Source organism: Lissotriton vulgaris, chromosome 5 (assembly GCF_964263255.1).
Source record: "Lissotriton vulgaris chromosome 5, aLisVul1.2, whole genome shotgun sequence".
Lineage (NCBI taxonomy): Eukaryota > Metazoa > Chordata > Amphibia > Caudata > Salamandridae > Lissotriton > Lissotriton vulgaris.
In genome coordinates, this window is record NC_141693.1 from 1,892,225,865 (window position 1) to 1,893,278,925 (window position 1,053,061).

Here is a 1,053,061-nt window from a genome sequence, read left to right on the forward strand (position 1 = left end):
GTAATTTTGAGCAGTCTCCTGAGAACATACATGCTGTTGTACTTCTAGGATACCTGTTACTGGCTGCAGCCAATAAATACGATCTTTGACTTCACCAATAAGACTCTGTGTTTCTGTAGTCTGAAACAGGAACGACTCGAAGTCTTTGGGTGTTCTCCCTGGCACCGCTGGGTTCTTAAAAACCCGGTACTTCAGGAAAAGGAGGAACAAAGAGGCAGGGCTGACCACTAGCAAGCAAACAAGCAAATCAAAAGCAGGGAATGGCTTTAAGCCAACATGAGAAATTACAACAGGTCTCGAATGCTCGACCTAAAAATGGATAGAGGGTATCAAGAGTTGGTCCAATCTATTAAGTATAGGTAGAGTATTCCATGAACGTTTTGAGCAAAAGAGAGGTCTAGTAGGTGCAAGTACCTGTGCCTTTCAGCTACTGAGGGCCATAACTACCCTCGAGCAGCACCTAACCGTTTTTTTTAATCATGACAGAGGGATCTCGCCTATTAAAATTGACTCACTCTTGATACCCTATAGCCATTTTTTAACTCACCTTTCACTACTCATTGAGCATTGACCCGCAGACTTCATACGGATTGATCAACAAAAGATCTCCGATAAAGTTACCCTTCGAGGGACCCACAGGGCATCGCAGCGCCGGCCCGATGAGAAGTACCGCCCCATGATGAAGCATGACATCCTTCAGGGTGTGTGAGGGCATCAAGCAAAAGTCTGTAGGTCTTTTTCACGCCTTTCTCTTAAACGACTTCCCTCACTCCCACTTTCATAGGAACAGTTACTCTCCGTAGTAAACTATAAACCGTTTTTAATTTTGTGGAATTATGTGTTGTGGATTGGATATATGTGGTGTGTAGTGGAATTGTGTTGTGGTGTGGAATTATTTGGTGTGAACTGGCATTGTGTAAATGAAGAGGCATGACGCATGCATGTCATGGACAAATGGAGAGAAAGAATACGAGAGTGGCGATGGAGCTCGCAAATGGGAAGCCTATGGGCGGGCTGAATCCCACATATCAAATACAACTTATCTCTTTGAGACTGCACGTGCGCTGTCTAGCCGAGTCATAAAAATGGCAATAGCCAATGGCTGAAGGAGGTTGATTAAAAGCCCACACTCCATACAGAGTTTATGCATATGTATGTTGTACTCTGAAAGAAACACAAGGTCTCCAACAGTTACAGTTGTTTGTAGGCTAGCCCTAAAAAAATCTGGTGTTTATCCATTGTTATTGCTGAGCAGATGTGTATTGCTGCCTGTCCCAGTCAGTCACTTGCAAGGGGCAGTTTCCCATGTTCGCCATGCCTTAAAACAGATCTGAGGAGGTGTCATCCTAGCTGTCTCATGGCAACAGAGGCTGCCAGGGCAGTGAGGCCCCAAGGAAGAGATGCTTTAAACGGAAGTGTAAGTAATCTCTTCCTACAGGTAGTTTGGATTAACACCCCAGCATTTTGGGGGCGTGACTTGGCGAGCCAAGATGGCGGTCGCACTCTAAGAGGGCTCTGGACCCCTCTAAGATCCGTCTTCATCCTGACACTCCTCCAGTGGCATCCCTTCAACTGGGGCACCTCTAGGCTTGAGGCACCCTCCCCTGCAACAGTCTGGAGGCAAATAACCGCCTGAGGAAGCTGGCGGCGATGACTCGATGTGCAGCCCGGGCCAATAGGGAGGCGGCCAAGCCTATCCCCCCAGAGGCCAGCTCTGTGAATCCAGTGAAGACCGTCGCAGCAGCACAGACTATGTTGCATACCCTGCTGACTTACCGTTGGAGACGCGAGATTCCCCCCACACCACATGCAGGCTTAGACGTGCTGCCCGCCTGAACCTCAAGTGAGGGGACGCCTAGAGCAGCTGGAGACCCACACCGGGCCTTGGGGCACCAGGCCCTGACTCCATGGGGGTCGGGATGAGAGCACAGATGTAACTCGACGCGCATGAACTCTTGTTGGCCCGCAGGAGGGTCCCCCCACCTCCAACGCACAGTCCTGCATGACATCATGAAATGACACCAAACCCACTGGTACCCGCACTGATGGGTGGATGACATCAGAGTGGCACTGCACCCAAGCAGTGGCCACCCCTGAGGGTGCGATATTGTGGGATGGACGGAGGCCTCATCAGCCCTCCAGTGACAGCAGATGAGTGTGACTCCTGGCACTGCCCAACTTGTAGGCAGCTGCTCAGAACTAAAGGCCCAAAATTAATGAGGGCATCATTACCAGTGCACCGGCGGACACCGACAACAGAAGCAACAACTGGAGGGCATCAAGGCCCGAGTCATATTGTGGAGCCCTCCCGGGACCCTGGTTTACACCCCAATGCTATTGAGAACTCACACGGGTCAGCTTACCACCGAGGGAGAACTGCCAGACTTACCCATACCTTGTATTTCAAGCCTAGCAGGAGGCCAGGCGGGTAGACACAATGACCCGGGAGCCCCTGCCTCAATAGCCCGCTGAGTGCCCACTGAGTCCGCCAGATCCCCCTGCGTAGCTAAACTGACCAATGTCTTTGAAGCCCAAACGCTGAAGGAGTGACAGGATCGGGTCACCCTCTTGGTGAGACCAACCAACCATGGGAAGGACAGGGGAGCTAAACCTTTGTAGACTCGGACCCGAATGGAGCAATATGCAATCAATGGTCCTGGACATGGAGAGTCAGCACCTCCTGCATCGGCCCACTCGGATGGGGATCTGGCCACCATCCTGCAGGCCATCAAGACCTTTCAAGTGTCAATGGAGACAAAGATCGGGGAGATGTATGGAGACATGGCCCTCATTCGGCAGGACCTCTGTGATGCTACTGCTCGCATCACTAAAACTGAATCCCGCGTCTCTGAAGTCGAGGATGATGTCTCCACCCTTAGACGCTAGTAAAGCAGCTCCTATCCCACATGGCTGATCTTCACAGGCGGGCAGAGAATGCTGAAAACAGAATGTGTCAAAATAATCTGCACCTGGTGGGTCTTCACAAGGATACAGAACCCCTACAGATGAACACCTTCATCGAAAACTGGATTAAATCCTGGATTCTCCTGAACGCCCTGTCAACACGGTTTGTGGTCGAGAGGGCCCACAAGGCGCTTGTGTCCAAACCGCCACCAGGAGCCCCACACCGGCCAATAATAGCAAACATCCTGAATTTTAGGGATCGCAGCGTCATTTTGCAGGAAGCCCGCTCCTGAACAGAGTTGTTCCACAACGGTGCCAAGATTATGATCTTCCCCGATTACACAAAGGAAGTGCAAGCCCAGAGAAGATCATACATCCAGGTGAAGCAGGAACTGCGGGCCCTCAACCTGAAGTACAGACTCCTCTTCCCAGCCTACCTCAAGGTCATTTTCCAGAACAGGACATACTTCTGTGATACACCGGAGGCAGCATGGACCTGGGTGGTGGAGGAACGCCCAGTCCGCCCACTGACGGGAAACCCTCAATCCGAGCCCCATAATGGACTGCAGGCAGGCACCAGAGCGAGGCGCCCTGGGTCCTGTGGAAGGCGCAAGGCCCTTGGCACGACTTCTGCCTCACCTGCAGGATTCCCTCGAGAGAGGAGCAGATCATAGAGATCTCAAGAACTGTTGAAAATCCAGGGGAACGCTAAGGGACCTGACCCGACATCCGATGTGCGCTCCATGGACTCTCCAGGGCCAAGCTCTGAGGACACCGACCTTTCACACAGCCCTCATATTTGATTAGTACTAATGACTGAACTTGGAGGAACGTGAATCTTTAATTATAGAGGGGCCCAGCGCATCGACCTACACCATGCTACCTTAGTTAATTTCCTTACAGTTTTAGTCTCAGTTTACTAGGCAACAGATGCTTACATTGGGGAAGTATGGGGGGTTGGTAGGGAATGTTCTTCCTGCTTTTGCTTTGGTTTGTGTTAATCCGTTTCTCTGCAACACTGTGTACAATACCTACGATGTTTCCCCGTACAGCCCAAAGGATAGAGTTGAGTGCCTTTGGCTGCCTGTAGGTCCTAACCCTTGGGAACAGCTGGGAGCCTCAGACCTCTGGCCACACACTTCACAACCCAACTGTAATGTTACTACCCTATAGCGAGGGTGAATCCCTTAGAGTCCTCTCATGGAACGTTAACGGACTCTTAGATAGATTTTAAAATATGCACGGAGGCTTCACCCAGATGTCCTTTTATTGCATGAGAAGCACCTGATGGTGAATTGGTGCCCCTTTTTGGCGCGTTAAGGGATTCGACAGGGTGTGGCAATCAGGGTTCACTAGAGGGGCTCAGGGTACAGCGATCCTGCTGAGAAGCTCCCTCCCCTTCACACTGGCACACACGGTAAGCGTCCCTCAGGGCCGTTTTGTCACCCTCGCAGGAACCCTTGGGGATGCACCCATCAACTAGATGTCAATTTATGCTCCACTGACACATTCAACCTTCACGCAGCTGTGGAGACAATATCCTCCCTCGCCCAATGCCTGAGGGTGAGTGGAGGAGACTTCGATGCTGTCCCCAAACCAGCCAAAGACGCCACAGGCCCACCATCCTCCCATAGAAAAGTAAGGGCTAAACATCTCGGAGATTGGTCCTCCAAACTGGGCCTCTGCAACGTCTGTTGAACCTGGCACCCCAGAACACTACAGTATACACACACTTCGGCAGCACACCATACCCACTCCCACATTGACCTCATCGTCATGCCCGCCTCAGACTGCAGGTCAGTTACAGAGGTCCCGATCCTGGCACGAGGTGTATCAGACCATTCCCCGCTCCTCCCGCAGATAGGGGGTCCCACGGGCACTCTACGTCCAATATGGAGCATGGTTTCTTCAGGGTCAAGAGTATAAGCGAGAGATTGTGGGAGAAATGAAACACTACTTTTACACTAATGGGGGCACGGTCCAACTCCAGGGTACACTATGGGAGGCGGGGAAGGCCACAATCCACACGTACGCTCAGCTGTTCCCAAGGGTTTCTCATACACATATTACAGGTGCAGGTCCGTCATCTCTCCCAGCTTGAAGCCAGGGCCCTCCGCCTGGAAAGGGCGACTATCACGGCGAACGTAGAGGCAGATCGCCGGCAACTTCACTTAGTGCAAGAAGAGATCAGGACTTTCTGTCTTGAATCTGCCAAGATGATCTGGCGATCATTGGTGACCCGGGTTTATGGTTGAGACAAAAACAGCAAATTACTCCATTGGCTTGCTACTCATACCCTTGCCAACCCAAGATTTAAAACCCTCGAGGGCAGGTCCTCCGCACCCCTGCTGACATTGCACAGACCTTCGCAAACTACTATGCAGGCTTTACACAGCAGACCGTCCATGTACGTCAACCACCGGCGCACTCTTCCTGCAAAATGACCCCCTTCCGCAACTCCCAGAGAAGGATGCAAAGGCCCAGGATGAGCCCATTACTTCTGAGGAAATCAGAGAAGCGATCTCGACACTGGCTTACCCGCAAGACCCCTGGGCTGGACGGGGTCCCGGCAGAATACTATGCGGCGTTCCTGGAAATTTTGATCCCACAGATCCTCACCCTATTTGATGAAGTGTGGGAGAGAGGCACCTTTTCCCCTGACGCAGACACAGCCACCAGCGTAGTCATACCCAAAATGGACCCCGTCCCAGCCTCATGCTCTAACTACTGCCCAATATTGCTAATTAACACTGAGTTTAAAATTTACATTATGATCTTGGCCGCCTGGCTGAAATGGGTGATACACACTCTCATACACCCTGATCAATGTGGCTTCATTCCGGGTCGTAGCACCCGGCACTGCTTGAGACGCCTCCATGTGGCCCTCGCTCACCGCCATCTTCTCACTCCATACTTAGTCTTAGTGCTACTTGACTTTGAAAAGGCCTTTGACACAGTTGACTACAGCTACTTGGGGAGTGTGCTGGAGAAGGCGGGCTTCGTTCCTCATTATCGTAAACAAGTGGGGGTCCTGTACCCTAACTCGGCAGCCAGGGTTCTCGTAAACGGGGCGTTATCAAACACCTTTACTTACCATCAGGAGGGGTACTCTCTCCATGGTGATCCATGACTGTTCAATGGCAGATGGTCTGATCCGGCCTATCGGTTAGAATTAGAAAGCCTCGGATTCTCAATCAATATATTTGTAAAGCGTGCTACTCACCCGTGAGGATCTCAAGGCACTGGGGGGGGTGCTGCTACTGCTTGAACAGCCAGGTCTTGAGTAGTCTTCTGAAGGTTAGAAGGTCCTGGGTCTGCCGTAGGAGGATGGGAGGGTTTTCCAGGTCTTGGCGGCGAGGTGGGAGAACGATCTGCCGCCGGAGGTGGCTCTTTGGATACGGGGGACGGTGGCGAGGGTGAGGTCAACGTAGCGGAGCTGGCGGTTGGGGGTGTAGAAGGTGAGTCGTCTGTTGAGGTATGCTGGTCCGGTGTTGTTGAGTGCCTTGTGTGCGTGGGTGAGGAGCTTGAAGTTGATTCTTTTGTTGACGGGAAGCCAGTGCAGGTCTCAGGTGGGGTGTGATGTGGCTGTGGCAAGGGATGTCGAGGATCAACCATGCGGAGGCGTTCTTTATACGTTGTAGTCATTTCAGGAGTTCGGCCGAGCCTCCTGCGTGGAGGGCATTTCCGTAGTCAACCTGCTGCTGACGATGACTTGGGTGACCGTTCTTCTTGTTTCGGTGGGGATCCACCTGTAGATATTGCGGAGCATGCAGAGGGTGTGGAAGCAGGAGGACGAGACGGCATTGACCTGCTTTGTCATGGAGAGAGTAGAGTCGAGGATGAACCCCAGGTTGCGTGCATGGTCGGTAGGTGTTGTGAAGATGGGGTGCAATGGTGGCACTGGCTTTGTTGAAGATGTGGTGTGGGCATGTGTCTGACGGGGATGCGGAGTGGTTGGTGTTCATGACTTTGATGGTGTCCTTGTCGTTTGTGTTGGTCCAGGAGAGTAGGGGATCGTTGCGGATGGTGGCCGTGGGGTCGGAGGTCTCAGTGGCTGTCGGGCGGTCATGATGTTGAAGCTGTCGTGGATGTCTGCGATCTTGCGATGAAAGAAGGTGGCAAGGGAGTCGCACAGGTCTTGCGATTGTGGGATGTCGTTGGTGTTGGAGTGATGTTGAAGAGCTCTTTGCTGTTGTGTGCGTTGTTGTCTAGGCAGTCTTGGAAGGAGGCCCTTTTGGCGGATCTGATGAGGTGATGGGGTCTGCGGGTGGTGTTCTTGTGGGCTGCGTAGCTGTTCCGGTGTCTGTTCACGGTGCCATTTCTTCTCTAGTTTTTGGCAGGTTTGATTGGAGGCCTGGAGGTCCTCAGTGAACCAGCTGGCCTTCTTGTTGTAGTGTGTCTGTTTGAGGGTTTCTTGATCAGGGCGAGAGTATTGGCGCATTTGTCGATCCGCTGTCTGAGGTTGCGGGCGGCAGTGTCGGGGTCGGTGGGGTCGGCGGGTGCGCTTCGGGTGAGTGTGGTGGTTAGCTGGTCTTCAGTGACTTTGCTCCAGCTGCCCCAAGGGATCTGTTGGGTGCAGTGGTGCGTGGTGGGTTTCTGGAAGGTGAAGTGGATGCAGCGATGGTCGGTCCAATGGAGTTCAGAGGTGTTCCTGAAGGAGACGTGGGAGCTTGCGGAGAAGATGGGGTCAAGTGTGTGGCTGGCAGAGTGGGTGGGGGTTGTGACGAGCTGTCTGAGTCCGAAGTTGGCAATCAAGGTGGCGGAGTTGGTGTCGTTGTTGTTCTCGAGGTGGAAGTTCAGGTCTCCGAGGAGGATGTAGTCTGTGGAGGCGAGGGCGTGTGTGCTGACGAAGTCGGAGATGGAGTTGCTGAACTGTGGCCGGGGTCCAGGGGGTCTGAAGCCGAGGGTTTCTCTGAGTGTGGTGTTGGGATCGACGTGGATCTGGAAGTGCTGGTGTTCGGCGGTGCTGAGGGTGTCATCGGTGCTGGTCGAGATTCTGAGAGTGTTCCTGTGGGCGATGGCGATTCCTCCTCCTGTTCCGTTGGTGCGGTCCCTGCTGGTGATCTTGTAGCCGTCAGGGATGGCTATGGCAATGTTGGGTGCAGAGGAGGGTTAACCAGGTCTCCGTCAGGAAGGCGACATCTGGGGTGGTTGAGTCGAGTAGGTCCCAGAGTTTGACGGCGTGTTTGCGGGCGTAGTGGGTGTTGAGCAGAATGCATCTGAGGTGGTTGCGTTCTTTCACTGTGGGTGGATTGGCAGATCGGATACTGGCGAAGCTGCAGTTCCGGCAGGAGAAGAGTCCTTATGTGCGCTTCGGAGCGGCCAGGAAGCATGTGTGAGATCGTCCGGTGTTGAGTGCGTGGAGGGTACTGGCGTTGTAGCGGAGAGGGGCGCTGGGCCGTTTGTGGGGGCAGGTGTTCTGGCGCTGGACGCGGTCCAGGTGCGGACGGGCGCAGACGGGCTTGCCTTAGGCACGGCAGCGGCGCACCCGCTGCGCGCGGCTGTGCTTCAGCCACCATATAAGGGGAGGTGGGAGGGAGGTTTACGGGACTGGGTATGTTGCCAGATTCCACAGGAGCGAAGATGAGAGCACCCCGAACTTCCAGAAAAGAGCACTAAGGAGGCACCTGAAAAGCACTCACAGGGGGCTGTTCCCTAAAAGTATGGGGGAATATTCCAAGGAGTGTCCACCATTCTCCCCGTACGTAGGTGGTTGTGCTGTTGGTAATGGTCTGGCAGTATAGCCAGACCATTACCAGCAGCAAACAAGAATGTCTTCCAAGTGATTCCTAACAAACCTTGAAGTATACTCATCTTCTGCGCTCCACTTACCCCATGGTAGAGTTCACAGGTCCTTGAAACAGGAAACCCAGACGAGAATTCACCATTGGTCGAATTCCTTGAATGAGTATTATTCCACAAGGAGGGCACGGGCCGTGAAGGGTACACTCATACTGCAATCATACCAGAGAAACACAGGAAAGGGAGCAAGTGTAGAAAGAGGGCAGAAGGAGAGGAAGTGCAACAAAAAGCTGCCCTACGACAAAAAATAAAGGACTCAGAGGAGCTCTAGCCAGCTCCTGAGTAAGTAACTACAGAAGCGGAGCAGAAACTAACCCTGGAGGTGTGCCGTCTGGCCTCACAGGCAAAAATGAAGCGGAACAACAACACACTCTAACATATAAAGGAAATACAGGGAAAAAGTTTCAGGAGGTAAAAAGCTATAACAGGAAGGGAGAAGTGCTGTCCGGCTCTGGGGAAGGCAAGAAGCGGAACAACAACTTCCTCAAGGAAAAGAGAGAGAAAAGTGCAGTTCGACCCTGGGGGAAAACAGGGAGCGGAACAGCCGCTGACTCTAAGGACAAGGAGAGAACAGTGCCGTCCGGCTCCGGAGGGGAGCGAGTAGCAGGACAGCCACTGACTCGAAGGTCAGAAAGAAATCAGTGCCGTCCGGCTCTGAGGGGAAGCGAGGAGCGGGACAGCCACTTACTCGTGAGTAGGTGAGAAAAGTACCGTCCAGCTCCGGAGGGAGGCAAGGAGCAGTGACAGAATCGCGGGCAGGAACAACCAACTTGTCCTAGCAGAAAGACGACAGAAGCGCCTGGAAAAAAGATGGGGGCGTGGTCACAACATGAACAGTAAGCCAAGCAATGGCTTACGTTGAGGAAGTCCCTTTAAGCTCGTAGGGACCGTCTCTAAAGTTCTCACTTCAAGGGAGGCACTCAAAGCTTAGGGACTGTTTCTAAAGTATTCACTACAATGGAGGGACACAGAGCTGAGTACACAACAAGGTTCCCTTTGCTCTTTGCCTTTGCCTATCCCTAACAGGAGGAGCAGCTGAGAGGCGGGAGCGGGCAGCGAATGGGCGATTAGGGGGGCAGGGCCGCAGGGGACACAGCGGCAGGAAGAGCGAGCGTGTGGGGGTACAGAAGGCAAAGGGGGAAGCAGTAAGCGGAACGAATAAGGCAAAACAGGGCAATTAGGGAAATAAGGCAATTAAAACAGAATTAAGAGAAAGCAGCTAACAATGCAATGCGGGGGGACAGTAAACGGAACGAAATAAGGCAAAGACATGGCAATTAGGGAAATAAGGCAATTAAAACAGAGTAAGGAAAAACAGATAAGCACAATACAAACAGGAGCAGAGACACAATAAACTGAGCGGCAGCCAGGGGCGGTGAACTTACAGCAGCGGGATGGGAGGCACGGACACACAGGTGGTGCTGGGCGGCTTGGGGAGCGGCCTACCTGAAAACAGGGTCAAGGGTCGCTCTCCTTACCGCGCAGCGGGTGCCATATTAGGGGAGGTGGGAGTGAGGAGCAGCTGGTGGCGAATGGACGATCAGGGAGGCGGGACCACAGGGGACGCAGCGGCGGGAAGAGCGAGCGGGAGGGGGGTACAGAAGGCAAAGGAGGAAGCAGTAAGTGGAACGAATAAGGCAAAACAGGCGAATAAAGAGGGAAACAACCTTTACAACGCAACTTTTACAACGCACTACCATTACAACGAAACTTTTACAACGCAACATCCATTACAACACATGCATTTAAAACGCAACCATTACAACGCATGACACTACAATGCACACCACTACAACGCATGTCATTACAACGCATACCATTACAACGCATAACATTACGATTCAACACTTACCCTACTGTTGCACCCCCTGGAGTTAGAATACGAATTTTTACCCCTACACTATCCAACACTTATCCTACTGATGCACCCCCTGGAGTTAGAATAGTAATTTTTACCCCTACACTATCCAACACTTACCCTACTGTTGCACCCCCTGGAGTTAGAATAGTAAATGTTACCCCTACACTATCCAATACTTACCAAACATGCAATGTAATGTAATGCGTTGTAATGGTATGCGTTGTAAAGGTTGTATGCGTTGTAATGGAATGCGTTGTAAATGTAGTTTTTAAAATTTTGTTGTAATGGCATGCGTTGTAATGGAATGCGTTGTAATGGATGTTGCGTTGTAAAAAATGCGTTGTAAAGGTATGCGTTGGAAAAGTGTGCGTTGTAACATCATACATCCGAATAAGGAATAAGGCAAAAACAGAATTTGGGGAAAACAGCTAACACAATGCAATGCTGGGGGACAGTAAACGGAATGAAATAAGGCAAAGACAGGGCAATTAAAGAAATAAGGCAATTAAAGAGTAAGGAAAAACAGCTAAGCACAATGCAAACAGGAGCAGAGACACAAAAAACAGAGCAGCAGCCACGGGCGGTGAACTTACAGCAGCGGGCTGGGAGGCACGGAAACACAGGTGGTGCTGTGCGGCGTGGGGAGCGGCCTACCTGAAAACAGGGTCAACAGGGTCTCCTCAACGCGCAGCCTTATAAGGGGAGGTGGGAGGAAGAGCAGCCGGGAGGCGGGAACAGGCGGCGAATGGGTAATCAGGGGGGCGGGCCGAAGGGGACGCAGCGGCGGGAAGAGCGAGTGGGTGTGGGTACAGAAGGCAAAGGGGGAAGCAGTAAGCGGAACGAAATAAGGCAAAGACAGGGCAATTAAGGAAATAAGGCTTTTAAAACAGAGTGAGGAAAAACAGCTAAGCACAATGCAAACAGGAGCAAAGACACAATAAACAGAGCGGCAGCCAGGGCCAGCGAACTTACAGCGGCGGGCTGGGAGGCACGGACACACAGGTGGTGCTGTGCGGCCAGAGGAGCGGCCTACCTGAAAACAGCGTCAAGGGTTCTCACCGGTCCAAGACATGTTATATGGGTCACCAATCCTACACACTTTACCAGCAGTCACCCGGACGAACCTCCTAGCATGGCGATCCGCGTTGCAACACACTCAATAGGACTGCAAACTTACAGTACAGATGCCCCTTTGGCACGGCACCTGGCTGCGGGAGGTTGGGATACTAGCGAATTTCAGAAATGGGATCTAATCGGGGTCACTTGCTTGGGAGAAGTGTGGAGGGGTGAGCACTTGTCCTCCTTCCAAGAGCTGCAGCAAAAATATTCACTGCAACCCACCCAGTTTTACAAGTACCTCCAATTACAACACGCACTTGCCCTCCACATTTCCATCCACACGGCAATCCCAGAGTTTAGTCCTGTGGAAGCTAAACTCCTCATGAGAAACCTACGGAAGGGAGGAATATCCCAAATCTACCGCTCACTGATAAACAACACTCCATCTACACTAGATTCCCTTAGGGCCCGATAGGAACAACGGGTTGGCCCCTAAGAGGAGGAAGACTGGAGAAACTCTTTGATGGCCCCCAGGATACTAACCATATCAGCCAGACTCATTCAAATTTACTATCTCCACTGTGCATATCTTACCCCTGTGAGGCTTCATACAGCGGGCTTCATCCCATCCCCTAGAACCAGCTGATTTTTACCATATGGTCTTGTTCTACGTCATCCTCTCCAAATATTGGAAGTCGATCGTAGAAGAATTGAGTGATATATTATTGGGTTGGGAGGTCCCCCTTAGTCCTCTTGCCCTTCTCCTGGGGGTGATGGATGCATTGGACGGTTTTCATAGCAACAAATTACTCATGGGGACAGCTGCATTAGTGGCCAAAAGAGACATTGCAGCGGTGGGGAAAGACTAAGCAGCTCGCTCTTTCACAAAATGGTGCAAGGGAGTAGACTGGTGTGCCATCCAATAAAAAGCTGTTTATGAGGCACGAGGTTGTACGGCCAAACACGGGCGAATAAGGGGCAAATGGTTAGGCGGGTCAGGCTGATCATGGACGGCGGTGGTAGGGCTGGGGAAAACTTATAATAAAAAAGGCAGTTCATTGACTCATAATGTGCCAAATTTGGCCATTTATAATGTATCAGATGACTTCAAAGAATCTAGCGAGGGTGTTTTCTACAATTTATTACTTTCCTCCCAATCCATATCACTTTACATAAAGACGCAATAGGGTAAAACAAGCAAACATTCTTAAGATAGCATGTGGTAAAACTGGGAAAAACATGTCCCTATTTGACATATTAGTGGCATGTTTCAATGTATATCTCATACTAGTGGTAAAAATCTACATGCAATTAAAATACAATTATGTGTACTTTTTACATGGGGATAACAGTATATAGTTTGCAAGTGAGATTATTTTACCAGTCCTAGGATGCTTGATTCCGGTCCAGGAAAGACATGGCTTGGCAGTTCGAGCTGGACCGGGTGTTATCGTCATCGGAGCACTGTGGCGGGCTCTTTAGAACGGCTGGAGGTGAAGATAAATTGCGATATTGCGGTTATGTGTTGGCGAGCCCCGAGCTCTGTCCCGCTGAAAATATTGCGCTGAGACTCGCGGAGTCCATCGCGTTTGAGTCTGCAGCGCCATCCAGGACTTGCTGTTTCCGTTTCGGCAGGGATGCAGGGTTGAGGCATTGTCGTACACTGCTGCGACCTGTAACAAAGGCCCCTGGTTCTCGGAACGCAATCGCTGGGACAGAGCTGCGCTGGGACGGAGACAGCATTTCAACGGAGAGCAGAGGGACTCGCTATGATCACTGGTCATTTGCCTGCTGGGCCACGAAGTAAGCGCTTGATGCCGGGCAGCGCTGCAAACATACCGGGAGACCCGGGTCCATCCAGGCGGGTCCTACTACTTAACACACTAAAGCATGAGAGCGGGGTCCTGAGCCGGGCTCCCTGCTCACGGAAAGCAGTTATTCTGGGTCACATTGGAATGCCTTCTCAGAATGGCATTAGCGTCTTACCAGCACAGACTTGTGGGCCATTGCCCTCTCCGATGTCCATTGGCAAAGACGCATTCAACGATTCAGTTTACGTTCTCAGCGGTCATTCCACCCCCACCACAGCCAGGCGGGGCTTTGCTTTCTTCTCAATACAGCAGCAGCGTGAACATGACTCGGTCGCGCGATAGAGAGAGAGAACCAGCTTCAGACGGAAGCGCAGAGACCGCGGCGGCGGCTGGGCCCTTCGGAGCTCTGCCCTGCGTGACGAGGTGCTCACGTGACCGAGTAGCCGCCACCCCCGGAAACCTGGAGGCAGTCAGAACAGACCTCGATTTTTCGTATTGGTAAGCATGAGCGTGCTGAATACGGCAGAAGGTTTTACGGCGGCCATCTTTGAATGGGAGTAGTCTCCTCTTTAGCAGCGCCGCGTGCTGGTATGCAGACTTCCCCTGCATTCCAGCAGGCGCGCGTCGCGATCCGGGCTGCATTAGCACTGTGGAGACAAGACCTGGCCGCGCGCACAACGTTATCCTATGGGGAAGCGCTGCGCGCGGCCAGGTCTTGTCTCACTTCGGTGTTCTAAGAGTGCTGAGACGCCGACAATAGTTCTCTGGCGAGAATACGCTTTGAGCACGTTATAGCCGAGACCTAAAAAGGGGAACAGAAATTAACCTAGTTGTTACCGCCCAATTTCTTTATAGGATGCTTTTATGAAAATAGCAGGAAGGATCATTTTAAATAAGCGTCAGACATGGGCTGAAGAGAGGGGAGTCCTATCAATTCTCCAATATGGCTTCTGCCCAGGCTTAGGCACCATTGAACAGGGACTTAACTTGTCACTGATTATTGATAAATACACAAAAGCAAAGAAGGGCAAACTTTTCCTCACGTTTGTGGACTTAAGCTCCACCTTCGATTGTGTTAAACATGACAAACTGGAACACTCTTCAAGATCTAAAGGTTGATCCATCACTGTTAATGTTCATAAAGGAACTATAGAGGGGGGCGGGTGCGAGGGAACGATATGGGAAACGGGGGAATGCTCAGCCAAGTTCCCCATAAAAAGAGGGGTGAGACAAGGGTGCATCCTTGCCCCCCTGCTTTTCTCGCTTTACATAAATAGCCTAGGGCAGCACTTGAGCGAGTATCAAAACGAATATCCAACCATTATACGCGGATGTCGCTGTTATAATGTCACGGACACAGCTGGGATTACAGAGGTCTGCCTCTAACTTTGTTGCCTATATGACAGACAGGGGCTTAAAGGTAAACATTGCTAAGACATTTACAATGAGCTGCGGGACTAAAACAAGAAAGACATGACATTTTTATTGATAATAAAAAAGTTGAAAGCACAGATAGATTTGCTTACCTAGGAATAGCTTTTGACAGAAAGGGATCCTGAAAAGTGGCCATGAATGCTAGGAAGCTGATCCTCTCAAGAGCCATAGGAGCAGTCACTAACTTTTCAAAGAAACTAGGTGGAAGACCCGTCCCAGAGTTGCTGGCCATTTATAAATTCAAATGTATTTCAACAGGGACATATGGGGCTGGTATTTGAGGTATTGAATGTACAGACCAAATTCACTGTTGCAAAAATATCTTTACGCGCTATTTGTTGGCGGTACCCAGTTCTACCGCCACTGTTAGCTGCCACAGGTAACTTGGTCTCTCATATATTTCTGATATTATAAAGATCAATCCCCTTCTTCTATGGCAAAAGGTATGGGCACCTACAGAGATGGGTTTCAATAGAGATGTAATCATGGATTGCCTCACGCAGGATAGGGTGGTGAATATGGATTAGCTATATAAAAAGTGTGGCACACAACATAGGCCACCCGAAATACTTTGATAAACCGAGTAGTTTGGAAACTGTATCCAGAAAATCTCTAAAGGCAGTATGCCTTTAGAGATTTTCTGGATACAGTTTCCAAACCATCTAGAGAGTAAACACTGGCTAATCGAGAGAGAGAAGAAATCAGTCATGGAAAATCATTTGATGACCACATGAATAGTTCTACAACCCTACCTGGCATTAGTGCAGAGCAGCTTTTCTCGTATGCTTCTGGCCCGATTCCGTTGTGGGTCTTTTTTTTAGATTAGTCACATTTCCTGAAATAAATGGTTGGACAAAACCTTCTACTATATATCCATGTGACGATATTTCTACACAATCAACCATGCACTGCACTTTATTTTGTAAATATTATATAGTACAGAAAAAAAAGTTTTGAATGCCTATTCTCAGAAGATGGGACCTAAGACAATGTAAAACTGCCTTTTTAAGATTACAAATGTTGGAAAATGATTATACCATTATGGCCATCTCTACTTTCTTAAAGGCCTTTATTAGGTTCCGGAACACTATGTGAAGCTATCGTGTAAATCAGTGACCCTGCATTTCTGTGTGTATATATATGGATTTTATTATGTTTTTTTCTTATATATTATGCATCTCAATCATGAATATATGGATTGCATTGCTTATTTCCCTGTATTTTGTAATATAATCTTGAAAATAATATTTCCTTCCTTTTTAACTGTTTTTTAACATTGTGCTTTTATGATTTTAATGAATCAAAATCGAATAAAGCTCATTTGAATTTGAATTTGAATTTTACTCAAATGTGCTGAATGTGTTCACTGTGGGATATGCACCTTTTAGACAGTAGGCTTCATGATCACTATGTTGTGACAATGCATGTGCTCATGGTATGCAGACTCAATACATGCTTTTTCATTTTGTGGACACAGGGCAGCATCTCATGAACAAGCAAAAGGGCACATTGCCTGGAGATGCTGCAGGGTGTCAAAATGCCCCCCTTGCCTCAACACCACGCACATACAAATTGTTTGCACAGGGCTGCATCTCTGTGACAACAATATGATGATGCACCATGTACGAGACTGATCATGGGCAGAAGGGAGCATTCCACCACCAAGAGCAGCACACATGCACCATTGTGCAAGGGAGTCTAAGTAGGTTGCAAGAATGTGTATGTGCAGCAAGGTCCTCCTTAGTGCACATGTACAACTTTCAAATAAACTCAGGGAGAGTTATCCTGTAGTGGTCCAGAAATTGTATGTTTGCAAGAAAGTAGTGAAGTGAAGGAAATCTGGGTTCACATGTTCACGATTATGAAACCATTTGAGCTACCAGGTTAGAATATCCCAATTGGGGTGTTGGTTGTGGAATGAAAGACTCTCTGTGGTTGTCTTAGAGGCAAAAAGTTGACGCTAATGGTTAGTGGCTTGTCTTCAGGTTGTGCAAGGGCTCCTTTGAAGTCACCATTTGTAATCTTTATGCTTCCAGTGTAGATGTCCTAAGTGTGTATAAAGAGCTCCTAAGGGAACTTCCTACTTGGCAGCGGGCCTTGATCATCTGCAGTGACATCAACCTTCCTCTAGAAACTTTGAAAAATTCAACTAGTCCAGCGGCAGTGTCACATTTGCAGAAATCTGTAGCCACTGTGTGACAGATGGATGGAACCGGGATATACCTATTATTCTGCTTGTCACACAGCGTGCTCCGGGCTGAATGTGTTTTTGGTGTATGAAAGTTTATTACATATCTAAAATCTGGTTAACTTCTCAGGTTACATCAGAGCACAACCCTTCAGTGATAATAATGGCAGCTTGATTATTCAACTACTCCTAAGGTCGGCGGCTATGAACTTTTGACTGAAGTCTTTTAGCAAATGGTTATCAGAAGTATATGATTGAAATCATTATTGAGTACATTAAGAATAACTTGTACTACGTATCTGTTGAGATGGTTTGGGATTGTTTGAAAATAGTCAATGGGGGTCCACTATCTTATACAATTAGGCACAATAAGGAAGGTAGAAGACAACAGGTTATGTCTAGGTGTAAGAAAGTCATCCTTTTTGCTCTGATCAGCCATTGGTTTGACTGATACTAGTGGGTACTGATGCTGATTGTACCCTGGGCTCTGCTAACCAGACCCAGTGCTCTGTTTAAAAGGTCTATGGTAATTAGGTGTAATTATAATTGGTACTGACAGTAAGTCCCTAGTATATGGTGGGACACGTAGGTTTAGAGGCCCAGCAGATTTAATGCACTTAAGTGTGCACTGCTTTGTTGCCTGCTGTCATTTTAAAGGCAGATCTGCTTTGCAAGATGCTTTTAAAATTTAACTATATGCAAATTTGACTATGGAGTTAATAGTACTTCCGAATTCTTAAACAACCTTAATTTTTACATATAAGTCCCTATGGTGGAGCGTCGCTGCACTGCTGTCAGATCAGAGAAGCAAAAATAAAACGATAATAACGTTGTTATTATAATTTTATTTATTTTTTAGCTGCGGGTTGGAATAGGGAGGGGCGGGCTGATGGAACAGGGGGAGGAGTGGTTTGCACACTCTATAAGTGAGCATGAACTGTTTGGCTGGCCCTCTTGGACTGACCAAACAGTTTGTGTGCATTTTGCATATTCCTGACCAGGCTGCATTACGCAGCTTGGTCAGGAACACGCACAGGCTCCCTGTTCCCGTCTGAGCGCGGAACCATGGCGCTCAGACCAATCACAGCACGGCATTGCAGCGTTGTGATTGGCTATAGGGAGCCAGGGATCTGTGTGCTTCCTGCTGCCAGGACATCAGGAAGACGGAATGAAATGGAAGAGAGGCGGCAGGTGGCAAAAAGGTAAGTGGTATTTTTTCAAACATTTTTTATTTATTTTCACCCGCCCCGCCACCACTGTTTCTTGCCAGCTGCTACTGGTGCCTTGTAACTGTAAGCAGGGGCATGATAAAATATGTTTTATATGCCCTAGTGGGGTGTAAAACTGCCATTTTTGTTTTTCCGTAGGCTATCGTGGGAATTCTTTAATAACGTATAATTATTGACAGAAGCGAGCTAAAAATATACCTCAAAGTGTTAAAATGATAGTTAGAGGAAAGTTATAGAGCTTGTTTTTCTGATAAGCCTCAATCCAGCTTTCCAGTATCCTCTCCTGATTGGCAAACCTCTGCCAGGCTAAACCAAGCTGTCTTAATGAGGTGTGAAGTTGCCTGGGCTGAGACAAAGGAAGGATCTGGTGGAAGGAGAACTGCAGCTGCAGAGTAAATGGTAGGAAGGGGGTGGAATAGGCAAACTGCTTTTCAAAGAGGAAATGACACATAGGATGGGACACAGGTTCATACCCACATCCTGCAACCCCACCCAGAGTGGAGCCCCAGTAATTGAATTAGCAGAAGGCCTGGAAGCGGAGTTTTAGGGCAACGTAATCCACACCAGTGGGAACACTTAGCCAGATCTTAACCTCCACAAGAGAGTTTGTCCATTTTAGATTTTAAAAGAATACTGCTTTCTGGGACAATAATATGCCATACTTCAGAAGAAGTTGCCATACCTGAGGGTGGTACCCTGCACAGTATTGGTCAGGGGTGCCCCCCTGCATGTTACCCAACAACACTGGATGAATATGGGAGAGCTCCCCAGCAACTCAACTATCCCTGCCTGAAACTACAAGTAGAAGAAAGACTGCCTTCCTGGAACACTGCCCTGCACCAAAAAGATAGCACTCTTAATGGCTGTACCTGCTATACCCTCTGAAACTACAACCATAAGGACTTTGCCTTGTTTCAAGAAGTGAAGCAGAGGATCCCCTGAAAGCAACAGGTTAAAATAGCTCCACCTGCTCCACCTGCATCATCCCCACCAAGAACCCAGATGGACAGCGTCCAGTGGACTTTTAAGGATTTAACCAGGTGTATTCTGGGAGACTTAGTCCCAACATTCCAAGGAATCTCAGAGCTTCTAAATCCCTGGAATTGTATTGTGGAGACTTTGAAACCCAAAATGAAAGTTCTGGAAGAAGATCCAAAAGTTTGGAGATGACTGGAGACATTTTGACAAAATGCTCCATAAGTTGACCGACCCATCGGTGAGAGACAGCTGACGATATTGGCCTGGATTTCAGGTTTGTCCCGCTAAATGCTCCAGGCCTCCTGTCCTCAATGAGACTTCCAATATTTCACTAAAGCCTTGCACAGAACCAAGCCACCATCGTCAACTCAAAACCTGGTCTGAAGAGCTGTCTTGCTCGACGAGAGAAAAAGCTCAATAAAAATGACTACGTCCGAAGGTAAAAACTTGACCGTGTAACTTTGACTTCTTCCCGGTTAAGGGGGATCCGATGACCCAAGTTGGTGGTATCGTTTCTTTGCCACTAGAAAACATTTCATCTTTAAAAACCTCTGGTTCCCTACATTAGATTTTTGACATTTTAGTTTAATTTTAATCATAAAATGTGTTCCTAAGTTTATAAATTGGTGTTGGTTTTTTATTGAGTGTTGTCACTTACCTATTTAATGTATTGGTATTTTTAAATGCTTACATACCTGTCTCCGAAGGTGAGCCTGCCTGTTCACAGCCAGCTACCAAGGGTTGAACAATGGAATAATGTATTAACACCTTGAATGGACCATATAATGTGATTGTGGCCTTATTACTAGTGGTAGGTACCTACCTACACCTGCTAATAAACCACCTTCCAACAATAAGAACATTGATGAAGATGTAAATTGATCTGGCTGAGGTTTTAAAGAGTAATTTTGATATGGTTCTTCTAGAGCACCTTAAGAGTCAGTTGACTCTTATTAAAATACAAATTAAAAATGCACTAATGGAAAAGTACCTTTGCAGAGTTTAATACAGCAGGAGGAAAAATTTTGAAAATAACGAAAGCATGGTAATGATTTTAGCTTTGAAACTCAAGGAATCTAAAATAGTGTGTGCTGATAGAAGATTAAAATTGAGCTGGAGCTCGTGACAAGAAGCAACTCGTGTCTACTTTTCAAGACTAATACTCACAATTATGCACACAAGACATTCAACCATCAATTTCTGCAATAAATATTAGTTTTATTGAGGCCGCTAAGTTACCCACAATTTCCTAGATAGGGGCCCTGTTCCAACCTAACTTATACCAAGCCCAAATACCACTTCATAGACTGCGGAGTTTTCACCATGGTTCTTGGTGTCCCCATCTACCACCCCTTTTATGGCACTGAACACTGCCCTCTTTAACAGGAAGCAAAATATCACTTTAAGACAGTTGAGCACGCATCGACAAAGCAAGGTTATTACCATAGGTATCCCCGTTTGGTCTGGAGTGGTTTGTATGAAGGTGATCAGCTGGCTTCTATTCTCCTCATTGTTGGTTCTTTTATAAGAATGTTTGCACAGTTATAGATTTTGCATCTAGAAAAGCCATAAATTGATGGCCTGAAGGCTGGACCGGATTATAATTTTTCAGTGCAGGATGGGAGAGGTGGGGGCTGGACCAGTTTCCAAGATTCAGTAAGAATATTTTAATATACCTCTGAGCACTCAACTATATACTTAATCTAGTGTACCGAAAAGCTGTTCATGTGCTCCAAATTACTCAGCAGTCCACAAAATTCAATGCTTGCAAATCAAATTTGACAAAGTGAATGTCTCTTGGTCGTCTTCAAAGGTGTATTCAAAGTTCCATGTAAATTCCAAAATTCCAGTTATAAATCTTCAATACATCAATTCCAGTGAGGATAATACTGTTGCCAACACGTGTTTCGTCGTGTTGCAGCATGGGTCCCACGCTGCAACTCTGGGCAATAGCTTGCTTAGTCCCCACAAAGGCCCCCTGATACACAAGGGATGCCTGGTTTCACCATGGGATGCCCAGGAATGGACACCCCACAAGGAAAAGCCAGGAGGGGTTCCCTTGTGGTAGGAGTACAAGCGCCGGGATGCCTCCGGGTCACTGTTCGCGCTATACAAATACGCCACATTTACATGTTCCATTTAGTTGAGTGAGACCTTTATATATAAGTCTGGGTAATGAACCAGCATGCGTACTCTATTGGTTTAACCTTAGTTTGATATACAGTTTTTGGTGAACACTATGGACAATGGCTGAAGTAATGTATACATGTATAACTAGAAAAGAAGAATTTTTATTTTTATGTTTATTTTTTGACTTCTGATGCGATCTTAGAGAGTTGTTGACAACATGACTGTCGGTACACTAGATTAAGTATATAGTTGAGTGCTCAGAGGTATATTAAACTGTTCATTTCTGTGTGTAACGGAAAATTTGGGGTGTTGGGTACACGCCCCTCCTCTAGATGCACCACATTTAGATACAGTATAGAATACATATTATCCCAGATATATAGAGGAGCGCCCTGAGATTGTTAGTATCCCACTTTTTAAGTCCAGTAAGAATATTTGTCTGTTGAGAGGCCACCGCAGGCTACCTCTGCGAGTAGCTTAATGGGTTTGCCAAATCAAGGAAAACATCAAGTTAATGGCTGTGGCAGTTTGGTTGATGATCAAAGATGCTCAATCCCTAGTTCCTCATTGGATTATTTTCCTCTAGATGAAGATCGTTTCAAGTTATCAAATGTGACTATGATACAGAGCTTATGCTGCCGGATCAACACAGTTTGAATACAGCAACAGAAAAATATCAGTGTTCGTTTCTCCTCATAAAAATAGTATTTTCAAAAAAGAGCTTGCTAGAGAATTAGAGATACCGTCTGCCCAGCCAATTCTAGGTCTAATGAATGTTATGTGCATACCGTTAGATAGTATAGCTAGTGTCCTACAGCACAGTCATCTAAAATCGAGGAGCAAATGCAAGTCCTGAGTAATTGACCAATTTCAATTACGCAGATAGATCACAGAATGACCACAGAAGTAGAAGCTGTAAAGCATACATTTAGTCAAGTAACTTCTGAAAATGAATCATGTTCTCCAATTTTGAATAAATTCCTCGAGGTGCCACATATTATCAGCTCCATATTGGAGGATTGCAAACAGAAATTACCCACGGCAATTATGGTGGACTCTAAGACAACATTAATAGGGCTGACTTCACCCAAACAGTTAGAAAGCGACCCATATTTTCTAGATATTGCTGAGACTAACCAACTGGGAAGTAGTCTTACAAATATCCTAAAGGCAAGTAAGGCAAAAGTAAGGTAGAGTAACAAGAAGAATTTAATATTGAGATCTAAATTTTCCAAACGTAAAATGTAATGGAAGAAAGTTGCTATAGAAGTGACTAAAGAGGCTGTTGTGGGTGTTGACGGAATGGGTTCCTCAGAGCTGGCTGCTAGCGGATCCCAACCCAATCTAGAATCACCACAGGCAAACGGCAGGGCAAAGAACTAGCTGACAGTTTGAATGTTGAAATAGCAGGTCCAATCCCTTTCCTTCTTCATTCTCTAATTCTACCAATGCAGGCTGATTGTGTGATAAACGTTGCAAAATTCTGGTACATATCAATCAATTCCCTACTGGCCAGAGACGGACAACATTAAATAGATAAGAGGCAAATAAAAGTGAATCAGATATAGCCCCCAGTGGTTAAGTATCAGTTACTGTGCCCAATAGTAGTGAAGGTCTCTTGATCTCCGAAGGCACAGGAGGAAAATTAGCATCACAGGCAAGACACCTGGGAGAGGCCTTTTTAATATGGTCCCATGGGACGATTTAAAAAAAATGCAGATACATCACCCCGAGTGCAGGCAAGCCAGTTGTTGAAAGCAATAAATATTTCAGGAGCTAGAGTCTAGGGGTGCATTTCTTTGTGGGGAATCCCAAATAAGCGTATTAACCTAAGATTTTAGATAGTAATGGTGCCCCATCTCTTCACAATTTAGGTGTGTACATAATGTAGTTTCAAATAATAGCGTTAATTGTACATAGGCTCATGGTTTTTACAATAGTACATAGTTTCCACTACGTCTGCCGCAGCGAGATTTGCCTTGCCCATAGTGCCACTCTCTTCCTATATGTCCTTTCCCTACAAATTGAGAAGAATTTTGTCCGAAACAATGAATAAAAAAAGTGGGGGTGGTATACTTTAACTAACAAGTTAGATCAACTTTCTCTGAGCTGCCTATCAAAGCTTACATTTCAGTCGAATGTATCACTGCTACTCCAGAACCAATCTTAACATTTACAGCCTGATTCATGAAAGACCCGTTTTGCGAGTCTTTAATAGCGATTCATAAGGAATCGCTATTACAGGCTCGCAAAACGGGATTCATGTAGGAATCGCAAAAAAAAATGCGATTCCTACATATTCCTTATTTGCGATTAGCAAATTGCTAATCGCAAATAAGGAATAACTCCCCATTCATTCCTATGGGCCAAAAGGCCCATAGGAATGAATGGGGAGTATTCCTTATTTGCAACAAAAAAAATGCGATTCCTACATATTCCTTATTTGCGATTAGCAAATTGCTAATCGCAAATAAGGAATAACTCCCCATTCATTCCTATGGGCCAAAAGGCCCATAGGAATGAATGGGGAGTATTCCTTATTTGCAACAAAAAAAAAGCGATTCCTACATATTCCTTATTTGCGATTAGCAAATTGCTAATCGCAAATAAGGAATAACTCCCCATTCATTCCTATGGGCCAAAAGGCCCATAGGAATGAATGGGGAGTATTCCTTATTGGTGCCAGGGGTGTCCAAAGGACACCCTGTAGCACCCCTTAAATGCAAATTTAAACAGGTGTTGCGTTCACACATGTCCAAAGGACATGTGTGTGTGCAACATGCAACTTAGAAAAATGCTTTTAAAAGCATTTTTCTAAGTTTTCGCTATTTACCACGAGGTTTCACCTCGTGGTAAATAGAGGGCCAAAATTGCGATTTCGCTATTTTAAAATGGATGATGAATTGCATTTAAGGAATCTCAAATAGAGATTCCTTAAATGTCATTCTTTGCAAAATAGCGAAATCGCTATTACCGATTTTTGCATTGGGGATGATGAATCCCAAACGCAAAAATCGCACTCGTAAAGGGCCAGATTCTCAGAATCTGGCCCTTTGCGAGCGCAATTCAGCTTGATGAATCAGGCTGCAAATTCATTAGTGGAGTATTCCACTAAAATCACACTTACAATCCTACATTCCTGAATAAACTCCTCAAATCATCTTTCTATCTGCAAACCTTAGTAAACAAGCATTTCCAATGCAACAGGTCTTGCATTTGCGAGTTTAAGCTATTAGCATTGTAAATGATAACACCTTTTATTTATGTTTTAAAAACCAAAACATAAATAAAAGGCATTGTCATTTACAATGCCAATATATCAAATTTGCGTATATGCGAGACCTATTGCATTGCAAATGCTTGTTTTTTAAGGCAGCATATTAGTCTTATCAAGTGCATAATTTGAATTGAGCCACATCTCTGTGTAGTGTGTGTGATCTAAAGTGCTCTGACACCATACATTGGTATGAGTGGCACTGTAAATCAAATTAAATGCATCTGAGAAAGAGTGTGGTTATGGAGACTTGAGGGGGACTGTTAAGGGGGGGTAGTGAGGGAGTCTGAGGCATAGGTGATTATTGGCGGCACCAACAAACATTGTCGCACAAGGTGCCACCAGCACTAAAGCCGGCCCTGCCATGGAGGCCAGTCCACCTCACCCATTGGTACCTACATTGGCCTGGTTTCAGCAGTAGTAGCTGCAACTCACCAAGGATCCGTAATGCAGGATTTGCACGCACACCAAACTAAGTTTGCAAACTTCACAGTCTCTCTGCTTCATGCACAAACACTTTTAACATGTGCTACCTGCTCTGGAGCTACTGGAATTATGCAGCAATGTGGGACGAAATGATTCCGCAGTGTTGACTAAATTATGCAACAAAAAAAAGGCTGCAGCATAGTGCAATATATTTTCTTATACTTTATTATTTAGACATTTTTACACATGTTAAGTCTGCAAAGATTCTGCCTCATTAGTATCAGTATAACATACAGATGCAGCAGTGAGAAAGGTGATCAGTCAACCTTTTTAAAGGGCCATCCGCTTAGCAGCAACTCAAGTCACATTTTTTAGTAACTTTTTATCAGTTAGAGCTACAAAAATGATTAGTTAAAACTGTAAGATTATGCAGTGGATCATGTATTATGTGGCAAATACAGCAGAGCCATAATTATATAGAAAACATTTGCAAACTAGGATATTTTGCCCTTCATGTTTGAACTGCTCTTGTGGAAGAAGGGAGGAGAAGTGCTAATGAGAGAAACTTCATGGCTTGGAGACAAATGGCTTGTGATTCCATTTTTAAGCTTATTTGGGACATTGTGTGATTGGAAATATATCCCTCTTTGTAAATGCCAATAACTCCTGTTAAACCTTAAATAATCAAGTGTATCCATTGGTTGAATTAAATAACACAATAAACTGTAAGTGGTCGATGAAATGCCAAAAAAATACAAAAAATTGGGATGTTTGGCACATTCAGGCCACACCTCTGACTCCGCCCACTGATCCAATCCTTGGGTTATCCCCACCTTTGGAGTCTCCGCCCACAGTCAAGGATGAGACTGATTATTGGGGCTTGGCACCGTGGGCTTGCTGAAGTGGGATTTGCTACCATTGTGTTTACGGGAGGTCGGTGGTGTTTACTGTTTACCCTGTTTCGTTTTATATCGCTTCTTAATAGAGTTGTGAGTTTTATCCTGGGGGATTCTTGGTTCTGGCGAGGGGGAGGGGGGGACCGGGGGCCCGTACTGAGGTGTCGTCCTCCACTTTTTCTACTTTTAGTACCTAGTTAGATGGGGCGACAGGCACACTGCTAGTTGGGGGCAGGCACAAGCCATATGCTGGGGTGCAGGGTGGGGGAGGGGTGTTCGTCTTGTTAGTGTTTGTAGTTTTTAGGTTTGAAATCTTTTAGTATCCTGATATAGGTGGTCTTATTGAGGCGCAAATTTGTGTTTTGGGTGGATGGGTTCTGGTGGGGGTATTATTAGCATAAATTAGCCAACTGTAGCGTCATCTGTTATTGTATTCGGGATGCGGCTGTAGTCTCGAACCTTCTTACTGCTGCGCCCCCCCCTCCCTTCTACTCTGGACTGCTGTTCAATGTTTATACTGTTTCCTGGGGAGGTGGGGTTGGTGGTTGGCATTTGTTTGATTATCCTGAGTGTCATACGCCGCATACCTGATGTAACTTGTGAGTAGGCTTTATTGATAGTCCTCCATCCATTACGCCTTGTATGTATATTTCTTATCTTTTCATTCCGCGATGTAAGATACCTGTTATTGGTTTTTCTATGTTTTTCTCAATAAAAAGATGTTTAAAAAAAAATTACATATCTTCTCACTCCCTCGTTCTCCAATTTCTCTCTCTACTGCTCTTTTCTCCACCTTTCACTGTCATTTGCTTTTAAAAGATTGTTATTTTTAAGGTTTATTCACGTCACTGCACATTGTCTTTTTGTACAGCGTACTGCTTGCTCCCATGAACCGCACCCTCGGACCTGAGTGCATCACCAAACCAAGGGATCTCACGTGGTCCCACTGAGGGGTGCCGATTACAGAGGCTATGGCGAGGTTTGTTTACAGTAGGCTTTTAAGCCGATGGTTCCATAGCCACCCAAGGAAACATCTATCTAGTGAAAAATTAATCAACACTGTTCTGCATTTCCCTGAAGCAGTGTGTAGTAAGGACAATTCACACGTGGTTGGATTCAAGAACGTTTATTCAGTTCAATATTTCACAGGTGCTCCCAGCTTGACAGGACGGAAACTCCGAACATTCTACTGCTGCCTTCAAGTGACAGCTCGGGCCATACCAAGTGGGAAGGAAGCGGGAGGGGGAACAAATGGGAGAGGGAGAAACCAAGTGCAAAGCTACAACACATCATCCTCCCTAGAGAGACATGAGGGGGGACGGGCAAAGGACAGCTGAGAGAGGAGGCAGAGAGAGAGAGAGAGAGAGAGAGAGAGAGAGAGAGAGCGAGAGAGAGAGAGAGAGAGAATGCGAGAGAAAATGAGGGAGAGAGAAATACAGTAGAGCATGGGGAGAAGAGATAACTGCTGAGGTGCTAACAGGAAACGCAGAGGGTCCTACACAGAAGACCTGAGCCCCGGTGAGAACCTGGGGACTACAAGAAGGATGAACCCAAGGCCTCTGCCAACACTGGCATGGGACCACTACAAACGAGATCAACAGTCTTTGTAAGGGCGGGGTGGAGGAATACAGTAACGGGAGGGTGGTAGCCTGTAACACTATCTACTCTCCAGCCCCTTCCCCCATTCCTACCAACCGTAAGGTGACTAAAATTCCCCATAGTGTCCCGGTTACATCTGAAAGGGAAAGGTAGAACAAGGGCCGGGGACCCCAACATCCTGTCCACCCTGGGCCTCTAACTACTTAACCAGGGACTGTGGAACATAAAGCTCCTAATAATACAGGTGTCTGTGCTTAAGTAAATAATGTAGACACTGGTGGGGAATCACTACCCCGTAGTCATACCCAAAAAAGGGGCCAACACTTCAGACTTCTAGTTATACTCAGTAAAATGTCTCATGTGATATAACTGTAAGCAAAGGCTATAAGTTCTGTGGTGGCCACCCCAAAGTCAATCTTCTAGTAATCCTCTGTTCCCAATTACACAGGGGTATTCTTGCTAACGAGAGTTATACGTTCTGTGATGGCCAACCAATAGTCCTGGCCTTAATCCAAGGTGGAAACACGGACTTCCCAGGCGGACGCTGCTGGGTAAATGATTCCTAGACCTCCTGTTTTTTTGCTATGTCAGACATCCACCAGTCAGTACCTCAGATTGGTTCTATTGTGCACCGGACTTCTCTCCATCGTGTCATCACCTCCTTCCCCGAGAGTGATAATAACTTTATGATCTTTTCCTTGGGTAGTTTTCTGGACCAGACCGCACTGCGTCTGCCCCTTGTCACCCCACAGACCTCATACTCCTTTTCAACCTCGTTGTCTGGTCTAGACCATCCTCCCACTACGAATTTCTTTCCCTACTCGGCACCTGAACCTCGGGACACGGGATCATTGCATGTAACTTCATGCCTCTCTCTCCAAAAATGTAGTCGAACAGGATTACACTTTTCCTCCTTTACACCTTTGGTGGGAGTTACCCTACATTTTCCTTTACTAACAGATCCATTTTCTTTTTTCCTGACTTCTTCACCATTTCCCTTCACTGGTTCCTTGCTTATATTCTTTCTCCTCTCAAGTCCTTTATGTGTACCCTGTTTTGCTTTGAGTTTGTCCAAGACCACATTTTTTCTCCATTGCACTCTCCAAGCAGTGCTTTTCCATGCCCCCTGACTCTTATATGGTGGTTTCCTTTCTTTTGACCGCTCAAACCAGACCATTGGTGTACTGTTGGTTCTCACTCGATCACCCCTGAGTTCATTGCTTCCTAGGTATATCATTAATCTTAATATCTTTTGTTCATCCTTTCTCAGACCGGAGGGTTCCTTTACCGTGATGTAAGTCGACTTCCTTGTACTACTTTTCTCGTTTCTCACTTCCAACTCTTTGCCCCCTGTTATGTTATTGTCATCACCTATGTACGTTTTAAGGGATATGTTGGTCTCTTGAGTTCAAATTCAAAAGCTTCCGCTAGCTTACTTTCCCACAAACTCGTGCTCACCGTAGAATAATGTGACACAGAACCAGCTCCATTATAAATTTCACTTCCTCCAAAGTTGATAGGACACCCAGGGATAACTTTACTCATGTACATTTCCGCTTTGTCATCCTTGTCCTCTCTGACATTTTCGTACCCTTGTACATCACGAGACCTCACTTGCATATAATGGTCCCCGGTATCTTCCATAACATCTTCACCGACATTCTTTCCAGCTCCCCTTTGGTCCTTCTTTTCAGTGTTAATGTAGACTTCTTTCCCTCTTGCACTTAAACTTTTCAACAATATCTCCACCTTGTCATTGGGAAGTAATGTTTGTTCCTCATTTCCTATTGTCTTTTCAATGTTAATATACACTTCTTTCCCTCCTGCATTTACACTATTCCGCAATATTTCCACCTTGTCATTTGGAAGTACTGGTTGTTTCTTGTTTCCTTTCATTGCTAAAAAATTGCGAAAATATTCCTTCCTCACTTCCCATGTAGCTGTTGTAGTACCATCCTTTCCACCAAATGGCCCCAGTGGTGGTAAATTGTACACTCTGTTTTTTCCCATGTTTATTGCAATCATTCCCGATTTGTTGTACCCCTCCAGTAAGTTTCGCTATGCGCGATATCATTTGAGTTGCTTTTGTTTACTTCGTTTTAAGTTCCTGTATTATTCACTTTTAATTTTGAAGTATGACAGTTGTGTACTAGTTTCCAGAAATTCCTACTCTTTATTCACCTTGAGGCTCCAGTTCACTTTTACTCAATTATTTATCTCCTTTTAATCTTTATACACTAGACTGGTGCATTTTGGAAGGGGTTTCCCTTCAAGACTGACACACACGTTATATTTGCTACCCTACGCGGCGTCTTCCTCACTCAAAATGGCCGTCAAACGCAAACGCGGTATGACGTTTGCTAATGACTGAATGCTGGGGAAACTTAATTCCGGATCTAAAGAGTCACCTTCCCCCTTTCCTTCCTTTTGTTAAGAATATGGCACTATAATGTCTCCTTATGGTGCTTCCTCTCGCCGTGCTATTTGTTCGAAGGCTTAATTATCCTTTTCCAAAATGTGCCCCGTCGCACTCTTGTTAAGTCTACATCTCAGAGAAAAACAGCTGTTTTATGACAGATATTCACCTATTTTAATTTAAATACTCCTTGCGCATTGACCTCGCGCTGCGCGTTTTAAATGTGACTGCTCAAAGTCTCTTTACCACCCTGCGCAGTCCCACGCACCTGGCAGCTTCTGCTCTTGTTTATTTTCTGCACCCCTCAGTCCACGCACCTGGCAGCTTCTACTCTTGTTTATTTTCTGCACACTTCAGTCTACGTGGTTTTTACTTCTCAATAGAGCTGCTCCCCCTCGCACTCTGCCTTGCTTCATGCAAACTCAAAAATGCCGTTTCAGAGATACATCGCTCCCTGCCTCTCACACTTCTCCTCCTCCCGGCCACCAAGACTCACCAGATAAGCCTTGCTCAGTACAGTGTGCATACACTCCGGGTTGTTCCTAATGCTGTTAGTCGACACCTCCTCCGCTAAGCGCCGAGGTGAGTCTCACCTCTTTCCTTCCGGCCGTTTTCCCCTGCGAGGGAATCCGCCCCTCAAGTGTGCCTCAGCTTTCCTTAACCCCGTTGAATTGTCATGCGCCGTCCTATTCTTCCTGGAGATTTACATACTGCTTTATGTTCACAATGGACACCAGGTGGCAGTGCAATATCCCGTAAGCTATTGGGTATGCGCTGTAAAAATGACAAAAATATCACCTCACACGCTCCTGAATGACGACGTTTATTTTGGCTGCACTTTGTTGATGTGTGGAGAATTTCACTTAGAATGCTGTTTGCGCTGAATCACCTCAAATTCACTTGCGGTACCAGAGAACACTTCGTACCACTGTCTTGCTAATTTCACAACTCAGAGACCAATGCTCTTCACCTTTGTTTTGCGCAAATTCCTTCCTTTATGAACTAGGTTTCCACATCATCACTGAAGCTTTTCTCACGATAAACCCCAGTCCAATTTTTTTTTTTTTCTCTTCTTTGACTGTTACGCTTCTTATGCAACACATTCAAGGCTCATTTTATCAACTTTATAACCCAGTGTCCGAGATTTTAAATTCATTCCTTTCTCCGCTCAGCTCCTCTCACTAAGCTCAATCTGGTCACTTCATTAACTTTCGCCTTCTCTTGTGTTCAACTACCTGGGTCTTACTTCTCTTTAATATTTCTTTCCACACGAAGGCCCAAGGTAAATCATCAATTTGTTATATCATATTTTCTTGTTCCTCGCCCCAGCTCATATCATTTCAGGGGAGAACACCACACTGGCTCTGGCTCTCCAGTTTTCAACAACTCGGGTCTTACCTCTCTTCAATTTCTCATATTCCATTAGAGCGCCCCAGTCACTTCATCAAATGATTTCCTCATGTTTTCCTTGTCCAAGCTCATTTCACTCCAGGGGAGAGACACCACACTGACCCTGGCTCAGCTCCGTTTCCTCCGTCGCCAAAATTGTAGTAAGGACAATCCACACGTGGTTGGATTCAAGAACGTTTATTCAGTTCAATATTTCACAGGTGCTCCCAGCTTGACAGGACGGAAACTCCGAACATTCTACTGCTGCCTTCAAGTGACAGCTCGGGCCATACCAAGTGGGAAGGAAGCGGGAGGGGGAACAAATGGGAGAGGGAGTGCAAAGCTACAACACAGTGTCAATGTGATGTGCTTCTCCTAGACACCAAAGTCCTTGAAGGGGTACATCTGTAATAGGAAGAATATAAAGAGAAGTATGGGTGGGGGCTGTCAGCGCACATGAAGCGACAACCTGTTCTGCTTTTTCATCCAAGAATGTTGGCACTGAAATCCAGGCTGAGGTTAATCCAAGCCCATGCCCCCTTCCTGAGCTGAAGCAGACTCGTGCAGCCTACCAGTAAAGGTAAGTAAACATTTTTGTGAATGCTGCGTGTGTTTGCTTGAGAGCCTGTGTGTGTTGGGGTGAGGGGGGGGCGTGTGTGTGTGCCTAAGTACGTAACTACGTATGAAAGTGTACCTGAATATTGTGGCAATATCCCAGGCATATCTGGCACCTTTTAGAACATAGGGGCATCCTTCGATTCTGGTGCCCACCCCTTAGTAAATTTCTGGGCCCTATGTATAGCCAGTAAAAAAAAAAAAAGCCAGTCCTTCTTTAAACTCTGTCACCTTTGGCATTTTGGTGCTACACCCTAGGCAATATGCTGGATGTAAGATCCTGTAAAGCTGGAAGGATCACGCAGGACACCAGGATGTAGAAAAGAGGTTCTGGTTTAATCCTAGAAAAGGGAAAACCCAACCAGCCACAAGTCAAAGTAACAGCTTACAGTAAGTTTAAGTAACAGCACATTTCAAATAATACATTCTATTCCTCAAACTTAGAACCTAGGTAACCATAGTACCATGACATCATAGATATGCAAGCCTCAGATGCAACACACCTTACCCCGACAGAGAAAAGATGAGAAAATATAAACCAAAAAGATACAATAATTATGAAACAGTCATTCAAGTAACGAGGCGTCAAAACAACCCTTGATGACATGCCTCGATTAGCAGAAGAATTGGAAGTAGACAGACTCTCAGAGGAAGAATTTACATTTGAAATTGGACTAGAACACACAGAAATTCTATTTAAATCCAAATCCTGTGGTCCTGAGTCCTAACTGCATTTTTAAAAACTTTAATAACAGGAATAGGCTTTGAAAACGTAACTTTATGACCTGGAAGTTTACCAACAAGGAAGTCACCAACTTCAACTTAAGTGTTTTTAGCAGATTTTCTGATATCAAAATTCACTTTCCTAGCTAAATACTTATCCTCCTCCTTCTTACACCAGTTCAAGGAAGACTCCTGAGGAGAGGAACATGAGACAGATTCTTTAAGGTGTCTTACCCAGGAAGGCTCAATAAAGTACATGGAGCCCTACCTTTGAAGAGAATAAATGGATTAAGGATAACCTTCCCTGGCTATGAGACCTTCGAAAAACTTCATCACATGACAGGTCTCTACACTGGATGTAAACTGGACTTCAGGCCACCTAGAAAATAAGTCCAGGAGAACGCTTTGCCCTGGCCTCGAGACCCCTACCTGCTACCTGGGACCAACGAGCCTGAACTTCTGCCGGACCCGCTCTCTTTGCTGGTGCCTCCGCTCACCCCCTGCCGCCGCACGCTTCCATCCATATGTGCGCCCGCCGAGTTGGGGAAAGCTTCTGAGCACGCGACAAACTTAAAGCCCCACAAGCCCTTGCGCCCGGAAGACGCAGACCGGAAGAACGCGTCAGCAGGCGCATAAACAGCCGCGTCTTTTTTGGTGGAGCGAGATGTTTTGCCCTGGCCTCGAGACCCCTACCTGCTGCCTGGGACCAACGAGCCTGAACTTCTGCCGAACCCGCTCTCTTTCCTGGTGCCCCCGCTCACCCCCCGCTGCCGCACGCTTCCATCCATATGTGCGGCCGCCGAGTGGGGGAGAACTTCTGAACACGCGACAAACTTCAAGCCCCACAAGCCCTTGCGCCCGGAAGACGCAGACCGGAAGAACGCGCCAGGAGGCGCATAAACACCCGCGTCACTTTCCGCATCGCGGGAGCGCCCGGGCTAAGCCCGGGCAAAGGACGGGCCCTCTGTGGCCCTCAGAGGCCAGAGGAGGCTGGGCTGGGCCATATCATTTACATCTTGCTCCAGCCTTCTAATGACATTCTTGGATAACGGTATTTGGCCTTTTGCCTCTTGACTCTACGTTTACATCTGCTTCCTATATTGTGATCTATTGGTGGGGTGTGTCCTTACGTATTAATTATTCATTATTAAGAAACTTACGTATTATCAGAGCATATATTCCTGATCATGTCTCCAAGGGCCTCAGGGGGAAGGAAATCACTAATGGGTGGGTCCGTGAGGGGGACGCTCAATCAATTTATCACCAGAGCGGCTTCCCTGCTCGGGCATGAGATAATTATCCCGAGCGCCGTATCTCAACCGAGCTCCAAAATAAACGCTCATCCTTAGGACCCCTTAAGCTAGCTACTACCCCGATACATAATACAGACAATGAGAGCTCCTGGTATAGTAACATTAGCATTCCCCCCCAGCTTAAAGATTTCACAAGTGCATCTGAGCCCAATAGATCAAATAGTAGTAAAGATACAATTATAGAGTATCCCCTAGTTATAATATCTGATGAACCCCCCCACACAGAAACCTGGGAACTCAACAGTAACTAAGAAACCTTGTGCCCAAATACCAACAAAAGGACACACACTAAAGAGGAAAAGAGGTGATAAAAAACATGGGGGTAGACAGGCGAAAATTACCAAGTCCGATCTACATCCTCCTCAACAGCAGGTCGCAGGAATTGAGATCACTACAACAGAGTCAAATTCAGGTCAGATCACAATGCCCTCTTTCTCAACACACAAACTCATAGGAATCATCGAAGTCCTGGTAAAATCTCTAATTCTCCTAATTGTTGAAAGAATTAAAAGGATAGCTGAGCAACTTGATACTATTGAGGCAGCTGTTAAATCAAATATAGGCTTATTAAGGGATCTACCAAATAATGTAGCTACTAAACCTATGATTATTGATACTGGGAGAACTAACATTAATACCAGTAAGAGGATTAACAACCCAGAACACACACACACACTGGTAGAGAAAACTCAGATTCCAATTCCTATTAAAACAACGACAAGAGTAGAGGGTGGTGAGGGAAAGGAAATCAGGCCTGCGTCAACAAAGGGAGATACAAGCAGAAATAATCCACTAAGGACAGAGGGATCACTGGGTCACGAAACTGGGTTAGTTACAACACGAGAAAAAAATCCAAGACCTCACTCTGAGAGTAGTAAAAATACCCGTCCAATTGTTTAAATTGACCTTCCTCCAGAGTCAGCCCCCTACGTTGCTGTATTAACTAGTGTCCCAGAACTACCAATAGGAAAAACTGAAGGGTACAGGGAACTTAAAAATAAGGTCATTTATTGGCTGAAAACTTACAGACCGCTACCCCCCTAATATAAATGGGGAAATCCTCTTTGCGAGAAGGCTGGATTGGGTGGGACAGAGGCCCAAAGATATAAAAGGTGATGTGGTAATAATCAATTTTAGAGACCGTAGGGTCATCCCGCATTTAAATGACTGGTATCATGAGAGCGGAGGGGCTGGGATACAGATTCGAAACTTAAGCTACTTCTACCATAGGTCCCTACTACTCCATCAACCTATATCGAATTATGCTTACCAGAGAACTCAAGGGTCCACCATTTATCAAATCCCGGTTGCTAATAGATTTGATGATTTTACAGGACTAGATGGAGTAGATTGACTTAACCAAGACAAATCTCTGGATCCATGCTCACAAGACCATAGGGACTGGTCGCCTGTTCAACCACAGACTAATGAGGAATTAAATAAAAGTACTTATGTTAATGCAAAAACACATTTTAGCAAAGCTATTAGCACTTTAGATTATGCTATTCAAACTCAGGAATTAACCCCTACAAATACGCTACCTCCTTTAACAAACCCGGTTAATTTTCCCCAAGCACCGGGAGAGATTTAAGTGGCATGTATCCCACCCAACTGTAAGCGACTCCATAGAAACTCCATCAGGCCGCAGACAGTCTGTCTGCCCTGTGCCATCAGCAGGTAGCGATAAATTTACTCCCTTGCCACCAACTGAAACTAACACTTCTCTGGAATCTGTATTCCCTAGAAGTGTTGTAACCTGGAATGTGGCAGGCCTGTCCTCTAAAATCAATGATCCGCTCGGTGTCTAAGATGGCGGCGTGATCGGACGCAGGTCTCCGGAGCTCCCTGCCCGATCCCGCCGTTTCGCCGTATATTACTACAGTCTCCCCCCTATCTACACCTGGGGGCAAGGAGATATTGCCTGCTGTTGTGCCCCCGCCATTATTTTGCGATCCCCGGCGGCGGCTGTGGCGGAATTACAGAGAAATCAATTTGGCGCCTTGCGGCAGCGGCCGCACCAACAAGTGAGGGTCCCTTTGGCGCTTTCCGGCAGCCTGCGGCTCACCCCCGGAGGTGAGTGATTCCGCGCACCAACAAGCGCCCTGCTGCCTCCCACCGTTGCCGGTACACCCACAGAGATCCCGGACACTGCCAGCCTCACCGGCGCTCCGCCCAGATCGGGGACCGCTCCGGCAGCACTGCCACGCAGGGCCCCGGCTTCGGGCCTGGGCGCGGACCATCGGCGCCTTCTCCAACGGCCAACCGGTGCAACCAGCAGCTGGTCGGACTATCTCCCGTACCGAGGAGTGCGCTGCGCGCCCCCCCCTACCGCCACAGCCTTTGGGGGGAGCGGCGGTCGCCACTCAAACGACTCGGTGGTTGCCGGGAGGACCGGGCCGGCGGTGGTGAAATCGAGGCCCCGGCTTGGGCCTGTCTCTCGCCCGGCTCGGGCCCACTGCTGAGAGGCCAGCCTGACCGCCAGAAAAGACCTGCATACTGCGTGCTCCAGCACCGCTCCCTCACACCTCCTGGTTGCCACCATCAGTCCGGACCCGACCCCGTGGTCCTCCATCACCGATAAGCCACTCTCCTGACGCCGGACCAGCTTGGTAAACGGTGACTCCCAGACACGCCAGGCTTCACAGGTGAGGAGAGTGAGAAGGGGAGCGGGGAGAACTCGGGGGGCACGATCGAGCCCCCGGTGAAGGGATAACTGTGTGAGCTCATACTGCCTGTTCTGGTGATAGCTCTGGGAGAGCCTCCCTCGCATCGTGGTGCAGCAGAACTCCTTACGCTTGGGTTTCTCGGTGAACCGGGTGCCTGCAGTCCCAGGCGGGCGCCATCTCTTTGCCCCCTAGTCGACGAGGGACTGAGTCCCAACGCCAGACCTTGCCCACACGTCAACCAGGTGACCGCAGAGGCACTTTCATACCATCTGCCTCCCCATCCATCACTGCACTGTCCCCACCTACACGTTTGCCAATCGGGCCCTCACGCCCTCCCTCGCCATGGCAGCGCAACGAAGTAGGAAGGGATCGCAAACTCTTCCCGAACTGTTAGCTAAATCACAGCCCAGATCTAACAAGGACCCTCCGTCCCCCGGGACGGGGAAGGCACCGCCAGCGGCCGTGGATGACCAAGTGCCCATCACCAAATCCTTTCTGGAGACATTATTGAACTCCCTCCGCGAAGACTTCAAATCTCTGAAACAGGAGATTGCAGGAGAAGTTAAGGAACTTCAACGCGACGAGAGGACCTAGGTGAATGGGTGGTCGCAGTCGAAGAGGCTGACCAAGCTAGGAGTGCCGAAATTGAACAACTCCAACAAGAAGTCTTGCGGCTCACTGACCAGCAACTGGACCTCCAGGCCCACGCCGAGGACCTGGAAAACCGCTCCCTTCGAAACAACATACGGGTCCGGGGGGTCCCTCAGAAAGACGAGGGGGCGGATGTACCATGTTACTCCGCATACTTTTACTCCGCATACCGTTACAACGCGACTTTTACAACGCATACCATTACAACGCATAGCGCTTTGGGGTGCTGGATAGTGGTAAGTATAATTTACTATTAAGTATAAGTATAAAGTATAAACCGTTTTGTAACGCGCTCTGTTACTGGTGAGTATCCTGGCGCGAGGAAAAAGACAGAGGGCAGAGAACAAGACATCGGGGGATCCTCCTAGACTGCACTCTTGAATAGGTGAGTTTTCAGGTGTTTTTTGAAAGCAGCCACTGTCGGCGTGGAGCGTAGATGGAGAGGGAGGGCATTCCAGGCCCGAGCCACCACAACAGACAGCGACTGGCCGCCCATTCTGGCACGTTTAAAACGGGGAAGGGACAGTTTAAACAGAGAGGCGGATCTCAGGGTGCGTGCCGGGATGTACCTTGTGAATCTCTTTCTCAAGTACGAGGGGCCCTGGTCATGAGTTGCACGAAACGCCAACACCAAAGATTTGAACAGAATGCGTTGCGCTACGGGAAGCCAGTAAAGCGAGCGCAGCTCAGTGCGAACGCTCTTCCACCTGGGGATGTTAAATAGCAGGCGTACAGCCGCATTCTGAATAATTTGGAGGCGTTTGACCAGGTATGCCGGAATGCCACTGAACAGTGCATTCGCGTAATCGAGGCGAGCCAGTATGAGTGCTCTGGCAACCGACTCTCTGGCCTCCCTAGGGAGCAAGGGGAAAAACTTGCGGAGCATTTTCAGAGTAGCAAAACAGGTGCCTGTAAGTTTTTTAATGTGATGCTCAAATCTGAGATCCTCCGTAAACCAAATGCCCAGATTTTTCGCTGGTCTCCCCATCTCTTTTGGGCAAGGAATGTTAGAAGGCCAAAGTGTGCTCTTAAATGAGGGGGGGGGAGGAGCCATAAAAGAGCACTTCGGACTTGTCCTCATTGCACTTCAGCTGGGCCTGTGTTAGCCAGCGAAATACCGAGGACAGACACAGATGGACTGTAGACGTGTCCAGATTGTCATCTGGCCAGGTAAACAACAATTGGGTGTCATCAGCATACCCTAGGATTTTAGCCCCAAACTGTTCAGCTAGGTATACCAAAGGTGTAATGTACACATTGAACAGTAAGGGGCTAAGTGTGGACCCCTGCGGGACCCCTGTGAGCAAAGGCTTTTGCTCGGAGGCATGCGGGGGCATCCAGACCTGCTGGGTCCTATCAGATAAAAAAGAGGACAGCCATTCCAGCACCACTCCCCCAATACCTATGGCAGACAGCCGACCGAGAAGGAGGTCATAGGGGACAGTATCGAAAGCGGCAGAGAGGTCCAATAAAATTAGGACCGCTCTGCCACCTCCGTCTAGACACTCCCGAATTGCCTCGGTCATCTCCACCAGGGCCGTCTCGGTGCTATAAGCAGCCCTAAAGCCCGATTGGGCAGGGTGGAGGGCATTAGATGTTTCGACAAAACTCTCCACTTGTTGAAGAACTACCTTCTCACAGATTTTCGTGAGAGCAGGTAGAAGGGATATGGGTCGGTAGTTGCCCGGAACCGACACGTCCAGTCCTGGTTTCTTCAAGAGTGGAAGGAGTTTGGCGTGTTTCCAAACCTGGGGAACCGCGCCTGCGGCCAGAGAGAGGTTCACCATCTGCGTGATCTCACTACAGACTGTAACCGCCACCTCCGAGAGCACTCGGGCAGGGCACGGGTCGGCAGGAGAGCCCGATTTTAGGGACTGGAGAAGATGGAGAACATCATCCTCCGCAACTTGTGCGAAGGTGGTAAGTTGGTGCCCAGAGGATGGGGGAGAGGGTGAACAGGGGCCAGCTACAGAGCAGTCGGCAGGAAGTGCCTCTAAAAGGCCCTGCTGAATCTTCGCTATTTTAGTTATAAAAAAAGTGGACAGCTCCTCGCACCATTGCGCAGAGGACGGGAGGGGCATAGCTTCCGCAACAGGGGACACAAAGCTTTTAACAATCGCAAAGATCTCTCTGCTGTTGTTGTCGGCCTTGTTAATGCGCCCAGCATAATAATTACCTTTTGCATCCCTAATGGCTGCATAGTAGTCTTTTTGAGCGAGCCGTAGGGCGGACTTAGCCTCGGGGCTGTACTCTCTCCTCCATAAACGTTCTAATTTCTTGCAGCCCTGTTTCATCTCTCTTAGTTCAGGGGAAAACCAGGGTTGGGAGGGTGAGCGTCTGGCTCTGGTCAGCATAGTTTGCTTAGTAGAGGCAGTCGCCGCCTGCCGTATCCATTCATTAAACTCCCCAACTGCTTCGTCCAAACATCCCTTAGGTTGTGGACGAGTGTTAGACAAGGCAAGTCTAAACGCGGGTAGGTTAATTTTTTGAAGATGGCATGTAGGGGGCGGGGGGCTGGGCTCTGCCATCTCCCAGCTGAACCCGACCAAGTCATGGTCAGACCAGGTTGTTTTTTCCACAAACACTGACTGGATGGGGAAATTCGCGCACACCAAATCAAGTAGATGGCCACCCACGTGCGTGGGACCAGAAACCCATTGTTCTAACTGGGCAAGCTCAAGAATTTCCCCAAGCCTGCGGGCTTCGGAGGAATCAGGGGCATCCATGTGAATATTTAGGTCACCGACCAAAAGAAACTTAGGAAAACCTAAGGCCCGCGGCACTAAATATTCCTCTAAGGAATTCAGGAATTGGGTAGCCAGGCCCGGGGGCCTGTAAATCAAAGATCCACCTAAGGTAAAGTGGGGAGAGGTTTTAATGGAGAAGTGAAGAGCCTCACCCCCTAGACTCTCAGTCAGAGGCTCGGATTCAAAGCTCCATCCCTCCTTGAAAACCACTGCTAGTCCGCCCCCTCTACCCAGGGGGCGATCCACTCTAGCTATCTTGAACCCCCTGGGAACCGCAAGTTCCATTCTAACTAGTACTATTCTAACTCCAGTCCCCGTGGACCCTAGGGAAGGTGTTGGATAGTAAATTATACTTATTCCCTATCCTAGAGCGCCCCCCAGCGCAATGCGTTGTAATGGTATGCGGAGTAAAAGTCGCGTTGTAATGGTAGTGCGGAGTAAAAGATGCGTTGTAACGGGTGTATACCGAGGGGGCTGATGTCGCCGCATACTTGCAAACCCTCTTCAGGCACATTCTGGGTGAGGCGGAAGACTTCCCCATTCGCATCGACAGGGCACATCGGGTGGGGCTGCCCCGTAGAGCACCGGCCCCGCCACCAGACATCCTGGCCTTCCTTCCGGACTTCCCGTTGAAGGAACGGATCCTTCGGGAGGCCCGGCGAGCCCAGCCCATTCAGTTTCAGGGTCGCCCGATCGCCCTTTACCAGGACCTTTCTTCCATCACTCTCCAGAAAAGGAAAGAATTCAAGCCGGTCACTGACTTTTTGCGGCAGAAAGAGGTTCCGTACTCCTGGGGACATCCCTTCCGGATAATCTTTAAATGGAACGGCCGACTGCAACAGCTGCGATCTCTCAAGGACACATGTGACCTCCTGGGCTTGGACCAAGTTGACACCGAACCGGTATTCAGAAGTTCACAGCGCTCTTCCGGGGGGGCTGGCAAACTGTGCACCACAAACGCTCCCCATACCAGCGCCTCAGACCAGACACCTCTATCATTTCCCGGGAGCGTGAAACGGTGGTGGCGGAGGTGATCAAAGAGACCTCCTCCCCAGAGTGACATCTGCTGCTACCTGGGAGACTGCACATCGCACATGCTTTGCTCTAACGGCGGGTGGGTCGGGTGGGGGCCCGGAGAAGCCGCCATCGGAAATGACCCCTTCAATGTTCTTTACCACGATCCTGTGCGCATTGACGGGATTGGGACTACAAGTTTCAGGGATGTTGGGATCGGGTGTGGGAGGTGGGGGGATGGGCCCTTGTTACAGAGCCACCGCCTATTGCCATTCTTCTCTGTGTGTACTGCCTTGCGTACTGTGGTGGCTCTGGGTTCGTTTGGGGGGGATGTTGGGTTAGGGTGGGATCCAGGGGGGGGACCAGTGTGCCAAGCTAATCCTGCTCATACGCCAAGAGATGTTTCGCGGAGGTGCGGGGACCGAGATAGGTCGCACATCCGCGCGCATTATTTGCGTTCAGCTGCACCGAGACACCGAGTCATACATAACCTGCCACTCACCACCACATGCTCCCATAGCACGACGATAGCTCACTCTGTGCTGTATCACTTGTTCCCTGCGCGATGACAAATACCACTCTTAAGGTCATTACACTCAATGTAAAAGGGCTAAACAACCCGATCAAGAGGAGAGCTGTTCTCTCCTACTTGGAAAACTCTGAAGCTGATATTTGCCTGCTACAGGAGACACATCTCCTGCAGAGGGACTGGCACAGGATGCGCTCGCGAGCCTTCCCACAGCAACTCTTTTCCTCCCTTCCAACAAAGAATGCCGGGGTTGCGATCCTGATCTCTAGTTCTTTCAGGGGGAGGGTGGGTAATAAGGTGGGGGAAATCAAAGACCGTCTCCTGGCACACACTTTTACTTTAGGTGACACAACACTTACAATTGGCTCCCTTTATGCCCCAAACGCAGGTCAAGAGGCTTTCTTAAAAGGCGCCATTTCCGAAGCTCTTCAAACCCCACATACACCCCTATTCCTGGGTGGGGACATCAATGTCGTTATGGACACACACGCCAATCGATCTGGACACCGCTACGGGAATACTGGGGCCTTGTCATCCGCCTGTCGTGAATGGCTGTCGGATAGGGACCTGGTAGACCTCTGGAGAGTCCGACATCCGACTGCCTCACAATTCACATTCTACTCCCATGTACACCGCACCTACGCCAGGCTTGACCACTTCCTGGGTTCCTCGGACCTCCTTAAAATCCTTGAGGAAATTGCCATAATACCTGCAGCCCTCTCTGACCACGACGCAGTGGAACTCTCCCTCACTTTCCGCACACTCCACAGCCCCCGAGGCCCATGGCGCCTCCGTGAAACCTTGCTACAGCGACCTGCTGTCACTAAACGTATTGGTGACTGCATTGATGCTTACCTCTCCACCAACGACACACCTGGCATCTCGGTGACGGCTCTCTGGGGGGCTCTGAAGTCGGTCGTGCGGGGCAAACTCATAGCTATTGCTGCAGCGGAAGCTAAAGATCACAAGAGCAAAAGAGAGGACCTTACAGCGCGAGTAGCGGAGTTGGAACGAGTACACAGCCGCACCTGCGCCCCTCGCGTGTGGAAACAGATGAAAGCGGCCAGGGCCCAACTCGCCAGTCTGGATCTAGACCGGGCGGAATTCGCAGCTCTCCGCCTACGACATACTTATTATGTCGGAGGGAACAAAACAGGTCGTCTACTGGCTAGCGCTCTCAAAGCTAAGACCCAACGGGCCAAAATCAATACCTTGGTCGGTGACAATGGTGAGGTACTCGCGGACGACGCACAGGTAGCCGAGGCATTTCGTTCCTACTACGCCTCCCTGTACGGGGAGGAGGAGGCCTCATCCAGGGATATTGAGGCATACCTAGCCACTGCGGCCATCACCGCAATCCCCGAGTCTACTGTGGAGGCTCTCGACGCCCCCATAAGCCAAGAAGAAGTCCTAGCTGCCATATCTCGATTGCGCCAACTCAAATCCCCGGGACCGGACGGCTTCTCGGCTGGCTTCTATAAGCTTTTCAACCGGCGCTTGGCCCCGGTGCTTGCCCGCCTCTTCAATTCCTTTGAGGGGGCGGGAGCCATACCTCCGGACATGTTGGCCGCTGAAGTGGTGGTGCTTCCTAAACCGGGGAAAAAGCCCACACACTGCTCCGCGTTCCGCCCCATCTCATTGTTAAACCTAGACCTAAAACTTTTTACAGGTATCCTTGCAGCACGCCTTGGCCCGTGCCTGCCTGGTCTTTTGGAACCTGATCAATCTGGCTTCGTTCCTGGCCGCCAATGTAGTGACAACACTAAACGGGTGCTCCACCTTATTGATAAGACACATTTTCAGGCTTCGGACTCTGCGCTTCTCGCCATCGACGCAGAAAAAGCGTTCGATCGCGTAAACTGGAATTTCTTACAGCATGTACTCCGCCGGTTTGGCCTCAGTGACCATTTTTGCTCACGCATAGCGGGCTGTTACCATCGCCCGCAGGCCACGGTTCGACTAGGGAGCCTGCACTCGCTCCCGTTCGAGATCCAGCGAGGCACCAGGCAGGGGTGCCCCCTTTCCCCCCTCCTATTCGCAATGTATATTGAGCCGCTTGCACAGAGAGTCCGGGACAACCCAAGAATAGAGGGCATCGACTTCGGACACGAACCCCATCCTATCAGTCTTTATGCGGATGACGTCATAGCCACCCTGAACAATCCTGATTCTTCTATACCTGCCTTCATGGAGGAACTTGATTCGTTTGGGGCGGTCTCAGGCTTCCGCATTAATATCACAAAATCCCTAATCTTACCTCTAGGCAAACACGCGCGCCCGCAGGCCCCGGCAATAGGTCACGATAGCGGCCTTCAATTAGCCGCCCAAATACCGTACCTAGGAATAACCTTGACTCCCTCAACAGATCTCACGGTTTCCACCAATTACGCCCTTCTCACCACCCAGATCCGATCGGACCTGACGAGATGGTCCAAACAACCTCTTTCTCTGCTGGGGAGGGTGGCAGCTGTAAAAATGCCAATCCTGCTGCGGATCTTATATTTGTTTCAAACGATCCCAATTATGCTCCCAAAAGGCACATTGAAAGTCCTGCAAGACTTGCTGTCTTATTTTATCTGGGAAGGGAAGAGAGCACGACTTCACAAATTGCTCACGCATAGGAGCATGGATGAGGGCGGTCTTGGAGTCCCGGACCTTGTGCGATATTTCCAGGCATCCCAACTCCAATACCTGGTGGAGTGGTACAGATCCGAATCAGAGAAGAGGTGGCTCTTCCAGGATAGGGCCATGGCGCGAATGCCGCTGTGGAGAATTCCATTCCTGGCTAATCACCATAGGCCGAGATACATGTCACGGTCCCCCATCACCCGCACAACTCTACAGGTGTGGGACCGGGTAGCACTTAAACACGGGTTGACCACTTTCCCTTCCCCTTTCACTCCCATACTAGACAACCCTGACTTCCCCCAGGTGAGGGCACAGGCGCATTCTCTCAGTGGCGGGGCTCGGCGTGCCGGGCTGCGGGCGACCTTTTTGACTTGAACGGATTTCTTCCCTTCGAGGACATTAAACAAGGATATGAGATAGAACGTCCCCATCTCTTCCAATACCTTCAACTCCGACACTGGCTCATTGACCCTAAAATTATCACCCTAGTGAGCCGCCCCATGACGGACTTTGAGAAATGGCTGCTTACTAAAACTACAGACAAGCACCTCATCTCCGAACTCTATAAAATGCTTGCGCCTTTGCCCGCCCTGGCCAAATCATCTAGCCAAAGACGTTGGGAGGCTGAACTGGGGAGGGCCGTGTCACCCAAAGAATGGGGTTACATTTACTATAGAGCCTCACACACCACACGCAACACCAAGGCAAGGGAGACAGCAGTAAAACTCGCCATATACTGGCACCTTACTCCAGTCCGACTACACCAAGGGAACCCGAAGCGCAGCGACCTATGCTGGAGAGGGTGCGGGGTACACTGTACCCTAACTCACATCCTCTGGGACTGTCCGGAGCTGGGAGACTTTTGGAAACAAGTCCTGGATGAGATCGACTCCGCCTTCGAGACTGAAGTCCAGAGATTCCCTGCATACACTGTGTTAGGCCTACCCAATGCATTAATGTTCCCCCTGAAATCATTGCGTGTGTGACAGATGGGCATTGCTATGCAGGCAGCCACGCAACACATATTGTCGCTCTGGGGCTCCACGGCTAAACCTACACATACGGGATGGCTCCACAAACTGTGGTTCACCCTTGGGATGGAGCGCATACACGCCACTCTCACTAACTCCACGGACGCCTTCCGTAAAACGTGGCTTCCTTTGCTGACCCTCCTGTCCAAGGAATTCAATGAAATTACCTGCCCCAGATACCTTAGGGTTCTGCGTCTCACTAGCACCACCGATGACTCTCGGTGACTTTACTTTTAGTCCCGTCGCACTTCTGTGACATAATGCTGGTGACACTGACTTTCATGGGCACACTGGTCGGGGTGGGGGGCTGGGGATCTCGTGGGGAGGGGGTGGGGGTTTTTAGTTCTTGTTGTTTTTCTCATGTCACTCTTTTGCCCTTCCACGCACGATGTCAAACCACCTATTGGGCATATTCTCATTGCTTGTTTTAGCGCCCTAGGGAAGACATGCTTGTCTGTCCCGCCCGCTATGTATGCTCTAAGCTTATTTTTCTTGCAGAGATGTCTCACTATGTGCCTTTTGAAATTTTCAATAAAAGCACTTTTGAAACTAAAATCAATGATCCAACTTGGCAATTACTGATCTTGACCCACGGCATAATATGCCTGCAAGAAACATGGGCTAATAAAGAACTACACTTGGTGGGTTATAAAACCTTTTTCACCCCGGCCACACCTAGTCAAAGTGGAAGACACAAGGGCGGACTATGTACGTATATGTCAATTACCAATGGACCCTCCAAAGTTAAATTTTCCACTGATAATAATTACTATCAAATTTTAATTATATCTTGGGGTCATTTGCAAAATCTGGTGTTAGTAAATTTTTATAATAATATCCCTCCCGTACAAAGAGAGCATGTCATTAATAATCTCTTAAAGGACCTGATCAAAATTGAAGAACGTATGTCAGGAGACATGGCCCTGTTGTGGGTTGGGGACTTTAACTGTTCACTGTGCCCCCGAGGTACACTGGATGTTTGTGGTATGGATGACGATAATGTGGGGGCCATGAGTCACTTTACCCACACCAAGCTAGGGGATATGTTTAACAACATATCAGCCCAATTTTCTCTTGCCTTTATAAATGAACTTTGTAGCCCTCCTAAAGTATTTAGACCAACTTTCAATGGAAGGGTGGCAAATTCAATCATTGATTTTATTCTTTTTCCGACGCGCTGTGCTGGCATGGTGACTAACTGGGAGACTATTGTTACTGGATTTAGTGACCATTATCCTATTTCTGTAACACTTAACCTTAAGGATTGTGACTATAGCTGCAAAGAAAATGTCAAATATGACTTAAATCCAATTCTTCCTGCAAAAAATGGATTTTGCATCAAATGGGAAAAGGTGACACCCACGAATTTCCTAGATAAACTTGTTAAAAATGGGAAACACCAATGACATCGATGTAAATACATCGCAGTGCTATTGCACCGCAATGTTTACATCGCATTGTCGTCGGCATCGCAGCTTTTTTGTGCAAATGCTACAACGGCGCGATGGCATTAACATCGCATGCAATTACAACGCATGTGATGTTAAAATGCCATTAGAACGCAAGCATACGGGCTGGACTGACATAAATTGAATAAAAAAGGAAAATACGGGCTAACAATAATTGTACAAAACATAAATTGACGAAAAACGGGAAATTGAAAAACACGGAGTAACATAAATTGACGAAAAACCGGAAAATTGGAACTCAAGAAAGGAAAAGGGGCGAAAACACATAAAACCACGGACAAAAAAGAAACTAACGAAGAAAGGAAAAGGGGACGAAAACACATAAAACCACGGAAACAGGGATTAAAAAAACGTAAAAAAGCTAACATAGCATGTACATAAACGGAAACTGTTACAAACTAACATATAGCCTGACGGATAGCTCTGCCGACCTTGGTGTTTGTCAACCACAGTTCGAGCCTCCTATCAACTCACAAAACATCGCTACATTAGTTTCAAACTACTGGATTAGGGCTGGATCCCAAACTTAAAAAGTGCAGCAGTACATTACATTTTTATTAATGGATTATGGCTGGAGGATGGATCAATGGATTATGGATGAATGGATGGTCACATGAAGGATGGGTGAATGGATGGGCGATACAGTCAAATGCCTTATGGTGGATGGTTGAATGGATGGGTGATGGTGGTAGGGGATGGTTGGATGGGTTATGGATGGAGGATGGATCAAAGGATTATGGACGGATTATGGATGAAGGGATGGTCACATGAAGGATGGGTGAATGGATGGGCGATACAGTCAAATGCCTTATGGTGGATGGTTGAATGGATGGGTGATGGTGGGTGATGGTGGTAGGGGATTGATGGATGGGTTTATGGGTGGATGGATGCATGAATGAAGGATGGGTGATGGTGGTAGGGGATGGATGGATGGGTTTATGGGTAGATGGCTGCATGAATGACAGCTGGATGGCAAACTTAAAAGTGCAGCGCTACATTACATTTTTATTAATGGATTATGGATGGAGGATGGATCAAAGGATTATGGACGGATTATGGATGAAGGGATAGTCACATGAAGGATGGGTGAATGGATGGGCGATACAGTCAAATGCCTTATGGTGGATGGTTGAATGGATGGGTGATGGTGGGTGAATGGATGGGTTTATGGGAGGATGGATGCATGAATGAAGGATGGGTGGATGGATGAGTGATGGTGGGTGAATGGATGGATGGATGGATGGGTGTATGGGTGGATGGATGCATGGATGAGTGTTGGGTGGGGGGTGGATGGATGAACATGCATTTTGAAAAGTACCCTTGACCCATACCAAAATTATACCACATACAAAAGAACACGTTGAAACCTTTTTATTTTATTAACATTGCATTAATACCAAACACTTACAAAAGAACACGTTTAAACCTTTTTATTTTATTAACATTGCATTAATACCAAAAACTCAAACAAGTTAGCAGCTTTTAATTTTCGTATAATACCAAATACTTATGATTTTCTTAACATTGCATTAATACCAAATACTTGAAAAATGAATATGTCTTTAATAGCAAACTAAAAAAAGAAACCCAAACAATGACACAATCCTTTAAGGATGGTACATATCACCCCAAAAATTTAAACAAGATAGGGTGTCCAATTTACAGATAGGATTACGGTACACAACATCAAGTGCCACATTTTGTACCCAAACTAATTAAGTACCTGTGCGATGGAAGATAGGTAGTCAGGCGGCACAGACAAGGTGAAAAGTTGTAATACTGCCAAAAGCCGGGTAGACATATCCTTAGAACGCTGAGAAAAACGTGGATGGAGATTACCTGCTAAACACTGTGATATGCGCATTTCCTGGTATCTTTGCTCCTTTTGCAAAATCTCCAGAAAACAGTAGAAATTAGGGTGCGCTTTCCCAATACTTTTGTTTAAAGAGTTGTGCCAACCCTCTATGGCATTGTTTGTTTTTGCTCCTCCCTCTAAGCAGGTGGAGTAGCAGTTCCACCAGTCCACAAGAAAACGTGGTTTCCTCCGGCAACCCGACCTGCTTAGATGCCCAATCCATGTGTCTTCAAAATAATTTAATATTGGTGCCAATTTTTCGTCGTTTACCATCAAATATTTAGACTGTGTAATCGATGTGTAGTATTCGTCTACACTATTAGGAGGAACAAAGCAAAGTCCAGATAGTTTTTTAAGCTCAAACTGCAGTTTACTATCAGACACATAATCCTCAATAAGGGATGTTTTTTGAATTGTACGCCAAATAGCCTGAGAAAAGTGGAAAAAACATCCTTGTATTTGGGTATCCATGTACAATTTCTTTATAGAATTTATCATGGGTAATTCGAAGTCCATGATTACTTTTCTCGGACTTTTGTTTGGGATTTTGGATTTGAGGACTTGCAAAAACTCAGTATACGTTGAAGATTGTTTGTCTGGTAGTAAACTGTATACTAAAGGGACTACAATGTCGTTCACGTACCCGTGAATGGTGTAGATTTGGGTGAAAGGGGTGGGCGTACTTTTAGAGGTCCCATCCATCATCTACACATCACTGTTCTCCAAGCGGTTGAGATTACGGGGGGTGCTAAATATTAGAATGCGCTTTTGACAATACATAAGAAACGGTTCTGGGTCCTTTGCGTGTTTCTGGCGTTGGATCATTCTACGTAAGTTGGGGATGACAGGCATACTACTAGCCACATGTTCCGTCATGTGCTGGCATACCTCCCTTAAAATTGCACCACAAGGGTCATTGGAGTTGCCTGCAATCAATTTAATTTCATTTATAGAATCTCGGACTTCAATAGCAGTTGCAAAGGCCGCGTGGTTATGGTCTGTGCTTCTTAAAACAGACTCACCCAGAGTAACCGCTCGTCCTCTGCAATGCCTTGAGTAGTATTGCACACACTTCCAATGACCCCATGGCTCAGAATTTCTCTATATAGCCGCTGTGTTTGAGTAGACGGTTTCCTCTGCTTGATGTGATATATTTCGCCATCTTTGTATCAGACATTTGCTGTAGAAAAAAAGAAACCAGCATTACCAAAATGATAAGAAAGACATTGGAAAAATGATAAGAAAGACGTTTGCTCTAGTAACAAATAAAAAAAAAAGCATTTTATAAACACTAACAAAGAAATTCTAGTAGGAACCCCAAAAAACGTGCGTTTTAGAAATAATAAGAAAGACATTTGATGTAGGAACAAAACAAACAAAATGCATTGTAAAGACCATAGGAAAGAATTTTTCTGTAGGAAACCCAAAAAACATGCATTTTAAAAATAATAAGAAAGACATTTGATGTAGGAACAAGACATAAACATGCATTTTCAACATTATAAAAATACACACATTTTTGATAATGTCGGTCACGAAATGCATACACTACTGCTAATACAATATAAATAAATGCCTTTTATTTCATCAATAACCAAACACATTATTGGGTGGGATCAGAAGTGGACAAGTATTAATTCTAGCACAACATATCGAATTTGGCAACAAATCACATTGCTTCACTCTTAAAGTAACAACAGTCATTTTTTACCTTTTCTGCTACTCTGCTGCACTTAGCGGAGAAACTCAAAATCTTTGCTTGCCTTGCACCTCCGGTAAGTTTCCAACTCTGTAACAGAAAGTAAAAAAATTAGGTTTGCGGTGGGATTAATACTTAGGTCTATCCAATAACAAAATGCATTGTAAAGACCATAAGAACAAATTTTTCTGTACGAACCCCAAAAAACATGCATTTTAGAGATAATAAGAAAGACATTTGATGTAGGAACAAGACATAAACATGCATTTTCAACATTATAAAAATACACACATTTTTGATAATGCCGGTCACGAAATGCATACACTACTGCTAATACAATATAAATAAATGCCTTTTATTTCATCAATAACCAAACACATTATTGGGTGGGATCAGAAATGGACAAATATTAATTCTAGCACAACATATCGAATTTGGCAACAAATTACATTGCTTCACTCTTAAAGTAACAACAGTCATTTTTTACCTTTTCTGCTACTCTGCAGCACTTAGCGGAGAAACTCAAAATCTTTGCTTGCTTTGCACCTCCGGTAAGTTTCCAACTCTGTAACAGAAAGTCAAAAAATTTGGTTTGCGGTGGGATTAATACTTAGGTGTATCAAATACACATTTGCCAGTCGCTTCGCAAAACAATTTAGTGTCGTCATACTTAGGCCGAAATACCATTAGTGTACCTGTATCGTTGTTTTACACTGGGAATGACTTGGTAGTTAGTGTTTGGAAATCCACACAAAGGTTCGCGGTGGTGATGGCTTATTTTAAGAGACAAAGTAGAGATTAGTCACACGTAGGGTATATTCTGCCAATGCGTCAACAATTTAGGCAATCCACCAACCCATCCACCCACCAACCCATCCACCCACCAACCCATCCATCCATCAACCCACCCACCAACCCATTCATCCACCAACCCATCCATCATGCATCCATCCACCCACTGGATCTCCCTCCGACCCCTCAAAATATAACTCTGCTTTTCTGTAGATAGAGATAACTGGAATCACTAGAATATGCAGTAGACCTGTGTACTCTACCATTCCCAGTCATATCCCTTCCCTATGTATATAGAGATAACTATAAGCAACAGCCTCTTCTTTGTGTGACTACATCTGTACATTTGCATATTTTTGCGATTTGTATCTTCTATGTAACGCATGTAATCCAAAGTCATTATGTTTTGCAACTGGTTCCTATGTAAAGCGCTCTGAGACCTTCGGGTAAAGTTCACGCTATATAAATTCGCCAAATGCACATAGCTCTGTCCCCCCCCCACTCCCCCCCTCCATTTGTAAGTATCACAATGAACAAGAAAGGGTGTGCAATTCATGTCACGATGGTGGGTGGCATTTCGTACAATCAAATAATTGAAATATGTGTAATTATGTCCTAAAATACAAAGCTTTTATTTGCAGTACGAACACAGGCTTCAAAATGCACGAAAACCTTTGCAGCTGAGGCATAATCGGATGTACAATAACCTATACATCCATTGCTTAGGCAAACCTCAAGGTTTATTTTGATTCCAGTCCTGCACTGAGGACCAGCAGGAAGTCAAGGAAGTAGTGGAGGGCAGAAGGACACGAAATATGAGGGCAACACAAGCACAAGAGCACGGAAAACGAGGGAAACTGAGGGCAGAAGGCCACGGAAAACGAGAGACTCAGAGGGCAGAAGGGTACGAAATACGGGGGCCACAGAGGGCACAAGAACAAGGAAAATGAGGGAAACAGAGCGCAGAAGGGCAAAAAAAAACCGAGTACAACAGAGCGCAGAAGGCCACGAACAAGGAGTAAAACAGAACGCAGAAGAGCACGAAAACGAGAGACTCAGAGGGCGCAACTATGTGCGATAAGAAAAGGGCCGGCGCGGCTGCCTTTACTGTATAAATTCTGCTTCTGTGTTTACGAGTACAATTTTATCTGCTATGTCTGTTACAACCTTCACTAAAAAGTCAGTGCCACTTAACTTGTCTTTCTGCTAACCGGTGCGGTAGGGGGTTTGGGTACATGTGTAGGGCCTGTGCTCGGCATGCCATATCTCCGCTGCAATCGCCTAGGGTCTGATATTTAAACTAATCAAAGACCGAAAGGCAACATCGAAAAGTTCTAATAATTTCCGAGCCTTTGCAAAATCTTAAAACTTGAACCAGACACTGCCCTCTAAATATGTCGGGCTGGTAAGGACCGCCCCCTCCCCCAAGGCTGAATAAGGCCCCAACTACGGCTCCACATATGGAAACATGCAGATGCAATGGTCTCAGTGGTCGTGTTCTGATGTCCCTCTCAATATGTCTTAGCAAGCAGCAAGGTGCTCGTCTATGAAGGCATTAACCTCAGGAACCGACAAAGACCGTGGCAAAATCTACGAAAACACGCATTAACAGTGCAAACTCAAGCAACCATACATTCACTGTTTCCCAGCGTTTCTAGTACATTCTAGCACCAGGCTACAATGGTTGCTACCTCGTTCTTCAACCTCTAACTATGGTGCTTTGTACGTATTAATCTTTTTAAGGTATCACAACACATGACAAATACTGCCTTTGATGAAATTCTCATGAATCTCTATTCTGCAGATTTAATCTACTATGATGTATCTAGACCTATCAGAGTAACCCTTAAAGTGTTTACTCTCCCTCAAAAGCCCTCCAGAGATTATACATTTCATAAATATGTGGAGTGAGTTTTGGGTAGGTGAATGGCTTTTGTACATTTATTTCCAAGACCTAAACTAATGCCTGAGGCGAATTCACGAGGAGCATACTGTACTCGTCAACACTGTTTATTTTGCATTAGAACTGATCGAGGATGAACATTTTGCATGTGGTTCATAAAGTGAATGCTTGAGGAAACCTGCTCAGTAACTTGAGGCCCAGTTTTTTTCCTGTTACAAGGAAACAACGTTCTAAAAAATGCAAACTACCCATTTCCCGCAGAAGGGCACGAAAAACGAGAGAATCTGAGGGCAGAAGGGCACGAAATACAAGGGCAATAGACGGCACTTACCAATTTAAAGGTATGTCCACAGGGTCACGTCAGAGGCACAAATGGCTGAAGACACGGCGGCCAATACCATATATATCCCCCACACCCCACCAACCCATTGGCTGAATAGATTACTCAAGTGTGCCCTCAAACATCGCGTTGTCGTGTTGCGCGATGTAAAATCGCCGATGTGACACGCGATCCAATTAAATGCCCGCTTTTGCGGCGCAACTACGTGCGATAAGAAAACAGACGATGCGGAAGACTTTGCGAAGTGATGGCCGCGATGCAAACAGCCGCGATTGGATTGTTACCGGCGGATCATCATACAACCGTTAAAAATGGGTATGAGGATATTAAAATCTGCCTTTCACCCGAACAGGACTCCTATGCCATTGTTGGATCATTTACAAAAATTTGCTCAACTATAAAACAACTGCTGACCAGAACACCACTTAATCCTCTTAAGGGGTCTCAGGGATGGTTTAATGGCAACTGCACCAAGGCACTTGCTGCCCTGAAAAAAGTTCTTCATTCTTCCCCGCAATCCAGAAAAAACATCTAGTTAGCAAGGCGAACATACCGTATCGCTTTAACAAATAGAAAGAAAGAGCTCAAATCGCAGGCATGGTCAGCCCTGCATGTAGCTTCTGAGTTAAACGACAATACCGCCTTTTGGAAGGCTGTTAATGCCCCATTTCTTCAAGCACATGAGGGCCCCCAGATAGACGATGCCATTTCCTCACAGGACTGGGTTAACCACTTCCAGGGTCTGTATAATGAAATAGCCCTTCCAGGTAGATCTCTAATTGAGCCTGTGGCACTGATGGTTGGGGAAACATTAATTTCTTTTCCACTGGGTATCCAGTTTCACTTGGAAGAAGTGACTAAGGCTTTATCAGAAAGTCCTGCGGGTAAGGCTCCAGGGCCGGACTGCGTCCCAATTGACATCTTTAAAAGTGTACCTGACCTTTAGACACCCTTACTGACCAGAGTACTGAACTCCTCTAATAAAATTGGCTTTATTCCCACTTGGTCTGAGGCAGTAGTTGTCCCGATTTGCAAAAAGGGGGACAGGAATGATCCTGCCTGCTACCGGCCAATTTCTTTACTTGATGGCCTTATGAAGGTCACAGGCAGGATTATTCTAGCCCGAATTTAGGACTGGTTAGAAGAACAAGAGATACTTTCCAACCTTCAATATGGGTTCAGGACAGGAAGAGGGACAGTCGAGCAAGGACTTAACTTGGCATTATTAACATCCAAATATATTCATGCTAAAAAAAGAAATCTCTTCATAACATTTGTAGACCTCAGCTCTGCATTTGATTGTGTTGACCATGGTATGCTCTGGCAAACTCTAAAGGACATAGGCCTGGACAATCAAATCCTCACTTTTATTAAAGAGCTGTATAATGGGGCTGGTGCACGCGTTAGATACGGTAGGATGGGGGAGTGCTCCGACTTGTTTCGTATCCACAGAGGAGTAAGACAGGGGTGAATACTTTCTCCCCTGCTCTTTACTTTATATATAAACAATGTCAGATCCATCCTTACTGAAGACTATCACGATTACCCCACTGTAAAAGGGACGCCCATTCCCATACTTCTCTACGCCGAATACGCAGCAATTCTCTCCCAGACTAAGGTTGGCCTACACAAAGCGGTGCAGAAATTCTCTGAATTTATGAAAAATAGGGGTCTCCACGTAAAAGTATCAAAGACGTATACTATGTCTTGCGGACCCAAGAATCGCAGAACACCCTGTTTGATCTCTTTGAATGGTAGGCGGGTAGAGCTAGCGGATAGATTCTGTTATCTGGGTGTACACTTTGAGAGAAAGGGCTCATGGAAACCTGCGGTAAATGCCAGGGCTCTTGCGTTTACCAGAGCCTCTGGTGCCCTGGTAAATTTTGCCAAAAAACTAGGTGACAGACCAGTAAGGGAGTTGTTGCAGATTTTTAAGGCCAAATGTGTCTCTACCGGGACATATGGGGCGGGTCTCTGGGGGATTGAGCCAGTGGATGTTATAAAACGTATTGAGATTCGATTCTTACGGTACCTACTGGCCGCCCCAAAGAGCATCGCAACCTATGTGATACACACGGAAGTGGCCCTCCGGTATGTTACCGACATCATTAAATCTGCCCCGGTCTTATTATGGCACAATGTGTGGGTTAATCCATGTACCAGTCTGAACAGAGAGATTATAAAAGACTGTTTGGCTTGTGATGGAGCTATTAACATCAAATGGTTCACTTATGTTAAAAATGTGTTGCATGAAATTGGACATCCTGAATATTTCTCCAACCCAGACAGTATGGAGAGGGTGTCCAAAACTGCCTTAAAAAAGTCCCTTCTACAACATCTTGAGAGTAAAAGATGGCGGGAAGTAAGATCTAAGAAGACGGTCATGGAGCATGACTTGATAACAGTTCATGAGGGCATTCAATTGTACCTTTTGGTTGAACAACCCCCTTACCATCGTATACTCCTGACCTATTTGCGTTTGGGTATTTTTTACAGACTTGTTACCTTCCCACAGTGCAATGACTGGTCAAGGGAAAAAAGAACTTGTCCTTGCGATGATGTTTCATTTCAGTCAAATATACATTGTATTCTTTTTTGCACTTTTTATAGCCATCCAAGGAGGACATTGCTGAAACCTCTGCTTGTTTCATGGGGCTTGAGGTCATATAGAGCGGCATATGACAAATTGAGAATTTTAGATAATGAGTTCACTATTAGTACTGTATCCTCCTTCCTGAGAGCAGTCGGGAGGTATAGAAATACGATGTAAATTGAATTCTGTTCTTTTATGCCCCCAGTAGTTGGAATGTTTGCAACTCAACATGAATTTCTATAATAGCTATGCATATTCTATTATCCTTTTATCTTTTTAAAGTTCTTAACAGATTTTTTACTTCTTTTTAAATGTGTATGTCATATGAAGTTATATAAGCTTTATTAGACTTGCTGTTTATTAAATGTGATTTTTATCTGTATGCTTTTATGAATTTGTCTGTGCAATTCGAATAAAGCTTTTTTTGAAAAAAGTCCAGGAGAACAAAAATGAAAATGTGCTGTCCATTGGAATGAACAGGCCCCACTATGTCTAAAGCTACCTCTTTCCAAGGACTGCAAGGTAGTTCCCTACTAACCATGGGTTTGACCCTCAAAAGCTTTGACTTTTCACTCGTAGCACACACCATGCAATCTCTTACAACTCTTTCCACACTTAGGTCCATCCCCGGCCACCAGTAAGAAGATCTGAGCCTCTCTTTGATCTAAAACATTCCAGAATGGGATTCATGAGACAACTCCACCAATTCTTTACGAAGCTCAAGAGGAGGTATTAAGCGTGTCCCAGACACAAGCAACTCATTACACACAGTCAATTCATTTTTTACGCATCAAAATTTTAAAGCTGCTTCAGAACCTTGTTTTTTTGCGTGCCAGCCATTGCAGATAAGGGTCATTACCTCAGATAAAAGAGGATCCAAAGACAACTTGACTCGCCACTGACTCTCATCAATACCATCACCAACCACACACACATGAACATCACCCCCACTCATCATCAGGGGTATCATCAAGGGTTCCGTCAATTTATATAGATTGGGTGTATCAGCAATGCAGGTATCTACCCCAGGAATGTACCTGGCACAAAAATATACTGTTAAAGAGCTATAACCCATTTAGAAATCCTACCAGAGACCAAAACAATCCCTTTCTTCAAGAAGATTTCACATAGTGGCTTGTGGTCAGTTTTGACTAAGAATTTTGTCCCCCAAAGAAACTTCTTACGTTTCCGTATGGCCCAAAACACAGCAAGAGCTTTGCGCTCTATCACAGAATAACGTGTCTCAGGATCTTTGAGACCGCGTGATATAAATGTGATGGTTTCAAATCCACTTTCACCTTCTTGCTGAAGAACAGCTCCTAACCCCTTAAAACTAGCATCAGTTGTAATAATAGAGGTCTTGGTGGTATCAAAACTCTTAAGGTTGGTAGCATCAACTAGTCTTTTCTTAATGGAAACAAATTCACAATCACATTCTTTGCTCCACTTGAACTCTGTGCCTTTTTTCAAAAGACTTCTCATGCTGGTGCAATGTTCAGCAAAACCTTGAACAATCTTATTATAATATTCGATCATCCCGAAAAATGTCATAATTTCCTCTCTACAAGAGGGAGTAGGCATGCGAGAGATGGTGTATACCAAATCCGACTTAGGAGCAATACCATCCCCTAAAATTGTGTCTTAAATACTAAATCGAAGGGGGTGCAAATTGACACTTCTCCGATTTTATAGTGAGATTAGCTTCTTCAAGCCTACTCAAAACAGCATCAATGCGATTACAATGTTCCTCATGATCTTTACCAAAGACAAGGATATAGTCTTGATAGACACAGACACCATCACAACCTTTTAGAACAGTCTCCATTGCACGTTGTAAAAAGGACGCCGCCAATACTAGGCCAAAAGGCATCGGAATGAATCTAAAAGCCCCGAAAGGAGTAATAAAAGAGGTGAAATCTCATGAACATTCTGCTAGCTCAATCTGGTGATAGGCAGACGCTAAGTCAATTGAGCTGAAGACTTTAGCGCCATCCAACAACACTAGTAATTCAGCAATATTGGGCAACGGGTAGCGATCAACCACCACACACTTGTTAAGTTGACTCAAGTCCACACACAAGCGGAGGGGCTCATTGGCCTTGCGTGCTTCCACAACCGGGGCAAGCCAAAAATGAGCACTAAACTTCTCAATTATTCCACCTGCCTTGAGCTTCTCTAACTCTCTCTTCATATCTTCTCTGACAGCTAATGGAACCCTTCTTACTTTACATCTAGAGGGTTTTGAGTTTGAACGTAAACTCCAATAAAAATTTTTTGAGACAACCAAGATCCTCTCTGAAAACATTAGGAAATTTGCGTCTAATGTGAGTTTAAACAGTGGCATCAGAATTAACACAGCTGGTTTGAAGTTTATGCTTGAGGGTGAAGGGAAAAAAACTATTAGGATCTAGCATGACCCCTAAGTCCCTCTGGTGAAACCAGCTGATGATGCCATCACCTTTCTGGGAGACGTAAACATTACCTGAAACATAACGCCAACAACACACTATGAGACCCAAAAAATAGCCACCTAAAGTTATTGGCTCAACTCCATAAGCTAAGGGACGTATCTCGGGTTTTAGAAGGGAAATTTTGCTAGCAAGTTTTGTTTGATCAAAAGTCTTCGAAATTATCGTAATCTTTGCTCCTGAGTCAAAAAGAACTTTAGTGGATTCTCCTTTAACTTGGATGGTGTCAACAGGACAGGTTTTTCGTTCTATTGTAGAATCAATTTGGACAACTATATGTCCACAGATAAAGTCTTTCTCAAGAATACTAATTTCAATGCTCTTAACTTTCGAATCAGGAATCTTGCTCTTACAAACCACAGAAAGATGACCTTTTTTCTTACACTTAGAACACACAACATTCAAGGCAGGACACTTTTTGTCATTGGCAAAATGCTCTACTTTGTTACACCTAAAACATTTAGGAACAAAGGTATTTTTCTTTGACTTTACAACATTATCAGTTTTACACACCAGCTTGGCTTCATCCTTGACAACATGATTAGAAGCGTGCTTGTCCTTCTTCAAAGTATCAACACATTTTAGGGAATGTTCAACCCTTTATGCCACCTGTAAAACTTCATCCAGCGTAGGTTCATCTCTGAGCCACAGTTCTTCATGAACCTTTTCAATACTGCATTTAAGCATGAATTCAAAATTTGCAAACATTCGTGACAAGAATTTTCAATTCTATTAAGGACTAGGAGGCGAGGATTATGCTTAGACGCAATTTATTTACTGAAACACAGCAGCCAATCACAGAACAGTAAAGAAACAAAAAACTACATTACCCATAACCCTGGGTAACCATAGAGTACACCAATGGTATATAAACAGCCATAGAGGTAACCACTTCCTCTTTCTTTGTCCAAAATCCATTTGGAAGAACAACTTGAACATCAGAAATCCAGTAAGGACATCATCCAGAAGAGCCAACATCCGGACGAGAGGGCGAAGGAACCTCCCAAAGCCACAGGAACAAAAGCAGGCCAACGAGATGAAGAAATTCGCCGTACATCTCACACAAGGACGGAGCCGGAGGAACGTCACTTGGGATCAGAGCCTGAAAAGAGACACAAAGCCGTAATACACATTCCGTGTAATCATGAGCAAATAAAGGGTGGGTAGAGAAAAACAAAGCAATCACCACAGTACAGTAGGAATAAGATCCATGAATCATTGCACAGTAACAAAATATGATATAGCAAATGCATATACAATGGGTGGGATAATCCTCGCCTCCTAGTCCTAATAGAATTGAAAATTCTTGTCACGAATGTTTGCAAATTTTGAATTCTATTTCAGGACAGGAGGCTCCGATTATGCTTGTTTAAAGCTCCTCCACCACAACAGAAGCAACAGTAGCAACAGGCTTAAAGTAAAAGGTCTTAAATACAGAATCCGATGACCAGTCAGCCGCTTTCATAATGTCGCATAAAGTGACACCCAAAGAAAAAGCCTTAGAGGCCATGGCCCCCCGAGCCGAATGAGCACCAAACACAGAAACATCAATGCCCGCTTCCCCCATGAGCCACCGTACCCAACGAGCCAACGTGGCCGGAGTAACGGGGCGAAAGGGCTTCTGCAATGCAATCAACAATTGACCTTGCATATCAGAGCGATGAAGAGAAGTACTTACCTCATAATCTTTAAGGCATTGGACAACACTACGGTTAGGCCGAGCGGGAAAAGAAGGGTAAGAAATGACCTCAGTGTTAGTTTTAGTGCGCCTGGAGAGGTGAAAGGAAACTCCTTCAGGCGTGAAGCTACGTCCCGCAAGATCCAAAGCGCGGACATCCGATATCCGTTTGCAGGAAAGCAAACACAACAACATAGTAAGCTTGGCCGAAAGTTGTTTACGATTCAATAAAGAATTAACCGGCCAAGCTTCTAGAAAACGTAAGACAACCGAAACGTCCCATAAAGAAACATATTTAGGACGAGGAGGAGTAGCCATACGAATACCTTTTAGAATCTTAGCCACAAGTGGATGATCACCAACAGGTTTCCCATCCACAGGAAGATGGCCCGCCGAAATGGCGGAACGGAAATTGTTGACTGTGCAGTAGGCCAAACCAGAAGAAGAAGATAGAGAAGCCAAAAAATTAACTATCAAAGAGACATCAGCCGATGTGGGATCAACTTGCCGTTGAGTACACCAATCACTCCAACGCTTCCAGGAGCTTCTGTAACGTTTGTGAGTGTTTGGGGCCCAGGCGTTGCTGAGAAATCTGGTAGCGTCTGCAGAAAGGCCTGGCACCGCCCAACGTTCTCCGAAATCCGCCACGCCAGGAGAAGAAGTGAGCCGGACTGAACCAGGAGATGCGGATTCTGCAGTGGATCTAGAAGGAGATTCTCCTTCCGAGGAAGAAGAAATGGCAAGTCGCATGCCATCTCCAGGAGAACAGGGAACCACGGCTGAGCCCTCCAGAGAGGGGCAATCAGAATTAATTCCGCCCGAAAGCGTGTCACATAAGCCAGAACCCTGGGGAGCATCATGAATGGGGGAAACGCATAACAGAGGGACGACGGCCACGGCTGGAGGAAAGCATCGGTGGCCAGAGCTTCCGGATCCGGTCTCCAACTGAAAAACCGAGGAAGTTGGGTGTTGAGACGGGACGCAAAGAGGTCGATCAGACACGGGCCCCAACTGCGAAGAAGTTGGCGAAACACACGAGGATGGAGCCTCCAGTCGCTGAAGTCCTTCAGGTACCTGGAGTTCCAGTCCGCCACAAGATTGCGAGAACTGGGAAGATACTCCGCAATAGTGCCAAAACTCCTTGGCAATCTCTGCCAACAACCTCGATCGAGTCCCTCCCAGCTTGTTGATGTAACGTACTGCTGAGACATTGTCCATCCGGAGAAGGATGCAGCAGTGGGACCGAAGAGGCGACAGGCATTTGATCGCAAACGACCCCGCCAGCAACTCCAAACAATTTATGTGGAGTGAAAGTTCCTGCGGAGACCACCGTCCCCCCGTCGAGATTGGACCGCAACGAGCTCCCCAGCCCCGACTGGCATTCGATTCGATCACAATCTCCGGAGAGGAGCTGAAAAGAGCCCTGCCATTCCAGGCCTCCATATGGTCCAACCACCATTGCATTTCCGATTTGGCTTCCTCCGAGAGAGGAATCAGATCGGAATAACGAAGGCCCCGTTGAAGATGTTGAATCTTCAAACGCTGTAGGGCACGATAATGTAGCGGAGCTGGAAATATCGCTTGTAGGGAAGACGCTAAGAGACCGACAACTTGTGCTAACAACCTCAATGATACAGTCGGACTCGAGATAACGGAAGTCAATTCCCGTTTGATGTACCGAATCTTCTGTTGGGGAAGCAGAAGCTGACAAGTGAGGGAGTTGACCCTGAACCCCAAGAAATCGATCACTTGAGTAGGTCGAAGCACGGACTTGGGAACATTCACCAGAAAACCGAGGGACTGAAGAAGGTCTATGGTCCAGTCCAGATGAGTCATCAGTTTGATAGGACAATCCGCCAGTAGGAGGATGTCGTCCAAATAGATGATCAAGCGAATTCCGCGGCTGCGGAGAGATTCCACCACAGGACGTAACAGTTTCGTGAAGCACCACGGTGCTGACGAAAGGCCGAAGGGTAGAACCTGATACTGATACCAAGTCCCCAGCCACTGAAACTGCAGAAAGCGGCGATGGGGACGGAAGATCGGAACAGAGAGATAAGCATCTTTGAGGTACAGACGAACCATCCAATCCCGTTCCCGCAGGAGATCCCGCAACAGATGGATGCCCTCCATCTTGAAGTGCCGATAAACTACTCCCGCATTGAAATCCTTCAGATTGAGGACCAACCTCGATCCCCCTCCCTTCTTCTCCACCAGGAAGACCGAACTGGCAAACCCCTGAGGATGGCGTACTGTCGGCACAATGGCCCCTTTCAATACCAGAGACTTGAGTTCCTCTGTGATGAACTCTTGACTTTGCCTTGAGAAGTGAAGGGGAAAAGGAGGACGAGACTGGTGTAAGGGATGATAGAATTCTATTTTGAATCCCTGAACCGTTTCCAGCACCCAAGCATCGCCGGAGATTGCGCGCCAATTGGCTAGAAAATGGCGAATCCTGCCCCCCAGAACAACACTGCATGCAGGAAGAATGCTCACCTGAAGTGGCGGAATCCTGATATCCACCGGAGTTGCCGCTTGATCGTCCTTTTTTGTACTGACCACGTCCTTTCCTGGAAGGGTAGAAGTTAGAACGCTGGGCATAGCCGGAATCCTGCTGGGCTCCCCTATGGGACCGATACCCACGTTGACTGGGTTGGTATTGACCACGGCCGGACGAGCGTCCCCTGTTTCGTCCGGCCCTGTTGAAAACCGGACGCATGGCCCGTTTCAAGGATGCCTGTGCCTTGTCAATACTGCTGAAAGTACTGACAAAATGCGTGAGTTCCTTTAAGAAAGGCTGGCCGAAAAGAAGATCCTGAGCCGCAGCCCCTGCCTCAGAAGAAGAAAGTTCAGATAATTTCGGGTCCAACTTAAGCAGAATAGAACGCCGACGTTCACTTGAGAGGGCACAGTTGGCGTTTCCCAACAGGCAGATGGCACGCTGCGCCCATTCAATGAGCTCATCAGGATCAACCGTGGAGGAAGCCTCCTTGGCTCGGAAACCCAGATCCAACATTTTAGTAAAAGGTCCTAGGAGGTCCAAGACCTTGTCCTGGCAAGCCCGCCAGGAACGGTCCAGACCCTTCTTGGGGTCCTTAGAAATTTTTTTCATATATGTCAACATGGTAGGGTCGACCTCAGGCGTGTCCGCCAGGTTATCCGCCAAATCGGGCCGCGGACACTCTGAGCGAAGACGCGCACGCACGTCCTTATCAAATGGCTGGCGGATATATTGTTGAACATACTCCGCCACAGCTGGGGAGGGGAGCCAGGCAGATGAATGAGGGTGTACAATATCTTCAGGTTCGAAGGTCAAGACAGGAGGTTGAGAAGGTGCGTCAACAAAATGTTCTTTACATTTACGCTTTTTAGGCGGAGGAGGCAGAACCTCCGAGGAGGAGGAGGAAGCATCGTGGTCGTCACTCTCAACAGTTACGGGAACAGACTTCAACTTGGAGGAGGACAATGACCGTGCCAGTTTACGAAAGTCAGAAGAATGGGGATTACCAGGGGAAGCGGACTTCTTGGAAGGCACCCAACCTTGCTTTTGCGCATACTGCGTCAAATGGCGCTTCAGGGGCGTAATGGCGCGAACCATCGCCTTGTTCATGAAATGCTGAACCCCTTTGTCCAGCGCCTCAACAAGGTCCTGCTCAAAAAATTCGGATCCCTCCTCCTCATAGTCACCCTCCTCCTCATAGTAATAGGAATCACTCATGGTACACAGGGAACGTGTAAATACAGCCCACTAGGTGACTAGAAATCCGGTATGTCAGTGACACAGTCAGAGGGAGTGAAAAAACCTCACAGCCAGCAAGTACAAGCAGAAAAAACTGTGTGGAAACAACAATTAGAGCGTGGAGGGAGGCTTGCTGACAAAAAATATAGTCACTCTTGGCAAAGCCTATGCAATTATTCAACCGGGACTCTTTTCCCAAGCTCCGGTGTCAACAGGGGCCAGCTGAAAGGCAGTGGGCGTATTCGTCGTTCCGACGAGTCCAGGAGCCGGCGCTGCAATGTAAATAAACGCAGCGTGAGGAGGAAACACAGCGTGACAACAGTTGCGCATGCGCAGAGAAACCGGCTGGCCAGACAGCACCGGAACCGCTCGCGCTAGACGCGCGCGAGGCGGCACCACCCCAAAAAACTCCCTCCACAAAGAGAACGGGACACAGGCACCAAGCGTCCGACCCAGGGAGGTGTCACACGCTCCCCTACCGCGAGCGCCGAACGAGGAAACACACGCAACGAAACGGCAGCAAGAGCGCGAGAGAAGCGCTTATCAAAGCGGTACACAAAGTAAGCAAAGCGATAACAATAGCATGAAAAATGCACAATGTAAGCAATGCTAGCAATATAAGAATATCAAGAATGCACTTAACTGGCTGCGGAGCAGCAAAGAAAGAGGAAGTGTTTACCTCTATGACTGTTTATATACCATTGGTGTACTCTATGGTTACCCAGGGTTATGGGTAATGTAGTTTTTTGTTTCTTTACTGTTCTGTGATTGGCTGCTGTGTTTCAGTAAAGAAATTGAGTCTAAGCATAATCGGAGCCTCCTGTCCTGAAATAGAATTGATCCCTTATTCTCTCATCTAGCAACTCACAAAACTTGCAAGAAGAAGCAAGTTTTCTTAAGTGAGTAACATACACTTCAACAGATTCTCCCTCATTTTGATGTCTTTTAACAAACTGGTACCTTTCAAGTATGGAGCTTACCTTTAGAATGTAATGTTTATCAAGTTTAGTGATGCAGATTTCATACTCATTAATATCTTTGCTCTCTACATCACTAAGCTCGGGAAGGTGATCAAAACATCTTGCCCTTCTGAGCCTAGGCAATGCAAAAGGGAAGTTCTGAGTTCAGCATTTAGACTTACACAGCAAACCCTGGAATAGCGCTCAAAAACTTTTCTCCACTTCTGCCATTTAATAGCAGGTTCTCCAGGTGACACGAAGAAGAAGGGAGAAGCTGTTACGTTCTGCATGCTTACCAGATTTTAGGCTAAATATGAGCACAATAAAATGAGTAACTCTCAACTATAACATTGCAAAAGGTAAAGCAGTATCACAAAAACTAACATGAAGGTAGAAAGAAATTACTTTGTTATAAAACAAATAATGCAAGCAAATGTATGAAACAAAGCAGTGGCAATAAAGATAGAAGAGTGTATGTGTGTTAAAATGTATACACAACAAAAATACAGCATGTGTGTGTGTTAAACATGCCACACATCATAATTTTAAAATATTCAATTCAAATGAATTCACTATTAAGGTGTGAACATCACCGTGTGCACAAATTGCGAAAATATAATTAAAGTAGAAAATACCGTCTTCAGGATTCCACGATGTTCAGATGAATAATTGTTTTCCAATGCTAAGTTGTGCACATCACTGTGTGCATAAATCGTGAAAAAGAATTCTATGTCAGGACAGGAGGCTCCGATTATGCTTTCTCATTTCTTTAATGAAATGCTCAGCAGCCAATCAAAAAACAAAACTACAAATCCCATGAACACTTGGGAATGACCCTAGAGGAAACACTATATAAGGTCCAAACACTAGTCCTTCTTCCTCTTTCTTTGCTGCTCCGCAGCCAGTTAAGTCTCTTTACCTTTCTTGCATTGCTTTAATTGTTATTGCTCTGCTTTGGTTGTGTACACTTGCCTTATATTCTGCTGCTTGTAATTTTGTGCGCGGCGCTTGTGTACTCTTGCTCGGCTTCGGTGCCGGTATTTGTGCGTCCTTTAGCGGCGTGTCTTCCTGGGAGCGTGTGTTCACCTCCCTGCGCCTGGCCGCTTTTGTGCCCGGTTGCTTTGGTGGAGTGGGAGCAGGTGTCGTCGGCTTCTTGGGAGAGCGCGAACGCTCTCGAGCCGGTGTTTCAGCGGCAGCAACGTCGCGCATGCGTGTTGCTTTGTTTCCGGTTTCTGGCTGTTCGCCTCACGCCGGTCGAGTGAAAGAACGCTTCTCACCAGCGCTCACGCCCACAGCCCTGAACTTTCGACCCCGTCTACGCCGGAGCACAGGAAAGTGTTTTGGTTGACTATTATTGTGCATAGGCTCTGCCTAGAGTGGTTTTTTGTTGGCAGGCTTATCTCCCTCCACGTTTTAATTTTTGCCTTGAGTTTGGTATCTCCAACCTCTATTTAGCCTGCTTTGGGGTTATCACTCCCCCTTATTTGTATCGCTGATACTCAATGTTTGGTCAGTCATCTAGTGGGCATTGAATTTTGTACCTTGGTGCAATGGCTGATTATTACGACGCAGATGATGACTGCTATTACGACGAAGAGGAGGATGACTCTCTAGAGTACAACCTGGTTGAAGAACTGGACAAAGGTGTACAACTCTCAGTGAACAAGGCACTGGTTAGGGCTATTAACCCTCTCAAACGTCATTTGAATGAGTATGCTGTTCAGCAGGGCTGGTTACCACCTTCCCAAAAGGCCGCTAAATCACCTCATAACCCTCACAAATCAGACTTTCAAAGACTGGCGAAGGTTTTGTCTTCAGAAAAGCCCAAAACTTCTGCATCACATTCCATGGAGGAGTCGGACCTTGCTCAGGCCTCTTCAGGTCACGACTCTTCTCCTCCTAAGAAGCGTCTCCGCAAGGAGCGTTTTGTTGACGCTCTTGAGCGTCCCCCACTTTTGAATTTCGAACCGGAGGATATTATTCATCCGAATTCCACGTCATGGTTGCCCGCTCCGGCAGTGGCCGCTTATCTTGAGGCGCATGTTCGCCAACCCTTTGAGGCGCCGGTCCGAGCTCGACTGCGCTCCGAGTGCCCGAGACCGGACCTTGCGGACCACATTGCAGAAACTCCGGAGGTGGACCCTTTGATGGTTACCTACCTTAAAAAGTACTCTAAGGATCCTAAAAAAGGCCTCGACCGTTCCTGGCGGTCTTGCCAGGATAAATTGATGGACATGTTGGGCCCCCTCTCTAAAATCCTAGATCTGGGCTTCAAGGCGAAGGAGGCTTCAGCGACTGTCAATCCGGATGAACTCATCGAATGGGCTCAGAGGGCTGTGTGCATGTTTGGAAATGTTAACTGCGCCATTTCTGCTGAAAGGCGAAGGTCCATTCTCCTTAAATTGGATCCGAAATTGGCCGAATTGGCAACTTCTGAGGCCGGCCCGGAGGCGCAGGGCCTTCTTTTCGGACAACCCTTCCTCAAGGAATTGACTAAATTTGTGTCCGCCTTCAGCGGAATTGACAAAGCGCAGGCGTCCTTGCGCCGGGCCATGCGTCCGGTTTTTACCAAGGCCGGACGACAACGGGAACGGTCGTTCGGCCGTGGGTCGCAGCAACAGTCCCAGAGGGGTTCTTCGCAGCAGCGCGGTGGTCAGTACGACTCTGGTTACTCCACCCGCGCCAATTTCTATCCTTCCCGTAAAGGAAAAGGTCAATACGGCAAGGGAAGATCTGGTGGCCACCAAGGCCAATATCAAGATTCTGGAGCTACAGGTGAGCCTAATTCAAGCATGCGATGTGATGTTGGGGGGCAGAGTGCAATATTTTCTGAACAATTGGCGCATGATCTCCAACGATGCTTGGGTGCTAGAAACCGTTCAAGGGTTCAAGATAGAGTTGTATCACCCAATACATCAAACCCGTCTGCCGACCCCTATGCTTTTTTCCAGTCACTCTCAGGCTTGTCTGTCGGAGGAAATAAAGGTGCTCCTCAGCAAGGGGGAGATTGTTCCAACCGAACGCCATCCACAGGGCTTTGTCAGCTCGGTCTTTCTGGTCGAGAAAAAAGGAGGCGGGTCTCGCCTGGTTCTCAACCTGAAAGACTTCAACAGCGGGGTGGTCTACAGGCACTTCAAGATGGAGGGCATCCATCTTCTGCGGGATCTCCTTCGGGAAGGGGATTGGATGGTCCGTCTGGACCTGAAAGATGCATATTTGTCTATCCCGATTTACAGACCCCATCGCAGATTCCTCCAGTTTCAATGGCTGGATCAATGGTACGAGTATCAGGTTCTCCCGTTCGGCCTTTCGTCAGCACCATGGTGCTTCACAAAATTGCTGAGGCCAGTTGTAGAACATCTTCGTTCCAGGGGGGTCAGGCTGATTATATACCTGGACGACATTCTTTTTATGGCGGATTGCCCTCTCAAGCTTCTGCAACATCTGGAGTGGTCCATCACTCTCTTGCAGTCTCTGGGTTTTCTAGTCAATGTTCCCAAATCGGTTTTGGTTCCCACTCAGTCTATCGATTTTCTGGGATTTCAGATAGATTTGTTGACTTGCCAGCTTCTCTTACCCAACCAGAAACTCCGTTACATCAGGAGAGAATTGACGTCTGTTATTTCCAAACAGACTGTGTCGTTGAGGTCGTTGGCACGTGTGGTAGGTCTTCTAGCGTCCTCCATTCAGGCAATCTTTCCGGGTCCTCTACATTACCGGGCGATGCAACGCCTAAAGATTCAGCATCTCCGGAAAGGCCTCCGCTACTCGGATCAAATTCCTCTTTCAGAGGAGGTGCGGATGGAGATGCAATGGTGGCTGGACCACATGGAGGCCTGGAACGGTCGAGCCCTGTTCGGTTCGTCTCCAGAACTGGTGATCGAATCGGATGCCAGTCGATGGGGTTGGGGAGCCCGTTGCGGGTCAGTTTCGACAGGGGGTCGTTGGTCACCCCAGGAGTTGTCTCTCCATATCAATTGTCTGGAACTCCTGGCGGGTTCCTTTGCGATACGGTGTTTTTCACCCCTACAGGCGAATTGTTGCATTCTTCTCCGGATGGACAACGTGTCGGCAGTCCGCTATGTCAACAAACTGGGCGGGACACGGTCCAAGATTTTAGCGGAGATTGCCAAGGATTTTTGGCATTTTTGCCTCCACCGGAAGATCACGGTTATTGCAGAGTATCTCCCGGGCCGCAACAATCAGGTTGCAGATTGGCACTCCCGACATCTTCGGGATTTCAGCGACTGGAGACTTCACCCTCGAGTCTTCCGCGCCATTCTTCGACATTGGGGCCAGTGTCACCTGGACCTTTTTGCCTCTCGCCTCAATGCGCAGCTTCCCCAGTTTTACAGCTGGAGACCGGACCCCTTAGCTCTGGCCACGGATGCTTTTCTCCAACAGTGAGGGGAAACTAGGAAAGGCTTGGGTCCTGTCACTGGCCGGCCTGGACCACTATTACGTAGAAAAACAAAGCAAGGGCCGGGCAGTTTCGAATTTGTATCAGAGTACACAATCCTAGTGTAATAAATCACTGGGTTGGACAACCGTTTGTATTGATTGACTTTTTGTTTTTTTAAAATATTTTGAACAAAATTTTTGGCATCAAAAGATACAACACAACATTCATCACAAAATACAAATACAAATTCAGTGAACTGAGAGGAAATTATCAAAACACAATGTGTAAACAAAGAAATTGTCATACATAAATAACATGGACAACTGTATAAAGGCCTCAAGTTAATCAGTCACAGAGGCTCCAATCCTGAATATGAAATCGACAAGGGGACTATTACGTTTGGGAAAAACCTCCTTGTTAAAACCATCACAAGATACACAATAGATTAAACATCAGGTGCTTAGGCTAGGAATAACATAGGAACAGATCGACAATTCCGGAATGTGTTAAGTTGATTCCTAGCTTGCCCTAGCAATTTGGTATCTTGGAGGTGAGAACGTCGACGCGTTTCGAACCCAATACCATTAGACGGGTTCTCCTCAGGACATGGACTGGGGGGTCGTTGTCACTGTGAAATAATTAAGACACGGTGTAAGTGAGGGGGCTCATTTCAATCAACTCATCGCATGGACTCAACTCTTAGAGATTAAAAGTACCTTAGTCGTGGGATGGTAGAATCACTCCCTGCGGGAAAAATGGAGTAGGAGATCTGCATTAGAAACAATCTACCTATGTCTCAAGTGTGCTGCACAAAATTCGTTTAATGAACCCAAGGCATACCTTGACAGTAGGCGCGGTTGCCGCTGAACAAGGGGATCGTGCCGGCCGTGATCAGTTGTTCAGTGTGTAGATCTAAAATCTGGAGAGAGGGTTGGGACTGCTTAGTATCACTCCTGTTGCCATAAAGGTGCACGGGTGTTACACAGAATAGGGGAAGATAGTCCTACCTTTTTAGACGAGGCAGATTTGTCCAAACTGCGCACTTGAGACATAGGTAGATTGTTTCTAATGCAGATCTCCTACTCCATTTTTCCCGCAGGGAGTGATTCTACCATCCCACGACTAAGGTACTTTTAATCTCTAAGAGTTGAGTCCATGCGATGAGTTGATTGAAATGAGCCCCCTCACTTACACCGTGTCTTAATTATTTCACAGTGACAACGACCCCCCAGTCCATGTCCTGAGGAGAACCCGTCTAATGGTATTGGGTTCAAAACGCGTCAACGTTCTCACCTCCAAGATACCAAATTGCTAGGGCAAGCTAGGAATCAACTTAACACATTCCGGAATTGTCGATCTGTTCCTATGTTATTCCTAGCCTAAGCACCTGATGTTTAATCTATTGTGTATCTTGTGATGGTTTTAACAAGGAGGTTTTTCCCAAACGTAATAGTCCCCTTGTCGATTTCATATTCAGGATTGGAGCCTCTGTGACTGACTAACTTGAGGCCTTTCTACAGTTGTCCATGTTATTTATGTATGACAATTTCTTTGTTTACACATTGTGTTTTGATAATTTCCTCTCAGTTCACTGAATTTGTATTTGTATTTTGTGATGAATGTTGTGTTGTATCTTTTGATGCCAAAAATTTTGTTCAAAATATTTTATAAAAACAAAAAGTCAATCAATACAAACGGTTGTCCAACCCAGTGATTTATTACACTAGGATTGTGTACTCTGATACAAATTCGAAACTGCCCGGCCCTTGCTTTGTTTTTCTCCAACAGTGGCCATCGACTCTTTGCTATGCATTTCCCCCGTTTATGATGCTTCCCAGAGTCCTTGCTTACACCAAACGATTTCGAGCGGAGCTGATTCTGATTGCTCCCTTGTGGAAGGCTCAAGCGTGGTTCCCGGTTCTCTTGGAAATGTGCTGCGCACCTCCCCTCCTTCTTCCCCTGAAGCGGAATCTGTTGCAGGATCCTCTCGGAGATCCGCATCCCCTCATTCTCGCCGGCACTCTCCAGTTTCTAGCTTGGCGAATCTCGGGGATCGTTGGTCGGTCCCAGGCATTTCTAGCGAAGCTGCCAACTTCATTAGTAACGCCTGGTCTCCCAATACCCACAAGCGGTATCGAGGAGCCTGGAAACGCTGGAGTGATTGGTGTGTTCAACGGGAGGTTGATCCCGTTTCGGCGGATATCAGTCTAGTCATTAATTTTTTGACTTCCTTGGCCACTTCCGGTCTGGCATATCGGACCGTTAATAGTTTTCGTTCTGCCATTTCTGCGGGCCATGTCCACATTGATGGTAAGCCTGTTGGTGAACATCATTTGCTTTCCAAACTGCTGAAAGGAATTCGCCTTGCGAAACCTCCCACACCGAAGTATGTGTCTTTGTGGGATGTTTCGGTTGTCCTGAAATTCTTGGAAGCCTGGCCTTCTAATCTTTTATTATCCCGTAAACAGTTGTCTGCAAAACTGACCATGTTACTGTGTCTAGTTTCTTGCAAACGTGTTTCGGATATTCGTGCTTTAGATCTTGCGGGTCGCTGCTTCACCCCCGAGGGTGTTACTTTCACTCTCTCTAGGAGGACTAAAACCAACACTTCCTCCATAACGTATCCTTCTTTTCCGGATCATCCCAATCTTTGTGTTGTCCAGTGTTTGAAGGATTACGAGGTGAGTACCGCTTCTTTACGCGCAGACATGCAAGGTCAGTTGTTGATCGCCTTACAGAAGCCTTTCCGTCCTGTTGCACCGGCTACTTTAGCTCGCTGGGTGCGCTGGCTCATGTCCGAGGCGGGCATTGATGTTTCTGTGTTTGGGGCACATTCTGCTAGAGGGGCAATGGCCTCAAAAGCTTACTCCATGGGTGTTACTTTGTTTGACATCATGAAAGCTGCAGACTAGTCTTCAGACTCTGTTTTCAAACAATTTTATTATAAACCAATTGTTAGTGTTGCCTCTGTTGTGGTGGATGAGCTTTAAACAAGCATAATCGGAGCCTCCTGTCCTGACATAGAATTCAAAATTTGCAAACATTCGTGACAAGAATTTTCAATTCTATTAAGGACTAGGAGGCGAGGATTATCCCACCCTGATTGTAACTATGTTGCATTTTCATGTACTGTATAACATTTGCATACTGTTGCAGTTATAATTTTCCTTGTTTTTTCCCCCCCTGTCTTGCTTTACTTTTCTCCATTATTGGGATATTACGGCTCTGTATCTTTTACAGGTTCAGACCAGAAATGATGTGGTTGCTCTGCCTCGAGAGTCTCCTCTGTCTCCTTGTGCCCGGATCCCGGATACCTCCATCTTCTGTTACAAGATCCTGTGGATTTCGGCGGCTTGCTTGGAATTTTTGCTGTTACTCTACCTGGGATTGTTTTTTGATGTGGAACTGCTTACCCAAAGAAAGAGGAAGAAGGACTAGTGTTTGGACCTTATATAGTGTTTCCTCTAGGGTCATTCCCAAGTGTTCATGGGATTTGTAGTTTTGTTTTTTGATTGGCTGCTGAGCATTTCATTAAAGAAATGAGAAAGCATAATCCTCGCCTCCTAGTCCTTAATAGAATTGAAAATTCTTGTCACGAATGTTTGCAAATTTTGAAATATTCTGAAAGATGCCACGACGTCCACGAAATCACTCGTCTTGTTCCGTGTGAAAAGCTTGTTGCTTAGAGACCACCAACACCAAGATGGTCGCCACTCAGGGTCACACAATGACCCTACGCAGGGAAGCACGCACTGAAAGCTGAAGAAGGCATTCCATTCCAATGAAGACGTAGAGCAAACAAGAACACTGCAAGGCTCGAGAAAAAGCACAAGTGGAATTCTTTGGCAACAAGGATTTTTTTTAAAAGGCGCATGGGAATCTGGAACCTTTCAACAGCTCAATCTCGAGGTAAACTTTAAATTAAATGTGTTACAAGTTCAATTTATACCTCGTAACACGGGTGAACAGACACACGGAAGATACCACAGAAGTAGCAATTTAGTAAGGATATTGCAAAGTTACCATGTGTTAAAAGTACAGACATAGGAAAAATGCCGCCAATCCAATGTCATCAGAATTAGAAAAATTTGTACTGTAAAGGTTTGAGTAAAGCAGAAGAGGCACAAAGGTAGGGACGAGCCTGCGTCGAAACACACACACCAAGGAAAAAGGTGCAAGCGCGGCGAACGCTCCCAGTCACCTACTCACGACCAAGTAAAAGTAAAATTCACATAGATAGGGAGGAGCCCGCATCTAATTACACACACAAGGAGAGTGGTGTACAAACACGGCGAACGCTCCCAGCCACCTACACAAAGTGAAATAAAATACAGTACCTTAAGGATGACGTTCCAGAAATTAAATCGTTTCCATCAAGGATTTGACCCAGAATTTCAGCAAGGGAAGTGACCTCTAACCTGCCTTTGGTCAGGAGCTCTCTCCCCCACGCGCGCAGCACCACCTAGCTGTGTCCCTGACCCCTACCCACGCTGCTGTTCGCGTGTTCGAGGCTCTCCTCCACCCGCAGGCACCCACCTAGTGTCTAGTGGGCTGCTGGTAAGCGTTCCTAGACTTGTGTATTTGTGCCTTGTTTTGATTGTGCCTTGTTTTATTGTGCCTTCTTTTTACTGTGCTGCTATTGCAATCGTTTTTCATTTTGTGCCTTTTTTTTGCCATTTTCGCCCCTTGTGCGCCCCCCTTGCCGTCGCTCCCTGAGCCGCTCTCAGCCTTCCCGCCACTGCGTCCCTGCGGGCCCGTCCCCCTAGTGCCCCCATTCACTTTCCCCTCCCGCCTCCCAGCTGCTCCTCCCTCCCTTCTTAATGGCGGTCGCTGCGCGACCGCACAGCGGACGCGAGCAGCAGGCGCGCCGCTGGCGCACCGGAGGCGTGCCAGAGGCAAGCCCGTCTGCGCCCATCCGTGCCTGGACTGCGCCCAGCGCCAGTCCCCCTGGCCTCTGGCCCCCCCACACACGCCGATGCCATTACACCACCAGCGACCTCCACGCCCTCAACCCAGGACGCTCTACCACCTGTTTCCAGGCCTCCCCCAGGACCACCAAAGTACCCTTCGCCTGCCAAGCCTGCCTCTTCACCTGCACCTTAAAGCACCACGACAGACCTGCCAACAACCACCTGAGCTGCATCCTACTCAACACCCGCTCCATCCACAAACACGCCATCAAACGTTGGGACCTGCTGACCGCACACGTCACCGGACATCACCTTCCTCACCGAAACCTGGACAAGCTCGGCCTCTGAACCCGACATTGCCATTGCCATCCCTGAAGGCTACAAGATCACCAGGAAAGGCCACACCAATAAATCAGGAGGAGGAATCGCCATAGTTCACAAAAGCACCATCAAAGTCTCGACCAGCACCCTCGACACCCTCAACTCGCCGAACACCTCCACTTCAACATCTACGTCAACACCACCCTCAAAGAAACACTGATCTACAGACCCCCAGGCCCCCGAGCACAATTCTGCGACACCATCGCCGACATCGTCAGCGCCCAGGCCCTCGCCTCAGCGGATTACATCCGCCTTGGCGATCTGACTTCCACCTAGAAAACAACAAAGATGTCAACACCAACCACCTGCTGGACAACCTCACTAACCTCTACTTCAAACAACTCGTCACTTCGCCCACTCACACCCCAGGCCACACACTCGACCCCATGTTCGCTGCCAACAAGCCACGTCTCCTTCAGCCACACCACCAAACTCAACTGGACAGGCCATCACTGCATCCACTTCTCCTACCAGAAACCACCTACTCACCACCACCGCACACAACCCCCCCCGACGCAACTGGAGCAAAGTCTCAACAGAACACCTGATCTCCACCCTCGCCTAGACCCCACCGTCAGGAACCTCGGACCCTGACACAGCCACCACCGACCTGCATCGGTGGTTAGCAGACTGCGCCAACACCCTCACGCCGCTCAAAAAGTCCTCAAACACCCTGCACAGCTCCAAGGCCAGCTGGTTCACCCCTGATCTACAGAACTCCAAACGAGAACACCGCAAAAGAGAGAAGGCCTGGCGCATGGATCCTACCGAACCCAACCACATCGCACTCAAAGAATCCATCCGCAAGCAACACCAACTGATCCGCACCGCCAAAAGAACCCACTTCAAAAAACGCATAGACAACAACGCCCACAACAGTAAAGAACTCTTCGGCATTGTCAAAGAACTCTCAAACCCCAGGACCTGCTCCAACGAACCCCTTGGTCACAAGAGCTCTGCAACTCCCTCGCCACCCACTTATGCCGCAAGATAGAAGAAATTCACAACAGCTGCAGCCCCAAACAGATCCCAGACACCCACGAACACGGTGCCCCGAGCAACACCAACCTCCTCCACACCTGGACCCTCGTCAAAGAAGATGTCACCCACACCATGGCCTCCATCCACTCCGGATCCCCATCGGGCCCCTGCCCTCACCACATTTTCAATAAAGATAGCAACATCATCGCTCCCCACCTCTGCAACACCATCAACAGCTCCTTCGAGTCAGCCACCTTCCCGGAAATCTGGAAACACGCAGAAGTCAGCACACTACTGAAGAAGCCCAAGGCAGACCCAGATGACCCGAAGGACTACCGGCCGATCTCCCTCCTCCCCTTCCCGGCCAAGGTCATCAACACCCAGCTCTCCCTCTTCCTAGAAGATAGCAAGGCGCTCGACACCTCCCAATCCGGATTCCGGAAAAAACACAGCACCGAGACCGCACTCATCGCTGCCACAGACGACATAAGGATCATGCTCGACAAAGAAGAAACCGCAGTACTCATCCTGCTGGACCTCTCTGCCGCATTCGACATGGTATGCCATCACACCCTCTTCACAACTCCGGAATCCGCGACAAGGCTCTCAACTGGATCTCATCATTTCTCACCGGCAGAACCCAGAGAGTCCACCTTCTGCCATTCCTGTCTGAGGCCTCCCAGATCATCTGTGGCATCCCTCAGGGATCCTCCCTCAGCCCAACGCTCTTCAATTTCTACATAGCTCTCTCTCGCCAACATCGCTCGGACACACCACATCAACATAGTATCATACGCAGACGACACCCAGCTGATCCTCTCCCTCACGAAAGACCCCACTACTGCGAAAAACAACCTACACAACGGACTACACGCCATCTCCAACTGGATGGAATCAAGCCGCCTCAAGCTAAACACCGATAAAACAGAGATCTTCATTTTTGGCTCCAACCCATCAGCATGTAACGACTCCTGGTGGCCCAACTCGCTAGGCACCGCACCCTCACCCACCACCCACGCTCGCAACCTGGGCTTCATCTTTGACTCCACTCTCAGCATGACTCAGCAGGTCAACGCAATCTCCTCCTCCTGCTGCAACATTGTCTGCATGCTCCGCAAGATCTTCAAGTGGATCCCCGTCGAGACCAGGAAAACCGTCACCCACGCCCTGGTCAGCAGCAGATTGGATTACGGCAACGCCCTATATGCAGGAGCAACGGCCAGGCTACAAACCAAGCTACAACGTATCCAGAACGCATCCGCCCGCCTCATCCTTGACGTCCCACGCCGCAACTACATCTCCCCCCACCTCAGAGACCTACACTGGCTACCCATATCGAAAAGGATCACCTTGAAGCTCCTGACCCACGCACACAAGGTACTCTACAACACTGGTCCAGCCTACCTCAACGACAGACTTTCCTTCCACGCTCCCACACGCCATCTCCACTCCACCAACCATGCTCTCGCCACCATCCCCTGCATCTGCCGCACCACCGCCGGAAGATCCTTCTCACACCTCGCTGCCAAAACCTGGAACTCTTTACCACTCCAGCTACGCCAGACCCAGCGCCTCCTAACTTTCAGGGAACGCCTCAAAACATGGCTTTTCGACCAGTAGCATCCCCTCTCCCCAGCACCTTGAGACCCTAACGGGTGAGTAGTGCGCTTTATAAGTATATTGATTAATTGATTGATTGAAATATAGACGGACTCATCCCTTTGTCCTTACTTTTGCGACAGAGGGGAAGCAGTTCCATGTGATGAACAAGTTAGAAGCTGCTCGATTCCTAAAACTCCCTCTTTCTGCAGGCACTGCACGAAGGGTTGACCCGGGCCTGGAAGATGGTCTTGAACAAGTGGCACCAATTAAGGGCGGCATAATTTCCAAGTGTAGCTCAAGAGGTCAAGGACACCACTGAAGTCTTAGGGGAGACACATTAAAGCAGACAGGCATATGTTCTGGGAATGCCCCAAGCTAAAAGAATTCTGGACACATGTGGTACAGACAGTGAGTGAGGTTGTAGCCAAAGAACTAACATGCACTCCAGCACGCTGCCTACTGGGTTGGTTTCCACATTTGTCTAAAGTAAAGGTTACTAGCAGATTCCAAGACCTGGCATACACTTTAGCTAAGCAGGAGATGACCAAGAATTGGAAGGCAAGAGGGGGTCCTAGGATAGCGACCTGGCATAGGGAGTTCTTGAAGTCGATGGGATGCGAGAGTCGAGTGATGATGCGAGAGGCTAAAAGGGGGTACGAAACATAGAGATAGCGAGGGCCTGGGAGGCCTTAGTGCATGACTTAAAATATCCAGAACCCTCAGACAATGAGGCAGAGACCACATAAGGTTGAAACCCCTGACATACTTAGCACGCATAGAAATACCGGCTATCATGTATAAACTGAAAAGCATACTACGCTGGAATCACTCCACCCTGCATGCACACGAACAGAGAGCTGCTAACACCTTTCATCCATCCTGACACAAGGAGAGCCAATAACAGGTGACTCAGCGGGAGGGGTGTGTGGGGGACTAGGGGTAGGGGGTTTGCGTTTTCTTTTGTTACCATTGTACTGTCAGTGAGAACACAAATTACTTGTTTGCATAGCAGAGGACCAAACAAAATATGAGAAAGCCAATGTTAAATCTAACAATGTGCCTTATAACTATGTAATAGGATGACGTGAAGAGCAAAAAAACAATAAACCTGTTTACAAAAAAAATATTACAAATTAAGGCCGACAGAGGGGGAATCGTTTTTCTTTTCCCCTGCTTTCCTGGTTTCTGATTTTCTTTTTGGAAGGGGGATAGTGTTGCTTTGGTAAGACAAACTGGAAAATGGCAGCAAGATATATGGGGGTGCCAGGGCAGGGAGGTCCAGCTGTACTCTCTTTGACCTACGCAGCAGGTCCTATGCTGAGGTGATCTTTCAATTAATCAGGGGGTTTATATAGCAAACTTCTCACCTGTGAGGGTCTCAGGGCGCTGGGGGGCGCGTTGGTTTGTGGTGGTGCTTGTTGGAGGGGTGTGGTTTCTTACCCAATTCCATGGTGGCTGTGGGTCACAACCTAGACTCTCGGTCACTCTGAGGGAATGTAATTATTCTTGTTTTGTTCTGCCTGCTTAGTTATATAAGTTCTTTAGTGGAACTGTAAAGAGGGGAAAACCACAGAGCCTTCAGGGGCCACATGAGCACTCCTTGCAAACATATCTACCCTTAAGAGAGGCTCAATCATCTCCTTCACAACAGAGGAGCATTTGGAAAAGCCTTAAAACAGGCAGCCCAACATCCTGTACTTGCAGGAGACTAATTCATTGTAGTAGGACTATTGCTAAATGAGACACTTATTATCCCACTACGTTTCACTCCTTAGCCACTCTTACCCTAAAAAGGGGGTAAGGGTTGTGGCCGGCATCCAAAGAAGAGGGCCCTCTGCTAAAGTGGCTCCAGCGCCTGCAACCCTAAATCCCCCAAATATCCTGTAATAAATCTGTCCCAGGGACACGCGCATTTGTGTACCGACTACCGGAGTGAGCCATGAGCCCTTAACTACTGGTCCAGTCTGTGAACAAAGGAATCGGCGTGGCCGCGGCCCTGATGGCCAGAAAGACCGCGGGCTGACGATGGTTGACCGGCCGGAGGAGAGACGATGTACTCTGGTGCGGGGCCAGCGCTGAATGCGGATCGCCCGCCCCGCCCCGTGACTAAAGACGACCTTGAGCAGTGAGCTCGGCACTGTGGGTCCGGTCCAGGGACGCCGCCAGGCATGGGCAGTGTGCGCAGCTGCCCAGGGCCTCGCGCTCAGCCTAAACGCTTCCGTGTGAAAGGCCACACTTTCACAGGTAGCCCACCTGCTTCTCTGATGCCCCCTGCCCCACACGATCACAATACACATGGGAGATGTCTCGAATCGAACTTGCTGGTCAGGGCGTCGTTGTGGCATTCCTGGGGGTGCAGGGGTGGGGGGAAGGTACAAACAGAGCGGGGAAGGCACAGCAGCCAGGCCAGCAATTATGGCTCAGAGTGTCAGGGGCGGGCAGCACCTCTCTTAAGTACCGGCTATTCCCTTTCTGCATTTTGTTGCTAGGTGAGAGAAGGCCCCTTTGTTTCCAGGACCAGCCAGACACAGGTATGGCGAGGTGGGTAAGGGGGGGAGGGAGTAGCTAGATCAACTAGCTTTTGTTAACTTTTGCATCAATGCTGGGGCAGTGTTTTACGAAATGCCTTGTTACTGCTTCGAAGGACCAGGGGAGGAGACCCCTTTCCCTGGGTCTCTAAGCACTAGAGCAAGCTGCAAGGTCCAGGTGTGGGGCCCCCTTCAAGGTCTTATAGCCAGTACTCCATCTTTCCTTTATTTGTTCCTCTGTGAAATTAATCCAAAATATAAAAACGCTTTTGCTGGAAATGTCGTCTTTTTTCTGACATTTTTCACTTCCAAAGTGCAGCCTTGGGTTAGAGAGACAAAAAGTTTTCAAAATGTAAAAAATAACTAAAGCAAGACAGAGTGGGTCGGAAAGGGGCCAGATTGATTTTATTCACACCCAAAACACATTAGTGCCACTTTACAGAGTTTGCCAGTGAAGCGCTACTTTTGTTTTCTTGTCTTTCTCTGAACAGCATTGTTTTCACAGGGTGTGGAAGTGCACCATTCCTGGATGTACTGCAATACCTGCTTGATGGGCTGATTCAAAAACAAAATGCATACTGCAGCTCTGTATTCATGAACGTAGTCTTGTTAAACCATATTGCCTACGTCTTGTAAGGATATAAGCGATTGACATTGAAACTGGTCCCTTTCAGCCCTGTAGTCATGGCCTTAACTTTTCATGCAAAGGCACTCATTGATTTCTGAATAATAAGTGCAAAAGCATTAAGGTAACCATGTTGTTCCTGCTTACATTTCACATGTTTTTACTCAATCTTACATTCTGTATGAGTGTTTGCTTTTTCCAGGATGTTGTCACTTTTTTTTTTAGGCAGCATATTGCTCTTGTCTTGTGCCTAATTTGAATTGAGTCCCGTCCAGGTGTTTAGCGGGGCACAATTGGGTTGTAGTTGAAGGCATTGCCAGTTTCTCTCAGTGGGGCAGTATGGTGTTCCGTGGGGGAGAGGATGTGGCACAATGGTCAGACCTGCCAAATTTGGAACTGGGGAACCAGGTTCAGCCTTTATGACCAGTCCACCAGACCACTCTCCTGAGGGAGCACATTTTCATGCTAGACCTTGGAAGGCCCGAAAGACCTTAGAAGAATGGTGTCTGAGCACCAGCCGGTGGACCATAGCGGTGGCAAGTATGGGTGAACCTTGAAGGCCTGTCCACTACAACCCCTATTGTAGTTCACCTCGAGCCTTCTGGGCAGACCTACAAAGCAGCACACCTTAGAGCAACAGTGTCTCTGTCACTGAGGTCACAGGACGATTGAGCAGCAAGGCTCTAGGGCGGTGTGACCGATGAGAATGCCCTGAGCGCTGACTTTGGGTGGGGGCGTCATGTTTGTGAGTATATTATGTTTCTAAAAGAACTTGCTGCCTCCTTTCTGGCCTCTAGCAATTTTCAGCAACAGTAAAAATGTCATGATAACTCCGGTGATTAATGTTCCTCTTAGAGAGAGATGGAGTTTTGTCAAATAGAAGTTTTGACTTGTGGAAAGGTAGCGCAGAGGGTTAATGTGCCTGCTGCAAAGAACATGTACCGTGCAGATTACTAAGTCCACCCACATAATGTAAATAGGCCAGTGGGTTACTGCTTTTGTCAGAGAGATCCTTTTGTTACTTGCAGTTTATAAGTAAAAATCCTAACATAGAACAATGAGCTATTAACTGTCATCTAAGAGCTGCATGCAAACTGCAAGGTATAAATGTTATGTTTTTTTCCCCAGCCTTTGATTATCCTAATGTTGCAAAAAGGGTTCATTTGGACAGAAAACAGTTCTGGTTATTAAAGAGAACCCCCAACCATAGTATTGCGATCTAAATTCAGAGGTTGTGTTTCACCAGACCAATCAATAATAAACTATACTGCCTACAAGTATGATTGTCATGTGACTCCTAGTCTTTTGTCTTACGTAATATTACCTATTGTGATTTACACACATATGATTGATTGTCTCTGTGTAATGTGTGATATAAAGTTCCCTGACACCCTACACTGGTATCAGTGGCGCTGTAAATCAAATTAAATGCATCTGAGCGAGAATGTGGTTATAGAGACTTGAGGGGCACTGTTAAAGGGTGGTAGTGAGGGGATCCGTGGAAGAGCAAGTCATTGGGGGCACCAACATTGTCGCACAGGGCTCCACCAGCGCTAAAGGCGGCCACTTCTACTTCCTACAGTTCTAACACCAAATCAAAAAAAGTTGATTTGAAAACCCCTTGAATCTGAAGTTTACCTTCAAGTCAATGTAGGATTTAGCAACTGTCTTGGTTGTTCTAAGTCTTTTTTTTTATTTATGTACAATCGTTATTTGTTTGCAATGGTGTCTTGTAATTTTGTACTATATGTGTTGTGTTTTTGCACTTAACATAATTCTGGCAAGTAAAGAGCCTACACACAAAAAAGATTGTCCTACGTCTCTTAGCATGTGCGTGTGGGATACTGGTGAGCGGATTTACGTTAAAACAAATGACAAAGTATTAATGTCATCCTAAGGTAGCACAATAATGGCACAGAAAGATAAGGGAGCCTTTTGAAATGTGCAATTATATCCATGGTGGGAGAGGTTTTCTCTTCTGTCATTTTATATTTTGAATGGTGCCTCCCCTCATTACCTCAACAGGATCTCCCCCCTTTATGAGGCAGAACTGGAAATTGTATCATGCACTCATCTGGAAACAATCAGTTAACTAGAAGTAAATAATATACATCTTTGTCAGACCTGCTCCTAACTTTTCCATCCAATGTGACAAATGTAATCCATTTAATACAGTTTTAAAATATTTATTTATTTTTTACATTTGTATGGCGCTCAGCTACCCAACAAGCGTTTCCCGGCGCCTTTGACATTAAGCTGGACAAAGGAAAAGTTGGATTTTTAGCACAGTTGTTTTTGGAACAGCCAGGTTTTTACGTATTTCCGGAAACTAGCGGAGCTTTCCTCTTTCCGAATATGTGGAGGGAGTGAGTTCCATAGAATTGGTCCTCTGACAGAGAAAGATCTCCCGCCAGTTCTTTGTAATTTAAATCTGGGGACGGCGAAGTTTGATGCCGTTTGGGAGCGAAGGTTTCTTGTTGGCAGGTAGGGGAAGGCTAAAGCTTGCAGATAGGTGGGAGCCGTTTTGATTTTGAACATGTAGCTCAGGGTTTTGAAGCTGATCCAATGTTCAATCCTGAGCCAATGTAAGTTGTTCAGGTGTTTTGAAACACTTTCAGACTTTGGAATCCTACACAAGAGTCTTGCGGCAGAGTTTTGGTTCATTTGGAGTCGCTTGATTACTGCTAAGTTCGAGGTAAGGTAGAGGATGTTTCCGTAATCAATACGCAATGTTACTAGTGCGTTGACTACGGTTTTTTGCGTGACAGGGGGCAGCATCCAAATGATTTTCTTTAGCCATTATATTATGGTGAAACAGAGTCCTGCGACTTTGTTTGCCTGCTGTTTCATAGACAGAGTATTGTCTATGATGCCCCCTAGATTTCTTACCTGTGTAGCTGGAGAGGGAAAATTACCCAGCTCAGGCGGCCAGTGGGAGGGATTCCAGAGTTCCTTGTTCCTTCCCAGTAAGAGGACCTCAGTTTTATCCCCATTTAGTTTCAACTGGTTGGTAGTCATCCAGTTGAAAATTTTCTGGAGTCCAGTTTTGAGTAGAGAGGGGGCTAAAGGTTTTGCCTCTGAAAGGGAAAAAATGATTTGAGAGTCGTCCACGTAGGTCATTAAAGTCAGGCCTGCGCAGTCCGCCAGGTCGGCCAGTGGTCTAAGGTACAAGTTAAAAAACAGCGGGCTCAGGATGGAACCTTGTGGGACTCCATGTGGAGCGGGGAAAGTGTCTGAACATGCGATACTGGATTTAATCTGGAAGGTTCTCTCGGAAAGAAAGGATATATGGACTTATTTCATTTGTATATTTATCTTTGTGTCCATGTTACTGATAGCCATGTTAGGTCTCTTCTGTCATGCCAAATAAGATCAATAGTCCTGTGGTGTCACTTTCTGTGATGTCACTTCTTGTGATGTTACCAAGGGCAGCTCCTCCACTAGCGTGGAGGAGGCCCCACTGCTTTCTCGCAATGCGAGAAGCAGAGACACAAAATACTAAAACTACCAATTGTATGTTTCTGCTTCTCGCACTGCGAGAAAGCAGTAGTGTTTGGTTGGGGGCAAGTGGGTCTGCTTTAGGGCAGGGGAGGATGCCTTGCCCACCGACTTTTTGGTCGGCCCTCCGGGGAGTGGTGGGCCAGCTGGAGGGGAGAGGGCGCACTCTGGAGCGTGGCCAGTGCTAAAGGTGGAGTGTGTGACCCCCCCAGCGACAAAAAGACAACCTTGAGCTTGCGGCTTATAACTGCTTGCGTTGTGCAGCAAGGGGAATGACAATCTGCCTCAACAGAAGCAAGCTTTAAGAAGCTCCTAAAGACCTGGCTTTTTGTGCAATAAACTTATACCATCTCACCTAGCTTCCTCCCAGATGAAAGAACCCTCTTAGCGCCGGGACACCTCCTTGAGAGGTAGCTGTTCGCGCTCTACAAGCATCTGTATTATTATTATTATTATTATGCGGCCCTGAGAGCAGAGAAGACTGCAGGCTGGCGTGATTGGCCGGCCGGAGGTGAGAGGGTGAATCTGTGTGGGGGGCCGGAGCTGAAGGTGGAGTGCACGACCCCCCCACCCGCAACAAAAGATGACCTTGTAGCACGAGTGATGGTGCTGAGCAGTGGACCCCTAACGAGCTGCCCCCGGAGCTGAGGCTAATTATTAACTGATCTTTGCAAAGAGCAGCATGGGCACTGTGAGGCATTGGCCTGGCCCCCGTTCAAGCACCGGAGTTCCACTACCCTGCCGCACTTGGAGAGGCCGCCGTAACCCGGGGTGCCAGAGCCACCAAGAGGTAAAGAGGAGGTCCTCTCAATATTCATACGGGACGCCGTGCCCGGTCCCTTAACCGCTTTGACTGGGAGCCCATGCAGCAGGGTCCCGGTAACGGATAGTTTGCGGCGAAGGGGAGACGGTGCAATTCAGTGGATCCAGAGCGACCGGAGCCCCACCTGACACTGGCCCATTCCTCCCGTGCCTGCCTGTGCCGGGATGATCGGCGCACTGGCTTACTTTTAAGCTATGACCTCCCACAGTTCGACGGTAGACCCACACTGAAGCAGAAATCCCACGAGGCCACGCAGTGTATGCTGCAGTAGGCGGTGGTGAATACCGATAAGCTGTGGCCCGGTGAAGTTACGACCACAAAGGCGTCATGTAAGGGCAATAGAACGATGCACCCACAGAAGATTGACAAATTTGCCTCCCTTAAGGCATCAGAAGGGGGACAACTACCGTTGGAATCACATGGAGACGAGCAGGTTTCACCCATGCTCCAAGACGTATTGCCAGTAATTAATGGAGTCCGAACATCACTCGAGGGCCGCATCGACTCCGTGGCCACAGACATCTCTCTACTTGAAGCGGATCTCCGAAACATGGACTCTCGAATGAAGGAGGTTAAGAGCACCACCCAAGAACTGGTCACAGACATATCCGGCATGGGCACAAAATTCAGGAATTGCAACAAAAAAATAAACTCCTGGTGTCCCAGCAAGATTTGCATTCTGGGGTTCCTGAATGAGCAGAGGGGCTGGCCACAGACCTCTTTGTCGAAGAACTGGTGACCAAACATCTACAGGCCTGAAACCTATCCATCAATTTTTCAATTTAGAGAGCTCATCTGGTTCCGGAGCCAGACCCAAACCTGAGGCACCCCCGGACCCATCATTGTGAGAGTGTTCAACTTCCGGGATAGGGACCACATCCTCCAAACGGCCCACAGTGCACCCAGTCATAAATTTGAGAACAGCATAACCACTTTCTTTCCCGATTTTACCACCAAGGTCCAAAAACAGAGACTGTTAGACCTGTCTGGCTTTTTGCGTAGTCCCTCCAATTTATTATTTATTTTGTCCCATTTTTGCCCCTCATACCCTTAATAATTTTTGTGTCCACTAACTTTTTCTAGGTGTTGGTCAAGGGGATAGGTGTTCTTTTTCCCCTCATAGTTTTTCACCTCAGGCCCAGAGGCATGTTCTGACAGGAATAGTTGGAACCACAAAATGGTGGCTACCAACTGCCCTAACTGCCAAACCCAGAACTTGCCCATAGACTAGTATAGGGCGTTCCAGAACCTTCTGGTCCCTTCTGGACCACTGAGGGTCAGCCTATATAAGGCGGAATGCTGGGCAGCCATTTTGTCTTCCTGAGAGAGTCAGCTGGAGGACAGGCTGTAGCTTAAGGTGGGGGTAGGCTAGTCAGAGGTTTGGGCTATTGATTCACCACCCTTCCTCCCTTGGGTTATTTGTCCTATCCCTGCTGCTTTGAATGGCTGGAGACCCTGGGCGCCTGACTAACCCCTAGCTTAAAAATAGTGGGGTGTAAACAGGAGAAGGAGACTGTGGCGCTGTGGAGCGCAGTCCTCTGCCCAGTGGAAGGAACTCTGAAAGAATAACCCTCATCCCTTGACACCAGCCTCCATCCAGTGTTGAGTGGTAAAAGGACTTTATAGGGCTAGGAAGTGGGAGCTGATGTGAGAAGAGATCCAGCGCTGTTCCTACCTTCCTGGGTGTGGGGGAAGGCTTGTGCCCCTGTGTCCCAGAAGATCCTGGCCGGACGTGCAGTCAGCAGATCCCCTGATTTCCTTGGGAACTGACGAGGGGTGAGGGGTGCCGGTTTCCCTGATGATTTACAAAAAGGGGGTGGTGATGAACAGAGTGTCTGAGTTAAACAGACCACTCTTACCCAGTCCAAAGATCAGGGCTTGATCCATCACCGTTATTTATCTCACTGCCCCATCCCAGCTCAGAACCTGGCTATATGCAAATCAGTCTGTCCCTGGCCCAGTGCATCATGGGAACAGGGCAGACTAAACTACCAAGCCAATTCTTCACCAGAAAGGAGACAAGCTACCGGGGACCGGTTTCTGGCATTTCAGCCTTCTTCGGCCCGGCTTGCTTGAATCCTGATGGAGCAGTGAGAAAGGGACTCATGTCTGAGTATACCCTGCCACACCTATAGTGGCCAAAAACGATTTACAAAAAGGGGGTGGTGATGAACAGAGTGTCTGAGTTAAACAGACCACTCTTACCCAGTCCAAAGATCAGGGCTTGATCCATCACCGTTATTTATCTCACTGCCCCATCCCAGCTCAGAACCTGGCTATATGCAAATCAGTCTGTCCCTGGCCCAGTGCATCATGGGAACAGGGCAGACTAAACTACCAAGCCAATTCTTCACCAGAAAGGAGACAAGCTACCGGGGACCGGTTTCTGGCATTTCAGCCTTCTTCGGCCCGGCTTGCTTGAATCCTGATGGAGCAGTGAGAAAGGGACTCATGTCTGAGTATACCCTGCCACACCTATAGTGGCCAAAAACGATTTACAAAAAGGGGGTGGTGATGAACAGAGTGTCTGAGTTAAACAGACCACTCTTACCCAGTCCAAAGATCAGGGCTTGATCCATCACCGTTATTTATCTCACTGCCCCATCCCAGCTCAGAACCTGGCTATATGCAAATCAGTCTGTCCCTGGCCCAGTGCATCATGGGAACAGGGCAGACTAAACTACCAAGCCAATTCTTCACCAGAAAGGAGACAAGCTACCGGGGACCGGTTTCTGGCATTTCAGCCTTCTTCGGCCCGGCTTGCTTGAATCCTGATGGAGCAGTGAGAAAGGGACTCATGTCTGAGTATACCCTGCCACACCTATAGTGGCCAAAAACGATTTACAAAAAGGGGGTGGTGATGAACAGAGTGTCTGAGTTAAACAGACCACTCTTACCCAGTCCAAAGATCAGGGCTTGATCCATCACCGTTATTTATCTCACTGCCCCATCCCAGCTCAGAACCTGGCTATATGCAAATCAGTCTGTCCCTGGCCCAGTGCATCATGGGAACAGGGCAGACTAAACTACCAAGCCAATTCTTCACCAGAAAGGAGACAAGCTACCGGGGACCGGTTTCTGGCATTTCAGCCTTCTTCGGCCCGGCTTGCTTGAATCCTGATGGAGCAGTGAGAAAGGGACTCATGTCTGAGTATACCCTGCCACACCTATAGTGGCCAAAAACGATTTACAAAAAGGGGGTGGTGATGAACAGAGTGTCTGAGTTAAACAGACCACTCTTACCCAGTCCAAAGATCAGGGCTTGATCCATCACCGTTATTTATCTCACTGCCCCATCCCAGCTCAGAACCTGGCTATATGCAAATCAGTCTGTCCCTGGCCCAGTGCATCATGGGAACAGGGCAGACTAAACTACCAAGCCAATTCTTCACCAGAAAGGAGACAAGCTACCGGGGACCGGTTTCTGGCATTTCAGCCTTCTTCGGCCCGGCTTGCTTGAATCCTGATGGAGCAGTGAGAAAGGGACTCATGTCTGAGTATACCCTGCCACACCTATAGTGGCCAAAAACGATTTACAAAAAGGGGGTGGTGATGAACAGAGTGTCTGAGTTAAACAGACCACTCTTACCCAGTCCAAAGATCAGGGCTTGATCCATCACCGTTATTTATCTCACTGCCCCATCCCAGCTCAGAACCTGGCTATATGCAAATCAGTCTGTCCCTGGCCCAGTGCATCATGGGAACAGGGCAGACTAAACTACCAAGCCAATTCTTCACCAGAAAGGAGACAAGCTACCGGGGACCGGTTTCTGGCATTTCAGCCTTCTTCGGCCCGGCTTGCTTGAATCCTGATGGAGCAGTGAGAAAGGGACTCATGTCTGAGTATACCCTGCCTTTCCCTGAGGCAGCGCCGCCTCGGCTGTGAGCGGGACCCCTGGGGCACTGATCGCGCTCCGTGTCAGCGCCTCCCCGGGATCCACTGAGCCTTAGAAGCCTTGCGAGGCTTCCCTTCGTGAGCGGGACCCCGGGGGCGCCTAATGCGCTCAGACGCGTTGCCTGCAGCGCCCCGGTTGTCAGGGGAAAGTGAAGGCGCCTTCGCGCATGCCCAATACGTTGCAGCCATCCCTTCAGGAGGGGCCTAGGACCGAGCAGGCCCGTGTGGAAAGCGTCCTTCCTGGGAGCGGGCGCAGTGTGAGGCAGCACCAACGCGAGCGCTACCGCGCATGTCAGCGAGAGTAGTGGCCCCGCCGATCAACACGGAGGAGCGCCGGCTGCCTCAGCAGCCAGAGTGAGTGTCCCGCCTTCTCCCTCTGCTCGCGCGCCACACGGAGGAGCTGGCCGAGCAAGGAGGTGGAAGCTGAGGGGCCCGGTAGCGGCCTGGGGGTATTGAGAAATCGGCCTACCTTCCGCTCGAGCGCCAAGCAGAGGAGCTGGCCCGAGTGGGGAGGGAGAGCAGGGGAGCTTTGAAAGGCGAGAGAGCCCTTGCCACACTCGATTCCTTGGCCATATTGGCTGTTTTCCCCCCTTACTTCTGGCGCAGGACGATTCCAGCATCGACAATTACAAGTAAGGAGGTAAACACGTGGGGGAGTGACTTCCACAAGATTAACTGGTGTCATAGATTGAGACTCTGTCCCCGGGAGAAGAGCGTCCATGAGGAATCCCTGACAGGGCTTTATTGAAAGCTGATTTAAGTGGTTATAACCAATTCCTCTTTAACAAGCTAAGAAGGGGAATTGTAGAGTTATCCATGTAAAGGAAATTGCTTACCTGATCTAATATAAGTGCTGATCTTGCCTCTTTTAAAGTATGCTGTAATGAGAGATGCTGTAGAGTAAAGCAGAGTACAGTAAATGCATAACTGAGCTATTGAAGTATAAGAGTTACCTGCCAGTTTTGGTTAAGAGGTCTGACTAAATGTAATGAACTGTAAATGCTGGTTGTTAATATGTTTTAGAACTTAAAAGTGTAGTTAATGCTTCCATGACAAACTGAAGTGCCTAAATTGTAAATTTTGAAACCAAAGAGTAGAGTATATTATTTTTATAAACCAGTACATATTTTTCTAACAATTTGGTGTAGTGTCCTTTTTAAGTGTTACTGCTGGGTGGTCTGCAACCTTCACACTTGTGCCTCTAGAATTGCATGTCTTACCCTAGGCCAGGCTACCCTAGGTGACCTGACATCCCAGGTTCCAACAGAGACGATCTGTTGTGGAGACAAAAAAGGCACTCAGAGAATGGGAGTTCAAATATGCAATGTTATTTCCTGTGAAAGTGCGGGTCGAGTCAGATTGCAGGACTTGGGTCTTCACAGATCCCACCGAGGTGATGGACTGGCTCGCTGGACGCCGGAATACGGGGGACGTTCAAAGCAAAAACAGCATTGAAGGCCTCTGCCAATAGTATCTGAAGTGACCCCTTGTGCACAGGACTGAGGAATAACCTCAGGGAGTATACGCAACGGACTGGGTACCCTGTTCCAAATCTGCTGTAGGAACACCCGACTTCACGATGTCAGACAGCCACAGACTAAAGAAGTGGACTGACAGCAACTGCGTAATTGGCCGTTCCGCCATGGGGCCTCACCCCTGAATGACTTTGACTACACTCATTCTGTGGGCAGCAACATACACGCTCGGGGAATGTGATGAGTATACTTTTTAAAAATGTGTTTGAGTTTTCATAAGCAAGCAGAGTAAACACAATCATAATCAAAGAGAATGCATATACCAGCATGACAACGATATTACAGAGGCACCTATAAGCACAACAGTAACCATGGAGTCTTCTAATGGCCTTGAACAATTTCTGATACACAATGCAGGCATTTCAATTATACTTTTCAGACGTACCTCATATTTAAAAGCAGTGTAGAGTGATTCAAAGTGGTGGGGCGACAAGCCAGATATTCAGTGCGAGAGATACCAATCATCAACTATTCATATACAGGGGGTATAGTGTCTGGTGGGAAAGGGCAGTTAGGACTCGTTACCAATCTGAACAGAAGGTTCAAGGACATACACTTTGAGTCGGTCCCAGATATCTCTGGGTAGGGACGAGAGCGGGAGCAGTTCAGCATAGGTCAGAGGTTTCCAACCAAAGAGTACGCCGCGGCACCCCGGTGCGCCATCAGAACTTGCCAGGGGCGCCACAAACAAATGGGCAAAAATGATATAATTGCATTACATTTAGAATTAGATCATGTTTTTTACCATAGCAGCACACTCTCCCAACAACACTGGGGTGCTGGTGACCGCACTATCCTCTTCTGACGTCCACATCCTCTCGGATTCCTACTGCCTTGTTTTATCGAGTTTTCTTTTAAGTTCACCGCTGCAACTAACCCTGCAGGTATGGACCACCCTCCCAGCCTGCTGTATGACATTTCTCACACTAATCCAACCGGCCCCGGCTTTCTGACAGTCTTTGAAGTGAAAAGACCGAACAGTGAATTTGTCCCTAGCCCTCTAGCCAAACATACTTTAAATGATCTGCACGGATAGCTTTGTGAAAAAGACTTGGGAAAAGTGGGGCCAACACTGTGACAATTAATATAGTCTGACATTCCCTGTGCCCATAAACGTTTCAAATAACAGAAAGACTGCAATTATCGATATTCTCTGTGAGTTTGCTCTTTATTCAAATAAAGAAATTTCCCAGAGTGGTGATCTCAAATCTCCTCGCAGTGGTGATCTCCTAGAAACACCAACATCTGTGAATGCCCACACTGCTGGCACTGTAGGGCCTGCAGGTAAGAGGAAAGCTGTATGATTATATTACCTTCATTGGCTTCATCCCAGTCATTTTCAGGGAGAAAAATGTAAGTACTCTATAGGCAGGGCTTATGTCCCCCACGAGCTGAAAAAAAGTAACATAATGGGGAGCCACGGCCAATGGCCAATAGGTCAAGGGAGCCGTGGGTTAAAAAAGTTTGGGAACCACTGGCATAGGTTCACGTTTGGTCCTGCCAAAGTATCATATCACCAATCCAATCTTTGAACTTGGGTGCACGTCTGCGGACCCACATACAGGTCACTGGCTAGTAGGAGAGTGAATGAGACAAACTTCCGATATGTTGCAGGTATCTCTTCGGTATACCCAAGTAGAGCAGTGAGCGGGGATAAGGGGATTTGTTGGGAGCTCATCGATTCCAGCGTGGCAAATACCTGCTGCAAGTAAGTAAAAATGGAGGTACAGCCCCATGAAAGATGAAGGCAGTCGCCAGCTTCTTCCCTACATCTGTCACAGTGGTTTGTTTCGCGCAGTTTGTATTTATGTAGTTTAACAGGAGTATAGTTCAGTCGATGTAGGAACTTGTAGTGAGTAATGCACAATCGACTGCTGGAAGAAACTTATTCAGTCTACCTGTGCAGTACAGCCATTTCTGGTCCGTGATCTCATGTCCGAAGTCTGTCACTCATTTCTCTCGGGTAGTACCATCTCTGTGTATACATTATGATAGAGTGTAGATACCAGGTGAGAATTGTTGGTGATGCATAGCACATGATGCAATGGAGCAACAGTCGGGGGCTCTTGAGGGTATGAGGGAATGCATTCTTTAAGACCCTGCCACAGACGGACGTAAAGTAAGATGTCTATGGAGGAGGGTTGTGTATCCTTAAATAGTTTCTGCATGGTGCGGAGCATGCCATTGAGAAAGCGGTCACCCCATTAATGAATGTTATGTTTAGTTTTGGGAAAAACTACTTCCTGTAGGACTGGCATCTTTTGGTGATATGCAAGCGGGAGCAGCGGGGTATATAAGATGGAGGCTTGAAGGCCGCGAGCGATACGGTGCCAAGCTTCAACCGCACAATCTACAGAAGTCCGGCAGGGCGCGCAAGGTGTGGGTGTAGTCAATATAACCCAGACCAGCTGGATGGGGTCAGACAGTCAATGTTCAGTTGCAACCTGAGGGGTATATTGAGGAGGATGGGACCAATAGTGAGCATAATATGCCTGGGCACATATGTAGTATAGCTCTAAATCAGGGATGTTGAATCCCCCCTGGGAGTATAGACGCGTAAGCGTATCCCACTGCAAGCGTGGTTGTTTACCTCCCCAAACTAATCGGATTAGTTCCGAGCGAAGCAGAGAGATATAAGTTTGGCCCGGATCATAAGGGATTTAAAAAAATAGATAAAGGAGCTTGGGGAGGATGACCATTTTAATGAGCGAGACATGACCCGCCATGGTGAGGGGGGGGGGTTGTTCCAGCAAGTGATGTTGCTAGTGATATGTGCCAATGTACATTCATAATTCAGCCTCATTAATTCCTCGCGATCAATGGTGCCGTGTATCCCCAAGTACTTCACCTCGGTATCACATCACTCCATGGGATAGCCTATGGGAAACAGCAACACAGATGCTGTGAGTGGGAAAAGTTGAGATGTTGCTAGTGATATGTGCCAATGTACATTCATAGTTCAGCCTCATTAATTCCTCGCGATCAATGGTGCCGTGTATCCCCAAGTACTTCACCTCGGTATCACATCACTCCATGGGATAGTCTATGGGAAACAGCAACACAGATGCTCTGAGTGGAAAAAGTTGAGATTTGGCCCAATTAATATGAACACCGGAGAGACCCCAGAATCTAACGATTTCACAGAGGAGAGGGTTGAGGTTCTGGTGAGGGTCATTGACATATAAGGTAACTTCATCAGCATACAAGGATATGAGGATCGGGTGATGGAAGCATCAAAGGGCCTTTTCTTGATGATGCTGCCTGATTTTGACATCTAGTGCTTCTATGGTAAGGGCAAATAGAAGGGGGGAGAAAAGGGGGCAGCATTGCCGAGGGCCTCGAGAGAGGAGGAATGAAGGGGAGGTCTGGCCATTAATCAGAACTCGTGCTGTGGAAGAGGCATAAATTAGACAAATCCATGCTCGAAAGCCTACATGCACCTAAGGTTAGTAAAAAGATAGTCGCATTCCACAGAGTCAAAGGCCTTCGTGGAGTCTAAAAAACCTGCCACTAGGGCCAGTTGGGGCTCAACCGTTTGCAGAATGGAGAATGAAGTACGAAGGTTGTGAAACGTCGCTCTCCCGGGGATAAAACCTGCCTGATCGGGTAGTACAAGTTTCTCCATCAATAAGCTGAGGCGGTTAGCTAAAAGTTTTGTAAGAATTTTAGCTTCTGTGTCAATGAGGGAAAGGGGCCGGTAAGAATCGCAGTGGTCCGCAGGCTTCAGAAGGGAGGTAATTAATGCCTTGCGCATTGTATCAGGAAGGATCTGTGCCTCTAGAGCTTCAAGATATACCTCTTTCAACACCGGAAGTAGTTAATCTGGGTACGTCTTATAAAAGTTTGTGGGAAGGCTCTCACAACAAGGGGCTTTGCCCAATTTCGTCTGCATAATGGCCGCTCGAATGTCATCATCCTCAAAGGGGGCTGCCAGAAATTCCCATTGACTATCATCCAACCACCCCAACGTGATATCTTGAAGGAATGGAGCGACTCTGGGGGTGTGGACCTGCGAGAATGAAAGAGATTTTTGTAAAATTCTGTGAAAGTTTGTAAGATTTCTATGCTATACTGGTGTTGTGACCCCAAACTCTCTGTTATCCACAATGTAATTGGAGAAGCGAAGCAAGTGAATTTCTGATGCTAGCGCCCTGTCAGGTCTCTCCCCCTCCCCAAACCTGCATGCGGTAAAGTATTTGCCGCGAAAGCTAACTTCCGGGTCAGCTGCGTTGGTATATTCTAAAAGTTTGTCTCTAATGGTAGCCTTCTGAGCCCGGTTGCATCCTGCCACGTCTTTTTTTATTTGTTTTTGTTCCCCTTCAAGGCCATGCAGGCTTCGCAAACGGCTCTTAGGAATCCAAAGCTTTGGAATATGCAGATACCGCACACAGTAACTTAAAAAACCTCCCAGAGTGGGCTTATATGGGTTACCGTGCCCTTATTTTTCTCAAAGAAATCGGAAATCTCGTCCCCAAGTTCCACCTTGAAGACCGTATCTAATAGCGCATCCAGCATTAACTGCCAAGTGCGTGGAGAAGCAATGGAGTTGGGGGCGCGATTGTCATGAACACTGGAGCATGATCAGATAGGGTCCTGGTCATGTGCTCCACCAAGAGAATCCACGGAGCGACCCCTCGGGAGACAATCCAATAGTCAAGCAGTGACCCGGATGCATGTGCCGTAGTGTATTAGGTACCTTCCTTGCCAGTGGGGTGAACGCGGCGCCAAGCGTCAATAAGCCCATGATCCGGGAGCAGACACGTCAGTGTGTCATACGTTTTCGTGTAATGATGAGGAAGAGGATTGGACCTGTCCATTGAAGGGCATAGAGAGAGGTTAATATCCCCCCCTAAAGGACAGCAGTGGATCCCACCTTAAGGATGTGTCCCCATAATGTAGTAAAGTAATCTGGATCGTCGATGTTACGCTCATAGCAACAAATGAGTGCAACTGACTGTGTACCCAGTGTGCCCCAGAGCATACAGCTTCTACCAGAAGGGTAAATGAAGGTGCCGCCTAGGATGAAGAGCGTGTTCTTTTTAACTGAAATCAAGGTAACACTGGAGTACATAGAATAAGAGGAGAACACACGCTCCGCGGCCCATTTATTCCCAAAACGGGGGGGCGTCATGGGTCAATGTGTGTCTCCTGCAGCATGACAATGTGTACCTGATGTCTATCGAGATAAGCAAGGATTTGCCGACATTTATGAGGGTCGCAGAGGCCTCTGACATTCCATAAACGCAATTTTATTTGGAGTGTGTCAGGTGATGGATGCATTACTCGGAGGGGAGTAAGCAGCAAATGGAAGTATTGTGATGGTATGTGCTATACGTAGCTAATACACTGTGTACTGGTATGAATATATGCGGAGGCATTACCCAATGAACAATAAAAAACAACAACAATTCCCATCCCACCCCCACCCTCAGCGGCAGCCCAAACGTGCCAGAATGACAAGGCCCACCCATCACCCAAGAAGAACATGACATTGGCGTCTAGTTCTAGAGAGTCCATCAAATGGAAACGCAAGTAACCAGGGGGATCGCCCATGAGGGAGGGATTGCTGGTGGGTCATGATTCACTCCCTACCCACTCGTACTGCAAGCAGTCACCCAAAGGAGTGGGGATATAAAGGGAGAGGGAGGGTGGGATGCTTGGCTTAGTTCAGTTCTACTTATCAAAACCATGTAATGAATCTGCTGTCCCAACTTGCAAAGGTCATGTGCTGAGCACATCACTTATCTGTCCACCATGCGTCGAGAGCCATCAGGAGCCCTCGACACCGGGAATGTTCGTCACTTCAGACCCAGACATCAGGAGTCCGCCTGTGGTTGATTACCCAGTCTTCGCCAATGAAAGAGTGTACAAGAGGTGCTACAGAAGCGCCAAGTCGCAGTCTGCAGCAGGCGATGGAGACCTGGATTAACAGAGGTTGGAAGTTCCTCTCTGGGATTGTCGGAAAATAGATTAGAGGAAATCTTCCACTTGCTGCGGGTTGGTAAAAAAAAGATTGATTGTTTCCCTCAATAGGCGATTCACAGACTTGTTGGATAAAGGAGAGCATATTCGATCTCCGCCTTCCGAAACCAGGGCCGTTTCTACCATTAGGCAAGACTAGGTGGCCACCTAGGGTTGCAAAAGGGGGAGGTCGCTGTAGAGAGCCATCCGGGCTCTCCCAGACAATGTAACACACCACGCATCCATACACCCCTCGGGGCGGGCTCGCTCCGAGGGCATAAATAAACCCACGGGAGACCGCTCGTGGTTCTTCCCGCCTATCCCATAACTCCTGTGTCCAGAGTCTTTGTCTGTCAGCCTTTGTCCTGAGGCCTAGTCGGGCGCAGACCCGATCACCACATTGGCGACGAGGCCGGTACTGACCTGCGTGTGCCTGCCCGCAGTTTCCACGTCCGCAGTGCCCACCCGCGGCTGCCCGGTTCCAGTGTGACTGCCTGCGGGGGACAGACGAGCTGCGGTGCCCATCCGCCTCACTCCACACACGGCCTGACGGGGTTCCTGGTCGCCGCTGACGGCGCGAGCCCGCCCACGCGTCTCCCTCACGGGTGCGCCTTCAGCTGGCGGAGCTCGCCGATAGCGGCCTGTTGCCTGGGTGAGTGCGATGCGCCCCTCCCCTTCGCTGCCGGGCTGAAGGAAGATCGCGCAGGGCCTACCTCCAGGCCGGGTGTCTCCTGCTACGTCCATCGTCCTGTGGCAGCCCGGCTCATGCTGGGAGACCCAGGGGGCCTTGAAACTGCCGATCAACCCTGCACTAGGGGCACCCCTCACAACGCCCCTCGCGTGCTGAGGGACTACACACGTGCTCCCTGTCAGTGAGACGTGGAGGGAAGAGCGATGGAGAATCCACCTCTGTGGCCAGGAAAAGGGCACTGCCTCAGTCAGTTGAAGCTAAGAAGGACAACAAACAAGCCTTGCCAAACACAAGGGGTTTTGCACAAGTATGCAAGCAAACATTGGCAAAACCAAGGGCCACCGAGTCTGGGCAGTGTTACCAGGACACATTTGGAAAATACAAGGGATTCTGCAGCAGCCCATAAGCAAGCATTGGAAAATCCAAGGGCTACCAGACCTAGACAGTATTGCCAGGACACTCTCCCTGGGACAGTTCAAGGGTGGACTCAGAGGGACAAACGTGCCCACGCACCACCGCGTCTCCGTCTAGGCACATCTAAGCATGGCGGCACACCACAATGATCGACGACGTGCCAGGAGCAGCGGCGGTTGCCCAGCAGGGGGCAGTAGACAACCGTGGGCCCGCGCTGATCCCTCAACCTCCAGTACACACGCACACCGCGGTCGCACCCCACCACCATTCAGCGAGTCCACCGATCCGGCAAACGCAGCGCCCCGATGGAAAGCGTGGGTCGGGCGGCTCAACCGTTACTTCAAGGGGACCAGAGAAACAGACGGAACGGTTAAGAGATCCCTCCTCATCTACTATGGGGGTGCGGAAATCTACGATCTGTTTGAGACGCTCCCAGGAGAGGAGGATGACAATGATGCCGCGGTCGCTGCGCTCAACGCACACTTCGACCCACGGCTCAACAATGACTTCGAAAAATTCAAATTCAAAAGGGCGTGGCAAACAGAATCGGAGTCTGTTGACATGTTCTATGCACAGCTGCGCCGGCTGGCTAGCACGTGCCCCTTCACTGAGCCAAGGGAAGAGATCAGAGATCAGATCATCGTGGGATGTCGTTCAAAGCTGTTGAGGAAACTAATCCTACGACAACCCGGAATCTTCTTAGACAAAATCTTAATCCTGGCCCGGTCCCACGAGCTATCAGACGCTAGAGCAGAAGAGATGGAGGCGGTCCTACATACCCCAGTAGCCACTCCGTCGTCAGCGAGGCTCCTGCCGATCAAGGAAGAAAAGGTGGAAGCCATCCAGAGAAGACCCCCACCGACACGCCAAGCACCAAAGAACACGCCGAAGAACCAGTGTGGATACTGCGGGGAAGATCCCCCAGCGGAGGCCCCGTGCGGGGCGAAAGGAAAGACATGCTCCCACTGCGGAAGGCTGAACCCCTACACGAGGGTGTGCCAGAGAGGACGGTTTCGAACCACGGCGCCCAAATCCAGAGGCCTACCACAGCGCATCCGTCAGATCTCACTAGACGGACAGGTGCCACCCCCGACAGTCAGGCGCAGGAGAGGCGTCCAATGTACAAGGACGACGATGATGAAGAGGTGTTCGTCATCTCGTACGTCAGCCAGTCAGGCACGAAACGACGGCCACCCCCTATGTGCTCAGTAACCATTGAAGGCACCAATGTTCTGGCTCTCATCGACACTGGAGCTTCAGTGAATGTAATGGACTCTGAACAATATGAGAAGCTGTCACCAAAACCACGCCTCGCACCCTCAAGTGCGAGAATCTACACATATGGAGGCACTGACCCCCTGCCGCTGCGGGGCGTGATTCAGACTACCATCGTGAGCGGAAACCACTCCACGGAGGCGAGCTTCCACGTGACCGAAGGAAAGAAAGGAACACTGCTCAGTTGCCACATGACAGAGGGCCTAGAACTTGTTTTTTTCGCTAACCAGGTGTATGATTCACATGCCGAAGCTTTGCTGGGAGATTTTCCCGAGCTGTTCAAGGGACTAGGCAAACTCAGAGGGAAGAAATTCCGACTTCATATCGACACCTCTGTACGACCCATTGCTCTCCGGCACCGGCACGTGCCCTTTAACCTCAGACCGCAGGTGGAGGAAGAGCTCCGGAAAGTGGAGGAACTTGGTGTAATAGAGAAAGTATCCGGGCCCACACCGTGGGTGTCTCCATTGGTCGTGGCCCCCAATCCCAAGCAACCGGGAGCGATTCGACTCTGTGCCGACATGAGGTTACCCAACATGGCCGTGAAGCGGGAACGGCACATCACCCCCACTATGGACGACACCGTAGCCGACCTGAACGGTGCAAATTGGTTTTCAAAATTAGATCTTATGCAGGTTACCATCAGCTAGAGTTGGATCCGGAAAGTCGATACATCACCACTTTCTCGTCGCACGTGGGGCTACGCCGCTACCGGTGACTCAGTTTTTGAGTGTCGTCCGCGGCCGAGGTTTTCCAGAACGCAATCCGTGAGGTGTTGTCGGGGCCGAGAGGAGTCATAAACTCTAGCGACGACATACTGGTCTATTCGGAGGAGCTGTGGGTTAACGCTACACAAGTCAAAATGCTCTTTCTACCAGGAAAGCATTGATTTCTTCGGATATACCTTCACGCGTGAAGGTCTCAAGGTGGACCCAAAGAAGGCGGAGGCCCTCAGAGCAGCAAGCACCCCACGGAACCCCACAGAGGTGAGGAGTTGTCTGGGCATGGCCACCTACTGCGGCTGGTTCATCCCTAACCTGGCGGCGATGTCGGAACCCCTGCGGGCACTCACGCGCCAGGACCAGAAATGGGAATGGTCCGTAGCTGCCAACAAGGCCTTCCTGGATATCAAGGCGAGTCTACTCGACAAGACTGTGATGGCGTACTTCCAGCCACAGCGCCAGACGGAGCTCGTCGTCGACGCTAGTCCAGTGGGACTAGGGGCAGTGCTCCTGCAGGACCATGGATCTGAGGTATGGAGACCAGTTGCCTACGTCAGCAAGGCGCTGACCGACACTGAAACGCGCTACACCCAGATCAAACGGGAAGCGTTGGCCATCAAGTGGGCGTGCCAACATTTTCATCTCTACTTGTGTGGCGAGGAATTCACTGTAGTGACTGACCACAATCCCCTGCTGCCCCTTTTTGCAGACTTGACACTTCTGGCTCCCCCACGAATCGAACGATGGGCTGTGCAACTGCAAGGGTACACCTTCAAGGTTGTCTTCCGCCCAGGGGCGCACAATCCTGCGGACAATCTGTCCAGACATCCGGAAGCGAACGTGTCTGCCCAACCCCCGGAAGAGCTCTGCTACGTGGAAGCCTTTGTCAACATGATTTCGCAGTCGGCCTGCCCCAAAGCAATGAGGCTGGCGGAGATAGGCCAACCTACCCGGGAAGACGTCACCCTGTCCCGAGTCCATGAAGCGTTGGAGAGCAATAGCTGAGCTCATTACATGGACGGGGCCCGACCCCTCCGGCTGGAGGTCGGCCACGCTCGGCAACAAATATGGCAGGTACGGCACGAGTTGAGCGTGGGGGAAGGAGTCCTCCTGAGAGGTCATCTAATAGTGGTACCTGAAAGCCTACAGAAGAGGATCCTTGCTTTAGCCCACGTGGGACACCAGGGGATGGCGAAGACCAAAGCAAGATTAAGAAACAAAGTTTGGTTCCCAGCTATGGATGCAATGGTGGATGAAATGGTGACGTCATGCCATGCGTGCACAATCACTGGAGGGGACCCTGCGCCGGCACCCGTAATTACTGAGGAGCCCTGCAGCACTCCGTGTACACACCTGAATATGGACTTCGGAAGTTTTCCCGACGGCCGTCACATGTTGGTTATCGTAGATTCATTCTCAAAGTTTCCAGTCGTGGAGGTCGTCACTTCAACAGCGTTCCCACAAGTAAAGGCAGTAATGGACCGAGTCTTTGCACTCATGGGTTTGCCAGCAGAGATCAAATCTGACAATGGACCACCCTTCCAAGGGCGTGAATTTTCAAGACTTCCTGACTGATCTCGCCATACGACACAGAAAGATCACCCCATGTATCCCCAAGCTAACGGGGAGGTACAAAGGCTGATGAGAACTCTCAATAGGGCACTGCGCATAGCCATTGACAATGGGGAAAACCCAGAAGCAGCCCTAAACCAGTTTCTAGGGGCATATTGCCAAACGCCTCATAGCACCACGAAATGTGCCCCGCGCACTTGCTATTCAAAAGAGCCCCCAGAGACAGCATTCCCGCGGATCCAGCGTGGATGCCTGAGCAGAGGGACGAAGAGGCGGTCCAGGCAAGGAGAGAAATCAAAAACCGGAAAGCAAGCGAGGCTCGTCATGCGAAGGAGCCAACAATTGCAATAGGGGACTCGGTGGTAGTTAAGGACCGGTACCCCTGGTGGGAGTTCCGAACACCATATGAACCCAAAGTCTGGACGGTGGAAAAGGTCAAAGGGACAATGGTGACAGCCCTGAGAGGAAATCAATTAGTTACCCGCAATGTCTCCAGTTTCAAGAGAGCCCAGGAAACGGAAGCAGACCCGGGAGCTGATGCGACTCAGGACGCGACACCAGGAACAAACCCCTCGGGGTCATCACCGGCGTGGAGTCCGACGATGGAAGAGCATCAACCGTTGGATCAAGGAGCCTGGGCCAGTCCAAGTTCAACCTATCCAGCCAGGGACAGTGAGGAGGCACAGGAAAACACAACAGAATGTGTGTCATCTCCCAATGGCCGAAGCCTGCGCTACAGCCTCCGACCCAACCCTGGTCCCAGCCAAAGACTCCGAGATTTTGTCTGTGCATCTCCATGAGAAGCAGTTAAGGTGTTCTGATGTCGGACTAAAATGAAGGAGGGATGTAGAGAGCCATCCGGGCTCTCCCCGACAATGTAACGCACAACGCATCCATACACCCCTTGGGGCGGGCTCGCTCCGAGGGCATAAATAAACCCCCGGGAGACCGCTCGTGGTTCTTCCCGCCTTAACCCTCGCATGTGCCTACTCAGTGGGTCACCAATACATACTTACTTGCCGGTCTGCATTCTGCATACATTCTCCGTCACTACTAGGAAATAATGTCAGCCAACAATCGCAGCTCTTAGTGGTGGTCATTGTTGGCCGCAGATTTATTAATATCAATAATGATTATTAATAACAATATTGATAACATACTGGTTGTACAATCTTCATTTGCGAACTCTAGTCATCAATCATGCACATCACATTACAGATTATGACACCTTCCTCTGGTACAGGTGTCTGTCTTTAGTGCACCCATCAGTTCGTAAATGGCACTTGTGTACAACCAGTTCTTAGTCAGTTTATTGGTGTCCCAGTGGTTGGTTGGCCACACCCCTTTTGGGTGTCATGGAGGGGAGCTTCTCTGCCTGGAGTTAGGTCCCCAGCTCGCTACCATTTGCGCCCTGCCGTCCGGCCGGGTCTGGGCCGCGAGTGCCGTCTCCATCTGTTCCTCCCCTCCTTTGTGCGGCCACATCACCCTGCCGTGCGGCATTGAAAAGTGAGTGGCCCTCCTCCTACACACCGCCCACCGGTGTGTTTGGTTAGCCAACGATTGTAGGATTTCCGCCGAACGCCTTCCCCACTGTCCAGCACTGCGACTCTGCTGTTCCTCAGGTGTGGGTGGGTGGGCTTCAAACGATGTCGTTGTCGCGCCGCTCCCCCAGCTCCTTCGAAGACGTTGTGCTTCTGCTGGGGAGCGGCGGTGCTTAAATCCCCCTGAGCCCCCTAGAGGGTCTCAGGTGAAACCCCCTTTGATTGGGGGGTTCAAAGGTAGCAAGGTTGACCATTGGTCGCCCCCCGTGGGCGCCCGGGTCACGAGGTCACTTCCTGTCGGGGCGGCTGGTGCGCACCCCATTTCCGCTGGTTCTGGCCGCTTCGAGGCGCCCAGAACCAGTCCCCCTCCCCCTGTTGGCACCGCGTGGGTTATGGCGCCGGCCCTCGAGCCTCTCCCACCCTACGGGCGGGTGCGGCGGCCTCTGCAATAACCCTCGCATGTGCCTACTCAGTGGGTCACCAATACATACTTACTTGCCGGTCTGCATTCTGCATACATTCTCCGTCACTACTAGGAAATAATGTCAGCCAACAATCGCAGCTCTTAGTGGTGGTCATTGTTGGCCGCAGATTTATTAATATCAATAATGATTATTAATAACAATATTGATAACATACTGGTTGTACAATCTTCATTTGCGAACTCTAGTCATCAATCATGCACATCACATTACAGATTATGACACCTTCCTCTGGTACAGGTGTCTGTCTTTAGTGCACCCATCAGTTCGTAAATGGCACTTGTGTACAACCAGTTCTTAGTCAGTTTATTGGTGTCCCAGTGGTTGGTTGGCCACACCCCTTTTGGGTGTCATGGAGGGGAGCTTCTCTGCCTGGAGTTAGGTCCCCAGCTCGCTACCATTTGCGCCCTGCCGTCCGGCCGGGTCTGGGCCGCGAGTGCCGTCTCCATCTGTTCCTCCCCTCCTTTGTGCGGCCACGTCACCCTGCCGTGCGGCATTGAAAAGTGAGTGGCCCTCCTCCTACACACCGCCCACCGGTGTGTTTGGTTAGCCAACGATTGTAGGATTTCCGCCACGCCGCAGGGAGGCTCACGTCTTTCTGCGGCTCCCCCCTTGCCCCTTGGTTCGTGGCTACCTACATCCCCCCTTTTTTTTTTTTAAAGGCAACCAGCGAGCGCCATTGTGCCCCACAAGTTGCTCCAGAACACCTCCATTCCTTTGTCGGACAGATGCACCCCATCTTGTCCGTAGAGCTCTGGGCGGCCTGGGTGGATGAGGCCGTGCCGGATCGATTCCAGGCCATTGGTCGAGCAAAACTTGTGCATGGCGATATTTAACTTGCGCCTTGCGTTATCCACCGCTTTGTTGGAGTCAGCACCCCTCCAGTGCCTCCTGCTGATCATCTCTGACCAGACCACGGTCGTGGTCCCCAGCCATGCCGCCGCTTTGGTGAGGTCCTTCTGGATGGCTTGGCCCACCGCTTTGCGGCCCAACCGTGTTAGGTCATTCCCCCCGAGATGTATGATCAGCACATCTGGCAGCCACGCTGAGTCCGCCATAAGGCCGTCCAGGGTCGGTAGTAACTGCTCCCATCTCATGCCGGGCCGTCCTATCCAGCGGATGTATGTCGCCTTGGGTCTGCTTTCTTTGTGCCCCACTCGCCGCCACCAGGACTCCATTCTGGATACGAATGAATGTCCCACCACCCAGACAAGCTGCGGGCGTCCCCCTGTTGAGAGAAAATGCTCCATTAAGGTGGCTTTCTGCGCACCGGGTGTGGTCGAGGGAGGGCAAGAACCTTGCCGTGCGGCATCCCAAGGCGGCTGCTCCCCCCCCCCCCCACTACCCTCCCGTTCTTGTTCCTCGCCCTTCTCTTATTACCAGTTTTCCCTTTTTTTTTTTTATATGAGATGTGGGCGTATGTATGACTTGTAGGCCCTGGAACGCCATCTGCCCACGGCCTGGATCCTGTCCTCTGGCATGCCATGCTGCGATGCCGAGGTCGCCGCACCGATCCTGACGGAGTGCGGAGCAAATGATGTTGCCTGAAAACCGGCCTTACTGAGGCCCCGGCGCATTACAGCCGTGAACTGGAACCTGCTCAAGTTCCTTCCATCATGATGTATGAAGAGGGGACCCTCGCCCGCCGGGCGGGCCGCCATGTATTTAAACAGCCAGCACACTGCGCAGAGCCCCGCCTCTGGGATACAATGTAGGCGTATCGTCGTCCCCTTTCGTGCCCTATCCGTTTTGGATTGCCTAAGCGTGAGCTCCACAGCCCTTACCATCGGCTTGATGTCCTTTGCTTGCAGGCAACGCTGTGCCGGGCCTGATTTGTTGGGAGCCACTATCTCACTTACCCGAAATGCTCCAAAGAATGCCGTGATGAAGGCAGCCCCGAAGAGTAGCCGCTCATATTTGTCTGCAATGATGCTGGTTAGGACACTCAGTAGCTGCCCCAGCTTGTCAAAGTCAATGGGGCGCCTGCCGTCTTTCTTGGTCCCCTCAACCCTTCGCCAGCCTTTCAAGGCTGCTTTTAGATAGACAGATGCCGTGGGGTCCTCGCCTGTGTAGAGCCTGGCAAAGTGAGCAATGGCGGCCAGGTGCGCCTGGGCCCAAGACCTTGTTTTCTTGGCATCGAATGCCCATTGCACGAATTTCTCCACTGCTGTGCGCGCCTTTGCTTTGTCCTCCAGTGACTCTATGCCCCCAATTCTCATTACTGTGGCCGCGTATTTCCTGTATCTCCTGTGCGCCTCAGAGGTGAGCGAGTGCCCTAATAATCTGGACAGGTCAACCCCCCCAGGTCCCACAGGTATGTTGGAAAGGGGGTCATCTCCTTGTCCGCCCCGGGTACAAGTTGTCTGAAACGCTTCATCTGGGACCGGGATAGCGCGTCTGCAACTGTGTTCTCTGTCCCTGGCACGTGTCGAGCCTTCAGCTCCAGGTTCCCCTCGAGCTGCAATTTAACCAACTCTCGCATTAGCCTCAACATGTCCGGGCATCTTGCTGCGCCTCTGTTAATGGCCTGCACTACCCCCTTGTTATCCGACCATAATGTGAGTTTCAGGTTCCTTATCTCCTCTTTCCAGACGGTTAGAGCCACTATTATTGGGAACAGCTCGAGGAAAGTGATGTTTTTTGTGAGCCCCTGCGCATGCCACCTGTCTGGCCACTGGCTGGCACACCATCTGTTCCCCAGGACCGCCCCAAAACCCAGGCTCCCAGCTGCGTCCGTGTAGAGGGATAGCTGCTCAGCGGTCACCCAACCTCTTCTCCAGATCAGAACCCCATTGAAATCCCGCAGGAAGTCGTCCCATACCTGCAGATCCTGCCTCACACCCGTGCTCAGCCGGATGTGATGGTGTTTGTGGGCAACGCCAGCCGTTAGCGCGGTCAGGCGCCTGGAAAAGACCCTCGCGGGCGGGATAACCCTAGCCACAAAATTCAGTCTACCTATCACCCCCTGGATATCCCTGAGGGTGGCCTTGCTCCGGCCCCGTAGTTTGGCAATTTCTTCCCTGAATTCCTGCACTTTATCTGGGGGGAGCCTGGCGGTCCCTGCCATGGAGTCCAGTTCAATGCCCAGGAATGTTAGTCTTGTTGTTGGGCCTGTCGTCTTCTCTTTCGCTAGGGGGACCCCAAGTGTTTCAGTCAGGGCTTCGAATGCTGCCAGTGTACTAGCACACATCGTGGATCCTGCCGGGCCTGTGAACAGGAAATCATCCAGGTAGTGCAGCTTCCCGCCTCCTTGGTGCATGTCATGGAGGGCCCATTCCAAGAAGGTAGCGAATTGCTCAAAATAGGCGCAAGATATGGCGCAGCCCATGGGCATGGCCTTGTCGACATACCTGGCCCCTTCCCATTGGAAACCCAGGAGTTGGAAGCTGGTCGGATGAACCGGCAGTAAGCGAAAAGCAGATTCAATGTCCGCCTTGGCCATGAGGGCTCCCTTTCCTGATGCTTTGACTAGTGCGATCGCGTCATCTACTGACGCGTAACCAACCGAGCATGCTTCCGGGTCAATGCCATCGTTCACGGATGCCCCTTCGGGGTATGACAAGTGGTGTATCAGCCTAAATTGACCCTTCTCCTTCTTGGGAACCACTCCCAGTGGAGAGACGACTATACCTGCATGTAGTTCCTTAGGAAGGGGGCCCTCGACTCTACCCAATCTCTTCTCCTTTTCTATCTTTGCGCTTACAACCCGGGGATGTTGCCTCGCTGACTGCAAGTTATTCGCTCCTGCCAATGGTAGCGGGCCTTGAAATGGGATAGTGAAGCCTTCCTCAAAACCCTCCACCAGTGCCCTGGCGTCCGCTTTGTTTGGGTACCTGTTCGCTAATCTGCGCAGCTGTTGCGTATTAATGGGGGACCTAGCCAGCTGGCAATGTTGAATGTCCACTAGAGCCCCGCCCCCACTGGCCTTTGGGCTAGTGCTTCTTGTGTTTCTCTTTCTTTTCACTTTTTGATTCGCGCTTGGAGCCTTTGCACACCACCGCGGCGTGCTCCCCCCCGCAGCTTGAGCATGCGTTCTGGAATTTGCACGAGGAGCCCCATGAACAGTCCCCCGCATCGTATCTCCAGCATATTGCCTTGGTTGCGGGGGGGGAGTTGGATCTCCCCGAGGAATGCTTTTGGTGATTTTTGTTCTTCCCCTTATAGGAAGAAGTCCGAAAGGACTGATCGTATTTGCCCGTCCAGGCTCTCACTTCTTTGGCCGCGAGCATCTTATGAATGAAACCTGACACGTCTTCCTCGTTCCACTCCATCTCTGGGTGCCTCTGCATCTTTAATCTGAACCCTTTATCATATTCCAACCAGGCGTCCCCAGGGAATTGCCTCTGCGCTAAGTGTATGTTGGCCTCGTATAACCATAGGTCAGCTGCGCAATGGGGGAACCTCTCCACTATGATACACGCCATGATTCTGAAAGCGTCTAGCCAATTCTCGAAATTCCGCTCCTTTCTGGCCCCGCGCCTTTCCCTTTTGTCGTCCTCTTTCCTGTCACATGTGGTCAGGTCGAGGCCCTCCAGTTGTATTTCTAGGAGCGAGAATATATCTATGAACTCCTTGCGCCATATCCTCTCCTTCACTGCGAGAGGAATAAGGCACGCGAGCCCCGTGGCTTTCGTCGTCAAGGAGGCAGGCCCGGGAGATGGCCTGGCGTACAGGTCAGTGCCTAGTCCACCCGACCCTGGGCTCCCGGACCCGGTATTGTACCCCCACCCAGGTAGCGGGGAAACCTGCTCACCTTGTGCGGACAGGCTCACCTGCTCCTGTACCCTTGTCTGCCGGGCCCACCCTGGATCAATCATATGCCATGTTAAACACCCTGTGTCCTCCGCGCGCTGTTCCCTAGGCCCCACAGCCCCTTGCCCTGAGCCGTTCAGTAATGCCGGCGCCAGCAATTTCAAGCATTCTTTTACAATGGTACTAATATGCTCACCATTAACTGCTCTGCTGGTCGTCTCGCCCTGCTTGGCGTCGTCTAACCTCGGCGGCGGGAGCTTCTGGCGCACCTTTTTCGGGGGTTTTTCTTGGAAGTCTTCTTCCTTGGCGTGGTCTTGGGCTTCTTGGGTGCTGACGGGCCCGCTTCCTCCTCCGCCTGGCCGTCCGGCCTATTCTCCTTCCCTTTGGCCAAGTGGGGTTGGAGCCAGTCATCGCCGTGTACTGCCGATATCTCGCGGATTCTCTTCAGCACTTCCGCCATTTCTTCTGGCTGCTCTTCGGTCATGTTGCCCTCCACCCCCTGCTTCTGCGTCAGGCCGTATGTAATGGCACCGCGTGATGCGTGTGCCGTCAGCGGGCTCTGAGCACGCTGTGCCCTTTTTCCGGGTTAGCTCCGCCTGATGCGTGAGGTTTCGAGGGGAGGGGAGGCCGAGCAGGCGCTTCCGCGCTGTGCGGCGTGCTCGCCCACGTGATCGGCGGGAAGGTGTGGCTCGCTCCGGCTGCGAGGTGTTTTCTTTAGCGGGCTGCCCTCTGCGCCGCTGGGTTGTGTCGCTAGGCCCCTGGCCTGATTTCTGCGGGCTGATATCTGCGCCGCTGGGTCGGAAAGGAATCCCGGTCCCACCTTCGAACTTCCTTGCCCGTGGATGTCGTTCGTGCGGCGTCGGGTTCTCAGGGAGCTGGGCCGGTAACCTGGAGGGCGCGCTGCTCTGCGGAATCGTCCTTCTGCTTTGGCAGTCCTCCGTCGTCCCTTGCCACAGTCGGTCCTCTTCAAACGATGTCGTTGTCGCGCCGCTCCCCCAGCTCCTTCGAAGACGTTGTGCTTCTGCTGGGGAGCGGCGGTGCTTAAATCCCCCTGAGCCCCCTAGAGGGTCTCAGGTGAAACCCCCTTTGATTGGGGGGTTCAAAGGTAGCAAGGTTGACCATTGGTCGCCCCCCGTGGGCGCCCGGGTCACGAGGTCACTTCCTGTCGGGGTGGCTGGTGCGCACCCCGTTTCCGCTGGTTCTGGCCGCTTCGGGGCGCCCAGAACCAGTCCCCCTCCCCCTGTTGGCACCGCGTGGGTTATGGCGCCGGCCCTCGAGCCTCCCCCACCCTACGGGCGGGTGCGGCGGCCTCTGCAAATCCCGTAATTCCTGTGTCCAGTGTCCCTGTCTGTCAGCCTTTGTCCTGAGGCCTAGCCGGGCGCAGACCCGATTACCACAGTCGCCAAACAGTCCTCACAAGTACCACGCATCAGGGCCCCAGGGCGTTAGTCTAGCGCATTTCAGTGTGGGGATCCGCATCACCGCACTGAATGCATTTGTCTAGTATTATAGCGCTTCTCAGCTGTCAATGCAGAGTCCTGCTATAATGTATCATATCACGACTAGCCTGAGAAGCAGTAGCGCGATGCGCGCTGCTCCGGGCAGGCTAAAAGGCTGGCAGCTCGGAGCTCTCGAGCACTGCTCTCTTCGCTACAACAATGTACCCAAGTTGGACACACCCACTCCCCGGCCGATACACAAGAGTAGCTGAAGTCAGTCTTTGCCCAGCCAATCATTGGGGGGTGAGAGTCAAATGCGGCGGTAGGAGGCAATCAGGCTGAAAGCCAGCTTCTCATCGCCCCCGCAGCCGTCAGTTAGAATGATCATGTGGATGGGATCCTGTCCTGGCTGCATGACTTGACTGCAGCTAACAGGGCCGCCGAGCCTGCATGATCATCAGTAAGAGCCAGAGTGAGCAGCCCGCAGATTGTATTTATCCAAAAGTAATTGCAGTAGTAGTTTTTGGCAAGTTTGCCTTGCAATTTGGCGGTGGCAAATAGTAAGCAGGAGGAGCAGCTGGGGTGCTTGTGCCCGGCTCCTCCCTCCCGCTCTGCTGCTGTCCCCTGGCCCTCTCCTTTCCTCGCGGTTTTGCCTAGCTCATCTAATGGAGTCGCTGGAAATGAAAGTTGCCAGTGAGTTCTCGGCAGGACCTGATTTTTGACAGCTCAGCAGCTTTGGGTGTGTAGAGACCCGTGCAAGCCATTAATAATAGCAGGCGGCAGCACACTTGACCCCGGGGTTCCCTAGCTTGAGGCGTGCATTTTGAAAACCTTTGTATTTCAAAGTCAATTAGAGTGATGCTTATCACTCTGCAGCAAAATAGAAATAAATGTGTGCTTAGTGCTTCTTTTGTCCAAAAACTCAAGGTTCTCGTTCCTGGCTTGTAAATTATGGCAGCTGAATTGGTGAAGTGGAGCCGTATGTGCAGAGGTCGGTGTTAATTGTGAAGCGCTTTTAAGCTATTGTGAAGCAGCCTTTCGCTTCCCAGCTTAATTCCTTTTGCTTTCGCTTCGTTGCATACAATGTTGCTGTTTTTTGCGAGCATGTGCTTAAAAAATAAAGCTTCATGTTTTTAAGCCATTCTGATGATTGAGCCAAACACATTGTTGTGCAAATTACAATGAAATAACTGGTAACTTTAAACTATGCATGTTTGAATTAATATGTTGCAAACTTTGGCTGTACACTCAGTTCTCCTAGATACACAGGCATAATACCGTGCTGTTGAACTTGAAAGGCCCAGTGACCCTTCATGAAAGTGCATTATAGCTTATGTATAGCACAGGATATCCGCCACCCTCAACCTGTGCCCCAGCCCGGCCCCCAGTAATTGTTGACAACAATAAAACTCCTCATGAACACCTGCACTGAGTCCGGGACTAGAGGCTGACAGGTGGTGTTTAGCGCACGCACACCTCTCGTACACCACCGTGACCAGTTCTGCACTGAGAACTGTACATCAGCTGAAAGTGGGGGAGGCATTTTTCAATTCTCGCCTAGGGCAGCAAAACACCTAGAAACGGCCCTGTTGACCACTAGGAACTTACGTTGTGCCTCCTGCACTGCAGCAGTGAAGTCGGGGAAGATGGTGAATTCCAAGCCCTTGTAAGGCAGTGGTTTATTCTCACGGGCTGATTTGAGCGCCGCGTCTCAATCTCTGTAAATGAAGAGGAGGGTGTTATTGATGGAGCAAGGATTCGCACGTAAAGCGACTTGCTCTCATTCATGAACCTCGCCTAACTCGTAATAATATTAATTCAACCTGTCTGTCATTTATCTCGCCTTTTTCCCCAACACGCGGGTGTCCCTAGGAGGCTTGCCTATGTGTCTTTTTCATCCTAACCATGCTTGCATATTACAGAATGGCCGCTTCGCAGAAATCCAGTCTGCGCATGCGTCGGTCATACCAACGTGATGTGACGCACTCGCAATTTGGAGGGATGTTTTCGCTCATGCGCATTACTGTTAAATATGGCCACTTGTCTTTAACCATGCTCTCTGCTAGCTCACGCTGCTTCTGCATATCTGTCTTTCCCGCATTAACCCCCAATGCTATAGATATTATAAAGTAAGGGGGTGCAGTGAAGCTTTCATGTTAGAGAGTGTATTTTTTTTTCTGTGTCTCTAATTTGTTTTCGCTTACTTTTCATGTAAACGCATCCATGGGCCTGGGACGGGGAACTGACTCCATATTTGAAGCTCGTAACTCCCCACTCACGTGATAAGGGAAACTCCCAACTGCGCAGAAGCAGAGACAAGCCAGCTGGCCTTCGAAGCGAGATGCTCCTGGGAACCTGCTCCATGGCCTAGGAGAGGACCCGAATTGTGTATAAAATGTATCAACGTGTGTGATTATGACTGTATGCTCTATTGTTTTCCCTTCACGTATACCCTGGGAACCGGAATGTAAGGGGTGGGTACTGTCATTTGAATATTAAACATGGGAACGCAGAATTTAGGAGGTGACAATGACCTAACCACCTCTCCTGACCAATCATAAGTTGGGACCTTGTCACTTGCAACATTTGTGGGTGGTCTGGGGGTCCCAGAAAAGTATTACTAGTCTAGTTTAGTTTAGGGAAATTGTCCGACTTGTCCGAGTAGCAGACCTGTCACTGACCCTACAAACTCTATAGGTGATTGATACAGAGCGCTGCGGAGCACTCTGTCCGTACTTTCCACAAACTCCAAGGGGTGGAAATTAGTCCTAAGTGCTGGCGGAGCACTTTACTGGGAGATTCGAAAACTCAATCGGGGTTACTGGCGGATTCCGTGCAGAGAGGGGGTAACGCAGGCGTTGCATCCGAAGCTGCAGGTGTTGGTCGTGCCCTTTGGTGAGCCCAGTCCTGACCCAAATCCTGAGGGGTATCCTGTCCTGACTGTCCATGAGCTGTACCTGCTCACCTACTGGCATTCTGAATCCTTGAGGGTCCTTGTCCTCGCCTTTACCCAAGCTGACCCTTGGCCAGGGTTGGTCCTCATTCCCGTCCTAGGTAAATATTCAGTGTGGGTGTCTGTCTAAACTTTACTCCTACCTTTCCTCTTCTTAATAAAGCACTCTTGCCTGTGGTATTTCCCTATCACCTTTTGAAAGTGACTTTTATGCAATTGTTCATTAGTAATGTTCCACTTCTTTCCCTACCTTTAGGATATTATTAAACTGACTGCTTATTTTAGCTTGTTCCATTATCCCTTCCCTTTAGTATGATTGATGTGAACTTAGTAAGAATAGCATAAAGTTTAGGAATTGTTTAAGAAAATTAGTGCACATAGTAGGTCCTTCTCACGTCCCCTGCCTTAGTTTAAATTCGTACTAAATAGCAAGTTCCCTAAATGCTCAAACCCCGTAGTGTTCCTTAGTACTCTATGGTGCTTGCCTTAATCCATAGTTACAATTGTGTTTTGATCCTGATTTTTGATGTTCTGATTTGTATTTGCCTTATACTCATGGCATATTCATTCTAAATTTCTCTATATAAAACTTTGAAAACCCATCAGGTGTCTGTGGTCATTATACATCACAAAGTGTTATTAAATGTACTGAACGTGTAAGGTATTCTACTCCTTTTTAGGAATCTAGTTACCTGTCCACTGCTAGCTCCTGATCCATCAGGAGAAATGTGCCTGTGGTAAGTCAGGTACATGTATAGTAAGTGGTGAGAGAGTCACCCCCTGAATTAATCATAGTAGCGTGGAAAGATTCACCCGGTTCATGCAAACACAGTTGTCATATGCATGCCAGGGCCCAGTGCGTGGAAATTGGTAATCTAGTGACCCGGGTGACCTGCGCTCTCTATCAGTAATTTTCTGGTAGCAGTAGTATGGTTAGGACTAGTTAAGATAGGTAGATAAGATAGTTAATAAATAAACCGTGAAAATAAAAATGTGCTGCTAAAATTTCAATGCTGCTATATTGACTACATTGCTTCAAATATTGCTCAAAGGGTGTTGAAAAGGTTATAAAACGCTTTAAATGATTTCTTTGCATTGCTGCTATAAATATTATATGTAATATTAACAGAATTGTCCGTAAGTGTTTTATGTTGTCCGAATCCCCGGGGAAGTCTATAGCTAACGGTGAGCAGAATCCGGTTAGCTGAGGAGGTCGCTTGTTGTGAGTTATTAGTATGTATGTATGTATGTATGTATAGGCATTTATATAGCGCACTACTTACCCGGAGGGTCCCAAGGCGCTTCGACCGCTGCGAAACCCTTCCTGGCTTGCCTGAGAGATGATCCCTTAATGGGTATCTCCAGGGTGAGACCAGGCATCCCCGGCGGTCTGGTGGGGCCGTTAGTGAAGATGAGGCAAGCTAATGCCCAGAGTTGCCGAGTGTGATGCATGGTTAGGAAGGACCGGAAGCGCTAATTAGGATCTTTTTACTTGTATAAATGATAGCTACGAGTCCTGTTGTATAAAACTTCCATTGTGATATCATCTAGTAAGGGTCACATGCGGAAGGAGTAGTAGGGTCTCCGAAGCTTGAATGGTAAGCAAGGTAGTCCGCTGGTGAAAGCCTGACTTAGTATATATCTCGGAAAGAAGTGGATAAGTCAGAGGAGTAGCAGGTTCTATATTGCTCGTGTGAGAGGTTAGGCAGAGAAGTCTATCCAAAGTGAATGAAAAGTAGACAGAAGTGGTTTACTTGTAGTGAGAGGAAAAACTTCTTTCTTTTTAGAACACACAGACATAGCGGCGAACGTTATATATTGTTAACTAAAATAAGCACTTGCACTTTAAGAAAAATTCAAAGTTTCCGTTACCTTGTAAAGGAGGGAGTCAGTCGGAAGGCTGCCCTGACGTCACTCCGTGCCGCGCTGGTATTGGTCAAAACAGCGGGTGTGTAGTGAAGCTGAAACTGTAAGGGAGGGGTGAGTGCCGGAGCGTGAGACTTCGTCTCGCGAAAGGCCTCGCACCCATTGGACAGGAATTTTTTGTAATCACAGTGTTGATTGGTTGTTGCGAAATAGAAGTCGCGTTAGCATTGGAAGCACAAAAGTAAACAAAATTAATCAACAGTAGCTTGAGAAGAGTTTGGAAAGGTGTATGTGGTATCCTGAGTTTATACCTAATCCACAGCACTTAGGCTTCTATAAGGAACAGATTCTACGAGGTAGACCGCGCATAATGTATGGAGTTAAGAGAATATTGTCCCTTGCCGACAAGATTAAAAACTATTTCAAGAAAGACAAGCCCATACGAACCAGGGAGGGTGTGATCATTCCCCCGCCAAATACTCCTGCCTCCTTCATGATGTTTGATAAAGGGTATCATACCTGCGTATGGTTGGAGAATTGGGTAAAGTATACGGAAGATGATGGGATCTTAGCATTCCCCCTTGATGGTACCTTTAATGGCAGAATCTTGTTTAATTTAAGAACCCGAATGAATGAATTGCATCCCCGACCCAGATTAACTCAATACGAAGCATTAGAGGAATGGGAAATTGAAGCCCTAGAACGAGACAGACCCAGAATGGATAAGGGATTGAGTAGATGGTATCCAAAGGTCCAAAAAGAAACTAAAGAGAAAAAGATGAAGCAATGGAGACAGAACATGATGGTTGAGGGATTGTTTCCAATGTTTGGGGTACTCGATCAAGGGAAAGGGAAATGTACGGAGAAAACCCGCCACTTAATGGCTATGGGGGACTCAGAAGATGAACACCTAGAAGATTTATTGATGAAAAATCCACCTCCCTATGTTGCAGAGTCAGACTCTTTGAGTTCCCAAAACCCATTTTCTAAATATCCTAGATGTCGGAGGGCCAGTGAGACAGATGTAACTGGTACGGAAAGTAAAGCCAGTGATAGTGATGGGTTTTGCAGACCTAGTTCCGCGGTCCCAAATTACCGACCTTTTGGGGAAGGCCGACCAAGTTTGGTCATTCCGACTGCCCCAAGTATTTACCCTACATTGGTACCCCAAGTGATGCATGACAATTCCTCAGAAAGGGTTTTGCATGAGCGAGAAAGGGAAGCCCTGATTAAACAGCAAAAGGATTTAGTTCAGACCATAGTCCAGATAAATCCCAGTCCGGATTCACTGACTATCCCAGTAACTATTGGTCCCGCTATACCTCTTTACGGGGATAGACTGGCTAGTCCAAGAACTCCTATTATTACTCCAATTGTACCACCCCCAAGAAAAGAGCCGCTCATAGTCGATGATCAAGAAAGTGAATGTGAGTCTGTGATCTCTTTAATGGATCTGCCCATAAGGGAACCGGGAACAAGTGTGCCAAGGGCGATTGAAACCACTTCAGGGGTCAGGAGTGCCACTGTAGTAACTCCAGAAGAATTGGATAGATGGACCAAAGAGTTAGAAAAGGATACCCCAAAGGACACGCCTCAACCCAAACCTTTAGAGATCTATAGACTAAGGATAGAAATAGAGGAACTTATGACCGGTAATGTGGGATTGGACAGATTGAACACCCTCAGTGAGGAAGAATTGCTGTTTATCAGCAAAAGCCTTACACGGAACACCAGAGTGCTCCATGAGAGATTGATGGACACGGCTGCTGACATGGGAATTGATGTTAGTCGTTCCAAAGTCCTTCAGAAACCTTACAGAGCAGATTTTTCCGATAAAGACTTAGAGAACATGAATGTGTCAGGGAAACAAACCCAAATAAAGGAATTACTGAAAATCCTACAGAAATGGGGAGATGTAGAAAAATGGAAAACCAGGTGGGCAAAGAAAAAGGAAGATAGTAGGGCTAAACCCACGGCTTCAGAATACGTACTGAAAGAAGTAGGGCCAGCAGAAAAATTATGTCCCATGAGAGAAGTACCTGGAGGAAAATATGTCCATGTCCCTTGGTCCCGACAAGATATTGTGTCATTTACTAATGACTTCCCAAAGTTATGGGAGAAACCAGTCGACTGGTATAGACAGGTCGAACGTTTCATAAAGGTTCAGAAATGTCTTCTGAAAGACCTGGATGGGTTTTTCGACATCGTGGTGCCTGTAGATTTATGGACCGAATGCAAGATTGAAATTGATTGGCCCAGTGATGAATATGAGAGAGACTCCAAAACCGGAGCTCCCTCACCTGAGGTAATGAGGAAATATGATCAAGTCATACAAAACCTGAAGAAAAAGGTGCCCGCAAAGGAAACTGATTGGACCCGGATAGATAGAACTACCCAAGAGCGCGATGAAACCGTCCACTCCTTTTATGAAAGGTTACTGCAGGTGTTCAAAACTTACAGTGGAATTGATAATGTGGACATGAAGGACATGACCTATTTCAGTTATCGATTCGTGTTAGGATTAAGACCTGAAATATCCCAGTGGATTCGAGATAATAAAATCAGTTGGCAAGGTAAGCCCATAGATGATGTCCTCAAGTATGCCAAATACTGCGAGGATGAGATAGAGAATAATAAGAAAGCCCTAAAGGAAAAAGTCATGTGGGCACAAGTGAAATTGGCTGAACAGCAAGAAAAACAGTTAAGTAAATTGAATAATAATAATAATGCACAAAATCCCACTACTGGGGGAGGAGGGAAGCCCCGGGTGAAAATGAGTCGAGAGGAGGCTATGAAGAAGTTCCCCTGTCACGGGTGCGGTCAGATAGGGCATTGGAGAGACGAGTGTCCACATTTGCTGGCTGGTAATGCCCCCGTAAATGGTTTAAATCCACAGGTGCAGAAAGAGGGGACCCGAAAGAACCAACAACAGGTAAAGCAGCCTCCGTTGCCTCGCGCTCCTAGACAAAGTTATAAGAATCAGGCTCAGCAGAATGAGAGGGTCAAAGTATGGGAAGGAGAGAATGAGAGAAGTGCAGCAGCTTCGCAGTTCATGTGGTTTTACTTCTTTGGGGAGGGAGGGGCGGGATGGTGGTTGCCATGCTGTCTCTAATTGGTTGGACGGAGTGGGTGCGCTTGTGAGGGGCTCAAGGTGCGATTCAGCCAAGAAGTCTCTGGGGAAATGATCTAGACTACTGAGGCAGAACAAGTGTTGACGACTTTGGTGAATGTTGTGTTTAAGCTCAGTGGTTGATTAGGGTGTAAGCTATTGTCCCATTAGTTAAGGTGAATAATGTGTCTGACCTCAGTGGGGGTGGTGGTAGTGTTGGCTATTAGCCTGTGTGTAGGCGAGATCGGCGTGGTGAGTAGACCAGGGGCTTTTTTAGGAGCAGTAGCCAAAGCGTCGCCAGGAATGGAAGACATGTGGGGTGACCCTGTTCAAGGAGCAGTCCTTAGTAGCCCTAGATCGATTGATCAGGCGATTATGGAGGGGGGCACAACTTCTCCTACAGAGCCCTGTTGGAAATAGTTACCCGTAAAAATTAAAGGAAATAGTTACCCTGCACTAGCTGACATCAACTCTTTTCCAGGTTGGTTAAGGAGGAATAACCTCTTCTACACTTTTAGTGCAGGCAGAGAAATAGTAAATGGTGGCTAGTCCTACTCCTCTGTTCACAGTCCACAATCCACCCTTAAATGGATCAATGTTTCACAATAGAAAATAGTGGTTAGTCAACAAGTTAGCACATGACATTCATGAAAATAAATAGTGGCTAGTCCTACTCCTCTGTTTACAGTGAGTGAGTGATGGGCGGACTCGGGCGTTCCTGAAGAGTTGGGGATGAATGGCCGCCATCTTGGGGAGAGGCCTGTTGTTTTTGTGAGGCTGTGTATTCTATGCCTTCAGAGCTTAATATGTGTGGCACTGGTCTGTTGATTCGTAGACCGGGACAGCGATCCCGAAATATTCGTCTGGAGAGGCAGGTTGGGGAAGCTAAGGGGACTTGCACCTCAGCGGGCGTCTGTTTTGCATTTACAATGATGCCATCTTCTGGTCAGGCACAAGGAATCGAGGCCAGAGACTCCCATTGTAGTAGCCAGATGGGGTTCTTTTTTTTGCGCCTTACCGGTCCCGACCAGCGCACCCTTGTGATCTTGATACTTTATTTACACGCTGCTGTCCTGTTACTCAGGGCTTTTCTCCATCCGTCTCGAGGGTGTCAGGAAGCATCCGATTCGTCCATTGTCAGCTGTAGGCATTTGACCGTCCAGGGTCTTGCTAGATTGCCGTCCCGAATTTCTTTGCAAAAGCAGTTACGACTTCCTTTAGGTTCAAGCTGTATGGGATCATCTTCTGAGGAGTCCGCAGTGGCTGCCTGATCTTCTTCGATGCAGGGGCAGCATGCTTTCGCTTCTTGATGGAGTCTCCACAGTGCGATCCCGGGTCGCCTTCTTGGGGGTATTCGACCGGTGAGTCACCCTTGCATTTTATCGATGTAGAGGAGGTCGTAGGTGGGGGGCAGCTGGGATTTTCATGTTTTAGTGATCCCTGAGTGCCAGAGCTCTTTCTCTGACCCCTGCCCCTGCGTGCATCATGTAGGCCTTACCGCAATGAATGGCGTGCAGCCCGCCAAGGATATAACTGGTTGGAGAGCGGTGCGGTAACCAAGGGGCCGACCCCCAGACAGCGGCCAACAAGATCCTGCGGCAGGAGCCGAGAGAGGAATCCGGGTGGCAGGAGCCGAGAGAGGAATCCGGGTGGCAGGGCTCATGGCCACTAGCGCATGTCCCAGCAGATTATTTTTTTTTGTATTGATTTATTAAGAACATACAACTACAGGAGACAGCATTACAGTATTATGTACACTTAATACACTTTGTGATCAGACGGTTAATGATTCCAGTTTCCAACAGATCACAGAGCCAATGCAGACCCCCGTACATTCAACTCTACAACAGAACAAACTCAATATTTATATGATCCATTGGCAGGCATACTCTGTCTTTACTACTAACTGATTGAAATTTACATATTCAAAGTGTAAGAGCTGTGGACTTCAACTAGAATTCTCGTTCTGCTTGATGTCAACTGGTGAGACATCACAGTTGTCTGAGGTAGTATGTCGGTAATTATTATGCAGTCCCCAAAAGTTTTTAGACCTGTTGCGTGGGGGAGGAGATGGCTGAAGAGTTCTGTCTGCGTGCTACAGTATGTCATGTCTATTTTCTACTGCTGGGTTGTGGGCAGTGGGCCACGAGACCAATTGATCACCACCCTGCGTTTGCAGCCGTAGTCCCAGATCAATCAAACGCCTAACCCCCTTTGGTATTGATTTAGAATAGACCAATAATGCCAGGGTTGGGTCAGGATCCAGCAGTATCTTAGAAATGTGGCTTAATTCTTTAAAAACATATACCCAGTAAGCTGCGATGCCAGGACGTGCCCAGGAGAGGTGAAGAAAGTCGGCCAATTGTCCATGACAGCGGTCGCATGCGCCATTATCCCGTAACCCATATCTATGCAGCCTCTCTGGGGTGTAATATATCGGATTCAAATATTTAAAGTGAATCAGACGATGTCTACCATTAAGAGAGACTCTTTTGGTGCTAGTACAGCAATATGTCCACATCTATTTCCATGTCCAAATCGTGCTGCCACGCCAAGCGGGCCTTTGTATAATGATTCGCCCTGTAGGACATTGATATGTTATGAAGTTGAGATATTATAATCTTTGGGGAGGCTGCACCTATAATGTATGTCAACGCCAGTAGTTCCAGAGGCTCACAATAATCACCCCCTAGTAAGTCTCTCAATGCAGCGTGTGTTCTATAAAATTGGAATTGCGTCAATGTGGAAGATGCCGGTTCAACATCACGAAAATCGTCTCATTTTTTGGAAACCCCTTCTACAAACAGGTCCCCGACTGTATGTACGCCTATAGTGTTGAGTGCGCCCATGTCTCCATTATCTTTGCAAGGTGCAAGCCACGTGCACCATTCTAGTCGGGCTTTTAGAGAGTAAAGAATCACTCCAGCCTGCTGTTGCAATAGATAGTGCCAGGCGTGTGTTGTAGAATTGATAGAATCTAAAATACTTGTGCTCCGGTCAGCTGGCTGAAACATCCTAGCTGGCAGTGGGAGAAGTGTTGCTACCTCCGTTTCAGTTCTAACCAATAATGAGCGTGCACGCATTGTGCCTTTCTGTAATATAAATCAAAATCTGGAGCCCCCAGACTACCCATGGAATATGGCAAAACCAGTATCTTCCACATTACATGCGGTTATTTACCTGTCCATGCCATTCTCACCATCAGCGATGTAAGTCGGTCAAAGAAACCATGGAATATTGGCAAATAAAAACAATAGTGGTAAAACCACCATTTTCATAATGGATATTCTACCCAGCCGGGACAATGGGAGTTTAATCCATCTTTTAACATTGTCCTCAAGTTTACTAAAGGTCACCCCATCATTTTCACTAAACAGAGTCTGTGTGTATTTTAACGCCCAAATAACGTACTTCTTCCGTGGTCCATACTAGAGGGTAATCCAGGTCAAATTGAGAAGTGCATGGTGTAAGTGGGCAGACAATTGATTTCGGCCGCTTAACTTGTAGGCCAGATAATGCTCTGAAGCGCACCACCTCTCGAAGTACTGCTGAAAGATTGGATTCAGGGTGTCTAATGTAAAGGAGTGTATCATCCTGTATGTTGAAACTATAATTTTGTAGCGTGGAAAGCTTATACCCCGGTTTTGATGGTATTCCTGCAGTGCACTTGCCAATGATTCTGCCCCTAAGGCATAAAGCAATGGTGACAACGGGCAGCCTTGCCGCGTGCCCCTGGAGATATGTATTGCGTCTGTGACTATATTGCCTATTTTGATCATGCCCGTGGGTTTACTATAAAGAATGTCTAGCAGCTGTAGGAAAACAAGCCCCACTCAAATCCTAGTCAGCACCTGTGACATGAATGACCATTCAACTGAGTCGAATGCCTTCTCTATGTCCAAGAAGACTGCAGCGGCTGGTGTATCAGGTCTAGTGTGCTGCAGGACTCCAAAGACAGTGCGGATGTTTTAAGTTAAATTCCTCCCAGGGACAAACCCCGCCTGCTCCAGCACTACCAAGACTGGCACAAGTGGAACTAGTCTATTGGCGAGGATCTTAGCAAACAGCTTAGTGTCCACATTAAGTAGGAACGGGACAGTACGAGGCACATTCCTCCTGGGACTTACCGGGTTTAAGAAGAGCTACAATCACTGCTTCGGACATAGAAGGTGGCATGGTGCCCGAAAAGCAAATTTCATCACAGAGCGTAGTTAGTTGTGGGAGCAATAAATCAATAAATGTCTGATAGAACATGACAGTAAGGCCATCAGAGCCTGGAGCACCCCCTGCCCGCATGCTGTCTAAGGCTAACGTTATTTCATCTCTCTCTATGGGCCTCATAAGGAATTCCCTGTGCGTATTAGTCAGCCACGGTAGCTTAATATGTGCCAGATAGTCAATAATGTCTTCTACTGAGGCTGCGTTCCTAGGGGCATATAGCTTAGAATAATATTGCCGGAATTTGCCCGCTATCTCTTTTTTATCCAATAAGCATGTACCCTCTTTCGACCTAATGCACACAATTTTTGTGGCCTCCCTACTTTTTTTTAGCAACTGTGCTAATGTTGCTCTCACTTTAATCACCATATGATCTAGCTGTGGCATATTTGCCCAGATGTTTCATTTCTTCATCCGCCTCAGTATTGTATTCTCCCAACAATACAGCCAGCTCCCTATCTGCCATATCGTCCTTGCCTATCAAGAGACGCTGCTCAGTAATCTTAATCTTCCCCTTGGAATCAGTTAGATATTTGCGTATGGATCTGAGGACCCCCGAATGCTTCGATATCGTGATCCCCCTGATGTAAACATTGAAGGATTCCCAAACAATCTGAAAGTCTTCGACTGAGCCCGCATTCTTGTCAAAAAATAGCTCTATTGCTTCGGCCAGTTCTTCTTTAACCCCTTCCATGCTCATGACGGAACAGTTCCGTCATGAGGATAAGGTGGCATGTGCTTATGACGGAACCGTTCTGTCATGGTTCCATAGCCCCAATGGAACGTTCAGCACCGGGGGAAAATCCGCATAGCACAGAAGGGGTTAAAAACTGCGTCCGGTAGAGAGTAGGGGGGAATCTCCAGGTGAATGGGGGAATGCGCCTACAGGGCGTGTCCAACACCAGTAGAATCGGGGCGTGAGCGGAGAGTGTACGAGGCAACACTTGGCAAGTACGGACCCTGTCGCAAAGTGCACTAGCCGTAAGGAAATAATCTATGCGAGTGTGAATATTATGATATGCAGAATAGTGTTTGTAGCCCCCATGCTGTGGATGCGACTATCGCCATATATCATGCAAATCAAACCTGACTAACAGACTGTCAATCTCCCTGGCAGCTGCAGAGGAACGTCTTATGGGCCCACCTAATCTATCTAATCCGGGGTACTGAATCAATTATAAGTCTCCCCCCATAGTTGTATATCACCACAATGACAGCTCACTCTTTGTGCTAAATCAATGAAAAATTCTGGGTTATCAAAATTCGGGCCATATATATTGTCCAGAAGTAGATTCATGCCCTTTCCGCTACATCGAGTGAGCACGTACCTGCCATCAGCGTCAGTCGTCAGTGGAGTGATATTTAGGGTCGACTTGGGAGTACCCCATGTAAGAACCCCACGCACATGCATGGTGAAGCCTGCAGCATGGACATTACCAAGTAAGCCTCTATTACTTAGCATAGGGGAATTGAGTGGTAGATGAATTTCCTGCAACAACGCCACATCTATGGAATGCCTCTTCAAATGTGACAGTACTTTGCGAGTTTTCCTATGATTATTCAGGCCTCTAACATTCCACATAAGTATTCTAAGAGTATCTACATCGGAGTCTTGCACGTTCTCTGTCAGTCATGGCCTAGTGTCATTCAGTGTGAACATTGCTCAGTGTTGCACAGTGCATTAGATTTATACAGTAGACAGCAAAACTTAGCGTTTGCTTATAACATTGGCTGTGTCCCAACTCCCTTCCCCCCCCCCTCCACCCACATCGAGGCCCCCCCAACCAGGACCTGATAAAAAAAGACCCAACATATCCCACAAAAACAAACTGTCATATTAGTGTTCCAAAGCGATTGGAAGGCACCCAGGGCACACCAAGAAAAAGTGCATCAGTAGTCTGGCAAAAAGTGGGGGGGGGAGGGGGTTACTGCAACAGAAACCCACACTCCTTCACATGGTTCCGGAATGAGATCTGCTGTTGGTGTTAAACGTTTACTGAATACATAATTTGGAAGCACTTCATATTATGAGTGACCAACTTGTAGAGCACACTCAACAACCTGGATTGTCTCGCCACATTATTTAATACATGTCCTTGTTATTGAAACCAAGGTTGTGATTTTTGTCTGAAGTGGATGAAAGAATCAGTCACCATGCAGAAATTCAAACAAGCGGCTTGCAATACCCTACAACAAGCATTTGGCTGACTGAGCTGACTTAGAACAGGGACTATTGCACGCAGGTCAGGTGCTCACCAAAAGCCTGCTATTTCCCTCTAAATAATGGAATACTGTCTTCGATAAGTTACAGCAAAGCAAAGTCCAGGGCACACATGGAGAGTATCAAAATGGTTCTGTGCGATTTAGTGTTCAAAACAGTATATTTGATCCACACCAGGGATGCACTTTGTATCCATCCCTCTATGTGATGAAAATAGAGGCAGGTGAATATACACCCTTCACCCACAAAGTATGGAAACTTCACCATCTATGAAGATGCTGACGCTTCCCAGGATCACCAAGGCAAAGTATTAGCCCCTTACCGTGAAATTTGTACATCAGACTTTTTTCCAGCCTCAGGGTGTTCCAGCCTTTGGTTTTCCAAGGTACAACAGTTGACATAAAAAGGTGGAGACTGGGGTGACGCTCCAGCTCTGGAAGCAATGTCTATAAGGGTGTAGGACCAAGTGACTTAGCTCGGTAGCAGGAGATGGTGTATAATGTTAGACCCAGAATCTGATTAGCAAACATGTTTAAGGAAGGGTCTCTGGGGGAGACCACAGCCACCAACCGAAAGTCGCCACAGTAGGTTTGTCACTGCTGCAAAATTCTGCTGAAGCTGCTATTTTGTTTAATTACTTTGCAATATCACACTATGCACAATTAAAACATGATGTAAAGTTCCATGTTGCTCGAGCCTGTAACCCCTTTAAAAAAAATGTAAAGTAGCTAAATGTAGCAATTTCACAGAACGTGCTGTATAATTTGCATTCTTTGAATTTATACTTTGTTTTACCCAGCTGCATGGTTTAAACAATACTGCCCAATAATTTCGTACTCCATTGCTGCTTGATTCCATTGACTCTACCTACAAGTGGAATCAACATTTTTAACATTTGTTAATAAGGATTATTATAAATAAAAAGGATGTAAAAAATAAAATCAACATATTTACCTGTGACTTTTATTTCATTGTCTTGTGAAGCACTCTGTATGCTAATTTGCATTTAAGGAACACTGATTTAATACCTAAATAGTGTTCACGAAGTAGTAATTAGGAGATAATTCTAAAATCACTCAGCATGTTGGACCTTTCTGACAAAAAAATTAAAGCAGAAATAGTGTGTATATTCTTGAGGTACTTGGCAATCATTCTTAAAACACCAGGAGCAATTTCATCATGTTAAAAAGAAACTGTGCTTGTGGAGTTTTGGTTGTTTAGTTTCAAATTATCCTCACATCATCAAATACAACGGGACTATATGAAGTCATCAGATACTCATTCTTAAATCCTCCTGAAGTCATCAGGAAAAGTCACACCTTGTGTAGTAATCGGATACCCATTTTGAAATCCTCCTGAAGTCATTAGGAATAGTCACACCTTGTGAAGTCATCAGATACTAATTTTCAAGTAATTTGCGAATCATCAGGCTCAAGTTTCTAAGCTCTGCTGATGACGTCAAGAGCTTGATGATGTCTGAGGATGTGAAAATGACTTCTACAGTAGTTTGATGATCAACCAATGACTCTGGGATGGCTTCTAAAGTAATCCTGTTTGAACTGAGCCCTCACACGGCCATTTTCGGTGCCGGCAAGCTCCGCCCCCTCCCTATGTCCCAGAAGATCATGGCAGTGAGCAGTAGGCAGCCGGTGTTCTATAGACGAGTGGACCCCATCGAGCTGTGTACCCCTTTCACTCTGCGCATGCATATTAATGGTGCACATGCTTGTGAGAAGTTGGCCTGGTATATGATCACTATTCTAGTGAGCACCTTGTACCAGTCCAAACAACCCTTATGGTGATGGTTGTAAAGTCAACCTTATAGACCAGCTATCCTAGTGGTAGCATGGACAAAGCAGTCTTAGGCTAAAACTTCAGAGAGCATATGGAGCAAGCTGTTTTACCATATGTAACCCCTTGAATACCAAATGAAAGGACACCACACAGGTTATATATAAAATATATATGTATCTATTATAAACATAACCCCTCTGAACTCTTTATGAGGTCAGAGGCTAAAGCACATAACAAGTTACTCAATTATCATACATTAAATTGCACAAAATACAGTCGTGCCTTAGGGGCTTTGAAGACCATATACTAAAATGGTGGTATAAGAACCATGTCACGAACACAGGATAGGCCTAGGGCCTAGGAAATCGCTGGGGCTACACTGAGCTAACAAGAGTTAGGAAGCAGGAGGCCCACGGGCTGCGTGTGCAGTGTCTATTCACACAAATGAGTTACCATGGGGAAACAATGGGAACGTAAGAGTTAGAAACTAGTTCTTTTAGGACACTTCCGGATGTACTAGGAGAAAGCCACTGAAAACTAGGACACTAGGATAGTTAATACCCACAGTAGCACCGGAGGGGAAACACCCGTTACAACAAATGTATTGCTTTGCAGTACTATCGCAACATGGCTTTTACCTCGCGGCCTGCTTCAAAACGCATGCTATCGGGACGCATGCTACAACGTCGCATTGACAAATACATCGCTAGCGATGACTACAAAGGCGAGAGGATGTGATCTGGTGGCTAACGCTGCCGACTTCGGTGCTGAGAACCAAGGTTCGAGCCTCGGTTCACGTCTCCCCGTGTCAGGCAAAAAAAATTAAGTATTTCGAATAAAAGCAGAGATTACACTATTTGACCCTCTGACACCACTGGGAGAAGCATGGGGCGTGAAGTTCTGTAATTTTTCCAGTAATGTACTTTGTATACAAATATACTTTATGGCCTATATGGTGCATCCAGGATGGACACATAACTTCTTCCTGCCTGGGGTCATCACTGTTAGCCAGTTTTAAACTTCGGTTTGAATGCACAAATTATTAGCAATTTATCAAAGAGGAAACAGACACTTGTAACACTAGGCCATTGGTCATATAAATTTAGAGTAACCTCAAAAACCCTATGCAAATGTGGTTAGTGCGGTATATATGGTTCGTCCGCCCCGCATATGGGTTGTTGGCCGTTATCATTGGTTACTCCAAGTTAGTGATGTTGCCAGCCTCAACCGGAGGCACCTCTGGCCTGTAGTGCAGTGTCCAGAGAAAGAGAAAAAAGGGTGTGTCAAAATAGAATTTCAAAAAAAGGAAAAAAGGTTTAAAAACTGAAAAATCACCCTGAATAGTTTTATTTAATGGTGTGATTTCCAGGTTGTTAAAAAGATCTGTTACTACTAGATTGATCGAGTTACTAGATCATAGTAGTTGAAAAACACTCATTACACAAACGTCGACCTGTTTCTGCTCTGTCGGCCCACAGGGGTCTATAGAGCATTCGTCAGGACTCACAATTAAACAGACAATGTACGTATTACTCACACCTTTTGTGTTGTATTTCGTTAATAACCTGTATGCTTTGCAGGGTATTGACTCCTCCGGTTTCTTGTAAACGGAGAGTACTCGCTTGCGTCGGGGGGCCCTCAGGACACAGAGCCGCGTGTGCTTGCAATCACGTCTAGTGCTGACTCTGCCTTCCGGGGGCAGAGTCAGCACTAGACGTGATTGCAAGCACACGCGGCTCTGTGTCCTGAGGGCCCCCCGACGCAAGCGAGTACTCTCCGTTTACAAGAAACCGGAGGAGTCAATACCCTGCAAAGCATACAGGTTATTAACGAAATACAACACAAAAGGTGTGAGTAATACGTACATTGTCTGTTTAATTGTGAGTCCTGACGAATGCTCTATAGACCCCTGTGGGCCGACAGAGCAGAAACATGTCGACGTTTGTGTAATGAGTGTTTTTCAACTACTATGATCTAGTAACTCGATCAATCTAGTAGTAACAGATCTTTTTAACAACCTGGAAATCACACCATTAAATAAAACTATTCAGGGTGATTTTTCAGTTTTTAAACCTTTTTTCCTTTTTTTGAAATTCTATTTTGACACACCCTTTTTTCTCTTTCTCTGGACACTGCACTACAGGCCAGAGGTGCCTCCGGTTGAGGCTGGCAACATCACTAACTTGGAGTAACCAATGATAACGGCCAACAACCCATATGCGGGGCGGACGAACCATATATACCGCACTAACCACATTTGCATAGGGTTTTTGAGGTTACTCTAAATTTATATGACCAATGGCCTAGTGTTACAAGTGTCTGTTTCCTCTTTGATAAATTGCTTACTTACCCTGGGGAATGAAACAGACCTTTAAATCCCTAGTCCCTCCCTATTGATTGATTTGCACAAATTATTAGACACGTAAAATATTGTAAAGTTTGGCGGGCCTAGGGGGTTACCAATGTAATAGCTGGACGAACTTGTGGTAAAACAATGAACAAATACGAAGAACACATCAAAGGACAGCCTAATTTTACATTTCGAATTTGAATTTGCTTCGTCGGCACAGAGGTTGGGGAAACACCCATTTCAACGGCAGTGTTTTCACGCACTGCATATTACAAACTAAACATTAAAGGATTAGATTACAAATTGCCCCAGATACTATGATGAACACTTTCTGAAAAACGATTTTATAGCATGCGATGTGAAGAACTGCGATGTATTTGCCTAAAGCGGCAGAGACACTACAATAGCGTGGGGACAGCATGCGCACTGAAGTCGTGCGATGTGATGCCGTTTGCGATGTAAAAAACGGCGTGGTCTTTGCTGGCGATGTGGCGGTTAGCGATGTATCATCATACATCCGCACCGGAGTGCCCGCGTTACCTCACCCACAGGAGCCGGGTGCATAGGTGTCAAGATGTGTCGGGTTTCGTCGCTGAATCCTATGGAGACCTGTAAAAAGGTGCTGCAGGCGACCAAGAGAAGTGTCCGGTTGGATCCAAGGGTGGATCGAGGATGAAGAGTACCAGAAAGCAGATGGGACAGAGTCTGGGTCACTAGCCAGTGACCGGGAAGGAACCAGGCGATGTTGGGTGCAGTCAGGTAAAGATGCAAAGCTTGTCTCTGCAGCCACTTGGACCAGGAGGCGTCGACGACGACCAGGAACTGGAGGTGGATTGTCCCATGAAGTCTCTCGCGGTCGGCGGTGTCGGCTTCCAGGTTGGAGTCAACAGGCCTTGGGAAACAGGCAAGTGACTGGACAGACGCGTCGAGCACAAAAACACTAGCAGGCCCCACGCGGCACTCGTGGAGTGTGGAGGGCTGTGCGTCGGTGCAGAAGGTGCTCGGGGCTGGAGCTTCTCAATCCACAACTTCGAGGGTGCTTCAGAAGCTGCACAAGTAGCAAAGAGCAGGTTATTCAAGATGGCCGGTCCCACGTCTCTAGTCGCCTCCACGGGTCTCAGTTTGCTGTGGCTGTGGATCGGGGTCAAAGAAGTCTGGAAGTCTGGCTCTTGTCGGACTCAGTGCTCGGGCTGCGGCGGGAGCATCAACAAAGTAAACCGCAGATCGCTGGATGGTGCCTGTTTGCACAGGGTGGTCACTCCTTGACGACAAGGGAGATTCTTCAGTCTTCTAGTTGCAGTAGAATGTCGAAGGTCCAGAGTTTCGTTTCAAGTTTCAGTTCAGGATAAATCTAAGGAATACTATACCTAAGCAAGGGGTGATTACACAACCTTGCCCCAGCTGAGTGATCAGCCAGTTGTGTCAGTTTGGATGGCCAGCCAGGGGTGGCATAAGATATCCTGCAGCCCCTGGTAGGCCTTGGATGCACCTATGCCCTGGGCACCTATGGTACACTGTACAGGGGCTCACAAAGGTGACCCAATTTGCAATTGGTGATGTACCTAAAGTACATGGTATGAATTTAGAGAGAGAACAGATGGGCTGTGGGTCTGGTTAGCAGGCCCACAGCCACATTAATGTCGAAAGCCAGTAAAGCAAAAAGTGGGGTGACCATATGAAAGCAGACCCTACTCTCCTACAATGCGCACAATACGTCCCTCCACTCCCACCATCAGCCCGTGTATCCCTAACGTTTTTCATTGCATTTGCGCATGCTCTATTCGAACATGGGAGTGAGGGAGTTTCAGGGGGCAGTGTGAAGGAGGAGACGGCGGCTGTGTGGAGAGGTTTACGCGGGACGTGTGCCAGGGACCCGGGGATGGTGTGGTCAGGGGCTTGTCGCTGCAAGGACTGCAAAAACCGGTGATCCCTCCCCGTGTCCCGCTGAAGACGGAGATCCAGCCGGAGACTCTCCCCGGGAGGAAGCCGCAGACGCAGCCCTGGAGGCCGCCAGGATGGAGAGGAAGAGGTGGGAGTGCTCTGCTCTCCCACAGGGAGGGAAAAGGGAAGAAGTGACCAGAAATACAGGTCTGTCCACAGGCAAGAGCTATGTCTAATACTATAGGTGAATGCGCGGGCCGCCACCCACCCACTCTCTCCACAGGCTAATGCCATCCCACCCGGACAGCAGGACAACCAGACACCGCTCTGAGGATGGGGGGCTGCAGATCTGTCTGGCCTCACATGGGTTATGCAGAATGCATTACTGGTCTGGTCTTTTAGAGGTGGCTAAACCGGGTGGGGCGAAGTGATTTGGTTCTACACAAGCGTGCAGGGATTTATTTACCTGACTATACTTGTGTAAAAAAAATATTGTATTACGGTGTATGTAGGGGTTGAGAAAGCTGGTACATGCTGATCTGATGTCCCATAGGAGAGAGGAGGAGGTGTGATTGATTTCACCAAGGCAGAAAGCTTGATCTTCTCTTACCCCTGAAGGCCTGATCCCCGGGGCAAATAAATGCTTTTGACTTCATCCTGCGTAGAACAAATATGCGGGATGAACCTGCTTGCATGGCATTCATTGCTCGAGGGAACGAAGATGTGATGTAATGTAGCCCGGGCTGGTCTGATGTCCTTAGAGGGAACATAGCTCATAGTATTTGTTGAGGGTGTTTTCATGTCACCCCAGACAAATAAGAGCTAATGAGATCCTGTCCGGCTAAAGAGGACTGGTTTTATCCTACCTGGTGTAAACTCGAACTGTTGAAAACACCTTGTCCTTACACTGCCAACTTTAGTTGAGCAAGGATTAATCTAACCAGGGTTGAGTTGGGAGGATAGTAGTGAGGTTGAGTAGTGAGGCTTCAGAATATGTTTTTGTGTTAGTGGCACTATAGACATTTTGCATTCCATGAGGAATCCAAAATAAATCATATTTTTTCTGTCTTCCTTCAAAATGATCACCTAAGCTTTTAAAAATGGTTAGGATTTCATACAATCTTTGAGGCCATTCCTGGACAATCCATGGTTATTTAACAGAATCCTTTGTGAGTTAATGTTGCCACAATACACGTTCTCTCCAGTTGGATAGCCAATGTATTACCTTTAGGCTTTTGACTTTGTGTAGTGAGGATGAGCAGTTAAAACGTATTCCAGTGGTTGAGAGGTTAGAAAATGCGATTTGGCCCTTCCTGATCGATGCAATAGCACAGGGGCCCCCTAAGTGTCAGATAGAATTAAGAGCATGGAATAAAATTAAGGGCACAGAGTTAGAAGACTTTCTTGTCGCAACTTCCCGTCCATTGCCCACCGAGGTTGAGGAGGCTACCATCTGCTATACAAAATGGAGCTTTTAAATAATTAGCCCTGGTGAAAATGCAGTTTCCTAAACGTTCACAACCAACAGCTCCCTGGTACTCTAATGAACAAAGAAAAGAAAAACCTGCTTGTAAGCGTCTAGAACGCAACTGGAGTAGAGAATACAATGAAGCAAAGAAAGAACTTTACAAAGTCTTACGCTCTATGAAAGGCTCTTATTTAATACTAAAAGAGATTTTTTTGCAAAACAAATTAAACTGGCTAAATCTTCAACCAAAGATCTCTTTAGGACCGTAGCCAGATTGGACGCCCCATGTCCACCTACATTTCAGAGCAGCCAAGAGCTATGTGAGGAAATCACCTCCTTAATAAAACGTTTTACTCCTGCCCTTGTCTGGAGTACATGTTCAACAGTTTTCAATGTTGTAAGAGATTGAATAGGAGTTGGCGTACATCTAAGCATGTAAGTTTGTGGGTGGAGAGACTTGCCGAGCATTCCAAGCCTGAAACTGCCACTTCCTGCCAACTGCTAGTTTTATGTTGTTTTGTGGGAAAGCAGTAAAATAAGAGCCTCACTAAAACCCAAACCATGATATAATATTTGCCCTGGCACAATTGGAGATGCCATTTTCAGAGATTTGATATTTTAAGAATACTGCTATAATGTGTCGCCTCACTACATGGAACCAAAAGGGACAAGTGATTTTTTTTTTACAGGACAAGTAGATCCTGGAAGCATCCTACCCATTGGACAAGTGTATATTACATAAAATGCCCACCATTACTTGTTCTAGTCCCAGACTATGCTCTTTTCAAGGCTGTGGGTTAGCAATTTTCCAAAGTTATTGGTTAGCAATTTTGAGACCAGCTAGACCAAGTTTGTGTTTTCCTAGCATCATTTTTGGACGTCTGTTAACAATAGTGTGCTGTTTGTCCGACTCTAGGGGTGGGACCAGGTTACAAAGACGAAACTCTTCTGTCTGCAATTACAAGTGCCCTTCCCACCAGCTCAATGCCGATCACAGGGCAGCTATCTGCAGCAGTGAAGAAGAATCCTTGTGTCTGGCTCAACACTTCACAGCCCCTTTGCAAAGCTTTCATGGTGACAATGTTCTTTAAAATAAAATATATCCAAATAATTACTTTCTCATTGCACAAAACAAGAATACATGATAGAAAGTGCTTCTGTATGTCGCAATTGTAAAATAAAGTGACCAGATACCCGGACAAGAATGACTTGGTTATAGATATGAAACACTACTAGATACTCTGTATTGAAGCATATGTATGTGATTTTTAATTACAAAAGTGTATGTATCAGCATGTGTGTGGCATAGCAAGACCCACTGCTGCATACAGTTTCTCTGGCTATGGTGTATTTATGTGGTTACAGAGTAGAAGAGTTGTTCTTCAGAATGCTAAAACTGATGCACAAGCAGTACCATAGTGGCCTTGGTGAGTACCATGAACTTAATGCAACCAGTCTTTTCTGTCAAACCTTTGGTGTCAAACCTTTGGTGATGTCCAGAAGCAACACCTATAACAGGGAGAAGGATGGTCAATGAAGGTGCCTCGACTGGGATCATTTATCAGCGTTGGTTACACTGAAATGTGTTTTACCCCATACCTTGAAAATATATCCACAATAGACATATGCATGTGTTTTACATATGTATTTTTTTATAAAGGACAATGATGATGATCGCAAGACAGATGGCTCATCAAAACTGAGAGGGTTCTATAATACAAGGCCTGGCAGGGTCACCTCAGCAATGCAACAACATCTCCAAAATTGATGTCTACATTGGAAGAGTCTTCGACCTAGGCTGTATTCCTTTGGCTGTGGAGACAAGGAGGAGTGAATACCCGTATTTTGGTTAACAGAAAAGCTTGTGGTTCAAACTCGTTTCTGCACAAGCAAATTAAAAAATATATATGTTATTATTGCTATGTTTTTATGATGAGCGATTAGACTGCTCTTGGTATGTCCCTTTATTTGTTTCCACTAAAATTAAAAATGAGCAAAAGATGGTTTCCTCTGTTGCCTTGGTCCCCCCAGAACTGTCACATGAAGACTTCTTTCTAGCTTTTATTTTCTTCCTCTGAAGTATTTCAGCATCCATTTCAGTACTATCTATACTTTTATGTCACTGGTGCTTCCTCTTCATCTCTCCCTGAAACAGTAAGTTGACACAAGGACTTGTTTGGAAAAAGTCTGTAGTAACTTTGCCATTGCTATGAGAGCAGTAAGCACCCCGACATATCAAAGGATATGACAGATCACTTAGGTGATCTTTACAAGCGGGGGGTCAGAACAAAAAGTGAGACATTATGGAGATTTTAATTGAAGGCTTTCTGGTATCAGTTCATGTAATCAGCACAAAAGTAAAAGTGGCTCACATCTCAAGGCATGGATACACTTTTAGTATCTTTGTGTGTCCCTCGTCCAAACTTTGTCTGAAATTTGAGTGCACAGCAGAAGTTTCCGCCCTGTTCCCAATCAAACTTCCAAATGACAGGTATAGGCACACCAAGCAAAATCTATAAACGGATGTGACAAACCCAAGTAACAGGACATCTCTTTTCGAGCTGAATATTATCTGTGCGTTTCACTTGGCTGTCCGTTGCGGTGTTCTATTAATTTCCTAACAATAAAAAACGTACATTTTTCTACTTTAAAACTTCTTTGAATTGGGCATTAATTTCTCCTTCGTACAGTGGATTTGCTTGCATACATGCAGTTTGCCTTTTCCTGGGTAGAGTTGTGTGCAGCTCTTAGAGGTACACTGGTTTTGGACGTGTTGAGAATACACACAAAAAAATCTACTTTTGAATGCTTTTAAAGGAAGCAAGAGGAACTTGTGCAGCAGGTTCGCAAGAGACTAGAAGAGGCACTTATGGCAGACATGCTTGCACAAGTGGAAGATGTGAGACGTTAGCCTGGCATATGATGTCCACTATTCTAGTGGGCACCTTGCACCAGTCTAAACGCCCCTTATTGATGGTGGTTGTAAAGTCCACCTTATAAACAAGCTATCCTAGTGATCACATGGACCAGCAGTCTTAGGCTAAGTCTTCAGAGAGCATGTGAAGCAAGCTGTTTTACCAATTATAATCCCTTGAATACCAGATGAAAGGACACCACACAAGGTATATATCAAATATATATGTAATTATTTCTAACACAACCCCTCTGCACTCTTTATGAGGTCTGAGATTGAAGTACATCACAAGTTACTCAATTAGCATACGATAAGTTGCACAAATAGTTTTGCACTAGGGGCCACACAAACCATATACTAAGTAAGTGGTATAAGAACCACTTCAGAAATAGTGAATAGGCCTATGGCCTAAGGAATCCCTGGGGCTACACTACACAACCAAAGGTTAGGAAGGAGGAGACCCACGAGAGACGCCTGAAGTGTCTAAACACAGGCGCAAGTTCCCATTGACTTATAATGGGGAACAAAGAAGTTACAAAGTTACTGTTTTAGGGTATTTCCAGATGGACTACGACAAAACCCCTTTAGACTAGGACATTTCAAGAGTCAAGACCCACAGGAGCACCGGAGTACTCATGTTACCTCACCCAGGGAAGCTGGGTGCATTGGTGCCTTTTGGTGTCAGGTTTCATTGATGCTTTCAATGGAGATCTGCAAAGAAGTGCTGCAGGCAGCCAGAGGAAGAGGGTCCGGGTGGATCCAAGGGTGGATCTAAGAACTGAAGAACCTGAAAGCAGAGGGAACAGAGTCTGGGTCACTAGCCAGTGACCAGGAAGGAACCAGGCGATGTCGCGATGATCTCAGGTGAAGAGGTGAAGCTTGTCTTTGCAGCCACAAGGACCAAGAGGCGTCGACGCCGCCCAGGTGCTGGATTCGAGCTGTCCCACGAAGGATCTAGTTGACTGCGGTGTCGGTATCCGGACTGGACCCAACAAACCTCTGCAAACGCAATCCACGCAGAAAGTGAAGATGGGCTTCAGGTTAGACCAGCAAGGTCTGGGGAGCTTCTCCTTTGCAGGGAAGCTGGAGCAACCATGAAAGCAAGTTGGTTTCAAAGGTTCGCTTTCAGGGGGCTCACTAGCCAACGGGCTAGCAACCCGGAAGACGCGTCGAGCTGAAATGAAAGAGCGGGCCCCACGGGGCACTCGTGGAGTGAGGGAGGCTGAGCTTCGGTGCAAATGGTGCACAGGTCTGGGGCTTCTCGTACCCTAATGCACAACTGTGAGGGTACCTCGGTGGTCGAGCTGTTAGCAAAATGCAGGATGTCCAGGGAGTCCGGTCCCACATCTCTTGTGACAGCCACGGGTCTCAGCTTTGCTGTAGATGTGGGTCGGAGTCAGAAAATTCTGGAAGTCCAGGTCCTGCGTCGCTCAGTCTTCGGGATCCATCAGGAGCGTCGACAAAGCAGACCAGCAAGTTACTGGTGGTGCCCGTTTGCACAGGGTGGTCACTCCTTGACCACAAGGGAGATGTCTTCAGTCTTCTAGTCGATATAGAACGTTGAAGGTCCAAGAGTTTGTATCAAAGTTTCTTTCCAGGATAATCTAAAATCCCAGGGACACAGCTCCTATCTTTATACTAATCTAAGGGGCTGGATTACCTGCTAGGTCCCTCCTTCGGGTGGACCTGGAAGGGTGGTTACACCCACTTTCCCTTTGTCCAGTTACGCACCAGAGCAGGGCTGGAGTGCCCCAGCAACTGGTTTGAACCGGGCTTTGCATGGAGCACCTTGTGTGCCCCAGGCAGTGTCTCGTTTTGCAACCCTCCCTGCCCCAATACACTAAAAGCCTGACTGGGGAGGTGCTAGCACCTCCCAAGGCAGGAAACCTATTGTCCAGGCCTCCCCTGACGGAGTTTCGGCCAGCGGCAGGAGGTCAGACTCGTGTCTGTGGCAGCAGCCTCCATTTTGTGATGCTGAGGCTGTTTAACTTTAACCGGGTAAAGCAGTAACCATCATGTCTTCTCCCTCTAGAAGGGTGGAATGCTACCCCCGCCGCCAGAACTGGCGAGGGGATAGTATTCCAAAGTGTTTGACACCTTACACGACATGTTTTGATAAAGCCAAACCAAAGTTAACATTAACTGCGAGGATTATAATGCACTTAAGAGTATATGGTATGGTTAGATCATAGAACAGCTATAAGGAGATGGTTACGAAAGCTGCAGAGGGGCTCAGATCATGCTAGAGCACCCTCTCACATAAAACCAAGCACTCTACCTCCAGGATTGTCGAGGCCTACCATAGGAGTGACTTATAGGTGCCTATGTGTCTATATATAAGGTAGATATAGGTATACTATATCTAAGTAAGGGGTGAATACACCACCTTACCCAAGCTGAGTGATCAGCCTGTCGTGTCAGTTTGGATGGCCAGCCAGGGGTGGCATAATACATGCTGCAGCCCCTTGGATGCACCTATGCTCTGGGTACCTATGGTACACTTTACAGGGGCTCACAGAGGTGACCCAATTCCCAATCAGGTACATACCAAAAGTACATGGTATCAATTTAGAGAGAGAACAACTGGGTTGTGGGTCTGATTTGCAGGCCCACAGCCACATTAAAGTCGAAAAACCAGAAAAACACAGCAAAAAGTGGGGGTGACCATAGGAAGCAGACCCTACTCTCCTACAGAAGAAATGTCCAAAGACGGGACTCGGTTGGCAGAAAAGGATAGGGATGATGACGACGAGGATGAGGACGATGAAGAACGTGAACAGGAGATGGAAGAAGCATAATCCAGGTACAAATCCAAGTTTTGGAATGTGCTTCACTTTTATTGTCTACCTACTAATGTTGGCTGTTAGTCACTTAACTTCTCAGTATGTGAATTACGAGTGTAATGTACAGATAACCTCCTGTTGTACCTGGCCCTTTTTGCAGTGTTCTCCCCAAACATTTTGCCTTCCTCCTCCTGTTTTTCTGACCTTTTTGTTGACGTTAGGACTCTTGGAACTTTACCACTGTTAACCAGTGTTAAAGTGCATATCCTCTCTTCCCTACAACATTGTATAATTGTTTTCTCCATAATTGGCCTATTTGATTTACTACTAAGTCCTTAGCACAGTGCACCATGTGTGCCCACGGCCTGTAAATCCAATGCTCTTAGCAGTAGCAGCTGGTGAACTTTGAAAGTGGTGAGGCGCAAGGACAAACCATGAGTTTGTTTGCCTGCACAGTTCAAGGGAAATGTGGTTTGAAGGGGAAGTGGAAAAGGGTGCATTTTCAAGTACAATTTATTTTAAAAATTGACCAAAAGTCAATAGCTTTTACATGTATTTATAAAGGAACCCTCATAAGAGATTTTGAGAATTCTGGGTTTACCAATCAAATTGGACCGCTCCTTGCTCCTTTCTGCAAAATAATCCATTGTCTGGTCATGTTTTACTTTGTTGTCCCCTTATTTTTCTAAATCTTTCACGTTCACTGGGTCTCTTTTCTGTTTCACCACCCTCTTGCCTTTTTTTATCATTACTGCCTTACTTCCCTCTTCTCCTTTTCCCTCTCACCTTGTTATTTACATAAATATCCCATGTGGTGTAAAAAGTTGTTGTTAACTCCAATTGGTGTTGACAATATTTAAGACACTATATTTATGTTCTAACGCTACACTGCTGAGGTGATAACATTGAATTGCACATTCTTCCTTTCCTGCTTCAAGGTTGAGTAGAGGCCTTCATTAATTTTAAACTTTTTACATTTGCAGTTCAGATGCGCTAATGTTCATCTAGGTTACATTTAGATTCTGTTGAAGAGTTCTGCGGAGTCTGCAACAAACAAAATTCAGACCTTTGTCCGGAAAACTTAAAGGCACTATGTCAAGAATGCTGCAGATGGATCCACCTTGAATATATTAAAACCAATGCAACATCCTGGTTACCTAACGAAGGGTTCAAATGTACCAAATGTATTTAAAAAGTAAGTTACTTTTATTGGTAAAGATGTTTCCGCATGTCAGCTGTAGATTTACATGCTCTGGATACTCCTGCCATCTAGTGTTGTGTCAGGATTATTATAAGTTGTATGTCTTTGAAGAAGTCTTTCAAGTCCCGAGTAAGGTGACTCCTTTTGTAGTTAGTCTGCTTGGCCATCGACTATTGTTATATTGTATTCCCATTAGAGGAGAATGGAGTAAGTAATTGTAATATAGAGTTGTCAATGCGTATGTACAATAACTAATAACATGACACAGCCACAGGTGTTGGCGGGGTAGGCAGGAGGGCACATGTGAATCATTCCAAGCTCAACATTCCAAGACTAGATGCTGACCCTGATAATGCCCATGACATTGACCCTGTTTGCAGATTTTGTCACCAGCCAGAACCAGACATTTTAACAAGTTGCACATTTTGGTAGGTGTTAGAAGGTGGTTCTGACATTATGGGCCACTCGGATGTTTCGCTTTTTGAGCACCTAATTGTAGAGCTTTTACTGAGGGGGAGCCTCATAATCTGGGACTCACCCACAGTGAACTCATAATGAAGCAGACTGCATGGAGATTTTACTGGTGTCTCCCTGGCTTGACTAGGCCGCTGCGCAGCAGCTGGAGTATGGGGCACCGTGCTGGTTACATGAAGACACAGGTGTACATGCATGTACACACATGTAGGGGCTGCGCTGGGGAGATTGCTAGCGTGCGCAGTCCAGGAGCAGCTACAGAGTGAATGGTGTGGCAGGACTTATGCAGGATTGGGTGGTGACATGCAATAGGCTTTATACACTGGAAAGGAACATGCCAGGGAAAGTCAGTGTGTTTTACTGTGTTTTTACTTCATTATTTATCTATGGGGATGTGGGGCCCATGGCTAAAATGACTTCCACAAAGCCTACAGATTCCAGACACGCACTAATGTCCAGTGTAGCAGATGTGAAAATGAGTATTCTGCTAAGTCCAAAGTCATATTTGTACTGCTTTTGGGTCGTCCATAAACGTCATATTTCTCCGAGACCCTGGCTGGGGTCTGGCTAAGGAAGGTTAGACTAATGACCTCTCTTCCCAGAACGAAGATCTTCCCTCCAAGGAGAAAAGATAGGTGGAGCTCCAAGCCAATCCATCAACTTCTGTTTCTGGGTGCCAGGTACCAGGTTGCCTCATGTGAAGGCAGTGAGGGAGGAAGGAGTTGGGTTTTAGAGGCCATATGGCCAGAGACACTGGACGACGCCATGTTTGATCAACCCAGAGGTTGGACAAGGAGGAGGGAGCAGGGGCAGGGAAGTGATGTGTCGCTGTTTGATAGGACACAGAGACTTCCTGCCAGCCCCCTACTCAACTTTTAAAAAGTACTTGCACAGGAAGAGAAGCTCTCTCTGGGGTGTGGTCTGCTGAGGCGAAAGGTGCGATGGGCAGTTGGAAGAAGGACACCCCTGACTGCCACCTAGACCCCTAACAGTGAAGACGGCTCCCTGCAGAATGCACCCTCTTGGAGACCCGGAGGACGAAGGAGAGTGCTGTCAGTGGCTTGGGGACGCCACCAGGAGCAAGAAGACGCGACAATGGGGCAAATCCGACTCCAGGGGGCCGAGATATACCCCCGAGAAGGTAGGCGACCGTTGACCCCGCCTGGGACCGACGACGAAGCACATGGGGCTCTGCCGCCGGTCGCAATCATGCCCCCGGGGTGGGTCAGGTCATGGGGTCTGCCCCCCAAAGAAGTAAAGCCGGGTTGCGCCGTCGCACACCCCGTGAAGATGCCCCCACGGGGTGCCAGGAGCCCACCCTGGCGCCCCGCCTAAACCTACACTGGGGAGTGTCCAACTCTGGGTCCCGTGTGTGGAGGCAGGGGCGGGAGGCGCCGTCGCGCCCCCCACCAAGAAGAGGGGCCCGGAACCCCATCCCCGGGCCCCAAGGTGCCTGGGAGAGAGGGAGCGCCGTCGCACCCCCCGAACGCCCATCCCCGGGCCCCGAAATTATGAGGCAGGAGGTGGGAGTGCTGCTGCACTCCCCAGAGGCCAGCGGGAGACGTGTTGGTCTCTGTGTCAGCCCGCCGGAGCGGGCAGACGAGAACTGAAGGGCCGGCTCCCACGGTCACACACAAGGGTGTGGGCCGAGCGGGGAGCCGGCGGGGGTGGGCTCTCCGGACTGCCCTCCAACGTGGAGAGCCTGCGGGCCCCAGACCAAAGCACGAAGCGGCTGGGGGTGGGTCCCCGCGCTGCATCCCCTTACCTGGGGAACCGGGTCCCCCACCGAGGCCCTAGAAGCAGCCGGAGGCCCACATGGCAGCTCTCCCCACGCAGCAGGAGAGCCGCTCATCAAGTATGCGATTAGGCCCACAATGCCTTGCAAGCCAGGACCGGCCTGCAAGGGTTCACATCGTGTTCTTTGCTTGTGGTGGCCCCAGGAGGACGGGGTCATGACCACCTGAGTAAAACGGTGCCGGGGGAGCTGCAGGAGCAACGCAGTCTCCCCCAGCGCAAAGATGACAAGTCACCCTAGGTGTCCTGGGGATTTGAAAAGAGTAACCCCTCCAGGGTTCAACCTGCAATTAACACCTTCTGGGCTGGAACTTTTGTTCTTCAGCTGAGGGTGTTTTGATAATTGAATCAAGGAGGAAAGGACTGAGTGGGGGATGTCTGGAAAAGGGCATCCCCTGCAGGTGAAATGCGTTTATTAACGGTTATTTCTTTTCAAGAGACTGATGTTCCATCTGAAGTACTGGTTTAAGGTGATGTCATAAGCAAAGTGGATTTAAGTGGCTAGCCACTCCTGCTAGGGTGTCTGACTGTATTTACTTAAACGTGTGATCATCTGTGATGCCTTTAGGGGCTGTAATTGCAATGCATTTTTAATGATTTCCAAATGTGCAAGTGCGCGTAAACATGTTTCTTGCTGCTGCGCTTAGGTGAAGACCCCAGACTGTTAGCCCTTAAGATGAAACGGTGCATACTGTATGATCAGTAGGAGATGCTCAGTCAGGGTCATGTGTCACCCAGGCAGGTGTAGCCGGTTTAATGCTTGTAGAGGTTATGGGGGCGGGTCGCCATTGGGATGGTGCCAGTGCCCTCGCTCCAGGTTAAGACCAATTCACTGCACTGGGGGCAAGATGATGTGCATACATGGCAGTGGTGGTACTGGACCCCCCCCACCCACCTCTGCAGGAGGGGTGGAGATGTTATGCAATATCACTAAGTAATTCCATAAGCTTATGTATATTTGTAAATTGGTATGCAGTATTGAGTGGTGTGTGTGTGTTTAATAAATGTACTCTTACTTTTATAAAGCAAAGTACAGACTGGACAATCCATTGACTATTATTTTTGCGCACCTGCAAATGGCGATTACTAGCCCACACCACCTCCATTGAGTAAGCCTCAGACTGCTCTGCAACGCTACCCTCTGAGAGTCAGGCGCTGCCCTAGGGTGTTTGGTTCCCAGTGAAGTGTTATTTGTGAAGGCCTCACAGATGCTGCCTCGTTTTCCAACAGTAGGATATTATATCCCTTTATTCACTCCGTTCTACTAACACTGCTACTGAAAGAATGTTGGGACACACTCCCTTCAGCTGTCAGGCCTTGCAGAAGCCATTTAGAGGTGGGCCATACTTCGTTTCACCTTACTTTCAAACACACACACACATATATATATATATTCAAGCCCCGTTGAACTCATACAGTCTTCAGAGTTCTGGCTATCAGTTTTGCGCCTGTAATTAGCCTCAGATGGAGTCAGCCGTAACCGATCCCTGGATGTAAGCCGGCTCTTTAGAGGAGTGCTTGTATTTTTTCTCTGCCCTAGGTGTGACAGACCTTCAGCATGCTCGTTCTTTGAATGCCGCTCTCCCCTGGTCCAGGACAATTGGAAGCATGGTGAGGTTGTCTATCCTCTGTCTCTCTCTCTGATCCTGAAAGTGTTTGGGGTGAAGACTGAGCAGGCGTTGCAGTCCTTGCTTTCCTAGTCTACCGGTAGGCAGAGGTTGCAAACCGGGTGCTGGTCCTTCTGCCCGTATTTGTGATGGCAATTGCGGCAGAATTGGAACGGGGTCACTTACCCAGGCCCTCGTCTGCTGCAGACTGGACTACGGCAACGCACTCTACGCAGGAGCCCCGGACAAATTCCTGAAACAACTTCAACGCATCCAGAAGGCCTCTGCTCGCCTGATCCTGGACATCACCCGCCGCAGCCACATTACACCCAACCTGAAAGACATGCACTGGCTCCCCATCAACAAGAGGATAACCTTCAAGCTCCTCACCTACACACACAAGGCACTCTACGACACCGGACCACTGTATCTCAACAGACGACTCAGCCTCTAGACCCCTGCCCGCCAGCTCCGCTCCACAGAGCATGCCCTCGCCACCGTCCCACGCATCCGGCGAGTGACCTCCGGCCGCAGATCATTCTCCCACCTCGCCGCCAAAACGTGGAACATCCTCCCCATCTGCCTACGGCACACCGAAGACCATCTAACCTTCTAGAGCCACCACAAGACCTGGCTCTTCGAACAGTAAACCTTCCCCCCCAACCTCCGCTAGCGCACTTTACAAATGCTATGATTAATTCATTTGGTCTCAACATACATATTTTCCAAAGGTACGCATCAATTACCTATAACATATCAAAATACAGTATAGTATGTCTAATGGCGTCAGATGTACATGTTGGTTCAGCTAGTAAAGCTCATGAGTTTACATGTTATAGAAACCAACCTGATCAACTATCCATCGGTGAATTTCGAGTGAACATAAAAAAGGGGAAAAGCTTTGTTGTGGTATGTGGCTTGGATCGTAGCAAACAATGCATGGATAATAATATTGGAACATTATTCCAATGCACTGTCTATTTTGTCCCATTACTTTAAAAAAAAATGTACCCTTCAATAGATTACCTTTGACACTCCACTTATAAGGCCTCAACATGTCGAACACTAACTCTCCTCTCATTCTTTCTTTTTTTAAGGGTAACTCTAATTTTGTAAAAAGTCTTGGTAGTTCCGAAGATTGCTAATCAGTGAATCATAAACTATTATTGTCGGACAGAGAACAGTTTCCTTTTTCTCATGAGGTACCTATCGAGTATAAAATGTGATCATGACAAGAAGAGTTGTTTGTTGTCTGCAACCAAAGAATTAAGACTTCAACATTCAAATGGTGCGTTTTGAGTGAAAACAAGAATTATACATTTTTATGCTCGACACTATTGCGTCCAAGCATCCTCCTTTTGTAGTGAGTCCTCTTGGACGACGACTCCATTGTTATATTGTCAAAAAAGTTAAGAATGGAAAGGGGCGACCACTCGGTCTCCCCGAACATATGGTTGGGTGCCCCGATCCCCCCGGGAAACCATTTTGGGGGGGAGGCGTGGCTCGGCTGGTATGCCCGAAGTGGCATAGCCGGGGCGCGCCTTTTCCCGCCCAGGAGGGGTTGTCCTAGACACCCGCACGGAAGACCACGCCCAGTAGGCGTACCGGAGGAGGGTCCCCGCCCTCCCGCAGATGGATAAATAGAGCGGGAATCCGAAGAAGCGTCCTCTTGTTCCTGTGCTCTGAAGGCTGCACCCACTCGTTGCTCGTGAGCCCTCGACGGAACAAGCGGCAATTTTGAGAACTTGTAATCTTGTTATTTCTCTTTCAGTTATTTGGAGTACGAAGGATTCAGGACCTCGTTGATCAACTAGAGCTGAGTACTCGAAGCCATGGCCGGCAAGAAAGCGGGAAAGGGCTCCGAGATGGAGAAGGTATTGCGCCATTTTTCGAACCGAATGGCGAGCATGGACCGAAAGCTCGGAAAAGTTGACTCAATCGGCCGGGGTTTGGCCGAAGTTAAGAAACAGTTAGCGGCCCAGAACAGCTCAGGCCGCCCTAAAAAGGTAATAGGCCCGGCCTTGCCGGGAGTAGTCCCTGAAGGTAGGGGGACGCGTGTTAAGAGGAGGGCGGTTTCTGGGGAAGATCCGGTTCCCGAGGTACCCTAGTCGCCCCCATTACACCGGCGGTCAGCCCGGTACCAAACCCAGATATAGGTTTACCGATCCCGGTTGTAATTACCCCTGTTAATGACGAGGAGATGCCCCCGGAACTGGCCATCCAGTTAGCGGCAGTGCTGCCCTGGCTCAAGAAGAAAGCGGGGGGGGCAGTGGCCGCGGGAGACCCGGCCGAGGAAGCTAGGCTAATATTCGAGCAGTTACGGCAGTCGAGAGAGGCCGCAATGGCGAATGTTCCTCCACAGGTGGCACCGGGAGGACCTGCAATTAGCCGGGAAAAGGCGGCAGACACGACGGTCGAACCTGGTAAGCACACATTGCCAATGGCAGGGGAGGGTTCATTACCTTCAAGGCGTGAAAGGGTGGCCCAGCACATCCCTGCAGCCACGAAGGAACTGATATGGGGGGAGAAATATGTGAATATGTTTTCCTTGTTGACTGACCATCGCGAGATGGAATATGCAAAATCCCAGAAGGATTTGTGGCACCCCAGTGTATGGCGGGCCAAGATGGCGGAATTTAGGGTCGATGACACTGTAGCAAATTGGGTCAAGGCCTTTTCGATATTTACGGCAGTCATGGGGGAACGCAAACCAGAAGTTATGACCGAGTTGACTTGTTATCAGAATAGGATTATGGATTTTTATACCATGTATGAGGGGGATGAGTGGAAAGGATATGATATGAAATTCCGTAAAGCGAAAGAGTTTGATGCGACTTTGACCTGGGATTGCCTCGACTCGGTGTCATGGCACAAGTAGCTCTTGCCTGGGGCAGCAGGTACGTCCTCGCCGGGCGGGAGCGGGTCTGGGTCAGTCCGCCAAAAACCCGCGGTGCCCTTTCGAGCGGGCGCCGGTGGGGAATATCAGCCCAAGACCAGCGGGAATGGCGGCAAGCGGGGGGTTTGTTGGGGCTTCAATAGAGGCAACTGTAACAGGCCCCAGGGAACATGTAGGTTCCGGCATGCGTGTGCGGGCTGTGGGAACTCCTCACACCCGGAGAGTAGCTGTAGATCAAAAAACAGCGGAACGGGCGGAAAAGGGGGGTCTAAGCAGGAGTGAGGTGGTACTTTGTACCCAGTTGCCTACACCTGTCGATATCATGGCACTGACTCCTTGGTTGAACAGATACCCTGATCATGTGTCCGCCGGGGTGTTGAGGAATGGATTCCTATATGGCTTCAACATCCCGGCGGGAGATTTTCGGGGGGACTCCTTTTGTAAAAATCAGTTATCTGTCCAACATAACCCAAGTGTAGCTGCAAGAAAAATTTCCAAAGAAGTCAGCTTGGGGCAGGGCCTTTTCATCGCCCGCCGGTGGCAGATTTCGTGTGTTCTCCGCTAGGGGTGGTCCCAAAGAAAGACCCGGGGGAGTTTAGACTCATTCATAACTTGTCTGCCCCAAAAGGTTCTTCGGTGAACGAAGCCATTGACCCGGATATTTGTTCAGTGCGGTACGCATCGTTCGACGATGCCGTGGCCATTTTAAATCACCTGGGCCCCGGAGCGCTGATGGCGAAATCAGACATCGAATCGGCGTTCCGGCTGCTCCCGGTACACCCGCGAGATCAGCGATTGCTAGGTTTTGCTTTTCAGGGGAGTTATTACATGGATAAATGCATGCTTATGGGTTGCTCTATTTCTTGTGCCTATTTTGAAATGTTCAGCTGTTTTTTAGAGTGGGCATTCACCGAGGCCACAGGGCATAGGCATGTTATGCACTATCTGGATGACTTCCTGTTCCTTGGAGCAGCCGGCGATACGAGATGTGCGCAGGCGTTGCAGGACTTCTGCATCCTCATGCGGGAGTTTGGAGTCCCATTGGCACCAGGTAAGACGGTCGGACCATCTACTTCACTGGAGTTTCTGGGAATTGAGCTCGATTCTGTGGAGGGATGTTTCCGTTTACCAATCGAGAAGGTGGCCAAATTTAGGGCTTCCTTGACACAATGCCTGGGCAAGGAGAAGGTGACCCTGCACCAGTTACAGCAAACAGTGGGTCAGCTTAACTTTGCCTTGAGGGTGATACCAATGGCCCGCCCCTTCTCACGCTCTATTGCACAAGCTATGGTTGGTCTCAGGGAGGGACACCACTGTACGAGACTGTCGGCAGAGGTTCGCCAGGATATGCGCATTTGGTTGGCATTTCTGGCGGACTTCAACGGTCGAGTCGTGTGGAACAAGCCACCAGCGTCTTCAGATGAACTAGGTCTGTGGACTGACTCAGGTGGGATTTGGCGCCATCTTCGGTAACCAATGGTCGGCGCAAGTATGGCCGACGTTTTGGCACTCCAGCGGTGTGACAGGTAACATTGGGTTCTTGGAACTGTTCCCCATTTGGGTTGCTCTGATGGCATGGCCAGACCATTTCAGGGACCGCTCAGTGGTGTTTTGGTCGGATCATATGACTGTGGTTGAGTGCATTAACCAGCAGGCAGCCCGCTGCAAGTGGATCTTGAGATTATTGAAAGAAATTGTACTACTTTGCATGAGATTGAATTTACAGTTCAGGGCAAAACATGTGCCAGGCGTACTGAACCATGCAGCTGATGCACTCTCTCGTTCACATATGCAGGCGTTCAGGGGCTATCTACCCACAGCGGACCGAGTGGCGGCACCGTTCCCCGAAGCACTATGGCTAATCGGTGCCCCGGATTACAAGACCTTGTGGCAGCCAGTTTAGCCTCAGGACAAGGAAGGCATATGAAGGAGTGTTTCGTTCCTACTGCACATTTTTGGGTCCAACAGGGAGACAGAGCTGGGGTCAGGAGGAATCCTTCCTGGGGTTCCTGGTAGCGCTGCACAGAGAAAGCCGATCAGCGGCGAAGGCCAATAGGCATAGGGCGGCCATTTCATTCATGGCGCAGGTGCATGGCATAAGAGACCCGACGGGTTCATTTTTGGTTAAGAAGGCGCTCCGCGGCTGGCAATGCCTCGAGGGCCGCAAGCAGGATGCGAGGCGCCCGATTGTTTTAGACAGGTTGTCTCTACTTGTAGCAAAGCTGGATGAGACGTGCTCCTCCCCTTTCGTAGCAGTTCTGTTCCAGGCAGCTTTCGCCTTGGCATTCCATGGGGCTATGCGGGTGAGCGAACTCGTCGCAAGGAACAAGAAAGATATGGAGGGAGGCTTGTGCAGGGATCACGTCCAAATAAGGGGTGATTCGATGGTGATCTCGAGAGCCAGGTCCAAGACTGACCAGGGAGCTATGGGGAATAGTGTTATCGTGCAGCGCGCGCGAGGGTCCCCCACGTGTCCGATAAAGTGTTTAGAGGAATATTTGGCACTAAGGACGGCTACATGGGGGGGGAGTTTGCTTAGGCACAAGGATGGCACCCCACTGACGAGATTTCAGTTTCAGAGGGTGCTGGCACTGTCAATCGCTGCCGCGGGCATGGACCCTTGCGATTTTGGGACCCACTCCTTTAGGATAGGGGCTGCTACTGAGGCTACAGCCAGGGGTCAGAGTGCGGAGGAAGTAAAACAGCTGGGCCGTTGGTCCTCGAATTGCTTCAAAAGGTATGTGCGATTGCACATGTTGTAAAGATCAATTGACATGCACTCACGCTTCTTGTCTTTTGTTTGAATTACAGTTTTGCGAGCCTGTCACGCGGGGCGGAATTTGCAGTCGACCCAACGTCAGGAGACCAGCGGTCAAGGATCACCGACTGGAGAGAGAGTGGTATGGGTCGTGGGCCACTCATATGTGAGGCGCGCCGGGGACGTATTCAAGGCAGGTGACGAGACTCACGCATCTGGGGAATACGGGTACAGAGTGGCCTTCCATGGGAAGGGCGGGCTCTGTTTTGACTAATTCCAATCGTTTTTTGAGGGTCTTTTAGGGCGGCAAAGGTCACCGCCATCTGTAGTCATAGTACACCTTGGGGGCAATGACTTGGTGACACTGGGTAGACGAGTGTTATTAGAACACATCCTGTCGGCTGTTAGCTGGTTGGCTAAAAAAGTCCCGGGGTGCACGATTGCCTGGTCCCACATAATCCCCAGGAAGGTATGGCGGGGGGGCCTTTCGGTGTCAGCGCTGAACTACTCAGTGAAAAGGGTTAACAATAAAATTGGTAAATTGTTTGGCTCTTCGCAGTTGCATAGCATTCCTCACGGGTGTATTCGGGGTGATCACATGTATCTGAATGATGGGGTTCCCCTGTCCAGGGAGGGGAATGACTTACTCATAGGAGACTTCATAGCATGGCTAAGGGGTTTGAGGAAGTATGACCTTTAGGAGGAGTAGGGGGGGCCGGATAGTCGGTCAACTATCCGGCCTGTGGCGGTAAGGTCATGATCGGTGAGCAGTAATTTCAAGGTCCCTAGAGGGGGGCGCCACCCAGAATGGATGGGAGCGCCCGGGGGGATGCGGCCATTGGCCCCTTCCACGGGGAGGCGGCACCCACTAAGGATGGGTCGTGTAGGGGGAGACGGCCATAGGCCCCTCCCAGGGGGGAGGCGGCTAGATGCCCCTCCTACGAATTTCCCAGGGGCCGGATATCGGCGACGGCGGATAGAGAGTGTGGGGATGGGGGGGGGGGGGGGGGGGGGGGAGTCCACGCTGTCCTTCCTACAGATACCTCACACGGGAACTCGGACGACCTTTAAGATGGCGTTGAGTGGAAAGGGGGCCCCCACGACAAGGGAAGTTACAGTTGGCAATGAGGGTAGAGTCCTCTGCGCATGCACCACTCACACCGCGAGGGTGAGATTTTGGTAGTAGGGATCTGACACCGGTTAAGACCTTGCCATTGGCCCTTAATGCTAGGATGTACAATTTTAATTTAGAATGTATGCATTTTCAGGATGCTAGACTCGGCTAGGAAACCTTTGTATTAGAGATCTGTTAAGGTTAGCCAAAGAACATGTCTTCATCGAAATGTAATAAATGTAAAATTGTACATAATTCATGAAACTTTTATTTAATGTTTTAAATTTTGTTTCATATTTTAATAAATACGGCCGGGGGGGGGTAACTCCCCCCCCGCCTTCCAAAAGTTCAAACCTGTGTCCGTTATCCCATCCATTGGGGATTGGTGTTGGGAGGGGGTGGCGGGCATCCCGGCCATATGGAGTAAATAAGTGTGATATTGAGTTGTCCATGCATATGTGAAATAAATAATAACATGAAACAACCACAGGTGTTGGCGGGGTAGGCATGATGGCCCATGTGAAACAACAGCTGATCATTCCAAGAATAGATGTTGACACTTATATGGCCCAGTTTGCAGATTCTCACATAAGTCAACAACCACAAAAAGATATTTTAATAAGCACAACATTTTGGTATGAATTTACATTGAAAGTTTCAGCCCTTTATTCACACACTGCTACTGAAACAAGGGTGGGACACACTCCCTTCAGCTGTCATGCCTTGCACAAGCCATTTGTGGGTAGGCCATACAACGTGTAACCTCCATACTTAACAAGACCTTTGAAATTAAGCAACTTTTTGGCTATACTGTTGAAAGCTTGCTTGACTTCCTCATCTTTCAAGGGCAACAACCAATAACGGTCACCAACAGGTAATTCTACAATGGTAGAGTAAGAGGTCATTCCACTCGCACTACTAAGACCTCAGACAGCTGAATCTATATATACAGTTGCACCAGTATAACATCCTCACATCAACAGGTGCACCCATTACTTCAGCAAGGCATCTTCAGCACCAATGACAACTTTTGTGTTTTTCCATTGGAGAGTAAGCTCTTATCTATTGTCAAAACAAAAAGGATAAGGCAAAAGTGTGGCTGTTCTGTGATGTAGCCAGGCCATAACTGCAGTTAATGCTAACTTAAGAAGGGATGTATGGAAACATGGTCATGTTCGGTGTCCAACACTGAGGAATGCGCCCACCCCCGTCAGTCCTGACATCGGGGGCAGACTAGTGTGAGAAGACATGTACACACTGACCTAACCGGTAATACTTAAAAAGAGGCCTACCGTCAAAAATGGAAGCTGCAGCCACATATACGGGTCTGACCTCCTGCTGCTGGACAGCACTCTGTCAGTGGAGGCCTGGAGAATCGATTTCCTGTCACAGGAAGGTGTAATCACCTCCTACACAGTCTTTAGTGTATTGGGGCTGGGTGGGTGCTTTCAATAAAAAGTTGCATATGAGATATGAAGATTTACCCGAAAAGCAGACAAACTATAATTGGCCAGGAATATACAGGATAACACTGTTGCAGAGATTGATAAATGCTAAGGTTAAAATGAAAGGATTTCATTACACACACTAATAAATAATTATTATTCATGGCTAGATATGTGTTATTGATGAAAATGTATGTACATTTTCGCTTGACATACATATTTTTGAAAGGTACACATTGATTACCTATAAAATATCAAAACACAGTTTAGTATGTCTATTGGCGTAGGATGTACATGTTGGTTCCTCACCAAAAAGTCCTGAGTTTACAGGTTATAGAAACCAACCTTATCAACTATCCATTGTTGCGTTTTGAGTGAACAAAAAGAAGATTTATACAATTGCTTCCAAGCGTCCTTTCACTGGTTTCTTCCATCCAGCCTGAAGTACTGCCATGGGTTACAATGCATGATCTTTCAGGTCTGTACATCCATAAGTGAAACAAAATGTCAAACAAGCAAACTTTCACTGTTTTGATGTTATCGCTGACACATATCAACCTATCAGTCACTCCTATGGCAGGCCTTAACAATCCTGAAGGCTGAGTGCTGGGTTTGGTGTTAGATGGTGCCCATGCATGAACAGGACCCCATAGCAGCTATATGAATCTATTATCTGATGCTGTTCTGTGATGCTGCCAGACCATATACTCTGAAGTGCATTATAACCTCGAGGTTCAGGCTAACTATTGTTTAGCTGCATGTAAACATGTAGTGTTTGCAGTCAAACACTTTATAATGCCCCTCCCCCCCCCCCCCCACTACCACCACCAGTCCTAGCGGCAGAGGTAGAATTCCACTCTTCTATAGAAATGGATGCCACTAACTACCAAGAGCTTCTGGATTATGAAAGCCATAATGTGTATCCTGAAGGTTTCAGTAAAGTCCAGAAGCATGCATTGCGTAGACTGTCTAAAAAAATCACCAAACTATTGTTACTGTATAGTGTCCCATTGCATACCCCACTTCAAAACGGTTGCAGTGGCATCAACATGTCGAGAATATAAGTTCTACGAAACGGGAGGTTGGCAGCATTGAATAACTTTACATGCGTTTCTAATTAGGCAACTTGCATTCTACATTTAAAATATAGGTCCAGAATAAATGACTACATTTCAGACACATTGATTCCCAAATCAGCTGAGGTAAATTAAGGGATGATTACTAGGTCAATGGATGTAGGAGGTAGACTTACCACGTGACTGCAAGTAGTTTTTCTTTGAAGAAGTATATGTAAACATCCTTACACAAGATGGCAGGACTATGGAAACCATGTGAATGTACAGCATAACATGCCAAGTAGAAATGCTTACTGTGTAAGTGACATTTTCCATCTGTTAGATGTAAGATCTGTCCGTAGTAAAGAGACATGTTCTCAGTGAAGTGAAATAAGTTATTCTGCTTCAATAAGGCCCGGGCAAAGGGGAGCCAAGCGTTGTGCGACGATTTTGGTGTAGAGCTTAACATCCACATTTAGTAGAGATATCGGTCGAAGCGATGCACACGTGGTAGGATCTTTACCGTAATAGCAGCGTTTGTGGTGCTTACTATAAAATGTATTTATGTATTTAATTTGGAAATGAAGGAACAAAGTTTGTACTTGAGTGCGAATTATTTTGAAAACATTCAATAAATACAATAAATATATACGGTGTCACTATGCATTGTGTCAAGTGCTTTATTTCAAATATGCTGGAAGATGGTCCCTTTTTATTGTCGTGACGCACACAGGTAGACAAGAATGGACAGTGCAACGCAAGCGCATTACATAACGGTAGCAAGCTTGTAATTTGATGATTGGGTATTCGGATGGCATGCAGAGCTCACATATAAAGTGGTTTCCCAGCATTCTTACTTTTTCTCCTGAAGGATTGGTAAGGTCTTTCCAAGGGGATTTAAATATTTGAAAGGAGAAAGTAGAAGGTGAAGAACAAAGGTTGGAGATTACATCTGAGGATGCAAGAATGGATGAAAAGGGTGGTCCAAGGTCTGCATGTACAATGGCCAGTGTAGGCATTTTGTGGGCGGGTACGCCTAAGGGGGTGTAGAATGTGCAATATTTGGTGGCGATACCACTATGCATCAAAAGGGCAAGGGCACATGAAATGATGGATTCTATGGCCTTGGACTATGAGGAGAATACGCTAGAGGAGGACCAGGTCAAGTGCAGAGATTTGATAGATAATGCATAACAGAAGGTGGCAGAAAGGTCAATGGGTGGTGGAGGCTGGGTTTGTTAATCAGTGTCCTATCTACTGTGTTACAAGCTTAAGACAGCAACGACCAGAGCCCCTTACTTTGTCTCCACCCATTATGTTGACAATTAGGGGGAGGGAGTGGAAAGGAGTAAACCACATGTACTGGTATGTTCAGGACACTGGATCAAGCACTGAAGATCAGATATAAAAGAAGATACACAAAAGGCTGCACTAAAAGGACAGCGGATCTTGTACACAAACGGGTAAGTCAGCAAAAGAACAAGGGAACAAGGCTAAGAACCATGAAACAAACGGATGCTGTGGAACAGATTGCGACAAAGGGAAGAAAGACATTGTAAAAATAGCGGAGGTCAAATAAAGAAGATGGAAAAAGATGTCTTAAATGGTGACAGACGGTGGGGTAACACTATCTGTTGTCCAACACAGAAAAGAACGTGCTGAAATTATGTCAATGTTTAATGAGCACACTGGCAAGCTAGAATCGGCCTGTATAAGCTCCCTTTTGGCACGGGGGGTACACAAAACCACAGGGAGCAGAAATACTTTCTGCTCCCAATCCCCGCCAACCAAACCCTAGTCCACGCACACTGCCAACTTACAATAGGCCTGTGTAAGCTACTTTAGACTGAGGGGTTACACAAAACCACGAGGAGCAGAAATACTATCAGCTCCCAATCACCACCAGCCAAACCCTAGTCCACGGACACTGCCAACCTAGAATAAGCATGAATAAGCTCCCTTTTGACTGAGGGGGTACACAAAACCACCGGGAGCAGAAATACTGTCTGCTCCCTAACACCGCCAGCCGAACCCTAGTCAACGCAGACTGCCAACCTACAATAGGCCAGTATAAACTCCCTTTTGACTTAGGGGGTACGCAAAACTACGGGGAGCAGAAATACTATCTGCTCCCGATCACCACCAGCCAAAGCCTAGTCCACGCACAATGCCAACCTACAATTGGCCTGTGTAATCTCCCTTTTGACATAGGGGGTACACAAAACCATGGGGAGCAGGGGTACACAAAACCATGGGGAGCAGAAATACTATCTGCTCCCCATCACCGCCAGCCTAAAAATTATATATTATAAATAATATATAAATATATATATTATATTATTATTATAACATATATTATATATTATGTAATATATTATATTATATATAATATTATATATTATAAATTATATATTATAAAATAAATATTGAAAACAAAAACTTGTTTGACAACATTTAAATACTTAAAACACAACAATTATGAAAATATGTGAAAAAAAATAATTTCCTTTCGAACATGCATGTGCCATGTTACCAAAATTAATTAAATTTATTGAAAATAAATTGCTCGATAAACTATTTGTGACTCTTCACGCCTGCCGCATCATTTTACAGTGAAAGTGCAGTGACACAGCGCTGGCGTGTGTAAGCGGAGCAGCAGTAGACAGACAGAACCTATCAATATCTCCTCCCCCGTGACGTACAGGGGGTACGCAGCTTTATGGTGGAGCAGCAGCAGACAGACCGAACCTGTGGATATCTGCACCCCTGTGACGTAGGGGGTACACAGCTCGATGGGGGTCCACTCCTCTATAAAACACCAGTCGAGCAGCGATAATGTGTTGCCATCACAGCTGAAAAAAACATCTTCAAAAGCAGGGGGTGCCCCCAAAAAATGGGATCACAAGTGGGATGGGTGGAAAAAAAATAGGGGGTGGGGGGGACATATGCCTATCTCCAACTGCGTAAACGACCGAAATTTGTCAACATGTTCGATACAGACAGTACAACCTAAAAGGGGGACCTGTGATGTTTTTGCTTGTATGCCGACCAGTTTACAAAGTCTGTATGCACAATGTAACCTTACTGCACTGCTGCCCTGCCGTTTTCTGTTATTCAATAAAAAGTTGTTTTTTTTTTTAAAGGGGGACACATTTTTTTAAAGCAATCTTCCACTGAGTTTTGAAGAACACTGCTTATGATGCATTTTCCTCTCAGTTTCTGGCGTCCTTAACAATGGAAGCAATTGGAACTATACCCTCATTTTGGAATGTAACTATTAACATGAATGTCTCTTCGTTTTACTTCATAGTCAAATGATAGCTGGTGTACGAAGTAATTTGTACAGTAATGTAATTAGCAAGTCTGTCTCTGTGGTAAGGCAGCGCCTGAGCTGAAGCAGCAACTGGACGGTGTTGATCGAAGAGACACAGATTCAATATATGTGATGGTGAGTTGATTCCCCTCTTCAAACCAAGTGGGGGAGGGAATGGATTTGGGGATAGTTTGTTTGGATCGAACGTTATATTTTCTATTACTAAGGCTTCCACTGTGCCTGACCGTAACAATTTATATTCTTAGCTATGTGGCCTATTATCATAGACCTTGTTGAGCATTGTTAGCAAAGGAAAACATTGTCTGACATTGTCAGTAATGGGAAACTTTATTGAACAATTTTTGGGGAAAAAAGCTTCTTTTTGACCTCCCGTTTAACTTTACCCATCCACTCCCAAATGTGTCCTTTCAAATCTTGACTGAGCCAAATTAAACAGAACACTCTAATTTTCAGACAAACTTTGTACAGATTCTTCAAAGTTATTAGCAAATTAAAAAGGTCTTTCCAGAGAAAAGTAAAAAGTAACCATGAACAACATCACACACTTATTAATTTTTATCCATTAAAGAAGCAGATAGTAGATGCAGTTTTTGCAATGGTACCAGGTGCTCCGAATTTCTTTATTTTTGATTCGTTTCCGAAATAAATTCCAAATAAAAAGGAAAATATAAATTAAGTTGCAGATGTACTCTCTTCCGATCTCTTCCCATCCAGGTACCAGAATATCAGAACAAAAACCTGTGAGTACAATCCAGTCCTAATGGACGCCATTATCTTGCCTGAAAAACATTAAACAGAAAATACATTTAAGTTAGAGTTAGGAATGCACAATGGGGTGAAGAGCATTATTATTTTGCCTGTCCCGCAATGCCAAGTTTTACACATAACGCCATCCTAAAGAGGGTGGACGGTGTTCATTCAATCAACCTAGGATTTATAAAGCTCGGCAAATCACTTGTGAGGATCTCAAGGCGCTGAGGTTGCGAACTGCTTCACAGCAATCTGAAAAGGAAAGCAAAAGCACTCAGAAAATGGAGGAAAAGGAAGGAGAAAGCAGTGACAAATGAGGGAAAAGCAATGAGAAAGCAGTGACGAAGGAGGGAAAAGCGAGGAGAAAGCATTCAGAAAACATGGGGGAGGCAAGGAGAGAGCAATGAAAACATGAAGAAATCAAGGCAAAGAAACTAAAAAACAGAGGAGAAAGCAAGAAGACCGTGAGAACGAATGAAGAGCAAGGAGAAAGGACTCAAAAAACAGGGGACAAGGAAGGAGAAAGCAGTGAAAAACAAGGGAAAAGGGAGGAGAAACCAGTGAAAAATGAGGAAAAAGCGGGGAAGAAGTAAAGGGAAGACAGGAGCAGGAGCGATGCAGCCGCAAAGGGAGAGCTGGACCTGTGACCTGCTTAATGGGATTGTGCTGCGGTTTCCATTAATTAGGTCCTGGGAGGAGGGTGGGGTGTTGGAAAGCGGCGGGCTGGGTGAGGCAGAAAACCGTCTGCAATAAGAGAAAAAACAAGAAGCCATGAGAACGTGGAGAAAACAAGGAAAAGACTCAAAAACAGGAGTGAAAGAAGGAGGCAGCAGTGAAAAATTTGGGAATAGATGAGAAAAAGCATTCCGAACACGGGTGTTAGACATGGCATCTTTTGGCATGTTTCCCCTGTCTTTTTGCTTTCTGACGTCCTGGTTTTTGATGATATGCTGGACTTCGTTTAGCTGGTTTAATGTCTCTGCACACTTTCTCACTGCTATTCAGTGTTAAAGTGCAAGTGCTTGTACTGTAAATTGTGTTATGATTGGTTTTCCATGATTGGCTTTTTTGATTTACTACTAAGTCCCTAGTACAGTGCACTATGAGTACCCAGGGCCTGGAAATCAAATGCTGCTAGTGGGCCTGCGTTATTAACAGGGGGGGTAACCCAATTGGAGTCAAAGGACCTGGGTTTTAAGTATTATAGACAAAAATGGTCCTAGACGTTGATCCAACATATACAATGTAAAATTATAGCAAATATTCATTTTACTTCTGATCACCATCCGATTAAATCCGTTATGGTTGATACAAGTCAAAACACAACAAACATATTAGCCCGAAATATTCGTTGATGCAAGAAAACCACACTTGAAACAAAAAACTGTGTCTCACCAAGGTCCGAGAGACTCTCTTATTTAATATATACTTGGAAAAATGACATAATATGCTTCCGCAACGTAAAAAATTGCAGTTATTTACACAAGGGGTTCACTGTCAAGTGACGTGCACAGAAAAGTGATAGTAAGTGCTCGTGTAGGTAGAGCAACCAAGAAGGTCTATTAAAGGATATAGATTGATATACAATAAGGTTTTCTAAACTGAGATTAAGGTTCAATCCTTAGTGTAAAACACGAGTGAGCCTGCCCTTGATGTTTTAATCGCAAAAAATGTAACTCTTTGTTGCTGGCACGTGATTGGTTGATCCTCCGTATTGTAATTGGCACAAGGGAAAGGGACGTTGGACGAGCAATACAGGTACAGGCTCGGGGGAAAGTTGTCAACGTTTCGACCCCAAAACAAACAGGGTGGCTGATTTCCTCAGGGACGGGTCTTCATCAGGACGGGAAGAGGATGGGGACTCAATATGCACGAAAACAAAGTAACCCCAAAGTGAGTGGGCACCTGTAACAACAAATTACAACTTATAACACAAACCAATTGTATACTAAATGCACGATTGTTAATTACCCACAATAGGTTATTCAAGCTAAAAGCTATGGTGTAAGACCAGCTGTTCCGACGTGCTTGTCAGCACTGGACATTAGTGGCCAACAGTGCTAATAATTAGAGCCGCTAATGCTCTCAATAGTAGTCATTAGTATTGACAATAGTTTCTTGAACATATACAACTACGGTCTCACCCCTGAAGCGGAAGCCGTGGGCTCAGTTTCATATTTTAAAAGTGTGCATTCTATTTTTATTTATGATATTTGTTTTCTAACTTTGATACTCTTTTTAACATTGGGAGCCTATTTCCCGAAAACTGCCTTTACTCACGCTGTTTACAGCGCAGCAGATTGCGTGCTGACGCTGGGGAACAGAGGGTGAGCTGCCGCCATATTGGGGGAAGGAAAGGGTGCCGCTCCAGTAGATGGCCGCCTCCCACCCTCCTCAACAAACACCTTATCCCATCCGCGCAGCGGGCGGGCACAGCCGGCGCGCCAAAGGCAAGCCCGTCTGCGCCTGTCCGCGCCGGGAGTTCGGGCTGGACTGTTCCCATGACTGATTTGCATAAGGCCATGTCCGAACTGGGGTGGCAGATTGGGCTAAAGAACGGTGATGGATTAAACCCAGATCTTTTGACTGGGTTTGAGTGTTTGATTGATTCAGATGCTCCGTCCATCACCACCCCCTTTTGTACCGCTTTTGGCCGCCATAAGTGTGGCAGGGTATGCTCAAACGTGAGTCCCTTGCTCATGAGGCACAGGGTCAGACTGATTTGCATAAGGCCATGTCCGAACTGGGGTGGCAGAGTGGGCTAAAGAACGGTGATGGATTAAACCCAGATCTTTTGACTGGGTGTGAGTGTTTGATTGATTCAGATGCTCCGTCCATCACCACCCCCTTTTGTACCACTTATGCAAACTCAGTCAGCACCCAATAGCTATGGCTAAGGGTGCCGCTTCAGTAGCTGGCCGCCTCCCGCCCTCCCTGGCTATTTAATCATCGTGAAAGCGCGCTGACTTGAACTACGGTCTCACCCCTGAGGCGGAAGCCGGGGGCTCAGTTTCATATTTTAAAAGTGTGCATTCTATTTTTATTTATGATATTTGTTTTCTAACTTTGATACTCTTTTTAACATTGGGAGCCTATTTCCCGAAAACTGCCTTTACTCACGCTGTTTACAGCGCAGCAGATTGCGTGCTGACGCTGGGGAACAGAGGGTGAGCTGCCGCCATATTGGGGGAAGGAAAGGGTGCCGCTCCAGTAGCTGGCCGCCTCCCACCCTCCTCAACAAACACCTTATCCCGTCCGCGCAGCGGGCGGGCGCAGCCGGCGCGCCAAAGGCAAGCCTGTCTGCGCCCGTCCGCTTGGCAGTTCGGGCTGGACTGTTCCCAAGGGCCACCCCCCCCGGCCCGATAGCCTTGGACGACCAGCTGACATACTCCAGATCACACCTGATAGAGTTATGCCCATCCCCTATACCTTATTGTATAAGGCATAACCTTGAGTCTGCCTTTATGGTAAGGCTATTCCAGCAGGCTTTTATAGATCTCTCAGACTGGGATTGGGATTCTCAGCTACAGAGAGTCCATAGATTACCAATAACCCAGAGAAACAAACAAAATAAATTTCCTCGCCCATTTCTAATTCATTTTGGGACCCATCTATTAAGGCAAGCAGTATCCTTAAAAGCAAGACCCAAATTACCTGTAACAGAAAGCGAGATATCCTTCTTTGTCAAATCAGATCTGAGTAAGGCTACAATGGACAGACGATGGCAACTACGCAAATTAATTGATCCATTTAAGGCTCTAGGGGGTCAAGCATATTTGCAGGAACCGGCAAGGCTAAAAGTACTTAAGGGAGGGCACACGTATTTTTTCACAGATGTCAGGGAAGCTGAGGACGTATTGGCCTCATTTCATAATTAAGTTAGCTGCTATTTGAAAAGTAAAAATACGTGGTTTTAAAAAAAAATTCTTTCGGTTGGGCATGGAGGGGGTTGAAGCCACCGGCTGCCTCTCAAGGTTAGCTGCCACTACAGTGGCAGAATTTGTGGGGGGGTGCCCTCTCTTCGGAGGAAGGGGGGGGGCAGGAGGAATGGGATGGGGTGGGCTGGTGAGGGGGGGTTGTGGAGGGGTGGGGGGGCTTATAGGGGGAAAAAAGCAACATAAGAAAATGAAACTGAAATTTTAGAGCATTTAAGGAGTTATTCATAGGACACCCCCGCGCCGCACGGCCACCAGCTGTCGCGTGTGCCCCCGCCTACCGCTGCTCTCAGCCTCGCTGAGCCTTCCCGCCTTCGGGCCACGCCCCCGCCGCCGCTCGTTGTTTCCGCATCTCTGCCTGGTGCTGCCTCGTTTTACATTGTACTGTATATTTGTTGCTGCTTCGTTTCTACATTGTACTGCTTCGTTTACATTGTACTGTATCTTTGTATTTTAATTTCTTTGTCCCCCCCCTGTGCTGTTGTCCCCTGCGCCCACCTGCCCCGCTCCCCGCCTCGAGTGTGGACACGCCCCCTTCCTCCACGCTCTCGCCTCCCAGCTGCTCCGCCCTCCCTGCACTTCGCCATAAATGGCGATGGTGCGCACGCACAGCGTTGACGCGCAGTGGGCGCGCCGATTGTGCGCCGAAGGCGCGCCAAAGGTAAGCCCGTCTGCGCCCGTCCGCGCCTGGACCGTGCCCAGTGCCAGGACCCCTGGCCCCCGCAGTGGCCAGCCCACCCGCCGGACCTACGACGCCACCGAACTCAACGCACTCAACGCCGGCCGAACCCCGGGTTGCTACCGGGCCACCCCGAGACGCACCCATGGACCCTTCTGCTGCAACTCCTGCAAGTTCCCCTGCATCCGGACCTGCACTACTCCAGCACTGCCCAAGACCACGACGAGCAACAGCAACAGCCACCTGAAGTGCATCCTGCTCAACACCCGCTCCGTCCACAGACACGCCGTCGAGCTCTGGAACCTGCTCGACACCACAGCCCCAGACGTCGCCTTCCTCACTGAAACCTGGATGAACGCCTCCTCAGCGCCCGACATCGCCATCGCCATCCCTGACGGCTACAAGATCACCCGGAGGGACCGCATCAACCAGATTGGAGGAGGCATCGCCATCATCCACAGGAACACCATCCGCATCACGACCAACACCGACGACACCCTTGCACCTGCACTTCCAGATCCACATCAACCCCAAGACCACCCTCAGAGGCACCCTCATCTACAGACCCCCGGGACCACGCACACAATTCAGCGAGGACATCGCCGACTTCATCAGCCCGCACGCCCTCCCCTCCGCTGACTACATCCTCCTCGGGGACCTCAACTTCCACCTGGAGAACAACAACGATCGCAACACCACCACCCTGCTGGACAACCTCGCTAACCTCGGACTCAAGCAGCTGGTGACCACCCCCACCCACTACGCCGGACACACACTCGACCCAGTCTTCTCATCCAGCAAGGACATCGCCTTCAGCCACGCAACCGGACTCCACTGGACGGACCATAGCTGCGTCCACTTCAGCTTCAGAAGGACCACGATCCACCAACACCAGCAACAGGTTGCACGCAGAAGCTGGAACAAGATCACAGCCGACCAGCTTGCGACTTCCTTGAGCAAGAACCCACCCACCAGCGCAACGAACCCCAGCCAAGCGGCCACCAACCTCACGAAGTGGATCAGCGACTGCGCAGACGACCTCGCCCCTCTGAGGACCCCGCCTAGCAGACCCGGCAGCAAGAAAGCCCCATGGTTCACCGACTAACTCAAGAGCTCCAAGAAGAACTGCAGAGCCCTCGAGAAAGCCTGGCGCAGAGACTCAACACCAGACAACATGACTGCCTTCAAGCTCGCAACCCGAAAACACCACCAACTGATCCACTCCACCAAGAAGACTGCATTCAAGGAACGACTGGACAACAACGCACACAACAGCAAGGAACTCTTCAACATCGTTAAAGAGCTCTCCAACCCCAACGCCGGAAACAACGACATCACCCCTTCGCAAGACCTCTGCAACTCCCTCGCCTCCTACTTCCACAACAAGATCGCGGACATACACAACAGCTTTAGCACTCAACCGACGCACGCCACGACTGAACCACCGCCCCCCACCACCACCCTCGACCCCGATCAGCGCCGAAGACACCGTCCGCACGATGAACTCCATCCACTCCGGATCTCCGACGGACCCCTGCCCCCACCACGTCTTCAACAAGGCCGACGCTATCATCGCACCCCACCTGCGGGACATCATCAACACCTCCTTCGACACCACTACCTTCCCGGAGAGCTGGAAGCACGCCGAACTCAGCGCTCTACTAAAGAAGCCATCAGCCAACCCCACCGACCTCAAGAACTACCGCCCCATCTCGTTGCTCCCGTTTCCGGCAAAAGTCATCGAGAAGACCGTCAACAAGCAGCTGGCCGCCTTCCTCGAGACGAACGGATCCCTCGACCTCTCGCAGTCTGGCTTCCGGGCCAACCACAGCACCGAGACCGCCCAGATCGCAGCAACCGATGACATCCGAGCCCTACTCGACAACGGAGAAACAGCGGCCCTCATCCTCCTAGACCTCTCCGCGGCCTTCGACACTGTCTGCCACCGTACCCTTGTGCAGCGCCTCAGCAACGTCGGAATCCAGGAGAAGGCACTGGAGTGGATCATCTCCTTCCTCGCCTGAAGGACACAGAGTCCGCCTCCCCCCGTTCAGATCAGAAGCCACCGAAGTCATCTGCGGCGTTCCTCAAGGCTCCTCGCTCAGCATAAACCCTCTTCAACGTCTACATGAGCCCCCTCGCAGCCATCGCACGCCAGAACAACCTCAACATCATTTCCTACGCAGACGACACCCAGCTGATCCTCTCCCTCACCAACGACCCCGCCACCGCCAGAGCCAACCTACACGAAGGGATGAAAGAGGTAGCCGAATGGATGAAGAACAGCCGCCTGAAACTGAACTCGGACAAGACGGAAGTCCTCATCCTGGGATCCTCACCCTCCGCCTGGGACGACTCCTGGTGGCCCCCCGCCCTGGGCACCACCCCCAAGCCAACGGACCACGCACGCAACCTGGGCTTCATCCTGGACTCCTCCCTCTCCATGAACAGACAAGTCAATGCCGTCTCCTCGTCGTGCTTCAACATCCTGCGCATGCTACGTAAGATCTTCCGGTGGATCCCCACCGAGACCAGGAAGACGGTCACCCAGGCCCTCGTCACCAGCCGTCTGGACTACGGCAACTCCCTCTACGCCGGAACCACCGCCAAACTCCAGAAGAGACTCCAGCGGATCCAGAACGCCTCAGTACGTCTCATCCTGGACATCCCCCGTCGCGACCACATCTCCGGACACCTGAGAGACCTGCACTGGCTCCCGGTCAACAAGAGAATCACGTTCCGTCTCCTCACCCACGCACACAAAGCCCTACACAACCAGGGCCCACGATACCTCAACAGCCGCCTCAACTTCTACGCTCCCAAACGCCAGCTTCGATCGACCGGCCACGCCCTCGCCGCCGTCCCCCGTATCTGAAGAGCCACCACAGGGGAAAGGTCCTTCTCCTACCTCGCCGCCAAGATTTGGAACTCCCTCCCGACCCACCTCCGCCTGACCCAGGACCACCTCGCCTTCAGGAAGCAGCTCAAGACCTGGCTGTTCGAGCAGTAGCGGACCCCCCCTCCCCATGCGCCTTGAGACCCTCCGGGTGAGTAGTGCGCTATATAAATGCTTGATTGATTGATTGATTGATTGATGCATTAAGCACGGCAATGTCATGGAATGTTTGGATTGACAAAATACATGTTATAATTTTTTTCTTTTCTAAATGCTTCGAATAAAATGTCTGGCCTGGAACGTTGCTGGCCTAAATAGTAAAAGGAAAAGACGTTTGGTTCGGGAAGAAATAGCTTTGTATAAGCCTAATTTGTTTTTTTTATCTGAGACACATGTCGCTTATGTTGATAGGAAAATTTTGGGATATCTGGGACTTGAGGTGTTAATTTGTTCGAAATTCAATGCATCTATAAGGGGGGTTGCTATTTGGAAAGATAAATGTGTTAAGCTAGAAGTTGGGAAGAGTGTCTGTGATAAAAAAGGGAGGTGGGCTATCGTTCAATTAATGGTGGAAAAAACTAAATATGTTTTTTGCATAGTTTATGAGTTAAATTTTGATGATGCTTACATTTTCGATCAGTTGAATATGGAATTATTTCAGTGGGCAGACAAACTAATTATCATGGGTGATTTTAACTGCATAATGGACTACAAGATTGATACTACGAGGGGCAATGTAAATTATAGAATGCGGAAAACACGAGCGGCTATCCTTGAATTAGGGCGCATTCATATCATTAAAGATGTTTGGCGAGCTGCCTTTCCTACTACACCTGGGTATACATACTACTCTGCCCCTCACAAGCTCTGCTCACGCATTGACATGGTCTGGGCATCAGATAGAGTAATGAGCACTAGTACCATCGAACTTTGCCCCAGAATTAATTCAGATCATAATCCTATTTTATTTACTTTTGATACTGAAAAGAACTATATAGCACCCTGAATATTTTCATTCCCTAGGCACTTACTCACTTACAGCTTATTTATCTCAAAACTCAAGCTGCATATTGTAGATTTTATAAAGATTAATCTTAACTCTACGACATGTCTAATGGTATGGGACTCTTGCAAGGCGAGTATCCGGGGCTTTACCCAGCAATTTCTATTTCATCAAAATGCCGAGCGGTTTAAAAAGGATAGAGCGTTGGTTAATGACATACTTTCCACTGAACTGTTACTAGCGGAGGCTCTCCGCCGACACGCCACGAATATTTTTTGGGATAAGAGCAGTATTAAACTACATACATTTCAAGTGACACAGTATGAGAGCGGCGATAAAGTCGGAAAGCTATTAGCCTATAAAATAGCTGACGAACAAGCTAATACCCTGATTAAGAATTTAAAGGGCTCTAAATAATAATATAATTGACCAACCTAATCAAATTTTAGAACACTTTGCTGCATTTTATAAAAAACTATATACTCCAGAAAATCAACCGACAGATGTGGATATTCAGAAATATCTGGATGATTTTCTGGAGAAACCCGACTCTCTCGAGTTGGAACAACTATCTAATCCCATTAGCTTATGTGAAATAAGAAAGGCCATCTCTTCCTTACCAGCTGGAAAGGCATCCGGAGAAGATACGATCCCATTAGAAATGTATAAAGGGTGTGTCGAAGAACTTATACCTCTCCTCTTCCAAGTTATTAATTATATTGGGGAAAACAAGGTAGCCCCGAAATCCTGGAATAAGGTAAAACTGGTCTTTTTAAAAAAAAAAGGGAAAATCACCAGATCAATGCGGTTCAGACCGCCCCATTTCGCTAATTAACGCGGATGCTAAAATATTTGCCAAAGTGCTAGCTACTCGACTAGCCCCTATAATACCGAAAATAGTAAGCCCAAACCAGCATGGGTTTGTGATCGGTAGGGATACTACCGCACATATTAATCTGGCTTTGACAGCCTTTGATATAGCTGAAAAGGAATCCACCCCACTCAGCATGATTATGCTTGACGCAGAAAAGGCTTTTGACCGAGTGGGGTGGGATTACTTGTGGCTAGTTATGACTGGTCTGGGTTTTGGGGGCACATTCTTGAACTGGATACAGTCACTGTATGATAATCCCATGGCCAAGATCAGCTATGCTGGTATATTATCAGCTTTGTTTACTATTGCTCGGGGAACCCGCCAGGGGTGTCCCCTATCACCTCTTATTCGCCTTATCAATAGAACCATTACTTTATGCCCTACGAATACAATCACTTATTATCCCTTTTAAGTTTGGTCCTCACTTATTGAATCTTACAGCTTACGCTGATGACGTCGCCATATATTCAACTGATATCGGAAAGGCGATGCAGGGCATCATACTAGAAGCCAATAGATTTGGGGACGTCTCTGGTTATAAATTAAATTTAAACAAAACCCAAATAATTGCTAATTACAAACCAGAAGGACTAACTATCGGACTGTGCTCGGCACCTACTTACTTAGGGGTTAAACTATCTGCAAATATTAAGGATTTAATTAAACTAAATTACGATAACCTAGTTAAAAATACTACAATTCTGCTTAAAAAATGGCATAAACTTTCTTTAAATATTATTGGTAGAATTAATTTGATTCGTATGATAATCTTACCTAAATTTCTGTACTTTTTTCGCTCTATTCCTTTGGCATTATGCAATTCTTTTTTTTAAAAACTAGATGGGGTGTTCAGCAGTTTCATTTGGGGATATCGCAAAGCCCGCAGATCAATGACACTATTAAAAGGGGCTCTCGATATGGGAGGGCTGAATTTCCCGGACTTTAAGTTGTACTTTTGGGCAGCATTTGTTGGACGCTTACGATATTTAATTAATACGGAAGGTACAGATAAACAACCTTACTTTCTTACATTTATGTTCGATCTAGATGCGAAAATGTTTTTATGGAGAGTTAATGACCCCAACTACTACAAAAGAGTGCGTTTTAGGACAGCGAGGGATCTAGTTAAAATTTGGCGTAATATCCAGGCCTTCTGTAATGTGAATTTTTTCCATCCTAATTTGATTCTGTGGGGAAACCCCGGCTTACCGGGAATATTCAGCGATGGATTAACTAACATATGGGAAGCTCACAGAATAAAAAAGTTAGGGGATCTTTATGGAGCACAAGGGTTCCTGAGCTTTGAAACACTTAAAATATTACATAATATCCCTGACTACATGAAGTTCAAGTACCTGCAGATATTCGATTTTTTCATTCGAAAAATGAAACTAAAGAATATTTCCGATTCGAGCATATGAGATAATTTCTATTCACAGGAAACTAAATCATTAATTAGTGGCTGTTATAAATCTCTCAATACCTATAGAAACATGGACTGCAGTATAATATCAGAGAAGTGGAGCAGGATGTTAGGGACCAATATTACTCCGGCTGTAATAAGTTTATCATTACGTAATATCAATAATCTGGTCTCTTCATCAAGTCTAAGATTGCTGCAATTTAAAATAACCTGCACGCTCTACCATACCCCAGAAAGAATAACTAAATGGGCCTCGAATACCATATATAGCGAACAAACTAAATGTCCCAAGTGCGCGTTGGTTGCAGCAGATTTGGTGCACATATTTTACACTTGCCCTAAACTATTAGAATTTTGGACATCTCTCCAGAATATAATGACACTGAAATTAGGGAATATATCTCCCTTAGATTCTGCATTAGTTATGCTAGACACTAATGTTAGGAACATCCCACAAAAACCCTTATTTACTATTATGGTAACCTGTGCTAAACTTATAATTGCTCGTGCTTGGATCTCCCCAAATCCCCCACACATAATGGAATGGTGGTCTCTTCTTAATGAAATTCATAGTATGGAATTAGCGCTGGCCAGGCTCAGGGGTACTAAATCTCTAGCTAAATTCAATAAGATTTGGGGGTCTCATATTTTAGCTGAAAAATTATGTATTATCTAGATCATTATTGGTTTATGTTATATATGTGCTAAGATATATGGATATACATTGTCTGGATCCAATAAGAATGTTGTCAAATGATTTAATGCCAACCTAACGTTAACTCTGTAGACGCTTAGATCATCTCTTTTAGTTTGACTCATTTTGTATACTGTTGTTTCCTATGTTGCTAATAAAAAAAAAAAACTTTAAAAAAAAATAGTCTGCCATAAATTCTTCCTCACTGTGCTGCCCTCATTGTAATACCTTTATCCCCATTACCAATAGTAAGGTTAGTACCATCTTTCAGAACAATTTAAAATCGGTTCATATTTGTGTAGCACTTATTAATGCTCGGTCTTTGGGAAAGCACAGACAGGAAATAGCGGACTTAATCACAGATAATAAACTAGACATCCTTTTAATCACGGAAACTTGGATGGACGATGCGTCTGCTCCGGATCTCGTGATTGCGGTCCCGCCAGGATATAAGGTTTACCGTCAAGACAGAAAGGGCAAAAGAGGGGGCGGGCTGGCCATAATTGTCAGGGAAAGCTACATAGTAAGGACATCCTCCATCCCTTCTTTAGGTTGTGAGGCCTTACACTTTGCCATCAAGTTAACCCCGTCTTATAACTTTAAAGGAGTATTATTATATCGACCTCCAGGAGCACGTACAGCCTTCCTTTCTAATCTAGGTTCAATATTGGAGTCATTAGTAACCGAAGAATCTTATACAGTCATGGGCGACTGGAACTTCCATCTAGAGCAAATTGACGATAAAGATACTCTCCCCCTACAAACAGACATGGAAATGTTAGGGCTGCACCAACAGGTTACATCCCCTACTCATGAGGCCGGACATATTTTGGACGCCATTTTTTCCAACTTGGAGGGACTGCGCATAACAGATATCCTCCCGATTCCATGGTCTGATCATTATGCTATTTTAAGTAGTATTACAATTACGGAGAGCCCCACCCATAGGGCAACCATTCCCAGACCAGAATCTTTCAAGGTCTGGAAAGATATAAATAAGGCAGATTTAATAGAGCTTTTGGACAGTACTCGCCCTACCTTATCCACCGATCCAAATAGGGCCACTCTTCAATATCAGGACTGGTTAGGGCATGCAACACATTTATTAGTACCCACTAAAACACTGTCAAGAAATAGAGCCACTCCTTCGGCCCCATGGTTTACCGATGACCTAAGGAAACAGAAACAACTCTGTAGGAATAGGGAAAGGCATTGGCGGAAGACCTACAGCTTAGAGAGTAAAGCTAGTTACAAGGAAATACTCGCAATCTATAAATCCATGATTGTGGAGGCAAAGAAGAAGTTCTTCACCAAACAAATTGAGAAGGCAAAAAACTCTAGCAAGCAACTCTATAAGATCACAAAGCAGCTGGCTGGAAATGTCCCGGATTTAGCACCACCTCCTTCCCAATCACTTTGTGATGCGCTTGCAAATTTCTTTTTTATGAAAGTAAACGAAATATATCAAGCCTTCTCCTCCCAAACAGATGTCGCATTAAACTCCACCTGCAACATTCCCCCCTCACTCTTCATTGACTAATTTTACCGATCTCACGGATGATCAAACAATGGAAATTATTACATCCATTAAAACCGGATCAGCCCTGTCCTTTTAAAGTACTGCCCCCGGTGATGGACTCCCTTGTCACGGTTTTTACACAAGTCTGCAATTCCATGTGTAGATCAGGGATTTACCCCGATTTACTGAAAAAGACCCTCCTAAAACCACTTTTTTAAAAACCACTTCTGGATAAGGACGAACTAAAAAATTATCGACCCATAGCGAGTCTCCCATTCTTAGCAAAAGTAGCTGAAAAAGCCATGAATCTACAGGTCTCAGATTTCATCGAGAAACCCCATCAGCTGGACAGTACCCAATTTGGATTTCGTAGATTCCATGGTACAGAAACAGCACTAATTAAAGCAGCCTATGACAGAGTTATCCGGGATCAGGGAGGCACAGCGGTCCTGGTTATGCTAGACTTATCCGCTGCCTTCGACACGGTCGATCATAAGATCTTGGTCGACCGTGTCAGAAAAATGGGTATCGAACGGGTTGCAAAAGACCTGTTGGCCTCATTTTTGGCAGGGCGAACCCAGGCGGTCACCCTGGGGTCTTTCCAATCATCTCAGCTGTCCTTGCAGTGTGGGTCCCTCAAGGCTCATCCCTAAGTCCGACACTGTTTAATATCTATGTGTCGGACCTGGCTAAAGTCATCAAAGCCCACGGGATGAGCCTAACCTCCTACGCTGACGACACGCAGCTGGTTCTAGCTATAAACCGTGATGGAGACAGGGTGGCAGAACGCTTCAAGGAGGTATGCTAGCTATTGGAGAGTGGATGGCTTCCAACTGTCTAAAGCTTAACTCCGAAAAAACTGAGGTGGTCATCTTTGGACGACTCTCGCCGCTTTGGTCATCAGTCTGGTGGCCCTCATCCTTTGGCGTTCCTCCTAAACCGGTAAGAAACCTGGGAGTGGTCTTTGATGAAGGCCTTAATTTTATGGCTTATGCCATTAAAACGGCAGCTGCAGCCTGTCATAAACTTAAATTAGTAAGAAAAATTATTCCTTTTTTACCTGACACAGCTGGAAAAACTCTAGTAAGCTCTTTAGTTCTATCCTCCCGGGATTACTGTAACGGTCTTTTTGTAATGCTCAGATCCGTGTGACCAATAAACTGCAAACTATACAGAATGCGGCTGCTAGACTCCTTTCTAGAACACCTAAATTCAAAGCTTTCTCAGACATAATAAGGAACTATCACTGGCTGACGATCCGTAATCAGATTAAGTTTAAGACTATGTATAGTTTACAAAGCACTCCATAACCAGGGACCGCAGTTTCTCAAGAGCCAAATGACTCACTATATTCCTTCTAGACAACTCCGTTCCACTACTTTGAATCAACTAGTGGTGCCCCGTACAAAAACAGTTTCTTGGGGCGACCGCCGCTTCTTGGTTTCCGTGCCCAAGTTATAGAATACATTACCACAAACAATCAGGACAAGTCCCACACTCTGGCTTTTCCGCAAACAGGTAAAGACGTGGCTCTTTAACCAATAATCTCCCAGTGGTACTTTCCTGTGAGTCCGTAGTCAGTTATTAGCACCGAGACGCCCACGGGTATTCGTTCGCGCTTAATAAATAGCATTAATAAATAAATAATAAATATAACATAACCCACACCACATTGTGATGGTAGACTAAATGCGCGAGTGTCACTCACCCACGATAGATTTCACGTGAAGAATCCAAAGGATTGATTTAAGATGTAACTAAAAAAGAATAAGTACACTCCGCTAGAGGGCCTGCAGCACTGATTGCGATACCCACACATGCAGCCTTTCAAATGATTCTCGGACCTGCTACTGCAGTGTCTGCATGCTGTTTTTACTGCCAGGTCGACCTGGTAAGTACATCCAAAAGCCAGGCCCTAACTATCCTTTTCTTACATGTAGGACACCCCCCAGGTAGGCCCAAGGTACCCCTGTGGGCAGGTGCAGTGTAAGTGGCAGGTGGGACACGTACTGGTGTGCTGTACATGTCCTGATAGTGAAATACAGTGCATTTCGTTTTCACTGTTGAAAGGCGGTCTCTCTCTCATAAGTTAACATGGGGGCTGTTTTGTAACAATTTTACAAATGTAGCTGGCCAAGGGGAGCTGATAGAATGCCTGAACTCAGAATTTAAAAATATATCTTTTAGTAAAGACGATTGTGTGTTTGGAAATACCCCTTTTAGAAAGTGGGTATTTCCTTGTCTAACCATCCATGTGCCTCTGCCTGTTTTGTGTATTACCTGCCTGGGCTTTACACTGACAGGGGCTGGTTTGTGCATTCGCCCTAGACTGACAATAGAGGGGGTTGAGGTGAGCCCTGCCTTTCCTGGGCGACTCTTAGCCAGGCCTAATAGACCTGGTTGCATTTAGAGTAGTGGGAGGAGTTGTTGCTGGCACCTGGATGGACTGTGGCTGTCTCTCACAAAGCTGCCTCCACCTCCTGGAGTGAACCTGGCCTGGGCCAGGCAGACCTGGTTAATGTATGCCAGTGGAACTTTGTTGATACGAACTTCAAAGCGTTATGTGGTATAAATGTTGGGGCCCGGACCCCAGAAATTAGAACTTTTTTGGCTCAAGACACCTGCCAAGAAGAGCTGGAGAAGTTTGAGGAGGGACTACCATTTTGCTGTGGGGTTTGCTGTGTTGGACTAAAGAGGCTGCTTCTGTCTGGGCAGTGAAAGGACTGACCTTTCTGCATCTTATTTCCCTGAGTTACTCCAAGGGCTTGAGGTACAGCTTACCCTCTGTTCAAGTAGTCTCAGGAACAGCAAAGACTTAAGTTAATCTGCTACCAGCTCAAGGAACTGTGTGTTTTGTGCTGCAACAGAAGAAAAAGAAACCAGACGCCATCCACAATGCCGCTGCTGACACTGTGACCTGACAGCACAGTGGAGGGGACTGCTGCACTTCGCTCCGCAACCCTGGTCTCAATGCCGCCGGCACCGCCACCACCAAGCTGTTGCTTGCAGTGCGACCTGCTGGCGCCGCACTCCACACCGCCGCCTCGGTATCTCCAATGACAACGCTCCACGCCAACATCAACGCTGCTGCCTGCAATGTGGTTTGGGGAAACCACTCGTAAGTCACACGATGCACCGTCGTGTCCCGCACGTAGCCTTAGCATACAGATGTGGGCGCCATCAACACCAGTTCGTCCGCCGACAACAGCGCTTCAGCAACTATGACGCTGCCTGCACCGTGATCTGTAAGTACTGCAACGAGCACCGTCCCAATTGGCACAGCAGCCCTGGTCTCACAGACGCGAGCCGCTGCCTGCCCCCGGCGACCTGAGGGCACCATACTGCTGCACTTCACACAGCAGCCCTGATGCCCACGCTCCTGACTTCAACCGCACATAGTTCGATCTGCAATGCGTATGACTTAAAGAACCCACCGACTTCTGCACCAACCTCTGGAACCAACGCCTGCAGACGTCAGCTTTTCAGAGGTCATCGCGAGGTCACTGATGCCCTGCATTTCTAAAGGTACTGTAGCTGGCCCCTGGCACCCAGTTAGCCAGAACTTTTGGAAGTTTGTTCATGATGCTGTGATAGCCCCAGACGGAACTGTCGACTTCAAGGAACTGTTTTTAAAGTCTATTTTGCTTCAACAGTATTTTAAATAACTGTATGTTGGATTTTTATCGTTTTGGTCTTGTTTTACGTAGATAAATATTGGCTATTTTTCTAAAACTGATGTAGTGTCCTTTTGTAGTGTTTTCACTGGATGACTGATGGTTATGTGCAAATGCTTTATACATATGAGATAAGCCTGATTGCCTGTGCCAAGCCATGAAGGGCGTGAGCAGGGGTTATTTTAGAAGTGTAACTCCCTTATCCTGATTAGGAAGAAGGGTCCCTACTTGGACAGGGAAACAACCTGCCAACTAGAGACCCCCATTTCTAACATTGGTTGGCAGCGTTGAGGATAGGACTTGCATTTACACTTGACCTACAGTGATTGGTCTACACTACTACCATATCACAGACCACTAGGTACCACATACTGTTGTCTTCTTGGTCTATTTTTGTATTTCCATGGTTTTGAACTCAAACTTCCTGCTCCATCATGCCTGAATCAACAGCATCATTAGTTGCATTTCTAGAAGTGGTTTTTGAGGAGTAAAGGTTGGAAGCCTGCAACGTGAGGGAGTTGAAGGCTGTGTGCAAAATCTTGAAAGTTCAAATCAGAGGCCTCACCAAGAAAGAGGAGCTACAAAAGGCGCTGAGAGCCTGGGTAGCAGCCAGAAAGGCCAGAGGGCAATTTGAAGTCCCTAGTGGGGAGGCCGAAGAGCCAATTCAAAGGGTGGGTGTGCTTTTAAGAGAGGAGGAACCCTACAAGCCAGACAGCAGTGGTCTGTCCCTAGAAGAGTTGGAGGACAGGCGGGAGGCAAGGAAGTTTGAAATGAATGGAGAATGAAAGGTAAGACAAAAGAATAGTTGGAAGAGAGTAAGATGATCTTGGATCATGAGCGTGGTATCAATGAGCTGGAGCTAAGGAGTAGGTCCATCACAGATGGTGGCAGCAATTCCTCAGTGCACTCAGATAGAACAGTACACATCTCCAAGAATGTAGGAAAGTAGTACTAGAAGGGTGATGACATACAAGGGTGGTTTCAGGGCTATGAGGCCTCTATTCGCATGAATAGGGTCCCTGAAAAGAATTGGGGGCAGGATTGTGGCCTCATTTCTCAGAATGGGGAGGCACACATTGTTGGTTTTGGGTAAGGAATACCTCCTCACCTACACTGACATGAAGGAGGCCCTTCTCAGTAGGTATGGTCTCACTCCTGAAAAGTACAAGGATCAGTTTAGAAACAGTAAGAAAATTGAGTCCCAGACGTGGTTAGATTGTGTGGATTCTTTTTGCAGGTCACTGAATGGTTGGGTGAAGGGCAGCAATGTGACAGATTTTCAGGGGCTGTACAATTTGATTGTGTGGGAGCACATGTCTGGTCTAGGTTTTGCAGAACTGCGGCAGCACTTGACAGATAGTAAGCTGTATGACCCCAGGAAGCTTGCTATCGAGGCTGACCGCTGGGTGAGTATTAGGGTCCACAAGAATGTGTATGAGGGAGACTCCGCCAAAGGGGCACAGGGACCCTAGCAGAAAAGTGGGAGGTAAAGAAAAGGAGTTCCCTAAAGGGTCCCAAACTAGTGCCCAGGGGAAGGATTCCCAACCCCACCCCCCCGAGGAGATAAGAAACCATGGGTCTCTTCAGGAAAGCCTGCAGGGACAGAGCCCTGCAAGTGCTATACATGTGACCAGGTGGGTCACCTGAAGGGGGATCCCAAGTGCCCAAAGGGGGCACAGCCACCCACCAGTGGGCAGTCAAAGGGGATGGCTAGTGTAACGCTTGGGGAGAAAGACCCAGAGGAAGTTGGGGATTCCACAGAAATGGCCTTTGTCTCACTAGGGGACAGTTGGATGGTCCCAGGAAGCCAGGTGCCGCAAACACCAATAATTACAGCACATGGGTGACCATTAATGGGAGAAGGATAGAGACTCTCAGAGATACTGGAGCCAGTGTGGCCTCAGTCCGGTGTCACCTGGTATCTGAGGAGCAAGTAGTCCCTTGTGCATTCCACCAAGTAATTGTTGTAGACAATTCAGAGCTCCAGTGTAAGGTGGCGCAGGTTCCCTTTCAGTGTGGGGGAAGGGGGGGGGGGGGGTTCTCAGGTCCCTTGAGGGTGATTTGTGAGCCTTTCCATTCTTGTAGATTGTCTGCTAGGAAACGACCAAGAGCAGTCCTGGTGGAAAGATGTGGAGCTCGCGTCTCACTTGGATATGCTTGGGTTGCCAGAGTGGGCATGTATGACCACTCAGTCCATGGTACACAGCAAGGGAAATCAGAAGGACATGGAGCCTGAAACAGTAGCCCAAGTACCTACAAAGAGAAAGGGGTGCAGCAAACCCGCTCCTGAAGTTCCCATGGTCCAGGAGGAGGCTGACCTCGAGGGGGAGGCCCGGAACCTACAGGGGAATAGGCAGTTGACCTGGGGGAGCTGGCACATTTCCAGCAAGATGGGGGTCCCACTAGAAAAGAGTTCTGCTGGGAGCAGAAAGAATGCCTTTCTCTAGAGGCTTTGTGTCAGCAGGCTGCAAACCAGGCAGCTGGTAATCAGTCTTGATCACACTGGATCTACTGGGAGAATAGTTTCCTATACAGCGAGCCTAGGGCAGCTGAGCCTTGGCCAGTCCTTGTGCTGGTAGTACCCCAGCGCTTCAGGGCCTTTCTACTGGGTCTGGCCCGCGATGTGCTTTTGGCAGGACATTTTGGGTAACACAAAACCTTTGACAGGATTGTCAAGTCAAGTGATTTATATAGCGCGCTACATACCCAGAGGGTCTCAAGGCGCTTGAGGAAGGGTGGGGAATTACTTGTCGAATATCCAGGTTTTAAGTTGCTTTCTGAATGTAAGGTGGTTCTGAGTGAGGCGAAGGTGAGTGGGAAGTGAGTTCCAGGTTTTAGCTGCCAGGTAGGAGAAGGATCTGCCTCCCATGGTGGTTTTGTTGATGCGAGGTACAGTTGCAAGGGCTTGGTTGGAGGATCGTAGGTGGCGGGAGGGGGTGTAGAAGGAAAGTCGTGAGTTGAGGCATTCGGGTCCAAGTTCGTAGAGTGCTTTGTGTGCGTGGGTTAGGAGGCGGAAAGTAATCCTCTTGTTAACGGGGAGCCAGTGGAGGTTTTTCAGGTGTCCAGAGATGTGGTCTTTACGCGGGATGTCTAGTATGAGTCTGGCCGAGGCGTTCTGGATGCGTTGGAGTTTTTTCTGGAGTTTTGCGGTGGTACCGGCGTATAGGGTGTTTCCGTAGTCCAGGCGGCTCGTGACCAGTGCGTGGGTGACCGTTTTTCTAGTTTCGGTGGGGATCCAGCGAAATGTTTTTTTGAGCATGCGAAGAATATTAAAACAAGAAGATGAGACGGCGTTGACTTGTCTGTTCATAGAGAGTGAGGAGTCCAGGATGACGCCTAGGTTCCGTGCGTGGTCCGTCGGGATGGGTGCTTTTCCAAGGGCCTCTGGCCACCAAGAGTCATCCCAGGCGGATGGGGAGGTACCAAGGATAAGGACTTCAGTTTTGTCAGAGTTCAGTTTTAGACGGCTGTACTTCATCCACTCGGCTACTTCTTTCATTCCTTCATGTAGGTTGGTTTTGGCGGTGTTGGGGTCTTTGGTGAGTGATAGTATCAGTTGAGTGTCATCAGCGTAGGTGATGATGTTGAGGTTGTGTTGGCGTGCGATGGCCGCGAGGGGGCTCATGTATACGTTGAAGAGGGTGGGACTGAGCGAAGATCCTTGTGGCACGCCGCAGATGACTTTGGTAGCTTCTGATTTGAATGGTGGAAGGCGGACTCTCTGAGTTCTTCCGGCAAGGAACGAGGTGATCCATTCCAGTGCTTTTCCTTGGATTCCGATGTTTCTGAGGCGTTGTATTAGGGTGCTATGACAAACTGTGTCAAAGGCTGCGGAGAGGTCGAGGAGGATGAGGGCGACTGTGTCTCCGTTGTCTAGCAGAGTTCGAATGTCGTCTGTTGCTGCGATGAGTGCGGTCTCAGTGCTGTGTTTGGCTCGGAAGCCGGACTGTGAGGAGTCGAGGGATTTGTTGGTTTCGAGGAAGGCGGCGAGCTGGTTGTTGATAGCTTTCTCGATGATTTTGGCCGAGAATGGAAGGAGCGAGATAGGGCGGTAGTTTTTGAGTTCGGTGGGGTCTGCTGTGGGTTTCTTCAGAAGGGCGCTGAGTTCGGCATGTTTCCAACTTTCCGGGAAGGTGGCGGAGTTGAGGGAGCAGTTGATGACGTCTCGGAGGTGCGGTGCTATAATGGAGTCTGCTTTGTTAAAGATGTGGTGAGGGCATGGGTCTGTGGGGGATCCTGAGTGGATAGAGTTCATCAGGCGGATGGTGTCCTCAGTGGAGATTGGGTTCCAGTCATTGAGGATGTTCAAGGGGGGTGGGGGTCCTGCAGAGGGTTGTGTGGGTTGGTCTTCGGGTCGGTTGTCGAAGCTGTTGTGGATGTCTGCAATCTTGTTGTGGAAGAATGAGGCTAGGGAGTCGCAGAGGGCTTGAGAGGGGGTGATGTTGTTGGAGTTGGCTAAGGAGTTGGTAAATTCCTTGACGATGTTGTGAAGGGAGTCTGATGCTCATTGTAGGCTTGCCAAACTAGCCAGGCAAGTGGGAAGAGTTGCAGGAAGTGTAAGCTCTTCTCCAACCTTTCCCAGTTGCAGACACCCCTTTTGAGATGGTGGGGATGGAAACTGCTGGGCCCCTGGACTCCAAGACAGCCATGGGCAACAGGTATATCCTGGTATTGGTGGACCATACCACCAGGTACCCGAAGGCTATCCCTCTGAGGACAACAAAGGCACGCGTGGTGGGTCGGGTGTTAATGGGGATCTTTTACCACATGAGTTTTCCCAGATAGGTGGTATACGACCAAGGTACCAATTTCATATCCAAGTATATGACATCCCTGTGGGAGTAGTGTGGTGTGACCTACAAGTTCACTACTCCTTTCCACACAAAAGGTAATGGTTTGGTGGAGAAATTCAACCAAACCTTGTAGGACATGATCAAGGGTCTAACTGAACTCATGAGGCGTAAGTGGGACATTCTCTTATCATGCTTTCTCTTTGCTTACAGGGAGGTATTGCAGAAGTCATTAGGGTTCAGTCCTTTTGAGTTGCTGTATGGGCACCCTGTGAGAACGTCTCAGTCTGGTGAAAGAAGGCTGGGGGACAGCTCCCAGGAAAAACTCCCCAAGATGTATTTAGCTACATGCTGGCCTTTACAAACCAGACTCTGTGCTACAAGAGGCTCGCCCAGGCAAACCTAGAAACCAGCCAGGAGGAGATTAAACATTGGTATGATGAGAATACCACTCTGCTAGTGTTTCACCTTGGCCTGAAAGTGTGGGTTATGGCCCCAGTAGAGCCTTGTGCTCTGCACGACAAGTAGACTGGGCCTTTGAGGTGGTGGAGCACAAGAGTGACGTCACGTATATGGTGAACTTTCAGACTCCCAGGAACCCTTTGAGGGTCCTACATGTGAATCACCTCAAACCTCCCATTGAGAGGTCTGAAGTAAGCATGCTCTTGGCAACAGATAATTGGGTGGAAAAGGAGAGTGGGCCTCTCCCAGACCTCCTGTCTGCCAAAGACCATGATGTGTCAGTGGAGGTGTGAACCTCTCCCCTGCACTGACCCCAGAGAAGCAGAATAACTGTTGCCAGTTGCTGCCAGTTAGCCACACTGTTCTCCCTGACCCCAACTGTCATCCTCTGGTGCACCCATGATGTGGAGACTGGGGACAGTCCTCCTGTAAAGCACAAAATGTACAGGCTGACTGACAGGGTAAAAGCCAACATCAAAGAAAAGGTTTCTAAGGTGATGGCATTAGCGGAGATCAAGCCCTACAACAGTTCTTGGGCCAGCCCAGTGGTCTTGGTCCCAAAGGCTGCTGCACTCGGTGCCACTCGGGAACTTCGGTTCTGCGTGGTCTACTGTGGGCTGAATGCCATAACCAGGACTGATGCACATCCCATCGCCACTATCAGTTCCGGGTGATGGCCTTTGGGTTGAAGAATGCCCCTGCCACCTTTCAGAGGATGGTCAACAAGGTGTTGGCTGGATTGGAGTATTATAGCACCACCTACCTGGATGACATCGCAGTGTTCAGTTCCGGCTGGGAAGATTACTTGCACCACCTCTGGGAAGTGTTGAAGGCTCTGCAGAAGGCAGGCCTCATGATCAAGAACAGTATGTGGCAGATCGGGGAGGGGTCTGTGGTATCCTTAGGCCACTAGATAGGAAGCAGGCAGGTGGCACCCCTACAACCTAAGTTTGATATTCTGGCTTAGGAGCCCCTAAAGACCCAGACAGAGGTGAGGGTATTTTTATGTCTCACATGTCATTATAGAAGATTTGTCAAGGGCTATGGCACCATTGTTGCCCCCTTGACTATGCTGACTTCCGGGAAGCAGTCAAGGAAATTGATATGTACTGATGCCTGTCAGACCTCTTGTTTCCCTAAAGGCAGCTATGCGCACGGCGCCCATGCTCAAGGCACCAACTTCTCCAAGGAATTTTTCAGGCAGACAGACATTTTAGAGCATGGTGGGAGAGGAATACTCTCATAAGTGAACAGAGAGGGCCTAGACCTTAGAAGGAGACTATTCCCCAGGGATCAGAGTTGGAGTGCCATGGATCGAGAAGCTTTTGCTGTGGTCTGGGCACTGAAGAAGCTAAGACCCTGCCTGTTTGGGATTCACTTCTGAGTTCATACAGACCACAGGCATCTCAGATGGTTAATGCCGATGAGGGGTCAGAACCCAAAACTGTTAAGGTGGTCCAACTCCCAACAGGGAATGGACTTTACGGTGGAACACCGCCCTGGCACACAACACGCCAACATGGATGGTCTGTCATGGTTCATCCGCCTTAGTGAAGAGAATTCCCAAGAGGGTTGGTAGTCATCCCTACATTCAGCTGGAGCGGACCGGTCTTGGACCTGGCATCTTTTGGCATATTTCTCCCATCTTTTTGTCTCCTGACCTAGTTTTTGATGATGTGCTGAACTTTAATTTGCTGGTTTAATGTCTCTGCGCAACTTGTTAAAGTGAAAGTGCTCCTACTGTAAATTGTGTTATGATTAGTTTTCAAGCCCCTCTGAACAGACCATCAATGTGTACACTTCACCTTCACCACTACCATCGCACCCAAACCCGGCATGCACCCGCCACGAAAGAACTGGAGCAAGATCACAGAGGAACATCTCAACACCACCCTCCTCCGCGACCCCAGCCACCGCCACAACCGATGCAACTCCACAGCCAAAGAACTACACCACTGGATCTCCAGCTGCGCAGACAAGCTCACATCCCTCCGCCACCCCGTCAAACAACGCCCTCTCAAGGCCGCCTGGTTGACCACTGACCTCCAAGAAGCCAGACGCTCCTGTAGATGCATCGTGAAACTCTAGCGGAACAGGAAAACCACTAACGACTAGAACGCCATGAATGAATACCACCAGCGCATAAGAGCCATAAAGCGGACCGTCATCAAGAACAAAATCCACATCAACCCAAGCAATGCAAAAGAACGCTTCAATGTCATACAGCAGTTCACCAAACCCGCCCAGCGAAGCCACCGACATCAAACCAACCCAGGACCTCTGCAACAAATTCAGCTCCTACTTCCGCCTGAAAATCAAGGCCCTCTATGATTACTTTACCGAACAGACTCCAGACACTACCCCCTCTCCACCACCAACAACCAGCCGATCATCACCACCAGGAAACCTGCTACTACTGAAAATAAAACCACCATGACCATGAAGAACAATCAATCAGGAGCTCCCACGGACCCCTGACCACCTCACAACTACCATAGAGCCGCCGCCGTTAGGGGACAGCCTCTACCAGAGCGGGTGAGTGGGACGCCTTTAAGGTGGTTATAAGAGGGGTATGCATCAGTAAATATACGGGTGCAAGGAAGGTGGTGCTTAATGATGTGAGTAAAGCGGAAGACAAACTGAGGGCAATTGAGAGACGAAGGCCGGAAGAGCCGGCGCTACAAGAGCAGCTACTCGAGGCGAAGGAACAAGTAGCGGGCAAAGTCGAGAGGTTGCGGAGTTTCGATCACAAGAGCTATATGGCGAGAGTGTACGCAGAAGGGAACAAAGTTGGAACGCTGCTAGCCTGGCTGGCGGATCCAATGCCGAAGACTGTCCCGATCATGAGTGTAGAGGATGACAAAGGCCTTCTGGTCCATTCCCAAGCAGAGGTGCTTGCCCGGTTCCTACAATACTACAAAACTCTATATAAGAGTACGTTGGAGGTAGAGGATGTGGATATAGAGATATATTTGGCAGAGATCCCGCTCCCACAGTTAGAGGAGGAACAGGCAGATGTATTAGGGCAGGACATCACACTAGCTGAAATCCGGTTTGCAATTAAAAACATGGCCAGGAATAAAACGCCAGGGGTCGATGGACTGCCCATAGAATTCTACGCACAATACATCAACATTTTGGCACCCCGCCTATTGGAAGTCTATAGGGAAGCCGGGGAGTTGGGTCAGCTGCCAACGTCAATGCGGGAAGCTCTGATTATTCCGCTACTCAAACCGGGGTGGCCGGAGATGGACGTGGCCTCTTATAGGCCATTGTCCATGTTGACGGTGGACTATAAGATCTTGAGCCGGATATTAGTAGCCCGCCTCCTGCCGTACATGACCACGCTAGTTCATGTGGACCAAGCAGGGTTCATCCCTACTAGGCACACCGGATCAAACATACGTAGATTGTTGAGGGTGATAGCTGAGGGACAGCCTGGATCGTGATCTCCGGCGGCCCTTTCTGTTGATATGGAAAAGGCGTTTGATAGCCTGGAGTGGGCATTCCTATACAGAGTGCTGGATCGGTTCGTACTGGGTGAAAGGTTTGGAAACTGGACAAGAGTATTGTACTCATCTGCGAGGGCCAGAGTACGACTGGGGGAGGTAATATCTACTCAATACCCAGTTCTAAGGGGGACGAGACAAGGGTGCTCGCTATCACCACTATTATTCGCACTAGCAATAGAGCCCCTTGCGGTCCAAGCACGATCGGGACAAATTTATCAGGGGTTAATGCTCGGTAGTGCGCCGCAGTATATTTCCTTGTATGCGGACGATTTCCTCCTTTTTTTGGAGAATACCGGGGAGGCAGTGAGAGAGGCTACATCCTTGCTCGCGGACTACCGGAAAGTATCAGCCCTAAAGGTAAATTGGCGTAAGGCGTGTCTATTTCCGATCCGAGCGGGGCTGGAACCATTGATGTCAATCGGAGAGATTGCATGGGAGCCGGTGTGCCTCACCTACTTAGGGGTCAGAATCTATCATGATAACTTAGACTTGCTGGAAGGGAATGTGGGGCGTTGCATACAGGCCCTGAAGTGCTCTATGGCATTCTGGTCCACGCTCCCTCTCTCAATAGTGGGGAGAGTAGCGTTGCTCAAAATGGTGGCCTTACCCAGATTGCTTTACTATTTCCGCACACTAGCAATTTGGATACCTACGCGACTATTTAAAGAACTGCGCTCCCTGATAATAAGCTACCTGTGGGGCACCGGGAGAAGGCGTGTGGCACTGGCCACTCTGATGAGGCCTAAGCGGGAGGGTGGTATGGCAGTACCAGAGCTTTATTACCGGGCAGCACAGCTACAGGTTCTGACACAGGGTATTGCATCGGAATTCAGGGGCCCTGACCATAGGCGAGGATAGGGCATACAACGTCATATACTGTCTTACATAGTTTTGCAGCAGAAAATTGATATGAGTGACCTCACACTGGAAGAACGGACGCTGAGGCAGTATTGGAATAGGAGCCAACGTAAAGCCGGTGTGGCCCACCCATACACTGCAGAGATTCCACTGGGAATGCTGACAGCACTCCCACATGGAGGAGACTGGACTCTCCTCTTGGAATGGGAACGGCTGGGAATCCTCATGGTAGGCGGTTTGTACAGAGATGGGGAGCCCCTTTCAGGCGCTACAAGAAATATATGGTCTTCCTGAGGGAAATTTCCTGATTCACGCAGCAGTAACAGCAGCGGTTCGGAAGCACTGGAGAGGCGGGCAGGCGGAGCCTGTGACCACGATGGCCTGCCAATATGTTGTAATGGCAGCGGGTACCGTCAAAGCGATCACTTGTCTCCAGTCTAGGATGTTGCATGAAGGGTTGCAACCGTTAACAGAACTGAGATTAAAATGGGAGGCGAGCATAGGCCGACCAATACCAGAAGCAACATGGGGCCACCTACTTCAGAGGGCTTGGAAGGGGAGTAGGAATGCACGGTTCCAACAAGTACAACTACTGGGCAGACGTAGGGGACCTTTTGAATACAGTCACAGATAGACAGCTAGACTATGATATGGCGACTTGCCTGCTGCACTGGTTCCCGCACACTGACAAAACTAAAATAACCAGCAAGTTTATTGATTTAGGATTATTATCATCTACGAGGGAAATAACCTGGCATTGGAAATTAAAAGAGGGGCCATCAAGCAGGCACTGGCGCACAGAGCTTTGTCAGTACACACATACTTGAATTTTAGTTATACTTTTCCAAAAAGAAATACAAAAATAAAAAGAGGTATACAATTCAATAGAAAATGACGGTTCATAAGGTGTCACTCTAGTCACAATCATAAATTGTACAATTTTTCAAACATACTCCAAATGTGCAGCCAAGATAAGGAGAAAGGTCCACGGTAGGGGAACACACCCATTTTAATCACTTAGGGCAACACTACCACGCCGCGTTTCCAGTCGTGGACGTGTAAAGAGCAAATTCCCAGATCAACGAGGCGCCTGACTAAAGGGGATCGGGGAGATCCCACCAAGTATGCAATAATTAAATGGTCAACATCAGGGTACATCCACACCCCTCAACCAACACCTTCCGGGCCATCGCAGGTGCAGGGTTGTTCTGACTATTCTCAGTGGTGCTTGCAATATATGTACGGTAAGGACCCCAGATGTCGACCGGCCTGGATGTGGCGGGGACCATTTCCGAGTATTCGGTACTGTTGAGGTTGCAATGTGCCATGCTCCGGAGCCAGGAGCTGTGTAGATGGGGTCGTCGGTCGCACCATCTCAGTGCAACTTCTCGTTTGGCTAACAGAAAACCCAGCGCCGCCAGTCTGCGTACTGACTTTGGAAATTCAGCCACGTATCCCAGTAGAGCGATCTCCGGGATTGGGGCCAGGGTTAAGTGGAGCATGGAACTGAGTGTGCTGTGTACTTGGGACCAATAGTCATGCAACCTAGGGCAGGTCCACGAAAGGTGAGCGAAGTCTGCGAATGGGCCACCGCATTTGGGACAGGCGTGAGGTCTCGATGGGTCTATCCTGTGGAGTCGCGCTGGTGTAAAGTAAAGCCTACGCAGAAATTTAAAATGTAATAGTTTGTGTTTGCTATTGATAGAAACGTTTTTGGTCGCTGTGCAGCACCACAGCCATTGATCATCCGATATGGAGTATCCCAAGTCTGCCTCCCAGGCTGCACGTACAACCTGATCTCGAGAGGGGAGGAGGTCGCAGCACATCCGATACAATTTGGAGACCAGGTGCGCATTTGACGAGAGTTGAATAATAAAAGTGAGGGGTGTCATCTCCTCGGGGGGAGAGGGAACGAGGAGAGGGAAGCGCGCAGCAAGGAACGTAGTCTGGTAAGCACAAAAGAGTCCATGAATGTCCTTTCAGAAAAACTGAGATCCTCCGTCAGTGTGAATGCATGACCTTCCGGGAATAAATCCCCGATAGAGGTTATGTGGAACTTGGTCAGCGTTTGTCGCACCACAGTTTCCCCAGTTATCGGGAGCCAAGTGGCGTTTGGTAACGGAAGGGCCTGGGAATACAGCTGCGGAAGGTCTACCAGGCGGCCCAGTCTACCCCATGCCCAGCACGTAGCAGAAACAGTTTGGATATCTTTCGGATCTCTCGGAATGCCCGACGGGAGTGTGGTAGATAGTGAACTCGGCAGTACCAGATCGGCCTCTGGTTTCAGATATGGGATTCTGGCGTCAGAGTGATACCATGGGTACGCGTATGAGCACTGCGCCACCAGAAAATAGAGATAAAAATCTGGGACGCCCAACCCACCCCGTTCACATGGGAGCATCAGCACGCGCCATCCCACACGTGGGGTCTTGTTGCCCCACACCAGTGTCAGGAGCGAAGATTGGAGCTGCATGAAGAAAACTTTGGTGAGGGGTATAGGTATATTGTTGAACAGGTACAGAAACCTTGGCAATACTATCATTTTAATGATAGGAACGCGGCCAGCCATGGACAGTGGGAGTCTATTCCATCTTTCAACCTGTCCCTCAAGAGCCGTCAGCGCAGTACCGTAATTTAATCAGATAATGGTTTCTGTCTCCAAATGTATATGGATGCCTAAGTATTTCACGGAATCTCGGCACCATGCAAGGGGGAAAGAGTTGGGCCTTTCGACAGTACTGGGCGTAAGCGGGAATATGACCGATTTATGCCAGTTAATACGAAGGCCAGAGTATTTGCCAAATCGGGTGATTTCTAAGAGTAAGGGCTCCAGGTTGGTTTGGGGGTGCCTGACAGAGGATGGTATCATCCGCATATAACGAGACAAGAAGTGGGCCAGTGCGAAATTGGAGGCCGCGTTGTAAGTGCCTTTCCTGGAAATGACGGACCAATGGGTCCATTGCCAGAATATATAACAGCGGGGATAGGGGGCAACCCTGTCTCGTACCGCGCGCCAGTCGGAACTGGGCAGTGAGTGTACCATTTAAGCGTAGTCGAGCGACGGGCAGATTATACAATAATTCAACTGTGTTGACCAAGCATTCCGGGAGTCCCATGCGGCGCATCACAGACATTAGAAAAGGCCACTCTAGGGAGTCAAACGCCTTTTCGGCATCCAATAGTATCGCAGCCGCCGGTGTATCGGGGTCCACCCGGTGTAGGACGGAAAAGAGGGTGCGGAGATTGAGGGATGTGGAGCGGTGTTGGATAAAGCCAGATTGGGCAGGCGAAACAATGGATTCCATCAGGAGCGAGAGGCGAATGGCGAAAACTTTCGCTAAGATCTTATAGTCAAGATTCAGTAGGGACAGTGGGCGGTAGGATTCACAAAGTGTAGTGTCTTTGCCCAGTTTAGGTAGTAGCACGATGACTGCCTCTCTAAGAGTGGGGGGCAGACAACCAGTTTCGAGAGCCTCGGCATACATTTCAAGCAACTGAAGAAAGTGTGCTGGGTATACTCAGACGTGAGTCCCAGGCTCTCCACACCACTGGAGTCAAGCTATCCAGGCTGATAGCCAGAAACCGGTCCTTGGATGCTTGATTCTGGTCTGGGAAAGACATGGCTTGGTAGTTCGGACTGGACCCATGAGGCACAGGGTCAGAGCGGATTTGATTATAGCCAGTGTCTAACTTAGGGTGGGGTGGAGTGCAAAAAAACGATGGATTTAGGCCCAGATCCTTGTACTGGGGTGAATGTATGACATTGTTCTACATTCTGTCCATCAACTGTGTTTTTTGCAATTTTCACCCCGAGTGTGCTGGGTATACTCAGACGCGAGTCCTAGGCTCTCCACACCACTGGAGTCAAGTTATCCAGGCTGATGAAGGCTGATAGTCAGAAACCGGTCCTTGGATGCTTGATTCCGGCCTGGGAAAGACATGGCTTGGTAGTTCGGACTGGACTGTTCCCATGAGGCACAGGGTCAGAGCTGATTTGCATATAGCGAGTGTCTAACCCAGGGAGTTGTGGAGTGCAAAAAAACGATGGATTTAGGCCCAGATACTTGTACTGGGGTGAATGTATGACATTGTTCTACATTCTGTCCATCAACTGTGTTTTTTGCAATTTTCACCCCGAGTGTGCTGGGTATACTCAGACGTGAGTTCCAGGCTCTCCACACCACTGGAGTCAAGCTATCCAGGCTGATAGCCAGAAACCGGTCCTTGGATGCTTGATTCTGGTCTGGGAAAGACGTGGCTTGGTAGTTCGGACTGGACCCATGAGGCACAGGGTCAGAGCTGATTTGCATATAGCCAGTGTCTAACCCAGGGTGGTGTGGAGTGCAAAAAAACGATGGATTTAGGCCCAGATCCTTGTACTGGGGTGAATGTATGACATTGTTCTACATTCTGTCCATCAACTGTGTTTTTTGCAATTTTCACCCTGAGTGTGCTGGGTATACTCAGACGTGAGTCCCAGGCTCTCCACACCACTGGAGTCAAGCTATCCAGGCTGATGAAGGCTGATAGCCAGAAACCGGTCCTTGGATGCTTGATTCCGGTCTGGGAAAGACATGGCTTGGTAGTTCGGACTGGACTGTTCCCATGAGGCACAGGGTCAGAGCTGATTTGCATATAGCCAGTGTCTAACCCAGGGTGGTGTGGAGTGCAAAAAAACGATGGATTTAGGCCCAGATCCTTGTACTGGTGTGAATGTATGACATTGTTCTACATTCTGTCCGTCAACTGTGTTTTTGGCTATATAGTTCAGCACCTGCTTACACTTTCTATCGTTGTTCAGACCCCTAACATTCCAGGACATCATTGACAATTCCGAGGAGCCCGACTGCAATCCTAATGTGGCCATGGGAGTAAAGTGGGGCTAAATGACCTGAAGCACAAGCAGTTTAATATCGAAACAGTAATTTTATAGACTTTTGGACACCTGCAAACAAAACAAAACCCAACAGAAACCCAATCCCTCCCTCCACCCAACCTCTTGCAAAACCCAAAGAGGACCATCCCACCCTGTGCGGAGGAAAAATAGAACATTATGAGCAATAGAAGCGCATTTGCAGCAGTAACCTCCGTAAGACAAAAAACAAGAAATTCCCCAAACAAAATGGCGATCGCCAGGGGGGTAGCGACATCCGGGCTATCATATCACTATTGTGGAGTAGTCAATCCAGTGAGTCTCCGGCAGCAACGCCCATGGCCCACAATATGAGAGTATGTGCAATACGAACAGAGCAAATGTCAGCCATGTCCAGTGTCAGTGAATAGATCTACGCTTTGCTGAGTGTCTCCCTGTGCTGGTGACGGTGCCCTGGAGTTGGTTGTGCTCTGGGAACCTCTGGCCTTATAGGTGTGACAAAATTCCTGCACTTCCGATGGGGAGTCAAAGATTCGGGCCCTGCCAGCCACCTCCACCCTGAGGCGCGCAGGGTAAAGCATACCGTATTTTAGGCCCAGGTTTTGCAGGGTAGCCTTAACCCCGGTGTTTTTCCGTCTAGCCTCCTGGACCATGGCGGTGAAATCAGGGTAGAATGACAGTGAGTCTCCTTGCCATCGTATTTCACCTTTCTCTCGAGCGGCACGCAGGGCCGCATCTCGGTCCCTGAAGCTCATGATCCTGGCGATGATCGGGCGTGGTGGCAGGCCCGGTTGCGGTCTAGGTCCCAGTGATCGGTGCGCCCTTTCCACCACAAATCCCGGAGTAAATTGGTCTCTTCCGACCATCGGTCAAGGCTCTTGGCTTTCAGAGTATCCGCAATAAGTAGGCCGTGCAGGCAGGACAGAGTGGGTCGTCAGGGCCAGGTCCCGGCGGGCATCAGGGTAGGCAGTGACCAGGGGATTAGTCCCCCAGCGCACCACAGTAGGCAATGTGACTGGGCCCCGACTCTTCGACACCTGTGTTGTTGGCGAGGCTGTTGCGTGGTCGCTAGCCGGTAGAGCGCTCACCGCGCCGTGTGCGGGACCACCAGAGAAGATGGCGGCTCAAGGCTAGCCGTGCGCCGAGAGTTCAGTTGACGCCCTGCGTTGCTGCTGGGCATAGGGGGACCCTACAGGGGGAGCAAGGCGGGGCCGCCCAGGCTCGCGGCAGTCCCGAATCGAAGGCAGCCCACCCCCGCCCAGGCGTCCCCTCCAGGAACCCGGGTCTGGCCCGCCCTCCGGTCCCCGCCCGGGGCAGCCGCTACCCTAGCCCCCGGTCCCGGCCCGCGCACTAGGCCAGAAGCTGCGCGTGGCCCGGAACCACAGAGCCAGCACGGACAAAACCCCCAGGCCGGCACCCGAAAAAAGGGCGAGCACAGGCGCCCGGCCCCCAAAGCGGACCCCGGGCAGCAGGCGCAGTGCCCCCAGCACAGAACTTACCCGCGATCCAGGCGCAGGGAGAGCAGTCACCGGTGGGGTGGCGATCCGCTCCTCCGCCGGTGCGACCCTCCCCGGGCGTCCTCAAGCCCCAGTCTGGCATCAATCGGCGGCAAATCGCCGCGGCTGTAGGATGGATGAGGGGAGCGGTGCTAGCGATGTCTCAGGCCCTCAGGATGTCGTGTGTAAGCCGCCCGGACGGCGGAGCTTAAAGCAAAGGCGGCCATCTTAGTCGCCTCCGTGGCCACGCCCCCGTTTGTTGGATATGAATGATGCAAGAAAAGCCTTAAATTGTATGACGGAAGAAAACCAATAAAATATGTTTAAAAAAAAAATAGTTGAGCCGCCGCCGCCATAGCACCCGAACTAGGCCGGACCATTAAAGCCTCTCTCAAATCCGGCATCTTCCCCGACTGGAAGCCTCTCCTCAAGAAATCCTCTGCCGACCCGATGGACCTGAAAAACTACCGGCCCATCTCTCTCCTTCCCTTCGCAGCCAAAGTCACCGGGAGATTAGTCAGTGCCCAGCTAACTACCGCCATCGAATAGAACGCCATCTTCGACTCCTCCAGTTTGGATTCCGCAGCAACCACAGCACCGAGACCACCCTCCTCGCCGCCACTGATGACATTCGCATGCTACTCGACCAAGGCCAAACTGCGGCTCTCATCCTACTAGACCTCTCTGCAGCCGTCGACACCATCTCACATCGCACTCTCGCAGCCAGGCTCCATGACGCCGGTTCACGAGGAATCGCCTTCGACTGGATCCACTGCTTTCTCTAAGGCAGAACTCATAGGATCAGACTCCATCCCTTCCTCTCCAAACCTACAGAGATCAACTGGGGTGTACCCCAAGGATCCTCGCTCAGCCCCACGCTCTTCAACATCTACATGGCCCCGTCGCCACCATCGTCAGACAGCATGGGCTAAGCATAGTATCCTACACTGACACCCAGCTCATCCCCTCCCTCACGAAAAATCCTGAAGACACCAGCTTCTGCTTCCAGGAAGGAATGAAGGACGTCACAGCTTAGATGAACAACAGTTGCGTGAAGCTCAACTCGGAGAAGGCAAAGGTCCTCATCCTCGGACCTTCCCCCACTACTGGGACAAAACCTGGTGGCCTCCCGCCCTCAGAAACCCACCCACTCCATCGAACCACACCCGAAACCTCAACATCATTCTAGACTCCTCCCTCACCATGACCCGCCAGATCAACGCTGTTGCCTCCACTTGCTTCAACTCCTTCCGCATGACCTTCAAGTGGATCCCCCCCGAATGCCGAAAGACCGCCACCCACTCACTCATAACCAGCAGACTGGACTGCGGCAATACCCTCTATGCCGGATTCAACAAAATCCTGCTACACAAGCTCCAAACAGTCCAGAACTCCGCAGCTAGACTCATCCTCGGAACCCCACAACACGAGCACCTACGAGACCTCCACCGCTCCCCGCTGAGAAGAGAGTAACCGTCAAGCTGCTCACCGATGCCTACGAATAACTCCACAACATTGGACCCAAATACCTCAACGAGAGAGTAACCTTCCACGTAACCAAAAGGAACCTCCACTCCGCCAACCTCCCCTGGCTGAGACCCCACGCATCCGCAGATCCAGAGCAGGCGGAAGAGCCTTCTCCTACATCACAGCAAAGTCCTGTAACAAGCTCCCAGTCAACATCAGACGCTCTCCTACTCTGCACACCTTCAGGAAGTGCCTCTAATCCTGGCTCTTTGACTGACATGGAGCCCCCGTGCCTTGAGACCCTCACGGGTGAGTAGAGCGGTCTATTGATCAGTGTTAAAGTGCAAGTGCTGCTACTGTAAATTGTGTTATGATTGGTTTTCCATGATTGGCTTATTTGATTTATTACTAAGTCCCTACACCAGTGCACTGTGTGTGCGCCCAGGGCATGTAAATCAAATGCTGCTAGTAGGCCGCCAGCACTGATTGTGACACCCACACAAGAAGCCTTTCAAAGGGTTCTCAGACCTGCCACTGCAGTGTCAGCACAAATGTTTTACTGCCATGTCTTACTGGCAAGTGCACCCACTTGCCAGGCCCTAACCTTCCCATTTCGTACATATAAGACACCCCTCGGGTAGGCCCAAGATACCCCTGTGGGCAGGGTACAGTGTATGTGAAAGGTGGGACATATACTTGTGTGTTGTACGTATCCTGATAGTGAAATGCAGTGCATTTTGTTTTCACTGATGAAAGGCTATCTCTCCCATAGGTTAAAATGGGGGCTGCTTTGTAACACTTTTACAAATTTAGCTGGCCAAGGGTACCGGATAAAAAAGTTGAGTTAGGCATTCCTGAACTCGGGATTTTAAAATACATCTTTTAGTAGAGATGATTTTTATATTGTGTGTTTGGAAATACCTCTATAAAAAGTGGGTATTTCCTCATCTAACCAACGATGTGCCTCTGCCTGTTTTTTGTATTAGCTGTCTGGACCTTAGACTGAGAGGGGATGGTTTGTGCATTCACACTAGACAGACACAAGGAGGGGTTGATGTGTGTCCTGCCTTTCCTGGGTGACTCATAGCCAGGCTGAATAAACCTGGCTGCATTCAGAGTAGTGGGAGGAGTTATTGCTTACACCTGAATGGACTGTTACTGCCTCTCACAAAGCTGACTCCACCTCCTGGAGTGAACCTGGGCTAGGCGAAGCAGAACTGCGTTATGTATTCCAATGGAACTTTGTTGGTACCAGCGTCAAAGGTAAAAGTGGTATAACGTAGTGGGGCCCCGACCATAGAACTTTAGAATTCTTTTGGATCAAGAAACCTGCCAAGAAGAAGAGCTGGAAAAGCTTTGAGTAGAGACTACCACTTAGCTGTGGGCTTTGCTGTGTTGGACTGCAGTGGATGCTTCTGTCTTGGGCAGTGAAAGGACTGGACTAGACTTTATTTTCCGGAGTTTCTCCAAGGGCTTGAGGTAGAGCTTGCCCCCTGTTTAAGAAGTCTCAGGAACAGCAAATACTTCAAGTTCATCTGTTACCAGGGGGCGTGGCTAGCTGGCCAACATGGCGGACGGAGTTTGCTAGTGCTCCGATGCCGCTGGGGGAGGAACGATCCTGTCGCCCACGCCGAGGGGCCGAATCCGTCCGAATGCAGCTGTATCCTACAGATCCTGCACCCCGCCTGCCTCGCTGAAAATCCTGGGGCTCTGGCGGCTGGTGCCCCAGAGTTAAGCCGTGGTCGGCGGTGAGGCCTGGTGTCACGCTGCGGACCGGGGACTCGAGTAGCAGCGGTGCCCGGAGGACGAGGGCTGGAAGGTGGCGGCGCGCCGGGGGCCCCGTGACCGGAAGTGCACCCCTGGATCGGGAACCCCGACCCCGCGACAGCCGAGAAGGGCAGGCGACACCCTACGACCCCGGGTGCCGGGGGAAAAGACTGAGACTGCGGACGGCCTTGAGCGGCGGACTGAGGCGCCGGAGCGCTGTGATCCGTGTGTTCCTGCCGCTGGTGGCGACCACTGACGGGGGGGCCCCGCCGGCTGAGCTACCCCCTGCCCGCGAGGGCCGAAGGTGAGAGGTCCGAGGAAGTGCGGAGGGGCCTGGTGTGGCGCTGCTGCCCCACATCCAGCTGAGGGCGGACTAAATTCGGCAGGGACCCCTGGACTGAGGAACGGGTCCGGCCGGGACGCCCTGATAGCCCGGCTGCAGCGAGGTGGTGTCTGGGCCTCCCCCCGGGGCGAGCTGGAGACCGGGACGCCTGGAGGGGAGCTGATCCTACCCCCGGAGCGACATAACTACTCCATTGCCGGCTGGGCCCTAGTCACGAGGCACCGGACCGGTGTGGCTGATTCGGACGGGGTGGCACCCACTAGATCCTGCTGCTGTTCTTGGGCCCTTGCTGTGAGCTGACAGGGGAGAAAGAAATAGCGCCTCAGGGTGAGCGGCGCTACGGTGGGCCCCGACGCCCCTATTAGCTGAGCGGCCCCCCCCCCCCTTAGCAGGGCCACGGCGGCCTTTGCCGGCTACCCCAGGTAGTGGATGCTGGGGGCGACCTGCAGGGGGGCAACAGACGAACCTCGGACGGCTGATGATCGCCTGCGGACGCGACCCTACCGCCGTCTGGACACCGGGCGCTTAACATGGGGCGCAAAGGCTTGAAGAACGCGGAGGGCAAGGAGGGGCCAGGCGTGGGCCCTGCTCCAGATGTGAACCCCGGGGGCTCTGCGCCGCTGACGCTGGCTTCCACCCTTTCAGAGAGTCAGCAAGGTGATAAGCTGGACCTTATACTTAAAGAGATCAGAGACTCCAGAGCTGTGATGGAGACGCAGATGGGTACCCTCACCACTAATCTCTCCTTGCTTAAGGCGGACCATGAGAAATTAGCGGACAAAGTTGAGGATCATGGTCTATCGCTGGCTGAAATTGCCCCGGCGGTGGCGGAGCACACGGACTCCATCCAGCTGATTCAGCGTCAAGTCAAGACCCTGATGGAACGCGTGGAGGATGCGGAAGGGCGTAATCGACGCAATAACATCCGCGTTATTGGCCTGCCGGAACGAAGCGAGGGATCCCGTCCGGCGGAGTTCATGGAACAATGGTTCCAAGATAACGTCGCCCCTGAAGGCCTTTCACCGTTCTTTTGTGTCGAGAGAGCCCATAGGATCCCAACAGGACAACCTAAACCGGGCCAACCGCCAAGACCGCTCATTGTCCGGATCCTGAATTACCAGGACAGAGACATGCTGTTGAACCAGGCCAGAATAAAATCGGTCATACCGTGGGAGAATAAAAGAATATCATTATACCCAGACTACACCACTCAAGTGCAAAAACAACGGTCATCATACTATGAGGTGAAACAGAAACTCCAAAAGGCGAAGTTACGTTATGCCTTACTGTTCCCTGCGCGCCTGAAGGTGATCCATGACAAGAAAACTCACTTTTTCGAAAGTCCCACAGATGTGGAAGAGTGGATGGAGGTGATGGACATTGAGGAACGGCTGGACCAGACACAGAACTCTACGGATGCTGGGTCCAAAGATGGCCAGAATCAGGAAGACAACGGGGACGGCGCCTGACGCACTCACCCAAGACAGCGTAAACCGACTGCCCATCAGCAAAAGCAGGGACAGATGGAGGCAGTGGCAGTGGTGGGGCCAGAGAGGTGGAATGTGTTTGCTCTGGCAATATGTGTGGCCCTTCTCTGATGGCGGACACTACGTGCCCCACCCTTGGGTGGGGTGGGAGCCTCGGGTGTGAAGACTGCGAGATATGAACCCTGTATCTCCTATGATCCTGTGGCGCTTGGCAGCTGTTCACTGGCTGCACCAGTATGGGGCCACCCCTGTATTTCCCCCCCCTCCCCCTGCCCCCTTCCTCTTTCCCCCCCCCTTCCACGAGATGTGGCTACACATGTCGAATAAATCTGATGGAACTCTCCCAGCGGCGCCGTTGAGCCGGCGGCTTGATCGGGCATGGCACTAAGGACACGGCCAGAGCTTGGCCGACCCCCCACTAGCGTATGCAACGTTATCTGTTTTATTATGTTACACAGTTTATTGTTCGGCACAGCGGAGTTCAGAGGCTGCGCCTCCACAGTTGGGGTTTGGGATAGGGTGGGTACTGTCTCCTGGTTGACACGGGCGAGTCACTCACTAGGACATATGGGAACACTCATTGCGACACCTACACGGGGTTATGGCTGACTTACAGGGTAGGTATAGGCTGGTCACCTGGAATGTGAGAGGGCTGGGGGCAGTGCAGAAGAGACACAGGGTGCATGCTTTCCTGCTGCGACAAAAGGCACATATAGTGTTCTTACAGGAGTCACACTTGACACACTCCGAAGCACTCCTGCTGCGGAAGAAATGGAGAGGCACTGTATTCTCTACCACGTACTCTGCATTCTCCAGAGGGGCCACGATATGGGTACGTCATGGTACTCCTTTTGTGGAACTGGAGAGGCGGACTGACGACCAAGGACGCTACGTACTAGTGAGAGGTACCCTAGACGGGGAAGTGGTAGTGCTGGGCAGCATTTACGCCCCGAATTTCGACCAAGATATGTTTTTAGCTAAGATGGGCCGGGCTCTGGCGGACTGGGCGGACGTCCCCTGGATCCTGGGAGGTGACTGGAACATGGTCTTAGATGTGACCCTTGATAGGTCACACCCCCCCCTTCAGGCGGCGGGAACACATAAACTATCTGAATTGTTTGGGACATGGCTTCGGGGCTGGGGATTGGTTGACACCTGGCGCACATTGCACCCGACACATAAAGAATATTCATACTACTCCCCTGTACACAACCTGCAAACCAGACTGGACAGATTTGTATGCTCCAGCTCTCTCGCGGCCAGATGCGACGCGGCAGATTATCTGGCTAAAACGTTCTCGGACCACCGGCCGTTGACACTCGACTTACACTGGGGTAGAATACCCTCGCCTGTCCCTACCTGGAGGCTTAACCCTGCGTTGCTTGCGGATGGCCCGTTTCACTCATATATAGCTGAGGCCTTAACTGGCTACTTCGATACAAACTGGGACTCTGCGTCCTCGAACTTAGTGGTGTGGGACGCAATGAAAACCGTAATTCGGGGGGCTGCTATAGGCCGCCTGGTGGGAGCCAGACAGGAGATCCATAGTAAACTGTGCGAGGTAGAGACGCGGTTAAGTGACCTGGAAAATGCGGTGGGGCAGGACCCTGACCGCCGACCGGATCTGCAGCAGTGTAATATCGAACATGCTGAACTACTGGAGACCCTGAGGGTGATGGACTACGGAGCCTATAAGAAACGGCAACAGTCAGAGGCAGATAGGTCCGGTGCTCTGCTCGCCCGGCTGGTCCGGGATGCCCCTGAGAGCCCTACAATAACGTCTATCCGGAACGCGGCAGGTGATCTGATACACACTCAAATGGGTATTAATACTGTGTTTAAGACACACCTGGAGACCCTCTATGCTCCCCCCTCTGTAGAGGACAGGGACGAAATGACGGAATTCCTGGATGACTTGACGCTCCCAGTGCTGGCCCCGGGAGTCCAGGCGGCTCTAGCCGGGCCTATAACACAGCAGGAAATAAAGGTAGCGATCCACTCACTTAACCGGGGTAAAACCCCGGGTATGGATGGCCTACCAGGGGAGTTTTATCAATCATATACTGATGTGTTGGCCCCTGTTCTGGAGAAAATATACCTCACTGCGTACGAGGCTGGCCATCTCCCGGCTACCACCATGCAGGCCTTGGTGATTTCGATCCCGAAACCCGGTAGGGACCCTCAGGATGTAGGTAACTACAGGCCCCTCTCTATGCTCTCCACGGAGTATAAGATTCTCAGTAAAGCTATTGCCTTGAGGATCCAACATCACCTCCCTGGCCTGATCCATACCGATCAATGTGGCTTCCTCCCAGAGAGGAGTACCTCCCAAAACTCGAGGCGACTCCACGCCCTCATGACAACTACACCCCACAATCTGCCACACGCGGGCTGCATAGCCCTAGACCTCCGTCAGGCGTTTGACTCTTTGACGTGGAATTTCATGTTCGAAGTCTTACACCGCTTTGGTTTCCCGGAAGCCCTGATCAAATGGATCCGTTTATTATACACGGGTCCGACGGCCAGGGCGCGCACAGGAAGGCACACTTCGGACAGTTATGGAGTCCACAGGGGCACCCGCCAGGGCTGCCCATTGTCGCCACTACTGTTTGTGTTGACGCTGGAGCCCCTGGCTATTGCGCTTCGCAACAGAGCTGCGGAGGACGGCATACCGGTGGGGGGCACCGACCACATGACTTCAATATATGTCGACGACATCCTGGTGTTCCTCCGAAACCTGCGAGGAGACCACTCGTCTCTGGCGGATATCTTCAGGCGATTTGAGGACATATCTGGGCTGGCTATAAATCCAGGGAAGTCCCTGGGCTTCTTCTTTCGAGATGGCCAACGACCTCCCCTCATACAGTTCGGGACCTACGACATACAAGTGGCACCGACCACGTTCAAGTATCTCGGAATACAGGTCTACCGGGACCCGGAGGCCCAGATTGACGGTAATATCCGTAAGGCCATTACTGGCATACGAGGTAGCGTGGGCTTCTGGACATCCTTGCCCCTATCGGTAATGGGACGAGTGGCGGTCTCGAAGATGGTCCTACTTCCCCGCATTCTGTATTATTTTGTGAACCTACCGGTTCTGCTGCCGCGTCAGATATTTACCTCACTGAATACATTATTGATCACCCTCATCTGGGGCTCGGGGAGGAGGCGGATCAGCCTTAAAAAACTGCAACTAAATACTAGGCAGGGCGGACTGGGAGTGCCGGACCTGCGCAGTTACTACTATGCCAGCCAACTCCAATGGCTGACCCGATGGGTGGGGGGCAGGGACTTGCATGAGATCGCTTACACGGAGGACAAACTGGCGCGGGGAGACCTGCACTCCCTCCTCTTGCCCAATGCTAGAATTCCTGGGGACTGCCACCCCCTCCTGCACGTGGCCTTGACCTGCTGGAAGAAAGCGCTGTCGTACTCGAATGGGACCCCCCCATATGCAGACAATATACCACTACTGGGACTCCCGACACCGCAGGGGACCTTAACACGGCGCAGATTGCGACCCTGGGCGGAGACAGGAGTGGACAGGGTGGGAGACCTGTTCGGCGATGACACCTTGCTGGACCATGACTCATTTGTGCAGGCCACGGGAGCACCTTCACGCTTCTACCTACTACACGCCTCGGTGACGCACTATGTCAGACGGGCTTGGGCCCCGCAAAGGACGAAACCGGAACAGCATGAATTAGTGCATCTCTTACACTACATGGGAGCGGGGAGACACCTAGTGAAATGGCTATACACTGGCATCAGGGAACATGTACCTTCACCGATTGCTACACTCAGGGAGTCCTGGACTGCAGACTCAGGGGAAAACATAACAGACGGGGAGTGGAAAATTATTTTAGGCCATCATAGACGGGTGTCTAGGAATGTTAAGTTTCAGTTCATACAGGCCATGGTTCTCCACAGAGCTTACCTTACACCCCAGAGGCTGCATCGGATGTTCCCTGCCACCGCACATTGCTGCCCGAGATGTTACCAGGATGAGGCACATATTCTCCACATGCTATGGACATGCCCGAAGTTACACTCTTACTGGGGAACGATCAAACATACACTACACTCCATAACAACACTCCGAATCCCTGAGGGAGCGTTACCATGCCTGCTGGGGAATAGAAAGCGGCCCAAGACATGCAAGGCACAGCTGAGGTTTACGGACCTGGCACTGGTGCTGGCGATCAGGGTGCTCACCATGAGATGGAAGTCACCCAGGGTCCCGCAGATAGAAACGTGGCGCAGCGACTTGCTGAAGTGGGGCAAGGCAGAATCCGCGGCGCTGCGAGACGAGGAGAGCAAGGGCCTGCGCAAATATCCTATAGCTCAGGAATGGGACTTAATGATGATAGACCTGGAGGAGATAGACCTGGACTGCTCGGGAGGCCCGGTGGGATGAACTCGCAAAGGTGGCGGGAGGGGGACGAGGCTTACAGGGCACCAATGTGACTCACAGGGGCTAGACCAGACCTACGGCTTTTACCACTTCAGACATACATAGTGCCACCTTGACCCGGGATGTGGAGTGTACGAGGGAGGACGACCAGGAGACAGGGGGTGGGTGGGCGGTTGGGGAGGAAGGGACAGTTGGGGTATGCTACTTATGACGGACACAATTCTGGAGGGTACGGAGTACATATGGGAATCATCCTGGGGATGCTCTGATAAGCAATTTGAAACTGAAATGCACTGTTCCCACAAGTTTCTGGGTTTGAAAACGGAAAAGACTGATGTATGTTACGATAAGAAAATGTACAGAAATGTAAGGCATCCTGTAACAGTCACGAATAAAGAGTTTAAAAAAAAAAAAAAAAGTTAATCTGTTACCAGCACTGGGAACTATGTGTTTTGTTCTGCAACAGAAGAAAAAGCAATCCAACTCCATCCATGACGCTGCTGCCAACACTGTGACCTGAGGGCACCTCATAATGCACTGGCAAACTTCGCACCGCAACCCTGGTCTCACTGATGCAATCGCCTGGCGCCGCCTTGAGCCGCTGCTTGCACTGCAACCTTTGGGCAACGGACGCCACACCGTCGCTCTGGAATGCCGACGCTCCATGCAGACAGACGCTGCTGCCAGCACCGTTGTGTGGGTGTACCGCTCGTCCCACACCGCAGGCTTGGCCTACCGACACCATAGACACCATAGACTCCAGTTCATCAGCCGACGATAGTGCAGGTAGCGACGTCGTCGTTGCTGAAGCACAGTGACCTGCCAGCACTGCAGCGAGCATCGTCTTAACATCCTGCGGCGTCAGTGAGACCAGAGCTGCAGTGCAGTCACCGAGCCAATGCCTGCACCGCAAATTCAGGGCCCGCACCATTGCACTTCACACTACAGCCCCATGCCTGACCACGCCAGCGCTCCCGACGTAAACCGCACTGAGTTCAATCTGCAATACCCGTGACAGCAAGGGCCCGATGACACCTGACCAAACGCCGGAACAGACGCCTTCCGACGCCGGATCTTCAGAGCTCATCGAAAAGTCAGATGCCCTGCATCTATAAAGGTACTGTTTGCGGGTCTTCCCGATGCCGTAGCTGGGATGCAACACCACGGTCAGCCAAGACTGTTTTGATTTGTGTGTTCAGGACGCCGGACATAGCCCCTGACAGAGCCATCAACTACGACAATCTGTTTTTAAAGTCTATTTTTGCTTTATGAATATTTTAAATAACTATGTTGGATTTTTATCATTCTGGTTTAGTTTTACACAGATAAATATTGGCTATGTTTCTAAAACGGGTGTGGTGTCCTTCTGTAGTTTTTTCACTGTATTACTGCTGGTTATGGGCAAATGCTTTACACACTGCCTTTGAGATAAGCTGGACTGCTCGTGCCAAGCTACCAAGTGGGTGAGCAGGAGTTATTTTAGAAGTGTATATCCCTTACCCGGACTAGAAAGAAGGGTCCCAACTTAGACCCTTCCAACTCTGCCAACTAGAAACAACCATTTCTAACAACGGGGGAAAGGAAGGCGAAAGCACTGAAACATAAGGGAAAGGCAAGGAGAGAGCACTGAGAAAATAGGAAAAAGACAAGGGGAAGATAGGAGCAGGAGTGATGCAGCAGCACAGGGAGAGCTGGACCTCGGACTTGCTCAATGGCGTCGTGCTGCAGCCTCCATTAAGTAGGTCTTGGGAGGAGGAAAGAGTGCTGGAATGTGGTGGGCGGGGGAGGCGGGATGTTATGCAACCTCACATTTTACTCTGTTGGCATAAACCTGGCTGTCTGTCCAACTCAAAATTGAATATGTGGACCAAGAGTTTGGCAGACAGGCCAAGTTCTAAATCGGGCCCATTATTCTGGCTTGTTTCCAGATCATATTTACATTACATGATGCATCTGTACACTCCATTTTCAAAAACCATTTACAGAAAAAAGGCTCTCACATTCTATAACTAACCTTTAATAGACCACTCAAAATTTGGGATGAGGATCTGCACTGATTATTATAGTTTTATTTTACAATACTTGTATTATTTAACTATTGTGAAACAGAGCAGTACAGTCCAATCTTTATTAGGTCTGGCTGAAGAGAGTTTAGTTCTCTATGGCAGCCTAATGCCTGTACAACAAAACGCTCTCTGCATATCAGAGAGAGGTGTTCAAAGTTTGTTCTTTCTTCTTTTGCAAGCACCACGTTTCCTTGTGTTTCCCACAAAGAGCCCCTTGGGTCTTCCACTGAAGCTTCATCTATCGGTATGGCCAGAGGGGTTGAGGCACTGTGGTAGCTGCTGCTGCTCCAGGCAGAGATCCTCACCTGGAGGCTTCCAGTTGCATGGGAGGACAGTCCCATCCATTGAGTCCTCTTTAACCCATTTCATGCAGTTCCACAAGACAGCAAAGGGATAGTTAGAGGACAGAATATTTGTCGAGAGATGGCTGACAGCTTAACATCAGTAGTTGTCCCTCTAGTACAGGTCCTCACTTAGGGATGTTTCCCCTATCCAATCAATCAGTGACACTTATAAAGCGCGCTACATACCCGTGGGGTCTCAAGGCGCTGGGGGGGGGGGGAGCCGCTACTGCTCGAACAGCCAGGTCTTCAGCTTCTTCCTGAAGGAGAGGTGGTCTTGGGTCAGGCGCAGGTCGGTCGGGAGGGAGTTCCAGGTCTTGGCGGCCAGGTGGGAGAAGGACCTTCCTCCTGTAGTCGCTCTTCGGATGCGGGGGACGGCGGCGAGGGCGTGGTTGGCTGATCGGAGGTGGCGTTTGGGAGCGTAGAAGTTGACTCGGCTGTTGAGGTAGCTCGGGCCTTGGTCGTGTAGGGCTTTGTGTGCGTGGGTGAGGAGGCGGAAGGTGATTCTTTTGTTGACGGGGAGCCAGTGAAGGTCTCGCAGATGTCCGGAGATGTGGCTGGTTCGTGGGATGTCGAGGATGAGTCTGGCTGAGGCGTTCTGGATCCGCTGGAGTCTCTTCTGGAGCTTGGCGGTGGTCCCGGCGTAGAGGGCGTTGCCGTAGTCCAGTCGGCTGGTGACGAGGGCCTGGGTGACGGTCTTCCTGGTCTCGGTGGGGATCCACCAGAAGATCTTCCGTAGCATGCGTAGGATGTTGAAGCATGCCGAGGAGACGTTGTTGACTTGCCTGGTCATGGAGAGGGAGGAGTCCAGGATGAAGCCCAGGTTGCGTGCATGGTCTGTCGGTTTGGGTGCGGTGCCCAGGGCGGGAGGCCACCAGGAGTCGTCCCAGGCGGAGGGAGAGGAGCCCAGGATGAGGACCTCCGTCTTGTCCGAGTTCAGTTTCAGGCGGCTGGTCGTCATCCACTCGGCTACCTCTTTCATCCCTTCGTGCAGGTTGGCTCTGGCGGCGGCGGGGTCGTTGGTCAGGGAGAGGATCAGCTGGGTGTCGTCGGCGTAGGAGATTATGCTGAGGTTGTGTTTGCGTACGATGGCCGCGAGGGGGCTCATGTAGACGTTGAAGAGGGTGGGGCTCAGAGATGATCCTTGGGGGACGCCGCAGATGACTTCGGTGGCCTCTGACTTGTACGGTGGTAGGCGGACTCTCTGTGTTCTCCCGTCGAGGAAGGAGGTGATCCACTCCAGCGCCTTGTCCTGGATTCCGACGTTGCTGAGGCGCCGTACTAGGGTGCGGTGGCAGACCGTGTCGAATGCCGCGGAGAGGTCTAGGAGGATGAGGGCCGCTGTTTCTCCATTGTCCATCAGGGCTCGGATGTCGTCGGTGGCGGCGATGAGGGCGGTCTCGGTGCTGTGGTTGGCTCGGAAGCCGGACTGTGAGGGGTCGAGGGATCCGTTCGTCTCGAGGAAAGCGGCCATCTGCTTGTTGACGGTCTTCTCGATGACTTTGGCTGGAAACGGGAGGAGCGAGATGGGGCGGTAATTCTTGAGGTCGGTGGGGTCCGCTGTTGGTTTCTTGAGTAGGGCGCTGAGTTTGGCGTGTTTCCAGCTCTCGGGGAAGATGGTGGTGTCGAGGGATGTGTTGATGATGTCTCGCAGGTGGGGTGCGATGACAGCGTCGGCTTTGTTGAAGACGTGGTGAGGGCAGGGGTCGGTCGGTGATCCGGAGTGGATGGAGTTCATCGTGCGGATGGTGTCTTCGGTGCTGATCGGGGTCCAGGCGCGGAGGGTGGTGGTGGGGGGTGGTTGTTCGGTCATGGTGTGCGTTGGTTGGTTGTTGAAGCTGTTGTGTATGTCCGCGATCTTGTTGTGGAAGTATGAAGCCAGGGAGTTGCAGAGGTCTTGCGATGGGGTGATGTCGTTGTTTCCTGCGCTGGGGTTGGAAAGCTCTTTGACGATGTTGAAGAGTTCCTTGCAGTTGTGTGCGTTGTTGTCCAACCGGTCCTTGAATGCTGTTTTCTTGGCGGCGCGGATCAGCTGGTGGTGTTTCCGGGTGGCAAGTTTGAAGGAGGTCCTGTTGTCCGGTGTCGGTTCCCTTCTCCAGACTTTCTCGAGGGCTCGGCAGTTCTTCTTGGAGCTCTTGAGTTCGTCGGTGAACCATGGGGCTTTCTTGCTGCCGGGTCTGCTGGGCGGGGTCCTCAGTGGGGCGAGTTCGTCCGCGCAGTTGCTGATCCACTTCGTGAGGTTGTCGGCGGCCTGGCTGGGGTTCGCTGAGCTGGCAGGAGGGTGCTGGCTCAGGGAGGTGGCGAGCTGGTCTGCTGTGATCTTGTTCCAGCTTCTGCGGGCGGTCTGTTGCTGGTGGTGGTGGGTCGTTGTTTTCTTGAAGGTGAAGTGGACGCAGCTGTGGTCCGTCCATTGAAGCTCTGTGGTGTGGCTGAAGTTGATGTCCTTGCTGGATGAGAAGACAGCGTCGAGTGTGTGTCCGGCGAGGTGGGTGGGGGTGGACACCAGTTGCTTGAGTCCCAGGTTGGTGAGGTTGTCGAGCAGGGTGCTGGTGTTGCGGTCGTTGTTGTTCTCCAGATGGAAGTTGAGGTCTCCCAGGAGGATGTAGTCAGCGGAGGGGAGGGCATGTGGGCTGACGAAGTCGGCGATGTCCTCGCTGAATTGTGTGCGTGGTCCAGGGGGTCGGTAGATCAGGGTGCCTCTGAGGGTGGTGTTCGGGTTGGTGTGGATCTGGAAATGCAGGTGTTCGGCGGTGGTCAGGGAGTTGTCGGTGCTGGTCGTGAGACGGATGGTGCTCCTGTGGATGATGGCGATGCCTCCTCCCATCTGGTTGGCGTTTCGGTCCCTCCGGACGATCTTGTAGCCCTCTGGGATGGCGATGGCGATGTCGGGAGCTGAAGAGGCGTTCATCCAGGTCTCCGTGAGGAAGGCAACGTCTGGAGCTGTGGTGTCGAGGAGGTTCCAGAGTTCGATGGCATGTCTGTGGATGGAGCGGGTGTTGAGCAGGATGCACTTGAGGTGGGTACTGCTGGTGTTCGGCTTGGTGGGTGCTGGTGCGAGGCAGGTCCGGATGCAGGTGAACTTGCAGGCGTGGCAGCTGAAGGGTCCGTGGGTACGTCGTGGAGAGGCTTGATGGCATTCTGGGAGTCGGCCGGTGTTGAGAGCGGTGAGGGTGGCGGCGGAGTACGTCAGGCGGGTCGGTCGGGGTCTTCGTGGGCCAGGGGTCCTGGCGCTGGTCGTGATCCGGTTGCGGACGGGCGTAGACGGGCTTACCTTTGGCGCGCCTTCGGCGCACAATCGGCGCGCCCGCTGCGCGTGACCGCTGCGCGTCCGCACGGTCGCCATTTAAGGCGAAGTGCGCGGGTGGGCGGAGCAGCTGGGAGGCGGGAGCGGGGAGGGAACAGAAGAGAAAAAGGGGCGGGGCCAATGTCGGTGGCGGGAAGCGAGAGCGGAGGGCGGCGAGGTAGGCGGCCAATCAGGAAGGAAACTGGACACGGCACAGGGGATACAAAGAAATTAACAGGCACAAATTTAGGGCAAAACAAATAAAAACGGCAAAATACGCGAGCAGACGGCAGAAACAGACAAGCACAAATTTAGGGCAAAACAAATAAAAACAGCAAAATACGCGAGCAGACGGCAGAAACAGACAAGCACAAATTACGGGCAAAACGAGGAAAAACAGCAAAATACGCGAGCAGACGGCAGAAACAGACAAGCACAAATTACGGGCAAAACGAGGAAAAACAGCAAAATACGCGAGCAGACGGCAGAAACAGACAAGCACAAATTACGGGCAGTTATGTATGCAGTTATGTGAGCATATGAGAGGTTAGAACTCTTCTGTAGAACGGTGCCTACTTCACCTTCTTTATACATACTATGCAGCTGTAAGTGCCCCATTGTAAAGTGCATGTACTTCAGAGAGAGGGGAATAAGTATTGGAAGCAGGGGGATAAAAGAGCAAAGACCTATTGCTGTCGGAAACAGAGAGATTCCAAGAAAACAGCTGGTCAGGGAATTTGGTGTTCCTGGTTGAACAGAATAGGAGTGGACCGCATCGAAGGAGGCTCCAACAGTTGCAAGGAGAGCTTCCTAATTGTCAAGCATTTCACCCAGCTATAAGTTACTGTCAACAACATCACTGCCTCCCAACATTCTGCGACAACCTGTCCAACTTCTACCACAGCAAAATTGCAAACATCTACAGCAACTTTGCACACCAACCCAACTCCAAAGCATTCATAGCTATCCTAACCACCACCAACCAAGACGGCCACCTAACCGAATGTACAACCCTCAGAACACAGATGCATTCATACGGACCCTCTACTCAGGGGCCTAAACAGATCCATGCTCCCACCACATCTACAGCCTGGGAGCATCACCAATCTACACCACCCTGATATGCACCATCAATACCTTCATAAAGTCTGCCACTTTCCGGATCAACGCAAAACTGCAGAAATCAATGCCATGTTAGTGAAGCCCACAACTTACCTGAAACAATTGAGCAACTTCCAACCTATCTCCCTGCTTCCCTATCCAGCCACAGTGATTGAGAAGGCCATCAACAAGAAACTTACAGCCCACCTTGAGCTTCACCATCTTCTAGACAACATTCAATCAGAATTCAAATCAAAACCAACTTTATTCGGTTTTTCATAACTGTAGAAATACTATAAAAGTTCATAAAATACATTTTATACAGTTTTCTCAGTTAAAAATCAATTAAAATGTGGTTATTACTATACAATAAAAACAGTTTACATATAAATCACAGTTCATAAAAATATGACCATGGCATGACATACAATTTTTACAATAATTTCATCAGTCCTCTGATATGATAAGATGACTCGTCTTTATCAAAGATTTAAGCGATGACGAAAACAGAATTTGAGAAAACGTGCCATCGCTTTTGCTACTATTTTGTCTTCGAGGTACTGAAGAACAATTGTTACTTACCTGTAAACAGGTGGTTCTCCAGTATTGGTGTCTTTCATAGATTCACATGCTTGAATATTCCCCGTCGTCAAAGTGGGAGTCCCAAGGTACATAAAATAGCAATAATGCTAATATATATATATATGTAATAACATAATACATAATAAAACAGAGATAATACACACTGAAAAACCTCAACAATGGTTCCTACATAGGAATGCATTATAAAGAGAAAACTCATTTGCAACATATCAGTGTCATTATGTTAGTCCAAACTGCAGGCTATCAGGCTCAAGCACCCTCTAGAACCTTCTCCTCAGAAGCTCAAGCCCTCAGATTTTCGTAGCACAAGTAATAAGAGCGTATGAGGAGAAAAGAGAGCCTCTGAGGGGAGGAGGGAGGGTCGCATGTGAATCTATGAAAGACACCAATACTGGAGAACCACCTGTTTACAGGTAAGTAACAATTGTTCTTCTCCAGTATTAGGGGTGTCTTTCATAGATTCACATGCTTGAATAGAATAGATAGCAGTAACCTCCTTAGAAGCTGAGATTGCAATAATTCTTAAAACTTGAAAACAATAACATATGGCTTAAAAGCATATAGCAATCTCAAAAGGAAAAGGAGGAGGGAACAGAGGCTCACCTTATTTAAAAAGATGACGAAGCACTGCTTGCCCCACTGCGGTATCCGCTTCGTTGATAGCTTCCAAACAGTAATGTCTGGTAAAGGTGTGCCTGCTGGACCATGTCGCTGCCCGACAAATCTGGTGTAGAGGCACCCCAGCAAACAAAGCGGTGGATGACGCCATCGCTCTCGTTGAATGTGCCTTCACTGGACGTTGTAAAGGCTTGCCAGCTTGCTGGTGACAAAAGGATATGGCTGCTGAGAGCCATCTTGCAACTGTCTGTTTTGTCACTGAATGCCCCTTCCGCATCCGTCCATATGCTACAAACAATTGATCGGATTTACGGAAAGGGGTGGTCCTTGAAATGTAAAATTTCAGACAACGCTTGATGTCTAAAGAATGTAGTCGTTGTTCTGCCGGAGATTTTGGATCCGGGAAAAAAGTCTTTAAGAAGACAGGTTCGTTCAAATGGAAGTCAGTAGGTACTTTCGGCAAAAAAGAAGGATTGGTACGAAGTGACACTCCATCGGGCTTAAACTGTAAATACGGAGGCTGGATCGTGAAAGCGTGAAGGTCACTTACACGACGAGACGATGTTAAGGCCAAAAGTAAAGCAACCTTCCAGGTAAGATACTTGATGTCTGCTCTGTGGATCGGTTCAAATGGAGGCTTCATAAGCTGTGACAATACCACGTTGAGGAGCCATGCCGGAGGAGGGCGCCTAATCGGCGGAAACTTCCTGAAAAGTCCTTTAAAGAACTGTCGGATGATTCTGGATGAACAGAGAGACGTTGAGCCATCATGCCGGTAGCGTGAAATAGCCGCAAGAAAAACTCTCAAGGTGGCATGAGAGAGACCAGACTGAGGGAGGCTCAGTAAGAAAGGCAAAAGCTGCTCCGGAGTTGAGTTGATTGGGTGGATATTGGATGCAGCGCACCAATGACAGAAACGCTTCCACTTTAGCTTATATGTCTTGATGGTTGATGGAGCTCTAGCAGACGCTAGAATGTCTCTGCATTCTTGGGGCATATTTACGGTGGCAAATTCAACGTACTCGGGTTCCATGCCGATAATTGAAGCGTGGATGGGTCTGGATGGCAAATTTGACCATCGTCCATCGTCAGGTGGTCTGGACGTGGATGCAGATGAATGGGTGTGCATTGTGATAGCAGAAGCAGTTTCGAAAACGAAGCCTGTCTGGGCCAACGTGGGGCGATCAGTATTAAGTGGCAGGGTTGCCTGCGCATCTTCCACAACGTCCTCGGCACCAACAGGATCGGTGGAAATGCACAAGCAAACAGTCCGCTCTAATCTATGAGTAGGGCATTTCCGCTGGACTCTAGATGAGGATGCCAACTTGCGAAAGATTGGCACTTCCGATTCACTGAGGTTGCAAAAAGGTCTATCCTGGGATGACCCCAACGGCGGAACACCAGGTCTAGAGTCGGTTGATGTAACTCCCACTCGTGAGTGGATGACGCGGACCTGCTCAGGGAATCTGCAAGGATGTTGGATACCCCCGGCAGATGGACTGCCGTCAAAGAAATTTGGTGATGAATTGCCCAATCCCAAATCCTTTGAGCTAGACGAGACAGTGGCTGAGATCTTGTGCCGCCCTGTTTGTTCATGTAGTGCATGCTGGTGGTGTTGTCTGTTTGAACCAGCACCGACTCCCCCTGCACTACGGGCAAGAATGATTTGAGCGCTAGGAAGACTGCCACCAACTCCAGCCGATTGATATGCCAGGTTCGTTGTGTCGCCGTCCATTTGCCTTTGATGGAAAGGCCCAGGAGATGAGCGCCCCAGCCCTCCATGGACGCATCTGTAGTCAATGTCAGATCCGGAGACTGGGCTAGGAAAGAAATCCCTTCGTCTAGATTGGCTGGTTGTTCCCACCAGAGCAAACTGTTCTTCATGCGGGGTGTGACCATCACCTGATCGTTGAACGACCCCGACACTTGACGCCATTGCAGGTCCAATTCCTCCTGTATAGGACGGGTACGTAACCTGCAATTTGGGATCAGTGCGATACAAGATGATGCCATCCCCAGAAACGACTTTAACGTTCGCACAGAAACTGACAGCTTTGACCTGATGAGTGAGGCCAGACGAATTATCTTCTGATGTCGTTCGAGGGAGATGAAGGCTTTTGACAGGTTTGTGTCTAGGATTGCTCCTAGGAAGTTTCTTCTTCGCAGCAGTGTTAAGTGTGACTTCTCCACATTGATGGTTAACCCTAGAGCCTTGAACATTTGTTGGCATAGACGTGTGTCGTGAGCCAGCTGTTGCGGAGATTGGGATTTTAGAAGACAATCGTCCAGATAAGGAAAGATCTGAACTCCCTGACGCAAATGAGCATGACCGGAGCCAGAACTTTCGTGAAGACACGAGGTGCTGATCGTAGGCCAAAAGGCAGGACTCGGAACTGATAGTGATCGTGACCCACCTTGAACCTCCAGTATTGCCGATGTCGATGGATAATTGGCACATGAAAATAGGCGTCTTGCAGGTCTATTGTTGTTAAGAAATCTCCGCTGCAGAGAAGTCGTAAGACTTCCGATAACGTCAGCATGCGGAAAGATTGTTTATTGAGGAACAGATTGAGAGCTCTCAAGTCCATAATGGGTCACCACTCCCCCGTCTTTTTGAGAATGAGGAAAAATCTTGAGTAGAAACCTTTCCCTCGCTGAGATACAGGAACCACTTCGACTGCACCCTTTGTTATTAGAAGATGAACCTGATGTTGTAGTTTCTCTAGATGGGGAGGTGGCGGGCCTGAAGGTGGAGAATGTGGAGGAATCTCTGTGAACTCCAAGGCATGACCCTTGTGCACAATGTCTAAAACCCATTGGTCCGATGTTATCAACGACCACTGGGAGTAGAACTGCGAGATTCGCCCTCCAACTTTCTGCTGAACTTGAAAGTCATTGACGTTTGTTGTTGTTGGAGCCTCTATAGTTAGACTTTCCTCCATAGGGCTTGGACTGCTGCTGACGAGAAGATTGTTGGTTGGAGTAACGCTGGTTCCCTCGATTGTACTGCCGGTACTGGGACTGCCCTCCTCGAGAAAAGCCGGACGAGGTGCCTCGTCCACGCGCACCACGAAAAGGCTGTTTCTTGAACTGCAAGGAACCAAGCGACTTTGCCTTGTCGGTATCTTTCTTTATCGATTCCAACGCCTCATCGATGTGAGAGCCGAACAGCGACTCTCCGTCATACGGCATGTCAAGTATCTTTGACTGGATCTCTTGTCGGAACGATGTGGATTTTAGCCAACCCTGGCGCCGGAGCGCCGCAGCACTGGCAAGGATACGGAAAGCAGTACCCGCAACGTCCACAGCACAGTCAATTATTTCTTGTAAATGTGGGATTCTTGTAAAGCGCACTGTTACTCTACCCGAGTGTCCTGGCGCTGTAGACCGCTGGGGAACCCGTCCTGGTTTTCCCTGTGAGATGGTCCCTTTCTGGGTATCTCCAGGGTGAAACCAGGCATCCCCGGCGTCTGTGGGGGGCCGTTGTAGAGATGATACAAGCTTAATGCCCAGAGTTACCGAGTGTGTTCCCTGGTTAGAGTATGCACTGAGGCGAGAATTATCGAGTCCGTTGACTCCTGGTCCACGACCCTGCCGCGTCGGGAATTGAACCCTGGTCCCGGGCCGTTCTCTGCTTACAGGTATGCTGCCTCTAACCAGTGAGCCACACCTCTCGACTAAAGCCTCTTCAGAAAGCCCTTTTTCCATCTTGAAGGATCTGGTGCGCTTCCGCTCTGGATGTTTCCGGAATTAACGCAACCAGCGCAGAATTGTTGGTCGAAACGACCTAAAATGGCCAAAGCATTAGCGGCACGGGCTGAAGTAGATGCCATGGATGAAAATGTTTTCCCAATTGCATCCAAACGTCGACCTTCTCTATCAGGAGGGGAAGTGATAGGAGCTGCAGGGTTACGCGCCCGATGCTGCGCTGCCTGAGTCACCACGGAATCTGGCTTAGGATGCGAGAGCAAGCAAGCAGGCGAGCCAGTCGGGGCCTTATATTTCTTTTCCAATCGAGGGATTTGAGCAGGTAAGGAGTTAGGAGCCTGCATGATCTTTATTCCCTCCTTCCACACAAATTCGATAATTGGTATGGTGTGGACCTGTTTATAAGGCTGGTTCTTAAAGTCATAGAGAAAGCAGTCTTCCTCTCGCTGCACTCTAGGCAATTTGAAGCGGTCTGCCGCCTTATCCATCAAATTATGGAAGCTAGCGATGTCAACCGGAGGTGAATCACCGAAATCGCCCTGTTGTGGAGAGGGCGCCTGTATTCGATAGTCATCGAATTCTGCCATATCCGGGTCTTGTTCATCATCTGTATCCTGAGGAACCTCTCCTTCCTCTCTTTCCGGCTCTGACTCATCATCCACATCTCGTTGAGAATTAGTGGGGATAGCTGGACGTGGCTCTTCTGATGGAGCAGTCTGCCTCGGAGGAGTTTGCTGAGGTTGAAAAAGCCCTGTGGTCTCAGAGGTAGCATGGCCCGGGGTACCCTGGGGCGTAGGAGGAAATCTCCTATTGTAATCATCTAACATATGTTGGAGGTTGGAAAATAGCGATACCGGAAAAGTCGCCATAGGAACCTGCACATATTGTTCCTCCTGTTGGTCTTCAACCTCTTCCTCGTCCTCTTCAGAACTAGTGTCCTGACACTTTATAATCAAATCCGATGGACTTTGAGCATCACCAAAAACATTGTCGTCTGCAACGGATTCCGTTTCATGGTCTGTTACCAACAATGGTGAAGGTGGCTGAAGAGTAGGAGGCGGCAACTGGAGAGCAGAGTCCTGAATATTGCTCAAAGAAGACTCCGTAACGACTGCAGGAGCTGAAGTGTCCAAAGGCACTTAGGGCATATTGGCGAAGGGCAGTGATCCTGAAGTGGATGCTGCGTCCTCTTGCTGTGTACCAGAAGGTAAAGGTAAAGCTGTCGTCGACGCAGCCGTCGACGTAGATGTTTGTACTGGAGCAGCCGTCGACGACGATGATTTAGAGACAGTCGTCGGAGACGGTGATGTCTTGGATGTATTAGTCGACGACGAATGCTTTGACACAGCCGTCGACGGAGTCTTCGTCGACGGGATAATAGTCGTCGACTAGCTGGTCGACGGGATCTTCGACGTCGACGGGGTCTTCGACGTCGACGGGAACTTCGACGTCGACGGGAACTTCGACGTCGACGGGATCTTTGTCGTCGACGGGCTCTTCGACGTCGACGGGATCTTTGTCATCGACGGGATCTTTGTCGTCGACGGGATCTTCGACGTCGACGGGATCTTAGACGTCGACGGGACATGCATCGTCGACGAAGACTTCTTCGTCGACGAAAGCTTCTTCGTCGACGATATAATCGGAATCGTCGACGAGACTGAAGAGGTAGAGGCTTTCGTAGTCATGAAAGCCGTCGACGAAACCCTCGCCGACGACGACGAAGCCGACGTAGTCGTTACAGTAGTCGTCGACGAAGCCACAGCAGCCAATCTCGTCGATGGAATGGTCGTCGACGAGCCCGTCGACGACCGCGCTGACTGAAGTGTAAAAACACTTGTAGATGCTGGAAAAGACGCCTGAGAGCCAGGTCTCGTGGGCGTAGTCACATAAGTGACAGTAGCAGTAGGTTTTCCTGGGGCTACTGATAAGGCCAGCTTTTTCTTCTTCAGGAAAGGAGATGGTAATTCCTGAACACTGCCACGTTTTAGAAGGGGCAGTTGAAGGACCCGACTGGAAACTCTCTGCATCAGACAAGACTCCTTCCTTGTCCTGAAGGCGCTTCAACCATAACAAAAGACGACCTTCCCTGTCCCTGAGAGTCTTAGCAGGAAAAGTTCTATAGAACTTGCAGTCAGCCACCTTATGCTCAGGATAAAGGTAGTAAATACATTTTTGGTGGGGGTCCTTTTCAAACAGACGCAGTTTCCCACAGGAAGAGCAAGGCCTAAACAAAGACTTCTTACTTGACATCCTGAGGAGTACAGAAATAGAAGACAAGAATGAAGAAAACTGAGCAGAGCTCAGGGAGACTCCCTTCACACGACGTGCGGTAGAAAATCTGAGGGCTTGAGCTTCTGAGGAGAAGGTTCTAGAGGGTGCTTGAGCCTGCTTGGCTGCAGTTTAGACTAACATAATGACATTGATATGTTGCAAATGAGTTTTCTCTTTATAATGCTATGTAGGAACCATTGTTGAGGTTTTTCAGTGTGTATTATCTCTGTTTTATTATGTATTATGTTATTACATATATATATATATATATTAGCATTATTGCTATTTTATGTACCGTGGGACTCCCACTTCGACGACGGGGAATATTCAAGCATGTGAATCTATGAAAGACACCCCTAATACTGGAGAAGCGCCAGATATGCTGGACGGCATTGGCGCAGGCCCCAGTTTCTCAGTATGGGCAATATCCAACGCCTTCGTGGTATTATATAAAATGTACAGAAAAGTATTGTATGTATGGTCGATTGTGTCGAAACAGAATCACAAGGGCATGGGAATGATTTTGATGACCAGTCGTTTTGAGAGGGAAAGGAAACCATTAGATGAAACATATTGAGTCTGAAACGTGTCAGCAACAATTTTTCAAATTGACTTAATCTGTACATCAAGTAAGGTTCAATGGAAAACACAGTCTGAGCTAATAAGCCCGGTTGGACAGAGGGTTTCCCTATCTCTTTTAGCAGGCGTACCTGGCCCAGATGTGCCAGGCATGCTTTTTTCAAATCTGCCTTTGAGATCTCTGCTATTGTTGATGGTTCTGCAAAGAATTTTTCATATCCTAGGTCTGTTAATAGAGCTTTGACATATGCCAGCCATTTTATCTTTCCACAATGATCAAGTGTCTGAATATCTTGTACAATTGATCTTGTTAAGTGACATTGTTCAGTTACCCAAATTTGATGCCACAGCATTACTGGTTGGGTTTTTATGGTGTCTGATATGTAATCTATGCCCAGCTCTAAGTGACAGGCATGTGTGGAAGAGCTCTTCGGTACTGCAGGTAAGTATCTTACAAAGGAATTTTCAATTTTTTGCAGTTTATCCACATTTGCAAGACCCCATATCCCAGCCCCGTACGTGGCAGTACTAACACATTTAGCATTGTATATTTTTAATAGTTCTAATGGTGGTCTCTTACCCAATTTTTGTGCAAACGATTTTAGTGCTGTGGTTGCTCTTAAAAAGGCCAGTTTCCTTGCATTGATCGCTGCCTTCCACTTAAATTTTTCATCAATTACAATTCCCAAATATGGATATGTTACAGTTCTGTCCAGTACCTCCCCATGCACATATAAACTTTTAATCTTTACAGTTTTTTTCCCCGCATGCATTGTGTACGTTTTTTTTACATTCAGGGTCAGGTTTAGACTCTACATAAAAGCACAGTATCTATCTAGTGCTCGCTGCAACTCAACAGGAGTTCTTGCTAGGATAACCGCGTCGTCGGCATATCACAGAGCTGGTATCTGCCGACGACTAATTAAAGGGAGATCTTTGCTTCCTTCAAGCATAGCAGCCCCTAGCCCATTTGTGTATAGGGTGAATAGAAAGGGGGCCAGCACACATCCCTGTCTGACCCCCTTTTCCACCCTAAAACTTTCCGCGAGTTGTCCCTTGGTCCCAAATCTTACTCTTCCCGTTGTTCCGGTGTATAGTTCCCGTAGGAAATCTACAACCGAGGGGTCCACACCCATAGTTAAAATGATTTTCCACAGCCTCGAGTGTACTACACAGTCGAACGCTGCGGATAAATCAACATACACCACATGCAGCGCAGTCCCCTTGGCCTCCATGTATTTTCCTGCCAGTAGAGATAGGTTTAATGCTTGGTCTACTGTGCCTAGCCTCTCTCGAAACCCATATTGTATTGCCGAAATGATGTTCTGACTAGTTGTCCACTCCTGGAGTCGGTCGAGAAGAATCTGACCTGCCATCTTCCCGAGCGAATCCAGGAGCGAAATGGGTCTGTAGCAAGATGGGCTATTTAGGTCCCCTTTTTTAAATATAGGGACCAATATAGAGGTTTTCCAAGATTCTATTAATCCCTCGTCTATAGTGGCATTTAGGACATTTGTCAGTAACGGGGACCAGAGATCTGCTTCATGCTTAAAAATGTCCACTGGAACCCCGTCTGGGCCTGGAGCTTTACCTGATTTCGAAGATTTTATTGCTTTTTGTACCTCGTCGTGTGTAAATTGCAGTGTTATTGGGTAGGTAACCTGTGTCAGGTGATCTATATAATCCGTACCCCGTATGTTCCCATTACTAAAAACTTCAGAGAAATAATTCACCCATTCACTGTCGCTGATGGCAACATCAATGGATGGTGAGTCCTCTCTGTCTGTTAGAAAAGGAGATCTGACTATTTGCCAGAAGGCTGCACTATCTTTTAGTTCTGAGCTTCTACTTAGACGGTCCCATAGGTCAGCTTTTAGCACTTGCTTTCTAGTTTTTAAGGCTAGGGCCTATTCCTTTCTTAGTCTAGTGACCTCCCCTCTGTCTCTCTGACCCTTAGTTAGGGCTTCCTTTAGTCGCGAATCAGAATTCATAAACAACCACTACACTGAAAAGCACTCATCAATGCCACCAACTTTTACACCACCAAGGAGACACAGCTTCCTTCATCCTGCTCTATCTCTCTGCAGCCTTCAAAATTGTCTCCCACAACACCCTCATCAAAAAGGCCTCAAGAAGCTTTAGTGACTAAAATATATTGCAGCTTTAAAAAGAGGCTTAGATTTTCCACATTAGTGCCCCTTGGACTTTCTCACTATGACCACTTCAAGCAAAACTATTTGACCTAAGAAAAAAAACTAAATGGATTTTTCTAAATCCCTGATATATTAAATCCCTTTATCAGAATACCTTGAGTGCACAATGGTGCAGAACAGAGTATATTAATTCTGTTGGAAGAGAATCATATGGCGTCACTAACTGGCATTATACTGATCCGTTGATTATATTGAGCCATTGATCACGAAGAGTCAATTTCCAATAACAGTGACCCAATTAATATCAAGACACAAAACTTTAGACGGTTAACTATAAATAACTAGGATGTTTTCCACGTAGGCGTTCTGAGTTGGAATAAATAGACAACAAAAGTGACGATCAAGTTGCCTATGCTGTTCCTTGGAGTTCCCCATTACCTTCTTTACTCTAGTGGGTGACCTGTACACATCCACTGCTCTTCATCCAATAGGAGAGGGGGGATTAGGGTGGGCCTATGATGCTAACACCAGAGCCTTCAACCAATTTCAACACTGATGGAGGCTGACCCGGATTTGCCTCCCTGTCAGCTCCAGCCTCCATCAATGATGTCACCATGCCATTAGCTGACTAGAGGTCCCCAACCGTAACAGGTAAACTGTGTCCTGCACACCCAGTGGGATTTTGCTCTCACATCTTCCTACTTACCACTTAAGGTATCCTGAAAGATGGGAGAGGCATTTCTGGCAAAGGTAGAGTCTCCTGTTTCCTGCCATGCCTCTCCAAAAAGGACTACTTCTCGTGAACCGCATCTGGGGTGTAATTCCCAGGCAGGAAGCCCCACTAAACAACAGTGATGCTTTTTTTCATTACTCTATGCACCCTGGCACTTTGGCCGAATCCCCCAAGGGGCAAAATGTAAAAAAAATATATTCCCTTGCCCAGGGGCAGGGGATTTGGCCGCTCGCAGGGTGCAATCAACCCCCTCCGGGAATTGAAAATTTGGCAACCATTTGGTTTTGGGGTTTTCCTGATCTGGGCCTTTGTGCCACTCCAAAGTATATACAGAAAAGTGATGAATGGAATGCTTGAATTAATCAAAGCCACTGGTAATTACTTAGGGCCGCTTCCCAACCCACTGGTATTTTGCACACCATGTCACTTCAGTGTGGACACTGCTATATGCAAATCAGTCTTGACCCTGCCTTTTGGTTCCGGAAGGACCTGGCTTGGCAGTTGGGACTGGACTGTTCTGATTGGAGCATGGTCAAGAATGATTTGCATATAGCTGGGTCCAAACTGAAGTGACATGGTGTGCAAAATAACGATGGATTGGGATGCGGCCTGAGTAATTTCCCTTTTGGCGCAATGGCATCAGATGATTGACCTGTTTTTACATGTTACATAATTTCTCTTACAGATATTTTAATACATGTTTCTTCCTTCTTCAACATTTCAAGATTTATGGTTTACATCTTTTATTGAATATTTATCAACAAACATGTCCGACATCCCGATACATATATTATGATGAGGGTGGTTCAGGCCCCAAGTGGTTATGTGTTAAATTGAGGCCCTAACATAGGTGCGCTGTTTCAGAGGCACAAATCCTTCGTGCAACAGAGACAGGCAGGCCCTTTCACCCACTAATGGCCCTTTCACCTACATTAGCCCTACCTTTACAAATAACGAGCAACAGAGGCTGTCCCTTATCTGACGTGTGCTCTGGGTTCAGAAGACGGTCCATCCTAAATACATAATCTCCATGCCCAACAGTGACTAACCTAAAGTCACAACGAGTTCTTAGAAACAGACCCTTAGCTCTTGGGAATTTCCCTAGCACAGGATTATTGTTTTCTCCAAGAACTCATTAAATATGCATGACGTCTTCCTCCAATATTCCAAGCCACCTATCGGGTATAAATATACCTCCCTTTGCCCAAGCAAAGCAGTAGAGACCGACACTTCCATGCCGACACTCTGACCGAAGGTGCTGCAACCTGAGTCATGCCATAGCTCCAGCTGGCTGAGGTCCATCATCCATCAGTGGGTGTCCAGCTCGAGATCAGGATGAAGTCCCACTAAGGTAATGGGGTTAGATTAAATCCTAGGGGGATTCTTGGCTCTCTAAGACCTACACACATGCTAGGTATACTTGGGTACATCTAGTTAGGCACCATAGGGGTATAGGCTTTATCTGAATGCATTCTGTATTTCATGTATGTGTTCATTACTATTGCAAAATGGTAGAACTATACAATGCCTTTTTATTTAACTGCACTGCTGGCCATAATTCTCTGCTACTGTCCAACAGTTGTCACAGCACATATAACCAGTACTAGAATAACAACGGTGCAATAAATTTTATTGTAAACACACCCAACTGTTTCTTCTATGTACTTCTCTGAAATGAGTGACTGAATGAAATGTAGTGTATTGTTTCCATGATCCTGAGGGATCTGGGTTTTATGTTATGTGGTTGCCAGAAGCTATTCCCTTCTTATCTTCAAGAAGTTTCTAGTGACCTCTGAGCTAGCTGGTACACAGTAATTAAGTTTATTATACATAATAGGGGCATACTGACCTCAGTCCTATTCCAAGCCTATCGTGTATGCTATTCCAATGCGCAGAACCTATAAGGGAAATAGGAACTACACTACAAGTGGATAGTACAGAAATAGAAAGGAACCGGAGCAAGAAAGCAAAATACAAATACAAAGAAAGGAAACTTATGTTACCCCATTCCAACACGTGAGTACTTGCTCCTAGTATGGCCAGTGGACACTATCAAAGTCCTTCTCGGCGTCGAAGTTGAGCAGCATGTACTCCCCTTGCGTCCGGGACGCCTTTTCAATGAGGTGGAGGACTCGCTTGGTGTTGTCACTCGTTTGGCGTTGAGGGATAAAGCCTGCCTGGTCGGGGTCTATCAGACCTGTCATATAGGGCTCTAGGCGGGAGGCAAGGATCCCCGTATGTAACTTAAGATCTATATTAAGGAGAGATATAGGGCAGCACGCTCCACAAACAGTCCTGTCTTTCCTGGGTTTCGGGATGACCACTATTGCTGCTTCCAGCATATCCTTCGGGATCGCCCCTGCCTGAGCAAAGGAATTGAAGAGACGGGTCAAGAGTGGGGCCACCAGCGAGCAGAACATTTTATAGAAGACTGCAGAGTAGCCGTCAGGGCCAAGAGACTTAGCCAGTTTAAGCCGCGAGATAGCTGCGATAACTTATTCAATCCGTATCTCTCCCTCTAAGTGGTCTGCCTTCTCCTTCGTCAAGATGGGTAAACGAGCTTCGGCGAGATAGTCTATGCCGGAGGTGCTATCCAGTGATTGGTCTGTATAGAGTTGGGCATAGAAGTCACAGAAGACTTCGGCAATGTCTGCATCATCTGTCACCAGCCTCCCTTCTAATTTTCAGATTTCCTGGACCCCCGGTTTCTGCATGGACTCCTGTAGCTTGTGTGCCAGTAGGTAGCCACACCTGTCCCCCCGGTGTGATAGGAGTAACGAAGGCGAAGGGCTGCATACTGACCCAGGACTGCAAGTAGCTTCCACATGACTCGCAGTTGACGCCATACCCTAGGAGCTCCTGTCCTTTGGTGCATCTGCTCTAGTTCTTTTGAGTGAGGTCTTCCCTCTCGACGCTCTGTGTTGTCTGGAGCTTTCTCAAAAGATCTTGAGAGCCGGTTCACGACAGATGGAGCAGGGAGGCCGGATTCCCTATTAATGGTTGAATAAACCTGGGTATAAGAATATGTGAGGATATCCCATGTATACTAGATGCCGTCTTTATAAGCAGAGTCCAAATTGAGGCTGCGGCTATATATATACCTTTGAGCTGGTTTTTAACCTGGTAAGTTCTTGCAAATGACCTTTGGGTATAACTAGAGTTACAGCAATCAATCAATCAATCAGTGACACTTATAAAGCGCGCTACATACCCGTGGGGTCTCAAGGCGCTGGGGGGGGGGGAGCCGCTACTGCTCGAACAGCCAGGTCTTCAGCTTCTTCCTGAAGGAGAGGTGGTCTTGGGTCAGGCGCAGGTCGGTCGGGAGGGAGTTCCAGGTCTTGGCGGCCAGGTGGGAGAAGGACCTTCCTCCTGTAGTCGCTCTTCGGATGCGGGGGACGGCGGCGAGGGCGTGGTTGGCTGATCGGAGGTGGCGTTTGGGAGCGTAGAAGTTGACTCGGCTGTTGAGGTAGCTCGGGCCTTGGTCGTGTAGGGCTTTGTGTGCGTGGGTGAGGAGGCGGAAGGTGATTCTTTTGTTGACGGGGAGCCAGTGAAGGTCTCGCAGATGTCCGGAGATGTGGCTGGTTCGTGGGATGTCGAGGATGAGTCTGGCTGAGGCGTTCTGGATCCGCTGGAGTCTCTTCTGGAGCTTGGCGGTGGTCCCGGCGTAGAGGGCGTTGCCGTAGTCCAGTCGGCTGGTGACGAGGGCCTGGGTGACGGTCTTCCTGGTCTCGGTGGGGATCCACCAGAAGATCTTCCGTAGCATGCGTAGGATGTTGAAGCATGCCGAGGAGACGTTGTTGACTTGCCTGGTCATGGAGAGGGAGGAGTCCAGGATGAAGCCCAGGTTGCGTGCATGGTCTGTCGGTTTGGGTGCGGTGCCCAGGGCGGGAGGCCACCAGGAGTCGTCCCAGGCGGAGGGAGAGGAGCCCAGGATGAGGACCTCCGTCTTGTCCGAGTTCAGTTTCAGGCGGCTGGTCGTCATCCACTCGGCTACCTCTTTCATCCCTTCGTGCAGGTTGGCTCTGGCGGCGGCGGGGTCGTTGGTCAGGGAGAGGATCAGCTGGGTGTCGTCGGCGTAGGAGATTATGCTGAGGTTGTGTTTGCGTACGATGGCCGCGAGGGGGCTCATGTAGACGTTGAAGAGGGTGGGGCTCAGAGATGATCCTTGGGGGACGCCGCAGATGACTTCGGTGGCCTCTGACTTGTACGGTGGTAGGCGGACTCTCTGTGTTCTCCCGTCGAGGAAGGAGGTGATCCACTCCAGCGCCTTGTCCTGGATTCCGACGTTGCTGAGGCGCCGTACTAGGGTGCGGTGGCAGACCGTGTCGAATGCCGCGGAGAGGTCTAGGAGGATGAGGGCCGCTGTTTCTCCATTGTCCATCAGGGCTCGGATGTCGTCGGTGGCGGCGATGAGGGCGGTCTCGGTGCTGTGGTTGGCTCGGAAGCCGGACTGTGAGGGGTCGAGGGATCCGTTCGTCTCGAGGAAAGCGGCCATCTGCTTGTTGACGGTCTTCTCGATGACTTTGGCTGGAAACGGGAGGAGCGAGATGGGGCGGTAATTCTTGAGGTCGGTGGGGTCCGCTGTTGGTTTCTTGAGTAGGGCGCTGAGTTCGGCGTGTTTCCAGCTCTCGGGGAAGATGGTGGTGTCGAGGGATGTGTTGATGATGTCTCGCAGGTGGGGTGCGATGACAGCGTCGGCTTTGTTGAAGACGTGGTGAGGGCAGGGGTCGGTCGGTGATCCGGAGTGGATGGAGTTCATCGTGCGGATGGTGTCTTCGGTGCTGATCGGGGTCCAGGCGCGGAGGGTGGTGGTGGGGGGTGGTTGTTCGGTCATGGTGTGCGTTGGTTGGTTGTTGAAGCTGTTGTGTATGTCCGCGATCTTGTTGTGGAAGTATGAAGCCAGGGAGTTGCAGAGGTCTTGCGATGGGGTGATGTCGTTGTTTCCTGCGCTGGGGTTGGAAAGCTCTTTGACGATGTTGAAGAGTTCCTTGCAGTTGTGTGCGTTGTTGTCCAACCGGTCCTTGAATGCTGTTTTCTTGGCGGCGCGGATCAGCTGGTGGTGTTTCCGGGTGGCAAGTTTGAAGGAGGTCCTGTTGTCCGGTGTCGGTTCCCTTCTCCAGACTTTCTCGAGGGCTCGGCAGTTCTTCTTGGAGCTCTTGAGTTCGTCGGTGAACCATGGGGCTTTCTTGCTGCCGGGTCTGCTGGGCGGGGTCCTCAGTGGGGCGAGTTCGTCCGCGCAGTTGCTGATCCACTTCGTGAGGTTGTCGGCGGCCTGGCTGGGGTTCGCTGAGCTGGCAGGAGGGTGCTGGCTCAGGGAGGTGGCGAGCTGGTCTGCTGTGATCTTGTTCCAGCTTCTGCGGGCGGTCTGTTGCTGGTGGGTCGTTGTTTTCTTGAAGGTGAAGTGGACGCAGCTGTGGTCCGTCCATTGAAGCTCTGTGGTGTGGCTGAAGTTGATGTCCTTGCTGGATGAGAAGACAGCGTCGAGTGTGTGTCCGGCGAGGTGGGTGGGGGTGGACACCAGTTGCTTGAGTCCCAGGTTGGTGAGGTTGTCGAGCAGGGTGCTGGTGTTGCGGTCGTTGTTGTTCTCCAGATGGAAGTTGAGGTCTCCCAGGAGGATGTAGTCAGCGGAGGGGAGGGCATGTGGGCTGACGAAGTCGGCGATGTCCTCGCTGAATTGTGTGCGTGGTCCAGGGGGTCGGTAGATCAGGGTGCCTCTGAGGGTGGTGTTCGGGTTGGTGTGGATCTGGAAATGCAGGTGTTCGGCGGTGGTCAGGGAGTTGTCGGTGCTGGTCGTGAGACGGATGGTGCTCCTGTGGATGATGGCGATGCCTCCTCCCATCTGGTTGGCGTTTCGGTCCCTCCGGACGATCTTGTAGCCCTCTGGGATGGCGATGGCGATGTCGGGAGCTGAAGAGGCGTTCATCCAGGTCTCCATGAGGAAGGCAACGTCTGGAGCTGTGGTGTCGAGGAGGTTCCAGAGTTCGATGGCATGTCTGTGGATGGAGCGGGTGTTGAGCAGGATGCACTTGAGGTGGGTACTGCTGGTGTTCGGCTTGGTGGGTGCTGGTGCGAGGCAGGTCCGGATGCAGGTGAACTTGCAGGCGTGGCAGCTGAAGGGTCCGTGGGTACGTCGTGGAGAGGCTTGATGGCATTCTGGGAGTCGGCCGGTGTTGAGAGCGGTGAGGGTGGCGGCGGAGTACGTCAGGCGGGTCGGTCGGGGTCTTCGTGGGCCAGGGGTCCTGGCGCTGGTCGTGATCCGGTCGCGGACGGGCGTAGACGGGCTTACCTTTGGCGCGCCTTCGGCGCACAATCGGCGCGCCCGCTGCGCGTGACCGCTGCGCGTCCGCACGGTCGCCATTTAAGGCGAAGTGCGCGGGTGGGCGGAGCAGCTGGGAGGCGGGAGCGGGGAGGGAACAGAAGAGAAAAAGGGGCGGGGCCAATGTCGGTGGCGGGAAGCGAGAGCGGAGGGCGGCGAGGTAGGCGGCCAATCAGGAAGGAAACTGGACACGGCACAGGGGGATACAAAGAAATTAACAGGCACAAATTTAGGGCAAAACAAATAAAAACAGCAAAATACGCGAGCAGACGGCAGAAACAGACAAGCACAAATTACGGGCAAAACGAGGAAAAACAGCAAAATACGCGAGCAGACGGCAGAAACAGACAAGCACAAATTACGGGCAAAACGAGGAAAAACAGCAAAATACGCGAGCAGACGGCAGAAACAGACAAGCACAAATTACGGGCAAAACAAGGAAAAACAGCAAAATACGCGAGCAGACGGCAGAAACAGACAAGCACAAATTACGGGCAAAACAAGGAAAAACAGCAAAATACGCGAGCAGACGGCAGAAACAGACAAGCACAAATTTAGGGCAAAACAACTGGGAAACCAGAGGGGAGCGACCACGGCGTCAGCGAGGCAGAAGGCAGGCAGAGGGGAACACACGCAGCAGCTGGTGGCCGTGCGGCGCGGGGGTGTCCCACAAGTGGGTCACACTCACCTGCGCTGCACGGTCGCCATTTAAGGCCAAGTGCGCGGGTGGGCGGAGCAGCTGGGAGGCGGGAGCGGGGAGGGAACAGAAGAGAAAAAGCAATACACCAAACCTTTCTCATAGCTGTGGATAAATTATTTTTTAGAATGCAACTCTGTGCCCATTAAATATCGGTGGCTTCAATGTACATGAAAGAAATCTCTAGTCACGATCTAAGGACATATACCTAGGCGTGAGAAGCAGTATCCATATATTCCCAGTTGGATTCTGATGGAATAATCATCTGAAACACAAGTCCAGACACGTCTGGCGTATTTTTTGAAAATTGTGTTTGAGAATTTGTCCTGAGGAATGTGTTTTTATCCCTAAAAACCGAAACGCTGCGTCGACAACTACTTCTCAAATATTGTAATTTTACAGGAAATGTGTTTTTATTTTGTGATTTGTGTAGGAAGGTAAATCCTGACTATGGTTGCCCCCAACTTTTTGCCGTGTTTTAGCTGGTTTTTGACATAGTCGACCTGGGACCCTGCCAATCAGGACCCCAGGCCTACTGCTCTCTCGGTAAAATGGATTCCATGTACCTTAGGTACATTTCCAATTGGTACTGGGCCACCTTATCAGACCCTGTAACTCAGGGCATAGGTGTACCCAGGGCCTACCAGGGGCTGAAGCATGTATTATGCCACCCCTGGATGGCCATCTAAATCTGACACAACTGGCTGCACGACAGCTGGGGCAAGGTGGTGTAATCACCCTTTGCTTTAGATATAGTATACCTATATCTAACCCTAAAAATGGACACCCAGATTCCTATCAGTCACTCCTATGGCAGGCCTTGACAATCCTGAAGGCAGAGTGCTTGGAATCGTGTGAAATGGTGCTCTGGCATGAGCTGAGCCCGTTTGCAGCTTGCGGAACCAAGTCCTAATAGCTGTTCCATGATAACGCATACCATATACTCTAAAGTGCATTATAATCCTCGCGGTTAAATGCTATCTTTGGTATGGCTTTATCAAAACATGTCGAGTAAGGTGTCATACGAATTGGAATACTAACCCCTCGCCAATTCTGGCGACGGGGTTAGCATTCCAACCTTCTAGAGGGACACGACATGTATGTAACTGTGAACCCCGGTTAAAGTTAACTGAAGCCTCAGCTCCACAAAATGGATGCTGCCACCACAGACACGAGTCTGACCCCCTGCAGCTGGGAGTCCTTCCAGCGAGGGGAGCCTGGACAAAGGGTTTCCTGTCAGGGGCGGTGCTAGCACCATCCCAGACAGGGTTTTGTGTATCCTGGGTAGGCAGGGCTTTACAGGAAGGTGACTGCTGAGTGGCACCCCGGTGCTCACTACGCATCTGCCGACTAGAACCAGTTCCAGGGGCACACCTGCCCCTGGCCAGGGGAAAGTCCGGCATGGGAGAGGGGTGTAACCACCCCCCTTCCTGGTCCCACCCCTAGGGCAGGACCTAGTCGCGTACCCACCCCTTTCTGTAGGATAAAGGCAGGAGCGGGGACCCTTCCAAATTAGATCATCTTTGGAATCAAGACACGACTTTCTACGAAAGGACTTCAAGATTTCTTCTTCAAGATTCTCCCTTGTGACTAAGGAGTAGTCACCCTGCATCCGCAGGCACCATCTTAAGAACACTGCGGTCTGCTGCAAGTCCTTCCTCAGGAATCCGACGACACAGCTCGACGAGACCCGGCTTCCCTGGCACCTCTGACCTCTACAGCCAAGCTGAGAACTGTGAGTGCGACGAGACCTCGAGGGACCGACGATCGCCAAGACTGCACGACTTCTTCACAGCAAGCCCGCCGAGTATCCCTCTGGTGAGTGCTTTGGGGTCCGAGAAGCCCCAACCCTGAGCAGCTCCAGCACCGAAGTCCAGCCTCCCAGCATCTCCACGATCTGCGTGGGGCCCTTCTGCTTTTTGCTGCTCACCACGTTGTTTGGCTACTAGCCCGCTGGCTTGTGGCCTTCTTAACGACGCCCGACGACATCACTGCTGCTGGTCTGGTTGCTCCAGACTGGCCCTTGCTCCCTGCCAACAGAGGAGCACCCCGGACCCTCCTGGTCCACTCCAGACGCCATTTTGAGTCCACCGCGTGAGCTTGAATTAGCCAAGACTTGTTGCCCCAATCCTGGGTCCAGCAACGTCGACAGCTTCATCCATCGTGGGACAGCTCGCTCCTCCATCCTGGTCGCCGACAACGCCTCCTGGTCCGTGAGATCTGCAGAGCACAGCGTCGCCCACTCACCTAGTCGAGGTGACTACCATCCGGTGCCCTCCTGGTACCATCTGACTACTGGCTAGTAGTCATGAACTTGGTCCCCTCTGCTTTCAGGTGTCATCTATCTTCAAGATCCAGGCTTGGATCAACTCGAACTCTCTTCACTGGTCGCCTGCCAGCAACTTCTTTCTTCAGGCTCCTGGTCCGTCTACGAGGATTCCCGACGTCTTTTGAGACCTATGCAGCTGCAGCCCCTGGGCTAGGTAACTTCGGCATTTCGGTGCCCCAGCATAGCCTCACTATCCAAGGGTCAGAATCCACTTTCGTTTTCCTCCTACCAGGTCGGGTTCGCTGGAGAACACTAACTTTGTGAAAACTAGCTACCATAGACTTTGTCCCGCATCACGCGTGAGAGTGCACACTCTGCACCCGAGTCCCCTAGGCCTCCTATTAGTAATCTGAAGGTTCAGTAGTCAAGTCCTAGTGGTTCCAAAGCCTATTAGTATAGTACTTACCTGCTAGTAATTTCGCATTCCACTTTTGTAGTATATGGTTTTCCGTGCCCCTCGGGCATTTGTGTAAATTGTGCGAACTCAAGTATTTTCGTAAGAGTTTTGTTTTGTGCTTAGTACCCTGTCCTCATAAAGAGTACAGGGCTGTTGTGATTCTAATAAATACACTGTTTATTTTCATAACACTTGTGTGGTGTCCTTTCACTTGGTGTTCAAGGGGTATATGTGATGGTATAACAGCTGGCTTAACACGCCCTCTAGAGTTTAGCCCGAAGACTGCTCGTATCCACGCTACTAGGATAGCTGGTCTATAAGGTTGACTTACAACCAATCACCATAAGGGTTGTTTGGACTGATACAAAGTGCTCACTAGAATAGTGAACATTATATATCAGGCCAACTTCTCACAATTTGTATTTATGATGTTTTGATCATTTGAAAAGCGATGTATTTTGTATTGAATAAAATGAAGAATATATTTTAATACGTTATTTTTTATCTTTTTTTATGTTGTCTGGAGCTTTCTCAAAAGATCTTGAGAGCCAGTTCACGACAGATGGAGCAGGGAGGCCGGATTCCCTATTAATGATTGAATAAACCTGGGTTTATGTTATTTGCACAGTGGGGTATTGATTACTGTGGCACTAGTTTCTCTCCATATGCTTGTTCGGTTTGAGGATATTAGTTCCTTTGTCATTGGGACTTTTATCATTTCTGTTGATTTCCCCCTCGTCCCACACTAGATCAGTTAGGGGACCTCCCTCGTCTTTTGCGTGCTGTTGAGATGGCCACAAATTCCCCCCGAATGACCGCCTTGAGTTCTGCCCACTGTGTCGAGAGGGAAGTGGCCTGGTTATTGTTGTGTGGGAGGTAGTCCTCTATGGCGCGCTGTATCTGCGTGCCAACGTCTGATCGGTGTAGGAGAGTGTCACGAAGACACCACTGGGGGGACAGCACTGCAGCGATGGAAGTGTGAATGTAGCTACTACTGGGGTATGATCTGATAGGAAGGCAACCGGATCTCAACTTCTGAGGCAAGCGCATGAAGAGGTGTTGAGCTTAGGAGATAGTTGAGTCTAGCTTATGCTTCCCAAGCCCAAACTCAAACAATGTAGCAGAACTCTGAAGCAGGTTCTAATATCGAGTCTGCATCTGAACTAAGAGTATCATGGGCTTGAATAAGGAAATGTATTGTCAGTTGTTCAGTTGGATGACATGACACCTGATGACTTGTCTTCCAGTGAGTATGAGAACATGTTCATGGCAGTCATAATGTCCCTTCTCGAGCATCATCAGTGCAGCTGAGAAACAGTGGCAGTGTAGTCCAATCACAAGGGAGGCACTGATTATAACCCAGGAGGGTGCTCACTTTGCACAAAATACTCCATTTACTGGATGTAAAACTAGTATTGCATTGTTTTGCCCAATGACTACTTACATATTTTTGTGGATGACTTGTTTCTTGAAGAAACGGTGCAGCAAACAAATTTGAACAGTTTCCGAGGCAGGATGGAGGTACGTTGGAGTCCCCTTCTTGGGCTGACCTGTGGATTCCCAATTCACGTGGGAGGTTATATCAATGCTTGGGTCTGACCAGAGATCGTTTGAGTATGCAGTGTGTGCTATATTTCAGTAATATTGATAGCTATTGTCACAGGATCATCCAAACCAGATTTTTAAAATTGGCATGTCTTACATTTGTCTGCCAAGTTTTCACAGATTTATACTCCTGGGAAGAATATAGGGGTCCTCACTTGGTTAAAACTATACCATTGGCAGTAGCTCTTCAGGCTACACATACCAAGCAAAAGAGCATGTTATAGGTAGTGCTTCTACATTAGAATTTAGTGAAAGGATTGAGGGAGCTTGCTCAATCACTACTTCATAAAGGGTATAATCTTCATTTTGTCAGTATCGGTGTGTCACGTGGCCGTTGGGTACATTGTCAACATCATTAAGTTAGCATGAGTCCTGCAGCCATTTTGCAGCTTTGTGCACGTCACTGCGTGGCTTTATATTTGCAAAAAACTTTGTTCGTGCCTTTCACATGAGAACTGTATGCTGTGTTCATTCTCTGCCTGTTCCTGGAGTTTAGACTGAACATTCTGTGCAAGGTCGATAAACAATGCCATGCCCCTTGTTATTTTGTTCTGGTCAGACCTTTGTACCTAGACACAACATACCGATGCAGCTGGTGTTTGGGACAACATACTTTGGGCCTTATGGAAATACACGAATATGTAGCACACACTTGGAGAGGGACGTTTCCAGGGAGAAGAGAGAGTCAGCACATATGACGTAGAACTACCATCTATAGTCTAAGGTATGGGTTCTGCAGACAAAGCCCAGAGATCTTCTGATATATAATAATACTTCTTAGCAAGGGGAGGGAGGTTAGGCTCAATAGTCTTTTCTCTATTGTCTTTTCATTATGACAACTTGCTTCATGATATATGGACTACCTGTTAGGCGGACTGAATTTGGACTATGCATTTTCCTGCTTGTTGTGGCACGTATACTGCATGTTAGGGCATGTTAGTTAAAATAAATATTTTAAACTGTTTCGTGTCTGTCAGATCTTATTGTGGACAAGTACAAGAGTGCATGCGAAAGGGTGTGTCTTGTTACCGCGATTCCTGAGAGATCTGGGACTGTTGTGTTCTGGGGTATCAAATCACTTGTTTCTCTGTGGGTGAGTAGGAGAGCAAGTGAGACACTATAGCTAGTCGGTCCTGGGCTTATGGGTACTCAGGTGGTAGGATGACTCCGTCACTACTTACTAAGGTCCCATAATCCTACGCATAGTTCTGTTCTTGGGCAGAATCCCTTCAACAGGTGCAGAATTCCAGTAAAATGTACAATGCTGGCACTGTGGTTTGTGGTACAATTCAAGTCGCAGCAAAGGATTTCCTCAAGGAGATTGTTCGTAAGAATCTCCAAGAGTCAAGAGCAGTGTGTTGTGTTGCAACAAACTGCTATCTGTGAAATTTGTAGATAGAAGGAGAGTACATGTGCTCACTACAATTCACGATGAGAGCCGTTCTGAGGTCACAGTTTGGGGTCAGTTGCAGGAGTCTACAAGCTCAACAATATACTTTCTTATTACAAGTACATGGTGAAGTGGATAAAAATGACCAGCTACTTCTATCACAAAATGCGACTCGCATATGGTATAAGAAGTTGTCTATACACCGGAACCAGTTGTTAAAATAACAGTGCATATGTTGTCTATTGTCAAACTATCATGCAATTACGGATGTCCTTCCTGGACTTTGAGTTAGCACTTATTAATAGTCTTCCTGCTGTAGAAGCAGCAGCCTCTACTTCTGTTGTGCAGGTCGTTGTCAGTCTGCAGGACTGCACTTTGATGAATGCAATCATGCAAAAGGAAAAAAAGAGTCACTGAAAGGAAAGGGGGATGAAACTTTACTGTCCCTTGTTTCCATCTCAACCAGGCCTGTGTTTTTTAACTTGCTCCGCTTTATGCTACACAACAGTAAAGTGCTGGGAAAATGACTGAAGTGGAGCAGTCAGATTAATATTTAGTATGCAACTTTAAACTGTTGAATTTATTACAAATGCATTACAGTTAAAGAATTGGACATGATGGCGTACGGGATATCTGTCAAGTTTTGACAGAGTACTCTGCCTGCCAAACCCTAAGGTCCCCAGTCTTTCTGCAAGAGGTTCTGAGAAAACGTGGGAAAGTATGACCCAGTCTACTCCAGGACCAATTGTATTTTTGTTCACATTTATAGATCAACTAGCAGCCCGTCCTGACGTTGTCCGGGGCAGAAGGGGGCTGGGGGCAGCACCGCAGCAGGAGACACGCTGCAGAGCGGCCAGCAGCGGGAGCAGCATAGCGTAGTCACAGCATAGCGTACTCACCAGCATCACGTGCGCAGGGTGTTGTTTCCTTGCTCCCGTTTTCTTGCTCCTGGCCGCTTCTGCCCACGCTCCTGTCCGCTTTTACTCCGCGCTCCGCTAGGCATGTAAATGTCGACGGTCCTCCCCGCGCTCCTGGCCGCTCCTACGCGCTCCGGACCTCGCAGGGTGTCACTTTCATTCTCCTGGGCGCTCCTCGCAGGGTGTGTCTTTCGCGCTCCGAACCTTGCAGGGTGTTGCTTCGGCGCTCCTGTCCGCTCCTGGCAGGGTGTCACTTCCGCGCTCCGGCCCTCGCAGGGTGTTGCTTCCGGCTTCCGCGCTCCTGGCCGCAGATCCGTGATGTCAGCACGCACATCGTTAGCTGGCGCTACTTCGAAGGGACTACGTTTCCTTAAAAATTACTTTTCCCTTCTAACATATATATTTTTTTCTTATATAGCCTATGTCCATCTGCTTGCCCTGACGTTTTCAAAGATGTATTGGGTGTTTGGATTGGTGGTGTACTTTTCGAGTTTACCTGCCTCAAAGGACACAGTTCTCTCTTTATAATAGTAGTATAGATAAAGGCCTCTTCAGACTAGTCTTCCGGAGCCCAAGCAAGCTGAAAGGGGTGTGGCAATTGTTAAGGTACACCTGGCACTGCACAATATTTACCAGGACAAGCTTAACCTAAGCTTTTTAATAAAGGCCTTGTGTGGGTAAAAGACCGATTGTCAAGGTAAGAATGACCCACAGGTCACTGGCGCAAAGGTTATAAGGAAACAGACAAGGTGAACTTAAATCAGAGCCACCTTGAATATAAGAAAATGATTGTGCGGACGAAACAAGAGTACTTCACAAACCGGATTAATTTGGCCAGTAATTCATCAAAGGAACTATTTAGAACAGTTTCCTGCCTTGCATCCCCGAAAGTGCCAGGACCTCAACCTAGCCAAGAGTTATTTGAGACTTTGGCCAAGCTCTTCCAGGCCAATGTTGATACTATTTTTAGGGTCTTCCCGGATGCAGATAAGAGCGACCCACTTATCCCTATTCAGAATGTTGAAGCGGGAGAGCTCCAAGGATCCAGGCAAAAGCAGTTTACACCGGTGAGCACAGAGGGGACAACTAAATTGTTTCTTGCGGTGAGATCAGGATCACCTTATGACCCATGTACGGCAACGGTTGCCAAAATGGCACATGTACCTATTGCCGCAGCTCTAACAAAGATTTTCAACATTATGTTTGGGACTGGACTATTTCCCTCTTGTTGGAAACGTGCTTCCGTCCTTCCACTACTGAAAAAAGCTAATTTGGATATAACGGACCCTAATAACTATCGTCCCATCTCTAGGCTACCACTACCAGCCAAGCTTGTTGAAAAAATGATGAACTTTCAACTTAGTGCCTTTTTAGGTGCCACCCGGGCCCTAGATCCCTCCTAGCACGGATTCAGAGCTGGTCACAGTACGGAGTCCGCTCTGATTAAAGCAACAAAGGAAATCAGAGAAGTGCTGGATCTCGGAGGCAGAGCGGCATTGGTCCTATTGTACCTATCCGCGGCCTTCGACGCGGTACATCATGGGATTCTGATGGACCGGTTGAGGGATTGTGGGGTTCAAGGGAAAGCCTGGGACATCTTGAAAGCTTCTTAACTAATAGAGACCAGTGTGTGGCAATGGGTGATTATGCATCAAAACCTTTTGCGTTGCCCTGTGGGGATCCGTAGGGCTCTTCCCTAAGCCCCACACTGTTTAATATATACGTTACCTCGCTGGCCCCGATTGTCAGGTCTTTTGGTTTTGATTTAACATCTTATGCAGATGACACACAAATTGTGGTGTCACTGTTACCTGGCAAGGAAGGAGGATGCAATAGCCATGCAATTTCAGGAATGTATGTTGGCAGTGAGTAGGTGGATGGCTGATAATTGCCTCAAATTAAATACAGCCAAAACGGAGGTCATTGTATTTGGCACAAAGGAGGACTTTTGGAGTCCTCGCTGGTGGCCTGAGGAGATGGGTATCCCGCCTTTACCAGTCGCTAAGGTGAAGAACCTGGGTGTCCTAATTGATGAGCAGCTCACCTTTAGGCCCCAGGTTAATGCCGTACACATCATCAGTATTTTTAATACTTAAAATGATGCAGAAGATTTTCCCTTTCCTTCCGGAGAGCAGTAAAAAAACAGTTATCACTGCATTAGTGCTGTCGCGCCTAGATTATTGCAACAGCCTGCTTCTGATTGCTCAACAGGGGCTTCTTAATAAAATGCAGGTGTTGCAGAATGCGGCAGCTAGACTTCTGACGGGCATACCGAAGTATGCCTCCATCTCCTCCGAAATTACCAAATTACATTGGCTGCCAGTGTGGAAGCGGATTACTTTCAAAGCCTTGTGTTTGGTCTTTAAGGCCCTGCAAGGCCTGGGGCCGGCCTGCCTGAAGCAGTACTTTCAATGGTATCTCCCTCCCAGACATTTAAGGTCAGCTGGGCAGCGCTTGGTCACAGTTCCTCGTATAAAGAAGGCACAGTGGGGAGGCTGGAGCTTTGTTTTGGGGGCAACGAAGGCCCGGAAAGCCTTGCCCCTCGCCTTGAGGAACATGACAGACCTGATGGCTTTCAGGAGAGGCATTACAACTTGGCTGTTTACACATTAATTTTATTCTGGCCTGAACCTTTAGGAGTATTCATCTAGCGCCAGGACACCTTCGGGTAACAGCGCGCTGTATAAATGCAAACAATAAATAAATACACTGCACATATCACTACTCACATGGGTCATACTATAAGTAAACACTTCTATACCCACGCATAGAGTTCCTCTGTACACTATGCACGCTTTTGGCATTAGGGAGGTTTTTATTAAAGATGCCAGACTACACACATGGTGGCTCTGGAGTCCTAGCTGGGAAGGACCTATGCAACAGCATGTTGCATACAAGGGCGAGGAATTAGCTTCCTTTTCATTTTCTCCATTGTCAGAAACAAATTGGAAAAGTTATTTAATATCGAACGTATTTAACATATTACTTCACTACATTTAACACGTTGCTTCATTTGTTATTCTCACACTTCAGATAACTTCAATAGCTAAGCCACTGATTTATATGCATTCTCTATGGCAGAAGAAAGGTTTGTTATTACACCCACATTAAATCAATCATGATCAGCGGGACCTGTCGGTACACACTCAATGGGCTCCCTGTTGCGTTTCAAGGGATGTGATCTTCATGACGCTGGGATAGAGCACTTAGCCGCTCCCCCTATCCCTCCTTGGCTCCCCCGCTGCGGCCCTCCTCCGCTCTCCTTTCCCTCCTCTACCTGCGCGCTTCTCCCCTATGCCCCCACTAGGTCAAGTGCCTTGCACTCCGCACCAGACACCCTACACTGATGATATGGCACTACCGGTATCCACACTCACTCAGGCTATTGCGCACCTGATTTTATTATAGGTTTTAGTCTCCCCTTATGGGAATTATAGTTCTGCGATTGTTAATTTACGTTTCACATATTGAATATAGCTGGACGCGCGGATCCCTTTGGGCTCTCCCGTGCGTCCGTAGTCGCCAACTTAAGCATACTGACATTGCAACCCTGAGGGTACGGGACGCTTCCTTTGAGAACGGAACGGGAGGTATATCCAAGCAATGGGGAGGTAAACGAGTGATACATCAGATCAGACACTCTGCACCGCCCGAAAGCCCGGACTTCCTCTTACACACTGTATCTTCTAATTCAGACGGCACCCAATCCCTGGAGAGCACCCAAATTTGATTTGTAGGATGTCATTTTTGTTTATTCCCAGGGAATCATCATCATTCCTGGATTGTTTATTTATTGTAAAGGTTGTTCTGCCATAGATGTTTCTTTTGCAGGACAAGTGTGGATGGTCCTTTCACCTTAGCGAACTACTGTTGTATTGTGTCTTTTTGTACGATACGACAAAGCACGTTGATCCTGTACAAAATTACTGCTTTATGATGTATACGTAATTACGAAATGAAATAAAAGATATTCAAACAAAAAAATGAAATCAATCATGATTTAATGTAGGGTGTGACAGGAGTATTTGGGCCTTGACTCGGCCCTCACCCAAGAAAACCTACTAAACCCAGACATTCCTGAAAACTGGACACCCAGGGGAGCACAGGGTGGTGTGACTTGCGTGGTCCCAGTAAATTTTCTTAACCATAATGTCCTGCAAACCTCACACTTTGGCTAAATATACACATTTGCCTCACATTTCTGAGTGGCAGTTCCAGAATCAGAAGAAATCTACTAAATTCGTGGCACCCAGCATTCCACTTATGTGGCTGGGCCTGTTACCTGAGACAAGAATAGACCAAATTCGAGACCAGGCCCTGATATTTACTTGGTGACAGTGAGAAACATTAATGTCAAAATTAATTCTCACCTTTGAGGGGAACCTTTAGAGGATGTAAGGAGGAGCTGTAGATCCGGAAATAAAATTGTAGTCTTTTGGTAATATTGTGACAGAAACAACAAGCATTGGAAATGCAATAGGTCTCACATTTGTTGGAGTTAGAACTCTTGGCATTGTAAATGGCAATGAATTTCCGCTATGTGTTATGGTGTGTATGTATGTGGTGTGTAGTGGTATTATGTGGGTTATATAATATTAGTTACTTGCGGCATTTACGGTGTGGAATTGTGTGGAGTGGATTTCTGTAGTGGAATTATGTGGTATGGTGTGCTGTGGAATTACGTGGATAGTGATTATGTGGTATTGAGTGTAGTGTAATTATGTGGCGTGAGATTGTGTGTTATAGAGTGTAATTATGTGGAATGGTATTTTGTTTTGTGGAGCAACTTTTTTTAAAGGGTACTTACTGTAAAAGATATTCAGAAGCTGGAGGTGAGCTGTAAGCCCCCTGTGTGAACACAGCATGTCGAGAGACAACCCGTGGCCTCCTAGGCTCGACCTAAAAAGGAAGGTTTGGCACTGGCAAGCAGGTTGACTTGCCAGGTCGAAATGGCAGTTTAAAACTGCAACCACAGTGTCTACAGTACATAAAGATTATAAGAGAAGGAGCACCGAACGATTAGCTGGTCTGTTATGGAAAGATCTTTTGATTAAATCACATTGGCCTCAATACCTAGAAGTAGCTAAAAATTCAGATGGTTAAAAATGCACTTTAGCACTAGTTAGCAGTAGTAAAGTGTTCAGATTCCTAAAGCTAACAAAAATGAATTCAGCAAAAATGGGAGGAGGAATGCAAAAGGTTTAGAGGTAACCCCACAGAAAGGGCCATTTCCAACATAAACCCTATAACTTCAGGAGGCATTTGACCTAGTTGCTGTCAAAAGCACAGGAATTTCAGGTCCTGTGCTGAAAAACAGGTCCTACCATCAGCATGCCAGCTGGTGCTTTACTTGTCCTATTGTCATATATGTTGGGGGTCTGGTAGGCCTCGCGCAGCGCCCCAGTCGCAGCGCGATAAAATGATGACCCCTGGACACGCTCTTAGCCTCCGCGTGGTCCAGACTAGTTCCGTGACCACGCCTTTCTTTATTTATAGTACGCGCGGCCGTGATACGTCACGGTCGCGCTAGCGCACGGCTACGTGCGCAAACACTAGACCGCATACCAGCGGTCTTCAAACATTACACTCCTTTCAACCTTTATTGAATCAAAAGAAAAAAGGGGAACAAACAACAGTAGTCTGTCTCAAAGTCACTTGGTTAACCAGGGACAGGTGATAAATCAAAATGGCCGGCAGGCCTGTTACCAGTCTGATGATCAGGTACTACCGTCTTAGCCCACGGCAAAGTCCGCCAGCTGCGAAGAGGGCGCGGGGTTTCTTCTCAGCCTATAGCCAGCAGCTTCCCCTCGGAACAGGACCCTACGAGGGGTGTCTTGTCGGGCTGGAGTTGGTGGTAGCCCGTCAACGGAGGGGTGGAGGCTATCTGCATCTGATCCCCCGGAATCCTCAGAGTTCGCCACAGTTCTTTCCTCTGGGCTTCCTTGCGCACTCCCTGGGGAGCCGATGCCGGACGCCGAGGGGCTTGAGGTTCTTTTTTTCCTGGTCTTGATTTTGTTGTTCTCCAAACGGGATGGCCGCTCGCTTGAAGAATGATACGTTGCGTGTGACGCTCTCGCCGTCACGCTGGGCAGTCACCATCGTGCCCGACCGGCGAGTGACTGTCCATGGACGGGGCTCAAATGGGAGTCTGAACTTGCTCCCGGGGAAACGGTCCCTCACGTAGACCCAGTCTCTTTCCTCTATGGGTGATTGTCTGGCCCGGCCACTAAAACTGGCGTACTCATTCGAGCGTCTTCTGTTCCGCAGTGTTTGCTGGGGGTCTGCCTCATTCGGGGTCCAGGTGCGTTGATGAGGGATGGTGTCTCGGACAATTCTGCCCATTGCCGAGGGTCCCGGGGCGGTAGTAGTTGTGCGGTGAGGCTTTAGCCTGTATTCCCTCAGGAATGTATACAGAGCTCTCTCGACTGGTGTTCCTTCTGCCTGAGCGATCCTGATGACTTTGTTGAGGGTCCTCATGAACCGCTCCACCTCGCCATTGGCTTGGGGCCATCTGGGGGTGATCTTCCTGTGTTGAATCCCCCATTCCTGGAGGTAGTCGGCAAACTCTTGGCTTTGGAACGGTGGCCCGTCGTCCGTCTTCATTTGTTCAAAGATGCTGTAGGAGAGTAGGGTCTGCAATCCTATGATCACCCAGATTTTTTGCTTTTGTTTCACTGGTTTACGACTTTCTCTGGCTGTGGGCCTGCCAATCAGACCCACAGCCTGGCTGTTCTCTTTCTAAATTACCTCATGTACCCTAGGTGCATCTACCAATTGGTACTGGGCCACCTTATCAGACCCTGTAACTCAGGGCATAGGTGTACCCAGGGCTGCCAGGGGCTGCAGCACGTATTGTGCCACCCCTGGCTGGCCTCCTAAATTTGACACAACTGGCTGCATGACAGCTGGGGCAAAGTCGTGTAATCACCCTTTGCTGTAGGTGTAGTATACCTATACCTAACCCTAAAATGGACACACAGATTCCTATCAGTCACTCCTATGGCAGGCCTTGACAATCCTGAAGGCAGAGTGCTTGGAATCGTGTGAGATGGTGCTCTGGCATGAGCTGAGCCTGTCTGCAGCTTGCGGAATCAAGTCCTAATAGCTGTTCCATGATATCGCATACCATATACTCTTAAGTGCATTATAATCCTCGCGGTTAAATGCTATCTTTGGTATTGCTTTATCAAAACATGTCGAGTAAGGTGTCATACGAATTGGAATACTAACCCCTCGCCAATTCTGGCGACGGGGTTAGCATTCCACCCTTCTAGAGGGACACGACATGTATGTAACTGTGAACCCCGGTTAAAGTTAACTGAAGCCTCAGCTCCACAAAATGGATGCTGCCACCACAGACACGAGTCTGACCCCCTGCAGCTGGGAGTCCTTCCAGTGAGGGGAGCCTGGACAAAGGGTTTCCTGTCAGGGGCGGTGCTAGCACCGTCCCAGACATGGTTTTGTGTATCCTGGGTAGGCAGGGCTTTACAGGAAGGTGACTGCTGAGTGGCACCCCGGTGCTCACTACGCATAGGCCGGTCTGAACCAGTTCCAGGGGCACACCAGCCCCTGGCCTGGGGAAGTCCGGCATGGCTGAGGGGTGTAACCACCCCCCACCTAGTCCCACCCATAGGCAGGACCTAGTCACCGGGTCAGCCCCCTTTTTTAGTATAAAGATGGGAGCGGGCCCCCTGTTAAAATTAGATCATCTTTGGAATCAAGATACCACTTTCTTCGAAAGGACTTCACGATTTCTTCTTCAAGATTCTCCCTTGTGGCTAAGGAGTAGTCACCCTGCATCCGCAGGCACCATCCTAAAGAACACTGCGGTCTGCTGCAAGTCCTTCATCACGAATCCGACGACCCAGCACGACGAGACCCGGCTTCTCTGGCACCTCTGACCTCTACTCACCTCTACAGCAAAGCTGAGAACCGTGAGTGCGACGAGACCTCAAGGGACCGACGATCGCCAAGACTGCACGACATCTTTATTACAAGCCCACCGAGTCTTCCACTGGTGAGTGCTTTGGGGTCCGAGAAGCCCCAACCCTGCGCAGCTCCAGCACCCAAGATCAGCCTCCCTGCATCTCCACGATCGGCGTGGGGCCCTTCTGCTGTTTGCTGTGCACCGCGTTGTTTGGCTACTAGCCGGCTGGCTTGTGGCCTTCTGAACGACGCCCGACGACAACTCTTCTGCTGGTCTGGTTGCTCCAGGCTGGCCCTTGCTTCCTTGTTCAAGAGAGGCACCCCGGACCCTCCTGGTCCACTCCAGACGCCATTTTAGGTCCACCGCGTGGGCTTGAATTTGCCAAGGCTTTGTTGCCCAATCCTGGGTCCAGCGACGCCGACAGCTTCTATCTTCGTGGGACAGCTCGATCCTCCATCCTGGTCGCCGACAACGCCTCCTGGTCCGTGAGATCTTCGAGTCAAGCGTCACCCACTCACCTAGTCGAGGTGGCTACCATCCGGTGCCCTCCTGGTGCCCACTGACTACTGGCTAGTAGTCTCGAACTTGGTCCCCTCTGCTTTCAGGTGTCATCTATCTTCAAGATCCAGGCTTGGATCCGACTGAACTTTCTTCACTGGTCACCGGCCAGCATCTTTTCTTCCGGCTCCTGGTCCGTCTACGAGGATTCCCGACGTCTTTTCAGACCTATGCAGCTGCAGCCCCTGGGCTAGGTAACTTCGGCATTTCGGTGCCCCAGCATAGCCTCACTATCCAAGGGTCAGAATCTACTTTCGTTTTCTCCCTACCAGGTCGGGTTCGCCCGAGAACACTAACTTTCTAATTCCTAGCTACCATAGACTTTTGTCCCGCATCTCGCGTGAGAGTGCACACACTGCACCCGAGTCCCCTAGGCCTCCTAGAAGTAATCTAACGATTCCCTAGTCAAGTCCTAGCGATTCCAAAAGCTATTAGTACTGTACTTACCTGCTAGGAATTTCGCATTCCACTTTCAGAGTATATGGTTTTCCGTGCCCCTCGGGCATTTGTATATACTGTGCTAACTTAAGTATTTTTGTAAGAGTTTTGGTTTGTGCTTAGTACCCTGTCCTCATAAAGAGTACAGGGCTGTTGTGATCTTTAAATAAATAACTGTTTATTTTCATAACACTTGTGTGGTGCCCTTTCACTTGGTATTCAAGGGGTATATGTGTGGTAAACAGCTGGCTTAACGCGCCCTCTCGAGTCTTTAGCCTTAGACTGCTCGTATCCACGCTACTAGGATAGCTGGTCTATAAGGTTGACTTACAACCAATCATCAATAAGGGTTGCTGGACTGATACATAGTGTTCACTAGAATAGTGAGCACTGCATATCAGGCCACCTTCTCACATTGGTGAGCAGCGGTTGGGATTTGAGCTTGCTGTTGTTTTACCACACGTATCCTAAGAATATCTTGTTGAAAGATCACATAAGTACTGTTAGGTACACATAACTAAAGCTTAGAATACTCTGAGTTCTACTGAACCAGCTGTTGTAGCTCCTCAAGGCTTAGCACACCTTGGCTGCAACTCTTAGCAAGGGATCAGTAGGTAAACACATAGTGTAGGTAGGTGCATCACTTACACCACACTAGAAACAGTATGTCGGACAAAGGAGGAAACACTGAGGTTCCCCTTGTGTCAGTTGACCCTCCACAGGTCATCTCTTCAAGATATACTGCGCTTAGCTTCCATGAGTTACGACAAGTGTGTACCTCTAGGAAGATTAAGCAGGGGTCTAACCCCACAACTGCCTTTCTGATTGGTCTCTTAGAGACTCATGATGCAAGGAGGGCTGGTAACCCAGACCCTTCTAATTCAGATGGCAACATGCCCTCCTTACAGGGTCCCTTTGATGCCCAGGACCATCCTCTTCAGGAAGCAGATGATGCTGATGATGAGGATGATGATTTGGTATCAGGGGATGAGGCAGAAAAGGAACAGGTAGAAGTCAGCAGACTAACCAGGTCCAACTTAAGCAGACATGAGATGGGCACTAGGGGACCCTTGGGGCCACTCTCAGGTCAGCTTAACATTGGGAATGGACGAGATAGATCTCTATCAAGAGGCTCTATCAGATCCCTTCATACCAATGGCTCTCAACGTTCCTCTCAAAGGGGAATGACATCTCCCCAGAGGAGAATGTATGAAGCTAAGGAAAAGGCAGCCAATCTGAGGATTGAAAGGGAAGAACTTGCCCTGGCCAAAGAGAGGCTTGCCTTTGCTAGAGAGCAACAATTGAGTGGGACAGTCCCCACTGGTGGCAGCATTGTACCTAGCAATAGGGAAAGGAGTTTTGATACAAAACACCTTGGTAAGATAGTGCCCCCCTTTAAACAAGGGGATGACATCCACAAATGGATTACTGCTTTGGAGAGGGCCTGCACTGTGCAAGGTGTTCCCCCAAGTCAGTGGGCAGCTATCTTGTGGCTCTCCTTTGAGGGTAAAGGAAGAGACAAGCTCCTCACCACAAGGGTGGAGGATGCTAATGATTACCAAGTCTTGAAAAATGCACTGGTTGATGGGTTTGGCCTAACCACTGAGCAGTACAGGGTGCTGTTCAGGGATACCCAGAAAACTCAGTCTCAAGATTGGGCTGACTTTGTAGATTGTGCCACTAAGGCTTTTGAGGGCTGGTTGCTGGGCAGTAAGGTTACTGATTATAAAGGATTGTACAATTTGATGATGAGAGAGCAAATTTTAAACAATTGTCAGAACCAGTTGTTGCATCAGCATCTTGTTGACTCAGATCTGACCTCTCCCCAAGAATTGGGAAAGAAGGCAGACAGATGGGTTAGAACAAGAGTTAAACAGAACCAGGGCCAGAATCAAGGTGGTCAGAAGAAAGCAGACCAGAAGGGTAAGGATTCGAAAGGGGAACAAAATGACCAGAAGTCTTCGACAGGTCCCCAACAACCCAAAGAGGGTGGGGGTCAGGCTCCCCAAAAGAAGAAAGAAGGCCAATCTAAAAGGTGGTGCCAATACTGCAAAAGTAAAACTCACTGGTTTAGTGAGTGCACCAAGAAAGGAGGAGGGCAGACTCCTGCCACTGCAGCCCCTAAGGCACCTGTGCCCCCTAGTACAGCCAGCAGTGGTAGTGCACCTCCCAAGGGTTTAGTAGGGTTAACCCTGGGTTCTGAGGGGAGTGACAACTTAGTTGGCACCCTCACTCAGGCTGTCCTTGTCAGTACAGGGGATATGGATATGTCCCCTGACATAAGTCCCAATACTTTGGGCAAATACAGACAGACACCTTTTATTAATGGAAAAATGGCTCAGGCCTATAGGGACACTTGTGCCAGTGTCACAATGGTGACACCTAGCTTTGTGGACCCTGGACAGATCATGCCAGGTACAGAATTCCTGGTGACCAATGCAAGCAATGTCACTACCAATCATAGTATGGCAATTGTAGCTTTCTCCTGGGGAGGGGTAACTGGCCAAAAGAAGGTTGTAGTTAGTTCAGACCTCCCAGTGGATTGTTTGTTGGGCAATGATTTGGAGTCATCACAATGGTCAGAAGTGGAGCAGAGGACTCATCTGGAAATGTTAGGTTTGCCAGCACATGTGTTTGCTGTGACTAGGTCACAGGCCAGAAGATGCCCCACTGAACAGGTGCTGGATCCTGGAACAATGGACCAGACACCTTCCAAGAAAAAGAGCAGTAGGGTTAAGGCTGTGCCTTCCCCCTTGCCCCAGGTTGTGGATCAAGTCTCAGAGGAGGCTGACCTGCAGGAATTGAGGGAAACTGAGCCTAGAGAGTTTGAACTTGATCAAGTTGAATTCTTGGGTTCAGGGGGACCCTCAAGGGAAGACCTGGGGAAGGACCAGTTAGGCTGCCCTTCTCTTGAACCCCTCAGACAGCAGGCTGCTGCTGAGGCTGCTGGGAACGCCACAGGTACCCACAAGGTATACTGGGAAGATGGACTCCTGTACACTGAGTCAAGAGACCCCAAGCCTGGCATGACCAGGAGGCTGGTTGTACCCTTGTCTCAGAGAGGTTTCCTACTTACCTTGGCCCATGAGATTCCCTTAGCAGGACACTTAGGCCAGACAAAGACTTGGGACAGGCTTGTCTCACACTTTCACTGGCCTCACATGAATGAGGATACCAAGGAGTTTTGTCGCTCCTGTGTCACTTGCCAAGCCAGTGGTAAGTCAGGTGGCACAACAAAGGCCCCCCTTATACCAATGCCTGTGGTGGGGGTGCCCTTTGAAAGAGTGGGGATTGACATTGTTGGTCCAATGGAACCCCAGACAGCATCAGGGCACAAGTTTATACTGGTGGTAGTGGATCATGCCACCAGGTATCCTGAAGCTATTCCACTTAGGACCACCACAGCACCTGTGGTGGCAAGGGCCCTAGTTGGAGTGTTCTCCAGAGTGGGCTTCCCTAAGGAGGTTGTCTCTGACAGAGGTGCAAACTTCATGTCAAGCTACTTAACTGCTATGTGGAAGGAGTGTGGTGTCAATTACAAATTCACTACACCCTATCACCCACAATGCAATGGGCTTGTTGAAAGGTTCAACAGGACCCTAAAAGGGATGATTCATGGACTACCTGAAACACTCAGGCGTAGATGGGATGTCCTGATGCCCTGCCTTCTGTTTGCTTACAGAGAGGTCCCACAAAAGGGGGTTGGCTACAGCCCTTTTGAACTTTTGTATGGGCACCCTGTGAGAGGCCCCTTGTGTTTGGTGAAGGAAGGATGGGAGAGACCTCTCAAAAAGCCTGCAACCAACATAATGGACTATGTACTTGGTCTCCGCTCCAGGATGGCTGAGTATATGGAGAAGGCATCAGAAAACCTTAAGGCCAGTCAAGAACTTCAAAAAGCTTGGCATGACCAAAAGGCTGTCCTGACTGTTTATCAGCCTGGACAGAAAGTGTGGGTGTTGGAGCCAGTGGCCCCAGCAGCACTCAAAGACAAATGGTCTGGGCCCCACACAATTCTTGAGCAAAAGGGAGAGGTCACCTACCTGGTGGACCTTGGAACTCCCAGGAGTCCCCACAGGGTACTCCATGTCAACAGGCTCAAAGCATATGTCGACAGGAAGGACATGAGCTTGCTCATGGCCATAGATGAGGGACAGGAGGAAGAGAGTGACCCTCTCCCAGACCTGCTCACTCAGAATCCTGATGATGGGTCAGTAGATGGTGTTGTCTTTTGTGGCAGCCTCTCTGAACATCAGCAGAAAGACTGTAAACAGGTTCTTCAGTCTTTCAGACATATGTTCTCTCTGACACCCAGTCAGACCAATTGGTGCACCCATGAGGTTGACACTGGTGACAGCCTGCCAGTCAAGAGTAAAATCTACAGGCAGCCTGATCATGTTAGAGACTGCATAAAAACTGAAGTGCAGAAAATGTTGGAATTGGGAGTCATTGAACCCTCAGATAGCCCTTGGGCTAGTCCAGTAGTTCTAGTGCCAAAGCCTCACACCCAAGATGGTAAGAGAGAGATGAGGTTTTGCGTAGACTACAGGGGTCTCAATGCAGTCACTAAGACTGATGCCCATCCAATACCAAGGGCAGATGAACTTATAGATAGATTGGCTTCTGCCAACTACTTAAGTACATTTGACTTAACAGCTGGGTATTGGCAAATCAGGTTAGCTGAGGATGCCAAGCCCAAAACAGCATTTTCAACCCCTGGTGGGCATTATCAATTTGTGGTAATGCCCTTTGGTCTGAAAAATGCACCTGCCACCTTCCAAAGGTTGGTGAATCAAGTCCTTACTGGGCTGGATGACTTCTGTGCAGCATATCTAGATGATATTGCTGTCTTTAGCTCCACCTGGGAGGATCACCTGGTCCACCTGAGGAAAGTGTTAGAGGCTCTGCAAGCAGCAGGCCTCACTATCAAGGCCACCAAGTGCCAGATAGGGCAGACACAGGTTGTATACCTGGGCCACCTTGTAGGTGGAGGCCAGGTTCAGCCACTGGAGAGCAAAATACAGTCAATCAGGGACTGGGCTCCTCCAACCACCCAGACTCAGGTTCGAGCTTTCTTGGGCCTGACTGGATACTACAGAAAGTTTGTCAGGAACTATGGTTCCATTGTGACACCATTAAATGAACTGACAAGTAAGAAAATGCCAAAAAAGGTTCAGTGGACAGCAGGCTGTCAAAAAGCATTCGATGACCTAAAGCAGGCCATGTGCACAGCACCTATCCTTAAGAGTCCAGACTACTCCAAACCATTCATTGTCCAAACAGATGCTTCTGAGTTGGGTGTGGGAGCTGTTCTTTCTCAACTGAATTTTGATGGTCAGGATCAGCCCATTGCTTTTATAAGCAGAAGGCTGACCCCCAGAGAGAAGAATTGGTCAGCTATTGAGAGGGAGGCCTTTGCTGTGGTTTGGGCCCTGAAGAAGCTGAGGCCATACTTGTTTGGCACTCACTTCAAGATTCAGACCGACCATAAGCCCCTCTTGTGGCTAAATCAGATGAAGGGTGAAAACCCCAAACTGCTTAGGTGGTCCATTTCCCTACAGGGGATGGACTTTACAGTGGAACATAGGCCTGGTACTGATCATGGCAATGCCGATGGGCTCTCCAGATATTTCCACTTAGAACAAGAAGACTCACCTGGTCAAGGTTAGCTTATTGTCCCAAAGTTTGGGGGGGGGTCATGTAGGAGAGTAGGGTCTGCAATCCTATGATCACCCAGATTTTTTGCTTTTGTTTCACTGGTTTACGACTTTCTCTGGCTGTGGGCCTGCCAATCAGACCCACAGCCTGGCTGTTCTCTTTCTAAATTACCTCATGTACCCTAGGTGCATCTACCAATTGGTACTGGGCCACCTTATCAGACCCTGTAACTCAGGGCATAGGTGTACCCAGGGCTGCCAGGGGCTGCAGCACGTATTGTGCCACCCCTGGCTGGCCTCCTAAATTTGACACAACTGGCTGCATGACAGCTGGGGCAAAGTCGTGTAATCACCCTTTGCTGTAGGTGTAGTATACCTATACCTAACCCTAAAATGGACACACAGATTCCTATCAGTCACTCCTATGGCAGGCCTTGACAATCCTGAAGGCAGAGTGCTTGGAATCGTGTGAGATGGTGCTCTGGCATGAGCTGAGCCTGTCTGCAGCTTGCGGAATCAAGTCCTAATAGCTGTTCCATGATATCGCATACCATATACTCTTAAGTGCATTATAATCCTCGCGGTTAAATGCTATCTTTGGTATTGCTTTATCAAAACATGTCGAGTAAGGTGTCATACGAATTGGAATACTAACCCCTCGCCAATTCTGGCGACGGGGTTAGCATTCCACCCTTCTAGAGGGACACGACATGTATGTAACTGTGAACCCCGGTTAAAGTTAACTGAAGCCTCAGCTCCACAAAATGGATGCTGCCACCACAGACACGAGTCTGACCCCCTGCAGCTGGGAGTCCTTCCAGTGAGGGGAGCCTGGACAAAGGGTTTCCTGTCAGGGGCGGTGCTAGCACCGTCCCAGACATGGTTTTGTGTATCCTGGGTAGGCAGGGCTTTACAGGAAGGTGACTGCTGAGTGGCACCCCGGTGCTCACTACGCATAGGCCGGTCTGAACCAGTTCCAGGGGCACACCAGCCCCTGGCCTGGGGAAGTCCGGCATGGCTGAGGGGTGTAACCACCCCCCACCTAGTCCCACCCATAGGCAGGACCTAGTCACCGGGTCAGCCCCCTTTTTTAGTATAAAGATGGGAGCGGGCCCCCTGTTAAAATTAGATCATCTTTGGAATCAAGATACCACTTTCTTCGAAAGGACTTCACGATTTCTTCTTCAAGATTCTCCCTTGTGGCTAAGGAGTAGTCACCCTGCATCCGCAGGCACCATCCTAAAGAACACTGCGGTCTGCTGCAAGTCCTTCATCACGAATCCGACGACCCAGCACGACGAGACCCGGCTTCTCTGGCACCTCTGACCTCTACTCACCTCTACAGCAAAGCTGAGAACCGTGAGTGCGACGAGACCTCAAGGGACCGACGATCGCCAAGACTGCACGACATCTTTATTACAAGCCCACCGAGTCTTCCACTGGTGAGTGCTTTGGGGTCCGAGAAGCCCCAACCCTGCGCAGCTCCAGCACCCAAGATCAGCCTCCCTGCATCTCCACGATCGGCGTGGGGCCCTTCTGCTGTTTGCTGTGCACCGCGTTGTTTGGCTACTAGCCGGCTGGCTTGTGGCCTTCTGAACGACGCCCGACGACAACTCTTCTGCTGGTCTGGTTGCTCCAGGCTGGCCCTTGCTTCCTTGTTCAAGAGAGGCACCCCGGACCCTCCTGGTCCACTCCAGACGCCATTTTAGGTCCACCGCGTGGGCTTGAATTTGCCAAGGCTTTGTTGCCCAATCCTGGGTCCAGCGACGCCGACAGCTTCTATCTTCGTGGGACAGCTCGATCCTCCATCCTGGTCGCCGACAACGCCTCCTGGTCCGTGAGATCTTCGAGTCAAGCGTCACCCACTCACCTAGTCGAGGTGGCTACCATCCGGTGCCCTCCTGGTGCCCACTGACTACTGGCTAGTAGTCTCGAACTTGGTCCCCTCTGCTTTCAGGTGTCATCTATCTTCAAGATCCAGGCTTGGATCCGACTGAACTTTCTTCACTGGTCACCGGCCAGCATCTTTTCTTCCGGCTCCTGGTCCGTCTACGAGGATTCCCGACGTCTTTTCAGACCTATGCAGCTGCAGCCCCTGGGCTAGGTAACTTCGGCATTTCGGTGCCCCAGCATAGCCTCACTATCCAAGGGTCAGAATCTACTTTCGTTTTCTCCCTACCAGGTCGGGTTCGCCCGAGAACACTAACTTTCTAATTCCTAGCTACCATAGACTTTTGTCCCGCATCTCGCGTGAGAGTGCACACACTGCACCCGAGTCCCCTAGGCCTCCTAGAAGTAATCTAACGATTCCCTAGTCAAGTCCTAGCGATTCCAAAAGCTATTAGTACTGTACTTACCTGCTAGGAATTTCGCATTCCACTTTCAGAGTATATGGTTTTCCGTGCCCCTCGGGCATTTGTATATACTGTGCTAACTTAAGTATTTTTGTAAGAGTTTTGGTTTGTGCTTAGTACCCTGTCCTCATAAAGAGTACAGGGCTGTTGTGATCTTTAAATAAATAACTGTTTATTTTCATAACACTTGTGTGGTGCCCTTTCACTTGGTATTCAAGGGGTATATGTGTGGTAAACAGCTGGCTTAACGCGCCCTCTCGAGTCTTTAGCCTTAGACTGCTCGTATCCACGCTACTAGGATAGCTGGTCTATAAGGTTGACTTACAACCAATCATCAATAAGGGTTGCTGGACTGATACATAGTGTTCACTAGAATAGTGAGCACTGCATATCAGGCCACCTTCTCACAGATGCCATGTGTGGCGATTATCTTTTCCAGTTTGGCAGTCACCTCCCTGGCGGTCAAAGATGTTATTATTTCGACTTCGGGATATCTCGTCAGATCGTCGATGACGACGAGCATGTAGCGGCCGTCCGGAAGGTGTCCGAAGTCAGCGCTTACTCGTTCCCATGGTTTTGTCGGACCATCCTCAGTGATTACCGGGCCCGCAGGCTCGGGTGGACATGCCGCTTGACACCAGTGGCATCCTTTTACCAGCTGTTCGACCTTCTCATCCATCTCCGGGAACCAGACCTTTGCTCTGAGCCTGCTTTTCGTTTTCACGATCCCTTGGTGGCCGCGATGGGCCAGCTCGATGGCCTTTTGTGTTAGACTCGCTGACATTACAATTCTGGGTCCGCGGAGAAGGCACCCTTGGGCATCCACCGATAGTTCATCCTTCACCCTGAGGATTGCCTCTAGGGCCTTCCTTGCCTCGGGAGTTCTCTGACCTAGGGAAGTCTGGAGTGACTTCCAGTTGCTGTTTCGGGACGCCTCTATTGCCAGCTGGAGGACCTCGTCATTTCGGGTCGCTTCCACAATCAGGTCGATGCTCATGGGTAGGGGTCGTGAGCTCTCCAGGATGATCCTTACATACTCTTCCGTTTCTTCTGCATCTTCCTTTTCCTGTGTGGTTGCCGCTCGGGGATGCCGGGAGAGGTAGTCGGCCGGGTTGTTTGAACCGGGCTTGAACTCCAGCCTGTAGTCATACTCTTGGAGCTGTAAGATCCACTTTTCGATTCTAGGGGGAGGCTTGGAGACTGACCCCCGGAATAGGGGAAGCAGAGGCTTATGATCGGTGGATACGGTGAAAGGATGTCCATAGACGTACACGTGAAAGTGCCTGCAGGCCCAGTGGATTGCAATGGCCTCCCTTTCAATTTGAGAATATCGCTGTTCGGTCTCCGTTAGGGAGCGGCTCGCATAGGCTATAGGCACCCAGTCATCTCCATTTTGGCTCTGTGTCAGTACCGCCCCTAGTTCATACGGGCTGGCGTCAACCGCGATGTTAGTTGTTTTGGTGGGGTCGAAGTACGACAGAGTGGTGTTGGCGGACAGGGCGGCTTTGGTGTTCTGGAACGCCAGCTCTTGCTCTTTTCCCCAGTGCCATGGGGTGGTAGATTTCGTGAGTTCTCTTAGTGGTCTTGTGAGGTTGGAGAGGTCTGGGATGAACCGCCCGCAGAAATTCACCATTCCAAGAAAACTCCACACTTCTGACGTGTTGGTCGGGCGGGTGCTGCTTGCACATCTTTCACCTTTTCAGGGTCTGGCGCTACTCCCTTGTCGGAGAAGGTGTATCTGAAGAAGCTGATGGTGTTCTGTAGGAACTGACACTTCTCTCTGTGTAGCGTAAGGCCTGAGTCTCTGATCCTTTGCAGCACACACCTGAGTCTCCGGTGGTGTTCTTCCACGGTGTCGGCGTATATCAGCAGGTCGTCGCTGACATTGAGGACTCCTGTTATTCTGCTCAGTACCTCTCGAATTGTGTTTTGGAATACTTCCGCTGCGCTTGATATCCCAAAGTTGAGCCTCCGATAGCATCGGAGTCCAACGTGAGTGGAGAAGGTGGTGATGTATCTAGAGTCCGGGTGCAGGGGCAGTTGGTTATATCCTGACCTCAGATCTAATTTGGAAAACCACTTCGGTCCATTCAACTCTCCCAGGATGTCGTCTATCGTGGGCGTAAGATGTCTTTCTCTTTTGACTGCGGCGTTGGGCAGGCGCATGTCGACGCAGACGCGCACCTGCCCTGGCTGCTTGGGTTTTCGCGCCACCATGATTGGCGATACCCAGGGGGTGGGTCCACTGACTTTCTCGATTATTCCTTGCTTTTCGAGGTTCTCCAACTCCTGTTCCACCTTCTTTCTTTGGCGGAATGCTATCCGTCGATGACGCAGGGCCACCGGCTGAATGGATCGGTCGATGTGTAAGGATACTTCCTTTCCACGGATACATCCGATGCCTTTGAAGACATCTTCGAATTCTTCAATGATCGTTTTGAGTTACTCCTCCAGTACTGCCATTGCGAAGGATATTAGATGAAGTTCTTCTGCTGTTTGGCCACTGAGTAGCATTCCACTGCCTTCTTTGGTGACGTAGATGGTAGATGGTGCTCTCTTGTCCTGGTGTTGTATTTCCGTTTGGAAGCACCCGATTAGCGGTATGGGTGTCTTTTGGCTGTAAGCAAAGACTCTGATCTTCGCTGGTTTTAGACTCTGTTTGTCTCGGAGTTGTGCATAAACGTTTGCCGCCATAAGTTCGATGGATGCACCTGTGTCGATGGTTGCTCTCACCTCTTGGTTCTGTATCGTTATTCTGCACTTCGGGAGTCGCCGGTTTTTCTTCAGCAGCTGGTCTATGGCAAACACATAGTGTACCGGGTAGCTGTGGGTGTCGTCATCCAGGTCTTCGCTCTCGGGGTCTTCCCGTATAGCGTGAGCAGCTTCAGGTCTGGGCTTAGACGACCTGCATACAGATGCGAAGTGATTCATGCGCCCGCCTGACCCACACTTCCTTCCTCGGGCTGGGCAGTCCTGTGCTCTGTGTGGTGCGCCACCGCAGTATCCACAGTCTTTGCGGCGTTCTAGCGGCCTTCCTCTCCCCGCCGGGCGTTGTTTGGGCCGCACCACGTTGACGTGTTCCGCCACGTGCACCTGTTCTGTTTTAATTAGTCTGTGGAGTGCTGCCTCCATATGAGACGCCCTTGCCTGAGATAATTCTTTAGAGCGGCCCAGCTTTAGGATCTCCACTAGTGGTTTGCCATCCTCTTGGAGGATCTTCACCCTCAGGTCGGAGGAGTAACAGCCCTGGATGATTTGTCCGCGAATTTCTTCTTGCTCGTCGCGGAATCCGCACGTGCTCGCAAGCTCCTTCAGGCGGCCATGGAAAGCGTCGAGGGATTCTTCCACTTCCTGTCGCGCTTGCCGGAATATGAATCGCTCGTAATCCTTGCTTTGCATCGGCTCAAAATGGGCGTTGAGCGCGTTAAGGAGCGTGACATACGTGTGAGGAGTGGCTTCCGTCAGGGTTTTGTAGATCCGATAAATATCCTTCCCACCAAGATGTAGGAGGAGTGCCCTGCGTCTCTCCCTCGCCGTGCCTGCGCCTTTGAAGTAGAATTGTAGCCTTTCAACCCAGTCCTTCCATCTTGGGGCAAGGGCCGCTGGCGCGCCGTCGACGGAGAAGGGTTCAATTGGCGGAATGGATGCCATAATGGGGAAAAGAGTTGTCTCTTACCGCCTCGGGTACACGGGGTAAGTAGCTGCAGGGCTGATATTCCACACCGACCGGCCGCCGGGATGCACTTGCAGGGAGCGTTATGCTGGGCTGTCTTTAACATGGCCCCCTCAGGACACAGTTCATGGGTGTGCTTGATCCTTCCTCCTGTACCACTGGTGGCGCGGGGAGCGCGTGAGGCCTCAGTGCAGGATTCTCCTCTTGGGCCCAGGCGCCTCGGGACTGTGTCAAAGGCTGAGCACCCCTCTGACCTTCTGGCAGCTGGGAAGGCACGCCGTCATCCACTCGCTCTGGGGCCTCACACCCCACGTGGTACTGCCAGCGGGGCTCAGCCAGGCACAGGACGTCGCCGATAGGTGGAGGGGCGGGGCAGGTGGTGCTTCAGGGCACACCATGGGCTCTTCAGGCCCTCGTCGCCATTGTTGGGGGTCTGGTAGGCCTCGCGCAGCGCCCCAGTCGCAGCGCGATAAAATGATGACCCCCCCTGGACACGCTCTTAGCCTCCGCGTGGTCCGGACTAGTTCCGTGACCACGCCTTTCTTTATTTATAGTACGCACGGCCGTGATACGTAACGGTCGCGCTAGCGCACGGCTACGTGCACAAACACTAGACCGCATACCAGCGGTCTTCAAACATTACAATATAATGGGTAGGCTTGCGCAGTGGGACTAGCATGTTTGCCACGATTTTTAGACAAATTCTGAGAAGGCTTCTTAGAAGAAAAACCCAATCAATAAAACAATCAGTCATCACAAATCTAAAATCAAATGCAAATACAAGACTGCTCCCACAGTAACCCGCTTATTAAACAACAACTCTTAGAAGGACCTAAAGTGCAGTGTCCTTGAACATTTGATCCAGAGAGGAAGAGATAGTAACGAAAAAACATTACAGAGAAATGAAGCCAGGGTGATTTTTAAATAGCACTCTGCAAAAGACAAAAAAAACTTTGTGACTAATAAAAGTACCAACAGAGCTTACAAACGTTCACTGTTGCAAAACCCAGTAATTGGTGATGTTTTTTCCTTAGTCAAGATTTGAAGACATGATAACAGTTTAAGTAGCAAGTGTATGGAACATTTGAAAAACACAAATTAATTTAAGAATTTTTTTTTAAAAAAAAGAGATGATAGCACACAAGTAGTCCAACCGAATCACTATGCAACTTTTCCCACACCCACAAGTACGACATTTCTCAGCGGTTGTGGCTACTGCAGAATTTCACCTAAAGTGGCCACGAACTTACGAAATATGCATTTATTCCATAGAAAAACAGGGATTTTGTGCTATAGCCAGATAGGTTTTCAACCAGGCGACGGTATACGACCACGTCGTTCGAAATTAAGGTTAATATTCTTAATTAGTGCTGCATTTTAACAGAGCAAGTTCAAAGATGGGTCTCTGGCGAGGGAGAACTGGCAGCTGGGCGCAGGTGTGACAACGTAAGGATGCACACAAATGTAAAACAATTAAAACATCCAGAAACGGGAACACAGAGGCAGAGTGATTCGGCAAAGGAGGGCTGTATAGACAAGAGTGAGTTAGGTACAAGGAGCAGGACCGAGGAGGTGTTAAGACAGATAGGAGGACACGAAGCAATGCGGTCCTGTGGGGATCAGACTGGCTGGAGGGGGCAGTGATCCAGGAACAAAAGCAAAGGGGAAGGTGCAGATCAGAGTGTCAGGAAGTGAGGAAAGTGGGAGAGGCCAGATGAAGGGTAAGGGACGAAGCAGGTTGGTGCAAGGTGGCGGGTAGGAAGATCCTACAGACGGAGAGTGCTATACTTGTAACAGTGCAGTCAGGAGATGGTGCAAAGACTAAGGTGGCATTAAGAGCACAGGTGGCACCAGCAGCAGGGGCTACAGTACTGGAAGGGAAGGGGTGGGCCAAGCAGTAGAAGAGGTGCAACAAGGGCAGCTGAGGGCCCTTGCAAATAAATGCCATCGGAGAAAGGAGAACTGTTGGGGGGGCGGGGTGTTACAGGGGGTTGGACGCATGTGGATGGTAAGAGTATAGACAGCGGGGCAGAGAGACAGATTTGTAATCTTGCAGGCACATTGTGCCTAACGGATACACATTGGTTGTGTTGTATTCTGACATTATGGCTGCATTATGTATTATCAATCAAAATGTAGAGAATAGCTTTGAAAAACTATATTTGTGCGACCTCACACATTCTCAGATTTTTATTAAGAAAACGATGCCACACCACCCAAAGGGAGGGAGGGGCTAGTAGAGAAGGCAGGAGGAGAACCTCATTAAGGAAAATAGTGCTCATAGTCCAAAACAGGCCCAAATCCTCCTTTAAACAAAACCCAAAACCAACGAACATCCTACTAAAAAAAAGCCCAAATGCTGGTTGACATCGCAAATTGCCTGAAAAAATTAACAAACAATGAAGGAGGCATGGCAACAGACGTACCTCCACTACAACTGTGTAATTATGAGGCGGTGGGAGGGAGGAAAGGAAAATGCTACTTACCCAGTATGCATGTTATTGGCATATAGAGCTGTAGATTCATATGCTTAGCATAGATTGCCATCTGGTGTTGGGTCTGGATGTTTCCACTTTGTTTTTTTCCGAAGAAGTCGTGTAGTCACGAGGTAGGTGACTCCTCCTTCCAGTGATAGTGCGCATGGGCATCGACTCCATCCTTAGATTTTTTTTTGCCATAATGGGTGATGATGGAGATTATAAAGTAATAAAAAGATGTCCATGTAAATTGTATCTAAGTAAGATATCACTACAACAGGTAAAGGTACCCGGGGAGGCGGATGGGCACATATGACTCTACAGCTCTATATGCCAAGAACAGATGCATACTGGGTAAGTAGCATTTTCCATTCAAGGCATATGAGCGGTAGGTCATATGCTTAGCATAGACTATAAAGCAGTTATTTTGAAGTAGTGGCTAAACTGTGGCTGTTGCAGTAGTTTGAAATAATGTTCCTAAAACTGCATGGCCTACACTAGCCTGTTGTTTTGCGAACACATCCACACAATAGTGTTTTGTGAATGTGTGTGGTGTAGACCATGTTGCAGCTTTGCAGAGGTCCTCTATGGGTATGTTTCCTAGGAATGGCATAGAAGCCCCTAGTTTGTGTGTAGAGTGTGCCCTAGGGTGAATTGTTAGTTTGCATTTAGCTTTGATGTAACATATCTGAATGCACTTAACTATCCACCTTGCAATGCCCCATTTTGAAATAGGATGGCCTTTATGTTGTGGAGCAAAAACAACAAAGAGTTGTTTAGTTTTCCTAAAATGTTTTGTTCTTTCTATTTAGTAAAGAAGTGCTCTCTTGACATCTAGTGTGTGAAGTGCACGTTCTGCCACAGAATCTGGTTGAGGGAAGACCACAGGCAGCTCAACAGGTTGGTTGATATGAAAGGCAGAGATAACTTTAGGTAAAAATGTAAGGTTAGTTCCAAGGACCACTTTGCTTTGGTGTATTTGCAAAAATCGTTCCTCTATAGTTAGTTCCCGAAGCTCACCAACTCTTCTTAGAGAAGTGATGGCTATAAGAAATGCTACTTTCAAAGTGCAAAATTGTATTTTGCATTTATGCAACAGCTCAAATGTTGGACCCATGAGTCTTGTAAGGACTATATTAAGGTTTCACAACAGTGAAGGTGGAAATCTGGAAGGAATTAGTCTTTTAAGTTGTTCCATAAAAGCTTTGATAGCTGGCACTAGATTTGCAGCTATTGCACCAAGATGTAATTGTATGGATGTGTACACTAAATTAGAACATTGCAGGTGCAATAGATAACAAATGATGTTTTAAATCGAAGCCTCTAGTGGATTGATCTGATTGTTACAATAAACAACAAATCTCTTCCATTTTGCTGCCTAGCATGCTTTTGTGGTAGGGTGTCTAGATTCTTTGATAACATTCATACAGTCTGGCAGAAGGTCAATGTAGCCGAACTCTAGGATTTCAGGTGCCAAATCGGAAGGTTGAGCTGATTAGGGTCTGGATGTCTTATCTCTCCATGTTTCTGAGTAAGGAAGTTAGGGGAGAGGTGTAGTTTTTGATGGGGAACTACTGATAATTCCAACAGTGTTGTGAACCAGGGTTGACAGGCCCATGTGGGAGCAACGAGGCTAAGTGCTGTTTGAGTTTCCAGGCCACTAATGAAATGAGTGTAAGAGGTGGAAAAGCTTAAGCAAATATCCCTGACCAATTCGTCCATAGTGCATTGCCTTTGGACAGTGGGTGAGGATGTTTGGAGGTGAAGTTTGGGCATTTGGCTTTGAGGTGTGTGGCGAACAGATCCATGACTGGGAAGCCGCACATTTCAAAGAACGGAAGAAGAAGTTGAAGCGGAACGTCTGGGCAGCACTTACCTTGCTGCAGCCTTCACCGTGAGGGAAACGGCTTTCACATCCCAGGTGCCTTCAGTCAGTCGCCGCAGTTCCAGCCGTGAGGGCAACGGCTCCTGCAACCTTGGTGCTCCCACACCGGCACCCACAACTTCCAGGTGCCCCGGGGGTCAGGGCGCACCTGTGACGCCACCGCAGCGCCCGGAGGCGCTTGAAAAGACCGGAGCGCCGGGAGCTGCAGGGGGAACGTCTGGGCAGCACTTACCTTGCTGCAGCCTTTGCCGTGAGGGAAACGGCTTTCACATCCCAGGTGCCTTCAGTCAGTCGCCGCAGTTCCAGCCGTGAGGGCAACGGCTCCTGCAACCTCGGTGCTCCCACGCCGGCACTACAACTTCCAGGTGCCCCGGGGGTCAGGGCGCACCTGTGACGCCACCGCAGCGCCCGGAGGCGCTTGAAAAGACCGGAGCGCCAGGAGCTGCAGGGGGAACGTCTGGGCGGCACTTACCTTGCTGCAGCCTTCGCCGTGAGGGAAACGGCTTTCACATCCCATGTGCCTTCAGTCAGTAGCCGCAGTTCCAGCCGTGAGGGCAACGGCTCCAGTAACCTCGGTGCTCCCACACCGGCACTACAACTTCCAGGTGCCCTGGGGGTCAGGGCGCACCTGTGACGCCACCGCAGCGCCCGGAGGCGCTTGAAAAGACCGGAGCGCCGGGAGCTGCAGGGGGAACGTCTGGGCAGCACTTACCTTGCTGCAGCCTTCGCCGTGAGGGAAACGTCTTTCACATCCCAGGTGCCTTCAGTCAGTAGCCGCAGTTCCAGCCGTGAGGGCAACGGCTCCTGCAACCTCGGTGCTCCCACGCCGGCACTACAACTTCCAGGTGCCCCGGGGGTCAGGGCGCACCTGTGACGCCACTGCAGCGCCCGGAGGCGCTTAAAAAGACCGGAGCGCCGGGAGCTGCAGGGGGAACGTCTGGGCAGGACTTACTTTGCTGCAGCCTTCGCCGTGAGGGAAACGGCTTTCACATCCCAGGTGCCTTCAGTCAGTCGCCGCAGTTCCAGCCGTGAGGGCAACGGCTCCAGCAACCTCGGTGCTCCCACGCCGGCACTACAACTTCCAGGTGCCCTGGGGGTCAGGGCGCACCTGTGACTCCACCGCAGCGCCCGAAGGCGCTTGAAAAGACCGGAGCGCCGGGAGCTGCAGGGGGAACGTCTGGGCAGCACTTACCTTGCTGCAACCTTCGCCGTGAGGGAAACGGCTTTCACATCCCAGGTGCCTTCAGTCAGTCGCCGCAGTTCCAGCCGTGAGGGCAACGGCTCCTGCAACTTCGGTGCTCCCATGCCGGCACTACAACTTCCAGGTGCCCCGGGGGTCAGGGCGCACCTGTAACGCCACCGCAGCACCCGGAGGCGCTTGAAAAGACCGGAACGCCTCCCGCATCGCGGGACGCGCGCGGGTGACGCCGGGCTAAGCCCGGGCAAAGGGCGGGCCGCCTTAGGCCGTCAGGGGCCGGGCCACCCCCCTTGGCCGTTTGTCTGAGTAAGTGCCCCGACATTTATAAACTATTTACTGTGGATACCGAGGAGCTAACTGTGTGTTGCGTGGTCTATAATATTCCACACCTCTTTTGTTACTACCTTTGCCCTATATTCTGAAATTGCTGCCAATAATGTCGATACAAACCACTCTAATGGATAACTATTTGGTCAAAGTTGTTAGTAGGATTAACAGTGACAGAAGAAAATCCCTGGGTCAAGGTAATTTATCTGACCCACAACCTGACTTATCATCGGAACTACTCCTGTAGAGGTGTTAGATGACTATCCTTGTGGAAGATCAACCAGAATGTCCTGATGGTACTCCGCAACCATGCAAAAGGGCTACACGTTCTATGAGAAAATTAACTATCAAGCGGGGAGGCCATATGACCAGGAGGAAAAAGGAATCCACACCTAAGAAAAATGTTTGTGACAAAGGGACTTTAACTAAAGACAATTGTGTTACTATTAATATTGACCAATTCGAATTGTTAGTGGGTTGCATAGATCGTAAATTGAAGTTGATTGTTGAACCATAACTTGCCAAAATTGATGACTTATCAGCCGAAGTATTTAGATTGGGGTCCCAGTTAGATGTGTATGCAGCCAAGTTGGTTAACATTGGACCAGCTAGTAAGGATGCCCCTAGTATCCAATCTGCTCCTAAGCCAGTTAAGGGGAGGTCTTGCCCTACGAAAAATGTTACATCTGGCTCCAATATGGGTAGTCTGACCTTGCAGGTTCCATCTGCCTTGCCAAGTACGAGCACGTTACCAGCATGCCATTCAGGTAGGGTAATGCAGGTACCACCTGTGATGGCTGCGGCTGTTGGGTCTGTAGTGGGACCTATTTGTACAAACACACTACCAGCTCCTAAGACAGGCGGGGCAGTGCAGGCACCAGCAATGCCGGCTACGGCTGCTGGGTCTGTAGGGGCATCTGTTGGTAATAATCGCTCGGTAGACCTCCCACCCGAGTGTGTACCCTACGTTGTGGTTTTAACCAACGTTCCCCCCTTAGCATCCAGTCAGGCTATACCTCTCCAAGAGCCACGGGACTCGTTAAAGAACAAAACGGTCTCTTGGCTACATAGACATTGTGGGATCCCCGTTAATTTCTCGGACCAAATTCTATCTACTAGAAGGGTCAACTGGGTTGGCAATACTAGAAAGAACTGTGGGGGAGACTGTGTGATTGTCAATTTTAAACACCCCCAGCATGTTGCGATGGTCCTACTAAGAGCTGCTGCAATAACCCAGTATGAGACCGATGTAACTGCACGTCCTTTGGGCTATTTCTACAACCATCTTAACAAGATACCACCTGCCACTAGCAGAGATAGGGCTTTCACCCCTAACATTGTACCCAATGGTGAGTTGTATTGACTAGATTGAGGGCTGGAATTGCTCATGTTCTGGTGGCCTTTCCACATCAAAAAAAGCACCCGGTTGGCCCTTGTCCCTGCGATGGGCATTCTAAACAAAGCACCTTGCACTTTATGCTCTTTTGTACGTTGTTCCAGAATGTAAGGATTACATATCTAAAACCAATATTTCTTAAGTATGGTATCCGTACTGCGGAGGATGCAATGTGTTTATTATACAACATGGACTGCCCCTATATATGTTTTTATGCTGCGAGTTTTATCTGTAAATCTATGGCTTTTAGGAAAAGCATGATCTTTTAAACATCACTGTTAATTTACTGTATTTTATCTTGCTGCATTTTGCTATGTGCTTTTATGGTCATTAACTGTTATGAACCGAATAAAGCTTCATGAAATGAAAAAATGAAAATGAGTGGAAGAGGTGGGAAAGCTTAAGCAAATATCCCTGACCAATTCGTCCATAGTGCATTGCCTTTGGACAGTGGGTGAGGATGTTTGGAGGCGAAGTTTGGGCATTTGGCTTTCAGGTGTGTGGCGAACAGATCCATGTCTGGGAAGCCCCACATTTCAAAGAACGGTAGAAGAAGTTAAAGGTGAATTTCCCATTCGTGTATCTGCTGTCGTTGGCGACTGAGCAGACCCGCAACTTGGTTGTGTACGCCTGGAAGATGGTCTGCAAGGAGATATATTTTTTGAGGTATGGCCAATCTCCATATGCTCCGTGCTAGCTGTGACAGCAGTAGAGAGTGTGTTCCCCCCTTGTTTTTGAATGTAGTACATAGCTGCCATTGTCTGTACGAATCAGGACAGCTTTGCCTACTATGTGTAGCTGAAAGGCTTTTAAATCTAGAAAAATTGCTAGCAGTTCGATGGGGTTTATGTGGAGTTGTTTTGTTGAATAGTCCACATGCCCTGAATAGTATGTTTTCCCATATGAGCTCCCCAACCAGTGAGGGATGCGTCTGCTGTTATCACGATCTGTGGAACCAGATCAAGAAATGGCCGTCCCTTGGAAAGGGTTTGCACATTCCACCACTGCAGAGAGCGACGAGTACGGTTATCTAACAACACCAGATCTGATAACTGACCTCGAGCCTGGTTCCACTGACGTGCTAAGCATTCCTGTAGAGGACGCATTTGAAGTCTTGCATATGGGATGATTAAGATGCAAGAAGCCATCATTCCGGTCAGTTGCATTTACACTCTTGCTGGTTATGAGTGTTGAGGCTGAAAGTATGAAATGCGAGCTTGGATGTTGCGAATCCTGACTGGGTTGGGGTACGCTAGAGCTTTGTGAGTCTCTATTGAGGCTCCTAGATATAGTTGAGTGGTGGAGGGTTGAAGGTGAGACGTATGCATCTTTGCTGTGATCTGGCTTTTATAAGCCAGTCGTCGAGGTAAGGGAAGACATGAATGTGCTGTCATCTTAAGTGAGCTGCGACCACTGCCAGACACTTGGTGAAAACCCTGGGTGCTGTAGTTACCTCGAATGGGAGAACTTTGAATTGGTAATGTTGTCCGTTCACCACAAACCGGAGATATTTTCTGTGAGCAGGGTGAATGGAAATAGGCATTATTTAGGTCTAGAGTGGATAGAAAGTAACCTTGTTGAAGTAGTGGGAGCACCTGTTGAAGTGTGACCATGTGAAAGTGGTCCGACTGTATAGGTTTAGCTGCCTGAGGTCTAGTATAGGGCTGAGAGGGCAGTCCTTTTGGGAATTAAGAAATATAGGGAGTATACCCTTGTCCCTTTGTGTTTGACTAGAACAGGTTCTATAGCGTGTTTCTGTAAGAGAAATCAAACCTCTTGTTTTAAGAGAGTGAAATGTTCGGGTGACATCTCGTGCTCTTGGAGGAATATTTGGTGGAGTGTTTGTAAGCTCCAGGCAGTAACCATATTGGATAATTTGCAGTACGCACTTGTCTGAGGTGATTGAATTCCAGACAGGTAGGAACTGGGAGCGACGTCCCCAGACAGGACTGGGATGATCAGGGGGTAACAGAGGGAAGTCATTGTTTGGTGGCGGGGGAAGAGCGTGTGGAATTTCCTCTACCTCTTCCTCTATTGTTGTTTTCCCTAAAACCTCCTCTAGAGTATCTTCTGGGCGAGGGGGATTGAGTGTTGTCATTGTAAGAGGAAGAGGCATGGTCGGTGGCCATGGTTTTTGAGCCACCCCTGTAAAAGGAGCAATGAAAGGAACCTCTAGTGGCAAGTAACTGTAAAGCCCCCATGACTTTGCGACCTCAGTATCCTTTTTCATCTTTTCCAGCATAGTGTCAACAGCTTTGCCGAAAAGATGCTCCTTGCCAAAGGGTTGACTTAATATTAGTGTTTCTAGCTCTTCATAATGAGCCCGGTCATAATAGCGGTGCTTGGGCGTTGGCAATTCACCAGGTGTTTGCTGCCTGCGAAGCTACTCTTTTGACTGAGGCATCGATAAGTTTAGACTCCTTGTCAGAAGGAGGGGTATCTCCTGTACTAGAGAGTTAGCTCTCTTGTGTGCGTTGGAGACTACAAGAGAGTCCAAGGGTAGCTGTCCTTTAATATAAATAGGATCAGTTGGAGCAGATTTGTGTTTATCAATTCTAGGAGTTGTAATTCAAGCCCTGACAGGATCCTTGAAAACCTCATTGGTTTGTTTGAGCATGCCTTTAAGCATGGGCAAGGTATGAGTGGTCGTTTGAGAGGAAGAAAGTGTCTCAAAAAAGAAATCCTCTTCTAAAGGCACCTTGTGAAGTTTGGCGCTGAAAGTATAGGCTCTAAGTTCTTGGACGCAGATAATTTCGGCTCGGTGTGTTTGGGCTTGGATGGTTTCGGCTCCGAGTCCTTAGTTTAAGGATTTTGGCTCAGAGTCTTTGGCCTTTGATGATTTCGGCTCAGAGTCTTTAGACTTGGACTGTATCAGCTCCGAGCCTTTGGGCTTCGAAGGTGGAATCTTCTGTGCCAAAGGGAGCTTGCTCTCAGGTTTAGAAGCCGAAGGTGTGGGATCGGTATCAGCAGCGGCGCAGGTCTGGCTCAAGCCCGAAGGCTTTTGTTTATTTCAGAGCCGGGCTGGAAAGCGGTGCGTCGAAAACGTGTTGACGGTGCTGACCTGAACCCGAAGGCGAAGGAGGGACCGCCGAAGGCGAAGGAGGGACCGCCGAAGGAGGGACCGGAGCCTTTGTTGTGTGTGGAGTGGGCACACAGGAATGTGTACTCACTGTATGCTGTCTCGCAGTGATGTTGGCCTCATTTTCCATGTCGGAGTCGGCTTCAGACTCAGAGACTTGCTCCTCTTCCTCTGGCTCCGAAGCAGCACGCTGCTGGATACCGGAATCTTCACCAAAGAGGTCCGGAATGGCATCACTCTGGTGCTGCATTTTGTGGCATCGAGCCAGACGATCACTAAGGGTCTTCTTGGAGCGGAAAGATCGACATGCGTCGCAGTCCTTTTCGTGGTGTTCCGGGGACAAGCAGAGGCTGCAAACTTCATGCAAGTCAGTGCCTGGAAATTTAGCATGACACCCGGGACATAGCTTGAATGGAGTCCGTTCCATCGACTGCTAGCGCGGTCTGCACGGGTAGGCCCGACGGCCTACCTCGAGTTTTCCAATGGAAAGTTTTGTCGCGTTCTAATCTAGGACCCCGATCAATACTGTGACCTTATGCCCCTATACGGCTATAATCCCTTTATACCCCTATAATGGCATAAACGATCAAGAGTGATATTTCAGAAACTCGTCTCTGGCCTAACACGATCAGAGCCACATTTCAGAATCTCTTCCTCTGCAGCTCATTAGAGCAAATGACACAGCAGAAGCCACTATCTAAGATTCCTAGATTACACTCAGAGTTCTTCAACAAGATAAAACTCAGCAACCTGGGAAAGCCCCGCTTGCTATGTTTTGATTAGTAATAGAACTCTAACGAGCACTGAGAGACGATCACTTCCTAGTGACATCTTTATTGACGTCTTATGTCCAAAAACTTACATCAAACAAGGCACCTTTCAGGTATAAATATTACCAACGTTGCCTTAAGCAAACGCTGCCTCAACGACATCGATGATAGCGATGGTGTGGTGAACATAGGAGCAGAACAGCTGTCCCTTACAGAGCCCAGCAGATACAAGCTGCCCACGGACGCTGCCCCTCCTCCTCCTCGACGCGCTGAGAGAGACGCTGTCTTTTCTCCTGCCGAGAAAATCCAGCTCCGGCGTTTCCAGCCTACTCTTGCGAGTGACTGGGATATCGAGTCCTGGAAGGAGATACAAGACCTCCAACATTCTATTCCAGAGGTATGGTGTTGACTAAACCCTTAGAGAGAATTCTTGAAGCAAACCTTGGCAAAACCAACTTAACTAAAACTGCTACTTACTTACTCCCTCCCAAGTATTAGGCTTAAGTCAGGTACACTGGGGTAGGAGTAGTTAGAAGCGCCAGTTGAGTACGTTAGCTAATGTATATATGAATGTATATATTTTATTCATTTTAACCATTGTATGGCTAAGACACCATATCAATGCTTTTACAGTATTATTTCGCAATCCTCATTTTACTGTACGCACTTTTTATAATAATTAGTCTTGCAATTGTGGCAATTCATTTCTCTTGTATGAGAAGAAAGACTGTGCAATAAATAATACCTTTTATTGAAAACGCCCGTCTCTCTATTCTCTGCTTCTTGGTGAAAGTAATCTGCACAAAACTGACTGAGTAAAATAACTGTCTATTGTTTCACACGACTCTAGAGATTGACTCTTATTCTAAGGAGCAAAGTTGTCATGTTTATGCGGTTGTTGGAAAACTGAATCCCTTCTTGTCTGTACCAGGGAAGCTGATCACTTCCTATTCAGTCAAGAAAGTTTCCAGTGACCTCTGAGCTAGTTGGTACCAAACCCAATTAAGTTTAGCATAGTCAGTAGAGACCTGGAAGACCCGCACTTCTACGTCCATACTATTGTTTATGTTATTCCAATGTGCAGGGCCTATTGGGAAAATAGGAACTACACTACAGTTTTTCAAAGTCAGACAGTGCGTGTCAAATAAAGAATCGCGGTCGATTACAATACCGTTGAGTGTAGTGGATTGCGCGTCAAAGGGGTCCGAAAACGGTATCGAACCGGAGTGCTGCAATACACCTCCGAACCAGATGGCAGGATGGAGTCGATGCCCATCCGCACTATCACTGGAAGGAGGAGTCACCTACCTCATGACTACAAGATTTCTCTGAACAAAAACAAAGTGCAAACATCCGGACACAACACCAGTTGGTAATCTATGCTAAGCATATGATCTACAGCTCATATGCCTCGAACACTATATTTAAATGTAATCAGCTATGCTGCTGAAACTACACACAGGCAAACCGAAACAGAGCAGTAAACCAAGAAAATAAGTAGTCCCCCAGAGAACAGACAAAGAACTTTAGTGTGATGAGACAGTACTTAGTCTTTGCTGCATTGATGGAACGAAAGAGAGAAAGGAGGGACAAAGAGGCAAGACAGACCAATGGCAAGCAAGGATTTTTGGAGGACGCTTAAACAAATCTGGGGGATGGCTGTAACCCAACATAAGCAATTACAATAGGTCTCCAATGCTCGACCTAAAAAGGGAGCTGTTATTACCTGAACTACACAGGAAAGAAGCAGTAGGTCAGTGGTTTATGGTGACTGCTTAAGGGCCATTGTAGTCTCTGGGGGCCATGAAAGCTCGACCGTTTAATAGAGTACAGAGAGGTATCCCGCTGCCGTGCAGAATACAAAATGCTGCTGAAATAACGGAGGAAATTCCTAGAAGCGGATGCATGAGATGGGAATTAGTGAATCAGCCTATCTTCTACCTAGACAAAAAAAGAGGGAGTTGATGGTCATATATATGCCCTCCTTATGGGTAGACCATTTTGAAACCATATATGGAGCTTAAGAGAACGATTGTACAAGTAGCTATATACCACTGCCCCTGACGGAGTGAAACCTTGTGTTTGAGGTTGAGGAGGTAGCCATGGCCATTAAGTTACTTTCTATAAATAAAGTCTCTGGGCTAGACTAGGTTCCCCTGTACATGTATAGGTCTCACCTGATCAGCTGGGCACCAAGCTTGACCAACATTATGAACGTCCTGGAACCAATTAGTAATTTTTAAAGTGTTCAAGAAAAGGGATAGCAGTGACCCTGTTGGTTATCTGCCCATTTCCCTTACTCATTCAGGTGTCAAGGAGGTGGGGAGGGTGATACTCTCTAGGTTGTCATCCTGGGCAGAGGAGAATAATATCCTCTCAAATTTGCAGTATGGGTTCTGGTCTGGCTGAGGTACCCTTGATTAGAGCCTGAACCTACATCTGCTTGTTGAGCAATATACTTGAGTAAGGGATGGCCCTCTCCACCTGGCCTTCATGGACTTATCATTGGCCTTCGACAGAGCCAATACGGGCAAAAAGTGGGATATAAGGTCTGGTATGGGAGTCGATGGGCCATTCGTTACATTCGTGAGCAACACCAGGACCTCTGTACTGTGGGGAGATAGGACACAGAGGGTACCTGTACGGACCCTTTTAAGGTCCATCGTGGAGTCCCGCTAGGTTGCATTTTGGCCCCATTTCTCTTTCTAATATACATCAACAAATTAGACACAGTTTTGTGGCCAGCCTCCGCCGATATTCCAAGGGTGGGAAAGCAGCACATTCCAATACTCCTTTATGCGAATGACGCGGTTCTGGTCGCGCTCACTGCTTTGGGTTTGCAGCTCGTTTTAGATAGCTTTAAGCAATTAATGAATGATTTGAACCTAAATATCAAGTTAAAAAAATCATATTATGGTAACAGGCCCAAAGAATAATAAACCAACAAGCATTTGCAATGCAATAGGTCTCGCAATTGTTATTGGTAAAGTTAGAACTGTTGACTTTGAAAATGACAATGTTTTTTACTTTTGCTGAGTATAAAGTTTATTTTAAGAATCTGGAGTATGGATGGGGGAGAATGAGCGAGGCACTGGAGATTAATGGGGAAGAGAGACATTGAATGCAGGTGAAGTAAAACCCAAAACATGTATAATGGTGACACGAAGTGGAGCAAAACATTGGTGGGTACAATAATTATTAAAGAGACACATGATAGACGAAAAGCTAAGAAGAAGGTGAAAAGAGACTGTGGAACGATATGATAGAAGGCAGAGAAACTGCCTCTATACCAGAAAAATAGGGTGTTATGAGAGGAGAAGTAAGAGGAATAAGACAGGTGAGAGAAGCTGTACACAGAAGTGTAATTATTTGGTAAGAGGAAATTAGGAGACTGTCTGATTGAATGAATGTGATGAGAGAACGGGCTAATAAGAAAAAGTAAATATGGAGGCGACACGGTTAGCATAGTAAGTTTGACTAAAGGTGGCAATAGCATTCACGAGAGCACATGGGAGATTGCAACACTTACCAGAACTGGATATCTTAAGGAAAGCCACCTGCAAAAGTACCAATGAGCTGGGAAGACGCCATCTTCTAAACAAAACTTATTGGATTGCAAATGAGGAAACAAAGAGAGCTGCGTTACTCCCTGCCCGCCTCCTCGCATATAAAGGAGCCAACGCTGCCTATGCTCCTCGAGCACAAACAGAAAATTAGATTTTTGTGAACCACGCCTTTCACTGGAGTGGGGTAAGGCGGGGCTTGTAGAATGCCGAACAGAGTCTGCCCAATTTTGTAATGCATGCAAATATGAGGAACACTACAGCCGCCTGCCAGCAGCACCAATAAATACACACGGTCTGCAGAGTAAGGCACAGACTAGCAAGGGGGAGGGGGGGAGGGGGCACCACACACCCAGCTAAAAATAACTAGTCTAGTCAATTTTTAAGACGTGGACATCTCGCTGAATGTACACAACTCACTAGCAGATCCTGTCAAGCACCCTACTCAGCCATGGGGAAGAACCAGAGTCTGTACTATCATTATGGACTAGACTGCACTGGACGCTCCTACATGCACCCCAACAGTCTGCTGCAGTAGGATTGCTCACTACTGAAAGGTACAGCTGCACAAGAGAACACCCAGGGCAGCGCAGTGAAACTCCAGTGTCAAGCAGCCATGCATGGCACTTCCAACAGTCAGCAGAATAAGCCACAGAAACCAGCATTCCACCAATGGAATGCAAGGACATTAAAGATGCCAGCGAGGCTCCCATAACCAGTCCCAATGGAACAGGCGACCACTACGGATCTAAAGAGAACCCGCTCTCAATGCCCCCTGGCAGACTTGTGCGCCATGTGCCAGCTGTCCTCACCACTCCTAGACTTTGAGAAAATCCGACTGCCACAAATGTACACAATTCACAACGCTACCTGCGTGCTCTAGGAAGCATCAAGCAAGCATGCAAAAAGAATTAAAACTACTACTAAACTACCCAAGCTCCAACGAGAGTACTTCCAAGATACCTCGGCGCTTACATCACGGAGCAGAGTGCATTCTACGGAGGCTTTCATACCTTTCTGTGGGGAAGAGGGAGGGCGCTGCAAGGAATGCAGCACTTGTCAGGCTTTTTATCATGAGAAAAGTATCCAACCTGGCATTCCGAGGCGTCGCGGTCTCACGCACTTTAGCTCCGTGCAGCAGGAAGTCCCTCTGCAGCTTGTCTCTGCCTACCAGGCAGGCTGGCGATGTTCCCTCGTGTCTACATAGGACACGGGATCTTGTGCAAATAATAAATACAATAAAAAAATTCCTCTGCAAAGTTGCTGTATGTTTTTTTTGTGCAATTTTTCTCACGTTGTCGGCGTAGTGTGCACAGTGGAGACAGGGCAGGCATTGCCATCAACCTTGTCGGACAGGCGGGATTATCCAGCAGTGATTAGTTTCTGTTTGCTGGGTGCGTTTGCTGCGCGTAATAGACACCAATAGGCCATGGGAGGAGCTATGCGCGTGCTTCGGGCCAATTGCGTGCAGTCTTTTACAACATGAAGCACACAAAGGCCAATGGGGGAGCTGAAAAGGAAACGCACATGCACGAGCGTGTGCGATTCCTAGGTCGGCTCACATTCCCTGTTTTTACCTACTAAAGCTCTCATGACTTGCTTGAGCACTGCTACGCAGTGCACCGCAGGTCGCAAGACCTAAAAAGGTCCATTTGGGGGAAGGGGGAACTTACCAAAGTAGAGGCATTCTCCTATCTGGGTGTCATCTTTGACAATAAAGGCACTTGGTCACCTGAACAGGCAGCAAAGAAACTTGCTTTGATTAGATGTAGAGCGACCAGTTGGGAACAGACCAATGGAGGCACTGTTAAAACTATTTCAATCCAAATGTTTAACTAAAGTTCTATACGGCACTGACACATGTGGCTATATCAAGATGCCAACCTTACAGGTATAACACAATTAATTCCTGAGACGTTTGTTGTCGCTACCTCATTTCACCCCCACATACACTTTACAAGAAGAACTAAGTATAGTCTACCTCTCTTTTTATATCATTAGACCCTTTACTGAGATGGATCTTCATCTGGTCTAACAAGGAGGCACATTTAAATCATTTAATAGTAACAGACTGCCTTGAACTGTAGGGCGGTACAGCTATACTCTGGCTAAAGTATATTCAGAGGCATTTCTCAAAATTAGAAAGCCAAGATTTATTTCATCAACTGGACAAAATAACTAAATTAGACATCATTTGGACCAAATAAAATGTTTCACTGTTTTACTAGCTACTTTGCAATTTACTAGCCAAGCAGATAAATTGCAAAGAAAGAATTCAGTGAATGCACACTTGATTTTAAGAACCATATAATTTATGGAACCTTACCTAACATTCGTAACAAAAAAGAACCACCAGTTTGTCCTAACCAGATTTTGATTGAATCTATTACATAAGGTCCTAGATCTGCAGGGTGTAGGGATCAAACAAGATAGTCTGCTGCTGTGCACCTGCAATATGTTTTCCAGCTGTGACAATCCATATTTTTTAATTTTGTGATCGCTTTATTGATTTGAACAAATGATTTATTCTTCCACTCTTGAGAGGGAAAATGTTTCACCAGGTCAAACCAGCTATTATGCATCTCCAAAAGCTCTCCACCAAACTTTATGCTTTAACATTGTGAGGTGCATATTGTGAGCAGTCCAATTAAGCAAGCATTTGTAGTGACGAGTCAGGAGGTAGCAATACTCAGACTCGAGACGGGGGTGGGGCTTGGGGATGCATGGTGGACTACTTTGTTTTTTTTACTGCACAGAGCTTTTATGGCCTTGTTATAACATCAAATAAAATATATTTAATTGACCATGAGTGGCACTGCATACAGATCCTTGCTCAGTGGCGAAGCTAGGAGGTGAGGGAAAGGTGGTCCACCCCAGGCGGCACTATTTTGCCGCCTGTTGCATGACCAATCCAACGCTGTTATAAATTTAGCCCTCCCGCCGGGATACACCATGCACTCCCTACACCGGACTACCAGAGGTGGAGGTATCGCACTTGCACTAAAATCCTGCTATTCATGTGTGTGAAAGCCCATTACTGTAGCTGGGTGTGAGAGCGCGCATTTTAATATCTCAGTTAATCCCAATTTTTCTTTATCGGGATTATTAATCTATAGGCCACCTGGCCCTGAGGGCTCCTTTTGCCATAGTCTCTTAGAGGTTGTTTCCTCTTTGATTTTGAAATCATCCAACTTTACGATAATCGGCGACCTGAACTTACACATGGACGCCCCCCTTTCTAATCCGGTCTCCAACTTGTTGGCTGATCTTGAAGCCTATCAAATAAATCAACTGGTGCAATCACCGACCCATATAGGTGGTCATTTGTTAGATCCTGTTCTGACGAATCTTACCACTAATATTCTTGTGCTTTCGCCTAAGCCTATGGCTTGGACTGATCACTGTTTGATAGAAGCCCATGTCACCATCCCTCATCCCTCTTACAATAATAATACCCCGGGTCTTTTTAAGCGCCCTTGGAGAAAACTTGATTTGGAACACTTCCATCAGTTGCTGATGGAACATCATCCTCAACCCCCATCGGAGGTCTCTCTTGGGTACGACAACTTCTGCGAGTGGCTTAATCACTCCCTAGATGTGTTAATACCAGCTAGGTGGAGCAAGACTAGATCTAGCCCTTCCAGCCCATGGTATGATGAATCCCTTAGACTGCTCAAATCTACCTGTAAAAAAGCTGAACGTGCATGGCGTAAAACTTACGACGCGGATCTCAAGTCCGCCTATAGGGCCTGCACGAGAGTCTATCATCGGGCCATCTGCTCTCCCAGAGCAGCCTTTTACTCTCGGGAGATAAAAAATAGTTCCAATCCCACAAAAGTAATTTTTAAGGTCTGCAAAGACCTTACAAGTAAACAAAATCAATCTGGCAGCCTCCCTAGAGCACTGTGAGGATCTGGCGTCATTCTTCATTGAAAAAGTCGAGGCCATTTATAGGTCATTCTCCCAGTCTATCATCCAGGAGAATAACACAACACCTAAGGCTTCCATACCACTGCTGACTATTCCCAGCCCTACGCTAGAGGAATTTAAAGCCTTGACAACGAAGGTTAAATCCGGCTCACCTGATGACCCCATGAGACCCATTCAATTCCAGGAAATTGCTGAGTGCTGCTACCCGGCCATGCACAGTCTCATTGAGCTGTCTTTTAACACCGGCTGTGTGCCTAGTGCTTGGATCCAATAAGTCACAAAGTGAGGGGCCCCCCAAGAAGGATGAGAGGCAGATCTGCGGGGGAAATAGTCAAAAATAGAGAAAGAGATAGATCTGCCCCTTTTCTGATCAAAGATAGGCTCTTATGGAGTCCAATTTCTTTCAGTAGTCACCCATTTAAGCGCTCACCAAAGAATCAGTGCCAGATTAGATTCAAACAGAGACATATTTATCAAAAATATAAATCATTTTTATTATTATTTTCTTCATATTTTTAAAGTACATATGAATATAATCATTTATTAGAACAATTCAAAATCACAAGATAAAAGACAGACACCCCATCAGCCTTCCAGCATTCAAGCAACAACACATTCAAATATCACACGCAGTCATTCTCATACAGGATTCATTCATTCAGCTCAGATAAGGTTTAAGACCAGTTGCTCTGAGAACATCCTGAACAGTCCTCGCAGCCATGGGCCGGGGGTTGATGATAATATGTTCAGGGCAGGTTGTTTCAACGCCGACGCGCGTTTCGGTGCCAGGCCTGTGGACTGGCCGCACCTTCGTCAGGGCAAGGGAAGGAGAGGGGGTGAGGGTTTGTATTTGACAATATGGCAAATGCTTCTGGTATCCAGGCACTCTGTAGAAAAAACACATTTTTTTTAAAGATTGTGTTTAGCCCCCATTACAAAAAAACATTGTAAGAAAAATACTTATTCGTTATCCTCATATTTTTTTCTCTTAAACAGTTTTCCTTTAAGTCTAAATACAATTTTGCTGATCACATTGTACTTAATCATAGTGGCTTAGTCACATATTGGGGGTATTGGTGAGCTCAGAAAATGGGTGACATATTAGATGACGTCAAGAAACAGACAATTAACACCAAAGGTACATTTAAGACCCATACATTGGACCCTCGCATACATACTCATTCTCTTATCATTATACTCGTATGCATAGAGCATAGATCACGCCATTCGTCTTTTAGTGTATATAAATATACACACATTTAAATAATCCATCACGCAGGTCAAGTTTTTTTTATAAAAAAGAAAGATGCTTCAAATTCCCATAGTAGGTTATGTTCTGTGCGGGAATTACCTTGTGGTCACACCCAGCTCTGTTTATATGGTTCTACCGGAGAAGAATGACAGGTCTTTTTCAATTAGATACAGGCTTTCAGAGCATTCCAGATGTCCTATACAATAGACAATAAGGGCATTTCAATGGCCAGACTATCATTTATAAGATCACTTTGCTCTCAGATTACATGTGACACTTCTTATCTAGATATATGTTCTGATGTGCAAATAGCGGAGCTTAATGGAGGGTTAGGGCAGGAAGCCAAAGTCTGTTTGAAAAAATGGGGAGAATGCGATTAGCGGCGCCTCCTTTTCACAGTTTTTCACAGTTGCAATCAAAAGCAAAAACGACTAAAAACATGATGAAGTACCTACTTGGTCGCGTTTGCAAAGTAGCGTTAACGAGCTTTCTTGATTTATTGCACTTTGTGATTTGAACGATAGGCAGCTCTCAGCAAGCATCTGTATTCAGTTGCAGAGTCAGCTCTAGCGGCGTTTTGTTCATTTGGTGCCGTCGAGGTCTGCTGGGAAGAGGCACACACAAAGAAGCCCGCATTAACTCAATCAGAAGGAGTCTTTCATGACAGGCTGTACGGTAAACACGTGTAGGGGCAGTGAGTTTAGTTAAAAAATAAGGACTAGGTATAATTGCCCGCCTTAAGCTCTGGGACTAGCGTTGCTATTTGTATTTACAAAGTTACGGGCAACATCTTCAGACAAAATTTTTCATCAGGAATCCAGTCCGGACCTTCCCCCTTTTTCCTGTGCCGGTCAGCTGTCTAGCACACCTGAAAGCCATATGGCGTGTGCAGTACCTTAAATAGAGGGAAGCGGTGGGCTGAGCTGTCGCCCACCGGTTGCCGGATGTAGAGCGAAGCAGGAATCTCCACCAGCACCATATGTGTAAGTACTCTGCGCGCAGCCTTAGAAGCCGATCCGAAATTTTGTCTGAAGATGTTGCCCGTAACTTTGTAAATACAAATAGCAACGCTAGTCCCAGAGCTTAAGGCGGGCAATTATACCTAGTCCTTATTTTTTAACTAAACTCACTGCCCCTACACGTGTTTACCGTACAGCCTGTCATGAAAGACTCCTTCTGATTGAGTTAATGCGGGCTTCTTTGTGTGTGCCTCTTCCCAGCAGACCTCGACGGCACCAAATGAACAAAACGCCGCTAGAGCTGACTCTGCAACTGAATACAGATGCTTGCTGAGAGCTGCCTATCGTTCAAATCACAAAGTGCAATAAATCAAGAAAGCTCGTTAACGCTACTTTGCAAACGCGACCAAGTAGGTACTTCATCATGTTTTTAGTCGTTTTTGCTTTTGATTGCAACTGTGAAAAACTGTGAAAAGGAGGCGCCGCTAATCGCATTCTCCCCATTTTTTCAATCAGACTTTGGCTTCCTGCCCTAACCCTCCATTAAGCTCCGCTATTTGCACATCAGAACATATATCTAGATAAGAAGTGTCACATGTAATCTGAGAGCAAAGTGATCTTATAAATGATAGTCTGGCCATTGAAATGCCCTTATTGTCTATTGTATAGGACATCTGGAATGCTCTGAAAGCCTGTATCTAATTGAAAAAGACCTGTCATTCTTCTCCGGTAGAACCATATAAACAGAGCTGGGTGTGACCACAAGGTAATTCCCGCACAGAACATAACCTACTATGGGAATTTGAAGCATCTTTCTTTTTTATAAAAAAAACTTGACCTGCGTGATGGATTATTTAAATGTGTGTATATTTATATACACTAAAAGACGAATGGCGTGATCTATGCTCTATGCATACGAGTATAATGATAAGAGAATGAGTATGTATGTGAGGGTCCAATGTATGGGTCTTAAATGTACCTTTGGTGTTAATTGTCTGTTTCTTGACGTCATCTAATATGTCACCCATTTTCTGAGCTCACCAATACCCCCAATATGTGACTAAGCCACTATGATTAAGTACAATGTGATCAGCAAAATTGTATTTAGACTTAAAGGAAAACTGTTTAAGAGAAAAAAATATGAGGATAACGAATAAGTATTTTTCTTACAATGTTTTTTTGTAATGGGGGCTAAACACAATCTTTAAAAAAAATGTGTTTTTTCTACAGAGTGCCTGGATACCAGAAGCATTTGCCATATTGTCAAATACAAACCCTCACCCCCTCTCCTTCCCTTGCCCTGACGAAGGTGCGGCCAGTCCACAGGCCTGGCACCGAAACGCGCGTCGGCGTTGAAACAACCTGCCCTGAACATATTATCATCAACCCCCGGCCCATGGCTGCGAGGACTGTTCAGGATGTTCTCAGAGCAACTGGTCTTAAACCTTATCTGAGCTGAATGAATGAATCCTGTATGAGAATGACTGCGTGTGATATTTGAATGTGTTGTTGCTTGAATGCTGGAAGGCTGATGGGGTGTCTGTCTTTTATCTTGTGATTTTGAATTGTTCTAATAAATGATTATATTCATATGTACTTTAAAAATATGAAGAAAATAATAATAAAAATGATTTATATTTTTGATAAATATGTCTCTGTTTGAATCTAATCTGGCACTGATTCTTTGGTGAGCGCTTAAATGGGTGACTACTGAAAGAAATTGGACTCCATAAGAGCCTATCTTTGATCAGAAAAGGGGCAGATCTATCTCTTTCTCTATTTTTGCCTAGTGCTTGGAAGCAGGCTACCATCATTCCCATTCTAAAAAAACCGGCCCTCGACCCCACTAAATCGGAACATTATCGGCCGATCTCCCTGCTTCCCTGGCTAGCGAAATTAGCAGAATCTCATGCTAATCGCATCCTGTCACTCCATCTGCAGGAAGCGAAAATACTGGATAAATCGCAGAACGGGTTCCGTGCGGGTCACAGTACCGAAACGGCTCTTCTAGCAGTGGTGGAGAACATCAGGAAGATGCTTGACCAAGGTCAAACGGCGGCACTGATCCTATTGGATCTTAGTGCCGCGTTTGACACGGTGTCCCATCAGATCCTCCTCCATCGCCTTGAGGAGGCCGGAGTTGGAGAGAGAGCACTCGAGTGGTTTCGATCTTTTCTCACTGATCGAACTTTTAAAGTATCCACTCCCCCTTTTGTTTCTGCTCCTCGTCCAATCCTGCAGGGTGTCCCGCAGGGGTCGGCCCTAAGCCCTACCTTATTTAATTTGTATGTCCAACCGTTGGCTCAGGTCGCCCATAGTTTTGGTCTCTCCATGGTGTCATACGCCGATGACACGCAGCTGGCGGTGGCACTTAATGGAGAGACCAACATGGATGCTGCCTCTTTTCAGACCGCGTTAAAAGCTGTGGCGGGCTGGATGGCGAACAACCGCCTCCAACTGAATGCCTCTAAAACCGAGGTTATTATTTTTGGTAGGGAAAGTGAGCTTTGGGGCGATCAGTGGTGGCCATCTGAATTAGGCCCTGCTCCCACCCCTGTGGCTGAAGTTAGGAACCTTGGGGTGTGGTTGGATGATAAACTTTCATTCACCGCCCACACTAAACGGGTTGCCGGAACTTGTTTTGGTGCCCTGAGGTGTTTGCGACCCATTTTTAAGTTTTTTGATGCTGACACGAGACAGATCATTGTCCAGGCCACAGTCTTGGCTAGATTAGATTACGCCAGCTCTTTGTTCTTAGGCGTTAATCAAGCAGAACTAGTTCGCCTCCAGCGGGTGCAAAATGCGGCCGCCAGGATGTTGGTTGGTCTTCCGAAGTTTGTTTCTGTGCGTCGTACTATTCAGGATCTTCACTGGCTGCCTGTGGGGCAAAGAATCAAATTTAAAACCCTTTGTCTAACTTTTAAAATCTTGAAGTTGGCTTCTCCCCCTATTTTGTCTCAATTAATCTGTCATTATGAGCCATCCAGAGCTCTCCGATCCTCAGGGACTAACCTTGCTGTAGTGCCACGTTTTAAAAGAGCAAGGATGGGCGGACGCTCTTTTGCTGTGATGACAGCAGCTCTCTGGAATTCCCTGTCTGCCTCTCTTCGCTCCATTCCTGATCTGCTCCCGTTCAGAAAAGCCTTGAAGACCTTTTTATTTTCCACTGTTTAGTCTTTTCTGGTCACTAGCTTCCGTGTTGTGTTTTTTACCTTCTCCTAAGCGCCGGGACGCCTCTTGGCTGCGGCATCCGTTGCGCTTTATAAAATAAAATAACATAACATAACATAACATAACATAACATAACTATTTTGGGCGCGGACAAAGGCATTCAGATGAGGCTCGGCTTGCTTTCGTGGACGGGCAGAGAAGGAATAGGACTCAGACAATGTCCTTTTCTTTTTTGTGCTGTCTCCTTCCTGGCCTCCAGCAATTTCAGAAACAATAAAAATGTAATGATAACTTCAGTGATTAATGTTCTTCCTAGAGAGAGAAATCAGAGTTGTGTCTAGTGGAAGGGTTGACTCCTGGAAAGGTAGCACAGAGGGTTAATGTGCCTGCTGGAAAGAATATGTACCATGCAGATCACAAAGTGCACTGCTTTAATGGGGGGGACCATGATGAATGGTCATTTAATGTCAGTTGTAGATAATAGATCCCTGAACAGTGTCATGTATGTGCATGTTTGCATTGTGCTGAGGGGATTACCAGGTAAATGTTCACGCAGCTCTCTGATGGATGTCACATGCAGTTTTTCTGAGTCCCCAGATAGATCATGCAGTCTGTGTGTTCTCTTTTGTACTGCCAGTCACTTCCAGTCACCGGTGTATTAGACTGTGTAGCCCTGGACCGTGCCATGTATGTGCATGTACCTTGCATGATCGACGTAACTATTAGCGGCAATACTACGTGTCTCTCGGACCTCTTTCAAGTGATCGCTGTCCATTCACCCCCCACCCCCAGGGTCGGCAATCTGAGGGACAGCCCCGGGCGCCACAAGCTCTAGCTATGCCTCTCCCTTTGCTCAGTAGCATTATATATAGTTCACAAATGTGCGATAAAAGGGCACAGAGAGGTTCCATACCATGTGCATGTTGAAGGCCACAGGCAGAGTGCCTTTCTAAGGTCACATAAGTACTATAACATGTGGTCTTCTATATTCCTTTGTGCTTTCCTTTCCCTCTCCTCATTTCTGAAGTACTGAGTGAAATAGGGAGGCAGCAACGTCTTATAGAACAAACTGAAACTTACCTGGTAAAGACATATGGTGGATTTCTACCAGGGCTAGTTAGTGGTAAAAAGCTGTGCAAGCGACCATGTTCTCTTTCTCCCTACAAGAACCTATGGCCAAAAGGCGTGCAATGCATAATAAAAGGGTGGGGTTTAACCAGAATATCAAGCTAGAGTGTATAAACAGTAAAGGTGGTGGAGTCTAACTGGGAACCCAGCAAAGCCAGGAAAAGAAGGTCACTAGAAGGGTGGGGTGTTGGTGATATGTCCTTCCTCTCAGTCAGAGGGGAGACACCGGGTTGAACTGGGATAGGAGATGAGGTGGGAGAAGGGAGGGAGACCGCAATAACAGCCTAGACCAGAGGTCTTCAATCTGTGGGGCGCGACCCCCAGGGGGGTCGTGGAGTCCTGGGAAGGGGGGTCGCACAACAAATTGTCAGTTTGCCTTAGTGGCGTTGGGCTAATTCACACGAGGGGTGAAAAACATCAAAGCCTCATTAACAAGTAAAAGGTCTTTTAAAGACCTGTGAAGTACGAGGGGAGGGGTGGCTGGGGGAGGAGGCTGTAGCCCTTTGAGTTCAATGGGCGTTGCACGCCTGGAGCTGTGGGTCCCGCCAGTAAAGCACGTGAAAGTTCCTCATTAGTTCAAGTCCCATGAGCCCTCATACCTGGTGCCTGTGCGGGAGAAATGTGCCTGAGAGTCTGTTCTTCATTGTGAGATGTTGTTACAGCCTGTCTGCCTCCCCCCAGCCCCCGCCCCCAGCAGGGAAGCACAGAGATGCCCTCCCATGAGAGAGGAAGAAGAAGGAAGACACAGAGAGATACGGATCCCCCCCCTCCCCATGAGAGAGGCACAGAAAATGTATATGATGGATGAATGGATGAAAGGGTGGATGGATGAAGGATGAATGTAAGGATGAAAGGGTGGATGGCTGTATGGATTGACGGATGTAAGGATGAAAGGGTGGACGGATGAAGGATGGATAGATGTAAGGATGAAAGGGTGGACGGATGAAGGATGGATAGATGTAAGGATGAAAGGGTGTAAGGATGGATGAAAGGGTGGATGGATGAAAGGGTGGATGGATGAAAGGGTGGATGGATGAAAGGGTGGATGGATGAAAGGGTGGATGGATGAAAGGATGGATGGATGAAAAGGTGGGTGGATGAATGATGAGTGGATGGATGGATGAAAGGGTGGATGGATGAAGGATGTATGGATGGAAGGATGAAAGGGTAGATGGATGGATGAATGGGTGGATGGATAAAAGGTTGCATGGATGAATGATGGATGGATGGATGGATGTGTGAAAAGGTGGGGGGATGAATGATGGATGGATGGATAGATGAAAGGGTGGATGAAGGATGGAAGTATGAAAGGGTGGATGGATGTATGGATGGATAAAAGGTTGCTTGTATGAATGATGGATGGATGTGTGAAAGGGTGGGTGGATGAATAATGGGTGGATGGATGGATGGAAGGGTGGATGGGTAAAGGATGGGTGTATGGATGGATGGAAGGAAGAAAGGGTGGATGGATGTATGGATAGAAGGATGAAAGGGTGCATGGATGAATGATGGATGGATGTGTGAAAAGGTGGGTTGACGAATGATGGATGGATGGATGTGATGAGGTAAATAGGCGCATTTATGGTTGTCGATAGTTGTTGATGAGGCGCCATTTGTCGGAAGAGGGTCCTTACGCCTAAAAAGGTTTTACAAGGGGGTCTCGGCATCAAAAAGTTTGAAGACCTCTGGCCTAGACTCACTCTCGAGAGAATGAAAAGACACTCCTTAAAAAAAGTACGTTATTAGTACACCTACTTCTAAAAAGATCAAATGCAAAAGACTGAAAATGGATGAAAGAGATATCAGATATAATATTTCCAACACAAACTGTAAATTCACTGTGAATAAAACTAGTACTTTCTCTAAGAATCTGGCTTTGTGTGATCTCTCTCCGCGAATCCAGCAGCCCCTTTTATAAAACTATCCCAGCTCCTGCTGGCTAAAATACTTTTATCATCCTTCACCTCCCCACTCCTTGCCCACTCTCCCTCTCCCTTTTAAAACACATTTAAAAAATACTTTTTCCATAACTGTCATTTGCCACACTTTCAGCCATCTGACTTTTAAGAAAGTCATGGTGCCTGCTTGTCTTTGAGTCTATTAAACAAACCTACAATTCACACAATGGAATTTGCTCTTAGGTTTCCTTAAACCCAAACCTGTGAGGAAATGTCATACAAGGCGCTTTGCAGCTGTTCGGTTTCAAAGTATTTCTATTCCCCTCTCTTGCTAGCCCACTCGTCACCTCTCCTTCCTAAATCACGTTGGGTCTCAGCATCAATTAGTTTTTCTCAGTATCAGACCCGCAGACTCCAAGACGGACTTCATTATTACCTCACTGTCTGCGCCGAGGGCACTGGAACGCAGTCTCTGTGGTCCAGAAGCAGCAGTGACATTTAAAAGTGGTGAGGCGTAAATGTTGGGCATGACATATGTAGTGAGCAAAACGAGCGAGTTAAAAAAGTTAGAAAAAGATTGGCAAATGTTGCATTTTAAAGCAAATGAATTTAGTGAAAAAGCAAAGCTTACAAAGCAACATGAAGGTTATTAAACACATAAAACATGCCCCATATACTATTGCATTAATATGTTAACTAGTTACTATAACGTGCAAATTGTACAACGCACCAACTTCAGCCCTTTAAAGTGGGTGCTTGCCAGGTGTCTTGCACTACATGTGGCATCAACTTTGGAATAAAATGGTCTAAACAGGCTACCGAAAGCACCCACAGCTGCTGGCTGCAATCAGTCATATTGAAATATGCGCAGAAAGGTATTTTAGTGGGATAGAAAAAGCTGGGGCTCTCTAAAAGGAAACTTTTTTCTTAACGCTCTGAATGTCTTTTCGTCTTATATTATATATTGTCATCTAAATGGAAATTGGCAATAAGATTGCCATGACAGAAAGCATAAATGGCTTTGACAAGAGTGGTTTTAGCTATTGTTGTTTAAAGTCGACAAACTTGTGCAACAGTTTACAGGCATTAAAGATTAAAGGAACGCAATTTGGTTCCAGGCTTGTGAGAAGTAAACAATCAGGAAGAGACAAGCCTACACACAGGGCCGGCGCTGGCATGGGCAGCGTGGGAAAATAATCCTCAAAATGTTGTAGGGCACTTGTAAGGAGTATAGGATAATGAAAGGGAACCACACTCAGCCTCAAACATTTTTTAAATAAATAGTCACAGCTTTGAATATTTTTATTGCATGCCAATCTCGGAAAGGGAACCGCAAAGCACTTAGAGATAAATGTCTTCGACATTCATGTATTTTCCACGTCTTGCTCAGCGTGGGAATATGTGGCGTGGTTTAGTGCTACATGCGCTTAAGTGAATAAAAAACAAATTTTATTTGTATAGCGCTTCACGCTCCATGTTTACCGGGCATTGTTACGCATCACCGCTCAGATGTAGAGCCGCCTGTTGCCTTTTAGCTGCACTTAGGTCGCAACCTCTGAGATGGTTTCAAAACTTTTGAGTGCACATCAATTCTCTTCTTGCTGTGCTCAGAGTCCTAGTGCCAATATCAGCAACACTCCCCATCCACCATACAGTAAACTCCTGAAGTAATAAACAGACAAGACACCTTTTTTTAGTGGAGAAAATTGGTGCAGGTTTATTAGCATACCAAATATGGCAACATGGTGGGTTAGCTTATGGCCGAAACAAGGGCAAGGCGCCTCTCGCGGCCTGCCCACCTGATGAGCAAAATTACACCGTGGCCTTAGCCAATCAGTGCTTACCAGTTTTTTGCGGGAGGGGATAGCCCCTCCCACCGATCCGGTGGACCACCAGTCCACCCCATTACTCCCCCCCCCCCTACGAGGGGCGGAGCGTTCAAGCGACCCCCAGTTGCTCAGGTTTACAAACGCCCGTAGGTCAAGCCAGGCGCCGTCGCACCCCAAGGTCCAACGTGAGGACCTCCCTGGGTATATTTGGCCTTTGCACCCTTGTTGTGCTCCTGCAGAGGGTACCCTTCTGTACCTTACAGCCTCTGGCTCGCCCTGTAACCCCGCCTGCAACACAAAACAACAAGATAGAACACACCTCCCACCCCACACCCTGCAAGTACACCAGGTAAGCGGTAGGGATGGAAACAACGGCATGGGTCATGGACAAAGAGGACGTCAGGTGGGCGGGTGAGGCACTTATACCGTGCCCCTGCCCCTTCCTGGCAGGAAATGATGCGGGGACCCCTAGGAGGTCTCCTAACACTGGGTTGTCTTGTGTGCCTCATGTGGCGCTAAGGCTGCTGCCCTCTTAGGAGAGTCGCCTTCGTGGACCACCAACAGCCCACTTTGTGCCAATATCAGCAACACTCCCCATCCCACATACAGCAAACTCCTGAAGAAAAACAGACCAGGCACCTTTTTTTAGTGGAGAAAATTGCTGCAGGTCTATTAGCATACCAAATAAGCCAACATTGTGGGTTAGCTTACGGGCGATCCAAGGGCAAGCCGCCCCTCGCGGCCTGCCACCTGATGAGCCAAATTATGCTGAGGCCTTAGCCAATCGGTGCTCACCAGTTTTTTGCGGGAGGGGATAGCTCCTCCCACCGATCCGGTGGACCACCAGTCCACCCCATTACTCTCGCCCCCCCCTTTGAGTTGCGGATCGTTTAAGCGACCCCCGGTTGCTCAGGTTTACAACCGCCCGTAGGTCAAGCAGGGCGCTGTCGCACCCCAGGGTTCAACGCGAGGACCTCCCTAGGGATATTTGGCCTTTGCACCCTTGTTCTCCTGCAGAGGGTACCCTTCTGTACCTTACAGCCTAAGGATCCCCCTGTAACTCCACCACAGCTCTGGTTGTGGAGACCGTCACTACCCGCTGCAATCAGGCCCTCTCTCCACATTTGGACTGATCTGAAGTACATGCTCTCACCGATTTATACAACTCCTCCATTTCCAATATCATGGATATGATGGCCCCTCTCCAACAAAAAATCTTTACTGCAATAATTTCCAAACCATGGTTCAATGGCAACCTAAACTCTGAACGGCATAACCTAAGGTCCTTTGAACGGACCTGGAGAACCACCCCATCCGCTGACAATCTAAAAACCCTTAGAGCTGCAAGAAGTGCATATACAAACAAATCAAGACAGCCAAGGCGGACTACTTCAGAACCCAACTTAACCAAGCTGCGAATCGACCCAAGAAACTATTCAAACTGGTTAAACAACAATCGGTAGCAGCCCCTAACCACTCAGCTTCAGACATCATACCTCCTTCTTGTGCTGATTTGGCTGCCTTTTTTTATGGAGAAAAATAGGCTTATCACTGATTTGGAAGCCAGGAAGGCACTATTGCCACCCAATGAATTGCACTCCTACTGGCTGTTCATGACAAGACAACACCAATTAGCTCGGGTATCAAGAACAATGCTTCCTGGGACACCTTTACCCCCATTAACGAAAATGATATCAAAAAGGTTCTGCGGATTATCAACCCATCCAATCACTTCAATGACCCGTTACCACCTAACATCTTCAAATTGGTTAAGGACGAAATCACCCCCTTCTGGACAAAGATAGTCAATGCTTCCTTGTCACAAGGTTTGATCCTAGAATGCCTCAAAGAAGCACAGGTAACGCCTATATTGAAAAAATCCACAGCCGATGGCACAGATCTTAACAACTTCCCATCTCTAGTATACCAACCCTTGCCAACCTCCTGGAGAAATGCGTCCAATCACAACTATGTGCAAACATTGAAAATTACCACCTCCTGGACCAACATCAATCTGGCTTTCGTAGTGGACATAGCACCGAATCGGCCCTGACTCATGTGATTGATGATATAACAATGCTGGATCAAAATGAATCCAGCCTCCTTATCCTATTTGACCTCTCCTCCGTATTTGACACTGTTAATCATGATAACCTCCTATTCATTCTGGAACATAGGCTGGGCCTCTCAGGTCAGGTGCTGCATTGGTTTGGATCCTTCCTGCAACACAGAACCCAAAGAGTTAAAGCGAACCACTCACTCTCCCAGCCATCCCCGGTCAGCATGGGGGTTCCCCAAGGATCCTCTTAATCTTCCATTCTCTTCAATCTGTTTCTGGAATCATAATCTAATGTTGTAAGTTCCTTAGACAGTAGATTCTACATGTATGCGGACGATACCCAACTATATTTGAAAATCTCCTCTCCGGAGGACATCACCTCACTCAATTCTACCCTCCTGACTACCCAAAACTGGTTGACTATAAACCACCTCCTACTAAACACCTCCAAAACAGAATTCCTCCTCATTTCTCCTGCGAAATATACTCCTAATATCGACCGATGGATGAATCATCTAACCGCCTTCAACTGCTCCCCCCGCATCATCGATTCAGCGAAATCCCTAGGAATAACTCTGGACAAGCATCTGAATATGAAGTCTCACATCAGCAACGTGTGCAAGGGAACTAACCACCTCCTAAGAACACTCAGGAATCGGAAACCTTTTCTACCGCAAGCAGATTTCAAGCAAGTGGTCCAAGTGCTGGTCCTAACGAGACGATTACGGCAGTGCCACGCTATGTGGACTCCCTAAATACTCTTTGGCCCCTCTCTGAACGCAGCGACCTAATTGATCATGGGCACCAAGCGTAATACACAAATCTCTCCGGTTCTAAAATCACTAAATTGGCTACCCTATGAAGCTAGAATTCAGCTGAAGATTGCCTGCCTCTCACACAAAGCCCTCCACTTCAAAACCCCTACCTACCTCGCACACAAACTAGAACTATCTGGAAGAGGTAGAGCATCAAGGGGTGCTATAACTCTCCTCCTGAAACCACGAACCTTCTGCAAAAAAAGAACTTGCCACCGAGCTTTCTTGGGATCTGCTCCTAAAATCTGGAACTCCCTTCCACCTGAAATTAGAAGGATCTCTTCCAAGGCCGCTTTCAAATTGGAAGCAAAGAAATTCCTCATGAAGAAGTTCTTGCTTTAATAGGAGGGACAATATAAACACCTTTCTTGTACTTTATTTTCCGCCCGAAAGGCGTCGGTCATCGTATAGTAGGACTCACCCCTGTATATGTTTACTTTGTAGTGTTTTTTCCTGTACATGATTTTGTGTTTTGCTCCCCTCAAATCATGGTCACATTTTCTTCCCCATTGCACGCGCACCCAGGATTGTAAGTGTTTTATTAGTTGCTTACCACTTGATTCAATGTTTAGTATAAGCCCCATATAATTCAGGTTTAGATTTTACTATAGTTTTGATTATTATTCATGCTTATGATTGTTCACTTAATACCCTTATATCACAATGCTACATCACAAAGCCCCCTCTGTCCTCTCTGGACTTATAACTGAATTGTTATGCGTGAACTATTGATCTTATGATTATTTTACTAACCATGTTTGACTCATGTTCTTATTGTTACCTTACCTATAACTGTAAAGCGCTCTGATATCCTTCGGGATCTAGTCCGCGCTATATAAAACGTTATAAATAAATAAATGAACTAATGTTCGGAAGTGAACAGAAAGGACTTAAGCTGTTTCCTAAAAAGGAGATGTTCCGTGCATTGTTTTATTTGTACAGGAAGCTTGTTCCAGTGGCATGGGCCCGAATAAGATAGGGCCTTCCCACCTTGCCTGGCTCATTTGATTCTAGGCACTGTGAGCAGGTGTTTCGATTGTGAGCGGAGAGACCGCTGAGGAACGTAGGAAGTAAATTTATCAGCCAGATAACTTGGGCCGGAGTTGAACAAGGCCTTATGAATGATACAGTACACCTTGAACTGTACACGCTTCCGAATCGGGCGCCAATGTAGCTGAACAAGCAGGGGCCGAGAGGTGGCGCGTTCAGGATCAGATGAGCTGCTGTTTTCTGGACAACCTGTTGTCTGGCCAGGGCGGCCTCATTGGCGGACAGCAGAAGGCTATTGCAGTAGTCCAGGCGGCATGATACGAGTGCCTGGGTTAGCATCTTCCTAGAGGAGTCAGGGAGAAAAGAAAGGAAACGGTGCAGCAGGCCTAGCACATGGAAGCATGAGCTAGCTATGTGGGTGGCATGCTCTTTCATGGTAAGGGTCTGATCAAGGCGAACACCTACATTTTTCACACAGATTTTTGGTGCAGAAGGGGGACCTAGGTCTGAGGGCCACCAATCAGGGGTCCACAGTAGTCGTGCAGCCCCAAAAAGCATTATTTCAGTTTTCCCCACATTGCACTGAAGGAAATTATTCCTCATCCACTTAGAGATGTTTCTCATTTCCAGGGAGAAGGAGGCCTGTACTGAAGGAGTAAACTTAGCAAATGGAAAAAGCAGTTGGGTATCGTCCGCATAAGAAACAGGGGTAAACCCACTGTTCCTCAACAGATTGGCCAAGGGAGCCACAGAGATATTAAACAAAGTGGGGCTCAAACAAGAGCCCTGTGGGACTCCCTTGGACAACTCTGTCGCAGCTGAACGATAAGAACCAAGGTTAACCGCCTGGGAGCGAGAGGACAAGAAACTCGTCAACTACTGGAGGGCCGAATCTCTAAGTCCATCCTGAGCAAGATCCTATGGGAAACCGTGTCGAACGTGGCAGACAGATCCAACAGCACCAGAATCGTGGAATGGCCTCTATCTAGGGTCATCCTGATATTATCGGTTGCCTCTAGTAGGGTTGATTCTGTGCTGTGCTTTGGGCGAAAGCCTGACTGAGATGGATCAAGGCTGCCCGCCCGTTCGACATGGTTGGAGAGATGGGTATTTATATGCTTCTCCAAAAGCTTGCCCAGGAAAGGGAGGAGAGAAATAGGACGGAGATTGGAAAACTCAGTTAGCGGGGCCTTGGAATTCTTCAGAATAGGCATGACCTGTGCTGCCTTCCATTCCTGTAGGACCAGGCCTTCTCTTAGGGAGAGATTGAGGAGATGTGCAATGGAGGAGGACAGGTGACTGGCAAGAGAAGTGGTAATTTTTGCCGGCATAAAATCCAGAGGTGATCCAGATTTTACTGAGCAGATCAGTAACTCAGTTTCCTCTTGCGTCACCGGGGGAAAGCTTCCTAGCAATTGAGTGGTTACATGCCCAGATTCAACAGGAATCATAATGGAGGCAGACTGCTCTCCTGATTGAACAATTTTATCATAGATGGTCTCAATTTTTTGCAAAAAAAGGGTCAATATCATCGCATAATTTTTGTGAAGGGACCATCGGATTCTCGCACACCTTGGGGTCCGTAAAGGACTTTAGGATGCGGTATAGCACCTTGGGGTCATTGTTGGCCTGAGCTAATTGAAGGGCTATGTGATCTTTACTTGCAGCCCTAAATTTCCCATGGTACTCAGATAGGGCTTAATGAGTGAGACGCCACAGTTTTTCATACTTCCTACTGATACATTTCTGCATGCGAAGTAGGGGAGAGTACCAGGCATTCTGAAGGAGCCTGGGCATACTAGGGAGGGATTTCAGGGGAGCGAGTTGGTCCACTGCACTAGAGACAGCTAGGTTATACTTGGCTAGTGCTTCTTCAATATCGTCCGATTCTAGTATCAGCGGCTCTGCAAAGGTAGCTTTGAAGCCTTCCCAGGTGACTCTCTTCCACGGTCTGAAAAAGACAGGAGAGTCCTCAGTGGCTTGGTTCCTCTTCCTAGGTACCTGAATGCAGAATTCAATTGACGCATGGTCAGACCAGGGGAGGAGCTGAGGGGAATTACAAGAGACATTGGGAGAGTTGGAAAAAACAATGTCCAAAGTATGACCTGCTATGTGTGTGGGGCCCTCGTTAAGCTTGGTAAACCCTAGAGTGCTAGCTCCGTTACAAGTGTCCCTGCTTCCACATTAGAGCTACACTCACTATATATTAAAGTCGCTTAGTAGCAAAAAATTGCTACCCGCAATTACATGCGGGCGATAAGCTCAACAAGACGGAGAGGGAAACTATTTAGCGGGCTGGGAGGTCGGTATACCAGAGCTCCCTTCCAACTTGTACGGGACGAAAGATCAATACGAAAGACCAACACTTCCATAGTTGGGTCACTATATTGTTCCAGTGCAGTAATCATGATATTGTCCCTATGCACAATAGCAACTCCACCACCTATTTTATTTTGTCTGTCCATGCAGATGAATCTGTAACCCTCTGGCACGGCAAGAGCTATGGAGGGGACCGAGTGGGGTTTCAGCCAGAAACCCAAACTCGGGCTGCACCGAGGAGAGGAGATCCCAAACCTCAGCGGAGTGCTTAGTAAGGGATCGTACGTTGCACAGTAAGCCTCTCCACCCCAGCTGCAAGTTGGTGGGAAAAGTACTAGAATTAACAGTGAGAGTGTGAGATAGTGTGTTAGTCACCCCAGTAATGGTAAGAGTCTTACAGTCAGTGGAGGCTTGAAAGCCACAGGTCCGACATAAACAAGCATTTGCAATGCAATAGGTCTCGCATAAGGAAAGTTTGAGCTATTGGATTTGTAAATGACAATTTTTTTAATTTATGTGTTGGTTTTGAAAATAGCTAAATCAATAGCTTTGTCATTTACAATGCCAATAGTTATAACTTTCGCAAATGTGACACCTATAACCTGGGGTTGCGCTGAGTGATGCTGTGGTGGTGCCGAGTGATGCTCTGGTGGTGCTGAGTGATGCTCTGGTGGTGCTGAGTGATGCTCTGCTGGTGCTGAGTGATGCTGTGGTGGTGCTGAGTGATGCTGTGGTGGTGCTGAGGTGGTGCTGAGTGGTGCTGAGGTGGTGCTGAGTGATAATGTGGTGGTGCTGAGTGATGCTGTGGTGGTGCTGAGTGATGCTGTGGTGGTGCTGAGTGATGCTGTGGTGGTGCTGAGTGATGCTGTGGTGGTGCTGAGTGGTGCTGAGTGATGCTGTGGTGGTGCCGAGTGATGCTGTGGTGGTGCCGAGTGATGCTGTGGTGGTGCAGAGTGATGCTGTGGTGGTGCTGAGTGATGCTGTGGTGGTGCTGAGTGATGCTCTGGTGGTGCTGAGTGATGCTGTGGTGGTGCTGAGTGATGCTCTGGTGGTGCTGAGTGATGCTCTGGTGGTGCTGAGGTGGTGCTGAGTGGTGCTGCTGAGTGATCATGTGGTGGTGCTGAGTGATGCTGTGGTGGTGCTGAGTGATGCTGTGGTGGTGCTGAGTGGTGCTGAGTGGTGCTGTGGTGGTGCTGAGTGATAATGTGGTGGTGCTGAGTGATGCTGGGGTAGCGCTGAGTGATGATGTGATGCTGAGTGGCGTTGAGGTGGTGCTGAGTGATGCTGGGGTGGCGCTGAGTGATGCTGGGGTGGCGCTGAGTGATGCTGGGGTGGCGCTGAGTGATGCTGAGTGGTGCTGTGGTTTTGCTGAGTGGTGGTGGGGTGGCGCTGAGTAATGCTGTGGTGGTGCTGAGTGATGCTGTGGTGGTGCTGAGTGATGCTGTGGTGGTGCTGAGTGATGCTGTGGTGGTGCTGAGTGATGCTGTGGTGGTGCTGAGTTGGCACCTCACACAATGGACGACTAATGGCTTTCAGTTTCTCCCATAGCCCCATATAAAAGTACCTGATAAAATACACACTGCATTAGACACAGCAAATGGCACAAAATCATCTCCGGTCAACACAATATGCAAAAGCACTGGAGAAATGGACAGTCAAGACAGACCACAAATTCAGATGCATGCTACTATATAAATATAGGCGAGATAACATTATTGAACAGATAAATCGTCGTCTATGCTACACACAGGCATGATACACACACAAAACAAAAGATAGATTAAAATGAAAAACACCCAACTCAGTCTTTGAATGCAGATAACACCACCACAAAAAGATCATCATCATACACAAAAACACATACAGATGGATTCTTGAATCCATACACCAACATCAGTTAACACACACTTACACATTACATAGAATATACACATGCGATGATCTTTGAATGCATACACACCAGACACACACACACACACACACACTTCCAATGCACACATGCAGGGATGGGTTTTCAACACTATTCAGATATACTCGCATACAACCACGCCGTCACATACAAACACGTCCTCGCATGCCAGTGTACACTGAGATAAACTGTTTCAGACACACACGCACGCACACACACACACACTGCAGAGACATGCGTGATGGGGGTAATAGCAAGGTGGTGAAAAGGGGGGCTGAAGGTAGGAACAATGTCAATTGAATGAGTGAAGGGGAGAGTGGTTAGAGTGGTGGGAGGTAGAAAAGGAAACAAGGCTGAAAAGAGGGCAGTGCAGAAGGCATGTAGGGTCGGGGAAACCCAGAGCCAATCCGTGACTGGCATTACACGGGTGGGAGCCCGGGCTGAAAAAAAACCTAGAGATATTTAGAGAGGCATTCGGTTTCTGGTCCAAAATATGTGGTAAACATTTTGTGGTTTAATATTTAGAGACACGGCGAGCTTTGTCTGCTTGGCATTCTCAACAGAGATGTGGGGAATGCAGCAGCCCCCGGTGGAATGCTGCTGAGTACAGAAAAGAAGGAGCAATGAAAGGAGCGAGAGAGAGAGACAGGAAAGAGAAAAGAGAGCTAAAGGAAAGACAATAGGAAGAGAGCGAGTGGAAAGACTAAGGGGTTCAGAAGGACAGCAGAATTAAGGGGAAAAGAAAGGAGAAATTATCTTGAAGAAGGACGAAGAGAAAGGTCACAGGGGAACAGGAAAATGAGAGAGAGGGATAGAAGAGCTTAGATGTTCATAAGCAGAGGGAAAGGATGGGAGGAGAAGCGACAACTTAGAAGGGAAGGAAAGGGGAGAAAAGGAATGAACTACGAGGGAAGGAAAGATGATGACGAGAGGTGAAGAAAGAAGAAAGGGAAAAGTTGCCTGAAGGGGAAAAAAGAATAGTAACATGAAAGGAAGTACATGAAACAAGCATTTGAATGCAATCCCGGCACCGAGCTGCAACTTGAGATGTTTACAGCTAAAGCACGAGTGCTGCATCCCGCCATTGCATTGCAAATGGGAGGTGACACAGAGGGAGGGTGGGGGGGGGGGTGGGTCCTGATGGGGCGTGGGAGCGGACCCTTTGATGCCGAGGCTCAGACAACAAATGGTGTGGCACACAGATTCAAGGAGACTCCAACAGAGAGAGGGGGGGGAAGGAGAGAGCACTAAAGCTGGGACAGTGATATAAAGTGACCCAAGAAACAGTGAGACACACCAAAGATCAGGGAACCACAAGCATGGACGCTGGAGCGGAATGACACGGGACACAAAGAGGAGCAAGCTGCAATGCTGGAAAAAAAGAAACTGAAGGTGCGCGGCTGCTAAAATGAAATTGTGCCGTGCCCATGTGTGGCAGAAAACATCAGAGTAGGAATCAGCCATAAGGGCCATGAGGTACCAGAAGCCGAAGGCCAAGTTCTACAAAAAAACAAAGCGCTTGGCACACGGCGTGAAACTTCAGCAGGCAGACTGCAAGGAAGTGATCGAAGAGTCCGTGAAGGTTTGGAGGGCGGGACCGGGCAGGATGGAAAATGCCACAATTGTTAAGAGTAAAAGCGCACTGTAATGCGCTGAAACTAAAAAAAAAGCAAGCACTGTAAAAACAAAAAAGCATTGCTCATTTAACGCTATAGTCCGGAAGCAACATGGAAGCTTGGGAGGGCGAGACTGGGTGGTATGGAGACGGCCACTATTCTTAAAAGTGAAAGCATGCAATTAACAAGCAATGACAGGGTGGGGTCGGAGGCCGGCTGTGAAAACAAGGCAGCGCTGGGCAGAAATACGAGTCACGGCCTGGCAGCCGTGAAGTGTGAAGCAGTGGGCGGGGAGGTAGGAGCAAATGGTAAGGGGAGCCTTTGAAGAGCAAGGCAGGGGGATAGAAGCGCGTTCACGAGCACGTGCACTTCTACAAATCCACATCGTGAACTCAGCTTTCTGGTTTGAATGCAATAAGTCTCTCTGCGAGACCTAAAAAGGACCCTCACACAAGGGCCACGGACCCAACCCATCAGCAGAGCATGGGGAGGACCTCATCCTTACTAATTCTTCAGAGGAATATGTCCACTTCATGGGGGGGCCCTGGTCTGCAGACAAAAGACAATGATTCCTGGCTCCTGGCAACTCCTGGGGGCTGACGGGCGCAGACAGGCTTGCCTTTGGCGTGCCGCTGGCGCGTCCGCTGCGCATCGTGGCTGGCATCAGGTTTTATAGAGGGGGTAGCCACTAGAGCGTTAACCTCCGTCTTTGACCAGAAAAGCTCCCTGCCTCCCTGCACTCAAAGGAGCTAGTCTCGCGGTGGACCGGGGAGCGGGATACAAAAGAACAGATTGCAGGTGAGTGCACTAAAGTAAAACCAAGTGACAAGCAATTCAATTTAAAACGAGCAGCAAGCTTCTCACACTCTCGCAATATTTAATGAAGGCTTAGCTTTCAGCGCAAGTCTGCTCGCGTTGATGCTGGGCGCTAACCTCCCTCTTTGACCGGAAAAGCTCCCTGCCTCCCTCCACTCAAAGGAGCTAGTCTCGGGGTGGACCGGGGAGCGGGATACAAACGAACAGAATGCGGGTGAGTGCACAAAAGTAAAACCAAGTGACAAGCAATTCAATTTAAAACAAGCAGCAAGCTTCTCACACTCTCGCAATATTTAATGAAGGCTTAGCTTTCAGTACGCGTCTGCTCGCTTCGTGGCTGGCTTCCGGTTTTATAGAGGGGGTAGCCACTAGAGCGCTGACCTCCCTCTTTGACCGGAAAAGCTCCCTGCCTCCCTCCACTCAAACGAGCTAGTCTTACGGTGGACCGGGGAGCGGGATACAAAAGAACAGAATGCGGGTGAGTGCACAAAAGTAAACCCAAGTGACAAGCAATTCAATTTAAAACAAGCAGCAAGCTTCTCACACTCTCGCAATAGTTAATGAAGGCTTAGCTTTCAGCGTGCGTCGTGCCACTCACAGGACGCATGGACGGCCCTTCACCCAAGCCATTTATCCTGGTAAAGTAAAGAAATGCTATGTTGCTAACACCCTTATTGAGCACTGCACTCCATTTTATACAACTACTCCAGCTTGCACCTAGTTGTACAATAATACTGCACCCCCACAAACCTCTGGAACCTAACAGGGTGCCTTTGGTATACTACAACTTTGCCCGTACATGATACAATACACCTGTCCTCCGGCCACTCCATGGGTAGCTGCAGACGACCATACCTTTTGACCTTATTGAGTACTGCACACCATTTTATCCCACTACTCCAGCTAGCACCTACTTTACACAATTAAACTGTACCCCAGCAAACCTCTGGTGCCTCACAGGGATGCTGCCTCACAGGGTTGCCTATGGTATACTCAAAATGTGCCTGTACATAAAAAACTTAACCTGCCCTCCGACCACTCCCCTGGGTGGCTGAGGACTGATGTACCTTTTTAAAACATGGGATTCCCCATGTCCCACCTGCCTGATGCGCTAAGCTGGCCAGCCCACCCAGACCACTGGCTTTGCTGCCCCTGCCACAGGATTGACGCCCAAAGTGCCTGCCAGGACCCGTATTGCCTGAAAGCTGCCGTCGCAGCCCCTGTCTTGAAGGAGTGACTGCAGAAGTACATGCCAGGACCCAAATTGCCTGACATCGTAAGCATGCCTAAAATACCTGCTCAACCAGAAATTTGGTAAGGGTTGGGATTCTAGGCTGATAACACTATATTCTCTGAATTAACTCGGGCGTCAAATAAAACGTCTTTGAACAAGAGCAGGGGGACAGCCGGCCCAGTAGAAAGAATTGGTCTGGAATGTTCTCCTCTGAATTCTCCGCATATAGGGGCTCCAGGTAGTATCAGGTGTGCTTAAGTGTCTTATAACATGGACCCAATGACCGATAACTTTGGTGACTGTCCCCGCTAAGGTCCGCCCTGCCCAAGAACCGATGCAATTTGGAGCATGGGGCCTAGCGAAGGATATCTATTAAGAAGAGAAAACAACAACTGGCCAAGCAATGAACCAGGGACAGACCCTTCGGTGTCTCTTTGGTGAGGAGTTGGGGAACATCAGACGGGCAATATGCAAAAGACTGGGATGCAGTTAAGCATCAAATAAGGGATAGTGACTTGTGTTTTCAACATTGGAACACAGCAGCAGCTCAAATAAATCTGACCCCCACCAATTCACATTTTTAAGGTCCTGCTTTGTTCTAAGAGATACTCATGGATGTTGCGTGGAAAGAACACAATATATCTCTGCATTAACTACTATCTTCTCACACATCGCTCACGTGATTGTATAACACTTATACTGATCTGTGCATAAAAGCATGACACAGTCATCAATGTACCTCCCAATGTTAATCCATTTCAGGGGCAGGGGACCAGGGATGCATTTTACACCTTTAAATTCCTGTGAATTATGAGACTCCATTTCGTGTTTACTTCACTACCCACGTTTGTACGGACATCCACATGAGTGAGAAGCTCCAGATATTGGACAACCCCACAAGTTGACCAAACATCTTATCACAAATAGGCCTAATTGGTTTAAACATTCTAAAGAATTCTTAAAGTTGTCCGCAAAATGGAGCAAACTAAGCTGGGGTTATGAGAGACTGCATGAATAAATTCCCAGGCTGCTTGAGTTGTCCTAGCCTTACCCCAACCAACCGAAAGAATGCGTGACCCGGTGGCCTTTCCCCGTGTATGCTGGCACCTTGGTCGTCCTCCTAGCACTCCCCGTGCTTGGTGCCGCTCCACCCATACTCGCTCCGGGTTGTCTGGTCCATCTTCCTGCGACCCAGCAGCCATAATCGTAGCCCAGTTCAAATACCAGATATCGCAGCCAGATACCATGCAAAATAAATAAAGACACAGGTGAACAGTGCACTCTCCAATTGACATGATGAGCTCACGTTTAAAAGACCCATGTTTTGAGACCAGAGCAGGAAATAACCTGCCACGCCCAAATAACGTGAACTCACAGTGGATTCAAGCAAGATTGGCTGAAGACGGCTGGAATGCCGGAAACCGGTCCTCGGAAGCTTGTTTCCGGTCCAGGGAAGACATGGCTTGGCAGTTCGGGCTGGACTGTTCCCATGAGGCACAGGGTCAGACTGATTTGCATATAGCCATGTCTGAACTGGGGTGGCAGAGTGGGCTAAAGAACGGTGATGGATTAAACCCAGATCTTTTGACTGGGTGTGAGTGATTGATTCAGATGCTCCGTCCATCACCAACCCCTTTTGTACCGCAGCAAAGCATGGCCTCCAGTCGGACCGGGTCACTTGTGCAGGGCCAGACGGTGTGTCGGAGGCAAGCGGGGGAAGAGGATATGGCCTGGTGGCTAGGGGCTAGGCTTGCCTCACGCCCAGACACCCGGTTGGGAAAGCAGACCGTAGAGGCCTGGGAACACGGGCCAGTCAGGCTGCTAGGACTGGACCCTGTCCCTCAGGTGCAGCGTCGGCAGCAGAGGCCGTAACAGCGCTACCTGCCACCCCCTGCCCCTTACGCGAATGGACCACTCAGGCCTAAGCCCACGTGGGCGATGGCCCCCGTTGTCGTCGCATGCGCCTCTGGCCATTATACTGCTACGGCGAGGGGGGTGCTCGCTCGGACCCTTGACGCTGGTCGCCCCATATTTGGGGATAGGGGGAAATGATCACCTGCTCTAGGAAGGCAGGTGTTTTGTATTTACATTTATATAGCGCTTACTACCCCTGACGAGGCGTCAAATCGCTTTTTCGGCAAGTAGCAGGCTACTCCGAGACCCATAGAGGATTAGTGTTGAATTAGTATAGTGAAACATGCAAGTACATTTTAAGTGGTGGATAGGTTAGTCAGTTATTTGGATTTGGAATGATAGCAGAAGGATAGAGGAGGACAAAGGATTGTATTTATATAGCGCTTGTTGACGCACGCTATTCAGGAAGCCTACAAAGGATTAGTGGTGAATTTATATGGTGAAATATGAAGTAATTTCAGTGGTGGATATTAGTCAGTTACTTGGAGTGAGAAGGATAGCGGAGGGATAAAAGGGGAAGAAAGATTTGCATTCATATAGCACTTGTTACCCCTGATGGGTGTTGAAGCTCTTTTCTGGCGAGTAGCACGCCACTCCAGGAACCCATAAAGGATTACTGTTGAAAATTAGTATAGTAAAAAATATGAAGTAATTTGAGTAGTGGATATATTATTCAGTTATTTGGGTAGTATATTAGTATAGTTTAATATAGAATTTGAGAAGTGAACATGTTAGTCTGTTAAATTTGATTGAAAAGGATAGTGGAGCGATAAAAGAGTGAAGGATTTGTTTTTTAGGTCTTAGCAGTAGGAGGCGGCTTTTGGATGAGTAAAAAAGTTTTGGAGGGGAGGAGTCAGAGGGAGGAGTTTAGAAAGGTTTGTTTTAGGGGGATCGGCACTAGTCATGTGACCCTGTTAATAAAAGGGGCCGGGCGCACATGCCATGGTTGTAATGCCACACTGCTGGGTGTCCGTGTGGTCAATTATGCATCATGTGGGCCTAGGGCCCAAAACACCACAATGGCGACGAGCGGGTCGACACCCGCGTGTTTGCTGCCAGCTCATTCGCTCGTCATCAAGGGGGGCAGTATTGCCCATGTATAAGGCATCCTGCTGCCTGCGGATCGTTTGCTAAGTGCGGCGAAAAGGAAGACATGTGTTGCAGCACACAGCGTTCAAGGAGCCCCCACGCTGCCATCCTGCACCTCGAGAGGTGGGCACCCATTTAAGGACCTGCAACAACCCTGCGGGACAAACAGACTGCTGTAACCTCCGGCGGATGGGCCAAAGAATGGCGTTGCCCCAACCTGCCGAGGCGTTCGCAAGCAGCCCCGCCTGCCGTTGCCTCTCATATGAGGAGTAGAGCACCTTCCCAATGGAGCGTGGTAAGACTGTGCCAGCAGCGCAGTGACGCGGGTACAAGTGCATTGGTCAAGACACAGACGGTGTACGCACTCCACATACATCAAGCACAGACTGTCTGAACCCCAGCGGGGCCGGTAGTCATTTGACTGTGCTGCCGACCAGTGGGCGCCGGACTGTAATAGCGGGAGAGGAGGTCACCCCCTTCACAAGTCATGAGCTGCCCGCAACCCCAGCCCACAAAGCAAGGAAGAAGCTGCTGTGCCTATGGGAGGGATGCACCAGCAAAGGTTCACAGGACCTATTGAATTTGGAAACAGCACAGCTGTGCCCCAGGCTGAAGCTGCACACAACGGTCTGTAAAGATGCCTGCTGTGCACCCTGGTAATAGAAAGCAACACAAGCGCCTCTGCTGAGAAAGGTTATTTGCAAACAAAGATGAATCTAACTGGTGTTCAGAAGCATGACTCCGAGGACGAAGGACCCGTTGTCTCATCCGTGAAGCAAAGGCGCAAATCAAGCCCGCTCCGCGGAATACCAGAAGCATGGACTAAACGTCAAAACAACCGCCGACGTCAGTGCAGCCCCTGTATGCACACCACGGTGAAATCTTTGAAACCTTGACTTCTCTAGTCTTGAATTATGTGACTCTGGTTCAATTGCTTAAGAACCAGTACAGGTCCTGAGGAGAACCCTATTATTCGTACGGGTTCGAAACGCGTCGACCACCTTGCCTACGTATCTGGTCTACATCTTTTGCGTTATAAATCAGCCCATGTATCAACCTCTCTAAGAAGAATACTCCTTTTCAGAAATTGAGTTGAAAAGACTTTAGGATTATTTCTCTAAAAAACACCAAGGGATTTATCCGACTGATTTATGACCGATACGTGGTTTCATGTACTTTTGTATTTTTGTACCTAACTGTTGTTCGTATTGTTTTACTGATTTTGGTGTATGCAAGTGTTTTGTATGATTGGAAGGCCACGAATGTTGAGTGTGTAAATAATTTTTTCACTTGTAATTGCTGTTCACTGTACATATATATATAAAAAACTGTCGTTCTTTCCATGCACTAAAAACATTGTGTCACGTATAAACAAAAATATTTTTTGAAAAGAGGAATAAATTTCCAGTTGCTAAATGATTCAGCAGGTTGTTTATGCTTTATTCTGAACACCAGTTAGATTCATCTTTGTTTGCAAATAACCTTTCTCAGCAGAGGCGCTTGTGTTGCTTTCTAGTTCAGTTTGGCTCAGCCGTGCTGAGTAACGAGTCAAGACCCTTGGGTGTTTTGCGGTGCACCCTGGTAAGGCCCACGGCATCTGAGTAAACTTCTCAAAGCGCAATCCAGCACATCTAACAGAAAGGGCATGAACGAGCACCTTTGACAGTGTACGCCGACCCGGCTACCCTTGAATAAGGAGAGGGGGGGCCGCATTGGCCCCCCTGCACGTATGGCGGGGCGCCGGCCCCTCCTTCCCCTTGTCCTCAACCATGGTGGGGCATGCCCCCCGCCACGTCATAATGATGCGGCAAGCGTGCACCACCACTGATTGATGACGGCTCCCCAGTTGACCCGGAAGCAATATAATTGCTTCCGGGTCAGAGGGGGGCGAGCCAAGGGGCGGACCAGTTGAGACTGGTCTGCTGCGCAGGGGTTAAAAGGCCGGGGGAGAGCGGGAGGCATCGTCTTGTTCCCTCGCTCACCAGGCCTGCCCTTTGCCCTCCCAGCCTCTCGAGGCGGTCTCTATTTTTCAGTTCTTTTTCTTGCAGCCCGAGAGCCCCACGTGGGCGGACATCGACCTGTTGAGCACGTCGGAGGTTGTTCGTGTTTCTTTTTTTGCAGGTCGGGCAGCAGAAAACCACAGCGCAGCGAGGTAGAGGAGCGGGCAGGAGCGTGCGGTGAATCACAGAGAAGCCGGGAGCTCCGTGTCAACATCCAGCTCGAGTCCTGCGGAGTATCCATGACGATTGCCGCTGCCAGGACTGGAGTGCAGTAAACGCTTCAGGAACGCGGTAAGGCAGCGGGGGCTTACACGGAAAGGGCCGGGCCAAGCGAGGCATTCGGGGGGCGATTAACTCCCACATAGAGCGGTCGGCAGCAGTAATGCTCAATTTTAAAAGCGGAGCAGGGTCGGGCCCGGTTAATACTTGGATGGGAGACCGCATGTGAAATACTTAGTGCTGCAATTTTTTTAAACTAATTACACGGCATTTATAAAAAGACTAGGTCTCGCCAGAGGGGTGTGAGGGCTACACAGGCGCAGCAAGGCCGATATAAAATACGATTTCTCTGCTGTGGGACATTTTAAACGTGAGTGTGACAAACAGAGGACTTCTACAGGCATTGTTTTTTAATAAGCACAGGTTTGAAAAAGTGAGGGTTTTCAAAGGCATTCAAGGTTAAGGAATTCTGAATATTTTTGTGTTTGTTAAACGCTTGCGTGATTTAATCATCTGGAAGGCCCAAGCGAACAATAGTACCCCCACAGCCCAGGGGCAAATTGGATCCACTACCCAAGCGGGCCATGGCTAAGAGGGGTAATGGTCGGGTCCCAAAGCAACAGGGGGGAGAGGGTCCTTCTGGGGGGGTCCCTGAAGGGGTGCTTGTGCCACCAGTGATCCCTATACCTACTCCTCAAATCCCAGCAATTATACTTGTAACACCGGCACCTGCTGCGCCGGTGCCAACACCAAGCCCAAGCCCAGTTCCTCTGGTGGTCCCAGCGGTAGTCCCGGTGGTACCCATGTTTAACCCCGTACCTATTCCGGTCCTAAACACAGCAGCCCCCATCCCGGTATCAGCACCTGCAGGGGTTGGTCAGGTCCATTCGGAGCTAGCAGCACAGATAGCGGCAGTTCTCCCTTGGCTAGGAATAGGGGGGATGTTCCCATCCTCAGTAGGCACGAAGGAGGTGGAGGAGGATCCTTTGGCGGAGGCGCATAAGATGGTGGCAAGGATCAGGACTGCCCCAGGTAGCGGAGGGCCAAGTACGCCTATTCCTCCACAAACAGCGTGTCCAGGCAGCAACTCCGGAAAGGACAAGATGGTAGAACCAACGCGTGCCCGGGAAAGTGGGAAAGAGGTGGCATTGCCAGTGCTGGGCGAAGGTACAATACCCTCCAGGAGGGAACATTTGGCTCAACATGTAACACAAGAAGTGAAGGATTTAATTTGGGTGGGCAAATATGTCAATATGTTTTCTTTGCTTGTGGATAACAGGGAAATGGAGTATGCTAGGAAGCAGAAGGATTGGATGTCGCCTAGCGAATGACGGGTAGAAATGGCAAGATTCAGGGTGGAGAAGACATTGATCAACTGGATCAGAGCCTTTTCTGTGTTTATGGCGATTACAGCCGAGCGTTCCCCTAACTTGCAGGCAGAGATGGCGTGTTACCAGAGTAGAATCACAACTTTCCATGATAAATATGGGGGGGGGGAAGGATGAAAGGACTATGATATGAGTTTTAGGAAAGCTAAAGAGTTTAACTCCTCACTTTCCTGGGACCAGGTTGATTCCATTTCATGGTACGGCCAGTTTACAGCAGGGCAACCTGGTAGTGCGGGGCCAAGTTGGAACAGAAGCTACCCCCCAAATCCCACCAGCCCTTTTGGCCGGCACAGGGCGGTGGCACGGCCACTAAGGCAGGGAGCAGTGGGGGACGAAAAGGGGTGTGCTGTGATTTTAACAAGCAATCTTGCACCAGGGCACACGGCACTTGCAAGTTCAGACACGCATGTTCCATTTGTAACCAACCTTCCCACCCAGAAACAACATGCTGCAATAAAGGTAACGCCTCTGGAAACAGGGGAAGAAAGAAACAGGACTAGGGAGAGAGTACGGCTGGTGTTGCATTCACCATTTGACGTTCTGGCTATGACTCCTTGGCTGAACAGGTACCCAAACCATGCCTCTGCGAGGATGTTACAAGAAGGTTTTTTGCAGGGTTTTAAGATCCCAGCGGTGGGATACACCGGAACAGCGGAGTGTAGGAACCAACTATCTGTTAGGAACAACCCAGATGTGGCAGCGACAAAAATTGCAAAGAAGCTGCAACCTAGGCAGGATAGCAGGTCCTTTTAATCACATCCCTGAGCACAATTTTGTTTGCTCACCTCTCGGCATGGTACTAAAGAAGGAGGAGGGTGAGTTCAGGCTGATTCATAATCTGTCAGCACCTAGGGGCGCATCACTAAATGACTCCATCAATGAAGACATTTGTAGCGTTAAGTATGTGTCCTTTGACCAGGCGGTGGATATGTTGAGGATTTTGGGACCTGGAGTCTTGTTGGCAAAGTCAGATATTGAGTCTGCTTTCTGGCTACTCCCAGTTCATCCCCTAGATCAGCATCTGCTAGGTTTCTCATTTCAAGGCAAATTCTATATGGATAAGTGTATGCCCATGGGTTGTTCTGTTTCCTGCGCCTACTTTGAGAAATTCAGTTATTTTTTGGAATGGTTTTTTTTAGGCAAACGACTGGGCATCACCACGTCATGCATTACCTGGATGACTTCACTTTCTTGGGTCGGTGGGCTCGGAGGAGTGTGCGTGGGCATTGCAGGAATTTTGCGTGCTCATGCAGGCTTTTGGGGTCCCGCTGGCGCCGGGAAAGGCGGTGGGTCCAGCAACCACATTGGAATTCTTAGGCATTGAATTAGACTCAGTAGAGGGTTGTTTTAGGTTACCTAAAGACAAAATCATGAAATTTAGAGCAGCTCTCCAGCAATGTTTGGCCAAAGAAAGTGACACTACATCAGCTACAGCAAACTGTGGGCCAGTTGAACTTCGCACGGAGAGTGATACCCATGGCACGACCATTCCCCCGCTCAATCTCACAGACCCTGACAGGTCAGCAGGAGAAGCACTATCGCACAAGACTGCCGGCCGAGGTCCGCCAGGACATGCGGATTTGGATCGCATTTCTGGAGGGCTTCAACGGCAGGGTGGTGTGGTTCGGTACCCCCACTACATCTGCAGAGTTAGGTTTATGGACTGACGCTGCGGGCAGTGTGGGATTTGGCGACAAACTTGGAAACAAGTGAGTGGCACAACAGTGGCCGGTTTGGTGGGAGGAGAGTGGCCTGACAACTAATATAGGTTTCCTGGAACTATTTCCAATCTGGGTTGCATTGACAGTTTGGCCTAATCAGTTGTTTAATCAATCTGTAATTTTCGGGTCTGATAACATGCCAGTAGTTGAATGTATCAACCAGCAGGCGGCACGGTGTAAAATGATACTTCGCCTACTGAAGGAAATAGTGCTGGTGTGCATGAAACTCAACATACAGTTTAAGGCCAAACATGTTCCAGGGAAGTTAAATAATGCTAGCCGGCACGTGGCAGCTGTTTCTTTCTTTGCACAGATTAGGGGTACCAAAGATCCCACAAATAGTTTCATCGTGAGGAAGGCGCTAAAGTGGTGGCGGTGCCTCCAAGCAACCGCCACGGACACGGACACGAGACAACCGATAGATTTAGAACGGCTGGCATTTAATGCCTTGTGTGGCATCTGCAGTTCATCGAGGGAGGTACTACTGTTCAGAGCCACCTTTCCACTAGCCTTTTATGGGGCATTCCGGATAGGGGAACTGGTGGCTAGCAATAAGCAGGACCTGCTAGGTGGCCTCCAGCTTGAACACACAAGGATATTAGAAGATACACTGTTAATTACCATCAGCAAATCAAAAACAGATCAGGAAGCCCGTGGTGAGGGGCTGGTGCTCCATCGGGCGAGGACTAATCCATGCTGCCCAGAGATGCACGTGGAGGCCTTCCTCAGCCAGAGAATAGGCGCAATAGAGGGGGGGGGGGCATTATTAATGCATGCAGATGGTACCCCACTTACGAGGTTTCAATTCCAAAGGGTGTTGGCTATGACAATTGACAAGGCTGGTTTAAATCCGAAGGATTTTGGGACACATTTGTTCTGAATAGGGGCTGCCACTAAAGAAACTGCTAGAGGGTTACACAATAGCAGTGTGAAAAGAATTGGGAGATGGTCTTCCAACTGTTACAAGCGTTATGTGTGGCTGCACATGTTGTGAGGGTGGCAGAATAATTACGCTGATGCCTGTCTTGTTTGCTTGTTTTTCAGTTTCTCGAACCTGTCACCCAGGGCGGAAACTGCCGTCGGCACATCACCAGCAAGTATCTTCAACACGGCGGACCCAGGCACAGGAAAAGGAGACACAAGTTGTATGGGTTGTTGGTCATTCTTTTGTGAAACGTGTTAAATCTGTTTTTCTTACGAATAATTACAGACAGAGGGTGGAACAGGGAGGTTTAAGAGGCTCCTTTCATGGTAGGGGGGGTCTCTGCCTCAGTCAGTTTAGGGGGTTCATTACGGAGTTGCTCGACAGACACACCCCGCTACCCACAGTTGTTATCTTACATTTGGGCGAAAACGACCTGGTAAAATTGGGTAGGAGGGTCCTGATGGAAGAGATAATCTTGGAGGTAGGCTGGTTAGCTAAAACATGCCTGGGCTGCACCATTGTTTGTTCCCAGATGATTCCTAGACTCAGATGGGGGGGGGGGGTTGAATCACTCAGTAAAGAGGATCAACAATAAGATCGAGAAATTGTTTCGGTCACCTCAATTGCAGAACTTACCACATGGGTGTGTCAGGGGGGAACAGTGCTTCTTACCAGATGTGGTTCACCTGACTAGGGCGGGCAACAAACTATTTTTGGAGAATATCTTGGCATGGCTAGGGGGTTTTAGGTCTAGGCATGACCTTGCAGAGTAGGAGAATAGGGGGGGCAGATAGTCTGGCAACTATGCTGGCCTGTGGCGGTAAGGTCATGATTGGTGAACAGTCAATTTAAGGTCCTTAGGGGGCAGCGCCATTCTTGAATGGGGTCACCCCGGGGGAGGGACAAGTGGTCTCTCCTAGAACTCCAGGGGGGGTACATCCGGTTGGTTGGATGGTGCGGGGGAGGGGGGAGTCACGCTTTCTTTAGGCTGGTTGGCCCCCCCGCACGTGATTGATGACGTCATTAAACGGCGCAGAGTGCAAGGGCCCCCCTTTGGTTAATAGAGTTCATGGAGCGTACAGGGGTAACCGGGAAGGGGGGGGGGGGGTTGGAGGGAGTACCCTCTCAGTAAACGGGCCCTCTGCGCATGCGGACTCATACGTGAGGGCGTGGCTGTTTGATAAGGACCTGACACCGGTTAGCGACCTTGCTGTAGGCCCAAAAATAGGATATGCAGAAAAATGAATAATATGTGATTATGATCCCAAAATATTAGATTTAATTAGGAAATATTTTGTATTAGAAACTTGTTAAGGTTAGCCCTTTGATACCTGTCTATATGGATTGTAATCTACTGTCAATTGCGTTTTCTGCATAAATGATTGTGTAAATATTCTTTATTTCAATTTTTTTAATTTGTTTTCAAGTTTTAATAAATACGTCCAGGGGTCGTGAGACCCCCCGCCTTCCATAGAAACTCCTCCCATGTCCAATTTCCAGTAATTGTGGGGGTGCACAAGACAGGGGAGGGGGATGGTCGGCAGTCCCTGACCATATGCCATGATGCTGACTCACACACCTGCAGAAGCCTAGCATTCCCCGCCAGTGCGAACTGCCGCCTTCGAGCCCTCTTCTCCATGTATGGTACTGGGTGGCGTGGTATGCGGCCGCAGGTCTTCCCTTACGCCCCCAGACTGTGGGGCGCACCCCCTGGGGGGCCGTGGCTTCATTCCCTAGGGGGGCGCACATGGCTCTTGAAGTATTTGCAAATAAGGAAGGCCTGGAAGAGCAAATTTATTCACTTGCCTTTGACGCATTTCCAGGCAATCTTGATTTGCATACAGCAGCTGAAGGACTTTACCAGAGAGTATAAACAGTGATCCTAGATGCCCTGAGGCAGGATGTTGGGGAAAGGGCAGTGATTGATGTGGCAGGGTCAAGGATGTGGCAAAAAAGGGCAAAATATTCTGTAACCGGTTTATTTTTCTAACCTTCTGGTAACTGCATACAAAAATATGGGCACACTTCAAATGGAAAATAAATGCAAGTTAAACTAAGCAATTGTACTACAAAACCTCAGTTGCCTAATGCAATCAAAGCAAGTGTCTGTTTGCGGCCAGAAAGCAGCACCAATAGATGTATGCAGCAAGAAAGGATCAAAGTAATGCGGCAGGGTTAAATAAATTATGTTTCAAGAAAATGCAAATAATACGGCCTATTGTGGCACATTATAGGATAGTGAAATGGAAAATGCTACTTACCAGTATGCATCTGCTCTTGGCATGTAGAGCTGCAGAGTCGTACACTATGCATTAGATCGCCACCTGGTGTTGGGCTCGGATGATTGCAGGTTGTCGTTTTCTTGGAGAAGTCTTTGTAGTCACGATATAGGTGACTCCTCCCTTGGACAATACTGCGCATGGGCATCAGCTCCATCCTTAGATTGTTTTTCGCCATGATGGGAAATGATGGAGTTAGTAGAGATACAGTAAGAAAAAGGGGATGTCCATGCGTGTGCATCTAAGTAAGATGAGAGCTGGAATGGATACAAGTCCGGGGAGGCGGGAGGGCGTGTACGACTCTGCAGCTCTACATGCCAAGAACAGATGCATACTGGTAAGTAGCATTTTCCGTTTGAGGCATATGAGCTGCACATCGTACAATATGCATCGATTGTGCAGCAGTGCCTCCCCTAGCGGTGGTCGCTTGTATCCATTGCAATAGTCTGAAATAGTGTTCCAAGGACAGCCTGGCCTACTGCAGCTTGCTGCTTGGCTTGCACATCAACACAATAGTGTTTAGTGAAGGTGTGTGGTGTAGACCATGTTGCTGCCTTGCATATGTCCTCGAATGGTATATTTCCTAAGAAAGCCATAGAGGCTCCTAGCTTGCGAGTGGAGTGTGCTCTAGGAGGAACTGTTAGTGTGCGTTCAGCTTTTTGATAGCATATCTGTATACACTTAACAATCCACCTGGCAATCCTACCCTTAGAGATAGGGTTGCCTTTGTGTGGAGGAGAGAAAGATACAAACAATTGTTTTGTCTTTCTAAAGGATTTAGTTCTATCTATGTAGTATAGCAGATCTCTTAACATCTAACGTGTGTAAGGCCCTTTCTGCTACAGAGTCTGGGTTTTGGAAAAACACAGGTAACTCTACAGATTGGTTTAGGTGAAAAGGTGTGATAACCTTTGGAAGAAATTTTGGATTAGACCTGAGAACCACTTTATTAGTATGTATTTGAAAGAATGGTTCTTGTATAGTGAACAATTGTATTTCACTTACTCTTCTGAGAGAGGTGATGGCAACAAGGAAAGCAGTTTTCCATGTGAGAAATTGCAGTTCACATTTATGCAGAGGCTCAAAAGGGGGTCCCATGAGTCTCGTAAGGACAAGATTTAGGTTCCATACTGGGGAAGGTGGCAGCCTGGGAGGGATTATTCTTTTTGCTCCTTCCATAAATGCTTTATGGCTGAGATACCCGCCACCCCCTCTCAACACAATCCCCAAAAGGAAGGGAAACCGGAAACTGTTCTTAAAGTTTTTGGATGTGGGATGGAGTGACCATCCCGGCCGTATTTATTAAAACAAAAGATTAAAACATTAAACGTTTTCATGTTATGTACAATTTCATTATCACATTACGATGTTTGGCTAACCTTAACATAATCTCTAATACAGAGGTTCTCCTAGCCGAACTAGCATCCTACAAAACATTCTCTAAGAATACTGAAATTGTACATCCTAACGTTTAAGGGCCAACGGCAAGGTCATAACCGGTGTCAAGATCCCTAACCAGACTTACCCCTCCCACTTAGGAGGGGCGATGGCACAGGGGCTTACCACAAGTGCAACTACTAACAATTTCCCTTGACTTGACGGGGGCACTTAAGACTCGACGCCATTTAAAGGTCGTTCGAACACTTGTGTGTGGTATCTAGAAGGTATCGTTGACCTCTCCCCACCCCACACAACTTACCGCATCTGCCGTCGCAGATGACACTAGCCCCGGGAAATTCCCCAGGAGGGGGCTGTAACCCCTCCTACAAAGGAAGGGGCCTTGACCGCCTTTCCTTTACTTCCGGCGACCCGCCCTTAGACGGGACCGCCTCCCCACTGAGGGGCCAATGGCCACCTCTCCCGAGCGCTCCCATCCGTGTTGGGTGACGCCCACTCATAGGGATCTACCAATTAGTGCTCACCGATCATGACCTTACCGCCTACCAAAAAATAAATACGACAGTTCTTCAACCTATGAAAACATTGGTCGCTACGACCGAAGGAACATGCTAAAAATGCAACATCACATCAAATCACTTTAATCATAACAACCTAAACGATATTCACCATCTTTATTAACTACAAACTGCTACTGTTATAGCCTGTAAACGAAACGGAAAAACACTTATCAATTCACTTTATTGCACAACAACTTTGCTGTCCTCAGGGGCTGGTGGGTGGGTCAAAATTGGCTCTTCGTTCCGTCCCGAGCTCACGTGTAGCGAGGAGGTGCAGCTTCGGAGCACAAGAACAAGAGGACGTCTTCTGGTCTTGCGCCTTCTTTTATCCGTCTTCAGGGCGGGCGAAAACCCGCCCCTGCCCGCCCCGGGGGCGTGGCTGGCTGCGTCGGTGTCTAGGCCAGCCCACTCTAGGGCGGGAAAAGGCGCGCCCCGGCTACGCCGCTTCGGGCATACCAGCCGAGACGCGCCTCCCGCCCAAAAATGGCTTCCCGGGGGGATCGAGGCACTCATCCATACGTTCGGGGGGACCGAGTGGTCGCCCCTTTCCATATGGCTGAGATACCCGCCACCCCCTCTCAACACAATCCCCAAAAGGAAGGGAAACCGGAAACTGTTCTTAAAGTTTTTGGATGTGGGATGGAGTGACCATCCCGGCCGTATTTATTAAAACAAAAGATTAAAACATTAAACGTTTTCATGTTATGTACAATTTCATTATCACATTACGATGTTTGGCTAACCTTAACATAATCTCTAATACAGAGGTTCTCCTAGCCGAACTAGCATCCTACAAAACATTCTCTAAGAATACTGAAATTGTACATCCTAACGTTTAAGGGCCAACGGCAAGGTCATAACCGGTGTCAAGATCCCTAACCAGACTTACCCCTCCCACTTAGGAGGGGCGATGGCACAGGGGCTTACCACAAGTGCAACTACTAACAATTTCCCTTGACTTGACGGGGGCACTTAAGACTCGACGCCATTTAAAGGTCGTTCGAACACTTGTGTGTGGTATCTAGAAGGTATCGTTGACCTCTCCCCACCCCACACAACTTACCGCATCTGCCGTCGCAGATGACACTAGCCCCGGGAAATTCCCCAGGAGGGGGCTGTAACCCCTCCTACAAAGGAAGGGGCCTTGACCGCCTTTCCTTTACTTCCGGCGACCCGCCCTTAGACGGGACCGCCTCCCCACTGAGGGGCCAATGGCCACCTCTCCCGAGCGCTCCCATCCGTGTTGGGTGACGCCCACTCATAGGGATCTACCAATTAGTGCTCACCGATCATGACCTTACCGCCACAGGTCCGGATAGTTGACCGGCTATCCGGACCCCCCACAAAACTCCTACCTAAAGGTCATGTTCCAAAGATTTTAACCAGGCTAGGAAGTCTCCTATGAGTAACTCATTCCCCGCCCTCGACAAATGCACACCATCCCCCAGATACATACTGTCATCATTAATACAATTATGCGAGATCGAATGCAATGCCTTGGAACGGAACAACCTACTCACTTTGTTATTCAATTTTCTAACCGAATGATTCAAAGCAGGGATCGAGATAGCCCCCCGCCACACTTTTCGTGGGATCATATGAGACCATGCGATTAGGCACCCCGGAACTCTCCTCGCTAACCAACTTACCGTGGAAAGCATAGCCTCCAGGAGAAGTCGTCTACCGGTGGTGACCAAATCATTGCCCCCCAAATGCACTATGACTATGGACGGCGGTGACCTCATCCGCTCTAACAAGCCCTCAAAAAATTCCTGAAACTGGTCAATACAGAGACCGCCCCTTCCGTAGAAGGACACTCTGTACCCGTATTCCTCAGGTACGTGAACCATGTCACCTGCTTTGAATACGTCTGCAGCCCGTCTCACGTATGAGTGGCCCACGACCCAAACCTCCTTCCTCACAGCCGGTGACGTGCGACCGCTGACCTGGTGTTGGGTCGACTGCTCAGTCTGCCCTGCCGCGTAGGCTTGCGCAACTGAAAACAAACAAAAACAAGAGGCGTGAGTACATGATTACAGTTTCACAACATGTGCAATCGCACGTACCTCTTATAACAATTGGAGGACCAGCGCCCCACACGTTTCACTTGTTCTACATTAAGACCTCTGGCTGTAGCTTCAGTGGCAGCCCCTATACGAAAGGAGTGGGTCCCAAATTCGCCCGGGTCCAAGCCCGCTGCAGCAATGGCCATTGCAAGCACCCGTTGAAACTGAAACCTCGTCAGCGGGGTGGCGTCTGCATGCCTCAACAATGTCCCTCCCCATGATGCCACCCTTCGTGCTAGGTAATCTTCTAAGCACTGTACCGGACACATGGATGAGTCGAGGTTCCTGCGGATGATCGTGCAGTCCCCTCTCCCATCTTGGTCAGTCTTGGACCTGAGAAAGGAGACAATCATCGCATCACCCCTGATCTGGACATGCTCCCTGCACAAGCCCCCCGTCACGTCCCGTTTGTTCCTTGCAACCAGCTCACTAACTCTCATAGCCCCGTGAAATGCCAGCGTAAATGCAGTCCGGAACAAACAGGTCTCGAACGGGGACGAGCATGTGTTCGGGAGCGTGACCAGTAACTGGGACAACCTGTCTAGACCTATCGGTCGTCGTACATCTACTCTGCGACCCTCTAGACGTTGCCACCCACGTAGCGCTTTTTGTACCGTGAAAGACGCTGTTGGGTCCAGGATGCCATGGGCCCTGGCAACAAAGGAAATGGCGGCACGATGCCTTTGGGCCGTAGCCACCGATTTCCCAGCCCTACGTAAGGACATCAGAAAAAGTACTACCAACTCCTCCTGACCCCAAAGTCCTCCTCTCTCTGCCCCCAAAAAGGCTAAATAGGCCTGGAACGCCCCTTCATATGCCTTCCTTGTCCTGGGTGCTAGACTCTCTCCCACGAGGTGACGAAGTTCGGGGCACCGAGAGACCAGAGAGCTTCGGGGAAGGGTGCCGGCTCCGGGTCCGCTGAAGGAAGGAAACCCGAGAAAGCCTGCATGTGAAAACGAGACAGTGCATCAGCAGCCTGATTCATCACCCCTGGGACATGTTTTGCTCTGAATACTACGTTCAGTTGCATACACAGTAAGACAATTTCTTTGAGGAGCCTCAAAATCAACTTACAACGGGCTGCCTGACTATTGATGCATTCTACCACGGTCATATTGTCGGACCAGAACACAACAGAATGATCTCTGAACCCTTCTGGCCAGGTTCTCAGGGCCACCAGGATGGGAAATAGTTCGAGGAAAGCGATGTTACTTGTCAGCCCCTTCTCGTGCCACCATAGGGGCCACTTTTGTGCCGACCATTTTGTGCCGAAGATGGCGCCAAAACCTACGCTTCCTGCTGAGTCTGTCCATAGCCCAAGCTCTTCAGAGGAGACGGCTGGCTTGTTCCAGACGACCCGGCCATTGAAGTCCGCCAAGAATGCTAACCAAATCCGCATGTCCTGGCGGACCTCGGCCGATAACCTTGTGCGATGATGACCCTCCTTTAAGCCAACCATCGCTTGGGCAATTGAGCGGGAAAAGGGGCGAGCCATTGGTATCACCCTCAAGGCAAAGTTCAACTTTCCCACTAACTGTTGCAACTGATGCAGTGTAACTTTGGATGCCTTTAAACATACTTGGAGGGCTGCCCTGAATTTCGACACTTTGCTAGCTGGTAAACGGAAGCACCCCTCCCTTGAGTCCAACTCGATCCCCAAAAACTCGAGGCAAGTCGTGGGACCCATAGTTTTACCTGGTGCCAATGGCACGCCAAGATGATCCATTAACACACAGAATTCAGCTAAGGCCCGGGCACATTCGGAAGTACCGGCGGGGCCAAGGAACAGAAAATCGTCAAGGTAGTGCATTACATTTCGGAAACCCGTTTTCTTAGTGAACACCCATTGCAGGAAAGTACTGAATTGCTCAAAGTAAGCACATGATATAGAGCATCCCATTGGCATACACCTATCCATGTAAAATGACCCCTGAAACCCGAATCCCAGAAGACGCTGATCGTCTGGGTGTACCGGAAGCAACCGGAACGCTGACTCGATATCAGATTTCGCCATCAACGTCCCGTGCCCCAGGCGATTCAAGATGGCTACCGCCTCATCAAAAGATGCGTATCGCACCGAACAAACTTCTGGCTCAATTGCGTCGTTCACCGAAAGACCATATGGAGAAGATAGATTATGAATCAAACGAAACTCACCCGGGTCCTTCTTGGGGACCACCCCTAACGGAGAACAAACGAAATCCGGTACCGGGGGCTCACTAAACGGGCCGGCGACCCGTCCCCGGCTAACCTCTTTCTGAATTTTTTCTTGCACTACAGATGCATGTTGTAAAACGGAAAGTTGATTTTTGCACATCCCTACACCCTGAAAGTCCCCTACCGGGATGCGGAAACCATGTGTAAAACCGTTCCGCAGCACCCCGGCAGAAGTGCGATCCGGGTATTCGCTGAGCCAGGGAATCATTGCCAAGGTATCAATCGGGGTTGGTAAAGGCGCCCCTCGGCCTAGCTTAGACCTGTTTGGCGCCTCCCTTACCCCCATTCTCACTCGTTCTGGCTCTGCACGATGACTCAGGATGGGACGACCCACACGTACTACACTCATGTTTGAATTTACACGATCCCGGAGGCCTGGTACACTTCCCCTTGTTAAAATTAAAACAGAAACCCTTTCTCCCTGTATTGCCTGCGGGCCTCGACTGGTCGTCGGTGCTCGTACTTGGTCGAAAGGGCGTCCCCACATTTTGGCGGGAGTAATCAACAACAGTGCTCCCGACCAATGGCATTCTTAACATTCCCGATTCTTTCATCTTATCCCATGTTAAAGAATCGTAACAATCCCAAGTCAAACCCTTGTTATGTTCCTTTTCTTTCCTGAACAAATTGTCATAACAAAACCAATGGTTACCTTGATACGCTGTCGAGTAACCCATAATTCGTGATTGATAAACGGGAAACTCAGGAAGCAACTCGGGCCTACGTTCCCCCAAAATTGATGTGAAAATACCCCATGCATTGCCCCAGTTGCCAATGTTCTCATTTACCTTAAAGGCGGCCATCTTTGCGCGCCAAACACTCGGATGCATTAAGTCCTTCTGACTTTTTACATGTTCCACATCATAATGATCAACAAGCAGGGAAAAAATATTCACGTACTCCCCCGCCCAGATCTTTTCCTTTATAGCTAAAGGCACATGTTGTCCTAATCTCTCTCTACGAGAGGGTGCTGACTCGTCCCTTGCAATCGGCAATGGCCGCTTACCTGCACCGGACGCAGCTTCTGCCGCTTGCGGCTTGTCTATCCCCGCCAACGGCGTAGCCACTCTAGCTGCCTCTTTCTTCTCACGAAGCCCTTGTATCAGCGCCTGTGCTTCGGCAGCCGTGGCGCCATCACTACTATCCCCCAACCATGCTGCTAGCTGTGCTGCCAGCTCGGGGGGCATGTCTTCCTTGGATGTCGGGGTGACGACAACGGGGATTGGATTCCCCTCCATCGGTACTGGGGTCGGCGCCTCGAGCGGGGCAGAGGGAACCGGGACGGCCCCACCGGCTGGAACCTTTCTCGGCCTCTTAGGTCTCCCTCCAGCCGGCGGGGTGCCCGAACCCTCCTCCCCATCTCGCTCCGCCAACCGTTTCTTTATGTCGGACACTTCTTTGCAAAGGGCCCGCACCATCTGATCGGTCGTCATTCTTTTTGCGCCTTTCTTGGGCATCTCTCCGAGGAAGTATCTAGAAGACAAAGAAAAAGATCAAAACGCTCAAAATTGGCTCTTCGTTCCGTCCCGAGCTCACGTGTAGCGAGGAGGTGCAGCTTCGGAGCACAAGAACAAGAGGACGTCTTCTGGTCTTGCGCCTTCTTTTATCCGTCTTCAGGGCGGGCGAAAACCCGCCCCTGCCCGCCCCGGGGGCGTGGCTGGCTGCGTCGGTGTCTAGGCCAGCCCACTCTAGGGCGGGAAAAGGCGCGCCCCGGCTACGCCGCTTCGGGCATACCAGCCGAGACGCGCCTCCCGCCCAAAAATGGCTTCCCGGGGGGATCGAGGCACTCATCCATACGTTCGGGGGGACCGAGTGGTCGCCCCTTTCCATGATTGCAGGTACCCTAAAAAGAGACAGGTATTGTCTGTTTTGTAAATAGGCTGCAATTGCTGCAAGATGTAGGGGTATGGAAGAGCATGCCAAATTAGACCTTTGTAGATGTAAAAGGTAACAAATGATATTTTGGATGGAAGCATCCAGAGCATCAATGTGATTATGTTTGCAATATATTGCAAATCGTTTCCATTTGGCGGCATAACACGCTCTAGTAGTGGGTTTCCTAGCCTCTTTAATTATATTCATGCAGTCTGGTGGTAGGTTAAGGAGCCAGATCGCCAAATTCAGTTGGTTCGGGTCTGGATGTCTGATTTCTCCATGGTTCTGTGTTAACAGCGAGGGTGTGAGCTGTAACTTTTGATGTGGAACCAGAGAGAGATCTAGTAGTGTGGTGAACCACGGCTGGCGTGCCCATGTGGGAGCTACTAGAATGAGCTTGAGAGACTGTTTGAGCTTGCGCACCACTAGTGGAATGAGGGGGAGAGGCAGAAAAGCGTACGCAAATCTGCCTGACCAGTTCATCCATATTGCATTGCCCTCTGACCGTGGGTGTGGGAACCTGGCGGCGAAGGTTGGGCATTTTGCATTTTCGTGGGTGGCAAACAGGTCTATGTGTGGGTGCCCCCACTGTTGAAAGAATGGTTGAAGAACTTGTGGATGTAGTTCCCATTCGTGAATCTGTTGTGACTGCCGACTTAACAGATCCGCTATCTGATTGTGAACCCCTGGAAGGTGTTCCGCTAACAGATATATGTTTTGAGGAATGGCCCATCTCCAAATATTCTGTGCGAGCTGGGGACAGTTGCAGAGTGTGTGTCCCCCCTTGTTTTTGTATATAGTACATTGCTGTCATATTTTCCGTCCGGATTAAGACAGCTTTGTTCTGTACTTGAAGTTGAAAAGTTTTGAGTGCTAAGAATATCGCTAGCAACTCTAGATGGTTGATATGTAACAGCAATTGTTGGCTATTCCATCGACCTTGAGTAGTGTGGTGTAAGAGATGGGCTCCCCATCCTGTGAGGGATGCGTCTGTTGTGAGCACTATTTGTGGACCAGGCTCGAGGAACGGCCGTCCTCTTGTCAAGTTTTTGGTGTTCCACCATTGCAGAGAGCGATGCGTACGGCTGTCTACCAACATCAGGTCTGTGAGCTGACCTTGAGCCTAATTCCACTGTTGTGCCAGACATTCTTGTAATGGACGCATTTGCAGTCTTGCATGTGGCACTATGAAGATGCAAGATGCCATCATTCCTATTAATCTCATGAACACTCCTGCTTGGAGAGACTGTTGGTGTTGAAAAGTTGAGACTAAGGCTTGAATGCTCTGTATCCTGGCTGGACTGGGATACGCTAGAGCTGTAGATGTGTTTATGGTAGTTCCTAGATACTGATGCACGTGCGAAGGTTCTAGGTGCGACTTTGTGTAGTTGATCGTAAACCCTAAGTCGTGCAACAGTTGAATTGTCTGCGGAGTGTGTTGTACACATTGGTGGAATGATTTGGCTTTTATGAGCCAATCGTCCAGGTAAGGGAAGACGTGCATCTGTTGTCTTCTGAGATGTGCTGCTACTACTGCTAAGAACTTTGTGAACACCGTGGAGCTGTTGTGACACCAAATGGAAGGACTTTGAACTGATAGTGCTGTCATTGGATTACAAACCGTAGGTACTTCCTGTGAGCAGGATGTATTGGGATGTGAAAATAGGCGCCCTTCAGGTCTAGCGTTGAAAGGAAATCGCCTTGTTGCAATAGTGGGAGCACTTGTTGCAGAGTGATCATATGAAAATGATCTGATTGTATGTAATGGTTGAGGGGCCTGAGGTCGAGAATTGGTCTCAGTGTCCCGTCCTTTTTGGTAATTAGAAAATACAGCTAGTAAACCCCCGTCCCCTGTTCCTCTAATGGGACTAGTTGAATAGCATCTTTTTGTAGAAGTGCTAGGACTTCCTGTTGAAGCAGAGTCAGGTGATCTGTAGACATAGGATGCTGCCTGGGTGGTATGTGTGGGGGGGGTTGCTGTAAGTTCTAGGCAGTAGCCATGTTGGATAATCTGTCTCATCCACCTGTCCGTCGTAATGGAGTTCCAGACAGGCAGGAACTGTGCTAATCTGCCCCCCACAGGAGTGGAATGCTGTTGGGGGAGCAGAGGGAAGTCACTGTTTAGTTGTGGAGGAGGAGTGATTGTTGTTGTTACCGCGACCTCTTCCCTTGTTATTATTGCCTCTGTATCCTCCTCTAAAATAGCCTTTGTTAGAGGATGTTTGTGTTTGAGTCTTGAAAGATGTTGTTGTGTCTGCTCGAGTTTGCTTGGAGCCTCCTCTATAAAAGGAGAGACGAAAAGAGCCTCTAGTCTGTGTAGACTGTAGAGCTCCCATTAACTTTGCCGTGTCCGTGTCTTTTTTCATTTTCTCCAGTGTAGTGTCTACCTCTGGGCCAAATAACTGGTTTTGGTTAAAAGGCTGGTTCAAATTGTGGTTTGCACCTCTTGTTTGAACCCGGAAATGCGCAGACATGCATGTCTTCTAAGTATTATGCTAGTATTTACAGCTTCAGCAGCTGTGTCTGCGAAATCTAGTGCACATTTTATTGATGCATTTGAAATTAATTTGCCTTCTTGAACGAGCTCAGTTGCCTCATCTTTATATTGATCTGGAAGGTGCTGTAGTAGTGTCTCTAATTGGCCGTAATGAGTCCTGTCATAACGTGAGAGAAGGGCTTGTGTATTCGCAATGCGCCATATATTTGTAGCCTGTGCAGCTATCCTTTTACCTGATGCATCAATAACTTTGGATTCCTTGTCAGGTGGGGGTGTTTCACCAGAAGTCTGAATTCGCTCTTTCTTGCATTGGACACCACTAAAGAGTCTACAGGGGGATGTCCATTAATATAGGTTGGAACAGAGGGTGCAGGTCTATATTTCTTTTCTATTCTTGGATTCAGTACCCTAGCGCGTACAGGATCTTTGAACATTTCTGGAGCGTGCTTAATGACTCCTTTGATCATGGGAAGAATTTGAGTAGATCTGTGTGATGGCTCAAAGTATCTAACAGAAAATCCTCCTCAATGTCATCAGAATGCATTGTAACATTGTGGTAGATAGCAGCTCTGTGTAAGAGGCGATTAAAGCCAATACTGTCCTCTGGAGGAGAAGGCTTTGATGGGTATAGATGTGGATCAGGGACATCAGGTGCATTATGTGGTGGAAAAGTGTAGACATCCTCATCTAAAGGATATGTATTTGGTCAACATGTGGATCCTCCCCACCACCTAAGTCACACTCCTCATCCGTTTGTGGTGAATGTGAGGATGCAGGAGAGGGTACAGGAGAGATTTGAGGTGAAATGTAAGGAGGGATAGGAGAGGAAAAAGATTCAGGAGAGGGAGGGTGCATAGGGGAAGTTGCACAGTCCTCCTTCTTGGCAGGAACCACAGGTGTAGGTGGTGTTTCTGCTGGTCTCTTTTTATGAGGTATAGCACCTACATGTCCAGTCTTTGGGTTTATGTAGATCCTCTTTTGTTTAGGATCAGGTCTGAACAATTCTTCCTCTTCTTCCTCCACAACCACCTTCGGCGTTGATTTTTTCGGTTCCGACAGAGGTTGTTTTTGTGGTTTTGCCTTGGGAGGTGTTACAGCGTCCTGTGGCAAAGTTCTTGGTGCCAAAGGTGTTGCTTTCGGCTTGGCAGGCATGTCCGAGGGCTTAGGAACCTCAGAGTCAGGCTTTGCGGGTGTTGTCACCGGAGCAGGAGTCTTCGGAGTGGAAGGTGGCCTCGCCGGCTTTGAGGCGTCGGCCGCTGACTTTCCATCGATAGCTTTGGAAGTCGACGGCTTCGGAGCCGGAGCTTCTTTCGGTACCACTTTAGTCTGCGGCGCCGAAGGATCTTTTGATTTCGGTGCGGAAGGGTCTTTCGCTTTTGGCGCCGAAGAATCTTTTGGTGCCGAAGAGTCTTTTGGCTTCAGTGCCGAAGGATCTTTGGTCTTTGTGCCGATGTAGGTGGTGGAATCGGCACATGTGGTTTGCTCGGTGCCAAAGCACCTGAAGGCGTAGTTGTCTTCCTCAGAGCCGAGCTCGAATTCTGGGCTTTAGGAGGGAGCACCTGGTCTCGACTGGGCCCCTTGGGCGGAGTGCTGACCATCTCCTTTGGCTTGGGCAGTGTATGCGGTGCAGGGGCAGAGGTACTCACAGGTTGACTTGATGGAATCGAGTCGTCCGAGTCCTCTGCCTCTGATATGATCTGGAGATCCGGCGAATCTTCTTCTGGAACGAGCGGAACCTCGTCATCGAAGATATTCTCCGGTGCTGGGGCTGATCTCCTCATCTCGGGTCGACGGGCCCTCCGATCCCGGATGGTCTTCTTTGATCGGAAGGACGCACAAGCTGTGCAGGTCGACTCGTTGTGATCCGGCGATAGACAGAGGTTGCAAACCTCGTGATGATCACTATGCTGGAATTTTGCCTAGCATTTCGGGCAATTCTTGAACGGAGTTCTTTCCATGTGGTGTAGGCCGCACGTCGTAGATAGGCCCAGCGGCCCGCGTCGATGAACCGGAATCGAGGTGATGGCGTCGAAAGTTGTATGGTCAACGTCGATATTGTTTGTAGGAAGTTTTTTTTTTTTTTTTTCACAACCAGTTTATTGATGAAGATGAGCATATGAAATATAGTGGCAGCCCACAATCAGGACTACACCACCAAACATTATGATACAATCACAGCAGTTAACCAAGTGTCCAAGCAAGAAGATGATGCAATTAAGGATATCAGAAAACAGTTACCCCACCTTCACCTTATACTGCTACCTACCTACCCAACTCCCCGATCCCACCCTGGAACCCACCCGAACCCCATGCATGTGTGTACTAACCGTAACGATGTAAGATTATGACGTGGGTAATGTGTGTGGACATGGGCTTTGCCAGCCAGTACGGGGCTAAAGGTCCTCTTCTTGCTCCACTGGAGGGTCCAGTGTCAGACCTCTATAGTCTGCCCACCTCTTCCAAATCTTAAAGTGTTTGCGGGGGCATCCTCGCGCCTCAAATATAGGTCTCTCCAGGCCCATACAGAAGTCCATACCAGCCTTCCATGCAGTCAGGGGGGGGGGGCTCACATTCTTCCACGCTCGGGCCAGGTCCCTTTTAGCCACCACCAGCCCCAGTAGGAGCAGGTGCCGCTTATAAATATTGCCACCAACCCCTTCCAGGATGTGCAACAGACCCAGACGGTGAGTACGGGGGAGGGTCCAGCCCAACACCTCAGACAGACAGCCCCAAACACCCCTCCAGAAGCCAACCAGCCTAGAGCACGACCACATTGTATGAAGTAGCGTACCCACCTCAGCCCCACACCGCAGACATTCCGGGGACCCAATCAGGCCCGCCTTCCACAGACGCTCTCGGGTATAGTATGCCCTATGGAGAATCTTGAATTGGATGAGTCGGAATCGCATTGCGATAGCCGCCCCCCTCGGGGATTCCAAGGCCTCTCGCCAGTCGTCCTCGTCCAAGGGGCCGAGATCAACTTCCCAAGTCGCCTTCAGTGAGAGAAGAGTAGGGGAGCAGTGGGTGACCATGGTTTGATAAATGCGCGATACTTTTTTGTCCCCAAGATCTCCCATGAAGACCTTCGCCTCGATCGGGCTAAAGTCAGGGAGTGAGTCAAGGTTGGCAATGCTGGGCGTCAGTGCATGTCGGAACTGTAGGTACCGGAAAAATTGAGATTGGGGCATATCAAATTCGGCACTGAGGGTCTGAAAGGATTTGAGCGACGTACCAGACATCACTTGACCTAACTGCGAGATACCTATCGCATCCCAGCCATCGAAGCCTGGCAATTTAGAGAGTTCAGGTAGCATGCCGTTCCGCCATAAAGGTGTTTCAGCGGTTAGTCGGCCCCACCAGCCCACGCGGCGCAAGGCCTGTCGCCATATAGCAAACACGAGTCTGGTAACCCTTGGCAGTGAGTTACGCAGTCGGGGTGAGTATAGGATGGTATGGAGCGAGTTATCGCCCATCAAAGCATGCTCTAGGGCATAGGCCGGGTCCCCACCGTCACAGTACCACCATTCGTTCAGAATGAGGAGGTGAGCGGCCTGGTAGTACGACTGCAGATCCGAGGTGGCCAGGCCTCCACAGTAGGTGGACAGAAAGCATGTGCGCAATGCCACCCGGGCAGGGCCTCCCGCCCAGAGAAAGCGGCCCAGCACTGAGTTAACCTGTTTAAACCACCGAGGTGGAATAGGATACGGATGGTTTTGCAACTGGTAGAGTAGGCGCGGGAGCGCAACCATCTTGAAAATGGCAGATCGGCCAAAGATTGTCAGGGGCATTCGAGACCAAGTTTTGACGTCCGACTGAACTCGTTCCCAGACGGGCTGCAGGTTACGGTCCCAGGCAGTGTCAGCCGAGTCCGAGAGAAACACTCCGAGGTATTTCAGCCCAGTCGTGGCCATCCGCAATCCTGAGGCCCAAGGGTCTGTCACCGGGTCTCCTGATAGCACCCACAGGGTGGACTTGTGGAGGTTGAGATACAAGCCCGAGGCCTCTCCAAACTGGTGCATGATCTCCAAGACACGTGGGCCCGAGCGTTGCAAATCAGTGAGGAAAAAGAGGACATCATCCGCGTATAGCGCGATCTTGTCCGACAGGGTAGTATTCCATACAAAGCCCCGTATCTGCGCATCCTGGCGCACTCTCGCCGCCAAGGGCTCCATGGCCAGTGCAAAAAGATAGGGGGAGAGCGGGCAGCCCTGCCTGGTCCCTCGGCCTATGCGGAATGTCTCTGACACCGCCCCGGCGACCCGCACCGAGGCTGTAACATCAGTGTAGAGGAGCTTTATATAGGATAGGAAGACCGGGCCTAAGTTGAGCCAAGATAGCAAGGTAAATAGGTATGACCAGCCAACCGAGTCGAAGGCCTTGTTGATATCGGCCAGCAACAACGCCGCCTGGTCCCCCAGGGCTCCAACAGCGTCGATCGCCGCCTGCGCACGCCTGATATTGTGTCGCGTCGCCCTTCGGGGCATAAAGCCTGCCTGGTCCGAATGGACTAAGGCAGTAATGTGTGGAGCCAAACGGTTCGCTAGGGCCTTGGCCAGTATCTTAGCCTCAGTATTAATTAAGGAGATGGGCCTGTAGGAATCATGGCTATCTGGGGGCCTGCCAGGCTTCTGAAAGACCACTATTTCTGCATGGCGCCAGTCTGGTGGCAGCAGACCCCGGGTACGGGCCGCTTCCAGCGCTCGGCGGTAGTGCGATCCCAGCTGCACATGGAATTTTTTAAAAAACTCACATGGGTAGCCGTTTGGTCCAGGGGCCTTACCGGCGTTGAGTTGCCCCAACGCGTCTCCCAGTTCTTCCGCCGTGAGGGGTGCATCCAGGGCCTCCCTGGTCTCGTCCGACACCGGCACCGGTGGGAACTCCTCGAAGAAGCGGGCTAAGTCGCCCTCAGGCAATTGGTCACGTGGGGCATACTGGTCTGTAAAGTACGTGGCGAAGCTTGCCGCCAATTCGTTTGGGTCGGTTAGAACGTCTCCGTTGTCGTTCGTGAGACCCGGTAGTACGAGGGGCTGGAAATTGTGTTGGCACAATCTATGGAGCATGGAACACGACTTGTCCCCCCATTGATACACCCTACTTCTGGTGGCGAGCCACGCCTGTTTGGCTTCGTCTAGCAATAGGGACGCATATGATTGCTGTGCCTGCAGGAGCAGCCGCAGATCCACCCCATCACCACCGGTACTGTGTTCTTGTTCGAGGGTCGCTACTCGGGCAGCTGCCTCCGCAGTTTGTTCTCGTCGCTGTCGACGGGCCGCCGAGCACCATGCAATATCGACTCCCCGTATAGTAGGTTTCATAGCCTCCCACACCACACCTACATCGGCACCCTCCACTAGGTTCTCCCGCCAATAATGGTCAATAGTCTCTCGTAAGTGCTTAGCGTACGCCGGTTTAAGGAGATGCCACGAGGACATCCTCCATCTAAACGGCTGCCGTTTCTGAAGGAGATCTATTTTAACCGAAACCGGGGAGTGGTCGGACAGGCCCCTTGGCAAGATGTCAGCGCCCTTCACCCTACACAAATATTCTCCAGGTAGAAACATATAGTCCAACCGCGAGAACGAGCCATGTACTGCCGAGACATACGTATAGTCTCGGGTTACAGGGTGCATATGTCGCCAAGCATCCACCCAGCCTAGCCCCTCACTCATGGCATGCAATCTGGTGGGCGGAAGGGAGGGGGGGGTGGTGCCAGTCACCTCCTGACGTCTCCGGCGATCCACACTCACGTCCATCACGTCATTCCAATCACCCCCAATCACTGCCAGTGATCCAGAGACATCCTCCCACACCGCAAACAGCCGCTCTGCCAGGGCCCACTGCAGGGGAGGGGGGGCGTATACACTTCCAAACACCACCGGCTCCGTGCCCACCATGCCCTTAACAAACAGGTAGCGACCCTGAGGATCCACCCACTGCTTCTCGTGCACATACGCCACCCTGCGGTGTATCAGTATAGCCACCCCCCTGGATCCTCTGGAGAACCCCGCGTGGAAGACCTGCTGATATCCAAATCTCTGTAGGCCCAGTGCCTTAGTGCCCATCATGTGAGTTTCTTGAAGTAGTAATACATCTGCCGCTTCCCTTTTCCCCCATCGCAACACCGCCCCCCGTTTAATCTTGTCTAACAATCCTCTGACATTCCACGTAACCACCCGCATAAAGTCTACAGGGAGTCGGTCGATCGATTCAGCCATAGTCAATCGGAGTCCACCATAAAAGCCCCCCAGGCCCGCACCACCCGCCACACACCACACAAAGCATCATTTTGGTACACACATGCATTACGCTAACTACCCCAAGAAAAACTATCAACCCCTTCGTCCCATGATCTGCAACAGTTCCCTCCCCCAACTCAGCAGTCGCAACCCCGACCGCCCGTATCCCGCCTCCCCCCACCCTATACCTCAATGAACCATGAAGTACCTGTCGCGGCATGGGTAGTCTCGAGCCCAAAACCGAGGGCCCGGGCCCACCCATACCAATGGATCCCAACATCCCAAGCAGAAAAACCATAAACACACCCCCCTCCCCTTGACATCCCACTCACAACTAGGGGAGTGGTAGCCCTTATATCGTAGTCCCCAAGTCCCAAACCCCACCAAGAGCTCTCCCCCCAATCAGGAGAGCAAAACAGTACTATCTCAGAGCTGCACAGTGATCAGTAGTGCACAGGTCACAAGCGACTCAGCGCACCCAGCCCGGAGTCACAGCATTACTAGCAATAAATTGGAGCCGAGGCTCCGGAGACTTCAGTGATCTGTTCCCGACTGCTCCGAGTCTTCTGGTCTGCCAGCGTCCAGTGAGCCATCCACCGAGGCCGCACGCCTGCGTGATTTAGAGCGTTTGGACCGCCCATTCTTTGTCGTTTGGTCCCTCTGCGCCCGCGGTGAACCCTCAGGGGTGCCTGGATGAAGTCCTGGCTGAGGATTCGGTCTGACCCGTACTGTTTCATCCGTCCACTTGAAAAGGTCCTCTGGGGTATCAAAAAACAATGTCCGTGACTGGAATATCACCCTCAGGCGCGCCGGGTACAGCAGGGAGTATTGTAGCTTAAGACCTCTCAGCTTAGCCTTAGCCGCCACAAAAGAATGGCGCTGTTGCTGCACAAGTCTAGTGTAATCAGGGAAAATCATGATCTTTTGATTTTCAAACAGGAGGGTTTCCTTGGATCTGGCTTCCCTCAGTATAGCGTCCCTGTCGTGGTAATTTAACAGCCTAGCGATCACTGCCCTAGGCCGCTCGCCCTCAGGCGGCCTTTGTGTCAGGGCGCGGTGTGCTCTTTCGATAACAAAACAGGCAGATAGCGACCCCGGGGGCATCCATGACTCCAGCCACTGTGTGAGAAACTGCTCCATATTGCCTTTGGCACAGCTCTCTGGAAATCCAAGAAAACGGAGGTTGTTACGCCGTGCCCGCCCTTCAGCATCCTCCACCCGGAGCGCTGTGGTCCGCTGCGCGTCCTCCATCGCCGCCATTCTCTTCTTCAGGGCACCTACATCCTCTTCCACCACTGACACCCTGGACTCGGCTTCCGTGATTCGTGCCACTGCGTTCCTAAGATCCTGGCGCAACAGGGTTACGTCTGCGCCAACTGCCCCTATCTTTGCGTCCAGCATGTCTCGCGACTGGGTTATAGCCGCCATAAGGGCTGCATTGTCCGGCCCTCCTCCTGATGGACCACCCCCCGATGATCCAGGGCCCCCACCGGGGCCAGTAAATTTGTCGATGGTCACCTGCTTGGTGGATCCACCACCTCCCCTGGTCATGATCGCCCGGGTGGATGAGGGCCACTAGGGTCGCCGGTCCACAGTCAGGGAGACCCGAAAGAAGCCTCTTCGGTAAGGTCTAGTGGCAGTTGAGAATTAGGGGGGGGGGCAGGCTTCAGCCACTTCCCCCAGGAACAGCCCCCCCAGCCGCCGCTGACCAGGGCCCCCCCGTGGCCCACGTTGCCTTTCAGGAGGTGCGAGGACTCCCAGCGTCCTGCACTGCTATGCCAATAATGTCACTGAATAGTGGGCCCGGGGGGTGGGGGGGGGGGGGCCGGGGAGGGCCACTACTTACAGTTGCTGCTCGCCGGGCCGGTCGCCCTACGTCTGTCTGCCTCCTACCAGGGTCTCCAGGGGATGCCAGTCACTCCTCCAGGCCGCCGGCCCCGGCCCGACACGAGGCCGCGAAAATCGAGGTCCCGGCTGCGCCAGGTCACCAGGCCGCCTCCGCTGCCACAGTCCACTCGTGGCGCCTGTGCCTCTCTCCGGCCCAGCCTGGCCCCAGGTGAAGGATCGCCAGTAGTGTCGCGGCCTCAGGGACAGCCAACACCGCGGCCGCTCCCGGGCCAGGCAGCGCACCCTGCCGCTTCGCCAAAATCGAGGCCCCGGCTGCTCCGCGACCACCAGGCCGCACCTCGCCCCTCTCTGCTCGGTTCTGTCCGGGGGCACGAGATCACCCCCGAGCCCACCGGATGACACCCGGCGCCTGTAGGAACATCCGTCGCGGTCCGGTAGTGGGTTTGTGGGTTTGGGGACAGGATAATTCGTCGGATAATCGGCGGGCCGGCGGGAGCTCTAGCAAGCTGCGACCGCCATCTCTGCTTGCGTAGCCACGCCCCCCCTTGTAGGAAGTTTTTGCGCTTCAAACTTGTTGGAAAAGTTTTCCCAGCCGGAGCGGAGAAACTTTTATCCGAACCCAGTGGCAGAAAAAAAACAATCTAAGGATGGAGTAGATGCCCATGCGCAGTATTGTCCAAGGGAGGAGTCACCTATACCGGGACTACAAAGACTACTCCAAGATGACAACAACCTGCAATCACCGAGCCCAACACCAGGTGGCGATCTAATGCATAGTGTACGATCAGCAGCTCATATGCCTCGAACATTATGTTTCCATTTGTACACATGTGAATACTGTCTGGGCAAAGATTTCACTTCATTATTACCAGTTTACCCCCGGAATATACCAACGGGCAACAGAAAGGTGCCTAATCACCTTTTGCGAAGGTCTATCCACTGCGTGGCAACATGTCACTACATTTTTAATACCTTTTAATCCGTTTGAGCTAGAAACATATTTTTTTGTTAACATTCACAGATTATGCAGCAGATGATTGATTAAGTGAGGAATGCGGCAAAATCCCTAACTATGCAGAAAATGACGCAGAATTGCATAATTTCAGTGGTCCTACCAGAAAATCACAACGCTGAATCCTAGTTGACGCAGTGGGAAATAGTGGCATGTGTATATATAGTGCTAAAAAAACAAAGCCTGTGACAGAAAACACTGAAAATAGTATGTAAGTCATCATTTTTATCTATATATTTTAGTAAAAAATAATCAGACTACATCTGGAAACATTTCGATGAGAGTTTGGTAAAAAGATGCACTCAAGAACTCAACTGGTGACACCCTCACAGTGCAAACAAAATAAGATGAAGTACGAAGCGCTGAAACTTTTCAGACACTCGGCCCCAGTCACATTAGATCTGGGTTGAATCCATCATTGTTCTTTTGCTCACTTTGTCATCCTGGTTCAGATCCATTATACACAAATCAGTGTTGACCCTGTTCCGCATGGGAACAGTCCAGCCCGAACTGCCAAGCCAGGTCTTCCCCGGACCGGAAACAAGCATCTTGGGACCGGTTTCGGGGTAACACCCCTCATTAGCCAGGATAGCATGAATCCAGTGGCAAAGTGAGCAAGGGACCCACGTCTGGTCTTCCCCTGCCAATTTAGGGCAAACAAAGCAAAGACAATAAGTTGATGGACAGAGCGCTGAAACTTTTCAGACACCCTCACATTACCTCTCAATATTAAGAAACATTGCTAGAGGTACAAGTGGCTTCATTAGTTCAAGCCTATGTTGGCTCCCGATGTTGACTCAACGTCCCCTTGGCAAATCACTTAACTCATGTGCCTAAAAACAAAACAAGTAATCTGACTCTGTGTAATGTAACTGGTGCTCATGTAAAGGAGCGCTGCAATTCCCTTGGGCCGAGTTTCGCGCTGAATAGAACACCCAAAAAACAAATGGTAAAGAGCCTGTTTCAAGACTGTAGTGATTATTAGGCATTGATGGGAGACGGGTGAAAGAGAGGATATATCCTTTTACTCATGGCTGCTGCTATCTATCACTAGTGCCTTAGGTGTAGTTGCATTGGCGCCAGATGTGCAAGGTGAACACAACACACTGATTATGGGGAGCAGAATTTGTTGTCCAATTTCTGTTTTTGTTTGCTGAATTTGCTCTTTGTAGGTTTCAGATTCCATGTGGATTATGAGCTACTGAAAATGTATCCATGAAATTATCTCATAAGTCCCTACCCCCTGCACTCATTCCTGCCACTCCACTCGCTAGTCATTGTCAGAGTTGTGAAGGGGGTCCAACTTTAAAATATTTTGGTTTGGGGGGCCTCAGGGGAAAAAAGTTTGAAGAACTCTGCATTACGGTGAGCATTGCAGCGGCTGCTCCACGAAGCACCGAACAGCCTGTCAGGTGAGCGAAACGGTGAACACGCTGCCACCTAGTGGCAGCTCTCTTGCACTGCACCCGGCCTGAGGAAGAAACAAGGCTGCCCAGAAAAAGACTGAGGCCCTCCGGTGGCCACTTGCCATCACTGTTGAAAGTGAAGAAGCCCGTCGTGGCACACCAGCCAGTCTCTCCCCGCCCCCCATTGAAGGAAGAGCAAGTCAGAAATGGCAGACCGGCCTGCACATGCTGCCTACTTTCTGCCTGAGTGGCAAGTATCATAAGAAAGGGGCAGATCCTGAACTGTGAAGGTCTAGCGCAAAGGCATTAATCTGTTCTGCAGCTACATTCCTCCACGATTGGAGGTGCTCACCCCCACCCAGGGCGCCAGGAAGCCGAAAGCTTCCCCAGCCTAAAGAAGTGTCAAGTACCTAAGTGGAGACCAGCTAACAATAGAACCAAAGGCAGCCAAGCCCCAAACAGGCCACAGTAAAGCACAAGTGAGACCCTTCAGGGAGACACCAGAGGACCAAAAGCTGCCCAGACAGGGAAAGAACTGCCAAGGTTAAGAGCTACCAAGCACCAAGATAAACCCAAGCAGGAAAGCCAAAAGTTACCAGCCCACAAAGGGCGCAAGAAAGATGAGTGCTGAACGTGCCACCACTGCACACGAGAAGAGCACGCCACCCACCCCAGTGGTGAATAGCCACCAGTGCAACCCAGGAGAGTACGCCCAAGAAGAGGGCGAAGTACACGAGGTGCGAGACGCATGCACCCAGGAACCTGACAACATGGACAAGCGCCCAGAAGAGAGAGACACCTCAATAGAGAAGCACTGCTGAAGACAGAAGGGAGATCCTCTACATCTCCATCATGCCAGCAATACCCAGCAGTGGGCAGAAGACAGCACAGAGTGTCCCCCCTCGCACTGCCTCAGGACTGTGTCACCAATGACCCAAGACAGGCAAGAGAGGAGTCGCACACTCCATGTGGCAGGCCGCCACAGCAACAGGCGCTCCGACAGTATGGCGACACGTGACCAGATGTCACAGTGCACAGCGACAAAAAAGCCCGTCACGCAACGTGACCACTCCGGACAAGCACACCGGAAGAAAGGAAGAAGCAGCCACCACGACTGCGCAGCCTCAAGGTGCAAGCACAGCACCCTTGAGCGAAGTAAAGAGGGACACCGTGAAATCCCGGAGGAGGGGATAGTGCCATTGGAAGTCCCTAAGAGGTACATGCAAGTCCTACTGACAGGACAGGCCAGGCCTGCATCAGGTCCGCAAAAGAAAAGTAAAGACCATCACAAGAGCGACGCGACCAGTGAGATGTCTATGAGGAGCAAACATGAGACAGGTGGCAGGATGCCACATCCACGTTAAAGCCTGGTCGGAAGAAGAAGAGCGTGGCACAACGCCAATCCGCAAAGGAGGAAAGAACAGTGGCATGACACCACAGGGCAGACATCCACAACAGGCGCGCAAGATGGAACGGAGAAGAGCAACTGGACCAAGGGCTCGCGCCAGCACTGAGGAAGGTGTTCATCCACACAAGCCAGCCACCGGGGTGCAGAGACGTCACTGGAGACAGCTCCGCGGGAGGACCTACCTTAAGCCACTAGCAAGCGCGATCTGCGTCCTGGCCCCACGCTTTGCGCCGAAACACCACAGCCGTGGGAAAATATCCCCTCCATTCTGCCCCCGACTTGATTCCGGGCCACTGTCTGTGAAGCACCAGGACTGCTGTGAAGACCCATTAAATGCTCGGGGTAGGCAGGGCCTGCACTCACAAGTCTCCACAACAAGTGTTCCCGACCGCGATCCCGGGAGACCAGCACCACGACCAAATGGCGTCAAGAGTCGTGGACAAAGAGGACGCCAGGTGGGCGGAGGATGCACTTATACCTTGTCCTTGCCCCTGCCCCTTCCTAGCCGAAAATGACGTGGGGGCCCCTCGGGGGGTCTCCCAACACTGGCCTGTCTTGTGTGCCTATAGTGGCACTAAGGCGGCCCCCCCTCTTAGGGGGTCCCCTTCGTGGACCACGGGCAGCCCACAGTCACTTCACTTCAAAGATTAGTGGCACTCACTCAAGTGCGGGAGTAGGAAATTCAGGGCTAAGAGGAAGTACGACCACGCATTAGGAGTCCTCTATCATGTAAAGTGCGGTTGAACTGTTCTCCAATTGCCACGGTGTGCAAAGCACAAGGAGAACGTTTCACAAAGGGAATCTGCTATTCTTCGGTCAGAGGAAAACAGAGCGACGAGCACCCCGGCTTCCACAAGGGCACACACATTACGCTGATGAAAAAAGAACTTACCTGGAACGACCCCCGGCAGCCAGCTCTCCTCTGTCCGCTTCCTTCTTTCTGTCTCCAGTTCCAGTGGCAGCAGGAAGCAGCTGGGCACACAGGCTCCCCCATAGCCAACCACAACGCTGGGTCAGCACTCATAGGACAGGGAGCCTGGGCATGTTCCTCACCAGGCTGTGTGATGCAGCCAGGTGGGGAACATGTAAAGTGCGCATGAACTGTTTGGTCGGCCCAAGGGGGCACACTTAGAGAGTACAAACCACTCCTCCGCTGCTCTGGCCAGTCCCTCCCCGCCACTGACTCCAATAGGAAAAATAAAATGATAATAACAATACATTATTATAATTTTATTTTTTCTTTTGAGCAGTGGGCGACGCTCCTCCGCTAAGGGCAGCAGTCACTGGGAAGCAGAAGGATGTGTTCTGTTATTCTCCCTCAGCTGCTGCCTACACTGCACATAAACTGTCCTGGTGCTGCCGGCCTACGTCCATCACAGCTTCTGAGGGAAGGCAGCAGGCAGCCCGCAGCCCTGAGCCTGCACCCAGGAGGAGGTCACTAAGCTATCACTACTCACCTGTAATTAATATATACACGGTTTCCTTACTGAGTTTAGTGAAAATTACATTATACGGAGCTGTGTTGCATAATGACAGCAGGTTCTTTCCAGCTCAGCACCTGATAACATAGAGAGTACCTCTGAACACTGCTCTCTTACCTGACGTTAGTCACAGTAACTTCCAGTATACACAGCTCATTTTTCCAGTGCACATCTTCTATACCAGACAGCAGTGGGTACCATTGCTGTTCCTTTACCTGGTGACAGGGAATGACATGGAAACAAACTTTATCTGGTGACAGTGACATTATACAGAGTCCTCTCACCTGCTGCTGCTGACAGTCTCTGTGGCTCTCATTCCTGTCCTCTCACCGGCCGGATCCGCAGTGCCCCCGCATTCCCTCTATCTTTGGTTCCTGTACTGAAGAAGGGCCGCAGGACGGGGGAGAAAGAGGCCCCGGAGAAGGTGAAGAGCAGAGACCGGTCATCCACATTGTACAGCGAGAGCCTGCGCGCCTCGTAGTCCAGGAAGAGACCCACAGCTCTGGGGGGGACACGGGGGTACAGGAGGATGTAGGGGGAGGTGAGAGCTAAATATTTACGATCTCTGAACCGCACTGTCCAGTAGCCATTCTCAGTTGATAGTATGATCTTTCCCTTCCTGCTCGCAGCCTCGTCACACACCCCCAGGTCCCAGTCCGTCTTGTCCCCCACCTCTACCTCCCAGTAATGCCTCCCAGAGCTCAGCCTCTCTCTCCCCAGGACAGCAAAACAAGGATTGAATCTCTGGGGCGTGTCGGGCAGATCCTGTGCTCTGTCTCCATGCCTCACGCTCCTTCCCTCCTCGGACAGAATGAGGTCCCGACAAACAGTGTCACGGTCGAGGGTCACCGCAGCTGCATGACAGAGAGAAGCAGAGAACAGAGCTCATCAAACTACATCCACAGCAGGAACTACAACTCACCCAACCACAGAGCACTCCCAAGCAGCCAATCAGAATCCCAACAGCACAACGCTTTAACAGCATTGAATCCATTCACATTTCTAACACACACTGCAAAGCCAAGAGGTTACCCCTATGCAAATTCTATTGAATTTAACAGTGGTTTTCTTTACATGTCACATATGCTGTGATAACCAGGTTTAAAATATTACAAAAACACTAGGACTATGCTGACCACATCATAAGAGTTTTAAAAAAACAATTAGTTGTTACAAAAGATTTTGCGGCAAAACCTAAAAAGTGATGTTCACTACTTTGCAATTAAAAAAGGGAGCTGCAGAATAAACAGTTTAAAAGCATGTTTTGTTTCGGAGTGCATCTTTGAGAGCTATTATAAGGGGTTCATCAGTGTAATCAATCTTTGATCTGGTCTGCCATGTGGTGCGTGGGTTCCAGGGGTGGGTAGAGAATATATACTCCAGAAAGGCTTCTGGTCCACCTGGAGTTCTGCTGGACCCAGAGCACTAATACCAGAATGCCAGCCCAAGATTACCGGTCTTTACAGAATGAAGAGTCTGGGTTGCTATAATAAAACAATTGACCCATCTCCTGCTGAGTGATTAACGATCCAGACCCCCAGTATCAAAGGGAGAAAGGTGACACAAGGAGCGTGACACCCAGAACTGATTTGGGCAGGGGTCAGGGACCCCTGAGCACAACAAACTTCAAAGATATTTAGGGGTATAACTATGAGAGCTCAGACCCCTGAAAGTTGGAATAGAAATGGATTTGACACTGAAATGGCTTGGACCCATTGTGTGTTCAAGAGGAACCTCTCTTAAGGAAGGAACAACTGATGAGACTGCTGGGAAGGACCTACCCTTGCTTCATTATCTGGGGCCGGTCTGCAGTATGCGGTTTCAACCAAGGAAGAGGCTGTTGGGACTGGGCTCTGTGCACTGCCCCCCCCCCCCCTGCTTGAAGAAGACTGTGCTTTGTGCTGTGGATTGTTACCCCAAAGGCCCGAGGTGAGCTGGCTCCCTGTTTGGAAACACAGGAACATAAAATTTTCCGGAGAAGCTTCAAGCAACACAGTGGGCACGTGTTGTGGCAGCTTGAGACCCTCGGATGGTGTGCCCTGGGATCTTGGACACACAGAGAAGTGAGACTCCGCGCTGGGAGCGTGCCGATGGCGTACTAGAGGAAATGTTGGAAGCAGGAGTCCCCATCCCGCACCGCTGTCATCAAATGCGAGACCCGGGACTCCCCACTCAATGTTATGCCAAGGACACCGTTTGAGATAGTCCTGCTCACCCCCTTAGTAGCTTGGCAGGAGCAGCCAGGCCCATCTCCAAGGCATGACTGTACAGTATGAGCAACCACACCCACAGTAACCCACTGGTGACACCACAATGGACTCCACACAATTTTGATAAAACGAGTATAAACTTTATATAAAAAGATATACGATCAGACCACACAATACAAAAGGTTGGAAGCCGAAGTCCCCGCCCTGCTGTCATCAAATGCGAGACCCGGGACTCCCCACTCAACGTTAGGCCAAGTAAGGACACCGTTTGAGATAGCCCTTCTCACCCCCTTAGTAGCTTGGCACGAGCAGCTTAGCCTATCTCCAAGGCACGAGTGTACAGTATGTGCAACCACGCTCACAGTAATCCAGTGGTGACGCCACAAATGGACTCCACACGAGTTTGATAAAACAAGTATAAACTTTATACAAAAAGATATACGATCAGACCACACGATACAAAAGCCAACATATAATTAAGGGTAATATTCATTCCAGCTGGCTGGTAGGTTCAAAACCCAACCACGCTTTCCAAATGCTATGCTTGTCGTAATGCGAGAATCACACACGTTGCAATGGACCAGCAGTAGTGCACTGCGTAACAATAAAATTCTGTGCTTGGCAAAGGAGAAATAATACAATGTGTAACAATACACCCCGGTACCGTGCAATGGGAGAAATAATGCAATGCGTACCGCTACAACCATGTACTGTGCAATAAAGGTATAATGCAATGCGTCCCACCCCAATCACGTACTTTGCAATGAAGAAATAAAGCAAGGCACACCGCTACAATCATGTATTTTGCAACGAAGGAATAATACAATGCGGGCCGCTACAATCCTGTACTTTGCAATGGAGAAACAATGCAATGCTTAGCGCTACACTCGAGTACTTCGTTATGCAGAAATAATGTCAGGCGTCATAAGACAGTCCAGCAGTTCGTTAACAGCAATATTGGCAATGTGTATTACGACAATCAACCTCTTTGATAACAGTTGCCTCCCACACGTATCAGCGATGACAAACAGTACAGCTTCTTACTCTGGCCCCAGTACGGCCACTCCTTTTGTCAGTACGGGCCCTAATCTGAGCAGAAGCAAAGGCTCATGTCGCCAGGAGGAATGAGAGGCTGAGAGAGTGTCCCTCCGAGCCTGCACCCCGCCCAGGTAGTTATCCATGTTACCTGGGGGCGCGACCCCACTCCCCTCCTTCAGCGAAATGGGCCTTCCGTGCAGAATTTTCTCAACGGGCCTCAGTGGCTCGGCCTGGCAACTCAGCTCCTCCGGGGCTGCCTGTCCGGGCCGCAACTGTCAGGAAGGTCTCAGGCGGCCACAGGGCACACGTACCCCACACCTCTGAGATTACGTTACTCCGGGTGTACGTTCACCACAGCACCCTCCGGGTCTCCTCTGGAACGAAGCCACACACACAACACTGATGGTACTTCACGTCGACTCCGAGTGCACGTTCACCAGGCACTCCTTCCTGCGGTCTCAGTTGGCACCAAGAAACGCACACCGCGCTGCAGAGACTTACTTTCTTCCGGTGCACACGATGATCAGCCGATCACATCCACAGTCCCAGGTTGCACCAAAGCACGCACACTGCTTCACTGAGACTTACTCCAACTCCGGTGCCCCGATATCCAGGCGCTCTTCACCAACGCCTTCGGCCGCACCACGACACGCTCACTGTGTCCGAGCCTCACTTCTCCTCCGGTGCACTCGACGACCAGGCGTGCTTCACCAGCACCTCCGTGCACCCCGACACGCACCCTGCGCGTCCGAGACTCACTCCGCATTTGATGCACACATTGATCAGGCGCTCCTCACCAACCCCTGCTGTGCACCACAACACGCACCAAGCGTGTCTGAGACTCACCTCACCTTTAATGCATAGATCGACTAGGCGCTCTTCACCAATGACTCCTGTGCACCACTACACGCACCCAGCGCATCCGAGACTCACTTTATCTTCGATGCACACGTCGACTAGGTGCTCTTCACCATACCTCCTGTACACCACAACACGCTCCCAGCGCGTCCGAGTCTCACTTCTCCTCCGTGTGTCCAAGATCACAGGGCACACCTTCGGAGGGTCTCACGCTGCCACAACACGGGCCCACCTCGTCACTTGAAACTTCTCCAGAAACGTTTGTCCCTGTGTTTCCAAACAGGAAGCCAGCTCACCTCGGGCCCTTGAGGTAACAAGACACAGCACAAAGCACAGTCTTCTTCAAGCAGGGTAACTCAGCGCACAAAGCACAGTCCCAACAGCCTCTCCCTTGGTTGAAACACCAAACTGCAGACCAGTCCAAGAACTCGAAACAAGGGTAGATCCTTCCCAGCAGTCTCTTCAGTTGTTGCTTCGTTAGCAGAGGACCACGAAATGGGTCCAAGCCTTTTCAGTCTCAATCCATTTCTATTCCAACGTTCAGGGGTCTGAGCTCTCCTAGTTGAAGTTCGTTGTGCTCAGAGGTCCCTGACCCCTGCCTAAATCAGTTCTGGGTGTCGCTCTCCCATTGTCACATTTCTCCTTTGATACTGGGGGTCAGGGTCCTTAATCACTCAGCAGGAGACGGGTGAATTGTTTTAGAACAGCAACCAAGACCTTTTCACCTCCCAGGCTTCTCCTCCCCCTTCTCACCGGATGCCGGTCGGCCTGGTGCCATCTCACCCTCTCCCTGGGTCAAGACCTCCCCCAGTGTCTCTGACCTCTCAGATCCAGACAGTCAATCCACGTTCAGCAAAGACACACAAAAATGCTTAAGGCACAAAACTCAGCCACTTCCTAAAAGAGAGGTTTTTGAACACAGTGACAAAACCACTTTCATAGAAAGAGGTGTTACGACACTGAGTTCATACATACTAAACTTCACCTCTCCATTTAAACTTTTGGGAAAGTAGGCTAACAAACAATAACCAGCCGCCTCCATTCTGTCCTATGGGCAGTGTGGCCTTTCACCAGTGAAAAACGAAATGGAGTGTTTTTCACTGTCAGGGCACAGCACATACCTCAGCATATGCCCTACCTTTACCTACACTGCAACCTGCCCAGGGCTTAACCAGGACCTACCACGGGGGTGCCCATTGTGTAGGCAAAAGGGAAACTAAGGCTTGACAAGTGGTTGCACATGTCAGGACAACATGCGCGCAGGCCCTACACTGCAGGCCTGGGTTCCCTTCTCCGCGCACCTTTGCATTACTAGCCCTGGCACACACAGTGCACTTCACTAGGGACTTTACTAGTAAGGCAAACATATCAATCATGGCCAACCAAATACCATTACACTTTACACAGGGAACACTTGTACTTTGACACTGATCAGCAGTGGCAAAGTACCCAAAGCATCTAAAAACAAAGGAGGCAGAGGCAAAAAGTCAGGGGTAATCACGCCAAGATATGCCAGGTCCAACAAGCGTGCCCTCCAGCCAAAAAGTGGGGTGTGGGGGGGAACTACCCACCCTCATGGTAGTTCTCATCACTGTGGCGAATAAATATGGACAGACCATCAGAATTGGTGTGTTCTGTTCCGGACAGTTTTCCATAGTGAAGTCCATCCCCTGTAAGGAGATGGACCACCTCAACAGCTTTGGGTTCTCACCCCTCATCTGCATCAACCATCTGAGAGGCCTGTGGTCGGTCCGAACCAAGAAGTGGGTTCCAAACAAGTAGGGCCTCAGCTTCTTCAGCGCCCAGACCACAGCAAAAGCTTCCCTTTCAATTACACTCCACCTCTGCTTCCTGGGAAGTAGCCTTCTGTTAATGAAAGCTAGGGGTTAGTCCAAGCCCTTGTTGTTCAATTGTGAGATTACTGCTCACACCCCATGCTCTGAAGCATCTGTCTGCACTATAAATTCTCTGAAGAAATCTGGCAACCGTAACACTGGTGCGGTGCACATGGCAGTTTTCAGGGCATCAAAGACAGTCTGGCAGGCATCAGTCCAGACAAACTTCTTGGGCTGTTTCTTGGATCTCAGTTCTGTCAAGGGGTCATGAGGGTGCCATACCTCTTCACAAACTATCTGTAATACACAGTGAGCCCTTGAAAGCCCCTCACTCCTGTCTGGGTTTTGGCGGGGTTCCCAAGCCAGAATGGTATCAATCTTTTCCTGTAGGGGCGCCACCTTGCCGCTCCTCACCAGGAGTCCCAAGTACACCACGGAACCCTACCCGGCACCTTCTTGCCTTGATAGTTAGGCCCGCCCTCTGCAAGGCCTTCAACACTTCACAGAGGTTCTACAAATGTTTCTCCCAAATGGAGCTGAACACTGCAATGTTGTCCAGGTAAGCGGCCCTGAATTTCTCCAGCCCACTCAGCACCTGGTTAACCAGTATTTGGAAAGTGGCAGGGGCATTCTTCAACCAAAAAAGGCATAACCTTCAACTGGTAGTGCCCCTCTGGCATTGAGAACGCTGACCCATCCTTCGCCCCCATGGTCAAGGCCATCTGCCAGTACCCAGATGTCAAATCAAATGTACTGAGGTACCGGGCAGCTCCCAGCCGATCCACGAGCTAATCCACTCTGGGGATGGGGTGCGCGCCGGTCTTAGTGACTGCATTGAGCCCACGGTAATCCACACAGACCCGAAGTTCGGGAGTGGTACCCGGCACTGCAGCTTTTGGCACAAGCACCACTGTGCTGGCCCAGGGGCTGCTGGATGGCTCAACCCATAGCGCCAGCATCTTGGAAACCTCCTCTTTGATGCTGGCCCTGACCTTATCAGCTACCCTGTAACATTTTTGTTTTACAGGCAGACTGTCTCCAGTGTCCACATCATGGGCGCACCAATCGGTGACTCCTGGGGTCAGGGAGAACAAGGAGGCGAACTGACCCAATACCAGGCAACAGTCCCTCCGCTCTTCTGGGGTCAGGGTAGGAGAGAGGTACACCCCATCCACTGACCCATCCTTCTCCTTGGCTGACAGGAGGCCAGGAAGAGGTTCACTCTCCTCTTCCGCCCCGTCATCTATAGCCAAGAGCATGGTCACCTCAGACCTCTCAAAGTGTGGTTTGAGGCGGTTCACATGGAGAACCCTCAAAGGATTCCTAGGAGACCGAAAGTCCACCAGGTAGGACACTTCCCTCTTGCACTCCACCACCTCATAAGGCCCAGTCCACTGGGCCTTATGAGGCACAAGTCTCCACTGGTGCCATCACCCACATTTTCTGGCAAAGTTGAACACGACCAGAGTGGCATTCTGGTCGTACCACCATTTCATATTCCTCCTGGCTGGCTTCCAGGTTCGCCTGAGCGAGCTGCCTGAAACACCTAGTTTGGTTCCTGAAGGCCGGTATGTAGCTGTATCATGGGGGGGGGGGGTAGTAGGAGCCTTTTCGTAGCCCTCCTTCACCAAACTCAAGGGTCCTCTGACCGGGTGCCCATACAGGAGCTCAAAGGGACTGAACCCCAACGACTTCTGTGGCACCTGTCTATAGGCAAACAGCAGGCAGGGCAAGAGGACGTCCCACTTACGCCTCATGGGTTCCTCCAGCCCCATAATCATGCCCTTCAAGGTCCGATTAAACCCCTCAACCAGACCATTACCCTGGGAGTGGTAAGGTGTGGTGAACTTATAAGTTACACGGCACTCTTTCCACAGAGATTTCATGTACCTTGATCAGTGGCGTAACGAAACTTGAGGGCCCCCCCCTGCAAAGCACATGGAGGGGGCCCCTCCCCGGCAGCCCGGCCCACCACCTACCACTTTGCCTTACCACCCAGAACTCTAGTATATTTTGATTTGACTTCAGCATGACATGGCCACATTTTCTATCATGTTCACCAGTCCACCGTGTAGTGTACCTCGTCATTGGAGTCACTGCTTTCACAAAACATTATCAGATTCAAAGAGGACTACCAAACTGAAATCAGCAGATGCAAAGCAAAAAAACAGGTTCTCTCGAACTCGGAGTCTATAATGCACACCGAGGGAGGGCCCAGGCCAGCTACCGTTACTTACTCTTTGTCACGTTGATCATTTATTTGTAGTTTCATTTAGTGCCTACCAGACCCATTGTGACCAAGGCAAGCGCTTTATATAAATCCATATTTGTAAACTGCAAACTACTCACCATAACGGGTCTCAAGGCGCTGGGGGCAGTCGTGGAAATGAAGTGAGCTAATGCCCAGAGTCACATGGTGCTGGGCTGAGCTGTTGCTGGAGCCGGCGATCAAACCGTGAACCCTTTGCTCCGAAGGCAGCTGCACCACACCTCTCCAAGTATGTGCAAATATATGTGATGGAATCGGACAAAAGTGTTTCAGACTTGGAATCCTAGGTTTTCAATAGCACAATTCATCCTAGGAGATATTGCTGGAACAATAGGGGTCTCCGTTAAGCATGGGCGGAAAATCCGTTTCGCTCGCGGATTTTGCGGATTTTCGGTAAATTCGCAATCCGCGAGATTTGCGAATCTCCCGCAAAATCCGCAAATCCGCGAGCAGCGGATTTTGCTCGCACTGTTCGCACTGTTCGCGTGAGTTCGCGCCCCGCGAATAAGTGCAAAATTGCAGAAATACGATCTTAGCAAAACTGAAACTACTTACCAGGTTCAAAAGTTCAGGCTCATCATTAGTAGCCATTTCCTGTAGTGCTTCCTGAGGGGCCCCTCCAGAGTTCAGTTGCCAGTTGAAACTATTATGTGACCCTGCTCTGAACCTCAGAATAGTTACACATATGCCACAAAGGTCCTGAATTACAGCTAAGGGAGACAAGCAGGAGCCAGGCTGGAAGTTCAAATCCATTAATCAGCCCCTAATTCATTGTTGTCAGTTGGGGCAGGGCAGGTGTTGTAACTAATTTTGCAACAATGAAAGCACTTAGCAAGTGCAAAAGATCACTAATCAGGAAGCACTAAGGAAGCAGGTGCCAGCTAAAAAAATATTCTGTGACACATTAATCAGCCCCAAATTAATTCAGGTCACTTGAGGCAGGGAAGGTGTGCTTGCGTTGCCACAATAATGTACACTGACTGGACAACCAGAGGGTGCTGTGATGAAACAGAGGGTGGCATGGGTGGGCCAGAGGGTGGCATGAGTAGTCAGAGAGTGGCAGTGGTGACAGAGAGTGGCAGTGATGAAGAAGAGTGTCCCAAACAGGCTGGACACGTAGAAACAACAAGTTCGCGAAACTTGCGACCCGACAGGTAAGTTCGCAATTTGCGACATTGTACAAAACCCTCGCGAACTGGCAGAAACCCGCGCAAACACACAAAAAAAAAATCCGCAAATTCGCAAGAATTCGCGGATTTTGCGGATTGCGAGTTCGCAAATCCGCAAAATTCGCGAACGCGAGATTCGCAAAATTCGCCCATGCTTAGTCTCCGTTCATTTTTGGAAACCTCAAAAGAGGTGTGTGCGTCTAGATTGAGGAATGTTTCCATTTCCAGCGTCAAGGCCTTGCCGGGGAATGCATCAGAGCCCCTCTCACCCAGAGGTGGTTCATGCTACGGTGGAGGCACTTCTCTGTACTGGATGATGGCCGTCTCAGACGTCAGCAGAGCTCATAATGACATCACAGGCAATGAACTGACAATTTCCTCACTAGATATTCCCAAAGGTCTCCATTAACAAGGTATAGATTACGTCTGCGAGGTTTACATTTCACTGGTGAGATTGAACCGATGTATTAGTTTTTTGTGGTTTTGCAGAAATATTCCAGACTATGCCCGAAAATTCTCCAGAATGAGTAGATTGGCAGGCTCCGGAGTGAGTCCCCAGACCCTACACATGCGCAGTGTCAGTGTTAAGGCTCTGTGACCGGTGCGTAGTGTGTTGTGCCTTTCCCACCTACTCCGCAAACGTCCATGGCCCTATTGGTTCCTTGTTTACACCCTAGTCCATGCACCTGTAAGTCTGGTGGCTTTGTGGATTAATACATCCACTGTGGGGGCCTGGGTTCTTGTGGTCACAGATTCAAATCCCAGCAGGCCTTTTATCCTTCTGAGGTCGATAAAATGAGTTCCATTGAGTTGGGTAACGATAAACATCTGTTATTCAGCACAATGATACAATTGGGTGGATGTGCGCTTTTCAAATACACTTTGTTATCTGCACATTCAAGGTTGGACACACCACTGGCAAAGTTTGGATGTCACATTCGCACAACTCCAGCCGCCTCTGGTGGCACCTGCTAGCCCTCCACGGAGGAGCTTTTGTACGCCTTAAATAGTAAACTTCAGGACTACAGAAAACCCAACCATGCAGCTCTGGCTGGGCCTTTGTGTGTTGTGTACCTATACTGAGACCCGCTTGAGTCTAAGAGCAGAGTGTGCAAAAAGTGGCACCCACAGGGTGCACGTGTCCAAGTGGTTTATGAACAATAATAGCATCATCAACTCTACATTTAAAGGTAGTCTGAAACTGGCAAGGGAGATATAACTAGTAACAGTACTGGCAGGTAGCTGATCGCGCGGCACGGCTGCAACTTACACTAAAAAGCAAATTATTGTTAACACGAGCTGCAGCCTGCAGTGCAGAATCTGACTCAGCTTTCTAGGCCGTGAGCTGCGGCGCTGGGTAATTACCACAGAGGCGTGCTGACTGGGCCTGGTCGCCCGCCTCCTCAGACTCCAGAAGATTACGACTGACTGCACCCCCCTTGTGCCACTCGTAACTGTCGAAGTGATGCCAGGTCTGTGACCTCAGACCCCGTGCCCCCATCTTCAGTCTGCCTAGAGAGTTAGCACCACTGAACTCTGCTCTAGGCCTCACTTTAAGGCCCCTTGGCCCCTCTCTGTTTCCAGAGTGTTTCACTGGCAGTAGCCTCAGGGTGCCTGTCTGCATTCACCTTTTCTCCCGATCACTCTCTCCTTCCTGTGTGTCGCGAGTCCTCGCCGCAGGCCACCCATCTCCCTCTGCCCCTCCCTGCAGGACGTGTGTGTCAGTCCTAGCGGCCTCTCTGTGCACGTCACATCTCTGCCCCACCCTTGTCCGCTGGAGCTAGTTGACTTGTACTGCACCCTTCTTCTCTGGACCCCTCTTTCCAGACTCTAACCCCTGGCACTTTCTGCTGCATGAGTGTGCCACAAAGCCCCCACTGTCAGGATTCAGGTGTTGCGCCTACAATGCTGTGTGTGCCAGTTCTAGGGTCTACGAGCTATTGATAGGCGAGAAAACACATATGGACTACATCTCCCAGACTCCTCGGCGGAGGGGAGGTATTATATGTATGCACGACACGCTTCCTGTTGCGTGTAATTCCTTGGGACTTCAGTCTTTGCTTGCTCGTAGGTAAGCTCCCTGCACGTCGCCTTGTTTCCCAGCTACCAAGGAGAAGAAGCTGCCGTCTGGTCCCCCGTCTCGAGGTAGGACCGGGGCTCTCTCCTTTTCTGACTCTACAGCGGAGCGCGCTGCCTTTCGCAGCGCGACCGTGTGGAGTGCTTTATTCGTCTTGTGGCATTTGGAGCGGAGCGAGGTAGTGTATGCTACGCGTTGCCGTTCTGCTCCGTTCTTAGAAATGATAACATAACTTCTAGGAGCCTATTTGGATTCTATTCTTCAGGGCATTCCTATTTACTGTGGATACCAGAGGAGCGCTGTAGTGGTCGCAACTACGCGCTACCGTGAGGTTCGTTTCTTGCCTAACTTATATTTGAGGAAGCGGAGTGCTGGGGGTAAGGTCTCCTCATTACCGTGTTCCTATTTCCAGGATCTATTGTTCCGCACTGAGATAGTGCTGTTATTTTGTTGTGGTTTTTCCTTTGCCATGGATTACTGGAACCTTGTACTGATTATAAAGAGAATTTGTTATCTCTAACATTATCAGAGTGGTGTGTTCTGGTTCTTGCTCCCTACACACCACCGTTTCTGTTAAGCCAGGGGGCTACCATGGTATTTCTTTTTTCTCCTTGAAAAGGATCAATTTGCTTTTCATTTACTATTTGGAACTACTACCAGAATCCTTTTTACAACGCAATCCTCTCATTCTTGCTTTGTTTCTAAGTGTATGCTTTGTTGTTTCAGGTTTTCTCCTTTTCCATGCTGTCCCTTCCCTTTCCCTTCCCTTCCCTTTTTTCCCCTCGCCTAATGGCTCAAATACTCTGTGTATTTTCAACTAGAGTGTTTGTGACGTTTGGAGGTGGACCATTATATACTACAACCGAATTCTGTGGAGCCAACACTGACACCCACTGTGCGTCAGACCACACATCTCTTTCTCTGCCCCCTCCTGTCCTAGTCGGTCAGCACTAGTTAGCTGATTTTGCAAGCTTCTAGCATCTTTCTAAAACCCCCTGGGCACCCTGTGTGCCACATGTGTGTGTGGACAGTGAAATATAGGTGCAAACCACACCTGGTTTCCTCCCCTCCTCTCTTCCCTCTTCTTCTGTCCGAGTGAGTCTATGCTAGGGAGCGCTCGCTGTCTCGGACAACACCTCTGCCCTAATCCTCTCTCATGAACCTTTTCCCATCACCTCTGCCTCACCCTTCATCAGCTGTCCAGGTGTGTCAGTGCCAGCAACCTGCCGCTTGCTGCTTCTTTAACCCCTCTCTGCCCGAGTGTGCCAGTGTGCTCTCTCTCCCTCAGTCAACTCAGTCAATGGCACCCCTCTCTCTCCATCACTCAGCAATCTTTTAATGAGTGCCACACATCTGTCTCTCCCCACCCCACCCTCCCCTGCCGCCCTAGCGTGACACTGACATGGATCTGCTGCATGCCTCAGATCCCTCTCCGCCCCCCCCGTCAGAGTCTGCCATGGCCGGTACATTCTCAATGTAGCCTCTCTCTTTCTCTGCCACCAGGCCCTCTCTCTGGCAGTCTCTTAGTGGTTCCAGCGCTTACTTTCTAACTCACCCTCTCCCTGCCACTCCCCGCCTTCTCTGCTGTCCCGGTGTGACAGAACTCGGGATCGGCTTAATGGCGCTCTCTGCCCTTACCCCCCTCATGTCAGAGTGTGCCAGTGTGCTCTTGCTGCTGAACCCCTCTAATCTCCCCCTGCACCCTTTTGCCTCTCTCCTGCCTCAACTCGGCTCGCGCCCTCGGAGCCCCCTAGCCTGACAGCTCCAGATATCTAAGGCCTGCCCCGGCTCTAGCACCCGTCTCTCCTCCCTGAGTGTGTCGGTAGGGTGGTCTGTGCTCAGGCCATGTCTCCACTCTCCCTTCATGCCTCTCTCCCCCTCTGGTTCCTGTTGACCACCAACTCCCTGAACACCTACTGTGAGTCCGGCGGCCGGGGCCTTGGCGGCTGCCCTGGGGATCTACGGCAGCCCCATCTCCTCTGCGCAGGGCTACGGCAAATATGTGACCTACTGGTGCCAAGGCGCCTGCCTTTTAATCTCTGGGAAGTGTGAGGGGTGTGTGCACGGCTCCGGGAAGGCCACAGGGTGTGAGGAGCCCAGGCACACTCGAGAGTGAGCCACAGTGCCCCAAATCGGAGTCTCCTCCAGTACTGACCTGCGGGGCTGGGAGAGGCTGTGCACATCGCTGCATGCAGGCAGGGGCCATCAGATGCCACACTTTCTTTCACAGATCTGCGCCAAGCCGGTGGAGAGAACTGCGCTCCATTTAATTATGAAAAGCCTCAGAGGCCCGGCCGAGCCCGGAGTGCGGATGCGCACCAACCATTTAATAAATGAAGAGGCCGTGGATTGCGCTCACCATGTAATTTTATGGAGAGGCCGTGGGCACCATTTAATTCATGAAGACTTGAAGAGGCTTACTTGTTGGCTCCGGTGAGTGAAGGGGCCCCTGGAGCGTGGGCCCCCCCCACACCATGGGGGCTGCGGTGGCCTGTGTTACGCCCCTGGGTGAGAGTCTGAGACCTGGATTACTGCACTGTGCAAGGCCTGTGGACTGATCGCAGTAGTGAGGTCTGGCTCCCGGGACCCTTGGATCCATTTGGGTCACATTTTCAAACTTGTCAATGAGTTGATATCATAATGCTATGTTGCATAATATTATTTTATTTATACAAATTGTTTGCGCACGATTACCCGAGGGTGTCTTGGCGCTGGACAGAAGATCGAAAAAAAGAACTAGGGCTGTAAGTGAAATGGCTTAAACGTATTGATTAAATAACCAGGTTTTTAGCTGTTTCCTAAAAAGGGTTAATGTGGGAATGCTCTTAAACTGATTGGAAAGGGCATTTCATAGTTTAGCCGTGGCAATTGCAAAGGATCCGTCTCCCCATGTAGCCTTTCTTGTTTTAGCTATCTCCAAGAGATTTGCTTTTGAGGATCTGAGAGAGCGACATGTTCTATAAGGACAGAGAGTGGGTTTTAAAAAAATTGGGCCTTTTTGATGGATGGATTTGAAGGCTATGCACAAAGCCTTAAATTTAATTCTTTGCCTCACAGGTACCCAGTGGAGTTTTCGGATAACATTTGAAATGGGTCTAAATTTAGGGGTTCCAGTGGTAAGCCTAGCGGCTGCGTTCTGTACCAGCTGGAGTTTGTTTAACACTTGTTCTTGTGCATTAAGCAGGAGAGCATTGCAGTAATCAACTCGAGACATGAGTAGTGTGGAAATCAAGGTTTTGGTAGTATTTACCGGGAGATAAGGTTGTAGTTTTTGATCATTTTTAATATAAAAAATGAGGCAGAGACTATGGAAGTTGCTTGATGTATGTAAGAAAGTTTATTATCAAAGATCACTCCTAGGTTCCAGACCTTGGTGACAGGGACGGGCGAAGGTCCGAGTTCTTGAGGCCACCAGGTGGGGGACCAATTCAAAACCACTTTATTCGATTATTTAAAATCATAAAAGTATGCTATTCAATTACATTTTTAAAATCACATTTACAGGATAAAATAATTGTATTTACATATAATACAATTCATATACACAACTCACAGAGTTCATCAAGCACACAAGTTTCCAGAATATCTTACCAAATATACACACTATCTACAAATCAACATTTAATCGACAGGGGTTCACATTCAATTGTCTATTCAATTAAATTACTTTTACTCACAATTTGTTTCCTCTAACTGTCTAGCTTTTTTGTTACGGATAGATGTTACAATGAAATTTGCTACCCCGAACATAACAGCCGAGGATTCCATCAACTGTAAGTATATTAAGGCAGGTTTTACTTGTATGAAACCCATATTTCTCAACAGTGGTATAATAAACCTTTTCCTTCCCTCCGTATAAAAAGAACAAAAGAACACAAAATGCATCGAGTCCTGGTATGAATGATGGTCACACTTACAGGGGGCGGCATCCTCCGGTTTACTCCATTCCCTGTAATTTCCCAGTAACACATGCAATTGATTAAAACGGAATTTGGTTAACAGCCATCAATGGAAAGGTTTGGTAACAATTGTCAGATAAGGTTGAATAGACATTGTCAATATCAATAAATAATGTGCCCTCACTGTCGGTTTGCAGAGTTCCTTAGCTTCACGATCCAATTCCCTAGATTTTATGAAATTGGTTTTTACCCATTTAATGTCGGCTTTAATTAAAATTTCTGGGTTTAAAAAAATTTCTGGTCTCCCAAGATACTAAGCTATTGCTTTGATATAAGACAACCATTTTATTTCTGCCACTTTGTCTAGGGCCAGACAGTCCTTAATAAACTTATGGTTCAGAGTCAGGGCAGGATTTATCCATATTTTAATCCATTGCAGGATAGGGGCCATATTCAGATAGTCTGAGATATATCCCATCCCTAGCTCACGATGTACAGCAAAACTGGGAGTTGATTGAGGGAGGCCCAGCAGAGCCCGCAAAAATTAGTTTTCCTCCCTCTGTATGTGAATTATATCCTTGTATCCCCATATTACAGCCCCATACCTGGCTATGGCCACGGATTTCGCTTTATAAATAGACAAAATTGCTTCCCCCGGTTTGCCTCCCAGTCTTTTAGCAAAACCAAGGATAGCAAATGTTGATCTCTTTATGGCAGCTGCTTTATTTAGTAATTGGGGGACCCAGGAGCCTACATCATCAAAGACCACTCCTAGATAAGTGAAGACTCTGACCTTGGTTATTATATTGGTATTACACAAAACTGTTTTAAAATGCTTTCTACTTTTCCCTAGAGACATAACGTGGGATTTATATGTTGACCACCAAGTCTAGCTTGTCCATAAACTCTCCAAATGAGTCTAGCAATCTTTGTAGGGCGTTAGGTGTTCTTGCCAAAAGTACTGTATCGTCCGCGTATAGGAGTACAGGGGTGTACGTTCCTCCCATACGCGGAATATCTGTTGTTACAGTTGCCAGGACCTTCTCCAGAGAGTTGATGTAAAGTGTAAACAACATTGGGGCCAGTATACAGCCTTGACGCACCCCTCTGCCTGATTTATATTTAGCAGTGAATTTTCCCTCTTGCGTCATTCTGATTGATGCCGACAGGTCCCTATGGTGGGGGACCAACAAGAAGTGAGCTTACCAAATACCATGACTTCAGTTTTGTCTGAATTGAGCTTTAAACAATTTTTGCTCATACAATTACTAATGGCCAGCATACCCCCTTGGAAGTTATTGGCTACTTCCAGTCCGTTGTTGTTAATGGCCAGGACAAGCTGCGTATCGTCAGCATAAGATGTAACTGCTAGACGATGAGCTTTGATGATCCTCGCTAAGTCTGCCACATAAATGTTGAAAAGTGTTGGACTCAGCGAGGATCCCTGGGGACTTTATGCTATTTCTATCTTCTTTGCACTGGCTTACCGCCAATAGTTTGTGCTCACTTACCGCCAATATTGGCAGATTATATTTATGCTGTTAGTTTAAATTGCCATCTTTCGTACACAATATTGTAACATTTTCTTTTTGTGTTTAGACATGTATCTGTTTCATATCCTATATGTAATTCATGTACTCTGAAGTCCCTATGTAATGTAACTGGTTCTATTGTAAAGTGCTCTGACACCTTCGGGTAAGGTACGCGCTATATAAAAACGCATAACTAAATAAATAAACTGACAAAGGGCACTGATACTACAACATTGGCATTTGGACACTGATATGGATTGTGACCGACACCTGCATTGGTAGACCGCCACAGCGACACCGACCCTGGGACATGGGAATACAGGGACACAGGTCACAGACACATACAGTGCAACATAAAGTGGTGTGGCTCACTGGTTAGAGGCGGCAGACCCGGAAGCAGAGAACGGCCCGGGACCAGGGTTCAATTCCCGACGCGGCAGGGTGGTGGACCAGGGTCAGCGGACTCGATAATTCTCGCCCCGGTGCCTACTCTAACCAGAGATCACACTCGGCAACTCTGGGCATTAGCTTGCCTCATCTATACAACGGCCCCCCACATTCGCCGGGGATGCCTGGTTTCACCTTGGAGATACCCAGTAGGGACCATCTCACAGGGATAGCCAGGACGGGTTCCCCAGCGGTCTACAGCGCCACGACGCCTCAGGGCAGCAGTGCGCTTTACAAGACACATACATTACATAAATCTACTGGCACTGGAAAAAGAGGACACAGTAACAATAATGCATGAACAGAAAGACTAGGTAAGGGACAAAGAGCAAGAGACCATAAGCACTCAGAGCATGGACTTAACAACCACGCCTGTGGTCACAACATAAAAAACAATGTGTTTTGAACACTCCTCGGCACCAAGAACGGAATAATGTAGACAAATGCCGGACATCAGCAATACTCCATAATCATTAGTCATAAAATAATAAGGCAGTCTATCAGCAACCATGCACTATGACCCCACAGCACTGCCCTAATAATCCCAACCATGTATTAGCCAATGTGGATTCCTACAATGCACCTTTAGAGCTTTCAGGACTGGGAGAAGACCACATGTGTTCTGCTGTCACAGTGAAGAAAGGAGGAACTGACCACCCCCTACAGTGTTGGGGGCGGTCTCCCTCCAATACTGGGCTCCTGTGGCGGCTGAGAGCTCCTGACTGGTTCCGGAGCGTGTTGGGAGCCCTCTATGTAGTTTGCAGAGGGGCAGGGGAGGAGAAGCACTCAAGTTTCGTTATGCCACCTGGTCAGGCCTGCTGCATGTAGAGGAGAGGCGGGGCTTTTCTTTCCTTTGTTGGTTGAGCTGTCTGCATCATGTAAATTGCACTGCCTGCCCATTCAATTTGAAAACAGTGTGCAGGCTGCCAGAGAATGAGAAGGAGAGCAAAGTGAGAATCCAGGACCGAATTGTATCACCACCAGTCACTGACAGTTGCTTGGTGCAGTCAGTGCTTGATTTGTAAGAAACGTAAGTGCAGGCTCCAAACTGTTTCTTAGAAACAAGCTGCTGGCACACCTGAATTAACAAGCATTTACAATGCAATAGGTCTCGCAGCATTAAAGTTTGAGTTATTGGCATTGTGTATGACCATGCCGTTGCATAACATTTTTAGCAAACTTTGAATTGGTGAGCAGTGACAGTGTGTGCAAGCTTTATATACATAAACTTACATTGCATCAGCGTTGAACACGAGAATACAATGCTAGTGTAATTTAAAAAAAAAAAAACTAATCATGCCATGCACACATTTTAAATGATGCACAGAAATTCAAATAAATAAAAAGTTTTTAAAAAGTTACCAGCATGTATGAAATTGAACACTGAAAAAAACACTAGGTCCTTACTAATAATCCTATTGGCTTTGCCAAGCCTTTTTAGCCATGCTTCATCGCTTCGCGTATGCTGTGCAGCATTGGCTATTTTAAAAGAAAAAAAAGCATGACAGCTGCTGTGAGGGGTGACATGGATAAACATAACTGCATGGTCCTTTTAATGCGGCTTCTTAAGAGCTGGACACATTTTTTACTCATTACTGTCTTACAACATCGAGACTCCTATTCACAGGACACTAATGATCGATCAATACTCCCTATGGACTTTGTCTGGAACCAATAATGCCATTGGTGCTAGTAGTGTGTGACACAGCTAATGCTCATTTATTCTATGGGGCTATGAAAGGTCACTGCTGCATGAGGCATTTACATTTAATGCCTGGGAACACTTATATTATTTATGTGCGAGGTCATTGCAAGGACTTAAACAGTTACTAATGCCTTGAGACATCGACAATATTTAATACACAGGGGTGTGAATGCTCTTTGGTCTTTACTTGTCCACTGAGGTTTTCTGTACTGATCTGACCAGTGCATAGTAGCGGTATTTAATGATGACTGTAGCCTGGGGCCATTAAAGCAAGGGGAAGTTATAGCTCCTTAAAACCTAGGGTAATTTATGCTTATTAATGTATGCGACAAAACAGAACAGTGAAGGTATTGCTCACCTTACCTTGCACCCAAGTCATCATGTGAGAAAGCGGGAACTCATTTTCAATTTAGTAAAAAACGGCAAACATTCCTGTTGAAACGTTACTTGGAATCCTTTGGCTCCCATGAACCTGTTTTTACACGCGGCGTTTCCTGTCCTTACACCTCTTCTCTTTGGATATACACGCTCCCAGTTCTTTTCACTACCCGTCCATCACGCGCAGGTCAATTCCAGCTTGCTCAGAAACATTTACCCTTCATGGGCTAAGACATTTACACTCTTTCATAGTCCCTTCCCTTGTCTTCCTCTACCCAATTCCTTTCCTGATGCCCCTGCCCGCCTCCCTCGCCACCCACTGGATAAGATTTAATCAGTCTCCTGGCAGAGATCTGCACATTCCTTGACCTTCATAATTAGATAGATGTGGCTATACAACCAAAACACTGGAGTGTTAATTCAGTCACAACCCTACGATTCTACAAACAAAAGGACAAAACGAAACCTATCGTGGGGCGGGACTGACAAAACGAAACCTATCGTGGGGCGGGACTTCCGTTTTGTGAAGCCCGCGCCCACGGAGTGCCTGGAGGAGCACCGAGGGAGAGCCCTGCGGTCGGAGGCTGCACAAGTCCGGAGGGCCGTTGACCGGGGAAGGGGGGGGGATGCCTGTATGTGTGTGTGCGTCTGTGTGTGCGACGGCGGAGGGGTGGGGGGATGCTCGGTGCACGTGTGTGTGTGTGTGTGTGTGTGTGTGCGTGTGTGTGTATGCGACGGCGGGGGTGGGTTCTCTGTATGTTTGGGTGCGTGCGTGCGTGCATGAGCGCTCGTGTGTGTGTCTGTCTATATATATATTGTGGTGTGCGGTCTGATTTATGACGAAATGCTTGCCTTTTCCACGTGCTGTATGCATGCTTTTCAATTGAATAACATGTGTATCTCGCTTTTGTCCCGATGTGCTACTGTCAGTGTGTGCTTCCTACAGTGCATTCTTCTGTGCTGCTGCTCTTGTGCTCTACTGTACTTGGGACCTACGGCTCTTGGCAGCACACACATATGCATTCAATTCACAAAATGTGAAACCGCTGATTATTCTACAGTGAATTACAGAATTTTTTGGGAGTTGGAGGGTTCCGTGAATAAAATACTCATACAACCTGCTAGAGGAAGTATGAATATCTACTGCGCCTTTCATTCTACTGAAGGTGATTCAGACCTTCGTTTTGTGAGTCATACTATTATTCTTCGTGTGAGCTGCAAGTCTTACTCTGTGATAATCACTTAGAAGAGATTTTCTTCCACCTCATTGATGTCCATCTCCAGAGTCTGGTTCCTTTCTAGCAGCTCCGATTCTCTTCAGTCTCTCAGCTAGTAAACCAGATGGCTCCATGTCACAGGGACACCAATTTTCCACTTCTGGACTTTGCTCCTACATATTATTGTTATCCAATCTGTTGGCCCAACTGGCTAAATTTAGATGAGTCCAGACTACAACTCCCCAGAATGCACTAATATTAAATCAAAACTCACAACTTGAAAAGATGTGTTCTGATGGCATGAAATCCTCTGGTCACCCTACTCTCGGCTGCTTATGATACAACTGACTACACCGCACTATTGAGCAGGCTCAGACTAGGTGGCAATTTCGGTCAGCAAATGTAGGGATTCTTCTCCTCGTACTCCTGAAAAATACAACACTTTCCGATAGCAGGGTATGGGAGAAGATTCCAGCACTTCTGGAGGACCGTGGCAGTACAGATAATCCCTCGAGTACTGTAGTACTCGGTGCACATGTGTGTGTGTGTGTGTGTGTGCGTGTGTGTGTATGCGACGGCGGGGGTGGGTTCTCTGTATGTTTGGGTGCGTGCGTGCGTGCATGAGCGCTCGTGTGTGTGTCTGTCGCTGTTTCTGGGCATGCGAGTGTGGTCTTGCTGCTTCCCAGGAGACAGCAGCTGAGCGCGTTCGCCGAGCGCGTGGCCAGCGGAAATCGCCTCCTTGAAGAGGCAATGCGCGTGGCCGAGGCTGTCTCCTGGGAAGCACAGTCCGTGACAAAAGATCTCGGCGAGTACAGCGCTGACGCGCTGTATCGCTACGAGACCTAAAAAACGGACTAGTTTTGATTCCACCTCATGTCTCTATCTTCCTCTGCCCTGCACTTCCTGTATATTTGCCTCTTTATCATGGTTTCCCTGTCACTTTCTCCTCCTTTCCCATTTTCAGTCGGTGGGCCAAAGTAAGATGAAAAAGAAGCCTGGGTCCCCAAAAATGATTAGGGGTGACCAGCATCTGCAACCACATGCAGAAACTAAGCACAGAGTTCAAGGCTGAAGAACAATGCATGCCAACTGCTTGGTTAGCTCGAATGTCTGTGCATAATGACTTGGGCCCATTGCCACACACACTGATCTGTGCCACACCTCCCTGGAGACTTTATGGCTACTTTGCCTATCTGTCCCAGTCACTGTCCCATCGAGGGCTGTCCTGCAAGACCAGGTACATTCAATTCAGTGGCAACCAGCAGGCCCACTGTGTCTTTGTACTCGCCAGATCTGTTCTTTCGTTTTATTAAAAATTCTTTAAACCTTTTGATTAATATCAGTAGTTGTTAGAATCATGTGCCTAGAAATGACGCATCTACCCAACATTTCCCCAAAGGTGCCCTGTGGAAGAACAAACATCCCTCGATACAATTGAACTTATGTTTTATTCAGATTTTCTTAATTTTACTTCCAGGGAGGCTTGCAAAACACCGTTTGACACACATTTTCGAAACACTCACTGTTCTTTAACATGCACCTTCCCTACTAACAAGCACAAACGTAGGGCTGTAGAGGCAGAACAAGACTATTACTTTAAAGATACTACAAAGCATGTTGCGCTCTTCAAACCTCACCATATTATGCCCTTTTTGAAAAGAGATTGTGTTGGGGCCCACATCCATAACCCTTAGACGGTGTTTGTTCCTTGGTGCCATCATCTACCTCTGGCTACGTTCTTTCAGTCTGCACTAGTAGATATCCACTAGATGCCAGTCTTGTCACGTGGAGGATCGCAGCAGGAGCAGCATGGATTACGATAACAAAGCCAAATGAAAGCCTGCCCAGTGTTGCACATTTAAAACCTTTACATTGGGGGTTTGTTGCTGAGAAGATTGCGTGCTTCGCGGCTGACACACTGAATCATGCAGTGCCAGGACTGGGTCACGCTCCTGACCCAGTCTGGAGCTCTCTGGCCAGCCAGTGCACAGTGCTATAGGGGGGACCCCCCTCGAGCTCTGCCCCCCCCGACCCCCGCACTGTGGGTGCTGCGGGGGTTATTGTTACGCCCCTGACCTAGATATGAAATTTTTAGCTCCGTCGGACACCGCCTCTCTGGGGAACCCCACACAGGAGAAAATCCCCATCAGTGCACGGCCCACCACGGGGGCTGTCACCGTCTGAGATGGATGGCTTCTGGGTACCAGGTGGCATTGTCCACCAAGACCAGGATGAACCAGTCACCCATGCCATCTTGGGATCCAGAGGTCCCACAATGACAATGCCCACCCTCTCAAAGGGTGTGCTGACTACATGGATAGGTTGGAGGGGAGCCTTTTGCTTCCTTCCACTCTTACCACTCACCTGACAAGTCTGATAGTCCCTGCAATGAGTATCAGAACTCTTGCACATCTGGTGCCAGTAGAAGTGGGTGACAAGCCAGTCAAAGGTCTTGTCCTGCCCCAAATGTCCTGCCAAAGGTACATCATGAGCTAACCCCAATAGGAAGGCTCTGAAGCGCTGGGGTACCACCATCGCCCGGGCTGACCCAGGCTCAGCCACCCTTGGCTCACTATACAGAAGATTGTTCTCCCAGTAAATAAAGTGTGATCCAGATGGATCACCTTCTGCCTGGTTTGCTGCCTGCTGCTGCAAACCTACAAGATAAGGGCACTTCTGTTCCTCACAGAAATTCCTCCCTGGAGGGCCCCCCTTCCTGCTGCCATTCGGTCCCCCAGTTCAGCCACTTGTTACCCCGTAGGCCCAAGGGCATCCTCCTCAACCGGTGCCTCCTCCTGAACCGTGGGGCTAGTTTCCCACACCCCCTCCCTCTTTTCTTACTGGCAGGAACCTGGGCCACTGTTTCAGGTTCCAGGTTCTCTTGAGTACCTTAACTGGCTACCATAGACTGAGTGGTCACACAAGCCCAGTATCTCCAAATGCGCCTGGCGCTCTACCAGCTTCCAGGGGAAACTCTCCAGGTCATACCCTAGAAGGGTCTATAGGCATGGACGGACTTACAACACCTTCAAGGAACCGGAGACCCCTCCTCATTCAAAGGGAACCACCGGCACCTTGCAGAGGCGTACAGAATTGTCTGCTTACATTACATGGTGAAGTACATAAAGAATTACTTGCTCTTCAGACACCCACAGATGTCAAACTGGCCCGGTGTTCCTCAGAGCCACCACCCTCCGCCCATTGATTGTCACCCACTGCCTGTACTTTTTAGTGTTCTCAGGCAGAGAGATTTCGTGGACCATCTCTCGATCTCCTAAAGAGACCAGGGTCATGACTGTTTGCTCCTCCCCATTCCAAGGACTCAATTCCTCCGGCAACGCTACACTCACTAAACCAGGTGTGTGAGCACCAGTTAGTGCAGATTACTTTTTGGGGTATTTAGGGGAGATATGCCCCACTTCTTTACAGAAGTAACACGTGGGAGGACCTTGGGTCTCCTTCTTGCCCTTGAAGACCCAGGCCCTCCTGGCCTTGGGGGACTGGGGCCCTTACTTGGAGGAACCACCTTGGGGCCCTTTAGAGGACTCCTTGTGATTACCCATGTCCTCCCCCACCTTCAGCAGGGGACCCTGCATACTCTTGGCAGTGGTACTTCCAAGCCCCTTGTAGATCCGGGTATTAGTCCAGCGGTTCACCTCCTCAGCAAGCTTACTGGGATCAGTGCGCTTACTATCCAAAAGGTGCTGGCGCAGCTCTGGAACACACAGATTACTCAAGTGTTCCCAAGTGATTAAATTGCATAAGCCCTTAAAATCATTGACCTTGCTGTCCAGCTTCCAACCATCCAGTGCCCGTGTGTACTCATTCACACATTCTATCCAAATACTGGATTCTAGTTTCTTGAAGGTCCTGAACTCCTGTCGGTATTGCTCAGGAGTGAGCCCATACCGGAGGCATAAAGCCTCCCTCATGTTGGCGTAGGTCAGGGTTCCCGCCCCCTTAAACTTGATAGAACGCCCCCCTCCAAAGCCTTAAAGTTTTTCCATAGGCCCGCCCCCCAATGCTTTTTAAGCACCTCTCTCAATTTTCCCGATTCATGCGCTTATATAGGTGCAATTCACACTGCCCTAATATAGGCATAGCAATCATTCCCTTACTTAGACATAGGCCATGCAGACCAAATACAGGCTTGGCTACTTCCACCTGTATCAAAATGTCACAACAATTTCTTGGAAAATCAGCTTAAGCAGTCAGGGACCTCCCATGCTTGAATATTGATTTGTCCAAGAACTCATGTACTTTACAAAGAAGTACTATTCCCTTGGGGTTCTTTCCTGACGTTATTATGCCCGACTTTCAAATTACTGAACAACAAAACAGAAGTGCCAATACTGATAGTCTATTTGGCATCTTATTTTATCAACCAAGAGAAATCACCTGATCAAAAATGGGAAATGCTATTTGATAGCTGTTTTATTGTACAAAATCAAATTTGGAAAGTACATTTATTTAACTTTCAGTGTATACTGTCGAGGAACATAGCATTTTATATACAAAGTGAAGAAAATGTACACAAAACAAGGTAATAAAATCAACAGTACATTCATAAATCAGTCGTATCTCAGTCATACCGCAAACATTCACACATTCATACTACAATACTTAACCTAAATTGGATAAAAAATGAACCAAAAGGCTAAGTATTAGGTCTGCTGTACAAATCCAAATATTTACAGTGATTTAAGAAATACGTTCATTCATTTATGTTTGAATCCAATGAATTATAGAAATTAGACAAGGATTGGGTGTATACTTCGTGGCACCTAGAGTGGCAAAAAAATTAACACTAGGGCAGTAGACAGGGGGGATCAAACGCTGGACGAAGGGAAGCCTACGCGTTTCGAATCCTTAGGATTTTTGGAAGGATTCTCATCAGGGCCAGATCATTCTGAAAAAGAAAAGGAGAGAACCTATGTACACAGTTTTGTTTAAAAAAAAGTGGGGGCATAACACTATCGAGTACTACAACACCCAGAATGACCTCTGCTTACCACAAGGGGGAATTGTATCCAGTGAGACAGTTCGAAGAGTGAAACAATAGGAGTCACCTGTTGACATAAATCCAAAAACAAGAAAGAGAAACAGAAAAGAATGATGTCAGCTCCTGTTGTGTTCAGATGCCATATCAACTAAAACGATTGTGAGAATTTGTGTGAAGCAAATACCTCTCGAATAGGTGGTGTAGTGGCCTAGAGCGTGGGTAGAACTGGGGTTGATGACCTGTGGAGGGATACACTACATTAGTACCAGACCGCACTGGAGGCGAGCGTAAAAAGAGGCATATGGTGGAACCTCTTACCCGGAAATACGCGGGACGCGTTAGGAAGGGAAACCTTTTTCTTTCTTTATAGCTGGCTGGATCACGAGCGATTTTCGGGTATCCAAACTAAAACAAAGATGGATAACACGTTAGTCTAAGGGTAACAGCGGAATTATTATGAAAGATACCGGATATAAGACTTAAGGCGGCTTACCGGGAAGGAGAGTCTGTGTCAGTGTAACAGGGTCCAACAGACGTTTCAATCGGCACTGCTTTCTCGCGCATGCGCTAAGCATGTCGATTGGAATGACAGGCTCTTCCTTTAGAAGGGAGCACTTGTTACTTGCGCATGCGTCTAGATGATGAATGGTATACAGAGTTGCGTGTTGTATAAACAGTGTGTTTATAGGCCTGGAAAAGCGATGGAACGTACGCTCTGAATCCACGGGGTCAATTGAGGCATCGGTCCCTTAAGTTAGAGAGGGAATGCTACTCGGTGGAGTATCTGTCCCGGTGGGCCATTATTGCCAGGCGATGCGTATCATTATTAAGGATGGTATGCTCTGGGACCAAGGAGATGCCAATATGCGTGTGCACTGTAGATATGTAAATATGGGGGCATCTGATTAAATATTGGTATTTATGAAGGTATAGGTGAACTTGCAGAAATTGATCTGACATTAAGATCCTAAAGTTTATATATTTCGGATAATTCATTTAATCCCCTTACTGCTGTATCGAACTTCACAATTAAATATGCTTCACGTTTGGAGAGTTTTTGGTCCAAGTCCCCGCCACGTGGGTCTTGTTCGATACGGGAGATGACAGTCCATTTGAGATCATTTATGCGATGTTTGCAGCGGATCCAATGATTAACCAATGGTGCAGTTTCTACTTGATTTTTTATTCTTGATTTGTGTTGGGCAATTCTCTGGCGGATTTCTTGATTAGTCTTTCCGATGTACAGAAGTCCACATGGGCATAACACTCCATATACTACGAACATAGACTTACAGTTGCTAAAAGTTTCATGTTTCCACGAGATGCCATGATGTTGAAATAACGATCCCTCTATGGTCAGATCACAACACAAGCATGTCCCACATTTGTGGTGGCCCACGATGGGGGCCAATCCCATCATTCGTCTCAAATTAGACACCTTCAAGGTATAAATATGCCTTCACTAGCAAGAAACGGTGGTTCGGAGCAGTTAGACTATCTACTTGCCGACACAGCTCGCATCAGCAAGTGCCGAAGGAAGTCAACCCTCCAGCTGACGCACTGATCGAGAGGCTGCATTTCTCTTGGCGAGAATCCAGCTCCAGTGTTTCCAAGCTACCCTTGCGGGGTGTTGGGAAATCGAATTCCGAGACTAAGATACCAGACCTCCTACATTCTAAACTAAAGGTATGGAGCGGATTAGAACCTAGAGAAATCTTGGATTGATTCTTGGCAAAGAAAAACTAAACCTATGCTACACTAAACTTACTCCTTCTCGCGTACTAGGCTTAGGTTAGGTACATTGGGGTAGGCGTATTTTAGAAGCAACAGTTGAGTACTTTTTAGCCCTTGTAATTTATGTATGTATTTATATATTGTTTAGAAACCATACAATGCTCTTAGAGTATTATTTTATAATATTTTTCTCGCTCGCATTATACTTTGCAGCCTGCGTTAAGATTGTAGAAGTTCACTTTACTTGCATGAGAAAGAAGACTGTTCAATAAAACCTTTTATTGGAAACGCCCGTCATATTTCTCTGCAACTCTGTAGAAACGAAGCATGCACGAGTGACTTAGTAAAATACTTATCTATTGTTTCCTCGACTCTAGAGATACGTTTCTTATTCTTGGGAAACAAAGTTGCCATATTTATGCGGTTATCAGAAACTAATCCCTTCTTGTGAATTCAAGAAAGTTTCTAGTGACCTCTGAGCTAGCTGGCATTCACTATTAAGTTTAATATATTCGATAGAGACTTAGTCGACCTCAGTCCTATGTCTAATCTATAGGATATATTATTCCAATGCGCAGAGCCTATTGGGAATATAGGAACTACACTACATGGCGCCCAACGTTTGGTAAGGCACTAATTTAATGCTAGATATTAAAGTAACTCAGTCGTGCTTTTCTCAGAGACCCCTTTTTCCCGTAAAAAACTCCAATAGACGTCTGGAGTGGTAAACGGATAAAATATCCGCCATAACTGAGTAGGACGAAAATCCTATGTATTAGTTTTTGATTTGTTCAACGTTGAAGGATACAGTGTTCGAAAATATTGTGCACCTTATCTTGGTTTCCTTGAAACTTGCTCTGCAACTTTCGTTAAACAATGCCGGACGGCGACAGCAACGCAACAGGTGGAGCTGCAGAAGCTGCAGCCCTACCCTCCTTAGAGGTTAAAAGTTTCCAACAAGATGACTTGGATGCTATAATCATCCCTGAAAATTTAAGGAAAGCCATCACTATAAAACTTATAACAAATGGCCTATCATCAAGAGGGGGTAGGGTAATTTTTGTGATAGAGGCACACGAATATCCGCAAACAGAGGTATTCTATTCTTGGATTATCTTCCCTGAAGCAAATTCAGTAACATGTGTTTCACTTCTACAAAGTAGAGGAACATCCAACGGAATACGTTCCTTTTGCGGATATTGAAATTCCACTAACTTACCAAGAGCATGCACTCTGGTTTAAAGGCGCCCTACAACATCAAAATCACATTACCAGGCTCGGTCCACTAGGTAGACCAAGAGCAACGCCCCAACGAAGACGCTACCGGCAAACAAAAGGATAAAGAAACGCCGGCAAATGAACTCGGGGACTGGAGAGGAGTCAGAGGAAGGCAGAGACAGCGAGGTGACGAACAAGGAAAGAAGCGAGATGGAGAACGGAGGAGACAAGAGATCCGAGGAGCAGCAGTATAGGGGAGCAAGCGGCCCCAGGAGGCTGGGAAGAGGCAGAGACCAAGGCTTGTACGAGTGGATACTTCTGAAACATTGCGATTGGGAAAAGTACACCAGAGGTGAGTGAGGAGGCTGGATCTCCCTGCACCACGGCCCCGGAGGGTCGTGGTCAAAGGCAAGTGCCATTAGCATGTTTTCTTTCATTTAAGGGCTGAAAGGAAGGGATTGAAAAGCGGCACTTAGAATAGTCACTTGACTCCCTCTCACCCTAGGCACTACACAAACAGGACACGGGTGAAGGTGTGCACAACCCCCCCCCCCCCTCTCTTTCTATTAGTTTTCTTTAACAGGCAGCGGCCTAATATTTGTTTTCTTGTCATTTTCTTTTGCAGATCATTTTGACTTCTTCTGCGACGCCACGAATAACCCACCGCGAAAGAGTGACATTCCCCTTCTTCCTCCAGGAAGACTGAAAAGGACAAAGCTAGACTAAGTGAGACACTGAAGCTACAGTCTTTAAACTGGCAAACATATATATATATATCCTCTGTGACTGTCAATTGTAATAAAACATATTGTGACAATAACCAGATCTAAGGCTATCTCATTGGGACCTAAACGGATACCAACCCCCCCCTTTCCCATAAGCTTACACACACATTTACAAACACGTGTAAATATACGCAACTTAGTAATCAATCATTCCAGGAAGATGCAGATTCACGTACTTAACATTTAATGAAGGAGAGAAAGTACCAATTGCTCATAGATCACACTTGTACACACAAGCAGAAATGAAATACACTTCTACAGACAAAATTCTGATAGCGGTTCAAACTGAAGTAGCAAAAGAGAGAGCCCTCGCACAGGGAAACGCATAATGGTCGTTACTCCTGTACCTGCCCTAGAAGCAGTGACAAAAGTGAGCATTCCAAATGCAAAAGCTTTACATCCAAGATGGATACAATGGGTTAATTCTCTTGCTGCAACATGAGTTGAATAAGTTTTTAACCCGTACTTGAAAAGACAAGAATTTCTACAATACGAACAAGAATGTCCGCTGCCGACTGAGATTCTGCCTCTTGAACAGTATGAATGTATAACTTATATAGATGGATCAGCACAACCCGCAATTGGGGGAAACAAGCTTATAATGCTTCGTGTGCGATCGTTAAAGGTCGTTGGCGCAATGGTAAATTCCGGCCTATGGTCACAATGACAATCTCAGAGATTGTACAGCTCAGCGAGCTGAACTACAGGCTTTTAAGATGGCGCTCGAAAATACAGATCGTAAATTCCCCACACTCAGTGTGCGATTCATATTATTGTGTTGAATCTTATAACGAATACTTGCAGAACTGGATTGAAAACGGTTTCAAAGATGCGAGAGGTGACACAATCAAGCATACATTGCTTTGGGAACAAGTAGTTTAGTTACGAAAAGAACTACAAAAAGCTCACATGATTCATCCACTGATTAATCAACGTGATGGCGTTCACGTTGCAGGGAATTAATTGGCTGTTGAAGCCACAAAGGCAGCTGTGCAAACTGCTTCCGTAGCTGCCATAACTCATTCAAAAAGAAAATAGACGGCAAAATAATGCTAGCTGTCAATGCGACAAGCAAAGGCAGCAGTGCAGCGTTACCTAAAAACTATCCACTTGAATATTTATACAAAATTGATGCCAACTCCGTTCCTTTTGCTCGAATCCCTGGAGTGGGGGATAGAGTAATTCCAAACAGGAAACGTAGAGTAGTTTTGATACACGAAGTTCATTTGGGAGCGGTTCTGATGCATCAGGGGATCTCTAAAACGGGCAGGCGTAAAAACAGATGCAAGAATAGGAGTCCAGACCCGATACCATAGGAAACAAATGAACAATCGTTAACAACAGAGAGAGGGGGGGGGGGCGGTTGTGTACAGTGAGGCCGTACAGAATGATGTAAACCTAGTGGTGAATTTATCTGACTATGTATTAAATCAAGATGAGTTGTCTGCCCTTAATAAGGGTTTGAGTTTTTGTCCTGCCAATAGAGGGAATCTCTCAGATATTCATGTGGATTTGTTTAAATTTACAAAATTGGCGAAATTAAAATGTCATTTTGCATTTAACAGTGTGAATAAAAATGTTGAACAAAGAACTAATGTTTCCCCGGAATTATCTGTATCACATGTGGAAAATGTATCCCTGCTTTTGTCCATCTCAGATGGGGAATCACAAACTGTTGAACGAACGATGAATGACTTAGGCATAGAACAGGACTACACTTTGGACAGTGGTTTGCATCCTAGTAGTCAATTTATACCACAGGGAGCACATCTTACTAATATTGATGTTTTCCAACAACAAGTTACTTTGAGCCTCTATGCACTTGAGGACAAAGTGCTTGTTTCTGGAAACAAAAAATATAAGTATGAGAATCTCACTAGAAAAGAAAGACTATCCCTAGAAAAGATTAGGAGTAACAAGGATTTGATAATTTGGGAGGCAGACAAAGGGGGAAATATTGTTGTAATGAGTAGGAGGGATTATGATTCAGATATTCACAGACAACTATCCATTGAGATGTGTTAGCCCCTATGATACTGCTTCTGGTCTAATCAAAGATCAATTAAGTCACTGGAAGGAGATTGGCCTTTTGTCCGATACTGAATATAGATTCTTGCACGTTGAACATCCCAGGTATCCGTGCATTTATCTATTGCCAAAAATTCACAAGAAGGCTCCCTTTCCCCCCGGACGACCCAGACTTTCAGGCATTGGATCAGCAACTGTACCAATGGCCCAATTTGTGGACTCGTTTCTGCAACCCTTAGTCCATAACCTTCCGTCCTATATTAAAGATACCATGGACTTACTGAACAAACTTGACGGACTGCAATGGGATGACTCCCTTTGGCTATGCACGTTAGATGTAGAATCTTTATATACGTGTATAAGGGAAGACCTAGGGATTAGAGCTGTAGCACACTTTGTCATCACGCCATGCCCAATACTATGATCACAACCAGATGCTTTTGAACATGTTGAATCTAATCCTAGATAACAACTTTTTTTATATGATGCAACCTGGTGCAAACAACTACAAGGGACTGCAATGGGGTCGAAAGAAGCACCATCATATACAAACATGTTTATGGGGTGGGTAGAAGCAAAACATCAGGCAGCATCCCAGTGGACGGAACACATACAATTCTGGGGTCGCTATATAGACGACGTTATCGTCATCTGGTCAGGGTCACAAGAGAGTTTCAAAACTTACTTTAACTATCTGAATGACAACAATTGGAATGTAAAGTTTACAATGTCCATGTCACAGACTAGAATCGACTTTTTAGACATCACACTATATGTAGTGAATGATATCCTACATAGCACCTTACACAGAAAAGAGACTTCAGTGAACAGTTTGTTACACTGTGCTAGCTCGCATCCAACTAGGACCAAAAATGCCATCCCATATGGTGAGCTAGTACGAATTAAAAGAAACTGTAGTGAAACAGCTGAATATGAAAAGCACAGTCTAGACCTAGTGCAGCACCTTAAACAGCGAGGAAAGAAATGTTGAGACAGGCAACAGAGAAAGCAACAATGTTAGATAGAAGAGTAACTTTAACACCAAGAGTTAAAACCCCAAAAGAAAGACTTTCCTTTGTAACTACCAACTCTAACCTGAATCAGGATGTATACAAAATATTATGGAAACATTGGCACCTCCTGCAAAGCGTCCCAAGCATTGGTAATTTGGTCCAGAATAAACCAAATGTAGTTTACAGACGTTGTAGGACTATAAGAGAAACAATATGTCCAAGTTACACACGACCAAAACGAAATAAGTACAAACTATGGCTTAGTCCTAAGATGTTTTTTTTCCCATGCGGGTGTTGTAACATGTGTACACAAGCGAGCCGTATGCCCCACTTTAAGTACAATACAGACAAGACATATGACATTAGGTTTTTCATTAATTGCCTAACTCAGTTTGTTGTATACGTTATCATTTGTACCTGCAAGAAAATTTATGTAGGGAGTACTGTTAGATCCCTTAAAATATGCATGCAAGAACATAGACGGGCATGCATTAAGCAAGACAAGTCCTACGCATTGGTCTCACATGATTGCAGTGATATGGGTGACAGATCTAATTTCAAATTCCATGCTATAGATCACTTGCCGGCACCAGATCGAGGTGGTGATAGAACATTATTACTGCGCCAATTGGAAGCCAAATGGATTTGTAGAGTTCGTGCTATCACAAATGGTTTGAACGTTGATTCAGAGATGCATTACTTTCTGTGAAAATATACATATGTATGATACGTATGTAACAACATCAGGCAAAAAGTTTTGGTATGTATACAATAAAATTGGTGGAAGAGCGAGGTAAGGTATCATTTCTGGGGTCGTACAGGGATAGCAAGATTAAGCTCTGGTACCCCAGGATATGGGGTTCGTGCCTGCCAAATGACGCACTGATTAATTCATATTTATAACGATGATTGTTGGTACCTCTCTCTCCGTTTCTTAGATTAATTTTTCACCAAGTAGAAACATGTGATGCAACCAAGTATTTCTGTAACATCATAATCATTTTTCAAGATTAAACAACAAACGCAAAGTACATTTTCCCGTCTTGGATACATTTATTTAATGTAAAGAATGGGTAAGGTGAGCTGCAGAGATCCTCATACTATGGAATTAAGAGTTTTTATGAACAAATCAGAAGGCAATGCTTGAGTGGCTCTATCATTAGAGGCATTGTGTTTAATCTGACGAAGTATGGAGTTCGCGCCAGCAATATGACCTACACTTCTCCTCGCTGTCCTTTTATTGAAAAATTAAAATAGAAAAAGTAATTATCACTAAAACGAACAGGCTAGAAGGCATTGCTTGAGTGGCTCTATTAGTAGAGGCACTAGCTGTATAATCTGATGAGGTATGGAGTTTGCGCAAGCTATATGACCTTTTATTGAAAAATGTAAAATAGAAAGGCAGTGCCTGAGTAACTCTATCATTAGAGGCATTGAGTGTATAATCTGACGAGGTATGGAGTTCGCACTAGCTATATGACCTACACTTCTCCTCGCTGTCCTTTTTTGAAAAATTAAAATAGAAAGAGTAATTATCACCAAAACTAACGGGCTAGAAGGCATTGCTCGAGTGGCTCTATTAGTAGAGGCACTAGCTGTACAATCTGACGAGGTATGGAGTTCGCGCAAGCTATATGACCCATACTTCTCCTCGATAAACTCCATTTTTAAAAATAGGAAGAGTAATTATTTGTGATTTTATGTTCAAACTAAATTTTGTCATAATTTTTCAATAGTATAAATGAAATTAGAACCGTAAGCAGTAGCCCAATACACAAACGATAGTTTATATCACATCGGTTTTCTGTTGAAATTGGGTAGCGAGTTTTCTGCCACAGATCGGGCTTAGGGTCCCGTTGGAATTCGGCACATGATTTACGAATGACCGCTGTAACCAGACACAGGTGTTAATAATCTAACAATTTAGCACCATTTAAAAGCAGGGGGGTCGCTTGCCTCTGTCTCTACAGAATTCGCTTGAGACGAGGACGCGACGGTAAACTCTCCATACTAGAAGGTAAGAGGCGTTGATAACAAGTCTGTGCTGGTCCGCTTTCCGTGTAGCATCAGTTCGGCAAAGGGGACATTTGAGATGTGTAAGTTTGTCCCAGGGGCCAGTTGGTTTTAGTTGTAATTCTCACTAACTATAGCTGTTAGATCTACAAGTGGTGGGGGCTAAGTGAATAGCAAAATGTTGAAGTATAGAGGATGGGCGGGTCCCTTTGGTATGGAAGTATCGTTGACTTAGTTTGTTGTCTTACGATCGTTTGTGTGAGATGGAATTGTGATACAAAGGCAGTTACTGGGAGAAGTCAGGAGGACTAGAAAGCCTTGAAATATATGCCTACAGCAGCTAAATACTATACGCTAAATGGGGAATAGTACTGTGGAGTGATATTAAGTAGGAAACACTTGTAGTTTTGTGAGATAAACCAAAATAAACTAATTTTGGTCTATGTCTAGGTTTACTTAACACCACAGATTACCTTCTATGCCCTAATCGGCATAAGCCAGCGACACTGCTGAGCCTTTCGCTGTGGTTTGAGATTGTAGGATACCAGAAAAAGAATAAAAAGAGGGTAAGCAACTAAGTGTGTCAATAATACGGGGAGCTGTCAAAGAGAATCCCTTTTTTAGTGCAAAACTAATAAGTCAAATTATATAAACAACTTAATACTATATGTTTGCAGATATCTCCCTAAGGAGCAAGAGGGAGACCGCATGGTCCGAAACAATTTTTCCTCGCCTTTCCGGAGAATAAGGCCATGTTAGAGACATTATGTTCTAGCAGTTCACTGCCCATCTTCTTTTCTTCTTTTTTTCTTTTTGTACTTCTATAATATTAATCCTAATTGCTCAAGTAATGGTATTACCTCTTTCTTCCAAACATAAGAAATCATGAAAAAATATGGATAATTGTATGGGAGACCCCCAGCTGGGGTCTGAAAAAGTTTTTGTAAACAGTTTTTTGTAAACTCTATTATGTATAGTTAGAACGTCCCGAATACGCACAAAGCGGGGATTTGAATGTAGTGTATTTAGTCTCTCTTCACATCTGTGGTTTTTGTTATGTTATGTTATGTTAAAATGTGTTTATATAGCGCTCGGCTACTCTAAAAGAGTGTCCCGGCGCTTTCCACATAAAGCTACAGTGTATAACAACATAACAAGAAGAACAAGAGCCCAAGAAAAAAACAAAGAAGAAAATCCACCTAAACAGAGAGATTAAAAAGCCAAGTCTTCAAATTCCTTCTGAATTGAAGCAGATTGGGAGTGCTGCGAAGTTCCAGTGGAAGCGAGTTCCACAGCTGAGAGGCCTTGAGGCTGAAAGAGCGCCCCCCAATCCGGGCCTTCCTCACGCGTGGAACCACAGCCGTGAAAAGGGATTCCGAACGCAATGAGCGTGCAGGGCGAAAGAAAGCCAATCTCTTCTGTAGATATCCTGCGCCTGAGCCAAACAGAGCTTTATGCACCAGCGTCAAGGATTTGAACATAATCGACTTACGGGTCGGGAGCCAATGCAGCGACCGCAGAAGACAAGATGCCCGTGCGCGTCTATGCAGACCAAAGATTGCGCGCGCTGCAGAGTTCTGTGTCACCTGCAGACGCTGGACCAGGTAATCTGGAAGACCCAGGAAAAGAGCATTGGCATAGTCTAGCCTGGATCCGATAAGCGCCTGCACCGTAATCCGTCTATGCTCCGCAGAAAGTAGTGGAAGAAACTTGCGGAGCATTTTCAGAACGCCGAAACAGGTGCCAGCCAGGCCAAGAACATGTGATCTGAGAGAAAGCTTGTTGTCAAGCTTAACGCCAAGATTTTTGGCCACCAAGGAAGATTGTGCCGGAGGACACATGGCGGCCGGCCACCACTGCCGCCACTCGGGATCGGTGACACAGCCAAAGAATAACACCTCCGACTTACTGGAGTTGGCCTTTAGACTGTTCCGCTGGAACCAGCCAAAGACCATATCCAAACAGTCCCGAATTCTCTCCCCATCAAATGGCTGGTCTTTAGCACATGTGAAAAGGAGTTGCGTGTCGTCGGCATAGGACACGATCTGGGCTCGGTAAGCTTCCACCGCTGCCGCCAGGGGGGACATAAAGATGTTGAACAATGTCGGGCTCAACACAGATCCCTGTGGATCCCAACTCCCAATGGCGGCATCTCGGCGGAGCTCTGGGAAACCCAGACCGTCTGGCGGCGGCCCTCCAGAAAAGATGAAAACCATCTGAACACCGTCCCCCTTAGGCCGATGTCATGAAGCCTAGCGAGAAGCGCCTCATGAGGGACGGTGTCGAAGGCCGCCGACAGGTCCAACATGACTAGCATGGCCTTGCCACCCACATCCAAGGTCTCCCTGATGATCTCAGAGACCTCCACCAACGCCGTTTCCGTACTGAAGTTCGGACGGAACCCGGATTGGGACGGATGGAGCAAGTTGTTAGATTCCAAAAAGCTCGACAAGACACCATGAACATGTTTCTCGGTGATCTTAGCCAGGGCCGGGAGCAGTGAAATTGGCCTATAATTGGCCAGGACCTCGGCATCAAGACCAGGCTTTTTCAGGAGGGGGATCACCATCGCCCTTTTCCAGGTGCGAGGGACACTCCCCTCTCTCAAGGAGGCATTGAGGATAGGGTTGACCAGGGGATTCACCACTGCCGCCATCCCGGCCAAAAATTTGGCAGGGCAGGGGTCAAGCGGGGAACCAGATTTGAGACTGGCCAGCAGGGCCCGGGACATATCACTTGAGACAGGTGGAAAGTCAGCCAGTACTGCCGTAGGCAGGGACGATGTTCCAAGTCCTGCCCCGGGGCCACAGCAGCCCTCCACAACGCTCTCCGAGAAGGAGGCCTGAATAGCCTTAATCTTGTCGGTGAAAAAAGTGGCTAGATCACATGCCCACGCATCCGAAGAGACAGGCGGGGGAGAATAGGAGGAAGGGGCCGTGAACTCCTTCACAATCGTGAAGATCTCCTTACAGGAGTTCGCCGCCGTCTCAATCCTCCTGGCAAGATATTCCCGCTTGGCACCAAGAATGTCACGATGATAGGCCTTCACCGCCGATCTATGGGCGAGTTTGGCCTCCCCATCATATTGAAGGCGCCAGGCCCGCTCAGCAACCTTGCATTGACTGCGAGCCAGACGCAGCGCCTCCGTAAACCACGGTGCCGACTGCCGTATCACCGAGGACCGGGGGGTCACCCTTGGTGCAAGATCATCTAACCTCTCAGTCAGCCATAACTGCAGGGCCTCAGTGTCTCTTTCCGGATCCCCCGAGAGGGGACAGGGATGTTCCGTGAGCGCCTGCTCCAACATATCTGGCGTCACTCTGTGCAGCGCTCTCGAAGCCGTTCTGGGCACCGTGGGGGCGCAGATGTCAGACCGCCCATTTTCCAACACGGAAAACCCAATCAAACTGTGATCCGACCAGAGCACCGGCCGTGTTTCGATGTCAACAATTGGGACAGAAGAGAACACTTGATCGAGGGTATGCCCTCTCTCATGTGTGGGCCCTGACACAAACGGTGTCAAGCCAAGCGGAGATGTAATATCCAGCAATTTGGCCCCATTCGGATCGTCCGTGACATCGAGATGAAAGTTGAAATCGCCTGCCAGCAAGCAATGCTGTGCAGAAAGCGCCAGCTCCGAAATGGCTGTCTGTAAATCCTCCCAAAAGGAACCCACCGGGCCAGGAGGCCTGTAGACTAGCAGACCCTTAAGTGCTTGAACTGGAGACAGTCTGAGCGTAAAGCCCAGGGATTCAGAGCCCTCAATGGAGTTAACAGGAAGAACAGAGCAGGAAATGTTCTTCCTCACCACCACAGCAACTCCGCCCCCTCTACCCTTCGCCCTGTCTTGGCGGAAGATATTATAGGATGGAGGGATCGCAGTAAAGATGTCCGGATTGGACGCCTCTCCCAACCAAGTTTCGGTTTAAACGGTACATATGTAAATAGGAGTATAATTGGATATTATATTTTTATGATATGTATGACATATGTGTACTATATGTTTATTTATACTGTACATATATTATTTGCAGCCCTGATGAAGCCCGTGAGGGCGAAACGCGTAGGCTGCGGAGTACATGAAAAATCAATTAAAGCATATTGAATACTACGCCATCTGTGTTGAAGATTTGTCACTCCTGTTATCTATTGTTAATTTATGTATTGCATCTGAAGCATTAATTTTATAGTACACGTTGCCTCTCCACTGTGTGTTAAAGATCTCTAAATCTATACTAGAATTAAAAGAGTTGTACTGGTGGCCAGGGATGAATAATAACATTTACAATTAATTGCCATGACTGCAACAGAGATCGCAGCATAGAACGCCACTAGATACCAGACTACAGCGTAGCCAGCCCAGTACAGACACCATTGTTAAATAGCATTAGACTATCTACCCGCAAATGTCACTATGGACAAATGCGGTCCCACAAATATTAAGACGAGATTCATTTGGATGTGGCCCCAGCGCTCGGCTGACGCCCGAACTGTTATAAAAGATTTGCGAGTCTTTATCGGCACATACGCAGTCGGCACGCTACATTCTGACCAGGGACCTGCGTTTAGCTCAAAAGCTTACAAGGAGGCCATGGCCAATCTGGGCGTTGCATTGCGGTATTTTAGTCCATTCCATCCTGAGGGAAATTCGGTTGTGGAGAGTAAAAACCAAGCCATAAAGCAATCTATAACAGCTAGGGTACTAGGCTGGGGTGACGGGTGGGTCAAACATCTAATAAGTGTCCAACGTAGTCTTAATCTGCCAAGAAGTTCTCTAGGGGGAATCATCTCATATGAAATCCTTTTTGGAACTTGAATGATTGTCCAAGGCCTTGATCGTCACACTTCAGTGGTATAACATTTTTTTTTATATCAAACCGTTTGGCAGGACTTAAATGAAACCAGAAAAAGTCAAAGCAACGTAATCCTGAAGCCAACGACCACTGAAGAAAAAACATCTGTCCCAGCAAAGCCTGCCTGGATTCCAAAGATTGGGGATCTAGTCAGAGAAGAGATCGCCGACAAGAAGGAATTCGGGCCTTCATACAGACAACCAGTACCTGTTTTAGCCATTCAAGGATGAAGAACAGTACTTCTGCCGCCCCTTGCTGGAAGAAAGGAGAACAGGTTCGTATCCACTGACCTGGTAAAACCATGGGGGGCGTGGCTTCGCTTGGCTTGGAATGGCCGCTTAACTGAGCGGCTCCACCGGCTGAGGCCAGAAAATCCGTTAAACATCCGTCCCTGATTTGTAAACTCGGGTACTTTTGCTCGTCTATTATGACCGCCAGCCTGGTGTGCCCGACCAACGGGAAAAAGTGAGGAGATCTGCCACAAAGTGCCCAGCTTCACAGCAGAGCTGGGGGCCTGCCACCGTGACGGCAGGAGTGAAGCTGGGACATCGAGTTTCGTGGCTGCCCGGACGGGAGGTGAGGTTGCCGGCGTGACATCACCGGAAGTTCGGGCCACCGGAGTCGCACGGGGACCGCTACTCCACACTGCAGGACAGGCATATCAGTGGGCCCATAATCAGTGCGGGGGACCACGGAGGAGCCGAAAACCGCGCACCCGGCCAGAGCTGTGGTGAGTTTGCTGTGGCGGTAGTGGCCACAAAAGTGCGTCACTGGCGCCTCGGAGGTACGGCGCTGAAACGGACCGTGAGTAGCTGCCTGGGACAATGTGCGGGGATCCTGACTCCTGCTGGTGTACAGATGAAGAGGTATGCGCAGGCTCTGAATCGGCGCGCTGCTGATTTCCCGGGAGGTGGCTGCGTTACCGACATTGCATACAGTCAGAGGCGGAGTGAAAGGAGACGAGACTGAGATGCATATCACCGTCTGGAGGGCTGAGTGGGACAAGGTGGTGTCCCTATGCGTGGCCTGCGACTTCTGACTCCGGGGAGATAGTATTTCAAAGCCCTGCCTTGTGTATTCTTCCTCCTGGATATGTGACCAATATGGTGGGATGCAGAGTCATCAACTGGCAGACTGATAAGGGTTTCCCCCTGGTTCTTTAAGCTGTGATCATTGAGATATAGTGCCTGTGTGGTGCGACAGCAATAATTACTCCCCGGCAGCCATTTTCAATCTGCAAGGCCCTGAGCCTTAGGAGTCAGATAACGCTAGACTGGATTGACTTATTTGGGAATTGCGCCCTGCGTTGTGTGTTGGAGTTGGAGCTGGGGCATTTTTCGGCACTCCTGTGTAAAGCACTGGCGACGTGAAGCAGATTTCCACGTAGGGAGCGCGTGGAGGGAGAGTGGAGGCTAGAGACATCTTGGAGCATCTGTCGGGCCATGGTGGGATCCATTGGGGCTGCCGATTCCTCAGGTTCAAACATCGTCGGAAAAGATATAGGTGAAGGTGGTACGTAATGGTACCCACGTGCCACGGTGCTACAGTGCCCCGTCCTGCAAAATTACTGCCACCGGACATTCTATCGGTCGCACGTGGTGTGACACCATGGGGAAGCCGGAAACACGCCAGCCGAAAATTAATTTCAACAAAAAATCTACCAAAAACACGGACGCTGACTCTGACCGCCAGGAATCGCCGGGGGACAGTGCAACTGCCCAGCCACCTGAGGAAGATATTCGGTCGATGTTTAAAGACTTGAAATCAAGTCTTCAGGGGATTGATTCGAAAATGGACTCATTGGCAGAGCGGTTGGATAGAATAACGCAAAGAGTTGAAAAACACGACGGCCGGCTGAATGTTATTGAAACAAGGATCACTGAAACGGAGGAAAGTCAAACTGCAATAGATAGTAAATTGAGAGATATGGATGGAGTTCTGCAGCTCATTAAACAGAAGAATGAGGATTTGGAAGCTAGATCGAGACGCAATAACATACGCGTTAAGGGGATTGCAGAATCCACAGACATCCAGAATATGGAGAAGTACATAGAGGAGATGATGCGCGAACTTTTTGGCTCGAAGCTATCGACAATGTTTTTAATTGAGCGCGCTCATAGTACACTGGGTCCTAGGCCGAAGCCGAGTGCGCCGGCGAGACCCATCTTGGCCCGGGTTCTGAATTATAGAGATAGAGGTACGATTCTCTGGCTTGCCCGGGAGAAAGGGGCCATCCAATATAGAGGAAATAACATTGCCTTATTCCCGGACTTCACGCTTCAGGTGCAGGCGACTCGGCGGGAATTCATTCCCGCAAAGAAGATCTTCCAACAGATCGGCACCAGATATGCTTTAATCTATTCGACGAAACTGAGGGTTCAGGGACATGGGAAGCAAGATGTTCTTCACGGAGGCTAAGGCAGCGCTGCAGTATGCAAAGCAAATGGCGAAAGAACATAAACAACAAGCTCCGCAAACGGACTCGCAATCTGAAAGGACATTGAGTAATGACTGATATGAGAGATCTTGGTCGTTGGACTCACAGATAAGTGAAACTATGCCTTTTTATGTCCTATTTTACATGTGTTTACTCTATGTGCCTTAGATGATGATATTAGTACTTTGTATATTGCTGCCCCGGTTCTTGGCCGGTGGATCACTGTTGGTGGGGCGGTTGTACGGACTAACTTAGCAAGTGGAATAAACATAATTTGAAATGTTCTGGCCTCGGCCACCCTACCAAGAGAGTAGTGGAGTATGCTGGTGTCCTCACGTGCTCTGTGGGATGATTCCCCTATGCCTCTTATTTTGGTTTTTGGGTTTGTGGGGGGGTGGGACGGGGAGGGGATGGACACAACCTGATTGGGGGGTTGGTGTGGGAGGTGGAAGGGTGAGAGTTCGGAATGTTTCTTGTTATTGCTGCCAGGTCATACTATTTAGTCAATATCCTGCTCATGCTGACCCTGCCCTCTTGCGGTGCAGTGTTTTCAGGGAGATCGCACAGACTTTTACAGCCGTAGACCGTTGGTCAATGTGGAAGGAGGTGTGGGAGACCATAGATGCCTATGAATATATGTTTCACAGTTGATGTTGATGACTGCTGTTAGCTGCCTTTCATGGAACATTAGAGGCTTAAATGATCGACGGAAAGCCAGACTAGTTCACTCCTACTTACTCAGACATGAGATAGACATTTGTTTATTGCAAGAAACTAACCTGGCATCACCTGCCACGAATGTCCTCCGGCATCCTAGATGGGGTGAAGTGGTGGAGGCTACATATTCTAATTATTCCAGGGGTGTAGCGATATTGATACGTCGGGGAGTACAGTGGAAGACCCATCATTCCATAATTGATAATGAAGGTAGATATATATTGCTCCTGGGTACACTTTTTAACAATCGACCGTTATTGTTAACACCTACGGTCCCAATACAGACTGTCAGGCGTTTTTTCAAACTATATGGCATGGAATTCAATCTTTGGGAAAGGTGGCAACACTCTGGGGGGGGGGGACTTTAATGGTGTCTTGTCACCAACTAGGGATAGACAGGGTGCAGATCGGGAACACCACCCTAGGGCGTCTGAGATGCTAAGAGACATCATTGATGATTTACACTTGGTGGACACATGGAGGACATTGCACCCGATGGCTAGAGAAGGAATGTGTATAACACAGCATCGGGAGGCTTGGTCCAGATTTGCATGCCTCGGTATCTGGAGCTAAACACTTCCCGTGCACTTTTTCTGACCATGCACCTGTACAGATCACATTTTAAATTTCACCACCTTACATTCAGCTGGAGATTTCCATCGAGGGCGTTATTGGATCTGGTCTTCCGGGAAGACCTTAGAAAGAAAATTGTCGAATTTTTGGAGCTTAATGAGGGTTCGGTGGATTCCCCAGGGACACTGTGGGAGGCCTTTAAGGTGGTCACTAGAGGACACTGTATGGCATTAAAGACAGGAGTGTTGAGGGACATACGTGGAACACTCCACAGGCTGGAAGGCGAAATTAGACAATTAGAATTGAACATACAGGCGATCCCTCCCCTGACACTAAATGAACAAAGGGATTGCCAGTACTGTGCAATTCTTTAGGATAATTTAATGGACGGTTGAGCAAAGCAATTAATCAACCCAAAAGACCACTGTTTCAGTCAAAACTCTTTTTGGAAAAAAGATTTATTTCATTAATTTTTTTCTGCTTTTTCTTTTTCTTTCTATTTATTTATTTTTTCGTTCTCAAAAGACAGTAATTAACCAGTAAAATTAAACTAGTGTTCACAATAAATTGACATATCAAAAAAACACTGGTTTGAAGGTTCAATTAAATGCAGTAACCAAAGAACCAATGACAGTGGGGGTATAAAAAACCCAAAACATAAATCACCAATACAACATATAAGATGACGCTTTTAGACAACAATTAGACAATAGACAACATATAAGCTTGATAAAAATAATCAAGCGTCTATTTACATGCTGATTGTTCAAAATAGGGCCTATTGCAGAATATCTGCACTATTCAAGACCAGGCCTCTATCTCTAAGTGAAAACGTGCCAATTTTGACGTATCTTTATCACAAACGACCACACGCTGTGTTATTATTTTACAGTTTTTTGAACAGGAATGTTGGTCGCAAAAACAGCAAAAATCAAGGTTAATGAGGAGGGTGGGGGGGGGGTCGACGCGTTTCGAACCTCTGCTTAAGTTCAGAGATTCTCTTCAGGACCGACAGAAATAATCTGCAAAACACAAATAAACAAACACTCAGTCGAAACCATACATGAGAGACCTTCAACTCTCGTCCAGACCAACACTCTTTAACATCATACCTGTGTATACTTGTCACACTGGTTAGTTGTCGTAGTCTGAAAAAAACAAATAAAGCTGTTCTAAGTGTTTTGCGATGGGTTTTAAGAGAGTCGGGACAAAGAGAGCGCGCAAAGGAAGGGCGTGAGACTTACAATTTGAATGGCCGTGTGGGTCCATTAGTTAGTCGATGGGCAAGTCGGGGCTCTGTTCAGCTAGCGCTGTCATCTGATCTGTCGTTGCAGCTCCTAAGGCGAAAAAAGTGTGCCGTTAGTGCGGCGTCTGTTAAATGAAATGTGATGAATGCCGACAGTTCCAGGTAGTGTTTAGGCGGGGGGCGGGTGCGGCCGGGCGAAAGTGCGGGGTAATCCAGCAAAGTTGCTAGTGAAATGAGGAACTCAGGCATGCGGGGGGCGCGCGCATGAAGCTTGAAATACCTGTGGTGGTTATTCTTTAAGCCATTAATCACTCCTCACTCGAACGGAAAGTGCCGTCTGCTTGGGCATGTTCATTTCCGCATTAGTCCGGTGACGATTAAAAAGCCGGCTTGTCAATTGGTTAGGCGTAATCAGTTCCGTGTTAATCCGGAAGTGGTTGTCGGGCTGGCTTGGGTGTTCATGGGATTTATAGTTTTGTTCGTTTGAGGTAAAAAACGGGCTTCGTGATTTTACGTAAGGAATATTTTTGGAAATTAGATGCGTTTAACCCCAGGCGTCCAAAATTGATTGGATGTAAGGTTTGAGTCCTGATTAATTACAAAAAGCGTATTTTCTTGGATTGGTGTGTACATGGGAAACACCTGACTTAATGGAACACAAGCAATCACATACAAGCCCCAAATTTTGGATAGCTATTTTTTCACAAACAAATTTCAAATGTGCATATTGGATGAGGTCGCTAGAGTGTCAGATGATTTTTTGAAGGGATAATATGTAACTTGAGGACGCGGCTCAGTTGATCAGGTCGGACTTAGTGACTTAATGTAGTTTGCACAGAATGTGTCACAGATGGTACAATTCGGACATCTCATTCAAGCCTGTAATGGTGGTGTTGAATTTTAAGATTAACATTGCTTCTCTCTGTTTTAGCTTGGCCTCTAAATCTCCACCTCGTGGATCTGGTTCTAATTTGGATATAATTGTCCATTTGAAATCCTCATCTCCATGGGATTCATCAATCCAGTGCTGGACAAGTGGCGCTGTTAGTACTTTCTTTTTTATACGAGATTTGTGTTGTGACATCCTTTGCCTAGCTTCTTGATTCGTTTTTCCAATATATATCTTGTTGCAAGGGCAAGTGATCGCATATACTATGTTCCGCGTCTTGCAGTTGGTAAATTGATCGTGTTTCCATGACACACCATCATGTTGGAAAAGGACGCCTTCAACAGTGGAAATGCAACATAGACAAGTGCCACATTTGTGGTGGCCTGTAATAGGAGGGAGGCTAACATAGTCACGTAAGGTCATTGTTTTGGATTTTGGTACGGCCGCTCTCACAATCTGATTGGCTATACTTGTGTCTTTTTTGAAGGCAAAAAGGGGCACTTCGTTTAACTGTTCATCGATTTGTTTGACTAGATGCCAGTTTTGATGGATTATTTTTTTCAAAAAATTGGATGCAGGACAAAATGTTGACACACAAACCGTCCGGTTTAGTGGTTTCTTCTCTTTCTTTTGAAGAAGTTCTTCGCGCGGTGTCCACCATGCGCGTTTTATTGCTTGTTTAAGCAGTTTGGCTGGGTATCCACGATCTAATAATCTCTCCTTCAGAACCTCGGCATGTAACAAATATTCATCTTTGAAAGTACAATTTCTCCGTATGCGGAGGAATTGCCCTATTGGCAGGTTTTGTTTAAGGTTTCTCGGATGGTTGCTGGAGTAGTCCAAAGCCTTGTTGCGGTCTGATTTCTTCCGATAGAGGGTGGTTACCAGTTGGCCATTTGAGCAATAAATTTCAACATCTAAGAAAGAGAGGCGTGTTCTGGATGACTCAAGACTAAATTTGATGTCTCTTGTTCTCTCATTTAGCCATGTGTGAAATTGGTCCAGTTGTTCCTTATTCCCAGTCCATGTGAAAAAAACATCGTCGATGAATCGGACCCAACCACCAATCCACTCGAGAAAGGGGTTGTTGTTGTAGATAAACGTTTCTTCATACTGACTCATATATAGTATAGCCAGCTCAGGGGCAAAAGGGCACCCCATAGCTACTCCTTGGGTTTGGAAGTAGAAGTCCTCTTTGAATTTGAAATAATTCTTAGTAAGGGCCAGTTTAGCTAAGTCTAAGAGGAATTCTGTTGGGATTTTAGATGGCATGTCCCGTTTGTTCAGAACAATCTCTAAAACTTCTAGGGCCTGATCTTGGGGAATTTGGGTATACAATGAAACGATGTCCATACTAACTAGGAGATCATGTTCTGGATTGAAAGGTAGTTCTTGTAATCTATTCAAAAAGTCAGTTGTATCTTGGAGGAAAGACTTAACCTTGGTGCAAAAAGGTTTAAGGAAGAAATCGATGAACTTGGAAACAGGTTCGAAAAGTGAACCACAACCTGAAATGATCGGTCTTCCCGGTGGTTTTTGTTCGTTCTTGTGTACTTTGGGAAGTACATAGAATAAAGGGATCCGTGGGTGTTTGTTAGAAAGGTAGTTATACTCTTGTTTCCCTAGGAATCCTTGTGCCAGTCCTTTGTTTAAAATGACAGATAATGTGTTTTGGAGTTCTTTTGTTGGGTCGTAGTTGATTTTACGATAACAATGCTCATCTGTCAACTGTCTTGTGGCCTCCGCCACGTATTCTGTTGTACCCCAGATGACGATAGCTCCGCCTTTATCGGCTTGTTTTACTATGATGTTAGTATCATTTTTGATTGAAAGCAATGCTTGTTTTTCTTCACGGGATAAATTAGGTGAAACAAATCCCTTATTCCTTTTTTCATGAGAGGCAATCGCGGATAGTACGGTTTTTTCAAAATATAACATCTCCTTGGGTAATTTGTAGATGGGTGGAGTAAAATTTGATTTGTTCCTTAGGCCAGTAGTTTCTATTTGTGGACTCATTTCTTTACCTGCAAAGAAGGCTATTAAACGTAACTTGCGACAAAATTCAATAAACTCCAATTTGAGCCTTACGAAGGCTGCATTGAGATCTAAATTGACGGAATTCCAAGAAGAGGCAGAAAGGGAACAGCCTACATGAATAAATACACTCAGGCCCATAGGTATGGTGAGGGTGATCGAGCGGGGAAAACACTGGCGAATATGCTCCGTCCCCTTAGGGGCTCAGACTATATAACCGAACTTCGCGCAGACGATGGGGGGATGGCTAGAACTACATATTCTATCCTGGCGGTTATGACTGACTATTATAAGGCAATGTATACATCTCATATTGACCTGTCTCATTCTGACATCACTGATTACCTGGAGACCGTGGCTTTGGCGTGGTTTAATGATGGGGCTCGGTCCTACATGGAATTGGCCATCACAGTGGAGGACGTTAGGCAAGTGATTTTGAGCATGCCTGCTGATAAGGCCCCGGGCGCGGACGGCCTCACTGCGGCCTTTCATAAGGAATTTGTCAACATTGTAGCCCCCGACTGTTGGTTTTTCAGGAAGCGATGGAGACAGGCGAGCTCCCGCCCACTCTGAGACAAGCCACAATAATAACGTTATTGAAACCTGATAAGGACCCAACCACACCCTATTCTTATCGACCTCTGTCCTTGATCAATCTAGACGCAAAAATATATGCCAAACTTCTTGCCAATAGATTGTGTCCTATGCTTCCACAGATAGTGCTGTCGGATCAGTTGGGTTTTATTCCGGACAGGTCAACAGTACATAATCTCAGGGTAATTTTTGGCTTGCTGCACTATTTGGCGCCACATGTTCAGGCAGTGGCAGCTCTGCTCGACGGTACGAAAGCGTTCGACTCTTTGGAGTGGAAGTTCCTTTTCACTCTATTCACCAGGATGGGTTTTAGCCCTATTTTTATTTAACAAATACAACTGATTCATGCCAAACCGCGGGCTAGAGTTAAAGTTAATGGACAATATCAGACTCATTCGCCATCACTAGGGGTATGAGACAGGGATGTCTACTGTCGCCGCTGCTGTTCGCTATTGCAGCTAGATTGAGACAACACCACACTTCACATCTAGGGGACTGTTGATATCCATGTACGCAGATGACATGACGGTTTACTTGACCAACCCGAAGGACAACTTTGATGTTGTCATGAGAGAGCAGATCCGATATGGGGGGCTGTCGGGGATACAGATAAATTGGTAAAAGTCCGTGATGATGCCTCTCACAGAGGGCACTGTTCCCTGTGACACAAAATTCCCCATTAAATGGGTGATGGAAGCAACACGATACCTGGGGATTTGGATAAGTAGATCCATTCAGGAAATTTGGATGGCCAACTATGAGAGGGCAATTGACTGGATAGAGACTAAAGTACATAAATGGAGGAATCTACTGCTATCCCTTACAGGTCGTATTGCTATAACTAAAATGGTGATCCTCCCAAAGCTGTTATACCGATTTGTAAATATTCCTATGCCCCTTAACGTAAATTTTTTCAAAAGGCTACACACGCTTATACTTGAGCTGGTGTGGGCCGGGAAGCAGCCCAGGGTTTTGTGGAAGTTGTTAACACTGCCATTCTTCCAGGGAGGTTTGGATGCTCCTGATATAGAATTATATGCATACAGTGCTCAGGCTCCATTTTTACATTATTGGCAGCACCAGAAACACCTATCAGAAACACGTTGCAATAGAGATCGATAGGGTGGCTACCGCTCCTGTAGAGGTTGCAGTATTTCAGCCCTATAAGCGACCACATTCCTAAATAGATACAGTGGAAGCATTGAAATGGGCATGGGCACTTATTGCGAAGAGGTCGAATCTAACGGAGCTATACGCACCCTCTATACCTCTTAGGGGGCAACCCACTCTTAAGGCCACTAATAGACAAGGCTGTCACAGAAAGAGCTAAAAGATGTAACCTGAGGGTGGGTTGGGATTTATAGCCAGATGACAAATTTCTGACCATACAGCAGATGTGTGATCCATCCCCACCCTCCGCTTCAGACATGCTCTTGTATTATCAGCTTCGTGCGGCATGCCGGGCGAGATTTGTTGAGTTCCCGGATGTCCCGGCAATGCTCCCAGCTTTGGAAAACATTATTTCGAACAAGTCACCTCGCAAATTAATCACACGTATATTTATACTATAACCCAGGAGTCGTCCCCTATTATTATCAGTACATCCAAGCTTGATTGGAAGAGAGAAATAGACGTATCCATATCTGACGGGCAGTGGTGGTTCTGTTGTAGAGCATCTCTCACCGAACTATAGACTACGACTTATACACTTTCATTTTCTACACAGGGTTTAAAGGACCCCGATGCAGCTACGGCGCATGGGTATGGTATCGGATGCATGCTGTTGGAGATGTAGAGCCTTGGACGCTACAGTTACTCATCTCTCCTGGTTCTGTGGTCCGGTGGCACACTACTGGTCTGAAATCTTTTGACACATTAGTGACATTATTAACATCCCCTTGACAGCAAATCTCTTGATGGTGTTATTGGGTTATGTATTTGAAATCCCCAAAACTAATCGGAAATTGGTGGCCATGCTGCTACTGCTTGCGAAACGACAAGGGGCAATACACTGGAAGAAGAAAAGTCCTCCTAATATAGCAGGTTGGCTTAACGCGGTCAGCTATAGTAAAGATCAATTGTCAAACTTTTGGGAATTAATGCCAGGCGGTTCTAGGCCGCAGGATATATGGGGCCCATTCGTGTGCTGGCTGGCCCAGGGAGGATCTGACCTCCGTACAGTGATTGACAGGGATAAATTGGCCTGAGGTGTGTATGTCTTGCGACTCTACAAAGACGCAGCCTTTGCCCCTAAATAGATTGTTCATACTGGTAAAGGACAGTGTGCACTTGGCTGTATGGATGTTGACAGATACACATGGTGGGCTGTGGGAGAGTGGCTGTGGTATTAGAATTTCTGACTTGGGAGGGGTGGGTTGCTTCTAAATATTTTGTTTGGGTGGTGTATATATAAAAGATATAGGTTGCCCGATATTGACATGTGTTATGTATACTGGTACACACCTATGTGTTCTTGAAACGCTGCCGGACCCCCGGGTTGTCAGCTACTTGGCTGTGTCATATAGACTTCAAATGTTAACTATGTCGCAGCCGGCCCCTGGTATGTAGGCAAAATGCTGTGTTAACCATGCAACCTGTAATAAAATTGTAAAAAAAAAAAAAAGACCTGGTAAAACCACATCATGTGGCCGATCATAAGTAGTAGGCCAAGTGGACTCCAAAGATGTAGCAGACGCCCAAATCTGGCTACAATCCAAGAGGTTCAGACTGAGAGACTGATAACATCTGAAGAATCTGCAGCACAGAACAAAGGACTATGTAACAAAGCCATGGAACTTGTGCCTCTTGAGACCCAAATAACAGTTCGTCAAGAAACACCTGTCTACAATGATATAGCATCCGAGTATACCAATATGACAAGTGATAAAGTGATTCCAGCGATTTCATCGAATCTGGAAGAAATCCCTACAATTGACAGAACTGCCTCTGGCTACTTCATTAACTTTGATACGTTTTCCGAGGATCCAAGTGAACCTGAAATGCTGCCAGCTGAAAAAACTTTCAAAAAACAAATAACAGATATCTTGCAACAACTGGAAAAAATATATCTGGTTTCACCATGGGTTGAAGTATGGATTATCTTAGGTGTACTTTTTCTTCTACTTTGGTTGACTGTGGTATTTACCTTGGGAATGCTGATCAATGGGAAATATAGTACAAAGGACACAGTAAGAAAGAACATCAACTTACTCCTCAAGCCACACAAATCTTCCCATCGTGAACAAAGACTTGTCAGCAGTAAACATCACAGCCATTCCGATACAAAGTGGTAAAGCTTGGGACAGAACTTAATAGGACATTCTTGGCCCAGCGGAGCTGTTGAAGATTCAACACCAATTCAAGGTTTCCTTGAGTGATTTTGTTTCACCCAGCACATTTTCTGATGATTGGGACTTTGAGACTGATAATAATATGATGTCAGACTTAGAAATGTCTGCAAAATTTACAAATCATGATTACTTAAAAGGTTCATCAGATTATGAACAAATGTACTGTTATAATCACTACGCTCATCATTTCTTACATAGGTCTGCAAACCCTAGAAATGTTGTTACTTATAATCAATGGGAACATTGTCCAACGCCACCAAAAGGTAGATCAAAAAAATGTTAACGACAAATTTCCGTACTTTTCAGGCTTTAATATTTCCAATCTAGAATCATTTTACTTTACAAATGTTAATAGGACAGGAATGAAAAGTATGTTGATAAATACAAAGCAAATGTATTCTGCGCCTTATTCAGCTGTCTACTTTAGGTTTTGACTTTTGGAAAGACACCATTGAGACAAGAACTGCCTGGGGCACAAAAGTCCGGCAGGTGCAGGGCTTAGAAGCTTTATTTAGAGCCTGCATTATCCCAGAACAAATAATGTTTTTGAATGACACTGTTCAACAGACATCTTGTCTTGGATTATCTAAGATAAAAGATTTAAACAAACCGTCAGAACCTACACCTGAAATAAGTAACACTTCAGAGGGGGTGGTTGACGTAAAAAACATTTTACGTAACAGAACAGATCCTGATTGGAAAAAATGGTTAATCTGGCCCACAGACACTAACAACTGTCAAGATAGATTCCTGAATAACATTCAAGGGTTCCCATTCACCAAGCCAGATCCAAGATATCTCCAAAGACAACATCCAAGGATAGTAACATCATACAGTGTGGGAAAACTGTGCCTCGAGTGGCTACAAAAATCTACACTGAAGGAAGTAAAACAACTCTTATCTTTACTTAAAGATGGCGTTGATTTAAGGGACTTCTTACAAGGACCTGCGAAACCACGTCACAAACGTTTTATATACGCAGGTATCTATACCATGTATAATGAAGCATGGAAAACAACGCAAGTAGAGACTGCAGAACGGGTACGAGAAATTGATCGTATTAATTTAGAGAAATATTTCTCTGTAGTTCACAATGGGTTAACGACTGTCGTCCAGAATATATTCTTTGGACAGCATAGTATCCTCTGCCATTGACATAATGGAACAGGACTTGGTCATATTACAGCATGGTCAGTCACAATTGCGCTTTATAATTCTTTTGGGCTGTGCCATGGTGTCTAATCAACACCACGTCATTGTTTTCTGAGTTTAACCTTACAGATAAACAAATCATTTTGGCACAAAGAGGGGCAGACTATACGGTTCTGAGCATTGAAAAACTGGAAAGATTACCATTATGTGTTTGAGAAGCCAGCGACAGAATGGATAATACATGATACAATCACTCTGCCTGTGATGATTTTCCATTTCCAGTATTGTTTAAAACATATACTAGCGGGCGTATATGAAAGGTTGGATAAAGAATACATCAAGACATCCTGGGATTTACCTTATACACAAAAATGTTGGAGTGGGGGAAAAGAAGTGTTTCTTAGTGGTACGAATTGTGAAAACACACTAAGTGGGGTATTAATTTACTTGGGGCCTGCGATGGTTCCTTGAACAACTTATCCTGCCACCTGCAAGGTGCTCCAGCTGCAGAGATAGATCCAATTTTTAGGCAGCTTTCTAATGGGAGTTACATTATGTTGAATGATCACAGCTGTTGTGGCATGTTGCCAGGAACCCCCTATCTCGTTACTGTGTATGCAAGTATTGTTTCCTAAAACTAAGTCAGACAGGGAGTCGCCTTTCGGCCTTCACTGAACATCTCATCTATTCGAATTGATACTTTAAGCAGATTGAAAGCCATTCTTTTACAAAAAAAACGTGCAACTGACCTCGGCCAAAGACGTATGATCTGCAGGTTGCAAGGACTTCTGCAGACATACATGCCCTTTTATCTACAAACTGCCCTATACATTTCTCAGAAATGTTAGGTCGTATCTTAAACATGTCTTATACAAGTGGCATTGTACATGTATTTAAGACAATTTTTTCTGGACTACTAGCACCCTTTGAAGCCGCCCTAGGCATATTTCCAAACTTTGTGCACTCTGTGTTTGGCGGCCTGCCTCTCGTTTTTTGTCTCATAGCTGGAATACTATTTTTATTCATTCTGCTCCGGTATGGCAAGTCAAGTCACCATCAACACCGAATCACCTTGGAGAACACCCTCCTGGCAATGAAGCGTCGATTGCATCTTACCTGTTCTACGCTGCCTGCTATGTGGTGAAGAATGCATACTAGACATCTGTCTGACACCCCCATCAGTCCAGCCAATAGAAGTTGATATTTTGCTTGAACCAGTAACGGCTCACGCACTGTGTGTGTCCCCAGCGGCTACCAATCCTGATGACGGCATTTGTTGAGATCTCACAGACGCAAACTGCAGACGGTGAGATTCATGGAGCAACAGGCACACAGGTACCATCTACTTTGAACAATGCTAATGCGGATGACGCTGACGGCGATGCTTCTCATCTATGTGCAATTGATCTGCTTAACAAGGTAGTCCAACTTTCACCTACAGTAGTAGACAAATTCTTTACCAGCTTAGAAGATTTGATGTTTTCTCCAAACAAGGACACTGACTTTTGAAGTTAGCACACAGTGTTCTGTGAGACTGATTTCAACCTTCACTTTCCAAAACAAACTTCTGAACTTTGGAACTCTATTTTTCTATGATTTGACTTTATCCAAAATGTAACTTTTTATATATTCTGTCATGGAATGGTCTCGACTTTTTCTTCTGTATTTAAGAGCCATTTCATAAATGTATTTTCATGATTCATTCAGATAGCGTTTTTTAAATGTCATCTATATGCTTTGAATGAAACATTTGCTTTTAAATGCGTACAGCACAAATGCTCTTTTCGTGTACAACCATTTCTAATGCATTTTATGTATTTTGGGTGGGGTTTAACACAACATGTTTAGATATGTTTTAGAACTTAGTAATGTCGTACATAATAAAGTGGATTTTCCCGATTCATGCCCTTATATAGGTACAATTCACACTGCCTTAATATAGGCATAGAAATCATTCCCTTATTTAGACATAGCCCATGCAGACCAAATACAGACATGGCTACTCCCACCCGTGTCAAAACGTCACAACGATTTCTTGGAAAATCGGCTTAAGCAGTCAGACACATTCCCTTGCTTGAATATTGATTTGTCCAAGAACTCATGTACTTTATAAAGAACTAGTATTCCCTTGGGGTTCTTTCCTGACGTTATTATGCCCGACTTTACGTCAAACTGGACACCTTTAAGGTATAAATATGCCTTCACTTGCTCTAGCAAGACACACTGGTTCGGAGCAGTTCGACTATATACTTCCCCGACGCAGCTCGCTACAGCAAGTGATGAAGGAAGCTGACCCTCCAGCTGACACACTGTTCGAGAGGCTGCATTTCTCTCTGCGAGAATCCAGCTCTAGTGTTTCAAAGCTCCCCTTGTGGGGTGTTGGGAAATCGAGTCCCGACACAGAGATACCAGACCTCCTTCATTCTAAACTAAAGGTATGGAGCCGATTAGAACCTAGAGAAACCTTGGATAGATTCTAGGCAAAGAAAAACTAAACCTATGCTACACTACACTTACTCCTTCCTGCGTACTAGGCTTATGTTAGGTACATTGGGGTAGGCGTATTTTAGAAGCACCAGTTGAGTACGTTTAGCCCTTGTTATTTATGTATGTATTTATATATGGTTTAGAAACCATATAATGCTCTTTCAGTATTATTTTATAATATTGTTCTCGCTGTACGCATTATACTTTGCAGTCTGCATTACGATTATAGCAGTTCACTTTACTTGCATGAAAAAGAAAACTGTTCAATAAAACCATTTATTGGAAGCGCCCGTCTCTCTATTTCTCTGCACCTCTGTAGAAACAAAGCATGCACGAGTGACTGAGTGAAATACTTCTCTATTTTTTCCACAACTCTAGAGATACGTTTCTTATTCCTGGGAAACAAAGTTGTCATGTTTATGTGGTTGTCAGAAACTAATCCCTTCCTATGAATTCGCGAAAGTTTCTAGTGACCACTTAGCTAGCTGGCATTCACTATTAAGTTTAATATATTCGATAGAGACCTAGTCGACCTCAGTCCCAAGTCTAATCTATAGGATATAATATTCCAATGCGCAGAGCCTATTGGGAACTTCACTACTACCAGCCCCTGCAGCTGGTCCCTCCACTTGCAAATCCTGTGGACCACATCCATCCCTGGGACATTCTAAGCCACCTCAACATCACCCATCTCCTGAGTCTCTTTGGCTTCTTACCAGGCCATCAAGGCCACTTGCAGCTCCTCCCATCTTGGCCATGCCCTTCATGGGACATTCCAAAGCCCTGCAGAATTTCCTCAACTGATCAACCTTGTAGGTAAACAATGCCTCAATGTTGAACTCTAATTCTGCAGCCAGCCTCGCCGACTATCTGGCTCCCCTCCTGAGACATGATATGTGGTTTAAAGGTTACTCAACAATAGAACCAACAATTCAAAACAATATGTTGTCGCGTTGTGGTCTGCGATCAATGTATGATGTACACCAATTACTGTGAGTGATTTTGCACACGCGCATTTCAATTACGTTAGGATAGTATCCCACCGCTCTGCTGCCAAATGTTGGAAGACGGAGTCCACGTGCCACACAGCTGTCATCCAATTCAAGACCCGTTTGAGATAGCCCTGCTCACCCACTTAGTAGCTCGGCACGAGCAGCCAGGCCTATCTCCAAGGCACAAGTGCACAGTATGTGCAACCACACTCACAGCAACCCACTGGTGACACCACAAATAGACTCCACACAAGTTTGATAAAACAAGTATAAACTTTATATAAAAAGATACACTACCAGACCACACAATACAAAAGCCAACATATGATAAAGGGTAATATTCGCTCCGGTTGGCTGGTAGGTTCAAATCCCAACCACCGCTTTCCAAATGCTATGCAGGTCGTAATGCTAGAATCGCAGTGAGGAATGCACGATAGTAAATTATGAAACCGCTCTTAGTTAATGCACTGCAGAAGTCTGTGTGTAACCAGAAAGCCACAGAATGAAATCTTGGGGACAGAAAGCACTGTGAATATGTAAGTCATTGTTTTAAGGTTGCATTACACATAGTAAAAGATAGAATGCTACAAAGAGGTTTAAGATAACATGATGCTTCCAAAATATAGATTATAGGACTACCCAAACTGTATGTAATGTATTTCTGTTTTACATTATTGTCCCTACAACACCTTCAGGGCCAGAAAGTGGTATGTAATTACAATTAAAGGCAGGCACTTCACAGCTCAGTTAACTCTTTCCACCACTCAAAAAGAATAAACCTTTACCATCACAAAGCTTCTGATTTGATCATTAAAGCTGCTATGGGCTTCCAAGTATCCTATACATTTGCGGATTTCCATCTACATTTGCAGATCAACTCGTTGTGCACATTTGAATTTCTTTCAGCAAAGCAGGCATGCTGGATGGAAAGTTTGTTAAGCTGTCTGCCCATAACTCCGGTTCACAACACAGGAGACTCACTGACTGACACTTCAGCTAAAGCATTTAAACTATTCGAATTGGGCGCTTGTCTTTTAACAAAAAGGGAGCGGTTTTTCATTAATCAAAAAAATATGGGCGGGTCGTGCCCCTCCGATCCCACCCATTTTGACCTCTAGTTATGGTTAAATGTTTCTTCATTATCATGCGTTTTATTATATCACTAGCTTACCTGTTGCGCGTTGCTGCTATCTCAGAAGAAATGAAATTCAAGGAAACTCATTATGATAACATTCAATTGACATTGTGTCATTTTTATTGAAACTTTTTCATTTTAATTTGGAAAATATTTCAAAGTGTGGCTTGAGCAGTGCAGTGCATACTTGATCGGCCTCCAATCTTGATTCTCGTTGCTCTCCTGTTTCATTCGAGTGGGCTTGAGCAGTGCATAATCGATCGGCTTCCAATCTTGATTCTCGTTGCTCGTTCGTTTGAGAAGAACGGGCTTGATCAGTTTGTATTGGAACAGCTTCTAATCTTGCTTCCCGTTGCTCGTCTGTTTCTGAAGCTCGTAATGCCTTTTTCTTTCGTGCTTCAGATGTAGATCGACCAATCGATTTCCGTTTCGGGGGCATAACTGTTGACGATGCTCGCAGATTCGCTGACAATTTCAGTATTCGAAAGGTTATGAGGTCCCTGGGAGGGCCGATATTTAAAAACATTTTTTGACGGAAACATTCGCTGGAGTGTACTCAACAACTTCCCAAAGTTTCATGGTGATCGGATGAATGGTGTAGGGATGCATAAAGGACAGACAGACAGACATACATTTGTTTTTATATTATATTATATTAGTGAGTCCATAGCTGACAAAGTCTCAGATTCATATGAGTGACATTTTCATAAATTCAGTGTAATTATGAGTGACACTTTCTCGCGAGCCACATCAAGCGGAGAAGACGAAGGAAACAAATATAAGACATTACACCCATTTGAGCTTCGAGATGGTCTTTAGAATCAGGTTTTTAAACACGTAGTTAAACTAAATGGGCACGGTGCAGCAGGGGCTTCCTGCCCGGCTGGGGAGATAACCACCCACAGTGGTGTAAGGGGATTTGCACAGTGGCTCTAACAGACACACCCACCCAAAATGAGTTGTGCGCGAACAAAGCAGTTAAAAAAAACTGAGCAGAGCATACAGTGACTGCAGTGCACAACTCTAGCCAGTGCAGGGGCAGGCAGCTTGATTAAACTGTGCGGCCGCCAAATGTTTGTTATTATGAACACAGCCATAAGCAACCGGGCACACTTACTTTCTTTCACGGATGGCGCTCCGGCACCACAGCAATTGCCGGGCTAGCCCTTTGGCTGCTAGATTACTCACGCCGCATGATTCTTCTGACTCAGCACTGAGCACACAAGGATCTGTCTCAGCCGCTGGCGCAGCCGGTGGGGTCAGGTCTCGGGATACAGCGTGCAAGTACTGCAGCAGTGAGGTTTTGTCTCTGCAATATTGCCAGCTGCAGCAGTGTGTGCCAGCAGCTACACAAGGAGCCGCAAGCCGGGTCAGGTCCATCATGGGATACCGCCTTGTGGTGCAAGCTGTACTGCTGCTGCCATTTCCCCAGCAGCACTGGGAACTGCCCCAGGTTGCGTAGCAGGAGGCAAGAGCGGACCGCTTGTAGATTTATGACTTAACGATCAAAGTCTTGGTAGCCATCCTGACGTCAGTGAATGCTAATACCGTGTGGTGTCTGGTACCTAAGTGTTAAATATTATAGCTCTGTGCAGCTCTAGCAGATGAGCCAGAGCCTCCAAGCCTGCCGGGAGCGGCACACACATTGTGCTGCCCTACAGCCTGTATCATGCATTATTATATAACAGCTCTAGGCTCAACAGCTGAGGAAGCCCTTTAATGCGCGACTTTGCATTTAAGTGCAGTGGTGCGGACCATCACACTGAAATACATTAGTCTAACGCGTGGTACTTGGCAGGGCTGAGAGTCATGAATTTGCTTGCTTAACCTTGCGGTCCATTGATTTTTTGCCAGCAGACTGAACAACAGATATTTGTCAAGGATGATTGCACGAATAATGATCCCCTCGTCTTTGGCTCAGTATAATCCAGTGACATCCTGCAGTGGTGGGGCCTGGTCTTTCTAATCGCTTGCACATATCCCTGTTAAGAATATGATAGGATAGAATCGAATATCACTTATGCAGGGCACTTATACATGAGGGTGTCAAGGTGCTAAAGCAGCGATAGAGGAGACAGAATAAAGGGACAAAGGCCACAACCTAGGATGAAAAAAGCTAGGTTTTAAGATGTTTTTAAAAAACCTATAAGGAGTCCTGTTAGAAATGGTATTTCTGGTTGGCTAGGTCTTGCGCCTAAACCAGGCAGAAACCACAACTCTAGTCAGTGCAAGGGAGTTATATGCCGAAGATAACCCTTGCTCACCCCATTGGTAGCTTGGCACGCGCAGTCAGTCTTATCCTGGAGGCATTGTATAAAGCGTTTGCGCAATACACACACACTGCAGCGACACTAGGCACACCACAAAAGAAACTCCACACAAGGTTATATCATAAATAGCCTTTGTATTACTCAAATACACCAGAGCATAATCACAAATGTTCACTGTGCCACTGGGCACCAGGTAATAGTTTACAGGGCCGCCTGAAGCTGAACTCGGACAAGACGGAGGTCCTCATCCTGGGCTCCTCACCCTCCGCCTGGGACGACACCTGGTGGCCCCCTGCCCTGGGCAGCGCACCCAAACCGACAGACCACGCACGCAACCTGGGCTTCATCCTGGACTCCTCCCTCTCCATGACCAGACAAGTCAACGCTGTCTCCTCGTCATGCTTCAACATCCTGCGCATGCTACGTAAGATCTTCCGGTGGATCCCCACCGAGACAAGGAAGATTGTTACCCAGGCCCTCGTCACCAGCTGACTGGACTACGGCAACTCCCTCTACGCCGGAACCACTGCCAAACTCCAGAAGAGACTCCAGCGGATCCAAAACACCTCAGCAAGACTCATCCTCGACATCCGACACAGCCACATCTCCGGACACCTGAGAGACCTGCACTGGCTCCCGGTCAACAAGAGAATCACCTTCCGTCTCCTCACCCACGCACACAAAGCCCTACACAACCAATGCCCAAGATACCTCAACAGCCGCCTCAACTTCTATACTCCCGCCTGCCAGCTTCGATCAACCAGCCATGCCCTCGCCGCCGTCCCCCGCATCCGAAGAGCCACAACGGGAGGAAGATCCTTCTCCTACCTGGCCGCCAAGACTTGGAACTTGAAGGACTGGGCTATTCTAAGGCCCAGCGGTGCCAGGGGACAACACCTGAAACCTTCGTGGGTTACCTGTTCTGGCGTACAAATCACAGAGACACGGGACACTTCCTTCGGCGTCAAAGATCAAGGTTTATTTACTGCAGGGATACAGAAATCGCAAGAACTACACTATGTGTAGGTTCTGAGAGACTGCTTCAAATTGCAACAGTGGATCACTCCTTTTATACATATTTTAGTCATAGCAGAACATGGCGAACAAAAGGTTACAACTCAGTTCCCACAGTAAACTTCAAAAAGGTTGCTTTCATGTCTTCAGGAGCCCGGAACATAATTACAGTAACATCGCCGGTTCCCAACTGTATAAGTACGTTATCCCACCATTAAGTACATTCCATTCTGACTGTAAACGAGTTTAGAAAAGAGACGGGAACAGGTGAAAGGAAGACAACAGATTGAAAAAGAATGTTGGGGGCAATATCGGAAGCACGACTGCAGGATCAAAGGATTCGTGCCTAATACATGCACGGCTGAAACAATAGACCGGCACGGCAAGATGAGCCTCGAGCGGGGCCATCTGCCTTTGCAGTGTCATTCCCCTCGTCATAAAAACACCCTCAAAGGAACACGTGTCTTCCGCAAAAGCTTGGGAATCCCAGGGTCACAAAGCGGACAATGTCCGTTCGCAGACTACTTGAGGGCAAGAGACAAAATGGATGCTGTATCTAAAATGGAACCCGTGGGTACAGATGAAGATACCCACGAATAAGACGAAAGGTTCAAGGCAGTGTAGCGAAAACGCGTACACCCACTAAACTCGTCATTTGCGGTTCATAGATACCAAACTCGTCCATATTCGAACGAGAGAAAAACATCATAATGACTCTCACGGAACCTCAAACTCCCTCCCGACCCACCTCCGCCTGACCCAAGACCACCTCGCCTTCAGGAAGCAGCTCAAGACCTGGCTGTTCGAGCAGTAGCGGACCCCCCTCCCCAAGCGCCTTGAGACCCTCCGGGTGAGTAGTGCGCTATATAAATGCTTGATTGATTGATACAGGGGATTATAGGGCCAGTCGGGCCACTGTCAGCACCATCATAACAAACACATGGGTGAAAATAAAACAACCAGTAACTATTGGCAACACAAAAATTAGCATATCTCAAACATATTAGGCATAACCATCATATCACATAACTTAGCATATAAAGAACATATTAGGCATAACCGCCATATCTCACAGGTGGAGGAAACAACCATGTAACTACTGTTAAGGGCGCACTTAGCATAGACACCCTATCCTCAGCACAAGGTATCCCAGTAAACACCTGCCAGGGTGCACATGTCGTAATCACCATTACGTGAAGGAACACCCCTCTTGCTGACAATTGAACATTGTGTGCCCCAACAGCACACTCCTAAACAGGGGCCCCACAATGCCACCACCACACAAAATTGCACAGAATCTAGAAACGTGCAGCTGCCCACAACAATGCGGCGCAGCTGCCCTTATGGGGACGAAGGCAGGAATGATTTTGGAGCTTCCTCCACACCCGCATCAAGTTTACTAAGGGCCCCGGTGGCAGAGAGAGGACAGCGCGGCCTGGGACAACACACCCTGTGGCCATCAGGAGGGCGGGCTCGTAGTCCCAGAGGGCTTCCCCCGCCCCCCCCCCCCTACTCTGGTCATCCACTCCTCCCCGGGCAGGTGGTGCCCGGCGGGAGGGCGGGCCAGTGACGCGCGTCCGGGGCCGCACGCAAGGCGAGGGGGTATATAACCTCCCCTCGCCATTTTGCTAGCCTCTTTGCCGCTCCGGACGTTGCGCGTCAGGTCACGGGACACTTTTTTCCCGCCCTACATCTTACACTGAGTGTCAGCTAAGGGGGGGGTCAGCATAGGGGAGTACCGCGGGGACTTTAATGTGTTCTTTTTCGCTGCAGGCGGAGTTACAGGGCAATCGGGAAGCAGAGAGGTGCAGCACTGTACTTCAGCGGTCACATAGGGGTGCCTGAGCCTAACCTGGAACCTCATGGGAGGTCCGGGAACCCGTGTCGGCGCCCCAGTAGTCCTTCCGGCGGTTGTGTGCCTGTGCAACCGGGGGTTCGCCTAGATACGCCCCGCAAGGGGCGTGAGTAGAGTTATTACCATAATGTCGCAGCAGATGGGTGGTTCGCCACCGTGCCCATTGGCTCATCAGGCAGGCAGGTGGCGAGAATGCGGCCTGCCCTTGGATCGCCCGTAAGATAACCCACTGTGATTACATAATGTTGTATGTAATAAACCTGCAGCAACTTTTCCCAATCTAACACTGGTGTCTGTGTGTTATTTGGGGGATGTTGGGTATGTTATGGGGCGGGGGTTGTTGTTGACCTGATGTGACTATGTTGCCGGCACGGCTCCTGCTGAGTCTCGCCCCCTGGGACTCCTCCTTGCTTCAGGTATGCTCAGGGCACGGAGCTCGCTGTGGCTCCCATCGTCCCCTAGAGGCTGGAAACCAGCTTCTGTTCCTGCCTCTACCGACCTCAGCAGGCACGCGGGGCTCTCCTCCTCTTTATAGGGAGCTCTCACCACAGCCAGGCAACAGCCGCTTGGCTTCCTGCTTCTGGAGGGCCATCCTTCAGCAGAGCGGAAGTCTCCGTCGGTTGGGTTCCTTCGTGGGAGCCCCGCCTGGACCAAGATTTTGACACTGCCTGACTTCCTGTTCTCCAGCACAGAATACTGAGCAAAGTCTCCGCAACTTCTCGGTCCAGGGAATGCAGCCCAGCACACACTGCGGGGTCAAGCGCTGCTTCAAGCAAAAGGCTGCACTGCATGGCTCTCTCTGAGGGTCGACAGAGCCCTCTCCTCAGGCTCCGGAAACAAAGCGCCCTCCCGTAGCAAGGAGCACTGTCACATACAGCTCTCAAAGGACTGCTTCCCCGTTTCTTTCCTCATGGGGATACGGCACTCACATGCGCTCTGTGGCAAAATAAAGCGCTCTTTGTGGCAATCAGGCAACACAGGGGAATCCCAGGCCAGGATTCCTTCTCCTCAGGATTCTTGGATGGAACCCCCGGCAGGGCACATCACTTCTGAGCGGAAAGCAGACAAGGACGGGCTCCACACGCTCATTCGGGAGGTCACCAGGGGCAAGAATCACAAAGTCCCAGTGCTCTTCAAGAGTGGAACATCCTACCAGCATCCAGAGTGCTTCTCCACGTGCTCTGGGCAGTATCTCCTTTCACTTCAGTCTACCCAGCACACTGGGGCTCTACAACAAGGCAGCAGCTTCACTCCCATGAGTAGGGAGCTCAGGATGGCACTTACTCCTAAACCCAGTAGTTCCAAAGTAAGCACCAACAGCACATGAGGACACAGCCCCCATATTTATCCTAGCGAGGTTGTATTTTCATTTTCAGTGCTTGTTATTTCCCCCTGTTCCCTTTCCTCTTTTACTGTTCTGTGCATTTTACAATTTAGTTTCCAATTCCACCTGGAACCTTGTGGCTGCTGCCAAGCAATTGAGTCAGTTGCACTGTTACTCATTGCTGGCTGGTTGCGCTTTGTTGCTGTACTGCTTTTCCTGGAATAAATACTTTTAAACCACTTGGATTAATTTACCTTTTAAAAAGTGGCGATAAGCTAAGGAAAGGAACACCCCTGCCAACATTATTGCAGCAACACAGGAGTGGCATGTTCCTAAAACCCTTTTGAAGCCTTTTAAAGACATCGCTTGCTTTCAAGGAAGTAATATTTGCCTGTCTGAAGCCACCCGCCGAAACCCCAATTTGAGGAGTCTTTCCCAAGTGAAACTGGTGATTTTTCACTGTTCAGTGACTTTTTGCGATCTTTTGGAAGGAATAGCGAGGAGAGCACGAGCGAATGGATTAAAACATACCTGTGGAACAAGGCACCTGACACGCGAGAGGACTCCGATGCAGGATTCCAGATGTCTTCTCTCCAAGTTCTAGTTACCGTGCAAAGGCACGTCACGCACGCTACGCCATGATGCAGCGCGTTGCGTGGTGGCCATTTTGAATATCACGTGATCCCATGACAACACCTTTCACGGAGCACGCACGTGTTTGGACTTGCACTGCATTGAAATTGGAAGTAAGCGCGTGTAACCCAAACTTCACACATGATGGACATCGTTCTTTAATAGCTCACGTAAGTGATGTGCACTACGCTGTTGCTCGCTGTCACAGCCCTGATTGCCAGTAAAGAAAAAATTCCTTTTAAGAGCCTAGTCAGATAAGAGGCAAGTCAACGTGTTACTCCTTTTCCCTTTTGGCATTATTTTCAAGGTCTTATATGCTAAGTGAAGCGAAGTGAGTACATTTTTTAAATTTATTGTTTCTCTCCTTATCTGTCCTTGTACAAAATAACATACAATTTGTTCCACCTGACAAGTTCTTGTAAACCAAGCGAGATCCTCCAAATCCATGGACTCGTTGGAAAGAGGAATTTCTAAATTATATGAAAGCGATTGATGGGGAGCGCATAGGGGTAGAAATGAAGAAGAGCATATTTCTGCATTGTAAGAGCTCTGAAGGCCAATTTGTGTTTAGAGCTTTGCCTTAAATTCCTTCGGCTGAGGGTGAAGGTTCTAATGCGTACAAAGAGGCCTTACAAATATTGGAACAGAGATTTAAGCCTGTCACCAACATCGCCCTCAAAAGATACAAATCTTATACGAGGGTACAAAACAAAAACAAATCTTTTGATGAATTCTTGACTGCATTTAGATCCTTAAGTTTGCAGTGCAACTTTGGCATTATGTGCGATGAAATGATCAGAGATCAGATAATCGTACACGTAAAAAATAAAAAAGACACAAGAACTACTATGGGTGTTAGGTGATCCGAAGCTTTCTGAAGCTATATCTACAACCAAGGCCTTAAAACAATCAAAAAAATGGATGCATACTGTAAAGAATGCAAATAGGAAGACAAAACAAAGTGAAGAAATATGTGCTATAAAACAACCGGCCGCACAGCGCAATGTAGCATTTACTTCAGGATCGAACACTTCTTGACTCAGTAACAGTGGGGGATTTAAGAGATTTAATAGAAATGAGAGATATGGTGCATGTTATATGTGTGGCAGCAGAACACACATGGCATCCTATGGAGGGTGTCTGCATTAAACAGAGAGTGTAGGAAGTGTGGTAGAATTGGACTTTTTTCCTCTGTCTGGAAAGACCAGAGGAGAAATATATTACCCACATGTGGCAAGGTATCTTGCACTTCAGTGAGATGCAACATCGTACCTAAGTGTGAATATGGTGTGGGTACTGAGTAAAAAAAAAGGTTTTGTGGTTTCTCTTTCAGAAGGGATTTCTAATGTGAATGATCCTGACATCAAGCAGTTTAAGAAACCCCCCCATGTGTATGGTTGTGGTTGCAGGTGTGGACATAGAACTCGTGGCGGATTCTGGTTCTCCATGGACAATTATTTCGAAAAAATACTTTTCAGAGAAACCTGGTAGTGTGTTAGATTTTATAAAGATATTGCCACCTGACATATTGCAGAGAGTTATGATGGTTCTAGAATGGATATGGAAGGTTATTTCGCAGTAAATGTATGTTTAAAAACAAGAATGACATCCATTAAGTTGTATGTCGCCTTTAAAGGGGAAAATGTCCTAGGATGGAGGGACCAATGGAAGTTAGGCATTATCCTCAATCCCCGTTCAAAGGAACCAGCATTGTTGTACGAAAACACAAGTGTAGAAAATATTGCAGTCATAAGTTGTAATGAGAAAGAAAACTTTGTAAAAGAAAAATATGAGGATGTTTTTTCAGATGTTCTAGGTAAACTAAAAGATTATTCCCATACAATTAAACTCAAACATGATGTCATACCTGTGAAACAGAAATTGAGGGGTGTGCCGATAAATGTCAGGGAACAGTTGAAGAATATGCTAAATGAATTGGTCACTGAAGGCATCATTGAGCCGATTGATTCAGTTGAATGGGTTTCTCCCATTGTTTTGGTACGAAAAACCGATAAAATAAATGAGTGTTGATCTTAGAGCACTGAACGCTGGAATTGTCGTGGATTGCCACCCTCTCCCTAACATTAACAAGGTTGTCTCCAGCCTAGAGGGTGACAACGTATTTTCCACGTTGGATTTAAGATCAGCGTACCACCAGATCTCCCTGACTGAGGAATCCAAGATGCTTACGGCTTTTAATCACCCCGTAAGGGTTATATCAATACACCAGGATGCCATTTGGGTTGGTGTCTGCGACATCAGTTTTTCTAAGAGTAATGTTCAATATTTTTAGGGATATGGACAAGTTTGGAAAATGCTTCCAAGATGACATTTTAATCTTTTCAAATAGTGAAGAGGAGCATCTGGAGCATTTAGTAGAGCTTTGTGAAAGATTAAGGAAGAGTGGCTTAACTCTTAAAGCCAATAAATGTAAAATGTTTCAAAACTACAGCAGAATATTTGGGTCACACGTTAACTGGTGATGGTGTAGTGCCCAAGAAATCCAATGTAGATGGCATTGTCAAGGGACCTTCCCCTAAACAGAGAACAATTGTTATCCTTTGCAGGTATGTGTGAATACTATAGTAAGTTTGTTAGCAATTTTGCATCCAAAATGGAACCTTTAAGGAAATTATTAAGACACAAATCAGCCTTTGAATGGACGGAAGAACAACAACAGCTTTTGAGTATCAAAAAAGATATTCTTAAGCCTCCTACTCTCAATTCTTTCTGCATGAATAAGGAACATGTCATTCGGTCGATGCAAGTTTGTATGGAATTGGAGGATTTTTATCACAGAGGTGTAGAAAGGAAGAATGGAATGTGTCTTTCGCTTCCCGCACGTTGAATGAGACAGAACGTAGAAATGCCATAATTGAAAAGGAACTGTTGGCCTGTGTTTGGGCGATAGAGCATTATCGAAATTATGTCTGGGGAAGCAAATTCATTTTGAGAACAGACCACAAACCCCTTGTCAACCTCTTATCCCCAGGTGGTGGTTGGAATTCCACGGCTTGCATTCCGAGACTCACTTCCAGGCTGCAGGGGTATTGTTTTAAAACAGAGTTTGCACCTGGTAAGAAAAATTTTATGGACGATTTTATGTCTTGCCTTGCGTGTCAAGGTAGCAGTTGTGACAGTCTTGATGACTCTGAAATTGTTATCATTATTCAGTAAGTTGTTTCTGGTGATTTTGAGGGTATTTATGAAGAGTCCTGGAGACTAAGTGAAAAGAAAGAGCTCTTATGGCAGACTATTAAGGAGTAAATTCTGAAGGGATGGCCAGAAAAGAAGAATTTATCTGCCAAAGTCATGCTTTTGTTCAAAGTTGCTGATGAACTGGAGTTAGAGGGGGATCTCATGTACAACAAGCATTTGCAATGTAATAGGTCTCACATTTATGAGTTTGAGCTATTGGCATTGTAAATGACAATGACTTGTGTATGTTTTGTTTTTTAAAACAAATATAAGGCATTGTCATTTACAATGCACATAACTTATACTTGTGTAAATGTGAGACCTATTGAATTGCAAATGCTTGTTTTTACCTGCTGTGCTGCTGCCATAAACACTGAGTAACTGAAGACAGTGGCCCTCAACCGGCCTCCGATGGACCCAGACTCCAGGAAAGGCCCAGTGTCATAAATTTGCCAAGTCAACCCGGTTTCCAATCCTCCACACATATACATAGTCCCTCATGGGTGCGTGTGGTCTGTGCAATGGTGGGAAGTTATTGTTACAATCTCTGGGAGCAGTGTAGGCAACTCCCTCTATTGTCTGGACACATCTGTGAAAGCAGCTTGCAATAAATCTCAGGCACACTTCAATCACAGCATTAGCGCTGTGAAGACTAAAGCATGTAAACTGCAGTGAAAAGAATCCGCGTCCATCTGCCACTGGAAGAGGTGCTCGCCTGGCTGAGTTCTGTTGCCTCTGTCCCTCATGGTGGTTCAGAGAGGAGCCCACCCACCAGCAGAGCAAGGCGGGATAGGAGTATCGCAAGTTTGTAGTACGCAAACGAGTCAGTGCTAGACTAGTATGTGGTCAGGAAACAAGGCAAACTTATCCCCGCGTCTTCCTTTTTAGACAAGAGAATGTGTTCTGTGGAATGGGACACTGTTTGTGGTCATCAGTGCCAGGCTTAGATTTTGGAAGGTTGTGAGGGTACACAACATGCAGCAGGAGTGGTGTATGTTTGTCTGATTTAGATACAGTATGTGTGAACGGCTGTGCAAGAGAGGGCATTTACATAAGTGCGAGAAAGAATGTGAAGCAGAGAATGATAAGTGATTGCATGTAAGTGTGTGCGTGTTTAAGGTGGTGGCAGCGATACTGGATGGTCTGGTCAAGCAGCAGGTGGTGTTACAGCCACTGGCTGTACGTGTTCTGTAATCTGGATCCTCCACCAATATTTACTATCACGGGTCCCTACAGGAAAGCCAAAGCTTGAAGGCACCACCACAGAGGCTCATCCTGTGTTCAAATGGTTTGACAGAAGATAAACTTACATACAGCTTTTAACTGCACAGGTACTTCACAAAATAACATGAGAAAAGTAGCACAAGTCCAGTACAGAAAAGAAACAAAACACGGAACCCTAGGGTTTACAGTTCTACAATAGTAACAAGGAAACGTAAGAAAAGAAAGCAAGTATTATTTAATGGACAAATACACTAATGCCTATTGGCAAAAATATGTTCACAACAAGGAGAGAAGCAATAAGGGCTTTGAAGGTCCACCATACAGGCCCTTATACAACTAACAAATAAAGGAGTATGCAGTTCCTAAGGGGGCTGACAATGACCTTGGAGTTGGTGCAAATAAATGGCTACCACGTGGGAGGATGGGGAATCCTTCCTTTCAGAATTAGTGCCATCACACACCGAGCCCGCTGGGTGTCATGCTTCATCATTGCAACAAGAAACAACAATATATTAATTGGTATAATTAGTGGAGTCAGTTCAATCAGTATGTGAAATACATTATGAGGAAGGAAGAAGGGAGACTTGCGACAATTGTTTTTCAACTGTGCTCATGGCATCATATTTTGGCGCAAAGATAAAAACGATACAGTTATATATACCAGCACTGTAGGCATAGAATACATACCCAGCCCAATTTGGACTTGGTGCACAAATGTGCTTGTGACACATATAAGTGGCAACGCAAGCGACAAAGTGAAAACAGCGAAAGGCGCACGCTTCTTTGTGGATCCTTTTCGATCAATGCCAGGCTCCAAAATGGCGAGTTTCGACGACATTCTTGATCGCACCGCAGTGCCTGACTTTAAGATGGCGGTGCCCAAAAACTTTATTGATTACACTTTGTTTTAGCCACCCCGATACGTTGAGAGCGACATCACAGTAGTATTGTTGTTCACTGAAGACCCGCCTGACTTAATTTGCGGTGCTACAACTTCATATTATTTACAACTTAACTCTCTTTTACTGGTATGTTGGAGAGGTGCATTACTGTCTTTCGTTGCCCACACTAACACCTTCTTTAACAATAGGTTCTTTGTTGACTTCTACATCTCTTGCTCATTTGAAACGCCAAAACGTGTCCGCGATGCCGCCCTGCCTGGTGATTGACGACAAGATTTCTGGCGTAACTCTCACCCGGCGTTTTAACCTCAAGATGGCGCCTGTGAAGAAACGGACCTGCTTTCTGAATGCCTCGCAGCTGATCCATGGGAACTTTTTACCGAACTACATACCCACTTCCCCTCCCTGCTCTACTCCTCTCCTCTTTTCTGTTACTAACCTTTGCCCCCACCTGTCCTTGCCCTAGTCCCCACCCTGTTTACCTGTGAATTTCCTGCGTCATTTGAGAGCTAGCTATTTTGTCTGAAGGCCGATGGAGCTACCTGGTTTAGCTATAGGGGAGATGGGCCATGGATTCCCTCCTTGGTCGTCACCTACCCAGTCGGCCTTAAAACAGATTTCATTTTGTCTCTCCTTGTTGTCTCTTCCCATATCCTACCTTTCTCACCTTCCCTGTTCCCTCCCCTCTACGTTCCATTTATTTTGCCCTCCATGTTATTTAATGTTTCTCATTGAGACCTAGCTATTTGGCCAAAGCCTGGTGGAGCTACATGAGAGCTATAGAGGAGATGGGTTTTGAGGATTTCCCCCACGACCGTCACCTAACCAGCCAGTCTCTGGACAGACTTTCCTTCATCTTTCTGCCGTATCTCCCTCCCATCCTGTTTTTCTGCGATCCTCTTCCCTCAACACTTGAGACCGAACTACTTTGTCTGATGCCCGATGGAGCTACCTCGTTTAGCTATAGGGGAGATGGACCGTGGATTCCCTCCTTGGTCGTCACCTACCCAGTCGGTCTTTAGACAGACTTCCTCTCATCTCTACGGTTGCCTCTTCCCTTATCCTCACGTTCTCACCTCACCTACCCCCCACTTCCTTTCTCTCTCCTTTCTCTCCTCTCCTAATGTATTGCTGATTGTCTGATGCAATGTTGTAATTGTTGATCTTTTTCTGTTACACTGTTAAACCACATTGTTGCACTTCCTTTCGTCCCTCCTGTCGTCTCCTCCCGCACCCTCCCTCTATTTAAGTCTCTCCTTCTCCCCTCTCTCAAAGTATTGAGACAGAACTTTTTTGTCTGATGCCCGATGGAGCTTCCTAGTTTAGCTATAGGTGAGATGGGCCGTGGATTCCCTCCTGGGTCCTCACCTACCCAGTCGGTCTTTAGAAAGACTTTCTTTTCGTCTCTCCTTATTGTCTCTGCCCTTATCCTCCCTTTCTCACCTCCCTTGCCCCCTCCACTACTTTTCTCTCTCCTCTCCTAATTGTATTGCCTATTTTTCTGGGATGTATTGTCTAATTGTTGAACTGTTTCTGTTACATTGTTGATTCTCATGTAAAGCGCTCTGATACCTCCGGGTCTAGCCAGCGCTATATAAAACTTTTTAAATAAAATGAATAAATAAAAATAAATAAAAAAATAAAATAAAACGTGACAAAAATGTGAAAATATATACAAGAGTGTGTCGTTCAGCACAAAATAATTTACAATGATGACGTGAGGAATGATTGAGCAATTTAATTTGAATCACACAGAGTTAAGGCGCTGTCAGTTGCGCTACACAGAGTTAAGGCGCTGCCAGTTGCGCTGAGGAATCAACGAAGTTTCGATCCTATTGAATCAGGATCATCTTCAGGACGGGGCTGCTGTTAAAGTGGTGCTGTGGGTCAGGATGGTGAAGGTGACCTGGAAGTAGGGTGGGCTGGTACAGGAAAGGGGCAGCAGGAACCATCCGGGGGTAGGTGGGCTGGAGGCTGATTAGGACACGGTCCTGTGTCCGCACTGGTATGCTGGAGTCAATCCGGTGTGGGTGGCTCGGCAAGGAAGTCTGGGCGAGTGGGTCTGGGGTTCGGGTAAGGGACTGCCTTAGGTTTGGTTGGGACGCCGTATACGTGAAAGCGGCGTGGAAGGTATCGAGGCCCAGCAAATCTGGAGCCTCTAGGTCATTCAAACACCGTGGTATCAGTTTGGATAATCGGTATTGGAGGAGTGAAACTGTCGGGGTAGTGTAGGCGCATGTCAGCCGGTGCCGTGTGGGGGCAAAAGCATTCGCCTGTCTCAGTCCCCTTACTGGAAGACACGTGAGAAAAATTCCTTTATTTATGCATGTCTCGATCCCCTATTCTGTTTGCCTGATCTCTGTTTCCCAGTTGGTGTGTGTCACAGTAGACACTAAAACGTCATTTGTCCAGGTTTCTGCTGTGTGGGAAAGTTTATCGGGCCACTGAAGACATACAGGAATCTTTCACTTAGTCTTATGGCTACACTTTGTAGCATGGGTGGTCAATAACTTTAGTTCGTACCTGTTATTCTTATTAAAACCATTTTTTTTGCAGAATCTGATGGTTTGTTGCCGTTGTTTGTGCAACTAATTGGCAACAGTGCATTGCTATTCTCGCCAACAAGTAACAGCGAATGGAGTACGCAGTTCCTAAGGGGGCTGACAATGACCTTGGAGTTGGTGCAAATAAATGGCAACCAAGATGGAGGGTGGGGAATCCTTCCTTTCGGACTTAGTGCCCTCACACACCCAGCCATCGGGTCGGCGCTGCAATACCCGACGGGCACCCTCAGTGGGGGCTCTTTGGCGGAGATCTTTTATTTCTTGCCATATGGTGAGGTGTGTGTAAGGGGCCCTAAAGTGTAGAAGTACAGTGATGTGGTTTCTTAAAGACCAAGTGAATTTAAAATAGGGAACTGGGAGGATCAGGGAAGTACGAGTTACTTACCTTCGGTAACGATGTATCTGATAGAGACGATTCTAGCCACAGATTCCTTAACGTAGAATTATCCCCAGGCGTAAGACTGGATCCGGAAAATTTTGTCACAGCATCGCTGCGCGCCAGGGGCGGCATCACGCGACTACGCCCTGATGTTTATTTTATTTTGAGAAATGTATTGAGAGCACAACTACCCATGGGTGTCTCGGTGCTGTGGATCTGCTAACAGCAAAGCATAATTATTGATTTAAGAGCCATGTTTTTATTTGCTTCCGAAATGTTAATAAAGATGTGCAGGTCTTAATCTGAGATGGAAGGCTGTTCCAGAGTTTGATGGTCGCGACTATGAATTACCTATCATCCCATAAAACTTTTTTTTTTTCTTGGGACCTTCAGGAGGCTTGCTGTAGACGAGCGAAGAAATCGTGCCGGAATGTAGGGACAAAGATTGTTTTAAAAATGCAGGTCCAGATGCATGCATTGCCTTAAAGGCAATACATAAAGCTTTAAATGTTGTTCTGTTTCTTACTGATAACCAGTGAAGCTGCCTGATGGTGTTAGAAATCGGTTTGAATTTGGGGGTCCCTGTGATCAATCTGGCAGCCACGTTCTGCAGCAACTGTAACTTCTTCGAGACTCTTTCTTGAGCATTGATAAAGAGCCTGTTGCAATAATCGATAGGAGACATAACCAGTGTGCTGACTAATGTCTTGGCTGCATCGATGGGAAGATATGGGAGAAGTTTCTTGATCATTCTTATAGTAAAAAATGAAGACGAAACCACCGCATTTGCATGATGCATGAATGACCGTTTACTGTCGAAGATGACCCCCAGGTTTCTTACTTTGGCAACTAGGGAGGGAGGAGATCCAAGATCTGCTGGCCACCATGTGGGGGACCAGGCCGGAGAGAGTTTACCGAAAATCATCACCTCCGTTTTATTGGAGTTTAATTTATAGCAATTTTCCGTCATCCAAGCACTTATTGCAAGCATTCCCAGTTGGAAATTGTGGGCTATTTTCTCTCCGTTGTTGTTAACAGCCAACACAAGTTGAGTGTCATCTGCGTATGATGTTAAGGCCAGGTGATGTGATTTAATGACCTTAGCCAAATCTGACACATAGATGTTAAAAAGTGTCGGACTTAGCGAGTATCCCTGGGGGACACCGCAGGGCAGAGTGAATGGTGGCGACAGACTGGGCACGATTGGAAAGAAAGGAGGAGAGAAGGGTTTTGGCTCCATGTGAGATCCCTGCTGCAGAGACACGGTCGATCAGGGTCAGGTGATCGACCATATCAAAGGCCGCAGACCGGTCCAACAGTATCAGAACCGTGGCCCCCCCTCCATCCAATATCTTCCTAATTTCATCGGAGGCTTTAATAGGCGCGGTTTCTGTCGCATGACCTCCCCTAAACCCAAATTGAGATTCATCCAAACAGTTGTTTTGATCAATGAAATCAGGTATCTGGGCGTTCATAATTTTTTCTACAATTTTAACTGGAAATGGAAGACAGGCTATAGGCCTGTAGCTGGTAACATTAGTCGGATCCAAGGTACTCTTTTTAATAAGGGGTTTGATAATAGTTTTCTTCCAAATGGTAGGAAATATACCTGATTTAAACATAGCATTAAAAATCTCAGCAAGTTTGTGACAAATGATCTCAGGAAATAACTTGATTATAGAAGGAGGGCAAGGATCATCTGGAGAACCAGAATTGATGGCGGTAAGGAGATGTGATACCAATTCTGGAGAGACCTGGGTGAAATACTGAAAGGACGGGACAGGTTTAGAATCAGAAGCAGAGGTGGCCGTATCCCACAGGTCTTCAGATTCTTTTAGTGGAACTGGTACTGGGGAGTCACTAGTCATATGTGTTTTAAAGTGTGTGTAAATGTCACTTACTTTTCCTTGAAAGTGCTCCGCCAAGGAGTCACAGGGGTCTTGAGTGGCCACTGTGAGGGTGGGTGTACCTTGCCCAGATAGACGTGTGACAACCAGAAAAAGGTGTTTCACTGAGTCGTGTGCGAGTTCGATTTGACTACTGTAGAATTTACTTTTTTCTGAATGACGAGCTGTTTATATTTAGACAACCTTTGTCCATAGCGTAGTTTTTGGGCCAGATCGTAGTCTGATCGCCATCTTCGTTCTTGCCATATACAGATTTGTTTTTCGAGCCTAAGAGTTGGGTTAAACCAAGGGGCGGGCTTAGAGGCCCGGATAGTGGACCTTTTCTTTGTTGGTACCGTCACATCAACTATATCCTGAATCCAATGAGTATAGTTAATGGCTGCCATCCCAGGGTGAGAGGCAATTAGTGCCGGAAAGGCAAGCAGTTTAGATTTAAATTCGGAGAAATCAACACTTTTCCATGCTTTAAAGGTGTTAGGGACCAAAGATTTAGTGGGCAAAACAGAGCTTGCCCTCGTTATGATATCGAAAAGGACCGCAAAATAGTCTGTCCATGGCAGAGGGAGAGTATCTCCTAAAGTGAGCAGCCTATGGTTAGAAAAAAGGCCAGCTAATGTGTGGCCTGCGGAGTGAGTAGGAGATGAGACTTGTTGATTAAGACCTACTGCTTCAATCTCTGACAGGAGGGCCATAGTGTCAGGATTATCATGTGCCTCTAGGTGAAAATTAAAATCACCCAAGATGGTGTAGTTATTTTCCCCTGCCAGAGGTTTAAGAAGACATTCCATGGTCGTAAGGAATGCAGTTCGAGGACCTGGGGGGCGATAAAGAAGAATACCTTTAAAAGGATTAAAATGGGGAATTGAAATAGAGAAGCTAAGTGCTTGACATGTCGTGATGGGAACAAGTTCTGTCCGCACTGTGAGATTGTTGTGATGTATAATAGCAAGACCTCCTCTTTTTTTGGGGGCTCTATCGAATCTAATATTCGTAAAGCCCTCAGGGGATGCTGAGGTAAAGTCTGGACCACAGGAGGAATCACCCCAGGTTTCAGTCAGAAAAAGAAGGTCCAGCTTCCGATCTTCGATGAAGTTTAAAATTTCATATTTATGCTTAGGAAAAGATCTTACATTTATCAGGGTAGATTGAATAATTTTAGGTGCTGAGTCTTTACTATATGGTTTGGCGGCAGGTGAGGGATGGTGATCCTTTAGCGTAAAAGAACAAATAGGGCAGACTAAAGAGGAGTGATGTAGTTGTTCTGTAGTGACACGCATACAGGTGTGATGAGGTCTGTTTAATAGTTTGAGTTGCTCAGAATTATAGATAAGTATGGTAGGACAGGCATCTTGCAAGAAACAAGCGGGGGGGGGGCCCTCTGCACGGTCCAGGTGTCGTAGGTAGCATAGTGCTTAAATAGTGAAGTAGCATAGTGCTTAAATAGTGAAGGAGCGGCAGACTAGCCTGCTGACCTTTGTGCTGCTGCATCAGACCGGAAGTGAGGAATTAGCCGGTGAATGTCTGATATATCTTCCCTCCATACAAACTGCAGAACAGCGGTGGACCGGGGAAGTCAAAAACAGTGAGTGCACAGGTTAAAACACACAAATGCGGGCCAATTAAAAATACAGTTCAATCTAGTGTCGGGTGCCCTTTACCAGGCGCTCCTGACCGGTGGATGTTGGCAAGTTGCAAAGCAGTAACGCGTACGTGACGTCAGCGAGGTCACATAAGTACCACCACGGCGCACCAACGTCAGGTTTCTTCTGAGAACTTTTCTGCGCCACAACGCGGAGCCATCAGACAAAAATGTGGGAGTATAGGAACAGTGTGCGAAAGAGCAGAAAAATAGAAAAGGAATGGTGAAGAATACCACCATAAAGGGCAGTGCCAAACACTGCAGTATCAAAAGGCAGGGAAAAGGAGAAAGAACAGAGCACCGCCCTGAGCAGAAACCCTGCCAATACAGAAGTAGCCCCCCCCCCCCCCGGAGACAGAAGAACATGTGAAAAAATGTCATCATAACATACATGTAGCAGGACTACAACCCCATTCAATAACAAATAAGGGAAACAAGTCTGAGACAAACAAGTAACGACAATACCCCAAGGCAGCCCCATCGCAAATGTGACATCCCCAATAAGGAACAAAGGACAGAGGCCTTGCTGAAGACTTCAATCTGTAGGAGAGTAGAGGGGCCAGAACCCCTAGTAACGAAGGGGAAGAGGGTGTAGGGTTAAGGTAGGCCCCAACCTGGACCAACCAGAGCATAAGTGCACAGAAGTACCTAGAAACCCATCCTCCAATGGCCAAAAAAGGGGAGGAACGGAACAAATAGACAAGATGAACGTCCTGCCAGAAAGAATGAAAGAATGCACTTACAGAAGGCATAGCCACCCATAGGGAGGCGAGTGCAGAAGACCAAGCCAAAGGTCCTCGCAGAACGGGGAGGAAGGGCGGGCAGTGAAGGAATCTGAGCCTAGAATCGTCTCTACCAGATACATCGATACCGAAGGGAAGTAACTCGGACATCTGTTATGTTATGTTATTAAAATATTTGTTGAGCGCACTGTCACCGATTGGTTTCTTGGCGCTAAGATTGACAGTAACAGACATGGATGAGGAAAGAGAATTATTGCAGAGCTTGTCTGAAGAGCCAGGTCTTCAAGGCTTTCCGGAAAGAGGTCTTGGCAGTTCCGAATCTCCAGGGGGAAGGTGTTCCATAAACAAGGGGCGAGTGTGGCAAACCTGTGACCTCCAGCGCGCTTAAGTTTGAAGGAAGGCGTCTGGAGGAGGCCCTGATGGAGTGAGCGTAGGTTGCGGGGTGGTATATATCTGGTGATTAGTAGGTCGATGAATTTGGGGCTTTTACAGTACAAGGACTTAAATATCATACACCCGGTTTTGAATGCACAGCGCTGGGTGACTGGAAGCCAATGCAATTTCCTGAGTAGGGGAGAAGCTGCCTGTCGCCTCGGTTGATTCAGAATAAGTCTCGCGGCATAGTTCTGTACCATCTGGAGGCGTTTAGATAGGTAGTTGGGAAGACCTAGATAGATGGCATTCGCATAGTCCAGATGGGACAGAACCGTGGCAATCACGACCTGGGTGATTGCCTCGGGCGTGAGAAGACGCCGAACCTTCCGTATTTTTTTTAGCTGAAAAAAGGACTTGGAGACCACCTGGCCCACTTGTGCCTTTAATGAGATATCACGGTCCACGATGACTCCAAGTGTTTTGGCCGACATGGAAGGTATGGGGGCATGACCTAGGTCCGGAGGCCAATAGTGAGGGCCCCAATGCTTAACGCTGTCCCCAGTAAGAACCAGCTCAGTTTTCCCTGGGTTCAGTTTCAGCTGGTTTTGGTCCATCCAAGATTTTATGAACCTCATGGTTGACTGGAAATGCAGAATCGAGTTTTCAGCGCTATCGATAGTGAACAATAGCTGTAAGTCATCAGCGTAATTGTAGACCCTCACCTGTTCGTCTCTAAGAGTCTGGATCAGAGGAAGTATGTATAAGTTGAATAGGTGGGGTGACAGTGAAGAGCCCTGTGGCACTCCGCAAGTGATGGATTGCCTGGTGCCAGTTAAATCTCCGAGGCGTAAAGCCTGCGTGCGGTTTTCCAGGAAAGAGCTCAGCCAGCTAGCCGCAGTGCCCCGTATGCCGGCCTGTCCGACACGGTCGATCAAGATGTTATGGTTGACCGTGTCAAACGCGGCCGACAAGTCCAGGAGCACCAAGGCCTGTGGGGAGCGTCGGTCAGCACAGTCTCGCAATGTATCTAGGACTGTGGTGACTACTGCCTCTGTGGAGTGTGCCATCCGGAACCCAGCCTGGTGGGGATCAAAACATGAGGAATCCTCGAGAAAATTAGAGAGGCATTTGGCCACATGGGCCTCCAGGACCTTAGCCAGATAGGGCAATAAGGAGATGGGACGGTAGTTAGCCTTGCAGGCTGGGTCAGCCCCGGGTTTTTTCAGAAGCGGTATAACCGTAGCTTCTTTAAACGATGAGGGAACTATACCGGAGGTCAGAGAGTCGTTCAGGAGTGTGAGGGCAGGGGCCGGATAGGTGGAAAAGCACTCTTTCAAGATGTAGGGAGGGCAGCAGTCTGAGGGGGTGCCGGATTTTACTCTTGTCAGTAATTCCCAGAACTGGGTCTGAGTTATGGGCGAAAACCTGCTGAGGATGCCAGGGCTTGGTTTAATTGTCATACCAGTAGTGAGTGGGAGCAACGGTTGAGGAATGCTGGTTTTAATCTCTGTTATTTTATCTCAAAAATAGGAGTTAAGTGTGTCGCAGAGAGACTGGGTGGGAGTTATCTTAGGGCGGACATTGTCCAGGTTCGTCAATTCATTAAGGATAGAGAAAATATCCTTAGATCTGTTTGAGGATTCTAAAATTCGAGACGAAAAGTAAGCCGCCTTTGCAGCGGAAATAGCACTCATATAGTCCTTCCTGGCCTTAGTGTAACTAATTTATCTCAGGGTCATAATGACGGCGCCATTATCGTTCTAACTGCCGTAGAGCAAGTCTGCTCGTTTTCAAGGCAGAGGTGAACCATCTATTGACATCAGCACGTCGTGACAGTCTAATTTTTTTGGAAGGGGCATGAAGATCGCTGCAGCTTGTAGCCAGCCAGTGAGTGGATACAGAGGAATTGATCTCACTCTGAGGGAGGGGGGTGGTATTAGCTAGTGTCTGTAGAAAAGCAATTTTGTTCATTGGGTTCCAGTTCCTAGCTAGCCCGCCAGCGACTGGCGCAGCAGCTCTAGCGGGGGCGATGCATAGTTTGAATTTAAGGATAAGGTGATCTGAACAGAGGCATGGCAAAACACTCGGTGTTGTTACACAGGTGATGTTAGACCATACCTGGTCTAGGATATGACCCTTACAGTGGGTGGGGGAAAGCACTAATTGAGTAAAATTTAAGTTGGACAAGAGATCAGTCAGTTCGGCCGATTGGGGGCCCTCCAAGGGATCTTTGTGCCAGTAGTTAAAGTCGCCTACTAGAAAAATCCTGGCATGCTCAAGTGCTAAGTTAGCGACTTGGACATAGGAAACGATGGCATCGAGTTGGGGGGTCATTTGATAGAGAGTACTAGCCGCTGATTCCTTAACGTAGAATAGATACCCTAGCCATACCCATGGGGAAGGAGAGTCTGTGGAAGGACCCCAAAAACCTGGAGGTAACAGAGGGTCCACAAGGGACGAGGCAAACGGACAGGGAAAAGAGCCCTGTCCGTCCAGGCGAAAGGGGGGGGGGAACCCCCACACCAAGAAGACCACCGACCCCAGAGGGGATGCAGGAAGACAAGAAAAGAGGTAACCCACCCTCACTCAGCAGGAGAAACAAGGGCAAGGCGAAGGGTGACCAGAGCACCCCCTGCCCATTCAACGTACCAAGAATTTCACCAGGAGGCAAAGAAGAGGAGCCCAAGGAAGAAGGGCAACCCAGAAAATCCAAGGAGAAAAAGGTAGAGTGAAGGCAGGCCCCCCTCACCGGAAACACACCCAGGAAGAGGGCAGCTGAGTCTATCACAGCCAGAAGGTAATAGACCAGACAGAATGGCGCCTACCGCAAAAAGGCAGGCGGGAGCAGAAAGGGTAGCCGAAGATCACCCAGGGAGAACCCCGCAGAGACAGACAGCGCCCGAAAACGCACAAGAAACTCAAGAACTAAAGACATGCCCACTGGAGAAAGGCGACCCAGCGCCAGGAAGCCACAGAGATGCAGAAGAACAGCAGGTCGACACCGGCATGCACAGCCTGCTGTAGACAACAGCACGGAACAGTGCACCCAGGAGCGAGATGCCAGCCGAAGTCCAAGGCCAGGAAGGCCCAGAAAGGGCCGGAGACGCCCCAGGGGAGGAGTCCGCACGCACGGGCCAAAAGGAAAGTGGAATCCGGCAGAGCTATGACGAAAGCCACAACAGCAGGCCATACCAGGCTAGCAATACATCGACCTTGAAGGACGACTCGGGGCACAACTCAAGCCATTCCAAACCAGCAGCAAGTGGATCGCACCTGCAACCCACCGTAACAACACGGAGAGCAGAGGCCCGAAGGGCGACCACATCTCCCCAGAACATGGCAGAGCTATAAAATACCTACCAGTACCCCACATAGGGCATGTTACATCCCAAAACATGGGAACCCTCTTAGGAAAGTTTCATCATAAAAGGTCAACAAAAAAGACCTGCGAGAAACCCGCAAACGGCTTGCCAATCAGTGAATAAGAATACTAGAAGGCCTAATCTCAGGGCCAGCATGGCTTAACAAAGCCAATAACCACAATGCAAAAAAGGGCCGGACCAGCAGCCAACAGCACCATAGTCCTTACAAAAGAAGTCCTTACAAAGAAGTCCTTACAAAAGAAGTCCTTACAAAGAAAGGAAGGTGCACTCCAATAAAGTCAATCAAGCGAAAGATGATTTAAAAATTCTCTTCTTTATTCGGAAATCATATTTTTCAATCAACAAAGGCACAGCCAATGCGTTTAGTTTCCCTTGTGCCGCGGGAACTTCGTCAGGGCTGTAAAAGTTGTAACAACATATGTATACATAAATATACATTCAAATAGAAAACAGTCCAAAAGTTACATTACTAAACATACAAAAATTAACCCAAAGAAACACAACCACTACATGAATATCAACGTATATAGAAAACACAAAAAGTACATGTTAAAAGAAGACCAAGAATATCCTTGACAAAGGCAAAGCAATAAGAACAGGTGCATACAGTGAAGTCAAAAAATAATCTTTAAAATTCGATATGTGGAGTGGTGTGGCTCACTGGTTAGATGCGGCAGACCCGGAAGCAGAGGTCGGCCCGGGACCAGGGTTCGATTCCCGACGCGGCAGGGTCTTGGGCCATGGTCAGCGGACTCGATAATTCTCGCCTCGTGCCTACTCCAACCATGGGTCCCACTCAGCAACTCTGGGCAATAGCTTACTTAATCTCTTTACTACCCTATGTTCTATTTTACAGTGCCCCCAAGGTTTTGTTAGAAACAAAATAGGTCCAAGTGCACCCGTACCTCGCTACGAATAGGGCGAGGTTCCAAATTAGAATGGCACTTCCAATGTGTGCAGCAGCCAATTACAGAAACAAATGCGGCACCTAAATCAAAGGGAATAGTAACAGGGGCCATCATTAAAATAACAGGACCAGTTTCGAAGTGACCAGCATTTCACCAGAGAGGACCCCCCATAGTTTCCAGCATACCTGTAGTCAGGCACCGGGTTCGCAAAGCACCGTAAATTCGAGACGCGGAAAGTCTAATTTTTGGCGCCATTTTTAAAGACCTTCTGAGTTACATCAATGCGCCTCCCCTGCCTGGAGGAATCGTCACGTGATACGGGAGACGACGGCTTCAAAAAGACGCGGCGGCCATTTCTTAGTAGACCTGAGTTCGAGCCAAACAAGCATTTACAATGCAATGGTTTCGCCTTTGGAAAAGTTAGAGCTATTGGCATTTTAAATGACAAAATTTGTATTTATGTGTTGGTTTTGAAAACAGATAAATAAATGGCATTGTCATTTACATTGCCATTAGCTTAATCTCTCGCAAATGTGAGACCTATTGTACCCTACGGACGAGCTCAGCAGACAGCAATTACTCATGAACAAAAATCATGCAATAAAGACGAGGGAAACTTTAAAATATCAGAAATTACAACCATTTGAGCAACAAGAAACTCCAAGAAGCTAGTGCTCCCTCCTGTAACCTCATATTAAATGGCAAAATTACAGGAAGCTAAAAATAATGACACGGACAGCGGGAGGGGGGACGCATAGCTGCCAAGGTTTCAGATTGCCATGTGGGACATTTTCATAATTTCAGGGGAGAGGGGGCTGCTGGGATGAGGTTTAAAAAAATACCTGGCTTGTAGGGATTTCCACTTTATTCTGACCTTTAGTCGGTATGGTTTGGGGATGGGGGTAATTTAAGAAAAGTGGGTTTTATGTACCAGATTCCTAAATGGTTGCCATGTTTCTAAGTAAACACAAGGAGATGAAGGACGGAGCGCTGAAACTTTTCAGACACTCACCCCCAGTCACATTTGTCACCCTGAGTGGAGCGGGTATGCCCAGGCGTGGGTCCCGTGCTCCCCATGACACTGGAGTCAAGCTATCCTGGCTGATGAGGGCTGAAAGCCCGAAACCGGTCCTAGGATGCTTATTTCCAGTCCAGGGAGGACCTGGCCTGGCAGTTCGGGCTGGACTAGCTGCAGGGTCAAGACTAATTTGCATATGGCTGCGTCCAAAACGGAATAGCACGATGAGCAAAAACCCGATGGATTTAAGCACAGATCTCAGTACTGGGGTGAATGTATGACATTGTTCTGCATTCTGCCAATTAATTGTTTCTTTTGCATTTCCCATGTTTCTAGCCGTACCCCTAATGGCTATTCATCAGGACCGAGAGAAATAACTTCTATTAAGATATGAACTCCCTGTTACCACTTAAAGCATGCCATTTAAAAGGTGTATATACTTATACCACCTATCTGATGATTTTTACTGCATTATTAATATTGTTTGGCTATTATTTCATGGTTGCTCCGGGGAGAGTGAAGCCTGTAGTCACATCCGTCAAGGCTTCTACTCTGCCTGGTTAGCTAGTTAGAAATCACCAACAGGGACAGCATTAAAGAAGACCTAAGGCCTCAGATAAGTGTGATCGGTATGCCGAATCATGTTGGACGCCTTGCCGTAGACATTTAAAACAAGAAACATGTTAGTAATTGTAGAGGTGCCAGAAGATCCGAGCTAATGAACATGCCCATGCATGTCTGGGTAGAAGACTGGAATAACACATGAACTCCGACGGCCACCAATAAGAGTTTAATTGATCACGCCCGCTATATTTTACTTAAATACTCAAGTTGCGTTACACCTGAGATTCAGGGGTAACAGCTTGATGTGTAAACGGTCCCTTCCCTTGGAGAACAGGTGCGGTGGGCGTCAGTAACTGAGGGTGACTGATAATGATGTCTGAAAACATCATCTCTACGCCTCAGCGAGGGTACTCCGCAGACTGAACTAATGTACAGTCACCTCTCGTATCCCACGGTGCAAGAATGTAATGGAAAGGTGTCACCTTTGAAGCATCTTATGTATGCACTAGGATGTGGACCCCATAAGGGGGTGACACAAGTGACAGCTGGATGTGTAATGGTATCTCACCTGTGTTGCATTGTTAAGTGCATACGTGTGTAATGAAGTGTCACTTCTGTAGCGCCCCACGTGAGTGGGCCACAAGCGGTATCTGAGAAATATGTCACTGGAGCCTTACCTTCTCCAGCGCCCAAATGTTAACTAAACACCAATAACCAGGATTGTATGTGCGGTGTCTGGAACCATTGATGCGCAATCTGGTCAATTTACCCCTTGTACTATTTGGTTTGAATGGCTAATTCGAGATTTATATGTATAAAGTGTCAAAACTGCACTTGCTCAAACAGGGTCGGTGTACTGCGGTAAACAGAGGACTACTGTTTCTATCTCACCTATTTGGCGGCCATGTTTTCACCAATCTCTCTCTTGGGCGGCCATCCTGGACTAGTCATTTTCATCATTAACTGAGCATACACTAAGAATCTTTCATTTTAGACTAATCTCAGCTATCGAGTACTTTGCTCAGTTAGGTATCTACACCTACGTGTGAAAGAATGTTTGCTGCCTATTGCAGCACTATACTTCTACCTGTATTTTTAACATGTGTCTGCCGGGTATTTGCTACCTAATATAGAAAGAATGCCTGCCTATTATTGCAGTATTATAGCTCTACCTGTATTTTGAATATTTCTTTGCACAGATTGCTAGAATGTCTGCCTATTATTGCAGTATTATACCTTTACCTGTATTTTGAATATTTTTAATGCACAGACTGCTACCTCATATACATTTGATGTCACTTTTGTTTTTTGATTTGTAATTCAGGTACATTATTGTTTGCATCTGTATTTCATTCGAGCAGTATTATACTTATACTTGTATTCTGCACATTGCTGCAACCTGCACTCAATCCCCTTTCCTGTTGTGCACCGACTACCACCTCACATATCCTACACGTCTTTTGTATTCCGCACTATTCTGCTCAGTTCTTCAACCTGCATCCATTCTCACTATTCTCTCCTGCTCCGCACATTCCCGCAACCTGCACACATTCCCCTTTTCTCCCCTGTGATGCACCGACCGCTACCTCATATAGCATCATATACTTCTTCTTCATTCTATACTATTTTGCACAGTTCTAGCTGGTTCTACTGTTCTACCTGGTTGCCATCTAATGTCATGTCCGATTTCTGATTGTTGATTCATGTACACTACTGTCTTCATCTGTGTTATGCTCTTACATTCGATCAGCAGTATACTTGAACCTGTATTCTGCACATTTCCGCAACCTGCACCCATCCCCGCTTTCCTCTCCTGTTATGCACCGATGGCTATCTCATATATCGCATACTTCTTCTATATTTTGCACTATTCTACACAGTTCTGCAACCTGCATCGATTCTCACTCTTCTCTCCTGTAATGCACTGATTCCTACCTCATATATGTCCGGCTGCTCTCTAGGGTCATTTCTACCTGTATTTTGAACATTTGCAATTCTCAGATTGCTACCTCATATATTTCGATTGCTCGCTAGTGTCACTCCTACCTGTATCTTGGACATTGGTAATGCACAGATTGCTACCTCATTTCTTGGATGCTAACTAATGTCACTTTGATCTGTGATTTTTGATTCATGTAAGTTGCTGTTTATGCTACCTCATATTTTTTGGCTGCTGATTCATGTAAATTGCTGTTTATGCTACCTCATATTTCTTGGATGCTAAGTAATGTCACTTTGATCTGTGATTTTTGATTCATGTAAATTGCTGCTTGCACTTGTATCCTGCCCTTATATATTAGCAGTATTATACCTACTCCTACACCTTGTTCTTTGGAATTTACCGTATGTATTTGCTCTACTGCACACTCTTATATCCTGGTTTTGTTGGTGGTTCACTAGTGCCACTTTGGTTAATTTATAACTTATTACTGTGTAACCTACTGTATGCATTTGCTTTTCTGCACATGTGTACCACTATAGTGCATTAGTGCACTCTCCCATACCCACCTAATCCATCATTGCAACATGGATCCTATCGGCAATCACACATATAAAATCAACTACCCACCATCACTTACCAAAAAAGCCGCCAAACGCTTTAAACACAACTTCCTTAGGTCACACCCTGAAACTCCCTTTGCTGACACCTACTTCTCACCGGTCAATGGATCCCTGAACACTGATATCATCTTCCACACCACACGCAGAGCTCAATGGAGAAAAGCGTTCTTCACCCTACTCACCGTATCCTCCACCAGGAAATCCGCTCACAGCCTAACTCTCTCCATCACACCATCCCAAATCTTTCCAGGCAGAGCCACCATCACTATTTACAATAACGGGATTGTCCTATCACAATCCACAGACAGGAACCTGGAACTGCTAGACAACTTGTTCCCCACTTTCAAAGAACACCTCTCCAATGCACGGACCAACACTCATATCTCCTCCAGTCCCACCAACCATGAACTCACAGCTACATACTCCTCAATCAGGGACACACCTTCCACCCTTGACCTCCCATCCCCCACCCACAACACCACTATCCCAATTCAGCTCTCAAGCACTGACACAGATCGCTCCCCCTCATACACCACTCACACCCCCGCCCCTTCTACTAACTCGCGGACCTCCACACATACCTTCAACACCCCTATCACACCTACAGCAGGCATTAACACCCCGCTCACCGCGGACAGCACAGCTCTCACCCATAACACACCTAACTTAGTCCAGCACCAGAATAACACGCACTCCGACAAATCCCCTCCTCTATCCCCCCATTCTCAGTCCCCATTACCCTCTAACCAACTACGCAGAACATACCTCCTCTTTTAATTTAACTCCGCCTCCCCTCAACAGGACCACCTCCAATCCCACTTCCCCTCCTACTCTCAGCCCCCATTATCCTCCCTGCACCCCCACCACGGCTATCAGTCTCCCAGCCTACACCTTGACCCCCCCGCCTGCCACCAATGCCCTCACTCATACCACCAACCTCCTCCCTACCTCATCCACACCCCTCCCACCCAAAACCTCTTGCCTCCCTAACTCCATCCCACACACCAACACAACACAACCAACCCCGACTGCTACCCCCACCTCTACCACCTACCCCACGATGGACTACATCATGGCCACCCTCTCTCAGATCAAAGAAGACATACACGCCATCAAAGAACTACTCTCCACACACCCCATACACCCCCCACCCACCTCCACCTCCCCCCCAACCTGTCCCCTACTCCACCGGCTGACTCGCTCACTCATCACGCCCCACACCGGTCATCAATCCCTGCTCATAGGCGCAGCGACTGCCTTCGTCCCCCGCATCGTCCCTGTAACCCCTCACACAACTACACCTCCCCGTCCAACTTGTCCCCCACCCCTCCGACTAACTCTCTCACTCAGCTATCCCCCAATCTGAACTCAATCCCAGTTCGTAATCGCAACAATCGCCCTCGTCGCACCCACAACTCTTCTTCTGACCACGACACAATCACCCTTCTCCGCTCCTATGACCCAGCCCCCCAAATTCACACAACCACCCCACACCTCAACATTCACACGATACACTCAAACCCCCTTAGACCACCCACATTAAACAGCAGATTCTCCATCCCCGATAACCTTAGAAAAGTCCCTATCTCTCTAGAACCATCTACCACCCTCAACACACCCCGTCTCAAATGCACTCTTCTCAACTGTAGATCGGCCACGAAACATTCCGCCGCCATTGCTGACCTCCTCTCATCGCGGGACCTTGACCTAATCATCCTGACTGAAACGTGGCTAACTGAATCTTCGACACCTATAATGGACATTCTGGTTCCTCCCAACTACCACATTATCAGGCTCGACAGAACAGGCAAAATAGGTGGTGGAATCGCATGCATCTACAGGAATAACCTCTCTGTTCAGAAAGTCAATTCCACCTCCCTGCCATCCCCAACATCCTGGGAATACATCTGTCTCAACATTATTAGTGAGGGCAAACCGATATGCTCTCTTCACAGCATTTACCACCCACCCAGGGACAACTTCACCTTTTCCCAACAAATCATGGATTTGATCTCAACCAATTCCGGACGGCAGCTCACCCAAATATACCTTGGTGACTTCAACCTTCACTGGAATGATCGCAACGACGCGGTGGTAAACAGTCTTAAAAATGTCCTCGATGCCCTTAACCTCACCCAAATATGCAACAGTCCGACCCACGAGAAAGGTTCTACCCTCGACCTGATCATCTCCAAAGAGGACTCTATCCAACTCGAATCCATCCAACCCTGTGACTGGTCAGATCACCATATTATCACATTCTTTATCAATGAAAAAGTCAAAATCAACCCGACTCAACTCTCCAAGCCCAAAGTCTGGAAAAGAGACTCGAAAAAGCTCAACCCAGGCTCTTTGCCCCCTAACAGCTGCAATCTCCTACTCCCACCGACAGGCGCCACGGACGTCCAAACTCTGACTGACCACTATCTCAACGCTATGGCCTCTATAATTAATGAGGCTGCACCTATGCAGCTAAAAAGAATCTCTACAAAAATCTCCAAACCATGGTACAACGGGAGTCTCAATGAGGATAGACGAGACATGCGAATGGCAGAGCGTACTTGGAGATCAGATCCCTCTGCAATGCACCTAAAAGATCTGAAGAAAAAGAGAAACGCCTACTTCAGGAAAATAAAACGCTCAAAATCAGACTTCTTCAGCCTCCAACTCGACCAAGCAAAAAACCGCCCGAGAAAACTGTTTGAGCTAATCCATTCACAATCCAAGGAGCAACCCCAACCACTCAACACTGGGCGGGAGGCACCCTCCTGTGATGACTTCGCTGCTTTCTTTATCCAAAAAACGGACAAAATAAAAAGCGATCTCCTCATTGACGCAAGCCTATACTCCAAACCCCAATGCATAGCACCCACTGAACCAAAAAACAATGCTACATGGTCAACCTTCGGCACATACTCGGAAGAAGAAATTGGCAAACTGCTCAGCACCCTGAAACCATCCAATCACCTCACGGACCCCCTCCCTGCCTCTGCAGTAAAAGACTTTACCCCTTTGCTTCTCCCTCTCTGGACTAAAATTATCAACAGCTCCCTCCAACAGGGAAGCATACCTGACTCCTTCAAAGTTGGCCAGGTCACACCTCTACTAAAGAAACCTACAGCCGACCCCTCTGATCTCAACAATTACCGTCCCATCACCAATATCCCCACTCTCGCCAAACTGCTGGAAAAATGCGCACAACTACAATTGACTAAACACATTGAGCAATTTGATCTCCTCAACCCTTACCAGTCAGGCTTCCGAGCAGGACACAGCACAGAAACTGCGATGACTCACATAATTGACGACGCACTTCAAATGCTAGACCAAAACGACACCTGCCTCCTCATCCTTCTTGATCTCTCTTCAGCATTCGACACCGTTAAACATGAGAATCTACTAGAACTACTAAACACAAGAATGGGTTTATCTGGAACTGTTCTCAAATGGTTCACTTCCTTTCTTCACAACAGGTCGCAGAAATTCAAGAGCAAGAACCTGATGTCCTCGCCAATACCTGTAACGCTAGGCGTCCCCCAAGGATCCTCTCTATCCCCAACCTTGTTCAACCTAGTCATGGAACCTCTCACCACCCTGCTACAAGCATCCAATGTACACTTTCCCATGTACGCCGATGACACCCAACTTTACCTCAAATTACAATCCCCCAATGACATCCTGCTCCTGAACTCAACAATCAGATGCACCCAATCCTGGCTTGCAGATAATCACCTCAAACTCAATGCCCTGAAAACAGAGTTCCTTCTGATCTCACCTCCAGCGAAGATATCCACCACTCAAATCTGGCTTAAACACCTAACCGCACTCAATGTCCAACCCACCATCGTGGACTCAGCAAAGTCCTTAGGCATAACACCAATCTCAACATGCAGCAACATATCAGCAAGGCAACAAAGGGAGCGAACTTCCAGATCAATATTCTGAGGAAACTTAAACCCTACCTCCCAGCCAAAGACTTCCAAACCGCAGTACAAGCACTAGTCATCCCACGAATTGAATACGGAAGCACCGCCCTCTGCGGACTCCCCCTAACTACAACCGCACCACTAAGAGCTTCCCTAAATGCTGCAGCGAGACTCATCACTGGGTCAAAAAAGCACTCCCACATTACCCCTGACTTGAAATCCCTGAATTGGCTGCCTTTTGAAGCCAGAATACATCTGAAAATCGCCCGCATGACACACAAGGCGGTACACCTAAACTCACCCATGCTACCTCGCTCAGAAATTGACAATCTCTGGGGGAATTAGAAACACGAGAGGCACAAACAATCTTCTGCTGAAACCTCGAAGATTCCGGAAGGAAAAAACATACAAGCGCTCCTTCTCAGGAATGGCGCCTAGGATTTGGAACTCACTCCCTCCCGAAACCAGGCGTATATCTTCCTTTACACTCTTTAAAAGAGAAGTAAAAGCTATCCTCATGGCTAAATACACTTGAACTACTATCTCGAACTCTGTTAACACCCTGCACCGATCCGTATCACATGTTTGACCCCTTTACTTATTTATATGAGTTGTCTTATTACGCACATGATTGGCCTTGCAGCCACATATTTGTACTGTGTGATCTATTGATCTATGTGTTTGACTATGTTCCTTCATGTACCTTCTATGTAAAGCGCTCTGATATCTGCGATGATCTTGTTCGCGCTATATAAAACTTTGAAAATAAATAAATAAATAAAATGTACTGAGGTGTCACGTTTGCGGAGGGCGGTGTTAAGTGCCTGGTGAAATATAATGAGCTAAATGTCACTTCTACAAGTGGTGTGGCTCACTGGTTAGAGGCGGCAGACCCGGAAGCAGAGAATGGCCCGGGACCAGGGTTCAATTCCCGACGCGGCAGGGTTGTGGACCAGGGTCAACGGACTCGATAATTCTCGCCTCGGTGCCTACTCAAACCTGGGATCACACTCGGCAACTCTGGGCATTAAGGTTGCCTCATCTCTACAACGGCCCCCCACAGACGCCGGGGATGCCTGGTTTCACCTTGGAGATACCCAGAAGGGACCATCTCACAGGGGAAGCCAGGACGGGTTCCCCAGCGGTCTTCAGCGCCAGGATACCCCGAGATGGGGTAACAGTGCGTTTTACAAGTATCATCATTACTTTTTTTTTACTTTTTACAATGCTGCTGTGGAGGGCATGTCACTTGCGATAAAACAGAAGTGAATGTCACCTCTGCGGTGCCCCGTTGTGAGCAATAGATTGTAATGGGATGAAGGCTACTGTGCAACTGCGAACAGTAATTCGGGAATCATTTGGGGTGTCAATTGTATCCGGTGATGAAAAGGGACGGATGTGCCAATACTAAACGTGCATTACAAATAAGGCCTGCGGCGTTCTGGCCCGTGTAACTGGGTGCTGCAGAAAGCCTGATTAGGTGTTTGGGGCGAGTGATTGGTGGCTGTAACTATGACAGCCTGGGACCAGTTGCTGGCTGGTCAAATCTATAAGGGGGTTTACTACAAGCCATTAAATATGAAAGATGTCTGGCCTTCTTAGTAGAGGTATGCCATGCTGTAAGCGGTCGCTTGGTCTTAAGTGGGCGTGGCAAGGAGGCCCGTCTGTTACCCAAGGACGGGGACCACACTTTTCTACCAACCCTCATGTTTTAAAGAAAGTTCAACAAATAACCCATCCATAAGCTCCCATAAAGAAATTAAACTACAACTTTGATGACAGCAGACGTCGTTGTCCAACATCAGCCCCACGGCTGCATGCAGTCACCCACATGGCCAGGGGAAGGCACTCACCTTGGGTGTGTGCATGGTATCGAAGAGCCGTAGCTTGCGGAAAGTCTTGTGCGGGGGTGTCCCTGGGTAGTCGGGGATAGGGGAGCTGGAGCCCTCGCGCAGCTCCCGCCGGTAACCGTCAGGGGAGACCGGATCGGAGAGGTGACGGGCCGTCCGGCCCAGAGCGGGGAAGGAGAAGCACCTCGCATGAAGCAGATCGGGGAGCCGTCCATGAAGTACCGGCCGGGAGACTTGACGGGCAAAGAGATGGCGTTTAGGAAGTGGTTGTGGGGGGATTTGACGGGCGACGAGGATCCAAAGCCTTCTTCCTCCCAGGAGTCAGCCTTGCATATCTCTTCCTCCTCTGGGGCCCGCTCCTGCGCCCCCAACACAGCGGAGAGTCGGACTCATGAAGGGACACTGCAGCAGGCAGCACACGTGAAGTCACCTCCATGCGGGCACACGGACAGCGGGAGGGGGGGCACACGGACAGCAGGAGGGGGGGGATCACACGGACAGCAGGAGGGGGAGCGGGCACACGGACAGAAGGAGGGGGGCGGGGTAACGGGCTCACAGACAGCGGGAGGGGGCGGGTGAACGGACAGCGGGAGGGGGGCGGGTGAACGGGCTCACAGACAGCGGGAGGGGGGCGGGTTAACGGGCTCACGGACAGCGGGAGGGGGGGGCGGGCACACAGACAGCGGGAGGGTGGTCAGGAAACAGCCAGCGGAGAAAGGGACAAGGCGAACAATGAACACAAACATCGGGGTAAAAAAAAAAAAACAACAAGTACACGCCCACAGTGGCCACGTCTTCATGACGTTGAGGAGAGGGAAAGAATCGGCGGAACGCCCACCAATCACCTCTGGAAATGACGGATAGTTCTCTCTTCCAATGGCTAGCTTCCATTTATGGAGCTAGCCAATGGAAGAGAGAGGCGGAACGAAGGCCATACTGTTCTAACATTACATTTCGCCTGCGCCGAAAAGCTGCGCGGCAGCTTTCGACGAGGCGAAACCTAAAAACGGCAGACATTTGTTAGAGGACATACCCTCAAGCCCGGACATGGTTATATTCATGAAATAAAGAGGCCGGATCACCTAACACTAGACACAAATTTGATAATTATAAGTAGTATTTTGGGCAGGGTGTATCTTAAACATACCACCCCAAATTCGAGTGACCTCCATGTGGGCTATTGGATTTAAACTCATGAAAGCCTTATTTGTACCGGCAAACAACAGGTTTCAAAAAGTCATAGCGCAGCGGTTCCTGTGGGGAGTATATCTCAAAGCAGACAGGCTGTACAGAAAAATAGATTAGTGAAGAAAAGGACACCATAAGACGAGAAAGCATTCTGTCACTTAAGAAGTATAATTTCGAAAGGGAAAGATATGTTGAAAAGTAGAATTAGAAAAAAGAATAGAGAATATATTAGTATAAATAGAGGATTACAAAATAGTTTGCAAAACAGAATAATCAAAATTATTTTACATATCATACAATGATTCAGACATTTTTCTGACATAAAACCCATCTGTGATTTAGCAACAGAATATACATTAAGGTCAGGCAAAGAGACAGATATACTTCCTATGCAGTATAGAGTATTGCATGACAGATAGTCCCAGGGTATTGATGCCAACTTAGTCACTCACCCAAGAAAATAATGCAGCTCCCTGTCCGTATTAAGCCCCAATCTGGGTGGCTTTTAAGCGGCAAATCCATCTCGCTTCCCTTTGTCTGAGAGCTAACTCACGGTTACCGCCCCTGATATCTTGAGGGATGTGATCTATATCATGGAACCAAAAGGTTGGATCATCATTGTGGACGTCATTATAGTGAACACTCACTGGATATCGGCAGTCCCTATTGATAATCGCTCTGCGATGTTCTTGAATTCTAGCCTTTAGTGGACGAACAGTGCTGCCCACATAGATGGTGTTGCATTTACATCCCAAAATGTACACCACATATGGGGTGTTGCAATTAATAAAGTTGTTAATCTTATATCTCTTAGTGGTGTTGTACATGAATTCAGTAGTCTTGTTGAGGCCAGAAGGGCAAATATTGCAGGACCCACAAACTTAAAAACCTTGGGTTTTGGGAGATAGCCACATGTTTCGAGGGGTGGTCACATGGCTGGCACATAATGTGTTGCGTAGTGACCTACCTTTACGGTAAGTAACCAAAGGCCTATCTGTTACCACATTTGATAGTCCCGGGATATCCTTCAGAATTTTCCAATTCTTTTTGAGTATCCCATATATTTTAGAGCTGTTCGAGTTATACTGAGTTACAAACCTAGTTGTGTCTTCATGATTCCCTTTTTTATTTGTGTCTGTGTCTGGAACATAATGTGTCTTCCCTTTTTAGTTTATTTGCTCTCTGTACAGCTGTACTTATAATTTTTTTTGTAACCTCTTTTTAGGAATCTGTTGCTAGCTGTCCTTACATTTTCGGCAAAAGTATCATCCTCACTGCAATTTCTCCTCAGCCTTATCTCTCCATACGGGATATTGTTAAAGACTGTATGTGGATGTGCACTCTCTGCGTGCAACATCGCGTTGCAGGCTGTTTCTTGTCTATAAAGTGTGCTTTGTACCACACCCTCTTTTAAAAGAAATGTATATCTAGAAAGTTAATGCTCTCCTTGCCTTGTGTCATGGCCAGCTTAACATTACAGTCATTGTCATTAAGGTACGAGTGGAATGAGTTCAATTGTTTAGTGGAACCTGACCATAGGACAATGATGTACCTCCCCCAGAACATGATGTAATCAGTCCAGGGGGAGGCACCACCACGCCATGCATGCTCCCTCTCGAACCACCCCATGAAGAGGCAGGCATACGAGGGAGCAAATTTTGAACCCATGGCAGTCCCACGGGTTTGATGATACCAAGTGGTGTCATGCAGGAAATAATTGTTAGTCAGAATGATATCAATCATTTCCAACAGCATTTCGTTAAAGTCATGCTGTTCTGCTCGTTCTTTGTCCAGAAATTATTGTACAGCCGGAATACCAAAGTCTCTGTGTATACAGGTGTACAAACTCTCGACATCAAAAGTTACAAAGGAGAGTTCGTCAGACCATTGAAAATCCTTGAATTTTACGAGAATGTCCTTGCTATCCCTGTTATAGGATGGAAGATTGATGACAAATTTTTGAAGATATAAATCGACAAATTCAGATAATTTCTCAGTTGGCGAACCAATTCCGGAAATGATGGGACGCCCTGGTGGAAAGGTACCCCCCTTATTAATTTTTGGTAATATGTATATACAGGGGTATTTGGGTTTGTCTACCCTCAGGTACCTGAACTCATCCTCACTCAGAAGACCACTCTCCCTCCACTCCATCATTCTGACTGTTAACATAGTTGTAACATTTGTTATGGGATTGAAAGGGATGCGTTGGTTACATGTTCTGTCATTCAGCTGTCTCTCAATTTCGGACATATAGTCGCCATGATTCATTATAACAATATTCCCACCTTTATCGGCTTCCTTGATTACAATGGTCTTATCAAGTTTAAGTCTAAAGCTTGTCTTTCTTTTGCGGTAACATTTTGGATAATGGATGGCGTAGAGCCAAAGGTCAATTCAAGTTTATACAAATCATTTGTTACTTGCTCATAGAATAAATCAATTCTAGGATGGTAATTATATGAGGGACCAAATTTTGACCTGGGTTTTAAATGGCTATCTATACCATAGTCCTGTTGAATGCCCATCTCCTCTAAGAGAGTGGCCATCCCATATCGGTCTTCTTCAAGATTCAATAATAGCTGTACATTTCTGACATCCGATACTGTGTATATACTAGTATCTTGCCCTTTTAAAATTATACTTCTTAAGTGACAGATTGCTTTCTCGTCTTATGGTGTCCTTTTCTTCACTAATCTATTTTTCTGTACAGCCTGTCTGCTTTGAGATATACTCCCCATAGGTCCGCTGCGCTATGACTTTTTGAAACCTGTTTGCCGGTACAAATAAGGCTTTCATGCGTTTAAATCAAATAGCCCACATGAAGGTCACTTGAATTTGGGGTGGTATGTTTAAGATACTCCCTGTCCAAAATACTACTTATAATTATCAAATTTGTGTCTAGTGTTAGGTGATCCGGCCTCTTTATTTCATGAATAGAACCATGTCCGGGCATGAGGGTATGTCCTCTAACAAATATCCGCTGTGTTTTGGCTAGAACTCAGGGCTTCTAAGAAATGGCCGCCACGCCTTTTTGAAGCCGTCGTCTCCCGTATCACGTGACGATTCCTCCGGGCAGGGGAGGCGCATTGACGTAACTCAGAAGGTCTTTAAAAATGGCGCCAAAAATTAGACTTTTGGCGTCTCGAATTTACGGTGCTTTGCGATCCCGGTGCCCGACTACAGGTATGCTGGAAACTATGGAGGGTCCTCTCTGGTGAAATGCTGGTCACTTCGAAACTGGTCCTGTTATTTTAATGATGGCCCCCGTTACTATTCCCTTTGATTTAGGTGCCGCATTTGTTTCTGTAATTGGCTGCTGCACACATTGGAAGTGCCATTCAGAGAACGGTTCAAATTTATCTAATTTGGAACCTCGCCCTATTCGTAGCGAGGTACGGGTGCACTTGGACCTATTTTGTTTTTAACAAAACCTTGGGGGCACTGTAATATAGAACATAGGGTAGAAATGACCGTAAGAAAATTGTGTTCCTTCTTTCTTACTAGTGAGGTATGTTTTTCTTGTATATCATAAATCATAAATGAGGATGTAACACTTATTATAAATTTAAAGATGTTTGTGAGGGGATCTTGTTAACTCCAGGTGCTTGTGAATTATATACTGCATTTGACTAGGGGCGATCTTGCCAGTGGCAACATAATGGCAAGTAGGTGTATTTGGATTATAAAATGCTGGCCTAATGCCTTCAGAATTTGTCAGAAAAGGTGTATGAAAACCTATACTCTGGTGCATATGTGACCTATATTGTCGCTTTCTGATCCTAAGGACTTTCTTATTGATAGTCCCTCAAGCATGTATATGGGGGCAACAGGACATTACTCTTATGCTGTTTAAACCAATAGGGACTGGTTCATAAATACTGTTACATTTTTTACTAGCGTCTCTTGATTTTAAGTACTCATTCTGGGAAAGGTCTATGAAAGTTTATTTTTCTTTTCTCTTTCTTTTGTCCCTTGACTGTAGGTATTCACTTTATGGAGGAAATATAACTCCCCATCTTTCTCATTAGGTGCAATTATATATCGTTTTTGGGTAAGACTATTATTTTTCAACTCCGAATAATTCCAATTGTCTTATTTATGCACAGCATTCTTCATGACCATAGGAATTAGTCAAAAATCCGACCTTTTCTTTAGAATAAATAACGCTATTAAGTTTTAAAATATTTTTTGGCTGACTGCCAACAGTATTTTGACTGTGAATGTCCCAATAGCCACAATATTCCAACCTAGTCTTTTGATCTGTCCCTCTCCTCTTGGTTTCTTACTCTAGTCATATCTCGACCATCTTAAGCTTGTTCCATCTCTACAGATTAGCAAGCAATCTTGGCGCTTATCTGGTACGTATGGCATATACTTATGGCTGTAAAAAAACACATCTATTGTATGTGTTTCTTATTGTTCTAAGCCTTTCACCTGTGGAATCTGACTAGGTGACGGCGTCTATTGATTCCGTTAAGGAATATTTTATTAATGCCTTTTTCAATTGTGGCCCATATTTCGTTTCAGCAATAAATCGGATTACACACTGATGATAGATCTTGTGAGGAACTCTAACTTGGTACCCTCAGGATCTTTTTAAAGGTATACATACCACTATGACCCTCAGGAAGAGCATGCACCTTTCAGCGGGCCTGTGAGGGATTGGTCACGTTACCGTGACCCTGTGTCTTTATTAAAACCTCCTTTTAAGTATTTTTACATTATATTCTTTTGTTTTTCCCCACCAGCACTATTCTATCTGGATGTTTATTATCAGGATAGATTCTATTGCTGTAATCTCGACGATCGATTTTGTAATACATACATGCGGTAAGCATTGACTCTGTATAATAGGGCACACTTTCTTTTCTGTTGTGGTTTAATTTGGTTTTCTTTTTGCTTTCTTCCCCTCCTTTCTCTATGCATGATGAAACTATAGATATTTTCATCCTTACCAGTCACTCTTATACTCTTCATTTAACGAAAAGAGAATAGAAGATCAACCTATAGCAAAAATTGCTGTATATCGAATTTTAAAGATTCTTTTTTAACTTCACTGTATGCACCTGTTCTTATTGCTTTGCCTTTGTCAAGGATATTCCTGGTGTTCTTTTAACATGTACTTTTTGTGTTTTCTATATATGTAGTGGTTGTGTGTTTCTTTGGGTTAATTTTTGTATGTTTAGTAATGTAACTTTTGTACTGTTTTCTATTTGAATGTATATTTATGTATATATATTTTGTTACAACTTTTACAGCCCTGACGAAGTTCCCGCGGCACAAGGGGAACGAAACGCGTTGGCTGTGCCTTTGTTGATTGAAAAATATGATTTCCAAATAAAGAAGAGACTTTTTAAATCATCTTTCGCTTGATTCACTTCATTGGCGTGCACCTTCCTTTCTGTTTCTGTATACTAGTTCTGTTTAAACATCCTTAAAAAGCGGATGTTGGAAGTGGCTGCACCACCGGATTTTGTAAATACACGGAACTAATGTGCTTGGCCTTGGTCTGCTGTTTTTGCTCTTTAGGGTCCAAAATGACTGCAGTGTACAATAATCACACAGAACACACAACAGGGGCGACCCGCCACAACGGAAGAACACCTCTCAAAATCCAGATCAACTCACAGGTCACTGAGGAGGAGGAGGAGAAGGAGGAGGAGGCCGAAGCCCCGCCAGGAACCTCTGAATGGCCGCATCCGCAGGGGCATGGAATAAAAGAGTGCCATCAAAGGGAAGGTCCTCCAACCGTTCCCGAACGTTCCCCGGGAAAACACTGTCCCGAAGCCAAGCATGTTGCCGAACTGCGACCGAAGAAGCCATAGCACAACAAAGCACCTCCGAAATGTCCAGAGCGGAGCGAAGAATAAACACTGCCAGCTCCCGCCCATCAAACACGTGGTGTCGCAGATAAACGCAGGCACCCTCCTGAGAAGCAATAGACAAAAGGGACTCTGCCGAATCCTACAAGCAAGAAGAAGCCCTAGCCAAAACACAAAGAGTGTTAAGGGCCCGCAGAGCCGCACTGATGGAGGCGAATATATTGCGCCCCCAGGAATCTAGCAAACGTGCCTCCGGAGATGGGGGGGGGACAACATTGGTGGCAGGGAGGGAAAGGCATTCTGCAAAAGAGGGCCACTGGTAGAGGTGTGGAGGGAAAGACACACAGGATCATGTGGCGCCAGATGGTGGTGGTGCAGGATGTGTGGGGGCGGACCCAGGCACCCAAAAGAGAAGAATGGAGCGAACCTTTGAAGGGACCTGATGGAGGACCTCCAGAAGATGATCCGCGTGGAAACAGGCAGCTGGATCACCCATACGCAAAATGCCCGCAGCCGTAGAAACACCACGAGCGAAGGCAGCACCTTCCTCCATAGGGCCCTGTGGTGGGGAAAGCAGCTCCTCAGTAGGCGACGGCTGCAAACTAAGGCGGCCGTCCCCCAAGCCAACCGGAGGAAGGAAGGGCCAGGTCCAGAAAGGAGGAAGAGGGACCGAGGAGTGAGGATCCTGCGGTGCCTCTGGTGAAGACCGTGACGGCGAAGAGCAGTCTTTAGACGACGTTGGGGAGAAAGCCACAATGCGGCAGCCCGTCTCCGGCAAGGACAAAACCAATAGGCGTTGAACCTCTGGAGAGGAAGAAGCGTCCGAAGACGAGTCAACGCCCCGATGCCGGCCCGGCGCCGTAGAGTCCACAACCGGAGGCAGGTCATCATGGACTGGCGCCGAAGGAGACGCCGAAACGGCCTCCGTTACAGCGCATGGCGCAGGAGACCGAGGTGGGGCCGGGGCAGCAAAGGAACGGCGCTAACTCTACCTCCGACGAGGCGGTCGCGGAGGGATGAGAGGGACCCGGAGAGGGACGAGGGGTCCCCCGCCAGCCTCGCCCCGCAAAGGGGCGAGAGGGGCCTTCCACCAGCCCCTGTGGGCTGCTTGGACCAGCAGCCGCCGGTGCCAAAGCGGTGTTACCTCAGACAAGGCCGCGGCCCCTCCAGAGGACCGAGAGAGACTCTGAGACACGCCCCAAGCCCCGGCAACCTCCTGCAACACCACCTCCTGGGACACAACCTCCTGAGATCCCCGCAGGGGTTTGAGGGCGAAGCAGAGGCGCCGTGGTCCGGAGAAGGGATCCACGAAGGGTCACACCCCGACGGCACCAAATCCTCCGAGCCTGGATCTGAACCTGTTGGCGCAGGGGCCGGAGCCACCAGAGACGCCGCATAAGGCCCCGCACACAGCCAGGGATCCGCAGACGTCCCAGGAGGAGGAGGGGGAGAAGCTAACGATGCCTGCAAAACCACCGTATATGTCTCCATCTGGGCTCTAGTCGCCCCCACACCGGGAAATGGTGGATAGGAGGACAAGTGGGGCCGCACCACCCACGGAGAACCCACGCCCCCAACAGGCCGGGAACCAGCCCTCTGGGACAAAGTCCAACAGGTGAGCGACACTCTTGCGGTCTGGGGAAGGACGATGTCGAAGACGGAGGCGGCGGTTCCTGAAACCCTTCGCAGGGGATGGACGTGGCGACAACGCAGACCTGGACAGGCGCGCCAACAGGAGTTTCATCCGGCGCTCCCGCCGGGACTTCAGTTTCATCTGCTGACACGCCTCAGTCAGTGGAATCAGGGTGCTCCCCCAAACACCACATGCAGATGTGGTGAGGATCCGTTGCCAATATTGGGAGCTCACAAGACTAGCACATCTTAATGCCCGAAGGCATTCGCACACTGTTCCCCACACACGCAAAAAGCAAAAGGGAAAGGGCTGAAACAGGCCAGGAACACAATCCTGGTCTGCGTTGCATGCGGAAAAGGAAAAAACTGACATAGGAGCGCCAGGGTGGGACTTGTGTGACCTCGATGACCTCACGTACGCGGACGTCAGGGCAGAGTTGCGTGATGCCATCCCCCCAGGGATGCTGTGGCAAAATTTTCCGGATCCAGTCTCACGCCTCGGGATAATTCTATGTTAAGGAATCTGAGGCTAGTAGTTCTATTAGATACTAGTTTTAATAATCCTGTCTCCAACCCCGATTAAAAAAAGGGATGGTGACTGCTTATATTAATGTTATAGGCGGTTGCGCTATGGTTTATGCGGGCATTATGATTCTTGCCATAGTTGTCCAGGAAAGGATCAGGCAGCATTTCTTCAGGACCTAATTAAGTGTTGTAATCTACACTGAATGACTGGTAATGGGGTGTAGTAACCTAGCTAATACCAGTGTAGTAGCACTAGTGGTGTGTGGTGTCCGTAGGTGCAGTAGCCAATCTGGAATGATAAACAAATATAAAACCAGTCATTGACATCATGACTTGGCTGTGAGGATTGCATTATGCCAAAGCATGTCAGCAACACCCTTGTGCGTTACCATCGCATATATATAAGCTACACATGGGATTTGAGCATTACATATGCAATAGTACAATATATGTATAGCGCGTAAGGTGCACATGAAATCATTAAAAAACTATAGTACTAAGGCAGCAGTACGATAAAAATCCTAGTCACAGTTGGTTGAGATGTCCAAACTCACCTAAAATCTAATCAAGACTGGCCCCATCGGATTGCGGCATGGAGTGGACATGTTGATTCAACGTGTGTCCTAGAAAAAGGGGCGGCAGTGAGGTTAAAAAGTCTTAAACTGTTGGCGGTAAGGCGTTGTGGGTTGAGTGAAGGTGGACCCCGCGTTTCGTTGTTGCAAGTGCATGAGCCAACGCTTGGGGTCAGCTAACTATACAATGCACCACTGTGGGGTCTGTGGACCATTGTCTCAATGTTTTTTGGACAGCGTAAGTGTCGACCCCGAGGGATAGAACACTCAGCTCAGGCCCCTGGTTCCCACGGTGTACCCACCAGTAAGTGGGGAGAGACATTGGAGTATGTTTCCATGTGGCGCACTGCTGGTCCCTAAAACGTAGGTAACCTAGCTGAAGACTGCAAGGTGTTCGCTGCTGAACACATCATGCATTGGTGGGTCTTACCTGTCGTGGCGGCATCAAAAGGTATTCGGAGTCAATACTTACATCAGCTCGCGCCCACTCGGCGGAGGACCTACCCTGCAGTGCCGGTTCTGGAAAGGTGACTGCATACCCGGTTCCGGCTTTAGATAGCCCGTCGGAAATTCTGCGCATTCAGGAGCGTCTGCATCAGGGCGAGGAACACTGAAGCACTGACCTACCCTCTTCCTGTGGGGTTGGGGCGGCAGCCATGATGGAACGTAGGCCGACAAAGTTGAGTGCCATCTTGGAATGTAAATTAGGTGTAGTACCTTGTCGGCAAATAATGACATATAGAAAACTAACATGTGCGCGTACAGCCACCTGGTACATTACTTTACCCTAGTAGTTTTTACTATGTAGGTCACCAAATGTCTGGTAATTCGGTTAGCCAATTTTTTCTGCAAACTAAAACACGCGTACTTCTCAACATATTGTGCTATAAATGCACTGTGGTGCCTGCAGAGGTCAACTAGCATGTCAAGTATGTCATGCCGGGTTCACACCTGCATGGGTGCTCATCGAAAATTTTGTGCGGTAGTTGTATGTATGATGTGCATCATGGATACCATGTCCCGTGGTGTCATGTCGGGTACGCAACTGCAGAAGCAAATCTAAAACATTACGTGCGCTGGTTACATATATATGATGTAGAATTGTTGAATAACTAACTCGTTCGTAATGGGTACCATGTTAGATAGTGAGATCAAAAATGTGAGATCAAAAATGTGGGGTGCATTCAGGCATTGTCGTTCGGGGTAATGCCCACAATGGTGTGGGGCGAACAGTGTCTGTCTTTGGAGCAATACCTATGGCAGTGTGGCTAAATGAGTCAGAGCCCATACTTAGGGGCTGTTCAGGGTGCTCCAAGGAATATCTTCGTTCAGGCCATTCTTATCGGACCCCAGGAGATGTACCACTCTCTGTTCGATTCTAAACTATGCATCGGAGGTTATTGATCTGTGTGCTTCCAGGATCACCCACTTAAGTGTGTCGCAGGCATGTTAATTAGTTAAGAAATGGGTATAGTGTTGTGTAGTGGTCTTGTGACACCTAATGTTGCTCTTATGCTCTATAATACGGGTTTTGACTGTCCTGGTAGTCATCCCCACGTAAAGTAGGTCACATGGGCAGGAAAGTAAATAGATGCAATTTGCGGTGTTACAGTTAGTATGTTTCGTTATCTTCCAAATGAAGTTATTGGCAAAGGTTATTTCTTTTGTGAGTTTAGTTTGAGGGCAAACTGCACATGACCCGCAAGGGTAATGGCCAGTGACTGGAGGTAGATCCCATAGGCATATTTGGATCAGTACTGTCCTGGTTTTGGGTCTGGTGTGTACGAGTAGATCCTTCAAGTTGTTCATGCGTTTGAACGCAAATCTGGGGGCTGGCAGTGATAGATCACCTGTGTTCAGGAAATCCCAGAGTTTGCGTATGATGTTCCTGATTTGACTGCAGTCGGGAGTGTAGAAGGTCACGCATGTGATTGCCTCAGTGGAATTCTTATTGGTTTTCTCCAACAGAGCCTCTCTATTGTTGTTTCGAGCTCTCTTCATAGCCATGGAGCCTGTCTGTTTTGGGTATTCCCGCTAGCGCAAATCAGATGCTAGTTGGTAGATTTTAAGTGAGTTTGGACATCTCAACCAACTGTGACTAGGATTTTTGACTGTGACTAGGAATTTTATCTTACTGCTGCTTTAGTTCTATAGTTTTTTAATGGTTTCATCTGCACCTCATGCACAATACATGTATAGTACTATTGCATATGTAATGCTCGAATGCCATGTGTAGCTTACGATATATGCGAAGGTAACGCACAAGGGTGTTTGCTGACATGCTTTGGTATAGCGCAGTCCTCACAGCCAAGTCATGATGTCAATGACTGGTTTTATGTATTTTTTTCATTTCAGATTGGCTACTGCACCTACGGACACCACACACCACTGATGCTACTACACTATTAATACCTACGTTACTACACCCCATTACCAGTCGGTCAGTGTAGATTACAACTTTTAAGTAGGTCCTGAAGAATTGCCGCCTGATCCTTTCCTGGACAACTATGGCAAGAAACATGCTGAAAGCATAAACCATAGCGAAACAGCCTATAACATTATTATAAACAGTCGCCATCACTTTTTTAAATCAGGGTGGGAGACAGGATTATTAAAATTAGTTTCCCTGGTCCTCACAGTTCCCAGTTTTAAATTCACTTGGTCTTTTAGAAACCACATCACTGCATTTCTACACTTTAGGGCCCCTTACACACACCTCACCATATGACAAGGAATAAAAGAATCTCCGTCAAAGAGCCCCCACTGAGGTGCCCGTTGGGTATTCCAGCGCCGACACGACGAGGAGCATGCCCAATGATGAAGCACAGGGCCGGACTGGCCGTTGCAGGCACCGGGCAATCCCACAGTGCGCCACAAGGGTGGGGGCCAGTTTTGGGCCCCTGGGGGCCATTTTTATTATAGGGCCGTTTTTGCAGCATAGCTGCAAAATCGGCCCTGTAACAAAATCGGCCGAAAACCGGTCCCGGCAAAGAGCTCGGTTGCACCCCCAACCTCTCCACCCACCCCCAGGAGAGGGGGGTGGGGCGGCCGATCACTTTGCCAGGCTCGGTTTTGGTTCCCAGTCCGGCCCTGATGAAGCATGACACCCAGCGGGCTGGATGTTTGAGGGCACTAATTTCGAAAGGAAGGATTCCCAATCCTCCCTCTTGGTAGCCATTTATTTGCACCAACTCCAAGGTCATTGTCCCCTTAGGAACTGCAAACTCCTTTCTTTGTTACTCGTTGGCAAGAATAGCAATACACTGTTGCCAATTAGATGTAAAAACAACTTTAACGGCAACAAACCATCAAATTCTGCAAAAAAAATGGTTTTAATAGGAACAATTAGACTGTCATGGTAACGCACTAGTACGATTGGGTACATAGTCTTTCTTCTAACACTACCGAATCACGGAACCTTTTGAATCAAATGGCGGGTATCAGGAAATGGTTGATACGCGTTGTTGGCGTCCTGAGAGGCGGATCTATGCCGAGGTTGTTTACCGGCGCTACAAATAAGGTTTGTTCGGAGACATGATTATTTTTGATCATAAAACTGCGGTTTAACTCTGGCTTTTAAACAATTGTGATGGTAACGTTTGGTCGTTTATATTTTTCTTTTAGCTAACGCACCGTAAAACAGATTATGATGTGGTAGAATCTGGCATGTAAGTGAAGCGCGAGTAGGGATCTGTTTCATTTTCACTGGGAGTAAGGTTCAAGCGGTAATGCCCTAAAAAACATTTCATGATTTCACCTTTGATTCCACTCTTGCGTCACATAGAGCTCATGTTATCTTCGGTTTCTTAATCACAAGAGGAAGGGTCACTTTAAGCACTTAATACCCCACAGACAGGACACAGAAACACTTATATTCCTTACAAGTTTTGCTTATGTTGTTTCCATTTTTCTGTTATTGTTCTAGTGTTATTCCCTGATGAAGGGCTGAGATAAATGCCCGAAATGCATTGAATCTGATTTTAACAATGCCACATGTATAAAATTCATGGAAATGAAGAGATGAACATGCAATGAATGATAATCGCTAAACTGTGTGAAATAAAACACTTAGGGACAGATGTAACAAGCCTTTTGCGACTCGCAAAGGCCGAAATTCGCAGAATTTCGGCATTTGCGAATCGCAAACGGCCTTTTTGCATGTTTTGGAATGTATGAAAAAAATCGCAATTTAAGGAATCGCAAAAAATTGCGATTCCTTATTTTGCCATAGCATTTAAGGAATAGCAATTTTTGCGATTCATTAAATGCTATGTATGTAGCAATTTCAATTTGCGAATTTTGGTTAAGAAATTGCAAATTACCACCAACTTGTTGTTGATGGCAATTTGCTAATTCATTAAAAAAAGCAAAAATTGTCATTTGTTAAGGTGGCATGTGACGCACACATGCCCATAGGGCATGTATGTGCGCCCTATGCACACACATGTACATTTCAGGGGTGCAGCAGGGTGTCTTTGAGACACCCCTGCACCCTTGAAATAATTCTCAAATTGCGATTAGCAAATTGCGAATTCGCAATTTGAGAATTACTTCACAATCATACCTATGTGCATTGGAAATTATTCCTTATTTGCGAATTCGCAAAATGCGAATTCGCAAATAAAGAATATTAAGGTATCGCTAAAAAATAGAGATTTTATACATACATTCCATTTTGCGAATTCTAAATAGCGATTCGCAAAAAATCGCTATTTAGAATTCGCAAATTGGAATCTTGATACATCTGCCCCTTAAAGAATTGGAACATGAAAACTGTGTTGAAACCCTCATTTTGCACCGAGGGGGAAACAGTGTGCCCACAGGGATGGGTCTAGCGGCTCACTAGAAACACGTATATTCTTGAATTATTGACGTCCTGGGACGTTGGACGTCACCTGTGGAGCACCTATAATTTTTAAACATTCAGGAAATCCTAACAAACCAGTTGTGCACCTGCCTCTATATACCAATTTTAATAAGAACAATTAGAACAGGTTTGAACTAAAGTTATTGGCCACCCATGCCACAAAGTGAAGCCATAAGACTGGGTGAAAGCTTCCTCTATGTTATTAGTGGCCGTATAAACTTTCACACACAGCAGAAACATGGCCAAATAATGTTTTAGTGTCTACTGTGACTCACACCAAACGGAAAACAGAGATCAGGCAAACAGAATAGGGGAGTGAGGCATGCATACAAAAAGGAATTTCTCACATTTCTTCCAGTAAGGAGACTGAGACAGTGGAATGTGTTTGCCCCCACATTGCACACGTTCCAATATGGTGTGTGGTATTTGGGAAGTTGTCATGCCAGGCCAATCACACAGCACATATCAAGCGAAGGATTTGTAAATTGCATGTGTGCTTTGCAAAAAACATATTAAAGTAACTACTTGAGTGGCGCGGTTCACCCCGCACACCTCCCCGTTGGAATATTTCCCCACCAGGGTCTCCTGCCATGGCTTGCCGTGCACTGCTTTTCCTTGCTTTGCCTGTTGAAAATTGACAGCTGTCTGCCTGCTTGTTTATGCATCCCTCACTCCCTATATTCTGCCACAGTGCGCTGCTTTTCCTTGCTTTGCCTGTTGAAAACTACCAGCTGCCTACCTGTTTATTTATGCATTCCCCGCTCACCTATTCTGCCACAGCTTGCAGTGCACTGCTTTTCCTTGCTTTGCCCATTGAAAACTGCCAGCTGCCTGCCTGCTTGTTTATGCATTCATCTCTCCCCTATTCTGCCACAGCTTGCAGTGCGCTGCTTTTCCTTGCTTTGCCTGTTGAAAACTGCCAGCTGCCTGCACTTACGGTCACATCAGCTGACCCGCCTGTCCAAGGGGACACAGACGCAGTGTGCCAGGCCCGAGGGAGGTAGAAAGAATCTGCGGGAGCCGTGCACTCTCTGGTTGGGGAAAGAGTGGAGCGGTGAGGGAGTGGGGAGGAGTGGCTGTTGCCCAAGCATAGCTACTTCCCCTAACACTCGCTGGGCTCAGAATCCATACGAAGGGGTGGGGAGCTGGGTATTCATAGACCCTGAAGAGGAAGGCCCACAATTTCTCGCACTGCTGCACTATAACACAAGGAGCTCAAAACAAACAATTACCAGCGCAGCGCTCATGACGAGGGCTGTGCTGAATATGTATGTTAACAGCGCGGTGCTCGTGAAGAGCTCTGTGCTCATTATCCATTGAAGTAAGTGTGTAAAAGAAAGTTCCCCTCAAACACACAAAGGAAAAGTGGACAAAAACAGTAGTTAGACGCTGCTGCTTCCGGACTAATCGGAAGTCAGTATAGGATCAACAGCACTAAAAAGCAAGATAACAGGCGCTATGCCAACGTCCAACAAATGGCAAACGGCATGAGAAATTACCTGGCAATAGGCGGAGTTTCACATAACATACAGATTACTAGATGTCTCGGAGAGACAGCGCCTGTGCACTGCCTAGGCGAGACTTAAAAATGGGAAATGTGTGCCACCATTTGGAATCCAAAAGTTAATTTTGGAGTTGGCACACAAATCTCACTCTGGCAGGTCTACCATAAAAAGTTTGGTCAGAAATTATTTCTGGTGTCCAGGTTTGGATTGCATGGTTGATCGCACCGTCAGGGAATGTGATGTCTGCAAGAGTAGCGAGAAGAGGATGAGACTTAATGTGCCACCTTTAAAAAGTTCTAAGTGGCCAGATGAACCCTGGAAAAAGTTGGCCTGTGACATTTCTGGTCCTTTCATGTGTTTACCACATGATTCACGCAATGTTTTTGTGCTTGTTACCATTCAAAGTGGCCAGAAGTGAAATTTGTGTCAAACTCCACCACTAACATGATCATAGAATTCTTTAAAGAAGTTTTTTCCAGAGAAGGTTGTCCCTCAGCTTACGTCCATAGAAATGAAAAATGTCATGAAATACCACAATATTAGACATCACACTACCTCAATATACGAACCACATGAAAATGGCCAGGTCGAACGCTTTAATAGACTGTTGAAGGGTTACGTGTCTGATGTGATCAAGTTGGGAGGGAATTGGAGAAACTCATTAAGAGGAAGGCTTTGGTTATATTGAATAACGCCCCACATCACAACAGAGGTTAGTGCTTCCCATCTTTTAAAAGAAAAAGATCCCCCTTCCAAAATGTGTCCTTGGTGGTTCAAGGATAAATGCAGAAGCATTACCTTTTCGGATGAGATAAGGGGTGCTTCGCACAGGGTAGGAGCAAAGCAGCTCAAAACAAAGATGTGATATGATTGCAAATGGAAAACTAAATCCTATAGTTTTAAAATTGGTGACTGGGTAAGAATTCGGAAGCCTGGACTAAATACCTTATTTCACTTGGATTCATTAACACATGTCTTTGCTTTGCCCTGGCACAGGGCTTGGGACCCAGTTCCAACCAGTTCTGGGGGGCACTTCACAACAGTCCCTATTGATGGTGTATGCCCTGGCCCCAGACACACCACAGGGGGCGAAACCAGCATTGTACAAGGCAGGTACAGACCTATTCAGGGTAAGGGACTACTCCTCCCACTAATCCAAATGCAGATCTGCTTTTTCAGCCTAGCGCTGACTCACCAAGCCCCTCTGGAGCCACTGCACCTCATCAGCCCCTGTCACTCCAGAGCCACACATGCAATACACATCAGGCAAGCAGAAAGACACATAGCACACAGAAATCCCAACTTCTAAAAGTGGCGTTTCTAAAATAGCGATAATAACCTGCGCACACCATTACACAGTATTTATTATTACCATTCTAAACATACCAAACTTGACCAGGCTGCTCCTCTCCGATCAGGAATTACCACTAAAACAGTTATCAGGGAATCCCCAATGCATTCCTATGAGAGGGCAGCCTCACAGTAGCGAGAAACCAAAATGACTGTCACTACCAGGACATGCCAAACAGTTTAGGCACATGTCCTACCTTTTACCTACAATGCACCCTGCCCATAGGGCTAGTTAGGGCCTATCATAGGGGTGACTGATGTGTAGTAAAAGGGGAGTCACATCCATGGCACACACTTTATGTGCCATGTCACAGGAGCAGTAAACTGTGCCCGCCGGCCCTGCAATGGCAGAGGCCTGAGACCGGTTTGAAAGGCTACTTTGGTGGGTGGCACAAGCAGCGCTGCAAGCTCACCAGTAGCACTTAATTTACTGGCCCTGGGTATCTGAGATCCCACTTTACAGGGGACTGATCGGTAAATTAAATCTGCCAAACAGATGTAGACCAATCTTACAAAGTTTACCATAGAGGGCACATGCACTTTATCACTGCTGTCCAGTGTAAAGTGCCCAGAGCCCTAAAACCACCAACACCAGGTCAGAACAAATACCAGGAGGAAGGCAAAAAGTTCAGGGATGACCATGCAAAAAGGGTCAAGTCTAACAAATCTGCATTGGAGATGAAAGTGGGTAGGGAGTGCAATAGCTTGGCGGCCGCTACTGAAAAGGAGCAACCACCCCATCTGGTCCTCCGAAATCTGGGGATCACAAGTTTTTTCTGTGAGGAGGATCTCAAGAGCCTTCCAGGGGTGTACCATTGGAAAAGAGACTTCAGATGTAGCGTACTCTTGCTATTCATGGCTTTGTATAAACATGATTTGAAAAGGAAAAAGAACAATCACACTCCTGGTTAATCCTAGGTAGTCTGGTAATCCAATGTATGTTGGTGCTATTTGAGTACCTCCTTCTGGGTCAAGGAAGATGTAAATAGTTCACTGTAGCACTACTCCAACAGGGAATAGTGTCCCCAAATGCACACAGATTTTTTTTTCCTTTGTTTGTTTGATGTTTTTCAAAATAAAGTTTTATTGAAATTTCTTTTCAAAGTTCATTTGTATTATTTCAATGTTGATTTCACATCGGTTTTAATGTTATCTTCACACACTTTTTCACATGGCCCAATGCATTTCGGGCAGTTCGCCCTTCATCAGGGGCATTTCACACATCCAAACAGGAGCTGGTTGAGATTGTCACAGTGAGTATTCAAAATTAAAATGATATTTAAGGTTTCCTTAATGTGTTTACGTGTTGTTATGTTATGTTATGTTAAAAGAATTTGGTACCGCGCACATACACCAATTGGTTTCTTGGCGCTCAAAGACCAGTGGATGAGGGCACAAGGGGTGGGTGCAGCTAGCCATGGGCAAGGCGGAACAGATAGGTTTTCAGGGATTTACGAAAAGTAGAATAGTTGGGGCTGAGCCGGATAAAGAGAGGGAGGGAATTCCAAGTGGACGGGGCAAGAAAAGAGAAACAGGCACCACCGTGCTTCTTGCGTTTGAACCTAGGAGTGATCAGAAGATTGCAAGCAGAGGATCTAAGGTGTCGAGAGGGAACATAGGGGTGCAAACAGAGGGAGATGAAGACAGGAGCAGAGGCAGAGAGAGATTTGAAAATAGTACATCCCAGTTTGAAGATGCAACGTTGCGCAACAGGGAGCCAGTGTAGGGTTTTTAGCAACGGGATGACATGTTGGTGTTTGGGCTGCTGAAAAATTAATCTGGCTGCCTGGTTTTGCACCAGTTGGAGGCGTTGGAGATGGTATGCCGGAATACCCACGTATAGACAGTTGGCATAGTCTAAACGTGAGGTGACCAGGGCCATGATAACAAGGGTGAGAGCCTCTGGTGATAGGAACCGTCGGATCTTCCCGATTCTGTGGAGATGGTAAAAGCAGGCCGAGGTAACAGCGTTGATGTGCGGCCGCATCGAAAGGTCGCTAGAGATGGTAACACCAAGGCTCTTCACAGAGTTAACTGGGCAGGGAGGGGGACCAAGGGCAGGGGGCCAAAAATTGGAAGTCCAAGGATGTGGGTGCCCGCCAATCAGGACCAGCTCTGTCTTGCTCGGATTGAGCTTCAGCTGGCTGAAGTTCATCCACTCATAGATGGTAAGCATTGTGGTTTGGAAGTTAGAGCAGGAAAGAGGGGAGGGGTCGATGGGAAAGATAAGTTGCAGATCATCTGCGTAGTTAAAAGTGGTAACAGAAGAATGACGAAGAGTGTTGGCTGGCGTTTTACAGGGTTGGGTGCTGGCTCGCAGTTAACACGGTAAGATAGTGCTCCGGTTCGTTCGGGTTAGACGCGTGGCACCGGTCAAGTGGGTGTGTGTTCCCGATATCACTTCCTGTTAAATAAAAAAGTGCTGGAACCCCATACCGACAGCACCGGCCCATTTAAAACACTGGTCTTAAATAATTAGGGTAATTGATTGGTTTCTGTCCGGCAGCACAGAAGGAGGTTCTCTACCTACTCCCACCAGCAGAAAGAAAGAGTAGGGAGGAGGGCAGGGGAGCGCATGGTGGAGGTATTGCTGTATATAATGTTATGTAAACATATAGCCTTGTAAATGTGTTTATGTATATATATATTGACATTTACAAGGCTCCGCAAACAACAGGATAGGCCTGATATAAAAGTGAGACTAAATTCTTTGGTCCTACTTTTATGTCTGACGTGTCCTGGTTTTTGCTTCTCAAAATCTGGTTACCCTAACTAAAACCATTTTTTTTTGTAAATCCAAGTGCACTTTACATGGGAGGACTTTCAAGCCCATACTGATCGTAGCTAGAAACAAATTGCCTTCTGGAACTTGTAGTTTTGCTTTTACTAACAGAACTGTCTAAGTGCGTAAGCTTCTATCATCAACCTTTAACTGATGTCCTACGAACTAATGCTCAGTCTCTCTCTGACATCACGCACAAAACCACGGTCTGTGATTTAACTACCCTTTGACTCCAGTCTCTGACTGAATGCACTGTGCCCGGGCTCATGATGTGGACCGGCGTTTGTGACAAATGGAAAATGCGGATCAGGAGAGAGAACCTCCAGCTGAGGAGACTCGTTGGAAGTTGAGAGAAAGACGAGGCGGAGAAAAGGGCAAGAAAAGTGACAGTGGGAGGAAGGAACGAGAAGAGTTTGATTGCGGGCCTGAGCAGAGTTGACGGGCAATAAAGAGAGAGAGGAAACATAGTAGTGAAAAAGCCCCAATGGAAGTGGAGGGCGAGGAGCCAGTGACAACGGAGGAGTGTAGAGAGGCGGTGCGGGTGCAGCTGATGCTGTAGAGGGAGGGTTGTGGGAGGACCAAACCTAGAGTCTCGAGGGAGGAGCAGGCTTTTCAGTGACTAGAGGGGGCGTAGTCCGGAAGCGCTGTCTGCAGACATGGTGCACCTCAACTACACCCGGTACCCGGTGCCCGAGTCTGTGAACACCGATATGCAGAATCTAAACCTCCTCACTGCCGAGGTGAGGCGCATGAGGACCCCGGAAAGAGTACTGGAAGAGAGGGTTCATGGGAAGTGAGGGGCAGCAGGAGCAGTGAGGGAGTCGGGAAGACTTGGGTAAATATGGGCGAAGAAGAAGAAATGGTTGTAATATTGATGGCTTGGAGTAAAGTTGACATGGGAAATGAGGAAGACAAGGCAGCGCAGAGGTGGTGAACGGGAGGGGTTGTGTTGAACCTCCCCTCACACTAAACGGTTAATGGAGTAGGGGGACTTCTAGAGCAACTAGATGTTAGAGGGGCAATAGCAAACTGAGGAAGGGAGCATCGGCGAGACCTAACAAGCCTGGGAGTGGTGCTTGCGTGGTCTTCACTTTCCAAGCCCTGCAATAGTGCTTGTGGTGCGCCGCTGCTCGCTCCCGCAAGGTGGATGCCGCCACAAGCACGAGTGCAGTGCTTGAAAAGAGAAGACTGATGGCTAAAGACCCTCATAGAGCAGCGTATGGTAGGCGAGACCTAACAAAAAACCCTCTGCAGGCGCATAAAACGAGAGAAAGCAGTGCCTGATCCAAGCTCCAAGCATGGACACACACAAGCTCGGGGAGGAAGCCGGAGGAGAGGAGTAAGTGCTGTCCAATGAGAAGTAAGAAAACAAGTGCGAGTCAACCGAAGGTAATGGGTGAGCTCCAAGCCCCTTTTAAATTATGTTTTAATTACAATAGATCTCGCGAGCACAGCGCAAGTACTGTGCAGGTGGGCCTAAAAATCAAGACACATTATATGAAATATACAATGACTCACACTTCTGCTGGTTGTTAAGTTTCTCCGCTTGTAGTTTCTACAGCTTCAAAGTTAAAAATCAAGATAAAATAAGTACTCCAAGGCGGTAAAAATAAAAACACTGTCAATTTCTGGAGAGGAAGAGGTCCTCTGTAGTGCTACACCTCTGAATTTTGGGATAACCCGTCTAGGTTGTAACACCAAGGAGGTGGAAACTCATAAAAAAATAGGATACTCAATTCAAATAACTAAAGTAAACAGATACTCAATGTAAAATGTGTAAATATTTATTATAAATACATTTCAATAAATATACGGGTTATGGTATTAATTATCCAGAGAATAATTAATTTCCTTATCTATATTCTTGGCCCGCTGTCTGCTGACGACTCTTACTGACAATTATACAGTGCTCCAGGCCATTGTTTCCCGAATGTAGGAGAATCAAGTATTAGTCCGGAAAAGGAAGAAACAAATCCACCTCCTCATAATGGTAAAGGGCTCCGTCCAATGTAATAATTTACGTTGCATTTTTTAGGTTGAGCTGGCGTGGACTGCGCACATGCGCAGTCTCGCTTTATGTTTTTGAGGAGCTTACACTAGCGGGATTTAAGCCCCGCCCCTCTTTCCCATTGGCCGGCGTCACTGTTTATGCTAAACGGTGGCCAGCCATTGGGAAAGAGGTGTTGATGACGTACACTTTTCCCTTTTTCTGCCGTCCCACTTGGACTGATTGGCCTGACTACCTTCTGGCGTAAAAGGTTGCTATCTTTATGGGGGCAAACACATGGCCCCATAAAAACCTTTTACTGCAGAAGGAAAGCAGGCCGAGGCCGTCCAAGTGGGACGGCAGAAAAAAGAGAAAAGTCATCATGGTGAGCGCTTGTCCTGCCATAGGAGCGAGGAAGAACACTATTTTGTAATATATGTGGCTCTGAATGTAACCGCGGCTCCACAGTTCTCAAATTAAAAATAAATCCTGCAGTGGGCAAGAAAGTTGCTTCGGAGATTTGCCTACATGTTGCAGATTCCAGCCCCAGGAAGATATCTCAGTGGGTAATGCGGATGTTGCAGAGATATCCGTAAAACTACAGGGCTCGTATTTGAATCACGGTTAGGTTGAAAACTGTGCTTAGCGCCCACTGGGGAGAGTCTAGTAGTTGTTGAGGTTATTTGCACCTGCAGTGGGTTTACCTGCCCGGTTTTGAAGGGGACAAGAATGGAGCCTTGACAGAGGGAGAGGTTGACCAGAGTGGTCCAATAGTAAAGAGAATGGGTATGAAGTCAAAAGCAATGGCACTAGGAATGGGGTCCAGGGAATGGTTGGAGGGCTTTGTTTCGCGGATGCAGTTGAGTAGGGCATCTTCAGCGATGGTGTCAAAGTTCTGCCAAATGGCTAAGGATTTGCGCTCCTCTAAGGGGTAGGATGAGCGACCTGGTCCACCAGTGATTTCACTTTTTCGTCAAAGAATATAGCGAAATCCGATGCTTTCTTTGTAGAATCCTCCAGCTTGGAGGTTGGGCGAGAGCAGTTTAGATTCTTGATGAGATCGTAAAGGTTTTTGGGTCTATTTTTGGCTGAGTCAAGGAGGGTTTTGAAGTGCAACGCTTTCCCAATGAAGATGTGCTTGTGGTAATTGGATCTTGCTGAGCGAAGCCTGGCCAAGTTATCAATGGAGGGCGCATGCCTCCATTGTTTCTCCAGGAATCTAAAGGTGCTTCCTTTCTTTATAGAGGGATTTGTTGAACCAAGGTGCTGAGGGAGTGGGCCTTTTCTTTTTGTTTTGGAGAGGAGCGACGCTATTGATTTCAACTGCAAGGACTGTGAGGCATTGGGAGGTGAGTTAGTCAACATCTAAGTTCGGGTCTAGCCATGGAAGTGATGGCAAAGCTGATTCACAGAAGGAACCAATGTCAATATTTTTAGTGTCACGGAAGCAGGAGGTAGCCCTCTTAGGTTGGCCAAGAGTCATAGAATGTGATAGGCGAAGAGAGAATGGGATGAGGAGGTGGTCAGACCAGTCTACATGAATAGGGGTAGCGATAGAAAGCATGCCTGCTTTAGAAATCACAAGGTCCAGGATTGATCCCTTAGAGTGTGTTGATTCTGTGCAGTGTTGGATAGGATCGTTTGTAGAGAGGAAGGTGGCCAGCAAATTTGCAGAAGAGTCTTAAGACGGGCACCAGTGGAGATTGAAGTCACCCACGAAGATCTGATTGTCACTTTGCGAGTATTGGTCGCTAATGAAGTAAGTGAGTTCCTCCATAAACAAAGGGCCACTGCACGGCGGGCGGTAAATGGCATGGAATCTGAGGGGTGAGCGGTGGTGTAATTGAAGCTCAAGAGATAGGCATTCAAAAGTGCGGAAGTAGCTGATGGGAAAAGCCTTAAGTTGAAGGTCGTTTCTAAAGATGACTGCAACACCTCCCCCAACTTTTTTAATTCTGTCATTCCTATGTAAAGAATAGCCTGTGGGTACTAGGAGATCAAACAGAGTGAGAGGTATCATTGAACCAGGTCTCTGTGAGGAAGAACATGTCTATGTTGTGAAGGGTGATGGTGTCTGAGATTTCAAGTTCGTGTTTTATTGCAGATCTGCAGTTGTGGAGCAGACAGTGCAGCTCTGACACGACTGTTTTGGTGACGGGGTACTTGGGCTCTGAAGGAAGATATGGATATGGTTCTTATACAGTGGAGCTTGGGGGGGGGGGGTTTAGGTGGATGCTTGGTTCTGACAGAGGAGATGGTCGGAATAGTGTATATAGTAGGCTTACTGAGAGATGCAGGTTGGAGAGGGGTGGCGTTCAAGGGATTGTGTGAGTTGGCGAGGTTTGCAGACGACAGGTTATGCTTGGTTATTATGGGGTGCGAGGTGCATCTCGTGGGAAGGTGAGAGTTTTCCAAAGGAGTTGACGTGAACGGAAGAGTGGAAATCTTGGAGCTTAACAGTGAAATGGTAGCTAGCGGATGGGAGATGGAGGTGATGAGAGCCTAGCTTATTTTCCAGCAAGAGTAGGACAGAGCAGGAGTGGTTGGGTGGCTCGATGGAAACAGGAGGGGGTGAAATTGGTGGTGAAAGGTAGGGAGAGGTGGGGGGACAGGAGGAGAGTTGGGGTATAGCGTTCATAGGTGGGGAAAGGTGGAGGTTGAGTGCGGGAGTTGGTGTATCAGAGGTGAGGGGGGAGTTGCCTTTTTTGGCGTTGGAAGGAAAAGAATTAAGGACATAATTAGGGGGAGATGGGTGCGGATCGAGGCGGTGATGCAGAAGGAAAGGGGAGGACTGCATGGAGTCATAGGAATGTAGGAGGTTTGGGAGGACAAGAGGGGAGGTGATTGGAGAGGTCCTGTCAGCTTGGAGAGGTGGCTGTGAGGAAACGGGCATCTGGCAGAGTGAGGGGGGTTGGGACGAAGGGAAGTTAAAGAAAGGAAACGGTTCTGCTGGGCCCGAGGGAGGGAAATAGAAAGGGTTACCAAGGGGGGGAAAGGGGGTAGCACAGCAATGCTGGAGGAGTAGGGGGAAGGAGAGAGATGCTATGGGTTTGTGGAGAAGTCGGGGTAAGTAGTGAGGGGAGAAGGGGGTAGAGAAGAGGGGGAGAGAGAAGAATGAGGGGAGCTAGGGAAAGTTAACTGGGGGAGAGGGTTGGAGGAGAGGTAGACTAAAAAGGGGGGTGGCAGGTAGGAAAATTGGGGAGGAGATGAGATTGGAGTACCGGGACGGTGCAGATTGGACGAGAAGCATATCAGCTATAGGTACGGCTGACGTGATGAAGGGGGGGCATACTGTGAAGGGGGAGGAATGGGAGAGGAGGGCATGGGGGAGGGAAGAGGGCAGAGCTGTGCTTCTCGAGGGTGCAGCCTATTGGAGTGTAGGCGGGTCAGGGGAGGAGAAAGGGAGTAGTGGGTGGAGCTGGGTGAAGAGTCAGGGGACAACCTGGTTGCAGAGGAGGGGAGTAGGGAGGGGAAGAGGTGGTCAAAGAGAGAGGGACAGGTGTCTTTGCCTTGGATCATGACAGTACCGTTATTATAGAGTGAGATAGTGAGGGAGCCGTTCAAAAACGCGGAGGGGGCCATTTTTAGTTGTTTCCCATGCAGGATAGAGGAGGAGGAGGAGGTGACGTTAAGAATTATATATGACAGTGATTCTGTCAGTAAAATTTACCTGCGCTGTATGCCAGGTGAAGTGGGATTTTCTCTCCTGCCCAATTGCCAGGAGAAGGACAGAATCACTGGATTGCAGGTGATATCTATTGTCTTCCTTTAGTTATATGTTGTTATATGTCTTTAAAGCAGTAGCGTTTTGGTCCTGAAGAAGCAGCCGGATACTAAGTTGGTCTTGTCAGTCTGCAGAAACATGTCAACCTTTTTCTTCCAGTGGTTATTTGTTTAGACCACTTACGCACTTATGGTTTTATTTTAGGAGTGAAGTGATCCCTTAATAAATATATTTTTCACTTCCCTACCTAATTTTACAACTCACATTTCACTTTGCACACTGCACTTCATTTTTGTAGCACTGCTTCCAGTCACTATACTACCTCGTTTTTTTCCCCCTCATCTCTAGTACTATACAGGTGTGTCTAGGTTTTGAACAACTGACCAGTCCACTGTGAGTACTTTTTGTCTCTGAGGTTGACAGTTCCCAGATGATGAAGGGCGGAATCGTATGGTGACTGATGGGAATCTTTCTTCTAAAGAGTCGAAATGTTCCCATAGTTGTTTTCATGTCTGTAGTCTTTGTTGAGGTACTCAGGGTGGGTTTTACTTAGTTCTAATCAGTTCTATTTGACTCCGTGCTACTCTTTTGTTGTAACTAGACTATTTTGTAGCAATTAATTCCAGCCTTAAATCGAGTGGTGGCCATGTTGGGAGAAAGAGGACGAGCAGGGTGGGGGGATACGAGAAGGGTGTCACTAGGATAGCGGTGGTGAGGAGAAGTATAAGGACAAAAAGGGGGCACATATTCCAGACGTCGGGTGAAGATAGCTAAATAGCTAAACTAATGAAAATCAATGTCAATTAGGTGGTTGGTGGGTCAGGTTGCCAGCTTGAACCAAAGGAGGACTCGACGGGACACCGTGCCTGAAGCGCAGGACCTCGATACGTGCCTCGGCTGAAAGTTTAATGCTGTCCGCGGCAGGAAACCTCTGAGTGAGAGAAATCCGAAGTTTAGGTCGTTGTAGGCATCATCGTTGTTGGGTTGCAGCTCGTCGTTGGTAACAGTGAAGTCCTCTAAGTTCGGACTTGAATTTTTTTCTGGAAGTCAGGATCCTTTTAATGGGGTGAAACAGCAAGTTCAATTCGACCAGCAGTTCAATTTCGAGGCTGCTCGGCGTTTGCCTCTGATTCTTTTTGCTGAATGTTTGAAAAAAGTTTAATTGTACAGCCTTGAGGGGGAAAGAGTAAACTTCAACAGCCAAGTGTCCATGACTTTTGTGAACCACTTGTTAGAACTCAAACTCACAGAAGCCACCAGCAGGTTCCAGGGCAAATTCAGTTGAAACTGATCAGCTGATCTCATTCTATTCTATCCTGGAGATTTTATATAGCGCCTAGCCAAAGGCATCACAGCGCTGCAACAAGCCCTGTAACTTGTCAAAAGCTGTCCGGGGACTAGTCCCAGAATAGCAAGGTCTTCAAGGCTTTGCGGAAGGGAAGTTCGTGCTCCAATAGACGCAGTTCCAGAGCTAGGGTATTCCAAAGTTTAGTCGCCGAAAAAGAAGCGGACCGGCCCTCCGATCGGGATCTATGGATCCTGGGGACCGTCAAAAGGTGGGCTGAAGAAGATCTGATATGTCTCCCAGGCAAGTATGGGAAGGCTAAATGTCTTAACTGTTAGGGGCCTTTTTCATGGATTGCTCTGCACATAATGCATAGGGTCTCGAACCAACCTTGACGTTCCACTGAGAGCCTGAGGAGGGCTCTGAGAGCCCTGGTGGCAGACTGATGTTTGGGGATGTTCATCAGAAGTAGAGCTCTTAGATCTGTGGGACAGTGCCTGGCTGTGATTCCTCGAATAAAATTAGCCCGGATGGGAGGGCGTTCCTTCCGTTATCTGGCTGCAAAACTCTGGAACGCCTTACCACTGCAGATCCAGGGTTTAAATGACCTCCTGGCTTTTAGAAAGGCTATTAAGACTCACCTTTTTTGTCAGTAGCTGGTTATGTTATGTTCTCTTTTCATCGGCTGCGCTTGCCCCCTCTCCTCCGATTAGGCGCCGGGATGCCCCTTTGATGGGGCAGCCGTGAGCTATATAAGAGCTTGTAACATAACAAGTGCAGCAGCGTTCTGCATGGTCTGCTGCCTTTTAACAACAGAGTGTTGAAACAAGGCAAATAGCACAGGGGCCTGCATAATCACTCTTATGGCAGTGAAAGGGAGAAGGTTGAGAAACTTCCTCGGCAATCTCAAGATGCCTTAGCAATTGGCAGACAGTTTTTTGGCTATTTGGTCCATCGAAAGACTGGAGTCCAACCCCATCCCAACGCTCTTTATTGAGCTTTTGGGGTAGGCAGCTTACTCAAACTGTATGCTACATGGCAAGGCACGTTGCTGTAGAAATCGTTGCCCAGCAGCATAACTTCTGTTTTGTCCTCGTTAAGTTTTAGTTTAAAACCAGTCAGCCAACTGGCCCCTTCCATCAGAATCTTGGGGGCTGAGAGGGGGGGGGGGGGATCTTCCACCTTTTGTGTTCCTAGAGGTCAACAGGAGGCTAGCCAACTAGACCTTGGAGTCCACTCATCGTTCCATGTGGGATCAGGTCCAGCCCTTGCGGGTTTCCCTCCATAGGTTCAGCAGTTGCTGTCCACAGGTCTAGCAGTGTTCTGGTGAAAGAACTCCGGTGTACCACTTTTATGCGTGACACTAGCTTTTGTTTGGTTAAGGGAGACCCATAGGGAAAAAGTTCCCATGGGCAACCATATCCACTTTAACATCATTCATTGGGGTTTGGCTATACAAACCCCACAGTGCATTGCTCTGCAAACATCCAGGATGGCAGAACCTTTTCCCCTCTTTTCAGAACTCCTGGGCCCACCCTTGAGGAGTGCCCAGGTAAATAAGCAGCCCTTTCTCTGTGGTCACTCTGAACAGGTTTCAGGGCCGGTTTCCTCCTCTAGGCTGGATGCCCAAATGCCTAGTGCCACAAAGGGAAGGAGCGGGCCTGGTGTGAGCTAATATGCATTTGTGACTGGGAAGATATCTTTGGTTGATGTTCATTCAGTTCCTGGGCCTCTCACAGGGACCATCCTTTCAGCTTTTCAAAATACCTTACAACACCCAGGCTCCTTTTGTCTTGCTCTGGGAGAAGCAATTCACAGCTCATAGTCCATTCATCATGGCAAGTGACAGTTGGAAATTCCAGCACATGGGCTTCTAGAGGCTGAAGCCAGAGAATTGTAAGTTTCTAAAAATACAATTTCTTTAATAGTTTCATCAAATTAACCTTTACCTTTATGTTGGATGTGCAATAACTATTAATTTGAGTCTTTGAATTATTTTCCTAGCCAGTGTCAATCTGAAGTTAGCATTAGTGATAATGTAACCCAGCGACTTTAGATATGTTTCACTGCCAGGACATGTAAAACAAAATGGTTACCTATCAGTAGACGTAGGTTTGCAGCTTGGATTTATATGTTGTGCATTATTTCGCCATCTGGCGTTTTAGGATCCGAATGAATTTTCCCGATTCATGCCCTTATATAGGTACAATTCACATTGCCCTAATGTAGGCATAGAAATCATTCCCTTATTTAGACATAGCCCCTGCAGCCCAAATACAGGCATGGCTACTTCCACCCGTACCAAAACGTCACAACGATTTTTTGGAAAATCGGCTTAAGCAGTCAGGGACCTCCCCTTGCTTGAATATTGATTTGCCCAAGAACTCCTGACTTTACAAAGAACTACTATTCCCTTGGGGTTCTTTCTGACGTTAAGCCCGACTTTAGGTCAAACTAGGCACCTTCAAGGTATAAATATGCCTTCACTTGCTCTAGCAAGACAAGGTGGTTCGGAGCAGAGACTATCTACTTGCCCGACGCAGCTCGCTACAGCAAGTGGCGAAGGAAGCCGATCCTCCAGCTGACGCACTGATCGAGACGCTGCAATCCTCTCGGCGAGAATCCAGCTCCAGTGTTTCCAAGCTCCCCTTGCGGGGTGTTGGGAAATCGAGTGCCGAGACTGATACCAGACCTCCTTCATTCTAAACTAAAGGTATGGAGCCGATTAGAACCTAGGAGAAATCTCTGATAGATTCTTGGCAAAGAAAACTAAACCTATGCTACACCACACTTACTTATTCCCTTGTACTAGACTTAGGTTCGGTACATTGGGGGAGGCATATTTTAGAAGGACCAGTTGAGTACTTTTAGTCATTATTATTTATGTTTGTATTTATATATGGTTTAGAAATCATACAATGCTCTTACAGTATTTTATAGTATTGTTCTCACTGTACGCATTATACTTTGCAGTCTGCATTTCGATTGTAGCAGTTCACTTTACTTGTATGAGAAAGAAGACTGTTCAATAAATCCTTTTATTGAAAACGGCTGTCTCTCTATTCTCTCTGCACCTCTGTTGAAACGTAGCGTGAACGATTGACTGAGTGAAATATTTATCTATTGTTTCTGCGACTCTAGAGATACAATTCTTATTCTTGGGAAACAAAGTTGTCATGTTTATGCGGTTGTCAGAAACAAATCCCTTCTTGTGAATTCGAGAAAGTTCCTAGTGACCTCTGAGCTGGCTGGCACTCACTTTTCAGTTTAATGTATTCAAAAGAGACCTAGTCGTCCTCAGTCCTACGTCTAAACTATAGGATATATTATTCCAATGCGCAGAGTCTATTGGGAATATAGGAACTACACTACACTAGTGGTTGGGTCCAGAATTGTCTTGGCTTCCTATGTTTTTTGTGTGGGGCTTTGTCAACCACAATTTGGTGCTAGGTCCTTCCCTTGTGTGACGTCTGACGGCGCCCCAGAAGTTCTTGTGCATGGTAGCCATCTTCAGATTTTTTTCCATTTCTTTCCATAGTAAATAGGGTATGTCTTCACTTATCTTGCCTTTAGTAGTTTCTTTTCTTTTACGTGATCTTTTCTCCCAGCTGTTTGCTTTCCTCATCTTAGGGGATGTGGGTGGGTCGCATGTGAATCCAGAAAACTCTTCGAGCTGCAAAACTACTCCTTCTGGTTAGTAACCATTTCGTTTTGCAGCATGAATCCTTTTCTGGATTCACATCTTATGCATTAGATTATGTAGCAGTTTCCCATTCCTTGGGATGGTTGGGGTAAGATGAAGACCTTGTGAACATGTATTGAAGTACATTTTGTCCCACTTGAGCTTACTTTGTCATCTGTATGTCCACACAATAATGCATGGTAAAGGTGTGTGGAGATGCCCATGTCACTGCTGCACATATAGTACCTATTGGCACATTGGCCATAAATCCAGGGGTGCCCCTTTTTTCCTTGTTGAGTGAGCTCTTGACCAGGAGTTTAATGTTCCTCCCGCTGACGATTAGCATATCAGAATTGCATCTACAATCCAACGTGTAATTGTCCCCTTTGTCATAGGAGCGCCTATGTTGGATTAGACTAAGAGATGAACAACTGATACCCTCTACATTCTACAAGATGGTCTTTTCTCCTGTAGATAGTATAGTAAAGCTCTACTTACATCCCGGGTATGAAGGCTTCTTTCTAGTCATGTTTTTTTTTTTTTTTAAGAAAACGTAGCTGAATGCTTTGATTCATGTGGAATTTGCTTACTACCCTAGGTAGGAATTGAGGGTTGGTCCTTAGAACAATCTTGTCTTTGAGGATTTGCATGTATGGTTCGTCAATAGTTAATGCTTGTAGTTACTCTCAGTAGAGTCGTTATAGCTATTAAGAATGCCGCCTATATTGTGATATACCTCTGTTCTGCTTTGTTCATGGGTTTGAACAGTTCTGCCATTAGCTGGGTTAGAACTGTTTATGCTCTATATCGGGGCTGGAACCTTCCACGGGGGTGCAATTCTTTTGGAACCTTCTGATGACTGGTGATGTGAAGCTCCCCTTGTGTAAGCTACAATCACAGCCAAGTGCACCATGAGGCTTGAGTAGTTGATTTTACTGTCTAGCAAGTGGGTAGGATATATTAGCACAGTTTCTTGTGTAGATACTGAATTTAGAGTATTGCTCTCTGTAAACCATATGAGATACCGTTTCCACTTAGCTGCGTGGCATTGTCTTGTGGTTGGCTTTCTTGCCTGCTTTTGTATCTCCATGGTTTTCTGGCAAGTTCAAATGTCCATACTATCTACTCAGGTGCCAGGCTTCCTGGTTGAGTGTTGCTGGTTCAGGGTGAAATATTTGACCCCCTGCATAGTGAAAAGTTCCTTCTCTGCGTTGAATTTGATCATCTGGCCCTTGGTCAGTTTGAGCAAGCTTGAGTACCAGGTTTGCTTTGCCCATTGAGGGGCTACGAGAATTAGGCCTGTTCCTTGTTGTCTGGCTTTTTCCCGTACCCTTTGTAGTATGGGGATTGGAGGAAAAGAGTATGCATATGTCCCTGACCAGTTAAGTGACAGGGCTTTCGCGTTTGATAGGTGGTGTTGAAACCTGGAGGCGAAGAAATTGCAATTTATTTTTCTCCACTGTTGCAAATAGGTCTATTATTGCTGTTACCCAAGGCTTAATTCATTTTGCATGCTCCTGTGTTTTATCTCCATTTGTGAGCTGCTCTTCTGCTTGCTGAGCTGATCTGCTTCCGTGTTGGCCTTTCCTGGCAGGTGAATTATCTGCAGGCTGATTCTCCTTGGTATGGCCTAATTTCATATTTCCTGAGTTAGCTAGCTTTGGGTAAATGATTCTGTTCCTCCAGGTTTGTGGAGGTAAAACATTGTTGTGGTATTGTCCATCTGGATCAACCCGGTCTTCCCTGCTATGTGGGCTTAGGGCCAGTAACACAGTCTTCAACTCTAGGAAGTTGACATGTTTTATGGAGTCTGCATAGTTACATTGACCCCATACCTTTAGGTTTCCTGAAAATGTTTCCCAGCCCTTTTGGGACGCATCTGTTGTGATGGTCACTCAGGGAGTTGGTGATTTGAATGTTCTGCCTAGTGTTATGTTCTTGGATGCCCACCATCATATATCCTGCGCCCGCTCTGTTACAACAACTAGATCCACCCAACACCCTGTGGTTTGTGACCAACTAATGCAACAGCCAATCCTGTAGAGGGCGCATGTGAAGACATGCGTGGGTAATGAGGGGGAGGCATAATGCTCATTAAGATATATTGGCATGACGACAGGCAGGGTCAAACTTAGGATCAGTGAACATAAGGGCACGATTAGGTGCAATAAACAATCAACACTTGACTAATCATTTCTTGAGCTTGAAACACAAAGCAGATGATATGAAATGGATTGTCCTCGAGCAACCTTTCGTTCCATCGCACGGGAGTGACGTTACAAAATTCTTGTTCATCAAGGAACAGAAATAGATATTTAAACTCAAGTCAGACAGCCAGAGGTTGAATGATGATATTCTGTGGGTTACTCTGTGAATCACCTTTTCCCACTTATATCACATACTATATGACCTCGTATTTCAGACACCCAATTACTTCACACTTTGAGTAGGCTCCATCTTGCCTAATTTCTCAGCTGTATGTAAAGTGACACAGAAAAAATATTCATTAACAAGCTATTCAGTGCCCTTGGTGACGTTATTTGACTGAAGCTATGGTGCATTGAGCTCTTTGATACCCATAAGGTACCTATGGTGCATACATCTTTCCACCATTTATGTACTGCAATGCACCGGTGAACACTTTTTAATCGAGATGTTTAACATTGGAAACCGCATGATATGGAGGTAGGCTCCTTCCATTCTGTGAGTTGGCAATAACAATATACATACATGGGGGTCAACAATACATCTGGGAGCATATGTACTAATTTTGTCATACAATACGAAATGACTGTCAGGTGAATTGATGCACTGACAATATTAGCGTACCCAGTTGTGAAACACATGCCCTTTTGAATAATCCGCTCAACTATTAGTCACACGATAGGTTTCACGGACATATTTATACACCCCTGGGACTGACAACATGTCTTGCCTTTCCATATTTTACCATGGACAGCTAGAGACATATTGTATTTATCATCATCAAGTATACACATTATTTCTCTACCATAGTTCCCACGAGCATGGCGCTGTAACCATTGGTTAAATTACAACACTCTCACGGTCAATTAAAACTTTATTAAACATCGTTGATAGCACACATGAAGTTTTGGGAACTACCGAACTACAATTCCCATGTAACCATTGAGGGACAGACTGCGCTAACAACGCATGTGCGGTCTGTTACCAGGAAGTCAGTCTGAAACTGAATACATGCTGACGGTATGCCGCGGTGTCTAACTTTGGAATCCCACAAGAATCCTCTAACCAATGGAGACACTCGGCAGGCACCATTTATACAGGATATCCTGTGCCGAGAGATTACCCCCCCCCCCCTCGGCTCAGTAATAACTGGGGTACCGACGGACAGATAGGGATCAACATCGCTTTCCCTCTCCCCGACAGGTTCTTAATACTCAAGCAGATTACTGACTGGATACCAGTGATAACGCATACCACCGATTGAATGTTTGTTCTTGGCATTCCGTCTGAACGGACACAGGGTTTTAGTGAAAGTCCATTTACCCTTGTACGATATAGTTTGGTGAGGCATTAAACCGTGATTTGTCCTGATGGGTTTGTTGTGATGTTTCGCTGTCTTAAACAATTGTGTCCAACTTTAAGATGTAAGTGGGGTTCACTGTAGATTTTGGACAGTATTCCTCTACACACCTATTTACTTGGGGCACATGAGGCATAGGTCTCCGGTCTTTCCTTGAACACGGAAGAGACTCTATGATACTTTGAAAATATGAATGGAGTTTAATAGTCACATCGGTGTCAGAGTAACCCTGCAAGGAGGTATTGGAGAAGGAGTGATTTTTGCTGAATGAAACAAGGCTTATGTTTAATATGGGAATTGATCCACAGAGATATTTACTCTGTGATCCATTTTGTTTACCCATTCCCAGAGCGGGGCCTCATTTCCCTGAGCAGTCGACAGGAGAGTCGACAGGAGAGGTGAGGAGTACTCCCATATAAAGCTGGGTGAGTACGCCAAATTTATGATATTGACTTACAATGTTAATAATGAGTGGTGAATTAGACAATATCGCCATTGTATAAGAAATAGAGATAATGAGTGACGGTGTTTCTGGATGTTCTAGGTCAAAGAGTTTTGTAATTTTTTAATTTTTTTATTTATTCAACTTGTTAAGTGCACTGTCACCTTGCAGGTATCCTGGCGCTGAGCAGCTAGAGAGTAGGGGTGAGTCGAGCCGGAAACTGCCGACTAGATCTTAGAGAAACAGCCAAGTTTTAACACGTCCCCTGAACAGGAGAAGTTCTCTAATTGGTCTAATTTCCCAGGGAAGTTTGTTCCACAATCTGGCTGCTGCCACTCCAAAGGATCTAGCTCCTGACCTGACTTTCTTAAAGCTTGGCACCTTCACCAGTCTGGCCGAAGACGAGCGAAGCAGTCTCGATGGAATGTACCAGTCCAATTTTTTTCGCACGGTCATTGGTCAGCCCCCATGAAGGGCTTTAAAAACCAGACAGAGCGATTTAAAAAGCACTCTCTGTCTCAAAGTGGAGTTTAGCTAGGGCAGCCGAAGCAGAGGACCTTCTATAAAGGCCTAGCACCAGCTTGTCAGCCGCTGATTGGATCCTTTGTAGCCTATCCAGGAGAAAATTTGGGGAGTCTAAGAGGAGGGCATTACAGTAGTCAAGCCTACTGAGGATTGTGCACCTCGCACTGTGGAACGCGCCTGATAAGGTAGGAGAGGAAAAATTTTACGGCGAGACCTGATGATAGTGAAACAGGTGGCTGTAGTTTTTGTAACCTGGGCTTCCAGGGAAAGCTTGCAGTCAAACATAATACCCAGATTACGAGCATTTTTTATTGGCTGCACAGTGTTAGAAAAACCCGTGGGCCAGAAGTTGTCAGGAAGAGGACGGGGGATATTATTCGCAGCACACACGATCACCTCAGTCTTGCCAGCTTTGAATTGCAGGGAGTTGGCCTGAAGCCATCGGGCCGTATCCAGCAGGCAATCATGGAAGACCTCTACAGATGTCGAATCCTCTCTCTCAAAGGAGTATCATCGGCGTAATTCACTGTGTCTATGTAGTAGGATTTTATGACCCCAATCATAGGTTTTAAATAATGTTAAAAAGTATCGGGCTAATTGCCAATCTTTGAGGTACACCAAACTGCACATTAGAAAACGCTGATTGAAAGGGAGGGAGGGATACTGCCTGCTGTCTATCGTGCAGGAAGGAGCGAAACCAGCATAACGCACAGCCTCTCACTCCAGCCTCGCTAAGTCTCTCCAGCAGAATCCCGTGATTTACCGTATCGAAGGCGGCGTATGATTTGCTTACCCGATGGAAGCTACAGGATATGGTAGGCTGTATCGCACCAATTTTTTTATTTGCTAAGCCATTTATTTCTCATATTTTTGCAGTAGCGTTGTTATACTGGTTATACTGGTCCTGACGAAAGCCTGGATAGAAGTATGCAAATGGCTGAAACATGCAGACCTGGCTTTTCATCGCTTATGACCGTTATTCTTTTGAACTGTTAGCGCTCCGTTTTTAGAATGGACACTAGGATATTGTCCATTAAAGTTTCTGTAAATATCCTAGTAGCCAATTTTAACATTTGCACTTCACACATTGTTTCCTTTTCTTTATTGCACAGCAAACCTTCAGCACCACTAATCAAAACTGGCGAGTAGCGGTACCGATCACTGGGGTGCTAAACAAGCATAGTTTTGATATCTCTTGATGGCTGCACGAATGGTGCAATCAACAACAAATCCCAGATGACGAAATATCACCACAGATGTGGCCTGATGGAATTCTAGTGTCTCTGTCACTCTATGTATCATGGTTCCTAGACCGTAGGTTTCTTGTGTTTGTTTCTCTTAGAGATTGGGGATAAAACACTACCTGGTCTTTAAAATTGAAATTCCCTTGGACCCTCGGTTAAAGTTTTTGTGTAGTTGAGTTCTATACATTAGCCAAGCTTACCACATTTAAATTTTTATTTAAATGTAATTGTCAGTAGCTAGGTTTTCTCATTGTAGTGGGTAATGCGTGATTCTGTCTCCCATTGGTGTATTGTGAGGGTCCTTCTTTGTGGGCAAGTTAGTTAAGAGGTTTCTCCTCTCCCTCTTGAGGGTTGTCCCCTGGCTCTTCCTCTGCCATGAAAGGACTACTTTGGCTGTTGCTGCCAGGATTGGTATCCCGACTGTTGGCTAGACTGCTGTCTGTTGCCTTTTGGTTGCTGTTGTTGCCCTGTTGAAAAGACCCCCCTTCCTGGGGTCTTCTGAGATTAAATCCTCCTCTTTTCAAGGTGCGCCTTTGTTATAGGGCTCCAATAGCTCTGACTGTTTCATTGCCCTTCCTGATTTGCTGTAGGGACTCATCTACCTCACTTCCAAACAGGGTGTCTCCTGTGAATGGCTTATTTATTATGGATGTTTGTACTTCCTGTTTGAAGCCTGAGATTCTGAGCTAGGTGTGTCTTCTTAGTGCTGTACCTGTGCACATTTGTCTGCTGGCTGTATCGGCTGCATCTAGAGTTGATTTCAGACAGGTGTTTGCTATGTTTTCTCCCTCCTGCATGATGGATATAACTCTTTTATTATCCTCCTCTGGGAGTGTGTTCATTAGTTTCTCAATGTTGTCCCATTGTTGGTGGCCATACCTAATGAGGAGGGCATTCGTGTTCGCAATGCGCCATTGCATTGCTGCCTCCTTTTACATCTTCTCCCACACCATGTCCATTCTCTTAGTTTCTCTCTCAGGAGGAGGGCCAGTGGAGGAATGAGCGATGCTCCTCCTTGCTGTGGTGACAATGAGTCTACTGTGTTCCCTTGAATGCATCTAGGGTCCCTTGTGGAGAGTTTGTACTTCTTTTCAACACTTAGGTTACTCCCTTTGCTGAGGCAGACTCCTTGAAAGCCTCCTTGCGTTGGTCAAGAATACAGGTCAAGAAAACTGGGCAGCATTGGAAGGTATTGTGTACCTTTCATGGATGGTGTAGTTTCTAGGAGGAAACATGAATCTCTTTTCTCCTCCTCTAAGGGGATCCTGAAAGTATCAGTTGCTCTCTTTATGAGGCTGTTGTAAAAGGCTATGTCGTCTGGTGGTGAAGCCTTTGAGGGACCATTTCTTCAGGGCTTTCTATGTCGAGGTCGTATCTCTCTATTCCTGGAAAGTTGTTGTAGCTTCCTCCTCATCTGGAACAGTTATTCTTTGATGCCCGCTTTGTGAGGTTCGGGGGGTTGCCAGAGCTTTGAGGATATCCTCTTCTTCTCAGGCCTCTGCGTTAGTGGAGAGTTTAGCAAGGATCCGGACCTCCTTTAGCACCTCGTTGAACTTCTTTTGTTGAAGGAATGTCAGCCATTTCTGCCTCTAGGAGTCTTCTTTTCCAACTCGAGGGCCCTTTCAGTGTCTGAAGCCAGGAAGATCCTCCTCTTGGGTGTGGTGGATTCGGACTCCAAATGTATGGTCGTGTCACGTGGCTGATAGGGACATTTTCGACATTGCTAAGTCAGCATGATCCCTGCTGCCATGTTGCAGCTTTTGCACATGTTACTACATGGCTTTATTTTTGCAATATTCTGTTTATGCCTTTCACATGAGAACCACCTGCTGTGTTCGTTCTCTGCTTGTTCCTGGAGTTTAGTCTGAACATTGTGAGTAAGGTCGATAAACAAGGCCCCTTGTTATTCTGTTCTGGTCAGGCCCTAGCACCTAGACACACCATACTAATGCAGCTGCGGCTGGAGACTCGTACTTTGATATTATGGTGATGCATGTTTAGAACACGGACACTTGGAGAGGTACCATTCCCGGGAGAAGAGCATCACACACCAACAATGTAGAAATGCCATCTACAGCCTAAGGTATGGGGTCTGCTGACAAAGCTCCGAGATCTATTTTATAATACCAAGGGGAGGGAGGTTAGGCACTATGGTCCTTTCTCTTGTCTTTAGACAATGACTACTCCCTTTACACTAATATAGTTAGCATTGCAGCTAAGCCATATATTATAATGCATTGTTCTGCTTGTTGTGGCCTGTATATTGCATGTTAGAGCACAATAGTTAAAATAAACATTTTACATTTGTGTCTCGGTCAGTTCTTATTGTGGACAAGTATGAGAGAGTGAGCGAAGAGGTGTCTTGTTCCCACGATTCTGGAGAGATTCAGGAATGTTGTGTTCTGGGGTGTCTAATCATTTGCTTCTTCGTGAGTGTGTAGGAGAGCGAGTGAGACACTATAGCTGGACGGTCCTTGGCTCTTGGTGGTGCTAAGGCTTAGCCCCTATACACGGAGGTCCCATATTTCTGCGTATAGTTCTGTGTATGTGCAGAATCCCTGCATCATGGCACCCAACGTTTGGTCTGGTACTGGAATGGAATGGAATGGAATGAAAAGAGGATTTGTATAGCGCGATGGCTACCCAGGGGCGTCCCAGCGCTGTGAAAAGATTGGGTTGAGCTGAAGGGTCTGAAATGAGTGGAGCTGAGTGAAGATTTAGACCGAAGTTTTGCTGAAAAGCCAAGTTAAGAAGTTTTCGGAAGGTAGATAGATTGGATTCTGATCTAATTGGGAGGGAGAGAGAATTCCACTCATTCTCACTCTTGAGACCCCGGAGTAGCGCTTGTGCTTGTCCACCATACCCTCTCATCAGTTTCGGAGATGTCCGTGGTGTGCGCGGTTTACCTCCTATATTAGAAGTTTTATAGGTTTTTTCAAGCTTGAATTGTAAAAAGATTCTTTAGTCTTCACCCAGGGTTGCGGTACCGTTTCGCTTTTTGACTTTTCAGTGTCTATAATGGCAATTAACATTGCCACGGCTAACCGCGCCGCAGTAAATGCACATTTGACTCAATGTGGAGCTTGGTTGCGGGAGCAGATTGTATAATTGTGGTAGAGGCAGACGCTGCTTTCCCCTTCGAAGTTTATTACGCTTGGGTTAAGTTTCCAGCGGTTAATGGAAACAATTTTGTTTCATGAAGTTGTGAGGTTCCACAAGTTTACCGTCCATTTAGTTTTTTTTAAGTTCCGTTGTCAGCTTGGGAGCATAACATATGGTTTAAAGGTGCACTTCCTCAACCTGTTTCGGTGGACCATCTCGGCCCCTTGTCAGCGACATGGCCCGTTTAGGCGGGATTTACACCTCATCCAAATTACCTTGGTGCTTCACACGAAGATCTACGCATATTACACACATCTTTCATTCATATACACAGAAGAGTCATTCAATATTCGCCTTGTAATATACCGGCGGCACCGGCTGATGCCGCTCAGTCACCAGGTCATGGTGGTGGCATGGTTATTGGTTCTATCATGATTAACTCAGTAATGGGGTGCATCCTCAGAATATGGATGATTTGCCTTTCTGGTTGGCTGAACAATTTGAGCAACTCCAAGTGTTTTTTCCGCATACTTCTAATGTGGATAAACACAGGAGCCTAACAATAAGCTTACCTAAAGGAAGTATTCCCAATTTGGAAGACTGCACCACTTGAGGGAAGGTGTTTGCTGTGGTTTATTTGTTGTGTTTTGGCACCTCCCCCATGACTGTACTTCGAAGGTTCTCCAAAAAGTTCAAGATGAACATGGGGCAGAGGCTGCACTGGAGTTGGGGATGCGATTAATTGGTGTGTTGTGTGTTCCCTACAGTCTTCGGCATGATTCTTGCCAACATCATGGGAGAGGTTATTAGTTTGTAAGCGAGTCAGCGCTTAGAGGCAGTGACTGACATGGATAAACAGCGTGAATTGCCAAAGATTATTGTAAAAGTTTATAAATCATTAGGACGCAATAATCTGGGAATCTGACCTTTTACTCAAGTGCAGAATAAGCCCCAGGCTGAGAAGGAGGGGTGTTCTGTCTTTCCTAAGAAGGCTTGGAATAGAAATCAGTGGCAGCAACAACAGAAGCAAGGTTCACGTGCAGGTTCACAGACACCTGATGTTTCTAAACGTAGATATGCTTTGCGTGACCACTCAAAAATGAAAACGCCAGAGAGGTTTCTGATCCGCACTCTCCTCATTCCTTACAGGAATCTTCGGACCCATAGTTAGGTGGTGGAATGCGACAAGATCGCGGACAAGGCAAGACCACTCAACTAAGACTTAATCCTCCACACCAGTTTGACATCAAAGCCAAACCGGTGGGACCACCTTCCTTTTCATGCCCCATTTCAGAAGACGAAAGTTGCAGTTTGAATAGCAAAGTATGCCTCAGACGGTAAGAACCCTGCTCCTCGATTGGCGATGGGCGGTGACTCCATGACAGCGCCGCTAAAGTTACCATAGTGTGAGAGGCACTCCATCCGTGTCTGGAGGCGAGAGCAACGGGCAGAGGAAACCGCAGATGCACAAGTTGGCTTTACAAGATATTCCTCTAGATTGAAGGTGGTATAAAATGGACAATTAAGGATGTCTTTTGGGACAACCTTACCTCCTCTTATGACATTTTGTTGGTAGTGGCGGATTGACCTTCTCTATTTGCTTTGGCTTCTTCCCCGGGGGAGGACATGATACTCCCAAGTTTTTCCCATTTGGTCTCAGAGGAGACAAAGCAAGCTTATGAGTCGGAATGGGGTGGTGGAGTGAGTTAGAGAATGATGATGGATTAAACCAAGATCAGTTGACTGGGAGGGAGTGTTTGATTTGCTCAAACGCTCCGTCCATCATCCCCTTTGGTATCGCTTTGTTCGCCCTAAGTTGGCAGGGTATGCCCAGACGTGGGTCCCTTGCTCGCCACTGGATTTAAGCTAGCCTGGCTGATTAGCCAGAAACCGGTCCCAGGATGCTCGTTTCCGATCCAGGGAAGACATGGCTTGGCAGTTCGGGCTGAACTGTTCCCATGAAGCACAGGGTCAGACTGATTTGCATCTAGCCATGTCTGAACTGGGGTGGTGGAGTGAGATAGAGAATCATGATTGATTAAACCCAGATCAGTAGACTGGGGTGAGTGTTTGATTTGCTCCATAATCCCCTTTGGTATGGCTGTGTATTGAAGCAGGTAGACTGGGACAAAGATTTGCCGGCACATGAAATTCCTTTATGCTCTATGCCACAGCCGCAATTACAATATCCAATCAAACGTGATGCGAAAGCATCCCTGAGTGAGATTTTGACCCAGTTAGAATATCAGGGTGTCATTGAACACCGTGTTTCATAAATGAATAATCCTCTTTTTCCGATATTGAAACCGGACGGTTCATATCGCATAGTTTTAGATTAGACATTTAAGCAGTCATGTTCATACATTTGCAGTACAAAACACACTCTGCTCTGCGTTAAAAGTACAAAACTACCATGGACATATCCAATGGTTTTTATAGTCACAATTTGGCTCCTGAAAGTCGTAATTAGATAGCACTCATTAAAAGATTTACACGTTTGCCTATGGGCTATAAGAAAAGTCCCGGAACTTTTGTGGCGCGTATAGTGTCATTTTTGTATGAGATCCTGATGCTATCTCCTAGGTCGATGATATCTATTTGACGGATAATGAATTGATTTCGCATCTTGTGTGCATAGATCACATCATACTGAGTTTTGCCAACTTAGGTTACAAATTCAACTTGGCAAAATTCCATATCGCTTGCTTAGCTGTCCGTGTTCATGGATATGAACTGAATAATGAAGGTCGGGGTTAGCTCCCCACTTTCTTGATAAATGTGCAAAATTGCAACCTCCATCTATGTTGAAAAAACTGCAATCCTGGCTGGGATTCTTGAATTTCAGGAGAACATACATTCTTCATTATGCCCAGCGAATCGAACCGCTTCACGCGCTGATACAACCCACATTCTCGTCTTCCAGCTGGCAACAGGAACATACAGAAATTCTTTAGTCTTTGCAGTCTGATCTGCTTGCGACCAACTTCTTGTTAACATGAAACAACTCAGTCATAAGAATAGGGCCTGGTACAGTAGGTTTCACCTATTTGACATTCAATGAGGGAGATGCAGTCCTCATTGCTTACAAATCACACTAGTACACATCAGCGGAATTGCATTTTTCCATCATTGAAAACATTCTTACAGCTGTTCAGATGGCGATTCTGAAGGAATGCTCTCTTTCGCAGGGTAAGCACATTCTTATGATCTTGCCTGTGCCTGCTATAGAGGCAGTGTCAAAGGCGAGTGTTCCAAATTCTAAAGTTTTACATCCCTGTTGGATACAATGGGCAAGTTCTTTGACATCGGCTGATGTTTTTTCAATTTGAGAATGTTAGTCTTTCTCCATGGTCTATGCTTCCTCTTGAGCGGTACAATTACCTCATTTATACTGACGGTTCGGCTTAACCAGTCATCTGATCTAAACATGCTTACTTGACGGCTTGTGCTATAGTAGCAGGCTCAATTATAAATGGTGAATTTAAGTCTTCCATAGTCCATACACAGGTACTGGGGGACTGTACATCTTATTTGGCTAAGCTGCGTGCTTCGATTTTGGCTCTAGAATTCGCGGATCCTAATGTAGCAACTCTAGTTGTTTGCGATTCCTACTACTGTGTACAGGCTTTCAATGACAATTTATTCTTTTGGTCTCAGAATGATTATCAAGACTCTAAAGGTAGAGCGATAAAGCATAAAATGCTTTGGGTCAGAGTGGCTGAGCTTCAGGAACATCTCCCACTCCCAAGTTATCAATACTCTTAGCCATCAGCGTGTGAGAGCACATGCTGTTGGTAATTCTTTGGCTGATGAGGCAGTCAAATCTGCAGTGGCCACAAGTACAGTAGCAGCAGTTACTAGGTCCATGACTAAAATTGAGAATGATATTCTAGCAGCTATTGCTGCCACCAAGGATGGAACAGAGTTCCCACAAGGTTTCCCTTCACGTTATACATATCACCTGTCTCCTGATCAGCTCCCATATGCAACAATTCCGTCCATTGGGGATTGGCGGATTCCCAACGAGGACCGCAGATTACCTTTGATCATTGCCGCTCATGAAGGCATGGGTTCTGCACATGCCTGAGTTTCAGCAACAGTTTCTCTTTTACAGCAACGTTATTGGTGGCACAGCTTATACAAACAAACCCGTAATTATGTTCTTTCTTGTGACAAATTAAGCCCTCTATGGTTGCTTATCCACCACATACACAGCTATATATTTCAAATCAACAGTGTGATTGTGTGTACCTTGATCACTGCGGTCCTTTGACATCAGACACTGCTGTAAACATATTTTGGTTGCAGTGGATTTGTGCACTGGATTCCTTTGGGTTTGGCCGCAACCCAGTGCTGACGCTTGAAATGTCAGATGTGCTTGTCTTGGTCAGGACTTTTGCCTGTGGCACCTTAGATTCAGACCAAGGTCCTGTGTTTGCCTCAAAGGCTTAGAAGGATGCAATGAGGTCTTTGGGGGTCCTGATGAAGTTTTCGCCACCATACAGGCTTGAAGGCAATTCAATAGTGGAGCAAATGTACCGTGACTTAAAGCAATCTTTGACAGCTAGGGTCATAGGTACTGGCAGGGTTTGGCTGACTCATTTGTATGGTGTTCAACGTGCACAAAATAATCTCCCTAGAAGATCTCTGGGTGGGTGGACCTCATACAAGATACTTTAAAATGTTTGTGCCAGACCTTGATGGTCTAGACATTGTGCAGACCACAACAACGTTTGACGTATCACAATTCTACTATGTTGCAGAAACTATAAAAGACCAGTGACACAGTGGCTAAAGATCGCCCTCGTCCGCTGAAGCAGCGGTGCTTATTCCTGTTACAGGCTGGCTTCCAAAAGTTGGTGATCTGGTACGAGAAAAACTGGAGAACTGTCCCAGTTCTTGGATTGAAGGGTACTCGTACAGTGATTTGCCTCCTTTGCCAGGCCACAAGGAAAACAGATGTATTTCAATAGACAATGTCAAGCTACACCATATGGCAGATACTGAATAGTTTGACTCCAAGTTTTGCAAGCCGCGATCTTTCACTGAATCCGATGTCTTCTGCGTCCTCGAATACTCCCCACGTGATGGAGGGGGAGTTGGAAACTTCTATTGATTTAATGCATGTTGTAACTTCTACTTCCACTAATGCAGACATCGAGTATGATTCTCATGCAATTGAGGTAGTCGTTGACATTCCTGACGGTTCCATACATAATACATCTGATGTGGGAGCAAGTGGTTATTGTATGGATGGTACCAGTTTTTCGTTGTACTCATCTTCCTCATCTGCGACGACCCCTCCGACACGTACACATCTTTTCATTGCCTGGTTTAAAAAGACTTACCTGGTCCCACCCTGGACATACATCGGGAGTGTACTCACGCAGATATTCCTTTTCATGTGGATTGAGTTTTTGACAGTGTTCTTCTTACTCAACAATGCTCACTATTTGCCTAAACGCTCTGCTGTGAGTTCTAGCTCTCCATACATCATCCCATATAATAAAAAGAAATCAAGCCCTTGTGAACATTTCGGCCTTTCCTATTGCTGATGGCATAGTTTGGGATAAAGTGGCATTCAATATTCATGGTCCGATGGAGGTCCTGAACATTCGATACGCGTTCCGCGTTTCTCTAGGAGATGTGGTGATACCGGACATACACTCGGACAACTGGGAAGCGCAGGCCCTTCATTCATTGTTTTCGGATTTAAAATATTATGCTGCTTTTTTATTTTGAAGATTGGTACTTCAATTCGGCCAATTATGGGGATTTATTCGGTTACCAACATTATGGCCATCATTTCTTGCTTAAATCGAACACGCTAAGACCGATTTTTAATTTTACACATTGGGAACATTGTCCGACTCCTTTACAGGGGAGTTCTAATACTCAACGGAAAGTTCACATACTTTTCTGATTTGAATACGTCCAATCCAAGGTCCGATTTCTAGAAGTTAAAATTGCCATCTCATTCTAAATTCATATTGACTCATATTAAATTGATTTATTCTAACTTCTTTAGGACTGATTTGGCCTCACATGGTTACAAACATTAGAAAGACACAATTGAGTTGAAATCTATTTGGGGTATTAAAGATTGGCAGGTGCGGGGCACTGAAGCTCTGCATCGTGCATGTCTACTTCCGACTGAAATTTTGTTTTACATGACTTGGTGCAACAAACTATTTGTTTTGGATTGGCAACGGCAAAACATTTGAATCTTTCGTCTCTTCCCTCATTAGCCGAGTATGAAACATGGCACCCCCATACCAATCATACGATTGTGGTATTGCTTGCCCTGTTCCAAAATGGTAGTAGAAGTTCTTCTGATGTTGACCCGCTGGGGTGGCTATTATGGCCAATAAGTTTTAATGCATGTCAAGTGAGTTCTCTTAATGCAACAAGAAGTTTTACAAAAAGTAGACCAGTTCCACGTTTCCCACATTGTCATTCAGTTACTACACATTCGGTGGGAAAATAGTGTCAACAATGGTTGGGGCACTCCACTCTGTCGTTGCTGAAACGGCATCTGTTACTTTTGTCGCGTGACATTAATTTGTCCGATTTCATTCTAGATCCCAAATCATCTAAATCAAAACTATGCATCTATTAAGTGTATAATGAAATATCGCAGATGGAAGCTGCTGTGCGCCTGCGCCAAATTGACAAAGCTAATTTGGAAAAAGTTCTTGCAGTAGTAGATAATAGCATTAATACATTGTCTTCCCGTATACACCCCTGGTGTATAACATTGTTTCCTCTGTTATTGATATTGTACAGGCTAATGCATCTGTGTTGTATCATGGTCAAAATCAATTGCGCTCTGATGCAATTCACATGGACGTTACAAACACTCAAAAATGGAAATGTGCCTTAGGAATATTTGTATGCTTCTTTTTCTATAGCAGAGACAGATTCAACTGTATGGTTAATACATGGTGTTATTTCACTGCCCTTCTCACTATTTCATCAAGTATAATGGGGTTACCCTCAGAACCTTGGTATTTGAAATCTATGGTAAAGTAGATTCTGTCAGGAGTGGAATAATTACTTTAAGTTTATCATAAACATAATACAAGAAGAAAGAACACATCTAGATTGATGTAATCAAGAGAAATTGTATAGGCAACTTAATTTATTTTTACAATTGGCTCTTGTTGTAAAGTGGTCAGTCACAGAAAACAAAACGTTGCTGAAAAACAACGCAAAAAACTAATCTGTGATAAGGTTATCTAAAAGTGACAAAGTGCTGTAGGTGAATAAAATATATACAGAGTTTATTTATTTATTTAGAGGTTTTCTATAGCGCTGGTCAAGACCCGAGGGTATCAGAGCACTTTACAACATGATGAAGAGAAGGTAAAATACAGAACAGTGACAGGGATGGCAAATATAGAAGAGTTAAAATGTACAGTTCTGCTGAGTGTCAAAGGTGTGTCGAAGAGGTAGAGAGGTCTAGGTATCCGAGACGAAGCCATGAGGTAGAGGGGTCAAGAGATAGTCTCGAAGCCTCGAGGAGGCAAGTCATATGCTGTAATTTTCTCTTTGCGGTGCCGACCCAGTGGTTGCAAGTTCGAGGAGAGTGCAAGGGGTAGGAAGAGGTTGAGCGAAGTCTGAGGCTGCCCGGTGAGAGCGTGATGTCAGGTGACAGCGAGTGGGTCACGTGATTGCGTTTGGGAAGGAGCGGTTGAGGTAAAAGGTTTTTTAGGAGGCATTTGAATTTTGAAAAGGAGGGGGTGGTTCTGATGTTGACTGGGATGGCGTTCCAGATTTTTGGAGCGTTTCCTGCAAAAGATCGGTCTTTTGTTTCTGTGTTTTCAGGGGAATGAGTAAGAGAGAATTGGAAATTCTGAGGTTTCTTGATTGACCGTCTTTCTTGAGTTTGTAGGCAAGGTATTCTGGTTTCCCTGTGTGCAGGGCTTTGTGTGTGAGGCAGGCCATTCTGAAGCTGGCTCGCATATCCTCTGGGAGCCATTTTAGGTCTCCGAGTGCGGGAGATATGTAGTCAAATCTTTTGATTCCGGAGACAATTCTGGCTGCTGCATTGAGGGTGGTTTTGAGAGGAGGTAGTTTTGAGAGGAGGTAGGTGGGAGCGAGCTGAGCCGGCGAGGATTGCGTTCCCGTAGTCCAGTCTAGACAACACCAGGGATTGGGTGGTTTGTTTGAGGTCGGTAGGAGGGATGTGGGGTTTGATTTTGTTGAGGAGTTTCAGATTGAGGAAAGCGTTCTTGACGGAGTTCTTGATGTAATTGTTCATGGAAAGTTTGTGATCCCGGGTGATTCCCAGTGATTTGACCGAGGTTGCCAGGGTGAGGTTTCCATTGAGGGCATCAATAGCTTTCAACCAATCAACGATTTGCGGGTTTTCTTCCTCCTTGTTGGAGATGAGGAGGATCTCAGTTTTTCCTTACAGTGCTGTACAAGATTTATTTAAAATGTTCATTCAGTAGAATTCAATCCCTGTAACATTTAAATCTCCAATCTAAACACAGTTCTGCTTTTCACGTGGCGTGAAGAGAGTAGGGAATGGATTGTGTAGGCATGTCAACGTTTTGACCCAAATAGTGCATGATTCAAGTGGAGTCACAGCGGGTTTCCAGGACAGGGTGGGGGGGGATTAAAGCCTATGAGAAAAATATTGAACCATTAGTCTGGTGTGTTACATTGTGAAATGATATGACCGATGGTTGTAAGAACCTACCAGTGAGGCTACAAACCAAGGCCTGATGAAAGCTTCAATTGATAGATCCACCAGGGGTTGGGTTCTGTAGTGATAATGGGAGGACGAGAATGGGCTCCACGGAATGTAATGATAATGACCAGACCCAATGACTGGGTGATTACCTTGCCGAAGATGAGGAATTGCATTGGTGTTGAACCACCAAGTGTTAGATTATGTGAGCACGAGTCAGATTCTTAGAGCAGTGATGTTGATGAGTCACATCAGCTGCGGCGTGAGTCAAAAGGGCGTAAGGATGCAGAAGTAATGGGGTATGGACCTCCAGAAAAAGCACACTACAATTCGCAAGGACAGAAAAGAATCAGAAGAGTAGCCATGCATTAGCTTCCCAAGAATAGTAGGTCATGGGTGACAAAAAGTAAATATGGTAAGCAGGGAAACTCCCTGTATGCGCGATCTTAAACCATGCCCTGAATATTGGCCTAATTAATGATCATGCTTTGAGCGTGTGAGGTAATCCTGCGTAAAGTAACCATGAAATGTGGGTCTTGTAATATTGTTCGTTCTGTAGCTATGCTTACATTGCCCATAAATTGTGAGTGATTGCCAAGTAGGATAATTAATTATACGGTTCAAGAAGGAAAGTGCAAGTGGAAATGGTATCCGTGCTTAATGAAACTGCACGTGTTGGAGGTACAATTATTGAGCAGATACTGAAAGTAATATGGAGAGTGGAAATAATATCCGCGCTTATTGAGACTGCATGTGTTAAAGGGGTTCCATATGGAATATGAAAAACCATCTGCTAAGTAGGTGGCGATATGGAAACAGTCTGGGATGACTGACCCGGACGTGCTAGGTGTTAAGGAAAAAGTGAAGCGAGACGTGCCTGCTCAATTAGATAGGGAGATTACAGGTGACCCTCACATGTTGGACCTAAATGAAGAACAATGTATGCAGAAGTGCGTGCTTGGACAGATGCGGCCCAGTCGTGATATAAGAAGTTAATATAAGTACAATTGAATAGACTAGCGCAGTGACAATTGCAAATGATAAGGTGTGCGTGCTCCGGCAAATTCTATGTCAGGACGGAGGCTCCGATTATGCTTTCTCTATTTCTTTACTGGAAATCACAGCAGCCAATCAGCACACAGTAAATAAAAAACGCACTACAATCCCTATGAACCTGGGTAACCATAGAGTACAACATAGTATATAAAGGGCCATAGAGGTGACAACTTCCTCTTTCTTTGCTGCTGCCACAGCCAGTTAAGTGCACGTTTATTTCTACTTATAACGTTGTTAACAATAACTGTATTTCATTCGCTTTATTGCGCTTTGCGCTGTTAATTACCGAGCTGTATCCGCTTAATTACCGAGTATTTGTATCTGTTAATTCCCGAGTCTCTGCTCTGCGTCGGCTTTGGCCACTCGTCTCTTTCCTCGGCTTCGGCCGCTCTTTCTTTTGCCGGTATCGTTGGGGAGCGTGTGTTCACCTCCCGGTTGTGGCGCGCTGTTGCTGCGCCGCATTACTTCTGTGGAGCGGGAGACGGAAGGCAGGGAGACCGCGCGCTTCGTACGCGCATCTCCTTTTCTTACAGGCTACTGTCCGCGCACATGCGCGACAACTTAATTTGCATTTGTTGAAGTTCCTGTCACGGAACTCTAGGGAATTTGCTGCGTTTACCTCACAGCTTCTGCCCACAGCCTGCTTTCAGTTTGCCTTCACCTACGCCCCATTTTTGCAGATAAGTGGGGGTTGTCATTTTGTGCATAGGCTCTGCCTAGAGTGGGTTACTCTTGCAAGCCCTCCCTCCACTTAATATATTGTCGTTATTTTAGTCCGGTTTCTTGACCTGATAATTTGTCTGGCTTGCATTTGGGGCACCACTCCCCCTGACTTGGCCTTGGCTATTGATAACTCTTGTCTTCCTTATTGTGGGCATTTGACTGGCAGACTCTGTCGCCATGGGAGATTTTTATGAGGAAGAAGGTTACTATTATGATGAGGGCGAGCCCTCTGGAGCTGTGGATGACTATATGGGGCACGCTCTCTTTCAAGCTATTGCCCCCTTCAAGAGACATTTATCAGAATATGCCGCTCAACAAGATTGGTTGCCCCAACCTTCTAAACGCTCTAAAAAGTCTCCCAAAAACCCTCATCAGTCGGACTTTGCCAAGTTAGCAAAGACTCTGTCTTCTGCGCCTCCATCCAAAAAGTCAGCTGCGTCTGGCCTTTCAACTCCAACTACTGATTCTGATGCTGGCTCCTCCTCATCCTCTTCTTCTTCCGAGCCTACGAAACCGCCACCTTCGAAGAAGTCCCGTGAAGAGCATTTTGGGGATGCCCCCTCTACGCCACATGTGCTTACATTTGACCCCACGGATATTGTTCATCCAAATTCATCGTCATGGTTGCCCGCCCCTGAAGTGGCGGATTATATTCAATGCCATATACGCCGTCCTTTTGAGAGCTCATTAAGTTCGTAGCCACTTTCAGTGGTTTGGATAAAGCCTAAACCAATTTGCGCAGGGCTTTTCGCCCGGTTTTTGGTAGGGCCGGATGCTTGTTCGGCCGTGGTTCCAATCAGACCTCTCAGAGAGGTTTCAAGTCCCAAAGAGGTAATCAAGATTTCCCCTCCGGAAAGTCCAATTTCTATCCCTCCCGGAAAGGCAGAGGACAATATAAGAAAGTAGGTTACAACGGTAACCAAGGTGGACAACAGGATTCATCAACCTCAGGTGAGCTTGATTCTGGCTTCAGATGTGGTTTTGGGGGGCAGACTGCAATTTTTTCTCCCAAATTGGCAGTTAATCTCGAACAATGCCTGGGTGCTGGAGACGGTGCAGGGCTACAAAATAGAATTTTACACGCACCCTCACCAACACGATCGGCCCCAACCCATTGTTTTTTCCCAACAAGATCAAAACTTCATCTCCGCAGAGATCGTTTCTCTTCTGGCCAAAGGGGCCATCGTCTCCACAACACCTCATCCACAGGGCTTCGTCAGCAATGTTTTTTTAGTGGAGAAAAAAGGAGGAGGATCGCGTTTGGTCCTCAACTTAAAGGAGTTCAACGGCGGAGTAGTATATCGCCATTTCAAAATGGAAGGTATTCATCTTCTACGAGATCTGCTTCAGGAAGGCGACTGGATGGTTCGCCTGGATCTGAAGGATGCTTACTTATCAGTCCCGATTTACGCACCTCATCGCCGTTATCTGCAGTTTCAGTGGCTCGGGACCTGGTACGAGTAAAAGGTCCTTCCGTTCGGCCTTTCATCAGCTCCATGGTGCTTCATGAAGCTTCTTCGTCCAGTGATGGAGTCTTTAAGGTCGCTTAATAGTCTACCTAGACGATGTTCTCATCTTGGCTAAGTGCCCTCTTCTTCTTCAGTCTCACTTACAGTGGTCAGTAGATCTATTACAATCTCTAGGTTTTCTAGTGAATCCACAGAAATCCGAATTTGTTCCGTCTCAATTGATGGATTTCCTTGGCTTTCAAATAGATTCGGTCTCTTGTCAGCTTCTCTTGCCAGGTCAGAAGATCAGGTCCATCAAGAGGGACTTAAGGCTTCTTCTAGCTCAACAGACTGTCTCCTTGCGATCGCTGGCTCGAATAGTAGGCCTTCTGTCCTCTTCGATTCAAGCGATCTTTCCGGGTCCGTTGCATTACCGCACTTTGCAGCGGCTCAAGATCAAATATCTGCAGAAGGGTCTTCGTTATTCGGATTATGTTCCTCTTTCAGAGGATGCCCGAACAGAGATTTTGTGGTGGTTGGACCACATGGAGTCATGGAACGGCCGGGCGTTGTTCGGGAAGACCCCGGAGGTAGTGATCGAATCCGATGCCAGCCTTTGGGGTTGGGGAGCCCGGTGCGGCCCTGTTGCGACGGGAGGTCGTTGGTCACGGGAGGAGTTGTCACTCCACATCAATTGCCTGGAGCTTCTGGCAGGCTCTTTCGCAATTCGGTGTCTGTCTCCTCACAAGACTCCTTGTTGCATTCTTCTCAGAATGGACAATATATCTGCGGTGCTTTATGTCAACAAACTGGGGGGTACCAGGTATAGACTTCTGGCGGACATTGCGAAGGACTTCTGGCATCTTTGTCTGCAACGTCAGATCATAGTTATTGCAGAATACTTGCGGGCTGCGACAACAGGATCGCGGATTGAAATTCTCGTCATCTAACCGATTTCAGCGATTGGAAACTTAATCCTCGCATCTTTCTCATGCTGTCCAGGATTTGGGGTCGTTGTTACCTCGACTTATTCGCCTCTCGCCTCAACGCTCAGGTTCCCCGATTCTTCAGTTGGCGTCCGGATCCGGAGGCCCTCGCCACGGAAGCGTTTCTCTAATCTTTGCCTCCTCTCCTGTGTTATGCTTTTCCTCCGTTCGTGATGATTCCACGGGTTCTGGCCCATGCGAGACAATTCCAATCGGAGCTCATTCTCATCACTCCTCTTTGGAGGGCTCAAGCTTGGTTTCCAGTTCTTCTGGAAATGAGCTGCTCGACACCGCTCCTTCTTCCTCACAGATGGAATCTGTTGCTGGACCCTCTTCACGAACCGCACCCTCTGGTTCTGTCGGGTCAACTCCGCCTGGTGGCGTGGAGGATTTCGGGGGGACGCTGGAAAGTCCCGGGGTTATCTGGAGACGCTACTCGATTTATCACTGAAGCTTGGGCCCCCAACACACGCAAGGGTTATGCATTAAGTTGGAAACGCTGGTGTGATTGGTGCGCACAACAGTCAGTGGATCCCGCTACAGCAGATCTCCTTTTGATTATCAATTTTCTGGCCTCCATGGCTTCATCTGGGTTGGCTTACAGAACGGTTAACAATTTCCGTTCTGCGATTTCTGCGGGTCACGTTTCTATTGATGGTAAACCCGCTGGGGAACATCCCTTGATATCTAAATTACTTAAAGGCATATGGATGGTAAAACCTCCTTGTCCTAAATATGCTTCCCTGTGGGATGTATCAATTGTTTTGCGTTTCTTAGAGGCCTGGCCTGCTAATTCTTTATTGACCCGTAAACAACTCTCCGCAAAGTTGACTATGTTGTTGTGTTTGATTTCTTGCAAACGGGTTTCTGATGTGCGGGCTTTGGACCTGGCAGGTCGCACCTTCTCCCCGGAGGGTGTTACTTTTGTTCTATCACGAAGGACTAAATGTAATACGTCTTCAATAACTTATCCTTCTTTTCCTCACAACCCTCAACTGTGTGTGGCCCAATGTATCAAAGATTACGAGGTAAGCACTGCACCTTTTCGTTCTGATTTACAAGGTCAATTATTGATTGCTTTACAGAAACCTTTCAAGCCAGTTACTCCTGCTACTCCGGCACGCTGGTTAAGATGACTCATGCTGGAAGCAGGCATTGACATTTCTCTCTTTGGTGCCCATTCGACACGGGAAGCTATGGCTTCCAAGGCCTTTTCCTAGGGTGTCAGTCAGCATGACATCATGAAGGCCGCTGATTGGTCTTCTGACTCTGTATTTAAAAAGTTCTATTTTAAACTTATTGTTAAGTGTAGCTTCAGTAGTGGTGGATGAGCTTTGAACAAGCATCATCGGAGCCTCCGTCCGGACATAGAATTAAAAATTTGCTAACATTCGTGCCAAGAATTTTCAATTCTATTAAGGACAGGAGGCGAGGATTATCCCACCCTGATTTCATTCTTTATGATGGATTGTATTGCTTTACGCTTTCGCTATGCCATAATGTTGATTGTTCTATGAAATGTTCCCACCCTGTCATGGATTCTATGGTTTTTTCCTTTTTGGGATGGATTTTACGGCCCTGTTTTTACTTCTTCCAGGCTCCGACATTAAATGTGGGGTGTACACCTGCTACTAATTAATGCAGATAACTGTTGGGCTGGGTGAAGTTGCGATTCACAGCTTCGTATGTTGAAGGGCGCATATCACCTGATGACGACTGGGTCATGGCGTGGGGCAAACACCTGCTGCTAATCAATACAGATAACTGCTGGGATGGGCAAGGTTGTAGTTCCTGGCTGCGCATGTGAAAAGGCTCAATGGGGTAAATCCTATCTGAATGGAGCCATATGTCAAGGAAAATAATGTATTCCGAAAAGGTCTTCATTAACCAAGAAATGGCAGTGTAACAAACACCGTTGGTATCTTTTACATATTTATACATAGTTTATGTGCTGTATTCAATTGAGGTGCATATGAGCACCAGAAAGCACAATTAGGAAAATGAATAACAATAACATAGCTTATATGCTAAATTGAATCAAGGGGATTACTACATTATTTGCATGAAAACATACAGTTGCAATTAAATTAATCACATTCATATAGGAAGCGAGTGACCACATGCAAAAGAAGAACCAGACAATTTTTAGTGTTGTTCAATATTAATAAAACACATTTTGCATATAGGGTATTAATACATTATAGCATGAAAACATACATTTGCAAATAAAGTAATCACATTCATGTAGGAAGTTAGTACGCATATGCAAAAGAAGAACCCAAAATCTTTAGTGTTATTCAAAATTAAAAACGCATTTTGCATACTTGGTCCGAGATATTGAACTTACAGAAAAGAGACTATCTCTTGATACTCCCTTTGATAAGAGGTCCTCAATGGGAAGTTTGGCGAAGGCACTGTCACCGGCCCCCCAACAGCTCGATACTGATGACATTCTGCCCTCCCTGGGGTGGGGGGTGAGAGAAGACAGATATCACAGCCCGCTGGACCCCTGGCACCCCCGTTAGTGTGTCCTGCCACCTCGATGGCCGCAAGATCAACAACTAACTCAAACACTACTGCAAGGACTTTGCCCTCACCTAACAGCAAGACACAGTCAGCTAGTCATGCTAAATCGGGGACATCACAGCAATCGTTGGGTTTGGCATCTAAAAGGAAGCGCACTGGGGCACAAGCGATTGGGAGGAAAGCAATAATCAGGAAAGAGCCTTTGCCCGATGAGCATTCGTCCCAATCCCTTTCCAATAGTTCAGCCATGTCACAAACAGCTAACGAAGGGGACAATTAATAACCAGTTGGGGGGGGGGGGAGAAGCATTGACCGAGATGGGTCCGTTTTTCTGGAAAAGGTTGGAATGTACTTTCAAGAAGATATGCCTCCCAATATATGATAGACTGGATTCCATCGAAAATCGACTTGTGTGTCTTGTACTTTCGCTTGCTTCAGCTCAGACACGGGCGGGAACCAGGGCTAGTGGGTTAAACAGTACACAGTGAAATGTGCAAAGGCAAATTGTTGTAGATGCTGACCCCATTGTCCCCCCCCCCCCCAAATGTCGTGACAATGTTGTTTTAACTGAGCCCATAAAGCCTTGCACCGCACCCGCTCCCGTTAACCTAGCAGGGGCGAAACAAACAGTGCAGAGGGATAGGTTCCAGCAAACAGAAGCTGACAGATCTGTAATTAAGTGTTGTCTAAATCCCCCCACGCTCAATTTGTAACTAGCCTGCCAAAAATAGAGCCCCCCCCCAAATTATCCCTCTTATGTGGTGGTCTTGGTGGGGGTCCCCTCATTGAATCAGGGTAAAAGGGAGACGTACATGGAACTCAAGAACAAGTGTATCTTTTGGCTTAATGCTAATCGGCGACTGCCAACCCATGTATGTGCAGAAATTCTATTTGCCAGAAGAGTGGACTGGGTGGGTAAGCGGCCAAAGTCTGTCAAGGGGGATTCCATAATTATTAATTTTAGGGACATGAGGGCTGTTGAATACATCTGTAACTGGCCCCAAAAAGATTCATCGTCCCTAATTCAATCATTACCCTTGACATACTTTTATGCATCAACGCACTTTTCACAAGGGGAAATATTTGCAAATGGGGGGACATTTGAACTGTTGTACTTTAGGGGACACAAGGTTATTCAACAGGTTTGATGCCTTATCTGGGCTGGAAGATTGAGATTGACAGCAAGCATCTGAATGCTGCCTGAGGGTTAGTAAAGTAGCAGTCTCTGGGGATAATGTAGTTAAGAATACAAGCCAACTGATTAATAGTGTCAGCTCCCAGGGTGGGGTAGCTGCCCCTAAGATAAATGAAGACAGTGTAGCCTCTAATAAGAAGGGTAGCGAAGTGCTATCTTTACATGCACAGAGTAGGAAAAAAAGGTCGCCATCTTCTGAGCAGAATATATTGGTTCGGCAAAACCCTCCTATAGTGGGGGCCGAGAATGTTGGCCGATCTCCTAACACAGTCTGCCTGACATCACTATTAACATGGAACTTGGCGGGTGTGGGGCCTAAATTAGCCTCGCCAGTTTGGTCGGATTTTATTGATAAATTCGACATTTGCCTCTTCCAAGAGACTTGGTCTGTGGATCCCGTATTTAGTTTAGGCTACCTTAATTTCCATGTTCCTGCTGTGAAAAGGCAAAAGGGTCGTCCAGTAGAAGGACTGGTGATTTGGGTTATTTACAAAAAGGGGTGGTGAGGGACAGAGTCTCTGAATTAAGCAGAAAGCTCTCACCCAGTCAAGAGATCAGGGCTAGATCCAACACCGTTTTTTAGCTCACTGCACCATCCCAGTTTCAGAACCTGGCTGTATCCAAATTAGTCTGTTCCTGTCCCAGTGCATAATGGGAACAGGGCAAACCAAACTACAAAAGCCAATTCTTACACTGGGAAGGAAACAAGCTCCCGGGGACCGGTTTCTGGCATTACAGCCGTCTTCGGCCCGGTTTGCTTGAATCCTGATGGTGCAATGAGCAAGGGTCTCACATCTGAGAATACCCTTCCACGCTTAGGGTGGACAAAAATATTTACAAAAAGGGGTGGTGAGGGATAGAGTCTCTGAATTAAGCAGAAAGCTCTCACCCAGTCAAGAGATCAGGGCTAGATCCAACACCGTTTTTTAGCTCACTGCACCATCCCAGTTTCAGAACCTGGCTGTATGCAAATTAGTCTGTTCCTGTCCCAGTGCATGATGGGAACAGGGCAAACCAAACTACAAAAGCCAATTCTTACACTGGGAAGGAAACAAGCTCCCGGGGACCGGTTTCTGGCATTACAGACGTCTTCGGCCCGGTTTGCTTGAATCCTGATGGTGCAATGAGCAAGGGTCTCACATCTGAGAATACCCTTCCACGCTTAGGGTGGACAAAAATATTTACAAAAAGGGGTGGTGAGGGACAGAGTCTGCCCTGTTCCCATGATGCACTGGGCCAGGGACAGACTGATTTGCATATAGCCAGGTTCTGAGCTGGGATGGGGCAGTGAGATAAATAACGGTGATGGATCAAGCCCTGATCTTTGGACTGGGTAAGAGTGGTCTGTTTAACTCAGACACTCTGTTCATCACCACCCCCTTTTGTAAATCGTTTTTGGCCACTATAGGTGTGGCAGGGTATACTCAGACATGAGTCCCTTTCTCACTGCTCCATCAGGATTCAAGCAAGCCGGGCCGAAGAAGGCTGAAATGCCAGAAACCGGTCCCCGGTAGCTTGTCTCCTTTCTGGTGAAGAATTGGCTTGGTAGTTTAGTCTGCCCTGTTCCCATGATGCACTGGGCCAGGGACAGACTGATTTGCATATAGCCAGGTTCTGAGCTGGGATGGGGCAGTGAGATAAATAACGGTGATGGATCAAGCCCTGATCTTTGGACTGGGTAAGAGTGGTCTGTTTAACTCAGACACTCTGTTCATCACCACCCCCTTTTGTAAATCGTTTTTGGCCACTATAGGTGTGGCAGGGTATACTCAGACATGAGTCCCTTTCTCACTGCTCCATCAGGATTCAAGCAAGCCGGGCCGAAGAAGGCTGAAATGCCAGAAACCGGTCCCCGGTAGCTTGTCTCCTTTCTGGTGAAGAATTGGCTTGGTAGTTTAGTCTGCCCTGTTCCCATGATGCACTGGGCCAGGGACAGACTGATTTGCATATAGCCAGGTTCTGAGCTGGGATGGGGCAGTGAGATAAATAACGGTGATGGATCAAGCCCTGATCTTTGGACTGGGTAAGAGTGGTCTGTTTAACTCAGACACTCTGTTCATCACCACCCCCTTTTGTAAATCGTTTTTGGCCACTATAGGTGTGGCAGGGTATACTCAGACATGAGTCCCTTTCTCACTGCTCCATCAGGATTCAAGCAAGCCGGGCCGAAGAAGGCTGAAATGCCAGAAACCGGTCCCCGGTAGCTTGTCTCCTTTCTGGTGAAGAATTGGCTTGGTAGTTTAGTCTGCCCTGTTCCCATGATGCACTGGGCCAGGGACAGACTGATTTGCATATAGCCAGGTTCTGAGCTGGGATGGGGCAGTGAGATAAATAACGGTGATGGATCAAGCCCTGATCTTTGGACTGGGTAAGAGTGGTCTGTTTAACTCAGACACTCTGTTCATCACCACCCCCTTTTGTAAATCGGTGATTTGGGTTAAGCAGAACCTAAATTGTAACATCCAACTCCTCCCAGTTTCAAACTGTGACATACTTGCAGTGAGACTTAGTTTTCCCTCTAGCCCAAACATTGATATTTTCAATGTCTATGCCAGGGGCTTACCAGGAGGGAAAAAGTCTGAGGTAGTAACAGCCCTAGAAGTTCTAATTGAGAGCCTGCCAACTAATGTATTACCCTTGATAGCGGGAGATATTTTAACACGACCTTTGAGCCACTAGGGCATGACGATCTGAGCCTAACAGAGGAGGAAGACTCAAGATGGGGGGCTCCCCAACTTGAGTTGAAACCCATAAGTAGATGGACAGAGGCCGCAATGCACCTGAAGGGGCTCTGCCTGGGGAATCAGCTAAGGGCAGCTAATGGCCGAACACCGTCGGATAGGATGGGAAATCGAACATATGACAATGGTCTCAGGTCTAGTTGTATCGACTACTTGCTTGTCCATCTAAAATTGTGACACTCTCTTGTGGATATAGAGAGTGATCACAACCCTCTGACTGCATTGTTTAGACTGGGCCTAGATGGAGTGGCTGAAGTAACCCGGGGTACACTAGCCCCAGAAACTGTTCTTGCAAATGATGAGCGAGCACCTTAGATGGAGCAAAGTTGCTGAGCACCCAGATACCTTGATTGCTATTAAGGACAACGTAGATAAGGTATAAGAAATCATGGATACATGTGTAATTAAATGGGAAATTAATTCTCCCTTTATGGAAGCCCATACTAACTATTTTTGCTAAACTTAAATGCAAATGCTACTTACCAGTATGCATCTGTTCTTGGCATGTAGGGCTGCTGACATTCATATCTGTGCATAGATCGCCACCTAGTGTTGGGTCCGGATGATTGCATATTGTTGTCCTGGAAGAGTCTTCGAAGTATCACGAGATAGGTGGCTCCTCCCCTGGACTACAGTGCGCATGGGCATCGCCTCCATCCCCAGATTGTTTTTAGCCATTGGCAGAGATGGAGTGAAGAATGTGAGTGATGACCATGCTATGAGCATATACTTATATACTTATGAATGAAGTACTGCAGCTGCTACAGGCGCCGGGGAGGAGGGTGGGCGATATGAATGTCAGCAGCCCTACATGCCAAGAACAGATGCATACTGGTAAAGTAGCATTTGCAGTTCGAGGCATGTGGGCTGCTGAATTCATATCTGTGCATAGAATACATAGCAGTCCCTCCATTAGCGGCGGCCGCCCGTGCCAGCTGCAGCAGTCTGAAAAAGTGTTTTTAGAACAGCCTGACCAACAGCTGCCTGCTGTTTGGAATGCACGTCTACACAGTAGTGCTTAGTGAAAGTATGTGTGGTAGACCATGTGGCTGCTCTACAGATATCTTCTAAGGGAATGTTACCTAGGAAAGCCATAGAGGCCCCCAACTTTCTGGTGGAGTGGGCCCTCGGTGGGATAGTGAGAGTGCGCTTAGCTTTAGCGTAACAGATCTGAATGCATTTTACTATCCACCTAGCGATCCCAGCTTTGGAGATAGCGTTTCCCTTGTGGTGTGTGGCAAAAGCAACAAAAAGCTGCTTGGTTTTGCAAAAATCTTTTGTCCTGTCTACATAGTACATCAAGGCCCTCTTAACATCAAAGGTGTGGAGCATGCGCTCCGCCAGCGTCTCTGGGTTTTGGAAAAACACCGGCAATTCAATTGTCTGGTTTATGTGGAATTGTGATACCACTTTGGGTAGGAATTTCGGGTTAGTGCGGAGCACCACCCTGTTAAAATGTACCTGGAAGAAAGGTTCTTGGATGGTGAGCGCCTGCAGCTCGCTAACCCTCCGTAGCGATGTAATTGCTACTAAGAACGCAACCTTTCAAGTCAGAAACTGAAGCTCACAAGAGTGCAGTGGCTCAAAGGGAGGACCCATCAGCCTTGTAAGAACCACATTGAGGTTCCATTCTGGAGCTGGTGGGGTCCTTGGTGGAATGACCCTTTTGAGTCCTTCCAGAAAGGCCTTGATAGCAGGGACCTTAAAGAGTGACAGGTGTTGCCTATTCTGGAGGTATGCTGCCATAGCAGACAGGTGAATGCGGATGGAAGAGTACGCCAGATTGCATTGATACAAGTGGAACAGGTAACAAATGATGTTTTGAATGGAAGCATCCAGCGGGTCAATATCGTGGTTAACACAGTAGATGACAAACCTCTTCCATTTAGCCGCATAACAAGCTCTCGTAGTGGGCTTCCTTGCCTCCCGAATGATGTTCATGCAATCGGGAGGAAGATTGAGGTATCCAAACTCTAGGACTTCAGGAGCCAGATCGCTAGGTTGAGCTGTTGCCGATCTGGGTGCTGAATGTCTCCATGGCTCTGCGTCAGAAGGCTGGGAGTGAGATGGAGCCTCTGATGCGGCACCACGGACAGTTCTAGAAACGTGGTGTACCATGGTTGGCGAGCCCACGTCGGAGCAACCAGGATGAGAGTCATCGAGTGCTGCCTGAGCTTGCGTGCCACCAGCGGTATCAGAGGTGCTGGGGGAAAAGCGTACGCAAATCTGCCTGACCAGTTCATCCACATCGCATTGCCCTGTGATTGCGGGTGTGGGAACCTGGCGGCGAAGCTTTGGCATTTTGCGTTCTCCTTTGTGGCGAACAGGTCTATCTCTGGATGACCCCACCTTTGGAAGTACGGTTGGAGTACTGATGGATGTATCTCCCACTCGTGCATTTGATGGCTGTGCCTGCTGAGCAGATCCGCCATTTGATTGTCCTTGCCTGGGAGATGCTCTGCCATGAGGAAGATGTTCCTCTGAATGGCCCACCTCCACATGCTCTGAGCCAGATGAGACAGCTGTGGAGAGTGTGTGCCTCCCTGCTTCTGAATGTAGTACATGGCTGTCATGTTGTCCGTCCGGATCAACACGACCTTGTTGCACAGATGTACTTTGAACGCCTTCAAGGCCATGAAGATCGCCATCAGTTCCAACACATTGATGTGCATCTTCCTTTGCTGTAGTGTCCAGAGTCCCTGCACCATGTACTGGAGTACATGCGCTCCCCATCCCTGGAGAGAGGCGTCCGTCGTCAGGATAATCTGTGGCACAGGCTCTTGGAATGGTCGGCCCTTGCAAAGGTTGTGTGGGTTCCACCAATGCAGAGAGTTGTATGCCCGACCGCTCACCAACACTAGGTCTGTCAGTTGCCCATGAGCCTGAGTCCACTGACGTGCAAGGCACTCCTGAAGCGGACGCATATGTAGTCTCGCGTGCGGGACAATGGAGATGCAGGAGGCCATCATGCCTATCAACTGCATGAACACCTTCGCTGGAAGCGAGTGTTGAGGTCTGAACCGCTGGATCAGCGCCTGGATACTGGCGATTCTCACTGAATTTGGCTGCGCAGTGGCTGCCAGAGTGTTTATTGTCGCGCCCAGATACTGTCGCACGTGGGCGGGCTGAAGATGGGACTTTGGATAGTTCAGAGAGAATCCCAGATCGTGCAGGAGATGAATGGTGCGTGACACATGGTCGACGCACTGTCGTTCTGTCCTCGCCTGAATGAGCCAGTCGTCCAGGTAGGGAAAGACGTGGACGTTCTGGCGACGGAGATGCGCCGCCACAGTCGCTAGGCACTTTGTAAATACCCTTGGCGCCGTGGTGACCCCGAACGGCAGAACCCTGAACTGGTAATGCTGGTCTAAAATCGTGAATCTGAGATACTTCCTGTGGGAAGGATGCAGGGGGATATGAAAATAGGCATCTTTCAGATCCAGCGTAGCCAGGAAGTCCCCCTGCTGAAGCAGGGGAAGCACCTGCTGCAACGTGAGCATATGGAAGTGCTCCGAGAGGATGTACCAGTTTAGGGGCCTGAGGTCCAGGATTGGCCTGAGGGATCCGTCCTTTTTGGGGGATCAGAAAATACAGGGAGTAAACCCCTGTTCCCCGCTCTTGGAATGGAACGAGCTCTATCGCCCCTTTTTGCAGCATGACTAGAACTTCTTGCTGCAACAAGGTCAAGTGCTCGCCTGACATAGGACGGCTCCTTGGGGGTATGTCCGGTGGAATGGAAGTAAGCTCTAGACAGTACCCGTACTGGATAAGAGACCTCACCCACCTGTCCGTGGTGATGGACTTCCACGCCGGCAGGAACTGCTGGAGTCTCCCCCCGACCGGTGTTGTATGGTCGGGGGGCAGTGACAAGACGTCACTGTTTGTTGGTGGTGGTGGACCTGGAGCTATTGTTTCCACGTCCCCTGCCCTTGACGTTATTGCCTCTGTAACCACCTCTACCCTTGTTGTTGTACGAGGTTTGGGTGTTACTCTTGTAATATTGTGCGGACTGCGATGCCTGACCCCTTGAGGTGCCTCTGGAAGTGGAGCGGCGAAAGGAACCACTCCGAAACTGCTGACTTTGTAAGGCCCCCATAGACTTGGCAGTTTCCGTATCTTTTTTCATTTTTTCCAGGGTCGCGTCCACCTCAGGGCCAAACAGGTGGTCAGGGTTAACGGTTTGATTCAGTATTTTAGTTTGGATGTCGGGTTTGAACCCTGAAATTCTAAGCCAGGCATGGCGTCTAAGCAACACACTGGTATTGATAGCCCTGGAGGCTGTTTCTGCCACATCCAGTGCACATTTGATGGATGCATTCGTAATAAGTTTTCCTTCCTGAATCAGCATCTCTCCTGCCTCCTTGTATTGGTCAGGCAAGTGTTGCAGTATGGCCTCTAAGGTGTCATAATGGGCCCTATCATAACGTGCAAGCAGGGCTTGTGTGTTAGATATTCTCCAGATATTAGCTGCCTGTGCAGCAAACCGTTTGCCGGAGGCCTCAAAGATCTTCGACTCTTTGTCTGGGGGAGGAGCGTCACCAGTAGTTTGAGAGTTCGCCCTCTTCCGAGCGTTGGAAACAACCAAGGAGTCCAATGGCAAGTGTCCCTTGATATATGTAGGATCCGTGGGCGCTGCCTTATATTTCCTGTCGATGCGAGGGTTGACCACACGCGCCCGGGTGGGCTCCTTGAAGACCTCCGTTGCATGTTTAAGCACCCCTTTAAGCATCAGCAGCGTTTTGACTGACTTTTCAGCTACAGAGAAAGTGTCAAACAAGAAGTCCACATCCACGGGGTCCGAGTGCAGCTCGACGTCGTGGTTAGCCGCAGCTCTCTCGATCAGAGCGTTAAAGGCCGCTGAGTCCTCAGTCGGGGACGTTTTCGCCGCAAAAAGTTGCGCGTCCTGGCCCGACTGCGGGTCATCTGGGTCGCCTCCGGCTGACCAAGGTTCGTGCTCCTCCTCCGGATCCGAGTACGCCGGATAGTTGTACTCGGCGTCTTCCTCGTCCGCATCGCCTGCGGCGGAATGTGTTGGCGAGTGTCCTAGGGTTTGTGGGGACACAGGTTCCACCAGCGCCGAAGATTCCGCAGAGTCCCTTTTGTTTTTGAGAGGGATCTTAAAATGTTCCAACGCCGGCTCCGTCGTGATCTTCCTCTTGAGGAGAGACAGTTTCCCGGTGTTGGCGTCGATGATTACCTCACGACGTTCCTCCTCAGCAAGCGGTTGGAGCCGAAGCTTCGACACCACCAAGGCAGCTTTCGGTGCCAATACCTCCTTCGAGGGTCCGCCCTGTTTCGGCGCGAAGGCCTTCGGTGCCGACTTGGGAGGAAGGGTGTAACGGATAGGCGTTTGCTCCTTCGCAGGCTTAGGCGTGAGCTTAGGCGTCACAGTGCCCGGAGCGGGAACCACACTGTCCTTTCGTATCCGCTGCAGGGATTCCGCCACCTTCTTCGTCAAGGCCGGAGAGGGCTTGACCGGCTCGAGCGACTTCTCAGCGTCGAGAGCCTGATCACCCGCTGGCACCTTCTTCGGGGCCGACGCCCCATGCCTATGTGCGTCGTCGCCCTGACGCTTCTTCGGAGCCGTCTTCGGGTCCACAACCCCTTTCATAGCCGACGCGGCCGCGTCGGACGATTTCGCCTTCGGCACCGACCCCGAGGGCTTCGGGTCGGCCATCTTGGCGTGGCTCTTCGAGTCGGCCATTTTGATCTTCTTGGAAGTTGACGCCTCCAGAACCTTCTGCACCAGCGCAACTTTCACTTTCGGTTTCGCATCCGAGGGTGCGTGACCAGTTGGCTTCACTTTCGTTTTCTTCAACGTAAGTGGCGGCTCATAAATGTCCGTGACCGGGCCTGGAGGCGGGGACGCAGGACTCAGAATTAGATCTTGGGTAAGGCCCGGAGGCGATCCCTCGACCTGGGCCGTATGAAGGGGAATAACCCCTGAGTCTGTTTGGGGATGCTCCTCCTCCGAGCTATCCCCCATAGTGGCAAAAGCCTGATCGTCGTCCCCTACCTCGTCGGTGACTTCGTCAAAGTTCTCCTCACCCGCGTCGTAGGTCTCCCCCTCGGACGAGGGACTAGAGCCCGAACCTTGCCCGTCGTCTTCTCCCTCGACAGATTCTTGGAATATGTCGTCTGGTGGGGGCGCCGCAGTCGATAACCTAGCCTGGAGCCCATGGGCCCGACGAATCTTCAAAGTCTTCTTGCACCGGAATTTCGAACACGCCATGCAGCTGTCTTCGTGGTGATCCGGTGACAAGCATGTATTGCACACAGGGTGCACGTCGAGGTGTGAATATTTGGAGTTACACACCGGGCACTTCTTAAACGGAGTTCGCTCCATAGCAAAGTGTAGTGTAGGCCCGTCCGCGCCGAAAGCACGTGGAAGGGCAGCAAGAGATGGGAGCTGAGAGTCAGAAAAGAAACTCGTACGCAACTATACCGACGCCCAGCCTAAAGACCTTTTGGTCTCGATTAGAAGTTGAACAACTATTGGTTCCGACAGAGGGAACCGAAACACATCCGAACCCAATGGCGGAAAAAAACAATCTGGGGATGGAGGCGATGCCCATGCGCACTGTAGTCCAGGGGAGGAGCCACCTATCTCGTGATACTTCGAAGACTCTTCCAGGACAACAATGTGCAATCATCCGGACCCAACACTAGGTGGCGATCTATGCACAGATATGAATTCAGCAGCCCACATGCCTCGAACACATATTTCTGTAAACCGAGCTCAGATAGGAAAAAAACAATGAAAAAATCTGAGAGCTGGTATAATGACACATGTAGGCAAACTCGGGCCGAGTTGGGTGTAGCATTAAAATCTAGGGATCCCAGCAAAATAAAGGTGGCACGAGGTAACTACAGGAAAATGCAGATTGGTGCAAAAAAGGTATGGGAAGAATGTAAATGGCAGGAACTCAAGGAGGCGTGTGTATCAAAAAACTCGAATCATTTTGGGATATATTTAAATGGGATAGGGGTGGGTGCCCTGATTGCCCGCAGAATAATGTGGCTCAAAGTTCATGATTGAGTATTTCAAGCCACAATATGCTTGTAGCGGAGGCGATGAAAGTAATATAATTTCCACTTTCACACTTTATAAAGATGCAGCTTTTAGCTTAGGGGATGTTGATAGGGCATTAGATTCAGTAACTGAGGGACGAGCCCCGGGTATGGATTGCGTCCCCGCTGATTTGTTTTTAAACGATAAACAAAAATGGCGATTATATATTGTTTATCTAGCAAATGACATAGCCCAAGGGATGGCTGTCCCCCATTCATGGAAGGGAGCAGAAATCGTGCCTGTATATAAAAAAGGGGATAAGTCCATAGCAGGCAACTAAAGGCCTATTAGCCTAATCGACTCTATTCAAAAAATTATGGGTCGATTGGTTTTGGGGAAAATACAGACATGGATGGTCGATAAGAACATCTTGAGCCCATTCCAGGCAGGTTTTCGCCCCAAAACAAGCACGATTGACCAATGCTTTTGGTTTATTTTTCTCTACTGGCGAACTGTGGTTTTGGAGAAAGGGGTTTTGAAGACCTCTGAGGCGGAAGCCGGAGGTGGTGTGACTCGTGATTTTAAAACTGCTTATTTAGTGATTATTTTACATTTGTTAAAACTTTGTGTCCACTGAGAAATCCACTCTGCATTTTTAACTCCTGCAAGCACTTACAACGGATTTTAGCGCTGTTCCTTGCAGCAGACTTCACGGCCGCCATCGCTAGCGCGAGGCCACGCCCACCCGTTAGGCCACGCCCACCCTCCCAGCCTATTAAAAGCGCTGATTGCAAGCGCGCCTACTGAAATTGAAGACCTCTGAGGTGGAAGCCGGAGGTGGTGTGACTCGTGATTTTAAAACTGCTTATTTAGTGATTATTTTACATTTGTTAAAACTTTGTGTCCACTGAGAAATCCACTCTGCATTTTTAACTCCTGCAAGCACTTACAGCGGATTTTAGCGCTGTTCCTTGCAGCAGACTTCACGGCCGCCATCGCTAGCGCGAGGCCACGCCCACCCTCCCAGCCTATTAAAAGCGCTGATTGCAAGCGCGCCTACTGAAATTGAAGACCTCTGAGGTGGAAGCCGGAGGTGGTGCGACTCGTGATTTTAAAACTGCTTATTTAGTGATTATTTTACATTTGTTAAAACTTTGTGTCCACTGAGAAATCCACTCTGCATTTTTAACTCCTGCAAGCACTTACAGCGGATTTTAGCGCTATTCCTTGCAGCAGACTTCACGGCCGCCATCGCTAGCGCGAGGCCACGCCCACCCGTTAGGCCACGCCCACCCTCCCAGCCTATTAAAAGCGCTGATTGCAAGCGCGCCTACTGAAATTGAAGACCTCTGAGGCGGAAGCCGGAGGTGGTGTGACTCGTGATTTTAAAACTGCTTATTTAGTGATTATTTTACATTTGTTAAAACTTTGTGTCCACTGAGAAATCCACTCTGCATTTTTAACTCCTGCAAGCACTTACAGCGGATTTTAGCGCTGTTCCTTGCAGCAGACTTCACGGCCGCCATCGCTAGCGCGAGGCCACGCCCACCCGTTACGCCACGCCCACCCTTCCTCTCCTTAAATGTGCTTCCCACGCAAGCGCAGCGGACGAGCGCAGCGGGAGCGCCTAAGGCAAGCCGGTCTGCGCCCGTCCGCGGTCGTACGCGGTCCAGGGCCACAACCCCTGCACCTCCAGATGGCCACATACAGTGGAGCAAGCAGGATCTACTGAACTCATGCCACAAAATCGACGATTCCTGCAAGCATAGTCTACGCGTGGAAAACGATATGGGTTGCGAACACTGTCACTTCTCATTCGACCATGGTAAGAATACAACCAATATGAACTATACCATACACTGCGGACTGCTTAACGTACGCTCACTGAGAAAACACAGGCTAGACCTATATGATCTACTTACTGAGAACCAATGGGATCTTGTGTTTCTAACAGAGACATGGCTTGATAATGAGTCTACACCCTACGCCCTTGAGGCAACTCCAGGAGGGTATACAATACACAGACTGGATAGACCCACAGGCAGAGGAGGCGGAATCGCAATTATAGCCCGCGAAAACCTACGATGCCAGCTAGATAGCTCTCCCATCCTGGACAGTGAAGCAGGGAGCTTCACTGTCAAAGTGAATAATAACTACACGCTAAAGGGCATACTAATTTACAGACCCCCAGGCCCCATAGCCAGGTTCGAGGAGAGTTTGGTTGAAGGAATCATGGAAACCGAACTGTGCAATGACAAGTTTCTGGTACTCGGGGATCTCAATCTTCATCTTGATAACCCCTCAGACCACGTCAGTAAGAATTTTGGTCAGGCACCGACAGCCCTCCAACTTACCCAAATTGTTAGAGGCCCTACCCATCAACGGGGTCATCTGCTGGACCCCATATTTGTCACCTGGGGGGAAGCGGAAGCTATGACCCCAATTCCCATCCCATGGTCGGACCACTATTTGGTCCCTTTTTCCATACGAATCCCTGGAAGCAGACCCCCACAGCCACCAGCTATGTATCACCTCAAACCGAAATGGGCTACATTCTCTCAGTCTAAATTCTGTGCAGAATTAACGAAAGGAGGAAGCCCAGGAGGGAAGGATGCTGACACGGCCAATGCTAACCTCTTCACACGCATTAATCAGGCACTAGACTGCACAGCCCCTTTGCTAAAAACCAAATCTGGGGGACACAAACAAAACTGCCCCGTGGTTCAACGCTGAACTAAGAGTTCAGAAAACCGCACTGAAAAGAACCGAAAGAGAATGGCGCAAGACTCTCTCTGAAGAAACCAGAAAGAATTATCTAACCGAGAGACGAACCTACCATGGACTAGGAAAGACGAAAACAGCATACTTTACGACTAGGATCAGTGAGGCTGGTAACTCGACGAAAGAGCTGTTTTCACTCTACAAAACTCTTTCAAGCGGAAACCCAGCTATTGCCCCCGATGACTGCTCGCCAGAATTGTGGGACAAAATCGCAGATTTTTTCTCAGATAAAATAACAAAAATCTACTCAGCATTCCCTACGCAGTCCAAAACCGGGGCAGACTTCGTTGAAAGCCCAAGGGAGTGGGGAGATAAACCAAGACTTACCAACTTTACTACCCCTCCCACGGAAGATCTTCTAAAAATCTGTAGGTCGGTGAAGTCAGGCTCTCCGCGAGACCCAACCACACCCAAGCGCCTGACGGATAGTCTAAGGGTACTAGAACCATACATTAGACATGTACTCGATGTATCTTTTAGCACCAAGACAGTACCTAGGGATTGGAAAAAGGCGGTTGTTCTGCCCCTCAGGAAGAAACCTACCATCAGTTTTGAGAAACTTGACAATCTCCGCCCAATTTCACTACTGCCCTACCTAGCCAAGGTGGCTGAAAAAAACGGTCAATAAACAACTAATGGACTTCGTGGAAAAGGCTGCCTTATTGCACGACACCCAATTCGGATTCCGCCCCCGCCACTCTACAGAGTCCACACTGCTTACTGCAGTTGAGACCCTACGTCAGGGGGTAGATGAGGGACACACCATGGCCCTCATCCTATTGGACCTGAGTGCAGCCTTCGACACTGTGGCGCACGACAACTTGCTACAGTGTCTGAACAACGGAGGTATATCCGAAGCTGCACGCCAATGGTTACAATCCTTCCTGACAGGGAGAAGCTTCCAGGTTCGCCAGGGCGACCACTACTCGAGAGACAGGTTTGGGACAGGGCGTCCCCCAGGGTTCGTCCCTGAGCCCAACCTTGTTTAATCTCTATGTCTCTCCAGTGGCTTCAATTGCCGTGAGTCACGGATTGAGCATCGTGTCATACGCCGATGACACGCAGCTGGCTATCTCCCTATCGCGTGCACCCGGTCTTGCGATGGACAGTTTCAGGAACTGCATGCAAGAACTTGCAGCCTGGATGTCCACCAACTGCCTTAAGTTAAACGGCAACAAGACCGAGGTGCTCGTTGTGGGGGGGAACCCATCTGTTTGGTCATCGGCGTGGTGGCCTCAATGTCTGGATGAAGCTCCCATACCCCGCCAGGGAGTAAAAAACCTTGGCGTATGGCTCGACGCTGACCTATCTTTTGGACCCCAAATAGACCGAGTTGCAGGCGTCTGTTTTGGTGTCCTAAAAACCATAAGGAAGGTCCTTGACCTCCTTCCTATGTCAGCACGGAAAACACTGGTACACGCCCTTGTGACATCACGCCTAGACTACGGCAACCTACTTTACCTGGGTACCACCTGCAAAGCCATGAATCGCCTTCAGGTAATACAGAACGCGGCAGCCCGTCTCATCCTAAAAATCCCTAAACGATCAGACACCAAAGCCGCTCTTAAAACCCTCCACTGGTTGCCAGTAAAAAGCAGAGTGGAATTCAAAGCCCTCTGTACATGCCACCGCATCCTGGCTAAGAAATCTCCTATTCCACTCCAGAACTTAGTGACAAGGTATACACCTGCACGCGAGCTGCGCTCCTCATATGAGGGCCTACTTCAGGTTCCTAGGGTCAAAAGAGCCCGTATGGGCGGACGCTCCTTCCGTTATCTGGCAGCGAAAAGCTGGAATTCCCTCCCTCTCCATCTCCGTCTGGATCCATCCGAATCAGGCTTTCGCAAGAACCTAAAAACACACCTGTTCTCCAGATAACGGTTCACTGGTCTCCACCTCGCACAGAGTTCTTCAGTTGCAGCGCGGGGACACGCTCTGGCGTAACCAAGCGCTTTATAAGCTACCCTTATTATTATTATTATGCTGTGTTCGTCGTTCTGAGGGCGGCTTTTGATCTAGTGCCGTGCTGCAAATTATGGCGAGTCTTGGAAGGGCTGGGGAATTGCCCCGGAGCTGTTGACCTTGGTTGTGCGCTTACATGAGGATAACTTTGCTCGGGTTCGGTGGGGAAGACCGGGAGAGGTTACGGAAACCTTCCACGTTGATCGGGGAGTGTGTCAGGGTTGCGTATTGGCACCTACCCTCTTTTCGCTCTTCGTGAACGGCGTGGCAGACTACCTCTCCCTGGTCCCCACTGATGCCCTTGTGATGGCAGGTAACCGTGTCCCAATCCTCATGTTTGCAGACGATACCCTGATAATCTGACCATTACCAAACTTACCAACATTGGTATCATTGAAGCCCTCTATTTCTCAGTATCCGATTCCGCGGCTGTTATTCTAGCTGGCTCTCTAATCTACAACCCCCCCACGGCGGCTTCCCTTTCTCTTACCGCTCTCACTCACCAGTTAGCTGGTCTAGCCCTTAAACATCAATACTTTTTAGCTCTAGGTGATTTTAACCTTCACGTTGATAATTCCCTCTGCGCAAAAGCGAATAATTTACTGGAAATCATGGACAGCCTTAATTTTACTCAACTTGTCACCGGTCCTACTCATGTGGCGGGTCACACCCTGGACCTTATTTTCGCTAATTTCCCCACTATCACCGTCTCCCCCTCCCTTCCTCTTACATGGTCCGACCACTACCTTATCCCTTTTTCTTTGGCCTTAGACCGTAAATCTATCGTTCCTGTGCCCAGGAAAGAGCTGGGAAGGAAGTGGCACAAAGTCACTTGCGCTTCCTTGGACCCGATATTCCACTTCCAGACGGACCATCTATCCCCGGATATCGACTCTAATATCGCCAGGCTCAACTCCGCCCTCATCAACGCTATTGACCACATTGCCCCCCAGAAACTCATCACCTCCACTAGATCCCGTCCTTCCGCTCCCTGGTTCTCCACCTCCCTCCGCGAGGAAAAAAGTAGCTGTAAAGCACTCGAACGGAAGTGGAGACTAAATTACGATCTTGAAGCTAAGCTTGCCTACAAGGCGGCCTTGAAAAAATTTCTCAAACATAAAAAAACAGCCATGAAAGATCACTTCTCGCTCCAAATCACCAAAGCCAAAAACTCTTCAAAAACCCTCTTTTCCATCGTTAAAGATTTCATTACCCCTCCGGCCAGGACCACTCAGGTCTCAGCTAGCCAGAAACTATGTGAAGGACTCTCGGACTTTTTCCTCGAAAAGATCGATAAACTCTGCGTCTCCTTCCCTAAAGGGCCAATGCCTCCGTCCACCGATCCCCCTACCTCTCCGTCCCTTCTTGCCTTCAATAAACTTGCCCAGGAGGAAGCTATCAGACTACTCATTCATTGCAAGTCTGGTGCACCCTCTGACCCCGTTCCGGCCAAAATTATGGGTGAACTGGCCCCCTTGCTAGCCGACTCTTTCCTCTCCATCTGGAATGCCTCTCTGCACCATGGCTTTTTCCCTACCACCTGGAAGGAAGCCTTGGTGATCCCAATTCTAAAAAAGGCAGATGCCGATCCCACTGTTTTTTCCAATTACCGCCCTATTTCCCTCCTCCCCAAACCTGCAAAGGTTTTGGAAAAAGCCGTGCAGTTGCAACTCACGGAGTACTTGGAGAACAACTTACTACTGCACGACTCGCAATCTGGATTTCGGGCGGGATACAGTACTGAGACGGCTCTGCTGGAGGTCTCGGAGACCATCCGGGAGTGCGTGGACAGAGGCGAGGAGGCCATGCTGGTCCTCCTCGACCTGTCCGCGGCATTCGATACGGTATCCCACCCCATCCTCCTTGACCGACTACGGCATATGGGCATTGGCGGCACTGCCATCAGTTGGATCGAGTCCTTCCTCTCTGGAAGAAGTCAAAGGGTGCTGCTGCGGCCTTTCAGATCGGAGGAAAAACCCTTATCTTGCGGTGTGCCACAGGGCTCGGCCCTCAGCCCTCTGTTTTTTAACATATATCTTGCCCCACTGGCCGGCGTGGTGGAGTCCTACGGAGTCAGGGTGGTCTCTTATGCTGATGATACTCAGCTGGTGTTCTCCTTTAGAGGCCACTCTGACTCCGCGTTCTCCAACTTCCGCCGGTGCCTTAACAACATCAGTGATTGGATGTCTGAAAACCATCTAAGACTCAATGCAGACAAAACAGAGGTGCTGTTTTTTAACCAGAAAAATTCCATCCCCTCCTCCTGGTGGTGGCCCACGGCACTCGATCCCGCTCCCTCTCCCGTCCATTCGGCCCGTAACCTGGGCTTCCATTTCAATGACTCCCTATCATGCAAGACTCAGATTCAAAAAGAGACCTCTGCCTGCTTCCTGAAACTACGCATGATCAGGAAAATCCTCCCCTATCTCCCTCTGGATTCCCGCCGTACAGTTACCCACGCTCTCATCACGTCCCACCTGGACTATGCTAATAGCCTCTATGCCGGAGCTCCCCAATACCTGATTGACCGGCTGCAGATTGTCCAGAATGCGGCGGCGAGGCTGATTGGTAATATTTCTTATCGTCAGTCAGTTGCCGCATATCGTAGGGAACTGCACTGGCTGCCTGTGGCCAGCCGTATTCAGTTTAAGATCCTCACTCTGACTCACCGAGCCATTAATGATCGCGGACCAAACTACCTAAAAAAACGAGTTTCAATATCCCGTTCCATCAGATCTCTGAGATCCAATGACCTATGCCTTCTGATCTCTCCCCGCTTTAGACTATCCAGAATGGGTGGCAGAGGATTCAGTGTCATTGCTGCAAAACTATGGAACTCGCTGCCAGTCGATCTCAGATTCTGCCCTTCCGAATCTATCTTCCGGGCCAGACTCAAAACCTGGCTCTTTTCTAGACTCTGATTTATCACGCCACTTCCCCTCTCTGTTCCTTCTCTCCCCTCTAAGACTCAGGTTCTAGCGCCGGGACACCCCTCCGGGGGTAGCTGTGCGCTTTATAAGCTACATAAAATAAAATAAAAAAATAAAATCTCCAAAACACCGAGTGGTCTCCAGCGGGCCCTCCGGCGATTCGAAGGTTTTTGCCTGCTGCGCGGACTAGAAACAAATACCGCCAAAACAAAGTTTATGTCCCTCAGCGAACATAGACCTTCCAATTTTTTTAAACCTTTTCGAGGAAGTATATATATGAATAACTGCCCATTAGAGCAGGTTTACGCCTTTACCTATTTGGGGGTCACTCTGCAGAGAGATATGCGTTGGAAAAACCAACTTGAACTGGCTACATTGAAGCACCAGCAGCAGTCAGGACTTCTTCTGAAAAGGTTTGAAACCTCGATAACCAAACCTATTAGCCCACTTCTTGAGATATATGGGATGAAGGCTCTAAGTTCGGCCCTTTATGATTCCGAAATATGAGGGTTTGAAAACTTCAAGCGCCTAACACTAGCGAAAAATGAGTTTTGCGAAAAGTTACTAGCGTTCCGCAAAGCACCCCTTTAACACCATTGCTGTGGGACCTTGGTAGGAAAGCAGTTAAAGACCTGGCTACCCTACGCCCACTGTTGTATTGGCGTAGAATGTGGACCACCGAGGAACTCGTGCACTATGCTCGGGGTCTAAAGGATATTATTGTAAAGTATTCCTTCCATGAAATAAGCTGGTTGAAAGAAATTAGATCCCTTCTAGTGAGGTTGGGAATGAGAGAATTGTGGGATGAAGTATTTCACTCCCCAAAAATCTTGGAAGCCAGATATTGGGAGAAGACTTATTTAACAACATGGTCAAAAGGCCTTTCTTCTCACCTTACAGGCAGTTTCCTTGAATTTAAGTCTCAGCCAGAGCTGGAATTGTACTGGGACGCTATAGAGAAACCATTCGATCGTAAGCTCTATTTCCAATTTAGGGTATGTACCCTCCTGAAAAGGTTATTTACAGCAAAATGGGTAGGAACAACTGATGATAAATGCCCTAGATGCAGGGACCAGCAAGAATCGGAAAGTCACATCTTATTCTTTTGCCTCTTATATGCAGCACCCCGAAAAAAGTGGGTGCAACCAATTTGTCAACCAATTGGCACCCGTAGACATGAAGAGGCACTGAGAATCTTATGTACAGAACCCAGCCCCCCCTATTGCTATAGCAATGGGCTTGGGTTATCCGCTCGAAAAGTGCTTTAACCTGACCTCCCAAGCCTAACAAAACTACTGGGAGGACATCTTTATAATGACTTATCGAGCTTTGAGCAGTGCCTATTTGATTGTAAAAATTATAAATTTAAATATTTTTAAAAGACAAAATGACTTTATTCTGCTTTTTTAATAATCAGTATATTCGACGGTAGCCACATGGAGTTTAATCACACTTTAAATATTTATATAAACTTAATTGCCATGTTATTTTATCCTGTAATTGCTGGATGTTTTATGGAGTACTTTTATGACTTTACTGTCGAATAAAGTTTATGAATTCAAGTTATTCTTTTTCATAATTGTGCGTTCTGGTGCTCATATGCACCTCATTTGAATACAGCACAAACTATGTATAAATATGTAATAGATGCCAATGGTGCTTGTTATACTGCCACTTCTTGTTTTTCATTCATTATTTTTCATTCATTATTTTTCTTGACATGTGGCTCTATTCAGATAGGATTTACCCCATTGGCCCTTTCAACATACGCAGCTGGGAACAACAACCTCGCCCAGCCCAACAGTCATCTGCATCGATTAGCAGCAGGTTTACGCCCCATACGTTGACCCACTCGTCATCAGGTATTCTGCGCCTTTCAACACACGCAGCTAGGAATCACAGCTTCACCCAGACCAACAGTCATCAGCATTTATTAGTAGCAGGTGTGCGCCCCCGCGATGACTCACTCATCATCAGGTATTCTGGCGCTTAAATATCCTCCCTCTCTGGCTGTTCACTTCTTCGCTGGCCTACCAGAGGTAAGAGTTCCTTGGAATCCTCCCTGTCGTAACATGCTTTTTGCTACTTTTCTCCCTTGTTTTGTGATGCGTACCTAACACTGCCTATTCTGTCAGAGCACGCACGCCTCACTGCTCGTAACATGATCTCTGTTACTTTCCTCATTTTCCTCTCTTTTCGTGATGCGTACCTAACACAGCCAAATTTGTCAGAGCACGCACACCTTATCTTTCACAATTAAGTCGCCGCGCTAGTCTATTCAATTGTACTTATATGAACTTCCTATATCATGACCGGGCGGCATCTGTCCAAGCGCGCACGTCTACATACATTGTTCTTCATTCAGGTCCAAAACGTGCGGGTCACCTGTAATCTCCCTATCTAATTAAGCACGCACGTCTCGCTTCACTTTTTCCTTAATGCCCAGTACATGCGGGTCAGTCATTGTGCACTCTGTTTCCATATCGCCACCTACTTAGCACATGGTGTTTCATATTCTAATTGGAACACCTGTAACACATGCAGTCTCATTAAGCGCAGATATTAATTCCTTAATTCCACTCTCCATATCGCTTTCATTATCTGCTCAATAATTAATCATTCTACTTCGCAATCATCCACAAGTTATGGGCAATGTAAGCATGGCTACCCAACAAACCATATTTCAAGACTAACATTTCAAGGTTAGTGTAAGCATGTTTACCTCACATGCATAATGGATGATCATTAATTAGACCAAAATTCAGGTCACGGTTTCAGATCGCACACGCAGTGAGTTTCACTGCTTAACAGATTAACTTTTTGTGACCAAGGACTCTCCCATGACTGACTATTCTTGGGAAGCACACACATGGCTACTCTTCTGATGCTTTTCAGTTCTTGCACTCTGGAGGTTCATACCCAGTTACTTCTGCATCCTTACAGCCTTTTGGCTCGCGCCCTAGCTGATGCGACTCATCAATATCACTGCCCTAAGAATCTAACTATTACTCCCATAATCCAACCCTTAGTGGTTCCACATCAATGCAATTCCTCATCTTCTGCAAGGTTATCACCCAGTCATAGGATCTGGTCATCATCATTCCATTCCGTGGAGTGCATTCCGTGGAGCCCATTCTCATTCTTGCTCTCCCATTACTCCTACAGAATCCAACCCCTGGTGGATCGATCAATTGAAGCTTTCATCAGGCCTTGGTTGGTAGCCTCACTGGTAGGTTCCTACAACCATCGGTAATACCGTTTCACATCATGTACGACACCAGACTCATGGTTCAATATTTTTCTCAGTCTGTCTCCCCCACTACTGACGACCCTATATGACTGCCCTTGATTCACGCACTATTTGGGTTGAAACGTCAACATGCCTACACAATACCTTCCCTGCTCTCTCCACTCCAAGTGAAAAGCAGAACTGCGTATGGATTAGAGATTTAAGTGTATAGGGATTGTGGTCTACTGAATTAACATTTTAAATACATATTGTACAGCACTGTATATATTTTATTTACTTAAAGCTCTGTCACTTCTAGATCACCTTATCACAGATTAGTTTATGTTGCGTCGTTTTTCAATAACGTTTTGTTTTCTGTAACAGCCTATCCACAATCCAACCAGAGAAAATTGTAAAAAAAAATGAAAAAAGTTGGAAATACAATTTCTCTTGATTACATCAATCTAGGTGTGTTTTATTTTACTCTTCTTGTATAAATGTTGATGATAAATTTAAAGTAATAATTCCACTCCCGATAGAACTTACTTTACCATAGACTTCTCACTATTTCAGTTTACTTCTTGCATTAAACATTTTCCTGTGGGACGTTTTGAACCCCTGGGAAGTGCATTTATTCATGAACTATGGTCGCTGCCTTTCACATACAGTTGTCAGCAGCATATAAGCAGGTTTTCCTCACATGGGAGAATTGAGATTCCACAGTAGGACATTCCCAAGTATGCAAGCAAGTTAAATTGCACGAAGCCTGCAACGTGTTGGCGCCCAATCTGGCTTATTATCTAAAAGGAATGCCTGTCCCAGCTGTTATTATCGCTTTAACTTTGCTTTCCAATGGCACTTATCTTATTTTGAATAACCACAACTGCTGCGTCTTACGGGCAGGGATCCCGTATATAGTAACGGTTTTGCAACAGCTTACTAGTGCGCTCTGGCCTTCCATTCCAACTTTTAAAACAGATTTTAATAAACTATGTAGACTCAAAGTGCTATTGTTTCAACAAGAAGCATCTCACATCAGCTCGAGAGACCTTCGAATTGCAGGGGTCGAGAACCGCAAACAAGATACACTCGCAGCTCAATACGAATCTCCCACTCCATTTTGCAGAATTAATATACCCAAAAATGTATTGCGTCTGACACTGAAGGTTTTGCACATTTTTGTAAACTTGTTGGATCTGGCCTTGTGTCCTCTTTTCAGATGATTTTTCGAGTAATACCAGCTTTTATTCATTCTATTATTTCCAGCGCCTTAGAAGGGTTTCCACTGATCCTCTTGCTGGTGTGCGGTGTGCTGGTACTTCCGCTCCTGTTATGCAATGGCTGCCCATCATGTGGTACTACACAGATACGGCCAATTACAACTGTAGTGACCAACTACAACAACTTCTTGTATGCTTGCCATTGGCGACGATTGGTGAGAGTTATGGACTCACCTTCCGCTTCTCCTACTTCTCTTGCGTGCAACCTGTGTTCTATTGCCGACGGTGCCCTTTCTGTTGTGCCTTGGATATCTTCCTCTCCAATACATCATGACCTGGATTATGATCTGTTGATGGGTTCGTTAATGGCCCTGATGAATTTTCCAGGCTCGCCTTAAAAAATATTTTTGAACTATAATTTGGATCGATACATTTCAGCACCTTTTACAAGCATCTTCGACTCAGCATATAGAAAAAAATTAATGCAACGATAAGCAAAGACCTGGCCATGGGGAGGGTGTCATTTGGCCGATAGGGACATTTTCGACATCGCTTAGTTAGCATGAGCCCTTTTGCCATGATCCAGCTTTTGCGCATGTTACTACATGGCTTTATTTTTGCAATATTTGGTTTAAGCCTTTCACATTAGAACCGTCTGCTGTGTTCGCTCTCTGCCTGTTCCTGGAGTTTAGTCTGAACGTTGTGAGGAAGGTCGATAAACAATCCCTCTGGTTATTCTTTTCTGGTCAGTCTGTAGCACCTAGACACACAATACTAATGCAGCTGTGGCTGGAGACTCGTACTTTGATATTCTGGTGATGCATTGGAGAGGGACCTTTCCAGGGAGAAGAGCATCACACACCTACGATCTAGATATACCATCTATAGCCTAAGGTATGGGGTTTGCTGACAAAGCCCAGAGATTTTCTATTATATATTAATATTACTTCTTTCCAGGTGGAGGGAGGTTAGGCACTAAAGTCCTTTCTCCTTTGTCTTTGTACAATGACATCTCCCCTTATGATATATGGCTAGCTGCAATGCTAACTATATTAGTGTTATGCATTTTACTGCTTGTTATGGCCCTTATACTGCATGTTAGAGCACGATAGTTAAAATAAACATTTTAAACTATATTCGTGTCTCGGTCAGTTCTTAGTGTGAACAAGTATGAGAGTGTGAGCGAAAAGCTGGGTCTTGTTACCACGATTCTGGAGAGATTCAGGAGTGTTGTGTTCTGGGGTGTCTAATCATTTGCTTCTTCGTGATTGTGTAGGAGAGCGAGTGAGACACTATAGCTAGTCGGTCCTGGCCTCGTGGGCACTAAGGTGGTGAGAAGGCATAGCCCCTATACACCAAGGTCTCATATTCCAGCACATATTTCTGTGTATGTGCAGAATACCTGCAACAGTCTTATTCTTCACAGCCACACTCCCGGCACTTGCCTTCGTCGATTTCGACGTTTTCCCTCGCGGGTATGACTGGCATGGGATGCGTCTGGTTCTTTTGGGCACGACTGACCCTCGGTCCTCATTTTCTTCTATGTCTGGGCTGCTTTATGGGCGTTATTATGAAAGCAATTGGTATCAGACTGGTGAGCGTTTTTTGTTACCTTTGCAGCTTTCTTCTTGACGTCTTTGGTCATCTTTTTCGCTGTACGCCTCTGCTCTTCGAGGAGTTTTACAGCTGACCCTCTGGGTGTTGATTCTGCAGCACCACAGCATTACCGGTTTCTGACCCACGAACATAGCTGCGTAGTGCTCCTCCCTCTGCTTTAGACGGGCCCTGAGAATTTGACAAAAATACAGCGCAGGCCTCGCAGTCCTTATCCTTGAGATTCCTCGGCAGACACAGGTTACAGACGTTGTGTTGACTGCATTGGGCACATTTGTGAGGGCAATTAGGGCAAAATTTGAAAGAGGTATTTTCTATGGCCCCTACCTTGCCTCATTTTGGTCCATCTGTGTCGATGTTGCTCCTTCAGGATCCCCGGGTAGGGAAATGTGTCAGGCGGTCTCTTTCCCTATCCTGTGTCTTCTTGATCGACGTAGGACTTTTTTTCTTCTAAATTAGAACATTTTTTTCAGGAATTTCACCTAAAACTTCAGTCTCTTCCCTTGATTTCAGAACCAACAGCCACACACAGGAACTTCCAGGGCGCCGTCTGACGTCATACAAGGGATGGACCTGGCACCAAATGATGGCCGATGAAGCCCCACGAAAAAAAATAAAAAAATAAAAAAAATAAAAATCAGACAATTCCGGGCCCAACCACTAGATGACGGAATAATGCACAGCATGTGAATCCAGAAAAGGATTAATGGGGCAAAACATCAAATATACATGTCCTACCTTTAAACATTATGTACACTGGCTTTAGAGCCAAAAAGGCCACCTTTAGGGGTTACCTAAATGTACCAAAATGTAAGATGGTTTAGACCTGTGAAAGGTTTTCTTTTTTTACAAGTCGCCTTTGCAGTTTTCAAATTGCCAGACTTCAGTGGCAGGTCTAGCTTCATGTTTCTACCTGTCACTTTAGGGGTGGCCACTAGTGCTAGTTAACTTACAGGCCGATGGTACACAGAGTAGCATATACAAGGGACTTTTTTTTATTTTATTTATTTTATTGCCACGCAATTCGGATACACAGCTCCAAGCCTACAACCTCTAGGGCCGGCCGCATTAGACATATTTCAAGTAGACAATAGACACATGCAGACACAGCCCATCAGCCAACAACCCGGGGGTCCGGCGGCGTATTCCTTGAAGGAGCTAGCAAATTCACAGATTTCACTGCCAAAAGGGCAGGGTGCAGTTGTCATGCGTGTTTTCCTTCTTTTCACCAACAGTTCGTCCCCACCCTCCCTCCCCTCAGTGCTACAGCTTAGATTAGAGACAAATGCGTTAGCGTCATAACTTAACCAATACTAACTCCCAACTCAATTAATGGTCCTACCCACCCACCCACCTCCTTACGTTCACTGTGTATACTAAAGGTGTAATTGCTAGAATGATGCCTTGTCCAACTTCACAGCCACACTTACTCCAAATGTGCTCCTGAGCTATGTCTGCGCCTCATCTGAGCTGTCCTAGTTAGAATGTCTGTCCCAGTTGCGATGTCTCAGCCAGCCCAAGTGTAAACAGTGTGTCCGCGTTGCCACCCCGCCTATCTAACCAGTACCTGCTTCACACTGCGCCCCTGTCAGAATCCTTGATGCCGTCTCTGAATCATGTGGCTCCTGACTATTAGATTCCTCTCGCTCCCTCCCATTAAGGTAAGTGCTGTACAGTGCCCAAAAATTTTTAGGACGGCTCTTGGGGGGCAGCAATTCACTATAATTCTCTGCTTGGGTACTACAGTAAAACATGTCTCGCGTCCATCTGGCTCTGGTGGGGAGCGGTCCCCTCATCCAACAATGTGCTATTACTCTTAGCCATTAGCATCCCCATATCTGTGAGTCTGCGGATTGTGACTGGGAGCCGCTTGTCTACCTCCAGGATTTTGCTCATTTCCGAAAAGATGTCACACCAGAAAGACTGGATACCCGGACAATTCCATGCCAAGTGCATGAAGTCAGCGTTTGCAGTCTGCCGTTTGCCTCAGACCGTCGTATCTATGGAGTCTCTCCGGGGTGTAGTACACCCTCTGCAGAAACTTAAAGTGGATCAACCGGTGCCGTCCATTAAGCGATATCCGCTTCGTACTTTTACAGCAGTACCGCCATATCGCGTCATCTAACGTGATCTCCAGGTCTTTTTGCCATGCCAGTCTCGCTTTCATAAGCTGATGCTCTCCTTGCGACCTAGCAACCCTATACAGATTTGTGAGGAGCTTCCGGGGCTCCTTAGCCTTGATGACATATGTCAATTCACGGACGTTTGGAGGCTCTGCCATGTCCGGGCCAAGCAGCTCCATGAGTGCACTTCGCGTCCTGTGGAATTGAAAGCCTTGCAAGATAGGGATCTCTCGGAGGTCGCCGCATACTTGATCCCAGGTTTTGGCCATGCCATCCTGGAAGAGGTCGCCTGCTTGATGAAGACCTAGTTTCGCCAACTCTCTAGTGACACCCTTCTCACCCATAGGTGGAAGCCAGAGCCTCCACTCCAGTGGCATATCTGGTGAATATAGCAACGCACTTCCCCGTCTCTGTAGGAGCGAGTGCCATGCATGGATGGTACCGGTTGTGGAGTCCAGGACTCCCGTTCTACAATCTAAAGGCTTGCAAATCGTAGCCGGCAGCGGCTGCGCAAAGAGTCGCTCCATACGGACATGCAGGATCATCTTGTCTCCGTGTATCCAAGTGTGCAGGTGCGACGCCTGAGCTATTCTGTAATAAAGTTTAAGGTCAGGGGCCGAGAGTCCTCCCATGCTGTAGGGCAGAGTAAGGGTCGACCACTTGACCCTGGGCTGCTTTCCCACCCACGCTAGGCTAATCATTAGACTCGTCAGCCGCTGAAAAAAGGCCTTAGATAATACTATTGGAAGGGCATTGAATAGGAACCGCGGCAAGACCACCATTTTCATAATGGCTATGCGGCCCATCAAAGTGAGAGGCAGTTTGCTCCATAGCGCTATATCATCTTCCAGCTTGCTGATCGCTCTCCTGTAGTTTTGGCTGATGAGCAGGTCCGGGTCGAGCTGTATTCCAAGATACCTAATCGGGTCTTCAGACCATTGAAGGGGGTATTCCATTTCTACCTGCCCAGTCACAGGTGAGAGAGGGAAAACAATGGATTTTGCCCAGTTGACTTGAAGGCCGGAGAGCGCACCAAAGTGGACCACCTCTCAGCAGCGGGGGAAGGTTCGTTGCAGGGTCATGCACATAGAGCAGCGTGTCATCAGCATACATGGACACTACTATTTTGTAGGTTGGAAATCGTATGCCCTCGTCGCCGTGGTATTCTCTCAGTGTGCAGGCCAAAGGTTCTGCTGCTAGTGCATATAGCAATGGGGATAGGGGGCACCCTTGGCGAGTTCCCCAGCCAATGTAAAGGGGTGCGAGACCGTATTACCAACTCGCACTCAAGCCGAGGGCTCTTTGTAAAGGGCGCCAATCATTTGCAGGAATGGCTTCCCGATTCCCATCCGTCGCAATACCTGGAGTAGAAACGGCCATTCCACCGAGTCAAACGCCTTTTCCATATCAAGGAATATAGCCACTGCCGTCACATCCTGCTTAACATGTTGGATAGTGCCTAATACCGTTCTTATGTTTTATGTCAAATGTCTGCTGGGTATAAACCCTGCCTGTTCTGGGGCCACTAATTCAGGGGCCAGCAGTGCTAATCTGGTCGCTAGTACTTTTGCATATAACTTAGTGTCTACATTCAGTGATGACAACGACCGATATGATCCGCACTAGTCATGTGTCTTATCTGGTTTAAGAATAGTGACTATCATTGCCTCTCTCATGGAGCCCGGCATGCTTCCCTGGATACAGATGTCACTCAGAGTGGAAATGTGCGGCAGCAGTTGTTCCTGGAATGTTTTGTAAAAGTCTACTGTTAGGCCATTGATGCCAGGTGCGCTACCCGAACGCATTGAGGCCAGGGCTTCCCTAATTTTGTTGTGTTGTATAGGATACATGAGTAATAATCTCTAAAGATGGTAGCTATGTCCGCCTCATCCGTGACACATTGTCCAGCAGCATTCTTCATTTCCGAGACCAGTGGTTTCCCTCTCCTGCCTTCAAGGATATTGGTCAGTACTGATCCCGGCCTTTCCCCCTCTCCATATGTGCGGGCAGTGGAATATTTGCCCAGATGTTTTACCTCCCTGTCCGCTTCATCATGGTACTCTACTAGGAGGTGTTTAATTCTCTCCTCCGTGGCCTCATCCGGTCGGTTCTGCTGCTTCACCTCAAGGGCTTGCAGCTGGCTTTCTAGCTCCGCCAAGCGGCGTCTTATCGCCTTAAGGACACTGGAATGTTTTGACATCGCAATGCCCCGTATGTAAACTTTAAACGCTTCCCACACCGTCTGAAAGTCGTCCACCGATCCAACATTCTTTTAAAAAAATAGTTCAATCGCCTCTGCCAGTTCTCCGCGAAAAACTGGGTCCAGGAGCGAGTATGGGGGAAAGCGCCATGTGAAAGGGGGGATTTTCTTAACCGGGGCTTCCATTATCAGTAGTATGAAGGAATGGTCTGAAAGCGTGCGCGGTAGCACCTTACATTGTCTAGTACTACGGTGCGCCCCCGAGGTGGCAAACCAATCATCTATTCTAGTGTGCACTCCGTGGTAGGCCGAGTAATGTGTGTACCCTCCCGGGCCCGCATTTCTGCTCCTCCATACATCTACCATATCCAACACAAGAAGCCTAGCTGTGAGCGTCTGCACCGCTGCCGATGGCTTGCGAGGTGGGCCAGTAGACCTGTCCAAGTCTGGGTTAAGTGTCAGGTTAAAATCCCCACCCCAGATTATGTGGGGCGTGTCGTATGTGCTGATCTTCGCAGCTAGCGATTCGTAAAATTCTGGGGCGTCCTAATTGGGACCGTAAGCATTTACCACCAGCAAGTCCAACCCGATGCCCTTCCAGGACGCTATGACATATCTGCCCTCTGAATCAGTGCTTAGTGTCTGTAGCAAGAGTATCGATCCCGGGTTAACACATGTGATGACCCCCCTGGCATGGGTCGTAAACCCTGCTACAGCTATATTCCCCTCCAGGCCTTTGCTACGTAACATCCTGCTAGTGAGTGGCAAGTGGGTTTCCTGTAGCAGCGCTATGTCTATATTATGTCTCTTTAAATAGCCCAGGACTTTCCTTAACTTTCTGAAATCATTCAGTCCCCTAACATTCCACGTGAGAGCGCGTACATTGGCTGGCTGTGCATTTTCCTGCTCCCCCGATATGTTAGACATCATGATGTGACTCACACAGTGTGAGAGGCGCAAAGCTTCCAGAAGAGGACCAGACTAGTGTGCCAATCTTTGGAGCTGTGTGCATTGCTAACGTGGGCCATCATGTCGTGAGTCATTTGTGAACGTGGATACAAGGAGCACAGTGCATACATTCTAAAACAATAAGTCATCCCCCTTCCCATAGATTCACCCCCCCCCCCCCCTCCCACAGCAGACCAACCCCAACTTGGCCTAGCATGAAAATTCTTCCCCAAGAAACCCATGCAGGTCCCCGCAGGAACCATTAGTGCGTACAGCGCTAGGGCGGAGGTCGCCAGAATAAGAACAGGTAACAATTGCAGGCTGAAATGAGTCTCAGTGTTGCTCCTGGCGCCGTGGCATTCAACGTGAGCTAAGATCAGTGAACCATTGCGTACCTTTTAGCAATCCCCTACAACAGTGCATCCAGCCCCCCCAGCTTGCAGTCGGGCACATCACATGCCAGCATTGTACAAAAAGAAACGTGAGGCCACACAGTGCCTACTAGGTTCAGTCACCAGTGCGTATGTAGGAAAAGATAACATGGAAAGGTCTCACTAGGTCTCGGGACTTCGGAGCTCTCGCAGGCGCCTTTAGTCCGCTCCACTCCCTACGGTCTGGCAGACAGAGAACTCAGCTAGTCGGAGCCTAGCACTCAGTCCTTGCTCCGGCCCCGTCTCAGCACCTCCAATGGCGAGGCTGCAATAATGGGACAGCAATCCTATTCCTGCTCATCCAGGCAACTGACGTTGTCCTGTTCCCCCATTTGGCTTCGAGGGCTATTCCTTTGCTCCTTAGTCCACGCCTTTAGGGCCTTTTGAAGGTCTTTAGGGTCGGTGAAGAAGTGAGAGTGACCCTGTCGGTTAATTCTTAGCTTCGCCGGGTACAGCATAGCATAATCCAATCCAAGGTCTCGGAGTTGTTGTTTCTATGGAGCAAAGTGCCTCCTGCACCTTCGCTGTAAAGTCTGGGTATAAGGAGATGGCTGCACCTTCGAACTGTAGCTGTCCCTTCTCTCTAGCCACCCGCAGCGTGGTGTCTCTGTAGTTTAGAAGTTTTGCGACAATTGGCTTCGGGGGAGCCCCCCGGCGCGGGCGAGGACCCAGCGTACGATGTGCATTCTCAACTATGAACATGGGCGAGAAGACATCTCCAGGAGAGTGGTCAGCAGTTTCTCTACAAATAGCTCAATTTTCCCGGTGTGCATCGTCTCCGAAACTCCTGTGATACGTATATTAGATCTCCGAGCGGGGGCTTCCAAATCTTCCGACCTGTCCTGTATTACCTGGAGGAGCTTGCCAATTTGTTTACGATCTTTGTCCAGTTCCATTTGCGCCTCCTCAACTTTGAACAGGCGTCTCTCCGACATGTCCAAACGCTCCGCGTGCTTGTCCACTCTTTCTGACATCCGGTCCATGCGATAAGTGAGGGCGTCAATCTTTGTCTCTATCGACGCCATACTGTCCTGCAAGCCCTTCTCCATAGTGACCAGCAGTTCCTTGATATCAGAGTATATTGAGCCCTCCGGGCCCCTGGATTGCTGCGCAGTTTCAGGCTTCTGTGGATCGAGGGCCTTCGCTCGGTGCTGTTCAAAAGGGAGCTTGGTTTGCGTCTTGTCTCCTTTACCCATGTTACCGGGGTAGGTCGCGAGGTCACAGTTCCACTCAAATCGCCGCAGGGAACTAAACTCAGCGCAGTGCTCCCGCCACCAGCTTACCTCCTGGTCACTCCACCGGGCCTATCAGGGGCCCCTCCAATCCGGAAACAAGGTCACACAGGCCAGACAGGGGTGAGAAGCATTGAGCCCTATCCGGCTGTCCTGCAGGGTTCCCACTCCAGCAGGTAGGAACTGTCTCTTCGCTCCGCTGTCCAAATAGAGGGGGGGGGGGGGGGGGAGTGGGGGCAGACAGTGTTCTTCCCAGCAAGTTCTCAAATCGCCCAAACTTTAATCAGGGAGGCCAAGTCAGGTGTCCAGGGACGTCAGACTCGCCCCCTCCACACGGTACCCCTCAGTGCTCTCCACAGCGCGTGCAAAGCGATTTAGAGCCGGGCCTCCTCGATGCCCACCTCTGACGTACCAGGCACAGTGAGCGCAGAGCCTTCGCTTCGTTATAGTTGAGCCGAGAGGGGGGGTGGGGGGGGGGGGGGGGGGTAGATGGCCGGTAGAAGCAGGCCTCCGCAAGCTCCCCCGGGTGGTCTTTTCGCTGGTGTTACTGGCTGCAGGCGTGTGTATCCCAGCGGCCGCAGTGCTCAGCAGTTGCCCGCAAGTGGAGGGTCTCTCCCGGCCGTGCTTGGATGCCAGGTGGAGGACTTGTGGGCCCAGGCCAGCACAGGAATTTACCGCAGTTTGCAGGGAGTGCAGTCCACTCCCAGGGCTTAGTTACTCCCTCGGTGGCATCAGCAGTGGGTAAGTGTCTCCGAGTCGGACATCGCAGGCCCAGCCGCACATCTGGTGACGCACTCCGGGCAGTTCGCAGGGCAAGTTCGAGGCTCTGAGGCCTAGCACGCCGATATGGCCGGTAGCGCACCACTTGGTTACCTCCTCCGCTGGTGTTGGCAGCCACCGGGGGTCTTACTCTCCCACTGCAGTCTCTTGTGCACCTTAAGATCAGGGACTTGGGGTATGCACTGTGTTCCGGTGCCTCCGGGCCAAGAGTCGCGACTTCCGCCGCACGCCGGGTGACGCACGTCAGACAGCGTGCAAATCGAGCCCATGGCGATGCAGCCTAGTCTGCCGAGTCGTTAGTCTGCCCGCTACACGGTCCCAGGCAGGCAGGGGTTACGTTACGTTGGTGTCGGCGTTCTCCGGGGGTCGTTCTCCTTCAACAAAAGTGCTTGGGCTTCGTTATGCCAGAATTATGTGGGTGATGGAGTGGAGCTCTGCTCTCAAGCGTCCACCATTGGGGCTGGCAAGCTCCGCCCCCCATACAAGGGACTTATAGGTAAATTAAATAGGTCAATCAAGGATTGGCCAATTATACATATTTAGGGGTCAGAGCACATACACAAACTGCTGATCAGTGCCCAGTGTGCGGAGTCCTTACACCAGCAATAAAATCTAGCAAAAAGTGTGTGCGTGTGTTTGTGGAGGGAGGGGGCTCAGGCAAAAAGGGCACTTAGTTATCAAACTCAATACAGAAACCAAAACAAATGTCTTGTCTGCCTGCCAGAATAAGATGATGGAAAAGCTTAATTCACCACAGAATGGGGATAATACCATTCACAGTGCTACCAATCACACTAAGATACCTTCTCAACCAGCGGTAACCCACCTTTAAGTCAGAACATCTATTTACTACTCACAAAAGAAACAAACACCACATGAATAGTTTATTAAAAGCTAGACTATTAAGGATTTCATACGAATTTAACCTATAAGATTTTAACTATAACAGTCACTTATCTTTTTAGCGCACAACCTTAATATTTATCTAGAGATCTTGCATTTTCATGAATCCGAATATCTTTGCACAAAAAATCTCAATAGTTTTTATCAGTAGCACACTTCAAACTGCTTGAGCAAGTCGCGCCAAACATTAAAATGCAAAGCAGATTTAGTCTTCGACACATGCGCAACACAAGGCACCATTGGCATAATACTGCTAGCATTTGCACACTCCGTGGAACAAATAACTCACTCCAAACCATAAACTGCAAGAAAAGTACACCTTCACAATTCGCATAACAATCCACATAACTCCTGAAAGACAACTCGTTTCACAAAGTGACCTATTAAGGGCGTGGCTAAGCACGTGATGGAATGAGTCATACTCCACTACAGCTCCTGGGGCACACCCAGAACAAATAGTTATCCTGCTTTATAGGAGGTTAGACCAGTGACACCAGAGACCCCACAAATGTTGCAATGACTGTTCCCACCCTGACGCACTCACTGTAGACACCACAGAGCCTGCCAGAGAGTATTTGAGCTATGACTGACAGCCTGAAGCAAGATGGCAGCTGGGGTAGGCGAGCAATAAGCATGATCTGTGTAGTCCCCCAGGACACCAACATAGACTGCCGTACTGCATAACCAGAGTGAACACGGGGCACTAGCTGCAGGGAGCTCACAGAAGGACACCAGCGGGGCAGGCGAGGTGGGCCTTGGCCACAACTACAGCCTTGGAGAACAGATATGGCTGGGTTTGAGACGCGCCAGGCCACTCAGGAGGAGAACACTTGTGGCAGCTGGCACAGACGCGCATGCCTAAATGGCAGCCAAGTGTGCTGAGGGCGGTGCTGGCCGTGGAGAGTTGGCCCTCGTGGCATAGAGAAGGGCCAGTCTTCACGCAGACTGCCGCCGGAGTGATCCCAACATGTACCATCCTCACCCGGACGCCACACATTCCCCTCTGTGATGGCTAAAACTTGCGTTTCGGAGGGTCCGGAATAAGACTATTTTTTCATCCTTGATTTCACACATACCAGAAATGTACCCAATGGTAATTGTTATTCTGGTGAATGTCGTTAGGGGAAGAGGTGGCGGGACAATTTATACAAACCCCAGTATGGTGGGAGAGGCAGCATACACTTACAAAGGATCGGGTTGTAGAGACTACAGAAATGGCATGCACATATTGTAAGATCAGGCGCGCGCGCGCACACACACACACACACACAGCACTATGGACACATGGATAAAGAGGTGGATCCGACTGCGACCAAAAAGAGGCATAATCGATGCTGTTGTACTTTCTAGATGCACACAAGTTATAGCTTTGTAACATGTAATATTAAGTGATTGCAAACACCAGCTAAGTGAATAGCGTTGCTATCCTACTTGAAAAGAAGGTGCATGCACTAGGCATGCATCCAGGAGATCCACCGTACACAGTTGGAAATCGATAAGGTGCGAAGGAAATCGAGTAGCCAATTGGTTGGAACGACATACTCCGCATATGTGCGAGGAGTTTTAATATGGATGGCACCTAGTGTCCTACTCCAGACTCACCTCACAGTAATTAACCTTGAGTGGAGGTACACCCTAGTGGTGGGCACATTAGATGGCATGGAACTGACAGTGGCTAGTATTTATGCCATCAATGTGAAGCACATTCAATCACTACACTAACTGAACACTAAACTTGACCACCACCCTGACTGGGCATGGCTGGGAACTATAACATGGTGGTCAATATGCAAAGAGGGATAGATCAGTGACTCCCTACAGAAGGACTCCTGCAAGACATCCACATGGCAGTTTGCCACCTGGCTTACACATTGGCTGTTAGCTGAGATGTGGAGGGAACAACATCCAGAACAGGCTGATTATTAGTATTACTCCTATCTACACAAGATTACACACTCAACTGGACATGTTTCTCAGTAAGCATGTTGCGGAGCTGGAGATAATGGGCATGAAGAACCCAAGCAGAAAACTCTCCGATCAGAACCCACTGTGGATGAAGGTGGAGAGAGGGAACCTGCGGCCCCCTGTGCCAACCTGGCGGCAACAGGTGGCCACACTCCTGGACATACTCTTTAGATCCACAATAGGGGCGAGCATCACACACTATTTCTGGGAAGAAGGGCCAGGCAGTAGTACTGCTTCCGAATAGGAACCCTTTTAGGTAGTACTGTGGGGGTGTACTTGAAGACCCCCTAGGAGACAAGAAGGGTTCTGAATAAAAAGAGAAACGTAAAACATACATTAGAAATATGCAAAATCAAGCACCCAGAGAAACACAGGCAACATATTGGTAATTATAAAAAATACAATGATCTAATGCTATGACTTAAGCTTCTCAATCACTGGGAATATGTTGCCAAGCAGTACTGGGAGGAATTTGTGTACTACGCGTGTCTGGAGGTCACAATGTCCACACACAGTTGGGTATTAATAGGAGTCTCACTGCCTGCTGTAGGTCCCTCTATGCAGACACCCGAAGAACCAATGGAGCACTTAGCAGGTATCTATATGTCGAGACAGACGCAGGACTGGGGGATGCTCTAGACACTCAGATTCTGTAACAGGAGATTTTGCTAGCCACTGACCAACTAACGACAGGCAAGACACATTAGGATGGATGCCCCATGCCCCACCTCAGTTCTGTAAGCCCTTTACAGAGACGCCAGCCCCCAAATCTTAGCACTTTTTCAATGAGTATTCCAGGTGGGATCTCTTGGAATCGATGTGTGCAGTTATTCACTAGATATCAAGTCATTTAGGCCCCTTCTTTACTCAACACTTAATATAAAATTATAGATACGGTAATAGTGAATAGATTGCTAGCTTACATAGGAGATCTTGTGCACAAGGATGGTAATCGCTCCCTTAGATGTAGAAAAGGCGTTCAACACACTGGGGTGGCCTTATCTATTTGTGGTGCTGGACAAGCTGAACCTCGGGCAGTGGATAGGACTACTTTACACCGCCTAGCAGTAAGGGTATGCACTGGGAACACTTTTTCAAATCCTGGGAACGACAGAGAGGTAACCGGAAGAGATGCCTGCTTTTCCCCTATTTTGTTTGCACTGGCCACTGAACCGTTGGCGTGTAAATTGAGGAAGAAGGCTCGAGAATGGGGTATCGCGCTAGCCAGGGGGACCCATATGGTCTCATTATACACATATGACATGCAGCTATAGTTGGATGTCCCCAGTCCAGCCTACGAGAGGTCATGTGTGTTCTGGAAGACTTTGGGCGATTCTGTGGGCTCCCGGGAAATTGGGGAAAGTACTGTTTGTTCCCAATCTTCCCTCGGAGGTGACAAACTGACCCAGGAGGGCATAACCCTCCAGCTGGTTTGGAAGCCGGATACTTTGCACTACCTTGGAGTGCAGGTGTACAACACCAAAGTACATCTGATCACCGGTAATGTGGGGAAAGCAGTTTCCAGAATTAGATCCACCTTGCCTTCCTGGACTCAATTCCCTCTTTCACCTATGAGGCAGGGATCAATTACCAAGATGATAATATTGCCATGCCTGCTGTATTTGTAGCATTACTGGTGATGCTTAAAAAAAATCATTCAAAGAGCTTACGGGCTCCTGGTTAATTTGAAATGGGCGAACAAAAGGAACAGTTTAGCATATGCTAAGATGATGAGCTCCCTTAACGATGGCAGAATGAGCGCACCTAACTTCGAAGCATATTATTAAGCATCCCAATAGACATAGCCCATTCAGAAGGAAGGCAGTGGCTGTGAGGCATTGGATATAGCTGTGATTCCAAGGTCACAAGAGATAATAGGATGTGCAGTTCAGGTGGCTTAACACTACTGGCAGAACTGTAAGGTGAAGAAACGCAGAGGCACATATACTCACCCGCTCTACCCCTGTAGTGCCTACCAGAGTCTCACAAAACGTTGGGAGAGGCTCTCCTAGAAGGCTTTGGAAGGAGACTGGGATATCTAAGGTGGGAGACCTACCGAGGTGGCAGGTTGACTGAATTTGTGATGTTGAGGGATGAGATTAGGCTCGCTGCAGGCCAGTTCATAGCATTAGGTATTGGTCAGAGCTGTTCGGCACACGAGGAATAATGAACCTATTGAGCTGGACAGGTCGAAGCTATTAGATGAACTACTACAGCCAGGGAACTGCAAACATGCAGTGACTATATTATACACAACACTGGTGCCAATTTTCTGCATGATTATCTCTCTGGTTAAGATCAAATGGTGAGTGCTTGTATTGTCAACGCTCCGTCCATCACTCCTTTGGTTTTGCTTTGTTTGCCATAAGTTGGCAGGGTATGCTCAGACGTGAGTCCCTTGCTCACTTTGCCACTGGATTCAAGCAAGCCCGGCTGAAGACGGCTGCAATGCCAGAAACCGGTCCTGGGAAGCTTGTTTCCAGTCCAGGGAAGGCATGGCTTGGCAGTTTGGGCTGGACTGTTCCCATGAGGCACAGGGTCAGACTGATTTGCATATTGCCATGTCTGAACTGGGGTGGCAGAGTGGGCTAAAGAATGGTGATGGATTAAACCCAGATCAGTTGACTGGGGGTGAATGCTTGTATTGTCAACACTCCATCCTTTGGTTTTGCTAAGATCAAATGGTAACAAGAACAGGGCAGGGAAATGTCAGAGGCGGAATTGACAAATGGCCTTCACTATCCCTACATAGTCCTCAGCAATCAAATGCTTAACAAACGTATTGCTTCAAAATTGAGTATCCCCGATATTCCCGGGAGCAAAAGACCTATAACCTAGGTGTAGACAGCCACATGCGGACAGCCACATGGGCAGACTCACTTGCACTGGGAGGATTCCCACTGTCTACCTGTGACACCTGGAAAGCGGTGCCCTCGCAATCGCCCACTTCGCTGGCTGGAATTCAACTGGTAGCGCAGGGTGGGAGGAAGAATCAAAAAAGTGCTTGGAGACAATTGCCTTGTGCGGAGTCTAGAAGTCTTGCCCACATCGAATGCGTATGGCCCCCTCATCATGGGGACCTCGGCACGCATAAGTGTCTGGTTGGTGGTGAGCAGACTCACAGATTGTGCGATCCAAAGTGACCCGCTTCGTAGATCGTGTCGCATCGCTCTCGTTCGACACGCCGACTGCATGCTCATTGCGTGGGGTGCCAGATTCACAGGTTACAACCCTCAGAGGTGGGGGCATAGCCATAATAGTTACTTATTCTACCTCATTAGACTTTACTGAACATGTGGATGTGTGCCCAGATTGTTCGGTGTGACAAATATCAACGTGCAAGGGACTTTGTGCCTCATTTCCAGGGAGGTATGGAATTGCAACTCTTAGTTGTGTGTGACTGGACCGGGCTGGTGCGACTCGTATCATCGCGCACCAGACGTTGGACCCGGATTGTCTAGTGGGACCAGTATCACCGTGCACAGGGTACTGTGCTCCCTTCTGAGGGAGGTGCTGGTTTTTACAACTCTTTGTGTGTGACCAAGACGGTCTAGTGCGACTCGTTTCACCAGGCACCAGAAATTGTGCCTGGATGCGACTCAGATCAACGTGTACCTGTTAGGGAGCCTCTTTCTTCAGAGAGATTAATCTGCTTAAGTCTTCGCTTGTTTCTTTCTGGCCCACATCGTGGCAGACCAACCGCCCTCTCCTCACCCGGCCTTCCCCAACGACATGGAGGTGCCAGGTAGTATCGCCTGACTGGGGCCTGAGTGGTGAGAGTGATGGACTGGGCTTGAGGAACGCTTCAGAGAATGATCAGAAGCAGGTCTAGACACTGTGACCCCTGCCCCCACCCCCTGTGCTTTGCGGAACCGGGCTGGTGCCAGTTGGCCCCTGTGGACCCTTTTTGTGTGACTGACTATTGCCCTCCACCAGTTACTGGACCGCATCTTGTGGGTGAACTTCTAGTGGCTGCCAAACCCCTTTTGCCTCTTGCCTCCCAACTGACCTTGCTACCTACACCCACTGAGTCCTTGGTGCCCTGACTAAGCCACTTCAGCCGCGTACGGCCTAGTGCCTCGGGGGGTGCGGGGGGGAGGCGGCCATGAGGGGAAGCGTTAAAACTGTGTCTCCAACCAGGGACACGTTCTTGCGTCCCCCGTTCAATATCTACATCTCAAAGCTGTCCAGAGATTTAAACACATTAAACGCTCATTGTCCAAAACTCAAGAGCCGCCTCCCTACTCACATTCTATATGCCGATGACCAGTTCATAATGAATATGACCGTTGTGGGACTACAGCGACTTTGAGACACTTTTTTCAGTTTTATGTAACAAACAAACAAACTACAGTCAATCTCAAGAAAATCAAAGTTGAGATGTTTAGTATGAAATTAACCCCTTCAGCGCTCATGACAAAGCCAGCTCGTCATGGGCGTTACCTGCGCTACGCGCATGACGAGCTGGCTTTGTCACGTAACGCGGATTTTTCAAAATCGCCGCGCACAGCGGGAAAACCGCTAGCGCGCATGCGGTTAAGTACACTCATTGTCAGACTACAGTGAAACAGACAGGGAGGTGGATAACCCTTAGCTTTGAGTCAACATGTAGCCCTGGGTAAAATAGTAAATTACTAAAGCCACTATTTATGTTGCTAGGATGCCAAAGTTAAAAAGAAGCCACAACCTGCAAAAGAAAATTTGAGAAGCCTCAAAAGAAGAATATATGATTAAATGATTTCATGCGCAGTGGATGGTGTGACTTAAGTAATTGGAGACTAGTGGCGCTGCCAGTGGCTTAGCAAGCAGGTCCCCCAGAGCTGCTCCTAGCATGTATAAGTGACGCTGCCATTGCTCACCTCTTGTCCATATAGCCCTGCTGTTGTGTGCAGAGCACTCACCTGCACCGTGAGCAGTGGAAAACTCTGTACCCTCAAAGTCTGGTGAGCAAGGGAACAGGCAGGTGCTGCCCCCGGAGTCATATGTTCCCAATCACTGGCAAGCTTCCTCTGGTGTGGCGAAGAAGGTGGCTATCCGAACCAAGTGGTTCCGCAGCTTGACACGGAATAATAGAGCATATGAACAATTTTTACTTACCTGTAAACGGTCTTTCATAGATTCACATGCTTGAATATTCCCAGTCGAAGTCGGAGCCCCACGGTAAATAAAACAGCAATAAAGCCAATCATATATGTATATAAAAACATAATTACATACATCCTAAAACCATAAATACTCATAAGTACCAAGGTTAACATTAACACACAGATAATATTAGAAGAAAAGGCACTTTAATAGCATATCCAGGTCATTGTGCTAGTCCAAACTACAGCCAATCAGGCGCAAGCACCCCTCTAGAACCTTCTCCTCAGAGGCTCAGGCCCTCAGGTTTTCGTAGCACAAGAGTGACAAAAGAGTCCAGGAGGAGAAGCGAGCCTCTGAGGGGAGGTGGGTGGGTCGCATGTGAATCTATGAAAGACACCGATACTGGAGAACCACTGTTTACAGGTAAGTAACAATTGTTCTACTCCAGTATTGGGGTGTCTTTCATAAATTCACATGCTTGAATAGAATAGTAAGCAGTAATAGCTGGCCTCAAGACAAAATAGCAGTGCAGTGGCATGAAATGCAATGAAATAACAATGCTGCCAGACAGTTAATAATAATAACCCATACAGGTGGAGGGAAGGAAAGAGGCTCACCTTATTTAAAAAAAATTGCGAAGCACCGCTTGGCCCACTGCTGTATCAGCATCGTTGATAGTCTCTAGGCAGTAGTGCATAGTGAAAGTGTGCCTGCTCGACCACGTAGCTGCTCGACAGATTTGTTGAATTGGCACACCAGCAAACAAGGCAGTAGAGGATGACATCGCCCTGGTGGAATGAGCTCTCACTGTAGATTGAAGAGGCTTGCCGGCCTTTTGATGACAGAATGATATTGCTGAGGAAATCCAACGGGCAATAGTTGGCTTGGTAACAGAACGCCCCTTGCGCATGCATCCGTAGGCAACGAACAGCTGATCAGACCTACGAAAGGGCGCAGTCCTGTCGATGTAGAATTTAAGGCATCTCTTAACGTCTAATGAATGCAAACGTTGCTCCGCCGGAGACTGGGGATTAGCGAAGAAAGTCTTTAACACCTTAACCGCGGTACGATTTATCAGCCTTCTTCAGCCTGGATAGCTTGACTCCAGTGGTGTGGAGAGCCTGGGACTCACGTCTGAGCATACCCAGCCCACTTGGGGTGAAAATTGCAAACTCCCACTCTTGGGTCGAGGGCGCAGACCTGCCGAGGGAATCCGCCAGGATGTTGGAGATGCCTGGTAGGTGAACCGCTGTCAGGGTAATTTGGTGATGGAGCACCCAATCCCAGATGCTCTGTGCCAGCTGAGAGAGGAGCGGTGACTTGGTGCCGCCCTGTTTGTTTAAATAGTGCATACTGGTGGTATTGTCGGTTTGAATGAGCACTGATTATCTCTGAAGAAGAAGACGGAGCACAAGAAAAATGGCCATTAGTTCCAGTCTGTTGATGTGCCAGGAACGTTGACACAGGGTCCTCTTGCCCTTTATGGATAGCCCCTGAAGATGTGCACCCCAACCTTCCAGGGAGGCACCTGTGGTAAGGACGAGCTCTGGAGCGATGGTCAGGAAAGAAGTACCAGCAGCGATGTTAAACGGTTGAGCCCACCAGCGGAGAGCGGATCTCATTCGAGCGGTCACCCTGACTAGATCGTTGAAAGAGCCAGTGACCTGACGTCACCGTTTGTCCAGTTCCTCCTGAATTGGACGACTCTTGAGCCTACAATTTGGGATCAGGGAGATGCAGGACGCTGCCATCCCGAGATAAGATTTCAATACACGAACTGAAACTGACCCTTTTGAACGGATGAGAGCCACCAGGCGTAGAATCCGCATCTGACGTTCGTGAGACACGAATGCCTTCGCCAGCGAAGTATTCAAAGTGGCGCCTAGAAAGGTCCTGCAGAGAGAGCTGGGTTGACCAAAGACGAGACCGCGACTTGATGAGACAGTCGTCCAGGTAGGGAAAAATTTGAACACCCCTCAAACCTAGATACGCCACCACAAGGGCCAGGATCTTCGTGAAGACGCGAGGGGTGAAGCGAAGGCCAACAGGCAGAACTTTAAATTGAAAATCTCTGCGTCCTACCCGGAAGCGCAAGTACTTCCGGTGCCTTGGAAGTATCGGCACGTGGAAATAGGCGTCCTGGAGATCGATGGTGATCAGGAAGTCGCCCTTCGAGAGAAGGCGGAGAATTTCCGTGAGCATGCAAAAGGATTGGCATTTCAAGTACCTGTTTATGGCCCTTAAGTCGAAGGATCGGACGCCATTCGCCTGACTTCTTGAGGACCCGGAAAAAACGGGAATAGAATCCCATCCCCTTCTGAGACTTGGGAACCACTTCGATGGCACCTTTCTGAATCATGAGTCGAATCTGTTGAAAGAGCACATTGAGGTGAGCCGGAGTTGAACCAGTTGGAGGAGTGTTTGGAAGGAACTTGACAAACTCCAAAGCATGGCCTTTTGACCCAATGTCCAGCACCAAACGGTCCGAAGGGGAAACATCCTTTACAACACAACTTTTACAACGCAGTGCCTTTACGACGCAACTTTTACAACGCAAACCATTACAACGCATTGCGCTGGGGGGCGCTCTAGGATAGGGAATACGTTTAATTTACTATCCAACACCTTCCCTAGTGTCAAGTTGGAATAGTAAATTAAACTATTCACTATCCAGCACCCCAAAGCGCTATGCGTTGTAAAGGTTTTCGTTGTAAATACCGCGTTGTAAAGGCATGCGTGGTAAAAGTATGAGCTGTAACGTCATACATCCGTCCGAAGTGATTAAAGACCAATTGGAAAAGAAAAGAGATTCGACCTCCAACTTTGAGAGGGGAAGGCAAGTCATTGCTTCTTAGAAGCGGAGCCTCTGTAGGAAGACTTTCCTCTGTAAGACTTGGTAGACTGTTGCCAATAAGATTGTTGTGACTGAGAGGAATATCTTGGATTTCCTTGACAGTAGGAACGATACTGGGTGGATCCGCCGCAAAAAGAAGGAGGTGCTGCGTCTGCACGCACCACGAAAAGGCTGCTTGCGAAACAGCAAAGTGTCTAGGGCACGAGCCGTCTCAGTGTCCTTTTTGATGGTTTGAAGTGTATCGTCCACATGCTGGCCAAAGAACGATTCGCCGTCATAGGGCGTGTCGAGGATTTTCGCCTGAACCTCCTGGCGAAAAGAGGTGGAACGAAGCCAGCCCTGATGACGTAAAAAGGCTGCCCCCGCAAGCTGGCGAAAACCAGTGCACGTAATGTCCACAGAGCAGTCAATCTCCGATGATGCTCTCTCCCCCTCTTGAAGAATCTTGAGAGCTTCCACTCTGGAAGGCTCAGGAATGAGGTTGATAAAAGAGGACATATCCGACCACATCTGGCAGTCGTAACGACCCAGATTAGCCAGAGAATTTGCAGCTCTCGCTGTGGTAGAAGCCATAGTGGAAAATTTCTGCCCAATGGCATCAAGACGACGTCCCTCACGGTCAGGAGGTGCGGTAATAGGAGAAGATGAGTTCCTGGAACGGCGCTGTGCAGCCTGGGTGATCACGGAGTCTGGTTTAGGCTGCGCTACAAGGCAAGCTGGAGAACCCTGAGGTGCCCTGTATTTTTTCTCCAAACGGGAAGCAGTGCCGGAATATAATTTGGGGTCTGCATCAGTTTGACACCTTCGTTCCAGATAAAGTCAATTATGGGCACTGCACTGACCTGTTTAAGAAGTTGACTCTTGAAGTCAAAGAAAACAATCTTCATCCTTCAGAACCATAGGGAGTTTAAAGCGCAGCGCTGCGCTTTCCCATCAGTTGGTGAAAAGCAGCGATATTGACAGGAGCGGAATCACTAGGACCCTTAGGAGGCGGCGACGGTCTCTGGATCTGATAATCGTCCCAATCCGCCATGGTCCCATCATCATCATCTACTTCACCGTCTTCCCGATCTTGGCGAACGTCCTCATCCTCATCCTCAGCTGCTTGAATCTGAACAGATGGCGCAGACGGCGCAGATGGCCCTGGCAGTGCAGTAAACGAAGGAGCCGTTGAAGTTGCAGGCATCCTAGGCTGAGGATATCTTAGATGAGACAGTGGAAATCGTCTATTATAATCCTCCAACATGTACTGGAGATTAGAAAAGAGGGAGAGCAGTATCTGTGCTGTGGGAACCTGTGCAGAAGGTTCCTCCTCATGGAAGTAATGATCTTCCTGATCGTCCTCATAGTCCTGGCATTTGATTACCAGCTCCGAAGGGCTTCGAGCTGCCCGAAACCTATCATCTTCCTCCTCATCAGACCCAGAGTCATGCTCTGAACCCGTGGCAAAAAGAGGTGATGGAGGCTGAGAATGTCGTGGAATCGGAACCGGATCCAAAGACACATGTCGACATTGAAGCAGAGGGTCAACAGCAGGAGTCACGGAGCCGGATGTTGAAATTGGCACCAGAGGTAATGATGCGAAGGTAGACGTCGACGACCGTAACTCCGTCGACGGAACCACTACCAACGACTAAGCCGTCGACAACGAGGCCACCGCCGTTGACGAGGCAGTCGTCGACGGAGCCACCAACGACGGAGCCGCTGCCGCCGACGAAACTGTCGTCGACTGAGCTGTCGATTTGGAAGTCGACAAGACTCCCTTTGTGGACGTCGACGAGAAGATAGGAATAGTCGATGAGACTGATTTGAGGCTCACACACACCACGTCGACACTGAAGACGTCGACGCAGCCGCCGTCGACGACCTGCTGGCAGAAGTCGTCACTGTCATCGTCAGAGAGCAGAAACAACAGATCTCATAGTCGGACAGCTCGTCGATGCTCCGGCATGTTTTTTAGCAGAAACATGTGTAGAAGGAGCCGTGAAGGCCTGATTCAGATCTCGGGGTGTAGCATTTCCTTTGCTTCAATTACTACTGCCAATTTCATATTGCCTGCGTTTAGCCTGCTCGCCGCTTTAGCTGCATTTGCACATTTGTAATTTAAAGTGTACTTTGTACTCGGTTTGCGCGTCTGTATACCCCCTCCGCCTCCATTTTGTTTGTTTGTTGTTGTCGTCCTCGTGGACCCGCCCCGCCTCCCAGCTGAGACGCCCTCCCACTGAATACAACAGCGCTCTCCTACCTAAAGGCGCCGTGACTCGCTCCTCTCACTCGAGCTGAGTGGTCGCTCCCAGTGTCCCCTGCAGGCATCTGGTATCGTTGGGCTGCTTAGCGACTTGCATTTCCTTTGCTTCAATTACTACTGCCAATTTCATATTGCCTGCGTTTAGCCTGCTCGCCGCTTTAGCTGCATTTGCACATTTGTAATTTAAAGTGTACTTTGTACTCGGTTTGCGCGTCTGTGCTCCCCCCTCCGCCTCCATTTTGTTTGTTTGTTGTTGTCGTCCTCGTGGACCCGCCCCGCCTCCCAGCTGAGACGCCCTCGCCCCTCCTCCTCCTCCATCCATATATGACCACTGCATTTACGCGCAGCGACCGCGCCCCAGCCGCGCCGAAGGTGCGCCAAAGGTAAGCCCGTCTACGCCCGTCCGCGCCTGGACCGCGCCCAGCGCCAGACCCCCTGCCTCTCGCGCTGTCCAGCCCCCCCCGCATTACCTACGATGCCACCACCCTCCTAGCCCTTAACCCCGGTCGCGCCCCCAACTGCATCCAAGCCGCTCCTAGACACACCCATGGACCTTTTTCTTGCTACTCCTGCAAATTCACCGGCACCGACAACATCCCCGCTACGACCACACCACAGATTCCCGACCCCAATCACCTACAATGCATCCTTCTCAACACCCGATCGGTCCACAGACATGCCATTGACCTATGGAATCTACTAGACACCATCTCTCCAGACGTCGCCTTCCTAACAGAAACATGGATGAACGCTTCCTCCGCCCCAGACATCACCATTGCCATCCCTGAAGATTATAAGATCACACGCAAGGACCGTACCAGACACACAGGAGGAGGAATCGCTATCCTCCATAAGAAATCCATCCACATCTCAACCAGCTCTGACGTCAACCTCGCCAACTCTGAACACCTTCACTTCCAGATCCACATCGACCCCAAGACCACACTCAGAGGCACACTCCTCTACAGACCACCAGGACCCCGCACAAAATTCAGTGAAGATATCATAGACTTCATCACCCCACACGCGCTCCCCTCCAAAGATTACATCCTTCTGGGAGACCTCAACTTTCACCTTGAAAAGAACAACGACCGCAACACCACCACCCTCTTGGACAACCTCGCCAACCTCGGACTTAAACAACTTGTCACTTCCCCCACCCACATCGCAGGTCACACACTCGACCCCATCTTCAACTCCAGCAATCATGTCTCCTTCAGCCATACTACGGATCTCCTCTGGACTGACCACAGCTGCGTTCACTTCACCTACAACAAGCCGAAACCCATCACCCACCCCCAACCAACTCTGCAAAGAAACTGGAACAAAATCACCATCGACCAGATCTCCTCATCGCTCCTTCTAAACACCCCAGCCCACTCTTCTAACCCAGACCAAGCCGCCGTCAACTTCACCCTTTGGTTATCCAACACCGCCGACACCTTAGCACCACTGAAAAAACGTCAATGCAAACCTGGCAGCAAGAAGGCCTCATGGTTCAACGATGATCTTAAGAAGTCCAAGAAACTCTGCCGCTCCCTTGAAAAGGCCTGGAAAAAAGACCCAACCACTAGCACCAAGGACGCCTTCAAAAACGCAACCCGCTCACACCACCAACTAATCCGAAAGGCCAAGAAAACAGCATTCAAGGATCGACTAGACAACAACGCCCACAACAGCAAGGAACTTTTCAACATCGTCAAGGAATTTACCAATCCCTCAGCCAACTCCAACGACATCACCCCCTCTCAAGCCCTCTGCGACTCCCTAGCCTCATTCTTTCACAACAAAATTGCAGACATCCACAACAGCTTCGACAACCAACCCGGAGACCAACCCACCCAACCATATGTTGAACATTCTCCCCCCTTGAACACCCTCAACGACTGGAACCCAATCTCCACTGAGGACACCATCCGCCTGATGAACTCCATCCATTCAGGATCCCCCACTGACCCATGTCCTCACCACATCTTCAACAAAGCAGACTCCGTCATAGCACCGCACCTCCGAGACGTCATCAACTGCTCCTTCAACTCCGCCACCTTCCCGGAAAGCTGGAAACACGCTGAACTCACCGCCCTTCTGAAAAAACCCACAGCGGACCCCACCGAACTCAAAAATTACCGCCCCATATCACTCCTTCCTTTCCCGGCCAAAGTCATCGAGAAAGCTGTCAACAATCAGCTCGCCGCTTTCCTCGAAGCCAACAAATCCCTCGACTCCTCACAATCTGGCTTCCGAGCAAAACACAGCACTGAGACCGCCCTCATCGCAGCAACAGACGACATTCGAACTCTACTGGACAATGGAGACACAGTCGCCCTCATCCTCCTCGACCTCTCCGCAGCCTTCGACACAGTCTGCCACAGCACCCTTCTACAACGCCTCAGAAACATCGGAATTCAAGGAAAAGCACTTGAATGGATCACCTCGTTCCTCACCGGAAGAACCCAGAAAGTCCGCCTTCCACCATTCAAGTCCGAGGCCACTGAAGTCATCTGTGGCGTACCACAAGGATCCTCACTCAGTCCCACCCTCTTCAACGTATACATGAGCCCCCTCGCGGCCATCGCACGCCAACACAACCTCAACATCATCTCTTACGCGGATGACACTCAACTGATCCTTTCCCTCACCAATGACCCCAGCACCGCCAAAACTAACCTACACAAAGGAATGAAAGAAGTTGCCGAATGGATGAAACACAGCCGTCTGAAACTGAACTCAGATAAAACAGAAGTCCTCATCCTAGGTACATCCCCCTCTGCATGGGACGACTCTTGGTGGCCGGAAGCCCTTGGAAAAGCACCCATCCCGACAGACCACGCACGAAACCTAGGCGTTATCCTGGATTCTTCACTTTCAATGAACAGACAAGTCAGCGCCGTTTCCTCATCCGGTTTCAACATTCTTCGCATGCTCAAAAAAACATTTCGTTGGATCCCCACCGAAACCAGAAAAACAGTCACCCATGCTCTGGTCACGAGCCGACTGGACTACGGAAACACCCTCTATGCAGGTACTACCGCCAAACTCCAGAAGAAACTCCAACGAATCCAAAACGCATCAGCCAGGATCATATTAGACATCCCGCGTAACGAACACATCTCTGGTCACCTGAAAGACCTCCACTGGCTACCCGTCAATAAGAGGATCCCTTTCCGACTGCTAACCCACGCACACAAATCACTCTACGACATCGGACCAGAATGCCTCAACTCACGGCTGTCTTTCTACACCCCCTCCCGCCAACTACGTTCTTCCAGCCAAGCCCTCGCCACTGTACCTCGCATCAACAAGACATCCATGGGAGGCAGATCCTTCTCATACCTGGCTGCTAAAACATGGAACTCACTCCCCACTTACCTTCGCCTTACCCAGAACCACCTAGCATTCAGAAAGCAACTTAAAACGTGGATATTTGACAAGTAATCCTCTTCCCCTCCCTAAGCGCCTTGAGACCCTCTGGGTATGTAGTGCGCTATATAAATTCTTTGACTTGACTTGACGTAGCAAGAAGAGGTGGAGACACAGCAGGAGCCTTCTGGAGCTGAAGCTTCCTCTTCTTTAGGAATAAAGAGGGCAAGTCCTGCACACTGCTATGCTTGGAAGTGGCTCTAGATAAGCCTGACACAAGGCTTTCTGCATCAGAAAGATGTGAATCCTTATCCTTCAACCACAGAAGGAATCGCCCTTCCCTGTCCTTAAAGGTCTTGGTTAAAAAAGTCCTGCAAATTTTACACTTGCCTACCTCATGTTCTGGATAGAGGCAGTAAATACACTTCTTGTGAGGGTCCTCTGAGAAGAACCGCAACTTCCCACAAGAAGCACATGGTCGAAAAAGAGATTTCATACTTGAAGACATCCCAAAAGCTGTAGAAATCCAAAAGGAAGTAGAAAACTGAGCAGAGCTCAGGGAGACTCCCTTCACACGACGTGCGGTAGAAAATCTGAGGGCCTGAGCCTCTGAAGAGAAGGTTCTAGAGGGGTGCTCGCGCCTGATTGGCTGTAGTTTGGACTAGCATAATAACATGGATATGCTATTAAAGTGCCCTTTTCTTCTAATATTATCTCTATGTGTTTTGATGCTAACCTTGGTACTTATGAGTATTTATGGTTTTAGGATGTGTGTAATTATGTTTTTATATACATATGTGATTGGCTTTATTGCTATTTTATTTACCGTGGGGCTCCCACTTCGACGACGGGGAATATTCATGCATGTGAATCTATGAAAGACACCCCAATACTGGAGAATCATCTCACTAATTCTTCTCTTTGCCACAAAGAAGGAGGACCACTGCTGCTGTACCACCATTGTAAAGTCTGGAAAGATTTTGAGACACGAGTTATTCACCATAAAGGGCCAGATGTCCTCGCCTACCTGAGAATATAGTCACGATCAATAGTGTAGCAGTCGGTGACCACTGGTCTAAGGGAAGCCGCAAAGGCCTCACAGGCATTAAGGGCATAAAGTTGAGAAGCCTTCAGGCGAGACTACTTTCTCCAACCAGTCTTTCAAGTAAGTGAGCATTAAAGAGCCTTTAATACTTTCCGGAAGGCCTATTGAACATATATTGTTCCACCTGGCTCTGCCTTCCCAGTCCTCAATCTGGGACTTTAATATATTGATCTCCCCATCAGTGACTGCAGGTGAGTTTTGTGTGCCTTGGATTCAGAGCCAAGTGTTCCAAGGTCAGCCTCCACCATTTTGCTGTGGTTAAGCCCTAGAAAGAACCACTACCAGGGAGTCAATTGTACTCTTGCAGGAATCATGTGTGCAGTAAATGGTGGCTAGTATGGTGTTAAATTGGTCCTCAGAAGTCAGAAGGGGGAGGCATACCCCCGCAAGCAGTCGCACTATTCATGGTTATGTTAAGAAAAAAAAAAAAATATATATATATATATATATATATATATATATATATAGCGCTCCAATCACCTGTGGGCATCTAGGTGCTGCACAGTCTTAGCAGACATAACAAAGAGCTAATTAAAAGAGGAACACTTTCAATTGTCTCCTAAAATGGCAATAGTTCGAACAAGCACGACTGTGCACACGGAGTCTGTTCCAGTAAACAGGGGCCAGGTAAGAAAAAGATCTCCCACCACATCTAGTCAAGCGTATGCAGGGGACACAGCAAGTTTTTGTCCATGGATCTTACATTTATGGTGGGAACATTTAGTTTAACTTTCTTTCGGAGGTAGCCTGGGTCATTGCCCCTTATCGTCTTGTGTGTAAGGCAGCAGATCTTAAAGATGCTCCATCCCTTTACTGGAAGCCAATGAAGCGACTTCAGTGAAGGAGCCAACAGACTACCAGACTGAAGATTATAAAATGAGTCTAGCTGCCATGCTCTGTACCACTTGGAGTAGGCCACTAGCGTTTCGTTAGCTGCTACCAGAAGAGAGTTCCCATAATCTAGAGGGCTGACTACTAAGGCTTGCACTAAAGTTCTTCTCGAAGAGAATGGTATAAAGGAAAAGATTCTGCAGAGAAGTCTCATATTATGAAAGCTCCAACCCATGGTATCCAGAATATGGCTTTTCATCGAAGGAGATTGATCAGTTTTTATACCCAGATTCTTAATAACTTGCTTAGGAGAGGGGGCTGATCCTACTTGGGAGGGCCACCACTCATTAGACCACATATGGCTGGCTTGCCGAACAGCAGATCTCGGTCTTGTCCAAATTCAAAGTATGTTTTGTAAACAGTGGTCCGATCAGGCCAGTGGTCCCATATAGGTTCCTTTTTTTGTAGTAAAAGGAAAAGTAATTGAAAAGAGGTTACGTACGTTTTTAATCAGGACTCTGTAATATTCAATGCGAGGAAAATGCAACAATTGTAAAGTACAACAACCTCCAAACTGTTTAGTGTATAATGCAATTAATTTACTCAGAAGAGAAAAAGGAAAGGAGGTTGTAAGGCCAGAGTAGTTAATGGCCCAATACAGTTTTAAGATGTAGTTTAAAAGGTGAATGATACTTAATATGGATAGTGCAGATTGGAGATGTGTCATCAAGGTGGTGAGGAATCAATTAGTGATGAACCAATGGGAATAACCAATTTGATTCCCATATATACCATAAATTTAGATGTAGGTGTCTCTACTCGTGCCAACTCAGGTCCGTTTTATTTCCATCAGTTCATCATTAATTGGGGCAAACACAGGTTGGTTTTATTTCTATTGGTTCATCACTAATTGACTCCTCACCACTGTGATGACCCATCTCTAATAATCTGCACTAGCCAAATTAAGTATCATTCAACTTTTTAACTACATCTTATAACTGTATTAGGCCATTAACTGCTCTGGCCTTACAACCTCCTTTTCTTTTTCTCTTCTTTTCCAGTGATATCAGGTGCTCACACACCTGTCGTGAACATGATCTCAAATGTTTGAGTTCAAAACGCAGTCGACCTCATAACTATATTAAACTCATGGTTTTATGATCTAAATTCATTCATAGAAGTGCAATGTTGTGCTTTTTACGAGTTGCATGTTTTTACTTTTCTATCACCCACTAGAGCACCTTTTTCCCTTGCCTGTGAGCACTGGATCATATTTAAAAATATCAAAAAAAGATATTAAAGAAATCTCCTGATATACTGCAATGAGTAAATTAATTGCATTATACACTAAATTGTTTGGAGGTTGTTGTACTTTATAATTGTTGCAGTTTCCTCACATAGACCAACACAGTCTCAATTAAAAAAGTACGGAACATATTTTCAGTTACTTTTCCTTTTACAAAAAAAAAACCTATACAGGACCACTGGCCCGACTGAACCACTGATTACAAAACATATGTGCAAAGACTTTAGCACTGTGCAGTTGGAGTCCAGTGATTGGTGGTCATGAGAGGGGTTTGTTGAAATGAGAGGTATTCTGAAAGTAGAGATATGAAATGAAATGAAATGAAATGAAAATAAATTTATTGAGCGCGATTGCTGCCCAGGGGCGTCCAAGCGCTGAGTTGTGCTGAGGCGGAGTTACCAGGAACGGAAGAATTAGGACACGAAAGATTTAGCAAACAGTAGTGTCTTCAAGTTTTTTCGGAATGAAAGCAGATTTGGGTTAGATCGGAGTGAGAGGGGAAGGGCGTTCCAGAGTTTGGCAGTGTTTAGAGAGAACAGCCTGCCACCCGACCTGGCTCTCTTCACTCTGGGAACAACAGCAAGGAAGGCTTCCATCGACCTAAGATTCCTGTTTGGGTGATAGGGGATAACAAGGTCGTTGTTAATGGGTGGGCCTGTTTTCCAAAAGGCGTGATGTGCCATGCATAACGCCTTGAATGCTACTCTCTGCCTCACTGGCAGCCAGTGGAGACTCTTCAGAGCGGGTCTAGCTGACTGGGATCGTGGAATCTGTAGCAGAGTGCGTGCTGCACAGTTTTGCACGATCTGTAATTTCCGGAGGGTCATTTCGGGAGCCCCAACATACAGGGCGTTATTCGAGTCCAGACGAGACTGAATGAGGCCTTGTACCGCCACCTTTCTAGCTTCTAACGGTAGAAGTGGAAGGATCTTTCTAAGAATTCTTAGTAGGCCAAAGCATGTGGCGGACAACTTCATGGCCTGGGTGGTAAACGAGAGTTTGTTATCCAGCCACACTCCTAGGCTCTTCACACTTTCCTTGGGGATGGGGGGGGGACCCAGAGTACAGGGCCATAGAGAGGTGAAAGGTACTGGGGGGGTAGGGCCTAGGAGCATTAGCTCCGTCTTGTCCCCATTCAGTTTTAGGGAGGAGGAGGTCATCCATCCCTTGACATCCTCTAAGCATTTTAGCAGATCTGCCGGGCATTGCCTGTTGTTGCTAGCGGTCAATGAGACCACTAGTTGAGTGTCGTCGGCGTATGACACAATTTTGATGCCATACGGTTCGACGACACCCGCCAGCGGCCTCATGTATACGTTGAACAGCACAGGGCTCAGGGAGGAGCCCTGTGGTACTCCGCAGCTGAGGGTTTTGCTAGAGGACGTTGTCTCGCCATCAAAGATCCGAAAGGATCTCTCAGACAGGAAAGACTCAAACCACCTTAGTGCGTCGCCAGATACTCCGATGTCATGGAGACGGTTCAGCAAGGTGTTATGGCTGACCGTATCGAATGCGGCACTTAGATCAAGGAGGATCACTGCCACTGATCCTCCCTGATCCAGTACCCTTCGAGATTCTTCTGTGACTGCTAGCAAGGCGGTTTCAGTACCGTGCTTCGGTCTGAAGCCTGTCTGTGATGTGTGTAGCAGAGAATGGTTCTCTAGGAACTGAACGAGTTGGACGTTTATAAACTTCTCCAAAACCTTGCTGACCCAAGGGAGAAGTGAGATGGGGCGGTAGCTAGCATTATCATCGGGATCTAGGCTAGGTTTTTTTAGCAGCGCCCGCACCATGGCTTGTTTCCATGTCGTGGGGACTACGCATGCAGAGATGGACGAGTTGAGAAGTTCCAGCATTATTGGCAAGGTGATTTTAGATGCCTGCAGCAGGACATCTGGGGGGGCAGGGTCACAAGGGGAGCCTGATTTAACTTGGCGTGCCACCTTGTTCAAAGTGTCGAGATCCATAAGAGGGAAGTGCTCAAGGGAGGGCTGCTCGGGATGAAGGTGCGATCTAGGAAGAGGTGAGGCAGTCGCGTCCCGGTTTGTAGCTACTGATGGGAATGTAGAGTAGATTTTTACAACTTTATCATGAAAAAAGTTTGCAAGCTCATTACATTGGTCCTGGGTTTTATTAGACGGGGTTGCCGTATTGGGGCTGGTGCATAGCTTTATTATACTAAATATTTCCTTCGGCTTAGATTTAGCTTCAAGAATTTTATCTGAATAGTAGGTTGCCTGGGCGAGCCTGATTCCTTTTTTGTAAGCTTTAATCGCCTCTTTGTAGGCGGCCTTTTTGTCCGGAAGGAAATCTAGTCGCCAGGCTCTCTCTTGTTGCCTGCAACGGCGTTTTAGTTCCCTCAGGGAGTCGGAGAACCAGGGTGCAGATTTGTGTATTTTCTTTGAGGAAGATCTGCGAAGAGGGAGGATCGGATCCAATGAATTTGTAATCCAGTCTACAAAATTACTATTTGCCACGTTAGGGTCTGGGCAGAGTAGTGGACAAGTAGCGTCCAGATTGTGTACCCAGGCATCCAAAGGGAGCTTTTTCCAATTTCTTCTCGTAGTGGCTTGGGGTGGTAACTGGAGGACTTTTTGTGTGGTCCAAGTGAACGGGACCAAAAAGTGGTCCGACCATGGGATGGGTATAGGTAAGTCGGCCGTCAGACCCGGGCAGTTGCTGAATATGGGATCCAGCAAATTGCCCTTTTCGTGAGTTGGAGCTAACACCAGCTGGGACATTTGAAGAGCTCCAAGGTCCTCTGTTACTTCTTTAGCGAATTGGTCTGAGGGGGAGTTAAAATGGAAATTAAGGTCCCCTAGGACCGTGTGGTTGGCCGAAGCCATAATTCTTTCTGCTATAATCTCTGGAAGAGATCTGTGGAACATTTTGGGTTGTTCTGGGGGGCGATAGATCAGGGTGCCGGAGAAAGAGCTATTAGCATTCATCTCAATGCAGAATGCCATGCTCTCACACTCAGGAATGGTTTCTGTTGAGGTACGGCATTGGTACTGGGTCTTCAATACGATCGCCAGATATGCAGAGTGAGATGTGAAAAGAACTGTGTGTCAAAAGAATGGTGGATTGTGTTGAAAGCTGGGCATGGTTCAGAGTTACTAGTACAGGGACAGCTGTGCCAAATGGGGCTTTGCCTTTGAAGTGGCAGTGGGTTCAGTTGGTAAAAGGACGCTCCTGGATTGGGCAGTGCTGACCAGGGATTGGATGTACAGGTCTCTGAAGTACTATGGTGGGTAGAAGGGCTGACTGATCAGCAAAGGGATGTGCAGACAGCAAACAACTGCGATTGCAAAGGAGCTCTAGATGGTGTAGAGAATGGCTGCTTGTGCAGATAGAGGATCTCCAGAGGGAGTGTGGAGGGCTCAACAGAGAACGGGAGTGGCATCAAATCAAGTGAGCCCTGAAAGCGCTAATTTAAGTATTTGCCACCGTTTCGTGTAGAGTGGGGTCTTAAATTGCTGAAGAGCTCGAGAACTACTTTTATCCTATCGTAGACAGTGGTACGTTAGTGGTTATCAAAGGAAATAACATGCATGTACAATGAAATAGGTCTCGCATTTGCGAGAGTTTAAGCTATTGGCATTGTAAATGACAATGCCTTTTATTAATCGGTTTTGATAATTAACACATAAATAAAAGGCATTTTCATTTACAGTAACACTTTCTTTGATATAGTTTCTTGTGGCATAGGCCAACCTCTTCTAGCCATACTTCTTGTGGATGCCAATACAGACACCATAATTAATACTACATCACATGCCAGTATCTTATGGGCTCAACAGTGTTTTGGAAGTGGCTTCCACCACCACTCGGAGCGTTTTAGTCACATGCTGCCGGCGAATTAAGAAGCGAAGGGCACACTCCATCACTACAAAAGTTCCAACATGGTGGAAGAAGAAGAACAAGGTCACGTGGTCAGCCTAACTTCTGTCTGCATCATCGAAAATGTGATCATCTGGCTTCAGCATGGAACTTTGTCATGAAAAGAAATATTAAAGTGCTGCAAGGGTACATAAACCTGGAGAACTATTTCCTAATTTGCATTTCCACCTGTAATTTGTTTTTGGTACTGTTAAACTAGAAATGTAGTTCAGAGGTTAATACAGTTCCACAGATATTTCTGTATGTAGCGTCAAGCTCAGATTTGATTCTTGTCCCTGCCTTTCTTCCTCCAAATGTCTTTAGAGTGGGAGCCCCACCGTTAATATCGGTAATCGCAACCCAGCATCACGTGCCAAGAGCCAATTCAGTTTGTAGTTTGCTCTGTGCAGAAGGGCCAGATTATATTAGTGTCATTAAATGCAGGACTTACTTTTGCTGGGGTGAAGGCACAAAACGTCGTCGTTCGTTTATCAACAGCAGCTTCTAAATGTTACCTTAAATAAACACCCAGGGAACAATTTTCTAATCAATGGTTTGTTCAAGTATTTTTGGGGAGCAGTAACAGTGTTCGGATGGATAAGAAGCACTGTTAATATTTCTATGGAAAGCCACATTGATATTGAAAGCCCTCAGTTTTTCTGACTTGAAGGTGTCTTGGGCACTTCATCTATGTTAATTTAAAGCCAGATATACTGCTTTTGTTTTGTTAAAAAATGAGGTCCCACCTCTCAGAAACTGGAGAAAGGCTATGCATCGTAGTGGCGGAAATTTACAAAAAACACCAGTTTAAGCTATTGGCATTGTAAATGACAATGTGTTTTATTCAGGTTTCAATAAACAAAACATAAATAAAAGGCATTGTCATTTACAATACCAATAGCTCAAACTTGCGTAAATGCGAGACCTGTTGATAAATAACTATCATTATCAGGAAAACGGGCATGCGCCTTTAACACGCGTGAGCTTCGCTCCGAGCGTTGTGGCTAATGAAAGCCTTCTTTGGCTATGTGAAGTCACAATGAGGAATCTGTACGAGGGTAGATAACACTACAAATAAAAAACACGAAATGTGCAAGGCCCACCATCTAAGATGTGAAAGGGTATATGCCAATCTGGAAACCCATTGCAAGACAACAGCAAATGCCTCCATTAATCGGTTCCTCCAGTATCCCGGCATGCAGCACTTAAACTACCAAAGATAATCGAAAGCAGAGTGGAGAGGATGATAATGGACATAGAAAATGACCCTGCTTGCAGGCCAGGTCACCCCCTACCGCCGAACAGCTCCACCTGCTCACCGCCCGCTGCTGCCTCGAGCGTGAGTTCACGCCAGCTGTCCTCTGGGCCCCACTAGCACCGCTGTGCCTGGTGGTTTGTTCTTTATTCTTTAATCCATCCTTGGATCTACATCATTGTATTCTGCGCTTTTGTCACCGTTTTTTAAGCTATCTTGCCCCGCTTCTTCCCCCCCTTCCTGCTCCTGGTCCCCGCTTTCCCGCTGCTGCCCCTGCGGCCACGCCCCCTCCAGCCTCCCAACTGCTCCTCCTTCCCGGACTTTATATGGCGGCCGCTGCGCGGCAGTAGGAGTGACCCTTGACCCTGCTTGCAGGCCAGGTCACCCCCTACCGCCGAACAGCGCCACCTGCTCACTGCCCGCTGCTGCCTCGAGCGTGATTTCGCTCCCCTGCGGCCACTCCCCCTCGCCGACCCCTACCGCCTCCCTGCTGCTCCTCCCTCCCTCCTCGCCTTTATATGGCTGCCGCGCGCATCGCTGGCGTGCCAAAGGCAAGACTGTCTGCGCCTGTCCGCATCTGGTCCGCGCCCAGCGCCACAACCCCATGACCCTGCAAACACCACAACACCAGACTCCGCTAAAATGCCAGCACCCTCCACGCACTCCATGCCGGACAAAACCACACCTGCTTCCAGGCCGCCCCGAAACAGACTCACTGACCTTTTTCCTGCCAGACCTGCAGCTTCACTTGCAACAGAACCACCAAACCTCCAAGGACTGGACCCAACCACCTCCACTGCATACTCCTCAACATCTGCTCTGCACGCGAACACGCCGTTGAGCTCTGGGATCTGCTCAACACCTCCGTCCCAGACGTGGCCTTCCTGACCGAGACCTGGTGGAACGACTCCTCGGCACCCGACATCGCCATCCCGGACGGCTACAAGATCACCCGCAGGGATCGCGCCAACGGAATCAGAGGAGGAATAGCCATCGTCCACAAGTCGACCCTCAAGGTCGCCACCCACGCAGACGACACCCTCAACACTGCTGAACACCTGCAATTCCGAATCCACACCGACCCCACCACCACCCTCAGAGGAACACTGATCTACAGACCACCCGGACCCCGGGCTCAGTTCAGCGACTCCATCGCAAACCTCGCCAGCACCCACGCACTCGCCTCCATGGACTACATCCTCCTCGGGGATGAACAGAAGTTACTTACCTGTAAACTGTGGTTCTCCAGTATTGGTGTCTTTCATAGATTCACATGCTTGAATAATTCCCCGTAGTCGTAGTGGGAGTCCCACGGTACATATCATAGTAAGAATCATAAATATATACACAATACATACATAAAAGAAACATCCAATATGTATATTCCTGTTAGTCTTGAAGTACCATAGAACAAAATAGGCCTATAAAAAGCATATAGGCAGAGCTCACTTTAGTGACATATCCAAGTCATTATAATAGCCCACTTTCCAGCCAATCAGGCTGGAGAACCCTCTATAACCATCTCCTCAGAAGCTCAAGTCCTCAGATTTTCGTAGCACAGGAGTGACCAAGAGTGCATGAGGAGAAGAGAGCCTCTGAGGGAAGGAAAGGGTGGGTCGCATGTGAATCTATGAAAGACAACAATACTGGAGAACCACAGTTTACAGGTAAGTAACTTCTGTTCTTCTCCAGTATTAGGGGTGTCTTTCATAGATTCACACGCTTGAATAAGAATAGAAAGCAGTACGCCACAATAAAATCATAAAAGGCAAGAGCATTATAATCCTCGCAGTTAATGCTAACTTTGGTTTGGCTGTATCCAAACATGTCGTGTAAGGTGTCATACGCTTTGGAATAGAGGGAGACACATGTTGTTCTTGACGATCCCAGTTAAAGTTAACCAGAGCCCCAGCGTCAAAAAGTGGACGCTGCTGCCACCGACACAAGTCTGACCTCCTGCTGCTGGGAGGGAGGCTTGGACAGTGAGGCTTGGACAATAGGTTTCCTGCCTGGGGAGGTGCTAGCATCATCCCAGACAGGCCTTACTGTATTGGGCCAGGGAGGGCTGAATGAATTGAGACACTGACTGGGGCACACAAGGTGCTCCATGCATACTCCAGTTCAAACCGGTTGCTGGGGCACTCCAGCCCCAGCTCTGGCGCGAAACTGGACAAAGGGAAAGGGGTGTAATCACCCCCTTCCCTGGTCCCACCCATAGGAGGGTCAACCAGCCCCTTTTATTAGTATAAAGCTAGGAGCCGCGTCTTAGGACTTTAGATTAATCCTGACTGAAATTTGAAACGAAACTCTGGACCTTCGACATTCTACCTGAAGCTAGAAGACTGAAGAATCTCCCTTGTGGCCAAGGAGTGACCACCCTGTGCAAACAGGCACCACCAGCGATCAACGGCTTGCTTTGTCGACGTTCCCGCCGGAACCCGAGCACAGAGCCTGACAAAGACCCACACTTCCAGACTTCTTTGACCCTTTTTCCACATCTGCAGCAGAGCTGAGATCCGTGGAGGCGACAAGAGACGTGGGACCGGACATCTTGGAAAACCTGCGAATTGCTACTTGTGCAGCTTCTGAGGCACCCTCGTAGTTGTGCATTGGGGATTGAGAAGCCACAACACCGAGCACCATCTGCACTGAAGATCAGCCCTCCGCAAGTTCTGCGTGGGGTCCTTCTGCATTTTCCTGCTCAACGCGTTGTCCGGTTGCTGGCCCGCTGGCTAGTAGCCTCTGTGACGACAAACCTTTGAATCTTCACCGCTGGTCTGGTTGCTCCAGACTGGCCCCTGCTTTCCTTCAAAGGAGAAGCACCTCAGGCCTTGCTGGTCTGCATCAGAAGCCATCTTTGATTCCTGCGTGGGTTGCCTTTGCCAAGGCTTGTTGACTCCAATCCGGAAGTCGATTCCTTCATCAGCGAGATCCTTTGTGGGACAGTCCGTATCCAGCTCGTCGTCGACACCTCCTGGTCCACGTGGCTGCAGAGACAAGCTTCAAGATATCACGCGATTGCTCCTCGACATCGCCTGGTTCCTTCCTGGTTCCACCCGGTTACTGGCTAGTGACCCAGACTCTGTTCCCTCTGCTTTCAGGTACTCTTCATCCTCGATCCGCCCTCGGATCCACCAGGACATCTTCCTCCTGGTCGCCTGCAGCATCATTTTAGAGGTCTCCATAGGATCCAGCGACGAAACCCGACACATCTTGACACCTATGCACCAGTCTCCAGTGGGTGAGGTAACGCGAGTACTTCTGTGCTCCTGTGGGTATTGACTATCCAAGTGTCTATGTTTTTAGTTGCTTCCTCCTAGTTCAACCGGAAGTGTCCTAAATCCACTAACTTCTGATTTCTAAGTTCCCATTGACTTCTATGGTAACCCGCGTATGTGTAAAGACACTGCACGCGCCTCCTGTGGGCCTCCTACTTCATAACTACTGGTAGTCTAGTGTAGCCCCAGCGATTCCCTAGGCCCTAGGCCTACTCTTTGTCTGTGACGTGGTTCTCATACCACTTTCTTAATATATGATTTGCATCGCCCCTAGGGCTCAACTGCATTTTGTGCAACTTAACGTATGCTGATTAAGTAACTTGTTATGTGCTTGTGCCCCTGACCTCATAAAGAGTTCAGAGGGGTTGTGTTAGAAATAAATACATATATATTTTATATATAACCTGTGTGGTGTCCTTTCATTTGGTATTCAAGGGGTTACATATGGTAAAAAAGCTGGCTTTACATGCCCTCTGAGTTTTAGCCTAAGACTGCTTTGTTCATGCTACCTCTAGGATAGCTGGACTATAAGGTTGACTTACAACCAATCACCATAAGGGTTGTTTGGACTGATACAAGGTGCCCACTAGAATAGTGAACATCATATATCAGGCCAACTTCTCACAACGTGTGCAGCGGTTGAGATTTGAGCCCGCAGTTGTTTTACCACTTGTAATCTTGAGATATCTTTTGAAAGATCACATTAGGTACCTATAGGTACATATAAAACAAGTCTTAGAAAACTTAAGTTCTACTGAACTTAGCTGTTGTAGAGCAAAGGGCTTAGTACACCCTGACTACAACTTCTATGTTATGTTATGTTATGTTATGTTATGTTATGTTAGCAGTTTTGTAAAGCGCAACAGCTGCCCTGGCAACGGGGCGTCCCGGCGCTAGAACCATAATAACCAACTGGGAGAAAAAAAGAAGGGAGAGAACCTACATGGGGGGGAAGAGAAGAGTTTTGATAGCTTTGCGGAAAGCCAGTAGGTTGTCAATACAGCGGATGTGGAGGGGGAGGGAGTTCCATAATTTGGCCCCTAGCAATCTGAAGGAGCGTCCTCCTATGCGACAGTACTTCGTGTGGGGGACCAGTACTAGGTGTTGCCCTTTGGAGCGGAGGTTGCGTTGGGGATTGTAGGGCGTTAGCGAAGGAGCTCTGGTCCCTCAGCACTCAGAATTTTATAGGCAAAGATGAGGGCCTTGAATTGGATACGGGCTTCTACCGGTAGCCAGTGTAGTCTTTGGATGGTGGCTCTCGCGGAGCACCTTCTGGGCAGACCTACTATAGCCCTGGCGGCGGAATTCTGAATTCGTTGGAATCTCTTGATCTCCGCTTTGTTAGCTCCTAATAGCAGGACACTCGCATAGTGCAGCCTGGATAAGATGGTCGATTGTACGATGAGTTGTCTCGTTTTGGAATCGAAGAAGCCTAAGATGGGATGAAGGCTTCTCAGTAGTCCAATGCAGGTCGCGGCAACTTTTTTAGTGTGAGCCTGGAAGCTGAGTTTCGAGTCCAGCCAGACTCCCAGGTTTTTTGCCAGATTTTTAGGCGGAGGGGATGGGCCCAATGAGTGGGGCCACCAAAGGTTGCTCCAGCTGTTGGAATTTTTGCCCATGAGCAACACCTCAGTTTTACCTCCATTAAGTTGAAGGCAATTGGCTGTCATCCAGTTGGCGACGGCGGTCAGTCCATCCCTGAATCTAGTGGCATCGGGAGAGGGAGCCTCATTAAGGCTGATGACCAGCTGTGTGTCGTCGGCGTACGATACCATTATGAGGTCCCATTTTTTAGCAACTTCCGCCAGAGGTTGCATGTAAAGATTAAAAAGGGATGGACTGAGGGCAGAGCCCTGCGGGACTCCTTGGCCTATATCTTGGGGTTGGGAAATGAAGGGGGGGCCCGATACCTGGAAGGATCTGTTCGTGAGAAACGAACGGAACCATTCTAGTGCTGAGTCTATGATCCCTGCGTTTTCCAGTCGTTTGAGTAGAATGGCATGGGAGACCGTATCAAAGGCCGCGCTGAGATCTAGCAGTATCAGCGCGGCACTTTTGCCGGTGTCCATGATTTTCCGTAGGTGTTCTGTGGAGGTAAGGAGAGCGAACTCCGTGCTGTGACCCGGTCAGAACCCATGTTGGGAGGGATCCAGGATGTTATTCTTCGCCATATGGTCATTCAGCACTTTGTTCGCGTGGGCCTCCGCTAATTTCGCCACCCAAGGTAACAGTGAGACCGGCCGGTAGTTCTCCGGCTTGGAGGGGTCTAGAGTGGGCTTCTTCATAATGGGTGTAACCCAGGCCTGCTTCCAGCAGATGGGTACCGTTGCCGTTGCGAAGGAGAGATTGAGGAGTGAGGTCAGAGGTGGAAGAAAGAATTCCAGGGCTCCCTGAAAGTAAGCTGGCTTCATGGGATCTGCGGGGGCGCCGGATTTTACCTTTTTGCATATTGTAGTTATTTCCTCACGCGAGATGGCTGGGAGGCAGGAGAGCTTAGAGCCCTCATAGGTGACGTTAGGAGAGTTCAAGTCCTCTGGCAGGTCGTGAGTGAAGGAATCATAAATCTTCTTCACTTTTTCAGTGAAGAAGGTGGCTAGATCTTCACATTGCTGAGTGGAAGTGATGTGAGAGGCCGGCTTGTCTCCATGTTGCAGTTTTTGGATGATTTTAAAGATTGTTTTCGTGGGGTTGGGGCTTGTTTTAATCTAGTTGGCGAAAAAGGCTGCGCGAGCCAAGCGAATGGCTTTGTGATATGCTTTAAGCAGGACCAGGTGTGCGTTTTTTTCCTCCCGCTTGTAGTCCTTCCTCCAGTGACGTTCTGCTTTTTTGCATGCTTTCCTCAATGTTTTCAGGTTCTCATCATACCAAGGGTTGGAGGGGGTGTTACGTCCTTTGGTCCACTTGGCCGGTATTGCAGCATCCAGTCCCTTGGTGAGCCAGTCCTGGAAGGCCCCACACGACGTTTCAATGTCGTTGATGCCCTCCAGGTTAAGTTCACCTAGGCTGTCAGCAAGGTTAAGATGTTGAAGTTTATGCCAGGGCCGTTTTAGGCACGCGGTGGGTGCCTTTGTTTCGGGAGGGGAACTACTCGGGATAGAGAGCGTGACCAGCGAGTGGTCGGTCCAGGCCATAGGTTTGGGATCCTCAGCTGTGGCTGCTGGGATATTAGTGAACACAGGGTCGAGAAGATGACCAGCTATATGGGTGGGAGTTAGAACAAGAGGGGTCAGCTGCAAGGCTGGTAAGTCCGCTAAGAAGTTGCGGATATTAGCATCACCGGTGTCGTCAAGGTGGAGATTAAGATCCCCTAGGATAGTAAAATTGGCCGAGCTCGTGATCAGTGCATGGGATGTCTCAAGGAGCTCTTCTATGAATTTCAAAGAAGGTCCCGGGGGTCTATAGATAAACAGGCCTGAAAGGGAGAAGTGAGGGCTCGTAGATATTTTAAAGCGTGCGCATTCACTGCCCGTGATGCTTTCTGATTGGAAGGAACAGGTGAAGGAAGATCTATAAATGGCGGCGATACCACCTCCTCTCGAGTCCCTATTGATGGTGGTCATAGAGAACCCGTCCGGTAGTGCTAAATTAGGGATGCTAGTTATGTCGTCTTTTAGCCAGGTTTCACAGAGAAACATAATGTCTGGGTTTTCATCTAATAAGAGCGTGCTTACCTAGAGAGGTTCTAGTAGGAAAACACTTATTGTAGGTAGGTGCAACAACACACCTCACTAGATCATGTCTCTGAGAGTAGACCCCAGTGGTTCTCTCCCAGTGGAGGTAGATCCTTTAAGGATACCTTCTAGATATGATACCCTAACCTTCCAAGAATTGAGGCACTTGTGCACTTCAAGAAGGTTAAAGCAGGGTTCAAACCCTACCCTCAAATACATGATTGAGCTCATGGAAGAATATGATGCTCAGAAGACACCTAGTGCAGGTCCTTCAGGTAATGCAGATGAGGGCCTACCCTCAACAGATGATGCCCCTGACCCCACTGTGGAAGATGAGGTAGAGGAGGAGAATTCTGGGGATGAGGTAGACAGCCAGGTCCTAGTTAGGAGACTTAGCCAGGCTAACCTAAGCATACATGGGAGTCAGCATGGGCAACCCCCATACAGACCCCCAAGTGGGCTTAACCAGCGGTACAGGAGAGGAAGATCCCACTCCAGGGAATCTATCCACTCCAGTGCTTCACATGGCTCTAATGACTCTGCTCAGAGGGAAAGGACTTCTGCTCAGAGAAGAGAACATCAGGCCAGAATGAAAGAAGTCAATCTGAGTATTCAGAGGGAAGAACTTGCCCTTGCCAAAGAGAGACTTTCTCTTGCAAGAGAGCAAAAGGTAAGTGGGTTAGAACCCACTGGTGGCAACAATATCCCTAAGGATAAAGACAGGTCCTATGACAATAGAAACCTGAGCAAGATTGTCCCTCCCTACAAGTGTGGGGATGACATCCACAAATGGATAACTGCTTTGGAGAAAGCTTGCAAAGTACAGCAGGTACCCTAAAGTCAGTGGGCAGCTATCTCGTGGCTCTCCTTTTCAGAAAAAGGTAGAGATAAGCTCCTCACAGTTAGAGATGAGGATGCTAACAATTAAACTGTCCTGAAGAGTGCTCTAATTGATGGGTTTGGCCTAACCACTGAACAATACAGGTTGTTGTTCAGAGATACCCAGAGGACACAGACTCAGGACTGGACTGATTTTGTTGATTGTGCCGCTAAGACTCTGAAAGGCTGGTTATTGGGAAGTAAAGTTAAGGATTTTATAATTTGATCATGAGAGAGCAAATACTTAATAATTGTCAAAACCAGTTATTGCATCAACACCTGATTTACTCTGATCGGACCTCTCCCCAAGAATTGGCAAAGAAGGCAGACAAATAGGTCAGAACCAGGGTTAAGCAGAAAAACCAGAACCAGGGCGGTGATCAGAAAAAGGCAGACCAGAAGGGAAATGACCAGAAACAAAAAGACCAGAAGTCTTCCCCAGGCCCCCAAAAAGCTCTGGGGAGGGCGGTTCCAAAAAGAACAAAAAGAAACAGGAAGGCCAAAAGAAACCTTGGTGCAACTACTGTAAGACAGGTACTTACTGGTTTAGTGAGTGCACCAAAAAGGATGAAGCTTCTACCACCATTTCCCCTAAGGCAACTGTTCCCCGTAGTCCAGGTGTTAGTGGTAGTTCCCAGCAAAAGGGTGTAGTAGGGTTGACCCTGGGAACTGAGATGGACTCTGGCCTAGTCAGAGTACCAACTTAGGCTGTTCTAGTCTGTGATGGTGACATAGCAATGTCCTCTACTGTAAGTCCCAGTAATCTGAGCAAGTACAGACAGACACCTTTGATCAATGATGAGATGGCTCAGGCCTACAGGGACACATGTGCCAGTGTCACAATGGTGACACCTCACTTTGTGGACCCTGGACAGATCATACTAGGTGAGAATTACCTAGTGAACAAAGCTAGCAATGCCAATACCTCCCATGGTATGGCAATTGTTAACTTCTCCTGAGTTCAGAACTTCCTGTTGAGTGTCTGTTGGGAAATGATCTTGAAACCTCAGTTTGGTCTGAGGTGGAGTATAGGACCCATGCAGAAATGCTGGGAATATTCGCACATGTCCTTGCTGTGACCAGGTCACAGGCCCAAAGCTTAACTGAACAGGTGCTGGATCCTGGAACAATGGACCAGACACCATCGAAGATAAAGAGCAGTAGGGTTAAGGCAGTGCCTTCCCCCTTGCCTCAGGCTGAGGATCAGCCCTCCCAGGAGGATGATTCTGAGATCCAAGAAGGAACTGTCCTAGAAGAACTTGAACCTGACCAGGTTGAGTTATTTGGGACAGGGGGACCTTCAAGGGCAGATCTGAGGCAGGCACAGTTAGACTGCCCCTCTCTTGAACCCCTCAGACAGCAGGCTGCTGCTGGGAATGCTCAAGGTACCCATAGAGTCCATTGGGATGATGGGCTTCTGTACTCAGAGGGTAGAGACCCCAAGCCTAGCGCTTCCAGGAGGTTGGTTATACCTTTGCGATTCAGAGGCTTTCTTCTTACCTTAGCCCATGATATTCCCTTAGCAGGACACTTGGGCCAGAACAAGACTTGGGACAGGCTTGTCCCTCACTTTCATTGGCCCCATATGTCAGAGGATACCAAGGAATTGTGTCGCTCCGGTTTTGTGGGCTTCAGAAAGTGGTTTTTAATTACACAAAAGAGACTGTCATGGATTTCAGCCACATTACTTGACCCAGTACTAGAGGAGTTAATGTGTTCAAGGGCTAGTATTGCTTTATCTGCCTCACAGCTAATGTTTGCTATGGCCTGCTGGTTGGTTACTACATTTACCCACCTTAGCCTGTGAATATCATTTGTGGGGACCGTTAGGGGAGGGGTATAGAGATTAGAACCAGGGGGACCATTGGCAGAAGTCCACCATTTGTGCTCTGCGCACAGAGGATTGTGGTCACTCTCACTCCTCCACACAACCTCCATGTCACAGACCAACGGCCATAGTTTCAGGCTACATAAAACATAGTCAATTCTGTTTTTATGGCGCCAGTTATCAAATGTACTAGACCCAATTTTGTCACTCAATGTCCTCCCATTTAACGCTCTTAAGCCTTTTTCATATCATAAGGCATTTATGCTAATGACATCCTCGGTCCAGCGTACAACTGGATTCAACTCTAGTTTGGGGCTTCCCCATTGCATATCTTCTTCGTCCCCGAGAAAATCATCATCTGTGGCTAGGGGCTCAAAAGTTCGATTAAAATCACCTGCAATGACAATGTTGTGATCTTGTGAATGAGTGTCAAGGAGAGAACCCAAGGCTGCTAAAACCTCTGACCTCCCACCCTTATTACTCCTCACATAAACATTGTAGATGTCAAGCGACCCCAGAGTGGTAGAGCTCATTTTGATTAGTTGTATATCTCTGTGGGAGGTATCTATTACCTTGACAGCTAGTTTTAGAGTCTGTCAAACCCAAATGGTTAAACCACCCATAGGTCTCCCCTTCATACCCTTTAATGCAGGAACAGAGTAATTGAAATATCCCTGTACAAAAGATGGTTCACATAACCATGACTCCTGGAATATACATAGATCATAGGAATTGACAAAGAAAAGCCAGTCGCCAGAGTCCAGTTTAGAACCCAACCCAGTAATGTTCCATGACAGTAGTTTGCCCACATTGTCCACAATACCGGCTGGGAGCTTCAATGAAAAGTTCTCATTGTTCGTCAGAGACGGATTTTGTTCCATTTCCATTAACACCTTGGCTGCTAGGTGTTTTCCCCTCCTGTGCTGAGAGACTTTGATTTCCATAGTTTCATGACGAGCTCAGCTCGTCATCAGCACAGCTCAACCGTGCATCATGACGAGCTGAGCTCGTCATGAGCATGGAAAGGGTTAACAGACCTTGATGTTGGACAAGACCAGTATCAACCCGACTCCCAAGAGCCAATTCAGTGTTCAGACTTACTGTGGTAGTGACATCGCACTCTACAGGAGTAGGTGAGTCATTTCTTCTCAGACTGAGCATGCCCTCCCTTTCATTGGCTCCCTTCCAGTTCACACTGCCTTCTGTCTGTGAGACCAATGATTGTCAGTCGGTATCTTCTAGCCCAGAGTTGGACCTACCACCTAGTCTTTCAGAGGGTGCAGCAGTGGACACCAAGGTATGGGGGCATGTTTTCCTTAGCTGAATCTGAGAAGGAGATGGGGCACTACTTCTAAACTCCAGTGCAAAAAGGTTTTCTGCTAGGGTTGTGGATTTCAAAGTTAACTCTATAGTCACCTATAAGATTTGGAGAGCTCAGTCTCTTCGCCTCTACAATGTCCTCCCTAATCACCGAACGGCATCCTCTAACGTGATGCAGCCAGTGAATGGCTTTGTTCGTTAGACAATCCGGGTGCTCACTGTTATTAAACTTTCCCTTCGTTAGTTTAGGAACATTGGTCATGTATATTTTGTTCTTAGGGTAAAATGCTTTATTATGGAGGCTGTCTGGTTTGGGACTGAGATTGTTTGTCCCTAAGGTTGGTAAACCCTCAGACTTTGGCTAAGTATGCCTGGGGACCAACTGGCCCATTAACATTTTGGCCTCTTATTTGACTGCACCCCCCTCCTTTAAGATCTCGGGAAGGCTGGTCAGTATTCCTCGATTTTGTGAATAGAGACCTAGAGTTTGGTTGTACCATTTTCCCCTGACTCTTGATATTGGATTGGTTCGGGGTTTTAACAACGGGAGCTTTGCTTGGAACATCACTACGAGTGTGGGGTGAATTATATTCTGGCAGCGCCACTTTCTCTATTATTTTTGATGCTCCTTCGTGTTCGTCAGTGATCATGGAGGTTAAATTTACGATCAGTGACCTCAAAGCCTCTATTTCATCCCTTAGTAGAATCACTAAATTGGACAGAGTGCTAACGTCCATGGGCAGTGTCTTATCCCTGCTGCTATTATCGCTAGAGTGAGAGGGAGAGGGAGGCTCTTCATGGACCTCTGCCAGAACTGCAAACCTATTTCCCGTAAGAACCTGCAGGGCTGAGAATACTGGCTCAGTCTCCCTCTCAGAATCAGGGGGAGTACTCGTGCCTGCTACACTAACAGACTCGCTTGGTGCAATTATACAATCCTCATTGGCGTTTGTCATACTTTTATTAGCTTTACATTTCCTTTTAGCCATGAACATGGCTGGTATTTTAGGGTGGTCATTTAGAGCATTTGGTGCAATCTAGGTGACCCCAGCATTTTCGGTATCAAGGTTCTCTATTTGCTCTGCATCAAGGATTTCTCTACATTCGTTCACGAGGGTGTCAATACGGTCCATAACATTATTATCAGCAGCTCGGCATGCCTTTTTGGATGCTCTCTTCCTCTTGTGAAGCTTTGGTGCATTACTTGCCCCGTTGCCCCCCTCCATCGATTTTCGTTTCCCCATTTGACTAGGGTATACGGTGGAACGATTTACCAGAGAATACAATATATAGCCCCTGGGGTACAGCAGACACAGTACAATGAGAAGTACCTCTTACGGATCTTACTGGTAGCGATGATCCTGATTTGGGGTGGATGTTAGAGATGTCAGCCACAGACGGCCCGGGCTCAGCCCTCGCGCGACGCGGGAGGAGCGGCTCGTTAACAGCCTCCGGGCGCGGGCAACTGACACGGACGCTGCAGCCGGCGTCCACTTGGTGCAGCAGGGCACGCTGGGGATTGTAGGCAGCAGACCCGGTGTTCAGCAAGGCACTCTCCCCTCTCGGCGGCCGCGGGATTTGACCGGAGGTGGCGGGGGAGAGTGAAGCAGGGAGCCGTGGTGATCAAGGGACCTCCGGTGAGAGCTGGCGCCAAAGTGACTCCCAAACAGTTCTCGCCCCCGCTCCCCAGCAGAAGCGGCTCGTTGTTAAGCGCCTCTGGGGGCGCGGGCAACTGACGCGGACGCTTTAGCCGGCGTCCACGTGGTGCAGCAGGGCACACTGGGGATTGTAGGCACCAGACCCGGTGTTCAGCAAGGCACTCTCCCCTCTCGGCGGCCGCGGGATTTGACCGGCGGTGGCGGGGGAGAGTGAAGCAGGGAGCCGTGGTGATCAAGGCACCTCCGGTGAGAGCTGGCGCCAAAGTGACTCCCAAACAGTTCTCGCCCCCCCCAAGCCTGGTGCTTCCAGGAGGTTGGTTATACCTTTGAGATTCAGAGGCTTCCTTCGTTCCTTAGCCCATGATATTCCCTTAGCAGGACACTTGGGCCAGAACAAGACTTGGGACAGGCTTGTCCCTCACTTTCATTGGCCCCATATGTCAGAGGATACCAAGGAGTTGTGTCGCTCCTGTGTTACCTGCCAAGCCAGTGGCAAATCAGGTGGCACAACAAAGGCCCCCCTTATACCACTACCTGTGGTGGGGGTTCCCTTTGAGAGAGTGGGGATAGACATTGTAGGACCAATGGACCCCCAAACAGCATCTGGGCACAGATGTATACTGGTGGCAGTGGATCAAACCACCAGGTATCAAGAAGCTATTCCACTTAGGACTTCAACAGCTCTTGTTGTGGCAAGAACCCTCTTGGGAGTGTGCTCACGGGTGGGCTTCCCTAAGGAGGTTGTCTCAGACAGAGGTGCACTCTTCATGTCTGGATATTTGACTGCTATGTGGAATGAGTGTGGAGTGAACTACAAGTTCACCACACCCTATCACCCACAATGCAATCGTCTTGTGGAGAGATTCAACAAGACCTTAAAAGGGATGATAAAGGTTTTACCTGAAAAGCTTAGGCGAAGATGGGACATCCTTCTACCCTGCCTTTTGTTCGCCTACAGAGAGGTCCCACAGAAGGGGGTTGGCTACAGCCCCTTTGAGCTTCTGTTTGGGCATCCTGTGAGAGGACCCCTTTGTCTTGTGAAGGAAGGATGGGAGTTACCTCTCAAAAAGCCTAAGCATGACATAGTGGACTATGTACTTGGTCTCCGCTCCAGGATGGCTGAATACATGAAAAAGGCTACTAAAAACCTGGAGGCTAGCCAAGAACTGCAAAAAGCTTGGCATGACCAAAAGACTGTGCTGACTGTGTACCAGCCAGGACAGAAAGTGTGGGTGTTGGAGCCAGTGGCCCCAGCCTCACTCCAAGACAAGTGGTCTGGGCCCCACACAACTGTCGAGCAGAAGGGAGAAGTCACCTACTTGGGTGACATTGGGACTCCCAGAAGCCCCCACAGGGTGCTTCATGTCAACAGACTGAAGGCATATGTTGACAGGGCAGACATGGGCTTGCTCATGGCTACAGATGAGGGACAGGAGGAAGAGAGTGACCCTCTCCCAGACCAGCTTTCTCAGAACCCTGATGGTTCAGTAGATGGAGTAGCCTTGGCAGGCAGCCTCTCTGACCAGCAGCAACAGGACTTCAGACAAGTTCTCCAGTCCTTTAGACACATGTTTTCCCTGACCCCAAGTCAGACAAGCTGGTGCACCCATGAGGTGCACACTGGTGACAGTCGGACTGTGAAGAGTAAGATCTACAGGCAACCTGACCATGTCAGGGACTGTATTAGAACAGAGGTCCATAAGATGTTGGAACTGGGAGTTATTGAGCCCTCAGAGAGCCCTTGGGCCAGTTCATTAGTCCTTGTGCCAAAACCTCACACCCAAGATGGTAAGAGAGAGATGTGGTTTTGTGTGGATTACAGAGGTCTCAATGCTGTCACTAGGACAGATGCCTATCCATTACCTAGGGCAGATGAGCTCATTGACAGATTGGCTTCTGCCAAGTTTTGAGCACATTTGACCTGACAGCAGGCTACTGGCAAATCAGACTAGCTGAGGATGCAAAAGCCAAAACTGCATTTTCGCTCCCAGGAGGACATTATCAATTTGTGGTAATGCCCTTTGGTTTGAAGAAAGCACCTGCGCTTTCCAAAAGGTTGGTGAATCAAGTCCTCACAGGTCTGGATGACTATTGTGCAACTTATCTAGATGATATTGCGGTCTTTAGCTCCACCTGGGAGGTTCACCTGGTCCACCTAAGGAATGTTTTAGAGGCCCTGCAAAAGGCAGGACTAACTATCAAGGCCAGTAAGTGCCAGATAGGGCAGAGCAAGGTTGTGTGCCTGGGCCACCTGGTAGGTGGGGGTCAGGTTCAACCACTGGAGAGCCGGATCCAGACCATCAAAGACTGGACTCCTCCAACCACCCAGACACAGGTCAGAGCTTTCTTGGGCCTGTCTGGTTACTACAGGAAGTTTGTTAAGAATTATGGGTCCATTGTGACACCACTTAATGACTTGACCTCAAAGAAAATGCCAAAAAAAGTTCAGTGGCCGGTTAGCTGTCAAAAGGCATTTGATTACCGGAAGCAGGCCATGTGCACTGCACCTATTCTGAAAAGTTCCGATTACTCCAAAGAGTTCATAGTCTAAACAGATGCTTCTGAGTTGGGTGTGGGAGCTGTACTTTCACAACTGAATATAGATGGTCAAGACCAGCCCATTGCTTTCATAAGCAGAAGGCTGACCCCTAGAGAGAAACGTTGGTCAGCTATTGAGAGGGTGGCCTTTGCTGTGGTTTGGGCCCTGAAGAAGTTGAGGCCATACTTGTTTGGTACTTACTTCAAGATTCAGACCGACCATAGGCCCCTACTATGGCTGAATCAGATGAAGGGTGAAAATCCCAAACTGCTGAGGTGGTCCATTTCCCTACAGGGGATGGACTTTACAGTGGAACATAGACCTGGGACTGACCATGCCAATGCAGATGGACTCTCCAGATATTTCCACTTAGAACATGAAGACTCAACTGGTCAAGGTTCGTCTAATGTCCCTACGTTTGGGGGGGGGGGGGGGGGGAGTTGTGCAGGAGAGTAGGGTCTGTTTCCTATGGTCACCCCCACTTTTTGCTTTGCTTTACTTTTTCGACTTAGATGTGGCTGTGGGCCTGCTAATCAGACCCACAGCCCAGATGCTCTCTCTCTAAATTCTTACCATGTACTTTAGGTACATACACAATTGGGAATTGGTTCACCTTATGAGCCCCTGTATAGTGTACCCTAGGTATCCAGGGCATAGGTGCATCCAAGGCCTACCAGGGGCTGCAGCATGTATTATGCCACCCCTGGCTGGCCTCTCACCTTGACACAACTGGCTGATCACTCAGCTGGGGCAAGGTCGTGTAATCACCCCTTGCTTAGGTATAGTATTTCTATATCTAACTGATACATAGACACATATGAACCATAGGTCACTCCTATGGCAGGCCTTAACAATCCTGAAGGCAGAGTGATTGGTTTTATGTGAGATTATGCTCTAGCATGCGCTGAGCCCGTCTGCAGCTTTCGGAACCATGTCCTTATAGCTGTTCTATGATATAGCCAGACCATATACTCTTAAGTGCATTATAATCCTCGCGGTTAATGCTAACTTTGGTTTGGCTGTATCCAAACATGTCGTGTAAGGTGTCATACGCTTTGGAATACTACCCCCTCGCCAAACTGGTGACAGGGGTAGTATTCCACCCTTCTAGAGGGAGAAGACCTGTTGTTCCTGACGATCCCGGTTAAAGTTAATCAGAGCCCCAGAGTCACAAAATGGACGCTGCTGCCACCGACACAAGTCTGACCTCCAGCTGCTGAGAGTCCTTCACGGAGGCTTGGACAATAGGTTTGCTGCCTGGGGAGGTGCTAGCACCACCCCAGACAGGCCTTAGTGTATTAAGACAGGGAGGGTTGAATGAAATGAGACACTGCCTGGGGCACACAAGGTGCTCCATGCCTACTCCAGTTCAAACCGGTTGCTGGGGCACTCCAGCCCTAGCTCTGGCGCGAAACTGGACAAAGGGAAAGGGGTGTAACCACCCCCTTCCCTGGTCCCACCCATAGGAGGGATCTAGCAGGTAAACCAGCTCCTTTTATTAGTATAAAGCTAGGAGCTGAGTCATTAGGGCTTTAGATTTATCTTGACTGAAACTTGAAACGAAACTCTGGACCTACGACATTCTACCTGAAGCTAGAAGACTGAAGAATCTCCCTTGTGGCCAAGGAGTGACCACACTGTGCAAACTGGCACCATCAGCGATCAACGGCTTGCTTTGTCGACGTTCCCGCCGGAACCAGAGCACAGCCTGACAAGACCCAGACTTCCAGACTTCTTTGACCCTTTTTCCACATCTGCAGCAGGGCTGAGATCCATGGAGGCGACAAGAGACGTGGGACCAGACATCTTGGAAAACCTGCAAATTGCTACTTGTGCAGCTTCTGAGGCACCCTCTAAGTTGTGCATTGGGGATTGGAAAGCCCCAACCCTGAGCACCATCTGCACTGAAGATCAGCCCTCCACACTCCACGAGTTCTGCGTGGGGCCCTTGTGCATTTTCCTGCTCAACGCGTTGTCTGGTTGCTGGCCCGCTGGCTAGTAGCCTCTGTGACGAAGAACCTTTGAATCTTCACCGCTGGTCTGGTTGCTCCAGACTGGCCCCTGCTTCCCTGCAAAGGAGAAGCACCTCAGACCTTGCTGGTCTGCATCAGAAGCCATCTTCGATTCCTGCGTGGGTTGCCTTTGCCAAGGCTTGTTGACTCCAATCCGGAAGTTGACTCCTCCATCAGCGAGATCCTTTGTGGGACAGTCTGTATCCAGCTCCTGGTCATCGTCGACACCTGGTCCACGTGGCGGCAGAGACAAGCTTCAAGACATCACCTGATTGCTCCTCGACATCGCCTGGTTCCTTCCTGGTTCCACCCCGTCACTGGCTAGTGACCCAGACTCTGTCCCCTCTGCTTTCAGGTACTCTTCGTCCTCGATCCGCCCTTGGATCAACCCGGACATCTTCCTCCTGGTCGCCTGCAGCCTCTTCTTACAGGTCTCCATAGGATCCAGCGACAAAGCCAGACACATCTTGACACCTATGCACCCGTCCCCCGTGGGTAAGGTAACGCGAGTACTTCGGTGCTCCTGTGGGCATTGACTATCCAAGTGTCTATGTTTTTAGTTGCTTTCTTCTAGTTCAACCAGAAGTGTCCTAAATCCACTAACTTCTGATTTCTAAGTTCCCATTGACTTCTATGGTAACCCGCGTATGTGTAAAGACACTGCACGCGCCTCCCGAGGGCCTCCTACTTCCTAACTACTGGTAGTCTAGTGTAGCCCCAGCAATTCCCTAGGCCCTAGGCCTACTCTTTGTCCGTGACGTGGTTCTTATACCACTTTCTTAATATATGGTTTGCGCTCAACTGTATTTTGTGCAACTTAACGTATGCTGATTAAGTTACTTGTTATGTGCTTGTGCCTCTGACCTCAAAAAGAGTTCAGATGGGTTGTGTTAGAAATAAATACATATATATTTTATATATAACCTGTGTGGTGTCCTTTCATTTGGTATTCAAGGGGTTACATATGGTAAAAAAGCTTGCTTTACATGCCCTCAGAGTTTTAGCCTAAGACTGCTTTGTCCATGCTACCTCTAGGATAGCCGGTCTATAAGGTTGACTTACAACCAATCACCAGAAGGGTTGTTTGGACTGATACAAGGTGCCCACTAGAATAGTGGACATCATATCAGGCCAACTTCTCACAACGTGTGCCTGCTGGACCACGTTGCAGCTCTGCAGATCTGATGCAGAGGCCCTCCTGCAAACAGGGCAGGAGAGGAAGCAACTGCTCTCGTCGAGTGTGCTCGCACCGGAGCAGAAAGTGGCTTGCCAGCTCGTTGATGGCAGAATGAGATGGCAGAAGAAATCCAACGAGTGATTGTCTGCTTAGTGACCGGATGACCCCTACGCAGCCGTTCGTAGGCCACGAAGAGTTGGTCAGACTTTCGAAAAGTAGCAGTGCGCTGGATGTAGAATTTGAGGCATTGTTACAGGTCAAGGGAATGAAGAGTGCGCTCAGCGGGAGACTGAGGATTAGGAAAGAAAGTCCTGAGGATGACCGGTTCATTAAGGTGGAAGTCCGATGGAACCTTAGGAATAAACTTAGGATTTGTACGAAGTTCAACAGCATCCTTTGAGAAGAGGCGGCTGTATGGTAAAAGCGTGAATATCGCTAACCCTCCTAGATGTAAGTGCAAGGAGGAGTGAAACCTTCCAAGTAAGGAATTTCAGGTAATTAGGCTCAAAAGGAGGTTTGAGAAGTTGGGCGAGGACCAGATTTAGACGCCAAGCCGGTGGAGGACGTCGGATTGGTGGGAACATCTGGAATAGGGCTCTAAAGAACTGGCGAATGATCCGAGAGGAGTACAGAGACTGCCTGGAACCTGCATCCCCTGTTAACTAGACGGGACAGGCTGAACGCAGGTCCCTCTTAGAGACGCGACTCGCCACCCCTGACAGACTACCCTCCTCTTTCCTGAGGGCCCTCGCAATCCCACCCCAGCCCCCCTTGGACCTCAGGCCCTAGCACCCTCTGCCCACCATGTTCATTGGCCCCAGCCAGCCTGCCACGCGCACTCCCACCGCACACAGATCTAGGAAAAGTTTTCCCCGCAGTTCCACATTTAGTTTTGTTTGGTAGTTCGGACACCGACTCACATTTCCCTTGCTCGCAACTTCCGATTTGGCAAAGGTTCATATAAACACAAACTGGGATGACATTCACACCTACCCCCGCCAGCACGCAGCCCTAGGGACAAGCCGTAAAAGGCCCTACCACGATACATTCAGATCCCAAGCCTGCAAGCCTGAGGACATTTAGGTACAACGGTGATCAACGGGGTGACATCCACACGTTGCAGATGACTTCTAATTGTGAATTTTGTGTAACCCTTCAATGTGCGACATGATTGGTATCTATTTGATGTATTACCCCCCTCGGGGGCTTTGAAACGTAAAACCTTAATGAAAAGATTTAAAAAAAACAAAAAAAAAAACGACTCCAACATCTCTATGGGGCTAAAGAAAACCAATCTCATCTTCCACACACCCCGACCAGTGAAATCGTGCACATCCCTCACTAACCTCTTTAATATATTACACAAACCACCAGTATCCCACACTGACCTTTACCAACTCTCCCAGCTTCACAGAAAAAACCACCATAACCATCTACCAGAACAGAAGTCTCATAAACCAAGATAATCACAACAACCTATGTTACTTTGACTCCATTTTCCCAACACTAAGGAATCTCGTTAACCTTAAGACTAACCACCCACCTCAGCGTATGACACATGATGAACACCATTCGCGACCTGTCAATTAACCCATCTCTAGCTCCTCCACCATAGCTCTCAGCCCACTCCTCTGCCCCAAATGGACATGCCTTTGCCACCCTGCTCGAATACATTGCATCCCCTCACCCTCCAGCGGTAGGCCAGACAGCCGATCCGACTTCAGAGAGCAGACCAGCTCTTAGCCACATCAACAACTCTAATCCACAACCCATCAAAACCCATATGCTTGCGGAATGCATCTGCATCCAAAACTGGCTGCAACTCCACCCTCGCCCCCATTAAACTATGCTCTCCGTATCTAAAATACCTCTAACAATATAAATCTCACCTCAGCTACTCCCCTCAGTAAACCTTATGCCCGTGACTGATCTAAAGGAATGACTAACCCACATGGATAACCAACTCAAAGTAATACAGGACATTAATAATATCCTATTGATCCTCCAATCTTCCCTAAACTGGTCCAAAGTCCACGCCTCCCCTCCTGCTCCTCAACTCCTCAAGACAATCCACATGAATGTTCAAATGCCAGCCTAACAGCCAGTGCACAACCCCCTCAACAGCTTAGCGCACAGGCCTGCGATGTCTTGGAATGAAGGAACAGCCGTAGCCAAAACTTAACTATGACCCAAGTGAACCCCACCTCCAAGATATGTCAGTAATGGAATCGGGAGAGACCAAGTCTCCAAAAGCTTCCATACTTCCAACCCTCTATTTCGAGGTCCCCTTGGCAATACCTCCTCAAAAGCCCAGCATCAGTAGTAACATCAACTGCATGCTCATAAACTGCAGATCAGCAATTTAACATGCAACCGACCTAGCTAAAACCATCATGAACCAGGACATTGACATCGCATTTTATCACAGAATCGAACATGGCTAAATGTCACCCACTGTCCCTCCCGGTTTCTACATAGAGAAAGAACGGGGTTGCCATAACCATTATCAACAAGAACAACATCCACAGGGCAGAAACAGACAGCTATACGTACCCCATATTTGAACATATCAGCGCAAATTTTAAGATGAAGAATAGAACATCGAAATGCCATCTCTTATCACCCACCAGTCAATGTGCTCGACTTTGGAGAACACCTATTGAAAATGATAATGCACTGCTCACTCTCCAGCCACAATAACCTATTCCTAAGCGACTTCAATCTGCACTGGAATGATGCGAAAGACTCACTTATACAATCCCTTAACGATCTTCTCAGTGATCAAACTCATACCAGAGGCGCAACCCTGGGCGCCATCATATCCCACAACTAATCTGTAAGTATTGACCACATCCTACCATTCTATTGGTTGAACCATCACATCATTCGGTTCCACATCAACCAAACTGAAATACCCCCTATTTGCACTCACAAAAAACATACAATGGACCTGCAACACAAGTCAGATTCCCATGGAAGGCCTTGAAGATAGAATGATGTCTCTAACCCTCCACTCACCCCTCCCCTTCCCACCCAAGTGGGCAATCTCTCAACAGATTATCTTACATCTCACTAGAACTCTACAATGTCATCCATCCTAGACCAACTAGCTCCGTGGAAACTTAAAAAATGTTTAGTTACTCCCTCTAGATTCTGGTTCAACCAAGACCTCAGCGCAGAAAGAAGATCACTAAGCACTGCAGAAAGACTCTGGGAAAGAAATCCCTTCCCAACCCACCTTTAACAGCTCAGAGTGAAAAATATAAAAACCACATTGTAAAAGAAAAACACACATTCTTCTGCACAGTAACGGCCCAAAGAACTGTTCAACATTCATCAACAAACCTCAAATTCATTAAAACAAAACTCCCAGGTCTCCAAAGAACAAAGGCTAAATTTTGCGAAATCCCTTAATGGCAACATCACAACGATCAAACTCGTGACTAGACGACCATACTCTGCCATCAACCACAAAACCCTCCCCTCTGTATGTAAGAAACCAACGCATCTTTGTCCTAGCTGAACACACAAGGGGCGACCCTGTCCTTCCTCCCTGAAGCCTGATGGAGGGAATACCATCTCAGGATCTCCCTCAACTCCCAGGACCTGGAGGACATTTAACCAACTCTTGAAGAAGACAACTCAAAGTTGATAGCGAATTCAAAGCCCTCCTCTCACCGAGCAGATCCTATTCCCTAGACCAAGATAATAAACACCTCCCTGAGCAATGGATTTATGCCCGACTGCCTCACAGTGGGACAAGCCACTCCATTGCAAAAGAAACCAGGTGCTGGCCCAGATAACCTCAACAACTTCACAACATTTTAATATTCCCTTCCTGGCGAAAATTCTTGAGAAATGTGTCTCTCCCTACTGAACCACCACATTGAATCCAAAAATCTTCTCAACTCACTACAATCCGGCTTTAGAGAAGGATGTAGCATGGAAACAGCCCTACTGAATACAGCCGATGACATACACAAGGTGCTGGACACAGGCAGATGCTGCCTACTCATCCTCCTAGATCTATCATCAGCCTTTGACATGGTCAGTGAAAAGCTGTTTCTACAATGCCTCGAAAAGCAGAGTGGAGCTGAGGTCCTGGTCCTGAAATGTTTCTCCTATCTTCATAACCTCTTCCAACAAATAAAAATTAACAGCTCGTCCTCGGACACGTTCACCATAACCAGAGGTGTCCCCCAAGCCTCAGGCCTCTTTTCTACAGCCTTCAAGAAAAACATGGAACTTCCCCACCACCATTCTCAGCAAATCAAACTTCCTTGACTACCTCTGTGCAGATGACTCGCAGCTTTACCTAGAAATATCCTCACTAGAAGAACTACGGAGACTAAACACCACTCATAAAAAGCAAAACTGGCTCTCACGCAGCCACCTGAAACTCAACCAAGATAAGACAGAAATCCATCTCCTATCCAACAATAGTCTCAAACCACCCAGGTTCAAGAGTGACTGAACATCGTTTACGCTCTGAAATGCAAACTGAGGCTATCTAAATCTGTCAACTGTTTGAGGATCTCCCTTGACCGGAGCATGAGGCAATACATAAAGAACTCGACCAAGAGTGTATTCTATAACCTAAAACTCCTACACATAATCAAGCCCTTCCTCCACCTGAACGTTCTAAATACCGCCACCCATGCGATGGTACTGTCTGAACTGGGCCACTGTGATGTTGCCTTTATTCCAAGAATGCAGACTAGGGGAAACATCCTGCAGACATGGAGAGGTTCATTATTGGTACCCATCCACAAAAAAGGATCAAGTTCAAGCCCAGGAAACTGTGGACTCATTGCACTACTTGATGTGGAAGGGAAGTGTAAGCCAGCATAATAAATGGAGAGCTACTAGATTGGGCGGCAGAATGAAATCTGGTCCCTTTATTGTAAACTGGCTTCCAAAAGCGCTGGCATATTGAGGTCAATCTCATTTGCATCTCCCATTTGATGGAAGCCACGCTAATAGCAAAGGGAAGGGCCTGTATGCGGGATTTATCGACTTCCAGATCACATTCGATAGTGTGTCACGGCTTAGACTGGGCAAAATTGCGCAACTAGGGCATCTCCCAAAATTAATTAAAAGCAATCATCACCCTTTACTCGGACACTTGGATAAAAAGAGTCCGCATTGGATGGGCATAAAGTCTTGAAACAAGGGTGCATATTGTCTCCACTGCTGTTTAATCCATATTTGACCGACCTCCCTGACCACCTAGTGCTTGAGTGGTCATTCGCTTGTAAATTGTCCGAAACTAAAATTCAATCACTCCAGTATGCGGACAATACAGCTTCTAGACCAAACACTGAATGGCCTACAGAGACTTTTTTCGGCTCTGGTAGCTTCCTATAGGGCCGACCACCTGACAACAAAAACATAAGTGATGATAATTTCTTGACAACTAGTAAAAAATGGGTCATCGTTTATCAAGGTAAAGGACAAAGAGATGGTGACCACTTAACACACCTTGCAGGCTAGACCATAGCGGTCGTTTATCTGCACATATCACTGCCCTAAAGGGGGTTGCCAATACCCTTGTGAAGAAGCCTTTTGAAGGTAAAGAAAAAAATCAAGGAACACACCAGATGAATCCCCTTCTTACAAAAGTATGGGGATGTAAATTAATGGCCACAGTGGGTTTCGGGGTGATGAGATTTAGAGGTAGAATGGCTAACTGGCTGAACATACCACAATCATCATGCTATGGAAGGGTGTTTTTGGTGCCGAACTGCACCTCACATTTTTAAATCCGGTTAGAGTTTCGGCTAACTTCCCAGCAATTGTTACTAAAAGCCAGGTTTGTAGCTTATTGCTTGAAAGCCAAGCAGGCACAAGAGCGCACGTTAAACTACATATAGACATTATTAAGCAACCCACTAACAAACTGGCATAAGTTTTTAATGCATGCTTTGGAGGCACAATGCATATGGACAAGTGGGATGCTGACGAAACAAGCCATGTTAATATTGCCAGCCCTCAACATTTTGAGCCAGAATCTCTCCCATCCTACATTCCCCTGCCCCTCAATCTCACTATGAAGCACCAGTTAATGGGTATGGGTTTCTGCTGAGTCCTGCTGAAGTACTATTGTTGAGGGCGGAGGATTCTGGTGGAAAAGGATAGGCGATGTCGCCTCTGTGTATGCCAATGGAGAGGAAACATTGACTTGTGTGCTTAGTATCTGCAAGGAGCTGAACCTGTTAAGGACGTTTTAGCTCTGACCGATTGGGCGCATCTTGAACATTCTGACATGCCAACGAGCGGTAAAGTTGTGCTTGAGAGGGGGCTGTGTACAGTTGGCGGCTCGATTTGTGAAATACATGAAGGCTGCTGTAGCATCACTAGCTGCCTGTCAACGATAAGAGATTATGGCTGGTGCTTAACCCTTCATTCTGCATAAATGCTCAAGCAGTCAGACTGAGAAATCGGAGTTACTGACTGCCATCTTTCCACAGGCTGTCCAAAGCACGGGAGGGGAAGGCACATGCCTATTACTGATTTTTAGATTGAAATACTTGATTTTAATTTCCTATTGGTTCCTTTTTATCGGACTTATTTTTGTGTAATATGATACTTTTAGCACAGATGTCTTTTTAAGATGAAGTCCTTTTTGCTATGATAGTAATTGATTGTAAAGATTTTAAGTAATTGTGTAATAAATAAATTAATCTAATCTAACTGTCTAGACTGGACTACAGAAATGCCACCCTCACTGCACCGCAAAGTCACACCCATCCGCTTTAGGAGCCAAACTAAATGCAGCAGCAAGGATAGTCACTGGAGCACACAGAAACAATCACATCTCCCCTCCCTGAAAAATTTCAAATGGCTCCCAATTGACGCTCGTTGGTGCTTCAAAACTGCCTGCCTCTCTCCAAAGTCTTGCCCACCGGGAAACCAACTCACCCTGGGTCTAAACTAGTGAAGGCAGGCCAGACAAGAACTCTAAGAAGCACCAACACTCTGCATCTCATCCTACCAAAAAAAAAAAAAAAAAAACCTGCAGTCCTTTCTTGCTTCTTTTTAGGCAATGCCCCCGAAAATCTGGAACTCCACTAACCCCGCCCCTTCCCCCAAGTCCCAAGTTTATATCAGAACTAACCCCTCCATCATGAGCTTTAAAAGACAATAAAAGATCTTTTCCTCAACCGACACTTCAACCTTACAAACTCCAACACAAAGCTCTCAACTTAACACTTTTCATATTGTTTACAATGTGCATTTCCCCTCCCCACGAACTAATATGACTTGACCCTTAAAGAGTCTGTACTTTGTAATCTAGGCTTTCCAACTCTACCTGGTCTAGGTAAAGCGCTAGGATACTACAGTGACCTGATCCTCAATGAGTCTGTAGTTTGTAATTACGCTATCCAACTTCACCTGGTCTAGGACTGTCTATAAAGCAGCCTGATACCCCCGGGTCTTGCGAGGGCTATATAAATCTCTTTAAATAAGCTCTTCAGAAGGGAACACATTATCTGCATTGCTGCTGGGATGTGCACCACTGCTGAAATCTTCACTGCTGAGATCTGCACAACTGCTGGGGTCATTCGCATAGCTGGGATCTGTAGCATTGCTGGGTTCTGCACCAATGCTAGGCTAGGGTCTGTAGCACTGCCGATGCCTGTCTCTGCTGGGGCCTGTATTAAAGCTGGGGTCTGTAGCACTTCTGGGTTCTATAGTGCTGCTGGGATCTAGACCGCTACTGGGATCTAGACCGCTACTGGGATCTGTACTGCTGATGGACTCTGTACCACTGTATAGGTCTGCTCCGCTACTAGGGTCCTTACATCTTCTGAGACTGTAGCTCTGCTAGAATCTGTAGAGCTTCTGGGATATATTCTGCTGTTGGGGTCTGCAGTAGTCACATCTACATGAAACTCCTGGAGAAACAGCCATTCAATGCCTGTGAAAGCCGAGCAGTTCACTGTCTGCATACTCCATGTAGAGCCCTTGGGCCGGATCATAAGACATTGTGGCTATTTTTATTTAATCTCTTTGGAGGTAAGTTAAGGCAGTGCTTAATGCAACATCCTTTTCCACCATTTTATGAAAGTGGATTTCTGAAAGTGGTAATGTGCAGCAAGAATGTTTATGCATATTTTTGTGTGGCCTTTTGCTCTAGGAAAGTGCACTGTTACCGTAACGTGATGTGTTGAACAGCGGTTGTTGTCTAGCTCTTTGCTTTGATTCTTTTGTTGTGTTCTGCAATGTTGTTTTTTTTTTACTTCATGCTCTCTTTATGCTATTATTTTACTGTGTGGTTTCTTAACTCAAGTCAGCAATTGCTGTTACATTTCGAGCCAAAAGCAGTACAAGCCTTTTTAGGTCGAGCATTCGAGACCCGTTGTAATTTCTCATGTTGACTTAAAGCCATCCCCCTGCTTTTGATTTGCGTGTTTCAGTGTCCTTAAGAAATCCTTGCTTTCTAGTGGTCACCCCTGCCTCTTTGTTCCTCCTTTTTAGGTCTCGCTTAGCGAATGCAGTGCAGCTTCTTCGCTTGGGAGCTGCTTGCTGTGGCTTTCGTTCGCAAAGGGAGACCGGAGGTGGCACGAGATGTGCACCCCGTACACGTGCACATCTTCTGTCCCTGGAGGCTGGCGCGAGCATGGTGCGCTTTCACTTTTGCGATTTCTCTCCCCTTCGGTTCCACGGAGACCGTCACAGTCTGCGTTGCCCTATCCACTTCCTAATGCAGAATATCTCATTGTTTTTTCCGTAGTGGGAAAGTCCCATAAATTAAGCCTTAAGGGGACTAAAACCTGTAAAGTGACTTTGCATTTCTACAGCGCGTCCTACCCCCGACGAGGCGTGAAATGCCACACATTTACAAATGGCAGTGGCAACAGTTCTTCCTGCTACGAGACCCCATCCTCTGGGCCCTCACCCCAGCCCTCATGACTCTCAGCCATTCTGTCCCAGCCCTCTGTCCCCCTGTGTGACTCTAGTAAGCCCCCATCCTGTGATTGGCAGAGTCCTCCGGGTCCGTGTAACTGGCGGTGGTGACGTGAACGTGGAGGCGGTGACTTGTACCTGTGGTGGCGGTGACGTGTCCCTGGCGGTGATGACTTGTACCTGGCGGTGATGACTTGTACCTGGCGGCAGTGATGTGACCTGGAGGCGGTGACGTGGTCCTGCCACGGTGATGTGTCCACCTCCTGGTTTCAATGCCACAGTGCAACCGTTTGGGGATTAGCAGCTGTAGTCACCCCCATCAAACCCAGATACACTTCTATCATTGCCCCTCCTGAAGGACATATGATAGTGTTGGCTTACCCCCTGCCCCGGCCCCTCTTTTGCCATTTCATCCACGTGGTAATAGGCGTCTTGCAGTATTAAAAACAAAAACATCCCATTTAACAAGGCTTTCTGTCCCCATTCAGAAGGTGATGATCATATTCGGGCGCGCCTTGAAGCATGGCGACATAGCTCGGTGATGAAATAATGAGCAAGACGGGTGAATATAGGACAGGCACACCAAAGAGGTGAAGTACAGAATTGGAGGCTATGTTTGTAGCTCAGTGCTAGAAACCTCCAATGGTTTTGGGATCGAGCCAAGCGAAAAACCCAAACTGGATGATAGGAATAAAGGATACTGCACGGGCAGGGCCAATGAGGACCTATATATTGCTTACTGTGTAACTGGGTGGAGATGTAGCTCAGTGGTTGAGCATTTCACTGCGGATCAAGAGGTCACCCGTTCAAATCCGGGTGTCCCCTCCAGATATTTTTACATATTTTTTACAATATTTTTTTGCAAAGCTTAAACAGAAGTTCTTTGCTGCGAAAAAGACCACATTAAAAGAACACACGCTTTATGGATCATGTTTCCTAGAAACGACCAACTGATTCAAACATTTAACTTTTTAGTTACAAGCTAACTAAATTTAAGGCACTTTGTCTGCTAAGAGAGAAAAACACAGAAGGTGAAAGAGAGAGAGAGACTCATAGGGCGGATAGAGAGATCCCCCAAGTCCGCTTAGAAAGCAATCTCACATACTATTATTAAGTCCCAACACAAGCTTTTAAGAGTGGATCCACCCTTTTACATCACCAAAGACAGACGTTTCCATTTAATGTAAGACTTCTCTATTCCAATGTTTGTAAGGTTTGTAAAACCTGTAAGGTTTGCTGATTTATAAACTACTAGAAATCTAATTTAATAAACAGAAATTTAGAAAGAGGAACGCACTGGTTCTGAAAGTAAGTGGTGAGGGTCCCTGTCTACAGCAAATATTCTGAAATGCCCACCTTTCCCCTTTAAGTTCCATTCTCTGGATCCACCCGAAAGGATAGGTTGAAAACATAGTGAAGGATGCTGCTCTCTGTATTCGGATTAGTGACAGCCATGTGACAGTGGGAGGGTGGGTACCACTATCCATGAGCTTCCACAGAGCACCACTAAACATCTGGAACATTTCCTTCATGCCCCTTCAGAACATTTTGATTTTTGTTGAACATTTATGTGACAAGTGTGCTGTAAAAGTCACCATTTGGTGATTTGTTTTGTCAATGTGAACCCCCACCAGAACCTATTGGTTAAGTTCCCCAGCTAATATTGCTTCAAAGCTGGCCCGGTAGTATCCCTGAAAACAGCGGGCAGTGACTCACACTGGGCAGTGAGACAGGCACAGTGTTTAACTTCCTGTACATCCTGTTTTCTTCTCACTCGGACTGGCGCAATCCTCTCTCCTATTAACTCTCTGCCCAATGAACAACAATAATTGATATTCTAACCAGAGGAGTGTAATATTTGCCCATTAATTAAGCTACTGCATCAACAAACAGTAGCTGTGGCCCCACAGCTCACGCGTTAGAGCACTGGTCTTGTAAACCAGGGGTCGCAAGTTCAAATCTCGCTGGGGCCTCGTCCTCCTTTTCTATTAAAAATAAATACCAATATCTTTTTTAATACGGGATATCAATAGACCTATTCCTTTCAGGCTATGCCACTTAAGCTCAGCAGTTATGCAGCAATGTTCACTTTGGAACAGGACTGGAGTTCTTCAAATAAAATGAAAAGGTAAATACCCTATTCCCCAAGCAAGGTATTTGTTATATCCATGATAGACCTTTTGATATGGTATTTTAATAAAAAATGAATAGCTAATTTGCCAGGAAGGGGCTGCTGACCTCCCCATCACTACATCGACGAGGGACAGCCGTCACCTGCAGGGCACCTTCAGTTCACAACGTAAGTTTGGCCATATAGGGCATCTAGGGCCTTTAAATACATTACATTTCTCTTCCAGGGGATCCTCATCAATAGTCATAAGCAAATGAATATTCCCGCCCATGTGCGGAACCCCGGAAAACATATATTATATATATGTAGCTCTACATATATGTATCTATACATATATAAAAACACTCACAATTCAGTCCTCTTAGAAAAGATGAACAATGCTGCAATAGAATTATTTGCACATAAACATTCCAATAAAAGCAGGGAGAAAGAAAAACCTTTGAAAACTGTTTTATTACACAGAAGAAAAGGTAATCCTGCTAGGAAAATGAAAGCATTGTCAGCCCATAAGCTGCATTGTAGTGAAAACCATAGAGTAGAAAGCTGAACAGCTAACTCATATAGAAAGGAACAAAAACTGGCACTGTGCCTTTAAGGCAGCCATGACACCCCTAGCTCCCATCATGTCTCAGGGGTGACAGTTATGTCAGTTTTTCTTTGCGGATAACCTCAGACCATATCTTTATTAAAAAATCATACATATATTTCACTACTTGCCCGGGGAGGCGGGTGGTTTGCCTATGACTTTGATGAGGATACCCCTGGAAGAGAACTAGGATTACAGGTGAGTAACTAATCCTTCTCTTCCAGGGGATCCTCATCAATAGTCATAAGCACATAAATAGAATAGCAAGCCAACCCCTCATCCGGCGGGCAAGTAGACAGGAAACTATGCAGACATCAGAAAACACCCCGCCATTAGGCGAGCACAGACTCCGAGACTTCAACACTTAAACGGAGGCCTGGCCCACTTGGGTATCTGCTCTGGAGTCTGAGTCCAGACAGTAATGCCTGGTAAATGTGTGAACCGATTTCCAAGGTGCCGCTTTGCAAATCTCGGACATCGGTACATTATGCAAAAAAGCCACTGTTGCCGCTTTGCCCCTAGTTGAGTGGGCCTTAGGGGTAGCGAGCAAAGGTTTATTTGCCAATTGGTAGGATAACTTTATACACAAGACTATCCATCTAGCGATGGTCCGCTTGGAAGCACCCACACCCGTTCTGACCGAACCATAATTTACAAACAACTGGTCAGATTTTCTCACAGATTTTGTGGCTTCCTAGTAAAATTTGAGAACCCTCTTTAGATCCAGCGAATGCAGAGCTCTCTCCGCTGGAGTCGTAGGGTTTGGAAAAAAAGAGGGCAAAGAAATTGACTGATTTACATGGAACTCTGATACCACTTCAGGTTAGAAAAGAGAGGTGAATCCTAGCCTCAGGGGTGACAGTTAGGTCAGTTGTTCTTTCCGGCTCCTTCTGACAGGACCCTGGTCTCTACAGCTCTTCTTTTTTCTGACTTTTTGCCTGAAATTGCTTTACTTTTTGAGGTTAAACCTCTTTACTTCGACATTTTTCATGTGTTGAAGTGTTTTTCAACTGCTTTTGAAGGGTTTTGGCATTATTTTCCAGTCAGAAATGCCTTCCCTTTTTGATGTTTGCCCTTCCTGTGGCAAAAAGAAGGCAAAAACAGACTCCCATTCAGTCTGTATTCTATGTTTGCCTTCAGATCATGATCCTCGCACTGCCAGCATTGTCAACTTCTGTCCAAAAGAACTTTAAAGGACAGAGAGAGGATACGCCTCTATGGCCTTGCAGAGAGAAGATCATCCCCTAGAGGCAGGTCAACACTGAGGAAGAAGAGAACATCAGCGTCGGGCTCGGCGCTTCAAAACCCTTCTTCAGAGACTAAAACAGCGACAAAAGGACCATCGGTGGCGGGCTCGCCGTCGAGAGAAGACCGGTTGTCGTCGAGGATCACAGGTACGTCGAGACCTCCGCTGTCGTCAACCAGGTGACGATCAGTGTCGAGGCAGCGATCTCTGTTGGTGCAGGCTCGCACAACGTCGAGAGATCGGTCTCAGTCATCGCCGTCGAAGCACCTTCGACGTCGAGACCAGCTCCGTCGACACCTAGTCACTGGCGTTAGACGTCGAAGCATGGGGCTCCGTCGACGTCAACCAGTCGATTTTTGACGTCTAGTCAGGCTCAGTCGTCGCCTAGATCAACGGCGATCGACGTCGAAGCATGGAACTCCGTCGACGTCAGCCAGGCGATTGTCGAAGGCGTTCGACGTCGAGACAAGTTCCATCTCCGCCGGCATCGAAACTACGTTCGGCGTCGAGGTCCAGATCCCCGATGAAGCAGAAGTCGACATCAAGGCCAAGGGTGTCGACGTTGAGGGATCGTTCGACGTCAAGGCGGTTTACTCTGTTGAACAGAACATCGGGGAGGCAGCAGACCCGCTCTCCACAGTGAGCAAGATCTAGAGACTCAAGCCATTCGGCGTCAGATCATTCGACGTCGAGGCGTTCAAGATCGACGTTGAGGAGACGCTCGAGATACAGAGGCACCCCCATATTGGTGACGAGAACAGATCTACGTCCAGACAGACGTCGCATCCCTCTCCGCAACGGCGGTCACGTTGGAGATCATGTGGGGCCTCTTTGCATGCCATCCGAAGTTCTCCACAGACAATTGCCTCTTCTCGGAGTGCATCTGTGCAATCTGGAGGTTCTGCAGGTTCTCCTTCTAGAAGCCCTCATAGGAGACAGAAAACCCCTTCAGTTCACCTCTCTCCCAGATGGCTGCAACCACTACATGTATGGCAGTCGGCAACAGCGGGTGGAGGAAGAAGGGAGGCTGAATACTCAAGCCCTTTACATAGATCTCCTTTACAGCGCTTGCTACAAGCAGCAGACAAATCGCCTGACACTCGCACCAGAGAGCACAGGGGCAGGTCTCCGGACCGAAGACCTGCACATAGCCATCATAAAAGGCGGCATACACCATCATGGTCGTCAACGACAACGCAATTATCTAAGAGGAGTTACTCTCCAAGCCTCACGGAAAGTCCTCCCAGCAGAGTGTCACCCATTGATGACGTGAACACTTTCCATGAGGATTTATTCACAGGTGCGCAGAAGTCAGGCGTTACCATGGCCACAACTCAGACGACAACGTCTATTATCTTTGAAACGCTGCACCAGTTTCGGTGTCGAGAGCGCTACTCTCCTTGGTACCGGGAGTCATCGAACCGGTGATGGATATTTTTCTGGCCCCAGCGTCAGCAAAAGCAGCTCCTGCACGGATCTTAAAGAAATATAAGCCGGCGGCTTCGGCTCTATTGTTTTTAAGATCTGATCCTCCCCCTGACTCACTGATAATCGCAGCAGCGAAAAAGACACATTCAGTGGCATCTTCAGTCCCACAAGACAAGACAGCAAAGTCATGGACTCTTGGGGAAGGAAAGCCTGTGGTTCGGCTGCATCCACTCTACAGGTTTCTAATGCTGCAGCCCTGTTAGGGCGATATGACAGATCCCTGTGGGATTCTTTGGATCGTTTTAAGGCAAAACTCTTGAAGGAAGATTAAACAGGGCTTTGCAGAAATTATCCAAGAGGTGGCTTTGGTGTCTAACCAAGTAATAAGCACAGCAGCTGATGGTGTCTCACTGGCAGCTCATTCTTATGCGCATGGCGTTTGCGCACGCCGTTCCTCTTGGTTACGACTCACCGCGTTGAAGCCAGATGCTCAACAGAATGTTTTAAACTTGCCTTTCTCCGGTACCTCTCTGTTTGGTGCCCTTGCAGACGAGGAGATGGGCAGGATGAAGACTGAGTTGGACACTTTGAAAGCGGTTGGCCTTGAAAAAAAGGAGTCCAAGAAGCGATTCAAGTCGTACAATCGCAAAGGAGGCCAACAGAGGGTTCAAACCCCTAAATGGTCCCAAAATAAACAGGGGAAATCCTGCTCGACGATATCACTGCAAGAGTTAACAGATGCAGAAGGGATGGGTTTTATAATTAAAATTAATGACAACTTCTCCTTCTCGGGGGCTTTGATCTATCGCCCACCAGGACCCTGTGCGGGCTTCCTGAGTAACATAGAAGAGGTGCTCAGCCCATTGATACTTAGGTATTCTAATTTCACTCTGATGGGTGACATAAACATCCACCTAGAGTCCACATCCGATGCACCTGCTGCCTCCTATCGGGAAACCATGGAGGTCTTGGGCCCGACTATCCGAGACACCCTAGCCACCCATGAGGCAGGGCATACAATAGACTGCATTGCCACTAACCTAGACGTATTGACAACTAACCCCCTTAGACCCCAAATCTGGACTGACCATATGCTGATTCCTTTTACGTTTCCTCTTATGTCCCACCGAGAAAACGATTATAAAAGGGAACACAGCAAGGTCACAAGGGATGAATGGAAAACGATACTGTCCCACCCAGAACTTATAACTATAGCCAGGAACTGTAGACCCCAGCTGGGAGTACCTGCAAATCCCATCAGTTTCAGAACATGGATGAATGATCTGAAAGGTACAGTTGGGCAGGGAAAAAACAGAACGAGGCGGGGTAGAAAGAAAACATCTGCACCCTGGTTCGATCGAGATCTCAAAGATAAACAAGGGGAGCTTAGAAGAGCTGAACGAAGCTGACGGAAAAATTACTCTAGCCTAGAACGTAGCAAATACAAAAGGATAAAAAATGCCTATCATGCGCTGATTAAACAAGCTAAAAAAAGGTACTTCTCGTTGGCAATAGAAACAGCCAGCAGCAAACAAAAGGAAATATTCAAAATTGTAAACGGCTTTAATAAACCTAAATGTTTAGCGCAGGATATCCCGCCCTCGCAAGAACTCTGTGACAAGATCGCAGATTTCTTTGAGGGAAAAGTACAGGGGCTGACGAAGGACTTTGATGTCCCTATATTAGAGCCCAGAATAAAGGGTGATATAGTGAGGCAAGGGGCCACGCAGCTGACAACTTTCCTTCCAGTTAGCCTGGAGGATACCAAAAGAGGAATTCTGGCAACAAAATCCGGATCCCCCTTTGACCCATGCCCAGTTAGACTCTTACACCTCATTGTGGACATCGCCAACCCAATAATAAATGCCATTGTCAACACCTCACTGTCCACAGCCAAAGTCCCCCCAGAGTGGAAACTGGCAGCGGTGAAACCACTGCAAAAAAAACAACTCCCTGACCCCACCACATTGTCGAACCTACGACCCATCTCACTACTTCCGGCCCTGTGCAAAGTCACAGAGTCAATTGTAAATAAACAACTTACTCGTTTCCTGGAAGATAGTGATGTATGGCACCCCAACTAGGCAGGTTTCAGGGTCCAACATTCCACCGAATCGGCCCTCCTGTTCACCACAGAAACTATCCGCTCAGCCCTAGACCAAGGCAAGAAGGCCGTCCTGATTTTATTAGACCTATCGGCGGCCTTCGACGCGGTCTCACATGCCATCCTATTAGACCGGCTAATAACATCTGGTGTCACAGGGACAGTGCTTGAGTGGATAAGAAACTTTTTAAGTGACAGGAGGCCAGTGGTGACCCTGGGGGAATTCTGCTCCAGTGAAAAAGCGCTGTTGACGGGAGTCCCGCAGGGTTCGAGCCTGAGCCCGACCCTGTTTAATGTTTATACTGCACCCCTGATAAAACTGATTTCGTCATTTGGCATAGACGCTATAGCCTATGCCGATGACACACAACTTATCCTGGTAATGGATAAGGATAACCAAGCCTGGGAGGATAATCTCAAAGGTTGCCTAACGGCCACCTTTGAATGGATGCGTCTAAATGATCTGAAATGCAACACAGGCAAAACAGAGATCATGCCTATAGGCCCAAAAAATGAGTTCATCCCACGATTATGGTGGCCAGAAAAAGCTGAAATACCACCTCATACAACCAACTTGGCCCGTAATCTGGGGGTGCATTTTGACTCTGACCTGTCTTTTAGACAACAAGCGGCTAGAGTGGCAGGCATGTGCTTTGGGGTAATAAAGGGACTGAGAAAGTTCTTTGATCTTCTGCCCCTTGAAGCAAGGAAAACAGTTACGGTTGCACTTGTAACATCACGCATCGATTACTGCAATAGCCTCTACGCTGGTACAAATAAAGCTGTCACACACAAACTTCAGACGGTGCAACATGCAGCTGCGAGGTTGGTTCTAAAATGGCCGAAAAGATCATCTGCAACCAAAGCCCTTAAGGCATTACATTGGCTGCCTATTACAAAAAGGGTTTTGTTCAAAGTACTCTTAATTACTTTTAGAGCTGTTCACAACCTAGGCCCATCCTATCTGAGGAAAAAATTCAGCAGATACTGTCCAACCAGAGCACTGCGTTCTTCAACGGCCAACCTGCTTACCGTCCCAAGTTTCAGACTTAAAACTCGAGGGGGTAAATCCCTGGCGGTACTGGGAGCAAAAGCATGGAATACTCTTCCCCCCCAGTTGAGATCACTGGATAAAGAAATAGACTTCCGTAAACATCTAAAAACCTGGATCTTTAATCTACAAGATATGACTGCCAGAAGCCTAGTGTAATTCGGGTCTCGGTCAAGTAAGCATAGGCACTACCTAACACCTGGTGGTCCTTTCTGGGTGCCTAGATGCTCCTTGGAGCGATTGCCGCGCGATATAAATTGGCACTTACATTACATTACATTACATAATTAAGGACAGCGATCTTCCAGAGGAAGAGGAGGATGCCAGCAGCAATCCTCTTCCACACCCAAAGCAGGAGGGAAGCAATAAGTCTATGCTTCCTTCAGCACCGTTGCGCACTCCAGTCGGAGGAAGTATAACACACTACGCTCAAGTGGCGCACAATAACAAAAGATCACTGGGTGCACAATATACTAGACAATGGCTACGCACTACATTTTTGCAAAGCTCCAAAAGACTGTCCTCCGGTAAAATCCAGACAACATCATTTGGTCCTCTTGCGTCAGGAAGTGGTGACCCTTCTTAAAAAAACAAGCAATAGAGGTGGTCCCATTGCTACAAAGAGGAAAAGGCAGCAATGCAAATTAAGATCCATCTTGGATCTGCGTTTTCTAAACAAATGCATCAAGACAGAAAAATTCTGGATGCTGTCTCTCCATCAAATTTTCCCTCACCTCAAGATAGGCGATTGGATGTGCTCAGTGGATCTTCAGGATGCATACTTCCACATCCCGATCACGGCACGGCATCGCAAGTTCCTGCGCTTCACAGTAGGGAAGGATCATTACCAGTTCAAGGTCTTGCCCTTTGGACTCAGGTCAGCCCCAAGGGTATTTACAAAGTGCATGGCGGTAGTAGCGGCATACTTACATCGTCAAGGCTTGCATGTATACCCATACCTGGACGATTGGCTACTAAAAGAATCGTCTCCTAGTCGGGTACAGGAGCATCTTCACATGTGCCTGAGCCTTCTTCATCGTTTGGGCCTTCATGTCAATCTGGACAAGTCAGTTATGCTACCGACCCAATCAATCCACTATCTGGGTACCACTATCGACTGCGTCCAAGGAAAAGTGTTTCCTTTGGCGGAAAGACGGTCATCAATGAAAATCAAAGGAAACCTGATTCTTCAAACTCCGCTGCCATCGGTGAGACAGGTGGCTTCTCTGCTGGGTTCAATGGCCTCCTGCATTTTTCTCATACCCAACGCCAGGTTAAGGATGAGGCCAATTCAACAGGACCTGGAGGACAAATGGAGTCAGGCCTCAGTTCAGTGGAACGACCGGATTCTTCTATCCCCCATTGTGAGGAAGTCCATCCTAAGGTGGATACACCCTCAGAATCTCTTGGTGGGAGTTCCGTTTCATCAGCCTATGCCTGTACAATCCCTGATCACAGACGCCTCTCTTCAAGGCTGGGGGGCACATCTGGGCCCTCTTCAGACTCAGGGGAAATGGACCCCCCACGAGCAGACTTACCATATCAACATGCTCGAACTGCGGGCAGTCGACTTGGACCTCAAGGCTTTTCAACCAGCCCTTCAGTCAGATTCAATATTGGTTCAAACGGACAACACAACCACCATTTACTATTTAAACAAACAGGGGGGAACACCATCTCGACCTCGGTCTCTCGAGGCTCAAGCGATTTGGCACTGGCTCCTAGCCAGGAACCTATTGATCACGGCAGTCCATCTGCCAGGAGAGCAGAATGTTCCAGCAGACTCCCTAAGTTGTCACTTCCAAGAGCAAGAGGACTGGGTGCTCAACGACGAAGTAGTAGATGACATTTTCCAGCAGTGGGGTCATCACAGCATCGACCTCTTCGCAGACGAAGACAACAGAACATGCCACGCCTTCGCATCAAGTTTCTTCCGACCAAGAACGAGGGGGAATGCACTTTTGATAAGTTGGTCAGGGACGTTTGCATACGCCTTTCCACCCCTCCCTCTCATTCCGAAGGTGGTGGCAAAGCTTCTGAGATCCAGCATGAAAATGATATTAATAGCACCAGATTGGCCTCACCAGTGGTGGTACCCGGATCTCCTGCAATTGTCAATTTGCCCGCATCGGAGACTTCCATGCAGGCCGGACCTTCTCTCTAAGATGGGGGGGAAGATCTTACATCCGAGCCTCCCCTCCCTCAGCCTGACAGAATGGACACCTAAATCTTCCTGCAGACTACATGGACATTCTAAAAGGATCGAAGAGGCCATCCACACGAACCTCATACTCTATGAAGTGGAAGAGGTTTTATTTGTGGTGTGTTCAAAAGAACTTGAGCCCAACTACTGGTCAAGAGGAAGTAATACTACCGTACTTACTCTATTTGGCCAGGTCGGGTGTTGTACATAAATTAAGACGGCAGCATGACACGTCTTCCAGTAGTTAAGTTGGATTTATTAAGTTACAAAGAATAAGTTAAGACAGTAGAGCACAAAGCCTCACAGCTGACCAGACCAACTGCCAGGGCTAGAATCCCAACGCACCAGATAGAGCACAGCTAGGTAAGAAGATAGAAACACAGAGAAAGGACTAAAGAAACCAAGAAGCCATATAAAGCTAAGTATGAATTTACAACATCGTGTTTGAGGTACTCTTCTATAAAGGTACATTTGGCAGCCATTACGGCTTATCTTACGTCTCCTAACCAACCTTCATTTTTTCAGCTTCAGGTGGTTAAGGATTTCCTACAGGGCCTAAAGAAGGTTTACCCTCCTGTAAGACCTCCCTCTCCACCTTGGGAACTGAATTTGGTATTGTCCAAGCTCATGGGCCAGCCGTTTGAGCCCATCCATAAAGCATCTCTGCAACACCGGTTTCGGAAAGCGGTGTTCTTGGTGGCGATAACCTCTGCACGCAGAGTTAGCAAAATTCAGGCTTTGTCATCTAAAGAGCCCTATACAGTGTTCCACCATAATAGAGTAGTTATGCGAACCCACCTCTCTTTTCTAACCTGAAGTGGTATCAGAGTTCCATGTAAATCAGTCAATTTCTTTGCCCTCTTTTTTTCCAAACCCTACGACTCCAGCGGAGAGAGCTCTGCATTCGCTGGATCTAAAGAGGGTTCTCAAATTTTACTAGGAAGCCACAAAATCTGTGAGACAATCTGACCAGTTGTTTGTAAATTATGGTTCGGTCAGAACGGGTGTGGGTGCTTCCAAGCGGACCATCGCTAGATGGATAGTCTTGTGTATAAAGTTATCCTACCAATTGGTAAATAAACCTTTGCTCGCTACCCCTAAGGCCCACTCAACCAGGGGCAAAGCGGCAACAGTGGCTTTTTTGCATAATGTACCGATGTCCGAGATTTGCAAAGCGGCACCTTGGAAATCGGTTCACACATTTACCAGGCATTACTGTCTGGACTCAGACTCCAGAGCAGATACCCAAGTGGGCCAGGCCTCCGTTTAAGTGTTGAAGTCTCGGAGTCTGTGCTCGCCTAATGGCGGGGTGTTTTCTGATGTCTGCATAGTTTCCTGTCTACTTGCCCGCCGGATGAGGGGTTGGCTTGCTATTTTATTTATGTGCTTATGACTATTGATGAGGATTCCCTGGAAGAGAAGGATTAGTTACCCACCTGTAATCCTAGTTCTCTTCCAGGGGTATCCTCATCAAAGTCATAGGCAAACCACCCGCCTCCCCGGGCAAGTAGTGAAATATATGAATGATTTTTTAATAAAGATATGGTCTGAGGTTATCCGCAAAGAAAAACTGACATAACTGTCACCCCTGAGACATGATGGGAGCTAGGGGTGTCATGGCTGCCTTAAAGGCACAGTGCCAGTTTTTGTTACTTTCTATATGAGTTAGCTGTTCAGCTTTCTACTCTATGGTTTTCACTACAATGCAGCTTATGGGCTGACAAAGCTTTAATTTTCCTTGCAGGATTACCTTTTCTACTGTGTAATAAAGCAGTTTTCAAAGGTTTTTCTTTCTCCCTGCTTTTATTGGAATGTTTGTGCAAATAATTCTATTGCAGCATTGTTCAACTTTTCTAAGAGGACTGCATTGTGAGTGTTTTTTATATATGTATATATATATATACACATATATGTAGAGCTACATATATATAATGTTTTCCGGGTTTCTGCACATGGGCGGGAATATTCATGTGCTTATGACTTTGATGAGGATACCCCTGTAAGAGAACTAGGATTACAGGTAAGTAACTATTCCTTCTTTATTTTGCTTGAACACAGTGACATTTTTAGGTCGAGCCTGGGAGGCACATGAGTTGCTCTGCAAGGCATGCTGTATTGAGGTAGGGGCTTGAAGCTTCGCCCATTTCCCGCCCATATTTTTCATAGGCTTGTGTCATTGTCCACTGTAAACTGTGGCTATTCATTTGTCGTAAGGCTTAGTAGTCCCTCCTTAGTACCGCCTTGTCTCATTTCGTAACATCCCATGGCGACACCCCCTGTTACGTGTGTTGTTACTCGGTAGGCTTTAATTGCATCCTCCGAGCACTATCTTCTCAAATAGCTGTGTCCTGCCGGTTGTTGCAGGCAGAACACGCTGTCTCCTAACTCTTTAAAATTATAGCGTGCATTTTCAATGCAATAGGTCTCACATTTGCAAGAGTTTAAGCTATTGACATTGTACATGGCAATGACTTTTATTTATGTGCACTGCTTGCAGGTTTTCAATACACAAATAAAAGACATTGCTATTTACAATGCCAATAGCTCTAACTCTTGCAAATGCTTGTTCCCTTCGGTTTCTCCCATGCAGCAGGGACCGAGTACTGTCTCATTCTGCTATGACTCTTTAGGTTCTTGGGGGGATTCTTTTTTCTTTGTTTCCTGGTCTGTTACGGTCTGCCTCTGTTCAACTTTGGAGGCAAAGCTGCTTACATGTAAATATATCATTCCTCCCTCCCATCTCTCTTCAGGCCACAATTGTGTTAGTACTACCTTCCTCTCTGTTGCTCCTGCTCTGTTGAATGTATTTATTCAGCCTTTTTCCACTTTCCGATGTGTACGGCAGTTGGGCTAGTTTTTGATAGGGCATTTGGTTCATTTTGGGCTATTATGTGGGATTGGGCTTCTTGGAGTCTTGTTTTATTTGTAATTATTTCTTTAGTGCACTTTTCACAAGCTCTGCTTTTGTCGCGCTGCCATATGTGCATCCCAGACAGCAATGCGAATCCTCTTGTATTTATAATGGCCATTTTTGGATCCAATTATTATAAAGATTTGAGGAACCGAACTCTCTCAATTTCTTAACAATGCTCCAAAGTTTGAGCCACATTTGAACATTCAAGTTTTCAAATTTTAAAAATAAAACTTCTTCAACCCGCATTTAAGCATTAACATTTGAAAAATGCGCTGTACAATGTAGTTAAGCTTCGGCTTTGCTATTTCAATATGGCGACTGGAACTTATACTTGCTGCAGCAGTCAATCAATCAGAGTACTTGTAAAGTGCGCTACTTACCCGTGAGGGTCTCAAGGCGCTGTGGGGGCCCGCTACTGCTCGAAGAGCCAGGTCTTGAGGAGTCTTCTGAAGGCGAGTAGGTCTTGGGTCTGCCACAGGTGGGTAGGGAGTGTGTTCCAGGTCTTGGCGGCGAGGTAAGAGAAGGATCTGCCGCCGGAGGTAGTACTTTGGATGTGGGGGACAGCGGCGAGGGCGAGACTGGCGGAGCAGAGCTGGCGGGTAGGGGTGTAGAAGCTGAGTCTGCGGTTCAGGTAGGCTGGTTTGGCGTTGTGGAGTGCCTTGTGGGTGAGGAGTTTGAAGGTGATCCTCTTGTCGACAGGGAGCCAGAGTAGGTCTCTCAGGTGGGGGGTGATGTTGCTGTGGCAAGGGACGTTGACGATCAGTCGGGCGGAGGCGTTATGGATGCGTTGTAGTCGTCGTAGGTGTTTGGCTGGAATTCCTGCCTAGAGTGAGTTGCCGTAGTCCAGTCTACTGCTGACGAGGGCCTGTCTCACCGCTCTTCTTGTTTCGGTCGGGATCCACTTGTATATCCTGCGAAGCATATAGAGGGTGTTGTAGCAGGAGGAGGAGACGACGTTGACCTGTTTAGACATGGAGAGGGAGGAGTCGAGGATGACTCCGAGGTTGCGTGCATGGTCGGTGGGTGTCGGTGCTGTTCCCAGTGTGGTCAGCCACCAGGAGTCGTCCCAGGCTGAGGAGGTAGGTCTGAGTACGAGTACCTCCGTCTTGTCCCAGTTCAGCTTCAGACGGCTGTTCTTCATCCAGTCAGCGACGGCCTTCATTCCCTCGTGGAGGTTGGTTTTGGCACTGTGCGGGTCCTTGGTGAGGGAGAAGATGAGCTGGGTGTCGTCGGCATAGGAGATGATGTTGAGGTCGTGTTGGCGGGCCACTTGTGCGAGGGGGGCCATGTAGACGTAAACGTTGAACAGCGTCGGGCTGAGCGATGAGCCCTGGGGGACGCCGTAGATGTCGGTGGCCTCAGATCGGAAGGGCGGGAGGCGGACACTCTGGGTTCTGCCGGGGAGGAAGGACGTGGTCCAGTCGAGGGCCTTCTCTTGGATTCCAGCTTCTAGGAGGCGTGTCTTTAGAGTGTGATGGCAGACCGTGTTGTAGGCGGCTGACAGGTCCAGGAGGAGGAGGGCTGATGTTTCTCCATTGTCTAGTTGGCATCTTATGTCGTTTGTGGCGGCGATGAGGGCTGCCTCGGTGCTGTAGTTACGTCTGAACCCCAACTGTACGGATCCAGGATGTTGTCTTCCAGGTGGCGGGCCAGTTGCATGTTGACGATTTTCTCGATGACCTTCGCCGGAAACGGGAGCAGGGAGTTCTTGGGGTCCGCCTTGGGCTTCTTGCGGAGGGCGCAGATTTCGGCGTGTTTCCAGCTTTATGGGAATGTCGCAGTTTCGAAGGAGATGTTGATGACCTTCCATAGTTTGGGTGCGATGGCAGCGTCTGCTTTGTTGAATATGTGGTTTGGGCACGGGTCTGATGGGGATCCTTAGTGGATGGAGTTCATGATCTTACATGTTTCATCATCGTTGACGTTGGACCAGGAGGACAGGCGGTTGGTGCTGGTGGTGTTCACAGGGGAGGTGGAGTCAGGCGTAGTCGGGGCGGTCATGGTGTTGAAGCTGTCATGGATGTCAGCGATCTTGCGGTGGAAGAAGGTGGCCAGCGAGTCGCAGAGTTCTTGTGAGTGTGGTATGTCGTTGGCGCTGGGGTTGGAAAGTACCTTTACGATGCTGAAGAGCTTTGTTGTTGTGTGCCTTGTCATCCAGGCAGTTTTTGAAGGAGGATCTCTTGACTATTCTGATGAGGTGGTGATGTCTGCGAGTGGCGTCCTTGTGGGCTGCGTGGTTGTCCGGAGTGCGTTCATGGAGCCATATCTTCCGGTAGGCGTGTTTGGAGGTCTGCAGCTTGTCAGTGAACCAGGTGGCTCTCTTGCTGGTGTGGTTGTTGGATGGTTTCTTGAGTGGGGCGAGGGTGTTGGCGGAGTCGTTGATCCAGTGTCTGATGTTGCGGGCCGCGGCATCTGGGTCGGTGGGTGGGTTCTGGGAGAGGGTGGTGGTCATCTGGTCTTCTGTGACTTTGCTCCAGCAGCGGCGAGGCGTCTGTTGGGTGTGGTGGTGAGTGGTTGGTTTCTTGAAGGTGAAATGGATGCAGCGGCGGTCGGTCCAGTGGAGTTCGGTGGTGTGGTCGAAGGCGACGTGGGTGCGTGTAGAAAAAAATCGGGTCCAGTGTGTGGCCAGCGGCGTGGGTCGGTGCGGTGAGGAGTTGTCTGAGGCCGAGGTTGTCGATCAGGGTGGCAGAGTTGGGTCGTTGTTGTTCTCAAGGTGGAAATTTAGTTCTCCAGTTTTAGGGGTGTCTTTCATAGATTCACATGCTTGAATAGTTCCCCGTCGTTGAAGTGGGAGTCCCACGGTACATAACATAGTAGTAAGAATCATATATATACATAAATATATACATAATAAATACATAAAAGAAAATTCCAATATGTATATTCCTGTTAAACTATAAAGTCTTGAAGTACCATAGAACAAAATAAGCCCATAAAAAGCATATAAGGAGAGCTCACTTTAACATATCCAAGTCATTATAATAGTCCACTTTCCAGCCAATCAGGGTGTAGCACCTTCTAGAACCTTCTCCTCAGAAGCTCAAGCCCTCAGATTTTCTACCGCACGTCGTGTGAAGGGAGTCTCCCTGAGCTCTGCTCAGTTTTTTCTTCTTCTTCTTCTATCTTCAAACTTTCAACTGTCTACAACAAAGAAGACTTTATTCAGAACCTGTTCCTCATGTGGAAAACTGCGTCTTTTCAAGGAGGACCCTCATAAAAAATGCATTTATTGCTTATACCCGGATCATGAGGTGAGGAGTTGTAAATTTTGCAGGACCTTTTCAAATAAGACTTTGAAGGCTGTGGCCTACAGAAGTTGAAGACTTTGGACAACACTGTCTGATTTAGAGAGTGTTTCTTCTCGTCAAACTGCAATCTCTCTAAAGCGTGGGTCTGAGTCTGACATTCCTTCGCCTTTTTTGAAGAAAAAGAAGCTTGTGGACGCTTCTAAGTCAGTCTCCCCACGGGATCTGCCGGCCTCTACGCCTGCGGGACCTAGTTCTCTGGCGTTGCAGATTCGCCCTGTGCCCTCGTCCTCTAAAACGAGAGCCAGCTCGTCGACGACGAAATCCGATGACATTATGATGATGACGACTAACTCCCTGTCGACGACGATGCAGACCACTTCGTCGACGCTGATTGAGGAGGTCAGGCCTATTTCTTCTATTATCAAGATCTCTGGCTTCTTCGTTGTCGACGGCCCAGTCCAAGCTTCGTCGACGTCTCACTCTTTATCGACGCCTTCCTCTTCGTCGACGGTGGCCTCGTCGACAGTCACTGCCCAGTCGACGACCAGCTCCTCTTCGACGGCTACTTCGTCGACAACATCTTCGACGTTACAAACCTCGTCGATGACAGCAAAGTCAACGCCGACGAAAAAGACCGTCAACGGCTATAGTTCCTTTGTCCTCGGAAACCTTACAATCAAGTTCCTTTGTCCTCGGAAACCTTACAATCATTGTTGACATCAGGAAAGTCTTCATCAAAGCTCTCGACGGCGACATTGTCGACGTCCTCGTCGATCGAACCGTCGACGGTTCCTTTTTCATTCGCCACTGCAACCAGCTTCACAGTGGTTACGGCTACTACTGTCAAACGCCCAGCTCCTCTGGATTTGAGCCCTTTGCGCCATCGCTCCAGTCCTCCACCTCAACTGCTTGCCTCTGAGGAAGAGGGTGATTCAGATGGCTCCTATGTGGACGATAACTTTCGGGCTGCCAGTAGCCCTTCGAAGTTATACATTAAATACCAGGACTGTGATGATGCTGACGAGCAAGAGTTGCATGTCTCTGCTCCAGAAACCTTGCATGCTGGTGAACATGATGTTCCTATGGCACAGTTGCCTATGTCCTTGATCTCCAACCTGCAATACATGCTTGATGACTACAATCGTCGATTTCCACCATCCATGCCGGCTTCTCCGTTGCCTCCATCTACACAGCCTTCTGTGCCTGTTCCACGAGCCGCCTCTCCTACTCCACAACGTCCTGTTCATGTGGATACTGACAATGATACGGATACTGTCCCAGATGATGACGCTGCAATGGCATATTGGGACGCTTACCAGGCACAACCTCAGTCTCCTCCTCTAACTTCTCCTTTGGCGTCGCCTCCAGTTGACATTGGGGGTTTCCATCTGTTGATGTCGAGAGCTGCAAACGTTTTCCCTTGCCTATGGTTGTCAGGCAAGAAGACTGCTTTCTATATGACTTTAAAGATCAGCCTTTGAGGCAGGTGCATTCTATTCCAGTCGTAGACTTCATATGGAAAGAAGGCCTCAAACTTATGGAACGGCCTAATTCTGTCCCTGCTGTGCTTCTGCGTATTGACAAGAAGTATAGGGCACCTGAGGATTCGCCTGCTTGCTTAGGCTCTCAACCGACACCTGACTCCGTCGTTACACAGGCTGCACAAAAGAGGTTCCGTAATCCATCTTCTGCTTTAACATCGCCACCAGTTCAGGATGGCCGCCGACTGGACACCATCGGCAAAAAGTTTTCCACGATGGCTGCAACCACTGTTCGGGCTGCAAATTCTTTAGCCATCCTCGGCCGTTACGACCGACAGATGCGGTCCGAAATTGCTGCCTTGGTCAACCTCATACTTGAAACGTCTAGAGCTGAAGCACAAAAGATCGTACAGGAGGGTGAGAAGATTTCCTCTGAAATCATTAACTGTTCTATTGATATTTCCTAGACTGGTTTCCGACAGTTAGCTGGTGCTGCAGTTTTACGGAGACAAGGCTGGCTCAAGTCTACTTCCTTTCGGCCGGAGGTACAAGCTAAAATACTTGATTTGCCCTTCGATGGCGAGTCCCTCTTCGGTGAACATGTGGACGATGCCTTGGAGTCTATTAAAAAGGACACCGATACCGCTCGCGCACTAGGTTCTCTGCAATACCGGAAGAGGCCTTTTCGTGGAGCACGTGGTCGAGGCACAACCTCAAATTTTCGTGGCTCCTCCCAATACCGCTCTTACAATGATAACAAGCAGCGTTACTCCAACCAATCGCAGTCTCGACAGACCGACTCCAGGCCATACAGGCGTAAAATCACTTACGGAGGCGGTAACTCCTCCAATAAAAATGACTTTCGCAACTTCAAGTCTTTTCCCACTCTGCAGATTGGAGGTCGAATCTCCCGAAGATTTTTCAATTGGTCACAAATAACTTCGGATCGTTGGGTTTTGGAGGTCATCCAAAAAGGCCATGCTCTGGAGTTCAAGTTCCCACCCAACCGCCCACCATCTGGTCCTCCTCCAAAACATCTAAAGGAACTGTTTGCACAAGTTGCAGAATGATTCAAAAAGGTGCAGTTGAAGTGGTTCCTCAAACAACAAGGAAAGGGCTTCTATTCGCGCTTTTTACTGATCAGGAAAACGTCGGGGGAGTGGCGCCCGATTTTAGATCTCCGAGCCCTCAACAAATTTGTCAAGTCCAAGACATTTCGAATGCTGACCTTGCTGGAAATCTTACAGTTCCTGTTGGAAATGGGATCCCTGGCTGGCCAGGGCTTGCGACAAAGTCAGTCAGAGACCACCACTCCCAAGTCAGGGCAAGGGGGTCACACACCAAGACAACCCCTGCTCACCCTCTAGGTAACGTGGCGCGAGCAGCAAGGCCTATCTCGGAGGCTATGTGTAAAGTATTTGCGCACGCACCCACCAGCAACAACCTCCAGGGCCCCCCACAAAAGGAACTCCACACAAGGTATATATGAAAATAGTCTTTGTATTTAAAGAACACATTAGGTAGGAACACACATTGACAAGGTGCCAGAGGCAAAACACATTCAGCGGTGTACGGAACACATGATGCATCAAATACATTCAGCGGGGTAAGGAAGGACACATGATGCATAAAACACATTCAGCGGTGTACGGAACATATGATGCATCAAATACATTCAGCGGGGTAAGGAAGGACACATTTATCGTTGATTCAGCAAGCTCCCCATCCCAGAGAACTTACTCTCCATTATTCAGCAAGCTCCCTATCTCAGAGAACTTACACTCCATTATTCAGCACAACTCAATATTCATCCACACACCCCCTCCCAGACTGGTAAGACAGTTTCTACTGCCCCTGGTTTCCCAACCTGAACCCATGTGGCACAGGTACCATTACTCCAGGGAAGGGACAGGGACCACACACATTGAACACGATTACGCTACCACCACTGGATCCCACCCTTCTGGTGAATCCAGAAAACACATTGCACTAGGGGGATGATCTACCCTCCCGAGCTAGGGACACCTAGCTCACAGTGTACAAGAACACATTTTCCACAGAACAGACATTTCTAGCAACCTTTAAAAATTTCCACAGAACAGACATTTCTAGCAACCTTTAAAAAAACAATCTCCTTTCTTTGCGACCATTTTAAAATGCAGAGTTTTGTAGTGAGGCCAGTTATCGCTGTGGTACTGCGCAAACACAAGTCCAGATCCCACCGCTGCCACCAATGTTGGAAATGGGATCCCTGGCTGGCCAGGGCTTGCGCCAAAGTCAGTCAGAGACCACCATTCCCAAGTCAGGGCAAGGGGGTCACACAACAAGACAACCCCTGCTCACCCTCTAGGTAACGTGGCGCGAGCAGCAAGGCCTATCTCGGAGGCTATGTGTAAAGTATTGGCACTCGCACCCACCAGCAACAACCTCCAGGGCCCCCCACAAAAGGAACTCCACACAAGGTATATATGAAAATAGTCTTTGCACATAGCGCTTGGGAGCACTCAGATGCCGCCGCTCTACCCAGTGGCCACCATTTTGCCAGGCCGCACAGGGAGCGACAGTGGAGCACCGCGTACCATTCAGGGACCTCGCCCCGGAGCCTCTGACGAATCGGGGCCATCCTGAGGTATTCCGATTATCGATTCTGCCCCCGCAGCCCCCGTACCAGGGGAGGGGGTTCCATGAGCTGCATTTGATGTGGGCCGGCAGCCTGAGCTCTAGGAAGATCGATCCGCCATCTTAGGCGGCTTAGCCACACCTCCCTAGAGATGTTGGAGTAGTTATCAGCTATTAGGGTTTCTAGGTGCTGCTTGATCAGTTTGTGTTTGAGGTTTTTGGTGGCATTAGCTGAGAGGTTTGGGGGCAGGTTATGGAGAAGGAGTATTGATGTATGAGGTTTCAGGTTGCTTGCTGGGCAGTGTAGAGGTGGGGAATGCTGTGGAAGCATGCATATTTGTGTCTTTGAAGATCTTGGTAATTAAAAGGAGTCTTCGTTTACGTTTCAGCGAATAAGAAATTCTAACTTATGGTTGATCTCAAGCTATGGAGGGCTAGAAGCGGATTCTCTATTAGGATCATGGGGAGGTAAGAGTGTGAGCGCATTAGGGTTAACATTGGTGTGCAGTGTGGCCCATTCAGGATGTCCACTGATCTTGCTGTTTACTTGGATGCGTGTGCCCAATCCAAGATGGAGGCTGCTATCCAAGTTTTAGTCTTCTTTCTAATGTTATGCCAAAGCCAAGATGGCTGCCGATCTTGGTGATTTCCGTGTCCACTGTTTTTGGTGTTTAGTTGGTTGAAGCGCATGTGCCCTGTCTAAGATTGTCCCCTCGTGTTAGTGCCAAAATGGCTGCCCTGAAAGTGGAGGAGATGGAGCTCCAAACTAAAGATGTTCCGCTATGGCTGTTTCATGACTGTCTAGCCCACAAAAATCGGTCCACCGCAGCAAGGACTTGGGGGGTATCAGGAGGCTGGTTAGTTGAGTTTTCCTTTTTGAGCGCTGATTTTTCCATAGGCGCAATGCTCAGTTGGCCGCTCAAGCGAGGGCTGTGTGGTAGACTGGGACCGCAGTGTGGCTCAGGCCGGGTTGTCAGCGGCTGCAGTTTCAGCAGGGACTGTTTAATGGAGGTCTGGCCCAAAGAAATTAGTTCAGCTCAGGGCCAGCGAGGAGTTGGGAAGTATTAGGGGGCTCGCCGGGTGAGTTTTCCGAGGGATCTCCGGTATTCCCTTAGGCACAATGCTTAGTTGCCCGCTCAAACTGCTCCATGTTTTGCTGTGCTTTATTGCCAAAGCATAAACGATCCCAGAACTGGAAAAAATAGCCCATGTTTCTTATTCTTACAGCAGAGACCCTCTGACATGCTGCACATTAATATAGGAATGATATAAAAAGAATGCACAGAGGCTCTGAGATGCAGATCATTTGGAAATAGTTACCATAACATAAATAAATCAGAAGAAGCGAGGAATCAAAAATAAGGACCATCTTTAGTTACCTGCAAAGCTGCGAGGCCATCTCCACTCTAAACAAAAAAAAACAGGAAACAAACTGTAAAAAAGAAATGGCACATATAGAAATTAATATCTTAAATCAGAAATAGCTAGGAAATATTTTAAGTACAAATGTTCTGAAATCTAATTCATCAAAAAAGACAATTACCCAAACCCCTAAAGTATACTACAACCCCAGCCGTTCACTATCCCTAAATCAAATCCTAATGAATCCATAAAGATAACCGAGTTAATCTATTCCCATGCCTCAGACTAAACCCATACTTACCATAACCCTAACCATGCCCCTTATCATAACCCTAACCTTGTGCTTTACCTTAGTAATTAACCGAAGATGACCCTTTATCCTAGCACCAACCTATAGCCTTTCTTGGCTCTAACTGTAGCTTTTGACCCTAAACATTATCTATAACCTTAACCTACTCCCATACTATGCCCTTAAACCAACATTTGACTTTACCCTTAAACAGATCTATTCAAAAATCTGTTGCAACTCATATTGTATTGTTAGTACACAAAGCATTTTTTGATGAAACACATTTCATTAGGAAAAAATGCAACCATTTATTTAAAAAAAATGATATCTTACAACTTTTGTGCTATGAGGTCTTGCATATTTACGGCAAACATACACTATAGAATGTCATTAGAGATCCTGTGCATATTTCTTAGTGCAAAGTTTGAGTGGGTTTGCAAGACTAACAAAACTTTGGATTTGCACTGTGTCCACGTACTACCAGGACTGCGGATAAGTAACAAGAAAAAAACACTACCTGTGCAGAGATTAGCTTGCTGGATTTCTGTTGTGCTGTAGTACACTGGGCTGCCCTAATTTTGTGTGTGTTATGACGATTTGTATAGCACACTACTCACTTGTGAGGGTAACAAGGCACTTTGGCAGGTGTGTGGTCCCCTTAGGATTAATCGAAAAGCCAGGTCTTCTGCTTCTAGTGGAAATCAAGAAGTGAGGAGGCAGCTCTGATTTATTCAGGGAGGTTGCTCCAAGTTTTGAGCATTTAGGAGAAAGTCCTCCCTTCTCCGATTTTGTGGATGCGGAGGTGTGCGAGAATGAGGCAGAGTGTAGGCGTCTGGTAGAAGTGTATGCAGTTGTTCATGTATTATGGTCCTGTGTATAAGAACTTTCTTTGGATTGGCTGCGCTTGTGAACAAGAAGCCAGTGAAGCTTTTTGAGGTACGATGTTGTGGGTACCGCATGGTAGGTGTAGGAAGCTGGCTCTCACCATAGTATGCCAAATTAAGGTATACTGTGCAGACAGTCCAGGTATTCTCTTACGAGTGAAAAGGGGCTATCCCTTCACAATCCCAAGGTGCTCCATTTATGGTTGTGTGGTCGAGCAGTCTTAGGCTTATCCGAGGGGGGTGTTAGGTATTTGTCACATACACAGTCAATAAATGGTACACACACTACATAAGCTAATCTGACACCAATTTGTAAAAATAGTACAGATGTTTATATACTTTTAGCCACTAAGATAATCAAAATCAGGTAAGTACTATTGGCGTTCTAGATTTTTACAGTTATTAGAAAAAAAATATCGGTTTTGAGGCAATGTTATCCTAGGGGAGAAACATACACTGCATAGGTACACTTGCAATCAATTTACAGGACCTAAGTTATGAAGAGGCCATGAATCAAGAACGCACCAATAGTTCAGTTTTACCTGCCCTGGTGTGTCCGGGTGACGAGGTGCTTTATGCGGCGGTAGCTTTGTGCACTACATGCTTGATTCAATGGGAAAAGTACCTGTAGGAAAAAGGCTAAAAGTGGGGACTGAGGGACCAGTCTGGCAGAACACAAAATGGGAGCTTGGCTCTTGAGAGTCTCAGGGCCACAGAGACACTGTTGATTCCAGTGAACTTACCCGGGGGGGGTTGGATGCACAGATGTTTAGTCCGACAGATCGGTGAGTATGAGGCTCTCACAGTCTTGGGTGTACTTTCAGAAGAGGGAAAAGAAACACAGTAAGACTACTACTGTCATGGAGCTGGCCTTTGTTGGAGCCCCTCAACTTCCAGGAAAGCTTGGGCGGCAGAGGTCGGACTGAACACAAACAATCCTTGGTGACTGCACCAGGCCCTGGTACTCAAGGTATTGGTGCAGGGAGCCTCCAGACTGAATCAGCATCTCGAGGACTGGAAGGAACTACGAGGCTGACATCTTGGACACTCAGGGACCTCCTCCTGGGCTGGTACTGCTTCAATGGACCCGGTGGTCAGCATAAATGAGAACCAGATATTGCGGTCAGTGCCTGCAAGCAAGTGGCTCCTCCACTTCAAAGGAAATGTTGGCCGGTGACATAGTGCTGGCAGCCCTTCGAGGCTTTGGGAGGATACGCAGCTGCAGGACATTCAGGTCTTTGCAACTGTCAGGAGAGAAGCAAGCAGGGTTTTCCAGAAAGTTCACAGCTAGTCCACGGTGATTATGTTCTTCGGCTCTTCTTCATCCTTCTTTGGTCAGACGAATCTCAGTTTCTGGTGTCAGCGGGCGACCTAAATACTGAAATTATGGAGGTAAACGAGAGTGAAGGGTAGTGGCCAATGGTCCGCTGACCCTTGGAGTCACTATACCCCCTAAATGACCAATTCTGTGGGAAGTGGGCATAACCCTGTCACAGAGTGCCTAATTCCACTAAAATAAAGATGGTGGAATTTTCCTTTCGGGGGCACAACAGGCAGCTGACCTTAGGGGTGTGACTAGACTGGTTGTGCCACACGTCTACTGCATAGCTAGTTTCCTGCCTCTCCTGATGGCAATTGGGCCTCAGGGCATGGGTGTCATTCTCCAGGTCAGGAGGTAGCCAGACCGCATATTATTGATAGCAGAGGCTTTGAAGCCTGATGGCGTTGATATACAGATTTACTAGTCATCCTGCTTAAGGAGGTGATAACACCTTCTCCAGCAGGCTTTGTTCCCTGACCTCTGAGAGCACAGGCTCTCACCCACAGGGGGTCACGAACTAGTCTGTGGTGGCAGGCTGGACAATACCAGTCAGCCAGCACACTAGAGGACTAGTAGGTTTCAGGGGGCAGCTCTAAGGTGCCCTCTGGGCACATGTCATAATAAATCCACTACTGGAATCACTATGGATTTATTAGGACAAGGTGTTTGATACCGAACAAAGCAAACACAAAGAGATGGACGGAGTGCTGAAACTTTTCAGACACTCACCCCCAGTCCCAGATCTGGGTTGAATCCATCATCCTTCTCTAGCTCACTTTGCCACCTCATCCGCCAGGCTAGCCTGGCTGATGAGGACTGTTAACCAGTCCCAGGATGCTTGTCTGCGGTCCAGGGAAGACCTGGCTTGGCAGTTCGGGCTGGACTGTTCCCATGAGGCACAAGGTCAAGACTGATTTGCATATAGCTGTGTCTGAACTGGGGTGGTAAAGTGAGCTAAAGAACGATGATGGATTCAACCCAGATCTGTGACTGGGGTGAGTGTCTGAAAAGTTTCAGCACCCCGTCCATCATCTCCTTGTGTTTGCTTTGTTTAATACCAAACCCCATAGGCTTTAGTGAAGCCATCATGTAAATGGGTTACTCGTAATGACGAGTGCCCAGTACATGTACTTATGATGGCTTCCGTGTTCACTTGCAATGTCTAAGAATCAACAGACACCAAAGGGGCACATCTGCTCATGCAGATATGACCTCACATGTAATAGAATTAAATTCTTGTAATGTGGGTTTTTTGCAGTGATTGCCAGTGATTTCAAACAGAAACAGTTTTTTTTAAGTGTTTATGGGACGTTTTTGTTTTATTATTGCTTCCTTTCTGCAACAATAGTGCATAGTATATAGACAGTGTATGTGCAGCGTATATGACGTCCAAATACATTTTTACAAATCAAGCTTATTGTACTACACCAGACCATACTTCTTCAGTGAGTCTTTGGTCATGCATGCTCGCTCTTTCCATCCCATGGAAACTTTTATCTGTGAAAAGGCTCTCTCAACATTGCCACTTGAGAAGGGAAACTCCAAAATAGTCAGAAGACAATTTGCCAACTCTGGCTACTGACACAGCTTTCCATGCCAATACTGGTGCATCTGAAGATTGTGATTCTCTGGGACAGGTTACGCAACATATGCATTAAACTAGGCGCATATGCCCTCATAGTTATTTAGGCGGTCAAAAATGAAGCAGTACTTTTCAAATGGTGGGATCTAGAACTTGTGCAGAGTACCACAGTGAGGCTTCATTGACTTTAAATGCCATGGTCGGTAAAGGGGCATTTCTATGCATAATTGCAAGCCATTTCTCATGCATTGTAAAATAAAATTGCCCGAATTGCTCCTCAACCTTTTATACTTAACAAGTGGCAAGCGTTTTAACATGGAACATGTTACAGTGCCAAAGTCACTAAAAGTGTAGCCCAGTCAACTCTCAAGGAGATGTCACCAATTACGCTGAACACTTGGTTGACCAGGGTGTTTTCAGAATCTAGTTTTTGATTATGTCCACTACACCAGTCAGGTTTTCCTGTAAAAATCTAAGAATGAAGTAGAGTGTACTTTTTTCACATTACTATCAATACGCAATTAAAGATCCTCACATTTCTTGCATTTGGCATCAACCTGTAAACGGTCACCACACAGATAATATAGCATTCATGGCTGAGAACCACCGGCTAAATGACAGTTGGGATGACTCTTCCTTTGATGCCACACAAAGCACAACATGAGAAATAATTGCATTTTAGTTCCTGCGCATTATGTTACAGTGCACCAGAATGGACTGCAAAGTCAATAGCATTCTTCATTAACTCTGAAGATTGTGAAGATGCTTTCAGCATACCATCTAGCAAGTGGCAAGCAACTCTTACTGGGAAGCACTTCAGCTCAGGTATTGGTTTTGACAGATCACCACACATCTTTTTATGACATAGCTGAATCACTGCAAATACATAAATTGGTAAGAAATTTCTGTAGCAGCATTCCAAGTGACACTGCGTTCCATGTTTTCCAAAAGTCTGGTGTCATGTTTTCACCACTAGCCCAGATGCTTGGTGATAGCACTCTTTTCACATAGATCTGTCACAACACCTTGCATCGAAAGTTTAAAGCCTGGGGTGTTTGCAAATTCACCTACGATCAATACTGATTCGCTAGAAAAGGGGGCTGATGTATCAAAAGGTTTCACCCATTCTCTGTCTGTTGGTAAATGTGATGGTACATAGTGGGAAAGATTCTTATGAAACGAGCCACTTTACTTATCAGTGAAAGAATCAACCATAACCAAAAGATCAACTATAATTGTGGAAAATCAGGAAATATAAGTTTATAAAATAATTAAATAAGACCTAAAATATGCTTCTAAACCCTGCATCTTTACCCCAAAGACCACAAAACTGAAAAAACAAAAGGAAAAATAAGCATTTTAGTGACATCCCTAAACAACAAAACTGAAGCAGAATACTGTTAGCCCTGTCTTTCTTGCTGCTACCTTGTCCAACAAAGTTACATTGTATTGGCCCCTTCAGGAAGAAATAAAAAAATACTTTCACTCTTTTTCCTTTTTTTGAATGGCACTTAATTTGTGGTTGTGCAGGTGTTTATCAGTGTTTATAAGTTTACAGTGGTGAGGGATATTTCCCTTTCGTTGGGGTTTTAGCAGTTATTATAGGTTTAAATATAAGACACCCTGCCTTAGGGCTGTAAGGCCTGCTATAGGGATGACTTAAATATATTTAATGCACTGTTTATGGGCATGGCACACAGAGTGTGTGCCATGTCATGTTTTCAAAATGGTTTGCACCATTTCAAGCATCCTGCAATGGCAGTCTGCCTGTGTTTGTTGTGTGGGTCCGTTAGGGAGGCACAATACGAGCTGCAGCCCTAATGGACCCTCTTTAGTAGTAATGCCCTAGGTATTAGGGGTTCCACTTACTAGGGAATTACAGGGGTGCTGCAGTCCTTGCAAATTGGTGGACAATTGAACATTTTACCTTGCTTTACGTAAAGAGCATTGGCACAGGGAACCTGGTTAGCAGAAACCCAGTGCACCTTCAGTCAAAACAGCATCAATACCAGGCAAAACGTGTGTGTGTGGGGGCGGGAGGAGGGTTGACCATGTCAAAAAGAGACACTTTCCTAAAGAGGGTACGAGTAGGAATCTGGCTTTGGTGTTCTGAATGGTCTGTGTAGGAGTTGTTTGGGGGGTCTGGTGTAGAGAGAGTTGCCTGCTGGTGATGACTGCTTGTGTGATGTCTGTCTGGTGTTTTGTGGCAGCTAATTGAAGATCTTTTTACAGAATGTGTAGGATGTAAAAGAAGGAAGTTCTCACTGCATTTATCAGTGCCATCATGTTGAGCTTGTCATCTAGGAGGATTCTTGCTTGGTCGTTGGGTGCAAGTTCTAGCTCCGCCAGCCACCAAGTTAAGCTTTAGGCAGTTGTTTTGCATCCAGTGTGCTACCACCATCATGCAATTATTTTAAATGGTTGTCTTGTCCGTCAGGGAGAGGATACGTTGGATGTCTCTGGTGTAGGAGATTTAAATGAGGATACTGGTGAGTCGTGTCATGTATATGTTGAAAATGGAGGAGCTGAGGGATGAACCCGCTGCATGTCCGGTCCTTGGTATCTGATGTAAAAGGTGGCAGGCCAACTCTTTGGGGTATTCCAGTGAAGAAGGCACAGACCCATTGAAGTGCAGATCCTTGTATGCCAACCTGGTGGAGTCTTCTGATTATAATGTTCTGGGAGACAGGGTTCAAGGCCACGAAGAGGTTGACTAGGATGAGGACCACTGTTTCTCCTCAGTCCAGGATGGTTCAAGTGTCGTCAGTTGCTGCAACTGGTGCTGTTTCAGTGCTGTTCTTTCTTATTCCCGACTGGGTGTTGTCTAGCAACTGGTGAAGTTTGAGGTGGGTTGTTAGTTGCTTGTTGATGGCCTTCTCAATCTCTTTGGCTGGATAGGGCTGTAGGGCGATGGGTCAGAAATTGCTCAGTTGATTCGGGTCAGTGTGAGCTTCTTAAGTAGGGCATTAATTTCTGCAAAGTTCCATCCCTCTAGGAAGAGGAGGGTTGTGATGGATGTGTTGATGTGGGCCTGGGAGGTGCTGATTGGTGGTGTTCTCAAATTGCAGATATGGTGAGGCAAGGGTCCATTGAGGCCCCTGAGTGGATCGTCCACATTGCCGCAGTGTCGTTGGTGAGGGCCATTCAACGGTCAGGTGGCCATCTTGGAAGGTGGTGGGAAGACTAGCGATGAGTTCTCTGGGGTCAGGTTGGTATTCAAAGTTCCATTAGTTGTTTGTGATTTTGCTGTGGAAGAAGTTGGAGCGGTTGTTGTATAGTTGTTGGGAGGTAGTGATGGCAGAAGAAGGCGAGGTGCAGTTCTTGACGATCGAGAAAATCTCCTTGCAGCTGTTGGAGCTTCCATCAATGTGGTTCAATAGTGCTTTTTTAATGTCTCTTATTTGCAGTTGATAGCGCTTTAGTGCAGCCTTGTAGGTGGTTCTGTTGGGGGGGAATGTAGCTAGCTCTCCATTTGCTTTCTAGTGGGTTTCAGGGTTATTTGGGGTCTTGGAGGTCTTCAGTGAACAAGCGGACTTACTTGTATGATCGGTTTTGCCTGTTGGGTTTGATGGGTGCAGGGGAGTCAATGCAGTCTTGATCCAGTAATTGCAGTTGTCTGTGGGTCTGGCTGACCTATGCTGAGGGCGCTGAGCCAGTCTGTTTCTGTGGTTTTGACCCAGCTACAGTCTGATATTGGTTGTGATGTTGACATGTGAGTTGATTTGGAAGTTGATGAAGGATTGGTCAGTCTATGTGAGCGACAAGGTGGAGTTGAATTTGATGCAGTCTGTAGTGGTGATTAGGGTATCCAGTATGCGTCTCGGGTGTGTACTGGTTCTTAGAAAAGCTAGGAGAGTACGATCTCAGGCTGTCAAGGAGTGCTAAAAACGTAGAGGTTGTTTCGGTCTTCTAGGTGGAAGTTGAGGTTGCAGAGGTTTATGCAGGCTCTGGAGTGAATGGTGAGCGGGGAGGCGACATCTATGATGAAGTTGAGGAAGGATCTCATGGCCCAAGTGGTGGGTAGGTGAGGGTTTCATTCAGGGTGAAATTTTCGGACACTTCCCACTTGAAGTGCATGCGTTCCATGAATGGGGTGTTATTCTCTGTGGAGGAAGAGCATCTGATAGATTCTTTTTTTTTTTGTAAAATGTTTGTTTAGTTTGAGTAAAACAAGAAACACAAGTAGGGCCACTGAGGTGCCACACATTTCCCCACACAGGGGGCACAATCAGAAATCAGTAGCGTTGACATCTCGCGGGAACAGAGGCACATCAAGTCCGGATTTACGTAAGCAAAGTCAGAAATCCTTAGAACAACAGTTCCGGTTAGCTTGTTAACGGTATTGTACAATGTAGAAGCTAAATAGCCACAGTCAGGCCCATGTTCCTTCATATCCAAATCGGACAGCTGTGGGCCCAGCAATATGCACCTCAATCGGCCCGAGAACAGAAAGGCAAAAACAACCCCCCCTCTCCCTCCTCCCTCCCCATGGTGGTGACTCCATACAACCCAGCACACATTCTATCATCCAAACTAGACCTGAAAGAGGTGTAGTGATCTTAAGGAAGCGGGGCAGACAGCTGAGGGCAACCCTTTAGAGAGGAAGGCAACCAAAGGTCCCCACTGGAACTGAAAGTTCTTGAAGTTACCAAGGAAGATGTCCGCCATCCTTTCCATACTTAAAAGCTTCCAGAGTCGTGCGTGCCACAGAGAGATTGCCGGTGCCCCTTTCTGTTTCCAAGCAGCGGCCAGCGTAAGCTTGGCAGCTCCTAGACAAAGCCATAAAATCTTCTCGTCCGCCCGGGTCTGATGTTCAAGGCCGGGTTCACGCAAGCCCAACAGGACAGAGGCAATAGTGTCCTCGATGGGGTAGTGAAGGATGTCCTTGATATGCGAGAGAATTTCCTCCCAGTAAGGTAGGATCACTGGGCAGTCACACCAGATATGGCGGAAGTCCCCGAGGAGTCCACAACCCCTCCAACATTTGTCGGAGGTGGCCGGGTAGATGCAGTGGAGCCTGGTTGGGCATAGATACCATTGCATAAGCGTCTTGAGATGAGCTTCCCTCAGATGCAACGAATGATTAAACGCAGTCAGGTCCCGCCATAGCGCCGACTACTCACTATCGGAGATATCTCTCCCCAATATTTCCTCCCATTGCTCCATGTAACGAGGCCTAGGCGTCACTGCCGATTTAAGCAAGAGCTGGTACAGAAAGGAGATAGTTCCCTTCATGGCAGACGTCCGCAGTAAGAAAGCCTCGAAAGGCGACGGAGGTCTCGTAGCTGCCTCCAGTGTCCCAGGCGACGTGGCCCAGTGAAGCAGCTGCACATGACGATATCGTTCGGACTGGGGGATCCCGTAAGCCCTCATACAGTTAGCAAAGGTGAGAGGATCCTGCCCATGAAAAAGATGGGTCAAGGCCCTGCAGCCTCCCTCCCTCCCTCCAGGCATCAAAGGCCCCCTCTCGAAGCGCCGGTGGAAAAGCCGGATTGAAGTGCAAGGGCGTGAAAGGCGAAGGGAACGTAGTCCATCGCTCATCCGCGGCCAGGGTATCCCAGACCTTCAGTGTGGTACCCGTAGGGGTACTGATGTAAGCGTTCAGAGGGCGGTCCTTCTTTGGCTTCCACACCAAGTCCCAGACCGATCTGCCGGCCATGCTCCGGTCCATGTGTAGCCAGTGTTTTTCCGACGTTTGCTGCGACCACTCCACCAGCACCCTCAGTTGCGCCGCTTTATAATAGAGCTGCAAGTCAGGAAGTCCCACTCCGCCCTCGGACTTCGGCTGACCCAAGACCGCAAAGGAAAAACGTTCCCGTCCCCCCTGCCATACAAATCGCAATATCCGAGTCCTGAGGCGTCGAAAATAATCGCTGTCTAAGGGAATGGGCAGGGCTTGAAATAAATACAGGTATTTAGGAAGGAGAACCATCTTTATAGCATGGATTCTGCCCAGCCATGACAACAATTTAGGTTTCCACCTATTCAATTCAGCTGGGGTCTTCGCTAATAGGGGGGGAAGTTAGCCGAGAACAGCTTGCCTACAGTCAGAGTCAAATGGACCCCCAAGTAGACTATCGAGCCAGCGGCCCAGGCTAGAGGCGTCAAGGGTCGCACGCGCGCCACCTCCGCCTGTGAAAGGGTGAGATTCAGGATATACGACTTGCAATAGTTGACCTTCAAGCCGGCCACTGCTTCATATTGCAACAAGACCTCCCTGATACATGGCAGCGAGTGTTCCGGGTCCGCTACCGAGAATAAAATATCATCCGCGAAAAGCGCGATTTTATGTTGCTCTCCCGTGAATGGTAGGCCCTGAACCTCCTAATGCTCTCGCACCGCCATCGCTAAGGGTTCAATGCTCAGTGCGAACAGGAGGGGGGAGAGTGGGCATCCCTGCCTGGTGCCCCTGGAGTGCGGAAAGAACGCCGACAAATGGCCATTCACCGCTACCCGAGACCTGGGGCTGCAAAAATTGGCCCTCACCATGGTAATAAATTTGTCCGAAAAGCCGAAGGCCGACATTGTGTTAAACAGGAAGCCCCAATCCACACGATCGAAAGCCTTTTCGGCGTCCAGCCCCACAAGGACCGCCGGGATGCGGAACTTATCTGCTTTTTCAATTAAATGAACCACCCTACGCGTATTATCGTGAGTCTGGCGCCCCTTGATGAATCCGGATTGGTCAGGATGTATAATTGCCGGCATAAAGTCTTGCAACCTACGTGCCAGAATCGCTGAGTAGAGTTTAGCGTCTATATTGAGTAGCGCTATGGGGCGGAATGAAGCACACTGGGCAAGGTCCTTCCCAGGCTTTGGCAAAATCGTAATCACCGCTTCCGCCAGGGAGCCGGCTGAGGAGCCGGACGTCCATGTCATTAAAAAGGGACACTAAAAAATCACAAAGTTCGGTGGCGTATGATTTGTAAAAAACGGCTGTATAGCCATCCGGCCCAGGCGCTTTGTGTAGTTTCAGATTCTTGATGGCCTCAAGCACCTCCTCCCTGGTAATCGGGGCCTCCAACAACTCATTCCACTCTTTCGATATCTGGGGGAGGGGCAGGCACCGCAAGTACTCCCTATGGGCTCCCGTATCGAGCCTAACCCCCGCGTAGAGGTCCGCATAGAAGCAGCCAAAAATGGCCGGTTTCGTTTCGTCCCGCCTCATCCCGAATCCCTCCGATATTTTCGCGTTCCCTCATATCGTGCAGTTGACGCGCTAGGTGTCTACCCACCTTATTCCCACAGGAGTAAGACTGTCGCCCCAACCTCAACATCGTATGTTCGGCCCTGTTATTGTAGTGGGCTCTCAGTTTCCCCCGTACCGCTGTTAGAGGTCGAAGGGTCACTCTCGAGGGATTGAGCTTGTGAGCCTGTTCAAGGCTCGCCACCTCGGCCTCCAGGTCTTCCCGGTCTTTCCGTCGCAACCTATTAAGATGGGCATTAAGGCCCAGACACGTGCCCCTGACGGACGCCTTAAAGGCATCCCAAGTGTTGGCGACCGAGGTATCTAATGTGGGATTAAGTTAAAAAAACTCCCTAATGGCTTCCCGCAGCGCCTTATTAGAGGTATCATCCCTGACCACCGAGGCTGGGAAGAACCATTTCCGCTGCCCGTTGCCGGTCGATGACCAAAGGAGGCTAAGCACCAGCAAACTGTGGTCGGAAACTGAAAGCGGAAGAATGGTGGAATCCAGGACATCTCCCCTAAGGGCCTGGCTGAGGAAAACATGATCTAATCGGGAATAGGAATGGTGTACATGAGAGAAAAATGTGTAATTCCGGGAGGTAGGATGGTAAAAACGCCAACCATCAACCAATCCCAACTCCCCCACCAACTGCTGTGTTGAGGCCGAAAACACACCTGTATCAGCCCTGTGGGCCCCAGAGCTATCCACTGCCTTATCCCACACCAAGTTAAAGTCCCCCAGGAGGAACAAATGCCCATCAGCAAAGTCACCCACCTTCTGTAGCAGATCCTGTAGAAACTTATTTTGACCAGCATTAGGGAGATACACTACTACAAAGGTACACAGCCGCCCCTGAACAAGCCCTTTCACCATCAGCCAGCGACCATCCTTGTCATTGCATACCTCTACAGGTTGGAAGTGCAGCGCAGCGCGGAAGAGGAGAGCCACCCCTCTATGTTTCGTAGATGCAGAGGACCTGTATATAAGGGGATATGCCTTATGCCTTAGGCGCAACTCGTCTTTGCGCGCTAAATGAGTCTCCTGGAGTCCCACAACATCCAGCTGGTGATCAATCACATATTTCCATACCTTCTGTCGTTTCTGCGGTGAATTAAGGCCTTTAACATTCCAAGTCCCTATACTAACAGGCATAATGGAATAGCATTCCAGAACCCTCTATTGCCAGCTCGTGAGTCTCCCCTCCCGCATTCCTGAACCCACCCGCCAAAGGCAATGCCGGACAGCGACCCATAACCCCCCCCCTCCCCCCCCCCCCCTGGACGCCACCAGCCGGACCACAAGCCGTCACGAACCCTGGAGACACCCCCTCCCGCCCCACACATACCACAACCGTCTTCACACATCCCAACCACACATGCCACAGAACATCCTCGTCACCACCATTGACCCCCCACGAATCCTTCCCTCATGACCCCCCCAACCCCCCCCCACAACAAAAAGAACAAGAAGAAATAACTCAAATCACTGAACCTGAACCAATCACCCAACAGTTCCAGTAGACCGTAGTTCGAAAGGCCCGAACTGGACTGGGAACGGGGCAGGGATACCAACTCGGTGACCCCCAGGGCCACGGTCCGGGGTGTCTTCTCCAAAAGTACAACCAAACCCCGGTACCTTAAGGCCAGAGCCCCTACGGCGCCAAACCACCAGAGAGACCGGAATCAGGCCGCTCCAGAGCTTTGCTGAGAGTCAGCTAGTGTCGCTGAGGCCACCGAAGCCACTGCGTCTCCCCTTTCCTGCAAGCTAGCAGCGCGATCCGGCTGCCGTCGGCCGGGAGACGAACCAACTCTGTGCCATGAAGACGAGCGATGGCTCCTCCTTGATGGTGAAGTGTTTGCCCCCTGGGAGGGTGCGACGTCATCCAGGCCCAAAAGATCCTTCGCCACCTGAAGGGAGCAAATCTGCGCCCACCTGTTCTGCCAGCGAAAGATGATACGGAAAGGATGACCCCATGAGTAGGAGATGCCACGTTCCCGCAGGAAGGAGGTCACAGGGCGGAACTCCCTTCTCTTCTGAAGCGTTGAGGCAGCGAGATCCTGGTAGAGCTGCGGACGATGGTCCCTAAATTGCAGAGATGAAATGGCTCTAGCCTTCCGCAGGATGCGCTCCTTCACTTGAAAGTCGTGAACACACACGAGGATGTCCGGGGTAACCACCATGCCACGTGTTCTTCTCGGCCCCCTCAAAGTCTCTGACAAAGACCACGATCTCCCGTGGCCCGCACTGGGCCTCTCCGCAGCGCTGCCCCACTCGGAAGGCCAACCGTCTGCGTCGTCCCGTGTCCCTGTTCCAGACACCAGCAAATCGAGGGGCCAACCAAGCGCTTCCGGGCCCCCCAACAGAAGGCCGCCGCACTCACCGCCGCTCCCAAGCGCCTCGTTCTCCTGCGTGTGCCGACTGGACTTCTCCGAGGGCCGTTCCCGCCTCAGGGCTCCGAGCAGCTGCGTGGACCCGGGGCCGCTTCCGCCACTCTCCGACCCAGGCCACAGTCCCCGGCCTCAAGTAGTTAGCCGGCCGCGCTGCAGCGTCAGGTGCACCTGAACGCCAGGCTCCACCTCCTCCCGGGAAGCCGAGGTCTCGGCAGCAATCCGGCACTGCTTCGGTGCCAGCAAACCTCCGCAACACCAATCACAATGCCCAGAGCGGGCTCGCCGGCCTCCGTACTCCGGCCTCCACAGGCCCTGTTAAGCCGCGGACTTGCGTAGCAGCCCGTCCAGCCGCAAATACCGCCGTCAGCTTTGATGCGGCGCGGACGGCTCCGACGCCATCGGAAAGTTCCCCGACGCTGGCCACAGCTCTCAAGGGGTTCCGGAGCAGCCCGCAGCCCAGGGGGACCCCCGGGCCCGATGCTATACAAAGCTTTGCAGGGCCTGGCGCCGGAGGGGAATAGACACACGTCCTACTCCGCCGCCATCTTGGTCACGCCCCCCTGATAGATACTTTTAACATGATCAGTCCTCCATCTGGCTTGTGAGGGTGATCCTGGCAAGCAATCTTGCTGGGATGGCCAAGGTGATATTGAAGGAGAATTGGGGCAGAGTCCAGTCTCTGTGATTAAGAGGACGTCTGGTGCGTCACTGCTCAACATGTATCAAATTTCAGTCCCTTGTTTGCGGAGTGATTTTGTATAGAGAAGCATGCATGTGAGTGGATGGGTCTTGACGTGTGGGTTTGGTGTGGTTTTGGCGTTTGTGTGGGGGTGTGAGTGGGTGGCTGTAGGAAAACTGGCAGTGGGTGCAGGTGAAGGCTGCCACCGTTGTTGGAGGTGATGCACAGCAGCAGATGACATCCAGGGATGAGTGACCCAAGGAGGGCTGAGGAATATTGCTTGGCGGTGAACTGACCAGGGCTTCTGGTGCTGGGCACGGTCCAGGTGCGGATGGGGGCAGATGGCTTGCCTTTGGCATGTCAGTGGCATAGTTACACAGCAGCCACCATTAAGTAGGTCCTGCGATTTATGGAAGTTAGTAGAGGGTGGTTGGCAGTAGGCAGAAGAAGTGAAAAGAGCAAGTAAGGAGCGGGGGAGAATGGAGGCTTGAAATGTGTGGACAAGGGACTGCAGGTAGTGCAACTGAAGCCTTAGTGGGGAATGCTGAAAGTGAGCAGTGGCTCAGGAAAAGAGTGGATGCAAGGCAAAGGTTGAAAAGAGGCTCAGAAGCAAAGCACAGAAAGTGGAGACAAGAGGCTCAAACGAAAGCAGAAAAAAGAGGTGAGCAGAGGCTCAGAGGGTGAAAAAGAGTTGATGCGGGCAACAGAAGAACAGGGACCAACAGCAAGAGTGAAATAAAGACTGAAAGGTGTGAAGAGAAGCTTGGGAAATGACAACAAACACAAGAGATGGAAGGAGCAGAAGAGGAGCTGAAGCGAGGGGCGAGTTTGGAGTCTCAGACGGAAGTAGCCGGGTCCGTAAGGGGCCTTACTTGTCAGAGGATCAGTCACAGGTAAGTGGGGACTGGGCCTAGGCACCTCCTCAATGGGATCGCCCAGCGGCTGACAAATAGGTCTGGGGGGGGTGGACAGCTGGTCTTCGCAGGAAGAAGAGGTGGTAAAGCAGCAGGAACAGGTGAGGAGTGGGGGGTGGGTTGGGAGTAGGGATGTGAAAAATTAACATGAGGTGGTGGTGAGGTGCAGGGTGCAACTGAGGCCTCAGTGGGTGAAAGGAAGCACAAGCTGAAAGAGCAGTAGCTCAGCAAAAGAGTGGATGTGAGGCAAAAGTTGAAAGAGGCTCAGAAGTAAGGCACAGAAATTGGTCAAAGTGTTGAAGAAAGTCCAAAGGCTAAAACGTTAGGCACAAAAAGTGGAGACAAGAAGCTCAAAAGCAAAGCACCAAGGGAGGTGAGAAGAATAGAGGCTTAAAGGGTGAAAAATCACAAACTCCAAATTGGATTTAAACAAAATTGATCACTAAATGCTGCAAGAGAAATGAACAATAGAAGTGGATTATAGGTCACGCCCTCTGTGAGTGAAGTCGGAAGAAAAGTAGAGAGAAACAATTACTAACGCTCACCACCTCCCTATACCCTGTGAACAAACGAAGTGTGATCGTTAAAATTCTCAAAAGAAATAGATTATCTAACATATTAACCTTCATAGCATTACAATATTATGAACTTCATTTATTTTCCAATGCATAACCAACAGGATAAAAACTTACAAAAGAAAAAAAAAAATAATCGATCAAACCTAACATTATGAAAATCATAAAAATTACTATTAGAATCAAGAAAAATTTACGATTAGCAATCAACTTGTTCTAAAAAAAAAAAAAAAAGAATTTAAAAAAAACCTATCCAAACAAAAACTAGATATCTAAAGATACAAAAAATGCAAACCAGTGTTTCAAAAATGCATCTTCAGTTCTCAAAATAAGTAAATATATGCAGGCATAATTAAGAGTTCAGTTTGTAAATATATGTAGACACAAAACTATCTATCAGCGTACATAACACAGAAACTCAAATTTCCTTCAAAACTGGTATAAGCTATTTAAATTCAGTTATGAAGAAAACAAACCCAATTTCTAATCTAAAAAGTATAGCAGACAACCTATTAAAAAATAAAATTATAATAAATAAAAAACATTTCTTCTCCTAGGTTCCAAAATTCAGTTTTGTTACTGCTTCAGGTATGTATTAATAATCAATTATTATATACCATCTTTTATACCCATGTGGCAAAAGTAGTAGAAGCACTGGAAGGGGATTTGGAATCCTTTATTCAAGGAACATGAGATATGTTTGAGATAGGTTTGTAATATGGTGAGTGGACTTTAGCATCACCAGATGCCTCCTTGTTGCTAAACAAGACTGTGGCTTAACTGATATACGTGGTGAGGGGGCTAGATCATTTCAGACATTTTTTTTTACGGTAACGTCCTAAATAAGTTGATGTTCAAATATAAATTTGTTATGGTAGAGATTTATTGTTTTAAATCATTTACTGCAATCTACCTTTATTGGGAGGGGAGTTGTAGGAGAGTAGGGTCTGCAATCCTATGATCACCCAGATTTTTTGCTTTTGTTTCACTGGTTTACGACTTACTCTGGCTGTGGGCCTGCCAATCAGACCCACAGCCTGGCTGTTCTCTTTCTAAATTACGAGATGTACCCTAGGTGCATTTACCAATTGGTACTGGGCCGCCTTATCAGACCCTGTAACCCAGGGCGTAGGTGTACCCAGGGCCGCCAGGGGCTGCAGCATGTATTATGCCACCCCTGGCTGGCCTCCTAAATCTGACACAACTGGCTGCAGGACAGCTGGGGCAAAGTCGTGTAATCACCCTTTGCTTTAGATATAGTAGCCCTATATCTAACCCTCCAACGGACACCCGAGTCCCTATCAGTCACTCCTATGGCAGGCCTTGACAATCCTGAAGGCAGAGTGCATGGGCTCGTGTGAACTAAGCTCTGGCCCGAGCCGAGCCCGGTTGCAGCTTGCGGGATCAAGACCCAATGGCTGTTCCATGATAACGCGTACCATATCGGTAACTTCGGTGTCGCGTTATCAAGACATGTCGAGTAAGGTGTCATACGAATCGGGGTGCTGCCCTCTCACCAACCCTGGCGACGAGGTTAGCATTCCGCCCTTCTAGAGGGACACGACATGTACGTAACTGTGAACCCCGGTTAAAGTTAACGAAAGCCTCAGCTCCACAAAATGGATGCTGCCACCACAGACACAAGTCTGACCTCCTGCGGCTGGGAGTCCTTCCAGCGAGGAGCACTTGGACAAAGGGTTTCCTGTCGAGGGCGGTGTTCGCACCGTCCCAGACAGGGTTTGTGTATTCTGGGTAGGTAGGGCTTTTGCGAGAAGGTGACTGCGGAGTGGCACCCCGGTGCTCACTACGCATCTGCCGGTTAGAACCAGTTCCAGGGGCGACAGCCCTGGCCTGGGGAAAGTCCGGCAGGGGAGAGGGGTGTAACTACCCCCCTTCCTGGTCCCACCCTTAGGGCAGGACCTAGTCATGTACCCACCCCTTTCTTTAGGATAAAGGCCGGAGCGGGGACCCTTCCAAATTAGATCATCTTTGAATCAAGAATACTTTCTACGAAAGGACTTCAAGACTCTTCTTAAGATTTCTCCCTTGTGGCTAAGGAGTAGTCACCCTGCATCAGCGGGCACCAACTAAGAACTCTGCGGTTTGCTGTAAGTCCTTCCTCAAGGAATCCGACGGCCCAGCTCGACGAGAACCGGCTTCCCTGGCACCTCTGACCTCTACCCACGTCATCAGCTCAGCTGTGATCTGTGGGTGCGACGAGACCTCGAGGGACCGGCCATCATCAGAACCTGCACGCTCTTAAAACCAGCACGACCATCGAGGTAACTCTCTGGTGAGTGCTCTGGGGTCCGAGAAGCCCCGACCCTGAGCCGCTCCAGCACCGAAGTGCAGTCTCCCAGCATCTCCACGATCTGCATGGGGCCCTTCTGCTCGCTGCTCAGCACGTTGTCTGGTCACTTGCCGCTGGCTTGTGCCCTTCTGTGACGACATCCGAGAATCAACACTGCCGGTCTGGTTGCTCCAGACTGGCCCTTGCTTCCACCTTTCCGAGAAGCACCCCGGACCCTCCTGGTCCACTCAAGACGCCGACAGCGACACCCGTCGTGGGACAGCTCGCACCTCCACCGTGGTCGCCGACAACGCCTCCTGGTCCGTGAGACTGCAGAGCCTAGCGTCGCCCACTCACCTGGTCGAAGTGACGGCCAACTGGTGCCTTCCTGGTACCCTCTGACTACTGGCTAGTAGTACGAACTTGGTCCCCTCTGCTTTCAGGTTTTCATCAATCTCCGATCCAGGCTTGGATCCCAACGAACTATTCCTCACTGGTCGCCGGCCAGCAACTCCTTTTCTTCCGGCTCCTGGCTCGTCAGCGAAGACCCCGACGCCTGTAAGACTTGCAGCCGCAGCCCTCGTGGCTAGGTAACTCGGCATTTCGGTGCCTGCATAGCCTCCTTACTCTAGGGTCCCGAGTCCCTCGCTTCCGACTTGCCTTAAACCTTTCCGTGTCCTCGGACACTTGTCTTTAAACTGTGCACTTGAAGTATTTGCTAAAGAGATTTGGTTTGTGCTTAGTACCCTGTCCTCATAAAGAGTACAGGGCTGTTGTGATTCTTAATAAATATACTGTTTATTTTCATAACACTTGTGTGGTGTCCTTTCACTGGGTGTTCAAGGGGTACATGTGTGGTAAACAGCTGGCTTAACGCGCCCTCTCGAGTCTTTAGCCTTAGACTGCTCGTATCCACGCTACTAGGATAGCTGGTCTATAGGTTGACTTACAACCAAACACCATAAGGGTCGTTGGAACGATACATAGCGGTCGCTAGAATAGCGAACGTTGCATATCGGGCCAACTTCTCACATTGGTGAGCAGCGGTTGGGATTTGAGCTTGCTGTTGTTTTACCACACGTATCCTAAGAATATCTTGTTGAAAGATCGCACAAGTACTGTTAGTACATATAACTAAAGCTTAGAATACTCTGAGTTCTACTGAACCAGCTGTTGTAGCTCCTCAAGGCTTAGCACACCTTGGCTACAGCTCTTAGCAAGGGAAAAGTAGGAAAACACATAGTGTAGGTAGGTGCATCACTTACACCACACTAGAAACAGTATGTCGGGCCAAGGAGGAAACTCTGAGTCTCCCCTTGTGTCAGTTGACCCTCCACAGGTCATCCCTTCAGGATATACTGTGCTGAGCTTCAAGGAGTTAAGACGATTGTGTCACTCCCGGAAGATTCAGCAGGGGTCTAACCCCACAACGTCCTTTCTGATTGGTCTCTTGGAGACTTATGATGCCAGGAGAGCTGAGAAACTTCGTAGCTCTTCTAATCCAGAAGGAGACATGCCTCCCCTTGAGGGAACCCGAGACGATCCTGACCTCATTCATCTCGCAACCGAGAACGAGGATGTGGAGGAGGATGAGGATGAGGATCTCTCTGGGGACGAGGCAGATAAGGGACAGGTAGAAGTCGTCAGACTAAGCAGGTCCAACTTAAGCAAACATGATAGCGGTACTGGGGGACCCCTGGGGCCACTATCAGGTCAGCTTAACATGGGGAATGGACGAGCCAGATCTCTATCAAGAGGCTCTGGCAGATCCCTTCATACCAACGGCTCTCACAACTCTTCTCAAAGAGGGATGACGTCCCCTCAGAGGAGAGTGTACGAAGCAAAGGAAAGGGCAGCTAATCTGCGGATCGAAAGGGAAGAACTTGCCCTGGCCAAGGAAAAGCTTGCTTTTGCTAGAGAGCAACAGTTAAGTGGGGCAGTCCCCACTGGTGGCAGCAACGTACCTAGTAATAGGGAAAAGAGTTTCGATACGAAACACCTTGGGAAGATAGTGCCCCCCTTTAAACAAGGGGACGACATCCACAAATGGATTACTGCTTTGGAGAGGGCCTGCACTGTGCAAGGCGTTCCCCAGAGTCAGTGGGCAGCTATCTTGTGGCTCTCCTTTGAAGGTAAAGGAAGAGACAAGCTCCTCACCACAAGGGTAGAGGACGCTAACAATTACCAAGTCTTGAAGAATACACTCGTTGAAGGGTTCGGCCTAACCACTGAGCAGTACAGGGTGCTGTTCAGGGATACCCAGAAAACGCAGTCTCAAGATTGGTCTGATTTTGTCGATTGTGCCACTAAGGCTTTTGAGGGCTGGTTGCTGGGCAGTAAGGTTACTGATTACAAAGGATTGTATAATTTGATGATGAGAGAACAAATTTTAAACAATTGTCAGAACCAGTTGTTGCATCAGCATCTTGTCGACTCGGATCTGACCTCTCCCCAAGAATTGGGGCAGAAGGCAGACAAATGGGTTCGCACGAGAGTTAAACAGAACCAGGGCCAGAATCAAGGTGGTCAGAAGAAAGCAGACCAAAAGGGTAAAGATTCTAAGGGGGAACAAAATGACCAGAAGTCTTCGACAGGTCCCCAACAACCCAAAGAGGGTGGGGGTCAGGCTCCCCAAAAGAAGAAAGAAGGCCAATCCAAACGATGGTGCCAGTACTGTAAAAGTAAGTCTCACTGGTTTAGTGAGTGCACCAAGAAAGGAGGAGGGCAGACTCCTGCCACTGCAGCCCCTAAGGCACCTGTGCCCCCTAGTACAGTCAGCAGTGGTAGTGCGCCTCCCAAGGGTTTAGTAGGGTTAACCCTGGGTTCTGAGGGGCGTGACAACTTAGTTGGCACACTCACTCAGGCTGTCCTTGTCAGTACAGGGGACGTGGACGTGTCCCCTGACGTAAGCCCCAATACTTTGGGCAAATACAGACAGACGCCTTTCATAAATGGAAAGATGGCTCAGGCCTATAGGGACACTTGTGCCAGCGTCACCATGGTGACGCCTAACTTTGTGGACCCTGGACAGATCATGCCAGGTACAGAATTCCTGGTGACCAATGCCAGCAATGTCACTACCAATCACAGTATGGCAATTGTAGCTTTCTCCTGGGGAGGGGTAACTGGCCAAAAGAAGGTTGTAGTTAGTCCAGACCTCCCAGTGGATTGTTTGTTGGGCAATGATTTGGAGTCGTCACAATGGTCAGAAGTGGAGCACCGGACTCACATGGAAATGTTAGGTTTGCCGGCACATGTGTTCGCTGTGACTAGGTCACAGGTCAGGAAATGCCCCACTGAACAGGTGCTGGATCCTGGAACAACGGACCAGACACCTCCCAAGAAAAAGAGCAGTAGGGTTAAGGCTGCGCCTTCCCCCTTGCCCCAGGTCGAGGATCAAGTCTCAGAGGAGGCTGACCTACAGGAATTGAGGGAAACTGAGCCGAGAGAGTTCGAACTTGATCAAGTTGAATTCTTGGGCTCAGGGGGACCCTCAAGGGAAGACCTGGGGAAGGACCAGTTAGACTGCCCTTCTCTTGAACCCCTCAGACAGCAGGCTGCTGCTGAGGCTGCTGGGAACGCCACAGGTACCCACAAGGTATACTGGGAAGATGGACTCCTGTACACTGAGTCAAGAGACCCCAAGCCTGGCATGACCAGGAGGCTGGTCGTCCCCTTGTCTCAGCGTGGTTTCCTACTTACCTTGGCCCACGAGATTCCCTTAGCAGGTCACTTAGGCCAGACGAAAACGTGGGACAGGCTTGTCTCGCACTTTCACTGGCCTCACATGAACGAAGACACCAAGGAGTTTTGCCGCTCCTGTGTCACTTGCCAAGCCAGTGGTAAGTCAGGTGGCACGACAAAGGCCCCCCTTATACCAATGCCTGTGGTGGGGGTGCCCTTTGAACGGGTGGGGATCGACATCGTCGGTCCCATGGAACCACCGACAGCATCAGGGCACAAGTTTATACTGGTGGTAGTGGATCATGCCACCAGGTATCCTGAAGCTATTCCCCTTAGGACCACTACAGCACCTGTTGTGGCAAGAGCCCTAGTTGGAGTATTCTCCAGAGTGGGCTTCCCTAAGGAGGTCGTCTCCGACAGAGGTGCAAACTTCATGTCAAGCTACTTAACTGCTATGTGGAAGGAATGTGGTGTCAACTACAAGTTCACTACACCCTATCACCCACAATGCAATGGGCTTGTTGAAAGATTCAACAGGACCCTAAAAGGGATGATTCATGGACTACCGGAAAAGCTTCGGCGTAGATGGGACGTCCTGATCCCCTGCCTCTTGTTCGCCTACAGAGAAGTCCCACAGAAGGGGGTTGGCTACAGCCCTTTTGAACTTTTGTACGGGCATCCTGTAAGAGGACCCCTGTGTTTGGTGAAGGAAGGATGGGAGAGACCTCTCAAAAAGCCTGCAGCCAACATAGTGGACTATGTGCTCGGCCTCCGCTCACGGATGGCTGAATACATGGAAAAGGCATCCGAAAACCTTAAGGCCAGCCAAGAACTCCAAAAAGCTTGGCATGACCAAAAGGCTGTCTTGACTGTTTATCAGCCCGGACAGAAGGTGTGGGTGTTGGAGCCAGTGGCCCCAGCAGCACTCAAGGACAAATGGTCCGGGCCCCACACCATCCTGGAGAAAAAGGGAGAGGTCACCTACCTGGTCGACCTGGGAACTCCCCGGAGCCCCCACAGGGTGCTTCATGTCAACAGGCTAAAAGCATATGTCGACAGGAAGGACATGAGTTTGCTCATGGCCATAGATGAGGGACAGGAGGAGGAGAGTGACCCTCTCCCCGACCTGCTCTCTCAGAATCCTGACGATGGCTCGGTAGATGGTGTTGTCTTTTGCGGCAGCCTCTCCGAACATCAACAGAGCGACTGTAAACAGGTTCTTCAGTCGTTCCGACATCTGTTCTCTCTGACACCCAGTCAGACCGATTGGTGCACCCATGAGGTCGACACTGGTGACAGCTTGCCCGTAAAGAGTAAAATCTACAGGCAGCCTGATCACGTCAGAGACTGCATCAAAAGTGAAGTGCAGAAAATGTTGGAGCTGGGAGTCATTGAACCCTCGGACAGCCCTTGGGCTAGTCCCGTAGTTCTAGTGCCGAAACCTCACACCCAGGGCGGTAAGAGAGAGATGAGGTTTTGCGTAGACTACAGGGGTCTCAATGCAGTCACTAAGACCGACGCCCACCCAATACCAAGGGCAGACGAACTTATTGATAGGCTGGCTTCGGCCAACTACTTAAGTACGTTTGACCTGACAGCTGGGTATTGGCAAATCAGGTTAGCTGAGGACGCCAAGCCTAAAACCGCATTTTCAACCCCTGGTGGGCATTATCAGTTCGTGGTGATGCCCTTTGGTCTGAAAAATGCACCTGCCACCTTCCAACGGTTGGTGAATCATGTCCTTACTGGGCTGGATGACTTCTGTGCGGCATATCTTGACGATATTGCTGTCTTTAGCTCCACCTGGGAGGATCACCTGGTCCACCTGCGGAAGACGTTAGAGGCACTGCAAGCAGCAGGTCTCACTATCAAGGCCACCAAGTGCCAGATAGGGCAGACACAGGTTGTATACCTGGGCCACCTAGTCGGTGGGGGTCAGGTTCAGCCACTGGAGAGCAAGATACAGACAATCAGGGACTGGGCTCCTCCAACCACCCAGACTCAGGTTCGAGCTTTCTTGGGCCTGACTGGATACTACCGGAAGTTTGTCAGGAACTATGGGTCCATCGTGACACCATTAAATGAACTGACAAGTAAGAAAATGCCAAAAAAGGTTCAGTGGACAGCGAGCTGTCAAAAAGCATTCGATGACCTAAAGCAGGCCATGTGCACGGCGCCTATCCTCAAGAGTCCGGACTACTCCAAACCATTCATTGTCCAAACAGATGCTTCTGAGTTGGGTGTGGGAGCTGTTCTTTCTCAACTGAATTTTGATGGTCAAGACCAGCCCATTGCTTTTATAAGTAGACGGCTGACCCCCAGAGAGAAGAATTGGTCAGCTATTGAGAGGGAGGCCTTTGCTGTGGTTTGGGCCCTGAAGAAGCTGAGGCCATACTTGTTTGGCACTCACTTCAAGATTCAGACCGACCATAAGCCCCTCTTGTGGCTAAATCAGATGAAGGGTGAAAACCCCAAACTGCTTAGGTGGTCCATTTCCCTACAGGGGATGGACTTCACAGTGGAACATAGACCTGGTACTGATCATGGCAATGCCGATGGGCTCTCCAGATATTTCCACTTAGAACAAGAAGACTTACCTGGTCAAGGTTAGTTAGTTGTTCCGACGTTTGGGGGGGGGTCATGTAGGAGAGTAGGGTCTGCAATCCTATGATCACCCAGATTTTTTGCTTTTGTTTCACTGGTTTACGACTTACTCTGGCTGTGGGCCTGCCAATCAGACCCACAGCCTGGCTGTTCTCTTTCTAAATTACGAGATGTACCCTAGGTGCATTTACCAATTGGTACTGGGCCGCCTTATCAGACCCTGTAACCCAGGGCGTAGGTGTACCCAGGGCCGCCAGGGGCTGCAGCATGTATTATGCCACCCCTGGCTGGCCTCCTAAATCTGACACAACTGGCTGCAGGACAGCTGGGGCAAAGTCGTGTAATCACCCTTTGCTTTAGATATAGTAGCCCTATATCTAACCCTCCAACGGACACCCGAGTCCCTATCAGTCACTCCTATGGCAGGCCTTGACAATCCTGAAGGCAGAGTGCATGGGCTCGTGTGAACTAAGCTCTGGCCCGAGCCGAGCCCGGTTGCAGCTTGCGGGATCAAGACCCAATGGCTGTTCCATGATAACGCGTACCATATCGGTAACTTCGGTGTCGCGTTATCAAGACATGTCGAGTAAGGTGTCATACGAATCGGGGTGCTGCCCTCTCACCAACCCTGGCGACGAGGTTAGCATTCCGCCCTTCTAGAGGGACACGACATGTACGTAACTGTGAACCCCGGTTAAAGTTAACGAAAGCCTCAGCTCCACAAAATGGATGCTGCCACCACAGACACAAGTCTGACCTCCTGCGGCTGGGAGTCCTTCCAGCGAGGAGCACTTGGACAAAGGGTTTCCTGTCGAGGGCGGTGTTCGCACCGTCCCAGACAGGGTTTGTGTATTCTGGGTAGGTAGGGCTTTTGCGAGAAGGTGACTGCGGAGTGGCACCCCGGTGCTCACTACGCATCTGCCGGTTAGAACCAGTTCCAGGGGCGACAGCCCTGGCCTGGGGAAAGTCCGGCAGGGGAGAGGGGTGTAACTACCCCCCTTCCTGGTCCCACCCTTAGGGCAGGACCTAGTCATGTACCCACCCCTTTCTTTAGGATAAAGGCCGGAGCGGGGACCCTTCCAAATTAGATCATCTTTGAATCAAGAATACTTTCTACGAAAGGACTTCAAGACTCTTCTTAAGATTTCTCCCTTGTGGCTAAGGAGTAGTCACCCTGCATCAGCGGGCACCAACTAAGAACTCTGCGGTTTGCTGTAAGTCCTTCCTCAAGGAATCCGACGGCCCAGCTCGACGAGAACCGGCTTCCCTGGCACCTCTGACCTCTACCCACGTCATCAGCTCAGCTGTGATCTGTGGGTGCGACGAGACCTCGAGGGACCGGCCATCATCAGAACCTGCACGCTCTTAAAACCAGCACGACCATCGAGGTAATTCTCTGGTGAGTGCTCTGGGGTCCGAGAAGCCCCGACCCTGAGCCGCTCCAGCACCGAAGTGCAGTCTCCCAGCATCTCCACGATCTGCGTGGGGCCCTTCTGCTCGCTGCTCAGCACGTTGTCTGGTCACTTGCCGCTGGCTTGTGCCCTTCTGTGACGACATCCGAGAATCAACACTGCCGGTCTGGTTGCTCCAGACTGGCCCTTGCTTCCACCTTTCCGAGAAGCACCCCGGACCCTCCTGGTCCACTCAAGACGCCGACAGCGACACCCGTCGTGGGACAGCTCGCACCTCCACCGTGGTCGCCGACAACGCCTCCTGGTCCGTGAGACTGCAGAGCCTAGCGTCGCCCACTCACCTGGTCGAGGTGACGGCCAACTGGTGCCTTCCTGGTACCCTCTGACTACTGGCTAGTAGTACGAACTTGGTCCCCTCTGCTTTCAGGTTTTCATCAATCTCCGATCCAGGCTTGGATCCCAACGAACTATTCCTCACTGGTCGCCGGCCAGCAACTCCTTTTCTTCCGGCTCCTGGCTCGTCAGCGAAGACCCCGACGCCTGTAAGACTTGCAGCCGCAGCCCTCGTGGCTAGGTAACTCGGCATTTCGGTGCCTGCATAGCCTCCTTACTCTAGGGTCCCGAGTCCCTCGCTTCCGACTTGCCTTAAACCTTTCCGTGTCCTCGGACACTTGTCTTTAAACTGTGCACTTGAAGTATTTGCTAAAGAGATTTGGTTTGTGCTTAGTACCCTGTCCTCATAAAGAGTACAGGGCTGTTGTGATTCTTAATAAATATACTGTTTATTTTCATAACACTTGTGTGGTGTCCTTTCACTGGGTGTTCAAGGGGTACATGTGTGGTAAACAGCTGGCTTAACGCGCCCTCTCGAGTCTTTAGCCTTAGACTGCTCGTATCCACGCTACTAGGATAGCTGGTCTATAGGTTGACTTACAACCAAACACCATAAGGGTCGTTGGAACGATACATAGCGGTCGCTAGAATAGCGAACGTTGCATATCGGGCCAACTTCTCACAGGAGTTAGCAGACCATATATTTGTTTCTAACAAGTCATTGGTGACTGATGATTTTCGTGTAGAAGAAAGCTGTATAAGGGATCACAATGCAAATGAAATCAAAACTAACAAAGGAGGTTCGAAAAATCTTCACATTTACCTAAAAGCACTTGATACCGTAAGAATCACGGGGTCTGGAGTTAATGCACCAGTTTACCAAAGCTCTTATTATAAATAATAGAACCCACTTTCTGACCTGCCTGGATCGGGACGCAAGTCCTGATCAAATCTTAAAGGCCCATGACCAGATATCCAAAGCTACAGCACGACATGCCACAAACAGATGCTTACTGGGGAAGTAACAATCCATTCGAGACATTTGTAGCTGTAGATACACATGCTTTGCATAGACTGCAAAGCAGCTCTCTTTAAATTGGCTGCTAACCTGTGGGTGTTGCATTTGTTTGAAAGAGTGTGTGTAGCACTGTCCTACAATAGCTTACTGGCATGCTAGAATATCTGCACAATAATCCTTTGTGAAGGTGAGTGGCATTGACCATGTTTCAGGTTTAAGTGTATTTGATTTATTCTCGGCTGAGAACAACAAACATTTGATACATGAAAAATAAAATTAGATACAAAGATAATAACAATTTTCATTCTAATATAAAGTTAAAGATTTTAAAAATGTAAATAGATTGTTGTAAACAAATTCATTTGGTGGTATCTTACAAAGCAAGATCAAGTCCTGAACCGAATTAATTCTACATTTTATATGGATTGGTTGTAAAAACCTTTTTCTTGCTTCAACGACTGTCTCGTTTGGGCAAGGAAACATATGTTCCAAGTCTTTCTCCCCACCATTACATAAGTTACAGAAACTACTAGAGTTTTCTTTTGGTAGCCACTTGTAGGTAAAAGATTTTAGCGGAAGTTTCCCAAGTCGGATTAATGTAATCGATCACCTGACACCATGTTTTAGATTAAAATAGATATACTGCTGTGTTTGCTTATAGACCAAAGTTTCAGCATATTTTTTATATAGCGGCTGTTTGGAACCATGCTGAAAGATGAGATCAAAGCTTAATCTTGGAGTTAAATGTTTTAAAAAGATTTAGCTGGGAAGGAGTCCAAGATTGTAACAAATTAATATTAACATATGATCATTTAAAAGCAATTGAAACATTCCTGCAGAATACGTATTTCGGTGTACCTTGGTCAAAAGTCTCTGTTTTTAGTAGGGATCGTAGTGTTCCTTGTTCCGTGTGGAGGAGGCTATTTACCCATCTGATAAAGTTACTGATTCCTCTAGCATAAACCTAGCTAGTGAAAGTTTGAGGCGAAGAGCTTGTACTGGGACTGCTTGAGACATCTTTGTGAGTTTCCGGAGGATCTTCCCTTCTTTAAGATCTAGATGTTTCCATTGACCTAGTGGGATGTATTCAAGGGCATATAATAGTACTTGTGGAATCTTAGCACTATATACCTGAAGAATCGAAGAAAAATTTATTTGACCGGTCGAGGCATATAAACATGAGTGCCCCCACATGGTCGTCGACTTTCCAGTTTTGATTCTGTATATAAAGCACATTTTGTTGGGATTTTGAAAAGATTCTCATTAAGTAGGTATACTCCTTTTGCCACTTCTAGCAGTTCTCCCAGCTGAATTTGACACTGTTTCTTTCCCGAAAATGGAACTATTTTTGTTTTTGTGATGTTCTGTATTAAGTAATTTCCTTCCGTGTATTTATATAGTGCTTGCAGACTCCTTTGCAGACCAAATGGTGTTAAATCTAAGAGGATTACATTGTCTGCATACATCATGGTATGAATTTTATGAAGTGCAATTTTAGGTGGAAAGTTGCAGATCTGTTTAAAACATTCAGGAAAATCACTGAGATATAGGGAGAACAATAAGGGAGCAAGAAGACATCCTTGTCTAAAGCCAACTGGCATCGGTATTGGGGTTGTGAGACCCTTCTGCCTCCCCATTTGGAATTGACGCCAAGTTCCGGTATGCAACGATATTACATGGAGTAAATTATCCGAGTTTTCGCCAAAGCGTTCCTCTGTCCACCCTAACAAATAAGGTAGTAAAGTCGACGAATGCAGCGTACACTGAGATTTTAAGAACACATTTATCTAATATGGTTGTAACACTGCAATATTATCAGTGACTGAGTGCTTTGGTCTGAACCCAGCTTGATATAAATGAATTAGACCTGATGAAAAAGGCCAGTCTTTAAGATGATCTAGTACTGCTGCTGCCATAATCGTTCCTGAAGCGTCCAGGAGGGCTATCTGGCTGTAGTTACCGGGAAGCAGCCTTGAGTCCTTCTTATGTATTGGGATTAAAATGCTCCCCTTCCATGGTTTGGGAATGTCCCCTGTAACAAAGATGTGGCACAAGAGGGGAGCTAAGAATTTGCTCCATGCTTTGGAGTTACATTGGAGGACCTTAAAAGGAATTTGATTTGGTCCCGTTGCTCCAGACGTTCGTACCTGTTTATATATAGCTCAATTAAAAAGGGACTTGGTGTTCCATTGTGCTTTCTGGGCTGATCTTTAATTTGTATAAATTGGCTAGGTATGTTTTCCATTCCAGCAATCAACAGCATATGTGACAATTTTGATTCTGTATGGCAAAATGTCATCTGCGAGTGGTTTCATGTATACATTGAATAGTGTAGGCTCAGGGATGAGCCCTGAGGCACCCTGCAGCTGAACAAAAGGCTCTTAAATACAGAATCACCTGCAAATGCCTGGAATGATCTACCATCTAGGTAGGACCTGAGCCAGGTAATAGAACAACCAGAAACTCTGACCATGCTAAGTCTGTTTAAGAGAATGTCAAAACAGACAGTGTAGAATGCAGAGCTTAGATCAATGAGGATGTTGGCAATCAAGAATTATCTTGGATTCTTCAACCACGGCCATCAGAGCAGTTTCTGTTCCATGTTGAGGACGGAACCAGTCTGTGAGTAGTGTAGGAGTTTGTGAGTTTCTAGGAAGTCTGAGAGGATTGTGACCTGTGCTTTATCTACCACTGCCATTTGTTCTTAAATTATTATTATTGTGTGGTATTGTTGTGCACTCTGTTTTTCCTTGTAGACTATATTACTACTCTTTGGATATGGCCAGCTTTAGGGATGATAGAGAAACTGTTACATGAATTATTCCAAAATAAGAATGCGACTTTGATGACTTCCTCTACCAGGGAAGAGGGCCTCAAGGAAAAGTTTCAGAGGCTAGATAGGTTGCGCAAACAGGAATTTCCTAAATGGTGGGATGCCACCATTCTTAAAAAATACATAGAGATTAAACATGTCCCATGTGGTCTAAGGATCATCACTTTTCCGTCTTTTGATGATCTGGGGAGGATCTGTTAGAATGGGAGGACCTGCTGTCTAGTTCCTCGTTTGGCATGATGTATATTTATGGCGAAAGAAAACGTGACCAGTTGTTATTATAGATTCAAACAGAGGAGGAAATTACCAAGCTCAATTTAGCTGATGCTACGGAAAAAAAGTATAGAATTCTGGAAGAAGTGCTCAATAAACATCAAATCTACTTGAAAGATAAAGTCATGAAAATTGAAGAGATATGAGAAGAATTATAGCTCAGGAAGGGTTTTTACTTTTGCTCGCAAGTTTGACAATATTCAACTTCATCCACAAAAAGATTAAATCAACATAGGTGATCAGAATAGTGGTGTCTCGAACAGTGAGTCAGACATTTCAAGCATTAGAAGCAAACCCAATGAAGGACCTAGTACGAATACTAATGTAGGCACAACCTCAGTAGCACCTACATCAACGTCTTTTAGTGGAATTAGAGCAATACAGGAAGGGGACCAAAGCAGAATACAACAAGCGACAAAATACAGCAAAAAGACCAGGAGGGGGTACAATAGAACGTTCAGACAGAAAAAGAGCCATCTGACCAGGTCCAAGACACAGAAGAAGTAGTTGATTCTATCTGTTCAAGGGACAAGTGTACCAATTAAGTTACTATTTATAATGAAAATTAGGATCACATTGCGATTGTTAATCTATCACAGCATATACCTTGCGATGATGAAATAAAATTGTCTAAAGGTTTGAATTTTTGTCCGGTTTCTGGACCCAATTTTACTCAGATAAATATTGATGTTTTTAAATTTGTTCGAAAGATAAAATTAAAAAGGTTTTTTGCCTTGAATCCAAAATATGTTATGCCTCAGGAGACATCTATAACATGCAGTAATAGGACTATTCAGGATATGCACAATGTACGAACACTTAACATTAACTGAAGAGGAACACAACGTCCCTACTAGTCACAACTTCTACTTGATCTAGACATCTCTACAGATTTGAGTACAGACAGTGGCCTTAACCCAAAATCAACCTTACAACCTATCTTGGGTAATGACAATTTCCTTGAAACTTTCCATTGTTCGGTAAAAATGCATCTATTTCAATGGGAAGACACATGTCCGAAAAGATCTTGACAAAATTGACAACCTCACAAGGGGGGAAAGGAGAGTGTTAAACTAATTAAAACAACTACCAGATTTAATTCTAAAAGAGACAGATAAAGGGGAAAATCTGGTCTGGATGGATACCAGTGATTATTTGCTGGAAATTGAGAGAATTGTCATATGCGAAAGCATATGCAAAATTAACATTTAATCCAATGAGGGGCATTACAAATTTGCTGGAAGAAAACCTCATGAAATGGAGGGGATTTGGACTCATTAATGATCTTGATTTTAAGTATCTATATGTTCAATACCCAGTGGCAGCTTGCTTGTATGTTCGGTCAGGGGTTCCAAGCCCGCTGGGTTTCCACCGCGTACACCCATCATAATTTCGGATATTGGCTCCTCGACCGAGCATATTTCCAAATATATAGATCACTTCCTACAACTGCTAGTAAGAAATCTACCTTCCTTTGTCCTGGATACTAAGGATTTGTTGAATCAACTTAGTGATTTACTTAGACAGAAGAGTGTTGCTTTGTTACACGGGACATTCCCTCTTTATACACCTCGATGCCTACTTATTTGGGAGTAGAGGCAGTTAGATACTTTTTGTCAAGTAGGAATGCTTCCCTCTGGGAACATACCGAGATGTTACTTGAGTTGATTACCCTAGTACTTGACAATAATGGGTTTTTACACAGTGGCACTTGGTACAAACAACACCAAGGTGTAGCAATGGGGTCCAAGTTCTCACCTTCCATAGCAAATTTGTTTATGGGCTGGCTAGAAAAAAATGTTTGTTTGGTGCAAATGCCCTGCGATCCTGATATAACACGTGATATATTGGGGGAGGTACATTTTCATGATTTGGACCACAAGCACTGATCTGCTAAACTCCCATAAGTCTAATATCACCTTTATTACCAATTTAGAAGATTTTTGGATCTGAAACTGTATGCAAAGAATGGCTCCATTCTTTCAACACTATTTAGGGAACCAACAGCCTGTAATGCCATACTACGTGCTGATACTGCCCAGATCGCAAGTGGAATCTATACCATTTGGCGAACTAACGCGCATCAGAAGAAATTGCAGTGAGGATGTTGTATTTAGATTTAGTATTTAAAAAGGAAATGGGAGGCGCAGGATTGGGCGATGCTAGGAATGACATTAACCAAGCGTAATATTGCTATGTTGTGGGGGTCCGGAGAAACACCTACACTCCAGAAGTGGTGTAAGGACATGGACGAGGCAATGTTGGCTGAAAAGGCTGTCTTTATCCATCGTGCTTGTCCCCGAAAATGGGAGAAGGTATGGGGAGCATGCAACAAGTTTAGAGGATATATCTGCGATCCACCAGAACTTGAGGCAGATGACTTGTCCTCATAGCGCGATTGTAGTGGTGGAGCGGTAGGGGATGGGGGTCAAGTGTATTGTCCCTGCTAAATTGTTGTTGGAATGTGTAGCGTTGCCTTAATTGACATCTCTGATTGCAGCCTTTTATGTGTATCTTATGAATGTATTCTGCCCTGATTTTCAAATTAATAAAAAATAAAAAAAGGAAATGGGGCATGCCATTACTAGATTTAGAGCCCGAGGCTATAGTCAACAAACACTTGAAAAGGCAAAGAACAAAGCTTTGGGACTTAATTATCAAATATTATTGATAAACAAATCCAAGACGAACAAGGGTACCAAGTTTAAAGATAAGAACTCTTTAATAACACCATATAATTCAGCTAGCCAAGTGCTATATGAAATTTTGAACAAGCACTAACATATTTTACATATAGACCAAATGGTGAGCCAAGTTATACCTGCAAGTCTAAGTATAGTGTTTGGAAGGGGTCAAACCTTAAGCAACACTATGTACAAGGTTCTACAATCCAAAAAAAGTCTAAAAAGGACACACATTGGATGGGGTTACAACCAGGTGATTTTCCTAAGTGCGGGCATTGCAATGTTTGCCAATATGCTCTGGATAAAACAAAACGAAAAGTTTCAAGTATACTACCCACATGGAACATAATATTAAATCATTCATGAATTGTAATACCAAGTTAATTGTTTATTGTATTACCTGCCCATGCAAGAAAATCTACATTGGTAGTACAATCGGACCATTCAAAGACAGAATGTAAGAGTATATTAGGGCCATAAGGAATGTGAACACCAATTATCTGTACATTTTAATTCCACATATGGTTCTGCAGAATTGACTCTGGTTAGATTTTACATGGAATTGAAAGGGCCTTTGATAACCCTAGAGGGGGTGACAGGGTTCTCAGTCTGCGCAAATTAGAGGCAAACTGGATCAATAAATTGAGGGCAGTGGACCTGGGTCTTAATACTGACAGGGAGCGGTCAGTATTTTTGAGAGACTGATGTATGGGAGGTGGGAACTAGTATCTGCGTACCTCACCACCAAGCCTTACAAACTTGGCAATTCTAGTAAGGAACTTGTATCCATTTGTTTCATATGTACAGGGAATCTCTGTATTTTTCTGATGTAGCTCACATGGTACTATTGTATACTTATAATTATGATCTTAATGTAATATATATTTGTTCTACTTGTTGTAGGGTAGACTTGTGCTCTTGTGTTTTACTTCCCCCCCATTGTACTGTTGCTGATAGACTATAGATTATGTGAACTGCAGACAGCTACTTAGGGGTAGGAGAGCAATTAGGTCATTTGTTGCATTATGCTGTACTCATTCGAGTGTATTCACCATTGCCAATCTATACATTCCATTCCTTTTTTAAACTTTCTCGCTGACTCAAGGAGGCAGGGTCTACCCTTGTGCCCCTCCCTTTTTTTGTCCTCATCTTGTTTTGGTTTGTTTTTTTGTTACTTAAATATATATACACATATATACATACATATACATATATATATACATACATACATACATATATACATATATATATATATATACACACATACATATATATACATCTATACTAATATAATAAAGTGAAAGCGCAAACCTTTGAGGCGGGTAATCTCAGGAACCACAGCACCAATCACAACACCCAATACAGCGCTGGAAAGGGCAGTTGCAGCAGAAGGACATAGGCTATCCACAAGCCCACCATATACATTTAAAAGGTAAAGAACCATGCCAGCAAAGTAGTCCCTTGTGGGCGTGTCTGAGTTGTGCTGTGGGCGGGTGCTGGGGGCGTGACAAACGCTGGGGTCGTGTGGTACGTTCCGACCTTCATGCCATGTCTCATATCGTGTGCTGTGGGTGTGTTCGGGGTGCGGGATTACGGAAAGAAAAGTGAGCGTTGTGCCCAATATTTCATTGTTTTTTTCTTCCAAGGTTTTATACATTCCAGCTCCGGGTGTCCACCCTGCTCCATTTAAATACCCCTGCACCCCATAATCATAGCCCACCCGTACTCCTTAAAATACACCACCTAAAAATACCCCTGTACCACAAAAACCCAAACCTAGCCCTGAAACCTATAAACACCCCTGAACCTCAAACCCAAACCTACCCCTGAACCCTAAAAATACCCCTGTATCCCAAACCCCAAACCTAGCCCTAACCCTAAAAATACCCCTGTACCCCAAAACCCAAACCTAGCCCTGAACCATAAAAATGCCTCTGTACCCCAAAACCCAAACCTAGCCCTGAACCCTTGAAATACCCCTGTACCCCCAAACCCAAACCTACCCCTGAACCCTAAAAATACCCCTCTAACCCAAAACTATATCTGAACCCTTAAAATACCCAAACACCCCAAAACATATACCTCAGTACCCCAAAGCATATACCCCTATACCCATACTTACCTTATCCAAACATTTAAAAAAAACATGCTTTTACCTTTCATGCATTTGCACCGAATTTCGTTGTAAATGTATGCGTGGTAAAAGCATATACAATGTAATGCCATGCGTTATAGTGGCATTGCGAGTCATGGTACTTTCGTAATGAAAGTATGCGGAGTGATGGTATGCGGAAAGAAAGTTGCGGAATAATGGGTGTTTACCCTCCCCCGGTAAGTACATTGGTGGCACGGCGGCCCACATCTCAAGCAACATACTCATATTTTTTCTGCACTGATTTGAAAAATGCACAGGTCTCTCTCATTGATGGCCAGCACCGACAGACACTTTTAGACACACCTCCCGCCACAAGTTCTAGAATTGCGAACTTTATAGCTGGGGAGCTACTTTCTAATCTCAGCATCAGCTCAACATCCTGTGATTCCAGGCAAATCGCTTTGTCTCCCCATGCCTACCACAAATGAATGTGTTCTTCTGTAATGTAAATTGTGCTCATGCCATGTTGTCGAGTTTGCGCTATATAATATTGCAAGGAAAAATAAAGTAGGGAAACTCGAGTTCACACACTACTGAACGTGCACTCTTAAGTGCATCAGCAGTGCACTGTGAATCGGAGCGTTACACAAGCCTGTCACAGATAAGACATGCTATCAAAACGAAATCCTACAAAACAATATTCTGCTGGCCGGCAGCAATTCATACCCGGAAAACGTCGGGACGGGCTGCTAGTACATATATACATACATACTTATATATACACACATCTCCCTCTCCACAACCTCCGGTTGATGTTGGCAGGCTGTCCCGAGCGGTCCGAGCAGGGACATCGGAAGTCCCTAGTATTACTTCCACCAGTCGTTTTAGATCAGACTACTCTGACACCTTCGTATGCAGAAAATGAATACATTTAATGGCAAGTCAAAGCAATGCGTTTCAGCAATTAGGCCTTGGTCACGCTCCAGAAAGCCCATAGTCGCCACATTAACCCCTAGAATCATTACAATGGAAACAGGACTACTACTCGAGTGTTTCCCTAGTGTGAACTAATATCGCGGCAATTTTGGAACAGTACAAAAATGGATTGCAAGATGTATAATCAATGCTATATACAAATATATAAATGTTCAATGAATTGTCGCCGTTTGTAGTTCAAAAATACATATATTATGGCCTCGATCTTAGATGGCATTTAATAATATAACCAATACGCTGCGTGCATCTAATTTAGAACGCAAAAAGGTATTAGGTACATATACTGGAAACCAATGACATGGCGTGCAATTAACAGTTGTGCCACAGTGGGCTTCACTAAGCTGGATACCACTACTAATGTACAAATGGCAATAATTAAATACATTTTGCCAACACAAAACCAAATGATGTCATATAAACATCAAACAATTGTTACAGTTTGCTAAATTACAGTATCGCCCCAGTGGGCAACAGATTAGACTCCATAATCCAGCTAATTCGTGATGATCCGGCAGTGCATACATTCTTGCAGACCTATCGCCCCAGTGGGCTGGCCCTGTACTGCATAACCGCCTTTCTCCCCATTTAATCTACATGTACAAATATTCTTACAAACTCAATACAGTGTCATACAAGCTATTGCAAACTTTACTTGACGTACAACACCCAAGTAGGACTGCCAAGTAGGACTGCACCGCTTGACATGGATGCTCGCACAGATGGTGCGGGCGGGGTATCCCGATCGCGGCTGCATGGGCTGCCCAGGACATGTGTGCACATGGTGTGAGCAGAGCACGAGCCTAGGGGCAGGGAGCTGGTATATATTAGGGACTAGAGTGTCCTGATACCGGCATTCACGTGCAGAGAACTGGAGTAAACACCATCATGTTGGCAAGTGATTTAGAAACACGCAGGAAGCAGACAAACAATTTTTTGCTCAAGGAGGGTCTGGTAGCAACACTGTGAACTCCTCTACAAGAATCTCAGAGGAAATTAAAACACAAGCCCTATTCAGTACCTCAGAGAAATTGCATAAAAAAAGATCTGAACAAATGGTGGGAGGCTGAGTCCCTTCAACGGTATATAGAAGTTAAGAGAGTACCTAGGGCTTTCGCATTTTTACCATCCCCACCTATGAAGATCCGAATTATGACATGCTAGAGGAATGGTCCAATAATTTGACAGCATGTTCAATAACTACGATGAGGATCCTGATGAAGTATGCGATTCAAGATAGAGCTAAATTGTTGCTAGAAATAGATAAAGTCATCTTGGAAATCAGCCAGTTGGTCTCCAAAGAAGTGTTGGAGGAATACATGAAAAACCTGGCGGCGTGCATGGACAAATTGGAAGTAGAAATAACTGCAAAAAAACAAAGAAATTTCCTAAGGGATTTCAAAGATTACCAATCTGGACGCACTCTGACATTTCACAAGAAATGTGACCATCTATTTGAAAACAACATGAAAGGCGTAAAGGCAAAAGCTTATGATCCTCCACCCAAAATAGAGATTAGTGAAGGCGACGTCTCGGATGGGAGCCAATCTGATACTTCAACTACAGCTGTACACCAAGAAATGGTACAGGATCTACTCAAGAGGAAAAGTAATTATTTATTACAATTTCAAATGATGAACCAAACAAGGACAGAGTTTCAAGATCTAGGGGCACAGAGGGGCAGAAGACGAAGCGCCAGAGAAAGAATAAGAGGAATAGGCAAGCCAAAGAGAGGAGGAAGAGGCGAAGAGAAAGGTCCGGTGGGAACGGAGACAAGGGGCAGAAAACAGCCAACAGGACAGTGGTAAATCTCTCCAACCGGATATTGTCATAAGATGAAACGGATGTCCTCTCTCTGGGCCTATCCTTTTGCCCCTCTATGAACATCAAATATGCACAAACAAGGATTGATTTATTCTTTTTACTGAGGAACCTCAAATTGAAAAAATAGTTTAATACCCAACCACAGAGGCAGACCAGAGAAATCATGCCGGATGCTGTGAGTAATCTTAATGTTGAGGATGTTGTATTGTTAAATGTCTTGGACAATAATATATTAAGAACATTTCCAATGTGGACACTTGTGGGGTGGATATTGATACCAATCCAGGCAGTAGCTTCAAACCCAAATCTGTTGTCCTTCTCAATGTGCAATGTGAAGCCATAGAAATCTTTGAAAAAGGTGTTCTTATGGATCTCAAAAAGCTCAGATACACAAAGACCCCGTGTAACAAAAAACTTAACTGAGAATCAGATTGCTGCTATTGAGAGTCTGAAAGCAGAAAACAGCATAGGAATCCACCAGTCGGATGTAGAGGGAAATGTTGTGGTATTGAAGAAGTGCAGATACTTGGCAGAAGGGAATCGGCAGCTCAAATATGCTGCGTGCTATTGTAAATCTAGCATGGTAGAGATATTAAAATCCAACACCACCTATAGGGTACTACAAGTAGAGTGGACAGAGAAAGGTCTACTGGACTGGGAAGAGTACCACTATTTATATTGTGCCCATCCATCTACCCCCATTTTATATTTATTACCCAAACTCCACAAGAATTACCAGGACCCTGCGGGGAGACCCATTGTTTCCTTAATGGGTTCTCCAAGAGAGAACTCATTGAGGAAACAATGGCTCTGGATTATAAATCTGGATTTATTGACCACTACCTGAGACCATATGTGGTAGCACTCCCCTCATACCTTAGGGATACTACACATTCTCCAGCAATCAGTGAGGGAATACATTGGGAGGAAACTTACATCTTGGTATCACTCGATGTAAGTAGTCTTTACCAGCATCAAACATCAGCTGGGTTTAGAGGCTATCCAGCCCTTCAAGACTTGTTCTATCTCATTATTCAATCACTCACAAATGATAGTCAGTATGATTGAATTCTGCTCAACTAACAACTTTTTTATTTTTGATGGTACCACCTACAGGCAGTCACAGGGCACTGCGATGGGCACCTGCTTCGCCCCCAGTTACACAAATGTATTCATGGGCTGGTGAGAGTAGCAGGTGGCCGCGCAGATGGAAGAATTTGAGAACCTAGCCCTGTGGCTGCAATACATAAACAATATTTTCTAAGTTTGTTGAGAAACTCAACATTAATGAGTTGAATTTGACCTTTTCAGAAAATGTTAACAGAAAAAGGATTGAATTCGTAGATGTGTCAGTTGAGATTAATAACTTCATAGAAATGAAACTATTCTGTAAGAAAACAGCAGGGAATAGTATTTTGAGTGCCAGCAGTGCGCATCCACGTAGTCTTGTGTACAGTATCCCCTTTGGAGAACTATTACGGGCCAAAAGAAACTGTAGCACAGTGGACGCATATAAGACTGAAGAAGCCATGTGTAACAGATTTAAACAGCGGGGATACAGTGATAAAATTATCTCGGAGGCCCAAACAAGAGTGGAATGTGTTACCAGAAGAGATCTGTTATAACCTAAAAAGAAAGAAGAACAAAGTGAGAGTATCAGATTTATTACCACCTTTTCTGGACAAGCCAGAGAAATCTGTAAGATTTTCAGCAAACACTGGCATGTTTTGTTAACGGACCAACATCTGAATAAAGATTTAGAGAGCAATCCACAAACAACTTTCAGAAAAAGAAGATCCCTCAGAGATGAGTTGAGTCACAATCAAGTGACACATGAAGAAAGAGTAAGGTCACTGGTTAAATCTGTGTTCAGATGTTGTAGGAAATGTAAAGCCTGCAAAGGGAGTACTGATTTTAACAAACTGATTGTACCTAACTCAGAGAGAGAATTTCTAATTAGAAAAAGTCTCACATGCAATATGACTCACTGTGTGTACATACTGATTTGCCCTTGCAATAAGTGGAATGTGGGCAGCACAAAACATCAAGAAAAAAAAGCGAGTGCTGGAACACATACGGGCAGTGAGGAATAACTAACAATATCCGGTAGCCCGCCACTTTCACTCATCTTCAGGATGAAAATCTAGTTTGCATGGTTGTCTTTGATGCTGTGGATCTAGGAGTGGAGAATTGTCTTTGAGAAAACTCGAATCTTGACAATTGATTTTGAAAGTGTTGCACCAAAGGGATGGAATCCCATTGGGGTATTGGAGATCCATTTATATGAAGCATAATTTTTCTTGTAGTAATTTCAGTTTCGCAGCTGCTTTTAAGTAATTTTAACTTTATTTTTTTAGGGTATACCTCTGCAATCAACGTGGCTCAAAGTGTGAATACTTGGATTTCAGGGTATTGTACATCAAGTAAAGTTTGCAATACCTTATATAATACTGTATTGAATTTGTAGGAATATATGTACATGTAGATTAAATTGGGAGAAAGGCGGTTATGCAATACAGGGCCAGCCCACTGGGGCGATAGGTCTGCAAGAACGTCTGCACTGCCAGATCATCACGTATCAGCTGGATTATGGAGTCTAATTTGTAGCCCACTGGGGCAATACTGTAATTTAGAAAAACGTAACAATAGTTTGATGTTTATAAGACAGGATTTGCTTTTGTATTGGCAAAATGTATTTAATTATTGCCATTTGTACATTAGTAGTGGTATCCGGCTTAGTGAAGCCCACTGGGGCGCAACTGTTAATTTGCACTGCACGTCATTGGTTTCCGAGTCGTCTGTTGATCTAAAACGACTGGTGGAAGGAATATATATATATATACATATATATATACATATATATATATATATATATGTATATATATATATATATATACACAGTCTTTTCTCTGGTCTCACTTTGCCATTATTCACTTTGCCATTATCCACGCTGAGATAGGAGCACGGACACCAGTGGAAGTGCAATAATTCTTTATTTTCTATTCAGCAGCTATTGGCCATTACGTGTTTCAGCCCCAGAGGGCCTTGATCACATGACGCTCTCATAACTGTGCTACCACTTTGTGCTTTTTTCTATTTCTCTTTTTTTCTTGGTGTTCTGTCGATAAGCAGTCAGACATAGTAAACAGACTTTGCATAAATGTCGTTTTTTACAACTCAGTTTATAATTTTTATAAAACATATGAATTTGTTTTCCCAACTTGTCGCTTCACATTTATAAAATATCATGATCTATCCACAACCATGTATAAATACATAAAATCATAAAATTTATGAGTATGCGCTAAGATCTCAAGGGGTTGAGGGTGTCCAGTTTTAAGGTTAAATCCCTACTCATTGAATTGATGCTTAACTTTTGTGCAGTAAGTACTGTAGCAAGGCAGCAGCGGAGGGGTCAGGGGTCCTGGCACTCATGGGGGGGGGGGGGGGGGGGGGGCCGCACGGTGCATGGAGCGACAGGTCCTGCAAGCAGGGACAGGTCACAGCTCGCCACCGCACAGCGACCTCCATAAATGGCCAAGTGGGATGGAGGAGCTGCTGGGAGGCGGGAGCGGGGCGACCAATGGGTGGGATACAAAAAAGAAAAGTGGGGGGGCCGCAGGGGAGCAGCGGCGGGGAGGGGGAGAAGCGGCGGGAAGGTGCACGGAGACGGTGAAAACAGAACAGTAGAGTGGCAATACAGGGGCACAGGCTATGGCACAAATAAATACAAAATACAAATACTAACACAGGGGCACAGGCTAAGGCGCAGGCTCAAGATAATGGCAGCAGCACTCCAGGCACACGGCTGTAGCGAGGCAGCAGCGGAGGGGTCAGGGGTCCTGGCACTCACGGGGGCGTGGGGGGTTGGGGGCCGCGCAGGCGCGTGGAGCGACAGGTCCTGCAAGCAGGGACAGGCTTTTAGTCCCTTCTTTATTTCTTTGAGAATGCCTATGCAGCACAGCCTAACTACAGTAAACATGCTGCTAGTGGAATGAAGTTTTTGTCTTGGAACTCTTTTTTTTCCTTTGCTTGCTTATTCTGCATTGCAGTGCTTGATGCACGTCTGTTGTGCCCCCACCGTCATCACCCCTCCTGCCACCCAACCTCTGTGTCGCCCCCGCCCCTCCTCCTAACTGATGCTTCCTGCCTTGATCATTGCTTGTGTAACTTATTTTCAGCGTACATTTATTAATTTAGTACATTTAATAAATGGTCCTGCGCCATATCTCTGTTTGCCTGCCTCCGCTCTTTCATGTACCGCTACACCTCTTTGTTATCTTGGGTGCAGGCAAAACTGTTCACGAGTTTCTCATCCCCGCCTGTCATATAATAAACTGCAAATTGTCACTGAAGATGGAAGCACAGAGCTGGAGCGGATTGAGGCAGCAGAGCAGGGAGGTGAGAGACCTGGGCTGGGCAGTGGCTGGACTGAGCCCACCTCAGCCTGGCAGGTTTACAGCAAGAATCGTGTAGAACAGGTTACCTTTATGGACATCTTTGAAGCCCTGTATTAAAAGGAAGCCACGTGCTTTGCTAAAGATTGCATGGTGGGGTTACTCATCTTTCTGCTTATGGGAGTGTGTTGAGCTTCACTACCCTGGACTCTAATTTTATGTCGATCCCTACTCACCTCTGGTTTTAGTTTGCCTGCCTCTGCTCGTGTTTTTGCAGGCCTCAAGAGGGGGAAAAAGGGCCAAGAGCTCACCTTACAGACTGAGGAATGCAGCGTCCAGAACACTTCACAGCTCATCACATGCTTCAGACTTTCTCCAGCATGTAAACACAGACGGGTTATTCTGGTCTTGTTTTATGTTGGTGTGAAAGTGCTTTACTGGCTTATCAAAGGAGGTGTATATTTCGTTCTAGAAGTGTTTTTTATAAGAAACTTAGGGGCCGATTAGGAAACGGGACCGTCCGCCACGTGTGCAGCGGTCCCACCATGCCAATTATGATGCGCTCGCCACACTGGCCGCCTGTCGCGAACGCGACCGGCAGAAAAGCGGCGGACGGTCTTCCAGTCCGCCGCAGACCCCCCAGCCTTCCTAATGTGGCGGGGGGTCATTTCAGTGAGGATGGCAGACAGATTGCCCCTGCCGGGCCGGCGGTGGCTACCGCCAGTCCGGCGGGGACAATCCGTCCGCCATCCTAATCGGCCCCTAAGTGTGTTGCCTGACTGTTTGAACAAAGTCCTTTCTATTGAGGTTACCTTAGGGCGTTTAAAATATTAGATTATTTTTATTACATTGCTCTTGTGCCTCAGGGTGCAATAGAGGCCAGCCAACGGCCATAATTATGGATTCACATTGGAAAAGTACTGGTATCAACAAGGCAGCATAGCGTGCCTTTTCAGTTCATTTATTTGTTTAGGCCAGAAAGGCTTTACTGGGAATAAATAGACAGTGTCTCATCATGAGACCACACTAGCACCTGGAGGCACCTCACTTTTGTTACACTGGTGAGATGGGATGGCAGACATCCAGTTATAAAGCTTAGGGCACCTAAGGCTTGTCTTCTTTGGTCCATACGCCTGGAATAGATGCATTTGATTTATTTTTAAAGTTTTATATAGCGCTAGTTTGACCCGTAGGTATCAGAGCGCTTTACATACATACAGTTAAAAAACACAGGAGATTGCATTACATAGTAGGCAGGCAGGGGAGCAAAACCAGAGATAACAAGAAAAAAGAATACAGCATGAAAAATAGGTACGTCGTGCATCGGAGGGGGAGAGAATAATAAAAAAAAAAAGGCGGTTCGCTCAGACCGGTCACCCCTTATCATTGAATGTCAAGAGAGGGAAGAGTCAACGCTGATATTGAAGTCTTGTTTAATTGAAGTTGGTCAGGGAAGAATTTGTTAAGGAGATGGAGTTTCAGGTCTCTTTTGAAACAGGCGAAGGAGGGGTTGCATCTGAGGACTCTAGGAAGAGAGTTCGACATCCTGGGAGCATTGCCAGAAAACGATCGGTATTGGGTGGTTTTCTTTTTCAGTTTTGGAGGAATAAGAAGGAGTGAGTTGGAGCTTCCCAGTGTTCTGGATTGACCTGCTCTTACCAGGTTATTTTTCAGTTAGTTGGGGGCAGGAGAGTGACGGGTTTTGTGTGAGATGCAGGCCAGCTTTTAAATACACCTCCCTTCTATGGGAAGCCAGTTCAGGGAGTTGAGAGCCGGTGTGAAGTGATCAAATCTTTTTACTCCAGATATGAGTCAATCGGCCATGTTCAGCACTGCCCTTAGAGGGGCTAGGTGAGCTTTAGGAGTCCCTGTCAGTATGGCGTTCCTGTAGTCTATTTTAGAGAGAACTAGGGATTGGACTACTGTCTTGAGGTCATCAGGGGGCAAGAAAAGGTTTCAATTTCATCAGGTGTTTTAGAGAGAAAAGAGTACTTTTTGCAGAGTTTTTGATGTGGGCCCCCATTGATAAGTTCTTGTCAAGGGTGATGCCTAGAGACTTAACTAAGTCGGATAGGTCAAGGGAGCAGTTTAGGGTAACCAGATTCTTGAGCCACTCTTGGATTCGTCGGTGGTTGCTTTTTGGAGAGAATAGGATCAGTTCCGTTTTATCTGGGTTGAGCTTTAAGTGGTTAGTGTTGATCAAAGTTTGGATCTCTGTTAGAGTGACATTGAGGTGTCGGATGTCGCTGGGAGACTTTATTTTGAAATAGATTTGGGTGTCATCAGCGTAAAGGTGGTAATTCACTCCCGCTTTTTTCAAGATGATTGTGTGAGGCTCCATGAAGAGATTGAAGAGGGACGGGGAGAGGATCAAGCCTTGCGGGACCCCAAGTGTGACTTTTGTTGGCTCCAAGAGATAGGAGTTGATTTTAATTTGTTGCAAGCGGTGTTGAAGGAGGTGAACCATTTTAGTACTGTGCCATTAACGCCAGAGCGCTTCGACAATGTCTCCAGAAGAGCTGGATGATTTACTGTGTCGAAGGCTGCAGATAGGTCAATAAGGATTAGTAGGCAGGCATCACCTTCATCCAAGGCCTTCTGAGTATCGGAGATAGTGAGCATAGCTGTTTCCGTGCTATATCCTTTCCTGAATCCTGATTGAAAGGTGTTGAGGAGGTTGAACTCATCAATGTGTTTGTTGAGTTGGTGGAGAACGCATTTCTTCAATGTTTTAGCAAGGAATGGGAGGTTGGAGATAGGTCCGAGGTTGTAGGATCATTAGGGTCGGCCCCAGGTTTCTTGAGAATGGGTGTGATTTGTCCAAGTTGAAGGGAGTCTGGGACATAGCCTGAGGAAAGAGAGGCGTTGTTGATTTTTGTTTAAAAAGGGGAAATGGTGTGGTTGAGTTCTTTTATAATTGTGGATGGGAGAAGGTCCATTGTGTGAGAGGAAGGTTTAAGGTTGGAGATTATACTGAAGACCTCGTGTTCCGACATTAGCTCAAAGTCGGACCAATGCGCATTGTTTTTTAGCTTGAGGCAGACCTGCTTGTCCTTGGTAGCAACTCTTTCTGAATGGTTGAGAGTGGTTAAGGGGGGTGGGTGGGGGGCAGGTTGAGAGTGAAGGAGTGTTAGCAGTTTGGATGAAGGATTGATCAATTTTTGAGACTTTATTAGAGAAGAAGGTGACAATTTCTTCACATCGCATTGGCTTTGATTTCTTGAGAGGGAGTTCAGTTTGTTTGGCTTTTGACAATGTTGAAGAGTTCTCTCGGTCTGTTTTTCGCCAGATCAAGTTGGCTGCAGAAGAAAGACGCCTTTTCACTGAAGATGTGCTTTTTGTATGCCTGCTGAGCAGATCTAAGTTGTGCTAGGTGCAAGGTTGAGGGGTTAAGTCTCCATGCCCTTTCCGTTTGTCTGAGTTGACGCTTTTCATCATTCAGGTCCACGTTAAATCAGGGTTTAGAATTGGTTTGCCTCAATTGTTTGAGTGGAGCTACTTGATCTAAAACCTCTGTCATTTTTGAGTTACAGTGTGTAGTGAGGTCATTGGCTGTCCATGATGCGGGTTGGAGTTGAAGATCGGAATGAATCCTGGACTCAAGTTCGGATAAAGGGACTTTGATGTTTCTGGTCCAGTGTTTAGGTTTGTAATCACAAATAGGTTGGTGGCTGACCAGTGCGTCAATCTTGAAAATAATGAGTGGGGGTGGGACCAGTCACTGGGAGAAATCGCTTTCAAAGAGACCAGTTCATTTTTGGTAAAGATAGCGTCCAGTGTTGCACCTTTGATACGAGTTGGTTTATTGCAGAGTTGTTTGAAGTTATATATTTCAAGTAGATTGGATAGGTTCTGAACAGTGGAGTCTTCAGGGTCGTTCCAGTGGACATTGAGGTCACCCAGGAACAAGTCTTTAGTGTCAGTCATGGAGAACCGTGTTATTAGGTCTGTTAGTTCTTCGGGGAAAAGGGTACACTCACCAGAAGGATGGTAGTTGGTGTGGAATTTGATGGGAGAGGTGCCCTTGGCAGTGAGCTCGACACCCGAGTATTCAATCTGTATTCCCGCTTTGTGAATGATGGCTAGTCCCCCCCCCAACCCCCCAGTTTTGATCGGCCTCTGCATTGTCTGATGATGTTGTACCCTGGAGGTGTGAGAATGTCAAGAATGGAGTGGCCATACAAAAGGGGATGATGGACGGAGCGTTTGAGCAAATCAAACACTCACCCCCGTCAACTGATCTGGGTTTAATCCATCACCATTCTTCAGCTCACTCCGCCACCTCAGTTCAGACATGGCCATATGCAAATCAGTCTGACCCTGTGCCTCATGGGAACAGTGCAGCCCGAACTGCAAAGCCATGTCTTCCCTGGACCGGAAACAAGCATCCTGGGACCGGTTTCTGGCATTGCAGCCGTCATCAGCCAGGCTAGCTTGAATCCAGTGGCAAAGTGAGCAAGGGACTCGCGTCTGAGCATACCCTGCCAACTTAAGGTGAACAAAACGATATAAAAGGGGGTTCAAACTGGAATGGCATGGTGAGCAAAAAAACGATGGATTTAGGCCATATCTCTGTACAGGGGTGAATGTATGACATTGTTCTGCATTCTGTCCATAACCTGTTTTTGCAAGAATGGAGGTGGAGTAGACATTGAGCCAGGATTCTGTGAGGACAGCGATGTCAATTTCTTTAGCAAGTAGAGCTTCAGCTGATCTGCAGTTTAGAAGCATGCAAGAAAGAGGGCGGGGAGCCATGGTGATGGGGGGAGTTAGGTGGATAGAGGAGTATTGAACAGGAGGTCTAGGCGAGTGTACAGTTTCTGGGATTCTGTTTGTGCCAGTAATAACCGGGATGGAGAGAGGGGCTGACTCCTGGCTTAAAGCGAGGTCAGCGTCGGTGATCTCATCATGTTTCAATATCGAAAAGGGTTGGCGATTAAGGTTGCGACGTAGTCCCTGACTCGCTGATGGACTGGAGGTTCGAGAGGTGTTCTGTGGAGCCATGGGAGAGGAACTGAGTGTGGTAGGAGGAAACCTACCCGGGGAAAGGGAGCTCTGTGGTTTGGTCTTGTTGTTAGTAAAGAAAATCGGCATTAAGGGAGTTAATTTTCCGCTCCATTCTGTTCAGTTGCTGTGTTATAGAGCTGAAAACGTTTAAGGTTTTTGTCAGGGGTCAAGACTGACTTAGGTCTATGGAGGGAGAATAAACAGGGGTCGGGTACTGGATGGGATCCATGGGATTAGGAGAGGGGAGAGGTTGGATGTGGGGAGCCGGATTAGTGACCACTGGATTGGGGATGACGTTGGGCAAGGGTAAAGTAAGGTTCGTGGGAACGGGATCAGTGAAGGAGGAAGGGGTAGATTGTGAGGGAGGGTTCAGATTATCAGAGCTAGAGAGGGGAGTGTCTATAGGGATTACAGTCTCACGAGGGCTAAGGTTCGATACCAAGCTGTCAAGATAGGTTTTGTGGTGTTTGTTAATTGCTAGTTTTGTGTTCCTGGTGTGATCAGTTGATGTGATAATGGTGGGTGTTTGGCGACGGAGAGAAAGGATAGGGGCAGTGTGATTGTAGTGAGTGATGGTGGATGTCCATGAGTTGAAGAGAGGTTCTTCAGGGAAGGAAATAGGGTCAGTTCCACGTTATTAGTGAGGGTGGAGGAAAATCGGGAGAATGGGTTAGATGGCTCAGTTGAGTTAACGAGGTGAGAAGTGTGAGGAAGTGGCGGTCAAAAGTAGTGAGGTGTGGGTCGGTGGCCTGTAGGAGAATGGTTCCAGTTCTGTAGATGGAAATGGTGAGTTCCCCTTTGAAGGTCGAGGATATTGTAGTGGAGATTTTTTCACCATAGGGAATGATTACTGACTTGGCGACTTGAAGGTGGAGAGAGGTGTTTTTCCATTTATTCGGGCGATTAGTGTAAAACATGAAGTTTAAACTTGGCAGGTATACGATCTTTACTATACACAACGAATTTCCGACAAGAGCACTCTCGTTTAGTTAAAGTATCATTGGCACTCATTCCGCCAACACTTATATAAGGAATCAAGCGTTTTAAAGAACAGCCGGCCAATCGCATGAGAGCACTAAGGAGCAAGGGCTCACACGCTGCTTTATCTTCGCGCACATGAGTATGTCTATAGGCATAAAGTTGGTCAAAAACTTTTCCTTTCTTTTCACCATCATAGATTTAGAACACAATGATATTTCACATGATAGGCAGTGAAATACCAATAGTACATAAAAATATACAGCCTTATTTATGTAATTAATGCACCAGGTGGTGGTATAGTACTTGGTAAACCTGAATGGCAGGGTAACAGTGTTCAATTTAATTTCTTTACAGATATTTCCTTGATAAAGGCTGCACTAGCCGAAATGCATTGGGAAGGAATCGAATTATTGAATAATTGTTACTACTTACAGTAAACATTGAAGTAATCAGGGTTCCCAAGGCCTACATGCTCCGAAGATAACCCACTTACACTCAAGAACTGTTGGCACGGAAACTGTAAAAGGCAAAGAACAAGTTTATTAAGACCCCATGGGGTGGTGGTACACTCAAACAGCACCCTTCGGTAATGCAAGAGGTATCACACCGAACACCGGTGTGACCCCGATTTATATACAGTTTTGGGGCAATAAAAGATAGGCGGCACAAGTGAGAACACATTTTTGAGACATATATGGTCATGTTTTGGAACAACGCCAGCTCATTGGAGGGGGCATAACTCCGCTGGTCAGTTTGGCGCACATTCCTAGAGGCTTACTGGTCAATTGGGACTGCGCATGTGCAAGCTTGACCAGTACTAAAAATAGCCTGTTACTGGGCAGATTGAAGTGGTCAGTGAAACGGACAATGGACTAAAGGGCACGCCGGCCACGAGGCCGCTTATGATCTAAGATGGCCGCTGCAGTATTCAAAATGGCGTTCTCGTTTTCAGCCAAGTTAAGGAGGACAACGTGTAGTTTCAGCTAATCGCTAACGCGGCCATGCCAATTACGACAGACGACCCTTTTAGCGTTTAGCTGAATCTACCTCATAATGAACATAATCAGGATGCTCGTCCTCGATGTCAATTAACATTATTTGAGTTACCTCTTTATGAAGCATCACTTTGTCATGGGCAAGAGCTCGTCGTGACGGTATGCAAACTGATAGGCACATAGAACATAAAGCTGGGCCACATTGAATACATAGGCACATAAAAAACATTGCTCCCACAATTATACATAGAATTGTCAACAGTTTCCAGCCCCAAGTAGCAAGTATGGACCAAAACCATCCTGAAAGTGTCCAAGTTCCATTGTCCGGATGTATCTCAGCTGCGATCTTGTGGAGCTTAGATATCGCATCATAAACAGATGGAGAATTGTCTGGAATGTATACACAACAGCTGCTTCCGATAATTCTACATGCCCCCCCACGATCAGCCAAAACTACGTCCAACACCATCCTGTTTTGAAGCGTAACGATCCTAGAAATCTGTAGTTCCTCGGTAATGTTTCCCAGGGCAATGGCAGTGTCATTCGCTACAGCCTCAACAACACGTGTCAGTCGTCTTATTTTCCGGCTGTTCAGTGCAGCCCCCACAAAGGAGAATAGTCCCAAATTAAAGTCCACATACTGTTGCAAAGCAGTGTCGGTCTGGTCGATGTCATCCAGAACAACAGTTCGCTTAACCCTATTCAAGACAAAATCTTGGTACAACGTATAATCATTGTGATACATTGGTGGGGCAATGAATACAGGAGGTAGTACAAACGATACATAGCAGGTGCCCAACCACCCCAATGGAAGCTGATGGTAACCCTTCGTTCCACAAATAAAATACGTATTCCGTGATGCAACAAATGAGATGCCATTCGGGCTATCAAAAGTGAGAGTAGTATTACATTCGCTTTTCCCCACTGCAATCGAACCCTTATTTCTGATACATAAATCGGCTTTTGTGGCAATGACATTGATGACATGTGCACTTGATACATTAATATTCCTCTGGTTGCTGTACACACGTGGGGCAGACACGTTATCGGGCCTGTACTCTTCCCATTCAAATCGAGTACCCTCAGCCCGTGGAAACCCATCCTTGTCATGGGAACATACTTTATTCAAACGGAAAAGCACCCCCCCTTTGGTTGGCCATCTCAAAGTAAAGAGGAGGGTGTACCAGGCGTTGCATGATCCATTATGTGAAAACGTGAGTGGAATAAGTGGGGTGCCCCCTCTCTTTTGGTGCCCCGGCAACATCCCACACACCCAACAGTTTGAGGTATTGGTCATGTTATGTGTGTGGTGAAGAATCTGAATGAAACTGTTGTTTAGATACGTTTGCCTATGACGTTCTTCATGAAAGGGTAATGTAAAATGAAAATGTTCAGACGGAGCCGGGGTAGTCGGCAGCAAATGTTCACGTACAGGCACCACAAGTTCAACTACCCAGGCTATAACAGCTATCACCACAATAGTCAGGACAAAAAGAAAGGCACCCAATACTTTTTTATCTCGTGATGTTGTTGATGCCATAGTTCAGAAATGTTCGTGCAAAATCTCAAATAGCACAAATTGTTCACAAAGTCTCAGATACACGTGCGTGTATACCTAAAAAAAAAGAAAAATACGGTGCTGAACTCCGAGGTAGCCGTTGTTTTCTTCTCCGGGCCAAGACGGGTGTCGCTACACTGGCAGAACTGATCCCCCCCCCTTGGAATTCCCGGTTTCCGTTTCACAAACCTGGAGCGGTAACCAACCAGTCATAAAAATAAAAATCTTCTTATCGAGGGCGCAAGTTGTAGCGCTCTCGTCCGGCAACAGCGTGGTCCGGGAAGGCTCCCTCGACTTCGGCCGACGTCACAGCTGGGCTCTTTTCTTTATCCAAGATCTCTTTGTAGTCGGTCAGCACAGCAGGAGTCACCAGATGTCGAATGCACCCACCGCTTCCTGTTGGTCACTCGTACAGCGGTTCGGGTTGCAAGGAGGACCTGTTCGGGGCCCTTCCACCTGGGCTCCAGACTGCTTGCTCTCTCAAACGACCGAATCATCACGTGGTCACCAGGGCGGAGATCATGGCCCTCTCCAGTAGAGTTGTCACGGAGCGCTTCTCGAACCTGTTGATGAATAGAGAGTAAATCACTTGTTAATCGTGCCAAATAGTCGTTCATCATAACACAAGGCACATCATGTATTAGTCGCGGCTTAGGCACCCCCCAGATATTCATGGGGCGCCCAAACACCACTTCATAGGGCGTAAGGCCAGTTCGTGAATGGGGTACTGATCTAAGAGAGAGTAGTGCTAGCGGCAAAGCGTCTGGCCACTTCAACGATGTAGACGCCACAATTTTGGCCAGTTTAAGCTTCAACGTAGCATTGTACCGCTCGACCAGACCTGCTGACTGAGGGTGGAATACAGCGTGGAACTTCTGCTGAATCCCTAACCCCTTCAGTACATATTCCACAATCTTTCCAACAAAATGAGGCCCATTATCGCTCCACAGAAATTTACAAACTCCAAAGCGAGGAAAGAATTCCTTAAGGAACACCTTAGCTGTTGTCAAAGCCGTATTGTCTTTCGTGGGGAAGGCCTCAACCCATTTGCTAAAGGCACATACCACCACTAAGACGTACTTCAGGTTGTTGCAGCGCTCGAGTTGGATGTAATCCATTTGGAGTACCTCAAATGGTGCAGAAGGTGGAATGAACCCTCCTTTCGGAGTATGGGTCCCCTTTCCAGGATTGTGCTGTAAACAAACCAGGCAGGTCTGCACTACTCTCTTCGCAGTGTTAGCAATCTCAGGATGTTCCCAAACTCGTGTTAAAAGCCGAGTGATTGCAAGAGCTCCGACATGCGCCAGTCCATGTGTCATCTGGACCATCGCCTGCAAGTAAGCCGCAGGCAATTTCCACTTCTCCATGTCTTTGCTCCTCCAACAGCCCTCATCATCTAGTACCCCATCTGCTGCCCATGCCGCAAGTTCAGATTCAGTAGCTGACTTTTGAATATCCAATATTTCTGCTCTAGCATCACTCCATCGCTCAGCCTGCGATTGTATCACGTACATGGGGGAGCTAGTTCGGGACATAGCCGTTTGTCTTGCTATGCTGTCTGCAAAGGCATTTCCTTGGCCCACTTTATCCGTGATCTTTTTGTGGGCACTGCACTTCACTATCGCTACTTTCTTTGGGCCAAGCAGCGCATTTAGGAGATCACGCACTAGCTCTCCGTGCATAATGTGCTCTCCATGTGATGTCAAAAACCCACGTTCTCTCCAGAGTAGCCCGAAGTCATGTGCCACTCCGAAGGCATACCGGCTGTCCGTGTATATGTTCACACATAGACCAGTACTCAATTCGCAGGCTCTTGTTAAGGCTATCAGCTCTGCTGCCTGAGCCGATTTTTGTGGTATCCTGGCTGTTTCTACCACTGTCTTAAGTGTCGTGATCGCATAGGCTGCGGAAGTCGTACCATCTGGCAGCCTTACACACGATCCATCAACCCACAGTTCCCCATCCACATCTGGAAGTGGGACATCCTGTAAATCGACACGACCCTTTGTCTGTTCCTCGGTCAGGAAAACACAATCATGATGTTTTTCTTCCTGACCCTCCACGTCCGGATAGGGCAATAAAGTAGCAGGGTTCAAAGTAGCGCATCTTTTCAGTGTAATATGTGGCGCCAAAAGTGTCAGCTCATATCCTGTTAGCCGTGCACTCGTAAGGTATTGGGTCTTTGTTTGGTTTAGCAGGGCATCTACTGCGTGAGGAACTAACACCAACAGTTTGTGGGATAACACTATTCCCTCACTCTGTCGTATGGCCACTGCTGTTGCTGCTACCGCTCGAAAGCACCCAGGCAACCCTCGTGCTACAGGATCCAGAATGGCAGAGAAGTATGCACATGGTCTCTGCTTATCCCCGTGTAATTGCACCAACACTGACAACGCGCACCCATCATTCTCGTGCACGTACAATGTGAAAAGTTTCGTGTAGTCTGGTGTGCCTAACACGGGTGCGGAACAAAGGGCCTGCCTCAACTGTTCAAAAGCCTTCTGACATTCATCTGTCCACTCAAGAGGCATTGGTGTAGCTTTGGACAGTAGCGCTAACAAAGGTTTTATGATATGTGAAAACCCCATGATCCATTGTCTACAAAAAGACGTCAACCATATGAAGGCACGTACATCTCTCTGTGTGCGGGGGACTGGTGTGTCTAAGATTGCTTGAATTCGATCAGATGTTAATGCACGCCCCTCCTTAGTCAACAGATGACCGAGATAGGTCACCTGGGGTCTACAGTATTGAAGCTTTTTCTTCGAGACCTTATGATTGTTCTGTGCCAAAAAAGAAAGCAACGCAAGTGTACTTTGTTCACATTGTGCATAAGAGTCAGCAGCAAGCAGAAGGTCATCCACGTACTGGATGAGAGCAACGCCAGACTGCAATTTAAAAGAATCCAACTGCCTTTTCAAAGCCTGGCTGTAGATGCTAGGGCTTTCAGTATAACCTTGGGGAACACGACAAAATCTATACGATTTATTATTTAGCGTAAAGCCAAACAGGTATCTGCTATCAGGATGAACAGGGATGGAAAAGAACGCATTCTTTAAATCAATGACGCTAAACGTGGTGGCCGTTGGTGGAACCAAGGTAAGCAAGGTCGTAATATCGGACACCACCGGGTATTGGGGAATGACAATTTTGTTGATCTCTCGCAGATCAATAATAAAGCGATAGATTTTGCCGTCAGTGTCTCTCTTAAGGATCGGAAGAATAGGACTGTTGCAAACATTGTAAGGGACCTCCTCCACAACCCCTGCAGAAATCAAATCCTGAACAATACGTGTCAATGCAATTTCACCTTCTCTCGAGATCTTATATTGTGGCACTCGTGGCAGAGGGGCCCCCTCCTTAACAGTAATGTGTATTGGTGGAATACGCATCTCTACCACATCCATATCTGAGGTCGCCCATAACGTATGCGGTAGAGAGGCCAAAGCTGGAACATCTAAGATGGCGTAAAACCTATCGGGTCAGGATAATTGTCATTCAGGATAACCCGCACTCCCTCAGGGGCGCAACGTATCGTTGCTCGAAAATATTTAAGCAAGTCAATACCCAGGATATTGTCTGGTGTATGGGGCGATAACAAGAATTGACCAAAACTAAAGTATTTGTCAAGACATAGTGCAAGTGGTTTGGACAATGGGCTGGGGGAGGGTGTGCCATCAAACCCTACACATGTAATCATTTCGCCAGACAGGGGAGCCCTCGGAACCAAGTTTTTCGACAAAGCGCTACGTGTAGCCCCTGTGTCGACAAGAAATTGATCAGTAGAACCCAGAATACCCGCTGTTACATATGGACCCTGCTGATCTACCGGCACTTCAACTGATTCCTTACCCCATCCTACGCAGTCCTATGCATGCACATAATCCTGGTGTTCCACATTCTCTCCCTCCGAAATCTGATATTGATTCCGCCTATCAAACATATTTCGTTCATCCTGGCCACGGCCCCTCTCCTCAACCCTTCCACGATCACTTCCGCTACCTCTTGCTCCCGTATAACCTCCTCTCGACCTTCCACCTCCTCGACCACGCTGACTACGCTGCTCACGAAGTACCGGACAATCTTCGGCCCAATGCCCAAACTCCTTACAATAAGCGCACTGATCCTCCGCAATGTCCGTACGACCATACGACGTATTTCCTCCACCTCGTCTACCTCTATCATTCCCTCTACCCTGTGGTCCCCGAACCTGCGCCAACATCACCTTCGTTTTCAATTCCTTCGCCTTTTTCTCAACACTTTCTTTAGCCTCCAATTCCTGCCGCTCATAATACTGAGCCATAGTTAACAAGGACGCAGGGGTTGCCGTGGCCCAGGAACTTTCACTCGACTTCAATCGTTTTGCAATCTCCGGTAGGAGATTAGCCACATACTTATCTACAAACAGATGCCGACCCGTATCGTCTGTTAAAGATTGACCACTGTAATCATGAAACGCCTCCTCAAAACGTGTAAAGAAATCTGAGACCGTTTCATCGGATTTTTGCTTGCACGACGTTAGCATGGTCCAATCAATCTTTTTAGGGGGAACAATCGTCTTTAATTTAATCAAGATAGCCACCGGAAGATCTAGAATTAACTGACAAGGCTTACATGCCGGTTCCCTATCTAAATCGGCAGCATTTATTTCTTTCCATGTGCCCCCCAATATTCTTTCATCATTATTTTTACGAATTTGCCTCCACATATCAGGTGGTAAAATTAGCCCAAAGAACAAATCTATATCCACAAGCGTCATCACACAAGACGAAATAGCCCCTTCCACCCCTTCATAAAATGCCGCCGGATTTTTCCGAAGATCAGGTAAAGAATTTTTCAATGCCATAAAATCTGCTCTATTCCAAGGCGTGTATACCCAGTTATATACAAAATACCCTTTCGCATCTTTTGATAATTTATCATCATCTGTACCTTCCCCTTTAGGTGGAACATACAAGGGCGCAGCTTCACGCATAGGCATAACATGCAACGCAGAACTCTTATCTGAACCACGGAGAGAACACTCCTTAGCCTGCCCGTTATTCTCCAATTCGGACTCCTTTTGCCTCCTTTTCCGCTCCTCCCGCAATCTCGCCGTTTCGTCCCGCAGCTGGATCAGTTGCGTGAATAGGTCGTCAACATCTGCAAGATCAAATACACCTTTAAGCAAATTCTCACGATACACTGACAACGATTTAGGTTCTAACGTGACAGAAAGTTCACGATACGCAGCAACAACTTCATCTGCCAAACTAGATAAAAAATATATTAATTCAAGATCCGACCACGCCCTTTTCTCCGCAAGCAACTGATCCTGAGAGACGCACTTCTTATTCACTTTACGAGCCCAACTACGTAAATGTGCGGACCTCTCCGCAGTAAACCTGAGAGCAGATACCCCCTTCTGTTCCGACTTATCCTGTCCATCGTCCTCTGAATCTGCAGCTGGTGCCGTCGGCGAAACGTACGGAGGCGGTGACCGATCTAGCAATGAAAAATCGTCAATTTCATTGTTAAGGACAGGATAAAGCGGTCGGCGAATAGGAAATTGACCAGTCGTTTGCAATTTACGTTCCCGTTCCTCCCTCTCTTTCTTCTCCTGAGCCTCCTTTTCCTCAAGCTGTAAAGCCTTATCCCGAGCAGCCTTGCGCTGCTCTTTGTCCGCCAAGGCAACTTCACGCTTCATTCGCTCGCGCACCGCTTTCTCCCACATTCGCACACAGTCAAACATGTTTTGTCTAGACCTGCGTTGGAACAAACATTGTTCCACAAACTGTACTTTTCGTAAATCGAACGACCCATGTAGAGGCCATTGTAATTCGGGATCGGCCTTTGTATACTTATGCCATAATTTGCTGTACATAATAGGGGGAAGGCCTAGTTTGATATACATCTCACGATTTGGTGTTTCCTCTGGGGGAGCCGGCTGTGCTTCCGCTAACCTAATTGTGGTACCCTCTCCAAGACAGCACATCCCTCGGAGTGTGCTGAAAACAGGCATGTTCAAAAAGTATCACGAAAGCGTGACACCGTACAAAATGGCACTTACAGTACTTCACACAACTGTGCCGCTCAAAGGAAAAAAAACAAAGTTAGAGAAACATCTCTACATGCCTGCCTATGTGAAGTGCACTACACATATAAGTTCAAAGATCACAAAATCACAATGTTAGCTAACTCAAATCAAAACGTAGATCGTAGGACTTCGGCAAGCGTCCGAGGACTACCTTACCGATCACAAATCTTACCCAAATTCTCAAATGTCCAGATTCCAACTGCCAAGGTCTTGTAAGCCAAATCAGCCAAACGGCACTTTCTCAGCAACGCAGACACTCGAAAACTCAGTCGGAGACCGGCGCCACCTGAAAGGTCAGATCGGAAGGAAAGGAAGAAACACCGTGGCAGCCAAGACTCGGGTCACTCGTGGCAGCGCGCGTCCATGGCGAGTTTCCAAGCCTTCGTCACGACCTCTCCTTCGGGCATCCGAGTCGCCGATGAGTCCCTTCGTGGTCACCAATTTGAAGTAATCAGGGTTCCCAAGGCCTACATGCTCCGAAGATAACCCACTTACACTCAAGAACTGTTGGCACGGAAACTGTAAAAGGCAAAGAACAAGTTTATTAAGACCCCATGGGGTGGTGGTACACTCAAACAGCACCCTTCGGTAATGCAAGAGGTATCACACCGAACACCGGTGTGACCCCAATTTATATACAGTTTTGGGGCAATAAAAGATAGGCGGCACAAGTGAGAACACATTTTAGAGACATATATGGTCATGTTTTGGAACAACGCCAGCTCATTGGAGGGGGCATAACTCCGCTGGTCAGTTTGGCGCACATTCCTAAAGGCTTACTGGTCAATTGGGACTGCGCATGTGCAAGCTTGACCAGTACTAAAAATAGCCTGTTACTGGGCAGATTGAAGTGGTCAGTGAAACGGACAATGGACTAAAGGGCACGCCGGCCACGAGGCCGCTTATGATCTAAGATGGCCGCTGCAGTATTCAAAATGGCGTTCTCGTTTTCAGCCAAGTTAAGGAGGACAACGTGTAGTTTCAGCTAATCGCTAACGCGGCCATGCCAATTACGACAACATGATGTATCATGTACATTGAAGTTTTGGAGATTTCAAAACAGAAGAAAGGATGTGAATAAAAACATCAAATTTTGTAAACCTAATTAAGCATTTGGTGAATTTATTGATGAACAGTGGCTGGATATCCAGCATCACACCTGTGCCCGGAAGACAGCCTAAGGCACCTTAGGTCGGCAACTTTGAGCATTCACACACACTCCTACGTGGTAAGTGATTCCCAGGAGCACGGATTACAAAAAGAACATTGAGCACAACCAGCAGTGCACAATCTAGACTTTATTGTATTACCGCCTTAAATGTGCCAGTTGCCATCACCAAATTCTGACAGCCCAGGGAAGTCTGCGGCTCGGTCAGCCCTCCGCCCCAGTGTTTTCTAATAGCTGCAGAAAATACCCTCCAGGTATACTATACCGGGCTTGTAGCTCATGAAAAGGGGTCATGGCACCCTCCTCATAAAGGTCTCCCATGAAAGTCAGTCCCTGCTCTGCCCACGACCCCAATCGTCGCCAGTTACCTCCATGTGGCACAGCTCTACACATAAGGAATGGCATTTCCAGGGCATAAGGGTGTTTAAGAGACACAGCAGATACCTGCTCCAACATTATCGCCCTGAATTAAGTTCCAGTGTTAGGGTTGCAGCGTCTACCGAGAGCCGCACAACGATACGGAACAGCAATGATGGGGTCCTAATGTCCTCTCTCTGCTCGTCAACCGCACCCACTGTGTGAGCCACTGGAATTGCGCTGCCAGGTAGTAGGTCTCATAATCTGGGATCGCCAGCCTACCTTTCACTCTTAGCCGCATGAACATGCCAATCGCCACTAGTCTTCTGCATGTGCCCCAGATGAAGGCCGAAATCATGGAATGGTGTTTGAACAATTATGTCGGGATCCAGACTGGCAAGGTTCCAAAATAATATAATAGGCACGGGTAGGTTATCATTTTGAGTAGGGCCACTCGGCCTGTAACAGACAACGGCAGGGAGCCCCAAAATTCAAAGTTAGATTTTGTGCCCCTGATGGCCTTACCAAGGTTACCCTCCTGACTGTGGTATATCTGTGAGCCCAAATAAGGTAGACAACGGTTCTCCCAAGTCACACCCTCTGAAATCAGAGCTCCCACATGGTCCCCTTTTGCCGGTAGCAGGCAAGATTTTGACCAGTTCACCTTCAATCCCGCTACTTCACTAAGAGCCTGGAGGAGGTATTTTGTTCCCCGAGTTCCGACCCTGCGTCAGCTAGGAAAAGTAAAATGTCATCAGCATATAATGCTATGTGATGGACGATCTGTTGACATCAAGCCCTCTGTAGGCTCGCTCTGACCTAGCCGGTACAGCTAGCAGCTCCATCGCCTGGGTAAACAGCAGCAGGGAGACGGAACACCCATGATGTGAGTCACCAGTTCTGATCCTGGCAGTGGAGTCAACATATAGGAGAGCCAGCCAACTCACAAAGTCCGTGCCCAGTCCTGTGATCCTCATCACATGAATTAAGAAAGCCCACTCCAGGCTGTCAAAGGCTTTTTCTTTGTCCACTGTGAATATCGCAGCGACATTAGCGCAGTAAGTGTCCACCTCCAGGACTCTCAGAAGCTTCCGGACATTAAGCGCTGTGTTTGTGGTGAGGATGAACCCGGAATGGTCTTTGTAAACCAGGGTGGTCATTGAGGGGGAGTAACCGGGTAGCTAAAATTTTGCTTAATATTTTATAATCCAAATTGAGCATTTAAAGCAGGCGGTAGGCCATCTTATACATGCCTGCTTGCCCTGCTTGAGCAGAGGAATAATACATGCTTCCCTGGTGGAAACCGGTAGTTTGCCCAGACGTTTGGAGTCATTGTATAACTGAACTAGTTTGTGATCCAGAAGGTCTATATAACTGAGGTAAAATTCAACTGGCAGGTCATCAGTGCCTGGGGTTTTGTTGCAGACCATGCTCTTGATAGCCCACCGTACCTCCCCAATTTCAATCTCCCGCCCCAGTGAGGCCGCGGCGTCTTCATCTAAGGCTGGCAGATGTAATTCTTGTGAAAGGCATGTAATTCCTCGTCCGTGGGGGACAGCTGACTCCTGTAAAGCTCAGTATAGTACTTTAAAAAGGGTCAGTGAATACCCTGTTGGTCATCCTAGTCAAAGCAAGTAGGCCTGCCGGCAGCCCTTCTGACCCCTGTCCGCCACAAACTTTCAATTCTTTTAACAACCTCTGCTGCCATTCCAGTAATTAGAATCCTCAACGATTCCTTAACTACTGGAATATTTCCAGAAGAACTCAAAAGTCATACATACGCCCTTTACTGAATAAAACAAACTTGGACCTGCTGAACCCTGACAACTACAGACCCATTACAAATGGACCTTTCCTGGGCAAGCAGATAGAAAGAGCAGCGTTCGCCCAGATGTCACAATTCATTGAAGAGAATGACATACTTTCAGATTTCCAAACCGGATTCCGTCCGGGAAGAGGCACTGAATCTGCCCGCCTTGCCATCTGGGATGACCCAAAGAATACAGTTGACCGCAACGAGGTTGCTGCGCTACTTCTCTTGGACCTCTCAGCTGCCTTTGACACGGTTGACCATGACACTCTGAAACAAAGACTTTATGAAGCCGGCATAGAGGGAACTGCTCTAGACTAGATTGCGTCCTACCTTCGAAACAGAACTAATGTCATCCATACCCCACCTTTCTCGTCCAAACCGTACTCCACAAAAGCAGGGGTCCCTCAAGGTTCTATCATCTCGCCCATGCTTTTCAACATCTACATGAAGTCTTTACCAGTACTGATCAATGAATTTCACTTCACGTGCTACAACTATGCAGTTGACACAAATACTTACATACCAACCTAAGAGTAGCAAGGGGTCAAAAGAACTAGTGTGTGTATGCCTCGTCCGTTGAAGGTGTGTCCTGTAATCAAATAAACTAGCGAAATCTGTCAAAGGGTCTCTCCAAATGCTCAAAGAGATCCCATCAGACTTTCACCCTGTACCGCCCTACATCATTTGGGAACCTTCAAAGTGCACCTGGGAAATCGAGTGCCCAGTGCAAGACTTGGCCAGACTAAACCAAATCCCTCACATCAATCCCAAACAGTCTATGATGTAATCAATAGTAGGTATCAGGAGGTAGTTGAAAAGCAGTGCTAAATAATGTAAACCAAAAAATGTGTAAGGTGCTGTGGCTAAAATTGAGTAAGAGGAGGAAAATATGTTTAATGGATACCTCCCTTTTCTCAATATTAAAAACAGTGCAAATGGTAGTTTTAGCAAATAACTACACAGATGAACAAAGTGGTCGACATGTTTCTGCAGACTTTCACTGGTCCCATAGGTCTCCTTGCTGCTTCATCAGGACCTATTTTTGCAACTGCTATGTGTGATAATGTGAATCAAACTAGAAATTAAAGTGAGAATCAAAGTAAATATCACCTGAAAGTTCTCCCAATTTATAGGAGAATGTCGCCCCCCCTCACCTGGCCACAGCTCAGGTAACACGGAGAACCGCTCTGTCCGTCGGTACTCCAGATGTCCTTCTGGGCTGTGCCACAGCTCAGGTAACACACACCCAGAGCCCCACACACACACACACACACACACACACACCCAGAGCCCCCCCCACACACACACACACCCAGAGCCCCCCCACACACACACCCACAGCCCCCCACACACACAGGAGAGCAAGCGCAGCCAGGGGAGCAAGCACAGCCAGGGGAGCAAGCACAGCCAGGGTCCAGGGGAGCAAGCACAGCCAGAGCCCCACACACACACACACACAGATCCCCCCACACACACACACAGATCCCCACACAGACAGAGCCCCACACACACACACACACACAGAGCCCCCCCCCACACACACACACACACACAGAGCCCCCCCCACACACACACACACACACACAGAGCCCCACACACACACACACACACACACTCAGCCCCACACACACACACAGAGCCCCACACACAGAGCCCCCCACACACACACACACAGAGCCCCCCACACACAGAGCCCCCCACACACAGAGCCCCCCACACACACACAGCCCCACACACACACACACAGCCCCACACACACACACACACACAGCCCCACACACACACACACACACAGCCCCACACACACACACACACACACACAGCCCCACACACACACACACACACAGAGCCCCACACACACACACACACAGAGCCCCCCCCCCACACACACACAGCTCCACACACACACACACACAGAGCCCCACACACACAGAGCCCCACACACACAGAGCCCCACACACACAGAGCCCCACACACACACACGCCCAGAGCCCCACACACACACACGCCCAGAGCCCCACACACACACACGCACAGAGCCCCACACACACACAGAGCCCCACACACACACACACAGAGCCCCACACACACACACACAGAGCCCCACACACACACACACACAGAGCCCCACACACACACACACACAGAGCCCCACACACACACACAGAGCCCCACACACACACACACAGAGCCCCACACACACACACAGAGCCCCACACACACACACAGAGCCCCACACACACACAGAGCCCCACACACACACACAGAGCCCCCCACACACAGAGCCCCCCACACACAGAGCCCCCCACACACACAGAGCCCCACACACACAGAGCCCCACACACACAGAGCCCCACACACACAGAGCCCCACACACACAGAGCCCCACACACACAGAGCCCCACACACACAGAGCCCCACACACACACACGCCCAGAGCCCCACACACACACACGCGCCCAGAGCCCCACACACACACACGCGCCCAGAGCCCCACACACACACACGCCCAGAGCCCCACACACACACACGCGCCCAGAGCCCCACACACACACACGCCCAGAGCCCCACACACACACACAGAGCCCCACACACACACACAGAGCCCCACACACACACACAGAGCCCCACACACACAGAGCCCCACACACACACACAGAGCCCCACACACACACACAGAGCCCCACACACACACACAGAGCCCCACACACACACACACCCACACACAGAGCCCCACACACACACACACACAGAGCCCCCCACACACAGAGCCCCCCACACACAGAGCCCCACACACACAGAGCCCCACACACACAGAGCCCCACACACACAGAGCCCCACACACACAGAGCCCCACACACACAGAGCCCCACACACACAGAGCCCCACACACACAGAGCCCCACACACACAGAGCCCCACACACACAGAGCCCCACACACACAGAGCCCCACACACACAGAGCCCCACACACACACACGCCCAGAGCCCCACACACACACACGCCCAGAGCCCCACACACACACACGCCCAGAGCCCCACACACACACACGCCCAGAGCCCCACACACACACACAGAGCCCCACACACACACACAGAGCCCCACACACACACACAGAGCCCCACACACACACACAGAGCCCCACACACACACACAGAGCCCCACACACACACACAGAGCCCCACACACACACACAGAGCCCCACACACACACACAGAGCCCCCCACACACACACAGAGCCCCACACACACACACAGAGCCCCACACACACACACAGAGCCCCACACACAGAGCCCCACACACACACACACACAGAGCCCCCCACACACAGAGCCCCCCACACACAGAGCCCCCCACACACAGAGCCCCACACACACAGAGCCCCACACACACAGAGCCCCACACACACAGAGCCCCACACACACAGAGCCCCACACACACAGAGCCCCACACACACAGAGCCCCACACACACACACGCCCAGAGCCCCACACACACACACGCGCCCAGAGCCCCACACACACACACGCCCAGAGCCCCACACACACACACGCCCAGAGCCCCACACACACACACACACAGAGCCCCACACACACAGAGCCCCACACACACACACAGAGCCCCCCCACACACACACACAGAGCCCCCCCACACACAGAGCCCCCCCACACACAGAGCCCCCCCACACACAGAGCCCCCCCCACACACAGAGCCCCACACACACACACAGAGCCCCACACACACAGAGCCCCACACACACACACAGAGCCCCACACACACACACAGAGCCCCACACACACACACAGAGCCCCACACACACACACAGAGCCCCACACACACACACAGGAGAGCAAGCACAGCGAAGGGGCAGGAGAGCAAGACCAGCAAGGGGCAGGAGAGCAAGACCAGCAAGGGGCAGGAGAGCAAGACCAGCGAGGGGCAGGAGAGCAAGACCAGCGAGGGGGCAGGAGAACCAGGGGGCAGGGGAGCAAGCACAGCCAGGGGGCAGGGGAGCAAGCACAGCCAGGGGGAAGGGGAGCAAGCACAGCCAGGGGGAAGGGGAGCAAGCACAGCCAGGGGGAAGGGGAGCAAGCACAGCCAGGGGGAAGGGGAGCAAGCACAGCCAGGGGGAAGGGGAGCAAGCACAGCCAGGGGGAAGGGGAGCAAGCACAGCCAGGGGGAAGGGGAGCAAGCACAGCCAGGGGAGCAAGCACAGCCAGGGGAGCGAGGAAGCATTGGCATTGCTCATTACATTTTTATTCATGTTTTTGTTTTTAAAACATAAATAAATGGCATTGTCATTAACAATGCCAATAGCTTAATCTCTCGCAAATGCGAGACCAATTGCATTTGCACCCACACAGAGCCACCCACACACACACACACACACACAGAGCCACCCACACACACAGAGCCACACACACACACAGAGCCACCCACACACAGACAGAGCCACACACACACACCCACACCGAGAACCACACACACACACACCGTGAGCCACACACACCGAGAACCACACACACACCCGAGAACCACACACACATACCCAACGAGAGCCACACACACACACACCGAGAGCCACACACACACACACACACACACACACCGAGAGCCACACACACCGAGAACCACACACACACCCGAGAGCCACACACACACACCGAGAGCCACACACACACACACACACACACCCGCACACACCGAGAGCCACACACACACCGAGAGCCACACACACACCGAGAGCCACACACACCGAGAGCCCCACACACACACACCGAGAGCCCCACACACACACACCGAGAGCCCCACACACAGAGCCCCCCCCACACACACACACCGAGAGCCCCACACACAGAGCCCCCCCCACACACACACCGAGAGCCCCACACACAGAGCCCCCCCACACACACACAGAGCCCCACACACACAGAGCCACACACACACACACACACAGAGCCACACACACACAGAGCCACACACACACCGAGAGCCACACACACACCGAGAGCCACACACACACCGAGAGCCACACACACACCGAGAGCCACACACACACCGAGAGCCACACACACACCGAGAGCCACACACACACCGAGAGCCACACACACACCGAGAGCCACACACACACACACACACACACACCGAGAGCCACACACACACACACACCGAGAGCCACACACACACACACACACCGAGAGCCACACACACACACACACACCGAGAGCCACACACACACACACACACCGAGAGCCACACACACACACACACCGAGAGCCACACACCCACACACACCGAGAGCCACACACACACACACACCGAGAGCCACACACACACACCGAGAGCCACACACACACACACACACCGAGAGCCACACACACACACACACCGAGAGCCACACACACACACACGCCGAGAGCCACACACACACGCCGAGAGCCACACACACACGCCGAGAGCCACACACACACGCCGAGAGCCACACACACACACACGCCGAGAGCCACATATACACACACACCGAGAGCCAGATACACACACACCGAGAGCCAGATACACACACACCGAGAGCCAGATACACACACACCGAGAGCCAGATACACACACACCGAGAGCCAGATACACACACACCGAGAGCCAGATACACACACACCGAGAGCCAGATACACACACACCGAGAGCCAGATACACACACACCGAGAGCCAGATACACACACACACACACACCCACAGAGCCACACACACACACACCGAGAGCCACACACACCTCTCTGCCCAGTAACGCCCTAGGGAACAGTGGCACGAAAAACCGGATCACAGGCAGGGCACAGAGGCAAAAAAAAAAAACAGATGACAAGCCAGCGCAACCAACGGGCAGGACAGCAAGCACAACCAACGAGGTTCAGGGGAGCAACACAAAAACCAGATCACAAGCAGGGAACAGAGGCACAAGCAGGGCGCAGAGGCACAAGCAGGGCGCAGAGGCACAAGCAGGGCGCAGAGGCACAAGCAGGGCGCAGAGGCACAAGCAGGGCGCAGAGGCACAAGCAGGGCGCAGAGGCACAAGCAGGGCGCAGAGGCACAAGCAGGGCGCAGAGGCACAAGCAGGGCGCAGAGGCACAAGCAGGATCACAACCAACCAGGGAAGAGGCACGAAAAACAGCACAGTCAGGGGGCAGAAGGCACGAAAAACGGCACAATCAGGGGGCAGAAGGCACAAAAAAAGGGCACAATCAGGGGCAGAAGGCGTGAAAAAACGGCACAGTCAGGGGCAGAAGGCACGAAAAAAACGGCACAATCAGGGGGCAGAAGGCACGAAAAAACTGCACAATCAGGGGGCAGAAGGCAAGAAAAACAGCACAATTAGGGGGCAGAAGGCAAGAAAAACAGCACATTCAGGGGGCAGAAGGCAAGAAAAACAGCACATTCAGCGGGCAGAAGGCAAGAAAAACAGCACAATCAGAGGGCAGAAGGCAAGAAAAACGGACAGACGTCAGAAAAACAATAGGGGGCAGGAAAGCAAGCACAACGAGGGAAGGGGGGCAGAAAAGGGGCTCTTACCTGCATTGAAAAAGCGGGCCAGTACGCCGGTCTCCCCGAGGAGCGCTCCACACCGCGTTTCTCCGAGGCATTTCTGCTTTGCCTCAGAGAAAGGCGCCGCCATTTTGCGACTGGGGGGCGTGTTTTTTGGTGTGTGACGGATGACATCACAGATAGAAAGAAACAAAAAAAACTCGGCCCCCAATCCGAAACGGACGAGGCTTAAATGGAGTGACGCCCCTCTGCTCCAATGGCTGGCTTCCGTTTAGGAAGCCAGCCAATGGAGAAGGGGACGGGTTTAAGCCCCCTACTCAAAAACATGAAATCTTGGCTGCGCAAACACTGCTGCGCAGTGTTACGCTACGCTTTGGCCGAAAAAAGTATGGGAGACCGCACTTTTTTCTTTTTTTACATTTTCAGTCAGATTCGCAGATCTACCCCAATTTTTTTATTTAATGCTTTTTTTGGCCCTGGGTATTACTGTGGGACCCCCGAACAAGTCTAGGGGGTCAGGATGTTTCTACCCTGCCCCCTTTTCTCTTTTTAATTTTTTTCTTGTGGTCCAGTGAGATCACCAAATATATAAATATTTTTAGTTTTTAAATTTTCAGGAACTTAACGGATTTACACCATTTAAAGCAAAGATTGCACTCTGGACAAAGCTCTCTTCCAAATTTGGTGTAATTACATTCAGTAGTTTATGCTATAGCTGCAACAAAAGTTTCCTATGGGAATTAACATGGAGAAAACGCGTTTTGGGACCTCTCTTTTCTCAGCTTAACGAATCACCCCAAAACTTTCAAGACAGGAGCTGATCTGAGCGGGCCATTAGTTTTGAAAATTCACGAAGATACATCAACCGGCGCCAAAGATATTGCCAAAAGCAAAAACACTTTTTGAATAGAAACAATGTCCTGACTAGGCCCATTTTCTAGGGTTCCTCCTGGAGCCCTGGATGGCCCTGGGGACTGCCACACCCCACTCCGTCCCCCCTAGACCGGCTCCTGCAATATCCCGGTGTGCCCACCTCTGGGACATCGCCGTTTTCTACTGCAGGGCGGCAGCACGGCTCCATACCGGCCATAGCAAACACTGCTTTGCTGCTTGGGAGTGAGAGCAGGAAACCTTCTCTTGCTTCCAAGAAGCAAAGCATCATGCGGCTCCCCTTGCCCAAAAGCAATGCCGGCTCCCGCAGGAGGCGGGAAGCCGGCTGGGACTGGGGGCATTGGGGATTCCCCCACAGTCACCAACGCTAAGGCCAGGCCCAGGGGATGGGATCCCTGGGCTCCCCTCCCCTTAAATTTAATAAACAAAAAAAAGATTTAAAAAACGGAAGGCATGCCCCGGGGGATCGGGTCCCTGGGGCCATAATTGGCCTGAGGTGAGTGGCCACGCGGCGCCCTCCAAAATAAATAAATAAATAAAAAAGATGGATTGGCCAGGCCCCGATGACGCAATGATATGCTGATGACGTCATCAGCAGATCATTGCGGGGGGCGCAAGTTATAATTAGCTCAACTAACTATAACGGACGAATTTCTCTGGTTTTGTACGAGTGAAATGGCCAACTAACTAAAACAACCTGGAAACCTATGTTGATTTTCCAGTGAATTGGTAAGGAAAAGTAAGTAGATGTGCGATTGGCTCTGGTAAAAATAAAAAAACTAATAAGGCAATGTTGGATATGCTTTTAAATGCCCAACAGTACAAGACACCTGCTGCAGTTGATTTTGCAGAAAGTATGCTGCTTCTAGACTATGTTGTGAACTTTTGACCTATTGGTTGTAGAGAGTGTTCCAAAGGGGGCTGCTAGGGAATCTGAGCTAAGAACCAATGGGAGGAGGGTATAAAACAGTCTGTAGTGTGTTAATCAACGCTAGAGTGGTAAAGACTCATTGCTTATTAAGGCGGGTTTATTTATTTTCTTAGTCCAAACTATCTTATAAAGAGTATTGTAGTTGTAAAGTATTAAGAGCATAACCCTAAATACTTTTTTGGACTCACTCAAGTATTCACAACTATATCTCAAAGTTACACCGGTGTCCGCAATGAGCTTCGAGACAGACTGGCAAATCTGCCCAAATACACTCCCAAATTGGGCTTCTTTACAGAAGTGTAACAAAGGGTTAAGAACTTCTGACCATTGAGGAACGGAATAAAATTAAAATATGAAAAGGACGTTATGATTTGCTAACTATGACAGTATAACGGAGGACAATTGAAATGTCATTAATTGTTGCTTCGATTGAGTAGTGGACCATTATTATACTTACATTCTACATTTCCTGTGAGAGAAGAGTCTAACTGATACCATCAACAAACCGTACAGATCAGCAAACTTATTCATCAGGTATGTGATGTGTACTCCAACCCCTTCTGTGCACTGTGATGTGATGTGAGAAGGAGCTTATATAGCGCACTACCACTCCAAGGAGTATCTTGGCGCTTAGATTCCAGAAGACAGCAGGAAGTAGATGGAAACTACCTGTCTGTAAGTCACGTCATAGGAAACCCATGCATTCGGAGTTAGGCAAAGAGTAAATCCATGTTTTTAAAAGTTTTCTGAATTTGAGTTCAGTAGTGAATTGACGCAGGAGGGGGGGAAGTTTGTTCCATGCTTTCGCGCCAATGACTGCAATTGATTTTCCTCCTCTGGTAGACAGTTTAAACCTGGGGACATGAAGTAGATTAGCAGTGGAGTACCGGAGTGATCTCGACAGGTGATATTGCTTAAAGTATTTGCGCAGGTACAGTGGGCCATGCTGGTGAAAGGCTCTGTAAGTGATGGTAAGGACTTTGAAAAGTATACGCTTGTGTATAGGAAGCCAGTGTAATGCATCCAAAGCTGCAGAAGCCGAAGACTTCCTAGGCAATCTGAGGACCAGTCTGGCAGCTGCATGCTGGACCATCTTAAGTTTATGTAGGGCTGATTTATTAAGTCCTGCATAGAGGCGGTTACAATAATCCAGCCTAGATGTTATAAGGGCAACAGCTACTGTGCGTCTGGCACTCAGGGGGAAAAAGATCGAAAAATGTTCTAAGGCTCCTGATGATGCCGAAGCAGACCCCTGCTACTTCCTTGACTTGTTGATTAAAAGTCAGAGTAGTGTCAAATTAGATGCCTAGTTTTCGGGCAGCATTGATAGTATTAGGGGGGGCTTCTGCATGTTCCGGCCACCAGTCTTGTGGCGAGAAAGAATTGTTGGGACCAAAAGGAATAATTTCGGTTTTTGATGAATTGCACTTCAAATGGTTGTTTGACATCCATTTGAAGGTTGCTGACAGACATTCATTCAGTGTTTTCTCTGCGTTAGTTTGTTCTAACTCTTGACAAAAATCAATCTGAGTGTCGTCAGCATAAGCGACAATACTGATGTTGTAAGAAGAAATTACATTTAATAGGGTAACCATATAAAGGTTAAAGAAGGTGGGGCTTACACTGGAGCCCTGTGGGACCCCTGTGTTGATAGTTTTTTCTTCAGAAGAGAAGTTGCCTAGCCTTACAATCTGGCGCCTATGTGCTAGATAGTTTTTAAACCATTCGAACACGGTTCCTGTTATGCCTGCATTAGCGAGGCGATGTAAAAGGATAGCATGGGATACCGTGTCGAATGCCGCCGAGAGATCTAATAGGATCAGGACAGCAAGTTTTCCCTGATCCAATGCAGCACGGATGGTTTCAGTGGATGACAGGAGTGCAGATTCAGTCGAATGGTGGGTCCTGAAACCTGCTTGACAGGGATGTAAAATGTCATTTTCTTCTAAGAATGCCATTAGTTGTTTATTGGCAAGAGACTCTGCAATCTTGCAAATGGCAGGAAGAAGAGAGATGTGATGTAGGTTAGAGAGGGTCTTGTAGCACCTTTTTCTGCAATGGTTTCCCGATTGGAGGGATGAGTTGATGATGGTGTTAACATAAGGATTAACCTCCTGTATTATGGATTTAAGAAGTGCAGGGGGACAGGGATCGAGCGGGGATCCTGATTTCAGGGTAGAAATTCCCTGTAATGAATCATCAAGGGTGATGGACTAAATTTTTCCCATAAGGGTTGATGGGGCTTGAGAGCCGATTCACTTGTGGGTTCTGTTGTAACAAATTGAGGGAAGTCTTTAGTAAGCGTTTCTATTTTTTGGTGAAGTAAGAAGCTATGTTATTACATAAAATCTGAGACGGGGGAATCTCTTGAGTTGCAATTTTAGGCTTGGTGAAGCGATTGACGATTTTGAAAATGTCTTTTTGTTTGTTATTAGCTGCTTCGATACGAGAGGTGAAATAATTAGTTTTTGCAACTTTGATGGAAGAGTGACATGATCTCCTAGCTTTCTTATATAGAATTTTGGCGTCATTGTCATAGTACCGTCGCCATTTGCGCTCTAATAGTTTGATTTCCACCAGTTGATCTTTTAGGGTGTCTAAAAACCAGGGAGCAGAAATTTTCTTTTTTCTTGTAGAATCTCAAGTTTTTTCTGGATTTCTAATTTTATTTCCAATGTTGGTCATCCATCTCAAATTTTTGATAATCTATGGTAGTGTTACCCGAAAGGGTAGGTTTACTTTCCTCGGCCCAGCTAGTAAGATCAGGATGTTTCATGATTTTTCCCCAATTGGGTAGAGAGTGTGTATTATCTACTACCTCTTTGGACTTCAGTTGGCTCTTTGTAAATTCAATATTGAATTCAATAAAGAAATGGTCAGTCCAGGTCTGAGGAATGGGGTCCCTGACCGTCAAATTATCTAAGTTAGAACTGATACAGTCAAGGGAGTGTCCAGCCTTGTGAGTGGCTTGGAGAGTCCTGAGAGTTAGTCCTAAGATATGTAAAGTATCTTTAAAGTTGGAGGCATGGTTATCGTTAGGGTCGTCTAAGTGGAAGTTTAGGTCGCCAACAATAGTAAAGTTAAAGTATCTACGGATCAGGTCACACAGCACATCCCCCACACTAGCAAGAAACTGCGTGGGATTGCGGGGAGGGTGAAGCAGCAATGCTCCAGAAAAGTTGAACAGAACGCTTCTGTCCTCAGCCACGGTGGGCAAGCTCTGAGGACCGAAACTTCGTGTCATCATACATTCCCACATGGGGAAGCACTGCCACACTCCCCATGTGGACCACCCATTTGAAAGGTGGTCCACAAAGCTGAAAGGTAAGCGCTGCGGTTCCTAAGGATAATTTGCATATTTTAAAAACGCTGCTTAACGCTTGATCTGCGCAACCTGGTCGCGCTTTTATTTTACATTTGACCATTTTAATTTCTCGGCTTTTCAGCCGCTTTAATTCCGCTGCGTCTATGTGGGGGTAAACGGGGCATGTTAGGACATTGCTAGCACAATAATTCTTGAATCTCACCGCTGTTACAGCGGCCCTTTAGCTGCTTCTGCTTGTGAGGGGACATCTCGGGTGAAGTAGTGCCGGCTGCGGCAGACATTTTTGTTAGCAGGCTAGCTGCTGCCTGACGCGATAGGCTCACAGGAGGCCATTTAAGACAGACTGGCCAGGGCACTCTCCCAGAAAGGTAAGCGCTGTGGTTCCTAAGGTCTCCCAATATAACCATATTATCATACCTCAAGCACAGATCCTGCAGTAGCTTTAAAAACAGGTCTGGAAACTCCGGCATGGCCCATGGAGGACGATACACCACCAGGACTGTCAGGCAATCTATCCCTAACCTCAGTTTAACACCAAGCACCTCCGCTCCTCCCAAATTTTCTGCCAAGATTGTTTCTCCTCGCATACGATCTGTCACCCCTCCGCCTCTCTTCTCACCCGCTCTATTACAATATAGAACCGAAAAATATTCCGGTAGAGCAGCCACAAGATCCGGCAGTGAGGAGTCCTCCAGCCACGTCTCCGTGACTTCTAACATGTCGAGCTAACAAAAATATCTGCCGCAGCCGGCACTACCTGGTCGCGCTTTGATTTTACATTTGACCATTTTAATTTCTCGGCTTTTCAGCCGCTTTAATTCCGCCGCGTCTATGTGGGGGTAAACGGGGCATGTTAGGACATTGCTAGCACAATAATTGTTGAATCTCACCCAAGATGTCCCCTCACAAGCAGAAGCAGCTAAAGGGCCGCAGTAATGAAAACACCCCTCCATTGTGTTTTTGGAGGGAGTGCAGCCCTACTTCGACAGGAAGGGTTGTGGAGGGTTCCGTAGAAAGGGTCTGGATGGCCTCAGGCTCATAAAGCCGGGGTCTTGCACTACGGGCTGTTAAATACCCGTTCCCTCCAAAAACACAATGGAGGGGTGTTTTCATTACTGGAAGACGGTGAGCTCGACGTGTTAGGAGTCACGGAGACGTGGCTGGAGGGCCCTCGCTGCCGGATCTTGTGGCTGCTCTACCAGCAAATTTTTCGGTTCTATATTGTAATAGAGCGGGTGAGAAGAGAGGCGGAGGGGTGGCACTTTTCTTTGCAGATCGTATGCGAGGAGAAACAATCTTGGCAGAAAATTTGGGAGGGGCGGAGGTGCTTGGTGTTAAACTGAGGTTAGGGATAGATTGCCCGACAGTCCTGGTGGTGTATCGTCCTCCATGGGCCATGCCGGAGTTTCCAGACCTGTTTTTAAAGCTAGTGCAGGATCTGCGCTCGAGGTATGATAATATGGTTATATTGGGAGACTTTAACTACCACTGGGAAACTACCCCGAAAGAAGGGCAGGCTAGCCAGATTGATGAGGCTCTATCATCACTAGGGCTAGTCCAACAAGTAAAGGGGCCGACACATGTGAAAGGTCATACGCTTGATCTGGTGTGGACGTCATTTCCCGTACAGGGATTGACTATTATGTTGCCTTGTGTCTGGTCGGATCACCATCTGGTGAAGGGGGATCTCCTGATGAACTTACAAAAAACGAAACCTGTAGAAGGGCAGAGGGTGGTGAGGAATCGTCTGGATGAGAATCCGGATGCTCTTTGCAGTAATTTGGAAGATAGACTTCGAAGTGCGGCCGATTACGTGGCGCCAGCACGAAGGGTCAACTTAGTAAATAGAGGCTCGGGATCCCCTTGGTATAACTACTCTCTTAGGGAGAAGAGGGCTTTACGCAAGGCGGAGAGAGCTTGGTGCAGAGCCTATGACACTAATGCGCGAAGTCTTTATATGCTAGAACTAGCGACCTATAAACGGGCAATAACAGCCAGGAAGGCCGAGTTCTATGAGGAAAGGATCACTACAGCTAAAGATCCACAAAAAGAAATCTTTAGAGTCCTAAATGAACTCAGGAAAACAAAAGAACAGAGGCCGGAGTTCACTCTAGGGGACTGTCAGAGATTTAAGGACTTTTTCACCAGCAAAATTACAGACCTCATCTCTGAAATTGCTCCAACTCCCATGCATGCCTGCCCCCTACAGACCACCCCGGCTAAGAAGCTGGTGGACAGTCCTTTGGACACTCTACCCTTGATTGCGAAGGATGGACTGTCATTGCTTATGGGGCAAGTTAAGTCTGGCTCTCAGGCCGATCCTTGCCCTCCTGAAGTATTCAAACTGGCTAGGAATAAATGGAAGAGGTCTTGGCTCTCCTGAATTCATCCTTAGTATTAGGCAAGGTTCCGTTAGCCTTCAAGGAAGCACGACTGATCCCTTTGCTAAAAAAAACAGGGGCAGACGTGAAATGCCTGAAAAATTTCAGGCCTATCTCCCAGATTCCTTTCCTCGCCAAAGTGCTAGAACAGCATGTTTTGTCCGACCTCTCCGACCATCTGGAAAGGAATAGTTTGTTGGAACCAAATCAATCGGGGTTCCGTGCGAATCACAGCACGGAGCTGGTCATGCTGTCTATCTTAGATAAGCTCAGGAATAGGGCAGATAGGAAGATACCTGGTGCCCTGGTGTTGTTAGACCTCTCCACGGCGTTTGACACCGTGTGTCATAAACAACTTCTGTCGCGGTTGAGGGATTTCGGCATTCAGGGCACAGCTCATGCCTGGTTTGCCTCTTTCCTACAAGGGAGGACACAGAGTACAGCTGGGAGAATTGCTCTCCACTGCAACACCAATTTCATGTGGAGTGCCGCAGGGGTCTGCTTTGTCGCCCCTTTTATTTAATATATATCTACAACAATTGATTTCACTCCTCAATCAAATGGATTGTCAGGTGTATAACTACGCTGACGACACCCAAATCATCATCCAAATGGATGATGCTCCTGGGGCGTTAGCAAGGATGCAAAATATCCTCAAGCCTACAGCCAACTGGATGTCTCTGAACTCCTTAAAAATCAACCCTGACAAGACGGAGGTTTTACCAATCACCATTGCTGGTAACCCATGGCACGACAGGTTTTGGCCAAGAGAACTTGGGCCACCCCCAGAACCTGCAGCGGTGGTAAAAAGCCTAGGCATCCATGTGGATGATAAACTATCCATGCGGAAGCAAGTCACCACGTGGTAGGAACCTGTGTCGGTCTTCTCCGACAACTTAGGAAAATTGCGCCATTATTGTCCTTCTCCATCTTGAGACGGGCGGTATCCGCAATGATATTATCAAGGTTGGACTATGGCAATTCGCTTTATTTAGGACTGCCCCAAAAACTTTTGGACAAACTTCAAGTGGTGATGAATGATGCCGCTGGGCTCATTTTTAAGTATCCAAGGAGCTCGCATGTGTCCCCACTTATGCGCGAGCTACACTGGCTGCCAGTAAGGCAGAGGGTGCTCTTTAAAGGGCTCTGCATCGCACACAAATCGCTCTATGGAAAGGCGCCAAGATATATCAAGACCCGTCTGACTCCATACAAACCGGGTAGGTCGTTAAGATCTGCTTCTTACCCAATCACGCTTCAGATTGGCCACAGTGGGTGGCCGCGCCATTTCCAATACCCTCCCAGCAGTCTGGAATAATCTGTCGGCGGATTTGCGGAAGGAATCCAATTTGATGTCCTTCCGGAAGAAGTTGAAAACTGTTCTTTTCCAGAAGGCCTGGGTTGGGCTATAACTCCTGGTAGGGCTTTTTAGGAATCTCTGCTGTGCGTACCCGACAAAGCGCTTAGAGACCCCTGGGTTATAACACGCTATATAAATCGAATAAAATAAATAAATAAATACATTTCCACTCCCCCCACCAGAGATGGTGGCAGAAGCGCTTCTGCTGCCACCTCAACCCTCCCACCCACATTTGCATCAGATGAAGTCGGCGTGTTGATGTCGGTTTCAGACGGGGAGGTGTTGAAACCCATGTGCAGCAAACATGTCCTGAAAAAGGACGTTTGCACTGTACGTCTATCTCTGCAGGGGGATGTGTTTGGAAAGTTTACAGATGCAGATGGAAAAGCCTTTCCCCCTGCATCTGTATACAGTGGATTTCTGCTCCACAATCGTGGGTGGGGCAGTAATAGTATAGCAGGATATTGTGGACCTGCAAAGTTAAATTTCTTAGTACGGATTATGGCTAGCCCCATGATTACAGCTCTGCAGTGTCGCAGGGATTCCGTTCTCCTACAGAACTGCTCATCGACAAAGAACCTCAGTGAATTAGGGTGTGCGAAAACTCACCTTAGTACCCAAAATCCCCTACCAGACTAGCTACAGTGTCATTGGACATCACAAACTCCCAATTCTTAGACAAACCAGAACATGGACTTAGTACACCTCAGGTAACGTGGAACACATGAACACTCTTTCGTTATACAATCATTTCAATCCAGAACTAGGAGTAAATGAGGACGCGTGCACATTTGAAATGTTTATTTACTAATGCAGTGTTCTCAAACGCAGTATCTTAGCTAATACAAGCAAACATATTATAAGAATCAAAGTATTCAGCATTGTTACTAGTCCATAGAATACAAAAGGTGACAGCATGCTAAAATACTAAAATGAACAGGGTTCAACAACACCTAATTCTCACCCTCCCTATCTCGTATATTATATCTAAGAAGGTCTCATTGGGTTTTAGCAGGGCGGCCCTATACCTCAAGATCCTAGTGGTAAGGGATCACATCATCTTCCACCTGCTCTCTGAATGCGAAGCACCATCAAGTGTGTTGAGGTGCTCTGTGTGAAGCAATATAAAAACGTGCCTAAAGCCAGAATTTGGCTGCCGCTGCATGTATGTTATGTCTAGGAAGGTGCGAAGATCAGACCTCACAACAACCACTGTGTCGAGTTATCCTTGAAGGCTTTAGCACTCACTGTACAGACAGTTCACCAAGCAAAGCTGATATCAGAGTATTAACATATTATTCTCGTGTGAATCAAAACTCTCTACTAGGCTCAAAGCTAAAACAAGTTATGCGTCGTGAGCAGAAGCAGCAGAAAGGTAAAATGGCGTTTAAACTTTTAATAAGCTCATGCTAACTTAACACAGCATAAAGGCAAAGCGTATCTATACGACAGCAGGTTATGGATATGCTTGGAGTCTCTCTCATCTGATCAGGATTATGAGACTTTGCATCTGAGGCGGAGGAGGAAGGTCAGGAATCTGGCAGAGATTTTTCTGTCTGGGAGAAATAATCTGATAATGATGCCACTCTCAGTGCAGAGGAAGTGTCTCTTTTAAAGAACACTGATGCGGAGATAGTGCAGCAAGAGGCATCTGGATAGCAACCTGGAGCTAAAAAGATTCCCAATGGAAGATCTGAACTCCGAGTTACCCCAAACATGGAGCAGCCAGTGTGCCTGCCTTTAGTCATGTAGCAGGGTGTAGAGTGAATACTAAAACTGTTGTCTATAAATTGCTTTCAGTTGTTTATGGATGATGAATTTTGAATGAGATTGTTGACCAAACGAATTTATATGCTGAACAGCATTTGAGGGCCAAAAGTGCCAGACTGAAGCCCCACTCTAGAGCTACCTGGTAGTTGTTCTTGGTTTAACTTTTTTTGATGGGCTTGATAAGGAATCAGTCGCTGTCTTCTTACTGGTCTACTAGCCACTCAATGGCAACAGCTATATTTCCTGCACCCATTGCTCATGATCCATATTTGCTTCTTCAAATGTTGCATTTTGCGGATAATGCTTCAGTGTTGCCACAAGATCACCATGTTTGTGACAATCTTTTTAGGATGGGGTCTGTCCTTGATCATTTGGTTTTGGCACTTGGGATTGTTTTTTAGGCAGTAAGTTCCTAGAAAGGACCATGTTATAGAATTAGGATGTATATGCTGTCTGAGAATAGCACTGGATAAGTCCATAATTTCAGGGTGTACGCCGGTAAGGATTCCAGTATTGATCCCCCCGTGGTTGTCTCCACTTTCAGAATTAGTGAGAAAAATTGTGTGGAAACTTGGTAGAGGGCTTTTTAACAGAGGCCACCATTTATAAGTGGATAACTTCTACACTTGTGCGCATGGATTAGGGAATTGTCCAAAGTAGACATTGTTGCTTGTGGCACAATCCAATCTAACCATAAAGGTTAACTCAAAGAGCTAGTTTGTATAAAAAAAAAAAGAATTTAAAAAAAGAGAGAGAAGGGACAGTCTAGCACCTTGCATAGTGATGAACTTCTAGCGATGAAAATTTCTGAAAGGAAAGATGTCCAAATATTGACTACTATCCAGGATGAAAGAACTTCATCTGTGACTGTTTGTGGTCAGGTTGCTCAAGTTTTTAGACTACAATAAGCACATTGCTGTGTTTGGATCCTACAATGCTGTTCGTAAAGCTTACGTTTGATATAACAAGTTGCTATTTATTCCATTTAAACTTACAATGCATTTGTTGCATTCAAGAATTGTTCTCCAGAGTCAAAGAAGACATTTGTTCAGTTTTATCAATCTGTGATCGGCAACATTGTTGTATTGGAATAGGTAAGAGTTCCTAGAGGTGCAGCTGTGGATGATGTGGCTAGATTGAAGATCACCACTTTCTTGATCATTTTGGGGTGCAACCGTGCACGTAAAAGTAGACTGACTGATCTGTATTGTTTTATAATGTTTGTTCAGATTTCACAGTTAGCATTAAAGTGCTGTAATTAGTTAGAGCAGTTGTGTTTGTTGTTAGAGTTTTGTATCTACTTCCATTTGGTTTGTGGGGGAGGGAGGGGTGTTTCTAACAAAATAAAATGTGATGGTTGTGTGCATGGACTGCCGTTAGGCTTGTGGTGTACATGGACTGGAGCTCAGCTGGCGGTGTCCATCCACTGGAGCTCGGCTGGTAGTGTGGGTCCATTGGCGCTTATCTGGTGGGGTGCATCACTGGAGCATCGCTGTTAGTGTGTGTGTGTGTGTTGACAGTGTGAGTAGTGACATGCTACTGGTCACTACACACAATGCTAGCCAAATGCCAGCCGATGTACTCGCTGTGTCAGTTATGTGGGAGTATGAAAGTGATGGGCCCTTGAATGGCGCGGTCTGTTGACATGAGTATTGTAATGTGTTGGGCCTGCAGCAGGCAGTGTTAATGTCATGTAAAGCAGTTGGTGCCTTGTTGGCGCTTTTTTGTTTTTAGATACATTTGAGGTATGCAGGGGATTCTGGGTAAGAAAACATTGAGGGTACCCACCCAAGCAACACCTCCTTGGACTGCCCTGGGTGTTTAGTTTTTAGGAATGTCTGGGTTTGGTGTGTTTCCCTAGATGGCGGCCGAGCCAGGTACAAAAAAACGCAGGTGACCCCCTTTGCAAAACCAGGTTGTATTCTGATAGATCATTTTAATGTCTCCACAATATGTTTTGGGCAGTTTCCCATCACGGGCACTATGCCTACCCACAGAAGTGAGTTACCAATTTTATTGAGAGCCTTTGGGGAAAAAGCAGGTGGGAGGAAGTTTGAGGCTCCCTGAAGATTCCAGGACTTTCCATCACAGAAATGTGAGAATTATTTTTTATTTTTTTGACAAATGTTGAGGTTTGGAGGGATGCTGGATAACATTACCTTGTGAGAGCCACACAACCTGGATTTTCCTGAGTGTCTAGTTTTCAAAATCATACAGGTTTCTAGCTTTTCCTGGGTGCTGGCTGAGCAGGGCCCAAAATCGACAACTAGGCACATTGCAAAAAAAAAAAAAAGTCTGTTTTTACTGGAAAAATGTGATGTGTCCATGTTGCGTTTGGGGCAGTTTCCCGACTGACTCAGGCACTCTGCCCACCCACACAAGTGAGGCACCATTTGTATCGGGAGACTTGGGGAAAAACAGATTAGTAGAATAAGTGTCATTACCAATTGTCCTTCTCTGCATGTGTGCTTCCAAATGTAAGTGTAAAAAAGGCCATTTTGAGCATTGTCCTCAAATTCACATGCTTTTATAGGTACCCGCAAATTCAGATGTGCAAATAACCACAGCGTGTAAACTCTATATCTTGTGGCCATTTCAGAAATGCATAGATTTCCTTGATACCTATTTTTCACCCATATTTTACCAAATGAATGAAAGACCATCACAAGGTGCAGCTTAGTTAATGGCTCTGGGTAACTCAGGTTCTGGGTGAACCTACAAGCCCTATTTATCTTCGCAACCAGAATAGTCCAGGGGTTGTAACTGTATATTGCTTTCGAAAATATGCCATAGTTAGAAGTACTTACAGAGTAAGAGGTGGTCACAAATGGCTGTGTTTTTAATCTCAATTTTAATATTTAATTCAACTCTTACTTTCTATAGGAAAAGCTTGAAGGATCCACACAAATGACCTCTTGCCTAATTCAGAATTGTGTCTACTTTTGAGAAGTGTATAGCTTTCTGGGATCCACCATTGGTTCCATATCCATTTCGACCACTACCTGGAAGGAGGTTGAAATGACAAAAATGTGAAAAAATGGACTGTCTCAGTAAAATGCCAAAATTGTTGAAATATTAGTTTTCCTGACTAAACTTTACCTGTTCCGGAAAGCTGGGAAGATCGTGATTTTAGCACCACAAACCCTTCGCTGATGCCATTTGCAAAGGGGGGGAAAGTGGCTTTCTTCAGTGTCAACTTTTCCCATTTTGCGGAAAAACTCAAAATTTTAGCTGAATTTGATGAATTTCTCAGCCCTCTCCATGAGAATTCTCAAATCCTGGGTCCCTTTAGAATCCCCAAGATGTTGGGAAAAAAAAGCAAAATTTGGTACGGATACCTTTTGCAGACAAAACGTGATGGGGTCTAAGCGCGAACTACCCCAAATAGCCAAGAAAAGTTATCCGGGGGGCGATATGGGTTTACATGAGGTGGACAAAAGTGTGTATGACAAACAAAATTAGGGGAGTGTGTTCGTACACGATACGCAAATAATGTAATACACGATGGGAAACAATACCGTCAAGGGTGAGTGTTCTACGCGCTGAGGGAAACCAAAGGATCAGCGTCGAAATGGAGCACAGCGAGTAACATCCTACCCCAATGGCAGAAAACAACAGTCTGAAGATTTAGTCGATGACTATGCGCACTGTCACCTAAAGGAGGAGGCACCTAACTCGTGACTAGAAAGACTTCTTCGAAGTAAAAACAAAGTGCAAACATCCGGACCTAACACTATCTATAGCGCATATGCCTTGAACACAAAACTATGTAGTGTGTTGGTAGGGGATTTGTGAGTCAGGGTGCATGTTTTTGTGGGTTTATGAATGGGGTGTGCATGTCTGTGGGTATGGGAGGTTGTGTGTGAAGGTCTCTCTAGGTCTGAGTAGGTGTTGGGCCTGCTACTGTAGATTGTGTGTGTGTGTGTAGTTCTACTAACAGGTCGCGTTGGCATTTAACACTGCTTGCCAAGCTTTAAAACTTCACTTTTACTACATACTACTTACCCCTAAGGTAGGTTGTAAGTAAGCCATAGGGCAGAGTCCAATATTCTTAAAAAGTAAGACATGCCCTTTAAGTCTGAGTAACATGTGTACTTCCAGACCCATAGGCACACTTAAATATACAGTGCTCCACCCATAGTGCAACTCACATACACATTTACAAAAGTAGAGTCAATCACCTAGCCAGTCAGACAGAAGTATTTAGACATTGTGACATGCCCATACAGCACTTAATTATCCAGCAAGAACAGAGCCAGTGGCACACAGTTCTAAAACCCAGCACTCTGTAGTAGAGGCGATAAGTAACGTGTACACCCGGTAACACACACATATAGAGATACTAAGACAGTCATATAGTGTTATAGTTACTTACACATCCTGTGCAACACCCAGAGAGGGACTGATGTACGAGTTACTTAACTTTGGTAACGATGTATCTGGAAGAGACGATTCTAGCCGCATATTCCTTAATGTAGAATTATCCACATGAGTAAGACTGGATCCGGAAATGTTTCTTAGCCACAGCATCTCTGTGCACACAATGCAGAGCCATCAAACAAAAACTGAGAATACGACATTCAGTCACACAACCATACAGTACATATGTATCCAGTAGTAATAGAGCCAGCTCCACACAGAGTTGTATACTCCTAGACTCACAATTACAGCCAGTAAAGCAATCCATAGATCCACTTGCATATACATAGAGATATATGCAGATACTAAGACAGCCAGTCATATTACGACATAGTTACACATCCAGTGACACACCCAGAGAGGGACGCGTACACTTATTTACATATGTTCTGAAGTAGTAATACTCCTACTCATTCATTGAGACTAATAGGCCTTTAACTCCTTTTTTTTGTACATACAAGTAATCGTTAAGATAGGCCGTAGGTAGAAATATACTGATGTATAGCATGAGATTCCCAGGGACACGTTTATGCATACACTGACATGCCCAAGAATATCCTCATGCACATAGTAACACAACCAGGGACACGTTCATGCATACACTGACACACCCAAGCACACTCATGCATATATTAAGGTACCATTACACTACAATGGGGAAACCCAGCATTCTGCCGGACCTGGGTCAGTTAAGTTAACAAAGAGATATGGTTCAAGCGGAATTGGTTAAAATTGAAAAATCATTCCCACCTAAAAATAAACACATTCAAAAAATGAAGTTCAATTCCACGATTTAGATTATATTTGTTATGCCACAATCAGTTTGTACAACATATTTGTATAGGACAGCTGCTACAAAACAAGTGAAAGAAAACAAGTGCTCAATGGAGTGCTCGTGAAAGAACGGGGAGGAGGGTAAAAGTGCAATTGATTGCAAGACTTGCAAACATTTAAAGTTGAACCGGTCTAACAACATATTATGTGTTATATAATTTAATGCACAGTTGCGAGACATAGTATATGCATTTCCATCATCTTCATGTGGATGGAATTAAAGTACAGGTTGGTAATGCAGAAAGTCGATGTTTCAACTTCAGACAGGGTGGGAGTGCCAATAATTCAGTAGAAAGGGGTCTTCATCAGGACTAAATCGGTAAGGAAATACCATGGATTAAGATCTGGGTGACAGAATAGGTGCACTTAAAAAGTGGTGCTGCAGCTCCTGTTCATTCAACCGATAATGGACAGTGTTTAAATTGTGCATCCACTTGCATTCACGCAAATAGAGAACGTCTGTATATTCCTGACTCCTAGACCAAGTGAACCCTTTTCTGGGACTATCCATTTGAGGCTGTCTACTGGGTGGTTGAGTGTTTGAAAATGTTCTACTAAAGGTGCCCCTGGAAAATTACATCTCACACGACTACAGTGTTGCAGTATGCATGTTTTCATTTTCTGACATGTTCGCCCAATATAAAGTAATACGCATCAACAAAATAGATCACATAAATTATGTTTTTACTATTACATTTGGTATGACTCTAGTTCAAAGATGTGTTCCTTGTAACTAAAATGTTTGGTCTCAATCGTGAGGTTACAGGCTTTGCAGTAACCATATCTGTAATGATGTGGTACAAAAGGGGGTGGTAATGGACGGAGCATCTGAACCAATGAAACACTCACACCCAGTCAAAAGATCTGGGTTTAATCCATCACCGTTCTTTAGCCCACTCTGCCACCCCAGTTCAGACATGGCTATATGCAAATCAGTCTGACCCTGTGCCTCATGGGAACAGTCCAGCCCGAACTGCCAAGCCATGTCTTCCCTGGACCGGAAACAAGCTTCCGAGGACCGGTTTCTGGCATTCCAGCCGTCTTCAGCCCGGCTTGCTTGAATCCAGTGGCAAAGTGAGCAAGGGACTCACGTCTGAGCATACACTTCCACACTTATGGCGGCCAAAAGCGGTACAAAAGGGGGTGGTAATGGACGGAGCATCTGAATCAATCAAACACTCACACCCAGTCAAAAGATCTGGGTTTAATCCACCGCCGTTCTTTAGCCCACTCTGCCACCCCATATCTGTAATGAGGCACAATTTGAAGTAAGTTCCACATAGAGCAAATCGAGGACTCGGTCGGGGCTCTCAAAAAGGAACAAACTATTTGATCCCGACGCGTTTGCCCTTCTTAAAAGTGTGCATCAGTGGTTCATTCATACCATTTGTAATAGTATAGACGCAACTTTACTTTATATTGAGCATACACATCAGAAAGTGAACACACGCATTGTGCTACAAAGTAGTTGTGTGAGATGTAATGTTCCAGGGGCACCTCTAGCAGAACATTTGCAAACACTCAACCACCTAGTGGACAGCCTCAAATGGGTTGTCCTAGAAAAGGTTACACTTGGTCCAAGAGTTGGGAATATAGCAGACATTCAATTTGCGGGAGTGCATGTGGATGTGCATTTTAGACACTGTCCATCATTGGTTGAGTGAACAGGAGGAAATTAGACGGCAGATAACTTTTCACAATACAGATTGAATATTCCATCGTTTGAATCGGTAGTACTACTCATTGGTTTTTAATCAACATGGCCTTACATTTTAGTATACCACCTTATGTACATAAACTCTACTGCCCTGTTAATTGACTTAACTGACTTGACAGTGAATGATTCAACTGTCTGTTAAGGTTAGCACAATACCCTAATGCCCCAGTCATGTTGTACTGGGCAGCATTATTCATTTATGATGCATAGAACTGCTCCTGTTGCATATAATATATTGTAAGTCACAACTTGTGTAAACTGGTATGATTTAATTTGTTGTGATTTAATTCAGCAAACATTTAATCTAATTTCACGAACTCATGAGGACCTCATTTACATTTTTATGTATTAATTTTCTCACTGTTCTGTAATGCATTTAATTTCATGCATCTAATGCCTGGCCTAGTTACTTTCTTGTGATTATGTAACTGTGTATTTTTATGGTTGAAGTAGTTTATTTTGATCACGTTTAATAGGCCATATTTTCCATTTACCGCTACGGCCCAGCACCGTCTGGTGACGCAGGCCCACGTCCAGGCATTTAGCTGCTACCGACTATGCTCTAGATGTGAGCACAGCCATGTGCATGCTGACCTTTGTGTCTACTTCTAGACAGACTCCGGAAGGCTTGCATAGAAACAAGACGTTTCAGGAGTGATTTCACGACAAGAGGCAACCTTCACACCCGTAGCCCTGCTTCGTCTTGTATTCCTTTCAACTTTAAGACATACATTCTGTTATTCCCACAATAACAAATAATAAACTGTTCCTTCGTCTGCTTTCCCCTGTTTTTAGAAACTTGATCAGATTAATTCTGTCCCCACAAATACTGTAATTCATGGCATCGTACTAAATGAGCAAGTACATGTTTTCAAAACCAGAGCTTCATGTACTTTGTAGCCATAGGATATAAATACGGAGAATTTCACGGCCTTCAATAACTCGCTACAATCTTTCCTTTGGGTGGATGGGCAACTTTAATTCAACTTCAGTACAACTGCCTCCTGAATCCAACGTGGACCACTGTTGTAAGATGCCAGTGCCTTAGGGGAAAGGTGGTGGTTTGCCGCAGCTTGCTCTGGCTCCTTATGTGTGACTTGCCGCATTTTGGTGATCATGTGTTTTTAGAAATGTAAATTTTAAAATAAAGTGCTGATATTGTTTTTAAAACATTCCTTCCTGCTACTGTTGTAACGGGGAATCTTAACGATCGCTCACCTCCACACACGCATCACGCAATCCAGGTGGGACATCCCAGGCTGCCATCTTGGTCAAGGCGCGCTCTAGCTGTCGGGGGACAGTTTGGTAGAAATTATGCACGCGGACGCGCCACTGTGGCGCCAAAGGCACATTTAAGGCAAGCCCATCAGCGCCAGTCAGCGACCTTGAAGCAGCCACCGCCAGCAATGCTGCCCGTTGTCCACCAGATTTGTGCAAGGTTCGCTCGCCTTTGAGTCGTGCCGAAATGTTGTCGATTGGTGCTCACATGAGTAAGTGCAGCCAAGAATGGAGAGTTTTGGATAACACTGCAATGACCTGCCAGGTTTGCAACTACAGTTTTAATCACACCCTGGGTGCAATCTCCCACTCTACTCATGACCTGTTCGCCCCTCCGAACTCCGGGTGTATTCAATCTGCCTTAATTAATGCTCAGTCCTTGGTAAAACATGCGGCGGATATCTTGTAGAGCTGGATGATATCAGTTAGACCTGTTATTCATATCAGAGACATGGCCCCATGAGTTCTCAGCTCCAGTTATTGCCTTGGCAATACCTGCAGGGTATAAAAAGCCAGGGCTGTCTGAAAAACAGGCAGAGGCGGCGGGGTGGCGGTAGTATTAGGGAAAACTGGACTCTCACGCAGGAAGAGCCACATGACATTAGGGAGGTGGAAGCACTGGACTTCGGCCTTACCATCTCACCACACTTATTACTGGGGGCCTCACTAATATATCGCCCTCCTGGTCCCTAGAGTCCCTTCTTAAAAACCTTAGACAAAGCCATTGTGCCTAGAGCGTTGCATTATCTACTTCTCGGGGACCTCAATATACATTTGGACTGTGCGGAGGCGGCTGATTCAAGAGTACTGACTGATTCTTTAGATCCTGCACACCTGACGCAATGGGTTAATTCCCCTTCTTATTGTGGGGAGCATACTCTAGATGTGGCCTTCTCTAATTTTCCCATCGTTGTTCAGGATCCTCTCCCGGTTGCCTGGTCTGACCATTTTGTAATTCAATTCTCCTGGTCCATTAAATCCTCTGATCCGCCTTTGCAGTCATCCCAAGGCAGACCTCCCCCACGCATGGGCTGATACACGCCCTGCTGCTTCTGGGGCTCTGTCGGATGCAGTAGGGTGTTTCAGTAATTGGATTTCGAGAGCAGTGGAACAGTTTTCCACACCAATTCTTCACAAGATAGCAAGAATTAACCCCTCTAAACCTTGGGTCTTCAACGAACTTAAAGAACATAAAAAAGCATTTAATGTAAAAAGCTTGAACGTAGTTGGCATCAAGCTTATTGGCCGCTGGCCAAAATAGCACTCAGGAAATGTCAGAACAGCTACTATGCCACGATCAAGAATGCTAAGAGCCTTTTTTATGTGGAGCGCATTGCGCAATCCAAGAATAACTCCAAGTAAATATTCACAATTGTTCAGAGTTTCCTGAAGCCTCCCGCTCTAATTCCTGGTGCGAGCAGCTATCTCTTTTTATTCATAGATAAAATACAAGCAATCCAGGATAGTTTTGGGCCTGAACTCCTTTTGGAGGCAGAACACTGGCTCCAGAAAGCCTTGGAGCTTGATCCTGCCCACACTGTGTTAACGCCTATTCCTCTGCCAGATACTTTGGCCATTCTTAAATCGCTTAAATCAGGGTCCACAGCCGATCCCTGCCTAGCGAGGCAGTTGGCATCTGTGACGGAGGTAGTCAACCCCAAAGTAAATAATATCATTACCTGTCGCTTCAAACCACCACAATTCCAACAGAATGGAAACAGGCAAAATTACTCCCCCTATGAAAAAAAACCTTCATCAAACCCAGACATTCTGGCTAGCTATTGACCAATCTCACTCCTCCCGGCTGTGGCGAAGGTGTGTGAGAAGGCAGTCTACAAACAGCTTTCTGCGTTTGTCGAAACGTCTGGCGCTCTCCACCCAGCCCAGTCCGGCTTTAGGGCTCATACAGTACTGAGACGGCATTGTTCGAGACGACAGAGGCTATTAAGGAATACCTTGACTCTGGCAGCAGAGCAGCCCTGGTTTTATTGGACTTCTCTGCCGCGATCGACACAGTACCACATAGTGATCTGCTAGCCCGTCTGTCCAATATCGGAATCTCCGGCCTAGTTCGGGATTGGATTGAATCCTTCTTGGCAAATAGAACACAGCAAGTGTGGTTGCCGCCATTTTCGACCACATTGAGAAGTATGACCACGGGCGTCTCTCAGGGCACAACCCTGGGCCCTCTTCTATTCGGCTATGTGACGCCACTAATCTATCTGGCGGAAGGGCTAGGTGCTCAAATCATAGCATATGCTGACGATACCCAGCTTCTATTCACATGGAAGAAAAATGAGGTATCCCCTGATTCAGCCAAAAACTGACGGACAGAAGTTTAATCGGTTAGCGCCGGTCCAACTCAAATGCAATGAGGATAAGTCTGAGGTTCTCCTCTATGGGTCCTTCCCACAGAATTTTAGGGATGACCTGTGGCCCGAGGGTTACCAGATGCCAAAATCCATGGGGGCTGGGTTCAGTAAGGACCTTAGATTTTTTTCGCAGATCAAACTGGCGGGAGTGTGCTTCTGCACACTGAAACTCCTCAAAAGAAATGGTGACCCGCGCTCTCATTCTTTCGCAGCTGGACTATGCAAAAGCCCTTTACATTGCTCTCCCTGGCTAACAGCTAAAAAAAAGTTACGATCGTCCAGATTGTGGCCGCTAGAACGCTTACCATTGCTCATTGTGCCCTCTACAAATCAGGGCCCCTGAATCTCAGGAGGCGCTTTGACTTCTTCAAGCCAACTAAACACCTTTGCTTTACGGGACAATGTCTCGTTGTTATTCTGCGCCACCGCTTTGTTAGAATGGCTCTCTGTCCGGGCAGCCAAGGCCTGGAACAGTCTGCCCTTCGAATTTAGGAACAACGGCCTGTTTAAAAAGCAGTTAAAAACCTAGCTTTTTACCTAACTTCTCCTACGTTGGCATACTCCACCAGTCTCCCCAGAATGGGCTTTCACGCTGGAAACACGCTTTGATTCTTCCTTTACTTAAGAAGCCGTCCCTTGACCCACTGGTGTCTGAAAACTATCGCCCTATCTCGTTACTACCAAGTTTGACGAAGGTATGCGAGAAAGTTGTCACCTGCCAATTTTGTTGAGGAGGAAAATTGGCTTCATCCGGCCCAGTCGGGCTTCCGTGCTTCCTATAGCACGGAATCCGCATTGCTGGAGATCACTGAGGCAATCCGGGAGTGTTTGGATGCCGGCGGTAGAGCAGCATTGGGTATGCTTGATCTCTCAGCAGCATTCAACACCGTCCCTCATGCCATGCTCCTCAATTGCTTGTCTGAAATAGGTATTTCAGGCAAGGCTCTTCAATGGATTAGCTCCTTCCTGGAGGGTCGACCGCAGCAGGTCTGGCTCCCTCCTAGTGCCTCTGCGTCTATGCCAGTGACTACGGGGGTTCCGCAGGGTTCTTCTCTTAGCCCTCTTTTGTTTAACATCTATGTGACTCCGCTGGTTTATCTTGCGGAGTCACTGGGGGTTAAGGTTATGGCATACGCAGATGACACTCAGCTGTTGTTTACTTTTGACAAGGTGGAAGACTCTGTTGGGAAAGCTCAACATTGTTTGTCATCAGTCTTCCACTGGCTGGCCAATGCTCAGCTGAAATGTAATTAGTGGAAGTCGGAGGTGCTGCTGTTCGGCTCTTCTCCATCTGACTTTAGAGGGGGGTTTTGGCCTCCTGAATTTCCCTGCTCCTCTGAGAGAAAAGGCGCTGTAAAAAAACCTTGGCGTCTTGTTTGACGAAAATTTGAACTTTGTGACGCACATCAAGAAACTGTCCGGCACCTGCTTTGGCACATAGAAAAGTTTTAGGAGGTTCCTCCCCTTTCTGCCTAGTGTATGTGCTGGCGCTATATGCTTCTCTTAGACAAGGATTCATATCATGCCTTAATCTCAGAGCCCGCATGCGTTGGAGACAAACATACGAGGTTGTTGGAGATTTGCGGGTGGCTGAATGTGCCTTTAATACTGCGACCTTAGGACGGACGGCGCGTGCGCAAGAGAGTAGCGGCTCGCATGCAAACGCCGACTGTACCTGGTAAACACGTCCGTGTACTGCACGGCTAGACAGGTGTCTGGAAACTGTCCCAGTCATGTCCTAGAGTGTCGCTTGCGGTGACATAGTTTTTGCAATATTGTGGTAGAGTTGTTCTTAATTGGACACCGCATGGAGTCTGCTAACCAATTAGCCATGACATAAAAGGAAGTGGGGCGGGACAACCATTGCCTCCACTTCCGCTCGGTCATTTAACAAGGGGTAACGACAGACAGGTAAGGCTCTTGACTCTCTTGTTACCTGAACCCAGCAGTTGAGAATTAGGGTAGCCTGGATGGTAAATTAACTAGAAAGTGACTTGATAGAGAGCGCTCTGTTCTCTGTTTTTACACACTATGATTATTGGAACCTTCCATATAACATCGAGGTAGATACTTAGAGGCCTAGACCAGCATTCTAATATGCTCTTTATCTATGCTACTCTACCTTATTATCCATTGAGGACTTAATTCTCGCTGGTTTCTAGTCTGGAATAGTTGTCGGCGTGGTGGGGTTGATTAGACACCTAACACACGTTTATTGGGTTATTTGTGTAGAGCAATTTGGCTGGACACAGAGGATCTGTGTACTTACTGTGTCCATTTATTTCTACACTTTAGAGCGGGGCCTCATTCTCCCGAGCGGTCGCCGGGCGAGGTGAGGTCATCACCCACACAAAGATGGGTGAGTATCACTGTGAGGAAATGCCTCTACGTGACAGAGCTAGTATGCTCAGTACAATGCAGAACGTAAATGTTTCTTGCAGGTGTTTTTGTCTATGCAGTTTATATGTAGGCGGGGAGAGCATGCGTGTTAAACAAAGTTTTGTTGTTTATTGTTTTTCTCCAGGAAGAAGATATCTTTCTCTTTCTCCAGTGTACATTGGTGTTCCAAGTTACTGGTAGTTATATGTATCACACTATATATATAATTTTTGCAATGTTTGCACTTATAATTTTTTAGCTGCAGTAGCTATACATTTTTCAAGGTCCTGAAGAAAGCCAGAGCAAATCTCTTATTGGCTGAAACATGTCGACCGATCTACACAGCGCCGTAGTGTAGCCTAACTCTTCAGCTACTAGGCGCAGTTTTAACCCTGACACTTAGATAGATCTTAAGTAGAACGTTGTCTGCCTAAGTAGTTAGTTTTATCCTTCACTATAATTTGAGCACTGCACTATATAAGCACCATTCTTTGAGCACAATTTGGCCTCAGGATGTCTATCCGCACCATTACCAGATGGTCCAGGCGGTGTTTGGATCATTCGACCAACTCCCACATGATGATACTCCGCCGTAAGGGTGGTCTGATGGGAATTTTCTGAGGCCATTTGTGACTCAATTTTTTACGCATGACCTCCTTGTCTCCTAGACACTAGTATAGCTTAACACCACTTTGACCTGGTCTTCTCTTTTGTGTTTCATTATTTACAGTAAGGGAGTGAGTAGACAGGTCGGTAAATATTTCCCTTTGACCCTCCACACAGAATTGTTTATGAGTATTTGAGCAACCTCCCGGTTGCGGGTCCATGGTTGCAAACGCTTTTTTGTTTGCACAATTAGGGCTCACCTAATTTAATTGTGTGTGTTGTCCTTTCGCCCCCCCCCTGCGGACGTGCCCTAGACTAGTACTTGACTTAGAAACTTTTATACCTCCTTTGGGTTTTAGTTAAGAACCCTTGGGATTATGCACATTTTGCATGGTCTCTCTTGTCTCACCCAGTGCAAGATGCTAATGGTAGTTTTTTTATTAATAATGACCCCATGACTTCAAGCCACAATTTTCAGCCCCTTCTTCTATTATATATCTATAAGCAATTTGGGCTGCCACCAATCATATAAGATCTATTAGGTATCACGTACCTCGTCGTCATGTAATAGCCAAATATATGAGGCTGTGACACATCCACACGAACATTTATTGTTGATAGGAGTGCTATCCCCTATTTCCGTGGTTTTTAGCGGAGTGCTCCACATAGGTGCTTGCATACTGCATAGACAAGCTTGGTTTGAATGTTGGGCAGGGTTGCTGTTCCCTGCGCATGCTCGGGAATACACTCTTTTGCCCGAGCATGGGCGTGGAGAACCCTCTTTGTTTACACTAGGCGCCGCATTAATGTATGTGCTGGCGCTATATGCTTCTCTTAGACAAGGATTCATATCATGCCTTAATCTCAGAGCCCGCATGCGTTGGAGACACACATACGAGGTTGTTGGAGATTTGCGGGTGGCTGAATGTGCCTTTAATACTGCGACATTAGGACGAACGGCGCGTGCGCAAGAGAGTAGCGGCTCGCATGCAAACGCCGACTGTACCTGGTAAACACGTCCGTGTACTGCACGGCTAGACAGGTGTCTGGAAACTGTCCCAGTCATGTCCTAGAGTGTCGCTTGCGGTGACATAGTTTTTGCAATATTGTGGTAGAGTTGTTCTTAATTGGACACCGCATGGAGTCTGCTAACCAATTAGCCATGACATAAAAGGAAGTGGGGCGGGACAACCATTGCCTCCACTTCCGCTCCGTCATTTAACAAGGGGTAACGACGGACAGGTAAGGCTCTTGACTCTCTTGTTACCTGAACCCAGCAGTTGAGAATTAGGGTAGCCTGGATGGTAAATTAACTAGAAAGTGACTTGATAGAGAGCGCTCTGTTCTCTGTTTTTACACACTATGATTATTGGAACCTTCCATATAACATCGAGGTAGATACTTAGAGGCCTAGACCAGCATTCTAATATGCTCTTTATCTATGCTACTCTACCTTATTATCCATTGAGGACTTAATTCTCGCTGGTTTCTAGTCTGGAATAGTTGTCGGCGTGGTGGGGTTGATTAGACACCTAACACACGTTTATTGGGTTATTTGTGTAGAGCAATTTGGCTGGACACAGAGGATCTGTGTACTTACTGTGTCCATTTATTTCTACACTTTAGAGCAGGGCCTCATTCTCCCGAGCGGTCGCCGGGCGAGGTGAGGTCATCACCCACACAAAGATGGGTGAGTATCACTGTGAGGAAATGCCTCTACGTGACAGAGCTAGTATGCTCAGTACAATGCAGAACGTAAATGTTTCTTGCAGGTGTTTTTGTCTATGCAGTTTATATGTAGGCGGGGAGAGCATGCGTGTTAAACAAAGTTTTGTTGTTTATTGTTTTTCTCCAGGAAGAAGATATCTTTCTCTTTCTCCAGTGTACATTGGTGTTCCAAGTTACTGGTAGTTATATGTATCACACTATATATATAATTTTTGCAATGTTTGCACTTATAATTTTTTAGCTGCAGTAGCTATACATTTTTCAAGGTCCTGAAGAAAGCCAGAGCAAATCTCTTATTGGCTGAAACATGTCTACCGATCTACACAGCGCCGTAGTGTAGCCTAACTCTTCAGCTACTAGGCGCAGTTTTAACCCTGACACTTAGATAGATCTTAAGTAGAACGTTGTCTGCCTAAGTAGTTAGTTTTATCCTTCACTATAATTTGAGCACTGCACTATATAAGCACCATTCTTTGAGCACAATTTGGCCTCAGGATGTCTATCCGCACCATTACCAGATGGTCCAGGCGGTGTTTGGATCATTCGACCAACTCCCACATGATGATACTCCGCCGTAAGGGTGGTCTGATGGGAATTTTCTGAGGCCATTTGTGACGCAATTTTTTACGCATGACCTCCTTGTCTCCTAGACACTAGTATAGCTTAACACCACTTTGACCTGGTCTTCTCTTTTGTGTTTCATTAGTAGAACGGAGAAACAGTGGTCCGTGCGTTAATTCTGTCTCGCTTGGACTACGCCTACGCCCGTTGTCCGGCTTTTCTTGTGAAAAACTGCAGGTGGTGACAAACTCAGCGGCCAGACTGCTTGGGGGCTTGTCATCTAGAGACAGTGTTAGGACATATTTGCGTTCTCTGCATTGGCTCCCAGTCGAATCTCGCCTGAAATTTAAAATGCTGACAACTGCCCAACGGGCCCATTATGGCCTAGGTCCTATCTATCTCCAAAAGAGATTCGCCTTTTATACGCCAGGGAGACAATTACGTTCATCTGCTCAGTTGCTGATGCAGACCCCGAAGTTAAAGCGCCAGCGCCTCGGGGGTTATTCCTTTGTGCGCAGGGCTGGCCTGGCCTCGAATCTGCTGCCCCTAGCTTTGCGGGGCACTCAAGACTCATCGCTGTTCAAGAAGAAACTTAAAACGTTGCTCTTTTAGCCAGTTGAGTGTGCATTTCTTTCCTTTCTGTAGCAAGAGCCGGGACACTCCAGAGTAGCTGTGCACTATATATCGCCAACTCTCTGGTACGGCCATGGGTTCCTGCTTCGCCCCCAGCTACGCGAATCTTTTCGTCGGCTGGTGGGAGGAGCAGGTAGCCTGGGCCCCCAGACTGGCCACTTGGAACACCAAGGTGGTCACCTGGAGCAGATACATAGACGATCTGTTCCTGGTGTGGAATGGTACGCTTGAAGAAGCTAACCAATATATCCAACTGCTCAATGAAAATGAATACCATCTGAGATTTACCAGTGAAATCAGCAGGGACAGGGTCAACTATCTAGACCTAGAAGTGAGTGTGAGTGAGGGACGTATCTGCACGCAACTTTACCGCAAGCCCACGGCCGGCAATAGCGTTTTACACGCTTCTAGCGGCCATCCTCGTAAACTGATTAATAATATCCCATAAGGGGAGCTTTTGCGGTTAAAGCGTAATTGCAGCCATAACACTTACTTCGAGAAAGCAGCTGGTGAATGCATGGAACGATTCCTAACAAGAGGTTACAGCTATTCCCTTTTGCAAGACACCCTAAATAGGGTTAGAAAAATACCACATGCTAGTCTCTTTGCCAAGAAACAAGGCCCCGATACTGAAGGCAAATTTCGCATCATAACACCATATGCTGCCGACTCATTCAAACTGCGATCAATTCTGTCCAAACACTGGTACATCTTAAAATCGGATCAGATCGTAGGGCCTGATATTCCCAACACCCCACTTATCACATTCAGAAAGGCCAGATCCCTTAGAGATCAAATGGTTCATAGCTACCTACCTCCTATGAAAAAATCACTAGGAACCCTGAAAGACACCAAAGGCTTTTTTCCTTGTGGAAAATGCAAAGCCTGTGCTTCAAGCAGAAGGACTTTAACATACCAAGTCCCGGGTAAAAAAGGATGGTAGGAGAATAACAAAGTTCATGTCATGTCATTCTGACTTTGTCTATTGCTTAATGTGTCCCTGTCAGTTACGGTATGTTGGGAGTACTATCAATCTGTAAGTTGAGGAAATCATTGCACATCTCCATTGTCTATCCGTGGCCAGTTTCTCCTATTTAAGCCACCAGTGCTTAGTCTCTAGGTCGATGATGTACCTGGACCAAGTCGAAGAACGGAATCCTAGAGTGCAAGCAGTCTATCCTAGAGGAGGCAATAGACTGCTTGCACTCAGGAGACTTGAGTCCCGGTACATCATCGACCTAGAGACTAAAGCACCTGGTGGCTTAAATATGGGAGAAGAACTGGCCTCACATTTGGGTTAAAAACATGTGTAGTATTGTGCAATGATTTCCCGTCAAGTTGAGTACTGAGTCTCCAACATCGACTTGACTATCTGTTTATTTGTGCTAATATTTTCTGGAATTGTTCTGAGTGTTTTTTGTTTTTGTTCTTTGTTTCTGTTGTGTGATGGATGCTTTCATCACCACTGAGATTGTACTAGAGGATTTGCTTGAATAGTTAACCACATTGGATGTTCTGCAGTCCACTCAGGGGCTGCAATTGCCGATCCACGGCAAGATTTATCCGACCTGATCACATTGTAAACACTGTGTTCATGTCGTAGGTTGGTTAGTTTCCAACATTTTGTTATTGTCTTAGCCTTATGATATACTATATGTTAATAGTATTAGGGTTTTTCTTTATGACAATAAGGTAGCCGATACACGGCATTATTTTGTTTGTGGTTTACTCATCAGCAATACAGTATAATAGATGTCAAATCTGTACATTTTAAGATGGCGCCCCTTGCTGCGAAAAAGTATCAGTCCTTTGTTTGTTTTCGTATTATTTCGTAAACATTCATAATGGCGCTGCGCCCGTCTTGTAAGATGAAACCATTGAGAAAGGGAGGGCTCTCCCGAAACTCGTCTGTCTTCAATAAATCTGCCCTGTGAAACGAGCTGTGCCGTGCTTGCGAGTGCTTTTCTTTCCTGTAACCCGGATGGGTATTCTCAGGATCCTTGGAGCATATATATATATATATATATATATATATATATATATATATATATATATATATATATATATGTAACACTTAGAGTATCCGTGCGTACTAAAAATGGCAGATAACATAACAACCATTTAGGATGCTTCCCGAGTGTCATTGTTCTGACTCGGAGCTTATGGGCCCTACTTTTCAAGTTCCCCCACCGTTTTGATTACAGTGGGTTAGAAGTGAGCCTCAGCACCACTTTAAGTGCACCCATTCGATCTGTCACCCAGATATTAATCCATGGTATTTCCTGTCACCCAGATATTAATCCATGGTATTTCCTTACCAATTTTGTAGGTTGCTCCACCTACTGTCCTCATGAAGACCCCTTTCTAATCCCAAGGGTCGAAACTTCAACTTTCTGAAATACCAATCTGAACCTAAATTTCATACAGATAACGGAAATTCATATACTGTATCTCCTGACCATGGATTACATTATATAACACAATATATTGTTAGACAGGTTCAACTTTTAATTTTTGTTAATATAGTAATTCATTGCACTTTTACCTTCATCCCCATCCTTTCATGAAAACTCCACTGAGCACTTGTTTCTTTCATTGGTTTCCGAGCAACTGTCCTATACATGTATGTTGTACAAACGGATTGTGGCATAACAAATAGAATATAAATCAAGGAACTGAAATTCATTTTTTTATTGTGTTTATTTTGGGAGCTAATAATTTTTTAATTTTAACCAATTCTGCTTGGATCATCTCTTTTTTGTAACTATACTAAGAGGTAGGCACACACTAAGGCATCCACTTACGAACAGACAAATACACAGACACATCTAAGCACGCACTCATGCATACACGGACACACAGGCATGAACGGATGCACACACTAACACACCCAGTGACATACTGACCCATTAAGTAAGAAACTCAGGCCCACACTGATCCATTTACTGACACACCCAGGTAGATAGTAATGCAGATGCTGACACACCCAGATGTACTCCGATATACAAGTAGTACAGCCAGGCACACACTGATATATACAAACACAACCAAGTAGATCCTGGGTATGTTGGATACACCGACATACCCAAAACACACTCATGCACACACTGACACACCTAAGCACATACTTATGCACACACATGGACGTACCGATGCACACACTAACACAATCAGTGACAAACTGACCCATATAGCAAGAAACCCTGGCACATACAGATACGTATACCGAGACACCCAGGTAGACAGTGATGCAGATGCTAACACCCAGAAACATTCTGAGGCATACAATAGTACACCTAGGCACACACAGTAAAAATACACATACACACCAAAACAGGCAGTGATGGATACACTGACAGACCAGGAACAGACACTCATGCATACACCCATCACACCAAACAGACTTATGCATACACTGACATACCATGTCACACACTGACCTATACACTATCACACCCAGGAACACACTAGTGCATATCCTTAGACACCCAGGCACACACTGATCCATATAGTGATACACCCAGACACACACTGATGCAGCCAGGCACACACTGATCCATATAGTGATACACCCAGACACACACTGATGCACCCAGGCACACGCTGATGCACACGTGGACACAGATAGGCACACACTGATATAAACATGAAAAGTAACAGAATTAGAGTGGCTATAAAAGTGACTTAACTGTTTATAAAAGGTAGTTAAATGTGTAAAATATGTTTAAAATACGTAATTTCATAGTAAGTATATGTGTGGACTTGTTTTTTTCTTTCCAGACATCTACTCTACTTAAAAATAGAGTTATAATGCCAGAAAAAGCCCAGAAAGAAACAGAGGAAATGATACCATCTTCTTAGAACAGAGAAAGAAAAGAGACACAATGTGTACAATGAGATTAAAGAGAAAAGAGCTGCTGGTAAGAAAACAAAAAAATGTCTTAAAATAGTATGTGGAATAATGCAAAGTAGAGCAAAACCATGCAAATAAAAAGGAATGTTTGAAATCAGCTAAGAAAGGAGAAAGACTAACTGACATTAAGAGCAAAAATCATTGTATAAGAAAGGAGATAGTTTAACCAGAAGAACGAAGAGTGTCACTGTTTTGTAATAGGGTAATTCCGAATTTGGTACAAACTATGAGGCAGTATAAAATGGGAACAGAGCAGTGAAAAAAACACATGGAGGCTTTAGTCGATTAGGCCTTTGCCCAGAAAAGGAAGCAATTTATTTTGATACTGAGCAGAATGAGAATACTTTATAAAGCAGTGTTGCCTATGAACAGAAGCAGAAACAAAAGACTTGTGAATAGAAATCATTTCTGCAAAATTTTCCAGAGGTGAATGGATGCATACGTCCAGTACTGAGCCTTGCTTTAATGAAGAAAACTAGGGTCAAGAGAACACATTAGTGCATGCAGTTGAAACAACTGGTCTATGTTAGGAGGTGAAAGATGGTAGTCCGATGCGAAACAGGAGCTGGTTCATAGGAATGTTGAAGAAATGACAGGTGAAAAGGTACAAGAAAGACAGAGGCCCCTGTCTATACATGGAACTGTATCAGTATTTGTAATGTTAATCAGGAATACATTTATGTATTGAGAAGTTTCCTAAGTGAGTTTCAATGCAGAAGTTAAGTAGAAAATAGAATTTTTACAAGCATTCGATCCATGCAAAGTAAGGAAGTATACTAATGTACTGGGACCTCAAATCACTTCAGAGTGTTAGCTGTTCATCACTCTAAATCAGACATTTAGTTAGGACACTTCACTATATGTAAACGCCTGCCTTATGTTTTAGAGAAATTAATAGAGCTCTTTTGCATGGTACTCTGACAGAGGTAGAAAAAGTTTGGAAGATGTTCAGTTTTGTTTCTTTAGTCCTGAACAGGAGCCTAGGAAAAATAAAGGGCTGGTTACTGGAGGTGCAGAGGAATAAGACAGAGGCACTAGTACTGAGAACTTTACACAATAGATTATGTAAATGTAAATGTAAATGTACAGGAATTTATATAGCGCATATCACCGAGCGGTTTCTAAGCGCTTGCTTAGGGAACCCGTCCTGGTATTCCCCTGTGAGATAACCCTGGCAGGGTATCCGCGAGGTGAAAGCCAGGCATCCCGCCACGAGGGGCTGTTGTGGAGATTAAGCAAGCTATTGCCCAGAGTCGCAGAGTGTGAACCTGTGAATCGAGTAGGCACCGGAGCGAGAATTGTCGAGTCCATGGACATTTTAGGACTCATGACCCCGCCGAGCCTGGAATTGAACCCTGGTCCCGGGCTGACCTCTGCTTCCAGGTCTGCCTCCTCTAACCAGTGAGCCACATTTCTCCACCATTATAAAGTTCAACAGTCTTCAGAGAAACCAAACTGTTTGAATTTGTTGTCGACGCACTCACTACAAAAGCCAAACTCGCAATGTTGTTCTAAACTCAAAAACTGAAAAAAAGAACAGATAAGTGGTGAGAATTTGCTGTATATTTATTTGTGGAGGAATGCTTTGATTGGTCTACACAGCAAATTGTATGAAAGCATTGCAATGATAAGTTAGAGGATAACAAAATGCCAGCCAGAGCTTTCAATTTCAGTACAACTGTGAGACTTAAAGGTTTATGAATCAATTCTCAAACAATGGATACACCTTTTTCAACCAATAATTTGTATGGTACCAAAGACAGCAACATTACCACCTAGAGAGCTACAGAAAGGCCTTAAAGGAAGAGTTGTCTATTTGTCTGTCGATTTCAAACGGAATATTGAAACTGTAGGGGTGGAAAGAGATATTGATGAACCACTTACTATAGTAAATGGTGTGCCTACCAAGAATAAAAAAAAAACTGACAATAGTTAGTGGATGTTGAAGTAAAAAAGCAAAATTATACCTGGTTGAAGTTGTTCAAGATGCAACTTGCGTAGAGGATGAAACATTAAGGGGACAAATTGGAAACATTAAGGGGACAGATTGGAAAAGTGGATGGATCCAGATCAGGAGAACTTTATGAACACTTTAGCATCCACCCACTGCATTCTAAAGACTTAATTGGTGATTCTATTGATCTCTTTCTAATGAAATAAGCAAAAGGAGCTCCCATGAGTGTGTGGGAGAAAAGTTTAGAGGCTTGCTGTTTTTCCACATCTATTTCCCACTGGAGCAGATGGCCGGAATTATGCCCGCCCCATACATTACCAGCAGCTGAATATAGGTCAATCAGATTATTTTCAGAGGATCCTAGATTTCGCCAGTATATTCCTTAAACATTTAATTTTCCAGTCAAGAGTGACTTGTCTGGACTATTATATGATGTAAACCACATACTGAAGACAGAAGTTACCCTACACAATCTCTGCAAAGGAATTTATTGACAAAGTTCATGGGAAGGATGAGAACTTGGAATACAAGTGGATTTATTTCGATGGCGTGCAATGAATATTGGTATTGTCCTGGAGAACTGAAATGTATGTTCAGAAACCTAGGTGCACATACTTGGTTTGTGGCCCTGAGTTGTGCAGAGCATGCATAGTATGATTTGCTTGAATTTTTGAGAGAAGCGCACTCAAACATTAAGGGCATCAATGTGAAGACAACAGGAGAACTTTGTTCTAAGGATCCTGCAACAAAAGAAATCCTCCTCTTGGTGAAGCAACGGATTTCTTTTGGCGTAAAGAGTACCAAGCAAAAGGTGCTCCTCATTCACATGCTGTTATGGACAACAGATGCACAAAATTTGGAAGAGACAATGCGGACTGTACTCTCTTTCATAGAACAGTATGCAACATGCACTATCCCGAAAGACACGGTTAAAAAAAAGACCTCAGACAACAAATATTGTGCTTTCAAACACATAGATGTAGCAAGTACTGCATGGAAAATACAAATGTAAACGAAGGTTTTGCACAAGATGTCATTTTGGATTTCGATAACCTGTCATTTACCAAGCAAGAGTGAACAGCTTCTTATCTGCAGTCAGGCATACACTGGCATAAAAATCACTGAACACACACCGGAGAAGAGATGGGGCCTTCAAATATATTTATAACTAACAAAATGTGGAATGCAAATATGTATATACAATTTGTTGCAGACGACTCAAATGCTGTTGCTCATTATGTGACTTCATAAATTACAAAATCAAAGAAGACAGTTGAAGTTGTGGGAAGAGATTTCTACAGAAAAGACTAACCAAGCAATTTAACAGCTTTAGCTTGAAAATGCATTCTGATAGAGAGATAGGCTCCTATGAATGCTGTGATCAGTTGAGCTCAGCCAGGTTGTACCTAAGTCAAAGGTGATTGTTTGGCGAAGTCGGAAGCATGCAAAATAGAGTATTGAAGTATTTCCCGGAAATTCAGTACCTGGCAGAGTTAGACTCTGAAGGTACAGACATTGTGAATCAAATATGTAGGACACATTCTATCCAAGGAGGAATCCACATCTCAGAAACATGTGTCTTCATGAAATACTTCAACACTACAGAGACACAGAAGCAATGTACCAGAACACACAGGTGGAGAAAAATATGCAGTAGGTGGTTGTGACAATTGTTCGGTCAGACACACAAGGAAATCTAAACCACAGGAAACATAGTTGCCACATGCCCGATAAGTGTTTAGTTTTGGCAATTTGACAACTCTTCAAGCCTCGGTATTCTGAGATTAAAATTGCTACGAAGATTCTTTCAATGCTTTAAAAAATACAGCATTCAGTGTTTCCAAGCTATTCGTGAATGTTAAATGTTTGACTGCTCTAGTCACGACTTGGTGCATAAAATGCATTCCGAAAACAGAAACGCAGATTATAGGCATTTTGCTTTTCAATGTACGGTAGAAAATAAATATTTTTGAAAATGACAAACTAAGTTTTCACCCGGGAAATAAAGATGCAGGAGAATTCCAGTATTCACTGACGTACACCTCCTGCTTGCTTCACTTGTTTCAAGGAATGGCAGACCAAAAACAGGGATGCTGGAGTATATGAGAGAACATTGAATGTCAAGGCTTAAGAAGTGGTTCCCACACTGGTGAGTATCTGTTCGCGGCACCCCTGGCTAGTTCTGACTGCGCACCAAGGTGCAGTGGCGCACAGATTGGGAACCGCTGGTCTGGGCGATGGCGACACTGCAGTCCCATACTCCTAGCAATGTTGTGCAGGATGGCACAGGTTGCTAATAATTTGCAGCATGTACGTGGCCTGTAGAGAAGTACTCCACTGGCCTGTGGATGATGCTGAAACAGGACTTTAGGATACCAAATGTTTGCTCAATGAGTGAGCGCTCTGTCCTGGGTGCCCTGCTCGATCGGCTCTCACTTGGTGTTCTTGGGGTCAGGTAAGGTGTGAGGATCCATGTTCTTCATGCATAGGCGCTTTAACCTGAGTGCATAGTTGGAAACCATTAGGTTACATTGCGCATACACTCCTGGCCGGTGCGTTCATTGCTTTGGAAAACATCTTACCTAGCAGGGAGCCATCTCCAAAATCGCCCTGTACCTGCCGGGTGCTCATTCCACTGTGGCGGAACATGAAAGAGTAGTAGGTGCTCCCTGGGTATTTGTCCAAAAAGTCAGTGATGACACAGGAGGCATCACACACTATCTCTACAATCAGTGAGTGTGCGCTCTTCCTGTTCCTATTGATGTATTCTGTGGCAGCAAGGAGGTATATGGCTGTGTCTCAGTCAATTACACGGGGTGACTGTGCTACCCTGTAGAAAAGGAGTTCTGTCTGCTGAGATGATTGCTATGTATCTGAGAAATATATAAACTTGTGTAACTTTCCAACCATTACGTCAAGGAACTAGTGGAAGAAACTCAGACACTTTGTGGACGATGTTGGGCTTTACCCAGCTGGTCACTTCAGCCTCGCACGAGGCAGGCCATACCTTGGACGGCATATTCACCAACTCAAAGCATGTTTACATAAAAGATATCCTGCCATTAATATGGTCAGACCATCATGCGATCTTATTTAACATACTAGCAAATAACATTAAGGCGAAAAAGGTGGTGGAAAACAGATCCGGGACATTCAGGGTCTGGAAAGATATAAACAAGGATCATCTGACAGCACATTTAACTGCTACCAGTCCACTTATACCGCCTGACCCTAATGTCGCTATCGACAGGTATTCTAACTGGCTAAACAATGCCATGAATCTGCTGGTGCCTAACAAGAGAATCTCCATGAACCTGTCGTCTCCTTCTGCACCCTGGTTCACTGGTGTCCTTGGAGAACAAAGACAAAAATGTAGGAACCGTGAGCGGCACTGGCGCAAGTCATATAGCCCAGAGAAAAAAACATGCTGTAAGGAAGAACTGACCAAATATAAGATGATGATTATTCAGGAAAAAAGAAAGTTTTATATCTCTCAGATTGAAGCTGCAAAAAACTCCAACAAACAATTGTTTCAAGTAGTTAAGAAGCTAGCAGGACACCCTTCAGAGACTTCCCCTACTCCATCACAATCCCTGTGTGATTCCCTAGCAGACTACTTTTTTGAAAAAGTCAACACTATTTATTCAGAATTTTCCACTAACGCTAAAACTAAAATACAGTCTACCTCTCCGAGGCATCTAGACTATTGCTTAACGCAATTTAAGGAGGTTAATGAGCAATTTACCATCGAAATAATGGAAACTGTAAAATCAGGATCTACCTCTGATCCCTGTCCCCCCTCAGTCCTTGGTTCGGTTATTGAATTAACTGCCCCAGTCATCACTCAGATTTGTAATGCCATGTTTTTGGCAGGGACCTATCCGGATAAGTTAAAAAACACCTTTCTCAAACCTGTTAAAAAAACCTCATTTAAATGCTGAAGACCTTAAAAATTATAGGCCAAAAACTAGTTTACCATTTCTAGCCAAAGACACTGAGAAGGTCATGAATCGGCAGCTCTCTGAATTTATACAGGAGCATCATCGGCTGGATGATACGCAGTTCGGGTTCTGTAAGTCACACGGCACCGAAACTGCACTTATTAAAGCCACTGAAGACATAAGGATCATCAGAGATCAAGGAGGTACTGCCCTGCTTGTATTGTTGGACCTTTCAGCGGCATTCGACACGGTCGATCATTCCACCCTGATCGACCGTGTCTCGGCCATAGGCTTGCAAGATAGAGCATTAGATCTGCTCTCGTCCTTTCTTACGAATAGGACTCAGACGGTGACATTGGGCCCCTTTCTCTCTACACAACGGACGCTACCGTGTGGAGTACCGCAAGGCTCATCCTTCAGTCTGACACTCTTTAATATCTACGTGTCGGACCTAGCAAGAGTTATCAAAGCTTATGGGATGAGCCTTACATCTTATGCGGACGACACTCAGTTGGTGTTGGCAGTATCTGATGACGGAGAGAAGGTGGCAGAATGTTTTCAAGAAGGAATGCTGGCCATCAGTAATTGGATGGCCAGCAACTGCTTGAAATTGAACTCCGAAAAAACAGAGGTTATCATTTTCGGAAAGCTCTCCCCACAATGGTCGGACTCATGGTGGCCTTCACCACTGGGTACTTTACCCAGTCCGGTACATAAGGCCAGGAATTTAGGAGTCATATTTGACGCCAGTTTGAATTTTTTATCTCATACTAACCAAGTAGTCTTAACGGCTTTTTATAAACTCAAAATGATTATCACAATTTGTTTGTTATCCTCTGAGGCGGAAGCCGGAGGACTGTGCCCACTTAGAAAAAAAAACTGCTTTTAAAATTTTGTGTATCGCCGAATTTGTGTTTTTAAAAAAAAAACCACAAGGAGCTCACCTGTTTAAGCGCCCACACCACGCGCTGACACAGCCCTCCTCACTCTTCCCTGAGACAGCGGTCCGCGCTGAGACAGGGAACGCCCAAGGCCTAAGCCACGCCCACTGCGAGGCCACGCCCACTCCAAGGACTACAAAACACGCTAGGAAATTAGCGTGCACCACAATTTGTTTGTTATCCTCTGAGGCGGAAGCCGGAGGACTGTGCCCACTTAGAAAAAAAAAACTGCTTTTAAAATTTTGTGTATCGCCGAATTTGTGTTTTTAAAAACCACAAGGAGCTCACCTGTTTAAGCGCCCACACCACGCGCTGACACAGCCCTCCTCACTCTTCCCTGAGACAGCGGTCCGCGCTGAGACAGGGAACGCCCAAGGCCTAAGCCACGCCCACTGCGAGGCCACGCCCACTCCAAGGACTACAAATGTGCCGGCCATACCAGCGCAGCGGACGAGCGCAGCGGGAGCGCCGTTTGCGCGCCGAAGGCGCGCCTAAGGTAAGCCCGTCTGCGCCCGTCCGCGCATGACCGGGCCTAGGGCCAGCCCCCATGCCGGAACCTACCGCCATTAGGAGACCCTACTCTCGGCGAGATCTCCTTAGCCTCAGACCCTCGAAAAACACCACCTGTCATGCCATACATGACCCAAACGTCCCCTTCGCCGGCTGTAACATCTGCAAACCTGGAAACCTACTCCTTCCCAGGATGGCCGTCCCTCTCCCGGGCCTCAAATTAGCGACACTCAACTGTAGATCGCTTCCCAAACACGCCCTATTCATTAACCACTTAATTGTCGACCACGACCTGGATATACTATTCCTCACCGAAACCTGGATCACCGGCCATTCTAACTCCGACATAGTCGCGGCCCTTCCCCCGGGCTTTCTCATCATGTCCCAACCCCGCCCTGTAGGTCGAGGTGGTGGGATAGCCATCATCTACCGAGACTACTTCACCTGCCGATCTACAGAGATCCAGAGCAAGGAGTCGGAGAGCTGTCTGTTCACGCTGACGCTTTCGCCGACCTACTCCCTATCAGGCCTTCTGGTCTACAGACCCCCTGGACATTTCGGCCCTTTTTCCGCCGCTTTTTTGGAATCCGTCTCTTCCCTGGCCTACCAAACTTCCAACTTCCTGATTACAGGCGACCTCAACATCCATTTCGATGACCTAACAGACACTGGGTCGTCCGATTTAATCAGTGAACTTGGCGCCCTTGGCTTCTCCCTGACTAACTCAGGAGCCACGCATGCGAAAGGACATCTACTCGACCCTGTATTCTCGAACATCCCTTCCCTCCAGTTCACCAATTCCATCCCCCTTCCGTGGACAGCCCACTTCCTGGTCTCGACCCATCTCCCAGGGGCCTTTAAGAAACCCCACAACCCCCCAACCTTCACCAAGGATAGATCCTGGGCCAGACTTTCGACTGACAACTGGGCCTTGGCGCTCGACGCTTCTACCCCCACTCTTGCAGCCGACTCCACCACGGCGGACACCCAGTTTAGAGACTGGATTTCCTCCTCCCTTGACAGCCTCAGCCCCATCAAAAATCGAGAGGTGAAAAACAAAACCAAGGGCCATGCCCCCTGGTACAATTCTGATCTTAGAGCCCTGCGCAAAATGTGTAAAAAGGCCGAGAGAGCTTGGAGGAAAGATTGGCTCCACAGCAACAAGGATACTTATCACAACGCGGTTAGACAATACAAGACTGCCTTGAAATCAGCTAAATCACTGTTTTACGACAACAGAATAAAAACCGCGACCAACTCAGCCAAAGAATCCTACCAGATTGTCAAAGAATTACTAAACATCCCAACAGCACCTCCCCCTCACTCCCCCTCCACAGACAGAAGCAAGGATCTGGCCAAATACTTTGACTCTAAAATTCTGCGGATACTGGACTCCCTTCCTACCATCAGCCCTCCCATCCTGGCCACAGCGGACGAAAATAATTGCCCACAGCTGAAAACTTTCAGAGCAGTTTCCCTCCCCGAGGTGACGTCCACGCTTGATAAAATGAAAAGTGGCTCCCCCCTGGACCCAGCTCCGGTCAGATTCCTAAAAAAGGTGTCCTCCACCATAGCCCCTATCATCAGGGACCTTATCAACTCTTCCCTCGCTGGTGGAACGGTTCCCCCCAACTAGAAGAACGCAGTCGTGAAGGCTTTGCTGAAAAAGCCCCAACTAAACCCGGACGACATGTCCAATTACAGACCAATCTCACTGCTCCCCTGCATCAGTAAGATGGCTGAAAAACTAGTCAACTCACAGCTATCCCAATTTCTCGAAACCAACAACATCCTGCGCCAATCCCAAACTGGGTTTCGACCCGGCCATGGCACGGACACCGCACTCCTCGCTGTCATCGAGGAGGCAAGGTGTATCCTAGACTCAGGGGGATCAGTGGCAGTGATCCTCCTGGATCTTAGCGCCGCTTTCGATACGGTGGATCACCGTGTCCTTTTACACCGCCTGGCCAAGGCAGGAATTGTGGGTACGGCGCGAGCATGGATCGAATCCTTCCTCTCCCATCGATCCTTTCAGGTGTGGGACGGCAACTCCCGGTCAGATCCTCTTCCACTGAAGAATGGAGTTCCCCAGGGGTCGTCGCTCAGCCCAACCCTTTTTAATGTCTATATGGCGCCCCTGGAAGACGTAGTGGCCCCCTACGGTATAAAAATCATTAACTACGCTGACGACACCCAACTTGTCGTATCCCTGTCCCACCTGGATAACCATCCGGACAGCTTGCTCCACTGTCTCCAGGACATTCATACCTGGATGTGTGACTCGGCCTTGAAGCTGAACGGCGCAAAGACCGAGATCATGCTCGTAGGCAATAAATGGACGACCTTTCCGCCTACGTCCTGGCCCGACACCTTCGGTGAAATCCCCTCTCCTAAAAATGAAATCAAAACTCTAGGAGTTTGGTTAGAACCGGACCTCACCATGAAAACGCAGGCAACCAAGACAGCAGGCACCTGTTTCGGTCTACTGCGGTCCGTTCGCAAGATCTTGCCTCTTCTCCCCCTCCCATCCAGGAAACTACTTGTCCAGGGCCTTGTCTTGGCACGGCTCGATTACAGCAATGCCATCTATCTGGGGGCCCCTGAGTACACCTTGGCCAAACTCCAACGCACCCAGAATGCTGCGGCCAGGCTCATCATGAACCTTTCCCCTAGAGTGTCGGCTAAGCCCGCCCTCAAAGCCCTACACTGGCTCCCTGTGCCCCAGAGAGTAGAGTTCAAGGCCCTATGTACCACCCACAAGCTCATTAATGGAGCTGGCCCTGACGCGCTTAAACATATGGTAACCCCATATAAAGCCTCAAGATCCCTTCGCTCCGACGCCGAACATCTTGCTACGGTGCCCAAATTCAGGAAGGCTCACTCCGGCGGACGCCGCTTCTCGGTCAAAGCCTCCACAGCCTGGAACCTACTCCCCCTCAGCCTACGTCTGGAACCCTCCCACATAGTGTTCCGCAGGAAACTCAAAACATTCCTGTTTCCTAAATAAAGCACTCCCTCTTCCCCCCTCTGGATATCGACAGGTTTAATAGCGCGGGGATGCCTACGGGTCACCAGGCGCTTTAGAAATCGCGAAATAAATAAATAATAAAAAATTAAAAAATTGATTCCCTATCTTCCTGAAACTGCAGGAAAAACGTTGGTCAGCACTATAGTCTGCCTGAAGAAGAGGGTAGTGCGGGAGAGAAGAATGTTCTATATCCCTCGATATGTAACTCAGATGGAGCCCATGTTTCCTGCAGGCATAGAATGCCAAAATTGTGAACTAAGTCTAACCAGATGTCGTTCACGACCTTTGCACGTAAGCCCGCAACATTCCAGAATAAAATTTTAACTACTGGGTCAACCCTATTGGTTTTAAGACCGGGGACCATTCCCATAGTTTCTTCTTGATCGCAGGCCTTGCTGTTAGTTAGGGGGAGTTGTTCATCTATGACAGCACCCTGGTCTGAATTAGCTAAATTTCTAGGAGAAGTGGGTTCGGAGGTCGTAGTGTCAGGGAGAAAACCCTTGCAATGAAGTCAGTCCACCCTTTCTAGTACGGAGAGTTTATCAAAATAATTGAAAGTTGGGATGTTATATCTAATGCCCGTTCCCTCATACAGCTCCATGTTGGCGAAGTCCCTTTAGCTCATTGTTGTTTGTAGAGGGGGAGGTCGAGGGTAGAAAAAGCTCACATCCCTAGTAAGAATCTTAAATTCACCAAACTGAGAGGGCCAATTGCATACATGCTGGACCACCCGCCTATCCCAAAAATGAATGATAATGCAATCCCCTGGGACGTCTTTTCTCCTATGCCCCAGCCAGACTAGCCTTCTTGCAAATATTTGCCCTGATATATCAGGAGGGAGTGGCCTGTTCTTGTTCAGCCAATGGGCTGCTTTGTTTCTTAACTCAAAGTAGGATTCAGTTTTTCCTTGGGGTAGCTCCGGGACACCAACTAACACTACCGTGTATGGCTGTGATTGGGGGGGTGGATCGATGTGTGCAAATGTCCTCTTTGGTTTAGCAGGCGGAGAAGGGACATTGACTGCACGGGGGAAGTTTTCCGCCTGGCCTGTATGGTCCATCGGCTTTCCCAAGCAATCTACCTCTCTAAGCTGTTCATTAAATTCCGGCCTCCTAGAAGCCAACTGTAAAGGCCTACCGTGAGTTTCTGTGGTATTTGTTGTTTGAGCGGCATTGGGCCTAGGGTCAGTTGGTGGCTGCGAAGTGCAGCTGATACCTGTTCTTTGGCTTGAAAGGGGCTGGTGTTCAATAAGCTTTGTATTTCCCCCAACTGTTAGTTGCTCTAAGGTGGTCACTCTATTTTTCCTTATATGTTCCAAGGTGTCTATTTTGTCTCCCAAGCGCCATTAAAGATTTCATCAGTAATTCTATTTTTTCAAAAAGACCCTCATTACTTGAAGGGAAGGAGTGATGAAGTAATGACTGGATTTTCCGTATTTGCAGCATGAGGCCCCAGATCATTGTTAGCGGTGGGTACGGCTGTAGTAGCAGGGACAATATTTTTATCAGTTTTACCCTTTGTTGCGTTGTGTTTCAGGAGGTACTTGCTTTTGTTTGTAGCCCCATGCAAGTCCCTTAATCTTTTTGGCCACAGGGCCTAGCGTGTTCGCGTGATTTGACTTATACTTGGCCTTCTGCCCTCTAGTAGTTACCCGCGAACTATCGTTGTTTACACTCTGAGGTGAGAGGGAGACCAAGATTGAACTTATTGATATATCAGGTGACTCAATAGCTATAGGAGACTAACTGAAGAATGGAATCGGGAATGGAGTCATTTAAAAAAAAAAAAAAAAAAAAAAAAGTAGGAGTCATGGATAACCTTGTTAATTGAGGCGGGGTTTCGGAATGTAAGTCGGCCCTGGTAGGGGCAGTGTCTTGAGTTGCTAAAAAGTGATGCGGCCCAGGGAGAGCGGCGAAAGAAGGTGCCATTATCGAATCCTGGGAATTAATAGTCAATACTGATGTGTTGGTAGGGGGAAAAGGAGGAAGAGCACCGGCTGGAAGCGAAAAGCGGTGTTCTGTGTGTTCGATAGCATTAGCCACCACCCCAATGGTTTTCTGCAGCATGCGGTCAATTGCTGTCAGACTGGGTAGTGGAGGGTTTAGCGATGCCTTTTGCTTCAGGGCAGGGACCGGCTTGACGAGATTGGTTTTCCCCATTTTTTGCTACTGTTAATCCAGGGTAATTCCCAGTGCACGTGTTTAGAAAAATGAAAGTCTAAAAGGTCTTTCGTGCACTGTTAGTCCAAGAATATCATCAAATCGCATGAATAAAATACAAACCCAAGAGGGATGGCCCACCCCGACCTCTTCCGGCCACAAACGGTCCCGCCCTCGTCCCGGGCGTAGCCCGGCGCCGCACGCGCGCGTCCCGCGACGCGGAGGGAGCCACGTAGTTTTAAGAGCCTTCCGGGCGCGTCAGTGTGCAGGATTGTGGAGTAGAGGCTCCTGGGGGCTGTAGTCCCCCCACTCGGCGGCCGCGATGTTACTGGGCGGCAGCGGGGGCAGACTGGCAAACAAAGGTGACTGTAGCGCGAAGCAGCAATTCCAACTAGCACTCCCAGAGTAAAATTCCACAGGTGTCACTGTCGGTAAGAGTTATATCAAAAATAACCTTTGTATTACTGTTGCATTCTTTATTTAATTTATGTTTTCTTTGTCTATCTATGTTCTCTGGTTGCTGGAGCCTGGAATGTATGATGCGTGCCTGCTTCTTACATGCTGGGTTCCAGATTCTATGTCAGGACCGGAGGCTTCGGATTATGCTATATCTTCCTTCGCTTTATTAACATAAAGACTCCACAGCAGCTTAGGAAAAGATATAATAAGAACAAAAAATGCTTTAAACATAAAGCATTGACGTAATGTTCAACAAAAATTAAACAACAACTCCCAAGAGTCTCTTTGCGTAACAATAGTCCATAGTCCTTTCACACTGTCCATTATCACTATATAACCGGACTTCTCATCATCTTCCTCCTCTTTCTTCGCTGCTCCCGCAGCCAGATAAGTGCTTTTCTATATGTTTTCTTTTCATTGTGATTGATTGTCTTGTGTACGATCATTGGGGGACTCCTTGCATGGTTTATTCCCTTACAGAGTCCCCAGTTGCGGGAACGTTCTTCGTTCCTACGCGACTTTATTCCCACTTGTGTGCGGTGTGTACATAGACCGCAAGGGGGCGGCCTGTCGTCTCGCCGACCCTCCGGCGCGCCTCCGCAGTACAAGGAGCCGCGCCGTGGAGTCTGCTTGCGCAGGGGCCGACCCTCGCGTACCCCTCTGACACCTGGTGATCCGGGTCTGTACTTTTGCCCACTTTAGACGCCCACTGGGGTCTGTATAGCGGTTCTGACCGCGTGAATCGCCTTCGGGCGAGATCTGTGCACCTCTTTACCCTTGTGTGGCCTAGCGCGCTTGAGGGGTACGTAGACCCGGTCCCGGCGTGGAGGGTCTGCGCGCTTGGGGGTTGGTGCAGCCCACCTGCCACGTCAGCTGGCCCAAAACGTGATCGCAGCCGCTTGGCCTGCCCACATTCGAGAACTTTCTCGGTTGCCGCCCTCTTGGGTGCCCCGCATTTGCCCTTGGTTCCGAGATGGAAGGGGAATACGATGAACAAGCCTGCCCCTATCTGCAGGATGACGAGTTTTATCAGGCGGTGGACAATTCCATCTATCGTTGCGTGACGGAGGTGGTAGGGCCCATGGAGAACCGCCTTTCCGCCCGCATCGTGGAAGAGTGCGCGAAGCTGGCAGCGGCGCATGTGCCTCCGTCCCCCGAACTCCCGGGGACGTCCGGCGGGTTGCCACCCGCTCCGAAGAGACCTCGTGAGGAGGGACCTTCTTCGGAGGCCCAAGGCGTGGACAGGGGCGCTTTCGAGCGTCTTCGTGACGCCTTCCTGGCCAAGGCGACGGCGGTGCCCCCTGCACCCTTGGTGAACCCTGGCACTTCGGGCGACGTGTCTACGGCGCCCGCCTCCCCGATCTACGACTCTCCGGACACGGATGACGACGGGGAGTCGACCCGTTCTTGGCTTCCGACACCTTCAGTGAAGGAGATGCCCCGGGACGAGTCGGGCATACTGGACCCGGACGAAATCGTCCACCCCCGATCCGCGGCCTGGGCCCCGGGGGAGACGGTGGCGAAGTTTGTCGCGGGCAGGCTGCGCAAGCCCCTGGAAAAGGAGGCGAGGGGTTGCCTGCGTGGGGAATGCCCTCGGCCTACTCTGGAAGGGAAAGTGGCCATGACACCAGAATTGGACCCCAAGATGGCCACCTTCCTGGCGACATTTATGAAGGACCCCAGGAAAGGGATCGACCGGTCCTGGCGGGCTTGCCAGGACAAGTTGTTGGATGCGGTCGGGCCCGCCACGAAGATCCTCGATATGGCGGAGGAGGCTCGAGCGAATGGCACCGTCATTTCACCGGAGGTGCTCTCCAACTGGGCCCAGAGGGTGATCGTATTCTTGGGCAACGCCAACTGTGCCCTGTCCACGGAGAGGCGGCGTTCGCTCCTGATCAAGCTGGATCCGAAGCTGGGGGACCTGGCCTTTCATTCGCGAGCTGGGAAAGTTCGTGAATACGTTCACGTCGCTGGACAAGGCTCAGTCCAGCATCAAGAAAGTGTTCCACCAGCGTTTTTCTGGAGGGGCCGGTCGCGGCAGGGGCCGCGCGATCGGCCGGGGTCAGCAGACCAACAACAGAGGACAAGGCTCCGGAAGAGGTCAATACCAGACCTCAGCCAACTACACCAACTTCTACCCCACGAGGGGACAGCGCTATGGTGGCAGAGGGTTCAAGAAGAACTCCGGACAAGGAAATGCCCCCGGTAAGTGTACTTTGCTTGGATCAGGTCCGATTGGGGGGCGGCTGGCAAGCTTTTACGGGGAGTGGGAATTGCTCACTGCCGACGCTTGGGTTTTGCAAACTGTAAGAGGTTTCCATATCGAGTTTTACGACCAGCCAACTCAGGCGAGGCCCCCGCGCCCGATGGTTTTTTCAGAATCCGACGCGCGATTGATAGACGGAGAGGTCTCGGACTTGCTGCGCAAGGGAGCCATCCGTCTATCAACGCGCCACCCACATGGGTTCCTCAGCAACGTCTTCTTAGTAGACAAGACGGATGGGGGCAAGAGGCCTGTGATCAATCTCAAGGAGTTCAATGGGTGGTTGGTCTACCGTCACTTCAAGATGGAGGGGATCCACCTCCTTCGAGACGTGCTCCTCCCTCGGGATTGGATGGTGCGACTGGATCTCAAGGATGCCTACTTGGTCGTTCCCATCCACCCCCCTCATCGTCGCTTCCTACAATTCCGGTGGGACGACAAGGTGTTCGAATTCACCGCCCTGCCGTTCGGCCTTTCTTCGGCCCCGTGGTGCTTCACGAAAGTCCTCCACCCGGTGGTGGAGTTTCTCAGAAGTCAGGGGGTCCGGATGCTAGTATACTTAGACGACATCCTCCTCATGGGGCAGTGCCCGGAGGTGCTGGCGGGCCAGCTGCGTCAAGCTGTCGGCCTGCTTCAGAGACTAGGGTTCGTCATCAACGGCTCCAAGTCGGTTTTGGTTCCCACTCAGCAGATCACCTTTTTGGGTTTCGTGGTGGACTCGGTACAGGCGGTCTTGAGCCTGCCGGGTCGGAAGGTCGCGAAGATACGACACCTGCTTCGGCAGACGATCGCAAGGGATCGTACGTCACTGCGTCATATCGCCAAGGTGGTGGGCCTTCTCTCGTCCTCCATCCAACCGATTTTCCCAGGCCCACTGCAGTACAGGGCTCTTCAACGCTTGAAGGCGCAACATCTGCGCCGTGGGATGAGTTACGATCAGTGGGTTCCCCTCACGGATGAGGTGAAGGAGGAAATGTCGTGGTGGCTGTCTCACATGGAGGCATGGAATGGTCGAGCGATCTTCGGTTCGGCTCCGGACCTGATCATAGAGTCCGACGCCAGCAGGTCGGGCTGGGGCGCCCGGTGCGGGGATTTTTCCAACGGCGGCGCCTGGTCGTCAGAAGAACAACAATTGCATATCAATTGTTTGGAGCTCCTTGCGGGCTCCTTCGCAGTTCGCTGTTGGACCAAAGATTCGGTCAAGGCTTGTGTCCTGTTACGGATGGACAATATTTCGGCGGTTCGGTATGTGAACCACCTAGGAGGCCCACGTTCCCGCGCCTTGGCGGACTTAGCGAAGGACTTCTGGGATTATTGCCTGTCTCGTCACATTGCGGTGACGGCGGAGTATCTGCCAGGCCAGGCCAATCAGGTAGCGGATTGGCACTCTCGACATCTCAGGGACGCCAGCCAGTGGAAACTGGATCCGGAAGTCTTCCGGTGGCTACACTCCCTCTGGGGCCCCTTCTCGGTGGACCTCTTTGCGTCCCGTCTCGACCACCAGCTGCCGCGGTTTTACAGCTGGAGGCCGGACCCTCTAGCGGAGGCCACGGACGCGTTCTTGCAGGATTGGAGTCGGGAACAGCCGTTTGCGTTTCCCCCGTTCTCCATGATCATGCGAACGGCGGCCCAAATACGCCGCCAGGGTGCGGAGCTGGTGTTGGTTACACCGCTGTGGAGGTCTCAAGTATGGTTTCCGGTTCTTCTGGAACTTTCTTGGGATTTTCCAATCCTACTCCCCCTGTTTCCTCTGCTCCTGACGAACCCGGATCAGGAACCTCACCCTCTCGTCATGCAGAACACTCTCCGCCTCGTGGCGTGGAGGCTCTCAGGAGACGCTAGGTGCTCCCGGGCCTTTCGGGGTCGGCTGAGCACTTGCTCTCCAAAGCATGGGCCGATAGTACGACGAAGCGTTACAGATCCGCTTGGCTTAAGTGGATGCGTTGGTGTTTACGAAGGGATCTGGATCCCATGGTCGCAGGCCTTGTTCCCGTGCTGAATTTCCTGGCGCATTTGGCCGACAAGGGTCTAGCGTATAGGACGATCAATGCTATCCGGTCGGCGATTTCTGCGGGCCATGATAACATCAATGGCCATCCGATAGGGGAACATCCTTTTGTGTGCCGGCTTCTGCGAGCTGTTCGCCTCGCACTGCCGCCAGAACCCAGGTACTCCGTCCTTTGGGACGTCAATTTGGTTCTGAATTTGTTCCGGTCGTGGCCAGCCAATTCTTATCTGTCTCTTAAGGAGCTGTCGGCGAAGTTAGCCATGTTGTTATGTCTGGTTTCTTGTAGGCGCGTCTCGGACGTGCGCGCGCTGGATGTCTCTGCACGCATTTTTTCCCCGGATGGGGTTACTTTTACCGTGGGCCGACGTACTAAGACGTCGTCGCGTTCCATTTCTTATCCAGCCTTTACTGACACTCCTAAGTTGTGTGTAGTGCAATGCCTCAAAGCATATGAGGACCAGACCTTGGATCTGCGCCCTCCGGGCGAGCGTCAGTTGTTGATTGCCCTGCGGAAGCCACACAAAGCTGTCTCCTCCCCCACTATTGCTCGGTGGGTGCGATGGGTCATGCAAGAAGCGGGCATCAATACTTCTCTCTTTGGAGCACACTCCGCCAGGGGGGCCATGGCCTCTAAGGCATTCTCGGTGGGTGCTCGTCTGGAGGACCTAATGCGAGCAGCGGATTGGTCCTCGGATTCCACCTTCAAGAGGTTTTATTTTAAGCCGGTGGTGGATTTGGCTCAGTTGGTGGTAAGTAAGCTTTAAACTAGCATAATCTGAAGCCTCCGGTCCTGACATACAATCGAAATTTGCCTAGCTTACGTAACGGTAAGTTTCAATTCTATTAAGGACACGGAGGCGAGGATTATCCCACCCAGGCCACAGTGGTGTCTCTACCCACCCGTATGGCAGTAAGTAAAGCGTTTTACTTTACATTGTCAGTACTGTGTTAATGACTGAATGCTCCTCGCCTTGTTGTCGCATTCCTGGGCCACCTCGCTGATGCTGTTCCTTTTTTGACAGGCAACGACGGTGCTAAACAGGACCAATGAGGCTCAAGCGTGATCTGCGCGAAGAAAGAGGAGGAAGATGATGAGAAGTCCGGTTATATAGTGATAATGGACAGTGTGAAAGGACTATGGACTATTGTTACGCAAAGAGACTCTTGGGAGTTGTTGTTTAATTTTTGTTGAACATTACGTCAATGCTTCATGTTTAAAGCATTTTTTGTTCTTAATATATCTTTTCCTAAGCTGCTGTGGAGTCTTTATGTTAATAAAGCGAAGGAAGATATAGCATAATCCTCGCCTCCGTGTCCTTAATAGAATTGAAACTTACCGTTACGTAAGCTAGGCAAATTTCGATTCTATGTTCAACTGATTATTGAAGATTTACCTTGTAACAGACGTGCTGTGCTTTTTCTATTCATCTTTAAATAAATACTTGGATTTATGAATACATTGAGCATTCATCGTTTTAATATTGGCGACAAGGGACCTCTATTACATTTCTGCCACGTAATTGAAGCACAGAAGCAGAAATCTCAAGAATCCAGGGAAGAATATTCCAAGACGGCATTACTTACTGAGGAGAAGAAGCGGATTGCCTTTCATGCGGTTTTCCTTTTTCTCCGGTGAATTTAAGTGAAGTTTGGAGGCTTCTGTACAATTCTGTACATGTTCGGCGTTTCTGTGAGTAAAAAGGCAAAGGCTCGAGACGAACTGCACACGTCCTTCTATGATGCTTGTTGTGTGATACATCATCCCTACATCATAGCGCAAGACGTTTAGCTGCGCTAGTGTGTCATCACGCAAAACGTCGAGCCGCCATTTTGATTTCCATGGTAACTGGTTCACTGAAGTTACCGGAGAAGCAAACACGAAGCGCATTTATTTTGGATTTGAAAGAAAAGGTAAATGTTTACACGCGTATGCATTTCATGCGTGTTTCATCAATATAGACATTCTACGCTCGCTTTTTAGAGCAGTTTTCAATTAAACCGATTTTTTTTATCATCTGTTCTTCGAAGATCGTTTAACTATTCGTGAGATTTACATTACATTATAACTCTGCTATTTGTATACATTGAAGACTGGAAGAAGAACACATTTTATTTTCATTACATGACTGCCATCTACTGGATATATTGAAAATTACTTTGAAACTGAAGATTCATTTACTTGGATACAACTTGATTTTTCAACAACATTTTGCACTATCTGCAGTTATTTCTTCATTTTTCTGGTTGTTATTTTAATTTGTTTTATGATAATATATAGGCACTCTATTATTTATTTAGGTTTTTTTTTACATTTAAAGTTTTATATATCTCTTGAATATGCAATTTGATCCTCCATCAACATTTTTACAGTCCAAGGGTGATCCACCTATTCCATGGACTAGATGGAAAGAAGAATTTTTTACTTATCTCAAGGCAATGGATGGAGAACGGATTTCTGCGGAGAGGAAAAAAACATGTTTTTACATTGTCTTGGTTCAGAAGGACAGTTAGTTTTTAGAACACTACCAACCTGTTAGGTCTGGTGGTGATACTAATGTATATGACGAAGCTGTTTCAAGAATTGAAGGGAGATTTAAATCTATTACTAGTGTAGCTCTCAACAGATTCAAATTTTATACAAGAGTTAAGGATGACAGTGTTTTGATAATTTTCTTACTGCTCTTCGAGCATTGTCATTACATTGTAATTTTGGTCTTATGACGGATGAAATGATCAGGGATCAGCTCATTGTACACGTAAGGAGTAAGAAAGTTCAGCAACAGTTATGGATTTTAGGTGATCCTAGCTTGGAAACCGCTATCAGTACAGCAAAAGCTCTTGAGCAGTCAGATAAGTGGATTAAATCCTTAGACAAAACGTCTACTTCTACTCCTTCTACCTCCAGCAATGAAGTCAGTGTTGTTAAACCTCATGAAACAAAAAAGAATTATTATTCCAATAGGAATGATAGTAAGAATAAGCAATTTTTTAGTTTCAGATGTGGCAATCCGGACCATATTGCTTCTTTTCCACAGTGTCCCGCTATTAATAGACAATGCAACAAATGTGGACGTAGTGGGCATTTTTCTAAAATGTGCAAAACTCCCACTAAATCTTTCCAAGATACAAAAAAATTGTCATTTCCTACTTCTAAACATTCTAGTGGTAATGTGTCATATGTTAATGATGAAGGGAGGAGTGACCCAGATATTAAGGAATCGGGTATTGTTGTATCTGTACAAGAGTCATTTGATATTTCACAAGCTGATAGTCTATCTTCTCCTAAAAGTCTTGTTAAAATCTTGAGGAGGGTGTTATAACTCATGGTGGACTCTTGTTCTCCATGGACTATTATCACTCAAGAATATTGTATAGAATCATTTGGAGATTTAGTGGATATCAATGCTTTATCTAAACCTGATATCATTGCTTATAATTTTGATGGATCTATACTCAATTTCATTGGTTTCAAGGAGGTTCCTCTTACCATCAAAGGTAGTTCTGCTATCATCAAACTATATGTTGCATGAAAGGTGTGAATGTCTTGGGATGGAGAGATCAAGCAAAACTAGGAGTTACATTGAATCCTAGGTTAAAGGATCCTGTGTCAGTTCTTGCACTATCTGATGGGGGAGTCTAGTGTATTACCTGTATCCACTGAATTTTCCCAGTCCTTTCCAAAAGTGTTTTCTGATAAATTAGGTAAATTGAATGGTTTCAGTCACAGGATCAAGGTTAAACCTAATACAGTTCCAGTTAAACAAAAGCTAAGGGGGGTTCCTATTAGTATTAGGAATGAGCTTAGAGATAGGTTAGATACTATGGTGAAGGAAAACATAATCGAGGAAGTGGAATCTTCTGAGTGGGTTTCGCCCATTGTTTTGGCTATTAAACCTGATAAAAGTATTAGGTTATGTGTGGATTTAAGAGCACTTAATAAGAATTTAGTTACTGACTGTTATCCACTTCCCAATATTAATGAAATGCGATGTATGTTGGATGGTGCATGTGTGTTTTCTACATTAGATCTTAGGTCTGCATATCACCAAATCGAGCTTACTGAAGACTCAAAACAATTCACAGCCTTCATCACCCCTCATGGTTTATTTCAGTTCAGGAGGATGCCATTCGGTATGGCTTCGGCCTTCCAAAGGGCCATGTATCATATATTTAAAGATCTAGGATTATTTGTCAAGTGTTTTCAAGACGATATACTTGTTTTTTCTAAAAATGAATTTGAGCATCATTCTCACCTTAAAGAGGTATGTTCCAGACTAGAATAGTATGGCTTAACGATTAAGGCTAGCAAATGTAATTTTTTTTGTAAATCTGTCAAGTATTTGGGACATACTCTTTCTGGAGAAGGGGTTGTACCAAAGAAAAATCTGGTGGATGCCATTATGAAAGCACCAGCTCCTGATAATAAGGAAAAGTTACTCTTGTTTGCAGCGTTATGCGATTATTACAGCAAATTTAATTAAAAAGTTAAACAAAAATAGTTCTGTTGATCTTGATTGTATTGCCAAACGTGTTGAAGATAAACAACAAAAAATTAAGATCTTTGATTCAAAAATGAATGTCAAAGTTAATGATTTTGTGGTAGGAGAATGGGTGAGGATTAAAAAACTTGGTTTTCTTGCCAACGGGTTTTCCAAATTTTTTCCTCCTATTAAGGTGGTTATGGTTTTTAAAAATTGTGTGGTCACTCAAGATGGAAGAGTTTGGAATGTTCGTAGAGTGGCTAAATGTCCTGATACTTACAAGCCGTTTAATTCTCAGATCTCTTGTCCTGATAATAACCTGGGAAGATTGGTTGCAAATGCTACTTACCAGTATGCATCTGTTCTTGGCATGTAGGGCTGCTGACATTCATATCTGTGCATAGTCCGCCACCTAGTGTTGGGTCCGGATGATTGCACATTGTTGTCCTGGAAGAGTCTTCGAAGTATCACGAGATAGGTGGCTCCTCCCCTGGACTACAGTGCGCATGGGCATCGCCTCCATCCCCAGATTGTTTTTAGCCATAGGCAGAGATGGAGTGAAGAAGTGAGTGATGACCATGCTATGAGCATATGTTTGTATATGAATACATACTGCAGCTGCTACAGGCGCCGGGGAGGAGGGCGGGCGATATGAATGTCAGCAGCCCTACATGCCAAGAACAGATGCATACTGGTAAGTAGCATTTGCAGTTCGAGGCATGTGGGCTGCTGAATTCATATCTGTGCATAGAATACATAGCAGTCCCTCCATTAGCGGCGGCCGCCCGTGCCAGCTGCAGCAGTCTGAAAAAGCGTTTTTAGAACAGCCTGACCAACAGCTGCCTGTTGTTTTGAATGCACGTCTACACAGTAGTGCTTGGTGAAAGTATGAGTGGTAGACCATGTGGCTGCTCTACAGATGTCTTCTAAGGGAATGTTACCTAAGAACGCCATAGAGGCCCCCAACTTCCTAGTGGAGTGGGCCCTCGGTGGTATAGTGAGAGTGCGCTTTGCTTTAGCGTAGCAGATCTGAATGCACTTTACTATCCATCTAGCTATTCCTGCTTTGGAGATTGCGTTTCCCTTGTGTTGAGTGGCAAAAGCAACAAAAAGTTGTTTGGTTTTGCGGAAATCTTTTGTCCTGTCCACATAATACATCAAGGCCCTCTTCACATCAAGAGTGTGGAGCATCCGCTCCGCCAGCGTCTCTGGGTTTTGGAAGAACACCGGCAATTCAATAGTTTGGTTCATGTGAAACTGTGAGACCACTTTGGGCAAGAATTTAGGGTTAGTGCGGAGCACCACCCTGTTGGCATGTACCTGGAAGAAAGGTTCTTGGATGGTGAGCGCCTGCAGTTCGCTAACCCTCCGTAGCGATGTGATTGCTACTAAGAAAGCCACCTTCCAGGTCAGAAACTGCAGTTCGCAAGAGTGTAGTGGCTCAAAGGGGGGACCCATCAGCCTTGTAAGAACCACATTGAGGTTCCATTCCGGAGCTGGTGGAGTCCTTGGTGGAATGACTCTCTTGAGTCCTTCCAGGAAAGCTTTGATAGCAGGGACCTTAAAGAGTGACAGGTGTTGCCTATTTTGGAGGTATGCTGCCATAGCCGACAGGTGAATGCGGATGGAAGAGTAGGCAAGATTACACCGATACAGGTGAAAGAGGTAGCATATGATGTTTTGAATGGAGGCGTCTAGCGGGTCAATGCTGTGCTCCACGCAGTAGACGACAAACCTCTTCCATTTAGCCGCATAACAAGCTCTAGTAGTGGGCTTTCTCGCTTCCCGAATGATGTCCATGCAGTCGGGAGGAAGATTGAGGTAGCCAAACTCTAGGACCTCAGGAGCCAGATCGCCAGGTTGAGTTGTTGCGGATCTGGGTGCTGAATGTCGCCATGGCTCTGCGTCAAAAGGCTGGGAGTGAGATGAAGCCGTTGATGCGGTACCACGGAGAGTTCCAGAAACGTGGTGTACCATGGTTGGCGAGCCCACGTTGGAGCAACCAGGATGAGCGTCATCGAGTGTTGCCTGAGCTTGCGTGCCACCAGCGGTATCAGAGGTGCTGGGGGAAAAGCGTACGCAAATCTGCCTGACCAGTTCATCCACATCGCATTGCCCTGTGATTGGGGGTGTGGGAACCTGGCGGCGAAGCTTTGGCATTTTGCGTTCTCCTTTGTGGCGAACAGGTCTATCTCTGGATGACCCCACCTTTGGAAGTACGGTTGGAGTACTGATGGATGTAACTCCCACTCGTGCATCTGATGGCTGTGTCTGCTGAGCAGATCCGCCATTTGGTTGTCCTTGCCTGGGAGATGTTCTGCCATGAGGAAGATGTTCCTCTGAATGGCCCACTTCCACATGCTCTGAGCCAGATGAGACAGCTGTGGAGAGTGTGTTCCCCCTTGCTTCTGGATGTAGTACATGGCCGTCATGTTGTCCGTCCGGATCAACACGACCTTGTTGCACAGATGTACTTTGAACGCCTTTAAGGCCATGAAGATTGCCATCAGTTCCAACACATTGATGTGCATCTTCCTTTGCTGAAGTGTCCATAGCCCCTGCACTGTGTAATGGAGTACATGCGCTCCCCATCCCTGGAGAGAGGCGTCCGTTGTCAGGATGATCTGTGGGACAGGCTCTTGGAATGGTCGGCCCTTGCAAAGGTTTTGTGGATTCCACCAATGCAGAGAGTTGTAAGCCCGACCGCTCACCAACACTAGGTCTGTCAGTTGCCCATGAGCCTGAGTCCACTGACGTGCCAAGCACTCCTGAAGCGGACGCATATGTAGTCTCGCGTGCGGGACAATGGAGATGCAGGAGGCCATCATGCCTATCAGCTGCATGAACACCCTCGCCGGAAGCGAGGTCTGGGGTCTGAATCGTTGGATCAGCGCCTGGATACCGGCGATTCTCGCTGAACTCGGCTGCGCAGTGGCCGCCAGAGTGTTGATTGTCGCGCCCAGATACTGTCGCACGTGGGCGGGCTGGAGATGGGACTTTGGGTAGTTCAGAGAGAATCCCAGATCGTGCAGGAGGTGAATGGTGCGTGACACGTGGTCTACGCACTGCTGTTCCGTCTTTGCCTGAATAAGCCAGTCGTCTAGGTATGGAAAGACATGGACGTGCTGGCGACGGAGATGCGCTGCTACAGTCGCTAGGCATTTGGTGAAAACTCTTGGTGCCGTGGTGACCCCGAACGGCAGGACTCTGAACTGGTAATGCTGGTCTAAGATCTTGAATCTGAGATACTTCCTGTGTGAAGGATGCAGGGGAATATGGAAATAGGCATCCTTCAGATCCAGCGTTGCTAGGAAGTCCCCCCGTTGAAGCAGGGGAAGCACCTGCTGCAATGTGAGCATATGGAAGTGCTCTGAGTTGATGTACCAGTTCAGGGGCCTGAGGTCCAGGATCGGCCTGAGTGATCCGTCCTTTTTGGGAATTAGAAAATACAGGGAGTAAACCCCTGTTCCCCGTTCTTGCAATGGAACGAGCTCTATCGCCCCTTTTTGCAGCATGATTAGTACTTCTTGCTGCAACAAGGTCAAGTGCTCGTCGGACATAGCACGGCCTCTTGGCGGTATGTCCGGTGGAATGGACGTAAGTTCTAGACAGTACCCGTACTGGATAAGAGACCTCACCCACCTGTCCGTGGTGATGGACCTCCACGCCGGCAGGAACTGCTGTAGTCTCCCCCCGACAGGTGTTGTGTGATCGGGGGGAAGTGACAAGACGTCACTGCTTGTTGGAGGCGGTGGACCTGGAGGCATTGTTTCCACGTCCTCTGCCCTTGATATTATTGCCTCTGTAGCCACCCCTGCCCTTGTTGTTGTTATACGAGGACTGGGTGTTACCCTTGTAGTATTGCGTGGACTGGGATGCCTGGCCTCTTGAGGTGCCTCTTGAATTGGAGCGGCGAAAAGAACCACCCCGAAACTGCTGACTTTGTAAAGCCCCCATAGACTTGGCAGTTTCGGTATCTTTCTTCATTTTCTCTAGGGAGGCATCCACCTCAGGGCCGAACAGATGGTCAGGATTCACCGTCTGACCCAGTAATGTGGTTTGTATGTCGGGCTTGAACCCATAAATTCGAAGCCAGGCATGGCGTCTGAGTAACACGCTTGTATTGATAGCCCTGGAGGCAGTGTCTGCTACATCTAGGGCACATTTGATGGATGCATTAGTAATGAGTTTACCCTCCTGAATGAGCATCTCCCCCGCCTCCTTGTATTGGTCAGGCAAGTGTTGTAGGATGGCCTCTAATGTGTCATAATGGGCCCTATCATAACGTGCAAGCAGGGCTTGGGTGTTAGAAATCCTCCAGATGTTTGCTGCCTGTGCAGCAATGCGTTTGCCTGATGCCTCAAAGATCTTTGACTCTTTGTCTGGGGGAGGAGCATCACCAGTAGTCTGCGAATTCGCCCTCTTTCGAGCGTTGGACACCACCAGGGAGTCCAATGGCAAATGTCCCTTAATATACGTGGGATCCGTGGGCGCCGCCTTATACTTCCTGTCGATGCGAGGATTGACCACCCGCGCCCGGGTGGGCTCCTTGAATACCTCCTGTGCATGCTTCAGCACCCCTTTGAGCATAGGTAGCGTCTTGACTTGCTTTTCGGCTACCGAGAAGGTGTCGACCAAGAAGTCCACATCCACAGGGTCTGAGTGCAGTTCGACGTCATGGTTCGCTGCAGCTCTCTCTATTAATGCATTAAACGCCGCCGAGTCCTCCGTCGGGGACGTCTTTGTGGCGAAAAGTTGAGTGTCCTGACCTGACTGCAGGTCGTCCGTGTCGCCTCCTGCCGTCCAGGGCACCTGCTCCTCGTCCGGATCCGAGTACGCAGGATAGTTGTACTCGTCGTCCTCCTCGTCCACCTCAGGCACTGGGGAATGGGCCGGCGAGCGTTCCATGGCTTGTGGAGACAGAGGTTCCATCAGAGCCGAAGAGTCCGCAGAGTACTTTTTGCTCTTAAGTGGAATCCTAAAAGGTTCCAATGGCGGCTCCGACGTAATCTTTCGTTTGAGGAGCGACAATTTTCCGGTGTTGGCGTCGATTGTCACCTCTCGACGTTCCTCCACCGCGAGCGGTTGGAGCCGAAGCTTCGATACCACCAAGGCAGCTTTCGGCGTTAATACTTCCTGAGAATGTCCGCTCTGCTTAGGCGCGAAGGCCTTCGGCGCCGACTTGGGAGGAAGGGTAAAACGGATGGGCGTTTGTTCCTTGGCAGGCTTCGGCGTGGGCCTAGGCACGACAGTGTCCTGGCTGGGAACCACAGTGTACTGTTGGATCCGCTTCAAGGATTCTCCCACCTTCTTAGTAAGGGATGCCGAGGGCTGAACCGTCTCGAGCGACTCTTCGTCTCCGAGAGCCCGGTCGCCGGCAGGCCTCTTCTTCGGTGCCGACGCCCCCTGGCCTGTCGCACCGTCGGCGTGACGCTTCTTCGAAGCCGTCTTCGGGTCCGCGACCCCTCTCGGTGCCGACGCAGCCGCGTCGGAAGTCTTCACTTTCGGTGCCGACCCAGAGGACTTCGGGTCGGCCATTTTGGCGCGGCTTTTGTGGTCGGCCATCTTGGCGTGGCTCTTCGAGTCGGCCATTTTGGGTTTCGTGGAAGTTGACGCCTCCAGAACCTTCTTTACCAACGCCAGTTTCGGTTTCGGTTTCGCATCCGAGGGTGCGGGACCGGTTGGCTTCACTTTCGGTTTCTTGCCAGAAATGTCCGTGACCGGGCCCGGAGGCGGGGACGTAGGACTTATAGTAAGATCTCGGGTAAGGCCCGAAGGCGATCCCTCAACCTGGGCCGTATGACGGGGGGAAACCCCGGAGTCCGTTTGGGGATGCTCTTCCTCTGAGCTATCTCCCATCGCGGCACAAATCAGTTCGTCGTCCCCTACCTCACCGGAGACTTCGTCGCAGGCCTCCTCGTCCGCGTCGTAGGCCTCTTCCTCGGACGCGGGGCCAGAGTCCGACTCTTGTACGCCGGCCTCCTCCTCGATCGATTCCTGAAAGATGTCATCAGGTGGGGGTGCCGAAGCCGACAACTGTGCCTGGAGTCGATTAGCCCGGCGAATCTTCAAAGTTTTCTTACTCCTAAACTTTGAACACGCCATGCAGGTGTCTTCACGGTGATCCGGTGACAAGCATGTGTTGCACACAGGGTGCACGTCGAGGTGCGAATATTTCGAGTGACATAGCGGACACTTCTTGAATGGAGTCCGCTCCATCGCAAATGCGGTAGTGTAGGCCCGTCCGCGTCGAAGCACGTGGAAGGGCAGTAGGAGATTGGAGCTGAGAGTCAGTAAGAGAACCCGAACGCAACTATACCGACGCCCAGCCTAAAGACCTTTTGGTCTCAAGTAAAATCGAACAACTATCGGTTCCGAAGGAGGGAACCGAAAACACATCCGAACCCTATGGCGGAAAAAAACAATCTGGGGATGGAGGCGATGCCCATGCGCACTGTAGTCCAGGGGAGGAGCCACCTATCTCGTGATACTTCGAAGACTCTTCCAGGACAACAATGTGCAATCATCCGGACCCAACACTAGGTGGCGGACTATGCACAGATATGAATTCAGCAGCCCACATGCCTCGAACACACAATTACGAAAGATGTCCTCAGAACTTGGTACAAAGTGATTTATCGATTGCCTCTAGAGTTAAAGATAGTGTTAGATCCAAAAGAATACCCAGTAGATATTCAAGTTAATTTCTTATTGTTTAGGGATATGTGTTGCATTCTTTCTTTATTTAATTTATGTTTTGTCTATCTATGTTCTCTGGTTGCTGGAGCCTGGAATGTATGATGCGTGCCTGCATCTTACATGCTGGGTTCCAGATTCTATGTTCAATTGATTATTGAAGATTTACCTTGTAACAGACGTGCTGTGCTTCTTCTATTCATCTTTAAATAAATACTTGGATTTATTAATACATTGAGCATTCATCGTTTTAATAATTACTCATGAAACACATTAGAGCATAATCACAAATGTACACTGTGCCAACTCGCACCAGGTATGACTTTACAGGGGATTATATACATTTCAGGGCCAAACGGGCCGGTCATAATCATTAGAACATGCAAGTAATAAAACAACCAGTAACTAATGGTAAACACTGCACTTGGCATAAACATATTACGCATCAATCATAAGCAATGCACCCTATCAGTATCACAGCATATTTCATAAGCCTATCATGCCCCCCCCCCACCCCTAGGGATAAAATGGCACAATATGACACATATCCTCACCTCACCAGGGCATCTTAAGAACAGCCAGCAAACACTGGTAGAGGTAATCCAAGCATGAACATTTTAGGCGTACATTGCCGCTTTACCTAGGAGAGCATATTATGCAGAACCTAATAATCACGTCCGGCACAACCATAGGCCTATACTTTGCCAGACAGTGTGTCAGCAGTGGCAGCTGGTGACAATTGAAAGTGGTGAGGCGTATAATTATTGCCGTACTGCACTATGACGAGTAAGCATAGTGAGCGAGCCCGACCAACTTAAGGGGGATCCAGGGGTAATCTCACCCTTTCTCCCCCTCCCGCCCCCAAGAGAAAATTTTGAAAAAGGTGGACAAATGGTGCATTTTCAAGCAAACCTGAGGAAGCAGGAAGGTTAATAAAGCAATATGATTGCATTATTTATCATTTAAGAAATTGCCAATTTTTATGAGTTATAGAGGACAATCTCTGCGTATGCTGATGTGGGGGGGGGGGGCATATTGTGCCTGTGCGTGACTGTCCCATGTGTGGTTTGTGTGAAAGAGTCACTTGGAGGGTTGCTTGCTAAGTGGCTAAACGGCTACCCTGTTAGCTACTTTTTGGAATGCTAGGCGGCTTATTGGAATGCTAGGCGGCTTATATTGTAACATAGATGGCCGAGCCCGATTTCAGGCTGCCGTGGTTTTAGAGCACGCAGGCTTTACCAGCAGAGTGGCCGCGCTTTTACTAAATGGCCTGTCATGACTAAAACTAGTTTCTTCCTGTAACAGCTCAGAAATATGTCCGTAAGTCAAAGATTGAGACTGATGTACAGGTCCTATTGGTGAAAGAAACATGGTGGAGCCCTCAGAATTTCCCCTGAACTCAGATTCCAAGGATCAGATTAAATTAACGGATGTGTTTAAGACACTTTGGCGGGATCGAGTTAGGAAGGCATTGAAGGGTAAAGACCAGACGAGTTAGGGAAATAGACAGCATACACTGAATACCATATACCTACAATCAACTGTCACCTGATCCCACCGTATATTACATTTATTTATTTGTGAGTTTGTATAGCGCTGGAATCGACTCCAACTGGAGTATCTCTGCGCTTTGGTGCCGGTTTGATAACCACAGAGGAAGAAGTAAAGGTGGAGCTAGATCTCATTTATAAACATCAGGGTTTTAAGTTGTTTTCTGAATTTCAGATGTTCGGTGCAGGGTCAGAGGAAGTCTGTTCCACAGTGTGGGTCCTGCGACAGATAATGCTTTCCTTCCGTGCCTGGCTTTTTTGGCACGAGGTACTACCAGCAGATGACTTTTACCAGATCTGAGCGATCTGGAGGGGATGTAGGGAGTGAATTTCTGTTCTAAGTAGGTAGGGCCTTGTCCGTTTATGCTTTTGTGAATGATACAACATATTTTGAATTTTGCCCTTTGTCGAATACTGAGCCAGTGCAGTTTGTTAAGGAGTGGTTTCGATGCTGTTCTCGGAGGGGCATTTAGGACAAGGCGGGCCGCCGTGTTTTGGACTACCTGGAGTCTATCCAACACTCCCTCATTGGCGGAGAGAAGCAATCCGTTACAATAGTCGATTCGACTCAAGATAAGGGCCTGCACTAGGGTTTTCCTGAACAAATCTGGTAGCAGGGGAAAGATTTTTCGCATCATGCTAATGATGTGAAAGCATGAGCCAGCCACGAAGTTACTGTGTTGCTTAAGCGACAGTTCTTGGTCGAGGCGGATCCCTAGATTTTTGACGACCTGTTTGGGCTCTGGGACAGTACCAAGATCAGATGGCAACCAATCCGGGGTCCACAGTATTTTGGCCTCTCCGAATAGCATGACTTCCGTCTTGTTGACGTTGCACTGTAGATAGTTGGTTGACATCCACTGTGCGACGGCTTTCATGCCAGAAGAGAAGGAGTTCCTTAGTTCAGCGGTGAGATTTTTAAAGGGAAAGAGGAGCTGCGTGTCATCCGCATATGACACGGGGATAAAACCAAATTTGCGCATCACTCTTGCCAGGGGTGCCATGTAGATGTTAAAGAGTGTTGGGCTCAAACAAGAGCCCTGTGGCACCCCTTTTGTAATCTCTACCTCCGCTGACCGATATTCACCCATGGTGACAGTCTGGGTGCGATCGGATAGGAATTACCCTGTAAATTAAATCATCTTTCAAATTGAGAGTTATTGGGATGCTAGGCCTCTGGCATCATCTGTGATAAGAATTTGCAGACCACCTAATAAATAAATATCAGGCCTAACAACTAAAGCATCACAAACCAGCCATATATCAATTCACAGCACGTAACGTTATGGGTCAGGTTTGCAATTGACATCATTCCAGTTTCACCATTACCTTTTTCACTGAGTTGGTGCTGTCTACACAGCACTGCGTGGTGGCAGGTGACTTCAATTTCCACCTTGACGCGACGGACGACCCGGACGCGATTAAACTGTTGGGTCTTACACCGTTCGTGTCAGGGCCAACACATGAGAAGGGGCATACCCTGGATCAGGTGTTTTCGTCTGTCCCGATTTTGGAGGTCGAAACCCTGCTGGTGCTTTGGACGGATCACAGGTTGATCAGATTCTCTGTGCTGGAGAGCGGGCGGTTGGTCAACAGCGCCCTTACGCTGCCTAGACTGGCCTCAAGAGAGTTGCAGAGAGTGACGCCCGACATGCTGGAGCAGGCGCTTGTGGATCACCCATGCCATCTTTCGGGTGATCTGGAAAGTGACACCGAGGCTTTGCAGCTGTGGCTCACCGAAAGGCTGAACGATCTTGCCCCTAGGGCAGCCCCCCGGTCCACGGCGACACAGCAATCTGCACCGTGGTTCACGGAGGCGCTTCATGTGGCTCGCAGCCAATGTGAAGTGGCCGAGAGGACCTGGCGCCTTCTGTATGATGGGGAGGCTAAACTCGCCTACAGGGCGGCGATGAAGGCCTACCATCGGGACATCCTGGGAGCTAAGAGGGAATATTTGGCCAGGAGGATCGAGGCATCTGCAAACTCCTGTAAGGAGATCTTCACCATTGTGAAGGAGTTTACGACCCCCAGCTCCCATTCGCCTCCATTAGCTTCTCCGGATGCTTGGGTATGTGATCTTGCCGACTTCTTTACCAACAAGATCAAGGCGATTCAGGCATCCTTCGTGGAGGGACCGGAGGATGGAAGCGGCATCACTGGGGCGGGCAGTGGACCTCCGCACACGCCTGTGGCGGTGTTGTCTGATTTCCCTGCTGTTTCCAGCGATGCGTCCAGGCTGCTGCTGGCCAATCTTAAATCTGGCTCGCCACTTGACCCCTGCCCCGCCAAATTTTTGGCTGGGATGGCGGCTGTGGTGAACCCGCTGGTCAACCCCATCCTCAATGCCTCCCTGAGGGAGGGGAGGGTCCCTAGCTCTTGGAAAAGAGCGATGGTGATCCCCCTCCTGAAAAAAACTGGTCTTGACGCCGAGGCTTTGGCCAACTATAGGCCAATTTCACTTCTCCCGGCTCTAGCGAAGATTACTGAAAAACACGTCCACGGCGTCCTGTTGAGCTTTTTGGAAGCTAACAATCTGCTCCATCCTTCCCAATCCGGTTTCCGTCCTAATTTTAGTACGGAAACGGCTTTGTTGGAGGTCACTGAGATCCTCAGGGAGACCTTGGATGTCGGCGGTAGGGCCATGTTGGTCATGTTAGACCTGTCGGCGGCTTTCGACACCGTCCCCCACAAGGCGCTTCTAGCTAGGCTTTATGACATCGGCCTTAGGGGGACGGTGCTCAAATGGTTCACATCTTTCCTTGAAAGCCGCCGCCAGACGGTCTGGGTTTCCCAGAGTTCTGCCGAGATGCCGCCACTGGGAGTCGGGGTTCCACAGGGCTCTGTGTTGAGCCCCACGTTGTTGAACATCTTTATGTCCCCTTTTGCGGCCGTGGTGGAGGCATATGGGGCCCAGATAGTTTCCTACGCCGACGATACGCAACTCCTCTTCACATGCAGTAAAGACCAGGAGTTTGATGGAGAGAGAATTCGGGACTGTCTTGTTGTGGTCTTCGACTGGTTCCAGCGGAACAGTCTGAAGGCCAATTCAAGTAAGTCTGAGGTGCTATTCTTTGGTTGCGTCGCCGATCCGGAGTGGCAGCAATGGTGGCCGTCCGACATGAGTCCTCCGGCACAGTCTTCCTTGGTGGCTAAAAATCTGGGTGTCAAGCTGGACAACCAGCTGTCGCTGAGAACTCATATTCTCGGTCTGGCTGGCACCTGTTATGGAATTTTGAAAATGCTCCGCAAATTCCTGCCCCTACTGTTTGAGGAGCACAGGCGGATTACTGTGCAGGCTCTTGTTGGATCTAGGCTAGATTACGCCAATGCCCTCTTTCTCGGCCTCCCTGACTATCTGATTCAGCGCCTTCAGGTGGTGCAGAACTCCGCCGCCCGGGCTATTTTTGGCCTGCGAAGACGAGCACGAGCTTCCGGGCTGCTACAGACGTTACATTGGCTGCCCATCCGGAAGCGGATTCAGTTCAAATCCCTGACGTTGATGCACAAAGCTTTGTTTGGATCAGGGGCCGGATATCTACGGCGGAGACTGGCCTTCTATCGTCCAGTCCGCTCCTTGCGCTCGGAATCCCTTTTTACAGCGGTGGTCCCGCGGGTGAGGAAGGCCCGTGCGGGAGGGCGCTCTTTCAGCTGTAAAGCTCCCCAGCTGTGGAACTCGCTTCCTCTCACGCTCCGCAGCACTGCCAATCTGCTCCAGTTCAGGAAGAGCCTGAAGACCTGGCTTTTTAATCTTTAGGCTGTTTTTACTGTTTTCTTTTCTGTTTCTGATTCTATTCTTGCTGTGTTCTGTTATTTTTACTCTGAGTTGCAGGTGGAAAAGCGCCGGGACACTATTTGAGTAGCCGTACGCTATACAAAAGCACCATAACATAACATAACAAACTCCTAAAATAGCTTCGGAAGCTCATGAGTTTTTTTATCTGAATTCATTTAGATAGTCCTGCTTGTCATGACACTTTTTGGCCACATACCACAACTTTGCTCACATACTGAGGCGCCATTTTGAGAGCGCTTTTAAAGTGCACAGGATATTATTGCCATAAACAAACAGAATACCAAGACAGCAATAACATGGGCAAATCCTAACATATATGTAAAATCATTTTTCTAACAAACAATTTTAAATTTGCGCTGTCATTACCGATGGCCTGATTATAAATTCATTCAAATATTACGATATACCATAGTTCACACACAAATGTAATTAAATTAATTAGTCTTGCCTAAACAGGCACACAAATTTCACGAACACCTGAAAACTCAAATTTCATCATATGTACTACAATTCATTCGATTGAATCGTAAAATGTCATTGAGCATTTCGTCCATGTGGGAATGATAATCACAGCCCAACGGCGTTCAGATAAATTACCAACTATCTGCATAACTCTGTAGTTCTGTACATCAAATACAGAGGTTTGAGACAGGAATAATAATAAGTAGTGCACCGCATTCATATTTTCAGCTCCATGACCGCAAATGAACAGGTGCAGGATCCCATGCAGAAGCAATCATTCACATAAAACAAAAGTACACACAAATATCAAATGCTGAATCCTAGTAGGCATTTGTAATGAGATGGCCCATGCTAGAAGTGTTACCCTGGGATGGTTTGCTTAGAGCAGGTGGGTGTCCTGCCCTTGTCGCTTCTTCCACTGTTGGTGCCCGGGGCTTTAACGTTTTTATGTACAGTGCTTGGTATGTGACCAGGATTTATAGAGCGATGAATCTGTCATTGGTGTGGCCCATAGCGGGGTGTGTTTTTTGGAACGTGCATTTGAACACTTATCCGTGGGTTTGTGTTATAGGTGGAAACATGTCTTAGCATTGCAGCCTGCCTGTGATGCATGCAAGCTTCAGAGCAATGTCTGGGAGTGAAACAGACATAGTGCCAAATGGAGTTATGTCAGATCATGCTGCTTGTTTGACTGTTTTAATAACATTAATCCACTGTATCTGGATAGAGACTGCAATGATGCATCCACGTATAGCGCATAGTTCTACCTTTGCTGGCGCAGTAAATAATGGGCACTCATTCAATAATTCACCTTTCATCAATTGAAGAAGGATAAAAGGCAGGCCAGGCAGGAAGCGAACTTGCAGACTCCCCTCGGTAGCCAGACGCACGCCTGAGGGGGTTAATGCACCCTCTGCAGAGATCTGAGATACCACAAGCCAGGGGTGCATGTGAGCTGCAGTGTTACCCAATGCTTTGCCACATTGCGGGTCAGCCCTTGTATGAGAGAGGGCAGGGGTGAATTGGGGTGACGTGCACTTCAAGTCTCAACTTTTTTTCTAAAATTAATGAGAGGGATTGCGGGTGGGGGGTGGCTGGGATTTCGAGATTGCTCGTTTGCCGAGAGGTTGATTCATGGGTTCTCCGTGGTTGACAGATTTGAATTCTAGAAGGAATGATCCTGGAGGGAGCTCTGTTTCTCAAACCATGTGCTGCCCCTCCTCGTCCTGGGTCCCCCTCTTGGGCCTTTGAGCCCTTCTGGGGTCATTGTCAGACACAGTGAAGTGATTTATGGGCAGCCAAAGCCAAATCTGGAATTTCTGAACACATTCAATCAATCAATCAATACATTTATAAAGCGTGCTACTTACCCGCGAGGGTCTCAAGGCGCTGAAGGGAGAGGGGCCGCTACTGCTCGAATAGCCAGGTCTTGAGGTGTTTCCTGAAGGTGAGATGGTCCTGGGTCAGTCGTAGGTGTGCGGGGAGAGAGTTACATGTCTTGGCGGCCAGGTAGGAGAATGATCTTCCTCCCGTGGTGGTTCTGCGAATCCGTGGGACGGTGGCGAGGGCGAGGCTGGCGGAGCGGAGCTGGCGGGTAGGAGTGTAGAACTATTCATGGTCCCTACCAATCTGCAGGGCTGGGGAAGGTTTATCGCCTAACTTGACCCGTCATCTTTTCAGAAACATCGGGCTGGCTGCCTCAGAATCTCCATAGTTCTGCCACCACAATGGTCTCTGGCAGCCCCCTCAACCCTACCCAGGACAGCACATCCACCCTTTCAAGTCCCCTTTACAGTGCCCCCTTCCTTTGCAGCTGGCATTGGGTGACGTTGTCCCTAACATAACTTACAAATGTCGAGGACACAAACCAACACTGCAAACACGACATCCAATGTCATCCTGGGTCGTTTTTAAAGTCAACGAATAGGACCAAAGACAAATAAATAATAACAATATTCATCCACGTCACAAATCCGGACCCGGCTTGCAACAGGTGCAGACAGCACTCATCTTCATGCAGTTTTCACATTTCATTTGTGATTCTGTATTTTCAGGTTCAGCTGCGAAATAGATTCCAGAGATTTACCTTGGGCTCTCACAATCTCCTGGGAGGGACAGAAGGCAGCAGGTTAGTGGGACCCGGGTCCTATTTTACAAGTTTCTCACAGCTACGTCTCCAAGATCATGTGCTGCTACCAGGAGACTGGCTCCATTCGCCCTTTGGTCATCAGTGGCAGCAAGGTCAAGGTGAGAACCTCCACTCTGGGACGGCTGTATGGAGGGTTGAGTAGGTGGAGAGAGACAGCAGGTGCAGAACGCAAACCTCCACCTCGAGGCATAGAGCTGGCACACTGAGGTGCCTAGGTTTGGAGGGGGGCGGAGACCCTAGGTATGAACTTCCACTCTGAGGAACAGACCTGGCACACTGCGGGGCAAGAGGAGAGTAACAGCGGGCACCAGGTGCACAATTCCATCCTGTGCACAATGCTGGCACACAGAGGGCTGGTTAAAAGAGGGGCGGGAGGCGCATGGTATTCACTTTTACCTCCAGCACAGAGCTAGCACACCAAGGAAGCAGGAGGAGAGAGGGACAGCGGGCACACTGTTATCCTTCTCCTCCTGCTGCGGCATTGAATGAGTGCTAACAGCACTGTAAAGGAGAGAATGTACATGGGGAAACATTCCAAGGTGATCACCTCCTTCCCTAGACAACCTGCAGTGCTTGAGTGAAAATGAAGCAGTAGAAGCAAAGTGAATCCCTCCACACTGGGAGGGAAGCACGAGCAGGCCCAGGATGACCACTGCTCCATGTGCACATGGTGTTCGCCCAGTGGACATACCGAGAGGAGGCCAAAGTAAATACCTTGTCTCCGAGATGCTGTAGGAGCACCACTGGCAGACAGTGGCCAGCAAATGCTGGAGGGAAGGGCCTGCATCGTGAATGTGCACACTGCTGGCACTGTGGGAGCTGCAGGAGGGAGGCTGTATGATCATTGGCTTCAAAACAGTTAATTTCAGTGAAAAAAAATGAAAGTACTCCAGAGGCAGGGCTTACATCCCCCACCAGATGAAAGAAAGTTACATAATGGGGATCCGTGGCCAACAGCCAATAGATCAAGGGAGCTACGGGTCGAAAAAGTTTGTGAACCACTGGCCCAGACTATGACGATGACCAACAGCCATTACAGGGGCAACAGGATGAAACCCATGTGGCTAAGGGATGTGCAAGACGTACAGAGATTACAAACAACTTTATCTGAAGTGAGTGATGACATGACACTTTGGAAAAGATGCATCACACATGGAGTAGTGCTTGGTGCACAACTCCATGACAATCTTTTATTCTAGTCTTAAACAACTAGAGAAACCTAACTCTCAAAGTACAATTTGTTTTAAAGAAGACAAAATTAGCCCACACAAGCGAGTCTGTCGAGTCATTGTTTAGGTCCCCCTTGCGCTGGCTTGCTACTCAAATGCGCTGGTTAGGGGGGGCACATGCAGTGTCAGACCCCAGTGGATGGCGGCATGTTCGTCTAGTTGGGCAGACCTGTGCAGACACCATACACACCTGATCTCTCCTCGCTCTCAGGTGGCGGGGGTATGTGGGGCAGACAGGCTCTGGGTTTGTATGTTTTCTAGGGCCGTTGTGTCTCACTGCTGCCAGGACGTTGCTTGTGGTTTGTGCAGGTCACATCAGTTTCGATGTTCAGTGTATGCCTAGCCAGGCTTGATGTGGCATTTGACAGGCAGGTGATGGACCTTGAAAGTTGTCAATCAGACCAATATACTGCTTGTAGAGCATACACTGCGCCCTATGCTCTTGCTCATTTGTAGTTTGCCAGCACTCCCCTGACCCTTCTCAACTGCCTTGGTCAGTCGTCTCTAATGGTTCATTTATTTTTTCTTCTGCAGGTAATGTGTCCTTAGGATGGATCGCTCCAGGCCACCATAAATGGACATTGTTGCAGCCCCTCCTGCCTTGGTCTCAGTGTGGGTGCTCACAGGCCTATCCTCTGTTGTGGTGGTGTGCATCGCAATAGACTGTTCACTATCAGCAAACGGGGGCTGTAGAGAGGTGTGGGCTCTCCTGCGGTTGATGTAGATTTGCATGGTGGCAGTGATGTTGCTGTGGGAAGTACTTGATAAACATCAGTCCCTGCATCCCCTCCAGTTGTCACAGGTGCAGTAATATGAGGGCTGTTAACTGTAGGACATATTTGTACATAGTGCCAAGACCGCATACCATTTATTTACAGAAAATATGATGTGACTGCAGCACGTGTGCATGACATGTTGATGTGCCCATGTGTTTGGTTGTGGTCAGCAGCACTCCGCACACTGATGAAGTGCATAACAGCTCCCATGATGCATTACCTGTCTGGACGAAGCACCTCAATGGAGTATTTCATGCTGTGTTATATGTGATGTGGGTTTCCAAAATGTGTGGCCAGGGTGCGACAAACACAGAAGACCCTGGTGCCAGTTGCGATGGAGGTGTCAATGTTCACAAGCATGCTGACACAATCTGTTTCAAGAGTCCCCTTGATCAACCTCTCCATGGCAGTCGGGGGGTGTATGGATGATCTACCTCCAGCCTTTTGTCCCTCTGCCTTCCTGGTGGCCAGCTTGTACTTGGTTCTGGGGCGCAGGTCATACTACTACTTCCTGATTTCAGGGATGGTACTCTGTGTAACCCCCAGGGAATTTACCTTTTCCAGTATACTCTTCCATATGCTGTTCTTCTGTGCATTTGGGACTGAAAAGGATACCATCCCAAAAAGCTTGCCCATATGTTTTACGCAGTCCTCTGTGAGCACCTCGAGCTCCCTCTCGAAACATTTAATTTTTTGCTGTCTGTTGCTCCAAACTTCCTTTCCTTCGCCTGCAAGCATAATGTGGTGTGCGGATATTTCCCGATAATTACAGCCTGTGCCTGGTAGGCACATCCTGTAATTAGCCTCCACCTGGGCTATAACAGTATCAACTTTCTCCCAGCTGCTTTTGACCCCCATTTCTTAAATTGGGATTTTGTATTTAGAAATCGCTATTTAGTGATTTCTTAATATCAATTGCGTCTTCGTAGGAATCGCTATCAAGAAATAGTTTATACATACCTATTTGCAAATCACAAATAGCAACTTCTACTGTATCGCTATTTGCAAGTCACAATTTTAGAATTTCTAGGCAAAAATCTTCAAAGAAGGTTAAAGACTTGTGCACTATTTACGTCACTAGCCTTTTCTATTCAAACTTGTAGACTCTCCTGAGCCAATTTAAAGAGGATCCTAAATTCTCATATACCTGATGAAGAACTCCCCACCTAGTTGCTTAAAAGGGTTATTATAATATCATAGGGCATGCATCCAGATTAATTCCTTATATGCAAATAGAATGATCCAACCAATTGGTATTACAAATACACATTCCTGTTGAAGCCTGACCCTAGTGCCTTATACACATAAGTCATTCAATTAGTAATTCAGTTAGTTATCCTCATTCTGAAATATAAATGGTTGGGTGATTATAAATCCAGATAACTCTATTTTTGGAGGTGCAATTGAGTTATAGCAGCTTTCTTCTGATACAATATCCAACACTAGAATTGTAGAAGTTAGAGGTTGGACCGCAGTAGGCATTCCGATTGCAAGTGGTATCTTTGTATTGCTTAGAGACAAAGTAACTACACCCTAAAAGCTTATTCTTTGTGCTTCATAGTTTCATGGTAAGCTACATACTTCCGCTCAGTGATGCTTCTTGTTGCTTTTATGGCCCAACTTCACTGAATGGCACCAACTTAACACCAAATCTAACTCATACATATTACTGAGACAAAATTGACTGCAGATGTTTCTAAACGGCTGGGAATGCCATGGTGGAGGCAGGCCCCTGTCCTAGCATCCCTAAAATGTTGACATTGCAGCTCCTATGTAATAAAAGAATAGGGTCACAAAAATAAGAAAAAAAATACTGTGATGTGAAGGTACATGTTGGGAGCGAAAGCAGAAAATAGACTCAAAGTGGAAGTTCTCTTTTAAGCACAGAAACAACTTTGAAAATGGATAATGCCCAAATCTGTGGATCGTGACTACAGAAACGGTCGCAAGTCATCGATATATTTTTGTGAGCCCAAAGGAGGCGGGGACACCACTTTCAACCCGCCTTTTGATCGTGTTGTATAGAATTCTAAAATTTCAAGCAGAGAATATGGTACATATTATAATAAAATACACAGGTCGATACTGCAAACCACAAATCTATTTGTGACTTGCAATGTCTTCTTAGTACACTGCAGCTGTGGCTTCTATACTCTCGATGCCTGAATATTTGCAGTGTTGGGTTCGTGAAAGCAAAACTCGTTCAGGCCCTACCTGAATAATGTAGGCATTGGAAGGTAAGAGTTGAAGTTTGACACCCCTTTCACAGTCAATACCACCCCCAATGTAGGAGGAAAAAATTCAACTAATAATATCCACCTTTTGTTGGATATCTTTCCCTTAGTTTCTGGGAATATTTGTGTTCTTTTTTCGTCCGGGTCCACAATGGTTGATATGGCAGCCCCAACATGAAAATCACAAGTTACAATGATGTTGGGGTGAATCCCCTAGGCTAAAATACAGTAAGTTTGGGTCTGACTAAAGTTTTTCCCTTCGGTCAGGAAAAGTAGGTTTACAACTCTAAATGAAGTGGCAATAGAGGGTGGGGAATGGGACACAAGCCAAATTTCATTAAGAAGTCTATTGTCCACCCTCCTAAAAATTAGGCCTTGGGAATTTGAGAAATATCTGAGAAATCCATTTTAAAATTCCTATCTATGACAATACGTTATGTATCACTTCTTAGGTGTTGAACCATGCATATATTTTATGACATTTATGTCTATCATATTCATGACAACTAAATAGGTGACTTGATAAATATAGCCCTTTACGGTTTACTGGGCATTTTTTATATTAACACTGCGTCAAGTTTGTAGTTTCTCACCCAGTGATTGAATTATCTTTATCTGCAGGTCCACTTCTTTCTCCTCATCTGTATGCTCTTCCCCCTTAAAGGTATTATAAGATGAATGCACAGTTTTCATGTTTTCATACCTAGAAAAGAGCCAAATGGAAATGCTATCAAACTTCCATCTGTTCAGGTAAGGGTAGTTGAGAAATTCTGTATTCTCTCATATAAAAGAGAAAGTAGAATACTGTAAATAGGTAGTGAGCAGGCAGAGAGAGTCCCTCTGGGAAAAATTAGGAATGGAATAACTTGGTATGGATAAAATGAACGTGTACACTGTGATAGATAAAAAAACTTCACATGGTAAACGATCTGAATGGGACTTCTTTTATTAAATAAAATAGGACTATAAGACCCATGAGTAGTAGGATGAGGACAAGGAGTGCACCTCAACAGATAAATACATGCAGGAATTTCCTAAAGGAAATGGATTTATAGGGAATAAATACTAACGAATCAAAGAAATGATGTGCCCTCAAGAATAAGAATTGGCAGGGAACATATATATTGAGAAAACCAAACTGTCATTTCTAGCAAACATCTTCAAACATGCTAATAGTTTAAAAATGATTTACTGTCATAATTAAACCATATACCAATGCTCTGAAAGAGAAACAGTAAAGAAACATTTTTTTTAAGTCTGGTTACCACCTTGTTTTCATACAGCACATTATACCACATTTATACAGTTTCTAATTGTTGTAAATAAAGATAACTGTTAACCCTTTCAATGGTAATCAAGTTCGCATCGTCAGATGGATGGCCGTTTGAGTTTGCCTTGCAGGGATGCAAATTTGTGACCTTCCGAACACCACATAGTTCAGCGATAACTATTCAGCTCATTGAAACATACTGGACTAATAAATATCAAAATACTGTTTATAAAAAAAGTCTACAAATTAAGATGAAAACCGGCACTAAGAAAGTGATGTAAATGTATAATTGAGAACTAAAGAAAAATACAGCAGCAAAATGGTGGAGTAAGCAAAGCACAAAGAAAAACAAATCGCAAAATAAACAACAAGCTAAAATTTAGACGTATCACTTAAAGAGAATGGAAATTAGTTATGGCAGATTGAAAAATACACTAATGGAAAGCAAAAGTTAAAATATAGGAGAAAGGAAGAAGTAAAAATATCAAATAAAAAAAGGAAAACCAATCAGACATAGCTAATTAGATAATTAAGACACAATATATAACTGAAACTAGTGGAGAAAAGAAAACATTACAGAAAGAAGGTGAAAGTAAATACAATTAAAAACAAACAAAAGGCACTAAGATAACAAATAAATAAAAAAGAAAGATCTTAAAGGAACACATTGGTAAGAAAAGGTGAATATAAAGAAAATAACCAAGGACAATGCATAAAGAAAAACATGAAATAAAGAAACTTAACAGGACGATGAAGAGAATAGTAATGCAATAAAAAACTAGACCAAATTAAATACAAAGTAAATATACGATTCTAGGTCAGGACCGGAGGCTTCGGATTAGGCTTTTCTCTCTTCGCTGTTTATTCACATAACGCCACACAGCAGCCAGAAAAGCATCAAAACGTGAAAATGTTTGTATTCCAAACACAGGAATCATCAGAAAAAACATCATAATAACATTTCTTATAACTACAAGTCCCATCAGACCAACATTAGGCAGTCCTTTCTTAGTGTCCATAAATCCAAATATAAGGCGTCCATCTTGTGAACTCCTCCTCTTTCTTCGCTGCTTCGCAGCCAGTTAAGTGCTCTTTCTCCCTCTCTTTCACAGTTGTGTCTGAAAGGGTTTTTTTCTTGTTTGTTTGATACTTGTATAGATTCGTTGCCTATTTCTTTGGGGGGTCTGTGGGGTTTTTCCCTTCCGGAGCCCCTTCCATCGCGGGGACGCCTTCGCCCCTTACGCAATGTCCCCGTGTGTTCCGCGGTGTTGATATCACCGCTAGAGGGCGCCGCAGCGTCTCGCCTGCCCTAGTGCGGCTTCCGTCTCGCTGATTTGAGCCGCGCTGGGGAGACGACGTCGCCGGAGCCCTGTTGCCGCCTCACCCTGACGCCCTTCTTGGGTTGTATTATCCTGTGTTTGAACGCCCCGTTGGGGGTCTGTACTGGTGGTTGTGACCACGTTGACGCCTGCGGGCAGTTTTGAGCACCTTTTCCGACGCCTGCTTCCGCTGGGGTGTTACCCGCTCAAGCACGCTGGGAGTGGGTGTGACCCGGACTCTGGAGAGAGGGTCGGCGCGCTAAGAAGGCTGGTGCTGCCTTCGTGACTGCCTGGTTCCGCCGGCTTACAAAACCTTGCTAACCTCCGGTTGGCCCATACTTGGCGGTTGTTCTGCGCCATCGGAATCCTCAGATACCTATCTTTCATTGCTGCGCGTTGTGTACGCCATGGCTGAGGGGTATTACGTCGAGGAGGAGGAGTCCCACCAGTACCTCCAAGACGACGAATTCTATGCGGCTGTAGACCAGTCCATTTACCGTTGCGTGCAGGGAATTGTAGGGCCTATGGAGGACAGGCTATCAGCCCGCATTGTTGAGGAGTGCGCCAAGTTGGCGCCGGGCCTAGCGGGGGTGCCCGCCAACGATCCCAGTCAGCCACCGGCGGCCAAGAAGGCATGTAGGGACGCGGGTCCCAGTGGCGCACAGGGCGTGGACAAGGACGCCTTCGAGCGCCTATGAGACGCTTTCCTGGCTAAGGCGACTGTGCATACCCCTACGTCGCTCCCGCCTCATGTCCCCTCGACGCCGGCGGATACTGCCCCTCCCTCCCCGGGAGGTATTTCCCCCACGGATACGGACGACAATGATGAAGACTGTGCGGTCTTGGCGACCGTCCTCGTCCTCGACTGAGTTGTCCAAGGACACTTCGGGCATGCTCGACCCGGATGAAATCATGCACCCATGGTCAGCGGCTTGGGCGCCTGGGGACAAAGTCGCGCAGTTTGTGGCGGGCCGCCTCCGCAAGCCCTTGGAGAAGGAGGCGCGCAGTTGCTTGAGGGGGGAATGCCCCCGCCCGACTTTGGATGGAAAGGTGGCTATGACGCCGGAATTGGATGGAAAGATGGCCACTTTCATGGCGAAGTTTGTGAAGGACCCCCGTAAGGGGATCGACCGTTCGTGGCGCTCCTGTCAGGACAAGCTATTGGACACCATTGGTCCCCTCACCAAGATCCTGGATATGGCAGAGGAAGCCAAGGTGTCGGGCAAAGCCATATGCCCGGAGGTGTTATCCAATTGGGCGCAGCGGGCCGTCATATTCTTGGGAAACGCTAACTGCGCCCTCTCGACCGAACTGCGGCGTTCTCTCTTGATCAAACTGGACCCCAAGTTAGGAGACTTGGCCTCCTCGGAGGCTGGCGCGGTCGCGCAAGGGGGTCTCTTTGGAGAGCCATGTATAAAGGAACTGGGAAAATTTGTCTCCACTTTCACTTCACTGGACAAGGCCCAGTCCACCATCAAGCGGGTCTTCCACCAGCGTTTTTCCCGAGGGGCTGGACGTGGCAGGGGCCTCACGACCGGCCGTGGAGGTCAGCAGCAACCCAATAAAGGGCATGGCTCCGGCAGAGGAAACTACAACTTTTTTGCGAATTACAACTTCTACCCGACGAGGGGTCAGCGTTTCCGAGGACGCGGAAACTTCAGGAATGACTCCGGCGGCAACAATTCCCACGGTGAGTGTGATCCCTGCGGATCAGGTTGTTATTGGGGGAAGGTTGGCATGTTTCCCACAGGCATGGGCTGCTATTACGACGGACGCATGGGTCCTTCAGACCGTGCGGGGGTTCCGCATAGAGTTTTACGATCAACCGCGCCAGTTACAGCCGCCTCGGCCCATAACTTTTTCTCAGTCAGACGTGCTGTTGATCGACGAGGAAGTCTCGGCGCTGCGCAAAGGGGCTATTTGTCGAACAACGCGTCACCCCGGGGGTTTCCGGAGCAATATTTTTCTTGTGGAAAAGGTGGACGGGGGCAGACGGCCAGTCATCAACCTCAAGGAGTTCAATGGCTGGGTGGTGTACAACCACTTCAAGATGGAAGGCATCCATCTGTTGAGAGACGTATTGCTCCCGAACGATTGGATGGTTCGCCTGGACCTCAAAGATGCGTATTTGGTGGTCCCCATCCATCCTCCTCATCGCCGTTTCCTCCAGTTTCGCTGGAAAGGCATGGTTTTCGAGTTCAAGGCCCTTCCATTCGGGCTTTCCTCGGCCCCTTGGTGCTTTACCAAAATTCTGCACCCGACCATAGAAACCCTGCGGAGTCAGGGGATTCGGTTGATCGTCTATCTGGACGACATTTTGCTGTTGGGCCAGGACCCGAACAGGTTGACCGCTCATCTTTCGCAGACTGTCTCCCTATTGCAGGGTCTGGGTTTTATTGTCAACAGGGAGAAGTCGGCACTGTATGTCCCCACAAGGATCTTCCGCGACCTGGAGGTGATGCTCCGAGGCCTGATCTGGAACACGGGGCGCCCGCGAGTAGCCCTGGCGAAGCTGTACTCACCGACGGCAGAGGGGGGGCTGGCAGTCCCCAATATGGAGTTGTATTACCTGGCAGCACAGCTGCAATGGGTCACATACTGGCTTAGCGACTCCCACCTCGACGACACCGCCAACGCAGACTACCAATGGACACACCCGCAGGTGTGTGCCCTGTTTCACCCACTGACCAAAGGTCCCCGACCCCTGCCCCTGCACATGGCCGTAGCCCGCAAATGTTTCCTTCGCTGCCTAAAGCTGACAAGGAACGTCAAACCGTATGCTCCAGCCCTCCCCCTGCTGGGCACCCCCCGGAGGAATGGGATGGTGTCGCCACGCAGCATGGAAACCTGGGTCGCAGCCGGAGTGGAGACTATGGGAGACCTCTACACGGATGGGGGCCTACTTCCTTTTACGGAACTATCGGAGGGCACTGGCCTGCCGCCAGGCCAATTCCTGCTCCACGCGTCAGTGGTGAGGGCCTACACGGAGTCCTGGGGGGACATCCAGGAGGAGCCACCGCTCCATCACTTGATCCAGTACCTACACGTTATGGGCAGAGGATCACACATTACACACTGGCTGGCGCAGGCGCTCCTCATACACACTCAGCGGTCCACACAACCAATTAGAGACAAGTGGGCGGCCCACCGGGGGAGGGATTGGACAGACAAAGAATGGAAGCTAGTCCTAGCCAGCCCTGTGAACATCCCACGTAACTCCCGATTCCGCACTATACAACTGTATATACTGCATCAGGCATACCTGTCGCCAGACAGAATAAATAAGTACTTCACGACAGACACAGCGGCCTGCCCCAGGTGCGACCTGCTAGACGCCGACGTACTGCATATGCTTTGGAGCTGCCCGACTCTGTCCACATACTGGGGGGAGGTGACATCGCTCCTGACGCACAGCACAGGCCCGGGGCTACCTAACACGTGGGAGGCATGCGTTCTTGGGCTATACAAGAGGACTAAACAAAATAGAACACTGGCTCGGTTCTGGGACCTAGGCCTCATCACGGCCAAGCGCCTACTCACCAGGCACTGGAAAAGCAGAGATCCACCGACTCCCGCACACTGGTACACATCCTTTCTCAACTGGGCCAGAGCAGAGGGCACGGCACTGCGAGGTGAGGAGATTGCGGGGTTGAGGCAATTCCCGATCGCACACGTCTGGGATGATATCCTGGGGTCCCTGCGGGGGGAGGGCGAGGCCAGAGGACTCACGCAGAGACAGCTGGGAAGGGCAGGAGCCCCGCGAGCGGCGACACCATAGACGGGGCCACACGCCGCGATGACCCCCGCCACCCCAACTGAGTGCGCGGCACTGACCCCCCCCAACACACATGCCACGACCAACAACCGGCCGCGCACACGAGGGCCCTCCACCACATAATAGATCGAACACTGCTCTTAGCAACTCTGCCTTGACCCAGTCCCCTAGAGTACACTTTCCCCCCCCTTCCCCCCCCATGTCCGACCCCCCCCACGCAACCCCAAGTTAAGAGTTTCACACTCCTGTCCATGCCAGCCGCGTGAATACCCACCTCCACACAGCGGCGGTCAAGTACCACTGCCTGGACACTCGGCAGGGAACACGGGAGCGGGTGACACCCACCGACGGTACAACAGGGGCGACGCATACGTCTGCCACACGCGCCGCACACTGACTTGACAGATGGGGGGTCACCACCGCTCACCGAACCCGTTCTGCACCAGCTCTGCAGCTACATACATAAGCGAGCCACTGACCCCACATTTCATTGATGCGCCACCGGCGCATACCTAACACGTCGATGGGACGTTGGTGCCGTGCGCACCGATGGTACGTGGCGCGGCACTGGCATCACAGACACGCTGGGAAATACTGATATGGTCATCCCTGTTTTATGTTGAAAAAGTTACTGGTTGAATTATAGAAAAATGTAAAAATGAGACGTCAATTTTAGAACTGACTGTGTGCGTAATGTGAAGAGTATACATATTCCACCAGTGAAGAGGCACGCCGGACCACGAGCGAGAAGATGCATAATGCCCTCCCCTGTAACACTATGTCCCTACCATACACAGATTTCTTGCAGCCGGCCCGCAGGGTTGTAGGCTCAGCTATATGTACTGCACCTTTTTTTTTCTCACAATAATAAACGTCTTCAAAAAAAAAAAAAAAAAAAAAAAAAAAACAGGGAGAAGTCGGTTTTCACGCCCACCCAAACGATGGTGTTCTTGGGCTTCGTGGTAGATTCGGTGCACTCGACTCAGTCTGCCGTCCAGAAAGATGGCCAAAATCAAACATGTTCTGCGGCAGACAATTTCCAAATCGCACACCTCTCTTCGGCAGGTTGCTAGAGTGGTAGGTCTTCTCTCGTCGTCAATTCAGGCGATTTTTCCGGGCCCTCTTCATTACCGGGCCCTACAGCGCCTCAAAGCGCATCATTTGCGCAGGGGGCTCTCTTACGACCACTTGATTCCCCTGTCGGTGGAGGTCAAGGAGGAAATGTCCTGGTGGCTCGCCCACATGGAGGCGTGGAACGGCCGAGTAATCTTCGGGTCCGTTCCGGACTTGGTGATAGAGTCCGACGCCAGCAGGTCCGGTTGGGGCGCCCGCTGCGGGGATTTCTCCACAGGCGGCGCTTGGTCTTCCGACAAGCAGCGGCTTCACATCAACTGCTTGGAACTTCTAGCAGGATCCTTCGCCGTCCGTTGCTGGACCAGAGACTCGGTGAAGTCATGTGTCCTTCTGCGAATGGACAATGTTTCGGCGGTTCGGTATGTGAACCATTTGGGGGGCCCGCGATCGCGGACGTTAGCGGATCTGGCGAAAGATTTTTGGGACTATTGTCTCGCCCATCAGGTCTCGGTAACGGCAGAATACCTTCCGGGACGGGCCAACCAAGTGGCGGATTGGCACTTGCGGTAACTGCGAGACTCCAGCCTGTGGAAGCTGGATGATAAAGTGTTCCACTGGCTGGCGACATGCTGGGGTCCTTTATCCATAGACCTGTTCGCATCCCGTCTGGACTTCCAGCTGCCGAGGTTTTTCAGCTGGAGACCGGACCCTCTGGCGGAGGCGACGGATGCGTTCCTCCAGGACTGGAGTCAGGAACGACCGTATGCCTTCCCGCCTTTCTCCATGATAGTGCGGGCCGCGGCCCAGCTTTGCCGTCAGGTGGCGGACGTAGTGATGGTGACGCCCGTATGGAGGTCGCAAGGGTGGTTTCCAGTTCTTCTGGAACTTTCCTGGGATTCTCCAATCCTACTCCCCCGGCTTCCTCGTCTCCTCAACCCGGACGGGGATCCTCACCATCTCCTCCAGGGTTCTCTCCGCCTCATGGCATGGAGGCTTTCAGGAGACGCTGGTCGCTCCCTGGCCTTTCGAACTCGGCTCAGCACCTTTTGTCCAAAGCCTGGGCAGGTAGCACTGCAAAAAAGGTATAGATCGGCTTGGACCAGGTGGGTTCGTTGGTGTCTTCGACGGGATTTGGATCCCATGGTCGCAGGTCTCGTTCCCATCCTGAATTTCCTGGCGGAACCATCTACTGCCGGCTTAGCATACCGGACTATTAACACGATACGGTCTGCCATATCAGCAGCTCATGAGAAGTTGGATGGAGTGGCGGTCGGGGAACATCCCCCTTGTCTGCCGACTCCTCATAGGAGTGCGCCTTGCTTTACCGCCGGAGCCACGGTATTCTGTCCGGTGGGATGTTAACGTGGTGTTGAACCTTTTTCTTTCTTGGCAGCATAACAAGTATCTCTCCTTAAAGGAACTGTCAGCTAAACTGGCGATGCTCCTCTGTTTGGTGTCATGTCACAGGGTGTCCGACGTGCGTGCCTTAGATGTCACGGCGAGAGCTTTTTCCCCGGATGGGGTTACCTTTACAGTGGGCCGCCGCACGAAGTCTGCTACGAGGTCTATTTCTTACCCGGCTTTTGCGGATGTCCCCAAGTTGTGTGTGGTGCAATGTTTGAAAACGTATGAGGATGTCACGACAGAATTTCGCCCTCCGGGCGAGCGGCAGTTACTCATATCATTGCGCAAGCCTCACAAGGCGGTCTCTTCCCCCACTATAGCCCGTTGGGTATTACAGGAAGCTGGTATTGATACTAAACGGTTCGGAGCTCACTCCGCAAGAGGGGCCATGGCCTCCAAAGCATTTGCCCTTGGGGCACGTTTAGAAGACCTCATGCGCGCTGCGGATTGGTCTTCAGATTCCACCTTCAAACTGTTTTATTTCAAGCCGGTGGTGGATATTGCTAGTTTGGTGGTGAACAAGCTTTGAACAAGCATAATCCGAAGCCTCCGGTCCGGACATAGAATCGAAATTTGCCTAGCGTAGTAACGGTAAGTTTCAATTCTATTAAGGACACGGAGGCGAGGATTATCCCACCCATACCTCCTGCGGAGATCCCGCCGGTACTGGAGTAAGTAATCTTTTTCCGGATTGCAAAATGCATTTAATGTTCTCTTTGGGCATGTCATTGACTTATTGCAATGTTTCGTTGTCTTGCTTTCAAGCTTAGCGGGTATGGCATGGCTCACGTTGTTCTTTTTTCCGCCAGGTAATGATGGTGCGAAACAGGATCGTTGAGACTTTGGCCTGACTCGCGACGAAGAAAGAGGAGGAGTTCACAAGATGGACGCCTTATATTTGGATTTATGGACACTAAGAAAGGACTGCCTAATGTTGGTCTGATGGGACTTGTAGTTATAAGAAATGTTATTATGATGTTTTTTCTGATGATTCCTGTGTTTGGAATACAAAAATTTTCAAGTTTTGATGCTTTTCTGGCTGCTGTGTGGCGTTATGTGAATAAACAGCGAAGAGAGAAAAGCATAATCCTCGCCTCCGTGTCCTTAATAGAATTGAAACTTACCGTTACTACGCTAGGCAAATTTCGATTCTCTCCCCCTGTTGAGTAGCAAGTATTAAGAATATTAGCCACTTGTGTTTGATCATCTCTAAATATCTAGGACAAACAAGTACTTATGGTAATATTGTAAAAACTATGTTATCTAATTTGACCCATCAAAAAAAAAAATGGGTCTTCAAGGGGCACAAATACACAAGTAAAACTGCAGTATGATGCAAGTAAAACTTTATATGGTGAGCTGTTAATACATGCTAATCGTACCTGCTCAATGTGCTCTTCATATCCTGGGGAGAAAAACACAAACAGTTCAAAACAGAGCTAAAAAAGTTATATTTCAAAAAGTTACTCATAAGTGCAAAAATCTCAAAGAACTACAAACAAAAATTTACAGATTAATAAGGACCACTGACTTATTACCACCCTTCACAGACCAAGCAACAAGTGCAGATTTACCTGATTAACTTAAAAAAGCGTTTAATGCCATCGGAATCAAGAATAATACTGCATCATTATAACAACAGTGGTACTCAGATAAAGAGATGGTTGTCTGGAGGAGGAATAAATTCTGCTTGCTGTGTAATCTGTTTATCCGTACAGCCAGGGGGTTTGGCACCAGTATGGAGTAGAGTATCTTTCTCCAAGCACAGGAGCAGTAGCCCCTTCGTGCTTTCAACAGTGTCATGGGCGGGGCGGGAAGGGGAAAAGGGCAGTGAAGAAAGACTACCTATTCACCCTGGCAAGCTTTCAACCCGTTTGCCCCCTTTATCTCCAATCCTCTCCCCTTCTTACCCAGACACCTAGCAAGTGGCCTCTGCTAACATCTCCTGTCAACACCTTCCCCGCCCACCTCCCCCCACTTACCTCTCTTCCCTTTCGCCCTCTTTATCTCCATTTCTTTCCCCCTCTTACCCAGACACCAGACCTTCGCCTTGGTTGAGTCCCCCGCCTCGGCCCCAACCGGATTTGCTTTCCTTGTGACCTTCCAGCAATTACCGACCCTACGCCAAACCCACAGAACCTGGTTAGGAACCGACCCACCACCTCGACAACAAGGTAACTGCTTAATCCTGCTTACCTACCCCACTTCGCTTCCAACTACACCACAGGTTCCTCTTCCATTCTCCCACACCCACGCGCCCCTCTTCTTCCACTTCCTGCTACCTGCCAATGCACTGCGTACTTTACCTCCCCTCCTACCCCTGACCTGCCCCCTCCTTTCCTTGCAGCACTCACCCAATCCGGCAACCCGGTCGTGATTAGGATCCTAAATAGATACGATTGAAACACCATCGACCCTTAATACAGCGCGACTCATGGCGCACCATCTACTTTGGTTCCCAATCAAACATCAAATAGTCATCCACTGAGGACGAATCATCAATTTTGTATATACTGTTTTTTTCACTGTGTCACCTTGCGTCCCTCGCTGTGTTCACCCACGTCACTCTTTACTTCACTATCACTTAGTGCACAAAGCCCCCTTTGGGTTGCCACCGCATTCTGTGCTTCTAGTGCTGCTATTTGACTGTTTTGTATATAAAATATGTCCTTAAATATATGATGCTATATGCACTTCTAAAAACTGCATTTTGGAGTCTCTTCCTTTGTCTCCCAGGTTCTTTTTAATATCTTGTATATTACAATAGATCTGCTTCTTTAGTGAATCCAATTGAGATATTGTTGTTTTAAGCATATGTACACCCAGATCTCAATCTGGTCTACAGGTTATACTCCTGTTGCTTTTTCCCTGGGATGTAGATTCACCATCTATAGGCTGAGGTATGAGGTCTGCTGACAAAGCCTAGAGATCTTCTGATATAGAATACATGTTCTAGCAAGGAGAGGGAGGATAGGCTTGTGGGTCTTTCTTCTGTCCTATTAGCAGGACATCTCCCTTTATGATATATGGTCTAGTTTCTATACTGACAGTTTTTGTATTATGCATTTTTCTGCTTGTTGCACGTATACTGCATGTTAGGACATGCTAGTTAAAATAAACATTTTAAACAGTCTCTGGTCTCGGTCAGATCTTATTGTGTGCTTCTCTGTAAGTGAGTAGGAGAGCAAGTGAGGTATTATAGCTAGCTGGATTTGGGCCCATGAGTACTAAGGTGGTAGGATGACCCAGTCCCTGCCGATCAAATTCCTATAATCCTAGTCCGTGGGCAGAATCCCTGCAACATGGCGCCACCGTTTGGTCTGGTACTTATTCCGCAAGACTCTCCTTCCAGCCCCCCAGTGTAACGCTTGGGCTTGTCCACAACCCCTTTTGCTAGCTGAGGTGGAGGGGGGGAACCTCCTATATGTCTATAGGATTTTCAAGCTTGAATTTTAAAAATGTTATTTTTTTTCAGATCTAATACTGCACTACAGTCTATTTTGCCTTCTTATATCTGCAATGGCTGTTGCTATTCCAGCGTCTAACTGACCGGTGGTTAACGCGGTTTTACTTAGCCACGGAGTCTCTGCAGCTGGGGCTGATGTTTGTGGTTGGGACAGATCCTGCCTATCGTTATGAAGTTTTTAATTCCTGGGTTACATTTCCTGCTCTGGATGGGAACGATCAATAGTTCCATGATTATACAAGAGCTGTAGTTCCCAATGATTATCGTCCATGTGCTTTAATCGAACTTCTGTTGACAGCACACCATCTGGTTTAATAGTGCCCTTCCTCACCCTGTTACTCTGGTTAGGCTTGGCCCTTTGTCTATTAATGGTGCCGGTTTTGGCTGGTTATACACCACATCCAAATTATATAACTTGTACCCTTGCAGAGTTGCGAGCGTTTCATACACAACTGAGTCACATTCATAGAAGTGGTATACAATTTATGTCACGTATGCTTCAAGTGGGTCAGGCTGGTGCTGCTTCTGGTCAAACAGCACACAATGGGGGTAGTAATAAGTTCTGTCTTTGTTGGCAAACCTCCTCAGAATCGTGATGAGTTACGTTTTTGGCTGGCTCAGAAATTTTAGTAGCTGGAGGCTGTTTTTCCAAACACTTCTCCTGTTGAGAAACACAGGATACTTACGATCAGTTTGCTGAGTGGTGACCATACGGAGGCAGACACTCCACCAGCGCCTGGAGGCGAGAGCAACTGATACTTTCATTGCATTGGAAACAGCGGATACTAGGGTTCCCCCAGCGATAGACTATGAAATAGAGCTCCTAATTGAGGTCATATTAAACGCGCTATTAGGGACAATCAAACTTTCTTTAGGATATTCTTTTAGCAGAAGTCGATTGGCCATCCCCCTTTGTTTTGCCCTCTTCTGCAGGGGAGGATATAATGCTCCAGAGTTTTTCTGATTATGCCCCGGAAGATTCTTAGCTAGTTTATGCTTCGGCATGGGCACTTTCCCTGGCTCCTGCGTTATATCACAATCAAGCAGGTTGGGACAGATTTGCCAGAGCATGCAATTCCTTTGCGATCTACACCACAGCCCCAACCCCAGTAACCAATTAAACGTGAAGCAAAGGCTTCTCTCAGTGACATTCTTACACAGTTGGAATGTCGAGTGTAATTGAACCCTGTGTTTCGTCAATGAATAATCCTCTTTTTCCAATATCCAAACCGGATGGTTCATATCACATAACTTTGGACTACAGACATTTGAACAGTCACGTTTGTACCTTTGCAGTACAAAACATTCAAAGCACTGCATTGATACACAACATTGTTCGTAAAAAAATTAAAACCACTTTGGATATTTCCCATGGATTCTTTAGTCACGCATTTGCTCCAGAGACCCGTAACTGGACATCTTTCAGCGCGTTAGGCAATCAGAAATTATATACACGATTGCCTATGGGGTATAAGAATAGCCCAGGTGTGTTTGCGGCACGCATGGTTTCGATTTTGCATGTAATTGATCCAGATGCTTCCTCATAGGTCGATGACGTACTTGACTGATGATGGCTTAAATCCACATCTTGTCCGCGTGGACCGCATTATCACACATTTTGTTGAGTTGTGTTACAAATGTAATTTTGCTAAGTCTCATATTGCATTCCTGGCAGTGCCTTTTCTTGGTAAAGAGCTCAACAATAAAGGTAGGGGGTTGGTCCCCCACTTTCTGGAGCGCTGTGCACAATTGCACCCTCCGTCCACTTTTAAATAGTTACATGCAGTCTTTGCTGGGTTTTTCTATATTTCGGGAGGCCATACATTCCAGATTATGCCCATCATATCAAACGTCTTTACACTTTGATACAACCCTCTTTTTCTTCTTCCTGCTTTGCTTCCAGATCACACCAAGATTCTTCGGTCCTTGCAGTCTAATCAGCTCACAACCAAATTCTTGTTAACGCGAGATAATTCTACAAATTTGGTCATAAGGATTGTACCAAGTGCGCTGGGTTTTACTTACTTGACGTTTAATAAAGGGAATACTACCCCATTGCTTACAAATCACATTTGTACACTTCTACTGAAATGAAGTTTTCTTCTACTGAAAGCAGGCCCTTGCCTGCTTTGGAAGCTGTCACAAAGGTGAGTGTTCCAAACGAAGACTTTACATCCCCATTGGATTCAATGGGCAAGTTTGTGGTCATCTGCAGTTTTTTACCCTTCTTTGCGGACACAGGAGTTTTTACAGTATGAACATGTCCATCGAGCTCAGTTGTCTCTGCTTCCTCTTGATCAGTGTAATTGTATAATTTACACTGTCTGTTCCGCTCAATTGGCCGTAGGTTTTAAGCATGCTTATTCCTCTGCCTGAGCAATTGTGGTTGGCATGCTGGTTGATGGAGACTTTATATCTTCTTTAGTGCACACTCAGCCAATTGTGCTGTGCAATCACCGAGAGACTGAGCTTTGGTTTTAGCCCTTGAGTTTGCGGATCCTGAAGTCCCAACACTTATAGCGTGTGATTCTTTTTACTGTGCACAATTTTTTAATGACTACTTGTTTTTCTGGTCACAGAATAATTTTTGTGATTCAAAAGGTAGCACAAAAAAGCATAAAACACTTTGGGTATGGGTGGCCGCCCTTAAAGAACGCTTGCCACGCACACATTATACTCAAATATGCAAATCAGTCTTGACCCTGTGCCTCAAGGGAACAGTCCAGCCCGAACTGCCAAGCCATGTCTTCCCTGGACCAGAAGTAAGCATCCTAGGACCGTTTTCTCATCATGTCATCAGAAGAGATTGCTCTTAAGTAAGGGGTTGATTGTGCTGTGCAATCACCGAGAGACTGAGCTTTGGTTTTAGCCCTTGAGTTTGCGGATCCTGAAGTCCCAACACTTACCGTGTGCGATTCTTTTTACTGTGCACAATTTTTTAATGACTACTTGTTTTTCTGGTCACAGAATAATTTTTGTGATTCAAAAGGTAGCACAAAAAAGTATAAAACACTTTGGGTACGGGTGGCCGCCCTTAAAGAATGCTTGCCACGCACACATTATACTCAAATATGCAAATCAGTCTTGACCCTGTGCCTCAAGGGAACAGTCCAGCCCGAACTGCCAATCCATGTCTTCCCTGGACCGGAATCTGGCATCCTAGGACCATTTTCTCATCATGTCATCAGCAGAGATTGCTCTTAAGGGGTTGTCCTTTGAGATTTAAAAAATGGGCTCTTTTTGTGGTAACAAAGCAGAAATCTTTCAGTCCCCCCCCCTCCGTCCCCCCCCCTGCCCCCCACCTCCGTCCGTCCCCCCCCCCCCCCCCATCGCCCGACACTATCAGGCTGTGGATCAATTCAGGAATCCATTGGGGTGTATATAGATTACTTCATTAAGGAATATGTTCCCCTACAAGAAACATTTGTCAAATATACCATGTATATGATTAACCTGGTAGATGGGATGTCATACACTTTGGAAACGGACATGTTGGCTACTTTAGACATCAGTTCACTATACACCAACATACCCCAGACTGAGAGTATAGCAATCATTGAACAACTGTTATACAACAGACCTAGACCCATAAAAAGGAACCCACCATGTTTATCATCACAGTATTACGGATTGCCCTACAGAGTAATTACTTTCTATAAGGTGGCAATTACTACCAGCAGTGCTCTGGCACCAGCATGGAGCTGTTTTTGCGTCAAATCTGGAAAATATCTATATGAACTATGTGGAACAAACATTTGCTCTCAACATTGACAATGTGTACCGCTTCAACATTAAATGCTGGAAGCGGTACATAGATGACATATTTCTGATCTGGATAGGAAGTGAGACAGACTTTGGTAATTTTGTCACATACCTCAACACCATCCATACCCATCTCACATTTACATCCACAGTACATAATTTAAACATCAATCATGACAAAGGGAGACTATACACTTCCCTCCATAGGAAACCCACTGAAAAGAACACTCTTTCTTACCAAAGTCAACATCCATGTGCACTAAGGGATGGACTGCCCTTCGACTAGTTCCTTAGGATACGCCGCAATTGCACCCTTAAAACAGACTACATGCAAGAGGCGGAGATACTAAGGACCTAACTAGTCACGAGAGGGTACCCAAGAGACTTGTAAGAAAAGTCTCTCATACGCGCCTCGCACTGCCCCAGGGAAGAACTTCAAGACAAAAGAGAAACCCAATCTTAACACCACCTTGGCGCACACACACCAATCAAGTCCGCAACCTGATCACTAAAAATGTGAATTTATCCAGAGAATTAATCCCACAATAGACACACCTCTGTTTGCCTACAAAACAGGAAAAAATCTAAAAGATCTGGTCAGGTCATTAACAGACTTAATGACCAACAGGACAAACACACTGACTACTGCATGGGGCCTACCCAAAATGAAAGGACATCACAAATATGGCAACTGTGTTTCCTGCAATTTCCCGTTCAATACCAACACATTTAAACATGGTAGTATTAAACACGATTTACAATTATTCTCTAACAGCAATACAAAGAATGTTGTTTATTGCACATGGTGTCCATGTGGCCTCCCCTATATTCGACAAACACAGCAACCGGTCAAGGCTTGCATTGGCCAAGATCGCAGCCGAATACGCAGATCAGTTGAAAACACACCACTTGTGTCAGATTACAATGTAAAAGGTCATACTGCTGATGAATTAAAGTGGTAAGTAATTGAGATCGCCACTCTTCCAGGAAGAGGAGGTGACATCCTTCAGATACTCCAACGGAATGAATGCCGCTGGATAGACAAGGTTAATTGAATAAATGAAGGGCTTAATTCTGCTGAGGAATGGAGAGGATAGGTCACTACCCTTTGCTAAACAACAGTCCCGGATATAACAATTGTGGCCTGAACACACACGTAGGTCATCTGACACCCGACTCTGCTTGCTTCAACAGCTTTATTCAATTCTTCTTTGCTGTGACATTTGACTGTATATATTATATCTACTCTCGAAATAAGTGTTCACGAAGAATTACAACTGTGAAATGTCTGCACGCATGCAATGTTCACTCTCCATGAAGTGCTCCGCTTGCGTGATTGCATATTATAAATACCAGCTAAATTCAAATTTTTGTAAATATATAAAGTATATATGTCATTCTACCGGATCTTCTTTTATTTAGTACCCATCACCGATATTGTGCCTTAATTTCCACCTATTAACAGAGAATTCACCACTGTCATTAGCACAGCAACACCACCATTGTGCCACAGTTCTTCATCTCCCAATTAGGTCTTTTTTCACTCTTTACCGATCACAGAAACAGAGCCCCGGATTGCTCGGTGCAGCTGATTTCACTAGCTAGGTCTGCCAGTTTCCCTTGGCAAAATGAGCGTGAATCCCTGTATATAACAATCCTCTCTGGATGAGGATCCCTGTCATTGTACCCGATCAAGAGGACTGATGCAGCCTTTTCTGAATCTAAACGCAGAGCGCTGTCCCGCTTTTCTAATCTTCTACCGAAGTTAGAAATGGCACATCCAGGCCACTTGGCCCTTGCGCTCAGCCTTTATTTTAGCATACCGACCCCATTATCATTAATTTTTGAATTTCCAGAGAAACTACCAGTGCATTGTTAATCCACAAAGGGATTCTACAACGCTATGGCTGTGGCGTAAAATTAATTGAGCCCCTCTGGCCTACCTACATACCCATTGGATTGACAGCCTGTCCTCACATTGAGGTAATAACAGCACGGCTTGTGCAGGGCGTTACACCGGGCGATGAAGTCAGGCAGAGGAGGGGCAGGGTGGGGGGTAGTAAAATGCGGGATATGGACGTTGTTAAGTAAGTAACGAAAAAAAAAAAACTAATTTAGTTACCAGCGCTGCATCGCCAAATGTGATGCAGCGCGCGCAACGAAATTCGTTTTTTTCCGGTACTTACCTGACATCGTCTATATCGCGCATTTTACAACCCTCCACCCTGCCCCTCCTCTGCCTGACGTCACCGCCTGGTGTAACGCCCTGCATGAGCAGTGGCTGGGTAAGAACCTCTGTGAAACTTTTATTTGATTATACATAGCGCATTGTCCAATTATCAGTAATTGCAACATTCTTCTTTACTTCTTTTCTCACAGAGTACCCGAACGGGTCCTTATGCGAGTAAACCCTTTTCCTATATTCTTCACGTGTGGCACATCATTTTCACAAGGTTGCGCAATCATAAATTCAGCTGCCTTTTATCAAACGGCCTTTATTTTCCTTTTTCTGCATTTGCGCCGGTATAAAGGCCTTATGCTCTTTTTATTTCATTTCCATTTAGAGGTCCCTTTACCAATAGACCTGAAGAGACCCCACATTGTTTTGAGGGTCGAAACGCCGTCGACAAACCGAAGCAGCGAACCATTTTCCCTTTACATATCATTGTATATAGCTGCTGCTCACATGGAATTATTTTGATAAAGGTCGACTTGTACAAACTGTGGAAATCTATATAATATTCAAATTGTCACTCAGGTTTAGGTTCCCTTTGTCACTTGGGACACTATGCACAAATGTTGTTTTGATGTATAATGTTTACTCCTAACTTTGTATAAAAAAATCCATAAAATATACTACACTAGAATCGGTGTGTTAGTGGTTTCTTCGTGCTGTCATTATCTAACCCTCTATATTACGATTGTGCTTATGTATCACAACCTCATAGTATATCATTCCACAGGAACCACGGTTTTGCTCATAAAGGCATGGCCTCTGCCCACTGTGTGGCCGATACTGAATAGTATACCTCGACCAACACCTTTACGAGACGTTACCTTGAATTTGCGGAATTCGTAGTCTTTGGCTCTGCAACCGGAAAGTGAAGTGGAGACTTCTATCAATGTCTTGCTTCAAATGCAGTCGACTTCTATGGCTTGATCACCTGAATATGTTTCTCCACCTGTCGAGCTTGCAATTGATATTCCTGATTCTCAAATCTGTTCATCTTCTACATAAGATTTGTCCCCGATGTTCCACCTTGGGGCCAGTGGTTACTAAATGGATTAAGAAAACTTTTCCCCTAATTCTTCAACATCTACTGTGGCAGATCCTCCAAGTCGTGTTTGCAGTTTTGTCTCCTGGTTTCGAACAATTTATCTGGTCCCCCATGGACATATATAGCTGGTGAGGACGATAATTTTCCTCTTCATGTGGATTGGTTTGTGACAGTTTTTTTTCCTTCTGATCAATGGCCATCACTTCCCGGAACACTCTGCAGTCCACCTGGTAAATGGCGTTTTGACCCCACACACTTCTTCACATAAACTGAAACTAGGTCAGGCTTTGGTGAACATTTCAGCTCTTTCTGTCCAGGGGTGTGCAATTTTATAAAATATCTACTTGTCCATGGGCAGGATGCTTCATAAATCTACTTTTCCTGTAACAAAATCCACCTGTCCCTTTTGTTCCATGTAATGCGGCGACAAATTATGGCATCAATCTCATAAGAGCTCTGAAACAGCCTCTCTGATCCTGCCAGGGCTTCTTTCACAGTAGGCTGTGAGTATTAGCAATTCCCTTAGATTACCGCTTTTCTGCAGAGCTACATACTGGGGCTGAACGTAATGATAAACAATGGTTCAAGGTTGGCATGCCCTTTTGAGTTTATGCAAACCTACTAACTTGCATGTTTTTAAGGGTTTTCACCAACACTTCTCTAATCTTTTCCCATACTGAGAAAGGTTGGAAATTTACTCCGGACAATGGAAGACAAAACGTCTTACCGTGTTGGGGAAAAAGTGGTTGGAGTGAAAGTGAGAGCACTCAGATTTTCACATAAGCAAATCTACACCTGCATATTTGCTCATGCTGCATGCAATACAGTTCACAAATATTTTTTATAGGAGTACTATTTCTTGGCCTCCTTCTGTAAAGTCTTGTGAATTCATGAAAGCTGTATATCTGCACTTAATGTAAGGGCATGGAGGCACTTTCAAGACTTCTTTAATAATTGGTCCCCTAATTAGGTCTGTCGTTAACCATGACCATTTGTGTTTATTAAATTCTGCCTCTCTATCGGCTAGCTTTTGAGTGACAACATTCTGTACTTTCACAAGGAAAGTATCAACACAGTTGTGTTCAATGCCAGGAACTGCTACGGTAATGTGTGCTTTTTCAGACCAAAAACAATTTTTGGTTTTGCCAATGGTAGTTATAATGGTGACAGCCGGCAGCTCCGACATGGCTAAGGTTTTACAAAAGCCATGCCAAAACAAGTCGTATTGACAAAACCAAAAGGCTGACCAACAATTTCAGAACTACTGGCTTTACCAATGCTTGTTTATTTTTATGTTTCCCATAATCTTATTAACCCCTTAGATGCGCACGTAATTTTCCTGCAGTGTGGGAATATTTCACACGTGCGCGAATCGCGCACACGCTACCCGAAGCGTCGGACGGCTGTGTACCGTCCGACGCATCCATCCAAAGGGTTAAATCTTCGTTAAACTGATTTTCCAGTATGAATATTTTTGGGAAATACTAGCATACATCAACACACTTAATAAATGTGCAGCAAAGAAATGGTACCTAAGGTCTACAGTAGGTCAGTGAAACATTTTTTCATTGTTTTGTGAAAATTTTATTTGGAAAGCAGAGAACCCTCAATTTTGCTTTCAAGCTTCTGCAAATATTTGCATCTAAAGACAGAGTTTTCTGGGCGCATTATACATAGCCTCCTATTGCTATACATTGAAAACGTGTGTGCACATTATTATACTGGAACCACTGTCTGTGCAATCTATGCTTACAGCATTTACTTAGTGCGCTCAGCCTAATAATAAAGACTTTGCCTTAATCAACCATAAATACACGTTTGAACAACATTAAACACATGGACACAAATATTACCATAACTGCAAGCAATGCCTTTCCCTGATCCATAATGTGGTACTGTAAACTGGCCGCCAAAGGGATTCTGCTGTAGGGGGGGTTGGGCCTACTTGTCCCAAGGGCAAAATACACATGAAATCTTGTTGCCCTTGACCCCAAACAAAATGTCCTTGGCGTCGGGCTATATGAATTCCACATCCCTCCTGTCGTTGATGGTCTAATGCGGGATAATGTTCCATACGAAGTCTATGGCCCGATGGAAATCATCAAGGTGTCATACGTCTTTCTATAGGTGATATTGTCACACCTGGTATACATTCAGACGATTGGGATGTTAATGCTGTTCCTTCCCTATTTTCATACTTAAAATATTATAATGCTTTTTAAACTGAAGATCTGTGTTTAAATATGTATGTCACGTACTGGGATTATAATAGAGTGCCGAGGGCCTGGTGTCTCAGAGGCAGGAGCACTCAATTAGGTAAAAGGTCACCTGTGCAGAACCATTGCCGTGTGGACGGGACCAGAGTATGTAAATGGTATGTACATAATCGGACTATCCTAAAGGACATGGCACCCACTCCTCATCAAAAGGTCAACAAGATCAGCTCGGTGAAGCCAACGCTATTAAAAAAGGCATCAAATCATTGAAAAAAAGTACTAAAAGCACTTCTGAAAAGCTTAAAAAAGGTCCATAAAAGCAAGGTCTATATAAAAGCATTCTTCCCTAAAAAGGCGTTCAAAAAAGGTCCTCTATATATTCTTATATATTGTCATTATTCACTGAGCAGACTGAAAGCAATGTTTCAGCAAAACGTGACCTTTACTTCAACCTGAGAGATCTTTGATCTCCAGGTTGCAAGGTCTTAGGCAGAGATACAGGCTCTGGTCCGTACGAACTTTCCGCTCCATATCCGAGAAATCCTATCTGGACTATCCTAAAGGACTTGACAGTTTTATAGATTTATAACCCTTGCTTACCTTCAGTAACTCTACATCCGGCTGCTGACACTTGGATTCTATCTCTGTGATTAGGCTCCTGAGGTCAGATTGCTGTTCTTCTAATTTGGTTAATGTCTCCTTGATGCTCTGCAGACTGTTCTTCTCTTCCTGCTCCAGGTTTTTTAGGTAACAAGAGTTTTCCTGCTCCAAAAACTGCTTAAGTTTCTCAAATCCAGTAGTGATTCGCTCTCTCTGGCTTTTGAATTTGGCCTGCACATAAAAATACATTGCTTATTCACATGGATAGCACCTCAGACATATGTAATAAGTTAATAAGTTTATCAATTTACTCTGGGGCTCATCTACTATGACATACGTTTCCCTATTATTCACTGGCTGATTGAAGGCCATCATATAGGTCATATCAGAGAAAGGGACGTCCAGTAGAAAAGGAGAAGACAGAGAAGGTAGTTCTATCTTTCGCATGGATATTTCCTATTCTGCTTTTTAATGCTTTAGAGGAAGGAAGTGTTTTGTCAGAGTAAAGAATAGGATGACTGGATTGTAAGCTTTGATTGAAATTTATTGATAAAACGATATTGTTTAACAGCCCTGATAGTTTGTCATGAACTTTATTGTGGCAAGAGAGACATCAGACAGGACTGGCCTTTGGAATTTAAACCGCCTTGGCAAAATAGTTTACCCTGCCCTCATTTGCAACATGAGTTAAAATCCTATACTCCAGGGTAGTATTTTCTCACGGATAATTCTGGATAAGTAAAGCAATTATACCAGATATATCAGCAAGTCTGAAAGGAATCCAAGTAAATATTCCAATACATACTGGGTTTACCACACTACCTAATAGGGCCACTTCGGCTGCATCGAATTATGCATGCATCTGTGTGAAAATTGTGTGTCTGACAAGAGCTACTATAGGTTGCTTTCTTCTCAAACCATTCATCAAACTTTGGATGGGCCTCAGCACAGGTCATGCTTCTCCTTACTTCACATACAACTGCTCTGCAAGTAACTTTCTTGCCTTCAAAGGAAAAGAAGAGTGCAAAAATGTCAAGATGAAATGGTCTGAATAGGGCCAATGGACAGACGAGTGGTAACAGCTCAATTATTAGCTGCTTTTTTCCACATGCAAGACAACAAAGGAGACTTCAATATAACTGAAACCTATAGAGCAATTTATACATGAGGTCCATTTTAAGAAAGACTGGGAGTTTAGGGTGATTTGTATTTGAATATGGGTACATAAAATCCTTGCTCTGCATTTACTGCTAAAACGGGCTTTTGCTACAAAGTTTGCAATACAATCTCGAATATTATCTAGGGCCCATTTTCAATTCAGTTTATTGCATTTAACCTAACACTTGGTTTGGCTCTCCCAATTACTTAGCTGACACCACCTCTACTAATAATACAAAACATTCTAAATGAACGGTAAATCAACTACTCATGCCCGACACATGACAACTTAAGAGTTCTATATCGTAGCAGACAATCCCAAACACCAAGTCTAGCCTTCAGGAATGCATAAAACAGAGTCAATAAGTGAGAGAGACCTAGATAGTAACTGAAATAGTTACTGTATTGGGAATAAGGCTTCTTTAAGGAGGTGTATTTTCAACTTTTTCCTGAATTAGAGCAGTGTTGAGGAGGTCCCAATGGATACAGGGAAGGTGTTCTACATCAGTGATACTCAAAGTATGGCCCGGGGGACGCATGCGGCTCTCCTGACCTTCACATGTGGCCCCCTAGTCAACAATAGCACCTGGCAGCTGTTTATTTGACTCAGAACTAGCATTAGAGACATCTACCAGCAACAGTGTAAAATGTGATAAAGTATCTTCAAAATTTTAAAAGTGAATTCCATTAACATGCAGAACCATTTTACCTTAATACAGATTATATCATATTGAGAAGTATTTTTTTTAAATATATTTTTTTAAATTAATGTAAAACTTTCATTCTTCCCTGCACCCTAACAACAATGCCAATTGTGAACTAAATGTCAGTTATGTGCACTCTTTGGGTGGACTGGGTTCCTATTGTAGAAGAATAGTAGTTGATTAAATAAAACACAGGTGAAGGTTTTGTACAGCGCACATCCTGAAGTCATGTGTTTTAAGGTCAATACAACTTCCTATGAGCACACTATCAGATTAAGTAAGGAAACTGGGATTACTCTCAGGTTTTCTGGGTGATATTGTGCAATTCAGCACTAGATGCATGTGCTTAGCTTCCTCTACACCCACCTTACTGCCAACCGCCCACCCCCAAAAGACACCCTGCTGGCATTAATGTGGTCCTCGGTCACATCACAGAAACACTTTATGGCCCTTGGGAAATTAAGAGTACCCATGTTCTAGATCCTGTGTGCAAAGCTGGAAAAGACCTGCTGCCTTGGCTTTTTCCTTTCTATAATTCGTATTCTGCAGTCAGATGGTGGCATGGCTGCATGTGTGTTATGAGACAGCAGCCATAGTGAGCTTATATGGAAGATAGGCAGAGGTGCTGGTCATGATGGCTTTGTAAATTATGCAACTACTTTTGATATGGTAAGGGCCAGCAAGGGGGTGCAAATGGAGTTCTATCAGAATGGGGGAGATGTAATCATATTTCTTCAGGCCCTGGATGAGAATTAATGTGGGGTTTAGTGGGTCCTCAAGTGGTGCCAGTCTTGCAGACCATCGAGTAGGGCATTACCACCATCCAAAGGCTTGACGGGAGTCATAAAGTAGATTTCTATAACAGGTTTACATTCTTTAGAAAGGAGAGCTGGTTGGCAATGTGTTCCATGAGGTTGAGGATGGTGTCCAAGGGTAAATCCAAGTGACGCAGAATTCAGTGAACGTTTGGGTTCAAGGCTGTCAAGGCTCATGACTTTCACTTTATGGGATGACACATAATTCTCTTCACCAAACAGCTCTATACCCATCCTAAAAATCAACTAAAATTATTAGTTATGTAGTAAAATAAAACCACAGTGACATCACATATAATGCAAAACCATAAACATATTGTTCATTAATTGGAAACAGAAATGACTTTCTTGATGGTGTTCTGTAAGGTGATTTATTTTCACAAGGGATGTTCTCTGTCCTCTCTGAATCATACAGTCTCTCTAGCAGGGGGTGGGGACAGTGCAGGGGGCGGGGACAGTGCAGGGGCGGGGACAGTGCCGGATTGGTGTTTGTGTGGTATGTGGGACTCCAAAGAGGGGATTCCTTGAGATGCCCCTCCCTTTCCTCAACAATGGTATAAATAAAATAGGCATATGACACTGTGCGAATCAGAAAATGTGGTTTATATCATCAATCCTTGATTATTTTAAATGACAGTACTATATTAAAAGGGGTTATATTTATAGAAATAATAGTCTACAAATATTAAAAGGGTGTTTCAAGTGGTAGGTAATAGTAATACACCCTTCCCCCCCAAAAAAAATCAATACCGCCCTAAAGAAATGAATGTTATATGACGACCCAATATGGCTGTCAACAGCCTAGATTGGCTGAAACTTGGCTTAAACTGCAAATGATTTGTATTTGTCCCCATCTCACAAGAAGACCCGCTTCTTGCAGTCACGCATAACCCAATTCTGACACCCAGTATGCTGCTACCTTGTAATCCTCTCCTTCTCAAATCCTTTTACTAATAATTAGCCTAAACTTTTTCTATTCCGAGACTAGCTTTTGTTTTTGAAGTCACGCACAACTGTGTTTTTACACCCTATTAGCCACTACTTTGCATGACTTCGAAGCACACTTGCTCACTCCTTACGGTGTCTGTAAACCTACTGGCCTGCATACGGCATTTCAGGATGTGAGGTGAAACAAAGTCAGGTGGGCAGTCAAAGTTCTGTACCAGCTTCTGCAATACAATTTACATTTTAAATGTCAATGTCATTTGGGGTCAATTATGTGCTACTGGAGGTTACTTTATTTGGGAAAGGTGACTGACGAATGCCATTGGCTGAAGTCTGTTTGGCGGCCATCTTGAACTATGGTACAGTTATGTGCCTAGCATAAGATCATGAATCAGAACATGTTTGAGATATTATGGCCGGGTAGGAAGTTACACCAGTCTGATCCTAACCCAGGTAGTTAATCAGACAATAAAATTCCTGTGCTGCCATTTATTTGAGCAGAGTTAGAATTTGGTGCTCGGAAGTGCAATGGTAAAGTCTGAATGGTAAATAAAGGGGCCATGATATTAGGTTGGCCTAACATATTGGAACTGGGTATGAAAATAGATCCTTGTGCTACTACTCTGTATGCTGTGCATATAAGTGTGAATGAATAACAATAATGTGTGGAAAATAAAAAGCTGGAAAATAAATGTTGCAATGTTTTCAATGATTGGTTCAGGAAAATAAAAAGGGTTCAAAAACAGGATTGTGTTGTGGTAAATAATTTACCGTATACTCTTTTTGCCATATAATTTACAGAAGAATAGCTCAATCAAATGAGAGGCAGAGTCCGGGGTGTCTGAGTCTTAAGGGCTTTAATCATAAATGACTAAATGACTCGAGTCAATGGAGATCTCGTCCATCAATACAAGGGTTCAGGTATGCAATGATGGCAGGAAAAGATGTCAACGATTTATTCACAGTACATGACATATATAGTAAAATGCAAGAGAAAAAGAGTGTACCTTCACAACCAATTTATTTGAAGAATTATTTTAAACAGAAATAAACGCAAGTCAATACGTTTATCCTAGCCTTTGATTTTGGCTACTTAGTTTTTAATTATTCAACATATTTAAAACAAGAGGGACATGAGGAGCTTCGCGGGCAACCAAGATGGCCGCGTAAGCTCGGAGCTCCGCGGACCTTCCGATCCTCCGCAACTATCCTGCCCATAATCCTGATCCACGAGGGTGGATACTCGTTGCTGATGGCTACCTGAGGCGAGCACCGTTTTCAGAACTCAAATCGGTGTCTCCTACGCGGAGCTACGTCGAGTGGGACTCCGTGCCAGTCCGGTGCCATTGTCTCTGCGGACTCCGCTATTACGTCTTGCTGAACTGCGGAGTGCCAGCCTGTTTTCGTCACCGGAGAAGTGTGTTGGACAGCGGTACTAGTTGAGCGGCGAAGCGCACCTGGAACTGTCTCCCGCTGACGTCCCGGACACCATTCCGGGTTTCTGGGCTTGGACTCGCCTGGCATAGCCCTTTGTTCCTTGAGACCTAACATGGCGGGCAAGGGGGACCTCGACAAGCCGGCTAATAGAGGAGGGCGCACTAAACCGCAACAACAACAGCAGAATCGGATTGAGCGCTACACTCAGCTGAAGACACCGCCTGCTACAGGTCCCTCTGCCAAGGGTATCCCGCACTCGGGCTCGCCGGACGGCTCTGAGCCCACTTTGACCGACATTTTGGGAGCCATCACTAGTTTCCGGGAAGACATGCAGCAACAGCATGAAGTCCTCACACACAAGGTGGATGGCATGGCCGTTGATTTGTCCCTCATCAGAGCTGACCTGGGCAAGACTAACGACAGGGTTAAGAACCTGGACATTAAGACGGCCAGTCTCACAGAAGACGTTTCGGATATGCAAACGGAGGTCCGGAACCTACAGAGGACGGCGGAGCACTTCGCGAAGCGGCTGGACGATTTCGAAAGCCGGGCCAGGCAGCAAAACGTCCGCATCGTCGGCGTACCGGAGGGTTCGGAGGAGGCGGCGACGGACCTCCTCGTTGAAGATCTGATCAGAACACATCTTGCCCCGCCTGGCCTTAGCAACTTTTTCTCGGTGGAGCGTGCCCACCGGGTGCCGGGTGGCCCGCCGAAGACTGGCGTGGCGCCTAGACCCATCGTGGCCCGGCTGCTTAACTTTCGCGACAGGGATGCCATCCTGCAGGCCTCCAGGCGCCATGGCCCTCTCAAATTCCAGAACGCTGATGTTCATTTCTACCCGGATTTCACCAGGACAGTGCAGCGACAGCGCCAAAGCTATTCTGGGGTGAAGCGCCGGCTACGGGACCTGGGCCTTAAGTATTCTATGATGTTCCCTGCTAAGCTCCGGATCGAATACGAGGGCCATGCCCTGTTCTTCGACTTCGCCGAAAACGTCAGTGACTGGCTGGACACTCTACCACCGCGCCGAGAAGCACAGGAGGACCACGAGGGTGGCGCGGCTGGCGGCCCGGGCCCATGAGACTTGGTTCTGTAATGGGTGACTAAACGACTTTCTTGCTTGCCTCTGGGGCTATCCAATGTCGCTCTAAGTTGCCGAATTATCTTTTCTGTCAGTACATGGAGGGTGGCGGGAGGAGTTCGCGGAAAGTCCTTACTCCCCTGGGTGTCTTTTTGTAGAGTAGTTATGGGGCGACAGGCACACTGCTGGTTGGGGGGGCTTTTTAGTCACATGCAGGGGTGCAGGGTGGGGGGTGCAATTTCGTGGGGTTTGTTCTGTGTTTGTTTTGTTTCTTTTTCTTCTTTAAGGCAATGGACAGTGTGTTTTGTTGAACAATGTATGATCGGGTCGAACGGAGTCGGGTGGGGCGGGTTGCTTGGGGATGGGGGGTAGGAAACTAAAAGTGCTTAGCTGGAATGTCAATGGATTAGGTGATAGGGTCAAGAGAGGGGTGGTGCTCCAGCTGATAAAAAGGAACATGCCTGATGTGGTTTTACTGCAGGAAACGCATTTAGTGGGCAACTCTTGTAGGGCCCTGAATCGCAAGGGTTACAAAATGGTCGCCCACTCTGGGTTCTCTTCGGGCTCCCGGGGGGCGGGCGTCCTTGTACGTGCGTCCCTTCCGCTTGAGATAGACGTCACCCTGCTAGATGATAGGGGGCGTTACGCTGCTGTGGCGGGGAGGTGGGAGGGGCGTTCCCTGGCCCTGGTGTCGGTTTATGTTCCCCCTGGTCTCCAGTCTAGCACCTTCCGCGACCTTGGTGGCGCCATTTTGTCTTTGCCCTCGGGCCTGCTGATTCTAGGGGGGGACTTTAACTCAGTCTGCTCTGGTACCCTGGATCGTCAGCCACCGAGAGACCTCCCGGGTTCCCACACGTGGCTGCCGACCTTCCTTGACTCTATGGGTCTGGTGGACTGTTGGCGACTTTTACATCCGGCGCTTCGCCAGTTCTCGTTCCTCTCCGGTGCTCATGGAAGTCTGTCCCGCTTGGACTATGTCCTCACCCTTGCGGCGCAATCGCCTGCCATTTCTGAAGCGCGTTTTTTGGCAAGGGGAATTTCTGACCACTCGCCGTTGTGGATCTCCTTTGACTTTGGTGTCCTTTTGTCCAACCGCCCGGCGGCCGTAAATCCCTGGTACTTCCGCAACCACAACATGCGAGAGCTGCTGGCCAAGGCCATAGCCTTATACTTCACGGAAAATGCTGGCTCAGTGGGCTCTGCGGTCACCCTTTGGGAGGCCTTTAAAACGGTGTTGCGGGGTGAGGCCTTGGCTCTCATCGGGGCGGCCAAAAGAACTCGTGATGCTGATCTCCTGCAGGTTGAGGAGGAGGTCTTGGACCTCGAGTCCCGTCTGGGGCCCGAGCCCGAACCCGCCCTCCTCCATGAACTCGCCCTGAAGCAATCGGAGTATCACGATCTTGCCACGGATGCAGCTCTGCTCTTAGCGAAGGAGCAGCAAGGCCGCATCTATGACATCGGAGACAAGGCTGGTAAATTGCTGGCCTGGCTGGACAGGCGGGAGATGGCGAGCCGAGTGGTTCCGGAGATCCTGTGCGATGACGGAGTGGTGGTCACTGATCCGAGTGCCATCGCCGAGTCCTTTGCTGACTATTTCCGGGGGGTATACACCTCCGGGTCAGATCGTTCCGAGGCCGACTCGGCTGAACTTCTCTCGGCGATAGACCTCCCCTGCCTCTCAGAGGAGGACAGGGTGGACATTGACCGGGACATCACGGCGGACGAGATCGCCTTGGCGATCCGCGCTTTGCGTACGGGTAAAGCTACCGGACCCAATGGCATACCGGTCGAACTATATAAGATCCGGCCGGACGTGATCTCTCCTCACTTGAAAGACATGTTCCTCCGTGCCCGTGAGGATGGCGTCTTCCCCATGGACCAGCGACTGGCCACCATTGTGGTTATTCACAAGGATGGAAAGCCGCGGGATGTTTGTAGGTCCTACCGCCCTATTTCTCTCCTCAACGCCGAACCCAAGATCCTGGCCAAACTGTTGGCTAACCGATTGGTCGGGGTTATTAGCGACCTGGTGCACCCGGATCAGTCCGGTTTTATACCCCGCCGCAATACTGCCCTCAACCTGAGACGCTTACATGGCGTTATGGCCAGAGTTCACGCCCTCACTGAACCGGCGGTACTGGCCTCCCTTGATGCCACAATGGCTTTTGATTCCTTGGATTGGAATTATCTGTGGGCAGTCTTGAAGAAGCTCGGTTTTGGGCCGGGCTTCCTGGGCTGGGTGCAACTTCTCTATTCTAGCCCCCTGGCTGCTGTTACGGTGAACGGTCGTATGTCTGCTCCCTTCGCACTTCAGCGAGGCACCAGACAAGGCTGTCCCTTGTCTCCGCTCCTGTTTGCGCTGGCTCTGGAGCCCCTCGCGGCGATGTTGCGCTCGCACCCCGACTTGCATGGAATCTCCTGGTCCCCGGGCTTTGAGGACAGGGTTTCCCTGTACGCGGACGACATCCTGCTGTATCTCACCTCCCCTTGCAAGTCGCTTGTTGTGGCGTGCGATGTGCTCCGGCTGTTTGGGCGCTACTCCGGCCTGATTATTAACTGGGCCAAATCCTCCCTTTACATCCTAAAGGGCGACACGCCGCGCCTTCCCAGAGGCTGTAATATCCAACTGGCGAGACAAGGCTTTAAGTACTTGGGAATTTATATTTCACATAACCCTAAGGCAAGGTATGACCACAACTTGCTCCCCCCGCTCCACCGTTTGCGGCGGGACGTGGAGAGTTGGCGTAAGCTCCCTCTCTCGTTGCTGGGCCGGGCGGCGTTATTTAAAATGATGTCCCTGCCCAGATTCCTGTATGCCTTGCAAAATACTCAGGACCTTGTCCCGGCCCGCTACTTCAGGGAGGTCGAGAGTCTGCAGCGTGCCCTTCTTTGGGACGGACGACCCCGTGTCGCTGTTCGGAAGCTCACCATACCATGGTATGATGGGGGCATTGCGCTACCAGATGTGCGGAGATACTACTGGGCCTCTCAACTTACCGCCATCAATCATGGTTTTTACGGTCCCGTGGACAACCCTGGTTATGCCATGGACCGCTGGCTTTTGCACGGAGGCAATTACTATCGCGCCCTATACTCTAGATCCTTTGATCGTAACCTCACTGGCCCGACCAAGGCGGCGGTCCACACGTGGCGGACGATCACTAAGATACTTGGCTGGCAGGGCAGGCTGACGAGATCTACCCCACTCTTTGATTCCGATATTTTGGGTAAGCTTTGGCACACCAAGGGCTTCGAGAAGTGGGATCTCATAGGCATCTCGAGGGTTGAGGACATGCTCTCCAGGGGGGTGGTCAAGACCTTCCCACAGCTGCAGGCGGAGTATAAATTGAGTGCTACGGAGTTTTTCCGCTATGCCCAGCTACAACACGCAATAACTGCCGCCAGGCCGGAGGAGGGTGACATCCCCGAAAGTTCCCCTTTGGAGGACAGGGTGTTGGACGGGCATATGCCTGATAGCGCCATCTCTCTGTCCTACAAGAAACTGATCAACGTCCAGGTGGACCTCCTCCAGCGCTTGCGGGAACAGTGGGTGGCCGATGGGCTTGAACTGGACGATGAGGACTGGCAGAGTGCTGTGTCCTCCCCTAAGGAAGTAGCCATTTCCTCGCGTCTGAGATTGGTCCAGTTTAAAATCCTTCACCGAGTGTATGTCACCGGCCCTAGGCTGGTGCACATGGGCTTCTCGCCGGATGGCCTCTGCCGCCGTGGCTGCGGGGCCCTTGCCACCTTTCTTCATATACTGTGGGAGTGCCCCGTTATTGCCCCTTATTGGGAGAGGGTTCATAGAGTGATGCGGGAGGTGACTGGAGTGGAGTTGGCGGCGGAGGCGCGTAGGTGCCTCCTGAATGTTTGGGAGCCTAATGACTATGATACGGCGCAGACCCGATGGGCCACACTGGGCAATATGGTCGCTAAACGGGACATAGCGCAGAGGTGGGGTTCTAATGTGGCCCCCCTGGTGGTACAATGGAAGGCCAACATGGACTGGTGTATGTTGCGTGAAAAGACTGTGTATACTGCCAGGGGGCGGCCTCAGACGTGGAACAAGGTGTGGGGTGCCTGGAATGCCTATAGAGGGGACTTGTGTTTACCACCTGCACCGTTGCCACGAGATGAACGCTTGTCACCATAGACGTTGACGACAGCTGTGCTACTCTTGTATTGATTCTCCTGTTCTTCCTCCCCCCCCCCCTCGCTTTTGCTACATTCTGTCTCAGCTCTTTCTATAACTTCTCCGGCTCCTTCCGCCTCCTACCGACTAGTGGTCTTCTTCATTTCCATTGCCTTCTTCGCGCCCTCGGGCGCTTTGTTTCAGTTTTTGTTTTAAAAAATAAAAAACAACCTGCATTGTCCTGAAATGAATCGTTTGGCACTATGACCGTTCTATACTATGCTGCCTTGCCTCCGGGATGTTAGGCTGAATAGCTGTGTGCTTTTTACAATAAAGGTTTTAAAAAATTAAAAAAAAAAAATAAAACAAGAGGGACATGTAATCTACTCAACAGAGAATCCATTTTAGTGATGTCCTACTAACAATACACATAACAACTGCAATTATCACAAATCAATTGCACATACAGAAAAAATATGAACAAAATTTACAAATCTTATCGACAACAACAACAACTATGACATATAGTGATCAAATCATGTAAGTGGTGAAACAGTTGGAATATAAATGAAATCACTCTTGCATATTTAGACAATTCTTGAATAAAAAAGAATGCAACTGTGCGAAATACAATTACAAATTTATGCAAGGATTCCTATCGTTCAGGATTCAAACTATACTTAATATAGTAGCCGACGCGTTTCAAGTCTCGGTTTTTAGAATTGCCGGACTCTCATCAGGGCTGGATGAGTCTTTTCGGGGTAAACCAACTGGTCTGTGACCAGCGGAAAAATAAGGGCCTTCTGATGTACGTTTATGCAGCGCTCGCCTAATGTAGGCTCCCAAGGGGCATATCGTCTCCAATTTTCCAATGCACTAATGAACAACGTGGCGTGTTTACACATCAGCTGTGAATGGTTGTTATATTCATGCAGAGATGCCACGAATTAGGGGTGTGCGAGTCAGCGCCGATTTTTGATTTCTTCGAGGTATGGTTGAATCTCAGAAATGAGTGTCTCCTACACGGTCAAAGGGAGGATAATATATAGTAAAATGACACAATAGTATTGAATACAGTAGGCGTGACAAGTGAAATGTATATGATAAGAACACATGTGCGTAGCAAAAAGGCGTGAATATGGGTGTGCACAGAGGCGTGAACTAGAAACGTCACAGAAAAGTGTCATGAGTGGGTGGATGCTTGGAGAATTCTTGCAGAGTCAGCTGAAACCTATGGTCTGAATGCGCGCGCAGCTAATATGACGTATGATTGACGTGCAACGGGAGGAAGCTAAGAGTCTGACTTTTAACACTAGTAGAAGAGACGGTAGTCTGGCATGTCAGATCGACCTGTCCCTAAACATATCTGATATCTAGTATTTGGAGGATGTTTAATCTAGAGGAAAAGGTCTCTTGGGTAGAGGCTACTCTATACTGAATGTTGAATGCGTGCATAGATGTCTGCGTGTCTACGTGCGGAGCCATGGGCCTACCATGGTAACGGGAACTGTAAATTACTTGCACGGAGACAGGGTGACTTGCTCTTTGCTCTGCAGCCGGGGATATGTTTTCGTATTTCACTAGACAGGAATGTGTTTGAGGAGCTGAGCTGGCTATGCTGATAACTTGATGGCAAAATACTGTTTTTGGCAGGCAGACCAGGCCGAGCCGGGCACCGCTCGGTTGGCAGGAAGTAAGGTAGAGGTCAGGGATGCGTCTCCATGCTGCAGCTTTCAGAGGCAGAGGCAGAAGTGGCTTGAAGACAGAAATCAGGGCCTAGCCCGGCAGAGCCAGGAAAACGTGAAAAGTGCACCACATAAAGATGGTGGCACGGCATACTTAGGAACGGAATTATCGATCCATTCATGGTGGATCTGATAGAGGACATGTTAACGTTGGACGCAAATGTATTTGCGTCTTCAAATTCGGTTGTGGAGGGAAATTACATGTACTTGAATTGTGGACATGGAGCCGTTGGGGTCTACGTTAGGGGACACAATTGACCATAAAAATTCCAATTACCTCATTCCCTCCTTGTCCCCTACGGACCCTTCATGATATGTCGATGTTCATGAGACCATCAATCTGTTCATATAACATCATTTGCTCTTCTTTCTTTTTTCTGGAATGGGAACGTGCACTTGAATGGGGAACACAAGCTGTGGCGCACAAGCCGCAAATCGCTGGCCCACATTGCAGACATAGACAACAACTGAATACTATGGCCAATATGATTCCTAGGAATGACAGTAGCTTCCATCCCCAGGCTGTTACTACACTCCAGAGCCAACCGGACCAAGTCCAGGAGCCTGGATTCTGGTGTATCAGATGGGCAATTTCATGGAGTCGGGTGATGGCTTTATAGACTGATGGCGCATTATTTGGAATAAATACGCAGCAACTGGATCCGATGACTCTACAAGCCCCGCCCCTATCGGCCAGGATGACGTCAAGGACAAGGCGGTTCTGAAGAACAACAAGTCTCATAGCAGACTGCTCCTCTGTTAAGTTGCCCAAAGCTGAAGTAGTCTCATTCACTACTGCTTCTAATATTCTGGTTAATTTGCGTATCAGTTTACTATTGGAGACAGTTCCTAGATAGGGAAAGAATCCTTTATTAAAATCGGTATATTGCTCCCATGCAGTTTCAGTCTGATCAACTATGGGGAGGTCTCTTTTGTGCCTAACAATATTAAGGCGGGAATTCCTGTGATAGTCAGATGGGGCTAGAAATACTGGTGGCAATAAGAATGCAATGAAACCGGTACCATCCCAGTCTGGAGGTAAACGGACATAAGCTGTCTGACCACAAATAAAATAGGAGTGTCGGGAAGCTTTGAATGTAGACTTGCCTTGATCACTGAATTCGACCACAGTAGTACAGTCACTGTGACCTAGATGTACTGAACCATTCTTTCTGACACATAATACACCTTTCGCCAGTAAAACTGATATGGATGGCAAGTCTGGACTGGTTTCTGACTGAACATTTAAAATCATGAGGTTAAGTGTAAAATTGCCTAATCCATATACTTCGTTTTCTAGATCTGTCCCTGTCATTTGTGGAAGACCTTCTTCGTTCGGGAAACATGCTTCGTTCATGACTGTATTCAGATTTCCCCATATCCAATTGCCTTGGGAAACGTTCGAGTCAGTGTCTACAGAAGATATTAAACTAAACCAGGCACCACAGGAACCATTATGTGTGAACGGGTAAGGAAAGAGAGGCAGAGCTCCCTTGTAGTTCTGGTAGGGAGGGAGTCGGCCACATATCCAACAATTAGTGGCATTGTTGATCTGGTGAGAATGGTGTAACATACGAATGAATGTATTGTTGCGCAGCGCAAGTCTATAAGATAACTTGTGTGGGGGTAGAGCACTAAACGTGTGCTCGACAGTGTTATTAGAAAAGAAATGTGCAAGAGGAAAATACATATAAAGCATCCAACTTATAGCAACAACCGTAAGACTCAGAAAAAACATAATAAGTAATGTGCAGACGCATCTGCTCCGGAGACTTTTACAATAATGTCGTTTCTTGGTCTCCTGACTATCTCTCTCTCTATTTGGGTCTAACTTGTACATTGTCAGAACTGCCTAACCGCTTCACCCAGGGGGGGACTTAAACAATTAAACTGTCTGACTTACTAGACCTCAACTTTAGCCTGTACTCCTCTCGGGGAGTTCTCTCGAAAGGGAAGTTTGGTATCAGTCACTGGGACGTGGGAGTCCTGGGATTCAGATTTTGGCGGAAGTCCATAATGTCTTTTCACGTGACTTGAGTGGAGCCAGCCCTTACGGCCCTCCACCTTAACGGCAGTCCTTGTAGTCAGTAGAACAAGCTTCGGCTCCTTCCAGCGGGGCTCCAGCGGACTCTTCCGATCAAAGTTGCGGATGTAGACAAGGTCCCCAGGGACGATCTCGTGTGGCTTCACCTCGGTATTGTCTGGGAAGGCTGCCGCGACCTGTGAACGACATGATTGTAGTGCAGACATCAAGGAAGCAAGGTAATCTGTCAGCATAGTACTATCAACATCTGTAAGCTTTCGCGGCAGAGGCGTCCCCCACATATTAGGAGGTCTACCGAAGACCACCTCATATGGAGATAGCCCTGTCCTAGAGTGAGCTACCATTCTCATAAAAAAGAGTGCAACTGGTAATGCTACTATCCAATCTACTCCCTTCTCTTTACACACTTTTGCAAGGCGAGTTTTCAGAGTCTGATTGTGTCGCTCCATGAGACCTGCAGCCTCAGGATGCCGGACACAGTGAAACTTCCACTGGTATCCCAATAGAAAAGAGACCTGCTTCATAAGTTCGGATGAGAATGGCTGACCGTTATCTGAATACACGACACGGGGCAAACCGTATCGAGGGAAAAATTCACGAACCAACTGCTTGGTAGTGGTCGGGGTAGTGTAATCTGGGACGGGATATGCTTCTGTCCATCGGGATAGGGCACAAACAACTACGAGGACATACTTAAATCCTCGGCATCTGTCCATCTGGATATAATATTTTATTTATTATTTTATTTTTTGCATTTGTACGGCGCTACAGCTACCCAAAAAGGGTTTCCCGGCGCCTGTGACATTCGATTGGATAGAAGGAAGATAGCGAATTGTGGTAAATTACTGCAATTGCTTCTGGAACAGCCAGGTTTTTACGCATTTTCGGAATTTAATATAGCTTTCTTCTTTCCGAATCTGCGGGGGGAGTGAGTTCCATAGAGTGGGCCCTATAATCCATCTGGAGGACTTCAAAAGGATAGTCGGGAGGATGGAATCCACCTTGCTCTACGGGAATCCCTTTTCCTGGATTGAACTGACAACAAATCATGCAGGTACGCACTTTGTTTCGCTGCTGCTCGTAAATGCTTGTTGAACCAAAGATTCTGTACACTGTCTAACATGGCCTTTTCTCCTAGATGTGCTGGACTATGTGCTGTCTTAATGATAACTTGAACCATAGAGTCGGGGAGGAACCATGTGGTCTTTCCTCTCGCCATCCATCCTTGGTCTGTCTGGACCCCTCCTTGTTCAGCCCATTTCTTTATTTCGTCTGGAGTGGCATGTGTCTGTATGTCAATGACATCTTGTGTGGGGTCCCTGGCTGTCATACTATGTGTCAGTGAGGATACATCAGTCTTTGTCATGTCAGTCGTTTGAGTTTGAGTCAGTGCTGTATGTTTCGCTATTCGATCTGCAAAATCGTTGCCCTGAGAAATCTTGTCTGTGACTTTTGTATGTGCCTTGCACTTCATGATAGCTATAGCTGTAGGAAGATGTATTGCTTCTAACAGAGCTTGAATGAGGGGGCCATGTTGTATCTTGGCTCCGTGAGAGGTCAAGAAACCTCTTTCCTGCCAAAGTACACCGAAGTCGTGAACGACTCCGAATGCATAACGGGAATCTGTGTATATGTTTACTTTCTGGTTCTTGGCTCGTATACAGGCTTGGGTCAGAGCAATGAGCTCGGCTGCTTGGGCTGACAGGGTGTCAATACGATGTGTTTCTATGACTTCAGTTTCAGTGGTCACTGCATACGCGGCCACTAACTCTCCTGTACTTGTTCTTAAACATGAACCATCCACATAAAGTGTCAGGTCTGGATCTGGTAACGCGACATCTGTCAAGTCTTGTCTGGGTTTCGTAAGTGTGTCAACTACCTCTACGCAGTCATGTGGAGTAGGATCTGTAGTGCTCGATGGTAAAAGTGTAGCAGGATTCAGTGTATTACAGCGTCTGATTTCTATGTGTGGCTGGAATAACGTCAATCCATAACCTGTCAGTCGTGCTATAGTCAAGTGTTGAGTCTGTGTTCTGTTTAAAAGAACCTCTACAGAATGTGGAACTTGTACTGTCAGTTGATGTCCTAATACAATGGAGTCGCTTTGTCTGATTGCTAGGGCTGTAGCTGCAACTGACTTTAAGCACGCAGGCAAAGCCTGGGCTACTGGATCCAATGTGCTCGAAAAATAAGCACACGGTCTGTGTTTGTCTGCTTGTAACTGAGTGAGAACCGACAACGCTGTGCCATCGCGTTCTGTAACGAAAAGTGTGAAAGGGTTGGTGTAACAAGGTGTCGCTAAAACTGGTGCTTGACATAAGGCTTTCTTTAATTCGTCAAAAGCTTGTGTATGTTCCTGAGTCCAAGGGAGGACAGTCGAAGACGCTGCCTCCTTTGTTGTCAACTGTATGAGTGGTTTAGCTAGAAATGCATATTGTGGAATCCATTGTCTGCAATAAGAAGTGAGTCCAATAAAAGCTCGTACTTCTTTCTGTGTCTTGGGTTGCGGAAGATGTGCAATTAACTGAATTCGTTCAGGTGTCAGCTGCCTACCCCACTTGGTCAGCAAGTGCCCAAGGTACACCACTTGCTGAGCACAGAATTGTAGCTTCGAAGGAGACACCTTGTGTCCCTTGTCCGCCAAGAATAGTAAAACGATCAGTGATGCTTGTTCACATTCTGGTTCACTACGGGCGGTGATCAATAGATCATCGACGTACTGGAGTAGGGCAGTGTTAACAGGCATGTGGATACTGTCAAGTTGTCTTTTCAATGCTTGGCTGTAGATGCTGGGGCTTTCTGTAAATCCTTGAGGTGCGCGTGCAAATTTAAAGCTTCGGCCATTTAAACAGAATCCGAAAAGATATTGGCTTTCCGGATCAATGGGAACACTAAAGAAGGCGTTCTTGAGGTCAATTACAGTAAAGAACGTCGCTTCGGAATCAATAGCTGTCAATAGGGATGAAATGTCTGGGACCACGGGATATTGTGGTATAATGCATTTATTCAATTCTCGTAAATCGATAACTAATCTATAAACTGGAGGTGCATTTGGATCAGTACGTTTAAGTATTGGGATGATAGGGGAATTACAAACATTGGAGTCGGTTTCTACAATCACTCCTTGTGCAATGAGCTCGTCGATGATTTTCAGTAAAGCCACTACAGCATCTTGTGGTAACTTGTATTGTCGGATACGTGGTAGTACTACTCCTGGCTTGAGTGTGACACGATATGGAGTAATGTGCATACAACCTACATCAGTGGGGCCTTGTGCCCATAAATGTGCAGGAACATTCTGTAACCTGGGGTCAAAATCTCTCAATACATAATGGCCTTTAAAATCACGAAGGAACAACCTTACTCCTTCCGGAGAACAACAAATTACAGCTCCTAGAGCCTTCAGGGTCTTTATACCAAGCAAGTTTTCTGGGCATGATTTCGTGAGCAGTAAATCTGTAGTACGGGATAATGGACCAACTGCTAGGGGAACAGGTTTCGATACTTCATTAACAATAGGCTTTCCTGAAAAACCAAGGGAAACATTCTGTGAGCCTGAGAGGGGTGCCCCTGGAACCTCGTCGTGACTGATTGTTGTTCTGCTTGCCCCTGTGTCAATAAAAAATTTTCTGTCCTTCCCTAATACCTGACTGTGTACATAAGGGCCTTCTTGATCTACAGGAACCTCGATAAGGGGCAAGCCAACCTCCCTCTCTAGGCTGTTTCATGTGTATTGCTGGTAATCGGGATAGTCAGATTGTGCATACTGGTACATCTGCTGTGTGACATGTTGTGTTGCGGCAATGGGCTGTGGCTGTGGTACTGCTACGGTCTGTTGTGGAACCTGCATAGGCTGAATATTCTGTGGAACGTGTTGTTGGACCTGGTCCTGTCTAGGAGGACGCGGTCTCTCTTTAGTTTTACCTGTAGATATGCTGTGTTTCAAAACTGCACAATCGTTTACATAGTGACCTGGCTGTTTACAATAGTTGCATATCCCTTTTACAGGAGCTGCTGAATTTGAATTATTGGATTGTGTCGTACCCCGTTTATGACCGTCAGCTGGAACTGACTGAGCAACTAGTACTTTCATTTTCGTGTCTTTCATACGTCTCTGTTCGTGATCATGTTCTTCTCTGATTCTGTTCTGGTGATACTGTAACATTTGCAACATTTGGGAAGGCGTATTAGCTTGCCATGTGCTTTCGACTTTCAGTACGCGGTTCTTAACCTGGGGCAGTGAATTCTCGACTAATTTGGATACAAAAAGGTGTGGGTATGACTCGCTACTTGTTTTCAGGCCACTGTTAATAATAAAACATTTCTCAAAACGGGAATAAAAATCACTAGTGTCTTCATCGGAATTCTGTTTGCAGGCTGAGATCGCATCCCAGTCCTCCTTTTTAGTTGCTAACAATCTTGGCAAAACCTGTACTAACAATCCTGGTAATGCTTTAGTTTTATCCCCAAGTCCTACACCTGGGGTTCGGGTCGATTCTTCGGTTTCTAATGCAGCCCAATCTATCTTTTTGTCTCCCACCTCCCATTCTTTTTCCTTGAGTTTCTCGTAAATACCGGCAGGCAATAACACTTTCAATATTTTCATAATGTCAGGATAGGTATAATCTCCCATGAGTAACATGTCTTTTATTTCACGGTGGAAACCTGCAGGGTCTTTATCGTGACTAGGCACTATTTTCTTCATTTCAAATAATTCCATTTTAGTTATAGGCGTGTATACATACACACGTGTAAGGGTATCATCAGCATTCCTGACTGGATGTACTTCTCGTAATGGATTCTGTTTGTCAAAGTGATATGGTTGCCTAACTGGGGGTGTAACGGAAACAAGATGCGGAGTCAAGAAGGTTCTGTATTTGTGACGTTGTTCTAAAATCGTTTCAATTAGATCGGTACCTAGACCTCTCCATCTCCTCAGGAGTAAGTCCTGCAATAAACTATATAACGGACCTGGATCAGATGCTTGATTTTCATACTGTATAATGAGGTGTTGGGTCATGTATATACCAGCTAGTCGCTGTTCTTCTGGAGTAAGACTTAAAAATGTGTGAACTACTGAATCGTCTTTATATATACTGTCATCTCCGGCCCCTGTACTGCGGACCGGGCTAGTTCCTGATCACGTAGGGTATTAAGTTCGTGATAACCTACTCTTTCTTTCAGTACTTTATCAGTCATTTGGAATACATGTTCAAGGGTACATCGCTCTGGTATCGGGCAAAGGTAACGTTTCTTGTTTTCCAAACGAATGGGTCTGTCGAAGGGCCTATCAAGAGGATACTGTCTAGGGAGTTTCTCTCTACCTACATATGCCATCATGTCTCTATTAGACTGTTGTGAGGTTTCAGCTGGATTCTCTGGTTCTTCCTCCTCTGAGGAGTCCTTTTCTTCTGACCCAGAATGTCTTTCAGATTCTCGACGGGCATGTATCGCTATTATTTCTTTACGGATCTTTCTAACCATAGCATGTACACAGTTCTCTCTATCATGTTTACCCTCCGAAATATTCTGGCTCCATCTGATCAATCTAGCCATCTCGTCTTGCGGGAATCCTATCTGATCTTGTTCCCTTATCAAACAATTAACCATAAACCGCATAATTAAACCTTTCTCAACTTTGACGTGACATGGCTTCACCAACACACTCTGGTCTTTCTCCTGTTCTAATAAAATGATACAAATTGTCCAAATGACCTGGCATTTCTGGTAGCAATTGCAAATAGTCTGTAACACGTCTCAAACGTAGGGATGCTAACAACATGGGCCCTTCTGTACCAGGCACTGTGTCATATCTGCAATCCGTAAGCTGTTCTCTGAGCTTTTCGGCTGGGGCACCTTTAGGTGTCCGCGACATTGCGAATTCTCTCAATGTCACTCGATGTAACTGGGGCGGGGTGCGATAACCTCCTGTAGCACCTCCTGAGGCGGAGGCTTGGGCATAACCTGGCTGTAGAGTCGGTATCTGCTGTAACGTAGTTGGAACCTGGACCGTGCCAGTCCCAAAAGGATTGTGTGGATGTAGTTGTTGAATACCAGGAGGAACAACGGGTACGGGTGCAGGAGGTGGTGCAGGAGGGGTCTGCTGTTGCGGACCCGGGGGCAGATTATCATGGGGTAGGTTATTGTCAATAGGCGGTACATGGGCAGGTACATTGGTATATGCGGGAGCTACATCGTCTAAATAGGAAGAAAGAAAAATATCTGCTGCTGTCTTGTGACGTAATTTAGTCGGAACCAATGGAGGGGGCAGATTTTTCGGTGTTTCCGGGGTCGCCTTGGGCAGGCCCTCGGCCAGGACTGGATACAGTCCTTTCAAAATAGCATTACTCTGTCTGTCGTGTTGTTCCATTCTAACTCGTTCTCCTTCTTCTAGTAGTTCTTTTTCTTTAGCTTTGTCGGAATCCTCTCTACTTTTCTCTGCCTTTCTGAGTGCTTTCTCTGTCCGTCTATGTGATTCTTTACGCCATAATTCAATGGCATCTTTCTGCGACTGTCTGGCTTTCTTTTTCCACAACGCTTCCTCTACTCTCATGATGCACTCGGCATCCCATGTCCCTGTAACGGGCCATCTCTGATTCTCTGCTAAGTCTTTAGTGTATTCCACCCACAAGTCGAGAAATAATATGGCATCTAAGCCGTGCTTATGGTACATAAAATATCCGGGAGTGTCCCTGGGTGGGATGGGAACAGCTTCCTCAAGTTTCACTTTCCTAGTTCCTATCTGTCTCAGTTTAGAGAATAAAGGCATGACTACCTCGATCTAGACACTATACACAATAAACACAATAAAGAAAAATGCAAACAATCACTCATACCACGACATTTAAACACATTGAAACATTTCTAAATGAATAAAATAACTAGATATCTTGATACTAGATGTACTGCTAAACAGTACAGATACACTGCTAAAACAGTGCAGACCGGGTCTGCGTACCCAAACCAGTCTTGACCGGACACAAATTTAATGCACCCGTCTTGATGCGTCCCAAGCAACGGTACTCACCGGGAAGCACAGAACAGAAGGCCTCGGAAACTCGACTGGACTGACGTCACTGCTGCTGCTGCGCACTACGCATGCGCCTCGACACTACTGGTGGGCCTCTCGATACCTCGGACACTGCTCTCTCGGCTGGCCTCTGGTCGGGATCCTCCGCACTCCTCACCGCCTCGTCTGGATGTCGGCCGCAGTCTCCGTCGCCTCCGTAGGCCTGAGGGAGATACAGGAAATCCTGCAGATGCGCATGGGGTCAGTCACGGCTGTCGTCGGGGGCAGAACCTGCGACGCATCGCCGGCGCGTGGGGTGGGGGAGGGGTCCCTGTTCGGGCGCCAAATTATGTGGTGAATAATTTACCGTATACTCTTTTTGCCATATAATTTACAGAAGAATAGCTCAATCAAATGAGAGGCAGAGTCCGGGGTGTCTGAGTCTTAAGGGCTTTAATCATAAATGACTAAATGACTCGAGTCAATGGAGATCTCGTCCATCAATACAAGGGTTCGGGTATGCAATGATGGCAGGAAAAGATGTCAACGATTTATTCACAGTACATGACATATATAGTAAAATGACACAATAGTATTGAATACAGTAGGCGTGACAAGTGAAATGTATATGATAAGAACACATGTGCGTAGCAAAAAGGCGTGAATATGGGTGTGCACAGAGGCGTGAACTAGAAACGTCACAGAAAAGTGTCATGAGTGGGTGGATGCTTGGAGAATTCTTGCAGAGTCAGCTGAAACCTATGGTCTGAATGCGCGCGCAGCTAATATGACGTATGATTGATGTGAAACGGGAGGAAGCTAAGAGTCTGAGTTTTAACACTAGTAGAAGAGACGGTAGTCTGGCATGTCAGATCGACCTGTCCCTAAACATATCTGATATCTAGTATTTGGAGGATGTTTAATCTAGAGGGAAAGGTCTCTTGGGTAGAGGCTACTCTATACTGAATGTTGAATGCGTGCATAGGTGTCTGCGTGTCTACGTGCGGAGCCATGGGCCTACCATGGTAACGGGAACTGTAAATTACTTGCACGGAGACAGGGTGACTTGCTCTTTGCTCTGCAGCCGGGGATATGTTTTCGTATTTCACTAGACAGGAATGTGTTCGAGGAGCTGAGCTGGATATGCTGATAACTTGAAGGCAAAATACTGTTTTTGGCAGGCAGACCAGGCCGAGCCGGGCACCGCTCGGTTGGCAGGAAGTAAGGTAGAGGTCAGGGATGCGTCTCCATGCTGCAGCTTTCAGAGGCAGAAGTGGCTTGAAGACAGAAATCAGGGCCTAGCTCGGCAGAGCCAGGAAAACGTGAAAAGTGCACCACATAAAGACGGTGGCACGGCATACTTAGGAACGGAATTATCGATCCATTCATGGTGGATCTGATAGAGGACATGTTAACGTTGGACGCAAATGTATTTGCGTCTTCAAATTCGGTTGCGGAGGGAAATTACATGTACTTGAAGTGTGTACATGGAGCCGTTGGGGTCTACGTTAGGGGACACAATTGACCATAAAAATTCCAATTACCTCAGTGTTGTGTGAAAATGTCATACCAGTGAGACAAAACTTGTGGAATGCACCTTGTAAAGATTTAAGATTATGTTGATTTGAGGAGCTTAAATAAAGCTATATGGGTGGATACTTTACCTCTTCCCAATTAACAAGAATCCATGTAATCTATTGGTGATGCGAATACTTTTTCAACTATAGACCTTGCAAGTGCTTACCATCAAATTGAGTAGGAGGAGGAATCCAAGCACTGCACAGCCTTCATAACGCCTGAAGGTGTGTTTCAATATAAAAAGGATACCTTTTGGCCTTGCGAGTGCATCTGCTCCTTCACAAAGAGAAATGACAAGGAGCTTATTGAGAATACAAGGTGCTAAGGTATTCCAGGATGATATTTAGATTTACGGGGGGAGATCGAGAGGAACATGATAAAGCTTTGAAAACGTGCTGATGGCACTTAGGGATAATAGACTGACAGTAAAAAAAGGAGAAGTAAAAAAAAGGAGAAATGCGTTTTTGGGACACAGCAAGTAAAATATTTAGGCCATATATTATCGAAGAAGTGAATTTGATCTAAAGTTTGCCACATTAAGGCAATTATAAAAGCACTGGAACAAGAAAAGAAGAAGCTTTTTTGTGTGGATGGAATTTTATTCACAGTTTGTGGAGAACTCTGCGTTCAAGATGGAACAAATGAGAATACTGTTGAAGAAAATTAAATTTAGCTGGTCTCAATAGCAAACAAAATGTTTAAATGAGATTAAGAAAGAAATCGCTCAGGTGCCAGGTTTAGAATCACTTGTAATGGGAGAAAACAAATATAAGTTACTTACCTGTAACTGCAGTTAGCCAGTATTGGTATCTTTCATAGATTCACATGCTTGAATCATTCTCCGTTGAAGTGGAAGTCCCATAATAAAGCAGTATGTATCACCATTATGGGCTTTATGGCAATGAAAAGTCAGTTTAATAGCCTCTCTCGGTCCTTGTTAAAAAAAAAAAGACCAAACAAACAGGGGACAGAACACTACCAGCAGAGGTCGGATCCCTCAGATTTTCAAGCACAAGTGAGAATAAATTATCCTGAGCTATTAAGGGAAACCTCTTAGGGGAGGAGGATGGGTTGCATGTTGCTCTATAAAAGGTATCAACACTGGATCAATGCAGTTAGGAGGTAACTTATTTTCTTATCCAGTATTGGATCTTTCATAGATTTGATTCAGAACAGCAAGCAGTGTTGAAGGTAACTTAAGTACCCTTAGAGCATGGTGGGTAAAAAGCAAAATACTGTATTTCATACAAACATATTTTATGTATGTTTTAACTCCATAGATAAAGAAATTGTAAGCATTGATTTTCTTTTTAAACATATTAAATTTCCTTTTGCATAATACCAGTCTTATACTTGCATCTTAGTACATTACTGGACTTTCCTTTGAATTGCTATCTTGTCTAATACATAGTCGGTCCTAGGTACATGTTCAAACTCCCTCCACCTCCCGCACTGCAGGCCATGAAAATTAAAAGGTTTTCCTCTGTCACTTGTCACTTTCCCTTGCTATTCCCGGATTTACAATATAGTCTTCACACCTCCTTATCTTGCCCAGTTCGCCTTGCTAATCTTATGAAGGAATCTCCCCGGGCTACGGCTCTGGGGCACTTTCTGGGTCCTTCTCTGGGGGTTCCCCTTGTCGAGAATCAACTGCTGGTGCAGTATTGCCAGATCCCTGGTCATGGTGTATCATCTCTTCCACCAGTGCCTCCCAAGCCTGGCCCCTCTCTATTCGGACTACTCCTTGTCTCGCATTCCTCATCAGCACTATTCTCACAGCCCGCCCATTTATCTAGCTCTCATTTCCATCAAGTGATGCTAGGGCTGTTTGGTGCTTTACACTGACTGGCGATTTCCCTCTTGGCTAGGATGATCGGCCAGGTCATGAAACCGGGCAGTGACTTTGGTCTTGGCCGTATGTGGGAACAGATTGAGCAAGCAGAGTGACGGCGTACACGGCACAACCCTACCAGTGATCCGAGCTGTGTCAGTCGTCCCCTCCTGCCAGTATAGCCCCAGTGCCCAGCAGCTCCACGTTATATGGATGAAATTTACTCCTACTTCCCTGCATCTAGGACACTCCACGTCTACCCTGTGGAAGTATCTATTTATTAGTTCCCGGGTAAGGCATGCTTGGTGTACAGAGTAAAAGCTTATCAGTCTAAATCGTGTGTTTCTGGACACCTTTGGTGCACTTTGCAATACGTTTTCCCAAGCCTTATCTTCAAGGGGTGTTTTAGATCCTCCTCCCAACAGTTCCTTATCTCCTCCAGCGGCTTAGCAGAATCTCTCCCCATCACCCTGTATAGGCATGAGACTGCCTTTATAACACCCCAAGCATGCCTAATGTATTCACCTGTGGCGTGTTGCGGCAGTTCTATAGTGCCCATCTACCAGTGCCGTCGTATCGCCCCTGTGACTGCTCCATACAGCAAGAACTACTGCTACAGAGATAGGGAGTTTCCCCCAGAATCCCATGCTGTCTTTTAGGGCCCTCATCCCCCCTCCCAGATTTCCTTCCTGCACATCCTAGAGCGAGTGGAAAATCTTCACCCCCAAGTTTCTAAAACATTGTGGCTCCAATCTCAGGTCCCCCAAACCCTCGGGTGGCTATTGGTCCGTTATCATAGGGTACAGCCAGGATTTTTGGCAGTGTACTCTTGGGCCCCAGAGATCCCCAAACGCTTACATCCTAGTCCCGGCCCCCGGCAGATCCTACCTAAGTCTTTCAGGAACAGTAGGAGGCTGTCAGCATATAGAGCTATATGATGTACTTGTCCCCCCAGTCGTAGTCTCCTGTATCTGTTGCCCACCCGTGCCAAAAAGCCAGCGGTACCACCATCAGGGTGAACAGCAGGGTGGAGAGAAGGCATCCCTGACCAGTGCCCCTTCCCACCAGATACTGCTCAGAGATCGTGCAACCCGTGCGCACCCTAGCCGTCGGGTCAGTTTTCAGCAGTTTCACCCAGCGTATAAATCCCTTTATACGCTGCGCTGCTGCCAGATTCCAGGATAGAGGGGAGTCGTCTTATGTTCAGAGTTGTGTTTCTGCCTGGAATAAAGCCCACCTGGGCGGACCAGGGAGGTCCTATGGGAGCAGCCAGGATGGCAGTAATTTACTTAGGATTTTGAAATCGAGGTTGAGCATTTATAAGGGCCAATAAGCTGTGCAGTCAAGGGGGTGGTGGGGTGACTTGTCTTGTTTAAGTAGTGGGATCCCCACTGCTTGTCCGGTAATCTGCAGCAAGATTCCTTCCTCCCCAGCCGCTGCACAGAAATCCACCAATTTGGGAGCCAACACCTCTACATAGATGGCTTAGAATTCTGTGGGGAGGCTGTCTGTGGCCGGGATTTTGCCTTTCGCCAGGCCCTTATTGGCTAATCTAATCTCGTGCTCTGTAATGTCAGCTCCCAGAGTCTTCCTCAGTTAATGAAGGGGAATCCCCTCAAGGTAATCTTGTATCACCTCATACCCTTGGGGTCCAGAGATCCTATACAACTGTTTATAGTAGCCTGGGAACCTAGTATTTGTCTGTTTGCATAGGGGCTGTCATCTGCATCAGATAACTATAATGTTATTCCCTCTGCGGGATGGGTTGGCCAGCCATGCCAACAGCCTTGTCCCTTTCTGCTTGGGTCCGATCCACGTCGTTTTTATAATGAAAGCATCTCAGGCGTTCCTCCTGAGCGGCTACTTCCTCCTTTGCCTCCAGGAGCTCCTATTGGAGCTCCGGCGTTTCATCTCCAGTGTCCTCAATGTGCAGCCTGCTTTTTCTATGTCCGTAGCTAATGTCCGCCGTACCCCAATTGACGCTGCCATACACCTTTCCCTTATGACAGCCTTGAAGGCTTTCCATTGCGTCAGTCAAGGGTCCGTGGAGTGGCCGTTGTCAGCAAAGTAGGAGATAATGTGTTCCCTGAGGTCGTGCTGGAATACTTGGTCCTCGAGCCATCTAGAGGCTCAGGAAGAGGAGGCATTCCATTGCAGCCTAATTCAGTTCTCAGCTTTAACCAAAGAGAAAGTGGTAGACTTATTGCTGCAAACTAAATCAGGGTCCCCACTTGATTCGTGTCTTCCACACATCTTACATCTGTCGCTGGAGGAGGTCTGCACATCCTGGACCTCACTATTAAATCAAGTCACAAGCTATGGGGTCTTCCCTTTGTGTTGGAAAAAGGCATGGATTGGACCGGTTTTAAAAAAAAAAAAACACAATGCCATAGAGGATAAAAACTACCACCCGATCTCCTGCCTATCTCTTCACTCCAATATTTTGGAGAAAGCCATGAATTCTGAGTTGACGGTCTATCTGGATCTACATAACATCCTTGATTCCACTCAACATGGCTTCAGATCGACACTCCACAGAGTCAGCACTGATCATGGAGACAGAGGAGATCCGTAAGGTGATGGATGGAGGTGGTAGGACCGCCCTGATACGGCTTGACCTTACCACAGCCTTCAACACTGTGAATCATGCAGTATTAGCACGAAGGCTGCAGGCCGTCTGTATTAGTGGTAAAGCCTTGGCCCTTCTAACATCATTCTTGTCTTCTAGGGATCAAATAAGTCACTGGGAGGGACTCCGGTCAGAACTGTTTACTCACCCAGGTGGAGTCCCCCAGGGCTCGGCACTGTCCCAGACCACGTTTAACATATACATGGCCCCTTTAGCCAGATTAATAAAAAGTCATGGTCTGTTGCTAGTGTCGTACGCGGATGATACACAGCTAGTGGTGTCCGTTACGCAAAGTGGGGACAGAACAGCCGAATGGTTTCACAACGGTCTTACTGCGTTGATGTCTTGGATGAATACCAATATCTTAAAACTCAATACTGAAAAAACTGAGGTCATAGAATTTGGTCAGAAACCATCAATCTGGAGCCAATTATGGTGCCCCACCGAAGCCGGTACATGCCGGGTTCCGGTGCCCAAGGCTCAGAACCTTGGCTTCCTAATTGACAAAGATCTAACACTTCCCTCAGACAAACCAAGTGGCCTCAGTCTGCTTCTTCACGCTGAGGGTTCTACGCAAGAGCCTCCCTTTCATTCCCTTTGGAGGAAAACGGTGGTAGAAGCCTTAGTTCTATCGAGAATAGACCACTGTAATGCTCTCCATCTAGGCGCTGGCGTAAGTCATCTCACTAAACTCCAATCACTTCAAAATGCAGCAGCACGAGTACTGCTTAGTCTACCCAAACACCATCCCACTTTCGCCAGTATAAAGCAACTTCAATGGCTTCCAGTGAGACGGCAGGTGTAGTTTAAGGCTCTTTGCCTAGTTCATAATGCCCTTTATGGAGGAGGGGTGAATGATTTACAATCTCTATTCCCTCAATATGTTCCACCACGCTGCTTCTACAGACACTGGACTGATACACCTCCAGATGATAAAAAAAAGTAAGATGGGGAGGAAAACTATTCTCATTCCAAGCAGCTAAATTATGGAACTCCCTCCCTATCCAATTATGACTTCAGTCCTGCCGGATGCTTTTTTTGAAAAACATAAAAAATGGCTCTTTTCTCAAGTTTAATTTTACCTGCTCGGGGTGTGGCCAGGCATCAATCAAAGTGGCCGCGTAAAGCGTAGCTCCGCAGCCGAACCCGTCCACACATCTATCCTGACACAGATCCGCCCGTTTGACAGCAGTCCTATGCGTCGGACGCACAGTGCTCATGAAACCGCCAACCCAGGTTAGTCTCAGACGTCGGCGATTGAAGTTATGGCCGTTGGGAAAGTGCGGCCTACCCCCCGGAGCCCACGCCGGGACCCACAATGTGTCGTAAAGGCCAGGGATGGGAACCGGACAGACAAGTGCCTTCGCGCGGTGGCTCCGCATCTGGAGGGCGCAGCCGCCATAGAGAGGGTGAACCTTTTCCCCGTCGGGGGACTGATGCCTGGACCACCCGGCCGCGGATGGTGAATGTACACGGGTGGCTCCAACAGTGGGAGGAGTATCGCATTTCACCTCGGATCGACGCATGAGGTACAGCAAGCGGCGCCATTTCATCGCTGGGCCCTGCTGTGCTTTGCCCTCCCCTGCATAGCCTGCAGCGATCGGCAGTCACGCCAGCTACACGCGACCTCTAGAGGACCCCGGATGCGCTGCCATTGCGCCCCGTGGTGCCCCACTGTTTCAGGGGGTGAGTGGGCGGGGCAAAAATCCCCACATCGGTACCGGAGAAGAAGGGAGGCCCATTACTGCAGAGGGGGAGAGACCCACAGCCTGACGCGGGAATCGCAGCCAGCATAGGGTCCCATATCGACCGGGGTAGATCTGGGCGCCACAGTCGCTCTTGGAATTGGAGCGGGGCACATCTTCCACCGGTGGGAAGCAGGCCTGGAGCGGGCCAATTGGCTATCCGTAGGGGCGTATCGGCACCTTGATCATCCCGTAAATCATCAGTGTGCTATCTGTGACAGTATGGCCTGCACCCAAAGAAGCTGTGAGTGGACAGTGAGTGAAGCGATGGAGCACAACAAGGCCACAAGGACCCGTGGGCCGAAGGTAACCCAAACTAAACCGGTACATCGTGTCTAAGGAGGTACAACTGCCCTGATTGTCCAGACACACGGTTCCAGGGGGGCTTGGGTGCGGAGGAACAGGAAATCTCACTTAAAGACGTGATGGAGGCCATCACCGGTGTCAAGACCTCCCTGGACACAGTGGTGACATTAACCTTATTAGGGCTGACCTGGCGAAACTGAATGAGCACCTCAAACAAGTAGAACCACTAATCTCGTCAGCGATGTTGCCCAGCTTCAGGGGGAAATCTGTGACCTTCAGGATGTTCGCAAACTTACTGACCTCAAGCTGGATGACTAGGAGGGCAGTCTGTGGCACAACAACCTCAGCATCCAGGGCGTTCCGGAAAAATTCGGAAGAGCAATCCCCGGATATCTTTGTCGAGGACCTTATTCTTAAACATCTGCCGCCCAAAGGACTCAGTAAGTTCTTAGTTATCGTACGTGCCCACAGGGTCCCGGACGGCCGTCCCAAACCGGCCGCTCTCCCGCAGCCCATGCTGGCAAGGGTTTTGAACTATCGCGAGAGAGATTATCCTCCAGAACTACAGGGCAGGCGCACCCCTCCGGTATGAAAATGCGGATACTTCCTTTTTTCCCAGACTTCACGCAGAGAGTACTGCGACAGACGAGGTCGTTCATGTCAGTCAAACGAGACCTCAGGGAGCGGGGTCTGAAATACTCCATGTTGTTTCCGGCGCGTCTTCGGATTGAGGCGGAGGGGAGAGCGTGGTTCTTCGAACATCCTGAAGCCGCAGCAGAATGGATCCAACGCCGCGGAATAAGGAGTCCAAGAGATCATGGCGGCAGAGACAGTGTGGACAGTCAACCATCCTGAGACGGTGAAGTGCTTGGAAGTGTCACCTGAACTGAGTAAATGGGGCCTGAAAGGGGGTGGGCCTCTGAGTTTTTTTTTTTCTTATTTCCAACTGTTTGAGTTCATAGACTCAATTGGACCGGAGGTATTTACTTCCATAGGGGTATACGTTAGACCTTTCTGGGATCAGGAACTGAAGTGCTTTAATTTCCCCCCTTTTTCTTCTTTTTTTGTATCTTAAACATTTTCTGGGGCGACAGGCACGCTACAAGTTTTTGGTGGGCAGTTTTATGCCCAGAGTGCAGGGCAGCGGGGTGGGGGGTTGCTGGAAGGCAGTGTTAAGTTATGTTTTGTGGCATTCATTACATCAGCAACTTCTATTGTAGTTTTAATTGTGGAAGTAGAAATATGTACAGTATCCTCAACAGAGGATATGGAGGATTCTATACTTTATTATGGCAAAAATGCTGGGACGGTGGGATTAAACTGTTAAGTTGGAATGTCTATGGATTGGGGGACAAGATTAAACAAAGTGTGGTTCTTTAATACATCATGCGCCAGGCCCCGGACGTTATCCTACTTCAGGAAACTCACCTTCTAGGCAATGTATGTAAGGCACTGCACATAGGGGGTAACGTGCTGTTGGCCCATGCAGGATTCACCTCGGGCTCCCGAGGGGTGGGCGTCCTGATGAAGTCCTTCCCCCTGGTAGTGCAGGAAACCTGAACAGACGACAGGGGGCGATATGTTGCAGGGCTCGACAAATCTGAAACGAAGGAATGAAGGCCGTTGCTGAATGGATGAGTAACAGCCGACTAAAGCTGAACTCTGACAAGACGGAGGTCCTCATCCTCGGATCCAACCCTTCGGCCTGGGACGACTCCTGGTGGCCGACCGCACTGGGAACCTCTCCAACACCCACAGACCACGCACGCAACCTAGGGGTCATCTTCGACTCCACCCTCTCCATGACTAAACAGGTCAACGCCGTCTCCTCCTCCTGTTTCAACACCCTCATGCTCCGTAGGATCTACAAGTGGATCCCCACTGAAACGAGAAGAACAGTCACCCAGGCCCTTGTCAGCAGCAGGTTGGACTATGAAAACACCCTCTAAGCAGGAGCCTCGGCCAAACTCCTGAGACGGCTCCAAAGTATCCAGAACGCCTCTGCAAGTCTGATCCTCGACATCCCTCGCCACAGCCACATCACCCCCCACCTGAGACCTGCACTGGCTCCCGGTCAACAAGAGGATAACCTTCAAGCTCCTCACCCACGCACACCAGGCACTCCACAACACCGGACCAACGTACCTCAACAGACGACTCAGCTTCTACACCCCTCTACAAACCCACCCGGCAGCTCTGCTCCGCCGACCTCGCTACAGTCCCCCGCTTCCGAAGAGTCAAGTCAAGTCAAGTCAGAGAATTTATATAGCGCTCTACATACCCAGAGGGTCTCAAGGCGCTTAGGAAGGGGGGGAGGGGGGATTACTTGTCAAATATCCATGTTTTAAGTTGCTTTCTGAATGCTAGATGGTTCTGGGTAAGGCGAAGGTAAGCGGGGAGTGAGTTCCATGTTTTAGCAGCCAGGTATGAGAAGGATCTGCCTCCCATGGTGGTCTTGTTGATGCGAGGTACAGTGGCGAGGGCTTGGCTGGAAGAACGTAGTTGGCGGGAAGGGGTGTAGAAGGACAGTCGTGAGTTGAGGCATTCTGGTCCGATGTCGTAGAGTGATTTGTGTGCGTGGGTTAGCAGTCGGAAAGTGATCCTTTTATTGACGGGTAGCCAGTGGAGGTCTTTAAGGTGACCAGAGATGTGTTCGTTGCGCGGGATGTCAAGTATGATCCTGGCTGAGGCGTTTTGGATTCGTTGGAGTTTCTTCTGGAGTTTAGCGGTAGTGCCTGCGTAGAGGGTGTTTCCGTAGTCCAGTCGGCTCGTGACCAGAGCATGGGTGACTGTTTTCCTTGTTTCGGTGGGGATCCAGCGAAATGTTTTTCTGAGCATGCGAAGAATGTTGAAGCAGGAAGAGGATACGGCGCTGACTTGTCTGTTCATTGAGAGTGAAGAATCCAGGATGACGCCTAGGTTCCGTGCGTGGTCTGTCGGGATGGGTGCTTTTCCGAGGGCTTCTGGCCACCAGGAGTCGTCCCATGCAGAGGGGGATGTACCTAAGATGAGGACTTCAGTTTTGTCTGAGTTCAGTTTCAGACGGCTTTGTTTCATCCATTCGGCAACTTCTTTCATTCCTTCGTGTAGGTTAGTTTTGGCGGTGCTGGGGTCATTGGTGAGAGAAAGGATTAGTTGAGTGTCATCCGCGTAAGAGATGATGTTGAGGTTGTGTTGGCGGGCGATGGCCGCGAGGGGGCTCATGTATACGTTGAAGAGGGTGGGGCTGAGAGAGGATCCTTGTGGTACGCCACAGATGACTTCAGTGGCCTCGGATTTGAATGGTGGGAGGCGGACTCTCTGGGTTCTTCCGGTGAGGAACGAGGTGATCCATTCTAGTGCTTTTCCTTGGATTCCGATGTTTTTGAGGCGTTGTAAGAGAGTGCTGTGGCAGACTGTGTCGAATGCTGCAGAGAGGTCGAGGAGGATGAGGGCGACTGTGTCTCCATTGTCCAGTAAAGTTCGAATGTCGTCTGTTGCTGCGATGAGGGCGGTCTCAGTGCTGTGTTTTGCTCGGAAGCCAGATTGTGAGGAGTCGAGGGATTTGTTGGCTTCGAGGAAGGCGGCAAGCTGGTTGTTGACAGCTTTCTCGATGACCTTGGCCGGGAATGGAAGGAGCGATATGGGGCGGTAGTTTTTGAGTTCGGTGGGGTCCGCTGTGGGTTTTTTCAGAAGGGCGGTGAGTTCAGCGTGTTTCCAGTCTTCCGGGAAGGTGGCGGAGTTGAAGGAGCAGTTGATGACGTCTCGGAGGTGCGGTGCTATGACGGAGTCTGCTTTGTTGAAGATGTGGTGAGGACATGGGTCTGTGGGGGATCCTGAGTGGATGGAATTCATCAGGCGGATTGTGTCCTCAGTGGAGATTGGGTTCCAGTCGTTAAGGGTGTTCACGGGGGGAGAATGTTCAGCAAATGGTAGGGTGGGTTGGTTTCCGGGATGGTTGTCGAAGCTGTTGTGGATGTCTGCAATCTTGTTGTGGAAGAATGAGGCTAGGGAGTCGCAGAGGGCTTGAGAGGGGGTGATGTCGTTGGAGTTGGCCGAGGGATTGGAAAATTCCTTGACGATGTTGAAAAGTTCCTTGCTGTTGTGGGCGTTGTTGTCAAGTCGATCCTTGAATGCTGTTTTCTTGGCCTTTCGGATTAGTTGGTGGTGGGTGCGGGTGGCGTTTTTGAAGGCGTCCTTGGTGCTAGTGGTTGGGTCTTTTTTCCAGGCCTTTTCAAGGGAGCGGCAGAGTTTCTTGGACTTCTTGAGATCATCGTTGAACCATGAGGCCTTTTTGTTGCCAGGTTTGCTTTGACGTTTCTTCAGTGGTGCTAGGGTGTCGGCGGTGTTGGATAACCATAGGGTGAGTTTGGCGGCGGCTTCGTTTGCGTTAGAAGAGTGGGCTGGGGAGTTTAGAAGGAGCGATGCGGAGATTTGATCCGTGGTGATTTTGTTCCAGTTTCTTTGCAGAGTTGGTTGGAGGTGGTTGGTGGGTTTTGGTTTGTTGTAGGTGAAGTGAACGCAACTGTGGTCAGTCCAGAGGAGATCCGTAGTATGGCTGAAGGAGACATGACTGCTGGAGGTGAAGATGGGGTCGAGTGTGTGACCTGCGATGTGGGTGGGGGAGGTGACCAGTTGTTTAAGTCCGAGGTTGGCGAGGTTGTCCAAGAGGGTGGTGGTGTTGCGGTCGTTGATCTTTTCAAGGTGAAAGTTGAGGTCTCCCAGAAGGATGTAGTCTTTGGAGGGGAGCGCGTGAGGGGTGATGAAGTCCGTGATGTCTTCACTGAATTTTGCGCGGGGTCCTGGTGGTCTGTAGAGGAGGGTGCCTCTGAGTGTGGTCTTGGGGTCGATGTGGATCTGGAAGTGAAGGTGTTCGGAGTTAGCGAGGTTGGCGTCAGAGCTGGTTGAGATGCGGATAGATTTCTTATGGACGATAGCGATCCCTCCTCCTGTGTGGTCGGTGCGGTCCTTGCGTGTGATCTTATAGTCTTCAGGAATGGCAATGGTGATGTCTGGGGCGGAGGAAGCGTTCATCCAAGTTTCTGTTAGGAAGGCGACGTCTGGAGAGATGGTGTCTAGTAGATTCCATAGTTCAATGGCGTGTCTGTGGACCGATCGAGTGTTGAGAAGGATGCACTGTAGGTGGTTGGGGTTAGGAATCTGCGTAGTGGTCGTAGCGGAGATGTTGTCGGTGCCGATGAATTTGCAGGAGTAGCAAGAGAAAGGTCCATGGGTGTGTCCAGGAGCGGCTTGGACGCAGTTGGGGGCGCGACCGGGGTTGAGGGCTAGGAGGGTGGCGGCATCGTAGGTAATGCAGGAGGGCTGGGAGGCGCGAGGGCAGGGGGTCTGGCGCTGGGCGCGGTCCAGGCGCGGACGGGCGTAGACGGGCTTACCTTTGGCGCACCTTTGGCGCGGATTGGGCGCGGTCGCTGCGCGTGAACGCTGCGCGTTAATGCAGTGGGCATATATGGATGGTGGAGGGGAGGGGCGAGGGCGGCTCAGCTGGGAGGCGGGGCGGGCTCTGGTGACCGTAAACGGAGCACAACAACAACAGCAACAAAATGGAGGGGGGAGCAGAGAAGGGCGCCGGGGGATATCGCGCAATGGACTGCAGGACAGAGGTGAACAATGATATTACAGTGCAGCGAGCGCTGTGAACAGCAGGACTCAAACTAGCAAGTTTAACCAAATTAATTTAAATGCAGCGAGCGCTGTGAACAGCAGGACCCAATTGACCAAATTAATCACAGTTAGGCACAATGCAGCGTGGTGTACAATACCGTGTCTCAGCAGAGAGACAGGGGAGCGACCACTCAGCGCAGGAGCGACGAGGGATCACAGCGCCTCCAGGTCCGGGAGCGCTGTAGATAGATAGTGGGAGGGCGGCTCAGCTGGGAGGCGGGGCGGGCTCTGGTGACTGTAAACGGAGCACAACAACAACAGCAACAAAATGGAGGGGGGAGCAGAGAAGGGCGCCGGGGGATATCGCGCAATGGACTGCAGGACAGAGGTGAACAATGATATTACAGTGCAGCGAGCGCTGTGAACAGCAGGATCCAAACTAGCAAGTTTAACCAAATTAATTTAAATGCAGCGAGCGCTGTGAACAGCAGGACCCAATTGACCAAATTAATCACAGTTAGGCACAATGCAGCGTGGTGTACAGCGCTGTGAACAGCAGGACTCAAACTAGCAAGTTTAACCAAATTAATTTAAATGCAGCGAGCGCTGTGAACAGCAGGACCCAATTGACCAAATTAATCACAGTTAGGCACAATGCAGCGTGGTGTACAGCGCTGTGAACAGCAGGACTCAAACTAGCAAGTTTAACCAAATTAATTTAAATGCAGCGAGCGCTGTGAACAGCAGGACCCAATTGACCAAATTAATCACAGTTAGGCACAATGCAGCGTGGTGTACAGCGCTGTGAACAGCAGGACTCAAACTAGCAAGTTTAACCAAATTAATTTAAATGCAGCGAGCGCTGTGAACAGCAGGACCCAATTGACCAAATTAATCACAGTTAGGCACAATGCAGCGTGGTGTACAATACCGTGTCTCAGCAGAGAGACAGGGGAGCGACCACCTCGCCGCCAAGACCTGGAACACCCTCCCCATCCACCTACGGCAGACCCAAGACCTGCTGACCTTCGGAAAACTCCTCAAGACATGGCTTTTCAAACAGTAGCAGCATTCCCCACCCCAGCGCCTTGAGACCCTCACGGGTGAGTAGTGCGCTTTACAAATGATTATTGATCAGACTAATGCCATGGGGTGAGCAGCGCGGGGCGGTTATACGAGATGGGTGACAAAGCTGGGAAATTATTGTCCTGGTTGGATAAGAGGGATTGGGCAAGCCGGCTAGTGCCGGAGCTCCATGGGCAAGGAGGTGGGGCCACCACGGACCCACAAGGAATTGTGGACCTGTTTGCGACCCACTTTGTAATAGTCTACTCCTTGGTCGCTCCCTATTCTAAAGATGATTCCCTGCAAATGCTGGTTGACATAGCACTGCCTGGGCAGTCGGTGGACGACCACAAGAATGACATATCCAACGACGAAATTGCAACACCTATCAGGTCCCTCAAATTGGGCAAGGCCTCTGGCCCGAATGGGTTGCCGATCAAGCTCTACAAACTTAAACCGGATAGACTAGCCCCCTACCTGAAAGCTATGTATGAGGACTCTAGGGACGCAGGGCTTCTGCCTCTAGACCAAAGGACGGCCACTATTGTGACGATTCATAAGGACGGGAAACCCAAAACTGATTGCAGATCATACAGGCCGATTTCCCTACTGAACGCAGAACCCAAGATTCTAGGTAAACTCTTGGCTAACCGGCTCTTAACGGTGGTCAAGACCCTGGTCCACCCGGACCTGTCCGGTTTCATCCCGCATCGTAATACTGCACTAAACTTGCGCAGGGTGCATGGAGTGTTGGGCAGAGCAGCCTCTTTACTGGAGCCGGCAGTCGTAGTCTCCCTAGTCGCCGCCATGCCATTTGACACCATTGAATGGCAGTATTTGTGGGCGGTGTTGGAGAAGATGGGATTCGGGCCAAATTATATACAATGGGTGCAACTATTATTCTCCAGGCCTTTAGCCCAAATTGTGGTCAACAAGAAATTTAAAAAATAAATAAATAAAATCGCCCACCTTTGCGTTGGGTAGGGGAACCCAGCAGGGATGCCCCCTAACCCCTCTCTTATTTGCCTTGGCATTTGAACAGTTAGCAGCATGGGTACGCAGAGACCCGATGATTCGGGGCATGCGCTGGTCTGCAGATTGGGAGGACCGTATCTCCCTTTACGCTGATATACTCCTCTACCTAAACTATCCAAGGCGATCCTTGATTGTGGTCCTTGACATCCTCACTATTTTTGGCCGATATTCCGGATACTCCATAAACTGGAGTAAATCCCTGTTTGTAGTGGCGGGTAAGTCCCCGATCCCACCGCGGGGACGTCCCATACGGATATGCACTGATGGCTTCAAATATCTGGTAATCTTTCTTTCCCTTGAACCCTCCCTTCGTTACACCCATAATCTGCGCCCACTCCTCCCATTGCTCAGGCTTCGTAAAGATATTGACAGATGAAAATTACTCCCCTCTCCGCGTTGGAAAAGGCGGCCCTTTTTAAAATGATGCCTGTTCCCCGGTTTATGTATGCCCTTCAGAACTCTTTAGACCAGATACCGGTGTCCTATTTCAGAGAGGTGGAAGGCCTCCAGCGGGATCTACTATGGAATGGCAAACTGCGCATTGCCCTCGGTAAGCTTTCCATGAATTGGTACGATGGCTGCATCAGCCTTACTAATATCAAAATGTACTACTAGGCGGCCCACTTATCACTCAATCACTGCACTTACACTCAACCTGGGGACCCGGATTATAGAATGGATAGATGGCTCCTCTCTGGAGGAAACTTTAATAGAGCCCTCTACTCTAAGCCCGGGTGCTATACACTAATGCGCCCCACCAAACAGGCTATTCATGTCTGGCATACTGCCACTAAATATCTTGGTTGGTGGTGCATGCTCACACTTGCAACACCATTACGGAACTCTGAACAACTGGGTAATTTCTGGAGGAGCAAAGGGTTCGACAAGTGGGATCTAATAGGCATTTCCCGCATAGGAGATCTGTGGGACAAATCAGACATTAAGTTGTTTGCCATTTTACAACAGTTTAAATTAGCAGACTCGGAACTCTTATTTTATTCACAGGTTAGACACGCATTACGCACTCTTCTGAAACCTGTGGCCATGCCACCGACTCCTGCCCGCTAGAGGATAGAGTACTAGATGGTCACATTCCTGACAGCACTATCTCCTTGATATACAAAAAGCTGGTAAACAACATGCCAGACCCTCTACGGGCCCTTCGAGAGATGTGGTCCAGAGACGGCATAGAAATGGATGATGAGGAGTGGCAGGAGGCAGTCTCCTCGCCCAGGGTAGTGGCAATACTAGCCAGTCTCCGACTTTTTCAACTAAAACTCTTCCACAGGGTATATGTGATGGGGCCACAACTGTTGCCGATGGGGAGGGCTGATGGAGGGGATTGTAAACGAGGTTGTGGCCAATTGGGTACCTTTATGCATATAATCTGGGAGTGTGTGCTGATCCAACCCTAGTGGCGTAACTTTCACGATATTATTAACTCCGTCTTATCCGTACGCCTCCGTATAGATGCCCGCAGGTGCTTAATAAATGTCTGGGAGCAAACAGATTTGAATGTTTGCCTGACACAGTGGGTCAACTTGTGGCTCATTTTCGCCATGGTGGAGGATTGGGAAAAAGACTTGGAGTGGGCAATGTTTCGGGAAAAAACGGTATATGTGGCCAGTGGATGTCCCAAGAAATGGACCCGTGTTTGGGGCTTGTGGAATTCCTACCGGGGGGACATATGACAACCTACCCTTGTCCTCAGTAATGAAGAACCCCCCTTCTCCCTAGACCTTCCGAAGTAAATTCTGTATAATATATCTTACCTGCTGTTCCCATGATGCCTGATGTACTACTTCTTCTGCAATGTGCATTGAAATGTTGATGTATGTTTCTCAATAAAAAAAAGTTTTAAAAAATTATAATTTTACCTGCTCTTCCGGTTTGCATAAGATGCCTCGGCAATAGTGCGCTTTACAAATATTCAGTCAGACAGTCAGTTGAGCGCCTCTGTCTGAGGCGCCATGTTGGAATGGGCTGGAGTTGCTCCCCCCACTACATCCTCATGAGGATGGGATTATATTCTTATATTGTGAGAGTCAGACACTCTGCTCCCAACGTCATGGCGTGCAGGAAAGTCCAGCCTGAAATGCCACTGGATTCAAGCTAGCCCGTCTGTTGAGTGGTATTACCCCGAAACCAGCCGCAGGATGCTCGTTTCCGGTCGAGGGAACACCCGACTTGGCAGTTCAGACTAGACTGTTCCCAGAAGGAACAGGGTCAAGACTGATTTGCATATGTCTGGGTCTGAACTGGAGTGGCAAAGTGAGCTGAAGAAAGATGATGGATTCAACCTAGATCTGTGACTGGGAGTGAGGGTCTGAAAAGTTTCAGCCCTCCATCCACATCACCTTGTGTTTGTCTTAGAAATATATATATATATATATATATATATATATATATATATATATACACACACACACATATATATATATATATATATACATACATATATATACATATATATACATACACACACATTTAAGCTACTTGTGTACATAATATACATCTATGACTATTATCACTGTAATAGTAATGTAACCAGTATGCTTTATACAATAATATCATGTAATATTAATATAACCACATCCATAAATACCTCAGAAAGAGAGGCTCACCTTACAACAGATGCCCTAACCAACCGGTCGTGCAGCTGTATCACAGTAGTGTGATGATTCAAAGTCACATCCCTGCACAAACCTGTGGGTGCTCTTACATGTTGCAGCCAGACAGAGACTTTGCAAAGGAACATCTGCAAACAAGGTTAGCCGAGGTGCATATCAACCTTGTATAATGTGCTACTGCCTTCAATGTTATAACTTTACCAGCGTTGGAGAGGACAACAAGAATTGAATGCTTACAGAAAAACATCTTGTAATGGTTGTAATGGTCACTGAAGTACCTGGGGTATATTACACTTAATAAATCAGTAGTTGATCTGTATGCCATATTATTTAATTTGACATAAAGCTAATTAAATGAGGGTGGATTCAACACACTGATATCTAGGGTATGGAGAGAATTTCGAGCCAGTGATGTTGGATAAATATACGAAGATGGGTTCATTAAGATAAAATTGTGATGGAACCCTGGGAATAAGTTCATATTTGATGTGAGAAACGTCTTCCTTAGAGAAAACGTAGAAAAAGGGTTTTGGGTTGTGAAAGCCTGTATTTACTGACTCCGCAAGCTGAAGGGAAAGCTCAAAGTAATTTGACCTTTTACATGAAAGATTGGAAGCATACTTTGAGAATAGGTTGAAATGGGGTTTCCTATGATGGGAAAGAACTGTATTCTTTTAATCATACAGTAAAATACAAACATCGCATCGACACTATATTAAAACAGGGATTAAAACAGTGTGATCCACCTACGCTCCAAGACAATTTCTTTCTTGGATGTTTCCCAAAAATCATGACTTTAGTTTTGACTCATTCATCAAGAGTTTGTTCTTTATGTTGTACATGTTAAGGGGAGGGAGCACTCTTTATAGTCCTGTTCTTGTATGATTCATAATGACAATGTCATCTGCATATTGCACGCTCAGGAGTCGCACGCCGCCCAGTTTTGGGGCAACCAAGGTTGCACCTGCTAGTGCTTTAGGCAAGTCGGCAGTATAGAGGTTGAAAATTAGCAGGGCTAATACGCAGCTTTATTTTAGGCCATTTTCTGTTTAAATTTTTGCAGATACTGCTGTGGCGCTAGTTTTAATCCTCACCAAAGTCTTCTGATGTAGTGACTTCAGTGCAAAGAGAAGTGTAGAGGGTATCCCCTAAAAGTTGAGTTTATTCCATGGTGTCCCTTGATCGACTCCATCAAATGCTGCACTAAAGTCCACAAAGCAGCCGAATAAGGGTAGATGGTTACCCTAAGTGGCTCTCCAGGACAAGTTGGCCAACGCTGTTATGTTGTCTGTTGTGGAACAGCCCCATCTAAAGCCTGAATGGGTGCAGGAGGCGGAATGCTATTTTCTGTGACCCAATTTTCTAGTTCAGCGAGCAGGACACTGGCGTAGGCCTTGGCTTCGATGTCCATTAACGCTATTAGTCTGTAGTTGGCCAGCTTTGAGCGGCTGACTTTTTGTAAATTGGATGCAATATTGAGCCCAGGCAAGTAGACGGAATTGGGGCTGTAAGAAAGGGTTGTTTAACCCCTTCCATGCTCATGACGAGCTCAGCTCGTCATGAGGCACAGTGGAGCTGAGCTCGTCATGATCATGACCACTAACATTAGGGCCCAGCACAGCAGGGTAATCTCCCTAGCAGCCAAGGTGTTAAAGAGCCGCGTGAGGAGCTCAGCCTAAAAGGATCGATTCGATTTAATGACTGCAGCGGTCTTTTTTAATGTGTATTGATGTGTATTCTTGTGCTTTTATGATTGTTTTTAATATGATCGAATAAAGTTTTTGAATTGAATTGACTGCAGCGGGTATTCCATTAGGCTCAGGCGCACAGTCGTTCCTCATACAACTAATGATTTTATTTACTTCGGGTTCTTGAATATCCGGGCCCTGGATGTTTTCTTAGTTTGGTGTCTTGGAAGAGTGGAGGGCTTGCGGCTCCCCTATGACGCCTCCGTAGAGCTGTTTAATGTGATTCTGAGACACCCCTGAACATACTGTAATGCACTTTAATAATATCCTTGCTACCATCACCCCTGGACTGCAGCCATCTTCCGCCCCACCTCCCCTCCAAGAAGGTAGCTAAACATAAATCTAGGATACAGATCAAAAAAGAAGTTACAAGAAGTTGATCAACTTTACACAACATTGAAACAATAACTGTCAAAACTGTAGCTCCTCGGAGTGACATTATGCATTTAAGTTAAAGGAAGTTGTCAACGATAGTTTCAAAGCATAGTCAGGACAACCTAAAACCACATATAGTGGGCGCCTGACACAAATGCTGTGGTCATGTTGGAATATGATAAAGTGAGATCATATTTTAAGTTCCCACACCATGTTATTGGAGTATTTATTATTGTTCTCTTACCTCTAGCCGTTTCAATTGTATCTCTTCTTTTCGATGCAGTTCAAAAATATCCTCCAGCTTTTTCTTCAAAGGGTCTAGATAACTTTGAAACTTTTCCTAAAAGAAGAGAATCTATTTTAAAAACCATAAAGATATTGACAAAGATAATGTGCAACTATCAGGGTGAGACTGGCCTGTAGGACAACCAGGCAGTGCCCTATTGGCTGGTCAGACAGACCAGTGGGTGGGCCTTTTTTGGGCTGGTTTTATGGTCCGTTGGGTCAGTTTTCCTGTAGAATTTCTTTATTAAGACCAATATTGATAAAAGCAAGCTCCAATCCATGCAGTTTTCTGTAACTTGCAAAACACATCGTACCTTTACAAGTTTAAAACTTCCCCAATTTGTAAACATGGACCACTTTATTTTTAGCTATCTAATTCAATAATGGGCCCAACTTTTATTTTGGCACCTGGACCCATTTGCTGTCCCAGTCCAACCCTAGTAATTCGGTCTTTTGGACATACAATATTTGATGATGGGCATGTTAGGTGGTACATCATTTATGACGATATGCATGTTGTACTGTTATGGTGATGACTAGTTAGCAATAATTTGAATTATGATGGGCATGATCTCTGGCACATTTCTGATAATTGGCTTGTCCCCTGGCCACAACTTCTGATAATAGGCATCTTTTCTTGGCATCACTGTGATGCTGCGCAGAAGGGTCTATTAACCTGGTGTTTTCCACCAGCGAAGTTGATGTGGCAACATGGGGATGTTGCCCACTCATAGCTGATGGGAGGAATTTTAAAAAGGGTGAGGGGATAGAATAATTGTGCCCCGGCTCTCGATCAGAAAAGGTTGGTTAAAAAGGGTGTAATAGTGCCTTAGCTACAGGTTTGCTCTTGCCAGACCTAGAGTCGAATGAGGAGCTAAAGAGGTTTGGTGCCTTGGGGAGTTCCACAGCCATTGAGAAGGGATGGGGAAAATGGCAAGACTGCCCGAAGGCAGGCTCATACCATATCCTGCGAGCAAGACTGCCAAGCTAGAGCTGAAACAGGGAATTAAAAACACCAGCCTCCCTTGTGCTTGACAGACCAGTGAGGAAAGTGAGAGCACAACTATTCTTGTAAAAGATAGAGACTCCTGCCTCAGTTAGTTTTTGATCCTCGGCCCTAGTCATTGTTACTCTTCTTCGCAAACGGCAAACCAACCAGAGCAAAGACACAAGGAAGACCTGGAAAATAGTGACAAACCAAAGTCAATCAGCAATATATTGTCACTGGCTGGTGCAACAACAATTCACCTTTTTAAGGAGGCCAACCCCTCTACTGACCAATCCTGCTTGGAGCAAGATCAGCCTCATCAAGCCCCAAGATCGACTCACTCAAAAAGAGTGCAAGTATTCTAGAAAAGCTAGGACCACAAAAAAACAGATAAAAGCTCCTACCTTACTAGGCCACATCAACATGGATCATGATAACATGGTGGCGCTAAATTAAGCCCACCAACAACAGCCAAGCAAAGACGCAGTTTCTCCTTATCCTATCTTCCAGCAAAATTACTAGATTCGTAAACGCACCCACCTGCTCCAGCCCGGACAATGCAACCTGAGTAAGGCCATCAACACTCACAATTTAGGAAACAAAAAGGGTCTTGACTCCTAAACTCAGCAAGGCTGAGCCAATATAAACTATAACAAACAATACACTTGCCAGTGCTGAGAAACTTATTTTTCACAAACTGTTGAAATATGTAGTATACATGACAATGGCATGAACACTTGCTTTATGAATTGCAGCTTTTTTATTTTTCTTTTGTCTATTTACCTGTTATTTTAGTTCTGCATCATTTTTGATTTTGTGCATGGGAATACAAAACATTCTATGTACATTTATATACAAACATGAAATACAGATACACAAACAATTAGGTATGTACAATGAGTCCTCAACTTGCATACAACTCATTCTTAACCTAATTGTTTGTGTATCTGTATTTCATGTTTGTATATAAATGTACATAGAATGTTTTGTATTCCCATGCACAAAATCAAAAATGATGCAGAACTAAAATAACAGGTAAAAAGACAAAAGAAAAATAAAAAAGCTGCAATTCATAAAGCAAGTGTTCATGTCATTGTCATGTATACTACATATTTCAACAGTTTGTGAAAAATAAGTTTCTCAGCACTGGCAAGTGTATTGTTTGTTATAGTATATATCAACACTCACAAGCCAGGCAAGGTGAGCCTTCCCACTGAAATAGGGTCTTTGTCCCACGCACCAGGTCGGTCTCAGATTATCAAAGTGCTGACAATTTCTCACTCGTAGGGCATCGCCTCCATCTCATCTACTACTGACCATACTACCCATCCACCAGCTCAGCTAGCACCAAAGATTGTTCCAGTCAAGTTTTGCCACTCTTTGCAAGAGCAGTAGACCAACGTCATTTAAATATAGCTCCACCCCATCCTGGTCTCGGGTTGCAATATTCCTCAATTATCCATTGGCAGCCACCTGCTCAAACTTTTCAGGGCTGCACGATCTGGGAAAAATGTAGGTCGGAACACCCACTTTACTCAAATGTTCCCCCAGCCGAATCCAGACATCAGGCCAGATTATCTGTCAAACCAACACTAATACCAATTTCTAAAGCGCAAACATATCACCCCTTAAGGTTTCAAGGAGCTGGGGCCGTAGGGGAGATTAAGTGAGCTACTTCCCGGAGTCATGATGCTGAGCTGGCAACTGGGATCAAACCGTGAGCCCCGGGCCCCAGAGGCAGCCGCTCTGGCTGCTGCGCCGTGCCCGTCCCAAATAACGTTCAGACTAACGCATCAAGGATCTAAGGTCCAAGATCAACCCCTCCAGTTAAATCTACTGTGCTCAGAGCCCCCAACTGTGTCTCCTAGCACCTCATGCAAGATGCTTCTCCAGCACTGCAGGCATTTTGTTCCGATTCAGCAACGGCAAAGCTTGAAATAGTTACACTATAGATCCGGAGGGCCTTATGACATCCTAAATAGAAGCACTATTCTAAAACTAAGCATCAATTTATCGAACTTGAAAGATCTACAACCACATAGAAAGTTATGCTAAATTTAAATCCAACTTGTCCTCTCCAGGCATCAAAATCACATTAGTCACATAGACCAACAAAATGACTGCAACCCAGGTATGAGAGAACTAGGAACACTTCCGAAACTGGGGCATTGAAGGTAGGAAGCCCGAGCCGGACTCCTGCTCTACTACCTACTTCCCTCAGAGACTGATAACCACGCAGGAGGACGTAGCAAGCGGAATTTAACGGGGAGCAATTGGTCCATCCAAACACAGTACATAGAACCCCTTTGCACAGTACATAGAACCCCTTTGCACACATTAAGCAATCTGAAACGTCAGTTTCATTGCCCTATACAAGGCACGTTGCTTTCCAGACACAGCTGGTGTTTTTTTCTAGATCAATGCAGGAAGTATGAATCGAAATGCGGACCCTAGAATCAAACAAATCTCACTAAAGTGGTGTTCTTGGAATGTGAATGGTCTGAATAGTAAAGTTGTCTAGAATGACTTAATCAATAAAACATCTTGCTGTTGCAGGAAACCTCTTCCCAAACGCCTACTCCATTAACCTGCTTCAAAGATTTTCAAATTAAATCAGGCTGGAAGAGCGACTGGTAGTCTCTCCATTCACATTTCAACCAACCTTCCGTGGGAGCAGGAGCCCATAGAATGGATTTGTCCTGTACTCAATGTGTCGACCTGTCAGCTGCTTCTTCAGCTCAAAATGTCTTCACTTTCCTAGTGTGCAATATATATATATTCACCCAGGGACGAAAATCAAATGTGGAAAAATAATGTATTTGATCGCCCTGCTCAAACACCTCCAATCTACTTTTCTGCAAGCATGGTTGCTATTGTCCGGGGATTTCAACATGCATTACTGCAAACCATCAACATCCTAAAAATGCCAAGCACACCTTATCCAAACCATGCTAGCAATATGCGAGTTCCTGGTTGTTAGAGGCCAAACAGGCAGAGATTAGTAGAATGCAGCGGGTGCAAAATGCGGCAGTAAGAACATTGGTAGGCCTCCCTCGCTCACATCCGGTTGCAGACACCTTAAGTAAACTCCATTGGCTTCCTGTGGCTAAACGGATCCAATTTAAGGCCCTCTGTCTTTAATTTAAGATCCTAAAGCTCGCTACTCCACCTATGCTCTGTTCACTACTGACCCTGTATGTCCCCCGACGATCACTGCGGTCGGAAGGCCAACACCTGGTAGCGGTTCCTCGGGTGAAACGCTCCCGGATGGGCAGTTGCTCCTTCCGCTATCTGGCTGCTAAACTATGGAACGCCTTGCCGTCCCAGTTGCGTGGCTTAGAGGATCTCCTGACTTTCAGGAAAGTCATCAAGACCTACCTTTTCCCTTCTAACTAGGCCTCAGGGGCTGTTATCTCATGGCCTGCTGTGCATTGTAGAGACAGCGGCTTCCTTGGTCAGTGAAAGCGCCGGGACGCCCCTTGGCTGGGGCAGCTGAGTGCTATATAAAAATATGTAACATAACATTTGATGTTACGCAGGACGCGTTGTCACAAACTCATCGGATACGAGATGTGCATCATTTACGAGTTTATCAATATGGCGGATAGGACTCGCGTGGTGATGGAGCTTGGTACGCTACCGGTATGGGAGTGCAGTTTTCTCCCCCCCAAAAAAAAATATATACATATTTTTGGGGGAAGATATAAAATATTACATAATTTTTAAAGTCAAAAAAGAGAAGTATATAGAGTTTCAAACTAGAAAAAAATATAGAAAAAAATATATGTTTTATAAACATTAAACTATGAAATTAACATTTAAAAAAACGTTGACATTCATGGAAAAACTATAGGTTTCAGGCACATTATAGTTAGGAATTAGCATTTAAAAAACCTTAGAAATTCACTGAAAAAAACCATAGGTTTCAGGGATGTTATAGTCAGTTGAACATTTGACTCATAAAACCAGAGAAATTCGCCTGTTATAGTTAGTTGAGCTAACTATAACACGCATGCCATGCACTGCTGTCACATGTTACATCACTGATGATATCACTGATGACATCATCCACATGATAATCTGATGCACATACTGATGCTCCAATATAAACTTTGATACACCCATTCTAAAATGCAGACTACTATTTTTTAAACCGTACACACAAGAATGCCATATACTACAAACCACTCACCATTTCCTAGGTCTCAACACACATCCAGTCACTTATAATTGTAGTTACTCATCAATACAGGACTAGAATATGCACTCATACATCATTACATGCAGTCACACTCTGCCACTCATCCATAGAGTTACTCACACATTTTCTGCGGGGAAGCTCCGGGGCTCACCGGGTCAGTTCGGGAGAGGACTGCGGAACTGTCGGACCACCGAGAGCCTGCTTTTGGCTGCCGCTGAGCCCCCCACGCACAACGCCACCACCCACAGCGTGTTTAACTGGGCTCTGGTGAGAGGCCCCCTCCCTCCTTCCCTTTAAACTTTTAGACTTTGCTGCCTCCTGTTTTGCGATCAGCTGCCTTGGCGCCTGAGGTCTTCCTTCCCTGGCCCCCGGATTGAACTCCTCTGCCCCAGCTCCTCATGGACGATGAGGCTGTGACTTCGCTGCGGACTGCCTTTCTCCCCCTGAACATGCTGGCTATGGCAGCCCTCTTCCTGGACTTTCGGACTTGGACCTTTATGCTCCCCGCCATTTTCTTTTTATGACTCGCTTCTTCTTCTACCTTTCTCCTCCGCCATTTTAGCGATCTCTGACCTCCCCCTCTGTCCTAGCGAACCTTCTATGGTCTCTCCTGTTGCATCGGACACTCTTCATTGTCTTACTCATTACTATCTGCTTCCCTCTCTCGTTTAGTCTCACTTTCCTGCCCTTCTCTGTCTCTCCCTTGGTGCTGTGACTGCATCCCCCCTCCGACCCCACTCATGGAACTCTGCTTTTCTGTATATAGAGATAACTCTAATCACTAGTATATGCAGTAGACATTTGTACTCTCTACCATTCCTATGTGACTCTTAGAGTATATCCATTCATATCCCTTCCCTATGTATATAGAGATAACTATAATCACCAGTCTCTTCTTTGTGTGACTTTACATCTTGTACATTTGCAATTTTTTTCTGAGTGTATCTTTTATGTAACAATCTAATTAATAAAATAACAATGGGTCAGAAGAGTTGGAACTATCTAGAATAACTTATCTAAACAAGGGTACAATCGCGAAATCCACAGAGAGTAATTTGTGGTGAAAAATAATGATTCCCATCAGATTCCCATCCTGTACCGCCTTACATCATTTGGGATCCTTCACCAGAAGGAAGTGGTAGACATCCACTATGGATTAGGTAGACTGTAGCCTAATCTGGTAAAAGGAAACTCAAGTGTAGTGGCGAAATTGAGTGGCATCAGGGGGTAACCTGACTAGCAGTGCAAGAAATAGTGATAAAGTAACAGTGCTATGTGCAAACTAGGTGGTTAAGATTGGGTTGTGGAAGTGGAAAAGAACAATTTTAATAGGATCCTATCCACACCCAAGGATAAAAACAGTGCAAAGTAGTGTTCAACAAATGACTACTAAAATGGATTGCAGGTCGACATGTTTCTGCAGTTTGTGTAAAGTCAAACGATCTCCTCCTGCTTCATCAGGACCTTAGCGTGATGCTACTGCTTAGTGTGAATAAGTGAAGAAAATGAGTGAAAATAAAAAAAGTTTATATCACCTGGAATGCGCCCATGCAGATGATCCATATGGTCACACAATGACAGTGGACGAACAAACAGAAAAAGACACACAGTTATTGGCAATAGTCTATAAAACACTCACTTTTCGTGATAGATTACATTTGCCAATGATTTTTTAGTCAATAGTTTCTTTTTAGTAAACAATCCTATATTTATCATCATATTCAGATCGAGAACAACGGATATAAATATATCCACTCACCCAATTTGTGGGGAATACACACCACCTCACCTGGCTACAGCTCAGGTAAATGGAGCACCGCTCTATGGGAAGAGAAGAAGAAAGAAAAATGAAGGAAGGACTGGGAAGCTGTATTAGTAACAGATTAGCGGGACTAGTATGGGCAGCGTTTTTGCCCCTAGTCTCGCTAATCTGTACGTGCACCATTTTGAACAGGAGCACGTGCTCGCAGACACCAACCCCCATCTTAGGTGTTTGCGAGCATGGAAACGCTACATAGACGACATCTTCGTCGTGTGGCGAGGAGATGAGATACAGCTGAAGGAGTTTCATGAATGGCTCAACCAGAGAAACCGATTCCTGAAGTTCACCATGGAATACAATACCCATAGACTGGCCTTCTTGGACCTATTAATCACGAGCACGCCCGCTGGTCTGGTTTCGGAACTTTACCGTAAACCAATGGCACGTAATTCGTTGCTTAATTACCATAGCTGCCATCCTAAGTCTTTGCGCGATAATTTGCCCTATGGGCAGTTTTTACGCATACAAAGAAACTGCTCTACCCGCTCATCATTTGAGACACATGCTAAAGGTTTGGCACAAGACCTGTCAAACAAAGAATACCTAAAAGATTGATTCAACAGTCCAAAAAACGAGCGGCTAACAGAGCAAGCTTATTAGAAATCCTGCCTCCTAAACCTAAGACGGAACACATGACATGCGTCACTACTTTCAGCATGCTTTCGAACCAAATTACCAAAATTGTCAAGAGACATTGGGGCATTCTCAATACAGGCAAGGATACATTGCTCCCCCGCTCTTTGCCTTTAAAAGGGGACAAAATTTGAAAGACAAGTTAGTCCATACGAGACCAAGAGGAGAAATCCCCAGAGCAGTAGGCACCCTATGGAATATGCCTGCAGTTACTGGCCATCACCCTTGTGGCCAATGTGCGGCGTGTCCCCAAACATCAAGGTCTACAACGATTGACATTGGTACCGAACGAGCATGGGAACAACGCAGGTTTACAAACTGCAATAGTGCGAATTTAATCTACTTAATCAGTTGTCCTTGCGAGAAGAGGTATGTGGGTATGACCACTCGAAAAGTGAAGTTAAGAATATCGGAACATAAGCGTTCGATACGTTGTAATAAACAAGCGACCAGACTTACCAATCACTTTATATCAGCTCACCATTTACCCACTGATCTACGCTGGACCGTTTTGGAACAACCAGTGATCCCCACACATATCTAGGACATAAGTACATTTCTTTTTAAACGAGAACAAAGATGGGTGTACAAATTGCAGACTGATAAAACGGGACTGAATGAAGATATCCCGTGAATGTCACTGTAATCCTGTTAAAATATAACATGCTGCCATGATAAAACCCTCACAGTCCTGTTATTGACCTTTTGTATGTGAGAGTACACTATTTGTGTCAGAATTACTTAAATTGACGGATGTAATATGACATGACATTACTGTGAAATCAGCATTCTGAACCCATTGTTACATATACCTCATACTGCTCCCTGATAGTTGTTGTTTTCCTTCTAACACTATCAATGGGGTCTAACTGTTGTAACCACACATCTTATTACTGCAACTATACACATTTTTGTGTGAACACGGTTCAACACCTGTTGACAGCGGGTTAATTTATATTGCCCCACCTCCAGAAGATTGGCTTATTAGATTTCAGTGACTCCAACGCTGTGAATACATAAAAAACGACTACCAGTAACACCGTGCCTTTTTTCCTGTATAACAAGGCTTGTCGCGCAGGTAACAGTCTTTTGGTTACCGTTGATGGGCGGGATCATCTGTACACATATCTTCACGTTTCCACGCGTAATCATGATGGTAACAGTTGTCTACTGTATATATGCGAAATAGTCCGCATACAATACAACTAGGCTTTTCCGCACAGGTATCAGTCACTGTTTACCAATCACGCTCGAGATCATCCGCAAATATTGCTTCATGTTTTCACGTGCAATTATGACGGCAGGCTTCGTTTATTTGTTTATCTGTTTTGCGCGATTTAGTCCACACGCACTACAAATCCCATCAGACCCTGACGCCTCTACGTGACCATGTGACTCTATGGCACGTAATCACAGCGTTCTTATGGCGGCTTCCTGTCCGTCCAGGTACCTCCCACAAGACAGCCTAGATGGATGTCTGGAGTACCGAGGGACAGGTAAGCAAGCCGTGGGGACCGCGTATCAACATTTCACCTTGATGAATTTTTTTGTTAGCACGCTCTGAATAGTGCCTCGCCTAATGCTTTTCAGCTCCTCTATAATACAAGACAAGGGGTATAAAAGTAATGGCTTTAGGCGTTTCTCGTGCCTCCTTTGCAAAACCGAACCCCAGTTCCCAAGTTAAAGTTGGCGTTCTATATTCGATCACAAACGCCTTACATGAACAACTGGTCGGTTCGAGTCGTCTTACTTGCTAGAATCAAGCGACTGCTTTGAGGTGCTCTTGGTGCCCTTTTTCACGAGTTGAGCCGAACTTTTCTAGCTAAAGCTGGCGTCAAGATAGTAAATCAATTATAAATAGAAACGCCCTACTTGAACTATCGGCTGGTACGCGTCTGTGACCATCCCATTGTTTGGTACATCTTGCCCTGTGATATCGCTTAAGCAAACAAGGCAAAATGTATATATTTTTATAAAACTCAGAATCAGTTGAATGCTTGTCACATATCATAAGTGAGCATATGCTGAACATAAAAAACTGGATACATACATAACTCCATTACTAATACAGCTTCCCAGTCCTTCCTTTATTTTTCTTTCTTCTCTTCCCATAGAGCGGTGCTCCATTTTTACCTGAGCTGTAGCCAGGTGAGGTGGTGAGTGTATTCCCCACAAATTGGGTGAGTGGATATATTTATATCCGTTGTTCTCAATCTGAATATGATAAATATAGGATTGTTTACTAAAAAGAAACTATTGACCAAAAAATCATTGGCAAATGTAATCTATCACGAAAAGTGAGTGTTTTATAGACTATTGCCAATAACTGTGTGTCTTTTTCTGTTTGTTTGTCCACAGTCATTGTGTGACCATATGGATCATCTGCATGGGTGCATTCCAGGCGATATAAACTTCTTTTATTTTCACTCATTTTCTTCACTTCTTCACACTAAGCAGTAGCATTACGCTAAGGTCCTGATGAAGCAGGAGGAGATCGTTTGACTCTACATCAACTGCAGAAACATGTCGACCTACAATCCATCTTAGTAGTCATTTGTTGAACACTACTTTGCACTGTTTTTATCCTTGGGTGTGGATAGGATCCTATTAAAATTGTTCTTTTCCACTTCCACAACCCAATCTTAACCATCTAGTTTGCACATAGCACTGTTACTTTATCACTATTTCTTGCACTGATTGTCAGGTTACCCCCAGATGCCACTCAATTTCGCCACTACACTGGAGTTTCCTTTTACCAGATTAGGCTACAGTCTACCTAATCCATAGTGGATGTCTACCACTTCCTTCTGGTGAAGGATCCCAAATGATATAGGGCAGTACAGGATGGGAGTCTGATGGGAATCATTATTTTTCACCACAAATTACTCTGTGGATTTCGTGATTGTACCCTTGTTTAGATAACACAGTTATTCTAGATAGTTCTAACTCTTCTGACCCATTGTTATTTTATTAATTAGTTTGTAACAAGTTAGGGATGATAGCAATGCCTGGTCAATAAATATTCCCTCTTGACCCCAATTGTTTATATATATATCTTTTATGTAACACATGTAATCCTAAGTCCTTATGTTTTGCAACTGGTTCTTACGTAAAGCGCTCGGACACCTTCGGGTAAAGTTTGCGCTATATAAAATCGCATTAAATATAAAAATAAAAAAAATACTGATATATATATATATATACTTCAACACTCACATATAGTGCTTTAAATCATATGTAGTTAGTCACAGATATACCACTGAGACATTTATTCATTCACTCACCAACACACCCATACACACACTAACTTACCTATACAGTCCTTCCCAGATGCACTTTTTAATCCATACAACTACTCAATCACTCACTCAGACATCTATGCAGACTCATACACCCCCATGCTCCCACCCACACAGACACTCAGGCAACAGATCAATAACCTATATAGACACCCATGCAGCTATTCAGCAACCCATGCAGTTGCTTACACACCAAAGGATAGACCAATACAGACTTTCACAAAGTTTAGTCACTAACCCATGCATTCAGTAAGACACATTCAATCACTCACTTATATAGTCAGTCAGACACAAAAAATTCCTTTATGCACTTGCAAATTTGTAAATGCATTCATTCAATATACCTTGATTATATATATATATATATATATATATATATATATATATATATATATATATATATATATATATACACACACACATCTACATCAATATATATATATACACATCTACATCGATATATATACACATCTACATCGATATATATACACATCTACATCGATATATATACATTTACATCACAGCAAAAATAAACAAATACACCGCACTCTTCTTGGATGTTTTAAACACGGTTTATTGACCAGTTATTCTTCCTTTCACCTACGCGTTTCGAACTTGGCAGTTCCTTATCACGGTAGTATCACAAGTCCATCATTAGTTTCTTACTTTAATACCGAGTCACCACTTTTGCCTGCATGGAGCATTGTGGGCTTAGTAGTCTTTTCACTCAAATGGCTAAACATAGCCTATCTGTGTCAATCATTGTATATATGAGCTGTGATTCCCACCACCAACCATGGCTGTTAGTAACCATAGTGGTAGAATTAATTGCGGGCTTGTGTAGCGATAACATAATAGTATACCTATTATGTTAAGCATTGTTTGCCAATTTACGTTGCAACATTATGGCTACATGGTGAGACTATGTCTCTCGAATTTTGGCTAAGTGACTTTTTGCTTCTAGCACGTTGCAAAATGTGCGTGCCGACGGCTGCTCGCTACGTTGGTCTAGCTCGCTCGCAGCTTTTCATGAATATTCGTTTGATGCATTAAAGGCTAAGTGCCATTGGGTTGCCAGGTCCATTGGCGAAGTGTACTACATAGCTCATTCTACAGTGATTATCACAGATACAAAATACACTACTAGCATTACTTATTTACACTAACTTCAAAGAATTAACTACTTATACAAGGCTCATTTTTCAGTTATTTCAAATATGGTGCTCATATCTACAGTTAATTATGGAACAATCTCAAAGCAATGAAGAGCAGTGTCAGAAACCCTGAAGAACTAGAAAATAAAATATATAGATACAAATTGACAACTCTAGATTACTTAGGAATGAATATCGTTCTATCATATCGATTACATTCAGTTGAGTACCATCTCATGTCAAATTCTTTACAAATGTTCTCAGTTTTTTGGTACTTTTGATGGACAATCATAAGTGTACATGCATCTCGTCATCCGCATTCAAACCTTGGGGGATCTTGGTCTTAAAACGAATAATTAGTTTCGACTCCAAACGTCTTCGTTTTTTGACCCGATTGCCACTGCTTTCATGTTCAATCACCATCGCTAAGCCAGAGTATTTTATGTTTTGCCATGTTTTGTTAGAATGACTCAGCATGTGTTTCGCTATGGCATAAGTCATGTCCTTGTTTTGGATTGCTCAAATGTGTTAGAGTATTCGTTTTTTCAATGCACATATGGTTGATCCTTTAAAGCGTTTTCCACAGTCACATTCAAGTAGATGTACTACAAAGTGTGAGTCACAGGTGATTTTGTTTTTAATCTCAAAGATTTGTCCCCTTGGGTCCTTGATTGATTTTAGATTTTTTTCCAATCTTACATGCTTTGCATGCCATACATTTTGTGAATCCTCTGTCGTTTTTGTAGCCAAGTTTCTGTTTTTACGTTGGTGAAGTGACTGTTAACCAATGTGTCTTGAAGGGATGGAGCTTTTCTATACGAGATTAATGGTCGATCTCCAATTAAGCTGCCAATGTCGGGGTCCTTTTTGAGCACACTGCAGTATTTGGTTAGGGTTTTCCTAATTTGAAAGCTTTCTTTGGAGTAAGTTAAAAGGAGTCAAGGTTTGTCATCATCCTTTGTTGCTTTGTCTCCTCTGTTCTTTGCGATTAGTGTTTCAGCTCATTTTAAATCTGGCTTTGCTCCCCACGCTTGATGTCACTGTTTTTATAGCCTCTATTAGCAAATCGTGTTTTGTCTCATTGAATGTTTTCTCCATCTCTGTTGGTTCAGAGCAATTCCTCTTCATCCGCAGGAATTCTCCATACGGAATGCTCTACTTTAGCGATGTTGGATGGAAACTTGTTCCGTGGAGGATACTATTTGTCGATGTTTTCTTGCGAAAGACTGTGGTCTGTAGTTTGTTATCTTTTATGTACACTTTAGTGTCCAGGAAGTCAATTTCTTTCTGTTGTATGTTATATGTGAATTTTAGGCCCACTTCAAGAAGTTTGTTTTGAATCCTTCCATAATAGGAAGAGGTCATCAATAAATCTCAGCCATAACGCCACCTCGGCTGGGCAAGGGTCGTTTTCTTCTCTCCAAGCTATGTGTTTCTCCCACCATCCCATGGTGAGATTAGCATAACTTGGAGAAAAGGAAACGCCCATCGCTGTTCCACACTATATAGCCACCCATGTAGCTTTTTAGCAACCCATGCAGTTCCCCAACAGCAGCAAGAAGTGGAAACCACACAGAGGATTCTTTGAAGGGGTCTTTTAATGCCACGAACACCAGCAATAGGGCGAATGCATTTCGGCATAGTTCAGCCTTCGTCAGCGCCATGAGGTGTTTGCATGGAGCGGGCAAACAATGTGGTTTAAGTACCTTCTCCTTTACAGTCAGGTGAGAGTGAGCTCCGCCCCTGATTCGCTGCCTGTGTTCTCTGTAGGACGCCCAGTGCGTCTGTACTACAGGTACCAGAGTGCTCTGCGTTGGTTCGGCAAAGCCACGGGTGTGATGACATAACGCGGCCACTTCAACCTGACTTCTGCGTGGCGACTCCCTCCTCAGCTCCCCATACTGCACCAACCCCCACACACACACAATATATATATATATATATATATATATATATATATATATATATATATATATATATATATATATATATATACACACATATACATATACACACATATACATATATACACATATACATATATATATACACATATACATAATCCCTCCTCAGCTCCCCATACTGCACCAGCCCCATACATATATATATATATATATATATATATATATATATATATATATATTTTAAACACACGAAGGTCGCCCCAATGGAAGGAAACCAGCCGGCAGGTAAATAAATACGTCTAATGACAGCATTCATGCAAGCAGGCAGCTGAAAGTGCAAATGCATTCAAATTCATCTTGAGCCAAACGCGTTTCAGGAACTCCATTTCCCTTCAATGGCTGGTGGTGCTAAAATAACATGACGGCTTGCAACACACTATATAGTTGAATCGTTGTTTAGCTTTCGTGATAAGGGAATTCGTGGTTTAGGTAGTAGTGGTTCAGTCATACATCCTCCAATCACATTTAAAAAGTAGAAGGGACAATAATAAACACAATTGGCACATATATGATCATAAATAAATTCTTTACAACATTTTTTTTAAAAAGGTACACATCAAGCTGGTTTAACGTGGAAGAATATAAACGACAGTTTGGTTCTTGGCAGTCTATAATACTCCATACTCGGAAAGGGCAAAGTGCAGATAAATAAATAATTTACCTAAAAACGTTTACCTAACCAGTTTTCTATAGAAGGATGACCTATAATCCATCATTCTACAGGCTGCGTCTACAAAGGATATTTGAATTGATTAGAATAATTAATTAGAAGATTGCCAATTCACTATAGCGTAACTGGGAGGCAAACAACCAAGCTTGAGTTGTTCAAATAAAAACAGGGACTGGTTTTAAGACTGACACTGTTAGCCACTGTAGTTATTTTTCCAAATACTAATTGATGGATATAGTTGTTTAATATCCACCAAAAAGGACCCTAAAACTCCTTTCATGACGCTTTCAAGTATGACCTGCGGGTGCACCACATGGAAAATAGGAAACCTGCAACTGAGTAGACTATCGGGATACTAGTGTTGTACTTTAGTATCCTGAAAGCCTCAGAACAGCATCTAGTTCCAAGGTTCCTACAGATCTGCACCAGCCATCGTAGGTCACACACTCGACCCTATCTTCACCTCCAGCAAGCATGTTTCCTTCAGCCACACCACAGCTCTCCTTTGGACTGACCACAGCTGCGTTCACTTCACCTACAACAAGCCCACATCCAATAACCACCCCCAACCCACTCTGCAAAGAAACTGGAACAAAATCACCATCGACCAGATCTCCTCTTCGCTTCTTCAAAAAACACCCGCCCACTCCTCAAACCCTGACCAAGCAGCCACCAACCTCACCCAATGGTTATCCAACAGCGCCGACATCCAAGCACCACTGAAAAAACGACAAATCAAACTAGGCAGCAAGAAGGCCTCCTGGTTCAACGACGACCTTAAGAAATCCAAGAAACTCTGTCGCTCCCTCGAGAAGGCTTGGAAAAAAGACCCAACCACCAGCACCAAGGACACCTTCAAAAACGCCACCCGCATACACCACCAACTAATCCGAAATGCCAAGAAAGCAGCCTTCAAGGACCGTCTAGATAACAACGCCCACAACAGCAAGGAATTATTCAACATCGTCAAGGAATTTACCAATCCCTCAGCCAACTCAAACAACATCACCCCCTCTCAAGCCCTTTGCAACTCCCTAGCCTCATTCTTCCACAACAAAATTGCAGACATCCTTCAACAAAACAGAGTCCATTATTGCACCGCACCTCCGAGACGTCATCAACTGCTCCTTCAACTCCGCATCCTTCCCGGAAAGCTGGAAACATGCCGAACTCAGCGCCCTCCTGAAGAAACCCACAGCTGACCCCACCGAACTCAAAAACTATCGCCCCATCTCGCTCCTTCCATTCCCGGCCAAAGTCATCGAGAAAGCTGTCAACAACCAGCTCGCCGCATTCCTCGAAACCAACAAATCCCTCAACTCTTCACAGTCCGGCTTCCGAGCTAAGCACAGCACCGAAACCGCCCTCATCGCAGCAACAGACGACATTCGAACTCTACTGGACAATGGAGACACAGTCGCCCTCATCCTCCTCGACCTCTCCGCAGCATTCGACACAGTCTGCCATAGCACCCTTCTACAGCGCCTCAAAAACATCGGAATCCAAGGAAAAGCTCTGGAATGGATCACCTCGTTCCTCTCCGGAAGAACCCAGAGAGTCCGCCTTCCACCATTCAAGTCAGAGGCTACTGAAGTCATCTGCGGAGTACCTCAAGGATCCTCACTCAGTCCCACCCTCTTCAACGTTTACATGAGCCCCCTCGCGGCCATCGCACGCCAACATAACCTCAACATCATCTCCTACGCCGACGACACTCAACTGATCCTATCACTCACCAGAGACCCTAACACGGCCAAAACCAACCTACACGAAGGAATGAAAGAAGTAGCCGAATGGATGAAGCACAGCCGTCTGAAACTGAACTCAGACAAAACAGAAGTCCTCATCCTAGGTACCTCCCCCTCCGCCTGGGACGACTCTTGGTGGCCAGAGGCCCTTGGAAAAGCACCCATCCCGACGGACCACGCACGGAACCTGGGCGTCATCCTGGATTCCTCACTCTCGATGAACAGACAAGTCAACGCCGTTTCTTCATCTTGCTTCAACATTCTTCGCATGCTCAAAAAAACATTTCGCTGGATCCCTACCGAAACCAGAAAAACAGTCACCCACGCCCTGGTCACGAGCCGACTGGACTACGGAAACACACTCTACGCCGGCACCACCGCAAAACTCCAGAAGAAACTACAACGCATCCAGAACGCCTCAGCCAGGCTCATATTAGACATCCCGCGTAAAGAACACATCTCTGATCACCTGAAAAACCTCCACTGGCTCCCCGTCAATAAGAGGATCACCTTCCGGCTCCTAACCCACGCACACAAAGCACTCTACGAAATCGGACCCAAATGCCTCGACACACGAGTATCCTTCTACACCCCCTCACGCCAGCTACGATCCTCCAACCAAGCCCTTGCCACTGTACCTCGCATCAACAAAACCACCATGGGAGGTAGATCCTTCTCCTACCTAGCAGCTAAAACTTGGAACTCACTTCCCACTCACCTTCGCCTTACTCAGAACCACCTAGCATTCAGAAAGCAACTCAAAACGTGGATTTTCGACAAATAACTCCCGACCCTTCTTCAAGCGCCTTGAGACCCTCTGGGTATGTAGCGCGCTATACAAATTTTGACTTAACTTGACTCTTCAGTGCATTCACATGCCAGGCAATTTAAAATTTGCATATCCCCCCACTTATGGGAAGAGACCCATGCCTGAACTGGCGGTGGAGCTTTTAAGTATCTGCCGGTTTGATTTCATCTAATACCGTCTCGAAGCAAAACCGGTCTTTAATTTCTAAAGGCTGTAGTTAATCTACCAGTGCGAGAGCAACTATAAAGCTGTGATAATTTATACTCCTCATAGTAAGCCTTCAATAATTTACTGGGTAGAGGCGCGGGCGGTTTCTGGATAATCCCAAAGCTCATCCAGCCCCAAACTAACTAGCCACGGCAGTTTGACGGCCCCTCGTAGATTCAATATTTCCAATAATTCCTCCCTGTATGGTAAACGTTCGGGGGAAACCCACAGGCGACGCCAATACAATAAAGGTTTCAGGTTTGTTACATCCGCAACTGCTATAAGGCCCAGAACTAATCGTAGAGGAATTGGCGGAGTACTCCGTGGGAGTTTTAACAACTGTCTAAGGAAATTATTTTCTACCTGGGTATGGTTCTGTTGGCTTGCATGCCCCCAAAGTTCAGCACCATATAACGCCCCTCCCTGGACTTGGACCTTAAAGATTACAGTAGCCGGGCTAAATAGTTTCTGGCTGGACTTGCAGAAGACATTCATGATGCCGCCTGAAGATTGCGCAAGTTTTAATGTTGATTTTTTAACTTGGGACCCCAGTCCATAGTTTCCAGGATTGTTAACCCAAAATAATCGAAAGAGGTAACTCTTTCCAGGGGTTTACCATTTAATGTAGGGTTAGGCCTTGTACTTTTAGGGATATTAAACACCATACATTTGGTTTCTGTAGATTAATTTCCAAACCTCTTTGGAGTACAGAAAAATTTATTAAGTACCCTCTGGATCCCCATGGGAGACTTGGATACGAATAAAGTGTCACCGGCAAACCTCATTGCCGATATGGGTTGGGAGGCTAGTTCAGGAGCATCGAGGTCTTTTTCTGCTAGTAAAGAATCCATCAGGCCATTGATATAAAGGCTGAAAAGGGAGGGGGCAAGCACACAACCCTGGCGTACACCGCGCTTGATTGGAATCTGTGCAGTAAGCTTTCCTTCCTTGCCGAACCTGATTTGCGCAAAGCTTTCTTCATGCAGCAGCTTGATGAGGTGGATTAGGTATACAGGGGCTCCCATCTCAGAGGACTGTCCACAGTTTTTCCCTAGGGACCAAATCAAAGGCTGACCGGAGGTCAACAAATATTAAATAGAGGCTGCCACCCTCCAGACACACGGTCTTCCAATGTAACATTTGGAGCCCAAGTATTTTGTCCACAGTGGACATTTTTTCCCTAAACCCTGCCTGAAGGGAAGTTAGTATGTTCTGATCTTCCATCCAGAATTGAAGCCTAAGCAGCACTACACACGCAAAAACCTTTTGAGATATGTCAATCAGGCTGATTTGCCTATAATTGTTTGGCAGGAGTGGAGAGCCTTTTTTTTAATAAATCGGGATTATTTCCGCTCCCGCCCAACTAGGGGGGTCGGGGGGATCTTCATGCCCTGCAGTACTGCATTGAATAGGACCCAGAAATATGGAGCTAATACAGATGGTTAATTACGAAAAAGATCCCCCAGGATTTTATCTAGACCCGGCGCTTTCCCGGGGGCTATTTTCGCTAGTGCTCCTTTAATTTCATTTAAGCTTATAATTATATTGCTTTTAATGTCAAAGACTTCTTTGCATTTTCCTGAGCTATGGGAGAGGTCAAACTCAATCCCCATAGGACAGTCTTCAACTGGGTCATCAACCGGTGTATCTTCCTTTGAGTAAAGGGATTCAAAATGTTCCCGCCAAACCGCCTCTCCCAAATTGGGGTTTGCCAGTGATCTAGGGCCAAAGCTGTCTAAATTGACAACTCTCCAGAATGACCTCATATCCCTCGCACCCAGAGCGCTACTCAAGGCCTCCCATTTGTACATTTCTCACCCCTTCTTGGCTTCTAAAATCGCCGTTTTATGTGTCGTCCTAGCAGATTTAATTAGCGGACGATTAGCCTTGATAGACAATACCAACTCTTTTAGACTTACGGCAGTGGTCGTTATACCATGGGTGGGGGTGGCTCCTATTTGGCCTACTAGTTTTTTTTGGATAGAAGAAATTCAATGTGGAGTCTTCTAGTCTGGCATGGTTCTTCTTCACCATCTCAAGATCAATACCATCCCCATTTTGAATTATTGAGTGGGATGCTGTCTGAAGCACTGGGATCAGGACTTTATATAGGGAACTCATAGTATCTTGAGATTGGCTAATGTCAGACCATCTCACTCTTCGCCTACAATTGGAGATCACCAACCTGTGGTCAATAGGGTTTTCCAGATCGGAAACACTCCCTGGATTGAAAGCTTTTAATTCCATTGCTAACGCATGGTGATCACTGTCAAGTCATCTAATGACCCTGAAGTCTATGAGCCTTTCCCAAGATTTAGAATCAATTAAAATATAATCTAGTAAAGAGCCTCGTTCATTTCGGTAGTAGGTGTAACTACTAGAGGTTTCGGAAGAGGTTCTGCCATTGCAGGCTCTAAGGGAGTGTTTCAATACAAGGCAGTTCATTTGGATCACCAAAGGGGACCATTTTTCAACTGGTGGACATCTGGTCTCCGGGATTGCCCAGAAATTATCCTCCTCATGTAAGCTATCTTTGAGCAATCCCTCAAGTGGCTCAAATTGACAGTTGAAATACCCTCTCAGAATCACCATAGGTTTATCAGCAATGGTGCCTAAAAAATTTGATAATTCTTCCAACGTATGTGACTCTTTACCCATAACTGTGGGTCTTGAGTGTACATTAATAAGGACTACATATATCTTTAGTGGGAATTGCAGTACGACACATAATGCAAATGCTACTTACCAGTATGCATCTGTTCTTGGCATGTAGGGCTGCTGACATTCATATCTGTGCATAGATCGCCGCCTAGTGTTGGGTCCGGATGATTGCACATTGTTGTCCTGGAAGAGTCTTCGAAGTATCACGAGATAGGTGGCTCCTCCCCTGGACTACAGTGCGCATGGGCATCGCGCCATAGCAGACAGGTGAATGCGGATGGAAGAGTACGCCAAATTGCATTGATACAGGTGGAACAGGTAACAAATGATGTTTTGAATGGAAGCATCTAGCGGGTCAATATCGTGGTTAACACAGTAAATGACAAACCTCTTCCATTTGGCCGCATAACAAGCTCTAGTAGTGGGCTTCCTTGCCTCCCGAATGATGTCCATGCAATCGGGAGGAAGATTGAGGTAGCCAAACTCTAGGACTTCAGGAGCCAGATCGCCAGGTTGAGCTGTTGCGGATCTGGGTGCTGAATGTCGCCATGGCTCTGCGTCAGAAGGCTGGGAGTGAGATGAAGCCTTTGATGCGGCACCACGGAGAGTTCCAGAAACGTGGTGTACCACGGTTGGCGAGCCCACGTTGAAGCAACCAGGATGAGAGTCATCGAGTGCTGCCTGAGCTTGCGTGCCACCAGCGGTATCAGAGGTGCTGGGGGAAAAGCGTACGCAAATCTGCCTGACCAGTTCATCCACATCGCATTGCCCTGTGATTGCGGGTGTGGGAACCTGGCGGCGAAGCTTTGGCATTTTGCGTTCTCCTTTGTGGCGAACAGGTCTATCTCTGGATGACCCCACCTTTGGAAGTACGGTTGGAGTACTGATGGATGCATCTCCCACTCGTGCATTTGATGGCTGTGCCTGCTGAGCAGGTCCGCCATCTGGTTGTCCTTGCCCGGGAGATGCTCTGCCATGAGGAAGATGTTCCTCTGAATGGCCCACTTCCACATGCTCTGAGCCAGATGAGACAGCTGCGGAGAGTGTGTGCCTCCCTGCTTCTGAATGTAGTACATGGCTGTCATGTTGTCCATCCGGATCAACACGACCTTGTTGCACAGATGTACTTTGAACGCCTTCAAGGCCATGAAGATTGCCATCAGTTCCAACACATTGATGTGCATCTTCCTTTGCTGTAGTGTCCATAGTCCCTGCACTGTGTAGTGGAGTACATGCGCTCCCCATCCCTGGAGAGAAGCGTCCGACGTCAGGATGATCTGTGGCACAGGCTCTTGGAACGGTCGGCCCTTGCAAAGGTTTTGTGGATTCCACCAATGCAGAGAGTTGTATGCCCGACCGCTCACCAACACTAGGTCTGTCAGTTGCCCATTAGCCTGAGTCCACTGACGTGCTAGGCACTCCTGAAGCGGACGCATATGTAGTCTCGCGTGCGGGACAATGGAGATGCAGGAGGCCATCATGCCTATCAACTGCATGAACACCTTCGCTGGAAGAGAGTGTTGAGGTCTGAATCGTTGGATCAGCGTTTGGATACTGGCGATTCTCACTGAATTTGGCTGCGCAGTGGCTGCCAGAGTGTTTATTGTCGCGCCCAGATACTGTCGTACGTGGGCGGGCTGGAGATGGGATTTCGGGTAGTTCAGAGAGAATCCCAGATCGTGCAGGAGATGAATGGTGCGGGACACGTGGTTGGCGCACTGTTGTTCTGTTTTTGCCTGAATGAGCCCGTCGTCCAGGTAAGGGTAGACGTGGACGTTCTGGCGTCGTAGATGCGCCGCCACAGTCGCCAGGCACTTCGTAAAGACCCTTGGCGCTGTGGTGACCCCGAACGGCAGAACCCTGAACTGGGAGTGCTGGTCTTGAATCGTGAATCTGAGATACTTCCTGTGGGAAGGATGCAGGGGGATATGAAAGTATGCATCTTTTAGATCCAACGTAGCCAGGAAGTCCCCCTGTTGAAGCAGAGGGAGTACCTGCTGCAACGTGAACATATGGAAATGCTCCGAGAGAATGTACCAGTTGAGGGGCCTGAGGTCCAGGATGGGCCGTAGGGATCCGTCCTTTTTGGGGATTAGAAAGTACAGAGAGTAAACTCCTGTACCCCTTTCTTGCAGTGGGACGAGCTCTATTGCCCCTTTTTGCAGCATGACCTGAACTTCCTGCTGCAACAAGTGCAAGTGCTCGCCGGACATAGGACGGCTTCTTGGAGGTATGTTTGGTGGAGTGGAAGTAAGTTCCAGACAGTAACCGTACTGGATAAGAGACTTGACCCACCTGTCCGTGGTGATGGATTTCCACGCAGGCAGGAACTGCTGGAGTCTCCCCCCGACCGGTGTTGTGTGGTCGGGGGGCAGTGACAAGGCGTCACTGCTTGTTGGCGGTGGTGGACCTGGAGCTGTTTCCACGTCCCCTGCCTTTGATGTTGTTGCCTCTGTAGCCACCTCTACCCTTGTTGGTGTATGAGGTTTGGGTATTACTTTAATAATACTGTGTGGATTGCGATGCCTGACCCCTTGAGGTGCCTCTGGTATTGGAGCGGCGAAAGGAACCACCCCGAAACTGCTGAGACTGGAGGGCCCCCATAGACTTAGCAGTGTCTGTGTCTTTCTTCATTTTTTCCAGTGTCGCATCCACATCAGGGCCGAACAGGTGGTCAGGATTAACTGTTTGGTTCAGGATGGTTGTTTGTATATCCGGTTTGAAACCCGATATCCTAAGCCATGCATGTCTTCTCAGCAACACACTAGTGTTGATTGCCCTGGAGGCTGTGTCAGCCACGTCCAGCGCACATTTGATGGAAGCGTTTGTGATGAGCTTTCCTTCCTGAATTAACATTTCCCCTGCCTCCTTGTACTGGTCAGGCAAGTGTTGCAGCAGTGTTTCTAGGGTGTCATAATGAGCCCTATCGTAGCGTGCAAGTAGGGCCTGCGTGTTTGAGATTCGCCAAATGTTAGCTGCCTGTGCAGCAATCCGTTTCCCTGAGGCCTCAAATATTTTAGACTCTTTGTCTGGGGGAGGAGCGTCACCAGTGGTCTGCGAGTTCGCCCTCTTGCGTGCGTTGGATACCACCAACGAGTCCAGTGGCAAGTGTCCCTTGATGTATGTCGGATCCGAGGGCGCTGCCTTATATTTTTTGTCAATGCGAGGATTGATGACACGCGCCCGGGTGGGCTCTTTGAAGACCTCAGTCGCGTGCTTTAGCACTCCCTTGAGGATTGGCAATGTTTTGACTGACTTTTCAGCCACTGAGAAAGTGTCAAACAAAAAGTCCACATCCACAGGATCTGAGTGCAGCTCGACCTCATGGTTAGCTGCAGCTCGCTCAATCAAAGCATTGAAGGCTGCCGAGTCCTCTGTCGGTGAGGTCTTTGCAGCAAAGAGCTGCGGTTCAACACTCCTATGCCCAGGACTGGGCATAGGTTTTAGCTCAGGCAAAATAACTGAACCATGTGGGGTGGGACGACGGTTCCACATTATCATTAAATATCATTGAAGTCAACCCCACAACCTCAAAGACAAACCCTCCTTAAAAAGGACACTAAAGAACAAATTATGGAAATATATTTACAACTTGAATATCAAGGTGTACTTGATAACTGCATTTCTTACATGAAAAATTCCTTGTTTCTAGTAATTAAACCAGACCATTAATACATCCCGTATTCGATTGCAGACATTTGAACACAGTTATATGTACATTTGCAGTACAAAACATGCAGAGCACTGCAGTAATGGCCAACAGTGCGTAAAAAACTACCCAACACTAGATATCTCAAATGGATCTTTCTGCCAAAAGTTAGAGCTTCGAAGCCAGTACTTGACTGCGTTTTTTATGTTAGGCTCTCTGGGGCAATTCTGTCAATAGCCCCAGGGGTAGAAGAATAGCCCTGGGTTCTTTTCAGCCAGAGTATACAGAGCGATTACAACATTTCGATGACCAGGCATTGTCCAATGTCGATAACATGTATTTGACGGATGAGGACATCTATGAACACTTGGCAAGAGTGAACCGCATAATTGTCACTTGGGCTACAAATTTAAAACAAAAACTTTTTTTTTTTTAAACCACCAAAAGATTGCCCATCTAAGTGTTCTGTTTTAGAGGTAGGAGTTGTCAAGTGAAGGCAAAAGTCTTACACCACATTTCCTGGAAAAGTGTGTGCTGTTACAACCATCAACTACGTTGAAAAGATTACAATCCATATTGGGATTTCTAAATTTTGGCAATTTACATTCCAAATTACGCAGAACAGGTAAAACCATTCTAGGACTCAATTTGACTAGATTTTGCAAGCACACGTTGGACAGAAGAACACATGAACATACTGCATTCCATACAAGTTGACATGCTAGCTTCCAAACATTTACACACATACGTAAAGACCAGGAACCTGCTGATCCGCGTAATCACAGGGACATCAGGAGATACATACATCATGTACAATGAAAGTGACAACTGTACCACTTGCATACTAGTAGCATTTATATACCAATACTGACGTGCCTTTTGTACCAACAGAAAACATACTGACAGCGGTACAGACTGCTGTGATGCGAGAGTGAGTCCTAGATCAGGGTAAGCCCATCATTGTGGTAACCCCAGTGCCGACCTTAGAGGCAGTCAACAGCATTCCTAACACTAAGGCATTGCATCCATGATTGATTCAATGGGCTATCTCACTCACCGCAACAGATGTAGATTACAGATTTAACTCTACACTACAAAAAAATGTTTTCCTGCAGTATGAACATGAAGATATCTTTCACCTAATGAAATGTTGACTCTACATCATTACGATTACATAATCCACATGGATGGTTCTGCCCAGCCTGTCTTAGGAACAAAGTATTGTTATTCAGCAGGGTGTGCCTCCGAGGCGCACACGCGGGATGGAGAATTCCATCCTGAAAAGACCGACATGCAGTCACTTGGTGATTGCGCTGCACAGTTAATACTGGCACTAGAGAATACGGATCATGTATTCCTCACACAGTGTGAGATTCATATTACTGTGTCCAGTTGTACAATGAGTACTTACATTACTGGAGCCATAATTATTATTATTATTATTATTATTGCATTTATTGAGCGCACAGCTACCCGGAGGTTTCCCGGCGCTTGCCTTGGGAACCCATCCTGGCTTTTCCCTGTGAGATAGCCCCTACAGGGCATCCCCAAGGTGAAAGCCAGGCATCCCGCCGCAGGGGGGCCGTTGTGGAGATTAAGCAAGCTTAATGCCCAGAGTTGCAGAGTGAGAACCCATGATTAGAGCAGGCACCGAAGCGAGAATTATCGAGTCCGTGGACATTTGAGCTCAAGACCCTGCCGCGTCGGGAATTGAACCCTGGTCCCGGGTCTGACCTCAGCTTCCGGGTCTGCCTGCTCTACACCGTGAGCCACACTTCTCCACAATAATTGATTCAGAGACTCCAAAAGGTTGCACAACAAAGCACAAAATGCTTTGGGAACAGGTGGCAAAGCTGAAACATTGCTTGCCAGACTCATGTCATTCACACATCGAGTCATCAGCATGTTGGCATAAATGTTATAGGGAATCCATGGCTGATGAAGCAACAGTGCAAACTGCTGCAGTGGAGTCAATAACTCATTCTAGCACCAGAAAACACTGTGGCCGTCAATGATGCGTGCGATGGCACACACCTGTCGAAAGGCTTTCCACTCAAGTATTCCTACAAACTAGATGGTGGCGACCGCGTGCCGCACCAGAGACACAGAGATACACGCCTGCAGACACTGGTGGGGGGCATGGGAAGGTTGGACACATGCACCCGACCACACAAAGCTATACATATTATTCGACAGTCCATGACTCTTTCAGTTAGATGATATATTTATACCAAACATATTATTCCTGAATCGCTACAACAGCTATATTAAATAGGGGGGTATCGGATCACTATTCAATGGTCGTGAATTTGTACTTGGGGGTGACTCATCCCACCTTTTGATGGCACCTATCGCCGTGGCATCTTCAGGACTCGCAATTTAAATCGCACCTATGTCAGACAATTACGGATGATCTTGCTGATAATCTAGGCACAGTGAGTTGCGCAGCAACTATTTGGGAGGCTATGAAGCCCACAATTAGGGGTGCGGGTATTGGATATTGCGCCGCTCAACGGAAGAAACGCCGGGAGGCGTAGCTTCAGACTGAAGCTCACTTTTTGGAACTGGAGCACAGTTGGGGAGGTGTAGATGGCGGGCAGACACGCCGCCAACAACTTCTTATGCAACAAACCTATGCGGACAGTGCGTGATGAGGCCAGTCAGGCTTGGCTGGCCTCTCGCAGTCGAATTTACCAATGGGGTAATAAATTAAGTTCCTTTTTACACAGTTTGTGCCAGTAGGCTCTCTACCCAATAAGCATACTGGGTATTCTCGGCAACGACTGACTGCTCACAGATCCTACGCAAATTGCTTCAAGCTTCGCAACATACTATGTAGAGCTGTATGCCCCCAATGACGCCCCGCCGGAACCCTTGATTCACCAATATCTTGACGATCTACCCACTTTGGTCATCTCAGATGCGGTGCGGGCAGATCTAGATGCCCCGCTGACAGTTGAAGAGCTGAGTACTGCCCTGGTTGATTTGCGTTCCGGTAAAGCACCAGGCCCGAACGGCTTCCCGTGGGAGATCTATAAATTGTTCTAATCTCAATTCCTTCCTCATTACTTAGAAGTAGTGCACATGGCCCTTGAGGAGTGGAGACTCCCGTCGGACTGGCGACAGGCTGAAATAGCGTTATTCCCCAAATCTGGCCGACCTCCAGATCAGCACTCATCGTATCGCCCCATGTCATTGCAAAATGTTGAGGCTAAATTATTGGCTAAAGTCTTGGCCAATCGTATCCTCCCGTATATGTCAGAATTGGTTCACCCAGACCAGGCCGGCTTTATGCCCCATAGAGCGTCCTGTCAAAATTTGACGGGCACTACACAATGCAGTAGCACCGATTGATCAACTGGAAGGCCCGACGGCTTTGCTACTGGCTGATATAGATAGAGCGTTGGACTCGCTGGGATGGACCCACTTGTTTGCTCTCTTGCTTCGCCTAAACATAATACCACAACTCATGTCCTATATTTGATTATTGTAAACTGACCTCTCGGCCTCGGTTAGATTGGCCAGTACGGTTTCGGATCCCTTCTCTATAGGACGTGGCACCCGGCAGTGATGCCCCCTCTCCCCATACTTATTTGCCTTAGCTGTGGAACAGTAGCCTCATGTGGTTGAATTGACACGCAGGGGAGGGGCTTTGAATGGCGAGGTGGGGGTTCAGATCGGATCGCCCTTTACGCGGATGATGCCTTTTTTTTCTTAATGGATCCACATCGGATGGGACCCGGTATTATCCGTATTATGCAGATTTTCAGTCAACGTTCGGGCCTATATATGAACGCTAAGAAATCAATTCTGTGGCTCATTCCTCATGGTTCAGATATGCGTACCTGGACAGCGGAAGTAACACTGTCCACAACTGGATTGAAATATCTCTGGGTTTACATCTCGGCCCCTCAATCTGTGTAATGGAGTAAAAACATTGCTCCCCATCTTGACATTCACACAAACTGAGATGGAGTCTTGGGCGCGTATGCCCCTCTCCATACTGGGTAGATCAGCAACATTCAAAATGGCGTCTGAGGTAATTGAAATTTTTATGGTCAAGTGTGTCCCCTAACGTGTACCCCAACGGCTCCATGTACGTGCTTTTAAGTACATGTAAGTTCCCTCCATGACCGAATATGAAGACGCAAATACATTTGCGTCCAACGTTAACATGTCCTCTTTCAGGTCCACCATGAATGGATCGATAATTCAGTTCCTAACCATACCATGCCAACGTCTTTACATGGTACACTTTTTCGTTTTTCCTGGCTCTGCCGAGCTAGGCCCTGATTTTTGTTTGAGCCCTTTCTGCCTCCTGCCTTTGAAAGCTGCAGCATGGACGCGTATCCCTGACCTCTGCCTTACTTCCTGCCAAGCGAAGCGGTGCCTGGCTCAACTTGGCCTGCCTGCCAAGACAGTATTTTGCCTTCAAGTTATCTGTTCAGCCTCCTCGAAAATACATTCCTGTCTAGTGATTTAGGTAAACATCTCCCCGGCTGCAGAGCAAAGAGCAAGCTTTCCTGTCTCATGCAAGTAATTTACAGTTCCCGTTGCCATAGTAGGCCCATGGCCTCTGCACGTAGACACACAGACACATATGCACGCACTAGTATTCAGTATAGATTAGCCTCTGCCCGAGAGACCTTCTGCTCCAGATAATACATCCTCTAAACATAAGATATCAGATATGTTATAGGCCCAGGTCGTTCTGACATCCCAGACTTCTGTCTCTTCTACTAGTGTCAAAGTTCTCCCCAGTTACACATCCATGTCACGTCATGCTAGCTGCGCGCGCATCCGCACTTTCTGCTGATTCTGCAACTTTCTCTATGCACCCACCCACATGTGACGATTCTTGTGACGTTTCTCTGACATGTACAGTGCACGCCTCCGTGTACGCCTATTACACGCCTTCTTTCACGCCTCCTGTTACGCACATGTGTTCTTATCTTCTCCTTTTCACCTGTTACGCCTACTGTATAGGATTCAATGATGTTATTCTTCTATATATAATGTGTAATGTTAATAAAACGTTGACTATCCCCTTCCCGAACCCTAGTGGTGACGGAACATGATCTCCAACCTCGAGGTTTTTCTAATAAACCCCGTAAAACTCCGATACCACGGACTCTGCCTCTTATTTCTATGAGCTGTCTTGTAATGATAATTCTACGGAAAAATAGATTTGGTAAAATATTTACCACATAATTTGGCGCCCGAACAGGGACTCCTCCCCCACCCCACGCGCCGGAGATGCGTCGCGGGCTTTGTCCCCTGCCACAGCCGTGACGGACATCCATGCACATCTGCAGGTTTTCCTGTATCTCCCTCAGGCCTACGGAGGTGACTGAGACTGCGGTCGACATCCAGACGAGGCGGTGAGGAGTGCGGAGGATCCCGACCAGAGCCCAGCCGAGAGTAACAGTGTCCGAGGTATCCAGAGGCCCACCTGTTCCGATGTGACGAGGCGCATGCGTAGAAGCAGTACCAGTAGAAGTCCAGTCCAGTCCGAGGCCTTCAAGTTCAAGTATTGCTCCCGGTGAGTACCGTTGCTAGGGACGCATCTAGACGGGTGCATTAGTTTGTGTCCGGTCAAGACAGGTCTGGGTACACAGTCCTGGTCCGTACGCGTTTACTTAGGTGAGCGCGGCATGACGTGTCTCTTTATGGGACCGGTCTGTACTGTTTAGCAGTGCATCTAGTAATCCAGTAATCCAGTGATTCAAGCCTTCAAGTATTATTTCTCGTGATTCCCAGTATTGTGTTTATATGTACTAGACAGTATCTATTCGAAATGTTTTAATGTGTTTCATGTCGTGGTATGAATGACTGTTTGTTTTTCATTACTGTGTTTATCGTGTTCGAGTTAAAGTCACAATGCCGTTATTTACTAAGTTACGCCAGATAGGAACTAGAAAAGGGATACTCGAAGAAGCAGTGCCGGTCCCGTCTAGGGACACTCCAGGATATTTTATGTACCACAAGCACGGCTTAGACGCTGTGTTGTATTTAGATTTATGGGTGGATTACACCAAGCATTTAGAAGAGAAGTTCAGATGGCCTGTCTCAGGGACATGGGATGCTGAATGCATCATGAGAGTAGAAGAAGCATTATGGAAAAAGAAAGCCAGACAATCTCAGAAGGATGCCATAGAATTGTGGCGTAAAGAATCGCATAGAAGAACAGAGAAAGCACTCAGAAAAGCAGATAGAAGTAGAGAAGAGTCCGAAAAAGCCAAAGAAAAAGAGTTACTAGAAGAAGGAGAACAGGTCAGATCAGAACTAGACCGTCAAAGAAATGCACTTATTACAGGCATGTATCCAGTTCTTGCCGAGGGCCTGCCCAGGGCGACCCCGGAAGTACCCAGTAACCTGCCACCACCATTGGTTCCGACTAAAGTACGTCACCACAAGACCGCAGCAGATATTTTCCTTTCTTCCTATTTAGATGATGTAGCTCCCGCGTATACCAACGTACCCGTACGTCCTGCTAATAGTAATCTGCCACAGCATATACCTGCTGATCAAGCACAAGCCCAAGCCACGACCCCTCCACGTCAGCAAATTCCCGCACCTATTATCACTTCCCCTACTGTTCCCCCTATTAATCCTTTTTCGATGGATGCAGCCCAAGGTTCAATCCCGCTACAGTCAGGTTATGCCCATGCCTCCGCCTCAGGAGGTGCCACAGGAGGTCCCTATCACACCCCGCCACAAATACAGCGACAGACACTGAGAGAATTAGCTACGCTGCGTACCCCGAAAGCAACCCCAGCCGAAAAGCTTAAAGAATATCTTACAGATTGTAGATCTGATTCAGTACCTGGCAAGACAGGACCCATGATGCTAGCATCGTTACGTTTAAGACGTGCTGCAGACTTTTTGGTTACACTACCAGGAATGCCCGAACAATTAGACAGGATATATCATTATATTCAGACAGGAGTAGGCCCTGAATGTGTTCGTGAAGCCATGGCATATCAGAAAGTTGATACACAAGCTTTGATATTACGTTTCTTGATTAATTGTTTGATAAGAGAACGAGACCGACCAGGTTTTGATCAAGAAGAGATGAATGGATTGACTAAATGGAGTCAGAATATTGCAGATTGTAAGCAGGACAAAGAGAAATGTATAGAGGCCATGTCTAGAAAAATCCGTAAAGAAATAATAGCCATACATACCCGACAGAATGCCGATAGGGCAGTAGAGTCAGACGATAAAGACTCCTCAGAGGAGGAAGAACCAGAGAATCCAGCAGCGACTCAAGAGACGATAGCGTATGTAGGTAGAGCGAAACTCCCTAAACAGTACCCTTTAGGAAATCCTTTTGACAGACCCATTCGTTTAGAAAGCAAGAAACGTTACCTTTCCCCGATACCAGAGCAATGTTCTCTTGAACATATTTTCCAAGTTACTGACAGAATCCTGAAAGAAAGAATAGGTTATCATGAACTCACTACCTTACGTGATCAGGAACTAGCCCGGTCAGCAGTCCAATGGGCCGAGGATGACAGTATATATAAAGATGATCTAGTAGCGCAGACGTTTTTAAGTCTTACTCCAAAAGAACAGCGATTGGCTGGTATATATATGACCCAACATCTCATTATCCAGTATGAAAACCATCAGTCTGATCCAGGTCCGCTGTATAATCTATCACAAGACTTACTCCTGAGAAGATGGAGAGGCCTAGGTACCGATTTAATTGGCATCATTCTAGAACAACGCCACAAATATAGTACGTTCCTGACTCCACGTCATGTTTCAGTCCCACCCCCAGCAAGACAACAATATCACCTAGACAGACAGAACCCCTTACGAGAAGTACATCCAATACGGAAGCCAGATGATATGCTTGAACGTGTATTTGTATACACTCCCTTGACTAAAATGGAATTATTAGAAATGAAGAAAATTGTACCTTGTCACGATAAAGACCCTGCAGGGTTCCACCGTGAATTAAAAGACATGTTACTAATGGGCGATTACACATATACCGACATTCTTAAAATGTTAAAAGTATTGTTGCCAGCAGGGATTTACGAGAAACTGAAAGAGAAGGATTGGGAGGTGGGAGATAAAAAGATTAATTGGACCGAATTAGAGGACGAAGACAAAGGACGTACCCCAGGTTTAGGTCTTGGGGATAAAACCAAAGCATTACCAGGATTGTTAGTACAAGTTTTGCCTAGATTGACAGTTAAAAAGGAAGATTGGGATGCAATCTCAGCCTGCAAACAGAAACCAGACGAAGACACTAGTGATTTTTATTCTAGATTCGAGAAATGTTTTATTATTAACAGTGGCCTAAAAACAAGCAGCGAGTCATTCCCACATCTTTTCGTGACCAAATTAGTTGAGAATTCTTTACCCCAGGTTAAGAACAGAGTATTGAAAGTCGAAAGTACATGGCAAGCAAATACGCCTTCCCAAATGTTACAGATGTTATAGTACCACCAGAATAGAATCAGAGAGGAACACGATCATGAACAGAGACGCATGAAGGACACTAAAATGAAAGTACTAGTTGCCCAGTCTGTACCAGCAGATGGTCAGAAGAGGGGTAACATGCAGAACACACAGACTAGTCACCCTACAGGTCCCGTTAAAGGAAATTGCAATTATTGCAAACAGCCAGGTCATTTTATTAGTGATTGTGCCGTTCTGAAACATAATATTGCTACAGGCAAAACTAAAGAAAGACCACGTCAGCCTAGGCCAGAACATGTTCAACAGAATATTCAACAGAATCCGCAACCTGCTCCACAACATGCACAGCAACAGACGGTAGCTGTTCCGCAATCTCAACCCATTGCCGCAACACAACACGTCACACAGCAGATGTACCAGTATGCACAGTCAGAGTATCCAGATTATCAACAGTATTCATGAAATAGCCTAGAGAGGGAAGTAGGTTTGCCTCTCATTGAGATTCCTGTAGATCAAGACGGTCCTTATGTACATAGTCAGGTATTAGGGAAAGACAGAAAATTTTTGATTGACACAGGGGCAAGCAGAACTACCATTAGTCATGACGAGGTCCCAGGGGCACCCCTCTAAGGCTCACAGAATGTTTCCCTAGGATTTTCAGGAAAACCTATTGTTAATGAAGTATCGAAACCAGTTCCCCTTGCAGTTGGTCCATTGTCCCGTACTACAGATTTATTGCTAACGAAGTCATGTCTAGAAAACTTGTTAGGTATTAAGACGCTGAAGGCTCTAGGAGCTGTAATTTGTTGTTCTCCGGAAGGAGTGAGATTGTTTTTGCGTGACTTTAAGGATCACTATGTGTTAAGAGATTTTGATCCCCGATTACAGAATATACCACAGCATTTATGGGCACAAGGTCCGACTGATGTAGGTTGCATGCATATCACACCATATCGTGTCACACTCAAGCCAGGAGTTGTTCTGCCCAGAATTCGACAATACAAATTGCCACCCGAGGCTGTAGCAGCCTTATTGAAAATTGACGAGCTTATCGCTCATGGAGTAGTTGTAGAAACTGACTCAAATATTTGTAATTCTCCAATCATTCCGATTCTCAAACGTACAGATCCAAAAGAATCTCCAGTATATCGTTTAGTGATTGATCTCAGAGAGCTTAATAAATGTATCATACCCCAGTTTCCAGTAGTCCCAGATATTTTGTCCCTATTGACTGCTATTGATTCCGAAGCGGTGTTCTTCACTGTAATTGATCTCAAGAATGCCTTCTTTAGTGTCCCCATTGATCCGGAAAGCCAGTACCTTTTCGGATTCAGTTTAAATGGCCGAAGCTTTAAATTTGCACGTGCACCTCAAGGGTTCACGGAAAGTCCGAGTATCTATAGCCAAGCACTGAAAAGACAACTTGACAGTATCCACATGCCTACTAACACTGCCCTACTTCAGTATGTCGATGATCTACTGATCACCGCTCGAAGTGAACAAGAATGTGAACAAGCATCTCTGACAGTCCTATTTTTCCTGGCTGACAAGGGACACAAAGTGTCTCCTTCGAAGCTGCAATTTTGTGTTTAGCAAGTTGTGTACCTTGGTCACTTGCTGTCCAAGAGGGGGAGACAGCTTACACCTGATCGCATCCAGTTAATTGTACATTTGCCACAGCCCAAGACACAAAAGGAGGTACGGGCCTTCATAGGCCTCACTTCATACTGTAGACAATGGATCCCTCAGTACGCATATCTAGCCAAGCCCCTTATACAGTTGACAACCCAGGAGGCAGCGTTATCGACTGTCCTCCCTTGGACTCAGGAACATACATATGCTTTTGACGATCTGAAGAAAGCCCTATGTCAAGCACCTGTTTTAGCGACACCTTGTTACAGCAAGCCTTTTACACTTTTTGTCACAGAACGCGAAGGTACTGCATTGTCAGTACTCACCCAAGACCAAGCTGGTTCACACAAACCATGTGCTTATTTTTCCAGTACATTAGATCCAGTAGCCCAGGCTTTGCCTGCATGCTTGAAATCAGTTGCAGCAACAGCTCTAGCAATCAGACAAAGTGATTCCATAGTATTAGGACACCAATTGACAGTACAAGTTCCACATTCGGTGGAAGTTCTTTTAAACCGTACACAGACTCAGCACTTGACTATAGCACGATTGACAGGTTATGAATTAACATTATTCCAGCCACACATAGAAATCAGACGTTGCAATACACTAAATCCTGCTACACTTTTACCGGTAAGCACAACAGACCCTTTGTCCCATGATTGTGTGGAAGTCATTAACATTATGACAAAGCCCAGACAAGACTTGACAGATATTGCATTACCAGATCCAGACCTGACACTATATGTGGATGGTTCATGCATGAGAACAAGTACAGGAGAGTTAGTGGCCGCATATGCAGTGACCACTGAAACCGAAGTCATAGAAACACATCGTATGGACACCCTGTCTGCCCGGGCAGCAGAGCTCATCGCTCTGACCCAAGCTTGTATTCGAGCCAAGAACAAGAAAGTTAACATATACACCGATTCCCGCTATGCATTCGGAGTTGTACACGACTTCGGAGTCCTGTGGCAAGAGAGAGTGTTGTAGTCTTACTCTGCTAGTTGCACTCTCCCCATGGTGTCCCTCTGCTTTGCTGCTCAGCGTCTGATGAGGTCATGCGGAATGTTGGTGTGTGTTTGAGGTGGTGAGAGTCAGTTGGTCTGGATGGGCTGAGCAGCCAGGAGGCTGCTCCTGGTGGGGCAAATACTGAGGCGTTTACTTAGCAATTACTTGGGCATTAATTGGAACTGAACATCTTCTTGTACTTATGAATAAACATACTTGTGTACCTACAAGACCCTGGCCACGCATCATCTTTCATTACAATAGAGAGGTTTCCTAACTTCCCACGGTGCCAAAATACAGCACGGTCCCCTCATTCAAGCTCTGTTAGAGGCAATACGTTTGCCTACAGCCATAGCCATCATGAAGTGTAAGGCACATACGAAAGTCACAGATACCATTTCCCAGGGTAATGACCTGGCAGATCGAACAGCCAAACATACAGCACAGACTCATACTCATACGACTGATATGACAAAGACAGTAGTTCCAACACATTGCATGACAGTTAGGGATCCCGCCCTAGATGTAATTGATATACAGACACATGCTACCCCAGACGAAATCAAGAAATGGACAGAACTAGGAGGGATCCAGACAGAACAGGGATGGATGACGAAGGGAAAATCCATTTGGGTTTCTCCCCGACTCTATGGTTCAAGTTATCATTAACACAGCACATAGTCCTGCACATTTAGGAGAAAAAGCTATGTTAGACAGCATTCAAAACCTCTGGTTCAATAAACATTTACGAGCAGCAGCAAAACAGAAAGTGCGTACTTGCATGATCTGTTGTCAGTTCAACCCAGGTAAAGGCATTCCCGTCGAGCAAGGTGGATTTCATCCTCCTGATCACCCTTTTGAAGTCCTCCAGATGGATTATATCCAGATGGAACGTTGTCGAGGATTCAAGTATGTCCTCGTAGTTGTATGTGCACTTTCCCGATGGACAGAAGCATATCCAGTCCCAGATTACACTGCCCCGACCACTGCCAAACAGTTGGTTCGTGAATTTTTCCCGAGGTATGGTTTGCCTCGTGTCGTGTATTCAGATAACGGACAGCCATTCTCGTCCGAGTTGATGAAGCAAGTTTCCCTTTTGTTAGGATATCAGTGGAAGTTCCACTGTGTTAGACATCCCGAAGCAGCCGGACTAGTCGAGAGACACAATCAGACTCTGAAAACACGTCTTGCCAAAGTGTGTAAAGAGAAAGGGGTAGATTGGATAGTAGCTCTTCCAGTTGCTCTCTTCTATATGCGAATGGTAGCCCATTCTAGATCAGGGCTATCCCCGTATGAGGTGGTTTTTGGCCAGCCACCGAATATGTGGGGGACGCCTCTGCCACGCAAAATAACTGATGTTGATAGTAACATGCTGACAGATTACCTTGCTTCCTTGATGTCTGCACTACAATCATGTCGTTCGCAGGTTGCAGCAGCCTTCCCAGACAACACCGAGGTGAAACCACATGAACTGGTTCCAGGAGATGTCGTCGTGGTCTGAAATTTCGATCGATCGAGCCCTCTGGAGCCCCGTTGGAAAGAGCCGAAGATTGTTTTGTGAACAACCAGGACTGCAGTGAAAATAGAGGGGAGGAAAGGCTGGGTACATTCCAGTCATATCAAACGATTCCATGGACTTCCGCCAAAAACTGATTCCCAAGACTTTCACATTCCAGAGACTGATACTAAACTCCCCTTGGGAGAGAAAACTCCGTCTCAGGAGTACAAATTGAGATTGAGGTCTAGTAAGTCAGACAGTTTAATTGTTTAAGTCCCCCCTGGGTGAAGCGGTTAGACGGGTTCCTGACATGTACACGCTAGACCCCCATAATGAGAGAGATAGACAGGAGATCAAGAAACAGAAATATTGCAAGAATCTGCGAAGCAGATGTATCGTTACTTTACTTGTCATGTTTATTCTGAGTCTTACGATTATATGCCTAAGCTATATGTTACATGTATATTTTCCTATACACGCACGCTCCTCTTTCAATAACTCTGCAGACCACACCTTTAGTGATCTGCCTCCGCACAAGCTTTCTTACCGTCTTGCACTGCGTAACAATTCCTTCATCCGTATGTTACATCATTCTCACCAGAGCAGCAATGCTACTAACTGCTGGATATGTGGCCGACTCCCTCCCTACCAGAAAATGACGGGAGCCTTGCCTCTTTTCCCTTACCCGTTTACACATAATGGTTCATGTGGTGCATGGTTTACATTAATGTCCTCGTTAGACAGTAAGTCTGATGTTTCCCAAGGTAATTGGATATGGGGAGACCTGAACACAGTTATGCATAAGACATGTTTCCCTGACAAGGAGGGTCTTCCCCAAATGACAGGTACCGATCTAGAAAATGAAGTATATGGATTAGGTAATTTTACACTTAACCTCATGATTTTGAATGTCCAGTCAGAAACTAGTTCGAACTCACCTTCAATTACAGTCTTGCCAGTGAAAGGTGATCTATCTGTTAGAAAAAAGGGTTCAGTACATTTAGGACACAGCGATTGTAATACAGTTATTGAATTCAGTGATAATTGCAAGTCTACATTCAAAGCTTCCCGACATTCCTATTTCATTTGTGGCCATACAGCTTACATAAGTTTACCTCCAGACTGGGATGGTACTTGTTATATTGCATTCCTATTGCCACCTGTTTTTCTAGCCCCACCTGATTACCATAGAAATTCCCATCTCATTCATGTTAGGCCCAAGAGAGATCTCCTAATTGTCGATTATACTGAAACAACATGGGAACAATACACAGATTTCAATAAAGGATTCTTTCCTTATTTAGGCACTGTCTCAAATAGTAAACTGATACGTAGATTGACCAGAACCCTTGAAGCTGTAGTGAACGAAACTACTTTTGCCCTAGGTAACTTAACAGACGAACAATCTGCTATGAGACTTGTCGTTCTTCAAAATCGTCTCGTCCTTGACGTCATCCTGGCAGATAGGGGCGGGGCTTGTAGAGTCATCGGATCCAGTTGTTGTGTTTTCATTCCAGATAACGCACCTTCAGTATATAGAGCCATAACTCGGCTCCACAAGATTGCAAGTCAGATACACCAGAATCCAGGCACCTGGACTTGGTCCGGTTGGCTCTGGAGCGCGATATCAGCCTGGGGATGGAAAGTCCTATCCTTCCTTGGAATAGCCCTCCTCACAGTATTCAGTTGTTGCCTATGTCTACAGTGTGGGCCAGCGATTTGTGGCTTGTGTGCCACATCATGTATTCCCCATCCAAGTCCACGTTCCAAATCCCGAATGAAAAAAGATGAGCAAATGATGTTATATGAACAGATAGATGGACTCATGAAGATTGATGTATCATGAAGGGTCCGTAGGGGACAAGGAGGGAATGAGGTAATTGAAATTTTTATGGTCAAGTGTGTCCCCTAACGTGTACCCCAACGGCTCCATGTACGTGCTTTTAAGTACATGTAAGTTCCCTCCATGACCGAATATGAAGACGCAAATACATTTGCGTCCAACGTTAACATGTCCTCTTTCAGGTCCACCATGAATGGATCGATAATTCAGTTCCTAACCATACCATGCCAACGTCTTTACATGGTACACTTTTTTGTTTTTCCTGGCTCTGCCGAGCTAGGCCCTGATTTCTGTTTTCGAGCCCTTTCTGCCTCCTGCCTTTGAAAGCTGCAGCATGGACGCGTATCCCTGACCTCTGCCTTACTTCCTGCCAAGCGAAGCGGTGCCTGGCTCAACTTGGCCTGCCTGCCAAGACAGTATTTTGCCTTAAAGTTATCTGTTCAGCCTCCTTGAAAATACATTCCTGTCTAGTGATTTAGGTAAACATCTCCCCGGCTGCAGAGCAAAGAGCAAGCTTTCCTGTCTCCATGCAAGTAATTTACAGTTCCCGTTGCCATAGTAGGCCCATGGCCTCTGCACGTAGACACACAGACACATATGCACGCACTAGTATTCAGTATAGATTAGCCTCTTCCCCAGAGACCTTCTGCTCCAGATAATACATCCTCTAAACATAAGATATCAGATATGTTATAGGCCCAGGTCGTTCTGACATCCCAGACTTCTGTCTCTTCTACTAGTGTCAAAGTTCTCCCCAGTTACACATCCATGTCACGTCATGCTAGCTGCGCGCGCATCCGCACTTTCTGCTGATTCTGCAACTTTCTCTATGCACCCACCCACATGTGACGATTCTTGTGACGTTTCTCTGACATGTACAGTGCACGCCTCCGTGTACGCCTATTACACGCCTTCTTTCACGCCTCCTGTTACGCACATGTGTTCTTATCTTCTCCTTTTCACCTGTTACGCCTACTGTATAGGATTCAATGATGTTATTCTTCTATATATAATGTGTAATGTTAATAAAACGTTGACTATCCCCTTCCCGAACCCTAGTGGTGACGGAACATGATCTCCAACCTCGAGGTTTTTCTAATAAACCCCGTAAAACTCCGATACCACGGACTCTGCCTCTTATTTCTATGAGCTGTCTTGTAATGATAATTATACGGAAAAATAGATTCCGTAAAATATTTACCACATAATTTGGCGCCCGAACAGGAACTCCTAACCCCACCCCACGCGCCGGAGATGCGTCGCTGGCTTTGTCCCCTGCCACAGCCGTGACGGACATCCATGCGCATCTGCAGGTTTTCCTGTATCTCCCTCAGGCCCACGGAGGTGACTGAGACTGCGGTCGACATCCAGACGAGGCGGTGAGGAGTGCGGAGGATCCCGACCAGAGCCCAGCCGAGAGCAACAGTGTCCGAGGTATCCAGAGGCCCACCTGTTCCGATGTGACGAGGCGCATGCGTAGAAGCAGTACCAGTAGAAGTCCAGTCCAGTCCGAGGCCTTCAAGTTCAAGTATTGCTCCCAGTGAGTACCGTTGCTAGGGACGCATCTAGACGGGTGCATTAGTTTGTGTCCGGTCAAGACAGGTCTGGGTACACAGTCCTGGTCCGTACGTGTTTACTTAGGTGAGCGCGGTATGACGTGTCTCTTTATGGGACCGGTCTGTACTGTTTAGCAGTGCATCTAGTAATCCAGTAATCCAGTGATTCAAGCCTTCAAGTATTATTTCTCGTGATTCCCAGTATTGTGTTTATATGTACTAGACAGTATCTATTCGAAATGTTTTAATGTGTTTCATGTCGTGGTATGAATGACTGTTTGTTTTTCATTACTGTGTTTATCGTGTTCGAGTTAAAGTCACAATGCCATTATTTACTAAGTTACGCCAGATAGGAACTAGAAAAGGGATACTCGAAGAAGCAGTGCCTGTCCCGTCTAGGGACACTCCAGGATATTTTATGTACCACAAGCACGGCTTAGACGCTGTGTTGTATTTAGATTTATGGGTGGATTACACCAAGCATTTAGAAGAGAAGTTCAGATGGCCTGTCTCAGGGACATGGGATGCTGAATGCATCATGAGAGTAGAAGAAGCATTATGGAAAAAGAAAGCCAGACAATCTCAGAAGGATGCCATAGAATTGTGGCGTAAAGAATCGCATAGAAGAACAGAGAAAGCATCAGAAAAGCAGATAGAAGTAGAGAAGAGTCCGAAAAAGCCAAAGAAAAAGAGTTACTAGAAGAAGGAGAACAGGTCAGATCAGAACAACTAGACCGTCAAAGAAATGCACTTATTACAGGCATGTATCCAGTTCTTGCCGAGGGCCTGCCCAGGGCGACCCCGGAAGTACCCAGTAACCTGCCACCACCATTGGTTCCGACTAAAGTACGTCACCATAAGACCGCAGCAGATATTTTCCTTTCTTCCTATTTAGATGATGTAGCTCCCGCGTATACCAACGTACCCGTACGTCCTGCTAATAGTAATCTGCCACAGCATATTCCTGCTGATCAAGCACAAGCCCAAGCCACGACCCCTCCACGTCAGCAAATTCCCGCACCTATTATCACTTCCCCTACTGTTCCCCCTATTAATCCTTTTTCGATGGATGCAGCCCAAGGTTCAATCCCGCTACAGTCAGGTTATGCCCATGCCTCCGCCTCAGGAGGTGCCACAGGAGGTCCCTATCACACCCCGCCACAAATACAGCGACAGACACTGAGAGAATTAGCTACGCTGCATACCCCGAAAGCAACCCCAGCCGAAAAGCTTAAAGAATATCTTACAGATTGTAGATATGATTCAGTACCTGGCAAGACAGGACCCATGATGCTAGCATCGTTACGTTTAAGACGTGCTGCAGACTTTTTGGTTACACTACCAGGAATGCCCGAACAATTAGACAGGATATATCATTTTATTCAGACAGGAGTAGGCCCTGAATGTGTTCGTGAAGCCATGGCATATCAGAAAGTTGATACACAAGCTTTGATATTACGTTTCTTGATTAATTGTTTGATAAGAGAACGAGACCGACCAGGTTTTGATCAAGAAGAGATGAATGGATTGACTAAATGGAGTCAGAATATTGCAGATTGTAAGCAGGACAAAGAGAAATGTATAGAGGCCATGTCTAGAAAAATCCGTAAAGAAATAATAGCCATACATACCCGACAGAATGCCGATAGGGCAGTAGAGTCAGACGATAAAGACTCCTCAGAGGAGGAAGAACCAGAGAATCCAGCAGCGACTCAAGAGACGATAGCGTATGTAGGTAGAGCGAAACTCCCTAAACAGTACCCTTTAGGAAATCCTTTTGACAGACCCATTCGTTTAGAAAGCAAGAAACGTTACCTTTCCCCGATACCAGAGCAATGTTCTCTTGAACATATTTTCCAAGTTACTGACAGAATCCTGAAAGAAAGAATAGGTTATCATGAACTCACTACTTTACGTGATCAGGAACTAGCCCGGTCAGCAGTCCAATGGGCCGAGGATGACAGTATATATAAAGATGATCTAGTAGCGCAGACGTTTTTAAGTCTTACTCCAAAAGAACAGCGATTGGCTGGTATATATATGACCCAACATCTCATTATCCAGTATGAAAACCATCAGTCTGATCCAGGTCCGCTGTATAATCTATTACAAGACTTACTCCTGAGAAGATGGAGAGGCCTAGGTACCGATTTAATTGGCATCATTCTAGAACAACGCCACAAATATAGTACGTTCCTGACTCCACGTCATGTTTCAGTCTCACCCCCAGCAAGACAACAATATCACCTAGACAGACAGAACCCCTTACGAGAAGTACATCAGATACGGAAGCCAGATGATCCGCTTGAACGTGTATTTGTATACACTCCCTTGACTAAAATGGAATTATTAGAAATGAAGAAAATTGTACCTTGTCACGATAAAGACCCTGCAGGGTTCCACCGTGAATTAAAAGACATGTTACTAATGGGCGATTACACATATACCGACATTCTTAAAATGTTAAAAGTATTGTTGCCAGCAGGGATTTACGAGAAACTGAAAGAGAAGGATTGGGAGGTGGGAGATAAAAAGATTAATTGGACCGAATTAGAGGACGAAGACAAAGGACGTACCCCAGGTTTAGGTCTTGGGGATAAAACCAAAGCATTACCAGGATTGTTAGTACAAGTTTTGCCTAGATTATTGACAGTTAAAAAGGAAGATTGGGATGTAATCTCAGCCTGCAAACAGAAACCAGACGAAGACACTAGTGATTTTTATTCTAGATTCGAGAAATGTTTTATTATTAACAGTGGCCTAAAAACAAGCAGCGAGTCATTCCCACATCTTTTCGTGACCAAATTAGTTGAGAATTCTTTACCCCAGGTTAAGAACAGAGTATTGAAAGTCGAAAGTACATGGCAAGCAAATACGCCTTCCCAAATGTTACAGATGTTACAGTACCACCAGAATAGAATCAGAGAGGAACACGATCATGAACAGAGACGCATGAAGGACACTAAAATAAAAGTACTAGTTGCCCAGTCTGTTCCAGCAGATGGTCAGAAGAGGGGTAACATGCAGAACACACAGACTAGTCACCCTACAGGTCCCGTTAAAGGAAATTGCAATTATTGCAAACAGCCAGGTCATTTTATTAGTGATTGTGCCGTTCTGAAACATAATATTGCTACAGGCAAAACTAAAGAAAGACCACGTCAGCCTAGGCCAGAACATGTTCAACAGAATATTCAACAGAATCCGCAACCTGCTCCACAACATGCACAGCAACAGACGGTAGCTGTTCCGCAATCTCAACCCATTGCCGCAACACAACACGTCACACAGCAGATGTACCAGTATGCACAGTCAGAGTATCCAGATTATCAACAGTATTCATGAAATAGCCTAGAGAGGGAAGTAGGTTTGCCTCTCATTGAGATTCCTGTAGATCAAGACGGTCCTTATGTACATAGTCAGGTATTAGGGAAAGACAGAAAATTTTTGATTGACACAGGGGCAAGCAGAACTACCATTAGTCATGACGAGGTCCCAGGGGCACCCCTCTCAGGCTCACAGAATGTTTCCCTAGGATTTTCAGGAAAACCTATTGTTAATGAAGTATCGAAACCAGTTCCCCTTGCAGTTGGTCCATTGTCCCGTACTACAGATTTATTGCTAACGAAGTCATGTCTAGAAAACTTGTTAGGTATTAAGACGCTGAAGGCTCTAGGAGCTGTAATTTGTTGTTCTCCGGAAGGAGTGAGATTGTTTTTGCGTGACTTTAAGGGTCACTATGTGTTAAGAGATTTTGATCCCCGATTACAGAATATACCACAGCATTTATGGGCACAAGGTCCGACTGATGTAGGTTGCATGCATATCACACCATATCGTGTCACACTCAACCCAGGAGTTGTTCTGCTCAGAATTCGACAATACAAATTGCCACCCGAGGCTGTAGCAGCCTTATTGAAAATTATTGACAAGCTTATCGCTCATGGAGTAGTTGTAGAAACGGACTCAAATATTTGTAATTCTCCAATCATTCCGATTCTCAAACGTACAGATCCAAAAGAATCTCCAGTATATCGTTTAGTGATTGATCTCAGAGAGCTTAACAAATGTATCATACCCCAGTTTCCAGTAGTCCCAGATATTTCATCCCTATTGACTGCTATTGATTCCGAAGCGGTGTTCTTCACTGTAATTGATCTATTGATCTCAAGAATGCCTTCTTTAGTGTCCCCATTGATCCGGAAAGCCAGTACCTTTTCGGATTCAGTTTAAATGGCCGAAGCTTTAAATTTGCACGTGCACCTCAAGGGTTCACGGAAAGTCCGAGTATCTATAGCCAAGCACTGAAAAGACAACTTGACAGTATCCACATGCCTACTAACACTGCCCTACTTCAGTATGTCGATGATCTACTGATCACCGCTCGAAGTGAACAAGAATGTGAACAAGCATCTCTGACAGTCCTATTTTTCCTGGCTGACAAGGGACACAAAGTGTCTCCTTCGAAGCTGCAATTTTGTGTTTAGCAAGTTGTGTACCTTGGTCACTTGCTGTCCAAGAGGGGGAGACAGCTTACACCTGATCGCATCCAGTTAAATGTACATATGCCACAGCCCAAGACACAAAAGGAGGTACGGGCCTTCATAGGCCTCACTTCTTACTGTAGACAATGGATCCCTCAGTACGCATATCTAGCCAAGCCCCTTATACAGTTGACAACCCAGGAGGCAGCGTTATCGACTGTCCTCCCTTGGACTCAGGAACATACACATGCTTTTGACGATCTGAAGAAAGCCCTATGTCAAGCACCTGTTTTAGCGACACCTTGTTACAGCAAGCCTTTTACACTTTTTGTCACAGAACGCGAAGGTACTGCATTGTCAGTACTCACCCAAGACCAAGCTGGTTCACACAAACCATGTGCTTATTTTTCCAGTACATTAGATCCAGTAGCCCAGGCTTTGCCTGCGTGCTTGAAATCAGTTGCAGCAACAGCTCTAGCAATCAGACAAAGTGATTCCATAGTATTAGGACACCAATTGACAGTACAAGTTCCACATTCGGTGGAAGTTCTTTTAAACCGTACACAGACTCAGCACTTGACTATAGCACGATTGACAGGTTATGAATTAACATTATTCCAGCCACACATAGAAGTCAGACGTTGCAATACACTAAATCCTGCTACACTTTTACCGGTAAGCACAACAGACCCTTTGTCCCATGATTGTGTGGAAGTCATTAACATTATGACAAAGCCCAGACAAGACTTGACAGATATTGCATTACCAGATCCAGACCTGACACTATATGTGGATGGTTCATGCATGAGAACAAGTACAGGAGAGTTAGTGGCCGCATATGCAGTGACCACTGAAACCGAAGTCATAGAAACACATCGTATGGACACCCTGTCTGCCCAGGCACCAGAGCTCATCGCTCTGACCCAAGCTTGTATTCGAGCCAAGAACAAGAAAGTTAACATATACACCGATTCCCGCTATGCATTCGGAGTTGTACACGACTTCGGAGTCCTGTGGCAAGAGAGAGGTTTCCTAACTTCTCACGGTGCCAAAATACAGCACGGTCCCCTCATTCAAGCTCTGTTAGAGGCAATACGTTTGCCTACAGCCATAGCCATCATGAAGTGTAAGGCACATACGAAAGTCACAGATACCATTTCCCAGGGTAATGACCTGGCAGATCGAACAGCCAAACATACAGCACAGACTCATACTCATACGACTGATATGACAAAGACAGTAGTTCCAACACATTGCATGACAGTTAGGGATCCCGCCCTAGATGTAATTGATATACAGACACATGCTACCCCAGACGAAATCAAGAAATGGACAGAACTAGGAGGGATCCAGACAGAACAGGGATGGATGACGAAGGGAAAATCCATTTGGTTTCTCCCCGACTCTATGGTTCAAGTTATCATTAACACAGCACATAGTCCTGCACATTTAGGAGAAAAAGCTATGTTAGACAGCATTCAAAACCTCTGGTTCAATAAACATTTACGAGCAGCAGCAAAACAGAAAGTGCGTACTTGCATGATCTGTTGTCAGTTCAACCCAGATAAAGGCATTCCCGTCGAGCAAGGTGGATTTCATCCTCCTGATCACCCTTTTGAAGTCCTCCAGATGGATTATATCCAGATGGAACGTTGTCGAGGATTCAAGAATGTCCTCGTAGTTGTATGTGCACTTTCCCGATGGACAGAAGCATATCCAGTCCCAGATTACACTGCCCCGACCACTGCCAAACAGTTGGTTCGTGAATTTTTCCCGAGGTATGGTTTGCCTCGTGTCGTGTATTCAGATAACGGACAGCCATTCTCGTCCGAGTTGATGAAGCAAGTTTCCCTTTTGTTAGGATATCAGTGGAAGTTCCACTGTGTTAGACATCCCGAAGCAGCCGGACTAGTCGAGAGACACAATCAGACTCTGAAAACACGTCTTGCCAAAGTGTGTAAAGAGAAAGGGGTAGATTGGATAGTAGCTCTTCCAGTTGCTCTCTTCTATATGCGAATGGTAGCCCATTCTAGATCAGGGCTATCCCCGTATGAGGTGGTTTTTGGCCGGCCACCGAATATGTGGGGGACGCCTCTGCCACGCAAAATAACTGATGTTGATAGTAACATGCTGACAGATTACCTTGCTTCCTTGATGTCTGCACTACAATCATGTCGTTCGCAGGTTGCAGCAGCCTTCCCAGACAACACCGAGGTGAAACCACATGAACTGGTTCCAGGAGATGTCGTCGTGGTCCGAAATTTCGATCGATCGAGCCCTCTGGAGCCCCGTTGGAAAGAGCCGAAGATTGTTTTGTTAACAACCAGGACTGCAGTGAAAATAGAGGGGAGGAAAGGCTGGGTACATTCCAGTCATATCAAACGATTCCATGGACTTCCGCCAAAAACGGATTCCCAAGACTTTCACATTCCAGAGACTGATACTAAACTCCCCTTGGGAGAGAAAACTCCGTCTCAGGAGTACAAATTGAAATTGAGGTCTAGTAAGTCAGACAGTTTAATTGTTTAAGTCCCCCCTGGGTGAAGCGGTTAGACGGGTTCCTGACATGTACACGCTAGACCCCCATAATGAGAGAGATAGACAGGAGATCAAGAAACAGAAATATTGCAAGAATCTGCGAAGCAGATGTATCGTTACTTTACTTGTCATGTTTATTCTGAGTCTTACGATTATATGCCTGAGCTATATGTTACATGTATATTTTCCTATACACGCACGCTCCTCTTTCAATAACTCTGCAGACCACACCTTTAGTGATCTGCCTCCGCACGAGCTTTCTTACCGTCTTGCACTGCGTAACAATTCCTTCATCCGTATGTTACATCATTCTCACCAGACCAGCAATGCTACTAACTGCTGGATATGTGGCCGACTCCCTCCCTACCAGAAAATGACGGGAGCCTTGCCTCTTTTCCCTTACCCGTTTACACATAATGGTTCATGTGGTGCATGGTTTACATTAATGTCCTCGTTAGACAGTAAGTCTGATGTTTCCCAAGGTAATTGGATATGGGGAGACCTGAACACAGTTATGCATAAGACATGTTTCCCTGACAAGTAGGGTCTTCCCCAAATGACCGGTACCGATCTAGAAAATGAAGTATATGGATTAGGTAATTTTACACTTAACCTCATGATTTTGAATGTCCAGTCAGAAACTAGTTCGAACTCACCTTCAATTACAGTCTTGCCAGTGAAAGGTGATCTATCCGTTAGAAAAAAGGGTTCAGTACATTTAGGACACAGCGATTGTAATACAGTTATTGAATTCAGTGATAAAGGCAAGTCTACATTCAAAGCTTCCCGACATTCCTATTTCATTTGTGGCCATACAGCTTATATAAGTTTACCTCCAGACTGGGATGGTACTTGTTATATTGCATTCCTATTGCCACCTGATTACCATAGAAATTCCCATCTCATTCATGTTAGGCCCAAGAGAGATCTCCAATTGTCGATTATACTGAAACAACATGGGGACAATACACAGATTTCAATAAAGGATTCTTTCCTTATTTAGGCACTGTCACAAATAGTAAACTGATACGTAGATTGACCAGAACCCTTGAAGCTGTAGTGAACTAAACTACTTTTGCCCTAGGTAACTTAACAGACGAACAATCTGCTATGAGACTTGTCGTTCTTCAAAATCGTCTCGTCCTGGACGTCATCCTGGCAGATAGGGGCGGGGCTTGTAGAGTCATCGGATCCAGTTGTTGTGTTTTCATTCCAGATAACGCACCTTCAGTATATAGAGCCATAACTCGGCTCCACAAGATTGCAAGTCAGATACACCAGAATCCAGGCACCTGGACTTGGTCCGGTTGGCTCTGGAGCGTGATATCAGCCTGGGGATGGAAAGTCCTATCCTTCCTTGGAATAGCCCTCCTCACAGTATTCAGTTGTTGCCTATGTCTACAGTGTGGGCCAGCGATTTGTGGCTTGTGTGCCACATCATGTATTCCCCATCCAAGTCCACGTTCCAAATCCCGAATGAAAAAAGATGAGCAAATGATGTTATACAAACAGATAGATGGACTCATGAAGATTGATGTATCATGAAGGGTCCGTAGGGGACAAGGAGGGAATGAGGTAATTGAAATTTTTATGGTCAAGTGTGTCCCCTAACGTGTACCCCAACGGCTCCATGTACGTGCTTTTAAGTACATGTAAGTTCCCTCCATGACCGAATATGAAGACGCAAATACATTTGCGTCCAACGTTAACATGTCCTCTTTCAGGTCCACCATGAATGGATCGATAATTCAGTTCCTAACCATACCATGCCAACGTCTTTACATGGTACACTTTTTCGTTTTTCCTGGCTCTGCCGAGCTAGGCCCTGATTTCTGTTTGAGCCCTTTCTGCCTCCTGCCTTTGAAAGCTGCAGCATGGACGCGTATCCCTGACCTCTGCCTTACTTCCTGCCAAGCGAAGCGGTGCCTGGCTCAACTTGGCCTGCCTGCCAAGACAGTATTTTGCCTTCAAGTTATCTGTTCAGCCTCCTCGAAAATACATTCCTGTCTAGTGATTTAGGTAAACATCTCCCCGGCTGCAGAGCAAAGAGCAAGCTTTCCTGTCTCCATGCAAGTAATTTACAGTTCCCGTTGCCATAGTAGGCCCATGGCCTCTGCACGTAGACACACAGACACATATGCACGCACTAGTATTCAGTATAGATTAGCCTCTTCCCCAGAGACCTTCTGCTCCAGATAATACATCCTCTAAACATAAGATATCAGATATGTTATAGGCCCAGGTCGTTCTGACATCCCAGACTTCTGTCTCTTCTACTAGTGTCAAAGTTCTCCCCAGTTACACATCCATGTCACGTCATGCTAGCTGCGCGCGCATCCGCACTTTCTGCTGATTCTGCAACTTTCTCTATGCACCCACCCACATGTGACGATTCTTGTGACGTTTCTCTGACATGTACAGTGCACGCCTCCGTGTACGCCTATTACACGCCTTCTTTCACGCCTCCTGTTACGCACAGGTGTTCTTATCTTCTCCTTTTCACCTGTTACGCCTACTGTATAGGATTCAATGATGTTATTCTTCTATATATAATGTGTAATGTTAATAAAACGTTGACTATCCCCTTCCCGAACCCTAGTGGTGACTGAACATGATCTCCAACCTCGAGGTTTTTCTAATAAACCCCGTAAAACTCCGATACCACGGACTCTGCCTCTTATTTCTATGAGCTGTCTTGTAATGATAATTATACGGAAAAATAGATTCGGTAAAATATTTACCACACGTCTCTCCCTTGTCTTCTCTACCAACTGCAGAATCACCATTTTCAGATATCTATCTCCTAGTTCCGCCAGCTCAACTCCATGCTAGGCCACTTTCTGTGGCATGATCAGTACCACTTAGAACATGCTTTCAGTCAACCTATTGTGTTGGTATAGGGACCCCCTGATATCCAATTCTATCACTCAGCATCCCACCTCTTGGTTTTGAACAAGTTTTGTGCCTCTTTGAGGAGTTTTCTGGAGTTGTGGAGCCGTCTCCACAGGCTCCCACATCACCTTCAATCACGCCACCGAACTCCACTGGACCGACCACCGCTGCATCCACTTCACATTCAAGAAACCAACTATGCACCATTGCACCCAACAGCTGCCCCGCCGCTGCTGGAGCAAAGTCATTAAAGACCAGCTACTCACCTCCCTCGCCAACAACCCACCCACCGAACACACCAACTCTGACGCCGCAGCCCTCAACCTCAGACAGTTGATCGACAACTGCGCCAACACCCCTCACCCCGCTCAAGAAACCCTCCAACAGCCACACCAGCAAGAGAGCCACATGGTTCACTAACTAGCTCCAGGCCTCCAAACGCGCATGCTGAAAACTGGATGAGGAGCAGCCGTCTGAAGCTGAACTCTGACGAGACAGAGGTCCTCATCCTTGGATCCACCCCCTCAGCCTGGGACTACTCCTGGTGGCCGACCACACTGGGAACAGCACCTTCACCCACCGACCACGCACGCAATCTAGGATTCATCCTAAACTCCTCCCTCTCCATGTCTAAGCAGGTCAATGCCGTCTCCTCCTCCTCCTCCTGCTACAACACCCTCCGTATGCTCCGCAGGATCTACAAGTGGATCGCGACGGAAACAAGAAGAACAGTGACACAGGTCCTCGTCAGCAGCAGACTAAACTACGGAAACGCACTCCACGCAGGTATCCCAAGTATCCCAGCTAAACACCTACGGCGACTACAGCGCATCCAAAAAGCCTCCACCCGACTGATCGTCAACATCCCCCGCTGCAGCCACATCACCCCCCACCTGAGAAACCTACACTAGCTTACCCTCGAAAAGAGGATCACCTTCAAGCTCCTCACCCACGCACACAAAGCACTTCACAACACCAGACCAGCCTACCTGAACAGCAGACTCCGCTTCACACTCCCACCCGCCAGCTCTGCTCCGCCAGCCTCGCCCTCGCCGCTGTCCACCGCATCCAACGAACGGCCTCCGGCGGCATATACTTCTCCTACCTCTCCGCCAAGACCTGGAACATCCTCCCCACCCACATACGGCAGACTCAAGACCTACTCACCTTCAGAAGACTCCTCAAGACCTGGTTCTTCGAGCTGTAGCAGTACTCCCCCCTCCCCCCCCCCCCCCTTTCAGCACCTTGGGACCCTCAGGGATAAGTAGCGCGCTTTACAAGTACTCTGATTGATTGGGATTAGCAATTACCCGGCCTATCGGGTGGAGAGATGGCTTATGGGAGATGTATTGCCTCACAAGCTACTGTACATGCCAAAAGTGATGCCGAAACCACCGCCTGCCAAGCGTGTGGTGTTCGGAGTGTGGAATTAATTACTGCGCAAGAAAGGGTGGTGAAAGCGGTTGACAAGGGAGACCTCTCTTTGGCAGAACGGCCTAATGCCGCAAGTGTCTGCATTAGCAGGGTTTAAACAATGAGACGCCATAGGCATTTCCATGATGGTTAATGTTATGCATGGTACCACGATGAGATCTATCCAAGAACTCAGAAATGAATATGCCATGCTGCATACACAATTTTATAGATACCTGCAACTGAGGCATGCCTTATCCCCATATATTGAACACTTAGAATGTCTACCGGAGTTTAACCCAATCGAGGCGAAGGGGTTTATGGGGAATTTAGGAAATCATAAAACTGCAAAGATATACAAAACATTAGTGGCAAACCTCTCCACGACGTTAGATTCACTTTGGGAGAAATGGCAGACGGACTTGGGTCCCCTTGATCCCAGAGATGTGCTGCAATTGCATCTCGCCTCTGACACTTCACCAGTTTAAATATTGACACCATGCCGATTTTACCAGACATCAGTGATGTCACGGACCATGTCATGAATGATGCAATATGTGACGTCATTAGCAGTGCATTGCGGGGGCGCGAGTTATAGTTAGCTGAACTAACTATAACGGGGGAATTTTAATGGTTTTGTAGAAGTGAAATGTCCACTAACTATAATGTCCCTGAAACCTATGTTTTTTTTCAGTGAATTTCCAAAGTTTTTTTAAATGCCAATTTCTAATAATGTCCATTAAACCTATTTTTTTTCTGTGTTTTTTAAATTATCAGCCCATTCTCAACCTGGTGAAAACTGCAAATCTCACCACTTTTCCATAGATAACTTCCACCAAAAAAAATAAATAAATAAAAGTCGCCACAAATGAGAGGGACAACTAACGCTAATGATATGCAGGGTAGGAGTTCCCATGTAAAAACACAAAAACACCACTTCCCCATATTTTCAACGACTAGCCAAATCTGCGAAACGATCCAAAAACAGGCAATAAGCCGCATTAGCAGTAAGAATTTAACATCAGCCTTTTACTGGTGTAAATCAGGACTATCTACAGTGTGAAAGGGAGCCCAGCCCAGACCCACATCTAAAGACCAACACGTCAGACCTACTGATCATGCAGCTCCGACACTCAAGAAGGCCACAACACCAACCGCCACCACCCCCAGGACCTCCCCTTTGACCACACCCCCCACCACTCTAGTGAAGTGGCGATTCCAGATGACGCAGTCCAGTAGCCAAGACACATTGCTCCCAGTGTGGCCCTCCCAGACCACGCATCATCGCAGGTTGCGCACACGCTCAGTTCTTCAGGTGCCACCAAGTTACTGCACCATGACTCATCACCACGTCGACTTACGGCAGAATTCAGTAGGCAAAAAACATTGCTCTCCGTGTGGCCCCCGGACCACGCATCATCGCAGGTACCACTAACTCAGTGCACCATAAGTCATCGCCACGTGGACTTAATCAGCAAGAATTCAGTACGCAAAAAACATTGCTCCCTGTGCCGCCCACTCAGACCACGCATCATCGTAGGGTGCGCACACGCCGAGTGCTTCAGGTACCACTAACTCAGTACACCACAAGTCAACGCCACATGGACTTAAGGCAGAATTCATTAGACGAAAGATATTGCTACCAGTGCGACCCGCTCGGACCACGCATCATCGCAGGGTGCGCACACGCTGAGCGCCAGAGGTACCACTAACTCAGTACACCACAAGTCATCGCCACATGGACTTAAGGCAGAATTCAGTAAGCAAAAGACATTGCTATCAGTGCGGCCCGATCGGACCACTCATCATCGCAGGCTCCACACAAGCTGGTTGCTTCACGTGCCACTAACTCCATGCACCACTTATCGCTGGCTGCGCACACGCTGAATTGCCAATAACTGTGCAGCTGTACTCAACGCCCTGTGGCTGTGGACCCTTGCTGACCACTGCATCCTGCCTACAATGCGGTCATCAGAGCTCACAATTAAATGGACTCTTCATTTATTAATTGCAGAGTGCAGTACGCAACTAAGTAGAACGTCACTCAAACCTACACTATATCCTTTTAGTATCCTTGCTACAAGAACTTATTATTAGCTTTTGTACAATAACCAAATTCATCTTGCAAGTCCAAGCAAACACTGAATTACAGTCTACACTGCGGACAGCACAGCTCATAATTTGAACTAGAACGTCCCTGAAAGCCACATATTTCGAGAATGTATTCCATACAGGTTTCATCTTTTGAATTATGCAAAAAACAAAAGTACACAGCAGCAGACCAAGGTTTAGCACATCAACTTCCTCTGTTTCATAAGTTTGTGTGGTGCAACCACTCTCACCATCCGCTGCCAAGGATGTCTACCATACAAAGAGTTTTCAAGAAATTTGAGAGGTGCACTCGATGGCGTAAATAGTGAAAAAAGTTCATTAAGTTTGTAAGTCTTCTGTTCTTTCTTTATTGGATTCTTTTATTCTCTCTTTTTAAGATACAAAGGCACAGCCAACACGTTTCATTCCCTTTAGTGCATTGGGAATTTCGTCAGGGCTACAAATGGGAACATCTCAATCGGATGGTCCGAAGTAAAATTGCACATTTACCACTATTTACACCATTGAGTGCACCTCTAAAATTTCTTGTAAACTCTAGGTTTCATCTTTTGTTTGGAGTAGCGATTGCAGATGACAGTCCAGTAGGCAACAGATATTGCTCCCAGTGAGACCCGCCCGGACAGTGCATCATCGCTGGCTCTGCAAACGCTGAATGCTTCTGATGCCCCTACCTCAGTGCACCACAACTCATGGACCCCATTATGATAGAATGTGTGTATGATTTCAGATCTGCCGCCCCTACCTCAGTGCACCACAAGTCATGGACCCTTTACGATAGATTCTTTTGTGTATTATTTCACATCTAGTGTCCCTACTTTACTGCAGCACAGGTCATAGACCCTTTATGATTGTATCTCTGTGTATGATCCAATGATTACTTTTGTACTGGTTACGAGCACCAACCATTCCCGGAGGGCTGGCTTACACTCACCTCACATGCACCCTGCACAGACGTCACTGGACATGTGACTGGTAATAAAAAGTAGTCGAGCGCACATGCCCGTACACAGTTCAACTATCTGTGTCCATGTGTTAATTACGTTTGCAAGATGCTGCCCCTGGGCCCTACCACATTACACTGTGTTGTAGACCGTGCATGCAACCAGGTTTCCTTTGGCAGTAGGAAAAACTTCGGTTATGTAACTTTCTCTCGCTCATTCTACAAGTACGAACATAGAGACTGGATCATTAGAGTAGTGCCAGGAGAGTCTATATAGTGAGTTTATAAGTGCGTGGGGATTGCATATTTATATAGCGTGAACTCGACCCGAAGGTATTAGAGCGCTTCACATGAGCACCGTATTTACATTACACATTCAAGCACGCAGAGATTAAGTGATTTGCCCACAATCACAGGATGTGGACACGACCAGAGGGTCGAAACCTGGTTTCCAGCACCAAGTTAGGCAGTCTAGCCAACAGACCACATAAGTACATATGTCGGCGTAGCCTAACTCAGAACACGAGCTTTGCACTAATTGCTGCCCTCCATGTGCCAAAAACTGCAACTTGAACTTTTCATGGCCCTGTATTCCTACAGATACAACATTCCAGTAAATGTGCAATAAACAGTCATATTTAAAAAATGGATGAAGCCAGAGTTAGCCCCACCTTGCAGTTGCGACGACTTTTCGTTGCAGGACACCATGCATCTTGTAATGTTCTGTAGTCAATACCAGGAGCCGAGGAAAAAATACCTGCTGCCTATCCTGAGAGAAATGGGGTTTACACAGGTGCGTCCGGCGCTGCTTTATTTACAGCTTGCACTAAATCCTCGGACAGCATTTTCCATTGCAAATTTTTTAGTGGCCGCAGTAAGGGTGAATGCTGCTGGTCAAATCTCGCCTTCTTAATTCACTGTTTATAGTACTTTTTTAATACTTAATTGCTTATATGTATTTTATGCTATGTTTTATCTGTTTTATGTTCTCTTTGTATGACTTGGAAAAAGTCGAATAAAGATATCTTGACTGACTGACTGACAGTCATATCCAAATAAATGAGTCATGTCAACCATCTTTCATGTGTGGAACTATGGATGAATGTAGGATCAGTGATTCCCCATACTTTCCATGTTGGCCATGTTGAGGGTCTTCACTCACAGAATGACACATTTGCGCTTGCGACCCGGGTTACGGTGGCACTACAACACAGACCGCAGTATCAAATAATTCCTCATATACCCAACGATGGAGCCACGCCCATAGCTCCGGAGTCATTCTTCACAGCCTGACGCAGCACTGGCATACGCCAGCCCACTCGGCTTACAGGAAAGGACAACAACGCTACATGGTCCAGATTTTCATTGTAGTGATCTGCTGGTCACAGGTCTAGTTGTCAGTACGCCACAGCCACTCCCTCACGGCTGCTATACACCCACACCACACCTATCCAGCACAGGTGTCACAGGACACGTGACCCTGCCAATAAAAAAAAGACCAGGCGCACGTGCTGTACTCCATTTTAGAGGTGCTCGCAGCGGATGCACTGCGGACTGCACAGGCACCTTGCCACGAAACGGTGAATTTCGGTCCACTGAGGTATGGGCATTGTAAGTGTTGAGTGGGTGTGCAGCCTGCGTGGATGGCCCGTCCCGGTGTTCCGGACACCTCATGCATTGTGTGCCGTGCTCGACCACAGTGTAGGCCTGAGGCATGCAACAGGGAGGCCTACCGCGATGTGCATGGCCTCTCTTCAATGAGTTAACATAGAAATGGGACCCCCTCTAAATGTACCTTTAAGGTCAGGGAAAGAGAGGAACACAAATATATCACAAAGCAATATTCCCTCATGAGCTAAATAATTCTACAAATTACAACTTTTGTACTTTCAACAAAGTCCTTCAACACAAGGTGACAACATGTACTTTTCACATTTGTGATTTTTATTACTTTTTTAAGACAAGATTCTTATTTTTTTCATTATTACTTTTAAATTCATTACAATCATTTTACAAAAAACATACTGTTTCTCTCTCTCTCCCTCTCTCAAACCGTTTCTCTTTCACTCTCTCACCCTCCTTCTCCCTCTCGCTCTTCCTCTCTCTCGTCCTCTCTCACTGTTTCTTTCTCTCTTTCTTGTATCGCTCTCACATGGTCTTCCTCTCTTCCTTTCTCACTGTTTCTCTTTCTATCGCCCTTGTATCTCACTCTTCCTCTCTTTCCCTCTTTTTCGCTCTCCTTTCCTGGATGCATGACGCACCATCTTATCTTTCTTTTTGTCTTGCAGGCTGAGATTCACAAATTGTCGAGGGATGACACGCCATGGCTGTACATAGTTGTATTTGTTGTGGTTTTGTTTTAATAAAATATTTTATATGTAAATCCATACATGACTAAGATTCTTATTTGTCCAACCTCACAAGCATCTTTTTAGGTCGAGCTTGCTCGACTTTTTGTAAAAGGAGTTCAAGAGTGCTACCCAGTTTTGCTTGTTGGCTACAAGCTTGAGTGCCAGTGCACATGCGGCCATCTGCTTTGCTTTGCTTTTCCTGCCTTTTGTCATGGCGCCTCTCACAACTGCCCCTCCCCCACCACAGAGCGCGTCTCACCGCCCGGCCATGTCATCACTTTCACTCCTGCATCTCTTTAAACACAGCTCGCACTGTGCTTTCTAGTTTCATTAAGCATTACAGCGCGCAAATCACTTTCACTACCCCTTCCCTCCCCCGCCCTCCTTGTTAACTTTCAGGTTTTTATTTTAATTTTATTTTTGCTCGCGCGCACACAACTCCGGGTTGCAGCCGTACGTCTTTTGTTGATGTTGCAGAGAGTCCCGATGCTGTACAGCACCACCAAAAGCATTTGGCAGAGCCAGTAGTGTCGTGTTCATATCTAGGACCCTAATTCGATATTCCCGAGTTCATGCCCTTGTGAGGTTATAATCAATAATATCCTGATGAAGGCATAAGAATCAGATTCATATTCAGTAATAGCCCATGCAATCCAAAGCACAGCACGGCTACTCCCATCGACTCCTAGAAAGCACAACGCGTTCTTTAAACAAACCAAGCCTCCAGCAGCCCGGGAAAACCCCCCTGGCTTTTGTTTTGTTTTGAACAAGAACTCCTGAAGTTCAGCAAGAACTGTTAGTTCTTAGTGACGTCTTATGTCCAACCTTATGTCAAACCCGGCACCTTTCAGGTATAAAATACCAACAGTTGCCTTAAGCAAAACACACGGTGGTTTGGAGCAGAGCGGCCATCTACTTGCCCGAGAGCCCAGCTGATGCGAGTGCCCACGGAAGCCGCCCCTCCTGTTTGACGCACAGAGAGACGCTGTCTTTTTTTCCAGCCGAGAAAAACCAGCTACGGTGTTTCCAGCCTACCCTTGCGGGTTGCTGGGATAAGGAGTTCTGAGGAAAGAGATACCAGACCTCCCACATTCTATAACCAAAGTACGGAGCTGACTAAACCCTTAAGAGAATTCTTGATGCAGATGCTTGGCAAAATTATCTTAACCAACTTAACTTAAAACTGCTACTTACTCAACCCTTCCCAAGTATTAGGCATAGGTCAGATACACCGGGGTAGGCTTAGTTAGAAGCACCAGTTGAGTACTTTAGTCAATGTATTTATGTATGTACATATTTTATCAATTTCAAAGTATCATATGGCTAAGAAACCGTATCAATGCTTTTACAGTATTATTTCATAATACTACTTTTACTGTACGCACTTTACTTTAAGTATTGCAACTGTGGCAATTCATTTCTCGTGCATGAGAAGGAAGACTGCTCAATAAATAACACCTTTTTATTGAAAAACTCTCTATTTCTCTGCATTCTGGTGAAACTAAGTATGCACTGCTGACTGAGTGAAATAGCTGTCTATTGCTTTTACACGACTCTAGAGATACACTCTTATTCTGAGGGAGCAAAGTTGTCCTGTTTATGAGGTTGTCGGAAACTGAATTCCTTCTTGTCTGAGCCAGGAGAGCTTATCCCTCCCTATTCATTCAAGAACGTTTCCACGGACCTCTGAGCTAGCTGGCCCAAACCTAAATTAGTCAGTAGAGACCTAGATGACCTCAGTCCTACGTCCACACTGCTGTTTGTTATTCCAATGCACAGAGCCTATTTGGAAAATAGGAACTACACTACAGTAGGTTCCAAAGTCGATAACAATTGGATGTGCCAATGCTTGCTCTAATTAGTGGCTCTCACAATCTCTGCGTCCCCCCCGTGGCCCACTCCTCTTAGTACCTGCCCATCAGCCCTTCATTCATACGTGCCTCTCCTGCTCGGGCAGCCATTTCAGCTCCATGCCCCAATCGCCGCGCTCATTCTCCCCATCCTGCTGATGTTTAGGTTTCCCCTTTTCATGATCTACTCCCTTTTTTAGCAGATTTATATAGCGCAAACTCGACCCAATGGTATTGAAGCGATTTACGTGACCACCGGTTATGTTACACAAGGACTCCTTTCCTTGTTTCCTCCTCAATATCCCCTCCGTCTCTCCATTTGTCCCTTTACCCCTTACTCTCTCATACCCAAGCCTTCACAACCTTCTTTCTCTCTCTTTCTCCCCCCTACCCCACCTCTTCCGTGCCCCCATTTATTACTCCTTACCCCCTCCGATTCTGTATGCCTGTCTGGAGCTCAGGAGACCTCCCCACCTCTGGTCTCATGCTGCCCCTGGGGCATGCTCCACAGCCCTTTCTCCTGGATGCGTTTTGTTTCCTGCTGTCTGTGTTTGCGGAGTCGGGATGGGAGCCCTCCCCGGGGGCACATTCCCCACAAGCATCATGGTCACACAGCGCCAGCATTGTGTGGCTGTTTATTTTTCTTATGGATGAGGCTTAGGTGTTTCATTCCGCCCCAGTCGCTGAGCGTGAGCCGGATGGGTTTCGGCATTGCAGAGTGGCGTTTCCAGTGCCTTGAAGACACTACCGTCTGGTTGCCCTGTTTTGGAACCTGGAATCTACGGAGCTTCGACTCATGGAGACGGCTGTAAATCCAAAGACTACGGGCTACTGCTTAAGACGCAGCAGTTCATGGCTTGTCCCCCGGCTCCTTTAGTATTTACAACGCGAGGACCCCTGGACTGACGCATTGGTTCAATGCTACCTTCTAGTGCTCACAATGCTTTGCATGGAATCACAATTATCATTATACAAGGCATTGCTCACTGCTTTCTGTAGAGAGAACACAGAATGACCAAGTAATCTGAAAACTTTGCCACCCACTGGCAGGCACCATGTGAAACTCGCTTTGCTGAGTCTTCTGCTCTCACCCTTCCCTTGCAGCGGCACGTGAGCAACCCAGCCCCAACCCCCGTGAGTCACCTCCCCCGCAGCCCTCCCTCCACGCCACTGTTTATATTTAACTATGGCGGGCCGTGCACTGCCCTTCCCCTGCTATCATCTCCCACAGCATGCCCCGTTTATTGTTTACGGCGGCTAGTAGTGCTGGTAATGGGACAGTCCCAGCAGTTTATGGCACTGGTGTGAAAGGCTTGCACGGTGCTTTGATACTGTGCGAGAGGCACTTTATTACAGAGTGGGCTTAGTATAAAGTTCATAGGAGGGGTGGGGGCTCGTGAATAGCGTCCTCTTTGGCTTCAGGCCGCTGTGACCCACACACACACACACACACACACACACACTTAATTGCCCAGATTGCCAAGGGAGCGTTGCATGTTTTCTGCCTCATCCTGCGCAGGGCCTGGTGGCTCATTGAGAGGCCGGACTTCAGTGCAGACCCTTTACTCAGCTGGGAACATCAGGTAAAGTCCTAGAAACGGGCTGTGAGAGAGAGGCAGGCAGAGGCCACTTATCATGACACAATTGATGTCAGTGGCGATGTGCCTGCTTCTTCTATGCTGCCGGCTTGCATCCCAGTCTCTCTGTGTGTAGCTGCCAGGCTCCACAACCGCCTGCCTAGTGTCCCATGGACAGAGGCAACAGACCACGACCAACTTCCGGGAGAAACAGCGCAACTACATGGAAGCACTTGAATGCATTAACTGGACTCCTTTAAAAAAGGTAGGTGGAGAGTCAAACTACCATATTTGATGCACCCCGCAAAGACAGCCCAAGTTCGCTTGATGAACTCCATAGAGCTTTAGGTGTTCCTGCATTCGTTCATGATAAGCCATATAGTTGCCGTTCATTGTTTTTTCCCTCCACGATGCCACTATTTTACTATTACAGGGAAACAAAATTTCGGGCAAAGATTAACTTTAATGGTTTGTTCACATGCCCTGGACTAGTAATGTGCATGTTGGATTGCTGATCTTAGCACTAAAGAGGAAACTGGGAATCAGAGGGATTGTACTTCATAGAGATAACGTGAATAAACTTCAATGGTTGCATTTATATATTTTTTTTATACCATCACTTATGTCGTACTGTATTTGTCCCAGGACAATGTGCGGCATAGCTAAACACTTATACGGCCAAAATGCGAAACCTATTGGCTATGCCAATGCTTGTTTAATAAAACTGCAACACCAGCCGATTTGTTAGGTTCCACATTTAAAAAAGTTCCCGTCACATCTTTGTGGGGGGTGAGTGGGAATGGCAGACAAGGAGCAGCTGCTGGGGGATGTCGGAGTAGTTTTGGGTGTCTGACCTGCATCATCGTTGCCTCCATTGCATCTGTTCTCAGAGACCTGTGAGCCTATGGGCTGGCTGGGAAAAGTGCGGGCCCGAGAAGGCGCACCGGAAGAGCTGCGAGCCCACCAGTGGTTCGCAGAGGGAGACTTTAAGGCCCAAGAAATTTGTTAGGGGTATGCTGGTGATGTGGGAAGAGGGTGCATTACCTGCTGATGTGGGGAGAGGCAGCATGAAAGGGGTACCTCTCACAGACAGAGCTCCGGTGTGTTTCCGGAGTTTCCTCGGACAGTTGTGAGCCGATTGACTCAATCACAAAACGGCTTTTCAATGCTCATACAGTGAGACTAATCAACAGTTCGCACCCAGTCTCGCAGAGGGACAGCTGCGGCCCCACAGCAGGGTACTAGCTCGCAAAGGTAGCGAACTGCGAGCCGACGGACTGGCTTCTAAAGGCATAGCTGCGAAGTGCTGATGTGGGCAGAGGGAGCGTGAAAGGGGTATCTCGCACAGACAGAGCCCCGTTATATTAAATTTCTCCCAGGACCTTTCTTTTATATTTTCACTCCATGCGAGGCACAAAATGGCTGTTAACACATTCTGGTTTGAAGTGTTGGTAGCCAATTAGAGTACACTTCCTTGTTTGAAGTCTTAGCAGCTAATCAGAGAAGCTCTTGCTCAGGAGATAAACTACTGAACGGATTTACACCATTTCAACTGAATCGTGCTTTCTGGACCAAGACCTTTCTCCCTGCCAAATTTGGCGTAATTCGGATCAGCACTAAAGTTTCCTATGGAAAATGCATTGAAGAAACACATTTTGTAACCCCCCCCCTTTTTTCTCAGCCCCCCCCTTGACCAATCACCCCCAAACTTTCAAAGCGGATCAAAAAATAAACTTTCTGGATAATTTCATAAAGATTAAACAATGCCAAAGTTATAAGTACATGAAGGGCTCCAGGAGGGGGGCAGCGCAACCCCCCTCCCAAAATGAGTGAAGCCCCACAACCCCAGCGAGCCCCGCTATTATTTTTTAAGAAATGCCCCCGTAAACCAAGCATACTCAGGGCCTCATTAAAATAAAACGCGGGAATCCGCGACCCCAGCGCGAATTGCGCCTTGTTTGTTTTTTTTTTATTTTTTAAAACCTTTATTGCACAGTAGTTTCAAACAAATACGGGCCTACAACCATCCGGCTGGCCTCGGCAGCATTTGAATCACAGTAGCAAGCTGTGGGGCGACCCGGCAGCATATAAACGCAAAGCAAGATTAAACTGAGTTACACTGGAAACATTTGCGCCACCGGGAAGTAGGAGAAGTGAAGGTTTAATTTTAAAGTTTTTAGTATGTCCATAAAAGAAGCAAGAAAGGATCAGAGGCAAAATAGACCATCCAGGACATAAGTGGGCAGGTGTCAGCAGCGGCATCAAGCAAACAATATCAGCTAAGCAATTGACCGCAGAAGACTAGGGCAGGAGAAACTTTAAGCAAACATTACTACAGTCGGCAGCTACCACCCACATCACAGCGATCCACCCAATGACCCCGAGAAAAAGGGGAGAGAAAAGAGTAGAAGTAGAAGAAATAAAACTAAGGCCCATAGAAACGAAAACGAACAAAGGAATACCCGCCCCACCCAACACGCATGCAGACGCTACGGCCTACCCCCCCCCTAGCAGTGTGTCTGTCGCCCAAAAAAAAGAGTACCCGAAATACAGAAGAAGAGAAAAGAGAGAAAAGAAGTCAGACGGCCGGAGGAGGGCCCATGAAAAATGAACAAACAATCAACGTATTCACCCTCGGCCATCCCTCCTCGGATCCCGACCCGACACCGTAATAACATATACCCCCCCAGCAGTTCTGGTTATCCATCGACAATGTCAGCGTCAGACCACATTAGAAAACGTGAAGACAGTATCAGCCTTGTCCCCGTCGATCCAGCCAGACAATGAGATCCAGGCGAGCAGCGGCCATCTTAGACGGGAGTCGCAGATGTAAAGACCATAACCGAGCCAAAAACCCTTCGCAGAGATCTGTCCCACGTAGTGCCAAACAGTCAATAGCTACCCAGTAAAGGTGGAAACCCAGCAGCAGTACCTGAAGGCCGACTGACCAGGGCCATAGCAGCAATCCCATGATAGAGCAGGGGGGCCCACCGGGGGACCACGAGATAGGCACAAAGCAGAGCGGCCAGCAAGAACTCTCCAGCCGATGAACAGGGTCTAGCGCCTCACTTCCCAGCGCATCCTGAATGGGTGACCCAGCAGCAGTCTCGTCCGGAGTCTTCCGTGCCTCCACACACGACAGGAGACACTGGTCACCACCGCCGATCTCAGGGTGTAGCAAGGCTGGCAGAAAATGACGAGTAATACAGCAATCCGGGGGCTCACCAGGCACCACAGCATCCAGTCGGTCCTCCAGGTCCCGGGCGTTCGCACGCATACAGGATCGCAGGTCGCGCAGGGCGTTCAGAACAGCAGCAATCACAAAGGGTTCCTCAGCAGCAGAGTTATGCATCCAGGGGGCGTCGCCATGTTGTCGACCTCGGTAATGTCCGCCAGTGCTCATCTCAAAAACAAAGCGCCAGTAGTGTTACCAATAGGTACAATCGCCACGGAGCAACTACCGCAAATCTGTCTCCGGCTGCCCGGATCTAGCTACAAAGAAGCACACATTCCGAATAGTGCCCCGTGCAACATCCCGAAGGCAGCAAGCCGAGGTGCAGGGCGCCCGGTGAAAATGGCGTCCACAGTAGCGCGGAGGAATAGGGAAGCTCCCAGTGCCGGTCTCAAGTCGGGTTAGGGACACAATGTATCTTCTGCCGCAGTCCCTGGAAGCAAGCGTGGAAATGTGCAGGGCCAGGCGGTACACTGTATCAAGTGCTGCAACAGTAACTCGCAGGCCGCCGGTCCCTCCCACTGCAAGCGTCCGCTGTTGACGAGTCCTGGGACAGCCGCCTTCGAGGACAAAGACCCGGTCCCTCACATGCCGCGTTGGAGCGTGACAGGGACGTATCTCCAGGTCCACCGCAAGCTGCACCGCAGGGAATACACCCTCCGAGTCAGGAGCATAGCCCGAGTCCGAAGCGCCGACTTTCATACAGGATGGACGTCAGGATCTGCAGCGATTCGGGTAGAAAGCGGGCGGGTCAGCGGAGCCGAGGAGTCAGTTTTTTTTTTGTACTGGGGGTTCTTCTGGGGGCCCCTCAGCAGGCTTTGGGGAGATAAGGATGTTTCTACCGTGCCACCTGCTCTTGTTTTATACCTTTGCTTCACTGCTTTCTGGTGACTCGCTTCTACCGAGCCACAAGATGGCTGCCAACACTTCCTGGTTTGGAGTGTTGGCAGCCAATCAAAGTGAAGATTGTGCTCAGAACTTGGGCTCCTCCCAGATTACGAAACTTACTTTTCAATTTTCTCAGCAACTACTGAACGGATTTACACCATTTAAATAAAGGTTGCTTTCTGATCCAAGCACTACCTCTTTGCCAAAATTTGGGGAAATTACATTCAGTAGTTTCGGTTGTAGCCTTGCACAAAGTTTCCTATGAGAAATAGATTTGACTTAGTTTTTCATTCTCTCAAAAACTGCTGAATGGATTTACACCATATAAATTTTTATAGAAAAAAAAAACGCTTTATGAACCAAGCTCTACGTTTTTGCCAAATTGGAAGTATTTCCGTTCAGCAGTTCAGGCTGTAGCTCGTTGCAAAAATTCCTTTTTCTCAGCCCCCGAAATATTCGTCAAACAATGCCAAAGTTATTAGCGGATCAAAAAGAAAATTCCTATGGGAACTAGGTTCTAACTATTACTACCCACTGGCGACCACCAGTAGGATGGATCGAATATATATATATATATATATATATATATATATATATATATATATATACACATACATACATATATATATATATATATATACATACACACACACACACACACACACACACACACACACACACACACACACACATATACATATACATATACATATACATATTACCCAGTTATAGTTAGGACCTACTTTCCATAAGGGATCCGCAACATTGTATTTGGAATAACTTTGACGCTGGTTGCGAATACACGCAACATTCTCCAAGAAAATGGCCTGCTCCGCTCCTTCCCTGAAAGTTTGAGGCGATTCGTCAAACGGGGGCCGAGAAAAAAGGGGGGTCCCAAAACGTATTGCTGCTGAATGGAATTACACCAAATTTGGCAAAAAGGTATATTTTGGTTCGCAGATTACCCTTTTTGTTAAATGGTGTAAATCCGTTCAGTAGTTCCTGAGAAAATCAAAAGAAAAATCATAGATATATCTATAGATGAAGTACTGTACTCTGTACCTTCCCGAGCACGAGCTTTATGCTCATTGGCTGTCAACACTCCATACCAGGAAGTGTTGGCAGCCATCTTGTGCCTCGGTAGAACGGAGGCACAAGAAAGCAGTGAAACAAGTGCTAAAAACATGGGACCCCCTAGGCCTGCTCAGGGGGTCCCACAAGGCCCCCAAATTATTATAATGTTTTTTAAATTGCGGGATACGCGTAGGTACGCGTACCCCGTGGAGAAAAAAAAACGGTCTTCTTTTCAAATTAGCCCCCAGGGCATAATAAAAAAATAATAAAAAAAGTGTGGGGGGCTCCAATCCCCCCACACTGTCCCGGGGACCGCCACCCCCGGGGCAAAGTAATTTTAATAGCGCGGGGCACACGGCCCCCCCCCGCAGCCCCACGGATCGCCACCCCCCCGGGACTTGAATATGCATGATGGGGGCCTCTAAAGCCCCCCGAGCCCCGGGGACCGCCACACCCGGTGCTTTTTAGTAAAGTATGCAGGGGCGCCCCCCGCAGCCCCGGGGACCTCCACCCCCTGGGGCTTCGTTTGAAATTTGTTTTAAAAACCTGTGTGAGGGGGGCTCAACCCCCCCCCCACCGCCCCTCTCCCCGGGGACCGCCACCTCCCTGGGGCACTAAAATTTAAAATAGGGGGGTCCGGGACAGACCCCCCAGCCCCGGGGACCACCAACCCACGGGGCTTCACAATTGTTGGGAGGGGGGCCGCGCAGCCCCCCTCCTGGAGCCTTTGATGGCCCTGGGGACCGCCACACCCCAGGGCCAGCTCCTGCAGTGTCCCGGGGTGCCTACCCCCGGGACACTGCGGTTGGCTATGGGAGGGCGGGAGCCTCGCAGCTCCCGCCCTCCCATAGCAAATGCTTTGGTTTTTGAAAGAGCAGGAAACCTGCTCTCTCTTTCAAAAATCAAAGCCGATTGCTTTTCTGCACGGGGAGCAGCATGTTAGCTGCTCCCCATGCAGAAAAGCAATGCCAGCTCCCGCAGGATGCGGGGAGCCAGCAGGGACCGTGGGGGGCTTGGGGACCCCTCCACAACCCCCAACGAGTAGGGCCAGGCCCCGGGGTATGGGGGTCCCAGGGGTCAGAAGTGGCCCGGGAGGGGGTCCAGGCGGCCCCTTCCCTATTTTTTTTTAAATAAAAATTGGGGCAAGCCCTGCGGGATGGGGTCCCCAGAGTCAAATAAAAAAATAAAAAGGGGGTACACAGCCCCCCCCTTCTTAAAAAAAAAAAAAAAACACTGGATCGGGAGGAGGCCACACCCCCCTCCCTGCACCCCAGAGCAAACGCGCCCTCTGGCGCGTTTGCAGAGGGGGAACTAATTCCCCTTGCATACTGGGGGCCAACTAGCCCACCAGGAACCTCCAGTATGTGCCAGGGGGCTGTGTTGCGGAGAGGTGTAAAAAGGGGCGTGGCCTCAGAACACTTCTCTGCAACGCAGCCCCCTGGCGCATACTGGAGGTTCCTGGTGGGCTAGTTGGCCCCCCAAGGACCCCCAGTATGCAAGGGGAATTAGTTCCCCCTCTGTAAACGCGCCAGGGGGCTGCGTAGCAGAGAGTTGTAAAAAGGGGCATTGCCTCATTACACCTCTCTGCAACGCAGCCCCCTGGCTCATACTGGAGATTCCTGGTGGGCTAGTTGGCCCACATGGACCCCCAGTATGCATGGGGAATTAGTTCCCCCCTCTTGAAACGCGCCAGGGGGCTGCGTTGCAAAGAGGTGTAATGAGGCCATGCCCCTTTTTACACCTCTCTGCAATGACTTAATCCCCCAACTGAGAACGCGCTACAGGGCGTGTTTGCACAGTGGTGAAGGTACGGGGCAGGCTTGAGGTGATATGTGTGCAAACCTGCCCTGTGGCGCGTTTTAAGTTGGGGAATTAATTCCTCTTCAATCCAGAGGTGTCCTAGGGGCCAACTAGTCCAACAGGTACCTCCAGTAAGTGCCACGGAGCTGCGTTGCAGAGTGTTGTACAAAGGGGGCGTGTCCTTTGAACACCACTCTGCAACGCAGCTCCCTGGCGCATACTGGAGGTACCTGGTGGGCTAGTTGGCTCACAGGGGACCTCAGGATTGAAGAGGAATTAATTCCCCAACCTAAAACGTGCCACAGGGTGTGTATGCACTCATGTCACATCAGGCCCCGCCCCCTTCCTTTACTATTGAGCAAAATATTCCTCTAAAATCAGCCTAACTACGAATTCCGATTTACTCACCTGTTATCTGGAGAGACCTCAGTGCTGCATCTTTCAGCTCACTACTGTTCCTGAAAAGTAAATTTAACTGTACTTACCAGTAACTTGAATTTCCTTCCATAGGATATCATTGCCTGCTATATAAAATATATATATATATATATATATATATATATATATATATATATATATATATATATATATATATAAATATTAAACAAAGATTAAAAAATATATATATTTTAATATTTTTTTTAAAAAATTCAATTTATATTAAAAATATGTAATGTAATTTTAAAAATAAAAGATCTAAAAATAAACACTTTAAAACAATGTAGTAAATTAGTATAACAAAAATATAACAATTAATACATTTAAAATTATCATTTACAAAACCTTTGAAATTCACTGAAAAAAAACGTTCATTTTACACACGTTCTAGTTGGGAATTAGCATTTAAAAAAACCTTAGAAATTCACAGAAAAAAAACATAGGTTTCAGCCACGTTATAGTTAGGCATTAGCAGTTAAAAAACCTTAGAAATTCACTGAAAAAACTATAGGTTTCACACGTGTTATAGTTAGGTGGACATTTCACTCATACAAAACCATTGAAATTCCCCCGTTATAGTTAGTTCAGCCAACTATAACTCGCGCGCCCGCAATGCATTGCTGATGACGTCACATATTACATCACTCATTACATGGTCAGTGATATTACTGATGACATACTTCTGAATGAGTGGCAGACCTCCTCTCACCCTAATATTCCTTTTGATACACTCATTCAAAAATAGAAACTAACATTTTCAAAAAAATGGATATCAATACCAGTTACAACAACCTATTCAGTAATTCCAACATCTACATACACATTCACCACTCACTCATCATATGTACTCATACACCTATACATCCTGTTACACACCGATACTCATCCATAGAGTTACTCACACATATGCAAATAAACTATCAAACATCCATTTTCTTGCATATACAGCTATACACACACACACACACCACTACACTTACTTCTACAGAAAAGTACACTTACTTACTCTTCAATTATCACTTATAGAAGCATACATTTGTATACAGTAACTCTTAAATTCTCACTCACATATACATCAATACTCACATATACTAGTTTAAAACATATGTAGTTACTCATAAAGACACTATTGAGACAGTCATTCACTCACTAACACACCCATACACACACTCATCCACCCATACAGTCCTGCACACATGCTGTCTTCAAAACACATACAGTGAGTCACTCATTCCTGCATCTATGCGCTAAGTAATATCCCCCACCGAACCATATGGACACTCAGACACTCATACTGATACTCAAAAAACAACTAATAACCTATATAGACACTCATGTAGCTACTCACCAACCCATGCAGCCACTTATACACAAAGTGAGACACTGATACAGATATTTATATATTTAAACATTCCTTGTTAATACATATATTCCCCACGATACACTTAAGTCAGTTATCCAATCAATTTTACAAAAAATAAATTCCATTTCGACACTTATTTACCCATTTATTCTTCCATTGACCTTTACATATACAAAAAAATATTTATTTTTCAGATAGACACACATTCACTGGATGATGGTATCAGTGATGTCATTTGAGAGGTCACTGACCATGTCATGAGTGATGTAATATGTGACGTCATCAGCAGTGCATTGCGGGGGCACGAGTTAGTTTGCTGAACTAACCATAACGGGGGTATTTCAATGGTTTTGTATGAGTGAAATGTCCAGCTAACTATAACGCGGCTGGGTTCTGCCGCCCTTTTGATGTAGTGTAGTTCCTATATTCCCAATAGGCTCTGCGCATTGGGAAGTATTGCCGATACTCCTGTGCCTCTATCACAAATATAACGGTACCACCTCTTGATGATACTTTATGTTATTTATAAGTTTGTAAGTTACACTCTCTTACATTTACTGGGATGATTATAGCATCATCGTCTTCTTCATTAAACTCTGTGACGTTTAAACCCGGTTGGTTCCCATCTACTGCAGCTCCACCGGTTGAATTATTGTTGCCGTTATTCGACATTGTTTAATGAAAGTTTGCAGAGCAAGTTTCAAGGAAACAAAGATTAGGTGCACAATATTTTGGAACACTGTATCCTTCAACGTTGAACAAACCAAAAACTAATACATAGGATTCTCGTCCTACTTAGTTCTGGCGGATATTAACCTTTTACCCACTCCAGACGTCTATTGGCATTTTTACGGAAAAAGGGGACTGTGTGAAAAGCACGACTGAGTTACTCTAGTATCTAACGTTAAATTATCGTCTTACCAAACGTTGGGCGCCATGTAGTGTAGTTCCTATATTCCCAATAGGCTCTGCGCATTGGAATAACAAACGACAGTTTAGACGTAGGACTGAAGTAGACTAGGTCTCTATTGAATATGTTCGACTTAATTGTGAATGCCAGCTAGCTCAGAGGTCACTAGAAAATTTAGAGTAAACAAGAAGGGATTAGTTTCTGACAACCGCATAAACATGACAACTTTGTTCCCTAAGAAGAAGAACTATATCTGTAGAGTCTCGGAAACAATAGATGGCTATTTCACTCAGTCAATCGTGCATGCTTCGTTTCACCAGGGTTTTTGCAGAAAAATAGAGAGACGGGCGTTTTCAATAAAAAAGTTATTTATTGAGCAGTCTTCTTTCTCATGCAAGAGAAGTGAATTGCTACAACTGCAATACTTGTCATAAAGTAAAGTGCGTACAGTAAAAAGAGTATTATGAAATAATAATGCAAGAGCATGATATGGTTTCTAAGCCATAAGATACTTAAAATGGATAAAATGCATACAATGATAAATAACTACTAAAAGTACTCAACTGGTGCATCTAAAATACGCCTACCCTGGTGTACCTAACCTAAGTCTAGTACAAGGGAAGAAGTAAGTGAGGTGCAGCTTGAGTTAAATAGTTTCTGCTAAGAATCTATCCAAGATTTCTCTAATGGTCTAATCAGCTTCGTACCTTGGTTATAGAATGAAGGAGGTCTTGTATCTCTCTCTCAGGACTCTATCTCCCAGTAACCCCCAAGGGTAGCAGGGAAACACTGGAGTTGGATTTCTCTGCAGGAGAAAAGACAGCGTCTTTCTCAGTGCATCAGCTAGAGGGTCGGCTTCCTTCGGCACTCGCTACAGCAGGGCGTCGGGCAAGTAGTTAGTCGATCTGCTCCAAACCACAGTGTGTTTGCTAGGGCAGATGCGGGTATATTTATACCTGGAAGGTGCAGAGTTTGACGTAAGGGTGGACATAATAACGTCACCAAGAACTTGCAGTTGTTTGAAAACTCCATGAGTTCTTGGACAAATCAAGACTTGAGCAGGGGAAAGTCCCGGACTGCTGAAGGCTAGTTTCTCCAAGAATTCGTTGTAGATTCTAGAAACTTGTGGAAGTAGCCAAGCCGTATTTGGACTGCATTGGCTGTGTCTAAATATGGTTATGATTCTTATGCCTATATAAGGATAGGATGAGTTATACCTATATAAGGGCATGAATCGGGAAAATTACACTAGAGCCCTAGATTAGTCTACAACACCGAAGAGCGCTCGGGAGCCTTGGAAGGAGCCAGGTGTGAAGGATATATATATATATATATATATATATATATATATATATATATATATATATATATATATTCATTCACTGAAAAACCCATAGGTTTCATGGATATAAGTTAGCTGGACATTTAACTCGTACAAAACCATTGAAATTCCTCTGTTATAGTTAGTTCTACTAACTATAACTCGCGCACTTGCAATCCACTGCTGACGTCACATATTACATCATTCATGACATGGTCAGTGACATCACTGATGACAGTGATGTAATCTCAAATGAAATCACTGATGACATCATCCACACGACAATCTGATGCACCTTATGACACAGTAGTATAACCTTTAATCACTTAGCATAAAATACAAAGTACCATTTTTTAAACCACTGACACACCAATACAAGTTTCTAAAAACCAACTCGGCGATTTCTAGGTCTACGCACATCTGCGCGGAACCCATGGACCTGAAAAAAGAAAAGATTTGATTGGTTCATAACATTTCCCATTGTAACTATTTCTATTCCTTCATTTTCCAATTCGGCAAGCATATACATTAGAAATTCCAGAGCATCTGGTTGGATATTCTGCATAAATTGTGTAGAACTAGAACATATATCCAAAAGATTAGGAATACCAGAAACGATTTGCATTTTACTTTTATCAGTTCTCAATTTTTCATAAATACAATGCAACAAGGAACAAAATCTTTTTTCATGATTCTCCATAATTTGCTGTTGCAAACTTTCTAGAAAAAAACTTTGACCACTAAATTAGCATAGCAGTTGATACCTGAACTGTTTTCAAACCGATAACCAACAATCTCTTCAATAATGTCCTTTTTCTTTTTGCATGCAATCTCACCATTATCTTGATTTTTTTCCTGTTCTATAACTTCACTACAGATCTGCTCATATCTTCTTTTTCAACCTACCACACGCTCTTCAAATACAGGATGTTGACCTAAATTGGGAGCATACGCTCTTAACCTATTATTGTCTTTTACACAGTTTGCATCTGCAGTAATCTTTGTCTCATCAAAATCAATCAAAAACAAACTAGATAAAGTTCTGACTCGGGACAATGCAACATATGTCATACCCTCTTTAAACACGGTACTTCCAATGTTCACCAAAGCACTGTCTACACTTAATCCTTGAGATTTATGAATAGTCACTGCATATGCCAGAGAAAGTGGAAACTGTTTTCTACGAACAACGATCAATTTGTTTTAGTTCTTCAATTTGATTTTTAATAAAATCAATTGCATCTCTATTTTGTTAATTAATAAAAAAAAAAAACTTTACCCATTGCTCCATTTACTAAACCTTTTTCTACATCCAAATGACGCCTTACAATTACCCGACAGTTTACACATGCATATAGATTCTTTTCTAAACCAGCAGTTTTAGATATCGATTTTTCTAAAGAATCAAATTTTGTTTTCAATGTTTCCGTCAAAATAGTGATTCCTTCATGCTCTATTTTATCAATGGCTTCCATTGTTATTATTTCTTCATTTTCTAGGTTCAAAAGTTGTTAATTGAATATAGAATACTCGGGCAGTGTTGGCATTAAGCAGATTATAGATTTATTTTCTGCAATTCTCATATATATTTTCTCAGGAACTATATTTTCATTTGGAAACATTTGAAAGTAGTCGACTTTGCAAAGCGTGTTTGCCATGTTCTGTCAGTACTCCAATTCTTATATCTTTAAGAATAGTTCCATAATCAACATCATTTGCTTGTCGCATATTTGTAAGGAGTTTTTTGTATTCAAAATATGACCAAATATTAACGTTTCCAACACTTCCCAAAGTCTCTTGTTTTTTTCATGCACAAGTGCTTTTTTACGGGAGTAAGTTGCAGTAGATCTCCCAAAACTATGACATGTTTTTCTCCAAATAAGACATCGTACTCCGTTTTAAGAATTTGCTGCATTCTTAAATGCACAAAAGCAAGCATTAAGTTTGAGACCATGCTTACCTCATAAATAATCTCATTTTCTTTAGCACTCTTGAAACTTCATAACAAGCTTCTCCAGATAGCTTGTGATATTCCAATTTGCTTTCATGCTCTACAGGTAGCATAAGTAAACGATGCAACGTAATTCCTTTAATGTTGTGTGCTGCCAACCCAGTTGGAGCAGTTACAACACAAGACAAATGAGTGAGTGATTCAGTTGTTTTCTGTAGATAACTGGTCAATACTTTACTTTAATTAAGAAACGTTTTCCTGTTTCAGCTTGACCACTGACATGCATTCGGATAGGTTGAAATAATGTGCATGTGCATTCTTTCTTTTCATGAAGAAATCCATGGTCAATCTGTGGTCTCATTTGCTGATATATTTCTTTGTTAAACATTTAGTTGTTCTTCCAAATTTCCTAAGTCCATAATATCTTCTTGAACTTGATGCATTGCAGTTTCCACTTCGTCCATAGTGATTGCTGCTTCATTTTCAAGAATTGGTTGTCCTAGTGGATCTGGACTCAGTGGAGCAGAACTTTGACTGTCTTGAGAACGGTCTCTAGCAATCTCAGCTGCAATAGTAGCTTCTTGATCAATTTCATTGATCAACATTTTCAGATAATTTGCAAAAACGGTACATTCTATGGTATCCTTACAAGCAATTAAGCTCTGAAAATCAACAAGTAATTCAAATTCTGAACGCCACGGTTTGAACATTTCCAAAGTGCTAAATAGTAAAATTCCCCTTTATAAGGAGTGTCACAACTTAGTTTTCTGTGATTAATCAAATTTCCTTTCCTTCACCAAACATCCTACGGAACTAATCACTGCATATTTTCCATCATTAATGTTTTCTATAGTATTCCGTAAAAAAGTGAAGTTTTGCAGCACTTCATAGAGACATATGTTCTCAAGAGGATTACTTCTATTTGGATAATATGTGCCCAACATGTTTGTTTGGACAATATTTGTACTTTCCGGATTGTTTTCTTCTAAATATTAGTTTCTTGTAGAGATTTAAGTACTAGATTTTGCGTTGCAGCAAGACCTAGACTTACTCAAATGATTCTTCTAGATTTAGAGTATAAACTTGCAGATGATAAACCAATCTGAGCCTCCATACGCTACAATTTCTCGATGGGATAACCTCTTCAAACTGAAACTGTATAATTTCTTACTAAGACTCTTCTCGTGAGAAATTTCTTCCTACATTTCTTTCAATTCTGTCTTTTCTGATTTTGTAATGTAGGATGTAACATACCGAGCAACAGTAATGGAATTATCTGCAACGTACTGAATATCCATATTAGCATTCCACATTGAGAGAATAACCGGATTATAATCATTTATGTATTTGGATTCTTCACTTCTTCTCAAATTGTACATATTTTGGGGAGATTTTCTAGTGATAGTTGGTCTCACAGCGGACATAAAACTGTTTACTCTTCCTTTGGATATTACAGGACGTGGAAATCCAAAAATGAATTTTGGTATAAAACTTTTCCTTAGACTTGTACTATTGTCAACAGTATTTTCCACATCGAGGACTTTGGAATTGTAAGACTGGTTGTCTTAAGTTGTTTTCTTTAGTTCTTTTTGGTATTGCACATGTGGCATATTCTTCATTGAAAGACAAAAAACAGTATCATCCGAATCAGTTGCGAATTTTGGGGCATCCTTCGTCCATATCAGCATAAGTATGAGGAGCACCTCCAGCTTGATACTCCTTTCACCAAAAGAAATCCACAACTTCTCCAAGAGGGAGATTCTTGTTATTGCAGATAAAAGACATCATAGCTTCAAACCTATGATTGAAATATCTGCATACATTTACAGGATCCAAAGAGCACAATTCTCCAGGTGTCTTGTTTTCAATATTTTTTATATTCGAATTTGCCTCTTGAAGAAATTAAAGTAAATCATCCCAAGCGTATTCAGCACAGCTTAGGGTAAGGGACCACATTGGAGTTCCTTAGCATACATTTAAGTTCTCCATGACAATGGTACCAATACTCATTAGTACCACGCTGACGTGCCATCAAATTATTCAGCTGAGATTCTAAATGATCATCTCTCCGATGTACTTTATACATAAATTCCTTTGCTGAAACATTTTGAAGATGTGCTCCTATTTTTAATATGTGGTTGACTTCATATGAAAGTCCAGACAAGTCACTCTCAAACAAAAGATGAAATCTAAATGGGATACATTGTCGAAATCTTGGATCTTCTGCATACAATCTTATTGTCCGATATTCAGATGCAGGAATCTGCACTGATCGATCATATCGTCCACCTTTTCCCGTTGGGAACAACTGCGGAAAACAACAAGCTTTCAAACATTTTTCACATACACTCATGGGACTTCCCTTTGCTTTTTTCATTTGGAATAATTAAATAGTATTCCTCATCACTTCTTTCGAATGAAGTGGATGTACACTATAATGTTCATAGATTTCTTCACTTTTGGACATATCCACTTTTTCAATTTGACCACATGACGTTTCAGTATCAGCTCCTACAAATATTTCTTCTTTTACCACATACACATTTTTATAGTACATTGTTTTTATCAGATGCAATGTTGCCTTTTACACTTTCCTAACATCCACTAATTCTTGCCAGATTTTCTTACTCTTAGTAGGAACACCATTAACTAGAATAACTATTGGTTCACTTTTTACATTCTCTACACCAACAGTTTCAATACTTTTCTTTAAATCTAAAGGTAAATATACAACTCTTCCTTTTAACCCTCTCTGTAAATCTGTAGGAGGCGAATTACCTGTTTTAGGCTCCATACGAACAATAGCCTGAAATGGGTGCACATATTGCATCAGAATAGACTCATACGTATTTAAATTTATCAGTTCTGGAGAAATAGTTACCAAGTCTAGATTATTATGGACAGCTCTAGCGCGCATTTTATTCTCGTCCAATTTGTTATAACAATATTTACAAATACGCTGATCAGAACACAAACCAAAACAATTCTCTGCCAACAAATAGGTTGCAAATTCATTCCAATTATTATTTTCTCTTTCACTTTTTAAATACAGATCAACAGTCCTAGTCTGATTTTTATAATGAGTTCGTCGGCAACAAATAGAAGAATAATTTGGCCTTTCACCTGAAATCACCTAAAACTTTGTAATTTGTTCTTCAAATTTTTTTGTAGTAGTATGTTGCACATTCTCTTCAACATTTTCTTCTATTAATGTGTCAGTTTCTGCACTCCCTTGTTCAGGAGCAAAGTAACAACTCGATTTCATCACAAACCTTCTTCACATCTGATACTGACCCACGCAAAAGAGCACTGTTCAAAACTCATTTAACATTAGTGCTGGACCTTTTGCGTAATACAATCTTCTGACTAACTTCTGCATTTGAGAATGATGTACTGCTAACATTCTGAAATGATGAAAAACACTGACATACTTTTCTAGAAAGACAAGCCAGAGAATGACCTTGCAAACCAGTATTTTTTCTTACTCTGCAAGGATCTAGTCCTTGCAATATCTGACTCTTTTGTTTAACACTTTAAGTATACACCCTTAAGAAATTGCGTAAAATATCAATAGATTCCGGTCGTATAGTACAAATACTACTGCAATCCCAAGTATACACTGGGGCTTTAGGACGTCTCTCTAGAACTTCATCAGCTAACACTTCTTCTACATTTATGGGAATAGTCTTCTCTTTCTCAATTGGACAACCATTTTTAACTTCATAAGCTCGACCACTGGTATCAACTGCATACAATAAATTATTGGTCTGAAAAGAACTCTTCTTTAAAGAAAGGCTCTAAACTTGAACTGTGTTTCCATTCAGCCAAAATAAATATCACAAAAATTAGTTCTGTTAATTACTCTTTTATTTTTGGCCTTCATAAAATGGATTGGTTTATCTAGTGATCGAATTCTGTTTAAAACTAAAATGAATACTTTCCTTTTTAATTCAAAAGCCTGCTCTATAATTTCTATTTCCTTCTTTTTATAAAACTCAGCTTTTTTTGTATTTCTTCAAGTCTTTTATCAAAATTAGAAACAACTATTGTAAAAAAATAAAATTCCTAATTTCAGCATACCGACTTTATCATACATATTGTCTTTTGAATGTGATTTCCTTTTATGTACATTTCTTTCGTTATTATACTTTTTAGTTGTTGAAGCATTCTTTAAACTTTCAATGTGCACATTGTTTGTAGGCTTTGAAAGAGTTTTGATAAATTGTTTGGTCCTCTTACTGAAACACATTGTTTTTCCCCACATAATGTTGGTCATCCAATACTGGTTATGGAATGTTATTCAAAAAATTGTCCTTTTTCTGTCTTTTTCCCTTTCTTGATTTTTCCGGCATGATAAGTTTATTTTAATGATGATAAACAATATATGTAAAAAATAAATGTATTTTAATAAAGTTAAAAATGATACCTTTCTATTACTATACAGACATTGTATATAAAAACCATTTAACCACTTTCTTTTGTAATCACTAATTGAAGGTGTAAAGAGAAGTGTATAGGTGGTTAGAGGCCTGCTTGTGTAATGGACAAGGGTTTGTATCAGTGTTTGTGTTAAGCCCTGAGACATTGTATGAGTAACTAGGAATTGACTGAATGATTAGAGTCCTGCAAGGAAAATGCCTGGGTGAATGTATAAATGTTTCGGTGCAGTGGTTGGATTAGTACAGGATGCTGGATGGCTGACTAGAGGAGTGCATAGGGAGTGGCAGGGTGTTTGCTAGAGTGTATAGGTACTGCCTGATTAATTGAAGATATGAAGCACAAGTGTGACATCTATAGGAGAGATGGTGTACATTTTACAGATGAGGGTAACAGTCTTCCTCATCAACTTTAGACTCTGCATTGGTACTTACTTATAGGTACCAAAATCTCTCAAATAAACACAAGGGCTCTTTTTAGAGCCACCTAAGATCTTAACACATAAGCTTGATGTATATTTAAAGAATATTACATTTCTTTTTTGCTTGGAGTCGCGCACCCAACGCGTTCACACCAGCCGGTCGCCAGTAGGTATAGTTAGGACCTATTTCCCATAGAAATACGCAACATTCTATTTCCAAGAACTTTGGGGCCGATTGACGAATCTTCGCGATGTTTTCAAAACTCGTGGGGGGGGTCTCCAGTCCGCTCCTATCTTGAAAGTTTCGGGATGATTTGTCAAGCGGGGGCCGCGAAAAAAAAGAGGGGGTCCCAAAACTTGTTTTTCCCATGCAATTTCCTATAGGAAACTTTAGACATGGCTACAGCCCGAACTGCTGAATGGAATTACATTAAATTTGGCAAAAAGGTAGCCCTTGGTTCAGAAAGATCCCTTTTTAGGTCGAGCTGCTGTCCAGCGAAAAGACCTATTGTTATCCACTTGCTGGAAATGTGGGACAGGGGATGGGCACGCTCAGGGCCGTTGGCGATTTCATCGAGTGTACGCGCACGTACAGCCATGCGCTGTGCACATCTCCTGTCTCGGTTCCACAGCAAGTCAGCCTCTCGACATTGCGCGCACAAGAACAATTGCACGCAAGCAGACACCCACCCCCCCTTACCTCACCGGGCTCTGGCGTCATCTCTGCATCACCTGGCACACGCAGGGCTTCCTTCGCTCATGGGAGCACCGCACATGCATCGGCGGCCCATGTAACTCCATGCTGGGAGGGAAGGTTGTAAAACTGCTGCAGGGAGGAGTATGCAGAACCTGGATGGGTGACAGCAATTGGGAATGTCCTCAAAAATAATGGTTACCTGTTGTCCTTCATGCAGCCCTGTGTCCTAGTGCCTCCCACAGGGCTCGTGGCTCATGCTGGGTGAGTCGGGCTTCCCTCCTCCGCTCTCGGCTGGCAGCAACTCAAGCACGCACCCCGAGCCGCCGCCAATGTTGCTAGAGGAGCCCGGGAGGAGGCGCGGCTTCTCCCCTTCCCATGGAGTCCCGATGGCGGAGCCTGGCCAGGCGGGAGGAGGGTCGGCGGCGCAGACTGCTGTGCAGGACACTCCTCCTTGTCCTCCAATTCGCACTATAATGCGGGCTTTGATTGGTCGCAGTGCCAAAGCTGCCAGCGAACCAGGAGCTGTCACCATCATCAGAGGAGCGGCGTGAGGGGTGGGGGAGCAGAAGCAGGGTCAGTGTGCCGCGAGGTGCCATGCGGCGCCTGTGTCATGGGTTTATTCTGTCACAGCCCCCCGGTACGGGAGTGGCGGTTTGCCCCGCGCTAGTCCCCAGTCCTTGCTCCTGTGCTGCTCATGTCCAGGCTGCGCTCTCGTGGGTAGCTCATTTCCACCATTCTGCCCCTGAGGCGCAGAAGCTAATTTAGCTCACTTCCACGCAGCTGCTCATCCTCTGTTCCTCGGAAGCGGCCGCTTACCCTTGAGGTTTGCTTTTGGGAAGCAGCCGTAGGCAGCCCCCAGTTCGAACCAGCTCCCTCGCAATCTTAATCTCACCATTCTCTTGCTTTTTTCGGCCTTCGTGCCTTGTTCTGGCATACTTTCTAGATTGAGATTCTTTGCGAGTTTTCAATGAAGGACCTGTTTTGGTACGCTTCAATGATTTGGTTTAAATCTCCATGGCGGCCAGCGTTTTCAGATTGCTTATGTGTGACATTTCCATTTCAGTACACTTACGAATACTACCTTGGAGTGACACTGATCACACGTAAAACCAAGCAATGTAGTGCATAGATGCAAATAAATATCAGAATGTACACTCTTTAAAGCAAAGTGAACGGCTAATATATATTGAAAATGCTGCAAAGCCCCTGGAATGTATGGTTATCAGTTTATAACATTAAATCTGTGCACCCCCTGCTGCAGACCAACAAAAAAGTTATAGAAATTGATTTTCGTGTTTCCGTTTTGTTGTGAGACCTAGGCTGCACTGGCTGCTCCAGCAGTCAGAGTTAAAGCCATTTAATTCTTTGTGACTTTTCCTTGTACCCAACCGCTTTCATCCGCACCAATCTCACCCTAAAAGACAACCCTCCTTCACCCCAACATCTCACAGTGCCACAACAGCATCAATCTGTGCAACCATTCAACAACAACTAGTTCAAATATGTTCTCTCAATGTTTCGAGCTGGATTACAAATGTTAGAAAAATGTTAATATTTCACTTCTGTTCTTGGATTTGTCACAATAAAATACACTGAACATAATCTTCACAAAAGTGTAAGCTATTGCCATTATACATTACAATAACTTTTATTTAAGTATTCATTATTAAAAAAGCCATTGTTATTTGTAATATCAATACATCTAAGTCACGTAAATACAACACATATTGCATTACAAATGCTATAGGTGTCACATTTGCGAAAGTTATAACTATTGGCGTTGTAAATGACAAAGCTATTAATTTCGCTATTTTCAAAACCAACACATAAATAACAAATTTGTCATTTACAATACCAATAGCTCAAACTTTCCTAATGCGAGACCTATTGCATTGCAAATGCTGGTTGTTAAATGGTGTCAATCCGTTCAGCAGTTCATGAGAAATTAGAAAAAGAAAATGTTTGAATATCTGGGCAGAGCCTAATGACAGCTCCTCGCATCCCACGACATGACCACATCACCCAGCACCTCCTCAACCTCCACAGGCTCCTAGTCACAAAAAAAAAAAAGTGTAACCTTCAAACTACTCACACATGGCTACAAAGCCCTCCATAACACCAGACCCCAATACCTCAATGAAAGTATCTCCTTTCACGCCCCCAAGAGAAACTTTCTGTCTGCCGACCTAGCCCTGGCCGAAGTCCCCTCTATTCACAGAATGAGGAGCAGATCCTTATTCTACATGACAGCCAAGACCTGGAAAGAACTCCATTGCAGCATCAGAGAAGCCTTACACTGCAAGTCTTTAGAAAGGACCTCAAGATCTGGCTCATCGGATGACCTCGGAACTGCCCGAACTACACCCCCACCCCCCCTAGCACCTTGAAACTCATACATACTGGTGAGTAGTGCACTCTACAAATCCATGATTGATTGATTGAACCAGCTTGATGTATGTGGCATGAAAAAAAAGGAGCTGTTTCTAGGCACAGGACACCCAGGCAAACATGTCTTTCTACGCTTACAGGCTGGCGGCCTGTTATGGCTGGATTTTCTGATTAGATGGGATCAGCCCCTAGGGGCCCCTCCAACCCAGCCAGAACGTAATCACATCCCTCCTCAGGACCAACTATCCAGGCACCTGGGTACCTACCTGAGGATGGGGAACTCGCAATATACAAGCTCATATATTATTAAAAACACCACTAAATCTATAGGGATACTAAGAATACTCACTGATTACTAAGGATAACTTATAGTCTCGCGGCCACTCAGACCCAGACTAATCTACCCTGGGGCAGATATGACACACAATCCGGTGCGTCTACACACGTGGGTCTACAGCCCCAGTGCTCTCCCTTATTTCCAAACGGTTCGCAATCCGGCAAACCTCCACGCCAGTCTCCCCCCTGACGCTCTCACTTACGCAAGCCACAATCCTGTGGGTATCCACGCTGGTCATCCACCCCTGCGCTCTCACTAACGCCGTATATCAACGACGACCACATTCCTATGAACACCTTCAGATATATATATATATGTCACTTCACTCTATTCACTAAGGGCTTGCTACTACAATATTAGGAGTTAGCCAATTAATATAATGTACCTCTTATTCTTGGCATCATAGGTCCACTCACTCCCTATTTATATGATCACCACTTACCTGATTGGGATTACTCATCCATTCATATAAAATAGTAACCACCTAGGAGATACATTCTTGTTCAATCCAGGTAAATGTAAGACACATGCCAGTTTACTACAAACTGGGGGTTATTTTATTAGAACAATATAAACACTTACACAGATCTGTAACTGACAAAGACTATAGATATAACACACCACTGAAAGAGAAAAGATTAGCAATACAATAGCTTAGGGAATAAGGACAAGATTAAGATGCAAGTGTAAAGTAAACTAATGTGATGGAGTAGATATCACCTGATTAGTGTGAAGTCTTGTTCTAGCTGTCATCTGGGTTCCTCTCTCGTCTGTGCCTTGGCTCATCTCAGACTCTCTCTCTCTCCTGCACTCTTGGGTACACCTCTGCGCTGATCACTTTGCACTGGACTCCTCTTCCCCACGAACTGTCTCCACCTTCCAGATTCACTCTAATGGTTCCTGCCGCTCGAATGCTTTTCATTCCACTAGCTTGTTCACTCTGTCTCTGCGCCAATGTCCAATTAACTCCCTCTGCTCCCACAGGTTAGTCCATGATCTCTCCTCCGTCTCTTCTAAAAGGCATTACTTCAGACTCCAGCTATTCACACCTCCTCCTGATAAGTAACTGCTTCTGACTGCTTCCTTCAGTTCTAGCTCACTGACTGTCTGTTTGTCTTATCTCTGTTCCAAGCATGTCCTGTCTCTTCTCCTCTTGCAATTTCACTCCTCCAACTCTACCAACACTCTCTGCTCCTTCAATTCAGGTCAGCTCTCTCTCTAGCTTGAACCCTCTCTGCTCTGCCAACTCCACTCGACTGCTTGGTTCCGCCACCTCCACACGACTCACTGGCTCCGCCTCTGCACTTCACTGATATAGAATGCGGTTTCCTCATGGAAAGTTCCAGCCATCAGCCTGCCGCCCACCAGGTCTCTGCATCACCTCGCATCAAGGACACACACCCAGCCGGCCGGCCTTTTGTTGTGTCTTCCACACAGAGAATAATACAGCCTACCGATAAGGGCTGGCCCAGACCGGTTCTCTCCAAGTGAAAAACAGCCTAAACTTTGCCTTTACCCTAAAAACCTCTCAGCTTCATCAAGATGGAGTCCCTCTAGCTCTAGGCCTGTAGGCCTGAAAGGGATGAAATGCCCCTTAGCTCTGCCAGAATACCTACATAAACCATACCAATGTGTCAAATATGTCAAAGCCAATAGGCAATAGACAGATTAGAGTCAAGAATAAAGGATCTATCATCATATTAAGCAGCTATCCTCTTCTAGGTCTGGAAGAAAGGGCTTAAAAGGGCCAACACAGGCTAAGAATACCTATCCTAGATGTCAGCAAGACTAATGATCTATATCACTGCTAAATAGAGCCAAAAACCCTGCCATAACACGGCCTCATGAACCCAATAAAAAGATCTACGACGAGTAAAAAACAAACACCAGAAGGTGAAAAAACTGACCTGGCCCAGGGGGAGCAAAAATCCCTTAAGGCTGGGCACTATGAAACACCTCAAAGAAACGCATTTGACAACAGAATGCAAAACGCCGCAAAAACCAAAAATGCGCTAAAGTGCGAATAACATGACCTATAAATTATGCATATATAGCAAACAATGTCCCACTAGGTAACAGTAGCAAAGACAGTTAGAAAATTGCACACAATACGTATTACAAGGAAGGAATACAAGGAGTCTCAGTACATTTGTGAAAAGGTTATTAATCACCAGTTTTCATGGAAATGGGAAGCACAGTTAGATAGCAGCACTGTACATGAAAGACATTCATGGAGCAACCCAATGGGCACTTGGTGACAAAGTGATAACAAAGTGAAGGTGACGACGCAAGTGAACGTGGTGAACAGCGTGGTCGGTGCAAAGTGATAAAAAGCAATCACACATAGGCTTTACATTGAGTGTACAGAATTAAAATGTTCAAGTTCGGCACAGTTATGAGCCTAATGATAATGCGCCGTGAAATCGCGCTGTGTTTGTCGACGGCGTTTCGATCCTCTATGATTCGGGATCCTCTTCAGGACAGGGTTGCCGTTGAATTGGAGTGCTTAAGTCAGGGAGCGCTGACAGTCGTCCAGCGGTGGTGGGCCCAGGCGATCAAGGATGAAGCAGTGATCTTAGGCTGGGGGGTCAGGTCTCGGTTAGTCGAGCCCGCAAGGCACCTGAGTCAATCTGGTGCTGGAGCCGAATGAATCCGAGGCGATGGTTTCCCACGAAGAGTAGTGGGCTTTTTTTTTTTTTTTTTTATAAATTATGCAGACGTGCCCTCAAAGGTCTCCCTACTAGTGGCCTCAGTGATGTGCACCACCCTGGCGGTGATGAATGTAACAGTGATGCTGGGCGTGTTATCATAGACATCAGTAACGCGCACGATGATTTTACAGGTGGCAGACGGGGTGGGAACCCAAGTCCTGCGCAGAACTTCGAACTCATAGGTCTCCCTGGTTTCAAAGTTTACCCGTTGATCCAGAGTCAGCCGCCCTATTCTGGAGTCCAGTTCAAAGAGCTCCCGGGGCTCGGGGGACACTTGAGGGCTGAAGCCATAGAGCATCTCTCCGTCTGTTCACCCCTTCATTAGGGTCAACTGCACTCAGGGCCAGCAGCAGTGACCCCACAGGGCCGTCTTCCAGCAGCCGCATGGCAGCGTCGTATTGGTAACGGGGGCATTTGGGCAACGCCCGAGGGGCCGGGGTCCGAGTTCCACCCGAGGGCTGCTTTTGAGCAGCCTGGGGGCCGATTTGGGCGGTGTCTCTGTTGTTCGACTATCGACTATCCCGCCAGCGGCCCAGTGGGTGTCTGAGTGGCCTTTCAGGAGGGAGATGGGTGCTCATTACCTCCCGTATAGCAGCAACAGGTAGAGGTGTCACCCCTTTTTTCTCGCTGAGCCTCCAATTGATGTAGGCATACAGAGCGGGGCAGGGGGCCTGAGGAGAAGTGGCCTCACTTGTTGTCAGGTGTGTTTCACTAGTGTAATTGCGTGCATTTTTTTTTTTACCCTGATGGAGAGCTGCACATCAGTCTCTCACATGCGGATCAAGGAGACACGTTGAACTGCTTCAATAGACGGAAGCAGCTGTCCGGAGAGTTAAAGGAGCGGGTCCTCCTCGTAGGTGAAATACCTGGAAGTATCTGCCAGGGACAGGAGGGGGGGGTGTAAATCAGAGAAAGGATCAGCAGTCGAAAGTGCAGAGCAACTCTCAAAGGGAGCTCTAACCGGAAACCATGTCTGTCTGACTGGAGCCTTTGCCTCTGGCCTTTGGGACAAGCAGTGTGAAGAGCGCAGGCCTTGCAAGTGTTTAGCTGTGGTTAGAGCTGCACTCACTGGCTGAACATCCCGCAAAGTTCAGTGACCTAATCTTAAAAACTTCACGGCTGAGGATCGTCTTGTGCCTACCTGCACGGAAGCCACAGCTGTGTGTGAGGGCGCATTGGGTTGAGCCATAAGGCCACTATTTTAAAGTAATTTCAGCAAAATGTCCTTTTAAAAGACGCCGTTCTCTGGGAAACCACTCAGCACACGGGATTCCCAACAACAGAGGTACGCTGGAGTGGATGCCTCCTTGTGCCCCGGGGGAGGGTGGGAGGCATGGAGCGCGTACTGATATAGGGGTACTAAGTCCTTCATTATGAGGGATCGAGGTATACAATGCAGTTACATCAATTGAACTAAGCCATATTTGTTCATTTTCTGGAATCTCCACATTTTGTAAAATGTTTAAGAACGCATGTACACCTCGATCCCTCATAATGAAGGACTTGAAGCAATGGAGTGGTGTTTACTACAGAACGAAATTGAGGGACCAGAAAAGGTTTTTTTGATGGAAATTTTACATTTTGCGCTTTTTCACAGCTATCTGGAATGGGAACAAGAGTATTATGCACAATGTAGTGGGACCAGCATGGGCTTTGCTGGAGCACCATCATACGCGAACATTTTTATGTCCAAATTTGAGAGCGACCACATACTTGACAACCCAGACTGGAAGACAGGATTGTTGGTCTATAAGCGCTACATAGATGATATTTTCATCATGTGGAGAGGTAAGAAGGAAGAACTGGAACTGAACATTGAGAGATTGAACTTGAAACATGAACAAATTAGGTTCACACATGAGATTGATCAACATCAGTTATCCTTTTTGGATGTAAAAGTATCAATAAAACAAGGTCAAATATGCACGAATGTACATATAAAAGAAACGGACCGCAATAGCGGATTACACTATTTGAGCTTTCATCATCATGCTCTGAAGCGACATCTACCAATATCCCAATTTATCCGCTACAAAAGAATCACATCGGACTCCAATGATGTTTCAGACATTATCAACTGACAGATCAAAAAATTTGAACAACGAGGATATCCAAATAAACTATTACAAGAGTCAAAAACCAAAGTCATGGCCATGACGAGAGAGTCTCTACTAACAAAAAAAGACAAATCAAATCAAAAACTCAGTGTGTGTCCTAAAACATTCAGTACAGTCATCCCAAATCACCACCATCATGAGAAAACATTGGCCTATCATTACTCAAGAACCTGATCTTCAACCTTTGTTCGCAGAACGAATAACATTTGCCTACAATAGATCTAAGAATCTAAAAGAATTGTTAAAGAAAAAAGGAAAGAATCAAAGCAAGACAACTCACAAAGGAATGCGTAAATGTGAGAACTGTATGCATTGCAATAATGTAATAACATGGCCATCCTTCACACATCCTAGAACTGGGCAAACAATCTCATTAAAACATTCGAGCACTTGTGACACTAAAGATGTGATTTATGGTATTAAATGCCCTTGTGGCAAATTATACGTTGGGCAAACAGAACGAAAGATCAAGGTAAGAATAACAGAACACAAGAGTAATATTCGGCAAAAAAATTTGAAATCCACAGTGGCAGCGCACTGGGCAGAAACTGGACATAATATTTCTCAGCTACGCTTCACCATATTAGAAGTGGTGGAAACACGCGCAGATATGGACACTCACAAAATGAGACTCAGATCAGAATATTTCTGGATAAAAAAAAAAAAAGATGGGGAGCCTTCAGCCATATGGGCTCAATGACAGACTGGAATTAGCATGTTTTTTTATAAACCATCAGAAAGTCATTTGTTGATGCTGTATTAGCCTCGGTTAACAGTGTTGACCCGAGGATACATTCGAATTACGTTGTCATAGACATTAAGAATATGCGCTGTGTACCCTGGTTACTTCCCATTCCAACATGGCTGACACACTATCACTGTGATTTGAGTTACTTGTTTTATCATGTTGATTTTCTATAGTTTTCTTTAAAGACAACTAAGCTATCGTTAATATTGGATCAATATTTGTTTGTTTACATGAGATGTTAATGTTAATAATCCGTTCGCAATAGTTTCTTGTGTTTTGAAACTTCGGCATTCACGTGACTGCAGAACCAACCAATGAGCGCGTAAATAAAAAGCTAGACTGTTGTACGTTAACGTAGCTAGACAGACATTGGTGGAAAAGAGAAAGCAGTACGCGAGTGTGCATTTCCGTAAGTAACGGACACGGAACGCGAGCCGTTCGGTCTTAAAAATGTTCGATAAACTTGTAAACATATGCCAGATTGTTTTTTAGATTTTTGATAAGTTTTTTGTTAGTAAGATTTTTTGAGTCAGGCTGGGATAGTAACTTTGGAGTGCCATTGTTACATCATGCATTGAACATATGTAATATGTAGATATTGACAACCGAGGTTTTTTTGAATTAATGACGGGTAATCACGTCTGTTGTATGTAATCTTTTGCAATAATTGCATGTAGTGATTTGGACAATGTAATTGATTTCTATACATTTGTGAACATAGCTTTGGGCTCAAAATTGTTTTTTTGTTCTTTCCATAGTGACCCCCGACGAAGGGTCCATTTGTACCCGAAATGCATTGGGTTGATGTGAAATGCGTTTAATAATGAAATCTGCAAATATTTGAAAAGGAGCTTTAATGAGAAAAGATCATTAAAATAAAAAATATTTCGTTGGAAGATACTTCAGAAAAAAGTTTCTTTTGAATTTTTCATGGAGTGATGATTAATTGAAGAAGAAAAGGACAGTCCGTGGTCCAAGTAAAAGTGTGCACACCTCTAAACCGAGAGTAGTACTCCTGCCCTCATCTATGTTGAATTATTTGACAGTGTTCCGAGACAAAACACTCACAGAGGGAGTCGCACAACGTTAATGGTTTTTTCAAACATAAAAGGAAAAAAATGGAACAAGAGTGCAACTGATGGACATATAAAGATCCATTTAATTATGTGCCACAGTGGTATTATGTAGTGTATTTATGTTGCATTGAATAGAGTGCAATTATGTGACGTGCAATTATGTGGCAGTAAGTGGTATTGTGGGGAGTGTATATTACATTCAGTAGAGTGTAATTATGTGGTGTGTAATTATGTGGCACTGAGTGGTATTTGGAGTGTATGTTACATTGGGTGCAGTGTAATTAGTAGCATATAATTATGTGGCACTGTTGGCCTTTATGTTGCATTAAGTAGTGTAATTGAGGTAGTCACAAACAAAGCTAGGAAGAGAGGGAGGTTCAGAAATGAGTGTAGCCAGCAAAGGGTGTGAGAGGTGGAGCGTAGGAGGGAGAAAGCTCGATAAACACATGGCTAACTAGAGGCACAAATAGGCATAAATAGATAGGCACCCCTTTCTCTCCTCAGCCATGCACCCCGTCCAGTGCCCTTATAAAACTAACAGCTTCCTTTACTGCCACACCAATACACTTGTACCGCCTTCCCTGTGCCTTTCATCCCCGAGGATGCAGTTGTTTAGCTCCCAAATCAGTTCCTTCTGGCCTCTTCTCTCGGGCACATTTTATTGTGGTTTCTGTCTCCCCAAACCTTTCTTTAATAAAATTTTCTGAGAGTAGAAATGGAGAGATCTTAGTGTCACAGAAGTCCTGCATTATTATTTGCAATAGCTCAAACACGCGTCCCTTTGCATTGCAAATGATGGTTACAAAATCCTCTCACTTTGAAGGCAGAGAAACAAAAGCATACTTCAGTTTCTAAATAAGCATGCATTTGTCAGAAGACATAGCCTATTTGACCATTGTCTTAGGAGCTCAAAATAAAGGTCTTCAAGGACCACCTCAAGGACAACATGAGACATGTATCCATGTTTCAACACCAAAGTGAACAATATTCAGTCGTTCCCTACCCACAACTTTAGGTATGGTGCTCAACTGCTCTCTAGCTAAGTTTGTCCTATACAAGTATCACAACCAAAACTCATTGTTGCACTCAGAATGTCTCACAAGCTACTGATGCTAATCAGAGCACTTCACACTCTTGCAACATGTACTATGTAATCAGACCACCCAGGAAGTGGTTTATGTCTGGCAAAGAGTATGGACATTGTTATATAAATACCAATGCAACACAATCATACCTGGGATCAAATCAATGTACCAAGTGTTAGCAGACCCTCCTCTGATGTCCATTGGCCAGATATATTAGAGTTGCCTGAAACTGGTACATCAATTGTTACATAGATATGATTATAGACCGGGCTCGCCAGCCACCTGTAAATAGCTCTCCAGGATGCAACCCAAATTATTAAATTAGAAGCTTTTTCTTGGTTAAAATAATAAATATCTACTAATATTAAAAAGCGTGCATTTGAGATGAAAATGTGTGTGTTTTCAGGACTCAAACTGATGTTTGGAGAAAAACTGCAACTGAATTTTCAGTTGCATTTCCAATAGACACATTCCAACCATTGAGTTGGGCAAGGATAAACATAATATTTCGGTGCCAATAAACCCTTCAGCATGCACGTGCTTTACAAATCCACATGTTATGTTATATGTAAATCTAATATGCAAGTGATAAATCGTGTGGCATTGGGTAGACTGATTACATTTGTGCCTGGGAATTAAGCTATAACTATAACCACGTAGAGACATGACATAGTGACAAAGCCTTTTTGCATTACTGCTGGTAGCCACGGCTGGTTCATTGAGGAGATGACGGTTGATAGTCTTGAATTATGTCCCTGCCAATGTAATCTTGCCTTTTGTGGTCTCAATTACACCATTAGTGATATTATTAACTGGGGAAGATTTTTACTGAGCATAGGTAGCTCTTACTACAGAAATTGTTGGAGACCCCTTACAGGCCATGTATCGGAGCCCTGGAGGCATGGACCATAAAACTCAGACTATGAAACAGGGTTTGACCCATGAAACATTTTTTCTTTTGCATCGGTCTAAAAATCACCAGGACACTATAAAAGTTACTCGCACTTAATTCGTTTTTGCAACTCATTCATCCACAAAGTACTACTGTAAGATAGCAGCTTTTAAAAGCACGCTTCCCTTCAGTTGGAATGAGTTTAATTTTCCTTTATGGCTGTTAAAGATGGAACTTTATACTGGTTTCCTGTATGTACCAAGTGACGTTAGTTTGATGCCAGATGGTGCTGGCACGCGAGACAGACACTGGCCCAAACACACCTTTCTTTTAGCTTGCACCACTGTCTCCCTGACCAGTGGACCAATTGAATGTCATAAAATACACAAAATCATGGTCTTGCCTTCATTGCTCTACACCATCAATGATCATATTCGAAGTGAGTGTGTAACACAAATAGGTGCAGTACAGCAATACACATGAACAACCATCTCAGACAACCATCTCAGAGAAAAGAACGCAGAAAAGCAAATTACTATTGATTTTTTTAACGTCATTCTATTTTGTAACTTTTTTGATGCTAATAAACTGATGGACGAATGAGTGCAAAATGTGTCTGTTCTTATGCACATCCCATGTGTAGCTCAGGTCCTCTGTGTAGTAGAGACTGGTCAAGTACAGTAACCTTCCACAGGTATTTTTTTTGCGTATCAGATGTTAGGTGCAGCAAGATTCCAGGTATTGTAACATAAAATAAAACAGACATAACAAATGTTTATTGCAGGCTGAAGGCTGTTTGATGTTAGCCAACTTAATGAATACCACTGAATGGGTCCACTTTAAAATCAGTCACATACGCGGGTGTCTGTAGTAGACAGAGTAAATAACAAAAAATATGTGCCATGAAGACACCACAAAACGCCTCAAAAACACAATGTTGCAATAGCAAAACCGCACACACAAGTTGGATTTAATGTACAAACCCAAACTAAATCTACAGGCAAAAAACAACATATACTTCGGCAGAAACACACACTGGATATGGGCTGAAAAAAAGAAGCATTGGCGTAGAACGACTTACCACTTCAAATCTCTGCCCTTTTTGTATTTCAGCGTCAGGATCATTTAAGGCACAGAAAAATGTTGAGCAGACCCAGGGAGCCAGTAGGTTTCATCCTTCTTGACTTCAGTCACCCTCCACACGGCGGAGTAGAGGGGGGAAGGGGGCGGCACGATTCACTTGCGGTAGCGTTAATTGCTGCCAGATGGTGGAGGGCGCTCCCGCGAGTGAATCTCCTGACGTGCACGCGTTGCCATTGAAGGCAATGGAACGCGTGACCGTGTTTGGCTGAAAAGCTGCGAAGGCAAGACCTAAAAAAAAAGTGTGACTTGCACCAACCATTAGCCATGTAGATGCTACCAATTTTACATGGCACAGGAAAAAATCCAATCCAAAGCATGGGAGGAGTCAAACCCCACAAAGCACAGACAACAGATTACTTGACAGCGTAAGCACTGTATAGGCTCGACTTAAAAATGACACAGTAATTAAGTAATACTATTAGAAAATATTCCGCACTATTTGCCTTTTCTTGATGCTTAATTTAGACAACCCTGTTGCATAATTTAGCCCTCCCCGCCACATAATTTTAGTAGCCCTGCCTACAGTTAAGCCACTATCAAAAATCCCAATAGCTATATTTCCACAAACATTGCACAAAAGATTATTGTTTTAGCTCTGGGTAATAATGACCTTTTGAACCACATTGTACTTTTGACATTTGTCTTTTTTTGGTATAGGACAATGGTCTTCGAATCATTTTAATAATGCTCCCGCATATAACAAGTGTCCTTGTGGGTCCCAAAAAAATAAACGTATGTTTACAAAATTATTCTATACCATGTTAAATACTGCATGCAAGTTAAAACATTTAGCTGGTTTGAGGGCACATCCTCAAACAAATACGTAGTTCGCAGTAGTGTTTTTAAATTCATGTCACTAACAATATGTAGAGAAAAATATATCAAACCTGACAAACAATTCAAGTGAGATCGCAAGATAGAATGGTGTTTTAAAATAAATAGATACAAAAGGGGATGATGGACGGAGTGCTTGAGCAAATCAAACACTCGCCACCAGTCAACTGATTTGGGTTTAATCCATCCCATCCTAACAAAGTTAAAGATAAATCCACAAGTGCCAAAATGCTCCTGGCTAAAAAAAAAAACAGGGATTGCTGAATGGGAGGGACGTGACACGAGGCCATTTGACATCTTTAACAGTTCAGCCACTGCAGGTATAGTTCTCCACCCTTTGAAAGCGCACACATACGTGATTGTAACATGTTAGCAGACCTGTAACCCTGGAGGGCCCAATGTGACCTTTTATCAGGAATGACTGGGGAGGTGTTGAGATTTTTCTTGGAGTGCCCGTGGTTAAAAAACCAGTGGCATAAGGCCCACCCATTAGGAATGCCATATGTTCATCGGCAGCCTCTTGAACAGCGAGTACGGTATTCTAGCCCACCTCTGACCCCGCTCTAGTCTACAGCACACATACCTTGTACTCCTGGGCAGCTTCTCGTATGGGGAGCAGTGTGTGGGGCTTGTGATCACGTGACACGCCGCAGACCACACAGATGGGCTCCTGGTCATCTTCACAGAACAGTTTCAGTTTCTCTTCGTGCTCTCGACACAGATTCACCTCCAGGGGGGTCTCAGTCGATACCTGAAGCTGTTTGGTGATTTCCACCACGTTCGCCAGGTGCCTGTTGGGCCGGAGGGATTTGTTCTGAGAGATTTCTCTGCACTGAGGACAGGTGAAGTTTGCCTGCAGCCCCTCCCAACACCGAATTATACAGGACTGACAGAATGTGTGTCCACACTGCACGAACACGGGGTCTGTAAAATATTCCAGACAGATGGAGCAGGTGGCCTCCTCCTTCAGGCTCTGGAGATGAGCTGCTACGGCCGCCATGTTCCTGTCGGAGAGGAAGAGGTTAAGTTAAGTTTGTGCAGTGGGCGACTGTCTCCCCTTATACATTCTTTCACTGGCTCTGCAATTTTTAGAAATCTAACCTGGAAATCACTCCTGCAAAGCACAGAGTTTTCCTGGACTGAGTTGGATGCGGGCAAGGTGTGCGTGAGCCTAAGCACACAGGAGTGTGTGTGCAGCAGTGCTAAGGGTGTTAGCTATGCACTCAGGGATGTATGCGGCTGAGCTGTGTATGTGCAGAAGTGATGAGGGTGTTAGCCTATGCACTCAGAGCGCGTGTGCTTAGCTGCTGAAGTTTCAGATTGTTTATGTGACATTTCTGTGTTCTCATGTGTGACACGGATTGCCTTGTGACACAGTAGCACGTAGAAACAAGCAGTTGAGCCTTGTACTATTGTGCGCATACACTGAAAGCAAAACTGTGTAGAAATGCCCGAGTGCTACTACCCTTTTGTTACTTAGGAGCTAGCAGTTACAGCCCAGAACACTGCCTTAGAAGCACATTTATTTTTTACCGAAGTTAATGAGGAATGTACTCACATGAGCATGGCGCCGGTAATGAAATTTAGGCCAACGAATAATTGAGTGAAAGTGTGAGAGGTTGCAACACACCAAAACACTGTTTAAAACACCTTTGTCATAGATGCAGGCAGTAATAGTATCACCCATTCCTGATTGTATATACTGATTGTGATCGCTTAAACACTAGCATACCTACAATTACATGGCTTGTGTTCCCGAGTTTTAACAGAAAAATGTCAACACATGGCTGTTTTATGCCTTTTAATAACTGGCCTTCATTTCTGAAAAGGTTTCTCAGGTGGGTTTGACTCGAGGTTTTCTTTCCACTCAGGGGGGGAATTTTCTCGGTTTACAATGCGCTGGAAGTACTACAGTCAACAAGAGCGGCATAAAGCAGCGGTACACATAAACCCCTTTAAAGAATGGCTTGTCTTACCTTACACTGGTCCTATTACACTCAGCTCTTGCAGCACGCTTCCTCTTCGGTGCCATTCTACGCTGCCTCGGTGTCAGTCTGCGAAACAGGCGTTTAGGCCTCTCATGCAGCCGCGGCTCCACTAACTGCGGGGCCTTGGAAAGCCTCACTCGAGCTGGTAATGCATCGAGGTCACCGCTATTCACGGCCCAATCGGTGACTCCAACACTGAGTTTTGCGGAGCAAAAAACGGGGGAAGTTAAAAAGCGAGCACAACTACCAATCCCAAGGGTGACTAGGAGTACCGCGCAGCGCTAAAAGGCACCTGAGTATACGCACGCAGAAGTTACTGGAGAAGAGGTGGGCGTGGTTAGAATTTAGAAAGTCCAATCAGCAACGTGCAACAGTAAAACTTACCTCGCCTTCTATTGGCAGCTGCGAGCCAGCCGGTCAATGTCAGCGTTAGGAACAGAATTAAACAGACCACCTTTTCGGTTTACTTAATTTTCGTGATAATCTCCATCACTCAGTGTGGTGATGCGGAAACTTGGCATTTTACTATAATAGGGATTTTTTTGGGGGGGGAGGCATGATACCCCCTACTTCGGGTTTTGGGCCATGGTGTAGCCCAGAGCCCAATCGGGCTTTTTGGGCTGCATTTGAGCTGGGGGATATAATACCGGCAATTTTAGGTAACCAGCCACTATTTCGGTGGGGTTACGGGAGTACAGGGTTTTTTTTCTTCTTGAATTTTCCTTGTAGTCAAGGTTGTTTTTGTTGGAAACAGGTGGACTGGGTGTGGGGGAAACAATGTAAATTTGGTTGTCGCTTGAAGCAGGTGCTGGCATTATTCCTTGGAAATAGTTCTTATATTGTTTACAGTTTAAGTTTATGGTTGGGAAAAGTTACTCTGGGAGCAGGCAGGAAGGGAAAGATGCATCAAATCAAATCAGGTGTTTAAGCGCGGTTACTCCCCATTAAGTGTCTCAAGGCCCTGGGGGTTGATGGGGGGGTGGGGGGTTCACATGTTCCAGTCAATCAAGGATGAGGTCTGTCGAAGAGCCAGGTTTTGAGGTTTCTTGCAAAGATGGGGAGCGATGTTGTCTTTCTGAGGTGGAGTGGAAGGTCGTTCCAGGCACTTGCTGCCCAGAAGGAGAAGGAGCGGCCTCCCGATCTGGTCATTTTGGTGAGGGGGACCACAGCCTAGGAGAACTGGGCTGATCTTAGTGTACTTTGGGGTGCGTGGAAGTTGAGTCGGCTGTTCAGGTATGCTGGTCCGGTGTCGTGGAGGGCCTTGTGAGCGTGGGTTAGCATCTTGAAGGTGAGTCTAGCTTCGATGGGGAGCCAGTGGAGTGTGCACAGGTGCTGGGAGATGTGGCAGTGTCTTGACAGGTTGAGGAACAGTCTTGTGGCGGGGTTTTGGATGTTCTTTAGCTTGCGGTGAGGTTTTTGTTTATTCCAGCATGGAGTGCGTTGCCATAGTCGAGCCTGCTGGTGACCAGGGCGTGACTGACTGTCTTTCTGTGTTCGAGGGGGATCCATTTAAAGGTCATACGTAGGAGGCTGAGGGTGTAGAAGCATGAGGATGAGACAGAGTTGATCTGGCGGTCCATTTTGAGCTCTGCGTCCAGGATGATTCCCAGGTTGCGTTCCAGGTGTCTGGGTTTGGGCCCATGATGAGTACTTCCGTTTTGTTGGTGTTTAGTTGTAGGCAGCTGTTTTTCATCCATTTGGCAACAGCTTCCATGCCTTCTTGAAAGTTGTGTTTGGCGGTGTTGGGTTTGTTGGATAGGGAGAGGATGAGTTTGGTGGCGGTTTCGTATGACACAATGTTAAGTCCGTAGGTTCTGACGATGGGGGCGAACTGAGCCATGTAGACTTTAAAGAGCGCAGGTGGTAGGTGTAGGGTCCGAGAGGAAAGGGGGGAGTCTGGCCCGCTGCATTATGCCAGAGAGGAAGGAGCGGATCCAGTCGAGGGCCTTGTCTTGGATCCCTGCGTCGTGGAGTCTGCATATTAGGGTGCGGTGAGAGACTGTGTCAAACTCCGCTGAGAGATCGAGGAGGATGAGGGCTGCTGTTTCTCATTTGTCCAGTAAGGTACAGATGTTTTCTGTTGCGGCGAGAAGCACAGTTTCCGTATTGTGTTTTTTTCTGAAGCCAGATTGGGAGGAGTCGAGGATGTTGTTTATGCTCATCGTTGAATGTAGCGATACCAAAGGGGATGATGGATGGAGTGCTTGAGCAAATCAAACACTCATCCCCAGTCAACTGATCTGGGTTTAATCCATCATCATTCTTTAGCTCGCTCCACCACCCCAGTTCAGACATGCCCATATGCAAATCAGTCTGACCCTGTGCCTCATGGGAATAGTCCAGCCCGAACTGCCAAGCCATGTCTTCCCTGGACCGGAAACAAGTATCCTGGGACTGGTTTCTGGCTAATCGGCGGTCATCAGCCATTGCTCACTTTGCCACTGGATTCAAGCTAGCCTGGCAGATGACGGCTGAGTAGCCAGAATCCAGTCCCAGGATGCTTGTTTCCGGTCCATGGAAGACATGGCTTGGCAGTTCGGGCTGGACTGTTCCCATGAGGCACAGGGTCAGACTGATTTGCATATGGCCATGTCTGAACTGGGGTGGTGGAGTTAGCTAAAGAATGATGATGGATTAAACCCAGATCATTTGACTGGGGGTGAGTGTTTGATTTGCTCAAACGCTCTGTCCATCATCCCCTTTGGTATCGCTTTGATGAATGTGGCAAGTTGGCTGTTGATGGCTTTCTCGATGACTTTTGCTGGGAACGGGAACAGGGAGATGGGTCTGTAGTTTTTGAGGTCGGTGGGGTCCGCCGAGGGTTTCTTCAGGAGGGGGTTGATCTCATTGTGTTTTCAGTCATCAGGGAATGAGGCGGTTGACAGGGAGCGGTTGATGGTGTAAGAGCATGGTTGCAATGGTGTCGGCGATTCTGTTGAAAATGTGGTGGGGACGGGGGCCCATGGGGGCCCCGGAGTGGATTGACTTCCTCATCTTCAGTGTGTCTTCGGTGGTAAGGGCTGTCCACTTGTCGATCGCTGGCTTCAGGGTGTCGGGGGTGGCTGGTGAGGGTTTAGTGTGTTAGTTGTCTTCATCAAAGTTGTCGTAGATGCTCTTGATTTTGTGGTGGAAAAAGGTGCTGATTTTGTCGCAGAGGTCTTGTGAGGGAGGGATGTCAGTGGAATCGCTGGTGGGTTGGGCTAACTCCTTGATGATGTTGAAGAGTTCTTTGCTGTTGTGTGCATGAGTGGAGATTCTGTCTTCAGTCGCTTTTTTCCTCGTTTTTCTGATGAGTTGTTGGTGAGCGTTGGTGGCGGCTCTGGAGTTGTTGAGGGTTCTGTAGATTTGGTGATCCTCCAGGTCTTTTTGCGGCGGCAGCAAGTGGGTCTGGACTCTCAAAGTTCGGTGGTGAACCACCTAGCTTTCTCGGCGTGGGTGTTGTTGTTTTTCTAGATGGGGGCTATGGTGTTGGCGCTGTTGGAGATCCATCTGTGCAGGGTTTGGGCAGCGGTGTTGGCGTCGTCGTTTTCCGCGATGGTTGGGGTGGAGTTGCTGAGTGATGAGGTTAGCTGGTCGTTGGTGATTCTGGTCCAGTTTCTTCGTGGGAGCAGGTGCTTTAGTCTGTGAATGGTGAATGTTCTGAAGGTGAAGTAGACGCATCGATGGTCAGTCCATGGGAGTTCGGTGGTGTGACTGAAGGTGATGGAGTTTCCTATTGTGAAGAGGGGGTCGAGGGTGTGTCTTGCTGAGTGCATAGGTTCGGTCACGATCTGGCCAATGTTGTAGAGGTTGTCCTGGAGGGATGTGGGGTTGTGGTCCAGTTGGTTGGCGAGGTGGAAGTTGAGGACTCCCAGTAGGGTGTAGTTGGTTGACATGATGGCATGCAGGGAGATGATGTCCATGATGAAGTTGGCAAAAAGTCCAGGGGGTCGGTAGATGAGGGAAACATTGTTTACAACGCGGTGTTTACACAGCACGTCCTTTACCACGCAGCTATTACAATGCAAGTCATTACTACAACTTGCGCTGGATGGCGCTCTTGGTTAAGGAATAGTGTGTTTTTCTATTCCAACACCTTCCCTACTGTTATGTTCTGAGGTTTCCAGAAACTATTCTCTGCCCGATAAGAGGAAATTCCAGCGGCACTGTGAGCTAGCTAAAACCGAAAGGCTAACATTCTCAGTGTGGGTGCTCAGAGCCAGTCTGCCACCGAACCCACAGTTTATGTCATCCGGAACGTGCAGATCCTGTACAGGATAATATAGGAACTACACGACATTATACCGCCAACGTTGGTTGCGTACTTATTTAACAGGAGAATCTGAGTAGTGCAGTTGTGCTATTCCCAGAGACCCCTGATCACAAATCACCAGAGACGTCTGGAGTGGGTGGGCACAAAACTCCACCACAGCTGAGTAGGTGAAAAATCCTATTGCTTAACTTCTTCATTACAAAAATGACTGAGACAAGAAATAACCCAGTAGTGGATCTGCACCTCGCAGCCGGAGAAGAAGGTTTAAACGCAATTCAAATTGCACCTAAATTCAGACATACAATCACCCTGAAATGAATAGAAAATGGTTTACAAGCTAGGGGAGGCATAGTAGCTTTCATGATTGAGGCACAGAAATCAAACAAAACAGAGGTATTTTATTTGTGTGTTACATTCCCAGCATGAACAAGAACATAGACATTTCACTACTATACAGAAGGAGATGCACCAGTGGAATATGGTCCATTCAAGGATATAGAGATTCTACTCACGTACCAGGAACACTTATACTGGTTTAAAGGTGCCCCATATAAGAAGTTGAGTAAGATTAGGCCTGCTCAGAGGAGAGGGGGCAACATGGCTGATATTAGTGGCCTACACACCACATCCTGACATTGAAATAATACCAAAAGCATACTTACTCATACAACACAAAGATTTAATTAAAATTTACAGAAACCTGACACAATTCGTCATGAGGAATTTCACAGTCCAACCAGCAACAGTTGCAACAAATGGAAGTCAATCTCAGAGTACAGCAACTAAAATAACACCACAAACATGACAAATGCCAATTTGGGTAGCTCAGAAAATAACTCCACTCGCGGCAATATTCCCGAATACTCCCTGTATGAAAACCACAGAATGCTAACAATTTGCTTGCTCCCAAGTAGAAGATTGTACCACTTGGGGTACAGTCTTTGCTGCCATATATACCAGGACTCAGGGTATTCCTTCATTAGCAGTAGTACCTGATGTATTAAGGCAAATACAAAATGAGTATGGTGCAGAACCTGCTCTGAACTTGGGGATGAAGTTACTAGATAACTACGACCAGGTATCAGCCATAATACTAGCTAATATTAAAGGGGAAGCAACTTAATAATAATAATAATAATAATAATAAAACATTTATAAAGCGCATGGCTGCACAGACTGTGTATCCCCACGCTGACTGCCAACAAAACTAACAGAGGGAGAAGGATGGAAGAGGAACAGAAATGTATTATTGGGGGAAGAGGTGAGTTTTAAATTTAGCTCTGAATAGAGTTTCTGAGGGTTCCATTCGCAAATGAACAGGGAGGGCATTCCAGTGTTTTACTCCAAGGTAGCGAAAGGAACGACCCCCCATTTTCGCTCTGTGAATACGGGGAAGTTTGAATTGTGTCATTCCCGAAGATCTAAGGTCTCTGATCGGACGATGGATAGTAAGAAGGTTTCTTAGATAGATAGGTCCTTTGTTGTGGGCAATCTTATGGGCGTAGCAAAGGCTTTTAAATCTAATTCTTTCCCTAACAGGGAGCCAGTGAAGTTTGGACAAAGCCGCTTTGGAAGATGTTCTTCTGGGAAGACACAGTACCATGCGGGCGGCTGCATTTTGAATGCATTGAAGCTGGTGTAGCTGCTTTTGGTTCAGACCTAATAGGAGAACGTTTCCGTAGTCCAAGTGGGGTGTTATGAGCGCGTGTACAATTGTTTTTCTGGCTTCAGTAGGGATGAGATCAATGATTTTTCGCAGGATTTTTAGCGTGCCAATGCACTTACCTATTATTTTGTTGACTTGGGATTTTCCCGAAAAATCCAAGTCAATCATAATCCCTAGATTTTTGACCTTCTCTACAGGGCGGGGGAAGTCGCCCAGAGCTGTAGGCCACCATGCCTGGGACCATATTGAAGTCTTGTTCCCTACCACCAACACCTCCGTTTTGTCTCCATTTAAACGGAGGCAGTTGTTGTCCATCCAGGTGGCGACAGCAGCCATGCAGCCAGAGAAATTGGTGGCAGAATTCTCGCTATCTGGAGTGAGCTTAAACATACGCTGGGTGTCATCAGCGTAGCTAACAATGCCCACCCCAAAGTTCTCTACGACGCGAGCCAGGGGCTCCATATAGATGTTGAATAAGGTGGGGCTCAAACTAGAGCCCTGTGGAACCCCATAGCTCACGTCACGAGAAGATGATTTAAAGGGTGGGCAGTGTAGCTGGAACAATCTTTTGGTGAGGAAAGACTTGAACCAAGCCAGTGCATGGTCCTTCACTCCTATATCCGAAAGTCGGGACAGCAGCGTGGCATGTAGCACAGTATCAAAAGCTGCGCTTAAGTCTAACATGACCAACGCTGCTGTCTCTCCCTCGTCCACCATCTTGCGAATGCATTCCGTGGAATATAGAACAGCTGATTCCGTGGAATAGCCAGGTCTAAAACCTGATTGTGTGGGGTGGAGTACATTTTCCGTTTCTAAAAAAGCCATAAGTTGTTTATTGACTATTTTTTCTATTATCTTGGCACATTGTGGCAAGAGGGAGATGGGCCTGAGGTTTTGGAATTGGGTGACAGGGATATTGTTTTTTTTTTAGAGGAATGACTTGTGCTGTTTTCCAAGCCTCTGGTACATAGCATTCTTGAAAGGAAAGGGTTATCATGTTTCTTATTTGATCAGTAAGAACATTTTCCATGATGTCTTTACTTTTTACCAGAGGACACACATCATTAGGGGAACCTGAGTGAATACTGTTAATAATGCTGGTCAGGTCTTTTTTATCAGGTGTGGTAAATTGGGTAAAGGTGGACTTTTGAGTGGGGAATGTTTTAGTCCTTATCTCCTTTCCTGATATAGAGGGTTTAGGAAAAGTAGCATGAATTTTCTCAACCTTTTCGACAAAGAAGTCAGCTATTTGTTCGCAAATGTCATTTGAATATGTGTCCTGCGTATCTAAACATGTTGTATCTGTGAGTTCCTTATATATGCGGAATAGTTCTTTCGTAGGGTTGGTTGCTTCTTCAATTCTAATTTGATAAAAGGCGCTTTTTTCCTCTCTTATCATTTTCTGGTATGATTTTAATTCAGTTTATAGATTTCCTTAAGTTCAGGAGAGTAGTTTTTTCTCCACTTGCGTTCTGTCGCTTTGCAGTGGGTCTTAGCGATTTTTAGTTTTTCCGAGTACCAAGGTTCTGACTTGGTTCTCCTGACTGGGGCTTCGAAGTCCACGGGGCGATTTTATCTAATGCCTTACTCAGCCATAATTCGTAGTTATTCCATGTGTCTTGTAAGGACTGTCCTGTGGGCGGGGGGTGTTTCTTTAATTCGTTGATCAAGCGTTCAGGGGTGTAGTTTTTCCAGTTTCGGCGCTTTGTAGACAGTGGTTTGTTGGGAACATTCTTAGTAATGTTAGTAGGGATGTTGAAGGTAATTATGTGGTGGTCGGACCAGATTATCAGGGCCGGGGGGGGACATTCAATTCCTTCCCAGGTGGCAAAGACAGGGTCGAGGAGGTGGCCATGTTGATGCGTGGGGTTGGTCGATAGCAATGTTATTCCCAGCGCGTGTAATGCTGTCTTGAGTATTTGAGCCTCTTTAGCATTATTATCTTCAAAGTGAAGATTCAGGTCACCTAAAATCATAAAGTTGTTATGCTTTATAGCTAGCTGAGTGGCTGTTTCTATAAGTTGGTTGCAAAAAGGGGTTGCATTGCCAGGAGGGCGATATATAAGGAGACCAGTAACGGTCATCAACGGAGTCAGTTTTATAGAAAATGTCTTGCATTCACTATTAATGATGGCTTTATTAGTGAGAGTACATTCCAATTCCTTTTTGCAAATCAGTGCAAGTCCTCCACCGCGTTGTTTAGGCCTATCGATTCTTAGTAGGCTGTAGTTCAGAGGTACTGTCTCTAAGATATCGGGGGATGAGGATTCCTCTAACCATGTTTCAGTAAGAAACAACACATCAAAGTCTCGTTTCTGCAGTAGATCTCGTATTTCCATTTTATGTTTTACCATGGATCTACAGTTAAGCAACATCATTTTTAATTTGGGCGCGGGGGCATCACAAATCGGGAAAGTGGGAAATGAATGGTTACATATATTACAATGTGACGGAATCATATTAGGGTCAATGGTATGCCGACAGGGTTTATTAGAGATCTTACCCAGTTCTAGTAGGGTTGTACTTGAATAGTGGATTCTCAGCTGATCATCCATCTTGTCAGTCACCAGATATGTGTCAGTGGGGCCATGATGTCCTGCCCCGCGCCCCGGTCGATCGCGGACGGGCGCAGACGGGCAGGACTCTGGCTTGACTCCGGCGCGCGATCGGCGCGCCCGCAATGCGCGTCCGCTGCGTGGAGCCATAGACGTATGATTTTATGCACTCGGTAGCGCGACGTGCAGCGCGAGCCCTCACTAAGATGGCCGGTGCCTGACTCAAATACTTGCTTAGTCCCCACTGATGACGGTCATAGGATCGACCACATCCCCAGGGCAGGCGAGTATAATGTTTCCCAACTAAAGAATCTGATAATTTAAAAAACAATCGCCTTTGCCTAGTTAGGCGCTAAGGTGGCAGTCAATGCGCTTTTAGCTCAATGCTGGAGGGAGGGAAAGGACACTTCAGTGGCAATCCGCCAATGCCTAAGGGAGTTCAGTCCGTTAGATCAACAACTACCCAAAATAATTGAAACTGCGTATGCGGAATTAGGCAGAGACAGTTTGAGTGGGAAAGCTTTAAATCCACAACTGATGGGCAGTTCTTAAAATACCACTTCTAGACAGACACCTGCTTCTTCTAAAAAGAAGTGGGAGAATAAAAAGCAACAAAACTTTAAAGGACAACAGATCTGAACCCCGAGGTGGATCTCCTCCACAGGAGCCCTCCAAAAAGAGGTATAACCTCAGGAATAGGGATAATATTAGGAAACCTGACAGGTATCAGGATACTGATACACGTTCCTCTCGTTCCTTTCAGGGTTCACCGAAAAACTCCGAGAGAGAAGGACGGTCAGAAAGACAAGAGCATACAAAGTCCAGAGACAAACAGCACACTCAGGACTATACTTCCAAAAAAGAAGAAAAGCCAAAATCAAAACCTCAATTTAAGAAGAAGAAAGTTGCAGCCCTGAAGATCAGACATGTCCAGAATTCTGAGAACATAACTTCTGAGCGAGGAATGGGCTCAGACGGTGCTAGACAGTGCGGCAGAAGTAACAATAGCTCGCCAGAACCTGATGGAATTTCTGGCGATAGCAGACTTGAATGACTACATCACGGTGGAAACACCAGATACAAGGGTGAGCGTCCCACATAAGTTACATAAAATAACACTCCAGATGGAGGAGGACAAGCCCAGGAAAGTTAAAGGTCTCTTTTGGGAGAACCTGACATCTGGTTATGACATCCTATTAGCTGAACAAGATTGGCTGTCAGCGTTAGTTATGGAGTGCCATAGTGGAGAAATGGTAATTTTTCCAGCCTTCTCCGACCTCGTTCCCATTCATCTTAAACACACATATGCACAGGAGTGGGCAGTTGCCCTAGCTCCAGCATTGTACAAGAATCACTCCAGATGGGATGAAAATTCAACCCACCACTTGATCCGATTAAAAATTTCACCAAATGCACAGAGATCATATCCAATAAAGCAAGAAGCTAAAACACAGGTCAGGGAGATCTTAGATCAACTTGAATATCAAGGAGTCATTGAAACATGTACCGCACCAATGAACAATCCTTTGCTTCCTGTTATGAAACCTGACAAAACATATCATCTAGTTTTAGATTACAGACATGTAAACACTTGCACAAAGACATTCTCTGTCCAAAATGCACACAGTGCCGCATTAATTAATAACATTGTGTGGAAAAAATACAAAACTACACTTGATATCTCAAATGGAGTTTTCTGCCAAAATATAACGCCTGAAAGCAGGTATTTGACTGCATTCTCAGCATTGGGGTTCCAGCGCCAATTTTGTTGTCTCCAACAAAGGTATAAGAATAGCCCTGGGGTATTTTCAACAAGAGTAACCAAATTACTCCAAAATTACACCAAAAAGGCACTTTGCCAGGGTGAGCACCATAATTATGGGATTCGCCTCTGAGAGCTTCAAATTTAATTTAAAAAAATCTAAAATCGCCCACCTCAATGTCTTGTTTTTAGGATATGAGCTTTCAAGTGAAGGGAAAAGTCTGGCAGCTAACTTTTTAGAAAAGTGTATGCAACTTAGTGATCCATGTAATAGTGGGTCAATGCGGGTACACGTACTTAACCTTCAATCAAGGCGAAACAGTACCAATCGCTTACAAATCACACCTGTACATAAACGCAGAAATGTGTTTCACTTCAACAGAAAGCAGTTCAGACCACTGTAGCAAGAGAAAGAGCACTGACTCAGGGAAAACACATAATTGTCATAACACCGGTACCAGCTTTAGAAGGTGTTACAAAGGCTAGCATTCCAAATGCCAAAACCTTACATCCAAGATGTATACAATGGGCTAATTCTCTTACTGCAAGGGATGTTGAATGCAGATTTGATCCAAGTCTAAAAACACAAGCATTTCTGCAATACAAACAAGAATATCCTCTACCGAATGAAATCTTGCCTCTAGATCAGTAGGAATATATTATTTACACTGAAGGATCTGCTCAACCGGCCGTAGGGAGTAAACAACAATACAGCGCAGCATGTGCTATCGTTAAAGGTCGCAAGCGGGATGGAAAGTTCCATCAAAGTTGCACCAAGACATAATCTCTAAGAGACTGCATGGCTCAGTTGGCAGAGTTAAAAGCGCTGATACTGGCACTGATAAATACGGATCACAAATTCCCCACACTGATAGTGTGTGATTCTTTTTACTGTGTGCAATCTTACAATGATTTTTTACATAATTGGGAACAAAATGGGTTTACAGACGCCAAAAGTGGCACAATTAAGCATAAAATGCTATGGGAACGAGTAGTTGAGTTTGGAAACAAACTACCACAGGCTCACGTGAGTTATACACCGAGTCATCAACGTGATGGCATTCACGCTGAAGGGAGTTCATTGGCTGATGAAGCCGGGAAGGGGGTGTACGCAAGGCTTCTGTACCTGCAATCACTTGTTCAAAAATGAGGATAGACGGTGACTTTATGATTGCTATCATTGCTTCGCACAAAGGCAGCTCAGTAGTACCAAAGAAATTTCCACCCAAGTACTCTTACAAGTTAGATGCAAACCACATTCCATATGCTCAGATTCCTGGAGTGGGGGACAGAGTAATACCGAATATGGATCATAGCCAAGGTTTGATTATTGCAGCACACAAGGGTTTGGGGTTTGCGCATACAGGAGTCACAGTGACTATTTCATTGTTGAAACAGCACTATTGGTAGCCAGGTCTAACAAAGCCAACTAAAGATTATGGGGGCCATTATGATGTCGGGTGATCTCCACTGCGATCCTCCCAATATCTTCCCCCGCCCGCATGCCATTTACCCCCACCCTATTACAATGGCATGGGGCACAGAGGCAGACAGAAAGATCATCCGCCGCTTTTCCACAGGCAGGCAATCGTTATGATTGCCTACCGTGCAATCCTGGGTCGTAATATGGTGGAGGTGCCTAGCAGGCACTGCCTGCTATATTATGATGTCTGCAGATTTTGGCCTTTCCATGACGGCAATGCTGCCATGGAAAGGGATGCGGTTTTTGGCTTTGGGGGCCTGTTGTGGGCCCGTTGTGTTGGGGGAATCGGGGGTGCACTTGGGGGGTACATATGGTACATCCCTATATTGGCATACACAAGGTGGCGGGTACTGTGCGGTGCCTGTCACGTTGTGCATGCCAATGCACAACATGCATATTTGACATTGTGGCGGGTGCTGCACAAAGCACCGCCCTCTACAATGTTAAATATGCGGGATGCAACGCCAGAGTGGCGGTCACATCCTAATGGGCACAGCAGGACTGCCCGTAATAGACCCCTAGGTCTTGAAATGTGACATCTGCCTGCAGATGAAAGCCTCTACCATAACACGCCCGGCACAGACACCATTATTAAAATCAGACAAACCTCTTGCTTGTGTGTATCTGGACCACTGCTGCCCTTTACAATTGGATGGGTCCTACAAGTATATCATGATTGCAGTGGATTCATGCTCAAGTTTCCTATGGGTTTGGCATCAGCGCTCGGCTGACGCTCGAACTGTCATCAAAAATTTGCAAGTCTTTATATGGACATATAAGCAGTTGGCACGTTACATTCTGACCACGGCCCCGGGACCTAAGGCAATCGTTAACAGCCAAGAGCGGTAGTTTGGTCAATCATCTATATGTTCTACAACAAACTCTCAATAAGCAGCCAAGAAGTTCTCTAGGGGGTGTCATTCCTTACGAGGTCCTATTTGGGACAAGAATGTGGGTACCTGATCTTGATTGTGAAGGCACGGTGGTGGATGAGAAACCATTTGATATCCATAATCGTTTGGCTGCTTTACAGGATCTTAATGAATCCAGGACACAACAAAGTAACGTCACCTGAAACAGACAGCCACTGGGGAATTTAAGGCAGTCACAGCAAGTCCTGTCAATACCCAAAAGTCAGGGTCTGATCAGAGAGAAAATAGCAGATAAAAAATAATTTGGACCATCATACAGGAAGCCTGTAACTATCCTAGCAGTTCAAGGAACAAGAACAGTACTTTTGCTGCCTCTTGCCGGAAAAAAGGAGAAAAGATTTGTCTCAATAGACTTAACAAGCCAAACTATGTGGCCGATACTAAGCAGTAGGCCTCGTGGACTCTACAGTAGCAGACGTCCTACTCTAGCTACAATTCAAGAAGTTCAAACAGAGACACTCATCACGTTTGAAGTTCCTCCTGTACGGAATGAAGGACTATGCAACAATGCTATAGGACTCGTTCCCCCTTGAACCCAAAGTTCAACTTCAAAATCAAACTCAAAATAACACACAAGTTGCAATAAGACCAAATACTGATGTTTACTTCAACATGCCGCGACAAGAGCAAACTACGATTTCAACAAATCCCGATGCAATTCCTACAATTGATCAAACTGCCTCTGGCTACCTCATGAACTTTGATACGTTTTCCTTGGATCCAAGTGCACCAGAAACTATGCCAGCCCAACAAACACGCAAGCAACAAGTCAAGGACTTTCTGAACTTTCTCAAAAAGACTTACCTGGTATTGCCTTGGTAGAACTCTGGGTAATTACTGGGATACTGTTCTTTCTTTTCTGGCTAGGCTTAGTTACAACTTTTAGCATGCTTATTAATAGACGATACCTTCAACAAAGACCTGCAGCCGAAAAAGTAAATTTGATTCTGAAACCACATCAATCTTCTCATTGTGAACAAAGAGCCTTGTTATTAGTGAACATTACAGCAGTTCCTATACCAGAAGGTATAGTTTGGGACATGGGTGATTTCGATATATTCGGTCCAACTGAACTTTTAAAAATTTCTAATGTATTTAAAATTTCATTGAGTGATATCATTACCTCCAGTATATTTTCTGATCATTGGGACTCTGAAACTGTTAATAACATGTTGTCTGATTTAGAGAAAACTGCCACATTTCTGAACTCTGAAATGCTAGAAAGTGCTTCAGACTATGACACTTTGTACTGTTACCAACATTATGGTCATCATTTCATGCACAAGTCTATAATACCTAGAAATGTTTTTGAGTACCACCAGTGGGAACATTGCCCTACTCCACCAAAAGGTAGTTTGCAAACATTTGCACAGAAATCACATCCAGATCAGTACAGACAATTATGTTGTCTAACACCAAACAGATTGATTCTGCTTCCTTTATCGCCCGATTGTCTGAACAGAATTTTGTCCTATGGAAGGACACAGTAGACTTAAAATCAGTCTGCGGTTCTAGAGACTGGCAATACGAGGGAACAGAAGGTCTATTTAGAGCATGCCTCATTCCACAGCAGATGATATTTCTAAATGACACTGTACAACAGACATCTGGCTTTGACTAGCCAAGAACAAGGACCTGAACAAACCTCGGTTTGCCACACCATCACAGATGGATGGGTGGCAAAATTCAACTTCACAAGAAAGGGTAGGAGTAGATTACATTTTCGGTACCTAGATCAGATCCTAATTGGAAAGGGTGGTTAGTTTGGCCCATAGACACAAACAGATGTCAGCAAAGATTCTGGGGTACCACCGAAGGGCTTAGTATCCATAGGCTAGACCCACGCTATGTACAATGAGAACATCCAGGGGTAGTGACATCCTACAGTGTTGGAAAGATGTGCCTTGATTGGCTAGAAACCTCAACACTCACAGAAGTGAAACATCACTTATCCTTACTCACACATGACATAGATCTTAGGGATTTTTTACTAGGTCCCAGGAAATCATGTCAGAAACGTTTCATATATGCTTGCATTTATGCTGCCTACAATGAAATTTGGAAAATATCCCAACACGAGGCAGCAGAGAGAATAAGGGAAATAGACCCCATTAAGTTGGAGAAATTTCTAGCAGTGGTAGACAATGGGTTAACACCTTTGACCTCCAGGATATATTCCTTAGGCAACATTGTGTCTTCTGTGATAGACATACTGGAACAAGATTGGCCATATTACAACACAGGCATTCTCAGTTACAATCTAATATGGTGTTAAGCTGGACGCTGCAATCTTTGCATGCAGCCTACGTGCCTTGGTGTTTTATCAACAGTACGTCTCTGTTTTATGAATACAATGTAACAGACAAACCGGTAGAAATGGCACAAAGGGCAGCAAACTGTACAATTTTGCATATTGAAAAGCTGGATAGATTACCATTTACGGTAGCAGAATCACCATCAAAGGAATGGCTAATCCATGGCCACAGAACTCTACCGGTTACTACTTTTCAGTTTCAATATCGCCTTGAGCGCAGGCAGGCAGGCAAATATGAAAAAATGCGTAAGGAATACATTAAGGAATCTTGGGAGTTACCATACAGATTGTGTGACTTTTTAAATCTCAAATTGGACTTTGTGTTGAGGATGCAGCAAATGAGTGACACAACCCCAACCTCACAAAATCTTGGTAAATATGTATCCAGGTATATAAGAAGAATGTGTGTGAGTTTGTTTTACCCAGGTAATTGAAATAAATATAAATATAGTAGAAATCTTGGGTAAAGTGGAGTGTTCGACAAGAAGAAGATTTGTGGACAGAAGAGATACATGATGCTCCTTTTAGTGAAGTGGTAATAAATTAAAAAAGTCAACGTAATGGCAGATTCTCCTGCTAGATATACTTTGATCTGTAAAAATATGATATAAGTGTATGGTGGTGAAGAAGCGTCTGATTTAAATTAATTTTGTACAGTAATAAACACATTGGAGTGTTGGGTTGTTACAATATTACCATTTAATTCCTGAGTGGCACCATTTAGTCCAAGTTGTAGGTAGCCATGGATGCAGAGTGTTTATTGGTATGCCCACACAAAGAGATTTCAGGAATCACATTATACCCTAACCATCTGGATTATTAATGTTATGTCTAAACACACAGCGGGCATATGTACAAGGACTTAACAACGCCGTAGCGCCAATTGTTTTACGTTACAGCAGCTTTTTTTTAATCGCCATATGTACAAGTTGCCGCTAACCGCAATTAGCTACAGTTTCCTGACGAAAACATTAATTTCCACGATTGCCACTTCTGTTAGCGATAGTTAACGAAAATTAGATGAAAGGTAGGCGTTCCTGTGCAAAAATGGCCGCTACCCCCACTTCGCGATATTCACAATGATTTCCCGGTTCAACGTAACCTTCTAAAAATAGCCGCTAAGGCCTGTTAGCGGCTGGGTTTTAAGATCAGAAAATAGCTGGTCTAAAAAATGGTGCTAAAAAGACCAGTACATAAGGTAGACTACCCCATACCCTCATTTGCTTACCTACTGATGCCATCGAGGCAGCTAGGAGCCCCAAGAAGACCACAACCACCAACACCAACAGGACCTCCACCGAGGCAGTGGCAAAGAAGAAGGAGGGTCTACCGCCAATGCATCAACCTGATAGGCTTCACGCCAGAGGATGTGATAGCCCACTACAGGCTGAAAAGGAGCTTCATCCTACGCATACTGACCCAGGTAGCCCCCATCACAATGTAGGACCAACATCCCTCTGCAGACAAAGCTAATAGCAGTGCTGCACATGTTGGCCTCCGGTACCGTCCAACCAACCACTGCCAGAGTTGGTGGAGACTCCCAGTCATCCTTCTCAAGGTTCCTTCCAACTGTCTTGGATGCCATTATTAGCCGGGACGCTACAGCACCTACGCTTCCCCAACACTGCACAGGAACAACTTGTGAACAAACAAGAATTCTATATCTGGATTTCCGCATGTGTTGAGGGCAATTGACTGCACCAATGTTCTACTTGTGTCTCCTGCGAACACTGCACATATCTACAGGAACAGGAAACACACACACTCAATTAAAGTGCAGGCAATCGTGGACCACCTGGGCTTGTTCATCAATGTTATTGCAAAGTTTCCAGGTAATGTGCATGACTCCTACATCTATCAACAATGCATCATCAATCAGCTGTTAGCAATTGGCACATATAGAAATGGCCTGCTTGTGGGAAAGTACAAACTGAAAACACCACACACCTTAAGTCCCCAATCATGTAGCTCAAATATGTGATAATGCGCATGTAGCAAATGTAATATGACATGCCTTGTAACAGGTCCACTTACTATACACATAAACACAATGCCAAATGATCAAGACATATGTGAGACAGCACAACAAGGGAGTAGCATACACAATCCAACACAAACCTGTATGGAACACATGGAATATAGATTTTGCAGATCTCACCTGATAATTTTTCTTTACAATATATGCAGCACATGACACAGAATATGTGCTCCTGCTGTGATACATATATGTTGAAATAAAAACATGTGCCATATGTACAAAAAGATGACAGATCACCTGCACTCACATGTGATGGTGCACAATTATCTGACATGCAAAAACATAGTTAGCCATGCACCATGCATCATGTGTTCCTGCATCACGGGATTGCAAGTAGTGCTGCATGAGGGTAGCACCAACTGCACACAAATATCCTCCTAAGTATATTAAACATAACCCTGTGTCATTGCAGAATGGAGCATGCAACGGAAGAGCATGCAAACAATGCAAATCACAATCACACTACATGTTGTGCATGCATATAAGTACCAATTTGGATGGATTTAATGTGTCTCAAGGGACTGTGGTTAGTGGGGGTAGCCTTGTAATCAAACTTTCCTCAAAGGTCCTGTCCCTCCGTCACACATTTGCAAATGTCAGGAGAGGTGGGAACCAAGTAGGTGTAACGGAGGGTCATGACCTTTGAGGAAAGTGTGAATACAAGGCTACCCCACTAACCGCAGTTGCTTGAGACACATTAAATCCGCATGAATAGTGCGCACATAAAACACTACAGAACTGGATGTGAGATAAGTATACCTTCCACCTTTTCACAAGAGTGCAGCTGTGTGCGCCCACAATTGAGAACAAGATAGGGAAACACCCCCATTGAAGACCCAGAGAGGGAACCCCCTTTGGCCCTGAAGAAAAACTAGGACCCTTGTGGGCCACCTAATAGGGGTGAAACATGTTGGTATGGCATTAGGGTAATAGGACCATCATCTTCTGACTACACCCGTTTCTTTTCTTTTTCATATCCCCTGAGACTGCATTATTAAAGGGATACCTGGAGACGGAGGAGGATTTGTAATCTTCAGACCCCCAGCCTATCTCTCTTAAGTGCACCCTGAAATATGGTTGAGCCCACCCTGACCTTTAGGAGTCAGGCCGAACATGATAATGAAGCATGACCCTACTAGAGTGTGTGAGGGTTATTTACCAAAAAGGAATTGCTTCCTAAACCCCATTTGGGTGGTTGACACCACAAGAGTTCAGGACTGAGCTTTCATTACACGGGATGGGATACCTCTGGTGAATTGTATTTGATTTGGGAGGACGTATACACACCCGGGAATACCTCTCTACACTTGCGGCTTAGGTGAGGGGCTCTTCTACCTTAGCCTAGTTTTACATGCATATGACTACCCCGGTGAGGTGTAGCAATATGATGCACAAAAGCTGAAATAACAATGTGTGTTGATTGTGAACTGACACACACTGAAATATTGATGGGTATTACTCACACATGTATACATGAGAGTCAAAGTCAATTTATGAACAAGGATATCAATGCATATGTACGTTATCATCACATGTCCCAGTGAGTCCATACTACCAGGTAGCAGTGCCACTGTCACTCAAACACTGAACCACCTTTGGGGCATGGTGGATGTAATTAGCCCACAATTACTTCAACGTTTAGCTGACAAGGAATCGCTCTCACAGCTACCCACAGCACAACCAATCACAATGAGGTATATAGATGATGTTCCAAAATAGTAATTGTCAAAAACTTAAGAGGGATGTTTCAGTAAGCACATGTGACCATGGTGCACCCCATGAAATATTTGCACATGAGAGGATCAGTATGTGCAACAGGCCTGTACAGAAACTGTAATCTATTTTCCAGTTAAACATACACCCTGACAGTCACAACATGGAGACAATACACAGGATCAAGACAATGCTACCATGGAGATGTGTAGGCTGTCAAATATAGGCAATTGAATTTGCAGTGATGCTGGTCAATTGTCTGAAGCTACACATGACAAATCTGAATATCCAAACTAGCACAAATCACACACACCAAAATAAACACTCTGCAAAAACAGCAGGCACAAATACTAATTGGCATATCTCTCCATTATATGTTTCAGATGACCACGGATATGCACTCCCTTCATGGCTGATAATGCCTCTCAGAGCAACACACTCCATACACAGAGAGAGTACAACATTGCTCCTGGACACACCAGGTCCATTGTTGAAAGGACATTTGGAGTGCTCAAGTCAAGGTTCTGGTGCCTTAATGTATCAGGCGCCAGACTGCTGTACAGCCCTGAACTTGTCTGCAAAATCATCATGGCATGTTGCATTTTGCACAACATTTGTGTACACACAAACACACCATGGGCTGAAGAGCCGGATGATCCGGACACTCTAGATGATAACCAGGAAGAAGAGCCAGATGCTGCACACACCACAGCTTCTGTTGCTGGAACAGCATGGACGGATCATATAATCACAACTTTCTTCACCTAATCACAATGTCTATGTATAAAAAGCACATAAGCCTAGTTTGAGCAATAAAATATCACTACACAAAAATCTTGCATTCATCTCTGCATAGGTTCATATATCTGACAAGTGAAAGATAACATTGTGAGATTAGTATTGGAGCTTCTTAAATTGGGTGTGTTTGGGGGTCAGTCATGAATTTTAGGGTGTGTTTGGGTGTCAGATATGAATTTTAGGGGGTGCTTTGGGGGTCAGTGATGACTTTTAGGGTGTGTTTAGGTGTCAGTGATGAATTTTAAGGTGTGTTTTGGAAGTCAGTGATGAATTCCATGAAGTCCTGTTCATCTGAGGAACAACTTGTAAATGTATCTGTACTTGTAAAGCGCACTGCCGCCCCATTCCGGGGCATCCTGGTGCTGTACTCATACCGCTGTGGAACCCTTCCTGGCTTTTCCCTGTGAAATGTCCACTGCTGGGCACCCCCAAGGTGAAGCCAGGCATCCCAGCGCTGTTGGGGCCATTGTGGATATTAAGCAAGCTATTGCCCAGAGTTGCAGAGTGGGACCCATGATTAGAATAGGCACTGAGGCGAGAATTATCAGGTCCGAGGAAATTGTGCCCAAGACCCGCCGAGGCGGGTATTGAACCCTGGTCCCGGGCCAGACCTCTGCATCAGGGTCTGCCGCTCTAACCATTGAGCCACACTTCTCCACTTGCACTAAGCGCCCACATTTTATCCGCTTTTACGCAAAAGCGTTATTGTTTTCATAACCACTATGGAAAATAATCGCAAAATACATGTAACAACGCGGAATATTACCGCTAAAACCAATTTGGTGCAGAATCTTACTGTATAGTCAAAAAACGGGCGGCAAACACACAGGAAGTGATGTCAGCATGCATCCTGTGTACTGAAGGAGTTCTGTACACTTTCACTTTCTCTTTTGAGCACATTGCTAGTGAATGTGGAGACTGCTGAAGGTGTTTGGAGTTGTGTGCTTGTGTTTTTGGAATTAGAGAGTCTTGTTGTGTCCTGTCAACTGTCTGTGAAGTCTTGTGTACTTGTCCTTACATGTTTTTTGCGTGTTGTACCAAATCTTGTCGGGTGTCTGTCCCAGGGGTGATTTTACATTATTAACAGTTTCTGAGGAATAAATGTGGGCTTCATTTTCTTACTCCTGGGATTAGGTGTGTTCTGGGAGATGGTGTGGGTGTGGGTAGGGAGGGCAGGATGTGAGAGGGGGCATTGGGGAGCTTCCCCTGGCTGGTAATATTCTACCTCTCCTTGATAGTTGAGAGATCCTGCAGGGATATTCCGTATGTGTCCGGAAGGTGAGGTGGGAGCATGTAAGAAGTCAGATGCTGAGTTTCCTCTGTGTGGACAGGACTGTCCGACCAAGGAAGCACTGATGGCAGGATTGCGTGGGCAATGAGGGTGACATGTTGGACCACCTGGGAGTCATCATTGGCCTACAAGGTGGTAAGGACAACCTCATAATTGTCAAATGAACACTTTTGTAACTAATTCTAAAATGCAGTCGGTAACACAATATGGCATATGTTCAAGAAAGTGGCGGAGTGAGGCATTAGCCGTCATGGCTTAACGCCTCACTTTGCCACTTCAGAAACGCAAGGCTGCGCCATATTTACAACGATATGGTGCAGCCTTGTGTTTCCTCTTCGCTGGCGCTACACTTAGCAGTGTAGTGCCAATGCAGGCACCCTTGCACTATAAGGTAAGGGTGTCTGCGAGCAGGGGAAAGATTGTTTATGTACAGGAAGGATGACCTTCCTGTACATAAACAATCAAAAGCATTTGGCTTTTTCCATATGTGCTGCACAAGGTAGCACACATAGAAAAAGCAAAAAACAAGGTGATTTAATGCATTTGTCCTAGTTTCACAAAGTTAAGATCAGGTTTTCCATGATCTTAGATTTTGGCACAGCCCAATGTACGCTGCCCTTGAACATAGGTTTTGTGTAACGTTTGATGATATAGGAAAAATGGGTAGTTTAAAATAGGCCATCTCCGGAGTGTCAGTCTGCCACATACAGAAGGTGTGATCATACACCATCAATTGTTGTGATACACCCTTGTGAGATCTGCAGCAATGATATCATCTACAGACCATGGAGAACATTATGTTGTTGGGCGAAAAGTGGGCTTGAAAATGTGTCACATAAGTAGTGTGTGTAAAATGTGCAAATTTGCAAGCAGGATTGTCTTGTGTTGCCAAACTCAGCATTGGTCATGTCTTGTGGAAACAACAGGCAAAGTAGACACAATCACGTATGCAACCTGAACTGCAACAGTACCGTTACAGGGCATGGCCATTGATGTAGATGTAACTGATGCTGAATAGGACACATGGAAATTTAGGTCTGATACCAACACACGTTTCTTTTCACGTCTCACAGCTGGCAGACCACTGATCACTCAGGGGTACTTTGACGCCTTCCGGGACCCACATGCCACTGGTGATTTCATCCATTAAATATTGTCATTGTGCTGAATGTCTGGGTAAAATCCTGTATGTAGTAGTATGCAGTATGGGTGTGTATCACATGTACCTTGCCTCTAGTATGAAGATGTTTAAAAGAAGTGTGAAGTGTGAACAACTTGAAGTGAAGATGGAGCAATGCATATGTCTTCCAGATGTAACCTTGCACATCCCCAGTCTGTGATACCCATGCAAGAAATATCAATGGGTTAATGTACTCCAGCACATGCATGTGGATTACACAGCGTGCGGAGAGGAGACATGTGAGTGGTGTTGGTGATGACTCTGATCAGCCATGGAATGCATGTATATCCTTGACTGAGATCTCTGTCAATGATGTTCAAATCATTGTTGCACCATGTGTCATTCACAGGAAACACTACAAAGAGTCCGTCACATCCACAATATGAAAGCTTGAGTCAGTGATAACCAATTTATTGCAGCAGGATCCAGAGCAACACCTACTTTGTATGTGTTTACATCACCGTAATGTAAAGTTAGATCACAAGCTAAGATTGCTGGCAGTAGTGATTGTCTTTCATCTGATGTGTCATATCTTTGCCATGTAGGTGCATATCACAAGCACAGCATTTAAACAACGTCATATTGTACAGCATTGTGGGAGCATGACAACCTTAGTCTGAGTCATAATGCAGTGTTTAGCTAGCTGCCTGAGAATGAAGCGAAAAAGGGCTGTAAAATCTCTGCACATCATATATTGTGTGCCAAGCTTTTTGCGCTGAATACATGCACAAACAAACCTTTAGATGTCTGGATACTCTCCCAAGGCCAGCTAGAATGTTTTGGAGTGCGTAATGTGTGATAACCTTGGCATATTGTATCAGTTCATGCACAGTGGTGAGATTTCGGGAATTGGTTCACCAACATGCTGTTTGAAAGTGTTCTGCGTTGTGCGGTACACCTGAAGAGAAGAGGACACAATTGATTGTTCAAGTGCATGAAGGTGCAACTTACATCACATGAACAATCCGTGCTGAGATGTCATCTTTTGAATTCAACATGTGCTGCATGAAGCAGCACACATTGATTTGTCTGTACATATTGTAAGAAATGGTCAGGTGCATGATAATCTTTCACATCAACGCAGAGACACTTGCAGCATTGTGTAAGTGGTCCGGATTATGCCCAAGGAGGTAGTGTTTTTCAGGCCGTGCGGTGTCAGACACAGGTCTGCACAGTACTATTGTAGGTCTGCTTCATACCAGCTTTTCAGAAGTTGCAGGGCGTAGCATTAATCCAAGGATAAGAATTGGAGCTCCCAAACAACCATGCAAAGATGGCCATATGTATCTACTTGCCATGTTTCGGGTCTGCAATGGTGTTGTCAAGCTGTCTCCTTCAGCTCATTCTCCTGGTAGACTCAGGGGCAAATGTACAAGCCCCTCTTGTCACCACAACGTTAACTACTGTGAAGTTGGGGTGGCGAAAGGGGTTGCGCCTCATGTACAAGTCAGTGTTCAGCCACCTACCATTTTTTTCCACGTGTGCTGCCTTGTGCAGCACACATTAAAAAAGACCAATTGCATTGTTTATTTCTGTACAGGAAGGTGTCCCTTCCTGGGCATGTACAAATAATAGGAAACATGCCATTTTGTGGCTTCCATGTGTGCTGCATGATGCAGCATGCATGAAAGTGATAGAAGGGCTTTTCTGGGATTGTTTATGCGCAGGAAGTGACACCTTTCTGCACCTGAAAAATCCTCCCCTGCACACAGACACCCTTGCACTCTTGTGCAAGGGTGCCTGTGTTGGCACTGAGTTGATAAACTCAGCACCATGGCAGGGGACACGGAGGGCTGCACCACATTATTGTACATATGGTGCAGCCCTGTGTTTCAAAAGTGGTGGAGCGAGGCACTACTCCTAGAGGGCTAATGCCTCTCTCCTCCACTTCCTTGTACATGTCCCCCTCAGTCAGGGTATGTGACAGCACCATAATTTGACACTGACAGTCTCATTGTGTTGTGACACCACATATCACATACCATGCACTGTCATGCCAGAGTCACCATCATGTTGTATCTGATTCTTGAATCAACATTGCATTGTCCATGTCACTTTTGAAATTCACAATCTTTTGTTAGAGTGTAGGCTCACATGTTTCACTGACCTTGTATTTCAGAGTTAAATGGAGAACATTGACATAGTCATCTGGACTCACATATTGTCATTGCTCTTATTTTAGAGACTAGGGGCCAGATGTAGGTAAATCCGATTTACCGACTTTTAAATACCGAGTCATACCGATTCGGTATTTAAAAGTCGGTAAATTGGAAGGAGGCAGATGTAGGTAAAAAATTACCGATTCTGTAAGAGTCGGTATTTACCGATTCTGTAAATACCGAATCTGTATTTCCCATTGATTCCTATGGGCCTTGAAGCCCATATGAATCAATGTGAAATACAGATTCGGTATTTACAGAATCGGTAAATACCGAATCGTGCAAGGGTACAGGGGGTGTCACTTTGACACCCTCTAGCACCCCAATTCTGGACTTGTGTACAATGTGGCACACAGACAGGCATAGGATTGGGTGGTAAAATACCGATTTTTAAGGGCCTGTGGCACTCTTAGGAGTGCCACCTACATGTGGTTTTTCCGAATCGGTAAATATACCGATTTGGTATTTGACTGATTCTGTAAATTTACCGATTCGGTAACTTTACAGAATCGGTAAAATATAGGCCCCCTACATCTGGAAACCCTAATACCGGTCGGTAACGGCCGAATTCGGCCGTTACAGACCGGTAATAGGGCTCCTACATCTGGCCCTAGATGTTGCCAGAGGAGGCCCACGCATCTCAGGTCCGGAAAGAACGATACCTGCACATACGCTGGGTGGCAAAGGGCTATTGTACCTTGGCTAGGAGGTACAGAGCTGACTGGGCAGCTGGGAGATGGACGTCTCTGCCCCACGTTGCACTATAAAATTTGCAGAGAGACACACAGGCCATACCTTGCTTTCGGATGACAGGCGTGGGTCCAGACATGACCAAAGATCTGCCCATCAGACACAGACACCATACAGCTAACCTGCTGCTACAGGATCCGGCACACAGGCAGGTGCATCCTCACAGCCATGTGGACAGGGGACTGCCATCTGCAGCACCGACTCATTCTGTGGGATTCACAATAAGGGACCGTTGGTGCCTGATGGACATGAATGTCAGACTGGACCGAATAGAAAGGGAATTGTCGGCGCAGAGGACCCTCCTCCAAGACATCAAGTCTGGCCTGGGTCTTACATTTTAACATGGATAAGTAGTGACCCATCTCCCAGTTTGCCAGTCCCCCAATGTTTTTTCATATTTCTAATTAATAATTAAGTCGGTTTTTAGTGTAGTTGTAGTGTAGGAATAGGTAGTGTAAGATTTTAACAATGTTTTAGATTTTTTATTCTCTTGATGTAGTATTCTGGGTTAAGTTTCCTTTTCCTGTGGGGGGGGGGGGGGGGGTTTGATGCATTTGTTGTTATATAAAAAAATAAAAATCCCCAAAAATATATATTTGTGTAGTATAAATGTGTAGTTAGTTTACATTTAGCTAAGATGTGTTTGCTTGTCTGCTGATGTGCTTTAAGGTTGGGAGGGGGTTGATGTCTCAGATATGTTGTTGCGTGTTTAGGATTAGTTAAGGTAGATAGTTTAGAGTAGCCTTCACTTAGTTCCAGTTAGTTAAGATTATGTAAGTTTAAGTAGTACTTAGTGTTCGTTTAGGGTAGTTAATTTTGTGAAGTTCTAATAAATTACTGTTTTTGAATTGTGGTTGCACTTATGTCAGAACTGCATTGGTGGAGTGGTGCTTTTTGACTTGTATTCAACTTGTTCAATCACAGAACAAAATTTTAATTGGGAAAGAGTGTCATGACATGTAATTTAGCTGTAAGGATAGTGTCAGGATCCAGTTGATTTGTGCACAGGAAACCTGCATGGATTACAGGATGACAAATAGGAGTTATGCCGTAGGCTAGGAACAGTCTTTTGTAAATGTTTACATCTTATGTGTGACTCACAGAGTTGTACACCACATTGTTGCACATTTACAACACAATGTAGGAACATGAGCTTGAGCAAACATTGACATTGCCACTCTTGTCTATCATGAAAAGGGATGTATGCGCCGTGTTCCCCAGATTACCGCCCCACCCTGTATTTTTTTCACATGAGCCTGGCGCAGAGTCCATCTACCATGCACAGACACTGGCACACTTGTAACTAAGTGCAAATGTGTCATCATTATTGAAATAGGATGTTCCTGTGCAGGAAGGCTCCCCTTTCAAACCATATAGAATGTTGTTATTTTGCTGATCAAATGTGCATAGCACAAGGCAGAACACAGTTCCACAGCAAACAGGAGGGCAAATGAAGCATTGCTACCTGTTGTGCCAGTGTTATACCCACTTTTCCTAGATGTTACTTTTGGCAATGCCTCATAGTGATGCCACCCTTGAAATGGTGGTACAGAATCTGACTATATGCGAATTGTAGTGCACTACACACCACTATGCACATTGTCGTCTCCTTTCACAGTGAGCACAGTATGAGAGGGTTCCTTCTTTCCAAGACATTATTAAGCCACGGGAAGTGGCTGACTGAGGACATGCACTTTAGGATAAGTCCCTATTTCCAACACTACTTCACTGAAACAGACATTGTGGTTTCAATAGTGGGTGGGAAATATGTGCCATTAAAATTCATCATCTATGTGATTCTGGTTTGTGCTCTATCTTAAAAAGTAAGATGCCATGACGCCCATCACAACAAGCTTTGTCCAACCCATTCAGTGTGAGTAGATCTGTCAAGTGAGACTTGTTAGCAATGCTAACTGAAGATACTACTTCTAGCAGGAGACTGACTTTGACATATTTCTGCACATGCCTATTCCCATCATGTACGTAGGGCAATGTTGGAATCTTGCATGAATGTTGTATTTGAGCATTGAGGGCACACATACCCGGTCATCTCACTGCCTATGTGGGACGCAGATTTAACATGACCATCCATTTATCATATGTCCCTCGGAGTAAGTTTGATGGAATCACTAGCCCAACATTTTTTAAGACTTCTATACTTGAATGGTAATTTGCAACAGACATCAGAGTGACTTAACTTGTTTTATTAGCATGTGCATTGACATTGGTAAAATACTGCACCAGTACTTGGTCAAACAACCCCCACATTCTATAGATGCCCAGTTGAGGGCCTGACAGAGTCCTTTGGGGGTGACATGGCCAGAGACTAGTTGAAGAATAGGCAGAGTTCAGTCAGCAGGCTGATTGCAGTGTAATTGGGAACAACACAATTTATTGCAGTCCATATCGATGTCCAAGGTGAGTATTGCAGAGTGAATCAGGGGACAGTGGAAGATGATATTCCGGGACATTATGCTAAGCACAAATCCAAGCAGAAACAGTGCATTTGGCATAGATGAATGCTACCGCTTTCTTCTTTGCAAGAATGTTAAATCATCCACATCATCATCCTCTGATGTGTTATGTGCCTCCAATATGCGTGATGTTAGATTGGCTGGGGCACTGTGTAGCACTGACACATCGGAGGTCTGAGATGTGGATATTGAAGCTGCAGAAGCATTCATCTGTGCCAAACCTTGAGGCAGCACTGTTGTGATGAGCAGCTGCAGGGCTTGGAAGATTCCAGCAACATCTCTGTGGTGTCAAGTCAAGTCAAGTCAAATGGATTTATATAGCGCGCTACATACCCAGAGGGTCTCAAGGCGCTTAAGGAAGGGTGGGGGGATTACTTGTCAAATATCCAAGTTTTAAGTTGCTTTCTGAATGCTAGATGGTTCTGAGTGAGACGAAGGTGAGTGGGGAGTGAGTTCCAGGTTTTAGCAGCCAGGTAGGAGAAGGATCTACCTCCCATGGTGGTTTTATTGATGCGAGGCACGGTAGCAAGGGCTTGGCTGGAGGAACGTAGCTGGCGGGGGGGGGGGGGTGTAGAAGGAAAGTCGAGTGTTGAGGCAATCGGGTCCGAGTTCGTAAAGTGATTTGTGTGCGTGGGTTAGGAGGCGGAAAGTAATCCTCTTATTGACGGGGAGCCAGTGGAGTTTTTTCAGGTGACTGGAGATGTGGTCTTTACGTGGGATGTCAAGTATGAGTCTGGCTGATGCGTTCTGGATGCATTGGAGTTTTTTCTGGAGTTTTGCGGTGGTGCCGGCGTATAGGGTGTTTCCGTAGTCCAGGCGGCTTGTAACCAGTGCATGGGTGACCGTTTTTCTGGTTTCGGTGGGGATCCAGCGAAATGTTTTTTGAGCATGCGAAGAATGTTGAAGCAAGATGATGAGACGGCGCTGACCTGTCTGGACATCGAGAGTGAGGAGTCTAAAATGACGCCCAGGTTCCGTGCGTGATCCGTCGGGATGGGTGCTTTTCCAAGAGCCTCTGGCCACCAGGAGTCATCCCAGGCGGAGGGGGAGGTTCCTAAGATAAGGACTTCTGTTTTATCTGAGTTAAGTTTTAGGCGGCTATGCTTCATCCATTCGGCTACTTCTTTCATTCCTTCATGAAGGTTGGTTTTGGCGGTATTAGGGTCTTTGGTGAGTGAGAGGATCAGTTGGGTGTCATCTGCGTAGGAGATGATGTTGAGGTTGTGTTGGCGTGCGATGGCCGCGAGGGGGCTCATGTATACGTTGAAGAGGGTGGGGCTGAGTGAGGATCCTTGCGGTACGCCGCAGATGACTTCAGTGGCCTCTGACTTGAATGGTGGGAGGCGGACTCTCTGGGTTCTTCCGGTGAGGAACGAGGTGATCCATTCCAGTGCTTTTCCTTGGATTCCGATGTTTCTGAGGCGCTGTAGAAGGATGCTATGGCAGACTGTGTCGAAGGCTGCGGAGAGGTCGAGGAGGATGAGGGCGACTGTGTCTCCATTGTCCAGTAGAGTTCGAATGTCGTCTGTTGCGGCGATGAGGGCGGTCTCCGTGCTGTGTTTGGCTCGGAAGCCGGACTGTGAAGGGTCGAGGGATTTGTTGATTTCGAGGAAGGCGGCGAGCTGGTTGTTGACGGCTTTCTCGATGACTTTGGCCGGGAATGGTAGGAGCGAGATGGGTCGGTAGTTTTTGAGTTCGGTGGGGTCAGCTGTGGGTTTTTTCAGAAGGGCGCTGAGTTCGGTGTGTTTCCAGATTTCTGGGAAGGTGCCAGAGTTGAGGGAGCAGTTGATGACGTCTCGGAGGTGTGGTGCTATGATGGAGTCTGCTTTGTTGAAGATGTGGTGAGTAATCTGAACTGTTGTGCACCGAGCACTCCTATTTTTCTCAGTTTGTTTAACAAAGTCTAAACCTTATGTTTTGATCTGTGTGCTGCAACTAATAGAGTATAACCTAATACTCTGCAAATAACATGAAAATATGGCTGGTCAACAATCTGTTAACACAGACTTAGCTGCGCACAACACTAATGAAATCTATTGATCAAACTTCACTTTTTACCTTATACACATATTTTTTATTCATATGTATCTTGACAGTCAGTCAAACCTTTTCAACAAAACATTCTATGCTCATTAATATACACATGGTTTTCCATTTACAAAGCAATATAAAGCATTATATACAATAAAGTACATTAGTTTCTCTTGTGTGTATCGTAGTTCGCCCAATGCATTTCGGGACAAAAGTGGGGTCCCTTCGTCAGGGGAAATGCTGCAAAATAACATGTACAGGCGCATAAGTCCGGTTGTATATGTATAACAAGATCACATGGTTCATTACATTTCATTAAATCACCTCCACTTAAAGAAATAACACCCAAAGTGCATGAACAGAGAGACAACTAATACCATTAGATAGCATGTAGGTACTACTCACATTTACACACGAGTAAATAATTCTTCTCTTTCTTCTGAGCTTCTCTAGGTCCAAAACAACTCTTAAAAGAATGATGCATAAAAAATCAAGCTGTCACCTCAAACTATATGCAAAAAGACTCTAACAACAATAAGCTCTGTCGATATTTCAATGCAGTTCAAATGCATACCTGCAGTTACTCCAGGTTAATGCAATACGTAGACACTCTCCCGCTTGAACGCGCAGTCGATTTCCAGTACCTGTTCGTGACAAAGAATGAACCACTTTATGACTTGTCCATATGCGTAGCCGCCCTTATTCAAAACGAAATGCGTGTCACTCCAATGCCAACTCTTACCGCTTTTCAAAGGACGTAGCTCATCAACAATCCACCAGGTAATCTTCAAACATTCGAAGTAACCCGCGTTTGTGTAAGCGGCAACATTTCCTGGTTTAACTACTCTAACACCTCACCCTATTGGAGAATTCAGCAATCATGCCCTCCAATCAGAAACAAGATAACAATCCTTTCCATCTACGTCACGAGTAACTATGACAACCGCCCTCCCGTTTCAACGCTACTCGCCACCTCGAGTACCAACGAGCGTCGATCGATAACATTTCGACTAGACAAAGCTGACAATTCATGACGTTCATACTTAACCATCAAGTGTCAATGTCTAATAGACACCGCGTTATACCGTAAAAAAGCCGTTCAACGTATGTCAAAACATAAACAAATAACTCAACTGTGCGTTAGTCTCAAAACCACTTGTTTAAACAAGTCTAAAAACTTTACTAAACCCAACCTGAGAACAAATGGCACAGTTTAAGCGCAACAATAACTCTATGTGGTTTAATGAGATCCATATATGCTAGCAACAAGCACTTACCAACTATCACAGATTTGTGCATGAATAACAAAGGTGAAAAAATAAACGAAAAAAAAGAGTGTGAGAAAAAAGAGTAAGGTCATGAACCAACATTACTAATACATTTGTATCAGGTGCAAATTTTTTGATGAAAAAACAATCAGTTATTTACACTCCAAACAACAGATTCAATTTTTATCATTAGAGACACAGTAATGATATTATTCACAAAAAACTACTCAATTCAAACTGGTCATTCAGTCCCCCGGGGGTCAGAGTACCCAACATTTTTATCCAAAATGATTCTCTCTGTAATAATTTTTTGTTCTTGTCAATACCCTCTTTTAATAACACTGTTTCAAGAATGGTGAATCTCAGTTGAGCTATAGTGTGTTTTCTTTCTAGCCAATGTGTTGCTAAGGGTGATGTCATGGATTTATTTCGTATTCTGCTTTTATGTTCTGAAATACGAATTTTGAGTTTGCGCTCAGTTTTGCCAACATATAAGAGTCCACAAGGACATTTGATGGTGTATATAAGATGATTATTGATACAATCTCCTTCAAATTTCAAATGGATAGTTCTTCCCGAATGAGGGTGGGTAATCATATTCCCAACAATTCCATTGTTGCAATGCACACAGTTTGTGCATCTTCTCATTCCTTTATAGTCCTTCTTTTTTGGGATCTCAGGATGTTTCAGCAATTCTTTCAAGTTCTTTGAACGAATATAGGCAAACAAGGGTTTGTCTTTGAAACTGTTGTGAAAATCATTTTCTTGCTGGAGAAGTTCCCATCTTTGGTGAATGATGTTCTTGATCTTTTGTGAATTTACTGAGAATTTTGAGACAAACACATTCCGTCTCTGAGCTTCTTTGTGTGTTTGTACTAATAGATCAGTGAGATTTTTCTCAATTGCTTTACTTTGCGCTGTGTCCAATATCTCAATCGGATAGCCTCTCTTTTTGTAGTTTTCTTTGTATTCGTTAATGTAATCCAAGCATTCATTTTGTTTTGTTACTATTCTCCTGATCCTCAGGCATTGAGAATATAGGAGGTTCTTCAATAGATTCTGAGGGTGAAAACTTTGGAAAAGCAACATACTATTCTTATCAGTAGGTTTTCGATACAAAGAAGTATTGATCCTTTCTCCATCTAGTTCTACCATCACATCTAAATACGCTATTTTAGATCTACTGACAGTATGCGTTACTTGAATACGTGGATTCCTTGAGTTCAATATCTCAATATTCTGATGTAGTTGAGCTTCTGTTCCAGACCATATTACGAAAATATCGTCGATGAAGCGACAAAAAAATTCAAGATTTTATGTCCATTCTTTGTGAGCGAAGACATGCTCCTGCTCACATTTTGCCATGTAGGTGTTGGCAAATACTGGAGCCCCAGTAAAGCCCATCGATGTTCCATTCAATTGCATATAGAATCTTTCAGACCACTGGAAATAACTGTTTTTCAAACAGAACTGTGTTAACTCAAGCAAGAACACTGGGTTAATTTCCATTTCTGGATGTTGCAACAACATCCATTCTTCAGCTTCAAGTCCATCGGTGTGTCCAATCGATGTGTACAACGACACAACATCTATGGTACATAGAATATATTCTCTCCCTGCTTTCAATTTGACAGATGTCAACTTTATTAAGAAGTCCGTTGTGTCTTGTATATATGTGTGCCATTTTTGGATGAATGGTTGTAAAAAATAATCAATTATTTGCCCAGCCGGTTCAAAAATAGAGTTGCAACCTGCCACAATAGGTCGAAACGGTGGATCTTCCAGTGATTTATGCACTTTTGGCAACATATAGATCTTTGGTCTATTCGGATTTTGTATCATGAGAAATTTTGCCATATTTGGTGTAATCCAGTCTTCATCTATAGCTTTATCTATCAAAGATTGCAATATCTTTTTTATTTCAATTGTCGGGTCTTGTTGTAACAATAAATAAGTGTTGGTGTCATTCACGTGTTCTTCCACTTTTCTTTGATAAAACTCAGTGTCCATGAGTACCAATGCACCCCCTTTATCCGCTTTCTGAAATGTTAACTCTGTTTTTTTTGATAATTGAACCAATATACTTTTTTCCAATCTATTTAGATTATTCGGTGTTTTCCTATTGTATTTGTAGTTCAATTTCTTCAAATCCTTGTTTACCAGTGTTTCAAAAAGGTCCAGTGTCTTATGTGAAGTGGGTGCTTCAAATGTGCTTTTAGGTCGAAAAACTTCTACCTTCTTTTCTCCTTGATTTTCATCTGTAGGGACTACATTATCAAAAAAATTCCTCAGTCTCAAAATTCTCATAAACTTATAGAAAGCTATTTCATCTTCAAATTTTGAGCCCGTGTAGGTAGGGACAAATGTTATGCCTTTATTGAGGATTCTCTCTTCATGAGTAGTTAAAGAGTGTTTGGAGATATTTATTACGAGGGTTTCCCCTGACTCCGTAATCCTTTTTTCAGTTGTTTCTCTTTTTCTTTTTCTTTGTCCTCTCCTTGTTTTTTTGTTGGTTCTTGTTCTGGTGGACGATCTATTTCCACGACCTCGGTTAAAAAAGACACCTGTGGGCCTGAGGTACTTGCTTTCTCTGTTTGGGTTGTACTTGGTAGATGTGCTGTTTTTATGGGTGCTCGGGATGAATCTATATCTCGATCTGTGGCTAAACTTTCCTCAGAGGACGTTGTAGTTGGTCGTTGAGTAAAGCGTCTCTGGGGATACACCTCTGCCCAGGTGTATGCCTCGTTCAACTTGTAGTCGATTGTGTCCCGCTTAAACTTTCTTAATTTAGTCTCCTGCAATTCTTTGCCGTATTCATCCAATTTGATATTAAGATCACTCAGAAATCTGCCAAGTTCATCTTCAGTCATTCGTTCAGAAAGATCAGATCTGATGGTGGAAATTTCAGTTTTAAGTTCATCAATAGTTTTCGCTAATTCTTCAATAATAAGAAGGATTAAGTCCAATGAGCATTTATTCAATATTTGGTACCATTTCTCCATAAATTGTGGATTATTTTTTAAACGATAAAGCATGGGTTTAATTGATAATCTGAGTCCCCTCGGGATTCGTTTGACCTTATGGTATTGAACCAACGTTGATGCATGTAGTCTCTGATTGAGTTCACGTTTAGATGCAAATTCCAATTGTTTCAATTGATGACCTATGGATGCACTATGCGCCTGTAGATTGGTGACTTCACCGATTAAACCATATACTTCAGCTGCTTGTTCCACTGTGTATCCTCTTGTTGTTGCTCTATTTTCTGTTAGCGAAGCTATTGCTTCAAAGGACATGTTGAACTAGTTCTAGCGTGGGTGCTCTGGAGCTATGGTGGGTAACGTTAAGAAATCTGAACTATTGTGCACCAAGCACTCCTATTTTTCTCAGTTTGTTTAACAAAGTCTAAACCTTATGTTTTGATCTGTGTGCTGCAACTAATAGAGTATACCCTAATACTCTGCAAATAACATGAAAATATGGCTGGTCAAAAATCTGTTAACACAGACTTAGCTGCGCACAACACTAATGAAATCTATTGATCAAACTTCACTTTTTACCTTATACACATATTTTTTATTCATATGTATCTTGACAGTCAGTCAAACCTTTTCAACAAAACATTCTATGCTCATTAATATACACATGGTTTTCCATTTACAAAGCAATATAAAGCATTATATACAATAAAGTACATTAGTTTCTCTTGTGTGTATCGTAGTTCGCCCAATGCATTTCGGGACAAAAGTGGGGTCCCTTTGTCAGGGGCAATGCTGCAAAATAACATGTACAGGCGCATAAGTCCGGTTGTATATGTATAACAATATCACATGGTTCATTACATTTCATTAAATCACCTCCACCTAAAGAAATAACACCCAAAGTGCATGAACAGAGAGACAACTAATACCATTAGATAGCATGTAGGTACTACTCACATTTACACACGAGTAAATAATTCTTCTATTTCTTCTGAGCTTCTCTAGGTACAAAACGAATACGGCAAAGAATTGCAGGAGACTAAATTAAGAAAGTTTAAGCGGGACACAATCGACTACAAGTTGAACGAGGCATACACCTCGGCAGAGGTGTATCCCCAGAGACGCTTTACTCAGGCTGACAGCAGTGGAGGTGCCGGGGTGACGCTGTGACTCACAAGTGACTTATCATGGTCATCAATTGGAATTAAGAATTATTGAACTCACCTCCACGAAGCATGGCTTTAATTTAATTAAGTCTTTCCGTTCCTATTCTGAACTGTTGACTTGGACATCAATTCATACTTTCCAAGATTCCACACCAATAATTCGTACCTCAAAGATTGGGTTCTCTAAATATATCTTCTTAAGGATCGATACTACTGATACATCCTTGTAACTTGGCTTCATCTACTGTTGACAATAAGATCCGTGATATTTTGACACCAGTGCTGTACTTCCGTCTTCTTGGCCTTGAAAAAGTCTCCAAAGAGACGAAACACGTGTCGGCAGGACAAGCTGGAAATTACTTTTAAAAGATTATGAAATAAAAAGATTTGAAGTCTAACACCTGGCTCTGGATCCGTGTTTTGGAAGTCTTTCTGCTACTAATGAACTTTTTTCGATTAATTAATGATTATTACTGGAATTGTTACATATTCTGTGAGGGTGCTTGACCATTGCCTGTTCTCTTTTTGATACTTAATAATAGCAAAAAAATTCTTTTTTTTTGCTAGGTGTAACACTCTAGGTGGTGGGTGTTAGACAGGTGAACAGTGCACCTCACATTAGGAACTATATAGAAGTGACAATACACGTATACGTGTCTAGAGAACTGTATTGCCTATATGTGCTGACGCTTTCTCAGTTTTGAGAAACACTACCACCACAATTTTGTACTTTACCTCGGCAGAGGTGTATGCCCAGAGACGCTTTACTCGACGACCAACTACAACGTCCTCTGAGGAAAGTTTAGCCACAGATCGAGATATAGATTCATCCCGAGCACCCATAAAAACAGCACATCTACCAAGTACAACCCAAACAGAGAAAGCAAGTACCTCAGGCCCACAGGTGTCTTTTTTAACTGAGGTCCTGGAAATAGATCGTCCACCAGAACAAGAACAAACAAAAAAACAAGGAGAGGACAAAGAAAAAGAAAAAGAGAAACAACTGAGAAAAGGATTACGGAGTCAGGGGAAACCCTCGTAATAAATATCTCCAAACACTCTTTAACTAGTCATGAAGAGAGAATCCTCAATAAAGGCATAACATTTGTCCCTACCTACACGGGCTCAAAATTTGAAGATGAAATAGCTTTCTATAAGTTTATGAGAATTTTGAGACTGAGGAATTTTTTTGATAATGTAGTCCCTACAGATGAAAATCAAGGAGAAAAGAAGGTAGAAGTTTTTCGACCTAAAAGCACATTTGAAGCACCCACTTTACATAAGACACTGGACCTTTTTGAAACACTGGTAACCAAGGATTTGAAGAAATTGAACTACAAATACAATAGGAAAACACCGAATAATCTAAATAGATTGGAAAAAAGTATATTGGTTCAATTATCAAAAAAAACAGAGTTAACATTTCAGAAAGCGGATAAAGGGGGTGCATTGGTACTCATGGACACTGAGTTTTATCAAAGAAAAGTGGAAGAACACGTGAATGACACCAACACTTATTTATTGTTACAACAAGACCCGACAATTGAAATAAAAAAGATATTGCAATCTTTGATAGATAAAGCTATAGATGAAGACTGGATTACACCAAATATGGCAAAATTTCTCATGATACAAAATCCGAATAGACCAAAGATCTATATGTTGCCAAAAGTGCATAAATCGCTGGAAGATCCACCGTTTCGACCTATTGTGGCAGGTTGCAACTCTATTTTTGAACCGGCTGGGCAAATAATTGATTATTTTTTACAACCATTCATCCAAAAATGGCACACATATATACAAGACACAACGAACTTCTTAATAAAGTTGACATCTGTCAAATTGAAAGCAGGGAGAGAATATATTCTATGTACCATAGATGTTGTGTCGTTGTACACATCGATTGGACACACCGATGGACTTGAAGCTGAAGAATGGATGTTGTTGCAACCTCCAGAAATGGAAATTAACCCAGTGTTCTTGCTTGAGTTAACACAGTTCTGTTTGAAAAACAGTTATTTCCAGTGGTCTGAAAGATTCTATATGCAATTGAATGGAACATCAATGGGCTTTACTGGGGCTCCAGTATTTGCCAACACCTACATGGCAAAATTTGAGCAGGAGCATGTCTTCGCTCACAAAGAATGGACAGAAAATCTTGAATTTTTTTGTCGCTTCATCGACGATATTTTCGTAATATGGTCTGGAACAGAAGCTCAACTACATCAGAATATTGAGATATTGAACTCAAGGAATCCACGTATTCAAGTAACGCATACTGTCAGTAGATCTAAAATAGCGTATTTGGATGTGATGGTAGAACTAGATGGAGAAAGGATCAATACTTCTTTGTATCGAAAACCTACTGATAAGAATAGTATGTTGCTTTTCCAAAGTTTTCACCCTCAGAATCTATTGAAGAACCTCCCATATTCTCAATTCCTGAGGATCAGGAGAATAGTAACAAAACAAAATGAATGCTTGGATTACATTAACGAATACAAAGAAAACTACAAAAAGAGAGGCTATCCGATTGAGATATTGGACACAGCGCAAAGTAAAGCAATCGAGAAAAATCGCACTGATCTATTAGTACAAACACACAAAGAAGCTCAGAGACGGAATGTGTTTGTCTCAAAATTCTCAGTAAATTCACAAAAGATCAAGAACATCATTCACCAAAGATGGGAACTTCTCCAGCAAGAAAATGATTTTCACAACAGTTTCAAAGACAAACCCTTGTTTGCCTATATTCGTTCAAAGAACTTGAAAGAATTGCTGAAACATCCTGAAATCCCAAAAAAGAAGGACTATAAAGGAATGAGAAGATGCACAAACTGTGTGCATTGCAACAATGTAATTGTTGGGAATATGATTACCCACCCTCATTCGGGAAGAACTATCCATTTGAAATTTGAAGGCGATTGTAACAATAATCATGTTATATACACCATCAAATGTACTTGTGGACTCTTATATGTTGGCAAAACTGAGCGCAAACTCAAAATTCGTATTTCAGAACATAAAAGCAGAATACGAAATAAATCCATGACATCACCCTTAGCAACACATTGGCTAGAAAAAAAACACACTATAGCTCAACTGAGATTCACCATTCTTGAAACAGTGTTATTAAAAGAGGGTATCGACAAGAACAAAAAATTATTACAGAGAGAATCATTTTGGATAAAAATGTTGGGTACTCTGACCCCCGGGGGACTGAATGACCGGATTGAATTGAGTAGTTTTTTGTGAATAATATCATTACTGTGTCTCTAATGATAAAAATTGAATCTGTTGTTTGGAGTGTAAATAACTGATTGTTTTTTCATCAAAAAATTTGCACCCGATACAAATGTATTAGTAATGTTGGTTCATGACCTTACTCTTTTTTCTCACACTCTTTTTTTTCGTTTTTCGTTTATTTTTTCACCTTTGTTATTCAGGCACAAATCTGTGATAGTTGGTAAGTGCTTGTTGCTAGCATATATGGATCTCATTAAACCACATAGAGTTATTGTTGCGCTTAAACTGTGCCATTTGTTCTCAGGTTGGGTTTAGTAAAGTTTTTAGACTTGTTTAAACACGTGGTTTTGAGACTAACGCACAGTTGAGTTATTTGTTTATGTTTTGACATACGTTGAACGGCTTTTTTACGGTATAACGCAGTGTCTATTAGACATTGACACTTGATGGTTAAGTATGAACGTCATGAATTGTCAGCTTTGTCTAGTCAAAATGTTATCGATCGACGCTCGTTGGTACTCGAGGTCGCGAGTAGCGTTGAAACGGGAGGGCGGTTGTCATAGTTACTCGTGACGTAGATGGAAAGGATTGTTATCTAGTTTCTGATTGGAGGGCATGATTGCTGAATTCTCCAATAGGGTGAGGTGTTAGAGTAGTTAAACCAGGAAATGTTGCCGCTTACACAAACGCGGGTTACTTCGAATGTTTGAAGATTACCTGGTGGATTGTTGATGAGCTACGTCCTTTGAAAAGCGGTAAGAGTTGGCATTGGAGTGACACGCATTTCGTTTTGACTAAGGGCGGCTACGCATATGGACAAGTCATAAAGTGGTTCATTCTTTGTCACGAACAGGTACTGGAAATCGACTGCGCGTTCAAGCGGGAGAGTGTCTACGTATTGCATTAACCTGGAGTAACTGCAGGTATGCATTTGAACTGCATTGAAATATCGACAGAGCTTATTGTTGTTAGAGTCTTTTTGCATATAGTTTGAGGTGACAGCTTGATTTTTTATGCATCATTCTTTTAAGAGTTGTTTTGGACCTAGAGAAGCTCAGAAGAAAGAGAAGAAGTATTTACTCGTGTGTAAATGTGAGTAGTACCTACATGCTATCTAATGGTATTAGTTGTCTCTCTGTTCATGCACTTTGGGTGTTATTTCTTTAGGTGGAGGTGATTTAATGAAATGTAATGAACCATGTGATCTTGTTATACACATACAACCGGACTTATGCGCCTGTACATGTTATTTTGCAGCATTGCCCCTGACGAAGGGACCCCACTTTTGTCCCGAAATGCATTGGGCGAACTACGATACACACAAGAGAAACTAATGTACTTTATTGTATATAATGCTTTATATTGCTTTGTAAATGGAAAACCATGTGTATATTAATGAGCATAGAATGTTTTGTTGAAAAGGTTTGACTGACTGTCAAGATACATATGAATAAAAAATATGTGTATAAGGTAAAAAGTGAAGTTTGATCAATAGATTTCATTAGTGTTGTGCGCAGCTAAGTCTGTGTTAACAGATTGTTGACCAGCCATATTTTCATGAAGATGTGGTGAGGGCATGGGTCTGTTGGGGATCCTGAGTGGATGGAGTTCATCAGGCGGATGGTGTCCTCAGTGGAGATTGGGTTCCAGTCATTAAGGATGTTCAAGGGGGGTGAAGGTACGGCAGAAGGTTGGGTGGGTTGGTCTCCGGGTTGGTTGTCGAAGCTGTTGTGGATGTCTGCGATTTTGTCGTGGAAGAACGAAGCTAGGGAGTCGCAAAGGGGTTGCGAGGGAGTGATGTCGTTGGAGTTGGCGGAGGGGTTGGTAAATTCTTTGACGATGTTGAATAATTCCTTGCTGTTGTGGGCGTTGTTATCTAGTCGGTCTTTGAATGCGGCTTTCTTGGCAGTCCGGATCAGTTGGTGGTGTATGCGGGTGGCGTTTTGAAGGCGTCCCTGGTGCTGGTGTTTGGGTCTTTTTTCCAGGCATTCTCGAGGGAGCGACAGAGTTTCTTAGATTTCTTAAGATCATCGTTGAACCAGGAGGCGTTTTTGCTGCCTAGTTTGGTTTGACGTTTTTTTAACGGTGCTAGGATGTCGGCGCTGTTGGATAGCCATTGGGTGAAGTTAATGGCTGCTTGGTCGGGGTTTGAGGTGTGGACAAGGGGGTTTTGAAGCAGCGATGAGGAGATCTGGTTGATGGTGATTTTGTTCCAGTTTCTTCGTAGAGTGGGTTGTGGGAGGTTGTGAGTTGTGGTCTTATTGTAGGTAAAGTGAACGCAGCTGTGGTCCGTCCAGTGTAGAGTTGTGGTGTGACTGAAGGAGATAAGTTTGCTGGAGGTGAAGATGGGGTCGAGTGTGTGACCTGCGATGTGGGTGGGGGTATTAACAATTTGTTTGAGTCCGAGGTTGGCGAGATTGTCCAGGAGGGTGGTGGTGTTGCAGTCGAAGCTCTTTTCCAGGTGAAAGTTGAGGTCTCCAAGTAGAATGTATTCCTCGGAGGGGAGAGCGTGAGGGGTGATAAAGTCGGTGATGTCGTCACTGAATTGTGCGCGGGATCCTGGAGGTCGGTAGAGGAGGGTGCCTCTGAGTGTGGTCTTGGGGTCGGTGTGGATCTGGAAGTGAAGGTGTTCGGCGCTGTCAAGGTTGACGTCTGAGCTGGTAGTGATGCGGATGGAGTTCTTATGAACGATGGCGATGCCTCCTCCAGTTTGGTCGGTGCGGTCCTTACGGATGATCTTGTATCCTTCCGGGATGGCAATGGTGATGTCTGGGGCTGAGTAGGCGTTCATCCATGTTTCTGTAAGGAAGGCGACGTCCGGGGAGATGGTGTCTAGTAGATTCCAGAGGTCGATGGCGTGTCTGTGGACCGATCGGGTGTTGAGCAGGATGCATTTAAGGTGGTTAGTGTCGGAGCTCTGTTTGGTGTTCGAGGATGAGGAGTTGGTCTTGGTGCCGTCGAACTTGCAGGATTTGCAAGAGAAGGGTCCATGGGTGTGTCCAGGGGCGGCTTGGGCGCAGTTGGAGAGTCGTCCGGGGTTAAGGGCTAAGAGGGTGGAGGCGTCGTAAGTAATGCGGGAGGGCTGGGCATAGCGAGGACCAGGGGGTCTGGCGCTGGACGCGGCCTTGGCGCGGACGGGCGTAGACGGGCTTACCTTTGGCGCACCTTCGGCGCGACTGGGGCGAGAACGCTGCGCGTGAATGCTGCGCGCAAGAGCATCTGGCATAAGTGGGTGGAAGGGGAGGGGCGAGGGAGGCTCAGCTGGGAGGCGGGGCGTGCTCTAAAGGACGGCCTTGCCGTGCAAACAACAACAACAACAAAATGGCGGCGGATGGTCAAGCACTATCAGCAAAGCGGCAGAGAAGAGAAAGCGAAGGCACAATGAAAGTGAGTGCGCAGCAGTTAATTGTAATCTGAAGGTGTGAGGCAGACTTCAATATTTAACGTCCCAGCAGTCAAAGTGCAATAAACGCGCAGCAGGTTAAAATGCAATATCTCTAGCGCAGCCCACAGAGTGAGTCACAGTGCAGTTATAGCGTTACAATATATAAATGCAGATCCCAAGCGCAACACAACGATACCAGTACACGCAGGGAGCCAGGGGAGCCAAGTGTGAGGCTTGCATCCGCTTCATGCTCTACATGATCATACGCATGTAATGCAACTCCCTGGTGACATCGCTGGAGTCACTCTGACTGGACAGTTGTTCTTGGTACTGAGTCAGAAATCCAGCGATGTCGGCCATGGGATTCTGGAGAGCATGGAGCAAACTGTGGGTGTCTGTGATGGTCTGTAGATGGTCCCGAATGGGACTGAGACACTCACGTACCCATCTAATTTGGCTGCCAGGCTATCAAACTCCACCTGCACCTGACCAGCCATCTCCTGCTGGCCCTGTACCTCATGAAGATGAAATGTGAGAAGTGGATGCTCAAGGTCCTGGGAGACTGCTGTGGTGGTAGGTGCTTGTTGCTGGGTGTTTTGTGCAAGGGGTGGAGTTTCCACGACACTGCTGGATGGCCCTGCTTCCGGAGATGGGGTGCCAATGGAGGGTGTCCTCGTCGATAGTTTTGATGTCTTCATCTTCATCATTGAAGAGTGACAGGCTGTTCTCCCTCTGCAATGTAAAGGAAAGATGCAGTTGTATGTATGTTTCAAGTATGATCATTCACTGGATAAGTTTACAAGCAGACTGCATGACAAAGCCCATTCTGAATGTTTATGAGGAGATGCCTATTATATGCCAGATAGTGATTAGTTGTACAACATCACAGATGTGACATTTTAGTTGTACATTATCATCACAAAGTTTACAAGTATGCCAAATGTGAGTGGCCAATTTCCACACACATGCAGCACCAGCTGTGTCCTCTGTTCAGTAGTGACAGTGATGGCATATGTACCACATTGCTGTCAATGTTGATTAGAACAGATTTATGTGTCTGGGCACTGCATTTTGGGAGAGTCAACCATACTTAGTACACCCTGATATTAATAAAGATTGTTCTTTTTAGGAGGGGTGGATTGCATGGTGCCACACCTTGCTGTTGGCAATGCAACATGATTGTTGTTGTGCCATAATTAAGGCTATCCCACTGTTGTGATCAGGGTTGATGTGATGTAACACATGATATGGGCCGGGAGGTATGCTTGATTTGCCATGATGCACACAGTGTAGATACTTGTTCATTATGTAAAGGGAGTAATGAAATCTTAATGGATGCATGTTGATCTCCAGGTATGGTACAGCTTTGGTTTTTACTGCCCCATATCCCTTTCACACAGTGACCCTTTCACTTATGTGCATTTCCAATGGTGAGTTGTTGCACTTTTGAGGAAACATGGGTCTTGATCACAGTTGGGACACTTGTGCATTGCTGGCCAGCAGATGTCTTTCTGACATCAGGGGTCGTATGAACATTAGGAAGTGACAGAGTGAGACCTGCTCCTTTAAGGATGAACTCCATTCTCAACCACTTCAGTGACCGGGGCCTGCACCATGTTAACATGTTCATGGTGCTGGCATGCGTTTCATCATGCACTGTCACTCGCCTTGTCAGTGTGGCACAAAGACAGGCAGCTTTGCTGGGTAGTGCACATGTGCGTGGGTTCGTTGCAAGAATGTTTATGTGTGAGGAGGGACCTCTTCAGGCACATTGTCAATGATGGATTAATTGCTGTTTCTATGTGTGCTTCCAATGCAGTATACATGTACATCAGAATTACTTTGGCTATTGTGAGCTCTCTTGTGTGCATGTCATCGGTCATGTTTTTCCTTGAATGCATTGCTTACTGCCCTCCTGTTAGCTTTACCATTGTGAATATAGTGCAGCGTGACTTTCTATGGTTGTTGCAGGGTGAACAGAGAGAAACAACACCCATTACCCTCAACGTTGACACCACGTGAAGTGTGTAAATGGGCCTAGATTTCATGGCTGTGGATTTTAAAAATGGCTTATTAGTGGTGTTCATGCCCTATTACCCCAACAACATGACATCAGGTTCGATTGGCAGGGTGATGTGTGTTTGGGAATATGCCATGCAGATGGTAACATGGATGATACATGCTGTTCTGTCAAAGATGATTGGATGCTGGTGTTTGTGTGCGGATGTTAACAGACATTAATGCACATTTGTTCACTGACACTGTTGACTTTCCCAAAATTCTTTTTTCCAGGCACATCAAGGTGTAATGGGCAACTCACACCACGGCTAATCTAGGAAACTATTGTCTGTATGACACATGTGTATACTTGAGAGTAGAGGAGTGCATTTTGACCTCAGGAGTGATGGTGCCCTTTTGCAACTTGACATGCTTGGGTGCTAAATTGCTATTCTTGTTTGGTGTCATACTTAACTTGTCATACTTCTTTATAGGGACATTTTAGTTCTGTGAGTATGGTACGCAGACAAGACATGTAGTAAATTTTATGGTGACACATTCCTGATATGCAAAGTCCATGCATTGCACTGTTGTAGGCATATCCCCCCTGCTCATAGTATGAAATCACATTGTGACTCAAATGGGAGACCATAGCTGCCTGTTTGTTTGTGCCCACACGACGCCTGTAACGCCGCATCTGCTTCCTTGAAGAACCCCTGGTGGGACGAGGGTCCCAGGGGCTACGCCATACCTGCACTTTCCTTTCCACTCAGGGAGGACTGCAACCCCCAGAGTGCAACTCTCCATATCGCAGCTGCCCCGAGTGAGGGGGAGGGGAGGCCAACACGCTTATAGAGCAGCCTCTCCCCCTGTGGCGCGAGAGACCATAGTTGCCTGTTTGTTTGTGCCCACACGCTTGGAGGGTACACAACTGCAGAAAACAGGAGGGCAAAGCCCGGGGAGGAGAAAAAAGAGTGCCCAAGGCAAGAAAAGGATTACTCTGGGTAAAATATCCTCCCAAAAACAATCTTCTTGCAAAAATACTGCTGGCTTAGGAAAATTTACCATGCAAGCTCAGATGGAGGGTCAAACACTAGAACTTCGTAACAAGTCTCTCCATTGGCTAGGAAGGCATAGTGGCCTTACTGATGTGCTATTTAAAAACTTTTAAATGGCATGGCGGGTTGCATGGGTGGGCAAAGAAAGAAAAGAGCTCCAGGGAGATTGTCTAGTCCTGATGTTTAGTGACCCTAGGTTGGTGCATGCCATTTTAATTAGGATAGGGAATGTTTCCTTTATCTATGACGCAATCAATGTATTGCCATTGGGAGCCTTTAATCCACCCGACCGGTGTCTATATAGGCCTGACTGAAAACAATTTGTTGCGGGCCCCTTTGGCAGAAAATTCACAATGGACTCACATGTGGGACATATAGTAGGAGGGAATGTCCCACTTCGCAATCGTTTTGAACCACTAATAGGAATGGAAGATCTAGATTGACCCATCCTAAACCCAGGGAGGGAGGTGGTTCAATGGAAAACGGCCATGATCCCCCAAATGCTGAATCAGGTCCCTCACATAGACACTGAGGGACTTGATTCTAACATCCAGTGTAAGAAGGCATCAGATCAACCATTGCCCAAAGATAACAACAGGGAGGTCGGGGACAGATGAGTAGTCCTAGCTGAAACTCTAAGTAACACTGAAAAGGGTCCTATTGAAAATACTACATTATGTACACAAAGGGTAAACGTAGGAGAGTCGACTAAGCCAAATATTAGCAAAACATGTAGAATATTAACCTGGAACATCGCAGGGTTATCGGCTAAAGTAAGAGACCCCCAGTGGATAACCTGTATAGACGAATATAATGTAATTTGCCTCCAAGAAACGTGGGCAACTGAGGAGATCCATATAAATGGCTTTCAAACTTTTATTTCGCCAGCAAGTACCAGCCAACATGGTCGTAAAAAAGGAGACCTATGTCCATATATTTCCAAGGCAGCAGGGGTTACTAAAGTGAAAATCATAGAATTTTAACAGATCCTAGGTGGGCCAAAGGATGCAGTCTTAATAAACTTTTATAACAACATTCCTAAAAGGCTGATAATGAATGTCCTCGCTTATCTATGCACATCTATGAGAAATCTTGAGGGAAAAATGGCGGGGAACATGTAAATTATCTGGGTGGGCGATTTTAACTGTCCTTTGTGCCAAAATAGTGAACAGGGTATCTGTGGCTTGGGGAAGGACAATGAAGATACACCCTCACACTTCTCACATACAAGCTTAGGAGATCTGTTAAATGACATGGCTTTTCAATTTGACCTAGGCTATGCAAACAAATTATGCTCACCTTTCATGCCATTTAAACCAACCTTCAATTGGAGGGGATTCAATTCAATTGATTGTGCCCTGATTTCTAAGAGATACTCTTGCAACGTACTTACTTGTAAGACTCTCGACATCGTAATGAGTGACCATTACCTAATATGCTTAGATCTTTCCATAAGAAGGCTGGCAAGTAGAATTGATAGGAAGTCATTATATAACCCTGACATCTATCTCACCAGCACAAATGGGTACACTCTAAATTGGGCAAAAGTGGATCCTGTGGTATTCCTCCAACGTTTGATAAATAACAGTTCAGAGGAAATAGAGGCATGCCTCACACAGGATAGGGATGACAATGAAATATGTAATGCCTTCCACAAGATATCAGCTGAGGCTCGGAAACTACTAACGCGAGACAAACGACGCAGCCAGCAATCCTCACAGGGCTGGTTTGATAAAGAATGCACGAAGGCCCATACCCAGTTAAAAAGTTGCCCTGCATAACGAACCGACGTGTAAGGATAGAATAAGGCAGGCAAGAACTTTGCATCCATTAGCGTTAAAAAAATCTCAGGGCACAATTGAAAAGGGAAGCATGGGAGGCTATACATGGGGCCTGCATAAAGAAAGATAACACTGGTTTTTGGAAAGCAGTCAACGCTCCTTTTTTAGGTCTCGCCTATTCTATCACGTAAGTGATAAATAGGACAAGAGTATAGAGGCTCAACCAAGCTCTGAAGCCATTGCGGATTTCGTCAAGTGCATGTGCTTGTGCACGCGCTCCCCGAGCCGCCTGCCTCCGAGAGCTTGGCCTCGCACACCACATCACCACATCAAAGGTTTCTGCTCCCCCTCACTCACACCTCATCCCCATATGCTCGCTCCTTCCCTGCCTCCCACTCTTTGAAACTGCTTTGCCGCCCCATGCCGTGCCTTTACGCGCACAACATGTCATGCCCGCTTTCACTTTCAAAGCGTCCCTCGTTCCTGTTAAGACGGTGCTGTGAAAAGTAAAAGCTCGACTTTCGTAACTGCTTACATGAGCACCAGTTTCATTAGAGCCGCCATTGCTTGTCTTCGTGTGTTTGAAGTTGAGCGCTTGGCTGCGGTTCTTAATTAACTTCTATTGCCATCACATTTTTGCACAACGAAGCCTATTTGTGTTTGGAACCGCAGTTGACTCAGCTGCAGCCAGTAAATTAAAGACGGAGACTTTTTCTTAATTTGACAGCTCATGTCTCTTGAGTGCCTGCCTGCATTTCCATCAAGATAAAGTGACTCATGTTGACAACCGTTCTTAAGCTATTTCGCTGCGCCCTGCAAGCATACCTTAGATGACAGCCAGTTGAACAGAAAAGCTGATGTCAGCATTTCCTCAGTCGGAATGTACATCGACTCTGCGGTGGCAGTCTACTGGCTTGTCTGTAGGTAAAAACGTGCTATCCACTAAATCACTTGCTACGAACGCTCATGGAGTACCACTTTTTTGCCATATTCAAAATATCATACTGATGCTGTGTAAGTGTCATTCCCCCCCCCCCCAATGTTTTATATAGCGCGAACTAGACCCCAGACATCGACTATCAGAGCGCTTTACATGAATTTCGTTACAAATGGACACTTTTTTTGTGAGGCACAGGAGATTAAGTGATTTGCCTAGAATCACAGGATGTTGAGCGTTGTTGCCGAGACTCAAACCCGGTTTCCAAGCTTCGAGGTCGACCACTCTAGCCATAACGCTACACCCTCTCCCTGTTATCTCCAATAACTCAAGGCCATTCAAATGTCACGAGACTGCAGGCCTTTTCCTCCATATTGTACAGTTCTTTGGATAATATTGGTAATTACAGTTTGAGTCGGGGAGTGAAGAAACATGAATGTAGAAACATTCATACTCCACTCCTTTCTTTTTTAGCTTTTGACAGATGCTGTCATTGATATTTTCCGTTTGTAAGAGACGAAAAAACGAGACCGCTAAATCATTTCAGCAGAGGAAAAACAGATACTGTGACAACTTTAGGAACGGATTATGAACGTATTTTCTGTGCAAAGTAAAGAACATGCCCTTCCATCCCAGCGAAGCCTTTCCATCCCCAATCTCACCACTCTCCACTCTGTCCCCTCCCACCACTCTCCCCTCTAACCACTCTCATCTCACCACTATCCCCTCTCACCACTCTCCCCTCTCTCCCCTCCTCTCGCCCCTCTCTCCCCTTCTCTCGCCCTCTCTCTCCTCTCTCCTCCTCACTCTCCTCCCTCTCCCCTCTCTTCTCCTTTCTAGCTCTCCCCTCTCCTCACTCTCCCCTCTCCTCACTATCCCCCTCTCCTCACTATCCTCACTCCCCCTACTCTCTCCTCTCTCACCACTCTATCCTCTCTCATCACTCCCCCCTCTCACCACTCTCCCCTCTCCTCTCCTCTCTCTTCTGACTCTTCCCTCCCCTCAGTCTCTCCACTCTCCTCTCTCCTCTCTCCCCTCTCCCCTCCTCTCTATTTTCTCCCCTCTCCTCACTCTCCCCACTCTCCCCTCTCACCACTCTCCTGTCTCTCACCACTCTACCCTCCCTCTCTCACCTCCCTCTCATTCAATTTCCCCTCTCCTCACTATCCTCACTCTCCCCACTCTCTCCTCTCACACCACTCTCTCCTCTCTCTCCACTCTTCCTCTATTTCTGTCTCACTCTCTCCTGCACCTTCACTGTCTTGGCCTCTCCACTCTTTCTCAGTTTCCGCCTCACTCTCTCCTGCCCCTTCACTGTCTTGGCCTCGCTATTATTCCTCTATTTCTGTCTCACTCTCTCCTTCCCCTTCACTGTCTTGGCCTCTCCACTCTTCTTCTATTTCTGTCTCACTCTCTCCTGCCACTTCACTGTCTTGGCCTCTCCACTCTTCCTCTGTTTCCGTTTCACTCTCTCCTGCTCCTTCACTGTCTTGGCCTCTCCACTCTTCCTCAGTTTCCGTTTCGCTCTCTCCTGCCACTTCACTGTCCTGGCCTCTCCAATCTTCCTCTATTTCTGTCTCACTCTCTCCTGCCCCTTCACTGTCTTGGTCTCTCCACTCTTTCTCTATTTCTGTCTCACTCTCTCCTGTCCCTTCACTGTCTTGGCCTCTCCACTCTTCCTCTGTTTCTGTCTCACTCTCTCCTGCCCCTTAACTGTCTTGGCCTCTCCACTCTTCCTCTATTTCCGTCTCACTCTCTCCTGCCCCTTCACTGTCTTGGCCTCTCCACTCTTCCTCTATTTCCGTCTCACTCTCTCCTGCCCCTTCACTGACTTGGCCTCTCCACTCTTCCTCTATTTCTGTCTCACTCTCTCCTGCCCCTTCACTGTCTTGGCCTCTCAACTCTTCCTCTATTTCCGTCTCACTCTCTCCTGCCCCTTCACTGTCTTGCTTCTGTTTATTGTATTTCCACAAATCTAAAATCTTGGTCTTTTCCTTTTCAATAATCAGGCATTTTTGTTTATTATGTGTTTAGGTTTTTGATGGGTTTATTTATAGGCACTATCTATCTATCTATCCATCTATCTATCTATCTATCTATCTATCTATCTATCTATCTATCTATCTATCTATCTATCTATCTATCTATCTATCTATCTATTTATCGCCCTCACTCTATCTATCGCCTTCACTCTATCTATCTATCGCCCTCACTCTATCTATCGCCCTCACTCTATCTATCTATCGCCCTCACTCTATCTATCGCCCTCACTCTATATATCTATCGCTCTCACTCTATCTACCGCCCTCACTCTATCTATCTATTGCACTCACTCTATCTATCTATCGCCCTCACTCTATCTATCTATCGCCCTCACTCTATCTATCGCCCTCACTCTATCTATCTATCGCCCTCACTCTATCTATCTATCTCCCTCGCTCTATCTATCTATCGCCCTCACTCTATCTACCGCCCTCACTCTATCTATCTATCGCACTCACTCTATCTATCTATCGCACTCACTCTATCTATCGCACTCACTCAGCACTACCCCTCAGGGGCACGACAGCATCAATCTGTCCAACCATTCAACAACAACTGGTTCAAATATGTTCTCTCAATGTCTCAAACTTTATTACAAATGTCACAAAAAGATGTTAATATTTCACTTCTGTTCTTGGATTTTCGTCTCAATAAAATACACTTAACACAATCTTCACAAAATGTATTTACAAATGTTTAAGCTATTGCTATTATAAATTACAATAACTTTTATTTAAGTATTAATTATTTAAAGAAATTAAAAGCTATTGTTATTTGTAATAGCAATACATCTAAGTCACGTAAATACAACACATATTGCATTACAAATGCTATAGGTGTCACATTTGCGAAAGTTATAACTATTGGCATTGTAAATGACAAAGCTATTAATTTAGCTATTTTCAAAACCAACACAGAAATAAAAAAAAATTGTCATTTACAATACCAATAGCTCAAAATTTCCTAATGCGAGACCTATTGCATTGCAAATGCTTGTTTATATTAGAGAGAACGACACTATAGATATGGCCATAAGTGGAGACAAGTGGGTAGAATTCTTTTCAGGTCTCTACACTGATGAGACCATAGATGATAACATGTCAGTGACAGCAGTGCCGGGAACAGAATATTACATTGATCATGGACCGTTCCCCATAGAGATTGATATTTCCCTTGAGTAGGTAACTAGAGCTATAAATGAGAGTGCCTCTAGGAAAGCACCAGGGCTAGATGGCATCACGGTGGATGCCTATAAATCTAATATAGGCTTATGGACCCCACTTCTAACGAATGTACTAATTAGTTGCAACCGCCAAAGGCTGATTCCCACATGGGATGATGCTATTGTGATACCCATATTCAAAAAGGGGAACATAAATTAACCTAGTTGTTACCGCCCAATTTAATAATAATAAACTTTATTCGGATTTTTTGCAAAGATCCATAAAAGCAGTACATAGTAAAAATAAATCTGCAGTGCAAAATAATTACAGATAACATTAAAAATAGCAAAAGGAGTTTCGGTAGTTTATCCAGTACTATTATGTTTTAAAGGTTTTTCCTGTGTCCGTATATACATTTCAGAAAATTAAGAACATGGTAACATGTGGCTTCAGTATCTAAAAGCTGCAAACTCAACATGGCTACTCGACATTGTCTAAGACCCCAAGATTTTAAAAGAGTCAGTAACCAAAGTTTGCGGTGTTCCTGATAAAATTTACAGAACAGAACAGTATGAAGGGTGGTTTGTCTTGATTTCCCATCGCATGGACATGGGAGTGGATTTGGGTCCCAAACGTTTGGCGTTGGAAAAGCTACCAATTTGTGAAATATGTTCAGTCTGAATCTTATCAGGAGAAATCGGTCGAAGGTGCCAATGTCGAGATTTAAATAGGGCTGCATTAAAAGAGTAGATTGGACCATTATTGCGTGCTGTACCGACTGTTTCCCGGCTTCTGATTGTAATCTCAGATTACCCAGGTGGTCCAAGGCTCGTGTTTTTAAGTTATTTTTTGAGAGTTCTCCAATTTTTTCGGGGTTTGAATAGTATTTTTCTATTCCAAGGTCAGAGAGGAAGTTCCGGATATAGGCCAGCCATTTGATTTTTAAAGCGTAGTCCAGGGACATTGCATCTGCCAGTATTGTTTTTGTAAGGTCGTTTTTTTCTGATGCCCAGATACGTCGCCATAAAAGAAGTGGTTGGATTTTCGCAAGGTCTTCGATATATGGAACACCCAATTCTAAATGGCAGGCGTAGGTCGAAGAACTTTTGGGGGCTGATAAGAGGAATCTGAAAAAATTGTTTTCTGCAGTTTGCAGAGAGGTAACATCCGTATGGCCCCATAGTCCTGCTCCATATAAAGCTGTAGATTGGCATTTGGCTTTATATATGGTCATCAATTCTCTGGGCGGACGTTTTCCTAATTTTTGTGTAAACGACACCAATGCGGCTAGTGCTCTTTTAAAACAATGTTTTCTGGCTTCTACTGCTGGTTTCCAGGAGAGTTTATTATCTATCATGACTCCCAGATAGCAGTATTCATTTGTAGAGTCTATTTTTTGGGTGTCAAGGTAGATAGATTTTTGCTGTTTTCTCCCAACCCCAGCCTTCATTACGAAAGTCTTTTTTACATTTATATGAAGGTCAAGCGTTCTCATGAACTGCGAATATCTGCTGAGGGATCTTTGGAGTTCACGAGGGGTTTGTGCGAGGAGGACGGCGTCGTCCGCATAGAGCAGAGCGGGGATCGGGCGATGTTTGGCCAGTGGAAGATCTCGGGCACCCTTCAGGAGCTCTACCTCCAGGTTATTAGTGTAGAGGGAGAAAAGGAAGGGTGCCAGGACACATCCTTGTCTAACCCCACGCTCTACTCTGAAGGACGCCGTCAGTTCCCCCTTTGTGCCGTAGCGGACTCTTGCGGATGGATTGGAATAGAGTCCCCTTAAAAAGTTCAGGAGTGATGGATCTACCCCCATTTCTGCTAAAAGGGACCATAATTTTGTATGGGAGACACAGTCGAAAGCCGCGGACAAGTCTACGTAGGTCATATAGAGTTTTGCTTTCCTTGCGTGCACATATTTTCCAAAAATTACCGATAGATTTAGGGCTTGTTCCACGGTTCCTAGTCCTTTTCTAAATCCGAATTGTAGGTCGGATAGGATGCCTCTCTCTTCCGCCCAATCCTGAAGTCTTTCTAGGATCACTCTACCTGCTATTTTCCCTAGTGAATCCAACAAGGAAAGTGGGCGGTAGCAGGCAGGGTCCATGCGGTTACCTTTTTTGAATATCGGCACCATGATGGACCTTGTCCATGACTCCGAAATTCCATTTTTTGCCGTTGCGGTGCAGACCCTTGTTAAGATCGGTGCCCAAAGTTCTGTTTGGTATTTAAAAAAGTCTGCCGGGACTCCATCCGGGCCTGGAGCTTTTCCTTTTTTGGTTGAGTTCAGTGCCAAAAGAATCTCGGAGATTTCGAAATTTATGTCTATAGGGTATGGTAGGAATGTTTTTTCCTCCTCTTCCGTCTCTTGATCAGAGGATGGTTTTTGGAAGATGCTGGTAAAATGTGATACCCAAGCTGCAGCATCTATGGCGGCTTCGATTTTTGGGCACGTGTCGTCTACCAAGAAGGGAGTTCTTATGATTCTCCAGAAGGCTTGAGGGTTTTTTTCTTGTGCACTGGTGTGGAGTTCATGCCAAAGCGCTTGCTTGAGTTCCTCTTTCCTCTTTTTCCTTGTTTTGTAATATTCACTTCTAAGGGTGGCTATAGTGCGAGGGTCCCTTTCATCTTTGTTTAAGGCTAGCTTCAGCTTTGTGTGAGCCTTAGTACACTCTTGGTTGAACCAGCCTTTGAGTCGAGATAGACAGGGTTTTTGTCTTGCTGTAAGTAAAACCTTTAATTTGTCCATAATTTGGGCGAAGTTGTTAAGAAGCTCTTCGTCTTTTGTTGCTATGTCCAAACAAATTTTGATTTGGGGATAGACTGATCTTATTAGCTTTTTAGTAAGTTCTTCTGGGTTGATCCTTCCCCATCTTATTGAATACCCATTTAGATTATCCATGTTGATATTTTCTTGGGTCAGTGCATTGGCTATTGTTACTGGAGAACATTGTTGGTAGTTTAGTAAGACTTCCAGATTTAGTATTGCATGGTCACTTTGGGGATTCGGCTTGACTTCAAAGTTTTTTACTCTTAATTGTAAGGATGTTGATATTAGTATGAAGTCTACCGTGGTTTTATAGCCTCTTCCTAAGTAAGTAGGTGCTAGTGAATTATCTCCATGGTCCAAGGTGTTTACTATCTGGAGATCCAGGTCGGATAGGAGATCATTCATTTGTCTGCCCATGTTGTTATGCGAAAAATGGGTGAGTGAGAGGCCTTCTTCTGTCACCATGCCAGGACATTTTCTTTTTGGTTGGGTACAGGCGTGAAGGTTGAAGTCACCTGCCCATATTATTGTTGCCGGGCTTCTTTCTCCTTGTTTCATTCTGAGGGTGGTTAGTTTTTCGTGGAGATGGGTCAGGACTCCCTGAAAGTCTAGTTCATCCAGGTTGTTATAAAAATTAATGACAACCATTGACTCTTTTTTCGGGAAGGAGAGACCAAGGATCTGCAAATTAGAGTCCAGTTCTATGACCTTTATTTTGATGTTTTGGATGGTATTGGCTACGTAGATACACAGGCCTCCCTTTGGTCTACCTATCTGTCCCGGCTTTGCGAGAGAGGAGTACGTCTTGTAACCCTGTAGGTGGTGTTCTTGTAATGACCATGTCTCCTGTATGCATATTATTTGGTGGTTATGTGTGTGATGCATAATTGTCCCATCCTCTATTTTTGTCCTTAATCCTGCGATGTTCCACGAGATCAGGCTCAGGATTGTTGGACTATCCCTTGAGCTTTTTACTATTTTTGGTTCATTAAAGATCTCTGGGGCTGGAGGGATCTCTGGGTCTAGGGGGACTAATGGAGAGACCGTGGGTTCCGATGGGTCTGTGTGAATTTGGGGGTGTTCTTGTAGCTGTGGTAGTCAATCAACGCACTCTAAGGCGCTATATCTATTTGCTAAATGAAGGTCATTCCAGCCATCCCAACATGTGGGGTCCCTGTGCTTTCTCCAGTGATCCTGGCCACTCCATTCGTCCCTTTCTCTGCCTCGATGATTAAGGCCTAGTGGGTTGAATGGGGGGAGCCGTCCTTGCCGCGGCTGCTGCCATTGGTGAATATTATGTTGCGTGGATTGATGGGGTTGCCACCACTGTTGGGAAGTGTGGTGTAAGTATTGAGGAAGATGAGCAGGTGGTTGGGTAACGAGATGTAGAGGTTGAGGAAATTGGGGAGGTGGTTGCCACTGGAAGATTGGTTGTTGTGGTACTTGTGGAAACCGTGGCGTGTGTGGGGGCTGCTGGTATTGATGCGTATTGTATTCTGAGGGATTTATGGGCCCGGTGTTTGATGGGAAGGCGGGACAGGGAAAATTTTGCCTTAAGGATGGGGGTAGGAAATAGGACAAGGGGAGGGGATTTATTTGGGTGGCGGGTCCACTGTTGGGTGAATTACAGATATAGTTAGATGCCCCTATCTCCCTAAATTTGATGCTGATGACGTCCCCCGCTATGGACTTTGTGCTTCTGCCGACCCAATCTCCTCTACGTACGGAGAAGATATCGCCCCTGATGTGAGCGGGTAAGGGTTTATGGAGTTGGAGCCACAGGGCACATTTATTCCTCAACTCTGCGAAAGTTTCTCTTACACCCTCCTTCAGTGGGGGTACAGCTGTTAGCACCACCACGAAGGGAGAAGCTTCCGGGGGTAAATTGATTATTTTGGGCAGAGACTGCTTGGTCTTAGGTTCTAGTGGTTTTTCTCGGAGAGGGGTCTCTAGTGGAATACTTTACTTGTCGGTTGTTTGTTTTGGTTTGGCCTACTGGGTCTATTTGTATTGCGGGGGGGAGATCTACCGCGACCGGGGTGTCAGGGGGAGCATCTGAATTGCTCCCTTTTTTGGCTGGGAGTTGTGTTGCTGACGCCTTTCTAGCTGGTAAAGTATTAGGGTTGGTCGTTATGCCTGTTGTTTGTTTAATACAAGGTGTGTTTTTTTTGGGAGTATTTCCTTTGCCCCATGCGTTTGTGCGGGGCCATTACCGCTTTTCTTGCAGCTGCATTTCGTGTTGATTAGTGAGGTGAGTCTGTCCAACTTTGATATTAGAGGTTTAATTTGTGCTGAAATTGTGGCTTCGAGGTCTGATTTGAGGTCCATTACCATATTTTCCACCCAGCAGGGGATACCCGCCGAGGAATTTGAGGTGGGCGTGATCAGATTGTGATTCTTTATTTTTATTTTAGATTTTTCCTTGATGTTTGGCATAGCCTTGGTGAAAGTGGAGGTGTTTTTCCTTATTTTTGTCGGTTCTAAGGTCGTTACTGGATCAGGTAGTATGGAATTACTAGTGACACTCTGGTCTAATTTTCCAGTTTGTGAATGGCAGGCTTCTAAGTCTGGGGTCGCCTCAAGGTCGACATATGATTGATCGGAATCTGTTTGGGTTACGGATAAATCTACAGAGTTTGGGACAGTCATCGTGGGAACAATAGTTAGTGGTATTGGTAAAGAGCAGTTGTTAGCGACCTGGTGTGCAGGGGAGTTTGCGGTGGCAAGTGAACCTAACGAAGAGCGTTTAGCCTGCATGAGGTCCAAGGAAACTCTTTTCTCCAGTAGAATTATGCTCTTATCAATGGTGTCGTTTACCCTGGATATGAAGAGGTCTATGGGACCGGTCACTTGTGTCACCAATGTAGCTTTCTTAGATGTGCTTCTGGTTTTGGGACGCATCGTGATCGTCAGTGGTATAAGTCAGAAATCGTGGGGACCTGAGGGAACGAAGTAAAATACAGGGTGACAGGGCCGGGGCCGACCTCTGCCGTCCTCGAACGGCCTCAAACGGCCCTGTCTTTGCCCAGTCTTCGCCAGGGCTGCGTCCCGCGCTGCGGGAGTATGATGAGGTTATGTAGAAGTTGTTGAAATTGTAATAGGACGGGGGGCGGGCCAGCAGGGAGAGCGGACCGGAAGCTCTCCGTCGGTCTTGCAGGGACTTCTGGGAAATGAAGTCCCCGCACGCTCGCAGCCCCGCTGGTTCCTCGCGCCCCTTACCGCCTTGCCGCCTGGACGATGGAATGCCTCTCAAAGTTCCTGTCTCCACCAGCGTCCACCTACGAAGCGGCACCCGCGGAGCGGGTGCGGCGAGAAGTGGGCTGGGAGACCGGTGTGCTGCTGGGCTGAAGGGCTGATGACACGGTGAGCCACGAACCTCCGTGTAAGTTAGGAAAATGACCCGCAGAGTGGACAAGCGGGAACGCTAATATCAGCCTTGATGGGCGGGGGGCGGGCCAGCAGGGAGAGCGGACCTGAAGCTCTCCGTCGGTCTTGCAGGGACTTCTGGGAAATGAAGTCCCCGCACGCTCGCAGCCCCGCTGGTTCCTCGCGCCCCTTACCGCCTTGCCGCCTGGACGATGGAGTGCCTCTCAAAGTTCCTGTCTCCACCAGCGTCCACCTACGAAGCGGCACCCGCGGAGCGGGTGCGGCGAGAAGTGGCCTGGGAGACCGGTGTGCTGCTGGGCTGAAGGGCTGATGACACGGTGAGCCACGAACCTCCGTGTAAGTTAGGAAAATGACCCGCAGAGTGGACAAGCGGGAACGCTAATATCAGCCTTGATGGGCGGGCCAGCAGGGAGAGCGGACCGGAAGCTCTCCGTCGGTCTTGCAGGGACTTCTGGGAAATGAAGTCCCCGCACGCTCGCAGCCCCGCTGGTTCCTCGCGCCCCTTACCGCCTTGCCGCCTGGACGATGGAATGCCTCTCAAAGTTCCTGTCTCCACCAGCGTCCACCTACGAAGCGGCACCCGCGGAGCGGGTGCGGCGAGAAGTGGGCTGGGAGACCGGTGTGCTGCTGGGCTGAAGGGCTGATGACACGGTGAGCCACGAACCTCCGTGTAAGGTAGGAAAATGACCCGCAGAGTGGACAAGCGGGAACGCTAATATCAGCCTTGATGGGCGGGGGGCGGGCCAGCAGGGAGAGCGGACCGGAAGCTCTCCGTCGGTCTTGCAGGGACTTCTGGGAAATGAAGTCCCCGCACGCTCGCAGCCCCGCTGGTTCCTCGCGCCCCTTACCGCCTTGCCGCCTGGACGATGGAATGCCTCTCAAAGTTCCTGTCTCCACCAGCGTCCACCTACGAAGCGGCACCCGCGGAGCGGGTGCGGCGAGAAGTGGGCTGGGAGACCGGTGTGCTGCTGGGCTGAAGGGCTGATGACACGGTGAGCCACGAACCTCCGTGTAAGTTAGGAAAATGACTGTGGTCTAAGGATTACTGCCCCTCCTGCGTGACTGTGCCTCAAAGAGCCGATAAATACAGATCGTCCCCTCTGGAACCCTCGGTCTACCCGGATCTGCCCCGGTCAGACTCGCGTGAAGCCGCGGAGTCCCACAGTATCATGCAGGGGCCTGGGTCTGCAATGCCGCCCAATTTCTTTATTGGATGCTTTTATGAAAATAGCAGGAAGGATCATTTTAAATAAGCGTCAGACATGGGCTGAAGAGAGGGGAGTCCTATCAATTCTCCAATATGGCTTCTGCCCCGGCTTAGGCACCATTGAACAGGGACTTAACTTGTCACTGATTATAGATAAATACACAAAAGCAAAGAAGGGCAAACTTTTCCTCACGTTTGTGGACTTAAGCTCCACCTTCGATTGTGTTAAATATGACAAACTGTGGAACACTCTTAAAGATCTAAAGGTTGATCCATCACTGTTGATGTTCATAAAGGAACTATAGAGGGGGGCGGGTGTGAGGGTACGTAATGGGAAACAGGGGGAATGCTCAGCCAAGTTCCCCATAAAAAGAGGGGTGAGGCAAGGGTGCATCCTTGCCCCCCTGCTTTTCTCGCTTTACCTAAATAGCCTAGGGCAGCAGTTGAGCGAGTATCAAAATGATTATCCAACCATTAGGGATACCCAAGACCCTGTTTTATTATATGCGGATTACGCTGTTATAATGTCACAGACACAGCTGAGATTACAGAGGTCTGCCTCTAACTTTGTTGCCTATCTGACAGACAGGGGCTTAAAGGTAAACATTGCTAAGACATTTACAATGAGCTGCGGGACTAAAACGAGAAAGACGTGACATTTTTATTGATAATAAAAAAGTTGAAAGCACCGATAGATTTGCTTACCTAGGAATAGCTTTTGACAGAAAGGGATCCTGAAAAGTGGCCATGGAAGCTGATCCTCTCGAGAGCCATAGGAGCAGTCACTAACTTTTCAAAGAAAGTAGGTGGAAGACCCGTCCCAGAGTTGCTGGCCATTCATAAATTCAAATGTATTTCAACAGGGACATATGGGGCTGGTATTTGGGGTATTGAATGTATAGACCAAATTCAATGTTGCAAAAATATCTTAATGCGCTATTTGTTGGCGGTACCCAGTTCTACCGCCACTGTTAGCTGCCACAGGGAACTTGGTCTCTCATATATTTCTGATATTATAAAGATCAATCCCCTTCTTCTATGGCAAAAGGTATGGGCACCTACAGAGATGGGTTTCAATAGAGATGTAATCATGGATTGCCTCACGCAGGATAGGGTGGTGAATATGCCTTAGATTAGCTATATAAAAAATGTGGCACACAACATAGGCCACCCGGAATACTTTGATAAACCGAGTAGTTTGGAAACTGTATTCAGAAAATCTCTAAAGGCATACTGCCTGAACCATCTAGAGAGTAAACACTGGCTCATCGAGAGAGAGAAGCAATCAGTCACGGAAAATCATTTGATGACCACATGCATAGTTCTACAACCCTACCTGGCATTAGTGCAGAGCAGCTTTTCTCGTATGCTTCTGGCACGATTCCGTTGTGGGTCTTTTTTTTTGATTAGTCACATTTCCTGAAATAAATGATTGGACAAAACATTCTCCTATATATCCATGTGACGATATTTCTACACAATCAACCATGCACTGCACTTTATTTTGTAAATAATAAGTAGTACAGAAAAAAAAGTTTTCAATGCCTATTCTCAGAAGATGGGACCTGAGACAATGTAAAACTGCCTTTTTAAGATTACACATGTTGGAAAATGATTATACCATTATGGCCATCTCTACTTTCTTAAAGGCCTTTATTATTTTCCGGAACACTATGTGAAGCTATCGTGTAAATCAGTAACCCTGCATTTCTATGTGTATATATATGGATTTTATTATGTCTTTTTCTTATATATTATGCATCTCAATCATGAATATATGGATTGCATTGCTTATTTCCCTGTATTTTATAATATAATCTTGAAAATAATATTTCCTTCCTTTTTAACTGTTTTTTAACATTGTGCTTTTATGATTTTAATGAATCAAAATCGAATAAAGGTCATTTGAATTTGAATTTGAATTTTACTCAAATGTGCTGAATGTGTTCACTGTGCGATATGCACCCTTTAGACAGATCACTATGTTGTGACAATGCATGTGCTCATGGTATGCAGACTCACTACATGCTTTTTCATTTTGTGGACACAGGGCAACATCTCATGAACAAGCAAAAGGGCACATTGCCTGGAGATGCTGCAGGGTGTCAAAATGCCCCCCTTGCCTCAAAACCACGCACATACAAATTGTTTGCACAGGGCTGCATCTCTGTGACAACAATATGATGATACACCATGTACGAGACTGATCATGGGCAGAAGGGAGCATTCCACCACCAAGGGCAGCACACATGCACCTTTGTGCAAGGGTGTCTAAGTAGGTTGCAAGAATGTGTATGTGCAGTAAGGTCCTCCTTCGTGCACATGTACAACTGTCAAATAAACTCAGGGAGAGTATCCTGTAGTGGTCCAGGAATTGTATGTTTGCAAGAAAGTAGTGAAGTGAAGGAAATCTGGGTTCACATGTTCACGATCATGAAACCATTTGAGCTAGCAGGTTAGAATATCCCAATTGGGGTGTTGGTTGTGGAATGAAAGACTCTCTGTGGTTGTCTCAGAGGCAAAAAGTTGACACTAATGGTTAGTGGCTTATCTTAAGGTTGGTCAAGGGCTCCTTTGAAGTCACCATTTGTAATCTTTATGCTTCCAGTGTAGATGTCCTAAGTGTGTATAAAGAGCTCCTAAGGGAACTTCCTACCTGGCAGCGGGCCTTGATCATCTGCAGTGACATCAACCTTCCTCTAGAAACTTTGAAAAATTCAACTAGTCCTGCGGCAGTGTCACATTTGCAGCAATCTGTAGCCACTGTGTGACAGATGGATGGAACCGGGATATACTTATTATTCTGCTTGTCACACAGCGTGCTCCGGGCTGAATGTGTTTTTGGTGTATGAAAGTTTATTACATATCTAAAATCTGGTTAACTTCTCAGGTTACATCAGAGCACAACCCTTCAGTGATAATAATGGCAGCTTGATTATTCAACTACTCCTAAGGTCGGCGGCTATGAACTTTTGACTGAAGTCTTTTAGCAAATGGTTATCAGAAGTATATGATTGAAATCATTATTGAGTACATTAAGAATAACTTGTACTACGTATCTGTTGAGATGGTTTGGGATTGTTTGAAAATAGTCAATGGGGGTCCACTCTGTCTTATACAATTAGGCACAATAAGGAAGGTAGAAGACAACAAGAGGTTATGTCTAGGTGTAAGAAAGTCATCATTTTTGCTCTGATCAGCCATTGGTTTGACTGATACTAGTGGGTACTGATGCTGATTGTACCCTGGGCTCTGCTGACCAGACCCAGTGCTCTGTTTAAAAGGTCTATCGTAATTAGGTGTAATTATAATTGGTACTGACAGTAAGTCCCTAGTATATGGTGGGACACGTAGGTTTAGAGGCCCAGCAGATTTAATGCACTTAAGTGTGCACTGCTTTGTTGTCTGCTGTCATTTTAAAGGCAGATCTGCTTTGCAAGATGCTTTTAAAATTAATTTATATGCAAATTTGACTTTGGAGTTAATTATACTTCCAAATTCTTAAACAACCTTAATTTTTACATATAAGTCCCTATGGTGGAGCGTCGCTGCACTGCTCTCAGATATGAGCAGCAAAAATAAAACGATAATAACGTTGTTAGCATGGAAACGCAGGTAACCAAAACAGTCGCTACCTGCTCGGCCCTTATGCGCTCATTGCGTAAAATCCTGCCACTACTCTCCGCCCAGGCCCGAGCATTGATAGTCAGGTTTACTATTCTTAGTCGCCTTGACTATTGCAATGCTCTCCTGCTCGAGTCTCCAGCGGTACTATTGGACAGACTCCAACGAGTCCAGTCTGCAGCAGCCAAATTGGCCCTTGGTTGGACCTGGAGATCCTCGGCCACAGCTGCTTTAGCCGAGCTACACTGGCTTCCCTTGAAGCAACGAATAGCCTTCAAGGCTCTCTGCTTGGTCTTCAAGGCATTACACGGATCGGGCCCAAGACCCGTACAACAAATGTTTTCCTGGTATATCCCTACCAGAACTCTACGATCCACTACAGCCTGCCTTGTGACGGTACCCAGATTTAAGAAGGTTAGGACCGGGGGAAGATCTTTCAGAGTAGCTGCTGCTAAGCTTTGGAACAGTCTGCCCGCCGACATTCGTCAAATTCCACAGCTCCTGCCTTTCAGGAAATGAATAAAAACGTGGCTCTTCCCCTAGTTTTCCCCCGCCACGTCTATCCCCCTAAAACAGTCTCCCATTGCTTCTAGCTCAGGAGTAAGCTTTCAGCGCCAGGATACCTGCCAGGTGACAGCTGCGCTTTATAAGTGTTTTAAATAATAAATAATAATAATAAATAATAATAATAAATAATTATTATAATTTTATTTATTTTTTAGCTGCGGGTTGGAATAGGGAGGGGCGGGCTGATGGAACAGGGGGAGGAGTGGTTTGCACACTCTATAAGTGAGCATGAACTGTTTGGCCAGCACCCTTCGATTGACCAAACAGTTTGTGTGCATTTTGCATATTCCTGACCAGGCTGCATTACGCAGCTTGGTCAGGAACATGCACAGGCTCCCTGTTCCCGTCTGAGTGCGGAACCATGGCGCTCAGACCTATCACAGCGCTGCATTGCAGCGTTGTGATTGGCTATAGGGAGCCAGGGATCTGGGTGCTTCCTGCTGCCAGGACATCAGGAAGACGGAACGAAATGGAAGAGAGGCGGCGGATGGCAAAAAGGTAAGTGGTATTTTTTCAATTTTTTTTTATTTATTTTCACCCGCCCCTCCACCACTGTTTCTTGCCAGCTGCTACTGGTGCCTTGTAACTGTAAGCAGGGGCATGATAAAAAATGTTTTATATGCCCTAGTGGGGTGTAAAACTGCCATTTTTGTTTTTCCATAGGCTAACATGGGAATTCTTTAATAACGTATAATTATTGACAGAAGCGAGCTAAAAATATACCTCAAAGTATTAAAATGATAGTTAGAGGAACGTTATAGAGCTTGTTTTTCTGATAAGCCACAATCCAGCTTTCCAGTAACCTCTCCTGATTGGCAAGCCTCTGCCAGGCTAAACCAAGCTGTCTTAATGAGGTTTGAAGTTGCCTGGGCTGAGACAAAGGAAGGATCTGGTGGAAGGAGCACTGCAGCTGCAGAGTAAATGGCAGGAAGGGGGTGGAATAGGCAAACTGTTTTTCAAAGAGGAAATGACACATAGGATGGGACACAGGTTCATCCCCACATCCTGCAACCCAGAGTGGAGCCCCAGTAATTGAATTAGCAGAAGGCCTGGAAGCGGAGTTTTAGGGCAACGTAATCCACACCAGTGGGAACACTTAGCCAGATCGTAACCTCCACAAGAGAGTTTGTCCATTTTAGATTTTAAAAGAATACTGCTTTCTGGGACAATAATATGCCATACTTCGGAAGAAGTTGTCATACCTGAGGGTGGTACCCTGCACAGTATTGGTCAGGGTTGCCCCCCTGCATGTTACCCAACAGCACTGGATGAATATGCGAGAGCTCCCCAGCAACTCAACTATCCCTGCCTGAAACTACAAGTAGAAGAAAGACTGCCTTGCTGGAACACTGCCCTGCACCAAAAAGATAGCACTCTTAATGGCTGTACCTGCTATACCCTTTGAAACTACAACCATAAGGACTTTGCCTTGCTTCAAGAAGTGAAGCAGAGGATCCCCTGAAAGCAACAGGTTAAAATAGCTCCACCTGCATCATCCCCACCAAGAACCCAGCTGGACAGCGTCCAGTGGACTTTTAAGGATTTAATCAGGTGTATTCTGGGAGACTCAGTCCCAACATTCCAAGGAATCTCAGAGCTTCTAAATCCCTGGAATTGTATTGTGGAGACTTTGAAACCCAAAATGAAAGTTCGGGAAGAAGATCCAAAAGTTTGGAGATGACTGGAGACATTTTGACAAATGCAGATACATCACCCCGAGTGCGGGCAAGCCAGTTGTTGAAAGCAATAAATATTTCAGGAGCTAGAGTCTAAGGGTGTATTTCTTCGTGGGGAATCCCAAATAAGTGTATTAACCTAAGATTTTAGATAGTAATGGTGCCCCGTCTCTTCACAATTTAGGTGCGTACATGATGTAGTTTCAAATAATAGCGTTAATTGTACATAGGCTCATGGTTTTTACAATAGTACTTAGTTTTCAGTCCTGCCAAGCGTCACACAACAGGTGTGATGCTCACGCTTTTCACTGCGGTGATCGGCATTACCGCATTGGAATGTATTGTCACGCATAATTGCCACCTTGCAGCTAATCCCCTTAATACGGAGCGTATACTGTTGCCATATCTGGTAAGCTTATCTCAATATCGGCTAACGAATGGCCTTCGGGTAATGCTCATGACTTTAACTTACTTACCCTTCCATTTAGGTAGCTCCCATACCCCCAGGATAGTGACTTCTGCGCCATCCCTACAGGTATAATTTATCCTGGATAGGTCTTGATGAGGTGAGGTGACGGGTCCCTAATTCCTTCACTCGTTATACTCTTCTTTTAGCCCCACTCCCTTATGACCCCCTTACATCGTGTGTTTTTGTGCACAACAATCGTCAGTTGCCCGAACTATATTCACGAGTGTGCACCTTGGGATCACGTTATGGGCGATTAAATCTTATGTATCCTCACACTAACGCAGATAGAGATCCACATGGGATAATCATATCATAAACTAGTATTGGTTGTGAATCAGTGGTCTCACTTGGTTGGTTCTAACGTTGGCAACTGCAACACGGAAAAGGCTATAATTATAAATAAGTGTGTATGTACAATCTTTTTAAATGCCCTAATCCATGATATTGTTTGTTTTCCCTTTTCTCTCTCCTATCTAATTCTCATGTTTTGTTGATATATATGTTTTGGCAATTATTGTTCCAACTAGGGGTTGAGCAAGTTAATTTAAACCTTGTTACAATTCTTATAAAAGTGAAAGGCATATATGTAATGTCCTGAGGATGAACCTGTATTAATCATAGGTTCGAAACGTCGTCGACTGAGCCACACTATATGCAGTTGCAATGTACATATTGATTCCAGCCATAGTGTGTTTGTAATATCGTCTGACTGTGAATTAACTACACAGACTGTTGAGTTGCCTTGTTTGTTTCTTTCGTTAGTGTGTCAGTTGACATCGGCTGGTGTCCTGCTGTTAACACTTTTTTTAAAATGTTCTAAAAATTGTTTATTACAAAATAAATCTGTCCGGGTGGACTAAGAATATAGTGTCTATTTAGCCTATATTTATTTGACAATATTGCTCTGTCTAGGGACCACTGTCCTGTTTATGGATATAACTACCCTAAGGTCCCTAGCATATTGCTTCCTTGGGTTCCCTTGTAAACCAAAATGACCTGCTGCCAGGCATGCCACCAGAGGCACCAGGCTGTGCCCGGGCTCGCTCTGCTGCTCTGAGAGAGGTGAGCCTGTTCGAGTTCCGAACAGTTAACAAGACTGCTCTCAGCTCTGTGGCTGAGAGTGCTACAATGTTTCTCTCTGACTCTCAGCACTTTGCCAGAAGTCAGTGTTGCCCTGGAAACAAAATGCGCAAATCATGGTGCGGCGCCAGCGCGGTTGTCAGATTTGGCATTACTGCATGGGGCCGGGCTGCCCTCTCACTCACTGCAGCTGTCAATCACTGACTGGCGTGGCACCAGGGGGCCGGGAATGAATCCATCCGGTGGCAGAGGGTCCCAACACGAGAGATGAGTCCATCGCCGTCTAACCTGCACGTCCCAGGAAGATGAGGAACTTGAGCGCAAAGGCAAGAGTCAACAACTACCCTTCAGGTGGAGCTACGGACTTTGTGAGGTAGTACCCCCATCGTCTCCTCCATTCACACGCAGACTGTGGAGTTGGAGCAACGCTGTGGAATAATACCCAGCCCAGTTGAAACCTGGTGAAAAGGGCCTCCGGGACATCTCGTGGCAGGAGAACACCCGCGAGAGGGGCGTCCTAGTGAGAAGAATGTCCTTCGAACACTCCATCCTTTGTAAAGTAAAGCCGAGCTGCCTTCAGTGAAGAAACCGACGGACCAGCCGAAGACAACATCATCCAAGTCTAGCATCTGGTCATCCTGTTTGACGTCATCCTCAAAAGCAAGATCTCAGTGGACTGACCAACACACTTCCACGGCGCAAGTAAAGAAGAGCACGCCCGCCGAGAACCAGGACCTCAAGCCAAGAAGAAATAAAGTCTCAGCAGCATTTTCCACCGTCGTCATCAAGCAAGCAGCTGAAGAGACTAAATGTAAATTTGTAATTAGTGTATATTTATGTACTTCCTACCACAGATTCGGACTTTTGTCTTTCCTTAATTTTTATTAAATTTTGGGAGGATTGTTGTGTCCTAGCAGACACAGTCAAGGGTTAAATTTGTAAGCCTACGCCAAACACCCACCCACCACTGATGTCACGACATCACGTGACACAGTTAATAAAGAGGGCCGAGCGCTTGAGCTCGTGGCTCATTAACCAACCATCTATCTGGCGTCAGTGTCCCAATTATTACGAGTATGTGGGCCTAGGGCCCCACGACTCAACAATGCCATGGACTCCCCGCTAAACACCGCCGTTCACGCTGTAATTTATGTGGTGCGGCGCCGCTCGGCTAAAAGGTATTATGTCAATCTTGATAGGTCATTTCTTAGCTTGAGGCTGGTTTGCGTTTTGGAAAACTTTGTATTTCGAAGTCTGTTAGAAATACTCTGTGCATCAATGAAAATTAATATGCCAGTGTCCTTTTTAAAAAAAACGTGTCTGTCTTCCTCCTGGTTTTTAGATCATGACAGCTGAGTTGGTGATTTGGAGATCTGTTTACAAAGGTCGGTGTTGTAGTGTGCTTTCCGGCTATGATGAAGCAGCTGTTTTTGTTCCCGTATGATAGCGTGTTTCATAATATCATTTTTTCCCTTCATAATATGTTAATGTTTTGCGAGCATGTCTTTATTAAAGAAAACATGTTTCTAAGCCATTCTGCTCATGGATACAAACAGCGTTGTACAAATTACCATAAATACGTGGTAACAACTTTAAAATATGTATTGTCTGCATTAATGAATATAATACAAACTTTAATTGTACACACTACTAAACAGACATAATTTGCTGTTAAACTTGAAAGGCACTCTGGGCCTTGACGAAAGTGCATTGTAGCAGGATATCCGCCACCCTCAACCTGTGTCCGAGTCTGGGCCGCCCCAGTAATTGCTGATGTCACCTGACATCACTAGAGCTCTCCTTCCACACGTGCTCTGATTCCGGGCGAGGCTGAGCAGGTGGTGTTTAGGGCAGATCCACGGCCCGCCTCTAACATTAGCCGAGCAGGACCACTGTGACCCGTTCTGCATTGAGAGCTCCTCACCTCCAGCGTCGTGACCATAGCTGCCAAGGTGTCAGATTGCTATGTGTGACATTTTCATAATTCCAGTGTAATTATGAGTGACATTTCAGCGCACATGAGTGACACTATCTCGCGGGCAAAAATCAAGCAATGAAGATGAGAGGCACATATAAATATCTGAGATTCTACCCATTTGAGCAACGAGAAACTCTAAGAAGATCTTAGAACTGCTGCACAGCACCAGAAATGGAAGGGCACTAACCAGACACACACTGTGTGACTGCGGGCTGGCAGACACTGCTGCTGCTCAGAAGATGATCTGTTCATGACCGCATGCTAGCCTAAAAAGCACATTTTATACTGTCCTCTGCAGGTTCTCACTCTTTATGCACTTTAATTCTTTCTCTTTCAACATCTCTCAGAAATTGTCAATAAGCACGTCCTGTTTGAGTGTTCTTAAAATCTACAGAAACATAATAGTTATTAAAAGGAAATAGTATTCGAGAATGCATACAGAGTAAAATGTGTGAAATGTAACCAGGTGCTGCGTTGGTGTCATAGATTGCCTTTACAGTGTTAGTTATTCTTCAGCAATCGTTTAACACTCATTGAGAACTTGTCAGTTACAGCCCAAAACGCTCTGCTGGTTTTGCTGCAGAGGAGACTGACCTCCGAGGAGAACGATCTGCTCTCTGAGTCAGCCCTGCTGCCTGGGACCGAAATTGTTTGGAGGTGGGGTTCTACTGACTGCCAGGAGGCCCTTCAGTAATTGCGACGCAGTGGGAAAAACACCCTACCAACACCACTTAAGTTTAGAGGCAGGGACAGGGTAGGGCAGCTTGGTAAAAAGAACCAAACTGCCCGTTTGCTTTCCGCCTGGAAGTTTGCCCTACGTACTAGTCAGTAGTGCATAGCAATGACTGTCTGTGGTGCCTTGCCAGCATTTTTTAAAAATGAAGGTGAGGTACCACCAGATCTGTGTGTGGGGGCTGTCGTTCGGATAATGATCCGGATCACGTTGTTCTCTTTCACATTCGAAGAACACACAAGGAAAGCCTGTGGTGGGAAGGCCCGACAGTGGGTTTGATTAATCACAACTAGTTCTGATCTGGGATTATTGTGATGCTGAATAAAGTGAAAAACATACCAGCGCTTACCTCTACGAGCCGGGCCAGGCTCAATCTATCTCTGGCACATGACACTGTAGCATCGCGCTACAAATAATCATAGACACTCTTTATGCTTATCACTGGAGCTTTATTGTCCACATCCAGCATCGACCCTGTCCCTACTCTAACTGCCCTCATCCTGTCCTGTCTCCTCCTCTTCCCCTCAGTCCACCTAGCTCCGCCCACCCCAGCTACTAGACCGTCAACTGTATTACATCTCCCCCTTTCTTAATAAACAAAACAGCCAACCACTGCTTCAGTCCATCTCTACAATGAGTCTCTTTGGTGGCTGAATAGCACGACGTGGTCGCAAAGACATGGTCCCAGTAGACACGCTTGGTGAGGGCCCATCCTGCTGACCTTGATTCTCCATGTGACCATGGTCAGGTTCTTCAAGCGCAGGATTGCTGGTAGGGTTCGTCACTGGCCCCTTCATGTCTTGAGGACACCTCTTGAAGTGAGAAACATTTCTGGTAATTCGACGGTGTTCAGATTCCGCAGTCAGCATGGTGCCCTTCTGTTGAGTAACCAGCAGTGGCTCATCATGAAATCGACAATCAGTCTTTTTCTGCTGCTCCTGCTTGACGAGGACATGATCTCCTTCATGTAAGGATGGTGATCTCGCTCTCCTTTTGGCATCGGCGTATGCCTTCATTTTGTCTTTGTTGTGTCTGTCAGTCACGGCCATCTCCTGGTGAATGTGACTTGTCAGTACCTCTTGCAGGGCTCCTTTCCATGTCGGGATGCGATTTCTCATTGTTTGCCCTAGCATGTGGGTCGCAGGGCATTGTCCGGTAGTTGAATGAGGAGTCGTCCTGTAAGCCCTGAGAACTTCATTCAGAGCGGCCTGCAGCTCCCTCTTCTCAGCTGTCGCTTGCTGGAAGGTTCTTTTGATTGTATCCATAAACCTTTCAATGGTGTCATTGGCTTGTGGCCAGAGTGGTGTGACTTTTCGGTGCTTGAAGTCCATGTGCTTTGCAAATGCACTAAATTTGTGTCCATTAAATGGGGGCCCATTGTCCGTTTTAACCTCTCTGGGAACACCCCAGGTTGCGAATACCTCGTCGAGCACCTTGAGTGTGCAGGAGGCACTGGTGGACGATATTATTTGTGCGATAGGAAATCTGGAGTACTCGTCGATTATAGCAACCACATACTTCCCAGACTGTAGCGGTCCATAAAAGTCCATGGCAACTTCTTGCCACACTCCGCTGGGCAGGGAGGTCATTTGTAGTGGTGCCGGAGGATTACTTTTGCCGGTCAACTGACAGAGATGACAGTCTTTCAATGTATCTTCTACCATTTGGTCAAAAGGAACCAGACACGTTCTCTTAACGCTCGCTTGGTGGATACTAATCCTCTGTGGCCTTCATGGGCCAGATTGACAACTCCTTGCCGCAGCTGACTAGGAATGACAAGTCGATGATCTCTTAGAATGACTCCATCAGTGGTGACCGACAGTTCATCGCAGATGTGCCGGAATGCTTGTATCTCTTTCCGGATTGTGGGGTCGGTGTCCTCTTCCTGTGGGTTATATCTCCATCTGTTGGTTTGGATCCGGTGGAGTACCATTTGCAGGATGGTGTCTTGGGCGGTGACCTCCCGAATGACATCCATGGGAATGGCAGGTGGCAATGCCTGGTCAGCCACGAAGTGGATATACTCCTCAGCGATCGATGGTTTGGATTCTGAAGACGGCTGAGGGTGGCGGGACATGTAGTCAGCCGGGTTCTCCGCCTTCCCCGGTTTGTGAACAATTGTGAAAGTGTACTCCTGAAGCCTGAGACCCCATCTCTCAATTCTCGGAGGCATCTTGGATTTCGGGTTGCCATAGATGGTGACTAGCGCCTGATGATCCGTGATCAGGGTAAAATGTTTGCCATATATGAAGACATGAAAGTGTTCGCATGCCCACACCACGGCAAGACTCTCCTTCTCTGGCTGCGAGTACTTCTTCTCAGAGAGGCAGCGGCTGGCATAGGCAACAATCCGCCTTTGGTCAGAGTCATTATCATATTGAGCCAAGATGGCCCTTAAGCCAACGGGGCTGGCGTCGAATGTGATCTCAGTCTTCCGTTGGGGGTTGAAGTATGAGAGGCTGTCAGCTGACTCTACAGCACGCTTGATGTCTTTGAACGCCCGCTCACACTCAGGGGTCCAGTCGAATGGTTGGCCAAGCTTGGTAAGAATCCGAAGGGGGTGACTGATGGTCGCATAGTCACGGATGTAGCGGGCACAGTAGCTGGCCATCCCTAGGAAGGAGCTCAAGTCATTGACATCCTGCGGGCTCTTGGTGTTATTCAGAGTCGCAATCTTGTCCGGGTCAGGCTTCATGCCCTCATCTGAGAAAATGTGGCCAAAGAATTTCAAAGTGGCCTGGTGAAACTCACATTTTTCTTTGTTCAGCGTCAAATTCGCATTCAGCAGGGCATGGCAAACGCGATCCAGAGCGATGTCATGCTCACGAACATCCGATCTGTAGACTAGGATGTCGTCGCTGTAGTTTAAGGTGTTGGGGGTGTGCTGAATGATTTGACGGATTGCCTCATGAAAGATCTCTGCAGCGGAGGAGACACCAAAGCTCAGCCGTTTGTACCTAAAAAGTCCTAGGTGAGTAGCAAACGTGGTAATGTTCGAGATTTGGTGTCTAATTCTAGCTGGTGATAACCTTTGTTCTGTCCAGCTTTCAGAAGACCCTAGCGCCATTCAGTGCAGCGATCATATCGCTCAGGTGCGGTCCAAGGTGTCGCTCCCTTTCAATTGCGGTGTTGCGTAAGCGCATATCAACGCACAGTCTCACCTTGTTGGGAGTCCCTTTTTTAGGCACGATGGCAACCGGCGATACCCAAGGGGTCGGGCCATCCGTGCGCTCAATGATGTCTGCAGCTAGGAGTTCCTGAAGTTCGTCCTCGACGGCACTTTGAAGATGGAACGGAACTCGTCGTGGGTGCTGCGCAACGGGTTTGATCTGTTCATTAATGTGTAGCCGAATTTGACATTCTTTCAGCTTGCCTAGGCCTTGAAATAATTTGGGAAACTTGTTGACACAGTCCTGATTGCCGTTGACTTTGAATAGGATTTCCACCAGACGAAGATGTTCTGCGGTGGGGAGGCTGAGTAGGCAGTCAGCTTCAGGTCCTTTGATAACATGTATGACCGCCTGTATGGTGATGCCGTCATGGGTAAGACTTGTGTGGAATTTACCCAGACAAGGAAGTGGCTTCTTGGACATCCACGTAAAGACGCGCACTGGTTCAAAAGTCAGTGGTGGTTTCGGGACCATATTCTCGTGTTCTGTAACTGGAATATAGTTCAGCGAGGCTCCGCTGTCCATTACAAATTTGGTGTCGTGATTCCCCACTGTGATGTCAAGACGTGGATACTTTTTTAGCTGATCAGGATCCGCAATCATGTTCAAGTATTCCACAGTGTAAGTCGAGTCTTTGGAGGATGATGATCTCGAGCCCCGAGATGGGGATCTGCGTTCCCATCGTGACCTGCGTGAGCCTCGGCTGGAATGGGATGAGCTTGGCGACCGCATGGATTCTCCTTAAACGGCTCGAATGTGATGTTTTTTTGTGTCCGAGCGGGCCGATCTCGTCGTTTCACTGCGCCGTTCCTTGTGATAGTCCCCACACATTGCTTTCGAAGTGGTTCGATCGCCCACATTTCCTGCATCGCTGGCCCATAGCTGGACAGGAGTCTATATGAGGATAATCATATCCACACCGATAACATCGCTAGGTCCTTTCTGGCTTTCGGTCCCTTCGCCCTGGTTCTCTTCTCCGGTACTCCGGGCGTCGTTGGTGTGATGATGGTCTGGGTCTCCATTGGTTCTCCTGCGAATACTTCCTTCTGCTGCGAGGCTGTTCTTGAACACGGTGTGCTTTCTCGTGACTGACGCTGTGTCCAGTTTCAATGGTGGCGGCGTGTTCCTCCGCTTGGTCGTAGATACGAGTCATTTCTTCAATCTCCTCCAATTCGTGGGGTTTCCTCAGCAATCGCCTCCTGAGTGTCTCTGAGTGGCAGCCGGCTATGATTTGCGATTTGATGGCAGCGTCAGGCGAGTAATTTTCGAATTCACAATGTCTCGACAGCCGTCGCAACCGGGTGATGAATGCACTCATTGCTTCCTCTTTTGGTTGACGCGCTTGATGAAACGCATGGCGCTCATAATCCACGTTTCTCTTGTGGAGGAACTTCTTATTTAGTGCTTCGCGCACTTTGTCATAGGTTCCAGTATCTGCAGGCGAGAGGTCTTTTATGATTTTGCTTACTTCCCGGCCTGCTAGGTTGCGGAGGGCAATTAACTTCTCTTTATCTTCAGTCACTTTGGATCCCTCAATATAGTCTTCGAAGTCTTCTAACCATTCTTGCCACTTGGGGCCCATGCTCCCTCCCGTGGTCACGGTCAGAGGTTCCGGAGCTCGCAGGTGTGATCCGCGATCTGCGACAGAGGGTTTCCGCTGTGGTGAGTTGTTTGGGGTCACCATTGTGTCGTTGTTTCCCCTTTACCCTTTTGTTTGCTCTTGTTTCTTTATTTGTCCTTACCAATGCTTGTTTATTTACTCTTGGCAATGCTTGTTTATTTCTGCTCGCCAATGCTTGTTTATTTCTTCTTGCCAATGCTTGTTTATTTACTCTTGACAATGCTTGTTTATTTCTATTCACCAATGCTTGTTTATTTCTTCTTGCCAATGCTTGTTTATTTGCTTTAACCAATGCTTGTTGATCCCTTCTTGCCAATGCTTGTTTGTTTCCTCTAGTCAATGCTTGTTTCTCTATGCCTGACTTAAAGATGGCCGCCTTCAGTTTGCACAGGGGAGATGTCCCAAAAGTTGCCTGACTCAAAGATGGCCGCCGTAGTTATCTGCAGGCACTACTTTCTCTCTCTTTACTCGACCCAGTTCCTTCACACAGGACTCACCGGCAGTCGTTTTCAAGGGCAGCACCCTCCAGATTCGGCTCCCTTTGGTCACTGCTACAGTTAGGTGAGGTTGGGGGGGGCTCCCGCCTTACTTTGCAGGGTCGTTCGGCGGCGGCGTGCCGAAACTCACGCATCCGGCGTGAGGTTCTCCGACGTCGGATCTCACTCGGGCTCCAATTTTAACGAGCTCAGCAGCGCGTGGCAGCAGACCTTCGTGGGGGCAGCAGACCTTCGTGGGGGTGATGTCCTCCACACTGAGGCACTTTTCTTTCACTCTGGAGCTTGGCAGAGTCGGAGTGGGCTCCCGACTTCTGCTCGTGCAGCGCTCACCAGTTTTGCACGCTTCCCGCGTGAGTCGCGTTTCGGCTTGGGCAGCGTTCTCTTCGCCTCGAGGCTGCCTGGGACAGGGCGCTCTTGTGGGGTATTGTGATTGGTGAGTTTTCCTCATCCCACCCTCGTCGCCAGTTGTAGCATCGCGCTACAAATTATCATAGACACTCTTTATGCTTATCACTGGAGCTTTATTGTCCACATCCAGCATCAACCCTGTCCCTACTCTAACTGCCCTCATTCCTGTCCTGTCACCTCCTCTTCCCCTCAGCCCACCTAGCTCCGCCCACCCCAGCTACTAGACCGTCAACTGTATTACAGATACCATTTATTCACTCATAGTTGTTGATCCGCACCGCTGGCGGATTAAGTTACCCCCAGCCGAAAGCCAGCGGCGAGTAGGTCCCTCTCCTTCAGGCAGCAAACTTTCCATGGTGAGTCTAAATTAACAGGTCACGGTGCTAATGAGGGTCGGGTGGGCCTGAGAGGGCCCGGCTCGACCGCGGTATGTACTGCCCCGCGGTATTGCAATCAGTGCTGCGTGCACACTACAAGTGCAGCTAATATTGAAATTCCACACCCGCCCTTTTTGCAGCACCTCCCTAATAAGTATTCCCATAGCCATTGGCCACTGAAGTGATGTCACTGTTATAACGGCCGCTGTTTCGGGTGTTCTTACATTATAACACACTAGCGCCAACATGAGAACCACGTATCTCAACTGCCAGAAGCTGCGCACGTCGTGGTCGACTCGTGCGCTAATACTGCAGCTCTCATTTGTGGTGCTTCATAGACCAAGACATGAGGTCACATCGCTCTCAATCATCACGTAACCACAGGCAGACCCAACCCGGCGGCGGGTGTCACTATCTGGTGTTGACAATGACGTCAGGCCTGGGCCGCGCGGGAATTTCAATAGCAGGCAGCTATTTGGACTGAGCCTGTGCTGGTAGAGAGTGGGCGCCAGCCCAGAGACATTCGCCGGCTGTGGGCTCGTGCTGCACATGATGCTGCCGACGGTCAGGACCCCACCTGCGGCCGGCCCGGCCGGCCTGGTGCCAATAGCCATGATGGATGAGAGGCTGAGTCTGAGCAACTGAGGCAGCCTGCACGCTCACTCCAGATTTTCCCCCCCCCGACTAACTTCCTGTGTTCCTGGCGGCCGGACATGACGCAGTACTCGATACATTGTAGCACCGGCTAAGAGCTGCGCAGGGAGTCTGACAGTGCTGTTAACTGTTTGGGACACAGGCAGCACCTCGAGCAGCAGAGAGAGCCACAGTGACTGACGGGCACAGTGACAGGCGCCGTTGGCTCGCCTGGCAGCATGATGCGTGACATTTCATTTCAGTGCGGTGATGCGGATCACCGCACTGAAATGCGTGGGAGTCACATGTGTTGCGTGACGCTTGGCAGGTCTGCGTGACTGGGGACAGACAGACTGACCTGGCTGCTGTACAGCAGCTGAGTGTATGCAGGCGGCTTAGCCAGTGAGTGTAACAGACACAGACACACTAACTTCTAGGACATCAGCAGCTGCATTATTTTTTCCCCATCTAGTCGCATTAGTGTATTGTTGTGACTATTAGACACAAGGTATTATTAAATGAAGGCTACCACAATAATGGCACACTGAGGAGGGTTAAATATCCCTGTTAAAAGTACTTGACTGTACCAATGATGCAACGCATATTCCCAAAACTACCATTCGTTTACAAGGGGACTAGGTTAGTTCTCTTGGATTTCTGGTGATGTGCGGCAGGTTTAAGATTTTCTTAGAGTTTCCTGTTGCTCAAATGAGTGTAATTTCTAATATTTATATGTTTTCCACGTCTTTACTGCTTGGTTTTGCTTGCGAAAAAGTGTCACTCATAGTGGTTGAAATGTCACTCACTAATTACACAGAGTTTAAGAAAGTGTCACACATAGCAACCGGAAACCTTGGCAGCTATGAGGCAATGTTAGCATTTGCCCCACTTTACCAGATAGAAACATGATATTTTAAATGGAGGAAATATCCTCAAATCGGTTATTCCTTTTCAGGTATGCACCAGATCACTGCCAATGATTTTATTAGCATATGTGTTGCTCCATTATTGGCTCCCTATGAGAGAAAGCAATCATGAAATGGTGCAATGTACTTTTTGTAAATCATATTTTAAATTACACTAATGAATTGGCCACCTGGGGTGTAATAGTGGAAAAACCATTCGTAGAGCCCTATTCCTCTACGTTTGTTGAGGAAAAAATGAGTAACCAGAACTTCGATGAATGGTAAGGATTCTACCTGGCTCTAAGAAGAGCCTGCGGTCCCTTAGTGTCCCTTCCATCCAAAGCAGATCTGGGGGGGTGCCATGTGGTGAATAATTAACCCTGGAATATTCATGTGTGGAGGGAGGGGATGGTAGGTGACTGGATCGGTGTGCTGTATGAAGTTCTTTTGTTTGTCATGTTTGGCATGAAACAATAAATGCACTTTTTTTAAATTACATTAAAGTTTCAAGTGGTAGCAAACATGAATGCTAAGTAATTGACACCACTCAAAGGAAATGTGAAACCATTTTATAAACTTAAAGCAGATTTTCATACACATTTAAACACCAAAACTGACACAATTGGATGCATATAACTGGAAATATGGATTTTAGAAGAAATCATAAATCAGTGCAATTCAATACTGTACACTTTACCACTACGGTCAACGGCAAAAGGGTACTAGTGACAATCGGTCACTTGCATATTAAGTTATGTGGAACCCATGGAGGGGTAAGGTGATCCAGGTCCCAGAACGAAGCAGCAACAGTCAGTTCAGTTTTTCCTGGACCAAGAGACTCAGGTGCAGAGTTGTCCTGGCTGATCTTGGTGCTGAAGTGGGAGTTGCGGCAGAGATGGGATTACTGTTTAGAGTCTTAGACGGTGCTGGGGAGTAAACGGATGCAAAAGGTCGACAACGGGGACACTGTCATGGTCGGTTGAAAGTGTTGCGTGAACCCTTCTTGTTGCAGCGTCAAGGAAAGGGTGGTCAGTCAGTCAAATAACTTTATTCGATTCAAATGAATCATAAAAGTTTACAGAAGGATCATACATTCATTTTAAAATACACAAAGGTTTTAAAAAAAACAATGCAAAAAAGTTAATACCAGGTTAACAGATTCAATAAAAACTCTTCACAGTTCATAGCGTTTCCTAATCATAAAAACTATTTTAATAAAACTAAGCACAGAGCTGCAGATAGTAACAGTTGATAGCGACCTCAAATAATTAAATTCTCTTTGTAAGAACAGGGACGAATATCCCTTAAAATAGACTTAATAAAGCGGACTCTTGGATCTTTATAGAGTGTGCAAGAGAGCATAAGGTGCATTGTACTCTGCTGGGCTATATTATTACACGGACAGGGGGGAAGTCTCTCACACCATCCCTGCTGTTTCGGGAAAGCTACAAGAAAGTGCAATGTGCTTAAACAAAATCTGGTCATTAGGAAACGCAAACAAACCTGGGTGGTCAAAGACAAATAAAATTGTCGCTGATTTAAAAAAGCACGATCCACTGTGTTACTGCCCTGGTTAGACAAGCTTAAAAACGTATAATACCCATTTTTAATAACAATCTATACATTAGATTGAATAGATTCCGGGTTTTTATAAAAATCTTCAAGGTCTATTGTTGTATTCATTAGTACATTGGTACATTCCGTCCACCCCCCTCCCTGCCTTACTGTTGGTATAACCCACTGAAGCTCACCTTAGAATGTTGGGGATGAGGCATTGGCTGGTTACCTGGAGAATGGATGGTCAATGAAGTACTTGCTGAAGCAATCCTGTGTGTTCTTCTTTTCAACACTGGCGACGACCACTGCGAAGGGGGCAGTGTTGACCATCTCCCCTCTGTGTGCTCTCTCCATCCATCTTTCCACCTGTGGTCAGCGGAGGCCAAGTAGCTGCATTTTGTCCATCCTCGTATTCTATCATCTCGACAAGGGGCAAGGTTCAAGAATTACTGCCTGTGCTATTCCTGCAAGTCCGTGACTGCGTGTCTCAAGATTTGCCCACCGTGAGCCCCGCTGCCGGTCTCTTTCCTACACATCTTTCCTGCTTTCAGCGTCCATCCTTGTTATTCATATAGTTGGCTCACACCCCTTATGACAGCCCCGACCCTGAGCCTGTTTCCATCCTGTGTCCCTGGTCATCCTGTCAGCGACGGAGCTTCAGGCGAGTCAATTTCTCCATCTTTCAATTTTGGTAAACAAATTCTATTTCAGGACAACAGGCTCCGATTATGCTAGTCTCATTTCTTTATTTAGAAATGCCCAGCAGCCATGTAAAATCTACATGACCCAGAAACACTTGGGTCATAACCATAGAGTCTGTACTATAAATAAGCATGTAGACAATCCCACTTCCTCTTTCTTTGCTGCTCCGCAGCCAGATAAGTGCTTTCCTTTTTATTGACATTTCTATTTGATTGTAATTGTGCTATTTTGCTTAGCGCTTTGCTCGTGCTTGTTGCCGCGTTACTTTTGCGCTTGGTTCGCGCTTTGTTTCGCTTCGGCGTTTTCGTTACTCATTGCCGCTTTGTTTTCGGGTTTGCGGCGCTCGCGGCAGGGAGCGTGAGTTCACCTCCCGGGGTGGGCGCGTGTCGCCTGGGTCCCCGCTCTTTGTGGAGTGGAGCTAGGGGTCAGAGCAGCCTCGCGCGCGTCTTGCGCGAGCTGCTCCTTGTCTGTGGAGCTTGCCGGCTGCCGCGCATGCGCGGTGCACATTTTCTTCGTTCCACACATTCCTCAGGGGACGAAGCCGGCTGACAGTTCGTCTTTTAGACAAACACGCCCGCGGCCTCACAGCTGTCCCCGTTTGACACCGGAGCTTCGGATAGAGCCCCGGTTGGATAATTTGCATAGGCTTTGCCGAGAGTGAGCATTTTTTGTTGTCAGCAAGCCTCCCTCCACTCTTTAACAGTTTATTACACGCAGTTTTTCTGCATTCTCTTGCTTGCTGTGAGGTTTTTTCGCTCCCTCAGACTTTGCCACTGGCATACAGGATTTTTTAGTCACCTAGTGGGCAATTTGAATACACCCTACCAGTGTGCCATGAGTGATTCCTATTATTACGAGGAGGAAGGTGACTATGAAGATGAGGGGACGGAGTTCTTTGAGCAGGACCTGGTTGAGGCCCTGGACAAAGGGGTTCAACATTCCATGAATAAGGCGCTTGTACGCCCCTTAAGCGCCATTTAACAAAATATGCGCAGCAACAAGGTTGGGTGCCTTCTAAGAAGTCCTCTTCATCTCCTGGCAATCCCCATACCTCTGACTTTCGCAGGCTGGCGCAGACCTTATCCTCTTCCAAGTCTAAAGCTGTTCCGGTGGAAGTTGACAGTGATGACCAGCACTCTTCCTCGTCCTCCTCTGAGGCTCTTCCTCCACCGCCAAAGAAACGAAAATGTAAGAAACATTTTGTTGATGCTCCTAGTCACCCTCCTGTTTTGACTTTCGAGCCTGCAGACATAGTGCATCCTCATTCCACTGCATGCCTCCCTTCCGGAGTATGTTCAACAACATATCCGTCAACCATTTGATAAGGACGTGCGTGCGCGTCTCCACTCAGAGTGTCCGCGGCCTGATTTGGCGGATAACCTAGCGGACATGCCTGAGATCGACCCTACCATGCTGACATACTTACGGAAGTTCGCTAAGGACCCCAAGAAGGGTCTGGATCGGTCCTGGCGGGCTTGTCAGGACAAGGTCTTAGATCTCCTGGGACCTCTTACTAAGATCTTGGATCTGGGTTTCATGGCTAAGGAAGCCTCCTCCACAGTTGATCCTGATGAGTTAATTGAATGGGCGCAGCGAGCAATTTGTCAGCTGGGAAACGCCAACTGTGCGCTCTCTAGTGAGCGTCGGCGGACCATTCTCCTCAAGTTAGACCCAAAATTGGCCGAACTTTCGGCTTCCGAGGCAGGGGCTGCGGCTCAGGGCCTCCTTTTCGGCCAACCATTTGGAGCTCACTCACTTTGTCAGTACTTTCAGCAGCATTGACAAAGCCCAGGCATCTTTGAAGCGGGCCATCGTCCGGTTTTCAACAGGGCCGCACGATACAGGGGACGCTCATCCGGCCGTGGTCAAAATCCACGCAACCAAAGAGGTATCAGTCCCATAGAGGAGGCCAGCGGGATTCGGGCTACGCCCAACGTTCCAATTTCTACCCTTCCAGAAAAGGACGTGGCCACTATAAGAAGGGAGGTTCCGGTCGCGCTTACAGAGGATATCAGGATTCTGCCACTTCAGGTGAGACTTCTTCCTGCATGCAGTGTTGTTCTAGGGGGCAGGATTCGCCTCTATCTAGACAATTGGCGCTCAATCTCCAGCGATGCATGGGTGCTGGAGACGGTTCAGGGATTCAAAATCGAGTTCTATCAACCCTTGTGTCAGTCCCATCCTCCTTTTCCCCTTCATTTCTCAAAGCAAAGTCAAGAGTTCATCACAGAGGAACTCAGGTCTCTGGAATTGAAAGGGGCGATTGTGCCGACAGTGTGCCACCCTCAGGGTTTTGCCAGCTCAGTCTTCCTGGTGGAGAAGAAGGGAGGGGAATCGAGGTTTGTTCTCAATCTGAAGGAGTTCAATGCGGGGGTAATTTACCGTCACTTCAAGATGGAGGGCATCCATCTGCTGAGGGATCTCCTGCGGGAACGCGATTGGATGGTTCGTCTGGACCTCAAAGATGCTTACCTCTCTGTTCCGATCTTCCCTCCACATCGCCGCTTTCTGCAGTTTCAGTGGATGGGGACTTGGTACCAGTATCAGGTTCTACCCTTTGGCCTTTCGTCAGCACCTTGGTGCTTCACGAAGCTGTTACGTCCGGTTGTGGAGTCTCTCCGCAGTCGCTGGGTTCGCTTGATCATCTATTTGGACGACATCCTCCTTCTGGTGGACTGTCCTGTCAAACTGATGACTCATCTGGAGTGGACTATCGACCTTCTTCAGTCTTCAGTCCCTCGGGTTTTTGGTGAATGTTCCCAAGTCTGTGCTACATCCTACTCAAGTGATAGATTTTTTGGGGTTCAGGGTCAACTCCCTCACTTGTCAACTTCTGTTGCCTCATCAGAAGATTCAATACATCAAACGGGAATTGACTTCCGTTATCTCGAGTCAGACTGTGTCATTGAGATCGTTAGCATGAGTTGTCGGTCTCTTAGCGTCTTCCCTGCAGGCGATCTTCCCAGCTCCGCTGCACTACCGTGCGTGGCAGCGTCTGAAGATTCAGCATCTTCAACGGGGCCTTCGTTATTCCGATCAGATTCCTCTCTCGGAGGAGGCAAAGTTGGAAATGCAGTGGTGGCTGGATCATATGGAGGCCTGGAACGGCCGGGCTCTTTTCGGATCCTCTCCGGAGATTGTGATTGAGTCGGGTGCCAGTCATTGGGGCTGGGGGGACGCTGCGGCCCGATCTCGACAGGGGGACAGTGGTCTCCGCAGGAACTTTCACTCCGCATAAATTGTTTGGAATTGCTGGCGGGGTCGTTCGCGATCAAGTGCCTGTCACCTCTTCAGTCCCACTGCGGCATACTTCTCCGGATGGACAATGTATCAGCAGTACGATACATTAACAAACTAGGAGGGACTCGGTCGAGGTTGTTGGCAGAGATTGCCAAGGAGTTTTGGCACTATTGCCTTCAGCACAAGATCACAGTTATTGCAGAGTACCTTCCTGGTTGTCGCAATCTTGTGGCGGATTGGAACTCCAGGTATCTGAAGGACTTCAGCGACAGGAGACTCCACCCTCGTGTGTTTCGCCAGCTCGTTTGGGCTTGGGGCCCTTGTCTGATCGACCTCTTTGCGTCCCGTCTCAACACCCAACTTCCCCAGTTCTTCCGTTGGAGACCGGATCCGGAGGCTCAGGCCACGGATGCTTTCCTTCAACCGTGGCCGTCATCTCTATGCTATGCGTTTCCCCCATTCCTGATGATCCCCAGGGTTCTGGCTTATGCGACACGCTTCCGGGCGGAGTTGATTCTGATTGCTCCTCTGTGGAGGGCTCAGCCGTGGTTCCCTGTTCTCCTGGAAATGGCATGTGCATTGCTGTTTCTTATACTGCAAACTTGCCAACTGCAAACTTGCCAACTGCAAACTTGCCTGCCCTGGGGACGCGGTTGATTCTATGACCGGTATCAGGCGGGACAAAAGATAGGTTGAGAGTCAGGCAGCGGCCATCTTTCTGAGGGCTTGCGCTGCACGTCGCGCTACCGAGCGCTTAAAACCAGGAAAGGTTCGTAGAGACCCAGATTGCTTTTACTCTACTCCTGAGGCTTGAGCCGGGAGGTTGTTTTTAAAATTGTGCTCTGATTTATTCACGATTTTCCCGTGTGTCCTCTCCCTCCCCCCTGCACTGAATCAATAGTGTTGTGTTAATTGACACACTAGCGCCGAACTCGGAAATTAACATTTGCTGAATTCTACCTAAATACTGCAAACTTGCCTGCCCTGGGGACGCGGTCGATTCTATGACCGGTATCAGGCGGGACAAAACATAGGTTGAGAGTCAGGCAGCGGCCATCTTTCTGAGGGCTCGCGCTGCACGTCGCGCTACCGAGCGCTTAAAACCAGGAAAGGTTCGTAGAGACCCAGATTGCTTTTACTCTACTCCTGAGGCTTGAGCCGGGAGGTTGTTTTTAAAATTGTGCTCTGATTTATTCACGATTTTCCCGTGTGTCCTCTCCCTCCCCCCTGCACTGAATCAATAGTGTTGTGTTAATTGACACACTAGCGCCGAACTCGGAAATTAACATTTGCTGAATTCTACCTAAATACTGCAAACTTGCCTGCCCTGGGGACGCGGTCGATTCTATGACCGGTATCAGGCGGGACAAAACATAGGTTGAGAGTCAGGCAGCGGCCATCTTTCTGAGGGCTCGCGCTGCACGTCGCGCTACCGAGCGCTTAAAACCAGGAAAGGTGCGTAGAGACCCAGATTGCTTTTACTCTACTCCTGAGGCTTGAGCCGGGAGGTTGTTTTTAAAATTGTGCTCTGATTTATTCACGATTTTCCCGTGTGTCCTCTCCCTCCCCCCTGCACTGAATCAATAGTGTTGTGTTAATTGACACACTAGCGCCGAACTCGGAAATTAACATTTGCTGAATTCTACCTAAATACTGCAAACTTGCCTGCCCTGGGGACGCGGTCGATTCTATGACCGGTATCAGGCGGGACAAAAGATAGGTTGAGAGTCAGGCAGCGGCCATCTTTCTGAGGGCTCGCGCTGCACGTCGCGCTACCGAGCGCTTAAAACCATACGTTCATGGCTCCGCACAGCGGACGCGCATTGCGAGCACGCCGATCGCGCGCCGGAGTCAAGCCAGAGTCCTGCCCGTCTGCGCCCGTCCGCGATCGACCGGGGCGCGGGCAGGACACTCTGGACCTAATGACATCGCTCTGGTAACTAACAGGGCGCTCTCTCATCAGCAATTCCATTACACATGCGCAACTCTACTAGAAATAGGCAAGACCCCTATTAAATCATGCAGGGACTCCGCGGACCCTAATGCGCTACCACCACAATGTACTATATGCAATCATCTATTTCATACTGTTCTGAATTCTAACTCCCATGTGCCTAATCTAAAATTGATGTACTAAACTGCAGATCCATGGTTAAACATAAATTGGAACTACGTGACCTACTACAGAAACAAGACTTTGATGTTCTGTTTCTAACTGAAACTTGGTTAGAAGAATCCTCATCCCCCGAAATACTTGAGACAGTTCCTCTGAATTACAGCTTACTGAGAATAGACAGGCCCAAACAGCGGGGTGGAGGACTTGCAATGATTTTTAAAAAGGAATTGGAATGCACCCTCACTAATAAAGGCATTATTAATAGTGAAAGTGGTACTTTCTCCATAAAAGTGACTCCGTCAATGACCATTACTGGTCTTCTCATTTATCGGCCCCCTGGCAATGCTACCCCTTTCTGTAACCAGCTCATAGAAACAGCCACGCAACTAGCCATAAAATACAACAACTTTATGATTCTAGGTGATCTGAATCTTCATTTTGAAGACATTAATGCTAAGGAAGCCCAATTACTCAAGACAGCCCTCCGCGCATTGGGAATAACACTGCTCTCAACCTTCCCCACACATCAACATGGTCATCTTCTTGACCCTGTCTTTGCCACCTGGGAAGGTATTGAAATACATCCACCCGTCCCAATAATCTGGTCTGACCACCACATGATCACCTTTAACATACCTACGAATAAGACTAAGAATAGTGTGAACAAACCCCTGTACACTAAGCGGCGTAACTGGAAAAATTACACCCCTGAACGTTTGATCAACGAATTAAAAATTCACCCCCCGCCCCAAGGACAGTCCTTACAAGACACCTGGAACAACTATGAACTATGGTTGAGCAAGGCACTAGATAAAATTGCCCCATGGACTTCCAAGCCCCCAGCCAGGAGAACAAAATCTGAACCTTGGTTTTCAGAAAAATTAAAAATAGCTAAAGCCCGATGCAAAGCGATTGAAAGAAAATGGAGAAAAAACTATTCTACGGAACTTAAGGAAACCTATAAATTGGAACTAAAATCTTATCAGAGATTAATAAGAGAGGAAAAAAGTCTCTTTTATCAGAACAGAATCGAAGAAGCTACCAATCCAATGAAAGAACTATTCCGGATCTACAAGGAACTTACAGACACCTCTAGTTTGGATACCCAGGACACATATTCTAATGATTTATGCGAACAAATCGCGGACTTCTTTGTCAAAAAAGTAGAGAAAATTCACGCTACTTTTCCCATTCCCTCTACATCCGGAAAGGAAATATCCCCTTTCAAAAAACCACCCTCACCCAATTTTACACACCTGACAAAGAAAACCTGTCCAGCATAATTAACAGTATCCATTCTGGCTCCCCAAATGATGTGTGCCCGCTAGAAAAGAGCAAAGACATCATGGACCATACCCTTATGGATCAAATAAGTCAGATGATAACCCTCTCTTTCAAAGAATGTTATGTTCCGGAGGCTTGGAAAACAGCTCAAGTCATCCCTCTCAAAAAAAAACCCAACATCCCGGTTACCCAATTTCAAAATCTTAGGCCGATATCCCTCCTGCCTCAATGCGCCAAGATAATTGAAAAAATAGTCAATAAACAACTCATGGCTTTTTTAGAATCAGAAAACATTCTCCACCCTACTCAATCCGGCTTTAGATCTAACTATTCCACGGAATCAGCTGTTTTGTACTCCACGGAATGTATCCGCAAGATGGTGGACGAGGGTGAGACAGCAGCGTTGGTCATGCTTGATTTAAGCGCAGCTTTTGATACTGTGCTACATGCCACGCTGCTGTCCCGTCTTTCAGACATCGGAGTGAAAGACCATGCTCTGGCGTGGATTAAATCTTTTCTTACAAAAAGATCCTTCCAGATACACTGCCCACCCTTCAAATCATCTTCTCGAGACGTGAGCTATGGGGTTCCACAGGGCTCTAGTTTGAGCCCCACATTGTTCAACATCTATATGGAGCCCCTGGCTCAGGTCGTAGAGAACTTCGGGGTGGGCATTGTCAGTTACGCCGATGACACCCAGCTCATGTTTAAGCTCACTCTGATACCGAGAAATATGCTTCCAACTTCTCGGAATGCATGGCTGCTGTCGCCATGTGGATGGATAACAACTGCCTCCGGCTAAATGGAGATAAAACAGAGGTGCTGGTGGTAGGGAATAAAACCTCATTATGGTCTCAGGCGTGGTGGCCCACAACTCTGGGCGATTGTCCTCGCCCCATTGAAAAGGTCAAAAACCTAGGGATTATGATCGACTCTGATCTGTCAGGAAAATCCCAAGTCAACAAAATAATAGGCAAATGCATCGGTACGCTAAGAATTCTAAGAAAAATCATCGATCTCATCCCTACTGAAGCTAGAAAAACCATTGCACATGCGCTTATAACACCTCATTTGGACTATGGGAATGTTCTCCTATTAGGACTGAACCAAAAACATCTTCACCAGCTTCAATGCTTACAAAATGCAGCCGCTCGCATGGTATTGGGCCTTCCCAGAAGAACATCCTCCAAGGCGGCATTGTCCAAATTGCACTGGCTCCCTGTTAGGGAGAGAATCAAATTCAAGAGCCTCTGCTATGCCCATAAGATTGCCCATAACAAAGGTCCCACCTATCTAAGAGATCTTCTGACTATCCACCGCCCAACCAGAGACCTTAAGTCCTCAGGAATGTCTCTATTCAAACTCCCCCGTGTCCACAGAGCGAAAATTGGCGGCCGCTCTTTTCGCTACCTCGGAGTGAAACATTGGAATGCTCTACCTGTTCACTTAAGAATGGAACCTTCAGAGACTCTTTTCAGAGCCAAACTGAAAACCCACCTTTTTCCCCAATAATCCTGTTTTGATCTCTAACCGTCCCTTCTAGATTCTTTGTGAGTTTTGTTGGCAGTCAGCGCGGGGATACACAGTTGTGCAGCCATGCGCTTTACAAATGTTCTATTATTATTATTATTATTATTATTCCTCGGAAGTGGAATCTCCTGTTAGATCCGCTTCAGAATCCGCATCCCCTGGTTCAGTCAGGCTCTCTCCTTCTCCTGGCGTGGTGGATTTCGGGGAACGATGGGCGGTGTCAGGCCTTTCTGCAGACGCTACCAGATTTCTCAGCAACGCCTGGGCCCCAGGTACTCACAAACGCTACAGAGGTTCATGGAAACGTTGGAGTGATTGGTGTGCTCAACGGCAAGTTGATCTGACATCAGCTGATGTCTCTTTGATCGTCAATTTTTTGGCCTCTATATCTTCTTCTTCTGGTTTGGCGTACCGCACAGTAAACAATTTCCGTTCCGCTATTTCGGCGGGCCATCTTCCTGTGGATGGGAAACCTGTGGGAGAACATCCTCTTGTGGCTAAGGTTCTTAAAGGTATTTGTCTGGCTACTCCTCCACGTCCCAAATATGTTTCTTTGTGGGACGTTTCGGTTGTCTTACGCTTCTTGGAAGCCTGGCCGGTCAATTCTTTGTTAAATCGAAAACAACTTTCGGCCAAACTTACTATGTTGTTGTGTTTGCTTTCCTGCAAACGGATATCAGATGTCCGCGCTTTGGATCTTGCTGGGCGTAGCTTCACACCTGAGGGTGTTACATTTCACCTCTCCAGGCGTACTAAAACCAATACTGAGGTCATTTCTTACCCTTCGTTGCCTGCTCGTCCTAACCTTTGTGTTGTCCAATGCCTTAAAGATTATGAGGTGAGTACTTCTCTTCTTTGCTCTGATATGCAAGGTCAATTGTTGATTGCATTGCAGAAACCCTTTTGCCCCGTTACTCCGGCCACGTTGGCTCGCTGGGTACGGTGGCTTATGGGGGAAGCAGGCATTGATGTTTCTGTGTTTGGTGCTCATTCTGCCCGTGGGGCCATGGTCTCTAAGGCCTTCTCTTTGGGAGTCACCTTGTGGGATATTATGAAAGTTGCTGACTGGTCATCGGATTCTGTTTTCAAGACCTTTTACTTTAAGCCTATTGCTACTGTTGCTTCTGTTGTGGTGGATGAGCTTTGAACAAGCATAATCGGAGCCTCCTGTCCTGAAATAGAATTCAAAATTTGCAAACAATCGTGACAAGAATTTTCAATTCTATTAAGGACTAGGAGGCGAGGATTATCCCACCCATTGTTTGTACATTGTATTTACTGAAGAATGTTCACGACTTACTCTGTGTTCAATTGTTACTATTGACTTGTTTTCTTTCCCCACCCTTCTTTAACATGTTCCTGTATATGATGGACGTGTATTACGGCTTTATATCTCTTTTCAGGATCTGATCCCAAATGACGTGCCTGCAGTGCGGCGTGGATGTTCCTGCCTTCTTCTTTGAAGATTGTTTCCTGTTTTGCCCTTGGACAGTGGCTGTATTGAACTTTCCTTCGTTGCCCTGGTTTGGGGTTTGCTTTTTGCATTGACTTTCATGTACTGTTTCTGCTCTCCTGGAATTCCTTTTCACCAAAGAAAGAGGAAGTGGGATTGTCTACATGCTTATTTATAGTACAGACTCTATGGTTATGACCCAAGCGTTTCTGGGTAATGTAGTTTTTACATGGCTGCTGGGCATTTCTAAATAAAGAAATGAGACTAGCATATTCCTCGCCTCCTAGTCCTTAATAGAATTGAAAATTCTTGTCACGAATTTTTGCAAATTTTGAACTCTGCTGCAACGCGAGGTAAAGCGGTCTTTATCAATACTACTTATTTCCTGATCGAGCTTTCCTGCTTTCACCTTCGCGTCAGATGAGAGTGGCATAATCCTCCTCAGTACTGTCTCCTTCCTTCCTTTGCTGGTTTCCGGTTAGCCTCCGCTCTAGGGAACGGAAGCCTCTCCTCCCAATTGTCCGATCTGGCACTTAGGACCAGATGTAGGTAAATCCGATTTACCGACTTTTAAATACCGAGTCATACCGATTCGGTATTTAAAAGTCGGTAAATTGGAAGGAGGCAGATGTAGGTAAAAAATTACCGAATCTGTCAGAGTCGGTATTTACAGATTCTGTAAATACCGATTCTGTATTTCCCATTGATTCCTATGGGCCTTGAAGCCCATAGGAATCAATGTGAAATACAGATTCGGTATTTACAGAATCGGTAAATACCGAATCCTGCAAGGGTGCAGGGGGTGTCACTTTGACACCCTCTAGCACCCCAATTCTTGACTTGTGTGCAATGTGGCACTCAGACATGCCCTTAGGGCATGTCTGTGTGTCACAGTGCACAGGTGTGCATGCACAGATGTGCATGCACACCTGAATTCGGTATTTTACCACCCAATAGGATTGGGTGGTGAAATACCGACTTTTAAGGGCCTGTGGCACTCTTAGGAGTGCCACCTACATATGGTTTTATACCGATTCGGTATTTTACCGATTCTGTAAATTTACAGATTCGGTAACTTTACAGAATCGGTAAAATATAGGCCCCCTACATCTGGAAACCCAAATACCGGTCGGTAACGGCCGAATTCGGCCGTTACCGACCTGTATTAGGGCTCCTACATCTGGCCCTTAGTTCCTTCATCCTGCTGAGGTGAGCGCTCTTCAGCAACCGTTTCCGTGTGGATCGCTTTGATTGCGCTACAGCGCCACCGTGTGGATTTAAAGTATAGTGGTTGCTTCCTCACGAGAGTGCATTTGTTTTCCCTCTCCGGTTGCTGTTTTGTGAGGAGGTGAGCGTTGCAACTTGAATTCTCTTCAAGCTTACTTTTGTCAGCGGAGGCAGTTCCATCAGGGATTCACAGACTGCAGAACTGTGCCGGTATGGATTGCCATGCATGCGTCATTATTTCATTAATTTCAAGGATTGTTGAATTTGGGACCTGTCCACCATCTTTTACCGGAATATCTTGACTATTCGTTATAGTGATATTGTAGTTCATGTTCAGTATTTAGCCAGCACCTGCTGTGGTAGTTGCTGTCCCTCACCTCCTAGCCCATCCATGATCCTCTTTAATACTAGATAGTCATTCTTCTCCTTCACAGTCTTTCCTTGTTTCTGTCTGTGTGGCTTTATCCTTGCTCTTCATTTACCCCGTCCATTCTCAAGTCTGTGTCTTTTTGCGGTTCCTGCATCCTGTTGCTCTCCCCTTCCTTTCCACCTTTTTTCCCTGTAGTTTTTTTTATTTGAGTTTTCCTTCTTTCCCTGGTGTAGTCTGCGTCCTCTTTCTGTTTCCCCTCCTGTCGTCTTCTGTGCTCTGTCCTCCTTCCTTCATTTTTCCATGATGGCTGCGGTGAGCATGAGTCAACTCCCACCGTTTCTCAATGAGATAGGGGAACCGGAAATATGTTGGAAAGAATGGTTTAAAATGTTCGAGCCATACATCATTGCCTTTGGTGGTGAGAGATTCACTGCTTTGCGCAAACAACATATTCTTCTTCACAATTTAAGGGTCCATGGAAGGGAAATATATGAGACCTTACCTGAACCTGTAGGAAGGGAGGAGGGGGGTGATAAAATTAATGTCGTACTAGAACGCCATAAGTTTTTTAACAGAGTGCAAGGGAAACAAGAGACGGTCCAGAACTATGTGGCAGCATTGTGGGGTTTGACACAGATATGTGAATTTGATGATCTCACAGATTCTCTCATAAGGGATCAATTAGTGCGTTGCACTAACAACCCTCGCATTCAAGAGAAATTACTAGCTAGGAACCCTGGGTTGAGAGAAGCGGTGGAGATTGCCAAATCCGTTGAACACATTGCTAAGTGCATGAAAGAAATTAAACCTAATGGTGATGCGGCAGTTCCTGTCAATGAAATTGATGAAGAGCTAGAAGTATACAAAGTAGTAAACAAAGGAAGTGTAAGTAAGAAGATTAGCAGCAAGGAGTTTCAATTCAAATGCTACAGATGTGGTAGTATTAACCAAATTTGCAAATTTTCCTCAGTGCCCAGCTAAGAATGTAACCTGTAAGAAATGCAGCAAGAGAGGGCATTTTGCCAGGGTGTGCAGAGAAGGGGAACCCCACCCGAGAGATGGAGACAGAGAAGGAGTAGGGGTTAATAACAGAGAGGTTAAATATGTAATAGATGATGAAAAGAAGTTTGTCTTGCAGATTAAAAATAATACAAGCTCTATCAATGCTATTTATCCCAAATGTGAGATTCTACTTAATAATAAAAGTGTGACCATGTATGCCGATTCCTGCTTGCCGTTCACACTACTAAACAAGATAGACTACGAGAATATGGGAGAACAAGGGGAGGTCTCCTTACAAAGACCTGATATTTCCCCCACTGGCTACAACAAGGAACCTATACCACTCATGGGGATGAAGGAGATGAAAATCCAATTCAAGGACAGAGAGACATATGGCAAGATATACATAGTTGAGTCCGGATCCAATTTGCTTGGGTGGCAGCAGCAAAAAGACTTGGGTATCATACTAGACCCCAACAGCAAAGAGCAAGTCCTTCTCACAGAAAGAGTCCAAGGTGGGGATGTCATTTTTTGATGATTTTCCTAATCTATTCCAGGAAAGATTAGGATGTTTACACGACTTCCAGCACAAAATTAAACTCAAATCTAAGGTTGTTCACAAGTTACGCCCAGTATCCCAGCTCATGAGGGCTCCTTTGGAGAAGGAGTTGAACAGATTATGTGACTTGGGAGTAATACAACCAGTGAGTTGCTCGGAATGGTTGGCCCCAGTGGTTATCGCGGCCAAAGCCAATGGTGAGGGCATCCGTCTATGTGTGGACCTTCGCAGTCTCAACGAGAACATCTGGGTGGAGAGACATCCCCTGCTGAACATTAATCAAATGCTTAGTACTATGGGACCAGCGAAGTATTTTAGTGTGATTGATCTATCTATGGCCTATCACCAAGTGGATTTACACCCAGATTCCAGGCCACTCACCGCTTTCATAACTTCCCAAGGGGCATTCATATTCAGGAGAATGCCGTTTGGCCTGACATCGGCTGCGGCGGTTTTTCCAGAAGATAATGCAACAAGTTCTGAGAGAAATAGACTGTGTTATGTGCTTCCAAGACGATATCATGGTGTATGGTAGCAGTGTGGAGGAACATGATAATACACTCAGAACGGTATTCCAGAGGCTTTCAGATTCAGGACTGATGGTACAAAGGACATTTTTTAAAATAAGAGTCACATCTGTGGACTACTTGGAACACTCCATCTCGGAAAAGGGGTTCAGACCTAAAGGCAGCTTGTTAAGAGCAGTGGAAGATGCCCCTTACCCGAAGAATATGGAGGAACTTAAGTCCTTCCTGGGACTAATGGAGTACGTGGCCAAATACATCCAAGACTTTGCTACGAAATGTGACTCGATGAGCAGACTCTTAAAAAAATGCGGATTATGTCTGAAAAGAGGAACACAGAGCTGCCGTGGATGCGCTGAAAGAAGAAGTCCTGAATTCTCAAGCGCTAGGAGTCTTTGATAACAAGAAGAAAACTATTCTCACCACCGACTCCTCGAATAAAGGGTTGGGGGCCACCCTCATGCAAAAGGAAGGAAAAGAAGAGAAGATTATAGCGTTCGCCTCCAGATGCCTCACTGATGCAGAACAAAACTATTCCGTGATTGAGAAGGAGGCCCTGCCTGCTTCTGGGCAGTGAGACATTTCAAGTTTTTCCTTTGGGGTCTCCCCTTCACCATCAGATCAGACCACAAACCATTAACTTCCATCTTTACGGTTAAGGGAATGGAATGCACCACCCCGCGTATAAGCAAGTCAGCCTAGAATCAGCCGAGTCAGCCTAGAATGTGCACGCACACATTCTGAATGAGACTTAAAGGGGACAAGAACAATAAATCTGAAGGAGATACAATGTACAACACACCTCCCTCCCTTAGAGAGATATGTTAACCAAACATTAACATATGTAATCACTTAAATAAAGAGGAAGCCTATGGGGACGTGAGCATCTGGAATTACGAGAAACAGAATGATCTTGAGCAACCTCACTCTGTTCATTGGTACAAGCAGTGACTAGATTATCAACATTATCAACATTATCAACAATGTCAAGACAATCGGCATCACGACCACCCTCCTCCCTGCGATTAGAAACATTTGAAAGCAAAGGAAAACTCGCTCCCACAGGAGAAGAAAACATATACCCATTGTTTTGCAAAGCAATGCCATCCTCCCCACTCGAAACACAATCACTCAAAGAAGGAACAGAGCTCTTAATAGATGCCAAAATCTGATAGAGAGGTACTCTGCGCACATTCCATTTCTCACCATTCTCCAACAAAACATAGTCCCGAAACACTTTCTTAACATGGAAAGGACCCCTAAATTTGGCAAGTCCTTTAGTCACCCTACCTGACTTAACCTTCACCAAATCGCCAATAGCGAACTTACTCGCTTTAATACTAGGAGAAGATGAGGCAACATCATCTCCCGACCGATGATTTTTAAGCCAGGAAGGAGTAAGTTTCGTGCCTGCACGCCTCACACGCATAAGCTCAAAAGGACCCCTTTCATCCTTCCTGTGAGCAGTGGTGCGATATGCCCACACCATCTCTTAAACAACCTCATTAGAGAAAGAATTGGACGTGCAAGACATCTGTATTATACCTTTGACCACCCTGTTGACCCTTTCACACAGGCCATTCCCTTGCGGATTGTACAGAGTGGTGTGGTGATCTGAAATTCCACAACCAGATAGAAACAATCTCATCTTATTGGACGTAATCTGTGTGCCATTATCCATTATAAGTATAGATGGAAAACCCTCATCCAAAAACAACCTTTTGTGAAAAAGAATAGTACAATCCGTTGTGATCTCTTTCACAAATTCCACCACGAGCCACTTTGAAAACACATCAATGACAACAATCGCAAAGCGACAAGACACAGGCAACTCGTCCATGGGACCAATAAAATCAAAGCAGACACTATGCCAAGCCTGATCCTGGGACTCAATTTGAGAAACATTATGGTTGCCAGCAACCTTTAATCTTTTCTCCCCTTCCCTACAAGTACGACAATCCTCAACCCAGGAAGCCGTTTGCGAGTTAATACCTGGCCACCAGAAATCAGCCTTGATCCTACGCTGAGTAAAAGTCTGACTCAAATGCCCCTCATGAGCCAGTTTGAACAATTTATGTCTCAAGTCAAAAGGAGGAATAAACCTATCGCCTCTTAAAAGAACTGCATCACCATACAACGAAAGCTCATCTAAAATCTTTATGAAAGGACGCACTGAAGGTGCAACACAACTCTCCCGCTTTGCACCTAACCTAACCATGTCAATCACCTCCTTCAACACTAAATCCTTAGACATAGCCAGACACCACTCTTCTTTGGTAAAAGTACCACCAGATAATTGTACAATATCATCAATGTAAGCAACCGCACTCACATCAGGCACTCAAGATCCTCAAAACCAATGCCAGCACCAGCCATGGGACGACGAGAAAGGCAATCTGCCTGTACATTGCGCCAACCCGGGACAAAAGAGATGTCATATTAATACTCCTGGAGCTTAGAAGCAAGCCTCGCCAACCTAGGAGAACCCCTACCAGTACCCCCAGGAGACAATACACTCAATAACGGCTTGTGGTCAGTCCTCAACTGAAACTTCGGGCCCCACAAATAGGCCCTGAAATAGTGCACACCCCATGCGGCAGCCAAAGCTTCTTTTTCTATGACTGAGTAGTTCTTCTCACAGGCCGTGAGTGGACGAGAAGCAAAAGCAACTGTTCTTTCACCCTGCACATGCCTTTGCAAAAGAACGGCCCCCAAGCCCAAACAACTAGCATCAACCATCACAACTGACAAGCACTTACTATCAAAAGGCGCAAGAACACCCGCCTCACACAATTCTTTCTTAATGGCATTAAAACAGATAGAGTGAGTATCCTCCCACACAAACCTCACCCCCTACTTAAGCAAAACCCTCAACGCAGCCGTTTTGTCTGAAAAATTCTTAACAAACTTGGCATAAAACTAAATTAGTCCCATAAAGGAACACAATTGATCCTTGTTGGAAGGACATGGAGCCAACTGTATTGCTTCCAAAAGATTCTTTTTCGGTCTAACGCCCTCTGAAGATATTTCATAGCCCAAGTAATCTATCTTCTGCACCAGAAACAAACACTTGCCTTCCGCAGGGTCAACCCTGCCTCCCCAATCCTATTCAACACCAACTTCAATGCTTGATTATGCTCAGCAACAGTGTCACCAAAAATCAAGATGTCGTCCTGAAAAAAAACGACTTTTGCCACCCCCTTAAACAACTCCGTGACCATTCTCTGAAACACACTGGCCGCTGATATCAACCCAAAGGGAAGCCTGGTGAATTGAAATGTGCCCTCACTTGTTATAAAAGCCGTCAAATGTTTTGACTCCTCATGAAGACAAACCTGGTATTTGTATTTAATTTGTATTTAATTTATTTATAAAGCGCTAACAATCATCCTAGGTAGGATATCACGGCGCTGAGGTTTGGTGCTGAGGGGTACGGTGACCGCATTGATTACTGATTATTCTGGTTTAGGGAAGAGTAGTGTCTTTAATTGTTTCCTAAATGATAAGAGACATTCTGTCAGTCTGAGATTGGGAGGTAGATCATTCCACTTGGTTGCAGCTAGATGAGAGAAAGCCCGCTCTCCCATCCTGACAGTCTTCACGTGGGTAGTGTTTGCTCTTCCTGAAGTTCTGGATCGAAGGTTCCTCGATGGTCTATGGAATTTGACTTTATTGTGTAGAATGGTAGGGCCTGTATTGTAAAGTACCTTGTGTGTGATACACAGTAATTTGAAGTTGGCTCTTTGTCGCATTGGGAGCCAATGTAGTTCTCGCATGCAACTTTTGGCCGAATCATATCTCTTCTTATTGCATACAGCCTTTGCCGCGGCATTTTGCACTATCTGCAGTTTAGAGAAAAGATAGTCTGCCATTCCAACAAACAGAGAGTTGCCGTAGTCCAGTCTGCTCATCAGCAGCGACTGGACAAGGGTCTTCCTACACTCAGTCGGAATCCAGGGGAAGACTCGTCTGAGCATTTTCAATAATGCAAAGCCTCTGCCACAGACAGTGGAGACATGTGATTTCATGGACAGAGCACTGTCCAGTACCACACCCAAGTTTTTCGCTTTTATGGTAGGATTTGGGGGCAAGCCCAGGTTACTTGGCCACCAGCTGTTGTCCCAGAGCTGGGGATTTTTGCCAAACAGGAGGATTTCTGACTTGTCTGCATTTAATCTCAGACAGTGCTCTTGCATCCAATTGGCCAGCTCAGTCAGGCATTTTAGTAGTCGAGTTTTAGGATCATCTTTCTCATCAATGGTGACCATCAGCTGGGTGTCGTCAGCATAAGAACACATTTCAACACCCCACTTTCTTCCAATGGCTGCCAATGAGGAAACAAATACATTAAACAGGGTTGGGCTTAATGAAGCCCCCTGAGGAACCCCATATTTAATGTTTCGCTGGGGAGAAATGAAATCACCCAGACACACTGATTGTGTTCGATCCGCCAAAAAGGATTGTAGCCATCCCAATGCCTTGTCTCGAATACCTTTCCCTTCCAGGGCTTTCAGTAGTTGGTCGTGTGGTACGGTATCAAAAGCCGCCGATAAATCCAAGAGTATCAGGACGACTGTCTTACCCTGATCCACCTGGGCCCTGATATTATCCGTCACCGCCAAAAGTGTTGTTTCAGTACTGTTGTTCGCCCTGAAACCTGTCTGAGAGACATCCAACAGTTCATTGGCTTCCAAATAAGTGGATAGCCGTCTATTGACCAGTTTCTCCAGCACTTTTGAGAGGTAAGGTAACTGGGATATTGGTCGATAGTTGGCAGGGTTGTTTACATCTAATCCTGCTTTTTTTACTAATGGGGTGACTAGGGCCTGCTTCCAAGATCTTGGAAATTTAGCAGAGCCTAAGGAAAGATTGAGTGCTTTCGTTACGGCAGGGCAAATTACAGGGGTTAGCTGAGAAAAAATGTGGTGCGGACATGGATCTAGTGAGGATCCTGACTTAACTTCGAGCATGACTTTGCCTACCTCTGCTTCTGAAAAAGGGCCAAAACTTGAACAGGTAACTTGAGTTGTGGTTGGCATACTGCGCTCAATAGTTTCTGGTCTACAATTAGGAAAAGAGGCATAAATGATATCAATTTTCTCACAGAAAAAATCATTTAGTTTATTGCAGTGCTCTTGTGATGGAGTAAGTTTTACTGAAAGATTTGTTGGGTTGCATAATTCCCCGACAATTTTAAAAAGTTCCTTTGAGGAATTTTTATTCTCAGTGATTCTACGTGTAAAATACTCCTTTTTAGCCTTCTTGATTGCTTTATTGTAGAGTACGAGTGCTTGTTTATAAGTGTTTCTGGTCTCGTCTGACTTGCCTATTCTCCATTTATGTTCCAGAGATGTACATTTTCTCTTTAGAGATTTCAATTCTGGTCCGTACCACCTTTCCGATTTTGTAGTTCTGGGTTTGTGATGAACTCGGAGGGTGGAGCAGAACTCAAGTGCAGTCTTAATACTTGTGTGAAGTAAATCTATTTCTTCATGAATGTCAGTAGATGCTAAACTCGGGTGTGAAAAATGTTGTTTGAATTTGTCTATTGAGAAATTTTTCCAACTCCTCGTGCTTGCTACACTTAGACCCAGTGTTCTCGTGTGTATAGTAGGTAGATTGATACGGAAAGTGATCATATAGTGATCTGTCCATAGCAGAGGTGTTACAGAGTCAATGTCAATCGATTCCATGTTAGAAAATACCAAGTCCAATATGTGACCTGCCGTGTGTGTAGGATGATTAACTCTTTGGGATATCTGCAAGATTTCCATATCCTCCACTAATTGTTTTGTTAGGGGGTTATTGCATTTATCAAAATGTATGTTAAAATCTCCGAGGAGGAGGATATTTTTATTCTTCAAACAGACTGGCATAATTTGCTCCAGTAATTGTGTACTGAAATTTAATGTGCAGCCAGGAGGATTGTAGATTAGTACTCCTCCAAATAACACATTAGTGTTTAAGGACACTGAAAAAGCCATAGTTTCACAGTTTTCCACTTGTATGTCGGTCTCTTGCTTACAAGTGAGAAAGTCTCTAAATAAAAGAGCGACGCCTTTTATTTATTTATTTATTTAGGTAAGCGCTCTTCAAGTCCAGCTTGCTAAAGAACTTCGCACCATTCAAAGTCAACACCAACTCCCCAATATTGGGAAGCGGAAACACATCTGCAACAACACACTTGTTCAAGGAACGCAGGTCCACACAGAATCAGATTTTTTAATCTGATTTTTGGGTAATCACCACTGGAGAAATCCATGGCGACGCCTCAACAGGCTCAATAATTTCACCCTGTATCATTTCATCCAACACCGCTCTCACTTCATCCTTAACAGCAAGAGGTATTCTCCGTACCTTATGTTGAACAGGTGTGGAATTACTCTTGATCTGAATTTTATGAACATACCCTTTCAAGTACTCATCGACCACCATGACCTGTACAGCAGCCCTGGGACTGACCATGATGTGGAGGTCATACTGGTTGATCCACCCCAAAATAGGTGGGCCATCCACAGCGACATACACTCTACCATGTATAGACCTGTTTTTAAAAACAATGTCAGAGTCCAGACATCCTATAAGGTTAATAGTATTACCCTGGTAGCTCGTGGGACAGATATCAACATCATTCAAAGGTACATCACCCCACACACTCACAAACATATCCTCAGGTATGATGGTGTATCTTGATCCGATATCCACCATAAGGCTAACCGTGTGACCATCAATGTCAAAATCGGCAGTGGGCCTGTTCTCTTTTAATTCAATAAAAACGAGAACATCAGAAAATAAATCCCCAACTACCAAAATCTTATTTCTGTCCCTCTTGACATCAGTAGCCCCATCGCCGACCACTGCAACTTTTGCCTTTAACTTGTTAAAACACATTCTCGAGAAATGGCCAATTTTCCCACAACTGAGGCACTCCTTGTTATTTGCGTAACAGAATCTCGCCTCATACGTGTGTGCATTACTCCCACATTTCATACACAACATTTTATCAGGCGTTCTACTTTTAAAAGTTTTCTTTGGCACATTCTTGCTTTTACCCTTAACAAACGCCACACTTTCATCCACAATGTAGGTAGCTTCATCCAACATCCGCTCAGACACGGCTGAAATCTGACTCTGAGTATTACATTTCTGCAATTCTCTCATGCACCTCTCAGACTCCTCCACCACTTTCGCTAAATCAATAGCTAACTTTAGTGGAGGATTCTTGGCGGCCCATAACCTCTCCCGAATTTTTCTATTGTTGCACTGTACTATGAGTTTATCCCGTATCAACTTATCGGTCATCTGCCCAAAATTACACTTGACAACTCACGAAGGCGTCCAACAAAATCATCTATAGACTCAGCCCCTCTTTGCTTGATGATGTAGAACTTGTGAGAAGTTGGCCTGGTATATAATGCTCAATATTTCTAGTGATCACTTTGTACCATGCCAAGCAACCCTTATGATGATTGGTTGTAAGTCAACCTTATAGACCAGTTATCCTAGTGGTAACGTGGACAAAGCAGTCTTAGGCTAAACTCTGAAAGGCATGTGAAGCCAGCTGTATTACCATACACAACCCCCTTGAATACCAAATGAAAGGACACCACACAGATATATATTGAAAATATCTATTGATTTATTAACTATAAAATCCCCTGGACTCTTTATGAGCACAGAAGCACAAGCGTTAAATCACAAGACAGTTTAAAATACACAAAAGTTGCACAATATGGATGAGCCCTAGGGGCCACCTAAACCATATACAAAGAAAGTGGTATAAGAGATACCAATCAGAATGGGAACAGGCCTAGGGCCTTGGGAATTGCTGGAGCTATTCGAGACTATCAGTGACTAAGTCGGGAAAGGCCCGCGGGACTCCGGTGCAGTGTTTAAAATGCACGCACTCACCAATGTAAAGTCTATGGTGCGTAAAAAGTACAAAGTTAGTTAGTTCGGAACCTTCCGAGTAACCTAGAACGCTGAAACTTAAGACACATGCCCTTGAGATGTGTACCAGTGTAGGAACACCGGCGGAGCTGAGTTACCTCACCCACAGGAAGCGGGTGCACAGGGTCGAAGTAGTGTCGGGTTTCGTCACGCTGGTCGATGGTGCTTGGAGCTGAAGATGCTGCAGGCGGCTCGAGGTGAAGAGTTCCAGTGGATCCAAGGGTGGATCTGAAGTTGTGAAGACCTGAAAGCAGAGGGGACAATGTTCAAAGTCACTAGCCAGTGACTAGCGTGGAACCAGATTGGAACCAGGCGATGTCGGGTGCAAACAGGCGTTGAGGTGTAGCTTCTCTCTGCAGCCACGTGAACACCGGGGGTCGAAGACGATCAGGAGTCGGTCACGAGCTGTCCCACGCAGGCTTCTCGCTGTTGGCGGTGTCGGCAACTTGATCGGAGCAAACAGGCCTTGGCTAATGCAAGCCACACAGGAATCGAAAAATGCTTAACACTCGGACCAGCAAGGTCAGAGCGAGTGCTCCTTTTCACAGGAGCTTGGGCAAGTCTGGAGCAACCAGACCCGCAGTGTAGTTTGTCGGTTTCGTCGCCAAGATGGCCGCTGACTACGTGGCTAGTGGCCGGGATGGCGCATCGAGTGGCACAATGCAAAAGGGCCCCACGCAGATCGTGGAGATGCTGGAGGGCTCTTCTTCGGTGCAAGGGCTGCTCGGTGGTGGAGGTTCTCAGTCCCTAAAGCACAACGTCGAGGATGCCTCGGTTGCTGAGCAGTCAGCTTTTCAAGTGTCTTCCAAGAGGTCCGGTCCCACGTCACTCGGTGCCTCCACGGGTCCCTTCTTTGCAGGGACTGTGGATTGGGCTGTGAGATGTCTGGGAGTCTGAGTCTTGTCAGGCTGTGGGCTCGGGCTCCGGCGGGAGGCGGCGGCAAAGCAGACGTCGAGTTGCTGGTTGATGCCTGTGTTCACAGGGTGGCCACTCCTAGGCCACAAGGGAGATTCTCTTCAGTCTTCTGTGCAGCAGAATGTCGAAGTCCAGTCTTCTTCTTGTTTAAAGTTGATTTCAGGATGATCTGCTGTGCAATGGCACTGCTCCCACTCTTATTCCCAATCTGAGGGGTGGATCACCTACTAGGTCCCTCATCTGGGAGGAACCAGGAAGGGGGGCGGTTACACCCCCTTTCCTTTGTCCAGCTCCTCGCCAGGCCTGGGTCTGGAAAGTCCCAGGACCGGTTTGGACTGGCTTATGCACGGGGACACCTTGTGTGCCCCGGGCATGTCTGTTTCTATTCAGCCCTGTCCTACCCAATACACAAAACCCTGTCTGGGGAGGTGCTCGCACCTCCCAAGGCAGGAAACCCTTTGTCCAGGCTTCCCTCGCTGGAAGGACTCCCAGCAGCAGGGGGCCAGACTTGTGTCTGTGGTGGCAGCATCCATTTTGTGATGCTGAGGCTCTGGTTAACTTTAACCGGGGTTAAGGCTACACACATGTCGTGTCCCTCTAGAAGGGTGGAATGATATCCCCGTCGACAGAACTGACGAGGGGATAGTATTCCAATTCGTATGACACCTTACTCGACATGTTTTGATAAAGCCAAACCAAAGATAGCATATAACCGCGAGGATTATAATGCACTTAAGAGTATATGGTATGGCAATATCCCGGAACAGCTTAGGGAGTGGTTCCCAACAGCTGCAGACAGGCTCAGCTCATGCTAGAGCACCATCTCACATATTTCCAAGCACTCTGCCTCCAGGATTGATGAGGCCTTCCATAGGAGTGGCTGATAGGAACATATGTGTCCAGTTTAAGGTTAGATATAGGGATACTATACCTAAGTAAGAGGTGATTACACCAACTTACCCCAGCTGAGTGATCAGCCAGTTGTGTCAAATATGGAGGCCAGGCCAGGGGTGGCACAATACATGCTGCAGCCCCTGGTAGGCCTTGGCTACACCTATGCCCTGGGTACCTATGGTACACTGTTACAGGGGCCTATAAGGTGAACCAATTCCAATTGTGTTATGCACCTAAGGTACATGAAGTCCATTTTAAGGAGAGAGCAATCAGCCTGGGGCCCTGAATAGAAGGATCCCAGGCCAACTATGTCAAAAAACAGCTAAACACCAGGCAAAAAGTTTGGGGGTAACCATAGTCAGATATCCACCTTCCTACAGAACTTATATCTATTCATGACTAAGTTCTCTTCCTTAGCAAACCTAATTTCCAGTCTCGTAACCGCTTCCTTGTATTCGTCAATTGAAGATTGTCCAGGCTCCAGCGCCTGAGGAAGATACTGAAAAACTCTCTGACCCTCCTTCCCCAAAGCGCTTAACAGTAAAGCCTTTATGCACTTAGCCGAGAAATCCTGACCATCTAATGCTTCTATATAATTATCGAACATCCTTATTCAGTCTTCCCACGAAATGGATGGCGTGCCCGGCTCACTTAAAAATTGCGGTGGCAACGCTACAACTACCTGTTGAGCTATCTTGTAGGACACCCAATCCAAACGCAGACAATAACCCTTGTGAGGCAACAGAGTCTACAGAGTAACCGAGTTATTGAAAAATGAAAACTGGTACGTGACACAAGTGTTACACAAACACACAGATGTTAAAAATTCAAGAGTCTCGACCACGCCGCTGGCAGGAAATGACGATGACGATGAACACCGTCACTTTAAAGAGACTCCAAACAGAGCTTTAACTTACTGATCCAAGGATGTCAAAGCCCAGATGAGCGTGTCATCATAAACGCGCTCATATTTAACTGCAATGCGGCCACGAAGAGAAATGTCTGTGATGAAAATCGCCCAGGAAACGACAGCACTACTCGTGCTGTCACCTTCAAATCCAGTAAATGTCTGACACAAAGCGTGTGAACACGTAGAAGCGTATGCGCTGACACGACATAGACAAACGCGAGGAGCGCAATGCAGACGCCAAGGTACTTTCCTTTAGTACGTCACAGCCTGCCCATCATCGGCAAGTTCCACGAAGCAACCAAGGAATCCTCTCGCGAAATACAAACGCAAGCACGCTTGAGCTTACTCCAGCCCTCCAACCGTCCCCACCAGCGCCTTGCAAAACAAAACCCGCCCACAATACCTTCCTTCGAAAGTGGGCACAAGAGGACTTCACACGCTGCGAGAGCATCCTCTGGGAGGTAGGCTTACCCTGTTCACTACGTCGCACCTTTCACAAATTTCAACTGCGAGAGTGTTGTCTTTATGTGTTCGTCCCATCTGGCCGGCTACCAATAGTTCCAAGTCCCCAAAATGTAGATGGATTGTAGGCAAACACAGACAAGTTAATCAGGAAACGTGGCTTTATTTGGTAGACTGCAAGGTAACGGCCTACACTCCAGCCAGCCAGACACCAACTGACCCGTCTGGAACACACCAGCCGAGTCAGCCTAGAATGTGCACGCACACATTCTGAATGTGACTTAAAGGGGACAAGAACAATACATCTGAAGGAGATACAATGTACAACAGGGACGCAGTGCAAGTTAGGAGGGACAATAAAGATCGGCAGTCTCAAAGTAAGTTTTACCCTCCGTGCCGCATTACCAAAGTCCTAAAAAACGTAGTCAAGCTTGACAATGGGCAATGGTGGAGTTGTGACAAAATTGTAAGATCTAAAATGTAACTGTAATGTGTGTTTCCCGAAATATAACCTTAACATGTGGTTTCCTTTTATCCAGTTGTATTGCCTCCCTTCCTTGTGTTTCTGTAGGAAGGGAGGTGTGTTGTATTCATTAGTACATTGGTACATTCCGTCCACCCCCCTCCCTGCCTCACTGTTGGTATAACCCACTGAAGCTCACCTTAGAATGTTGGGGATGAGGCATTGGCTGGTTACCTGGAGAGTGGATGGTCAATAAAGTACTTGCTGAAGCAATCCTGTGTATTCTTCTTTTCAACACCTATCTTATAAAAAGTTTCCTTAACATAACGAAGCCAGGGGACAGCCATTGCGTTGTCAAGATTCATGCAATCCCTTAGAATGCCTCTTGAGAATAGTAAGTCTCCTGAGGTCCAGATTTTCCCCCATAGAAGCAAGGAGGCAATATGAATTCTGTCAGTCACATATTCTATGCTCACCTCAGAATGACAGAATGAGGTAGAGGAACTACTGGGGATAAGTAGGAGTCGTTTTAAAAATGTATTCTCTAATATTTGATTCTGTGCACTTTTGTGGTATCCCCATACTCCTGGCCCATAGGTGGCCACTGACAGACATTTGGATTTATACAATGTTTTTAATTCAGCTATCGGCTTATGAGCAAGTTTGCTGGCAAAACGAAAAAGCCCCTCTATAGTTCTACTAGTATGTTGTAGCCTTGCCTTGATCAAGTGGTCCCAGCTCAATGTTTTATTAAAAAGATTTCCCAAGTAGGTAAAATTTGGCACTTTGTCGATAGCTGTATTATTTACTATACACTTGCATGTTTTAGTTTTATTTGGGCCACGGGTCATAATAAAAGATTTACTAAAATTAACCTTAAGGTCCAGTCCTGTCATAAACTCATTAAATGCATTCAGACATTTTTGTAGGCTGTTGGCTGTTAAGGTCATCAGGACTGTATCGTCCACATAGGACAATAAAGGTACCCGTTTAGCTTCTATTCTTGGAAAATCCAATTGATGTTGTAAAAAAAATGCTCTAAGCCATTTGTATATACTAAAAATAGGAAGGGGGCCAATATACAACCCTGGCGCACTCCCTCAATCGATGCAATTGAATTGGTCTTTTCTCTCCCTGGCCATACCAGATAACTACAGAAGTAGATGCATGTAGTCTGCGCAACAGGGTAACAAGCGGTTTCTAAAATCCCATGGTGTCCATTAGTGTCCACAATTTTCCACAGCAGACCTTGTCAAAGGCGCTGGGCAGGTCCATGAAGACCAAGTGGATCGAAACACCCCTGGCCTTCATGTACTTACCCATAATCATAGACAGGTTGAGGCATTGCTCGGTCGCTCCCCTTCCCTTCCTGAAGCCAAATTGGGTATTCACTATAAGGCCACAGGTATTGGCCCATGACTCCAGGCATGCAAGGATTACCAGCCCCAGCAGCTTGCATGAAGCATCTATTAGAGAAATCGGCCTATAGCATGTGGGGTCATTTCGATTTCCCTTTTTAAAAAAAGGCGCCACCACAGCTTTTTTGCCACGATGATGTAATAAGGCCCACAATTACTGCTTTAAAATCATTGAGTAACAGGGGGGGCCATATTTGAGGGTTGCTTTTAAATAGGTCCAAGAGCACACCGTCTGGCCCTGGAGCTTTTAGGGGAATACCCTTTCTCAGTGCCTCCTCTACTTCACTTAATGAAAGTGATGTACTAAGCTGTTGTGCGGCTTGTGTGTTGATACTTATTTCCTCCTCACACTTGCTTAGTAAGTCACTCTTTTTTGGTTGAATATGTTGGTGAAATGGGTCTCCCAAGCCATCCCTGTTATGTTAGTATCCATAGCCCTTGTCTCATTGGTGAAGAGTGGGCGATTTAGCACCTCCCAGAAACTCCTAGAGTTCTTCAGGGCACTTGCTCCTTCGAGATCATCCCTAGCCTACCTTCTCAATCCATCCTTTCTCTGCTCGATAACCCTTTTATAGGTCTGCCTGGCGGCCTTTATCATATCCCTATCACGTGGGACTGTATGTAATGCCTTTTTCAATTTATTTTGCGCCGCAGAACAATCGGCGTTAAACCATATTATTTCAGGGAGGCTGCCTTTTCTCACTGGTCTAAGCAAATTCTTGGCCACGTCACCACAAATAGTTTTGAAATTTTGTATTATTACATCTGGTAGTGAAGTATCGGTTAAACAGGTCATTACTTGTGTTAAATTCGTTTTAATAATAAACTCCTCAAATTCCTTATGATTTATCATGTTCCATGTTAGCCTTATCTCTTGATTGTGGTTATATTTCATAGAACTTACCCTTTTGCGCCAAAATATGTAAAGAGACAGTAGGAGGGTTATGGTCGCTAGCAGGGTTAGGTTTGACTGCAAAGTTATCAACAAGGTTAAATACCTACTAGAGATCAACATGAAGTCAATTATACTTACACGACCCCCCCCGATATGTTGGATATTGCACCAATGGGGTACTAACCAAAGTATCAATCATACATAGGCCAGTCACTACAATAATGGAGTTTAACCATCACCCTGTTTAGTATGTTTAAAGTGTGTCTAAGGTTGGTCATTGGTATCTACCAACCCACAAACCTTACTGCCACTATGCTGACATAGGGTGCAGTTGAAATCTCCTACCCAAATAATACACAAAGGGGAAACCCTCCCTGCTACCATAACAATCTCCAAGTCGAGCGAGTTAATCACCCCAGAATTCTGTGTATCAAAAATATTGTAGTACCAATTGACTAATATAGGTATGTTAATCAAATTAAAACACAAAATCAACTGGTACCATGGGGAGACAATTACTTTTTCTATTCTTAATGACTCCTACTGTACCGAAATTAGAGTCGCTCGGCCTCCCTTTGCCCTCCCAGCCTATGATGGTTCAGCTTGGACAGTTAATGTGTTGTATCCATCCAAAGAGAAATCATCCCTACTCCAGGTTTCCTGTGTACAGATAATATCACATTTTGTAACATACTGGGCCCATACCTCGTCCAATAACCTTCGTAAATGCTCGCAACGTTCCAAGAAATTAGACGGAGGCTGAGGCTATTGGTTTGGCAGTTTTGCGAATTTAAGAAGTTGCCATCCCCACTATTTGGTGGTCGCTCAACTTGGGCAGCAGTCAGATCTATCCTAGTAGCCCCTGTTGTTTCCAAACCTTTATTAAGGAACTGCTGCGGGGGGGGGGCAATAGCTGTATTCAGGGTCTACGGGGATGTATGCTCTTTAACACTGCCACATATATTAGGAGTAATCTCAGATACATGAACTTTGTCCTCTAGTACACTCGTTTTTTGCTTTAGTCAGACTATGTCTACGAGACCACTTAATGGCTCAAAACGATTTTCATGATACCGAGGTGGAAACTGTGGATACTGTTTTGTCCTTAGTGAACTATCTTCTTCCGCTAAATAGGATTGCAATCTGGGCGGTCGATAGAAGAAGCCTAATGGTAACATGGAAATCCTTGTCTCGGTTATAGGTTGGTCAACCATCCTATCTAATATGGATCTTAACAGGCCTGGTGGCTGAAGGTCAATACTATGCAATTCCCCGCCAGTGTCTTATTAGCTGTCCTTACCCACCTAACCCTGCGTGCCATCCTAAATTCAGAAAATAACATGTTGTTGTTTATACCTGTCTTTGTGTTTACAAAATTCAGGGATTTATTCCTCAAAGATGGCTAGTCTTCCCTATCACCAGGCAACATTAGTGGAACATTTAAAAAAAAAAAAAAATGTTATTGCAGAATTAGAAACCATTGCATATAATAGATCAACCATCGCACTCATGGTGTCCCAACGCATGGATAAAATAAACAGTGAATCGTACACAGCCATTTAGCCCTCAACCCGGAGGCTGGGCGGCGCATTAATCCATACTTCCAGCAAGAACATCACAGTGATCATCCCATAGGGATAACTGGTCAATAACATCTTTATGTATCTGAGTTTTACCCCCCCAAACTCCTAACCCTCCCCCCACACCAGCCAGCCTTCTCTAGCATTCCAACTAGGCGACTTATACTCGTAATCCAGCACGGTCGCTCCCCCCACGCTCCCTGACCCCAGCTCCTGCTCACGCTCTGGCTTGCTGGTGAGACCGAGACTGCAGATTTGGAAGTGATTCAATTTATTTAAATAACCTCGCGCTGTTGTATATTTATTTAGCTTGACTCGCGCTGTGCATTAATTATTTATTTCGACTCGCGCTGAGATTTACTTATTTATTTCGAGTCGCGCTGGGATTTAATTATTTATTTACAGTTGCGCTGGGATTCATTTAATTAATTTTACCTAACGCTGGAAACTGATCTGTGCCCCCGGTGCCGTGGTGCATCTGCTGCCCCTGCCTTAGTCTCCCTTTGACCCTCCATCTTGTTTACTCGCTCCCTGGCCCGCCCCTCCTCCCTGCTACCGCCTCCCAGCTGCTGCCCCTCCCACCCACGAATAGAGGGCTCCCTACCTCCTCTGACGCGCTGTGATTACCTGGACCTGATCCAGCACGGTCGCTCCCCCCACGCTCCCTGACCCCAGCTCCTGCTCACGCTCTGGCTTGCTGGTGAGACCGAGACTGCAGATTTGGAAGTGATTCAATTTATTTAAATAACCTCGCGCTGTTGTATATTTATTTAGCTTGACTCGCGCTGTGCATTAATTATTTATTTCGACTCGCGCTGAGATTTACTTATTTATTTCGAGTCGCGCTGGGATTTAATTATTTATTTACAGTTGCGCTGGTATTAATTTAATTAATTTTACCTAACGCTGGAAACTGATCTGTGCCCCCGGTGCCGTGGTGCATCTGCTGCCCCTGCCTTAGTCTCCCTTTGACCCTCCATCTTGTTTACTCGCTCCCTGGCCCGCCCCTCCTCCCTGCTACCGCCTCCCAGCTGCTGCCCCTCCCACCCACGAATAGAGGGCTCCCTACCTCCTCTGACGCGCTGTGATTACCTGGACCTGATCCAGCACGGTCGCTCCCCCCACGCTCCCTGACCCCAGCTCCTGCTCACGCTCTGGCTTGCTGGTGAGACCGAGACTGCAGATTTGGAAGTGATTCAATTTATTTAAATAACCTCGCGCTGTTGTATATTTATTTAGCTTGACTCGCGCTGTGCATTAATTATTTATTTCGACTCGCGCTGAGATTTAATTATTTATTTCGAGTCGCGCTGGGATTTAATTATTTATTTACAGTTGCGCTGGGATTCATTTAATTAATTTTACCTAACGCTGGAAACTGATCTGTGCCCCCGGTGCTGTGGTGCATCTGCTGCCCCTGCCTTAGTCTCCCTTTGACCCTCCATCTTGTTTACTCGCTCCCTGGCCCGCCCCTCCTCCCTGCTACCGCCTCCCAGCTGCTGCCCCTCCCACCCACGAATAGAGGGCTCCCTACCTCCTCTGACGCGCTGTGATTACCTGGACCTGATCCAGCACGGTCGCTCCCCCCACGCTCCCTGACCCCAGCTCCTGCTCACGCTCTGGCTTGCTGGTGAGACCGAGACTGCAGATTTGGAAGTGATTCAATTTATTTAAATAACCTCGCGCTGTTGTATATTTATTTAGCTTGACTCGCGCTGTGCATTAATTATTTATTTCGACTCGCGCTGAGATTTACTTATTTATTTCGAGTCGCGCTGGGATTTAATTATTTATTTACAGTTGCGCTGGGATTCATTTAATTAATTTTACCTAACGCTGGAAACTGATCTGTGCCCCCGGTGCCGTGGTGCATCTGCTGCCCCTGCCTTAGTCTCCCTTTGACCCTCCATCTTGTTTACTCGCTCCCTGGCCCGCCCCTCCTCCCTGCTACCGCCTCCCAGCTGCTGCCCCTCCCACCCACGAATAGAGGGCTCCCTACCTCCTCTGACGCGCTGTGATTACCTGGACCTGATCCAGCACGGTCGCTCCCCCCACGCTCCCTGACCCCAGCTCCTGCTCACGCTCTGGCTTGCTGGTGAGACCGAGACTGCAGATTTGGAAGTGATTCAATTTATTTAAATAACCTCGCGCTGTTGTATATTTATTTAGCTTGACTCGCGCTGTGCATTAATTATTTATTTCGACTCGCGCTGAGATTTACTTATTTATTTCGAGTCGCGCTGGGATTTAATTATTTATTTACAGTTGCGCTGGTATTAATTTAATTAATTTTACCTAACGCTGGAAACTGATCTGTGCCCCCGGTGCCGTGGTGCATCTGCTGCCCCTGCCTTAGTCTCCCTTTGACCCTCCATCTTGTTTACTCGCTCCCTGGCCCGCCCCTCCTCCCTGCTACCGCCTCCCAGCTGCTGCCCCTCCCACCCACGAATAGAGGGCTCCCTACCTCCTCTGACGCGCTGTGATTACCTGGACCTGATCCAGCACGGTCGCTCCCCCCACGCTCCCTGACCCCAGCTCCTGCTCACGCTCTGGCTTGCTGGTGAGACCGAGACTGCAGATTTGGAAGTGATTCAATTTATTTAAATAACCTCGCGCTGTTGTATATTTATTTAGCTTGACTCGCGCTGTGCATTAATTATTTATTTCGACTCGCGCTGAGATTTAATTATTTATTTCGAGTCGCGCTGGGATTTAATTATTTATTTACAGTTGCGCTGGGATTCATTTAATTAATTTTACCTAACGCTGGAAACTGATCTGTGCCCCCGGTGCTGTGGTGCATCTGCTGCCCCTGCCTTAGTCTCCCTTTGACCCTCCATCTTGTTTACTCGCTCCCTGGCCCGCCCCTCCTCCCTGCTACCGCCTCCCAGCTGCTGCCCCTCCCACCCACGAATAGAGGGCTCCCTACCTCCTCTGACGCGCTGTGATTACCTGGACCTGATCCAGCACGGTCGCTCCCCCCACGCTCCCTGACCCCAGCTCCTGCTCACGCTCTGGCTTGCTGGTGAGACCGAGACTGCAGATTTGGAAGTGATTCAATTTATTTAAATAACCTCGCGCTGTTGTATATTTATTTAGCTTGACTCGCGCTGTGCATTAATTATTTATTTCGACTCGCGCTGAGATTTAATTATTTATTTCGAGTCGCGCTGGGATTTAATTATTTATTTACAGTTGCGCTGGGATTCATTTAATTAATTTTACCTAACGCTGGAAACTGATCTGTGCCCCCGGTGCCGTGGTGCATCTGCTGCCCCTGCCTTAGTCTCCCTTTGACCCTCCATCTTGTTTACTCGCTCCCTGGCCCGCCCCTCCTCCCTGCTACCGCCTCCCAGCTGCTGCCCCTCCCACCCACGAATAGAGGGCTCCCTACCTCCTCTGACGCGCTGTGATTACCTGGACCTGATCCAGCACGGTCGCTCCCCCCACGCTCCCTGACCCCAGCTCCTGCTCACGCTCTGGCTTGCTGGTGAGACCGAGACTGCAGATTTGGAAGTGATTCAATTTATTTAAATAACCTCGCGCTGTTCTATATTTATTTAGCTTGACTCGCGCTGTACATTAATTATTTATTTCGACTCGCGCTGAGATTTAATTATTTATTTCGAGTCGCGCTGGGATTTAATTATTTATTTACAGTTGCGCTGGGATTCATTTAATTAATTTTACCTAACGCTGGAAACTGATCTGTGCCCCCGGTGCCGTGGTGCATCTGCTGCCCCTGCCTTAGTCTCCCTTTGACCCTCCATCTTGTTTACTCGCTCCCTGGCCCGCCCCTCCTCCCTGCTACCGCCTCCCAGCTGCTGCCCCTCCCACCCACGAATAGAGGGCTCCCTACCTCCTCTGACGCGCTGTGATTACCTGGACCTGATCCAGCACGGTCGCTCCCCCCACGCTCCCTGACCCCAGCTCCTGCTCACGCTCTGGCTTGCTGGTGAGACCGAGACTGCAGATTTGGAAGTGATTCAATTTATTTAAATAACCTCGCGCTGTTCTACTTTATTTAGCTTGACTCGCGCTGTACATTAATTATTTATTTCGACTCGCGCTGAGATTTAATTATTTATTTCGAGTCGCGCTGGGATTTAATTATTTATTTACAGTTGCGCTGGGATTCATTTAATTAATTTTACCTAACGCTGGAAACTGATCTGTGCCCCCGGTGCCGTGGTGCATCTGCTGCCCCTGCCTTAGTCTCCCTTTGACCCTCCATCTTGTTTACTCGCTCCCTGGCCCGCCCCTCCTCCCTGCTACCGCCTCCCAGCTGCTGCCCCTCCCACCCACGAATAGAGGGCTCCCTACCTCCTCTGACGCGCTGTGATTACCTGGACCTGATCCAGCACGGTCGCTCCCCCCACGCTCCCTGACCCCAGCTCCTGCTCACGCTCTGGCTTGCTGGTGAGACCGAGACTGCAGATTTGGAAGTGATTCAATTTATTTAAATAACCTCGCGCTGTTCTATATTTATTTAGCTTGACTCGCGCTGTACATTAATTATTTATTTCGACTCGCGCTGAGATTTAATTATTTATTTCGAGTCGCGCTGGGATTTAATTATTTATTTACAGTTGCGCTGGGATTCATTTAATTAATTTTACCTAACGCTGGAAACTGATCTGTGCCCCCGGTGCCGTGGTGCATCTGCTGCCCCTGCCTTAGTCTCCCTTTGACCCTCCATCTTGTTTACTCGCTCCCTGGCCCGCCCCTCCTCCCTGCTACCGCCTCCCAGCTGCTGCCCCTCCCACCCACGAATAGAGGGCTCCCTACCTCCTCTGACGCGCTGTGATTACCTGGACCTGATCCAGCACGGTCGCTCCCCCCACGCTCCCTGACCCCAGCTCCTGCTCACGCTCTGGCTTGCTGGTGAGACCGAGACTGCAGATTTGGAAGTGATTCAATTTATTTAAATAACCTCGCGCTGTTGTATATTTATTTAGCTTGACTCGCGCTGTGCATTAATTATTTATTTCGACTCGCGCTGAGATTTAATTATTTATTTCGAGTCGCGCTGGGATTTAATTATTTATTTACAGTTGCGCTGGGATTCATTTAATTAATTTTACCTAACGCTGGAAACTGATCTGTGCCCCCGGTGCCGTGGTGCATCTGCTGCCCCTGCCTTAGTCTCCCTTTGACCCTCCATCTTGTTTACTCGCTCCCTGGCCCGCCCCTCCTCCCTGCTACCGCCTCCCAGCTGCTGCCCCTCCCACCCACGAATAGAGGGCTCCCTACCTCCTCTGACGCGCTGTGATTACCTGGACCTGATCCAGCACGGTCGCTCCCCCCACGCTCCCTGACCCCTGACCCCAGCTCCTGCTCACGCTCTGGCTTGCTGGTGAGACCGAGACTGCAGATTTGGAAGTAATTCAATTTATTTAAATAACCTTGCGCTGTTCTATATTTATTTAGCTTGACTCGCGCTGTGCATTAATTATTTATTTCGACTCGCGCTGAGATTTAATTATTTATTTCGAGTCGCGCTGAGATTTAATTATTTATTTACAGTTGCGCTGGGATTCATTTAATTAATTTTACCTAACGCTGGAAACTGATCTGTGCCCCCGGTGCCGTGGTGCATCTGCTGCCCCTGCCTTAGTCTCCCTTTGACCCTCCATCTTGTTTACTCGCTCCCTGGCCCGCCCCTCCTCCCTGCTACCGCCTGCCAGCTGCTGCCCCTCCCACCCACGAATAGAGGGCTCCCTACCTCCTCTGACGCGCTGTGATTACCTGGACCTGATCCAGCACGGTCGCTCCCCCCACGCTCCCTGACCCCAGCTCCTGCTCACGCTCTGGCTTGCTGGTGAGACCGAGACTGCAGATTTGGAAGTGATTCAATTTAAATAACCTCGCGCTGTTCTATATTTATTTAGCTTGACTCGCGCTGTACATTAATTATTTATTTCGACTCGCGCTGAGATTTAATTATTTATTTCGAGTCGCGCTGGGATTTAATTATTTATTTACAGTTGCGCTGGGATTCATTTAATTAATTTTACCTAACGCTGGAAACTGATCTGTGCCCCCGGTGCCGTGGTGCATCTGCTGCCCCTGCCTTAGTCTCCCTTTGACCCTCCATCTTGTTTACTCGCTCCCTGGCCCGCCCCTCCTCCCTGCTACCGCCTGCCAGCTGCTGCCCCTCCCACCCACGAATAGAGGGCTCCCTACCTCCTCTGACGCGCTGTGATTACCTGGACCTGATCCAGCACGGTCGCTCCCCCCACGCTCCCTGACCCCAGCTCCTGCTCACGCTCTGGCTTGCTGGTGAGACCGAGACTGCAGATTTGGAAGTGATTCAATTTATTTAAATAACCTCGCGCTGTTCTATATTTATTTAGCTTGACTCGCGCTGTACATTAATTATTTATTTCGACTCGCGCTGAGATTTAATTATTTATTTCGAGTCGCGCTGGGATTTAATTATTTATTTACAGTTGCGCTGGGATTCATTTAATTAATTTTACCTAACGCTGGAAACTGATCTGTGCCCCCGGTGCCGTGGTGCATCTGCTGCCCCTGCCTTAGTCTCCCTTTGACCCTCCATCTTGTTTACTCGCTCCCTGGCCCGCCCCTCCTCCCTGCTACCGCCTCCCAGCTGCTGCCCCTCCCACGCTCCGCCCCCTTCCACCATCCATTTATGGCCAATGCCCCCACGCGCAGCGTCCACGCGCTACGGCCACGCCGAAGGTGCGCCAAAGGTAAGCCCGTCTACGCCCGTCCGCGCCTGGACCGTGCCTAGCGCCAGAGCCCCTGGTACACGTAATGCCCACCCCTCCCGCATTACTTATGAGGCCACCACCCTCCTAGCCCTTAACCCCGGCCGCTCCCCAACTGCGTCCAAGCCGCCCCTGGACACACCCATGGACCCTTTTCTTGCTACTCCTGCAAGTTCGACGGCACCAAGAACAACTCCTCATCCACGAACACACAACAGATATCCATTCCCAACCACCTACAATGCATCCTGCTCAACACCCGCTCGGTCCACAGACACGCCATTGACCTCTGGAATCTACTCGACACCATCTCTCCGGACGTCGCCTTCCTAACAGAAACATGGATGAATACCTCTTCAGCCCCAGACATCACCATTGCCATCCCGGAAGGCTATAAGATCACTCGCAAGGACCGCACCGGCCACACAGGAGGAGGCATCGCTATCGTCCATAAGAAATCCATCCGCATCTCAACCAGCTCAGACGTCAATCTCGCCAACTTCGAACACCTTCACTTCCAGATCCACATCGACCCCAAGACCACACTCAGAGGCACCCTCCTTAACAGGCCACCAGGACCCCGCGCACAATTCAGTGAAGACATCACGGACTTCATCACTCCACACGCGCTCCCCTCCGAGGACTACATCCTTTTGGGAGACCTCAACTTTCACCTTGAAAAGAACAACGACCGCAACACCACCACCCTTTTGGACAACCTCGCAAACCTCGGACTTAAACAACTTGTCACTACCCCCACCCACATAGCAGGTCACACACTCGACCCCATCTTCACCTCCAGCAAGCAGGTTTCCTTCAGCCACACCACAGCTCTCCTTTGGACTGACCACAGTTGCGTTCACTTCACCTACAACAAGCCTACATCCAACAACCACCCCCGACCCACATTGCAAAGAAACTGGAACAAAATCACCATCGACCAGATCTCATCATCGCTTCTTCAAAAGTCCCCCGCCCAACCCTCCAACCCCGACCAAGCAGCCACCAACCTCACCCAATGGCTATCCAACAGCGCCGACACCCTAGCACCACTGAAAAAACGACAAATCAAACTAGGCAGCAAGAAGGCCTCCTGGTTCAACGATGACCTTAAGAAATCCAAGAAATTCTGCCGCTCCCTCGAGAAGGCCTGGAAAAAAGACCCAACCACCAGCACAAAGGACGCCTTCAAAAACGCCACCCGCATACACCACCAACTAATCCGAAATGCCAAGAAAGCAGCCTTCAAGGACCGTCTAGATAACAACACCCACAACAGCAAGGAATTATTCAACATCGTCAAGGAATTTACCAACCCATCAGCCAACTCCAACGACATCACCCCCTCTCAAGCCCTCTGCGACTCCCTAGCCTCATTCTTCTACAACAAAATTGCAGACATCCATAACAGCTTCGACAACCAACCCGGAGATCAACACACCCATTCCCCTGCAAGACCCCCTCCCCCCCTGAACATCCTCAATGACTGGAAGCCAATCTCTACTGAGGACACCATCCGTCTGATGAACTCTATCCACTCAGGATCCCACACAGACCCTTGCCCTCATTACATCTTTAACAAAGCAGACTCCATTATTGCACCGCACCTCCGAGACGTCATCAACTGCTCCCTCAACTCCGCAACCTTCCCGGAAAGTTGGAAACATGCCAAACTCAGCGCCCTCCTGAAGAAACCCACAGCTGACCCCACCGAACTCAAAAACTATCGCCCTATCTCACTCCTTCCATTCCCGGCCAAAGTCATCAAGAAAGCTGTCAACAACCAACTCGCCGCATTCCTCGAAACCAACAAATCCCTCAACTCCTCACAATCCGGCTTCCGAGCCAAGCACAGCACCGAAACCGCCCTCATCGCTGCAACAGACGACATTCGGACTCTACTGGACAATGGAGACACAGTCGCCCTCATCCTCCTCGACCTCTCCGCAGCCTTCGACACAGTCTGTCATAGCATCCTTTTACAGCGCCTCAGAAACGTCGGAATCCAAGGAAAAGCACTGGAATGGATCACCTCACCTCACCGGAAGAACCCAGAGAGTCCGCCTTCCACCATTCAAGTCAGAGGCTACTGAAGTCATCTGCGGCGTACCTCAAGGGTCCTTTCTCAGTCCCACCCTCTTCAACGTTTACATGAGCCCCCTCGCAACCATCGCACGTCAACATAACCTCAACATCATCTCCTACGCCGACGACACTCAACTGATCCTATCACTCACCAGAGACCCTAACACAGCCAAAACCAACCTACACGAAGGTATGAAAGAAGTAGCCGAATGGATGAAGCACAGCCGTCTGAAACTGAACTCGGACAAAACAGAAGTCCTCATCTTAGGTACCTCCCCCTCTGCCTGGGACGACTCCTGGTGGCCAGAGGCCCTTGGAAAAGCACCCATCCCGACGGACCACGCACGGAACCTGGGCGTCATCCTGGATTCCTCACTCTCGATGAACAGACAAGTCAACGCCGTCTCCTCATCTTGCTTCAACATTCTTCGCATGCTCAAAAAAACTTTTCGCTGGATCCCTACCGAAACTAGAAAAACAGTCACCCACGCCCTGGTCACGAGCCGACTGGACTACGGAAACACCCTCTACGCCGGCACCACCGCAAAACTCCAGAAAAAACTACAACGCATCCAGAACGCCTCAGCCAGGCTCATATTAGACATCCCGCGTAAAGAACACATCTCTGATCACCTGAAAAACCTCCACTGGCTCCCCGTCAATAAGAGAATCACTTTCCGGCTCCTAACCCACGCACACAAAGCACTCTACGAAATCGGACCCGAATGCCTTAACACACGACTATCCTTCTACACCCCCTCCCGCCAGCTACGATCCTCCAACCAAGCCCTTGCCACTGTACCTCGCATCAACAAAACCACCATGGGAGGTAGATCCTTTTCTTACCTAGCAGCTAAAACTTGGAACTCACTTCCCACTCACCTTCGCCTTACTCAGAACCACCTAACATTCAGAAAGCAACTCAAAACATGGATATTCGACAAGTAACTCCCCACCCTTCTTCAAGCGCCTTGAGACCCTCCGGGTATGTAACGCGCTATACAAATCTTTTGACTTGACTTGACATCTAATGGTGGACGCCTATCGTGTCGGTCTAATGTGTCCCTATACCACCCACGCAGCCTGTCTGGGCCCTCCTGTCACGCTTGGGACATTTCCAACCCCGGGTGTAACTGCTGTGCCTCTTGACCTAGGCCTCCGTGCCTAACACTACCTCCAAACAAACAACCCCCTCTCCCCCCCCCCTGCAACCGCTGACGATGTGGGCCTTACTCCTAACGCTGCTGTGGAGCTCGCTACAGATTGAGTGATGCCGTTACATTCTCAAGCCTCATGGAGCCCGGATACACAAGTAGCCTATTCCTCGTCCTCCACCATGTAATCACGTAACGCCTGGACTATCATCTCCCACGCCCTTGCCATTTCTAAGCTCTTTTCATTATCAATCTTGACCGCCTGTCTCATTCGGAGCACACTCTTACATTCAGACCATCTCAGCAGTTCATTCACCCATCTCCTCACTGACGGTCCCTCCTTAGACTTCCAGTGCCAAGTAATTTCTCTCTGCGCCAGTATGAGCCCCAGATCAATGAATTTACTCGTCACCTTTGTGTTCTTCGTGTGTGGGAACCAGAGCAACAGACACGTCGCCATGTCAAAATCCACCTCCCGATCAGTCACCACATTCAGGAGTTCCCCAACTTCCAGCCAATATGTCTCCACTCTCCAGCTTTGGACAGCCCCACAACAAGTGATCTATGTCAACCTCCGGTGCCAAGCACCTCGGGCACAGCGCCTCCTGCACCCCGAAGTACCGTTTGATCTTCTCCGGGGTCAAGTAAGCCCTATGCAGGACGTAAAAGTGTACCTGTTGAAAGCGTGCATTCCTTGTCCCCTTCCATGTCCGCTTCAGAATATGTCCCCACACCGTGTCTGGGATGGGCCTACCTATACTAACCTCCCATTTCGATTTCAGACCTAGGAGCGGGTCCAACCCCTCATGCAACATCCTATTATATAGGCAGGTCACCGCTTTAAATGTACCCGCGGCCATCACGACATATTGGCAGGCCATGGTCGTTTCCGGCTCAAGGAGCCCTCCTTTCCAGTGTTTCTGTATCGCCGCCACCACAGCCGCATGCAAGAGGAAACTCCCGTCCGGCAGACCAAACTGTTCCTGCAGCGTCTGAAAGGGGACCAACGTTCCATCTACATACAAATCTCCCACCATCTGTAATCCCAACTCCTCCCATTCCAACAGCGGAGACCAATCACCTCCATGCGGCAGCGCGGTCAACATTCCCAATGGTATCTCCGGGGCATAAGGTCGGGACGTCTTCGCTCTTTTCAAACTCCTGTGCCAACACAACCTGAGCGTCTTTTCCTCTATGGTGAGGCCCCTCAACTCTAGTTTCTGCTGCATAATTATGTAAGCCAGGACGTGACGTTGTATACCATTCCCTCGCTCATGTTCCGGCCCTCTAAACACCATGGCCACGTGCTGCGTAAGAATCTGAAGCTGCGCAGCCAAATAGTACAGCTCAAAATCGGGGACTGCCATCCCCCCTTCAAGCTTGGGTCTAAGCAAGGTGTTCAAAGCTACTCTGCGTTGTCCGTGACCCCAGAGGAAGTCCGTTATCATCATCCGTAGGTCCTTAAAGATCCTCTGAGGGATCCAAATGGGCAGAGTGCGGAAATAATAAAGCAACCTTGGGAGCGCCACCATTTTCAATAGAGCCACTCGGCCCAGTACTGACAAAGGGAGGGAGGTCCAAAAGGTTATACAGCCTCTCAGTGCTCGTATACAACGCCTTATATTACCCTCCAACAGATTCGTGACCTCACGGTAGATGCGGACTCCCAAATAAGTGAAGCAAGATGGTTCCCAGATCACACCCAACTCACGAGGGGGGCACTGTGTGTCTGCCCTAAGCGGAAAGATACAAGTTTTCGTCCAATTCACCGTAAGTCCCGACAACTGACCAAACCTGGATAACATATCCATCGCTCCCACCAGAGCCTGCTCTGCATCCGCCAGGTACAGCAACAAATCGTCCGCATATAGTGATATATAATGCGATTGCACACCTTGTTCAATCCCCCAGTACATGACTCCTGACCTGGCTCGCGCTGCCAATGGTTCTATTGCTAGTGCAAACAGCAACGGGGATAGCGAACACCCCTGTCTCGTCCCTCTACAGACCGGATAATCCGAAGATACAAGTGTGCCCAGGCGCACCCTCGCTGTTGCCGACGAATACAACACTCTCGTCCATCTACCAAACCCCTCGCCAATACCAAACTTCGCCAGTACTTCTTCCAAGTAGACCCATTCCAGGCTATCAAAGGCTTTTTCAATATCCACGGACAACACTGCCGGTTCACCCTCCATGTCCGCGGCGCCATCCAATATCCCAATCAGGCTACGTATATTTAGTGTCGTGTTCCTAGTAGGGATGAACCCTGCTTGGTCCCTGTGCACCAACCTAGTTATGTGTGGAGCCAACCTGGTGGCCAGAATACGGCTCAATATCTTATAGTCTACTGTCAACATGGACAAAGGCCTATAGGACTTTACATCAGATGCCTCTCTACCGGGTTTCAGCAATGGTACTACCAGTGCCTCCCTCATCGATCTGGGCAGGTACCCCAGTCTTCTAGCCTCCTCGTACACCACCAGTAATCTGGGTGCCAAACTATCCACGCATTTCTGATAAAATTGGATCAGCAGGCCATCCACCCCAGGCGTTTTGTTCCTCGCCATGTGTTTGATGGCCGCCCTGATCTCGGTGAGCGTAATAGGCCCTCCTAACTCCTTCGCATCATTGTCATCCAGCACTGGGAGCTGCATCGATTCCAAGTAAGCACTGATCTCCGAGGCCTCCACCCCCAGTTGGCATTCATATAACTTTGCATAATATGACCGAAAACACTCCATCACCGCTGTCTGCGAATAAACCATCTCCCCTGATTCAGTTTTTATGCTCATAATTGGGCAGCCTCTGATTTCTGAATTAGCGATCCTGGCAAGTAGCGTGCCTACTTTATCCCTCTCAGCATGCGCTTTAATGACATATTGTCTATAATCATAACTTCGCAGCCGTTCCGTTTCAGTCGCCACTACCTCTTTGGCCTCTAATAACCGAGATTGTAAGTCCGGTCGGTCCGGTCTATGCCGTTCTAGGTCCCTCAACTCCTCTTCCGCTTTTGCAAGCGCGTTCAAAACTGACGTTCGTGCATTCGAGAATGTACCCATACACACTCCTCTCACCACCACTTTCATCGCGTCCCATTCAGTAGACCTAGTATGAGCTGTACCCTCGTTTTCCTCAAAGTAGTGGTCTATGCCTTGTTGAACCGCGTCACTAAACACCGAATCTTCTAAGGTGTCGGGCCGAAGCCGCCATGTTGGGACTGCGGATCTCGCACGTTGCCACTGTATTAATACTAACAAGGGATTATGATCCGAGATGGTCCTGGTCAGGTATTCTGTATGGGTGGCCATGGCAGCCAGGGATCCACTGCACAGAATCGATTCTAACGTGTAAAGCATGGAGGGCCGAGAAAAAGGAATAATCCCTACTATCCGGATGTTGCTCCCTCCACACATCTAGCAATCCCCACCTCTCTTGCCAATCCCTCCTATGTGCAGCCAATCTACGTACCGGGGAGTCAGCCAGCAGTGGGTGCGACCTATCAAGTGCCACATTAGTGATCGAATTAAAGTCCCCTCCTAGGATCATAGGGCCTGCCAAGAAGGAGGCCATTGAGCTCGAGAGGCCATCAAAGAAGTGAGCCTGGTCAACATTAGGGGCATATACACAGCACAAAACCACATCCCAGCCATATAACCTCCCCTCAACCACCACATATCTACCCTCAGGATCCACCAGCTGGTTCACCAACTGGAACGGTATGCCCGCTCATACCCATATCAGCACCCCTCTAGCGAATGCTGAATAAGTGGTGCCAAAAACCTGACCTGTTTCCTTTCTGGTGAAGAATTGGCTTGGTAGTTTAGTCTGCCCTGTTCCCATGATGCACTGGGCCAGGGACAGACTGATTTGCATATAGCCAGGTTCTGAGCTGGGATGGGGCAGTGAGATAAATAACGGTGATGGATCAAGCCCTGATCTTTGGACTGGGTAAGAGTGATCTGTTTAACTCAGACACTCTGTTCATCACCACCCCCTTTCTAAAACAACCTGACCTCGCCACCTCTTCTGTAGCGCAGTGCATACTTGTTTAGTTAAGTGAGTTTCCTGTAACATTGCAATCTGGACACCCCGCCTCACCAGATAAGCATGCACTTTGTGGCGTTTGATCATTGTTCGCAGTCCTCCGACATTCCATGTTAGGCATTTCAAATTAGGTAACGTCCCCATGGTAACCCTTACTGAACCAATTCAAGTACAACCAGTTGCTGCCCACATCGCTGCAGTTGTTCCCCCCCAAAATAATTGTAGAAAAAACTCCCCAAACCCCACTCCCCAGGACAGAGCCTAATAACCCAGCTTCAGCCCTGTTCCAAACCTGTAACACAACACACATCAGTCTAATCTGTGGTCGCCACAACAGAAGGCCTTAAGGGCCTCAAGGGGGTGAGTTATCGCCGACCCAGGGCAGGCGGAGCCCTCGCCCCGCGTCACCCATCCCACACTACTTATGCATCACCCTACCTGCCAGCCCTTCCAGCACTAGCAGAGTATTTCTACGTTGGAAGCACAGTATCGTAAGTCCCAAACATGAGTCATTCATTAAAGAGTCCATTGGATGTCTGTGGGGTGACCGCAGGGCCCTTCGAGCTCTCCGCCTCTGATAGTTCTTCTCCGGTCCTGCCTCCGTCCTCACCAGAGTCCGATTCGACCAGTTCCCTCTCCTGTTGCGACCTCGTGATACTCGCCGTTGCAGCCATCGCCCCTCTTTTATCCGCAGCCATTTGACCTCTGGAGCGGTTTAGGCCTCTCCCGCTGACTTTTACCAGTTCTGTCTGTGCCGGCGCGATACAACTCTAGCCACGACCACGCTTCATCAGGAGTCTGGAAAAATTGGGTGTTCCCATCCAGGATTACTCGCAGCTTAGCCGGGAAGAGCAAGGAGTATTGAATGCCCTCCTCCCTCAGCTCCTTTTTTACTGCCAGGAAGGACGCTCTGTTCTTTTGTACTTCTTGCGTATAGTCCGGGAATATCGTAACTCGACTATTTTCCACCTGAAATGGGCCCAATGTGCGAGCCCTCTGGATTAACAGGTTCCGATCTTTATAGTGTAGGAGCTTTACCACCATCGGCCTAGGTGGGCGGCCGAGCGCCGGTGGGCGAGCTGGCACCCTATGCGCCCGTTCCAGGGAGAAGAAGGATGAGAGGCCCTCCGGCGCCACCACCGTCCTAAACCAGTTCTCCATATAGGCCACTGCGTCATCTCCTTCAATTTTCTCCGGAAGGCCTACAACCCTCATGTTGTTCCGTCGATTACAACTTTCCGCATCCTCTGCTCGTCTCTCTAGTGTGTCCAGGCGGCTGAGGATATCCGTTATTTTATGTTCCGCGGTCACCACCGCCGGTTTCAGTTCTTGAAGCAGTTGTTCATGGTCCTTTACTTTGTACGATAGCTTGGCATAATCCGCTCTAAGAAGACCCAGCCCTTTGGCGACCTGCGCAATGTCCTGTTGCAAAGCCACCTTAGTCGAGGTTATTGCCTCCAGAATGTTATCTAGTCGCTGATTCAGCCGCTGCTCCTGCTCCATCATCAACGGGGAAGCCCGGACCTCACCATCCCGGGTCAGCGCAGTCGAGTCCTCCCGGCCCTGTTCCGCAATGGCCGCCCGCCGGCAGCCGCCATTTTAGGTGCTTCGTGCGTCGTCATACGGCCGCCTCCGGCCTTCCTCCTGATCTCGTTATCCTCTGCTCAGGAGTTGCGCTCACTAATAAGTACCGTAGGGCAGGTACCCCTTCCTTACCGACAACTCCAATAACCAGGAATGCCGGGGTCGCCCGCTTCACAGTCGCCAGGGCCGGGATAGGGGGGCGAGGGGGGAGGTATAAGCGGGTGTCGTACAAGCTGTGCCCCAGTCCAACGCTGGCCTCCGCACCCCCAATTCCACCTCCCAGGCCCGTTCAGGCGGGCCCTAGCTTCACCAGTATCGCTGGAGGCGGTTCACACTGCAGTCCGATTCCAGTCCGCCTCGCCCCTTGCGCAGAGACCGCCGTCCCTTTACGCCGCCATTTTCCTCCTGCTCAGCACAGCACCTCCGGCTTCTTCTTTCGGGTCTCGGCGGTATATTCGGTCTCCGAGAGCTCTCAGCTGCTCTCCGATGGTTCCCCAACACTTCACAGGAGGATTTCGCCGTTCAGAGAACCCCAAGGGTGTAGTTTTCAGGAGAAATAGCGGGACCTTGCGCGGAGCTACAAGCTCACGCCGCCATCCCGATCGGCGTCCAAGCCACGCCCCAACATTAGTGGAACATTAGCTAGAACAACAATATAGGGTGTTGTTTCTGGAGGCAAATGTAAATGTAAGTTTATACCACTAGAACGTGAACGACCCAAGTGACGATCTACAGGAGTACCTAAACTTTGGAGCCTTTAATTGACATTATTACGGACCCTGTACACCTGCTCAATGTTTGGGGATTTAAAGACTGACAGTCTCTTTGGGGGAATCCTTCTGTCTGAGACAGAGACACAGTAATTTGCAGGCAGTTGTCCTCCGGTCTACCTCGATGAGACCCTTCCTGTGTCATCGTTTTTGAGAAGGTTCTGGATTATAAGCACCCCCTCAATTGGCTCCTCCCATGGACATGTTTAGCCTGGGCCTATGCTCTGTAGGCAGTGTAGAAACGCTAGGTGAATGTTTTTCTAACATGATAACCTACTCTCCATGTCAGTCAATTTTTGAAAGATAGGATTTCGGTGTGCTGTGATTAGTTTCCAGTTTATCCCAAAAACCCTCCTCCAGGTTATAAGTCAGAGTCGGCTTGAAAACCGTTTCTGCTGAAGCTATATCTTGATTTGCTTCATGTGTGGGCTCCCTATCCACCTGAATAAGGATTTAGATGTGAGTTGGATTTGTTTATGTGTCTTAGTTGCTGCCCGCCCTTTCCTTTTCTTTGGCGGTGGTGCATAACTGCATCCGCCTTTTGATTTGGATTTCTGGGCCCTCGTGACTACATTTGGCTTGACCGAGGTGACCGGGCAGCCGGTTATCCCCTGACCTTTGGCAAGCTCAGGGTGTGGGGAGTTTGACCTTGTTGAGGGGAGAATTGAAGCCCTCTGGGGTGTGGTCACGAGTCACAACCCACAAACCACCCTGCTGTGGTCATGAGCCGTGTGCATGTGTCATCGACGTAACACTTCACTGAGGAATAAGGAACAAAGATATGAGATGACAAAAGATCACAGTTGAGGTGTCATTTTATTGCACAAAACACATGTATTTCAATAAAACGCATTTCTAGTGAATACTTTTTAAGAAAACCTGGCTTCACTCTGCCAGGAGTACATGCTAAATAGAGCTTGCTTCTAAAATGCTGCGAGGCAAGCTGAAATGAGTAACTCCTAAAAATGCATAATGGAAAACTGCCAGAGATTCAAAGACATGGAGTACATTTTTTATGAAATCATAGTGCCTAGAATCAAGCCTTTCTGATGAGAACTACAAGGCAAGCTGGAGTGAGGATCCATTAGAAATCACATTTAAATCAGCTAGAGACTTCAGAAAGACACAGAATACATTCTATGACAATGTAGAGAACTTGAAACAAGCCTTCATGAAGAGAATAATTCCTGCAGGTTAAACAGTTTAAAGAGACCCAGAATGTGAGGGGCCAGGATTATTGAAACGGCACAATTGAAATTGCTTAGGGAATGAAACTCACATTTCTGGAGTGAAGGAGAAATTCAGGCACTGCAAAAATATTTTAAATCTATTCAAAATGCAAACTACACTTGACTGCAATGCTAGTAATGCACAGGTTAGGTTAGGAGGAACAACGTTATTGCTTTGCAATTGCAATAATGTTTTAGAATAAGGGCAATGCTGAGGAGAGAGAAAAGGACAATTTTAAAGTGCCAGAAACAATTAGAGCTTCAGCCAAAGATGCTTAGATAGGGGCTGAAGGAGGCCACACAGGCGTCAGTGACCCAATGGGTCACTGCCACGAGGTAGTCTCCTGAATGGTCTAGTCAGTGCTACTCATGGACAACAGAGCAAGTGGAAGTGCATCAAGTCAGGTCAGTTCAGTGAATGCACAAATCTTCTTTATATGATCTTTCAACACTGTATGTAAATGTATTTGAGCTTATATAGCGCACAGCTATCCACAAAGGGTTTCCCGGCGCTTGCTTAGGGAACCCGTCCTGGTATTCCCCTGTGAGATAACCCCGGCAGGGTATCCACAAGGTGAAAGCCAGGCCTCCCGCCGTGAGGGGCCGTTGTGGAGATTAAGCAAGCTATTGCCCAGAGTCGCAGAGTGTGAACCCGTGAGTTGAGAAGGCACCGGAGCGAGAATTATCGAGTCCGTGGAATTTTTTGAGCCCAAGACCCGCCGAGGCGGGAAATTGAACCCTGGTCCAGGGCCGATCTCAGCTTCCGGGTCTGCCGCCTCTAACCCCTGAGCCACACATCTCCACTCAGTTATTTCTCTCAACATTGCACCCTGCTTGCTGATGACAGGCACATTTTAGTCTCTTGGGTAGCTCCTTGCCCCTTGCACAACCCCTCAATCATGTGTGAGATGAACGGTAGTCAATTGTCAGAACACAACAGCATAGGCACTTAAAAGTGTGGAATGAACTCCTTCAGGAGGAATTTTGGCAATAATTTATACATTGCAGTTCTTGGATCGGTGTACCAACACGTACTTGCAGTTTCAATAGGGGGCTATGTTGAAGAAGTCCATTTCATGTGGGTAAAAAGTGGCCTGGGGTAGTGGAAGTACCCTTTTTTCCAATTTAGCCTTAGTACCAGCATTTAGAAAAACAGTCTGATCACATCCTACAAGTGATAAACAATGAAAAAGACGGGCCTTGGGAACAAGCATTATCATTGGTAAACATATCTTTCCATTTAAGCCCAGACTGCACTTCTGATAGTGGTTAGAGTATAAAAATGTGTACACTTATTTCCAATATTTAGCAATGTGACGCTATGCATATTGCTTACAGGATGTTCTCCAATTAGATGCAAAGATTTGCAGAAGCTTCATAGCAAGACTGATAATTATTTGCTTTCAAAATAAAATGTTCACAAAACAAAATGCTAAAATATTTCACTAAATTACTGGAATAAGGTAGGTACCAATTCTTTGCAACATAAAAATAAACAAGCGTTGTTAAATTCAGTAGGTCTCAAAATTATTTGTTACCCTCTTGGCTTTGTCAATGCACCCCAGTATTGTAGTCCCTGGCTTATGTACTGCTTAAAAAAGCATTCTAGTACATTCACCTTACAGTATAAATACACAATATTTCCTGCAACCTTGAAGAACCTAAAAATAAAAACTATTAATATACCTACATATTACTTCTGTTATGCACATATATATATATATATATATATATATATATATATATACTAGCAGCCCGCCCCGGCGTTGCCCGGGGCAGAAGGGGGCTAGGGGCAGCATTTTGGGCTTTTGTGCAGTCCCGGCCAGGCCCCCACCTGCCCCGACATTGCCTATACCGCCCCCCGCCCGCCCGTTCGCCAGCCTGCCTCCCGCCCGCCTGCCTCTGCCTCACCTCAGCCACGATCCGGACTTCACCGCCACTCCCGGGCCCCCGCCCGCCCCTACGTTGCCCAGACCGCCTACCGCCTCCCGCCTTGCCTTACCTGAGCCGCCACACCACTCCTCGCCGCTCGTCACCGCTCCTCCCGCCTGTCGTCATCACGCAGGTGTAGGTCGTGGTCAGCACTACGTCGCGGCCGGCACTAGTTTTAGGGGATTACTTTGTTTGTAAATTTAATTTTTTTAATTTACGTTTTATTTTTATTTTAAGTCGCCTATGTCCATCTACACACCCTGAGGATTCCAACAATGTATTGGGTGTGTGGATTGGCGCTGTGGTTCCCGAGTTTACCTTGCCAAAAGGTTTCTGTTTTCTCTTTATACTAATAGTATAGATATATATATATATATATAGATATATATATATATATATATATCTATATATATATATATATATATATATTTCTCATATTGTGTGATCCTGCAATGGGTGTTCCAACCGCCTAAAACTCTTTGTCACAAAACCACAGGAAGTGAATTTCCTGCCTGGCTCAACGCCCAGAATCTGTGGTCAGCAACTTCCAACGGCACCCCCAGAGAAATCCAATTAACTTTTTTCTTACCTCATAGCTTCTAAAAACATGTGTTTTTTTTAATTGTACGCTATGCTGACCAGAATATTTAATATCACATGTCTTTTCCTTTTTTTTTTTTTAAAGCACACCTTCACCCAGAATTGTATTTTGGCGCTAGATACCAGATCTTTATTGTTCCTTACAACTCAATTGTACTCCTTTCATCCACCTTGGATAGATCAGTAAACCTAGTTGCATATGAACCTGTGACTATCAAGTCAACCACAGACTCACGTTCTCTGTATGTCATGCACATTGTGTAAACGCCGTCCACAATTTCAAAAAACCTAATTTTGTAATAGCAAACATCAACTGTGAGTGCTCTCTTCCGACACCCTACCACATTAGTGTTGCATTCGGGCCTTAGCTGCTGCGAAATTCAGACGCAGGTAAGAATGGGGTGGGCGCCATATTGAACGAGGCAGGTGAGGTCAGCGCTCTAGGCGCGCCGTCCTCCCACCCTTCTTCCTCTGCATAAATGTGCAACCCGGCCAGACGGCGCAGCGGGCTGGCGCAGCGGGCGCGCCGGGCGCGCGCCGAAGCCGCGCCAAAGCCAAGCCCGTCTGCGCCCGTCTGCGCCCGTCTGCGCCCGTCCGCGCCAGGACGGCGCCGGGCGCGGGCCATGCTGCTCAATTTAACCCTGTTCACAGGTATGACTCCAATATGCTACACGCTATGCGCCCGACAATAGCAAGCCATAGCTGCAGGGGCCACCGTCCCATTGCTCACCTCTGGGGACCTTTCTCATGTCGCCTCTGCAGATGGTCATCCTTGGGACCCACTGGCATTATCCCACACCCTCCCCCTCCACCTTCACATAAGCCAGTTATCTTTCGTTGTGGACTTATTAACGCCAGATCTCTAGCATGTCATGGACAAGATATCCATGACCTCGTACTCTCCCATGATCTAGACGCACTGTTTATCACCGAGTCATGGTTAAATGACTCATCTAATCCAGATCTGGCAACTGCCCTTCCCCCTGATTTCACGATTCTCAGACGAGATAGACCAGTTGGCAGGGGAGGCGGGTTAGCCATCATCATCAGAAAAGATGTTAGATTCCACACATTTGAACTGACCTCACTCAAGGACTGTGAGAGTTTAGGCTTTGTGATTCACATTAACTCCTCCACCTCTCTTACAGGTGGACTTGTGTATCGCCCCCCCGGATACGCCATGCCTTTCCTGGACTCCCTGGATGAAACTCTTGGATCTCTCCTGACTCATTACCCTAGCTTCACTCTTCTCGGTGACTTCAATCTTCATTTGGAATCCCGCGTAGACCCCCACACCTTAACTTTTCAGCAATCCCTGGATATCTTTGGTCTTTCTCAACTGATCGCGCCCTCCACGCACTCAGCCGGACACACATTAGACGGCATTTGTACCAATTTAGCCACTCTAACTGTATCCCCCCCAATCCCACAAATTTGGACTGACCATCACTTTATACCTTTTCTCATCAAGGCTAAACCCTCTCCCCATTCACACATCAAGAATTCCCCTTCAACCTTTGCGATAAACTGGAAGAAAGTAGCTGAGTCCATCAAGTCCCATCCTCAGCTCCCTATCCATCCTCCCACCATCGTAGGAGATGTATCGCAAGATTCCAAAAATTTCCATATCTGGATTAATAAACTGGTTCTGGACAACTCCAAGTCAACCCATCAAAAATCATTCTCCCATAAAAGGAAGCCCAATGCCCCGTGGTACACTCAGGCCCTCACTGACAGCCATCGCACGTGTAGGATTCTTGAAAGAGAATGGAGGAAAACATACGACCCCACCTCCAGATCCCTATACATTCAGCAGAGGAAGCTATACCTGTCCCACATAAAGAAAGCCAAAAAAGATTTTTTCACCTCAGCCATAGAAGTCGCTAATCAAAAACAACAAACCATTTTCAATATTGTTAAATCTTTCACCCACCCCAAAGCCCTGGCATTGGAAATCCCCCCATCTCAAATCCTCTGCGACCAAATCGCTGATTTCTTCGTTGAGAAAATTAATAACATCCACAAGGATTTCCCTCCTCCTGACACTCCCCCCTTACCTTATAACACTGATTCACCCTCCCTTTGTAACTTTTCACCCGTATCCCTGCTTCAATCCCAGAAGGCCATCATGACCTGCCGTTCGGGAGCCCCCACCGACTCCTGTCCTCCGGCTATTCTCCATCTTCTCATTGAGGCCGTCAACCCCCTTATTAATTCCATCATTAATCAATCCCTGAGTACAGGCACTGTCCCGGCTGAATGGAAGAAAGCTATCGTAAAGCCGCTAATGAAAAAACACAATAAACCCCCGACAGACCTTTCCAATATGCGCCCAATCTCCCTACTCCCAGCACTGGGTAAAATTACTGAGCAAATAGTACAGGAAGAATTAAAGACCTTTGTAGAAAACAACCATATTCTCCATCCACAGCAATCTGGTTTCCGCCCCGGCCATTCTACTGAAACTGCTCTGATCGAGTTGTCCGATACCATTAAGTTCCTGCAGGATGAGGGGAAACACGCAGTACTCATCCTGCTCGACTTAACCGCAGCATTTGATACCATCTCTCATGCAATCCTCATCCACAGAATGCGCGAAATTGGTATGTCGGACACCGCTCTGAAATGGATATCTTCATTTCTATCCAACAGATCACAAACAGTCTCACTTGGCCCTTTCCTCTCCAGCGAAAGAACCATTCCATCAGGTGTGCCCCAGGGGTCCATTCTTAGCCCACTCTTTTTCAACATTTACATGGCTCCCCTGCTTACCCTGATCGAATCCCACGGCATCCTTGTAACATCTTACGCTGACGACACCCAACTTGTCGTCACCATAGACAAAAAACTTCCTGATGCCGCTCTTAGATTCCAGAACTGCCTTTCCCAAGTCTTTGCATGGCTCAACAATAACCACCTTAAGTGCAACAGCGCCAAAACTGAAATCATACCTTTAGGCAAAGACACCCTTTTCTCTCCAAAAGATTGGTGGCCCCAACACTCCGAGGCACCCCCCAGTGCTGTCTCATCGGCCCGCAATCTGGGTGTCCAATTTGACTCGTCCCTCAGTTTTGACGAACATGCGCGCATCACTGCAGGGTGCTGTTTTAATCTTATTAGACAGCTAAAGAAGTTCTTCGACTTTCTCCCTATTTCCGCCAGGAAATCAGTGGCCGTGGCTCTGATCCTGTCCAGGCTTGATTATTGTAATGGTATTCTGGCAGGTATAAAAAAGTCCACCCTTAAGAAGCTGCAGAGCGTCCAGCATGCGGCAGCCAGGCTCGTTCTTGGTCTTCCGAGAAGGTCCTCGGCCTCTGCGGCCCTCAACACCCTCCATTGGCTGCCCCTCCATAAAAGGATCCTTTTTAAACTCCTTGTTACTGTCTTCAAAGCCACTAAGAACACTGGTCCCTCCTATCTTGCTAAGCGCTTCCCCCAATACATTCCATCGCGCTGCCTGAGGTCATTAGAAGCTAATCTGGTTATCATACCCAGGTTTAAGCTCAAAACGAAAGGTGGAAAAACCTTTTCATTTCTGGCGGCCAAGGCTTGGAACGGCCTTCCCTCTAACCTTAGGCATGCCCCCTCAGAAACCCTCTTTAGGAAACTCCTGAAGACCTGGATCTTCCTTCAACCCGACCCGTTAGTCCTCGCAGCCATATGATTCCTCACCTCACCTAGCTGGTCCCTTCTGATTGTCAGCGCCAGGATGCTCCTTCCGGAGCGATAGATGCGCTTTACAAAAATTAATAAATATCAAATATCAAATATCAAATTATGTACTTAGTATCTTAGGGCTGCAGTATTTTGTTTAATCTTAGTATTGTTAATCTAGCTGACAGGGTAGGCCTTTGCATTTTGTACATTGAAATATGGATGCCAATAGACGTTCATCAGGTCTATAATGAAAAAGTATTTTCTGAATTATAATTGGTCATCTAAATAGGGAGATATTCTTATGCATTTGAAACTGAAAGTATTTTCTTTTCTGCCAGGAAACTATTATTACTTAAATTGATGGCATTTTTTGTCTTTTTAACATTGTGGGCCATAGAACATTATTTTGTAAATATCTATTTTCAATAAGGAAGAAGATATTTTTTGTATGTTACCAGCAAGGCACTTTACTCATTTTTACAATCTTTGTTCATTGCTCTATTGTTGTCACTCTAGATGTTGTGGGGCATGTTGAATAAAATGAGGATTCAAAAATACAAAGGGAAAAGCTGCATTTTACCCTGTATTACATCTTCTACCATTGGGCTCTGGGTGGTAAGGGATGACAGTCCTTGACCTCAAATTATTATGTCATTTTTTCTTTTGCGTGGCTGGCCTATTATTTGCTGCTGGGCCAAGTCTAGGGTGTAATAGCAACCAGAAAACATAAAAAAGGTTGCTGTGTGATGTGGTCAATTAATGCCTGCAAAATCCTTCCTCCCCCTCTTCCTACCACTTGACTCAATATTCAAGTGGGAGGAACCTTTATCAAGTGGTCAAGAGCGCCAGAACTTTTTAGGTGAGAAGCGTGGGGTGTGGCAGTCAAAGTACAGAATGAACTTCAATCAGGGTGTAATGAGTTAAAACAAGGGAGCCTATGTAAAACCGTGCTCAAAAGACGTAATTAATAGCCTTGAAGGCAGCTACTTGGCAGCCAGACACAGTATATACTCAGTTACAGTGGGTGTGCTTGGCACGTACCCAGATGTTCCTGGTGATCACTTCTTACTGCAGCGCATAAGAGAGATGTAACCCCATAAATAAGATCTCGCTACACATGAGTGAAAGCCTGTGGTGTCACTGTGAGCAGAAGAGCTGAGAAAGGCCCATAAGCCAGGCAAGAGAGGTAGAGAGACTCTACATGTAAACTGAGGGAAGGAGAGGTAGCTGCTGAAAAAGGAGAAGAGCAGAGGGCACTTTCTACAATGTGGAGAGAGAAATCAAAAGGCGTCGGACGCTGCCAGGCCCGAGAGAGGAAACCACAAAGTGACTTGATGAAGGGGAAATTTGGTGACTGTCGTTATCTGACTGACAGGTGCAGCTAAAATGGCAACTTATTATTTTAGAATGACTATTTAAAGGTACATTAGAAATCAGTCAGAAATTCCCAAATGCGGAAACTTTAACCATGCACGAATTTACAACTTCAAAGTACATTTAGATACACTGAAAGGGTGACATTTCACGGTCCTGGGACAATGAATCAAGGCATTCTAATTGGAGGGGGTGCTTTTGCAAATCCATGGCAAAATAGATGTACAAATGATAGAGAAAAATACCTCTCTCATTTATATGGTAGAAGAACCCTTTTCAACATTCAATGATGAGCATTGGCGAAGTCCTGGCATTTAAAGGCACATTTCTGGAGTGCAAATCAAACTCAATGAAATGCAAATAATAATATTTTAAATCAATGGAAATACTTAAAATATGTGATTTACAATGAAAAACACACTACATGCTCATGTCAACCACCACTGTCTTGTAATTGCAACAAGCCTCTCCAACCAGTATCTTTTGAGCTATTGGTAGCTTTCTAGTATGTAGCTCAGTTTACGAAATTATAACCTATTTGTGCTTAGTTGAATTAATGTATGTATATCAATGTTGAAAAGCATGTATTTGATGAAAAAAAGTTGAGTATTTTCAAAACGCGTAAGGAACAATTGTTGAATTTGCCAATATATGTAAATCTTATTTTTGACTAATAAATCATGCAGCATTGGGAGCCTTATTCCTCATATTGTTTCCTTGGTGCGTTTTAAACTTTTTTTTTTTTTACCTAGAAGCATTACATGTTAACCCCCCGCCCCCCCAGTTAAATGTATAAATGCAAGATAATCTTTTTAATGGGGGGTCTTTGGTGTGAACCACACTCTGCCTATGCTCTTCTTTCTTAGTGGCTGTAGTTGAGATCTGGTATAGGTCCCTCTCCTATACCCTTAATTACACAGAGGTATATACCGTCTTGTAATTCTTGATCCTGTGCAGGGGCCCAACCAGGGTAGTGGAGCTGGCCGCCACAACTGGCATAGGCAATCTTAGACTGAAGTGGGTATTTTGTTCAAAAGCTTGATAGAATTATCAGTCTTTCCCAACTTCTAATTATTATTATTATTATTATTATTATTATTAATTTTTTTTAAAGATAAAATATGTGTGAAAGTCAGTAGCTATTTTATATACAGTAGAACTCAGTATCCTATTTATAGGGACACTAGTATGTATGTTGTTCCCTGTGAGCTAGGAGAAATGCTATTTGCTTGCACGGAAGGTGGGTGTGCCCTTCCTATATATCTCTACCTTAGACGTTGGGAAAGTTGGGGAATCAATCTAGTGTTCGTTTTTTCAAACTCTGCCTGAAGCGTCTGCATGGGGCTTTTTGTCTTGGTGGTGACGAATGGGTGGACTTACAACAGACTGCATAGAATCTGATGAATCTGATGAGTCTTCCCCATCAGTGATGATAATGGGTGATGAGCGGTCTGAGAGACCGGAATGAATCGAATGAGTGGAGTGGGACGTGGATAGGGCGTCAGAGGTAGACGAGTTGGCTGAGTTGCCAGGCCAAAGTAGGGCAGGGCAAATGGTGTCTGGAGATAATGGGCAGAATAATGTATGTGTAGCAGCAAATATGTCAGTCAAGGAAAGTGTATAGATGTGAACCTGGGTGTTGGAGTGAAGATGAACCCCAGAAGGTCCCAAGCGGTGGCTAGGCTCTCTCGGCGCTTGTTATCAAGGTCTGTTACCGTGTTAAAAGTGGTGACTGAGATAGGGACGTCATGAACCAGATGGATAGAGCAATTGATAGTACGTGGGGTGGTGTTGGACATCTCGGATATAGAGGATGTGATGAGGAGGTCAAGGGGCTGGGAGGAATACTTGAATACTTGTCCCCCCTTTTGGCTATCAGTTGCTGTGGCAATGTTCAGTGGTAATGAAATGCAAGGATGGTGTGTGTCTTAAGAAGGCCAGCTACCTACCTAGCAGGGCTGCAATAAAGAAAGTGAGAGGCCAGTCATCGTACTACCTAGATAGCAATGGGAAGGGCGGGCAGGACACTGGGCACATCTGTGGGAGACAGTGCAGGACAAGGGCAAAGAATTGTCAATCACACATGAGGTGCCACGTAATTATAAGCACAAAGAGGCAACTTCAAAGCTCAACCATGACAACACTGTCAAAAGTAAATCAAAAAGATATCAAAAGATGCATCATAAAAATTGAAAGTACAGTAAAAATTACCTAGATATTTAATCTCACTAAACACAGTGGAGCACCATGAAAGAATTATTGAGACCCAAAGTGAGAACATAGGAGGAGTACGAAGGGCACAATATTCAATGCATGAAGAAGAAAAAAAGAAAGACAATATTGCAGGAGGTGTTCCAAAGGAAAGAAGAGAAATAGAATATTCAAATTCGCTGGAAAGTAAAATGCAGTATTCAAAATGTGCTGGCAAGTACCACAGAGGTCAAATAAGCATGTGTCAACAAGACCCCTAGGGGAGAAACTCCGAACCTGGATAAAACCAGGGAACACCCAGCACCCCAGACTCGAACTGGGAGAGGGATCGCAAACCTACCCACAAAAGGGGGAGGGTGGGACTTGAACCCGATTCAGGACCCGCAAGGTCCGGTACACAGACCCGCAAGGTCCGGAACACACCAAGCTCACAGACTTGAACTGTCGAGAGGGATCATGAACCTAGGGGTAGTTGACAGCAAAAACCACACCACAAACCATTCCCTCTGGACTTGAACCGGCAGGGAGAAGGACCCTAAACCGACAAACCACAAGCCACAACTGCAACTTTTGCTTCAGTCAGACTATGTCTACGAGACCACTTAATGGCTCAAAACGATTTTCATGATACCGAGGTGGAAACTGTGGATACTGTTTTGTCCTTAGTGAACTATCTTCTTCCGCTAAATAGGATTGCAATCTGGGCGGTCGATCGAAGAAGCCTAATGGTAACATGGAAATCCTTGTCTCGGTTATAGGTTGGTCAACCATCCTATCTAATATGGATCTTAACAGGCCTGGTGGCTGAAGGTCAATACTATGCAATTCCCCGCCAGTGTCTTATTAGCTGTCCTTACCCACCTAACCCTGCGTGCCATCCTAAATTCAGAAAATAACATGTTGTTGTTTATACCTGTCTTTGTGATGACAAAATGCAGGGATTTATTCCTCTAAGATGGCTAGTCTTCCCTATCACCAGGCAACATTAGTGGAACATTAGCTAGAACAACAATATAGGGTGTTGTTTCTGGAGGCAAATGTAAATGTAAGTTTATACCACTAGAACGTGAACGACCCAAGTGACGATCTACAGGAGTACCTAAACTTTGGAGCCTTTAATTGACATTATCACGGACCCTGTACACCTGCTCAATGTTTGGGGGATTTAAAGACTGACAGTCTCTTTGGGGGAATCCTTCTGTCTGAGGCAGAGACACAGTAATTTGCAGGCAGTTGTCTTCCAGTCTACCTCGATGAGACCCTTCCTGTGTCATCGTTTTTGAGAAGGTTCTGGATTATAAGCACCCCCTCAATTGGCTCCTCCCATGGACATGTTTAGCCTGGGCCTATGCTCTGTAGGCAGTGTAGAAACGCTAGGTGAATGCTTTTCTAACATGATAACCTACTCTCCATGTCAGTCAATTTTTGAAAGATAGGATTTAGGTGTGCTGTGATTAGTTTCCAGTTTATCCCAAAAACCCTCCTCCAGGTTATAAGTCTGAGTCGGCTTGAAAACCGTTTCTGCTGAAGCTATATCTTGATTTGCTTCATGTGTGGGCTCCCTATCCACCTGAATAAGGATTCAGATGTGAGTTGGATTTGTTTATGTGTCTTAATTGCTGCCCGCCCTTTCCTTTTCTTTGGCGGTGGTGCATAACTGCATCCGCCTTTTGATTTGGATTTCTGGGCCCTCGTGACTACATTTGGCTTGACCGAGGTGACCTGGCAGCCGGTTATCCCCTGACCTTTGGCAAGCTCAGGGCGTGGGGAGTTTGACCTGCTAATTAGTGATGCTCTGTCTGTCAGACTGGTTTGTGTGCCTAAAGTACTGGGGGTGTGGGTATGGCGACTAGGTAGCACTTGAGGATCTAATGACAATCTGCGCTCAGTTATTTCGATTTTGTGCATGAGCGCAGATTCAGCATTTGATAAGAAGGCATCAAGCGCGCCTACTACCCCTTGACCGACCTTGGGTTATGTCATGTTAATTAAAAGCCCTGCCTTACAACATGAATTAATAACAACCAAAACCGTTTTCAGACAATACCTTCAGTAATCAGGGCTAAAAACATAACTATCGATTTCAGACAGTAAAAAAGGGCATAGCCAGCCTATACTCTAACGGCCTCTAAACATGAATCGAAACCCAATACCTTGCAGGCCCAGTTCAAGTCCAGTTCAGCAAGTGTCCTTTGTCCTCAGCCAGATCTGTAGGTGTTAATAACCTGGCCCAGCGGTGCTTTTATCGTGCCTCCGGGCGCGGGTGCAACATCAGGGTAGCGTAGAGGCTGCTGGGAAATGTAGTTTAGCCGTTCCCCTCACGGTGCATGGCATACAGTGTTGGCAATTCCCCTCAAGGCGTGTGACTGCAGGTAAGAGCCGTTCCCTGCACGGCAGAGATTGCAGCAAAACTGGCAGAACCAGGCTTTCAGGCGTCCTGTGCTGCGGGAGGTGAGCGGTGCTTTTAGCATGCCTCCGGGCGCAGGTGCAGTGGCAGGGTGGTGTTGACCCTGCTGGGAAATGTAGTTTAGCCGTTCCCCTCAGGGCGAGTGGCAAACAGTGTTGGCCGTTCCCCTCACGTCGTGTGACTGCAAGTAAGAGCCGTTTCCCTCAATGTCAAGGAGAAAATGGTAGCTGCCTGAAACTTGCTGGAGGTAAGGACTACGTTTTACACAATGCACTGGACCATATTCTTTTGGGCAATGTAATGTAATGTAATGTAATATGGCATTTGTACCGCGCAACAGCCGCTCCAAGGAGCATCAAGGCGCCAGATACTGATCCAGAGATGTAGGAAACAGGTTAGGAGTAGATGGAAACTCAACCAACTGTTACACTAGGGCTTTAACACAAGTGTCCTGTAGCTTGAAGACCCAGGTTTTCAGTCTCTTTCTGAAGTCTTTTTCATTGTCTAGAGCACGTAAGGAGGGTGGAAGAGAATTCCAGGCTTTTGCTCCAAGTACTGGGAGGGATTTGCCACCTCTCGTGCTAAGCTTGAACCTAGGGACTGACAGAAGATTCGAGCTGGAAGATCAGAGGTTGCGTCACGGGTGGTATCTGGTAAATCTCTGCTGTAGGTATTTAGGTCCAAGGGCGTGGGTGGCTCTGAAGGTAATGATCAGTATTTTAAAAAGCACTCCCTTATTTATTGGTAGCCAATGCAGAGTATTTAGTGCCAATGTTGCAGAGGATTTCTTCGGCCATTTGAGGACTAATCTAGCTGCAGCATTTTGTACCATTTGGAGTTTATGGGTGGTGGTTTTGGTAGTACCTGCATATAGACTATTACAATAGTCTATCCTCAACGTCACTAGGGCAACTGTTACCGTCTTCCTAGCAATCCCTTGGATGGCACGATGGCCAGCTATTCTTTGATTCCGGGGCGTTTTTTTTTACCTGCGGTTCCAGGGGACTAGTGTCTCAATCCAAAGGGAATATGAAGTGGCCTTTGGCTCTCTAAGGATTCCCTCTGTCTGGGGAGTCTGTCTTTGGACCAAGACAAGTTGCAGTGCTGCAGCTCCAGGAGCACTGTCATCGGTGCAGAGTATCTGGCCTTTGGCCAGTGGGCTACTTGCCCCAGCTGCTAATCTGCTCCTGAGGTGGCCACATCTGGGTGTGTGTGTCACCTTTTCTACCCATAACTCTCTATTTGCCACTTTTAATAAAGGCAGAAACCGTACTTGGCTGTACAGACCAGGTATCCCACCCTAGGCTTGTGGGTAGCCCTCTGACTAACTAATGTTCCCATCTGCCCGGGAGCAAATGTGCCAGTGGGCAGAGAGAAGGTGGCTTTCTCCTCTGAGAGTCAGCCTGTGTGCAAATGAAAGGCGGGACATGCTTGGGAGCTCATTGCTTTGATGGGCCACTTAACTAGCCATTCTTTCATGCGGATGTGTCACCTCCTTCCTCACCAGGCTTTTGTTTCTGATTCCTGTGAGTGTTCTGCCTGGCCAGAAGTCTGATTCCTGTCTGGGTAATGGCAGCAGCAGGCTGCCATCCAGAACACAGGAAAGACTGGGGCAAAAAGATGGGTAGCCTCTAAGGGAGCCACCTGGGTGCATGCCACATCAAGCCTGACATTGGAATCATATCAGAAGTGAGGAGACACGTTGTTTGATACCCAAAATGACCACATTCAGCTGTACCATAATGGAGTTGGCGGTGTAGGGATACCTGCGTTTCAGCCCATGTTATCCTATGGACCACAGATCACTTACATTAGTTTTTAATGAAAAGGGCAACTACAGGGATATTTAAACTTGCATTTATATGTTCACAACTTTAATATACTGCACCCTGCCTTCTGGGCTTAGGAGGCCTACCTTAGAGGTGACTGACATATATTAAAAATAGTGTTTCGACCTTGCCACTCATGGTGAGGGTAAAGTTGATTGGAGCAGGTTGCACTGTTCCTGCAGTCTGCATTGGCAGGCCTCGTGTCATCTGTAAACTTGGGTGTCTCAGAGTGGCACACATTGTGCTTCAGACCGAGGTGATCCCTTTAACACTCATGCCCTGGGTACCCTTTGTACCACTTTACTTGGGACTTATAAGGGGTGAAAGTCCTTGGCATTTGGAAGTACCAATTTGCCACAGCACGGTTAGGGAGAGAGCACTGATACTGAGGCATGGCTAGCAGGCTCCAGTGCTCTCCTAGAGTCATAAACCAGTGGATAGTCCAAATGGGGACAAAAAGTAGGGTGAATCCTGCAAACAGTATGTTTTCCTACAGGAATATTGCAGGGTTAGGGCTGGGTGGCCTTTATGCAAAATATCTATTGCTTTTATGAAAGATGGTAGTTGGAATATTTAGATCTGGTGAATTATGTCTCCTTTCATACACCTGCCATTAGCCATAAAAGGCAGTGCGAAGGGAGCAAATTAGAGCGAGCAAGAGCTTGGGAGGCATTGTCTGATGGTGAAAGGGAACCGGAACCCGCATCCGGTGAGTCCTCCCAAGGGAAGAGGTTGCCGCAGAGGATCCCGGAGCAATAGAATTGTGTTAGGGGGGCAACTAACTAACTCAGACCTACCCAACCACAAATAAGGATTGGAGCATCATGGTGGGAGATTGGATAACACAACTAGGATAGTGTCATGACTAATTGCAAACACATCATCGCACTAAATCTTTCGCCACTCTTAGGAATCTGCAACGGGGTGGGACTCTGGCAATTGGGAGTTTTGGGGAGAATGTTCACGAATGTATTTACACGGAATACCATTAACTGATAAAATAAGTTTGAGACAATACATTAGCGACATAACATGAGTACGAAACAGAATGTATAACTGGAATGTGATACGTAACATATGACAAATGAAAAACTTCATAAAATATGTTTTAAAAAAATGATAGTAAATATGGAAGCTTGGAGAAGGGGCGGAGTTTGCCTGTTTACAAGATGGCTGCACCTTGAGAACTCTCCATGCGCCAGCCTTAAAATATCCTAAAATATCCTGTACACGCAATTGCTGCCGGCTAAAGACGATAACTACTGTGTAATGCGATCCTTGGGAACTGCAGACTGTCTTTCCTGGGCGGAGATCGAAGGCGGTTCTACCTGGATGAGATGCAGCGCTGCTGCGGCCTAACTAAATTTGATCCCTTGACGGAGACTGAGGCTTGGCTCTGGTTCACGGTGAATGCCACACAGCCTGCCTGCTCCTGCGAGACCCACTACTTCACCTAGCAGCCTTAGAAAGAATGATCGCCACGCTAAGTTCTGGCACAGAGCGAGCTCTGTTACGCTCCCCTGCTGAATTGCTGCCAAAGCTTGGGCGCTGCTGAAGGATACGCTTCAGCGGAGACGAGGACATACTACCGGGAACAAAGGGGAGCCGCAGTGGGGTCTCCGCGCTGCTTGGCCCCGACCGCATCATCCCTCCATTTGTTGGGCTATGGGCAATTACACACACGCTTCAGCAACGGACCTAAATATTGGGGAGGGCGTGATCTGAGCTGCTGGACCACCACGGGGAAGGGAACCACTAGGTGCAGATTAAGAATCCAGGCTGGGACTGGTGCAGGGCCCAGAGGGATGCGCGTGTCGATTTGAGCAGCCACATGCACCAAGAAAACTGCAAACCTGAGGAGGTGCTGGAGAGATATTCCAGATAAATCCCTCTAGCAGTGCATAAAATTGGACTGCACGCGTTAGGCATATACACAGGTTTGCTACACTAGTGAACACGGTGCAAGGGGGAAACTCGACAAAAACCAACCCAAACTAAGCTTTGACCAGCGAAGAGCAACTAAGTGGCAGGAACAGGAGGCAGGCGCTGCGGGGTGAGCAAGACTCTGATATTAAGCAGCTATTGATAAACATGCAACAAGTCTAGCCACTATAGGCGGGAAAATAAACTCACTCTCCTATCGCATGGACTGTATGTCCGAAGGAATAGACAAACATACAGAGAGACTTGATATGGTTGAATGGCACGTTACAGACGCAGAATACATGGCAATGTTGCAAAGCAAGACTGAAGACCTAGTGTAGTGTAGTTCCTATTTTCCCAATAGGCCCTGCGCATTGGAAGAACATAAACAGTAGTATGGACGTAGAAGTGCGGATCTTCCAGGTCTCCACTGACTATGCTAAACTTAATTGGGTTTGTTACCAACTAGCTCAGAGGTCACTGGAAACTTTCTTGACTGAATAGGAAGTGATCAGCTTCCCTGGTACAGACAAGAAGGGATTCAGTTTTCCAACAACCGCATAAACATGACAACTTTGCTCCTCAGATAAGAGTCAATCTCTAGGGTCGTGTGAAACAATAGACAGTTATTTTACTCAGTCAGTTTTGTGCAGATTACTTTCACCAATATGCAGAGAATAGAGAGACGGGCGTTTTCAATAAAAAGGTATTATTTATTGAACAGTCTTTCTTCTCGTACAAGAGAAATGAATTGCCACAATTGCAAGACTAGTTATTATAAAAAGTGCGTACAGTAAAATGAGGATTGCGAAATAATACTGTAAAAGCATTGATATGGTTTCTTAGCCATACAATGGTTAAAATGAATAAAACATATATACATTCATATATACATTAGGCTAACGTACTCAACTGGTGCTTCTAACTACGCCTACCTGTTATGACCGGATTCTCAGACCAGATAGGACCAGCTCACCAGAGCACCACCAACCCGGCCAAAACGTAACCACCTCCCTCCTCAGGACCCATCTATCCAGGCACCTGGGTACCTACCTGAGGATGGGGAACTTGCAATATACAAGCTCATATCATCAGAAACACCACTAAATCTATAGGGATTACTAGGAATACTCACTGATTACTAAGGACGTCCATGCCCTACACCACACTCATACAATATAGTCTCACGGCAACTCAGGCCCGTACTCTCTCTATTTCATATATACACCAGTGTCCCCCCTGGTGCTCACTTACTACATTACAAGCCGCAATCTTGCGGGTATATGCACCAGTGTCCCTCCTGGTGTTCTCTTACTTACAAGCCACAATCTGGTGGGTATAACGCTGCATCCCAACGACGATCACTTTCCTATGAATACCTTCAGCTCTCTCTCTCTCTATGTTGGGAAGTTTCTGTCACTATTCACTAGAGGATCACTACTACATTATTATGAGAAAGGCCGAATTACTTAGTGTATAACTTATTCTCTTAGCTCAAGGGCTCCTCTCTCCCTAATTATTCAGTTATTACTTACCTGATCAGGGGTAGCATCTGTTCCAGCTGTAACACCTGACTAGAAGAAAAGGTTACCTGCACTGTATAAAAATAAGACATACACTGGTTCACTAAGAACTGGGGTATCTTTATTACAATAACATAATACCATACTATAACACATAGCCTGAAAAATAAAATGGGAATAGACACATACACAGATCTGCGGGGTCTCTGTAAAGCTCTATTACTATACCACATCCACATGTAACTAACAGGGACTGTAAATAGACTGACCACATCCACATGTAACTAACAGGGACTGTAAATAAACTGCACACCGCTGAAAGAAAAAGGATTAGCAATACAGTAGGGACAAGGTTAATGTTTAAAGATAAAGAAGGATATCACCTAAGGAGTATGAGGTCTTGCTCTAGCTGTCATCTGGGCTCCTCTCTCGTCTGTGCCTTAGCTCGTCTTAGATCCTCTCCTGCACTCTTGGACACACATCTGCGCTGATCACTCCGCAATGGATTCCTCTCCCCCACGAACTCTCTCCACCTTCCAGCTTCAGCCTAATTGTTTCTGCCGCTCAGATAACCGTTCGCTCCACTAGCTTCTTCACTCTGTCTGATTATTCCTGTTCCAATGTCCAATTCACTCCAGCTGCTCCCACAGATTAATCCACGATATAACTTCAGTCTCTTCCAAAAGGCATCACTTCAGACTCCAGCTGATCACAACTCCTTCTGATAAGTAACTGCTTCTGACTGCTTCCTTCAGTTCCAAACATTATCTCACTTCTCTCTGTTCAAAACACCATCTGCTCACAACTGCTTCTGGTTTCTCTCTCTGGTTCCAACTCACTGACTGTCTGTCTGTCTTCTCTCTGTTCCAAGCATCTTCTTCTTTCTCTGGCTCCAACTGTCTCACTGACAAACTGACTAACTGACTTCTCTCTGTTCCAAGCATCCACTGTATCTTCTTCTCTCCTCTGCTCCAACTCAACTCCAACTGCTACTAACTCTTTCTGTTCCAATCATCGACTGAACTCCTTCCAACTCAAACTCTTTCTGACTGACTCCGCCTCTGCACTTCACTAATATGGAATGCTGTCTCCTCATGGAAAGTTCCAGCCAGCAGCCTCCTCCCACCGATTCCATGTACCAGGCTCCTTGCACTAGACGCTCCCACAGTGACCAGCTGCTTATTTTGTCTAGAGATCTGAGCCCAGAGACACTTCCTGATTAGATTCAGCTCTGGCCGGTTCTCTCCAGTTCGCTTAGGGTGAACAACACCTCATAACTACAACATTACCTTTACCCTGCAAGCATCTCAGTTCTGCAGGGACAGAAAGCAAAATGGAGTCTCTCTAGTTCTGGGCCTTGTAGGCCTAAGAAGGATGAAATAACACTTAGCTCTGTCAGAGTACATACACAAACCATACCAATATGTAATATAAAGTCAGGACTACAGGATCCACCCTCTATTATAGGTAGGATGATGAAAGGACACATAATTATGTCAAAGCCAATAGGCAATAGATGGATTAGAGTCAAGAATAAGGGATCTATCATCATATAAAGCAGCTATCCTCTAGTTTATGCTTCTAGGTCTGGAAAAAGGCCTTAAAAGGACCAACACAAGGCAAGCATAGAGATTCAAGATGGTAGCAATCTTAAAGTCACCATCACTCAAAAATAGAGCCAAAAACCATGTCAGCACACTACCCCAGTGTACCTGACCTAAGCCTAATACTTGGGAGGGGAGTAAGTAAGTAGCTTTAAGTTACGTTGGTTTTGCCAAGGTTTGCTTCAAGAATTCTCTCTAAGGGTTTAGTCAACACCATACCTCTGGAATAGAATGTTGGAGGTCTTGTATCTCCTTCCAGGGACTCGATATCCCAGTCACTCGCAAGAGTAGGCTGGAAACACCGGAGCTGGATTTTCTCGGCAGGAGAAAAGACAGCGTCTCTCTCAGCGCGTCGAGGAAGAGGAGGAGGGGCAGCGTCCGCGGGCAGCTTGCATCTGCTGGGCTCTGAAGGGGACAGCTGTTCTGCTCCTATGTTCACTATACCAGCGTTCGCTGATGCCGTTGAGGGAGCGGTAGCTTCAGTATCAGCGAGGCAGCGATAGTATCGAGGCAGCGTTTGCTTAAGGCAACGTTGGTAATATTTATACCTGAAGGGTGCCTTGTTTGACGTAAGTTTTTGGACATAAGACGTCAATAAAAACGTCACTAGGAAGTGATCGTCTCTCAGTGCTAATTAGAGTTCTATTACTAATCAAAACAAAGCAAGCGGGGCTTTCCCAGGTTGCTGAGTTTTTATCTTGTTGAAGAACTCGGAGTGTAATCTAGGAATCTTAGATAGTGGCTTCTGCTGTGTCATTTGCACTAATGAGCTGCAAAGGAAGCTGCAGAGGAAGTGATTCTGAAATGTGGCTCTGTTCGTGTTAGGCCAGAGACGAGTTTCTGAATTTTGCATTTGATCGGTTATGCCAAAATAGGGGTACAAAGGGATTATAGCCGTATACGGGCATAAGGTCACAATATTGATCAAGGTCCTAGATTAGAAAGCGACACTAGAAGCGGGCTCTAGGCATAATACCCTACGCATAGATGGTTTGGCAGAATCCACACCAACAGGGAACATGGAGGCCTTCATTGCTAACTGAACTACTGGGCTGTGACACCTTTACCGCTATTTATAGTAGAGCATGCTCATCGTTCACTCGCTGCGTGACTGATATCAGGGGCCCCTGCGTCCTGTCATATCAAGAATACTCCACTATCGCGAGAGGGGCGATGCCCTGCACCGAGCCAGGGAGCTAAGTCACTTAGGTTCGAAGGCACCGAAATATCACTGTACCCAGACTTCAGCCCCCAGGTGCAGAAAGCAAGACTCCAGTTTGCTCCAGCCAAGATGAAGCTCCGGGAGCACAACCTAGAGCATGGGTACTCACAAACTTTCTGTTCACTCCTGCAAGGGAGCATTCCTGATTGTCTCAAAATTGGGCAAGTAACTCCCATCCCTAAGAAGCCCAACTCGGATCTATCTGATCCTAACAATTCCCGACCGATCACCAACATCATGACACTAGCCAAACTCCTTGAGAAATGCGTCCACAAGCAGCTTTGTAACGATATAGAGAAATTTCAACTACTTGACCTTTATCAATCCGGTTTCAGAGCAGGGCATAGTACCGAAACTGCTCTTGCTCACATTGTGGATGACGCTTTGAAATCCCTAGATCAAAATGTCCCCTGTCTTCTGATCCTTCTGGACCTGTCTTCTGCATTCGATACCATCAAACATGAAAACTTGATTAATCTTCTTCAACTTAGGATGGGTCTCTCGGGCTGGTTCTAAAGTGGTTTGCCTCTTTCTTACATAACCACACTCAAAGGATTAAACTCAACCTGTCCCTCGCATCTAGGACTCCGGTCAGGATTGGAGTTCCGCAAGGATCTGCACTCTCGCCCTCGCTCTTTAACCTCGATATGGAGCCTCTCACCGTCATTCTGAACACCTCTCAAAATCATTACCACATGTACGCGGACAACACGCAACTGTACCTGAAGATCTCGTCTCTGGAGGATATTAAAACCTTAAATGAGGCTCTCTCGCAAACTCAACAATGGTTAGCCCAGAATCCTCTTTTGTTGAATACCCTCAAAACTGAATTCCTGCTGGTTGCCACACACAACCACTCTGCACCAATCCGCAAATGGCTAAAATAACTCACAGCCCTTAACTGCACCCCTCACGTGGTTGATTCCGCGAAATCATTGGGCATTACCTCGGACAAATACCTTAATATGCAAACTCACATCAGCCTCACCATTAGGTGTGCCAACTTTCATCTTAACACAATTAAGAAACTCAAGCCTTTCCTTCCGCCGGAAGACTTACAGCTTGCAGAGCAATCCCTGGTGATATCACGACTGGAATATGGCCTGGTGACCCTGGCAGGGCTTCCTAAAGCGAGCTTGGCCCCTCTCAGAGTCACTCTCAATGCATCGGCCAGGCTCATTACAGGCTACAAGAAACACCATCGCCTCACACTTGACCTTTTGCAGCTCAAATGGTTGTCTATTGAAGCCAGGATCCGTTTCAAAATAGCCAGCCTCACACATAAATCCCTGCATTTCAACACTCCGGCCTATCTGGCGAACAAGCTTGTTCTTTCTGGATTCGGTCGGAACTTAAGAAGTACGTCCACACTACTCTTGAAACCGCCTAAATTCAAAAAGAAAAGTACCTACAAATGTGCTTTCTCCGGCCTTGCACCTAGAATTTGGAACGCTCTTCCTACGGAGATGAGAACCAATCCCTCCACTGCCTATTTCAAGAAACAGGCCAAAAGGCTTTTCGTGAGTGGACATTAACTACATCATAATGCGCTCTTTCTCTAGTTCCCTTGTTGACAGATTTGACATTTATGCCAACATATCTTTCGCTACGTCTTTTTGATTGGATGGTAAACTGTTATTTTACTCTAGGGCCCTTTCGGAACTATAATAGAATACTTCTTGGACCAATTACAGAATTATCATTTACTCTACTATGCTGTGACGACCCACTATATGATTGTTTCACTGAATGTTACGGGAAATATTTTGCACTATATGAGAAACTGAACTATTAGTGCATTCTACCCGGTATCTGACTTTGATTGTTTACTCCTTGTTGTGTTACAATGTTGACCTCAACTGTTCTGAATTCATGCATGCTTCTGCCTCTGTGTACAGTGCTCTGATACCCGCAAGAATCATGTTCGCGCTTTGTAAAACTTTTCAAAAATAATAAATAAATAATTGGGACCAAAATTTCAGTATGGTTTGTGGCCGAGGGCCGCACCAGTAGGGGTGGGGTCAGTGGGGCGAGGGGGCCGCGGCTACAGTAAAAAAAAATCAACGCTGTTTCAAAACATTAGACAATGCAACAATTCTGTATTTCAAAAGCAGATGTAACTACAAAGAGCACATTTTGATAATACATTTTTATTAGCAGACAATAGCAATATTAAGAGGCATTGCACAGCTTCATACACGCTTTGTCCCCAATTCCATCACAAAGTTACTTTTGGCCCACCCTTAACCAAACAATAGCCTCCAATGTCTTGAAAACAGAATGGCTGAAAGGCAAGGACCAAAGACTAAAGAAAGTCAAGAGGACTCCAAGGGCCATATTATCAAGAAAGGGCAATACATTATTGCCGCTTTTATCAGCAGAAAACTGCAGCTAAAGCAGCGATAATGGGCTTGATAATATGCCTTTGTGAATTCTAGGGTTAGGCGGAAGTTGCGGAAGGGACTATCACGGAGAGGCATGGAGATTGAACCAATCTCCGTACCTCTCCATAATATTTCCGTTACCCGAGCCCGCCCGCCCACTGCCCGCTTCCCGCTTCCCGCCCGCCTTATTAAATTTTATATTAAAGGCTAAAATACAACTTAAATAAAACTTACCTTATTGCGCCGCAAACTTCCCCATCGCGGCTTCATCTTGGAAACTGCGCATGGGCCGGAGCCTGCGCATGCGCAGTCCTGGCGAGGAATGCGCATGCGCAGACTCCAGCGCATGCGCATTTTCCAAGATGAAGCCGCGATGGTAAAGTTTGCGGCGCAATAAGGTAAGTTTTATTTAAGTTGTATTTTAGCCTTTAAATATAATTTAATAAGGCGGGCGGGAGGCGGAAGGTGGGCAGGAGGAGGGCCGGCGGCTGGTCAACTTCGGTTCTGCTCGCGAATATGCGGAAATTTGCCCCGTTTTTCCCCCTTCTTTGCGGAAGGTGCAAATTTTCGCACATTCCGTGGGCGGAACGGAAATGGACGCCCACCCCTAGTGAATTCCCATAGCAGCCCAGGTTCTGGTGTAAACCTCGGCTGCAATGGGAATTCACAAGGGTATATTATCAAGCCCATTATCGCCGCTTTAGCTGAAGTTTCCTGCAGATAAAAGCGGCGATAATGTATCGCCCTTTCATAATAATATGGCCCCAAGAGTTTAATTTTTATTCCTGGAGCAAACTCCATGCCCGCTGAGTCCAGTCTAAGAGGGCCCCACAGATTTTCTTCCCCGTCCGCCTGGCCTTCTTCCCTTTGCGCTCTTATAGTGCAGACTCAAAGAAACGCCCTTGCCATTGCTGGAAGGACCGGGGATGGCGATTCAGCCATGCTGAAGCAATACAAATACGACAAACTGCCATGGTGATGAGGACTATCCCTTCTTTCACTGTTTACGTCATCCTTTCTCCTACAAGGCAGACAACTTCATATCCATGCTACCACACTGCCATTGCACACCCTGGATCTACTACCCATATGCACTATCAGTGTAGCTGACTATTCTGATCAGTTTTGTGGGCTCACTATAGACAGCTTCAGAAGTCTTTCACAGCTTTGCATACAATATAACATAGAGTGGGCTTTGGTTCAGCCCCCTGCTCATGACTGCAAGGCTTTTTGTCCATTCCATTGGCAGATCCTGATTTTGTCTTTTCGCTCTATTCTTGTGCTGGCCCCACTCCTATAGGAATTTGGCTTTACCCTGATCGAATGAGTTGTTTCCTTAAAATGCTGATATCAGTGATTTCTCTTTATTCAGCTTTGCCCATTTCTAGCTCATGTTCTTTCCCTCGCTTCTTCCCTACAGTAATCTTTTGTTGCTTCCTCCCTCTGGCACAAAGTACTGACTTCACAAAGTACTGGTGTCTCTCTTTCTCTCTCTCCCTCTCTGTCAGTCAGTCTCTCTCTCTTTCTGTCAGTCGGTCTCTCTCTCTCTGTCAATCGGTCTCTCTCTCTCAGTCAGTCTCTCTGTCAGTCCATCTCTATCTCTCTGTCAGTAAGTCTCTCTCTCTCTATCAGTCAGTCCCTCTCTCTCAGTCAGTCAGTCTCTCTCTCTGAGTCAGTCTCTTTCGCTCTCTCTCTCTCTGTCAGTCAGTCAGTCTCTCTCTGTCAGTCAGTGAGTCTCTCTCACTCTGTCAGTCAGGCGCTCTCTCTGTCAGTCTCTCTATGTCAGTCAATTACTCTCACAGTCACTATCTAGCTCTCTCTCTGTCAGTCAGTCTCTCTCTCTCAGTTTCTCAGTCAGTCTCAATCAGTCTCTCTAAGTCAGTCAATCTCTCTCTGTCAGTCAGTCTCTCTCTGTCAGTCTCTCGCAGTCAGTCGCTCTCTCTCACTCTATAAGTCAGTCTCTCTCACTCTGTCAGTCAGTCTTTCTCTGTCAGTCAGTTACTCTCTGTCAGTATCTAGCTTTCTCTCTGTCAGTCAGTCTCTCTGAGTCTCTCTCAGTTTCTCAGTCAGGCTGTCAGTCAGTCTCTCTCTGTCAGTCTCTCTCTGTCAGTCAGTCTCTGTCAGTCACTCTCACTCTGTCAGTCTCTCTCTCTGTCTCTCTCTGTCAGTCAGTTACTCTCTCAGTCAGTATCTAGCTCTCTCTCTTTCAGTCTGTCTCTCCCAGTCTCTCTCTCAGCTTCTCAGTCTCTCTCAGTCAGGTAGTCAGTCAGTGTCTCTCTGTCAGTCAGTCTCTCTCTGTCAGTCTCTCTTTCAGTCAGGCTCTCTCGCAGTCATTTTCTCTCGGTCAGTCAGTCAGTCTCTCAATCAGTCTCCCTCTCCACTCTCTCACTCCACTCTCACTATCTTTCCCCACTCTCTCTCCCAACTCTCTCTCCACATTCTCTCTCTCTACTCTCTCCCCACTCTCTCTTTCTCTTGACTCTCACTCTAAATGTAAATGTAAATGCCAGCATTTGTAGTGCGCACAGCTACCTCCAACGGAAGTGTCCCCGCGATGTCCGTTTACCGCTTAGGAACCCTTCCTGGCTTTTCCCTGTGAAATGCCCACTCCTGGGCACCCCCAAGGTGAAGCCAGGCATCCCAGCGCTGTTGGGGCTGTTGTGAAGATTAAGCAAGCTATTGCCCAGAGTTGCAGAGTGGGACCTATGATTAGAATAGGCACCAAGGCGAGAATTATCAGCTCTGAGGAAATTGAGCCCAAGACCCGCCGAGGCGGGTATTGAACCCTGGTCCCGGGCCAGGGATACATTCCCTGCAAGGTCCGCGGTCAGCCAAGGAAGGTATGCTGGCGGCCCGAGGGCTGTACTATGAGTACGACGGATCTAGAGCATGCTATGCTTTACCCGGCGCGGATGCAACTCAAAGTAGAAGGAAAACCCAAGATCTTCACTGATGTACATAGTCTGCAGCAGATAATCAAGAAAGTGGACGCTGCAAAGAAAAACGCAGCCACGAGTGGCCTAGACCAGCAGAATGAGTAGTGCAGTAGTGCAACCTAAGTGGGGGGGCCAAAACCAAGAACCTAGGAAGCTCTACAATTTATTGGGTCCAAATATGCAACAGCACGCTTAGGTCGACTATTCTGTGGGCGTTAAAGACTTGATACACTGAAAAGTCAAACCTTCAATACTGAACTCGTCTAGAAATCACTAAACTGTAACCTGCATTGCGAAGGTAGACACGAGAAATAGTAACAGACTCTGGAATAATAACCATAGCCGTTACCCGGGATGGTAGCTGTGGCCTTGTTTTTCACATAAAGCGACGAGGTGCCTAAGGCCAGGCGATGCAACAACGGCAAATCATTGACAATATTATTCGACATGTTCACATTAATGCAGCAGGAATGGCCCGGCGCTCTTCGCCTTCAAGTGTTACCCACACCAACTGTTGGATAGGAATATTTTGCATTTACACTTGTTTTTTTCTCTCTCTCCCTACTTTTCTCTCTTAGTTTTCCTATAGAGGCTGACTCTCGGGAATGTTTGTAGGCTTAGTCCCATGTTGAGGGACATAGCGTGGGTGGGAAGGGTGGGCAAATACCAGGGTTTCAAGTTGTCATATGGCAGAGGTTGGAAAAATCGAGATGCAAGCAAGGGTACTTCCACCACAAAACAAATTGAGGATAGGCCCAATGGGTGCAGCGACTGATACCATCTCCACAATGCTGAAGCATGGAAACAAGTTGCAGTTCCTCACGTGGAATGTACAGGGACAATATTGATGTGGCCCTGCAGCAAGAAACACACCTTCCCCTCAGAAGAGTCTCATAACACAACGCAGAAAGAAAGGCGAATGCTTAGAAGCAGGATTTACCTCACATGCCCGTGGAGTGCTATTTTGGGCAAGACATAACTCCAGTGTTAAACGTAAAATTATACACTCTGACCTTAACAGTAGATTTGTGATCGCTCACTGCAAACAAGGGTGTTTTGAGGCACTGTTAATAGGAGTATACCGCCCTAACTATGATGACCCACAATTTTACAGAGCATTGTACGGCAAAACGGCAGCACATAATCACATAGCGCACCTATGTGGGGGGCGATTTCAACAATGTGTTATCTCCTGAAATGGACAGATCAAGGGGCCCCCTGAGCAGGCCCTCAGTGGTGGCCCATGCTATTGAGGCTATAGCTGAGACAGACAAACTAGTCAACACATGACGTCGCCTTAACCCTCAAGGCAGAGGGTATTCACACTACTCCACAGTACACAACACGCACATTGACTGTCGGCTAGTTTCCCCGCTCCTTGCTGCCCTGTCTGGAGTCATGTGAGCATCTACCTAGGACCTACTCTGATCATTCTCCTGTGCAGCTTACCCTGCAAATACTAGAAATTCACCCCACAGCAACTCCTTGGCGATACCCACAATACTCGCTCCTTGATCCTGCGTTCCGTGAGGAATTTGGGCAGGCTATAGATGAATATTTCACCATCAATACAGGAAGCATCGCTAAAATGTCCATGCTCTGGGAGGTCTTTAAAGCATATTTCCAAGGTATTACTATCTCCAAGCATACAGGTGTGCTACGCTTCATTAGGGACTGACTGCACAGACTATAGGAGAACTTGAAATCAAAGGAGCTAGAACAGTGGCATAAGCCACAACCGGAGTGGCAGGCGCAAATCAAAGCTGCCCTGGATGACATTAATGAACTGGTCCAGCCCGAGCTCACACACATGGGAAAATACGCCTCTTCTAGAATATATGGTGGTGGGGAGAACTTGGCACCACATTAGCTGCCCTGACTCGACCTAGTAAAAGCGCAAATGAAGTGCTAAGTGTGCAAGGTAGCAGGGGGTAATCTATCAGCGGAGCACAGCGAGTGGTAGATAGATTATGTGGGTACTACTCCGATCTTTATACATCTCACCCCACGGCGAAAGAAGAAGACATAATTGACTACTTAACACACATAAAGATGGGGTGGCTCACAAATACTGATAGAGAGAGGCTGATAGCCCCTCTTCATCCTACAGAAATAACTGCGGTACTCAAGGAGATGCCTAACAAAAAGGCCCCTGGTACTGACGGCCTCATGGTGGCCTTCTACAAGACCTTTCAAGATAAATGACTCCCCCACCTAGTTAATTACTATGAGGAAATGGCCCAACAGGGAATAATGCCAGACACTATGAGGGAAACGTTATTAAGAGCAATAAGAAATTCAGGCAAACCAGAAGAGCAGCGTTCTTCCTATCGATCCTTGTAATTATTAAATATCGACACAAAACTGTTTGCTAAAATCCTAGCCAACAGATTAGCTCCCATGCTCCACCGCATTGTAGCACCGGAGCAATCTGGGTTTGTCCCCGGACAAACTTTAACCACCAACCTGAGAACACAATTTGGTACCCTTACCCATAAAGATCCAGAGATTGAAGCAACCGCGGTGTTCCTAGATGCTGAAAAGGCTTTTGACTCCGTTGAACGGACATTCATGCAGGAGGTGCTGCGACGGGTGGGCATTGGTGAGGTCTACATTAAACAAATACAAGTTCGATATGCACACCTGCCGGCGCATATGTTTATGAATAGGATTCTCTCCGCTCCCTTAATGCCCGTTGTCCACCCTCCTGTATGCACTAGTCACAAAGCCATTGGCATGCGCTCTGCACGAACATCATTCACATCGTGGCTTATGATTTCTGAACTACAAATTAATTTTTGGGGCTTACGTTGATAATACGCTGCTGTACGACAGGAATCCTGATCAAAACTTAACACTGGTGCTGCGGGAGGTGGTGCGTTTTGGCGGCCTCTCAGGGTTAAAGATCAATTAAGGGAAGTCCTTGATATTCCCGCTCACTAGAGCTAAGACCCCAATTTCTACTGAATTCCCCCTAGTATGGACTAACGAGCCAGTGAGATATCTTGGAATCCAAGTACATTCGGACACAGATGTAATAATAAAGGAAAATTACGGGAGGGCAGTGCAGCGCTTGACAGAAACAATAGACCATTGGATACGACTGCCACTTTCGCTGATAGGCTGTATAGCGCGAATGAAGATGATAATCCTCCCCAGGTTCCTTTTCTTATTTGCCAATATACCAATTCTGTTACCAAACACAGTATTTTGCACATGTGGATGTTTATGACCCGACTCGCTTGGGCAGGGAAACAACCACGGTGGGGTGGAACATGCTCAATCTCCCCTACACATTGGGTCCCTCTGATTTAGAAAAATACTATAGAGCTGCACAGATTGCGCACATGTACCATTTGCTTCATGGACCAAAGGATCTCCCCCACTTGCATTTGGAATGGGTGGCAGCTTCCCGATAATGCTAAAGCGCTTCCCACTCATCGCGGCAGGGCGCAAATATCATGCTATAGATATCATAGGTGCTACAAGCTACCTATTCTAAAAAACAGCCACCGAAAAACAACCCCCCCAATTGTACTCATCAATAATCCCCATAGAATGGTGTGTCTGGCTATCGTTTAGTGCTGATGGCGCAGTTGTCCGCCCATTAAAGCAAGCATCTATCAACAATATGGGGGATTTCTTCCAAGACGGGTTCCTGAAATCTTGGAGCAGGGTGGCAAAATCGGTTCCTAAGAATCCATTAAGCATTACATATAATTGTCACAGAGAACACCAAGTGCTACACACACCTCAGGGTGGACAGAGCAGAACCTCCCTAAGTGACCCCCTTGACATTCCTGTTGCAGGCAACCTCCCCAGCTCACGGGATTTCTGTGCTATATAAAGCAATTAGACATAGCGACAATGGAGCTAAAGAAGAACTCAGCTGGAGGGGCAGGCAGACTTAGGTGTCACAATCACAGATAAACAATGGGTGTATTGCTGCTCCACTACTAAGATGATATGACAAATACCTAGACAGAGTATACTATACCCCTATTCTTTTACACAGGTTTGGCCTACGTGTAGATGCGCGAGATGCGGAGCTGTCGATGCTGGGTTCAGCCATTTAGCCTGGTTTTGCCCAAATATACATGAATATTGTTTAAAGGTGCTGGCAAGCACCAGAATATGGCTTGACAGTTAGTGCTAGAGTCTCCAACTCTAGCCCTATTAGTCCTAGAACGGAGATCCCATATAGGATAGGAACTAGTAGCAATTGGCCTGTTATTGCCCAAAAGGCGCGTTGCGATGCGCTGGATAGTGCAGAGAAAGAATATCGAGGAAGAAATATCAAATTGCACAAATATTGTGGTAAAAATATCTTGGGTCAAGAATATCGACAGAAAAATCATTGTGGTCAAGAACATCGATTTTAGGTAAGTAATATCGATTTAAAAAATATCTAAGTGTTTAATATGGGTTGTAACAATTTAGTTGTTAAAAATATTGATTTTCTATTAATGCTATGTATTTTAGAATATATTTTATATGTGTGTGATGTTTGTTTTTTTGCATAAGAATTGTTTGTATTTTTATTATATGTGTTAAAATGTCAGTAGTTAATAATATCCTTTTTATTTAATTTTGCATTTTTAGTTCCGTAGCGGGTTGTGGGTTTATGGGGGAAAAGGGTAGGAAGTAATTTAATTATATCAAATGAATTGAATCATTTTTATTTATTAATATTTGTTTAATTGTGAAGGTATCTTGTTAAGTGTGTAAATTAATGTATTAATCATTGTTTAGTAATTAGTTGTTAATACATTTAAATGAATTATTCATTCATTATGTTAACAGTGTAATTAATTTTAGGTGTGTGTTTTATGTTGTTTATAGGTGTAAATGATGTGAAGTAATACATTTTTTATTGATGAATTATTATTTGTTAATTAATTTAAATTAATTATTTAGTAATTAATTAGGGTAATTGTGTAATTAATTTTAGGTGTGTGTTGTGAATATAATAGTGTTAAAGAATGTGGACTCAATGTTTATTATCTTTTTCTATTAATAACATATTTTAAATTCATTATTAATTATGTTAATTATGGAAATACATTTAAATAAAAATGTTGATGTATTTTTTATTGGTGTGATGTTATAGAGTAAGAAATAAAATAAATACATTTATGTTTTAAATATTTTGTTTGTTAATAGTTGCTCCTTTTAAACAAATATTGTTTATAAATGTATTTAATTTGATATATTTGTACCTTTTTGTTATATGTAATTAACATTATTTGTGTTCTTTTTATATGTTTAATATATTTAATTGTATATTTTTAAAATATTATTTATTTTTAAGAATTATTATTTTTTTAGTTGTTTAAATGTTATTTGTAATTTGTGTTTCTCTGCTATACAACACTTTCTCTACTGTTGCACTCACTGGAGTGGGAATAGTGATTTTTACCCCTCCGCTATCCAATACTTTCCCTACTGTTGCACTCACTGGTGTGGGAATAGTAATTTTTACCACTCTGCGATCCAACACTTTCCCTATGTTGCAATCTTTGGAGTGGGAATAGTGATTTTTACCTTCCGCTATCCAATACTTTCCCTACTGTTGCACTCACTGGTGTGGGAATAGTAATTGTTACCACTCTGCTATCCAACACTTTCCCTACTGTTGCACTCATTGCAGTTGGAATAGTATATTTAATTATTTTGCTATCGAACATTTTCCCTAATGTTGTATTTATTGGATTGCGAAATGTACATTTTCATTTTGTTTTAATAGTCTGTTTTTATTAATTATAGAATGTTTTTTATTTTAAATTATTGATATATGTATATATTGTATTTTTATATAATTTCAAAGTTTAAAAATTAAATAAAGATAAAAGTTAATACATATTTTTAAAGTAAATATATGTATATGTATAAATTATTATGTTTGCATGTTTGTGTTTTTTTAATTAAGTTTAATTTTATATTTAGTTAAAATGTATATTAAATTTAATTTATTTTATTAAAGATATTAATACTTTATATATTCAAAATATATTATTTTATTTATATTTCTGAATCCATATTTTTTTACATCTATATTTTTTACATTGAAATTTTTTAATCAATATTTTTGTACTTACCTGTTTAAGTATAGGGAGTTGATATTTTTACAATCTGTATATTGTTTTAGATATTTTTACCATCAATGTTTTTAGCATCGATCAGTGAACTGCGCTGGATGAAGGGCAGAGCCCCGACAATTGCGGAATGGTGCGCGGATATCACCTACTGCAATACAAATGCAGACACATATAACTCATTGATGCCGATCCACAGCTGGCTGCGTGATATATGGGGCCAATTCAAAATGTACCTACTTAGTAAGGCAGGTGCTGATACTGACAGAGGAAGCCAACACTCTGGGGACAGTGAGCACGGAGAAGGTGACGTAGGGGAGGAGGGGATCGAACAGGAGCCGGTGTAAAATCACAGATCACTAACAGCCACAATATGTATTGACTATATGCAAGGGCTCTCAGATGTAACTAGCCACTTTTAGGGGGAGGATATATGTCTGACTATACATATGTGAGAGGATGTCGGAAATGCAGACGCAGAAACCATGCTCTATAAAAGACTGTAAAGGGTCATTTTCAAAGGCGGACTACCCTATGCTGCATGCTGAACTAATGCTATATGTAATTGCAACGAATGCCAACATCTTGAATGTATTGTTTTGAAATAATAGATAACGGTTTTGAAAAACATATGGAAACTAGGCACCAGATTGTTGATATGAGGGTGGGAAAGAGAATAGAAAGTGACCATGGCCCCCTCCATCTTGTTCTTGACGTAAAAAAGGCCGGCGCCCAAACTTGGCAACAGCTTCCCCCATTATGTCACTGCAAAGTGTCTCTGAATGTAAACAGAAAAAATATGTCTAATGCTGTCCTCGAAGAGGAAACAGACAATTATTTTTTAAATCCCAAATGTATCCCTCTCTGTGAGGTTTCCATTGAGAAGAAGGTGGTTTCTGGTCATTCGACGTTCGATTCCTTCGAGCAGCTGCTTGTACTTACAATCGAAGGGTTGAAGGCTCATAAAGGTACCCATGGAACAACAACGTATACTCCTTCTTATGATGATGTGCATGATGAGGAATGTTATAAACTGAAGAAAGCCCTTATAGTGGCAATGAGAAACAAGAACAAGTTCAAGGGGGGTGAACTTAAGCTACATGAAACAAAGGGGCATATTCTAAAGGATTTATCGCCGAGTTAGCGGCACTTTATCGCAGCCAAAGTAGCTATAAATATATCGCCCCATTCACAAGCTGGTGCTAACAGCCCATTTCACCGGTATACCTGTGATAGCAGCCGCAAAAAACATCACCACAGATTACCCCGGCAACTAACGCTAATGATATGCAGAGTAGATGTTCCCGTGCAAAAAGCCATGACAACACCATGTCACAACATTCTCAACGACCAGCCAGATCTGCGATGAGATCACAAAACAGGCGATAAGGCGCGTTAGCAGCAGGAATTTAACACCTGCTCTGACATGGTGTAAAGTCGGACGACAACCTGCAACAGAGAAGGGAGCCCAGCCCAGAGCCACACCTGAAGAACAACAGATGCCATGGAGCCAACGATCATGCAGCTCGGACACCCAAGAGGGTCACAACACACACCGCCACCCCCCCAAGACCTTCCTTTGGCGTATGTGCGGGCAGTAGTGGATTGGAGATTGCACAAGTCATCGTGTGCAGTGACCACATTGAGGCACTCCCCTATTGGGCTGTGTTGCGGATGAGTTAATGGATTGGCTCTCCCTTGTGTTCATTGAACTCAACAACAACATACTCTTGGAACTGATTGCCCATTAAGCTGTCCTCGCATTCATGGACGAGTAACTATGTTCCTGCAACCACAAGTGATTGTCACTCAGAGCACAGGTCCCAACACATTGTTGCATCTTGGAGGAATGGTCACATATCCCACCACAACAGTGGACATGTCTGCATTCGCCCAGACTCAGGATGCATGTGTGTGCACCTACGCGTGTTGGTCACCACCTGTGCAAAGTGCTGCAGTCCCATGGGCGGAGCTGCACAGCGACGTTTGCCAACCTTCCCAAATCTGACATACTGCTGGAGTCAGAGTACACAATGGCAATGTAGTACGACATGTGACCTTGTTGGACCCTTTCACCTGCTCACTGTCAGCAGAGCACACAGTCGGCGCAGTCCGGTGGTACAGCATTATGCAGATCCCATGGGCTGTGATTCGTGTCCCCTGACACGGTGCACTGAGCAGACGCCAAATTTCACATGACTTGTCCAGCAAGGCAAGGTGTGCAGAACGCGTTGCCATCCGTAATGATTTGTGTTCATTTTTGCCTCCCCATTTCTTGCACCTCGACATGTTCCTAGGCTGCCTTGCCCGTACTGACACGCACATGCTAATAAAGTCTACGCAACTTCACCAGTGTTCAACTGTGATGAGTGTTGATTAGAATGACAAATCGTGTGCCTCAATGAGCACTGTCCGTACACAGGGAGGGACTGATGTTAGGGGTCAGGCAGGTTAGTCCCTTTTCAGTGACCATGCCTTGAGATCACATGACCAGTGACATGTAGTATAAAGGTATGTCCTACCTTTACCTCACTGCTTGAAATCGCCATTATTGGATTCCGGTTGCTGGCTGCTGTTCTAAGACGCTTTTCTGCTGCTTGACCCCCTTTTCCCGTTCTTCCTCATGGGCTCGTGAGAAGATTGCCTGTTGGTTTTGCTGTGTCTCTAATTTTTGATCCTCTCCCCCCTTCTTGTCCCCTCCCTGTAGCTAGTTAGTGTTGGGTCCCGGGTAGGTTCCTTCCCTTGTATTTCCCTTTGTTTGCTTTTTCCCAGCGTAGTGGGGTGGTGGGTGTTCGGGGGCTCCCGTTCACTGGTCCGTTAGATTGTTGTTTGCTCGGTGTGCAAAGGCTTTTGTAACCGAACGCTAAGATCTACGAAGCATACGGATGTAATCAGCGCGTCTTTGTTTAGACGCCGATTCACATCGTTATAGGCGGACGTGACGTTTTGGGTCACTCCGCGAGAGTTGTGCCACTAACGCTGGGGTTTGCCTAGGATTCCACACGCTACAAATCTGTCCCGGTCCCCCTCCACTATAAGTCACATTAAAGAAGGGTTTTTTTTCTGGTACTTGTCGGGTTCAGTACAAGTCCTTTTTTCCCCTCGCACTGTTTTTTAAGGGCACTGTTTACGAGCTCCCGATTGGCTGTGAGCATCTGAGAAGTGTATTTTGCATCTCCCGTGCACCCTGCATTGGTGTTTTAATTGTGCCTTCACGAAGCTGAGCCTGCGCTTCAAACCGGTAAGAAGGGTTGCTTGTGTTGTGTCAGGGCATGGTCAAAGGGGCTGGGATCTAACTCTGTGGAATATGAATATATGAAAGGGTTGTCTTTTCTACAGGTGCAGAAGCGTGAAGGAAGAAGGGAGCAGTGTCCTAGTGCTTCATAAGGGTGGCAGACTTGGTGTCTCCTCAACATTACCACCCTCTTTTCAGGGTCATTGGCTCACTCATAGTGGTTATCCTGTGAGTGGTCAGTGGGCAGGGGAAGGGGACTGGTGCATGCTACGTTCCTGCAGTGCTCGGGCTGGTTGGAATCCAACAGAATTTCAAGCCCACGATAAATAGCACTGCCCGGACTAGCATGGATGAGGCTGGGAACCAGTTAGGTGGGGGTACGGGGCCCTCACATTGCAGGACATTATGGGGGCAGTACACACCCTACAGGCACAGGTCCAGGAGTTACAACAAGAGAATGTAGGCCTAAAACAGGAATTGGTGGCAGTGAGGGCCAGAGAACAGACACAACCCAGAGGGACGGGTCCCGTTATTCAACCTGCTACATTCCAGTACGGGGGTGGGGCGGGACAAAGCGCGGCGGGAGGGAGTAATCCCATAGCCGTTACGGTAACAACTCCTGTTGCAGTGCCCCTAGCCCCCCGGAAAGGTTTACAGGGGATAGCGATAAGTTCGGGATGTTTGTGAACCAGTGCCAACTGCACTTTATGTGTAGACCGAGTGCCTTTCCCGATGACTCTGCAAAAGTCGCATTTACGTTATCGTATCTGGCTGGTAACGCGGCCCAATGGGCAATACCCTTGGTTGAAAGCGATGACCGTGTGCTGTATAATTACACTGCGTTCAAGGAATTGATGCGGGGTCTGTTGCCTAAACACGCATTCATGCAGGCGAGCGATGCAGAGCTTCTGAAATTACGGCAGGGCAGACAGGACCTATTGGTGTACATAGCTTCCTTCAATCGGCTAATATCTGAGACTCATTGGCCAATCGAGAAAAGGACGTCACTGTTCTATCAAGGCCTTTGCGAGGAACTGAAGGATATAGTGTCACAGGTAGTAGATCCACCTGAGGACTGTGCTGCTTTTATTGACCTGGTGGTTAAGTTGAACCATAGAGTGACGTAAAGACGTGGAGAACGGAGTCGGTTTCAGTCTTCTCGGGGGAGCTACATGAGGGCTGAGGCGAAGACAGTAGGGGAGAGCAAAACAGCACCCGAACCCATGGAAATAGGAGGGGTACGGGGACCTCTGACCCCTGAGGAAAAGAAGAGAAGGAGAGAAAAGAATCTGTGTTTGTACTGTGGCCAGGGAGGTCATTTTGCAAGGGAATGCCCGGTGAAGCCGTCAGGGGCAGGGTTTGGGAAAAAGGTGGCCTGTATACAGGTGGATCGTGGTACAGGTGAAGAACGGCACGAACATTATGAGGTCGTGGGGGCTTTGGATCAAGCCCCCAGACATTTTGTAGTCAACGCCCATTTGTTGCTTACAAGACAGAACCATGTTCCTGTGTCGGTATTGCTGGACTCTGGTGCTACCGGAAACTTCATTGATATTTCAATGGCCGAGAAATTGATGGTTCCGTGCCATCTTAAAGAACAACCTGAGCCAGTAAGGGCAATCAATGGGACGGAACTGTCGTCTGGATGTATTACCCGACAGACCGCTCCCTTGCGCCTGTTGTGTGAGAATGGGCATTCGGAAACGGTGCTTTTCGATTTGATCGATGCACCTTCCTTTGGGTTAGTGTTGGGGGTTCCGTGGCTGCAGAAGCACAACCCCAAGATCGACTGGGTACAGAGGCTTGTAACACTAGACTCGGTGCATTGTCTGGGGAATTGCTATGCTATGGCAGGGGAGCAGGCTAACCCTTTAACCTGTGCGGTAGCGGAGGTGAGAACGGTCCCGCCCCAGTACGCAGCTTTTCAGGATGTCTTTGACAAAGGCTGTGCCCAGGTTCTTCCCCCGCATCGTACTTACGATTGTAAGATAGATTTGGTACCAGGAGTTCCACTGCCTTGCAGTCGGGTATACGCATTGTCGGAACCCGAAGAGAAACATCTGAAAGAGTACATAGATGAGATGTTACAGCTAGGTTTCATCCGTCCCTCTTCCTCTCCCGTGTCATCGGCTATATTTTTTATTCCGAAGAAGGAAGGGACTTTGAGGGCCTGTGTTGATTATAGGGTTTTGAACACCGCCACTGTGAACAGGTACCCTCTTCCGCTCATCTCCGTGTTATTGGACCAGCTCCGCAAGGCAACAGTGTTCACCAAACTTGACTTGCGGGGCGCCTACCATCTTATAGGGGTTCGACCCGGGGATGAGTGGAAGACGGCTTTTAGAACCAAGTACGGCCTGTTCGAATACACGGTGATGCCGTTTGGACTGTGCAATGCGCCGGCGGCATTCCAGTTTTTCATCAACGAGGTCCTCAGCAGATACCTAGTCCAAACGGTCATTGTATATCTGGATGATATTCTTGTCTATTCGGAGAACGGGGCAGAACACATAGAGCATGTAAAACAGGTGCTTCAAACATTGCAGGAGGATCGCCTGTACGCTAAGTTAGAGAAGTGCCAGTTTAGTACCCCTGAGGTAGAGTTTTTGGGGTTCATTATCTCGGAGGGAGGTATTCGGTTGGACCCAAAGAAGATCAAGGCCATTGAGACCTGGCCAGTGCCAACTACAGTGAAGCAGATACAGGTGCTACTGGGTTTCGCCAATTTTTATCGGCGGTTTATAACACATTTTTCAGACATAGTGGCACCTATGACCCGCCTATTAAGGAAGGGAGTCCCTTTTGATTGGACCAGTGAGGCTCAAGATGCCTTTCAATCACTGTTGAAACATTTTACTTCCGCGCCAGTATTGGTGCATCCTGATCCTGCCCTGCCGTTTTTTGTAGAGACTGATGCTTCTCTGTGTGCCGTGGGTGGGGTGTTGTCACAACGTGATAAACCTCTGGCCATATGCACCCTATAGCGTTCTTTTCCAAGACTCTGTTGCCGGCGGAACGCAATTATACTGTGGCTGAACGTGAATTGCTTGCAGTGAAACTGGCCTTTGAGGAATGGCGCCATTATTTATGGGGCGCTAGGCATGTTATCACCATTTATACCGACCACAAAAATCTAGAGTTCTTTCGTTCAGCCAGGGCGTTGACTCCTCGCCAGATGCGGTGGGTCCTATTCTTTAATGAATATGACTTCGTGATAACGTATAGACCTGCGGCCCAACAGATCAAATCCGATGCTCTTTCTCGGATCCATGTTGATCCTAAGGAAGAAGGCTCGTTGAGTAACGGTAGGGCTATGATTGCAGAGGAAAGGATCATAGGGGCCTTGGCTATGGAGGACTTCCCATCTGTAGTAAAAGAACGTATGGGGCAAATAGACTTGGCTCCCTGGTCATCCATGCCCCTGGTTACGGAGAAAGAGGGGTTTTTGTATCATGAGGAAAGGTTGTTTATACCCCCCAGCTTGAGGAACGAGGTTCTGGAATGGTGTCATTCTTCGGCCTTGGTGGCACATCCAGGAATAAGAAAGACCAAAGAATTGTGCATGAGATGGTTTTGGTGGGAGGCCATGACTAGTGACATTCAGGGATATGTGAGTGCTTGTCCTGTTTGCGCCACCAGTAAACCATCACACAGTAAGCCCTCAGGACTCTTGCAACCCTTGGAGGTACCTCCCGCCCCATGGCACACCATAAGCATGGATTTTGTGACCGATCTACCTACCAACTCCAGTTTTACCACTATTATGGTAGTGGTGGATTTATTTACCAAGATGGCGTACTTCATACCGCTTTCCAAACTCCCTACGGCTAAGGAGATGGCGGTGGTCTTTATGTCTTCGGTGGTACGGTTGCATGGGTTACCCGCAGTGATCATTTCGGATAGGGGAGCACAGTTCGTCTCTCATTTTTGGACGGAATTATGTTTGGTGCTCAAGACTGAGATCCGTTTGTTCTCGGCTTACCATCCCCAGTCGGATGGTCAGACTGAGCGCACCAACCAGACGATGGAACAATACTTCAGGTGTCTGGTTGCTTCCTTGTCTTGTGATTGGGTGACAGCTCTACCCATTGCGGAATCTGCGTATAACAACAGTCTGCACTCCGCATTGGGTATGACTCCCTTCTTTTGTTCACTCGGATACCATCCCAGAGCTGTTGCTATTCAACCCACGGGCCGCGTGCCAGCCATTGACGATGTGTGTGAGCGATTGAGTGGTATTTGGGGTTTGGCTAGGGACAGTTTGATGGAGGCCAAGGTGGCTATGAAGGCACAGGCAGATAAACATTGTGTTCCTGCTCCCACATACAAGACAGGGGACTTAGTGTGGCTGGCATCACGCAACTTGCGACTGGGAGGGTCACACAAGCTGCAACCCCGGTTTGTGGGTCCCTTCCCAATGCTCCAGATCATTAACCCCGTGGCAATGAAGCTTGAGTTGCCACCAGAGTATGAAGTACATCCTGTATTTCATACATCGTTGCTAAAACCCTATATACCCTCGGCTCAGGCGTTGCCTCCTCCTCCGCCAGTGGTGGTGGATGGACAAGTAGAATTCGAGGTTCAGGCTATCCTGGATTCCAAGCGGGTCAGGGGTCGCCTCTTTTACTTGGTGGATTGGAAAGGGTATACACAGGAGGACAGGACATGGGAACCAGCTGGGGGGGTGCATGCACCACGTTTGGTTCGATTATTTCATAGACAACATCCATCGAAACCCCGCCCAGTTGGGAGGATCATTGGTGGGGGGTACTGTTAGGGGTCAGGCAGGTTAGTCCCTTTTCAGTGACCATGCCTTGAGATCACATGACCAGTGACATGTAGTATAAAGGTATGTCCTACCTTTACCTCACTGCTTGAAATCGCCATTATTGGATTCCGGTTGCTGGCTGCTGTTCTAAGACGCTTTTCTGCTGCTTGACCCCCTTTTCCCGTTCTTCCTCACGGGCTCGTGAGAAGATTGCCTGTTGGTTTTGCTGTGTCTCTAATTTTTGATCCTCTCCCCCCTTCTTGTCCCCTCCCTGTAGCTAGTTAGTGTTGGGTCCCAGGTAGGTTCCTTCCCTTGTATTATCCTTTGTTTGCTTTTTCCCAGCGTAGTGGGGTGGTGGGTGTTCGGGGGCTCCCGTTCACTGGTCCGTTAGATTGTTGTTTGCTCGGTGTGCAAAGGCTTTTGTAACCGAACACTCAGATCTACAAAGCCTACGGATGTAATCAGCGCTCGTTTGTTTAGACGCCGATTCACATCGTTATAGGCGGACGTGACGTTTTGGGTCACTCCGCGAGAGTTGTGCCACTAACGCTGGGGTTTGCCTAGGATTCCACATGCTACAAATCTGTCCCGGTCCCCCTCCCCTATAAGTCACATTAAAGAAGGGGTTTTTTCCTGGTACTTGTCGGGTTCAGTACAAGTCCTTTTTTCCCCTCGCACTGTTTTTTAAGGGCACTGTTTACGATCTCCCGATTGGCTGTGAGCATCTGAGAAGTGTATTTTGCATCTCCCGTGCACCCTGCATTGGTGTTTTAATTGTGCCTTCACGAAGCTGAGCCTGCGCTTCAAACCGGTAAGAAGGGTTGCTTGTGTTGTGTCAGGGCATGGTCAAAGGGGCTGGGATCTAACTCTGTGGAATATGAATATATGAAAGGGTTGTCTTTTCTACAGGTGCAGAAGCGTGAAGGAAGAAGGGAGCAGTGTCCTAGTGCTTCATAAGGGTGGCAGACTTGGTGTCTCCTCAACATTACCACCCTCTTTTCAGGTTCATTGGCTCACTCATAGTGGTTATCCTGTGAGTGGTCAGTGGGCAGGGGAAGGGGACTGGTGCATGCTACGTTCCTGCAGTGCTCGGGCTGGTTGGAATCCAACAACTGACTGCCGCATGTACTTTAGGAGTGAGTCCCTCTTGACAGCTCCACCTCTGTGAGACAGACATTGTGGTTGGGATAGCTGCTGTTAGACCTGTGCTCTTACGTGTTTTCAGCAATATTAGTATGGTGTCCAACTTCTTGCCATGTGGATCAATGTGTTCCATCAAAATAGGCTGTGTCCACACAGATGTGTGTGAATAGGTATGCAAAGAGATGTTATGTTGTCACATTTGATCGGGGACACTACTTCAGGCCTGCTACTGAATTTAACATTTCTACAGACAGCCCTATTTATTACATGGATGTGGGGCTACGTTGGGGGGTTGCGAGATTGTTGTTCATGTGCAATGAGGCCACAGCTAGTTCACACCTTCACTGTCGTGTGGGTCAGGGTCAAACATGCGCTTTGATGTCAATTACCAGGGTATGCCTTTTAGTGCAATCAATGTCCCTACATTCATCCATACTTTTATACTTGAGTGAACATAGACATGACTCAGCTGTGTGATTTGGAATGTTGTATTCACATTCTGTGGAGTGTAGGAGCTGGAGCAGTACATGGTCATGCCAAGCTCACATCACATGGTTGCCCAGTGGTGGAATAACCAGAGTCCTCGGGGGAATGAAAAGTTAATTAGAAGAGGAAGAGTTCAGTCTGCAGCCGGATTGCTGTGTCATTGGTAACCAGAGCAGATATGGCAGTCCATGTCTGGGTCCAGGTAAATGTTGCAGAGTGTTTCGGGGGACAGTGAGTGGTGTTGTTCCAGGGCATGATGCATAGGGCTGAACCAGGCAGGAACAGGCCATATGGCGGAGATGGATGCTACTACCTCCTACCTCACACAGTCATTACCATCCACAACCTACTCCTCTGATATGTCTTCCGTGTCTGGTGTGTCAGGTGTGTGTGGTGGTGTTATGGCTGCATCACTGTGTGCCACTGACACATCAGGGGGCGAAGATGTGTGTGTTGAAGTTCCTACAGCAGTTATCTTGTACAAGCTCTATGACAGCAATGGCAAGATGAGGATCTGCAGGGCATGGAAGATCTCAGCTACATCTCGCTGGTGTTCAACCGTGGCAGCAATACTTCCAGCCTGCATCGGCTCCATGGTCTCCATTATCCTCTGTATCTGTGCCAACTCTGTGCTGTCCTCGATGGAGCCTGTCTGACTAGACATTTCTTCTATCCGAGTAATGGCCCCAGCGATGTCAGCCAAGGATTGTTGGAGAGCATGGAGCAGACAGTGGGTGTCCGTTATGGCCTGTAAGTGTTCCCTGATGGGACTCAGACACCCATGTATGGCATCTAGTATTGCTCCATGAGGTCAAACCCCACCCGTAGCTTTTCAGTCATCTTCTCCTGGCACCCTAACTCACGGCATTGGAATGCCATGTGTTGGTTGTGGAGGTCCTGGGAGACAGCCATGGTGGTGAGTGCTTCCTGCTGTGTGGTTTGTGCAGGAGGTGGGGTCACCTTGATGCAGCTGGGCTGCTCTGCTCCTGGAGGTGGGGTGCGGAGGCTGTCTATGATCCATTGGAGGGTGCGGGAGCAGGGGGTCCTCTTCATCCTCACTGAAAAGAAACTGGTCTGCTCTGCAGGAGGTATTGATAGTCTCTCTGAAATGTAAAGGGGAGATGCAGGTTAACATTGTGTCCCATGTATGTTGACCCAATGTACATGTTTCCAGCCAGACAGCATGACAATGTACATTGTGACTGTTTTGGAGAAGCTGGCTATTTGATGGGAGACAGTGGACATTTGGTCTACATGACTGATATGCGGTTGTACTCGTACATTATCATCTCACAGTTTCATGTAGTGCCAGAGGTGACTTGCTAGTTTCTATGCACAAGCGGCACCAGTTGTGTCCTCTGTCCTGGGATGTAAGTGCTGCAGTTTGTACCACATTGTCGTCAATGTTGATGTGCTGTGATTTTTATGTGTGTGTGCTGCATTGTGGGAGAGTCGCCCCTGCAGCTCTGATTTAACGGCCCCTAATAACTTTGAGACAGTGTGCCTTTGACTTGTGTTCTTTTCGGGTGCTGAGGTGTGGACGACTTGGTTTATTTATGCTCTTGGACGGTTTTTGTACTCTTATGCATTGTTTGTTTGCAGGTGTGTTGTTGACGTCAGGGGTTGTATGTGAACGTGGATGTGTCGGAGTATGACCGTTTCTTTGAGGGTGTGGTCCACACTGGGCCACCTCAGTGTGGTGTTGTGCACCATGTCATGTATTTTGACTGCAGCCATGCTATCGGTCATGCAGTGTCACTTGCATTGTCAGTATGGCTCACGGAGCCACAGCTTTGCTGGATTCAGCACATGCGCATGGGTAGGTTGTGGGATTGGTGATAGGGAGGGGGGCCCCTCTGTTACGTAGTGGGCGGGGGCCTCCTTGGTGTTTCTATGTGTGCTGCAGTGTGCCAAGGTTATCAGGGACATGTTCCATAATCATTGTGGGTGTGCAGTGTGCTACACATGATTGTGCATGTGTGCCATTGTGCCCATCCTTCTCGGTCCCCCTAAGCACTGGTCGTTACTCACCCTGTTGTTGTTGGGTCCGGTCATATTGAGCTGTGTCTGGGCTCCTGACTCCTTGCACTGTCTCCACACTGATGACGGTGGCCACCAATTCCTCCAGCTCCTCCTGTGGTGTGGGACTCCCACCTCCAGTCACCTTTGCTGCCTTCCTGTTGGCAGCAAGTTTCTGTTTGGTTTGGCTTTGCACATCATGCCAGCGCCTCTTGACCTCCTCCATTGACCTCCTCAACACTCCGACTGCATTCACATTGTTAACGATGGACTGCCATATTTCTGTTTGTGTTGCCAATGACGCAGTGGAGGTGACGAACAGTTGTTGGTAGTGTTCTGCCAGCTCCGTGACGATGATTCGGTCTTCCTGCGTACCGAACCCAGTCTTCCTCTTCTCCTTGCCCTTTCCCGAACACGGGGTTCCTGGCTGGTCCTCCGTGGGGCTTGTGATGTTCGGGTAGTCCTGTGCACTCGGTCTGGGTGCATCCATGATGCAACCCAGTTGGATTTGGTTTTGGTGTGTTTTTTTTTGTTGCTTTTATAGTGCATTTTCCCGCATGACGCTTGGGAATTGCAGGCCTGTCGCTGGTATTTGTTTCACGATTTTAGGGCATCGCAACTTTTTTTGCATTTCGCATTTTTTCAGCGTCGCGCCAATTTTAGTGTGGTCATTTGGCGCTTTATTGTGAGACTATTGCATGGTACCGCCCTGTTGAGAATGCCACGCTAACACGGCGTTCTTTCACCGTGATAGACTGCAATGTGAAGAGTTGCATTAAGCTAATTTTGCGATGTTTATCACACGTTCTTGAGAATATCCCCCATATTCTTATAAACACTGCATCAGATACAAGAAATCAGAACTTCAAGGTTTGGCAGGCTCTTCAGACAGCAATTGACCACAAAAATGTAATACATATTTGGAAATTATACGTTGGGGATGTGAAGGGCCTGCCAAGAATCTTGAAGTTAACATAAGTCCAGATAGGAGGCTTGAGCAGGGGGCGTGGCTTGGACGCCGATCGGGATGGCGGCGTGAGCTCGCAGCTCCGCGCGGAATCCCGCTAATTCTCCTGTTTTTCGGGACCCTAGGCGACCCGGAGACGACGTTCCTGCCCTCTGAAGTGTAAGGGGACAGCTGGACGTAATCGGAGAGTCGCTGGGGGACTGCTGGCCCCGAGGAGATCGAGGAAGAGGCGGCCGAGGTGTAGTCCGGGGTGTGAAGAAAATGGCGGCGAGGAGGTCGGACGGTCCCGAACATCAGCCCTGAGTCCGGCTGTCGCCAAGCAGAGAGGGACCCTGCACCCGGCTGCCCGACGCACTGGGATTGGCGGCGCGATGCCCTGAGACCGGGGGACGCTGCCCGATTCACCCAGGAGATCAGGGGTTCTCGTCGGCCACCGCCCTACGACTCATCCTCCCCCCACAGGCCCAGTGGGGGTGACGGAACGGAGCTCGTCCGCCTGGTCATTGCTCCTGAGACCATTGGCGGGGACATAGCACTGCCCGGTGCCCGGTGACCGGCACGGACCCACGGGTGTACCCGCAGTACGGGTGGCCGGACTTGTGACGCAGCGCCCTGACATGGCGGCGATCGGAGGGCCGATGCCCGGGAGCCGCGAGGGGGACTCGGCGACATCGACCCGGCTGAGTGAGAGTCCCTCCCCGGAGCTTGACCAGGAACAGCGGCTGAACCGGCGCTTGGATGCCATCCTTGAGGCGATCACCTCCACTAAGGAGGCGTTGCACAATGACATTGCCCAAGTGGCCACGGGCCTGGGGCTGCTACGTGCGGATCACGCGAAGCTGGCGGATCGGGTCAAGGATCATGACCAACTGTTGCTGGACCTGAAGCCATCGGTGGTGACCGCGGAGCACAGGATCACGGACATTTTGGCCCGACTGGACACTCTAGAGCGGAGGGCGGAGGATGCCGAAGGCCGCAATAGGCGGAACAACGTGCGGGTCGTAGGCCTGCCGGAACGGATTGAGGGGGAGGATGCGGTGGCCTACATGGAGAACTGGTTCCGCACTGTGGTGGCGCCGGAGGGGCTTACTCCATTTTTCACTCTGGAGCGAGCTCACCGGGTGCCCGCTCGCCCGCCGGGGCTTGGCCGCCCCCCCCGACCGATGGTGGTGCGGCTCCTCCACTACAAGGACCGAGACCTCCTCATCCAGCGGGCCAGGATGTCGGGCCCTTATGAGGTGGAGAACAGCAAGGTAACGATCTTTCCGGATTATACGCAGGCGGTCCAGAAGGACAGGGCATCGTTCCTTGCTGTGAAGAAGGAGCTCAGGGAGGAAGGCATCCAGTACTCCTTGCTCTACCCGGCCAAGCTGCGGATTATCATGGATGGCACCACACACTTTTTCCAGACTCCGGACGAAGTTTGGCACTGGCTTGAGTCGTACAGAGCGGGGACGGACAGGACGCACCAAAGTCGGCGAGACCAGCCCAAGCAGCCCCGGGTGCGGCAGTCACAACGCATCAGGTCCCGCAACAGGCGCCAGCGGGAGAAGCGGGAGGCTCAAATGGCGGCGGAGAAGAGGGATGCACTCGCGGCGACGGCGGCCATTACAGGGTCGCAACAGAACAGTGAACGGGCCGAAACGGACTCGGGAGGAGAAGGCAGCAGAACAGGAGAGGAACTTTCGGAGGCAGAGAGCCAGAAGGGGCCGAAAGTGACCCCACAGACTTCGGATGATATTTTCTGCGGCTGAGATAGACTTGGGACTAGATCGGGACTTCATGGTAGGGTGATATCCTGTTGCTGGAGGGCGGGTTGCCGGGTGGGGGAGCTGAGTGTTTCGGAGGGGATGAAGGGCGGGACGCGGGCTCCGCTAGCTGGGGTCGGCGGCGACTCACCCCCCCTAGGCCCTTAAGGTCGACTGTGGTGGAGACCACAGGGTAAGTGTGCGAGAAGTTGGATCAAGGTTTGGATGGGGGCGGCCATTGGGTTCGTGTGCTCTGTCCTGGGGAGTGGGGTTTGGGGAATGTTTCAGTTTTGGGATTGTTTGGGGGGGGGCAACTGCATTGGGGGGGTCATGGACCGTTGTTGTTTGATTCGGACTGTACGGAACTGGAATGGGGACATTACCTAATTTGAAATGCCTAACGTGGAATGTCCGGGGGCTGCGGACTATGGTGAAACGTCACAAAGTACATGCATACCTGGTACGCAGGGGGGTTCAGATAGCTATGCTCCAGGAGACTCATCTCACCAAAAAAGAGTGCGCTGCCTTGCAGAAAAGATGGCGGGGCCAGGTTTTTGGCACCACTTACTCAGCGTATGCCAGGGGGGTCTTGATCTGGGTGAGGGCGGGGATACCCTTTCAAGTGCTGAATCAGGTCATAGATCCGGATGGCAGGTTTGTAGCGGTGGAGGGGAGATTGTATGGACGGGATGTGGTTTTCTGTTGTGTTTATGCACCGAACACTGACCAAGGCCGATACTTTGATAGCCTCTCGGGGTCCTTGGCCTCTTTCCTGGCGGGTCCGATAGTGCTAGGGGGGGACTTCAACTCGATTACGGATGTGGCTCTGGATAGGTCCCATCCCCCCCTAGTAGACTCTCCTGTGCGCAGGCTGGCCGCGCACAGGAAGGACTGGCAAGAACGATGGGGGTTGCTGGATGTGTGGAGGGAGAGGCACAGGGGAACCAGGGATTACTCCTTTTATTCCGCTCTCCATGATTTACATGTCAGGATTGATTCGGTGCTTTGCGGGAGCTCGCTAGCCCCATTGATTACCCATGCTGAGTACCTTGCTAGGACTATATCCGATCATAACCCCCTGTTGGTGCATATTCAATGGCAGAGGGAGCGCTCAGTAATACCAACATGGCGGCTTCGGCCGGAGACGCTAGAGGATTCTGTGTTCGACGATGCGGTCCGGCAGGGCATTGATAGTTATTTCGGTGTGAATGAAGGAACGGCGACGAGTAGGTCTACTGAATGGGATGCAATGAAAGTGGTGGTGAGAGGGGTGTGCTTGGGCAGGTTCTCGAATGCTCGAACGACTGTGCTGAATGACTTAATGAAAGCGGAGGAAACTTTGAGGGACTTGGAGCGCCGCAGGCCAACTAGGCCAGGTCTACAGGCCCAGTTATTGGAGGCGAAGGAAGTGGTAGCCGCGGAGACGGAACGTTTGAGATGTTATGATTATAGGCAGTACATTATCAGGGCACACGCAGAAAGAGACAAGGTGGGTACCCTCTTAGCCAGACTAGCTAGCCCGGAACTTAGGGGTTGCCCGATCCTCAGCATTATTAATGCGCAGGGAGAGATGGTGTACTCCCAGGCAGCTGTTTTGGACCGCTTCAGGGGTTATTATGAGGACTTGTACCGGAGTCAGTTGGGAGTGGGGGTTCAGGACATCGTGGAGTACCTGGGGGAGAGGCCGCTTCCGGTCCTGGACGAGGACGACGCGAAGGACCTGGGTAGCCCGATCACACTTACGGAAATTCGAGTGGCTATCAAACATATGGCCCGTAACAAGACGCCCGGGGTGGACGGACTGCCAATCGAGTTCTATCAGCACTATGTAGACGCTCTGGCGCCCAGGCTGCTGGTGGTGTATACGGAGGCCTTCGAGAAGGGGGCATTGCCTGGCTCCATGCGGGAGGCCTTGATAGTACCACTCCTCAAGCCTGGCCGGGATGCCGCGGACGTGAGGTCTTATCGCCCGCTGTCCATGCTGACGGTGGACTATAAGATCCTGAGTCGCATCCTAGCCACTAGACTGGCCCCGCACATGACGGGCCTGGTGCACAGGGATCAGGCCGGGTTTATACCCACGAGGAGCACGGCGATGAATATCCGCCGCCTTGTGGGAATAATGGACGCCATCTTGGATGGGGAGGGAGCGCCGGCGGTTCTGTCCGTGGATATCGAGAAGGCCTTCGATAGTTTGGAATGGCCTTTCTTGGATGGAGTGCTGGAGCGGTTTGGCATGGGCGACGGGTTTCGAAGGTGGACGAGGGTCTTGTATAACTCGGCGACGGCGAGAGTTCGATTGGGCGGCTTGGTATCTGCCGCGTATCCGGTGGGCAGGGGAACACGACAGGGATGCTCTCTCTCCCCTCTGTTGTTTGCCCTGGCGATGGAACCCTTGGCGGTCCATGCGAGGTCAGGCGACCGATACGCGGGAATAGTGAGTGATGGGCAATGGCATTACATATCGCTCTATGCGGATGACCTGCTCCTGTACCTAGCTGACACTTCGGGGGCACTGGTTGGAGCGATGGATCTGCTGTCCGAGTTCGGCCGACTGTCGGGCCTTAAGGTCAATTGGGCAAAGACCTGCGTGTTTCCGCTGAGAGCGGGATCGCCAGCCCCTAGCAGCGACTTGGGTGTGGCATGGGAACCCTCTTGCATCACCTACTTGGGTGTCCGCATTTACCACTCGGCTGCTGACCTTTTGGAGGGTAACATTGGCCGTTGTGTCCGGTCACTGCGGGGTAGCTTGTCTTTCTGGTCGACCCTCCCGCTGACAGTCCTGGGCAGGATAGCATTGTTGAAAATGGTGGCGCTCCCCCGCTTCCTTTATTATTTCCGAACGCTACCTGTCTGGATTCCCCAGGGGGTGTTTAGGGAACTGCGGTCAATGATTACTGGCTTTCTATGGGGGCATGGCCGTCGCAGAATAGCCTTGAGCACGCTACTTCGCCCCAAGCTGGAGGGGGGCATGGCCGTGCCCGACCTTGAGCTGTATTATCTAGCGGCGCAGTTGCAGGTCCTTACGCAGAACGTAGCCAGGATGTTCCGGGGGCCGGAGGAAGACCGGGGTCGGGGGATACAGCGCCACGTGCTGTCGTACATCATTATGCAGCAACGGCTCGAGTTACGGGCCCTCACCATGGAGGAGCGGACGCTCCGGCTGTGCTGGCAGAGGAGCCTTCGGAGAGCGAGGGCACCGCGGCCTTATGCCCCGGAGATCCCGATCGGGATGTTGACGGCTTTGCCGCACGGAGGGGATTGGTCCCCGTTGATGGATTGGGAGGACGCGGGGTTGCAGGTGGTGGGTGACTTGTACATAGATGGGGCGTTGGCGCCGTTCGACGTGCTCCGGGACCAGTTCGGACTGCCTGAGGGGGGCTTCCTCCTACACGCGGCTGTAGTGGCTGCCATACAAAAGCACTGGAAAGAGGGGCTCCTGGAACCCGCGACGACTATGGCATGCCAATATGTGGTGATGGCGGCTGGTACATTCAAAGCTGTGACGTGCCTCCATAATAGGATGCTGAACGAAGGGCTGGAACCACTCCATGGGCTCAAAGCTAAATGGGAGGGGAGCGTTGGCCGGCCCATACCGGATACGGCATGGGGCCATATCCTGCGACGCACGTGGAAGGGCACCAGGAACGCGCGCTTTCAGCAGGTCCATTTCTATGTGCTCCATAGGGCCTATTTAACTCCAGAGAAACTACAGCGGCACTTTCGGGTGCCGGATGCCTGTTGCCCCCGGTGTTCGTCCCTTGGGGCGGACATGGACCACTTGTTTTGGGGGTGTCCACAACTGGGAACCTATTGGGCGGAGGTAGGGGAACTCCTGAATGAAGTGACTGACAGGGAGGTAGAATTCGACATGGCGGCGTGTCTATTGCTCTGGTTCCCGCATACTAAGCACACCAAGGTGACAAGTAAATTCATAGATCTGGGTCTGATATTGGCTCAAAGGGAAATATCGTGGCACTGGAAGGCCAGGGGGGGTCCCTCACTGCGTAGATGGAAGAATGAGTTGCTGCGATGGTCTGACTGCGAGAGCGTGCTCCGGATGAAGCAAGCAGTGAAGTTGGGGAATGAGAAGGCTCTGGATGCGGCGCGTGCATGGGAGTTAGTGGTACAGGCTCTGCGTGATGCTTTGGTTGAGGATGAGGACGGCGAGAACTAAGCCGCTGGACACCGCGGGGCGAACACAGAAGTATGTAACTACGCACTGTAGTGGAACCATCCAGTTCAATAGAGCGAAGCACACACCTTAGCAGTTGCCAGGGGGGGGGGGCTTTGGGGGGGTTAGTTGTAGGGGGGCTTGGGGAGGGCCGGGAGCCATTGGAGGGTTGCTGGTGGAGGCCTTGGAACTACTGGGACAGGGGGTATTGAGTGGCGGGCAGACTGATTGGGTGGGACGGCCTGGCACGAAGGCCCGAATAGCCTAGAGCAGGCCCCGACAGGGGCAATTACGTTGATTCCACGGAGATGGCTGACGGGAATGTTGTTGCGGGTGGGGGGGTAAAAGCAGATACGTAAAACGACCTTCCGCCAGGGTCCCAATGGGACGTACACTGTGCTGTGTTCCTCTCGAGCGATTTGATATGCCGCCCGGCCTCCGGGATGCGGGCTGAATGGCTGTGTACAACTGTGAACTGTCATTGGACGGGGGGAGCCCACAAGTGCACTGGCTGTTTAATTTTATCCTGTTGTTTATAACTCTGCAATAAAAATATAATTTAAAAAAAAAAAAAAATAGGAGGCTTGAGCACTTCGTCTTGTTGTACCAAAAGCCTAATGATTCAAATAATGGGAAAGGTCCCACTGGAAAAGCATAAAGGGTGAGTACCTGGTAAAACTTGTATTTTTACAGCCGCAGTATGCAGGAAACGTCTAACCAGATGGAGATAGCTGTAGGTATCCAGATTCGGAAATCAGGTAGAGCAGCAGGCCCCTACAACATTTCAGTTCATATGTTTAAAAACAATCAGGCTTGTGGATCGGACCTTTAACAGAGTTACTTAACACTGTAATAGTTCTTGGTGTGGTTCCAGAATCACAGAAGTCTTTCATAACTATGCCAATTCACAAGAAAGGAGAGAGAGAGGACGCCTTCAATTATTGGCTAATTTCCCTATTAGATAGCACCAGGAAAATCTTCTTGAAAAATGTTATTCATGTGGCTCAAGACTTGGACCGAAGAGAACAATATTCTATCTAACTTTTTGGCTGGGTTCCGAAAAGGCCAAAGTATAATAGACCAGGCACTGAGGTTGTACATGATTTGTGTGACATATGTGGCCCTGCAAAACTCCCCTCTTCTTGGTCTTAAGAGATCTAAAAACAGCATTAAATTCTGTTGATCGCTTAGTTCTTTGGAGTATTCTAATGGAAGAAGGCTTTCCAAGTAACTATTTGATCAAAAGAGAATGCACAGAGAGGTTTGAAATAAATATGGGTGTTAGGCAGACTTGCGTACCTGCCGCAGCTTTATTTAACATTTACATAAATTGGACTTGGCAGTCTCTCATGAATCTTGGTCTTGGTGTTCCGATATTGGAGAAGGAGTATATTATGATCCTGCTGTTTGCAGATAATGCATTAATATTAGCGTGTACTGAGAAATCAATGCATCGACATTTGGAAAGCTTTGAGTTATTCTGTACGGTAAGGTATGACAATTAATAATTAATACTGAAAAAACCCAAATATATGATAATTAATCCTAAATAAAAGTTACGGTAGACATTCAGGATTTATGGTAAACCGTTTGAACAAATTAAAACGGAGGAATACCTAGGTATACAAATGGATGATCATTTACATTGGAAACTCATCTGGCAAAGTCAAAAACATCCTTGCTGCAAACCTCTGGTACAATTCTACCTTTTGCTAACTCAAGCAGCAAGACTCTAAAAAAAAGCATTGATTGCATTCTAGACAAAAGAACAAGCGGCCTGCTCCTATGGTGCTGAACTTTGGGCTTTTAGGAAATTTCAGGCTCTTCAAAAACTGGAAATAATCTTCTTGCAATGTATAATAAACCTTGGCCCTGGTACTCCAATGATAGGATTGAGAGCTGAGCCGGGGTAGACTGCACTGGAGGATATCAACACATTTTGTCCCATAGGATATTGGGTGCAAGCCTGGTCGAACCCAGTTCTTGCATCATTAGAATGGTCCAGCAGGAACTGCGACCATGCAAGAATTACAATAGTTTACCATGATTCAAGCATGTTTAGAACGTTTCAACATCCATTGGTTGGAAAGAGCAATGAAATAACCTGGAACTGACTAATAAGGCAAACCTAGAACTGGTTAAAATAAATATTGGGCCTGTATGTGGCGCAAGCTGCAATCTAGGAAAGGCATACTTCTGACTAATTACCTGAAAGTTATTCTTGGACTTGCTGTTCCCTCCTGAGAAAAGGGCTTTATATCTCATATTCCGATTGAGAATGCTGCAGGTGGATATGACATGTGTTCCTGTACATTAGGGTGTCCTAAAACAATTATGCACTTCATGCTGCTGTGTGATGTTTTTCTGAAAATGTGAAGGAGGACCGCTATATCTAATTGATTGGTTTTAATAGTGATGTGAGTTATCTATTTGCACTTGCACTTTACATCAGATCATGGATGATGCGCAAAGTGTAGTATTTATATGAACTGTGCTTAAGTTGTTTTAGATTAGCAAGCATTGGGATAGTTTTATTATGTGCTGTAACTATGAATGTTTTATTTGTTATGGCATAAACTGCTAACAATAAACGTTTGTCATAAAGTACCACACCTGCAGGAATGCTCAGTGGGTTGTGTGGGGCTACCTTTAATCCAGACTTCCTTACTTAGTGATGGTGCACTATACTAAGGGCCTGAATTAGATCTTGACAGATGGGTTACGGCGTCGCAACGGGGACGGATAGCCCGTCTGCCGCAATATAAATCCCATAGGCTATAATTGGATTCATATTTCAGAAGACGGGATATCCGTCCCTGTAGTGACGGAGTAACCGTCCGCTAAGATCTAAATCAGGCCCAACGTCCTTCAACGTGTGGGTTAAGAATCTAAACCCTGTAGACCTAGTCTCTAGGACCTAGGATTTGCAACATGCCCATTACTCCTGTATGGAGTGAGTATCAGAGTAGGAACAACATGTGACTCTATGTAAGTGTCAATACCCATTGATTCCTGTAGGACGAAAGGATCGAACTAGACAGCTTGTGCCCCTGCACTCCCCTTATGGTGGCAATATCCCTGTTGTAAGTGCCCTTTACATCACTAGGAGATGAAGCTCAGACTACACACCAACTAATAAGCTCCTGATCCCAAGGTTGCATTCCTCTTGTGCTGCACTTAATTCCAGTTTGGCGTAAGGATAAGAATGCACACATCATTTAAGGTGACAATAGTAATTATTGTTCCCTTTACTCCTGTATGGAGTGAGGATCAGAAAAGTTACAACTTGTACTCCCTTTAAGGTAACAATATCCTTGTTGTGTTATTTACTCCTGTATGAGGTGAGGGTCATACTAGACACTAATTGTGACTCTCATAAGGTGGCAATACTCTTGTTGTGCCAATTACTCCTATATGAAATGAGGTTAAGACTAGACACACCATGCGGTCCCCAATACTGGATGGGTTTCACAATGGAACTATCATGCCAGAAGTCACCCAGGTTTGTAGTGACAAACAATCGGGGAACAGGCTCCAGGAGTGGTGGAGAGAAGTGGCCTTCAGCCTTGCCCTGTTTATCATAACTGGGCAAAGCTGTGATAGAAAAACGCTTTCGCACCCACGTTAAGAGGCACATTGATCTGTCTAGCCGATGAGTTATAAGTTAGAAAAAACCCTCTGTTGTGCATTAAAAGGATATTTCAAATCACCTATGAATTCCAATGAACTTAACAAGGAGCTCGTTCTTCATACCCATTCTTCCATGATCTCAGAACTCCTTAGTAGTTGAAATATCCTTATAATGTATGGCAGAGGGTGCTTTATCCCATATATAGCATTTATGTAGTACAAAATCAGCCTGGGTGATAATAGGCTGATTTACATAACAAGGACCGGTGGGAGCCTGGTTGTTGCTGGTTACAGAGTAAAACCAGATTGATTAGAGAGAGAGAGGAGTAATAGGTTTGGTTTTTCCTGATTATAAGGGGCACTGCACACCAGCTTGGTTACAAAAGGAGGGTTGACATAAAGCTGTTGTTCATTGTTAGAGACAGCATATATTGTCCCGTTAGGAAGAGGATTACCTTTATGATCATATTGTTAATCCATAGAGCCTAGCATGGGGCAGGCCCAGGATACCTGAGAGCGAGAATCTGTTTCTATACCCCTCTCAGAAGTCTGTATTCAGCAAATCTCTTTTTGGCTAAAATTCCTCAGATTCATAAATTCAGGACTGGGGCAGGTCTTTCTCC

At 47.2% G+C, this 1,053,061-nt stretch overlaps 1 protein-coding gene and 1 pseudogene across 1 annotated transcript; one reads left to right on the forward strand and one right to left on the reverse strand.

The window, feature by feature from the left end:
- Window positions 1-325,170: 325,170 nt before the first annotated feature.
- LOC147717640 (E3 ubiquitin-protein ligase TRIM39-like) lies at window positions 325,171-873,409 on the reverse strand. The gene is made up of 6 exons (XM_086924434.1): window positions 872,990-873,409; window positions 780,566-780,661; window positions 738,709-738,939; window positions 726,769-726,791; window positions 717,138-717,247; window positions 325,171-325,718 (listed from the first exon to the last, which is right to left on the reverse strand). The coding sequence occupies exons 1-6, from the start codon at window positions 873,404-873,406 to the stop codon at window positions 325,177-325,179; spliced, it is 1,419 nt and encodes a 472-aa protein (XP_086780560.1). The 5' UTR covers window positions 873,407-873,409; the 3' UTR covers window positions 325,171-325,176.
- On the forward strand, window positions 696,139-696,814 carry LOC147717641 (uncharacterized; annotated as a pseudogene).
- Window positions 873,410-1,053,061: the final 179,652 nt, after the last annotated feature.

Coding starts and splice junctions, on each gene's coding strand:
- LOC147717640 (XM_086924434.1), bottom strand. CDS start 873,406: ATGGCGGCCGTAGCAGCTCATCTCCAGAGCCTGAAGGAGGAGGCCACC. Junction 780,662..872,989: donor AAGCTGCCCAGGAGTACAAG/GTATGTGTGCTG, acceptor CTCTTCTTTTAG/GAAAAGTTTCAAAGTTATCT. Junction 717,248..726,768: donor ATGAAGAGCACATTGAGCAG/GTACGATTAGCA, acceptor GCTCTTTTCTAG/GTATGAAAACATGAAAACTG.